This window comes from Hemiscyllium ocellatum, chromosome 19 (genome assembly GCF_020745735.1).
Source record: "Hemiscyllium ocellatum isolate sHemOce1 chromosome 19, sHemOce1.pat.X.cur, whole genome shotgun sequence".
Classification (NCBI taxonomy): Eukaryota; Metazoa; Chordata; class Chondrichthyes; order Orectolobiformes; family Hemiscylliidae; genus Hemiscyllium; species Hemiscyllium ocellatum.
In genome coordinates, this window is record NC_083419.1 from 26,852,762 (window position 1) to 28,006,194 (window position 1,153,433).

At 40.4% G+C, this 1,153,433-nt stretch overlaps 7 protein-coding genes and 1 non-coding gene across 15 annotated transcripts; 3 read left to right on the plus strand and 5 right to left on the minus strand.

Annotated features, from left to right (window-relative positions):
- Positions 1-183,968: 183,968 nt before the first annotated feature.
- trnas-uga (transfer RNA serine (anticodon UGA)) lies at positions 183,969-184,050 on the minus strand. Its single transcript has one exon. It is a non-coding gene; the product is annotated as a tRNA-Ser (tRNA).
- Positions 184,051-194,804: 10,754 nt separating this feature from the next.
- Positions 194,805-194,975, plus strand: LOC132824673 (small ribosomal subunit protein uS14-like). Its single transcript, XM_060839316.1, has one exon. It carries the CDS (start codon positions 194,805-194,807, stop codon positions 194,973-194,975), a length of 171 nt encoding a protein of 56 aa, XP_060695299.1.
- Positions 194,976-282,687: 87,712 nt separating this feature from the next.
- LOC132824674 (small integral membrane protein 29-like) lies at positions 282,688-376,229 on the minus strand. Of its 2 annotated transcripts, XM_060839318.1 has the most exons (8): positions 376,154-376,212; positions 334,766-334,936; positions 310,874-311,051; positions 308,506-308,873; positions 308,383-308,408; positions 295,873-295,978; positions 291,029-291,138; positions 282,688-282,877 (listed from the first exon to the last, which is right to left on the minus strand). In XM_060839318.1, the coding sequence occupies exons 4-7, from the start codon at positions 308,617-308,619 to the stop codon at positions 291,055-291,057; spliced, it is 330 nt and encodes a 109-aa protein (XP_060695301.1). In that variant the 5' UTR covers positions 308,620-308,873; positions 310,874-311,051; positions 334,766-334,936; positions 376,154-376,212; the 3' UTR covers positions 282,688-282,877; positions 291,029-291,054. The 2 variants fall into 2 exon arrangements, with proteins under 2 accessions (XP_060695301.1, XP_060695302.1); XM_060839319.1 differs by lacking the exon at positions 334,766-334,936 and having other exon boundaries at positions 376,154-376,229.
- Positions 376,230-398,067: 21,838 nt separating this feature from the next.
- On the minus strand, positions 398,068-407,287 carry llph (LLP homolog, long-term synaptic facilitation factor). The gene is made up of 3 exons (XM_060839320.1): positions 407,180-407,287; positions 400,963-401,172; positions 398,068-398,782 (listed from the first exon to the last, which is right to left on the minus strand). Exons 2-3 carry the CDS (start codon positions 401,162-401,164, stop codon positions 398,619-398,621), a joined length of 366 nt encoding a protein of 121 aa, XP_060695303.1. The 5' UTR covers positions 401,165-401,172; positions 407,180-407,287; the 3' UTR covers positions 398,068-398,618.
- Positions 407,288-412,030: 4,743 nt separating this feature from the next.
- tmbim4 (transmembrane BAX inhibitor motif containing 4) lies at positions 412,031-423,679 on the minus strand. Its single transcript, XM_060839321.1, has 7 exons — positions 423,545-423,679; positions 418,748-418,856; positions 418,020-418,125; positions 416,195-416,228; positions 414,671-414,788; positions 413,437-413,482; positions 412,031-412,746 (listed from the first exon to the last, which is right to left on the minus strand). The coding sequence occupies exons 1-7, from the start codon at positions 423,627-423,629 to the stop codon at positions 412,540-412,542; spliced, it is 705 nt and encodes a 234-aa protein (XP_060695304.1). The 5' UTR covers positions 423,630-423,679; the 3' UTR covers positions 412,031-412,539.
- A 9,742-nt stretch (positions 423,680-433,421) lies between these two features.
- On the plus strand, positions 433,422-457,459 carry helb (helicase (DNA) B). Of its 2 annotated transcripts, XM_060839769.1 has the most exons (14): positions 433,422-433,542; positions 433,674-433,806; positions 436,419-436,778; positions 440,086-440,279; positions 440,665-441,456; positions 445,220-445,400; positions 446,787-446,928; positions 447,655-447,800; positions 449,233-449,326; positions 451,327-451,386; positions 452,867-453,029; positions 454,054-454,200; positions 454,982-455,650; positions 457,131-457,459. In XM_060839769.1, exons 2-14 carry the CDS (start codon positions 433,746-433,748, stop codon positions 457,245-457,247), a joined length of 3,126 nt encoding a protein of 1,041 aa, XP_060695752.1. In that variant the 5' UTR covers positions 433,422-433,542; positions 433,674-433,745; the 3' UTR covers positions 457,248-457,459. The 2 variants fall into 2 exon arrangements, with proteins under 2 accessions (XP_060695752.1, XP_060695751.1); XM_060839768.1 differs by having other exon boundaries at positions 433,422-433,806.
- Positions 457,460-457,627: 168 nt separating this feature from the next.
- Positions 457,628-923,002, minus strand: grip1 (glutamate receptor interacting protein 1). 5 transcript variants are annotated; one of them, XM_060839775.1, is made up of 24 exons: positions 734,030-734,510; positions 586,035-586,115; positions 572,159-572,294; positions 570,235-570,380; positions 567,269-567,352; positions 564,420-564,495; positions 559,986-560,131; positions 559,089-559,236; positions 549,402-549,571; positions 543,236-543,391; positions 530,753-530,908; positions 529,751-529,937; positions 523,505-523,650; positions 520,600-520,680; positions 506,051-506,120; positions 498,948-499,093; positions 493,905-494,049; positions 492,934-493,073; positions 492,118-492,303; positions 466,851-467,004; positions 461,222-461,333; positions 460,455-460,691; positions 459,675-459,821; positions 457,628-459,546 (listed from the first exon to the last, which is right to left on the minus strand). In XM_060839775.1, exons 1-24 carry the CDS (start codon positions 734,160-734,162, stop codon positions 459,307-459,309), a joined length of 3,423 nt encoding a protein of 1,140 aa, XP_060695758.1. In that variant the 5' UTR covers positions 734,163-734,510; the 3' UTR covers positions 457,628-459,306. The 5 variants fall into 5 exon arrangements, with proteins under 5 accessions (XP_060695758.1, XP_060695754.1, XP_060695753.1 ...); XM_060839771.1 differs by lacking the exons at positions 543,236-543,391; positions 734,030-734,510 and adding an exon at positions 922,563-923,002; XM_060839770.1 differs by lacking the exon at positions 543,236-543,391.
- A 56,748-nt stretch (positions 923,003-979,750) lies between these two features.
- cand1 (cullin-associated and neddylation-dissociated 1) lies at positions 979,751-1,011,063 on the plus strand. Of its 2 annotated transcripts, XM_060839776.1 has the most exons (15): positions 979,751-980,040; positions 986,036-986,179; positions 989,820-989,974; positions 993,481-993,604; positions 996,220-996,476; positions 996,590-996,695; positions 996,985-997,127; positions 997,882-998,174; positions 999,082-999,223; positions 1,001,833-1,003,326; positions 1,006,177-1,006,272; positions 1,006,364-1,006,533; positions 1,006,628-1,006,792; positions 1,007,018-1,007,125; positions 1,010,157-1,011,063. In XM_060839776.1, the coding sequence occupies exons 1-15, from the start codon at positions 979,973-979,975 to the stop codon at positions 1,010,379-1,010,381; spliced, it is 3,690 nt and encodes a 1,229-aa protein (XP_060695759.1). In that variant the 5' UTR covers positions 979,751-979,972; the 3' UTR covers positions 1,010,382-1,011,063. The 2 variants fall into 2 exon arrangements, with proteins under 2 accessions (XP_060695759.1, XP_060695760.1); XM_060839777.1 differs by lacking the exons at positions 979,751-980,040; positions 989,820-989,974 and having other exon boundaries at positions 986,064-986,179.
- The last annotated feature ends 142,370 nt before the right edge of the window (positions 1,011,064-1,153,433 follow it).

The following is a 1,153,433-nucleotide window of genomic DNA, read 5'->3' on the forward strand; positions in this document are numbered from 1 at the left end:
TCTCCAATCTATCATCATAATTTTAGCCACAGCACAGATACAAAATGAATTTAAAAAGGGAGTTAGTGTTCAGGTTAGTGATTTATTGAACTCATTTATAACAAGATTCTTACAATGTATGAAACTTGTTGGTAAGTAGATAATCTTGGCCTTATTATTTGGATTATGTGAAAAGCAAAATGAAGCACTCAGATTTTCTGATGGAATTTAAACCAGTTTCTTGGGTGCAAAATTATGTACTACTTAAATTTCTCAGTGTATAAAGATATTTCTAGTTTTTTTTCTACTTTGCCACTTGTGTCCTGAAGAGATCGGCTCAGTTTGGGATATTAGTATTATTCCTCAGTAAACTTATCCAAAAGCTTGTATGAAAGCCTAAACTGTAAATGTCAGCAACATATCCCACCCCAGAAAGTATCATAGTCAAACCTCTTCCAATCCTCTTTGGGATTTAAAAGTGGGGGATAAGGGGAGCATTACAGTCAACCTATTCCTCCTCTGACCTAACTTTTTTCCACTACAATTTCCAGCACTGGTCACTGAAAGAACAGGAACTGTGGCTGGTTTATTTCCCTGCCTAGCATAGGTACTGAGGCCAATGATAGAAACAGCAGCCACAATCGTAGTTGAGGTTTCCCAGCTTGTATTGGGTAATGGTGTCCTGGGAGGTTCTTTTACCTTCAGGCTTTCAAAAGGCAAATTTCTCCTCTAGGCACCTCATAACGTGCAGCATCGTCTGACTTGGTTACCTGAGAGACTTGGTATTCTGAGGCCTTTGCCAATGCCATTCTTCAGTTGCATGCTAAGAGATGCATGTATGTAGCTAAGAATGCTGTGTTCTCACATTGTACCCTGGATTTCCTTAGAGCTCTCAAGAAGAAAACACTCAAGCTCAGAATCTCATTGTACAATGAATCCTGAACACAAATCGGTGACCACCATACTGACTTTGACTTTTTCAATATAACATTTCGCTACAAATTGAACTGCTTTATCCAATTGCAAGTGTTTCCTTCCAACTTACAGATGTCATTTGTTCTCACAAAGACAGTATTGTAGCCGTGTAATAAGGAATTCTCTAACTTAGGCACAACACTGACTTAGTTTCAAAGTAACTCAAAAATGGGTGAAAAACGCCATATTATCTTTGGAATCCAGAAGTGAACAGTTAAAATGTTTCAAAGGTTGTTTTCTTTTAAGTGCAACATTTAAGGGGCATTGTTACTCTAAAAAATCTTCACATATCCCCCACCCCCTCTTCATCTGTTATTAAGTTCCAGTGTTTTCCTTGTAAGTTATATGTCTGTGCTTCTAAAGCTATGAATTCAATCGCTGAAATGTCAGGCATCTCTAGTAAAACTACCTTTTTCATCATTGTAGGCTGCAGGGCAAGATATAAAACATTTTATGCTTGCCGTTGCAACTACTGGGCTATAACTTGCAGTAGCAGGGTATCCAACAGTCTCTGCCATTATTTAGACTTGTCCTTGCATGTTTAAGTTTTAATTCATTTTCAACATGGCAAGTTGTTGAAAGTGTGAGCTGATAATACACAGCAAGGGCGACAGGGCATCCGGAACCTGAGTGAACAGAGAAAGTAGCTGTTTATCTCATCAGCCAATCAGATTAAAGGTCTGAGGAAATAAACAGTGCAAGGATTGAGAATGAAATGTAACAGAATTCAATGTTGAATTAGGTACAGGAACACCAATAAAAAGATGACTGAAAAGAATGAGAGAGAAATAAAAAGAAAACCAAAGAAAGTATTTTTTTGTTTAAGTTTTACCTTTTTGAAATCTCTGGCAGCAGTTAACTCTTGAAGGAATGAGACTTCACACTTGTAATAGCTAATTTCCAGTGCCAGAGAGGTTGGTTACATATTAACATATGAATTACAAGTAAGTGTAGGCCTGTCAGCCTTTGGTCTGCTCTACCATCTAATAAGATCATGGCTGAACTGATCATGGCTTAAAATCCACATTCCTGAATACCTCTGGAAAGAATTAATATTTATTACATGCTAAAAGAATACTTGTGCACATAATAACAAGGCTTAAGTTTCTGTGGTGAGTTTTTTTACCGACCAGTTAAAAATCACACAACACCGGGTTTTTTTTTATTCCCTACAGTGTGGAAACAGGCCCTTCAGCCCAACCAATCCACACCAATCCTCTGACTAATGCACCTAGCACTCTGGGCAATTTAGCATGGCCAATTCACCTGACCAGCACATCTTTGGACTGTGGGAGGAAACTGGAGCACCTAGAGGAAACCCACGAGATATCGAGAGAATGTACAAACTCCATACAGACAGTTGCTTAGGGCTGGAATTGAACCTGAGTCCCTGGTGTGTGAGGCAGCACTGCTAACCACTGAGCCACCATGCTGCCCTATGGTTTAATTGGAAGCACTAGCTTTCAGAGCTCTGCTCCTTCATCAGGTGGTTGTGATGAAGATGACAACCACCTCATGAAGGAGCAGCGCTCCGAAAGCTAGTGCTTCCAATTAAACCTGTTGGACGATAATCTGGTGTTGTGTGATTTTTAACTTTGTCCACCCCAGTCCAACACCGGCATCTCCAAATCACATAAATATGGTAGTTCTGTGCCATTTGATGTGTCAATGATGTAAAAGGCAGCAAGAAGGATTTTGAAAGCTAATAACTGAATAGCCCAACGCAGATATTCATCTTTAATTGCCCTTCACCTCAAGTTAATGTACAATTAGCACAAATGTAACAGTAAGGGCTATTAGCCTCAGGATTGTTTTGAAAGCAATCTCAACCTCAACTTATCTCAAAGCAATAGATGTTGAAAGAAACATGTCAATTATTTTCAAACTGTTACCTGAAGTAACATCTGAAGAGTTCTAAATTTGTAACATGTGAAGCTGATTCTAAATCTGATCAGTGCCACGCAATTTCATAATTGTCCTGCACTTCTGTGATTGAGTGCAAACACTACCAAAAGTTGTTTTCATTGAATTAATCAATGGGTGCTAACTTTCAGGATAGTTTATCATTCATGATAATTGCCCATTGAATTTGCATACACTATTTTAATGCAGGTGTATTCCCTGCCGATCCTTCCAACCAACACAGTAATTTTACTTTCAATTATAAAATTGCATTATGCTTTTGAAAGGAACCTGTTCTGATCACAGCATACTTTTATCATGTTCGGATTTTATCTTTACTGAAAAAGTTTACTTTTAGAGTTTCATGTCAGGATTCAAATTCACTTTGTGGATGCTGTAGTAATCTTTCCATACTGGACTGTATACATGACAAGAATGATAGTTGCAGGGGAGTAAGGATTACAGCTGACCAAAACACTTCTGGGCTAGGGAAAGAAAAAGTAATGGGTGTTCACTCAAGATTCTCAATATGTAGCAAAGCTATGTGTATGATAGAATGAGGACAAACATCTTTCATTATCTTTCATTACTTTTCATTATCTTAAGATAATGGTCTACTTTCAAAGTTGGGGTGCTATCTAAATATAGGGCATTAACCAAAAACTTCTCACCATTGGTGTGTGAGCTCCTCTCCCTAGACATATGTTGTTCAGGTCACAAGAAGTGTATCATGCAGAAGGAAGCATTGTTGGGATTTTCTAATGACTCAACATTCCTAATGTTCTTCACTTACAGAATGAGAACAAATATTTGTGCACTCACAGAGGTAAACAAACTGTCACAAACCATCTAATTGGCATGACACTGGGGCTTAATACATTAAAAGGGAATAAGGAGATAACTACACAGAAGTATGACTAGGTTTAGGTTCGGGCAAGAGTTGAAATTATTCTTTTAGCCGCTTCTAATATTTTAAATATTTAAAACTAATTAAACTGATTTAACCTAAAATATTTTCAATGTATCTGTAATTGCTTTCTGTTCTGAGAATGTGATTGAATCAGGCTCTAAAAATATTATCCATTTTTTATTTCAAGTTTAAATGATAGTATTTTTATGCCTCTCTTGTGAAGTATAATTACAGTAACAAGGAAAAAGCAAGGAGCTTCTGTTTGAGAATACAGGTTAAAAAGGTGGTGCAGCAAACTATGAAGAGGTGGAGGGATGCATTATACTCTGTATTATGTAGAAAAGAAATCAAAATAACTGGATTTAGTGTAGAAAATAGCAGAACAATAGATCTCTGACTATACCATCCAATGCACAAGGATACAGCAACAATATGAGTTCACTGACCATATCAGAAGTTACAAGGTAAGGCATTTTATCACTCTGTTTCGCATTCGGGAAAGATTGACTGTTGTATGTATTTCATTGCAAGCCTATCATCACAAATTTGCAACAGTTCTGCAACCTGATGTCGCAATCTCCAAAATGTTCTTTCATTACCAATCATCCTCACAACAGAGACATATCCACCACTAAAAATTCCAAAGCACCTAAGCTACCTCATCCAAAGGAATCAATTTTCTCTCTGATCAGCTTGCCTTCCGACTTGAAACTTCTTAACTGTCACTTCTCATCCTTCTATAATTCCTCACAAAAGAAAACCAACCCACCAGAGGATGCAACAGGAGATGGGTGTAAGCCTCCATTTAGGAACCACTTCAAGGGGCAGATCACGTGCATAGCAAAATCCAGACAAATCCAGCAGGTTGTGGGAAGTGGGCAAGAAGAAGGAGAAATCCCACGAGGGGTTTATATTCCTTAGCTCATTCCAGAAACTGCACTACAACATTCTATCAGACAGACTTTCACACAGTCTCTCCAGGAGCAGTGGATCTAAGTGAAATGCTTGCCCTCACAAACCTTGTATAACTGTTCTAAGTTTGTTTTCAGTGCCCTTTCCTTTCTGTGCATTTTAAAGTTCTTCTCAGGCTTCCAGTGCTGTGCCATCCTAGGACACAGCTGACAAAACTAAATAGTGTCACAAATGAAGAAAAGTAACTGGACTTGAAAGATTAATTCTGTTTTCTCTCCATAGATGCTGCCAGATCTGCTGAGTTTCACCTACATTTTCTGATTTTGTTTGTTTCAGAACACTGTGCCTGGTCATTGCACTTACATTATGTAGTCACCAGCTCAGATACATCAACCAGGAGAATTTAGACAGATAGCCGGGGAAGGCAGAACAAATGGTGAAGAACTGGCCATGGGTAGGCAGGGTGCAGGAAAAGGCAGATGAAGAAAAGCAAAGAACCTATTGACTGAGGATAAGTACGTTCCTTTCCTAACATCTACTGAAGTCAGGGGCCAGATTACCATCACCCAGCTTTTCAGAGGGGTGAATTCTATGTAAGGAAAGTAGCTGAGTTGATCTGCCAGAATTTCTCAACCACTAATCACTGTGTATTTCAGAAATCCAGCACTTGCATGATTTGGATATTGAAGGCAGATCTGCAGAACCTAGAACCACTGAACTTGTCTATGGTACAGAAAACATCAGAAGGCCCTGAACACTTCAAATTTTAGCTAGCTGGGCTTTGAGCTGGACCATCAGCACATCTCCGGGCATGGTTACTGATGGGTTTGTCCAAGGGAGGCATGAGAAAGGGTTCAGTTGAAAGTATCAGAACTGTACACCTGCAGAAGCACATTGATATACAGGATCCAAATTGGCATCAAGACAAAAGTGACCACGGATAATGTTGCTCTCTTTCATCTTTATGCCCACATGCTCCTGGAACCTTGTTATCACTAAGTAACAATATAGTTTTTTAATCACTCGGTGTAAGATAATTCCTGGTCTTATTTAGGAGTCCTGTGTACAGAAACAATGAAATAGTGTTATTTTGTGTTACATTATTGGTTATGGTCAGGTCACAGACAAGTGATAGATTTCCTTAGCTGTCCTCCATATCAGCCAACATAACTTCAGAGGACAAGTTATGGAAATCCTGTATTTAGAGTATAAACACAATTTACACCATTTTCTATTAACTCTATGGCTTTTCTAACAAATTTATGGTGGAGTAGAAGAAGAAGCCCCGCCGAAATACATCTTCCTTGAGTGTTGTTGCAGTTCTCATACTTCATTGTAACAGCAGGAAATGATACAATTGAGAGTCATCGGAACTGCCACCAAGAATGAAAGATTATAATTTTTGAAAAGATGTGTTAAATTAGTAGTTTTCCAATCCTCCAATACATCTTCAGAATCCAAGGAATTTTGGGGAAAATTACAACTACTACAGCTAATACATGCTAGTCTCTTGTTTCAGAAAAAAACAGCCCACTATAGGGCAAAATTAAAAATCACACAACACCAGGTTATAGTCCAACAGGTTTATTTGGAAGCACTAGCTTTTGGAGCTCTGTTTCTTCAGGTAGCAGCACTTTGAAAGCTAGTGTTTTCAAATAAACCTGTTGGACTGTAACCTGGTGCTGTGTGATTTTTAACTTTGTCTACCCCAGATAGGAGAAAGTGAGGTCTGCAGATGCTGGAGATCAGAGCTGAAAATGTGTTGCTGGAAAAGCACAGCAGGTCAGGCAGCATCCAAGGAGCAGGAGATTCGACGTTTTGGGCATAAGCCCTTCTTCAGGAATCCTGAAGAAGGGCTTATGCCCGAAACGTCGAATCTCCTGCTCCTTGGATGCTGCCTGACCTGCTGCGCTTTTCCAGCAACACATTTTCAGCTCTACCCCAGATAGTCCAACACCAACTCCTCCAAATCATCACTATAGGGCAGAAAGAGCCAAACGGGATGGTGGGCTGTTTGATATTTAGCTCCTCCCCCTTTATGTGGACAGCGTCCTGACTTTGACCACACTGCACAGCTAAATGATGATGTCAAAACCCCTGAACAAGCCTGTGCTGTGAGTCGTAGAGGGAAGGATATCCCCCTTGAATCGACTGAGGTTTGCTGACAACCAGGACAAGTTTCCTTCTTTTGTGTTTACACTAATTGGCAAGGCAAGCAATAAGAGCGTGAAATCTCTGGCTAGGGGGCAAAGTGCAAAGAAGCAAGGGAAAGCATTGCAAGGCAGGAATGCTATAAGTATCTAGATTGGCTCAGAGTGGATGTGTACTTTGACAGCAAGCAAATAACTTGGAGATGCAGCCTGGTCCAGTCAATGAACTGGGTGTGTGTCACTGAGTTAAAAGAGTCCTTGCAGCAGCGTTACAATAGTTGCCAGAGTAGGCCATGGTGCAACATTGAAGTGCAGAAGTGTCCTGTAATGGATCAGAGATATGCCATAAGGGTTCTTAGAGGTTGGATGTGAGGTGTATATGGCCAGTGCCCTGGAATGTGCCCTGAGATGTTGGTGCCTGGTATTCAACATAGTGATCCTTTGCAGCAAGCAGCAAGCTGAATCTGCCAGAAGCCCGTTCTGACTCCTGTGTTTCAATGTCTAAGTTTCATAAGACGGAAAGCTGAATGTTAATAAATGGGCTGTGCTATCAACAAGACATTTAACCAGTTACAATCCCCTTAATTATCAACTCATCACTGCCTCACCACAGAAACTCACCTTGTCACTTGGTAAACGAATAAAAGATGGGATGAGATTTTCCCAACATTGAGATGAACCTCACCGGATTCTTCGTCCGATTCTGCAACACATCTCACATTAGCCCATGTCATTCAGCTCCTTATAAGATATTGCCTATGATTTTGAATGTTTCTTATTTTCCTACTCACTTTGTTTTCTTCACATTAACATGTGACATGTGAAATGGATATTTGAGAGTCAGAGAGTTAGAGCTTTAAATGCCTCTACTAAGATTTGCTTTCATTACTGATCTAATTTTTGACATCATATTTTCACTTACATTGCTGTGTAAAATAATTTGCCCTTAAACAAGATTTGTTTGAATAATTACCTCGTCACTTACTGAATAAATAATACTTGTACTACTAGGATTTATTTTAAATATTAATATTGTCTCTCCACTTTGTTTGGCATGAAAGGATGAATGACTCAACCAGGAGAGAGTGGGTAGGAGAGTGGGTAGGGAGTTAAAAGCATTGAAATTGACACCATGTCAGAAAGCTGGCTCCAACTCACCAACTTTTCTTCTCGAAGATTTATTTATTTAAAAATCAACTTCCGTCATGGCCAGGGGCTGATTTGAGATAACCTTTACAATCAATCATTCCAAATAAAATATAAAATATGAAAAAAACTTAGAATGAACAGAGCAGAGCAAAAAGTTCAAAAGGTTCAAAGTTTAACAGTCATTAATGTATGCTTATCGTGTGGGTAACATACGGCATTGGCTTATCCTTAAGTCTTGTTGTTTTACAACATAATTCAGTTAATTGTTTCAAATTTCATAGCTGGTAACTGCAGTGAGATCCGTCTGCAGGTAACAAGTATTGAAGTTTGGCAATTGCCAGCAGTCTTGTGAAAAAAAGGTGAAGTTATTTTGCCTGTTGTCGAGTATCTTAAGACCACAATCAAATGAGGCATCTGAGTACCCAGAGGAATTAGAGCCAGAATGACTTTGCAAACCCTTTTCTTACACTTCCAATGTTTTCACACTCACGGTTTGTGACTGCGCTCCACTACTTGGGTGTCCCAGACTCCAACATGGTGAATAAAAGAAAGTCATAACAAGATCATCACTTGAAGCAGACAGATAATCAGACAGCAGCAAAACAAGAACCATAAGCACCTCTCTCCATTAGATAGAGACAAATGATTACATAGCACACCCTAAGTTTAAGTCACCTCAATTTAAGTCATTTCAATTCAACACTATCATTTACTGGGATGAAGATTTATCTTGAGCATTGGATGTTTCATTTTAACATTATTTCATGCTGAGTGTGACATATGACTGTATGAGCTGATAGGCGCCATTTTAGAGTAACGTCTCTTGCTCCTGCTCAATGTCTCTCCATCTTGCGGGTTACCTGGAGGTGCCAAAGGGAGAGTCAGCCAGCAGGCGGATCAACGGTGAGCAGGAGAGTCAGAAGGACTGTAAATAGGAGGAACACAGCAGGTCGGGCAGCATCCAAGGAGCAGGAAAATCGACGTTTTGGGCAAAAGCCCTTCATCAGATTCCTGATGAAGGGATTTTGCCCGAAACATCGATTTTCCTGCTCCTCAGATGCTGCCTGACCTGCTGTGCTTTTCCAGAACCACACTAATCTTGACTCTGATCTCCAGCATCTGCAGTCCTCACTTTCGCCTGTAAGTAGGAGGGTCAGAGTGGCAGCGGGCAGGAACAATGGTAAACAGGAGAGGGGAGTGGAAAGAGTTAGAATATTTATTTTATGGTTTTAAATTTATTTTACTATATGTGTTATTTAGCTTATGATTATAATAACTTACCATATATAGTATTTGAACTTACAGGATATAATATTTTAATATTTTTTCTGACAGGAACAATCCGACAGAACATAACTAAACCTTTCACATTGGTTGAAATGGAAAATCTGACATGCTTAGAACTGTTTTATTTAAAGTTACACTTTTCAGGGAAGCAGCTACAACGTTTAGAAAGGGAATACTGTACAGTATGGCTTGAGAACCATCGATCCACACAGAGGAGGCTCGGAGGATGGCCTTCAGGATCTACCAGAGCCAGTATAGGGATTGAACATACAGGAAGGATGTACATAGGGCTGTTAGCTCAGTTAATAATAGAACTGATGTATACAGTATGTAACTATATGTGCAGCATGTTAGCTTGCGTGTGAGCAACCGTCTTGGGAGAAATGGGCTCTTAATTTCAATATGTTAATACAGTAGCTCATTTAGAGTGATTTTATTGTAGGTGCATGTATTTCCCAGACTTCCCGGAGCTTGTCACTGAAAGCAAGGTGATAAAACAGCAGCAATTGAAGGAGCTGAAAAAAATTCCTGTAAGTGCTGACACCCTCCAGCTGATTCCTTTCCTAATTGTGTGAAAGCCTTTCAGTCACAAATTTGTTCTGTTTTACTTTTCACTGCCTTGGAGGTGACTTTTAACACTGTGGAGTCTCTTTAGAGTCCTACTTTGTAGCTACAGTTGATCAGATCAGCATGGGTGCTGCTTATGCTGCATGGCTTGGTCCTGAAGATCCCAGCCAAGAGGTGAAGAAGCAATGCAAAAGGCATGAGTGGAACACCATCAGTAGCAGAAGCAGTTCATAGGCAGCACCTACACATGTCTTACACAAAGAACTGATGCACTATTACACCACCTTGTCGCCAAGAGAACGTCAGATAGAACAATGCATTGGTTTAAGGGTCTGGCTGTGAGTGGCTTCTCACAGATAAATGGCAACATCAATTACACACATTTGGCAATTATCACCTAGGATTGCAATAATTTTCCCTCCCTTATTGTACAGCTAACATACAACCGCAAGATATGATTTGGATGTTATCTGGGCTGACACCAACTGTTACAGTTAACCTGAGAATATAACTTTTAAAAAAAAGGTTTGTGATTTACATATGAAAGAATGGTCATTCTTACAGATGAGAGATTTAACAAAACAATCAAGGTATTTTTCAATGTATAATTTCAGTTTCATCACATTGTAAACCTTTGCTATAAATTCTGTGTCTTACAATTGTGTACCCACAATCACCTTGTGAAAGAGCAGCGTCTGAAAGCTAGTGCTTCTAATTAAACCTGTTGGATTATAACCTGGTATGTGATTTTTAACTTTGAACCATAAGATATTTATGCAATTTACACAGGATCTCCTCATAGTTGCTACATTGCTTTCATCCTACAGATGACCCTCCTTGAACTATCACACCTCTGAGTAGAGCTTTGCTGGCTATTTGGAAGCAAGGGGTTCCCCATTTAAAATATTTGTACTTTAAAATATTTAAAATAATTGCCAATCTTTGTACTCAGATTCCCAGTCAATGTACACAAGCATGCCATACGTCTTCTTGACCACCTTATCCACTTCTGCTGGTACAGGGGAACTGTGGACCTATACGCCTAGATCCCTTTGGGATGTTGACGCTACTAAGAGTTATTTCATTTGCTGTATACTTCTCTTCTGCATTAGACCTTCCAAAATGCATCACCTCACAACTGTCCAGATAAATTACATCTGTCTTTTCTCCGCCTCTCTACATCCTGATGTATCGTCTGGCAATCTTCCTCTTGATCCACAGCTCTCCCACTCATTGAGTCATCCTGAAAATTACTAAAAGGCTACCTACATTGTCCTCCAGATTATTTATATATTTACAAATAACAGTGGTCCCAGCATTGATCTCTGCGGGACACCACTGGTGAAAACTAACCTTCCACCCTACCATGACCAAGTCAGTTCAATGTCCATCTTGCTGGCAGTTCACCGCAGATCCTATTTGACTTCATCTTCTGTATCAGCCTGCCATGAGGGACCTTATTAATGGAATTGCTAAGAATGCATATGGACACCATCCAGCCCCATGCCTGTATCAATCATCTTTGTCACTTACTCATAATATTCAATCAGGTTTGTGAGACATGACCTCCCCCATACAAAGCCATACTGCCTATCACTAGTCTAATCCAAAATCTGGTTTCAGCATCTGCAGTCATTGTTTTTACCTAGTATTTGCTGCTCCTCAGGTGCTGCATGAACTGCTGTGCTCTTCCAGCACCACTAATTCAAAATCTGGTTTCCAGCCTCTGCAGTCATTGTTTTTACCTAATTTGCTGCTCCTCGGATGCTGCCTGAACTGCTGTGCTCTTCTAGCACCACTAATCCAAAATCTAGTTTTTACCTATCACTAGTCTGTCTATATTTTTCCAAGACTTAGTAAATCCTATTTTTAAGAATTTTCTCCAGTAACTTCCCTACCACTAATTTAAGGCTCAGAGGCCTGAAGACTATCTCTGTTCCTCTACTTGAACAAAGGAACAAGCTTGGCTATTCTCCAGTTCTCTTGTACCTATCCTGTGACTAAATAGTATACAAAGTCTTTGCACAAAACAATACTAAACAATATTTTGCATCAGTGTTTACTGTGGAGAAGGATATAGAAGATAGAGAAAATAGGGAAATCAATAGTGACATCTTGGAAAATGTCCATATTACAGAGGAGGAGTTTCTGGATGTCTTAAAACACATAAAAGTGGATAAATCTCCAGGTTTAGGGTGAGAGAGCAAAGATATAAAAGAAACCTAATGGGCAACTTTTTCACACAGAGTACATGTATGGAATGAGCTGACAGAGGAAGTGGGGGAGGCTAGTACAATTGCAACATTTATAAAGCATCTGAATGGGTATATGAATAGGAAGGGTTTGGAGTGATATGGACCAGATGCTGTCAGGTAGGACTAGATTGGGTTGGGATATCTGGTCGGCATGGGCAGGTTGGACCGAAGGGTCTGTTTCCATGCTGTACATCTCTCTGACTCTGACTTGATCAGATGTACCCTTGAACTCTGTGGAAAACTATGGAAGTGATTGCTAGACCCCTTGCTGAGATATTAGTATCATCAATAGTCACAGGTGAGGTGCCAGAAGACTAGAGGTTGGCTAACATGGTTTAAGAAAGATGGTAGAAAGAGCCAGGGAACTATAGACCAGTATAGACCTGACATTGGCTGTGGGCAAGTTGTTGGAGGGAACCCTGAGGGACTGGAATTACATGTATTTGGAAAGGCAAGGATTGATTTGGGATAGTCACCAAGGCTTTGTGCGTGGGAAATAACTTGATTAAGTTTTCTTTCAGAAGTAACAAAGAGGATTAATAAGGGTGGGGGTGGATGTCATCTATATGGACTTCTGTAAGGTGTTCAACAAGATTCCTCATGGTAGACTGGTTAGCAAGACTAGATCATATGGAATACAGGCAGAATTATCCATTTGGATATAGAACTGGCTTAAAGGTAGAAGATAGAGGGTGGTGCTGAAGGGTAGCATTTCAGACTGGAGGCGTGTGACCAGCAGTGTGCTGCAAGGATCGATGCTGGATCCACTGCTTTTCATCATTTATATAAATGATTTGGATATGAATATAGGTGGTATAGTTAGTAAGTTTATAGATGACACCAAAATTGGAGGTATAGTGGACAGCAAAGAATACTACCTCAGATACAATGGCATCTTGATCATTTAGGCCAATGGGCTGAGGAGCGCCAGATTGAATTTAATTTAGATAAATGTGAGGTGCTGCAGTATGAAAAGGCAAATCAGGGCAGGACTTATACACTTAATGATAAGGTCCTGGGGAGTGTTGCTGAAAGTCCAGGTACAATGCAAAAGTTGCAGGATCAGTTCATTCCTAAAAGGAAGAAAGATCCTAGGAGGAGGCATGGGTGGCCGTGGCTGACGAGGGAAGTTAAGAAACATATAAAGTTAAAAGAGAAAAAGTATAACATAGCAAAGATAAGTGGGAAAACTGAGGACTGGGAAGCTTTTAAAGAGCAACAAAGGATTACTAAGAAGGAAATATGCAGAGGAAAAATGAAGTACGAAGGTAAACTGGCCAATAATATAAAGGAGGATTGTAAAAGCTTTTTTAAGTATGTTCAAGGCAAAAAAATGGCTAGGACTAAAATTGGGCCCTTGAAGACAGAAACAGGGGAATATATTACGGAGAACAAAGAAATGGCAGAAGAATTAAATGGGTACTTCACATCTGTGTTCACTGGAGAAGACACAAGCAATCTCCCTGAGGTAACAGTGACTGAAGGACCTGAACTTAAGGGAATCTATATTTGCCAGGATTTGGTGTTGGAGAGACTGTTAGGTCTGAAGGTTGATAAGTCTCCAGGGCCTGATGGTCTACATCCCAGGGTACTGAAGGAGGTGGCTCGGGAAATCGTGGATGCGTTGGTGATTATTTTCCAGAGTTTGAAAGATTCGGGGTCGGTTCCTGAGGATTGGAGGGTGGCTAATGTTATACCACTTTTTAAGAAAGGTGGGAGAGAGAAAGCAGGAAATTATAGACCAGTTAGTCTGACCTCAGTGGTGGGAAGGATGCTGGAGTCTATTATAAAGGATGAAATTATGGCACATCTGGATAATAGTAACAGGATAGGACAGAGTCAGCATGGATTTATGAAGGGGAAATCATGCTTGACTAATCTTCTTGAATTTTTTGAGGATGTAACTCTGAAGATGGATGAGGGAGATCCAGTAGATGTAGTGTACCTGGACTTTCAGAAAGCTTTTGATAAAGTCCCACACAGGAGGTTAGTGAGCAAAATTAGGGCGCATGGTATTGGGGACAAAGTACTAGATTGGATTGAAAATTGGTTGGCTGATAGGAAACAAAGGGTAGTGATAAACGGCTCCATTTCGGAATAGCAGGCAGTGACCAGTGGGGTACCACAGGGATCCGTGCTGGGACCGCAGCTTTTTACAATATATGTTAATGATATAGAAGATGGTATCAGCAATAACATTAGCAAATTTGCTGATGATACAAAGCTGGGTGGCAGGGTGAAATGTGATGAGGATGTTAGGAGATTACAGGGTGACCTGGACAAGTTAGGTGAGTGAGCAGATGCATGGCAGATGCAGTGTAATGTGGATAAATGTATGGTTATCCACTTTGGTGGCAAGAACAGGAAGGCAGATTACTACCTCAATGGAATCAATTTAGGTAAAGGGGCAGTACAGAGAGATCTGGGTGTTCTTGTACACCAGTCAATGAATGCAAGCATGCAGGTACAGCAGGAAGTGAAGAACACCAATAGCATGCTTGCCTTCATAACAAGAGGAATTGAATATAGAAGCAGAGAGATGCTTCTGCAGCTGTACAGGCCCTGGTGAGACCATACCTGGAGTACTGTGTGCAGGTCTGGTCTCCAAATTTGAGGAAAAACATTCTGGCTATTGAGGAGTGCAGCGTAGGTTCACGAGGTCAATTCCTGGAATGGCGGGAGTGCCTTACACTGAAAGACTGAAGCGACTGGGCTTGTATACCCTTGGGTTTAGAAGACTGAGAGGGGATCTGATTGAGACATATAAGATTATGAAAGGATTGGACACTCTGGCAGCAGGAAACATGTTTCTGCTGATGGGTGAGTGCCGAACTAGAGGACACAGCTTAAAGATACGGGGTAGACCATTTAGGACAGAGATGAGGAGAAACTTCTTCACCCAGAGAGTGGTGGCTGTGTGGAATGCTCTGCCCCAGAGGGCAGTGGAGGCCCAGTCTCTGGATTCATTTAAGAAAGAGTTGGATAGAGCTCTCAAAGATAGTGGAATCAAGGGTTATGGAGATAAGGCAGGAAGAGGATACTAATTAGGAATGATCAACCATGATCATATTGAATGGTGGTGCAGGCTCGAAGGGCTGAATGGCCTACTCCTGCACCTATTGTCTATTGTCTATAAAGAGATCTTGGAGTGCAAATTCATAGTTCCTTGAAAGTGGAGTCGCAGGTAGATAGGATAGTGAAGAAGGCGTTTGGTATGCTTTTCTTTATTGGTCAGTGCATTAAGTATAGGCGTTGGGAGGTCATGTTGCAGCTCTACTGGAGATTGATTAAGCCACTGTTGGAATACTGAGTGCAGTTCTGTCCCTCCCCGCTATCGGTGGATGTTGCGAAACTTGAAAGGGTTCATGAAAGATTTACAAGGATGTTGCCAGGGCTGGAGGGTTTGAGCTGTAGGGAGAGGATGAATAGGCTAGGGCTATTTTCCGTGGAGAGTCAGAGGCTGAGGAGTGACCTTATAGAAGTTTATAAAATCATGAGAGGCATGGATAGGGTCAATAGACAAAGTCTTTTCCCCAGGGTGGGGAAGTCCAAACCCAGAGGGCATAGGTGAGAGGGGAAAGATTTAAAAAGGACCTAAGGGGCAACTTCTTTCCCACAGAGAGTGGTGCATGTATGGAATGAGCAGCCAGAGGAAGTGATGGAGGCTGGTACAATTAGAATATTTAAAAGGAATCTGAATGGTGATATGTATAGGAAAGGTTTAGAGGGATGTGGACCAAATGCTGGCAAATGGGACTAGATTTATTTAGGATATCTGGTCGGCAAGGACAAGTTGGACTAAAAGGTCTATTTCTGTACTATACATCTCAATGACGTTATGACTAAAAAGAGCTTTATCACTTTTCAGAGACTCACCAGTTAGTTCCTTTTTTTCTAGTAGACCAAAAACCAATTTAAATCAACTTCAGTTAAAAATATTGCTGAAGATAGCCATGAGGAACCCAAACAGTGAGACGTAAGAGTACTATGACCAAAGCCAAAAGATAATGAGTAAGATGTGTCACTGAGCAAGTAATCAGCATACTAAAGATAGACTTCAGATGCCTGGAGAGATTTAGAAGTATTCTTTCATATGCATCAACTAGAATCTCCAGAATAGTTGTGATGCGCTGCATTTTTCACTGTAAAAAGCTTTGAAAGAGGAGATGGAAAGTGATGTGGTACATACACCAGTATCAGTGCACAGTGCTGTCTGGGATGCCCCAGATGATGTTGAGGTTCAGTTTCCTTCCAATAGCGCATCCATCTGTTCCTCACTTCTCCCCAGTAATTAAAAATGGACAAAAAAGGAAAGTGGTAATATCACATTGGCTCAGGTCATGATGGTGTGAGAGAACTAGTGGTGAAGTATAATTTAAGTGAAGTCATTTTCCCTTTCTTATCATGAACTTAAAACATGCCTCTTAAAATCTGCTTTCTGTTCATTGAACTGCAAGGATTTTAACTGGATCTGTAGTGGACCTGATAATGGTCATTTCCACCATCCTCCCTTGACAATGTCCATGCACCTCACAAATATCTGACAATGCTAATCCTGCTGCATTTCTGACAACATTTACCTTTGTTGTATCCCCTGACAGCACTCAGACATCCAATTGCCATCCCCCTGCACCACCTAGCAATGTTCACCAACACACTATTCACCTGCACTCCTCCCCACTGCTGGCACTAACCTCTGGCTTTGTCTTACTCATGCTCACAATGTCTGAAAATGGTCACCATCCCTCACTCCACAATACTGCAAACCCTCCATAACTGACCACTCAACGTGTACCCTTCCCCTATGCCCTGACAGTGCTCACCCAAAGACATCCTGATAAAGTTCATTGTATATTGACCCAAAAACCTCAACAATGTTCACTTGCTGGACCCTTCATAATGCTTGCTCACCCCAGAAACCTCAACAATGTCCACTCCCTGGAATCCCAACAATGTTGAGCATTGTGTGGGATGTGAGTGGTGTGGGGACAACAGGTAAGAAGAGAAACTGAGTTGCTACTACCTTTTCCCAGTCCATCATCGTCTGTTTCAGAACCAGGTAGGTGGTCCCTATTTGCAAAGCGCTATGGAACACTTTTTTGTAAATAGCAGAATGATGAATAGTCAAGGCATGAATTTCATCAATCCTGTTTGATGAGGCATTCATTGCTAATGGTGGGACCTGTGTCATTCATTTGTTTGATGCTTAAGGTTGATGGCCACTCTCTTAATAGGCAAAGACATCACTGCAAAGGTCTGCAGGGTCATACCATTCATGATTAAAACGACCTAACCTTTTGGAAGTATAACATATTGAATCAAAGGTTTACCTGTTTCCATTATCGCAAGAAGAAGCCGTTAAAGCCATGACAACTTCAACGGTCTATACTTTCTGTAATTTAAGCTGGCACATGAAGTGACCCCCTTCATTGAAGTGAACTGAAAACAAGAGTTAAAAACTGGCGATGTTAATTTTTTTTTGCTAAATTGACAAGTACCTTCTGTAGGTAACAATATCTTCAGGGGAACAGTTTGCAAAATATTGATCTCTGTTGGTGGGTTGAGTGAATATTTATGAGTTGATGTTTTCTGAAAGAGTTTATTAGATGCTACATTTTCTAAAGTGTCATTTAAATGAATATTAATTATCTTAGTACCAACCTTAAAATGGTAAAAGAGTACTTTTAGTGCTGATATCATAAAGTCACTTTTAGTGCTGATATCATAAAGAATGCACGCACAGCCATTGTGTTGCTCCAAATATCCAGCAGAGCCGAAGTGATGGCTACCCAAACAGTAGATTGATTCCCCAAAATTCAGGAACAGAACGGAACTATTAACACAAATGTCTGTACTGCTTTGAGACAGCCTCACTGTGTCCACACTGTGGACTGCCAAAACTGTATCTATGGATTGGGCATCTCCCTTAAGCCAGCACTGTTGTCCTTTTGTGGAATCTATCTACTGTGAGTTCTCTTGGGTGATGAGTCTGCAATGTACTCATAGAGATAACATTATCCAGCTAGACGATTACTAACCTGACTCTGCTGCATGTTCTCCTTAGCCTTATTTCTAATAAATTTTCTGTCACTTTCAGTAGGTTCTGTTAAGTCTGTTTTTGCACGGCGATATACATTATACTGAATCACTCTCTAATTGTGTTTCTTGCTTCTCCTGATCAAGTCTTGGTTCACATGGCTCTCTGCTGATGTCAGAGGAGCATCATCATTTACCTCATCATCATTAACGTTTAATTTTCCATTACACAACACATACCATTATAATTGTATGTGCGGCTCATTAAGGGCCTCTGAATTTGTTCCCAGCTCAAAAGACTGATCAGCCTGTCCCCACTAGGTAGTCAGTCCCATATTCTGAGGCTATTGTCAGACAGAAGAACAGGCAAAGGTTCTGCTAGGCTGTACAGGCAATAATGCCCATACATGTAGACAGATGTGTATCAGTGGAGTATTTTTATTTGTAGTCCATTGCAAAAATGTTACCCTACTTTTTATTGCGTTCAAAATAAAATTGGATTTTTTAACAATAGGATGAAACATTGTTAGTTAAATTTTGCCTCTCTGGATCCTTTTGTATATCTCCTGTCTCGCCTTAAACCTATGCTCTGGGGAGAAACTGCGGGCTATCTATCTTATCTATGCCTCTCATGACTTTATAGACTTAGTTGCTTGAAAGTAGAGTTGCAGGAGGCTAGCATGATGAAGAAACATTTCACCATGCTTGCTTTCATCGGTCAGAGTAGTGAATATAGGAGTCTGGATGTCTTGTAGCAGCTGTACAAGACATTGGTGAGGCCACATTTGGAGTACTGCATGCAACTCTTATTGCCCTACTACAGAAAGGATATTATTAAACTAGAAAGAGTACAGAAAAGATTTACTAGGACGCTACCTGGGCTGGAAAGTTTGAGTTTGAAGGAGAGCTTAGATAGGCTGGGACTTTTTTCCATGAAGTTTAGGAAACCGAGGGGATACCTTATAGAGGTCTATAAAGTCATGAGAGGCATAGATAAGATAGATAGCCCGCAGTTTCTCCACAGAGCATAGGTTTAAGGTGAGACAGGAGATATACAAAAGGATCCAGAGAGGCAAAATTTAACTAACAACTGTAATAAGTGGGTTTTTCTGATAAATGTCTGTAGTACCTTTGATATTGAAATAAATTGTAATAATCTGATATCCTGGTATGACAAGAATGCAGGTTAGATGAGTAGATTGTTATTTTGTATTAGTCTATTTACAATTTTCACATTACATATGTAATGTGGAACTAACCCATACAGACCAAAAGCCAGAATACTCTTTATTCAATTTCCAGTCTGGAGAAGATTAGCTGATTTCAGCTGGAGTTGCCAGTTTGATGTTTCATCTGGTTTTGGTGCCCAAGGGCTCATAATTTTATAAAGTTGGACAGGATTCCAAGAACTACCAGTCCTTCTGGAAGTGCACTTGTGTGGATGTTATATTAAGATAGGTTCAATTTCAACCATCTTGATTCCATGGTTGAACAGCCTTACAATATCTCTTGTTTAACTTGAACATGATAAACTATACAAAATCATCTCCACTTCTTTCAAAGGTCATTGAACCAAGGTAATTAAAAGTAGTAAATTTTAACCATTTGTAAGAATCTACATCAAATCAAGCATTTTCACCGAGAGAAATTGTAGAACACTTTACCATGCAAAATAACTAATGGAGGTTGCAGAAACTGAGAGATAAATAGACATAGTTCTAAAAAAGAGAATTGGTTGAAATGTATCTTAATAGGACCATTGGTGAATTCTATGGATCTGATGTGTTATGTGATTAAATGTCCTAATGTCATATTTCTTACTACTATCTTATTACTTACACTTGGTCATTCCAATCAATGTTTACCATAAACACCGAAGCCCATAGTTCTTTTCCATTCTCATTGCATTGCATTAACTATTTTCACTGAGCCTCACTTTGCCGAGCGGATCAATGGGGTCTCATCAGTGAAACTTCATGTTGTTACTCTAAGGAACAGCAATGTGGCTCCACCAATAACTTCTCTTATTTAAATGTGAGCCTTGATTTTAACTCAGGGCAGAAATTGAGCAGTCACAGGCCACAGCAAGAGCAAATCCTCCTCACCTTGCAGCATTTAATGTGAGAGTCCCCTATTTGTCGGCCCTCAGCTTTCCATTTAAAATTAGCAGGAAATGGTATCTGGCCAGGACACAGTGTCAGATTGAAAGAGACCACACAGGTGGACCAAAGGAACTGACCGTGGCATTCAGGCAGGTCATAGGAAGTAGTATAGGAGGGTGCCATAATCCAGAAATGGTCATTCAGAGCAGAAAAGGCACCCAGATTCTTCGACAAGTTACATCTCAGTTTTCATACGAAGTACAGTCTTGTGCTCCATTAATGTGAAATCAATTTTAATCATATCTTTGCCAAGACCATCTTCTGATATTTTCATGTAGTTAATGTTCTTCTCAAAATCCAAATGTCATTATATCCAAGTGTTGAAAGGAGATTCACCATGCCCTCACCAATGAAGCTTAAAATTTAAATGCAGCTCAGATTGATATAATTAAGTTTATTTTCTTTGTGCCTGCAAAAGACCTACTGGAAATTAGTTTTGGGCTGTATTATATAGTTCTTATTGAGCTCAGATTCATAGCGGAAAACTAGCCAGAAATAGGCACTAATTTGACAAACTCTGTCACAGAGGCCTTAAATAGAACTGTGTGGAAAATGGAAAAAATGACACTTACGTAATAGCAGGTTCTTTTTGGGTCTGGGATTAAGGTATGGTGACAGGATGAAATAGAGAAAGCTTTACTCTACGTCTGGCAAATGTTTCACCTCAGCTCGGAACACTTGCTGCTGACTATATGCCAAGAAGTGGGAAGATCATTCTCCTGTAGCAAAAGGATTCATTTTGATTAGTGTCAACATTTATTTTGTGCAGACATTAGGTGAAAACACAATTATACTCAGCTGTAATGCTTTCCATGGTTAAATGATCTACACAATGCTTACCACCCAGAATTGTGCAAGACCTACATTCCAATATAGCTTTATTTGTTTAGTAAAGGAGAGAATTGCTAAACAATAGGATAGAAAATCCAGAATTGAGCATTCAAGCAGTGTAGCGCCAAGGAGTCCCAATGAAACTGAATGCAATGGGGATGACGGTGCAAGCTTTCCACTGGTTGAAGTTGCATCCAGCATATAGGAAGATTGATTGTGGTTGTCAGAAGCCAATCACCTTGGTCCCAGGAAATCACAACCTGAGTTCCCTGGAGAATACCCCAGGATTGATGATCTTCAGCTATTTCATTGATGAACTTTCCTCATGCTTGCATGCAGTGCAACCTAGATATTCAAGATTTAGCATAATCAATGGCAAATAACATTCAAACTACATAAAAATCAGGCAATGAACACCTACAAGAAGAAAGAGTCCAGCTCCCCTTGATGATCAATAGCATGATCATTGCTGATACCCATTATCCATATCCAGGAGTTGCATTGGCCTGATGGCCCACTGAACTTTCCATGCCATCCAAAGTTGGACATTTATCACTATTCCTTCATTGGTCCTATTTCTGATGTCCTGGAACTTTCTGCTTAACTACACTAATGGAGGCACTGCTTAAAGTTCAGTGACCTGAAACATTAACTTAATTTCAATTATATAGATATGTCAGACCTTGTATTTCCAATATTTTTGGTTTCTATAACGTTGAGGGAGTGCCATCACCATATGCACTGCAATGGCTCAAGAAGGCTTGCCAACATATTTTCAATGGAAAATGGAAGTAGTCAATAAATGCTGCCCGAGCTAGGAACACCTAAATTCCAAAATTGAATAAATAATGAAAAGCACTGTATGGACATTGAAATTCCTGCTTTAATATGTCAATAATATGCTCAGTAATGGTCCTGATGATCGCATGGGTCTTTTTGTATTTGCTCTGTGCCTGTGATCTGCTTTATCTGGATTGAGAGCAATCTCCAGATAGTTATTCTACTGATTTCTCTTCTATTTCAAAGAAACCTCAAAGGAATAACAGTGATGAACTGGAGCATTGTGGATATTTCTGGGAAGTGAGCAGGAGTAACTTTTGTATTCCTGACTATGTTGTCCATCTTAATTACCCTTGAGAGGAGATGGTGAGTATGATACTTACTTACATATTGATAGGTTAGGATATCTTTCCATAGGTATAAACTATAGTTTTATATTAAATGTTGCATGGACTACTCACCCTCATATTTGAGACAGTCAGTAACTCATGCTACTGTCCACTGCGAGAAATTTATGGACCTTTTGCACGACGCATATTAACAAAAGCAATAACATAAACAGGTAAAAACCTTCTAGTCCACCCAATCTGTTGTAGACAATTGCAATACCTTATGCCACAACATGCTCCCCATCACATCTGGAATGGTTCATCTCAGCTAAGAACACTTGCTGCTGATCATATGCCAAGAAGTGGGGAGATCATTCTCCTGCAGCATAAAAATTAATCATGATCTGTGTCAACATTTATTTTGTGTGAACATTAGATGAAAAAAAAATCATACCCAGCTACAATGCTTTCAATGGTTAAATGAAAAAAATGAAACAGACATGGTAGGACACAGGGCAGCTGGGACCATTTAATTATGGGAGATGTCCCATATCACTCTCCTGATACAAGCAAAACCTCCCATGGTTAAGTCAAAGGCCGAAATCACTGAATTATAACTGCCAGTCACCACTGCCAGACTTTCCATCAGGCTCATTGATAACACAATGGGCATCTATTATGCACAGATGCCAGCATAGCTGCCACACCTAAGAGGCAACATTGTTCCCCACTCAGCCACAATCCTTGCCCTTCAAACCCTATTCCTGCCTTCACTTAGCTTTGGTCCAGGGACTTCATGATAATAAAGAACATCTGAACACTGATGGCAGTAATAAGAAATGGACAACCTCTGACTGATCGGCAGCTCTCACCATGGGGGATCTCTACCACTGGGATTCTCAATTTCATGGAATGTCCAATAGTAGCCACTTACATATTGTAGAGCACTTGACTTCATCAGGCTCCCTTACAGAACTCACAGGGAAATGCTGTTGTTCCCTGATTGGTGGGTACGAACCTTACCTTTATGACAGAATCCCAGTATCTATGATGTTCTGCATGAGGCAAGAAATCAGACAGAAACCCAGGCCAGGTTAGAGAAAAAATCTGGAAATTTCACTCTTCTAAACCATAATTCAGGAGATCACACTGGTCCTGATCCCTGAGTATCTACTCTTTTGCAAGAGATGATATATGCTCCAACCAGAAACAGATCAAGCTCTTGACTGAGGAAATGCTTGAGTTAGCATTGATAACATTGAGTGCAGATCCAATATGACAAAAGAGTTACCTTCGATCTGGTGCTACACAATAACTTTGACTACACCTTTCAATCCTTCTACCGAAAACCACTGAGAAGGACAAGGGAGCATCAGCACTTGGAAGTTCCCTTCCAAATCACATATGTCTTGACTGGAAAATATATCATCAGTACCATACTATAACTGAGTTAAAATCCTGGAACTCCCCTCCTAACAACACAGTTAGTATATCTATATCACATGGACTGTTGCTCTTCAAGACGATGTCTCACCACCACTTCTCCAGGGCAATTAGGAATGAGCAATAAATGCTGGCTTGGCCACTGACGCCCATATTCCATGATTAAATAAAAAGAAAGCAGATTAAAATTATGACCCCGATCTGCTTTAAACTACTTAATTTAAACAAAAACTGGAATGTAATTTATTCCCTTCATTATTTTATTACTGTATTCAGGTAACCCCTAAATCTACATTTCTCTGCAATGTAGAGTCTCAACTCTTTTAGTCTCCAACGATTTGTAAGATGCTTTATAGTTAGAATCAGTCTCATGACACCTCTCGGCATTCTATATCACTATCATATGAAGAAGCAAAGCTAGACACCTCTAGCCACTTGTTGGGAAATCCAGAGCATCATTCTACCATCGCTGACATTTTAGCACTATGTGGGCAACCATCTGGTAAAACCTGGTGGCTTCCCTGAGGGCAGGATTTCTATTCAGGCACTCTTACGGACGTATAATGACCACTCTATGGCAAACATTTCAACCATCTCCCCACCTCTCATCAACTGCCCAGAACTCTTTGTTGGGATCTGCCTGACTGGCTCCAGAGCCCTAAGATACCATGGGAAGGCAATGCCTCAAATCCTACCATGGTGGAATTGGAATTCAATAAATATCTGGATTTAAAAGTCTGATGATAACCATGAAAGCCAAAGTCAAATGTTGGGAAAACCCATCTGATTTGCTGATGTTGTTTTTTAGACTAACAAATTCTAAGGCTAGTGACTGTAGCAGATGGGTACCTGAGCTTTAAAGGGACAGAAACCCTGACAACAATGAATTAGCTGTCAAACGGCTGGAAATTGCAGCCAGGACACCTACAGTCAGTCAAGCCAGATCATGTCTGACTTATGAACAAGTTTTCAGCCATCCTGTTGCACTGACAAAATTCTGGTCAATATGCCAAATGATCATCTACAAGGAGAAAATTGAATTCCTCATCTTCCGTTTAATTTCCAATGAACAGTTCAGTCCCCTGTATGATCTATGCACGCACATACTCTTTTATTTTCCACCCTCTTTTATCCTTTTTAACTGATGTTAGCTTGAATGATGTGCATCTGACCTGCCCACAGGCATAATCTTAAGATTTCTAAGTTACCATAATTGCTGATAAGACAATTAGCTGTTGGATAATCCCTCCAAGGAGAGGGATCAATTTAGATTAGATTCCCTGCAGTATGGAAACAGACCCTTTGGCCCAACAAATCCACACCAACTCTCGAAAGAGTAACCCACCCAGACCTATTCCCTTACCCTATATTTACCCCTGACTAATGCACCTAACACTGTGGGCAATTTAGCATGGCTAATTCACCTGACCTGCACATCTTTGGATTGTGGGAGGAATCGAACATGGACACGGGGAGAATGTGCAAACTCCACACAGTCACCCAAGGTGGGAATCAAACCCAGGTCACAGGCACCGTGAGGCAGCAGTGCTAACCACTGAACCACTGTGCTGCCCCAATATGTACCAAGCATGAAAATGAACCACCACAGTGAATGGGAATGGTCCCCATTTTGAAATGTCATCAACATTAGTCACAAAATGCAGGTGTATCTTAAACACCCAAGCAATTTATATGCTAGCAGTAAGTAGACATTCAATTGTGGGGAGAAAATTGAGCCTGACTTCACATGTGAGTTTGACATGTTGTTCCTGTAAACCAGGATTGCCTTACACATGGAGTATATGCAAAAACATAAATTTTATGATTGGAAAAATATAGTCATTAGATAGGCTAGGTTGATTTATATACCTCAATTTATGGTAAATATCATTGGCAGTCATGAGCCTAATTAACCAACACATGAAGATCTGTCTGATAGAGTCACCTCTCATCCTAACACTTAAATAGACCTTAATAGCATCTGCAAACTTTCAAATAATGCTTGATAAAAACAATAAAGAACAATGTTCTCAACATTGATCTCTGCAGGACACCACTGATGACCACTCCACAAGCAGGTCAAAATGTGACCATTCTCAGTTCTCAATGTTTTCATTAATGTAGAGGTTTCATTCAATCTGATAGTAAACCCTTTTTGGTGGTATCTTATCACAAGCTTTTTAAATGTCTAAGTGGAAAGTATCTACAATGTCTCATCCACCAATTTCATCATTCCTTCAAAAACTGGCATCTTTTATATCAAGAAATTATGAAGCCATGTTGGGCAACTTTAGTATGTCCATTTCTACAAGCACAGCATTCTGCTACTTTTAACATTCTGTACCCAGAACTCCATGTTTCTGGTCTGAATATTCAATTTGGCATTCTTCAGAAATGGGGTGTGTATCTGATCTGGGAACCTGCCAAATACAATCAGGACTGGAGCCCAAGTCACACTACCAGTGATTGCCACATTCCAGGATTTAAAGGTCCAAATCGATTTGAGAGGGAGAAAAGGTAAGCGTGTGAGGGTGTGCTGTGGCAAGCAGATAAGGGGATCATACAGCAGGTTGGTGGCTGAAGGGTAGGATGCCAGTTCGATGAGGAGGAGGATGCCAGTTGAATGAGGGGATTGCCAAGTGCAAGAAAGGTTAAGCAGGGCAGGGTGGCACATTGACAGGAGTACAGTATAGCAGATGAATGAGGGGACAGAGTAGAATGTAGGTGAGGGTATAGGGTGGAAGGTGAATAAGGGGGTATAGGTGGTAGGTATGTCAGTGATAGGGCAGGGTGAGCCAGGAATTCAGGTATTGGAAACTTTTCTGGGCACTGTAAGTGAAGTCAGCTTTTATGCATTCACGGGATGTGGGCATCATTGGCTAAGCCAGCATTTATTGTCAATCTTTAATGACCCTTAGGGAAGTTAAGATTAACCACATTGCTGTGCATTTGAGTCACATGTAAGTCAGACCATGGAAGTATGGCAGATTTCCTTCCTAAAAGATATTTGTGTACCAGATGAGTTTTTATGATAAGCACCAACTTTTTTTCTGTTCAAGTCAAATTTCACCACCTGCCATGGTGGGCTTTATTGAGAGGAATGGAGTGTCAGTTGACGGTTGAGTCTGTGTTGGTGGAGGGGCTTGTCTGAGTGCTGAGGGTTGGGTGTCACTAGTATAGTTAGTCAAGAGTTAAAGCACGTTTTCTTAATCCTTCTAACTTTTCCTGGGTTACTGTTAAGGTAAATATATCGGACGCCTATGAAGTCGCCAATTCAAACTGTAGAATGGGGACCTTTTCTGGAAGATTCCAGACCAGATTCCTTCTCCTATTTCCTGCTGCTGTTCAAATCTTGGGGGCCTATATTCACTTCCAAAACCACAAGCCAATGCCAAAATAAAATAAACAACTGCAGATGTTGGAAATCTGAGACAAAACCAGGAAGTGCTGGAGGAACTCAGTAAGCCTAGAGAGAGAGAGAGAAAGCAGGGTGAACGTTTCTGAGGAGGAATAACTGGACTCAAAACATTAACTCTTGTTTCTCTCTCCACAGATGATATCAGCCCTACTCAGTTTCTCCAGCAATTCTTGTTTTGCTTTCAGAAGTTAATGCCTCCCCACAATGATAGGCTGCATGGCTGAGATTGAAGCGCTGGTTCCAGAAACTGGGTAATTGCCCATCAGAGCGAGAAGTGCTGCGAGACTTCCGAGGGGTCTCGTAAGGCATCTGTCCCCCATCCGGAGGCCGGAAGATCTGGGCCATGGATGTGGATAGGAAAGCTCTGAAATAGTGTGTTTCCTTCACGTACAAACTGCCTGCTCCTGATATGCAAGAACCTGCCTCGGCTGCTGCATTCATTTTATACGAGGTGAAATTAACACATCGCACATGTGCTTTGTGAAGTTTGGAATTTTGTGAGCTCTCCTTTAACGAGCAGTAATCCAGGAATTAACAAGCAGAACAAGGTTACTGCACAATATAAGCACTTCACACAGGCTCCGAATGCAGCCGTAGCCTCCTGACAGGCAGGAAATGGACAAAATGACAATTTCTCAAATTGCTGGCCAGGCACATTGAAATTTTCGACAGCAGGGCTGTTATGCTATCGGCAATATTTTGACTTAGTTTTCATTTGCCATGCGCAAAAATAGACAAGTGTTGGAAAGCAGAGTGCATGGCAGCAGCGAAGTGATTTGTTTTAGCCTGCAGTATTGCTGCAAGTTTCGAACTCGAGATGATGACACATTCGAAGCCTTTTGATCAGCACATTAGTTTGGTGCTATCGGAGTTCATTTTTTTTAAAAAATTGGAAGCGATGGCAAAGCTACGATGTTTATTTTTCAAAACAAACAGGACTGTTACTGGCAAACCCGATGGGAACCAGAAACATGACGCTTCCGATGAAGAACCTTCTGTGCCTGTTTATGTTGGTCTCGTGACCCACTTTCATTTCGAAGTAATCATTTCTGTTTTAACATACATGTATTACCTCCTATAGAAAAGGGAAAAAATCTTTCAGCCAATGACATACTGTCTGTTGTAATGTAGGGAAATACTGCAGCCAATTTATTGCATATTGTTGGTGGCGGGGTACATCGGCCAAGGGTCCACCTGAGGGGGCAGATAGTGCACAGTTTAGCACTTAGTTTGTAAAGTGACACTTCCAAAAATACAGTACTCCCTTAGTGCTGCACTGGAATATCGGCCTGGACTTTGTCAGCGCTAGTCTGTTTGAATCCCATTTCTGAATCAGACGCAAGAGTGCCATCAGAGAGTCACATTATTTTAGTTTATTGCTATCTTTTAGTTGAAGCAACAAATTTAAAGATTTGTGACTAGTTGCTTCTGAGCCAGTGCCTGATTTTCCCTAAATATTATTTGTTTCTGGTATCAAATCAAATACATGTTGGATCTGTTGTTACCAAAATCTTATTTTTCAGCAATTGACTTAAGAGTGGACATAAAAAAACACTTTGACCACATCTCCTGCTCCAGACTTTAGCTGAAACTTTATGTTATAGTTGGAAGGTCTATTTTGAGGATCCAGAATAATCCAGCTGGTTACAGGATCAACCACTACCAATGAGCATAAATAGACTGAGGTGACCCTGAAGTTCAAGGCACTGTATACTTAATTGTGACCCTTTTGTCTGCTATTGTTATTTTTATCTTATTTATCACTCTTCTAGCTTACCTGTAGATCTATCTGATGAACATGCAGCCTGGGATCAGGCCCTTTGGCCCATCATGTCTGCACTGGCTGTCAAGCATCAATCTACTCTAGTGCCATTTTCCAGCACTTGGCTATAATCATGTATGGTATATCTAATTATCATCTAAATACTTCTTAAATATTGTGATATCTCCTGCCTCAAACAACCCTACAGGCAGTGAGTTCTGGGTACCCACCATCCTCTGGGTGAAAAGTTCTTCCTTCAATCCCCTCTAAACATTCGGCCTCGTACCTTAAACATATGCCCTTCATTATTGACCCCTCTTCTAAGTTAGAAGTTTCTATCTGTGCACTTTACAATTTTGTACATCTTAGTCAATCCACAGTCAGCCTCCTCTGTCTTAAGGAAAACAGCCAGAGCTTATTTAGTATTGCTTCATGGCTGAGATTTCCAGTCCAGGTAACATCCTGATGAATCGCCACTGCATCCTCTTGAGAGCAATCACATCTTGTAGGGTTAAACATGTTCCAGATCAATTGTTTCCTTCTCATTTGAGGATTATCACAGGAAACCACTTTATGGGAGAACATAGTGTATGTAGAAATCTAATAATGATGCATTTACATTGCATTTGCAGATTGTTGGTCTCATGGACCTTTCACAGCCACTAAGGAAAGAACCAGGATCTGACTACACACAAGCAACGAGGTTAAACAAGCTTGCATGTGTACAATTCTTTTAAAGTGGAATTAGCTGATGTATCAACCACCTGCAACATAAAAAGGACAATTCCTATTGCATCAAAGCTGTCTATCTTGCAGAACCTCTTTTGTACATGCTATTAAATTACTAAAGGTTACTTACAGCTGTCATTTAAGTTGCTTTCATATTTTTGATCTTGCCAATAATAAATACTATTTGAATTCCAGATTACATATCAGGCAGACTCTCTTCTTTGTTGAAATGGCTGTCTGTCTAGCCAATGTCTGAGTCGAGTCCTCGAGCACTTTCTCAGGGTTTGGCTCACCCAGATGATTTGCGTGGGCAAAGCTGGCATTTACCACCAGTTTGCAAACCTTGGGTTTTTTTTGGGGGTGGGGGGTATGTTGACGGTGAGCTCAGGAGAATGGGAATTTTTCGCCATGCCTGAATATAGCTTAAAGATGTATATAAGAAATGGAATATTTTATTTCAAAGTGGATTTTTTGCATAATGCAGTCATTTATTGTGCAATTGGTTGTGCTGCAAGAAATGCCTTCAAATTTTAATTTTAAACTTGCAACTCCCACCCTCCACCAAATGCTCACCAGTGTCAGCAAATCATAGCAACCTGGCTGCCAAATTGTATTCAATTTCTTGTACCCTGAAGTGCAGAGACATAAACAAATGAGAAATGCACTGTACAATGTCATTTTGGCCACTCATATTTGCTAGACATATAGCGCAGGCAATGGAACTTCCAGAGGGAAGCAGTGGTGGGCCTGAGGAAAGCCTTCCTCTTTTATTTCCCACTCATTCATTCACATGACACAAGAGGAAAAATGGCTGCATTCTGAATGCATTTAACAATTGCACTGAATAGATCTTAAACATTCTATTATAAATTTCCAATCAGAAGTATCAACAAAGGCTAATACCTGAAATGTTGATTCTCCTGCTCCTCAGATGCTGCCTGACCTGCAGTGCTTTTCCAGCACTACACGTTTTGACCCATATCAACAATGTGGCATACAAATAGATCAGTTGGGTGGTGCATGAAATTTCTCAAATAATCCACCTGGCATTGGTACAAAAAGTGGGGCTGGTTTTTATCTCTATTAGATTTGTGTTTCCATTGCTAGTAAAGAAATTGCAGCAGGAAGCTCCACAACTGGACAAGAGATTTATTTGAACATTAGAATAAAGGCTTCCCAATGTTGCAGCATGTCGTACACACCGTGTTCTTCATTCAGATATCACTGACATCTAGAATTGCAGAATGCTGATCCACAAAACTTATATTTATTTAACACCTTTAACTTAAACATCCAAGGCATTTCACAGAAGCATTATAAAACTATGTACGATACTGAGGCACATAAGGAGATATAGGACAGTTGAGCAAAGGTTTGTTCAAAGAAGTAGGTTTTGGGGAGACTTTGAAAGGGAGAAATAAGGTAGAGAAACAGAGAGGGAGATGGAGAGATTTCCAGAGATTAAGATCTGGGCAGCTGTAGGCATGGTCTACAGAATCAAGAAAGAGTATTTTAAAATGTAAACATTGCTCAGTCAGGAGCCAATATATATCAGTAAGCTCAGGGGTGTTGAGTGAATGAGACTTGGTTCAACCTAAAACACGAGCAGCAGAGTTTTGGAAAATGTTGGAGGGTCAAATATGGGTGATCTGCCAGGAGTGCATTGGAACAGTTAACTTTAGAAGTGCATGGAAATAAGTTTAAAGAGGTATAGAGCAAGATTCAATTAATATTTTTTAGGCCTTTTCTACTTGAGTTATTATTACTGTTTGTTTTTATTATAAGTTTCAAGGGCCTTGCATCAGAACATTTTGTAAGAATTTGACAGTTAGGTTAGATTACTTACAGTGTGGAAACAGACCCTTCGGCCTAGCAAGTCCACACCGACCCACCGAAGCGCAACCCACCCAAACCCATTCCCCTACATTTACCCCTTCACCTAACACTACAGGCAATTTAGCATGGTCAATTCACCTAATCTGCATATTTTTGGACTGTAGGAGGAAACCCACGCAGACACAGGGAGAATGTACAAACTCCACACAGTCAGTCACCTAAAGGTGGGAATTGAACCCAGGTCTCTGGCGCTGTGAGGCAGCAGTACTAACCACCACACCACTGTGCCACCCACAATGACCAATGGGTGAATGCTAAGCATCAAAGGTCTGTGCCACTTGCACACAGAAACATCTATAAACAGGAGTCACATTCCTCATGTTGGCAAAGTATTCATGCAAGAGAAGAATTCAATTCTAAAGTAAGGCTGTGACAGTAAACCAGATGGTAGAGAAAGGGAGTGTGCCGTCCTGAAAAACTGGCATACTAATTTGTTCCATAGAAGCACTCTAACCAAGAGTGCATTAAATCTTTCGTGTCATTGTATGGAAGTGACTTGGCCATCTCATCAATAGTCAATATGGATGAATATTGAAAGTGCCACCATACATAATTATGATACCTCTCCATGAAGATCAAATTGTATTTTCTCTGCAAGGTCCAGTTAGTTTGCTGAGAGAATGCCATTTACTTGGATTAAACCATAGCAGGATTAAACCATATGACCCCTCAATGCTACTTTAATGTTCAATGTGACTGCTGATGCTCATGCTTCAACATCACTTTACCCCACTGCGCATGTGCCTTGATTTTATATAACAGGGATAGCCGCTGCGAATTTGCAACAGTACTGACAAAACTGGTAGTCATACCTTTTGATTTAATGTGATTTATTATTGTCAGTGAAACATTTTGTTTTACGTGCAGTCCTGGCAGATCATGCCACACAAAGATCATTGGGTGATTGAACAGAGCAAGGAATACAAAGTTACGGCTGCAAAGAAGGTGTACAAAAAGCAAGATCAACATTAGTTTTAAAATTTGAAATTTAAAATTTACTGGTATGTGTGTTTAAGCTTTGGTATTTTCTGCCTGCTGGCAGAGGTTGGGAGAGATTATAATTGGGGTGGGAGGGGTCTTTAATGATGTTGCCTGCCTTTCCGAGGCATTGGGAAATGTAGATGAAGTCAATTGATGGAAAGTTGACTTGCTTGATGGACTGGGCTGCATTCACCACTTTCTGTAGTTTCTTATGGTCCTGGGCTGAACAGATGCTGTACCAAGCTGTGATGCATCCAGGTAGAATGCTTTTGATGGTGCTCCTATAAAAGTTGGAGAGAGTCCTTATGAACATGCTGAATTTCATTAACCTCCTGAGGAAGAAGAGGCATCTTTGTGCCTTCTTGACCGCCTAATCAACGTGGGTGGTCCAGGTCAGATTGTTGGTGAACATCACTCCTCAAAACTTGACCCTCTTGACCATCTCCATCTCAACTTCAGTGATGTAGACAGGGGAATGCCATACTGCTTGCTTCCTGAAGTCAACGATGAGCTCTTTAGTTTTGCTGACATTGAGGGAGAGATTGTTATCTTTATACCACATCACCAAGCATTCTAACTTTACTGTATTCTGTCCTGTCATTGTTTGATATTCACCCTACAATGGTGGTGTCTTTCAGTGCATTTGTAGATAGAGTTCAGACAAAATTTTGCCACACAGTCATGAGAGTACAGGGAGCACAGTAGGGGATTGAGTATGTACCCTTGCAGGGGCAGTCAACTATAGGTTTATATGTGTCTCCATCTCCTCTACACATGTTTACATGTTAATCCAATGGATATGACATGCAGTGACAAAAGAGAATATCTTTTTTGCAACTAGTTCATACACAACCACATCCACTTCAGCAGCTCATCTAATAGAATGTTGGGTGATAGCCTGCAAAATCTTCACTGCACATTTTTTCCCTTCATTTCTTCTTATTATTCTTAGTCCACATCAAAAATTGCCAATGAATTGAGATGCTTTGTGAGCTTTCCAAAGGACCAGATAGTTTTTGTTGACCACCTTCTCCTATAGCTCTTTAATTATGCATTAACATTGGAGCCTCATGACTGCACATGTTCTCCACGCTCACTATCAGTGTGCTCCATGCAACTTCCCAACTGTACCTGGAGCTGTGAAACATTACTCAGGCAGATTGATCCTGATGTATTAAATACTATTAATTCATTTATATTCTCATGACAGTTCTAACCATGCAGAACTAATTTACATCAATACACAAAAGTCAACCATATAAAGGCAATCAGGACTTATATATAGAGGTACAGTTTTCTGCCATTGATGCAATAGTACTTTAGTCACATCGATGGAATAAAGCCAACTAGCATCATAACGAATAAACCACGCCCAATTCATAGTGGCCACTATAACTTTAGCCCTGTCCTAGAATCAAGTGATGTGATTTTTCATCAGTGATCTACCTGATGTGGTAATGTTAATGTTACCTCCTACAACATAAAAAACTGCATATATATATATCATTTTATTGAAGAATCCAACAGATACTTATTACAGCTATTACATACAAATATTACATTCATAAGCATAGCAGTGTCTGGGCAAATATTAAACTAATAAATTACACAGAGCAGCATGATTCCCATAATGTGTCATGCTTAAAATAATCGATGGAGTAATCAGTGGTGTCAGGAATGGTGGCATTTCTGTTTTTAAGTTGTTGAACGAAGAGAAAGTAATCTATCACAAGAATGTAATCTTCCCTGTGCACTATGAACTCATGGTAAGATGGAGTATGAGATCTTTATGCTCAAAGTTCACATGTTTTGATACAGTGATGATACCAAGAATGTTTCTTAAAGCTATACTGACATATTGACTATGAGACATAATGCAACATCCTCCTATTTCCAAAGATAAAAATTTATACCAAACAGATATAATTGCACATAGGCACCTGTAGTCAATTTGATAATTATACGAACAGGTAATAAGGAGTTTAGAAGACTAATATTTCAAAGTTGATATAATGCTTTGGAGGTTTGTTAGCTCACATTGATCTAGTGATTGCATACCCATCTGGAGAGGTATATGCTGTTCTCTTTGCATTTATTTAACAACTTGGTCGTCTTGCTGCTGGTTGTTAGCACTCAACATCACAGCATACTCATCATTGGAGTATTCTTCCTTACTGCCTTTATGCATGATTGGTGTCCTGAACATTGCTCTGAGTTGGCTTCTGTTCCTTTGTAGAGCAGTGCAGTGATAAGTAGTTTATCTGGGCTGATTATTTTTTCAGAAATGCTGGTATCCAAGTAATTATATTTAGATTCCAGATTTGCACACTGTCTATTTTGCAGTTTTGATAGTTCTCTATTTTGTGCTGGTTGTGTATCTCATTCATTCACTTCAGTCTTTGAAGAAGAATGTCCACTATGTCAGAATGGTTAGATATTTGATTGCTGGACAAAGTTGTTAGCACTTTCCTTCCAAGTGTGAATTGGGCTGGGGATGATATTCCTTTCTCCATTGCTAGTGCCCAAAAATGCAATAAAGCAATGTGAAAATTATGCTTTGTTGATAAATATTTAATGACCATTGATTTATTAGAACATACCATCTGTTCTGCTAAACTATTTGACCATGGATAATAGGATGACGATGAGGTAAGGGTCACTGTCCACTTAGTACACATAATTTAAAATGATTAGGTAGTGTAGTACTGTCCATTGGCAGTCACTAGATATTGTTCTAGATACTGAATGAACTGAAAATAGCACTCATTGAATCATAGAATCCATTTCAGCAATGGTGGCACTTGTGGTGTTAAGTTGTTGAACAATGAGAAAGTAATCCTTCACAAAGGTATAACCTTCACTGTGCATTGTGATTCGGTCTCTTGCTAGGCGTGGGTGGAGCATGAGTGACTTTTTCATGATTGGGGTTAGTACATCAGTCATTTTTCGTATCCATTCACAGATTGTTGAATATCCTGATTCATCCCTGGTCATAACACAGACTCACATGTTAGCCATTTTTTTGCATTAACTACCAACATAGCCCTGCTGCAACGTGGTCTAATGCTTTTGGTGTCAGGAATTGTTTGCCCTTGAAATACCTTCTTGTGATATATCAAGTTTGTCTCTGTATGGCCAAAATTAACATATTTTGTAACGTATTTCTTTAATACAGTTAGGCCATTCCTGAGTAATAACCTTTTACAACTTTTATTTGCAACACTCATTTTGGCTATTGCTGATTGCAACCGTTCACAGTGGCTCTGACCAAAGTGTAACAGATAAACCTTGAGAACTTGTTCAACTCCATAGTTAGGAGCATCAATGTGTAGATCAAAAGGAAGATTTTAGCCATTCTACTGGGTAATCTGCTCAGCATGTCAGCCATAAACATCCCAGTACCTAGTTATATCTTACTTCAAAGTCATATCCTTCGACCTTTACAAGTAGATGCTGTAACCGTGACAGTGCACGCCTTAACAGTTTGTGGCAGATCATTTCCTATGGTTTATGATCTACTTCAACTGTGAATTTCTTACAAATAAGTATGTGTGAAACCACATGATACTAATAACCAGAACTAATGTCTTGTGCTCTATATCAGGGTAATTGGCTTACAAAGATGACAGTGTTTTTGAACTAAAAGCAATAGGTTTTACATCTGCAAAAGACATGAACTTAGACTGTTTTGTAATGCATGCACTTTGGGACTTGAGACTTTTCTTACATTATTGTTTCACAGTGGGCAAGATTTCACTGACATGATGTGCTTGAGAGAATTGAAAAAGTATTGGTGATTGTTGTATCAAACTTAGAGGTCATCAACAAATCTCTTAGCAGAGACACTTTGTCGACAAAGTTGGGAATATCAACTGAAAAGAAATGTAACAATCCAAGGCAACCCCAAAGATTCTCTTTATCTTATGATGTCAGCATGGATTTCTTGGGCAAGTGAAAGGACTCAGAAAGGTTTTTCTCGCTGATGGTGACCTGACACTTTGTGCTGGAAAAATACCAGCCCTGGTGCTGCTCTCATCAGTAGGTGAAGGGTGTGGTAATTCTATGTCCTTATTTTACCCATAACTATGATATCATCAGCTATGTAAATATAATCAGGTACGTTCATACATGGGTGGCCCAGCATAGTAATATACTGTATTACTAATCCAGAGACACAGGCTAACGTTTTACGATCATGGCTTCAAATCCCATCATGGCAGATAGTGAAATTAATTAATCATTAGCGGTTACACGGTTGTCATTAGACTTGCTTTTAATGGCAAATTTACCATTAAAAGCAAGTCTAATGACAACCATATGACCATTATTGATTGTTGTAAAAACTTATCTTGTTCATTAATGTCCTTTTGAGAGGTTAAGCGGCCCTCCTTATCTGGTGTGGCCTACATATGACTTCAGATCCGCAGCAATGTGGTTGATTCTCAATTGCCCTCTGAAATAGCTGAGCAAGTTGCATTAACCTCTGGAAACTAAAACAAGGAATTAAACCGGACGGATCTCCTGGCATTTTCTGACGCACTAGAAATAGCAACAGCAAGCATGGCCCTGTCAACATTGCAAAGTTCTCCTTACAATATCTGGGGTCTAATGCCAACATTGGGAGAACTGTCCCAAAGACTAGTCATGCAACAGCCTGAAATAGTGCATTCTCACGGAATTATACCTTATACTGTAGATAATATCCCAAACACCATCATCGCCATTCCTGAATAGGTCTTGTCCCACCAGTAAGGCAGGCCCAGCAAAGTTGCTGGGATACCAGTGTACTTTGGACTGGTATACAGTCAGGAGGGAGTGATCCTAGGAGTCCTCAGCATTGACTGTGGACCTCAGGAAGTCTCATAGCATCAGATCAACCAAGGAGCAAGTTAAACCTCCTGCAAATTTCCGAGCTTTTATATTTTATATTTTGATGTAGCTTTTACTAAGCTCCAAAATCAATTCTAGACAATTTCCAAACTTATTGGCATAGGATGGGGAAGAGGTATCACTGAAGCAAACACAGCAACTGATACCCCATTTGTGAGAAATTTAAATCAACTCGCAGTCCCAGGAGGTTGGTGAAAGAACCAATGTGACATTACAAATCAAACGCCCAAAAAACGCTGTCCCTGGTAGCCAGTGGTAGGTAAGCTCAGCATATAAAAACTACTTGGAAAATCTGGCAATGAGTGCAGAAAACTACAGCATATTGGAAGGGGTCTGACGTTATTATGTTAGCTGATCTCACCTTGTATTTCAAATGTGGCAAATGTATTGCGAGCTGAGAAATGTTGCCTTTTCCACCTACACACCACATTAATGCCAACCTCTCATATAACCTTGTATCTTTGCACCTCAAACACACTCACATTTCGGAAAAGCACTTTCAAGATGCCAAGAACATTCTACCCCAAGTTCACTTTAAAATAGCCTAGCTGCATGGTGCAGAGCTGCAGACTGATACTCAGGTTGAAATGCAGATTGTACAGATCTGTCAATACACATGTGCTTTTAAACTACTAACCTCTCTCTCTTACTTTACCGCTGACAAAAGAAGCTTGGTATTTTAAAGGTATAAACTCAATCTGCAGAAAAGTCCCCCTCATCAAGCATACCTCCTCTATGTGCTTTAAGAGCGATGGAAGGACATATAGATCAGTCCATATATGTAGTAGTGGATCTGTATTCCTCATCCTAAAAATAAGCAGAGTATCCTCTGATGAATTCTTCGAAAATCCCACTTGTATTCGCATTCTCGGAGCGAACGTGGGATTCTAAAAGGGATGTTTGTCATGCCAGAAGAGACTGCTGCAAATGGGAATGAAACAGCTCTTACCACAGCTAAAAACTTAAATATGAAAGAGGCAAAATCGGACTGAAAATTATAAATAATTCAGTGCATTTAAAGAATGCAAAATAAGTAGAACAGAAAAAGAAAGACATCATGAAAAGCCACACCACCGAACACACAACTTTAAGGTGAGGAATGACCCTGGTTGTGTGCTTGATTTTAGAGATTAACAGCTGATGTGGCACTATCAGTACACATTTACCTCAAATATGACTTGTGCATTGATGCAGTTTGGATGTCGGACTACCCATTGCAGGCTGACTGGAAAATACCGGTAACATTATACCAGCACCAGTCGTGCTGTACTACTTGTTCTTATTCCCCAGTATTCTGTTCAGCACCTGACAGGCACTGACAGGACAAGGGAAAAAAGATTATATCTTTTCAATTTTGGTTTGGTGAGTATATTATGAAGGATGCTTGTCAGTTGCAAGTTCTCAAGATAACACTCTGAGCTGTAGGGTAACCTTTTTGAAATTGGCTGCAAAATATCAGTTCCTATTCAGTGCCTCAAATGGACATCACATAATTATGTAAAAACCAGGGGGCACATTGATAACAATTACATTTCTAACTCAAACATTCCCCTGTTCATCCAAAAGAGGCAAATATAAAATGTGTTCATTATCATTTCCATTTTGAGTTAGCCAAGTTACCCACTATGAATCTAATTGTTCTCATGTATTAGCAGATCATTATTCTTGTCAGTTTCTGCACATGCATTGCACATTTAAGGCCTTGAATTATGATATTAGATTACTTACAGTGTGGAAACAGGCCCTTCAGCCCAACTAGTCCACACCAACCCGCCAAAGCGCAACCCACCCAGACCCATTCCCCTACATTTACCCCTTCACCTAACACTACGGGCAATTTAACTTTGGCCAATTCACCTAACCTGTACATTTTTGGATTGTGGGAGTAAACCGGAGCACCTGGAGGAAACCCACGCAGAACGTGCAAACTCCTTACAGAGAGTCACCTGAGGCAGGAATTGAACCCAGGTCTCTGGTGCTCTGAGGCAGCAGTGCTAACCACTACGCCACCTTGCGAGTGCACATTGCTCATCAGTGTGATGTTCCTTCCCTGAACAATGTCATTCCTGTGTCATTTGTTTAATGCCATGGTAGCTGTTTTTCCATCTTCATTGTTGAGATGATGTCCAGCTCTGGGTCTAATGGTTAATCTGTTGACTGTGCAGATGATGAGCTCACCTCTTCCCGATCAGCCACCTACAGTTGAGGATCAGCTTCTTAACCTCTGGGCCTGTGGTTGTGCTGGTAAATTTGGTCAGTCATTTCCAGCACATGCAATCAAGTTGACAACTGTTGCACACAGATACCAAGTTTCCACTTGGGCTGACTCTTGTTGACAGAATTGAAGGTTTGTACTTTGACTGGGTCTCCAATGCACAATTCTGGCAATTGTTTAACAGCCTTGTCAAAATTAAATGTGGCGACCTGCCTTTTCACCATGATTTTGTCTCTCACAGTGTTACTATTTCTGGATTCAGTAGCTTTTAAGCCTTTAGATGAGTAAGTTGTGACATTAGTACGTGTACTGAACTAGTTTTCATGCCTTCAGTTTCTCCAGTCAAGGATTGCCTTGAATGTAAATCATGGATTACCTTTTAAGTATTGCTGTTTATTAGTTTTGCTTGATTTCTATATGATTCCTTTGGCAATTTTTCTTGTGGCTTCAGCCTTTCCACTTGACTGGGATAGCATGGAGATGAATGGTGTCGAACTCACCAATTATTTATGAAGTGACTAAATTCCTTACTCAATAACATTGTTGTTCATCACAGTGAGACTGAAGTATGCTCTTAGACACTTTATAATCCCATTTGCAATCATTGAAGTCAGCTGATCTATTTCCCAGTAGCCAAAACAGTAGGCTACAGTGACAAAGTAATCAGTTCCTGTGAAGCAGTCTACTCCCAGCTCCATTCATGGTCTGTCTGGGATGTCATGTGCCATCAGTGGCTCTCTATCTTGCTTAACTTGTTACACATTACAAGCACTGCACTAGATATAGACATAGAATCCCAGCACTGTGGATACAGGCCCTTTGGCCCAAGTCCACACCGACCCTCTGAAGAGTCACCCACCCAGACCCATTCCACTACCCTATTATTTTACATTTGCCCCTAAACAATGGGCAATGTAGCATGGTCAATTTACCTGACCTGCACATCTTTGGACTGTGGGAGGAAACCCATGCAGACACGGGGAGAATGTGCAAACTCCACACCCGAGGCTGGAATCGAACCTGGGTCCCTGGCTCTGTGAGGCAGCTATGCTAAACACTGAGCCACCATGCTGCCCCTAGCCTGAGGTCATCCTTGGATTTTCTTGCTCATGTTAGACACATCTATAGCTTCCCTCAGACATGATGTAATACTTTCGTATTTCCATGGATGTGCGTTAGCATCTCTCCTTTAACTTCATATGGATAATTTGTACGATATGCAATCTTGAGTTGTCAATTCATCTCTATATCCCCAATACGTGACAGATATGCCCACGAGGATTTCTAGCCATCATTTCTTCACTACTCTCCAACAACAGTTGGAGAGTTGCATCTTGAAAGGTAGTTTGATTGATTTGAGTAAGGTGCTTATTTGTTAGATTCAGTATCTCTGCTGGATTAATGACTTCAAGAGCATGACAAACAGGTATGCCTCATTAGAACTGAAAGACTTCACATTCTGTTGTCGCAATCCTTACTTTCTTCATAATGAGAGCACAACAGTAAGTCTGCAATGTAGTTCTGCTTCACTTATTGTATTCCCCATCGAGATGGTATCTTGTAATCAGAGTAAAATTCTTTGTTGAAGATGCTTTGAAGTAACTTATGGTCAGACTCAACTATCATGTCGTCTATTCCAAGTAGATAGTGATGAAACTATTCACAAACAAAGACAATGACCTGGTACTCTTTCTCAATATGAGCATGACATCATTCTGTTTATGTTAATGTCTTTGCTGCAAATGTAACAGGTTGTCTTTGCTAAATTAGAGTTGCTCCAAACTCTGGCTCACTGGCATCACACTTGAGGGTTTAGTTAAGAAAAAGAAGCATATGTCAGGTATAGACAGGAGAAAACAAGTGAATCCTTAGAAGAGTATAAAGGCAGTAGGAGTATATTTAAGAGGGAAATCAGGAGGGTAAAAAGGGGACATGAGATAGCTTGGCAAATAGAGTTAAGGAGAATCCAAAGGGATTTTACAAATAATGCCCTTCAAAGATCAACAAAGCAGCCTTTCTGTGGAGCCACAGGAGATGGGGAAGATAGTAAACGAGTATTTTGCATCAGTGTTTACTGTGGAGAAGGACATGAAAGATATAGAACACAGGGGAATAGATGGTGACATCTTGAAAATGTCCAGATTACAGAGGAGGAAGTGCTGGATGTCTTGAAATGCATAAAGGTGGATAAATCACCAGGACCTGATCAGGTGTACTCTAGAACTCTGTGGTAAGCTAGGAAAGTGATTGCTAGGCCCCTTGCAGAGATATTTGTATTATCGAGAGGCACAGGTGAGGTTCCAGAAGACTGGAAGTTGGCTAATGTGGTACCATTATTTAAGAAAGATGGTAAGGACAAGCCAGGGATCTGTAGACCAGTGAACCTGACATCGGTGATGGCCAGAGTGGTAAATGTGATCTATGTGGACTTCAGTAAGGCGTTCGACAAGGTTCCCCATGGGAGACTGATTAGCAAGGTTAGATCTCCAGCATCTGCAGACCTCACTTTCTCCTAGCAAGGTTAGATCTCATGGAACACAGGGAGAACTAGCTATTTGATACAGAACTGGCTCAAAGGTAGAAGACAGAGGGTGGTGGTGGAGGGTTGTTTTTCAGACTGGAGGCCTGTGACCAGTGGAGTGCTACAAGGATTGGTGCTGGGCCCTCTACTTTTTTTCATTTACATAAATTATTTGGATGCGAGCATAAGAGGTACAGTTAGTAAATTTGCAGATGACACCAAAATTGGAGGTGTAGTGGACAGTGAAGAGGGTTACCTCAGATTACAACAGGATCTGGACCAGATGGGCCAATGGGCTGAGAAGTGGCAGATGGAGTTTAATTCAGATAAATGTGAGGTGCTGCATTTTGGTAAAGCAAATCTTTGCAGAACTTATACACTTAATGGTAAGGTCCTAGGGAGTGTTGGAGTGCAGGTGCATAGCTTCTTGAAAGTGGAGTCACAGGTAGACAGGATAGTGAAGAGGGTGTTTGGTATGTTTTCCTTTATTGGTCAGAGCATTGAGTATAGGAGTTGTGAGGAGAAAGTGAAGACTGCAGATGCTGGAGACCAGAGTTGAAATGTGTGGTGCTGGAAAAGCGCAGCAGGCCAGGCAGCATCCGAGGAGCAGGAGAATCGACGTTTCGGGCATAAGCCCTTCTTCAGGAATGAGGCTGGTGTGCCAAGTGGGCTGAGATAAAAGATGGAGGTTGGGATTTGGGGGAGGGGCACTGGGAATACGATAAGTGGAAGGAGTTGAGGGTGAGGGTGAGGGTGATAGGCCGGAGAGGGGGTGTGGGCAGAGAGGTCAGGAAGAAGATTGCAGGTCAAGAGGGCGGTGCTGAATCCGGGGGTTGAGACTGAGATAAGGTGGGGGGACGGGAAATGAGGAAGGTGGAGAAATCTACATTCATCCCATGTGGTTGCAGGGTTCCTAGGCGGAAGATGAGGTGCTCTTCCTCCAGGCGTCGTGTGGCCAGGGTCTGGCGATGGAGGAGGCCAAGGACCTGCATGTCCTTGGCAGAGTGGGAGGGGGAGTTAAAGTGTTCAGCCACGGGACGGTTGGGTTGGTTGGTGCGTGTGTCCCAGAGGTGTTCCCTAAAAGTCCCAGGAGGACCAATTCTACTACCGAACAGCCCAAATGGCTGTTCTTCTTCAAAGACCACAATTTCCCCTCCGATGTGGCCGACGATGCTCTTCACCGCATCTCCTCCACTTTCCGCTCATCCGCCCTTGAACCCTGACCCTCCAAATGCCACTAGGACAGAATCCCACTGGTCCTCACCTTCCACCCCACCAACCTCCAGATACATCGTATCATCCTCCGTCATTTCCGCCACCTCCAAACAGACCCCACCACCAGGGATATATTTCCCTCCCCACCCCTATCAGCGTTCTGGAGAGACCACTCCCTCCACAACTCCCTCGTCAGGTCCACACACCCCATCAACCCAACCTCCACTCCCAGCACCTTCCCCTACAACTGCAAGAAGTGCAAAACTTGCGCCCACACCTCCTCCCTCACCTCTCTCCAAGGCCCCAATGGATCCTTCCATATCCATCGCAAATTCACCTGCACTTCCACACACATCATTTACTGTATCCGCTGCACCTGATGTGGTCTCCTCTACATTGGGGAGACAGGCTGCCTACTTGCAGAAGGTTTCAGGGAACACCTCTGGGACACCCGCACCAACCAACCCAACCGCCCCGTGGCTGAACACTTTAAGTCCCCCTCCCACTCTGCCAAGGACATGCAGGTCCTTGGCCTCCTCCATTGCCAGACCCTGGTCAAATGACGTCTGGAGGAAGAGCACCTCATCTTCCGCCTAGGAACCCTCCAACCTCACAGGGTTGGTGGGTGGCACGGTGGCACAGTGGTTAGCACTGCTGCCTCAAGTGCCAGAGACCTGTGTTCAATTCCCGCCTCAGGCGACAGACTGTGTGGAGTTTGCACGTTCTCCCCGTGTCTGCGTGGGTTTCCTCCGGGTGCTCCGGTTTCCTCCCACAGTCCAAAGATGTGCGGGTCCGGTGAATTGGCCATGCTAAATTGCCCATAGTGTTAGGTAAGGGGTAAATGTAGGGGTATGGGTGGGTTGCACTTCGGCAGGTCGGCGTGGACTTGTTGGGCCGAAGGGCCTGTTTCCACATTGTAATAATTTAGTCTAATCTAATCTAATCTAATCTAATGTAGATTTCTCCAGCTTCCTCATTTCCCCTCCCCCACCTTATCTCAGTCTCAACCCCCAGACTTAGCACTGCCCTCTTGACCTGCAATCTTCTTCTTGACCTCTCCGCCCTCACTCCCTCTCCGGCCTATCACCTTCACACTCACTCTCACCTCCTTCCACCTATCATATTCCCAATGCCCCTCCCCCAAAGTCCCCCCACCCCACCTTTTATCTCAGCCCGCTTGGCACACCAGCCTCATTCCTGAAGAAGGGCTTCTGCCCAAAACGTCGATTCTCCTGCTATAGGAGTTGTGAGGTCATGTTGTGGCTGTACAGGACATTGATTAGGCCACTTTTGGAATATTGCATGCAATTCTGGTCTCCTTCATATTGGAAGGATTTTGTGAAACTTGAAAGGGTTCAGAAAAGATTTACAAGGATGTTGCCATGGTTGGAGGACTTGAGCTAAAGGGAGAGACTGAACAGGCTGGAGCTGTTTTCCCTGGAGCATCGGAGGCTGAGGGGTGACCTTTATGAGGTTTATAAAATCATGAAGGACATGGATAGGATATAAATAGACAAAGTCTTTTCCCTGCAGTGGGGGAGTCCAGAACTAGAGGGCATAGATTTAGGGTGAGAAGGCAAAGATATAAAAGGGAACTAAGGGGCAACTCTTTCATGCAGATTATGGTGCGTGTATGGAATAAGCAGTTCGAGGATTTGGGTGGAAGTGAGGACTGCAGATGCTGTAGATTAGAATTGCGAGTGTGCTGCTGAAAAAGCACAGCAGGTCAGGCAGCATCCAAGGAGCAGGAAAATTGATGTTTTGGGCAAAAAACCTTCATCAGTCCTCCTGATAAAGGGCTTTTGCCTGAAACATCGATTTCCCTGCTCCTCAGATGCTGCCTGACCTGATGTGCTTTTCCAGCACCACACTCTTGCCAGAGGTGGTGGAGGCTGGTACAATTGCACTATTTAAAAGGCTTCTGGATGGGTATATGATTAGGAAGGATTTAGAGGGATATTGGCCAAGTGCTGGCAAATGGGAGTAGATTAGTTTGGGATATATAGTTGGTATGGACGAGTTGGACCGAAGGGTCTGTTTCCGTGCTGTACATCTCTATGACTCTATGATTCTATGAAGAGTAACTTCATCATTTACATCACTGTATTGCAGCACTACTCTTGATGTCACTTGTTTAGTGATTGTTGCTTCTTGTTCTGAGATCCCATATAGCGCAGGTCCTTTGCTATGATTTGGTATAATGGTTCACATTCCAACAACAAATTAGACAAGATTTCCGATAAATAGATGACAAACCCAACAAATTACTGCATTATTTCTACATCCATTGGTCATTGCATCACTTTAACTCACTCCATTTTTAGGGTCCAGGTAGAGACATTTTGCTGTCAGTACATACTTTGTGCGCTTGATTTCGTGTATTGTTAATTGCAACTTTCTCTTGGACAGCTTCAGGTTTGTCTCAGGAGCTTGACTCACAATTGCAATAGATTTAGAGTGCGATCAGTAATGGTTTCTACCATGCATCTCTGCATCCACAAACCAATCAATCATCCAATATAGCTTCCACTCTAGGAAAATCACTAACTATCTCATGTTACCTGTGCTTTATTCCTCTGGAGCCAGGGAAGTGCTTAGCAGCATGTGCATGCCATTGGTTATCTCTTGAAGGGCATGAAGTATGTCATTAGAAAGCTACTGCTTTCAACCAGTTTTATTCCTCAGTAACCATCCTCTGCTTCAAGGGTAAGGAAGCTTTTTGACTTTGTAACCTGTGGAAAAATTCTTTTGATAGTTAAATCATCTCAGTGTTTAGATCCTTTGGATTGATGCATGGTCTCAACTTGCCAGATTGTTTCACTGCTCCTGTTTTGCTGATCCATTCTGCAGGAGCTGTCACTTGCTTGATTACACACTTGTTTTCCAGTTCTTTTATCTCATTTTTCTTGATAGCAACTAGAACTTTCCTTGGCAGATGCTGCATTGGTCTTACACTCTCATGTTGTTTAAAATATATTCTCCAGGAAGACTTCCTAACCATGGAAACAATTGTTGCAGTTCTTGAGGATCTATTCCTCAGCTGTGAGAAACATGGCAAATCACCTTTGACACATTGAGCATCACCAGTCCAAGCCCCAGCCTCACTCTAACTAAAAGGAATACCTTTTGCTTGCCATCAAGCATCTGGAGTATGGAGTTTTATTTTTGGCATTACACTGGGCATTCAGAGTAATTTATCCTCTAAGCACGAATACAGCGTCATCATATAGCCTCAATTTTATTTTCAAGGGTTTTTTAAAAAATCATCATGGTCAATCACTTCATACAGGTCTGTGAAGGCTATGATGCTTAATGATGCTCCAAAGTCTGCTTGACATCTTGTGTTAATCAGATGCTCTGTTTCTGCCACCATGCTCCAACAGTCACAAGTGATTTATCACCTTTTCACCTGACTGAACCATCCCATTATATGGTGTAAAGTGGTTTGTCAGAATCTTCAGCTGATATCTCTCCAGATGCCACTTGTACCTGTGGTTTGTACTCCTTTCTAGCTATGCATCTGTATGCAAAATGATTGAACATTCTGATGTGAGTACACTGATGTCCACATGTAGGACATGCCTGCATCATCTTTTCATGATGTTCTCTCGATTATTCGTATTCAAGCCCTTAGCCAATGATTGGTCTATCTTTTTGGCCTAGAGTATTGACCAATGTAATGTAAAGCCTTGTCTGTTCCGCCATCAATGAACTCTTGATGCAAATTTACAAAGCAAATGTTTCTGCATATTCCTGATTCCTGATACAGGCCTTCTTCCTGATGAAGGGCTTTTACCTGAAACGTCGATTTTCCTATTCCTCGGATGCTGCCTGACCTGCTGTGCTTTTCCACTCTAATCTTGACTCTGATTTCCAGCATCTGCAGTACCCACTTCTGCCCTGTTTCTGCATATGTCTATTCCTTTCCCGAGAGCATGTTCCTCCTTGCTCAGTAGATGTGTTTTTAGATTAGATTCCCTACAGTGTGGAAACAGGCCATTTTGGCCCGACACGCCCACAGCCGACCCTCCGAAGAATAACCCTCCTAGACCCATTCCCCTATCCTATATTTACCTCTGACTAATGCACCTAACACTATGGGAAATTTAGCATGGCCAACCCTCCTGACCTGCACATCTTTGGATTGTGGGAGGAAACCAGAGCACCGGGAGGAAACCCACACAGACACAGGGAGAATGTGCAAAGCTCCACACAGACAGTCACCCGAGGCGGGTCCCTGGTGCTGTGAGGCAGCAGTGCTAACCACTGAACCACCGTGCTGCCCTTTTACTGTCCAATGGAATCCTGTTTTTAATTAAATTATCATTTAATGCTCAAATTCACAGAATTGTGTGAGTTGAATTAATGAAATCTAATACTTAGCAATGGACTTGTTTTCACAAGTATTGACATTGTGCTATTCATCAATTATGCTAACTTGGGCTCAGGTTCAAAGCATGCCTTCCAGGTTTTCAAAATTTCTGCAGTCTGTTTTTTATTTCAGTTTTCAGAAAAATTGAGCATGGAAAGCACTTTGGAATATTCTCCACCAAACAGTGATAAGAGCATTGCTATGCATAGCTGTTCTAGCTTCTTAAGAATACTGATCACAGTTTCATCATTTTGCCATTGTTTGTGCAAAACCTGCCACTTCTGACTCATATTACCTTTCACTTCAACTGGAACTGGAAGAGAAAATGATGCAGCCATTGTGTCATACCCAGTGTTTTGGGTGAGGCCTGTTTCTTTGTACTTTTATGAGTTTCTTTCAATTATTCCTAACAGCCGTCACACTTTTGAACATTTCTGTGTCACTTTAGCAGTACCTGTGCTTTGTTTTATTTTCTTAGCTCTTCAGTCCTCAATCCCAGCTACATTTCTGATACCATCTTCTGAAGACAAAAGTCTGACCTATATTGTGAAACTGGTTGCAAGATGATGTCCCCATTCAATACCTCACGGTGGTGGTTATATGGCAATGGTAAGCCAGGTGGCACAGTGGTACAGATTGCATTTCTATCCCAAACTCTAATCACTTTTACTAATTCACAATGAAACTAGTTTTTTTTTTAAGATTACTTACAGTGTGGAAACAGGCCCTTCGGCCCAACAAGTCCACACCAACCTGCCGAAGCGCAACCCACCCATACCCCTACATTTTACCCCTTACCTAACACTACGGGCAATTTAGCATGGCCAATTCACCTGACCCACACATCTTTGGACTGTGGGAGGAAACCAGAGCACCCAGAGGAAACCCACGCAGACACGGGGAGAACGTGCAAACTCCACACAGTCAGTCACCTGAGTCGGGAATTGAACCCGGGTCTCAGGTGCTGTGAGGCAGCAGTGCTAACCACTGTGCCACCGTGCCGCCCGAAACACTTTAGACAGATTTCAGAAAAGGTGGATTAATTATATACCATTTATTATTATATACCAAAACAATATCCTATATAGAGGATTACATCTATAAGCAAAATATTTTTATGATATATTTTCGACTTTAAGGCCCTAATAGTCTTTGCCTATTGCTGAACCATGCTTTGTAGCTGAGCATGTGAAGGCCAATATGGTCGCTTTTCCCCACTTATATCCCGTAGCTGTTCTCTTTACACATCCCTTAAGCTCCAAATAACACCTTACTGAATCTCTCCTCTGCTCCCTCAGCACTGAAATTGTCCTACCTTAGATTCCAACATCACCCCCCAAACAGATTCAAGGCAGTAACTGTGCTCTGTCTTCCCACTTCCTTTAAGAGTTTGCTCTAACGGACTCTCCTCCCAGTTTCAAATGCCACTGTAACTTCTCATCTCTTACCTCCTCCTCCTCCTCCGCACCACAGAGATACCTCGCTTTACCATTCACCCAAGCCTTCTGTGACCTTCAGTTTTACAGTACCCTAGTTGCTCAAACCTCATTCAGCCTTGATTTCTCATATATAACACTACTAGTGCTTGGTTTATATATTCAATTTCCTAGGAGTTGATTGTGTCAACTGTTATATTCACAAAACAGTGACAAATCAAAAGGAAAAAAGCTAGTCTCAGCATAACATTTCAAAACTCTTAAAGAGACCCAAGTATTTTCTGTTGGGGAGAATAATTTGATTTCCTTTTGCGCTACAAGTTTCTACGTTTGATTTGGGAACCTGAACGTACGGAAAATAAGGAAAGACAAATCCTACTTGGAAGATAGCATAAGATGTAATGATCAAAAGAACGATGCAATGATAAGTGCTCCTTGCTTGGAAAGCATCAGTGAGAGCTGTATGAGACGGTTGGGAAAATACTGGAATGCTGTGCCAATTGTTCAGGAGATCTCCTGTTCGGATGGGGAATTAAGTTAATCATTTTGAAGAAATTTTCTGCAGTCAGAACTGCTGAGATAGCATTTCTCCAGTGTTCAGGAAAGCCACACACAAGGTCTCTTCAATGAACTGAATGCCTACATGGGATGCTCTCATGGCTTAAGGATCCCTTCTGCTCTCATACCTGCATAGTTATATATTACAGACCTTTCTCACCCCAAGGAAACCCCACAAATCATTTTTTGACAATAGATGATCACTTTCAATTGCATTCTTGTCTTAGGGTGCAGAATCTGTTGTATTATTGCTCACATTCCAGACCAGACAGGCCTTTAGGACAGTCACATGACATCATGACGTGATGTTCCATGGTAAAGACATCCATCTTGCTTTCAGTTACTGTTTCTGTGTAATGCAGTCCATGTAGTCAGTTATGTATATGTCATGTACAGTAACATCAGTAAACCAAGAACCCAAAAGACATGTATACGTCTGTAATATTGTAACCCATGTAAATAGCATTTTAAATAAATTCCAAGACAACTGACTCAACAGAACCCAACTGTTGTGGTATATGTTATGTGGACCAACATATGCAAAAACTATAACTGACATCAGTATCTAAATGTACTATTGTGACTCAATAAAAGCAACAATGAGCATTTTAACTGCTCATGAAAGCAGAAAAGAAGTTCCACCACAAAAGAGAAAATCTGGAAACTGAACGTCAGGTTTTTGAAGTATCTGAAAGAGCTGACTAGTCATTCTGAAAACGATTTTGTGGACACACTGGAGAAAGGTAGGCAAGTAACCAACTTCATTCTGTAGGCTGGTACCTATTCTAACTTTCTCCAGTTCTATCTGATTTTGTCAGCTGCTAAAGCATTCTACCAATGGGCAACTTACTTGGTTCCACAAAACCAAAGAACTGATTTTAATTCGGTTGGCAATATAATTGGATTGCACTGCAATGATATTAGAAGGGATGTGAAATATTTTCTTGGTCAGATTTCATTAGAATACTTTTGGCAAACTGCCAATGCTAAAAAAATTAATGAGTGGCTCAGTGATGTGGATAAGGGAATGCTGTGGAGAGTGGGGCAGGGAGAGGAGCGGAGCAGGAAATCCCACAGAGCTCAACTGGAAATAAACCCTTAACAAATGGGGAACAAATGGTGGAAGGCAGAGGAAATCCAGACTAAGAGCCAAGGTACAGAGAGTCAGCTGTGGGTGACATAATTTGCTGTGCTTTAGCATAGACCTCCATCCAAGGATGTTTAAAAGATTTTGATTAGAGCCTCTGATATTTCCTCTACAATTTCACTCAGCATTCTAGGTACGAACAATCAGGACTCAATGTGTGTTTTTTTTCAGTAGCCCATCCTTACTTATTGCTTTGTATTTAATTGATGCATCTCTTCCTCTTTCAGTTACTACACTGCTCAGTGACAACTCATTCAGTACCTCACCTATTCTATTATGACTCCATAAGAAGAATATTTTTTATAGTTCTAATCAGCCAAATCTTTTATGTAACTATTCCTTTACTTTTCTATGGTTGTATATATTCCTTTCCAATTACTTGTTTTTCATTCTCTGGGAAGTATTTCATATGCTTCTTCTTGGAGTCTCATTTTTTTTTTGCCTCTTCTCTATTTTGACTAATTATCTAGCTATTATTTGGTATTAATCTGCCACAGATGTATCATGTGACACTTTTCCTTAAAGTTTTGTTTTCATTTCAATTTCCCTATTCACCCAGAAAACTCTGATCTTCACTGCAGACATTTAATTTGTGTGGACATATACCAGTTTGCCTTATTTCCTATCTTTTCTTTCCAACTCATTAAATTTTCCAGTGCAATTCCTTTATCTTTGACTCCCTTTTTTCTTAATATCAAATCTCTCTACTTTTAAGTTACCTATTTTCCTGGAAGACGGGTCAGAAAACCAAAGCCAACATATATCAAGTAGGACAGCTTTAAATTGCACAGCAAAGATCCTCTGGTTATCCACATATTTTACTTGCTGCGGTCATGCTATTGACAAGAGTGAGCAGAAGAAACTTTGCCCTCAAATATATAAACTTAAGGGATGGATCCCAATATAAATCCCAGAAAGGTACTTTATTATAAGCAACCCTTTCTTTCTCGTCTGTCAGAATTGGGAGTGGAGTTTACCAGCAGGAACAAACACAACTTAGGGATGACGTTCGCTCAGTTCCAGTTTGCAGAAAAATTTAAAGGATTCAAGTTTGGAGGAAGTTAAAAAAAATTCTGAACCTTAAGTATTAGAGCAAAGATTCTGTTTAATGTGTTACACAGATATTTGGCAAATAGGAAAGGATGGAAATAAACCAAACTACTGTATATATTTCTTGTAAAAAAATACCACAGGTGGACAGCAAAGAAACACGACCCAATATTGCTTATATAGTATTTATTCAGTGAGGAAGAGGGATGCTTTTTATATTCAAGGAACAAGATCAAAATCTAAAACACGCTGCGTCAATGTTCCTGGGATGATCGATTGCAAACTTCTTTCGTTGGTTATGTGCACAACTCCCAGAGCTACACCTTAAACTCTGACTCATTATGAGCAATGCTACAGCAAATCATCAAATAATTAATATTTAATCAGTTTTCAAAGTTCTGAAATCTAAACGGACTCATTATAAACAATGTTTCAGTAGATCATCTCATAATTAATATTTAATCAGTCTTCCAAGTTCTGGAATCTAAGCTGACTCATTATGAGCAATGCTGCAGTAGATCATCCAATACTTAATGTTTAATCAGCTTTTAAAGTTCTGGAATCACAGCAATCTCTTCGCTGAAAATGGGCTCATTTTCCCGTGTTCATGACTGTTTTTTCTCTGCAAAAACTCAGACAAAGAAACCCAGTTTCCTTATCCCATAACTTCGTGAATCTCTGCATTAGTCACATGCCATCAATTTTGTGGTGTCTGGTTGATCCATAAATACTTTGTGGCTGTATCAACAGTAGCTAGTTAATATGGAAACAAATGCAAACATTAGAAATTGGGTCAAGCTAATTATAACCATATCAATCTGGGCATTATTCCTTTTGCCTGCTGAATGGGACATGTGAATATCCAAAGGAAATTTACCCACTTGTCCTCACCAGTTACCAATGAACTAGTCCTTGAAAAGCTGTCCAAGCAGCATTTACTTAAAATACCAATTAGACAAAATATGATGATTAAAACAATGTGTTACAACAACAATTACTGGCACTGCCAAGGTGGAGTTGATTTTAAACATTGCTCACTGTTTGCAGAGTAAGGATATTTCATACAAAACTGAATGTTTGACCTCAAGGTCAAAAATCCCTTTAATTATTTCAGAAAACTACTTATCTCCCAATTAATATTTAGTCTCCTGCTAATGATATTATAGCAACTGCCTCAGACTCAATGGTGAAAAGTTTGATTACTTTACATGCTTCTTAGTATAATCAGCTGCCACCTTGTCACAATCCACTGTAGCAGTGTATTGAAAATCCAACCCTACTATTCTCAAAGTCAGCACAAGTGTGAAAATTTGACTAAACCACTGAATTGCCCATTTCTACAAAACTGTCGAACTCAGGTTAAACTATATGCACCAGGTCTTTTTTCTTCCATCAATAAGAAAGTAACTATTTATTGTAATCAACCTGTTTAGAACCAATGGCAAAAAGTAAACATCCATTGCTGATTTATAATTCTATAACATAAACTCTGACCCTTTTAAAATTCCCATAAATGTACAGACACCTGAGGAGGCAAAGTAAGACAAATATTATGAGTGGAAAAAAACTGAGGGAAACATGTTCAGAACACAAATGTCAATGAGTTGATTTTTTTTTGTATTCCTTTCATTTCCATTTGACTCGTTGCTGATGCCCATGTTGTGTGTGCACCAAATCTCAATCTTTCATTTACTGGTTGAAATCTCATCCTTCCAGTATTTCTGAAATGGTTTATCCCCTTTTCCATTCAACAGGAGTTGGGAAAGCAGCTCACATAGGAAATATGAGGGCAAGTTGCTAACTAGTAGAGACTCTCTTTTAGCACAGAACAGAATGAAAGTGATGGATGTTTTCTCTGGTTAGATATTTATGCTCTATTGACCAAACTGCTGCAATTCACTGCCCAGGAACCAATCAGGATTTTGTTAATATGCTGAACCATCCTGAGCCAAAATCAACTGGTGTCAATTCAAGACTTAGTCAAAAGACTGTATCTGAACAGAATTGCCCTGAACACACGCAGGCAGTGCAGTTTTGTCTTGAATTCTCCCTCTCATCACTCCAACAAGGCAGCATTGTATATACAACTCACAACACACATTGGTAACTTATTTTTAATATTATAAACACCTTCTTATTCAGCTTCCTTGGTTTAAACAATATTTTCTCCCATTTTACAGGGTTAGGTGATATTGTAGAAGTGTGATAACAGTTCAATGACTTGTCAAGACAGCAGCAGACTTGAGTTTTTCAATTCCATTCATAAAATCTGCTCCAACACTCACTAAAAATCTTCAATGCCCATCACCTGGGCACACAACTATATATGAACCAGACATGCAAACTCTTGTTCATTTTTATCGTAGATATTGAGAGCATCCACACCGAATATCACCCTCCTCCTGGTGACCAACTTTGCCTCTGACTGTGCATAGATCCGCATCACAAAAACTGAGGGCAGAATTTTGTGCTTCTGACAGAAGTTTCCAGCAATGGTTCCAAAAGCCGGGTGTGCACAGTTTGTGGGACTCTGTGCCTCATTTTATAGGGGGTTGCCAATACATGAAGCGACCCACTAAGGACAGCTACCCACCTCCAGCAGCTGCCAATCAATCATTAGGACTATCAGTTCAATCACCCCAATAGAACCATCAAGAAAAGTAGCCTCTGTTAAGACTGGGTCTGGTAAAACAAAAGGATGCCATGTTGGATGCTGCACTCCATCCAAGTAACAATGGTCAGGGTGATGATAAATCCCTATGAAAGTAAGGATCTGATTCGTAACAGCAGGCTATGGCACTACCACGGGGCCAGCCAATACCATTGAGTGTCCCGCTGAGGACCAAAGAATTCCCATCGAGGATGCCCATCTCAAAGCTGCAGTGAAGGCATCAAGGCAATCCCTCCATGAAGGCAAAGGATAACTGCTGCTGGTCTAATGCAAGCAGCTTTCATTATTTGGTCTTTTAAGTGGTTCAGTTTGTTTCTGGGCAATAGGATTATTAACCACATTTTCTGGCAACAGGAAAACTCCAAACTCTTTTCTTACCTCAACGTTTTATGGCCCCTCCCTCTAATTCCCTGCCTATCCCCATAAGTTGGTAAAATCTTGGTCAACAATTCAAGATGTCCAGAGGAGCTATCTGTTCACAATGTCATAAGAGATGGAGCATTCACATGGAACACACCAGTCAGTTGAACATTGTCTGCCCTAACACCTGTCACTTGTGGAAATCATTACACAGAAAAGCAACTTTGATCACAAGACTATCAAATGACAATCTTTATGTAACCTTCTCAAGGCTCTGCAGGAGAAGGTGATGGTGTATCCTGCTGGATAATTCCTTGAGAAACCATCAAAAATATTTGGTGAAATGCCACATAAATAGAACTTTTCAAATAAATGTCAAGACATAGTGTGGCCAGTAGTGAGTAGAGGTCTTCCTGTCAGAACCTTCAAAGTAAACGCAGATTCTCAATCCCATTGTATGTTGGGAAAGAGACTGCTCATAAGATATAGGAGCAGAATTAGGCTATTCGGTCTATCATAGTTGAAGAGCTTCAGGGCAGAGGAGATGACCTGGAGGTTGCAGTGAGAGAGAGAGAGAGAAACTCACTGAGATTCTTGTGGAGAGAGGAGAACTTCTTCAAGGTAGGCATCCTTGCAAGAGGATTCGCAGTAAAGTTAAAATCAACTAGGTAAAAGTGAGGACTGCAGATGCAGGAAACCAGAGTTTAAATCAGAGTGGTGCTGGAAAAGCACAGCAGGTCACACAGCATCCGAGGAGCAGGAAAATCGACATTTCGGGCAGGGCTTTTGCCCGAAACGTCGATTTTCCTACTCCTCGGATGCTGCCTGACCTTCTGTGCTTTTCCAGCACCACTCTGATTTAAACTCTGGTTTCCAGCATCTGCAGTCCTAGTTTTGATTATTCGGCCTATTGTGTCTGCTCTGCCATTTAATCTTGGCCGATATACTCCTCACCCCCATTTTCCTACTTTCTCCCCATATCCTTTCGACCTATTACCAATTAAAAATCTGTTTAACTCCTCCTTGAAGTTACTCACTGTCCCAGAATCCACCATACTTTGGCTCGCAAATTCCACAGATTCACACACTTTGGGAGAAGTAATTTCTCCTCAATTCTGTTTTAAGTTTGCCATTCCTTATCCTAAAGCCGTGACCTCTCATCCTTGAATGCCCGATAAAAAGAAACATTTGCTCCACGTCTCCATGACTGCTGCTCATCTCTTTCTGTAATGTGTCTTTGTAAAACACGTATAGGGAGAGATGTAATGATTTTTGTCTTGGCTGATCCTAAGTAGCTCTCTGTACTCTTTGGGTTATTCTTAGAGACACACACCAAGACAAACATCAACTGCTGCTGGAGAACTATCAACTCAGTAAAATAACCTCTTAAGCAGTTTGAAACTTGGCAGTCTTCCAGAGGAAAGAGTTCTGGTCATCCTGCTATAGGAAGGACATTATTATATTGGAGAGGGCTCAGAAGAGATTTACCAGGCTATTGCCGGGACTGGAGGGTTTGAGTTATGAGGAGAGGCTGGATAGGCTGGGACATGTTTCACTGAAGTTGAGATATGACGTTATCGAGATTTATAAAATCATGAGGGGCATAGTTAAGGTGACTAGCAAAGGTTTTTTCCCTCAGACGGAGGATTTCCAAAACTAGGGGCATAGGTTTAAGGTGAAAAGGGAAAGAATTAAAAGGGACCTGAGGGGCAACATTTTTATACAGAGGGTGGTGTATATGTGGAATGAACTGCCAAAGGATACAGGTACAGTTACAATATTTAAAAGTACATGAATCGGAAAACTTTAGAGGGAGATGAACCAAACACAGGCAAATAGGACTTGCTTGGGAAACCTGGTCAGCATGGATGAGTTGGACTGAAGGGTCTGTTTTTGTGTTGTATGACTCTATAATTCTATAACCTTATGACTCTAGATTAGTTTCCCTACAGTGTGGAAACAGGCCCTTCGGCCCATCAAGTCCACACTGACCCTCCGAACAGTAACCCACCCAGACCCATTTCCCTCTGACTAATGCACCTAACACTATGGGCAATTTAGAATGGCAAATTCACCTGACCTGCACATCCTTAGACTGTGGGAGGAAACCGGAACACTCACGCAGACACGGGGAGAATGTGCAAACTCCACACAGAAAGGTATCCAAGGCCGGAATCGAACCTGGGTCCCTGGTGCTGTGAGGCAGCAGTGCTAACCACTGAGCTACTGTGTCACCCACTGAACAGCCATCAATGGCTACGTGTTGCAGACTGGCACATTTCAAGATACAGGACTTTAAGACACAATTAGGTTTGAGATAGCCAGCTCAAAAGCTCAATGGGGAACATCTACAGTCTAAGAGCTTCCCAACTGTGTGCACACAGAGACTGTAAAATATGTGAAATCCCTTGGCTGTGCTCTGTGAGAACATTTGACAGGAAATATAAATATAGATTGTTAATCTACCCTGTAAAGTGTTGCCGGATACCACAGTGTGTCATGCATTGTGTTGAAAGCAATTGATCTCAACTGCATTTTGTGTACTGACACATTTGAATTGTGCTTAATGGATTTCCACAAATGCTATGAATAAATTATGTTTTAGAAGCGAAAAAAATCAACAATGCAAGCCTGCCATGTGTGCTTCAACATGCCTGCCCCGTGGATGGAAGTATTGAGAATGCATTTTCCAACTAATGGGAGATAATCTCACATGACATGAGGACTTTAAAGTCTATCATGAGGTTTGTGGCCTGTTCCAGAGATGTTATAGTTAGGTCCTCAAAGGGATACCATTTCCCACTGATGGAAGTACAAACTGTTGTTATAGAGTCAAAGAGATGTACAGCATGGAAACAGACCCTTCGGTCCAACCCATCCATGCCGACCAGATATCCCAACCCAATCTAGTCCCGGCTGCCAGCATCCGGCCCATATTCCTCCAAATTCTTCCTATTCATATACCCATCCAAATGCCTCTTAAATGTTGCAATTGTACCAGCCTCCACCACTTCCTCTGGCAGCTCATTCCATACACGTGCCATCTTCTGTATGAAAAAGTTGCCCCGTAGGTCTCTTTTATACTTTCCCCCTCTCACTCTAAACCTTTGCCCTCTAGTCCTGGACTCCCCAATCCCATGGAAAAGACTTTGTCTATTTATCCCATCCATGCCCCTCATAATTTTGTAAACCTCTATCAGGTCACCCCTCAGCCTCCAACGTTCCTGGGAAAATAGCCCCAGCCTGTTCAGCCTCTCCCTATAGCTCAAATCCTCCAACCCTGGCAATATCCTTGTTAATCTTTTCTGAACCCTTTCAAGTTTCACAACATCTTTCCAAGAGGAAGGAGACCAGGATTGCATGCAATATTCCAACAGTGGCCTAACCAATCTCCTGTACAGCCGCAACATGACCTCACCAACTCCTGTACTCAATACTCTGACCAATAAAGGAAAGCATACCAAACGCTTTCTTCACTATCCTATCTACCTGTGACTCCACTTTCAAGGAGCTATGAACCTACAGTCCAAGGTCTCTTTGTTTAGCAACACATTTTTCAGCTCCAAATCATTTATGTAAATGACAAAAAGTAGAGGACCCAGCACTGATCCTTGTGGCACTCCACTGGTCACAGGTCTCCAGTCTGAAAAACAGCCCTCCACCACCACCCTCTGTCTTCTACCTTTGAGCCAGTTCTGTATTCAAATGGCTAGTTCTCCCTGAATTCTGTGAGATATAACCTTGCTAATCAGTCTCCCATGAGGAACCTTGTCGAATGCCTTACTGAAATCCATATAGATCACATCTACCACTCTGCCCTCATCAATCCTCATTGTTACTTCCTCAGAAAACTCAATTCTGCCTTTCAGCTCCAGCTTGGGGAGATAGATGGACTGAGTAGTCACGGAATTTCAAGATGTCACTGAATCCTTTGTCATGCACTTTCCTGCAGTTTGATGGAAGTGATAAACCTCAGGCTCATGGTGGAGCAGAAGTAGGGCAATAGGATTATGTGTGACCCCACTCTGGATTTCGCTTTATCTGTACCCTTCTTAAACAATACCCAAAATGATGCCAAAAAGCTAAGTCAACCCCTGCAGCAAACCAAGTGCAGTAGTCAGCAGCCAGGCTCTCACAGAATCAAGCACCTAAAGGTCTTTAGTATACAGGGATTTCATTATGACTAAGTGCAGCCTTTTACCAGCCTCAATGAAGACAGTGTGGGAGATATCCTGTAGTTGTAATGGACCTAGTAACCCTTCTTATAGGAAAAGCACTAGGAGCTGACATGTGGGTGAGAGATGAATTAGAATTAACTATTGTGTTTGACATTAACTTAATCATCTTTTTCAAATTTGGCACCATTTCAGTGCAGGTTTGGAGTATATATTGTTATATGTAATTGATAATTGATAAAGAAATTAACTGAATGGTTTCAGGGTTAATTGATGTAGGATTAAAGGAGTGGTGACGGGTGAAACAAAGACAATTAATGCGGCATTGTGTACCTTTTCACTAGACGGAGATGAGCATGGAAAGTGCTATGCTATCGACTGGTCTCTTATTTCCCTTGCTGTAATGTGTGGCAGTTGATCTTCCTTCTTCAGTTTCTCCCTCCCTTTCACCCAATTAATCTTCATCAAATGATAACTCTTCTTGTTATTCTGCTTCCTTCAACTGGATTGCCATGTTGTGCACCATGCAGTAACACAATGATGTACCATCTGCTCAGAGGGTTTTACTGCCTTTCAGGCACCTGAAACTTTGCTTCACTAGTGCAGATCAGTGTTGTTTCTGATGATTCAATGACTGTTATTGTCCTTGGACTGTTCAGTTTTGGGAGGGTTTTGGATCAGTGTCAACAGCAAAATACATGCAGGAGGCAGCCCTTGTTTCCAGGCTGCCATCTTCTTGGCCTTTTGGAAGGGTGAATAATGGAAGCATCAGATGAGTGTCGCAGGATGAAAGCTTCGTGACAACTGCCAACAAAACCAGCACAGATTTGAATGACTCTTCTGCAGTGACCACACACTAGCCAGATATTAAGGGAGTGTCAGTCCTTCTTATTGACAAAAGTTTCCAAATTGGCTTCCAACTTTGATTGCTACCAATGGCAAAAATAATGTTCAATAATGAGAGAAATCAGTCACTGCTGAGAGTTCCAGGGCTTTCTCATTTTGACCTTACAACTTGAAACATTCACCCCTGTTCTCTCTCCACAATTGCTGTTAGGTACTTCGAGCACTTTCTGCATTTATGACAGAGCATTAGTGACTAGTTGCTGGGTGTTGTGGATTGAATGATGCAGGTCAGGTTCTCTGAGCCTGAGGTTTGTTGTTAATCTGATGGCTGCGTGATTTAGCAGGTAGCAATTCTTGTTGATTCACCTGCAGAAATCAGTGTGACAGCCTGCTGATGGGTTGCAGCTTGTTAAAACACTGAATTCTTAGAGATACCTTGGGAAGGCTTTCTATGAACAAAACAGAAAATGCTGGAAATCTGCAGCAGGTCAGGCAGCATTTATAGAGAGAAACAGATTAATGTTTCAACTTCATCAACAGCCCCTCCACTATTCCCTTCTGCCATCCCCATATTCTGCTTATCAAGGTTATTAACCTTGATGCAACTACCAATCTTCTCAATCACTTAGGATGCTCTTTCTTTCCTTTAAAACCATTACACTTTCACACACCTCTTGTCTCTACTGTCTTTGTATGTTAAGAGACTCAGACTTAAATATATCCAGCAGTCAGCTGGTTTAGCCATTTATTTCCAGATCTGGCTGGACCACATAAAGCATTCTCAGACACAAAGGTAAGTCTCAGTCTTTTTTCTTTACAGCAAACTATCTGCACCCTTATTTCCATCTCCTCCACCTCCACCTCTAGCAAGAATGATGACCTTATGAAATTCCCTGTCACTGAAACTGAGATTCGAAACCTCTGCCACTTGCCTCCTTCCAAAAGCTTCTCTGAAGATTCTGTCCAGACCTAGTCATGAATTTGAATCTTTCACTCTGACTCTCCTCATTAATTTCCAAGCTTATCTTGTCTGTGAGACCCACCTCCTGATTACTCCAATCTATTCCCTCAAAACATCTGACCATTCACCTTCCCTTCCTGGCCCTATATCAACAGTTACTGTAAATGTTTTTTTGTCTTTGGATTATAATGTTATACTTCTTGCAACTAGCTGAGGGAGACCAGGTTTAGATTTATTCATGAAGTGAGATTTTAGAAATATATAACTCCTGACTCTACAATAACTCACTACTTGAGTCAATAAATGTCTTTTTACTCTGATCAAATTAAAAATGATTACTCTAAGTAACTAACGAACTGTTCTTGTCTCAGTTCATCACTTGCTAATTTTAACTGTTTGTAATAAGATTGGCAGCAAGCATAATGAGAGTGGAACGTGTGCGGAGTTGGGGAGGGGAGAAGTTAAAACATGGATTGGGATGGGTTAAATCTGACCCAAGAAATCCAAACTGTGACTTACTGAGGGCTAATGTGGCCAAACATGACAGCAGGAAGATCCTTCACTTCTTGAGGGATTTGCTTAACACCATCATCTAATTTAGAAAATCCTAGAGAAACTCAGTAGGTCTGCCAAAGATGTCTGATGAAGTAATGAAGGGTCACTGGACTGGAAACGTTAACTCTGCTTTGTCTCCATAGATGCTGCCAGATCTACTGAATTTGTTGTGCCATTTCTGTTTTTGTTTCAGACTTTGGCTTTCCAATAGCACGGCAGCAGCATTCCACTGAAAGGTGCTGGTGTGCTCAGAGGTGCAGCATTTGAAATGGAGAACTGGAACCTACATGAGACAGTGACATGTCACGATGATGTGATGAAGCTGATGCATGCCCAGTGCCAATCTCTGTGAATGGGGAGCGCAGGTGGTTGCTGCCTATGGAGTGTGCCCGGAGGCATTGGGGAATGCTAACCAAGATGGATGCCCAGAGGAGCAAGGGGTGAGCTAAAGCTGTCAGGTATCTGCTGCTGACTTTGGTGTCGGGAATTGTCACCATTTAGTTTCTCTCTGCCATGTTTGAGAATGTTGAAAATCACAGAACACCTGATGAAGGAGCAGCACTGCAAAAGCTTTTACTTCCAAATAAACCTGTTGGACTATAACCTGGTGTTGTGTGATTTTTAACTTTGTCCACCCAAGTCCAACACCGGCACTTCCACATCGTGTTCAAGAATAGAAAACCACATATAAATGAGTGGAAGTTAAACAATATTGAGATGTTAATGCATTTAAATCGGCCCCTCACCACTGACAAGCAAGTTCCTATCTTGGGGAAAGTGAGGACCACAGATGCTAGAAATCGGAGTTGAGAATGTGGTGCTGGAAAAGCACAGCAGGTCAGGCAGCATCCAAGGATCAGGAGAATTGATGTTTTGGGCATAAGCCCTTCGTCAGGAAAGGTCAATTCTCCTGCTCCTTCGATGCTGCCAAGATTTTTGTCTTGCCATTCAAACCCTGCGTGTAAAATTGAACTTCATTTTCCTGATTTCAAAAATTTCATTTTTCCAATCTTGCCATTTTATTTTACTGACTCTCCATTGCACATGTTGTTCAGAGGAGAATGCCCCCCATTTTTTTGTGTAACACCTTACAGACACAGTAGCTACCTCAGGATGCCTGAAAGAGAGAGACAGACGGTACTTTTACCTGTTGTAAGTATTGAAATCAGATTGAATTGAATTGAATTGAATTTATTGTCACATGTACCAAAGCACAGTGAAAAGCTTTGTCTTGTGAGCAATACAGGCAGATCACATAGTTAAGTAGCAAAGATAGTAAATAATAAGTAAACATCTAATGAGCTGGGAGTGAAGTCCCAGAGCCTCCTATTTACACAATCTCCAAGGTGAGGGTCTATTTGGTGGCTCACTCTGAGAAAGATCAAACTAAATTCTGCATCCATCATGATTCAAGATCAGAACAACTTGGAGGAGTAGGCAGCAAAGATGTGAGTCTGGATTTTATAGTTCTTCACCAGGCATGTGTTTTGGTATGATGGACAGGTAAAATATATCAGGCTCATCCATCACTTCCTCATTCACCCTCAACATAGTTTCCATAAAATATGGCAGTGAGGTTCTCACTGGTCCTTAAGCCTGAAAAGGGCAGAAAGAGACAATTATTGCCCATTTGAGAATTTCAATCTACCTCAAATGCCTTAAAATGCCAAGCTGTAGCAGACACATGAGAATGAGATGGCCATTCTTTAAGCAACTTTGTTGGAAAGATGGAATGATAAGGGAAAACATCATTTGGAATGTATGAAGTGTGCATTGAGGGCACCCATTCCCAAGTTATTACATCCTGTTGTTCCTCCCTACTTTGCTAAAGCTCATCTCCCCATTCATCTCAACTTCTACCTGAGGCTTCCAACCATTCACCATCCAAAGCTGCATAAGCACCTCTCTCTGATGGTCACACCTTCTTCTTCCCAGAGCCACCTTGCAGTCCTAATAGAACCCAGTACTGACCTCTCATGTTAGTGAACTTGTTAAAGCCGTTGGCTGTTCTCAAGGAAAGGACTTCCTCTGACTGAGGGGCAGAAGTTCAATCCTCACCTTACTAAAGTCACCCACATTATGTCATAGTTGCAGGGCAGCCTTGTTTAAAGTTGGCAGGTTTGGAATTGACTCTCATTCAGGGGAGAGCATGCAAACAGTAATTTCACCCTCTCCAAAGCCCGTGTACTAGTGTATCCCATCAGACCAAGTATAGCTTTCTGACAACCCACAAATCTCAGTATTTTCTAGTGTTCAGGCCCTTAAGAAAAAATGAAAGTTTTTAATGAAATTTTGATGTTAAAACTTGCATGTCTTATAAACATCATTATTGACTTGATAGATGTGGACCTTGAATCCTCCTTCCCACATAATCAAATGTCATCTGGACTTACCCAGCAGGTCTGGCAGTATCTGTGGAGAGAAATCAAAGTTCACGCTTCGGGTCAAGTGACCCTTCCTCAAAGCAGTCACTCGACTCGAAACATTAACTCTGGGGGGTTTCTCTTCACAGATACTGCCGGACCTTCTGAGCTTTTCTAGCAATTTCTGTTTTTGTTTCTGATTTAGAGCATCTGCGGTTCTTTCAGTTTTCATTTGGACTTTGCTTGCTGACATCTGAGGTGCAGACATTTCCCACTGGATGTAAATTAGGGAAATCTACCACCAAGTCCAATTGGATCAATGGTGGAGATCCACTACGGATTAATCTCAGCACTTTCACCAGGATGTGTCCAACCGCAAATGTTTCAAAGCTGCAGAAACAAGTTACATGAATGGTTCCAATGATGAGGAACTTCAACTATACAGATAGATTGGAGAAACTCAGCTATTTACCTAAGAGAAACTAAGAGCTTGGTATCTTCCTAGATGACCACTCCTGGTACCTTGTGGTATTTATTACCTTTATTTATATGTTGAACTTGGCGGGGTTGTTTAAAGCAATTTGCTGCCACCAATATTCCTTTGTCTTTGCTTTGCCTTGGACCTATGTAGTGATCAATGACAAAGGTTACACTAACTTGAGAATCTCCACAGTGAACACTGTTCAATATCATGTGGAGTCTGGAGTAAGAAGGCAAAGAAACTGGTCCCTTTGGCAAAAAGATGAGGAATTAGAAGATGTGATTTTAATGTGATTAGCAGAGAACAACTGTTGACATGAAGGAGAAGAGTTCACTATTACACAGTTTCAGATTTGGAATGCACTGCCTGAGAATATGGAGGGCATAAAGCCAATTGTGGCTTTCTAAAGGAATTGGATAAGCCTCTGAAAAAAATGCTAGATCATAAGGAAAGGCAAAGGAGTAGGATTAACTGAGATGTTCTCACAGAGTATTGGCACAAATACAATAGGCTGAATGGACTCCTTCTGTGTGGCATTTATTCTACTATTCTATGATGTTATATGATATAAATCAGCTTCTCCTTAGACTGTTAAAAATGACTTCAATTTACCATTATCCATCATACATAATACAGTCAGCTTAAATACAAAAGTATTTGTAATATGCATAAAGAATATATAGATAAAATTCCAGCTAACTACTTTGATTAAAATGACTTTGAACTCCAGTACAAATAAAATACAGAACAGGAAATGTGCTTTTTTTCGAGGTCTTGTGTGCAGCTGTTGTGATTTGACTTTTATCATTTAATTTCTAAAAGAGCAATGGACAGATAGAAGGGAGGTAACTTCCTGAGATCAAGGAATTAAAAAGAACCAGAAATCAAAATGTAAGCAAATTAACTATATTATATCTGAACCTCAAGATTGCGCTGTTTATGTATGGAAGTTACAAATTCCTGACATTGAGTTATGTCTCAGGTCACTTTGAATTGGCTTTAGTGTACAAAATTTATTTTGGGATGTAAACAGAAAAAAAGAAATGCTGGTCAGGTAAATGTGTGATGTAGGCTGTGAGATTTATATATCTAATTTATGGTAGATTTGTCTTTCTGGATTTTGACGTTGTAACCTGTGGATTTTCTGTGTTTCTCAAATTAATAAATAACTTGTAAGTATTTATGTAGCCATGGTGATTTATTTTAAAACAGTATTTGAGGCCTGGTTTAAAGTGAATGGGATTTTGTGCACCACAAAGAGATTCTTGTTCATCTTAGATTGTTTTGTGACTCGGCAAAGTAAATAATGATGTCTCAACGTTTCTTAGAGACTTCTGGACCTTCTGTCTTTAAGCTTAGTAGAAACACTCATAGATTAGGGAGGAAAACTCTTGTTTCAGTTTTATGCCGACTGGGGCAATCACGTGAAGTCCTTTGGTTAGGTTGGCTGTGTAGATCTGTGCTCCTGTAAAAGTAAAGATAAAGTGGACTTGATTCATTACAGTGAGGTGTTAGGGATAGCCCTAGACAAGAAATATAAAGGTAACAACCTGAGGGGGTTACTTAAAGTTGAATATATTGAAACTCAAATATATGATCATTCCAGGAAGAAGCTACCTGCAGTTCCAGTCTAAAAGTAAAAGTCACAAGTGGCTTAAACCTGCTGAGGTGTTCCATACAGGTACTCCAGTGTGAGTACTATATGAATAGTGTTTTTGGCCACCATACCAGGCTGTGCTTTGGGTACAATACAGTAACTGTTTTCTTTATTTGTTTCTATTTATAAAAGAGTGTTTTGGGATTACTGTGATTATACTTTTACAATGCACCAAAAATCTTTGAATTTATATTATAAATTGATGGTTTAATTTATTCTATTTTAGCTTAATTTATTTTGTTAATAAGCTTCTGTTTATTATCAAAACAAAGTCTGCAGCATTGTAAGCTTATGTTTCAGTGAGAAACACCTTGTTAAAAAGAACACAAATCAAAATATGGTCTGTCAAGCCAGATTTCTGTCAGGAATCCTACTTGTAATAATGTCAGCTGTTATCATAACAAAGGATGGAATTGAGATTCTTCACCTTAAGAGAGTGAGTTATTCTTAGCCGTATCCACATCATTATGAACTCTTTTTCTTGTTTGTAGATTCATCTAATTTCTACAGCTGCCATAACTCACCTTTACACTCTGAGTGTTTTTAAAATGTGTATTGAACGGCAAGTGATTTCTCTTTTTATGACATGGAGCAACCTAGTCCAAAGGATGAAATGTTTTGCAGAAATCTAAAAGACTGCTGCATTAAAATACTGTTGTAAATTATCATTGGACATAAAACTTTTTGTTTTCACATTACTTGCACAAAGTATTTTGCATATAATACAAATAAATGCAATGATACATTTAAATAAGTTTTATTTCATCAATGACTAAAGGACAACTTCAAAGCTATCATTTATTTACTGTGTAGTCAGTTTATCCATCACTCACATAACTGCCAAGACATTTAAAGGGCCTTTTATAGTTATTAGCTATACAAATAGCTGAGAAATTGAGAATTGTCTATCATTGGAAAAATGGGCTCACAACAGGCAAGTCTAATGTCTGGCACTTAACTCAGTTATTCCACTTTCTACTCAATAAAAGAATGAAGGACACACATATTAGGTACAGCACAAGCCAAGTACAATGCCAAAGGCAAAATAATTTTTAAAAAATCATAACACAGTGGAAACACACAAATAGGTTGGGCAATCGCCTTGAGAAAGGATTCATAGCAGTATAGGAGCAGGAGTAGACCATTCAACCTTTCAAACCTTTCCCCCAACATATATCATGGCTGACCACCTCTCTGAACAGCATTTTTCCATAGTATTCCCATTTCACTTAATGCCAGCACTTTCTAGTACCTAGAAATCCATCATTCTCTATCTTAAACAAACCAATGACTGAGTTTGCACCTTCTGGGACTGACAATGCCAAAAATACCTCAGAAATTTCTCCTCCTCTCAGTCCTAAATGGCTTTCAGAGACAATGTTCCTTAATACCCAAACCAGGGGAAACAACCTTTAGCATCCACTCTGTCTAACTCTTAAGAATTCTGTAAGCTTCAAAGCCATCATCTGTCATTCTTCTAACCTCGAGGGAAAATAGAAACAGTTTCCTCAATTTAGAGTCATAGAGTCATAGAGATGTACAGCATGGAAACAGACCCTTCATCCAACCCGTCCATGCAGACCAGATATCCCAATGCAATCTAGTCCCACCTGCCAGCACCCGACCCATATCCTTCCAAACCCTTCCTATTCATATACCCATCCAAATGCCTCTTAAATGTTGCAATTGTACCAGCCTCCACCTCATCCTCTGGCAGCTCATTCCATACATATATCAACCCCTGCGTGAAAAAGTTGCCCCTTAGATCTCTTTTATATCTTTCCGCTCTCACCCTAAACCTATGCCCTCTAGTTCTGGACTCCCTGACCCCAGGGAAAAGACTTTGCCTATTTACCCTATTCATGACCCTCATAATTTTGTAAACCTCTATAAGGTCACCCCTCAGCCTCAGACGCTCCAGGGAAAACAGCCCCAGCCTGTGCAGCATCTCCGTGTAGCTCAGAGCCTCCAACCCTAGCAACATCCTTGTAAATCTTTTCTGAACCCTCTCAAGTTTCACAACATCTTTCCAATAGAAGGAGACCAGAATTGCATGCAACATTCCAACAGTGGCCTAACCAATGTCCTGTACAGCCGCAACATGACCTCCCAACTCCTGTACTCAATAAAGGAAAGCCTTCTTCACTATCCTATCCACCTGCGACTCCACTTTCAAAGAGCTATGAACCTGCACTCCAAGGTCTCTTTGTTCAGCAACACTCCCTAGGACCTTACCATTTAGTGTATAAGTCCTGCTAAGATTTGCTTTCCCAAAATGCAGTATCATTTATCTGAATTAAACTCCATCTGCCACTTCTCAGCCCATTGGCCCAACTGGTCAAGATCCTGTTGTAATCTGAGGTAATCCTCTTCGCTGTCCACTACACCTCCAATTTTGGTGTCATCTGCAATCTTACTAACTGTACCTCTTATGCTCGCATCCAAATCATTTACATACATGACAAAAAGTAGAGGGCCCAGCACCGATCCTTGTGGCACTCCACTGGTCACAGGCTTCCAGTCTGAAAAGCAACCCTCCACCACCACCCTCTGTCTTCTACCTTTGAGCCAGTTCTTAGATTAGATTAGATTAGATTACTTACAGTGTAGAAACAGGCCCTTCGGCCCAACAAGTCCACACCGACCCGCCGAAGCGCTACCCTCCCATACCCCTACATATACCCCTTACCTAACACTACGGGCAATTTAGCATGGCCAATTCACCTGACCCGCACATCTTTGGACTGCGGGAGGAAACCGGAGCACCCGGAGGAAACCCACGCAGACACGGGGAGAACGTGCAAACTCCACACAGTCAATTGCCTGAGGCGGGAATTGAACCCAAGTCCCTGGCGCTGTGAGGCAGCAGTGCTAACCACTGTGCCACCGTGCCGCCCTTCTGTATCCAAATGGCTAGTTCTCCCTGTATTCCATGAGATCTAACCTTGCTAATCAGTCTCCCATGGGGAACCTTGTCGAATGCCTTTCTGAAGTCCATATAGATCACATCTATAGCTCTGCCCTCATCAATCCTCTTTGTTACTTCCTCAAAAAACTCAATCAAGTTTGTGAGACATGATTTCCCATGCACAAAGCCATGTTGACTATCCCAAATCAGTCCTTGCCTTTCTAAATACACATACATCCTGTACCTCAGGATTTCCTCCAACAACTTGCCCACCACCGAGGTCAGGCTCACCGGTCTATAGTTCCCTGGCTTGTCTTTACCGCCCTTCTTAAATAGTGGCACCACGTTTGCCAACCTCCAGTCTTCCGGCACCTCACCTGTGACTATCGATGATACAAATACCTCAGCAAGAGGCCCAGCAATCACTTCTCTAGCTTCCCACAGAGTTCTTGGGTACACCTGATCAGGTCCTGGGGATTTATCCACCTTTACCATTTCAAGACATCCAGCACTTCCTCCTCTCTAATATGGACATTTTACAAGATATCACCATCTATTTCCCGACAGTCTATGTCTTCCATAGCCTTTTCCACAGTAAATACTGATTCAAAATACTCATTTAGTACCTCCCCCATTTTCTGCGGCTCCACACAAAGGCCACCTTGCTGATCTTTGAGGGGCCCCATTCTCTCCCTAGATACCCTTTTGTCCTTAAATGTATTTGTAAAACCTCTGTGGATTCTCCTTAATTCTATTTGCTAAAGCTATCTCATGTCCCCTTTTTGGCCTCCTGATTTCCCTCTTAAATATACTCCAACTTCCTTTATACTCTTCTAAGGATTCACTCGATCTATCCTGTCTATATCTGACATATGCTTCCTTCTTTTTCTTCACCAAACCCTCAATTTCTTTCGTCATCCAGCATTCGTTATACCTCCCAGCCTTCCCTTGCACCCTGACATGAATATACTTTCTCTGGATTCTTGTTATCTCAATTCTGAAGGCTTTCCATTTTCTAGCTGTCCCTTTACCTGCGAACATCTGCCTCCAATTAGCTTTCGAAACTTCTTGCCTAATACCGTCAAAATTGGCCTTTCTCCAATTTAGGACTTCAACTTTTAGATCTGGTCCATCCTTTTCCATCACTATATTAAAACGAATAGAATTATGGTCGCTGGACCCAAAGTGCTTCCCCACTGACACCTCAGTCACCTGCCCTGCCTTATTTCCCAAGAGTAGGTCAAGTTTTGCACCTTCTCTAGTAGATATATCCACATACTGAATCAGAAAATTGTCTTGTACACACTTGAGAAATTCCTCTCCATCTAAACCTTTAACACTATGGCAGTCCCAGTTGATGTTTGGAAAGTTAAAATGCCTTACCATTACTACCCTATTATTCTTACAGATAGCTGAGATCTCCTAACAAGTTCTTTACTTTGGACAGTCCCACAGTCCTAGGAATTGTTCTGGTGAACCTCCACTGCTCTCCTTCTGTAACAAGTATATTTTTCCTTTGGTAACTGTGCATAATACTGCAGGTGTGGTTTCAGCAAACTCCTATACAATTACTCCTGTACTCAAATCATCTTGCAATAAAGGTTAACATATGATTTACCTTCTCAATTGCTTGCTGCACTTTCATGCTAGCTTTCAGTCAATTATGAACATGGACACCCAGGATCTTTTGGATATCAACACTTACCAATCTCTCATAATTTATGAAATACCCTCAGCTCCATTCCTCCTAAGAAAGTAGTTAACTTTCACTTATCCTTATTGTTTTCCATCTGCCATCTTATGCCCACTCAACATTAAATTCACGTGAAACCATTTTGCGTCTTCCGCACATATTGCCCTTTCGTCCTTAATATATTTGTAAAAACCCTTTGGATTCTCCTTAACTTTATTTGCCAAACTATCTCATGTCTCCTTTTTGCCCTCCTGATTTCCCTCTTAAGTATACTCCTGCTGCCTTTATACTCTTCTAAGGATTAACTTGGTCTTTCCTGTCTATACATATGTTTCCTTCTTTTTCATAACCAAACACTCAATTTCTCTCATCATCCAGCATTCCCCACACCTATCAGCCTTTCCTTTCACCTTGCCTCAGACCAAACTGGCTTCGAATTAATCTGCTGCTCCTTCACTAACATTGGGTCAAAATCCTAGAGGTCCCTCCAAGCACTGTCGGATTACAGCAGATGGCTTTTAGCTGTTCAAGAAGACAGCTTAGTACCACCTTTCCAACAGCAAATAGTGCCGGTTCTCCCCACATTCCATAAATGATTGAAAAAATATATTAATTTTGGATTTTAGAACATAGCTGGTTACCTAAATACTTAGTGGTTGCTTTGTTTGACTCTGGTACAGTAAGACTTCTTTTGTTTTAGAAACAAAAACAGAAGTTGCCGGAAAAGCTCAGCAAGTCTGGCAGCATATGTGCAGAGAAATCAGAGTTAGTGTTTTGGGTCCGGTAACCCTTCTTCAGACCTGAGGAAATTGTTGTCCTGAGGAAGGGTCACCGGATCTGAATTGCTTACTCTTATTTCTCTTCACAGTTGCTGCCATGACTTTTGAGCTTTTCCAGCAACTTCTGTTTTTGTTTCTTATTTACAGCATCCTCAGTTCTTTCAGTTCTCTTGTTTTAGATGGTGGCATATTTCTTTCAGTAAATAAGTAAGATTTTGGATTACTTCCCAATCTTGATAGAGATTTTAACACTGTACAAAGGGGAAAAAATGTATTCAGTGGAAGTTCCATCGAATACCAAGGACCTTCTGTCGCTTTGATGTATTTAACTGTTTTTTCTTCTGCTAAACCAGAAGAGAAGTTGAGTTTACATACACCGATGTGTTTCAAACAAGGTTTAATCCAGAAATATTTTTTAACAATTGTTAGCAAAGCATAATTTCAATTTTGATCAATTTATATTTAATCACCCATACAAGATACCAGAAAGTTCTGAATTCAAAAGCAGCATTCCAAATATGAGATATGATTTTCAGTATACATCCATATAATATGCATCATACTATTATATAAATGTTCACAAGATCCTATGTGGCATCGAACATGCCAACTCTGAGAGAATATGATTTTTCTTGCATTGCTATAACACTCAGTCCATTCTCTTTTGAATTCTGTCCTCTTATTTTCTTTTGTTGCTCTTTACTAATTATTTATTATCTACTGCTTTTCTCTGATATCTTCCAGTGTTATCTCAGTTTTTTCTATTCTCTCAGGCAAGGCTTGAAAAGGGACTGCTGGGAATTTGCCCCTTAATGTCATCAAAGCAGAACTCAAGTGCAGGGAACGTGATTTTTGATTAATCTCTATCCATTGCTGTTGATGTAGCTCCCTGACAAACTCGTACTGCCTGCTCACACAAATGTTTGTTGCAAACCATCAGTGCATTTCAGCTGGAGCAGGGTGTGCAAGTTGTTATAAAATTAAGTTTGACTTGAGAAAAGCACAAGAATTCTACAAGATGTCAGAGAGCAGGGTTCAGGATTTTTCAAAAATAAAGCATAGAACTGCGAATGCTGGATACGTGGCAAACAGAAATCACTGGTAAAACTCAGTAGGTCTGGCAGCATCCGTGTAGACAGAACAAAGTTAATGTTTCAAGTCCAGTGACCATTCTTTAGAAGACTCTTCTTTGGAAAAGGAAGAGTAATTTAATTTAGCCATTGAGTACCCAGAGCCCCATCAGGCAAACTCTCGGAAGGCATAGTGCCACAACTACCTTCATTTTTATCATATGATTAAGGTCAGTGAATGCATCTTCAAATGTTATGTGTTACTTACGTCAACACTAACATTACCCACTGCTGAATTCACCACAATCCCATCACACACTTGCCAACAATCTCTATCAAACACAACTCAAGCCTATCATTCATTGCTACACCTCACCCTCACACACTTGCCACTACCACAAATCTCACAGTCATATCTCACAGCTTGTTGCTAGTTATTTAAGCATGATAGATAGATTACTCAAGCTACAGAAGCAATCATCCCAACACTCACAAACGGAGTTGCATCAGGATATTATTTAAATCGTCACATTACCACAACACACTGAAGCACCCAGGAACTATGAGCAGCTGAAGAAAAGTACTTACACAGCATATTCAAGGAGAACGGGTACCCAATAAACACAGTCTGCCAATTTTTAAACAAGGCCAAATAAGTAGACAAAACACACCCAGAAACGCTAACCACACTATCATACATCAAAAACATCTCAGCGATAACTACCAGACTCTTCCGACCCCTTGGCATTATGGTAGCCCACAAACCTACCAACATACCGAAACAGCTACTGATTGAACCTAAAGGACCTGACACCAACAACCAGCAAAATGAATGTAATTTACAAAATACTCTGCAAGGACAGTAACAAACACTACATCAGACAGACAGGCAGAAACTAGCCACCGGCATGCATAAACATCATCTAGCCACCAAAAGATATGACTCACTATCACTAGTATCCTTACTTACAGAGGAAGGACACCACTTCGACTGGGACAATACATTGATCCTAGGACAGGCTAAACAGAAACACGCTCAGGAATTCCTAGAGGTCTAGCATTCAAATGAGAACTCCATCAACAAACACATTGATTTAGACCCCATTTACCAACCTCTGAGAAAAAGAACTAGAAATGATATCACCCACCGTAACAGACCAAGACACATAAATAGAAAGTGGGACAGAACACCAGCGCTTCACCGGAGGCTCACTGATGATGTTACCTAGGATGGTGACGAAATATCTGAAAACAAACCTTCCAGCTCAGCAAGCAAACTTACAACCTGAACTTCAACCTGAGCTACAAATTCTCAAAATAAAATCACAATTACTCAATGCATGGTATTACCAGCTCTCAATTCCCAATTAGCCAACATCCTCGAGGGTTACCGTTGACCAGAAACTGAACTGGACAAACCATATAAATGTTGTGACTGAAAAAGCAGGTCAGAAGCTGGAAAATTGAGGTGAGCAACCTACCTCATAACTCCCCAAAGCCTGTCCAGGATCCACAAGGCACAGGTCAGAAGTGGAACACTCTCCACTTGCCTGAATGTTTGCAGCTCTTGGAAAATTCAAGATGCTGGATGTCACCCAGAACAAAGCAGCCTGTTTGACCGCATCCTGTATTACACCTCCAACATTAACTCCCTCAACTATTGACCAAGAACGGGGACAACGATCATGGGCCCTCGTGCTGCTTCTGACCCAGACTCCCAGCTCCACCTTCAACCACTGACCTGAGCCCAATGACATAGTCCCCGAACCTGAGCCCAGCAGTCTCCAAAGAGTTTCTCTGTTAAGACCTGAATTCGGTCACCAGCATTGTGTAGACACCTGTTCCTGATCCACAAGATGTACTGCAATAACTTACCAAAGCCTCCTAGTCATCACTTTCTAAAATTACAATGCTTACCATTTGGATGGACGGGGCAGTCGAGAATGGGAACATCACCATGTACAAGTTGACCTCCGAGCCACACATAATCCTGATTTGGGATTATATTGTTGTTTCTTCACAGCTGTTGAGTCAAACTCCTGAAGCCCCTTCCTTACAGCACTGTGGATTAGTAGAATGGCAAAAAGCACTGGACCACATCCATGTGAAATATACACATTTACTGACACATTTCCCCTTTTGCATTCCAGGTTGGTGCACAATTGCAAGCAGCAGAACCTAAATGTGGATCATCAGGGATAAGTTGTGCATCCGGATCCTGTGACCTGAAGGCCTTTGTTGCTCCCCTTCATCACCTTTCCCATCACTCAAGCTTTCCTTCAAACTTTGGTCCTAACGTCTCCACTATTTCTTTACTTTTTCATTACCATCACCACTTAATATTCCTTCACTTCCAATTTGAACCCTAATCACTTTTGACTGTTTCTCTTTCCTTTATTAGTTCAAATCCTTATAATTACATAAGATAGTGGAATAGTAGTTGGGTAAATGGCCTCTCAAGCCAAATTGAACTTTGACCTCAATTTCACTTTCCTGTTTAATCCATTCACGTCCCTACAATCTCGCGATCTTAGCCCTGAATATATCCAAAAGCTCAATATACTCAAACACTGCACATCCAATTCTTAAGATGCACAATAGCCTTAATGAAGACATTTTCACTCATTTCAGGTACAGAGAGTCAGACATATTTATATTGCACATATGTATCTATAAAACATATACATATATAAAAACATAGTTGTGAAGAGGTCATTTCAGACATAAAACTTTAACTTTGTTTCTCTTGCCACAGATGCTGCCAAACTTACTGAGTTTCTCCAGCACTTTCTGACTTTTTATTTCAGGTCTCCAGCATCACAACACTTTCCTTTTATTCTTTTTTTTTCCCCATAGCAGTTTATTGAAGAATATACCACAGAAATATGTATAATCGAGATTGATGGATGCAGTAATGTGTATGATTGGCTTGTTGTTGTACATCCTATATAAAATGTTTTAATTGTCCATGAAATGCTAACTATTTCACCTTGTTGTATTTATGAGCGAGTTCCCAGCAGAGGTCTTGACACTAATTGACTTTAGAACCTAACATTTTTGTGCAATTGTGCACCTAAAATGACTTGCCATTAGCAGGGAAGTTTCAGTGTAAAGCTATTGGATTCTGTTAACAAGAACAGATTCTGCAACGTTTTCAATTGTTTACATCAGGCCATGTAATACTGAGAACATTTGCTAATATACTTTATCTTTGAATATCTGTTTTGAAGTGTTATCAAAAGGTGACAATAAATTTTTTTACTATTTCTTCAAGGCATTTAAAGCTTAAAAGCTGCTAGAATTTCACTACTTAATAAAGATGTTTGCTTGAGTAATCATTAATTTATGTCTTTAATTTATTTGTGTTTGACAGAAAAGATATTCTCAGATCCCTGTCGCTGCCAGAAATAGGAATTTCCACAACTTATGTAATCACTACCCACTGCAACCCCACCTTCTCCCCAGCATCCAGATATGCTGTTGCAATCTAATAGACATTGGATTGGATTAAGCCTGATAACTCAGTTGTAAAGACTTGGATTAGATTCCCAACAGTGTGGAAACAGGCCCTTCGGCCCAACAAGTCCACACCGACACTCCGAAGAGTAACCCACTCAGACCCATTTCCCTCTCACTCACCCACTTAACACTATGGGTAATTTAGCATGGCCAATTCACCTGACCTGCACATTTTTGGACTGTGGGAGGAAACCAGAGCATCCGGAGGAAACCCACGTAGACACGGGGAGAACGTGCAAACTCCACACAGACAGTCGCCCAAGGCTAGAATCGAACCTGGATCTCTGGTGCTGTGAGGCAGCAGTGCTAACCACTGAGCCACCATGCTGTCCACTAACTTAATCATTCCTATCGCAAATTATTTAATAAATGCTTTCTAATTCAGAAACACTGTTGAAAAGATAGGTTTATCACTATATATTCAAAGCTACGAAAGGTAGCACCAATATATTTGTAAACTATATTCTCCCATTATAGTGCTTTTACAAAACACATTTCCTAAAGTATTGAATATAATAAACAGTTGTAAATTTAGAATGATCAGTTGCAATCAAAGACACCACAGGCTAAAGAGGCAGAAAATTATACCTGGTCTAACATGCCTAAATTAGCATCAGTGAAAATTACCAGTTCATTCATTCTTGCCACGAACTAATGAAAAGTAGAACTTAACATTAAGGGAGGCAAAACAACTATTTTCTTATCTTTTATGTGAGATTGAAAAATTGAATTCCCTGAAACTAATCTATCTGAAAGGATACTGCCATATTTCTAAGCAAAAACTTCAACTCTCGATTTAGTGTGCTTTGCTGTGGAACCCTAAGAATCAATTACTGTTCTTAAACTTTAAAACTGAAAAATGTGTTGCTGGAAAAGCGCAGCAGGTCAGGCAGCATCAAAGGAGCAGGAGACTCAGGCATAAGCCATTCTTCAGGAATGGCTTATGCCCGAAACGTCGATTCTCCTGCTCCTTGGATGCTGCCTGACATGCTGCGCTTTTCCAGCAACACATTTTTCAGCTCTGATCTCCAGCATCTGCAGTCCTCACTTTCTAAAATTTAAAAGTCAATTTAGAAATAGCGGGCTTTTATTACTGTGCTTTTTGTTATCTAGTGCCTACAAAGGTTATTTATTTATCATGTTTTTAGCTTCATAATTGGTGTAACAATAATTATACATTGTGAACTATGCAACTTTTCAAAATGGATAGTTAGATTTTCACAGCTTAGATAATTGCATTACTTGGTGAGCAAATTTGCATTCAGTCTCTGACAAGTTTCTATGACACTGACGCTTTGCAATTTACATACAGTCAGTTCTGCTATAATGCGATCGTTCCATTCTCGTTCAATCCCATGCTATAAGAAAATCATGTAACAGCAGCACCATTTAAACTAATGGGGCCGGAATCACATTATAACCAATACACGCTTTAAAACTTGGTGCTTTGGAAACAGTGTCCTCAATTCATTAATTGTGTTATAGTGAATTTGTATTACCAGAACACGCATTATAGCAGAATGATCTCTATTGGTCTCTTTAGTTATTAACTAAAAGCTGTGGTCTCATCAATCTTTTCTGAAGTATAGTCACTTGCGATGACCACAGGGAGAAAATAGAAGGTTGCAATGCAAGAGATATATAAGTAAAAGGCTTTAAAATTGTTTAATAAACCAAAAGAGAGGATTAAGTAATTGGAGTTTCATTTTTTTTCATTTAAAAAAAAGTAACATAATTGTTTTATCTTATTGCCTTCTCCTCCTTATCACTTTTTATCTAGTTTCAAAAGGCCAGAAATAATAATCAAGAATGCTTAAGAAATGTTTTGATATATAAAATAGAAAGCACTACAAATAAGCCCAGAAGTATCCAATTTGTTTTCAATAATATGAAAGAGTGTGAAAATTCCATTTGATTGAACTATTTTAATCTGTTGAATTGGCTGATGTGCGCTTACAAATAAACACAACCATTTTCATCTTGATTCTGCAATGTTTTATATTATTAGGTTCACAGTATGGATTTAACAATGGGAATATCTAGGACTCTCCAGGAATACGCAGTGTAAACTGTCCTATTTTGGGTTCATACAGCTATTCAATGTTCAAACTGTAATGGTGTAACTACAGATATTCTTCAACAGAATATTTTTTCCATGTGCCTACCACTAACAAAATGTAGTAACTGGCAAGCACTGAATAATATTCTTCAACAGCTATTATAAAAATCTAAAGGTGTGTGCCTATATTATGTTGCAGAGTGATGACCATGCAAACAATGTTATTATTTTGATAATTAAAATGCTCAGATTCAAGAAAATAAATATGGGTACATGGTCATTCTCATGTCTGACGCAGCAGCTGATTCTCTGTATTTGTCAGTGCAAACAAGTGATGTACAAAATAGTTCTTTGCAGACAGCAGCAAAATAATTAGGCAACATAAAGTGCCTTACATTCAAACATCTAGCCCAAACATTAAAGCTAGCCCAGCTATTTAAAGGAAACATAAATGCAATTTGCATTTTTACAGCACCTTCAATTCCACAGTGCTTAATGGTGTCAAGGTGGGGAAGAGAACACAATCCAAACATGAGTGTACAGAACATTTATGCAAAGATATAACCATGGGATCAGATTTTACAGGGTTTGCAAATTTAGGAGAGATGGAGCAAAACATTCCGTTTGAGAAACACATTTAACAGCGCAATACCAAAAAGATCACAATGAAGCAGAAGAAAAAGGTACAGTTCCAGAAAACCAAATGCTGTAGCCTGAAACACACAGCATGAGACAAAATGATTATGAATGAGATTGCAAATCGGGATAAAGTTCTAAAGTATTGGGAATAGTAATGATGAAAGATCTGGGCAGAGCATGAATGATAACAACATAATCTTGGAGAAAGTGATGTGTGATGGAGCTGGAGAAAATAAAGAAATCGAATCTAGAGGTGATGATGGGATTGATGAGAATCTCAACTGGGAAAGGTGCAAGGATAGTCAAAAGCATGTGGTATTGCAAAGCCAGAAATAGACCTTCTAGATGTAAGATAAGATGTGGGATTTAAATATGTGCACTGGATTACAGAGGTCTCTGGTACTGTATCCCATTAAGTTTAACCTGAGCCAGTAGCTGAGATGGGTGATTGGAATTGCAGCCATTAGGAACTGAGCAGAGTTACTAGGTCTTCTTGGAGTTATGGCAGAGAAATATAAATGGGTTATCTATTTGTTGTCTAATTGCGAGTTGAACAAGAATTATGGAATTAAGGGTAACTAAGTTGCTACAGAAAACTTTGCAACACTCAGCGCTTACTCATGGTTATTCCTTTACCCACATTTGCAATTAAAAAAATCACATTCATTCAATGTCAATTTGAGCAAACTGGAAATGATGCTGCATTCACATGTGTGTCTATCCTAATTCAACACTTTTACCGAATCATATCAAGTTATCAGTCAATCACTATAATTTTGTCAAGTTAAGAGTATAACTGGAGATTGCTAGTTATTAGTTTCGCCAATCTTTTATTAGTATTTCTGCCATTGTAATGTACCTGTTCAAATCATTTATATTATACCCTAGAAACCATCAGCCAAACGGAGCAGCACTCCAATCAAATTAAGAAATGTGTTTCCCTCACTTAAACCAGTAATGTAACTTTGAGTTACATGGAAATTGACAACAAATTCAAGTATGAGGCTGCAAAGTATACAGGGGATAGAGAACAAGTCTATGAATTCGATTTGCACGGGGCAATTTATTTACACAGCAGAAACCCACATTAAAATCCATGTTTAAATGCAATAATTTTCCTCCATGTTTGACAGCAATAGGTTTATAAAATAGGAAACATTTACACCGTTTTGTTTTATTTTTCTTACTTTCAGAATACTCACAATGCAAACTCTGTTTGAAATAAAGGAATTCATTTAACTTTTTTTTAAGAAAACAGACTTAGGCAGAAAACGAGCTTCCCCAATTTCTATTCAGTTAACATAAATATTCACTTAAATGGAACTGACCCTACTACTATGGTTAATTATAAAGGGCAGCAATTGCAGCACAAGAAGATACGTGTGCATGCACAATAAACTGTACCTACAGGAAAAGCTATCTATAGATTGATTGATACAGGTATTGATATTAAAAAAGGATCTTTGCAAAATAAACTGAAAAGCAGTCCGGTTACATGTCTAATTACAGGCAATCTTTGAGCATATTAAAGGTGAACAATTCATTGGGCGAATTTTTCAAGCCAATTTCACAATTAGAAATAAAAAAGATCGCTACTGGAGCATTTTTCCTTCCCTTTCTCCTGAGTCCCGAACAGATCTTTAAGAAACGGGAACTCTCAAAACAACAAGAGCATTATTAGACATACTAAGGTTTTTGTCCACGGCCTTCTCTCCTGAGACTCTGAAAAAATGTCTTTGTAGCAATACATTATGATTTTAAAAACATACCACGTGGAGGGTTTTTTTTGCAAAGGAAGCCGAGCCGTATTGAAAGAATGGTATATTTATTGGTTGTTGATGGTTTTAACATGCACAAAGTTCTGCAAAGGAGGGGGTTAGTAATTACGATTATTATTTTTAATTCAATTTTGAAATGACTATGGCCATAAAAACACATCGCCATCAGTAACATCGCATCAGAACTCAATGTTTTCGTTTTGAAAAAGAAATCTAAAGTTGCATTTTCCGTACTGTTGTTAAAATTCACACCAACCATCGGCGAAATGAAAAATGAATAACAATGTCAATTTGAAAGGGGGAATCTTAATCGAGCGCGGTAGTTGCTGGGTAACTTAAAAAAATTAAAAATGGATTAATGAAAACGTGCATGTTTATAAATCACTCCATTACGATGAGGAAATATAAGAAATTGAACCAAAGAAGGAGGAGAATGGGGTGTGGGGTGGGTGTGTGGGAGAGACCGTTCAGTATGGATTTGTTTACGAACAAATAAGTTAGTTGACAATGCAAACAAAAAGTTCAGGGTTAGAAGTTCCATCTGAGCGACAATTTTCTCGAACACGTTGGCTCCTCCCTGGTTCTCGGGTAGTGTTTGTAGATGGTCCCAGTGTGCTTTGTGTAAATCCGTGTGTGGTTTCTTTTGTTCATCCCTCGGGTTGTTTCTTCATCAGATAAAAACAAAATGCTTCAGACTACCATTGACGGAAATAAAAGCAGGCACACTTGCAACTTTTAAAAAAAAGTGCCCCTCATTCCTGGTCCAATAGCATCCTCCCCACCCCAGCAAATACACACACCACCCATCCACTTCCCCAATGCATCTGCAGATTTGCACCCGAGAGAGAACCACGTTTGTATGTTTACAGATAAATTCTTAGGCTAATTGTAAGCGCGAGGAGCTAAAGTGTGCCTTTGTCTTTGTTTCTACCATGAGGTAAATCGTGTTCCAGGTCAGCAACGTGCTTTGAAGACTGGGGGATGGGGGCAAGCCGTTACAGTACCAGCTGAGAGGCCAAGACTTTGTGAATGAGTGAGATTTGATTGAGAAAAGAATGGCTTTTTTTGTTTGCAATGATATTTTAAAAATCGTGAATTGGATGTCTAGAAAACTGCTTATGTGCGTGTATGATAGCATATACACATATATACGTGTGAAAGAGCTTAATAATATAATGTTAACATTCTTCAGGAATTACGTGTAACGCCAAACATCCTTTTTTTTGAGGTGTGTTAGGGTGGGGGAAGGTTGCTTACCCTTGGTGTGGTCCCATCTTTCAGTGTCTATGCCTGTGGCACACCATGCTTCCAAATCCTCCTTCCCCGTTATACAGCCTATGCTGACATTCCCTCGGCATCCCTACGGAGCGAAAACACAGGATATAAACACATTTAATGTGACAGCACACTCCACCATCCCTGACAGAAATGAAGGCAATAACCCACCACTCTTGGGCAGCCGCCCAACTTCAGGGTTTTAAACTGCGGCTTCAACTCCCACTCTCAATTCCCCCATCCCACCTCCAGCCCCCCCCAAATCAACTGTTCATTTCCAGCAGTCATGTTGCAAACTGCGGATTCATTTCGAAACCCCAGATCACACTTCTAAAAGTTTGTACTGCCATACCCAGGTAATTTGGATTAAACTAATCAGAGCGATCAAACAGGGATAGGGAGTCATTTAATGCGTTACTGATAAGGGCTAACGTGAACTGAAGCTTCCCCGCCGAAACACTCCAATTGCAAATATTTTTATTTCCGAAATGGGGAGAACATATATATATATATATATGTGTGGATTACTCATTGTCGTTTTTCCGAGCCCTACATATGCCCGAGGTTGCAATCGGTCTTCTTTCAGGAATTTGTGTTTTTTTTTAGCACTTCCTGCAGTAATTTACGGCAATGACTATTGATTAGTTTTTTTTAGCATGATCATTTCATTCGTTTCAAGAGCTGACGCCATGCAGTCTACAGGGGGAGGAGTCCACAGCAGACGGGCGGGCAAACTTTCCCGTCCTGCATCTTGGGGGTCCTCATTGCTGGGTTTTTTTGTGAATGAAGTTGATCTGCGAATGACAGATTAACCGCGTAGATGTGTTTTTTTTGGGGGGGGGGTGTGGGAGGGAGCAGGTTGGCACTGCAGTTTCTTTTCAAACTTACTTAACCTTTTTTTAAAAAAAAACTTGCTGCTCTCTCAGCCGAGTGCAAATTGCGAAACGCGTTTACTTTTTGCAACAATCAACGCGTAAAGTTCACATACTGTAAACTTGTTCCTGTCTCTACCGCCCCCCCCCCCCCATACCACCACTACCCAGCACAGAAATTCATCTCTCTCTCTCCCTCTATTGTGTGGCAGACAAGAGAGGACAGGGAGAAATCTAAATTCCTTGTTCACAACTGACTCGGCGATCGTGGGAAACTGCCTGCACGTAAAGCAGGGAATTCTTTGTCACTGTTGTTCCTCTGTAATTGATCTCACTTTATGTCGTTGAGCGGCGCACATCAAAGGCGCGCTTGGCTGTTGGAGGTCGAGAAAGCACATGCAGCTTCTGCGGAGAGGCGCACACTGCAAGCGAAGATGTTCCCTGCTCTTGTGCAAGCTGTGTGTGCGCTTCATCGTTCAAAATAACCCACCAAACCCCTGCTGCAATTCGGAATCTTACATTTTGCTCGTGCAAGTAGTATTTTAAAAACATCTTTTATTTAAAAATGCACAGCAAATGGGGGAAGAGTGAAATTAGCATGATTTCTCATTGTGTAAAATATGGAGCATTTTTTTTGCCAATTTCCTATACCAAGCTGGTTTTAATTTGGGAGAGAGAGAGAGACACTTCTTCACCCCGCAATCCCATTTGCCCTTTGTACAGCGATTAGCAGGGCTCAGTGCTGACTTACTCAGCAGCAGACTACAATGAAGTGGGAGTGGGAGTGGGAGTGGGGTGGGGGGAGTTGTAGTTGGGCTACTGATACCTTCATGGATGAGGTGCTCCGCTCTGCCTCAGAGAGAAAGTGCGAGCACCTTGTAAGCACTCCTCGCCTCGGAATGTTGCTATGTTGCTCACACGGTGTGTATTGAAATAACCTGCTGGATTCCAGCCATTCACAGGAAGCTTTATTACTGAGTGCCCGAGTCTGAGACACGTGAGTTCCCTTGAGTGCAGGCTCTCTCCCCCCCCCCCCCCCCCCCCAAACCACCAAAGTGCTAGTGAATTCCTAATGTTTTATCTGGCTCTTGTCCGAGCCGATCGTTTCGTTTTCTTCATCCCCCAGCCCCCTCCCCTTCTCAACCCCACCGTCCCCTCCCCCCAACATTTCCCTGCTCTTCTATTCCAACCACGGGGAAAGGTGTTTTTTAAAAAAAACTCATTCTCATTTCGAGGGCTGGACGGGAATTATAGCCCCCAGTAACTCCTTTCCTTTAATTGAAACTCCTCCACACCGGCTGCACTCTCTCTCTTCCCTCCGTGTGTTGGTTTATATAAAGTATGGTCATTATTTGTAAACTTGGTAGCAAACTATAGTGCACCTATTTCATTGCCGGTAGATTATAATTGGCTGGGTTCATTCCTAACTCTCATTCAAATTACAACGACAGAAGGGGTATTTTTTAAAAAAAACCAAAAGCAACAACAGAAAATAAAAGCCCCACCAGCGGTACCCACCTCGAGAACGAGCGCATCTTTTTCGTAGCATCCTGGACTTTGTTGCCCTAGTTTATTCCCCTCACCTCACCACCGCCCCCCCCTCATCATTCCCTGCCTCCATTTCTTTTTTTTTGCCTCCTCCTCATCACATTCAACAGCAGGACGTCCGGTGTTTCTGCTTCTTGGTGTTAACCTGTTGGAAAGAGCCAGGAGTGTCAGAAGCCACAATGAGTACAGGAGGTGAAGGACCGAGCCAGTCATCGACTCCCCCGGAACAACCTGCAGAGACACCGCAGAAGAGAGGTCGGGGGAGACCCAAGAAACAGCAGCAAGTCAGTATCATGCGTTTATTTCGTTTTCGGTAAACCAAATTTTTATTTTTAACTGAATGGGACAATTCAGGTTTTTGTGTGTTGGGGTTGTGTCTGCTGTTTGTAAACTGCCACCCTCTTGTATTCACAACCCCACTGGCTTCAGTAAATGCTGCTGGAAGCCAGTGTTAGCGACGCTCAGTTGATGGTAGGTTCGGAAGCGCTTTCAAACAATGATCTCCGGGTGACGGTAACGTTAAACGCTGCCAGTGATATCAATCGTAGAACACAGCGTTCAAAGGGGTTGCAATGAACTGAATGAGACTCGGTTACCGGAGTTATCTGTCGCATGTTCACGGGGTTTCCAAGACTTCTGGGACTCTCGGCTATTTCGTTTGTGTTTTTTAAGTTGCACCCATTTAAAAAATGTGATCCGAAAATCCCGCCTAATTTGATGTCTTGTGGGACACACACTCGCCCTCCCTCTCTCTCTCTCTACGTGGCTGCAGTAAAGGTTTATTTTCCCATAGTTTTGATGAAAGTCTCCTGCACCGTGCGCTGTTTAAAAATCCCTGCATTGTTCCAGCGCTGAAAAGTGCATGAGATTATCATTCCCCCCCAAATTCTGGTCACTTTCAGGACCATAGTAATGGACGTTATGTTATGTTATGTAAATGCGGTAATTCCAGATTATCTACAAAACAGAGGCGCTTTCTCCCCCCCCCCCCCCCCCAAACAGTGTTGGGCACAGTCTTTGCTATTTACTCATGCATCACTCGGTGCAAGTGAAATAACCGATTTTGCACGCGTCCGAATTGATTCAGTGATCCCAAATTTTTTTGCCTCTTTCTTGCTTTATATTCTAAGCAAGACATCCTACAAAGCTGTTTAATAATATGGTGTGTGCCCGGATCATGAATCTGCGGAGCAGTGGTTTATTTAAAAAGCAAACAAATATCTGCACAGACTTTTCCTTCCGTTTGGATTTGACACGTTCGCTTTTTATTAAATGTCTCCGAGTGGTTGAAAACACAGCTTGCCAAGCGCACAAGTTTGTGTTACTCCCCCCTCCAAGATTTGGGAATCGAAGTTGAAACGCGCTTCTTTCGAGACATGGGTATTTAAGAACCTGAGCCCATTCAACCAGCAAGTTTTTCATTGGATCTGTTTGCTAAAAGATCTGAATAACCCCCCCCCCCCCCCCCCAAACACTATATTAGTTTCGTAAATGGTCACAGCACATCATTCAGTTTTCAAAAGAAGGCACGTTGTTAGAAAATTTGGAGTGGATTTCAATGGAACCTTTTAAAAAAAAGTTACTTTCCTCCTCTCAAGCTTTAAATGATTAAAAGTTTGCCATATTTGGTCAAGTCCAGTGCATATTGTATACAGGTCACATCTATTTTGCCAATAATATAATTAGACTTCTTAAATTGCAATTGGTATAGTGAAGATTCATAACAACAAGGGCTTCAGAAGTCAAATGATATTTTGGGATTACTAAAAGTTTTATATATAACTTTTCTTTAAAAAAAGTTATCAGCTAAAAATGACCCAGTATCTCATTCAATATTTTCCAAAATGATAACATGATTTCAATAAATCCAAGCAAACTGCAGAATGTCACCAAGACCCAACTTTATACATTGAGCTTGAGATTCTGTTTGTGCACTTTTTCTAAAGAATTTAACGCATTGAAGTCTAAAGTTCCGTAAATCTGCCCTTAACTGGTCACTGTTCCGTATTAAATTATAGGAACCGACTGGACCACCTACGCCTAAACGACCGAGGGGAAGACCAAAAGGAAGCAAAAACAAGGGTCCCTCCAAAGCAGCTCAAAAGGTGAGATTAACGTGGAAACGTTTCTGAACGTTAACCACACTTAGAAGACGACTTCACAAACGAGTTCAATCATTCATCAGAATCCAGTTTACAAATGAGTTCCATCATTCATCCCGATTATCAGAGGATTTACACCATTTTAGTCATTTGTGTTGTTTGAATCACATTTCCTGCTGTGTCAGAGTAGAGTCCAGGTTTAAAGTATTGAGACCATGACCGCTTCCTATAGGAAGGATCATTTTCTGTTTCAGTCTGAGAAAGTTAAGTAGTTTTAAGAAGAAGAGACTTTCCTCTTGTTATATTTTATCGTAGAATGTGTAGTACTAATTATCAACATTTCATGATACCATCATACTTAATTCCATCTGAAGAAACTTCTGACTTACAGCTGTATCATTGCCTGACCTGTGCTTTTGTCTTAGAATTTCAATATGTTGAGTCGCTATTATCAAATGTTAATGAGCAATATTTTGTGGTTTTTCTGCACATATGTTTGGCACTTTATTAAATTTAAATATGGGCATGACTAGGTTGAAAACAATGATTAATTTGAACATTCAAAAAAACCTCATTCTGTTCTTTATTGATTTGAAATGTTGGCAGAATAAAAGTTAAAGTTCTCTACTCAATTTATTGCAAAATCCATGTGGTGCATATTGACTAGCAGTTCTATGGCAACAAATATTTGTCGAAGTTTGTTTTAATGTTAACAGAAATGTTATAATTGCGCAAAATTTATTCTGAGTTTGAGGGAAAAATATAGATCAGAAGGGTTTTGATCAAGAGTCCTAAGATTAAATTCGTGTTTTTCCAAAATAGACTTGTTAATTCCAAAAATCATAAGAGCATGTTCATCTCATTAAATATTGACATGAAAGTAAAGTTCTGCAACTTTGGGGGTTGATGATGGTTTTTGATTGTTTTGTTTGAAGCTTTTTAAGATAAAACAGGTGTGCAAATTTTCTAATACACTGAAAATCTCTCTCAGCTATGGTCAATGTTTGGCTAATTCATCCTGAAAATGTTATTCCATTGATGTCTACATTAAACTCCTGTCCCCAGAAATTAGGACACCTGAAGAGTTCTTCAGATTGAGTCTTCTCTTGAAATACTTAAAGCTTATAAATTAAAAGAGCAAAATGGGGTATTGATCTGTATGTCTCATTGTGACAATTCTTATAAGTGAAATGGAAAAGAGGGAAATTTCAAAGAAAGCTTAGAGAAATCTCATTTTGAGACTTTGTCCATGAGGGTAACTGCTTTAAAAAAAACATTTATTAGGAGACCTGTAGTTTAAAACATGACAACAATTTGATAGCAAAACATTAACTACAACACTGATTTTTCTGAAATGTGTCATTCTTGTGTTACCTTTGCTGATAAAAGGTTATTCCAGTGATATAGTTTAATAATTAAAAGATAAAAGGAATAACTGAAATCAGTCTCTGTCATGGAAGATATTGTGATTGATTTTTTGCTTTTGGTTTTCTAGATTAGAACTTTGGCATCAAATTTGGCACAACGTTCTTTTGGTTAAGCATCACCTTTTAAAAATGATAACGACAGCAATAACTTTCCAACCGAATAAAATAAAAGGCAGAGTTAAAAATTTCAAAAGCTGAAATATTGAAAATTATTTTTGCCCTATAATGTTTTCAAGTCTATTTTTCTTTAACACTGTATTTAATAACTCAAGTTCTGCCCTTTGATTTTGACTACCTTGGTGAAATTTAAATCCATGTACCGCTGTGATAGTATTACATAATCTCTGGCAATAGCTATCTGTCCTGTACATCATCAATTAATCCCTCGACCTGAACCTTTGACACAGTCTATCTTGATGTCTAACAGTATCATTTTGAAAGGCAGGTATTTTTTCCAGGGTTTATATTTGTTATACTTGCGTTATTACTCAACAAAGGATGGATGCCTAAGGAATACTTTATATCCATTAAATTATTTAAACAGGCCTTGTCTTGTTAATTGCCTTCAACTGCACAGGTTTAATTTCCTTTGCGCCCAACATAGCAACATACAAAAGTACAGCTCAAAGCTCCACCTTTCTTGGTTCAGCTCCCATATCAATTGTCTCCTTATTTCAAGTACTTTAATAACCCTAGAGTTCAGGTAACTTGCAAATCCAAATGTTAATTGTCAACAATTTAAGTTGAGACTTGTTTCGAAGATCCATATTTTTGTAGGCATCTTAGGTTGGACTGTGAAAATTAATCACTAGCTGAATTTATCTTATTAACTTACTGACCATAAGAATGATAATTTGGGGCCAATGATTTTTTTCCTCAATTTTAAAAGTTAAAATTATTTCTGAGCAATTTAGCCTATTGCATAATAAAAGACATTAGATGCAATTTCAACTAACGTTTCACCCCTCTTTGATCAGCAATACAACACTTTTTAGTGTACAGTGTGTAAATCCAACACCAAGTGCACCTTGTTGCACAGGGGGTCTGTGTTGTTTGTGCCTAAAAATAGCTCAAAAGTAGACTGTAAACATCATTATTCTAGGAAATGAGTTATTATACAGTTCCTTTTCTTTTGCTAGGGACTGAAATTATTTAGTGGCCTGATCAATTAATAAGCCATTTGTTAGGAATTGGTGAAATTGAGTTGTGAGCACACAAGTTTAATAGAATAATCAAAAGTTTTATGTTTATTATAAAGTCAACTTATGTACGAGGTTGTGTTAGGACTTCAGAATATGGAGGTAACATAGTTTTCCAATTCTTTTGTTAGAAAGCTGAGTCCTCTGGTGAGAAACGACCTAGGGGTAGACCTAGAAAATGGGTAAGTGCCCCTTTTCTTTTCATGTATCGCATTAGTGTTGAACTACTTTTCCTTCTCTCTCTATATTTTCCCCTGAATGCAGAGGCATTGATTTCCATTAAAGAACCCTCTTAGTACATTGCTCAACTGTTCATTTTTCATGAGTTTAGTTGTATATTGGACTGGAGATACATCACCACTGAACTCAATACTGTCCTTCACAAATACCCCTGTATTTGCATTTCCAGCTAGGATCATCGAATATTAATCAACCATGAGTGATTGTGCCGGCTTAGAGAAGGGAAAATGAGAAAAAAATCATGCCCATGTTGATAGTCCACTTGAGATCAGCTGATACAGTACAGAGTTGAGTGTCTGGTGCTGGAAAAGCGCAGTAGATCAGGCAGCATCCGAGAAGTAGGAGGATCTATGTTTCAGGCAAAACCCAAAACGTAGATCCTCCTGCTCCTCGGATGCTGCCTGCCCTGCTGTGCTTTTCCAGCACCACACACTCAACTCTAATCTCCAGCGTCTGCAATCTTCACTTTTGCCTGATACAATACAGAGTTGAGGCTACATTTGCCTTTTCTGTGGTCCGTGTACTTCAGTTATCTGTTCCCTTCAGGTACTTTCAAAAGAATGTTGCAAAATCAAAGCTCTTTACTTTGGACGAAGAAGATTTAAAGGAAACTTAAATCTGGGAATCCAAGTAATGTGACCCCAGTTCTATGTATATATCAGTTACAGAAGTTAAAAAAAGTTTTATTTTCTTATTATTTTAATAGCCAGGAGATAATGATGGTACTGTATTTGCTAATTCTTTCATTAAATCATTAGTTTTTGTTACAAGCAATATTGAAGTTATACAGATTAATATGTAACAAATGCCCATTAAGATATGATGATCCTGTTCTGCAGATTTTGTGTGAGTGCCATTTATGGAAAGCAACCAGAGATAGATAAAATAGGTTGCAACATGAAATAGCTATTCCTCTGCTTTGAAAGGGGAAAATTGCTTTTTTAGTGAGAGGAAATGATTGGGGGCGATGAGTGATGAAGCAAAGTTTTATATATATAATTTAAAAGAAGAGCTGGTCACCCTTTAATTGATAACATGGTTTAACAGGTATTGTGAATGTATAGTAAATTTATACAACTCTTAACAGTATAAAATGACTGTCAAACTTAATTATAGTGATCAAAATTTGCTGTTGAAATAAATGAGTGTAAAAGAATAAACAGTTTTTATTATTCCATGGATTTATTCCTGTAATGCAAACACTCACGGTCACCAATATGTGAAAAGTAGTATGCTGCATAATTGTTTTTAAAATGCTAAGTTTACCTACATCTTACAGCATATGAATAGTCCATTTGATCCTACTGGTCTATGCTGATGTCTATCCTTCACACAAACAAGAATTCTTATCCTTCTTTATCTAAAGCTATCAGCATAATCTCCTCTACATTTCTCCTCTGTGTTTATCTAGCTGACCCTTAAATGCATCAATGTGATTCTTCTCAACTACTCCTTATGATAGTGAGTTCCACACTGCACATTCTTGCCATCCTCTGGATAAGGAAGTTGCTATCCAATTTCACATTACATTTATTGATGATCATATTTACAGCCCAACATCACAAATGGAAATATTTTCTCCTTGCCTAAACTTGACAGACATCAACAAGATCATCATTCAGTCAAGAGCCCCATCTTTCAGTCTCTCCAGTGTTCAGTCTTTAACCTCTGCTGTTATTGTAAATCTTTCTTGCATCTTTTCCTCAACATCCTTATTTGAGAACATGAAGACCAGAAATGTGTAGTAGATCCAGGTTCAGTCATTGATTTTATAAAATTGTGGCAAATTGTTTTAATTGATGCAATTGCTCTTTTTCATTAACTTTACATTTTAAAATCTCTAAATCATTGCTATTTCTATGGTGTCTTCAATCACTTGACAAGACCAGGAAGTATGGATGATGGACTCCTAATGCCATCCATTAATGTTGCTCTGTACACATCAGTACAGTACGTAACATCTTTGACAAAATTACCTTAATTTTAAGATATTCTGGCCAGCAGTATCATGAAAATATTTGTTTGAATGAAAGCTCAGACCTAAGCTTGAGCTTTCTTGAATTTAATTTCAGTAATTCGGTTATTTCAATTGCATTATCTCCTAACTTTCCTTTTGTGATTGCACATGTTGGGTAAACTGAGCAACATTGGAATGCAGATTCCAGTAGAAAATTGTATTGTCTGCTTTTGTGACAAACATTACCAAGGACATTTACTACTGCTCTGTCCATTTTGATGTCCATCTTCACAGCTGGGAAGGCTTAACTGAATTTTAATTTAACACTACATGATTTCTTTTTAACGTACTGCATTATTTGGAAGGAACTGACCATGCAAGCTTCTACCTATTGTTAGGAGCATTGAGCAATGTTGCCAATTGTAGTAAATTTGGAATTGATTTGTATGAAATTGATTTTATTCATTCAGTGTTTGGTAGATGAGAGATAAAGGAACCTATCTTTTCTTCTGTTCCTGCCATTCATTTATAACTGCACTTCCCATTATTTTTCTACACTATTTAAATTGAAAAGTAAAATTCCTTTCTCGTAACTTGTGTACATTCTGTCAATCTTGATTTTTTTATATAAATCCCTGTGTGTTATATAAGATGTTTGTTTGCCAGAATCACAAAAGCTATTTTAACCTGAAAATAACTCATGATTATTTTTGCAAATATTTCATTGCAATTCAGCAGCTTTTTAATACCTAACATTTATCACTTTCTGTCTTCCAAGATATCTACAGTTTTGCAGCACATGATAATTATTCGTTTCTCAACTTTAAGATTAGGGAAGAAAAAGATTAAGCCACAATTTTTAGTGTCATGCATAATCACAACTTTTCAGTCTTGACCATTATGAGACCAGGTAACTCAAAATTAACATGATTGGTAAGAGTTCAGCAGATAACTCTAGTAAATGTCATTTAGGGCAGAGAAATAGCAAAAATAACCACTCCTGATTTTCACTGAATCTACTCAAAATGACTTGTACACCAGTAGGCAAAATCTGAATGAGTTCAGTTGTAATGTGCTTACAGTTAACTTGTCACTGTTGATGCTTGAAGAATGGCCACTTGATAACAGTGCAGAAGGTTCCATTGCCTGTGCAACTGTTCTTAGTCAAAAATTTCTGTTTTGGAGGGAAAAAAAACAATAAATCAAGATAAATGTTCCATAAGAAGATTATTTTTATAGTTGTGTGTTTAGTACCTGAACAAGTGATGAAGGTCTTCCGTTCTCCAGTGTGTATTTAGAAACATAAATAATGAGTAAATCTGTAATTGTTGTGAATGAAGAATGTGCTGGAATAACATAACAGTGGCTTATTTTTGTGTTTGAAATGTCCTTTTGGTCACCCTCATTAAGACCTGAGCAGTATGTAACAGTCACAGAATATACTTCTCATAAATGTGAATGATTACTTTGAGACTGAATGTAGATCCTGTGTACTATTAACTTGTAGGTGGTCATCCACAAGATAAGAATATCTAACATGCTATGTCAAGTACTACCAGTTTTATAACACCTATTTGTACTTGACTTTCATGTTTGTCATTTTTTTCCTAATTAATTGATTTGCCATTTCCATTAACTTGATGTTGACATACATTTACAATTGTGTAATTTAGGAACATAAGATCATGAGTAGGCCTTCTAGCCCCTTGAGCCTTGTCTTAAAAGCTCCATTATAAGTAATGGAGCACCCATCTAATTCTAAGGAAATGAATATCTCTTCTGGGTGGGTGCTTACCAAACAAATTAAATAACATTGTTCTCACGTCCTGAGCTTGAGATATGAAAGAAGCCACAGTAATTGTATTACTGAAAAAGAGCAACTATATCAATGTGAGAAATAGCTCTAACTTGTACATTAAAAAGAATTAAATTCTGATACAAACCTATGCAATCCAAAACTTATTAAACTGGAAAGGTCATTTTGAAGATCTGAAATCAATGATAAATCATACACTTTTCAAAAATAAAGACACAACATTGACAGAACACTTGTTGAACAGCTATTGTTATAGAGAGAAACCGTTCAGCTCATGAGTCATGTGTAACTAAATTAGTATCTAAGTGTGACTAATCGCATTTCTGGTTAATTAAATAAAATGAGTAACACACTTTAATGAGGATGTGACTTTGATACTCATTCACTCAATGTTTGTGTATCTACTTTTAATATTTCAATGTTTGTGTTTGGTAAAATGAGACAACGTGAAACAAAAGGCATTAGTATCTTTTTTAGCCCTTTTCTTCCTGAATGTAATATATGTTTAAGTGCATTAACCTGTATCATGAGAATGCATGCAAGGCATTTTCTATTAAAACTAATGTCTGTGGCTAGAATGCTGTCTCCGTGGCCACTCCTGGTGCCAGTCAGCAATTTCTGTTGAAGAATACTGTTCTATGGCTCCACAGCTTAACGTCCATTCCCATGATTGTGGCATTTGCAAATATGATGTAGAACAATTCTGTTGCAGAAATATAATGCACTAACCTAAAAAAAACTTGGATTGCAGCTGCTGAGGATAATGCAACAGTCTTGCTGTTTTAAGGTTGATCTCTGACCTACATTTCCAGTTCCCCATTCACATTGATAGTTTTATTTACTCTAGGTATTCAGGCAAGTGTAACTATAAAACTGTGGTGATCTGTAACATGACATTTATTTTTAACAAGTGGCCAAACACACTACTTGTGACATAACTCAGCAACCCAACTGCTGAAAAATAGTTTTTACAGAACTTAAACCAATGGAGTGCATTCAGTGCATTGCTGTGAAGTGAACTAAGCTTTACCGGATGACATTTTGCTCTTGTGCTTTCCTTGACGTACAAAATCTTTCTTTTCAATATGAAGAATTATGTGTTTGTAGGCTGCTTTCATTGTGAATGGATCTATCCATGATCCATTGGCAAGCTCACTAAGTGAACTCTGCAGATGGCAAGCTAAGATGCTATATTTGCACCTGTGTGTATGTGTGTCTCTTTATAGTGATACAGCTGAGATGTAACACCTAAATTAATGAATCCGTTTAAGTTTTACAATTCAAAATTTTTAAGCCAATAGTTACAGAATAGCATAATATTTTCTTGAGTCCAGAGAGTATGATCGACAAAATAAATCAGAAAATTTGTTTTATATTTTGTCTATAATGAATTAAACGTCCTTTTGGGTACGTGCTATTCAGTGAAATATTTTTAATGTTAGAAATTTTTGTTGTGGATTTAATCAATGATGAACTAGACTGGAGTTTGTGCTCAACATCAGAGAAATCAGAATTTTTATTATATTGAATGTTTAAAAAACAAATGCTGGAAGCAGTTGGCAGGTCTGGCAGCTTCTATGGAGAGAGAAACAGAGTTAACACTTGGGTCGCATTTGAAAGTTCAACAGATTTGAAATGTTCCCAATGACAATTTGCATGTTAATTTCAGAGCTAATAATGATAAAAAGGCTGTGTGCAATGTAACAGAAGACTGACTGTAATTTAATGTTTTAATTACTTTGTGGCTAAAACCTGATGAGGAATGAGCACGTCATAAAGAATTGATAACCAGGTCTTTAATGTTGAGTAAACTAAATAACGAAAATCTTCCATTGTCAGTTACTCAGTTGTAGCAGATTAAAAGATTGAGTTTAAAGGCCACTCCTGTAACAAGCTATTTCTTAATTTTTTTTTAACCAGCATCCATATGTGGAATTCTTCCCCACAGTTGTGCAGGCTCTAAAACAGTGCAATCCCTGGTATTAATCCTCCTTTGATGTTTCTTCTCAACTGAAAACTTCAGGGTAAAATTTAACCTCCACAGGATGTAAAACAGGTGTTGCCAGATCAGCTGCTTTTTGTACACATACCTGATTTTTCTCTTTCAATTGAAGCCAATGAAAGGAACTTTGGGTAAGATATGTAATGAACAGCTAATTCACGACCAAGTCAGAGTTGAAATTTTACCGCCAGTCCTCAGATGTGTGTAAAGATGGGGATACCACAGCTTGACCTGAAATTTTTAGTAACACAAATCGAAATTGCTGGAAAAGCTCAGCAGGCCTGGCAGCATCTGTGGAAAGAAATCATTCTGACGAAGGGCCACTCGCCGTGAAATTTTAGCTCTGATTTCTCTCCACAGATGCTGCCAGACCTGCTGAGTTTGTCCAGCAATTCCTATTTTGTTTCTGATTTACAGCATCCACTTTTTTTTTATTTACCTGAAAATTTTAATGGGTTGGTTGTGAATATAGAATGGCACGGGCACAATTCTTACATCCTCAAAGGAAGTAAAAAGGATGGGAATGAAGGCAGCATCTGAAGTTGTACCAGAAAAAAAATTGTGAAGAAATTAAACTGAAAAATGGTTTAGAGATTAGATCAGACTGAGAGTTGGTTCCATTTTAGCAACTAGGCACCAGCTGTGAGAGAGGAGATGCTGCTGTCTTCACTGCCTACTTGGGAAGAAGTTCAAGATCAATAAAAGGCAGAGGATCAGCAGATAACACACACTGCCCTGACCACCAAAACTTGCTGGTTTCAAATCCCTTGTTGAGGAGCCTTTGGTTTTAGCACCTCCCATTTAGACATCCTCAGACCTAATGTCCATTCACTGTCAAAATTTGCCCAGAAACGTGATCACTATCTAATTTGCATGCATAAAGCTAAGTTTCTGCTGCACTTCTAATGGACTATCACTATGGAAATTGCTGATCTTGTGTTCTCAATTAACGTGTAAAGTCCAAAGCAATAAAACGGAGTGATTTCCTAATACAAATCTACCTAATGTTCCCCTTTCAAGTAATATCTTTAGAAAGAGTAACTGGTCATTCATCTTATTACAGCTTTCAAATTTGCTGCCTCATTCAGCTAAAAGAAATGAATATGTTGCAAAGTAATTCACTGCGTAATGCTCTGAAATGTTTGAAAGACCAGTTTGCATGAATGTGAGCCTTTTAGTAGTACAAAAAGAGTTAAGAATCGGTGTGCTATTACAGCTTAAATTGAATTATGATATTCCTGCTTTGGACTTTGGGAGCTAAATTGGTCAGGACACATTATCAGACCTGGATTTAGAAGTGCTAAAATGTTTGCTCCTGACTCAGATTGAAGCCGTAATAATTTTCACTGCTTGAAATTAACTTTCAGGAATTCCGGGGCCCTGTTACCTTTGCTGTGTTAAACTAAAATTACAAATGGTCTTCAACAGAAACTCAGTACAAATCTGTAAATTCATATTACAAAGTGAGAAATGAACAAAGGTCAGTTTAGCTATATATATTTGCAAGAATGTCATCATAACAATTTAATTGTACATAAATTCATAATGAAACTCAAACTGAAATTGAGCTTTCTGTGTGTGCATAATGGAAGAGGAAGCACAGCCATAGTTTAGGATTTAAGGCAGATTTTTAGTTAGGCCAAAGACGACAGAACATTCAACAACAAAAACAGAAGTTGCTGGAAAAGCTCCGCAGGTCTGGCAGCATCTCTGAAGAGAAATCAGAGTTAATGTTTTGGATCTGGTGACCCTTCCAACATTACTGACAGCACATTACTCTCTGTGGTGTCGTCATTCAATTGGAAGAGTGTTGATAATTAAGCCCCACATTCCACGAGCTAGCACAAATGTATAAATACCTAATTAAACCACCAAGGTTATAAATTTCCCTGATGTACTGAAGTTCAGGACCAAAGTTATTTGTATCAGGTTTTGTTATTAATAGGAAAATAACTCTATTCATTGCAAACTTGTTCTTCAACAAATGGCAAAAATGCTAATTTACTGCTGAGAGACTTAAATGATACTTTCTAGCACATACTCATTCACGGATAAGACAGACCAAAATAAACGGTATGACACAACTATCAAGGGTGGAAAGATATAGACAAGGAAAAGCAAATTTTGTACCTCAAAGTCCAGATCACAGTGATAGGATGAGTTAATTCTCATAGTCCTCTTGGTAAGTAATAGTAACAACATAATGTTGGCTGCAGAGCACTGATCAAGTTTTGATTCAGTAATGGCTTGGGGTGACCCAAGTCTTTTCTGATCTTGAAACTCTTTCTTTAGAGTCATTAGGTTTTTATTTATCTTTTGTCCCTTAGAGAAGGAGCTGAGTGCTTGCTTGCTTGAAGGCTCCTGAGATGTCTCTTGGTGCACTGCTCTCACGGGGCTGAGACAGACGTAGCTGGACCAATCTGAAAACTGTTTGCACTTTCTCCTAAATCAAAGATTCCTGGTGCCACTATGTCTCATAAAGTAGCTACCATACTGCTTTAAAATTGTAGCTAAAGTGTACACTTGCACAATGCCACTTGATCTGCAAGTAACAAAAGAATTAGCCGCCTCCATTTTTGATGCTTGTGAAATTATTTCATATTGAGTTTGTAGCTGGATATGACTGGTTGTCAGGAATGCTAAAAGAAAATTGAAATGCAGAAGTCGCCATTATCACCTTAAGACAGCATTAAAACAAGTTGCTACATTTTCTCCAAAAGCACATATTGGGGTATTGAAGCTAGTTACTTATAACAAGTAAAAGGTACATTGCAGCTTCCTGATGACCTAATTGCTTGAGTAAACTAATAACACAATGCAGAAACGTGGCCTTGTCATTTAGATATCTAAAAAGCACTCAGTGAAGACAAGTTTCATCAGTGTCGTCAACCTAAAGACTCCTGAAAGGCAACTCTGGCTCATTTTCAGGTGCTCTGCTACAGCAGTTATCAGGATTCTTTCAATTATTTTATGGACCCTGTTGTGTTGTGCTGATCTGTGACATCTGAGATTCCTAGATGCCTAAACTATGAATGCCATTAAAAAGATATTTGGAGTAGAAATGTTACCCCCCTTCCCCCGATCCACAGTTTGCCTTTTGACATGTGATTAGTTCACATTATGTTCGCCTTCACAGCACCTCTCTTTCCACCAATTTAAGAATCATAACATCTTAAAGCACAGAAGGAGGCTGTTCAATCCAAAATATCTTTTTTGAGTCCAATTTAGTCCCACACCCCAGTTTTATTCTGATAACCCTACAAATAAGTCCTCATCACGTATATGTCCAGTTAATTTATGTAAGTTCTAATGGAATCTGCTGCCCATTTTCTTGTATTGAATTTTAAATCTTCAGTGTGTATGAAAGATTTCTGAATTTAACTTCTATTCTTTTCCAACTCTTAAGCCTGTGACCTCTAATTACTGATCAAGCTTGCTAGAGGAAATGGTTAGTCCTGTATTTCTCTAGCAAAGCTGCTCATGATTTTGAACACCTCTATCAGATCCCCTTTCATTTTGTCTGCTCTAAAGGGTCAATTCTCTAATCTTTCCACTGTCCTGAAGTCCCACATCCCTGGTACTCAATTACTTATGTATGTGCTTTCTAGGACCTTTTTTGAAATCCTTCCGAAAAAGCAGTATTCCAAATTGAGTACTTCAGTTGGGGCCAATTCAGACTAAGATTTTGGTTTATTTCCTTGCTTTAATAGTCAGAGCCCCTGTTTACAAAGACAAATAGCTTATGCACTTTTTAAAACTTATTAGCAAATTGCCTTCCACATTTGTTCAGTGTGCATTTGCACCCCAGGTTCTTTTGCTTTTGCATCACTTTTAAACTTGCATTATTTTGATTATACTGCCTCTCCACATTCCCCTCAAAGTACCTAATTTTACACTCAACTGCAAAGCGTTATGTCTGCTCTTCCTATCCATTTCACCAGCATATCCACAACCACCTCATGGCTGTTACTATCCTCAAAATTTACTACATTGTCATGTTTTGTGTCATCTGCAAACTGTCCTCCCAATACTTGAGTCTAGGTCCTTGATATCTGCCGAGAAAAGCCAAGTTCATAATGCCAACTGTGGAAGACTTTGTTGTCTATAGTCAGCACCTAGTCCTTTACTGCTCTTTCCTGCCTGCTATCTCTTAGCCTTAGCCTATTGTATTCCCAAGTTACCACCATCCTTTTAATTCTGTGCTTCTGTTTTTCAAGTAAGTCCATGATGCGACACTTCATCAAATTCCTTTGAAAATCTGTGTACAAGATATGTTACACTACCTTCAAAAACTTGTCTTGTTACACAATCAAAGACTTAGCTGAGGACTACTGCTGTGGAGGCAGATGACCTGAAATTGGATGCAGTGGTCAGATGAGCTGCCTCTGGAGACATGACAAGACGCAGTAGTTGACCCAAATTAAGTAAATGAAACATAAAGCCCAATTTCAGACTTCACATAAATGGCCAGAAGCAGTGCTGATGTTGGTTATACTACTTACCTGTTCTCATAAATAACATACAGTAAAAATAATTCGGTGCAAGGAATACTTCATAATATTTCAGTTGTGTGAAGGAAACAATAGTATGTGTTAATTACAAAACCATTAACATGGAAAAGTGTCCGGTAGCACTTCAGAAGTGAAATAACAAATTAAATGTTGTCAAGGGGGTGACTTAAAGCTTGCAGATAAAGCTATGTTTGGGGAGAGGGTTTCACCAGATCTATTGGCCGATTACCAGTGAAGTTGTAATTAAAAAAAACTTACCTTCCACGTTGTTTCAGTTCTACAAGCTACCTATGAAATAGCCTTCTCAGGGTAACTAGGAATTAACAACAAATGTGACATTGTTGTGTCACCAATGCTATCTGAATAATTAGTATATTGTTTTTTTCTGATTCTAGTCTCTTTATTTAAAATTAAGCATTGAGACTCTTGTACAGTGTCCTGTCAATCATGAATTATTCAGTGAATCCAACATATAGAGTCATAAAGTTTGCAGCATGGAAACAGACCTTTTGGTCCAACTAATCCATGCTGACCAGATATCCCAAACTTAGTCCCATTAGCCAGCTTTTGACCCATATCCCTCTAAACCCTTCCTATTCATGTACCCATCCAGATGCTCTTAAATCATGTAATTGTACTAGCCTCAACCACTTCCTCTGGCAGCTCATTCCATACACACAATGCCCTCTGCATGAAAATGTCCCTTAGGTCCCTCTTAAAATCTTTTCCCTCTCACCTTAAACCTACAGCCTCTAGTTTTGGACCTCCCTATCTAGGGATAAAGACTTTGGCTATTCACCCTATCCCTGCTCCTCATAATTTTCTAAATCACATGGTCACCCCATAGCCTCCAGTGCTCCAGGGGTTAAAAACCTAAAGCCTATTCAGCCTCTCCCTGTAGCTCAAACCCTGCAATCTCATCAACATTCTTGTAAATCTTTTCTGAACCCTTTCATGTTTCATTACATCTTTCTTAGAGTAGGGAGACCAGAACTGAATGCAATGTTCCAAAAATGGCCTAACCAATGTCTTGTACACCTGCAACATAACATCCCAACTCCAATACACAATGCGCTGACCAACTAAGGCAAGTGTGCCAAACCCCTCCACATCAACCTGCGACTTCACTTTCAAAGAACTATGCACCTGCACCCTAGGCCCCTTTTGTTCAGCAACACTCCTCAGGACCCTACCATTAACTGTATAGGTCCTGCTCTGATTTACCTTACCAAAATGGAACACCTCACATTTTGTTAAATACAATAGAATCCCTACAGTGTGGAGGGATCCCTCACGTTTATGTCATAAAAATATTTTCCTTAAAGTACTGAAAATTACTTTCCCTAAAGTACTTTCCTTTAAGCCACTGAGGCAGCACCGTGGCTCGGTGGTTAGCACTGTTGCCCCACAGCACCAGGGATCTGAGTTCGAATCCTGCCTGGGGTGACTGTCTGTGTGGAGTTTGCACATTTTTTCTGTGTCTGCATGGATTTCCTCCGGTTTCCTCCCACGAATCCAAGGATGTGCAGGTCAAGTGAATTGGCCATGCTAACTTGCCCATAGTGTTAGATGCATTAGTCGGGGTAAATATAAGGTAGGGAATGGGTCTGGGTGGGCTACTCTTTGGGTTCTGTGTGGACTAGTCGGGCCGAAGGGCCTGTTTCCATACTATAGGGAATCTAATCTAATCAAAAACTGATGATCTGCGACTTTGGTTCTGTCATAACTAGAGTTGGTTAACCAGTTTTGGTTCTTTTTGATTCCGGTGATACAATCTCAATATTCTTTTAAATATCCAGACATGGGAAATTCCTGGTTTGTTTTAACTCATTGTGGTTAACCAGTTTTGGTTCTTATTGACCTTGTAAATGTTGTCTCAGTGTTACATTTCTACTTGCAATCGTGAGAATTCCAAAATTTCATGACACATGATTTGATCACTTGTTATTCATTTGCTCATGGGGATGTGAAGGTTTCTGGTAAGGCTTGCGTTTATTACTGATTCCCTCCACCTGAGGGGGGTCTACTCGAAGTGCACTTTGGGGAGTTCCAGGCTTTTGACCAATGACTGAACAAAATGTAGAGTTTGAAAGGGTGGTGGTATTCCTAGTCATCTGCTGCCTTTGCCCTTCTAGGGTGTGGAGGTCACATGTTTGCAAGGTGTTAGTGAGTTGTTGCAATGCACCTTGTTTATTGTGCATAATTATTTCCCATTCACTCTGTGTTGGTGATGAGGAACGCGAATATTTGTGGTATTGTTACGATAAAGCAGGCCACTTCGTCGTAGGAGATGTTGAATTTCTTGAGTGTTGGAGCTGCAGTTATCCAGGATCATGATGAGTATTCCATCAGACCCATGACTTGAGCCTTAGTAGATGGTACTTGCGAATCATGAGCTGGCCACAGAATGTCTAATCTTTGACCTGCTATTGTGGCCATCGTACTAATGGCTGGATCAGTAAGTCTCTGGTAAATGGTATCCAAAGACATTGATAGTGGGAGAATTCATCAATGGTAATGTTGAATGTCAAAGGGAGATGGTTAGATCCCATCTTGCTGAAAATTGCCATTGTCTGACACTTGCATATGTTACTTGCCATTTATTAGCCAAGCTTAATTCTAATCCAGGTCTTGCCACATGTGGGCGTCAGCTGTTTCTTGATGACTGAAGAGTTGTGTTGAACATTGTTCAGTCTTCATTGAACATCTCTATTTCTGGCCTTAAGGATGAAACACATGAAGCTAGTTGGACACTATCCTGTAGAACAATGTCCTGAGCCTCAGACAATTGACCTTCCATCTTTCTTTTTGTTGGATATGACTCCAACCAGGGGAGGCATTTTTCCCCTGATTCCCAGAGTCATCAATTTTGCTGGGATCTTTGATACCCCAAACAATGAAATGCTACCTCTGTCAAGGGCAGTCACTCACCTCAATTTAGGCCTCTCTACATGTTTGGACCAAGGCTGTAATGTAATCTGGAGCTGAGTGAGAAAATGAAAATGAGTAGCAGCGAGCATTTGTTGCTGTGTTAGTGCTACATAAAGCACCATCACCAAATCTTCCATCACTTTGCTGGTGATTGAAAATTGACTGACATGGTGATATTGGTTTGATTGGATTTATCCTGCTTTTTGTATACAGGACAGACCTGAAAAATATTATACATTGTTGGGAGAATGCCAGTGTTGTAGCTGCATTTATAGCTTGGCTAATTGTGGCACAAAACGTCTTTAAATTCAGTAGAAACATATTCTAAAAGAATGAAACAGGACTAGTCTTTTGGACCCATAGCCTCTGTAGTAACCAACATCTTCAGTTGTTTTTTAATATTACATTGGCTGGTAACTGGTATCAGTGATGCTTAGGATGAGGCCAAAATGGATCATCCATGTGGAAGTCCTTGTTGATGTGCAAATGCCCTCCATCATTGGGACTTGTGTTGTTTTTGATTAGTTGTTTAATTGTTTAATGCGAGTCACTACTTAAGAGCTTTTGCTTGATAGCTGTGGGATCACTTCATTCTATCTGTGCCATAGTTTCCACTGTTTGGCATGTATGGTCCTGTCTCTTCGTGTCAAGTTGATGTCTCACTTTTGGGTATGCCTAATGCTGTTTCTCACATGCCTTCCTACACTCCTCATTGAACTAAAATTTATTCCTGGCTTGACGGTAGTGAGAGAGAAACCAGGGCTTGAATTTACATCAATTCTGCTTCTGCTGGTACATTTGGATGTTCAGATCTGTTCTGAAGCAATCCCATTTAGCTTGGTGTAAACATTCAACTTATTTTATATCTAAACAATTATTCATTGCTGCACATTGAATATCATCTCCGAATGAGACTAATCTGTGTCTGACAACAGTTGCAGTTTACTGGCTGTTAGTTATTTTAGACAAAACTATGATGCTGGCTATAGTTGACCAAGCTCTCTCTCTCTTATTCCTGATGAAGGGCTTATGCTCGAAACGTTGAATTCTCTATTCCTGAGATGCTGCCTAACCTGCTGTGCTTTGACCAGCAACACATTTGCAGCAATAGATTAATATGACTTTTTTTAAAGAAAAAGAAGTTAGGAGAGGAAAGCCAAATCGAGTAAGGTCTTTTTAAACAACATCAAAAATACATTTGTAATCCTCAAAGGAAAAAGCCAAACCAAAATGATACAATAGAGTGAATGAATGTATAGCAAAAAAACAAAAGTTGCTGGAGAAATTCAGTATGTTTGGCAGCATCTGTGGAGAATGAGCAGAGTTCATGTTTTGGGTCCAACGATCCTCCTTCAGAACTATTATTGCCAGGATAAGGTTGTTTACCATGTGGAAGGTGGGATGGGGGGGTGGGGAGAAGTAAGCAATTGGTGGACTTGGAATCCAGACAGAGAGAGAATAGCATTTGGCAGACAAAGGAATGGGTAAAGGTTAATCTGGGAGCATCAATAGCTGCTAATGGGGACCATTAGCTAATGAGGTAAGGGGAATATGTATCTGGTGGTGGCAAAAATGGTGGCTAATGACCCTTTGGATGTAGATGTCGGTAGGATGGTTAATGAGGACTGGGAGACCCTATTGTTGTTGTGGAAGGGAAGCAAGGGGGAGAGGGCTGAAGTGCAGGAGATGGGACTGGCACGGCTGAGGGCCTGGTCAACCACATGTTAGGGAATCCTCGGTTGACAAAGAAATTAGACATTTCGGAGGATCCCTTGTAGAAGCTGGCATCATTGGAATTGTTGGAATAGAGTTGGAGAAACTGGGAGAGTGGAATAGAGTCTTTACAGGAAGCAGGGTGTGAGAATGTATAGTCAAGGTGACTTAGAGTCATAGAGATATACAGCATGGTCCAACCCATCCACGCTGACCAGATATCCCAACCCAATCTAGTCCCACCTCCCAGCACCCGGCCCATATCCCTCCAAACCCTTCCTATTCATTTCCCATCCAAATGCCTCTTAAGTGTTGCAATTGTACCAGCCTCCACCACATCCTCTAGCAGCTCATTCCATACACGTACCACCCACTGCATGAAAAGTTGCCCCTTAGATCTCTTTTTTTTTTATATCTTTCCCCTCACCCTAAGCCTATGCCCTCTAGTTCTGGACTCCCTGACCCCAGGGAAAAGACTTTGTCTATTTATCCTATCCATACCACTCGTAATTTTATAAACCTCTATAAGGTCACCCCTCAGCCTCCAAAACTCCAGGGAAAACAGCCCCAGCTGTACAGCCTCTCCCTGTAGCTCAGGTCCTCCAACCCTGGCAACATCCTTGTAAATCTTTTCTGAACCCTTTCACGTTTCACAACGTCTTTCCGATAGGAAGGAGACCAGAATTGCACGCAATATTCCAACAGTGGCCTAACCAATGTCCTGTACATCCGCAACATGACTTCGCAACTCCTGTACTCAATACTCTGACCAATAAAGGAAAGCATACCAAAAGCCGCCTTCACTATCCTTTTACCTGAATTAAGCTCCACCTGCCACTTCTCAGTCCATTGGCCCATCTGGTCAAGATGCTGTTGTAATCGGAGGTAATCCTCTTCGCTGTCCACTACACCTCCAATTTTGGTGTCATCTGCAAACTTAGTAACTTTACCTCTTATGCTCGCATCCAAATCATTTCTGTAAATGACAAAAAGTAGAGGACTCGGCATCGACCCTTGTGGCATTCCACTTGTCACAGGCCTCCAGTCTGAAAAACAACCCTCCACCACCACCCTCTGACGTCTACCTTTGAGCCAGTTCTGTATCCAAATGGCTAGTTCTCCCTATATTCCATGAGATCTAAGCTTGCTAATCAGTCTCCCATGGGGAGTTGATGGGTGGATATTAGATTAGATTAGATTACTTAGTGTGGAAACAGGCCCTTCAGCCCAACAAGTCCACCCCGACCCACCGAAGCGCAACCCACCCATTCCCCTACATTTACCCCTTTTACCTAACACTACGGGCAATTTAGCATGGCCAATTCACCTAACCTGCACATTTTTGGACTGTGGGAGGAAACCGGAGCACCCGGAGGAAACCCACGCAGACACGGGAAGAATGTGCAAACTCCACACAGTCAGTCGTCTAAGTCGGGAATTGAACCCGGTTCTCTAGCGCTGTGAGGCAGCAGTGCTAACCACTGTGCCACCGTGCCGCCCATCCCCAGACGTGGAGACCGATGTCGAGGGAAGGAAGGAAACAGAGATAGACCAAGCGAAGGTGAGAGGAGAGTGGATATTCAAAGCAAAATTGATAAATTTCTCCAATTCTGGATGAGGGAGGGAAGATGATATCATCGATGTGCTGGAGAAACTTGTGGCTAAGGACCCAAGTAGGTCTAGAACAAGGAATGCTTCATGTACCCCACAAAGTGACACGCCCATGGATGAATGGATGTATTGGGCTCTGGCGAGGAAAATCTATTCATCTTGATACTTTTCATTGTGTACTTTTCACATTTCAAAATCTCCTTATCTTTGTGTGCACAAAGTGATTTTGCAATGTCAAACTGCTGAGAGAGAGAGTACAATTTCCTCACTTATAATACTGGAAGACTTACTTACTGTATTTGGGGCTTTGTCATTGTTCACTTGAATTGTCCAACTGTTAATGTACTCTTAATTCCTCTGCAGTGAAGTGACCTTTCAATTGTTTTGGTGCAGCCTAACTGCCAGTTTCACTCATTAACTTGGGGCTGAATGGACTTGTAGAGCTACATTATGTCTCCCACTCTGGCTGGTAATTGTTTAGATTTAATTAATGGAACTAACTCTTTGAAACACTTCATAGTTTTTAAAAGTTAAAGCCCATAGCGAGCAGTGGGGAAAAGGAGATATCTGTGGTATGCGTCCCCTTTCGCGCATTAGTTTTATTCCCCTGCTGCAAATGAAACCTGCCCAAGGTCAGGCTTTATGCATTGTCCTGGTTTACCTGATTGGCAGAAGCTCCCTCATTTGAGCGATCAAGCCATGTCATAAAAGCAGATTAGATTAGATTGGATTAGATTCCCTGCAGTGTGGAAACAGGCCCTTCAGCCCAACAAGTCCACACCGACCCTCCGAAGAGTAACCCACCCAGACCCCTTTCCCTCTGACTGATGCACCTAACACTATGGGGTAATTTAGCATAGCCAATTTTCCTGACCTGCACATCTTTGGACTGTGGGAGGAAACCGGAATACCTGAAGGAAACCCATGCAGACACGGGGAGAATGTGCAAACTCCACACAGTCACCCACGGTTGGAATTGAACCTGGGACCCTGGTGCTGTGAGGCAGCAGCGCTAACCACTGAGCCAGCGTGGCACCCATTCTATCATAAGTCAACAAGTTCCATTGCAAACATAGGTAGAGCACATAACTGATTTTAAGCCTACTTAGTTTTTATTATGTGGGATAGCATTATGACCTAAACAGGTAGACGGATGGAATTATTATGTGTCTTTAGGAGATATGAACGGGAACTAATTAGTCTGGCAGAATCATCGTCCAAGATTACCAGATAAACCAGCAGGACTGTGTAGGATAACATTTGTGATTGCATTCATTAGTGGGACACCCATCTGCTGAAAATTAGATTATCACATGATCAAGCTAGCTGCATTTTTTCTTTTAAAACCATAATTAATAGTTTAGCATTCATTCCATATAAGAAAATGATTTCAGTAAACAAAAAGAAAGAAATCAAAAAAGAATGTATGCCTTAAAGACCTGATAGAACATTGCTCAACTTGGTGGCTCCAATGTTACTGAGTTGGGAAGAATGTTAGATTTGCTGATGCAGAGAAGTGCCTGAATTCCTCTATACCAGAATTCAGTCAAGGTGGGAAAGCCTTGACTTCCCTCGTTCAAAGGGAGTGTGGAATGTGACTGGGATGGTTTTGCATTGAGAACCACATCCCTTGCTCTTGATGCTGACTCCAACCCCATGAAATCCCTCCCAAAATTGCCTTGGTCACTCCTCTTGTAGACTAGCATTACAGCTGTGCTGAAGGAGGATATTCCCGGAAATACATTCAGGGATGTTATTTGGGTGGAACTGAGAAATAAGAAAGGGATGGTAACCTTACTGGGATTGTATTATAGACTCCCTAATAGTCAGAGGGAAATTAAGAAACAAATTTGTAAGGAGATCTCAGTTATCTGTAAAAATAAGGTGGTTATGGTCAGGGGTTTTCACTTTCCAAACATAGACTGGATCTGTCATAGTGTTAAGGGTTTAGATGGAGAGGAATTTAAGTGTGTACAAGACAATTTTCTGATTCAGTATGTGGACGTACGTACTAGAGTAGGTCAAATTTTGCACTATTCTTGGGAAATAAGGCAGGGCAGGTGACTGAGGTGTCAGTGGGGGAGCACTTTGGGGCCAGCGACCAGAATTCTATTAGGTTTAAAATAATGATGGAAAAAGATAGACCAGACCTAAAAGTTGAAGTTCTAAATTGGAGAAAGGCTAATTTTGACTGTATTAGGCAAGAACTTTCGAAAATTGATTGGGTGCAGATGTTCACAGGTAAAGAGATGGCTGGAAAATTGGAAGCCTTCAAAAATGAGATAATGAGAATCCAGAGAGAGAGTATTCCTGTCAGGGTGAAAGGAAAGGCTGGTAGGTATAGGGAATGCTGGATGACTAAAGAAATTGAGGGCTTGGTTAAGAAAAAGAAGGAAGCATATGTCAGGTATAAACAGGATAGATCGAGTGAATCCTTAGAAGAATATAAAGGAAGTTGAAGTATATTTAAGAGGGAAATCAGGAGGCCAAAAAGGGGACCTGAGATAGCTTTGGCAAATAGAATTAAGGAGAACCCACAGAGTCTTTACAAATACATTTAAGGACAAAAGGGTAACTAGGGAGAGAATGGGGCCCCTCAAGATCAGCAAGGTGACCTTTGTGTGGAGCCGCAGAAAATGGAGGAGATACTAAATGAGTATTTTGAATCAGTATTAACTGTGGAAAAAGATATGGAAGATATAGACTGTCGGGAAATAGATGGTGATATCTTGTAAAATGTCCATATTACAGAGGAGGAAGTGCTGGATGTCTTGAAATGGGTAAAGGTGGATAAATCCCCAGGACCTGATCAGGTGTACCCTAGAACTCTGTGGGAAGCTAGAGAAGTGATTGTTGGGCCTCTTGCTGAGATATTTGTATCATCGATAGTCTCACGTGAGCTGCTGGAAGACTGGAGGTTGGCTAACGTGGTGCCACTGTTTAAGAAGGGTGGTAAGGACAAGCCAGGAACTATAGACCAGTGAGCCTGACGTCGGTGGTGGGCAAGTTGTTGGAGGGAATCCTGAGGGAAGTACATGTATTTAAAAAGGCGAGGACTGATCAGGGATAGTCAACATGTCTGTGTGTGTGGGAAATCATGTCTCACAAACATGATTTTTGAAGTAGTAACAGAGGATTGATGAAGGCAGAGTGGTAGATGTGATCTATATGGACTTCAGTCAGGCGTTTGACAAGGTTCCCCATGGGAGACTGATTAGCAAGGTTTGGTCTCTTGGAATTTAGGGAGAACTAGCCATTTGGATATCGAACTGGCTCAAAGGTTCAAGACAGAGGGTGGTGGTGGAGGGTTGATTTTCAGACCGGAGGCCACAAGGATCGGTGCTGGGTCTCTACATTTTGTCATTTACATAAATGATTTGGATGCGAGCATAAGAGGTACAGTTAGTAAGTTTGCAGATGACACCAAATTGGAGGTGTAGTGGACAGCGAAGAGGATTACCTCATTACAACAGGATCTTGACCAGATGGGCCAGTGGGCTGAGAAGTGGCAGATGGAATTTAATTCACATAAATGTGAGATGCTGCATTTTGGGAAAGCAAATCTTAGCAGGCCTTATAACTTAACGGTAAGGTCCTAGGGAGTGTTGATGAACAAAGAGACCTTGGAGTGCAGGTTGATTGGCCAGTGGAAATCTGAGTGTCTCATTGTCTCTGCAATCAGCCCGTAAGATCCTTGACACCTTAATGAAATCCTGCCCAGAAAGGTCCCACAGCAGGGATGAGTCAAATGGAGCCAGAAGTGGTAAGACATGTTAAGTGGGTAAAATAATATTTATTGAGCTGTTGAAAGTAATGACATGGCCTTTATTTTCTCCCCTCCTTCCTGACTGTGTCATAAATTGATGAGAATCTTGTTTCCGACATTGTACAAAGGGACCGTAATATAAGCAATACAGAACTGAAGGATACTATTGGTTACTGGTGCAAGCATTGGCTTCTCAATTTTGTGCTGCTGAACATCCAAAACGTCTGAGAGAAAATCATTTAAAAATAACTTTTAATCCCTGAATGAATAAAAATTGCAATAGAAACTAATTCCATATTTAATATATTTGAGTTGGAAATGTCCCTAGTCTTTTCACAAGTTACCATTTTGGGTTTGCAGAGGTGTTAACTGATGCATAGGTCAATGTTGGTTCTTTTGTGCTGGTACAGTGATTTGCGAATCGAAACTTGCAGCAACAAATACTCCTCAGATGTCTCAGGTAGCTAAAGCCACAAAACTTCTAGGAACGTTGCTGGAAAGCCAAGTTTTTTTTGTGTGGGTAGAATGATATTCTTTACAGGGTGTTCTGGTATGAGGTGGGTGGGTAGTTGTACTCAAATAGTTTCAGGTTGATTGTACATCATACACACATACACCAATTAATGGTTACACTGTTAATGAGAGCATTGATTTTGAAACTAATATTTACAGGAGCTGACTCACCTCCTTTGTATTCACCATTATTTGCTTAACAGCAGTGAATAGGAAAAGAGAATATTCTACTCACTCCAGGTCTTCTGCACCTCCCTAAGACATATTTCAGGAAACAGTGCCAGAGATTCTTTGCTGACATTTAAATGCAGAACTGTTCGTGCGTGTTAAACTGCTGTGGAAAGATTCGTGGGATATTATGCACTATTAAGTGAAAGAATTTGAAGTGCTAAGATTCGAGTTGGTTACTTTGTTGTATCTATTTGGTCTCTCATGTTGTGTCTGTTTGCTGTCCTTGGACAAAGGGCCAATATAATCCAGATTTCAGGCTTAACTGGGCAAAGGAGAATATAATTTTGTTTCCTTTGCTTCTCCTAAAAGTTGGCAGCTCATACAGTAATCCAGTTCTGCAAGTGTCACACGTCCTTCAGTGTCTTTCCTTGTAGTTATTCTGCATATTGAGGCTAGGCAGTGAATATTGGGAGGATATGTAACCAAAGGGAACATCGCATTGGCATTGTGTGGCACAAATGATAATGACCATCTCCATCTCCAACTCGAACAAAGAACAATAACAACCTTTCTTGTCATTCCCATTACCATCACTGAATCTCTTACTATCAATATAAGTGAGTGTTTCTGTAAACTAAACTCTTAACTGGAACCGCCATAAAAATGCTGTGATCAGCAGCTGGGAATTCTGTAACTCGCTGCCTGATTTTCTGAAGCCTGTCCACAATCTGCAAGGCAGAAGTCAGGAGTATGGTGAAATGTTTACTGCTCACTTGCCTGAATGAATGCAACTTCAACAGCAATCAAGACTGATATCTTCCTAATCTTACACCATCCCTACTTGGAAATATATTACCATTCCTCCACCATCACTAAATCAAAATCTTGGAGTCCTTCCTCACACCACTGTGTGTGTGTGTGGTCACATTACATTAATCACACCAGTTCAAGAAACTGGCTAATCACCATCTTCTAAATTGCAATCTGAGACCGTTAATGAATGCTGACATTGCCACATCCATGAATGGGTTTGGGGAAGAAAAAAAGAGCAGTTGATCTAATCCTTCAAACATTCATGTTCAGAAATTGTAGTAAATGGCCATACGGGATTCTGCTTACATTTTTGAATCCTGTTCAAAATGACAATTGAGTTTTGATTTTTACAGAATGAATAAAATAGCCTTTTTCTTGTGATTCGCGCAACCTCAAGTAAAAGGAAGAACTTGGAGTTTTGTAGTGACTATCTTGACATCAGATTTTCCAAATCACTACAACCAATAAAATATTATTGAAGGATTGTCATTGAAGTAATATAGAAGAGACCATTGATTTACACTCAGACTCACAAATGACAATGCTATTCTTATTAATGGTGGGTGAGGGATAAATGTTGTTGAGGACATTGGGACAAACTCCTTTCTTGTTCATTGTGTAGTGCCATGGGATCTTTAACACCCAACTGAGAAGCAAGCTAGTTTAATATCCCATGAAAAGTGATATCTCCAACATTGTAGCATTGCCTAAATTTTAGCCTAGACATTATGCTGTTGTCTCAAAAAGAGCTTGAAGTCATGACCTTGAGAGATGATGTGTTTTTCCAGAGCAGAGGTGAGCATCATGACTCATTGTGCACTCATGTAAATGTAATTGAAAACTTTTGTTTCTGTTGTTGCTTAGTCTTAGTCTGGAATACATTGCTGCTGGCCTGACTACACCTAACCCTAGCTCTTAATGTTTTAAACTGAAGACAGCATAGGTCTTGCACTCTGACACAATATCTGTATGAATGTAAGAACTGGAGTTGATGGTTTCTAGATGGCTTACTCCTCATTTACGTATGATCTACGGAACTGTCCACAAGAAAAACAGTCTCCTTTAGAAAAGGAGAAGGCTAGGTGGTGGGGAGACCAGAGAATTCATACTATCTTTCACTTCTGAAGAGTGTGCCTGAGTGGCCTAAACACACCAGCACTTACCTGCAGGTCCAGCTCACTTTCCTCCTTTAACAAACAGAGTCCTAGAGAGATGAAAGGCATGGAAACAGACCCTTCAGTCCAACTCGTGCACGCTGACCAGATATCCTAACCTAATCTAGTCCCATTTGCCAGCACTTGGTCCATATCCCTCCAAACCCTTCCTATTTATATACCCATCTAGTTGCCTCTTAAATACTGTAATTGTCCCAGCCTCCTCCACTTTCTCTGGAAGCTCATTTCATACACACACCACCCTCTGTATGAAAACATTTTTTTTGGTCTTCCCCTCTCACCCTAAACCTATGCAGTCTCATTCTGGACTTCCCCACCCCAAGGAAAAGAGTTAGTCTATTTACCCTAACCATGTCCCTCACGGTTTTATAAACCTCTATCAGGTCACCCCTCAGCCTCTGATGCTCCCGGGAAAACAGCCCCAGCCTATTCAGCCTCTCCCAGTAGCTCAAATTCTCCAACCCTAACAACATTCTTGTGAAACCTGAAAGGGTTCAGAAAAGATTTATAACGTGCTTCTAATAGGAAGGAGACCAGAATTGCATGCAGTATTCCAAAAGTGGCCTAACCAATGTCGCAACATGACCTTCCAACTGTTATACTCAATGCTCTGACCAGTAAAGGAAAGAATACCAAATGCCGCCTTCACTCTCCTATTTACCTGCGATTCTACTTTCAAGGAGCTATGAACCTGTACTCCAAGATCTTTTTGTTCGGCAGCACTCCCCAGGACCTTACCATTAATTCTATAAGTCCTGCTAAGATTTGCTTTCCAAAGTGTAGCACCTCACATTTATCTAAATTAAACTCCATCTGCCACTCCTTATCCCATTGGCCTATCTGATCAAGATTCCATTGTAATCTGAAGTAACTTCAATATCCACTAGACTTCCAATTTTGGTGTCATCTGCAAACTTACTAAGTACATCTCCTATGTTCACATCCAAATCACTTATATAAATAATGAAAAGTAGTGACCCTTGTGGCACTCCACAGGTCACAGGCCTCCAATTGGAAAAACAACCCTCCTCCACAACACTCTGTCTTCTGCCTTTGAGCCAGTTCTGTATCCAAATTCCTGTATTCCATGAGATCTAACCTTGCTAACCAGTCTCCCATGAACAACCTTGTTGAACACCTTACTGAAGTCCATATAGGTCATGTCCACTGCTCTGACTTCATCAATCCTCTTTGTTATTTCTTCAAAAAACTCAATTTAGTTCGTAAGACATGGTTTCCCACACATAAAGTTATGCTAACTGTCCATAATCAGTCCATGCCTTTCCAAATACATGTACATCTTCTCCCTCAGGATTCGCTCCACCAACTTGCCCACCACCAACGTCAGATTCACTGGTCTAAAGTTCCCTGGCTTTTCCTTATCACATTTCTTAAATAGTGGCACCACGTTTGCCAACCTCCAGTCTTCCGGCACCTCACCTGTACCTATCGATGATACAAGTATCTCAGCAATGGGCCCAGCAATCACTTCCCCAGCTTCCCACAGAGTTCTAGGATACACCTGATCAGGTCCTGGGGATTTATCCACTTCTTTGTGTTTCAAGACATTAGCACTTTTTCCTCTGTGTAATATGGATTTTTTTCAAGATGTCACCATCTATTTCCCTACAATCTATATCTTCCATGTCCTTCTCCACATTAAACACTGATGCAAAATAATCATTTAGTATCTCCCATGGCTCCACACACAGGCTGCCTTGCTGATCTTTCAGGGGCCTATTCTCTCTGTTGTTACTCTGAATTTATAAAATTCGTTTGGATTCTCCTTAACTCCATTTGCCAAAGCTTTCGCATGTCCCCTTTTTGCCCTCCTGATTTCCCTCTTAAGTATACTCCTGCTGCCTTTATACTCTTCTAAGAATTCACTTGATCTCTCTCCTGTCTATACCTGACATATGCTTCCTTTTTTTTCTGAACCAAAACCTCAATGTCTTTAGTCATCCAGCATTCCCGACACCTTACCAGCCTTTCCTTTCACCCTAACAGGAATGTACTGTCTCTGAACTCTTGGCTTATTTCTAAAGGCTCCCCATTTTCCAGCAGTCCCTTTACCTATTAATATCTGCCCCCAATCAGCTTTTGTAAGTTCGTGCCTAGTACCATCAAAATTAGCTTCCTCCAATTTAGAACTTCAACCTGTAGATCTGTTTTATCCTCCTCCAGTAGTATTTTAAAACTAATAGAATTATGGTTGCTGGCCCCAAAGTGCTCCACCACTGACACCTGCCCTGCCTTATTTCTGAAGAGTAGGACCAGTTTTGCATCTTCTCTAGTAGGTACGTCCACATACTGAATCAGAAAATTTTCTTCTGCATACTTAACAAATTCCTCTCCGTCTAAACCCTTAATACTATGGTAGTCCCAGTCTATGTTTGGAAAGTTAAAATCCCCAACCCTCTTTTTCCTATATTTAACTGAAATCTCCATAGAAATTTGTTTCTCAATTTCCAACTTAAAAAGTTACCCATTGACTAATCGTTTGGTCACCTGACCAGATATCTACTTTTGTTCTAGTTCTGGGGAGCGGTCACTGTACCCAAAGCGTTAAGCCTGATTTCGCTGCATAGATACTGCCTGACCTGAGCTGTTCCAGCAATTTCTGTTTTTGTTTCTGATGTCCAGCATCTGCAGTTCTTTTGATTTTTATTTCCATACGCTGCTTGGTGCTATATTTTATGTTCTGCTGAAGCCTCTTCCAGTAAAGGTACTATATAAATGCTATCTGTGTTATCTCAGGAAGTTTGTTGTACAAGTCGCCCTGCTATCATGCGACAATTGTGTTCTGTTGCAATCTTGTGCTATAGAAAATCGCACTATGGAAAACCGCTGTAGAAAGTTGCGCTGTCGAAGATCACAAATAGAAAATCACTATATCCGTTCAAAAGTAAGTTTGCATTATCCAAACCACATCCACAATTCGTCAATCACATTATAGTCAATTTGCACTTATAGCGGAATGTGTTACAGCAGAACTATCTGTACAAAATGTAGGTGTCTGTGCAAAATTTGTTTTTTTGTATTCACGTATTTTTCCCAGATTCCCCATGGCTTTAAGCATGGCATATCAGAAGATATCTGATTTTAAAGGCGGAGTACTAGCCTATGGGATGTACAATATAGTAATCTTCCGAATTGCAGCTGTGAGAATGTCCCTTCAGTATCATAAAGTAGAGTTTCTGTCCTGTTGGCTCAAGTAAATGATGAAACTTGGTTTTTGTTTTACTTCTACGTATGGCTAACTGTGGTTACTGACATGAACTGATTTCTGTTGTGTATGATTCGTTGGATTTATTACTTTAGACAAAAATTTGCATTGTGTCAGTATATATCTTTTTAAATATATATGTATACATATTTAAAATTCACATTTTAGCATTAAATGTATATTAGAATGCAGAATATTATTACAGTATTATGATATCAAATGGTATCTCGCTCATATGTTGAGTGTTTTGTAACTTACATTTGCTGTGTAACTCGAGGCATCATCCAGAGAGGTCCAATGTCCATTTAAAAAGCTGGATTGATTCTTTCAATGAAGATATAATTGGATATAAGTGCCAATATGGCATTCCCAGAAGATGCAAAAAGGAGCAAAGAAAGTCCTTAACAAGTTTTGAGAAGATTTTTAGCTCCGGTTGAGGTTCTGGATGTAAGTTTGCTCGCTGAGCTGGAAGGTTCTTTTTGAAATGTTTGTCATGCGCAATAACATCTGTGAGGCTCCGGTGAAGCGCTGCTGTTATGTCCTTCTTTCTATATATGTGTTTAGGTTTCCTTGGACTGCTGATGTCATTTCCTGTGGTAATGTCATTTACGGACCATCAACTAGCCACAAAAAGACATGACCCACTATCACTAGTATCCTTACATACAGATGAGGAAGGACACCACTTTGACTGGGACAGCACATCCATCCTAGTACAAGCCAAATACAGACATGCATGAGAATTCCTAGAAGCATGGCATTTCAACCAAAACTCTCATCAACAAACACATTGATTTGGACCCCATTTACCACCCTCTGAGAAAAAGAATAGGAAATGACATCAACACATGAAATGTCATCATCACAGAAAATGACGTCAACCCAAGGAAACCTAAACACAAAAAGAAAGCGGGACATAATGCCAGCGCTTCACCAGAGGCTTACTGATGATGATACCTAATATGGTGACAAAATGTCAGCTCAGCGAGCAAACTTACATCTAAAGTCCTTAAGTTGTATGTAGCCCTTCCTCTTCTATAGGTGTCTTGATGGTTAGAATGGGGTGTCTGATTTGGGGTTTGATGTGTAAAATGCATTTGTTGGCTTTGACATGTCTCCCCTCACAGTGACCATTTATAGAAATTATCAAGACATTACAAATCTGATGTCATATTAAGATCACCAGAAAGCGAAATGGGAATGGAGAAAGATATGACAAATCCTAACAACAGTATGTGATAAGAGTTTTTTTCCATGTGTTATTCTAAGAACAGTGTTGTGTATGTTAAGAAGCAGTTTTATTGTTCAGCTATTTGTCCTCTGCCTGGGAGAAGTAATGTCAGTGTGTCAAAAGTGGGACGAGTTGCACTTTCCTTTGATATTAAACATAGATCCAATCAGCAGAAAGATGGACCACTTCTTTGCATTAACCTCCCTGAAGTTACCTACCATAACCGTGTTTTTAAAAAAAAGTCCATGTTTAATGCTATCAATGCTTGAAATGGTTTTTCTCTTCACATGGAGTACATTTCATAGATGGAGAGCTACGTATCTTCTGATAACTATTTCTACGGTATGTCAAAACTGTTATGTCTGTGTATATTTCCTCTGTTAACTTCTACATTCCAATGTCTGCATTTAGAATGGAAACTGTCTACAGGTAAACTTCTCATCGCGTAATTCCTGTCTTCTGCCTGTGGTGGCATTGTAGTGCCTCGCTTTCAACTTCCAGTTTGTACGACAGAGAACCTCTTTTATGTTCCAGAAAAGCTCTACTTCTCGTATTGCTGCATGTTTTGGGAGATAGTTATAAAATGAAGACCGAATGTATGACTTTAAAACAGACTATATTCTACCTGCTGTCTAAGCCCAGTTACCTCGCATACTTCATAACCTTTCATGTGACAACTCAGGATAATCTAACTTTCAGTCATAGAGTCAAAAAGATGTGCAACACGGAAACAGATCCTTCAGTCCATCTTGTCCATGCTGACCAGATATCCCAACTCAATCTGGTCCCACCTGCCAGCACCCCGGCCCATATCCCTCCAAACCCTTCCTATTCATATAGCCTTCCAGATGCCTTTTAAAAGTGTTGCAATTGTACCAGCCTCCAACACTTCCTCTGGCAGCTCATTCCATACATGTACCACCCTCTGTGTGAAAACGTTGCCCCTTCGATCTCTTTTATACCTGTCCCCTCTCACCTTAAACCTATGCTCTCTAGTTCTGGACTCCCCCACCCCAAGGAAGAGACTTTGTCTATTTATCCTATCCATGCCCCTCATAATTTTGTAAATGTCTATAAGGTCACCCCTCAGCCTCCAAAGCTCCAGGGAAAACAGCCCCAGCCTGTTCAGCTTCTCCCTATAGCTCAAATCCTCCAACCCTGGCAACATCCTTGTAAATCTTTTCTGAACCCTTTCAAGTTTCACAACATCTTTCCAATAGGAAGCAGACTGGAATTGCACACAATATTCCAACAGTGGCCTAACCAATGTCCTGTACAGCTGTAACATGACTTCCCAACTCCTATACGCAATACTCTGACCAATAAAGGAAAGCATACCAAATGCTGCTTTATTGTCCTGTCTACCTGTGATTCTGCTTTCAAGGAGCTATGAGCCTGCACTCCCAGGTCAAAACATTACAGTCTCTATTGGCAGATTTGAGAGGCAAGGACCATTGGAAATTTTATTTGCGATCTTTCCATGTCCAAAATTTTATAGGCCGTGAGCAAAGCCTAAGGTGACCCATCTAGCCTTACAGGAATTGAGGCCCTTAATTGGCCACTAAAGAGTCACTTCTTGTCTGGCCTCCATCTTGTGGCTTGTAAGAGGAGTTCAGGGACAGGAGAAAAGCCTGACAGGTCACTCTGCCCGGGCAGAAAGTGAGGACTGCAGATGCTGAAGATCAGAGCTGAAAATGTGTTGCTGGAAAAGGCCTCAAACAGGACAGAGGGGCAGGGACATGATTCAAGTGTACCCTTTCTGTGTTGGGTACCCAACCTGTTCTAGCTTCTCCATCAAGACCCCAACCCTTTCTTTCCCCATCTCCCTAGCCAATGTGAGAGCCCCAGCTTTTTTCCTACCCTTGGTTCTGGGACTGAGAATGTCGGGACAGCTTGTATTTCCAATTCCTAGCCACTGCTGCCACACTAGCAGCTCTGCTGACTCTTCAGGTGACAATGTGGGAAATTCCACCGTTCAAGTGAACTTTTGCCTGTAAAGTAGGCAATATCTGATTGCCTGTTATGACTCTCATTGAAATTTCCTTTTCACCAATTTAGAAATAAACTTTACCTATTACACATTCTGTACCAATTAATCAGTAGTGTCTGTTTTACACAATGCACATACCTTAATCCTCAAACACCATTCTCAAAGCTTTGGGAAAATGGTCCAATTTTCAAAAGCATGGTTATTTGTTTATGTCTGTGTTTCCATATATAGATATTCAGAACTACCTTCAAAAGCTACTATTCTTAAAGTTTTTATTAGAAACCATAACTTAAGTACTGCGGAATAACAGTCTAAGCTCCAAGTTAAAACTCTATTATCACTGCTTAACCTAATTCCTACTTCAAACACTTGCAGCTCTGTCAAAGATGGTAGCCCACTCACTTTAAAATCTAATGATTATTGGAAGGTCTGAAGAAATCAAAGTGATGATTATCGTCAAAACCAATGCAGATTTTGCTTTATCTCAGTTCAAGATTGGAGGCCAGGCAACACCACCTTTAAACATCATTTTCCACTGAGGACTGGAACGTGAAAATTTCTGACACCGAGCCAAAAATTATTTTCTATTTGCCCAAGTCCATTCCTTGCAGCACTCATTTGTGAAACTACTTATTTGGTTGCAGCAAATAGACCATATATCACCTTGCCTGTTGGCTTTGCTGTCACCTTGTCACATTCCTGTAGGCTTGAGGAATTCATTGTTCTTGTTTGAACTGATAAGAACAAAAAGGATTTTCTGCTTGGGAAATGTAGGTGGGTGAGGGGCCCTGGTGAGCGGTGAGGTGGAATGTTGACATGGAATAATAGGTCTTGTACTTTCCCAAGCTTTCACCTTGTTTAACTGGTATGTGGAGGTATTGGCTCCGGTGTAAAAAGAGTGAAGCATTCAGCACTGTCTGAGGGCTTTGGCCATCCCATGAGGGCAAACAGCAATGGACAAGGTGGTAGCATTAAATTCTGAGCTTCAGAGATCCTGAGGAACCGAAGTAATTTTTGTTATGCTATGAGTTAAACTGTTCACATGCACCAAAGATGCACAGCCTTAAACTAATCTCTGAAATGTATTGTTCCCATCTGCTAGATTAATACCTCACAAACCACAAGCCAAAATGTTAATTTGATCTATAAGTGAAACAATGTGCTACAACATAATGTAGGAACATTAACCTCTTAGAAATGCAGTTGTTATTGGAGAGAGAACAGACAGCCGTTTGTGTATAAGTACCATAGTGAGTTTTCTTTGTTGTGTAGTCTCCCTTGTATAAAGGTAAAGGAAATCACAGAGGATATAGAGTCTGGTGGGGGAAGAGAGTGAGCCAGAAACAGTGACCCGTGTCAATATCTATGACAAAAAGAGAGCAGGTATTGAGCTGTGACAGTCAGATGTTCTGGAGCTGGCAAGGAATTTTAAAAAGTAGAATTTCTGAAGCTTCATCCAGGTGGCACAAGTTACCACCAGAGAGGACCGGTCCATGGGTTGAGCATGATTGTATTTTTTTGGTTGATCTTGATGTTGTCAGTATTTGTTACTGGACTCTAATTGTCATTGAACTGAGCAGCTTGCTAGGAAGTTTCCGAGGGTAGTTAAGAATCCTTCAAATTGCTGTAGATATGGAGTTACATCCCCATCTGATCTGGACTGTATGTCAGGCCATTAATGAAGCAGATAGATTGTTAGAACAATCGATGATAGATTCATGCCCATCATTACTAAGAGTAAATTTCACTTCCGGGCCTTTTTATTAATTGAAATTAAACACCACAGGCACTGCAGTGGGATTTCAACCAATGCTACTCGGGCATTAACCTGAGCCACTGGATTACTAGTCCCATTGGCTTTCCCAATACACCACCAGAGGTGATGTAAGCAGGACTGCCTTCTTCAATCTCTTTCCTATTTCAATGCTGTGCAATGTCTGTGTTTGTGAAATTCTGGCATCCTGAGTATTCCTGATTTAAATTGCTCTACTGTTGGACACCCTTGTATACTGCTGGATATGTCTGAAGCTCTGGAATTTTCTCTCTACAGCTCTTATGTTTCCTTCTTTCGTCCTTTGTTTAAGATGCTTCTTGACCTACCTTTCTGACCAATCTTTTGGTGACCTGTCCTAATGACCCATTATCAGACCCATATCAAATCTATCTTAATAATGCTTCTGGGGCTTGAGACATTTTACTACATTAGTGAAGCAAAATATGGTGCAGTTGTTCAGTAATTTCATTGGTGTACACTTGTCTACTTCTTAGTAAATCAAGTATTTAATATTTAAAAACTTTAAAATATTGTATATTAATGGTTTTGTGTCAAAATAACATTCATATAATTGAATACTCTCCTCAAAGCTCTGCAAATGGGTGCAATCGGCAAAAACCCTTATGCATTTGATTTCGGGAACATGCCCAAGTTTTTTGTGGGTCTTGATTCCAGCATGATATTTCCCTCATCCAGGAGTGTATTCATCACATTGCTAAATTGTGCCTCATCGATAATGGAAACAGGTTTTGTGGAGCTCATAGGTAAGCTATTTGCAATAGGATGCCCAGTCTCTGACCTGCTCTTGTGGCCATAACATTTATATGGTTGATTTATTTCAGTTTCTACTCTGATAATTAACCTGCAGGATGTTGATAGGGACTTCAGCGATAACGATGCAATAGAACTTCATAGTTTAGTTTTCTCATTGGAGATGATCATTGTCAGGCACTTGTGTGGTATAAATATTCCTTGCCACTTTTCAGCCCAGCCCTGGATATGTCTGGGTTTTGCTGCATTTGGGCAAGGACTATTTCAGCATTTGGGAATTCGCAAACCATTCTCTATGCTGAGCAATCATCAGTGAACATCTGACCTAACCATGAGGGAAGGTCATGGAGAAGCTACTGAAAATAATTAGGCCTGGGAACTCTTGCAGTAAAGTTTTGCAGCTGTGATTGACATCCAGGAACAACAACAATCTTTGTTTGCACTAAGTATGACTCCAACCACAGAGAGTAAGTTGCCCAATTGCCATCGCGTCCAGTTTTGTTAAGGCTTCTTAATGCCACATTTGGTCAAATGTGGCCTTGATATCAAGGCTAGTCGAGCTCCTTTGTCCATGTTTGGGGAAAGGCTAAAATGGGGGTAGGAGACAAGGCAGCGGTGAGCAAGTTATCTCTTTCCAAATGGTTGATGCCATATTCAACAAACCCCAGCTTCATTTTGAGATTAAACTGCAAGGGTGGTAACTAGGGGTTGAATTATCATGCTTTCTGTGCACAGGACATGCCTGGACAATTTTGCACATTGTCAGGAAGACGCCAATATGACTATACTCGAGTAGCTTGGATAGTCATGTGGCTAGTTTGAAGGCATAAGTTTTCAGTACTGTTCCAAGAATGTCAGAATCCATGTCCTTTGCAATAACCAGGATCATCATTACTTCTGATATGACATGGAGCAAATCTAATTGGCTGAAGACTGGCATCTGTGATGTAGAGGATGTCAGGGAGAAGCTGAGGTCAATTATACAGCTGGCACTCCTGGCTGAAGATGGATGCAAGTATTTCAGTTGTATCTACTGTACTGATGTTCTGGGCTCCCCCACCATTGGTGATATTTCTTGGGCCTCCACCTCCGAAGTTGTTGTTTAATAGTCCGCCAACATTCATGACTGAATGTGGCAGGATTACAGAGTTTACATCTGATCGTTTGATTATGGAAACGATTAAAACTGGGAGATGCTTTCCCTGTTTTGCATATTTTATGTCATAAGTTGTCATTTTATCAGGCTGTCAGATGTAAAGTGGTCTAGAATCCATTTTGAGGACTTCTAGGGCAATTCCCTCAGCACTATCTTACCTCTTGTGAACTGCTGTGGTGGTAGAACAGGACCTACGCTATGGATTGTCCTGGTCATGCCTGGGACACAGACATACTCTGTCTAACTTTATAGACAATGCCATGAACTTGTTTCAGTCATCTGTTGGACAGCTCTCCCAGTTTTGGCACAAACCAAGCTAACGCATGATTTAACTGTTTCTTCAGGGGCACAGCACTTTCATTTGCAGATTAATTTAAAGAGCAGAGATCTATTAAGCCTTTGAAGTACTCTTCTAGGCATGTGATGGGCCAAATCAATGAGCCTTATAATAACACTGGAGGTCAATGAAATGATTGAGTCATATTTTCAATAATGCATGCAAAAGAGAACTTTTTCCACCCGGTGAAGTACTTAAATGCATGTGCTCATTACGTAATGCTGGTCCATTCAATGAGAACTTTGAAATGTTTGTAAAACTATGAAAATAAACATGTATTCAAAAACTGCTTCAAAGAAACAATTATTGTTAGAGTTCATAAAGCTATCAATCAAATAAACATTATCTTTCTTGCAGACATTTTTAAAAATCTGAAAGGATATACTCATACTCATTTAAACCTCCAAAGATGTCAATCAAACAAGCTAATTGTCTACTACTTGGTTTGGAGATGTTGGTATTGGACTGGGGTGTACAAAGTTTAAAAATTCACAACACCAGATTATAGTCCAACAGATTTGTTTGGAAGCACTAGCTTTCAGAGCACTGCACCTTCAGGTGGTTGTGGAGTATAAGATCACCAAGACATAGAATTTATAGCAAAAGTTTACAGTAACTGAGAACTGATGTAACTAAAATTCTATATTAAAAAGACCTGGATTGTTTGTTAACTTCACAAAACAAAAGAGAGACTTAACAAATATTCCAGGTCTTTTTCAATATATAATTTCAGTTACATCGCACTGTATACTTTTGCTCTAAATTCTGTGTCTTATGATCTTACACTTCACAACCACCTGATGAAGGAACAGCACTCCGAAAGCTAGTGCTTCCAAATAAACCTGTTTGACTATAACCTGGTGTTGTGATTTTTAACTTTGTCTTCTACTTAGCTGAGTAAACAAAGTAATGATTAATTAGTCTGTTGAGCTAAGACAAGCATTCATAATCTAATTCAATCGAATAGCTATGCCAGTAAAAATTCTCGAGATAAATATGTAGTCAATCTGACATTCAAATAAATAAATCAATCATTTAATTAGTCAGAAAGGTTCAACTCTGTAGGGGATTATTTACACAGCTATGAAGAGAACTTTTACTGTTGAACAATTTACAGATTTATGAATTTGTAATAAGTTTTTATATTTATTTGAAGAGACTTTTCTCACACTTTGGTGCTTACTTAGACAAGATTAAGAGGTGTTGAGAAGGAGGTGGACGAGGCCTGGTTTGTAAGTGCGGTGAAGGAATAGAGCCAGGCGCTCTAACAACTATGCTATTGTCCCGATGGTTGGAGGTCATGCTTTGTCATTTGGGATCCTCCCCTGGATGAAAATACAGCAGGTGAGCACTACCAGGATGGAGCAGAAATGGGAAAAATTTCCTACTCCAGTCTCAAAGATAAAAATGTATCCTTTAAACATGAGCTATTTTTCTCTCATTGGCTCAATGAGGCTGATCGTTTTGATGAAGCTCCATTCTATTTTCACTTTCTGAAATGAAGAATAAATTATACTGAATTTTAAAGGTATTGGAAAGATATCTTTTGCAGACAAAAACCACTAGGAATCCGTATCATTACCTTTTTCTTTTTAACCAGACTTGCGAATAGGAAATACTGAGACTTTGAACTATCTGGATTTGATACACATTGTGTTAGAAAGAATGTGCTTCTCTTTGATTTGAATTGGTTGAAGGAGAAATCCGTTGAAGTTGCTTTTGATTTATTTCATTATATAATTTTCCAAATCACTTAAAGCAGTATTGTCATCCTCTTGGGGACGTTAGCCCTTATGGTATCAATGAAAAGCAGACTTCACAGTATTACCTCATGATCTCAATCCTTTGAAATCTGCTCTATTTGTTACAATGCAGAACAGATTCCATAGCGTAGCAGCGAAGGGAAGAATATGACACAATCCTGAGAATATTTGGAAATTGCAGTTTGTGATTTTATTTCTTGCTGTTAAGTTTTCCTGTAGAAATGTGAGCAGATAGCAAGCAGATAAAATCCACAAGATTCAGCAGTTAAACCACTCAGCCAATTACAGTAGTTAGTTTTAGAAAGTGGCAGTTTCACTGTACAGCAGCAGTGTCCAGGATGCTATCGATGGCACCACCACTTCTAGGTGGGTCCAAAAGAAATCGCTTTCGATGAGATGGAGGTAGTAGCACTGCAGATAATTTACAGTACAAACATTTTGCAGCAGTAACTGCAGAACTATGCAATTTATTTAGAATTTAGGACTGCTAAACACTTGGAAGATTTAGAGAATACCACTTTCAAATTCTCAACTCCCAAGCTCTTCAAAAAACAGCAGAACTGAAGTGAAATGCTGGTGAATTCACATCGCATTACAATGTTGCCTGCTGCAGAGTGGGTGGTTTGTTTAAATCAGGAATTTCCTGGTTGCAGGGCAGAAATTCTTCACAACAATGCTTCCTTTAAGGTCATTATAGACAGTTTTCCTTTGTATGAACTTCATTTCACACTCCTGAGCCCTGTGGTGATTTTTATTAGGGAGAAACCAAGGTGAGGGTGGAGACCCGTCATCTAGAACATAACTAAAGTTGAAAAGAGTAAAAGAAACAGCAAGATAAACTATGATTAGATGAACCTAATTTCAGGCATGTGTGGTTTAAAACCTGAATCTTAGGATTAGTAAATTAGGGTACAAAGCTCCCTGTTTCACTTTCTGCCTAGTCCATTGTTTTATCAATGGCGTATATTCAGCACATGCAGAAAACTATTAGCAACTTTAAATCAAAATACAGAAGATTCCACATAGCAGGAGTGTGCATTTGTTCCTTATATGGTCTGTACATACTGTCCCTTTATAAAAATGTCTCAGCAAAATAAATCTTAGCGTATAGTTTGACAGTGTTTAGATTTGGGGACTCTCCAGATAAGTGCAGTGGGTATTGCTGAATTTTACTTGTTGGATGTATTCAAGAGGCAGCTAGACATAGCACTTGCGGTCAATGGGATCAAAGGTTATGGGGAGAAAGCAGGATTAGGCTATTAAATTGGTCAATCAGCCAATAGTGAAGCAGGCTCCAAGGGCCAAATTGCCACCGCCTGCTCCTTTCCTCTATGTTTCTATGTAAGCACTGCCGTATATGACTAGCTCGTGTCAAAGTTGGAAATGCCCAACCCTATGTCAAAGTTCGGCCTGATTTGATTCACAAGTCACGTTGACTATTCAAACATTCGCAATGTCTCTGAGCCAGGATTATTGAAGCCAAATGTAGTATTCTTAATTATTGCTATGATTGAAATCAGTAAACAATGTATTGACCAGAAATCCAATCTCTTGTTTGGAATGTTTGTGTGCAATGGTGGCAGTGCCTATGAATTTGGTTTAATGTGGGGATTGAGTGTTGGTCACTTTCATTATTCTTTCATAGATATGGGTGTTGCTGCTTAGGCACAACACTTGTCCATTCCTAATTGCCATTGGAAAAGATGGCAATGAGTCACTGCTTTGAACAACTAAAGTCCATGGGGTGTAGACGCTCCCACAATGTTGGGAGTTGTAGGATTTTGATCCAGTGACACTGAATGAATGGTGATATTGTTCCATATCGAGGAGGCATGGCGATTTGAGGAGAACTTCAGGACATGGTGTTCCCATGCAGCTGCTGCCCTTCTAAATGGTATTGGTTGAGAGTTTGGTCTCAAGAAACCTTGATGATGAGTTTGAGGGACATGAATTTGTGGGCGGCACGGTGGCACAGTGGTTAGCACTGCTGCCTCACAGCGCCTGTAGACCCAGGTTCAATTCCCGACTCAGGCGACTGACTGTGTGGAGTTTGCACGTTCTCCCCGTGTCTGCGTGGGTTTCCTCCGGGTGCTCCGGTTTCCTCCCACAGTCACAAAGATGTGCGGGTCAGGTGAATTGGCCAAGCTAAATTGCCCGTAGTGTTAGGTAAGGGGTAAATGTAGGGGTATGGGTGGGTTGCGCTTCGGCGGGTCGGTGTGGACTTGTTGGGCCGAAGGGCCTGTTTCCACACTGTAAATCTAATCTAAAAAAAAATAGGGTTAATAGACAAGGTCTTTTCCATGGAGTGGAGTGGAGTCCAGAACTAGAGGGCACGGTTTAGGGTGAGAGGGGAATGATTTAAAAGGGATCTAAGGAGCAACTTTTTCATAGAGAGGGTGGTGCTTGTATAGAATAAGCTGCCAGAGGAAGTGGTGGAGCCTGGAACAATTACAACATTCGAAAGGCACCTGGATGGATATATGAATAGGAAGGGTTTAGAAAGATATGGGCCAAGTGCTAGCAAGTGGGCCTAGATTAGGTTAGGATAGCTGGTTAGCATGGACGAGTTGAACTGAAAGGTCTGTTTCTGTGCTGTACATCCCGATAACTGAGTTGCTTTTGTGCGTCTTATAGATGGTCCATAGTGCTGTCACTGTGCACCGAAGGTCTGATGGTTAAGGTGATGGGTAGGCAGCCAGTAATGTGGGCTGCTTTGTCCTGGATTTTGTTGAGCTTTTTGAGTCTTAGAAATACTTTCATCCAGACAATTGAAGGGTATTCCATCACACTTCTGATTTGTGCCTTGTAGATAGTGGACACTCTTTGGGCAGTTGAGATTGGTTTTGCATTGAAGAAGACTGCCTGATGAACTGTAGCCACAGTATTTATCTAGCTGGCCCAGTTCAATTTCTGGTCAAACTACTGATAATGGGGGATTCAGTGATGGTAATACCATGAAACACCAGTGTCTAGATCCTATTTTGTTGGAGATAGTCACTATCTGGCATTTGTGTGGCATGAATATGACTAGTCACTTATTAACCCAGACCTGGATGTTGTCCAGGTTTTGCTGTATAGTACATTAAACTGCTTCAGAATCTGAGTACATATGAATGGTGACTTGCCCTTCTATCATCTTAGTGCATTGTTGGTTATTTATACAGGAAGATGTATTTACATTTGTATTACCAAAAATCCATTCTGTTACAAACTTGCCACTGTCAATCTCACCATGTATGTTCTGATTCTCTTTGTTTAACTGAATTTTCCCTTAGTTTGTAAATTAACCATAGCATTCTGGGAAGTAAATGGTTGGTTTATGTTGCCTGTGTGATTTTTTTTTTATCTGTTCTCCCCCCCCCCCCCCCCCCCCCCCCCCCACCCCCACCACTAATTCTTCGAAAGCAAAAACCCTGTTCATGGGACAGCATCATTCATTTCCACTCAGTTCTAATAGAAAGGAAGCCATGAAACTTTCTGAAGTGGGAGCTTAAAATTAAACCATAAGAACTGCTAAATAGTATGAACAGGGTGCTGCCAAAAGCCACTGAATTATAATAGCGATCAATGATGATGCCAGTTGGAGGCTGTTTGTAAACAGTTACTCATGTAACTTCCAAAATCTAAAATGGGTGGTGGGTATTTGCTTGTGTTGGTGTAAAAAATATTTTAAAACTGGTTTTTACATGCTATGACTCTCCTCCCAGGACAGGTGGAATTTGAAACTAGACCTCCTAGCCCCTGGTGTCAGAAACTACCGCTGAGGCACAAGAGATCATATATAGTAATTGGTTCATGGACTGGTAATGCTCCCATTTCAGTTAACTGACTAGCTGAGTTCAGAGTTCTCAAAATTGGCCAGATGTTGGAAGTGAGATTAATAGCAAAAATAGCAAAACCAATGAGACTTTGTGTTAAACGTACGCACCTTATTTTCACTTGGGTAAAAATATCTAAACCCAAGCATGTGAAAACGATGCAGATTGAACATGCGTCTTGAACCTGCGCACCACTGTTAGCCTTGAATTGTTTTGAGGCACATAAATTGAAATGCATCTGTAATTGTATTAAAATGCAAATTCATTTCTTTCTAATGTAAATATAGCACTGCAGGCCAAAAATTCACCAATCGCTTCATCCACCCCAATCCCGTCAATCTCTCACGCATTGGATTGTGAAGAATGTGCTGTCTTTGACTGATAAATGAGAGAGGTTGATGGGCAGTAAAATTTGTCAACAATACAGAGAGGAAATGGAGAGGAATGCAGGCTGATTTTTGCTACAGATTGCAATTTGCAAAAAAACCCCTCAAGGTTGCGAACAATGCAGTAAACCTAGCCCAGGGCAGAAGATAAAGGCGGCTTCTTGACTGAACTTTTCTTTAAGGTGTAAAGAGTAATTTGGAGAGCATAAATGACAATCAGGTAGATTTCTTAGATTTATAAGCATTAGCATTTGCAGTTAATTGTTTTACTCATTAGATTTTCTTTTATTGAAATAGGGAAAAATGTGTTTTTAGCTTTTACATCAAGGGCAAGCAATGAAGAAATGTAAATAACTTTAAAGCATGTAACTTCTAGTGTGCAGGGTGAAAGTTTAATATTTTTTAATATATCATTTTAAATCAAAATTTTATGGATTAATGGCATGATCGAACTTTGATCAAAATCTCACTCATGGGAAAATGACGAGTTTGTAACAAAATGGAAAACAAATAAGCACAAAATGGAAAATACTGCAGGAATTTTAGCTTATTTAGGAAGAGCAACAGCCTTTTCACATTACTCTAATTATTGCAAGCTTTCATCCATTAAGAAATGCATTTTGAAGTTGAAATGATTCAGACTCAAAAATGGTTTAATTTCCTGTCTCTGCTGTTTTGATGCTGCTGTTAACCCTTATTAATTTTTTAGTTAACTTGCTCACTATAAATGAGTTAACAATTATATTTTTAAAAACTACTACAGCGGAAATTTGGAAAACATGTTAGGTGTGCACAAAACATATAGGAAGGAAATTAAATCCAAGAATTTTAAAAGTTTTTTGGCTCCCAGCTGAAAGAGATTTTTATGTATATATGTTGCCTTTAAAATCCTCAAAGATTGATATATTTAAGCCAAATATTAAAAGCATTTCTGCACCTTGCAGCGCTACAGTGCAAACTATTCAGCTTTAATCTGTTAATAAAATTAATATTTCTGTATTAACTAACAAATTATACCCTGTGTCCTGTTGAGATCCTGTAACGATTCAGCATTTAAATTTTGAGTGCAATGGGATTCCTGCAATGCAGTGGAAGCCCCAAAATGTTTTGTGTATTTCAATCTGTTGAATTGATGTTTCATACAAATAGTTATGATTTTTTGAAAAAAGGTTGTGTTCTGGTTACTTGATTTAATTATCTTGACAGTGGAAAATTTTGACATCCTTACCTTTCTCCAGTAGGTATTAGTATGCATAGAGACTTTGCTTTGAAATATTACTTTGAATGAGAAAAAGCTCGCAGGCATCCGGGGAAGTTTGGTTTGTGTACAATTTTGCCTTGAGGATACAATAGATATTCCATCCAGTGAGTAAGCATTGTGATTTCACAGTTAGGTCCTTCAGAATTAGAACCTGAAATTCAAACAATGCAGAAATTTAACTCCAATGTTTTTCAACATTAAATAATCTTCACTTCAGTATTATGGTGTCCTCCTGTTGGCAAAATTTCACTTGCAATAATCCAAAGTGTGCTGATACTGCTCAATGCTCAAATAATTTGCATAAAGGACTGAATAGATCATCCTTTTTTACTGTTTACATGTTTACAGTGACAAGGGAAGGAATCCATAGCATTGTGCACCACAGACAAAAATACTTCTTTTCTGAGACGCACATTTGCTTCGTTGCTATTACTGGCCTTTGTTTCACATCGGAGATCAAGGACAGTTCCTTTCCGGAGCACACAACCAAATACTGAGGTGATAGAATTCTAAAATAAAACCAGAAAATGCTAATAATGTTTTGGTCTGCCAACATCTGCAGAGAGAAAACTTACATTAGAATTCTCTATTTCTTTTTCTCTACACTAGTCCACTCATAATCACCCAGTTGCCTCACTGTGGAGTTACGCCATTTCCAATCCGAGTGCTTGGATCCAAAGTGCACAGTGTTACAATATGACCACTTAAAGTTAGACAACCCTTCATTGATTGCTATAAGTTCTTGCTCTCTTTTTATCAATATCCATTAGACTGCTGTTGTTTTGCAAATGGAGTACATGATTTGACACTAATTAATTATAATTTTATTGTATTTTTCCTGAAAGTGAATGTAATGCCCTTAGAGTTAAACTAAAAATATATCAATTAGCTCTCATTCTGCATTTAAATATATTGAGTGTGCTTCATACTTAATGATAAGGAACAGGTACAAGAAAATGCCATTTGGTCCTTCAGGTTGGTTGTACGAGCTAATGGCTGATCTTCTACCTCAAGTGTACTTTGGTGTATCATTCCTGTATTACTTGATTCTCAATATATTGGTCTCTGCCTTGAATGACTGAACGCCCGTGGTCTCTGGTCCAGAGGTTAACAACTTTTGAGAGAGGGATTTTCTTCTCAACTGGGTCATACATCACTGACCCTTACTTTGAGATTCTAATCCACATTCTAGATTCCCCAGTCAGAGGAAGCATCCTCTCAGCATTTACCCTGTCAAACCTTAAAAGAATTTTATGTTTCAAATGAGATCATGTCTCATTCTTCTAAGCTTTAGGGAATATAAACCTAATCTACTCAATCTTCTGCTGTCATACTCTCCTCAGTGGATAGTCTAATTCCTGCCCCCACACCCGCTCCAGGAATTGGTCTGGTGAATATCAAAGCACATCCTTATTTTGGAGGGAAACCATGTCTGTACACAGACCACCAGGTGTGGTTTTACCAAGGCTCAATATAATTGCAATGAGACTTGCTTTTTTGGTCTTATATTAAAAAAAATGCATGCACCACTTGCTTTCCTTGTCCCAGTCAACAACGTCCTCTTTGATTAAACCATGTTCCCTGTATGGACAAATAGTAGTTGCTGATTTTCCCTTTTTTTTTTCATCTGCCACACTAGTTCTTGATTTTCCTTGTCTGCCTTATATCTTTACTCACCTTCTCCTCCAGGCAATCATTATTGTCCACCAGCCAAAGTTATCCCTTTTTGACAACACTTGTCGATTCTATCATTGATTCCTTTCTACCTCTATTTCTTGCATCTGCAACTTTACCAACTGAACCATCTATGTAATGAACTAATCAGTAATCAGCAGATGATGTATGCTGGTGTTGAACAATTAGATTTTTAGAAGACCTGTTCAGAAAACAACATTTACAAGGTATGTTCAAATATTTGAATGGCTAAATTGATCTACTTTGTGATGATGGTGTAATGCCTTTCACAGAATGATAAGCTTTAATCAAAAAAAATCCTTAATGTTATACGCCTAAAACAATATGCGCAAATGGAGATTTGAAACTTTAAATGTCCTTAATTTTAAACTTGATGTAAATAACTAAAATGTCTTAATTCATACAGTTTACTTGGTAGTACAGAACTGCTATATCATTGAGGGTCCATGTCTATATATGAGACCACACTATTTGACTGACCCTAGTGTGACTGAGAAGAATTGATGAGGAAATTAAAACGGAGATATAGCTACTTAAGTTTCTTTATTCATATTCAACCAAAGGCAAGTAATAGGGATGTAGGCTGACTGGAATAATAAAATATCTGTATCATAAAATGCAAGTATATGCATGTTTTGTTTCTTTGTCAAAGTTGCAGAACGAATGAAAATGTCTGTCAATTTTGGTGGAAGCACAGGGAGTATAAAGAAACAAAGGTAATGTCAGTTGAAATCTACTGAAGAACTATGCAGAAAGACCCAATACTGCAGTCTGTGTTTCTTGACAGATTGAACTTGTACATCGTTTACTTAATAGCAATTGGACTTGGTAGCCTCAAAAGGAGTCACTACTAAACTAGCAATAAAATAACAGTTTTGCAGGGTATGTTATTCCTGTCCTTTTTAAAACATTGCATCCTATAACTGAACCTTGAGCCCCTTTGTGAGATACCCACTAGTCATGAATTTGACATCAGATTTTTAACATGTGCTGTCCACTAATCATCCTGTACCAGAATTCAGCATCACACGGTATCAATGTCGCTTTCACCAGTTTCCTCACCTCCCCTTTCCCCCACCTCATCCCAGATTCAACCCTCCAACTTGTCACCACCCTCTTGAACTGTCCTACCTGTCTATCTTCCTTCTCACTTATGGCTCAAGTCCACTCTGACCTATCGCCATCACCCCTCCACCTGCATCGCCCTACTGTGTTCTCAGCTTTCCCCCCCAAGCCCAGCCCCACACTCCTATTTATCCTCTGCCCCCTGCTCCCCCAATCTGGATGGCTGATTTATGCCCAAAGTGTTGATTCTCCTGCACTATGGATGCTGCCTGACCTCACATTGTCCAATTCATAGATCTTCAGCATCAGCCTTTCAGTTGATTGGCTGCAAAGAAACACAATTAATATGCTATCGAAAGTATAAACAGTGGGAGTGAAAACTACCAATCAGACAAGCAGTCAACAGAACTCGATAATTGTGAAAAGGTGAAAAAATTCCATACATGCTTTATCCAATGTCACCACTAATTTGACTGAGAGTTTTCACATTATACTCATGTCTGCATGGGTTTGCTCTGGTTTCCTCCCACAATCCAAAGATGTGCAGGTTAGGTGAGTTGGTCATGATTGCCCATAGTGTTCAGGGATGTATAGGTTAGGTGCATTAGTGGGGGTAAATATAGAGTAATGGCTTTGGGTGGGAGACTTTGGAGGGTCGGTGTGGACTTGTCCAAAGGGCCTGTTTCTACACTGTAGATGATTCTAAACTTCTTCAATAATTTGGTTCCTTCAAAGCCAAGGTATTTCTTTGCACAGTCACTTAGTATAAGAGGTGCAGCCCCTCCATGTTGATCAGCTCATAAGGAGTCTCAGTCTTGTGAAAGTCCTGAGATTGTGCAGTCTAGCTTGTTATTCTTCAATGCGTACACTGTTGCATTGAAGCCTGACTGGGCCACGAAACCTTCCAAAGCAAGGGAATCATACTGACTAACACTAGCAAACCTAACTGGGGTGGGTGAGTCCAGTGGAATTCTAAAGGGGGTGCATCTCAAATGGCTACCTTTGTGGCTGTGTCCTTGTCCTGTGAAAGCTTTTGGTGAGAAGCAATCTGATGTGAATATTCTCCGAGTTGTGTGAAAAAGTCAGCGACCTGATGGTGGGTGAGCTCCTGAGTGGTGTAGCTCCTTTTGTGTTACAAGTGAGAGGTAGTACTACCTGGCTGACAACAGAGCTACATTGGTAGCTGCGATGAAGTATCAGACATTGATTGCACATGAGGAATCTGATGGGGATGCCTGACATCTAACCTCCTGTGTGACTTTCCTCTAACAGTGCCAACCTAACTCTGACTCGTCGGGATGGGAAGCATTGAGTAGGCGGTATTACAAACCCTGGAGGTGTGCACCAGGTCGTTTATCTTGCAGCAGCTTTGGAGCCAGTTTCTCTTGAGCCATTTATGGGTGCTGCCCTTTACAGGCACCTTTGTCCTGTCTGCCTCATAACTTAGGGAAAAGAACTTCCCTTCTCTCCTGGACAACCTTCAGGAAAACGTGTAGTGAGGCAACCCTCAACAATGACACTCCTTGTTGATGCAGCTCTGAGTGTTCAGGGGTAATGAGTAGAGATTGATGGTCCAGGATCACAGAAATTGAAGAATTCTGGATGTGAGTATCCGCAAGACCCCAGTGGACCTCAGGGCTCTGTATAATTTGGTGTTTTACTTGCACACAAGTCAAAAATGTAATCATATGGGGAAAGCATGCCCTGCCCAAAGGCAGAAGTTCCTACCCCCCTACCAATGCATCCAGACTAAAAAAAACTCTGCTCGTTAGCTCTGTTCCTCTGCAGAAATGCCATCTGCCTTGCTAAATGTTTCTAGCAGTTTCTGTTTGCTTTCGGGTATCCAGTATATAGAAACGTAGAAAATTGGAGTATACCATTTGGCCTTTCAAACAGCTCCACCATTCAATATAGTCAGGGGTGATCAAAATAGTGTGTTATTTTCGTATTTGAGATCATCTGGAAATTTTAACTCACTCCTTTTTGTTTGTTTTGTTTTTATTCAAGGGTTCATTTAGGTGTAGAGATGAATTGCAATGTACATTGATCCCAAGAGAATGGGTTCAATTCCTGGTTGAGATTACTGAGAAGGTCTCTCCTCCTGAGCCTCACCCATAGTATGGTGACCCTCGAGCAAAAGCACCACCCAGTGTCCCCTCTCTCCTCTTCTCTCTCTGTTTCTCTGTCTCTCTCTGTCTCTCTCTGTCTCTCTCTGTCTCTCTCTGTCTCTCTCTGTCTCTCTCTGTCTCTCTCTGTCTCTCTCTGTCTCTCTCTGTCTCTCTCTGTCTCTCTCTGTCTCTCTCTGTCTCTCTCTGTCTCTCTCTGTCTCTTTCTCTCATAAGAGCAATCCTTCAACTAAAGTCTGCTTTTCACCTAACTCATTACTTTTCCTAAATTGCTTTCCATATTTGTCTATGCTTCGGAATTGCTTCATTGGAGGAGCAGCACTTCAGAGCATCCAGGGAACATTAAATGCCCTACATAAATGCAATTTTTTTTTAGTGTGCAGTTGTAGCTAATTCAATTTGAAGCAACTGTATGTCACTTTCAATGGGCAAATCCTTTGAGGTGTTCCTGCACACTTTTACAGAAAGTCCTGATATTGTATACCTGAGACATGTTCTTTTGCAGAGCCATCCAGTATGTTTGATTATTCTGTGAAGAGAATTTTAAGAGTCACCTTCACTGAGGGACATCTGCAGTCAGCCAAAAGGAGGTGCTTTAGCCAAAAGTAGAGTTGCAGGTAGATAGGATTGTGAAGAAGGCATTTGGTAAACTTTGCTTTATTGGTCAGATCATTGAGTACAGGAGTTGGGAGGTCATGTTGTGGCTATATAGGACATTGGTTAGGCCACTTTTGGAATATTACGTGCAGTTCTGGTCTCCTTCCTATTGGAAGGACATTGTGAAACTTCAGAGGGTTCAGAAAAGATTTACAAGAATGTTGCCAGGTTGGAGGATTTGAGCTATAGAAAGAGGCTGAATAGACTGGAGCTATTTTCCCTGGGGGTTTGGAGGCTGAGGAGTGACCTTTATAGAGGTTTACAAAATCACAAGGGGGCAACTTCACACAGAGGGTGGTGCATATATGGAATGAGTTGCCAAAGGAACTGGTGGAGGCTGGTACAATTACAACATTTAAAGGGCATCCGGGTGTGTATATGAATAGGAAGGGTTTAGAGGGATATGGGCCAGGTGCTGGCAAAAGGGGTCTAGATTAGGTTAGGATATCTGGTCAGCATTAGTGAGTTGGACCGAAGGGTCTGTTTCTGTGCTGTACATTTCTGATTCGATTCATATACCTATCCAGATGCTTTTTAAATGCTGTAATTGTACCAGTCTCCACCATTTCCTCTAGCAGCTCATTCCATACTTTCATCACCTTTGCATGGAAAATTTGTCCCTTAAGTCCTATTTAAATCTTTCTCCTCTCACCTTAAACCTATAGCCTGTAGTTCTGGAACCCTTACTGTTGGAAAAAGACCATGGCCATTCACTCAATCCATGCCCTTCCTGATTTTATAAACTTCTTTAAGGTTGTCCCTCAGCCTCCGATGATCCAGGGAAAATAGCCCCAGCCTATTCTCCCCGATAGCTCAACCCTCCAACCCTGGCAACATCCTTGTAAATCTTGTCTGAACTTGATCAAGTTTAACAACATCTTTCCTATAGTAGAGACACCAGAATTGACCACACTGTTCCAAACGTAGCCTAACCAATGTTCTGTACAACTGCAACATGACGTCCCAACTCCTGTACTGAATGCACTGACTAATAAAGACAAAGAGCGGCACAGTAGTTAGCACTGCTGCCTCACAGTGCCAGAGACCCGGGTTCAATTCCCGCCTCGGGCAACTGTCTGTGTGGAGTTTTCACATTCTCCCCGTGTCTGTGTGGGTTTCCTACAGATGCTCCAGTTTCCTCCCACAGTCAGGTGAATTGGCCATGTTAAATTACCTGTAGTGTTAGGTAAAGGGGTAAATGTATGGTGGGTTGCACTTCTGCGGGTCAGTGTGGACTTGTTGGACCGAAGGGCCTGTTTCCACACTGTAAGTAATCTAATCTAAAGTGTACCAATCCTACCTTCACTACCCTGCTTACCTGTGAGTTTACTTGCAAGAAGCAATGAACCTGCATTCCAAGGTCTCTTTGTTCGGCAGCACTCCCAGGACCTTACCATTAAGTGTATAAATCCTCCCCTGATTTGTCCGACCAAAGGTGGGAGACATTGACGTTATGGTGAACATTATAACCAAAAATAAAATTCTACTTTGTTCTCTGTGTAGGATCAATTGTTGAAATGACAAAAATGGCTCTTTCTCTAAGTGCAGTGTTCTTTTCCAGTTGCATTATTTGTAACCCTTAGAAATAAATGTCAAGATGGCAATGGCCTGAAATGTTATCAATGGTAAAACGTTCAAACACAAGTAAAGTTATGCACCTTCTTCCTTAATGCTTCAGTTTCAGCCTCTTTTCTTTGTGTTTTCCTTTGTGCTTCCATGGCCTCCATTCTTTTAATATCTCTCGCCCCATATCAGCTGTTGCTTCGTTGTTAGCACTCTCATCTCATGTTCTTGAGATGCTTGAGAGCAAATTCAAAGCTAACACTCCAGCTCAGCTTTGGATGACTGCTGCACTGCTAGAGGTCCATTTGCGGTTCTGTTACTGAACCAAAGCCTTGTCTGCCACTTTTGGCTGTAAAACATCCAATGGCACTAATTCAAAGAAGAACAGAGAAGATTCCTGGTCACCATTTATCCCTAAAATCAACATCACAAAAAAAAGATTGTGGTCATGAGTGTTGTATGTATACCTGAAAGAAAGTTCATCTTAAACCAGTCCCTGATGAGAATCGATTCGATTAACCATGACATAATGAACAGTGGTAGAAAATAACATGCAATTGAACTTGAACAGTCAGCAAACAAGCTAACCTACAGGTGAAGCATATGGTTGACATTCTTTAAATTGTGCTAAATTGCGTGAGACAACCCTCAATATCTTTGTTACAGCGTTGGAGAGTGTTGAAAACCCAGCTCGCTGGTAAGTAGTTAAATACACATTGAAGAGAAAGTGAGGACTGCAGATGCTGGAGATCAGAGCTGAAAATGTGTTGTTGGAAAAGCGCAGCAGGTCAGGCAGCATCCAAAGAGCAGGAGAATCGACGTTTTGGGCATGAGCCTTTCCTGAAGAAGGGCTCATGCCCGAAACGTCAATTCTCCTGCTTTTTGGATGCTGCCTGACCTGCTGCACTTTTCCAACAACACATTTTCAAATCCACATTGAGGGTCAGTTTAAATCAGTTGAGAAGGGCAAAAATTGAGGTGTGCACCAGATAGGAAGCAAGAACTATGGTCAGCATGGCTACAAAATTCACATGCTTAAACTGTACTACAGCAGACCTTCTAACAGAATTTAAAATTCTTGAACAATGTTTAGAGCTATGGTTTTTGCATTCAGGTATATCCATTGTTGAAAAGCAAGCCATTAAGACTTGCTTAGAAATTGGGAACAAAGGCCTTGACATGTCAGGATCAATAGGCGAAGAGCTAGAAGATCCCCTTGCCCATATCAGAAAACCAATTCAGAGTTGGATAAAACTTTCATAAGTATAAAGTGATCCTTGCAGGTTGTCAAAGGGTACAGGTCCAAAGTGAAAATTTAATGGTTAACACCATCATACAAGCATAGCAATACGTGTGGAATGCATTTGCCTTCTGCATGCACCAAGGAAATGACCAGCTTTCCATCAAGTTTTCAAAGCATTTGACAGGAAAAGCCATTGTCAGCTGCAGTGCACAGCGCAAAGACTGATGCAGCTACGAAGATCCATACGGTGACCCCCAATAGATGGTACACAAGGAATGCCCTCATTCTACACCAAAGTTCATCTGGTATTTAGAGGCAGATACATGAAATGATTGTTTACATGGTCAGATTTTCGTTTGTCAATGAGACAAAGTGGTCAATGAATGTTTTGCGGTGTTAATCTTGTGGAGAACATTAGTACCATGCATTGTCCAAAGCGTTTGCAAAAATTCATATTATTTGTCCTCCGAAAACCGGTGATTATTTGTTATTGGTTAAAATTGACATGGGGTAAGTGTCAATATATGAACCCTAAAAATTCTAAAGAACGCGCCTCCATGGACACAGGAAGCCAATATGAAACCTAAGTATGTAAAAGCTTTCTGCGTACAGCAATCCACCTATTTCATGAGCAGAATCATGAATGCTGGAGTGCAAGTACAATCAGTCTGTCTGGACATTACGGATGTGGACATTGACGTTGTTGGATGAGTAAATGCAGGAATTCCAGAATACGATGACCTTGAAGAAGTCATTATCAATGAAATCAGTCAAACATCCAAAACACAACAAATTGCAGTACACTTTTTTGGAAATGAAACTGAACATGAACAAAGAACTGGATGTACGTTTGCTTGCTGAGCTGGAAGGTTTGTTTTCAGATGTTTCATCACCATGCTAGGTAATATCGGTGAGCCTCTGATGAAGCACTAGTGGTATAGCCCGCTTTTTTATTTGTGTGTTTAGGTTTCCTTGGGGTGGTGATGTCATTTCCTGTGGTGATGTCATTTTCTGGTCTCTTTCTGGGAGTTTTAAATGGGATCCATGTCCATGTGTGTTTGTTGATAAAGTTCTGGTTGGAATGCCATGCTTTTAGGAATTCACGTGCGTATCTCTGATAACCGAGATATACCACCAGCGCTTCACCGGAGACTTACTGATGACATTAACCTAGCATGGTGATGAAACATCTGAAAACGAACCTTCCTGCTCCACAAGCAAACTTTTATCTCCAGAATCTCAACCTGAGCCACAAATCTTCTCAAAATTCACTATAAACAAAGAAGTTTCTTCTGAATCAGTGGAGGTAAAACCTGAGTTCTCTGCTATGGAGAGAAAAACAAAAAAAATAGAGAGGGACAAGCTAAGCAACTACTTCAGGATAAATCCAAACTTGGAGAATATCCTCTTTTCAGATGGCAAAATCTTAAGCTATACAGATGTATGAAGAGCTGAAAGAGAAAGAAAGGTAGTTGGTTGGCAGACATGATGTGTATCACCAATCCAATGAAAAGGTTGCCATTTTACAGGAAGCTGGAGCTACCTATACATAAAACAGAACTTCAGCAGGAGAAGAAACATTGAGCTCAAAGAAATGCTGGACAAAATGGTGGACCTGCTGAAACATGCTAAGGTGCACAGCACAGGCAATAAAGGAACTGCAAGTCATTCATGAGATAGTCGGCGTTCCCTCTAATTTTCAGTCTGGCTTTGTAAGGCTTCCTAAACTGGATTGAAAAATGTGTTGCTGGAAAAGTGCAGCAGGTCAGGCAACATCCAAGGAGCAGGAGAATCGACGTTTCAGGCATAAGCCCTTCAGAAATGAGGGTGTGCCAAGCAGGCTAAGATAAAAGATAGGGAGGAGAGACTTGGGGGAGGGGCATTGGGAATGGGATAGGTGGAAGGAGGTTAAGGTGAGGGCGATAGGCCGAAGAGGGGGTGGTCCGGCCTATCGCCCTCACCTTAACCTCCTTCCACCTATCGCATTCCCAATGCCCCACCCCCAAGTCCCTCCTCCCTACCTTTTATCTTAGCCTGCTTGGCACACCCTCCTCATTCCTGAAGAAGGGCTTATGCCTGAAACGTTGATTCCCCTGCTCCTTGGATGCTGCCCAACCTGCTGCGCTTTTCCAGCAGCACATTTTTCAGCTCTGATCTCCAGCATCTGCAGTCCTTCCTTTTTCCTAAACTGGGTGTCAATGCCGCAATCGCATTTCAATGCTAGATTGTTATGGGCAGAACCTTGGAGTGGCTGCGCATGTGCGCTTAGAGGGAACTTTGGAGGTAACAGTCCTTACAGAAATTAATGCCAGCAATGATGATCCAGTGGGAGAACTTAAGCAGGACTTAAAAGAAACCAAACAACCACTGAAACAGCATGTGGAAGAGGTCCTGGCTTTAAAGAAAATGAGGAAAAGATCATCACTAAGAAGAAGGTACTGGGGAAGCTAAAAGATCTGAAGGTGGATAAATCATCCAGACTGGATAGAGTAAACCCCAGGGCTGTCAGGGGAATAGCTGAGGAAATTGTAGAGACATTGGTGGTGATATTTCAGGAGTTACTGGAGTTAGGGAGAGTTGCAGAGATCTGGAAAATGGCAAATGTATTACTCTTTTTAAGAAGGGAGGAATGCAGAAGACTGGTAACTATAGGCCGGTTAGCCTGACCTCTATTGTTGGTAAGATCCACTATTTAAGCAGGAGATTATGGAGTACTTGGAAGTGCATGGTAATATAGAGATGAGACAGCATGGCTTCGTAGAGGGCAGGTCATACCTGACAATTCTGTTAGAATTCTTTGAGGAGGTAACAAGCAAGTTAGAAAAAGGAGAGCCAGTGGATGTGAACTATTGGATTTCCAAAAGCCTTTGGCAAAGTGCTGCACTGGAAGCTGCAAATAATTAAGACGCCACGCTATTAGGGGCAAGATATTGGCATGGATAGTGGATTGGCTGACTGGTAGAAGGCAGACATTGGGTCTTTTTTAGCACGGTAGTCCGTGACTTGTGGAGTTCCACAGGAGTCAGTGTTGGGACCGCAACTAATCATGTTAAACGTTAAAAATCTGGAGGAAGGAACAAAGGGCAATGTTAGAAAGTTTGCAGATGACAAAGATAGATGAGGGTCAGGTTATATTGTGGAGGCAGAGAGGCTGCAGAAGGACTTGGAATGCTAGGCGAGTGGGTAAAGAAGTGGCAGACAGAATACAATGTGGGAAAGTGTGAGATTATGCAGTTTTGATGGAAGAATAGAGGCATAGACAATTTTCTAAACCGGGAAAGACTTCAGAAATCTGAAGCACAAAGGGATGTGGCAGCCGTAGTTCAGAATTCTCTTAAGGTTAATATGCACGTTCAGTTGGCATTTAGCAAGGCAACTGCAATGTTGTCATTCTATTTGAGAGAGCTAGAACACAAGAACAGAGATGAACAGCTGAGGCTTTATAAAGCTGGAGTCTGACTGTATTTGGAATATTGAGAGTAGTTTTGAGGCTTTGCATCCAAGGAAGGATGGGCTGGCATTGGAGGGGGTCCACAGGATGATCCCAGTAATAAAGGGCTCATCATGTGGGGAGTGGTTGCGAACCCTGGGTCTGTACTCAATGGAGATGAGAAGTGTGATGAGGGTATCATTGACATTTACAGAATAGAATGACTATGTGGGGAAGATGTTTTCACTTGAGAGGGAGATTGTGACCTGAGGGGACAGCCTCCGAGCAATGTAACAATTCTTTAGAACCGAGATAAAGATGAATTTCTGCAGCCAGAGGGTAGTGAATCTGGAATTCATTGCTGCAGGAGGCTGAAGAGTTATTGATATATTTAAGACTAAGTTCTTGATTAGTGAGGGGATCAATGGTTACAGGGAGAAAGCAGGAGAATGGTTGCGAAACACATCAGCCATGATCGAACGGTGAAGCAAAACTGATGGATTGAACAGCCTATTCTGCTCCTATGTCTTCTGGTCTAATGATCACCTTGCTGTTTACAGAAGCTTGCAAATAGATTGTCGTGATTCCTAAATTACAATCAAGAGCCGAGCTATTCCAACATAGCCACCGTGGCATTTGGAACATTTTCCCAGGTAATTCCTGTCTACAAAAGGGAAAACTGCAATCTGTCCAAGTACAGACCCATCAAATTTGATCTCACTGAATGAGAAGCCAAATGATACGAGGCATAATCAAAAGCGCTATCATGCGGCACTGGCCCAATTTGAATTTCACCAGGGCCATGCAACTCCAAATCTCATTATAGCCTAGGTCCAAGCAACAATGATGAATACTCTAACTCATGCATTTTTATTGTGCTTGCAGAAATTTTGAGGGTTCTATCGCTAGGTTTAAACAAAAACCAAAGGGGAATGTGTTTTTATTTGTTCATGGGCGATAAGCATTTAGGCACAGGCTAGGTCAGCATTTATCGCCCCCATCCCACAATTACACTGAAGAAGGTAATGAAGAGCTGCCATCTCAAGTTGCCACAGTCCTTGGCCTACGGGGGGTTGCATTTTAGAAAATAAGTTCCATGATTTTAACTCCGGAACAATGAAGAAATGGTGGTATAATTCCAAGTCAGAAAAGTGTGTCTTAGAGGGGAACTTGCAAATGATGGTATTCACACGTATCTGTTGCTGTTCCTCTACGTGGTAAAGGTTGCAAGTTTGGAAGGGGCTTGGGTGAATTACTGCAGTGCATCGAGTAGATGGTTTCATACTGCAGTGACTACACTGGTGGTGAAGGGAGTGAATGTTTCAGATGGTAAATGGGATGCCAATCAAGCATACCGCTTTGTCCTTGAGTGTTGGCCATTGGAGCTATGCTCATCCAGGCAAGTGGAGAGGATGCCATCACATTCTTGACTTGAGCCTTGAGGGTAGTGGTCAGGCACTAGGGAAACAGGAGGTGAGCTATTTTCTGTAGAATTCCTAACTTCTGACCTGCTCTTGTATCCACAGTATTCATGTAGCAGTTGCAGGTCAATGGTTACCTCCCAGTTGTTGAAGCAGGGACATTCAGCGATTCGAGATGTTTTCTAAGTCTAACTGTTCAGGGATGTTCTTGGACACCCATGAAACGGGTGGAATTTGAACCCAGGCCTCCTGGCTCACAGCTAATGACACTATCACTACACCATAACAGCAAGGATTCGATCCTATTGGAGACGGTGGTTGTTTAGTTTGTGTGTGTGTGTGGCAAATATTACTGATCAGCACAAGTCTGGATATTGTCTGGTTTTTAACATATGGACATGGATTACCTCAGAATCTGAGAATTCACAAAATATTCTGAATATTGTGTAATCATCAGTAAACATTCCCTGAATTAATTTATAGAAGGACTGTTATTGAAGCAGCTGAAGATGGTTGGGCCGATGGTATTTCTAGCATTGTCCTGGACCTGAGCTGTTTGACCCCCAACGGCCATAACCGTCTTCCTTTGCACTAGGTTAGACTCCAACTAACAGAGAATTTCCCCCCAATTCCCAATGAGTCCAGTTTTGCTTGGGCTCCTTGACATCATACTCTGTTCAATGCTGCCCTGATGCCAAGTGTAGTCACACTCACCACACTTCTGGTGTTCAGCTTTTTATCCATGTTTTGTCCAAGGCAACAGTGAGGTCAGGAGCCAAGTGCCCCTGGCAGAACCCAAACTGAGCGTCAGTGAGCCGATCATTCCTTTGCCAGTGCAGCTTGATACCACGTTCTGGTGATCATCAAAATAAGACAGTGGCAGTTATTAGCAGGGTTTGATTTGCCCTGCTTTTTGTGTATAGGACAAACCTGAACAATTCTTAACAATGTTGGGTAGGTTAGATTAGGTTACCGAAATATGGAAACCGACCTTCCGAAGAGTAACCCACTCAGACCTATTCCCTACCCTTTATTTACTCCAGGTTAATGCACCTAACACTATGGGCAATTTTTAGCATGGCCAATTCACCTGACCTGCACATCTTTGGAATGTGAGAGGAAACCCAAGCAGACACTGGGAGAATGTGCAAACTCCACACAGACAGTTGCCTGAGGTAGGAATCAAACCTGGATCCCTGGTGCTGTGAGGCAGCAGTGCTAACCATGTGCGTTTTATAATGTACTGGCCTAGCTTCGTTTTGGGTGCAGCTGTTAATGGAATAGAAAATAGCAGGAGTAGATCATTTGGTCCTTCATTCTGTCATTCATTATGATCGTGACTGATTATCCATCTCAGTGACCTGTTCCTGCTTTTCGTTTGTGCTCCATTAACTATGTCCAACTCCTTGAAATCATACAATGTTTTAGCCTCAACTGCTTTCTGTGGTAGTGAATTCCATAGGCTCACCATTCTCTGGATAAAGAAATTTCTCTTGCTTCCAATACTAAATGATTTACCCCTTACATCTTCTGTCCCTGGTTCTGAATCTGCCATTGGAGACATCCTTCCTGTATTTACCATGCCTAGTCAGAGTGGAATTTTGTGGGTTTCTATGCGATTCTTCTGAACTCCAATGAATCTAATGTTAAACGATTCAACCTCTTCTCATATGTCAGCCCAGGAATTGGTATGATGTAACAAAACCAATCAAATATACAGCCTGATTCAGGTTGGAGATCTGGGTGTATGGGAGGTGTTTAGCACTTTTAGGATTTTCTTAGCATTGCTTATGCCAATCTAAATGCCTATTATTGTTGCTATAACCCCTCAGCTGTATGCTGAGGATTGAGGCTTGAACCAGGAAGCTGTCATTTGCATATGTTGACTTGATTTAATTGTGAGCTAGATTGAGCTGGTAATAGGTAATTAATTGGTCACAAAAGAGGTGTGATTAGCAGGTTTTTTTTCCTCTGGCAGTTGGCCTATTGTGCAAGTTGAAAACTGTACAAATTTGAGCTGAGCAGTGAGAGATCGGTCTCAAACTGCGGGAGGCCAACAAAGTATGAAAGAGTAGAGATTAGCCTTCAGGTGCAGTCGGGCAGAAGATTTTCTTCCCTCACTAAAATTGAGAGGAAGCAGGTTTTGATTGTTCAGGTTATTTGCAATTTAAGCTGGCACTGTGCTAACATTGTTTCTGAATTTGGCATGAAGGCTGGGGGAGGTGGAGTGAGTATTGTGGGTCACAGTGTAAGCCAGCTTTGAGCCTCTATGCAATTGCATTGTTCGTGCATATGTTGTATGCGAAAACTGACTCTTCGAAACAAATTGTCTTTGTAAATGAGGACGATTTTGCTTCACTCTGAATCAGTTGGCCGTGATGATAAGTTTCTGGATCTAGAAATTGTGGTCATTTAATTGATAGCATTCAACACTTCAGGTCACATAATGCTATAGAAAACGAGGAATGGACAGCTAATGCATCTTCTTCATATTCTTCTTTAAATATGGAGAAGCAATTGCACACCATTTTCCAGGTGCAGTCTCACCATAGCCCTATTGTACATTTAGCGTAAGACTTCTTTATTGCAATCCCCTTTCAACAGAGGCCAATATTCCATTTTATTTTCCCAATTGCTTGATTTACCCTGAAGGCTAACTTTTTGAGGTTCCTTGAATGAGTAAGCTCAAAACTCTAGAAATACCAAAATTTTCTCTGCTTTTCCACTTGGAACAAAGTGAATACTTGTACAGGAAGTAAAGGATAAAATTAAATGAGAAAAGGAGAAAAACAATGAGTCAACATTTCAGAAAGTTGTGGTCAGAATTGTGTAAAATCTATGCACAAAGCAGCCAAAACAAGATTGGGAAGCTAGGTGCTTGATTAACTATGGAGCGATGCAGCACAGCAACTAATTTGCACAGGATATGCAGCTTAATATTACCAGTCTCTCATTCTCAGAGGAAATAGAAAAAAATCTTGGAGGTTTGGGTGAGGGGAGAAGTTGGTCAAGGAATCTATCACTGTGTGTTTGAACATAAGAATGTCCTAAGGGGTTGTGTTGAGATAGAATCCATATGGGCAGAATTTAGGAATAACAAACATGATTTAAAATGCTTTCAACTACCCTAAAATAGACCAGATCAAAGGTAATATATGTGATCATAATGTCAAATGCTTTGAAAAATCCATTCTGCTTTCTAAATTAGTGTTTTGCCATTCTAACCAGGAAAAAAAATTGCTTGATTTTAATTCTGGCAAGATGCAAATAACTGATGAGAGTCAGAGAACATTTGGGAAATAGTGACCACAACATATTTGTATTCCATATAAAAACAGAAAAAGATAATGAATTAAAGATGAGGGTGTTTGACTGGGAACAGTGCACTGTCAAGCAGGATGAGGGATATGGCACAAGATAACTAGCCCAAAATGTATTGCTGGATTAACAGGGAGACAAGACTGCAGTGAGGAGCAGAGTTCCATAGATAACTCAATGGTCAGCAGAGCTTGGGCTGCCCTATGAGAACCCAGAGCTGGAACAAAGTCAGTAAAATGCATACTGTAGAGACAGAAGGGATAGTGCAAGGATATTATCATGGTATATGAGAGGTATTGAAAGGTTTTTCAAACCTCTTACTCGTTATATCCCTTCATTAGAAAGCTACTGTTATATTCCTAAAGCACCTGTTGTAAAGAATGCGTAAAAAAACACTTTATTATAACACAGGCAAAATATAACACATGCTGGAAATCTGAAACAAACACAGAATGCTGGAGAAACTTAGCAGGTCTGGCAGCTGTGGAGAGACCAACAGAGCTAATGTTCAGAGTCCAATATGACTCCTTCAGTACCGAAGAGTTCTGAAGAAGAACCATACCAACTCAAAATGTTAACTGTTTCTCTGTTTATGACCAATGAGGAACATTGGCAGCAGTGCATTTCATATTGCTTTAAACAATATCATTTTTTTCAAAGAATATAAATTGCTCTTTAACATAGCAAGATTTAGGGAAGTGCCTTTTATACACGGACATGATGATTTTGGAGAGTAGTCTTTGTGTGATTGTACCAGACAGAATAGGATTAGCTGCAAAAGGGATCAGGCATAATCTTATCAGGTTCTGAGTGAAGAGGGTGTGGTTAAATGTGTGGAAGGAGCACTGGTAGTAAAACCCATTTTGCCATTGGGATCATCTCACCACATCTTGTACTTCTATTTTATTTTCCAAGCAGCATGGCAAGAATTTTGCTAGGGAGCAGCAGTCCCAACTGATGCTCATTATTACTTACTAAGTGCTTTCATAACTGTGCATCACCCTATGGTTGCAACTTTATCAAAGAAGCCATCCAAGCAAGCCATCGGGAAGCCTTGAGATGGAAACCAAATATTACAGAAGATGCACGTAGGTGGCACTGTTATTAGTGTTGATGTTGGTGGGATGGTTTTCCAAGCAAGTCAATAGGTTGCATGCAGGCTACGTGATGTCACAGTTTCGTGAGGGTGAGTGGGAGGATGTAGCATGTATTAATGAGAAAGATTGAACATGAACCTTTAGTGAAATGCAGGAGCCAAGAGACATTGTGAGGAATCAGAGATTAGGTAGTGATACTTGCACTGGCAGAGTGGAGAAGAACATTGGCTTTCTTCCTACCGACTATTCTAACCTGGGTGGCAACCTCAAACTAGGCTGGGATGACCTGGAGTCAAAGCCTCTACTGCTGGTCCTGGAAGAAGAGAGTCTCACTTATCCTCACTATTTCTAGTAGGAGCTGCAGTACCCCACCCACAAAGCGGGGTGCTTATTTTCCTCTCTTTGCTATATCTGGGGCAAATGTCAGAGTCATGCAGGGTAGCTCCAGACTGACTCCTCTTGTATGGATGTGGTGTTTAAATATCTCACTCACGCCAGGAATTCTAGTCAATTCTAGGATCTCTAGTGAGTGATGGCTTGTTCCAGGAATAGGGTATGGTAAGAAGAGGTGGAAATCAGACCTGATCCTCTCCCTGTGCTGCTCTTACTTAACTAAGAAGTGGGAAGAATTCATCCCACAGTGACTGTTTACTCGATCCCACTGTTATAATTTCACTATTTTGCAGTATCTACATTGTATGTGAATCATGAGAATAAAGAAACCAAGCTTAAATGAGTGACTGTAAATGAATATTGTAACAAGAAAAATAAAATGAATCTGATTAAATCAACCCTTTCAAATAAATACAGAATTTTACTAAAATGCTTCCATTCAATTCAAAATGAAATCTCTCAAACTCCAGAAACCAAAGTATTTTGGTATTAGATAGGCCAATTATGGATGTATACTTGAAAACCTGAAACCAAATTCTTAATTGAACAGGATTTAGAAGGAGCCTTTAAATATTCAAATTGGGTGATTTATGGCTCAAACTACAAGATGCCTGTTCAGCAGATTGCTTGTCTAAATATTTCATCTAACATGGACCAGATAATTACTGTTGATTGCAGTACATGAATTGACCTTTATTACCTTGAAAATTCCTCCCAAAAATGGAGATGATTTCATATGCCAAGCATAAAATATCAGCCATTAGTAAAGGTGGTTGCCATTTTGAAATGTGAAAAAATAAACCTACCACTGGTACTTCACTTAATTTATGTTTTACATTTTATTGAATGTATGAAATCTACAGGCATGCCTGTAACTACAATTAGAATGCCTTACGTGCTATCAAATTCGTTGCCTTCAATACCCAATGCAGAGTTTGTCATATTCATCCTTGAGTTACATTGATTACAGCATAAGGATCCTTGTCTGGTTTCAGAATCATCCCTTTCTAACAAAGTATTGTCCTTTTCATTCATTGAATTTTCTACATTTTTTTGAACAATCTAATGGTAGTTTTTAATCTTGAATAACATCCACAATTTTAGAATGAAACCACACGAGGCATCAAGTAGGGCAGCATGCACATTTTTAATTTTTTTACCCCAATCAACAATGCACTTAATTCATTTGCCATGATCATGATTTTTGAATGGTTCTCTGGATGTTCAATCTCATGGTATTTAAGTGAAATTTTGACCTTATTGGTTATGAGACCAGATAGATTAGACCAGATTCCCTACAGTGAAGAAACAGGCCCTTCGGGTCCAACCAGTCCACACCAACCCTTCGGAGAGCAACCCACCCAGACCCATTCCCCTCTGACTAATGCGCCTAACACTACGGGCAATTTCGCATGGCCAATTTACCTGCCCTGAACATCTTTGGACTGTGGGAGGAAACCAGAACACCCGGAGGAAACCCATGCAGACACTGGGAGAACGTACAAACTCCACACTGAGCCTGAGACTGGAATCGAACCTGGGATCCTGGTGCTGTGAGGCAGCAGCGCTAACCACTGAGCCACCGTGCAGTAGGATCTGAAGATATCACAAGTTAATAAGTTACATCCTCTGAGAGAGCCACTGGGATATTTATTCTTCACCTTATCCTCACAACTTTACAGCATTGTCAAGCATTTAACTTGCTGTGGACGTATACAAAAATTCCTGACAGAAGTTTGATGTGCTTTGACATTTCAAATATTCAGAGGCTTAAATTTTAATCTGTTGGCCATGCAGATCTGTTAATTCTGTCTTATGTTCTGTGGTTCTCACTGGAAATGTTTTTTAAATTTTTCACTGCAATATTCGGCTGCTGTGCATATTCAAATTTATGGCATTTCTTCCGTGGCATTGATGTAACATTAAGAAGACACGTGCTTTTGCTGCTGATCAATTGCAGAAAATTGGTGATTTTGACACTAGCATCATTTGATAATCTCTGAGCAATCTTTGGTTTTCTGTTACACCCCTAGAAGATTTTGTTCCATAAGACACTCCACAAACTAACTGATGGTCTGAAGTCATTGCTGAACTCAAAGTTTGATTTGACTCACTTAAATGCATTATGTATACATTACATTTTTAGTGACAATGAATGTATTATGATCCCTGTACAAACTTTTAAAAATGTCATTTTGAGCTTGAATCGCTGGTTGAAAGAATTACAAAACAAACTTTCAAGTTTTAATGCTTTAGCAATCTAGAAGCAACATTGTCTAAGCTAGGACTTCCCAAAGTGGGGTTGCGAGCTGAAACTTTGGGGTCGCGAACTCTGAGGCAGTGATGCCTGCTTTTATGAATCTTCTCTTCCTTCCCACTCCTTGATGGTCACTATATTGTTGTGAGAATTTTCAAGCCTCGATGACATCACAGTCAGAAGTAGTTTGGGAAGTCGTTCTAAAACTTATTCAGAAAAGGCAACTTAAATCCTAAACTATTGACAGGAAATTCCCCATTTAGCTTTTAAACATTTCAAAAAAATCTACCTCTACAGTTTACTTTACATATTCTCCAGGAGCCAGTCTCCATTTTATACTCCACAACTGAGGGTATGTTTCCTTTTCCCTGCCCCAAAAATCTAATCTTCAAACTAATTTTCACGGCGAGGGTACACTGAAAATTCCTTCCTTCCAGCCCTTGCGAGACAAATTTTCCAGTCTCCTCCAAATCCTCATTAACTCATTCTCTTATATCTAGGTGCAATCAGGTTCTGCATGATGAATAATGTTCCCATAGCAACCAAGTGGTATTGCACAGCATTCTCAAAAGGCCACATGATGCACGTTGTTTCTCCCATTTACCCAAGATTAAAGAAATAGTCTCAAAACAGAAGTCTTTTTATTCATAACAAGCCATTCCAATGGTTTTTGAGGAGCCCTCCTGAAACAGCCTCAAGATCAGGCTGTATACTGATCTCATGATACATTTGGTCTTCGGCATATTCTTCAGAGCGAATTCCTTCATCTCCCATTCTTGCACCAGTTTTTCGCTAACACCAACTTCCTTCACTGCAACACAGTTATTTGATGAGTTAGCAAATGTTACAACTTTTAGCTTACAACCAGCTTCATACTTTATTCTTTTTGTCAGAGGATCCTTTCCTGTTTACCAGTTCCCGTTGTGTGCGCTTGTGGGAATTAGATAAGCTACCCCACATCGGCTGGGCAAAATGACCTATATCTTCTCGTGGATCCACATAACTACTAGTAGGCCATGTAAAGCGTGAATTTTTGAGGTGAAAATTTGAGGTTAATTCTTCCACGAATGTAGCATGTTAGCCAATGCAGGTCTGAATATGATTCTTGGTGAAGAGAAATGTGCTTATCTTGTACGCAGGGTCAGTCTATACACTGGGACCTATAACAGTGTTAACATTCAGATTTTTTTGTACAATACAATGCTAAAACCTGAGAGAGAATGACTTATTTAATAAAGTATCGTAAATACATTTTGAATTGAACTGCAACGTTCAATACTTTTTGAAAACATTCAGAAAGGAATAACAGCATCAAGTGGAAGTTTTCTTTTCTACTTTTTCTTGTGTCTTCCCCATTTAATTTTTTTGAACTGCCCACTGTTTCCTGTAGGATTTTTATTTTACAAATTGCTTCCTAGAAACACTTCTGGAGAGAGAAAAGCAAAGTGGCCAAGTATGTGAACTACTCTACAGCTGATTGGGTGGTTGGCCACTTCATTGCTTCCTAAGAGCACTGTTGTCTGTGCCAGAGCTTGGACTGTATTGTATTACCTTTCTTTGTATATAATTGGAACTATCTATTCTTAAAAGCGAAATACACATGGAATTGTATGCAGTCATATGTGCCAGCAACAACTGTTTTTGTGTGAGATATCAGTGTGCTGTGCAGTCTTTCCCTTCTTGTACTGGAAGCATTCTGGTAATCCTTTCCCTGTGCCAGCTGGCAGTTGTTCACCTATCTGTTCATGCTTAACCAATAAGGAACAATGCAGAGAATAGAATTGTGTCCTGCATCTGAGTTGTGGGCTGCTTAGCCTTCAGACGTTAGTCTGAAGCAAAGATCTTGCTGATCATTATTATACTTATTGTGCAGGAGGAGGACCTAACTGCTGTTGTCAAATTGCAGATTTGCATTGAAGCTGAGACCAAATCCAATAAACATTTGGAAATGTCCAGTCATACTCTGGACTTTTTCACCTACTCATTGACTTTCCCTTCTACATTTCTGAGCCCTTTCCTATCTGCTTGTTCATACAGAATATCTTTATGGCTCTTTTTAGAAAGCACACACTCTGTTGCTCACATGGCTAATCCTTGGCTGTACGACAGAAACTATTGGCAGGGGACTCGGGGAACTTGACAGCAGCAGGAGGAAATAATTTGGCAAGGAGGGTGAGGCACATGATTGTGATTCATACTGCACTCTTGAAATGGAGCAGGAGGACTAAGAAAAGCTCCAATTGTGAACTAACTGAAGGAAGATGTTTAGAGTCAAATATCAGATCCTTTTTATAGAACAAGCATGCATCATAGGCAAAATATTGAACTTGGCTTTCAGGCCCAGAGTCTGCAGATCCAGCTGTGATTTTATACCTGGCATGAGCCATTAGTTTAATCAGTGACTTAGTGTAGAACGGAAGCCTTGCATTAGCAATGCATACTTGAAATGGATATATTACCTTTTGATGTTACTTTTAAAATTTAAAGTTGTAGTATCCACTTTCCTGTGTTTTTAAAAGGCCACTGTTCAGTTTGGTAACACAATAGAAGTGCGTTGTTCCCTATTGCTGTTCATGAAATGATTTACTCATTATTTATTCAGTGTGGTTTCCCATAATCTGTTTATTGAAGGTGCTGCATCTAAATCTGCCAAGAGTTGCAATGATACATGAGCTTGATATGACACTGAGAACTAATGAGGTTACTGGGAAATAGATACAGAGCCAAAGCCACTTGCTCTAGTTGCTCATCGAGAAATGTTCTGCCTGTCGTAAATCTGATGCACAAAAAGCATGAAAATCCAGATTGATCCCGGGTCTATGACAAATCTCAGCAAGGACACTAGCAAGGGCTACATTTGAACTTAATTCATTTCACGTTAGTGGGAAAAGATAATCAGGCAGGTTTCCTATTCTTGATAATTTGGGTATATAATCAGATTAGGATTAATGTAGACTGTAGTGAAAACACCTTTTTTATTCTATATCACTAGGTCAACTTTCTTATATTGATGCCCAATTTTTGCAGTTAATTGGGCATGATAGCAGAGCAATGCACTTTGTAAATACTTCAGAAGAGCATGAAAATTTTCTAACAATTGTAAAAAAAATTTGAATTAATAATTAACTTTCTCATCCCAAACTTCAGAATCTTAAATGTAATTTTCAACTCAAAATAACCCTTTTGAAAATAATTTCTGCTGAATTGCAGAGTGAAACAATTTTTAATTATGTGAATATGCAGTGACATTGAGGTACAGAAAGTAGTTGACTATTAATCATTGGGTAATTTACTTCTATGAGTATCTTATTCAAAACGCACACTACTGTAGAGTTGCTGAGCACCCTGTAATGCAACGACTGTCCTCCAAACAGTGCAGGCAAAAAAGAATGAATTTGTGTTTGTAGAGTGCCTGTCACATATTTGAACACCCCAAATTTCATATGTTTGAAATTGTCGCTGTTGTAATGTAAACAAATGCAGCAGCTAATTTGTTCACAGCATGATCCCACAACAGTTAATGAAAGAACTCATTTTAGTGGTGCTGGCTTGGAGCAATTGGAAAACCCATCTGTTCTGAATAGTACTTTTGGATCTTTTGTACCCACTAAACGGCCAATTTGCTTTATCCTGTGCACATATGTATACCATGTATATTAGATGCATTGCAGCAACACTCCAAGACTACTTTGAAAGCCCTTCCAAACCTGCAATTTCAATTACCTAAGAAGGACAAGGGCAGCAGATTTGTAGGAATGCGCCACTTGCAAGTTTGACTCCAAGTCTCTCTCATTCCTGACTTGGAATTGTGTCACTGTCGTTGGGTTAAAATCCTAGGACTGGCCTGCATATGGGACTGAATGTGTACCTACATCAGTTGGTCTCATTTAAGAATACAGCTCACCAGCAATGTCTCAAGTAATTAGAGGTGGGCAACAAATATTTGCTTTGCCAGCAATGTTCAAATGTCCATGAAAGAATTTTTGAAAAATTAAAAACTATATTTTAATATCGTTATTGAGCTAACATGTACCTGTGTTAGGATCCAGTGCACCTTGAACAATCTGCATACCTGGTGCAGTGGTTAATATCAAATTAAGCTTGTCGTACAGTGTGTTAATTTGTTTGCACTTTAATAATATTGAATCACTTCACATGAAAGTTTTATTTAAGTTTAGATTTTTGCTGGATGGCATGTATGAGAATTGATAAGCCAGATTATATTCTCACATTCCAGGTTTGTTTTAATTTTAAGTGCATAATATAAAAAGGCATTCCAAGACTTCTCCCAGACAATTCATCTAATTAAGACAGGGAATAACTGAGCCATACAACCAGCAAGTTGCATTCCCTGTCTGTGGTGAATTAATTGATATCAGGTGGGCCAGCAGTTGGTCACTTCAATTGACCTTAATGCTCTCAACTTCTGGGGTGGATAGCATGCTGATTTCATATAGCCTTTTGGGCACTGAAAGGCAAATGTGGCATCTGTTAAATTATACACTAACAAGCCTTTAAGTTGCCAAGATGTTGTGATTTCAAACATATGGTGGGACACAAGTTTGGTTACCAATCTCATCAAGTTCAATAGGTAGCTACCACATGGAAATCCAGTAGTACTACACAATGTAGGAATGTGATCCAAAGCTACCCTTTTGCAATTCCTGCATTTCATAAAGGAGCCTTGGCAGAAGCTGTCGAGTGAGTTACCTGTCTGCTGCTTTGGAGCACAAAATTCCTTTGAGAAAAATAATCTATTCTCTATATGGATTTCCTGATTGTTCAGCAGTTTAATGGTCCTGGACAGAGTCACTTGATGTACTATGTTACTGAATTGTGTATGCTACAAATGGACAAATCAGGCAAAGATAACTAATTGAATTCCACTTAGTCCAGTGTGAAAATCATGAGCAACTTGGCAGACCACAGTTCTTTAGTTAAGAGCAGTAGCATATTAATGAGGTATGCAGAGAAAAATTGCAGGAATGTCATGGTTTTATTCAGGAACTTGTCAACATATATAGTATACTGTGAACTTTAACTCAAAATTCCTTTGAATACTTGTGGGTAATTTCATTTAAACATAAAAAAAGCAATTGTCTGCAAGTTAATGCATTATAAGGCAATTATGTAGATTAAAAATGAAATACCTCTATAATACAATGCTCATTTTCAAAATCATTCCCTGGAATACTGCCTCATGTTAGTCAATGTAATTTTGAATCATTATGTTTTAAATTGTGGGAATAAAATAAACTTTTATAGGGGCAGTTGAGGCATATTTGGTTGGCAGTACACTAATGTGAGAGATTATATAATCAGTCATTGAATCTCACGGCACAGTAGGAAGCCATTCAGACCATCATGCCTATTCCAGCTTTCTGAAAATATCTGTCCTGTTAATGCCATCTCGATGCTCTTACATTCATTGCCTAAAGGTATGAGAGGGCACAAGCAGTTAGTCATTAATGTCATCTGGTAGTTCAGAAGTGGTCTGTTTGCAGTTATGTAACTGAATACTGTCCATGGCCAATCTCTATTCTATAGTATTTAACCCACTGACAACTTTGAAGCTTTGTAAAAATAGAAATATGGAAAAGAGGAACAGGAGTAAGCTATTCAATCCATCGAGACTGCTCTGCCATTCGTTGTGAGTGTTGCGTATCTTATGAGCATTCTCCAACTAAGTGGCCTGCTGTTGCTTTTCTGCCATATCCTGTGATTGCTTTAGCTCCAAGTGCTACATCAAGCTCTCTCGTAGTCAAATAGTATAACTGGTTTAATTGTGAAAATGGGTAAGTTGGGCTGAAGGGCCTGTTTCCATTCTGCAGGCCTCTGACACTATATAATAATATGGCATCAACTACTTTTAGATAGTGAATTCTTCAGTGTCTCCACTCTCTGGGTGAAGAAATTTTGGTTTATCTCAATGCTAAATGGTTTACCCTATATCCTTGGATTATGATCCCTGATTCTGAATGTCGCTTTTACTGAGAACATCTTTTTTGCATCTACTCTGTCTAGTCCTGTTAGAATTCTTTTAGGTTTCTATGAGATTCCCCATATTCCTCTGAAGACCAGTGAATGTAATTCTAACTAATTCACCCTCTCTTCATATGTCAACCCTGCCATTTCAAGAATCAGGCTAGTAAACCTTCACTGCACCCTCCAGCAAAGACATCCTTACACAGATGAGAAGACCAAGACTGCACGCAGTGTTCCAGATGTGGTCTCATTAATACCCTGTCTAATTACTGCAAAACATCCATGTTTCTGTACTCAAATCCTCTCACTATGAAAGCTGTCATCCCATTTACCTCCATGACTACTTGCTGCATTTAGGGTCATAGAGTCATAGAGTTGTACAGCATGGAAACAGACCCTTCAGTCCAACCCGTCCATGCCGACCAGATATCCCAACCTGACCCAGGCCTACCTGCCAGCACCTGGCCCATATCCCTCCAAACCCTTCCTATTCATATACCCATCCAAATGCCTCTTAAATGTTGCAATTTTACCAGCCTCCACCACTTCCTCTGGCAGCTCATTCCATACACGCACCACCCTCTGTGTGAAAAAGTTGCCCCTTAGGCCCCTTTTATATTTTTTTTCCCTCTCCCTAAACCTATGCCCTCTGGTTCTGGACTCCCCCACCCCAGGGAAATGACTTTGCCTATTTACCCTATCATGCCCCTCATAATTTTGTAAATCTCTATAAGGTCACCCCTCTGCCTTTGACGCTCCAGGGAAAACAGCCCCAGCCTGTTCATCCTTTCCCTGTAACTCAAATCCTCCAACCCCGGCAACATCCTTGTAGATTTTTTCTGAACCCTTTCAAATTTCCCAGCATCTTTCTGATAGGAAGGAGACCAGAATTGCATACAATATTCCAACAGTGGCCTAACCCCCAATGTCCTGTAGAGCCGCAACATGATGTCCCAACTCCTGTACTTAATACTCTGACCAATAAAGGAAAGCAGACCAAACGTCGCCTTCACTATCCTATCTACCTTTGACTGCACTTTGAAGGAGCTATGAACCTACACTCTCAGGTCTCTTTGTTCAGCAACACTCCCTCGGACCTTACCATTAAGTGTATAAGTCCTGCTAAGATTTGATTTCCCAAAATGCAGCACCTTGCATTTATCTGAATTAAACTCCATCTGCCACTTCTCAGCCCATTGGCACATCTGATCAAGATCCTGTTGTAATCTGAGGTGACCTTCACTGTCCACTACACCTCCAATTTTGGTATCATCTGCAAACTTACTTAACCATACCGCTTATGCTCGCATCCGAATCATTTATGTAAATGACAAAAAGAAGAGGACCCAGCACCAATCCTTGTGGTACTCCACTGGTCACAGGCCTCCAGTCTGAAAAACAACCCTCCACCACCACCCTCTGTCTTCTACCTTTAAACCAATTCTGTTTCTAAATGGCTAGTTCTCCCTTGTATACTTACTTTCAGTGACTGGCATACAAGGACACCCGGGTCTTATTGAATACTCCTCTCTCTCCATTACTAGTTCATTGGATAATAATCCATCTTCCTGATTTGCTACTAAAGTTGTTACTTCACATTTATCCACAACATACTGCATCTGTCCATTCTTTCAGCTTGTCCAAATTACTCTGAAGTATTTCTGCATTGTCCTCACAGCTCATCCTCCCACCCAGCTTTCTGTCACCTGCTTAGTACATGAATTCCTGATATAAATGGTGTCACATTTAAAAGCATTGACAATTTATAATATATTTTTGCTGGTCTGACCCTAAGAGCATCACTTTGAGACTTAATGTTTTGCACAATACTTTTGCCAGGAGAGTTGCTTGAAAAGCAGGAACCATTCATATGCACTGGTACCACCGAACTATAGTGACCTGGAACATCACAGTTCCCTTATGAAATATTTACTTCAGAGACATGCTGCATAAGTTGCTTTGTGATTCCTACACTCTTGAAATTTAAGATGTTCAGTAAAATATTGCATTTTTTAAAAAAAAAAAATTCCATGGTAACTAATTAAAATATTGGAGTGACTACCAACATGATTGAGTTTGAATATATTATTGGAGCTTCCTCAATGACTTGGCACTTTTTTTTTTCAATGAGTCATTGATCCATGTAAGCCATACGATCCCAGTAATCCCACAAGAAGTCAGTTCTGCGATTGACCTTATCCAGGTCTTGAACATGTCAATCCCGTCAGCAACCTGGCTTATGTAAAGATAAGTCAGTCTGCACACAATTGATTGCCTTCCCATTTAGAATTGTGTAGTGATATGAGAGTTAGGATTTTAATGGCTGTGATACTTCCTGCAGCCAAATTGATTTTCAATTATTCAAAGTCCCGTTTACTCAAGTGGAAAGTTCAGTCAAGAGAAATTCTTGAAGGAAACCAATGAAGAGGTACCTCTTTCAGAGGAGGTAAAACAAAGAGCTCAGATTGACCATTCAGCTCACCAAGACTGTTCTGCCATTCAGTAAGACCATGGCTGACCTTCCACCTCTGAGCATTTACAGTGCTCTCTTGGGTGGGAAATTTCACAGAACAAATGTTTCTCATCTGTCTGAAGTGACCATGTCATTTTCAGACTCCCCAAACAGTGGAGATATCCTTCCTTTCAAGGCCTTATGACTTTAAGAATTTCATTTCACAAGATCACCTCTCATTCTTCTAAATTCAAGGGAATATAAAGCACAGACTTTTCAATGTCTCTTCAGGACAATTCTGTCTTCCCAAGTTCAACAAAGAGCCTCATTTAAACAACAGCGTGAGCTGCAGGTGCCAGACTGAAGACTGCCAGGTAGTTCCAATCATTGATCCACATTTCATTTTGTGGCAAGGGCTTGGGGCAGAGTTGGGGAGGAACTGGTGTTGGGGGTTGGGGGGGGGGGGGGGGGGGTGAGAGAAGTAATTTAGCTGTGAAATCATGATCTAATAATGGATGATAGGAATTGCAGAATTGCTCAAGCACTTAGGACTAATCATTTGCTTCATTTCCCACAAAAATATTGAAAGATTGCATTTCTATTTTATGAGCAGCCTCGAGAGGTAGGTGGAGTTGATGATGCATCCTTCAACCAACACAGGACCCTGATTTGCAATTTAAGACAGCCTTCTACTTGCCACATCAGCCCAATCCTGAATATTGCCCAGGTTTTGTTGCATTGTTCTTAAATCCATATGATCCTCAGTATTTGAGGAGTTGTGAATGGCACTGAATATGGTGCAATCATCGGTGAGTACTACTTGATCATATAATGAAGCAGTTGAAGATGGTTGGGCTGAGGATATAACCCTGAGGAACTCCTGCACAGGTGTCCTGTGATTGAGTTGACTGACCTTCAGCCACAGGAAAAAGTGAGTATTGCAGATGCTGGAGATCCAGGTCAGAGTGTGGTGCTGGAAAAGCACTGCAAGTCAGACGGCATCCAAGGAGCACGAGAATTGACGTTTCGAGCAAAAGCACTTCATCAGGAATGAGGGGGTGGCCCAAAGGGCCTGAGATAAATGGGAGGAGTTGGGACTAGGGGGGGAAGGTACCTGGTAATGCGAAAGGTAGATGAAGTGGGGGTGAAGGTGATAGGTCGGAGAGGAGGGTGGAGTGGGAAGGAAAATGGACAGGTAGGACAGTTCAAGAGGGCAGTGCCAAGTGAAAGGTTGGATCCGGGATAAATGGGGGGGGGGGGGGGGGGGGGGAGAAATGAGGAAACTGGTAAAATCCATATTGATTCCATGTGGTTGGAGGGTTCCAAGGCAGAAAATGAGTGGAAGAGTGCCCTCTTGAACCATCTTACCTGTCAATCTTCCTTCCCACCTATCTACTCCACCACCCTTTTTGACCGATAACCTTCATCTGCCTATCGCATTCCCAGTTACCTTCCTCCCAGCCCCAACCTCCTATTTATTTCTCAGCCCCTTTGGGCCACCCCCTCATGAAGAACTTTGGCTGAATATGTCAATTCTCTTCCTCGGATGCTGCCTGACTGGCTGTGCTTTTCCACTCTCTCTCTGACTCTGACCTTCAGCCACAACCACCATCTTTGTGCGAGTATGGCTCTGCCCTCTGATTCCCATTGACTCCAGTTTTGCTGTGGCTCCTTAATGCCACACTTCGGCAAATCAGCTTTGATGTAGAGGACAGCCACACTTACCTCTGAAGTTTGCTCTTTTGTCTTGTGTTTGAACTAAGCTGTAATGAGGTCACGAACTGAGTGGCCCTGTTGGAACCCAAAGTGATGACCTTTTCCATCACTTAATTGATGAACGAGAATAGACTTGATGGGGTGGTAATTGTCCAGATTGGCTCTTTGTGTGCAGGATCATGTTTGGGCAATTCTTCACATTGTCAATTGGCTACCAGTATTGTAGCTAAATCCAGGTCATTTATAGTTTTGGGAAGGTAAATGGAGCAATTTGTAGATCTGAAGAATAGACATATTGACTTGAAGTGTTAACTCTGTTTTTCTCTCCACAGATGCTGCCCAGACCTGCTGAGTTTCTCCATTTTGGATTTTAATTTTTATTTCCATTTTTATTTCAGATTTCCAGCATGTGCAGTATTTTGTTTTTACTTTGGTTATAGATGAACCTAGTTTAGGGGCTAACCTTTGTTCTGTCAGTAACCTTAAAGATTTTCTCTCCATCTGATTGGTGCTGATTCTCTTTCTGCCATTTTGGCAATGTTGTCCTATTAACCCCTACCCTGCTGGGAAGAAGTGACGAGTATATGATCATATAGTTATTGAACGAGCAATAAGACTTTCCATGCTGCCAGTTGTCTCGATTTACTTGGAAACCAATAAAGGATTTTTATTTGGGAACACATTGAAATTTAATGATTCTTTGAAGGTCCCTGTTGTTCCTTTACTCACTCTCAACATGGAATGTATCCAATAAGCACTGTTACATAGGAATTATTGACTATTTACTGTGTTAAACTACCAGAAATGATCCTTAGTAGATCATAGGTGTATCGATGGAAACATGTTCATACGCAACCCATACTTCAGGTTGGTATGGATCAGACTGTAATAAATCTGCTTTGGTAACACCGGTTCCATCTACTTGAATGCCTTCAGCCAATGTCTTGTGAAACTCTGTCAGCATTATAATCCAAGTGACAGGTTGCCTGAAGCTGAATTTATTAACCTGTTCACTAATGCAGATCCATATTCTGTTTCATTTCTTGGTTCTCATCAGGCACCTATGAGCAAACGCTGATGAAACTGTGCAGATTGCATTGTCGGGGTCAACAGTTAAACAAACTGGGGAAAGCATTAAGTATCTCCTGTCGAATTCTATTTTGACCACATTCTGAAATGTAGTTACTTTGTAGAATGCATCATTTATAATAGTAATAACATATTTCTAAGTCTTTGGGCTCTGATGTGAATAGAATTGAGAGCTGACCTTAGGAGATGGTTATGAGTAGGTGATGGATGCGAAGGTACTGCTACTTTTAATGGAATCCAAGCAGAACTACATGAGAAGAAAAAAAATTAACTCCCAAAAATGGGATGTGGTTGGCATTGTGTGGAAATTTAAAATGTGTAAACATCCCAAGCCTCACTCTGACCAAACCCTTGCTCTGGCTTCATGTGAAGGATGAAGGGCAACTAATCCATTCCCAGGAGTGAGTTGTCTATTTAAATATTCTAATGGAAGCTATGCTCATACATATCCTGAGGTTTCACTTGACAACTAAAGGAAGACAAGGACTATATTGTAGAAACATTTAGAGCCTTTCAGCATTGCATTGTGGGTCAAGATGAAAGGGAATGCTCCCTTCCAGCCTTCATCCCTACCACTATCAAACCATCCTTGACCCTCCAAATTCAGTGACTGGATTTCTGGGTGTCACAAACAAAACTCCTCCTCATTTACAAAACATACACTAGTCACAGCCAGAGCCGTGGATTCATAGAGTCATGGAGTACAGTAAAGGCCCTTCAGTCCATCAAGTCTGGACTGCAGAAACTCATCAGTGATGAGGTATATAAAAGAACCATGTTAAAATCCTTTATTTGGCAGAACTGCAGATTGATTATTAAACTTCTGCCAACTCATCATGAAATCTACACTTGCCCAATATTGGCAAGTTGTACCTTTTGATGGTAGGCAGTCTGGACTACGATATTACACTGGGAGGACAATGTAGTCAAAGAAAACAACATTGATTTTACAAGTAAACAGAGCTTCAAAGCTGTTATCTGCAGTTGTGTTTACTCTTTCCAGAGAACAGCCAGACTACTGCAGACAAAATCTTCAACTATGTTTGTAGGAATAACGAGAACTATAACTTTCTGTGGGAACACATTACTGCAGATGCTGGAATCTGTACTGAAGACAACAAATGGTGGAGATCACAGCAGGTCAGGTAGCATCCATGGAGAGAGAGCAAGCTAACGTTTTGAGTCCAGGTGACTCCTTTTCAACTTTCTATGGATAGGACGATGTTTTGAGCGTTTGATTGAATGATACATTTTTTTCTGAAAATCTCCTCACATGTGACATTCATCCCTTGAGACTGAGCAAATAATTTGTTTAAAAGATTCACTGCTGTGCTTTCCTAAATTGCACACTTAGAGCAGTCAACTTTCATTTCTGGCTAACCTGAAACTTGGTTAGTCTAGAATTTGCTGTGAAACTGAAAGCTGTTTCGAAGCTTATTCTTTCACTTTAGGAGGTTTTTTTTCTGGGGCTCTGGTTAAGCTGGGCTCTTGTCTGTAGGCTTGGACGTGGAAAGCAAAATACATAGTTTAACTCTGTGGTGGTCAGGGCTGGATGCCATATTTTGGAGCATTTAGGTATTCCCCTGGCCAGCTGGGAGATTGGCAGTATTACTGTAATTCAGTATGTTGAAGCACGTCAACTCTAGCTGATGTCACTATGAAGTCTAAACAACTTAAAATAAGCCTTGAAATACTGTAGCATAATCAGGCCCACTTGTCACATATCTTGCAAGTATTTACTGATGGTTGAAATATTCCCACACTCGATCCTTTCCTGTATTTTGTTCGATGAGCACTTTGAAACAAGTATATTTTTAAAGTTTGTTTTCTGAAATCCTGGAATATTTTGAATAAAAATACTCAAGTCTTATTAAGTCCTCAGTATCTGACAGACAGAGCTTGCATTTATTTGTAACTTATGGCTCAATGTCCGAAAGTATTTTATAGCAACAAGTAACTTTGAAATCTAATCAATATTGTAAGGTAGACAAATGAAGTGACTAATTAGTAATGACCTACAAATAACAAATGAGACAAATGATTTGTAAATCTGTGTTTAGCGTTCTTAGGAAAGAGCGGAATGTTGACTAGGACAAATTAGGAAACTCCCTGCTCCTCTTTAAATAGCTTCCTGGAATCTTTAACGCCTAATTCAACCACTGGAACAGGCTGACAGCAACTCACTCAGTTGAATGCCTCATCTGAAGGATGGCACCACCAATAGTGCAGCACTCTGTCAATGCTGCATTTGTCTTGTCAGTCTCGATTGCATGCTGAAGTCCTTGATGAAAGCAAGAAGCCACAACCTTCTGACTCAGCTGAGCCAAGCTGACAGAGATTCTTGTACAGTTCAGACATGACTAAGTGGCTGAAAAATTGGATTTGGAGTCTTGAAATTTTTTGGTTTTCACCCAGTAACTTTGACTGTATTCATTTTAAATATGTAACTACTTGCAGACAGTCAGTTCTATGTTTAACTCTGCTGCCTTTAGTTTTTATTAATAATTGCCTTCAACCTGCATTATTTCTCTTCAATACAATGAGACCATTTCAAAGATATATGCTTTGCAAATGTGAATTGCTGTGGAATGCTTTTCAATATTAAAGGCACTATAAAAATGCAAGCTGTTAGCCACTAATTTTGAGAGGAGTGAGTCTTGTGGTGCAGTGGGTAGAGGTTTTGAATCAGATGCTCTATGTTCAGTTTACATTCCATGATGGCCAAGGAAGGTATGCTCATAATGTGGCCAAACAGCTTGAGTACTAACTTGTAAATTCTTCCGATACACGTCATTGGTCGGAGGGAAAAGCAGGAGAGTTTCCTGGTCAGCTATCTGATGGCAAGAGTTTCGAGTCTCAGCCACCACTATTCAGAGTTCCAGGCTCCAATAGCTGGACAGGGAGTGGTGAGTGGCTCAGATAGCTGGAGTGGAGCAGTGACTGGGTAGTTAGCACTGCTGCCTCACAGCAACAATGAGCCTGGGTTTGATTCCATCCTTGGCAACTGTCTGTGTGGCGATTCCACCCATGCCTGCATGGGTTTCCTCTGGGTGCTCCAGTTCCTTCTCACAGTCCAAAGACATGCACATTAGGCGGATTGACCTTGGTAAATTGTCCCATAGGTGGATTAGCGTTGAGTGGGTGGGATGCTCTTCGGCGGTATGGTTCAGACTCAATGAGCTGAATAGCCTCGATAGGGATTCTAAGATTTGGTTCACGGGTGCGGTACAATCCCCATTCAGACCGGGGTGACTTCAAGTCTCTGTGACCTATGTTGGAGGCAATGAGTCAGACCTGCTGTTGGGCAGAGAACTCACAGAATCCATTACTTTAATATTGAAAGAGGTCTTAGCTGATGTATTCAAATTTCTCTTCCTAAAACATATCGGTTGAAATTTAGCACCATCTCACTATTTATTTTCCAAGTCCTGAATAATACAGCCACATTGTGGCTGTCGACATTAGATCTAGCCTTCTCCTGTATTCACACACTAGCTCCTAATGCTCTGTTGACGCATGTGAGCATGCACTTATACGTCATAGCCTCAAACATATAGGAAAAAGTGGCATTAGGTCTCTTCAGATAATATTTATTTAAAAAGAAAAGTTACACATGTACGTCTGCCCCCTCTTCCAAAATAAACAACAGTTCCCTATAGAAATGCTTGTAGGTTATATTTTGTGTTATCCTCTGTCAAAGCAGAGAATTTCACTCTAGACTAGAACTGAAAAAGAAGCAATCATTATATCACGTAACAGAACATTCAATTTGTTTGAATTTTTAATTTTTTAGTTTTTCCTAATCAATCTATTCAGAGCTGTTATTACATGCCTCTGGAGCAGGTGAGACTTGAATCCTGTCCGAGAGCAGGGACACTACCACTGTGCCACAAGAGGGCTAACTTGTGTTGAAAAACCCACATTCATCTTGATTGAACCTGTCCATTTTGATTTAGTAAACGTTTGATGAGCTTCTAATGAATCCCCACAAGTAGCTGATGAATTAAAATTGAATTTCCACATCAGTCAGTCAATAAATTGGAAATAATTTGGCCAAACTCTTTTAACATTCAGGAGAGGAATCTGTTCAAACTCATCCTACATTTTTGAAAGATACTAGTGTATAAATTTAGAGTTTCTTAGGAACTCGGGGAGGAGGTCCATTAGGTTCTTTGGTAGGGTATCGAGTTTGAACTGTTCCAATCAAAGAATTCGGTCTGGAAGCCTGGTGATTCAGAGCAGCTGTCTAGATTCTCTATCAGAGAATGTGAGTGTTTTTGTAAACTGCACGTGCTGTACCAATTGTCAATTTTTCACCCCATAGATTAGTCACCCCATTAACCTAATAATCACCCAGTTTAGATAGTGGCTTTTTAAATAAGTCTTGGTGCAGATCTCTGACCATTTACGTCACGGTTTTAGAACTCTCCAGAATAAGTGGATCAGGACTTTTCATTTTTATGTAAAACTACTTATGATGTAGATATAAATCAATACAACTGTTGTTGTGGTGAGTGGTAGTGTCCCTACTTCTCTTTAAAAGGTTTGGGTTCAAGTCCCACCTTCCCAAGGGATGTGTAGTAACATGTCTGATCAGGTTGATTAAACATACCTACAGCATGTTACATTTGTGCGTCTGTTCTGACCAGTATTTAGCCATTAATATTTTAGTTTAGTTTGTACCGATCCATTACATTTGGCTGAGTTTCACTCTAGCTTTGAAAATTCTCTCAATTTCGAGAGATACACTGCCTTTTAACAGTGCTGAAGTTCTTTAAGTTTGCTACTTCAACAGTACTCTATGGTAGACTTTAATGCAGCGGTGCCTCGGAATCCGAATTTAATTCATTCAGGAGGCTGTTCGGATTGCAAAAAGTTCGGAGTCCGAAACTCTTTTTCCCCATAAGAAATAATGGAAAGCGAATTAATCAGTTTCTGGACCCAAAAAAAAATTTAAGGCACTTTTAACTGCAAATACACATGGTTAAGTAAAATAAGATGAGTAAATGACCTAAATATCAAGTAATAATAATAAAAGCAAGAACTAAATGTACTAACATGAAAATAACTTCATTAACTTAGTAAGGAATGCTAATGGTGAATGCACTTATTTGCTTCACTGCTCTTCATGGGTGCCATGGTGAATGCACAAGGGTGATCATTTTTTAAAAAAAGCACAAATCAAGGTGAAAACACAAGGTAAACTAGTGATGGACGCACGAGAGATGCTTTCACGACTACTTCCCGGGGCGAACTGAACAAATAACATGTGACCTGAACGGTATGCAGTGTTTGGATTCTGAAAATGTGTTCGGATTTTGGGGCAAAATTTTCTCAATAATTGTTCAGATTCCAAGTTGTTCAAACAATAGGGCGTTCGGATTCCGGGGTCACCATTTTGTCATATTTATCCCCAGATACATTTGAAGCCCCACATGCATTTTAAGTTCCAACTTTGCACAATATTGTCCAACCAAATGGTTTACAGCCAACCCAGGATTCTCTGTGGTCTTCTCTACATTGGGAAGACCAAACATAAACTTGAGACACATTTCCCTGAGCATGTTAGCTGGGCCTGCAGGGGCTGACTTGACCACCCAGTCACCGCTTATTTTAATTCCCCCTCCCATTCCCTTTCCAACGTGACCATTCTTAGCCTCCTTCATTGCCACAGTGAATCAGACCACAAATTGGAGGAACAACACCTCATTTTCTGCCAAGGCAGCCTACAGCCTGGAGAAATCAACATTGAATTCTCCAATTTCAAATAGCCTCCCTTCCTATCCCCCAACTCCCATTCCAGCCCCTCCCCCAACTCCCATTTCAGCTCCCCCCTTTCCTCCCTTCCATTCCTCTGATCAGCCTTTCCCTCCGGCTATCAAATGAATTCATTCCTCCCACTGACCAACTGGGCCGTAACCTCTACCTATGTTCACCTATCCCTACCTCATCACCCTGTCTTTGTCCACCCATCCCGCACCCCTCACGCAACCACTACCATCTGCAGCTCCCTTACACTCACCACCCAGTCCTGAAACTTTAACTTCTCCACCTCCTGATGCTGCCTGGTTCTTGTGTTCTTCCAGCCTCCTGTTTGTCTACCTTGAATTCCAGTATCTGCACTTTTTGTGTCTCCAACCCCAGGATTCTGTTTATTCTATTTTCCAGATGAAAGAAAGTGGATCAGTTCATAAAATTCCAGTCATTTTATAGCCCAGACTCTTGAGTGCACTGGATCGATGTCATTGCTGGAGTAAAAATCATTTTTTTAAAAATTGGAAATGTGAATGCTCTTTTCTAAGTGTGATGCTGGAATGTTGTATAACAATGGTCTTCTGTTGCTGCGTGCTGAATTTTGTCCTTCAAGTTTCAAAGATGATTTTTGAGTCACAAACCCAGCCAATTAGTGGTGGGTGATAAGTAGATACACCAAGAGCATATGATGCTGCAGTGAATGGAGCCAATGGTGGTGGCTCAAGATGGGGGTGGGAGGGAACCATAGTGCTGTAGGGAGCAATACCCAATGCCTAACTCCCACCACCATCTGCTGGAGTTGGGATTTCTGCAGCAACCAGGCAAGTACAAGTCAAAGATAACACGTGGGAAATCTGAAAAGAGCAACTGCTTGAGAAATTCAGCATGTTTGGCTGCATTTGAAGAGTGTGAAAAACAGAGTTAACATTTCAAGGCCATAGACTCTGCTTCAGAACTGAATTGCAAGTGTGTGCTAAGGATTTCCTGACTCTTGCCAATTCTGTTCTTTAAGTTGGTGACATATTGTCAACAGTGGTTAGCATTACTGCCTCAGCACCAGGGACCTGGGCTCAATTTCAACCTCCACGTGACTGCCTGTGGAGAATTTGCATGTTCTCCCAGTGTCTGCATTGGTTTCCTCCCATACTCCAAAGATTTGCAGGTTAGGTCGATTGGCCATGCTAAATTGCCCTGTAGTTGCAGGTGAGGTGGGTTAACAGTGGTAAACAGAGGTTATAGGGATAGGTTGAGATGACCTTCTGAGAGTCTGTGTAGACCCGATGGGCCGAATGGCCTCTATCTCCACAGTAGGGACTCTGACCTTCTAAAGTGACCACTGTGAACAAACCTCACCTTGCTTCAACTTCCCGTCAGCTGCTGAAGCAACAGCTGGACCCTGGTGGCAGCATTCCGTATTCCTTAAACAATGTCCATCCCTTGTGTCCCGTACTCACTTCAATTGCCTTCTCACTGCTGGCAAGCCTACGACTGTCAACAAACATATTGCTCTTGTAGGTAAAATCTCTAGAGGTATTAACACCTAAGTAAGCCCCCTGACACACACTTGTCTGCTAATTTCCTGACCTGTCCTGCTTCTGATCTGGTCTCCCACAGCCTGGGAAAACTCTCACCTTCTCTCTTCTCTTCAACCCTCCCTCACCCTCTTTCTGCTCCCATTACCATGCCTTAAAGCTTTAGGAATCAGATTGCTTATGATTTACTATATCTCTGTACAAGGCATGCCCATTGGGAATCAATATGTGTGTATTGGATGCCCCCATTCTTTTATAATTACAAAATTGTTCCTAGAAAAAGTCAAATCCTGTTCACAAATGATCTGAGAATTACAGCAGTGGTTAACACTGCTGCCTTCCAGCACCAGGGTCCCAGGTTTGATTCCAGCCTCTGGCAACTGTCTATGTGGAGTTTGTACATTCCCGCTGTGTCAGCATGGGTTTCCTCCGGGTGCTCCAGTTTCCTCCCACAATCCAAAGATGTGCAGGTCAGGTGAATTGGCCATGTTAAATTGTCCATAATGTTGGGTGCAATAGTCAGAGGGGAGCTGGGTTACTCTTTGGAGGGTCGGTGTGGACTTGTTGGGCCGAAGGGCCTGTTTCCACACTGTAGGGAATCTTATCTACTGAATGGATATAGCACTGAAGGAGCTTATACAGCCTGTTTCATCTGCCCCATCACTGTAGGATCAATTTACCTCATGCTCTTTCTCCATCTTTTCTCTGTAACCTTGAATATTCTTTGTGGTATAGCATTTCAGTTCTCTCTTCAGTGCATTCCAGACCCTTAACCACTCACTGCATGGAAAAGCTTTTCCTCAAATCATTATTACTTCATTTGCCAGTTATCTTAAATCTGTGATCTCTGCTCCTAGTGTACAAAATATCGGTAGAAAACAGGTGATATGAAATCGTTGAAAACATGATAAGCAGCACCGGCAGTGAAGGAAGATGACTCAAAATGTATGACTAAAACCATTAACTGTGTTCCCATTAAAAGCACCAAAATATTATGTTGCTCACTCTGAAGGCGATGTCTTACTGGATATGCTAGGATTACTAGGGTCACTGCCAGCCTGTACAATAACTGATTTAAGTCATATGTGATTTTGAGATACAAGCTGGAAACTAGACTGGGCATCCAGAGAATGCAGACCTCCTCCCAGTCAGCATTCCACGATGAGGAAATGAGTCACCCGAGCAAATTTGTCTGCAAAGTCTGAAGTGAAGTTATTATTAGTCTTTCAACTATTCCAACACTAAAAATGATAGCATTGTATGATTGGCATCTGACTGTTGAAGCTGTATTCAAATCAAGTGGATAATCGCATATAAACAAGTAGATTTTATTCATTTTTTTTCCCACCGTGTGGTTCAAGTCAAATGTGAATAATAATAGATTTTGATATCAGTTTTTAAAGTACACATTTTACATTTTTGAGAATGTTCAAAATAAAGGTAAAGGCAGAGTTCAGCGCATTGTCAGATTCAACATTTGGACAACTTTAAAGAAATGGTATGATTGCCATTGATGATGAGCGTGTGCAGGACACAGCTGCACTTGTGTTTTTTCCCTCCAAAAAGAGAACTCCTATTCATAGGGTCTTAAGCTATGATTAAGAAATATGAAAATAAAATTCCATGCACTTACCATGAAAATGACAATGAAATGTAATATTTCTGAGTAAAGAAATCAGTAACGCAGCTTTCTTTCGTATACTTTCTTTTACTGCCTGTGGCAGATTTTATTGATGGCTTCATGTCGTACAATACAGGCTTCTATTATATTCCAGCCCCAATGACTTGGCCCCATTTCCTGCTGAAGGTGAGATGAGGTCTTACACAGATGAAGATGAAATTACATCTGAACATTCGAATTCCCTCCACCTCTGAAAAATTGGATTAACAATATTTTCAATTACATAAAAAAGAAACTGTTGCTGACTTTCATTTATAAAGAATAAATTCCCATCAGTACCATCCTTTACAAGGTCAGAAGATTATCATTTGTAGCTATTTCAGTTTTGCATTCTGAGTTGGTTAAGATGAATCAGGGTTTTGTGTATTGGGATCTGACAGCGCAAGATGAGGATTTACATTATAGGTTTCAATCTGTATTCCACAAGTATGATAGTTGGAGTATTTAAAAATTTGATCTGTTAAATGTGCTCATTTAGCTGCCCATGAATATAATTACATTTTTGAGAGCTGTTACTAAAAACAAGTTCATACTTGTAACGTGAATTTTCTAATTCATTTTCTGGCCAGGATTTTTTAATAATCTTTTGCAGATGTTGTATAAGATTTTATTGCAATAGCTACAGACACTTCAAATAACGTTTCTGTTGATCTTTACCTCTTCAGCCCTATATGATCACCCTAAAGTTTGTTTGCAGTAGTTCCCCTTTAATTATAGCCACTCAGCATTGCTCATCGTGACATTTGTATCTACATCAGAACTGGCCTCAGTCTCTGGCAGCCTTCCATTTCAAGTGACGATTTTTGTGTCTTGCTGGGTCAACTCTTTTTAAGTTCGGTGGAACTGGAATTTCATCCACAAATTGTAAGTCTGGGCGTATTTAATGAAGACCTGAGCTAACTTGACAGCATAACTCAGACAGGTAACATCTCCTGTTTGTAGGAAATGCTGCAATAAAGTTTATGAATGCAGTATTTATGCAGTATGAACAATTTTCTGAGTCCTAAACGCAAGATCCTGAAGCTAATTGTGGTGTAGTCCAAATGAGTTCTTATTTTGTCGTCTTTTGCTTGGATATAACCTTCATTGAGCAGTAATGAATTTGATAAACACGAATTCCCTTTCACCAAACCATCTTGACTCTGCTTGAGTGCCTAGTACTTATCTAAGCGCCATTGCATGTTCCTTAATAATAGCTTTATCATTTACCCATTTACTGAGGCAGATGTTAAGCTTGTAGTTAAACTGCTTTTGTCTTTTCTCTCTTTTCCAATAAAGGAGTTCCATTTGTTGTTCTTCTAATGTAATGGAACTTTCTTGAATCAAAGGGGTTTTAGGAAATTTAAAGTTAATGCACTAACTATTTTACCAGCCTCTCCTTTAAGATCATTGGATGAAATCCATCAGGACTCAGTTATTTGTTAGCCTGCAGCTTCAACCATTTCCTCAGTACTACTTCTCTAGTGATAGCCATTTTTCTGAATTCTTCCCTCCCTTCCATTTTCTGATTTATTGCTGCTTCTGGGCTGTTATTTGTAATCCCTGAAGTAAGGACTGATGCAAAATACCTGTTCAAATGATCTGCATTCCTTATTTTCCAGCTTCACTTTCTATAGGATCAGTGCTCACTTTATTAACTGTTTTGTTTTCTAAATATAGAAGCTCTTACTGTCTGTTCTACATTTAGCATTTCTCGTTAACCATGAATTGGTGTCTGTCCCTTCAAATTTTTCTTATTCATTGGAAAATATCTTCAAGTATTGCCTTAAAAGTTTTCTATTGCTTCTGTATTGGCCTACCCTCTAATGAAATTTGCCAGTTCACTTTAGCCAACTCTCCTTTCATGCTTTCATAATTGCCTAAAATTCGAATTTTAAGCAATAGTGTCAAACTCATTCCCTTCTCAAATCACATATTACATTCAGTCATTGTATGATGGCTGCCACCTACGGTGTTTTCACTCTAATTAATCTTATCTCATTCCACAATCTCAGTTCTAGTGTAGTCTGTTTCTGTTCATAATGTCCTGAAAGAAACTATCCCGAATTAATTCTATGAATTCCTCATATTGTCTACTTTTGCCATTTGACTTTTCCAGTCAATATTTAGATTGAAATCTTTCTTGATTGTTCCTTTCTGTCAAGCTCTCATTGTTTTCTCTATCATGTGGTTACATTTAAGGGGGTCTGTACACTATTCTCCCAAGTGACATAGACTATCCAAAACAGTTTTCACATCCTGGTTTCCTCAACTTGGGTCATCCCTCTCATCATTATCTGATGGAGTCACCAGTTCACCTTTTTCCCACCTTCCCAGCCTTCTCACAAATCCTGGGCCTTGAAGATGCAGGTCTGATCCATGCCATCCTATAGCCAATCTCTGAAGTGGCTGCAAATCTACCTTATTTATTTCTATTTGGGCTCTCTGAAATCTCTTTGAATACTACTTGCATTCAGATGCAGTGTCTTTAACTGTATCCCTTTCTTTATTTTGTAAATTCCAGTCTTATCTGATGGTTTACTCTTAAATTTGTATTCTGTATCCCTTCCTGTCTCAGCCTTGTTTGTCACTTCCCATAATGATACTATTCTGTATGTTTTTGACTCTACTCTTTGATTCACTACATGTTCTTAACTTTGATCCTTTGTCTCTACTATTTAGTTTAAAATCATCTTTCCTTTTCTAGTTATGCAGTTAGCAAACACACTGACCCAGCATAGTTCAGGTGGAGATCACCCCCTTAGTACTGATACCAGTGCCCCATGAACTGATACCCACTCCCTCCAGACCAGTCCTTGAGCCACGCATTCATCTCTCTCAACTGATTTGCCTTATGCGAATTTGCACCTGATTTAGGAAATGTGGAGGATATGACCTTTTGAGGTTCTACTTCTTTTGGCTCCTGACTCTTCACTGATAGTGTGGTACCTTTTATTTTGTTCAAAGTTTGTGAGAAGATTTGTAGCTCGGGTGCTCGTTGTGGTTCCGTTTGCCAAGCTGGGAGTTTTTGTTGCAAACATTGCAGACCTAGACCCTATATACCGGCCACTGCAGCGGACAGCAACTGACAACCGGAAGCAGCAGATTCAAACCACTATAAATGCCGGAGGAATCAGCACAGAAGCGCTTCACAGGAGGCTCCCAAGCACTGAGGATGTCACCTAGAAAGGGGACGAAACGTTTGCAACAAAAACTCCCAGCTCAGCGAGCAGAACCACAACACCTTTATTTTGTCCTGCCTATGCCATTAATACCTACATGCACCAGGCCAACCGGATCCTTCCCCCTAGCCCTGGGTCGCTGTCATGAAGGCCATGTAGCCAGCCTGTTGCTAGGGTTTAGGACAGCTGCCCAGGGGTAGAGAAGAAAAGAGAGCTGTAGCTCTAATCTATAGCTTCTACAGTCCTCACTTTTGCCTAGTTGATTTTAACCTCACAGCGAAGCCTCTTCCAAGGATGCCTACCTTGAAGAAGTTCTCCTCTCTAATCTCTCATTTTATCCAGGCAAGCTGAAAACTCCAGTCGTCTTGAGCAGGTACAAAGGCTGATGTTCCTGCTTTCTGCTTCCTCTCAGCACTCACCCTCTGTCCCTGAGCACTGTCTATGTCAGACAACCCAATCTTAATGGAGGTGTAACTGCCTTCTTGTGCAAAGAATCCAGTTAATCTTTCTGCCTTTCAGTTGTGTTACAGTATCTTAGTTCAGCTTCTAGGTCATAAGCTGTCAGCCAAAGCTGATCGAACATGTGCTAGTCCTAACTGCAGACATGTTGATGGCTGGAAATTCTTTGACGTTTGCTAATTGGAATTAATGTACTGCATTCCAGCTTTAGCTATTCTAGTGTGTGGCACAAACCCAAGCTCATTCCTGATGAAGGGCTTATGCCCGAAACGTCGAATTTCCTGTTCCTTGAATGCTGCCTAACCTGCTGTGCTTTAACCAGCAACACAGTTTCAACTGTGATCTCCAGCATCTGCAGACCTCATTTTTTACACAAACCTATGATCATCTCTAGTTACAGGCTCCAATGTCCAATTTGCTTTCTTTAGTGCGACTCCACAATGTATTGGTTATTTTAAAACGTTGCTTTGGGTCAGGAGTCACATGTAAGTCTGACTGGGTAAGGATGGAAGATTTCTGTAAAATGAATTAGTGAACTAGGTAAGATTTTGCAACAAACGATTTCTTTTGTCATGGTCACTTTACTAACTCAGTTCCAGGTTTATTAATTATGTTTAAATCCCACCAACTACCATTTGTAGGATTGAACTGTTGACCCCAGAACATTTGCCTTGCTAATTACAAATCCAATGACATTACTACCATGCCAACATCTCCCCTTAAATGAGCTTCACATCCCATTGCTTTGCTGTGTTCTGTCATCTCCGGCATTTCATTTTTATCCCCCCTCTCATTCCCCTTCTCTAATCTCATAATCTTGCCTTTTGTTTTGGTCAAATATTAATTACCCTCCTTTCAGTCTACAGTACCCCATTAGACTATTCAGGGTTTTTTTTGTATCTGGTCTGCCTATTTCCCAGTGTTTAAATAAATTCTTCAATGCCTCCAGTATATCAGCTCAGCCTTCAGCTGACTGAGGAAAGAATATTTGGTGACCAGAATCCAAAGTTCAAGACCAAGATCATGGTTTGCTGGGTGACAGAAATACTGTTACGTGCTTCAGAGACTTTGACAATGTAAAACAAGCACCACAAAGCAACAAAGCGTATTACCACCAATGATTCTTTCACAAGGTCTATAAGCACAGTGGCAAGGAGGCTGTCCAGTAGCAACACACCATCTTAATCTAACATGGCCAGTAGTTCCACTTGGATGTCGAGCTCAGCGGGAGACCAGGGAGAGCAATTGAAACACTTTCAGAATGTCCACAAATCAGCCTGGACCAGGTCAAACATAGCTGTTGATTGATGGGAGACTTGGCTTGTGACCAACCAAACTGGAGAATATTCATTCGGGACAGCACTGTATACATCAAGAGAGCATGCAAAGATGAAGTTCAAGCACAGTGTGCAAACCTCCAAAGCCCTCATCTATCCAAACTTTCAAGCACCACCATCCCAAATGTGGCATTGTCTGCTAATACAGACTTAGGTGTAAGCAGTCCATACCGAACATAATCCCAAATTAAACTAGTCCCAGCTGCTGTTCCTGGCCCATATCCCTCCTGACCATTCCTATTCTTGTACTTATCCAAACTTCTTTAAAACATTGCAATTGTAAAGTGACTGATCATCCCATTGAATTGGTGTGGAAGCAAGTAACCCTTGATCCTGAGGGACTGCCTTAGAGGTGGGCAGTTAAATTAAATGCCCCGCCAATGCCAACTAAAGTGGTGTCATCTACAGCCTTTGGCAGTCTTGCTTCTGTCTCCAGCTCAAAGCCACTCAGTTTCAATGTAAATAGCAAACCCTCAGGATGTTTCGTTATTCGCTTGTGGGACATGGGCGTCACTGACTCCAGCAGTTATTGCCCATCCCTAATTGTTCTTGATAAAGTGGTGGTGAACATGTTTTCCTTTTATAGAAGACTATGTGCAGTCTGATTCAATTTGAAGAAACATATATTGCTGTCCATCACTTGCAATTTAAAATAATTTCAGCTATCTAATATCCTGCCATGCATTCCCTAAGTACATTGTCTACATGCTGGAGTATGGGCCAAATACATCCAAGCAACACTACTTCTTAAAAAAAACTTAATACCATATTAACATAATTTTCTTTCAGTGAAAGAAATGACACTGCTGGGAGTTGGAAAATGTAAAATAATTGTGAGAAATGTTAACTGCTCTAGAGGAGGGTGACATCAATTTGCAATTATATGCATAACTGAGGTCCCAAGCGAAAGAAGCCATGAACAGTGGGACAAAATTAAACTGAAATTTGGAATCAAGAGAGGGTCTAAAGGTGGAGAAGAGAAAAACAAGCCTGTTGAGCATTGTGTGGGATGCATTACTACATTAATTGGCACTACGTAAATCCAAATTGTTGTGGGAAGTCAAAAAAGGGCTGGGATGGTAAACTAAGGGCTAATGCCATTCAAGGAAGCTTCAGTCTTGCAAATGTCTCCATGCTGAAATCATAATCAGTGAACCATTCAATATCACTTTGCAATTGTGTTTGCAAAGCAGAAGGAGGAACTTTTACCAGAGGCTGAAAATCAGTTTGAGTTTTCTCAATTATTGACAGTCCCAGAATGAGGATTAAAATGTGACGAATGTATTCCATTATGGCAATAAAGATCGCAAACATTTTGTTAGTAAACATTTACATCTGCACGATATCAATAATTGTTTAAACAGTGAATGATTAGTAAAGTGCTTTGAGTTTATAGAAGAGACAAAGAGGTCTGCAGTTTGTCTCACGCATGGAGTGAAATGTTGTATCACACTACCACTTAGTTGTTATCTCCTGGATAGATAAATAGCTATTCTGTCTTGTCTCTGATGTGCACACTGACAAACATTTCCCTGTCTGTTTCACAATGACCTACAACTGGAGGGGTTTTCTCTGTATAATATACTTTATGGTCAGCAGAGAACATTTGTTTTTGTGGCATTATTTTAGCACTAAAATATTTTGGCCTAACCACCCAAACTGTAATCATTCAGATTAGTAGGTTTTTTTAAAAAAAAATGAGAGGTGGATCTCTTTCACAAATATATTTTTTTTGCTGATGTAGAGAGGAGATCTAATTTGTCTGTGCCTTTCTTTGCTCCAGAATACGCCTGAGTTGGCAACAAAGGGGAGCCTGTGCTCCCAGGAATTTTCTACATTCCACTCTGGAGTAGGCATTTTTCTTTACTACAAAGGCTCTTTGGCAAATTCTCTCTAATCACTGGATTTACTCTTGGCTCTGATAGGTGCCATTCATGGCTATGGCCTGCCATTTGATGGGGTAGAAGTATTAATGGTTCTTTTCATGGTGAACAAAGCTTGAGGAACATTCCTCTGAAGATCACAAAGCTGCTGTTGTGGGTTTGACCACTGCTGCTTTCTCTAGATATGCATTTCTTGTTCTCTACTTCCACTTCTTAAATAACAGTGCATGTTGGCATTATTCAGAGGAAATAAGTCATTGTTTATTTCAAATTTTGGTTTATGCTTTCATAGAGGGGAATGGGTGATTATATTCCAACTATTTTTAAAAATTATACACACACAGCCTTGAGTGTACAGTTTTAAGTTTTTTTTATTAGTTATACTTTAATAATGAGAGTTGTTAAGTCTGTGCTTTCCTTTTTGTAAATGTTGTCTTGTACCAATAACCCATAACTGGATGTTATCAATGGGAACTGGTTGGCTACTGTTTAACACTACAGTATCTGTCTTGTATAGATAGTAAAGCTTTTGCAGACTTAGGAAACTATTAATGTTCTTTCCTCTCCTACCCCAATATTTGAATAAAATGAACGAGTAGGATAATCCTGTCCGTTTCCACTGCTTTTTAAATGTTAGTGTATCGCAGCAAAACGTGGGACAGTCTGGAGCATGAAATTAAAATGCTTCCTAAAATATATTTCTTAAAATTTATATTTCTTTTAGTTAAAAATAGAGTTTACCATTTGAAGAGAGAGTTGCAATATTTTCTTCACTTATTTTTCCAAAATAAACATATATTCCTCTTTAAGTAGAGGTACATAATCATCCACACTGTCTGCTGCTTCTCACAGAGTGAAATGATACATCAATCCACCAAGTGGCATTTTAATTGTGCAGGCCAGTTGATGGAATTTACCAAAATGCAGTAAATCTCACAAATTGATGGGGTTGCTGTAGGGGTTGAATATCCAGCTTTTAAGTTAGTCGAGTGCTGAGGGGGTACTACATGATGCTGAGACGTTAAACCAAGAGCTTCTCTGCTATCTGAGATTGTTGTGAAAGGTGCTATTTTGCAGAAGGTGCAGGGGAGTTGTCCCCACTGTGCTGACCAACATTCATTGCTCAAGCAGCGTCAGTCCAGACAGCAGGCTGAATCTTGAAGTATTTTTCCGGCTAAGTCAGAGTTGCATCCAGTCTTTCAGAAGGATTTATGCATGGAGGCCTGGTGCGTTTTCTCATCATGTGCTACCACCTTGTTAACTATCTGCCCCGGTCCTTACGACATATGTCACACCCATTCACCAATCCTCAAAAAGACTTTCAGCGCTGCTGATGTAAAGCATTGAACATGGAGTGAAATGCTCCCAAAGTTGAGATTGGCTTTTCAGCTGATTCGTCATTTCTGCCACCTCCAAACAGACCCCACCACCAGGGATATATTTCCCTCCCCTCCCCTATCAACGTTCTGAAAAGACCACTCCCTCCGTGACTCCCTTGTCAGGTCCACACCCCCCACCAACCCAACCTCCATCCCCAGCATCTTTCCCTGCAACCGCAAGAAATGCAAAACTTGCGCCCACACCTCCCCCCTTACTTCCCTCCAAGGCCCCAAGGGATCCTTCCATATCTGCCACAAATTCACCTGCACCTCCCCACACACCATTTACTGCATCCGCTGCACCCGATGTGGGGAGACAGGCCGCCTACTTGTGGAACGTTTCAGAGAACACCTCTGGGACACCTGGACCAACCAACCCAACCACCCCGTGGCTCAACACGTCAACTCCCCCTCCCACTCCACCAAGGACGTGCAGATCCTTGGACTCCTCCATCACCAGACCATAGCAACACAACGGCTGGAGGAAGAGTGCCTCATCTTCCGCCTAGGAACCCTCCAACCACAAGGGATGAACTCCGATTTCTCCAGTTTCCTCACTTCCCCTCCCCCCACCTTGCCTCAGTCCCAACCCTCGAACTCAGCACCACCTTCCTAACCTTCAATCTTCTTCCTGACCTCTCCGCCCCCACCCCCACTCTGGCCTATCACCCTCCCCTTTACCTCCTTTCACCTTTCGCATTCCCAACGCCCCTCCCCCAAGTCCCTCCTCCCTACCTTTTATCGTAGCCTGCTTGGCACACTCTCCTTATTCCTGAAGAATGGCTCATGCCCGAAACATCGTTTCTTCTGCTCCTTGGATGCTGCCTGATCTGCTGTGCTTTTCCAGCAACACATTTTCAGCTTTTCATCTGATTCTACCACCAAACATGCCTGTGTTGCTCAGACACCTATAAGATTCTGCTCAGTTATCTGGTCGTTATCATGTTGTTTGTGGGAACAGTGTGCACAATTTTGTTGCTACCTCGCCTACATTGCAGCAGTGACTACACTTCAAGTTTTCTTTGTTGGCTATAAAGAATGTTGGTAATCATGAAAGGCACTATATAAACTCAAATTTTTCTTCTTCCCCATTTTATATAATCTACACCAGTTCCCAAACATCTAATTGCACATTGATCCATGTTCGATAAAAGTTGATCAGCTTCAGTTTCTTGACCTCAGTTCAAGTTTCTCCATGCCTCACCTTTTGCTAACTCCATAAGCTCCTCCAGCCATACAATCCTTTGTCTCTCTCCGCCTCTAACCCATTGTACTTACCATTTCATTTTGGTCTACCACTGCCATTCATGTTTTCAGCCATCCAAGCCATACACTCTGGTAAATTCCCTCCCAGAATATCAGTACCTCTCCACTTCTCAATTTATGACCTTTCTTATCATTCACCTCTTTCACCAAGCTTTAAATCAACTACTTAACATCCCCTTCATATGCTCAGTGTCAATTTTCATCCGTTTCGGCCAGTGTGAAACACCATAGGAACATTTCCTATGTTTAATGCCCAATGTAAATGCAAGTTAGTGCAGTTGTTTCTATATCGGGTCTAAATTTTAACCTGGCCGTGGACTGAAAAGTGATGGGTCTAAGTCAGATGTGTGCTTTTTGTTACTTAATTGAAGTAAATCATAAAATCAGGCAAGGTATACAACAGGAAGTTGACTAAACCCACTGACATTATGACCTAGCAGGTTAAGTCAGAGTTGCACCATTCTGAAGTTAAGTGAGAGCAGCTGCTACTGTTGGTCCTTCCCCCATCATGCACTCAGTTGTGAAGTGTAAGATTAATAAATACCAATGAGCAGTTAATTTCAGTGTTTTATTTTGTTTCTGTTCTAAACTAGCTTTCTTGGAAAATCTTGAAGCAAAATTGCTATTGTTCAGAAGTTTACAATAGCTGCAGGTAATGCTGCAAATAAAGATCTTTCGCATCACAAAGCTGTTTTGTGATAATCTTCAAAAGATCCAGGATTCAGAAAAGGCTTTAATGAACAGGTTTTTTTTTACATTTCAGTAAGTAAGGTGAGACTCCAACACAATGTGCACATTAAATGATGAAATCTTTTTTTCGTTCACATGCTAAATACCTTCCCCTTTCAAAGACTTAAATTTCATTAGAAACCCTATGGAAAGGGGTTTTACTTGTTAATTCATATTCCTTTAGGTTTTGATGCACAGCATTTTTGTTATAATCCTCGTGTGGTGTCTCCCCATTACATTTTCTTCACTCCCAGTCAAAAGTATAGAGTCATGCATTGTCCTCCAGCTCTCGCTGAGAGGTTGGACTGCTAAGTAAGGTGATAAATCCTGCAGACAATTATGCCTCCTTTACTATCTAATATGGTAATATAAGCAGACACTAGCCAACTCTTTGAACTTCTCTTCTTGATTGCATCTCATCATCTTGTTTTGTGGTTAAACTACCAACCCGTAACCCTGCAGTAAAAAGCATGCAGGAGAGCAGTCATAAGGTCAAGTTTAATGATGATTGAAGGTGGGTTTCTCTTGGTGGTTTTGCTCAAGCCTCCAACAGGACACAGAGGTCAAACTGGAGGTCAGCATTACTGGCTGCCTGTTCCAGCTTTGTATAGATCTATTTCCTTTGTTAGTTCCACTGATTGGTTTTGGGAGGAATTGGAAGAGCAGCCAATTTGTGAATGAAAGCAGGTTCGAACCTTTTTGCAAATAAAATATTAAAGAAGTGTTGGAATTTGGAGAAAGACAAGAGTGTTTCATCTGCATTTTAATTCCAATGCTCATGACTTAGTGAGTAAGGAAGCAAGGGTAACTGTAGAAATGCCTCAAGAGCTGATGAGTATTTAGACCAGATATGGCTGAAGTACAATTGCAAATCTACACTTGCATATCACAAGGGGAGGCATACATGGCATCATTTCTCAGTAACATCCTTTCCCAACCGCTAGTGACTGACCATGTTTCTGCACATTTCTTGAAGTAGATAATATTAACATGCAGCCATTTGTAGGTCTCTGTGTAGGAATCTGTATATACCTAGGAGAAAGTGAGGGCTGCAGATGCTGGAGATCGGAGCTGAAAAATGTGTTGCTGGAAAAGCGCTGCAGGTCAGGCAGCATCCAAGGAGCAGGAGAATCAACGTTTCGGGCTTCTTCAGGAATGAGGACGGTGTGCCAAGCAGGCTAAGATAAAAGGTAGGGGGAAGGGGTGTTGGGAATGCAACAGGTGGAAGGAGGTTAAGGTGAAGGTGATAGACCGGAGAGGTCGGGAAGATGATTGCAGGTCAAGAAGGCGGTGCCGAGTCAGAGGATTGGGACTGAGATAATGTGAGGGGAGGGGAAATGAGGAAGCTGGAGAAATCTGCATTCATCCCTTGTGGCTGGAGGGTTCCTAGGCTAGGAACCTTTTATCTTGGCCTGCTTGGCACACCTTCCTCATTCCTGAAGAAGGGCTTATGCCTGAAACGTCAATTCTCCTGCTCCTTGGATGCTGCCTGACCTGCGCTTTTCTGTTCATACCTGTCAAAGATAAGCGACAGACTTTATATTTCTGCATGAAAATATTCAGACCTGACTGTGTTATTGGAGGAAGACCATTTATGTTGAGCTGAAAACAAATCTTTATAATACGTGCAACTTGGGAATTCAAAATTCCATTCAAGTCTGCTTTTGAAGGCTTACAGAAGGTAGCAAGTATACTTTATCTTATTCACACAGTACAAAGAAATCTCTTCTGTATTTCACATATTGCCTAGAATTGTCTTTTATAACACACTTCATACTCAAACGAAGCTTTCTAGATGTCTAACGAAGCACGTGTGTAAAGTCAGTTCAGTTGATTATAGAAAAGTGACCCCCTAGAATATGAGCAGACAATAGTCCCATCAATCCAATAGGAAAATGTACCTTTTTGTATTGAATGAGGATATTCAATCATGGGCAACCGAAAAATTGGCTGATTAAAGTTATGGTGCAAGAATTATGTTATGTCCAACGTTTTTTGAAACAAAAGCAGCTATTTACGCAGCTTACTAGTCTGCCTTTCCGCAAGAGACCATTTTCCGAGAAAAAGGATAGCATGCTGTGTAATGCTTTCTTTTAACTAGTCGCATAACTGGTAGTTGTGGTACTGGGTGATGTTGATATTGCCAAGGTTTGAGATTATTATTGACAAAAGAGAAAATTGTTCTTAACTGGTGCACTTACAAAGGATAGCAGTGCTTATTATTAGGACAGTAAGGCAAAGGAGGGGGTATTGCTTGGGACCACCTCTTATGTTCATTCATGTGATGTGCATGTTGGTGTCAATCCCTAATTGTCCTTGAAAAGGTCACAGGAAACTGCATTCTTGAACCACTGCAATATCAATGATAAAGCTACTCCTACAGTGCTGTTATGAAATGGTGTTCCAGGATTTTGACCTGAAACAGCAAAAGAATTGCAATATAAATCAGAATTAGAATAGTGTGCAACTTGACTGGGAATTTGGAAGTGATCGTGTTCCCATATGCAGCACCTAGGTGTTGGAGGGAATATACAGTTAAAGGCTTCTTGGCAAGTTGCTGTAATGCATCATGTGTATGATACGAATTGCAGCCATTCTTCACTGAAAGAAGCGTTGAAAATGGCCATCTTTTCTGGCTGCAGATGAGCTGAACACTTAACAGCTCAAAATACATCATGGGAGAGCTTTCCAGTCACTGAGAAGATCTCCCAGTCAAGAAAATTAAGTTGTGAAGTTCCCAAGTTTTGCTGTGGCATCCATTGTCTGTCTGATTATAAATGCAACATCAACTACATACACACTTTCTGAAGTACTTTTGTCACATAAATGCAAAGTTATAAACTGCAGAACTCAAATTTCTGTCTGATTTTTCTATTTCTCTTTTAAAACTCTAATGTTTAAGCCACTTTCTTTCCTGTGCCTTTCCACAAGGTGTATATCTAAATAAAAGCAATTTTATAACTAGAAGTCCTGTTTGGGCTGAAAATTTCAAGTTTTTTATTTTTGTTTCTCTTGGTCCTTACAAACAATTTCTCATGTAAAATATTAACAATGGCTTGTGAACATTCAAATGATTCAGTAACCATTGTTACAAGTGGAGAAAATAAAGCTGCAAATTGAAAATAGAGGCAAACACATACCTTGTCTGCATTCTACCACTGCTTCAGTTCAAATTCATCCACATGGGGCAAACTGATGATTATTTAAAAATTAGATTAGATTAGATTACTTACAGTGTGGAAACAGGCCCTTCGGCCCAACAAGTCCACACCGACCCGCCGAAGCGCAACCCACCCATACCCCTACATATACCCCTTACCTAACACTGCGGGCAATTTAGCATGGCCAATTCACCTGACCCGCACATCTTTGGACTGTGGGAGGAAACCGGAGCACCCGGAGTAAACCCACGCAGACAAGGGGAGAACGTGCAAACTCCACACAGTCAGTCGCCTGAGGCGGGAATTGAACCCAGGTCCCTGGCGCTGTAAGGCAGCAATGCTAACCACTGTGCCACCGTGCCACCCGTAAAGTGAAAAGCTACCCAAATTCTCCATAGTTGACAGGATTCGAACCTGCGTGGGAATGCCCCAGTGGATTTCAAGTCCACCGCCTTAACCACTCGGCCACAACTACAAATGGAAAAATAATGTTATTCCCAGATATAACATTCCAACTGAACACCTACCTGAAGTATGTCTTTTTGAAGCTGCAAGGTTGTGTGAAACAAGTCTCCTTGAAACTTTTCAAATGTTGCTTCTAACTTTTAAGAAAGGTATGCAATGCAAGAGCCATTTCTTCCTGTACAGCCCTGTAGATTTTGGGATTTTTTTTTGCCACTTGCAATGGATATCCAGGTGAAAAAGTGACAAGAAACCCTCCTCCAGTTTATTAATGTAAGCAATTATCTTGGTGACTCAGTTTGTGACAAAATGAATGAACAGGGATTAGGAAATACCCCTCTAGAGATTTAACGTCACCTATTGTTTGTTTGGAAGAGGTTTTCCTTTCCACTTATTTGCTTCAGTTGGCCCAATCCAATTTCTTGGTGCCATGCAAATGTCCCTATCAGCTCAGGATGGAACTCTGATCCTGCAGCACCTGTACTTGGAGGTTTTAAGGATCCAGGAGTTTTGAAAGCTGGTTATTGACGATAAGGGATGTCCACTGTGACCTGTCATTCTCTGTGAACTGTGCGGCCAATTGACATTATTGGCACGCCCATTCATTACCTCCCGTTTAAAGGAAGTCGCAGCCATGTCGGAGGTCCATGCACAGAAGCAAACAATTAGAGGGAGTATTGCTCATGAGAGCATTTCACAGCTCCCGACTAAAGAGGAATACAGCTATGATGCTGCCCTTGCCTGGCCTAAGGCCATGATGAAGTGGGCAATAACGCTGCTGACGAGCGATTCCACTGCTTGGGCCATCTGGGGTGTTGTCTGGCAGGCATGTCATATCTTGGCAGATCATTGGATGCTGCCTGAACTGCTGTGCTCTTCCAGCACCACTGATCCATATCTTGGTATTGTGTCCTCTGCATATTTGAAGTAGGAAATGTGCTGATCTGATGGATGCTGAGGAACTGGGGAGACTGAGAACAATCTTCCGAGTAGGATATCGGGGGACATTGCGTTGAAGGAAGCTGTCCTTGACCATGACACAGCTCAGCCGCGTCGGGTACTACAAGCCGGCCGGAACTTTATTAACACCCGGTTCCATTACAGCAGTGGACTGTAAAGTACTCTTTGGACAAAATGGCAGTATTTGGTTTGCATTATGGGGGTTATCATCAGCCTCTGTTGGTTTAATTTGTGTTCTATTTCAATCCCTTGTGATGTATTCCTACTGGACACTGACAAGATGCAGAGTGGCAGATAATCTAGCGAAGGTGATTATTGGGGCTGTATGGGAGAGGGTGCATCCGCCATGTTGTTTGTGTGGTGTAGGCAGCCCAGCTTCATGGCTGCTGTGCCGTTAAATTGCCCAAGAGGAGCAATCCTGGATTGCAAACATTTAGCCTGGTGCATAGTGGGCTTTCTAAGATGGCATGGGCACAAATGATCAGTGTCTTTGGGCGGACATCCGCTGAGTGGCAAGTTGTTCTGGGAATGGCAGTGGGGTTTCTAGACTGGGGGAGGCAGAGATGGGAAGGGGTTGAAAGCAAGGATGGTGGCAAGTGAAGTGTCCTTACAGAGTACGCTCCTCTGCCTGTTCTCCACGCCCTCATTGGGCATCAAGTGCCTTATATCGAGGATTTGCTCCATGAACCACCCCACTCAGCTGACAAGCCGCACCCGCCCAAGAATGTTGTATGGCGATAGGCCATTCAGTCCAGTGGTACTACACTAACCGATCATTAATTGGCCACTTAAGGATAAGTTGATCATAGATCTAACTGACCCAAATGTAATTCCAATTGAGGTGAGAAAGGATGCCATCTCATTAAATGCTCTTCCATCACCTACCACTCCACCTCCAGGACCAGAAGATTTCTACGTATAATATACTCATTTTGAAAGCAGTTTTACAGGAGTGACACTGTCTCCTTCAAAAATTAACAGGGCTTCTTCAAATCAAAGTGAACGAGATTGTGTATCTGCTGTATGCGTTCATGCTTTGATTTGTCCCAACTTCTGCTTATCTGGGCTTATTTGTAAAGCTGCTTTCATTTTTATTCAGGTCAATTCTTTTGAAAGACATTGTTCTCAGAAATTCTGTTCCAATTACCAGGTGCAGGTGTGACTGCTGTGATTAATCAGATACCTTGGGGAAACTCATTCATTAGGTAAAAACAATGACTGCAGATGCTGGATTAGTGGTGCTGGAAGAGCACAGCAGTTCAGGCAGTATCCGAGGAGCAGTAAAATCGACGTTTTAGGCAAAAGCCCTTCATCAGGAATAAAGGCAGAGAGCCTGAAGGGTGGAGAGATAAGCAAGAGGAGGGTATGGGTGGGGAGAAAGTAGCATAGAGTAAAATATGTGAGTGGGGGAGGGCATGAAGGTGATAGGTCAAGGAGGAGGGTAGAGTGGATAGGTGGAAAAGAAGATAGGCAGGTAGGACAAGTCATGGGGACAGTGCTGAGCTGGAAGTTTGGAACTAGGGTGAGGTGGGGGAAGGGGAAATGAGGAAACTGGTGAAGTCCACATTGATGCCCTGGGGTTGAAGTGTTCTGAGGCAGAAGATGAGGCGTTCTTCTTCCAGGTGTCTGGTGGTGAAGGAGGCCCAGGACCTCCATGCCCTCGGCAGAGTGGGAGGGGGAGTTGAAATGTTGGGCCACAGGGCGGTGTGGTTGATTGGTGCGGGTGTCCCGGAGATGTTCCCTAAAGCGCTCTGCTAGGAGGCGCCCAGTCTCCCCAATGTAGAGGAGACCGCATCGGGAGCAACGGATACAATAAATGATATTGGTGGATGTGCAGATAAAACGTTGGATATGGAAGGCTCCTTTAGGGCCTTGAATGGAGGTGGTGTGGGCACAGGTTTTGGAATTCCTGCGGTGGCAGGGGAGGGTGCCAGGATGGGAGGGTGGGTTGTTTGGTGGGGGGGGTGAAAATAAAGGACAAAAATAGCAGCATTATCTTGCGTCTGATAATCATTTCATTTAGTCTCTACTGTAACTTATCAGACTTCTTGCTGCACTTTGAGTGTATTGATATAGACTGGACTAAGAATTCTATTCTCACAAGGTTGCCATTCTGTAAATCCTCGAGTAAAAAGTGAGGTCTGCAGATGCTGGAGATCAGAGCTGAAAATGTGTTGCTGGTTAAAGCGCAGCAGGTCAGGCAGCATCTAAGGAACAGGAAATTCGACGTTTTGGGCAAAAACCCTTGAAGGGCTTTTGCCCGAAATGTCGAATTTCCTGTTCGGCTTTTGCCCGAAACGTCGGATTTCCTGTTCCTTGGATGCTGCCTGACCTGCTGCGCTTTAACCAGCAACACATTTTCAATTCTGTAAATCCTATCCAATTCACTGATTTATTTTGTGATCGTCCAGGCATCACAAAGATAGAGTACATAAAGATAGCCAACTCTCCCCAAAATGGAAAAATGAACACCTGAAATGAATGAAGCTATATGTTTTAAAATACTTTTCTTCTCCCTAGTTTTGCTGTGTTAAGTAGCTAGCACTGGACCTTGCTAAGTCAAAATTGAAAGAATTGTGGATGCTGTAAATTAGAAACCATAACATAAAGTACTGGAAAAGCTCAGCGGGTCTGGAAGAATCTGTGGAGTGAAATCAGAGTTAACTTTTTGGGTCGAGTGACCCTTCCTCAGAACTGGACCTTCTGGTGCATTGTTAAAAACCCAGTTCTAAACAAAGTTCACCTTCTGCTAGAAATAGCAGTCTGACATTGGTGGATCTTGGTAGACACAAATTTTCTTAATGTGCAAGGTTGGTAATGTCCATTTACATTTGGCTGCACCCAGTAAAGGGAGAACTGCTATTGGCTGCACACTTGTAAAGTAAAAGCACCTTTTTAAAGAATGCAAATCATCTAATTTCTTCCAGTTTCAGAGCTCAAGAGGAACTTCAATATTGAGTTCAGCACCTCTCCAATATCTTACAACTGGGGTAAAGTAGTGGCAAAATTCAGACAATAATCTGAGAGTAGGGGTTTATAAACACAGCAATACCTGCAATCCATTGCTACAGATTCATTATGAAAAGCATATTGCAGCCTTTTGTAAATCTTAGTTGTTCAGAGAGAGAAAATCCACTTAGCTAATAATGGAGGCCCTTGAACATTTGAACAGACTTTGGCATAAATTGAGAATGTTCAACTCTCAGGTGTTCAGTGTGGAATTACCTTGCTTGTTCAGATTTATCTTAGCAGTATGCAGAGTCCTCATTTAATGAGCAACTGAAAAGTTTTGTACTACAAGGTATGTTTCATTTTAGTGAGAACCCATTCCAGTGATGTCTGTGCTGCCTCAATCACGTTCATCAGATGGATGATTGCTATATACCCAAAAATATTCAGGTCAGTGAACTAGCCAGGGGTCATAGCCTCCTGGGGGTCCATACTCTCTGCTATGTGTGATGGGAATATGGTCGATATTGACCCTGTCAACTAACAGACAGTTAGTTGTGACCTCTGAATACTGTCTATTTAGAAGTGTACAGGAAGAGGTGAACAGAAACAAAAAAACACAACTAGTCAAGCAGAGATCTCAGAAAGGGGACGAAAAAAAGAGCCTGCAAGCATCACCGCCTCAACCCATTGTTGATCTCTGCTCCAAAGATGGCGGAGACTGCCTGGACAGACTGGCTCTCCGAACCCCTCAAGATGTAGCTTCAAGCAGTTGACTATCACAGCGCAAATCATCTGATGATATGGCAGGCTGCCAATGAGAGGTTTATTTTTTTAAAAATTTTGATATTTTATTTGGCAATTGATTAATTCCAATGCTCCTATCTAAACATATTAGAAATTCTGCAGAGGCAAGATATTTATCATCACCTGAGCTACTGCTGTCACACTTTGTCAACTTTTCCATTGCACTTAAATTCCTATATCTGTATTGATGATAAACTGTACAGATAAAACTCGTTCATCTGTGCAATATGGTTTCTAAATTCTTGAAGCATACTCAAGATCCTACTTGGAATTGTTTCTCAGAGTCCTAGAACTGTACAGCATGGAAACAGATCCTTCATTCCAACTCATCCATGCCGTGGAGATATCCTAAATTAATCTAGTCCCATTTGCCAGCATTTGACCCATATCGTTCTATTCATATACCCATCCAGATGCCTTTTAAATGTTGTTTGAAACTGCGATTCTAGTATCCACATTAAAGGAACAAAATAAGATATACTCATTGAATTGACTTTTAATTTCATTGTTATAATTTTCTACTTGAAAGATTCAGCCTCAAACAAAAGACTGGGCTTACAATTGCTATTTTAGCCCAGAGTTGTAATGCTCTAAATTGAAATAATTAAATGCATTTACCTAATTTCCCAGGTGCCATTCAGTCAGTCAGATTTATTTCGTTTCTGGAAACCTCTAATAACAAAAGTAAAAGGCAAAAGACTGAGGCGCAGTTGTTTGAACCTTTTTATTCAGATAAAATTCATATTGAGTCAAATAAAGTCAATAAGTCAGGATCCCAAGTAGAGTTACACACGCTGAAATTGTGGGGTCCTGAGCTTGGCCACAACAGTGGTCACCATGGAGCTCTGAATGAGTTTTTAACAAAAGCTGTGCTCCCTGCCCCTACAACCTCCTTACTCCATTCTTACTACTTCCACTGAGGGTTTGCAACAACTTTCAACAATATGGAGTCACAGTAGGTAAAAGTTTTGGACTCTGGCTAAAACTTCCAGCACTAAACAACATAACCTTGAATTGTATAATGGGTAATGGTGAAGCCATTTTCTCTTGACTGCAATTCACGTGATGTTGAGCGTAATTTCTTGTTAATATTTCCATTAAAAACAAATGCACACATTTACCATCTAGTTTGCCTATGTAGGTATGAGAGTATACTTCTCATCTACCATTTGGCCTAATAACTCCTTGTGTGGCTTGGTGTCAGAATTTGATAACAGTTCTGCAAAGTACCTCAGGATGGTTTTACTAGATTAAAGAGAGAAATAAAAATTATCATTAGTTATAAAGTTTTGTTTGTATAGATGCTGTAATGTTGCTATGAATGTTAGTGTGTAGTTATAGCATGACATGTACCTCGATTATCTGAAGGATGTGGGTGGGGAGTATTTCGCTCAGTTAATCTGGTCGGCACGGTAGCTCGGTGGTTAGCACTGCTGCCTCACAGCGCTAGGGACCCAGGTTGGTTGTCTGTGTGGAGTTTGCACATTCTCCCCGTGTCTGCATAGGTTTCCTCCCACAATCCAAAGATGTGCAGGTCAGGTGAATTGGCCATGCTAAATTGCCCATAGTGTTAGGTGCATTAGTCAGGGGTAAATAGAGGTTAGGGGAATCGGTTTGGGTGGGTTACTCTTCGGAGGGTCGGTGTGGACTTGTTGGGTTGAAGGGCCTGTTTCCACACTCTGGGTAATCTAATCAAATCAAATTCCGGATAATCAAATGCCAGATAACATTGTTTAGCCAAGCATCAGTATCTTGCTGGATAATCAAGGTTCCTCCATACGCAGTTTCCCTATATAAATATGCCATAATGGGTGGACACATTTGCAGCCGGAATCCCAATAGTGGTGAGATACGAGCAGATCCCTTTTCATTTTTCAGCCTAAGTTACGTACAGGAAGGCCAGGGTCGACAAACCTGTCGCCGTTAATTGAGGTCTTTAGGTGGGCAAACCAGGATCTCTTCCTGAGCTGTTGGAATTAATCAAAGCCTGCCAATACATGGTATTCATGGAAGCAAAATGAGTGAGTGAAACTTTGGTAGTTAGAGGATGGTACCTAATCATGGTCATGGACATTGAGCAGGTGAATGGGAACCACATTACTGCCCCTTATGACTGCAACTTGGCACCCAGCGAGATCTCCTCTCACCACTTACCTTTGCCCTGGGGTCAACTCCGCCTCATGACATTACCGAGCACATGAGCAGCCATCTTTGGCCCGCAGCTCCTGATAAGCAGAACTTTTTAGCTGACAGATGACTCACCCCACCCAACACTATTGGAAATTTCCATCATTGGATTCGTAATGGAAATCCCAAAATACAAACTGAAAATGGAGACTTATTATGTATCTGAATGTATGAGACCAATATATGTCTGACTTCCAATCCTGTTTCACCATAACTGCAATGTCATAGGCAGATGTACTAGTACACAAAAACAATGTAGTTGTACCACACAAGTTGAATGGCATGTACACCAACAAAGGATAGGAAAAGATCAGCCATCCTCATTGGCATATATTTTGTGAATGATGTATATGTAATGTACATCATTTCATTAACCTTTACTTGGGCTGTCTGTTGAAGGAGCCAACCAGAAAATAATCCCAAGGCCAATTTTGGGAAAAAGCTTCTGTTAACGGTTTTTTGATCCTCATAGTCAGTGCTGAATGAGGATGCAACATCCCATCATTAATATAACTGGGAAGATCCTCCCATTGGAGCTTGCCTTGTATTTAAAGAACACTAGCAAATTTAATTTAGGAGCAAATTACTGCAGATGCTGGAATTTGTACTGAAAACAATGAATGCTGGAGTTCATTGCGGGTCAGGCGGTATCCTTGGAGAGAAGGCAAGCTAATGTTTTGAGTTTAGATAACTCTCCTAAACTCAGTGTTCGCTTGCTCCCTTTCCATGGATGCTACCTGACCCGCTGCGATCTCCAGCATTTTTTTGTTGTCACTAGCAAATTCAAGCCCTCTTCAGAGTTTGCTGGTCCACAGGGCTTTGGATCTGCAAAGAAAATCATTAAACCTGGCTCTCTGATAATTTAGTAAAAGTACCATTGCTCTTGGATGGTGTGTGAGCATAAAAACCCTGTTGATCTTCGTTTTGGTAGAAATGTTAGATGTTCTTTCAGTTTCAAAACCAAGATTACTCCCTCAACCAGTACTTCCTAAAATTCTCTACATTAGATTCCCTATAGTGTGGAAACAGGCCCTTCGGCCCAACAAGTCCACACCGACCCTCCGAAGGGCAATCCACCCAGACCCAATTCCGTCTGACTAATACACCTCACGCTACGGGCAATTTAGCATGGCCAATTCACCTGACCTGCACATCTTTGGACTGTGGGAGGAAACCAGAGCACCGGGAGGAAATCCACGCAGACACGGGGAGAATGTGCAAACTCCACACAGGCAGTCGCCCGAGGCTGGAATCGAACCTGGGACCCTGGTGCTGTGAGGCAGCAATGCTAACCACTGAGCCACCGTGCTGCCCTATTTAATATTTATATATTTTTTGGTTCCTGCCCCTGGTGTGTATATTAGATTAATACAAGGGAACAATCTGATGGGAAATATGACATAGCCAAAAAGGAAAGCTCCACTGTCCTCTGTTAATGATTTTCTACTCATTCAGTGCCGGATTTCCTACACAGCAATGGTCTGTTACCAGGATCTCTGAAATATTGCGTGTCTGCGACCATACCCCTTTCTCACCAGTAGCTGAGCTCAATCCACACTTTCTTCACCTCAAAGACTGACTTCTGAATTTGTCTGTTTTTGCCGTACATCTGGTTCTCTTTATACCTTCCCAGTCCACCCTTGCCAGAACTCACTGGCCCATAGCTTCCTGGACCCAAGTGAATTGACTTCAAAGCCTAATTTTCAAACCCCTCCAGGGTTTTGCTTCACCCTCCATGACCAATCCTCTCCAGCTGCACATCTTCTTGCCTCTTCTGGCTGACATATGATTACAACTCATTCCCCACTCCGACTCGGCATTCATTAGAAGCGCTACATTTGACCACTATACTCTGATACTTTGAAATGCACCCCCCCCCCCAAAAAAAATCCCTTTGCCTTTGCCACTTTGCTCCATACTTTCAAAAGTCACTGTTAAAAATCTTCTCTGTGTGCATATCTTCCCTCTCAGTTTTAAAACTTTTCTCCACTCCCCTGCTCAATTGCTTTTGTCTTGTTGACTTAATGCAACACGAGAGAAAGTGAGGTTAATGCCTGCATAAAAAAAAAGCCCAAGATTCAAAAGTAACTTCTTGTATTTGAGTCAGTTCGCCTTTTGAAAACATCTTTTGCACATCAGGAACTGACCAGCTTGCAATCTTGAGCTTGTTAAGGCTCTTGTTAATTTTTTAACAGTTTAAAACATTCTAAATTTGGTTCTGTATAGTTATATATATTTTTAAAAGGTGTCATTTAAATTTTAGTTTGTTTTTTGAACTAAAGTATTGTAGTACTGAATATCTTTATGATAATTGTGCGTGTTGAAGTTCTGACACAGCAGCAACACTCCAAAAGCTAGTGTTTTCAAATAAACCTGTTGGAGTATAACCCGGTGTCGTGTGATTCTTGACCTTCTCCAACCCAGTCCAAAACTGGCACCTTCACATCACATCTTCATATCTGTCAGTTTGGACTACTTTATCTCTATGTAATTGCTGCTAACAAAGGATGGTGGGCTGAGACATTTGTTATCTATTTGAGATAAAGGGGTTCCTTCAATGAGTCTTTTTTTAGTGTGTTGTATTTTTCAGTGAGTGGTATTCAGTAAAAGTCCTGAAATATAAAATAAAATGCTGTATGTGTACTGTATACTGTTGGAGAAAGATCCCAAAACATTTGTGGACTTTTCAGGACCGAATGGAAAAACAAAGTTTCTTTGTTGCATCAACCTTGTCAGCGAACTTGTTGTTTCCCTGTGTAAAGGATTGTTTTAAACACAATATACATTTTCTTATTTCACTCTAAGAGGATGAGTTTTGTCTTTGTTCTTCTGGAACAATAGAAAGTTCTGTCCATGTGAACAGAAAGTTGTGCCTTCATTGGCCGATGCTGTTCTGAATATGTCGTTCATAACTTGTGGCTAAGAGTTGAAAAATGTGTTGCTGGAAAAACACAGCAGGCCAGGCAGCATCCGAGGAGCAGGTATAAGCCCTCCTTCAGGAATGAGGCTGGTGTGCTGGGGGGCTGAGATAAAAGGTAGTGGGGTGAGGGAATTTGGGGGAGGGGCGCTGGGAATACGATAGGTGGAAGGAGATGAGAGTGAGGGTGATAGGCCGGAGAGGGGGTGGGGGCGGAGAGGTCAGGAAGAAGATTGCAGGTCAAGAGGGTGGTGCTGAATCCGGGGGTTGGGACTGAGATAAGGTGGGGGCAGGGGAAGTGAAGAAGCTGGAGAAATCTACATTCGTTCCGTGTGGTTGGAGGGTTCCCAGGCGGAAGATGAGGCGCTCTTCCTCCAGGTGTCATGTGGTCAGGGTCTGGTGATGGAGGAGGCTAAGGACCTGCATGTCCTTGGCGGAATGGGAGGGGGGAGTTAGTGTTCAGCCAGGGGACGGTTGTAGCTAAGAGGCTATTACATCATTCAAAATGTTTCACATGATAGTTTCAATTCAATGACAGGTTTCAATTATGAGAGGTCACTATGTTCATTCCCCTGAAAAGATTTATCTTTGTTGCCCAATATCTATTCAAACAATAGCATGGCACAAACCGAAGAAACCCTTTGTTCTAGAACCTGTGTATTGTACGTTTATATACCTCCAAGTGTGCTTCCTTGTTAATTAAATGTGAAATATTCTGCCTTTCATGACAGTGCCAAGTCTAAGGTAACAAATTAAACAAACTGCACTAGTTGTTTTGTAGTACAGAATCTGATTATTGCTGCAAGAAGGCGCATTTTCATAGAATCCCTACAGTGCGGAAATTGTCCATTCAGCCCATCAAGTACACACCAACTCTGAAGAGGATCCCACCACATTTCAAAGTTAAAAATCAAGCAGCACCCTTTCTCTCTCAAACTCTGTCTGCCATGGGTCACCAACAACTTTACTGGTCCCACCCCAGGAAATTCGGCCAGGGCTCCTGCTCGTGCTGTGTGTGTGCAAACCACCACGGCATGATTGGGAAACAGGGCCTCAACATATGCTGCCAGTGCTTCAGGCAATATGCCAAAGACATTGGCTTCGTCAAGTTGGATTAAATTACAAAAGGAACATGAGTGCATTCTAATACACGACAAATTGGAAATGTGAACATGTTGAAGGACTTCTACTGCTTTCAATTCGAAGAAGCTGATTTTTGTGATGCTGTATTTCTGTAAATAAAATTAATTTGCCAAAAATAAAATCTCACAACACCAGGTTATAGTTGGCAACAGATTTATTTGGAAGTACAAGCTTTCGGAGCACTGCTCTGTCATCAGGTAGCTACCACATTTCAAGGCAATGCTTTCCACACTGCTCACCCTGTGAAAAAAATTTTACCCTTGTTGTGAGTGCGTATCACTTTGAACCCAAGGCTACTCATTACTTTTGTCTGAATAGGTATCGGGAGCTTAGAGGAGAATGTAGAGTTAATATTATACCTTTTGGCCTTTAGTGAATTCTGTGGTGACGAAACAGTTGCATACTATAGACAATACACATGCAACCACGGCATACTGGTGTTGAAGCGTGTGAAAGTTTCGGCAGCAGAGCCAATAGGGTAAATTGCTTGATCCTGGATAGCAGGGTTCTTTTATTGCAGCCATCCAGGCAAATGAAGACCAAACTGCATCCAATGATTCAATATACTGCAACTCATTGAAATTTCTTTTAAAATTGTAGCAATAAAGAAGGACATTGGATTGTGCTGGGCTCATTAACATATGTTTTCTGAGGTACTGAGAGTAGACTGAGTACATTCTTCCCAAATGTCTATAATCAATTTCTCTAAATTCCTTTTCTTTAATGCTTTCTACTTTTGTTTGCATCTCCCTCTCTTTTTCTCATTTTCTCTCCTCCCCATCTATCACGTTGTCAAATTTTAACACTATCTTAAAAACATAAAGTCTTAAGAGTTTACTGTAACCGGCCTTCCTTTTGAACGATGAAACTGCAATGTAATGTTTTAAATTGCTCATTTATCAGCAGTTAGTGCATTCCGGTGCTGTTCCAATTAAGAACTGAAGTAAGTTAATATATGCAGAGTTTTGGCATGTGTCCAAATTTCAAAGCACACTTCAGTTCGCAGGTGTGACTTGACAGGTTTCATTTTACAGTCTTCCCGTGTGAACTTGTCCTGTTGAGAGATATTGGCTGACCTAGCCCATAGTTCATTACATGCATTCTGGTGCATGTGCCTCTATGGTAAAACCCTGAAAGGTGCTCACAGTGCACTTTCTCTCACCTCAGTTTAAACAAGCTATCTGATAGGAAACAATGGTTTGATAACAATCACTATGGCAAAATTGATGGCAGCTTGTTGGAGGTAACGTGATCCTGATTGTGGTTGGGGTTTTTCAGTTAACTTTTTTTAATGATCACTGTGATTACTATTCACAAACTGTTAGTTTTGGTTATCTGCAACCACAGAATCTTTACTGTCTTGGTTTATGAAGTCATCTAAGCAACTCAGCACAGCCTTGTAATGCATTTCCATCTATAATGTGACATAAAAGTATTTGCTCCTGTTTAGCACAGCTTTAAAAGCTGTCATCAAGAGCCGTTGTAAAGCACATGTCAACCAGGCTGTTGTAGAGAAGGGAAAGAGAAAAAGAGTATGCTTAAAATTGAGGTAGCTATTAGGAAATTGGTAGACTGAAAAAAATGCTCTGTCTATTGCCAGATATCCACTATCTGTGTACAGGTACTGATCTCATCAGGATATTTAGGTGATATTTAAACCATGGCCAGAAGCTGCTGCAGGTTATCAGTTATTTTGACTGAATGGTCAAAATGGGTGGTTTTGTATTTGTTTGTGTGAAATTGTCATCCCATGTTGCTGTGTAGTGACATTCATGTTGAAGAAATAGCAGCTGTGCCTTGAACACTAAATTTGTGGTTCATTACAGTCAGTAGAAAGGAGCTGAATGTTTTGGCTAGTCCAAGTTTCATTGAGGTCTTTTGGAGGGATTCTTGCTGTATCCTACCAATTGCGTTTCACTAACTACCTACCTTCTCCCAAAGCCATTCCTCATGTCCAGTTTTAGCCCAATCTTACCATGCATCTTTCCCAGACCAACTCTTTGCCCAGCTGATATCTGCTGAAAGTCTAGCATCCCTGGCACCTGTGCCATCTTTGAGAGGCTGCAGTGCACCCAGACAAACTTTGGTAATCCAATGCTGCCCCTCACCAACAGTACATTGGCACTGCAACCATGAAGGCACAATTCCCATGAGAACAAAAAATAGGTGGCATGACTTATACTCCCTCACGCATATAACCCCATTCTTTCACCCTAGTTGTTGTTTAATCACAGTTTATCTGTCCTCCGATTCATCCGAATCGTGCTACTGTTTCCACAATGCCTGGGGTCACCGATACCTTGTTATTGTTCAGTAGGGGAACACCACAGACAGGCAAGAATTTGGATAAGTCCAATTTGTATTCTTATTGACAGCCAGCTAAAGGGCAAAGAGTGGAAATAAGTACAGGCTGCAGTTTGCCCCACAATGTAAACCAAATGCTGACATCATGACCTTGACAGTCTGTGACTGTCTTGTGCGCCTGGCTTACACCTGTTGGAACCCACTGTCCATCAGGGCCTGACTGCCCTGTAGTGCCTGATGCACCTGAATTCTGTCATGCACAAGGAGACCTTTCTCAAGTTCAAAGTCGTCATCCTCCTCAGAAGACTGCACTTATTGCACTGGCTCCTCAGCATCTATCACATCACCTCATTGCCTGCTGCAATTGTGCAGGACACAGTAGCCAATAAGACACAGCCCATAGTCTTCAGACTATACTGGAGATCTCCTTGACCAGGCCAAACTATGGAACTAGACGTCTAAGTCCCATTGTCTGTCCCACTACAGTCCCCTTCACAGCATGTTGAACCACCTTGATGACAGTGCTGCAATGGCTGGCAGAGTGGCCAATACAATCCATCAACAAGGAGTGTTTGCTGTACTTTGACCTCCTTCCCATCCCAGATTCACATGAACCATTCCACTTCTCATTGCATTGATCTATCATCATGCTTGCGTGACGTGTGTTGTAACAATATTTCCCTCATCACACCGCTCCATAAATGATGGGACACTTTTGAGTATTTGCCTCTTTCTAAGTTTAACTCCGCAGCAGTGCGGTAATAATGTTTGTTTATCTGGCACCAGTAGCATTCTGCAATCTGCCTTTGATCAGCAGTTGATGCGTCAGCATGTACGGCCTGTACACACTGTAGTTGGGATGTAGTTGGAGTTTGCTTCATGTCTTTGAAGAACCAAAGTCATTTCATCCAGCAGGCATGGATCTGGAAGTTTGAGCATCAAAGTGGTACTGACTCCACATGCCATTGCCATTTTTCAGTGCATTGTCCACTCAGAGAATGACAACTGATGGTGGACAAGGTCAACACTGTGTCCTGCCTCGCTGCAATGGTTAGACTTATGCAACATGAAACACAAGAAGGTGTGCATACACATACACACAGTTAAAAAGGACCAAAATAAAGATAAGAATATGCAGTTTAAAACCCTGAGGGTGTTCTTCAGAGGTTAGATTTTAAGCAGTGACTATGATTGGACAGGGATGTCCTGGATCAACAGCAGCCTTGATTACTGAGAGAAAGAGTCATAGAGAAGTACAGCACAGAAACAGATTCTTCAGTCCACCCACTCATATCGACCAGATATCCTAAATTAATCTAGTCCCATTTGCCAGCATGTGGCCTATATCCCTCTAAACCTTTCCTATACATACCCATCCAGATGCCTTTTAAATGTCGTAATTTTGCCAGTCTCTACCACTTCCTCTGACAGCTCTTTCCAAATACACAGCACCCTCTGCGTGAAAAAGTTGCCCCTTTTTATATCTTTTCCCCTCTCACCTTAAAATCAATGCCCTCTAGTTTTGGACTTCCTTATCCTGGGGAAAAGACCTTGGCTATTCACCTTATTCAATGTCCCTCATGATTTTATAAATCTCTGTAAGATCACCCCTCAGTCTTCAATGCTCCAAGGCAAACAGCCTCTCCCTATAGCTCAAATCCTCCAACCCGAGCAACATCCTTGTAAATCGTTTCTGTACCCTTTCAAGTTTAACAACATCTTTTCTATAGCAGGGAGACCAGAACTGAATGCAGTACTCCAAAAGTGGCCTGTACATGACCTCCTATCTCCTATACTCAATGCACTGACCAATAAAGACAAGCATATCAAACACCACCTTCACTATCTTGTCTACCTGTGACTCCACCTTCAAGGAACTATAAACCCACATCCCAAGATCTCTTTGTTTAGCAACAATCCCCAGAGCCCCATCATAAAGTGTACAAGTCCTGCCCTGATATGTCATTTCAAAATGCAGCACCTCACATTTATCTAAATTAAACTCCATCTGCCACTCCTCAGCCCATTTGCCCATCTGATCAAGGTGCTGTTGTACTCTGAAATAACATCCTTCGCTGTCCACTACACCATCTATTTGGGTGCCATCTGCAAACTTACTAACCATATCTTCCATATTCACATATAAATCATTTGTATAAATGACAAAAAGCAGTGGGCCAGTGTGCCACCAGTCTGAAAAACAACCCTCCTCCACCACCCTCTGTCTCCTACCTTCACGCCAATTTTGTATCCAAATAGCTCGTTTCCTCTATTCCATGTGATCTAACCTTGCTAACCAGTCTACCTTGTCAAACCCCTTGCAGAAATCCATGTTTACAACATCCATCACTCTGCCTTCATCAAGCTTCTTTATCACTTTTTCAGAAAACTCAAACAAGTTATTGAAACACGATTTCTCTCACACAAAGCCATGTGGACTATCCCTAATCAGTCCTTGCCTTTCCAAATACATTTAGATCTTGTCCTCCTTTGGAGAAACATCTAAGCGCCAAGAAATCCATGTGCTTTGCCACTGAGGTTTATCCTTTTAGAGACTAGAGGGATAGAGAGAGACACCTTCAGTTACAGTCACAAATCCACCTCTTTGCTCCCCAACGCAAATGTTTGAAATGCAGCCCTTTTGTGTGTTCCTGTGAATGTGCTTATTATTTCTAAGCTTGGATGATTGCAGGCAATACATTTATATCTCCAACATGCAAACCTCTCAAAAGTGCAAATCGAATGAGAGGTGGAGGTTTTAGTCAGTTCTGATAAAAACGTTAATTTCAGTTTTGACTGCTTCTTGCCTGGTCAAGTAATCACTGAGGTTCCTTTTAAGTCTTCGTTTCAAATATGAAATTAAAAAATAACATTTTCTCTCTGTTACCTGCCACCATACCCCCTCTGCCACTTGGCACCTTAATACCCCTCATTTTCTGACAGTAGCAGATCAGCATGTGTTTAGACCTTTTAAGCTATGTTCCCTTATTGGAATACAACAATTATTGGTGTAAAAAGGAGGCATAACTATATGAAGATTCACTACAATGCTGCTCGTATGGTTGACTGAATTGGATCTGTTGGGATAGATTAGACTAGATTCCCTAAGTTTGGAAACACGCCCTTTGACCCAACCAATCCACACTGAACCCTCTGAAGAGTAACCCACCCAGACTCATTTCCCTCTGACTAATGCACCTAGCACTCTGGGCAATTTAGCATGGCCAATTCACCTGCCCTGCACATCTTTGGATGTGGGAGGAAACCGGAGCAAACCCACGCAGACACTGGGAGAATGGTACAAACTCCACACAGACAGTCACCTGAGGCTAGAATCGAACCTGGGACCTTGGTGCTGTGAGGCAGCAGTGCTAACTGCTGAGCCACCATGCTGCATGGTGGAGAGCTCATAGGAGGCCTGGAAAACCTTGAAGGTAAGTAGACAACATTTTGTTTGGTCTGTATTGAATTAGGAATTCTGCCCAGATTGGAATTCCTGTGCCATCTGTTGATCATTTAAAGGAGGAAGTTTACAAATCCATATCTTTCATTGCAAGCCCTACTATCTTTGGGTGGAATCTTCTGCTCACAGGTTGGAAGCATGGAGATGGGAGAGCATTTAATTGGGTGGTGGTGTACCTAACTCCTCCTGCCTCTGCTTGAGTTGACATCTGGGCAAGAAGACCCATAGTTGAACAGCTGAGATCCCTAAGTGGTCAGGTAACGACTCTTACAGGTTTCAGCCTGCTGTCGCTTGGGTTAAAGGAGCTGTCAGTGGTCCTGTTGCCATGCATTATGCAGCATTCATCATTTCCTCCAGGTAGCTTCTCACCTAGTGGGGTGGTGAGTCAATCCAAGGCAGTAAGCCCCTGATTGAGGGACTCAGAGCAGTGAGGTCCATTACCTTTACTTATACACAGACGCACATGCATGCACACAGACACACATACAGACGCACACATACAGCATTGGGCAGCACTTCCTTCCACAGGGTTCTACATCCAGGGGAAAGCCCTCCGTGGGCTCATCATGCACTAATTGGCATGTAATTTGGAGAACTTGTCTTGGAAGAGTCAATATGGGTCACTTGCCTACAATGCAGTTACCCAGTTCAGGCCCCAACTGTTCAGTATGATTCCGTCCCTTAACTCCATTGGCAAACAATTGTCCTTTTGCATTGTATCAATTGTGTATTTTTCGGCACTTCAGTTGTCCCACAAAGTGTGGAATTTTATGCTACAAATCTTGTAACAGACCTCCATGAACTGCGTTTAATCATAAAGTTGAAGGAATCTGTTGAGGCGGAGGCGAACAAAAATGTATTCCAGGCAAATTTTAAGAATGCTCGTGTCAGTCTTATGACACACAACACGGTCATGTTTATAAATAGTACCTTTGTGACTCAACAATGCACAGAGAGGAAAATGGTGGCTGGAATTACTCGTAATAGCATCCTGTGCCATATTGTCAGAATGAAAATCCGCTACATCATGTGCAAAGTGTGAGCTGGGCCAAGCAGTCAAGTGTTGAGTGAAGGCTTTGTTGTCTCTGAGCAGGGAATAAAAACAGTCAAATAGAATGGGTCTTGATGGCAATAATGGAGTGCAAAATTGACAAGAAAGGTTGGATGGAAATTGTGTAAAGTTGAAGGAAAGAATAAGTAAATGGAATTATTCGGTTATTAAATGTTACAACTTGCTGAATAGACTGAGTTGTATGTCCACATTTGGCAGCACTTTCCCAAAGCTCAAAAAGCGCTGGGTTTGACCCTTTCAGCAACCAGTTGGTAGTGGTCTGGATTCTGAGTCAGAGGTTGATGGGTTCAAATCTTGAACACCGATTTCTGGAGGCCCCTGTGCAATAATGAGGGACTGCTACACTGTCACTGATGCACAAAGTGTTAGGCCCCATCCACACTGTCAAGTGTATGTAAATATGGCGCAGTTTGAAAGGAAAGGAGAAGAATTATTCCTCGTGTATTGGTCCTCAGTGAATTTCACAAATAGATTAATCTGGTCACTATCACATTGCTGCTTGTTGGAGCTTAATGTGTGCACATTTGATGTCACGTTTCCAACATTACAACAATGATTACACTTCCAAAGTAGTTTGTTGGTAGGATATTCTGTGGTCATTAAAGGCCACGTGGCCAAAGATATCAATGCATATCTTTCTCTTCTTTTCTCATAACAGGAATTCAATGCTTAATCTAGATTGGCATTCCAGCACAGTTCTAAGGCACTGCTGCATTGTGAAGGTGGCAACTTTTGGTCAAGATGCCAAACCTCTTTTCCTCGTTCAGATTTATGCTAATGATCCTATGCTACTAATTGTAAGGAAGAGCAGAGAATCCTTCCACAGCCTTAAGTCTCCAACAACCAGCACCACTGAAACATTTTTGTAAAGGGGAATACTAGTTTATAATGAGGAAATGTTTATTCCACTGTACTGCGGGATACTTAACAATCATTTGGTACAAGTGCTATTTAGCAGTAACGCACAAAAGGTTATAATGGTTTAACAGGCAACACTTTTCCCTGTCATAACGCATTTCTCCAATCTATTGCTTCTGTGTGTGAGGTTTTTTTTCTCTTATTTAAATTGAGCGTTTCAACTCCGGGATCCATTGAATTGGAAAGGTGTCTTATTTCAAGTGTAGGAAATGTGGAGGCTCACTCATACAATAGATGGGAAAGTTGGTGAGCCCAGCGACCATAGAGGGATGCCAAGCAGTCAATAAAAGGCAGCCTCGGGCTGGATACCCACCACTTGTTGCATGGTTGTTGGTTCTAGGTCTGAAGACATAGGTAGTTTTCTTGCAGATTGGTTGGAATAATAAAGTGGCAGAGTGTTGAGAACAAAATATGTGGCACTTTAAATAACTCCTAACTGCACAGCCTCTGGTGTTTTGAGGTCATTTTGTACTGACAGAAAATTCCTTTTCCGTTAAGTATGATCAGAAGAGCTTATTCTTGAAGAAGGGCTCATGCCCGAAACGTCGACTCTCCTGTTCCTTGGATGCTGCCTGACCTGCTGCGCTTTTCCAGCAACACATTTTCAGCTTCAATAAAATTGAGGCAATGCAGCTATCACTGTGTGGTGTTGAATTTCATCCTCTGTTGCTGACACTGTAACACAACAGCACTGTTAAAACAATCTGAAGCATAGCATTTCTTTGTTTTTGATATAAATTAGTACAATGTGCATTTTGATTTTTGGTCTCTCACAGTATTAAGCAATATACTTCAACAATACAAAATGACCAGAGGGGGTTGTCTGCACAAATCCAGATCCTTTTGATGCAAGGAAACAAAGTATTTAAAGGGTTAAATATTTCGGAAGAAGCCAAAAAGCCAATAACTCTGACTACAACCTGAGGCACTTGTTAATAAGGTCTGTGACTTCAATTGTTACCAGCTTTCTGAGTGAAGTGTAAATCCTGCCTTTTTTCATGAATGACAATTAGAAGTATATCACACTCAATCTGTTTTCCTGAAGCCATTCATAAAAATCAGATGACTGAGCCTGGCTAGGAGTTTTCTGGGCCGGGGTAAGAAGGGTTAGGAATAAGCAGCAGTAAACTCTTGCCCCCTCTCTCTTCTGTCGCTGCAGTCACCGATGGTCCATTTGTTGAGATTATGGGAGGATTGAGTGCTTTTTGGAGGGCAGCTGGTAAAATTACTTTGACACATACTGGGCTCCGAGCCAGTGCTGGCCTTGATTCAGACATTGTCTTTCCCCTCATTGAACTGTCAGGACCTAATTCATGGAAAAAAAAGTCAGTGAGCTGGCAGCTTTCTCAGAGTGTTTCTTTTAGCCACAGCATGCAGAAGTCAAATGAATTCAAATTGCGCAACCACAGCCATTCTTTCTCTTAGTATAACATTTCTTCTGATGTGAACAGATATGGGGATATACAGGTATTTGTCTGTAAGTTAGCAAGGAATGAGCGATGTGCAGGAAAATGTTTGTGAAGGAAAAGCATTTTACTGTGTGAAATTAAGTATAGGACATTCCGTATTATGTTATACTTGACATGTTGGTATGCTTACAATTATGGAGATTGAAAAACAGCATGAATACTTGATGGAATCTAACAGTAATTTGTTTCTTTCAGCCACAGCAAGAGGTCCAGAAGAAGCCTGCTCAGGTAGGGTGTGTTTTTATTGTATCATGAATCCTCAAATAAGGATTTAAATCCAGAGATATCAGGAATAGGGAAGTGATGAGCCTGCATTGCTTTCAAAGTTGGAGTTAATAACAAGGACATGAGCTCATGTGGGTTTCCTAATCTCAGCTGTCTGAGGAAATAGTGATAAATTATATAAACATGGGGACTACATGGAAGTTCATGGAGGATAATGTAAATCTTACACTACATTCTGAGGAATCTCTTCATTTTCCATCTGTTTCCTCTACTGTTTCCTAACAGATGTCTTTACCATGTGGTGGTCTGGATCAGTTTAAAAACTTCTGATCTTGAAGTAGACTTTGGGGTTTCTAGAGGTTGCACATGCATGGCCCATTACTTGAGCCTTTTCTTATGTAGGAAGACTTGGTAACTGGAGTAGAAAGAGAGAACTTGATCCATAGAACTGTAGTACCAGGTTCACATTCCTGTCAGTGTGGCGATGATAATCCAAATGCCTGGGCAAGTCAGGAAGCCTCTTTGTTGAAGTTAACGTATCCAGCTTCTAAAGGAACATAACGTTCAGTTGAGAATCTGTCTAAAGCACACAGGATCCGAGCAGCATAATGTCTGCATTAATTTCAAAGCATCAGCATTACTACAATTTCTTGGCAATAAGCCACAAGCCATATTCCAGCACCAGCAATTCTGGTAAAGCCTCTATCGACTCTCAACATTTGTCTGCCATATTGAGAATTTCACTTGTCTTTTTTAATGGAATATTTTGTGCTGGTATTAGTGATCACTAATTTCTGCACACCAATATACAGCTGTTGTTTTGTAGGCATTATTTAACCCACTTGGTGAACTGGCAAACTGTTCAATTATGACGTTCCTTACAGTCAATCCTGACCTTGTTCCTAACCAGAAGCCACGCATGCACTTTCTAGCAAACATTGCGCGATGATGTTTAGCAACAGCGACCCTGGCATTTCCCTCCCAAGATATATCACACTGAAGCAAGTATCTGTTTATTGCAACTAAACAATTAGGGGTGCTCACCTTTAGCATGTTTAGAACTGATTTGCCACCTTTGTGAATTTTGTTTCGCCAAATTGACACATGGAAATCCCATCACTACATCCAAGAGTCTCCAAAGATTGGATTTTCTGTTTGTGCGATACAAAGTGCATACATGCTCCCTGTAGAAACACAATTTGCCAGTGTACTATTGATCTTTCCCCAGCTTGACAAGCAGAGATTATTCTAGTCATATGAGCACTGGCGTGCAGAGGTATCTGAATTAAATGTAAAGAATTATAAGTCCCCTGTGGCAGACCTGCCCCTCTCAAGGCTCCATTAGTGAGCCAGTGTGGCTGGTCAAATATCAAAAGTGCCCTAAATCTTATTTACCTATTTACAGGGTCAAAAAAAGAATTGTAGTCCATCTGGAAAGTCCCAAGTACTAATGTTTCTCAATCCCACTTAAATATGTATTCAATTTTCCCACATTATCGGTCTCCCTGGGCACTCCATTCCAAATGTTCACATCCTTTAAATATAACCTGTTGGAAGTGCCTTCCTTCAAAGCTTGAGCCTATATAAAATCATGTGAGGCCTGGATAGAGTACATGGGGAAAGACATATTTTCCATTGCAGTGAGATCAATAAGCAGGGGACATAGAGTTGAAGTAATTGGTAGTGTGATGAGAGTGGAGCCGAGGAGAAAGTGTCACACAGAATCACTGTCTTAAAATCACTGCCTGAAAGGGAAACAGAGACACAAATTCTCATTGCATTTAAAACAAAATTCTTGGATATATACTTGAATTGCTCCACAAACATTACTACCCCCACCACTATCACTCAGCAGTAGCGGTGTATCCCATCTGCAAGATGCACTGCAACACTTCACAAATGCTCCTTTGAAACTCATGACCATTACCATCAAGAAGAACAAGAATGACAGACACATGAGAACACCACCATTTGCAAATTCCCCTCTACGCCACTCACTATCCTGATTTGGAAATATATCACTGTTGTTATGATGTCATTGGGATAATATCCTGAAATTCCCTCCCAAATGGGATTTTGTCTGTAGCTGTAGCACATGGAACTGTTGCAGTTCAATCAGTTGCAGCTCATCACCACCTTCTCGAGGGTAACTAGGAGCGGGCAATAAATGCTGCACAGAGTGACATCCAAACCCCAAGGCCTCCCATGAGTGAATAAAAGAAAATCTGTAGGGTCTTAACCAAGAGCTTAAAAATGGGGTTTGGCTGGATAGCTCTGCCATTCAGGTTCCTTGTACACTTTCATCCTGCCAAACAGAAATAGCAATTGAGCTCTTTAGATATAGGCCAAGATCTGGTCACCTTTCCTTTCTGCTGTTGATCCTTAGATTCAATAAGTTATCCATCAGTGCACCCAAACCATGCCTGTGCTTTTCTTTAGCCTAGAACTATTATGGCGATACCATGGCTTTAAGAGGTATATTTTTTTCTAGTTTGTTTTAATGAAGAAAAGTTGTGACAAAGGCTTTAAGCAGTCTATTTGAAAGTTAATAAAGCAAACATCCTTTGAGGTCTTGGGTGTTTTTTTTTAAAGTTGGAACAATAGAAGCAGCCTGAATGGGTGGGGTCAAGTTCCCACAGAACCAAGTATTATTTTAATCTTAGCCTTCTGTAGCAGTTGCTGGGGTCTTGAAGCTCGGTATAGAAGCTTTTATTCCCCTCTCTGTTACTGCTAAAGGCTAGGGTTCTCTTCCTGCTGCTAGAATTGCATGTCAGGCAAATTACTTTACTGAATTTATCTTTGCCACGAGTATATATAGAATTATATATAGAATCCCTACAGCATGAAAACAGCCCTTCGGCCCAACATGGGCACACCAGCCCTCCGAAGAGTATCCCATTCCCCAATCCTCCTACTATACATTTATCCCTTACTAATGCACCTAATGTACACATCCCTGAACACTATGGGCAATTTAGCATGGCCAATTCACCTAACCTGCACATCTTTGCATTGTGAGAGGAAACCGGAGCACCTAGAGGAAACCCATGCAGACACTTGGAGAACATGCAAACTCTGCATAGGCAGTTGCCCAAGGCTAGAATTGAACATGGGTCCCTGGTACTGAGACAGCAGTGCTTACCACTGAACCACCATGCTGCCCCTATGTTTATGGGATGTTACTATATTGGAACAGTCAATTAGTAGTAGTTAATTATATTTTATTAAGCATTTTGATAGAGTTACAGTTATGTCAATTCTTTTTCTTTTGTTTGCATTTTAACTATAGTATATGAATAAGTGTGTTTAGTTTCAAGCCTGGGAGCTTGACCAATCAAATTGCATCCAGAACACAATGCCTTATAATACCTTTTTAAAATGGTAAAAGGTAGGGTCTAGACTATCGTCGTTCATATATTTTGAGAAAGTTTTGGTCTGGTCCATAACAAACTGGGAACTCTTGTCAGGATCAAAATCTCTCATTCCAGCTGGGTTTAGGATTATCAGACTTGAAGGCAGTGAGTGGTGAGTGTTGGTGTTCTCTTTTTAGGTGTTGAATTTGTTTAAATTCTATAGGTTGTGCCCCTTGTACTAATAGCTCTTTCAGTCACGAAGAGTTTTCTGGAAGTGGAAGAAGTCACTTTGGGAAAGTGGAATTGGGAATTGGGGGTTGCCTCTTGTTTGTGTGAAAAGAGGAGGTAATTGCAGCAATAGCTTGATATTTATAATCACCGGGGAAATGGCTTAAATTCTATTGTAAATAACGCAGCTTGAGTATGAAAAGAAAATGAAACAGTTTGAATTATGATTGAAAGCAGAGATTTAAAAAAAACAAAGGAAAGGAAGGCCCTAGTAGAAACAAGGGAGAAAGAGTTTTTGAACATGAGGGGTTGGAATTGAAAAACTCAAAATTGACTTAAAATAGTGGAAGTAGAGGTGAAAAATCAGTTGCGATGAGGATAGTGATGGAGAGCAATTCCATTGTAGCCAAAGACCTGGTGGAGATCTGTTTAAATATGTCCAAGCGTTGTTAAAGTTCAACGAGAATCATGTAGGACGCTTTTTGATTTAATTTGAAGAAGTGGCTAAATGAAATGGCCGATGACCATGTGGGTATTGTTGATTCAAACAAAGTTGCTAGGCAGAGTTAGTGAGGTACTTGCCTCAGCGGAGGTATCTGAGGTGCATGAGAAGGTGAAGAACGCCATCTTAAGTATATATGAGCCAGTATCAGAACAGCAATTCAAGAATATAAGGAGGGAACTTGGTCAAACATATATTGAGTTTGAAAGAATTTAAGTAATTTTGGTATGTGGATCAGAGCATCGAAAATCAAACATGACGCTCTTAGGCAATTATTTTGGAGGAACTCAAAACTTCACTTCCTGAAGTAGTCACAATCCATGTGGAAGAGCAGAGTGTTAAGAATGCAAGATTAGCAGCGGAAGTTGCAAATGATTAAATTGACTCTTAAATCAAAGCTTCAATTCCAGCATCAATTTCAATCTGTGACGGATAGAAATTGGGAGGAAAGAGAAATCGTCAGATGGTGAGGAAAAAGGAGATCTCATTGAAGATAGTAAAGAGAGTTTACCACAGGGAGAAAGTAAACAGAGGTAGAAAAGCTGAGGTGTTTTCACTATTAAAGAGGGCCATATGAAATCGGTGTTGGTGGTTTAAAAAAAGCACCGGGGAAACAGATGTGAGAAAATGGGATTAACCCTTGAGTTTTGTTAAAGTGGTGAAGGAAAGCACAGTGGAGGCTAATAAGCTGCAAAATAATGTACAACCTGGTCAAAGGATAGATGAGACGAAAGTACTAGATCTCTTTAAAGAATTTACTTACATGTTTACTCATGTATGCCGGGGGAGCAGGTAAAGAACTTAAGGTTTTAAGGGATGTGGGAACAAGTCAGCCTTTGAGAGTTGAGATATGTAATTCAAAAAAAGAGTTGCCAGAAAAGTGGTAATATGTGGAATTCATGGTGAGAAGAGCAGTGTTCCATTATGTAAAGTAAGGTTAGAGAGTCCGGTGAAAAGTGGTGAGTGAAGTAATAAAGAATTGTTTGGTTTCAGAAATCCAGTTTATCCTTGATAATGATATTGCTGGATCACCGATGGGAATGCTGACGACTGTGGTTGAAAAGCCAGTGGAAAATCAGACAACTGAGGTGTTACAGGAATTATATCATGGGATTTTTCCTGACTCGGTGATAACAAGGCTGCAAAGCCACAGGTGAAAACAGGAGGTGAAATCAAAATGAAGTTGAAATTCAGAAACTGTTTGATCAAATAGTTGAGAAAAAAAGCAAGAAAAGATGGAGGACAAAATATACATTTTTAGTTCAGTGAAGTCTGCTGAATTACAACAGAGAGGGGAAAAACTAAAACAGTTGTATCAAAAAACATGCAGAAGAACCTGAGTGTATCCCGGAATGTTACTATCTTAAAGTCTTGATGAGAAAATGGCGACCATCACACATTCAGGTGGATGAGAAATGGGCAGAAGTTTAACAAGTCCAGTGCCTTATAGAAAGCACATGTTGCAGGTAAATTGAATTAATAACAAAGATCATTTGGGAGTAAGGAAAATTTAAGGCAAAATATAAAAACTTTTTATTGGTGTCGACTGCATAAAAATGTGGGTGAATTTTGCCACATGTCATACGTGTTAGGTAATTGGAAAAACTCAGGCAGTGATAAAACCAGCACCCTTAATACCCATTCTAGCATTTGAAGACCTTTTTGAAAGAATCTTAATTGATTGCACAGGAACCCTACCTAAAACAAAAAGTGGGGATCAGCATTTTTTGGGAATATTGGATGTGTCTACTAGATTTCCAGAGACCATTCCATTATGCAGTATCACAGTCAAAAGGATTGTAGAAGAGTTACTCGATTATTTTACTAGATAACAGACTACCCACAGAAATACAATCAGATCAAGGATCAAGTTTTACATCAAGGAAGTTATGGAAAGCTTAGGAATAAAACAATTCAAATCCACTGTGTACCATCCAGACATACAGGGAGCATTAGAACAGTGCATCAAACTTTAAGGACCATGTTAAGGGCTTATACTTAAAACTGCCTAGAGAATTGAGACAAAGGAATTCCATTCATAGATTTTGGAATTAAGGATGCATCTAATGAATCAACTAAATTCAGTCCATTTGAATTAGTTTTTGGATGAGGTGAGAGGACCACTGAAATTAAAGAGAAATTGGTAAGTCAGAGTTCAGAGAATGCCTATTTGGATTATGTGTTGAATTTTGGGAAAAGATTAAATAGAGCGGGTGATTGTCTTACTAGCATTTGAAAGTAGCACAGCATGTGATGAGACAGGAAGTGGACAAGAAATCAAAAATTCACAATTTTTCTCCCAGTGGCAGGTGAACCTTTTAAAAGCAAGGTTTAGTGACCTTATCAAATCAAAGTTAAAAATCGCACAACACCAGGTTATAGTCCAACAGGTTTAATTGGAAGCACTAGCTTTCCGAGCACTGCTCCTTCATCAGATCATTGACAAATAAACCTGTTGGACTATAAGCTGGTGTTGTGATTTTTAACTTTGTACACCCCAGTCTGATACCAGTGTCTCCAAATCATTATCAAATCAAAAGGAAATTGAAGTGAATTATTTGATAAGAATGCCAGATGGAAAGAAATATGTGTCAAGTGAATGTGCTCAAAAAGCATGCTGATAGAGAAGAAAAGCAAATGGAGAATGTGTTTCTGGTTACAACACCCAGTGAAGAACCAAGTTCAGATGATTCTGAATTGAACATTCCTCAAATTAAATTGGACAATGAGGAACTTCTCAAAAATTGGGATAAATTGTTGAGTCACATTCCAGAGGAACATCAAAATGATGGAAAAGAGTTATTACAATCACATGTGGAGATATGTGTGTATAAACTAGGCAGTACTAATCTACTTATTCATGATGTAGATATAGGAAACACTATTCCAATTAAGCAGCATCCATATAGGCTTAACCCTGTAAGGTTGGCCCAGGTTCGAAAGAAAATCGAATACATATGCAGAGACAATATTACCGAAATGAGTTGCAGCGAATGGAGCTCACCCATAGTAATGGTACCAAAGCCAAATGATTATGTGTGGACTATCACAAGTTCAGTGCAGTTACAAAATCTGATTCAGATCCTATTCAGTGTGTGGAAGGCTGTATTGAGTTGGTGGGTCAAGCAACTTATATTTCAAAGTTGAACTTACACAGAGAACACTGGCAGGTACCTTTATCTGAAAGAATGAAGGAAATTTCAGATTTCGTGTTACTGAATGGACTGTACCTGTTTAAAACTTAAAAATGTGTTGCTGGAAAAGCGCAGCAGGTCAGGCAGCATCAAAGGAACAGGAGAATCAACATTTTGGGCATAAGCCCTTCTTCAGGAATGCTGAAGAAGGGCTTATGCCCGAAACGTCGATCCTCCTGTTCCTTTGCTGCCTGACCTGCTGCGCTTTTCCAGCAACACATTTTTAAGCTCTGATCTCCAGCATCTGCAGTCTTCACTTTCTCCCTGTACCTGTTTAAAGTCATGCCATTTGGTATGACAAATGCACCAGCCACATTTCAAAGACTAACTAATCAAGTCATTTCAGGATTACCCATTTTTATTGTGATTTTTAGTCACTCACTGAAGAAACATTTGGAGGATCTATCGAAATTCTTCTATCGACTTTGGGAGGCAGGATTGGTGGTGAACCTGGCTAGGAGTGAGTTCGAAAAATCGCAAGTCACATTCCTAGGCCATGTCACTGGACATGGACAGATGGCCCCATGGGATATGAAACCAACCGTTACTGGGGAGTTGCCCATGCCATCGATGAAAAGGCATTACTACGATTCCTGGAACTGAGTGGTTTTTAGCAAAAGGTTTGTACCGAATTTTAGCAGACTGGTTGCTCCACTGACTGACTGACTCGTTGAAGAAGTGCAGAAACTTTTCAGTGGATGGAGGAATGTCTGAAGGCATTTGACAGCCTGAAAGTTGTTAACCACTGTCCCAGTGTTAGCCACACCGAATTGTACAAAGCCATTCAGAGTGGCTGTTGTTGCAAGTGCTGTGGGTATCGGTGCGGTGCTCTTGCAAGAAGACAACGAGAAGATAGAAAAACCTATTGGGTATTTTTACAGAAAATTGAATAATCATCAACAGATATACTCCACGATTGAGAAGGAAACCTTGAGTTTGGTGTTGGCATTGCAACATTGCCAGTAGTGTGTCAGAGACAATTGTATATACTGATCACAGCCCCTTAAAGATTTTGGAAATATTTAAGGAGAAAAATTCCAGACTGTTTAGATGGACCTTAGTATTGCAACTATTCAATTTACAAATTATAAGGGCAAGAGACTGCAATTGCTGATGAGTTGTCATGACTTTAATAAAGGAAGAGAGAGGCGAGAAAAACATGGGCTGAAATGGGTTGTAGCAGAGAATGTTTGCATGCTTAGTGTAAATGTAATGCATATGTATTAGATTGAACTATTAAAGTAAGATGAGAGGCTTTTTAAGTGGGTGTGGTGTGATGATGCTTTGACATTGAGGTGTATTTTGTCCTGGCTTTTTTATGAAGAAAGGTTGAGACAAAGTGTTTGAACAGTCTGCTGAAAGCCAATGAAGTAAAACAGCTTGTGAGGCCTTGGGCTTTTTTAAAAAAAGTTAGAACAATAAAAGCAGCCTGAATGGGTGGTATCATGCTCCCACAAAACCAAGATTTTTTTCAGTTTTTGCCTTCAGTAGCAATTGTTAGGGTCTTGAAGCTAGATGTGGATCCTCTTATTCCTCTCTTTGTTACAGCTAAAAACTGTGGTTCTCTTTCTGCTGCTAAAATTGCATGTGAACAATATATATTTTGCTGAATTTGCCTTGGCCATGGGTGTATTTGTGGGATAGTAGAACAGCTTTAATTGATAGCAATTTCTATCTCTCAGCATTTTGATAGAGTTACAGTTACGCCAATTCTTTTCTTTTTCTTTTGTTTATATTTAACTATAGTGTATGAATAAAAAGTGTTTAGCTTCAAGCCTGGTAGTTTAACCAATTGAATTGCATCTGAAATACAACACCTTATATTTATATTTAAAATAAGAAAAAGCCTATCATCTTAATATGTTTTGAGGGGTTTTGGTCTGGTCCATTATACTATAATGCTTACACAATTGATTTCCCTTCTCAAATCCTATTTGGTCTTATTAAATATAAGAACTCAATGTTCTAAAATACATACTTTGTCCTTTGTATATTGCTGTCTTCTATTGTTTGAAACCCACTCTGTGCTCCCACCCATCTTCAAAAATGGTACCATCTGAATACATCTTTGTTTCTGTTCCCAGAAATAGTTATTCAATTATTGGGTCAGCCTCGGGGCTTTGGCTTGATTCCAAATGTTCACAGGTAGCCATCACCTTCGTGTCATCTTAACCCCAAAGTTAATCTAGTTTTCCTCCTCTTATCCTCCCAAGGAAGATGATGACTTGTTGATCATTAGACAGCTGACAGTTTAAGGTTTGACCTTTGGCTCCTGGTACCAGGAGCTCCTCATGAGAAGCACAATAAGGAACAGATTTCGTAATAGAATTATATGAATGTACTGTTACACTGCATTGAATAGTGTTTCCAGCAGTTGGAACTGCAGAGTTGCAGCAACCATCACTTGCCCTTTTTTTGTTTGCAACATAATCCTGGTAAACTTTGAGAAGTAAATATATTGTGATTTTGTTCTTCAGTCTAGCCTTAAGGTAACTCCTTCCGGAAACTGTTGTTTCCAATCTCTTGTTCTTAACAGCGCTATTGCTGTTGTCTTCAGGTCCATGTGAGGAACCAAACCGTGGTTCCTTTTATCATTCCTTCCACATTTATGTGCAAATTCACTAATGTGTTTACTGGAATTACACACAAAAGAAAACTTTATTGTTCTTTGCATTTTCAACATCGCCAACAGGTCGAGGTTTGTGCAAGGATTTGCCCAGACTTTGATGCGCATATATTGGATTCCAGGAGATTACGTAGATTCTTCATGGCCTCAAATCATCGGCATACTTACATTTAGATGACATTTCAGATTTCCTGTGTTTTTGTTCTTCTCATTATGTGCCCAAAGGAACTGAAAATTGATATTGGAACAAATGAACTGTTCCCATAATTGCTTTCATTTGTACGTGAATGGAAATTTCTTTATAACTGAAGATGTTTTTAATGATTATTACTGATCCTTTTAGTCTCGCTTTAACAGAATACATACCACATAGAAGGCCATCATTCAGCCTATTGATGCTACGCCAACTATTTGCACACGCAGTCCAGCTTGTGCCATTTCCCTGACCCTATCCCTGTAATCCTGCAATTTCTTGCTCCCTCATCTACTTACCTCATTCTCCTTTGAAAGCCTTGATTGAATCCGCTTCCATCACCCTGTCAGACAGTGCATTCCAGATCATAACCACTTTCTGCGAAAGTAAGTTTTTAGCTCATGTCACCTTTAGCTCTTGTGGTAATCACCTTAAGTCTGTGTGGTCTGATTCTTGACCCATCCAGCAGTGCAACCAGTACTTTGATTTTTTTTTAGTCTTTGTGTAATTTTGCAGCATTTGGGGCCTTGAGAGTCGTGCAAAAACAATTACTTTTTGACAATGAATAATAGGGTGTCACATGCTGCCATACAGAATAATCATTGCTTATATAAATGTGATGCCTGTACATTTAAAGAAGATTAGTATCCTGTGTGGATAATAGGAAAGCCTGGAGAATCATTTCAACTGTATTATTAATGTAAGTGTTTCCGATGTCCCATGTGCATACTTATGACCTGGCTGAATCAAAATCTTCATTATTTACAGTTTTTCTTACTTTGATACAGCCTTATTGGCAAAAGGCAGTCCAACCAGCAGTTAAATGAGACTCATTAATGTCAGCAGTGGATAGGAGGGTTAGCTAGGAAGTGCATTAACACCTGCAAATGAAACAAAAGTATAAGTCTGTTTTTGTTTCCTTTTCATTCCTGCAAAATAGATCTATTTCTTAAATTGCTGTCTCATACAGTTCACCACTTTTAAAACAAATAAGTTCTGATGTTCAAAACCCTGATTGAATCTGAAAGGTTGGAGCACGGCACATTTGTTTAAAATTTCAAATCTATGGGAACGTAATGAAAAAGCAACAATTCTCATGGCCCTTAGGCCGCACGGCGAGCAGTTACATGTATGGGATTGCCTGTCAGTCTCCCATGGGTTATGACAAAGGAGCTCTCAGATGTTTCTCCAGGACCCAGTAAAGCATGTTTGCTCATCCTGGCCCCATAAGGGTACTTTCAAAACAGTTGTCTTAGCTTTTTTTTTTAAGCGTTACTCTTACCATTTCTAACCTCAGGCTCAGAGCCACCCATAAACATTGCAGTAAATGACATGGTCCCATTATTGGGACTGAGCAGACCAGTCTTAAAAAGTATCCTGCTAGCTGTGGGCAGGTACCCTTGCCACCTGATGAAGCAGGTTAAAATCCAGAACTTTCGGCACATGGTGACAGCAGTGGAGGTTAAGTAAGTTGAGTGATCCTAACTGCCCAATATCAGGGTAAATATGCTCTCTCCCCTGAGATATTCTTTTCTAGCAAAGCCTCATTAAAACAAAATCAGCTGCACTTCCTTTCAAAGGATAACCTTCATTTGCTGTGCGCCATAAAAAGTGGATAATTGTGATCTATTGTAGCCTTTAATTTTTGTGACATACCCCCTATTAAGTTTATAGGAATCTGATTGAATTGGAGAATGAATCAGGGTTTTGTCAGTGAAATGTCAGGTCATTGATGGGCTTTGAAGCAGATGTAATGCTGTCCAAACATCCTCTCCTCTTGTCAGAGCAAAGGGGAGTTCAGACAACAAAACTTGACCATAAGAGCCATCGATATCCAAGTTTCTGTCCTTGCCCGATATCCAGGTGTATGTGCGCACACTTTCCAGTAGGAGTCACTGGGGAATTAATAGAAACAGTCACCCCCACTTTATCATGTAAGTCATACCAAGTTTTACTGGAGCTAAATTAAAGGTAAGTTATGCTTTCTTTATAATATGGACGATTATTTTATGAGATGGAAATATAAATGGAGCTTATATTTTCGAGACTAATCCCTCAGTGAAATGGGGCACTTTGTGCTGGAGTATAAGGACTTTGAGTAGTAGTAGCTAGAAGTGACAAAGGAATGACCTGTATGGGTTGGTGTTCATAACTAGCTAAGGGTTGTTTAGTCGTAAATTAGTGTGTTTCGTTTAGCAGATTGTTCTGAGTCGATTCCTACAAGTAAGAAAGAAAAGATTAGATTATCCCAAAACATTGCCAGATTGCTCATTGTAGGTAAATTAGACATACACAAATTCTCTTAGTTCCTGCGTCATCAGCGTTTGCCTTAATTCTATTCCTTTTCATTAGCTTTGTCTGATTGATTGTGCACTGGTTTTCATCATTAATATTTCTTTAAATTAACAATACAGAATGTTTTCTTTAATCCTTTTAAATGTTGTATGCTCGAAGTTTTAGAAGCTGATCAGACTGAAAAATGGACTTAGTCTGCTAGTCATAAAGACAATTGGAGCTGCAACTATTGGTTATCAAAGTCAATGAAATTTTGATTTGTTTCCATGCATTCGTTAGGCATATGTGCGCAATTTTCCCCTCCCTGGGGGTAGTGAGAAGGGAAGAAGATAATTGGATGGGTTTACCCTGGAGAGAAACTTGCTCCTTTGTCACAGCAGAGCTTCAAAAAAGACATCAGCACGTTGGTGGGATAGGTAGATCGTGGCAGATGAAGTTTAATACGAAAAAGTGTGGAGATGATGCACATTGTAATGAGCATGGACTGACAGTATGAAATAATGCAAATCTAAAGAATGTGCAGGAGCCATGAAACCTAGATGTATATGTGCACAAGTTATTAAACATGGCAGGACAAATAGGGAGTGCTGTTAATAAAGCATACAGTATACTAGGCTTCTTAAAAGGGTTATAGAGTATGAGAGTAGAGAGGTTATGCTGAACTTGAATAGGACACTGGTGAAACTGCTGTTGAAGTATTGGATCAGTTCTTGGCACCACACTGCAGGAAGGGCATGAATGCATTGGAGACGATGCAAGCAGAGTGCAAGAATGTGAATGGTTCCAGAGACGAGAAACCTCAGTTATGAGAATAATTTGGAGAAGTTGAGACTGTTTTCCTTGGAAAGGAGAAGGCTGAGGAGGAAATTTTAGGAAGGTTTTCAAAATCTTTAAGAAACTGGATACAGTAGAAGGGGAGAAATTGTTCTCACATTTAAAAGGATCAAGATCCAGTGGGCATAGTTTTAAAGTGTTTTGAAAAAGATGCAAATGCAAGGTGAGAAAACGTATTTCACGAAGTCAGTGGTCCAGGTTTGGAATGCACTGCCTGGAAGAGGAAGCAGTTTCAATTGAGCTGTTCAAGACTGCATCGGATGATTGTTTGAAAAGAAACAATATATCGGGTTATGGGGAAAGGCAGGAGAATAGCTAAAATGCTCTGAGAGCTGGTGCAGACAAGATTGGCCAAATAGCTTCCTTCTGCACCAGAACCATTCTGTGATTCTATGGATGACCTTCTCACCCTGACACCAATTTAAGGCCTCGAAATGGTCAGTTGATGGTTGCTTGAAGGCCTCAATTTGCCACCTCCGAAGGCTCAAGAAAGGATCCAATTTTCCTTTTTGGAAACCATGGCACCTGCCTTCAGGGTTAGCTGGGGCTGCACCAATTTCCTTGATATGGGGCACCTGGAGGTATTGTGGGTGGGGGGCACTGCCCTGCCCTTAATTCCAAATTCCCTCCCCCTCCCCATTTCACCACCTGAAATGAAACTAAAAAGTGCAGACATTTATCACTGTTGGATTCCCCCAAGGAGTAGGCCTGGGTTGGTGGACTTTTCAGACCCAGTTTCTGCCAGTCAGAGTCCACCCGTGTTGAGGCTTGTGATTGTTGAGAATCATGCCCTAACTATCAGCTGGGAATGAAGCTAACTGGTGTGTGATTGGATGAGTTTTGTCAGAGGTGGGCGGATTGGAAGGTTGGTTGCCACCTTGCACATTTGCGCCTACATTGAAACAAAGTAATGGTAAAAGCAATTTTGCCCTGACTATTGGGGTACGATTACCAATCAAGGTTGAAATGGGAACACAGAAAATAGGCACAAAAGTAATAACTTGAAACAGAATTGCTTCATACTTTTACAAAAGTGTACAATTTTGACGTGTTACTGTTGTGTGCCCGTCTGGCTGTGCTGGTGGCAATCACATTGACAGTACCCACTGTACTTTTCCCGGTAAGTAAGGACATGGCTCCTGGTAACCCAACATTGCTCATGGTAACCCAACAAATGGCTACTTTTTGTCCTGTTACTTTTGGATGATTTTGCCATTCATGGGGGGAGAAAAAATCCACAGTCCATTCACTGTCACTGATAACAGTCAGCAAGGTGCCTTCCTTGTCAACATCCAAATTAGGAACGATTGCCAAGGACGTTGAAGTTTAGACAATCATTCATCCATCAGAACACCACTCATGTTTCTAAAGAATGTGTTATCTTGGCTCGTGAACTATAGTATAGTCCTCTCATCCCATGAGTTCTAAGTTCAAATCTAACCCAGAACAGGAATGTTAAAAATTGATAAAAGCAAATTATTGCGAATGCTGGAATCTGAAACCTAAAGAGAAAATGCTGGAAAATCTCAGCAGGTCTGGCAGCATCTGTAAGGAGAGAAAAGAGCTGACGTTTCGAGTCTAACTGACCCTTTGTCAAAGCTTTGTCAAAGGGTCAGTTAGACTCGAAACATCAGCTCTTTTCTCTCCTTACAGATGCTGCCAGACCTGCTGAGATTTTCCAGCATTTTCTCTTTAGGTTAAAAATTGAGTTTGAGCTGTAAGGTCAGCAAAGTTGATTCACCAGAACATTGCATTAATGCATGGCTAGAGTGGCAAGTGAGAAATACTGCTTGGCACTCTTCAGTGAAGTAAAGTTTGAGGGGTATAGGACAGATGTCAGAAGTAGTTTCTTTACTCAGAATAGTGGGGAAGTGGAACACACTGCCTGCAACAGTTGTAGACTCACCAATTTTAAGGGTATTTAAATGGTCATTGGATAGGCATATAGACGAGAATGGAATGGTATAGGTTAGATGGGCTTCAGATTGGTTTCATAGGTCGGTGCATCATTGAGGGCTGAAGGGCCTGTACTGTGCTGAAATGTTCTGTGTTCTAAGTAGGCCATTAGACCCTTCAAGCCTGCTCTGCCATTCAGTATGATCATGGTTTATCATCCAAATCAGCACCCTTTTCTCCCCATACCCTTTGATTCCTTTGGCCATATGAACTATATCTAACTCCTTGAAAGCATTTAATATTTTGGCCAAAACTGTTTTCTGTGGCAGGAAAATCCATGGGCCCACCTCCCTCTCTAAAGAAATTCTTATATTTAAGAAAGGTCAAGGGTGTATGATTGAAAAATGCAACCATTCTTTTTCCTTGATAGGCAGGGGTGGGGGGAAGGGTACATACGAAACTGAGCAGCCTTTTGCTTTTGTTTACCTGTCCCCTTTGTTCGCTGTGGCTGCTGCTGCCGCCATAATTTAGAGAGAGGGATGTCACTGAATCCAGCAGCAAGGAAGTTGCATTCACATCTGGAGATCCAGTGAGATAGCCCTGGCATTTCCATCCATGTGCCATTCCAACTGGACAGGCTGATCTGGCTCCCTCTGACTGCCTGCTTTAGTAACTGCTCCCAACCAGTTTCTCCCAATTATGTCATTAATGCTCCCTGTCAAAACACAACCAGAAAGGCAGGGAAGGAAATGAATCATAATTCTTTGAAATGTTCCATGACTAGTATCTAAAGAATCCTGGCAGAGATATTGTTTGAAATGCAGGCTATTACAAGGGAAGAGGCATCACGGCTGATGCTTGAATCACCTGCCACACCCTCTTGCTGTCTGAAATAAATGCTTTTTTGGGAATGCGCCAAAACCCCAGGATCACATTTTTCCTCTGGGCACGTTTCAGTCATGGGTGGGTGGGTGGGAATGAGGGAGGGGGGGGTGATGGATATGGTGAGTATAAATTGTATTCTCTGGGGGACAAAATAAAAATGAGGTCTTGCATTAGCATGTTGTCAGGATACTTCCTGCCAGTCTTAGGAAAGTTGGGTGGCTCTCCTCTCACTGCCTTCCAGAAGGACAAAGTGGGGAGGGACTTTCTATGAGTCTGTCTGTCTGTCCTGAGATGGGCTTGGTGACTAGTGGAGAGGTGTCTGCAACTTTCCTTAGGCAAAACACAAGTGACATTCTGGGGCTCTTGGAGCTATACACCAGTGAAGAAAGGAGAGAGCGGGAAGACACCAGACCCCAGCAAGGAAAGTTTAAAGCAAATGCGCTTGTCATCTACTGGCAGGTCCCAATCCTGACTTCAATTGCTGGGAAAGTTGCAACAACTTTCCCGCTCCAGTCTGACTGAGTTAAAATCGCGGTCAGAGCGCAGTGTCATTTTCAAATCCTGATTTGCATAAATGCTGACCTTGGCCACACTGCCTGGCACGGCACAGTGGTTAGCACTGCTGCCTCACAGCACCAGAGATCCGGGTTCATTTCCTGCCTCAGGTGACTGTCTGTGTGGAGTTTGCACGTTCTCCCCGTGTCTGCGTGGGTTTCCTCCGGGTGCTCCGGTTTCCTCCCACAATCCAAAAATGTGCAGGTTAGGTGAATTGGCCTTGCTAAAATTGCCCATAGTGTTAGGTGAAGGGGTAAATGTAGGAGTATGGGTCTGGGTGGTATACGCTTCGGCGGGTCGATGTGGACTTGTTGGGCCGAAGGGCCTGTTTCCACACTGTAAGGAATCTAATCTAATCTAAAAATCACATTCTTAAGAATCTAGGGGCTTTCTGGTTGGTGAATAATTGGGGCTGTTCAACATTTGCAGCCTCTTCCATTTCCAGTAGACCTATGGAGCTGGGTGTACCCATCGGGTTTCCTACACCAGCATGGACTACTCCCAGATCCAGCAGCAATTCAATTCAAAGTTGTTTTTGATGGAAACAACTTTGTGGCAGTGCACAGGGAGTGTGCTTTTGATAAATGTGTATGATGCTAATATTGGTCTAAATTCATTCTGACAGAATATAATCAATTAATCTTCTCTTGAAAGTCTAAAAATAATAAATGTCGATGGAATGTTTGGCTAAGTGTGAGGACTATGTCACTGATCCTAACAGAATAAGATGTAGGTGCAGAAGCAGGCCATTCGGCCTATCGAGTCCACTCCACCATTTGGTCATTCACAGATCCTAAACATTCACATTCATTAATTATTTGGTATTCTGTTCTGTTTTTGAGGCATTATTTCATGCTATGAAATAAGCTGAGGTTTTTTTAGTGGATTTAATTATTTTGGATAAAGCTGATTCTTCCAATACTTGTCAGTAACAGATCCAGCTGTCAAGAATGATAGAAGAATTGGAATTGATCGACACCACCTAAGTGTTGAGTTGGTATGTAAAATAAAGGGGATTTTGCCTGGTGTTAAACCCCATCAAAGTAGTGATGGTCACTGCAGCCACCTGTTGACCCTGGCAATTGAGTTGGTAGTCAGAGTCGTAGAGATGTGCAGCACGGAAACAGACCCTTCGATGCAACTCATCCATGCCAACCAGATATCCCAACCCAGTCTCGTCCCACCTGCCAGCACCTGGCTCATATCCCTCCAAACCCTTCCTATTTATATATCCGTCCAGATGCCTTTTAAATGTTGCAATTGTACTGGCCTCTACCACTTCCTCTGGCAGCTCATTCCATACGTGATAAAGTTGTGTTTTGAAAGACTTGTCTGCTTGAGTTTGTAAGCCCATTTCACTATAAGCATGTCAACTCTTGGACACAGATGAATTGTTAGATTGAAAATAGTTGGAATGTGCAGTGACTCACAGGTAGGGACACTACCACTGTGACACAAGAGACCCTAATATGGGGAATGAATTTTCTGAGGCTCAAGTTTCATCGGGTGATCAGCTGGTTAATGATTGCATCTACATTGCACACAACAACCTGCTATCAAATCATCCTTCACTCCTGCAGCAGGTAATGAGGGCTAATCTAAACAGGCTTCTCAGAGTTTGCTTTGAGTTATTTATCGCAAAGCTCGATCAAGATGGTATCATAATATCATGATGTTCCAGGCTATGTGAGAAAAGCAGTGCTAGTTTGTAACTCCAGCTGCTTGAAGTGCTTTGCATTAAGTTGCATAAGATCTGCAGTAGATTCAAGCTCACTGCTTTCAAGTTTCCAGTATAGTGGGAACGCTGGGTGCAGATGTGACTGAATGCACACTCCCAATGATAGCAGTAAAGTAGAAGCAGCTTTCGTGTGCATTAGGATGGCATGCAAATACATGCCGAGGCTGCTTAAAGGATTGGTTATAAACTCAGTAATCTTTCATTTAACCAATTCTTCCGTTCCAGGGATTGAGCACATAATTCAGGTTAATTCTTCAGTGCAGGAGCCAGGGAATGATGTCAGACCAGGGCCCCACCTCCCCCCTCAGGTTGACTTTAAACATTCTCAAGGCATTGTGAGGAGGTCGGTGGAGTTTTTTCTGACATGGAAGACAATTTTATCCTTTTAAAAACACCACTATCTGGCGTTGATTTTTGCTGTCTGTGGGAGCTAGCTGTGCACTAATTGGTCACTGCCTTTCCCACATCAGAGCAGTCAGTACACTTCAAAGATACATTGATTGGAAAACACTTTGCGGTCACAACAGACATAATTTAATTCCAAATCTTTTTCTTTAGTTGCCTCAAACCATTCACTGTCATATGTGTAAGATATATGTGTCTCCAGTTCTTTGTGTTCACTCCACCCAAAACACACAAGAGTGCAGTGAGGTCTGGAAAGTATTTCTAACATTTTTGATCGGAGAGAATTTGCATTTAGAAAGCGTATAACTGAATTTCTAAGACCATCCAAATTTAATGACTTCTTTTCCCCAATTTCATTCATGGGGTGCAGAGAGTTCATGGGTTTGGAAGTGGGGATGCCCAGGAAAATCTCAGAAAACCAGTTGTGCCAATTCACCAACATGTCCTCCCCTCCTTTCACTTTTCATGGAAGCTGCTTTAGTGACAGCAATCCATCACCCATGGCAGGAAACCAATTTAGGCTCATTGGTAACCAACTGGCAGCCATTTTTCAGTGGAAATGGCACTTTACTGGCCAGCCAGGGGGACCCTTACAGCTGCTCAGGAGGCATGTGCAGGACTAGAAATCAGACTTTTGAGAAATAAATTAAACCTACCACCTGCTTTAAGAATCACATTGGAAAGCTGTGAGCTGCTTTGAAGTCAGGGGCCAGGCATTTCCTCCCAAACTCCATGATGGGATGGATGTAATCCCCAACTGATTCACTTCTCTGTTCGTCCATCCCCCTCCCATCTCATTCTTAATGCGCAGTACTCTCACTGCAGAGTCAGTGAAGGTGCCTTCCATGCAGATTTGCCCTCCCACCTCGACCCCTGGCCTGCAGCCTCACAGTTGGCAGTGGTCCTGCAAGTGACTCCTGTAAAATTACCCAGGTGGTGTTCTGCTGCTGCTATGAACAGGACTGAGACCTGAAGAAAGTCTGGACTGCCCAAAGCTTTCCAAGTCTGTAAGATTCAACAGGCAAACATGCAGCCATTAAATTAATCACTATTCCTCAAAATGGACAGTGAGATAAATAACCAGTTGGTTTTCTTTATGGTATTGTTGGATTTGAGAAGACTGTTAGCCTGGGCATCTGTTCATTTATTTTCTTCAAATGAAACATTATTGACCTGTATACTTTGGATCCTAGTTTTGAGAGCTCATCCAAGGATTGGATGAAATAGGTACTACATCTGTTCTGAAGTGCATTATGAACCTAGAGAAATGCTGAAGCTCTTGGTTTGAACGTCATATTGATCGAGGATCAGCAAACAATATTATCCAGCACATAACAAACATTGCAAGCATCTCGGCAGCCTTTGTCTGGAGCTACAGATAATGGGGGAGATACTAAACAAGCATTTTGCATCAGTATTTAATGTGGAAGAGGGTATGGAGGATATAGAATGTAGGGAAATAGATGGTGACACCTTGCAAACTGTCCAGATTATAGAGGAGGAAGTGCTGGATGTCTTGAAATGCAAAAAGCTGGATAAATCCCCAGGACCTGATCAGGTGTACCCCAGAACTCTGTGGGAAGCTAGAGAAGTGATCGCTGGGCCTCTTGCTGGTATGTTTGTATCATCGATAGTCACAGGTGAGGTGCTAGCAGACTGGATGTTGGCAAACGTGGTGCCACTGTTTAAGAAGGGTGGTAAGGATAAGCCAGGGAATTATAGACCAGTGAGCCTGACCTTGGTGGTGGGCAAGTTGTTGGAGGGAATCCTGAGGGGCAGGATGTACATGTATTTGGAAAGGCTGTCGAGATGCTGATTAGGAATGGTCAACATGGTTTTATGCATGGGAAATCATGTTCTCACATTTTGGGAAAGCAAATCTTAGCAGGACTTACACACTTAATAGAAAGGTCCTTGGGTGTGTTGCTGAACAAAGAGACCTTGAAGTGCAGGTTCATAACTCCTTGAAAGTGGAGTTGCAGATAGATAGGATAGTAAAGAAGGCATTTGGAATGCTTTCTTTTATTGGTCAGAGTGTTGAGTACAGGAGTTGGAAGGTCATGTGTGGCTGTACAGGACATTGGTTAGGCCACTGTTGGAATATTGCGCGCACTTCTGGACTCCTTCCTATCGGAAAGATGTTGTGAAACATGAAAGGGTTCAGAAAAGATTTACAAGGATATTGCCAGGGTTGAAGGATTTGAGCTAGAGGGAGAGGCTGAACAGGCTGGGGCTGTTTTCCCTGGAGTGTCGGAGGCTATGGGGTGACCCTATATAAGTTTACGAAATTATGGGGGGAATGGATGTGATAAATAGACAAAGTCTATTCCCTGGGGTCAGGGAGTCCAGAACTAGAGGGCATAGGTTTAGGGTTAGAGGGGAAAGATATAAAAGAGAACTAAGGGGCAAGTTTTTCCACACAAAGAGTGGTACGTGTATAGAATGAGCTGCCAGAGGAAGTGGTGGAGGCTGGTACAATTGCAGCATTTAAAAGGCATTTGGATGGTTATGTGAATAGGAATGGTGCTGGCAGATAGGACTAGATTGAGTTGGGATATCTGGTTGGCATGGACTAGTTGGACTGAAGGGTCTGTTTCTGTGCTGTACATCTCTATGACTCTGTGCCTTTTACAAACCAATTCTGAAATAGCAGATTTCCTAAGTCAGCTAGCTTCTCTCTACAACTTTGTCCCTTCCCTAAGTTATATTCATAAAGACTCCTGGCTGATAATTTAACCAACCAGCCATTACCAAGTGTGAAACAAAAGCAGAAGTTGCTGAAAAAGCTATGCAGGTCTAGCAGCATCGATGAAGAGAAGTAAGAGTAAACATTTTGCATCCGGTGACCATTCCTCAGAACTGATGATATCTCGGAAAATGTTGGTTATATGCAAAAGATAGGGTGGAGGAAGGGGTAAAGGGTAAATGGTAGGTGGGGATAGAGCCTAAAGAGAGAGAAGGACAGTTGGACAGACAAAGGAATGGATAAGTATCTGGCTCAGACAGAGAATAGCTGTTAATGGAGACTGTTAGTGACTAACAATAGGTAGTATGTAATAGCAGACTGTGATAACGAGGCTTGGTGTGCGGTTGGGGGCTAGGACATGGGAGAGATCAGGCCATAAAATTATTGAACTCTATATTGGAGAGTTGCAGGGTCCCCAAGCGGAAAACAAGGTGTTGTTCTTTCAGCTTGCGCTGACCTTCTCTAGAAGGCTGCAGCAAGCCTGAGACTGAGATGTTGGCCAGGGTACAGGGTGGTTTGTTAAAGTGGTGGGCAACTGGAACCTCAGGGGTTTTTTTTTTCACAGGCAGAATGTAGATAGATACCGAGAAGGGAGGGGGTAAATGGGTGGCTGGTACACCTTCAGCGATTGCAGTGTCCAAAGGCCAAACAGACCTTCCAATGAAGCCGCACTTTAACTGCACTTCACACAATCATGTCTGCTGCATTTGCTGCTCACATTGAGGTTGTCTCTACACTGGGGGAATAAAGTGTAGACTGGATAACCACTTCGCAGAATATCCTATGCTCTGCCTGCAATAAAGACCCTGAGCTTCCAGTTGCCTGCTGCTTTAACATACCATCCTGTTCCCTGGCCAACTCCTCCGTCTCAGGCTTGCTGCAGTGCTCCAGTGAAGCTTAGCACAAGGTAGAAGAACAACACCTAATTTTCCGCTTGGGGACCCTGAAGCCTTCTGGACTCGATATAGAGTTCAATAATTTTAGGGCCTGACCATTTCCTAACCCTACATGCCAGGCTTTGTTTTCACATAGACTGCCATTACATACTACGTGTTGGTAGCCTCTAACAGTCTCCACTAATAGCCTTTGACTCTTCCAGCCAGATCATTATCCATTCCTTTGTCTGTCCAACTATTGTTCTCTCTCTATGGGCTCTATACTGACCTATTGTTTACTCCTTGCCCCCCCCCCCCACCGTATCTTATGTATATAACCAACTTTTTCCTTGCTACCATCAGTTCTGAGGCAAGGTCACCAGACCCAAAACATTAACTCACAGATGCTGCCAGACTTGCTGAGCTTTCCCAGCAACGTCTGTTTTTGTTTCTGATCAATACAGCATCCGCAGTTCTGTCAGATTTTATTATAAACTGTAAACCTTAACGGTAAATGTTAGCAGTCTCTTTGACTCTAGGGAGCTTCACAGCTGAGGACAATCCTATCTGTATTCAGCATCATTCAGACACTTGTGGCTGCAATGAAGAGAGAGCCAACTGAAGCAGAATCTCTGGACTTGGTTGGGGTAGACTGGACGTCAAACAGGCATTCAAAGTCTGTTTGTTACATCCACTCCCCTATTAAACAGGCTGAACTATTGGAGACGCAGCTCATTTCTTTGACTCTATGGACACACAGAATTCCAATTTGATTATACAGGTTCAGTTGCAAAATCCCCAGAGGCTTATAGATATGGGAAGAATGACACTCAATCTGAAAGACAGTAAATGTAGTATACATCTGCAACAGCATTAAGAAAGGTCAATGTCAAATGTTTCATTGGACATATTTATATACCCCTGTAGACTATATAAATTTAAAGAAACCCATTGTGAAAAATGTTGCTACATTTATGGTGATGTTGCTTTCTTATATATTTTTAAACCGGTCTTCCAAAGCAATGTTTTGGAAAACCGGATATTCAAACAACACTGTGTTGGATTTAACTCATTTAAAGTGTGATCAGTTTGGTATTTTGGGCAAGTGGAAGGTACCTTCTGAGAGTTAACTGTTGAAACCTGGACAGTATTGGAGTTGGTGAGGAGGTGAAAATCTAGTAAGTGTGGCCCAAGGGGAGTGTGGGGGGAGGGGCTGGTTAGGGTGTCTAAGTTTGAAAGTTGAAGACCGGCAGAAGAAGTGAGATGGCAGGGATGGGAGGAAGACGTAAAAAGAGGCTGTAACTACTGTGGGGTAAGACATATTTCTGTTCTGTCTTGTCCGGAAAGAAAAATACTTTGTGTAACCTCATTTGGCCATTTCTGCTGGTCTTGGCTAATGATTTTAGTATTGTTCAGGCTACCCAGTCATTGGGCTTTGGGGCTTTCTGATCTAAAATATTCCACACTCTGTCCTGGCTGAGTGTGTCTTCCCATGTGTGTCTTGAATGGGAGTTGCAATCATAAAGATAGTTGGCTGGTTATGCTCTTTGCAAACCTAGAGCTGCCATTTTAACAACTTGCCCTTCTTGAAGGTGAATTCGATTAAAATTTAGCCCAAGTCACACTCGCTATCTATGGTTTTACAACTGAGAAACAACCTTAGGCTGGTTTTCACTGAAGAAGTAATGCAACGGATTTGTGTGATCTAACCATAAGATGTTCTCATTTTAAAAAAGTCAACTTAAGGCCTGTTTTTTAATTGTATCTCTGTTTCAGGACCCTGCCTTTTGCTATGAGTACTCCTAACAAAATAACAATGTTTATTTATCTCAACTTTGGATATCACTGCTCCATAAGAGAGTCTCCTTTTAAGTTAACTTTTATCCTTTTCTTATGCATGAAATATGAGCGCCACTAGCAAAGCCAGTACGTTTTGTCCACTAAGCAGCATAAAGATTAATATTAAAATTTCAACTTTTACAATTGTCTTTAGGCATAGAAACATTGAAACTGTTTGGGGTGTTGGACTGTAACTCAGTGTTACTGGAAAAGCGCAGCAGGTCAAGCAGCATTCAAGAAGCAGGAGAATCGACGTTTCGGGCATGAGCCCTCCTTCAGGAAATTCCTGAATTTTCAGCTCTGATCTCCAGCATCTGCAGTCCTCACTTTCTCCTGTAACTCAATGGTGTCATGCTGGTCCCTTAGACCGTTAAGTCTGCCAACCCCACTTTAGAAACTGAACAGAACCTAGAAGTGCTATTTAGGTAATGATACCCAGAGGAAATGACCGAGTATACGAATATATCAAGCAGGGCCTTGCTGTTTTTTCTGTGGTAAGTAGCAGGAAAGATAAAGGGGAGCCAATGGATATAATATATTTGGATCACCAAAAGGCATTCACTAGTATGCCAGACAAAAGGCTAATTAATCAAATAGAAAGTCCATGGAGGCAGTATGTTAGTGTGGATAAAGGATTGGAAAACAAATACAGTTTGAAAGTTGAGATAAAGGAGGCATTTTTAGGGTTGGAGATATATAGAATAGAATACCTACAGTGTTGAAAGAGGATTGTGGGAGGAAACAGGAGCACCTGGAGGAAACCCACACAGACATGGGGGAGAATGCACAAACTCCATACAGACAGTCGCCCAAGGCTGTAATCGAACCTGGGTCCCTGATGCTGTGAGGCAGCAGTGCTAACCACAGAGCCACCATGCTGCCCACAAGTTGGGTGCCAACCTGTAATTAGTGAAGAGCCACAAGGGTCAGTGCTGGGCCCACAATTATTTCCAGTGAATGTACTATCACCAGGTCTGTGGATGAGATAGTAGGTGATGCTGAAAGTGAATGGTGAGAGTGACGGAGTCTACAGCAGATGTATCAAGGCTGACTGGGATAAAATTGGCAGGTGGAATATAATGTGGGAAAATATGAGGTTATGTACATTGGCATGAAGAATAGAGGAGTTGAATATTATGTAAGTAGGGAAAGACTGCTGCACAGAGGATTCTGGGTGTCTTCATGCATAAATCACAAAAAAACAGCATCCAAAGTTAGCAGGTAACAAGGAAAACAAACGGAATGTTGACCTTTATTTCAAAGGAAATGGAGTAATAATAACTGGAAGTCTTGCTTCAACTATATGAGGCATACTGTGAAGTCCTTATCTAAAGAAAGCTATACTGGCATTGGAGGCAGATCATCTTGTGAAGAGAGGTTGGATAGTTGGCTTGAACTCACTGGAGCTTAAAAGAATGACAGGAGATCTATTAAACCATGCAAGAGTCTGAAGATGCTTGACAAGGTAGATATGAAAAGATTGTTTCCTCTTATGGGTAAGTCTAGGACCAGAAGGCATAGAGTGATGGGTCATTTCTTCTGAATGTAGTTAATCTTTACCCCAGAGGGCTGTCTAGGCTAGATCATTAAAGATATTTAAGGCAAGATAGATTTTTAATTACTAAAGGACTCAAAGGTTATAGCTACAAGGCAGGAAAATTTGAGTTGAGGATTTTCAGATCAGCTGTGATCTTATTGAATGTTTAAGCTGACTTGGTAGGCTTAATGTCTGACTTCTGCTTCCATGTGTAATGTGCAGAATTGGGAACTGCACTGTGGTTAGATGCCTTTTAATAGAGATATTAAATGGACGCTGTTTTCAGATGGATTTAAGTCCTCTTGTCCCACTGTTCAAAATAGAGAGTGGTAGTTATTCCAGCGTTACAATTAATATTGCTCCCTCCATTAAAATAGGTTACCTGAACCTTTTCACATCACCATTTTAGGGCTTTGCTGTAACTGCTGACATTCTTAGAACATAATTACATTTCAAAACCTTCTTGACTGTAACATACTTAAAGAATTTCTGAATGACAATATGGAAATACAAAATTTTGCTTTACTTCCCACTATTGCATTCAATGTGTAAACCTAAATTTTGCTTTTCTAGAAATTGCTGCCGGACTACATTACAGAACAACCTCAGTTATCCGGACATCAATTATCCAAATTTCAGATTATCCGAACAAAATCTCAAGGTCCCATTAAAAATGTTATCCGTTATCCAAACAATCCATTATCTGAAAAATCAGTTATCCAAACAAAATATTCCTTGCCTGTCTTGTTCGGATAATCGGAGTGGTCCTGTATTTGGCAAGGTTGTTTAGGGAAGGGAAGCACATCCTCTTTGAACTCTTCCTCTCCAGGAGGTCAACTCGGTGATACTGCCCATACTGTTTCAATTTCTGGTACCTGTACAACTGTAGCTGCAGTATCTTGATGCTAATTGTTTACCTACCATCTCCACTTTGCCTCTTCAGGAATCCTGTAAAGATGCATTATTTATTTCCTTCCCCTCTCCAAATTTACATGGTGACATGAGGTTGTTATAAGATTGATTGATTGTTTGTTTGTTTGTTTGTTTATCCATCATTCAGTCTTGAATGTGCTACAATTTCATCCTGCTAAATATTGGTAAAACTGGTACCATCATCAACAACTTCCACCACCAATTCCATTCGTTTTCCACCAACTCCTATCTCCTCCACACTCTCAGAAACAAGCCATTTTAATGTTAAAATCATTACACCTCACCTTAGTTTATTCCCTTACATTTTAATTCCCTTCACTCAAGGATTGCAAATGGAAGCTTCTTTGTCAGGTACCTATGGTTTAACAATCCTCCTCCTGGTCCCACTGAATCACACTAAGCAGCTTCTCCCATTTCTGTCTCATGCCATCTTTGCCAGCTTTTGTGGGCGGCATGGTGGCACAGTGGTTAGCACTGGTGCCTCACAGCGCCTGAGACCCGGGTTCAATTCCCGACTCAGGCGACTGACTGTGTGGAGTTTGCACGTTCACCCAGTGTCTGCGTGGGTTTCCTCCGGGTGCTCCGGTTTCCTCCCACAGTCCAAAGATGTGCGGGTCGGGTGAATTGGCCATGCTAAATTGCCGTAGTGTTAGGTAAGGGGTAAATGTAGGGGTGTGGGTGGGTTGCGCTTCGGCGGGTCGGTGTGGACTTTTGGGCCGAAGGGCCTGTTTCCACACTGTAAGTAATCTAATCTAATCTTTCAGCTCTAAACATTGCCTCTCTAAACATTTCTACTTTTACATTTTCCTATTGGATCTATAATAAAATCCATCATTCAGTTGGAGTTTCTGATCACCTGACCTAACATGCCCATCTTTAACAAGGCTGCTTTCATTTTTGGCTATGGCCATGTGAGGAGATATGGGATGGCTTTCTACTTTAAAGGTACTCTGTCATTATTAGTAGGAATGCGAATAATAATGGTTGTTATAACATGCAAGTTATATTAATGAAATACTTTAGCAAAGCTGTGCGTCAGATGATTAGCTGGGCTATTTAAATTTATTACTAAATAATCGTATCCAAATTCTTTGAGTGGCCTGAATGGTACAGGAACTTTCCAGTTTATTGGCCAGACTGTTCCAGGTTTGATTTTTCATCCATATTCAGTTGCTTGATGTCAACTAGAGATATAATTTAGCAACTTTGGATTGGAACTGAAAGTCTCTTATGGTTATATTTTAACCACACTTATTAGAGAGTGCATGTGAATGTTGTTTGAAGATATGATCAGGCTTGGTTGTAATGTTTTTGTTAAATAGCCCACCCACACTCGCAATCTAGAGTCACACACGAATATTGACTGTTTGGGTGAAGCATTGGATGTTTTCCAAAACACCCAGATCTATACCCAAGGCAGCACAGTGACTCAGTGGTTAGCACTGCTGCCTCAACGCCAGGGACCCAGGTTCGATTCCAGCCTCGAGTGATTGTCTGTGGGGTGTTTGCATATTCTCCCCGTGTCTGCGTGGGTTTCCTCTGGCTGCTCCGGTTTCCTCCCACAGTCCAAAGATGTGCAGAATAGGTGAACTGACCGTGCTAAATTGACTGCAGTGTTCAGGATGTGTGGGTTAAGTGTCTGAGCTAAATGTAGAGTAATAGGGTAGGGGAATGCATCTGGGTGGGTTACTCTTCAGAGGGTCAATGTGTACTTGGGCAAAGTGGCCTGTTTACACACCGTAGGGGATCTATGAATGATCAATGATCTCCACAGTCAAATATCTGATGATGATGTCTCTTTATTCACATTTATTTTGAAGGAATTTTTATCTGCACAGAGCAAGTAACCTTTGTTAATCTACACTCATATCACTATTTTTGTTTTCTCATCGTGCATATAATATAATTACTTATTTTTTCCATTTTCTTTAGCGCATTTTTTTTAAGATAAGTCGTTCTTGGTGACTAATGATAAATTTTTCTTTCCATTAAGTGTTCGGAATTGTGCTGTGCCATGCATTTCTCATTATAATGTGAGGATTGAAAGTGGGTTTTATTTCCTTCATTATGGTATTAAGGAGGTGATGCTGCAGGCAATAGTGAGAAATAACCAAGCCAGGTTCCAAAACTAACCAAGCTAGATCCTGTTCTCTCAAGAGTTGCACACAAGCACATTTTCCAGCTGAGGTCACTGGATAATTATCAGACACTGGAACCTTGGGTGGTTTTGGGCAGAGTCACGCAAGCACAGACTTGATATTTCTCAACTGAATGAGAGGTTTTCATCAGTGAGTAAGTTGTCATTGGGCCAGTCCAACACACTTCCCGGTATATTTAATTATTTCATGGAGGGTGGCCATTGCTGGCTAGGGCAGTATTTATTACCCATGTTATTGCCCTTGAGAGGGTGGTGATGAGCTGTCGTCTTGAACCACAGCACTCCATCTGGTTTGGGTACACCCACAATGCTGTTATGAGAGATTTTCAGGATTTTGACACAGTAACATTGTAGGACCAATGATATAATTCCAAATCAGGGTTGTGTGTGGTTTGAGGTGGACTTTGCAGCCTGTGGCCTTCCCACGTGCCCTGCTGCCTTTTTCCATCTAAGTCCAGTGTTTTTCCACCATGAAATTTGTCACAGCCCCTCAGTGAAATTTGAGTGCGTAGGGACTAGTGGTAGAGTAAACGACAAGAGACCTATGAGGGTGGAAAACTGTTAAGTGCACGATGGAAGCCAACAAAATCCAAGAGTAGTAGCTGTGGAAGGACAGATGCCTGTTAAAGTAACAGTGCAGCTCCATGAACGTCATTGCTACCTCAGAATAAAGGGCCCCAAAATTTCAGCTCTCATTTTGGGTAACTGTTTGTGATGATAAAGATCACTGATGTGTTAGGTGCTATTGATGAAGCCTTGGTGAGTTGCTGATGGTAGATGGTACACACTGCTGCAACTCTGAAGCAAAGGTAATGGATGGTGTGCTACTCAACCAGGCTGTTTGTGTTATTGATGAACACCCAAAAATAGATTAATCTTTTCCTCATCCTACACCTAGACACAGACTAATGAGGGAAATAATGTGGAAAAAGAAAGAAATATTTGGAAATAAAACTATTGAAATTGAATTAAATCTCTGTAGGTTAAGCAGAAGACATGGCATTGAGAGTTCTAAACCAGGATGATTCCTACTGCTCAGCCATAATGCTTACAGCAGGACAAGATAATACAAGTTGATTCAGACGTGCTTCATTCTGGCGTGTCGAACAATTCTGCCAATTTGGAGAAATTTGCCAACTCCCAAAGCCTATCAATGCCACTTATTGTAGAAATCAGCAACTCTGCGAAATGAAATAGAAGCCAGCAGCAAACCTACTCCTATATTTTCATAACTTCTAATGATGTCCCTTGCTTCACCCTTATCTATCAAACTCAATTAGCCTATTCACTTACAGCAAGTTTAATCCTTTCATTATTTAAAAGATCTCAATCATATCCCTTGAAAGTCTACATTTTTCTGAAGTATAAAGCTGCAGCTCTCTTGTCAGCTCTGGTAACTGAAGGCCCTTTAAAATATAATCTATTGACCTTCCTCTGAACCTTTTCTGGACTAGGTGTATTTTCCATTACAATAGTATTAAGATGTATTTAATATATTCACATAGTACTTGGTTTCACATTACATTAAAACTCTGAATTTTAGAGGTCAGTTAAATTTATATAAGGTGGTGGGTGTTGTCATGTTTCAAATGTAATCCAGTTTCAAAAGAGCAGGTATTCTGTCTGCCATTTTTCTTTTCTAACTATGATAGTCATGATCCCTATTATTACTTTCAGTTGAATTATTATCATTTTAGCTCATCTAGTTTCTGATCATTTCTAACTGTTCAACATTAATGGCTTGAAGCTTAGAGTGAAAGATAACCACTTCTCTATTCCAGGTATTTTTGCCAGCAATGTTAGCCAAATCTCCCCCAATTTAGTTTTTTGTTCATTGCTGAAGGTTATTTTGTACTGTATAGTGCATGTAATTTGCACCCATAATGTGGGTGCCAACAGGCATGCCGTAACTTTTCAAACAGATATCAGATGGTGTGCCAGTATTTATTTGCCTGCCAACTGGAAGAGACTTCAAGGCATTAGCGTGTCATGCAGCTATTTTAAATGCAGTGTTTTGAGATGGGCAGAATGAATGATTGGTTACACCCATTCCAGGTAGAGGCTTTATATTACCTAAGTAGCTGAAACCTATGGCCAAAAAACTGTACTAGGAGCCTGTCAGACCCTTCACATTATTCATGATAAACTGATACCTTCAGCCTGTGGGTATTCCTTTAATAAAATTGTTAATAACGTATGCTGCGTAATGGCTCAAGAATATGAATGAAATACCAACCTCTACTTTCGTTTTCACCTGAGAAACATTCTACAAGACCGTTCAGATTGTTCAAGCCCGAACCCCATTGTAGACCCTCTGATCCTTTTGTATTTGGAGAGTTTGCCAAACAAACCAGACTCTGACTGTCAAGTACAGTCATTTCGATAGGAAATTCTGGTGTTGGTTTCATCGCACTTGAGTGAACTAGCCAGTTTCTTGCCTGTTAGCTTATTTGTACTTGGCAAGAAATATGCATGTGTATTGGATAATCATGTCTTTTTAGAGTGTAAATGTTAATTGAAGAGGCTGGGGCACAGGGCAGCTGACACTTGACTTTGCCCTTTTTAGTCCACCTGAAGCTTTGATCAAGCTACATCTTTCTCTGTTGCTTGTCCCCCAGAGACTCTCTCAGGGTCATGGCCTGCAGCCTAGTCAAGAGGCATTAGCCTACTGGCATTAAATATTTGAGGCTCTTAGGTTAGCAGGGGGCCTTCACTTCATGCACTCCACATTTCCCACATAACCCAAAGCAGACTAAACAAAAGTGGTGTGAAATCTGATGGCTGGATGCAGCTAAAGTAATATGTTGAAACTGTCCTCCATTCATTTAATACTGTGTATTTGTTTCCTGGATTTACACCCGTTTGGTCTTTGGGATCATGGAAATCTTTGAAAAAGGGATTGCGGAGCAGTGGCCTGTGATTAAAACCTAGTGTTTTTCTCCATGCTGCTCTTGTGCAGCAGTGTCACACATGGTAGCATTTAGGAGCCCCTTCACAGCTGAAGTGTTTCAAACACTAATGAATGGAAGCTTGGTCATATAATGCAGACAAGCTTTAAGGCATGCTTTACTGAATGGTGTACTGTAGTGGCCTGGGAAAGGAAGAGAGTTATAAATTGTGTCAGCTAGCAGCCCAGACAAAATGAAGCCATGTGGAAAATCAAATCTATTTAACTATGAAACTGTTGCAGCCATTTTAAGGTGGTCATCTTTGGCAGTTCTCAGTTTATGAGGTGACAAATGTTAAATCACATAATACAGTCTTTTGCTTTACTTTTTTTCAGAGCAAATAAAAGTAAAGTATTTAGCTGTTTTGGAAACATGGTTATTTTAGGTTGGGTGAAGGATCTTAGGTGAATGTTGAGTGCTCGCTAGATTTAATGTTGCAAATATTTGATAAATGGATTCAATAATTTATAATGTCCAGTTATATGAATACCTATTTTCAGCATAAATTCAAGGCTTTTAAGCTCTGCAGACATGGTGATGACATCAGCTGTAGAAGATTTATTGTGGTTTAACTGGAATTTAATCAATGCACTTTCTCTCATGTCTGTGGTTAAGCATGTCCGGTTTTAGGCCTCCCGAAATACTTGGCAATTAAAAAAACAACAGCATTATTTGTAGAACTAGTCATTGTGGAAGGGGAGGGCTTGAATATTATTTGAAGTAGCTGTCTGACATAATGCGAATTTGTTTTTGTTTGCAGGAAGAGGGTGAAGGAACGTCCTCACAAGAATCCACAGAGGAAGATTAAGAACCCACACTATTTTACTTCTACCTCATTCAGCAGTTGGGTCTTTTGAAGGGAGAAGACACTACCTTGACCACTTTTTTTTTTCCCAGTTAACATTGGTCTGTCCACTTTATTCTGGGGAGAAACGCATCCTCTGAAAGACTTTTGCTATCCACCTTTTTGTAATCCCTTCACAGTCCCAGGTTTAATGATTTAAAAAAAACTGCTGTAACACAGGGGACACAGATTATTGATACAACCTTTAATTACCGTTTTCTTTTTAATTCTTAACATACTTATAGTTTATTGAGCTGCTAAGTAAGGGTGAGTGGGTCAAAAAAAAGTTTTATTTTTCACTGCAATGCACAAAATAATGCAAAAGGAAAACATCAGATACATTGCACATAATATGGGCATTTTATGAGAAACAGCTTTTCTGTTTAAAAGTGAATGAGCTTTAACAGCACCAACACCCACCCCTTGACTTAGTACACAGCCTGGATAAAACACCAAAGATGAGGGCTAGGCACTGCTCTTCTAGAAACCTTTTAGTAGATTTTTTTTTGTTAAATTGATTTTCACTTACTCTAATTTCAGGAAGACTCCTAGGGCTGATTTTTTTTTATATATATGTATTTAATTCTGCTGTTAACTCAACACCGAAAAAATATATTCATTAACTGAAGGGAAGGATGAAAGATTGACATTTTTTTTTACAGGTCCATAGGGATACAAACAGAAATCAAGAAATTCCACTTCAGTGTAAGTCACTGAAACTTGGAAAGGGAACTGATTTTCCTCATCAGTCAGCCAATAAGAACCACATATAAAGGTGACTTCACCTCTGCACTGCCATGTGGATGGATCAAGCAAACACATTTCTTGATTTTTGGGAACACACACTGTGTAACTGATCTTCAAATCATTCCTCCTCCATCCAATCAATCCATATGAATACTCAGTTAAACCAGCACTTTTAGTGACAGTTGCAATATTACCCCATTATCTGTAACTACCTCTGATTAAATCAATTAGTTTGACAGTGTCTCGGGTGCATGCTGCTATACACATACAATGCAGGATAGTTTTTTTTTGGTTTAATGGACGGTTAAACACTGATACCTGAATTTTGTTGAAATTCATTTTACTTTTTACAGTCTAAATATTAAAAGAGGAGACAAGAATACCTGATAGCATTTCTATATTGCAATATAATTGCTGAACTTTACAATTTTCTCAATCCCAGTTTGTACAACTCACTTTCTGTTCATACTTTTAACGTGAATACAATTTTTAACTGAATTATTCAATGATTTTAACAAATGTCTCTATTACTTTGATTTTTTCATTTTTATCAGTAATGTTTGAAATATAACTGTCCAGGTTTGTACCTCAAATGAATTCAAGGAAAATGGACTAATCAATTGACCAAAACCTACCTCCTGACATTAAAAAAGAAATGAACTTGTTACTATCAACATCAGTTTTAAAATATTATTAAAATTTTAGGACTGCAACTAATCCCTAATCAAAGTATTTTTGTAAAAAAAAGGAAAAAAAATTAACCTTGGATACAAAAGCATTTTAAATTACTTTCTATTCTGAAACCTTCAAAACAAACTTGAAGCTTTGTAAGTAGGAAGCAACAAGCTCAGTTTTTGTATAATTCAATCAAGAATATGTGTTTAAATTAGTAGATTGTAAGAAACATACTTGATTCATATTTTCATGTATTTTACACAAATGTGATTTCTCTTTCATTTTTATAATGTTTCTACCAGATGTATTTTTAAAATGCTTCTTATGTAGAGTTTTATCTTGCTTTCTGCTTGTCAATATTGCTACTTTTAACATGTATTAGGCCAGGGAGATGGGGAGGGTGTAGTTTCTCAGGAGAATCTCTGACAGTAAGGCTTTAGTGTTGAGTCAAAGTACAACCAAAGCTGATTCCTTCTGGCTTCCATCAGAATTTGTAAAATCTTGACATCTTCTCAGCTAGCTGTTCAGACAATATGGTGCATATCCGTCTGTACTTTGTAAGCTGTTATTAACTAGTTGCATTTTTGCCAATTTCTTTTCTTCGGTTGTAACCTCCAACAAAGACTACATTATGTTTTATTTTAAAAATCACACATTGTGATTTGTTTAAAATGTCATTCCATGAATTTTGACTTAAGAGAACCGTCTGAAATTTGTTTTTGTCTAATGCATATTAAGGAAGCCTTTGGTTACTTGTTGGACATTTTGCCCTGCGAAGCCTCTCAAATGCTGATGTTTATCATGTATTTCTCTGTACGTTGAACAATCAATTACACACTACTACCTCTTGGGGCCTACTGTTACCTCAATTTCAAGCTGAAAACCTGTTCCATTGTTTATGGCCAGTAGACCAGAGTGAGCATCATAAATTTTTTATAAATAGTTTATTTTTTTGGGAGATAAATTTTATATGACTGTTCTCTCCTTACTGGTCACCTCAAAATAAGACTGGACATTTAACTATTCTGCTATTTTACAAATTGTAGTCTTGGTTTGCAAGGAGAGTCTGAAAACGTTAGACAGCAAAACCTATTCTCCTTGTACCTTAAATGTCTAACTTTATTGCTTTGCTATTCACTTAGAGAAACTGTCTGATTGTACTTGGAAATGCTTGCTTGCTGAAAAGGTTCCTTTCATGGATTATCACTGTCTGTTCAGCACAAATAAATGTAAGAACCTCTGTGATCCCCATGTTGATTCTTAGACTTTGTCATTTTAACACTGGCAAAATAATTTGAGTGTGTGAACAAAATCTCTGAACCTCCACCTTAGTATTGTTTTTCTCAAACTAGTTGAAGTAGCACTTATAATCAGTCTTAAACTGAAATAAGTCCTGTGTATTTAAAGCCTTTGAATATAATCTCCCTTAGTTTCATAAACTCAAGACATAATCAATGTTACAGTTCATTAAGTTATAGTTGGAGCTATCAGTAAATCATTCAATGTAAAAAAAAATTATTTTTTTTATGGGGCGGTTCCAATAAAAATGTATACACTATCTAATTTATTAAAGAACTCAAATATTCATGTTTCTTCATATTTTAAACATTGGCATGTGGTCAGGAGATATGTTAAATGTAATGCTGCCACCTTAAAAATGATCTTCCCTGGAGAATGAATGGAAAACTAAGGCAGTCTTCTCACTCCTGATCACTGTTAAACGTACAGACATTGTATATTGCATTAGTAGAGGATTACATTCAATTGCGGTGCCATGGCCGTCAAATGGCCAGTCCACATTCACTGTTGAGCTTCTAACATTGTGACAGATCAGATCCCAGTTATGGATTGATAGATTATAGATTGCTTTGTTTTGGTTTAATTAAAAAAAAGTCTACTTCATAAAAGAAACAAATTATATAGAATAAGCTCAAATGAATAATAGATGACACAAGTTTAGACATTTTTCAAATACGGTAAATCCTAATCCCACGAGTCTCAAAGGGTGCATAGTACTCATACTAGAGGGAATCCCTTTCGTTAACATTTTGGTAGATTTAACTGTGACTTCAGCTTGCATTCTAGAAAGTCTGATGGCCTTTTTCTAGAGTTTTCATACACCTGTGTTTAAACATTCTCAGCTTCAAATAACCTCTTAAGGCTTTTATTCAAACATATCTAGTGTAGAACTATTACTAATACCGTGCTCTAAGGTAATCTGTTTTAACCATGTTCGCCCCTTCTCAGAAGCACTGCTTTATATATCCATCTTCATCCAAGAACTTCTGCAGAATGTGACCCCAAACTGAAACTAAAGAAAAATCTTGACTTTGCAACAATGGGTGTTTCCCTAATCTTCAGAAGAACCAAGTCCAGAAATTTCTAACAGAAACCTTGATGTACTGTTTATCTTGCCTAGCCATAAGCACTCCTGATGAACGCACAAATCCAATTATTCTGGAAACTACCTATCTATCAAGTTATTGACGCATCGAGATGTACACTGTGGAAACTTGTCCACATAAACCAGATATCCTAAACTGATCTAATCCCATTTGCCAGCATTTGGCCCATATCCCTCTAAATCCTTCCTATTCATGTATCCATCTAGATGCTTGGCTGCAGAAATACTCAAGTTAGTTATTGCACCCTTCATACAGAAAAACTCACACATCATTTAATTTAAAATTCAGCCATCCAACCATAAAAATAAACTATATTGAAATATACATCTTGTATCCTGCATCACTACCTGAAGAAATGCTTCTGAAGGAGATGGTATCCTAACAAGGAGTCAAAACATTTGAAAGGACAACGTTTTAAACAAAAAAAAATGACGGATACACATTTTCCAAATGTTACTTCCATTGTCCTATCTTGACGTGGGAATCTGAAAGTGGAATTGGTGGGTCCCTGGACAATTTTAAAATGGTAAGTGCTACCACTGAAGGTGTGGAGAATGCAAAGGTGCTTCAAGATGGAAGTTACCTCTGAAAACCTGTGCATGGAACAAACTATATTGTGGAGACAGTAGTGAGCTATCACAGTGGAAAGGGTGCCTCTCCACTGGATGTCCTTTACGGCAGCTCTGATCACTGTAGTGCACTGGATCCATGCTTTGCAGGATACAGCTGTGACACATCTGTCCTATCCCAATCCAGGCTGCCTCTAGCACTCTAACGTACATTTTTTGGAGATGCCGATGTTGGACTGGGATGTACAAAGTTAAAAATCACGCAACACCAGGTTATAGTCCAACGCTCCTTCATCAGGTGATAATGGAGGGCTCGATCGTAACACAGAATTTATGGCAAAGATTTGCAGTGTGATGTAACTGAAATTATACATTGAAAAATTGATTGTCTGTTAAGCCTTTCATCTGCTAGAATATAGTGATAGCTATGAAAGGCTTAACAGACAATCAATTTTTCAATGTATAATTTCAGTTACATCACACTGCAAATTTTTGCTATAAATTGTGTTACGATCGAGCCCTCCACTATCACCTGATGAAGGAGGGTCGCTCCGAAAGCTAGTGTGCTTCCAATTAAACCTGTTGGACTATAACCTGGTGTTGTGTGATTTTTAACACCATACATTTTGTGTGTGGGGTGGCTGGGGGAGGTTGCAGAGACAGAAACATTCTGGAAGACCACCATTCCATTCAATAATGAGAAATTGTCAATGTGGCCAACTCTACCTTGGGGTTGCAGGTGGATGTTTTCTAGATTCCCTTCATGCTGTTTCAATGCTATTTACTATTGCATAGCTGACTGAGATTGCAACATGTTTGTTCTCTTGGTTCGACAAATGCTACAGCGTGTGAATGTCATTTGGGGAACTTATACACGTTTTCTGTCTCTGTTAGCAGGGAAAGGTAAGTCTTCTCCTTAACATCACAGCCATGATGAAGAATTCACCAAGTATAAATACAAATGTCCTGAATCATCAAATCTGAATGGTGCACCAAGTTCTTCCATTATTTTGGGCTTGAAAGTAATATGCTGCTTTTAATTAGATTTTGTTTTCTGTAAGTTGGCTGCAAATTTGCAACAATGAAATGAATTGCCTGTGAATGGAATCATGCAAATTGCTAGATTTTCTGATTTGTGCCCAAGTCTTCCACTAGTTTAGCTTTTGCTCCTACAATAAGGTACAATAAGATACAATAATAATTGTTTTGAAAATCCACATTGATCCGATTGCTAGAAAGAAATGTTTGGGAATTTTTAACAAACTATTAAAGCTTAGTTATTCAAAAAGCTAGTGCTGAATTTTATACCAAATAGCTGTTTGTCATACTTACGTCACACATGGGAAGATCAATGGTAAATGTAAAAATCATTAAAGCAATCTTACAGTTAAGGTTTTAACAACAAGATGTGACTGTTGCTCTGGGTTATGCATGAGCATCAGTGTTCCACTTTGAAAATGTATTCAAAAGAGAAAGTAAGGGAATCATTTTCTGTTGCTGTCTTCTGACTTTGGGGAGTTTTACAAGCAGCTGTCAATCCAGGGAGAAATTGCCCCAGCAATTAGCCTCTAATCAACCACAGGATGTGCCTATTTACATCAATGTGACCTTCGAGCTTTAAAGGAACAGGAGGTGACACACAGCTCATTAACAGTAGAACAATACATTGCACACACAAGGTTGTGATGCTACTTATATTTTTGTCTCTCCTCGGACCTCCTGTGAGGAACACCATGGATATTGTCAGTAATATTTGTACTAATTCCTAAGTTGTTAAAAAATACTTTGTTTCCTTCAATTTAACGTAACAGTCACTCCCCTCTAATTTAATCAGTATGTTTCAGGTTATTCGATGCTGCTTTATATCATGTCCTGTTTTTATACATTACACTTCATATTGAAAATATTGACCCTCACCGTTTGGGAATGCGGACAGCTTCTAAAATATACACTTTGCTTCGTTCCTAACTTCCCCAGCAAGTCACGTTTCCATAAGGTGGTGAGTGCTTTCTGAAGACATGTAAATGATGGAAGCACCACCTCAGCAGTTTGCACTGCAGGAATACAGAAACACAAGGAGTTGTTTGTTCGGCCCCATCATCATCAGAGACAGAATGATTGAGCACTTGAACAAACATTGGTTGATCGAAGAGTTCTCATGGATTTGTGAAGGCTAGATCATGTCTGACTAATCAAGTTGTATTTTGTTTAAAGTGGTCCCTGGTATTGTTTATAGGGGAATGTGCATGAATGGTGTTGACGCTGACCTCCCAAAGTACAGCTTTGTAGTTAACCTTGTGCAGAACTTGGCAATTTGATGGGAGGTGGAAGACAGTAAGAATAAAGAGAATTTCTCTGAATGGCAGTATGTGACAAGTCATATCCTCTGTGATATGGCATCAATGGCTTAGATGAAAATCAGAATTGTATATTTGGGTTTGCAGATGACAATAAATTGCATTGATAGTAACTCGAGGTTTCAAGGGAACGTAAACTGGTTGAAAGTGGAACTCTGGCATAGGGAATTCAATTGGATTTATCCATTTTGAGTCAGAGGGTTGAATTGGCTTGTGCTACCAGAAGTTATGGAAGAGCAAAGGAAAGTACGTGTAGACATATACTAAAAGCTAAAGCACAGCTATGAGAAGATGTTAAATTTCTGTTTCAGATTTCTAGCAACCACATTTCTTTGTTTTTTGTTTAATCGGATAGTTTCTTTATTTTAAGAAGGTCAAAATTATAAGATTAGGAAATGATGGTGCAGAATTTTCGACCCCAATTTTGAATATTTTGTTCAGTTATGGGCACCAGAAGCTTCAAAATATATAGCGACCTTGGGCTAGATATAATGCAAATTCACCATTACTTAATTGGCGCTGAAGTTACGTTAAGTGGACATGTTGCATAAACTTAGTCTGTACTGTCAAGGAGTAAAAGGATGATCTGATCGACATGTTCTACATGATAAGGGTTAGGTTAGGTACACAGAAACATTTGATCTGATGGGAGAATCTAATATAAGAGGGTATAACCTTCAAAACAGAGATAGAGAGTGAAACCAGAATGAATTATTTTGTACAAAAATTAGTAGGTATCTGAAATACTGTGAATGTTGAAACTATTGAAACTTCAGGGGCAGAAGCAGTAGGTTTTTGGCACTGGAATCAAGGGTGTGGAAATAGGTGAGAAAATGAAGTTAAGTTACAGAACGTAGAATATAAGGAGTAAAATAAGTTGTACAAAGGTGACAGCTGGAGACTGCTTTTATCTGGCAAATTGATAAATGAGTCCATTTGGTGCTGCGAGGGAGATGTTCTCTGGCCTTTTACAAAGAAAGAAATCGTGCAAATAGCGGAGACAGACCTGACAGCTGAACCCTTGAAGTGTTAATTAGTTGCTCAAGCAGGTGATTGATAAGTTTTCAGTTTTCAGCCACTTTCCCATCTGATTGAAATTTGTGTTGGGGAGGTGAAAGTGTTATAATAATGTCATATTATGACTGGGTAAATGCCATAATATAATTATGATAATCATTGAGTGATATTCCATACTTTGGGATACAATTGGATAACAGAATCAAAATAATTTGCAGCTGAAGCATGTTGGAGCTTGTGGATATCTATATGATCCATAGTAACCACAGAAGGGTTAAGGGTCTTCTGTGATATAAGCTGATATATATGCTCTTGATTCTGGCTTTGTGAGATGACTTGTAAATATTTCTGTAGCCATGGTGATTTTTAAAATGTTTTTGGAGAATTAATTAATTTTATAATTACCTGTAGTTGTTTTTTATGAACATTGGTAGAGTTTTGTGACAAAACAAGGTAAACTGGTTCCAGTTAAAATATCAGGAGGGTGTTTATTTTAAACTTGTGGAAGACAGCCATAGCAGAGAGAGAGAGAGAGAGATTTAGTTCTACTTTTCAGTAGCGCAGTCTTGCAAATTCAAATAAATAGGATGGCTGAGAAAATCCATGCTCCTGAGAAGGGAAGGATATGGAGAAAAGTAGGTTACCTCAATAGAAGAGTAAGTGCGAGTCCTGGAGCAGAAATGCTGGATAAAATCCTGAAGAGATTACTTAAAGCTGGGTACATTGAGGCTGAGATGTATGGTTGCTGCCGGAAGAATCTTACTCCTGGTCCAGTCTAAAAGTTTAAGTCATAAGTGACTTAAACGTACCTAGGTATTAGGAAGAGGAGTCTGGTGTGAATCTTTGGTGTGGTGTTTTGAGTACCATACAAGTACTATATTGTTTCTTTTCAATTTACAAAGGATTGTTTGAGGATTCATGTGGTTATATTTTTACTGTATGGTTGGAAATCTTTGAATTTATCTTATAGGTAGATAGTTGAGATTAATCTGTTTTACTTCCATTGGTTGTGTAATAAACTTAGATTTTATTGTTAAAGCAAAATCTGCAGCATTTCTGATCATGCTTCAGTGAGAGATCATTTTGTTTACACCCAAACAAATAAAAATATGATCTATCGAGCCAGGTTCTTGTCTGGGATCTGACTTGCTCACTAATAACATCAGCTGGGATCATAACACCTGCAGCTAGTGGAGTCCCTGCTTGGAGTTATTGAACTGGAGTCCCAAGTTTCAAACATTGATGCATCAGAGTGGCGGAATATTACCTGATCATTTTGTCACAGGAGGCATTCACTCCATTTAGGTGCAGTTCTCACATCTGGCCCATGATCAAGGAAGGGAGGATTGGTCGATGAGAAAGTCTGGAATGGAGGTCCAGAAGGTAGCATTAGAAGAACCCTAGCTGTTGCAGTTATCCAAAAGATTGGATATTCTCTCAGCTTGTGTGAAAAAGAGCAGAGACTGCAAGGAGGAAAAGAAAGATGGCCTCAGCAGTGTGGCATAGGGGACCATTCAAGCAAGGGAGCAAAAAGGAAGGTAGTTGCAGTAGAAGGCACTAAGTTTAGGGGGAATAGCGTAGGTAGAGGTGTGGATGTCAGTGGGGTTCTCTTCTTAATGCTGGTACCTTCAAGCAGTGCCAAGTGGCCAAGGGAGTCTGCAAACAACCCTGCAGTCAGATTCCCACCCCGCTACTGGGTGAATACCAGTGGCAATGGAATGAAGCCCTTAAACTTCATGTCACCAAACACAGAGGGAAGTTTCCATCCCTGATTGTAAAGTGACAGCAACTGGGAGCTGAATATTCAGAGGGGTTGACAGTTTGGAATATGAAACAAAGCAAAGAGGATGAGAGAGCTCTGGTTATAAACAATGAGGCCAATGCAGTCATGAGAAAGGATCAAAAAAATCAGTTTGGGAAGTTCCCATTACATTGATTTTCCATTTGTGTTTTTTCATTCAAGTAAAGATGGAGTCAAAACAGGAAACTATGAGCCAATTAGTTGAACATCTGTCATTGATAAAATCTAGAATGAGTGACTTTAAGGAGTGTAGCAGTGGAATGCAAATATTTCAATGCAATCAGACAGAGTCAGCATAGTTTTGTGAGAAGATGATCATGATTTAAAAATTCTTTGAAGATGTAACAGGCAGGGCGGATAAAGGGCAGCTACTAGACGTAGTGTATTGGAATCTTCAAAAGGCATTCCGTAACATGCCATTTAAAAGGTTACTGCATAAAAGTGCATACTGGAAGTGAAATATTAACATAAAGATAGCATTGGCTAACTTCATAGGAAGCAGTCAGGAAAAGTTTGCAAGTTGATATGAAGTGCTACAAGGATCGTTTTGGGAACTTTTACTGTTTAAAATCTATATTAATAATGTGGATAAATGAGCTAACTCTATTGGAAACAAAATTCTTGATGGTACAAAGGTAGATAGACAAGCTAATTGTCAGACATGCAGAGTATGCAAAGGAATGTAGATTGGTTAAGTGAGTAGGCGAAAAAAAATTAGATGCCTTGATTAGCCATTTTGGCAGAACAAATAGAAAAGTGCATTATTTATATGGAGAGATACTGCTCAAGGCTGTGGTACAGAGGAATCTGAATGACCTTGAACATGAATTGCAAAATGTTAGCGTGCAGATTTTTCAAGTAATTAGGAAGGTAAGTGGGGTGTTGTCCTTTTTAAGGGGAATGGAATATAAAAGTTGGAACATCTTGCCACAACTGTACAAGACATTAATGAGACTACACCTCAAATACTTTGAGGTTTTTGGCCTCCTTACTTCAGGAATGATTGTACTTTTTTATTGGAAGCAGTTGACGAAAGGTCCATGAAGGATTGTCATTGAGTGAGTTGAGCCTTTTCTCATTGAAGATTAAAAAAATTAAAGGTGATCTTACTGAAGCATATGATTCTGAGGGAGTGTTGCAGGGGGGCTGAATGACCCATTCCTGCTTCTGTGCTTTGATTCACCTAGAGACCAGCAGAGGTAGCAGCTGTATTCCAGTACTGTCTGTGCAAGTGCTTTCAGACCATAGTAGTACACAGATCTGGCCGTGCAGATAGGAATACCTTGATCAAATTCTTCTGTCTATTGACAGACTGTAAATAGACCCCCTTTTTTCATTGCTGTAGCATAGGCCTTAGGCCACTTTACTGCAAAACAGTTTCTTTTTCCTTCATGGGATGAGGGTGTTGCTAACTAAGGCAGCAGCTATTGCCATCCCATAGGACAGTTAAGAGTCAAACATGTTGCTATGGGTTTAGAGTCACACGTAGTATGGACCAGGTAGGCATGACAATTTCCTCCCTAAAGGACATTAGTGAACCAGATGGGGTTTTCCACAAATTGACAATGGTTTCATAGTTGTCATCAGACTTTTAACTCCAGATTTTTATCGAATTCAAATTCTATCATGAGCTGTGGCAGGATTTGGGTCACCAGAACATTACCTGGGTCTCTGGATTAACAGTCCAGCAATAATACGCCCCAGAAAACAAATCTAGAACAACCTCGATTATCTGAACATCAATTATCTGAATTTTGGAATATTCAATCAAGGTCTCTGTAAAAATGCTGTCCATTATCCGAACACTCAGTTATCCGAACAAAATACTCCCCACCCATTTCATTTGGATAATCGAGATTGTTCTGTACAGTTCTCTGGTGGAGGCAGATAGGCTCACTCGTATGTTACTGACCCAAAGACTGGGAGTCAGCCAGCTGCAGTGAGGATAAGAAGTTTAGGGTCCCTTCTTTTCACGTGGGGTTTGAGTGCACAAGTAACTCTGATACTATTAAAAGGTGGCTGGATAATATAGTCACTTATTAAATACACCTATAGCAAAACCTGTAATGGGTAAGGATTGCTGTTATCAGATTACATTCCTGAGAGGAAGTGGTGGTATAGTGACCGTGTCACTGGACTCTTAATCCAGAGTCACAGGCTGAGGGCATGAGTTGGAATCCCACCAAAGCTGATGGTAAAATTTCAATTTGATAACATCTGAAATTAAAAGCTAGTCTAATATTGACAATATAATTATTGTTGATTGTCATAAAAACCCCTTTGGTCCACTGAAGTCTAATTTGGGAAGGAAATTTACCATTCTTGCCTGATCTAGTCTACTTGTGATTCCAAATCTACAGTAATATGGTTTGCTCAACTGCCCTCAGAAATGGCTTAGAAAACTATGTTGCTAACCATTGCACATTAAACAAACAAATGAAAGTAGACAAATACTATCTTTAAGGGTTGATTTCATGCAAATTAACATGTCTCAACAAACAATACCATCCTTGACCAACCAGCACAACAGACCTACTGGAGAAGGTGATGCTGAGGTATACACTCAGCAGGGAGTTATGCTAGGGATCCTCAGCATTGCTTCTGGAACCCATGAAGTTTCAAATGTGGCATGGACAACCCCTGCTGATGACCACTTAGTGCCTATCGAGCTAATGCACATCCTATTGAACACCATTTGGAGGAAGCTCTGAGGGTGGTAAGTTCACAGAATGTGCTCTAGGTAATGGACCTTCATATTCATCACCAAGGGAGGCTCAGTAGCATAAGTATTGATGGAACTGGCTGAGCCCTAAAAGACATTGCTGAAGGCTGGGTCTACAGCAGAGAGTAAGGGAGCCAATAGGAGCCATCAGCATATTTAACCTCCCCTTTATCAATCTACTTCTCGCAGCACTGCATAGTCATTGTGGAGCTAAACAGAGGGCATTCACATTGAGAATGCCCTCCATCGTGCTGTGTAGCATTACCACCATGCTAACTGGGAAAGACTTTGAACAGATCTAACTGCTATAAACCTGACATCCATGAAGCATTGTGGGCTATCAGCAGCAGAATTATGCACCAACAAAATGTATACAACTGCATGATGTACTGGGGACCCAGGTTCATTCCCACCTCAGGCAACTGCCTATGCGGAGTTTACACATTCTCCCCGTGGCTGTGCGGGTTTCCTTCAGGTGCTCCGGTTCTCTCCCACGTCCAAAAATGTGCAAGTTAGGTGAATTGGCCAAGGTGAATTGGCCATGCTAAATTGCCTGTAGTGTTAGGGGGAATGTGTCTGGGTGGGTTGCTCTTCGGAGTGGGCTTGTTGGGCCGAAGGGCCTGTTTCCACACTGTAGGGAATCTAATCTAAAACCTCAAGGCTTGGCATTTTTCCCCACCCAACCATGACTATCAAGTCTGGGAATCCACCCTGGCTCAACGGAGAGTGCAGGAGGGCATATCAAGAACAGCACCAGGCAAACCTAACAATGACATGACAATCTGGTGTAGCTGAAAACAGGACTATTTGCTGCCAATAGCATAAGCAGCAAGTGCTCAATAATTCTATAACAAATAGATCAGATCTGAACTCTGTAGTACTGCCACATCCAATTGTGAATGGTGGTGAACAGTTAAAAGAAGGATTCTCCAGAAAAGTCTCCCACCGAAATGGTTGGGGAGCTTACCAGATCCATGCAAATCATGAGGCTGAACCAGTTGCATCAATCTTCAGCCAGAAAGGCTAAGTGAATGATCAACCTTGGCATCGTCCTGAGGTCTTCAGCATTACAGGTGCCAGTTTTTGTACAATTACATTCACTTCACAAGATACTGAAAGCACAAGACACTAAAAAGATGATGGGCTCTGCCAAATTTCTGGCAGTAGTACTGAATGCATGTGCTCCAAAACTAGACATGCCCTTAGCCAAACTGTTCCAGTACAGTTCTAACACTGGCATCTACATGACACTGCAAAATAGTCAGGTATGCCCTGAACACAAGATCTAGGACAAAGTCTTTTGTACCAATTATCATACCATCAGTCTACTCTTGAATGTCAGCAAAGTGATGGGAAGGGTCATCAAAGGTGACATTAAGTGGCATTTGCAAAAGGATGATCTACTTACTGATGCTTAGTTTGCACTCTCCATTGGTTGAAGTCATACCTAGCACAAGGAAAGATGGTTATGGTTGTCAGAGGTTATTCCAGCTCCAGGACATTGCTGTAGGAATCCTCACAAGAGTGTCTTGGGCTCAGTTATCTTCAGCTTCCTTATCGATGATCTTTCTTCCATCATAAAGTGGGGATGCTTACTGATAGCACAATGCTCACCACCAGTAAAACCTCCTCGGATTTTGAAGCAGTCCATGTCCATATGCAACAGATCTGGAGAAAACTCAGTTTTGGACTGAAAAGTAGCAAGTAACATTTGCACCAGAGAAGTACCATTTAACGGTCTCCAGTAATAGAGAATCTAACCATTTTCTCCATTATTCTCTATTATTAGCTAATTACTCAATGGCATTATTATCTCTAAATCCCATGGTCAATATCTTGGGAGTTATTGACCAGAATTTATTTTGGACCAGCTAGCTAAATACTCCATCGATAAGAACAGGTCAGTGCCTGAGATTTCTGTGCTACATAGCTAACCATCTGTCTCCCAAATACCTGCCCACCATCTACAAGGCACAAGTCAGGAGTGTGATGAAATATCCTCCATTTGCCTGGACAGGTGCAACTCCAATATCATTCAAGACATTTGATGCAATCCAGATCACAACAGCCCATTTGATAAGCACCCTATCTGCCATTTTCCAAATTCATTCTATTCACCGCCAACCACATAGTAGCAGCAGTTTAAACTTGGGTGTTATGTAGATCTTGTTGCACGTGGACACAGACTGCTTCAAAATCCGAGGAGGTTTTACTGGTGGTGAACATTTAGACCTTGTCTTCAAGATGTACGATAGTGACTCTGACCGCAACGATCAAAACCATGATTCTCTGCCACCTTGATGGACAAGGCAGGCAAATATATGGGAACACCACCATCACCTGAACAAGTACCATCCAAGCCACTCACCATCCTGTCTTGGAATTGTAGCACTATATCATTCCTTCACTGTTGCTGGATCAAAATCCTGGAACTTCCAAACAGTATTGAGGGTGTCAAACATTGATGAACTGCAGTAGCTTGAGAAGGCAGCTCATCACCACCTTGCCTAACCAGCAATATCCATCTCTCATAAATACATTTTTAAAGATGGCTTCTCTTGATATACCCTATGATATCAACCTTAAAGAATAGGTGGAGCATGGGCTAACTACTTACCTATAAAGCAGTCATGAAAACAAAATCCCTATACCATAAAGAGAGCGCATCTATGTAATACCATAGCTTGGCATTTCAAAATTATAGCTTGAATTTTACTGGTCAAAACAATGATGGAAGTTCATTTTCCATGATTTTCTTTCATAAAGGAGCTTGAATTCTATTAATCTATCCAGGCAGAAGCACAAGTGATGTCAGTGCTTCTTCAGAAGGACGCATGTTGGATTATCAGATTGTGTGGTGAGGGAATAAGACTTGCAATCATTATGTTGTCTTTTCAGCAAAATCATAAAGTAATTGTTGATCTTTTTCAACACAGTGCCCTCTACAGGGGATTTGTGACGTGATAATGGTATAACATAGTTATAACATAAGTATGTAGTTCAGTGAAATGGATTGTGGCATCCTCATTGAGACACATAGGGCTAAGTTTTCTGGTGTGCACAGGCTACAGAGGGGTTCTGCCCACCTCAACAGTTCTCCTGCCACAACAATATTATGGAGGTCATAGAACATAGAACATAGAACATAGAAGGATACAGCGCAGTACAGGCCCTTCGGCCCTCGATGTTGCGCCGACCGAGTCCTACCTAACCTATACTAGCCCAATAACTTCCAAATGCCTATCCAATGCCCGCTTAAATGAACATAAAGAAGGAGAGTTCACCACTGCTCCTGGCAGGGCATTCCATGAACTCACAACCCGCTGTGTGAAGAATCTACCCCTAACATCTGTCCTATACCTACCACCCCTTAATTTAAAGCTATGTCCCCTAGTAACACCTGACTCCATTAGCGGTAAAAGGTTCTTAGTATCTACCCTATCTAAACCCCTAATCATCTTATACACTTCTATCAGATCTCCCCTAAACCTTCTCTTCTCCAATGAGAACAGCCCCAAGTGCCTCAGCCTTTCCTCATAAGATTTTCCTACCATTCCAGGCAACATCCTGGTAAACCTCCTCTGCACTCGTTCTAAAGCTTCCACATCCTTCCTATAGTATGGCGACCAAAACTGCACACAATACTCCAGATGAGGCCTCACCAGAGTCTTATACAACTGCAACATGACCTCAGGACTCCGGAACTCAATTCCTCTGCCAATAAAGCCCAGTACACCATATGCCTTCCTCACAGCACTATTTACCTGGGTGGCAACTTTCAGAGATCTGTGTACATAGACACCAAGATCCCTCTGCTCATCCACACTACCAAGTAGCCTACCATTAGCCCAGTAATCCATCATCTTGTTATTCCTACCAAAGTGAACGACTTCGCACTTAGCTACATTGAATTCCATTTGCCACATTTCCGCCCAGCTCTGCAACTTATCTATATCCCGCTGTAACCTACCACTTCCTTCCTCACTATCCACAACTCCACCGACTTTCGTGTCATCCGCAAACTTGCTTACCCAGCTTTCAAGTCCTTCCTCTAGATCATTTATAAAGATAACAAAAAGCAATGGTCCCAAAACAGATCCTTGTGGTACACCGCTAGTAACTGCGCTCCAAGATGAACATAATCCATCAACTACTACCCTCTGTCTCCTTCCAGCCAGCCAATTCCTAATCCAAACCTCTAATGTATCCTCAATGCCATACCTCCGAAGTTTTAGCATTAGCCTACTATGGGGAACCTTATCGAACGCCTTACTAAAATCCATATACACAACATCTACTGCTTTACCCTCATCCACTTCCATAGTCACCTTCTCAAAGAACTCAATAAGGTTTGTGAGGCACGACCTGCCCTTCACAAAACCATGCTGGCTATCCCTGATCACGTTATTCCTACCCAGATGTTCATAAATCTTATCCCTTACCATTCTCTCTAAGACTTTGCCCACCACTGAAGTCAGACTCACTGGCCTATAGTTACTAGGGCTATCCCTACTCCCTTTCTTGAACAATGGGACCACATTCGCTATCCTCCAGTCCTCTGGTACTATTCCCGTTGACAATGACGACATAAAAATCCAGGCCAATGGCTCTGCTATCTCCTCCCTAGCTTCCCATAGGATCCTGGGGTAAATGCCATCAGGCCCAGGAGACTTATCTATATTCATCCTCTCCAATATTCCCAAAACCTCTTCCCTGCATATTTCCAGGGCATCCATTCTAATTATTTGTGATTCCATATTCACATCAGCAGTGTCCTGTTCCTGAGTGAATACTGATGAAAAGTACTGATTTAATGTCTCTCCAATCTCCTCCGCCTCCACACACAACTTCCCACTACTATCCTTGACTGGACCGATACCTACCCTAGTCATCCTTTTATTCTTGACATACCTATAGAAAGCCTTTGGGTTTTCCCTAATCCTACCAGCTAAAGACTTTTCATGTCCCCTTCTCGCTTTTCTTAGCTCCCTCTTTAGCTCCTTCCTGGCTACCTTATAACTCTCAATCGCCCCTACTGAACCTTCACGCCTCATCTTTACATATGCCGCCTTCTTCCCTTTCACAAGGGACTCCAATTCCTTACTAAACCACGGCTGCCTCACAAGGCCCTTTACACCATGCCTGACTGGTACATACCTATCGAGGACACACAGTAGCTGCTCCTTGAACAATCCCCACATAGAGATGTACAGATTGGAACAGACTCTTCGGTGCAACTCAAAACGTTGTACTTAGGTCCCTTTTAAATCTTTACTCTCTCTCCTTACACCTATGCCCTCTAGTTTTGTGCTCCCCGACCCTGGGGAAAAGACCTTGTCTATTTATCCTATCCATGTCCCTCATGATTTTATAAACCTCTATAAGGTCACCCTTCAGCCTCCGATGCTCCAGGGAAAATAGCCCCTGCCTATTCGGCCTCTCCTTAATGCTCAAACCCTCCAACCCTGGTAACATACTTGTAAATCTTTTCTGAATTCATTCAAGTTTCACAACATCATTCCTATGCAGGGAGACCAGAATTGCATACAGTATTCCAAAAGTGGCCTAACCAATGCCCTGTACAGCCACAATATGACCTCCCAGCTCCTGTACTCAAGGCACTGTGATCTTCTAGTTGCCCTCAACTCTCAATTTCTTACTGAGGATGCAGAGAGGATTCGCAAGCCTGCAAGTCCAATTAGAGACCCACAGTAATATCAGACTGGCAACCCCAATGGGAGAGATGAGCACTACCAAGACAGACAAGCAAGGGAAACTCAACGCTTAGGTTGAGGTATCGATCAAAGAGCCTAGAAGTTAGTAGATGAACAACCTGGAGAGGAATCTCCCACACTTGCAGTCTTTTATGTTGCTAGGCCTGTCATTGAGCCCAGGAGAATGCTTTTCCATTTTGACCCCACCCCCAGCCTGCCACTGGAAGGCTGGCTTGATTGAGCTGGCAGCCTCAAATCGTTGGTGGTTTGGGGGCAAACCATGTCAGCACATTATCTACATCGGTGCAACATGGTCCCTAAACAGGGCCTTGATTTCCAAGTCAACTACCTCATAGAATCACAGGATTCTTACCATGCAGAAGGCCATTCAGCCCATCAAGTCTGCACCAACCCTCTGAAGGGCATCCCACCTAGACCAACATCACCACCCTATCCATGTAACTCTGCACATATTTGCTAATCCACCTAATTTGCACATCCCTGCAAACACTACAGGGTAATTTAGCATGACTAATCCACCCAAGCTGCACATCTTTGGACAGTGGGAGGAAACTGGAACATCCAGAGGAACCCCACGCAGCACCTAGAGAACATGCAAACTCCACACAGTCACCCAAAGCTAAAATTGAATCCAAGTCTCTGGTGCTGTGAGAAAGCAGTGCTAACTCACTGAAGGAAGCAGGCACCTGGTTTCTCATTGAATGACAAAGTGGATTCAATGGCCAAGCATCATACAGTTACCAGACAATCACTTAGACTGGACCCTAGAAAGAGGGAGCCATGCCAAAGCAATTATCTGCTAGTTTTTTGGCTTCCATTGCTCCAGTAGGGCTTCAGCAACTTTAAACTAGGCAGTATCAAGTAGAACATTCTGAGCAGAAGACAAAATGAAGAAGAAAACAAACATGGGATTTAGAGTGAGGCAAAGGAAAGGTTAAATAAATGTTAGTTTAATTTTTTTAAAATCATGAACAATAATAATATATGAAAGAAATAAACTCCACATTTGTAAAGGTAAGATTTCAGTACCAGAGAGATGATTTGGATGTAATCATGACCTGTTGTGCCATTCAAGAAAAAAATTACCTCTGTGTGCATCAGCCATAATGTTTTTTTCTGTGTATAATTGGAAGATTAAACACTTTGTGTATTTCTCCATTGAGATTATTGCTGAGCAACCAGTATAGTGCAGCTTAAGGAGTAGAGGGCTAATTAGACAGCAACTTCTAGATTCCCACATTTAATTGCATGCTTGCAGATGCTAGAAGGTGCTGACTAGCTTCCATAATAATGATGATGCTAATAGCCCTAATGTTATTCAAAATGTGAAATATAGGTCATTATATCCAAATGAAGAAAGTGAGGCTTACAGATGCATTTCTGATGAAGGGCTTATGCCTGAAACGTCGACACTCCTGCTCCTCGGATGCTGCCTGACCTGCTGTGCTTTTCCAGCGCCACATGTTTTGACCCCCATTATATCTACATGTCAAGTATCAATTGAGTGATATTAACTGTAATAGTTTGCAAGATGTGATGTTTTCTTTATCTCAGTTACTCCTTCTGGGAGGAAGTGAGTAAAGGCATATTACCACTGCTTGAGAGAAATACAAAACTGTAGGGTGCAATGGTATGATCTCACCATGTTACAGATAAAATTTACATAGAAAGCTAAACAATTGAAAAACTGAACTCCGATGTCAGTTGAAGAATTCAGTTTAAGGAGAAATCCAATCCTCTGGATATGACCTACATCCATGGGCTTTACAGAGGTCGTGCGCCTGGGTTTTGATTCAGTGGTAAAGGTGAGTTTGGCAACAAGCAGCCTGGTAGATTTGGTGCATGGCCACCCAAAATTAAATTGGCTTTGTAGATTTTGCCAGGTTTCTCAAGGCGGATGATCGCCCACCCAGAAACAGTAAGCAGGAAATGATGCTCGTTAAGAAAGAATAAGCATTCAATTAGGATTTGAGAATTTGCCAAAGGTGTACAAGCTCCATGCTGTGCCAGCATCTCATTATAGCTTTGCTGAACTTTGCGAAGCCCTTGACTAAAACGGTACTCTTTGAAAAGTATGTTGCTAAGGAGAAATCATCAAGCAGAAGCTCCTACATATGAACTGACTTGCCATTTTTGAAGCCAAGATATGTGTACTGTTATTGCCCAGGTATCAGAAAGGCACCACATCTCTCAGACTGCTAGATGCCTTCACAACATGCAATGCTGTCATGTAAAATACAACTTACTCTCTGTACAATCAACAGTTAGACTAACAGCCAGTTTGTCAATCCAGAGACAGACAGCCAAAAGCTAGTCAATGGATTGGTAAAATGAGTAACTCAAGAATCCAGGCTGTGTGTAATTCTGAGATCTCATATTAGTGTGTACATCATTGTTAATTACTTTCCAGATATCCCTCTCAACAAGAACTTGAATGTCCATGGTATGTGAAATGTGAACAAACAAAGCATATCATATCATGATGGTGCAAGTGGGGCACTAGAATCTAGCCATAATAGTACTGAAGGATGAAAAAAGCAGTGCAAATTTTGGAAAGTACTTTTTCTAGCAGTCACCCATCATCTGTCTGGGTTCAGAGTGAATTTTCACATCGAACAACCAAGATCAAGTACTACAATTACACTGAAGCATGGCAACCACAGTGGAGAAATGATTGTGAGTTCATTGTCTCTCAAAAAAAATACACGAGATCACAATTGTTTAAAAAATGACAGTTTATTGAAGATTCAGGACAGCTGTGATTTGGCAAAGTGTTACCAGGACAAAGTATATTTGTTTGAGCTGGCTTTTGTATGTCCACATGATAGCACTATGATCAGTAATGATTTCATTTAATCTGGGCTGGAAGTATGCTTTGGATATCTTTGCTGGAAGGCAGATATCTATGACTGTGATTCACACTCTCTGTCCGGCATATGAATAAGATCATTCTCTACCTAGTTATTGATGGTATATCTTATTTATTCTCCTCTGATCTTGAAGAAATAACTCCTGTAGTTCTTTAATTCCCACCACCCTGGTTTTAATTTCTACCATTGCAGTTTGAAACTCATGAATGGTAACTGTACATACTGCTAGTGCTGCTACTGCTGGACTATTGGTATCTACCAGCAGAGAATTTCAGGCATCCAAATTGAACTTGCATGTCGGCACTACAGAGTGATAGTGCCATTGCATGGATTGGTAATTTATTACATGCTGTACGATGCTCTTTTATAGGCTATATCACAGAATATCATTTGTTAGGTGCATGTAGATTGGGACAAGTACATTTGCACTAGTGCCTGTATTAATTTTGGCTTTCAGTGTACGTTAATCTGCCTTTTGGGAACATACGAAAGTTCTTTTGCTAGCAATGGAAAATTATTGGTCCACTCATTTTATATCATCAACATGGTGTATGAAGTTGGCAGTAATAAAAGCTTGGCTACTTTCCGAAGTTTGCTTTTCACTTTGATGGCTGTACACTCTGTCGGTATGTACATGTTTTTGTACTTTACTTGGTACCAATGTTGTACCATCTTGTAGGTCACCTAGGTTTTATTCTGTTGTACGGGTTGGTTTTTGTAACCAGATATTCTGCACATGCATACTCAAAATCTTTTCATGCCACATGCTTTGCAGATGTGAAAGAATGCTTCACAACTATTGGGAGTTGTGACGAACTGCACCTATGACAGACCTTGCCAATTTGGTGAACTTTACTGACTAGCAAGTGTTTTTGTACTTAGGGCATGTAATTGATGTTGGCCTACCACTCTGACCTCATATAGGCATCCATCTTGCAGCAATATATCAAAGACATGGACCTTTGTCCGGATGTTCTTTCCTGTAGATGTTAATCACTGTAGAGGTGGTTATCTATTCGATGAGCCACTCTGAGAGTTATTCTTCCAAGAAATCACATGCATATCCTTTGCTGCAGCAACTTGTAACAAAGTCATCAATAGACTCTTGGGGTTTCTGGTCTGTATGACAGAAGTTGGAGTCTTTAATCCAGAAGTTGATATGTACCTTGAACTGGTCTTTAACTAACCTCAAGATCTTCTCTGGATCTTTTTAATTACTTGGAGAAAGACCAATGCATTTATTCTGTGAAGGCCTTCCTTGCTTAAGGAAGTAAGAATTTCAGAGCTCTTTTATTTATTTCTGATGTTGCTTCAGTAGCAGTAATTCAGTGAACTTGGCATTCACTACACAATCCATAATTAAAAGTTTGCCTTCCATCTCTTGTTGAAGATTGATGAATTTCTTTGTTGAAGTAGAGTTCAAGGCTTACTTGTTCTTTTTTTTACATGGTTGAAGGTTCTGCCCTTTTGTTTTATTCTTCTTCATCTTGTGTATTATTTTTCTTTTTATTGCTGTAGCTCCTTTCAGTTTCACAAAGACTATAATAGTTTTTGTGGCTGTGTATAACAGAGTAAATGCAGGAAGGGATATTTCCAATGAACAGGGAAACTCGAACCCAGGGTCACAATGTAGGGATATGAGCAGTACCATTAAGTTGAAATGAGAAGAAATGTCTTCACTCGGAGAGTGGTGTGCCTGTGGATTTCTCAGACACATTGAGCATTTGAACCTAAAACATTAAATATTTTCAAAAAGGAGGTAAATATAGTTCTGAGGGCTAGAGATAAATGGTGTGGGGTGAAAGCAGGAATAGGGTACTGAATCAGATGATCTGCCATGAGCATGTTGAATAGCAGAGCAGTTGTAGAGTCATAGAGCTCTATACAGCACAGAAACAGATCATCTTAGTCAAACCTGTCTGTGCCAACAAGATATCTTAAACTAATCTAGTCGCATTTGGCCTAAGTCCTTCCTATTCATGTACCCATCAAGATGCCTTTTAAATGTTGTAATTGTGTGCCCACCTCCACCATTTCCTCTGATAGCTCGTTCCATACATACATCACCCTCTGCATGAAAAAGTTGCCCCTCAGGACCCTGTTATATCTTTCCCCTCTCACCTTAAACTATGGCCTTTAGTTTTGAACTCCCCTACATTGGGGAAAAGACCTTGGCTATTCTCTTTATCCATGCCCTGAATCTACGATTTTCTAAACCTCAATATTGTCACCTTTCCGCCTCCAATGCTCCAGGGAAAAATTCCCTAGCCACTTCAGCTTGTCCTATAGCTAACTCTCCAGTCCCGACAACATTCTTGTCAATATTTCTGATCTCCTTTCAAGTTAAACCACACCTTTCCTTTAGCAGGGAGTCCGGAATTGCATGCAGTATTCTGAAAGTGGCTGTACAGCTGCAACAGGATATCCTACCTCCTACACTCAATACACTGACTAATGAAAGCAAGCATACCAATTGTCTTCTTCACGACTCTGTCTACATTTGACTCCACTTTCAAGGGCCTATGCACCTGCACGCCTAGGTCTCTTTGTTCAGCAACACCCACCATTTTATATTTATTGTATAAGTCCTGACTTGGTTTGCCTTACTAAAATGCAACATCACACATTCCTCTAATTTACACTCTATCCGCCACGCCTTGGCTCATTGGCCTATCTGATCAAGGTCCCATTGCACTCTGAGATAGCCATTTTCAATGTTCACTATACCACCATTTTGGTGTTATCTGCAAACATACTAACCATATCTCCAATATTCACATCCAAATCTTTTATATAAATGATGAAAAGCAGTGGACCCCAAACCAATCCTTGCAGCACATGGCCAGTCATAGGCCTCCCGTGCAAAAACCAACCCTCTACCACCACTCTCTGTCTCCTACCTTCAAGCCAATTTTGTATACAATTGGCTAGATCCTCTTGGATTCCATGTAATCTAACCTTGCTAATTAGGCTATCATGCAGAACCTGGTCAAACACCTGGCTGAAGTCCGTATAGACAATGTCTATCATCTGCCTTCATTCTTCTTTGTCACTTCTTCAAAGAACTCCAAGTTGGTGAGACATGATTTCTCATGTGCAAGGCCATGTTGAAGATTCCTAATCCTGAAGGGCTGAATGGCCTCCTCCTGTTCCTCATTTTTGTGTGTATGTGTCTGTGTCTTTAAAGTTTACAGGCCTGTAGTAACAGGTTTCAGTCATCAGAGAGAGTTTGTGCAAATAAGAAGTGATGACTTCCTAGATGTTTTAGTGTCGAACTGAGGAAATGAAATCGTGGAACCAACTGATCTCTGCATACAAGTAAGGTTATTTAGATTAGCAATTCTTTTTCTGAACAGATGCGATATGTAGTTATCCTGACAGTAACATAGAACACAGAACAGTACAGTACAGCTCTTTGGGAATAGTGTGCCAGCCTTTTATCCTACTCTAAGATCAGACAAACCTCCATATCTTTCATTGTACTAACTTCCATGTGCCTATCCAAGAGTCACTTAAATATCCCTAATGTATCTGATGACCTGTGGCTGTCAATTTTATCCTTTGTTAAAGGATGCAGGCTGAAATGATATTTGGGTTAACATACAGTAAATTACATCACATCAATATACAATTGTTACTGATGGTGGTGAATGATGGTGTTGGAAGATGACTCTTTCATTAAGATGCAAAGAGGGTTCAGCAGCTGATGTCCTACTTTTTTTTCTTTGTATGGCTGGGAAAACATTTATGGTTCAATGCTTAGGTTAAACATCCATTTTAGTATGAAAACTTGTGATGCCACTAAGAACGACTCCTACTGGGCAGAAGTTCCATATGTGTCCAATGGTCTGACGTAGATGGTGACAATCACAATTTGAGTCGTTCATCATGTTGCACTTGTGGAGCAAGTGATCATATCATTCCTGGTCCAGACTCAAGCTGTTGAGCCTTATCTCAGCTTTCTTTGGAAGATTGAAATGTGGGACTTCACCACTTGGTTATGTTGTCATCCTGCTGGAGGTGCTCCATCAAGAATTGGGATTGTCATCAGTTTGTAGTGTGTTGCATTGCATCTAATAGAATGCATTCAATGTCAGATGGGTGCGTGGGGTATTTCTTTTGAGATTCTGCTTGAATGATGGTGTTTCACTAGCTTCCAGTACACAGTGTTATCTGAAAAACATGTTTTTCATTTGGACATCAGAAGGACCAGTGTGTGCTCTCAGAGAAGGCTACTTGAGTGGTTTCAATATTCCAGAAATAATCCTCATGACTTCCTGGAGGTGAATATCTATCTCTAAATATCTGTGATGTGCAGCAGTACTCAAGTGTTGCGTAAATCCATGTGAGAGAAGCAGTGCTTAGTGTATTGGTTCTGTTGCATGGGTTAGCCAGTGTTTTCCTTGGTCCTGCTACCATAAAACTGTCTGTGATAAGGAGTCCACCTACTCAGAGGAGGCTGCAAAAACAGTGAGGATGAGCAGCAACCCCAGCAACAATGTAGCTACTTGGGTACACGAGTGGCTCACATAACAGAAGGGACCAAGAGGCAATACCTATAGAATCAAGTCCACACTACCAGAGGATCAGCTTGCTGAGCATGCCAGAGCAGAGATGTGACAAGCAGCCTCGCATATCTAGACAGATGGCAGCTCAGTTGTGTGCATTTCCCAGCAGGCAGCCTAATATCACATGATGTATATGTCAGTAGCTGCAAAGCTAACAATGTCTCTCTGGCTCTTTTCAGGGATTGTGCTGGATTTTGTGATCAATGGCTCAACTACATAATTCAGGTACTCCATGTTCTTTCTGTAGAAGACTGTTGATTTTGCACAGATGCAGCTAAGCATAGGGATCCATCGTGTTTGCTGCAAATTCCACAATGTTTAAAAAATTGGGATTGTCATCAGTTTGTAGTGTGTTGAATGCATTCTATTAGATGCAACGCAATGTCAGATGGGTGCGTGGGGTATTTCGTTTGAGAAGCTGGGAGTTGAGATCCCATTCCCTAAGCGCAGACCAGTTAATCAACTGGAAGCATGTGGCTAGCAAACTGTGCAGTAGAGCAAGGACAGAGATGTCAGTGAAATTCAATGTAAGCAGCGCCAGCTCTTCATTGGATTTGGCACAGTACAACCTCATAAATTCAACCATTTCAGACTGAAACAACACCCCCATTCCATTTGTTTCCTTTTAGTGTTTCAGTTTTCCTTTATTTTTCATTTTTGATTGCAGCATTCTTCTCCATCTTTAAATCCTTTGTTTTGTCTCTTGCCCCATTATCATTCCCTCTGGCTCTATAATGCAAAACTTCGTCACTTAATCTCTTCTGGATTCCACCCAATTGCAGACCTTACTTTTTCTTTGTCCTGCCCACTCCTTGCTTAAAACATACTAAACCTCTAACTTTTGCCAGGTGTAATGAGAGATTATCACCGTGAAACATGAACTATGCAGCTGTTGCTGGGCCTGGTGGGGATTTCCAGCATTTTCGTTTCACTAGACTAGTTCCGAGAAGACTGAATCTATAAGGAGTGGCTAGGTAGACTAGCTTTATATTGCCTGAAGTTTAGCAGAATTAAAAGAAGAGCACATAAAATTATTGAGTTACTTGGCAAGAGGGCGCAGTTTCAGAGTAAGAGATCAGTTATTTAGGACTGATTCTGAGAGATTTCTCCACTCAAACTTGTGAATCATTAGAATTCTCTAACCCAGAAAATGTTTGTTGCCTCTGACTTGGCTATTGCAATACTCTCCTAACTGTCTTCACACCTTTTACTCTCTATACAGTGCAACTCATCCAAACCCTGTTGCCCAGAACTTAACTGAAATATTAACGGAATCTTCCTGTACAGAGATGGAATTGCATTCCCACCTTTACCTTTAAAGGGTTGAAGATCCTGGCACCATATTTAAAGAAGGACATTCAATTATTGCAAACCTGGAGTATGACTTATGTCCTGAGTGGATGCCAGCAGTTAAACTTTCTGGATCTTCCACATTTCCACAGTCAGTCAGCCTCTCTTGGCCAGCAGATTTACACCCTTAGCCAGCCTCCTTGATCCATGATCATTACACTCCAATCTCGATCAACCTCTGAGCTTTATGTAACGTGACAGCTACCATCCAAACTCAATCATTGCAAGACATGAATGAACATTCACCAGAGAAGACAAAACTCATTTCAAAGTATAGCAAGTACTGCATCTTGTCTGCTGCATGCCCCGTATCTGCAGTCAGTGATTTGAAGGCACATGTTAGTCGCTCATAAAGAACTTTATTGCGAAGTGGAATTTAGTTCTGGCAAACTGACCTTTTAATGATTATGCACGACATGTAAATGGTCACTCTCCAATGTTTGCTGTAAGGAAGCTCGCCTTCCATTAAAACTCCAAGATATTAATTGCAAACATTCATCCTGCTGGCAGAATATGACTTTTCACCACTCGCACAATTCCTCCACCTAGCTTGTTACCCTCTTCCAATGGCAGGACAGAATCTTGTGACAAGATTCTGTTCCATGTCTAGTTCACCCATTATCCCCTCCTCTGTGTTTGCTCACTTGGATTGGCTTCTGATTTGGCTACAACTTAATTTCGAATTCTCATTTTGCTTTTCAAATATTTCTTTCATCTCAGCACTCCATATTTTTTAAGATTCTCCAGAATTAAAACCTTCCAGGATCTTTGCACTCCTTCAATCCTGGCCTCTTACTTCTGTCCTTTAATTCAAGTCATTAATCTAGATTGCAAATAGTTGAGCCCCAAGCACTGATCCTTGTGTACTCTATTAATTACATATTGCAAGCATGAAAGTTACCTAATTATCACTACTCCCCATTTCTTGGTGAAAATCAATTCACTACCATACTCTTATTGTGTTTAATAACATTTTGATATTGTACCCTGTCAAATGTTTTTACATCACATTGTTCCCCCTTCTTCAAGTTGCATGCTATTTCTTAAAAGTTTTGAAATAAATTAGTAAAACATTATTTCCCTTTTATAAAATCATGTTAACTTTGTCTGATTACATTAAGATTGTCTAAGTGCTTTGCTACAACCTTCTTAATAATGGATTCTAGCAGTTTCACTATGAAAAATGTTTGGCTTTTCCTTTGATCGTTTCTAGGATTTTATTTGTATTTCAACAGTGGAAATAGCTTTAAATGCTTGCTTTAAATTTGCCCTCCTTACTTTGTCATTCTTTGTTGCTTTTTATGGTCTGTCCAACCTTTGACCTGTAACTAATCTTTACAGAATTGTATGCTCTTTCTTTCAATTTGATACTACCTTTTGACTTCATTCATTGGGTGTCCTAGTGCACTTTATTCTCATGGAATGTATCTCTGCTGAACATTATGAAATATCTCATCTAAGTTCTTACATAATCAGACCAGCCAAAAATCTTGTCAATTGATGAAGCAGGCTGTAAGAGCCTGTACCCACACCAAATTTGCATGTTCATCTTCACAAAACTGAATAATAAATCTAATTGCATTCAACAAGCTCACTTGACACTATGTGATGTGAAAATAGGAAAAGCTTTCACATTGGGTAAAATATTATTATATAGTTAATTTACAGGCATTTTATAATAATCACCCATAGTCTCCCATCTGCTATCTGAGATAATGCTTAAGTCCAACCAGCTTTTCCTATAAAATGCACTTTTGGCCCTGACTCAGTACATTCCCAAAAAAGACAACTGAGATAAATAGCTCACTTACTGAGAACTTACCAAAGCACTTTTCTCATTCATTGACTCTGTATATTGGTGGTCTAACATATGACAGTGTTTCCCTATCCTTGAATAATGCTTTGAAGGACTTCTAGAGAAGTGAAGTGATTTGGAATTTGCTAATGCTTTACAGTATTCAAGGCCACTGAATTGCTAGTTTTTTTATATAAGTAACTACCTTTCCTGATGTTTATATGAATGTACAAATCGTAGCAAAGATGCTTATTCAATGAAAAAAGGGGTAATTCCCACAGAACACAGCACAGCTAGCATAAAAACAGCACTCAGAATACTCAGCATGATGTAGTCTCAACCGTGTTTCTACCCAGTTGGCTGCATGCCATCTTCCTTTGTGTGGATCAGCAGTCAAATTCATGGTGGTGTGCACCAGGGATATATTATCCCTGAGGCAGCCTTTGAGTGTTAGCATTTTAGGAGCTGATGTGCTGATGTGCAAGTTCTTACTATCACGCTGACACAGACCCAACAAAGATTTATAGGACTGGAGGAAACCTTAACTGTGCATGACCAGTGAATTACTGAGCAGGGGGCCACGATGGAATATCTTGCTGAGGAGGAAAAGCTAGAGTAGCTGCTAAATTGAATGAATTGGGAAAAGGAGAGAATAAAAATGCAGGTTATTCAGAATGACAGAGGTCATAATGCCAACTTTTTCAGGAAACTATTTTAAGAACTTATCAACCAAGTTATGGCCCTTAACATTTGAAAAGAACAGATTTTTACTTCAGGGACCTAAATCATATTACATCATTATTTTTAGGACATTTCACTTCAGAATGTAGGAACCATTTAATCAATGAGCCAGGTCCAAAGGTATTTCAAAGACTTTCAAATCATCTGGGATTTCCAACAGTAATAAATCATCATAAAGTGTGTAATGACATTAAGGTAGTAAAAATAGATACAAGATTACCATATAAGTGCGGCACTGCTTAACTCTTGGTTAAAATATTCAAATTTTAACTGTTGGAATTAATTGTAAATTTTAACTTTGTGATTGACAGATTTTAGTGACCTAAATGTCTTCAGGGATAAGGGACACAGGCAGGTGTGTGAAGTTAAGTTACAATGTGAAATACTGATAACAAATCTTATTGAATGTTGGACCAAGTCCCAATAGCTAAATGGCTTACTCTTGTTCACAAGTCTGTATTTAAACCATTTTATATTACAGCAAAATAAGAATATTGTACTGATTTCTTTAATCTGCTGGTGTTCCTTGCAGAATGATACAAAATAAAGATCATTCAATGTCAGCCTTTATCCAGTTAGCTAGCTGACCTGATTTTAGGATGACTTTTAATTATCCTTCAGTATATATTTTGCCGCAATGAAACACTCAGAACTTTCCCTTTCGACAAAGATTTTGCAGATCTTCCCTGCCTAGATCATAGGTGCTCTTTTTTCTTATGTCATCTTTCAAGCCCATTCTCACACCCATGCCCCAGTTTTCTATTGGTTTAAAAGCTCTAGCACTTCTATTTTTTTTTGGTTATGATAAGAAAGGCCTTCTGCTGGACTCCCAGGACTGGGGATACAGTTAGTGATATATGCATTATTTACTACGGGACGTTAATTCATTAGCATCTTAACTTCTTTTCTGCTTCAAACCCCTTTTCTTCCTAATTTAATGAATATTCTATGCTGTAATATATAATATTTAAAGGAATTATTTTTGAATCTGTAGGGTGGCACGGTGGCTCAGCAGTTAGCACTGCTGCCTCACAGTACCAGGGACCCAGGTGTGATTCCAGCCTCAGGTGACTGTCAGTGTGGTGTTTGCACACTCTACCCAGCGGGGGTTTCCTCCAGCTGCTCCGGTTTCCTCCCACAATCCAAAGATGTGCAGGTTAGGTGAAATAGCCATGCTAAATTGCCCATAATGTTCAGGGATGTGTAGGTTAGGTGCATTAGTTAGGGGTAAATAGAGGATAATAGGGTAGGAGATTGGGTCTGGTTGGGTTACTCTTTGGAGGATCAGTGTGGACTTGTTGGGACAAATGGCCTGTTTCCACACTGTAGGGGTTCTATGAAAGAGTGGACCAACTCTCATGACAACTCTATATTGTTCGCATATATGGTAGCTCAGTGCTTTAGCACTGTTACCTCACAGTACCAGGGTTCAATTCCAGCCTTAAGTGCATCTGAGAGGAGTTTGTATGTGCTCCCCATTTGTGTGGGTTTCTGTTTAATGCTCTGGCTTCCTACCACAGTCAAACGATGTGCAGGTCAGGTGAAGGTGGTCATGCTAGATTGTCTGTTCTATCCAGGAATGAGCCAGGTAAATGCAGGGATAGGTGGGATGCTGTTCAGAGGGTTGGTGGGAGCTGAATGGCCTCTTCCCATGCTTTAGGAATTCTATAATTAATGGAAACCTCTGTACTGTCAAAGAATATAAACTGTTGAGATTCTATAATTAATGGAAATCTCCAGGCTGTCAAAGTAATATACCAGGTGAAAGTGAGTACTGCAGATGTTGGAGATTAGAGTCAAGTGTAGTGCTGGAAAAGCACAACAGTTCATGCAGCATCCGAGGAGCAGGAAAATCGACGTTTGGACAAAAGCACTTCTGATGAAGGACTTTTGCCCAAAACGTGGATTTTCCTGCTCCTCAGATGCTGCCTGACCTGCTGTGCTTTTCCAGCATCACACTCTTGAAAGTAATATACCAGTTTGTTTAAAACACTTTTGAACCTATATTCTAGTTACAGGCAGAATGAGTTCTGATCAGGCAGATTATTATCTATTTTGTTAAATTTTTTTCAATTTTTATATGATTAAAAAGGTAGTGCAAAATACATGATTACATTATTTATATAGATTATTTTCAGAATCTAATATATCAGAATCTCATGTTCGATTATAAAACCACACTTTATTTTAACATATTTTTATGTTACTTTTTCCATTATAAATTTGTGTCCTAATTTATAGTGCAACTGTCTACATAAACTTGTCACTCTGTAATTACATCCCTCCCCCAACCTCCAATGAGAGTTGTGCAGCAACTGAATCTTCCAATTCCCGAGCTGGATTGCAGAAAAAAATCTTATGCCCAATCAACGCCATTTCTCTGTTGAATAAATTCTTGTAATTCACTTAATTGTAAATGTCAAATCAAAGCATAATACAGAAATAAAGACAGAATGAATAACTTAAACCATTTGATTGAATTATGGCAGTATAGTCGGTCTAAATGGTAGGCAGCTCCCAAACTGCATTTCAACTGGTGACGAAGACTTGGCTTCTCTCCCCACACTCAATCAACTCAAAGGATTTAAATTCTAGTAATGGCATTTAGAAGCACCAAGGCCTGAGTACAATGAAGGCACTCTCTAAATGAGGTAGGAATACACTCCTTTGAGTTTTCTTTCCCCCTCAAGTATAAGTAAGGAATTTTATTGCTGATCAGTAAGTTACAATTTTAACTCACATTTTCATTTTTCTAAATGTAAAACAAATACACATAATGCTGCGATACATTTCAGTTGTCTCTTTTTATGAGACTGGTCAGCTGTTGGTTCATGATCTGTACTAACAATTGGGATCTCATGACTTATTAGGCCAATGTATTTTATTGTTGCATGATTCCAAGACTGTGAAGGTACAACTTTTGGAAAGGCTTATGCCAGTCAAACAGAGAACTTTTGATAAATTAGCGAAGTGGTTTTTAGAATAGGAAAGGCTTTCTACTTATTAGTACATAGAAGGTGAGAGGAGGAGGCCATTCAGCCCTTCGAGCCTGTTCTGCCATTCATCATGATCATGGCTAATTGTCCAACTCAATAGCCAAATCCTGCTTTCTCTCCATAACCTTTGATTCCATTCGCTCCAAAATGCTACAACTAGCTGCCTTTTGAATATATTCAAAATTTTGGCATCAACTACATAGTGTGGTAATGGATTCCATAGGCTCACCACTCTTTGGGTGAAGAAATGACTCCTCATCTCTCCTAAATGGTTGACCCCGAATACTCAACTGTGACTTCCCACCACTAGGAATATCCTTCCTGCATCTGCCCTATCTAGTCCTGTTAGAATTTTATAAGTCTCTATGAGCTTCCCCCCAACTCTCCCCACCCCCCCCCCATCTCTCCCCCCCCCATCTCTCCCCACCACCCTCAGACTCTTCTGAACTCCAACAAAAGTAATCCTAATCTAGTCAATCTCTCCTAATATGTCAGCCATCCCTGGAGTCAGCCTGGTAAACCTTTGATGCACTCCCTTGAGAGCACAAACATCTATCCTCAGAAAAGGAGAGTAAAACTGCACACAACATTCTAGGTGTGGCCTCACAAAGGCCCAGTATAACTGCAATAACACATCCTTGCTCCTGTACAGAAAACTTCTCGCAATGAAGGCCAACATACCATTTCCCTTTTTTACTGCCTGCTGGACCTGCATGTTTACCTTCAACAACTGATGCACAAGGACACCCAGGTCCCACTACACACACCCCTCTCCCAATTTACAGCCATTCATGTAATAATCTGCTTTCTTGTCTTTGCTTCCAAAGTGAATAACCTGACATTTATATATAATAAATAGGAGATAATTCTAACAGAATTAGACAAGGTTGATGCAGGAAGGATGTTCCTAATGATGAGGGTGTCCAGAATCAGGAATATTGTGTGCAGTTTTGCTCTCCTTTTCTGAGGAAGGATGCTTGTGCTCTCGTGTGAGTGCAGTGAAGGTTTACCAGGCTGATCCCGGGAATGGCGGGACTGACGTATGAGGAGGGATTGACTAGGTTAGGTTTGCTTTTGCTGGAGTTCAGACAATTAAGAGGTAATCTCACAGAGATCCTTAGAATAGTCGAAGGATATTGGGTAATTCATTTAAGACTGAGATAAGGAGAAATTTCTTCATCAAGAGAGTGGTGAGTCACTGGAATTTGTTATCTTGGAAAACAGTGGGGGCCAAAACAGTGTATGATTTTAAGAAGGAGTTGGATACGACAATTAGGGCAAAACATACCAAAGGATATGAGGGAAAAGCCATGATCCTAAGAATGGTGAATAGCATATTCTTGCATCCAATTTTCTGTTTTATGTTCACTTTCTAGTCATTAATGTTATTCTTGAAGGCAAAGAAGGATTAGACATTGTATATTCTGGAATATGATGTTGAAAAATGTTATGGACATTTTTCTTTGGAATCTTGGTAAGCTTTGCTTAATAGTAAATACAATATTTTGAAGCTCCTTCAACCACTCTTTTAGAAGACCAAATGAGTTTCACCCTGAATTCAACAAGAGGGGTTTCTCTTCAGAAATAGGAGCGATCAGCTGGGCAGCCCTTCCTCATAAGTGTCCTCTTTTCCCAATTAATTCTAAATGCCAATAGATATCCTATCACAATTCAAACAACAGGGATCTACTTCAGAATAAACAATGATCACCAATTACAAAAACAGAAGCTGCTGGAAAAGCTCATCAGGTCTGGCAGCATCTGTCAAGAGAAATCAGAGTTAACATTTTGGATCCGGTGACCCTTCCGCAGAACTCCCTCATAAGTCTTTGATACATTTTGCCCAAGTATTGTATCCAACTCTTTCCTCCAGTGAGGAAGGGTCACCAGACCAGAAATGTAAACTCTGATCTTTCTTCACAGATGCTGCCAGACCTGCTGAACTTTTCCAGAAACTCCTGTTTTTGTTTCTGATTTATAGCATCTGCAGTTCTTTCAATTATCACCAATTATCTGATTTCTAAAAAGCCTTGTTTAAAAAAACATCTCAAATAGTGACAGTGACTTTACAACTCCAACTTTTAAAGAAATCAGCCAGGTATTTCCACAAAACCTGATATATAAATTTTATTTTCTGCAATCCTTGAAACCTAACACTTCAGTTACATTTACTTTCCTAACTACCTTCTCTGCCACTCAAATAGCCTAACCTTGGTTATTCTTTGCAAATCATTCAGGGATAAATTTTCCACCTCCACAAAAGTTGTAGCAACAGACAATGCCATCTTAATATCATAATGCACAAGAAACATGGTGTGTTCTTTCAGATTATTATTACCCACTTCCAATTAAGCATTTGCATTGAATATTTCATTAGAGACTCCACTTCTTTATTATAACCAAGCCTGGAGAAGTACTGTTGCTCTAGTCCTATAGGTCACTGCACAAAGTAAAAATACGTTTCACAGTTTCCAAAAAGCAAATTAAGTGTCTCATCTATATTAAGAATTACTTTAAAAATTCCTTTAAATACAATTATTGGTTTATTATCAAAATAGAACTTAGTTAATGAGGATGCAATAATTGATTAACATATAATGGTGGTAATATGGAAGTAAACATCCACACCTCTAAAGAACCCCAAAACACATGCACATACTTCTGAATAAAAAGAAAAAGACTTCTCCCAGCAGGGATTCTTTTTTGAGAAAAAGGGGAATAAAATACCTTCTGGCCATTAGGATTATTCTTGAAAGGCAAAAAGGATAGATGTAGAGTGTCTGAAGTCCTATTCTGATATTCTGGCATGTGGTCAAGTCAGGGCTTATGCTCGAAACGTCGAATTCTCTATTCCTGAGATGCTGCCTAACCTGCTGTGCTTTGACCAGCAACACATTTGCAGCTGTGATCTCCAGCATCTGCAGACCTCATTTTTTACTCAAGTCAGTATTCATGCACAGTTTTCTTTGGAGTAGAGTAATGTTATTTGTCGTTTCTACCATATACAGCTGGTGCAGAAAAAAAATGAAACAGCATTCCCCCAGGACCAAGGTGCTATGAACACATTGACTACACGAGAGTACAGTCATACCCAGGGCAGCATTACGTGCATAGAAAAGTGCAAAGCATGCAAGACATCACAGTCATTCCTGACAAGAGGCACAGTGGTGGACAAATTACAACGTAACAATGAATGATCATTAATAAAACATTGTTTGAGCAACAATTCAAACTATGGTCCAAAAATTGCACAGTCAAGATTAGATTGTGCTGGAAATGCACAGCAGATCAGACAACATCTAAGCTGCAGGAAAATCGACGTTTCAGGCAGGAACTCTTCATTAGGATTACGGAGCCTGATGGCTTGGGGAAGAAACTATTGCAGTCTGACCATGAGAGACTGAAGCCACATGGCAGGAGGGAGAAGAATTTGAATGAAGGATGTGTGGGTCATCCACAATGCTCTCAGCCTTGAGGATGCAGCATGTGGTGTAAATGTCTGCAATGGAGTAAAGTGAGACCCTGATGATCTTCTCAACTGTCCTCACTATCCGTTGTAGGGTCTTATGATGCGAGACAGTATAATTCCCGAACCAGGCAGTGATGCAGCTGCTCAGGGTACTCTCAGCGATGCCTCTGTCAAATGTGGTGAGAATGGGGGATGGGCTTTCCCCAACCTATGCAGAAAGTAGAGATGCTGCTGGGCTTTCTTGGCTATAGAGCTTGTGTTGAGGGACCAGGTGGACACCAAGACAATTCGTGCTCTTCATGGGGGAGCTGTCGATGTCAGCAGAGAGTGATTGCTCTATGCCCTCCTGAAGTCAAAAACCATCTCTTTCATCTGCGGTCTTGGGAGACAGCTTATTCAGCAAATTACAATATTGAGAAGTTACTTTCACCCCAAAACAAGTTTCACCCCAAACTCAAGAGGTTTTTTTCTAAAATAGGAAAGATCAACTGGGGGTAGCTTTTCATCATAGGATTATTGTTCCCCAACAAGTTTTTCAGATATCCAAGCACTCTCCAACCAATTACTATTCAAACAGCCTCAGCAGGGCTCTGTGGCAGAATAAACAGTTATCTCTAATTCTGTGATTTCTAGGAAGCTTTGTTAAATAAATCTTTAATATCCACAACAACCTTTCAACAACAACCTAAGAAAACAATTTCAAATATTAACTTAAAATATATCTATTTTGCACGTTTTTTAATATTCACTAGTCAGGAGTGGGCATCACTTGCTAGACAGCATTCATTGCTGGTTCCGAAGTTTCCCTTGAAAAGATTGTGGTGAACTACCTTCCTGAATCACTGTAGTCTACATGTTGAAAATAGACCTACAACGTCCTAAGGGAAGGGAAGAAATGATGAAAGACTGTGGTTTTTGATGAAGTCATGGCAGGTGCCAAAGTCAATGTCAGATGGTCCATCTAGATTAATTTCTTTGTTGAGACTTTGTAACGATTAATTCAATTGAGTGGCTTCCAAGACCATTTCAAAGGGTAGTTGAGAGTCAACCACATTACTGTGGGTCTGGTGTCACCTAGAGGCCTGACCAGCTGAGGATGGCAAATTTCCTTCCCTGGAGGGCATAAGTGAGCCAGGTGGATTTTTCTGACAATCAACATGGTTTCATGGTCATCAGGAGATTCTTAATGCCAGATTTTTAAAAAAATTGAATTCATATTCCACCATCTACCATAAGAATTTCTGGATTAACAGTCTTTTAATAATACCACTAGGCCATTGCCTTCTCTGTACCGTACTTCACCCGGCAGGCTGGTCAAAAAAATGAAAGCCCATGGGATACATGAGAATGTGGCAAGTTAGATCAAAATTTGATCAATCTTTTGTTTCTTGTCACCTAGCCAATGTTTTGTGAATGAAAAGTAGTTTCCAGCTATGTTCCACAAGGCTAATTGTTGTGGCCTTTGCTGTTTGTTGTACATAGAACATAGAACATAGAAAAATACAGCGCAGTACAGGCCCTTCAGCCCTCGATGTTGCGCCGATCCAAGCCCACCTAACCTACACTAGCCCACTTTCCTCCATATGCCGATCCAATGCCCGTTTAAATGCCCATAAAGAGGGAGAGTCCACCACTGTTACTGGCAGGGCATTCCATGAACTCACGACTCGTTGAGTAAAGAATCTACCCCTAACATCTGTCCTATACCTACCACCCCTTAATTTAAAGCTATGCCCCCTTGTAATATCTGAGTCCATACGTGGAAAAAGGTTCTCATGGTCAACCCTATCTAAACCCCTAATCATCTTGTACACCTCTATCAAGTCACCCCTAAACCTTCTTTTCTCCAATGAAAACAGTTCCAAGTGCCTCAGCCTTTCCTCATACGATCTTCCTACCATACCAGGCAACATCCTGGTAAACCTCCTCTGCACCCGTTCCAGTGTCTCCACATCCTTCCTATAGTATGGCGACCAAAACTGCACACAATACTCCAGATGCGGCCACACCAGAGTCTTATACAACTGCAACATGACCTCAGGACTCCGGAACTCAATTCCTCTACCAATAAAAGCCAGTACACCATATGCCTTCTTCACAGCACTATTTACCTGGGTAGCAACTTTCAGAGATCTTTGTAAATGGACACCAAGATCCCTCTGCTCATCCACACTACCAAGTATCCGACCATTAGCCCAGTACTCCATCTTCTTGTTACTCTTACCAAAGTGAATCACTTCACACTTAGCTACATTGAATTCCATTTGCCACCTATCTGCCCAGCTCTGCAGCTTATCTATATCCCGCTATAACCTGCCACATCCTTCCTCACTGTCAACAACTCCACCGACTTTCGTATCATCCGCAAACTTGCTCACCCAACCTTCTAGCCCCTCCTCCAGGTCATTTATAAAAATGACAAACAGCAATGGTCCCAAAACAGATCCTTGCGGAACACTGCTGGTAACTGCACTCCAAGATGAACCTTTCCCATCAACTACTACCCTCTGTCTTCTTCCAGCCAGCCAATTCCTAATCCAAACCTCCAACTCACCCTCAATGCCATACCTCCGTATTTTTTGCAGTAGCCTACCATGGGGAACCTTATCAAACGCCTTACTAAATTCCATATACACCACATCAACCGCTTTACCCTCGTCCACCTCCTTAGTCACCTTCTCAAAGAATTCAATAAGGTTTGTGAGGCACGACTTGCCCTTCACAAAACCATGCTGACTATCCTTGATCACATTATTCCTATCCAGATGTTCATAAATCCTATCCCTTACAATTCTCTCTAAGACTTTGCCCACAACAGAGGTAAGACTCACCGGCCTATAGTTACTAGGGTTATCCCTACTCCCCTTCTTGAACAAGGGAATTACATTTGCTATCCTCCAGTCTTCTGGCACTATTCCTGTAGACAACGAGGACATAAAAATCAAGGCCAATGGCTCTGCAATCTCCTCCCTTGCTTCCCAGAGAATCCTAGGATAAATGCCATCAGGCCCAGGGGACTTATCTACATTCACCCTTTCCAGAATTTCCAACACCTCTTCCCTACCTACCTCAAAGCCATCCATTCTAATTAATTGTGACTCAATATTCACATCAGCAACAATGTCCAGTTCCTGAGTGAATACTGACGAAAAGTATTCATTCAGTGTCTCCCCAATTTCTTCAGCCTCCACACGCAACTTCCCACTACTATCCTTGACGAGACCTATTCCTACCCTAGTCATCCTTTTATTCTTGACATACCTATAGAAAGCCTTTGAGTTTTTCCTAATCCTATCAACCAAGGACTTTTCATGTCCCCTCCTTGCTGCTCTTAGCTCTCTCTTTATATCCTTCCTGGCTACCTTATAACTCTCAATCGCCCCAATTAAACGTTCACGCCTCATCTTTACATAGGCCGCCCTCTTCCCTTTAACAAGGGATTCCAATTCCTTATTAAACCACGGCTCCCTCACACATACTCTTTCCTCCCTGCCTGACAGATACATACTTATCAAGGACACTCCGTAGTTGTTCCTTGAACAAGCTCCACATTTCGATTGCACCCTTCCCTTGAAGCCTACTTTTCCAAGCCATGCATCCTAAGTCATGCCTCACCGCATCATAATTTCCCTGCCCCAGCTATAACTCTTGCCCTGTAGTGTACACTTATCCCTCTCCATCACTAGAGTAAAAGTCACCGAATTGTGCTCACTGTCCCCAAAGTGCTCACCTACCTCCAATTCTAACACCTGGCCTGGTTCGTTACCCAGAACCAAATCCAGTATGGCCTCACCTCTTGTTGGCCTGTCTACATATTGTGTCAGGAAACTCTCCTGCACACATTGGACAAACACCGACCCATCTAACGTACTCGAGCTATAGCTTTCCCAGTCAATACCTGGAAAGTTAAAGTCCCCCATAACAACCACCCTATTACTTTCACTCTTCTCCTGAATCATCCTCGCAATCCTTTCTTCTACGTTTATAGGACTATTAGGAGGCCTGTAGAAAACTCCTAACAGGGTGACCTCACCTTTCCTATTTCTAAGCTCAGCCCAAACGACCTCAGATGGCGAGTCTTCATCCATCGTCCTTTCCACTGCTGTAATATTATCTTTGACAAGCAATGCCACATCTCCCCCTCTTTTACCCCCACCTCTGACCCTACTAAAACATTTAAACCCTGGAACCTGCAACAACCAATCTTGTCCCTGTTCTACCCATGTCTCCGTAATAGCCACAACATCGAACTCCCAAGTACCAACCCACGCTGCAAGTTCACCTACCTTATTTCGTATACTTCTCGCATTGAAGTACACACACTTCAAGCCACCTTCCTGTTTACAGGCACCCTCCTTAGAGATTGCTGCCATGTTCCTAACCTCTCTACACTCCAGGTCCTGCACTCTAAAACTACAGTCTAGGTTCCCATGCCCCTGCAGAGTTAGTTTAAACCCCCCCGAAAGAGCACTAGCAAACCTCTCCCCAAGGATACTGGTGCCCCTCAGGTTCAGGTTTAGACCATCATGTTTATAGAGGTCCCACCTTTCCCAGAAAGAACCCCAGTTATCCAGAAACTGGAATCCCTCCCTCCTGCACCATCCCTGTAGCCACGCATTTAACTGCTCTCTCTCCCTATTTCTCGACTCTCTATCACGTGGCACGGGTAACAAACCAGAGACAACAACTCTATTTGTTCTAACTCTGAGCTTCCAACCTAGCTCCCTGAAAGCCTGCCTAACATCCTCATCCCTCTTCCTACCTATGTCGTTGGTGCCAATCTGGACCACGACTTTGGGCTGTTCCCCCTCCCCCTCCCCCTTAAGGATCCAGAAAACACGATCAGAGACATCATGTACCCTTGCACCTGGGAGGCAACATACCAAACGTGAGTCTCTCTCGCCCCCACAAAACCGCCTATCTGTGCCCCGAACTATCGAGTCTCCAATAACTATTGCTCTGCTCTTCTCCACCCTTCCCTTCTGAGCAATGGGGATAGGCTCATTTATTGTTTTGGACTTAAATGGAGGAAGTATGAATTGAGAAATTTGCAGATGACAAAAATTGGCCGGGTAGTTAGTTGACCCCAGAACGATATAAATGGTTTGATTGAGAGGGCAGAAAAGTGGCAAATGAAATTCAATCTGGAAAACTATGAGGTGGTGCATTGGGAAGGAAAAATCAAAGCTATAGAATATACAATGAACAGCAGGACATTGAGAGGGGTGGGAAAATTAGAGTGCATGTCCATGCAGTCCATACGTAAGGCAGATAGACAAGGTGGTAAAGAAAATATATTGTGACAATACTATGGTTTTAAGAGGTGTATTTTGTCCTTTTTTAAATGAAGAAAGTTTGAGACAGAGGTAGTAAGCAATCTGTTCCAAGCCAATATGGTGAACACCTGGTGAGGCCTATGGTTTTGTTTTAAAGTAGGAACATTGACTAGTATGAATGGGTGGAGTCAGGCTCTCTGAGAACCAAGGACTTAGTTTAGCTTTCAGTAGTTGTTACTGGTTTTTGGAAACTAGTTGAAAAAGATATCACATCTCTCTCTTTGCTACAGTTAAAAGCTGGAGTTTTCTCTTTTACCAGAATTGCATGTGAGACAGTCTGTTTATTGAAGCCATGATTTGGAGACGCCGTTGTTGGACTGGGGTGTACTAAGTTTAAAATCACAACACCAGGTGATAGACCAACAGATTTATTTGGAAGCATTAGCTTTCGGAGCGCTGCTCCTTAATCAGGTGGTTTTAGAGAATAAGATTGTAAGACACAGAACTTATAGCAAAAGTTTACAGTGTGATGTAACTGAAATTACATATCGAAAAAGACCTGGATTGTTTGTTAAGTCTCTCATCTTTTACAATGACCATGTTGGTTTCAGTTCTTTCATCAGTAAATCGCAAAACATTTTTTTAAAGTTACATTCTCAAGAGAATTTTAATAATTGGTGTGATGCTCGAAACGTCGAATTCTCTATTCCTGAGATGCTGCCTAACCTGCTGTGCTTTGACCAGCAACACATTTGCAGCTGTGATCTCCAGCATCTGCAGACCTCATTTTTTACTCGTGATATCAGCGCAGATAATATATTAAAAGTGTTAGATTCCCTGTGTGAGGCTGTCTATGCCACAATGGTCAGACTGATTCTAATCTAATACATGCATTTACAGAATCCTGCAAATATTCATGCAGTTTTTGAGCAAAAAAAATGTAATTCTGCAAGTACAAATTCACCCCACAAACTTATGTATATGTGTGAAGGGGGTTATTATGAGTGTCTGTGAGAGAGTGTGTGTATGTGTGAGTGTAAAGGGGTATAAGTCTGTGAGAGGGTTGTGTGGGAGTGTATATGTGAGAGTATGAGAAAGGCTGTGTGTGTGTGTGTCTGTGTCTGTCTGTCTGTATGTGTCTATAGTGCAATGGGGTCACCTGTAATGGTGGCATGTACTCATGTGACTCACCCAATGTCGTCTATCTCATACACTGCAGACAAGAATGCCCTAAGGATCGGTACATTGGCAAGACCAAACAGAGACATCGCACACAATCAACAGACAGGAACGTTCCCTACCAGTCGGAGAACACTTCAGCAGTCCAGGACATTCGAACTCGGACTTTCAGGTGACCGTCCTCCAAGGCGGACTTCGGGACAGGCAACAACAAAAAGTGGCCAAGCAGAGGCTGATAGCCAAGTTCGGTACCCATGGGGATGGCCTCAACCAGGATCTTGGGTTCATGTCACACTACAGGTGATCCCATTGCACTATACATACACACACACACACACGCACACACACACACACACACACACACACACACACACGGACACAGACACAGACAGACACACACACTCAAACCCTCTCTCATATACCCATACATACACTCCTACACACACCCTCTCACACACTTATACTCCTTTACACTTGCACATATACACTTTCTCACAGACACTCATACCACCCCCAAAACACATATACCCCCCCACACACATACACATATAAGTTTGTGGGGTGATGTGTACTTGCAGAATTACATTTTACTTTGCTCAAAAACTGTATGAATCCATGTAAGATTCTGTAAATCCATTTTTTTAGATTGGAATGCCAGTCCAACCCCGGCATCTCCAAATCATGCCTATTAAGTCACCTCTAAACCTTTTTCTCTCTAACAATACAATGTCGGACAACCACCTGGTGAAGGAGCAGTGCTCCAAAAGCCAGTGCTTCCAAATAAACCTGTTAGACTATAACCTGGTGTTGTGTGAATTTTAACTTTGTTTTATTGAATGTGTCTTTGTCAAGTGGGTGTTTATGAAATGTTATTATATTGAAACAGTTGCCGTTTAGTTGTTAAATAATGTATTATTCTGCTACATTTTCAAATAGAGTTAAGTTATTCCAATTCTTCTTTATTTTGTTTGGATTTTAGCGATAAGGTAAGAAGAAAGTGGAACACAGCAACTTACACTTGCCTTTAAATAAGAAAACGTTAGGATCTAGGTTAGCTCCTTGATATGTTGGAAGGGATTTGGTCTGGTCCACAACAATAGGGATTTTCTTCCTTTATTGGAGATCTAGCATACAAAAGCAGGCATCTAATGCTGGAACTGTACGATAGTGCAGTGTCTCCACCTGCCACCTTCTTTCCTGACTAAATAACCCCACAAAAAGAAACCTGCCACGGGGAAGGACAATAATTTCCACTTGTTGGTTAGAGGAAGTTGGCTGGAAGGAGATTAATTTTGAACATAAATACCAGCATAGATTTAGTGGACTAAATGGCATGTATCTATGCAGTAAAATCTAATTCTATGTGCAGCAAAAAATGATAAACAAACCAATAAACCTGAATAAATATTTAGATATATCCTGTAAGATCTTCCTGCATGCATCCTCTTGTTCCCCATCATCAGTAATTAATAACTGGGGCGCCTCATAACTTTCAAATAACCCTGAGTGGAACTTGGAGTCGTGCAAGCAGTAATATATCCCAAGATGATGATGGGCCTTTTGAAATGTTGCTCACAAATCACATAACCTGATAATCCCCTATAGCCCACCCAACGTCAAATTGCTCCTTTCTTTGAAAACAATGACTCACACTAGTATCATGCATTAACTGTGTTTTACATTGTCAATGCAGATATACCAACTGTTGGCCATTCTCTGATCCCTGTAATTCATTAGATTAGATTAACTGATTAGATTAGATTAACAGTGTGGAAACAGGCCCTTCGGCCCAACAAGTCCACACCGACCCGCCGAAGCGAAACCCACCCATACCCCTACATTACCCCTTACCTAACACTATGGGCAAATTTAGCATGGCCAATTCACCTGACCCGCACATCTTTGGACTGTGGGAGGAAACCGGAGCACCCGGAGGAAACCCACGCAGACACGGGGAGAACGTGCAAACTCCACACAGTCAGTCGCCTGAGTCCGGAATTGAACCCGGGTCTTCAGGCGCTGTGAGGCAGCAGTGCTAACCACTGTGCCACCATGCCGCCCATGCGGCAATCATATGTGTTTTATTGGTGGACCTCGAGTGAATTTTCTTTATATCTTATGGATTTGTTCTGTAGTCATTGGATAAACTTCAGTTTTAAATCAAAGATGGTTCCTTTATTTAACTGATACTCACACATGAGTATTTTCTAGTAAACCAAATGTATAGTAAGCAGAAGCCATGGCTGTAACTAGTATAGGGGAAGAGAGTCCAACTATAATGTCCTTTGCTAACCTTGATCAAGATCAGGAAATTAGAAACGTAGAAACAGAAGGCCATTCAGCTCATCAAGCATGTTTACGACTCCAATTAAGAATGTGAAAATGACCTCCAAAATAAATATTTTGATTTAAATCTGTTGGTAATAACTTAAAACCACAAAAGGTGATTTATTTAAAAAGGACGTTATTTGTTTTGATTACATTCAATGTGGTAATAAATGAAACTCAGGAGCTGCATAATTACTGAGTTTAACAAATTGAATACCCAAGCATCACCCTGCATCCAATGTAATGTTTGTTTATATTACTATACATCTTGATAAAGCATTTCATATGATTCAATAACATGCTTCATTTCAGTCTTTATTGGATTTATGTGGCTTTTAGAACATGTTCTATTCCCATGCAAGTTAGACCACACTGAGGCATGCAAAATCTCTCTTTTCTACACAAAGGCATGTTTAGTTAGATTGTGAATAAACGATCAAAAATTTCCCGATTCAAAAGTGGACTGGCATGAAATTAGGGGAATTGTGCATCTCATTAGATAAACTGCACTGACTGACATAACAGACATGTTTTATAGGGATTTGAAATGCACACATCTTATTTGAGCAAGCAAGGGGCTTATGGAAGTAAAATTAGATATCAGTGATAAATGGCATATCTAAACTATGTCACTTGTGACCCAGAGCTTAATAATCTACCTCACAAAACTTTTCACTTCCTATTTGCATTCCTGCTCATTATTTTGTCATCTTTGAAATTCTGAGATGTGTAGGTTTAGAATCATATTTACAAATAAATTCTTAGTCTGAGCACTAGATTTCACCAGTTTTGACAGTTTCAGATATAATCATATCAATGGGAACATTCATTCAATGAATTGTACCCACATGCCTTCAGGATAGATCTCTAAACATTCCACTTGATCCAAATATTGCCACAAACTTTGTCTGAAGTAAAAAAAAAGTACACACACATTTTCAAACACAAATATACATAAGAAAACAAGTAAAATCTCACATAATTAACCTCCAATCCTTTGGTTTACTTGTATATAATTTCAATACACAAATATATTGTTGAAAGATCCAGCTTTGCAACAAATATAGTGCCACAATCTGGCAATTTTAATTCAAAAACCATTGTAAAAATAGTTATTCTTATGGCTGTTTAGTTTTACACCAGGAGTATGTAGATGATTCTAACAGGTGATCTGTTTTGTGACGACAGCATCAGTAAATTCAAACCCTCAAATGTTCAAACATTGTTTTTCATGTAGTGCACCTGTGGAATGAGAAATATATTGTAAAATATCACACACACATAAAGGCATTTTACCTGAAGCAAACATTATTTACGTACAGAAATAGTCCCATAACTGCCGTTCAACTTTAATGCCATACAAAATGATTGCTAAGCATGTCCAACCTTGGCAATTGTGTTGCCAAACAATTGGGTCAATTGAGCTTAATTCTGATTTCATCTGACATTCAGACAAACACATCCAGCAAAAGAAGGTGGCAGGCTGACAGACTAACATCCAGTTTCTGGGGAAATTGCCACCCATGGTCCTTGGAGGTTCATGCCCTGGAAACAAGGCCTATAGGGAATATAGACCTCAACTGACTTTTCCATCTTAATACAGAGATGCTAAAACCAATAGTAGCATCTCCTATTTCCTCCCAGTTATAGAATCATACAGTACAGAAACAGACTCTTTGGCCCAACTCGTCCGCAACAACCAGATATCCTAAACTAATCTGGTCCCATTTGCCTGTACTAAGCCCATATCCCCTAAACGCTTTCTATTCATCTACCCATCCAGATAACTTTTAAATGTTGCAACTGTGTCCACTTCCACCATCTCCTCTGACAGCTCATTCCATGAATGCACCATGCTCTGTGTGAAAATGTTGCCCCTCAGGTCCCTTTTAAATATTTTCCCCTTCACTTTAATCCTATGTCCTCTAGTTTTGGACTCCCCAAAGCTGGGAAAAATACCTTGGTTATTCACCCTATCCATGCTCCTCATGATTTTGTAAACCTCCAAGGTCACCCCTTCGATGCTCCAGGAAAACAGCCCCACCCTATTCAGCCTCTCCCTATAGCTCAATGCCTCCAATCCCAGCAATGTCCTTGTAAATTTTTTCTGAACCGTTTCATGTTGAACAACATCTTTCCTATAGCAGGGAGACCAGAATTGAATACAGTATTCTAAACGCGACCTCACCAATGTCCAGCACAATTACAAAATCAATTATAGATAGCAGCTTGAAGATCTCTGCTACTCATTGGATTCACTCGCTGAGCCATTGAAAAAGTTGTAATTTAATCTTGTTATTAAATGAGAAAACCTTTTTTACTTTAGATGTGCCATATTCTGCAATATTCTGAAATATGTAAAACATAGACGTAAACAGAATCTAATAGCTTGATTAATCATCATAACAGCTTCAAACGACCCAGAAGATTAACCGAAGATGTCATCAGAATTAGTGTTTTCAAAAGCACCCACTTATTTTTATTATTGGTCAGTTAGATGACCATGTGTGCATAACCATAAACCAACTCTTTTTTTAAAACACTTCTTCACAGATCCAATTACATGGTATTAGACAACATTTTGTACTGAACAGAACACCAAATAAAATATTGGATTCTGGATTATCAATTCTAAAACTTCCTAAACTGAGACAATTCTGGAAAAAGCTCTCCGCAAAGGGTGGTTTTGTTTTAAACTTGCGTACACTCTATTCTGAAAGTGATGATTTATACAGGATTAAAGTTTTGCAGAATAGTTAATCCTCATGTATTATTCCAGACAATAGGTTATTACTGCTGTGCCAAATCTTGTTTTTTCCAGATATTCACATATGTGTACTATCCAGCAATGGCCATTTGACAATAACCAGATGCAAAAACCATGGCTGATACATTCCCTCCCTAGACCTGGGAGTAAAACCAATGTTGTTGTTCTAATGCTACGCCAGCTGTGATCTTCAATTAAACCATAGTGGAATCTTACAAAAGGTGCTGGCAAAGATGCTAAAGCAGCTATACAGGTTGTAACAGAACATAGAGGTATACCAGTCGAAAAATAATCAGCTATGCACTGTACGTTTATTTTCCCAGTAATATACCACAGATTATGTATCAAAATAAGTGAGTGGTTTTTCTAAAAATTAATTGTAGGTCCATGAAGGTGAAGTTAAAGAAACAAAGAAACGGCATTTATCGAGCACCTCAGGATGTCCCAAAGCAGTTTACAATGAATGAAGAAGCTCTGAAAAGTATAGTGTCATTACTAGAATGTGGATCATTAAGTTAAATTGAACTCTAATACTGCATGACTGTTAGTCGACTGACATTATTGAACTTTCATTGTCACTCCTAAGATTTGTTGCTGTGTAGCTTTACACCAGTTCAATTACAGCAGCAAGATGTGCATCATGTTAAAGATTACTTTTATTCTGCTGTCCATCCCTACCATAAAAATAAGAAAGGAGTTTCACTTTGAACTATTGCCAATTGACAGTCAAATCCTGGAATCACTCCACTTTAATCTACAAGCTCTGCTAAATATCCACCATCCTGTCAAATTTTACTTACTCGATTAATTCCTAGCCTCAACCCACAGTATTACGGTGGTGTTCATCCAAATGCAAATTGGTTTTTTTTAGCCTCATTTAAACTGAGTCTCTGTGGGTTTATATTCCTCTATGCTTTGCACATCAGGGGGCAAAAGAATTGATTATTGAGGAGTCTTCTTGAGATTTCCTCAAGCTATTATTTTATTCTCACTAACTCCTTTATTAGGCGAGATGCAGTCAGGTAGCAACATTACCTGAAATAAAAACAAAGTGCTGGAGGTCTGACAGCTTCTGTGGAGAGAAGTAGAGTTAATGTTTCGCGTCCGATATAACCTTTTCAGAATTCAGTCATATCTAACTTGAAGCATTACTTTGTTTTTCTCTCTCCACAGAAGGTGCTAGCCCTGTTGAGTTTCTCCAGCACTTTGTTTTTATTTCAGATTTCCAGCATCTGCAGCATTTTGCTTTTAGTAATATTACCTTCTGTGTGTTGACATATGGGACATTTGGACTCTCAGAAGCAGAGAAATTCATCCATATCCTCAACTACCAACCTGCCATTAAACCACAAGGTAAACTTCAATTTCATAGATATCAGTTTTAATTGGCACATCTAGCAACACAAGTTTTTTTTTAATAGCTGACATATTTCATATTGTGCACATTACTGTGCAATGAATGTGTAATCAGTGACTTCAGATTTTCCTGGATCCCAGTTTGCTAGATATTCCTTTGTTGACAGAATCTCATCAGCTTTCCTTTCTCTCTCCCTTGGCTGCTACTTGCTTCCCACCATTTCCCCCCAACTCAGCCCGCTCAAGCTGCCTACTTCATGCCTAGCCTAGCAGACTCTTACTTATAGTGACCTCACCCAAGCAAACAGGAGGCTCCCACCCAAGCAAACTGGATGCTCTCACCCTTAGGCCTTGTCCAGCAGTACATTTCTCCAGGCCTTGACCCATCCACTCCTCACTCTTTCTCACTGGCTTTGCTCTGCTGTCTCAGCTCCCCAAGTTTCACCAGCCTTGTTCACCCCAATACTTGTCCTCTTGCTGCTACTTCAGTACTGTCTGTTTCCCTCTTGCATTTGTACCAGTCTGTGATTGCAGCAACAGCAGCTCCTTTTAAAACTTTACCGTCTCTTGTATGGGAGGAAATTTTTCTGATGAATCACTTCCATTATTCAGTTTTTGGGCTGACTTGGCCACTTTCGGGAGAGAGTTTGACTGTACTCCTATATATTTTGAGCAATGCTGCACACCCAGTCAGCCTTTCCCTCCTTTTCCTTGCCAGTACTTAACAGCAAATCTTTAATTCTGTGAACCATCTGCTCTACTAAGCTTGATTTTGAAAGATTCCCTGCCTACGCTACATTTTCCAAATCTTGACTAGCTTGCCCCCAACTTTCCAAATTCCAAACCAAATGTCCCTCTGATTATAGCACCCCAGCCACTACCACCTCTCACTCGCTATGCTGACTTTCCCTTTTCTCTATTCTAGTCTTTCCCTGGTTTCTCCTACACTCCTCACTTCTTTTTCTCTCTTGCTTTGCAATCTTAGCTCATCTCTCTGCACTCCCTTTATATCTCTTATGTTTCTTCTCTATATCTTTCCTCTTCCACTTCCACTTACCCTCCCTTTCCCACTTTCTTCTTCTCTAACCATCCATTCAGTCACCCAACAAACATCCAGGTTTTTGTCCCTGCTCCTTCCAATCCCCTCTCCTCCCATTCCATCCTATTCATTCTTATCTCCTCTACATCAGTTCCTTCCTCTTCTTTTTCTCTTTCCAAATTCACTTCCATAACTTTTCATTCATGTGGTTGTTTCTTGATTGTTTGTCTGAACTCTTCTCTTCCTATATTCCATGTTTTCTCTATTAATACCATTTCCTTTTTGTACAAACCTCCTATATTTTTCTCTGCTGGCATTTCCTGCCATCCTAAATCTACTTTCTCACAGCTCCCCTTTTCAGGTCCATAAGAATCTAAAATGAACATCAGCAAGCAGCTGATTGGCAAATTTGTATCAATTAATAGCACTATTGATAACACCATCAATTGGCTAATTATTAGGAGAGAATGATAAGATGGAGATTTGACAGTTCAGATTTGTTCTGTATTTTTGCAGGTACCTGAATGATTTTCTGCATTATTGGGAAGATTCCAGCACCATAGTTGATTTGGAACAACTTGACCCAGGAGGGCCAAGTCAATAGCTCCTGCTTGAAGTGTCAGTAATTCAATAATTTAATAATTGTATGAATTGCAACAAAGAGCACAAGATTTTCAAGTATTCCTAAGTATTAAGATACAGAGTGGTGGTAGAGGGTTGTTTTTTGGACTGGAGGCCTTTTACTAATGGTGTTCCACAGGGACTGGTGCTGGGTCCACTGTTGTTGGTCATTTAAATAAATGCTGCAAATGTGTTGCTGGTCAAAGCACAGCAGGTTAGGCAGCATCTCAGGAATAGAGAATTCGACGTTTCGAGCATAAGCCCTTCATCAGGAATAAGAGAGAGAGAGCCAAGCCGGCTGAGATAAAAGGTAGGGAGGAGGGACTAGGGGGAGGGGCGATGGAGGTGGGATAGGTGGAAGGAGGTCAAGGTGAGGGTGATAGGCCGGAGTGGGGTGGGGGCGGAGAGGTCAGGAAGAGGATTGCAGGTTAGGAGGGCGGTGCTGAGTTGAGGGAACCGACTGAGACAAGGTGGGGGGAGGGGAAATGAGGAAGCTGGAGAAATCTGAATTCATACCTTGTGGTTGGAGGGTTCCCAGGCGGAAGATGAGGCGCTCCTCCTCCAGCCGTCGTGTAGTTGTGTTCTGCCGGTGGAGGAGTCCAAGGACCTGCATGTCCTCGGTGGAGTGGGAGGGGGAGTTAAAGTGTTGAGCCACGGGGTGATTGGGTTGGTTGGTTCGGGCGGCCCAGAGGTGTTCTCTGAAGCGTTCCGCAAGTAAGCGGCCTGTCTCACCAATATAGAGGAGGCCACATCGGGTGCAGCGGATGCAATAGATGATGTGTGTGGAGGTACAGGTGAACTTGTGGCGGATATGGAAGGATCCCTTGGGGCCTTGGAGGGAAGTGAGTGTGGAGGTGTGGGCGCAAGTTTTACATTTCCTGCGGTTGCAGGGGAAGGTGCCGGGGGTGGAGGTTGGGTTGGTGGGGGGTGTGGATCTGACAAGGGAGTCACGAAGGGAGTGGTCCTTGCGGAACGCTGATAGGGGAGGGGAGGGAAATATATCCTTGGTGGTGGGGTCCGTTTGGAGGTGGCGGAAATGGCGGCGGATAATACGTTGTATGCGCAGGTTGGTGGGGTGGTAGGTGAGAACCAGTGGGGTTCTGTCTTGGTGGCGGTTGGAGGAGCGGGGCTCAAGGGCGGAGGAGCGGGAAGTGGAGGAGATGCGGTGGAGGGCATCGTCGATCACGTCTGGGGGGAATCTGCGGTCCTTGAAGAAGGAGGCCATCTGGGTTGTGCGGTGTTGGAATTGGTCCTCCTGGGAGCAGATGCGGCGGAGACGAAGGAATTGGGAATATGGGATGGCGTTTTTACAGGGGGCAGGGTGGGAGGAGGTGTAGTCCAGGTAGCTGTGGGAGTCAGTCGGTTTATAATAGATGTCTGTGTTGAGTCGGTCGCCCGAGATAGAAATGGAAAGGTCTAGGAAGGGGAGGGAGGAGTCTGAGACAGTCCAGGTGAATTTCAGGTCGGGATGGAAGGTGTTAGTAAAGTTGATGAACTGTTCAACCTCCTCGTGGGAGCACGAGGCAGCGCCGATACAGTCATCGATGTAGCGGAGGAAAAGGTGGGGGGTGGTGCCAGTGTAGTTGCGGAAGATGGACTGTTCCACATATCCTACGAAGAGGCAGGCATAGCTGGGGCCCATGCGGGTGCCCATGGCAACTCCTTTAGTTTGGAGGAAGTGGGAGGATTGAAAAGAGAAGTTATTCAGGGTGAGGACCAGTTCAGTCAGTCGAAGGAGGGTGTCAGTGGAAGGGTACTGGTTAGTGCGGCGGGAAAGGAAGAAGCGGAGGGCTTTGAGTCCTTCGTGATGGGGGATGGAGGTGTACAGGGACTGGATGTCCATAGTGAAAATAAGGCATTGGGGACCGGGGAAGCGAAAATCCTGGAGGAGGTGGAGGGCGTGGGTGGTGTCCCGAACGTAGGTGGGGAGTTCTTGGACTAAAGGGGACAGGACCGTGTCGAGGTATTGGGAGATGAGTTCGGTGGGGCAGGAGCAGGCTGAGACAATGGGTCGGCCGGGGCAGGCAGGTTTGTGGATTTTGGGCAGGAGGTAGAAACGGGCGGTGCGGGGTTGTGGGACTATGAGGTTGGAGGCGGTGGATGGGAGATCCCCTGAGGTGATGAGGTCCTGGATGGTCTGGGAGATGATGGTTTGGTGGTGGGAGGTGGGGTCGTGGTCAAGGGGGCGATAAGAGGAGGCGTCCGCGAGCTGGCGTTTGGCTTCAGCGGTGTACAGGTCAGTGCGCCAAACTACCACCGCGCCTCCCTTGTCTGCGGGTTTGATGGTGAGGTTGGGATTGGAGCGGAGGGAGTGGAGGGCTGCACGTTCTGAGGGTGAGATTAGATGAGAAAGCAGAAGGCATGGTTAGTAAGTTTATGGATCACACTATAATCGATGGTATAGTGGACAGTGAAGAAGGCTACCTAAGGTTACAAAAAGGTCTTGATTAGTAGGGTCAATGGGCTGAGGAGTGGCAAATGGAGTTTAATTTGGATAAATGCAAGATATTGCATTTTGGTAAAACAAGCAAGGGCAGGACTTACAGAATTAAAAGTAGGGCCTTGGGCAGTATTATGGAACAGAGAGACCAAGGGGTTCAGGTACATAATCCTTCTTTGAAGTTTGCATCACATGTACATAGGGTGGTTAAGAAGGCATTTAGCATGTTTGCCTTCATTGCTCAGCTCTTTGAGTATAGGAGTTGGGAAGTTGTTGTACAGGATGTTGGTGTGCAGTCCTGGTCGTTCTGTGATGGGGTGGATGTTATTAAGATAGAGAGGGTTCAGAAAATAATTCACCACAATGTTGCCGGGAATGGAAGGTTTCAGTTATAAGGAGAGGCTGGATAGACTGGGTCTTTTCTCACTAGAGCGTAGGAGATTAAGAGGTGACTTTATAGAGGTTTATAAAATTATGAGGTGCACCATGCCAAGCTACAAATCTTTACACAAACCATGCATTATGAAGGGTATAGATATGGTGAATAGCAGGTATTCATTTTCCCGAGGGAGGGGGAAATGCAAGACTAGGGGACATATTTTTAAGGAGAAAGTGAGGACTGCAGATGCTGGAGATCAGAGCTGAAAATGTGTTGCTGGAAAAGCACAGCAGGTCAGGCAGCATCCAAGGAATAGGAGATTCGACGTTTCGGGCATAAGCCCTTCTTCAGGAATGAGGACACTTTCCTCATTCCTGAAGAAGGGCTTATGCCCAAAACGTCGAATCTCCTGTTCCTTGGATGCTGCCTGACTTGCTGTGCTTTTCCAGCAACACATTTTCAGCAGCGACATATTTTTAAGGTCAGAGGAGAAAGAATTAAAAAAGACATGTGGGCAATTTTTGTTTTACACAGAGTGTGCTCCGTGTGTGGAATGAACTTCCAGGTGAAGTGGTGAACATAGGTATAGTTACAATGTTTAAAAGACATTGGATAAGCACATGAATAAGAAATATTTGGACGGATACAGGCCAAGCACAGGCAGGTGGGACTAGTTTAGTTTGGGATTACGGTTGGCATGAACTGGTTGGACTTAAGGGTCTGTTTCCATGCTGTATCACTCTATAACTTGAGGATACTTTTAGGCGATAAATTCAGAAACTTTGATTCACCTGCATTTTGGTTACCAATATTTGGTTCAAAGCACACTGTCAGTATTGGAAGTGGAGACACGGCTATCATCCAGTCTGTTTGCTTTCTCATCTGAAGGTTCATGACCATCCTAAAACAAAAATAAAGATTTTAGAAACTAAATAAAGTTGACAGACAAGATAGAAAAATTACTTTTAAAAATCGGGGAAGGAATAAGCTCAATAATGACCATTTTGGTAGAGATGGGATGCAAAACATTAAGGCTGATGTGGAAAATTTAAATTAATTTTTAAAAATTCACAGTTTTAAAACAGTTCAGGAGTCATAACACTGGTGAACGAACTACTGAGCTATTTAAAAACTGTGGGTGCGACTTCAAGGCTGTAAACTTATTTCAACATTTGTACAATAGCAACAAATGTAAATTGTAAAATAACTCAGTACATCTATTGTTTCATTGTAGATTCGTTTTCCATGAGGAGAAAGGAATGGAAAGCAGGAACTGACATTTGTTGGTATGGCAAGCAGTGAAAACTAGTTCAAAGTGCATAGATATCTAAATGTTCTAGTGGAAGAATTACATAAAGATATTATACAGTAACAGCTATAAAATAAGTCGGCTAATGGAATGCAATGCTTTATTACAAGATGAATTGAATGTATATGCATGATATTACGCTTCACTTATCTAGGGCACTGATGAGAGCACATCTTGAATCCTGCAATTTTGGTCTCCTTTTTCAGGAAGGATGTCAATGTGTTGGAGATGGCTGAGAGCAAATTTACTAAATGTATTTCTGGAATAGGCAGGTTGTGTTATAGGGAAAGGTCCAACAAAGGGACTTGCATTTAAAAGAATGTGGAGTGGATTGAAGGAAATATACTGGATCTTGGATTGTGATGGAGTTTTACCCTTTGGCCTATCATGTCCAAGCTGGTCAGCAATCTCCTATTTATTCTAACCCCATTTTCTAGCACATGGCTCATAGCCTTGTATCATTTTAATACCTCTTAAATGTTATGAGGGTTCTTGCCTCTAACACCCTTTCATGTGGTGAATTCCAGATACCTACTACACTATGGCATCTGGTTATTGTCCCCTCTGCTAAAGGGGAAGGTTGTTTTCTATCTATATCCCTCATAGTTCTGTCATAGCAAAAAAGTCTCCCCCTCTGCTCTAAGAAAAACAATACCAGTCTATCTAGTCTCTCTTTATAGCTGAATAGTTCCTACCCTGACACCACTGCAGTTAATCTCCTCTATATTGTCTCTCGTGTAATCACGTCGTTGCGAAAGTGTGACAACCAGAACTGCACAGCATAGCCGTGGCATAATTAATGTTTTAGACAGATCCATCATAACCTCATTGCTCTTGTATTCAATGCCTCAACTAACAAAGGCAAATATCTTGTATGCCTTCTAAACCACCTTAACCACATTGATTTTTCCAAAATGTATCACTTCACATTTTTCTGTATTAAATTCCATTTGCCACTATTCTGCCCATCTGACAAGGTCATCTATGTTGTCCTGCAGTGTAAGACATCCTTCTTGCTATTTATTGCACCAGGAATTTTTGTGGTATCTGCACACCTACTGTTCATGCCTTCTATATTCATGCCCATATCATTAATGTACACTACAATCAACAAGAGACCCAGCACTGAACCGTGCAGAACACCCTGGACAAAAAACTTTCGTCACAAAACCCCTTCAATCATCATCCCCCGTCTCCTGCCACTACAGGCCAAAAATGACACGACACCAGGTTACAGTCCAATGGGTTCATTTGAATACACTAGCTTTCAGCGCGCAGGAACAGTGCTCCAAATTTCAAATAAACCCATTGGACTATAACCTGGTATCATGTGATTTTTGACCTTGTCCAACCCAGTCCAACACTGGCACCTCCACATCATCCTGCCAGTCACTCAACTTTGGATCCAATTTGTCAAATTGCCATTGGCTCCTAGCTTCTTAATCTGTTTCCCAGGAGAGACCTTATCAAAAGTCTTACTAAAGTTCATGTTGTCTACAACAACTGCAATACCCATCTATGCACCAAGTCACCTTCACAAAAAATTCAATCAAATTTGTTAGGTAATACCTGTTAGGCACTGACAAACTGGAAGTTTCTTCTAATTGGTTAGTTTAGAACTGGGCAACACTATTTTAAAAATTAGAGGTCAGTTTTGAAGAGCATAGGTCATGAGAGCTTTACTCAGAGCTGTGGAACTTTGGAATTTTCTGCCACAGAAAATGGTGAGGGTGGGATGATCGAATACTTAAGTCTATGGTAGATTGATTTCATTGCCTAACAAATAAAATAAGATTATCAGGAATAGATTAGAGTGTGAAACACATACAGGTCAGCCGTGACCATATTGAGCTTGCTCTGCCATTCAAGGGGCCAAATGGCCTACTTCAGCTCCTAATTCATATGTCTGTATGACACAACATAGAGTGACAGATCCAGAATGAAGAATATGGGGAAGCTTACATAAAAAAGAACTTAAATTTATATATTGTCTTTCACAAACTCAGGGTATATCAAAATGTTGTGCTTGCAATGAAATATTCTTAAGTATAGCCACTGTAGTAATGTAGGAAATACATCGCACTCATCAAACTCCTACAAGCAGCAAATATGATAACAACTGGGTAATCTGTTTTCATTGACATGCAAAGACAAATTGATGCACTAAATCACCAACCAACAAGCAAACATTTTAATGTTATAACAAATCATTATATTGTTAGATAATGGGTTGAAAACTAAGTCTTTCTTCATATTGTATTTATTTTACATTCATAGACCAGCACAACAAAATACTAAGAAAGGCTTGAAATACTCAGTTCTGATGGAAAATCACACACCCGAAATGTCAACTCTGTTTCTCTCTCCACAGATATTGCCAGATTGTTGCCTGTAGTTGAGGAGTTAAGAATGAGGGGCCACATACCCAAGATTAAATATAATAGATTTAGAACAAAGGGCAGGAGAAACTTCTGACACTGAAAGTTGAGCTGGTGGAATTTACTTGTAGGGTCAGTAGTTGAGACAGAAACTATGTCAACATTTAAGATTAGATTGAATAGTTTGTTGAAGGAAAAGGGGTGATGGGATATGGGAACAGTGTGGGCAAATGTGATTAAAACTATTTGCTCACATGGAGGGTAAACAATGACAGGAACTATTTGGACCAACTAAACTTCTATGTTTATAGACAAATTTGGGTATAGCTCAATTTAAGGCATGTCAGTGGCTAAGAGCCAGGGTGTGGGTGGGGTATATCTAACCATGATTCCTTATATGTTGTTTCTAATCTGTAATGAAGTGATAAGGAGGCAGCAAGTACAGACTAGAAAGTTTCCCACGGAGTTGAAACTAGAAAGAGTCACCATATTTCCTAATAACATTTACGAGAGTTATGAGAAGCAGCCTATAATCAAAGCACCTATTTGTCTGAAGAACAGTGCATGACACCAGGATACCAGCAGATGTAAAAGCGCAAGAAAACAATACAGTAGTTTTAATCATTAAGTCAATAACTATGGGGTAATAGCTATTTCATTTAATGAGCACAGATTACATAATTAAAGCATACATTAACCAAGCCATCCAGTAAAAGCCAGCATAAAAACCAGATCCATAAAAACTGGCATGGCATTGACATATTAAATTTCTCTACCCAATTCTAAATTATTGTGACAGGCAAATTGGGAAAATCGTGTTCACCTAAAAAGATGCTTTGACAAATGAATTTTGGATAAATCGTGAGAACATCAGAGCTAGTTAAATTTATCTTTGCTAGATAAGGGAGAACAGAAAAAAAATCAGAACGAGACCCTGATAGATCCTTGACAGAAGTTAGGCAATAGAAGAAATGCACAAGAAGCAACTGTCATTCAAAATGTTTCAGTCTTACTCTTATTTTAAACTTGTTTTTGCTTTCACCTGCTTAAACCTAACAGATTTCTAACTTAACCCGGTTCTGAAGAAAGGTGATTAACTGAAAAAGTTTACTCTGCTTTTGTCTCCACAGATGCTGCCAGACTTGTTTATTTCCAAACTTTTCTGTCTTTATTTCAGATTTCCAGCATTCAAAGTACTTCGCCTTTGTATTAGAATTTTCAGAGAGATTTACAAAAATGTAAAATGACAAAAAAAAATTGGAATTGAGGTACAGTAAAAGATTTGGTACCTCATGGAGAAAGTTATCAGTACTGACAATACAAAATAAATGGCTTATTTCAGTGTGCCACATTCTAATAATTCTCAATTATAGAATGTCAACATCTTCAAGTATTATTTGTGAAATATGTAAAGAAAAGAACGATAGAAAGATGGAATATGCTTACTGAGACTTGTTTTTCGTTGCTTTGTTTCTCTAATTTCCTGAAAATCCCTACTCTTTCTAGGATAGTTCCATTTGCAAGAACTGTTCTCTGTTACCATTTTTATTAGGCTATTCTGCAGGTGGAAGCCAAACCGCAGTGTTCATAGGCTAAGCAGTCTTGGAGGAGATCAAAGCTCAGCTTAATCTATCCCTGTCCAAGTTCATGCATGCACACTTTCCACCATAAACTGTTTGATAGCAATCAGAAGCAAGAACCCTGGCTGACTTTTCATTTTCCTTGTTCACAGGGGAATGGGTCCAATTCGAGTAGCATAATTTCTCTGCTGCCTGAGAATAAGCTAAATTCAGAAACTGGAAACTGAGTCTGAGTTTTGTCCTCTTAGTAAATATTGCTTTTCCTCACTGGTGCTTTAAAATTAAAAACAAATTCTTTAGGGTTTTGACTGTTTTAGCCATCAACCTCATCTTGGTAAAATATACATTCCCAGTAGATTTTTACTTACTTTCACTTCTCCACTGTGATCTAAAGATTCTTCTTCCACATCATTACGATCCTCACTGGGGTCATATGAGTAAATTGGCACTAGTTTGTTGCGTAGTTTTTCTAACCTTTGAAACAACATAAAGGCCTTTTAAGAAGGATTAATCTTCAACAACTGAAGTTATAAAAAACTTTAATAAACATTCAATGAATATATAGCCTATCATTATTATAGCTCTCTTAGTTAAGATGCTGTCTTGAGCAAGACTACTGACCTCTGGGTCGTCAATTCTTTCATGCTACCTTCACCATAGGAAACACCTTGCTACAGCAGTCAAAATACTTGGCTTCTGTGCACATTCAAATCATAGAGGAGAAATTGATTTCAATCTTCTCATTTTCAAATGGATTTATGTGGAACTTACGTTATTAGTTTTAAGACAGTTATTTAATAGGAGAATAGGTTTGGATTTAACATGTTAACAAACAATCTTTATTGGAGAAAATACATAATAATCACTATAAATAATCACTATTCTCTGAAGATTTTGGAAAGCATTACTTATTGGAAATATTTTTAAGGTAGCAGGAGAGCTGACAAGTTAGGTGGCTGAGTCAAGTAGCAATCATGTATCAAAATTACTAAAAACAGATAAGATTATCAAACTTATCAAATAAAGTTATTCATTTTTGTTCATGTAGAAATTATCTACTAGTCGACATATTTATCAGTGTTGGCTGCATTTTAGAAGGAATTCACTGGCTGTAAAACTCTGACATTCTGAGGATGTGATTAGGCAGTATATAAACACATATTTGCTCTGTATATTGAAAACACTGCATCTGCTAACTTTGCTCAAGCCATTTTCTATCTTTAAAGGAGATTAAAGGACAATAATCTTTACATTTTTCTACATTCAACCTTTAAATCACAGAATCTTACTGCTGTATTTCTCTCTTTTTTTCATTTACGAGATTGAAATGACAGAGCAGAAGCTCTACAAGAGTTGATTTTATTTTTGCACTTCCAGATCTAACATTCAGGGTAAGCAGACCTTTATATTATGCAATCCTCTCATTTCACTGTCAGCACAAGTTATGGCAGAGGAACAACCATCCTTTGTTAGTGAATTGAGACTACACAGTACAATATGTTCATTATTTTATTAGAAATAAATTTATTTCCCAAGAAACGTTTATGGCCCTATACCACAAAATTTTTGTATACGTGATGAAAGCACACGACAGATGGCAGCAGTACAAAACTGTGACCCTCAAAATGTAAATGTAATGAAAACAGCAATATCAGCTCAACACTATAATTGGTTTTATCTTTTTCTGTGTCATTTTTCACTTTTCATAAACAATATTTAGCAAATGTGTTTAACTGTTTTTAGTAGAGGAGTCAGATCAGGACTCCTAACACGTTAACAAATCTGGGAACATACTACCTATACCGCTGACAACCAAGCAGCGATTGTCTTAAAGCTGGGTAATGGGAACTTGAATGAAGGAAGCAGCATCAAAAGGCAGATAAACTAATTCATGAATTAGCTCTGACATCCATAATCTGCAAGCTATGACAGAGCTGAAGTATTGAACAAAGTAGCAAAGGAACAACAACAGATAGTCCAAAACATAATACCACAGTCCTTGCCTTACAAGGTGTGGTGGACAGACACAGGAGTTCTAATCATAGTCAGTTGGTGATGATGGTGGTGATTTAGCTATAACGGAAAAACACAAGTGATGATAACAAACTTATCAGTTGGGAGACTGATGTAGTGAAGCAGCACTGTGTCATTTTAAATCACTCCTTTTCTTTTAAACAGTCTAGACACATTTAGCATCACAAATAATATATCAATATGTTGGTTAAAAGAAAACCTTGTATTTATCCAGCACATTTCATAACCAGCAGGTATTCCAAAACTTTTTACAGCCAACGATACCATTTTTTTCTGGTGTAGTCACTTTTGTAGCATAGGAAAAGCTGCACCCTTTACATGCACAGCAACCTCTCACAAATAGGAATATAATAATGGCCAGACAATCAGTCAGCCACATTCCCTCACAACAATTTGTTCTTTCACAATATGAAATTTAACAAATTCCTGCTCAAACTTTTATTTTCAGCTTCCTATGAATTGTACATTAGTTTCAAGGTGTTTATCCTACTTATAGTACTTGTGCCTGTTTCAATGTTTGGATGTCTAAAACATTAATAAGGCTGCAGTGTGGATTAAGAAACCTATTACGATGGCAGAGAGACAAAGTCTTGGAGGAGTAAGGGCAGAGTGTATTTGGTTACAAGTAAGAAATAACTGAGGAACAGAGGTACCATTAAACTCTGAAATGTATCATAAAAAAATCATCAACTATTGAGATACACAGGAACGTATTTACAGGAAAATTAGAGAAGTTCAAAAGAAAAGTAGTAATATGGTGGGAGTCAGCATTGTAAGCATGGAAACAGACCCTTTGGCCAACTTGTTCATGCCAACCAGGTTTCCTAAACTGAACTTGTCACATTTGCCTGCATTTGGCTCTTATCCCACTACACCTTTTGTATCCATGTGCTTCTGTCTTTTCAAATGTTGTAAACGTACTTGCCTCTACTACTTCCTCTGGCAGCTTGTTCCATACACGCACCACGCTCCGGTCACTTTTAAATCTTTCTCCCTTAATTATTCTAATATACTTTAATTGTTATAATATAAAATGGAATAGTAATAGTTCAGACAGCAGAGATGGGAAAAAATTATGAAGTGTGGTTCCAACTAATGAGGAAAACAATATGGGTAGAGTTGATTCTGTGGAATTAGACGTTCAAGAGGATCAAATGTCAATAAGGGAACATTTCAGAATCAGTGATCATAGTATATGTTTTAGATTAACTACAGAAAAGGATAATGAGAGATCTGGAATACAAGTACCTAGCTGAAGAAGTGAATTGAGACTGGATAAATTCTAGATAAACTACTTTTAAATAGGAAATAGATCTACCACTGTTGAGATACGTTTCAATGAGGGGAAAAGATGGGGCAACCAAAACCAGACTTCCCTGACTGACTGAAGAAATAAAGAGTGAGATTAAACAGAAAAAGAGAATGTAAGACAGATGTCAAGTTTATAATGCAAGTGAGAGTCATGCTAAAAATAGGAAGTTCAGAGGCTTCATTTAAAAAAGCATATGAGGGGAAAAAGAATGAGAAGAGACTAGCAACAAGATAAAAGGAATCTAACTGTCTTCTATAGGCATGCAAAAATTGGGGAGAATTTAATAGAGGCTATGGGAAATTGCCTGACAGTGACTCTGCATCACTTAATTTTTAGAAGACCAGCTGAATCAAGTCCAATCAGCCATCTGAATTGCAAAAGGTAGGCCTTCCTCAAGGTAAAGGACCCCAGGAACAGATGTCTACCCAGCCAAGAGGGACTGGCCAACTCATCACCACGAGCTTTTCATTGCATGACAGTACCACTGGAAAGGCAGTGGCTGCTGCTGTTACTACACCTACTCAAGGTGCCTCCACACCATTTCAAATAATAAAGCATGTTTCAGGAACAAAACACATCCTAAAGAAATAATAGACAAGGGGAATGCAGTGGATGTGGTGCACATGGACAATCAAAGAGCCTTTAACTAGGTGACGTATTAATCTTAAAGATTACAGCATGTGCAGAGTTGAAGAATAGGTTACACTTTGTGTTAAGCATACAGTTCTGGTCTCCATACGACATACAGAAACTTAAAACATTGGAAAAATATAGTAAAGATTTACAAGGATGTTACTGAGAAATGAGGATGCAATTATTTTTAACGATTGCATAGGTAAGGGTAGAAATTTCTTTTTCGAAACCAAGTTGTGGAGGTATACGAAAAAGCAGGAGAGTTATGCTCCGGGGCAGAGAAAGAGTGACATGCAATTATATTCTTATTTATTTTAGATTTATGAGAGAGTAAAATGCCAAGTTATTTGTTCTGCCACCATCCCCACAAGAACCGTAAAGGCTCCAAAATTCAGTTGAGAGATTTAAAAAAGGCACCCAGACAGCCTTTCACTCCCTGGAACCACAGGTCATCATCTCTACCCATTCCTGGAAATTTCAGAGCTCTGCTAGAAGACAGCCGCATGCTTTGGTGACACCTCCTTACAGGTCTTCTTGCAAGGCCAAATGTTTCCAAGGAATGGCAATAGGAAGCTATCCAGAGTGACTCAGGAACCCAATGGGAATCAAAGAAGGGAGTGGAGACACTGTGGACGAGGACGAATGATCTGATGCATTACCAGGCTAAGTGTTATTGTTTCCTCAATGTTTAATACTGCTGAGAATGAGAGTGAGCATTGTTACATTACTCACGAATGCCACATAGAAGACTGGGTGACAGACATCTCCATCAGATGACTAATGTGCAATCAACACCTTCCAATTCAATGCACCAACTCATGTTGCACCACTATCAGCAAAATGCCACTGCATTTCACAGATCGGCAAGTTTCACACTTAAAACAGAAAAGGAACTCCAACACTTTATAGCTTACTGACCTTCAATCAGAACTTACCTACTTATCTGATAGCTTCTCACCAAAGGCTTGCGTGGGACAAGGACACAACCAGAAAAGATTTAGAATGAAATCTCACAGAAATATCAGGAATACACATCATGAAACTTTATGGTTTTCCATCAACTCCAGTTCTTTGACAACACTGAACTACCAATCAATCAGAACCTTTAAATTTCTAAATTCTTCCATACAATATTATGCTTACCAGTATTGCACATCGACAATTAGAGCTGAGAGAACTGACACATCTATCTGCATCCATCAATGCAGGAATAATGCTCATGTACGCATGCTAATATCTTTACATTGTTCTAAATGGCTCTCTTCTTCTGCACGGTGGAGTGCCAGTGCTGAATACCTAGCATAAGACTGCTCACCAACTTTGAGGAGAAGACTGCAGAGAATGCAGGCATGCGAAGGTAACATACCCGGGCTGAGGGTGAAGGGAGACTGGATATGTGCGGCATCTAGCCAGAAAGTCTCTATTTGCAGATCTCCCAGGTGCCCATCGAGCTTAATAATTAAACTTGGCAGCTCATAACACTAACAAACCTTTATGTTTTTCCACGCAATCGCTAGATCTAAAAAAAGATTCAGATGAAGAAAGAGTCTGCAGATAAAACTCTCAGTCTCATACAGTAAAACTGAGGAGGAACAGTTGGGAACCATTAGAGGAAACGTCATCAAGACGTTCCATCTCACCCTGCACCAGCATTGAGACTTCCACCTTCCATCCAGAGTAGGCTCAGAACCATAGCCTGGTGAGCAGCGTATTGATATGAACCCAAACTGGAAGAAAAAATAACAACTGACAATTCAGGACAGTTGGAAAACAAGCCCCAACATAACTCAGTACAAATAATGAACTTCTGCACTTAATTAATGATCTTACAGAGATATTGGGACAAGCAAAGAAATATCTGGTCGTAGTGACTAAGATCACGTGCAGGCTGGCGTGAAGAACAGCAGTCTGCTCAACTTTTGGTTGATATTGTTGCTCCAACAAGTTAGTGCATAGTTATCTCTAAAGACATAGTAACGGCCACAGTGGAGAGCCAGGACCAGCAGAACAGTCGGTATCTGTTGGATATGTGCTCGGAGATTCACTCTATTGCACATGCAATAGATGCTTTTGTTTACTGATCCGGATCCCTGAAAAGGGTGAGTAAGATGCCATTGTACACCAACAAGGTGGGGGTGGGGGTGGGGGCAGTTCTGGCTGCTGAGGTGACACCAAAAACTATTGGTAGGAAAAGAAAGATGAAAAAATACTGAAGTCACTTTGGGCATTATTCTTTTGTACAGCATTTCATATCAGACTACACTCACGCAGTCTATTTCTGGTAAAAAATCTGATCAATGATGTTTTCCTTTATTGACTACCTTGAGAATGTTGATCATGCCAGACACTCATGTACATCATCTGAAGCAGTGAGGTTCTTTTTCACCGCTATGCTTTGGGACGAACATAATTCTGAGAAGTGAGAATTTAAGCAAGATGGATGAGATTAGAAAGTCATTCAGCATACTGTTAGCCAATGAACATCTCTATGATCGAGGAATGATCTATGTGGACTAAGCCTGCAGAACTCTGTACTGATGCACTGGCCAAGACATTATTGCTGCAAAGAGAACAAAAATTATAACAAAGAGAGTATTTAAGTTTCACAGTTATAAGACAACAGTTCATTTGAGTACAGGAGTTCCTCAGCACAACAAATTGCCTGTTACTTCAGAGCCTCTACAAATGTTCATGCGAAGTCATTTGACCTTAATTCCAGCTGCTATCAGGTTCTTATGTGTTTGACTGTCTCATCTCACTACTACCTTGACTGCTTCAGCATCTTCATCATCAACTCTGGCATCCTCAGCATCTCCATCATATATTTCTTCTCCCTCTCCAAAGAGGTGTTTGGCTGGTCCGTCATCCCCTGTTCTAAGTTCCCAACCCATCTGAGAGCTAGGCTGTGCAGGGAACATCAACCAATCAATATTCTGGAGACCCTATCTGGTGACTTCTGGAATGTGTCTTCGAAATGGTCTGGGCAATGGACGCACATCTTCAGAAGGCTAGCTGTTCAATAATGGTCACAAGTGGTGCACTGTTTGCAATCAGTTTGAGCACTGGGGTTATTAGCTAAGCTTTCTGTGTGCTTGTGTGTCTATACGGCAAACATTCAAAATTGGGTGTGGCAGAATTTGAGTACTGTGACACTTCGCTAGATAATGTGTGCACACTGACAGGAATTGCTAGGTATGGTCACAAGCTAAGTGGAAATTGAGGAAATGAAACTCCTTTCTGCTCTAGAATCTGGTTGAATAATGGCATAGGGGTCCATATGTACATAGTTAATAGTCACTTGTACCTGAGGGAATCTTGTGCTGGATTAAACCTGACATCCCTGGCACCTTGATTCTCTGGGTCTACGATGATCTGGCCAAACTTAATTTCTGTAAGGGTCATTTGTGAACTCTGAAATGCACTTGTGAACTACCCATTGGGAGATACCATACATCCTCAGTTGTGGTCGGAACAAAGCCAACATTTTAGATGATGGCTTCTCTAATTAAACAAATTCCTCGTGTGAAAGTAAGAAGAAAGTGAATACTACTTTTCATGTAACAATTTCAGTAGACTAGTCAATGTCGCAGAAGGCCCGAACACTTCTCTTTATTTGCTGCTTGCTCATCTAATGCTGTAGCCTGCTGAGCCCATCTCTACTTGTTGTGATTGCTCTTTCTTCCTTTGCACCCTTATCAATGCTAACACAGCTATTGGATTAAGTAGGTCAAACCTGTGGCATGGAAATAGTACCTGTGAAGAAATATTTGTAATGAAAGGTGAAGTTTCCATTTGAGTTGTTGATACAGTTACTATATCCTTTGGGCCCTTATCAGGCTGCTCATGTGGAGAGTGATAGTCATGGCTACAGGGCAGGTTATGTGATGAGGTAGATCCTCCATAACCAGTAATTGAAGATTACCCTTCTTAATGCTGTCATGCAAAATATTAGTGTGTTTTATCTTTAATTTTTGATGCATGTGATAATTATCACAATGTCACTCTTGTCCTGCAAAATCCTGAGTGGTAGCCATACAATCTTGCAATGGACAACCTTGTAACGGTTCTTTGTCCATGTCCTTATCTTTCATTTGCGTCAGTCTCTGAATTGTCATCCATAGTTTAATTCAAAACACCACACTCTCACCCTTCACAGTGTTCATTGTGGTTGTTAGGTGCCCTTCTTGTCAAAGATTAACGAACAACAGGGTATGGTAGGAGGTGGTTGTTTGCAGTTTAAACACCTTATTTGCCTAATCTTGCAAAGTCTTTCCTTTCACTGCAAATGCCTTAACTGAGTGATCATGCAGTAAATTTTCTATCTTTCAGTTTCCATTGCCTCAGTTAGACGTGATTTTGGCATGCACTAACATGGGCAATCAGATCTGTAGCTCCTCTCCTTTGCACTGCACATTTTCAGAATTATTATTTTGGAAAATTGTGTTGCAAGATAAATTATTGTTGATTTTTCATTCAAGTCTTTCACTCTCCATCCTCCGCATTTTCCATCACCACTGATCATAGAATCAAACAGTACAGAAGAGACCCTTTAGCTCAGCAAGTCTGTACTGCCAAAAATACACTACCGCCAAAACTAGCCGTTGCCTTGAATGTTATGACACTTCAAGTGCTCATCTAAATAGATTTTAAAGATTGGGAAGTTTCTTACCTCAATTACCCTCCCAGGTAGTGCATTCCAGATCCCCATCATCCTATGGGAACAAAAACATTTTTCCTAAATGCCCTCTAAACCTCTTATTTTTCACGTGAAAATTGTACCCCCTATGACTAAGGGGAACAGCTGCTTTCTATTCACTCTGTCTATACCCATCATATTGTATACCTCTATCAGGTTTCCCCTCTTCCATCTCTTCTGTCCTTTAATCTTTTCTGATAGTTGTCTCCTTGGATATTGCCCTTACATGAGCCCAATACTAATTTTTTTTTTAACTCGGGGATGTGGGCACTGCTGTCTGGGCCAGCATTTATTGCCCATCCCTAATTGCCTTTGAGAAGGTGATGGAACCGCTGGAATCCATTTGGTGCAAGTACATCTGCACTGTCATTAAAGAGGGAGTTCCAGGATTAAGACCCTGTGATACTAAAGGAAAGGTGAAATATTTCCAAAGTCAGGATGGCGTATGGCTTGCAGGGGAACTTGCAGGTGGTGGGGTCCCTATATATGCGCAGCCCTCGACTTTTTGCATGGTTTTAGTAAAAGAATTGGAATGTGCTGTTTAAGTAGCTTTGGTGAATTTCTGCAGTGTATCTTTTGGATGGTACACACTGCTACAGCTTTGGTGGTGGAGTGAGTGAAGTTTATGAATGTGGTGCTTCTCAAGCAGGCTCCTTTGTTATAAATGGAATCAAGTTTCCAGTTGGTGGAGCTGCCCTCATCCAGGCAAACAATTCTCATAGCCAAAGATCCACTTATCCTGACTCTCTGCTTTCAGTTGATTAGCTAAACCTTTATAAACAAATAACTTACCCTTAACACCATATAATCTTACCTTGCATGTTAACCTTTTGTGCAACACCTTATCAATTGCCTTCTGGAAATCCAGATATACTGCATCTATAGGATCCCCATTATCCATATTGCTGTTCCATCTTCAAAGAACTTGAGCAAGTTAGGCAAACATGATTTACGCCTCATAAAACGATATTGACTCTGGCGAAGCTAGCTGATATAGCTAGCGAGTTCAGTTTCTGGTCAGTAGTAACCCCCAGGATGTAGACAGTGGAGAATTCAGTGATAGTGTTGCCATTGAATGTCAAGGGGTAATGGTTAGATTGATGGGGTCAAAAGTGGATTGGTGATGTGGTAATTGGATTAGTCCTGCTTTGTGTAGCCTGGCAATCTTACACATTGTTGTGTAACTGTACAGAAACAATATGGCTAGGGATGAGGTAAATTCTGGAATACATGCCTACAGTACTATTGCTGGAAATTGCTCGGGCCATAGCCTTTGTAGCATCCCCTGACTCCAACCGTTTTTTTGACATCATATGGAATGAATTAAATTTGCTGAAGACTGGCACCTGTGATTCTGGGGATCTCTGGAGCAGGCCGAGATAGATCATCCACTGGGCACTTCTGGCTGACGACTGTTGCAAATTCTTCAGCCTTATGTGTTGTACTTATATGCTGGCCTCCCCCATCCCTATCATTGAGAATGGGAATGATTGTGGAGCTTCCACCAGTGAGCTTCACCACCCTTCTCAACAAAATATTGCAGCACTGCAGATGTGGGCGGCACGGTGGCACAGTGGTTAGCGCTGCTGCCTCACAGCGCCTGTAGACCCGGGTTCAATTCCCGACTCAGGCGACTGACTGTGTGGAGTTTGCACGTTCTCCCCGTGTCTGCGTGGGTTTCCTCCGGGTGCTCCGGTTTCCTTCCACGGTCACAAAGATGTGCGGGTCAGGTGAATTGGCCAAGCTAAATTGCCCGTAGTGTTAGGTAAGGGGTAAATGTAGGGGTATGGGTGGGTTGCGCTTCGGCGGGTCGGTGTGGACTTGTTGGGCCGAAGGGCCTGTTTCCACACTGTAAGTCTAATCTAATCTAATCCTAGGTCAGTTCTGCCTATCACTTGTTGATTAAGTAGTTTGCATGCAATTAGTTGTGTTTTTTTGGCAGGTTGACACATTGCACACTTGAATTGTGCCTTGTGGAAGATGGAAACTAAGGTAGCGAGTTACTCGCTCGAGAATACTTAGCTTCTGACCTGCTCTGGTAATCTCTGATTTTATGTAGGTGGCCTGGTTTAATTTCCAGTCAATGGTAAGCAATAAGATGATGATGGAAATCAGTGATGATGATGCAACAGCTCAACAATAATTCTGCACTTTCCTTAGAAAATAATCTTTTGAAGTCTTATTACGCTTCTTTTTTTAAATAATTATTACTCAACCAGAGTCGATGGCCTAGTGGTATTATCACTGGACTGTTAATCCAGAGACCCAGGTAAAGTTCTGGGGAGCTGGGTTCAAAATCAGCCATGGTAGCTGGCAGAATTTGACTCTAATAATTACGTGGAATTAAGAATCTAATGACTTCTAAAAATCAATTGCCAAGTGCGGAAAAAACCCATCAAGTTCACTGATGTCCTTTATGGAGGGAAGCCCACCATCCTTACCCGGTCTGGCCTATATGTGACTCCAGACCCACGCCAATGTGGTTGATTTCAACTGTCTTCTGGGCAATTAGGGATGGGAAATAAACGCTGCCTAGCCAGTGATGCCCTCATCCCATGAATAAAAAAAAGAACATCCAAAAATAAATTATATGCTGTATAAATTGAGTACAATAGCAATTATTTGGGAAAAAAATACCTAATCTGTTGAGAAATGATTTACGGTTAACCAGTTGAGCACCTTCTGACCTATGATGACTGCAGTTCATATGTTTAGTGTTTTGCTTATTTAAGATAGAGATATTTCAGGGTTGCCCTTATTTCTACAGTCAGATACTAATCATCACCTTACACCATCAGAAGTTGGAATCATAGACTTGACAACCAGACTGTTATTCAAAATGACTTGACCTCAGAACATGATCATTTCTGCATTTACAATTTTAGATAAGGACCACTGTGAAAGAGCACAGCTCTCAAACGTGTACCACAATGAGGCCCTGATAACCATCTTTAAACATACAATGAAGGATGGCCACCTCTCCAGCTGAAAAAAGCCATGGTAGCAATGCTTGAAGGAAATAGAAAATTGAACCAAAACCACAATTTCTCACTCAAGTGTGCCACCTTTAGCTAACTTTGTGAATGAAGTCATACAGCTAGCTATTTTGAACTACGACTCTAAATTAAAAGAATTTCAGTTCATAAAAACAGAGAAATATTGTACTGTCATTCTAAATATAGACCCTTAACAGGCCGTGAATATTTAAAATTGCTGTAGATAGTACACTGTTTCACATCTTTTGACATTTGTATAAACAGTTTAGTTAATAACAGGATGCTCCACATCCTAAATGAAAATCACAGGCCATGTCTTCCCCTTTGTGCAATGTAATGACTCATGTGTGTCCAAATTGCTGATGAGATCTTTCCTGTTTCATTCATAAGGAAGTCATGTCCATAGAATTATTAGGCAGGAACATGAAAACATGTTACATCTAAAGACAGAAGCCAGAACCAAGCCCATTAAAACATATAGCAATTTACCAAGGGTGATTAATTAAGAATAGAAAAGTATTAACTAACAATACAATACTTAAAGCTGTCTATTACTAGATCAATTTTAAGCTCATTGAATTTATTTGCACATATTTTTGAATTTTGTAAAAATTACTACTCTTCCAAATAAATGGAAAGTTGTCAAAAATGCACCAAGGATTTTTTTTTATTCAAGACAAACAGTAACTTGGTCTTTGATGAATTAACTGCACGTTTAGCTCAATCACTTTTCATCAGGAAATCAGAGTTCCTCATATCCTGCAGGAAGGAAGTGCTGGCAGGAGCTGCTGTCAGCACTGCACCAGGCTCTTGACTCCCTCTACTTCCGACATGTGGTGATCACAGTCTCCATGCACCACAGTGATCTATTTAAAGGTTACCCCTCTCTCACCTATTACCATGTCAGTATCTTCCAACTGAAAAGTAGAATTAATATCGGCATATGAAAGCCTACAGGGCAGATGTAATAACAAAATACTATCAAATTCCTGCTGAAATATATAGGCTATTTCCATAATATGTGCAGAAACTATCCCAGGTTTCTTGAAAGATAAACAGAACTGCTCATCATTCACAAATAATTACTTTGAAGAGCTAAGGCCCTTACCTTCCCTCTACCTGCCCAGTGCTGCCATGACTGTCACCAAATATTTACATTTTTAGTACTAATCTTCCCCTTTAAATTTCCCCTTTAAAATATTCTTACCTGCGTCTCTTTCGAACATACTTTATCTGGCAAAAAAAGCAATAAAGATATATTAAAAGTACGATTATGGTAAACCCATAAATTGCAGAACATGTTGAAAAGAATTTTTTAAAAAAGTGTTACCACTACAACTGCAATGCCAATGACTGCTATGACTGTAACAGGAATCAGCATGAATCCTAAGATTGATGCACCGTGGTTACTGTCAGGGGGGCTGCTGGCTGTTTGATTGGGCATGACACTTTAGTTTGCTGATGTGTTGAAAGTAGGTTTTCTTTTATACTTGTGCTTGATTGGTGGTGTGTCTGAAAGTTTTTCTCAAAATTAAGTCCTGCAATCTTTTCATGGTGTATTGTTTGGAGTGTTGAGTACTGGAACATCCGTCATCTGGTCATCAGGAAAGATTCAAACAGAACATGAAGCGACTGAGATTCTTTGTTATTCTGTTTCACCCATGATTTTGTTGTGATCAGTCAGCACCTTCAAATAGGCTAAAAATGAAAGATATAAATAATTTAAGACTTGTGCAAGATGTGAATTTTGGAAGAAAAACCTTATTAAACAAAGTTAAACTATCAAGCAAGGCTAAATCCATTTCAACCTTTTAAATGCCATCATATAAGTGGAGAGAAACTGTAAATTTCAGTGACAGATCACATTCCGATGATATACGTTTGCACTTAAACAAGAAAGGAAAATGTATCAGCTGTCACATTGTTTATTGTTGTCTTGCAGGTAGGTTTAAAGTATGACATTTACTGTTCCTGTAGAGTTTAAACAAATATGTCAGTATTCTTATGGCTTTGATTGAGATAATATAGATAGATTAGCAATTATGACATCTGGGGAAGGAGTGCTGCTGGAATGAAAAGAGAAACTACAGTGACCTGAAGATTCTAACTCTTTTTGTTATCAGATCAAGATTGCATGGTATTTATGGCTCAGATCCACAGATGATTCAATGAGTTTGAAATTATTCAGCCTGCTTATGTAGGAAAATACCCCAGGGTGCATCACAGATGTATTGTGCACAGTTTTGGGCCCCATTTCTCAGGAAGGATGTACTGGCTCTGGAGCGGGTTCAGAAGAGGATCATGAGAATGGTCCCACGAATAAAAAGCTTAACATATGAGGAATGTTTGAGGACTGTGGGTCTATACTCAATGGATTTTAGAAGGATGTGTGTGTGTGTATGTGTGTGTGTGTGTGTAATCTAATTGAAACTTATCAAATACTGAGTGGTCTGGACAAAATGGAAGTTGGCAAAATGTTTCCATTGGTAATAGAGACGAGGACCCGAGTGCACAGCCTTAGAGTATAGGGAACACCTTTTAGAATGGAGATAAGGAAAAACGTCAGCCAGAGAGTGGTGAATCTATGGAACTTATTGCCACATAAGGCTGTGGAGGCCAAGTCATTGAGTATAATTAAGATGGAAATAGACAGGTTCTTAATTGTTAAGGGGATCAAGGGTTATGGGGAGAAAGCGGACGAATGGAGTTGAGAAACTTATCAGCCACGATTGAATGGTGGAGCAGACTCAGAGAGCAGAATGACCTAATATCTGCTCCTACGTCTTATGGTCTTATAAAGAAGGATTTATGTGTTCAAAATTGAAATGAGGAGATATTTCTCCTTCCAGGGAATTTCTACCGTAGAAAGTTGTGGAGACTGAGTTATTAAATATTCATGGCTGAGTTAGACACGTATTTGAACCATAAAGAAGGAAGAGTTAGGGAAAAGATGGAGGTGAGGACAAGATCAGAACAGCCCTTGACCTTAGTGAATAGCAGAACAGGCTCGAAGGACAGTATGGCTTACTCCTGCTCCTTTCGGCCAAGAGGCTCAAGGTTTAATCATGAGACCTGTCCCCAGAAGAAACTAAATTAAAAACATAAAATTAATCTGAGCCTTTTGTAGTAGTGGATCTAGCTCCTGCCAATATTGCATGATAGTAGGGGGTGACAGTGCCCAAAACTCCCAATCCTTAGCTTGCATGACACACTTGGTTCTGATGACATAATAAGACCCAATCTGCATTGCTAAATTAGTAGCCTTCAACCTGCCAATGGGTATCCTTCTCAATAGCTGAAAAGAGCAAGTTCACATAGGGACAAGAAAAAAACAGGATCAGAGTGGTAAGCAATTGTTACATTGATTTCCTGCTCCTTCACAAGTAATGCCTGACAAAGGTAGTAAAAGCCATATATTATAGATGAAGTAAAGCCTCTGATTTAAAAAAAATTAGTAGAACAATAACATGAAAACAAATGTTTTTTTTCTCTCTGGCAATGTTTTTTTAAGGTAAAGGGACTTGAGAAAAGTGGAAACCAATATCTGGCTATGAAAAGTAAATCTTCAAAGAGAAAATAATACATGCATGCACAAACAGAATAAAAACTCTATTTCATTCACCTCCTCACATCACTTCACGAAAGTACTGAAATACAAAGCTGGGAGTCATTCTCTCCATCATCTTGACAGTCCTTACCATGCAGATATTGTAGTCCACTCATTTGGAATGTAAACACCAGTGTAGACTAGTGGTCCAAATGGCTTAATTTTGTGCTGTAGACTTTATACAAATTCTCTGTAATTTACGTTTTGCTGGGAAATTATTCCAAGAATTCCAATCACGTTCCTGTACCTCTTTCAAGTGGTTTTTATTCCTGTGTGAACATTGATATTGATTCTCAGGTCAGTTTTCAATGTTTTGTTGTTATATATTACGAAACACTGCAAGTACGTTCTCATTGAAATCTGAACTCTTAAAATCAGTTGTAGAACCCAGCTCCTGTCTGACTGTGATAAACTAATGTGGCACATATCAAGACTGGAATTATGAAACCTCCTGGTCTGGATGGTTAGCTATTTATTGCTTTATTTTCTTAAATAACCATGTTTCAATAAAGAAAATTTAGAGAATCTCATATTTATCCAGTTTTCTAAACTATCCTATCAACTTTGGCTATTCTTCTGTGATGTAAACTATATCTGATCCCTTTCTGGATATTGAATTTTAATTTGCTTTCTCTGCAATCCACATTTTAAAAAAGAACCAGTTGTCACGCTAATCTTAGAAACTCTGTGTATGTAACTACAGAGAAATAGATGCCTTCATGGTATGCTGGGTTGTGTGCAGAGTGTCCTCTACAGCAACATATTGCACCATCACAGGTTACTGTATTAATATTTCAGGCATGCACATTTATAACTGGTTAAAATTGCAATTTGAAACATTTCAACTGTGAGCTGCTTTTGTAAAATATGGCTGCACTCCTAATGTAAAGACAATGCCACAACATTAAACTTTAAACATAATTAGCTTGTTAATGTCAGATATTAAAGTAACCCATTTAATCTTGATGGCTTCAGTTCCAAGAGTAGTTCCAAGTAAGCAGAGAAAGATGTACTTTGATATTGCGCTAATTGGATATTAAAATAGTTTATATTTCTACCAGCCCATTCTGCTCACATTTTCTTTGTACAATACAATTTATTATTCCAGCTGATGACCGCATGAACATTAATTTTAGTCTGACTGAAAGGTTAGCATAAATTGGCTGAGGTAGCAATAGACATATCCTGTGTGCAAATGAGTGTTCCTGGCCTATTTGTCAGCCAGTGATGTCTCCTGTACATAAGATAGATAAACTAGACCTTGTGGATCATCAGTTTTTAAAATCAAAATGGACCAGCTTTGTACCAGTCACCTCTGTTGAGATTGACCATGAATAACAGAAGGTCAGGTGAGAAACTTGAACATTTTTGACTTTTTGGATTGTTTATCTTTATACCTTATCTTTTTATCTAAATAACACTAAAAGTCCAAGGGGTGTAGGGCAAGCGAAAATGAAGGTTGTTTTAAAACTGAAAGAAGAAGAAAAAGTTCTCTACTTATCAGATGTGATGTTAATATTTATTTATCCAAGCTAAAGCAGCACTGAGTAATTGGAGGTCAATTTACTTTGATAAGGAATAGCAAATTCTAGACACAGATTTAATCTTGCAAATAATACTGTTACTATTTTTTGATAATTCCCATCTTCACATCTGCATTCAATATCAACCATTTTCATAATATTTTGTTCATCCCATAATCTGAATACAACATGTAAGTTGATAAAGGAGGACTTACTCAATGATCTTGTAATGAGATACAGTTGAGCAAGATGTAAGATTTTGAAAAAAAATTACATAATTCACAATAGTTAGATGCTGCTGTATTTCAAATTATTTAAGATATATAATTTATTATAATAATTAAGATATAATGAATTGTAATAGTGTTCTCTCTTATAGGTCACTTCTTAGAAAAAATAATTATTAGTCTGTAATCAGAATAAATTTGCTAATATAATTAAAAGATTTTCAACTGACAGATTGTGTCATAATTCTCATATATAATTTAAGATCTACAAGAATTTCATTCAAGTTCAGTGACAATGTGTATAATGGATGCTAGTATATGTACAGTTTAGAAGTACTATTGTTGGAAAGCTTTGGGCTCATTACAGTCAGAAAAAAGCCAAAAGATAAAATTTTCCATATGGAGCCTTAGTTTCGAAGCAGGTGTGGAAGTGTGTGTCACTTCTGCTCAGGGGTGGAGTTAATATATCTCACACACAAGTTTCAGTTCATTACATATGCACATGAGTTTTTGCATGAGTGACATGGTAAATTTTATGAGGGAGAAGACAGGCAAGATGTCCTCATTTCTACCAGACCTTGCCAGGGTCTGAGCGCTATATTAGAAGGACACTTGGGCAGGCATTCACACACTCCAACCAGGAAGATGACTGATGCCTGTGTTGTTGCCCCAACCTTCCCTAGAAATGTCGCACAGCAATCAGAAATTAGTCCACAGGGCAACGATGCCTCGCTCAAGGCTCTCCTGCAGGGCCTTCCAGGAAAGGCAAGGGTTCTTCTTCCTCAGAAATGCAAACAGGAGGCCAATCCACCTGACCAATATGGACCAGACCATGGTGGTAGTGAAGGTCAGCGCCTGTGAGCCTCACAGAGGAACGTGAATCCAGTGCAGGAGGAATATGAATGATCTCCTGTGCTTTACAAGAGTACGTGGCACTATTTAGTCACTGTGAACATACACACGACATCTGTGCCGGGCAGAGGTACCTCAGATAGGATGACTGTATGCAAGCCTTAGCACCAGTGGGAAGAATGACAGCATGAGATGGCTATCACACACGGTTCAATCAATCCATTGGCTTTTAATCACTTACAGGGGAGGACTCAGAACGTGCCATGACAATGCACACTTACAAAGTGCTCATTCACTCGTTGCAATGATTCTCATTCCATCTTTTCATCTGTCTGAAGGACAGGAACTCTGAAGAGAAAAAGGCTCCCAAATTGGTGGAGTACTAGATATCATATAGGAACAAATTACTGCAGATGCTGGAATCTGTCCTGAAAACAACAAATGCTGGAGGTCACAGTGGGTCAGATCCGTGGAGAAATAACAAGCTAAAATTTCAAATCTAGATCACTTCAGCTCTGATGAAAAGTCAAGTGTGGAGGGGCAGCATTTTTATGTTATAATTGTGGTGGGGGGGGGGGGAAATGTAGTGTGGTAGTGTGTAGAGTGCTGGTGGAGAAAAGATTACTTAATCTGAACTATCAACACCTTTTCTCTACTGCCACAATCCTCCCCCACTCCCCTCTCCGCAACTCTAGCATAAATACTGGCCCCTCTACACTTCATTTCAACTCTGATGAAGAGTTATCTTGACTTGAAATTTTAGCTTGCTTTCTCTCCATGGATGCTGCCTGACTCACTGTGATTGCCAGCATTTGTTATTTTTAGTACCAGACATCACCCTTTTTTGAAGAGATGCTGCGGAACTGGCAAGGGAAGGGTGGGATCTTGCCTATGCAATGGAGAGCTAGGACTCTCACAGAAACGGAGAAGGCTCCAAAAACATTGTTGTCAGATATGCAAACAGTGTGAAGGATTATTTAGGTAGAGGAGTGTGCATGTTCACAAGCTAAATTTCTCCTCCTCATTCCAGGTACCAGTGATCGAAGAGCAAAAGAGAGAAGAGTCACCCTCCCCCAAGTCCCCCTCTGCCCTCTGCAGCTCTTCCACCACCAATTCAGAAGATGAAATTTCCAAAACCTCAGAGCATGCACCAACTTGACGTTCATCTGTGCCCTTCAGCAGTACAGAGTCATTTACCTAGGTGAGTGCACTATTATTATAATTTAAAGTCCTAATCTGGTTGACTATCAATAGAGATTGGTTCACAGCCAACAATGGAAGCTATGGCCAATGTCTCTGACACTTGAAGGAATGCTGGAGTTGAGCCTCCTGCTCAGCCCAAAGCAGTTGTGGGTCTGGCATGGAAAGGATTGGAGGCATCTTGGAAACTCAGGTGATTCTTGAAGAAGGGCTTATGCCCGAAACATTGATTCTCCTGCTCCTCGGATGCTGCCTGGCCTTTTTCCAGCACCACATTTTTCAACTCAGGTGCAGCAGACAGATATGCACCTGGATCTACAGTCCATTCCTGTAGTCATGGATGAGGTGCACCAATGATAAGATGAAAGGGAGCTAGGTGAAGCATCTCATCCTTCCTCCACTCATTCTCAAGATTTCCATAGAGATGTAGATTTGTCTCCTGACACACAAAAGGTGCTCTGCCCCTCCACTCTGCTGGCAGTGACCATCTGTCCAGACTCTTAGTAAGCTGAGACATTCTAGGCCTTCAACCCCAAGAAGATGCCTGCCAAGGTCACAGTCAACAGAGGCTCAGAACAAGCTGCCTGCACCTTTGTTATGGATATTGGGGCAGCACCTAGTAGTTGTGGTAGGTAAAGAAAGGAGATGATATTTTGAGGGCATATGTGGTATGGGTATTCATTCAATGTACATACTCTGCAATGCTATAAATATATCTTGACTGCCCCAGAGATCTTTCCATTCCTTGACTTATACTGCATGTGAGTTTCCTGTAGTTCTATTATGCCACTAGATGCTGACATGGTTGGTTAAAATGAAAGAAGTGAAGTATTCATCCCATCAGAATGCAATGTTGTCATTCAGTAACAGTCCATTCTTTGTGTCACATCATCAACAAAGATGTGCCTAACATTGTTGTCATTACCTGGTGAAGGGTAAGCTATCTTTTGGGGATTGCAGCCATGCTCAAAAGATTGATTTCAGGGGCAATAGCCTTGTTAGGTGAGGAAACAGTGGAGAGAATAGCCCTGTGTTAACTACCTTGTGGAAAATGCAAACACAGAGACAGAGACAGAGACAGAGACAGAGACAATCTCAGTTATGAGTAGGGTGGGAAAAGGAAAGATCTTTCCCTTAGTTAAGTCTCTCCATAGTCAGGCAAAACATTTTCAGAATAGGAACTGGGGAATACACTATTGATATATAAAGGAGGGATGGTGGAAAGAAGTGTTTGGAACTGTTCTACCCATAGGGTGGTTGAGACACTGCCACTGAGGATGCTCAACTAATACAATGGTAAAGTCAAGGAATGGAAAGATCTCTGGGACAGTATAATATTGAGGATATAAAGTGACAATTCACATCAGCTATGATGTAGATGAACTGTGGAGCATAATCCATATTTGTGAAGTGGCATAACCTGACTTCACTTTGGAATCTTGGTATGTGCCTATGTCTACCTACAAAGTGTTCGGCAAAGCACAGTAAACATGTTGAGAACATGGTATGGTGACACCTCAGCAACTAGGCCAGCGTCAGTTGATGAAGGCTTTGCTCTGAAGTCATCAGAATACACAATAATGTGCATGGGTAGTTCTGTACAATGTGTGAAAAGACTAGATGGTTCTATGTCGTTAGACACCTCAAAGGGTTCACAGTACCAGCATTTTAAGCTAAAAAATGGCCCTTTTTACAATGAAAGGTAGAAGTTAAACTTAGGTAATTGAGAGATGCATATCCAAAAACAGGTCATACCAGCTCTCAGGAGGCAGTTTTAAAACCGTTCAACAGGTCAAACTGTTGTCCGTAGCTCATTCAGCCTGAAGTTTGTTCTCAGTAAAGTCTTCCCATGCTTGTCAGTTTTCCTCTTGAATTATCCTGGTTCCTTCCTGATCATAAGTGACCTCCTTCATGACCATCATTTTCCCCTTCTTCAATTGCAGGTCTGAAGCTTATGGTTGCTGTTGCTGCTCTTCTGCACTGGTTCATCCTCAACTATGGAAGGGTCAGAAGGGCTGGGTTCATCTGTGCCCCGGCACTGCCAGTTTCAGCAGATCTATAAATACAGCGCATTGATGCACAGTCAGCATTCTCTGAGGTTTGCCTTCCGAACCTGCTCAATGACAAGTACACTTCACCTTACATTTTTTCCTCTCCTGCCCTTTTCCTCATTCTGTGTGGTCCCAGATGACACCTCCTTGCAGCCAAACATCGATGTACATAAAGACATTGTGCATTGCCTCGGGTTCTTAAAGCATATTAGTACACCTTCCCATACACAAGCTTCAGCTTTGCTTCAGTGAAGTTGGAGCATAATTGATGATGCACTGGATGCTCAATTCTCTGTGAAGTAACCTTCCCAGTCAACATCCTGAGCCAGGTGCAAACAGGACAGAAATGTGCTATGGTGCCAAGTCTTCTACCCGATTCTTCCACCCAATTCTTCTCAATGGATAATGCCCCATCCTTAGCAGGCCACCATCCTTACCCTAGAGTCTGGTATCTGAAGGCATGTATTTCTGAAGTCATGAGAATCTAGTTGAGAGTGAGATGCAAACACATGCAGACAAGCTTCCCAACATCTACAGTCAGGAAGATTGACTCATCTTTCAAGATCAGAGAATTTAATTGCTAAAGTTCATCCCTTCGACAAGATTCTGAATTATTGACTCTTACTCAATTAAGTTCTTCCAGCTGCCTTTCTTCGTGCTTCCTCCAGGATCAGAAGATTCTTCCCATGGTTAAGATTAGCTATATTAAAAGCTTAGGTTGTATTCTCCAGAACAAATTAGCTTGACATAAGATCTAAATGAATGCGAACTTTGAAAGACTTTAAGATATGAAACAAAAGATTTCCAGTGGTTGATTGATCAGTAATAGTGGATAATAAATATGGCATCTCAAACTTAAAAAATTTCTAGGCACATCATAAACAGGCATAAGAAAATGGTGGAGAAAATGACTATTGAGAAGATACTTAAAGATGAAGTAGTTTATGAAAAGTACATAAAGACATCGTGCATTGCCTCGAGTTTTGGAGACGCCAGTGTTGAACTAGGGTCTACAAAGTTAAAAATCACACAACATCAGGTTATAGTCCAACAGGTTTATTTGGAAGCACTTACTTTTGGAGTGCTGCTCCTTCATCAGGTGATTCAAGCACTCCGAAAGCTGGTGCTTCCAAATAAACCTGTTGGACTAGAACGTGGTGTTGTGTGATTTTTAACTTTATGAAAGGTGGTATCAATAAGGGAGGAGATGATAAGCAAGTATAAGTTAGTGTAGGACAAGATGCGAGGAGCAGCATTATGGACAAGTTGTAATTCATGGTAAGTGGAAAAAAATGGGAAACAATCAAGGAAAGTATCAGAATAGCCATATTTGAGGCTGACAAAGCCTTACATAAGAATTTGGAGGAGGAATGGACACAGGTGATAGAGGTCAAAACTTATCATCAGTTGTGGACCTGTACAGGATTCCAAGACTGCCAACAATCTGGTTTAGCTTGATAATATGCCTGGGAAGACAAAGTTCAATAACAAGGAAATGGAGATGGCCTTTGACAACAATTTTGATCATCCCGATCTTGAGCTGCAAACAGTGGCAACGCATTTGCGATTTGACACCAGAAAACCAGTTTAACAGCATCATTATGGGATCAAAAATGGGAGTGAAGATCAGTCAGGTATCTCAAGTATGCATAAAAGCTGACTCTGTAGGTAAGGATGAGGATACATTAAGGATAGATCATTCAGGGAACTTGATGCTGACAGCACCAGAGAGGTAAGATAAACTATTGCCACAGATGCTCTGTAAAACTGGAGTAATTTCCATCCTGAGTTCCTATATTTTATAGCTTCCCAGTTGGGGCTACTTTTAGGCCTGTCTTAGTAATTCTTATCTGCGCAAGCAAAGTCTTATCTGGCTACATTCAGTTGTATATATCTTAGCTTAACATAAGGTTCACTTTTGGCATCCAATAAATTGTGCACACAGCTATAAGAATTTTAATGAGAACCAGTTTGAATTAGTCATAGAACTTTAAGTTTTATTTTCAATGGTTACAATTACAGTTTGCAAATTGCTTCTATAGCTTCTTTCATGATATCAATCTCCAATAACATGACTGTGAATAAATTATTGTCCTTGTTTTTCACATTAAGCAATTCTTTAAATTTCCATAACTTACAGGTAGTAAGATGGCAATTTAAAAAAACTTATGAGGGAGTAAAACAAAAAAAAATTGAGGAAGAGTGCACATCCTACGATCAGATGGTTTTGTAGAGTTTTGTGGATAAATATCCAGTGACCACCTACTCTGCAAATCTGTAAAGAAGTTCAAGCATCAGGCTATAACATCTGGCAAGTTCTTGTGGATTATAAATTTCTTTTGGAAGTGAAAACCATATCCTGCATCAGGTCTCAGTGGGGTTTAATGCTGTCAGAATACACTGGGTTTGTTTTGATCTGCATGCAGTAACACATATAGCATTCAGTTCTCACTAATAACATCCCAGTGTCTGGTGTGCACAAATCCAAAGACTTCTAATTAAAGGTTAGCTTTAACCAAATACAGATCCACAGTAAAACACATGCAAGTTATTAACTCTGTTAAGGAATTGCAAGTTCTGAGTGTGAAGGGTACTACAGAATACAGAAGCTTTGTAGTATTCATCAATCTGAAGATCAACAGCACATTTTAACTGAACTTCTGTGTCAGCACATGCTTTGTACGTACAGTGAATATAAACAATGTGTTCAAATGCGTAACAAATTGCAAGATTATTTGTTCTATTTTAGAATATTTTGTTCATTTGTCAATTACTTCTAATGAATGATGAACAAGAATGCTACTAATGAATGCATTCCAATTTCATTTCTCCTCCTCCAAAAATCTCATTCAGAACTGCTAATGAGTCCAAGAGAGAGAAAAATGAAGCTACAATGTAATTGCTTGCAGAACAACTACATATTTGAAATAGTAAACATCTGAGTCCACGTGACAAAGCGCAAGTTCATGATGAAAACCAGTTCATCTAGTTCCGGATCTTTACTGCACAGAGGCAATGAAAGTTCCATTGTTTGGTCCTGCTTTTCGTTTCACTGAGTCTCTCCCACACATTTCCAATAACAAACTCCATAAAACTGCTTGTGGAGGTGTAGAGAATGAGTGGGTTTGAAAATTCTGCAGGCACCAAGAAAAGCTACAACACTCTCCAAGTGTCTTAGAGAGGATTTGTATGGGGTAATTTCAGGGTGTGGCTGGATATCAAGTTGGTGAAGTTTATTGAGGAAAAACTTAAGAGATGACTTATGGATTAGTCAGCAATTTGCCTTACTTTGATCTCCAGACTCTTCAATGACTAACTGCATATTAACCAACTTGGCAACATTTTTAACCTCTTTAGTACTCAAGTCATCTGAACAAAATGTCCAATAGGATATAGATCATGAAATTGTGATTGAATAAAATCCACTGTTATTGGCTGTCCTGTAGTCAATTTTCTCATTTGAAGAATCAGACTACAAGAAAAACAAAACAGATTGATTGCAATCTTCCAAAAGTTTGATCAGCATTTAGTGGACTTGCCTATGTCTACTAATTTATTTTTCCCATGCTAAGTTATTACTCTTGCCCCTTTCACCCTTCTATTCAATGCACTAGAGAATCATGTGCTGTTCTATAGGTACAATACTCTGCTGCAATGTCTTGGTAGAAATTCTTCATCCTTGAGCCTACTCAGATTATCCAATTATGACAGCCATCCCAAATTAGTTCAGCCTTGTCCTAGCCTAATGTAAACTAGAGTTTTCAAAAAAGGCTACCAACTAGTGAACAGAAATTTTGGGTGATCTGCCCCCTTCTTTCACAGTACCAAGATCCATAATGCAAAAATGAGCAGCACTCCCACAATTATTCTGGTGGAATGAGTTTATGTCAGTAAAAGAAATAGGGTCATTGAATCTCAGATTTTCCAATTTTAACACATGGTACATTTATTATTGAAACTCTTGACTGGTTTACATGAATTACTCCACTGCATAAATCGATGAACATTGGTCAAGGAAACACAAAGCATTGTCTCCAATGCAGTATACTAAACAAAAGATTATAACATTTCCCAAAACATATCTTTAATTATCTTACTCAAATGAAGCAAATCTACAGAATTTTCTATTTCAAAATTATACTTTATTCATAAACATATCTTTATGTACACACATAGTCACTAAAGCCAGTAAAGTTTTAAAAATTCCTTGGGAAACATAGTCTCAAATTAAAAGACTGACCATTTAAAATTGAAATGAGGAAAAAAATATCTAAATGAGAATTAGAGTAATGGAGAGCAAGAGTCCAGATATAGCAAAAGATTCTTGTCATAGAGCAGAGCAAAGTTTGGGCAAAATTTATGTACAAGGGTGAAAAGTTTGAAACGGTTTGCAATCTTGGACTCATTGGAGGTTGAGATGAACTTCCAGCTACACACATCCACTACTGCGACAGTCTATGTCCACAGAATTTGCCTTGCTCCACTCACCCACTACTAAAAATTTCATTGATGGCTTCGCTACCTGTTCACTAGACCACTTGAATCAATTCCTGTTCAGCCTCTCATGTTCTACCCTCCATAAACATGTTGCCATCCAAAACTCATGCCCATGTTTTAATTTGCGCAAAAACATGTTCATCCATTATCCCTACTCTCAGTATCCTAAATTGGCTCCTAGCGAATCAAACCTCAACTCTAAAATGCTCAGCCTTATTTTTAAATCCCTCAATAGTTTGATCCAGCCTCACACTTTCCAAGATGTAGATCTGATTCTCTAATTTTGATTGTGAGCATCTCCGATTTTAGTTGCTCCACCATGGTGACCATGTCTTCAGCTACCTAGGTCCTAAGCTCTGGAATTCCTTCCACCTCCCATTTCTCCACCTCCCTTTTCTATTTTCAGACATTCCTTAAGATTCAACTCATTGACCAAGTTTTTTGTCAACTGCTTTACTATCTCATTTGGATCAGAATCAAATTCTATTTAATGCTGTTGACAAAAAACTTGGTCAATGAGTTGAATCTTAAGGAATGTCTGAAAATAGAAAAGGGAGGTGGAGAAATGGGAGGTGGAAGGAATTCCAGAGCTTAGGACCTAGGTGGGCTTGGATCGGCGCAACATCGAGGGCCGAAGGGCCTGTACTGCACTGTATTTTTCTATGTTCTATGTTCAGCCCAAAGATAGAAGTGCGTATAAATGTTTTTGATCAGGGAGCACGTAGTTCCAATACTTCATGACACATTTCTCTCATTTTCCTCAAGATGGCAGCAACTATCCTCTAGTGCATCTATCCATGCGCATGGCAATCCTTAAATACTGGTAAGCACCTACATAGAGTCATGGAGCCATAGAGATGTACAGCATGCAAACAGACCCTTCGGTCCAACCTGTCCACGCCGACCAGATATCCCAACCCAATCTAGTCCCACTTGCCAGCACCCGGCCCATATCCCTCCAAAATCTTTCCTATTCATATACCCAACCAAATGTCTCTTAAATGTTGCAACTGTACCAGCCTCCACCACATCCTCTGGCAGCTCATTCCATACACATAACCTACACATTACATTTGATTGTAAAAATCAAGAGAAATTTCGAGTAAAAACTAATGTCATCATCTAATGGCATCTGGATGTCCTTTAGAGGTAGTAATCAGGAGCAGAAAGTGTGGTTGATTTTTCCTTTCCCTAAATAAGAATAATTACTGTTTAATTACTGTCCCAACTAATGTCAGATCATTCAGTACAATCCAGAGACAGAACAGACGTTTTGGTCTAGGTGACTCAGTACCACGTAAGCCAATTAGTCATCAAGAAAAACCAGTCGGATATTGTTCTTATATAACATAAATTTAAACAAGATTTCTAAAGAATTTAGTGTATCGTAAGAAATCAAAAGTCTTTGAAGTTGGCCACAATTATTAAATTCTTGCATTGAAAATAAGTTCGTTTTTAAAAAGAGCTTAGCAAAAAAATAGCATAATCTGTCTGTTTGCACACTAAATGCCAAAAATACTGTGTATCATTTCCTATAAGATCACTCATCCTTCCTCCCCTAGAAACGGAAGCTACTCCCCCAAACTTTAACTTTGTCAAAGGGAAGGCATGATGGGATGAAGTTAAATACTTCACTGCAAAGAATGTAATTTTTATTTTCCAGAAACTGGTATTCTAATATCCACATAGCAATTCATATATTCTTCAATATTTCCACACAAACGCATTTTATGTTAAGTATGTTCAAATGTCAGACTGCTTTTTAAAAACACATAATGAATTGCAATTACAAAATGTTTTCCTGAGACCTCATTCTATAGAATAAAAGGGGGACTAAATCAAAGTAAAATGACTCATACAACACCAAATTTAAACCAGATGGCCACAAATATTAGCTAACAAAATCAGATAATTCAAAGGTCACCATAGGTTTTAACTAAATGAAGACACCCATCACAGAGTTACTGAAAAAATATATCTGGCTTTTAATCATGAAGTGAGAGGAAAGCCAGAAGAAACAAGTATGAATGATATGCATTTATAAAAGTTTATGTGATTGTCATTAAAATCTGTACAAAACACATAATTTATAATCTTTTTATGTTTCACCACCAGACAGCTCAATACAGATTTCACTATGGCAGACTTTATTTCTCAGGTAAACAGGATTTCTTTTTATTGCTCAGGGAAAAGGATTAGAGTGTTTTACTCTAGCTGCTTGCTACTCAAATATTTCTTGGGTAGCCCAGAGTTTCCCATTGAAGAGCGGCTCTGATTATAGACTCGTGTGGTACAGGATCCCCAAACCACAGCTTTGCGGCAGTATGCCAACTTGAACATTACTAAGCCAAAATAGCTAAGAAAAAAACTTATTTACCTAAAAAGGCTATCATACAAAAAAATTATTTTTTTTAAAAAAATTCACTCTCAGGGCAGTAGGGAAACAGAAATTAAATGCTCATTCTAATCATTTCAAATTTATTTTCAAAATAGATGTTAACACACTGAGTGATTTAAAAAAATTTTAAAAAAGGTCAACTGCGTATCTGCCATAATTATTAAATAACTCCTATCGCAGATAAACACTGCAATTAATACTACCTTAAAGAATAGCACATCAGTATTATGTAATAGATTCAAAACAAGGGGTTGAATCTTGTGTTGTTTCATCAGAGTTTCATCCAGGTATTTTTTGGCAGATTTCTGCTGTAAAGCCTAGCTTTTTTTTAAGAACATACAACAATACAGCGCAGAACAGGCCCTTCGGCCCTCAATGTTGCACTGACCTGTGAACTAATCTAAGCCCATCCCCCGACACTATCCTATCATCCGTGTACTCATCCAAGGATTGTTTAAATATCCCTTATGTGGCCGAGTTAACTGTATTGGCAGTCAGGGCGTTCCACGCCCTTACTACTCTCTGAGTAAAGAACCTTCCTCTGACATCTGTCTTAAATCTATCAGCCCTCAATTTGTAGCTATGCCCCCTCATACAAGCTGACGTCATCATCCTAGGAAAAAGACTTTCACTGTCTACCCTATCTAATCCTCTGGTCATCTTAAGGAAGGGAGAAAAGCCACCGATACAGCCAGGTAGATGGGTTACCTCCAGGAAAAGTAGGAAGGATAGGCAGGTTGAGCAGGAGTATTCTGTGGCTATCGCATTTCAAACAAGTACGCTGTTTTGGAAAATGAAAGGGGTAATGGACTCTCAGGGGAATGTAGCATGAACAGCCAAGTTTCAGGTATCGAGACTGGCTCTAATGTAAAGGGGTGTGACAGGGGACTCTCTAGTCAGAGACACAGACAGATGTTTCTGCAGCCAGCAGTGAAATATCAAAATGATGTATTGCCTACCTGGTGACAGGATCAAGGATACCTCAGATTGGGTGCAGAATATTCTCAAAAGGGGAGAGGGGCCAGCAGTAGGTCATTGTACTGTAGCTCAACAAGTAATCCAGGTATTACTGACCTTGAGGACCTCCTTTTTAAATTTCTGCCTAACTTTTTATATTCTCTGTTCAGAATCTCATCCTTTTCCCTTCCTGTGTCATTGGTTCCAATGTGTACATAGAACATAGAACATAGAACATAGAAGGATACAGCGCAGTACAGGCCCTTCGGCCCTCGATGTTGCGCCGACCGAATCCTACCTAACCTATACTAGCCCAATAACTTCCAAATGCCTATCCAATGCCCGCTTAAATGACCATAAAGAAGGAGAGTTCACCACTGATACGGGCAGGGCATTCCATGAACTCACAACCCGCTGTGTGAAGAATCTACCCCTAACATCTGTCCTATACCTACCACCCCTTAATTTAAAGCTATGACCGCTAATGGAGTCAGGTGTTACTAGGGGACATAGCTTTAAATTAAGGGGTGGTAGGTATAGGACAGATGTTAGGGGTAGATTCTTCACACAGCGGGTTGTGAGTTCATGGAATGCCCTGCCCGTATCAGTGGTGAACTCTCCTTCTTTATGGTCATTTAAGCGGGCATTGGATAGGCATTTGGAAGTTATTGGGCTAGTATAGGTTAGGTAGGATTCGGTCGGCGCAACATCGAGGGCCGAAGGGCCTGTACTGCGCTGTATCCTTCTATGTTCTATGTTCTATGTTCTATGTACACATTGGAACCAATGACACAGGAAGGGAAAAGGATGAGATTCTGAACAGAGAATATAAAAAGTTAGGCAGAAATTTAAAAAGGAGGTCCTCAAGGTCAGTAATACCTGGATTACTTGTTGAGCTACAGGATAGTGAGGATAGGATAGATCAGATGAATGTGTGGCTGAGGAGTTGATGCAGGGGAGAAGAGTTCACAATTTTGGATCATTGGAATGTCTTCTGTGATAGAAGTGACCTGTAAAAGAAGGACAGATTGCACCTGAATTGGAAGGGGACTAAAATACTGGCAGGGAGATTTGCTAGAGTTGCTTGGGAGAATTTAAACTAGTAAGATGGGAGAGTGGGACCCAGGGAAAGAGTGAGGAAAGAGATTAATTTGAGACTGGTACAGTTGGGAAAAGGAGCAAGTTGAACAGTCAGGGCAGGAAGGAACAAAGCAGAGAACACAATAGGAATGATAAATTAAACTGCATTTACTTCAATGCAAGAGGCCTAACAGGGAAGGCAGATGAACTCAAGGCATGGTTAGGAACATGTGACTGGGATATCACAGCAATTCCATAAATGTGGCTCAGGGATAGATAGGACTGGTAGCTTAATGTTCCAGGATACAAATACTACAGGAAGAATAGAAAGGGAGGCAAGAGAGAAAGGGGAGTGATGTTTTTGATAAGGAATAGTATTACTGCTGTATTTAGGGAGGATTCTTACCATATGTTACCAAATCCAACTAATTGAATATCTAAATGGCTCATGTAGCATTCTTCTTGTCCAATTCTGACCCCAACTTAGCATTCACTGTTCCTGGAACGACTTACTCAAAGTCTTATGGATGTACAGCACCAAAACAGACCCTTTGATGCAACTCGTCCATGCTGACCAGATATCCTAACCTAATCTTGTCCTATTGCCAGCATTTGGCCCATATCTTTCTTATCTTATTCAGATGCCTTTTAAATGTTGTAATTGTACCAGCCTTCACCACTTCCTCTGGCAGCTCATTTCATGTACGCACTACCCTCTGTGTGAAAACGTTGCCTCTTAGGAGCCTTTTAAATTTTTCCCTTCTCATCCTAAACCTATGCCCGCCCCAGACCTTGTCTATTTATCCTATCCATGCTCCTCATGATGTTAAAAACCACTATAAGGTCACCCTTCGTCCTCCGACGCTCCAGGGAAAACAGCCTCAGCCTATTAAGCCTCTCCCTAGAGAGCTCGAATTCTCTAACCCTGGCAATATCTATGCAAATCTTTTCTGAACCCTTTCAAGTTTCACAACATCCTTCTGGAGACCAGAATTGCAGGCAAAATTCCAAAACTGGCCTAATCAATGTCCTGTACAGCTGCAACATGACCTCCCAATTCGTATACTCAATGCTCTGACCAATAAAGGAAACCTTACCAAGTGCGTTCTTCATTATCCTATCTACCTACGACTCTACTTTCGATGGACCGAATGGCCTTACTTTCACTCCTATGTTTAATGGTCTTACTTTCATCGAGCTATGAACCTGCACTCCAATTCATCTTGCCATTCATGTGCTCAAATTCTGGTATTCTTTGCAACCATGTCATCTTTGAAAGGCTGCAGTCCAATCAAACAAGCACTGGTAATATGGCATTGCCACTTACTGGCAATGTCATGATAGGGTAACGGTGAAGTCATGCTGCCCAGAGCACATACCTGTTATGGCTCACACTCCCTTGCACAAACCAGCTATTCTCTCACACTAGTGGCTGGTTAACTGACAGAACTACATAGTTTGCATTTTTATCTGTCTATATGTACATCCCATCTGAACACCATCTAAGTCAGCACTATCCTGTCCCAATACCCATTGCATATCTGCAATTTGTCATTGTCCAGTGGGAATCATCACATACATGCAAGCAATCAGTCAAATCCAAACATGAGCTTTTATTTACAGACAGCAAGGACAAATACAAACAAACCTATAGAGACTGCAGTTCAACAATGCATACTGGATTCTGGCATCAAGACCAATGAATATTTTACAGTCCATGTTAGTCTACTGCAACCAGCTATTACCTATTGGACATGGGAGTCAATAAGTTTCTGAGAACTACAAGCCATACAATGCAGCTTAGCTTTGGCATGCACAAGGACAGCTTCCTCCTCCCCAATGTCCTTGCCCTTCTCCTTGAAAGACTGCTGCCACTTGCTATGTTTTGTAGCACATCGCCTCATTTCCTGTTCCAATTATTCAGAACACAGCAAGTCCGGAAGATACAGCACACTCTGTCTAAAATATTCTGGATGGTTCCACCAAACCGATCCAAGCAACGGAACCTCATCTTCAACAGCTCTATTGTCTGCTCCAATATGGCCCTGGTCAAGGCATATGTGGCATTATGTCTGGCATTCCACATCAGTAAGGGAGTTGCATAATGGTGTCATGACCAATGGTCACCGTGGGTAGCCCTTACTCCTTAGAAGCCAGCCTTGAGAGGCAGCTGGACTCTCAAATGCACTGGTACATGAAAATGCTCTAGGACGTAAGTGGCATTGCAACTACCACTGTAGTGGGTAAACACATCCAAGAGGGATAACAATGGTTACAATTATCTGAATAGTAATCGAATGGAACCCTTTCCATATTGTTCTGATACGTCCCTCCGTGTGCAATGTTTGTGTAGATATTGGCACCCTGCACCTCAGGGAAGCTGGCTATGCTCCTAAATCCTACTACCTGGATGGTAGCACTGGCCTCATCATGGAATAATGAAATGAACTGGTGTGATCTTGCATAGTTTTCAACTCACTGTCCAGAGGCATGATTGAAAGAACTCACACAGAGAGATATTAAGGGGTTAATTTGGCCTGCTGACCTGTAAGAATTTGGATGCCAAGGAGTACGTTTCTCTATCTTGCCAGTAATATAAAAGATTATCATCTCCCATTATTCAGAGTAAAATAATTTATATTATCATCTATTCAGAATCAATAAGAACATTGCAATTAAAATTCTGACCACACCCTGTAGTTAAAAAAAAGATTTACAACAGATGCTGCCATTAAGGGATAATTTACATTACATTGTTTCTGGAGGCGATCAGGTTACTGCATTGTCTCTTGGGTGGCAATGTGACTGTGGGGGAGTGGCTGGGGATTGTCTTGTGGGCATTACTGACTGTGATATTGAGATCTTGTATAAAGGAAGGACTGTTCCTTTGTTCAGAGAACCTTGCTTGACACGCTTCGCAAGCATTGTGAAGAGTGTTAAGTGATCCTCCAAATCTTGTGCCTGTTCAATAAATTTTGACTGTTCACAGAAGTTGGTGTATTGCAGTTGTAAAAGTGTGAAAGAATGTCATGAAAAACAGCCTAACAACAGGTCATTCAATGCTCCCTGGAAGAAGTATACAGTCGTGTCCACTAAGAAGGATTGGCTTCCCAACCCTACAATGGACAGGTACTGCTCCAGTAACCGGCATTGTTCCCTCACAGTATTTTGGGACATATGGAGCCTGTGCAACACTGCATCTTACTCCTCCTCAGGAAACTCAGTCGGGACCAGAAAACTCATCCTCCTGCGGGCCCTTTACATCCTGAGGGACCCTGCAGTTTGACCTCTCCCTGAGTTAGGTGCACATCATCCTCTATGACCGCTTGCTGCTGTACCTGAGCTTCCATCAGCCCTGGTCTTCCTGCATCTACCTTTATCTTCTTACAAAACCACCCACAGTGAATAGCATGCCATCAAAACGGGGTTCAGCACTCTCAGTGGAAATGATCTACATGAGAACTCAAGGAGCCAAAGAGATTCTCATATTTCAGAAGAGACATCATTGGCATACCATGCAGATAAGAGCTGCATTCACTTCAAGATACAGTGAGATGCTACATCCTGATAACAAAGAACATGTAACCATCATTCAACCACCTTCAGCCTCAGCATGTGCAGCAGCTTAGTGAAGGTGGTTGAGTGAACAGTCATAAAAAAGGGAGTGCCTGCAGTATTCTCAGACTTTTCTTCACCTCAGACCCACATCAGCTGCTCAACATCTCACTCCATTCCATACAGATCATTGTTAAACTGACAGACGATGAAGCGATGATGTGCAGTCTGACAGCAACTTCCCTTGGAAATTGTGCTAATAATGTTTTGCCTTTGGCCAGGATTGGCCTTATTTAATGTCACTGCTGCTACTCCCCCACCCTGGGTAAAAACCTTGCTGTTCACCTTATCTGTGCCCCTCATGATTTTATAAATCTCTATAAGGTCGCCCCCCAACCTCCTATGCTCCAGTGGAAAACATCCCAGTCAATTCATTCTTATAGCTCAGCAACATCCCGGTAAATCTTTTCTGAACCTTCAACAATTTAATAATTTTCACGTACCAAGCGAGGTTGCAGTATTACGTTGCAGCACAAGCTATGTTAAAAGTTCTCTCTCCTTCTTTTACTTATTAAAAATATACATTGAAAATACTTTTCAGATTTACCTTTTGCTGTTAAAGGTAAGAATCCAGCTTCCTCTTGTGTCACCACACGCTCTTAACAATTAAGTACACTGCAGCATACCCTGTTCCCAGGTCTGTAATACTATTCACTAAACAACCAGGATTGGTGCGAAGAGTAATTGAACATAGGAAATAGGAGTAAAGTAGGCCGTTTGGCCAATCAACCTGCTCTACTATTCAGCTAAATCATGGCTGATCTATGCAGTTTTGCCACACTATCCTAATATCCTTTGATATCTTTAACATCTAGAAATCTATCAATCTCAGTCTTGAATATGTCACAAAACTAGTGCCTTTTTTTGCTAAAAGCCGTTCCTTGGCTCAAGGATACTCTGTCCTTGATTTTCTCAGAGGGGTAATAAACCAGTCCGGGCTCCGATCAGTCTGGTTTGGTACAGAGATGAAAATAATTTTGAGAGGCCTTTTGTTTAAAAGTAAACAGATGAGACTTCAGGCCAAAGTGGTCATGTTTTAGACGTGACCTGCATAATTAAAAGGGAGTGGTCAACTCTCTAGCTGAGCAGTTTAGTTCAATCCTGAACTGGTGGGGAGTTCAACAGTGAGCTGTGTGGAACTCTCTCTCTTTCTGCCCTTCAACTTCAACCTGTAAGCATGTGTTCAATTTATACTGAGTTTTAAAGGGGATTTGCTTATTGGGATTGTTGTGAATATTCGGAACAGCATACTCAAGTCTAGTTTGGATCGACTGAGTTCTGCAGGGGTTCTTTATTCTGTTCTTTGTGTTTCATTGTGTAATTTTGTTACAAATGTTTTTGTCTGTTTTAAACCTGGTAGTCAACCTCGCTAGCTTAATCCAGGTAATTTTCACTGTACGCTTACAAAAATAAATTGCAAAGTTATGGTCTGGACTGCCTGCTTAAGAATGTTTTGAGTGGTTTAGCCTAGTCCATAACAATGTACTCAATGACTGAATATTCATATGGAGTAGAGAATCCCAATGATTCATCACATTCTGAATGAAAAAGATCCTTATCTCGGTTTTAAACAACCTAACTCTTATTCTGAGACTGTGCATCCAGGTTCTAGATACCCTAGTCTGGGGAAACAGCCTTCCTGCATCTACCCTATCAAAATTTTTAGAATGTTGTGGCATGGCAGTGAGTTTGCACAGGAATTTTGGGGATGGGGAGGGCATTAGTTGGCATGGAGAGGACATAGTGAGTGGATAGAAGATGCTTGAGGATTAAAGATCCTAGCAGCTTCTATAAGAAAAGGTACAGTCAAGATGGACCTACCAACCAACCCACCTCAACTTGCCCCCATTTCTATCTAGGATCTATTTACAGAATTAGTAGCCCAACTCGATCCCACTCTGCCACCTAGGAGCAAAGACAGGGACTAATGGGAGCCTTTATATCGAGATGGTTCTACCATAGAAATTTCCCACTTGAACTACTTGCCTCAGTAGTGAAAGTTTGCCTATAGTGCCTGCTATGCTGTACTGATTAAGACTAGAGATCAGATCAAAGACTATCATGGTGCATAGCTCAGTAGTGCACTTAAAGCACTTCTGGTGCTAAAAGTAACATTTTGTGGAACAAGATCTGATGAATATATGATGTATTTTTGAGATGAGCTGGGCACTAGCTTTAGAATGTTCTATGGTTAAGAAATAATCTCATTTGGTTTATGGAAAATTTCCTTCAAAGTGAATGCATCATTACAACTGGTTTTACTGCATGTCATAGTGCTATTATGGAACATAATTTAACAGCCTTTCCAAAGATTAAAGCAGACTTATAAATTCAAGCTAACATTCCTGATATGTTGTACTTAACTTTATTTTTGCATGGCAGTCTGCTGCATCATATTTTACTTATATTAGAACGCTATCTCCAAAAGCAGCACTATACTCTGAAAGAAGCAGACCATATAACTCCAGGAATAATGACAAGTATGTAAGGAATTGTTCACCACTGCCTCTTGAGGCAATGTATCAATCTAACAGAATTTTTTTTATGCATTGAGTAGATGTATTTAACAAATCTTCAACACACTAATTTGGACATTACAGATATTTATATGCTAGCACTATGATGAGTCTACAGCCAGAAGGAAAAGTAACTTTAGAGCAAAAGGAAAAATATCTGGCTTAGTGAAAGTGATCTAGCCTCCGAGTCAGAAGCTTTTGATATCAAGTCCCAGTCCAGAGACTTGGGAATATAATCCAAGAAAAGAATACAACACAGTACAGAGTGAATGTGCACTGTTGGGGGATACCATTTTTAGATGAGCTATTAAACCGAAGTATTCAGTTGGATGTACATGCAAATCTGGTGCATGTTGCTTTAATGTCACCACTGGTCTTAGAATCCACCCTTGAAATGTAAATACCAACAGCAGAGGGTTCAGGGAATTGTTTCATTTTGCTTTTAATCTTTTATTAAAAATTCTGCATTTAAATCTATAAATACTATGGCAACAAGAACAAATGAGAGGTTTAGAATTCTGTAGCGGATAACTCACTTCCTGTTTCCTCAATGCCTGGCCACAATTGACAAGGCACAAGCAATTAAATAGAAAACTCTCTAGCTCAACTGGATGAGTGCAGCTCCAATGAAGTCTGATACGATTCAGGATAAAGCAGCTCGCTTTACTGGCACTACATCTACCACCTTCCACATTCACTCTCTTCACTGTTGACACTCAAGAGTATATCATCTGCAAGGTGTACTGCAATAATGCACCCAAGCTCCTTCGAAGCAATTTCAAAATCCACAACCTTTATTAGCTGGGAGGATAACGGCAGCAGATTCATCAGGATACCTATAACTACAAAGTTCCCTTTCCTGACTTGGAATTACATTACTGATCCTTCACTGTGGAACTCCCTTCCTAACTGCACTGTGGATATTTCCTACAGCCCAAGGACTGCAGTGCTGCAAGACAACTGCTCACTTGCCACTTTCTCCAGGGCAAATAGAGATGGACAATAAAGGTCGCAAGCAAGATTGAATGGCTTGGTGACTTCTCAGCACTCTGTACGTGTGTGTAGCAAGTTCAAAAACAACTGCTGATATTAAGTGAGTGTGAAGTGCTTTACATTTGGGGCAACACAGTGGTTCAGTAGTTAGCACTACTGCCACAGTGCCAGGGACCCAGGTTTGATTCCAGCCTTCCAGAGTGACTATGTGGAGTTTCCATGTTCTTCCCATGTCAATGCTGATTCCAGCTTTGAACACATTGGTTTATCAATTGTACAACTGCATAGATCAGTTTTGCATCTCATTTCTTAAATTCCAGCCAATCTAAAACTGCACTTAGCTTGTAGCTTAGTTGTACTGAATTACCCATGTCTAAATTAATGTGCAGCTGGTCTTTCTGTAGACCAAATGCACTGTGAAAGCCCAACATTTCATCAATACACATGTTGGCTGTGATATTACAGAAATGATCTAGAGAATAGTTACACTGATCCTCATCTGCAATATCATCTTTGAGACATATGACAGTAGGAACAAAGCAAATTACTGCGGATGCTGGAATATTAAACCAAATAAGAGAAAATGCTGGAAAATCTCAGCAGGCCTGGCAGCATCTGTAAGGAGAGAAAAGAGCTGACGCTTCGAGTCTAACTGACCCTTTGTCAAAGCTAAGAAAAAGGGAGAAATAGGGAGGTATTTATACTAGGCTGAGAGAAAGCGAGCCATGGCTCCAGAAGCAAAGGTAGCAATAAAGAGGTGATAATGTCAGTGCACAGAGAGATTATAGGCAAATTAGGAGCTGTGAATGACCAAGGCTGAAGCCAGTGCTATGTGACAAAATATGTGGGGGATGGGTGAAGTAGAGGCAAAATGGAAAACGGGGGAGGAGGGTAGCAAAGGGGGAAGAGGAGAGGAAAAAGGTGATGAGAGAGTGGGGAGCGAGAGAAAGAGACCATCAAGAAATAAGAGGTACAGAACAATGAAAAAATATAAAAAATATTTAAAAAATAAAAGATAAATAAAATAAATGAAATAAAATAAAATAATATGACTTACCTCCTCTCAGCCTAGTATAAATACCTCCCTATTTCTCCCTTTTTTTTAGCTTTGACAAAGGGTCAGTTAGACTCAAAACGTCAGCTTTTTTCTCTCCTTACAGATGCTGCCAGACTTGCTGAGATTTTCCAGCATTTTCTTTTTTGATGACAATAGGAACAGTTAGACAGATGAAAGGAAAAGCAAGCCAATAAATATTCATCAGGTTTATGCCAATGTAACGAACAGTTGCAGAAGATCTATGTTGAGAGATGCTGGTTTAAAAACAATGGACCTTAATGGTATTTTCTATTCCTAAACTTTCCTATGTTAGATTAAAGGACTGTTTTCTTCAACTTTTATCCAACATTAGCACTCAGTTCCACTGTTAGAAACAACTTATTGATAGTACAAAGCTGTTTCTACAGCAGTCCAATCGAAGTTTATAATCAGACACCCTCTTTTTTCCCCCTGGTTTGTCCTCCATGAATTTTCTATGTTGTCACCATTCTTAACCAGTGTAACATTGATCCATAAATGGAAGCTGTAATGAAATTGTTTCATTATCTGTCTAGAGGCTGACAAAAGTATATCGTCCATTCGACTGACAACTGAGGTAGTGCTACTACAATGACAACAGAAATCTCTTATTTTGGTCACAATTGCCACCTTCAAAAAGTAGCTGTCTACCCACAGTTAAAGTATTTTCAACAGCAAGCTAACATAAATAGGGCATAAAATTCCAGTCCTTTAAGTTATTTAAACAGTTACAGAAGCAGCTATTTACAGAACTAATTTTTTAATTGAAATTTGGTTTACAGTTTTTTTCTGTATTTTTCTTTTGCCTTCATGCCAACTTATTCAAGCCACTTCCTTTCTGAGTGTTGACATAATATCGTCCAAGTGCCATTATTCAGTCAGTGTCTGAAAGTAACTTGATCATAAATAGGTGGCAACTGAACTGAGTTCTGCCCTTATCTGACGTATACTAACTCATACTTCTGCAAAAATCAACGAATACTGATCAGGAAGGGGTACCTGTCTGTCAGAAGTTTGAGCAATTGCATCACCTCTGCCACCACCAAAGGTAAGAACAGCTGATGAAGCACAGGCAACGAATCTTCTTCATCTAAACCAGCTTCTCACTTTATAAACTTGCTGAAGCATCCGGGGAACATGAAGGAAATGTGAAGGAAAATTCCACTTCACCTGTTAAAAGCAGTAACAAGTTACAAATACCAAAAGCTATTAATATTCTTGTACAATTAATTTTCTGTTCATGCTAGATCAGTATTGTACAATGAAACAGATATCTAATTTTAATTTTAATAATCTGTGACAAATTACTTTGCAGTACGATTAAAAAGAATGCAGTCACATTGAGCTAAAACATACTGCCATTTTCCAGACTTAATTGACCACACAAGCTCCATAGAGACTTTTGCTAACCTGGACTAAATCTTTTAACAAAGACAAAAGAAACATAACTACAAGCACAAACACCTTCACATATTCTTTAATCCTGCCTCCTGGTTGACAAAGTAGCTAAAACAGCCTATGGTTGATCATCAAGTTCTCAATAATGATGGATAAACAATTCCACCCTGCCTCAAATCATAAAACATCTCTATCCAATTTAATTGAAAACATTAGATACTAACCTAATATGCCATGAATTTAAAAAATACACGTAATAAACCACATTCTTAAAAGCATTCCTTTGTCTGGATGGGAAATGAAAGTACTACATATGATCCTAAGCATGGCTATTAGTTTCAGTAGAGGTATTGACTCACTATCTGTAATTGGAACCAAAAGATTTCCAGTTTGTTTAGACAGTAGCTTAGATTTTTAATGATAACTTGATGCAAGAGTATCATGTCAGTCAAAGTTTCAACGGGCTTTGTTTTAAGTCTCGAGTTTTAAGGAGCTACTTTCTTATCTGGTAATGTAACACTTTTAAGTTAGGTGCTCTGCAAGCAAATCCAAGAAAATAGCTGGACAGACATCTGATAATGCCGTTGCCTACTCACTTGCTTGTTTCTGTGTCATGACATTCAGAAAAGCTTATTCAATTGAAACACCAATGTTCATTAAGACTTGATTAAGACGAACTGCCTATTTCAGAAATTAGTCTAGTAACAAAAATAGAAATTGCTGGAAAATCTCGGCAGGTCAGGCAGTATCTGTGGAGAGAGTCTGGTAAACCTTCTCTGAACTGCTTCAACACATTTAAAAAGTCCTAAAGTAAGGTGACCAATAGCATAAACAGTACACAGTACGCAGACATGGTCTCACCAGTGCCCTGTATAACTTAAGTATAACCTCTCTACTTTTGTATTCAACTCTCCTTACATAACTGATAACATTCTTTTAGCTTTTCTAATTACTTGTTGTACCTCTGTGCTAGTTTCCTGTGATTTATGAACTAGTACACCCAGTCTCTTACCACTTCGATAAGATGCTTTTATTAATTCTTCGTGCCAAAACGAACGATTTCCACATTATACTCTTTGCTAGATGACTGCCTAGTTTCTTAACCTATCTGTAACTTTGTGTAGCCTCATTTCCTCTTCTCAATTTATTTTCCTTCGTGTCATCAGCAAATTTTGCAACAATTTCCATCCATTTTTCCAAGCAATTTATATAAATTTTCAACAGTTAACATTCCAGCATGGATCTCAGTGGCACATTACCTCGCCAATCTCATTTTTAAAATCCATACCAATAAGCTACCTCTTACAATAATGTTTGAGGTACTTTATCAAAACTTCCCAGTTGTAGCTTTAGTTAAACATTGTGAAAGTGATGAGGCTAATATTTATATAGAACATAGAACATAGAAGGATACAGCGCAGTACAGGCCCTTCGGCCCTCGATGTTGCGCCGACCGAATCCTACCTAACCTATACTAGCCCAATAACTTCCAAATGCCTATCCAATGCCCGCTTAAATGACCATAAAGAAGGAGAGTTCACCACTGATACGGGCAGGGCATTCCATGAACTCACAACCCGCTGTGTGAAGAATCTACCCCTAACATCTGTCCTATACCTACCACCCCTTAATTTAAAGCTATGTCCCCTAGTAACACCTGACTCCATTAGCGGTAAAAGGTTCTTAGTATCTACCCTATCTAAACCCCTAATCATCTTATACACTTCTATCAGATCTCCCCTAAACCTTCTCTTCTCCAATGAGAACAGCCCCAAGTGCCTCAGCCTTTCCTCATAAGATTTTCCTACCATTCCAGGCAACATCCTGGTAAACCTCCTCTGCACTCGTTCTAAAGCTTCCACATCCTTCCTATAGTATGGCGACCAAAACTGCACACAATACTCCAGATGAGGCCGCACCAGAGTCTTATACAACTGCAACATGACCTCAGGACTCCGGAACTCAATTCCTCTGCCAATAAAGCCCAGTACACCATATGCCTTCCTCACAGCACTATTTACCTGGGTGGCAACTTTCAGAGATCTGTGTACATGGACACCAAGATCCCTCTGCTCATCCACACTACCAAGTAGCCTACCATTAGCCCAGTAATCCATCATCTTGTTATTCCTACCAAAGTGAACGACTTCGCACTTAGCTACATTGAATTCCATTTGCCACATTTCCGCCCAGCTCTGCAACTTATCTATATCCCGCTGTAACCTACCACTTCCTTCCTCACTATCCACAACTCCACCGACTTTTGTGTCATATTTGATGCAAGAAATGAGGGATTTTACTGCTCAGGTTCAAAAAGTATTAAAAAAGTGTCTCATGTCAACAACATTTATGGAGGATTGAGCTTTACTACGAGATTTAAATATGAAATGCAACACAATTTTTGAAAAACATTGATAGGACCACAGTTTAATATTGTGAACAGTTTGGGGTTCAAGCCCAGGGATCATTTTTTTCTTCCCCAAGAGCTCTTCAGGTTTTCTTGAGGGCTGTTTTTGATTTTTGAGGGATCCTTTTTCACTGTCACTAGCTCAATTAGGTGATGCAGTCATATAGTAACAACATTTGTTTGTACTTGTGTTGACAATAGAAGGTATTTGAATTCACCTAGAAACAGAGTTAAAGATACAGAAGGTTTTGAGATTTGGAAATGCAGCACCAGAGTTAATAATTTACAGAAGACCATGGAATATTTTTAGAACAGTTAATGCAGTGGAAAATGGAATAAAGAAATTATAGAAATATAGAATTAGAACTAGTGGTTGCATCAAAGCTGAATCGTAACATAGTACAAGTCCATATGAACGTGGTGTACAAGTTAACACGGGTACATAAAGGTGAAGGCATACAAGATGCTGGTCTTCATTAGCTAGGGCATAGAAAATAGGAGCAGAGAGTTTTGTTGCAAGTTTATGAAACATTGATTAGGCCGCAAATGAAATATTGTGTGCTGTTCTGGTTGCCATACTATGGAAGGACTTGACTGCACAGCAGAGGAGATTTGCCAGAATGTTGTCTGGAATGAAAAGTCTGGAGACTTGATAGGCTTGGTTTGTTTTCTCTGGAGCAAAGGCAGCTGAGGTGGTATGACTGAGGTATAAAAAATTATGCAAGGTACAGACAGGGTAGACCATGAAAATCTTTTCATCACGACAGACCTGTTTAAGAGCAGAAGGCATAAATTTAAGGTGAGGTTGAGAGGGAATTTGAGAGATATAGAATTCACTAACTGAGAGGATATGGAAGCAGTCAGTACAGAGGAACCTCGATTATCAGGCATTCGATTATTCAGCAAGATCGCAAGGTCCTGATGCTCTCCTAAACTATGTTATCCAGTGTTCAATTATTTGGAATTTGATTAACCAATGAAATACTCCCCACCCGTGTCTTTTGGATAATTGAGGTTCCTCTGTATTTAAGAAACATCTGGGTGAGCACTTAAAATGGTATGGACCAAGTGCAGGTAAATAATATTAGTGTAGTTTGGTGTTTGCTAATCCGCATAGACTTGGTGGGCCAAAAGGCCTATTTCTATACAATATGACTCTATGAGTCCACAACTCGATGAATTGGTTGGATGGAACAGTCCATTTCAGTATTGTAATTTCTAGGTCATTCTATGAAAAATTAGACTAACTGGAAGTATCAATTACTATACAGATTTATTTTTGGCATTTGATATTTACCATAGTCAAAATGCAGTAAACACAATTATGACCACATTCACATTAGACCTCAATGTTTTTGAATGAGTGAAATGGACTGTATTCAACCACAGTTACCCCACACATGGCTTGCCAAGTAATCATTTATGAGCAGAATCCAACAAATTGAAAACAGTCCAATTCTTCAAAGAACTTGCATGTTATACTGAATCGCCTTCATCTTACTAAGAATTCCATATTGTATTAAAAGGATAATATATCCTAGCAGTTAATTATGGAATGTAGAGATTATGCACTCTGTTTCTCTTTTCATTGAGAGTTATTTCATTGCAGAATATATTCATGACTGGACCGAAGTGAAATAAATGAAAGCATTATGGTTCACAAAATGTTTTATAAAATAAAATATGCCTCATTCTCTGGTTATTTATATCTTTCACTAGAAATTGCTGCAGTACAAGTACTCTTGGAAACAAAATATATATTTATGAGAAGTAAAAAAAATTACAACAGAAATTGATTGTTACATTTATAAAATCCTGAAATGTAATTAATAAGTTAATGAGTTTACATTGCGCTTTTATAATAAATTGAACCTGATTTTAAAGCTGGGGACTTCCCATTGACCCAAGTCAAATTGAAAATTATGTATATATAATAAAAGTATAATCTGTTCCTTCTGTGAATGGCTATACTGCCATCTAGCAGCAAATAATTAGAAATACAGAGGCAAAACTCAGCCCTTAAACTTGATAATAATGTCTCTCTCACCATTATTTGGAGATGCCTGTGTTGGACTGGGGTGTACAAAGTTAAAAATCACACAACACCAGGTTATAGTCCAACAGGTTTAATTGGAAGCACACTAGCTTTCGGAGCGACGCTCCTTCATCAGGTGATTGTGGAGGGCTCACCATTGACTGCAAACAGTCTTCATGTTGCTCAGCATCAAATTGCATCTCAGTTCTGTGTCCACAAGGCACATTTACCCCTCATCCATCGACACTGGCATCAGACATTTGCTATATCTCGCAACCATCACGCCAATTCTCCAATCTGTTTGCAGGCCTCTTAGGAAGCACAGATACGCACTGCAGGGTGCATTAGCAACTAGCACTGAAAGGGTGCATTTGAGATAGTGTGTGTGTGGGATGAAGGGAGCAATGATGTCATGCAAAAATGGCAACGGATTAAATATAACTCAACGATAAACTTTGTGGTTGATGTGGAGGGGGTTGCAGCATAACAGGCTCATGTTTTTTGATGTAACATAGGCTAGTCAGTTGGTGGGGCTGCAATAAGAGCCATACTGGAGCATAAAATAGGACTTCTAATTACTGCTATTATAAGCATGTGTCTGTATTTGGGTTCCTCACAGGGGATCACTGACCACATTGGGAGAGATATCCCTTCTCTTGAGTATGCAACCTGTGGCCTGATGGCCTGTTTAGGATAAAAGTGATGAAGAGGACAATTGTTGAATCAGTGAGCCATGAATTCTGCCAAGCAACTGAGCACACACCTACCAAACATGCAGCCAGTGTTGCAAATAATCTATCCACTTCAAGAGTGGAATGTCTTTCTATTGAAAAATGATGCGAGGCAGATTATACAAAACGTAACAACTAAGGTGAATGCTGTCCTTAATACTTTAGAACTTTAGGAAATATGCAAAATCTTGCACTCTCCAATCTTGCTCAATCTGAAAATGGGAATGTGATACATATGTTCTTCCTGGTACAGAGATACTCAGTGACTTGCCTGTAGGAGCACACATCATACTGAGGGATGCTGCTTGCTGTGGCCAGAAACAACTCACAAGCAAACTGTTGGACCGCAAAGACCTTGACAACCATTGGCAATGTTCTCTGAATGCTGGCACTAAGACACCTATTGAGACTGTAGTAAGTGATGCAACTCAGTAATTGACTCCTTGAAGTGCAGATTCCTTACACCTTGATACTCAGTGAAGTTGATGCATGATGCCTCCCTGAAAATCCCCATGGGTAAAGACTCCTTTGCAGCGGTCTCCTGCTTGTCTTTTCCCAGCACACATGGATATAAAGTCTGTAACCTCTGCTAGCAATTTGTATTTCTCTGAGCTTTTCTTCATGTATAAGTCATCATAAATTCTAGAAAATCTTTTGGCAATATAACATGTTAGCATTTTTTAAAAGTGAGCATTTGTCGTTTTAGTGGAAGGTGAAATATAGTCACCCCCATTCATTTATGCTAGGCCCAATTGACCACTGTCTTGTCAATTTTAAAACTAGCCAAACTAGCACACTTCCACTCCCCATTTCCCCCATATTCTTGCAAACCTCACTTGGTGATTTCAATGGTACAATCACTGCAATTAACCTTCAGTCTCGCCTTTGTATACTTAGCTCTATTCCTATCCTTGCAATTGCTCCTCCATTTTTCCAACATGTCAGAGGGCATTTCTCTCCTTAGTAGTCTCCCACGCTTCAATTCTACTGTTATCCAAAACTTTACATTCCAGTTGTATCAAAATACTGACACAAAAAGACTCAACTCTAACTTATGTGGTACAATTAGAAATGGGTAATAAATGCCACCTTTGCCAACAACATAGTCATAGAGATGTATAGCAATGAAAACAGACCCTTCAGACCCGTCCAACACGTCCATGCCGACCAGATATCCCAACCTAATCTAGTCCCATGTGCCAGCACTTGGCCCATATTCCTCTAAATCCTTCCTATTCATGTACCCATCCAGATGCCTTTTAAATGTTGCAATTGTACCAGCCTCCACTACTTCCTCTGGCAGCTCATTCCAAACATGCACCACCTTCTGCGTGAAAAAGTTGCCCCATAGATCTCTTATATCTTTCCCCTTTCAGCCTAAACCCATGCCCTCTATCTCTAGACTCCCCCATCCCAGGGAAAATATTTTGTCTATTTATCCTATCCATGCCCTTCATGATTTTATAAACCTCTATGAAATCACCCCTCAACCTTCGATGCTCCAGGGATAACAGCCGCAGCCTATTCAACCTCTCCCTATAGCTCAAATACTCCAACTGTGGCAACATCCTTATAAATCTTTTCTGAACCCTTTCAAGTTTCACAACATCCTTCTGATAGGAAGGAGACCAGAATGGCATGTAATATTCCAGAAGTGGCCTAACCAATGTCCTGTACAGTCGCAACATCTATACTCAGTGCTCTGACCAATAAAGAAAAGTATACTAAGTGCCTTCTTCACTATTCTATCTACCTGCGACTCTACTTTGAAGGAGCTATGAATCTGCACTCCAAGCACATGCAGGAATTCAAATGACTCCTGTAAAATCAGGACTATATAGTTTAATATGGTTCTAAAATTTGTTTAAACTATGAATGTTGAATATGTGACATGACATAGGCATGATACCCTCTAGCTGAAGTCTGACAGTATTCTAGACAATATATTGGAAGTACACATAAAAGAATCACTACTATTCTAAGCACCCAGATGGAATTCGGTCTATTTGGATTAGGATGTAAGCTGCCTAATGATTTTAAGAAAAAAGTTAAAATTTGTATTTTCATGAGGATATATGAGATATTTTGTAAAATTAACACTATTGCATTTTGGCTTCATTATCTCAAACTTAAAATATTGTAATGCTTTCTTGCCAAGATAGGAATTAAATCATCCTTCAAATTAATGGTTAAGGAATATCAAATACATGGCACCTTGTGAATCATACAACTAAAATGGTGAATAAAATGCATACCCAAGGGGATTCAAAGTGGCAGCAATCTGAATAGATCAGCCTTGCTGACCTCTGCACCCTAACCCACGGTAGTAATATTTTTTCACCACCCATCTTAGTTTTTTTGGAAAAAAACTTACTGTTAAACGGTAAAACAATCATTTAAATCCTTTTTCGAGCATGCGAGAATGACTAAGGGGAAGCAAATGGCCAAGTCTCAATACTCAGGACACTCAAAAACAGTGGGCAGGCCCAAGACAGCAACCGGGGAAGCAACTGCAGCTTTGAAAGAAATGCCTGCACAGCAGAATATCATGCAGGAACTAGGAGTGATCCGATAGCTGATCCAGCTGAGGGAAGTGACTTGAAATCAACTGGAACCGATCTCAAACATGCTGCAAAAGCACGAGAAGGAGTTGGAAGGGCTTGGGAGAGAGTGAAAGAGGTTTAGCAGTGGACCGCAGCATTGGAGATTGAGGTCAAGTCCTCGACAGGGCGGATCTATGCCCTTGAGAAACAGGTTCAGGCCCTGACTGAGCAAGTTGATTACCTGGAAATTAGAGGTAGGAGGAAAAATATTTGGGTCGTTGGCCTGTCGGAGTAGAAGGTGGGCAACCGGCAAGTTTTTTTGAAGACTGATTGCCACAATTCATTGGCTGGGATGCCGAGGGGGACTGAGTGAAGGTTGACAGAGCTCACCAAGTTGCGGTGTGCAGATCCGGTTAGGGTCAGTGCACCCGCCTGGTTCGGATACGATTTCAATGCCAAAGGGACATCCAGAGAGTCATGGACACTTCTAGACGGTTGGGAAGAGATCTGTAGGCCCTGACCTATCAGGGAACTAAGATAATGTTTTTCCAGGATTTTTCTGCAGCAGTGATCCATAAAAGGAAATCGTTTGATGAGGTCAAGAGAAGATAAAGGATCTCAGTATTCAATATTCGATGAGATACCCAGCGGGGCTTCGTATTACTTACAAGGAGACAGTGTGCTTGTTTCATTGCTTGGAGCAAGCCAAAAACTTCATGGACACTTTAAAAATAATGTAGATGTATTTATGGACATGGACAATAGTGTCTGGGTTTTTTTTGCCTGCTTTTATTTCTTGTACTTTCACTCTTTTTCCAAAGAAGCTGTTGTTGGTGGGTCTTCTTTTCCTCTCTGATCTGGAATGGTATTGATATATTGTGGGGATGGGCAGAGTGCTCAGTGATTTTGTTATACCTTTGTGTTTACAACGTCCTTTGTTTGGTTTCTTCCAATGCTTGGGTTTGGGGTGCAGCTCACACTGGAAGGGGGGATGGAGGTGTGAGTGGGAAATGTAAGCGCCCTCTCTGGGCAGGGATTAGAGTCCCCCATTAAGTGCCTTTTGTGTTTTGTAGTTAGAGTCTATTTACAAAAAACCAAAGAAAACAATGAGTCTCCTTTTGATTATGCTCAGCATGTTGTAAGACAAATTCTTCCTCTCGGCAGGTCAAAGGTGATTGTAAAAGTTCGTGGTTGGCAGCATTCTTAAATGGTGCACCTGGAATATCAGAGGGATTAATTCGCCAGTCAAAAGAAAAAAGGTATTGTCGAGCCTTAGAAAGGAGAGGCTGAATGTTGCCCTGTTACAGGAGACTCATCGAAACAACGAGGAACACTTGAACTTACAGGAGGGTGGGTTTGATCAGGTGTTTTGCTTGTGCTTTAGTACTAGGAGCAGAGGAGTGGCAATACTCATCCAGAAGGATCTCCCATTTAATTTAACAGATTGTGTTAAAGATGAATATGGTTGGTTTGTTATTCTTAAGGCCCTAAGACATGGCAAGGAAAATGGTATTTTGAATGTCTACTGTCCTCTGGCCCTCCTTCTTAAATTTCTGACTGATGCACTAAGCTGATAGCCTTGGCGTCGCTGTATCCTATTATTGAGGGGATTTTAATTGCCTGTGCTGGATAGAATGCCCAAAGGCCCCCCAAAGCTTTCTTCACAATCTAAGCAGTTGGGTGACCTATGTGTGGATCTGGGGTTGGTAGACGTTTGGAGAAGTTTACACCCTACTGGCAGAGATTTTACATTCTTATGCAATCCTTATAATCCGGGTAGCATGGTGGCACAGTGGTTAGCACTGCTGCCTCACAGCGCCAGAGACCTGGGTTCAATTCCCGACTCAGGCGACTGACTGTGTGGAGTTTGCACGTTCTCCCCGTGTCTGCGTGGGTTTCCTCTGGGTGCTCCGGTTTCCTCCCACAGTCCAAAGATGTGCAGGTCAGGTGAATTGGCCATGCTAAATTGCCCATAGTGTTAGGTAAGGGGCAAATGTAGGGGTATGGGTGGGTTTCGCGTCGGTGTAGACTTGTTGGGCCGAAGGGCCTGTTTCGACACTGTAAATAATCTAATCTAAATTATAAATGCCACACAGGGTTGATTATTTCCTAACTCCCACGGCTTTTTAGATTTGGTGATATCCTGTTCGATTGGGAATATTGTCATTTCTAATCATGCAGCAGTGTATTTAATGGTTAAAATTAAGGGTGTTGCAATGGGCTCACAGTACTGGCGAATGGATCCCTTCATCCACAAGGACAGCAAGTTTGTAGAATACTTCTCTAGGGAATTTGAAACTTTTTTGGAAACCAACTCAGGTACAGCTAGTAATTCATCCATTCTTTGGGAGACTGCTAAGGCCTATGATAGAGGGATAATTATCTCATACTCTGCCAGCTAGAAGCAACAGAAGGGAGAGCAGCAACATCTGCTTGAGGCATGACTAAAGGCAGCTGAGACAGCATATATAGTAGACCATCAGTGACTAAGCTGCAGCAGATTACAGCTCTCTGATCCAGCTTAAACTCCATGCTAACGCATACAGCAAGGAAGGAACTTTCCTTTGTGAAGCAGAGGCTGTTTGAGCATAGTGATAGGCCGGGTAAATACTTGGCATATTTGGTCAGTACAAAGAATGCCGCCTAGTCTGTTGCTTCTATTAGGGAAGGGAATGGGACTCTTACTTAAAATGCTAAAAAGATCAATGTGGTATTTCGGAGGTTTTACTTTGAACTTCACCAGCCTGAATGCTGTGACAACAGATGGGATAAGATGGAGTCTTTTTTTAGGAATATGGATCTTCCTGGTGCACCTGCTGAACAGGTGTCTCTCCTTAGTGCTCCATTAATAGCCCAAAAGATACAGGAGGTGGTGAGGCAACTCCAAAGTGGAAAACGCCTGGCTCTGATGGCTTGACCAGTGAGTTTGATAAAAAATTTGTAAACATACTGTCAGGACCAATGTTAAGACATGTATAAATATTTATATAGTCGGGATTGCCTCCCGCCATTCTTGAGAGAGGCTAATATCTGTCTTATTCTCAAGAAAGGGAGGACGCTGGAAGACTGTGCTTCTTACAGACCCATCTCGCTTTTAAACTGATTTTAAAATTTTTTCGAAGACTCTGGCATCGAGGTTGAAAAGAGTGTTGCCTTCTAATGTTAAGGAGGATCAGATGGGCTTTATAAAGGGCTGCAGATCTTCTAATAATGTTAGGAGACTGCTTAACACGATTAAAGTGTGTCAGCTTCAAGGGTTGGTGGCTTCCTTGGATGTGGAGGAGGCATTTGACTGGGTGGAATGGACATATCTTTTTTATACCCTGGAGCAGTTTGGCCTGGGTGAAGTGTTTACTAGATGGGTAAGGGTCCTTTACAAATGATCGTCTGGTGGCAGCTCTCACTAATAGTATGTGGTCTGATCATTTTAACATTGGTAGGGGCAGTTGGCAAGGCTGTTCCCTTTCACCTTTGTTCTTCACATTGGTGATTGAGCTGCTGACAGAGGCCATTCGTGGGGACCCTAAAAAAGCTGCCCCAAAGATAGGGTTGAAGGTGCGTAAGATCATATTATATGCGGATATAGTTCTCATTTTTCTTTGGAACCTGGCAGTTTCGGTGCCCCAGTTGATACAATGTATTAATTCATTTGGCTTTTTCTCAGGTTATAAGATCAATTTTTTCAAAATCAAAGGCTATGCCTGTGAGGGGGGGTGGGGGGGTCTTAGGGGAATACTGGACGTTCGAAGGTGGGTTCCCCTTTAAGTGGGAACAGGGATGCTTTCTTTATTTGGGCCTCTCCGTTACCCCCAGTTTTGAGCAGTTATTCAAGGCTAATTTTGTTCATTTGTTTGACAAGGTTAAACAAAACCTTCAAAGATGGGATGCCCCTTCCAATATCATGGCTGGGTCGAGTTGCTTTTATTAAAAATAATGTTCTTCCTCGCCTATTATACCCTCTGCGGATGCTTCCATTTCTTTTTCCTAGCCAAACGTTTCAGAAATTAATGGTTGGTTTAGTTCTTTTATTTGGCCCCATAAGCGGCCTCTTATCAAGCTTACGAAATTGCAAATGTCCCAGGGGTTGGGACGAGTGGATTCACCGGATGTCAGAAGATATCAATTGAGCTCCCTTTTATCTTTGGTGAATGACTGAGTCTGTGAGGACTCCGCGTCGATATGGTTGGACATTGAGGCCTCCCAGGCAAAGTGTCCTTTTATTAACCTGTTGTTTCTGGACAACATGAGGATAGTTGCAGAACATTGCCACAATCCACTAGTTATTAACACTGTCAAAGCATGAAGGGCGATGAGACAGATGGAGGGTAATATGTCTAAAACATCTTTCCATACTTCCATAGTTGGTATGCCAGGTTTCTGGATAGGGACAATGGATCCCTGGTTTAAGTCCTGGGTGGATAGGGGAGTCCCTTGTTTGAAGATGAAACGTTAACATCATTTGATCAAATAATTCGTAAGTATGGATTATTGAGCAGGGACTCTTCGGCTTTTTTCAGATCAGAGATTTTATCTGAAAAGAGATCATACGTCTGACTGAGTGTTATAGATCTGATACGGAAAAGAGGGTGCCTCAGGCTAAGAGCACTCTTTCGGTGAGTACTCTCTATCATTTGTTGGGGGGAGATTACTCTGGAAACTTGGGAGGACATCTGTGAGAACGCAAAGAAAATTTTGATATGTAATAGGACCCTGGCTATGCAGGTAAAGCTTCTTCATAGGGCTCATCTGGCCCTAGATTGCCTTGCAAAATTTAAGCAGGGCGCGTCTTCAATGTGCCCCAAATGTAAAATAAATACAGGTACCCTCTCTCATTGTTTGTGGGCCTGCCACAGGCTCAGTACATACTGAAGTGCTATGGCAGGAGTAATATAGGGGGTCTGGGGGACCGAAGTCAAGGTGGACCTGGTTTATCTTCTCCTGGGTTTGCCGAATTTCTCTCCCTTAGATGTACATGGGAGAAAGCTTTATAGCATCCTCACGTTTTGTGCAAGGAAGAACGTTCTGATGTGCTGGATGTCTTTGAACCCCCTGGGTCTATCAGAGTGGCATAAGATAATTATTGAACACATTCCATTGGACTTTCTTGCACCAGAAAACAGACAATTTTTATAAAACATGGCAGCCCTTTTTGAATTATTTAGAAGCAGATCTGTCCATTTTAATTAAGGCTTTTGTCTAGCCACGGCGGTTTGGTTTAATAAACCTAATGTCCTGAGAGGTAGAATTTCGAGCAAACATGGGTTTAATAATTGATGCTCTCGAAGGTTGAGAGCTGAGGTGTTGTAACGCTGAGTGGAGTTATTTATTTACTTATTTATTTATTAATGTGTATTGAGTGTAGTTGTGAGTTCTTTTGTAGAGTTGTATAGTAGTTGGTTTATTGTTTATTAATGTTGTTTTTGTTATAATGTTATATTTTCATATTTGTGTAATTTTATAATTTTGTAAAGAAAAATTTTTTCAATAAAAATATTTTTTAAAAATGCACACCCAATTACTTTAAATTTCGAGTATGATTTCAAACAAGCCTTTATGGGCTTTTTGACTTCTGAGGTAGTGCAGAGGTCAGTATAAAAACTGTACATGAATATCAGTATTGAATAATAAGACGTTTGTGAATAAAGATTTAGACTATACATTATTAATCTGACTTTCTAATGAGTGCCAGGGTAATTAGATATGAGCTTTCATCTGTAATTGTAGAAGTGACATTGAGGCAGCAGTTTTCCTATAGAAAGTCATAATAAAAAATACATATTGTACTGCAAACATTTTTTTGTAGAGTTCTCCTACATTATTTTTGCATTTTGCCTCACAGTATATTCAAGATGGTGATGTAACCAGTATGATCACAGTTCTGATGATGTAATCACATAGGAGGACTCCTTCTTTTGCAAGTCTTGTAGCACCTTCTACTGGTTATTAGTCTGTACTTTCAAAAATTCATTTTTCTTGAATGTATTGAATTTTAGAAATTCATTTCATAATTTGTACTAAAATTCATCTCTGAAGTTTCCATGGGACTGGACAGCTCTCAATCTAGTTAAAAAAAAAGCTTAATAATAGTGTTTCCTTTTCCCATTACTTAGCTTTCTTTTCCTGTCAAACTTATTCAAACTTAATTCGATTCCTTCTTTTAATTACATTAAAATATGCAATTGTAGAGAACACTTCAGATAATATCATTGTTACAGTTGTGTGGTTTACAGTCAGTATTGACAATTTGGAACAGGGTGAAAAATAAATTATTTGCAAATGCTGCAGGAATTAATACTTTTAGCTTAACATTGAATAAGTTTGCTTTTGTACTTAATTAAATAACAGTACAATACAAATATTACTTAGTAGGCTAATTTATTTCAGTATCACTGTGCAGCTGTGGGATTAACATTCAGAGTCAGAAAAGAATGGCGAGCACACACAAGTTGAAGTAACCCAACAGAAAATAATTCCCGAATATCAGTACTGTACATCATTTTCAATCCACTACATCTCTTAAAATAGCCTTCAACTTGCCACAATGCTATTATAAACCCAGTACAATTACGTTTGATGCCATGACAATAGAATCATGTTAATCAATAAAAAGAATTACATTCATATAATTTACAGGGCATATACTATCGTATCCCTTCTTAGATGAGTGCAGCATAAGATGGTCTACACAAGCAATCCTGTCTGAGAAATTCCAAATGAAATCAAAGTACTCAGGAAATCTGAACTAAAGGCAAAAAAATAACTGATTCCATTTATTAATGTCATGTGTACCTAGGTACAGTGAAAAGTTGTGTTTTCCATGCAGTGTGGGCTGATCATACCATACAAAGTGCAAAATAGAACAGTGCTAGGAATACAATGTTAGGGCAGCAAAAAAAGAATGAGTGTGTGCGTGTGTTTGAGAGAGAGAGAGAGAGGTGGGATCACCTGTAGTGCGACATGAACCCAAGATCCCAGTTGAGGCTGTCGTCATGGGTACCAAGCATGGCTACCAGCCTCTGTTCACAACTCTGCACTGTTGCATGTCCTGAAGTCCACCCTAAAGGACATTCATCCAAAGATCTGAGGTTGAATGTCCTTGACCACTTAAGTGTTCCCCGATTGGGAGGGAATATCCCTGTCTGGTGATTGTTGCACCATGTCAACAGGCAATAGACAATAGGTGCAGGAGTAGGCCATTCTGCCCTTCAAGCCTGCACCACCATTCAATAGGATCATGGCTAATCATCCTTAATCAGTATCCTGTTCCTGCCTAACCTCCATAATCCTTGATTCCACTATCCTTGAGAACTCTATCCAACTCTTTCTTAAATGAATCCAGAGACTAGGCCTCCACTGCCCTCTGGGGCAAAGCATTCCACACAGCCACCACTCTCCGGGTGAAGAAGTTTCTCCTCATCTCTGTCCTAAATGGTCTACCCCGTATTTTTAAGCTGTGTCCTCTCACAGCTGTGAGTTCGGCACTCACCCATCAGCGGAAACATGTTTCCTGCCTTCTGTGTGTCCAATCCTTTAATAATCTTATATGTCTCAATCAGATCCCCTCTCAGTCTTCTTAACCCAAGGGTATACAAGCCCAGACGCTCCAGTATTTCAACGTAAGGTAGTCCCACCATTCCAGGAATTGACCTCATGAACCTACGCTGCACTCCCTCAATAGCCAGAATGTCTTTCCTCAAATTTGGAGACCAGAACTGCACACAGTACTCCAGGTGTGGTCTCACCAGGGCCCTGTACAGCTGCAGAAGAACCTATTTGCTTCGATACTCAATTCCTCTTGTTATGAAGGCCAGCATGCTATTAGCCTTCTTCACTACCTGCTGTATCTGCATGCTTATCTTCATTGACTTATGTACAAGAACATCCAGATCTCTTTGTACTGCCCTTTACCTAAATTGATTCCATTTAGGTAGTAATCTGCCTTCCTGTTCTTGCCACCAAAGTGGATAACCATACATTTATCCACATTAAACTGCATCTGCCATGCATCTGACCACTCACCTAACCTGGCCAGGTCACTCTGTAATCTCCTAACATCCTCCTCACATTTCACCCTGCCACCCAGCTTAGTATCATCAGCAAATTTGCTAATGTTATTACTAATAGCATCTTCTAGATCGTTAATATATATTGTAAAAAGCTGCGGTCCCAGCACTGATCCCTGCGGTACCCCACTGGTCACTGCCTGCCATTTCGAAATGGGGTCGTTTATCACTACTCTTTGTTTCCTGTCAGCCAGCCAACTTTAAATCCAAGTTAGTACTTTGCCCCCAATACCATGCGCCCTAATTTTGCTGACTAACCTCCTATGTGGGTTTCAAAAGCTTTCTGAAAGCTGAATCTCCATCATCCATCTTCAGAGTTACATCCTCAAAATATTCCAGATTAGTCAAGCATGATTTCCCCTTCATAAATCCATTCTGACTCTGACCTATCCTGTTACTACTATCCAGATGTGTCGTAATTTCATCCTTTATAAGAGACGCCAGCATCTTTCCCACCACTGAGATCAGACTAACTGGTCTATAATTTCCTGCTTTCTCTCTCCCACCTTTCTTAAAAAGTGGTACACCATTAGCCACCCTCCAATCCACAGGAACTGATCCAGAATCAATCGAACTCTGGAAAATAATCACCAACGCATCCACAATTTCTCGAGCCACCTCCTTCAGTACCCTGGGATGTAGGCCATCAGGCTCCGGGGACTTATCAACCTTCAGACCTAACAGTCTCTCCAACACCAATTCCTGGCAAATATAAATTCCCTTAAGTTCAGGTCCTTCAGCCACTGTTACCTCAGGGAGATTGCTTGTGTCTTCCCAGTGAACACAGATCTGTAGTACCAATTCAATTCTTCTGCCATTTCTTTGTTCCCAGTAATATATTCCTGTTTCTATTTCCAAGGTCCCAATTTTAGTCTTAACCATTTTTTTTGCCTTTCACATACCTAAAAAAGTTTTTACTATCCTCCTTTATATTTTTGGCCAGTTTACCTTCATACCTCAAAGGTCCATTCATCCCTTGTCATAGCGTCTGCTTGGTTTCGCCGATATATAATGCCTCGGGGCATCCTTGCCTCAATCGGGATCTTTGGTTCATGTCACACTACAAGTAGCCCCACCGTACTACACACTTGCGCACACTCACACATCCTCTCTCATACACACACATTCACACCCATACTCGCTCTCTCACACACATTCGCACACACACTCACATGCATGTTTTCACTCATATATACTCCCTCACATTCTCCCTCAAGAGCACGTGCACATACATACATACACATACACCCATAAACTCTACCTTTCACGCATACGCATACGCATACACACACACACACACACACACACACACACACACACACAAATCTATGGGGTGAATTTGCATTTGCAGATATGTATTTACAGATACATTCCAATTTGTTCAATAAGTACATGATCTGTAGACAGTCAATGATAATCAATGTGGCATTTTATAAATTTCTACTTTGGAAATCTGGCTCCAGGTTGAGAGACAAACAGACTTAAAACATGACCTCACCTAAAATGCATTGTCTGACTTGAGGTGTCAACTTTATTCTTATAAAACCTGAAGTTATCTCAGGGCAATGATTTGAAAGAATTCTTGGATTTAAATATAATTCAATTGAAACCTACACCATCAATCTAACTGATGAAAGACTTAATAGCCATCACATTTGTTCACAAAATTTGCATAAGTTGCATGACTCTTTGATCTTTTACTTATAAAATCTGTATCCGATATATTGTCTCTCACCAGCTGCTGAGGTGGGGGGGCCTCCAAAACCTTGCGGTTTCATATACACCTGCTGGACTACAACCCGTTGACATGCGATTTTTGACTGTAACAATTGAAGTAGATTATTTCTAGATGTAGCAAGACCTGGTTTAACAGCCAGGCTGTGCTGCTACAGCCCTAGTAATGACCACCTCCAAAGGACAACAATCTATCTCTCATTGACATTCAATGGCATTATAAATACCAAATCTCCTATCATCAATATCAAGGGAAGCTATGCCATGTCTCACAGTTAGTATGCAGCATTCCTTTAACAGATATGCTCATGATATCATTATTGTATCACAGTACGTGACCTGAGAACATAAATGTTTTGGGCTTTATTTTAACTAAGTGTAGCACATTATTGAACGCATGCTACTCTTTGTCACAGAATACCTTAATAGTAACCCAGACACTGAAGGACCTATGATTATAATATTTGTATATATCAAAAGCTGAAATAAATATCTGGCTAATTATTCAAGACAAAGCTATCCTCTTTAGTTCTTATTTCACTGGAGCTTACACAAGCAAAGCTTCATCATATACAAATACCCTGCTGGATGCAAATTCATTAAAATGCTGGCAGTTCATAGCGAACAGTGGTGACAATTTATAAAATAGTCCCAAGATCTTGGAAGCAGATATTTGAAAACCACACTGTAGATCGATAGATAACATTTCTGGATATTGTTATGTTCACAAAATTAACAGCATCAATTTCTGTAAATAAAGATTTGGAAATTGAACAGTCATTAGGCAAACAGCTACTCCTTTTCTGCTGAAAACTTCCATTCTTTCAAGTTAGAAGCCTCATCTCTCTTTTAAAACAACGGAACATCCTGCTTTTCAATTTAAAACCAAAAAAAGGCAGTCAAAGGCTACCCACTTTACAAAGAATTTCTGAATGAAAATACAGCCATTAAAATATTAATCATTAAAAAGCAGTTTAATACATTAACAAGACTTAACTGCATGTAGAGGGTGTTGGGTAACAACATTTTGTTTCACCAAATTGGTATCAAAGCAAAGGGAACATCCTCAATCCTTCTACTCATTCCTAATTTTGTGCAAACTCTACCTAATGGCAGAAATCTGCTAAAGGTCTGAATTCATGAAAAGAAGTTTCTACACTAACTAAATCCTAGTAAGGAGTAGCAAGAAGGAAAATAAAGTAAAACAAAAGCAGAAAAAGGGAGGAGGAGGAGAGGTGAGAAAAACTAAAAGAAACAAACACTACACCCACCAAAAACACAGCAAAACCTTCAATGAGAAATGGAAGGCAAACCTAATTATGGTCAGAGTAGGCAATTATATCTTTACTGATTTTGTACTATTCAGCAATACATGCAGTTTTATTTTAAAGATCACGTGATAAATGATCTCTGGAAGAGAGCTTGAAAATCATTTTGTTATCAGTAAGGAGGTGGTTTGAGAATTAATGATTTAATCTTCCTGTTGATGATCAAAAATCCAAACAAATCCTGGAAGGAACTCAAAGACCAGCTCAAGGTAAGCACTAACTCTGGGATTAAGACAAAGGAGTGGAAGCAAGGCCATTTGGCCCATCGAGTTCACTCCACCATTTAATCATGGCTGATGGGTATTTCAATTCCACTTACCCGCACTCTCTCTGTGGCCCTTAAATGCTTGATCTTGCAAGGAATTGTCAATTTCTGCCTTGAACACACCCAACATCCTGACCTCCACTACGTTCCATGGCAATGAATTCCACAGGCCCACCACTCTCTGACTGAAGAAATGTTGCCTCATTTCCATTCTGAATTGACCCCCTCTAATTTTAAGGCTATGCCCACAGGCCCTAGTCTTCCCTCTTAATGGAAACAACATCCCAGCGTCCACCCTTTCTAAGCCATGCATTATCTTGTACGTTTCTATTAGACCTCCCTCAACCTTCTAAACTCTAATGAATACAGTCCCAGGATCCTCAGCCGATCATATGTTAGGCCTGCCATTCCAGGGATCATCCGTGTGAATCTTCGCTAGACACCGTCCAGTGCCAGTTTGTCCTTCCTGAGGTGTGGGTCCAAAATTGGACACAGTCTTCTAAATTGGGCATAACTAAAGTTTTATAAAGTCCCAGAATCACAACACTGTTTTTATATTCCAACCCTCTTGAGATAGCAGAATACAACTCATATCACCCAGACAACAACCCCAAAAGTCTGTTGACAAGTTGTTGGAAGATGCTGTAGCAAATGGCACAAGTGTGTCCTTTTCTGAAAAAGAGCTCTCAGAGAAGCTTATTAAATTGGTAATCACCTCTACACCAATTAAACCCTTCAGGAAGGATTTTATGGGCAAGAAATTGGGTCATGTCGTTGATACTTTAATTGAAATGGACAGAAGAATGGAGTGATTATGGCAGGCCAACAACAATTATATAACAGGTGCAGCCAATACTTATACTATCATCAAAGTTTACCAAACCAACATCTGGAGCAGTTGTAGTTTACCACATCTACCCAAAAGCTGTCCAGTTTTTTTTCATATCTGCAAAGCATAAGTGGCACCAAAAAATGTTGGATGTTTGTGTACAAGAAACCTGTTTCCAAAAGGCAAACCAGACCCCAGAACAAAATACAAGTGACCAGCAAAATGGTACGAAACCAGATGGGAGCAAATAAACTGTTAAGAACTTACACAAATATATCTATCTATGAAGGGTACAGACAATCAACAACTGTTGATCGTCTGAGGTCAACAGAAGATCTTACAGCCATTAACATCATAGAAAAAGACATACTGTTACAGCCTAAAAGTGAAGAACAAACTAGTACTGTGCACCCTGAGAGACATGTACCTCAGCAAATGATGCTCCGTGGTCTAACCTATAACATACTATCATAGTATATTGTGGACTCTCAATTCTGTGCATGAGCAGAATAAACTACAATGCCAATTCACATGCTCATCTTGGTTTCCCAAAATTATCTACCTGGCTAGACTATCAGTGTACAGAGATCTTGCTAAGTCATAATTCATGACATTCAAATCAAACCCTCTGTGGCAGAACAGACCACAACTGATGCAATTGAATCAGTCAGTCTCAAACACTTATACCTAGATCAATTCAACATGATCAACAATCATAAAGGAGGATGACAAGTATACCATAAAGATGATGCAAATTCATTTATTGGAATTTGAATTATTAATTCTGTGTTGACCTATTTGAACCATTATCAAGTATATGTGTTTGAAATTATTTTTTATCTTTGGATAAAGGCAGATGTTGTGCCATGTATCACAGTTAGTATGCTATATACCTTTAACAGACATGCTCATAATGTCATCACTGCATCATAGCATGTGACCTGAGGATATGAAGATCTAAATTGGAACCATTTGAAGCATAACACATTGGTGAACACGTGACTTTTTAATTATTGAATAGCATAATATTAGCCCAGACACTGAAACAGCTTCAACTGTAATATTTGCATATATCAGGAGCTGTGAAAAATATATTACATACACCTAGCTGTTACGTTACATGAGTTAACAAAGCATTGCTACATCAGGTACAAATACCCTGCTGGAGGGTAAGCCACACAGTGATCTGAAATTCAAGCATACAAATGTAATGACTACTAGGTTTTGTCAAAACTGGAGAAAGGCTTACATGGTAATGGAGTACATTACACTCATTGTCAAGTATCCTACATTTTCCTGCCACACTCAAATCTCAATATCAGGGCAAAGAAATATCTTTTGTTCGCAATAAGCTCCTTATTCATTAGCCTAAACATTCACAGTGACTGAAACACTGAGCACTGACTTTAGGATGCACTGCAATACCTCAGTAAGGGTTCCTCAGAGGACCTTTTAAAGGCACAACATCCATTACACAAAAGACAAGGTACCCAGAAGGTGCATGGGAGTACCATCACTTACAAATTCCTCCCTAAGTTACTCATTATCTGGACATGGTCATGTACCACAATTTCTTCTTCAGTGGTGAATCAAAATACTGAAATATTCCATCTAACAGCACTGCAGAAGTATTTCAAGAACGTCCACTGTCACCTTCACAAAAATGTGAAATAAGGATGGGTAATTAGTGCTAGGCTATTCAGACAGTTAAAAGTGAGGAAATAAATTTACAGAATTACTTTATATTACCAGGCCAAATACTTTTCTTCAACAGTCTTACATGAAACCTTTTAGACCCCTTAGCTAGAGGATAATAGTTTAAAATTAATTTTAAATCTTGTTAGCACATTACTTTGCCACGCAGTAATGATCAGATTTTGACTGTGCTATCGGAGAAATACTAAATAGGAGGCTAGAAACTTCCCTTCAGGAAGTTTACTAGGCCACATTCACAAATACACAGCCAAAACGATACCTAAGGAGAGAAGGAGAGTGTGTATTTGCATACAGAGAAGTTTAAAAATAATAAAATGATGAAAACAAAGAGGAAAGGTCTTATGTTTTGACAAGCAGGCTCCACTGATCTTGTGAATTATCTTTAAGAAGTCCTTCTCAGGTGATTAAACAGGTAAGAGTTCGCAACATAACGGATTGGACACTGATACAAGGTCAGAGAGTCATAGAGATGTACAGCATGGAAACAGACCCTTCGGTCCAATCCGTCCATGCCGACCAGATATCCCAACCCAATCTGGTCCCACCTGCCAGCATCTGGCCCACATCCTTCCAAACCCTTCCTATTCAAATACCCATCCAAATGCCTCTTAAATGTTGCAATTGTACCAGCCTCCACCACATCCTCATTTCATACACGTACCATCCTCTGCATGAAAAAGTTGCCCCTTAGGTCTCTTTTATGTCTTTCCTCTCTCACCCTAAACCTATCCCCTCTATGGGCTCCCCAACCCCAGGGAAAAGACTTTGTCTATTTATCCTATCAATGCCTCTCAATTTTGTAAACCTCTATAAGGTCATCCCGCAGCCTCCGAGACTTCAGGGAAAACAGCCCCAGCCTGTTCAGCCTCTCCCTGTAGCTCAGATCCTCCAACCCTGGCAACATCCTTGTAAATCTTTTCTGAACCCTTTCAAGTTTCACAACATCTTTCCGATAGGAAGGAGACCAGAACTGCACGCAATATTCCAACAGTGGCCTAACCAATGTCCTGTACAGCCGCAACATGACCTCCCAACTCTTGTACTCAATACTCTGACCAATAAAGGAAAGCATACCAAACGCCTTCTTCACTATCCTATCTACCTGCGACTCCACTTTCAAGGAGCTACGAACCTGCACTCAAAGGTCTCTTTGTTCAGCAACACTCCCTCGGACCTTACCTTTTTTCTTATTTCATGCTTTTGTATTTTTATAGCATGAAAGCAGCAGACTGATGACCATCAAGAATAATCCTGCAATAAAACTGTCAATGCTCTTTACAATGGGTGTCATTCATAATTTTGATTAAATGGAATAGGGTATAAATAAGACAAAAGATGATTATATCAGAACACTGTCTCAGGGAAATATGTGTAATGTAAGGAAACTTTATGTATGAGCAATGGAAACTAAACCCACATAAGGAATTTCACTTAAGAGTCACAGAACTAAATACCAGTTATATTAATAGCCAATATTAAGCCATACTTTGTGGCTTCAGCAGGAACCCAGATAATTTAAGGGGAATTATCATTACAATCATACTTCCATCTGCTTTTGATTTTCATGGTGTTATCTGTTCCTTTCCTCTGAAGTTTCTTTATTTCTTCTCTTCAGCTTGCACCTCCATTTTCTTCTTTTTCTGATTCTGAATATGTTAACTGTTACTTTGTGTTAGATGTGGTGAATAGAGGTGGGTGGGAAATTTTTGAGAACTGCGAACTTCTGAGAATTGCAGTTGCGAGACAATTATGGTCCTGCTTTATTCCCTTCATACCTGCTTCCTATCCTTTCATTCTCAATGAATTAGTTGCCTGTTTAACTTCTCAGGATTGTATACATATAAAAAGGAGGACAAGAGAAACCTAAGTTGTTCATCAGGCCATCACCCAAATTTGTACCCCTCTTCCCCCCTGCTGCCATAGAATGTAGTGGAAGGTTTTTTAAAAAAGCTAACTTATCCTGATTTTCTCCTATCTTCTCGCTGATTTCTAAAACTGAGCAAGTGTGTTCTGGGAGATCACAATACTATTATACCTTCTATATGCAGATATGCTTGTCATTTATTAAACTGCCCTTTCTTTGAATGGTTGCAGATTAAAAAAAACACTATACTTATCAGCAATTTGTTTCACTGTTTAATGATTGTCAAAATACGTTTCACTGAGCAACTGACCTAGTCTATGCTTTCGTAACTGGTGGTTCCATCACTGGTCCACTACAATATGGCTAGATAATATCACCCAACAACTATGATGAGGCCTAAATATTTCAATATAAATAAAAAATAAGCCTTTTTCAACAAATTGTTGATTTCTAAGTTCATATCTAAAAAAAAATCAAGATCAAGGAGTCCAAAAGAGATGCGGAGTGATCTTGAGCATGATAATGTGAGGCTGACCAGGACAAAAGTAGCAAAAGGCCCAAGCTGAGTGGGGTTTTACCAGTCAGTAAGGAACTCAAGATCTAAACAAATGCATGCAGAATCTAAGAGAAAGCTGGTTGCTAATCTAGATATAAGACAAAGTGAAATCAACCTTATCCCCTGGTCTGACTTACACATGACTCCAGATCCACACAGTGTAGGTAATTCTGAACTACCCTCTGGGCAATTGGGAATGGACAATAAAATGCTGGTCTGACCAGTGATGTCCACACTGTGTGAACATATGAGAAAAAGATGTGTTTTCTCTGCATTTGTTAAGATCCAGCATTGCAGTTAGTATGACTGTTCCCAGAATAATGAACAAAGCGAGGATTGGTTGGATTTAAAGGAGGTTGAAAAGCTCTGTGATCTGTGTCTGGGTTTCACTGCTGCAGAATAACAAACCAACAAGTGGACCCAGGTAATATTTTACAACACCATGTACAGATGAGTGGCTTATGCTTTAAAAGACAATACTGGAAAGGGTTACCTGACATCACAAGATAAGGACTACCCATTAGGATATAAAAGACTGTTTCTAGGAGGAGCTAACCAGTGCTGCAATGGTTATCATTTTATTATGTGTACCAGAAGGTTTCAGTAGCAATAATATGTAGTTATACTCAATGTTGCACTTGACATACGAGACCATCAGGTATCAAAAGTGTAATTTAGTTAGCTATTAAGTAATATGTAATGAATCTGTTTACAGTTTATCAAGGCTGAGCCAATTTCTGCTGAAAATGTTGTGTGGACATCATTCCCCACATTGTGTTAGTAACTTAGCTTAAATTATTAAGCAGGATTTGTGGCAGTGAATCTACCCAAAGTATCCCAGGTAGCTCAGGTGAATGATGACAATATTTTAATAGCTTGCCATCATGGCAGGTCTTTGGAAGGGCGGATGATATCTGTCAGGCTAGGTGAGTCTTCAGGTGACTAGGAAGCCCAATTTCAAAACATGACAAAATGTTGACACAGGAAATACACAGGTTTGTTGCTTTCCAAGATCTTTGTAAACATTGAATTTGATTCCAAAATATGTCGCTCTGTTATTTGTGACAAGATACAAGATAAGCATTGTTACCATTATCAAAAGTAACAGCATCAGTTTCAAAATCTTTGAATTATTTCAACTTAAAAACAAGAATTAGATGCAAAAATACACTCTGCACCAATCTCACTGTCTGTGTATGCTAGCTTGTGTTAATTAGAATGTTTATATTTTTAACTGTCATCACACCCCAGGCAACAATCTGAAGTTTTCCAGTCCTGATTCTGCTTTCAGGGGTATTGGCATCACGGACTCATTTACAAATAACTGAATTTAAGTTGAAGATAGACATCTGCCTTTAATCCCAGAATAAGAAGTGGAATGGGCCCTTCAGTGATTTCCTCTCGTCTGGGAGGGGATTAAGTGGCTTGAAATTAAGGCATACCGTGCTTTACTCCAAAAGGAGTGTGACAATGATCTGAAAATTTACCAGATATTCTTAAATTCTTCTGATATCCAGGCAACAACTTAGACTGGGACACCAACTAAGCCCCATTTACTACTTTCACACAATACTAGACTATGGTTAGACTCTCAGGCTGAAAAGTAGGAATCAACTGATCTGTTTGTCACTATCCCAGCCACACTACCTCTGATGTAGAGATATGACCTTTGATATGTCTGGAGGCTTAAGCAATGTTTGAAGACACTGTCAGTTATTCAACAAATTAGGTTGTAGATTACTTTGCAGACTTTCAGACTAATTCACCTTGAAGCCAAAATTTAAACAAAAACTGCTGGAAATACTCAGCAGGTCTGGCAGAACATGAGGAGACAGAAACTAGAGTTAATAATTCAGATGAATGATCTTTCACCAGATTTTGAGCCCTGCCTCATTCACACCTCTTGTGTTTTACATATCACTACTGAAATACGTACATTTTTAATTGTCAAGATAACAAGTAATACAATATCTTTTGTAAGTGTGGAGTATTTGAAATCACGCAGAAGCAAATTTAAAGTAATTCAACAATATCCTCAATAATTATCACCCCTCCACAAACACAAGGAAAGCATTAATTTCTTAAACACTACAGTATTTAAATTGGCACAAGACATAAGATAGCAACAAAAGATCTTTTCAAAATACCTGACAAACAGGTATTACATGAAAAACATGGCTTTGCAAATTGGCAAGGTCACAATTAATATGTTTACATCACACATGCACAAAATTGAAAGATACACTATTTTAACTGGATTTCAAACCTCAATCTCAGATGTAAATTTAATATCTGGTCTAGTTCTGATCTTGATCTAGCCTCAATTGCAGTCTGTAGAATAGTTTCCAAACTCTTATCTATCACTTCACACCGATTCTAAGTTTTCAATTATATTCCCTAGTTTGAAACCCCACTAAATTAATTAGTCATTGCCTCACTACATTTCCTTCATTACCATAAGACATAGGAGTGGAAAGCCATTCGGCCCATCAAGTCCACTCCGCCATTCAATCATGGCTGATGGGCATTTCAACTCCACTTACCCGAATTCTCCTCGTAGCCCTTAATTCCTTGTGACATCAAGAATTTATCAATCTCTGCTTTGAAGACATTTAGCGTCCCGGCCTCCACTGCACTCTGCAGCAATGAATTCCACAGGCCCACCACTCTCTGGCTGAAGAAATGTCTCCGCATTTCTGTTCTGAATTTACCCCCTCTAATTCTCAGGCTGCGTCCACAGGTCCTAGTCTCTTCGCCTAACGGAAACAATTTTCTAGCGTCCACCCTTTCCAAGCCATGTATTATCTTGTAAGTTTCTATTAGATCTCCCCTTAATCTTCTAAACTCCAATGAATACAATCCCAGGATCCTCAGCCATTCCTTGTATGTTAGACCCACCATTCCATTGATCAGTGTGAATCTCCGCTGGACACGCTCCAGTGCCAGTATGTCCTTCCTGAGGTCTGGACACAGTACTCCAAATGGGGCCTAACCAGAGCTTTATACAGTCTCAGTAGCACATCTATGCTTTTATATTCCAACCCTCTTGAGATAAATGACAACATTGCATTCGCTTTCTTAATCACGGACTCAACCTGCATGTTTACCTTTCGAGAATCCTCGACTAGCACTCCCAGATCCCTTTGTACTTTGGCTTTACGAATTTTCTCACCATTTAGAAAGTAATCTATGCTTGTATTCTTTTTTCCAAAGTGCAAGACCTCGCATTTGCTCACATTGAATTCCATCAGCCATTTCCTGGACCACTCTCCTAAACTGTCTAGATCCTTCTGCAGCCTCCCCACTTCCTCAGTACTACCTGCCTGTCCACCTAACTTTGTATCATCGGCAAACTTCGCTAGAATGTCCCCAGTCCCTTCATCCAGATCATTAATGTATAACGTGAACAGCTGCAGTCCCAACACTGAACCCTGCGGGACACCGCTTGTCACCGGCTGCCATTCCAAAAAAGAACCTCTTATCCCAACTCTCTGCCTTCTGTCAGACAGCTAATCCTCAAACCATCCCAGTAGCTCACCTTGAACACCATGGGCTCTCACCTTGCTCAGCAGCCTCCCGTGTGGCACCTTATCAAAGGCCTTTTGGAAGTCTAGATAGACCACATCCACTGGGTTTCCCTGGTCTAACCTACTTGTCACCTCTTCAAAGAATTTCAACAGGTTTGTCAGGCACGACCTCCCCTTTCTAAATCCATGTTGACTTGTTCTAATCCGACTCTGCTCTTCCAAGAATTTAGAAACCTCATCCTTAATGATGGATTCTAGAATTTTACCAACAACTGAGGTTAGGCTAATTGGCCTATAATTTTCCATCTTTTGTCTAGATCCTTTCTTGAACAAGGGGGTTACAACAGCGATCTTCCAATCATCCGGGACTTTCCCTGACTCCAGTGACTTTTGAAAGATCTCAACCAATGCCTCCGCTATTTTCTCATTCACCTCCCTCAGAACTCTAGGATGCATCCCATCAGGGCCAGGAGTTTTATCAATTTTAAGACCTTTTAGCTTTTCTAGCACTTTCTCTTTTGTAATGGCAACTATATCAACTCAGCCCCCCTGACTCCCTTTAATTGTTGGGATATTACTCATGCCTTCCACTCTGAAGACTGACGCAAAGTACTTGTTAAGTTCTCCTGCTATTTCCTTACCTCCCATCACTAGGCTTCCAGCATCAGTTTGAAGTGGCCCAATGTCTATTTTTGCCTGTCGTTTATTTCTTATGTATTGACAGTGTTATGACAGTGTGACCATACTTTCAAAGTATTTTGAGTGGTATTAAATCACTTTGCGGTGTTCAATGGTCATAAAAAACACAAGAAAAATGCAAGATGATCCTTATGAAAATAAAATCGTATTAGTCATTAGAAGGAGGAATGATTTCTTTGAAATTTGTTTGCTTTACATAATATAGAAAATGTTCTTGTCTAATTTGTAGACTCAACAGATCCTAGCAGATGCGATCCACAAAATTTTTCCTTCTCGTTATCTGAATAGGCATCACTCCAGTCCAAGTTGACAGATAATGGCTGCAAGTTTCCCTCACTGACTTAAACCAAGATGCAAACTGACATGGAATTTTCCAGTCAATTCTCAGCAATGTTAAGACTAGCTCATGGTTTCTGCAAAAGACAGGCAGCCCCCTCTCCAACATTCTACTCCAGTAGAAAGCTATTCCAAATGCTCCCTCACATCCTCTCCCTACCTTTCCTCTTCCTACTCCGTTGCATGCTGCCAACCATGCCAGCAGTCAGTCATTCCCTTGTATTATCTCCTAACCTCAGCAGTCAGCTATTTGTCACAGCCTCTCCTCACACCCCAGTATAGATACTATCCACACTGTCCCCATGGGTGCTACAATGTTGGACCTCGGATTATGCAGTGCCACTCGTCTTGCTGCTCATCTCAGATTGCTTCCCTGCTGCCTCACTAGTGAGGTTACCAACAGTAAATATGGGAAGAAACGGCCAGTGAATGGAAGAGCTGCTCCTCTCAAATTCTGTCAATTGTGCATGAGTGACAGGTGACTTTCCTCTGATTAGTTACATCCTTAATTGAATTTCCCAGCTGTTTTGGGGGCTTGAGGACAAATTACGTCACTGGGCCCATATATTTTGAATATTAGCATGATGCATAACTACATATCATATTACTCTAACTTATTTATACTATAAAAGGTAATTTTCTTGATGATAAATTACTTCCTTTCAACATTTCTAAGGGTTTTCATTAACTTTGTCTTAATTTATCAGAGAAAAAGTACATCATAACTAATTTGTCCAAGTACGTAGGAATAGGTTACAAATATATAGTAATGCATTGTGCATACACAAATTACATGCATATGCTGACATTTATCAAGTCATGTGTTTTATCAAGTGAAGCTTAATTATCATATCAAGTTGCTATCAATTGTGTGGTTATAATTCAAGGGAAATAATTGTTAAAATGCAATGCATCACAATCATTTGACAAAGTCTCCTTACTATGAACATAAGAACAGGTTATATTTTTGAAAAAACACTAAATTCATCGATATAGAATCAAGAAAAATGGTAATTTTTTTTCCCCAGAATGTAAATATTATATAATTTTCAGTGCGAGCTAGGTGGATCAAAAGGTCTGTTTCCATACTGTATGATTATGACTCCAACTTTATAATTTAGCTTTTAGTAAAATAGGTGTCCAAAGCAAGGTTAGCTCTTTGGCTTTGCAGGTCCCTGCTGAGTTTGCTGATCTAAAGTGGATGGGAGGAAATATGCTATAATTGGACTTCCCTTTCCTAGAAAACTTCAGAGGGAAAGCAAATTCTAATGGGCTACCTGTTCCTGATCTGATTCCTTTCAGAAAGTTAATATACAAATGTTCAAGGAAAGAAAGGGTACATGCAACTACAGTGTTCTTTACAGTTGAATAGGCTGTTCATTATTGTGACTCACTGGGTCAGTATGCTATAACTGAACTTTGCTATTCCCTGAATCGTACAAAATGTTAACTTTTTTAAAACAATTACATACACTACCGCAAATTTACCAGCTGGCCAAAGCCCTTGTTGTTCTGCCTTCTTTCTCTGGATGCTTCCACTGCTTTGTAAGAAGTGCAGAGCAACAATTCACTTGGAAAATATCATTAATTTATCAATTCAAAAGTTAGATTACAGCAACTGCTGTAGGAATGTTGGTTTAACCTGAATTTTTGACTGCCGAGAGTGGCTTCTACGTTGGGAGAGTCTGTACAATATGTGAGTATACTATTCCTTGAAGAGAATTAAAAGCTAGCATAACAACCTAACACAGCACCAAGTGTTCTGAAAAAGATATAATGTAACATTTCATCGAACAATTTGATTAGCTGGTTGCCTGGAAATTACAAAACAGACCTGAATTAGGACAATCAGTTTAAAACTACCAAAATCCAATCAAGTTTGAATTGAGTATATTGGCAATCTTGAAAGCCAATGATACAATCCAACGCTTTGAGGGTATAAGACCAGGGAAAAATGAACAGTTGAGAGGAGAACTGCCAAGCCAACGGCATCTGCAGACTGCCCGTAGAATAGCTCTCCTAAAAGGTACCTTTATTGATTAGTAGCCTGTGAAACAGAAATCCATAAGAACAAGAAAAAAAGATTTGACACCTGGCTGGTTTTTAGAAAAGGTGAATTTTGGTAAATCTTAATTGGTGGTTTTATCGGACTAGTATTATAGTAGGGAAGATAAAAGATAGGTTAGAGGAAGGAGTTGTAAATAGTTGTTAGTTAATTATTCTCTGTTATATCTTAAGAAATAAAATTGTTAATTTTTACTTTAAATAGTTCTTGGCCTCTCGAATTTTCACAGATTGCTGCACGGGATAAACCTTTTCTGTGTTGCTAGTTTAAATTAAGCAGGAGGGTTTACCTTGTGTTGTAACAGTTTGGGAGCTCGTCTGAGATCAACCCAGGACCTCTCTCATTTGAAGGAAGAATCATACCCCTAGGTTGTCACGACACGGGGTAAACCCTCCTGCTTAATTTAAACCAGCAACACTGAAAATATTTATTGCATGTAGTAATCTATGAAAATTCGAGAGGCCAAGAGCAATTTAAAGTAAAAATTAACAACTTTATTTCTTAAGATGTAACAGAGAATAATTAACTAACAATTATTTACAACTCCTTCCTCTAACCTATCTTTTACCTTCCCTTCTATAGTATCTGTCCAGTAAAATCCCCAATTAAGATTTACCAAAATTCAACTTTTCAAAAAAACTAGCCAGATGTCGAATCTTTTTTCTTCTTAGGGATTTCTGTTTCACAGATTACTGATCGATAAAGATATCTTTAGGAGTGCTATTCTCCAACAGTCTGCAGATGCCGTTCGCTTGGAAGTTCTCCTCCCAACTGTTCAATTTTCCCTGGTCTTATACCTCCCAAAGCATCGGATTGTGTCATTGGCTTTTAAGATTGTCAATATACTCAATTCAAACTTGATTGGAGTTCTTTTTTGGGGAGGGTTAGAATTTAAACTGATTGGTCTAATTCAAATCTGTTTTGTGATTTCCTGGCAACCAGCTAACTGAGTTGTTCGGTTACATTATATCGTTTTCAGAACACTTGTTGCTGTGTCAGATAGTTCTGCTAGATTTTAACTCTCAAATGTCCGGTACACACACATCTTCATAACGAAATCCTCTTCAACTTGTTTCCAGCTCCAAACTGCTCAGCCACCAAGGGCTGTTTGGCAGTGGCTGCTTGAAGGCTCCGTGACGTTTGTTTAACGGTTTAAATTTGAAAGTTTTTTTTTAGAAAAAGTGCGGAGCGGACCCGGAAGCTGGTGTAGCGCAAGCTTACCTGGGTAAGTTGGTTTTTCTTCCCCCTATTAAGACGCGCAGGAGAAGAACCCGAGGCACTACAAAGGTAGAGCCTCCCACCTGCCCTCCTCCTCTAACCTAATAATAAGACCCATTGTGGTAAGACGGTAAGTGCTGCGTTTTCTTGTGTTTAGACCTAGTTTTGTTTTAAGGTGACTTTTAGAGGGATGGCAGTGAAGGCAGTGCAATGTTCCTCTTGCAATATGTTTGAGGTGAGGGATGCCATGGTTGTCCCTGCTGATTACACTTACAGGAAGTGCACCCATCTCCAGCTCCTCCAAGACCGTGTTAGGGAACTGGAGCTGGAGTTGGATGAACTTAGGATCATTCGGGAGGCAGAGGTGGTCATAGATCGGAGCTTTAGGGAAGTAGTAACTCCAAAGATTGCAGACAGATGGGTGACAGTGAGGGGGACTGGGAGGAAGCAGCCAGTGCAGAGACCCCCTGCGGCCGTTCCCCTCAATAACAAGTATACCGTTTTGGATACTTGTGGGGGGGGGGGGGGAACGGGGGGGGGAGGGGGGGGGGACTTACCAGGGGTAAGCAATGGGGTTCAGGCCTCTGGCACGGAGCCTATCCCCGTTGCTCAGAAGGGTCCTTAAGGGCGAGGGGGAGCAGCCCGAAGTTGTGGTCCACATTGACACCAACGACATAGGTAGGAAGGGGGATGAGGATGTTAGGCAGGCTTTCAGGGAGCTAGGTTGGAAGCTCAGAGTTAGAACAAACAGTTGTTATCTCTGATTTGTTACCCGTGCCATGTGATAGAGAGTCAAGGAATAGGGAGAGAGAGCAGTTAAATGCGTGGCTACAGGGATGGCGCAGGAGGGAGGGATTCCAGTTTCTGGATAACTAGGGTTCTTTCTGGGGAAGGTGGGACCTCTATAAATGGGATGGCCTACACCTGAACCTGAGGGGCACCAGTATCCTTGGGGGGAGGTTTGCTAGTGTTCTTTCGGGGGGTTTAAACTAACTCTGCAGGGGCATGGGAACCTAGACTGTAGCTTTAGAGGGCAGGACCTGGAGTGTAGGGAGGTTAGGAACATGGCAGCAATCTCTAAGGAGGGTGCCTGTAAACAGGAAGGTGGCTTTAAGTGTGTGTACTTCAATGCGAGAAGTATACGAAATAAGGTAGGTGAACTTGCAGCGTGGGTTGGTACCTGGGAGTTCGATGTTGTGGCTATTACGGAGACATGGGTAGAACAGGGACAGGATTGGTTGTTGCAGGTTCCAGGGTTTAAATGTTTTAGTAGGGTCAGAGGTGGGGGTAAAAGAGGGGGAGGTGTGGCATTGCTTGTCAAAGATAGTATTAAAGCAGTGGAAAGGACGATGGATGAAAACTCGCCATCTGAGGTAGTTTGGGCTGAGGTTAGAAATAGGAATGGTGAGGTCACCCTGTTAGGAGTTTTCTACAGGCCTCCTAATAGTCCTAAGAGACGTAGAAGAAAGGATTGCGAGGATGATTCAGGAGAAGAGTGAAAGTGATAGGGTGGTTGTTATGGGGGACTTTAACTTTCCAGATATTGACTGGGGAAGCTATAGATCGAGTACGTTGGATGGGTCGGTGTTTGTCCAACGTGTGCAGGAGGGTTTCCTGACACAATATGTAGACAGGCCAACAAGAGGTGAGGCCATACTGGATTTGGTTCTGGGTAACGAACCAGGCCAGGTGTTAGAATTGGAGGTAGGTGAGCACTTTGGGGACAGTGACCACAATTCGGTTACTTTTACTTTAGTGATGGAGAGGGTTAAGTGTGCACTACAGGGTAAGAATTATAGCTGGGGGCAGGAAAATTATGATGCGGTGAGGCATGACTTAGGATGTGTGGCTTGGAAAAGTAGGCTTCAAGGGAAGGGTGCAATTGATATGTGGAGCTTATTCAAGGAGCAACTATTGAGTGCCCTTGATAAGTGTGTACCTGTCAGGCAGGGAGGAAAGGGTCGTGTGAGGGAGCCGTAGTTTAATAAGGAATTGGAATCCCTTGTTAAAGGGAAGAGGGCGGCCTATGTAAAGATGAGGCGTGAAGGTTCAATTGGGGCGATTGAGAGTTATAAGGTGGCCAGGAAGGAACTAAAGAGAAAACTAAGAGCAGCAAGGAGGGGACATGAAAAGTCCTTGGTTGGTAGGATTAGGGAAAACCCAAAGGCTTTCTATAGGTATGTCAGGAATAAAAGAATGACTAGGGTAGGAATAGGTCCCGTCAAGGATAGTAGTGGGAAGTTGCGTGTGGAGGCTGAAGAAATTGGGGAGACACTGAATGAATACTTTTCGTCAGTATTCACTCAGGAACAGGACATTGTTGCCAATGTGAATATTGAGTCACAATTAATTAGAATGGATGGCTTTGCGATATGTAGGGAAGAGGTGTTGGAAATTCTGGAAAGGGTGAAAATAGATAAGTCCCCTGGGCCTGATGGCATTTATCCTAGGATTCTCTGGGAAGCAAGGGAGGAGATTGCAGAGCCATTGGCCTTGATTTTTATGTCCTCGTTGTCTACAAGAATAGTGCCAGAAGACTGGAAGATAGCAAATGTGGTTCCCTTGTTCAAGAAGGGGATGTACACAGATCTCTGAAAGTTGCCACCCAGGTAAATAGTGCTGTGAAGAAGGCATATGGCATACTGGCTTTTATTGGTAGAGGAATTGAGTTCCGGAGTCCTGAGGTAATGTTGCAGTTGTATAAGACTCTGGTGCAGCCGCATCTGGAGTATTGTGTGCAGGTTTGGTCGCCATCCTATAGGAAGGACGTGGAGGCACTGGAACGGGTGCAGAGGAGGTTTACCAAGATGTTGCCTGGTATGGTAGGAAGATCGTATGAGGAAAGGCTGAGGCACTTGGGGCTGTTTTCATTGGAGAAAAGAAGGTTTAGGGGTGACTTGATAGAGGTGTACAAGACGATTAGGGGTTTAGATAGGGTTGACCATGAGAACCTTTTTCCACGTATGGAGTCAGCTATTACGAAGGGGCATAGCTTTAAATTAAGGGGTGGTAGGTATAGGACTGATGTTAGGGGTAGATTCTTTACTGAGCGAGTCGTGAGTTCATGGAATGCCCTGCCAGTAACAGTAGTGGACTCTCCCTCTTTATGGGCATTTAAACGGGCTTTGGATAGGCATATGGAGGAAAGTGGGCTAGTGTAGGTTAGGTGGGCTTGGATCGGCGCAACATCGAGGGCTGAAGGGCCTGTAGTGCGCTGTATTTCTCTACGTTCTATGAACTAACTCCATAATTGTTGCCAAGCAAAAAGGTCTGTTGTTAATATTGTCACTAGTCTGCAGACCAGTGAATTTTTTTTTTGCCAACAAGACCTGGATCAGTGCACACACTCAGCTCCTGATCACCTGCAATCTGAACCTCCAGCACTGGTTGCTCAAACAGTTGTTCAAAATTCCTGCCATGGCTATCTGGTACTTGCTTTCAAATTTGCAGCCACTCTTTCAAATAAAGTTTTCCTAAGAAACTGTCGTTTCTCATATCAGTCTGAGAATTTTAAAAAATACAAAAAAAAACAAGACATAGTCCTTACATCATGTTCACTCTAAACACTTAAACAATGGGAGCTTGAACAACATCCCTGACGCCAATAAGAATCTATGAATCCTAGTTAGTGCCCTAGAAAGATCTGGCATTTTGAGATGAGGATCGAGGCAGAAAATGGAGAACAGTGACTTGTTTTCTTGTTTAGATGTATAACTTAAAGGCTCTCCAAAGGCTTCATAATTTATCCAGTCAGTGACTGTACCACGTAAATTAATATTCATCTCAAATTCCAATGTGTGTTATTTCATCTCAAGAACTCCTATAATTTGCCTTCACACCAAGAGCAAAATAAAAACCAAGACTGACTAAAAATGTTGCCAACAATTTCACATATGGGTGTCTCATCAATGTAGGAAAGGACTCAGTTGTGACGTTCATCACAGTTAAATAACCTACTAACATTCGGTCAAGACCCACAGATGAACCAATACTTGCAGAAAATAATGAAGCATATTGAGAGATGATGGAAATGAAAGTAAATAATAACTTATTGTCGTCAAAAGCTAAAGGAATTTAAAAAGCTGGCAAAAGAAATATTAAAAATACACTTGATTAAGAAGGCAGCTTTGGAACATTTTATCATGCAGAGATAATGTCTTATTGATCTTGAAGAGCAGAACTCCAAGCATAAATATTACAAATGTATAGATGTCCACCCTTTTCTCTGAATAACTGCAGGATTTTATCGCCAATGGTCCATGCTGTTTCTGACTGCTAAATTCTTGCAACATAGTACAAGAAAAGCACCAAGGTAAGTCACACTGCAGTGCTATTTCTGGCTCCTGAGTTCTATGAGCCTGATTCTATTGCTGGGTCCTGAGTTCTCATAAATGATGCACACCAGTTGGAAACATAAGAGGCATGTGAAAATGAAGGAGGCATAGGCAGGATCATGACTGCAGAGGTTGTGAAATGTAACCATTCAGAAAATGCATTGACAATCAAATTTTGAGGCTCAATTTTGAAAGGAATTACAAACCTGATATTAAGAACTGCACAAAGGACAGTAGTCCCAAGAAGAAACACAATCAATAATTCAATTTTTATCCTTTAGTTTCACATGCATTCTGTTTGATAATGGAAACCTATATCAATCAATTTTTGACATTCAAGTTGAAATCAGTAGTTGTTCATCAACATATCTAAAGTCAAGGGCACAGCACTAAAAGTGATCTTATGAAACATGATAAGTGCTAGAGGATTGTGGGATCTAAATTTGATATGTTCTGGAAGTAAACAATGAAAAGGAGACCTAAAATGATCAGAGTTACAAAAATTCATAGAATCCCTATAGCGTGGAAGCAGGCATTTTAGCTCATCAAGTCCACACCAAACCTCCAAACAGCACCCCATCCAGATCTACCATTCCTCCCAACAACTCTGTAATCCTGCATTGCACATGGTTAATCCACCGAGCCTGCACATTTCTGGACACTACAGGATAGGTTAGCATGGTAATTCCATCTAATTTGAACATCTTTGGACTATGGGAGGAATCAAAGATGGGATCGCAATAGAAACCCGAGATGGAAAAACACTGTTCTTTGAGGACTGTAAGAATCAGATGGGGAGGGGCTTGTGTGGGGTACCTGGGATGGGGTGAGTAGATGGGGGAGTGAGGTCTTGAAGTGATTTGAATATAAAACTGAAAGCTTTAAATTTGAGTCACTGAAGGACTGGGAGCAACATAAATCAGCGAGCATGGAAGTGAATTTAGAGATGGCTGAAAAACAGCACAGTTCTGGATGGGCTGGAATTTATGGAGGATAGGAGGTTAATCAGACAGCACTAGAATAATTATGCCTGCAAGTGACAAAGGCAGATGAATTAACGTATGGGCAATCTTATGGTGGCAAACGTATGAGGTCAGAAATGGAGAGAAGGATTGCAAGGCTGCAAAACACAGGCTGGTTAAATCTACAACAGATGCAAATAAGAGAGGTAGAATTAGTGATTACTATATAAACTTGGTGGCAATCAGTAAAAGACAATGGCTTTTGTTTTTTCTTAAGGGTTAGTTTTTTTTTTACTAAGATTCAAAACATCCCCAAAATTAACATTACTGAACCTGAACACAGAATTTAAGAAAAATAATTTCATCACACAATGTCTGTAAAATTGTACAACACTGAATTAGGTTTTAAATGCAGCAAATACCCCAAAATGCAATTTGGTAAAATAAATTCTAAAATATACAAAAGCTATCTGAAGATTTTGCATTATGTGTTATAAACCTCAGCACATAAGCTGAATTACTTCATCAGTATATGAATAGGAAGGGTTTGGAGAGATATGGGCTAGCTGCTGGAAAGTAGGACTAGATTGGGTTGGGATATCTCGTCTATGACTATGACTAATATTATAACAAAAACCAAGACTGAAATATTTATTTTCAGAAATCCCATTAACATTTGTACTAAAATATTAGTGACCTATGACCATAGAGTATGTTTAATATTGTATTAAAATGTGATAATAAGTATATAACATATTATTGTATAATTATCACATTTTAATACAATATTAAAATAATACAATATTATTGTTCTGATTCTTAATTTTTTTCAAAAGTTATCCTCACCTACACTATTCAAGCCAGACCAAAACTAACAAAAGGGGAAAATAAATTTCAATTAGACCCAACTAAGCAAAGACAGAAAGTTTGCTGATTTTGGATTTCTAAAACTGGTTAAAAAGTTATAGACATTAGTTACAACAAGCATTAATGCTCCTATCGCAATCTCATAACATGTTTGTCCCATAACAAGTCAAACCTCAAATAACACTTGTAATATATTTCTGGCATATTAAAATTGTTCCACACCATATTCTTGTGGACTTCCTGAGAAGTGTTTTCACTTGTGCCATATAAGTCAGACCACTTTTTTTTTAAAAAATCATGCACCGGTTCATTATTCACTTGAAACAGCCCCAGGGTTGCTGAAGTTCATTTCATTTAATGTGTAAGAAACCTTTGTCAGTTCCACATTATTTTTAGAAACAAAAAGGTGTTCATTCAGCTTCATGGCTGAATGTAGGTCAATACTGCAGAAAGAAAAAGACAACTTTTAGACCAATCATTACACCAGTATTTTACATATCACAATAAAGAGCGGTAAACTACATTAAAAAAACCAAAAGAATTGCAGATGCTGGAAATTAGAAACAAAAATAGAAATTACTGGAAAATCTCAGCAGGTCTGGCAGCATCTTTGGAGAGAAATCAGAATTAACGTATTGGGTCCAGTGACCCTTTATTAGAACTGTTCTGAAGAAGGGTCACTGAACTGAAAACATTAACTCTGATTTCTCTCCACCGGTGCTGTCAGGCCTGCTGAGATTTTCCAGCAATTTGATTCTGTAAACTGCATATAATTTCCAATTGAAGTACAGTGTAGTTATGAATTTGAGGAATGTATTTACATGTTCTCTGAACAAAACAATTACGTTTTACTTAAAAATACAGTAACTATTTGCCATCTTTGGATTACAATTCTTCTCACTACATCCAAAATTTTCTACTCCTCTCAAAACAAAACTGGCGTAGAGTTCAAAAATGTCTGACACTGTCTTGATTCTCTACCAAAAGGTTGCTCAATACATGTAAATCTTCGTAATGCGTGTTAACATTTTCTGTTTTAATTTCAGATTTTGGGCATCTGTAATATTTTGCTTATGCTTTAGTGAATGCAAGCAAAGCTTTTGACAGCTGAGGGCACCACATCCACTCATATACGAGCACTTTCCAGTCGACGTCACATGGCAGCTACCAACAGCAAAATGTTTTGGTTGGTTTTCTTTCTCCCTTTCCTATCTGAGAAGTCTGAAGGTAGTTCTACTAACCCAACGGTTGCCCCTGTTGAGGTTATTTGACTGAGTATGATCTCGGATCAAACTTGGAATGGGTGGTTCAGGAGAAAGTGAGGACTGCGGATGCTGGGGATCAGAGTTGAGACTGTGGTGTTAGAAAAGCGCAGCAAGTCAGAGATTCCTGATGAAGGGCTTATGCCCAAAACGTCGATTCTCCTGCTCCTCAGATGCTGCCTAATCAGCTGTGCTTTTCCAACACTACACTCTCGACTTGGTGGTTCAGTATTGAACCAAACAGAATTTTAAGCAATATGGAAAGTAAGATTTATTTCCTCCTTCGAGAGTGAAGTTTTCAATGCTACAAGGTACAAAGTAAGAAACATACAGTAAGTGGACCTGTTTTAAATTACCTATTGATAATAAGATTATGTGGTGTTTCATAATAGGTTGCTATTATCTGTTTGAAGTTATTGAATCAATGTGAATCCAATAACAATTAGGTGCTATCACAAAAAGATCAGGTCAATTGATCAATCAAAAGTGCAATGCATAATAGGTTCTGCCCTAAGTTGATACATGTTTAGAATGTCTAGGTTTGTAGAACAAGTGGAATAACAGTCTGTGGAGTATTAGAGGAGGATCGGGGGAAAAAAATTCTAAAATGCACAAGCAAACTATGATTATTTTTCTGCTTCAGCCATTGGGGATTTTATGCCAGGTAGTGAACACTTAGAACAGAATGGGGCATCAGCCTGGAAAGTCATTTGACAAAAGGATTGAAACCGGTATTCCTGCTGTAAGAACAGATGGCAAAACACTGGGATTAACAATTAACGTTAATAAACATACATTAACGGAAGGCGAAAACAAAAAAAAAATACCATTATCAAATAACATATGAAGTTGTTTTAACCACTACTGAAATCAATGCTGTTAGGAAAGTACAACAAGGCATCACCGTTGACAAATGTGGCACCAGGCATGTACAAGGACTGGAGCATTTCAAAAGGCAGCTACCACCACTTTACCAATAAGGGCTATTCGAAAAGGGCAATAAGCACTGTTTTGCCAGGGATACCAGCATCCCATAAACGAATAAATAGAAAAGCAATTTGTCCTTATGGATAATATCCAAACTTAAGCTTTATTCCCATCCAGCCAAATATGGATCATCTTAGTTCGGCTTGACAAATGACGAAGCAATATTAAACCATGAAATTCAATGGGGACAGCTACGAAATTAAAACCTGCAAATGTTCAGTCGTCACTAACATTCCCATATCTTAGCGACCACAGGAGTTTTGTTGAATAGCAACCGCGCAACATGACATGATTTTTTTTTTGGGATGTCTCCATCAGTCCAAATAAACTGAAATTTGAGCTGATCCGGGATGGGTGCGGACAGGAGATTAAGATCAAATTACAGCAAAAGTAGCGGAATATCAGGTAATGAGCGGATGGTAAAGTCTAAGCTGTCAAACAGGATAGAACTGGGGACGGGTGAAGAAGCCCTCCACCCTGGTAACCGCAGCTGTCAGCTGGCATCCCACTCCAGAGAAACTTTCCGACAAAGACTCTCCCAACTCCTAAAGCTCGGTAGCTCCTTGCCGTTAAGATGACATCCCGATTCCTCCCCCCCTTCCCGACTAGGCGTTTCGTTCCCGGGTGACCCTGTCACACAAGAAGCCGACATTTTACTCACTCGGACACTCCGCCGACTCCCGTCACCTCATCACTGTACGGCCTCCCGGATCACGGCTGGATTAGGAGGGAGGCTTGTGCGCATGCGGGCCCCCTCAGTGCCCGTACACGTAACGCCCGAGGCCGGAGAGACTAGAGCGCGCGTCCTTCCCGCTCGCGCTGCTACCGTTGCCCATCTCCAACTGTCTCTGAGGTTGCACGTGCCTTGGAGCGATGACAGATAGCCCTTCCTGAGAATGCACGGACCCAACGGGGTCTAATGATGCACGAGCTCAACAGGAAATGGGGAAAACACCTTCCCTGAGGACGTACTAGCTCAGCACGGACTGGGTAAATCCCTCTCTGAGGATGCACCAATTCAGATAGGACTGAAGAAAACCTTTTCTGAGATGAACAACCACAGTAGTGTTAGAAACAAAATTCAATAAAATTTAGACGAGACCACCAAATCTGGAAACAAGACAATTTATTACGAACTTGCAAGTAAGGGCTTCAATTGCATAAGCAAATGAAAGAACTTAGGTTAGTGTACAGTTATATCTTTTGAGCTGAGTGAGGTCATCTCTCCAGACTCCTAATTACCCAATCTCTCTTACTATTTCACGTCTACCCATCTATGCTCCACGCCCATTGCCCCTTTCTTTCCAAGTTGACAATTTCCCCCTTGCACGCTGTCATAAGGCTAAACTCTTATCTCAATGTTCCCCTTTGTAACTTCTTTCATTATCCCTAGGTACATTCCATTCTTGTACATGCATCTTAACAATGTATCTTTTTCGTGCTTCGCTTATATGTTTCAGTAATCTTAGCTTTTTGCTGAAACTTGTTTGAAATATTATGGTAAAAGGAATTATTTTCTTTCATAAATCTACATTAAAGTTAGTACTTAATTATCCATAATTATGCTCTGAAAAGTAGAGATACCTGCAGAGTTAGTAGTTCTCTTGCTGTACCCCTTTTCTGTATGCTTTTTCTATATCTGCAAAAACAACACTTTTACCCCATTTCTAACAATTCCCCCATTTCTTTTAAACATGTGTTGTTTTTGCAATCTTATTTTCTGCCCTCTTTTCACCCTATGGTGTCAAAGTTCACAATCTAGTCATTTCTGTCCTTCTAAATTTGTCTTTTTTCAAACTCTAGGAGTAATCTGTTACTTTCTCTTTCTTGCGCTTGTGCTATTGTCATGGCCATTATTGGTTGTTGCCCTCCCAAAGACATTACTAGTTTCGTCATTATCCATTTTAACACACTAAACCCTATCAGTAAACCTACAATTATTAGTAGCACATAAATACCTAAATTCACTAACCATTTTCCCCACTCTGTCAATCTCTGTTTATCCGATCCCCATCCCCATCCTCTTCATCTTTTTGGAGTTCATCTCCAATTTCTCTTATATTGCTTATCTTTTTCTTTACTATTTCTGCCTTATCTTCCCTTATGGAAGAAGTGTCTGGGATGAAGGTACAACATTCTTTACCAATCAGTGCACAGGTTCCTACTTTTTCTGCCAAAAGATAGTCTAAAGCCATTCGATTTTGCAAAGCTGTTAGTCTTGTGGCAATCATTTCAGTGGTTATGGCCGATATTTGGGATTGAGTTTCCCCCATTGCGCTGGCAGTATCATTAATTAAATTTTCAAGTGTGGCCGCTAGTTTCTGTATTTCCACCCCTGCCCTTGTAGTACCGTAGTTTGGGAGTAGTGTCCACAGGAGATGGTCTCCTTCAGAGACCTCTCGGGTCTCACGTCTTATCCCCGTCTCCTTTCTCAGGTTGAGCTCATGCTTTTCTATTCAGAGGTGAGGGACTATATAAGCGAGGTAGCAGCAGCCACTCCACCCTTTCTGGTCTTGAGGAAGTGTTTCCTCAATTTCATGACATGCATGTATTCCTGCACACTAGATCACACGAACATATTTTTCCCCGGGAATAAATGAATAGGCCTTATGTTCCGTTTAATATTCGGGGAGTGGTCGTGGCAGTGGCTTGACTGGTATGGTAACAAGATGATTTTCCTAGTTGAAAAGGTGCAGTATCAATCTAATTACAGAAACAGGTGGTATTCACTGCTCCTTTTGGTGGGGAAATTCTGAGACTATCAATAGCGCCCTGATTTTTCGGGGCTGGCCCTTGGAAACCATCCTGCAAAGTTATATTTGCTCTTTTCAGATCTCCATTTTGTATTATTTGAACCCACATCAAATTGTTGTACATCGTATACTTCTTTTTTAGTGAGTGGTATTACCGAGGTGAGGATCCCAGATTCACCATGATGTGGGACCTCTGCACAGACCCAACAGTCGGCAAGTCCCTCTTGTTTAGCATAATTCTGGCACAGCGTAGTGAAGTGATTTTTTCCCGCTTCCCTGAATAGTTAGTATTACTAATATTACAATACTATACCAATATCTACCCATCCCTGAACCCTGTCTACCGTTCTGTCTTACTCTTTTAGGTGTCAGGGAGAAGTGAGTCCACACAGCCCTTACAATCAATAACATAGCAAACGTTAAAAGAATCTTTTATTTCAATTCCTTTTTTTTTTCTGAGCTTAACTTTCAGAAGGTTGTCTGTAGGATGAGCAGGCTACTCCGCCTTTGGGGCATTCACAGGACCTTTAACGTGAGTGTGATGACTCCACCCTTTCTCAGCAGTCTGAATAGCTGTTTCAGTAGTCAGGAGGGTTAGGAATGGTCCCTCCCAGCTTGGGTGGAGTTTGGTATCTTTCCAGGTCTTGATCAGGACCCAATCACCTGGCTGTATACGGTGTGCTGCGAATTCGAGCGGCGGTGTCTGTACCAACAACCTCTACTCCTAAGAATAGATAATGAAGAGCCAAGTGCCATAATATATTTTTTCAAAAACTTGTCATTAAACTTGGCTGTAGGCACTTCTCCTTTCCCTTCTAGAAATGGTAGTCCAAACATAATTTCATAAGGTGAAAGGCCAATATCGCACCTTGGGGCAGTCCAAACGCGTAATAATACAATAGGTAGACATTTGGTCCGTGGTAATTGAATCTCTAGGACTAATTTAGACAATTGCTTTTTTATACTCTGATTCATTCGTTCCACCCGTCCACAAGAGGGTGGGTGCCAAGGGGTGTGAAATTCCCAAGAGATCTCTTACTTCTTACAATATATTGGAAGTAAAATGGCTACCTTGGTCTGAGTCTATATTTTCCACTATTCCATATCGTGGGATGATGTGTTCAAAGAGGGTTTTCACCACTCCTTTTGAAGTGGTTGATGACATCGGGAAAACTTCCACCCTCCCAGTTAAGTGGTCTACTAGTACTAAGAGGTACTTCTGTTTTCCCACTGGGGGTAATTCAGTGTAATCCACCTGTATACTTTGGAAGGGTCTCAACCCTGGGTCTCTTCCTCCTTTGAACCCTTTTCTTAACATTTCCTTATTGATCTTTTCACAACTTATACATCCTGTACATATCTGTTTTGCCAATGTATATATTCCTTTACATCCATATTTTCTTAGTACTGAGTCAACATAGCTTGGGAACCCCAGTGACTACCCTGGTGTAAGGTGGCTAAGATGTTTCTCATGACTGGTTTGCTCAATAGTTCCCTCCCGTCGGGGAGGATCCACTTTCCTTCAGTTGTCTTAGTAGCTCCTATTTCTTGGAACTCTTTTTCCTCTTCTTCTGTGTACACAGGGTTCACAGGAGAAGAGTCAACAAGGGGTGTAAGAATCTGTACCCTTGTTATTGTATGATTCATAGCTGCCTCTTTAGCTATTTCATCTGCTAGCTGGCTTCCCTTTGTGTCTAGGGTGTTCCCTTTTTGATGTTCAGGTACATGGACTATAGCTATTTCTCGGGGTAATTTTAGTCCTATTATCTCAGGGTAATTTTAGTCCTAATATTGTCCTATTAACTCTTCATGTACTAATTCTTTTCCTCGACTATTGATTAATCCCCGTTCTTGCCATATCTTTCCGAAGGTATGGACTACCCCATAAGCATATTTGGAGTCAGTGTAAGTTGTCCCATCTCACTTCTCTAAGTACTTTAAAGCTTGGTTCAATGCGTACAATTCACAGGTCTGGGCTGACCATGTGTTAGGCAGTTGTTCTGCCTCCACTGTTTGGTTTTTATTACCGTCCACTATTGCATATCCATTATGTCTTTTTCCTTCCACTACTCTCGATGATCCATCTATGAACAATCTATCCCCGTCATGTGAAGGTAGATCTCTCAGATCCTGTCTAATTTTGGTTTGATATTCTATAATATCTAAACAGTCGTGCTCTAATTCTCGATCATCTAGGTGTTCTCCCCTGCAAAGAAAGGTGGCTGGGTTTAGACAGGTGTCTGTTGTTAACACAAGATCATCTTTCTCCATCAGGATGGCCTCATATTTTAGGATTCGTGAGTCTGTCAACCATCTTCTTGCTTTTTGGTTTAGCACAGTTCTAACTTGATGGGGAGTGCTAACTACTAGCGCTCCTCCGAAAGTAAGTTTTCGGCTTTCTTCTACCAATATAGCAGTTGCTGCCAGTGCCTGTATACATTCAGGCCATCCCCTTGAAACAGGGTCCAGAATTTTAGACAGGAAAGCTATGGGTTGTTTATTTCTCCCTCCTTTTTGGGTTAACACTCCTAAGGCTACTCCATTGTTTACTGTCACAAAAAGGTGAAATGGATTCTCTAGGGAAGGAAGGGCAATACCAGGGCTTGCATTAGACTATGCTTCAGCTCACATAACCCTTCCCTTTCTTCTTCTATCCAATACAATCTTTCATGTTCTGATTCTGTCAGTTTGTAATATAACTTCTTCGTTTTCTGAGCATAGGCATCTATCCATAATCTGCAATAACCTAAAAGTCCCAGTAACTTCCGTAATTCTCGTTTAGTATTTGGGAGAGGCAGTTCTACTATCCCTTGAATTCTCTCAGGGTTAATGCGTCTAGCTCCCAGACTGATAAGGTGTCCTAAGTATTTCACCTCTTTTTCTACATATTCCAATTTATTCCTAGATACTCTCAAGCCCTGTTGCTCTAGGAAATTCAACAATTCATTGGTGGCTGAGCTTACATCATTTCTCTTTTGTCCTGACACAAGTAGATCATCTACATATTGCAACAGTGATGTCTCCCGAGGCACTTTATATTGCTCTAAAACTTGTTCCAGTACTTGTCCGAATAAGTTAGGTGATTCTGTGAATCCTTGAGGAAGTACTGTCCATCGGAACTGTTGTTTTCTGCCAGTGTATGGGTTTTCCCATTCAAAAGCGAATATGTCGCGGCTCTCTGAGGCTGAAGGACAAGCCCAGAATGCGTCCTTTAAATCTATTACACTAAACCAGCGATGGTGACACGGTATCCTACTAAAAAGGATTGGGCACCACTGGGTGTCTTGTCCGGATCAGTTGATTTACTAGTCTGAGATCTTGCACCAGTCAGTAAGTTCCATCTGGTTTCCAAACGGGTAGTATTGGGGTATTAAAGGGTGACATACATGGTTCTAATAGCCCTTCTTTTGCTAGACAGTCAATTACCCGTTGTAATCCCTTGCGCCCCTCTAACAAAACTGGATATTGTTTAAGCCTTACTGTTTTATTCTCTTGTGACAGTGTAATTACAATGGGATTAACGTTTAAACGACCCCATTCCTGGTTCTCGCCCACACATTAGGGTTTATCTGTCCTTCAACACTGGTCGTTAGTTTATTCATTGTTACAGTTATTGAACTACTCTCTACTCCAATCTTCAAGTTTAGCAATATTATTAAATCTCTACCCAAGAGATTGCTTCCAGCATCAGGAATATATACTAATTGTCCCGTTACTTCTTCGTTATTTCCCTTTATTAGGGTCGGTTCGAAAATGAGCACCAAGAATCCTTCGCCTTTTACTCCAGAAACTCTTAGATTCTTATTAGCTAATTTAACACCGTTAGGTCTAAAACTTAGGGATGACCACGCCGCTCCCGTATCTACCAGAAACACTGTCTCCTCCTCTTCAGGTCCCACCTTTAAATTTATCAAGGGTTCCCAGTGGGTCTCAGGAGGAGGGAACTCCTGACTCCCCTAATCTTCGTCAAAAATCATCAGTGATACCGCTTCTCTTTGTCGTCCTAACCTTGGACATTGTCTTTTAAAATGTCCTGTTTTTCCACACTAATAACATCCTGCCAATTGCTTCCTTCCCCTCCCATCTGCTCTCTGTCTCTCTTGTCCTCCTCTGTTCTCTGATTCTAGCTTTCTTGTCGTAATTTCTTCAACCGCTGCAACCATTATTTTAGCTTTTTGTTTTTGCTTCTCCTCTTCCCTTTTCACATATACTTTCTGTGCCTCATACAACAGATCTTCTATCTGTTTTTCACTCCAGCTTTTTAATTTCTGTAACTTCTTTTGTATGTCCAGCCATGATTTAATCACAAATTGGACCTTTAAAAGTCCCTGTGCTACCGGATCATCAGGATTAATTCCCAAATATTTTCTAGTGGCTTCCTTTAATCTCTGTAAAAAGGCTGACGGGGTTTCCTCCTTTTCCTGTCTTATTTCAAAGGCTTTATAAAAATTCTGAGATTTAGGTACTGCTTCTCTAATGCCCAAAATAACCATTTCTCGAAAGTCTCTCATCTCTGCCCTATCATGTTCATCCATACCCTGCAGCAGGGGTCCACATTGGGAAATTTGTTCTCTGCTGGTATTACTCCTTCACCCAACAGGTGTCTTTTTTCCCATTCTCTCAGGGCAGCTCTTCTGATAATACCCCTTTCTTCTCCCAAAAATATCGTCCCCATGTATATAAATTCGGCCCCAAGAATTGGTCCAACTGTTCTGCCAATCCCACGGGTCTTCAATCAAGCTTTTCATTTCTTTTTTAAATGATCTAACTTCACTGCTAGTTAGTTGTGCATTGACATATCCATACTCTAAGGGGATATATTTGTGCTGCTGCCCCGCCTATGTCCCCCTCCTTCATCCTTTTTACTGCTGATCTAGTCTTAATTGGACTGAGGGGAAGGTCTTCCCCTGGACCTTTTTCAAGTTCTTGTACTGGGGAGGGCTCTCTGTGGGAGAGGATAAAGATGACAACAGACCATTACTGTCATTATTGTATTATCCCAATGGGAAACCTTCGTTTCCTCATAATCTTCTTCTGACTTTTTCAAAACAAGGATTTCCAGACTCCCTATCCAACAGGCAGCATAATCAGATTCTTTACGGGAGTATTTTTCTTTCTTATTTACATTTATATTTAAGTTCTGACATAACCAATCTTCATCTGACCCATATTTAGGCCAAAATATACATGGAGTTTTAATGCTTTCCTTTGTCCAGATAAAACAACAAAAGTTTATCATTTCTTTTTTATCCTTCCCTCGCGCCCGAGGATTGTACTCCCAATTACTTAACATTTTCCCTAAAGGACTGTCCGTTGGGATGTGGTCCTCGGACGTCCCTCTCATGTCCCCTTCTAGACTTAAATCACCATTTTTATTCCCCATTTCTATGATCGACCGTTTCTTTATGTAATTTAATTAACCTTACTGATGTTCAGTGTCACCTTCTTCAGCACCCACTTCAGGGTCCTGACCTTCATGTGGGGGATTTCCCCTCTTAACAACCGGTCTAAGGCTGGGTGGTTGAATCAGGTAGACACCTCACTCTTCAAATTAAATACCTTAATTTATGTGTTGCCAATTCCCCATACTTTCCGTATGTCCCGACCACTTAAGGTCATCCCGACCACCTAAGGTCGTCCCAACCACCAAGGTAATACTTAAAGGTCCCTTTTCAAACCTTGGTCTGTGCACAAGAGTTACCTGGTTGAATCCATGCGTTCTTATTCCGCAGCAATCCCCGGTCGCCTACCTGACCGAACTTCCTGCTGCGTGTCAGTGCGCCCTGTCCTGCAGCAATACCTGGCAACCACTACCATTGCCAACCCCAGTTGCTTACCCAACCAAACTTCCCGCCGTGTGTTTGTGCACCCTGTCCCGCAGCAATTCCCCGAATATATCCAACTGGCAACCGTGACAACTACTACCTACCCTGGTTGATTGGGTTCGCCTAACCCGGTCGCCCAGAACCCCAGTAGCTGGCTACATGGACAGACCCGGACGTATCCACCTGGCAGCAACTCCGCTACCAATCCCGGTCGACCAGAACTCCAGTTCCCCAGATATATCCAACTGGCAGCACCTACCGTTGCCAGCCACCTGGATACATCCACCTAGCAACAGTATCAACGGCTACCCACTCTGGCTGACTGGATTAGCCTATTACAGTCACCAGTACCCCGGTCACACGGATCCCTGAATATATCCGAATGACAGCAAATACCGCTGCCTACCCCGGTCGCCCGGATAAATTTTTAAAGACCTTTCTTACCCGGGTCTTGTGTACACAAGAGTCACCTGACCGGACGCGCCGTATCTCAACCCATCTTGTTTCCAGGGTCTCTCAGTCCGGATCACACTCGCCCAAAGCCGCTGTGGCAAAGAGGGAAACTAAAGACCACCGAAATCAGCGAGGTGCACCTTCTTCGTTTTCCCAACAATTGCCAAGCGACCAGAGTATAGGATTCCGGACGAGCCCCCAAATCTGTGAGAAACAAAATTCAAAAAAATTTAGATGCACCACCAAAGCTGGAACCAAGACAATTTATTACAAACTTGCAAGTAAGGGCTTCAATTGCATAAGCAAATGAAAGCAAATTAGAATTTAGGTTAGTGTACAGTTATACCCTTTGAGCTGAGTGAGGTCATCTCTCCGGACTCCTATTACCCAATCTCTCTTACTATTTCGCGTCTACCCATCTATGCTCCACGCCCATTGCCCCTTTCTTTCCAAGTTGACAATTTCCCCCTTGCACGTGCTGTCATAAGGCTAAACTCTTATCTCGATGTTCCCCTTTGTAACTTCTTTCATTATCCCTAGGTACATTCTATTCTTGTACATACATCTTAACAATCTTTTTCGTGCTTCACTTACATGTTTCAGTAATCTTAGCTTTTTGCTGAAACTGTATTTTTAAATATTATGATAAAAGAAATTAATTTCTTTAATAAATCTACATTAAAGTTAGTACTTAATTATCCATAATTATGCTCTGAAAAGTAAAGATGCCTGCAGAGTTAGTAGTTCTCTTGCTGTACCCCTTTTCTGTATGCTTTTTCAATATCTGCAAAAACAACACTCTTACCCCATTTCTAACAATAGGGACTAAGGAACCCCTCTCTGAGAATGCACAAGTTCAGCAAGGAGAGGTAGCTACTAAACTTGCAGTTGACACCAAAATTGGAGGTGTTGTGGACAGCGAAGAAGGTTACCTCAGATTACAACAGGATCTTTATCAGGTGGGCAATGGGCTGAGGAGTGGCAGATGGAGTTTAATTTAGATAAATGTGAGGTGCTGCACTTTGGGAAAGCAAATCTTAGCAGGACTTATACACTTAATGGTAAGGTCCTAGGGAGTGTTGCAGAACAAAGAGACCTTGGAGAGCAGGTTCTTGAAAGTGGAGTCGCCGGTAGATAGGATAGTGAAGAAGGCGTTTGGTATGCTTTCCTTTATTGGTCAGAGTATTGAATACAGGATTTGAGAGACCATGGTGCAGCTGTACAGGGCATTTGTTAGGCCATTTGTGGAATAATGTGTGTAATTGAAAGGGTTCAGAAAAGATTTACAAGGATGTTGCTAGGGTTGAAGAATTTGAGCTATAGGGAGAGGCTGAATAGGCTGGGGCTGTTTTCCCTGGAGCGTGGGGGCTGAGAGTGACCTTATAGATGTTTATAAAATCTTGAGGAGCATGGATAGGATAAATAGACAAATTCTTTTCCCTGGGATGGGGAAGTCCAGAACTAGAGGGCATAAGTTTAGGGTGAGAGGGGAAACATATAAAAGAGACCTACAGGCAACTTTTTCACACAGGTGGTGGTATGTGTATGGGATGAGCTGCCAGAGGAAGTGGTGGAGGCTAGTACAATTGCAACATTTAAAACGTATCTGGATGGGAATATAAATAGGAAGGGTTTAGAGGGTTGTGGGCTGGGACCTAGCATGTGGGATTAGATTTGGTTGGGATATCTGGTCGGCATGGATGAGTTAGACTGAAGGGTCTGTTTCCGTGCTGTACATCTTTATGACTATGACTGAGGAAAACCCTGTCTGAGGATGCACTAGCTCAGCAAAGTCTGAGAAAAACTCTGAGGATACACAAGCTCAAGAGGGATTGGGGAAAACCATTAGAAGATGTTTTCCATTTTTGATTACTTTGATGTGTTCAATCAGGATGCAGTGATAGAGATTTTAATTGCAGCACTTCTGTTTATAGCATGAAAAATGCAGAGTTCAAATAGCCACTTTTGGACAAGAAATCCAGCTCTGAACAACAGGAATAACATCAATTTGGGGTCTAGCAGCTGAGGGTGTAATTGTTGGCTCACACAATTTTATGGTATTTAATGTAATTGTGCCAAAAGATGTTTTCTGCAAAAATTAATTATTTTAAATATGAGAAATTTTATACTTATACAAACTTCAGTCCAGATAACATATTCTCCATGCGCTGTGAATAGTCCAGCATAACAGCGAAATCTGCATTCACATAATAAGTCCTCTGAGATGCATAGCCTCAGCAGAGTGTGAGGGAAACCTTCTAAGGATGCACTAGATTAGATTAGATTACTTACAGTGTGGAAACAGGCCCTTTGGCCCAACAAGTCCACACCAACCTGCTGAAGCGCAACCCACTCAGACCCATTCTCCTACATTTACCCCTTCACCTAACACTACAGGCAATTTAGCAAGGCCAGTTCACCTAACCTGCACATTTTTGGATTGTGGGACGAAACCGGAGCACCCAGAGAAAACCCACGCAGACACGGGGAGAATGTGCAAACTCCACACAGAGAGTCGCTCGAGGCGGGAATTGAACCCGGGTCTCTGGCACTGTGAGGCAGCAGTGCTAACCACTGTGCCACCGTGCCACCCGCAGCTCAGCAAGGACTGAGGAAAACCCTCTGAAAATGCTCACTCTGGCTCACTATCATTGCAGCTGAAAATGACTGAGATGGAGTCACTTTTAATCTGACTGGTTATTTTTGTCATTAAGCTTCAAATCAATTAAAGGCATGAATCAATATTTCTAAAACAAAATTTTTTGGTTCACTGCTGGTGAGGGTGAGCATTTCTCTGTCATAAATTTCAAAATGTTTTTCTAGTCTGGTAGCCATTCACATAGCAGTAAATTAATGACTTTTAACTTTTAAAGTTGTCTGTTCCTAAATATCTGCATTTAATGTCAGTGAATTGGATTGTCATATTATAAACCTGGTAAAAACAATGACTGCTGGAAACCAGATTGTGGATTCGAGTGGAGCTGGAAAAGCACAGCAGCTCAGGCAGCATCCGAGGAACAGGAAAATTGACATTTCGGTTGATGCCCTTCATCAGCAATACAAGCAGAGTGCCTGAAGGGTGGAGAGATACATGAGAGGAGGGTGAGGGTGGGGAAAAAGTAACATAGAGTACAATAGGTGAATGGGTGTGGGGATGAAGGTGATAGGTCAGGGAGGAGGTTAGGGGAAGGTAGCAAAGAGTACAATGGGTGGATGGGGGTGGGATGAAGGTGATAGGTTAAATAGGAGGGTGGAGTGGATATGTGTAAAAGTTCAGGACATGGTTGAAGAGCTTCAGGGCAGAGGAAATGAACTGGGAGTTGCAGTGGGAGAGGGACTCCCTGAGATTCTTGTAGAGAGAGGAGGAAAACTTCAAGGCAGGCATCCTTGCAAGAGGATTCGCAGTAGGGTTAAAATCAACTGGGTAAAAACAATGACTGCAGATGCTGGAAACCAGATTCTGGATTCGAGTGGTGCTGGAAAAGCACAGCAGTTCAGGCAGCATCCGAGGAGCAGGAAAATCAACGTTTCAGGCAGAAGCCCTTCAACTTTAATAACTTCACAGATTGAAAGAATCAACAAAGATATACTGTTGTATATGGATAGAATCAGCAAAATCTCTTTCTGGAATAAACTGCTTATTGAGATGAAAGAGACAAGGAAACACTGTTATAAAGGAATTGACAGTAACAAGTGAATTAACCATCCCTGGGAAGGAGTTTAAACAACATAAATAAGCTGTTTCTTGGGAGAGAGAAGATAACAACTGCTGGATAAGCTGTTGCCTACTGTCAAATGGGCGAATAAGACTGCCTATAGAACTAATGTTTTGAATTAAAAGGGTTAATTACAGGAAAAACTGTGGTTTAAACAGATAGCTAAGCCTGAATGTAACAAGGAACAGGACTGCTACTACTGATAAGGCAAGCTACAGGCTTGACATCTCCAGAAATGTATTTAATAATGGGAATGAAAGAATGATTTGATTCATCAATAATGTCACACCACAACCTTGAAAGAGAGAAAATTGTATAAGAATCTAATATCAGATCAAGTCATAAGCAGAACTTTGAGAACAACACTGTACTAGGATTGAACCCTAGACATTTCCAGAGACAGACACTGTCGGTGAAATCTTGGCCAGATTTCATCCTTAATCAGATTATAACCAAGTTAGATTGTGAGGGTTAACCTGCTCACTTGCGGGCTCTTATTTTGGTTGCTACATGCAGTAAAGTTTAAATCATTGTTTCAGTGCTTGAGTAGGAATAAGTGGCCAAATCAAAGATGATTTACCCACAACAAGATAATGCAACAAAATCACAGATTCGGCTTGGGGTGACTCTAAACTGGCAAAGTTCTACATCCTTCAGCATATTTACATGCTTGGGAGCCAAACATTTGTTTTATATTGTACATAAAACTGATCTCCTGCAATATTGTTTAGGGTAATTGAAACACAGTCATTATGCTTTTTTCCTAAACTGGCTTCTGTCTTCCTAAGCAGTACTATAAATAGGTAAGTTCAAGTAATTCTTAAGTTATTTCAGCACGTAGGAAACATTAAGGTCAAACAAAGGGTACTTTATTTTGTGAATTGTATGCTTCAGGCCAATATTGCAAACAGACATAGAATTTTTTAATGAAACTTAAGAAATATAGGAAAAAGGAGTAGGAGTGGCCCATTCAGCCCTTTGGGCTTGCTGTGCCATTCAATATGATTATGGCTGATAATTCAATTCAGAATCCTGTTCCCACTTTTTCTCTATGCCTTTTAATCTCTTTAGCCCTAAGAACTATATCCAACACCTTCTTGAAAACAGTAGCTGATTTGGACACAACTGCTTTCTATGGTAAAGAATTCCACAGGCTCACCACTCTCTGGATAAATAAATTTCTCATCTCAGTCTTAAAATCTTTAAATTGTGATCCTTAGTTTGGACTTTGTGGTCATCAAGAACAACTGCCCTGCATAAACTCTTGTCAAGTCCTTCTGGAATTCTACATCCCTCTCCATTTGTTTGAACTCCACAGAATTTAGTCCTAACCAAACCAGCCTCTCATTGTACCTGTCAGTCCTGCCACCTCAGCATTCAATCTCATTCATTGTACTCTCTTCATAGCTAGAACATCCTTCATCAGATAAGGAGACCAAAACACAAGTATCACATAATACTCAAGGTGTTACCTCACCAAAGCCCTGTACAACTGTAGCAAAACATCCCTCTTCATGTAATCAAATTGTTTTGCTATGAAGACCAACAAACCGCTTGCCTTCTTAGCTGACTGCTGTATCTACATTTGAAAATGTGTTGCTGGTTAAAGCACAACAGGTCAGGCAGCATCCAAGGAATAGGATGCTGCCTGACCTGCTGTGCTTTAAACAGCAACACATTTTCAACTGTGATCTCCAGCATCTGCAGACCTCATTTTTTTACCCTGCTGTATGTACATGATTACATTCAACAAATAGTGTACAAGAACACCCAGTCTCATTGCACGTCCTCCTTTCCCAATCTACTGCTATTCAAATAATAGTCTATCTAAGTGCTTCCAAAGTGGATAACGTCACATTTGTCTACATTACACTTGATCTATCAGGATTTTGCCCACTCACTCAACATGTCCAAATCACACTGAAGCATCTCTGTGACCTCCTCACAGTTCACCCTCCCACTCAACTTTGTGTCATAATCTAAAAATTTTAACCTAATTTATGAAGAGTAAAATTTTGAATGATCTTTGCATTCAACATAATTTGTATGGAGTATTTTGCATATGGTTAACACTATTTACATAGTTGTCTAACATTGGTGATGTCACTGGTAGGAATTTGGTTAGATTGCAGATTTCATGCACTGGTACCAGCATTATCAAGCTTCATGCAACAGAGGCACTACTCAAAATATGAGATGAAAATTAAAGAAAAATACAGCAAAGGCTGGAAGTCTGAAATAAAAACAAAAAGTGCTGGAGAAACTTAGCAGCTCTGATAGTTCAGATCAAAAGGCTAGTACCTTCATGTCTCTCCCAAAAACTAAGCAAAAAAGCCTGAAATATATCTGCTATTCCATCCAGTGCTCCCATTTGCACAAAGCCAAATATCACAAAATAAAATCATCCCATTAGTCTTTAAATAAAATAGAATTAAAAAGATTTTTAAAAAAATAAAGGTAAGACAAGTGCAACAGATGAATCTGAGAAATTGGTTTAACTGGTGGGGCAATATAAATGTTGGCAGGGAAAAAATTAAGAAAGAATCTGTTATGACTAAATTAGGAGGGTAGACTGTTTCCTTTCTTTGTCCTGCAGTGCCCACAACAGAGCCAGTGTATTTATATGGCAAGTCTAGTTTAATTTATGATCAATGGTAACGCCTGGAAAGCAATAGTTGAGCATTTTATGGATGTCAAGATACAGTCATTAGATTATCTCATGTTGGAGGTGATCATACATCAAAAAAATATTATTCACAGATTGTCCAAATATTAGCTACAATCTATATCACTATCTACATAAACTATTGGTTCTGTGGATGTTCCCCGAAGCAGTTATGGATGGTTAAATTCTCTTTCTTCTTTTAACAATGATCTTGATTCAAATTTCTCCTTCACCCTCCAATTGTACAATAAAGTCTTCCAGTGCGTTTACAATTCTTAAACTTTGATGCAAGACATTCAAAGAAAGAGAAAGCAAAGTTGCACTGTGGCAGTTTCTCTTTGACTGTGTTCCAGATAAATGACCAAGGATCAGGAGTAGGCCATCTGGTCCCTCAAGCCTGCTCCACCTTTCAAGTAGGTCATGGTTGGTTTTAACCAAAAATCCATGTTCCCACCTAGCTTTGATAACTTTTCAACCCCTTTCCTAAAAGGCTATTAATCTTTTCCTCAAAAATATTTAAAGACTCTACTTCAAGGAGAGTTCCAAAGACTCATGACCATTTATATAAAAAAAAAGTCTCATCTCTCTTCAAGTGGAAGCCCCCTTATTGTGCTGCAAAACCCTAGATGTGGATTCTTCGATAAATGCAAACATTTTCTCTGCGTCTGCCCTGTCAAGATCCCTCAAGAAATTGTGTTTCAATCAAGTAAACTCTCCTAAATGTCAGAGGATACAAGCCTAGCCTACCTAACCTTTCATCATCCAATCCTAACCCAATCCTACCCTTTGCTATCGCAGCACAAACTCACCACTCATCCAGCGCCACTCCTACTGCCTTTATACTCTTCTAAGGATTTACTCGATCTATCCTGCTATACCTGACATATGCTTCCTTCTTTTTCTTAACCAAATTCTCAATTTCTTTATTCATCCAACATTCCCAGCCTTTTCTTTCACCCTAACAGTAATATACTTTCTCTGGACTCTCGTTATCTCATTTCTGAAGGCTTCCCATTTTCCAGCCATCCCTTTACCTGCCAACATCTGCCCCCAATCAGCTTTTGAAAGTTCTTGCCTCATACCATAAAAATTGGCCTTTCTCCAATTTAGAATTTCAATTTTTAGATCTGGTCTATCCTTTTCCATCATTATTTTAAAACTAATAGAATTTTGGTCACTGGCCCCATTGACACCTCAGTCACCTGCCCTGCCTTATTTCCCAACACTAGGTCAAGTTTTTTAGTCGGAACATCCACATACTGAATCAGAAAATTGTCTTGTACACACTTAACAAATTCCTCTCCATCTAAACCCTTAACACTGTGGCAATCCCAGTCTATGTTTGGAAAGTTAAATCCACTACCATAACCACGTTATTATTCTTAAAGATAGCTGAGATCTCCTTAAAAATTTGTTTCTCAATTTCCCTCTGACTATTAGTGGGGCTATAATACAATCCCAATAAGGTGATCATCCATTTCTTATTTCTCAGTTCCACCCAACTAAGTTCCCTAGATATATTTACAGCAATATCCTCCCTCAGTACAACTGTAATGCTATCCACTATTAAAAACACCACGCCCCTCCTCTCTTGCCTCCCTTTTTGTCCTCCCTGTAGTATTTGTATCCTGGAACATTAAGTTGCCAGTCCTGTCTATCCCTGAGCCATGTTTCTGTAATTGCTATGATATCCCAGTCCCATGTTCCTAACCATGCCCTGAGTTCATCTGCCTTCCCTATTTGGCCTCTTGCATTGAAATAAATGCAGTTTAATTTATCAGTCCTACCTTGTCCTGTGCTTTGTTCCTGCCTGCCCTGACTGTTTGAGACGCCTTTGTTCTCAACTGTAACAGTCTCAGATTGATCTCTTTTCTCACTATCTCCCTGGGTCACACCTCCCCCAACCTGACTAGCTTAAATGCTCCCTAGTAGCTCTAGCAAGTCTACCTGCCACCATATTAATCCCCTTCCAATTTAGGTGCAATCTGTCCTTCTTGTATGGTCACTTCTACCCAAAAGAACTTCCATTGATCCAAAAGTGTGAATCCTTCTCCCATAAACCAGCTCCTCAGGCATGTGTTCATCTGGATTAGAGTGGTGCTGGAAAAGCACAGCAGGTTTGGCAGCATCTGAGGAGCAGTAAAATCAATGTTTCAAGCTGATGAAGGGCCTGAAACGTCGTTTTCCTACTTTTCAGATGCTGACTGACCTGCTGTCCCTTTCCAGCACCACTCTAATCTGGACTAATCTCCAGCATCTGCACTCCTCACTTTCACCATGCATTCATCTGCTCTAACGTTCTATTCCTGCTCTCGCTAGCTTGTCGCACTAGGAAATTACTAGTCTCGAGGACCTCCTTTTTAAATTCCTGCCTAACTCTCTATAGTCTCCCTTCAGAATCTCAACCTTTTCCTTCCTTATGTTGTTGGTTCCAATGTGTAAAATGACCTCCTGCTGGCCCCTCTCCCTCTTGAGAACATTCTTCACCCTCTCTAAGACATCCTTGATCCTGGCACCAGGGAAGCAACACACCATTCTGATTTTTCGCTGCTGGCCACAGAAACGAGTCTATACCTTGGACTAGAGAGTCCCCTAGCACAATCAATTTCTTGGAACCAATTGCATTGAAAAACGTTTCATTTTATTTCCAAAGGTGCACATGTAAAAAGCCACTTTATATTTAATATATCGTACTTGGAAAACTTAAGTTGTAAAGGTACTGGCATGTTGATTGATTTCAAGGTTAAATGGAAATAATTGGCGTTATTACTTTAAAAGATTGAATTGAAAGTCTGCTGTGGAAGTTCGAGATTATTTTATAATAAAGCTACCTGGGACTTAATTTCAAATCCTGTCACGGCACGTGATGGAATTTTAATTTATAAAAAAATCTGGAGTTAAGAGTCTAATGATGACCATGAATCCTTGTTGATTGTCAGAAATATCCATTTGGTTCACTAATGCCCTTTAGGGAAGGAAACTGCCATCCTTACCTGGTCTGGCCTACATGTGACACCAGACCCACAATAATGTAATTGACTCCAGACAGTTAGGTATGTGCAATTAATGCTGTCTAGCCAGCAATGTCCTCATCCTGTGAATGAATAAAGAAAAAAATAAAACTTGTAAAAGCTGTTTGCCTGTCTGTAGACCCCTATTGGGGTTGTTTTGAAAATACTTGGTTTCATAGAATCTCTACAGTATGGAAACAGGCCATTCAACCCAACAAGTTCATACCTACTCTCTGAGGAGCACCCCAGACTTACATCCCATCGATGCCTGTAACCCTGCATTTCCCTTGGATGATGCACCTAATTTACACATCCCTGGACACTATGGTCAATCCACCTAACCTGCGTATTGTTGGACATCTGGAAAAAACCCATGCAGACACGGGAAGACAATCGCCTGAGGCTTGAATTGAACCTAGGTCCCTGGTGTTGTGAGGCAACAGTGCTAACCATTGAGCTATTGCGCTGCCCCAATTTTTTTGTTTTTGTTTTCTTCCAACTCAAAGCAATGCTAGTTTTATCTGCTTCCATTGGAAGGAAAGCTTCTAAAAATAAACTGCAGATAAGAACTGCACAGCTGATTGTTCCCACTTTTGAAAAAATACTCTCTTGTTAAGCTATGTACAAGTTTACAATATAGAAGAACTAGATCATTTGGCCCCTTGCAACATTCTATAAGATCATAGCTTACCTGTTTATTTTGAATTCTATATTCCCATGTACTCCAGATGACCATTGGCTAATGAAATGTTGGCTCTTATTTCAAGAGTGTTGGAGTATAAGTGTAGGGAAGTCTACTGCAACTGTACAACGTTCTAGTGAGCCCACACGTGGAGTATGATTAGCATTTTTGGTCCTCTTATTTAAGGAAGGATATAATTTCATTGGAGGCAGTTCAGAGAAGGGTCACTAGGATGATCCCTGGTATGGAAAGATTGTATTATGAGCAAGACTAAACAGGTTGGGATTCTACTCATTGGAGTTTAGACGTACGAGAGATGATCTCATTTGAACATATAGGCTTCTTCAGGGGCTTGACAGGACAAATGCTGAATGTTTCCTCTGATGGCAGAGTCTAAAACTAGAGGGCAGAGTCTCAGAATGAAGGGGTGCCAATTTAAGACTGAGATTTTATTTATTCATTTGTGGGATGTGAGTATTTCTTGCCCATCTCTAGTTGCTGTTGATAAGGTGATGTTGAACAACTTTGTTGAACCATTGCAGACCATGTGCTGTGGCCAGACTCACAATGCCTTTAGAGAGGGAATTCAAGAAATTTGATTCAGCGACAGAAGGAATGGCAAATTATTTCCTAGTCAGGCTGTTGAGTAGCTTGGAGAAGTATTTGCCAGTGGTGGTATTCCAAGTATCGGTTGCCCTTGCCCTTGAAAGTGGTCATGGGTTTGGAAGCTTGTGTCCAATGATCTTTGGTAGACTTCTGCATGCATCTCGTAGGTAGTACACACTGCTGCTACACAGCGTTAGTAGTGGAAAAAGTGGATTCTTGTGGATGTGGTACTAATCAGTCAGGGTGCTTTGTCCTGAATGGTGTCAAGCTTTTGGACTGTTGCTGGAGCTGCAGTCACCCAGGCTAGAGGGGAGAATTCCATTATACTCCTGACTTGTGCCTTGTAAATGGTAGACAGGATTGGGGAGTCAGGTGGTAAGTTACTCACCACGGTATTCCTAGCCTCTGACTTGCTCTTGTAGCCACAGTATTTATATGGCACATCTGTTGAATTTCTTGTCAATGGTAACCCTCCAGGATGTAGATAGTAGGGGATTCAGGGATGGTGGCTACGATTGTTTGTTTCTCATTGGTCATTACTTGGTATTTGCATGGCATAAATGTTCCTTGCCACTCGTCAGCCCAAGCTCATACATTGTCAAGATTTTAGTCATAGATTCGTTTGCCAAGCAGATGTGTTTTTCTGCAGACATTTCATCAGTTTTCTAGGTGACATAGTCAGTGGACCTCTAGTGAAGCATTGGTGGTTTGACATGCCTGGTATTTACTGCATTTGAAAATGGACTGCTTCAGTACGAGTCATGAATGCTACTGAATATTATGTAATCATTGGTAAACATTTACACTTCTGATCATATAGTGGAGGGAAGATCATTGATGAAGCAGCCAAGATGTAATGATTTCAGACACTACCCTGAGCAGATGTCCTAGAGCTGAGATAACTCAACTCAGGGAAATCAGATAGTAAAACAGACAGGAGATAACCTAAGGTGTAGTGGTAAGGAATATGAAATGACAGGTGTTAGGGTAAGGAATTCAGCAAGCATCAGGAATGGCTACAAGAGTTATTACAGTTGCAAAGACCTGATTGAGTCAAAAACCAGAAGTCAATAATGAGTTAGAAACTCAACTGTCAGACTGAATCACTAGTGAGGCAAAGCTTTCTTTCAACTTTACTTATCTGCAATGTATGGTAAATATCTTTTCTTAGATTCTGAGATTATGGCAATACTGTACAAGTCAGATCTCAGAATGAAAGCTGGCTTGATATACTATATGTTTATTTTGTTTAGTTAGTTCCATGGCTGATAGTTTTGTGAATATGTCTGTGACTAAAATATTTTTAAATGAGGTATATTAACACAAAAGACAAAGCAAGCTATAGATGGAAAAGTTAGAAAGATCTTATAAACATCCAGAGTTCAAACTGGTCTTCCAACACTGTCCTATAGACCCACATTCAGAGAAATTTCCACCTAGATGTAGGTTTGCTCGCTCAACTGGAAGGTTCGTTTTCAGATGTTTTGTCACCATACTAGGTAACATCATCAGTCAGCCTTCGGGTAAAGCACTGCTGGTATGGCCCACTTTACATTTGTGTGTTTAGGTTTCCTACGTAAACCATCAGTGCTTCATCCGGAGGCTCACTGATGATGTTATCTAGTATGGTGACGAAACATCTGAAAACAAACCTTTCAGCTCAGTGAGCAAACCTACATCCAGAACCTCAACCTAAACTGCAAATCTTCTCAAAACTTGCTAAATTAACACTATTTAAACTTATTAGAGTGCCTACTTAATGTTTCTTTGCTGATGGCTATGGTGACAATTTGAGGAGTCCTTTCAAATCTCCTAACATTAACTTTTCACAAATTTGAGAGCCTAAACTTTCTCAGTTGTAATAACCTTCATATTTCTAGCTAAACCTTCCTCGTTTGAAAGTTTCATGAACTAAACCGTTTTGCTGGGGGTAACGTTCCCATAACTCCTAGGAGAGAAACTATATTTCTAAACTCCCTTGTGTCTTTGCACTGAAAACAAACTTAATGATCTTTAATGTTTACCCAACCGCTGAAAGTCCAATTATATAACCTTCCCATTGCAAATCCCTGTGAAATCAATCACCTGCTTCATCACAAACGTTGGATTTAAATCACCATTCTACAAGTCTCTGACATTTTTTAAAAAACCTTTACAGAAGTAACCAATACAGATAGGTCTGAAATTAATACTTTTGTCAGGACATTACCCCAATTTTGTATGCTTTATATTCAACTACCCACCCACATGCTTCAGAGTTCGAAGAAAATTGGTGACATCATCTCGAGTCTCCAAAGTCATCATCAGAACATTCCAATTCTCTTGATTAAGATCACTCACTTCTGCCTTGGAACACTTCAACCCCAGGGCATCAATGTGGACTTCACCAGTTTCCTCATTTCCCCTTCCCCCACCTCACCCCAGCTCAACACTGTCCCCATGACTTGTTCTGCCTGCCTATCTTCCTTTCCACCTATCACTCCACCCTCCTCTCTGACTTATCAACTTCATCCCCAGCCCCATTCACCCATTGTATTCTTTGCTATCTTCCCCCACCCCCACCCTCCTCTCATTTATCTCTCCACCCTGCAGACATTCTGCCTGTATCGCTGATGAAGGGCTTTTGCCCGAAACGTCGATTTTCCTGCTCTTCGGATGCTGCCTGAACTGCTGTGCTTTTCCAGCACCATTAATCTAGAATCTGGTTTCCAGCATCTGCAGTCATTATTTTTACCTAATATCACTCACTGTCATGTGTTTCAGATGGTACAAGTTAGATGACTACAATCTGTAACATTGCAATGAGCAAACAATAACTTGGAAAATATTTCAATGGAATTTAGACAAATGTTCCTGGCAAGTTTTTATTTAGGTACATTATAAAATACTGTACATTTATTAAAAAGATTTCTGACAGCCAAACTGCACATTATGTTTGACACGAGTAAAGACGAATTGATAACAAATGTAGAAATTTTACCAAGACTAGATCTCTTTAGAAGAAATTTATATATTTAATTGATCTTCTCAGGATATTTTCTCCACCTACATAAGCAGATCTATCAATCCCTTTTGTGTTCTAGTAAGCTGAGAACTCTTGGTTAATGGGGAAATGCTAAACTTGCTGTGTAAGTGAACCTTAGAACATGAAACATCAGGATTTTCACATCAGTGCCATTTTGTTGGTGTTGTGGTAACCTTTTAATCTAAAATATGTTCCAAGTCAAGAATCTTCAAAGGTACAGAACATCATACTAGAATTGTTATGATACATTTCTAAAAACATGCATGACAACACTCACTGTCAACACATTAAAACATTTGAAGTACCTATTTTTCCAAAACTGATGTTTATTTCCAGTCTTATCATAATCTTAACTAATTAAGTTCTTTTTTGCTTTATTTTCTTACAAGTCTAGCAAACCAGTCCTTTTGGATGTTTTAATTTTCGCTTCTTTTTCAGTTGGCTTTTGATCTTTTTTCTTTGTCTAGGGTGCATCCATATTGGATACTGTCCATGTTCATTTAAAAGAGTCTTTTTGCTCCTTTTACTATCTGTATCCATTGGAGATGCATCGCCTGTGAAGGATAAGTTGTATTTAGAGTGTTAGAAAACATTTAACTTACTTCCTAAATTGAAGGGTTTTGCCCGAAACATTGATTCTCCTGCTCCTTGGATGCTGCCTGACCTGCTGCGCTTTTCCAGCACCACACCTTCGCCTACAAACATTCAAGATTAATAAATATTGCCTTATTAAAATAGCTTTATGCATGGAAATTGTATCTCACTAACTCGATTGAGTTTTTTTGAAGAGGTGACAAAGAAGATTTATGAAGGCAGAATGGTAGATGTTGCCTGTATTGAATTCAGCGAAGTGCTTGCTAAGGTTCTACATTGTAAACTAGTTAGTAAGGTTAGATCACATGGGATCTACCGATCACCTTCCCAGCTACTTTCCCTCCGCCCCCACATTTCTCTCTCAGCCCCCAACCACATTCCTGATGAAGGGCTTAAGCCCGATCATCGATTCTCCTGCTCCTTGGATGCTACCTGACCTGCTGTGCTTTTCCAACCCGACACTTTTCGACCTAGGGTATCCAGGAGACCTCGCCAATTTGATACAGAATTAGTTTGGAAATAGGAGACAGAGGGCGGTAATAACAAGTTGCTTTTCAGACTGGAGGCTGTGACCAAATGATCGATGCTGGGTCCACTGCTTTTCATCATTTATATAAATGATTTGGAATATGGGAAGCATAGTTAGTTAAGTTTGCAGATGACCCCAAAACCGCAGTGGGTAGTGAAGACTATTACCTCAGAGTAAAATGGGACCTTGATCAGATGGGCCAATAACTGGTAGAAAATGCAATACCTCACATCTTTCCAAATTAAATTCCAAGCCAAACCAGAACAGAACTTATACAGTTAATGGTGGAACCCTGGGGTGTGTTGCTGAACAAACAGACCTGGGGTGATGTGCACAGGTGCATAGCTCCTTAAAAGTGGAGTTGCAGGCAGACAGGGTGGTGAAGGCGGTGTTTGCCATGCATGCTTTTATTGGCTAAAACATTTGAGATAAGGAGTTGAGATGTCATACTGCAGCTGCACAGGACATTGGTGAGGCCATTTTTGGAATACTGAGTACAATTCTGATCACCCTTCTACAGGAAGAATGTTGTTAAACTTGAAATGGTGCACAAAAGATTTACAAAAATGTTGCTGGGACTGGAGGTTTTGAGTTCAAGGGAAAGGCTGAATAGGCTGGGGGTTTTTATCCCCCAAGGAGCATCGGAGGTGGAGGGATGACGTTATAGAGGTTTATAAAATCATGAGGGACTTAGATAGGGTGAATAGCCATGGTCTTTTTCCTACTGTGGGAATCAAAACTAGAGGGCACAGGTTTAAGGTGAGAGGGGAACATAAAAACGACCAGAGGGGTAACTTTCACGCAGAGGGTGATGTGTGCATGGAATGAGCTGCTGGAGGAGGTGGTGGAGGCAGGTACAATTACAACATTTTAAAGGCATCTGAATGGATTATCAAATAGGAAGGGTTTAGAGGAATAGGGACCAAATGCTGACAAATGTGACTTGGTCAGATTGGGATGTCTGGTTTGCACAAATGAGTTGGACTGAAGGGTCTGCTATATAAATCTATGACTGTAATTAATGCACCTCTGCCAATTAATTAAGTGCTTATGGAATAAACAATTATCTGCTGTAGACAAATTAGATAGGATCCAGAATTAATCCATATTATGTACTGTTACCTCAAGTCAGGCAGGACAATGTTGTGAACATTATAATTTAGGATCCTTAGGCAGGATGGGATTGAACCCTTTAAGCAGTCTGTGGCCATGGACAGAAGCAGCTCTAAATTTGGTTGCAATGTCACCATGACACGTACAGTCAATAATAGCTACTTGAGTTCTATATAAAAGATTAAACATGGCTTCTGACAAATTTATAGAAGGAAACAAAGTTACATCACAATTCTCACTTCTAAATTTACAATATAATTTCTTCCTCATATTCCTCCAGACAAAGTTAAGGGACATTACATTCTCTTATTCTAAGTCATTATCTCATTTAGTCTCAAACTTCTACTTCAGATTTTCTTGCCTTTTAGAATTTGCTGGCCTTTAAAGAAGTGTGGCTAATGATAATAAGCCTTTCTTGATATACCTTTTCTTTGAGCTTAGGTGCACTTTATATGGAACATTGCTCAATAGTTTCCCAAAATTTAGAAAATAAATTACCATCCTCATTTGCAGCTGGGTTTTGTTTCAGTTTCTCACATGGTACCACAGTTGCAATTTCTTTAACATCATTCATAGTGATGTCACCAGTGCCATCCACTCCTAGTATACTTTTCAGTCGAGCAAGCTCCTTTGGTGCATTTCTTTTCCTCTTTTCTGCCCGCATCTTCCGCTTCCACTTACTTCTTAGGCTTTTTGCCATTTTTCCTTCTGCATTTTAGAAAAGAAATTACACAAAGTCTAATCTTAGATTGACATAGAAAAGGACAGCACAGAACAGGCCCTTTGGCCCACGATGTTGTGCTGAGGTATAATCCTAATGTAAAATATAATAACTTAACCCATGCACCCCTCAACTCACTGCTATCCATGTGCATGTCCAGCAGTCGCTTAAATGTCCCTAATGACTCTGCTTCCACCACCACAGCTGGCAACGCATTCCATGCATTCACAACTCTCTGACGTCTCCTTTATGTAAAAAGTGAGGTCTGCAGATGCTGGAGATCAGAGCTGAAAATGTGTTGCTGGTTAAAGCACAGCAGGTTAGGCAGCATCCAAGGAACAGGAAATTCGATGTTTCGGGCCAAAGCCCTTCATCAGGAGGGCTTTGATGAAGGGCTCTGGCCCGAAACGTCGAATTTCCTGTTCCTTGGATGCTGCCTAACCTGCTGTGCTTTAACCAGCAACACATTTTCAGCTCGACGTCTCCTTTATACCTTCCTCCTTCAAACTACGACTCCTCGTACCAGTCAATCCTGGCGTGGGGAAAAATCTTTGGCCATTGACTATCTATTCCACTCATTATCTTGTAAACTTTGATCAGATCTCCTCTCTTCCTCCTTCTCTCCAGAGAGAAAAGCCTGAGCTTATTCAACCTTTCTTCATAAGGCAAGCCCTCCAGTCCAGGCAGCATTCTAGTAAACCTTCTTTGCACCCTCTCCAAAGCTTCTGTATCTTTCCTATAGTAGGGCAACCAGAACTGGACACAATATTCCAAGTGTGGTCTCACCAGGGACTTGTGGAGCTGTAGCAAAACTTTGCGGCTCTTAAACTCAATCCCCCTGTTAATGAAAGTCAAAACACCATATGCTTTCTTAACAGCCCTATCCTATGTACTTGCATAACCAGATCCCTCTATTCCTCCACACTGCCAAGAATCCTGTCTTTAATCCTATATTCAGTACTTGAGTTTGACTTTCCAAAATGCATCACTTCACATTTATCCAGATTGAACTCCATCTGTCATTTCTCAGCCCAGCTCTGCCTACTGTCTATGTCGCACAGTAGCCCTCTATACTATCGATGACACCTCCAACCTTTGTGTCATCTGTAAATTTACTAACCCACCCCATAATCTCCTCATCCAACTCATTTATAAAAACTACGAAGAGCAGAGCCCCAAGAGCTTTGCGGGACCCCATTCAACAGTGACCTCCAGGCAGAATATTTTCCATCTACAACCACTCTCTACCTTCTGTCAGCCAGCCAATTCTGAATCCAGATAGCCAAATCTCCCTGTATCCTATACTTCCGGACTTTATGAATGAGCCTACCATGGGGAACCTTATCAAATGCCTTGCTGAAGTCCATACACACCACATCCACTGCTCGATCTTCGTTGACCTGTCTTGTCACCTCCTCAAATAACTCAATATGATTTGAGGCATGACATGCCCCTCACAAAGCCATGCTGACTGCCTTTAATGACACTGACCACAGTCGTAAGACTGACTGGTCTGTAACTGACAGGGATTTCCAATTACCCTTCTTGAAAAGAGGAACAACATTCGCCTCTTTTCAATCCTCTGGTACAACTCCCGTGGAGAGTGAGGAGGCACATATCCTCGCCAGCGGCTGAGCAACCTCCTTTTTTGTTTCCCGGAGCAGCCTAGGATAAATCTGGTCTGCCCTGGGGACTTACCAATGTTTTCCAAAATTTCCAGCACATCAACTTCATCAATCTTGATCTGGTCAAGACTGCATCCCAGTTCCTCAAAGTTTTCATTCACAACAAAATCTCTTGCAGAAAACTGAAGCAAAAAATTCATTTAGGGCTTCCCTTATCTGCTCGGACTCCACGCACATGTTCCCTCTGCTATCTCTGTTTGGCTCTACCTTCTCCCTGATTATTCTCTTATTCCTCACGTATGAGTAAAATAAGATTAAGGTTTTATTCCCTAACTGGCAAACTGAGTAAATGTATTATCTTGTATTGATCTATAGTCATAGAGATGTACAGCATGGAAACAGACCCTTTGGCCCAACTCGTCCATGCTGACCAGATTTCCCAACCCAATCTAGTCCCACTGCTAGCACCTAACCCAAATCAGTCCATACCCTTCCTATTCATATACACACCCAGATGCCTTTTAAATGATGCAATTGTACTATCCTCCACCACTTCCTCTGGCAGCCCATTCCTCACACGCACCACCTTCTGCGTGAAAAAGCTGCCCCTGAGGTCTCTTTTATATCTTTCCCCTCTCACCCTAAACCTATGCCCTCTACCTCTGGACGCCCCACCCCAGCAAAAAGACTTCTATTTACCCTATCCATGCCCTTCATGATTTTGAAAACCTCTATAAAAGGTCACCCGTCAGCCTCCACGCTCCAGAGAAATCAGCCGAACCTATTCAGCCTCTCCCTATACCTCAAATCCTCCACTCTTGGCAACATTCTTGTAAATCTTTTCTGAACCATCTCAAGTTTCACAACATCTTTCTGATAGGAAGGAGACCAGAATTGCATGCAATATTCCAACAGTGGCCTAACCATTGTCCTGTACAGCCACAACATGACTTCCCAATGCCTGTACTTAATACTGACCAAGAAAAGAAAGCATATCAAATGCCTTCTTCATTATCCAATCTACCTGCGACTCCACTTTCGAGGATCTATGAACCTGCACTCCAAGATCTTTGTTCAGCAACACTCCCTAGGACCTTACCATTAATTGTATATGTCCCGCTAAGGTTTGCTTTCCTAAAATACAGCACCTCGAATTTATCTAAATTAAACTCCACTTGCCACTTCTCAGTCTATTGGCCCATCTGATCAAGATGCCATTGTAATTTAAGGTAACCTTCTTCGATGTCCATTACAGCTCCAATTTTGGTGTCATCTGCAAACTTACTAACTATACCTATGCTCACATCCAAGTCAGTGGACCCAGCATCAATCTTTGGTCACAGGCCACCAGTCTGAAAATAACCCTCCAACACCACTCTCTACCTTCTACCTTCAGGCCAGTGCTGTATCCAAATGACTGGTTCTCCCTGTATTCCATGAGATCTAACCTTGCTAACCAGTCTCCCATGGGGAATCTTGTTAAATGCCTTACTGAAGTCCATATAGATCACCTCAACTGTTCTGCTCTCATTCCTCTTTGTTACTTCCTCAAAAATTCAATCAAGCTTGTCAGACATGATTTCCCACGCACAAAGCCATGCTGACTGTCCCTAATCAGGAGAAAGTGAGGACTGCAGATGCTGGAGATCAGAGCTGAAAATGTGTTGCTGGAAAGGCGCAGCAGGTCAGGCAGCATCCAAGGAGCAGGACAATCGACTCTTCTGCTCCTTAGATGCTGCCATACCTGTTCCTAATCAGACCTTGCCTTTCCAATACATGTACATCCTGTCCCTCAGGATTCCCTCCAAAAACTTGCCCAACACCGACATCAGGCTCACTGGTCTGTTGTTCCCTGGTTTTTCCTTATCACCCTTCTTAAACAGTGGTACCACGTTAGCCAAGCTCCAGTCTTCCAGGACTACACTTGTGACTATCGATGGTTAAATATCTCAGCAAAGTGCCCAGCAATCACTTGCCTAGCTTCCCACAGAGATGTAGGGTACACCTGATCATGTTCTGGGGATTTACCTACTTTTATGCATTCCAAGATATCTATCACTTCCTCTGTAATATGGGCATTTTTCAAGATGTCACCATCTATTTCCCTACATTCTATATCTTCCATATCCTTTTCCACAGTAAACACTGATGCAAAATACTTGTTTAGTATCTCCCCCATCTCCTGTGGCTCCACACAAAGGCCACCTAGCTGATCTTTGAGGGGGCCTATTCTCTCCCTAGTTACCTTTTTGTCCTTAATGTATTTGTAAAAACCCTTTGGATTCTCCTTAACCCTATTTGCAAAAGCTATCTCATGTCCTCTTTTTGCCCTCCTGATTTCCCTCTTAAGTATACTCCTACTGCCTTTATACTCTTCTAAGGATTCACTTGTTTTCTCCTGTCTATACCTGGCGTATGCTTCCTTCCTTTTCTTAACCAAAACCTTAATTTCTTTAGTCATCCAGCATTCCCTACACCAATCAGCCTTTCCTTTCACCCTAACAGGAATACACTATCTCTGGATTCTCATTATCTCATTTCTGTAGGTTTCCCATTTTCCAGGGGTCCTTTTACCTGTGAACATCTGCCCCCAATCAGCTTTTGAAAGTTCTTGCCTAATACTGTCAAAATTAGCCTTCCTCCAATTTCGAACTTCAACTTTTACGTCTGGTCTATTCTTTTCCAACACTATTTTAAAAAGAACAGAATTATGGTCACTGGCCCCAAAGTGCTCCCCCACTGACACCTCAGTCACCTGTCCTGCCTTATGTCCCAAGAGTAGGTCAAGTTTTGCACCTTCTGTAGTAGGTATATCTACTTTTTAAATCAGAAAATTGTCTTGTACATGGTTAACAAATTCCTCTCCATCTAAACCCTTAACACTAGGGCAGTCCCAGTCTATGTTTGCAAAGTTAAAATCCCTGACCATAGCCATCTTTTTATTCTTACAGATAACTGAGATCTCCTTACGAATTTGTTTCTCAATTTACCGCTGACTATTAAGGGGTGTATAATACAATCCCAATAAGATGATCATCCCTTTCTTATTTCTCAATTCCACCCAACTAAGTTTCCTGGATGTATTTCCGGGAATATCCTCCCTTAGTATGGCTGCAATGCTATCCCTTATCAAAACACCATTTCCCCCTCCTCCCTTTCTTTCCTTCCTGAAGCATTTGTATCCTGGAACATTAAGCTGCCAATCCTGAGCCACATTTATGTAATTGTTATGATATACCAGTCCCACATTCCTAACCATGCCCTGTGTTAATCTCCCTTCCCTGTTGGGCTCTTGTACTGAAATAAATGCAGTTTAATTTATCAGTCCTATCTTGTTCTCTGCTTTGTCCCTGCCTGCCCTGACTGTTTGACTTGCTTCTTTTCTCAACCATACTAGTCTCAGATTGATCTGGGTAATCCAAGATGGAGGACAGGAAAAAGTTCTGGCTGTAACAGGTCACTCCTTTTTTGAGGTATTTTAGGTGTTGGAGGTGATTTCCTCGAATTCGAGGAGCAGCAATTACTGTTTTATTTGCTGTTGCATTTGTTTTACTCTGAAGTTTCAAAGCAACAGCACTTTTAAAAAGGAGAGGAAAATCTCTATTTCCTTTGCCAAAAGGTTATCAAAGTGGTCCAATAAACAACTGGTCAATTCAGAACATGATGAGCCCAGACTCTGTTCACTACTTCAGTAACAGTAGGACATTGCAAAGATGTTGCTAAGTTGGAAAGAATATTCCAGCTAACGTAAGTGGTGTAATTATAAAGATAACATTAAAAAGTTACATCTATTTACACCCAAGGTATTTAACAACTGCAACAGCAAAATTATTCTCTGAAAGATCCTAATCTACCAGCCTTCCTCTGAGAGGCAGAATCTGGAATAGAGATCGGGCGGCTGGGATAGGATTTGAGGGTACATTCTGGCCCCGAGTAGGGTAGTCTTTAGAAATACATACGTGGCAAAATATGCAGATGTGATTGAATTTGCTAGCTATTTGAGAACCCATCAACCCAGAATAGAAATAATGTCATCCTCGATCCCAAGGAACTAGGTAGGAAGGTGGAGAGAGGCGAAGAAAGTTTGAGAATCAATGTAAACACTCTGTCAGAATAACAATTAAAATATAATGTGTTTGAAACCACAATAATGGCTGGGTCTGGGCAGAGTGGCCCTCCCTTGTCTGCTCCGCAGGTAAGGCGCGTGGGGTGGGGGCTTCTGGCGTCGGGCCGACCTCTGAAACCAGCGCCTGTTTGCAGTGGCAGAAATTCAGCAAACCGGACTGATCGCATTCACAACTCGCTGCGATTCCACAGTTGTTGGTTTCCCTAATAAAGTTGGAAAAAAAACAGTCAAACAATCACTTACATCAGTCACGCCGACCACCACGTTCACCAGCTCCGCGTCCAACATGAAAACGTTAGAGCATTCTGGGATATTGGAGGACTCCCTCTCGTGGACAGAGGATTGTGGGATACTGGAAGACTGTCTCAGCCGATCACTTCCCACTGTGATCCTTTAAAACATACGGGGGCGATGTGGGTCCTTTGAGTGGTGCGGCAGATCAGAGCTGAGAGTGTGTTGCTGGAAAATCACAGCAGGTCAGGCAGCATCCGAAGAGCAAGAAAATCAACGTTTCGGCCGGAACCCTTCATCAGGAATGAGGCCGGGAGCCTCGGGGGTGGAGAGATCAATGTGAGATGGTGGGGCTGGGGAGAAGAGTGCAATAGGTGGATGGACTTGGGGGTCGACATACCAAATGCCTTCTTCAGTAGCCTGTCTACCTGTGACTCCCCTTTCAAGGAACTATGAATCTGCACTCCAAGGTCTCTTTGCTCAGCAATACTCCCCAATTGTGAATATTCTGAATTTCCTTAGGCTTCTGAGGGAATAGAGGCATTGGAATGCTCTCTTGGCTGGAGTGTCAACATGAACGAGCTGAGATACATCATTTGTGATATTTACACCTCTGCCTCAACTCCACTGACAGACGGGGGGGTGTCCTCTACTCCACATCCTGATGCCAGCTCTTTCATTTTGCTGACATTGAGAGATTGTTGTCTTTATACCATGCTAATAAAGTCTCTTTCATATACTTTGTCTCATTGTGTGAAATCTGACCCACTACAGTGGTGTCATCAGCAAATTTGTGAATGGAATTAGTTGAATTTGGCCACACAGTCATGAGTTTAAAGTAAGGGGCTGAATATGCAGCCTTGCGGGGCAAAAATGAAAATTGCTTCTCACTATAACATACTCCTCTGATAATTTTCTGCTTTTCTTCCAGTATAATGAAGTGCTGATGTACATTTATTGAGCCGGCTCCTGACATACCACTCAAGGTTGAGTATGTGATGTTGGAAAAGCACAGCAGGTCAGGCAGCATCAGAGGAGCAGGAAAATCAACATTTCAGGCCGGAGCCCTTCATCAGGAATGCGGCTGGGAGCCTCGGGGGTTGAAAGATGTGTGGGATTGGGGAAAAGGTAGCTAAGAGTGCAATAGGTGGATGGAGGTAGGGATAAAGGTGATAGGTCAGAGAGGAGGGTGGAGCAGACAGGTGGGAAGGAAGATTGACAGGTGGGACAAGTCATGAGAGCCATGCTGGGCTGGAAGGTTGGAACTGGGGTAAGGTGGGGGGGAGGGGAGATGAGGAAACCAGTGAAGTCCACATTGATGCCGTGCAGTTGAAGAGTTCCAAGGTGAAAGGTAAGGCATTCTTCCTCCAGGTGTCAGGTGGTGAGATAGTGGCATTGGAGGAGGCCCAGGACTTGCATGTCCTCGGCAGAGTTAAAATGTTCAGACACGGGCGGTGGGGCTGGTTGATGCGGGTGTACTGGAGATGTTCTCTAAAGCACTGTGAGAAGGTGTCCAGTCTCCCCAACGTAGAGAAGACTGCATCGGAATCAATGGATACAATTAACCCACCAACTCCCACAGCTGTCTATATTACACCTCCTCCCATCCTATCTCCTGCATAAATGCTATCCTGCATTCCCATTTCCTCCACCTATGCTGCAAATTCTCCCAGGAGGATTAGTTCCACCACAGAAGATACCAGATGGCCTTCTTCTTTAAAGACTGAAATTTCCACTCCCACTTGGTTGAAGATACTCTCCAACGCATCTCATCCATGTCCCACATCTCCGCCCTTGAACACCACCCCTCCAACCGCAACAAGGACAGAACCCCCCTGTTCCTCACCTTCCACTCCACCAATCTCCACATAAATTGCATCATTCGCCAACATTTCAACCACCTACAAATGGACCCCATCACCAGGGATGTATTTCCCTCCCCACCCCTACCCACTTTCTGTAAAGACCGTTCCCTCTGCAACCACCTGGTCAGGTCCATACCCTCCCAACAACCCAACCTCCCCATCTGGCACCTCCCCTGCCACCGCAAGAATTGCAAAACCTGCGACCACACCTCCATCCAAGGCACCAAAGGAGCCTTCCACATCCATCAAAGTTTCACCTGCACATCCACACGTCATTTATTATGTCCGTTGCTACCTTCCCCCCACCCCCCTCCCATTTATCTTTCCACCCTCGAGGCTCCCAGTCTCATTCCTGAAGAGGAGTTCCAGCCCAAAACGTCGATTTTCCTACTCCTCGATGCTGCCTGACCTGCTGTGCTTTTCCAGCAACACACTCTCAACTCTGATCTCCAGCATCTGCAGACCTAAATTACAAGTCGAGTGTCCTAATTAGATACAGAAAAGACAGTGAAAGAAAGAAGATGCTCAAAAGAAAAATATTGTAAAAAAACTTTACAGAAGTGAGATAAGACTTTCTTTTTCCTCTTTCAGGGCCTTTTAGTGGAAAGGTATTATACAGGTTCAAAGCCAGTCACTAAAAGTCTGGAAATGTTGTGCAATAATGGCTAGATATTTCTGCAGAGAATTTTGTATTTATTTATATCACAAATCCAGCAATTCCTTGAAACTCAGCGAGATTAATGGCAAGTTCACATTTTCTATGGAAATCACCACAAATTGCTGCATGATTTGCAACTTTTCCCTCCCTAAAGCATGCTTTTACTCTGCTAATGGCATTTACTGTAAATGTTACTTTCCAAGAAAATTCTGACTCATGATAAATGACCTAAACAAAGATGTATGTTCCTTTCATATTTATTCAATTAAAAATATAAATTTCCAAACTAAGCATGTAAACAACTTTGTTAATTGTCCAGGGTACTGTTTTAATGTCTTGTGCAGTGACTGCAATAAAAATACAACTCCAGAAGCCATAATGTTATTGGAATATTGTGAAATTCCTTAGATTTAAGTTAGAGGAAGATGCTGTCATTGTGTAGCAAAGTGGTTACCCTTTTTCCAGAAAATGTGTTGGTTTCATATCTTACTGTAGCAACACAAACACAATAGCTTAAGTAAACCTGCAAGGACTTATTGATCAGAATAAAGAAATCTGATAATTGCACAGAGTGATAATCTTGCCTGTAAAACTGCAGAAGAGAGAATATGACAATCTACAATGTTTTCAACAGGAAAGTACCTGGATCTTGGATTTTAAAACTAAATTCAGAAACGTAAGAGGAATTGCACAAATAATAGAAAAATGTGAGTTAAAGTCTAGTTACTTTGTTTTCAACTTAGATGCAGAAATGTCTGGAGTTATGTGATGGAGGTTTCTTGGTTTTGTTTGGGAGTTCACTGATGATTGTACTTTTCTCTTGGACCACTGAAGTCAAATTGAAAACAGAGGATAGTAACCACAAGTATTAGAAATAGCAGAGAGAAAGAGAGAGTGAATAGAGAGCTGAAAGATAGAGGCAGCAAGGTTGCAGCTAGGAGCTCACGTTTATACAGAAGAGACTCAATTCATCAAATTTAAAAACAAGCTGAAAGATTCACCTAGCAATGGCTACAGGGAGGGATTTCTAACTTATCCTTTACCATAAAAGCTGCAAATGTGTTGCTGGTCAAAGCACTGCAGGCCAGGCAGCATCTCAGGAATAGAGAATTCGACGTTTCGAGCATAAGCCCTTTCCTGATGAACGGCTTATGCTCGAAACGTCGAATTCTCTATTCCTGAGATGCTGCCTGGCCTGCTGTGCTTTGACCAGCAACACATTTGCAGCTGTGATCTCCAGCATCTGCAGACCTCATTTTTTACTTTACCATAAAAGGTCAGCTTGGACAATAAAATTTATCTGGTTGGAAAAGGAAGAATAGTTTTGGACCGATTGAAGAAAATAAAGTCTACACAAGAGACAGAGCAACATTTAACTGTGGCAAGGGTATTTTTGGTTATTGTAAAAGTTAAATAGGGATAAGTAGCTTTCGGAAAGTGTTAATTCAATGTTTTTAAGCTGTTCATTGGAAAAATCAAACTTGAAATCTTGTTTGTCATCATTTTCGTCATTCACTGGAAGTTCTACTTTGTTTTTTAATATGTTATTGGTCTTTACTAGGATATGACAAATATAGCATGAATAAACATGTGGCTCAGCTCACCAATATGTTTATATTTCATATACGCTGCAAATGTGTTGCTGGTTAAAGCACAGCAGGCCAGGCAGCATCTCAGGAATAGAGAATTCATATTTCATATAACCTGCTTTCCACTATTTAACTCTATTCCTTTCCCCATTTATGTATTTACTTAAATTTTATGCTAAGTTTCATTCATGATAGTCACCAGTTCCATTTTCTAACCTCTGAGTTTAACTAGCAATGCATTCTTGACCTACTTGAAATGTATCTGTAGGTACTGTTGCATGAAATGTCCCATTTTAATACTTCAAGTAGACCATGTCAGGTACTATAAATGAAAACAAAAGGTCTACATATTTGCCAAAACGTGCCTTTTTATAAATCTGAGGTAAAGGACACTTCAGCTTGGGTCTGAATAAATAATTTGTCCCAAATTAAAAATAAACACAAATTGACAGTCTAAGGTGGGATAGGGGTGGATGAGTAGACCCGAGTAGTTCTCAATATCAATTGGCATTATTGACCTTTTTAAAAATACTTTAACTTTCTCACTATGTTTTACAAATCTCTTATCCCTCTGTAATTTTCTCTACTCCATGATTCTCCACCTCAGGCCACTTATTCACTTTACATCACTCCACCTTTGTCAGCCATGACTTCACATATGTAGGTCCCTCAACAAAAGGAGGTATTTTGTAATTGTTTGCTGAGTACAAGACAAAATCATTATATATCTTTTAAAACAGGCACTAAAGTATAAAATGTGAATTACAGATTTTATTCAAAGGGATGACTTGTACTCAAATGATTTTTTCTTACAGAATAGGACTTCAACCTATAAACACAAATTACAATAGAAAAGAACAGACAAAAAATCTTTCATTGAATCCATGTCACATTAAGAATTACTTTCTTCCAGTTTAGCATCAAATTTCAATTCAGATTTTTAAAAAATTAAGCTCTCTAAATTCAAATCAAACAAAGCTGAAAATATGTTGGATTTTGCGTCTGGATTGGTGTTCCTCCACAATTTATAATATTTTTCTTCAACTATTCACCCAGAAGTGCCCTAAAATTCCATCAAGCAAAACTATACAAATTGATGATTATTAGTTAAAACTATCTACAGCAGATAACAAATACAGATATGATCACTAAGAACAAAGTTAGATAATAAATCAGCAAGTCCATACACAAAGGGCACCCCTTCATTAAATTTCAGTTAGAGATATATTAACATCTTTTTTTCTGCAATAATTCTAGAGATTACTTCTTGTTAAGTGATTGCAGGATTCGAAGGATATGCAAAAACAGATTAATGATATCCAAATATAAGTTAATTGAAGCCAGTACATATTCTTCAGGTGAAAGCTTGTGCATCAAAACATGTGTATCATAGATGATAAAGCCACAGAAGAGGAGAGCTCCTGCAGATGCAAATACAAGCTCCACTGTGTCACTCAAGAAAAACAGCTAAAGAAAATTAACAGACAAACATGTTAGGAATTCTCTTGTATTTAATGCAATTACTTTCTCTACTTTTAAATGATACATAATTAACACTGGATCCACTAATTCTACAATGTAAATGTTTCAAGATTCACATGAACAATCCAGCTTATTTTGAACAGAAGCATTAAACTATATGTCTGGCAGCACTTTGATCTCAGCTGATGTTCTAGCACTAAAAGGTCATACAAATAGATCATTAATTAAATCTAATACAGGTGGTATGTGCACAGTTTAGCTGTCCCACTATCAAAAGTAATTCTCTGGATTATTCACTAAAATATATCAAGAATTACTCCCTCCCTCCAGGACTAGATATCATATTGGATTATTTTCACCAGAGGAAATTATAGTTACATGGAAACCTCACTGATCCAAGATTATGACTTCTGTAGGGCCTTATTTCTATCAGATACACAAAGTATAGCTTCGTAGCAGGGCCTTAAAGCTTTTGTCTACATATGGCAGCAGAATATATTACATGAATCTCACAAAAGAATGAAATAACTTATAAAGATGCATATTAAATTAATAAAATCCAACTAATTTATCTATACCCATGTCTCTAGCCACATATGTACAGTGAAATCCACAGTAAATGTATTATGATTTAAACCAATTAATTTCATACCATTTAGAACAAGCAATACTTACTCTTAAAAATCCAGCCAGGAACAAAATCCACAGACATGCAAAAAGACTAAGGAGAAGACAAAAATGTAAAAATTGCAATTTAATCATTACCCAATGCGGATTATAACTAATCATAAATTGGATGTGACAATTAAGGCTAAGCATCATCAGGTCTGTGGAAACTGTTAAGATATGACATATTGGTAACTTCGCTATTTTGTGCTTTGGTCAATCCCTAAAGTTATACAAGTATACAAACTATTAATTGAGAGTACATGCTCTCAGATTAAAATCCTCAAAATCGTTTTAAGAACAAATGCTAGCCTACGCATAAACAAATGGATTTTTTTTAAATGGCCAGTTTGGCTTCTGAACTGAATTTGAAATTACTGCTATAAAACACAGAGTGACATCATTTCCTTCCCAATTTGGTCATTACAAAAAAGTAGTAACCAGGACTGACACTTTTTGTCTGCTTAACATACTTATCTGCAGTCTACTGGTGGTGGCCATGAACATTGTTACACAACATTTAACAATACACAATGGCTCTTCAACAAATAGCTCTTATCTGTGCAAGTAATTTACAATGATATATAACAACACTACTACTACAGTAAGATTTCCACAAGTTTTAGATGTAATGTATTACTGAACAGAAACTTACACTGTAATATAAACCAGGGCATAACAATTGGCATTCTTCACTTCCCTTTGCAAAGTTATAATTTCTGAAATTATTCCCTAGGCACATGAAGTCCTTTGGTACTTAACCTATGATGTCACTGAGTGAATTTTAGCAGAATGTGCAACTGCAGGGCATCACAGATACTATTATTGTGTCTTGAATCAATGTCACTTATACTGTAAATAATACTGTTTCTATATTTTATGCAATCAAAATAATTATGAATTGCTTATTGTTATAACGTTTGTAGTTAGCACCCAAAATGTTAAGACTCCTATCATTTGAGTTCAAAAAGTGCACTGAAGAGCCACAGTGTAGAAATAAGAGATCTAAATGAAAATTTCCAAACTCAGCCATGACACAGGATCAGCACAAGAATGAACTAAATAACAGCTGTTTTCAGGTCACAATGCAGCAATTTATAGTGGCAATTTATTTCCAGGTGTTTAAAAGTACATTATCTAAAAAAATTCATCTTTAAAAATATGTAGTATCATAGTATCCAAAACTAAAAGGACATTGCATAGAACTTAAAGCATATCGGTTTTCTCTTTCCAGTGAACATACCCTGCTCCATATTTGCTGAAATCCCTCTTTGATTGAAATGTGTAGACAGTCAATGCAACAAATACAGCTGTAGTCAGAATGAATGCTTGCAGAACCACGGAATAATCATAGAAAGTGACTAAAAATGAAAAAGGACAGATTTAAAACATTGTTAGTCACCGAATAGACAGACTGTTCGCAATATATCTCTGAAGTAACGTTTGATTTACTACAGTATCTGATAATGATTAGACACAAAGGCATGGATTTCTAAAAGCTATTTCATACAGGCAAACAAAACTTAGCATAACTCTTGGATTTTAACTCATTACATTTAACCAGTTATGTTTCTTTTCCTGTTATTGCTCTAACATAGCTGCATTGATTTCCGATACCAGAGTGAGGTGGCACAGCCACCGAGCACACGTGAAAACACAACTTAGCACTGCCATTATAGTTTGGCAGAATTGACATGTATGTGGTTTTAAATAAGCTGTACTGTGCTACTAGACCATCCAAGAGGTACCCCTGAAATTAATTAGAAAACCGTTGACTAAGAGGCACAGTGAGAAAGAGCCCTCTATGCCTCACCTGCTGTTGTCCTCACTGTATAAGTAAAGTGGTGGGGTGTGCAGTTAACAGTAGGCCTTTGCAACAACCAAGGCACCAGGAGCAGCCAGAAAGTTCTGTTGCAAAGGAAGTGGCATGTCATGTAGTGAGGGAAGCAACCAAGAGGGGTCCAGAGGGAAAGCAAGCAATGTGAAGTGTGACGGGGAGCAATGGAGGTGTTCAATAGGCCCTGTGCAGTGGTGTGACATTGGCATTGCCGTCTGCACATGTGCAGGTAGCCACCTTGGCACTGGCAACACACACTCCATCCTAACATACACATCATAATGGATTTATGTGTAAAAGTCTCAAATTCAAGTTATTGGAAACACTGCACCTACAAGTGTTCAGTTTATTTACATGATACATTTCATCTTCATAAAGCAAAACTCAAACTGCCAATTGTATGCACAGCTAAAACTGCAGATTACAAAGCTGAGCATTAATAAACACGTTGTTCCTTTGTCTGGCTTGGATTACTCTCTCCAATGAGGTTATCTGACGCAACTGCAAGAAAAATACAGACACATTGTGGTAATCTATTATATTGAGTATATCGGAGTATTGTGGGCCATCTTGTCAAAGACTATTAGCAATTTTATCAAAGAGTATCAATTTGGTTCCATAATTCAATTATCAAGTATATCAATGTGGAATCATATCAATATCAGGGTATCTCCACTACCACCTTCCACCCAAGGAGTTATAAACCAGAAAAATTGCTCAAGTTTTTACTTTACATGATATTTACATACCATGCTTTCCCTAGTCAAACTTTGCTAGTAGTAAAGCAAAAGGAGAAAGATTGATATAACCATGATGATATGACTGTTCGTATGCACATTCGCAGAAACAAATAACTCATTACTTGTAATATGTTGAGTTAAATCATGTATTCCTGCAAACAAAAGCTAAAAATGGAGAAAAAGCCCTTACCAGCAGCAGCCACAGTTGAAGCTTCCAGCAGGGTCTGTGGAGAAAACATTTACTTTATTCATTCATGCAGCTACCATGGGCAACTCTCCTACTAAAAACCCAAGACAAAAATGACAACAAACATATAACACACACAAAACGTTAATGGTTTCTCTCTCCACAGATGCTGCCAGACCTGAACTTCTCCAGCATTTTCCAATTTTACTTCAAACAGATTATGATCACAACTTTAAAGATATACAGCGCATCGTTCCACACCAACTTTTAAAATCAATTTTGACAGAAGCATTATCTACGGGACAGACTAGGTCAAGCAATTTAAAATTCATCAGGACAGAAGTTACCCCAAATTCAAGCTGAATTGTAATTAGTCAAAAGGTTTAAGATGTGTAACCCAGGTTACACAGAAACAACTTCTGGCTAGCAATTAGGGACAACTGCCAATTTTAACATGGCTTTTAGGCATAGAACTTACAGGGAAATTAGCCCACAGTTGTCAGTTTTGACAGTCAGTAAGTACTGCACAAATGAAATAGATTCAAAAAGTGTGGTGCTGGTAAAGCATAACTGGTCAGGCAGCATCCTAACAGTCGATGTTTTGAGCAAAGCTCTTCAGAGCTTACTCCTGATGAAGAGCTTATGCCTGAAACATCAAATCTCCTGCTCCTTGAATGTTGCCTGACCAGCTGTGCTTTTCCAGCACCACATTTTTTGACTCTGATCTCCAAAAACTGCAGTCTTCACTTTCTCCTAACCAAAATAGATTGAACTATAACTGAAATGTGATTTATGTTAGCTAGAGATATCTAACAATCCCATTTGGAAATGTTAACTTTTGCCAGATCTTGTAAGAAATAACTGATTTTAACACTAGAAGGTTACATTCCAATGCTATTGCTATCGTATTGTATTGATTTCCCTCCATGTTGTATGATTTGGATTGTGTAGATCAATTAACTTGTAAATACATAGCTAACAAGTGGCACATAATCCTAAGAAACAGTATATTTATTCACCGATAGGAATATGTGATGAGCATCTTTAGTGATTTTCAATTAATTATATAATAAAACTGCTGGCAACATCTAAACCCATGATTCCCGATGAAAGGCTTTTGCCCGAAACATTGACTTCCCTGTTGCTCGGATGCTGCCTGACCTGCTGTGCTTTTCCAGCACCACACTCTTGACTCTAATCTTCATCATCTGCAGTACTTACTTTCGTCAAACATCTAAACCCAGACTGGTAAACTTACAGGGATGCAGGATTCAGTTCATAGGAGAAATTGCTTTTAGCCTTGAACAAAAATAGCCTGAACTGTCAAAAGCACATTTGTTAAAATCATTACACAAATTTATGAACATTTAAAGTTCAGTATAATACAATCTTGAACATTACGATAAACTTCAGAATTATAACACATTTGTGAAATAACGAATCCTCAATGTAATGTTTGTATTTAATTGGTTTTATGAATAGAAACCAGGACCTACATGTTCTCATTTGGCAACTTTCTAATTTATGTAAACAATTTAATTTTTAAGATCAGGTTTTAGTTTTCCGTGAGAATATTAAAAATATTTTCAGAAATCAAAGAGTAACTTTACTTTCAATTATTCTACAGGAGCATACTTTATTCGTGTATGGCCAGATTTCTCGATCAAGCATTTCACAATTGATTCTCACAATAAGTTGGTTGGACAAACTTTCTTTCAGTGCAGTCACACGAAACTGATAAAATAATGCCTTTAACAATTTAACTCAGTGATATTTAGTTAACATATCTGTATATGATCTCAATTCAATTACTTTGTTGAGTACTTACAAAAGCAAACAGGAGATACAGATTAATGGGATGTTGATGTCTATAAATCGCCAGAGCAATTATTAGACCCAGCGATCCTAAACATGCTACCAACACCAATTCAGGGCTAGAATGGAAACAAGGTAATCAAGTTAGAAGCACACATAGAAAAATAATACATATTTTTATTAAATTTTAAATTCAGAGGAGATAATGAAATTGTAGCATTATTGCTAGACCCAGAGATCCTGGTAATGTTCTGGGGACCCAGGTTCAAATTCCCCATGACAAATAGTAAAAATTGAATCCAAGAAAATCTGGAATTAAAAGTCTAATGATGATCATGAATTCATTGTCGATTGTTGGGAAAACCCATCTGGCTCACTAATGTCCTTTAGGGAAGGTAACAGCTGTCCTTACCTGGTTTGGCCTACATGTGACTCCAATCCCACAACAATGTGATTGACACAACTGTATCTGAAGAGGTATGGATGGGTAATAAATGCTGGCCTTGCCACTGTTGCCACTGATGCCAACATTCCTCGAACGATTTTTTAAAAAAATGTCATTATAGAGTGGCAACAGAAGAACATTTGTAATCTACTTCAATATTAGAACTGGAATTAGATAAACTTAATTACTGGAATGCTCACATCACATCATACCTTAGTCACAACAAAAACAAAACAATTATGGGAAATGGTGACCTAATCCAATGTAATGTATATTACAAAACTAATACAAGGTACCTTCCATGAACGACATCCTTGATTGTATCACTATACATGAACACAGCAGATGTCACAGTAGTAAGAATAATCTGGACAGACAAGATGGTGTATACCTTCCGCAGGAACCCTATCACAAGAAAAGAACTGACATTAAATATAACATCTAGAGGCAACATTTATGTCACAAGGAACATTGTGGTTCTAATGACATACTTATTAATCTCTTCAAAGTACCGTATTGTTTTCACCTATTGTGTTCTTGTCATTTAGAGATAGCCTTTCCAAAGATTTTCTAATCAACCTGTTCTGAGATGTTATTGCCCACCTTTGGAGTAGATGGGACTTGAACTTGGGCTTTCAAGTTCAGAAGTATGGACACTACCATCACCTCAAAACCCTTTGGGTAGCCTTTCTACACCTTTCTCTTCTATCACCTGCAGCTGATGATCTCTCCCTGTCACCTTTCAGACTAATTGGTCATCCACAAATAAATCTTCGAGTAAAAAGTGAGGTCTGCAGATGCTGGAGATCAGAGCTGAAAATGTGTTGCTGGTTAAAGCACAGCAGGTTAGGCAGCATCCAAGGAACAGGAAATTCGACGTTTCGGGCCAGAGCCCTTCATCAGGAATGAGGAGAGGGTGCCAGGCAGGCTAAGATAAAAGGTAGGGAGGAGGGACTTGGGGGAGGGACGATGGAGATGTGATAGGTGGAAGGAGGTCAAGGTGAGGGTGATGGAGATGTGATAATCCTCCACTTCCCGCTCCTCCGCCCTTGAGCCCCGCCCCTCCAACCGCCACCAAGACAGAACCCCACTGGTTCTCACCTACCACCCCACCAACCTCCGTATACAGCATATCATCCGCCGTCATTTTCGCCAACTCCAAACAGACCCCACCACCAGGGATATATTTCCCTCCCCTCCCCTATCAGCGTTCCGCAAAGACCACTCCCTTCGTGACTCCCTCATCAGGTCCACACCCCCCACCAACCCAACCTCCACTCCCGGTACCTTCCCCTGCAACCGCAGGAAATGCAAAACTTGCGCCCACACCTCCTCCCTTACTTCTCTCCAAGGCCCCAAGGGATCCTTCCATATCCGCCGCAAATTCACCTGCACCTCCACACACATCATCTATTGCATCCGCTGCACTCGATGTGGCCTCCTCTATAATGGGGAGACAGGCCGCCTACTTGCAGAACGCTTCAGGGAACACCTCTGGGATGCCCGAACCAACCAACCCAACCACCCCGTGGCTCAACACTTTAACTCTCCCTCCCACTCCACCGAAGACATGCAGGTCCTTGGACTCCTCCATCGCCAGAACATAACAACACGACGGTTGGAGGAAGAGCGCCTCATCTTCCGCCTGGGAACCCTCCATCCACAAGGGATGAACTCGGATTTCTCCAGTTTCCTCATTTCCCCTCCCCCCCCACCTTGTCTCAGTCGATTCCCTTGAACTCAGCACCGCCCTCCTAACCTGCAATCCTCTTCCTGACCTCTCCGCCCCCACCCCACTCCGGCCTATCACCCTCACCTTGACCTCCTTCCACCTATCACATCTCCATCGCCCTCCCCCAAGTCCCTCCTCCCTACCTTTTATCTTAGCCTGCCTGGCACCCTCTCCTCATTCCTGATGAAGGGCTCTGGCCCGAAACGTCGAATTTCCTGTTCCTTGGATGCTGCCTAACCTGCTGTGCTTTAACCAGCAACACATTTTCAGCATCCACAAATAAACCCCATGTCACCCAGAACAAATCACAGACCCAAATGATATCCAAAGAAAACATAACTCTGTGATTCCTATTTTCTCCACAAAGCTTCCCCACCTAGTCACATATTTCACAGTTTAACTTGCCCAGATGCTGTAGCCTTCATCATACCTTGGCCACTGAACCAGTTGAAATTACAGTTCTAAGACTCAGACAACAGGATGGGCCAATAGGTTGAGGAGTGGCAGATGGATTTTAATTTAGATAAGTGTGAGCGCTGCATTTTGGAAAAGCAAGTCAGAGTATGACTTATACACTTAATGGTAAGGTACTGGGGAGTGTTGCTGAACAAAGAGATCTTGGAGTACAGGTTCATAGTTCCTTGAAAGTAGAGTCGCAGGTAGATAGGATAGTGAAGAAGGCATTTGGTATGCTTTCCTTTATTGGTAAGAACATGGACTAAAGGAGTTAGAGGGTCATGTTGCAACTGTACAGGACATTGGTTCGGCCACCTTTGGAATATTGCATGCAATTCTGGTCTTCTTCCTATTGGAAGGATGTTGTGAAACTTGAAAACGGTTCAGAAAAGATTTACAAGGATGTTGCCAGGGTTGGAGGATTTGAGCTACAGGGAGAAGCTGGTGCGAGGGGTGATCTTATAGAGGTTTAAAAAATCATGACAGGCATGGATTGGATAAATGAACAAGGTCTTTGCCCTGGGGTGGGGGGAGTCCAGAACTAGGGGGCAAAGGTTTAGGGTGAGAGGGGAAAATTTAGAAGGGATCCAAAGTGCAACTTTTTCTCACAAAGTGGTGCACATATGTAATGAGCTGCCAGAGGAAGTGGTGGAGGCTAGTACAATTGCAAGATTTGACAGGCATCTGCATGGGTATATGAATAGGAAGGCTTTTGAGGAATAAGGGGCAAGTGTTGGCAAATGGGACTAGATTAGGTTAGGATATCTGGTCCGCATGGATGAGTTGCACTGAAGGGTCTGTTTCCGTCTTACATCTCTATGACTTAATAACAGAAAGTCCCACAACACCCCTTCTGAAATGGACCTATTAATTTCTTTCAAAACGAGAAGACTTCTATCTTATCCCATTTCAGACAGAATAAGGATTTGTGACGTGACTTTTAGAAACGGACAAATTTTTTACAAAGTTCTATCATACAGGGAAACACTCACTCCTTTTTCCCCACCATACTATCACTATCCCATCACTCACGGAGCTTCCACCACCATTAGATTAGACTTGCAGTGTGGAAACAGGCCCTTCGGCCCAACAAGTCCACACCGACCCGCCGAAGCGCAACCCACCCATACCCCTACATTTACCCCTTACCTAACACTACGGGCAATTTAGCTTGGCCAATTCACCTGACCCGCACATCTTTGGACTGTGGGAGGAAACCGGAGCACCCGGAGGAAACCCACGCAGACACGGGGAGAACGTGCAAACTCCACACAGTCAGTCGCCTGAGTCGGGAATTGAACCCGGGTCTACAGGCGCTGTGAGGCAGCAGTGCTAACCACTGTGCCACCGTGCCGCCCACTGGCACCGTGCCGCCCACCATATTCTATTCTCTCTCCCAAATCACTTTCTCCTTCGCCAACACTATCCAATTCCCCTGCCACCTCTCTCTCTTTCCCACCTCCCTCATCTTGCTCATCAAGACTTTTTCTCCCACTCATTGCCACAACCTTCTCCCCTCCAACCTACTTTACCCTCCCATTACTTAGGCTGTCACCACCAACCCTGGTCTCTCTCACCCCACGTCCCCCCACACCACCCCCCCCCCCTCCGTCTCGCTCGCCCCACGTCCCCCCACTCCCTCCCGTCTCGCTCGCCCCACGTCCCCCCACTCCCCCCCGTCTCGCTCGCCCCACGTCCCCCCACTCCCTCCCGTCTCGCTCGCCCCACGTCCCCCCACTCCCTCCCGTCTCTCTCGCCCCACGTCCCCCCACTCCCTCCCGTCTCTCTCGCCCCACGTCCCCCCACTCCCTCCCGTCTCTCTCGCCCCACGTCCCCCCACTCCCTCCCGTCTCTCTCGCCCCACGTCCCCCCACTCCCTCCCGTCTCTCTCACCCCACGTCCTCCCACTCCCCTTGTCCCCCCACTCCCCTCGTCCTCCCACTACACCCCCCCCGGTCTCTCTCACCCCACGTCCCCCACTCCACCCCTCCGTCTCTCACCCCACATCTCTCCCACCCAACGTCCCCCCACTCCCCCTGTCTCTCTCACCCCACGTCCCCTCATTCCCGTCTCTCTCACCCCACGTCCCCCGTCTCTCTCACCCCATGTCCCCCCACTCCCTCCGTCTCTCTCACCCCACGTCACCCCACTCCCCTCATCCTCCCACTCCACGTCCCCCCACTCCCCTCGTCCTCCCATTACACCCCCCCCGTCTCTCTCACCCCACGTCCCCCCACTACCCCCCCGTCTCTCACGCCACGTCCCCCACTCCACCCCCCGTCTCTCTCACCCCACATCTCCCTCACCCCAAGTCCTTCCACTCCCCCTCCGTCTCTCACCCCACGTCGCCCCACACCCCCGTCTCTCTCACCCCCTGTCCCCCACCCCCGTCTCTCTCACCCCCTGTCCCCCTACTCCCCCGTCTCTCCCACCACACGTACCCCCACTCTCCCCGTCTCTCTTACCCCACGTCCCCCCACCTCTCTCACCCCATGTCTCCCCACCCCCCCCCCCACACACACACCGTCCCTCTCCCCGCCCCATCATCTCTTCCCCCTCAGCCCTCTCTCTAACCTCCCCCGACAACGCCTCCATTCCTCCTCCCCTCCCCACCCGCTCTCCCGACGCCTGACTCTCTTGCGGCCTCTCCCCCCTCCCTCAGTGCGCAATGTGGGCCGCGGCCGCAGCTCCAGTTCCTGCCTCTACCCCCCTCCGTGCCCCTGCCCCGCCGGGCCGGGCCCCCTCTCTCCCCGTGCCCCGCCGGGCCGGGCCCTCTCTCTCCGTGCCCCTGCCCCGCCGGCCCGGGCCCTCTCTCTCCGTGCCCGTGCCCCGCCGGCCCGGGCCCTCTCTCCCCGTGCCCCTGCCCCGCCGGCCCGGCCCGGGCCCTCTCTCCCCGTGCCCTTACCCATGCGGATGTCGACACTGGCCGACGCCACACTGGTGCCATAGTTGAAATCATCTTCGATGGACGATCGGGGATAGGGATCCATTACTACTCACAACAACTACTTCCGAGGTCACCCGCTGACCTTTCCCTGTGGCACAGTCCGATCCCAGAGCAGCTCGGCCCTCACCGCTTGGAGCAATTCCCACTCCCTAACCTCGCCCCAAACCCAGCAAATCAAACACTGAAGCAAAATACTATCGCTGCTACAACACTTCCAGTTTATTATTGTGTTGATTCAATTTTCTTTTATTCTTTCTTTCGTTTTAACAGCTGCAGTGCAACCATTTACACCTTAATTTGACACATCTTTTGTTTGTGTGTTATATTCATTACTAACCCACTCCGTGAAACATTTCATCATTTAATTTCTGACCTAGACCTTATCGTTTTACACAGACTTTCCCTTTTGTTTCTTTTTGCTGCACCTTTCACTTCCTCACCAATTGCATTTATCTTTCCCCAATTCTGAAGAAGAGTCATTGCCCTGGAAGTTTAATTTCCCTTGACATTCAATAGCATACGCATTACAAAATTCACTATTAACATCCTGGGAATGATCATTGACCAGAAATTGACTTGAACTAGCTGTTTAAGTATATGTGGTTACAACAGCATATTAGAATTTATTGTCATATGTACTCAAATACAGGAGTATAATGTTGTCATTCCTATCTTAGGTACAAAATCTTAAGTATAAAGTAGAGAAATAAAGAAACAAAAGTTGAATGTCACATCCTCTTTAGTATTAAACGGAAAAGCAAAGAAATAAGGTTAAAAGTTCAACTGTCTTTTCTAAGTTGAGAGTGTGTTGCATCTCCCCAGCCGCCCACCCCCTTCCATTTATCTCTCCATCCCCAAGACTTCCTCATGCTCATTCCTGATGAAGGGCTCCAGCCCGAAAAGAGGATTCTCCTGCTCCTCGGATACTACCTGACCTACTGTGCTTTTCCAGCAACACACTGTCAACTCTGATCTCCAGCATCTGCAGACCTCACTGTCCCTGTCTTTTCTAAATGCTGAGCTATGCTGAGTTTGCACTCCCTGCTTTGAACTGCTCTCCAGGAGACCTCGGGCTGATTGCACTCACCATTGTCACAGATGCCAGCGGATATCCCTCACTGCCATTCTGGGCTTGCTCTTCTTACATTTGGCTTGATCTCCAACCACCAAAGCTCCAATTCTAGGTTCCCAACCACTGCCATGCAACTGACCTTAGAGTAAAGGAAAGACCTTTTGGAAAGGAGATGAAGAGAAACTTCTTCAGCCAGAGAGTGATGAATCCATGTAATTCATTGCCACAGATGGCTGTGGAGGCCAGGTCATTGAGTATACTTAAGACTAAGATAGTCCAAGAACTCCCCACCTACGTTCGGGACACCACCCATGCCCTCCACCTCCTCCAGGATTTTCGCTTCCCCGGTCCCCAACGCCTTATTTTCACGATGGACATCCAGTCCCTGTACACCTCCATCCCCCATCACGAAGGACTCAAAGCCCTCCGCTTCTTCCTTTCCCACCGCACCAACCAGTACCCTTCCACTGACACCCTCCTTCGACTGACTGAACTGGTCCTCACCCTGAATAACTTCTCTTTTCAATCCTCCCACTTCCTCCAAACTAAAGGAGTTGCCATGGGCACCCGCATGGGCCCCAGCTATGCCTGTCTCTTCGTAGGGTATGTGGAACAGTCCATCTTCCGCAACTACACTGGCACCACCCCCCACCTTTTCCTCCGCTACATCGATGACTGTATCGGCGCTGCCTCGTGCTCCCACGAGGAGGTTGAACAGTTCATCAACTTTACTAACACCTTCCATCTCGACCTCAAATTCACCTAGACTGTCTCAGACTCCTTTCTCCCCTTCCTAGACCTTTCCATTTCTATCTCGAGCGACCGACTCAAAACAGACATCTACTATAAATCGACTGACTCCCACAGCTACCTGGACTACACCTCCTCCCACCCTGCCCCCTGTAAAAACTCCATCCCATATTCCCAATTCCTTCGTCTCTGCCGCATCTGCTCCCAGGAGGACCAGTTCCAACACCGCACAGCCCAGATGGCCTCCTTCTTCAAGGACCGCAGATTCCCCCCAGACGTGATCGACGATGCCCTCCACCGCATCTCCTCCACTTCCCGCTCCTCCGCCCTTGAGCCCCGCTCCTCCAACCGCCACCAAGACAGAACCCCACTGGTTCTCACCTACCACCCCACCAACCTCCGTATACAACGTATCATCCGCCGTCATTTCCGCCAACTCCAAACGGACCCCACCACCAGGGATATATTTCCCTCCCCTCCCCTATCAGCGTTCCGCAAAGACCACTCCCTTCGTGACTCCCTCGTCAGGTCCACACCCCCCACCAACCCAACCTCCACTCCTGGCACCTTCCCCTGCAACCGCAGGAAATGTCAAACTTGCGCCCACACCTCCTCCCTCACTTCCCTCCAAGGCCCCAAGGGATCCTTCCATATCCGCCACAAGTTCACCTGTACCTCCACACACATCATCTATTGCATCCGCTGCACCCGATGTGGCCTCCTCTATATAGGGGAGACGGGCCGCTTACTTGCAGAACGCTTCAGAGAACACCTCTGGGACGCCCGGACCAACCAACCCAACCACCCCGTGGCTCAACACTTTAACTCTCCCTCCCACTCCACCGAGGACATGCAGGTCCTTGGACTCCTCCACCGGCAGAACATAACAACACGACGGCTGGAGGAGGAGCGCCTCATCTTCCGCCTGGGAACCCTCCAACCACAAGGAATGAACTCAGATTTCTCCAGTTTCCTCATTTCCCCTCCCCCCCATCTTGTCTCGGTCGGTTCCCTCAACTCAGCACCGCCCTCCTAACCTGCAATCTTCTTCCTGACCTCTCCGCCCCCACCCCACTCCGGCCTATCACCCTCACCTTGACCTCCTTCCACCTATCACATCTCCATCGCCCCTCCCCAAGTCCCTCCTCCCTACCTTTTATCTTAGCCTGCCTGGCACACTCTCCTCATTCCTGATGAAGGGCTTATGCCCGAAACGTCGAATTTCCTGTTCCTTGGATGCTGCCTAACCTGCTGTGCTTTAACCAGCAACACATTTTCAGCTAGGTTCTTAATGATCAAGGTTTACTGGGAGAAAGCGGGAGAATGGCTTGAGAAACATATCAGCCATGATTGAATGTTGGAGCAGACTTGATGGACTGAATGGCCTAATTTCTGCTCCTATGTATTATGGACCTCTAGCTAAACACCAAAATCCTGTTCTGCGCCCCTAACCATTACCATGCTCCAGACCTGATTAAGCTGCAATGCCGTCATCACTGCTATCTCCACGACTGATCTCTCGCCAGAAGGTAAATTCAAGTTCTGCTGCGTTTGCCGCATCTGCAGATGCCAGGAGACATGAAGCTGTCACTCTCAATGCCGCCTTGGATACCAGCGGATCTCTCCTGCTCCCATATTTGGCTCATTTTCCTTGCAATGGCTCGATCTCCCACATGCTGTGATCAGTCTCCTCCACACTGCACTACTCACTCTCCACAGAATCATAGAATTGCAACAGTGTGGAAGCAAGCCATTTGGCCCATTGAGTCCACACCGATCCTCTGAAGAGCAACCCACCCCTTACCCTATCCCTGTAACCCTGCATTTCCCACAGCTAATCCACATATCCTGTACGTCCCTGGTCACAATGGGCAATTTAACATGGCCAATCCACCTAACCTGCACATCTTTGGAGTGTGGGAGGGAACCAGAGCACCCAGAGAAAATCACACAATCACAGGGAGAATGTGCAAACTCCACCAAGACAGTCACCTGAAGGTGGAATTGAACCCAGGTCCCTCGCACTGTGAGGCACCGGTACTAACCACTGAGCTACCATGCTGCCATAAGAAGATAAGTCAATTCAAATAAGAAAACAGAAAGAAGAAAAAAATAATAAAAACAAACACAGCAGATAAGGTCTGGGCCAGAGCCCTCCACTGTGCTTCTACTCCACCGCCATCTTGGATCATAGTAAAAAAAATCAAAATGCTATAAATTCTGTGGCGAGAAACTCATCTCCAGACACAACAAATCATGTCCACCAAGTCTGGAGTGTGATGGAATACATGGATGATTGCAGCTCCAACAGCAAGAAACTCAATATCCTCGGGAACAAAGCAGCCACTTGATCAACCCCTGTCACCACTTGAAAATTATTGTGGGAAGACAGGAGATTACAAAAAGGTTGAGAGAGTGGATCAAGATCTGGCAGATAGAGTTTTATATGAAAAAATGTGAAATTGTCCATTTCAGCAAAAAGAATTAAAAGAAGCATATCTAAACGGTGAAAACTTGTAAGTTTGAGATGTGCAGGGATCTCAGTGTCCTCATACATGAATCACATAAGGTTAATATGCAAGTACAGAAAATAATTAAGAAAGCACATAGAATGTTGTCATTTATCTTGTGGGATATTGAATAACATAGAGAAATTATGCTTCAGTTGTACAGGGCATTGCTGTGGCACCATTTGGAGAATTGTTTGCAGGATTGGTACCTTATGTAGGGAATAATGTAAATGTGTTGGAAGCAATTTAGAGAAGGTTTACCAGACTAATAACTGGAATATGTGCATTGTCTAATGATGAAAGTTTTGACATTGCTAAACTTATATCTACTAGAGTTCCGAAGACTCAGAGTCAAGTTCATTGTAACATTTATTGTTTATTGTAAGAAATTGAAGAGTCATGACGGGGTACATGTGATGTGAAGAGTAAGTTATATTAACGATTTAGCTGAGGGAACTAAGTGTAATATTTCCAAGTTTGCAGAAGATGCAAAGCTGGGTGGATGAGCTGTGAGAAGGATACAGAGAAACTTCAGAGTGATTTGCATGGCTAAATACATGCCAGGTTGAAATAATGTGGATAAATATAAGGTTATCCAGTTCCATAGCAAAAGCAGAAGCAGATTATTTTCTGAATTGTGATTTATTGGGAAAGGAGGAGGCGCAACAATACCTGGGTGTCCTTGCACACCAGTCCCTGAAAATAAGCATGTAGGTGCAGCAGGCAGTGAGGAAGGCAAATGGCATGTTGGCCTTGTGATGATGCTACTCCTTTAACAAGGTTATGGTGTCCTTGCTTTTTTTTCAGGAGATCATAAAAGACACAGACTCAGAAAAGTCTGAGTTTGAAAGGTTTTAGGGCCAGTTTGATTATAGCTAACAGATACTGTCTCAGGTAAAAGGCTTTGAAGTTTAAAAAAAAAACTTGTACAATGAAAAGGGAGTAGCTAGTTCTCCCAGCTCAGCTTTTCTCTAGTTTGATTTGGTTTTGGCAGTCTGGCTATTCACTGAAGGCAGTCAAGCAGGTCTACAATCTGCTGGACTCAAAGAAGCAGATCCATGCAGGCTCTGTCTCTCACTGACCTCTCTCTTGTAAGACCCTGTGTTTAATTTTACCTTTTGTGCCAAGGGGTGTTTATGGGGATTTTTGCAAGTATTTGGAACAGGATCATTAAGTTGGGATAATCCGTTGGGTTTTCAGATAGAAGTTATTCAGTATTCTGTTCTCTTTTGTAGGTGTTTCATTCAGTAATCCATTGTTCTTGAATATACTGTATTTTTCTTCTGCTGCTTGTAGTTCCTTGATGCTGTAGTGCTGTGGCCCGTTCAAATAGTGTCCTGACGCAGCTCTGTTTGTGGGTGTTAGGATGATTGCTTCTGTAGTTAAGTATCTGGTCTATGTATGTTGCTTTTCTGCAGAAGCTGGTCTGCAGTTCTCCGTTAACTGCTCATTCCACTGTGACATCTAGAAAGGGGGGATCTGTTGTTCTCTTTCTCTTTTGTGAAATTTATGCCAGTAAGGATTTTGTTGATGACGTTGTAGGGTTCCTCTAATGTGTTCCGTTTTGTGATGACAAAGGTATCATCTGTGTAGTGGACCCAAAGTTTCCCAGCCCCTCCCCCTCCCTTCCAATTACTGGATTCATAGAGTCATAGAGATGTACAGCATGGAAACAGACTCTTTGGTACAACCCATCCATGCCAACCAGATATCCCAACCCAATCTTGTCCCATCTGCCAGCACCCAGCCCATATCCCTCCAACCCTTTCTATTCATATACCCCTCCAAATGCCTCTTAAATGTTGCAATTGTACCAGCCTCCATCACTTTATCTGGCAGTTCATTCCATACCTGTACTAGAAAAAGTTGCCCCTTAGGTCTCTTTTATATCTTTCTCCTCTCACCCTAAACCTATGCCCTCTAGTTTTGGACTCCCCAACCCCAGGGAAAAGACTTTGTCGATTTACCTTATCCATGCCCCTCGTAATCTTGTAAATCTCTATAAGGTCACCCCTCAGCCTTCAATGCTCCAGGGAAAACAGCCCCAGCCTGTTCAGCCTCTCCCTATAGCTCAAATCCTCCAACCCTTGGCGACATCCTTGTAAATCTTTTCTGAACCCTTTCAGGTTTCACAACTTCTTTCCAATAGGAAGGAGACCAGGATTGCATGCAATATTCCAACAGTGGCCTAAATAACATTCTATACAGCCGCAACATGACCTCACAACTCCTGTACTCAATACTCTGCATTGACTAACCAGGTTGTACCCAGCTACTTGTTTTCACGTATTCCCACTTCACTACTCTGCCCCCACCATCCTCTTTATCTGAAGCTCTCCTTATACCCACCCTGAGTCCTGAATAAGGGTTACAACTGAAATGTTAACTTGTCTACCTCCAGCCGCCGCCTGGCTTGCTGTGTTCTTTCAGCCTCCTGCTTGTCTAACTTGGCTTCCAGCATCTGTAGTTTTTTTGTCTGTAAGAAAGGAGAGAGGTACAAGATAGGAAACTAAAGGCATGTTAGCCTGACTTTGCTCGTGGTAAGATTTTAGAGTCCATTATTAAGAATGAGATTACAGGTACTTGGAAGTACATGGTAAATTAGGGCTGAGTCAGCATGGTTTCATCAATGGGACGTCATGCCTGACAAATCTGATAGCATTCTTTAAGAAGGTAACCAGCAAGTTAGACAAAGGAGAGGCAGTGGACGTGATGTATTTGAATTTCCAGAGGCATTTGATAAGGTGCCACACAGGAGGCTACTAAGTAAGAGGCTAGAGGATTGGCTGACTGGCAGAAAGCAGAAAGTGGGGATAAAGGGGTCTTTTTCAGGATGCTGGCAAGTAACTAGTGGAGTTCCACAGGGCTCAGTATTGGGACCACAACTATTCATGTAATACATTAACAATCTGGACAAAGGAACTGAGGGCGTTGTTCCTAAATTTACAAATGATAAAAAGATAGGTGGAGGGACAGATAGTATTGAAGAAGCAGGGAGGCTGCAGAATAACTTGCTAGGACAGTTAGCTAAGAAGTGACAATGTGGGAAAGTGTGATATTATGCACTTTGGTAAGAAGAATAGAGGCATAGACTATTTTCTAAACGGGAAAGACTTTGGAAATCTGAAGCACAAAGGGACTCTGGAGTCCTAGTTCAGGGTTCTTTTAAGGTTAACAGGCAAGTCCTGTTGGCAGTAAGGAAAGCAAATACAATGTTAGCATTCATTTCAAGTGTGATAGAATACAATTGCAGGGATGTACAGTTGAGGGTCTATAAGGCTATGGTCAGCCCGCATTTAGAATATTGTGAGCAATTTTGGGCCCTATTTCTAAGGAAGGATCTGTTGATGTTGGAGGGGATCCAGAGCAGATTTGCAGGAATGTTCCTGGGGATGAGGAATTTGTTATATTAGCAACAGTTGAGGATTCTGGGTGTGTACTCAATGGAGTTTAGAAGGCTGATTGAAACTTACAGAATACAAAGAGGTCTGTTATAGAATTGGTGTGGAGAAGACCTGAGGGCACAGCCTCAGAGTGAAAGAGCAACCTTTTAGAACTGAGATGAGGAGGAATTTCTTTAGCCAGAGGGTGGCAGATCTGTGGAACTCATTGCTACAGATGGCTGTGGAGGCCAAGTCATTGAGTATATGTAAGACAGAAACAGATAGGATCTTGATTAGTAAGGGGCTCAAGAGTCATGGGAAAAAGGCAGGAGAATGGGGTTGAGAAACATATCAGCCTGACTGAATGGCAGGTCAGACCTGATGGGCTGCATGATCTAATTCTGCTCCTATACTTTATGGTGCTGGATTGTGCTGGGCTACCCTGAGGGAATTGGGCTGTGCTGGGTGTAGCTTGGATGTGAGGGTGCTCATTTATGCTGGGCTCTGAGGAATCGGAAACAGAAATTACTGGATAAAGTCAGCAAATCTGGCAGCATCTGTGGAGAGAAAGCAGAGCTAAAGTTTTGAGTTCAGCGACCTTTATTCACCATACTCTAGACTTGAAATGTTAATTCTGCTTTCTGTCTGCCAGACCTGCTTAGTTTCTCCAGCAACTTTTGTTTTTGTTTCCGATTTCCAGCACCTGCAGTTCTTTGTTTTATTGGAGGCTCTGGAGGAGCTGAGCTAAGTGAGATTATAACGTTGCTCAGCTGAACTGGACTAGGATAGACTGTGAGAGCACTGAGCTCAGCTGGGCTGGGAATGGCCATACAGATGCTGAGCTGGACAGAGCTCAGTGCTCTCACAGTCTATCCTAGTCCAGTTCAGCTGGAGTGAGCAGGATGAGGCTAGGCTGTGAGAGTACTGAAATAAACAAAGAACAGCACATGCTGGAGATCTGAAACATAAACAAAAATTGCTGGAGAAACTCAGCAGGTCCGGCTCCATCTGTGGGAAGAAAGCAGATTTGAGTCTGGTGACCCATCATCAAACTGTTAGTGTCAGGGAAAAAAGTGGTATTTATGCTGAAGCTGAAGTGGGGGATTGGAGGTGAGTGGATAGGTGGAGGTAGAGCCCACAGGGGAGAGGTATGAAAGGGGTAAGTTATCAAGGAGGTTATGGATAACAGGCCAGCAGAGAAGAAAAGCTAAATAAGTGATAATGAAGAGGTCAGAGAGAAAATGGCTTAGCTGTGCTGAATGCAAAATGTCTGTCATAAATGACCACAACCTTCCAGTTGACTGTGTGGTACTGGAAAAGCACAGCAGGTCATGCAGCATCTGAGGGGCAGGAGAAGCGATATTTTGTGCAAAAGCCCTCCATCAGGAATGAAGGCCTCATTCCTGATTAAGGGCTTTTGCCTAAAATACTGCTTCTCCTGCTCCTCGGATGCTGCCTGACCTGCTGTGCTTTTCCAGCAACACACACTCGATTCTAATCTCCAACGTCTGCAGTCCTCACTTTCGCCACCCTCCAGTTGCCTGCCACTTCGAGATACCACTGTGTTTCCATGCCAACAGTTCTGCTGCAGGGTCTAGATTAGAGGCCGACTGAAGTGTTCCAGTGAGCCTCAGTGCAAGCTCAAAGTAACATCTCATTTTCTGCTTGGTGACTGTACAGCTTCTAGGATTTTAGAGCCTGATTCCAACTTTCACATTTTTACCCACACCTGTTGTTTTTAGCACAGTAAGCCGTTCTCAGGTATTCCTAGGCCTATTGTCATTTTGCATGGGAAGCATTCAGCACACCTAACCCATTATTGCACTCTTATTATCCCTTGTTCAACCTTTCTTATGGACTGGTCTGCTATCCATAATCTCCTGTTTACTTACCCCTTTAACATCTTTCTCCCTCTGTCACTCTCTAAGGGATTGGGCTCCATCTACCCTGCTGACTGCTCCCCCCCTCCAGAGTAAATGTCACATTTTTCATCGCTACTAAATTCTGCTGGCGAGTGACCAGACGTAAACTCAGCTTAATTCCAACGGGAACTGCCAGACCTGCCCAGTTTCTCCCACAACTTCCTGTTTTTGCGTTAGTGGGGGGTGGGTGGTACCGAGTTTAGACCGCTGTGAGCACACTGAGCTGAGCAGAGCAGGGCTAACATGAGTTATAAGCGCGCTGAATCGGACTGAGCTGAGCAGAGCCGGGCTAATTTGAGCTGTAAGCGCGCTGAATCGGGTGGGTCTGAACAGAGCTGAGCTGTGAGCGCGCTGTATTGTGCCGAGCTCCCAGGATCTGCCGCAATGTCCAGACAGCGCGCGGCCTTGGGCAAGTCCCTTGTTGTAAATGGATACTTTTTGCCTTTAAAGAACGATGTAGCGAAGGAAGGTTCAGATACAGAGGAGGAGGAGGATGACCCGCAGTTCCTGGACCTCCAAGACATGATGAGCGTGTCTGACGGCGCAGTTTCCGTCAGAACCTCTTCTGTTGCACGGCGGTTCGGTAAAACAAAACGTTTCTTTGTAGTTTGTTCAAATGTAGTTTATTGTGCAAAGCAGCAAGACAAACGCTGGTAAAACCTTACTTCCTTACTGACTGAAGTGGCCTGGAACGGGTCTTGTACTTCAGCAACTGGAGTTATTCCCAGGCCTATTGTCTATTAAATTAAAACTAAAGCTCGGGATACTCGGCAGGATGTGGACAGAGAAATGCCAATGCTTCTGGAGGGTTTGAACTGGGGTAAGGGGGAGAGGAGGGGAGGGGAATGAGGAAACTGGTGAAGTCCACCTTACCCTAATTCCAACCTTCCAGCTCGCCAATCTCCTTTCCCACCTATCTGATCCACCCTACCCTCTGACCTATCACCTCCATCCCCACCCCCATTCAACTATTGTACTCTTTGCTACCTTCTCCCCAGCTCCACCGACCCCTATTTATCTCTCCACCCTGGAGGCTCCCTGCCTCCATTCCTGATGAAGGGCTTTTACCCAAAATGTCGAATTTTCCTGCTCCTCTGATATTACCTGACCTGCTGTGCTTTTCCAGCACCACTCTAATCTAAACAATTAATTTTAAAAGTCAGTTTTCTTTATAAATTCACAGTTTCAAAAGTTTATTATTTCAGCTTGTACAATAGTGCCATTTCTACGTCCCATTCAGTTCTATCACTGCCGACAGAGTTTAGTTTAATTTATTTCCTGGTGTGGGAATACTTCAGTATGATTGGCTGCTTACCTAGATGATTTTTCTTCATGCTCACCTGGAATTCCTTTTGACTTTGAATCAGATTTAAATTGACATCTGCAAAGTGAAAAATCCACATCAGATATGGTTTGTGGCAAATGGGCTGTTGAAATATTCTGAAGATAGTGAAGCAGGAATAAGTGTACTTATTATCCTTTTGATTTTAGTTAAATTTCAGTGAGAGGGCATACGAGTTACAAGCTGGAATATTGAGTTTTAAAGAAAGTGTGTCTTTGAAAATATAAACTTTTAATTTTTTGGCAAAAGTCAACTTTTCAATGTATAAAACTAACTTTTCAGGGACGGTGAGGCTTTTGAGTAAAGAATTTGGGTTTGATATATTATTGAAAACAGTTCTACTTCACTCTATAAGTTCACAATATTCAATGTCTTTTTACAAGAATTGTTTTAGCAAGGAGAGAGTATATTTTGGCTTAAAGATTCTTGCCTCATTTGCAATCTGGAGTATTTTGTGAAGAAGTATGGAATGACTGACAGCAACTTTGGATTTAACTAAAGGCACGGTCGAGTTACTATCATTTTAACAGCAGTAATATGGTGAAAACTGATCGCTTGTACTGGCTGTACTGCAGAAAAATCTACTCCGTTGTATAGGAACAAACTACACCAAAAAACTGTGATTATGTCACTTGGTCAAAAGTGCAACAGTGCTGTTATGAGAAGTGCTGGAAATACTCAGATTTATGGTTGACGATTTGCTAATCAGTAACTGCAAAAGTGACAAAGCATCTTAATTGATAAACATGATTGCAAGTTCAAATCAGAGTATGGTAGAGATAATTAGAGTAGAGAAAACATGAAAAGACAATGAGCATTTGAAACTGGGGGAAAGAGATATTTCTGCTTGTTTCAGCAATTGTAATTGTGCCTGTGAATGAAGGCCATTCTTCATCCATTTCGAAATTGTATAGTTATCTTATTTGTCAACATTTTAAGATGTTAGGAGATGTACATTGGGTATCATTCAAGATTTGCAGTTTTTGACATTGGATGATTAATGCAAACAGATTGGCTACTTACAAATCAAAGCAATTAACCCTGATGTGATGGCATGTAAAAGTGTTTTTTTGAAAAGATATGAGATGGCAGCCAGTATCCTTAAAGCTATTTTCTGGAAGGAGCAAATGGCCTGGAGGTTCATCTCCAGGCATAACCATGCAGTTTGTCAGGTTACACTCAAATTTCCTGTGATTCTAACAAAAATCTAGTACTTGAGCAGAGCTGTTAGAAAGGAATTCTGAGATTTTAATCCAGCAACAAGGAAGAAATGGTGATGTCGTTCCAAGTCTGGGTGGTGTAGTGTTCAGAGGCAAGTCATTGTAGTGATTGTAATTTGAAGACAGCCTCTGACAAACACAATTGCAAAATGCCCTGAACCTAAAGATGATTCCCTTATTACAAATGGAGGGATTGAAAGACGGTTGGTAAAGATTTCGAAGTATTGGGCAGACATGAACTTGCTCTTGTACCTAAAACTCAAAATTCTGCATTCTTTTAGAATAGTACTTGATTAACACCAAGATTGAATGTTTCTTTCACTGCAACTGTGCATAAAATTGTACAACATCTTCAGGAAAGTTGTAAAAACTGAGTAGGGAATAAAATTCATATAAATAAGCCTTATTTAGATCAAATGCAAGCCATTATTAACAAATTATTGAAAATGCAATATGATGAATCCTGACAGAATAGTTTTAAAACTATTCTTATTTCCGCATTGATTTCATATGAGAAGGTGGGCATCTTTGAAAGCAAAATTAGTTGGAAGAGATGGAAGTAGATGATTTAATGTTGAAACCTTAAGTTAGCAGTCAGACTTTATACCTCTGTATTTATCTATCTTTCTCTAGTTAAAATCAATGACCTTGACTCCAACAGAACTTACAAGGTGTCCGGAAGGTTTCATTTTACAGGCCCATGGTGGAAAGTGGCTGCAAAGATCAAGTGCATCCAGAAGAAATGGTACTTACAATGTGCATCCTACAGCCTGAGGAGTCATCTGGCAAATCAAAGAAAGGAAATTTTCAGTCTGTTCCTAACAGCATGTAATGTTCATGAGCAACATAAAAAACAATTTATTGAGACTTTGACAGAGGATAGTAACCTTGAGTTTTCAAACCTGTTGGAGACATTACAAAGGATTGCAGATAAAGAGGCAACACAAGAATCAAACTTTGCAAAAAGCATTATTGCAGCCATAAATAGTTCAGGTAAGCTTTGTGTCGCTCTTTTGATTATAGATTTTGCTCTGTATTGAAACATAGTATGTAATCTTCAGAATTCAGTAGCATCGATTCATAGAGCGTATGGAAACTGACCCTTCGGTCCAACTCATCCATGCCAACCAGATATCCTAACCTAATCTTGTCCCATTTGCTAGCACTTGGCCCATATCTCTGTAAACACTTCCTATTCATATACCCATCCAAATGCCTTTTAAATACTGCAATTGTACAGCTTCCACCACTTCCTCTGGCAGCTCATTCCATACATGGACCACCCTCTGCGTGGGAAAAGTTGCCCTGAGGTCTCTCTTATATCTTTTGTCCCATTAAATCTAATGAGTAAAATTCTCTGTCTGATGTGCATTTTGATATAAATGGATAAATCTTGATAGAAGTATCCTTTTGAGCTCATTTAGAAATGTTGTGTTGAATTGCAGTGCAAGAAGTTTAGAATGGTAAAGTAAACACTTACTTACATTTGCAGGTAATTATGTCAATTACAGGACCTTTTTGTGCAGCCAAAATGGATGTTTGGACAATGAAGCATTTTGAAAGTCAATTTTCCAAATTCATGAAACAGTTTCTCACCATTTCTGCTAGTTTATTACAGATTTTCAGAAGTTTCCTTAATAAATCACTCCCAGCGCCAAAAACTAACATTTTCTTTTAACATTCTGCTTGTGTCGAAATGCTCACTATTCAAGTACAAACTAGTTTCATTGATTTTATGTGGCCTGAATGTCTTTAGTTTAACAATTTGGTCCACAAATTTCAGTAACTGATGTTTAGTATACAGCATTTGCCTGCAGTATTCAGAATTCAACCTGGAGGGGACTTGCAGCCCTACCCAATTGATTTATGATTACTAATGCGAGCTAATATTCGGAATTTTAAAATAACAACAACCTGGTACATTTTCCGAACTTTTTTATGATCCTGTTGGTTGAAAGCTACCAATATTAACAGAGAAGAAATATGAGAATTCATAGTTCTGTCTATGAAAGGTGAATCCAAGTTTGTTTTTACTATGTTAGTTGATAGCGTCACAAGAAGTGAATACTTCAGATTGCATTTTTTAAAATAAAGTTACAAATGTCATTCATAATCACAGGCATATGGAAGTACAGCAAAACTAAAAGGTAGGACCATAAAACCTGAAGTATAGCTTCTGTCTCAAGGCACACTTTATTCTCTATAGTGTAGGGTATTTGTATTTGAAAGCTAATATTGATACACTGCTTTCAATTCAATGAAGATTGCTGTAATTTAGTCTATATCCTGTTTCATGTAAAATCACAGCATTGGTTAACCAGTGCAGTATTTCTGGAACATCATTGCTATACACGAACTTGAATCTTCTGATCTCTGTGGCCATATGACTAAGATGTGCATTCTGGACCCTGCCAAAGTTTTAATGCATAGACCTTTTTTTGAAATCACTCGTAAGACATGGGCATGGCTGGCCAGCTTTTCTTGCCTGTCCCTCGTTGCCCTTGAGGGTGATTGGTGAGGTGCCTTCTTGAACTGTTGCAGTCTAATAGGGTCCAAAAGGCCATTCTTTTATCTCTGGGGCTCTCTGCAAAGGTTTCAATTCTGATGTACTTATCTGGATAGTTATTCAGAAAATATTAGGCAGATCACAAAGCATTCCCTCAAAGCGTTTGTGCATGTGCAGCTGCTCCAATTTTCCACACATGCTGATGAGATTAGAAGTAGCAACGTGTTTGAGTTTGTGTGGCTCATTTTGTAGCTATAGTTGGAGTGGAGGACATTTCTCTGTCAGCATCAATGGCCCTGAGGTGGAGGTAATCTAGCTTAAACTTCCTTTGAGGAAATATCACCAATGATCTATCCTGGTCCATCTACATTGACGGTACAGTCAATGAAGAACACCAATGCCTCTACTTTCTCAGAAGACCAAGTTAATTCGGTTTGTCCACGATGACTCTTGCCAATTTTTACAGATGCAACTAATTGGTTAAACCACAACTTGGTATGACAACTACTCTGCCCAAGACTGAAAGAAATTAGAGAATTGTGAATGCAATCTATCACGCAAACCAGCCTTCCTTCTATTGATACTTGTCACTGTTCTGGGAAAGTAGTCAACATAATCAAAGGCGCCCCCTCCACTCCAGTTTATACTCTTTTTCCAGTGGGCAGAAGTTACAAAAGTTTGAAAACATACCAACAGATTGAGGAACAGCTTCTTCCCAAATGTCATCAGACTTCTGAACCACCTCTAATATTAGAGTTGATCTTTCTCTGCGCCTTGTCTGTAGCTGTAACACCATATTCTGCATTCTGTTCTATTACCATGATGTACTTGTGTAAGCTATGATTTTGTCTGATTAGTATGCAATACAATGAAAATTATTGTATCTCGGTACATGTGACAAAAACAAATCAAAATGAGGAAAATGTGCTTGTGGAACTTTAAGTGTCAGATACAGTAGGTATTGTATCTCTAAGCAGCAGGACTCGGGTTTAATCTCTGATTTATATCCAGTTAGACAATTTCAGGCCAGATGTACGTCAGGTTGTTGTTTGATCTCTGTAACATTGGTATAGGGAGAAGAACATAATCCAACTTGCAATTTTATTCTAGTATTTGCTGCCAGAATTACACATCTCTGCATGTCTGACAGGGTCATGATTTGGCTCAGCCATATTGCAAACAAAACATTTTTGATTACATTGCCCATGATCTTATAAAATAATAGAACACATTTGAGGATTGAATAGTCTAGTCTTACATGTATAATCTTTTGACGAGAGGATGGGAATGGCATTGGATGCACGGCCAAACTCAATAACCTTTTCAGAATTGAAGTAAGTGGTTAGTTATTCATGAAGTGAATGTGGGCATTTTTGATTGGACCAGCATTTATTGCTCATTCTGAATAGCCCTTGAGAAGATGGTGATGAGCTATCACCTTTGAAAGGACAATTGGGGAAAGACTGTTAAACCTGGTCCTGCTGGTGAAGCCTGCTTGCCCTGAGTGAATAAAATGAAAATTTATAAAAGGAATCAGGGTTTTTTTGTGTGGTATTAGGATGACTGTTTATGTTGATGATAACAACTTGTATTTTGTAATGCTTTTACTATAGGAAAACCTCCCAAGTTGCCTTTCAGAATTGTAATCTGATAAATTTTGCTTTAGAACTGGACTATGACAACCCTTAAATGACTGTTTTGTTAATGGCAATCTGTGTGCTAAATGAATGCACGTGAGTGTATGCATACAAGATAACATTTAAGATTCACGTTATTAATTGTGCAATAATTTAGTTGAAGGCCAATATGTGCAATATGCGTTAAAGTTCCACAACTTGATGGAGATCCTGCCCAAACTTCTGCCACGGCATTTCTTGGATATTTTAATGCCGAAAGAGGAAAATGGAAGAGTGTCCCGTGCACGGCATATTCTGGAGGAGTTGGAACAGATGATTCAGACAGCAGTATGGAAGCTAGGATTCAGTCAAGTAAGTACATCTGTTTGCACAATTGTCAATATGAGTAAATCCCAAGTATGGTGTTGGTTTTATTTTCTGTCTAAGCATTTAAACTTTGTAGTTCTTTTTCATCTGCATTTCTCTTCTAAGTTTCATTGACTATAGTAGCTGTGTGTGTGAGAGGAAAAAAACAAAATTCAAATGTTGGCAAACACCATGCACAATTAAGGGAAACAATACCATTGTAAATCTGTTTCTAATCCTGAACCTTCCATTTTTTTTTTATTAAGTCTTTTAAGAAATTCCAACTCAGTGGAGTAATTGCTTTTGGAATTAATGATCCTTTTAAGGTGCAGATGGTCTCATTAAATAGTTCAAGAATAATTTCTGAAGGACATTTCTTTACTGTTGACAGATTCTTTCAAAGGAGCTACAACTGATTGGTTGTGAGGCATCCTTGTTGGCCTTTGAGGAAGCTGACCTAATGAAGACAATTCCAGAGTTACAAAGGCATGCTTTGGTCATTTATGATAAGCTGAAACAGACTTGCTGGAGTAAGGGGCACACCTACGTTCAAGTTGATGAACTGACTGCATTACGATCATCAGAGTTCAGTGTTCAAAGTGCATGGGAATCACTAAAATTTTTAAAGGACTCCAAGATAATCATAATTGAAAAAAAGCGAGTGTACCTCAAGTGTTTTTATAACTATGAGAAAGAAATTGCATCTTGTATAAAGGAACTTGTGAATAAACCTCCTTGGCACATTTCTCTATCTGAAGTTTTGACAAAAGCCAGTACTGCAGAACAAATGGAAAGACTACCTGAAAACACAGAACACATTGAAGAAGTTAAATTGGATTCTTATCAATTGAAAGCTGCTATCATGATGTGTGAAAATCCTGTTACAGTCATCAGTGGTAAAGGCGGCTGTGGAAAGACCACCCTTGTCAGCTACATCTTCAGTACAGTAGTTAAAAATATGGAGAGTGCAGATAATGAGGAACTATTGCAAGCATGTCGAGATCTTGAGCAGGATGAATGGGCTCCTGAAAGTTGGGATATTCCAGTGGGTAAAACTCCCAATGGTGACTCTGTTGAAAAAGTTGATGTCAGAAAACTATCTGTGCTGTTCACTGCACCAACTGGAAAGGCAGCATCTCTTTTAAAGAAAAAAACTGGGTTTAATGCTTATACTTTACACCAGGTAATTGCCATTCAAGGATACTTGTGGATAATTCAAATCTTTTAACATGTTTAGCATAAAGTAAACATGATTTTTAAGAAAGTTCCTAAAACACTTCTATTGCTCCTGTGTAGGAGGTCAAAAAGAGAGCCTAAAACTTTGAGCAATATGTTACTCCAGGCTACATGTAAACATTCAATGAATTGTTGGTTAGTTTCTTTCAACTCTTTCAAAAATAACCGGTGTATATTTTCACTACATTAGACAATATATTATTAAGATAATTTTGGTTATTTATATTAAGGGAGAACCTGAAAGGGTCAGAATAACTTTGGAAGCAGCATTTACTGGTTGCCATCAAGGGATGCTGGAATCCAATTGCATATGGGAATAAGAATCTTGACAGTCATTCTAATGGTTGCTAACAGTTGAGATATATATTAGAACTTTGACAAAGCTAGTTTTGAGTATTTAGTTCATAGCCAAGTACAGTATTGTGTTAAAGACATAATTCCAAACCATACCATGGCTGGAAATGTGGAAGTCAGGTGATAGCAGGACTGTGCTCCACACTATAAGAAACTTTTCCATAAAACTTTAATTCCTGTTACTGTTTGTCTGTTTTCAACATGAATATTTTACTGACAAATTTATTGATTAAGCTTTGAGTTTGAACATTTCTTACTTCCTGTCTTTAGTCTTGCTTTGATTACCTTTGATGTTAGCGTTCTTTAATAGCATCTTTGTTGTTGAAGCTGTTGGTGAAAAGCTTGGTCGTTTCTTCAAATTGTGTTGCAGCTCCATTTTCTTTTCTGACTTTCCCTATCTCCCTGCCATCCACTACCATCTCTAATTAAATCTCCAAGTCAGGATAATGACCCCGATTTTTATGCCAGTAACGATAGCAATACTGTCAGCATTTGCTATCATTACTTCTCTGAAACTGACAATCATTTGGAGTGCAGGCACACACAGTTAAGCATTAATGCAGCTGTAGCTGTCAGTGATTCCACGCAATGTGCTTTTGAAATCCCTATATACCCCACTCACACCGAAGACCCTGAACTTCCCCATTTATACTGTTAGTCTTTCTGTAAAAGCCACTGGGAAATACAGAGGAACCTCGATTATCTGGCATTCAATTATTCAAATATCGGCTTATCCGGCAAGATCACAAGGTCCCAATGCACGGCTAAACTGTTATTCAGCATTCGATTATCCAGGATTCAACTAACCAAACGAAATACTGCCCACCCGTGTCTCCTTCGGATCATCAAGGTTCCACTGTAGTTATATCTTGTTAAATGAGGAGTCACTTTATTTTTTTAGCCAACTAAGTTCTAATTTACAGACTCTGACCTTGGAAAAACTACTTATTTATGGAATATCCAAATTCTTCAGGACGATTTTAAAAATAACTAACATTTTGAGATGTTTTCAACTTCTGTTTTCATTGCAAATGTATTTTTTTCTTTTAATTGTTTGTTAATAGGTAACTTGATTAACACTGAAAAAGGCATATTTTGTCAAAGCTTTTTGTCTTGCTCTCATGAGGACAAGTCAAAAGAAATCCACATTGGTGGTGTGGGGGGGGGGGGGGGGGTAGTAATATTCATACCGTATGTGAAGAGAGTGCTTTTTGGCAGGTGAATTGTTAAAGACATTGCCATGTAAAATGCACCAGTTAATGGTGACTGTCAATTAACTGCCAAGCTTCGTTTACATTTTTAAACAGTGTCAACTGACTTTGGTCAAGGGACTGCCCTGAGAAATGAACCAGCGAATACATGTCACCTATTTTGTTGTGCTAAATCAGACTGTGTCTGTATGTTATATCTGTCTGCCAAGAACAGGGTCGTGTGTATTATTATATGTTGCCTCCAGGTCGCACAACTAAGGAGACACTGACTGACAATCCTAAATTTATTGTCAACATAATCCTTTTCATATTAAGGAATAAGTGGCAAACTTTGTCCAATTGCAGAATCACATCTCATGTTGGACATGCCTGTATTTTCAATTTTGCAATCAGAGACTGGTTTGGGTGGTCAGTACTTTGTTTGTTTGTTTGTTGCTAACAGCTAAAGGAATAAGCTTTCTGATTCGATCTACCTGTCATTGGGATGTATGGCCTACATACATGGCTGAAAATGTGTTGCTGGTTAAAGCACAGCAGGTTAGGCAGCATCCAAGGAACAGGAAATTCGACGTTTCGGGCATAAGCCCTTCATCAGGAATGAGGAGAGTGTGCCAGGCAGGCTAAGATAAAAGGTAGGGAGGAGGGACCTAATTTTAACCTACATACATGGCATCACCCAAGACTGAAATTCATATGCAACATTTTCATTTGTGTGAAAGGCAGGACATCATCTTGGCTCGATGACAGCAGCATCCAATTAGTGGGAATGCTACTTGTGTAGCAGGACAAAAGATCTGTTCCTTAAATTTTAAGATGCCTTACCCTAACCTGAGGTAGACTTGGCACATTTTCAAGATAATGAATTGTAAAATAGAGTAGAATAGCCTTTATTGTCACATGCACGCAAATCCACCCCACTCTCCTGCCTGATCTATCACCTTCATCCCCTCCCCCACTCACCTATTGTACTCTATACTACTTTTTCCCCACCCCCACCCTCCTCTCATTTATCTCTCCACCATTCAGGCACTCTGCCTGTATTCCTGATGAAGGGCTTTTGCCCGAAACGTCGATTTTTTTACTGCTCCTCAGATGCTGCCTGAACTGCTGTGCTTTTCCAGCACCACTCTAATCTAAACACAAGCAGTGAAAAGTTTGTAATGTCGCCTCAATAGTGCCATCTTAGGTACAGGTACTTCAGATTTTTTTTTTACAGAATTGAAAGATTAAAAGAAAATTTAGCAAAAGAATGCAAATTTTTCAAAAAAACTCTAATTATTCAAACTCCAGAGTAAGAATAGAAAGTGTCTTTAAGTACTCAAATTATAGTCCTTTTTCACCTGAGTCCGTGCTGACTGGCCTTCAGAACATGAGCCCTTGCTGCCTCCACGTACTGGCCTCCAGCCCAGACTTGCCTCCAAGACTCTCTTATTAGGCTCGGATTGCCTCCTGCTCCGGGCTCTGGTCTGCCACTTGCCTCCAGGACTCATCTTCTAGATTGGCCTGGGCTTGGTGTCCTCCTCCGTCCCTAGCTGGACTTGAACTTTCCTCCATTCCCTCCAGATAGGGTAGTTTATGAAGTTAAAAGTTTGGGGTTGGTGGTGGGGGGGGGGTCGGTGTGGGGTGGGAGGGGATGGTAGTTGGTGGAAGTGAAGAGAAACTGCAGAAAAGAGGTAAAAAAAAAAGAAATGAACTGACAAACAGAGCTGCTCCATCTGGAGCACCTACTCTGCTACTATCTTGGATAAAATGGCTGTTAGCCCATTGCTAAATTCATGAGAAGTGATCTGTTCAAGTTAGCCATTCATCCACAGGATGACATATTTATTTATTGCATCACAAGATGTGGGCACTGCTAGCAAGGCTAGCTGTTGTTATCAATCTTTTTGGAAGTTTCTTTAATTCATTCCAATTTTCAGGTTTTATATCTCTTTAGGATTAAAAAAAAATGAACTGCATTAATGTTGGTATTAGAAATAGTAGTAGCTATAATGATGTTAGTGAGGTCTTATACACTTGTGTTTTGGTTAGTAAATATTGCACGGAACATTTTTAAGTACTTGAAAATTGATTAGAGAGAAATATAAATGTAAATTTCATATCTGTCTGAATAAAGAACTGTTGATTTTTTTTATATTTGAACAGGTGATGTGGAATTTCTGGGCTACAGAGAAATCAATTGCATTAGGAAAACCTCATGATTGGATGTTTTCTGATGTCCAAGTACTCATTGTTGATGAGGGAAGTTTGGTCTCCGTGCGTATCCTAAGTACTGTTTTAAAGTTGCTAATGCAGCATGCCAATCTCAAAAAACTTATAATCCTTGGTAAGTATCTGATGATTGGAGTTCTACTCATTCTTAGAATGCAATAACATGCAGTGCAAGTTACTTGCATTTTCTTCAGTTTTCTTTTGATATATCACCCAGAGGGAAACAGATTATAGAGTACAACTACCAAATGGTGTTAAGTAAACTTGGTTCCGACCTCAGTGCTACCGTGAAATATCATTTCAGCCAACAACGTGGTGAAAGTGAATTGATGAACATTTTCCAGAAATGACCAGTTAGCTTTACCTGTTTAAAGAAAAATCATAACTTTATGAATAGGAAGGGTTTAGTGGGATATGGGCCAATGCTGGCAAATGGGACTAGGTTAATTTAGGATATCTGATCTGCATGGATGAGATGGACCAAACAATCTGTTTCTGTGCTGTGTATATCTATGACTCTATTATTCTTATTGTTACGGAAATGTACTGATTATTCTGTTTGTATGTCATTGTAGTAATACATTGTAGATTTGAATTTGAATATCAGTTTCTACATGAATAAGTTCCTTGTGTCTAAAGTGCTTCCTCTTCTATCAGAGGTATTCAGCCTCTTAGAGCATATGACATGGCCCATTTAATTTAAATTGTCTGAGTCATGCAGAATTCTAATTTAAACATCATGTATAATTCCTAATCTAATTTGTATTTTTTCAAATTCTTGCACTGTTACTTATGTCTCCATCATCCATCCATTCTACATGTTTCCTCTCTCCAGCAATTTCATTGGTGGTCTCCTTACTTTTTTTATTCCTTCTGTATTTAACTTTCTTTTGTAGGCTTCAGTATTTTTTCCTTTCCTTTGGCTCTGTAGATATGGGTGGAAAGAATCACCAACAATGGCGTTCAAATGGCAGGGTTGAAATGATGGGTATTCCTGAGTGAGTAGCTGATAGTTGAGACTGGATCTCAAATTCCATATGCTTTGTAGAGTTGGTTATCCCAAGAGGAGCTGCCGGAGATCAGCCTGAAGCAATGTCCTTCTCATGGGGACTGAAAAAATAAATGTATTTGATGACCAACTAGTGCATTGTTGATGCGAGAATGAGCATGTGCAGATTAAGTTTAAACACAAAAACAGAAAATGCTGAAAATATTCAGTTGGTCAGGCAGCATTTGCAGAGAGTGAAGAAGAAGTAATGTTTTACATTGACTAACTGTCTTTCATCAGAACCAGTTGAACTTAATGTTATTTTTCTCTTGACTAATGCTGCATTTTCTGTTTTTACTTCAAAGTTTCAGCATCTGCAGTATTTTGTAAAGTTTTCAAAATGCTGGGTCAGTGCACTATTGTTTAGTCATCCCTGGATTTGCAGTGTTTCTATGCGTGCTTTTTCTAGTTTTGTGACATATAAAATTACTCCTTTTTGGTTTTTTTTTCTAGGTGATGTTAGACAGTTACCAAGTATCGAGCCAGGCAACATGTTAAGTGATGTTTATTCCAGTTTGTACCGATTTAGATGGAGCATTGAACTACCAACCAATCATCGTGCAGAGAGCCAGCTGATCATAGATAATGCTGCTATGTATGTCTCTTTGTTTTCTTCAGAAGTGCAGTTGTCTACTCACATGCATGCACTTGAACTGAAATAGTTTTCCTGTAATGTTCTCATAATCATTACAAACTGTCAACAACCACCTTATTCTCCTCTTTGTTGAATTTTGAATGATCTGCCTTAAAATATAAGCACCATAATCCTGACTAGTCTGTGTTTGCTTTGATGTGTTTTTGACACGTGCGGTTGGATCTTCTCGTTTTATTTTGGCAACTTTAAGATTGGTTTGTTGCTTTAGTGTCGTTTGCATTGTTGGTCACTTTGTTTTTCCTTTTGTGTATTTTCTGATTAGTGTTCATTTTGTTTCTGCATGAATTACAAATAAAAGAAAGGGTTTACTACTAGCCTGCATGCCCGAAAAATGTAAAAGCTACATAAGGGCATTGGTCCAAGCATAACTTGCATTTACCTTCCTAGTTGTACAGGTGCCTTCAATGGCATTAATGAAGCAGATTGTCTGAATGTGTGTGTTCTGTGTGAGTCTATCTGATCACTCAAAGCTTTATGTCAGTCATCTCCTTCACGGCAAGATACTAATTGCAATTGCTACCCACAAGTCACTATATTCAGAAGACAAGATGAAAAACAGTGAGGATCAAGATGGTTGGGAAGGGGAAAGTGGCTTTTGAAATTGTTTTCACGACTTGCATTCTTTTGCTGTAACCACTTCACTTTTCATGACTTCTAATTTCTTAGGATTGCTGAGATGGGTTTGAAGTCTACATATAAGGAGTTGCAATATGATGCAGTGATGCACATATCAAAGTCCGTAGATGTCATCATTCCAACACCTGATAAAAAATTCATTCTTGTTTCTCTACCCTCCATACATAATTCCACCGGTGAGTCTGGAAAAGATTCATATTGATTTAATGCTTGGACTTGCGATCAGGAAAGGATGTTTTACCTCAGAAACACTTGGGCATTTATTTTTCCATTGGCTGGGCCGCTCGCTGGAGACATGGTGGATAATGCAATCCTGCCAGTCATGGTTGCTCACAACCAGTTACATGATGTGGTGCAGTGATGGGCATAGACATCACTATTCCAATGTGAAACATCTGCCTTTCACTCAAGACAAAGTCCTCTTTCAGAGAGTTCCTGCCATTCAGGTTGGAGCAGTGGATATCACTGAGACTGGAGGCAGTCCCAAATTTAAAAGTGGCAGAAGCTCAGGTCAGGTAAGTAGGAGGTGTCATGGAGAGTGGATTGGGAGGAAGGACTGGGCATCATGATTCAAAGAGCAGACCGGTTAGAAGCACTTGGATAGTGCGACAAGTATCTTTTAGGTGGATTGCCTACTCTTGAAAGAATGAAAGTAATAGAAGTGTGCCCTGCTGCACCTGCCTGAGGGCCAAAGCAGTGTGACTTGGTAATGTCTGCACTTACATGAACCTTTCCTGCAAGACTCAAAATTGAGGCCAGGCTGGGAAATAACCCTTGGATGGGTATTTATAGGTTCCCGCATCCACATTTATAATATAAATATCCTTTTTATAAATTTCTCATCCAATAATTACACATTCTTTCCTGCTGGTACTGAATTACATGTGTGCTTGGTCTAGTTGTACCTGGGCTCCTAACTCCACTCTGTCTATACAGTGCCAGCTTTATGTTTGTGACGGCGCAGTTTGCACATCTTAAGGGAGTTTGGATTGATCCATATACTTCAGATTTTTGTTAAGATGAATGAATGCAAATAAATGCTATTAACTCGTTATTATGTAGGTTGAACTTCGAAAGATGACAAGGAATTTAGAATTGGGCATAATATTTATGTTTCAGATGCATATTTGTATTGAAGAGCCCTGAGAACCAGAGTGAAACATGGAAAGTAGGACCAGGAGTAGGCCATTTCACCCTTTTAAACATGTTCTGTTATTCATTATGATCATGACGGATTGTCCAACTCAGTAAATAGTTCCTGTTTTCTCCCCATACCCTTTTAACCCATTAACCTTAAGAACCATATTTAACTCCTTTGAAAACATCCTTATTTTTTCGCCTCAACTGCTTTCTGTGGCCAAGGATTCCACAAGTCGTATGAAGAAATTTCTCCTCCTCTCAGCCATTACCTACCCCATAATCCTTAGACTGTGTGACCCCTGGTTCTGGACTTCCCAGTCATTGGGAACTGAAGAAGTGCACTGAGCTGATTTAAAAAGCTTGGAGTACCCTTGTTTAAAAATTTAAAATATGTGAAAACTTATTTCTTGTTTGTCTGGTTACTGTATTTTAAAGTATGATGGCAATGTTTACATTTTTATTTGTCAGGGGCAGATCTTCAAAAAGCTATTGAATGTTTACTAAACTCAAAAGCCCCAGGACTAGACGATGACGAGACTTCACAGTTCATTGCGTTTAGACGGTAATTATATGTTTAAGAAAGGTGATAATGGATTCAACGCGTAGTGTTTCTGCCCAGGTATCAATGCAAAAACTAAAACAGGAATGTGAAAGGTAACTTACTGCCCAATGTGCAGTAGCGTACTATAGGGGTCAGTGCTGGGTCCCTTATTGTTTGTGATCATAAATGATTAGATGAGAATGTTGGGGAGGTGGTGCATGATAATTAACAGATTGTGATTGACAAAGATTGGTTGGGTTGTTGACAGTGAGGTGTCCGGTTACAGCAGGGTATCAACAAATTGGGCAGACCAGTGGCAGATGGAATTTAACTCTGATAAATGTGAGGTGATGCACTTTGAAAGAAGGAACAATATAAGAGAGTACTTCATGAATGGCAGTTCAGTGGAGCAAAGCGATCTTGGAATGCCTGCTCACAGATCCTTGAAGGTAACAGGATAGGTTAATAGGGTAGTAAACAAGGATGAAATGCAAGTGTCCTGTAATGGTCATGGCATATAAGAGCAGGGAGGTCATGTTGGATCTGTACAGAACTTTGGCTAGGCTACAGCTGGAGTATTGTGTGCAGTTCTGGTCACCACACTACAGGGTGGAATTGATTGAATGGGAGGGATTGCAAAGGATATTCACCAGGATGTTGCCTGGGATGGAGCATTTTACCAATTAAAGAGAGGCTGAATAATATCAGGTTGTTTTCTCAGGGGCAAAGAAGGTCAGCAAGTGATCTGATAGACCTGCCATGGATAGTATGAATAGAAAGCAATTGTTCCCCTTAGTTGGAGAGTTAATAACAAGGGAATATAATTTTAAAGTGAAATGCAGAAGGTTTTAAAGAAACCCAGAGGATGGTGGGGGTCTGGAATTCGCTGCCTGGGAAGGTAGTTAAAATAAGAAACTTCAAACTTTAAAAGGTACTTTTCATAACATTCAAAGCTATGGTCCTAGTACAGAGAAGTGGGACTAGTTTAGATAGTAGCATATTTTTGGCAGGGTAGAATTGATAATCCAAAAGGCTTGTTCTGTATGATTCTATGACATATAAACTTGCAGCAAATTGAAATATGTTGAAGATATTAACCACAAGCTGCTTAGTTTTTAAATCAATGCTTTACATACACTAAGATTATCTTAATGGCCTTTTGTAAAAATCATTTGTTCTCTAAATTGCTACTGCTTATAGCTACTGCTGTTGGGGAATGCCACACCTGTCTGTTGATGCCAACCTCATGCATCCACTGTAGTTCATCTGCTGTCATAATCTGTTGTCCAACTAGCCTCAGTTAAACCTTTTCTACTGCCTTCCACTTTGCCCTTTAGAAGAAATCTCTGCAGCTGTTTTCTGGTTATCACTGTTTAGTGTTCGTTTTGATTGTGCAAATTCAAGTTTCTATTTTAAAATACGGTTACAAGAAAGAAAATGACCTTCCACCATTCATCTTTGACAGAACGGAAATATATCTTAAGTTAGCACTTCTTGTAGAAAGTGAGGCCCAATGTGTTGTTTTATTTATTCATGGGTAGTTGATAGCAGCAGAATTTGTCATCCCAAAATGGCCTTGAGAAAGTGGCGATGATCTGCCTCCCTTGAATAGCTTCAGACCATCCAGTATGGTCAATTGTACAGTGCTATTAGGAAGGAATTTCCCAAGAGTTTGAACTAGGCACTATTAAGAAATGATGAAACAGTTCCATGTGTGGTGTTTGGCTTGGAGGGAAATCTGTGGGTAGTTTTTTTCCAATGTGTGGCTTCAATTCCAATTCTCATTCTTTTCTACTGGTTATTTTTTATTATACGTATTGAAGAGTAACTATACAGTGTGACATAAAGCTTTATTTATTTTGATAGGTTTAGATGGCATTTGCTGTTTGTGTGTGAAGTCCTAGGCTGCATTGACTGTTTTGTCTTTTATCTTGAACTGGATTGTTGTTATATTGAACATATGTTCAAAGTTCAATTGATGCCTAAATCTGCATTATGATTTCTGACTTCTTGTTACACAGGGCAGATTGTGACTTAATTAATGAACTCTGCTGCAAGCAATATGCAGGCCATTCGATTAGGTAAGGAATGCTGCTAGCTGTGTGACAATTCATCTTGCCTATATTTTCACTTGTAATAGAATGATAGTAAAGATAAAGATTTTCCACAGAGTACCAAGTTTAGTGCTTATTGAAATTACATTATTGCAGTGATACATGAGTAACATACACTTCATGACTCTTTCAAATGTTTCTTTGAAACAGCATCTACTAGTGTATTCCCAGCTACTAGGCTGCTATGTAGTGTGGAACATAGCAATTGGTAAAGACCATTCATCTCCTTTGCATCTTGTTCTACCGTTTAATTTGGTCACAGCTGATCTTAATTGTGTATTCATATTCTGTAACCCTTAGTATCCTTGGCTAGCAAAAATCTAGTAATTACATTTTAGAAATATTCAATTGGCCTAGCCTGGAGTTTTAGATTTCCTCTCCCCTTTTTATATAAGACATCATCCTTGAACAGGGCGAAAGTGAGGACTGCAGATGCTGGAGATCAGTGTCTACATTAGAGTAGTGCTGGAAAAGCACAGCAGGTCAGGCAGCATCTGAGGAGCAGGAAAATCGACATTTCGGGCAGAAGCCCTTCATCAGGAATGAGCATTCCTGATGAAGGGCTCTTGCCCGAAACGTCAATTTTCCTACTCCTTGGATGCAGCCTGACCTACTGTGGTTTTCCAGCACCACTCTAATCTAGACATCGTCCTTGAACAGACTAATTTATGCTTCTCAAACTGCGGCAATAAGCTGTTACAATTTTTAAGGCTGTTTCCCTTTGTTCTAAACTCCCTGCAGAGGAATTTTTTTTAAAATCCCAGCATAAAACATCTAAAATGTTTTGATTTTCTTGTTTTTCATGTGGAGAATATCAGTACTTCATCATCCCAACTTGCTTTTCTTTTTGAAGCAGTGTTGAACAGTGAACTCATTAGTTCTCTAAAATAATTAAATTTGGTTGATATTAATCCCACCTCATCCAGCTTCAGTTTCACCTCAGATATGAGCAAGTATGGTTTAGGGTGTTGGAATTCTTTGCCACTTCCCCACGGAATGCATCCTAGTACATTGGGTTGTCTTTTCCCAAGATGTTGCTTTTTACTTTCTGCCAAATGAGTTCAGATCACTTTGAGCCTTTTCAAAAGCTATAAAAATAGGTTGCTTTATTCTATTGCCTCCTTTTTTTAATTGCTGCTATTCTCTTTTAAAGTTTAACTTGCATATAACGTTATCTGCACAACGAGCATCCTTCCAGAACCTGAAGGTGTGAATAATTATGTGAATAGTGTGAAGATGGAGAACGGAGTACAAATGATTATTTTGGAAAGATATGCAAAAATTCATAACACTGACTTATTCCAGTACTTTGGACAGCCTGTCTCCACTAAGCTTAAGCTCATGGTTTGTTATTTACATTATACAGTGGAGATCATGCTGCAGTAATGAAATTTTTGATAAACTGTTTTCCAGTGATCATGTTGCACAAATTTTGATTGTATTTCAGAAATCATAAAAACAAGATTGATTTCCAAGTTGGGGACAAAGTCTGCTGTTCAAAGAATGGATATGTCAGAGACTTTACACAACAATCAGAGGCACAGACAAAGTCAGAATTAAAAGAGAAACGAGTTCGTCTTTGTAATGGAGAAATCTTTTTTATCGCTGAGGTAGAGTCATGTACAAGTTGTTCTGGTATAATGCACACTTAATCAACGCAAATTGACCATAACACAATTGACTAATTGTGGACGCTGTTTGGATAACATGAACATTTTACTGAATAGATATGGGGATCTTCCCCAACGTGATTTTTGATAGCATGAGGTTGCAGAGGAATGCAAATGTCGTGTCATAACAGAATGACCTGTAGTCACTAACTTGCTTTTAATAGTGACGATTTTGCACATAGATGCTTGTAAGGAAATAAGACAATTTTTTAATACTGTTTACTAAATTAGATTTTTAAAATGATACTAAATGTTATTATTTTGTATTTGCCTGTATTAAATATTTTTAGCACTCCTGTTGTGTTCGGGACATTCTAAAGTTAGAAGGAATTTTTTGAAATGCTGATGCTTTCTCTAACTAATGGAGTGCCTTGGCTCAGGAAAAAAGTAGTAGTATTTGCTTCTGGTCAGAATTTGAGCTCAGCCAGAGGATGTGAAAGATTTGCATGTTTAATGCTGCAGGGGTCAGGTTTGTGTGGAAGAAGAAGGAAAGTGAGAAGATAGGAAGAACATGACTTGGGTAAAATGCAATAACTTTGGACTCAGTGTGAAGAATATTGGACAGAGGCATGAGAAATAGGTACTTGGGCTAGCCACTGAAAGCTCGTTGGCACCTATGAACTGTGCCCCAGCAAAAATCAACACAGTTTAAGAAAATGGAGAATTTGTAGGTTCCAGGGGTAGCAGTAGAAAACAGGCAGTAACTCACCAGCTACTTCTCACTAAATCATATTTAGAATGCTAAGAATTTAAGTTACAATAAACTTCATAAGTTAGTAATTTTAATCTATCTCCCCAGACAATAAATAGCAAATTGATCACTTTTTTCACATGTTGCTTCTAAGGAAAAGAAATTCAGGCAGAGCACAATGCGTGTAATTGATTTGCCAATGCACACCAATTAAAATTAGTCTGTTTCTTACATTTGGATGGATTTTTGAAAAATGTTTTGTTTGGTTTGCAGTATAAAATTGAACAAGTCAAGAACCAAAGCTCTCAATATTTGCTACTGGATGACAAGGACAGTCGGCAAATGTTAGTGAACTATAAAAGTATAATGAAAGAGTGCAGATTGCAACATGCTTGGGCCAAAACCATCCATACTTTTCAGGTAAGGAAAGGAACTATCAATTCATTTGTCATCTGTTTGTACACCAAGCTGCACTTTCACCGGTTTGACTTTAAATGTTGGAATGGTTAAGCATTAAATATGTAGTAGTATTTAGGCAACATTTACTTAATTCCACAGGATGCAAGGCCAAGTGACGGTAAGTGAGATTAGAGTGGCTATGTGCTTGATGACCAAAGGGCCTCTGTCTGTGGTGGTAACTGTGATACTGTGACTCTAAGTTTGGGCTATATTCATGAGCTACCTTTTGACTCAAGTAAATCTTGTCCAAGTACTGTATAATTTTGATTCCTTTTACTCTCTTTCTCAGTTCACAATTGGCGGTTTAATCCAGTAGTTGAAGAAATAATGATTTCTAATAAGATAAGTCTAGATAGTAAGTTATTTAATTGTAATTAGAGTCAGAGAGATGCACAGCACAGAAACAGACCCTTCGGTTCTCAAAATAAAATAGCAGAAGGGACACTTGAAATAAAAATCATAACATACTCTGCAGCTCCAACAGCATCTTTGAAAAGAGGAATAATGTTTCATGTGGATGACCGATCATCAATTGTTTGATTGTGTAGGACATTTATCTAATCATTTTCTAGGAATTGAAACTGCAATGATTTATCCTTTATCTATTCTCTTTGCTAGAAATGCTGAAATTAGTTGTGGCATTCAGCTGACTCCCCAGTCTAGGGTCGTTTCTAGTATGTAGTAAATTTTGTTGAACCCTAATCTTTAGAACACCTCTCATGTATCGCCACTTGTATTTTAGGGTTCTGAAGCTGCCACAGTTGTGTATGTTGTCGGATCAGCAGGAAGACAGAACTGGCAGCACATCTATACTGCAGTCACACGAGGGCGCCAGCGTGTCTATGTTGTTACTGCTGAGGATGACTTTATTAAAGCAGTGACGGCCAAAAGCCCTCACAGGAACACCCGGCTGCGTGAATTGCTGCAAGAGAAAATACGAGAAATGGAACCCACTTCAAAAACTGCAGGCTTACTGACCCAGCAGGAACCATGTAGCGTGCCTTCCATACCTGAAGTAGTGGCCTCAGCACAGTTTGATTCACTAATGCCCTCTGTCCAAGTAGTGGATGACTCTGGCTGTGCAGAACACAATGAAAGAAGAAAGGACAATGGCAAAATGGATCCTCAGGAAGGTGACTCCTTCTCAGCGGATCTGGCATTTGCACAAGATTATAGTTGGTCACCTCAAAGTCTGGAGTTTGAGAACAGGGACTGTGAGGTCCTGAAAAGTACAACAACAGTGCACAGCAGCTCTCTTCAAACTAGTGGTGGAACCACAAGTGATATTCCAGTCACAATGACTGGAGAGGAGGTCACAAGTTCTAATAAAGTTTCAACACCTTGGTCTTGTGGCAGTAAGAGAATTGGTAATACTGTGGAAGATGAGAAATCACCACAAAAATGCTCGAAGGTAATACTATTTGTGAGCTGGTGTAAATGTCTGAATAATTAATATTGGATCATAGTTGATTTTTTTTTGTCACATGGAAAGATGCTTAAAGCACAGCAGTGTTCTGGGTAAAAATTATTGCAGGGAACATTAGTCCACAGCACTAGTGACAACTTTTAGTTTAACTCCTGAGCAACTGTAATTTATGTGAAGGTATTCTCTATAGTGTTATACTTGGTTTCTCTCACTGGATCTAATGAAATACTAAAACACAAAAATTGCTGTAGAAACTCAGGTTTGCCGCATCCAGGGAGAGAAAACAGAGTTAACATTTTGGGTCTGGTGACCCTTCTTCGTTGTCATAACTCATTAATCTAAATTTCCATACTTTATCTAGTCTCACGTGCACTGTAACTTTAGGCTTTTTGACCTTCTCTGTTACTCTAAATTGTCTAATGACATACAGTTTCCTACATTGTGATGTCTATCTTTCCCAATGTTTCTGCACTTTGGTGTTCCCTCAGATGTTGCCTCCTAGTTCGCAAAACACTTGCCAACTTAGTTTAAACTTTCTCCTGCAACACCAGTAAATTGCCCTACATGGAAATTGATTCCAGCTCTGATTGGGTGGTACTCATCAGGCCTGGACAGATGCAGTGTTCCTCCGAGCTGGTTCCCAATCCCTCCCTCATGTACCACTTCCCAGCAGTACATTCATCTTCCTTTTATATTCACTGCTGTAATCATTTGTGTCGTATGGGGAGTGATTTGGATATTACAACTTTTGAGATCAAGAACAAATGTTGGAAAATATGACAAAAACAAGTGCTGGAGAAACTCAGCTAGTCTGGCAGCATCTGTGATATCAGATTCAAATTGTTAACTCTTTCTCTCTCTATGGATGCTGCTACAGGTGCTGCATTTCTATTGTTTTCCATTTTTACTGCTTAAGGTTCTGCTAGCTGATTGGAACCAAATATCCTAAATTCCGTGGACAGAACCACATTTATCTTTATGAAAACGGCACCAATCTGACATGCTATTTTGTCACCCACCTCCGAGTCTTCTATCTTCTGGACTATCTGGTAGTCACCTATTCTCACTTTCCCTGCATACAGTTAAGATGGAAATTGACCACATCTCTAAACATGTTATCCATTAAGCACTTACCAGCAGGTATTTCTGCAATGTACCCGAGGTAATTTCCTTGGTTAGTGGTGGTTAGCACTGCTTCCACATTGTAGGGTTTTTATGGTTCTTGATTCCTGCACTAATGGTTATCCTGGTCAAAGACGTGACATAGAATATCAATATCGTGTGGAATAGTCAGGCTGCTTTAAGTTCAGATATTAAATCTTGGCTTTTTCTTACAACTAAAGAAAAAAATAAGTGAAGATTTTTGATGCTAGTGCCAATGAATGCTAAGAACCATTGGTAGTATCATGGTTGGCAATTTAAGTACCTATCTTATGCACTCAGGCAAATTTATTTTGTTTTGTAGACATCCTTGGTGGAATCACCTCTTGCCTGTAAGATGTTTACGCAGCTGGCACTTGACTACTCACCCCCAAGACACAACTTGAAAGTAAAGCAGCTTTTCAAAGAAGAAGAAAATTGAAATGAGATGATGCCAAACCCAAAAAAAGGAAATAATGTGTAATAAGTTAAAGGAGTAGTATGCTTTCATGGAGAAGATTTAATGTTGTGAAGAAATTGGAGGTTCTAACAATAGTCTTTTTAAACTGGTTTTAGGAGAACAATTTGCACTGACTTGTAAGATTAACTTGTTTAAAGATGTGATCTGATTCTGTTTTGTCAATTAACACCAACTAACATGAATAAAAATGTTTAAAAAAACAGAACATTCATTATTTCATTTCCTTAAAAGATCATTTTGCAGAAAAGTGTTTAATTTTGACATCCATCTCTGATCACTACCACGCTGTAATGTATCTTATACTGTATTTGCATTTTAGGTAAACTAGACTACTGCAGTCATGTATGCTTTTACTGTTTTATTTCATCTTGCATATCCCTTACAAATTAGCAGTGAAGATTCCCAAAACCTTAAGAGGACGATAAATATCATGCTACCAAAGTAGGAAATTTGTACAAAAATACTTTACAGTTTATAATACTTGTCTGTTACAAATAAAAATACATTGTCCAAAGGACATTAGTATGACAGATTTGATTCAAGTTTGCCGAGAGTCGAACTGTCTATATTTGTTGTTGGCAGTGTTTGTTTTAAATATGAATCAGTGTTAGGCAGGAAAACTTTAACATAATGGATATATTCTTCAGTGTTCGAAAGTTTAAATGGAACAAAGCAGGGTACAGCTGCTCTCAATTATTTCTTAGGTGTCAGGTGTAGATTTTAAACTTTTTACCACTGGTTGGAAAACCTGCTTTTCATTGATTAAGTGCACTAGATTCTGTCCATTGCGCCTTTTCATGGTAAGATTTCACCTGATGGTGGAAGTTAACATCTAACCTGGTACGTTTGATTCACTGAAGTGAGGCACAACCAACAATAATACTAACATTTAACCAGCCTTGAAATTCATGTACATCAAAGTAGAGTTCATATTTCAGTTTTACTGATTTACAAAGTCAATCTTTTACAAATACAAATGTGTTAATCATGGACCTTAACATGTAGAAGACACAAATGAACATGTTTAGGATTATCCATTTGGATTAATATTAAGACTTAGTAATCTGAAATGGCAGGTGTATATATTAAGAGTTACTGTCATGGTGGTAATTTTAGAATCTCCATGGTAAAAGATGAGGCCACAAAATCCTGGCAAAGAGAAGGTCACCTGTGGTTATTTTTTTAAAACAGGAATGGTGGTTTTACTTTTTTTTTTCCCCAGCAATTAGCATTCTTCTTTTGCAAGTCAGTGCAGTGCTTTGAAAGATCAAGAATGAAGTCTTAGCTATCATTCTCTCATTTTTGCAGGTTGTAGAAGGAATTCCTCAAATGTTCAAGTCCGAGCATTGTGATTTTAAATATTACTGGAAATCAGAGCTAAGGATCGCATTGTAAGGCTCGTACTGCTTCCCCGTGAGAATTCTGTTAAAGGATAACAGCCCCAAGAATGAAGCCTTCAGGTTCGATACCAACTGAGTGAAGACTGATTGAACATGGTCTGTGCAGTTTAGACCCTTTTAAACATCTACATTTTACTAGGGATTGCTGCATCAATAGCTTTGGAATATAATCAAGATTTTCAATTTAATTAAAAAGGCTCATTTTACATTTTATGCAGCATGTATATTTTCTTTTGTCCAGTAACCAGCTGGCAACATCAATAAAAAGGTTAATTTTTTTAAAAAGAATTTGGACAGTAATCACCAGGAAAAAATAAACTACTCTTGGCATAATAGTGCACAGGTTTTGTTTCATGGCTGTGCCCTGCATAGACTGGCTTAGTTATGTTTCACAGTTTTGTCAAACCTGTTAACAAGTCTTTTTTTGTCATTTGTGGTGTTGAGGGGAGGGGGTCTTATCAAAAAAAAAGGTTTCTGCTGATTTATGAAATCTGTGCTTGGAACTTGAGAGAGATATGAATGACAGACTAAAAAGGCAGGTGTTCCACAAATGAATGTTAGTGAGTTAGCACCATAAAAGTATAGACAATACTTCAGCCTATTCGACTGAATGCATTGCACTACAATGTATTTGTATTCTCCTGTATGTCTGTACTACTGAGTCTTCCCTTCTGCTGCCTGAAAACGTGAGCTTCGTCTTGCTCACTCCATTCTCCTGCTTGGAACGTCTGATCTGCCGAGAGCACCTCCTGAAAGGCCAGTGGGTTTCTGCTGATGACCAACTCAAGTTTATTGCCAGAATCTGCTATGAGAGGCACCACCAGACAGCAGTCAAAATCTCTCGTACGGATGTGATTTACCTGTTGGAAGAAAATAAAGCCAACATCAATCTTTTCAGTCTCGACTTTCAAATAATACATATAGCCACAAGAATTTTTTCCCTAGTGATTTATATAGTTATTGAATTTCATTGATGAATCTATTATACCTGCAACAACCTGTCGTAGGGTTTGACACCACCAAGGGCAGCTGGTCCATTTGGGCGAATGTTGTTGACATACACACCTTTCTCAAGTAGGCCATCTGAAACACTGAATCCAAAATCCTCAATATCTGAATCTTTATAGAGGGTTACCTAAGAAAGATTTCAAGAAGGTACTTAATCAATTGGTAACTTTCCAAATTGGTACAGAATCAGTGTACAGTGTGCATCTTGTTTGGAAGGTGTACTGGTTTTTGCAATGAAGAAAGTGCTGGATAAATGTGACAGGTGTGGCAACATCTGATGAGACTTTAGAACCTAAAGTGGTTGCCAATAGCTTAAAAACCACTTCCCAGCCCCTTTCAGTTCTCAAGGGTCACACTGGAATCAAGATGTTAAATCTGTTTCTCCCTTCATAGAAGCTGCCAGACCTGGGTTCCTCCAACACCAACACTTTCATTTCAGATTTCCAGTATTCACAGTATTTTGCTCTTAGTTTTTGTAGTGTTCCAGTAAAACAGCTGGATAAACTATCAAGCAGAGAACAGAGAACAATGTGCAACATTATTTGAATAAGCTGTCCTTTCTATTTGAAATCAAAATACAAAACAGATCTACTTCCAAGTCTAGCTTTATGAGTCATGAAAACAATCGATTTTTGCTAGTCTAAAGTATGCAAATAGTAAAATTGATAACTCAATTTAATATCAGTTTCTATAAAGGAACACATCCAAATTGAGAAACACAAACACCACTAGAATGATCATATTTTATGAAATCTAAAACCTTGTGCAACTCCACTGGTGTTGGTGACATAATTTCTTTCATTTCTTGCTTGATTTTTCTAATAGCAAGCAACTTCGATCTCCCACCATCTGACGGTAGAGTGTTGCTACGGGAATTCTGGGTGTAATGAACCCTGACAGGATTTCTCTCTTGGAAGCTGGACTGTCTCCCCAGCGGCCTGTGTGTCATGCTGTTTTCATGATTAAGACTCAGTGCGCTCCCAGACATGATTGTCGCCTGTTGGATTAAATAACAAAGCTGTAAAAGTTCAACATCCCGAAAAACGAGGTCAGCAGGGAACTCTTATTAGCAATGTGGGTGAGAGTTAGCAAAACTGTACTTAGTTACATTCACACATTTGAGTTGATTCAGAGAATTAGTTGCATAACGCTTGTATTAATATTTTAACACAGTATGGGTTTGTGTTAGTATGGATTAAAAGTAAGAATGGTCAGTTTTGAATTATTAGCTGTTAATTTTAGTTAGTTTTAAGCAAAAAAAACTGTATTAGAAACTGTACAATCTTAAAAATTACTACCTCACTGCAATACTAAACATTCAAAAAATGTACCAATATAGCCAAGTTTTTCAAATTCAGTTGGTTTTGGTTGCCAGCCTTCTTTAAAGACGAGCTAGGTTCCTGTAATCATTAAGACCATATACAGGCTAAAGAACAAATGCTGATGCAAAACTTTGACTCATTCATTTAATATTATTAGTCTGAAATGGTGACAGTCAATGCATACCAAAGAACAAAGCCTTATTACCTCCAATTCTCTCAGGATTCCTGATTGACCACAGGTCTCCAAATCTTCTAGAGCCTGGGACCAAAAGTTTTCTTCCTGATCTGTTTCTAAGCCATCATGACCACCTACATATCTGAAAGTTGCCCAAATAAAAAAATACGTAATTAAAAACTGTATGCAGGGTGCAGTTTTGATGTCCAAAGAACTTTGAGAAATTATTGTTTTACTGTATCAATCGCTGTTATGCAGAATATTTACAAACACTATGGCCTCAACTGTAGATTATGTCCAAATTTTGTGCAATGCTCTTTAATGCCTTCACATCTTTTCTCGAGTACAGGTTGCATTTGAGAAATTGTTACAATGATAAGAATTTTAGTTGTATGAATGGATTGGAGAACATAGAACAGTACAGGGCCTTCAGCCCTCGATGTTGTGTCGGCCTTTTATCATACTCTAAGATCAAACTAACCTAGATACCTTACATTTTACTACCATCCATGTGCCAATCCAAGAGTCACTTAAATGTCCCTAATGTATCTGACTCTACCACCACTGCTGGCAGTGCATTCCATGCACCCACCACTCTGTGTAAAGAACCTACCTCTAACATCTCCCCGAAACCTTCCTCCAATCCCTTAAAATTATGTCTCCTTGTGATAGCTATTTCCATCTGTGGAAAAAGTCTCCAGCTATCCCCTCTATGCCTTTCATCAGCTTGTACACCTCTCACCCTTCTTCACTCCAATGTGAAAAACCGTAGCTCCCTCAACTTTTCTTCATAAGACATACCCCCTCCTGTCCAGGCAGCTTCCTGAAATCTCCTCTGCACCTTCTCTAAAGCTTGCACATCCTTCCTATAATGAGGCGATTGGAACTGAACACAGTACTCCAAGTGTGGTGTATGACGTGTGGGCCTTACAGAATTGCAGCATAACCTAGCAGCTCTTAAACGTAATCTCCCTGCTAATGAGCCAACACACTATATGCCATAATAACCCGATCAACTTGGGTGGCAACTCCGAGAGATCTATGGATGTGAACCCCAAGATCCCTCTGTTCCTCCGCACTGCCAAGAATCCTGCCTTTAACCTTGTATTTTGCATTCAAATTTGACCTTCCAAAATGAATTACTTCATACTTTGTCAGACTGAACTCCATTTGCCACTTCTCAGCCAGTTTTGGATTTGTCAATGTTCAGTTGCAACCTACAAACCCCTCTACACTCTCCACAACTCCAGCAACCTTCGTGTCGTTGGCAAACTTACTAACACACCCTTCCGCATCTTCATTCAAGTTATTTATAAAAATCGCAAAGAGCAGAGGTCCCAAAACAGATCCCTGCAGAACACCACTGGTCACCAAGCTTTAGGCTGAATACTTTCCATCTACTACCACCTTCTGTCTTCTATGGGCCAGCTAATTCTGTATCAAGGAGCCAAGTTTCCCTGTATCCCATGTCTCCTTACTTTCTGAATTAGCCAACCATGAGAACCTTATCAAATGTCTCGCTAAAATCCATATACACCACATCCCACTGCTCTTCTTTCAAATGTGTTTTGTCACATTCTCAAAGAATTCAATAAGGTTTCTGAGGTATGACCTACCCCTCACAAAGCAATGCTGACTATCTCTAATCAAACTATGCTTTTCCAAATAATCATAGATCCTGTCTCTCGGAATCCTCCCCAACTAATTTGCCCAGCACCAATGTAAGACTGACTAATCTATAATTCCCGGGGTTATCCCTAATCCCTTTCTTGAACAAGGGAATAACATTTGCCAACCTCCAATTATCTGGTACTACAGTGGACATGATACATAAAGATCATCACCAAAGGTGCAGCAATCCCTTCCCTCGCTTCCCATAGTAACCTTGGGTATATCCTGTCTGGCCCAGGGGCCTTATCTTTTCTTACGTGTTTCAAACATTTCAGCATTTCCTCCTTAACATCAAAGTGTTTGAGCACATCCGCCTGTTTCACGCTGTCCTCACAAACAACCAGGTCCCTCAGTAGTGAATACGGAAACAAAGTAATCATTAAGGACTTCCTCTATCTCCTCCGACTCCAGGCACATGTTCTCTCCACTATCCTGATCAGCCCTAACCTCACTTTGGCCATCCTCTTGTTCCTCACATAAATGTAGAATACTTTAGGGTTTTCCTGAATCCTATCTGCCAAGGCTTTTTCATGCCCCTTTCTATCGCTCATAGGTCCATTCTTCAGTTTCTTCCTGGTTACTTTGCAACCCTCTAGAGCCCTGTCTGATCCTTGCTTCTTCAACCTTATTTAAGCTTCCTTCTTCCTCTTGACTAAATGTTCCACATCTCGTCATCAAAGGTTCCTTCACCTTACCATTCCTTCCTTGCCTCACTGGGACAACACTTGCAGCAAGTGCTCCCTAAATAACCTCCACATTTCTGTCATGCATTTCCCTGAGAATATCTGTTCCCAATTTATGTTCCACAGTTCCTGCCCAATAGCTCTGTAATTCCCCCTCCCCCAATTAAATACTTCCCCATACCATCTGCTCTTGTCCCTCTCCATGATTATAAAGGTCAGAGAGTTGTGATCACTATCACCAAAATGTTCTCCCACTGAGAGATCTGACACTTGACCTGGTTCATTGCCAAGCAGCAAATCCAATATGGCCTCCCCTCTAGTTTTCTTATTTACATGTTGAGTCAGGAGTCCTTCTTGGACATACCTGACAAAATCTGTTCCAGTAAAAAATGAGGTCTGCAGATGCTGGAGATCACAGCTGAAAATGTGTTGCTGGTTAAAGCACGACAGGTCAGGCAGCATCCAAGGAATAGGAAATTTGACGTTTCGGGCATAAGCCCTTCATCAGGAATGAGGAGAGTGTGCCAAGCAGGCTAAGATAAAAGTTAGAGAGGAGGGACTTGGGGAGGGGCGATGGAGATGTGATAGGTGGAAGGAGGTCAAGGTGAGGGTGATAGGCCGGAGTGGGGTGGGGGCGGAGAGATCAGGAAGAAGATTGCAGGTTAGGAGGGCGGTGCTGAGTTGAGGGAACCGACTGAGACAAGGTGGGGGGGGAGGAGGAGGGGAAACGAGGAAACTGGAGAAATCTGAGTTCATTCCTTGTGGTTGGAGGGTTCCCAGGCGGAAGATGAGGCGCTCCTCCTCCAGCCGTCGTGTTGTTATGTTCTGCCGGTGGAGGAGTCCAAGGACCTGCATGCCCTCGGTGGAGTGGGAGGGAGAGTTAAAGTGTTGAGCCATCCAAACTATTTGCCTTAAGGAGGTTCCAATCAATATTAGGGAAGTTGAAGTCACCCTTGACAACAACCTTGTTACTTCTGCACCCTTCCAAAATCTACCTCCCAATCTGCCCCTCCATGTCTCTGTTGCTTTTGGGGTTCTATAGAAAACTCCCAAAGTGACTACTACTTTCCTGTTTCTGACTCACACCCATACTGACTCAGTAGACAAACCCTCCTCAATGACCTCCCTTTCTACAGCTGTGATACTATCCCTGACTAACATTGCTACTCCCCCACCTCTTTTACCTCCCTCCCTATTCCTTTTGAACCATTTAAACCCTGAAGCATCCAACAAACATTCCTACCCCTGTGACATCCAAGTCTCTGTATGGCTACAACATTGCAGCTCCAAGTACTGATTGATGCTCTAAGTTCATCACTCTTAGTCCTGATACTTCCTGCATCCCAGAAGCTGGGACTGTTCTTAGTAAAGAGACAGATGCAACAATGTTTAATAGCAGTGTTCAAAACTGGGAGAGGTCTGAATCAACTGAGGAAAGCTGATCTCGCGGGGCGAAGGTAAAGGGGTTGATTAGGAATGAGGGGAAAAGCTAGAAAATGGTTGGAAGAAAATGAAAGGTGACATGAAGAATTTTTTCCTATGCAGAGAATGTATACACCCAAAAAGCTGTAGGAGGAAGATTACATTATGGCTTTCAACAGGGAATTGAATATAAACAAACAAACAAACAAACAAACAATCTACATCCACTGACCAGAAACTATATTAGACCAGCCACATAAAGACGGTGGCCACAAGAACAGGTCAGAGAGTAGGAATTCTGCAGGAAGTAACACACTCCCTGTCTTCCAAAGGCTGGCTGTCATCTACAAGGCACAGATCAGGAACATGATAGAATATTTCACGATTACCTGGATGGGATGAGCTCTAACAGCACTCAAGAAGCTCCACAACATCCAGGACAAAGAAACCACTTGACTGACACCTCATCTACCACCTTCACTCCTTCCACTATCAGTGCACAATGACAGAAGTATGCACTGTCCACAGGATGCACAGTGGCATCACATCCAGGCTCCTTCACCAGCACCTTTCATACCCATGAGGTCTATCATCTAGAAGGTCAAGGGCAAATATTCCCCTCCAAGTCACACAATATCCTGACTTGGAACTACATTGTCATTACTTTACGATCATTGGGTGAAAGTCCCAGAACACCTTCCCAACAGCACTGTGGGTAATCCTACAGCCCAAGGACTGCAGTGGTTCAAGGAGCAGTTAACTGCCACATTTGAGGGTGATTGGTGATGGGTAATGAATGCAGGACAAACTAGTGACACCATATCCCATGAACAAATGAAAACAAGATAAACATTTGAAGTTAAAAAAAATGTGCTACAGGTTTGTGGGTGAGTGGGATAAGATAAATTGGTCTTGCAATGAGTTAGTGCACACTCCTAGGGCTGAATGGCCTCCTCTATACATCCATTTTGCTTGGTTGGACACACTGGTCAGCTGGGTGATTTTGACCGTTTTGTATATTTAAAGTGGGCGGCACGGTGGCACAGTGGTTAGCACTGCTGCCTCACAGCGCCTGTAGACCCGGGTTCAATTCCCGACTCAGGCGACTGACTGTGTGGAGTTTGCACGTTCTCCCCGTGTCTGCGTGGGTTTCCTCCGGGTGCTCCGGTTTCCTCCCACAGTCCAAAGATGTGCGGGTCAGGTGAATTGGCCAAGCTAAATTGCCCGTAGTGTTAGGTAAGGGGTAAATGTAGGGGTATGGGTGGGTGGCGGGTCGGTGTGGACTTGTTGGGCCGAAGGGCCTGTTTCCACACTGTAAGTCTAATCTAATCTAAAAAAATAAATACAAGCACTATCTTCGTATTATACCAGGTAAATGTACACCTCCTCCCCCCCCACACAGCAACTATCTACAATTAATTTGGTGAACTGCTAAAACAAAGAACTATATAGTTACCATGTGCAAGGTTTTATTGACCTCCGAATTACATAGGCTTGGAATCAAGACTGGAGGGTTGAAATTCTGATCCATACGGATAAAAGCCTAGGATAATGTGTAGCTAGAGTCGGGGACTACATTCTGAAGTAAACCCATAGTTGCCAGGTTTCTATCTCGATCAAGATACAAATCCCAGGACTGGAGGGTCACTTCACATCCCTACTCTGTACATTCTGTAAGCATTAGATTTTTTTTTACATTGTAAAAGCACAATCCGAAAGTCATTAATTCAGTTACTACAGCTATTCCCTGAGGTATTTCTCATACATTTTCTCATATTCCATCTGTTTCTGTTCATTTTGAAGTTGTTCATAAATTATCAAAAAAGATGAAACCATAACACAAAAAGATTTGGATCTGACTGAAAAATGAACAGTATGCTCACCCACTAGTGGTAGGTCGATCCCATTCATCATCACTCAATGTTGCTTCATGATACAGGTTATGATGATGCCTGCTGGCAGGTGAGAAACTTAGTTTGGCACTTCTCCATTCATGTGCATGAAGACTGTAGCCAGAGGCTTGATATCCAGAAGGACCTACGCGAAGAAACAGTAAGAGATTCAAATCAATCATTTCAGAAACAATAGGTTTGATAAAAGATTCAGAACAAGTTGAAACATTGGCAATATCATCCACATAACACAAGTGTAGGAAATTTGCAAGTCAAGAAAAATATTATCGTGAAGGATCATTCAATGATTATGTCTCACAACCAAGATGATTAACAAAAAGAAATAAATATCAAATTCCTTACTTGAGTTGATTATTAATATTCCCTGGATTGTAATTTGGTGGAACAGAATTTGAGTTTTGTTGAAAAAAAAAAGACACATTTTGCTGAACTATTGTAAAAGGGAAAACATTGATACTGCATGGGAGGAGGGGGCTGATTGAAAAGTGGATTCTGGTAAAGGTGTTGCCATGACAAATGCATTAGTTAGATGACAACTGACAGTTAACTGCTCATGTTCTGTCTGCAAAGAAAAAGGATCTATGTATTCGTTTATTTAGTCTCTGAATGCACAAGTACACCGCAGTGAGCCTGACTGACAATCTTAAATCATACCAGCAATAAAATTTGAATGCCACATTACTCATGTGAAAGATAGGCAGAATCATGTGTTGCATAGCCAATTGTATTGCTACTGCATAGCAGTAGTGTAAAAGAGCTAGAATATTTCAGATACTTTCCTCTTTTGAGCTACACTGGGAACTTTTCAGGACCAAATGAGACAGCCTAAATCCCACTCACTTATTGAAAGGTAAAAGTGAGAAATGATCTCATCAGAGTTGTCACTATCTGACAGGGGTTTGATGTGACCTAATTCAGTATCAATCCTTCATGTTGGTCAAATCATTGTCAATTAGGCCAACCTTATAATATGTGGAATCAGAGGAATCCAACACATGATAATTCCTGACCAATTTCTCAAAAATTATTGAGAAAGGGAGCTCATTTGACTGCTCGATTTCAAAGATGGGCACAGAATAAAACCCATTAGGGTGTGTAAGAACATTTTTAAATGCAGCTGTGAATTTAAGTATAGCAAACCTATCATCCACATCTTTGAAATACGCAAGGTTGGAATATCTTTCCAAAGAAGAGTTTTTTCTGCAGGATATCACAAATCAAAATTGAATAAATTGAAATCAAGATGTTTGAGAGAGCTGGAGCCAGTGGGAATCTCACTGCAACATCATTTGGCCTTTGTTAAAATTGAACTCAACTGCATGAGTTGCTGAGTTCATAAGTTCAACAAGTTCCGATTCACAGATTCTGATCATAGATTGCCACAATTGCAATGAATGATTGATTAATAGGGTAGCAATCAAATGAGCACATTGACAACACATTGCTATCTACATGTAACTGCTAATCTATTTCAGATGATCCTGGAAGGGGGGTTATCTCAAAATGTTTGAGCAACCGGTGAAGCTAGTTTCATGCTGCTACTAGGCAATAGTAATAGATTAGATTAGATTAGATTACTTACAATGTGGAAACAGGCCCTTCGGCCCAACAAGTCCACACTGACCTGCCGAAGTGCAACCCATCCACACCCCCACATTTACCCCTTACCTAACACTATGGGCAATTTAGCATGGCCAATTCACCTGACCCGCACATCTTTGGACTGTTGGAGGAAACCGGAGCACCCGGAGGAAACCCACGCAGACACGGGGAGAATGTGCAAACTCCACACAGTCACTCGCCTGAGACGGGAATTCTCTACAGTGTGGAAACAGGCCCTTCGACCCCCCGAAGAGTAACCCACCCAGAACCATTCCCCTCTGACTAATGCACCTAACACTATGGGCAACTTAGAATGGCCAATTCACCTGACCTGCACACTTTAGGCTGTGGGAGGAAACCGGAGCACCCAGAGGAAACACACACAGACACGGGAAGAATGTGAAAACTCCACACAGACAGTCACCCGAGGCTGGAATCGAACCTGGGACCCTGGTGCTGTGAGGCAGCAATGCTAACCACATAGAAATGCTGGCTGACAGGATGCTGTCATTGAGCCAAACCCATATTCTGCCGATACATAAAAATGAGTAAAGTAGTTTATCAAATTCAGTGCTAGTGAGATGTAAGTTACAAAGGCTGTACATCCCTAAGATTGGTGGACCATAACAAACCTTACATGTCGTTTCAGTTGTTTACAATGAGCAAGTTAATAACTGCATCCAATCAGCCTGCACTTGCAACACAATGCCTAACAATACGGCAACACAATGCCTAACATTACGGCAACAATTGTTAAATAATCACAAGTATGCAAATAATTAAGCTGACAAAAAATTTATGATAGGCTTGCAGTGTAGCATGCTTGTGCATATATGAAGCTATATATAAACAAATAGGGGCCTGTTCTCTGTAAAAAGGACATACACAGAGTTTTTTCCATCTCGCAAAATAGTGACAATCATGCTCTAGTTCATTTCTCAGTACAATGCCCTGACCAGAGTCAACCTGCCTGGTTTAAAACTTAAAGAAAGCTTGGCAGTTTACAGTTAATTAACATCTAAATGCTGCATTCTCCATGCTAATGCCTCCACCAATGAGTTCACTTGTTAACCAATCAACAATTCTCCACTCAGAGAATAAATATTATTTTCCCTTTACGTTGGTATTCCTGCAAATTGGAATGAGGAGTGAAAGATTGTGTCTTTTGAAATTAATGTACCACTTCCACTCCAGCAAAATGTTGCGGCCGAGGTTAAGTTACAGTTCAACATTACATACAGCCACAAAAAAAAGTAACCATACTGGCAAAATGCACATTAAGGAAATATCATCCAACTTAACAATTGCTTTGTCACGTTCACAGAAAGAAAACTAGAGCTTACTGTATTAAGCCATCCTTTCTTTAATCAAAACTAATATTCCTCAAATTATAGCATGCAATATGCCTTCACTTAAAGTTGTGGTTGCATTCATAAAAATTGCACCTTTAAGTGAATATAGCTTCCCAGAGAAATCAATGTTGATATGAGTTGGGTTCCTTCAGACATTTCTTGCTTGCAAATAAATAATAAAAAGGTTAGCATACACTTCTTTATTTTCACAGTGCTATATATTTCTAGCTGAAATAACATGCAAAATAAAATAAATTTTATATAAAACAAACACTAAATTTTGGGACCTCATTAGAAATCAACTTAAAAACATCAAGTTGAAAATAGTGTCCATTCTTAAATGCCTATTCATAAACAAAGTGACTTTAAAAATACTTAGTTGATTGGGTTTAAAAAGACTAGACTCCATCTAGTGGTGGAACCGGCTGGTGGAGGAAGAGCAATGCACAATGGTCAATTCTGCCACTGGGTTGGGGCTAGGACATCAGTGCAAGCTCAGAATGACAGGCTTTAGAGAAAGAGACAAAGCTTACTTTAAACAGAACGGTTGCTGGAGGAAGGTATGGGTGACAGGAGCTGGAGGAAGGTCAGTAGGAATTCAGGAGCGAATGGAGGTGATGAAAGATGATCTTGAAAGTAGGGAGATCACAGAATATGAAGACTGTGGCAAACACAATATAAACTCTTAACATTAAACAAATATATTGTCATTACTGCATTAACAATGCAGATGTTAACCAAGTCAACTTTAAATGAGGAGGAACTTCCTGTATGACAGCTAAGTTATTTAACACTTTGATGTGAAATAGCGTGTGGATGATAATGGTACAGCATATTCAATTTGGTCACAAGTTACTAGCAAATTATACTTCGTAAAAACATTTTATAATGAGGCAAAATATCTTCCATCAATGTTTGGTTAAGGTATGCAAACCATTGTCAGAGATTATTAGTGTGCACTGTGCACAACACTGAAATGTGATATACCTATTTATGAATTTAAAAGCAATCCTCTCATGCAATTGGTAGCAGACAAAATTGTAAACAGTACATTATACAGAGAACACAAGATTTATACAGGAAACAAGAAACTTTGAACTACGTGAAGTTAGGAAAACACTGAAGGAAATACAATAACCTGGGTGGGATGTTTAATCAATCAAAACACATTACATGCTTCAAACCAAGATAATTTTAGATAAATTAGTCTAGTCCATATTCATAATGACAGGCTCTTGAAAAAGTGAGAGATATACTATTAACTGAGGGTCACTCTTTTGGCGATGGATGTCTAACTGAACATTTGAAAGTTAAATGAGCTTTCCAATTGTCATCATTCATGTGGGAGGAAATGTGAAGATGCTCAATTGAAAATTATTAATAGTAATAAATTATTTAAACAGACTAAGGTTAATTATCTCATCCAGCCAGGCTTTCTATAATGCTAGTGTAGGGATTAAAGTCTTATCTATAATAAATAGACAGCTATTACATTTACTGCATATTTCCAGTTTTTCACAGAAAATTGATTTTCATCAAATATACAGTACAGGAAATCATGAGTCTGTTAGCTCAGTTAATTGGATGACTGGTTTGTGATGCAAAGAATCACCAACAGAGTGGTGATCACAACCAGCTGAGGCTACCATGAAAGATGGTCTTTCTCAATCTCACCCTTAACTTATGAGGCACTAATAGTCTCTCTCTAATGAGACAGTAGCCCTCTAGGACAAAGGTGACTTTACCTTTTACCTTTACAGGAGGCCATTCAACCCACAATGTCTGTGCTGGCTCTTTCCAAAAGTTATCCAATCAATCCCATTTTCTTGCCATTTCCCAAAATCCTACAAATTGTACTTAGTTTATATTAAATTGTATAGATACCAGTAAATTCACTTTAAACATAAAACTGTATTTCATTTTCATTTTCCCTACTTTTCTAAAAATAGATATCAACTCCTTTCTCCAATCTGTCAATAAGCACACTGACATTAGGCTAGCATTCAACATTAAGCTGCCTTTTTTTCTGGCAACATAAATGGAGCAATTGAAGGGTTAGAATTAAAATCAATTTGCCTTCAAATACTAATTCACTTTTAACTTGCTGCCTGTGTTTAACGTAGAGTCTAGGCAAAAACCTGCTCCAGCAGTTTTCTGTTTAGACAACCTGTACTTAGATATTCTGACCTGATAGTGTGCAGGACACACCTGGGATGAGCTTTTTTAAAATGCGGATTGGAGTTGCCTAATCAAAGTAGATTATGGTGAAACTTTTTATCTCTCAAAGGATCAACTTAATTTACATCCCAGTTGTCCCTGATACAAGAATTGGGGGATGTAATTAGCAATACGACCACCACGACAAAGAAACTAGATCTTTTATTTCACCCGCCATTTTTTCTCCTTCAATATATATTTAAATTACCAAGTCGCTGAATTAAATTAGATTAGATTAGATTACTTACAATGTGGAAACAGGCCCTTCGGACCAACAAGTCCACACCGACCCGCCAAAGCGCAACCCACCCATACCCCTACACTTACCCCTTCACCTAACACTACAGGCAATTTAGCTTGGCCAATTCACCTAACCTGCACATCGTTGTGACTGTGGGAGGAAACCGGAGCAAACCCACGCAGACACGAGGAGAATGTGCAAACTCCACACAGTCAGTCGCCTGAGGCTGAAATTGAACCCGGGTCTCTGGCGCGGTGAGGCAGCAGTGCTAACCACTGTGCCACCGTGCCGCCCACAAATCGTTTAAATTGAATTTGGAAAGTAGAGTACAAAATGCTGGAAAGAGTTTGCCCCCATAGACTATCTATTATTCAGGTAGCCAACCATAAGGGTCACAACGACCTCTGGGTGAATTGATGATCATGTGACCTATCACTTTTGGTTTGAGTTACTGAGTTAGAAATTTATGAGCTTCTGATGCACCTACGCACTCAGAACAGACTAATTTTCAAAAACAGTTAGTAGTGGAATTAAGAGGAAATTACTGAACATCTGACAGACTTAATTTAAGGTTCCCTCATAAGGTTTAGGAACTTCCCAATATTTAATTGGTTCCGCAAGTTTCTTTTTGTTGTGCTTTCTGATGGGAAGCTACTCCCTTCTAATATAGTGGTCTAGAATCATGTGATAACTACATTTTCAGAACAATTTTGAGGAGATTGTCAGGACAATTAAGTAGCGTTTGCTTCTTTTTAGTGTATTAGTTATTTTAAGCTTTTATCTAGCTTATTATAATTGAATCATCTTGTGTAAGCTTGGTGGGATGTCTTAAGCATCATCTTACTGACTTGATTTTGAGAATAAATTAATCATCAGAATGAATGCAAGGCAAGCAGAGGTAATGCTGATTACATTGAGAAGAGTTATCCAAACATAAAAAGACTTTCTTCACCTGTCACAGGAGATCACAGGCCTGGGGACAACTTGCTAAGGAGGAGGGGGGGTGGGGAGGCATTAAGATGCCTTATCTGGAAATTAGAAAAGACTTGAAAGCAATGTGAGAGTGATCTGGTATGCTCAGATATTACTGCTATATTGATTAGAAATAGTCAGGGTTTCAACAGGGCAGGGCACCCTAACTGATATGAGCAGGGCTGAAATTGGGTCAAAGTGTTTGATGAATAAAAGTGAGGAATTTTCATTGAAAATTAAAGGATGGAAAGATGGTTTGACGGTCATCCAGTCTCAATCTTTAGTATTATCTTTATTATAACTAACTGTTGTTTGAAATATAGGTTCTCTCTGAAAGATCCTCCATACCCACCTCATATGCCAGGCTCTCCATCTCCCAAACTATATACTCCCCGTTATCATCTCTCGCTGACTCCTGATTTCCTGTCCACCTTTATCCTGGTTTCCCAGTCTCCCTCTTTTTGTTTCTCCATTCTGAAATTCTCTTTCTATCCCCCACTCCCAATCTCCCATTGCAGAAATCACAGTCCTCTCAAATTGCTGAGATCCCCTCATTCCTAGCCGCTCCCCTGCTAATTGTTTCATATTGACACAGCGCTGTCCTGCTGGTCATGGGACATCACAGATGTTGGAGGCTTCTCTAACCACAACCAGTGATGTTACGGAAGTAGAGGAGTGGAAATCATAGCAGGGGAAATGCATTGCAATTACATGTTTAAATGGCTGATCTCCCAAGCTCTCAAACAGGGTATGCACATGTGTGGGTATCTGGGGGGTACTACCTCTGATTTTAGGAACATTGGACACTCAATGTGGAAGACAGCCAAGTCTGATAACCCCATGGAGATGTGACATTACGCAAATCATTGTTAGCAATTAGGAATAGGAGTATCAATTGAGTCTTCCTTTTCCTAAACTTGAACAAAGGTTACATCTAAGAGCCCCTTAATGTACTCCTTGCTGAGACCTAGTAAAACATATCAATGCAAGGCTTTTGTTACTGGCTTGGTAATAGTGCAGTCAAGTCCCCCATGTGAGCTATCGCTGGCTCTGGTTATCTGTTGGTAATGCAGTCTGCTACTATGCTGCAAATGAAAATAGCTGTTTTTGTGTTCTTTTTCTCTCTCACAGGCAATAACAGAGAAGTTGAAGTGAAGGAGAACTTTCTCCCTCATAGATCCATCGAAGACAATGAGTGCTATACTGCTTTGGAAGCAGCGGTAATCCTATTTATCTTTGTCCTTGACATGTGGCCTCTCTTGGTTACTGACTGATTATACTTGGAAGTTAAATTCCCAGTTTAACATCATGGTTTAGAAATAATAAAATGAATCCTAGTTAAATGAATAGCAAAGTTATACAATTTCTAACCATTTCATCAGGTGTAATTTAATCTATTTGCAATCACCAGTGTAAGTACCACAGATATACGTAAGGTTTTGGTACACTGAATAGCCTATTGCCAATCATCAGACATGTCCGGAACAACTCACTGTACAATGCAACAAGATCAAGAACAAATTAAATGCAAATTTCAGTCCCTTTGGAGAAATCATGTTTTCACTTAAGGTGTCAATTTGAGTGTTTGGTGTCGAAATAACTTACATTAAATGGCTGGATGTCACAATGTTGTTTCTGCATCTTCACACTTTTTCCTTGGAAACTAATGTGCAGTTAACAGATTAGTTTATAGGTTGCAACAATCTAATAGGTGTGAACACATTTTACATGATACTGTTCTGTCTACCCATGATTGTTAGTCCTCTATGGCAGGACAGGTTTATGAGTTTTCGTAACATATATGTGATGAGTCAACTTAGAATTAAGAGGCAGAGCTGACCAAGACAGTTTGAAGCAGGGTTTGAACCTCTGACCTTCTGACTCAGGGCAGGCTTTTATCAACAAGCCAAAACCTCCGACAAATGTAGGCGCAGTAGACCATTCAGCCTTTTGAGCTTGCATATATCAGTCAGTAATACTTGAATGAGATGACTTTTGGGGAATCTAGGCCAAATCTACTGACTCAATTCGCAGAGGACAACCCCCTTATCCCAGGGATCAGTCTTTGCCATACTTCTCCCCAGCGAACATATGGCTGCCTGAGGTAAGGAGAGCAAATCAGTATTCAGCACTCCGGGTGTGATCTCAAGCAAGTATGATTGTAAGAATCCTTTACTGCACAAAGTGGATTCTTTGCAGCAAAAGCAGATATATTTGCTTTCTTAATTGCTGGACATACTTGCATCATAACTTTCCATGATTAATGAACAATGTCAATCTGTATTCACCAATTAGATGATGATTCTACTCATCTATTTTTTTCAGAAGTGGATAACTTCACATTTTCCCTTATTATTCCATTTGCAAGTTTCATGTAGCCATTTCAGTTTATTTGCACCCCATCACAGCTAGCTTTCCCACCCAACATCAGTAAGCTTGGTTATATTATCCTAGGTACCTTCATCAAAGTCATTGATAAGAAATGTAAATTGGTTAGAGTCAGAGTAATACAGCACGGAAACAGACCCTTCAGTCCAACTAATCCATGCTGACCTGTCCAAACGTCTTTTCAATGTTGCAACTGTACCTGCATCAGAAATTGATATTCCAAAAGCACTTTACATTCAGCAGAATTGGACCTGATGTTCTGAAGAAGGTGAACTCAATCACAATTTTGCAAATATTTTCACAGTTCTGCAGTGTTCAGCAAGTCAAATGCATTATTGCCAAGGTGTGGTAATCCAGGAAGCAGTGCAGAAATTGAGAGTACAGTAATACCTAACAACACGAAAGTGATCAGAGGCCTAACTGATCTGGGGATTCAGATATAAATGGTTTGGTATGAAGTGAAAAAGCCAAGTAATGTGTGTATCATTAGTGGAGTATGGGTAGCGTTAAAAAATATTCCTTTTCAACACGGATCATTGAAGTACTTTAGAAAGGATTGATCATGTGTATGGGGCTTGGAATGGAATAAGTGTTTTCTAGATTCAATCTCAGGATAGAACCCGTAGTTTTTTTTAGATATCAAACATAATAGCATGAAAAACCCACAATCTTATCTGACATTTATTTTACAAAGGTTGAAACTTTTGTAAATACAGATATCCTAGCTAATTTATATATAATAAGTAGCAGCATGGTGGCTCAGTAGTTAGCACTGCTGCCTCACACACCAAGGATCTGGGCTCAATTCCAGCCTTCGGTGTCTGTCTGTGTGGAGTTTGCACATTCTCCCCATGTCTGTGTGGGTTTCCTCCGAGTGCTCCAGCTTCCTCCCACAGTCGCAAAGATGTGCAGGTCAGGTGAATTGGCCATGCTAAACTGCCCATAGTGTTAGGTGCATTAGTCAGAGGGAAGTGGGTCTGGGTGGGTGACTCTTCAGAGGGTCGGTGTGGACTTGTTGGGCCAAAGTGCCTGTTTCCACACTGTAGGGAATCAAATCTAAGCATACTTTTTTTAAAAACTTCATACTAATTACATATGGGTGTTGGTTACTTTTAGGAACAGTTCGAAAAAAAGCAAGGTCTTTCCAAAATCATGAGTGAATCCACTGTGTGTTTGAGAGCTTGCAATCTCTGAAGTGTTAATGGAAAGTGATTTGCATGCTGTTGGAATAACAATCTGTCTTTAAAAAGACAGGTACATGGATCGGAAAGTTTTGGAGGATTTTGGGCCAAATGCAGGCAAATGGGAAGAGTTAGGTGTAGGAAACCTGGTGGGAATGAATGATTGGGCCAAAGGGCCTGTTTCTGTGCTATGTGACTCTGTGACTTATCCAGTAATAACATACTGTACTTCTTACCAAGTTATGTATCTAACAAGTGTTCCATCAAATCAGACTAAAATCCTGCAAATTAAATGTGTTACAGTATTTAGAAAATATAAAACTGAAAGGTGTACCCTAATTTGTACAGTGACCATACAAGCAGCAAACCAGACCAAGTAAGGAGTGCATCAATAACTAGCAAGGATAGGAGGTTTTCAAAAGTCAGATGTTATGGGCTATCAACAAAGGCCATTATAAATGGACCGAAAAGACATGAAAAGCACTGGGTTGAGTGACACGGTGAAAAGGAGAGTAGAGAGCCTGACATTGGAACAGGGCAACTTTGTTTTTAACAATCCATGTTGCTTGTGTTGGATAGATTTGGGTGAAGCATATGTGTTATTTCCCAAAAGATAAAAGGCAGATGTACGATAAATGAAATGTTGAGGAAAATATGAACAAATAAGTTAAAGCAAAAGTAAATAATGAGTTAAAAAATAAGACATTTTAAATAAATATTTCTATTAAAAACTGTTTCACACCTTTTATAAAACAATGTATAAAAACATGACCAAAATACAAAACAATAGAGGTAGTACAACAATATCATATCACAATACTTTTAATGATAAAATACCTACTATTCCACCAGAACAAATGTATCTGCTTAACTTAAACTAGACCACAATCAAATTAAATAAAAATTAAACAAAGCTAAATTCAAATTAGCTTAAATTAAATTTTATCACATTACTTTATTCTATTTCACTCGCCACACCTCCACTAAAGTTCCCATCGTTGGGGGCACCAGTCATTGTATCGTTATTTTGTTCCCCCAGCTTCCCTCTCCCAGGGCCCCACAGGTGGCCAAACTGATATCATGGCCCTAATTAATATTACCGATAAGTCTGCGTCAATATAATGAAGAAAGGGCTGTCACGTTTTATAAAACTTCTCCGTTTTGTGGTGCACCATACCTGTGAGGTAGTTTCAGGGGAGATGCTCCATCACCAGCCTGCATAAGACTTAGGGTTTTTTCCCAACATCCAATTCATTAAAATGTTCTTCCTTGCACAGTGGGTAAGAACTTTGTGCACAATCTCTTCCCGTGTTCCCCAGAGAGGCCAAATTTGGCAACCCCAGAAGAAGAAATACCGGGTCCACTTTGACTTCAATTCTCACTATTTCCTTCAGCTCACTTACTATGGCACTTCTGTATCTCCAGATCTTGCAACATGACCTGTGGCAGTGTGTAAGAGAGCCGATACTAGTTTTACATTTGGGGCACCCTGGAGACGCTCCTCTCTTGAACTTAGCTAGCCTCTCTGGCACCATATGTAAAATTTGTTACATATTGAGATTTTCTTTACATTTTCCATATATCTTCCCATGTTTCCAGTGAAATGTCCTCTCCTAGTTCCCAATTCAAAGTCCTACAAGTCTCTCCACATCTTCTAAGGCACGTACTTTCTGTAATGATACAGAGTACTAACTGAAAGAGCACCCATGCACCAGAGCACTCTTTTCTCCATGTCTGACTTGTAAGGCTGAGCCAGGAGCTTGATCTTCCTCTTATATAATCCCTTATCTGAAAGTACCAGAAAAAAGGTCCCTATTAGGCAATCCATATTTCTGACTTGGTTGGCTAAATGATATCAAGACTTTGCCCTTGAGTAAATCTCCCAAATAAGAGATTCCCTTCGTATCCCAAGCCAGAGTCCATTTCCCCAGATTTAAATCCTTGGGCTCCTGCCAATAGGGTAGGAGGTCATAAGCCAATTGCCCTTGTCTTGCCTCATTATCCTCCAAGCCTTCACCGTATTTAAAATAATTGGGCTCTTACACTGCTCGATCATGGATTTCATCTTAACCATAACAAAACTGATTAACTAGGGGACATCACGACTGCGAGGCTTCAACATCAAGCCAAACTGATTCCGAATCCCCCTGTACCTAGTCACCCACATATGCTAACAGGCCGCTTATTTGATATCTCTTCAAGTCGAGAAGGTCCATTCCCACTCACTCTGCTAGAGTTGCAATTTAATAAATTTAATTAGGGGGCGCCTGCAACCATAAATAAATAAAGGATCCCAGCCAATCACTGAGCCTCCCTAACACTCATCTGTGTAGCAACAAGGGGAGCATTCTCATAGGGTACAACGGCGAGGAAGAACATTCATTTTAATCAGGGCTATTCGGCCTAAACATGATCCCATCCTGCTTTATCCTCTGCAGTAGTTATACATAGTTAGCTTTATACAGCTGGTGGAAGGCGGGGTAATAAAAATTCCTCAACATAAAAAATCTTTTGACAACCATCCAGACAGGAACTGCGTGCTATTCTTCAGATCAGGCACCTCCATTAATCCCCCCACTGGCATAGCTTCTGATTTTGTGAAGTTGATCCTGTAGCCCAAAAAACTGCCAAATAAATAAATTTTTTGAATGAATCAAGGAACAGACTCCTGCAGATTGGCCAAGAACAAAAGGACATCATCAGCATCAGGTGATCTTATGGTCCTCCACTCCCACCCTTGGTGATGAAAGAGAACACCCCTGTCAACTACCTCTCCCAATATTAAAGTTTTCTGACTTAGTGCCTTTTGTGATGATTGCCACCTTAGGATCATTATACAATGCCACCACCCATCTGGCAAAGGCTCCCCCCAGACCAAAGCTCTCTAGGACCCCAAACAGGTACAGCCATTCTATCCGGTCAAACGCCTTTTCCGCGTCTAGGGAGACCACTAAACCTGGGATCAATCTTTGCAGGCAAAGCTGCTGTACCCTCCTGATATTGTTGGAGGAGTTACAGCCCTTAACAAAACCCGTTTGATCTTCTTTTATAATATGGGGCAATACCTTTTCCAACCTCAGGACCAGCACCTTTAACAGAATTTTCAAGTCTACATTCAAGAGTGAAATTGGTCTGTATGAAGCACATTCTTCGGGATCTTTCCCTTCTTTAAAATAAGGGAAATATTAGCCTCCCTAAAAAAGGGTTGAAGACAGTCCTGTATATAAGAATAGCTATACATCCCCAAAAGTGGCTCCACCAACACACTTTTGAATTCCTTATAAAATTTACTCGGGAATCCATCTGGCCCCAGTGCTTTGCCAGCCTGGAGATGCTTTACTGCTTCCTGCACTTGTTACATCGTCATAGGCGCATTTAACAGGGAAACCTGGTCCGTGTTTATACTGGGGAGGTCCAGGTTCTCAAAAAAAGGTCTGCATTCTTACTGCACCATCTTTGCTGCCCTCCAACAGGTCTAACTCTACGAAATATTTCCTAAATCTAACACTGATCTTCAACTCACGGGTAACCATTCCAGTCTTGGATAATGGATTGGGAAGCATTCTTCTTTCTCACCAGATATCTACCTGGCTTATCTCCAAATTCAAACAATCTTTGTTTAGCCACCTGTGTGTGTAATGAAACAAGAGCAGCCCAGAGAGCTGTGACCTGCTGTAGCTTGACCAATGAATAATATACTTCCTCAGCCAATTTCAGCAGGGCCTGCAGCATCCGTTGCTGCTCCTCCCTCTGCCTCCTTCTAGTTGTCGAATACAAAATGATCATAAGCGTGCCTTAGTGGCCTCCCAAAGTACCAACGGATTACTGGCCTTCCCCGTCTTGATATTCCAGAAGACCCTGAACTCTTTTGTAATGCACGCTACAAATTTGCTATCCCTTAACAGGAATGGGTCCATGTGTCAGTGCCATACATCAATTCCACCATCCTTGACTTTAACATCTAAATACTCTGGTGCATGGTCCGAGATTGTTATATTCCCAATTTTGCAAGCCAATGTTCTGTCCAATCAAACCGATGGCATAAGGAACATGTCAATTCGTGTGTGGCACTTGTGTGGATTGGAATAAAAAGAAAAGTCTGTTCCATTAGGGTGGAGATGCTTTCACACATCCACTAATCCCAACTCCTCACACATGTCCACCAACTGTCTAGATTGTGTGGGCCTACCACCAAGGCCCATCGGCATCTCATCTACCCTGGAATCCATTAGGCAGTTCAAATCCCCTCCCGTGATCGTGCAGCACACCCTGAGATTCATTAATTTAGCACTGCGTCAATCAGAAATTTAAGAGGATGTGCTGGGGGACAATAAACATTCGGGACGCCATACTCTTCTCCATGTATTAGAGCTTTAAGAATGATGAACAGTTCATGTTCGTCCTTCATTTGCTCAGTTACCTGGAATGAGAGGTTCCTTCTTACCAGTAAAGCCACTCCTCTACTCTTGGAGCTAAAGGATGAGAAAAATACCTTAACATAACCCTCCCGCTGCAGTTTCAGATGTTCCTTATCAGTTAAATCAGTCTCTTTTAATGGGGGAATGGCTCCCTTTTACATTCCAGATGCGCCACCTGAACAAATCAATCACTAACCATGGTCATCCAGGGCAGCCCGTGGTTTCCCAAGGGGAGGAAGCTTATCTGAGGGATGGCAAGCAAAAAAGACATTAATTCTAAATTAAAAATTACATTAAAAACTACAACAACTAAAAAACTAACCACTACATTTAACTTAAACACCTAAATAAACCCCAATTTACTAGAGATCTCCCCCCATGCCCATTGGAGGCAATCCTCTCTCCCAACCTGGCTCCTTCCAGCTGAGGTCGCAACCTAGTCCCAGGCAATGCACAAATAGAGAAAACATGTTACTTACATTGAGAGCTAACAATGGACACCTACCCTCCCTGCTCCACACCTCTTCTCCATGCATTTTAACTACAGATATAGCCACCCTCAATCTAAAAGAAAGAACAGCAGCAAAAAGGAACTCCAGCTAATAACTAACTAACTGACCAAAATGATAAATAAATCAGGTTTTACACCAAGGCATTACAAAAGCTATAAAACCGATAACCACAAAAAGGGGAGAGAGGAGAAAAAGAGAGACAGAAAAAGTAAAGTAAAACTGTATCATTGTCTATAACAGTGCCATTTCCACCAAAGCCCCCTACACCCCCCCCATCCCCAACTCCCAACTGAGTCCTTTATTTAAGAGTTCTCAAAGTCCTTGGCCTTTTCTGCTGAGTCAAAATTATATACCGTCCCTCCATGGGCGATATGCATCACTGCCGGGTATCTGAAGGAATATTAAATGCTCAGATCTCTTAATTTTCTCTTAACTTCATCAAATGCCTTTCTCTTCTTAATTATGGCTCCTGAGAAGTCTTGAAAAGACATTAGTCTTGAGCCTTTATATATTACAGCCTGTGAATTTCTTCCCAGTCTTCTTGCTGTTTCACTCACTATCTATTTTTCTTTATAATGCTGGAGTCACACTAGGATCGGGCGCATTGCAATCTCGTTGGCCCACTCCACACTTACCAGGCCCAACTCCAACCCCAGCCCTAGGAACCTTTGGAGTCACTTCTCCAGGAATCTAACAAGGTCCTCACCTTCCTTGCGCTCCAGGGGCCCTAGGTTTGTCTTCTACTTTTGTTTTCCAGGTTGTCCAGTTGTTCTTGAAGGACCCCAACCTGGTCTTCAAGCGGTCAGATCCTTCTGCCAAGGACCTCTGCCATGGTCTCGGATTCCGCAGTCCTCTGCTTCTACTCTTCGATTCAGTGTTTGAATCTCCTGGTCCTGCTTTTTCAGCAGATATCGGCTCCATCGCTGCTTCAATCTTTTCTCGGGGTTTGGCAAACTCCAAGAGTAAATGCTGCTGCCCCATTAAATCCAAAGGGGCCACCCCGGGAGTTTGAGCTACGGCTATAGACACCCCTGACAGTGTAGGAGAGTGCCCTGCTTGCTGTACCTTTTGCACCTTTTCCTTTATTTGCCTTCATCCTGATATTAGAGCTGTCAAACCGCAATTTGAGCAGCTCCAGGTGTTCAGTAACTTCATATTATTGATTTTTCTCCTACAGATGGTTAACGGAGGGGGGGGGGGGGGAAGAATTAAAGGTCAAACTTGCCAGGGTCTATGGTACAGAGCCCAGCACAGCAGACCACTCAGACTGCCACCATCTTGGATCTGCAAAAAGTCAGATTTTAAGCAGTCTCAAGTTGAGAAAATACAAATAATAAAATGTTCATCATTTAAACGCTATTGTATGTGTAAAAGGATCAAACTGAATTATGATCAACTTTCTGCCACATACACTCAGAGCCACAGAGACATTGTACAGAAACAGACCCTTCAGTCCAAGTTGTCCATGCCAATCAGATATCCTAAATTAATAATCCAGTCCCATTTGCCAGCATTTAGCTCACATCGCACTGAACCCTTCTTCCTCTACCCATTCAGATGCCTTTTAAATGTTGTAATTATACCAGCTTCCACCACTGCCTCTGCAGCTCATTCCATATACACCACCCTCTGCATGAAAATATTGTCCCTTTAGGTCCCTTTTACATCTTTCTCCTCTCGCCCTAAACCTATGCCCTCTAGGTTTGGACTCTCCTACCCTAGGGAAAAGACCTTGGCTATTCACCCGATCCACGTCCCTCATGATTTATAAATATAAACCCCTACAAGGTCACCCCCTCGGCCTCTGAAGCACCAGGGAAAATAGTCCCAGCCTTTTCAGCCTCTCCCTGTAGCTCAAGTTCTCCGACCTGGCAACATCCTTGAAAATCTTTTCTGCATCTGTTCAAGTTTAACAACATCATTCCTATAGCAGGGAGACCAGAACTGAATGGAGTATTCCAAAAGTGGCCTAACCAATGTTCTGTAAGCTGCAACATGATGTCCCAATATTCAATGCACTGACCAATAAAGTATACCAAATGCCTTCTTCATTACCCTGTCTACCTGCAACTCCACTTTTAAGGAACTATGAACCTGCACCCCAAGGTCTCTTAGTTTGACAACACTCCCCAGGACTCTACCATTAAGCGTAGAAGTGCGGCCATGATTTGCCTTACCAAAATACAGCACCTCAAATTATCTAAATTAAACTCTATCTGATGCTTTTTGGTCCATAGCCCATCTGATCAAAGTCCCTTGGTGGTCTGAGGTAACCTTCTTCACTGTCCACTTTACCACCAATTTTAGTGTCATCTGCAAACTTACTAACCATTCTTCCCAAATTTATATCCAAATCATTTATACAAATGACAAAAAGCAGTGGACCTAGCACTGATCCTAGTGGCTTGACACACCAATCCTACAATCTCATTGTTGATTTGGAGCTTAACGAACAAATTGAATACAATAGGAATGCTAGTAACCATCCTCATCAAAACATCAACCTTATTTAAGAAATTATTTTATATACTCATTCAAATGACTTGGATGGGAGCATTAGTAAGTTTACTGATGACACCAAAATTGGACGTGTAGTGGACAGCAAAGAAGGTTACCTCCGATTACAATGGGATCTTGATCAGATGGGCCAGTGGGCCGAGAAGTGGCAGATGGAGTTTAAATTTAGATAAATGTGAGGTGCTGCATTTTGAGAAAGCAAATCTTAGCAGGATTTATACACTTAATGGTAAGGTCCGAGGGAGTGTGGCTAACCTTGGAGTGCAGGTTCATAGCTCCTTGAAAGTGAAATCGCAGGTAGATAGGATAGTGAAGAGGGTGTTTGGTATGCTTTCCTTTACTGGTGAGAGTATTGAGTATAGCAGTTGGGAAGTCATGCTGCGACTGAACAGGACATTGGTTAGGCCACTGTTGGAATACTGCGTGCAATTCTGGTCTCCTTCCTATCGGAAAGATGCTGTGAAACTTGAAGGGTTCAGAAAAGACTCACAAGGATGTTTCCAGGGTTGGAGGATTATAGCTATCGAGAGAGGTTGAACAGGCTGGGGCTGTTTTCCCTGGAGTGCCAGAGGCTGAGGGGTGACCTTATAGAGGTTTATAAAATCATGAGGGGCAAGGATAGGATAAATAGACAAAAGTCTTTTCCCTGGTGTGAGGGAGTCCAGAACTAGAGGGCATAGGTTTAGGGTGAGAGGGAAAAGATATAAAAGAGACCTAAGGGGCAACTTTTTCACGCAGAGGGTGGTACGTGTACGGAATGAGCTGCCAGAGGAAGTGGTGGAGGCTGGTACAATTGCAACATTTAAAAGGCATCTGGATGGGTACATGAATAGGAAGAGTTTGGAGGGATATGGGTCACGTGCCGGCAGGTGGGACTAGACTGGCTTGGGATTATCTGGTCGGCATGGACGGGTTGGACCAAAGGGTCTGTTTCCGAGCTGTACATCTCTATGACTCTAAGTGGAGCGACATTTCTGCTTTGGAAATGTCCACTACAGTAAGTACCAAATGTAAAGACAAACTTGTCCCCCCAAAACTTCTTCAATTTTCAACTCAAAAGACATCTCCTCCTGCCCCACCCTATTTCCAATAGTATTCATGCATAAAAACATTTACAGTTGAAATTATGCACAGCATGCACTGTTATAGCATTAAAATCTGTATGAAGAAATGTATTCTATGTCAATGATACCTTCGTTCCAGCTGTGCAGAACTACTTTAAACTTGCATCTCAGAGATTAAAGGAAAACATTCTAAGAAACATTGTTTTGTTTGTAAGCTCATATAGGAGCAGAATTAGGTCCTTCAGCCCATCGAGTTTGATCTGCCATTCAATCATGACTGATATGCTCCTCACCCCCATTTTCCTTCCTTCTCACCAGATCACCAACCCATTACCAATTCAGAATCTGTCTAACTTTTCCTTAAATTCTTCCTAATCGACCGATTAGCCTAACCTTGGTTGTAGGTAAAATTCTAGAATCCATTGTTAAGGATGAGATTTCTAAATTCTTGGAGGTGCAGGGTCTGATTAGAACAAGTCAGCATGGATTTAGTAAGGGGAAGTTGTGCCTGACAAACCTGTTAGAATTCTTTGAAGATGCAACAAGTAGGTTGGACCAGGGAAACCCAGTGGATGTCATCTACCTAGACTTCCAAAAGGCCTTTGATAAGGTGTCTCATAGGAGGCTGCTGAGTAAGGTGAGGGCCCACGGTGTTCAAGATGAGCTACTGACGTGGATTGAGGATTGGCTGACAGAAGGCAGAGAGTTGGGATAAAAGGTTCTTTTTCGGAATGGCAGCTGGTGACAAGTGGTGTCCCACAGGGTTCAGTGTTGGGGCTCCAGCAGTTCACTTTATATATTAATGATCTGGATGAAGGATCTGGGGGCATTCTGATGAAGTTCGCCGATGATATGAAGTTAGGTGAACAGGCAGATCGTTCTGAAGGAGGTGGGGAGGCTGCAGAAAGACAGTTTAGGAGAGTGGTCCAAGAAATGGTTGATGAAATTCAGTGTGAGTAGATGCGGGGTCTTGCACTTCAGAAAAAAGAATACAGAGACGGACTATTTACTAAACGGTGAGAAAATTCACAAGGCCAAAGGACAAATGGATCGGAGTGTGCCAGGCCAGGATTCTCTTAAAGTTGCATTGCAGGTTGAGTCAGTGGTTAAGAAAGCAAATTTAATGTTGTCATTTATCTCAAGTGGGTTGGAATGTAAAAGCAGTGATGTGCTACTGACATTTTATAAAGCTCTGGTCAGGCCCCATTTAGAATACTGTGTCCACTTTTGGGCCCCACACATTATGAAGGACATACTGGCACTGGAGCGTGTCCAGCGGAGATTCACATGGATGATCCCTGGAATGGTAGGCCTAACATACGATGAATGGCTAAGGATCCTGAGATTGTATTCATTGGAGTTTAGAAGTTTGAGGGGAGATCTAATAGAAACTTGCAAGTTAATGCATGGCTTAGAAAGGATGGACGCTGTGAATTTGTTTCCATCAGGCAGGGAGACGAGGACCCGTGGATACAGCCTTAGAATTAGAGGAGGTCAATTTAGAACAGAAATGAGGAGACATTTCTTCAGCCAGAGATTGGTGGGCCTGTGGAATTCATTGCCACTGAGCACAGTGGAGGCTGAGACATTAAATGTCTTCTTTATAAATTCTTAATTTTGCAAGGAATTAAAGGATACAGGGAGAGTGCGGGTAAATGGTATTGAAATGCCCATCAGCCATGATTGAATGGTGGAGTAGATTCGATGGGCCGAATGGCCTTACTTCCACTCCTATTTCTTATGGTCTCAAATTTACACACTGTTCCAGCATCCACAACACTTTGGGGTAGCAAATTCCACAGATTCACAACCCTTTGGGAGAAGTAGTAATATACCGTAGAGTTACTTTCTGACAATCCTTAAAATTATGTTTCAAAACAACTTCTGGAAAATGCAATCCAACTCTGAAACACATTCTGGTTAATGATATGCTGTATTAGACATATAAACTAAAGTCGGTCCTTGCTTAAGTTATACAGTATCACAGAATATAGTGGTGTCCACATCGTCACCTCTCAAGTAACTATAGTCATATATAATTAAATCTGCTGACTCTATGGCTGTCAAATTAAAACAAATAATTACCTTTGAAAGATAAACTTCAGGTTTAATAAATGCTATACATGCAGAGACAATAATAGAAAAGTAGCAGTAAGCCACTGGTCCTGCTGAACCAGCTCTGCCATTCAAAAAACTTGCAGCTGAACGTTTGTATAACTTCACTTTCCCAGCTAATTCCCATTTCTTAAATTCCCTTAATGTTGCACAATTTACTCAAGAGTATGTACAAACTGAGCATCAATAAGTAATACACAGTAGTGAATTCCAAAAATATACAACCCTGTCTGCCAACATGGCATATGATAAGACTTACACAAGCAATTTCTCATTTTTCTGAACTGATTTACAAGATTGATGTAAATTAAACCTTCAGATGCCTTCCTGCACAGACTGATAAGTGACATTCTACAATTGAGGATGCAGCTAATGATGCATGAAAATTTATTTTTGTATTTGTAATTTGCAAACAGTTCTGTTTACTGATTTATTGAAGTTCTTCATTTGTTACTTCCACAATGATTTTACAGACTAAAGCTTCAGTTTTAAAAATTATTACAACTCTTACTTCTGACTTAAATGCACATACTTAGTCACAAATGGTTTCACCCAAATTGTTTATTGGAATTTAGTAAAGCAATAACACATGAATACATGATCATAACTGGATTAGTTTCCCCTGGTCTTTGCTCATTAGATAGTCTGAAATTTTGGAGAATAGTTCAGCTGGTGCCACTTTAACTAGGCTACTAATAAAGGTCGGAGATCAATAATAGGAGCAACAGCTCCAAATCTGAGCTAGTGTCTTGGTCTGTGCTCATGATTAATTTTGTTTCTTATTACTTTGCATCTGCTCAAAAAGAGAGAGTTATTTGTGATGCCAATGCACCAGATACAAGCTACAAATGAAGTTTGTGTTCAAACAACCCTTTTTGAAGAGGCAAGTAATTCTCAAGGGGTAGCAATATTTCTGAATAAAGGTGGGAACTATTTGAAGGCCTAAGTGATTTATCACTTCCATCTATCCTCTCCAGTCATCTTAAAGGGATCTTTGCCAACATATATTGAACATCGGCTTCTTCTTCCAGTGTCAATGAGAATCAGGATTTGGAGATGCAGGTGTTGGACTGAGGTGTACAAAGGTAAAGATCACAACCACCTGAAAGAGCAGCACTCCGAAAGCTAGTACTTCCAATTAAACATGTTGGACTATAACCTGGCGTTGTGAGATTTTTAAATGAGAATCAGGTCAGTTTTACATACATGCTGACAATAGCCACCTCCATTACTCTGCTATTATCCTTGATTCTATGACTACTTGGGAACTTTATCTGATACAGAATACTAGCTCCCAATTGCAAGCTATATTACAGATGCTAAATCTAGCATTTGCCTTATTTCACATGTAAGTTGACACCAGGTATGAAGGGATTGAGCTTTGAGGAGATGTTGACTAGATTGGGCCTGTACTCACTGAAATATTGAAGAATGAGAGGTGACCTTACTGAAACATACAAGATTCTTATGGGACTTGACAGTATAGATGTGGAAATATTGTCACTTGTGGGAGAATCCTGGAACATAGGGCATAATCTCAGCATAAGAATTGCACATTTAAAAGAGAGACAAGAAGGAATTTCCTTCCTCACAGATAAAATGAAATCTGTGGAATTCTTTATTGCAGAGGATTCTTGATGCTGGGTCACTAAGTATATTCAAGGCTGTGACAGGCACTATCATATTCAACTCCAGCCAAAAGATTTCACATCCTTGTCCTAGTTCCTACCACCTAGCTGCTCACTCGAGGTAAACTGAATAGGTTGCAATCCTCTTTACCATCCTTCTGACCCAGTAGCTTATTCAACAAAAAGACCGTTTATATTATCGTTGGCTTTATATGACCTGTCCTGGCACCATAGCCTAATTTTCACTGCTCTCTGGCCAGCCCCAATATGAACATACCAAAATGAGGGACTTAAAAAGACCAGCTGGCGAACTGAGCATTTCTCAAGAATACATATTGCAATAAAGCATTGTTACTCCAAATGGTCTCACTCTCGAGAAATCTCCTGAGCAAGGTAAACAATGGAAACAATGTTTCTCTCCATCAATTCACCATGAAACTGTGTCAGGGTAATGAGACCGGTTTAATTAATGATTTCAGACTAGGTAGCAGTGACCAAAATTTGATTGAAAGGGAGAATATTAGGTCTTGTATTTTATATTTAGATAAAGTCAACTACGTGGAAATGAAAGTTGATCCAGTTGAACTGGCATATTCGACTATGAGATAGATCAATAGACAAACAGTAGCAAACATACAAGGGAATATTTCAGAATACTCAAGAATAAGTAAATTCCTACCATAAAGGAAAATGTTAAAGGGAGGCTGCATATCCAGGGTTAACTAAAGTAGTTAGGCAAAAGATCAAACTTAAGGACAAAGTACTTAACTGCGCAAAGATGAGTAACAGGTCAGATAATTAAACAGAATAACAAGAACAATAGAGAATTACTAAGATGTTAATGAGGAGAAAGAAATTAGAGTATGGGAGGAAACTAGTTAGGAATATAAAACAGATAACAAGAGTTTCAACCAGTAATTAAAAAGGAAAAGAGTAAGTAAAGTGAATACTTGTCCTTTATAGAGTGAGCATGGGGAGTTAGTAATAGATAACAAGCAAATGCTGGATGAAACAAAAATATTTTACTTCTGTAATCACTGTAGAGGATACAAAAACATCACAGTAAGAACTTTAAATCAGGAAGTGGAAGGGAGAGAGAAATTTAGTGAAAATATAATCATGAGGGATTATGGGCTGTGGGCTGACAAGTCTTGCGTCTTGATTGACTTATCTTGTGGCTAATAAGGTAGTAGGTGCATTGGTTTTAATTTTCCAAAATTCCTTAGATTCTGGAAACATTCCATCAGACAGAAGTAGCAAATATCATCCACTTTTCAAGAGATTGAGACAGAAAATAGGATATTATAGGTCAGTTTGCTTGATATTCATCAAGTGGAAGATCATAGAATTGATCATTAAAGTAGTAATAGCTAGACACTTAGAGAAAAAAGCAAGGCAATCCAGAATTGTCAAAGGGCTATCATATTTTTCTAGTCCTTTGAAGGAGTCATGTCATGCTATGATAAGGGAGAGCCTGCAGATGTACTGTAATCAGATTTCCAGAAGGTATTTGACAAGGTGCCTTATTAAAGGCAGGAAATAAAGGCAGGAGCGGCACAGTGGCACAGTGGTTAGCACTGCTGCCTCACAGCGCCAGAGACCCAGGTTCAGTTCCCAGTGTGGAGTTTGCACATTCTCCCCATGTCTGCGTGGGTTTCCTTCGGGTGCTCCGGTTTCTAACCACAGTCCAAAGATGTGGGGGTTAGGTGAATTGGCAATGCTAAATTGCCTGTAGTGTTAGGTGAAGCGGTAAATGTAGGGGAATGGGAATGGATGGGTTGCATTTTGGAGGGTCAGTGTGGACTTGTTGGGCCGAAGGGCCTGTTTCCACACTAAGTAATCTAAAAGAACTCATGATGTAGGATACTAGAAACAATAAAGATTGGCTGGCTTGCAGAAAATATAATTTGCATAAATGGGTTTTTGATTGGCAGGATGTGACAAGTGGAATCATGCAGGGTTTGTGCAATTTGTAATAATGACTTAAATGAAGATACAGAGGCATTCACAGATGACATCAAGGCAGATAAAAAAAGTATGTTGTGACAATGTAAGGAAGTTGCAGACAGATATAGATAGGTTGAGCAAATGGATAAATATCTGGTATATGGGCTATAACATGGGGTAATGTGAAATTTTTCACTTTAGTGGGAAGACTAAAAAAAAGCAGAACATTGTTTGATGTAGAATAACTTCAAACTTCTGAGGAGTCTGAGGGATTTAGGAGTTTCAGTGCATGAGTCAAAAAACATCAGGCAGGGACAGTACACAATCAAGGCAGTTAATGGCATGCTATCTTTTACTACAAGTAGAAGTGAACATAAAAATAACAATTTTATATTTTTGTTATACATCTTGAATGCTGTCTGCATCTGGGTCTCCTTACTTAAGGTTCATTTGAGGTGATTCAGAGGAGATTCAATAGATTGATGCCTGGAATGATTGGATTGTCTTATTAGGTTAAGCTGGGGAGGCTGGACTTGTTTTCTCTGGGATTTAAGACAATTTGAGAGATGATTGACTGAAGTGCAGAAGATCCAGAATGGTTTAATAAGGTGGACACAGAAAGGATGTTTCCTTTTGGAGAACTGTTTTAAAATTCAGCATTGACCTTTCAGGTCAGAGATGGGGAGAATTTGTTTTTCTCTCAGAGTTGAGACTTTGGCATTCTGCCTCAGAAGGTGGCAACAGTGGAGTCATTGAATACTTAAGACAAAGGTGGATACATTCTCGTTTAGCAGGGAAATCAGGGGTTAAAAATCAGGGGTGGATGAAAATGTGGAATGCAAAACACAAACAGATCAGCCTTGATTTTATTGAATGGCAAAACAATTAGAGGGGCAAAATGGTCTACTTTTGTACCTTTATCATGGCATAATTTTGGCTGTATATCCAAGTTTGGTTAAGACTTTCCTCAAAGCATCTTGATTTAGTGTACTAAAAGTTTTGAAAGGATAGGCAATAAATACTGGACCTGCCAGTGACATCAACGTCTCACGAACAATTAATAAAGCACAACTTAACTGTTACCTTGACTTCCATAGCCTGTGTCTATGCCTGAACCATCCCAGGATTCCACTGCACTGTCCACACTGGGGATCGTAGCAGAGTACATCTCAGAAAGCTTGGCTGGCTTCTGTACAGTGGGAATTTCATCTTCCACATCACTCAATTCACTCAGCCGTCCAGAAATTGATGATTTTTTAGGACTGGACACTGTAAAAACAGACAACCAAAATTGTATCTGAAAATCAAAGAATATATCTAAAATTCAACCATGTCAAAATAATGTCATCTGGTGTGGGACTTATATGTTAAGGACCAGGCTTAAGTCCATCCACAAATTATGGAATAAAACCTCCCCTCCTTTTGCTTGGAGTTAGTTGGCAGTTTGTTTACAATATTAAAGAAATCAACTGACTGTAACTTGGATCTATTTGGAAGCCTCAGAGTAGACAGTCCCCAAATGTCTGTCAAAAAAGCTAACTATTTTAACAAGAACCAGGTGACTATTCATGTGACAAAAACAGAAATTGCTGCAGAAATTCAGCAAGTCTGGCAGCATCTGTTGAGAAAAAGATGAGTTACTGTTTTGGGTCCAGTGACCCTTCTTTAGAAGGGTCTTCTGAGGAAGGGTCACCAGTCCCAATACGTTAACTCTGCTTTCTCACTACAAATGCTGCCAGACCTGTTGAGCTTCTCCAGTGCTTTCTCTTTTGTTTTAGATTTCCAGCATTGTTTTACTTAACTCTTCATGTAACCCTGATTTCTATAATTCCTAAACTAAAACAGCAGTTTGAATCTCAACTCATTAAAAATAGTGAATGCAGCAAGTGAAGTGCTTACTATCGAGTTGTTTCTTAATTTTCAGTGTGACAGTCTCTCCTGCCATCTGTAAGAGATGGATAGCCTCACTTAAGGGTTTACCCTTCAGGCTACTGCTGTTTATAGCCAAGATTCTGTCTCCAATATGGATTGCACCAGTCCTGTAACACAAGACAAAAAACTTCAGATTAAAGGGGAAAAAGAAAGATTAGAACAGATGGCAAGAAGATTGTTTCATGCTTTATATAATTTTATATGTGCAAGGGCTGTGTTAGCTTCATGCATTGAGTCTGATTTATCACAGTTTTATTGAGCATAAAATTAACAATGCCAGAATGACAATCACGTTTTGTGACAATAAATAACCAGCGTGTGAGTTACATTTCGGATAATAAATCTAAATCATTATTTCAGTTTAAACAGGTTTCTTCAAAGAGGGCTGGGGAATAGTGTGGGGTCTTTAATAACTCAGACTCGCATGAAACCAATTTTCCCAGCATTTTAGAAATACTCACTGCTAACTCTTCAATAATCTACTGATGTGTCCAATGCAAACACCTAATACGTCATGCATCTATTAAGTAAGCTATTTTCCCCATCTTGTTAAAACAATCTAAAATGCCTGCAACATTTACAAATATAAAGGATTATATAGGACACAGCATTCTCATATCAGTACACCATATATATGGATAATCTCATGATGCACAGGAGGTTACAGCCAAGCATAGATATACATTTTAAACATTCAAATAAATTACAGGTTAAACATGGTGACAAGGCACTCCCAAATTCATTGAGACCTGTGAGTTACTCAGTTACATAGTTCATGCATTTGCTTCACATAAATGCAGCCACAGCTGACATTCCTTAACATTCTCTTCTTTCTTTGGGAAGTGCCAGCCTTGAACAGGACTTCCCAGACTTGGCTGACATGGGTGACTGGGGAGAGCTGTGCACTATTTGCAGAAAGAAGAGATTTTGCTCCTTACCTTTCAGCTAAACCTCCTTTTGTTAGGCTTGAGATGACAATTGGGTCAAAAGGTTCTTCAGTGCCCGATATGGTAATTCCTAACGGACCACCATAACGTTTTAACTCCACGGTGTAAATGATTGCCCCAGAGCTTTCTTGTTCATCTAGGAATTTAAGGAAGGCATAAATGCTTTTGTACAAAAATAGCAGGTGTGTGCTGTTGAAATGAAAGGAGTTATAGCTTATAACTTGAACCAAGAATATTAGATTCAATAAATTGTGGAGCTCAAAAAAGCACAGCAGGTCAAGCAGCATCAGAACAGCAGAAAAATCAACATTTCGGGCAGGACCCTTTAACAGTCCTGATTAAGGGTACTGCCCGAAACATCAACTCTCCTGCTCTTCTGATGCTGCGTGGCCTGCCGTGCTTTCTCCTGCTCCTCATTTTATCAATGCTAACTTCCCAGCATCTGCAGTCCTTACTATCTCGAAGAACAAAAAATACTACCAAATGGAGAATCTTATTTACATTGTTAATCTGTTGGCATGTGCAAAGTGCCTTCATTTAAACTTGGAACTGTTTTACATCTTTAGTGTGAAATGTCTAGCACTAAAATTAATAATTCTCTTTTTGTGAAAATAATTTTCTCAAAAATTGTGAACCATATAAACCCCACTGGGATTCAAACGATCTGCTAGGAGATTGAGACATGCCCGATTTGAGATTGTTTTTTCACCACCTCCCTCCAAAACACCAAAGACTAAAATACAGGGCATTTCTGACCAAAATTTAAAATGCTCATGATATGAATTAAGTATTATAAATAACACAAGAGACCCAAAAACAGATATAAAGCAAATTTGAATTAAGGTTGCACTGGAAATAAAAGGAAGCTGATGCATTGAACACTTGACACTGCTGCTTTGAAGTATCATCAACTGTCATGGAGCTAGGCGAAGTCTAATTGTCAAATCAGAATGAATTAAGTTGCATTGAATAAATCTTTTCCTTCAGCAATAATTCATGTCAGATAAAAGCAACAATCGATTAAACTCCATTATATGTAATTTCTCTCAAGATCCAATCCTTGTTTTTGTTTCACTGGCTTTTTGCCTGAAACACAAAATGTGGCCAACCTGATTCTGTACTCAGTTAACAGGAGGCATACTTTGAACATTCAAGGTGCATAGTGACCATAATATATTATTCTTTTATTTGTTCACGAAGGTGGGAATCACTGGCAAGGTCAGTATTTGAAATAGACTGGTTTGCCAAACCATATTAGAGGGCAGCTGGAAGTCATGCACACTGCTGTGCATCTGCAGTTACATGTAGGCCAGGACAATAAGGATGGCAGATTTCCTTTCCAAAATAATATTAACAAACCAAAGGGAAACTTTGTGATCATTCCCCCTGTATGTTTGAACTAAGGCTATGTGAGATCAGCTCTGAGTGGCCCAATTCCTCGGTTTACTCCACAAAAGGATGACGTCTGGATTCTTTATATGTAATTTAATGCCTCCTTTTCTCCCCAGGGGCAAGTGCAATGTTCAGTTGGTTGAACAGCTGGTTTTTCACGCAGACGACTGCCAACAGCATGGGTCCAATCCCCACACTTGCTGAGGTTATCGTGAAGGACTCTCCTTCTCAATCACTTCTATCGCCTGAGGTGTGGTGACCCTCAGATTAAACCACCACCAGTCACCTTTCTCTAATGAGAGAAGCTCTACGGTCAGTGGGATTGTGGCGACTTTACCTCATTCTTTCTAAAATATTCCTTGTTGGATAATAACACAGTCAACTGTCAAATCATAAGCCAATAATCACATCCCTAAAGTATTCAAAAATGAAACTGTGAACATAGCTGTGGGCATAGTGCTTCTAATCCTAGTGCATTAGTGTAACAATACTAAGTGGCATCACTTTGAGAGAGACCAATTTGTTCCCTTCCTCATTCCCCCAACCCTCCGTGTTGATCACCTCCCAGTGCAATTGGTCTCGTGCTACAATCTTCTGCCACCAGGTTTGCATGTATCTGTTGGGTAGGATCAGTGGAGTCTTGCAAGGTACTAGGCAGAACCTGAGGAATTTCTGTCTAAATGAACTTCTGCATTGAGGCACGTGGACACAGTTTCCACCTCTCCATTTAAAAGAAATACTAGGACTTATCCAATCCATCAAAATAAAATTGCTTTGTGCAAAATAAACCTCAATAAATACGTAAACTGCCATTAGACTAAAAAACCCCGACAGGTCAAATTTATTATGTTAAAATGTGCTCAATTCACCTCAGCACATTATAATGAATATTCCATGCCTACAGTAAAAAATTAACAATGCTCTTCAATTATTTTTACATTACTGAATAACATACCTCTGAAATGATTGTGACATTTAATTATGCACCATTGACAACAAATTATAAGTTGCTTCTTCAAAGACACTTTGATGAATGAATAAGTATCAGAATGTATTCCTACTCAGTCAATATGACTCAGAAGGGATCTGCTGTGGCACCATTTTATATAATAACAATGTCAAAAACCAACATAGCAAATCCTCTATGTTTTGCTAAAGGGGATTTACAATGATCTTCTAGCTATTGGTTTTTGAACATACAACTGACTGCAGAAAACTACCTCATACGAATGCAATATTCTTGTTAAGTGCAGCAAATCACAAACTCAGCTCAATTGCATTAAAACTCAATGATGCAAGTTCAGATTTCTAAAAAGACATTAAACAAATCAATTGGAGCATAACTAAACCAGTCTCGAAATGAGATCCCCCACCTATTCACTACATGGGATCCCAGTCTCTCTCAAATGTTCCTCATATGTTAAGTTTTTATTCCTGGGATCATTCTCGTGAACCTCCTCTGAGCACACTCCAGAGCCAGTACATCCTTCCTGACATATGGGACCTAAAACTTGCGCACAATATTCCAAATATGGTCTGACCAGTTCATGACTCACAACGAAGAAATATATGGTAGTAAGGAAGGATGTTTTTGGACAAGTCGCAGAAGGCTGGAAAACTAAAAAATACCCTTATCCAAAAAGGGAGGAAAAAAGTAATCATAGGCCTGTTGGCTTAACATCTGATATTGGGAAAGCAGTATAGTCTACTTCAAGTACAACACACAGAAATGCATAACATAATTAAGCAGAGTCAGCATGGCTTCAAGGGGAAACCATGTCTGAAAAATTTATTAGAATTTTTTGAGGAAGTAAAAAAAAGGGATAAAGGAAAACAAGTGGAAGTAATATATTTGGATCTCCAAATGTTTTCAATAATGCATTGCACATAATGCTACATAATAATATCCATGGTGTTTTGGAGACAGTACTTCAGCATGGATAGAGGATTAACCAATGAATTGAGATAAAAGAGGTAAATTCTGGATGTAACTTGTAGCTATTGAAGTGCCACAAGGATCAGGGCTGGCACCACAGTTGTTTACAATATATGTAATGGTCTGGATGGCGTGAGTGTACTATAGCTAAATTTGCTAATAACACAAAAATAGGTGGGAAGGCAAGTGGCGAACATGAAGAGGTATGCAGATAAGGTGAGGGGGCAAAAAATACTTTGGCAGAAAGAATAGAGGAGTAATTATTATTTGATTAGTGAAAGACTGCAAAAAGTTGCAGCACAGAAGGATTTAGAAGTCTTTCTGCATAAATCACAAAAAAAAATAGCATTCCAGTCCAGCAGATAGTAGGAAAATAAATAGAATGTTGCCCTTGGTTTTAAAGGGAATGAACTACAAAAATAGTGAAGTCTTCCTAAAACACTACAAGGCACTAGTCAGACCACACCTAGAATATGATCTGTTTCAGTCCCATTATTTTATGGAAAGATATACTGGTATTGGAGGTAGCCCAGGAAAGGCTCACAAGATTAATCCTGGGTATGAAGGGATTTTCTCATGAGAAGCTGAATAGGTTGGGCTTGTACTTCCTATAGTATAGGAGGAGGAGAGGTGCCCATTGAGATATTTATGATACTTAAGGGGTTGACAGGATAAAGATGGAGAGGATGTTACCCTTTGCAGAAGAGACTAGAACCAGAAAGGCTAACTCAGAGAAAGGAGTCACACATTTAAGATGGAGATGAAGAGGAACTTCTGTTTTGAGAAGGTAGCGAATCTATAGAATTCTTTACGGTACAGAACACAGGAAGCTGGATCATTAAGTTTATTCAAAGCTGAGATAAACCAATATTTAACCAAGAGGGGAATCAAGGGATATGTGAGGAAAAATGCAGGAAAGTGAAGTTGATGACTATCAAACTGGCCATAATCAAACTGAATAGCAGAACATATTCGATGGGTTTCTGGTTCTAAACCTTATACCTTCATTACTTCTGTTTTTTTTAAAAATAGGAGTGCACATTTGTAGGTAAATAGGGTTATGTAGGAGCTCCCTTGGCTAATTCAAAGCTCCATCTCACAAGTGTAGGCCTCCTGCAATTTGACTCATTATTTTACAGAAATTTTATAAGTCTCACACTTTAATATTAGCCACAATAAGAGAGAATATAAGTCCAATAATCTGAACGCAAATTCAAGATTCTTACTGAATGGCTTCAGTGAATAACTGGACCCATTCATGATTCAAAGATTTGGTTTTTACCTTTGGAAAATGCCAGATTATAAAGATCAATTTCATTATCTGTCCAATTACAAGTACTTGGTCACATACTAATCTTTCAATTTAAACCTCCATAAATTGTTAACTAAAATGTGCAACTTACATTTTCATTCAATATTCATGAGAATCAGTTGAACAAATAAGGTTGACCGCACCTTAATGATGCTTAAATTTATTAAGAAAATACATGCATGGGCAGCAAAATAGATAACTGTGAGTGTTTGTCCTTTTCAAAAACACACTGTAAGAGTCACAGAATAATGCCTGTGCAGCTTTCCCACATATCCTGCTGAAGTTAGCAATGGATCACTGGGCAAAAACTCCAATCGTTTTGACTGAAACTTAGGAATGATTGCTGAATTGCAGTGCTCGCCGAATTAAAAGAAAGCTACATGTTCCTTTCTACCTGAGTTGTCTTCATCTTTCCGTATTTTGAGTTTCACAAGTTCCTCGCACTGATGAAGGATCTGAACTGCATCTTCCATGGAGCAGTTATCTAAACGGATGCTGTCTATGGCAAGCAGCTTGTCTCCCAGCTCCAATGTTCCAGTTCTGCTTGAGAATACAAAATAGCCATCACTCAAGCTTTAATCAAAATTCACATTGAAAGGTGAATTTGGTGGTTTCTTCATCTATCCTTCAGTATTTTGAACTCATAATTGATGGAGCATTAATTCAACAGTGCCATAATATATTGGAGATTGTGTAAATTAAAATCACTTGACAGAGATAAGTACCTGTAATGAGTATTAGAGAGTTTAAGAGGTGGTGATAAGCTCCCTTAATACCAAAAGTATTGCTCAATGTACCACCAAGCCAAATGGGCTAGAAAGTCTAATTTTCAATTACCTGCCAATAAGAAACTAACCGATTTTCACAGGCACAGAGATGGAATATCAGCTATGAATCCAGCTTCTTTTGCTAGTCAGTGACTTGCACCTGAAAATGTTTGCGCTCACATGGAATCATGAACAGGATTAAAGTCGGTCTTCAAATTAACTGTTGATACTTGCTGACAAATCTCACATAATGGGTAGCACTAGCACTGCCATGGTTTATAGAAATATATCTGATCAAAAGTCAGTGGATGAAGGCATCAGTAGAAATGACTTAAATATAATTAATAAATGAGGATCTGTGGGCTAAATATTGAAACATTCAGACACATTTGTGCTTATGAGCTGGATCAAAGGAAAGCATACTCTTAAAGGATTAATGAATGATTTATTTTAAACAAGTGTGCCTGTCCCTAACATCCCTGAGTTGATGGTGGCGAGCTTTCTCCTTGAACAACTGCAGCCTTGTGCCCATGATTCTTCCAAAAGGCTGGAACTTTAGGGTAATGAGATCACTGAACAGGAAAATGTTTTGGAAATATTGTCACCTCCAGGTTCCTCTCCTGTCATAAGCCATTCCACATGGTCCTATGCTTGCATGATTATTGTTACAAATTCCTACTTTTGGGATTGTCACCAGTACAGAGCTGCAGCACCATTCCCACACTTAACCCATCAAACTGTGCCATAATCTGAAGACCCCATGAAATTACCCCTCAACCTTCTCCTTTCTGGAGAAGAGCACTTGTATGTAGGAGGAATGATTGGACAGACAATCTGCTTTCATTATAGGAAATAATATTTCATATTCTTTCATGTCATACATTTTCCGCCCCCACACCACCTCAACAAACATCCACATGCACACATACATATATAAAAGTTTGTGGTGTGAATTTGCACTTGCAGAATTATATTTTACTTTGCTCGAAAACTGCATGAATCCATGTAAGATTCTGTAAATCTGTCTTTTAGATGAGACTCAGTCTGACCATTGTGGTACAGACAGCCTCACAGGGAGTTAACACCTTCAATAGCTTATCTGGGCTGAAATGACACCAATTGTTAATGTTCACTTGAGAGTTTAACTTTTTAAAAAGGTTTTGCGATTTATATATGAAAGAACTAAAACCGACATGGTCAGCTAAAAGATGAGAGACTTGAACAATTCAGGTCTTTTTCAATATATAATTTCAGTCATATCACACTGTAAACTTTTGCTAGAAATTCTGTGTCTTCCAATCTTATTCTCCACAATCACCTGATGAAGCGCTCTGAAAGCTAGTTCAAACCTGTTGAGACTATAAACTGGTGTTGTGAGATTTTTAACTAAATTAATCTAGTCCCATTTGCCAGAACTTGGTCCATACCTCTCTCAACCTTTCCTGTTCATATACCCATCCTTTTAAATCTGTCGTAATTGCACCAGCTTCCACCACTTCCTCATCTCAGTCCATACATGCACCACCCTCTACATGAAAAGTTGCCCCTTAGTTCCACTCTCACCCTAAACCAATGCCCTCTAGTTTTTTTTTAGATTAGATTACTTACAGTGTGGAAACAGACCCTTCAGCCCAACAAGTCCACACCGACCCGCCGAAGCGACAACCCACCCATACCCCTACATATACCCCTTACCTGACACTACGGACAATTTAGCATGGCCAATTCACCTGACCCGCACATCTTTGGACTGTGGGAGGAAACCGGAGCACCCGGAGGAAACCCACGCAGACACGGGGAGAACGTGCAAACTCCACACAGTCAGTCACCCGAGTCGGGAATTGAACCCAGGTCCCTGGCGCTGTGAGGCAGCAGTGCTAACCACTGTGCCACCGTGCCGCCCTGGACTCTCACCCCCCAGGGAAAAGATCTTGTTTATTTAATGTTGCTAATGTCCATCTCTGTAACAATCATACTTGCCAATTTGACATTAGCTGTAAACTTTGAAGTTGTACTCACGAAAATCTGAGTAGACATAAAAATCCAACCTCAACAATCCTCTGTGATTAAAAATTCCACAAATTTACTGCACTCTGAAATAATAAATTCCTCCTCCTGTCTCTCTCAGATGGGTGACCCCTTACTCTGAGGCTATGCTCCCTAGTCCTAGCCTGTCCTCATGGGAAAACAGCCTTTCCATAGCTTCTCTTTCAAGTCCCCTAAGAATCATATATGCTTCAATGAAGTTGTCTCTCATTCTTCTAAATTTGTTGAGGATAGGCCCAAACTATGCAACCTTTCCATGTAAGTAAATCCCTCTGTGCTGGGGATCAAACTAGAACATCGAACACAGAACAGTACAACACAGGAACAGGCCCTTTGGCCCATCAAGTCTGTTCCAACCATGATGCCATTCCAAACTATTCTCATGTGCATGCATGTGATCTATATTACTCTATCCCTTTCCTGTTTGTATGTCTGTCTAAATGCCTCAAATATGCTAATACATCTGCTCAACCACCTCCCCGGCAGCATGTTCCAAGGATCTACTATTCTGTGTTAAAAAAAACTTGCTTTGCAGACCCTCCCTTAAAACATTCTTCCTTTCACCTTAAACCCGTGCCCCTGGTGTTAGACATTTCCAGGAGAAAATGAGGTCTGCAGATGTTGGAGATCAGAGCTGAAAATGTGTTGCTGGAAAAGCGCAGCAGGTCAGACAGCATCCAAGGAACAGGAAATTCGACGTTTCGGGCATAAGCCTGATGAAGGGCTTATGCCCGAAATGTCGAATTTCCTGTTCCTTGGATGCTGCCTGACCTGCTGCGCTTTTCCAGCAACACATTTTCAGCTCAGTTAGACATTTCCACCCTGGGAAAATAAGTCCGAATATCCACCCTATCCACACTTCTCAATTCTATGCACTTCTGTCAGGTCGTTTCTCAGCCTCCAATCCTGTAGTGAAAATATTCCAAGTTTGTAACACCTCTCCTTGCAGCCAATACACTCCAATCCAGACGACAAGGTGGTAAACCTTAATTGCAACCTTTCCAAAGCCTCTGCATTCTTACGATAGTTTGGGGACCAGATTGTATTCAATGCTCGAAACGTTGCCTAACTGAAGTCTTATGGAGCTGCAGCATGACTTGCCAACTTTTACACTCAGTACCCAGACCAATGAAGGCAAGAATACCATTTGCCTTCTTTACCACCTTATTCATTTGTGTTGCCATTTTCAGGGAGCTATCAGGGATCCCTCTATATATCAATACTCCGAAGGGTTCTGCCATGAACCATGTACTTTCTTTTTGCCTTTTATCTCCCAAAGTTCATCAGTTCACAGTTGTTCAAATTAAACTCCACCTGCCAATTGTCTGCCCAACATTCCAACATAGTGATACCTTCTCTGGACTCCCTAGAGAAAGGCTCAACACTAACCACAGTGTTCCAGCTGTGATCTGACTACTGCCGTGTATAGTTTTAGTGTTAAGAGTGTGGTGCTGGAAAATCACAGCAGGTTAGGTGGCATCCAAGGAGCAGGAGAATCGGTGTTTCGGGCAAAAGCCCTTCATCAAGGTTTTTGATTCCTGTTGAAGGGCTTATGCCCGAAACATCTCCAGCAGATGCAGTCCTCACTTTTACATGTTTTTATACTCCATTCCCTTTTAAATCTATGGCATTAAAAGATATAGGGTCAGATGATGTGGAGTCTGTGTGGGTGGAGTTGAGGAACCATAAAGGCAAAAAACCATAATGGAAGATATGTACAGACCTCCCAACAGTGGTCAGGACCAGGGGCGCAAGATGTATCAGGAAATAGATAGGGCATGTCAGAAAAGTCAGGTCACGGTGATCATGGGGGACTTCAATATGCAAATGGACTGGGTGAATTATGTTGCCAGTGGATCCAAAGAAAGGGAATTCATAGAATGCTTACAGGCTGGCTTTTTGGAACTGCTTGTGATGGAGCCCACAAGGGAGCAGGCTATTCTGGACTTAGTGCTATGTAGCGAGCCAAACTTGATAAAAGATATTAAAGTCAGGGAACACTTAGGAGGCAGCGATCATAATACAGTAGAGTTCAGTTTGCAGTTTGAAAGAAAGAAAGCAAAATCAGATGTAATGGTGAACTGCTGAAACTTGACTGGAAGCAGAGCCGAGTGGGGAAGACAGTGGGGCAACAATGGCAGGAGTTTCTGGATGTAACTGAGGACACAGTACAAAGGTACATCCCAAAGAAAAGAAAGATTGCCCACGGTTTGAATTAGACAACCATGGCTGATGAAGGAACTAAGGAAAATGTATCACAGAAAAAGAGAGCACCTATAAAGTGGCCAGGAGCACTGGGAAATCAGAAGATTGGGAAGACTATAAAAGCAAACAGAGGATAACAAAGAAAGAAATAAGGAAGGCGAGGATCAAGTATGAAGGTAAGCTAGCCAGTAATTTTAGAAATGATGGTAAAAGTTTCTTTCAATACATAAGAAACAAATGAGAGACAAAAGTAGAGATTGGGTTGCTCCAAACTGATGCAGGAAGACGTGTGGTGGGAGATAAAGAAATAGCTGAAAAACTCAATAAATACTTTGTGTCAGTCTTCACAAATGGAAGATGTGAGTAATATCCCAACAAGTCAAGGGACAGAGTTGAGTACGGTGGCCATTCCAGAGAGGAAAGTACTTGATAAGCTAAAAAGGTCTAAAAACTGATAAATCTCCTGGCTGGGATGGGCTACATCCTAGAGTTCTGAGAGAGGTGACTGAAGAAATAGTGGAGGCACTGGTTGTAAGCTTTCAAAAATCACTGGAGTCAGGGAAAGTCCCAGATGATTGGAAAATCACTGTTGTAATCCCCTTGTTCAAGAAAGGATCAAGACAAAAGATGGAAAATTATAGGCCGATTAGCCTAACCTCGGTTGTAGGTAAAATTCTACAATCCATTGTTAAGGATGTTTCTAAATTCTTGGTCGGATTAGAACAAGTCAGCATGGATTTAGTAAAGGGAGGTCATGCCTGACAAACCTGTTTGAATTCTTTGAAGAGGTAACACGTAGGGTGGGCCAGGGATACCCAGAGGATGTCATCTACCTAGACTTCCAAAAGGCCTTTGATAAGGTGCCTCACGGGAGGCTGCTGAGTAAGGTGAGGGCCCATGGCATTCGAGGTGAACTACTGGCATGGATTGAGGATTGGCTGTCTGATAGAAGGCAGAGTGTTGGAATGGCAGCTGGTGACAAGTGGTGTCCCACAGGGTTCAGTGTTGGGGCCCAGCTGTTCTCTTTATATATAAATGATCTGGATGAAGAGATTGGGTGAAGTTCACCGATGGTATGAAGTTAGGTGGACATGCAGGTAGTTCTGAGGAGGTGGGGAGGCTGCAGAAAGATTTAGACAGTTTAGGAGAGTAGTTCAAGAAATGGCTGATGAAATTCAACGTGAGCAAATGTGAGGTCTTGCACTTTGGAAAAAAAAAGCACAGGGACAGACTATTTTCTAAAAGGTGAGAAAATTCATAAAGCCAAAGTACAAATGGATCTGCGAGTGCTAGGACAGAAGTCTCTAAAAGTTCACTTGCAGGTTGAGTCCATGATTAAGAAAGCAAATTTAATGTTGTCATTTATCTCAAGAGGGTTGGAATGTAAAAGCAGCAATGTGCTACTGAGACTTCATAAAACTCTGGTTAGGCCCCATTTAGAACACTGTGTCCAGTTTTGGGCTCCACACCTCAGGAAAGACATACTGGCACTGGAGCGTGTCAAGCAGAGATTCACATGGATGATCCCTGGAATGGTAGGCTTAACATACGATGAACGGCTGAGGATCCTGGGATTGTATTCATTAGAGTTTAGAAGGTTGAGGGGAGATCTAATAGAAACTTACAAGATAATGCTTGGCTTAGAAAGGGTGGACACTGGGAAATTATTTCTGAGAGGCGGGGATGCTAGGACTCGTGAGTACAGCCTTAGAATTAGTGGGGGTCACTTTAGAACGGAAGTGAGGAGACATTTCTTCAGCCAGAGAATGGTGGGCCTGTGGAATTCACTGCCATGGAGCACAGTGGAGGCTGGGAGATTAAATGTCTTCAAGGCAGAGATTGATAAATTCTTAATCTCGCAAGGAATTAAGGGATATGGGGAGAGTGCAGGTAAGTGGCGTTGAAATGCCCATCAGCCACGATTGAATGGCAGAGTGGACTCGATGGGCCGAATGGCCTTACTTCCAAGCTTATTCTTATGATCTTATAAAAATTAAGGCCAACATTCCACTTGCCTTCCCATTTGCCTACAGAATTTGAAACTAGCTTCTTGTAATTTATACGAGGACTCCTAAATACCTCCATGCTATGGATTTCTGCAGTTTCCCTTCATTTAAATAATACACGGCTCCTCTATTCATCCTGCCAAAGTGCATAACCTCACTTTTTCCCCATAGAAAGAATGGACAGATGATAGGAAGAGCTTATAATAAATTGTTACTGAAATCATGCTCACAATATAGATATTAACAGATTGTGGGAAAACTGAAAACTCTTTAACTGCAAGGTAATTTGTTGTTCCTATGTTTGGTCAAAATGTAAATGAACTTCATCCAAGCTGTGGCACAACTGTAAAGGACTTCTCATTAATCTCATTCACATACATCTTATTTTGCATTTGGTCCTTTTACGAATAGGTAACTCAATGCATTTGATGACCCATTTTATTTTAAAGTACTTGCAAAGTAACAAAGCTCACCTGTGTGCAACACTTCCTTTCTTAATGTCTGAAATAATGAGTGGATCTCCTGGTTTTCTGCTGGCAGGTGCTGTGAGGATAGAAATGGATTTTTAAGTTATGCAACAGTTTTCCAAAACAAAAAAGTTTTGTTTGTTCACTAATAGTTACTGTTCAGTTTTAAAACAAAACCTTCAGACATGTGCACATGGGTAACTGAACACTAGAGTGTGCTGTGCTTTCACAGTGATGGAGGAAGAATTAAATGAAAGAGAATGAAAGGATTGTCAAAATAATTTAACATTTTTTGCCCAGTCTTGCCCAAAGAAGGCTGATCAAACTCAAGAAAGACTACTGCAGTCTATAAGTTTTCTCAAAATTAAATAATTAAAAGGCTATTTAATTTGACGTCAGCCAATGGAAATATTACAAAAAGATACTTAGATTGAGAACCAAAATGATACATCATACCCGGCCAGTGTAATTTATTGTTGAGGCTTTTCAGGTGTTGTGAAACAAATCTGGCTCCCAAACAGTTTCATTACTTTATTAACTCATTGTTGCTCACTCGCATTAGTGTAAACCAGATTCCCAATCTGTTTGGCATGGGGCAAATTCAGCCAGGATTAGTGCTCCTTGTATGTCAGGAGGAGGAGAAGTTGAAGGAAGCTAGAAAGTCTCTTCTTTTAATCAATATTCAGTAATATTCACGGAAAGTGCACGTGCATACAATTTGGGCAAAGATAGGATTTGGCTACAATGAACACAACTGAATTGCATTGCAGTACTCACTGGTTAAGCTCACACTAAAAACAGACAACTGACTTAGATAGTATAAAATGATCAGTTACTGGAGAATTATATCTCAGCATGAGTCAGTATCACCAGAAATGGAGAGATGAAGTAGTGGAGTGCAGGCAAAATGAATAATACTCCAGTGAAGTGTCTCATGGAGCTGGGCCCACAAAAAGATCAGCCATGATCTTATTGAATGGCATAGCAGGCACAATGGGCCAGATAGCCTATGCCTGCTCCTATTTCTTATGTTCTCATGACCTTTGCAATGAAAGTACTATGGGAGATGGTGGTCTAGTGGTAATATATCACTGGACTAGTGATTCATAGGCACCTGGGGACAGGCATTCAATTCCCACCATGGCAGCTGGTGGAATTTAAGCTCAATTAACAAAACTGGAACATAAAAACGAATCTCAATAATTGTCATGAAAACAGGTCTGGTTCACCAATCTGATAAGGATGTATCTATCCTACATGATTGCAGGCCACCTACAGAATAATTGATTTTTAACTGCCCTCTATTTGACATGGCCCAGCAGGCCACTCAATTGAAGGGCAATTAGTTGGCAACATATGCTGGCCTGGACAGTAATATCCACATCCCAGAAAATGAGAAATCTTTTATTAAAATAAAAAGCTTCCATTTTAAATAAAATTCACTTAATCAGAGCAAAAAAAAAGAGACGATGAGTTGTTTAGATGGAAATATTTCTCTATGCACACATATCATTCCCGTACAGAGTAGCAGTTTCTGACAAATCACTCAAAGGAAACGGTTTATGTGCATTCAGTTTTCCATAGTTAGTTTCAAAAACCCTGAATCGCAGAAGTTTACTTAAGATTCTATTATGCATCTGACATAAAAGCACTCAATTTTTTGTTCACATGCAAGGAATAGGTCACCTTTACAAAATGGACATCAATATTGCTTATCAAACAAAAATTTATTTGAATTAAATTCAAATATTAATTGATAAACCTGCATTAACAACACCACAAATAAGTGTGATGCTCTTTTGTGCATAACGAATGGAATTACTGTCCATTACCTAACAAATCAGAAATGTGGTCACTCAGCAAAAACTCAGAATTCTATTAAACAAATTGGCCAGAACGTTATACATAGACACAAGTGAACTCCAGGGTTATAGCATAACCTAGAAATGATCAGCTGTGCACTATTTAGGAATTAGCTCCCAATTGTTGACTGTAGGGCTCTTGTGGTGTAATAGTGGTGTCTCTATCTCTGAGCTATGAGGCCCAAGTTCAAGTCCCACCTGGTCCAGAGGTATGTAATGACGCTTGTGTACAGGGTGATTGGAAAATATTTCAATTGCTGAGTGTTTCTTGGGCAATACCCTCTGTTTGTCAATCCTGCAGCTGCAGCAGTGAATTCTACACACTACTGAGTGCTGACCTACAGAATTGATTTATCGATTGAATGCTAGTTGATAGTTCAAGGAGACAGTTAAACACCTACAGAAGCTCAGGGGAGAACATATCAGAGGTTTACACAGCAAAATTCCAGAGCAATGCAAGTATGGAGAGATTGTTAACTCTGCAAGATGATTGAGCACCGTGTAATTATTCGTCAAGTGAAAGGATACCTCGGTACAGAAAAGAACATCCACTGCTATCCTAACCCTCCACCACAAACATTCACATTCAGTAGACTTGAGGATCAACTGCAGAGATGGTAACTGCTGTTGACATTATGCCAAAGATCTGAATGTCAGCTCAGACAAAAAAGGCTTATTTGAAGAGAGCTAGGGTAAGATTATAGGCTTGAATGCTGAAGTAAAATGGCAAAGGTATACCAGTCATAAATCGTGGTGCAGTGACCTGCTGGATAGCAGGCTTTCTGCACATTTCTCCACTTTTCCAAGTCTCATGCTTCCCTCATTAGTTTCTCATAGGAGCCTTCAATCCTGACCTGTCTCAAATCAGCAATCTCTTTCTCTTCATCTGCGTCCCTCTAATAATCAATAATCAACTCCTTCTGCAGGTTCTAATGCCTTGACCCTGATCAACCCCAGCCTTGATTTGTTGATGATATACAAGAATCACCTTTTCTCGGTCAGCAACTTGAGTGTGTTTTCTTTGTTCATGTTTTCTCCAAGTGACCTGCTCCACCCTCCTCCACAAGTACATTTCACAACTTTTTAATCTTTGGATGTCCGCTCTTCTCTCAGTATATTTTTCTACCTCGAATCACATCCAAATTAGTAGCTTATCCTGTTCTGTCATGTCATGAAAGAAACATTCAGCTTCTGTGATGGAACTATCCCAATACAGCAGTAGTGGATAGGACTGAATCAGCTGCAGGATGATCATTTGGAACAGCCAGTAGAACCTTTGGGTATCTGCTTCTATTTGCAATTATGAAACCCCTACATCAACAATAACATTTGATACATGACAGGAGATTCAGGCGCAAGTCAGAGACCAGGGATGAGATTGGATTTTTCAAAATCTGCTGCATCTCTTCACTCTGCTGACCCAAAGACGGTTGCTCCCAGTTTTTGATGCTAGGTTTAGGCAAATGTGCAGACTTTTCAATCCTAGGAGTGATAATTAATAAGTGATACCAATGCCATTATCAACTCATGACTTTTCCAGTTTCATTAGATCTCAGACTGCCAAAGCAGGTGGGCGGCTGTGTGCTGCTGGAGTCCTGGCAGGTTAAATATGGGGAGCACAGTTTACCAAAAGCTACTCATGCACCATGTACACACCATGTGGGCTAGGTCAGAGTTGAGATTTTGACATACTGACTATTTAACCATCAATCACACATCAATCACAGCAAGCAAAAATAGCTTATTGGCTTCAATGCAACAATGCTGAGCAACCTTAAAGTCAGTCCAGATGTTAGTTGTGCCTCCTAGCCACGTTTGATTGTAGCCGAGATTTTATTTATACCAAAAATAAATTCCGGTCTGTTATCTCAGGGTTTAAGGTGACATTTATACATTGTACAAAGGTTCACATTTCCAGATTTCAGAATCTCAGATTTCAATTAAATCCAATCATCTAACCATTTCAAAACCAATCTTTTTCCTTTACATGTGTTCGAGATCTAATATTATAAAATTTGTTAACAATCTAGAACTGACACACATGCTTAATATTTATGCCTTAATGGTTTCTGTCAGATGTTATTCCAAGTCAGGTTTCATAAATGCTACATTAGCTTTCATCTGTGATTCAGTATCATTAATATATGAACTATAACAGCATGTGTGCTTTATCTGCGCAGCAACATGTAAATTGAAACACACAATATTTATGGAAAACACCAGCCATTTTAAATATGCCGATCAGTCCAAATGAATCACATTAATGTGCTGGTGATGTGAAATTCATCAGTATTTTACTTTATTTAAAAAATTATAATCAGAACTTAATTTTAAAAGGGCCAACTACTGAGCTGTGGGAATTTAACTCTCTTGTGAATTCAATGCAGACAAATAAAATTGCAACAAGAAGGTGAGAAACCTCTGAACTTCAATATTTTAAAGAAACTCAGGACTTTCAAATGTCATTTCAACTTCAAATCTGTCAGTGGGTAATTAGGAAGCCAAACCAGGGAAATATATAGCAGGCGTCAGCAGTAATGATTCAGGCTTATACTAGCTGGCTTAGGGGACTTCTGTGTTGCCAATGCAATCCCTGCATGTAATATGCACAAATTATAACACTGTTTAAAATCCATTCAAGGGACATGCATACTACTGGCAATTTACTGTCTGTTCCTAATTGCCTTCAAGGTGGTGATGGTGTGTTACCTTCATGAAAACAGCAGAGTGGTTTTATTGTGCTAAGCAAGGTAGTGGCTAAGAGTCAACCACAGCATCATGGAAAGGAAGTCATTTATTGCTCAGAGTGGTCAAGGATGATAGATTTGCATCCCTAAAAGGGTATTAATGAACCAGATAGGTATTTATAATAATTTAAGTTTTTTCTCTGCTAGACTCATTTGATTCTTTGCCCTTAAATTCTACAGCTGCCATAATGAGATTTCAACTCAGATCTATGGCTTATGTTATGGATCAGGCCAGAGCCCCTCAAACAATTCAAGAAAATAACCCAGACCCTAGCTTTGCTAGTTGTTTAAAACAGGTGTAATGCAGATATTCCAGGAGCTGCTGGTCAAACCAATTAGTTTTAAACAAAGCAGAATTTATTTACAAGTTTACCGAATGAAACACAAACAGAAGAGAACAGAATACTGAAGAACTTAATTTATCCGAAATCCAACAGATCATCCCAGCTTAAAGATGTTGTTCCAAATACTCGCAACAATCCCCATAAACCCTTGGCACAAAGGTGAAATCAAACACAGGGTCTAAAAGGAGAGATATCAGGGAGTGAGGAGGATCAGCCGGGACCTGCTGCTTGGGATTCAGCAGCCTTTACAACTGCCTGACTGCTTTCAGTGACAGGCCAGACCAAACTAAACCATAGTAAAGCTGAGCTGGGAGAACTGGCCATTCCTCTTTAAAACAAGTACAAGTGCTTGTTTTAAAACTTGAAAGCCTTTTGCCTGAGGCAGTATTTGTTAGCTATAATTAAATTGGCCCGAAAACCCTTCAACTCCAGATTTTTCAGAACTTGTGTTTTTATGATCTCCTGGGAAAAAAAAACACAAGGACAACACAATCTTGTTAAAGGAGCAGTATCATCACACTTACTAGCCCAATAAAGTAAACATGATACCAGCACACCTGTAAAGATGATAAGATGCACTTCTCTAAAAATGAAGTAAACTAGTAGTAATTCATAGTAGGGCTGACTTGTACCAATGTAAATGTAATTCAACTTGTAAGCTATTTGTACCCAAGAATGTAGAATTACATTACTGCAGTAGAGTAGACTATGTTTCATACTGTCAGGAAAATTTCACAGCACCGATATGATTCAAGAACAATAAGTGCAAGAAAGTTTATGATTGATGTGAAACAAGACATAGGAACAGAAAGTAAAACATTCAGCTGTCAAAGCCTGTTTTGTTATGTAATGAGATCATGGCCAATATGTGGTGCAACTCGATATACTTGTCTGTGCATCCTAACCCAAAGCAGCTTTGGTTAACTAAAATTTACCAATCTCCAATTTAAAATGAATAATTGATTGAGCATCAGCTTCCATTTCTGCAGGAAGTTCCAAACTTCTATTGCACTTCTGCATGTCAGAGTATTTCCTAACTTAAATCTTGAAATGTCTAGCTCTGTTTTAGACCAGATTTCCTAACCTTAGACTTCCCAACCAGGTGGAAATACTTTGTCTCTAATCCACCTGATCGGTTCCCCTCAATAATGTGAAAACTTTGATAAAAATCATTCCTTAAACCACTAAATTCCAGGGAATTTGTTTAACTCTTCATGATAATTTAGTGGGAGAAGGATTAGAGGGCACAAGAAGAAAAACATTTTTTTAAAAATCAGAGGATGGTGGGTGTCTGGATGAAGGATGAAGCTTTGTCGTTAGACATGAATGTTCCTTCAATTCTTTAAGACTAGATCATGCCTGGTTGAATTGTTTATTCAGATTACAGACTCTGACATAGAAAAAATGAAAACTAGCCTCCAAGAATGAAATTTTAATACTTCTTTAGCCCTTTCAGATGGTTTGAAATGTTTTTGATTCCAACACTCTCGTGGCTGACTTCCTCCCTGTGACTAAGGTTCGTGAAATGGCAAGAAGATGTGTTTCAGTTACAATGAGGAAGGGATGGAGAATGAGAACTTCAAATGTGAAGCATTGTGGCCAACAGGAATCAGTATAGATTACTGACAGGAGTGATGAGGGACAGGAACTGGCTGTGGGAAATGACATAAGCAGGAGCAAGGAAGGGCTGTTGTAGTACAGCTGTAGTTTCCCTAGCTGTGGACCAGGAAATCCATATTAAAGTCCCACATGCTCCAGAGGTGGTTCATGGCATACCTGAACAGGTTGACTAAAAATACAACAAAGTCAGAAAGAAAGTTTGTAACATTAAGATGATGTTTGGCACAATGGTCTCTCTGAAGCACATCTTCCTCGCCATTTCAAGATCCTTAGTCAGAGGGAGGAAGTCTAAAAGTTTTGGAATCCACTTTAGCTACCAGCATTACCTGATTAATGAACGTTATCTCTAACTGGAGGTAGACTTTGCTGATCATTTGTGTTGTTTAACTACAGAGATGAGTGATACCCTTATTACTCAAGATGAAAATTATCAGCTAACATGAAAGCAATATAAAACACTATTAATAATTAACTATCCCCAGTTTCAAATTCTTTCCAACGCTAATGGAAAAGGAGCATCAGAGGGACGATCAGCTTTGCTTTAATTATAATAACATCTTAAAGATGGTTAAAAAGTGAATTCATGATTTCACTACAAGTGATGACCTGAAGGAATTCTGCCTGTGCAGCCTAAAGTTGATGCCTTTTCAAATTCACTCCAGAGTAAGATACTTGGCGTATATTGGCTTGTGCAAAGCAGGTGCTCTCCACAAGGTACATTAATTTGTTATTGGCAAGTTATTAACAAAGTGAGTCATTGAAAATCAAACTGCTTAATTAATGAGCCATGAATTGCACTACTGAATGAGTTTTGCTGAGCTACATTATGATAATTAGTGCTAAAACCACATGAAAAGGAGGTTAGGGAACCAGACAGGCATCCCTGAGCCATAACACAACTTCAACATAGTTCTTTTCCAATGGTAGGTTGGAGATATGTACCTCGACTTTGGCAGGCAGTAACAATGAGAATGAGTTTGCCATTGACCTTGAAGAAAGCTGCCCAGAAAGGCTCTAAAATCCCTGAGAGGGGAATTTCCCCTTTACAGACTGTAGTTTAAATCTAGTATCCCCTCAAAGGGGATGTAGCAGTAGAGAGGTCAACAAATAAGCAGGCAACCAATCAAATCAAACCATTCGCACACTTGGGAAGCCAGACAATTAAAAACTTAAAATCCTTGGCTTATAATTTAAATTTTCAGATTGCGAAATAAAATTATGATCATATTGAGAGAGAAGCTACTGAAACATTTGGTTCGCAATGCAGAGTGACACACTGAATTCAATTTCCACACTGGCAGAGGTTACCGTGAAAGACTCTCCTTCTCAACCATTCCCCTTGCCTGGAGTCATGGTGATTCCAAGGTTAAACCACCATCAGTTGTCTCTCTCTCTCTCTCTCTAATGAGAGGATAGCCCTAAGGTCTGGTAGGACCAGAGCAACATTAATTTCCTCTCCACCCTTTATCTCTTGATTATTTTATATTTATGGAATGCTATTAGTGTCTTCTACCGTGAAGACTGAAGCGAAGTATTTATTCAAATGCTCTACCATTTCCTGGATCCCCATTATTCTCTCAACTGTCTTTGCTGCTAAAGTATTTTTCCAGTCCACTCCAGCTGACTCTGCTTCCATCCTTTTTAAATACTCACTTTATGATAGTTGTTTCTGACCCAAGCTTCTCTCACATAAACTGAATGCAAAGTTCTACCAAGTTATGATGTTATTACCACTGATTTTAACTGGATCAGCTACTCTGAGTAAAAATAAATGATAAAATGAGCTTTTCCATGAGGGCGCTTAGCCATAATTATAACATTGGTATGCTGCTAAAACAGCGTTACGCTGCATTCAACATGCTGTAAATTTTCTTAGGATATCGACCATGTGGAAGTGGAAGTTCTCACTAAATCATGATTGTATGGATGAGTACACTCAGATCTTTCTGATCACACCCAATGAGGAGGGTAGGCCTAGGCCCAAGCAATAAAATATCATATGTTCTGAAGAAGGGTTGCTGGGCCTGAACTGTTATCTCTGATTTCTCTCCACAGATGCTGCCAGACCTGAGTTTCCCCAGCAATTTCTGTTTTTATTTTTGTTGCTGATTGCCAGTATCCACAGCTCTTTCAGTTTTTTGTTCATGATTAACCAATTGGGAATACTGTCACACTGTGCCATAATACATGTTTTAATAACTGTTTCATATGTTTCAGTTGCTTTAAGATAACAATTTTCTGTTATTGATCTCAAAATTAAATAGTTTGGTTAATATCCATCCATAACTGACATTTGTTTTCATTCTATAATTTAAAGCAGTTTTTTTTAACAATTTCTACAGCTCTTGCACGTTAACCATCTTCAAAGTAGCACATATTAATCTTAAGTAAAATGGTAGAATCCGTACAGCATGGAAGCAGGCCAGATTCACACTGACCCTCTGAAGAGCATCCCAGCCAGACCCAAACCCCTACCCTATAACCTGCATCCCCATGCCTAATCCACCGAGCCTGCACATTATGGGCAATTTAGCGTGGACAATCCATCTAACCTGCACATCTGTGGGCCGTGTGGGAGGAAACCAGAACACCCAGAGGAAAACAGAATGTACAAACTCCACATAGACAGACAGTCACCAGGGGCTGGAATTGAACCGAGGTCCCTGCCACTGAGAGACAACATTGCTAACCACTGAGCCATCGTGCTGCCAAAGTAACTACTAACAGGCTGGGTTGCATTCTCTCTTTTTCAGGAAATCATTCATGTACTAGGAACATTAATAATTGGTTGTTTGCTTTCAATATTTGAGAAATAAGAAAACAATTCATTATAAAGATAAGAGAAAACAGCACCCAGAGCTTGCCTAAATATAGAAAGAGTAAGATTTAGAACTGTTGGTTTCCAGTCAAGTACTGAAAACATCAGTAGCTTATCAGTGACCAAATATTTATTTTCATATGACATTTGAGATTTACTGCATGGATATCATCTTCACAGTGATTACCCGAATCTGTTTAATTGACACATTAATCCAGTCAGTTTGAATACAATAATTAGGACAGAGCCTGAACAAATCTTTGCCTGATTTGAATGTTGCTTGACAAATACATTTAGATACAAATTTCTGTTTGTTTTGTCCTTCTTGCCTCAAATTTCTCATTTTATCATCTTGAATTTGTTGACTCTTGCTGATGGTCATTGTTTACATGGGAGCATAGACAGCAAAGCACATTACAGTGTTCAACAAACCCTGTCTTACTTTCCCTCATCTGATCGAAGAAACTGACAATAGTCACTTGTGGTCCAACTGTTGACTTGGATTTTCATCAATGCATTGCATTGCATTGTTTAATAATGCACCAAGACAAGGATTACATTTTCATTTTTAATATGAAGTATACTTCATACCATGGGAACGTGAACCTCAGAATAGAATATAAAATGGAAAGCTAAATTATTCTGCAGATTAGCAAACTTAATCAAGTAGTTCAATTTGAGCTGCTGTTTGGTTCAATAAATTAATTCTGAACGCATGTTGTCCAGCTCTAAAAATTTCACTGACTCCATTTAATTTGTGTCATCATTTCAGGAAAATTATTTCAAGAAATTTAATTGGATATCCCCCAGAGAGAAAAACGTCAGGTTAGTTAACCATTGATTCAAGTGGGCTCAATGGTATAATAAGAATTAATGTGAAATTCTCACAATAGTCCATTCCTCAGTGGTCATGCATGTAACATACTAGTTACATTCATCCGCATTTCAAAATTCTGGTATCTGCTTCAAATCATTTTCTTAGTTTTTGCTTGGTTCTAGTTTTAGAATGAGCCAAAGCTCTCCTATTTCCCTTCTTTAGGCTCAGACACTTATACATTTAATGCTACCATAGTTCATAAAAGAATAACATTCTTGGATCACCTCTCAATATTATTGGCCATATTCCAAAAGTAGAATTTTAGACACAGGAAAATATGGTTTGACAAATTTATTGCAAGGACATTATTACAGACTTGCACACAACATTGATTCAGCCTTAATTGGACAATTGCATGAAGTTTTAGGTACAATGTTTTAGGCAGGAATTTAAAATGTGCAGAAAAGATTTACATCAATGGTTCCAGAGATGAGAAACTGAACTTGCATGGGTTGGAGAAGCTGGGGTTGTTCTCCTTGGAGAAGGTTGAGGAGATTTGATAGAAATAGTCAAAATTTAACTATCAGAGAAGTTGGAAAAGCAGTATTTTATTTAAATAGAGAAAGATTGCAGAATTTTGAGGTACAGGGCAATTTGTTTGTCCTGGGTCATGCATTACTTAAAAGCTAGCATGCAGGTACAACAACTAGGAAGGAAAATATAACTGTGATTACTTTAAGTGGAGTGGAATATAAAAAATAGGGATAATTTGCTTCAGTCATCCAAGGTATTAATAAGAGCACATCTTGGATACTGTGTAAATATACAGTCTCCTTAATTAGTTGCATTAGAAGCTGTTCAGAAGAGGTATTAAGGGTACGACAGTAAAATCTAGTTTAGCTAATTTTATGGAAGGGAATCTCCTCTCAGTATTGTGATACTGTTGGCAACAGTTAGAAATATCATTTCGAACATTTATAAGATGCATAGGAATGGAAGATTTTACAGAAATATGTCTGGTTTTGAACAGGTGGTTCATTTTGCCAAAATAAGAATGATCCTGAAACATGTTATCTGTATTTACCTGAACAGATGCAAGAATACCAGATTTCAAAGGAATCAGAATTCATACTGCTAGAGAAACAGGGTCCATGTAATAATTACACCAAAGCTATTATTAATGCAATTCTGTGATTGGCCAGTACTTAGTGAACAATTCCAAGTGTGCCAAAATTACACCAGCATTTAATTTAAGATCATCAGCTGAATTTGCAGTCGTTTATTTATGTTTGCTAGAAGCAACATATTTATATATTAGGGTCAAGTCCAACAACGGACATTTCCTGATAAAAACTAGAGCCCCAGACTAATCTCATGAACACACGTTGACAGTGGCGAGGCTTACATGATATAATGGGCCACAAAGCAAAGTCAATTAGAATTGCTGACAATGATGTATTCCTCCCCAATGAGCTCAATGTATTCTATGCTCATTTTGAGCAGAAGCTCAGTGAAATGATGCCACCACCTCGACAGCCTCGGGTGGACCTGTATCCACAGACACCATCACAGACGTCAAATCAGTTTTCTGGAGGGTGAACTCATGCAAGACAACTGGCCCAGTTGGAGTCCCTGGCCATGTGCTCAGATCCTATATGGATCAGCTTAAGGAAGTATTCACAAAAATCTTTATGGCCCTACATTCATCCCTTAAACACGTGGATAACAAGGACACTTACGTCAGACTCCTGCTTATTGACTTTAGCTCTGCCTTCAATAAAACTCATCTCCAAATTCCAGGACCTAGGATGATGCTCCCTACTCTGCAACTGGATCCTTGCTTTCCTGACCCACAGACTGCAATCAGCAAGGAAGATGACAATACCTTGCTCAATACCGGTGCCCCGCAAGGCTGTGTACTCCATTCTCTATTATACTCCTTATACACTTGTGTGGCTAAATTTGGCTCTAACTCCATTTGCAAAATTGCTAATGACACCGGTGTAGTGGGGCAGGTCTCAAATGACGATAAGAGTGTGAACAGAAAGGAGATAGAGCACTTAGTGGTAACAAGCTCTCTCTCAATGTCAGGAAAACAAAAGAGCTGGCATTCACTTCAGGGAGCAGAGCACAAGGCACGCTCCTGTCAGTATCAATGGTGCTAAGGTGGAGGTAATCGAGAGCTTCAAGTTCCTAGGAGTAAGTATCACCAACAATTTATCCTGGTCCATCCATGTTGATGCTACGGTTAAGAAGACTAAGGAAATGTGACATATCCATAATGACCCTTACCAATTTTTATGGACGCACCAAAGAAAGCATCCTATCCGGAAGCACACAGCTTGATTTGGCAACTGCTTTGCTCAAGACCGCAAGAAATTATTGAGAGTTGGGAGTGCAGCCCAATTCATCATGAAAACCAGCGTTCCTTCCATTGACACAGTCTACACTTCCTGCTGTCTTTTGAAAACAGCCAACATAATCAAAGATCCCTCCCACCCCAGTTATTCACTCTTCCACTCTCTTCTGTCGGGCAGAAGATACAAAGGTTTGAAAACATGTAGCAACAAATTGAAAAACAGTTTATTTTCCCCTACTGTTATTAGGTTTATGAAAGGACCTCTTGGATATTGTATGTTCTGCATTGTTCTATTAGCCTGATGTACTTAGGTTAGGTGTGATTTGCCTGGTTAGCATGCAATACAATATTTTTCACTGTATTTCAGTACATGTGACAATAACAAATTCAAATCAAATCAAAAAGGCCCTCTGCAGGTGAAATGAATGCTTTATCATTATGTCTTCTCAATTCAATAAAACGTTGGAGGATTTCCTATGGCACATCTCATCCAATCAGAGTTGACTAGGCTTTCGAATTTAAAGATGTGGGATAACTCTTCAGTGGTATACTCATGACAGTCCACTTTCCAACCCATCAACACCCTGCTTCTGATGCAGCACAAATTATTGTTCCACTTAAAAAAATGTTTTTCTGCATCTATCCTGAAAAGTGCACGACAAAAGGTTTCCAAGTGTGCGAGTTTAAAAAAAAAATATGGGTGGTAAGGTGGCACAGTGGTTAGCACTACTGCCTCACAGCACCAGAGACCCAGGTTCAATTCCCACCTGTGTGTGGAGTTTGCACATTCTCCCCGTGTCTGCGTGGGTTTCCTCCGGGTGCTCCGGTTTCCTCCCACAGTCCAAAGATGTGCAGGTTAGGTGAATTGGCCTTGCTAAATTGCCCGTAGTGTTAGGTGTAGGGGAATGGGTCTGGGTAGGTTACGCTTCGGCAGGTCGGTGTGGACTCGTTGGGCCAAAGAGCCTGTTTCCACATGGTAAGTAATCTAATCTAGTCTAAAAAGTACGTCTTTTATTTCAGCAAATTGTGTTCTATACTGAAAAACCACTGGTATTTGAAAAACAATGTTATAATGGATTCATTTAAATAAAATGGTAACAAATCCAAGTCTTTTCTGGAATTATGTTTTATAGGTATATATACATTCATCAGCTTTGAAGTTAACATTGAATTAGAATGTCCTTTCCTCTTGTGAAAGCTAATCTATGTGCAGCTACATGAAAGTTAACAGAGCATTCTACAACAATGCTAGTTTCAATTACTCTATTTGTGTAGCAGTAATAATGAAAAACTAGTGTACCATCACAAAGAAATTAAAATCAGAAGACATCAACACAACCAACATGAACAGAAAATGAAAAGAGGAAGAAGTCCATTATTGTTCTTTAAGAAAGCAACACAGCCTTTTTCGAAGGCACTTTCCAATGTTAGCTCTCTAAGTATGTTTTGAACCTTTTGCTCAAAGCGCATGCATTTTCTGGAAGATTGCATCCTCTCTAAGTGACTTAGACAGTGGAGGTCAATTTTTTCAGTACCCTACGTGGCAAAGTTGGAAAATGTTTTTGAAAATTTAATTGACAATTCTGTTGCAAGTATTGCACAAGAGTTCAATCCCCAGTAAATATGGACAAGTTCTTCAATAACACAGACATCAAAGCTCAGCTTTTGCCAATTTCAACCAATGTCTGTAAATGCTTCCAATATGGACTCATGAAAGGGAGTCCTAAACCCAGAGTCACTGAATCTAGATGTAGCATTCTGATAGCCAAACTTGCAGGAAATCAACTTTATCTGTGATAAGTCACATGCTCAAAAATACTGTTTGGCTGTGAAGATCATTTTATAAAAGTGTACATAATCAGGATTGCTAGCCTCATAAGTGGCTAAGGAAGAATTTGAATGTTTAGAACTGTACAGCATAAACGGTAATGCATGGCATTATCTGTAGAGAGTTCTTGTTCAATATAATTGTTCACACAAGTACTCACAGCTGATGGTGATGCCAAGCTCCACACCACTCCTCTTTGGTAGCTTCACATGAAATGTGCCACTGCTTGGTACAACTGATTCTGTACAAGGGAAATGTGGAAGTTCAATAAGCTCTGTGCAGATAAATTTGAAAATTGTTTGAAAATAATCTGACCTCTGAAGTGGAAACAATCAAAACCACACATTTGTCGTGTTTCATAAAAGGTGTACAAGACATATTTGCCACCTTTCAGGATGATCACTTTCAACTTTGCCTTTCTTTTTGATACACTGAGCGGTATTTTAAAGCCAGTTTCCTATCTGTCACCAGCATCCATTGATGGCGCCCTCTGAAATGACCTTGACCACAAGGATAGTTCTCTCCATACTTGTACTGCTTCCTCAATTCACCATTCCAATGCTGTTCTTCTTGGGTCTCCTATCCTCCTCCTTCCATAAACTCACAGCTTCTCACTGGTCATGTCCCAAATCTGGTTAAGCTAAATCTGCCGCAAACTCAAAATTCACGTGTCCTTCTAAGTGCTCCAAGAATTGGCTGTAGCACATCTCTCTGCAAGTTGCTCAAACCTTACAACACTTCAAGGGTATTTTGTTATTTTGCTTTATTCTAGGTCTTTGGTTGTCTTCCCTTTTTAATCGCACCACAGGGTACCACCTTCAGCTGTTCAATCTTAGTCTCAGAAACAATTGCCCCATACTTATCTATGTTTAAAAAACACTCTAACTGTTGGGGCATCCCCTGGTCAGAAGTGGCACTATTGGTCACCCATTGGCATAAATACATCTGCAGTACCAGAATTAGCTTGCCTGATTCAGCACTAAAGCGAGGTCACAAGTTAGCACACGGTAGATTTGAGAAGGAGTAATCCCAAAATAAGAGGGTGCACTTTGAACAAAGAATCTTACAAATTAATATGCGGGGAGTTCTGTAAAGACAACAGCTGCAAATGCCTGTGGGAAATAGTTTGATAAGAGATGTGTGAGAACAGACAACCTGAAGTTTGTAGCAAGCATTAATTAAAAAGAAAACAATGACCCCACAACAACAGAGACAAGTGATAAGGCTTATTAATCAAAGAATCCTAACATTAGGTGCAACCATATATAGCTTTACTGGAATTGATAGTCCAAACTTCATAACAGTCAGGGAAAATTAACATCCTTTTGTTTGTCCAGTAGTGAGGATTGTGAACTTTATCACCAAATCTAAACATTTGTTAAGTGATTTGGCAGGTAGAACATGGGGAGAAATACACTGCTCACAACACATTAGCTAAAGAATGCTAACAAACAATGCAATAATAAAACTCCACATATAACTAACTTTGTATTAGAACTATTATTATGAATCTCACAGCAAATAGTAAGAACCAACCTCCTTTTGTATCCCTTGATTAGGGCAGTGACTAACACAATATGTGCAAGAACATATGATAGGGATAGCAACAAATATAATGAATAGCAGAATTTGAGCAATCCTTAGGAGATGAGCAAGTCTGGGAAATGTCTAATTAATGGGATACATTGTAATATTCTAAGGTCTGATGATATGATATCCAGTAAACATCATGAGGTCATGGGGAACATAGGGCTGTCGATCATTGAGCAGGTGTTTCACAGGATAGGATGTATAGATTATGAGGGAAGGAACAATAAAAATGTTGCATGTAATTATTGTAATGCAAAACATATAAAAAAAGCTGTATCCCACTGGTGAAATCACAGTCATTGTTTTATCTTCTGATCTGAGCTATTATTAAGAGGGTGATTGTGCCCCACATGAAAGCCAGATTCCTAGCAGTCTCTGGCCTTTCCTGCATGTGTGGTTAAACAGCTTGAATAAAGATCGACTGGACTTCTTGAGACTGCTGTTTGACATCTCTCTCCAACACTTACCAAATCTTTAGTCAATCATTTTTTAAATTTCCCTTTCTGGCTCCATCCCTGTTTTCTTATAGCCTTCTGAGAAATGTTTTTGGGATATCCACTCCGAATGATAGACAAATTCAAATTTTAGCTATGAGGAGCAATCCATTCTAAACTACAATATATTCATCTAACCACTACTTCAAATGGACAAAATTAAAGTAACTGGATCAATATCTTTTCTTAAAGTTGCTGCAGAGGTACACTATATGAAACACAAAATGTCTGTACATTGACAGCATTTTTTAAAGTAAAGAAATCCACAATCAATTTTCACGGAATTGATCTTAACCCTCTGAAGTGTGCTCACTGTGAATTACATCTCTTGTTTATTTAACGCTATTGGGTATACTATTGTTATTCAGCACAAGTTATTTCAAAAGTTGTAGAATACTTTAGATCCTTATTTTGCCTTTCGTGTGCATTACCTGTTAAGATGACATACAAATTTCCTGTTTGAGATTCCTCAACAAAAATCACTCAGAAGGTGTCAGCTCCCGAGGAACATTTTGATGCTGTTAAGATACTGATGAAAAATAACTGGTGCAGAATGGGCTATTTCAGTGCTGCAGTGTTCTATGATTCTGCGACATGTATCAAGTTGGACAGAAAACCAAGTGTTCAAAGTCATATTCTTAAAAGTCTGCTACTAAGTGAGAGCATAGTAAGTTGCATTTCTCAATTTGATGACAGCAGAAACAGAATTTCTCTGATGAATAATATTTTTCATGTTTTGCTGATTTCCTGTCATAATACAGCATACATCATCAGTAATGTAGGCATGGAATAAACAAACTTAAAAATCAAAATCATTTCAGATAAAAAAACTTTCCTTTTATACGGGGTCCAATAACAATTCCTTTATGCAAACTGAAAACTAATCCCTTTCATACTTTTTGTTTTACAGGAGGAGAGCCCCGTCTCCCAAATAATTCACACAATGCGTAAAAGCAAATGATATCTGCTTTTCAGATTTACCTGCGACGTCAAACTCTATTTCGAGGGTGACTTTGCTGTTGCCAGCACAGTCCCGAAGGAGCTGGTTGGTTTCCTCCAGGGTGCTTTCTTCAGTGAGGATTCCATTGATTGTCAGAATTCTGTCTCCAACCTGCAGCATTCCACACCTGCCAGACACAAGGACAAAAACACCATCTGTCACATGCACTTCAGGAAGCAAGAGAGACAGAACTTGGAGTGTGCGTGACGCTTGAATGCTGGTAACAATCCTCGTCACCTGTTACTTTCTATTAATGAACTCATGTCCTATACTTTGTGCAAGACACAAATCTGTTGAACAGCAGTAACACACAGGATTTCAAGCTGCTATCTCAAGCAAAAAATTCCATTAAACCAGTTAAAACCATAACGAGTTAAACTTAGAAGCCCATTCTATCCTTGTGGCTGCAATTTAATTATGACTGAGCTGGAAAAGGGGATGTGAGAATTGCACCATTCTTCAGGTTAACCATCCTAGCTCAACATAATATTTAAATATGTCCAATGTCACATTGAGTTAGGTGCTCTGAGCATATACACAGCATCAGCGCAAACAAGTATTAGGCCCCCTGAATATAACTCATGGTTGGGAAAGGATTAATTACTGCTTATTTTTGAAAAGTTCTTGCATGGGATTGCAAGATCAGCTTTCTTATGCTCTCAGTGGAAGGGAATTCAAAAGACTGACATTCCTCATTGGAGTCGTAAATGGGGATCTTATTTTTAAGCTGTGCACTCTAGTTCTAGATTTCCCTGAGGGGAAACATTATCTCAGCATCTATCTTGTTGAACAGCCTTAATCTGTGTTTCAATAAGATCACCTCTCATTCTTCTAAACTCCAACTACTATAGGCCCAATTTGTTCAAGCATTCCTTATAATCTCTTCATCTCTAGCATCATCATAGTGGACCTGCTCCTAAATCAAGTATGCCTCACATAAGTACAGAGGCCAAAACTGCACATAGTGGTCTCACCAATGCCCTGCTATAGCAAGATCTGTTAAAACAAACAAACAGTCTCACAATGAATATCAGCAAGAGGAGCATCAGTGTACCAGTTGAATCCAAAAGTAATGTTGCAGGCTTACATTTCACTCACTCCTAAATCACAGGACATAGGAATGAGAATCACTGCTAATGTGCAAGTCTAATCTCTAATGTGTCATTAAACTGCTTATTAAGAAAAGGTCCAAGGCACAATATTAATAATTTTGCAATCCAACATAAGCATCAATCCCTAGGTCCTGTTTTTCCCATTCAGAAGTGTGAACCTTTTTATCATCATGATAATTCTTCACACTTGGGGAAAAACTAATTTTCTTTTTGCAATGGGTACAATTTCATTTCATTTAGACAACAAAACAGCTTGATGAAAGCGAGGACTGCAGATGCTGGAGATTAGAGTCGAGAGAGCGTGGTGCTGGAAAAGCACAGCAGGTCAGGTAGCATCCAAGGAGCAGGAAAGTCGCGTTTTGGGCAAAAGCTCTTCATCAGGAATTCCTGATGAAGGGCTTTTGCCAGAAATGTCGATTTTCCTGCTCCTTGGATGCTGCTGGACCTGCTGTGCTTTTCTAGCACCACACTCTCGAGATAAAACAGCTTGTGTTACATAACATATCACAGGAAGTACTGGAGGTCTCGCCTACACATGCAGAGTAGCTGTGCAGCTGCTAACACAAGGCAATAGTTTTAATGCATCGACAAAAGATTTATTCCAGTAAGTATTTCTACCAATGAGAAGTTATTTTTAAAATTGGTTTACAATTTCATTTGAGTATTAACCAGAGGAATTCTTCATAAGCACATGTGCAAATGTTGCTACATGTAACCTCGCGATCTTTAAAAAGTATTTGGTTGAGCACGTGAAATATCATAATGGTTAAGGCTATGAGCCTAGTGTAGAAAGTAGGACTAATGTAAGCGTAGTGTACAAACTCAGCTGGCAAAAGGGCTTCTCCTATACTGTATGATTTCATGTAATAATCCTGCAGCTTATCTGTACATATTCTCAAAGACCAAACTGGGAAGAGTTTAACTTCTATCAAAAGAAATATAATGGGACAAGTTTACTTGCATGTACCAGTTGGACTGAAAGGTATGTTTCCATTCTGTATGACTCTATGTTGTTCCAGCGGATGCAACGAGCCAATTCTTCCATCATTTGAGGCAAAAGAAACGCTTAGCATTTAAACAAATTTTTTTAACTGAGTAGTTAATGGGTATAAATATTAAGATCATGTCATCACCTTTGTCTTATGATCAATGTGAAATCCATTAGTTGCTTCGATAATACTGCAGTGTGGGTCTTCAACTCATTATCTACTTCTGTTCTAAAGGTTACTATTGAATCTGTATGCAGCAATCTGTCAGGTGGTGGATTCCAAATTGTAACCACTTGTTGATAATAGGGTTTTTCCCCTAAGTCGTTGCCAGTTATTTTACCAAATCAGCATCTGGATCAGCGAGCAGAGAACAGATTATCTTTATTTACTCTGTTCAAATTCTAAGTTATTTTGTCATTATAAAATTTTCTCATAACTTCTCTGCTTTAAGGAGAACAACAGCCTCTCCAGTTGATCAAACTAGTCTCTGATCTTCAAACCATTCTTGGATACGTCTTTTGTATTCTCTCCAAAGCCGCCACATGCTTCCTGAAGTATGATGCCCAGTATTGGACAAAATATTTCACCTGGCTCTGGAATAGCATTTTAATGCAGAATTAGCATAACATCCTGCCTTTGAGTTGGGAGCTTGGTAAGGGGTTAAGATAAAGGAATTAAAGAATTGTCTGAAAAGCTCAATAAATCTACTTAATTCAGCCTAAATCCTAGTGGTCTTACAATCCCACTAAACTATAACAAATTTCTATACCATGGAATGGTTCAACTGAAAAGTACAGAGTCTGTACGTTACGCTGTCCTATATACATTTCAACCTCTCTGGAAAAAGCTTTTACTTGAATATCTGGAATGAACCTGGCAAGAAATGCTACAAGTGGCTAATGCTTCTTTTAGAAACCATAAGATCATAAAGCATATGAGCAAAATTAGCCATTTGGCCTGTTGAGTCTGCTCTGCCATTTGATCATGGCTGACATGTTTTTCAACCCCATTCTCCGGACTTATCCCCATAATCTTTGATCCCTTTAATCAATCAAGAACCTATACATATTGGTATTAAATGTACACAATGACCTGGTCTCCACAGCCTTCTATGGCAAATGAGTTCTACAAATTTACCTCCCTCTGGCCAAGCTAATGGAGAGTTGGGCCTTTTTCTGGTTAACATTTGGCAAACTAAGATATTGGAGTTTCAGTATCCAAAGGAGAAGATTTTAATTTGTTTAAGGCATCAACTGGTTCTGTTGAAACTAGGAGCTCCAGGTGAGAAGATGGGCAACATACCAGCGCATAAAGCAGATAGGAATCAGGTCCCAACTCATCAAGGTAACCTTAAATATGGATAAACTGAGAAAGAAAGAAGGCCACACTCATATATAGAAGTCATAGAAGCTGGGCAGCAATAATCCCCCCTGTCCAAGGGATGACCAATTTGCCAAAATTGTTGCTGAAATGTAAACAAAAAGTTTTAAAATGATAAACATCCATAACTAAAGTCAGTTCCAATGTAGATTGCAAGTTACTACTGACATTTGTGAGTAGTGTACCATATTCACAAATAATTCAACTTAAAAAAAATTGTGGGATAGAGGGGTTTGAGAACAAATGCCATGAATAATTTCCTCTAGCTACTTGGAGAATGAGAAGAGATGACAAACATAAATGTAGCTGATTCACAGTTTCCAATTCTTCTATGTGTGTATTGGCTTGACCTCGTGGTGACGACACTGTGGATTGAGGAAGATGGAGGATGATTAAAAAAGTAAGAGATTTTAAAATAAATTCCCTGCTGTGGTTAAGCATTTGAGAATAAGGAGCAATAGTGAAAGAACAGACATTAAAGACAACTTATCAGTGCTATCAATTTAAATAGCTTCTGGTACAAACTTTTTTTGTCCAGTTGGATCTCCGATTACCATCTGATTGTAATGTGTTACTTGGGCAGAAGCCAAATATCTGCAATAGCTGCGTACAGGCTACCAGATTTAACAGAACACAATTGCTGAATAATGCTGAAAACCTGACTTTGTGAGGTCATTATCTTTATTGGATACTACATAATTAATTGACCCAAATAGAAAATTCACAGTTAAACATCAGTTTTGGAAATACATACTAAATGTGCACATGCATCAATAATTGAGCTCATGTAAAATTCAATCCATAACTTTTTGTACAAAAAGCTATAATTTCTCATGCACCTCATTTCGAGGTTCACTGCAGCTTTTCAGGGATCAAAGTCCAAAATTTTCAGAACCAAACTACTCAGAGATGTACTGATGAGATTCACTGTAAATGCATTAATAATCATGGAAGTGAGTACTAGTAAAGAAATGATAAAAAAAAAAGTAGAAAAGTTTAAGTTTTGTTTTATCTAAATTATTGAAGTGAAGTGATCAGATGATGAATGAGAAATTTTGTTGTTGTCGGTTTTCATTTTATTCCATTATGTTGTTTTGCTTTGGATTTGACTTGAGCCCAAATCAAGCACACAGATCAACTCTGAAAACATTTCCTATTCAAACACTCCTCCTGTAGTTCATTACCTAAAAGCATTGTTGTCAAAAAATTGACATTTATACAAGTTTCTGCAGTGTGACTTATGTTAGGGCAATCTCAAAATGTGATTGATACAGAGTTCTACTCTGCACATTAGTTAGGTAATTGTGTCTGAAAGTTACAGCAGTACACCATATTGCTGTTCTTCTGGGAAGGTATAAATAAAGATGGTTCAATGTTGATGAGCTGAGCACATAGTCTTATGTAGCACAACACAACAGTTACATTAATGCAAATCTATCAACTTGATTTCAGCAAGCTTACTCAGATCTGTCAGCCAGCTAAAAACTTCAGGCGATGCATTTTATTTTGAGAGGATGAAAACAAAACCATGATTAATCCATTTGAAACACTCCTCTGAGGGACATAAACAACATTTTTGGAGAATGCTATGCTCCAAACTACCTTGCCCTGTCAAATGGAGAATGACAAATAGAGAGTGTGCTTGAAGTATATAAACTCTTAAAATTCCTCAGAGTCTTTGAGAAGGCAAATACTGAGTGTTTCCCCTGGTGGAAGAGTCTAACACAAAGGCTTGTTGTCTTGGGAATAAGTGGTTAGCAATTTAGGACTGAGATGAGATGCTTCTTCACTCAGAAGGCTTTAAATCAATGGAATTCTCTACTACTGGAGGTCTGTGAAAGCTAAGTCATTTAATATATTCAAGATTGAACACAACAAATTTTGGGGGATTACAGGAATCAAGGGTATGGGAATCAGGTGGAAAGTGAAGTGGGACCATGTGGACTAACTCTATGCCTAATTAGATTTTGTAAGCCTCTATATGAGGGAAGGAGGAAATTGGAAGGAATAAAAATATTTTTTTCAATTTTTTTTTTAAAGTCAGCCACTACCAAAAGGAGTTTACCCTTGTTTTTAGTTGAGCTTACTGAATTGCAATGCAGCATTCATTCTTAGCAAGACAAATACTTTAAGTATTTATAAATCATGCCTTTACCACACATTTCAGCCCAGACATAAAACTGAAAAAAAGCCAAACAGAGAGACAACATAAAAGATGATAAATGCATTTATTTTCAAAAAAACCAAAATCACAGCCTTGTTGGTGCTTCAGGGCTGCTGGCGAAATCTTATTTTACTTGATCCCATGAGGACTGCTGCAGATTGAAAATCTGAGATTTTATACAACAAAAGATTTTTCTTTCAAAAAAAAAGGAAAATTCTGTGGAGATAAACATTTGAATTTAAAACAGCAGAAAAAAAAATGAAAAAACAGCAGCTTTTTTTGAAAACAGTAAAGCATGATGGTTTTTAAAGAATCATTACTGAAGAACATTATCAATTGTTCATCAAAAAAGGAACCATGACTTCTTGTTCTGAAACGTCTACTAATAAATAGAAGGGACACATCCTAGTGCTTGCTGTCAATTAATAACATTTAGCTGTAAAACACAGAAGACTCCTTAATTGGATAACTTTGCTCAGTAATGGCTTATAATTAATTGTAAATGTCAAGACGGAACATCCTTTCAAGCAGAGAATATTGCCTGCAGGAAACACTGAAGCACAGAACTTGGAAGGCTCTCACCTTTCTGCTGGGCTGTCAGGTTCAATATATGCAATCAATGGTGGAGAAGACAAGGTCTCTGTTGCAAAGACACCACCCTGGAGCTGAATTCCAAACCCTACGATCGGGTCACTGGTCAGGACTACTTCTGCTGTCTCAGTGTGAACAATCTGGCCTGCAAGACCAACCGTACTGGAGGCTAAAGATACTGTAAAAGATGGACATTGGGGAAGCATCATTTTCAGGTCATTAAACAGAACAGAATTCCACTCACACTGTGCCTCTAGGTTAGTCATCGTCTTCACAAGTTTCACAGATTATGTGCTGCATCTATCAGTGTGACTGGCAAAAGAAACACATTAGTTACAAAATGTCCATTTCATTCAAACAGTGAATTTCTACAAAGAAGGTAAAACACAGACACAGACCATCCAACCCAACCAGTTGGGCTTTATCTTCCAAGTGAGCAAAAAGATCTCAAAACATTCCCATTGTTCTGTCTGTCTTTCCGTCATGCTACAATTCACAGCTCTCCGTTTTTACTGGGGCATCCTTTGTGATGCTTCAAAAACAGTGTATTACTGGATTGGAGCTGGTCAACCCAATCCAATTGTGTTATAGATGTTTTTGTTTCACTTCTTGTCGAGAAGTTAATCAATTGGCTCGTAAATATTTTCCAAATACAATCTCCAAAACTGCTATAAAAGTAAAAAATAAAAATCTGTCTCACTGATATGTCTTTGAAATACATAGTAGCAGGACAGTAAATCAGCTGTGCACAGATGCACTGAGGGCAGAACAAGCAAATTTGACACATTTATTTCTTGCCTGTGTAGATTTTATGTCAAATTGCTCCTGATGGTTGGTTATACAAACAAAAACCCGCAAGAAATAAATTCAATTAAATTACATTAAAAGGATAAAAGTTTAAAATTCATCAACTGAACACTGACATATTTGTGTCTGCAATATGTTTTCCCCTATGATTCATCAGCAATGTTTACACAGGAACCTGCCACATACAGGAGCTCTTGTAGTCTTTCTTTTTCATTTTTCTTCTCATTAGTGTTCCTCGTGGGCTTGTTGGATACAAGTTGCGAGGTAGGGTCCCCATATTCAGGGAACTCAGACTATATGCACTCATGGAGGTAGGAGAGAATGATGTCGACACCAGAGCAGCTAGAGAAACAAATGAAGATAAATTGAGCATTATCTTCATAGGACCCCAAAAAAAAACACAACTGTTATTTCTTTTTAATCCAGTTGCTTACATACCTTGACCTTCACCTCCTATAATCTCCTAAATTTACCTGTATTGTGGGTATAATACTTGCCCAAAGTATTTCTGTTCTAAAATGTTGACTATAAGGTTAGGGCAGCAACATGGTTTTGAAGGAAAGATCAACAATGATCTTACCGGCTGTCATTAGCAGGCTCAATGGGCCTCATGTTCTCCTCCTATTTCTGAATAGATGCTTTCTTTTTCTTTCACCAAACCTATTTGTTTTGCCTTTGGTATTCCTTCACTCATCTCTTCAATCCAGCAATAAGGCAGAATAGGAGTACATTTAGCTGGTGAATTAGAGCAGGAAGATTCCAGGCTTGACCTGGAAGTTAGTCAATGTGGAGTTAGTCAAATCTGAAAAAGTGACAGTAATGTAGTAATTTGTTTAGGTACTTTGAAGTTAGGGAATGGAAATTTGGCCAGGTTGCCAAATTACAACTCAGTTAACCCTACTGGTGGTACATGTATAGATGCGAAGTGACAACCGTATTATTACCACTGTGGGGATGCCTTCAGTTGTCAATGCTCACACATGATTAATAGCCACATGATTAATAGCCACATAATTAATAAATGTGTGTGTTACCATAGCCTTATCAGATCATTGGACTGCTTGCTCATTAGAGAGAGAGAAAAGACGAACGGTGGTTTAATCTGAGGGTCATTATGCCTCAGGCAAGGGGTGATGTTGAGAAGTAGAATGTGACCTCAGCCAGAGTAGGAATTGTACCACCCTATTGGCATCACTTTGTAACTCAAATCAGCTGTCCAGCCCACCGAGCTATCTGAACCACAGGTCACTTGAGTAGTGCTGCAGAGTCTACAGCATAATCGAACAACCCATTGGGAGAAATGGGTACTGTAGATGCTGGAGATCAGAGTGGTGCTGGAAAAGCACAGCAGGTCAGGCAGTATCCGAGGAGCAGGAAAATCGACGTTTCGGGCCTGCTCCTTGGATGCTGCCTGACCTGCTGTGCTTTTCTAGCACCACTCTAACCTCAACCCATTGGGAGTCAACCCAGCAAAGTTGTTCAGACAAGGAAGGAATGAAATTGCAGAGATGTCAACCACAATCTTCCAAATTTCCTCAGATACATGGGGTGTTGCTAGAGGACTGGAGAATTGCAAATGTTACACCCTCGACCAAAGAGGAGAAATATGAACCTGGCAGTTACAGGTCAGCTATTTGATAGTGGGGAGCCTTGTACAAACTATAATCCAGGAGAAAATTAAAAGCCACTTGGGCAAGCATGGACTAAGTCAAGGAGAGCCAGCACGGACTTGTTGGAAGAAAATCACACTTCAATAACTTTTGTTAAGGGCAGTGCAGCTGATGTTATGCAAAAGAAACTTTAAAGATTTTTTGCTGAATTACCATACAATAGGTTTGATTGAAAAACTGCAGGTCATGGAATAAAAGGGACAACAGAAAGGATACAAAAGTAGCTGGAAAACAGAGTTGTTCCACATGACTGTTTTTCAAACTGAGGTGTTCCCAGGACTCAGTACGAGGACCATTGTCTTTTTTTCGAAATATATTAATGCTTTTGACCTGCAGGTATTGGGCAGAATTTCAAAATTCGCAAGCAACTCAAAATGTGCAAATTTAGTAACAACAAGAAAGATAGCAAGAGGTTTCAAGGGAATATATGTCAGGTATATGTTTGTATTGAAGTCTGGTGAACTGCGTGTATAAATTCAATATACAAAAGTACGGTATGAATTTTTTAATTGAATGAGAAAAGACAAATACAACGCATGCTGAATGGACAGAAAATCATGAGGGGCATGAATAGCCAAGGTCTTTTCCTCAGGGTAGGGGAGTCCAGAACTGGAGTGTGTAGGTTTAAGGTGGGAGGGGAAAGATTTAAATGGGACCTGAGGAACAACTTTTCCATACAGAGGATGGTGAGTGTATGGAACGTGCTGCCAGAGGAGGCAGGTACAACAACATAATTTAAAAGTCATCTGGACGGGAAAAGTTTAGAGGGATATGAGCCGAACGCTTGCAAATGGGACTCGATCAGTTTGTGATATCTGGGTCGGCATGGACAAGTTGGACCGAAGAGTCTGTTTCCATGCTGTGCAACGCTATGATTGTTGGCATTTGTGCAAAGACCTTTGTAGGTGGTAAGGGATGTTTACAAGGCAGTTAATGAAACATATGGAAACCTGGCCTCACAAATGGATGGATACAGTAAAAATAAAAAGGCAAGATATTTTGCTTTACTGTTACAAGATACTCTTTGGCCCAAGCTGGAATAATTTTGAGAAGGTACAGAGAGATTTATTATTATGATTGAAAGAGAGGAGGAATTACAATTGTGTGGATAGATTGGAACAGCTGAGGGGAATCTGGTTAAAGTTGCTTAAAATGTGAAAGAGTTGGATGAAATAAACGCAAAGAAACAACTTTGAAATGCCATTATCTAGAGGGTACAGACTTAAGATGATTGGCAAAGGACCCTGAAGCTACATGTGGAACATCCGTCTTACACAATGAGTGGTTAGGATTTGGAATGCAATTAGTGGTGGGGTGGTGAAAACAGATTTCGCAGTAACCTTTAATGATAATTGGATCAATAGGTGAAGAAAAACAGACTGATTGGATTGCTTTTCGAAAGAGCCATTGCAGACTTGATTGGCTGAATGGTTTATTTCTGTATGTTATTCTACAGCTCCCTTGAGGGCTGGAGAGGAGGTTATTGTCTAAAAGTGAATAAATATATCTGAAATAAAGGAAACCGATTTCTATCTGCATTTAACTCATCAGCTTTTTTCCTCATGTTCCCGTAGGCCTACAGTAAGCAACCAATTATTTTTCGCAATTTTGTCCTACTCCTTATTTCTGGTTTACTTTTGATTTTTTTTGAGAACCTGTACTGAATTGTTACTTTTTAAGACAGGGATTTAAACCTGTGATTAGGTTTTAATTAAGTCAAACAATTATGAAATTATATGATCAGAAGTAACATTAGTAACAGTAGACTTAAGATTCCCCCCACCTCTCATACTCATTCACAACTCTAACTTTGACTAAAGTATTGATTTTTCTAGACTTGCTGCCACAGTCGCATTTGATAATTTCAATAAAAAAAGGGGAACAGTTCCTATTTCTGGTATTCCAATGATCCTTGACCAGGATAATTAACAGCTTTACACATAAAGCAAAATTGATTATGCGGAGAAGGAGCTTGAGTAATAACTTAGTGAATGAAGTATGAGCGACACCAAACATGTAAAAGCAACTGAAGTTCTGCAAAGTCTGCTATAAGACATTGATAGAGACTCCTGGTTGCCAGGCCTTAATTTTGGGAAAGTTTAAATAAGCATCTGCAAAGCTTGAATGGAGCCAGAAATTAGACTTAAGGAACAAAGCCTGTAGGGTTCAGTGCTGCAGCCAGAGTTGTCCAGCCCACCACTGAAAGCTACAGAAGAAAGCACGTCAACAAAGTAAGTGACCAGAGATTTCATCCTCATGTAAAGTTATGTACCAAGGATTATTTTGCCCTTTTATAGATTTGTTATGGGCTTACTTTTTGGGGATCATTTTGGAAATCAATTGCAAAAAGACCAATCTGGTGCTTTTTTTGGAAGATAGTAATGCTGCCTTCCTATCTTTCTACGCAAGCAATGGTTTCCTTCTTTTATGAAGTTACGTTTTTCAAATTTCTTTTATTTTATTCTTTATAATTGTTCATAGGCATTCCATAAAAAATAAATTTTACTGCATTACGTACTGTGGAGACTCTCATTTCCTAGTAGAAAGTGAGGACTGCAGATGCTGGAGATCAAAGCTGAAAATGTGTTGCTGGAAAAGCGCAGCAGGTCAGGCAGCATCCAAGGAGCAACCCTTCCTGAAGAAGGGCTCATGCCCAAAACGTCGACTCTCCTGCTCCTTGGATGCTGCCTGACCTGCTGCGCTTTTCCAGCAACACATTTTCAGACTCACATTTCCATCAGGTTCAGAGATCAGCTCAGAATCTAAGCGCGACTCTGCAAGGAGTTTTCTCCTTACAGTCCTACTGGAATTGCTATCACTCATACTTAAACAATATGAATTCTTGAAAGTATGTCTAATGCAAACAATGATAAATCCTGATACAATATATTGTGGTTATCCTGGAGAGTTATTACACTGACTACAGTTGTTGCCATGATAGTGCAATTGCTCTAGAGTAGGCCTTGCTTCACAGGACATTACATCTATCTGTAGAAGAATGCAATGACAGATATTTCTGGATTCCATACCCATGAGATTTCACAGCATTGCAACCACTTCCAAGAATAACAAAACCACAATACATATATTATGTAAAATAACAGCTGTACATGCAATCAAACACAAAAACGTTACTCCATACTGAATATTTTATACTGATCCAAATGCATGCACACCAAGCATCAGATTAATGCTTTTAAAATTACTTTTCCTTTCTAAAATAAAACAATTTCATTCACTCCATTCGTTATGGTGTGATAATAAAGTATTAGTTTTATAAGATTTGGAGTAATTGGACAATCAGTAAGCATTTAACCAATGTTAACTTTTAAAAAAGCTCTAATCCGTGCTTTCAGATGACATGAGCTTCCAAACATACGCTAATCACCACTTCACATGCAAAGATCTGAAAGGTTTTGAAACCTTTCATGTGAAAGTCCTTTAAGTCTAAAAGCCATCACAGGAATGTTCAAAGTCAGCAAGTCTACTTTACTAAAGCTGCCTGCACTTTAGCCTGTCAGGGTGTTTTTTTTTGAAAACATGAAAATCTAGATGTTCATGCCATCTTGGATTAAAAAAAAACAATGTACAAGTCAAAAATTTATATTGTAAGCAAAGGGGTTGAAATGAACAGTAAACCTTTATTATGCAATTCTTCTTGATCTATACAAATTTTATACTAAGTGTTCCACCTTCAGGCCTCCTTTTGGAAAGCAACCAGCTATAGAATTAATTACCAAATAATTCTGAGCTAACATTGATATCTTATTCCTTTTCAAGTTGGACTCAGGAGTTTTACTCTCTTCAGAATAAGATGCAGTAATTGTAATGAGGTTAGCCAGGTGGACCTCATAGAATGAGTTCTCTGACTGGATCAGATTAACAGCCTCAATCACAAGCTTTGGCTGACAGATAAGGAGTGTCAGACATCCTGTTCACTCCGAGAGCTAGCACGGAGGGGGCTGGATCAGTGTCAAGGACTCTCCATGTATAAATAAAGGGTGACTTGGTGACGGGATAATGGCCTCTGCAGAATTTTATTTCATTAGATTCAGGAATTTTAATGCTAAGCCAAAAATATTCGTGGGGTCCTATTGCTGGATAGGCAACCGGGTAGAGTAAAATTAACAATAGCTTTAACACTTCAAAATTACCAGTTATCTTGTTAAGAAAATAGATATAGGGTACAGATGGCAATTGTACCTCCCCTAATCAATTAAGTTGTTAAAACACTAAGTTTACATGTAAAAGTTAATTTATTCATTCACAGGATGCGAGCATTGTTATTGATTATTCATCTCTAATTGACCTAAAATGGTGAGGAGCTGCTTCTTTCACCACAATAGATACACCCACAGTTTTGAGAGATGGCGACCTCCAGGATTTTGACCTAGCAACAGTGAAAGAACAGTGACATAGTTCCAAGCCAGGATGATGCATGGTTTGGAGGGGAAGTTGCAGGTGATGGTATTCCTATATATCTGCTGTTCCAGTCCTTCAAGGTGACACAGCTTGCGGGTTTTGAGGGAGTTGTTAAAGGAATCTTAGTGATTGGTTTCAGTCCTGCATCCAACTTATTGATGGTATGCACTATTGCCACAGTACATGAGTGGTTGACAAAAAGAGAGTGATTATGTTGGTGGATGCAACTCTCAGGCCCCTTCCCCCTCCACATCCCTAACAAAGGGCTTATGCCCAAAATGTCGACTCCCCTGCTCCTCAGATGCTCCCTGACCTATAATAGTTTTTCCAGCACCATGGTTTTCGACTGTTGGCAAATGTAATGCCAATTGAGTGGGTTATGTTACCTTGCAGGGTGTTTTACTGGTGGTGGCTACTAGTTTTAAAAAAAAAGGAAAAAAAGTCACAGTGATTTTGATGGGTGAGAAGATCACCCGGTTGTGCATAATAGCACTTCAGGGTAGGGGGAAAAAAAGGCTGAGGAACTATTTCCGAGCAGTCTTGGAGCGGAGATGATGGACCTCCAACATTAACAGTTAGAGCTATTTTCCATTATGCCAGATGTGACTCCAACCAGTAGAGAGATTGCTCCCAATTCCCTTTGACTCCAGTTTTGCCACAGCCAAGTTAGTTCAGGAACTGATTGGTTTTATTGGAACCTGAACTAAGCATTAGTGAGCCAGTTATTGCAAGTGCTGCGAGGTAACATTGTTGATGGCACTTTATTGACAAATGACTGATAGATGGTAACTGATTGGGTTGGGCACACAAGACTGGGGAATGTTCCGCTTTGCCAGGTGGATTCCAGTGTTGTAAATGTACTGGAACAGCTTACCTAGGGGTGCAGGTGGTCTGGACAAAAGCCTTTGGTGATATTGCCAGAATATTATTGAGGCTTATAGCCTTAGCAATGTCTAACAGCTTCATCCATTTCTTTTTGCTCACATGGAGTGCATCAAACTGGTTAAGGATCAATATCAACAATTTTGGGAACCTCAGTAGGTGGTCGTTGCGTCTCCATTCAGCACTTCTGGCACAAGATGCTTGCAGCTAGCCTACTAGGTTAGTTACATGGAGGTTGGTAAAAATACAACAAGAAAATTCAACAATAAAGAATATTAATAAAAGGAAAACCAACATTTATTCTGTACAAGAGGAGAGTTCTGACTGGCCATCAAGCAGACTCTGACTGGTAGTGGTGGTGTTATTAAGAATGCAGCAGCTAATAATGACTGATAGTGTACTGCCAGACTTTGTTTAGATTTGAAATCAGGCAGGTTGACTGATTAGTCAGAGTATTGCCCTGAGAAAAGAACCAGTTAATGGCTGTCGACTAGTTTGATGAGATGTAACAGATGCAGTGTGTGTGCGCATGTTGTGTCTGTAAAGAACAAGGCCCTGAGCATGACAGTACGTGCAAGTGTTCTGCTCTGCAAGCCCAACTGACAATCCTAAATTGGTTGTCAGTGTCATTTTTATCCAGCAAATGCTGTCCAATTACAGAATCAAACCTAATGTTGGATACGGTGTTGCAAACACCCCTGTCTAATGGTTAGGTACTGTCAATACCTTGCTCGTTGAAAACAGCTGAAGGGATATATTGTTTGATATGATCTGCTAGTGTTGGGATGTACAGCCTATATAAATAGCATCATACTGGAACTGCAATTCATATACCACAATATTCATTCATGCGACTGGCAGAATGTCTTTTGACTTGGTGACAGCATCCTGTCAGTTAGCGACAAACACTACCCATTTTGCCTTATGCTTCCATAGTAACTGGAGATAGACTGGGCAAGTTTCAGGATGTTAAGTGATTGCATTTGGGGTTTTCATGAACTTGCATGATATGGAGTGAGTAGTTATCTGAGTAGGGTCACAATTGTCCTGCAGGATTGAGTTTGATATGACCGGTTTTAGGATCAAGCTTGCACAGTGAGCAAGTGGCTTGGACCTTATTTACAGGTCTAGTGGTATGATCCAACTCACATGCGGAACGGTGGATATCCCATTGTGTATACTGATCAGAGAAGATAGGCATGCGATAGACGGTTAATCTTTAACTAGGACATTGAAAAAAAAGAGCTCATTTGACTGTTCCTTTTCAAATGGGAATTTGAGTGCAGGATGGAGCACATTAATACTTACTAAGAAATTCTTACATACATCTGTGGAGTCAAACATAGTAAACATATACAAATACATTATCTACACATTGGAAATATGCAAAGGATAGGAGCTAAGGCGCCATCTGAAGACACATTTCACACAGCATCCAAAATTGTGAGAGAAAGCTGGATCTAACAGGAATTTCATAGCAACACCATTGAGCTAGGCAAATATACTGTCACTAAAACTTATATAACTGATCCTCAACTGGTGAATCATCTCAAACAGTATTCTGAAATTGGATCAAATTTCCGAGATAATCTTGTGTACAAAGAATTACACTGATAACTTAGGACTGGCAGTGCAGGTAAGAATTTTCTAATAAGTATTAATATTGTTAGTGTCGTACATAATCTTGTACCAAAGCTACATATATTACTTATAACGTACAGGAACATGGTCTTTCTGCCTGCACAGAACATCCACACCCATGCCTATTTCAGCACATCAAAACAGATGACAGCCATTCACTGGCCCATTTATCAGGATAATACCCTAACCATTTAAAGTCAATCCACTGGATTTAAAATCTAAATGAAGCCTGGAAGTTAACTATCAATTATCTTCAACTGTTGCATTCTCCCTGCCAATGCTATTACTAATCAGAGTCCATTTGACAAATAATCAGTACTTTCTTCTCTCACATTCTATTTTTTTTCCTTTATTGGTATTCTTGTGAATTGATCGGACAAATACAAAATGAAAAGCTTCAACAAAATGAGTATTGCTGAAAAAAGTCACAAGTTCTATACTATCAATTGACCATTTCTATAAAGTTGTTGACATTAACAGAAACAGAATCAGGAGGCTGTAGAAAGGGAGAAAATTGTAAAGAAAAAAAGACATGGAAATGGGCAACCACAACGTTATGTTAAAGTTTTTTTGAACCACTTGGCTTTTGGTTGAGTTTGATACACAAATGAGTCAAGGGATTTGAGTAGCTGACAGCAACGTGGGGTTCAGACCATAAACAGATCAAATATGCTTCTGTAGATTGTGGTGCAGGTTCAAAGAGCGAAATGATCTCATTCTGTACTGAAGTCAGGCTTTCTAAATCTGAGTCACAACCAATTCTGGGGGCACCAGCCTAACCTTTGGCTTTGTGAGCACCTAATCAGCAATTGCTACCAAGGAGCTCGGAATGATTTAAAAGGAACAGCTGCACAGTCCCTTTAAATCACTGGAGTTGTTTTTCATAGTGAGTATGGTCTAACCACCCAATCATGGAGGCCTGAATCAGGATCAGAGGAATTCAGTGGAAAGGTTGATTGCTTTTTAATTTGAAAGACAACATTTTTGCCACATTGTCCATTTCCTCAAACACTCTTTGACCAGCTATCCTCACACACAAAGATCTCTTTACTTACCCACAGGAATACAAGCCCCTCATAGAAATACCTCAATACCTGTCACCCTCACTCTTAGATCTGGGTTGTTGATAATTTGCCAGCACCATAAATGCACACAGTCATAATAGGAAAAAGTTAGAGGCATCGTCCCACTTTCTAAATAGTAAAACCCCTCAAATGAAACCACTATTTAATTTGTTATATTTGTAGCATTCATTTCATTTATTTGAATTAACATTTTCTTGATGATTTTGAGAGATGGCCTTTGCAAAGATAGACATTCATGCAATATTGTTCATCGGACCCTCCACAAAGTGTTGGCCAATCAGAACATGAAAATCTGATTTATGGTTCCTCCAGAGTCACTTATGACTATTCCAGGAGAGTCTTGCTTTTCATATGTCTGATTAAGTTTGAGATAGTATTCATTTAAAACTGTCATTTAACAGAACCTAATTAATTCTTTTAGTTATAATCATCTTCAAATAAGAGCGCGTTGGCTTTGAATAATTCTAGTGTTCCATTTTCTAACTAGCTCATTTGTTTTATGTTAATTACAACGGGGCTTCAACAAAACCTGGATTTCTGCTACATGGTACTGATCACTATCAGTACCAGCCATCATTAATACTATTAGGAAGACAAGCTTAAATCGATTATGACCCTACATCATGACTAAGCAAATTCAAATTGCTATTTTTAGTCAGCAGCCTTCACAAAATCATTACAGCACAAGAGGAGGCCATTCATCCAAAGTGTGTGCATTCTGGATGAGAATTTCACTTATCCTGCCTTCTCCCTATAATCCTCCTCAAATAACAGTTTCACTCCTTTTTAAAAAATGTACTGGTTGGACTCCCCTTCGCCCCTTCTCAGGCAGTGTATTCTAGACATTACCCACTGTGAGAACATTTTGTTTTCATTGCCAGCATGACATTTTTTGCCAATTACTTCAAATGTGTGCCCCTTCATTTTGAATCCTTTGAACAGATTTTCCCTATCTACTCTCTCCAGGTCTCTCATAGCTTTGTATACATCTATCCTCTTAACCTTCTCATCTCCAAAGAAAGCAGTCCTAGCTTCTCTAATCCATCTTCATAATTGAAATTCCTTAGCCCTGAACCATTCTCATGAATCTTTTCTGCACTCTCTTTCATTTCTTCATGAACTTCCTAAAGTGCAGCACCTATAACTGAACGGAATATTCTAGTTGAAGTTGAACTGGTATAGGAGGTCAATATAACCTCCTTGTTTCTGCACTCTATGGGCTTGTTCATAAAGCCGAGAGAACGGTTTGCTTTATTAACTCCTCTCTCAACTTGTCCTGCTACATCCAGTGACGTATGTAATTGTATGCCTAGGTTCTTCTGCTGCTGCACTACATCCTTTTAAAGTTCTAGGAATTTACAATATGATAAAATTTTTGATCATCTCAAAATTTTTGAAATTTTGCGCTGAACACCAGAGTTTCTGAAAACTGCAATATGTATCAGGAAATTTACTGACCCTTAACTCCTGGGGAAATCCACTACAAACTTTTCTGCAGCCCAAAAAATATCCTTTTAATTGTCCTCATTGCTCCTATCACTCAGCCAATTTCACACTCTTATTTAATGTGCAAGAACCTTGCTCAGAGGTCTGTGGTCTGCCATTGAATTACATAGCTTTTGGAAATCCATGTATATAGCAATCAGCAGCATTCCCCTCTGTTACCTCTTCCTACAGAAATCAAAGCAAGATAATTGAACCAGATTTTTCCCTTGAGGATTCCATGCTTGGCTCACCTTAATTTAGTCCTGAATTATTGTTTATAGTAATTTGGCAACTACTTATATATTCATTAATAAAATTGTATCTAACTGTGACTCATTTTTCAAGACGACTACAGGGAGTAAAAAGCAAAGAATTTGACTAAAATTTCAACAGCAACTTTGGTTATTGGCACAAAGAACAGTTCAAGCATGTTTTGCTTGGCTTATATCATATGGTTAGTTCGTTAAGAACAGTATTTTTTTAATACATCGTACATGCAGCAACTAGGATATGAGGTCACAATATGTTCTGAGGCGTTGATGAGCAGGGAATTTCTCTCAAAACAGAAGTTCTGAAAGGAGAGCAAGACTTGTTGGCGACTGGAGCATAGGTTAGATGTGATGACACACTCAGAGCTCACTTGTCTGGCATATTCCAGAGACATTCTACTTCACCAAACACATCATTTAAAAGTTTACTCAATAAACATTAAGAATAATGCTTCAGATTTTTCCAAGTTACAAAACTGAGTTTTAACACTGATCATCAAGGTCTCTCAGAGGAAAGAATATAACTAACTGAGAAGGCAGGTAAGCTGAAGGCTTGTAGGCCTTCGCCAGCGTAGCTGCTCAGAGATGGTGAATTGAGCACAGATAACTCACCCCTCTCAATTCTTCCTTCTGCCCATGTTCTCTTTTTCACGTACTGAATATCTGGACCCTACTCAGCACCAACAAACTGCAGGACAGTGACTTCAGCTATTCAACAGCATGAGCTAAATCAAACTTCTGTTTGATTCCAGCACTGTTGTGGTATTTGGTACGATTGCTCAAATTTCTGCGTCATCATACCCTTTAGGAGTTAAAATTCTCCATGCATTGCATGTAATAAAATGCATTTTCTAAAACATTTAAGAGCTCTTGTCTCATGTATCTCACAAAAAGAACTCTTCCCCACAACTTAGTATATACAATTTCTATCTTCTCTGGTTGCACACACACTTAAATTGGTATGGATGGAAAAGTTAGCAGTTAAATTCTGATATATTGATTTAACCATAGGTTGTTTCAATACTCTAGTCCAAGTGATATGAAGGTCAACAGTACAATAATTGCATTCTTAAGCAATAATGTTACAAGTTAATCTTCGAACATAGTTATCCAAACAATGATGATCACTTAGTGATATTCAATCCATGCAAACAGAACATGGGACAGAAAACTAATGAATAAAAGGACAGGAGGAAAAAAAAAGTGGAACATTACGAAGACTGTTTTGAGAAGAAGGTTGCTGGCATTTCAAGGCTGTCATCCTACATTGATCAGGGTGGTAGGTGTTATAGGGTTGGTAGGTGAACAAGTTGCTGCTGTTGCTTCCACAAGTTTCCCAGGCAAGTTGTCTGCTGCTCCTTTGAACCCTGACTGTCCACATGAAGGATGATGGGAATCGCACACAAAGAAGACAGAACAGAGCAGAAAAGAGGGAAAGACAACAGAATTATACAGATCGTAACATCTGACAGAAGAGAAAGCAGTTTTGAGTAGAAAGAATGATGACCTTTATCACCACCTATTGGAACAGCCCCTTTTAATTGACACATACATAGTGATTTGCAAATAGAACTTGCCCGGTCTCCTAAGGCAACTCTGGTGGGAGACTGCTGGAACTTCCAAAGAAATTGCTGATAATGGATGTTTACAGCATTTCTCAAAGTTCCTTTTGTCTCTCAGGGTTATGCTGAAAAATTGCAAAGATACCCATGGATCCTCTAGAGTGGTACTCCATATTCAGTGGACCACACTTTTGAGAGGATGAAATTAATCTTCAAAAAGAAGTGTGTGTAGTAAGAGTGTAAGGCTGCACTCTATGAAACCTTTCACTTCAATTTTCCCACACAACTTTTCCCATGCATTTTCAAAGATACTCAAAATTAAATACTTGGCAAGATGAAGTGATTGATAAACTACATTTTGAAAGTTACCATCTTATATGGGTATATTTTCCTCCTTTTTCTCAAAAATGAGTTTAATTTTCTCATGTTTAATATTGCCAATTAAAATTGAGAGTTCATTCTAGCTGGTTTTGTTCAAATGTGAATTTAAAAATAGGAATGACAGAAAAGGCTAATTACAGCATAGCTTAATAATGTAACATTCTCAAATAGATGACTGGAGCGTAACCTAAGACAAATTGCCTCCGCAAAAGGGCATTGAATGCTTTGGGTTTCTCCTGCAATAAGAGCTGTTAGAACCATTTTAGGGTGGCATGGTGGCTCAGTGGTTAGCACTGCTGCCTCACAGCATCAGGGTCCCAGGTTCGATTCCAGCCTCGGGTGATTGTGTGGAGTTTGCACATTCTCCAAGTGTCTGCGTGGGTTTCTTCTGGGTGCTCTGGTTTCCTCCCAAAGATGTGCAGGTTAGGTGAATTGGTCATGCTAAATTGGCCAGAGTGTGAGGTGCATTAGTTGGAGGGAAATGGGTCTGGGTGGGTTACTCTTTGGAGGGTCAGTGTGGACCTGTTGGGCCAAAGGGTCTGTTTCCCTGTGGGATCTTAAAAAAAAACAAATATTCACAGGAAACACTTGAGACATTTCCTGATTGACTGTATGGCCAGTCAGCCCCATCCAGCACAATATATTTTGCTTTTCTGAAGAAATCATATTTAAGTCTGATTGTCAACTCATTTTTTTCTCTCTCTCTCGCAGATACTACCAGACGAACTGAATACTTCCAGCACTTTCTGTTTTTATTTCAGAGCTCCAACACCTGGAGGAGTTTGCTTTTACAGTTCATCCAGTTGCAATATAAGTTAAGGGCTTAGCCCATTAAAGATTCAATTCAAGCCAGCTCTACAGATAAAGGAATGGAGTCTTATCGAGTCATAAAATTGTCCAGCATGGAAACATACCTTGGGTCCAACTCTTCCAGATATGCTAAATTAATCTGGTCCCATTTGCCAACATTTGTCCCATATCCCTCTAAACCCTTCCTAATCATTTACCCATCCAGATATCTTGTGTCAACTCCAGCATCAACTGTTATTTAGCATCATCTTCCCCAACTTCAATAGGTACTCTCAACCAAAAGCTATGGCCTACAACATCAAGAAAATTCTGAAATGCTGAAATGAACAAACTTACTAGCTGATAAATCAGTCAGAGTTCATTCATTACATGGTGTAAACACTATACATTACAATGGTGATAACACTTAAAAAGGGTTTGATTGGTTTTAATATATTTTGAGATATCCTGAGATCATGCAAGGTACTATAGAAATGAAAGTCTTTCTTTTAAATATTTTATGCATATCATCCAACTTTTTTAAAAAAGCCAACATTGTAGCTATTTTATTATTCACTTCTTTCCAGAATTCCACTCAGCACTACATTACCTCGTCGTGGCAGTTCATTGATTTGAGTGTATGGGCATCTCATTGATAATTTTTAAGAGTGACATTGAAAGCTTCATCCCCCAATATGTCCTGAGGGGCTAATGTGGTAATTGTAAACAGCTCATACATTCAAATCGATGAACAGTTTCAACATAGTTGCTTGCTCATATGTATAAAGAATATTGACCAACTACCTTAAAAGGGTCAAAAAATGTTAGGACTGCTACCGGAAACCAAATTAAGCAGAACTTAACTGTATCCCTCTGAATCATTTGTTTACTTTTCAACACGAAGTGATGGCCGATGTATCCAAATCTACATTTGTTTTTAACATGACTAGATTCCTTTATCATAGGTACTGGGTGGCAATTATTAGATTGGATCCCCAACAGCAACTCAAGCCCTTCCTGATGAAGGGCTTATGCCTGAAACGTCGAATTTCCTATTCCTTGGATGCTGCCTGACCTGCTGTGCTTTAACCAGCAACACATTTTCAACAATAAAACAAATAGACCTACTCATTCTCCCCATTTGTGTGTGGGTTCCCTCCCACAGTCCAAAAGATGTGCAGGTTAGATGAATTGGCCACACTAAGTTGCCCATAGTATCCAGGGATGTGTAAGCTAGGTGGGGTAGCCATGGAAAATACAGGGTTAAAAGGGAAAAGGCAGGGGAGTGGGTCTGGATAGTATGCTCTGCTCAGAGGATTGGTGTGAACGGGATGGGCAAAATGGCCTGCTTCCACACTGTAGGGATTCTAGACTCTACCTCTATCGGAAGTGCCAAAATTAGATTTTCTTTCCCTGCCAATTCCACATTACTATGTGCAAAATTTTATTGCAAATGCCCCCTTTACAGTGCTTATTCAGCATTTTCTCTCACCCCTGTTGTCATGGAGCAAGATGCATAGTAGTTTTTTTTATTTTTTAGTCTGCTTCCATTTACTGCTGATCTTGCTCAGCTACTCATCACATTAGCATTCTGGTCCACTTTAGAGTGAGAAAAATATACCCATTATTTTCCATAACCTCATTTCAGTTACATCAAACAAATAAAAAATCTACACACTATAATCTGCTAATGATATCAGTAGCATCATTCAATGATTCTGCACTGTGAACTGGGAGTTACACTCAATGAGTAAGGCCAGAGCTGGGATGAACACAATCCAGCATCCACAATCTCTATAAGCATTTCTTCCCTGTGTGGGGGGAATCGGTAAATCTGTTCTCATATATTTAAAAGAATTGTGAAAAAAAAATGAACTTTATAAAATTGCACCGAAAAATTTATTCCAGGCTGTCAACTGTCAAATGATAAATCAAAAACCTGTGATTTCCAACTAATCTTTCACAATTGTACATCATTGAAGTTTGAATCAAAAAAGGTACAAGTCTCATACCAGATTGGTTATTCGATGATGAAGATAAAAACCCAACAAGAATCTTAATTGTCAAAAAAAATCTTAAATTTAGAAGAATGGGTTAGTAAATTTGTGGATGGCACTAAAGTCAGTGGAGTTGTGCATAGTGCGGAAGGACGTTGCAGGTTACAGAGGGACATAGATAAGCTGCAGAGCGGCTTATGCCCGAAACGTCGAATTTTCTGTTCCTTGGATACTGCCTGACCTGCTGCGCTTTTCCAGCAACACATTTTCAAGCTGCAGAGCTGGGCTGAGGGGTGGCAAATGGAGTTTAATGCAGAAAAGGTGATTCACTTTGGACAGAGTAACAGGAATACAGAGTACTGGGTTAATGGTAAGATTCTTGTTAGCATGGATGAGCAGAGAGATCTCGGTATCCATGTGCATAGATCTCTGAAAGTTGCCACCTCGGTTGACAGGATTAAGAAGGCATACGGTGAGTTAGCTTTTATTGGTAGAGGGATTGAGTTTTGAAACCATGAGGTCATGCTGCAGCTGCACAAAACTCTGGTGCGGCCACATTTGGAGTATTGCATACAGTACTGGTCATCGCATTATAGGAAGGATGTGGAAGCATTGGAAAGGGTGCAGGGGAAATTTACCACCATGTTGCCTGGTATGGAGGGATGGTCTTATGAGGAAATACCGAGGGATTTGAAGCTGTTTTTGTTAGAGAGAAGGTTGAGAGGTGACCTAATTGAGACATCGAAGATAATCAGAGGGTTAGATAGACTGGGCAGTGCAAGCCTTTTTCCTCAGATGGCGATGACTATCGAGAAGGGACATAGCTTTAAATTGAGGGATGATAGATATGGGACAGATGTCAGAGGTAGGTTCTTTACTCAGAGTGGTAAGGACACGGAATGCCCTGCCTGCAACAGTAGTAGACTCACCAACCTTAAGGGCATTTAAATGGTCATTGGATAAACATATGGATGATAATGGAACAGTGTAGATTAGATGGGCTTCAGATTGGTTTCAAAGGTTGGCGCAACATAGAGGATCAAAAGTCCAGTACTGGGCTGTAATGTTCTATGTTAGAGATACAATACAATCTCAGCAGGCTGAGAGAATAATGGAATATACATATGCATTTGCATTCCAAGGAGTTACCCATGTCAAATATTCAAATTGTAGGAAAACAACTATTTAAAACATAGATCTTGGTATGTCTTTTAAAATGTTCCTTTCTACTTGGGTTGAAATTCTTCTGAGATGAATGAATACCTGCTTTTCTTTACTTAACTTGTTAATGCAAGTAGATTTCAAATTGTCAATTAAATTTTCCTTGTCGCCTTATTGAAAGCTGAACTTAATTCTTTACAAAAGTGCAAACATCCATTGCTTTGGACATCCATTGTTCCTATCTTCAGTTATGTTAGTACTTTCTATCAGTTCAGTGTTAGGCCTGGACTGATATTATACTTGGGTTGCAGACTTGCTTTCACAAGGTGGATATCAAATCTCATGGTTCTCAATGATCTGCAGTACACCCACAACTTTTCAAAAGCTCCAGGGACAATAGAGGAACATTTGTATTAAAAAATGTGATCTTGTATATACCAAAATAAATTTTATAGATATGAATGCCACCTACAAATAAAACTGTTGGACGTTCTCTATTAATTAGGAAAGTCTGTACAAATCAGCAAACTATAGCTGCCCAGAATTCATAAAGTAAAAAATGAGATCTGCAGATGCTGGAGATCACAGCTGCAAATGTGTTGCTGGTCAAAGCACAGCAGGTTAGGCTTATTCCTGATGAAGGGCTTATGCTCGAAACGTTGAATTCTCTATTCCTGAGATGCTGCCTAACCTGCTGTGCTTTGACCAGCAACACATTTGCAGCAGAATTCATAAAGCAAAAAAAGCTCCTATATTGACAGTCACTAATGGGCTAACAAAATCATATTCAGCAAAAAATTAATAAGTGAAAACAGAAGGGTGAAGAATGTGAAAATGCATAAAGTTTAGAAAATACTTTCAATGTATAATTTTTTAAAGACATTAACTTCAGTTTTTCCACAGGATTGGCTAGACTATTTTGACCTTGTATACAACCAACGACACTATGTAATAATAGGGTATGATCACTAACTTCCTAAGATTACACATTGAATCATTATAGTCAGCAATGAGGAGAGGGTTAGGACGAGAGATAGGTCCAATGTTTCGATTTTTTTTACTCTATCTTATTGTAGCTTCAAAGTTCTTTTTTGAATCCAAAGCATTCTCAAGACTCAAGCAGCTTAGACGATATTCCTAGAATTGACTTGTAAAGATATACCCTACAAAAGAAAACAGAGCCCTTTGTACGGTATGAGGTGCATTGTTTCCAGAGGTACTGATGAAGCTCTGTTCTTTCAAATAAAAGGACATTCCTGTTTATAGAATTATTTTTATCTAGCAGAGTCAGGTCTGTGATCTATGGCAATGCTGTGAACTAAATAGCACATAAATGGGCATCAAAATCAGTTATTCGATAATCACCTCAAGCCAGACAGTGAGAAATGTGCTAACTGAAAAGTTTTATTTCAACTGTCACTTGTTATTATGTGCACTTGAGCTGTCAACTTCTGTTCCTATTCTCTTTAGGCAAAGCATTCACAAACTTACCGTGTTCTGGTCCCTTCAAAGCCAGTCGTGTTTGATGGTAAGGAAGCAGTTCTAGCTTGACTTGTTCAGAGGTACTGGCTAAAAGCTGAGTTGCTTCAGCTAATGTGCAATACTCCATGCTGGTGCCATCAATCGAAAGTATGTGATCTCCAACATGCAAAGCGCCACATCTGTGAATACACAAAACTTTTCGGTCACGGAACTAACTAACTTAAATTATAGTTAGGAAAAGCATTGAAAATGCTTGAAGAAATCTTCAATTATAAAAGGATGCTCCATATTTTCAAATGAAAACACAACTTGCATTACACTACTTAGTGTCAAAAATGCATAAGGTTTATTGCCAATCAGTTGACTACTCTTTTAGATGCATTCAATGCAACAATAAAATAACCAATAAAATCAGAGCACTTGATAAAATTATAAAAGATGTGCAATGTAATATTTTTCACCCTATCCTTTTGCCCACTATTTCTGTGGGAATAGCTAGTCTGAGTAAATTCGACCCCCAGCTGTATAACTGTACCTGGGAGTTTATTGGTGTGAAGAATCACAGCGACATCCCTGTAAAATACAGCCTGCTAGAGCCTGACTATAGGTAATACAGAAGATGCATTTTCTTAACAAATTATTTATAACAGTAAAGTGAAATGCAAAACTAATTTATAATAACACAACATGGAATAATTAACATCACAAACTTTCTAAATACAATTGCCACAAAATTAGAGATATTTCCACACTGAGCACATTTCACAATTTACAAATCAGATAGAAATATATTCATATTTCAGATAGAATATTGTTAAAAATAAAGTATAATGTTTATAAAGTATAATGTTTTCCTTTAATACACACCAAATTCTAGCTGAATAAACGATTGCAGATGAGACTATTACAGTAACTTTTCATTTGGAATAATTTGCGTGTCAGATTTTATGTAATATGGATCAACCTTTGCAAAATCAAACGTACAAGACATTGAAAATAAGCCAGGAAAGTGGATGTTTTATGTCAACAATATAAACTATAGGCAAAATCTTCCACTCTGGAGTCTCAGGTTGAAGTTGGAACTTCTGTTGAGTAGCAGATGAAGATGTTCCAATTGATGACGGGATTGAGACAGCAGGGAAGGTCAACATAGGTCCTTTGCAATAGAGCTGGAATCCAGTGTAGGAGCAGTATGAATGACATCCTGCACTCTGTATGTTGGACAATCTACTCACTGCTAATTGCATTTCTCATTCTTTGCCAGTGTAGATGCACATCAGACAGAACAACAGTCTGCTAACCTCAACTCCAGATGGAATATCTGCACAAATGAGCAACATTCACCTCATGTTGTCAATGTTCTACCAAATGCAGGAGAGTTTGCTTCATAAGTACTTATCAGGGAGGGGCAGGACTTGGCGAGGTTGTGCAGGCTCACTAAATTCTCATGCACCCATCCATCATGATGATCCTCATTCCTCTTTGCTTGTCTACAGGACAGGAATACTCACATCAAAAAGGCAGTGCTCTAGGCCAGTGGAAGCAGTGAACTAGCCACTGACCTTGGTCTACAGTTAGCGGGAAAGAAAGGTCCAAGTTCTTGGGAGATTTGGATGAACTATTGGAGACCAAGCACTTGCTCAGCCCCATGCAGATGATAAGTCTCTGTACTCATCCATAAGTGACATGGTGGAGATGCAGAGACAGGGGAACATAAGGTAAAGCTGCCAGAGGCATTCAGGAAACCAGAATGCAGGCTGGAAGCATCTGTCCACTGTTGTGGCTCAGACATTAGAGGGTTTGGTTGATTCTATGGAGAAGGAAGCAGTTCCTTGGAGATCCAGCTCCAATAGAGCATTCAAAGGCTTCTGGATATATGGCAATGCACTAATGGCAAACTAAGTGGGGTCAAGGCATGTTGGCCTTCAACCAGGTATGCCTTCACTTCAAAGTAACAGAGAGGTGGCATAATGGCTTAGTGGTTAACTCTACTACCTCACAGTCCCAGGGACCCAGGTTCAATTCCAACCTTGAGCAATTGCCTGTGTGGAGCTTGCACATCCTCCCGGTGTGGGTTTCCGCCCACAGTCCAAAGATGCCCATGTAAAGAGGATTGGCCATACTAAGTTGCCCATACCATTCAGGCATGTGCAGGTGAGGTGCATAAGCCACAGGAAATGCAAGGTTATCAGGAAAGGTTAGGGGGATGGGTCAGGGTAGGATCCTCTTTGGAGGATAGATATAGGCATGTTGGGCTGAATGGCCTGTTTCCACACTGTAGGGATTCTTTAGCTGTCATTGGGTACCCAGTGCAAAGAGAAACACCAACCAGGCACACCAGAAGTATCATTCATCTTAGGATTCTCCAGAACAGCCCTGCTGCTCAACCTCACCTCTGTCAGTGACCCCATCTCATCCACAAGGCCATGCAAAGGACACTGTATTGACAGTTGTGCCAGGGTCCCTCAAGGCCCATAATACAGTGGCACAGTCACCGAGGATGCTCAACCTTAGAGTCAGGAAAGAAAAAAGATCTCTGGCACTGTTGGGATCACAATAGTTGTGATATAGGAGAATTGAAGAGCATATTGCACAGTTCAATCTATCTTCTCTCTGTATTTCCTGGAATCTGCTTTACAAAACTCTCAGCAAGTGTGCAGCATGTGTCATGGTGACATTATCAACGAGGGCAAGGTGAGTCATGATGTGGCTGTCAAGATGGCATTCAAATGGACTTTGAGGAAACTTGGCCAATAACCTGTCAGGAGGTCAAGGCCATAGGAGTCCAATATGTTGTGCAAAGGCAGCTGCGTATAATTAGAGTAAAGGCGAGGAATTTTTGAAAAAAAAACACACAGTTCAACTCTTCCAAGGCATCACACACAGCATACTTGAAGTAAAATAATAAGACATTTCATTGAATGAAACAGAAGTTTAACTGAAGCCACTCAACAATACACGTTCTAAATGGGAAGCAGCAGATTTTTAATAAAAGCACAACATTGTGGACGGTGCAGCACATCATAATGATGTGTGGTATATTACTGCTCACTCATTTCCAGTAACCTAAATGTGTATTTCATTTTAAGCAGTGTGCTCAACGGTGGTCTGTGTATCAATTGCATATCAATACTTGGATAGAATATCAAAATAGGTTGATAAAACTTTCCAAAACATACACCTTTTTTTGAGGTTAGACAAATTGAACAGTGCAAACATACACCCATGAGGCACTCCCAGCATTGAAGAAACACCAACGTGTGCTGGATGTTTAACACCCAAAGGCTAAAGTAAAAAAAAGGAATGATCAAAGCTTAACTGAAGAAGTAGATTCATAGGAAAGAGTCATCAGAGACGCTAAAGCTATAGCTTGTGGGGGCTACTTTGAGTAAGATCTGCTTCACACTCGGCAAGATGGCGGCAATTCTGTAGAACTGCTGTGGACAGCTCTGCCTAACAGCCAAGGCATACCGGTGTTTTTGCCATCCCTGGCCAACTTGTGGTGGAATTATTAGTTTAAAACCTTACAGAACACATATTTGTTAATATTTGGGAGTGGGAAGGATGCCAAAGGGAAAAGGAGTGAGCAAACAGCAGCAGGGAGGACACTCCCCTGCAGCACCTATCATACCAGAGACTGCAGCAGCAGCAGCCTCTCCTGAACCCCCGGGGGCCCTGACAGGAATTGGCTGCGGCGATGAAGAGACTTACCTTGAGAGTTGGGGCTGCGATTGAGAAGATCCGTGGGGAAATTCATGCCCAGGTCCAACCTATCACATCCATGCTGCAGAAGCATGAGAAGGAAATCCAGGGCCTGGGGAAGAGGCTGGAGGAGGTGGAGGGTCGAACTAAGGCCTCGGAAGCTGCAATGGAGTCCTCATCCAGTCAGACCCAGGTGCTGGAGTGAGACGTGCGGGCCTTGCAAGACTATATCAACGACTCTGAAAATCGAGGTCGGAGGATAAATTTTCGAATTGTGTGGCTCCCTGAAGGTGAGGAAGGTGAGCAGCCAGTCAGATTCTTTGAAAGCTGGCTGCCGAAGTTCTTGGGCCTTCATATCGAGTCCAGCAGGCTGCAGATTGAAAGGGCTTATCGGGTTACAGTGCACAGGTCAGGCCCAGTGCAGTGCCCCTGCTCGGTCCTACTGCACTTCCACTCATATAAGGACAAGCAAAAAGTCATAGAAGCTTCAGATGCCTGGGAAAAGATACGCAGGCACTGCTGTACAAGGATTCAAAAATAATGTTTTTCCAGGATTTCTCTGCAGCTGTAATTTGAAAGAGGAAGTCCTTTGATGAAGTTAAAAAGAGGCTGAGGAACCTGGGTATCCAGTACTCCGTGAGATACCCCGCAGTATTTTGTTTCAGCCATGAGGACTCAGTTTATACATTTGACTCAGTGGATAAAGCTAAAAACTTTATGGTCACTTTAAAATAGACGGATTGGCCTGAAGAATACAGTTAATGTTTGTTCTCTTTCCTCTCTTTTTCCATGTTTTCCCTTCCTTTTTTTAAAATTCCTTTCTTTCTCCCTAATAATTTCCTTTTTGGAAAGGGGGCAAAAGACCTTGGAATAAGTGGTTCTTTTTTTTAAATAACTGGATTTTCTGATGGGAAATTTTGTGGATGTTCTTTGTTGTCTCTCCCCTTTTTTTTTTGTTTGGGCTGTTTCTCTTTTAGTGACAAGTAGGGCTGACATGAAGCCAGGGATGAGTGGAGTGCTCATGCTGACTTTATCTTTTTTCTGTTCATTTAAGGACCATCTCCTTGTTTTCTTTTCTGGCCTAAGGCTGGGGCACAGTCCGGATTTGAAGGAGCTGTGAGGGAGGGGATGGGTAGGGTGAGTGCCCCCTATGGCGGGGGAAGAGTCTTCCATTCAAGGTTTTATAGTTGGTTTTCTTTGTAGTTTTTGGTAGTAATAGTTGTTTATAGTTATGATAGAGTAGTTTTTGTATATATAGTTTTTCGATTCCAAGTCTTTATTTACTTATGCTCGGCGCTTTGTAAGTGGGGTTCTCCCTTCCAAGGGGTTCAAGGGTCTCTGAAAGGGGATATGGCTAAGTGTCTTATTAAATGGTGCACCTGGAACATTAAGGGAAGTCATTTGCCTGTTAAAAGGAAAAAAAGTACTTTCTAGCCTTAAGGGGGAAAGGGTTGATATCATTTTGTTGCAGGAAACCCGTCTTGATGGGGAATACCTGAAATTACATCAGGGGGGTTATGACCGGGTATTCTTTTCATGCTTTACTACTAAAAGTAGGGGAGCGGTGGTACTTATCCAGAAAAATCTTCCGTTCACATTATTAGAGCAGGTGAAAGATGAGCAGGGACGGTTTGCGATACTTAAAGCCCTGATATGTGGGGAAGAATATGACATTTTAAACATCTACTGTCCTCCGACACATCCCCTCAAACTTTTTATTAGTGCTTTCTCGAAGTCGAGTGTTTTTGGAACACGGCACATTATTATAGGGGAAGGGTTTAATTGTCTTTTGGATCCGACAGTGGACAGGATGTCTTGTGGGCCCCCAACTATTTCTTCACAGGCCAAGCAGGTGGTTGACTTATGCAAGGAGTTGGGGCTGGTGGATATTTAGAGATGTTTTCACCTTACCGGCAGGGACTTCACCTTTTTTTCAAACCCACATAAATGTCACACGAGGATTGACCTCTTTCTGGCTCCCTCGGCCCTTCTGGATTCGATTATAGGTTGTAAAATTGGGAATATCGCTATCTCTGATTACGCAGCAGTATGTTTGGAGGTTAAAGCCATGAGTGAAGGGCTAGGTTTTGCGGCACTGGTGTTTGGACCCTTTTCTCCTTAAGGATTCCAAATTTGTGGAATATGTTTTGTAGCAGTTTCAGGAATTCTTGACTATCAACTCAGGCACGGCGAGTAGCCCATCTGTGCTATGGGAGACCACTAAGGCCTTTGCTAGAGGATTAGCTATTTCCTATTCGGCTAGCTGGAAACGACAGAAGGGGGAACAGCAACGCCTGCTTGAGATGCGGTTGAAAGCCGCTGAGGCGGCACAATTTACGCGGCCTTCGGTGACTAAGCAACAGTGGATCACGGCCCTCCGGGCTGCCTTGAATTCAATACTGGCACAAAATGCAAAGAAAGAACTTGCTTTTGGTAGACAAAGGCTGTTCGAATATGGAGATAGGCCAGGGAAGTATTTAGTGTACCTGACTAGGAAAAAGCATGCTCCCCAATCCACTACTGCGCCGGGGTCCTTACATACAATGCTAAAAAGATTAATGAGGCTTTTCAGAGCTTTTACTCTGAATTGTATCGGTCTGAAGGTTGTGAGGACAGGATGGCTAAAATGGAGACCTATTTTCAGAACCTGGACCTCCCAGGGGTAACCTTGGAACAGGCCTCTCTCCTTAATGCCCACTTGACAGTTCAGGAAATACAAAAGGCAGCTAGGCAACTTCAGAGTGGGAAAGCGCCTGGCCCTGATGGTCTTCCGGGTGAGTTTTATAAGGAGTTTATAGGGATTCTGTCAGGGCCGATGTTGGAGATGTACAATCACTCCTATATGCATGAACGCCTACCACCATCTTTGAAAGAAGCTAATATTTCCTTAATTCTTAAGAAGGGAAGGTTCCTGAGGATTGTGCCTCATACAGGCCCATTTCTCTATTAAATTCAGATTTCAAGATTTTGTCCAAAGATCCTTGCACTGAGATTGGAAAGGGCGTTGCCCCATATTATTAAAGAGGACCACACAGGCTTTATAAGGGGCCATAGGTCCTCTAATAATATTAGAAGGTTGCTGAATATGGTCCAGGTTTGTCAGCAACGATCGATTCGGGGGTTGGTGATTTCCTTAGATGCAGAGAAAGCATTTGACTGGGTGGAATGCCTATATCTTTTTTTATGTCTTAGAACAGTTTGGATTGAGTGGAGTCTTTGCTAGGTGGGTGGTTTTATATCGCCACCGTCTGGCCGCAGTCATCACCAATGGGGTGAAGTCTGGGAATTTTAGGATTGGTAGGGGTAGTCGGCAAGGCTGCCCCCTCTTACTGCTGTAGTTTACTTTGGTGATAGAGGCGCTGGTAGAGGCCATTCGTCAGAACGTCCACATAATCGCTCCAGAAGTGGGATCCAAAGCACACAAGGTTACACTGTGTGCAGATGATGTCCTTCTGTTTTTATCAAACCCGATGACCTCCGTATCCCATTTGATACAATGTATCAACTCATTTGGGGCTATTTCAAGATAAAAGATTAAGTATGCAAAATCGGAGGCTATGCCTTTGGGGAACCTTAAGGATGTGCCAGAAGTTGAAGGTGGATCTAAGTTCCCTTTTAGGTGGTCACGGGCAGGGTTCCCATACCTAGGCATTTTTATTACCCCCAAGTCTGATCTGTTATTTCGGACCAACTTTGCTCATTTGCTCGACAATATTAGGCGAGATCTCCAGAGATGGGAGGCTCTTCCAATTTCATGGCTGGGCAGAATATCTCTCATTAAGATCAATATTCTTCCTTGTTTGCTTTATCCCATGCGTATGCTCCCTATAATGTTTCCCAGGTCAACGCTGCGGAACCTTATGGGCTAGCTTGGTTCCTTTGTCTGGCATTGTGGTCGGCCCCTCATCAAACTTACTAAATTGCAGTTGCCTCAAGGAGGGGGAGGAGTTGATTTCCCAGACATCAGGAGGTATCAACTGAGTTCCTTCCTGTCTTTTGTCTGTGATTGGGTAGATAATGATCCAAACTCAATATGGCTGGATATTGAGGCCTCCCAAGCAAAGTGCCCTCTTATTAACCTGTTGTTCATGGATAAGATGAGGACAGTTATGGACCATTGCTGGAACCCCGTTGTCATTAGTACAGTCAAGGCAGGGAGGGCGATGCATTAGAGTGAGGGTTGTTTATCCAAGACTTAGCCACTTACACTTATAGTTGGCATGCCAGGGTTCTGACCAGGGATGATGGACTCAGGGTTCAAACTATGGGCAGTGAGAGGAGTTTCTAATTTGGGAGACTTGTTTGAGGGGGAAGTTATGATGTCTTTTGAGCAACTGAGCCGCAGAGATCTTTTCCGTTATTTTTTTCAGGTTAGGGATTTCATCCAGAAGAAGACTACGCTTCTCACTAAGCCCTATAAGCCCGACACAGAGAGATTGTTGCTACGCTCCAAAGCGCCCTTTTGGTTAGTGCCCTCTATCACCTGCTGGGTGGCAGGGCCTGGCAGGATATTAACAGTTATGAGGGGTCTGGGAGCAAGAGCTAGGAGTGGAGATCTCTTCTGAAACATGGGAGAACACTCGAAAGATCTCAATCTGTAATAGGACATGCGCTATGCAGTTAAAAGTTCTGCACAGGGCTCATCTGGCACCAGACCGTCTGATGAAGTTTAAAAAAGGGGCATCTTCAGTGTGCCCCAAATGTAAAATAAATGTAGGTATCTTACCCATTGCTTCTGGACATGCCACAGGCTCCATGTTTATTGGAGCACTGTGGCAGGAGAGATAGAGAGGGTATTGAGGACTGAAGTCATAGTAGACCTGATATCTCTCCTCTTAGGTCTACCGAATTTACCATCTTTAAATGGGCAGGGGAAGAAACTACTTAATATTCTTGCATACTGTGCATGGAAGAATATTCTGATGAATTGGGTGCCTGAGAACCCACTGGGCTTGCTGGGATGGCAGAAATTAATTATGGAGCACATCCCCTTGGACCTGGTGCACCACACAACAGACCATTTTTATAAGACATGGCAGCCCTATTTGAGTTATTTGAATATAGATTTGTCAGTTATCTTAACTAGGATGTTTATATAACAAGGATGGTTAGATTTGTCAAGCCCTGGATCCTGGAGGGGTGTCCTGAGTTAATACGGATATATATACAATGCTCCTATTCATTTTTTTTGGGAGCTTTGTGCCGAGCATAGCTGTTCTGTATTTTGTGGTTTGTTGTTTTTTTTGCTTTTTTTTGGTGTTGCTTTGCACAGTATTAGGGTTCGTTTTGTATTATGGAGTCGGTTAGTTGTTAGTAGACAGTAGTTGTGTTGTAATTTTTTTTTCTTTTTATTATACTGATCTTTGTTGTTGCTTGTATTTTTCAATGATTTTATATGTAAAAAAAAATTTGCTATTATATTTACAAAAAAAGTCCACTTCACATTGTTGAAGTTCAATATTTAAATGCAATTTTAAAAAAAACAGCCACATCTTATTAATAACGTTACATTAGAACACTGTCTACAGAATTGTCCCTTTCTTTGTCAATTTCTTGGACATGAAATTCCAAAAGGCGACATGGACGATGGAAAGTTCAACTTAAAGGCTACAATTGGCTTCAAACCAAACACAGTACCATTGTAGATTGATCGTTTCAAAAATCCTGCACATCGTCTAGATTTCGGAGGACAGACACACATGATCATATTCACACATCATAACATTACTTTCCCCAACCAAACAAATCTGCAATTGTTTTACTAATCACAGAAAATAATTTGTAACAGGAAAATAAAATATTAGAGACCTTTTCAGCCTAATTTCAGATTGAGAGGGTACAAAATCTGGATTAAGGTCACACTTCAAATACACCAACTGTTGTGTTTATAATCAAAATATACATACATTGCTTCACATCACAAAGAGTTCTATTTGAAAATGCATAAAGTAATGAAGTGATTAATAGCTGTGATGATTAAGCCCAAGTACTTACCTATCTGCAATGCTGGCAGCCTTAATTTTGTCTATGACTATGACTTGCTTGTTACAGTACAGTGAGGTAGTTAAAGCAATGCCCAAGCTTGAACCAGGGGTCTTGGCCACCTCCACCATCAGGGGGCCTGAAGCATTTGCTACGGAATCTAACAAATAAAAAAAACAAATTGACACAATGTGATACTTCTGTGTTACCATACAGCAACTGGCCATGAATACAATAATAGAAGGCCAGACTTCCAATGACAGTTTCAAGACAAGAATAGACAGTGATCTGTAAAGAGAGATGATAAATCTTTAAAACTAAATGACACAGTAAACAAAACCATCTGTGTGACAGAGAGAAACAAGAAAGGTGCAAATAAACCCATGTCTGTTCCAATTCTTGGAGACAATTACAATAAAAGTCAATTTTACTGGGTCAAAGTGAAGGACAATGTTTTAGGAGTTACTTATTAACATATGAATTATTTATGCAGAAATACACACATTTCTCAATCATAGAAATAGCTAAACCAGCTCAAATTCACTTTGGTAGCCTAGAAGTGCAATTGCCAGATAAATAATAATAGATGTTATATAATACATACACTTTTGGAAATTAGCATCAATTTAGATGCATTGTACTCTCATTAAGGACAATTATTTGAATAAAACTTTAATGTAGCAAAGAGAAAGATTGATTTACCTGCAATCTCAAGAGAGGGAACCAGAAATAGTTCACCTCAGAATGAACCTACAGATGATACGGTTACACTCAGTAGTTCCTAATGGAACACAGTTGGGCACAGCTGAGATGAAACAATTCTTTGTACAGAAAAGGCAAAGTGGTTAAGAGCTCAAGGTCTTTTTTTTAAACAAAAGAGCTCAAGGACGTCTTCAAAACTCAACATACCCATGACAGACACATCATATTCGATTATTAATGTTGCCTCCTGTCCACATTGTTTGAGAATGCTCATAGCCTCTGTATGCGTTGTTCCATGTAACCGTATTCCATCAACACTCAACAGCCTGTCGCCAACTTTTATTGTGCCTTCCCTGGAGAATAAAACAAATCATACCACAATTCGAAGTCATTAGTCACTACGACTAATAACAATGCCACAGTCCAATAGCAAAACGTATCCAGTTAGTTTCTGAATTTAGGCTGTTATTCGTAAGATAGAGACTGCCTCATAAATAAATTGCATTGCTGGGTGGTTCACTAATAACAAGTTTAATATGAAGTTAATATTGTGTTATGATAGGTCAACCTGAACAGTTCTCATTAATTAGTTTTAGGTTATCATTTGATTATACATCATTCTTCTACCAATTTTTTCCTTTAGTCTTTCACAGAAATGTGGGTGACTTGTTACCCATTCCTAACTGTTCTTGAACGGAGGGCTTCCTTTGCCAGTGCAGAACACAGTTAAGTGTCAATCAATCACATTACTGAGAATTTGAAGTCATGTGTCAAAACCTCTCTCTAAAAGCACATTAAATGAACCAGACGGGTAGTTTTATGACAACTAATGATACTTTCACGGCACCAATACAAAGTCTCATCTTCTATTCCAGATTTTCATCAATCAAATGAATTCTTAGTCATCAAATTTACATCCAGCTGTCATGGTGAGATTTGAATTCATGTCCCCAGGATAAGAGTCTGGGTCTCTGGATTACTAGCCCAGTGACATTAGCATTATGCCACAATCTCCCCTAACCTATCACTCTGAGTGGCAGTAAGGGTATTGGTCATAAATAGCTCCAAGAAATTGACAGAGAAACAGTTTGACTATTAATAAATTACCTGAAGTTCTTAAATGCTCATGTACTAGTTTCTGCTCAGAAACACCAACCTCAGTTTGGGCTGAGAAGTGACAAATGCCATTCACGCCACACAAGTGTCATCTCCAACAAGAAAGTGTCTAACCTTTGAAATTTCATGGCATTACCATCACTGAATCCCTCATTATCAATACCCTGCAGGTCAGGGCCCAAAGGAAAAGCCGCAAGTGGTGTAAAACCTGCACCCACACCTACCCCCTCAGCTCCATCCAAGACCCCAAAGGAAACTTCCACAATTGGCAGAGATATGCCTGCACATTCAAACACCTCATCTATTGTATCCGTTGCTCTTAATATGACCTCCTCGACATTGGAGAGACAGGGCGCTAACTCGCAGGACGTTTCAGGGAACATCTCTGAGACACACACCAAACAACACCAGAGCGCTGTGGCCAACCACTTCAACTCCCCCTCCCACTCCGCCAAATCCAACCCACCTGATGCCTGGAGGAAGAATGTCTCACCTTCTGCGTAGGAACCCTCTAACTACACAGCATCAATGTCAATATCACCAGTTTCTTTATCTTTACTCCTCCACCTCATCCCAGATCCAACTTGGCATCGCCCTCTTGAACTGTCCTATCTGTCCATATTCCTTCCCACCTATCCGTTCCACCCTCCCCTCTGATCTATCACCATCAACCCCTACCTGCATCTACCTATCACCTTTCCAACTACCTTCCCTCAAACCCACCCTCCTATTGATCTCTCAGCCGCCACCCCCACCCCACCCCCGCCCCCCCAACATTCCAGATGAAGGGCTTATGCCTGAAATGTCGATTCTCTGCTCGTCAGATGCTGCCTGACCTGCTGTCCTTTTCCAAACAAACTCTCAACTCTAATCTCCGGCATCTGCAGTACTCATGTTCTCCTGGATTAGACCTATAAATACAGTGGCTACAAGAGCAAGTTAGGCACGAGGAAGCCTGCAAGTAACTCACCTTCTGACTGCTCAAAGTATATCCACCAGCGAGAAGTCACAAGTCAGGAATGTGATGGAATATTCGCCATGTCTGGATTAGTGCAAACACTCAAAAAGCTTGACACCATCCAGGCAAAGAATCTGCTTGATTGGCACTACATCCACTTCTTCTACTGCCAACACTAAGTAGTAGCAGTATGTACTATCTACAAGATGCACAGCAAGAAATTCAAAGATCCTTAGGCAGCACCTTCTAAATTTAATGACCACCTTGTCTAGAAGAACAAGGGTAGCAGATACATTAGAACATCATGCCTTGCAAGTTCTGCTCCAGGCCACTATTGTTTCTTCAGTGTCACTGGGCCAAAATCCTGAAGTTCCTTCCCTAATGGCATGGAGGGGTTACCACAGCAGATGGAAGGTAATGGTTCAAGAAGGCAGCTCAACCTCACTCCCTTATGAGCATCTAGTGATGAGCAATAAATGCTGGCCCAGCCAGTGAAACCCATATCGCTGATTTTTTAAAAAAAATTTGAAATGTGGAAGGTGGAAACATTCAAAATGCAGCTTAGTTTTCTTAGTTTTTGAAAAGAAAAGTCAGAGATTTTAGTGAGATCAGTCTCGTCTAATCACTTTGTGAATACCATAAATATATATTCAAGTTCATTTGAATGTTTACATCAACTATTGGTTGACATTTTATCTTTAAACAATTTCTTAGATTAGGAATAAGGAAAACAGTGGAAACTGATATCAAACACAATCAAAACCTCACTGAAAGTGTATCACAAATTCGTGTCATGCAAGTCCAAAATCATAAATACGTCATTTTCACGAACATTCAAGTGTCAGAGGTGAAGGCAGTAACATGCTTTGGGGCATTCACATAGACCCACTATAAAGCATTTCTTTAATATTTTTAAAAACTCTATAAAAAGTCAAAAGACCAATAAAAATTCAAAAGCATTAAATCACAAACACAGACATGACTCAGTATTGGATGTGGGGACATTTTTAATTACTCCTCTGTACCAAATCATCAGCCTATGATTGTACACTCTTGTTTTCTATAATGAAATAAGTGTTGCAAGACACATCAGGTTTGCACCATTTACTAAAACAGTGAACAGGATAACAATGTGCAATATTAAGAAATAATGTTTAAGAGCAAGTCAGCATCATTGTGATGGCTACATTTGAGTGGCTGCATCAAATCGTGCGTGGACCCTTGTTATGCAAACATCAAGTGTTACTATGTGTTTAGGTTCTACCTGACCCAGGTTATGAACAATGGGTCTACCCACATTACCACTGAATATTCCATATCACATGTCCCTCATGGAAATGTTCACACAGAAAAACCTCTCTGGCCACACACCGATCAGGCAGTGGTCACCATTTAACATCCACGAGGCCCTTCCAGGAATTAAGGAGGTCATTGCTTTTGGATGGTTCACTGAACCGATTGTCAAAGTAATTTGCAGGATTTCTCATCAGTAGAACATTCCAACATACACCAAGACAAGGTTTGGCTGCAGTGAGAAGGGTCCAATCAGTCACATCTTTCATGTGTGCCCAGATTCTCTGCATCTGCACACGCTGCCCTTGAGATGGTGATCAGACCATCACACATCATCTTCTGGAAAGTGCGTTTATGAAGGAGGTCTGGAAAGAGATGTAATGCTTTTTGTTGAGGTTTATTCCATGATGCAGGACCCTGTGCTTTTTAAAAGGCTGTTCCCTGACATGCACACCAGAACACTGCACTTGGAAGACCATCAACTCAGTGAAAGATTTACTCTTTGTTCTGCTCAACGGAGTGTTGCAGACTGGTACATTCCAAAATCCAGGACTATGTGCTGAGGGATGTACTAAAGCTTGGGGTAGCCACTGCCAAGGCAGAGAGGGTAAAGATCGTCCAAGACCTTTCTGTCATGATATCCCGAGGATTTGTTACTAACAGAAGCTTACGTTGGAATGATGTAATTCTGTTCATGTTTGATAAATACTCCTGTTTTAGATTTGGATGGCAGCACCAAAAATGCAATGCTCAGATTTAAAAAAGACATGATTTTTGTAATTGTATTTTCAGAAAACCCCAACTTAAGCTGTTTTGTAGTGTATTTAGAGATAATTTATGAATAAAGCATATTTTTACAACTAAAAAAGCAATCTCTGTCATGATACCATGTGAGCCTGTTAACTTTTCGAACCTCCCTGGAGCTTCTATTGGAATGTGAATAGTTTGTCGTAATTAGTAAACGTCCCAATTTTGCATTTGGATGGAGATACCAAAGAATGCTCAAATGGAAAATTCATTTTTAAATTTAAACTTCTATATTGCTTGACTTAATTTGCTTTGTAATGTACTCATAGATAAATTATGAAAAGTATATTTTTACAACTAATAAAAAACATAGAAGGGAGACAATGACTGGTGGTGATAGGATGAGAAATGTAGGATTTGACAAAAGCCCATTATACTGGCCTACAAAGCTTGCAGTTGACTAATGAGTTATGTAAAGACTACCTGATTCAGAGGTATGATCATGATGTTCATTTAAATAACTGTACCTGTCAGCTGGTCCCCCAGCTCTGACATAGGTTATTACAATCGGGCGGGATCTACTTCGGTCTTCATGGGCTCCTCCTGAGGAAAATAAATATATAAAATATGAATAAATAGAAAAAGAGACATATCAACAGCTGAATGTGGAACTGAGCAGTACCAATATAGATGGCCCCGAGGCTAATATCCAGTCTGTCGAAAGTGAGCCGATCAGAGGCAAGGTGATAAAGATGTCAACAACTGCCTTCATCACTTCAGGAAGAGAGAAAATTTGTAAAGCCCTCACTTGTGACTGCGATCAATGATGATAATCAAAGTGTGTGTGTGGCATTGGGTGGGCGTGTGTGTCAGAGACCTCTCAGCACTCAGTATCTGGCTGCACATTTGAAGAATGTCCAATTGGTCAAGTTACTAAAAAGCAACTGGGAGCAATGGAATTGTACCTCAATCATCAGTCTGCTCCTTCTGAAGAGAAACTTGGAGGCAAACAAACACCCACCCCAGTTTGGATTTCCAATCACCTAAAATAACTAAGCAATGTTTGGACTAGCAGAAACCAATATGTCGATTCGTTGTCCCAAAGAACAACATGTATCATTAGACCAATTAGCAGAATGCAAAGCTTGCAGCAGCTCAGAAAACCAATCTAACCATACGTTTGTTAAAGATATCAAAGGGAGATAGGTTGCTTTACTATTGTTGAATGAGTCTGATATGTTTTAGAATTTCTTCACTTGAAATGTGGTGAATCTTGAGAATTCCCTACCACACAACACAGTCGAAGTTCAAGCATTGCAGTCTTCAACATGCTCAACCATTGGATTTCAAGAGAATAACGACATAAAGGGATGAGGGGTAGCACTGATGTAGCTGGTCAGCATGATCTGTGTCAATGGTAGGGCAGACTCAGTGTGCTGAGGAGCTACAAACTTTGCTGAATGAAACAAGGTCAAAATCTTCCCTTTGCTAATACTTTTTATCAAACACATTTCAAAGGATACAATGGCACCCAGGTGGTTTGCTGTACAAAATTAGAGGAGGAGGACAAATGGCAAGTTCTAAATGCTCATTGCAACCATAATGCTGTTTAATGAACACCGTACTTCATGGTTCATTAACAAATACTGTGGTTCGTGGTCCATTAGTAAATCCACTGTGCGGTATGGCTTGGCCCTACATGACTAAGTTCATTTCATTGCCTGTATTCAGATGAAAGATTTCATTCAAATTGACAAAGACAGCATTATAACTGGCCTTAGTGTTCCAAGCTTCAGAGAGGAAATGCAGCCAGGGTTCTCATTTCTGAACTTAATTCAGTGATTGCTGCTTGAATTGTGTAGATATTCCACTTCAGTGATATCACTAAACCGAGAAAGACTAAACTGATCTACAAGAATTACACTGCAGCTACATGACTCAATGAAACAAGGGAAATCCACAACATAACGATGTTTTAAGTTCTGCAGTGCCAATGACAGCTATACCTAACACAAGTATATTTATTTTCTAGAAACATACTGACTCTTGCCCCAGCCCCATCACACTACATTTTTTTATGAAATTAAATTGATTGTGTCAGCTCCATCTGGTTTTCTTGGCACAACAACTCAAAATACTGATTTTTTTAAAAACACTCGTCGTCAAGGTAACAGCCTCATTCAGTGCTGAGTAGGGTACAGACGTCAGAAGTCATGCTAAATTATGTAGGAAACATGGTTAGTCAGTAACTCTTATAGGAAAGTAAAATTGAAACTTCCTATTTGCACAGTAACATAACAGAAACCAATATCATATTCAACACATTATACTTTCACGACACTGAGGATCACTTGGAAGAAAAAAAGACTTTAATGACAAAAATGTGGAATCTATAAATAAAAAGATCATCAAATGGTCATGTAATTGGAACCACATACTCTAGTAGTACTTTTAAGCGAAACATATTATACATTCTATTCAGCTGTGGCTCTGACTCAAAAGGCTGTGGGCCCATGTCCCACTTGGGCCTTGGGTTCAGAAATCTAGGTTGACGCTCCAGTTCAGTACTGAGAGAATTCTGCACTAATGCTCTCTTTGGTGGATTTTAAATATCCTTTGCCATGATTTCAAACAAGACCAGGGAAGTCACCCTGGTGGCCTGATCGATATTTATTCCTCAAATCAATTTAACAAACCTAGATTATCTGGTCATTACCACATTCACATTTCTAAGAGCTTGCCGTGCACAATTTAGTAGTGACATTTCTTAAGTTACCACAATGCCTACATTCAGAAGCACAGAATTGGCTGTAAAGTGCTTTGGGATGTCTTGAGGTTGGGAAGATGCAGTATAGATACAAATCTATCCATCTTTCTTAGTATACCCATTTTGTATCAAGAATGGAATGGAGTTTTAACAGTGACTAGAAATAGGGAACAAAAAAAAAGATACATCATGAATATATGATCAATAAGCACTTATTTCCATGGATTGAAACAACAGGCGAAAGTTGGAATATATCCTGCAATATGCCATTATGCCAGGTGGCACAGTGGTTAGCACTGCTGTCTCACAGTGCTAGGGGTCCAGGTTCAACTGTCTGTATGGAAATTGCACATTCTCCCAGTGTCTTCATGTGTTTCCTCCAGGTGCACCAGTTTTCTCCCACAGTCCAAAGATATGCAGCCAAGGTGGGTCGGCCATGCTAAATTGCCCGTAGTGCCCGGGAATGCGCAGGTAATGTGGGTTAGTCATGGGAAATGCAGGGTTACCAGGATGGGATGCTCTTCGGAGGGTTGGCACTGACCCAAGTGTGCCAAATAGAATCCATACAGTGTGGAAGCAGGCTATGATTAAGCATATAGACATTCTTACCTCGAATCACAAATCCAAAGGTATTGCCTTCTTTGTGCAAAGTCACTTCCACAGTTTTGAGAATAATCCCTGAGCCTTGAGTAGCTAGGAATAAAATTAAAGAACTTGTCACTCAAATCACTGGGAAAGGATTCCATGCTAATATACAGACCAAAATCAAACTAATTATTTGGAGAACAGCATTTAGCTGCAGCTTATTCGTACGTTTTGTTCCATTTTGAGGCATGTATGCAATGAGCGAATTGCCTGCCATTTTTGAATACTTCACATCAAGAAGGCAGTTCAAAAGTGATGCATGGAAATACTGAAATCAAGAACAGCCACAGTATTGATAGTCACATGCTGTGGCACCAGAACATGTGGAGCACACTTCAGGTGGCAGGTAGTCATTAGACAAATGCAAGCATTTTATAGTTTTGAACAAGATTTAAGATTTGCCAATCAAGAAAACAAATCAAACATACTGTAACGATGGGGCAGATGTTTTTTTTCTAAAAATATTCGTGCACAGAATGTGGGTACTGCTATTTTTTGCCCATCCCTCACTGTCCTAGAGAAGGCAGTGGTGAGTTTCCTTCTTGAACTGTTGTGGTTCATGAGGTGTAGGTAGACTGTCAGTGCCAGTAGATATGGAGCTCGTGTATTTTGACCCAGTGACAGTGAAGGAATGATAATACAATTCCAGATCAGAATGGTGTCCCCCCCACAAATTGACTGCCACTGTTCTTCTGGGTGGTAGCAGTCACAGAAGATACTGTCTCAGGAGCCTTGGTGAACTGCTGCAGTGCATTTTGTACATGATACACACTGCTTCTATTGTGTGTTGGTGGTGGACTGAGTGAATATTTAAAGGCAGTAGGCCTTCGAATAGATAAGTGGGCTGCTTTGTCCTGAATGGTGTTGCGCTTGCTGGAGAAGCAACTATCCAGTCAAGTGTTGCTGTAGTTGCAACATGTATGTGACTAGTCCAGTTCTATTTCTGTCAATTATAACCCCTGGAATGTTAATATTTGGTGATTCAGTGATGGTAATGCCATTGAACATCAAGGGTGATGGTCATTGTCTGGCACTTGATATACAAATATTACTTGCTACTGATCAACCTGGACATTATCCAGCTCTCCCTGCATATATACACAAATATCTCAAATACTGCAAATGAGGCTGAACAGTGTGCAAATCATTGACAAACATCCCCACTTCCTTATGATCTAAGGAAGGACACTGATGAAGCAGCTGATGATTGGGCCTAGGATGCTCTCCTGAGGAACTCTTGCAGATATGTCCTGGAGCTAAGATGATGGACCTCCAACAATCACAAGTTATCATCTTTTCTGCTCGGTATGAATCCGACAGTGGACGTGTTTTCCAGATTTCCATAGACTCTAATTTTGCTATGGCTCCTTGATGTCACTCAGACAAGTGATGTCTTAATGTCAAAGGCACTCAGTCCCACCTCATTGTCTGGGGGTCAGCTCTTTTGTCCATGTTTGTGCCAATGCTGTAATGAAGTCATGAGCTGAGTGGATAATAGTGGAATCCTCACCGAGCAACAATGAGCAAATGCCTAATTACGCAATTGGCAACTTCTTGCACCATTTTGTTGTTGAACAGGAGTTGGACATCTCCATACAACTGGAGAACTCTAAAGATCTAACTGGTGGATATCTCACCCAGAAGAGAAGAGTTTTGCTGGTGGCAATGACCTGGCTTAAAGTTAAGGCTCGGACAGCTGCTCTTCAGGTCTTCATTCAGCAACTGATTCTCAGATCTCAGCATCAATGTAAGGTGGCACCAGATTATGTGGGGAGGGGAATAATTGAAGTGGAAGGATCATATTGCATACAACTTAACTGTATTCAAATAACCACAGTGACGTTAAATGTATTTGCAAGACAGAAAAATTTATGATGAATTTAATTAAAATAAATGCTGCAAGTTTTTCCTTGAATAATCACACTAGGAAGAAGTCAACACTTTACATTTTCAATTATAAAGATACCAGGAACAGTTTTAATTGCCTCCATTTGAATGCAGTACAATTATTGCAATATCTCCACTAAACATGGATTACAGATTCATGATTTCATATGTAGAAATCATTGCAAAATTTTGGTATACTTAAAGACTGGGCCAGAATGTTTCCAGAGTCACTCCAGAAAAGTGGGGTTAGAGTCAAATACCTCTTCAACTATACAGTAACTAATCCCAGCAAACACAATGACTAATTTAACCTGCTTCTGAAGGCTTGAGTAGAAGCAAATAAGCTAGCATCCAAATCCTTACCTTAGCCCTATTAGACTTTATCTAAATTCTTCACGATTGATGTAATGATTTTGGTTTGGAAAATACCACTCTTGAGAGTCACTGAGACGTGTTTGGAGTTGTATAAATTGCTGTTTACACATATGGCATGCAGTACATCACATTTAAAGCCCCAAGTGAGCTGTTATCACACACAATTGACTGCCATGTTCACCTTCATAAGTGAGTACTACACTTTATTTTAATTAACTGAATGCGAATGTTTCTGGGGAACATACTAAAGGTGCTATCGATAAATACAGTTACAAATCATCAAAATTTCAAACTTCCAAACTAATCCAATTTTGCTGGCTCAAATTCTGAAATGGTTGAAAGCTCATCTCCAATTATATCTATAAGTTTGCACAAACAGCAGCAAATCTTGTGTAATTGATAACTGATGTTTAAGTGCCCCGGTTTTACCTGTTGCTGAACAAAAATTTCTCAAAATTCTGAGAATATCAAGTGTGAAGTTCTGTGTTTTAAATAGTTTCATTGGTGCGTGTATATATGTATGATAGAGAAGGTCTTAACATCATAATACAGGCTATTTCCTACATGAGATGAATTAAAACAACTATCAGTTCAAGTGGAGCAGCAAAATTGTCAATATTTACTTCAAGCCTTTTAAGTGAACTTTAATTTTAATTTAGGATACTTACAAGCAGGAGGGAGCTCATATTCCACCTCAAGAACCACTCTCTCACCAACATTCTTCAGGAGACTGATGATCTCGTCATGTCGGAATTTTGTTAAATTGATTCCATTGACTGATTTGATGTAGTCTCCAATATTTAACTGATCACTCCTGTAAAAGAACAGCAAAGCAGAGAGCCCACAGGCATCATGCCTCAGAACACACAAAGTCATATACAATTGTGCCAAATTTATCTCTGCCTTTAACCTTGTTCTTAAAAAAAATCCCAAAAGGCCTAGTATATTTGAGTTGAAGATATCTTCACACACAAGAGCAACTGAATTAAATGGTTACACAATTAAAAAGCTCAGGAAGACCGATCTGGTTTCACTTCAAGTATCAAAACATTTTTTCAATCTCCATTAATAAATCTCCTGACATCCAATTTTTGGAAGGATTACTTTAATCAGGTTCAATGGCCATGAAAAATATTATTGTTAAAACTATGATTTTTTTTTGAAAAACGAAGTATGCATCTGAAACGTTGCAGACTGGTTAGCACTATCCATCAGTTTGTTGCCATCAATTTATTTCTAATCCCTTAAAGTTTGACAAACATAAATTTAAAGACATTGGTTTAAGGTACTCCCTCGAGTCCATAATCAAATTCAAACTTATTATGGTCACTACTTTCAAGATGCTTCCTTATTGTTAACTATTCCTTGTCCTCAACACAGTCTGCTTCTGCTGGTTCTAACATATTTTCTAGAAAACCGTCCTGAACACCTCTAAAAATTAGTTGCCTACATGAGGTATAGATTGGGTCAGCAAAATAGTGTACATGAATATTAAATTCACATGGTCATCACTACATATTTGGTTATTTGTTTTGCTATGTATAATCATTCATAATTCATATGATTTCAGTGCATAAATATGTGTTGAGCAGAACATCTTAGTACCCTTAAGAGTGCTGATATGTAGAGGGATCTGGGTGTGCAGGTCCACAGATCACTGAAGGTGGCAGCTCAGGTAGGCTTTTGGCATGCTGGTCTTTATTGGAAGGGGTATTAAATATACAGATAGACAAGTTATGCCGCAGCTGTACAGAACTTGAGTTAGACCACGTTGAGTACAGTTCTGGTCACCACACTACCAGAAGGATTTGGAAGCTTTGGAAAGAATTCAGAAAAGATTTACTAAGATGGGGCATTTTAGCTATCAAGAAAGGTTGGATAGATTGGGTTTATTTTCACTGGAATGCAGGAGATTGAGAAGCTAATAAGATTGTGAATGGCATGGTTTGAGTAAAAAGTATGATGCTTTTTTCCAAGGGTGGAGCGCTCAATTACTTGGGGACACAAGTTCAAGGTAAGAGTGGGGGGTGGAGTTTGAAAGAGGTGTGTGAGGCAAGTTTTTCACACAAAGGGCAGAGAGCGTCTGGAATGCATTACCAGAGAAGCTGAGACAATAGCAGCATTTAACAAGCACCTGGACGAATACATAAATAGGAAGGGAATGGAGGGATACAGATCCTGTAAGTAAAGACAATTTTAGAATGCAAAGGCAAAATATGGTGGCACAGGCTTGGACAGCCAAAGGCCCTGTTCCTGTGCTGTATTGTTCTTTGTTCTAAAGTTACGATAATCAAAAAACAATTTCATGCAGTCTGTCACTAAAGCAATTACATTAAATTATTTTGCACACCAACAAAAACATTTGGATTTTATGACTGTCTTGCAAAAAGACGGCTCAATTATGGAGCAGATACATTTTCACCAATTCTGTTACAGAAAACATTAGAAATTTTAGCAGACAAAACATTTGAGAAGAACTCAGCATCAATTTTAGAATGTATTATACACAAAGCCTGTATGAACTCAGTGAAATACATCTCAAGTGCAATCTCACATCACCATCTGGTAATGTTTCACAACAATTTTGGTTACCTCGCAGCAATTCCTCCAGGTCGAAGATTGGATACTCTGGGTTTCCCTTCCTTGTCTACTCCACCTGATACTGTAAGCCCCAGGGTACTGCCTTCCTTCTTCATCAACTCAACTACAGTTTGACCTTTGAATTCCTCTGAGAATAGAACACACCAACTGTTAAAACTGCTCAACTCAAAGAAAAATAAAAATAACATCCCAAAAACATGAGGAACACAGAGCCTAATGAAGAGAGATTGCTGAAATTAATATCAGTAGGGAAACAGTTTTGGGGAAATTAATGGGATTAAGTTCCCAGATGAATTCCCAGGCTCAATAATCAATATCTCATATTACCTAAACAAGTCACCGTAAACATTGCTAACTTGGACATTAGTAATGCCTTTGACAAGGTTCCACTTGGTAGACTAATTAGTAAAGTTAGGTCACGTGGGATTCAGGGTGAGCTTACTAACTGGATACAAAATTGGCTTAATGGCAGGAGACAGAGAGTAGACATGGAGGGCTGTTTTTCAAACTGGAGGCCTGTGACTAGTGGCGTTCCACAGGGATCGGCACTGGGTCCACTTTTGTTTGTCATTTATCTATACATAATTTGGATGAGAATATAGAAGGCATGGTTAGTAAGTTTGTGGATGACAACAAAACTGGTGATATAGTGGACAGTGAAGGGCATTATCTAAAATTACAAAGAGATCTTGATTAATTGGGTCAATAGGCTAATGAGGGCAGATGGGGTTTATTTTGGATAAGTGGGAGGCATTATATTTTGGTAAAACAAACAGGGGAACAACTTATACAATTAAAAGCAGGGTCTTGGGTAGTGTTGTAGAACAGAGAGACCTAGAGGTTCAGGTACATCATGCTATGAACACATATAGATAGGGTGTTTAAGAAGGCATTTAGAACACTTGTCTTCATTGTTCACAACATTGAGTATAGGAGTAAGGACATTATGTTGAGATTGGACAGCACATTAGTGAGGTCTCTGCTACACTACTGGTGTCTATTTCTGAACACCCTGTTATAGGAAGGATATTACTAAGCAAGAGAGGATTCAGAAGAGATTTACCAGGATGTTGCCAGGAATGGAAGGTTTGATTTATGGGGAGAGATTAGATGGGCTGGGACTTTTTTCACTGAAGCGTAGGAAGTTAAGGAGTGACCTTATCAAGGTTTATAAAATCACAAGGGGCATAAGCTAAGGCTAATGGAAGGCATCTTTTCCTTAGGATGGAGGATTTCAAGACTAGTGGGCATATTTTTAAGGGGAGAAGAGGAGAAGAGAAAAGGAGAAGATTTAAAAGACAGGAAGTGTATTTTTTTTTGTTCTGCACAGAATGGCTTGTATGTGGAATGAACTTCCAGAGGAAGTGGTGGGTGCGGGTACAGTTACAGCATTTGAGACATTTAGATAACTACACGAAGAAGAAATGTTTGGAGGGATATGGCCCAAACACAGACAGGTGGGACTGGTTAGTTTGGGATTATGGTCGGCATGGTCTAGTTGAACTGAAGGGTCTTTTTCCATGCTGCGTGACTCTATGACTCTAGAAATAGCAGATGTGCGAGGCGATCCATTTTCCAAAATTCTATAGATTCTGAAACAATTCCCATGGATTGAAGGGTAGCTAATGTAACTCCACTATTTTAGAAGAGAGAAAGAAAAAGCAACAAATTATATAGACTGATTAACTTGACATCAGTAGTGAGAAAAATGCTGAAGTCCATTATAAAAGATTTAATAGCAGAACAATTGGAAGGTAATGACAAGATTGGATAGAGTCAGCATGGAGTTAGAAAGGAAAAGTTATGCTTGACAAACCTACTGGAATCTTGTTTGAGTAGCGATTTGGATAAGAGGGAACCAGTGAATGCGTTACTCCTAGACTCTATTGTTCCAATGCACACCTGTACAAATTGAGCGAGTGGGCAAATTCATGACAGATGCAGAATAATATGGAAAAACGAGGTTATCCACTTTGGTAGCAAAAACAGGCATGCAAATTATCTGAAATGTTGAGAGATTAGGAAAACATAAATGAGACCTTCTACACCAGTTACTGAAAGTAAATATGCAGTTGCAGCAGGTGAAGGCGGCAAATGGTATGTTGGCCTTGAATAGAGGACCAGGGATATCTTGCAGCGATTATACATGGCCTTAGTGAGACCACTCTCAGAATATCATGGAGCAGTTTTTGTGTCTTTAGCGGAGAAAGGACATTCTGGTTATGCAGTACAAACAGTGTTTCTCATACGGATTCCCACATCGGCAGAACTAACATACAGGGAAAAGACTGGATCAGGTGAGGCTACATTCACTAGATTTTAGAAGAATGGGATTGCAGGGGATCTCATAGAAATCTATAAAATTCTAACAGGATTAAATGGGGTAGATTCAGGAAGGATGTTCTTAATGATCAGAGCATCCAGAACCAGGGGTCACAGACTAAGGACAAGGGATAGGTCTTTTCGAATAGAGATGAAGTGAAATTTCTTTTACCAGAGAGTGGTAAGCCTCGAATTCTCTGCCACAGGAAATGGTTGAGTCCAAATCCTTAATGACTTTCAAGAAAGATGCAGATGTTGTTTTTGTTACTAATGGGATTAAAGGATATGGGGAGAAAGTGGGAGTAGGGTACTGAGTCGGATAATCAGCTATGAATGGTGAAGCAGACTTGAAGGGCTGAAGGCTTACTCCTACAACTATATTCAATGCTTTTAATGTTTCCAAATGACAAATAGAAAGTCACTAAAATTGATCATTCACTGGGGAACTGTTCTAAGAATACTTTGCCCAAGTGATCATTTTGCATATGTAAATATAGATAAGTAGTTACCCCTTGTTGGGTAGACAATCTGGGTTCAAATTCTAACCACCATTAAGGTATGTCACAACAAGTTGATTAAATTAATTAGATGGTAGCTTCCAATTGGCAATGGAAAAGACGGAAGCCCAAGTTTGTCTGAACCCAAATCTGCACTTGCACATCCATAAGGGGTTTCTGGACAATGGAAATGAGAACCCTGGTTATTTTTCCACCATTAAAACTAACTGCTATGGTATACCATTAAGCCAACTCAGAGCAGGCACCAAACTGGCATATTCCAAGCCCATGTGACTCAGACTGTTCACTGGTTGAATCTGCTGCACAACAACAGACTAAGACATTCTGTATTCATGTCTTAAGATGATTATCAAAGCAACAATGCGATTGTCTAGTAATAAATAATTGAACTTTTGTTGAAGTAGACTCAAAATTTACATTAAAAACTTTTGTACTAACAATGTGCAGACATTAAACTTTGCTTGATAGAATGAATTTCTTGGGCTATTCCTATTACAAAAGTCAATAAGAATCTAATGATACCTCAATTGACATTAAGACTTTGTTCCTATAATAATTTTTGTACAAGGCCTGGTAAGAGTTTGACTTAATGAAGCAAATGTACTGCTGATACTTATCCCAATTGTATACTGCATTTGATTCCAGCGTGTAAACCATGGCTCAATTGGCTGCACTCACCTCTTGAATCACAAGGTTCTAGGCTCAAAGCCAAATCCAGGACTTGAGTATAAGACACAAGGCTGATGTTTCAGTGCAATACTATGGGAGTGCTGCACTTCTGGAAGTACAGCCTTTCAGATGATGTAACAAATCAAAGTCCTCTCTGCCTAATTAGATGCACGTAAATAATCCAATAGACAACTTTGAAGAGCAGAGGAGCTAACCTCACGTCCTGGCTAATATTTAATCCCTCAATCAACATTACAAAAGAGAAAACTGTAACCTAGCCAAGGCTGCAGTATTTGGGTTTTGTTGTTGGCAAATTGGCTGTGACATTTCACGTACTGCAGTAAGCACCTAGACTTCAAAAACGTCGAATTCTCTATTCCTGAGATGCTGCCTAACCTGCTGTGCTTTGACCAGCAACACATTTGCTACTTTGTTTGACTGCAAAGCACTTTAAGACAACCAGTGGTCAGGAAACTTGCGATATTAATGCAACCATTTCTTTTCTTTTTAGAGCCATCAGCTTTAGCTCTTTTGTTTGGTTTGTGAATATACAGCAATGTCAGGTGTGATTTGTAATCCCATACCAGCTGAAGTTACCATGAAGATTTCTCCTTCACAACCTCTCCCCTGCCTGAAGTGTGGTACCCCTCAGTAAACCACCGCCACTCATCTCTCTCAAATGGGAGAGCAACCCTGTGATCTGGTAAGGCCATGGTGGTCTATTTTTTAAAGAGGAAGAGAAACATTTAAAAATAAACAACGTTGTGAACTGTCTGCACTGGGATTAAAATGGAATATTTTGTCTAATTATAAATTAAATCTAAAACAGATTCCACTCGCAGAAATTTACCTGTACCTCTACCAATGTCATCTATTGTATCCATTGCACCTGATGTGGTCTCCTCTACATTGGTGAGACAGGACGCCTTCTTGCGGATCATTTCAGAGAACATCTCTGGAACACCCGCACCCACCAACCCCACCGTACTGTGGCTGAACACTTCAACTCTCCCTCCCACTCTGTTGAGGACACGCAGGTCCTGGGCCTCTTCCACTGCCAAACCATTACCACCGGACACCTTGAGGAATAACGCCCCATATTCTCCTTTGGTACCCTGCAACCACAAGGGATAAAATGTGGAATTCAACAGTGTCCTCATTTCCCTTCTCCACACATTATCCCATTCCCAAGTCTCCAACTCAACACCTTTCCCATCTATCCGCTCCACTCCCACCTCGACCTATCACCTTCTCCCTCACCTTCATCTACCTATCACTTTCCAAGCTACTTTCTCCCCAGTCCCAACCCCCTCCCCTCCCATTTATCTCTCAGTTCCCCGGCCCACAAGCCCCATTCCTGATGAAGGGTTTATGCCCGAAACGTCGATTCTTCTGCTCCTTGGATACTGCCTGACTTGCTGTGCTTTACCAGCACTATACTCTTCAACACAAACAAATTCCGGCCAAACCTACATTTAAAATGGAGGGGAAAACCCCCTGCAGTCACAATTCGTTCATCTTAACTTCCATCTACTTTCTGGAATTGCGTAATTTGTTTCTCCTTGCAGCAGCACCACCCCTTTTTCTTGCTCATTTCTGTAAATTCGGCAGAAATCTGTGAAAAACCTTACTACACAATAAAAGTCGTAAAGAAAAAAAAACAATGAAACTCCTGACCATTCTCACACCTGTCTCAAATTCATGCTGAATTCATTCAAAGTTTAATTTATTTTCCTTACTAGCAGAGAAGATAGATTAAAAAGAGTTAATAAAAACTGTGGATACAGTGTTCATCCATGTTCACTGCAACAATAGAATCTGTATAATGGAATTATCAGATGTAGTAGGAAAAGGAGAGGAAACAGATACAAAAAGGCTGTTAAATGGTTGTACAAAGTTAAAAATCAAACAACACCAGGTTACAGTCCAACAGTTTTATTTGGAAGCACTAGCTTTCAGAGCACGAACTCCACACCCACCTGATAAAGGAGCAGCGCTTCGAAAGCCAGCGCTCCCAGGTAAACCTGTTGGACTATAACCTGGTGTTGTGAGATTTTTAATTTTATACACCCCAGTCCAACACCAGCGACTCCAAATTGTTAAAAGGTTACTTCATAAAGGTTGATCTGGTGCGGAGAGAAACAAAGGGGAGTTCTTTGCTGAGGACTATTTGTCCTCAGTGAGGCCACAAGTAGAAGAACATTGAATCCTTGCTTTGTTATCTTGTTGGATAAGATACACAAAATGGCAAGAAAGTTGATCAAAATAAACCTCAAAATAAATATAGCCATAATTGCAGGTGTGGTGTACAATGAAAGCAATGGAAGGAATATTGTGCACATTTACTCTGATGCTACATTGATAAATGTTTTGCAGTTTGGAAAACAGTCTTGAAAATTTTGGGATTTTGTTTCAGATCTGGTGAGATCATCTAAAGAGAAAACACCAAAATTATGAAGTGTTTTGAAAAGGATGGTAAATTGGTTCCAGAGATAGTGAGGACATGAATCTTAGAACAATCAGAAAATAAATTAGGTGATTGCTTTTCAAGTAGGGACAATGGATGAAATATGGAATTTATTCCTAATCCATTAAAAAGGGAAATTGGGGAAATTATAAAATTACTTGCAAAAGTGGAATTTTAAATCAAAGCTGTCTCATGTGAAGAAAAACACAACACATTGCTTCTGTTCTGTATCAGTCACTGGTCCTAGGAGGTAAACTCACATTAATGAAAGATGTAGAACAGCAGTCACATCAGAAGAAATAGGAGAGCAAACTCTGAATAAAACAATCTGGGCCCATCTTCTGACATGGGTATGGTGTGTTGCTTTCAACCATATTTATTTATGAGATGCAATGCCAAAGGTTTATGGACATAATTTACGTTTAAAGATCTGTTCAATGTTGACAGTGTTGCTACACATGAACGTCAACCTTGTTTACACTTGCTCCCTTTTTTCTCTTTTGCCTATCTCCCAAATACAGTCAACGGTAAGGCATCCATGTACAACATAGATAAAAGCATCCACACACTACATAGAGATAAAACAAACTATTAACATGGATGGCAAACAGAAATTTTATAATTACTTAGCTCACAACAAATGTCTGAGTCTAAAGAGATCTTTACTCTGTCACTAAGAAATGGCAATAAAACAACTGCAACGTCCTCCTGGTAAACATCAGCACTGATTAAACAGCACACTGCAACGATATATGAAAAACAAAAATAGAAAGCTTTGCAATAGTATCACATTAGAATCATATTTTGGGGCTTGTTATGGGATGTGTGTATTGGAGCATTTGTTAGTGGTGATGCACTTCATAATTTAAGCTCCAACTAATGAAGGATCCAGAACAATGGCAAGGAACTTCCTTGGAGCTACCATGATTTCAGATGGATTAGTCTGCAGCGACAATGCCACTTACAGCATTTGTTCCACATTTCCAGAGTACTAATGCCCAGACTGGGAACAGCTCCAAGGAATGTCCTAGAATGTGTTGTATTTGATGTATTGGCATCTGCATGGCCAAGATTGTATTTGGCTGCATAGTATCTCCTGAATAACAGACAATATTTGTTAGACCTAATACAGAGTTTGACAAGCAGCGGATATGTTTCTGCTCATGGCTGAAAAGTCTGACAATTTTAGGATACAGTTTTTTTTGGGGAAAGTAAGGACTTTTTTTGAATGCCTTTATTTGTTATTTGATATTGCTAAGTTGAATGCTGCCATTTTGCTACTGTATCTCTGGCATTCACCTTGGCTCCATTTTTGGATAAAGATGGAAAGAGGATATCATAAGCTGAAAGGCTCAGGCAGAAGCAGAACTGGGCATTGAGGAGGTTATGATTCAGTAGGCAATGAATCCTTCCATCATTTACTGATGATTGGCAGACTGGCATTGGCCAGATTATCATCATCCTGTGCTTTATAGATAGGAGAGAAAGGAACATAATGTCCCATATTGCAAGATGGAAGCTGTGCTGGAATAAGCTAATATTCTTGCCCACAGTTAGATTCAATTATTCTGGTTCTGACTGGTGTAGTCAATCGCTACTAAATTTCAGGTAAAGCGCACCAACTTAGCCAGGTAGATGCATTTACAATAATGAAGATTGTGTAGGATCATGCAGTTGGCGTGCTTGGCATAAAACATATACAAACACTTAGGCCTCACCAGTTACATTCACTTGCTTGGCTGCACGAAGTTTGTAAATGAGGATGCTTTTACTGCTTCCTCCAACTCTTAATTGGGTGGTTACCTAACACCATTCTTGTCTGGGTTTCGTAGAGCTACAAATTTGAACTTGCTATCTTACGTTGTTAATCTAATCATAACCATTAGGCTACTATACCCAAGTAATCGATTTCCATCTTCATGTAATAAAATTCCTGAAATGCTTTTACATCAAAAGTACCACATCAATGCATAACATTATTTAACTGCCAAGAATGTCCGGACAAAATAATGACAATCAGAAATAGGATTTTTTTTTATGGCAGCTTTTACAATCAAAAAGCATTCTTTGTTCCGTTGACTGTTCCACTGATAATTATTCTAATAGTCATCAATCAATTGCATTATTTATCCTCAGGGGTGCAATATATATCAAATCAACAGGCGAGACAGAGATTTTTAGACAACAGCAATCACTTTTGAAGGAGTTAATGTGACTGATATAACTTTATCACGTTATGACAACCTTCATCATAGATCACAAAGGATTTAAATGTGATAAATCACCAGGCTGTAAATACAAGTACTACATAGCTAGGGAACATTGATAATTACCTGCACTACTTCAAAAGGAGGAAATTGTAATCAAAGCTTTTGTAAATAGGGGCATGGGATGCAAAAGCAAGGAAATAATTTATCAAACAGCAGTTTGCCTTCAACTAGAGCATTACACTCAATTCTAGGCACTGCACTTTAAAAAAAAGTGTATGAAAACATTAGAGCGGGTACATGGAAGATTTTATGAGTAGCGCTGGGGATGAGCAACTTCAGTTGCAGAGACAGGTTGAAGTAGTTTTCTTTGGTATTCATTTCTGGGATGAAGTCATCACTGGCTAGGCCAGCATATATTGCCTATTCCTAATTGCCAGAGGGCAGTTAAGAGTCAACCACATTGCTGTGGGTCTGGAGTCACATGACAGTCTGACCAGCTAATGACATTTCTAAAAGGACATTAATGAACCGGATAGATTTTTCCCAGTAAGAGTCTAATGATGACCACAGTCAATCAATTCCAGATTATCATCTAGCTAAGCATGGCAGTTTCCTTCACGAAAAACATTAGTGAACCGAATTTTGTTTTTTGACAAGAGGCAACGGGCTCGTGGTTATCGTTTGACTCAGAATTCCAGATTTTTATTGAATTCAAATTCTGCCATCTGCTGTGGCAGGATTCAAACCCAGGTCCTCAGAACATTAGCTGGGTTTCTGGATTAACAGCCCAGTAATACTACCACTAGGCATCACCTTCCCTATTGGAGGTTGGAATTGGAGTTGTTCTCCTGCAAAGAAAAGGTGAAAAGAAGCTTTGAATATGCTGTTCAAAATTAAGAGGGGCCTGGATAAAGAAGATAGGAAGAAACTGCTCCCATTGGCGGAAGAGTCAAAAACCAGGTGACTCATTTAAAGTGACTGGCAAGTGAACCAGAGGTCAAATGAGGAAAAACTATTTACGCAAGAGGGTGGTTAGTGTTGCATAATAATTAGGAATCTTAAAGTGCTAAAGCTGAGGGGGATGTCATATGGGCTAGGCACAGGAATGACTTAGAATCTTAAAGGAGTGAGGCTGATTGACTTCCTCATCGATTAACATGATGGACATTGTTAGAGAGATTAAGTTATATATGATTGCTATCATGCAACAAACTACATCTTCATGATAAGAGCTTCTCAGGAGGACAGAAATGCAATGGAGAGAGATTGGAAAGTGCTGATGTTCCTCGGGACCTACGTGTGTTTATTCATCAGTCATTGAAAACTAATAAACAAATGCAGCAAGCAATTAGAAAGACCAATGGTCAGTTCACTCTTACTGCAAGACGATTTGAGTACAGAAGTATAGTGGTTTGCTGAAATTATACAGAGCTTTGGTGAGAGTAGTGTGTGCAGTTTGGTCTTTTTACCTAAGAAAGGATATACTTACCATAGAGGAAATACAATTAAGGATTGCCAGACTGATCCCTGGGATTACAGGATTGAGGAGACAGGCCATTATGCTCTCAAACTTTCTATTCAAATCTACAGATTAATATTCATTTTAAAAACAAAAGAGGTTCCCAAAATTCTCACAGGGCATGATGCGGTGATTGTAAAAAATCAGTAATGACAGTGTGGTCTCCCAAGTGCCTCTCACAGGGGGCACAGCATCGAGTTCGACAGGTTGATTCTCCCGCTCCTCGGATGCTGCCTGACCTGCTGTGCTTTTCCAGCACCACATTCTTGACTCTGTTCTCCAGCATCTGCAGTCCTCACTTTTTCCACAGCATTGGGATAAGCAGTACATCAGTGATGAGTAGAAATTTCATCATTCAGATCTTTGAAATATTCTGTGGAAATTTCGTCATGGAGTATGACAGAGGTAATAACATTTCTAGACATTAATGCTATCAGAGGGTAGGAAGTTAGCATGAGAAAAGTAATGTTGAGATATAGGATCAGCCACAATTTAGTTGAATTGTGCAGCAGAGTTGAAGGACCAAATAATCTGCGCCTGCTCTTATTTAAAATGTATGATTAGCAACATGGAAAGTAAGAGGCTCAGTGGTTAGCACTGCAGTCTCACGGCTCCAGGGACCCAGGTTCGATTCCAGCCTCGGGAAACTGTCTGTGTATAACTACAAATTGAGGAGTGATAGATTTAAGATAGGCGTCAGAGGCAGGTCCTTTATGCAGAGAGTGGTAAAGGTGTGGAATGCCCTACCTTCTAATGTAGTCAACTCAGCCACATTAGGGAGATTTAATCGATAAGCACATGGATGATTTTGGGATAGTGTAAGGGGACAAACTGAGAATAGCTCACAGGTCGGCACAACATCGAGGGCCAAAGGGCCTGTTCTGCGCTATATTGTTCTAAAAACTGCAAAAGGATCAGTCATCAAAAATATTCTAATTAACATAATGCAGCAATTCAATCAAAAGAAAGCTTCACCCATGCCTGGTAACATTTCCCAGGATGTGGTAATAGTTTCTTGTCAGTCACTCTGATGTTAAACCTTACTGTGGTGCTTAAAGAGATGGAGCAATTGTAGATCAATGAATGACAGCCAGCGCTCAACGTAATAGCAATGCATGGGACAGACAGAACAGAAATCTAGAAATATTTCCTTCACAAACTCTGGAAGCAACAGCTATGATTTTATGCATGCTAGGTAAGTATTTGAAAGTACACACACACACACACATTAGAACCGAAGCATGTCATGGCAAGGTACAGAAGTCCTACTTCTGCAAAGATACCTGCTGGAATTATGAAAACAATTACAAAAAGAATGAGAAATTGTTATGGACCACATCAAGGAAAAGAAAATCTCCTTAATGTTTCCAGTGCTGGAAAAGGACATAAATACTTTAAGCTCAGTGCAACCATTTTTAAACCTTCCCCCAGTTTAGAACAATGTTTATGCGTAAGCATGTAACTAGTGCTTACTAAGTATGAAGTTTGAATTTTTTTTTTACAATCTGTGAACATTTGCATTCTGCAAGTGCTCTTCCATCACAAGCCTCAGGCAACAAATAAACAATGACAAGGCACAATCTTTTTCAACAGCAAGATAACACATCATATCAAAATGCTAGCTTCTGTTAGCACCATTGCTTTCCCGAATGAGCAAAATTAAGCTCCTGCCATTGTCAGATTTATTTTCAAAGACTACTTTTATTGGCTTACTATTAATAATTTTAGACTGCTAGCACATCACTATAAACACGTGTCCCACAGCCTGAGAATGTGCATATATATAGACCATCTGGATTCAGCCAGTAGACTATAAATAGTCATTTGGTACAGTGTACAATACTGCAACATTTTATCTCATACAGCCACTCATATTGTGGATGTTGACATAGAAATTGACTGTTGAGGCCTTCAAATGTCCTTCGAAAGATGGCAACCAACTTATACATGCCAGGTTTAAAAGTAAGCCACCAACATCAGTGTGGATAATGGTCATCTTTGTCACCCCTCATACAGGGTTTGGTCTGTGTAGGCATGTTTTAAATTCCTATGCATCTTTGCAGCAGAGCCAGTATCACCTGTTTGATCCTTCGCTTATGGTTAAAAGGTGAAATATTGAAACCAATTACTGTTACCGATACAGCATGTCATGGCTGAAAAAGGGGGTCATTGCTGACACATGCAAAAACGCATTCTTCCAAAAAATAATGGGATCACCTTTTAAGCCACAATCTAATCAACGTACAATGTAAACCATTAACCTGCAAAAAATTGCTTTCAGTGTCATGGAATTTCCAGTTTTCCATGAGAAATTTGTCAAAATTAATGCCAGAATCCATCAGATATTAGAATTATCTACTGAAACCAATGCCTTCTTTATTTTAAGACGACAAACACTATTTTGGTTAATACTTTAAAAATATTCCATGAAGCATACAAGTGACATCAAGCCAAATGAAAGAGACAACAAATGGGCAACCGACCAGAGGTTAATGGAAACAGATTTGAAGAGGCTTCCAATTGAAGGCAGAGGTGGAGAAGGTTAGGAAAGGAATTCATAGGGAGCTGAAGACAGACCCATCTTCCAACCTCTCTAATGTTCCAAAGAATTTTTAACTTTTCATGACTTAAACTTCTTTTTTGATCAGTTATGCATCTAAGGACTCATTTAGATCAATCAATTCAAGTACATCAAGACAGATTATCACTCATTTAGTGCTGAGAGACAGACAAGAATTTCTTTTAGGTTAACTCACAGCAGGTTACAAAGAATAGATGACTGCAGTTGATTGTTGACCCTTATTATTGGTATACCAGAAATTCTGAGAACTGAAATGTGATCAAAATTTAAAGTACCTTCAATAAAAATAATGCTGTTTTAAGACGAGAAGTAGAAGAAGGGGAAGATCATGCAGCCCATGGAGCCTGCTCTGTTCATTCAGTTTCAGGATAAAAGAGGCTAATGATTCAAGATTGAGATGAGGAAAAACATCTGACCTCAAAAGAGTTGTGAATCTTTGGAATTCTACACTGCAAAGGGTTGTGGATATGCCAACTCAAATTTATTGAGGGCCGACAGGTTTTTGGTCTCTCGGGGAATCCAGGGATATGGGTAGCAAGTGAAAAATTGCAGTTGACACTATAGGCTGGCTATGTTCATAGCGAGTGCAAGTATCTTGGCTGAAAGTAGCCCAATCACGTTTACCTGAACAGTATTCAGTCCACAGTAGTTGGATAAAAATATCAATTATGTAAGTTTTAGTAAAGCTGGCAAAAGACAATGTGTCTTATTGCATTACCAGACTCTAGTAGAAGCAATAATAATTTTTATTGCAGCAATTCAGGAACAGTCAATAGTCGCCTGTGTTTTCTCTTTTACTTTGCAATTGGAACCTCTGATATTTTCACACAAGTGAAAGTTTAGAAGACTTCTTTTCTCCCCAGGTCAAGTCCAAAGAGAATAAAAGACGAGATTCAAACCAAGAATGAAAGGAGACTCTTATAAATTATATATAACCCAATAATATCATAACCACTGTACAGATATCTGTCTATAGAGGGCTCAGGAGGACCAAATTGACATCTCAAGTACTGCCTGCTCTTTTTAAAGAAAATAACTTTCTGAAATAACAGATAAACAGGCTAAATAGAAGATTAAGTGGCATAGGGGAGTAAGGCTGTGGCAGAAATCTGAAGTAAAACTAAAATGATAAAAATAAGGATTCTTCATTAATTATTCCCAGAATGCATGAATAAATCAATGTTTCATGATTTTGTTCCTCCCTCTAAACCTAGCTTTAACAAAATCAATAGAAGAATAAAAACAAAATGCTAGAAGTGCTTACCAGGTCAGAAAGCATCAATAGAAGATTATTTATGTAGAATTCTCAGAAGTGAAAGAAAGCAAGGATACAACAAAAGAAATGTCACTATTCCTCATTAACTGCTGGTGATCCTATCACTGAGGAATCACAATATTTGCCAAACTCCACAAGAGAGTACAGCACAGGCTAAGGCTCTTGTAGAAGGTGCTTATTACAGAAGAGTACCATGTTTCAAACCTGTTTGTGGGTGATACGTAAAAACATCCTCCCAAAGGAGCACATTTGAAAACAGGCCTGAGCTGCAGTACAGACAGCCAACACACGCAGATTAGACTAACCTGGAATACTTTGTCTTCTAACTGCCAAGGTGCCTTCGGAAGCTTTTGCTGGGTTTGTAGATTTGGCGTATGGTCCCTCATCTGCAAAATAAAAATGTTGGATCTGTCTAAAAGAATTATGGAAAGGAATTCTTTGTTGGAGAAAACCACTCTGTGAACAACATCGTATACTAAGGTGACAGTCACCAAAGCCTTCAGATTATCAGAGCTTGCCCAAAGTGCCTACAGATCTGTAAGAGCCAGCTCTGTATTCTTGCTAACATTAACCTAGTAATATCAAAACATGTGTGGTTTCACGTTTAAGTAATCAGCAAGGTAAAGGGGTGGAAAACAGATTACTAATGACAAAGAAATGAATACTAAATTATACTAGTTTCACTGTCCCCCACGAGGACCACCAAGACCAAAACGTCATTGCATATTACAAGAAGCACTGCACCACTACATTTTATAAAATTTATATTCAAATTTCAGTGATTTGAAGACGGTAAAAGACGAATTGCCCATTTTGAGAAGAAATGTTACCTACCTCAGACACAGCACATAATACCATAGGTCTGGTAGAATCAGAGAGAACAGTTAACATTACAATTCTGAAGAAGTGATAATAAACTGTTTCTCTTTCCGTAGATGCTAAGATTTGAATTTTTTAGTACTTGGCTTTATTGCAGCTCCCCAGTATCCAAAGTACCTGCAGTATTTTGCTTTTATTTTAGGAGAACCTCCTTTCTCAGTCAGGACGAACAGTTTAGAGATAAAGCCAATTTGCTATCTACAGATCTAATTTTTTTAAAAATTAGAGGGTGAAATGAAAAAACATTCTTTTGGAAAGGGACTCCCTTATCTGTACATCAACAATGACACAATGAGGACTGAGCTAACCACAGCTAAACAAGCATGCCTTCAGGCACTGTATTCTTCAGTATGTTGAAAACCAGCTGTAGATTCAACACGTGAAATGCATGCAGCCCTCTATAGATGGATCTGCTACCAAATCTACAGTGAAGTCTCGGTTTGTGACCAGGTGCCTACATTTCTTGAGATGTTTGATTCAAATAACTAAATTTCAGATTCTTTCAAAGCAAGTGCTGATCGTGACAAATGCCTGTCCAAAAAGAATTCTGCTTCAATGCCTGAGATGTCAGATATCCCAAAGCTTTGCTCCATTGTGGACGTGGGATTTCGGCTGTGAGTACAGAAACAGAGTTTAGTACTTCAAAATACCAGCTGCATATTTACATGCAACACGCTTTCATGGTCATCCTTGCTCTGTAGTTGTCCTCCTGTCTCTGGTTTCAGGTGCCATGGTTTGAAGTCCCATTCCAAGCATTTCAGCCTTTAACCAAGTTTTTAACATTTCAGTACAGTACTGAGAATATGTAGAATTGTTTAAGATGCTGCCTTTTTGATGCAAAGCAAAACTAAGGTCCTGTGTGCCTTTTCAAAGAATGCAAAAAAGATTCCAAATCACTGTTTTAAAGAAAAGCACCAAATTCACTGGTGTCCTGGCTTACATTTATCCAAAAATGAACAGAACAAAAACAAATTAATTGTTTCATCATCTCATTGCTCATTGTGAAAACTGCAGAGAGAAGCATTTTGGACATTCTTAACAGAGGAGATAGAGGAGGGAAAGAAAGTGAGGGCATGTAAGAGGCAAGGTTTACGAAAAGAAAAGGAAACAGCAGTTAAGACAACTGAGTCTGCACCACCAATAAGATCATTGCTGACCTGTTTTGTACTCCTACCTCTCGAAGTTGTCATTGATCAGAAGTCCAAGATAGATTGAAATACATTCAATAAGCTCTGAATATATTCAATGACCCAGTCTCTGTGGAAGATCATTCCAAGAACTAGCAGCTCTCAGAAGACATCCTTCCTCATCTGGTCTTAAAACAGAGACTCGTTTTTAAATTGTACCCTCAGGGTTTTTCATCTTCTCATTAGACGAAACATCCTGTCAAGACCCTCAGAATCATATGTTTCAATAAGATCACCCTCATTCTTCTAAACTCCAATGAGTACAGATATTAAAAAAACTTTCCTCACAAGCCAATCCGCTCATTCCAAAAATCAGACTGTAACCATATTCTTTAAAGGTGCCCAAAATTGGAACCACACCATGTATAGTTATAACAAGACATTCCCACATTTATACTGTATCCCTATTTGAAACAAAGGTGAACATTCCATTTGCCTTCCCAATAACTTGGTGCATCTCCATGCAACTTATGCAAGAAAGATACCCAGATCCTTCTGTACTGCAGCACCCTGCATTCTTGCTCTTATTGATGTTCTGGTTTCTGGTTATTCCTGCCAAAGTGGTCACCTCCCCTGTATACTGTGGTTGCCAAAATTTGTATCCTTTTGCAGGCTCTTTATATCCTATTTGCAACGTGGTTTTCTCCCAAATTTTATATCATTAGCAAATTTGGCTACAATACTGTCAGTGCTTTGCTCCAAACTATTAACATAGATTTCAAATAGTCAGCTGGAACATTTCCAGTATCTAAGGAATTTTATAAGATTCCTACCAATGCATTCACGATCTCTATAGTCATTTTCTTTAAGACCCTAGGTAACAGGGCATCAGATCCAGGGGACTTGACAGCCTTTAATTTCCTATTACGTTTTATTGAGTGACTATGAGTGATTCAAGTTCCTTTCTCTCTTTTGCCTACTGGTTTTTCCACTATTCTTGGAAGCTTTTTGTACATTCGACTGTGGAGACAAAGGTAAAATATTTGTTCAAAGTCTCTACCGTTTTCTTTGCATTCTTTTGTCAATTTCCCAAACTCACTGCCTTAAAAATCCAACATTCAGTGATGTTACTCTTTTGCCTTTGATATAGCATGAAAAGCTTTTATTTTATTCTACATTTTTTCAAGTTCTTTTCTCGGGCTCCAGTGTCATTTTTTTTAAGTCATCCTCCAATTATGTCTCACATTATCACAATCTCGGAGTTGAAAAGCAAGGCACTGGAAAAGCACAGTAGGCCAGGCAGCATCCGAGGAGCAGGAGAGTCGACATTTCGGGGGTGTGCGCGCGGTTGGGGTGTGGGGGGGATGTGTCGGTGTGGGAGGCTGTGGAGGGTTGAAAGTTAAAGAGATAAATTGGAGGGTAGGGTGGAGCTGGGGGAATGGCAGCTGGGAAGGTGATAGGTATATACAGGTTTGGGGGTAATGGTGTTAGGGTGGAGTGGATAGGTGAGAAGGAAGATGGACAGGTGGGCATTCAAGAAGGCAGTGCAGAGTTGCAGGGTTGGATCTGGGATGAGATGGGGGAGGGGAGATTTATAAACTAGAGAAGTCAATGTTGATGCCGTGTGATTGAAGCATCCCCAGGTGGAAGATGGGTGTTCTTCCTCCCGTTGGCAGGTGGCTTGGATTTGGCCTTGGAGGCAGCCCAGGACTTGCAAGTCTTTGGTGGAGTGGGAGGGGGAGTTGAAGTGGTCAGTTATGGGACAGTGAGAAAATTTGGTGTGTGTGTGTTTAAGAGATGTTCCCTGAAACGCTCTACGAGTTGGCGTCCTGTCTCCCCGATGTCTGGCCTACCATCAATCTTTGAAGAATTGTACATAGTTTCTTTCAATTTGGTACAATTCTTATCTTGCTGTTAACCTTTGGTCATACTTTCTCTACCACTTTACCTTTTGAACTATTTCCCCAATCTATTTTAACCAACTCAAACTTAAATAAATGCAATCACAAAAGATATGAAGTTTCAGATACTAGTTTCAGACCTAAGTAGATTAAACATGAAATTTAATCATGTTATGGCCCCTCTTACCCACAGTATCATTTACTGAGGTCACTTTTAATAATGAATCTGAATTAACTCCACAGAGGCTGGTATCCAATCACCAAGCCACCCTTTAGTTACACATGGAGAGTCCTTGACACTGATCAAATCTCCTCAAAAGACAGCCCTCAGTGAACAGAACCTCTGACATAAACAGAACCTGTATATTCTGTCAGCCAGGGCTCCCTGACTGGGTCCGATTAACAGCCCAAGTGAGAGAACACATACTCTGTGATGTCCACCTGGCTGACCTATAATCAGGATACATATTTACACCTGATCAAGTCAAAAATCATCTGATCTTTTATTACTCTAAATAAAAGTTTGTATTCTAACCAAATAACTCATTCTCCAGGCAATGTCTTTCTTATAAGCCCCTATTATTTCTTGATTCATACTCTAATAGTGTAGCTAGTGTCAGAGGACCTATACAGCAGTCCCACCAATGATTTTATTTCTTGGTCATTTCTATCTCTACAGAAATTGAACCATTTTTTGATCCTCCAAACCAAGATCATTTTTCTCTACTGTACTGATCCAATCTTTCATCAACAGAGGTAATGGTCTCCTTTTCCTTTCTTTAGTCCTTCTGAAATGGCAAATCGCCTTGACTATTCAGGTCCTTCCCACCAGAGGTCATTTTGCAACCATGTCTCTAGCATCTATCATCCTAGTCATTTAAATTGATTTGCATTATCAACTCATTCAAGTGCATATGATTAGTTAATGAAAATGTACATGACCATTGTTTCCCATTCTGTTTGTGTTCTGACCTTATTACTGGTGCACTCTTGGTGTATGTGCGCTCTGTCACACGTTAGTACCCTGTGCTAATGACTTAACCTTTTCTCCTACTCTTCCAAACCTCATGAAAAACCAAACTACCAACTGGCTCCCATCCCCATGAATAGTGAGTTTACAGCTCTCTCTCCTGTGGTGGTTATCTGATTGACTAGTAAACCAAATCTAGCACAACTCAAGTGAAAGTTATCCCAACAGTCCAGCACAGCTTCCCCTTTTAATCTTCCCAAATATTGCAGCTGCTGTTCTATAAATTAAAATGCTTTTAACAAACCCTACTATAACTAATTTCTGTTTACTCCCCTCAGTTTGCTCATTAGCACTGCAGTGCCTGCTCTGATTTACAGATGATGCAAGAATCCGTCAGGCAGTTGCAATGACAGAGGCTCCTCCATTGCAACCTTCTAGCTCTCATTCTTGCCCTCTACTTATAGTCGCAACCTCCTGTCCCTCACAAACAGGATAAATCTTTAATACTTAATCCAAGGGCTGTGACTGCTTCCTGGAAGTGAATGTCCAGACAACATTACCCATCCATGATTTACCATAGTGCCTGACGTGTGGAATCAAACTCCAAGTTCTTCGTGCTGCAGACACATAAATTAGATGTGGTTACCATGGGTCTCACAGGTTTCCACTTCCTCCAAGCTGGAGGAACGTAGCACCCTGAGCCTTGTAGGACAACAAGGGAGACATGGGAGTAAAGCCACAGAGATTACGTAAAAGGTGAATATGAGACTTCAACTGAAAGACAGAGAGTCAATGGCAGTCAATAGGGTATGACCACAATCAACTGCAAGGTAGAATTTGGATGAGCTTGAAACTGGGAATTTGGAGGCTAGCCAAGAAAGCATTTAAATAGTTACATCTAGGATTAACAAATGCATGGATAACCGTCTCAGAAGAAAGGTTAGCAAAGTGCACGCTCTTCTTTTTGCACAAGACCAGATTGTTATGACTAGATATGATTCTACAGAACCATCAGCTAATTAATACAGCATGGGCAATCTTGAATCACAGAGTGGTGATGAGATTCTTCAAAAACAGTTTGGAGAATTTTTAGTCGATTTTTGCCACTTCCTGTTCTCATCATATTACAGACAAAGAGTATACAGGTTGATGTAAGTCAACAATTTAATTACAGACTGATAGAAATGTACAGCACGGAAATAGACCCTTCAATGCAACCCATCCATGCCGGCCACACAGCCTAATCTAATCCAGTCTCATTTTCCAGCACTTGGCCCACATCCCTCCAAACTCTTCCTATTCATATCCCTGTCCAGCTGCCTTTTAAATGCTGCAATTGTACCAGCCTCCGCCACTTCCTCTGGCAGCTCATTCCATACACACATCACCCTTTGCATGAAAATGTTGCCCCCTAGGTCCCTTTTATGTCTCACATCTCTCACCCTAAATCTACGCCCTCTAGTTCTGGACTCCCCACCCCAAGGAAAAGACCTTGTCTATTTATCCTATTTTAGTTAAAATTCTTCTTGATGCAGAGCAAAAACCACAGTGCCACTTGTTATTTCCAATTTGATTTAAATGGAGGTACTTCATATTCTGTTTAACCAACCCTTCCTAGGCAGGAACGTTATGTTTTCACCATGCTTTAAAATGCTCATAACGGCACATTGGCAGCCCATGAAAGTCAGCATCAACTGAATAACTGTTCAATTAAAGGGCTGGTTTTCAACAGCAATTCCCTTCTTTGACTTTTCCAGAACCAGAGGAGAATTTGGATTCACACTTCCAATAAAAAAAGATGGATAGGCAGAATGTTTAAATAAGCACTCTTTTCATTGAGAACGTTGGAGAGTAATTAAGGCCTGAAACTTGGTCAACTTTCCCCCTGTGCCACAGACAGATAGGAAGGCCAATTATAGGATCTCTATGGTAATCCCTCCTAGAATCCGCTAATTTGGCAAAACATTGCAATCCACAATTTGTGCGCGATTGTGTCAGTCCCATTTTTATTTCCAAAAGAACCATTAGGGGTGCGAGCTGGATTTAATTGTTCAAAGTGGATCGAAGTGTTGCTCTATGTGTTCCCCTTTAACTAATGCCACAACCAATCTAGCTGTTGATGCCTCACCACATTACAATACCATACATTGTAACAAGAGTAAATTAGAGTCAGTGCAACAGCAGACAATTTTTAGTACAGGGAGACGTCCATTGTTTGTGCAGAGTAACAAATTGTAAATATGTTATTTAAGTAATTTAGACGGATGCTCTGTTTAACATATTATTTGTACAATTTATGGAAAGTTCTAACTTGTTTGATTCTACTGTTTGCAGCTAAGAGGAAATGAAACAAGTCAGTTTGAAAAATTCATGCTTTTTAAACAGAGATGATCCTAGCATGGCACCAGTCATGAACTTCAGTGGTACGTGATTGGCAACCTGGGCGAAAATGGTACTTGCAAGTGTGGGATTAGATGGCCAGGCTGTTTGTGTGCTAGGCCTCGGGTAGCGTGGACACATGTAGTCAGGGGTCAACATGCCGAGCTCACAAAACAGCCTCCGGGACATATCAAAAGTAGAGACATAAAAGTGTAAATGTGCACAGCATTGCAGCAGAACCAGGAGCCAGAGAAGAGAACCAAAGCTGACAACACTTGTATCCTGGCCGCTTTAAGGAACAAGGATTGAAAGCAGTTATGTTTATTTCCTTTCCTCCAATAAGGTTCTTCAATTCTGTTAACTTGTTGCACCAAAATCATTATCCATTGCGTTTTTGTCTTGCCTCATAGAAAAGGTCAGGGAATCTTACACCAGATGTTCTTTGGACCTTGAAACACATGTTTATTTAACACACTGGAAAATGTTAAATGATTTCTACAGCAAGCATAAAAGAAAAATAATACAAAATTGGTTTGAGTCACTGTATGGTCTAAAGGAGTGTTCATCTAGGCAGTGTCTATTGCTACTTAACCATGTGTCTAATTGGGATAGGCAATGATTCTAATGCCTCACCCATATTGGTGATGTCTGAGCATTAGATATTCAGACTAAGAGATGATGACTTTATTTCTGGAAGACTAACGATGGCAGAAGTAGAAATTGTAATGTCTTGCTCGCATGTGACACCTGGAGAAAATGGATACAAATTATTCCAATGCAGGAGTGGGGTTGTGACCAATATATAGATTAAATAAAAAGTATTGTGAACTTAATTTAAAAGGCAAACCTGGTCAATGAAATCTGGCTTTAATACCAATAAATGTGTCAATTAAGTGACTAACACCATTAGAGAGAGATCAAAACAGACAAATCTTTCCAGATCAGGATCCTTCAGCAGCCACAGAATCTAAACACTCAAAAGTGGTGCAATGGGTCCAGGAGAAGCAAAGTTGTGACTTTAACTTCAGAAGATTCACAAAACTACCCCATCGCTGCCATCTTCAAGTCCCAAAGCCCCCCTCCCCCCAAACTAACCAAAGGCCCTCGTTCTTCAAAGACCGTAATTTCCCCTCAGACGTGATTGATGATGCTCTCCACCGCATCTCCTCCACTTCCCGCTCCTCCACCCTTGAACCCCACCCCTCCAATCGTCACCAGGTCAGAACCCCACTGGTCCTCACCTACCACCCCACCAACCTCCAGATACATCGGATCATCCTTCGTCATTTCTGCCACCTCCAAACAGACCCCATCATCAAGGATATATTTCCCTCTCCTATCAGCATTACGGAAAGACCACTTCCTCTGCGACTCCCTCATCAGATCCAACCCAACCTCCACTCCCGGCACCTTCTCCTGCAACCACAAGAAATGCAAACCTTGCACCCACACCTCCCCCCAAGGCCCCAAGGATCCTTCAATATCCATCAGAAATCCCCACCTGCACCTCCACACACATCATTTACTGCATCCGCTGCACCCAATGTGGCCTCCTATACATTGGGGAGACAGGCTGCCTACTTGCAGAACGTTTCAGAGAACATCTCTGGGACATCCGCACCAACCAACCCAACCATCCCGTGGCTGAACACTTTAACTCCCCCTCCGACTCCACCAAAGACATGCAGGTCCTTGGACTCCTCCATCGCCAGACCATGGCGACATGACGTCTGGAGGAAGAGCGCCTCACCTTCCGCCTAGGAACCCTCCAATCACAAGGGATGAATGCAGATTTCTCCAGTTTCCTCATTTCCCCTCCCCCCATCTTTTCTCAGTCCCAATCCTCAGACTCAGTACCGCCTTCTTGACCTGCAATCTTCTTCCCAACCTCTCCGCCCCCACCCCCTCTCCAGCCTATCACCCTCACTTTAACCTCCTTCCACCTATCGCATTCCCAACACTCCTCCCCCAAGTCCCTCCTTCCTACCGTTTATCTTAGCCTGCTTGGCACACTCTCCTCATTCCTGAAGAAGGGCTTATGCCCGAAACGTCGATTCTCCTTCTCCTTTGATGCTGCCTGACCTGCTGCGCTTTTCCAACAACACATTTTTAAGTTAAGTTATTTCACACAGTCTGTACACTTAAACTTGAGGCCCCACAATTGTTCAGTGATATTAAGTTTCTTCTAACAAATGAACTTTTTTCTTGGTCAGGTATTAAATATTTTGTAAAAATTCAAACCAGCTAAGCAGAGGTTACACCGCGTCAATTGTTTTGGGTATGTTTGGCATTGCGTATGCACAATATTCAATAGATGCCATTCAGGCAGCACGGTGACTCAGTAGTTAGCACTATTGCCTCATGGCACCAGGGACCCAGGTTCAATCACAGCATTGGGTGAATATCTGAGTGGATTATGTATGTCCTCCCATGTCTGCATGGGTTTCTTCTGGGTGCTCCAGTTTTCTCCCACAGTCCAAAAATGTGCAGGCTAGGTGGATTGACGATACTGAATTGGCTGTAGTGGCTGTGGTGTCCAGTATTGTGTAGCTTAGCCATGGAAAATGCAGTACAATGGGGCATTTCCAATATGACCACATGTACGTATTTCCAGATAATTTACATCTAATAGTGTAAACCCTCTGGCACTGCACAAGCATTAGAATAAGTGCAACAATAAATTCTTCAAATGTGCATAACTACACACAACCAGAAGGAATATTCAGCAATGCTTCAATTAAATCTGTCCAAAAACTGAAATACATATTGATCAAGCTTCTCAACAAATCAAAACATAGCAGCAGGCAATGTGTCCTTTTGTCTAAAAGGAGTCAAATTTTAAAGACTTCTCAGTGATCCATAAAAAAGTGCAAATTAACAGACTTCTGCAATAGAGGTTAATCTGGCCAGTTTTATGACAGAAGTTGCATTGATTTCTAAACTAGCATAAATATCACAAATTGCAACTTGTATTTAATACTCCACAATCATTTGAAATGGTTTGGTAAACTACACTGAAATTAAAAAAAAGTTAAATTTAACAGAACCTCTGGACTAAATTGTACAGCTGAAAAACATGCCTTGTACTGCATAGCAGATTCAGAAAATAAACTATAAATCTCCATATTAAATCCCACTCAAACTCCCATCTCCGCTCCCTCCACAGTAAAGCAACAACCTGATCAAGCAGCTTTTGTCTGATTAATAACTATAGCTACATATTCATAAATGCTGTCTTAAGCAATTGAATTATCGAAAGCTTTCTCTTCTTCAGATTTGGGTAAAAAAGCTGTGAAAAAAATCAAAGTAATATTCTGTCTCATTTACAGGAAAATGTTCAGCAGAAGTTATTTGAAGTCAGACAATAATTCTATTTGTTTTAAAAGAACAACTTTAAACACAGCAGAAGCAGCTCTGGAGAGAACTATAACGCAAAATGTCCTGTACCTTACTTACCAAAGTCACTGTTAAGCTCATGGCCAAGTCCACATAACAAATCCATGGCATTGTTAAAAACTTAAACAAGATGATCAATTAGTCCAGCAGCGTAGCAGCATTAAAGACAGTGACTGCAGCAAATATTACTCCTTGTTACATACATAGATCCTCAGCAGTACACTGCTCGTTGCCAACTCATTTGTTGCACGTAATCAAATTCAAATGCAGCAGCTAACATGTATGTCATCATTCCATTGTCAGAGAACACAAGCAAAACACTGGAAACTCCCTCAGGAAATTACCACTGAGGCAGCTTCACTCTCTCAGCCGCAGGAGCAAACCCGACTTTCAAGCTTGATCAGCAGAAAGTAGTTTAATTTAGCTCCAACACTCAACAGCCAGTTATTTGGCACCACAAAATTTTTGCGGCTCAATATCTCCTATGTCTGCAATGCCAAAAGGTTACTCGTGTCCAGATTTATAGATCAGCAGCTTGTATTCAATTGCACAAGTCAACACGCAACATTGCAGGCATTTAAAATATGATACTATATCAGTCTACTTAGAAGGAATGCACAGTAAAGCTAAAGAAATCTCTAATCCACAATGACACAGAAACATAAGTTTATAGCAGAGGAGTGTTCTATTACTTCAGTAATGAGCTGGATCAAATGCAAAAATCAAGCTCACTACCCTGCTCCCCAACCCGGATGTTTTTTTCCAGCATGGTCCATGCTTTGGACCCTTTGAACAACTTGTGTTAAAAATCTTAAACCAAGTGTTTGTCAGTTAGGCAGACAAAGAGGGAAACAATTTCACTTGCAGTTCAACTCCATATGAACAAAATATTCCTTATTAAAAATACCATGGAAGCATTTCTTAAATTCCTATAAAATTTACTCTTTCTCTAGCTCGACCCATCTACCCACTTGCAATGATCTATATATTTGAGCTGGGCTGTTGGAATCTCCCACACGCTGATGTAGGGCTGGCTCTCTTCCATGAAGGTGGGGCTTACAGGTGAGGGCAGATCTTCTCTCTCTCTCTCCAGGTAGTTGGAGCTCTGCTGCTGGGCCAGGTCATGTCTTTGTTGAGGCTTCAGTGAGGAGCTGGCTTCTAGAAATGCGTCTATTTATCTGCTGTTCTCCCTGACCTTCCAGCATATTCTGTGGCCTTTGGTCAATGGAGTCATGAGTTGGATTCAAGTCATCCAATAGAATTGTGACAACATCCTTCCCTGGTGCCATGCTGGAGGCATAAGGTGCATACACTCAGGCAGTCAAGATGCCAGAATGTCGATTGCCACTTCTCTAATCCGAAACCGTTGGGATGGTTGCAACTGGGTCTCCTTGCACCTTAGCAACCTCTTTGACCTGGGTTTCCGCGGTTGTCTGCAGCTGATAGCTGCTAGATGTTATTCAATGTAGTCTGGCCAATTTTCCAACTGGTGCCATGATCTCTGTGGGTCAATTTAGAATGTTCAATTTTGGGCCTGTGGTTTCTTGACCATACCTTCTATCATGGGATGTGTATTTTGCTGACAAGGTCAGCATTTGTTATACATGACAAGGTAGTTTCTTGCCATGCCATTTCCACAAGTATGTAGGGGTTAACACTATTGCTGAGAATCCAAGAACGATGGCAGATTTCCTTTCCTAAAAAGAGCATTCGTAAACCAGATGTGGTTTTACAACAATCGATGATAGTTGTCGTTACAAAGACTAGCTTTATTTTCTGGATTTACTAATTGAATTTAAATTCTACCAACTGTCTTGGTGGGATTTGAACTCATGACCCCAGAACATTAGCCTGCTTGCCAGTACAGTGATCTTACTGCAACAAGATCTCCCTGTTTATATGTATTTATTAAATTAAGCTGTACAGACATGTTACAGTATTTCGAGGGGAGCTACACTTGCTCCTGGATCTTCTGTCAAGTGTTAGTGATAGTGATAGTGATATAACCACCACACTATAAGACCCTTTTTAATTTTAATATCTCTGTCTTAAGTATTCACCCACTTCGCCCCAGAAATGCTTAATGGTTGCTGCCTCAACAAGTACAGTATATGGCAAAGGAAATTATGCTTGAACAACACTGTAAAAAAAATCATACCTCAACACTTGGTTCAGCAACTGACTGATCATTTTCAATCGTTTATCCTGTCATAACTAACTCATCAACAGAAGGGAATAGTTTCTTCCCTAATCACCCTTCTGAATGTAAACACACAACTTGAATTAAATCTGGTCTCCTCAAAACCATGTTTAATTCTGATGAAGCCATCCTGTACTTGCAGTGAGATGGAGTCAGTTCTCTTAGATAAGCAGCCAGCTTGTGAATCAGATCAATACCAACAGCAGGTATGCGCTCCCATGCTCTGGACAAGGCAGCCTCCTCACCACAAAAGGTATCACAGTACTTTATTATAAGTCATTGAATAATTACCAAGGTCCTGCTTCCTGGTAGGAAAGCTAAGAAGAGAACCCACAGTACATTGAAGATCCAAACTAAAATTTTCTTGTCGAATTATTGCTAACACACAATATTCAGACGACAACTTGAAGAAATGCAGCCAAAGCATGGGCTGGATTTGTTCAGTCACATTACCACCCACCAAAGAAGCTACCAGCCCAGATCCTATCAGCTTACGAGATGACTGGTAAGCTTCTCATTCAATCACAGGTCTCAACAGTAGTCAAACTGAGGCTGACAGCTTGCAGATCCTAAGAAATGGGTCTGGTGTTACATGTAGGCCAGACCAGGTAAGGATAGCAAGCTTCTTTCCCTAAAAAAGATGTTAGTGATCCAGATGGGGTTTTAGGACAGTGATCACCATTCAGTCCACTTTCTAAAAATATAATTCCAGATTTTTATTTAATTCAAAATTTCACCATCTGCCGTTGTGGGATTTGAACCCATGTCCTCAAATCATTAGCCTGGGATTCTAGATTACTGGCCCAGTGACATTATCACCATCCACCATCTCCTTATGTGGGATGAGGATTGTAGTGAAAGAAGATATACTCTTCCCTACCCTAGACTGGGCCAAATGGAGGCATCCACACACAACCCAGACGGGTTGCTCTGTTTTCACAGTCAGAAAACCAGCCCATCCCGACTGCCAGGAAGGCAGGTAATTGGCCAGGTGGTGAGTAGAGGTCTTTAAGTGGTTTTAGCTGTCTCATCAAGGGTCTTAATTGCTGAGCTGGGGAGAAGGGGGACAGTAATGCTCTAGGACATACTCACTCAATTTGCTTTGTTACCACCTTCAAGGATAACAACGTGCTTCAGTAATTGTACTTAATTCCTACTACAACACTTGAGCTGCTTCTGCCCTTTTTATATGATATTATTTACCTGCAATCACAATCTAAAATAACACATAAGGTTTCAATGTTCAAACTATTCTCATTTTTTTTCCCCATCACATAATACACTTAACGGTAAGGTCCTGGGGAGTGTTACCAAAAGAGAGATCTTTAAGGAGAAAGTGAGGACTGCAGATGTTGGAGATCAAAGCTGAAAAATGTGTTGCTGGAAAAGCGCAGATCAGGCAGCATCCAAGGAGCAGGAGAATCGACTTTTCAGGCATAAGCCCTTCTTCAGGAATGAGGAAGGTGTGCCAAGCAGGCTAAGATAAAAGGTAGGGAGGAGGGACTTGGGGGAGGGGCTTTGGGAATGCGATAGGGAAAAGGTTAAGGTGAGGGTGATAGGCTGGAGAGGGGGTGGGGGCGGACATGTCAGGAAGAAGATTGCAGGTTAAGGCGGCGGCGTGGAGTCCGAGGGTTGGGACTGAGATAAAGGTGGGGGGAGGGAAATCGGAGTTCATCCCTTGAGATTGGAGGGTTCCTAGGTGGAAGATCAGGCACTTTTCCTCCAGGCGTCGTGTTGCTATGGTCTGGTGATGGAGACGGCCAAGGACCTGCATGTCCTTGGCGGAGTGGGAGGGGGAGTTAAAGTGTTCAGCCACGGTTGGGTTGGTTGGTGCGGGTGTCCCAGAGGTGTTCTCTGAAACGTTCCGCAAGTTGGCGGCATGTCTCCCCAATGTAGAGGAGGCCACATCGGGTGCAGCGGATGCAGTAAATGGTGCGTGTGGAGATGCAGGTGAATTTGTGATGGATACAGAAGGATCCCTTGGGGCCTTGGAGGGAAGTGAGGGGGGAGGGGTGGGTGCAAGTTTTGCATTTCTTGTGGTTACATGGGAAGATGCCGGGAGTGGAGGTTGGGTTGGTGGGGGGTGAGTACCTGATGAGGGACTCGCGGAGGGAGTGGTCTTTCTGGATCGCTGATAGGGAAGGGAAATATATCCTTGGTGATGGGGTCTGTTTGGAGGTGGCAGAAATGACGAAGGATGATACGATGTATCTGGAGTATGGTGGGGTTCAAGGGCGGAGGAGCGGGAAGTGGAGGAGATGCGGTGGAGAGCATCGTCAACCACGTCGGAGGGGAAATTGCGGTTTTTGAAGAAACCGCCTTGTCACGAGGAGGTTGAACAGTTCATCCACTTAACTAACACCTTCCCCGAGGACCTCAAATTTACCTGGACTGTCTCAGACTCCTCCCTCCCCTTCCTAGTCCTCTCCATTTCTATCTCGGGCGACTGGCTCAACACGGACATTTACTATAAACTGACAGACTCCCACAGCTACCTAGATTACACCTCCTCCCACCCTGCCCCCTGTAAAAACGCCATCCCATATTCCCAATTCCTTCGCCTCCGCCACATCTGCTCCCAGGAGGACCAATTCCAATACCGAACAACCCAGATGGCCTCCTTCTTCAAAGATCGCAATTTGAAACCTTTTCAAACAGAGGGTGGTGTGTATCTGGAATGAACTGCCAGAGGAAGAGGAGGAGGCTGGTACAATTACAACATTTAAAAGGCATCTGGAGGAGTATATGAATAGGAAGAGTTTAAAGGGATATGAGCCAAACACTGGCAAATGGGACTAGATTTATTTAGGATATCTGGCCAGCATGGGCAAGATGGACAGAAAAGTCTGTTTCCATGTTGTACACCTCTATGACTCTAAGTGCTACGCCATTTCTAGTTTTGTTTCCATCCTAAAACAATCATTTCAGACCTGTTCCCATTCAACATCTACCTACCTTTCCCACCAACTCACCCACATATTCCTGAAAATGTTATAGGTGGCTCACTCATCGCCAAATTTTCATGTAAGTTCAATGGCTCAGTTTCAGTTAGAGGCAAGCTATACTAAAGTCCTCAACCTTGCTTCTGGAAAAATGATTTGTTTTCCTTTAACAACCAACTAGTAACCCACTCAAACCTTTCTGCTGGGGAAGGGGACATTTGATTTTGTCGCAGGTTTTCAAATATACACACACAGGTTAAGTCCAGTATGATTAGAGAATAGATTCTGCAACAGATAAAGTATTGATTTATTGAAGTGAAGACTAATGGGTTTTGATATTAGGACTGTGTCTCTAATCATTCATGAGAAGCGTAAACATTGATAGATGACTCAAACAATGCAAATGTACTATAGCTTCTGGTGAGCAACAAAAGATTATAATCAGAACAGGAGGAAATGGAGAATATGAGTCTGTATCTGGCAGATGACATTTAATGCATTGCTAATCCAAGTTACACATGTGCTGGACAGAGTTCTGCTTCTGTTGAATAGGAAGGAGACTTAAAGGTTATTGCACCAGAGACTCTAAGCGCATGATGACAAAAAGCAAAATAGCATGCAACACTGACAATTTGAAATAAAAAAGAATGCTGGAAATTCTCAGCGGGCTTGTTGACATCTAAAGGACAGTGTCATTGGGGATCATCATTGCTTTTCTGCAGTAGGAATGACCTGCATGAGGAAAGAGAACGTACCTCGCCAAATCTGGATAACAGAAAAACAGGCAGGAAGGCAAATGGTAAGGATTGCACTGCGTTTGCAGAACATAGAAAGGTCAAGTAGTCAGGCAAAAAAATTGACAGATGGAATACAATGTGGGAAAATGTGAGCTTATGCACTTTGGCAGGAAGAATAGAGGAGCTGAATATTATTTAAAATGGAGAAAAACTGCAGAAAGTGACAGACCCGAAGGATTTGGGAGTCCTTGTCTATGAATCACAAAAAGCTAGCATCCAAGTTCAGCATTTAATATAGAAGGCAAATGGAGCATTGGTCTTCAAAAGCGAATGGAATATAAAAGTAGGGAGACTTTGTTTTGGCAAAGTAACTGTCAGACCACAGTTGAGATACTATAAACAAGTTTGGTCTCCTTATCCAAAGCAAAGATGGACTAGAACTGGAGACAGTCCAGAGAAGGTTCATAAGGCTGATCCAACCTCTTGGATCTCTGTTATGAGGAGAACCTAAGTAGGTTGGGCCTGTACTCATTGGGATTTAAGAGAAACAATAGGTGACCTTATCAAAACACAAGATGAGGGGACTAGACAGGGTAAATAAGGAAAGGCTGTTTCCCCTTGTGGGGGAATCTTGGATGATAGGGACTAATCTCAGAGTAAGTGTTTGTCCATTTAAGGTAAATGAGGAATGTTTGTTTTCTCAGAGGGTAGTGAAACAATTTTTTTTAAACCACTGAGGGCTTGAGATGCTGAGTTGTTAGTATATTCAAGGCTGAGATAGCTTTTTCAAATCAGTCAGAATTAAAGGAAAAAGGCAGGAAATTGGAGTTGAAGATCAGATTAGCTTTGATCTCAATGAACGATGGAGCAGACTCAATGGGCTGAATGGCCTACTTCGGTCTCATGTCTTATGGATTGTACAGGATGAACTCAGCTGAGTTTGTGTGTTATGCAACATAAATTTCTACAGGTGTATACCTTCTCAGTGATTTTGTTTGGAGAGCCTTAAACATAGTTTATTTTCCATTCATACGAGATTCACAATAGCCAAAGTATTTCTGGTGCACCTTCCAACATTTTGAAATTGACTGCAAGAGTTAAAATAAATTTACTCTTTAAAAGCTTCATGAATAGCAGAGCAGCTTCATTGCCAGTCATAGCAGACAATTTACACTGTCTACTTAAGATTACCAAATTTCAGTAAGGCATTTGATAAAAGAACCCCACAGTAGGCTATTGCACAAAATACAGAAGCATGGGATTGAGGGGTTATTTCACGCTTGGATCAGAAATTGGCTAGCTAAAGACGACACAGGGTGGTGAATAATTTGAAATGTTCATCCTGGAATTCAGTTACTCGTGATGTACTGCAGGGGGCCACTACTGTTTGTCATTTTTATAAATGACCTGGATGAGGGCGTAGAAGGATGGGTTAGTAAATTTGCGGATGACACTAAGGTCGGTGGAGTTGTGGATAGTGCCGAAGGATGTTGCAGGTTACAAAGGGACACAGATAGGCTGCAGAGCTGGGTTGAGAGGTGGCAAATGGAGTTTAAATGCTGAAAAGTACGAGGTGATTCACTTTGGAAGGAGCAACAGGACTAAAGGAGTACTGGGCTAATAGTAAGTTTCTTGGTAGTGTAGATGAGCAGAGAGATTGCAGTGTCCATGTTCGTACATCCCTGAAAAAGTTGCCACCCAGGTTGATAGATTTGTTTAGAAGGCATACATGTGTTATCTTTTATTGGGAGAGGGATCCATGATATCATGCTGCAGCTGTACAAAACTCTGGTACGGCCACACTTGGAGTATTGCGTACAGTTCTGGTCACCGCATTATAGGAAGGACACGGAAGCTTTGGAAATGGTGCAGAGGAGATTTACTGGGATGTTGCCTGGTATAGAGGGAAGGTGTTATGAGGAAAGACTGAAGGACTTGAGTCTGTTTTCGTGAGAGAGAAGGTTGAGAGGTGACTTAATTGGGACATAAGATAATCAGAGGTTAGATAGGGTGGACAGTGAGAGCCTATTGCCTCAGATGCTGATGGCTAACACAAGGGGACATAGCTTTAAATTGGAATGATGATAGATACAAGACAGATATCAGAGGTATTTTCTTTACTCAGTGGTAGGGACATGGAATGCACTCCTTGCAATAGTAGTAGACTTGCCAACTTTAAGGACATTTACATGGTCATTGGATAAACACATGGATGGACATGGAATACTGTAGGATAGATAGGTTTCAGATTGGTTCCACAGGTGCAACGTCGAGGGCCAAAGGGCCTGTAATGTTCCATGAACTAAATAGTCATTTGGTTGTATAAAATTTGGGTACTATTGACATTCTGTTGAAGTTTTTCCATCTGTAGTCATCAGGACAATTGGCAAGATTTACTGCAATAAAAAAAAGGGTAAATAACATTTATACTAAGAGGGCAGTGTTGACCTTGTGGCAAGTAGGCTGACTCACGGGAACAATGGATGACACGTTCTGCATGTTCCCAGTTTCTCAAAATGGTACTATACACAAAATTTCATTAGCAGCATGCAAATGCTGCAGTGAGCACACAAATCTTCACTGACTAATGTACTAGCCCTTCAAATACCCCTGCTGTACAAGCACCAGCTTCTGCAGATGATGTACTAGCATTACTAGCCATCTCTGAATCCATCAAACTAGAGAGGAAATAAATCATTATCACTCCTTAAGAAACAGCAGAATAGGTGCAAAATTAAAAACTTTCTCTACAATAAAATACCCTAATATTCATTTGGCCCTCCAGTCTCAATATACATTGTGTCTGTGTGGTAAACAGGACCGCCATTAGTACAAGTTGCCATTGCCTATTCTACAAATTTCCACATGCAGAATCATTTGCTGACTAGGCGATTTCTTTCTTCAAGAGTTAGATTTCAAGATTGAAATATAAGTATAAAAGAGCTAATTACAAGATATTCAGGGCTAACTAGGAAGACTAAGCAGGAAAGGAGGAAAGTGTTGGTATTGAATCTAAAACAGTGCATGACATGATGTGAAGAAAGACATCAACCCAATGAAGTTGACTTCGAAATGCCACAACTGCCAGAGCAAACCGTAATTTTGCCTCAACAAATCAACTTAATTCTGCAACTAAGTTTATTGAATTGAGGCAAGTCAGATAATCATTTTCGGTAAAATATGAAAATTACAGCATAATAATGCAGTGATCATTAAATTAGGGTGTTTATATTGTCAGGGTTCAAAGTTTAACAATCACTGGAGTCTTATCGTTACACAATTGAGATATGGCATTGGATTCTTCTTAAATCTTGTCGTTTTAAATCTTAATTTTATTTGCAGATACAGCAAAGTTGATCCTATCTGTTTGAGGGTCTCTCTAGTCTGTAGTCATGCAAGGCTTCTGAATAAACATGGCAACTAGGCCCAAGAATTGTATTGGAGTTTGCCATGTCTGTAATTAGCTGGTTTAACGTATGCATGTTCTGAACTGAGTATCCAACATGCAATATGGCATATCCACAATGCATAAACTGATGTTTATTCTTTCACAGTTGCACTTTCTACTCCTAGTTATGAAATATAAAATTCTATTGGCCTTTCTTATGGCGCTTTCTACTAGCATTCTTCAGGTAATTGTGTGTGTGCATTCAACATGATGATAATGAATTCTGCTGGATTGATCAATAATGCCCTTTTGTGTACAACATCCTGGATGCCCATTATATGTGGCTCACGTTGCCTAAGTACTCTCAGGAATGGTTGCAGATCAATTAGCATGAAGAGAACAAGAGCAGCAGCTTTGGACGGACTTCCTGCCAGTGACCATGCATTTGATAGAAACAGGAGACAGGTCATAGACAATCACAGCCCCATCAATCGTGTACCTTCCTCCTCATCAACTTGAGGAGCCAGATGCCTAAGGAAGAGAGCTATCTCAAGGATCACAGTCACATACACAGCATCACTTTCCAACAAAATCACAAATTATAATGTCTGCTCCATTTACTTTCAGTACTTCTTTGTCATAAATGAATACATGGTAATAGAACACCCTAGTTTCATTGCAAATTATATATTCAATTTAAAATCTTAATTACACACAGTACACAAGGTATGGTTCAATCTAGTATAATTTGAAAATATTTAATCTTAATCATGCAATCTATTGCCTGAGACCATCTTTTTAAGAACAGTTCAAGAATCCAGTTATCTGTAGATAATAGTAAAATAATGCCATTTGCATCTGTAGATTAAGATAATTTCTAAAAAGATAGATCATTGCAACCATACACATGATTGAGATATGGTAGCAAGATATAACACTATTCCATCGGTATATTTTTAACCGATTTAAAGTGAAGCACATTTTAAATGTTATCATGAGATACCAAATGGAGATTTACTGGCAAGATTAGATCATTGTTTTCCCCAAATACCGCAGCTCATCACTCAAAATTTCAACTTAAAAATGTGCAGAAATATTTTTCCTTTCCTATTATCTCCAAGACAGGAGCCACACATTACTGTTTAAATTTATTGAGACTAGATGCCCAAAAGGATATTACTGCCATCAAGTTCCATTATAATTGAAATAATGCTGTAATATTACATACTAGGGCAGATAAAACAAGTTCTTTTCATAACACTAAACACAAGACATTAAAAACACCGTATACGTACAATCCATCTGTTGTCTCAGTCCACCACCATGTTCATACTATACCTTATGCAGTACAAGTATACACAGGAACACTTACGATTATTAGTTATTAGTCTTGGCCACCTCACAATTCCAAACATTTAACATGCTTTTACTGAAGTATTTCTGGCTTTTCACTATTCCTCTTGAGATTGATCCCATATCCTCTTAAATGTGGTTTTCACCAGCATGATAAATAGTTAGTCTGAATTAAACTTGCTCGTACAATTAAGGATCTACAATACCTCAGTAAATCCTCACATCAAATGCTGAGAATCTTCTATTCTTTAAGACATCTTAAACCTTATGTCTACAACACAGAAGTTAAAACTCATACAACATTGGGTTATTGTCCAACAGGTTTAATTGGAAGCTCTAGCTTTTGGAGTGGTGCTCCTTCATCAGGTAGCTTTGGAAGAGGATCATAAGACACAGAACTTAGAATGAAAGATTACAGTATCATGCAACTGAAATGATATGCTGAACAAACCTAAATTTGTTCCTGCAACCTGCAATCCATGTTAAAAGATGAAAGACATAACAGCAATCTAAGTTTGTTCAGCATATCATTTCAGTTACATGACACTGTAATCTTTTGCTATATCTTTAACAGGGTCTTGTGGCCCTGCTCCACAGCTACCTGAAGGAGCAGCACTCCGAAAGTTAGTGCTTTCAAATAAACCTGTTGGACGATAACCTGGTGTTGTGATTTTTAACTTTGTCCACCCCAGTCCAATTCAGACTCCTCCACATTACAACACTGAATTCCAATCTTAAGTTCTTCCCATCTGTTGTACATTGTGGTACATGCGCATGTGCCTGCATTATCTGCAAAGGATCTTTTAAGTCAGATGGTAATAAACAGAGAAACGATTTTCTGACTCCAAATTGAAGAACTTGCTTTATACTGATTCACTGATCAGAAAAAAAATCTAATTAATTGGTGGGAAAATAATTAGTCAAAATTGATGTTAATAGGCTTTTAAATCCTTCAAACAAATGATAGCTTACTGCTTTCAAGGTTCCAAAGTTTCACACATGTTCTTCTTTTCATCATTAAAGAATCAAGATTATTGAAAAAAAACTTTCAATTAGTGTTACAAACATTCAGTACTTTCACCAAGAATCAAAATACCAAATTAGAATAATGCCTTTCCTATTCTGCTTTGGATTTTTGAAGTGAACTGATCCATCAATTGGCAGCTAGAGCAAGTTATGCCTGTTCTTAATTAGCATACTCAAAGGGCTCTTGTGGCAAAGTCGTAGTGTCTCTGCCTCTGGGACAGAAGGCCTGGATTCAAGTCCTACGTGCTCCAGAAGTGTGTTATCTCCGAACAGGTTAATTAAAGCAAATCAGCCTGCTCAATCCATTGTTATAGTTCTGTTGTAATCCATTAGCACACATTTAGTTCTTCACAATCAGTGCTTTTATTATAGAGGTACTATGCAAGGATTTTCTAATGTACTTTCATTTACTTGACTGAAATAACCTTAATTAGCAAGATTTCAACTTTGTTAGAAATGAACAAAAGCATGTAACTCACACCACTGTAGCATTCAAATCATGTTGTGAAATAGACTTTATGGCTTTCTAAAGTGGGCACTGTCCTTTTGAATAATTTTTAGCAACTCATGTATAGTTTAAATTGCTTGGATTGCAACACTAACTTGTACTGAGATTTTGATTCTTCAAAAGACACAGGAATATGACAAATGTTAGTACTACTGAGGCAGTTTTCTGTACCTATTACCTGAATTTTGTTTTTGTATTGGTCTTGCAGATAAACAATGTAAAAGTTATAACCCAAATCTTCTCTTTATATGTAGACATTAATCCATCATGTTAATTATTTGTTGGAGGTAATCTATAAATTTTTACTATTTGAGAATAAATGTACAGATTGTTACAAACATCTAATATCATAGTTTTAGAAATGGTTTTTAAATCCAAGCTCAAGTGGAATTAAAACCACTAGTAAACATCTACAGGCTGATAAACCACACAGACTTAAGACAAATGGTAATTCTTTCTCAATGCACAAAAAAATGGTATGTGGTCAGCCTGAGCTAAAACAAAACTGGAAATGTGATATCTGCACTTATTCCAATAGAATTTGTATTTCAAATGTTTTATTCTTGTGTTTCAGGTTTATCTGAGGGATAGAATTTATGATTATTTGGTAAAGAATAGTATGATTAAAGGCAATCAGGTTATGCTTCACAAATCTTATTGAGTTCTTTGAGGAGGTGAAGGTTGAGCAGTGGATGTGGTGTATGTGGACTTCAGCAAGGCATTTGATAAAAGTTCTTCATGGTAGGCGCATTCATAAAGTCAGGAAGTGTGGGATACAGGGAGATTTGGCTATCTGGATTCAGAATTGGCTGGCTGACAGAAGGCAGAGAGGGGTTGTAGATGGAAAGTATTCTGCCTGGAGGTCAATGTTGAGTGGGGTACCGCAGGGTTCTGTTCTTGGGCCTCTGCTCTTTGTAGTTTTTATAAATGACTTGGATGAGGAGATTATGGGGTGGGTTAGTAACTTTGCAGATGACACACAGGTTGGAGGTGTCGTCAATAGGGCTACTGCAGGCTGCAGCACGATTTAGACAGGATGCAGAGCTGGGCTGGAAAAGACAAATGGAGTTCAACCTGGATAAATGGGAAGTGATGCATTTTGGAAGGTCAAACTTGAATGCTGAATATAAAATTAAAGACAGGATTCTTGGCATTGTGGAGGAACAGAGGGATCTTGGCATTCAAGTAAATAGATCCCTCAAAGTTGCCACCTAAGTGGATAGGGTTGTTAAGAAAGCATATGGTGTTTTGGCTTTCATTAAACAGGGCAATCGAGTTGAAGAGCCGCGAGGTTTTGCTGCAGCCCTACAAGTCCCTGGTGAGATCACACTTGGAATATTGTGTCCAGTTCTGGTCGCCCTACTATAGGAAAGACAGAGAGGCTTTGGAGAGGTTGCAAAGAAGGTTTACCAGGATGCTGCCTTATGAAGAAAAGGTTGAATAAGCTTAGACTTTTTTCTCTGGAGAAAAGGAGGAGGAGAGAGGAGACCTGATGGAGGCATACAAAATAATGAGTGGAATAGATAGTGTCAATAGCCAGAGCAGAATTGACTGGTACGAGTCGTCATAGCTTGAAGACGTTAGGAGACGTCAGAGGTAGGTTCTTTACAGAGTTGCGAATGCATGGAATGTGTTGCCAGCTGTGGTGGTGGAAGCAGAGTCATTGGAGACACTTAAGCGACTGCTGGACATGCACATGGAGGGGGGCATAGGTTAAGTTACTATATTGTACATTAGGATTAAACCTCGGCACAACATCGTGGGCCAAAGGGCCTGTTCTGTGCTGTACTTTTCTATGTTATCTCTGAATTTAATTTACATATAGCCAGCAGGCAAAATCAGTTGATGTTTGGATAAAGAGTAAACAGACTTTGTCATCTTTGGGTTTTAATTAGCTTGTTGTTCCCTGAAAGTTGAGAGATAAAACCAGGCTTACATGTGAAGTAAAGCAAATTCAAGCTTTATTGTCCATGATGTTGTCTGAGATTAAGAGCTCATTCAGAATATGACAAAGTTTTTAAGGGTAAAGCAACTGGGAGAGTTATTTAGCTGGAAGCTAAAGGAATAAAAGCTACAGTAATCTTCTTTGTGAAAGGCAGTTAATGTTGCTGCAACTGAAATTCTGGAAATCAATCAGCTTGGCTGCAGTTTGAAACCACAGCAGTGGGCTATTGGAAAGCAAGGGTGCTTTCTGATGCTTGAAGTAACAGCACAGCAGTCACAGCATCTTGCAATTTTAAGGAAATATTGGAGGGTTGTTTGTTAAAAGCAGTGGAAGGACCCCATGATGTCTTTTACCTTGGCAATACTGCTGGAAGACTGAAGAGGAAGCACAAGGAAGAATTCAGGTAAGCTGTGATTTACTTTTGTCTGGCACCACAGGTAAAATGAATGAGCCTTCAAGAATTCTTTTTAAAAATTAGTTCATGTGGATGTTGCTAACTCAGCCATTTGTTGTCAATTCCTAATTTTCTAGAAGGTAGATAATAAACCACAATGCTTTGGGTCTCAAGTTATATTCACCCTGATGGATTCAGTAGCAGCAGACTTCCCCTCCCTAAAGACATGAGTGAGCCAGATAAGTATTTGTGACAATTTAAAATGGATACATGGTTACCATGAGGTAAGCATTTTATCCTGGATATCTACCGAATTTCCTCCTCTACTCTGGTAGGATTTGACCCAAAGTCTTAGTTTCTGGATTACAAGTCTAGTGATATTACCAGCACGCAACATCTTCCCTTAAGGTCAGGGAACTCTATGTGGTGGAGTGGGTGTAAAGGAAGTAGAACTGAATTCATATTATAATCTCTTTATGGATGGAGTTGTTAGCTTGGTTTAATTTCTCTGTCCATTAGTTGCTGGATGTTTTTTTTTAAAAAAATGTTAACAGTCACTAACTGGGTTACAGCAATGCCATTCATTCTTCATGTTGTCTCATTTGACACATCTATTTCTAAACTTATTCAATATACTGCATCAAAAATACACCTTTCCACGGATAAGATTATGAAGTGTCAGATCGCAAGTACTATATAATATTTCCCAATAAAATTAGATTTCCAGAGGTATGTAATAATTTCCAACATACTCCATATTAATTCTTAGTAATAGGTGTCACAAACAGTCTCATCAATTCAATTACATCCTTTTTAACTCACAAAACTTGCACACACAGTCATTAAAGTTATTTCAGCATTATTTCATTTGTAGTCATTTTCTGCCAGTTTATATTTATTTTCTAGACTGTTGATGCTATTGTGGCTTTAACGATATTAAACCTGTATAGTTTCTGGCATTAAAGGTGGAGTTAATGTTTCAGTCCAGTGACCATTCTTCAGAACTGATAGTAGCTAGGAAAAAGTGGTATATATGCTAAAAACAGGAGGGGAAACATCAAAGTTACAGCCACAAAAAAATGGCTGAGAGATTCACGTTGCCTGTCACTTCAACACATCATCTTCTCTGATCAACATTTCTGTCGCAGGTCTATTGCAGTGCTCCAGTGAGCCACAGAACAAGTTGGAAGAACAGCACCTCATTTTCCAGTGACCCTATGTCAAGATCAATACTTTTAGGGCCTGAACACCTTCTTCCAATTCCTATACTAACTTCAACACACCAGGCCGTCATGAAATGGGCTGTTTTCAGCACATCTAACCAGTTTCCACTGACTACGGGTCCCAATTATCAGCTTTATGTTTTCCCTCGCTCATCATTATCTACCTATTGCCGGTCTCGTAGAACTCGAGAGAAAAATCAGTCTTCACCTATTGTACATTCCTTCTTCCATTTCCCCAATCAGGTTCCTGTCTTCAGCAAATACATCACCTTTTCCCAGCTATCATCAGTTCTGACCCAAAACATTAACTGTCTTGTCTACACAGACATTGCCAGAGCTGTAGTTCTCCAGCAATTTCCTTTTTTATTTCAGATGTCTATCATCAACAGTTCTGTGGATTATTCTAGCAATAAATATTGGTCTAGCCAACCACAGACTCATTCCATAAACAAATAAATAATACAACTCTGGAGCATTTGATTCTCCAATTGAGTGGAAAATTTACTAGAATTATTGAATGCAAATCAATCTTTTGCTTTAAGATTGGTCATTTCATGGGTTGCTCCACTCAGTAACAGAGGTTTACAAAACATGAAAAATATGCCTGTGAGGAGGTCTTGAAATGTATGCAGAAATTAACAGAGATGATGTTCCAGGAAGAGGTTATGTTATAGGAAATATGGGGTAGCTCTGTTACAAGACAGGTTACCAGATGGGGAATTGGACCACCAACCAGAATTGAAGAATATAAGTATTGGAAAATGTTCTATAGAATGAACTATATTATCATCATCAATGCCATACAGAAATCTGTTAACAAAGGCAACGCTTTGAAATTTAGTGTACTAAACAACAGAAGCTAGTACAAGATAGTGAAAATATGAATGATGAGTTTGAATGTGATGCAGGAGGGAGGTGACATTTAGAATTTTCACTTCCAATTTTGTGTTTTTCTCATTGGTTTGAAAGAATGAATTTTTTGCTTACAACATCACAGTGAGGAAGATTACTCTGTCATGGATTCAACAGACTAATCAGGTGAAATCTTTTGTAAATGAATAATTAATAGGCATAATAGCTTCAGTGAACAATAAAACAAAATGGCTACAATTTCTCATTGCATGTAAAAGAAAACAAAATGAACGTTAACTATAAGTGGCTTTTGATGTACAGCAAAAGACAGCAGGAAAAAAGCATACATTAGAATAAATGTGTAGAGTGTCTAATTACAAATGTATATCAATTATATGTATATCAATTTTATCAGCAAGCATTAGATTAAATTCAACATAGCCAAATTCATGCTTTGTTGTTCGTAAAGTTAGGGTTGGTTTGCAAGATTTAAGTCTATATGGAATTATAGAGATAGTTGAGACAGGGATTCAGAATTAGCTGATGGACAGAAACTAAAAGTAGCTACATTGGCATCCTGCTAATTTAGTTGGAGCACTAAGACATGAGAAGGATACAAAGAGAAGGATAGCAAAGATGCCAGGAGATCAAATGTGGTGAAGAAGTGGGGTTACAAATGGAACATGAAAATTAAGGCAGAAAATTGAGAATGAGACATTATGGTTGGAAGAGAGAAAGACTGTAGACCAACTATGAAGATTTACACTGGACATTAAACTTTAGAGAAACTTCAGAAGAATATACTGGAGTGAAAGAAAAGGAGGAGTTAAATAGAGTGCAGAGAAGCTAAGTTGTTCTCAAGTTGAGAAAACTAAGAGGAGATTTGATAGAGGTAGTCCAGAACACGGAAGGTTTGAATAGTAAACAAGGAGAAAGTTCACACAGTGGCAAATGGCTCAACAACCAGAGGACACCGTTTTTTAAATTCATTCACGGAATGTAGGCCAGCATATATTGCCATCCTTAATTGCCCAGAGGACAGTTAAAAGCCAACCACACAGCTGTGGGTCTGGAGTCATATGTAGGGTCATACCAAGTGAAAATGGCAGATTTTCTTCCCTAACAGGATATTAGTGGGGCAGATGGGTTTTTCTAACAAATATTGTTAAACTCTAATTCCAGATTTTTATTGAATTCAAATTTCACCACCTGTCATAGCAGGGTTCGAACCCGGGTCCCCAGAACACTACCTGGGTTTCTGGATTAACAGTCCAGTGACAATACCACTAGGCAATGGTCTCCCCAAAAGGTGACTGGCAAAAGAAACAGAAATGACAGAGGAGGAACTTTTCTTAAAATGCACCGCCTGAGGGAATGGTAGAAGCAGATGTAATAATAATATTTAAAACAAAAAAGTAGATTAGATTCCCTACAGTATGGAAACTGGCCCTTTGGCCCAACACGACCCTCCGAAGAACAACCCACCCACACCCATTCCCCCACCCTGTATTTACCCCTAACTAATGCACCTAATACTATGGGCAATTTAGCATGGCCAATTCATCTGGCCTGCACATCTTTGGACTGTGGGAGGAAACCGGAGCTCCCGGAGGAAACCCATGCAGACATGGGGAAAATGTACAAACTCCACATAGATAGTTTCTCGAGGCAGGAATTGAACCACCGAGCCACCGTGCCTTCCAATTATTGGGATTTTGAACAGGTGTTGAGAATATGCAATCAGCCTAGATCTTACAAAGTTACTACTGATCGTGGTGCTACACTGTGAAGGAACCAAAACCAGTTCAGCTCAGTATAAAACATGGCAGTCATGCATAATGACGACGACGATGACAATAGACGATGTTGTTGTTGTTGTAGTGGTATTGAGTGATAGTAACTAGCAACATGACAATCCTTTTGTCATCCAAGAGGAAAGTCAACAATATGGACCTCTCCAGATGGACACATGATTACCAGATCAGGATGGGTTGCCAAACCTTTTTTGGTGTTACAAGTTCAATATTCAAACTTCAATTTTACTGGTCTGTAGAATTACAAATTGACAACACATTCCCAATATATGTGGCTGAACACAGGAGATTTACCAATAAGTATTTTTGGAAAACAAGATAGATATCACATTTATGTCTGAGTTAGTATGTCAGTTTACTTTTCAGAGACCTGCTCACAATATCATCACCGTTTCACAGTATGTGACCCGAGGATAGATTAGAATATAAAAACAGGCCATTTGGCTCAAGTCGTCCACACCGACCCTCTGAAGAGTAACCCACCCAGACCCACTATGGGCAGTTTAGCATGGCCAATTCACGGGGAGAATGTGCAAACTCCATACAGACAGTCGCCCGAGGCTGGAATTGAAACCAGCAGTGCTAACCACTGAGCCACTGTGCCGTCCCATAACATAAAGGTCTCAGACTCAATCACAACTCTGACCACTTGAAGCATTATCATGCTGATGAAAACAAAATGAAGTCTGGAAGAAGAGGTAGTGGTTTTTGTTGAGGGTCGTTCCAAGCAGCTCCGTGATGTGGGAGTGTGTGCTCTATGTCTGTTCACAGGACACCGACACAGCCTTCAACTGCATCTGGAGGACCATCAACTTGGTGAAACATGCTCTAACCTTGTTTGTCTTCCAAAACAAGGAGTTGGCCCCCAAGCAAGTGTTGCAGACAGGCACATTCCAAGGTCCAGGACTGCGTGCTGAGGGGCACACTAAAGCTTGGGGCAGCTGCCACCAAAGCACAGTGGGAAAAGACTATGGTCAAAGGTCCTGATGAAGGGCTTTGGTCTGAAACATTTATTTTCCTGTTCCTCGGATGCTGCCTGACTTGCTGTGCTTTTCTATATTTTTAATGTGTAAAGTATACATTTGAAATTTAAAAAAGCTTCATAACCAAACAGCCTCAATTTAGCCCAGACAATTCTGTGCTTGTGAACCTAATGCCTGCACAGAACATTGAGCTGTAATAAACATCCTGTTGGATCCTTGCATACCCCATTACCCATGTCTAGTTCTTATATTATGGGAGATAACATGAGCATTGTCTTGTCAAGTAGAAATGCCTTGCTGGAGGCAAAACAGACATCAGTATAGATGCTGATTGAAGCACAGTGCAGATTCTCCATAGGTACAATATATCAGAACAAATATCTGAATAAATATCATCCATCTGGAAAATTTCTGAAGTTTTCATCTAAGAATGATTGGCCTTGATTTGCAGTTCACTAGAATTTGTACGTTGGCCAGGAACTGAAACCTTCAAATCGACGAACATCGATTGTAAAATCATCATCTCTGTCCTAATTTATGAAGCTAAATCAGCAGGCAGTGAGAGCACAGAACCTTGTCGGCAGATTTGGCTCAGTACTACATGGAAATGATGCATTTATTCATGTAGCAGTAAAACAGCATCCTCCTCCATCATTTGAAACTCTGGCTGTTCTTGACGCATGCAAGGGAGAGGGGGAAGAGAGTCATTCAGATGGCTTCTGCATCTTATTAGTCAATAGTATGACTCATCAGTCTGTGTGATGTGATGACAAAGATTCCTGAATAAAATCACCAGGGTATCCACCGTCTCAGGCAAGATTGCCCTCTGCTTCTGCAGAAAATCAGGCAAACGAAGAGAGCTGGGGGGGTGGTCCCAGAGAGCGCGAAAGGAAGAGAAGGTGAATATTTTTTTAATGCCTGTTGTGCCCCGGGACAGTCGAAAGTGCTTGATAATCAATTATTTATTTCCTACATTTACGTGGGTAACCAGAGCTAACATCCGTGTACAGCAAGATCCCATGAAATAAAGTGACCAATTAATTTGAACTGAAGTAGTATTGACCAAAGAAACACAAAATGCAGAAACCTGATGGTCTTCTGTAACATGCAATGTGGAACTGTTTTCCATCTTCAACAACACGGCACATGTTTGATACTGTTCTCATGCCCTACAGCACTTTCACAAGCTGTCCATGAATGGGAATTCACATTATTAATACAGAGAAGCCAAAGTGATGAGCACAAAACACTAAGTAATGAACATACAGTTTCTCAAACAATGATAAATTTTGATTACAGACTGGATTTTCTTCTTGGATTTTGATTACTCTTCACAGATGCTGCCAGACCTGCTCAGCTTTTCCAGCAACTACTGTCGACGGCAGAGGTTGGCTTAGGAAGTGCATCCCTCTGTTGTTCCACTACCAACTCACTTGCCCCTAGTTGAGGAGGACACAGTCCCAGCAATAACAATGGCTTACAGAGGCAAGGCCACCCAAGGGAAACAAAAATGGAATAATGTAAAGGCGAGGTATTGCATTTTGGTAAAGCAAACAAGGTCAGGATTTATACAATTGATGATAGAGTCCTGAGTATGTTGTAGAACAGAGAGACCAAGGGGTTCAGGTACGTAATTCTTTAAAATTTGCATCACAGGTAGACTGGTTAAGAAGGCGTTTAGCACGTTTGCCTTCATTGCTCAGGCCTTTGAGTACAGGAGTTGGGAAGTATTGTTGAGGTTGAACAGGACACTGGGGAGACCTCTTCTGGAGTCCAGTGTGCAATTCTGGTTGCCCTGTTATAGGAAGGATAGGATTAAATTGGAGAGGGTTCAGAAAATTTTTACCAAAATGTTGCTGGGAATGGGGGTTTTGATTATAAAAACAGGCTGGAAATTTTTTCACTGGTGTATATGAAGTTGAGTGATGACCTTATAGAAGTTTATAAAATCATGAAGATCATAGATAAAGGTGAATAGCAGGTGGCTTTTCCCTCAGGTGGGGAATTCAAAGTTAGAGAGCGTATATTTTCAAGGTGAGAGAAGAAAGATTTATAAAAAGGACATGAAGGGTAACTATTTTTCCCCCAAACAGAGTGTGTTTAGTGTGTGAAATGAACTGCCAAAGGAATTGGTGGATGTAGGTATAGTTACAACCTTTAAAAGATATGAATAGGAAAGTTTGAGGGGGATATGGGCCAAACGCAGGCAGGTGGGACTATTTTAGTTTGAGAAACATGGACTGGTTGGACTGAAAGGTCTGTTTCCACACTGTATACTTTATGACCCATTTTCAGGAGAGACTTGAGTCTCTTTAGTAGAGCAGACCATTATGACAGAGATTTGGAATAAACAGGATTCTGAATTAACAGGGTGGCAGCTAGATAGCAGCATTGAAAAGGAAGAGGTGGCCAGACAAAATGTTTTTTCCACCTTTTCCCGCATCGTCACCACCAAAACTCCTCTTTCTCGTTCAGTGATTTCTGTGGTCCTGCAATTGCTCTCAAGTCTGCATCGTCATCCTGTTGTGGTCTAACTTTGACTGGTCTAGGAATGCAAGATACACAATTGGGGCACTTTCCCTCAACCTGCTTCCATTGATAGTACAATACATCCATATGACCTTTGAGAGCGCAAGAGTGTGTGTGCGCACGCACAAAATGCACTCGAGTGAGAGCGAGTGCGAGTGTGAGGGAGGAGGTGCAAAATCATTTCAGTGGCATGCTGCACTTGTTTGTCCATTTGTTGGGGTTAGGCAGATGCATTTACCTGTTCTCTGACAAATTTTGGCCAATATATTGGAACATACAAACAATAAACAAGAGTAGGCCATTTGAGCCTGCTCTGCCATTCAATAGGACCATGGCTGATCAGATTTTGACCTCAACTCTACATTCCTGCACACCCCCAAATAATCTTTCACCCCTTGGTAATCAAGAATTTATTCATCTCTACTTTAAAAGTATTTAAAGATTCTGCATCCACTGCTTGTTGAGGGAGAGAATTCCAAAGACTCTCAACCCTCAAATTTATTTTTCCTTATTGCTGTTTTAAATGAGAAACCATTTTTTAAAAATTATAACACCTGGTTGTGGAATCTCCCACAAGTGGAGAATCTTTTCTCATCCAACTGGTCAAGCTCCCTTGGACCTTAAATTTTCAATTAAGTCATCTCTTACTTTTGTAAACCCCAGAGTTTTCAGACATAGCTTTCATCGCATTAATATTCTTCCTCAAGGATAGTGACCAGAACTGCATTCCAGATGCAGTCTCCCCAAATCCCTATATAATTGAAGTCTTATCCATTCACTCAATTCATTCACAATAAAACATAACATTTTAATATATTTTCTGATTACTTGCAGTACCTGCATACTAACCTTCTGCAATTCATGCACCCAGATCATTCTGTATCTCAGAGCTCTGCAACTGCTCACATTTTGAGGATATCTTTTTTCAGTTCTTTCTGAAATGGGTAATTTCACATTTTCTGACATTATGATACATTTGCCAGAACTTTGCTAATTCACTTAACCCAACTACATCCCGTTATAGGCTCCTTATGTCGCCTTCAAAACTCACTTTCCTGTCCATCCAGTCCTACATCTTTCTCACACAACAATAAAACAACAGGCACAAGAAAATATATATTAATTGCTGTGCCTGTCTCAGTCTTTCAAATTTAATTATCCCAACAGAGTTATAGCACAGTAACACACCCTGCGGTCCAACTCATCCATGCCAACCAAATTCCCCAAATTAAACGAGTCTCATTTGCATGCATTTGGCCCATATCTCTCTAAACCTTTCCCATTCATATATCTATACAAATGTCTTAAATGTTGCAATTATATCTACCACATCCTCTGGCAGTTCATCGCACATATCTTCTGTGTGAAAAGGTTGTCCCTCAGGTCCTTTTTAAATCTTTCTCCTCTCATTTTAAAAACATGCTCCCTAGTTTTGAACACTCCTACCCTCAGCAAAAATCCTTCGCTGTTCACCTAATCTATTTCCTTATGATTTTCTAAACCTCAACCTCCTACACTACAGTGAAAAATGTCTCAGCCTTATGACTCAAACCCTCCAGTCCTGACAATAGCCTTGTAAACCTTTTCTGCAGTCGCTCCAATTTAATAGTAAAATAGCTTTCATTCTTCAAAGAGAAAAGACTGTGCTTTCTTCTTGATTTTTCAGAAATTCATTTGTTAAATCTAACATATATAAACACTCACTTAGATTTTTCACTGCTGTATGTCCCAGAGTTTTACTTCTGCAGCTCTGACAAAGGCAGTGTCAGTAAAAGATACTCCCTATTTAAAACTACCTGCAATTTCCTACAGTTTCTGTCCTCTTGGGTTGTGTGAGTGTGTGTCTGTGTATGCGTGTGTGGTGGGGGGAGGGTAGGAGAACAGAGAGCGAGAGGAAGTGTACATGAGAGAGATCTGCTGAGATTATCTGATTTCTACGCACTGAAGGTAACCCTCCACAATGGACTCACCTAAACTGGGAAATACAGCGAGGGCATTTCCTTCAATGCCCTTGATAACCACTTGTGACATTATTCCATCTGATTGCAGGATTTAGCAATTAGAGATTCAATGCTATAATCCAGCAAGGAATTTAATTCAAGTCATTCACTAAATTAGGTTGATTAAACAATTAAGCTGAAATAAAACTAGCAGTGCATTTGTACCTTTTATACATCAACTACTATTACAAACACTTTAAGGGTAATGCACAACATCCTTATGGATACATGACATAAATGTTGCAGTGTGAACGACATATAGCCTTCCAATTTTATTAAATGCAGAACATTGTAGAATCAACCATGAGGTGAAACATAAAACTGAAACCATTGAAGGGATGTGGCCTGTATGACACAGCATTTTTACTGAGGAATTATAATGTTCAGTCAACTTGGCTGATTCCTGGGATGAAGGAGTTGCCCTGTGAGAAAGGAATGTTTGAACTGGGCCTATATTCATTGGAATTTAGGAGCAAGAGAGGCAATCTTATTGAAACATAAGATTCTGAGCAGAACTGACAGTTTGAAGGCTGAAATGATGTTCCTCCTTGTGGTAAAATATAACTAGGAGACACAATTTAAAAATAATGAGTTTCCCATTCATGCTGGAAATGAAAGATTTTCTCTGAACTCACAAACCTCAAAATGATATAAACAATTTGATGGAATGGGTGGCCAGATGGTAAATCAGTGCAGAAAATGTTCTATTCCAGTCGGAAGAACATGGTGAAACAATATAAAATGAAGGATGCAGGTTCAAAGGAACCTGGAAGTTTCTGTACATAGCTCATTACAGGAATACAAGGAATGGCATTAAGTGAAATATTCATTTGGGGATCGAGTACAGACATGATGAAATAGCAGCTTCCTTCTGCACTGTAATGATTCTGTGATTTATTTTTTTTTTACTTTACAGCTCCTGGTCACTGCCAGAAGTATTGAACAACAGCTGAAAGGTTATGACTCACTGAAGCAGTGTTTTTACAATGAGAAAGTAATCTCCGTGAAGTAGGACTTAAGGGCTTCATGTGCAACATTTCACACTTTGTGAAAACATCTTGACAAGTGCAAAGCTTGCAAGTTTACAGGCACTACCTGCAATTTAATCTTACCTTCAGATGTCTACAACAAGGGTTTATATATACGCTACTTGTTTACAATTGTAACTTAACTGTTCAGCTGTCTGACAATGATCATATTCAGTTTAAGGGATAAACACATGAACATAGTAATTAGGAACAGGAGTACGCCATTGAGCTCCTCGAGCTTTCAATAAGATTATGGCTCATCTGATTTGGGCATCAACTCCACTTTCTAATCTTCTTCCAACACCTTTAGATTTTTGACTAACAGGAAGTCAAATCCACCTCTGCTTCCTCCATCAGTCGGAAGAAAAATGGAAGGTTCTCATTTTTGGAACCATTCTTAGAATATTTTCTGCTCTCTTTCCAATTCCTTTACATTCTCCCAAATTGTGGACACAGTTCTCCAGTTGAGGCTGAACTAGTGTCTCATCCAAGTTCAGTGTAAGCTCCTTGCTCTTTTACTCTATGTCTCTTTTAATAAAACCAAAGAAGATAGGTTGAGAGCACAGTTTTGAAGAAAAAAAGCATGTCCTAACTTGTCACCTTCATTGATTTATACACTTGAATACCCAAGTTCCTCTGCTCCTTTTATTATTTTTGAACTGCAACCTTGGTTTTTATATTGTGCCTTGATGTTCTTCCAATCAAAACAAATCACTTCAGATTTTTCCATATTGAATCTCAGAGTCCCTCCAGTGTGGAAGTAGGCTCTTCAGCCCAACAAGTCCACACTGACCCTCTGAAGAGTAAAGCACGCAGACCCATTCTCCTACTCTATTATCTTATATTCACCCCTGACTAATGCACCTAACCTACACATCCCTGAACACTATGGGCAAATTAGCATGGCCAATTCGCCTAACCTGCGCATCTTTAGATTGCGAGAGGAAACCGGAGCACCCAGAGGAAACCCATGCAGACACGGGGAGAATGCGTGCAAACTCCACACAAACAGTTGCCAGAGGCTGGGATCAAACCTGGGTCCCTGGCGCTGAGAGGCAACAGTGCTAACCACTGAGCGACTGTACTGCTCCTTTGCTAACTGTCCACACACTCCAATAATGTCTCTACGCCCTTCTGAAATTTTACATTTTTTCCCTAAAAGTTTATGATACTTTTAAGTTGTGTATCATCTGTATTGTTTAAAATTGAACCCTGGATTTGAAGGCCCAGGTCATCAATATATATCAGGAAGAGATAAGGTCCCAAAGCTGAGCCTTGAGAACCTTCACTGTCAACCTTCCTCAGGCCAAAACAATTGACCATTACTGACCGTTTCTCGTTATTCAGCCAATTCTGCATTCATGTTGCTACTGTCTGCTTTATTTCATAAGCTACAACTTTTCTCAAACATATTGTGTGGCATTGTACTTAGTACGTTTGGGAGTTCATGTACCCTATACCAGCAGCATTACACTCTTCAATTCTTACCATTACCTCTTCAAAACAAAACTTAGTAAAACAGTTAAACATTATTTCCCAAGAAATCTATACTTGCTTTTCTTAATTAACCTAATTTGTCAACGTGATTATTAAGTGTGCCTTGAATGATTGATTCTGGAGATTTCCACACCACAGACTTGATCGGTTTTCTTGGACCTAACTTCATATGTTTTCTTTTTGAATGTTTGAAATTCTACAGTTCTCTGGGACCATCCGAGAGTCTAAGGAAGACTGGAAAATTCTGGTCAATGCAAATACTTATATCTTAATATTCATTAATGTACTCAAATTGAATAACAGTAGTCTGACATTCATAATTCAAAAACATCAATAAAATTTACAAAACTCTTTTCTTGCAGAAATAATGGATTCAACTTTCTAATTATCCAATAAATTGAGTTTAAACTAGGTTCAAGGCATTAACTATGGGCAAAACAGCAATTAAAGTAATGATGCTGAAAGCATAACTGTTAGTGGTATTGCAGCAGGAGACTAAGTAGGTTACATGGACATCTACAAAAAGGTCATAAAGGCAGACAGCATGGAAGCAGACCCTTCGGTCCAACTTGTCTGCGCTGACCAGACATCCCAAATTACCTCGTCCTGTTTGTCAGCATCAAGCCCATGTCCCTCCATATATGAAGAGCAGCACAGTAAGGCAGAGGAGAACTTAGGATATTAGATTAGGAAGTAAAAAGGGAAATATTCATGTAGAGGCATAAAACATTAGCATGGTTCTTAATAAAATCTTTGTTTTTGTCTGCAGATTGTCTGATTTAAATGTTGTTAGTTAAAGAGGATAGGAAAAACATAGGAAAAAGATGAAATATTAAAGGTTCAGCATCTTTGCAAGTAGATAAGCCATAGGGCAGAATGTATCCAAGGCTGCTGAGAAGCAAGATAGGAATTAGTGGAGACTCAGATGCCAATCTACTTTAGCTACGATGCCGTGCTGGGAGGACTGCAAGCACAGCTTCAGTTTTTTTTTTAAAAACCGGGAGGAAGGGATAGATTGAGAAATTACAGACCAGTCAGTTTAAATTTAGTGATGAGAAAATTATTGGAAAACATTCAGGGGGTTAGGAAAAGAGTCATACAGAAAGATAAATTAATCATATGAAGTCAGCATAGATTTGATAAGGTGAGGTTATGTCTAATTTGCTTGGATTGGATGAGAAAGTAACAAACAGTATCAATTAAGACAAATGTTTGATGTGATCTTTCTCCCTGGATTACAGTAGTACATGGGGTCCAAGGGAAGTTGAAAATTGGAACCAAAATTAGCTTTACAGCATACAGCAAATGGTAAATGTTGATGGGGGTTTTCAAGGTTGCCTAATTATAGGGACATGTTGCAAGATTCAATAGTAAATCCCTTGCTTTCTGTGTTTCATATCAACAAATTCATCTTCAGTACAAAGTGTGTCTAAGCTTGCATTTTGTTCATTGCAACTGGCGAACAGCCAATGTGAGGTTCACATGTATTTCATCAGTGCTGAACAGCCTTGGCAACTTTCAAACAATGACTTCAATCATGTGGTATTCAATAGGAGTTGGAAACTTCTAGAGTTGAATTGACTTTTATTGTTGACTAGATTTCACAGCTGGATTTCATCGATACAGCAGCCACGTCTAGTGCTGCATGAGGTTTTAGATTGGTACCACTCAGAAAAATGAAACACTATTTGATTTATGATTATTAAGCAAAAATGTTCAAAAATGATAAGAATACCAGAGGAAAAGTCAGCATTTAAAAACAACTTTAGTTGCTTGAAAAACAAATGGCAGTGAGAAGCCTCTTTGAATCACTGAAATCTTTGTGGGTTTTTAAAAAATTAATTCATAGGATGTGGGTACTGCTGGCCAGGCCACCATTTATTACCCATTCCCAGTTGCCCTTGAGAAGGTGGTGACGAGTTGCTGTTTTGAACCACTGCAATCCATTTGGTTGGGGTTAACCAACCATTATGGGAGGAGTTCCAGGATTTTTACCTAACGACATTGAAAGAATGGAGATATATGTCTAAGACAGAATAGCAAGTGGCTAGGAAGTGAACTTTTAGTTACTGATGTTCCCATATCCCCTGTATCTGCTGTCCTTGTCCTGGATGGTAATGGACATGTATTTAAAAAGTTGCTATCCAAGAAGCCTTGATGAATTTCTGCAGTGCATCTTATGGATAGGAGCAACAACGTCGAAGTGTGAGGTGCTGGAAAAGTACTGCTGGTCAGGCACCATCCGAGCAGCAGCAGTTTCGGGCAAAAACCCCTCCTCAGAATTATGCTTGAAACATGGATTCTCCTACTCCTTGGATGCTGTCTGACAGGCTGTGTTTTTCCAACACCACACTCTTCGACTCTGATCTCCAGCATCTGCAGTCCTCACTTTCTCCTAGGAGGACCAGTGTGTCTACAGGTTCTAAGTGTCGGTGCTGGAGGAAGTGAATGTTCATGGATGTGGTGCCAATCAAATGAGTCTCTTTGTCCTGGATGGCGTCAAGCTTCAAGAGAGTGTAGTTAGAGTGGGAATATTCCATCACACTCCTGACTTGATATGGAGGTGGTGGTGTTGGACTGGGATGGACACAGGCAGAAGTCACATGATACCAGATTATAGTCCAACAGGTTTGTTTGAAATCACAAGCTTTCAGAGTGTAGCTCATTCGTCATGTGAAAGAGACGCACACAGACACAGAATTTATAAGCAGGGAGTGTCTTTGTCCAGAGGTAGTCAAGCTTTGAGAGTCAGAAGGTGAACTACTCACTGCTTATTCCTCATTTCAAACCTGCTCTTGTAGCCACAGTATTTATGTGCTAGTCCAGTTCGGATTCTGGTCAGTGATTACCCCTTGAAAGTAGACAGTGGGGGATTCAATAATAATGCCATTGCCCATTCATGTTCAACGATTAGATTCTCTCTTATTGGAGATGGTCATTGCCCGGCATTTGTGTGGTGTCAAAGCATGCACCATTTGTCAGCCCAATCCTGAATATTGTCAAGGTCTTGCTGCATTTGGACATGGACTGCTTCAGTATATGGAAAGTTAGAAATAATGCTGAACATTGCGTAATCATTAACGAACATCCCCATTTCTCATCTTATGATGGACGGAAGGTCACTGATGAAGAGTTGAAGATGGATGGCCCCACAACACTACCCCGAGGAATGCCTGCAGAGATATCCTACAGCTGAGATGACTGATTTCCAAAAACCATCTCTGGTAGACCTAGGGATGTTGACCCAACAATCACGAAGGAATGGTGAAATGAGAATTGGACAAATTCTGTTTGGAATTTGAGAGACTTTTTAAAGAAGCTATTCATGTTGTATATGCAAATTCCAAGATTTCTTTGGTGGTGGGGGCTGAAAGAAAGAAACTGTAGTCAGTTTAGCGTTTGAATTGGGGATTTACGTACTCTGGCAGATCAAAAGGATCTGCAGGAATTAGGGGAAGAAATTAAAAACCAAGATTCTGGGGATTGTAATTTCAGGAAAACTCCTAATACTGGTGCTATTCAGATCAGGAAAACAACACAAGGGAATTAAACATATGGTGGTAAGCAAGTTCTAATAGGGTTCTGATTACCATGGTATTAGATCCAAATTTGGTACAGAACTAATCTTTACAGGATTCATCCATAACAGACTTCACTGAGCAGGGTGAACACAGAGGATTAATATGGAAAGGAGTTGGGGGGGGGGGGGGGGGGGGGGGGGGGGCGGCAGAAACAAGTTAAGAAAGCAGAGAGAGGAAAGCAAAATGGCTAAGTGTGTAGGAGGATGAAACATTTCTGGTCATAACTTCATTGTGAACAGTTCTGGCTGATGTAATGGTGGTATTCAAAGTTTTATTAATATTTTGCTGCATTTCTGGTCACAGTTCCATTGTAACTTTAGCAAGAGCCTTTTTACAAGCGGCAGATTCAGAACCTAACTGAAAGCAGACAGAAAATGGAACTCTCCTTTTATGCTTATGATTATTACTCGATCCCTTCAATTGCTGCAACATTCTTGTAAGTCTTTTCACAATTTTAACAATATCCTTCATATAGAATGACCAGAATTGTGGCCTCAACTACATCCTGTACAGCTACAATCTGACATCCCAACTCCTATGCTCAATGTTCTGATGAAAAGCAGTGGACCCAGCACTGATGAACCTTGTGGCACGCCGCTGGTCACAGGCCTCCAGTTCAAAAAACAATCCTTTACTACCACCCTTTGTCTACCATCAAGTCAATTTTGGATATAATTGGCTAGTTCCTCCTGGATCCCATGTGACTGAACCTTACTAATCAGTCTACTATCCAGTAGGCTCATCTACTTGTGGTCTGAGAATCAAAAGTGAAAGTCAGTCTCAAAACCTGTAACATACGAATGCTTGTTAACAAGCTAATCAATCATCTGGAATGGAGATCTACCCTTGGTGCCTAAAACCCCAGACATTTTAACATTGATATCACTGCCCCAACTCCCCAGAGATGATCTTAGACTCCTACCTAAAGTGGCAGAAGTTAAAAACTCCATTAGATACATTAAAAATGACATAGCTGCAGGAGGAAATGACATTCCAGGGGAGATGTTCAAACTTGGAGGAGTAAAACGTACTCACCACCTCCATCGAGTGTTCCTGAAAATCTGGGACAGATGAGGAATCCCTGTCAATTGTAGAGATGCTGCCATCACCACTGTCTTCAAGAAAGGAAGCAACGTGGATTGTGGAAAATACAGAGCAGAGCAATCTCTCTATTCTCCATCATCAGGGTCCTCGCTAGGTGCCTTCTCCCAGTCATGGAGAAAGTTCTTACTGAAAGCTACTTTGACTTCTGACCGAACAGTGGAACTATGGACATCATTTTCACAACTTGGCAACTCCAAGAGAAATTCCAGGAACAACATCAACCATTCTACATGGGCCTCACTAACCTGACCAACGCTTTTGACTCACTCAAATGGGAAGTACTATGGAAGTTCCTGTCAAAGACCGTCTCATGAAATTTGTCAGCAGCCTTCACCTCTTCCGTGCCAAGATGGCAGCAACAGTCCTCACTGATAGTAATATGACAGAATCCTTTGAAGTCAAGACATGGGTCAAGCAAGGATCATCGCCAGCCTTTTCTCCATTTTCTCACCACCATTCTTCACCTGTCAAGAATGTGCTTCCCAGTGATGTGGAAAATGCTTAAAAAGGATGGATGGAAAACTTTTCAACCTCAACCAGTTGAAATTGAAGAAAAAAAAGCCATCAGTATGCAGATGACAAATCTCTCCTCTCTTGGAAAAGTCTTCAAGCCTCATTTAATACCAAAGAATTACTCTCAACTTCAAACTGAAGGAGATTCAAATCCAATTCTGACCGGTCCCAGGTCAAGTTCCAGTCCATCCCTCCATTAAAATTGACAGAGAACCCTCCCAAACATGGAGTATTTTCCCTACCTGGGAAGTTACCTTTCATTCAATTCGGAGATTGATGCAGAAATTCAACATTGGATGCAATTGGAGAGTGCTGCTTTTGGACACAGAAGGATGAGTCTTCAATGACCATGTCATCAGTACTGATACCAAGACCTTTATGTAGAAGGCAGTCATCCTTCCAACTCTTCTGTTTGGCTCTGAAACATGCACTAAATATCGATGCCACCTCAAGATCCTAGAGAATTACTATCAATGCTATTTGACTCACCACATCAGCTGGGAGGACAGGAATACTAACATCAGGTTCGTTGTAACAACCGAGAGCATGAGCATCAAGGCCATGATCATGTGGAACCAACTCTGCTGGGCTAGCCACATGCTTGGGTTGCCCAAGTTCTGACTGCCAAAGCAATATATTTCTACCCACCTTGAAGAAGGCTCTCAAGCAATACAAGGACAAAGGAAGCATTTCAAAGACCCTTTGAAGGCTTCCCCGAAAAATATGCAACACAGATGTCAACACATGACAGACCCTTGCTCAGAAGAAGCCAACCTGGAGGAATCTCCTTATGATGGGATACAATTCTTTGAGAACATCCAATGGTAAGAGGAAGTACAGTAAAGGAATCAGAGAGGAATGCCAATGCAAAAAACCAATTCCACCTCCCAGAAACATCAGCCAAATGTGTGGTTCAAGATGTGGCTCTTGGATCAGGCTCATTAGCCACAGAACCCATGACCAATGACACAATTTCCTAGGTGGACAAACAGAATTATTAGCAAGTGACTACCGATGACGACCATACTTGCAAGCAGTCACGGGCTGTGAAATGGCACTCAAAAGCTTGTGCTTACCTTCACAATAAATTGCCTTTGCTACCCATTTCCACCAGTCTCTTCTGTCAATAGAATTCTGTATTCCCACTGTATATCTACTCTCCACTACACTCAGAGTGCAGTGGTTCACCAGAACAATACCAGGATCGTCCTACAAGAATTAGTTTGACAAGACTTGTATTCACTGGAGTTCAGAAAAATGAAAGGTGATCCGATTGAAAACATTTAACATTCTAACAGGGCTGGACAAATCAGATAAAGCGAAGATATTTTGTCTGGCATCGAGAACCAGCAGTCAAAGTTTCAGGATACAGAGTAGGCCCACTTATTATAGATATAAGAAATATTTCTTCACTCAAAAAGGGAGTGAACCTGTGGAATTCTCAACCACAGTGGGCCATGGAGACCCAGACAGTGCTATATTCAAGAAAGAGAGATGGAAATTTTTAGATATTAAAGCCACCAAAGGGTTTTAGGGGAAACAAAAAAGGGCATTGGGATGGAGGATCAGCCATGATTCTTTGAATGGTTGAACAAGCTTGAACGATGGACTCGCCAACTCCTGCACCTAGTTTCTAGATTTCTATCTTTATTTGGGGATGGACAATAAATGCCAGTTTTGCCAGAAATGTCCACATCCTTTGAATGAATACAAAAAAAATGGGAAAGGACTCAAAAAAAAGTGCTGGGGTCTGGCACACAGGGTACTAGGTAGTCTTCTTTTTTTACACTGCTTGAGAGTGTCACCCAGCCGGTTATGTTGGAGATCTGATTTACTGTGAAAGACAGCAGTCTGCAACATACAGGTATCAGCAAGGGTTGGAAAGTTGCTTTGTAAAAATTCATGACATAATGTCACTTCACCATCTCCTCCTGAATTAAATAACTGATAAACCATTTCCCTTGCTCAACTTTGATACTTACTGCTTGATAACAGTCTTCTCCAAAGTTAACTTGGCTAAAACAAGCAAAAGCTGAACGGTTTTGCTTAACAATACAAGGAAGCAGACATGTTATACTGCAGAAATGTGACAGATAAATTGAAACTGTCACAATGTATGAGGGCCAATGGGGGAAAAAAAATACATGGAAGGTAATCTTATTTTTCCTTATCTTTCATACATGGTAGTTTTATGCAATTTATGCTTTTAGTATCACAAAATATCATGAGGACATGAGACATTTCCTTAGCTTGTCTTCGTATTGCATCTTAACAATATATTGTTTGTGTTGCCTATTTACGTAATTCTTCTGTTCAGTGGTGATCAACCCCATTTTCTTAATTACTTCTTAACTTTCATACCAAAGTAACCAGATCTTTTATAAGCAAATCAAAGATATGGGGGATTCAACTGTTCTCAATCTCTCAGAAACTCATCAGTAGAGGGAAGAAGAAAAAAATACTGGGAGTCACTCAGAATTTACAGCCGTCCTAGTCAGATTAGATTACTTAGTGTGGAAACAGGCCCTTCAACACCAGTCCACACCGACCCACCGAAGCGCAACCCACCCAGACCCATTTCCCTACATTTACCCCTTCACCTAACTTGCACATTTTTGGACTGTGGGAGGAAACCCACGCAGACACAGGGAGAACGTGCAAACTCCGCACAGATAGTCACCCAAGGCTGAAATCGAACCTGGGACCCTGGTGCTGTGATGCAGCAGTGCTGACCACTGTGCCACCGCTAGTTGCTTTGAGAAAGTGGTGGTGAGCTGCCTTCTTGAAGCATTGAAGCTTTCTTGAAGGATTGCAGTCCATCTGGTGCAGGTATACCTGCAGTGCTGGTTAGGAAGGAAAAGCACCACTCTGTTTCTGACTCAGGGCAAACCTGGTTAATTTGCAGATAACCCTGTTTCCACCCACCTCCCACTGCATCCCTCAAAAATGTTCTAAATATGCACAATTACCCATGACAAATATCCAAAAACAAATTTTTCCACACCAACCAATATGTGGGCCACAGAAAACTTGTTAGTTCTCTATCCCCCTCTACAAGGCTCCAAAAGAAGAACTTTCTAAAAGGGTTTCTCAAATAGGTCAGAATATCATCAAGCTTCCTGGTTCAAACATCTGTTTTCGCTGAGTTAGCCAGTCTCAAGACCGTAAATTGACGAGGTCCAGGAAATTGGTGTCAGCTTTGGTGGATGGAAAATTAAAGGGGGAAAAAACAAAATCAGGATTGGCTTGTACCCTTGTGTCTTTATGTTGTGACTCTTACTGCTGGAAGTGCACATAAGGATTTCAGCCATGGACTGACATGGGCTTAGCTATGGCTTCTTATGCAGCACATCACCATAGCTACTGTTGCTTTCATATGTGAATCTTAGCACCAACTTTATTAAGGTATCAGCAGGCAATGTAGCAACACCTTGGATGAACAAAACAGATAATAAAAGCCATAGCTAGAACAGCATAAGAAGGAGAAAAGCATGATCACATTATGATTCACACAAACACACTGACTGCTTATACTAGAAATATTGGCAGATAGTTGAATATGGAAACATGTAGCCTTGCAGTGGTATATGGTGTCAAGTTCAGAGGCACTAAAAGAGTGGACCACATATTTTCAAAAATGTATCTCATTACTGAAAGATCAAAGTATCAATATAAATGAGGGTGTGAGAAATAGCAAGCGTTTTCATGGCTGCACCAGTCCAAAAGGTTTTAAATAAAATATTTCCATTTATATAGCGACTTTTCACATGGTAAGCAACCACAAGGAGCTGCCCAAGTCCATTACAATTCAAGCTGTGTAAGGAATTAGAAAAATGGCCAATAAGGATGGTCAAAAGATATGAGCTTTAAGGAGCATCTTAAGACAAAAGTCATAGAAGCAAGAGAGTTCAGGTTGGTATACTTTGCTTTCCTTTGACATTGAAAAGATTTGAAAATGGAACACTTTCAAATGCTGTTTCTTTAGAATATGATGCAGCCACAAAATCTTAGAAAACACACGATTGGTGAATGAAATGCTAAATCAAGTCAAGTTTCAGGTTTCGCCACAGGCTAGGTACAAGCAAACCACCGACTTCCATCAATAAGACCTCATTCTCTTTATGTTGGGAAACCTTTGATCCCTTTTGACAATGCATAAAAGTAGATGCAAAGTATGGACAGAGATGTAGGCTGGTAGCCTTTTTTTAAAAAAAAACAGGACCAGAATATAGCAAAATCAGTTGCGTCAACCAAAGACGATGAGTCATGCATGCATGAAACTGGGAGGCTAGAAACTGTTCCAATGGAGCAAAATGGTGAGGGGTAAGCATAGTTTAGTTATTACATTTGAACTATAGCATTAAGGCAAATTGTACTGAATAAACTAAATTTACCCAAAACTTAAATGTTGCTGTCTTAGCTCACTTGGTTTAAAACAAAAGAAAAAAAAAGTACAAAAATTAATTTCTACATGCTGCCTGACCTACTGTGTTTCCTCAGCACTGGCTGGTGTATCTTTGGTCTCTGAAACGGAGAGATCGCAGGAAAGATTTTTTTTGTTCAGAGATGCTATTACGCACTTATTGAGCAGGTGGGGCTTGACTCAGGCCTCCTGACCCAGAGGTAGAAACAATACTATCAAACATGAGCCCTTAGATATTGCAGGAAACCAGATACATAGAAAATACATTTATTAATTTAAATCAAATCAAATACTTTTGCCATATTATAAATTTATTGGACAATATGGATATCCTTCAAGATGGTCAGGCTGAGTACAATCTAATGACAAGAGACTAAAGAGATAACTAATCATCATTTTGGCAAAGACCCTTTCAAGCAAGTTGAGTCTTGACATTAGAGTTCCAATTTCTTTAGTCTGCAATGAGGGGTGCCTGGGTAATTTTAATCCTCTTACATGCAGAGGTCATTAAAGTTTCATCACAATGCATTCATCCAACTCAATATTGGGATCTTACATAAATGTTGAATGCAGGTTGCAAATCAATATTTTAAGCTTGGGAGGCCTGTAGAACAGAATACAATGTGTGTGTCAACTTGACAAGTTAATTTAGAAAAACTCTAATTATTCCCCTGATAGGAGAACGTGAGGACTACAGATGCTGGAGATCAGAGTTGAGTGTGTGGTGCTGGAAAAGCACAGCAGGTCAGGCAGCATCCAAGGAGGAGAGTCAGTGTTTCAGGCAGAAGTCCTTCGTCAGGAATGTGGGAAGGTAGCTTGGAAGGCAATACGTGGTGTGATGGTGATATGTTGAAGCGTATTGGTGGGAAGGAAGATGGACAGGTGGGAGAAGTTTAAGATGGCAGTGCCAAATTGGAGGGTTGGATCTGGGATAAGGTGGGGGGGGGGGGGGGGGGGGGGCGGTGGTGAGATGAGAAAACTGGTGAAATAAACATTAATGCCGTGTGGTTGGAGGGTTCCAAGGCAGAGGATGAGACATTCTTCCTCCAGGGGTCAGGTGACTAGGATTTGGCAGTGGAGAAGGCCCAGGACTTGCAGGTCCTTGGAGGAGTGGGAGGAGATGTTGAAGTGGTCGGCCACAGGGCTGTGGGTTAGTTGATGTCCTCTGAAATGTTCTACAAGTTGGTGTCCTGTCTCCCCAATGCAGAGGAGACCACATAGAGATCAACAGACACAACAGATGTGGTGTTTGGATGTGCAGGAAAATCTCTGTTGGATGTGGAAGGCTCCTTGGATGGGAGGTGAGAGGGAGGTTCAGGCGCAGGTTTTACACCTCTTGCAGAGGCAAGGGAAGGTGTTGGGAATAGAGGGTGGGTTGGTGGGTGGGGAGGGGTGGCATGGACCTAATGAGGGTATCAAGGGGGAAATGGTCTCTTTGGAATGGGGTGGGGAGGTAAACATACGCCTGCCAGTGGGGTCTGACTGTAGGTGTTGGAAATGGTGGAGGATAATGTGCTGTATCCGGAGGCTGGTGGGGTGGAAGGGGAGGATGAAATGGGATTCTATTCTTGTTGCGGTTGGAGGTGTGGGGCTCAAGGGTGGAGGTGTGCTGAAGGGCATTGTTGGGAGGGGAAATGGCAGGTCTTTGAAGTAGGAGGCCATCTGGGATACTCTGGAGTGGAATTACAATTTCCCACCCACGTGATCAATGCTCTCCAACACATCTCCTCCACTTCCTGCACCTCCGCCACTGAAGAGAAAAAGTGAGGTCTGCAGATGCTGGAGATCAGAGCTGAAAATGTGTTGCTGGAAAAGCGCAGCAGGTCAGGCAGCATCCAAGGAACAGGAAATTCGACGTTTCGGGCATAAGCCCTGACGAAGGGCTTATGCCCGAAACATCGAATTTCCTATTCCTTGGATGCTGCCTGACCTGCTGCGCTTTTCCAGCAACACATTTTCAGCTCCGCCATTGAACCCTACCCCCTCCAAACGCCAACAAGGATAGAACCCTTCTCGTCTTCACTTTCCACCACACTAATCTCTAGGTACAGTGCATCATCCTCCTCTATTTCCATCATCTACAGTCAGGCCCCACCACCAGAGATCTATTCCCCTCCCCAGCCCATCAGCATTCCACAGAGACCGTTCCCCTCCTCAATGCTCTTGTTAGGTCCATGCCACCCACCAACCCACCCTACACTCAGTGTCTTCTCTTGCTGCTACAAGAGGTCTAAAACCTGCACCTACACCTCCCCCCTCACTTCCATCAAAGGCCCAAAAGGACCCTTCCACATCTGGCAGAGATTTTTCCTGCACATCCAAACACCTCATCTACTATGTCTGTTGCTCTCAATGTGGTCTCCTGTACATTGGAGGGGACAGGACGCCAACTTGTGGAATAACCCCACTGCCCTGTGGCCAACCACTTTAACCCCTCTTCTACTTTGCCAAGGACATGCAAGTCCTGGGCCGCCTCCTTTGCCAGATCCTAGCCACTCAACGCCTGGTGGAAGAATGCCTCATCTTTCGCCTAGGGACCCTCCAACCACATGGCATCAAAGTTGATTTCACCAGAATCTTCATCTCCCCTCCCATTTTATCTCAGATCCAACTGTCCAAGTCAGCCCCGCCCTCTTGACCTTTTACCTGTCCATCTACCTTCCCACCTCCCCTCTCCAACATATCACCATACCCCCTGCCTGCATCCATCTATTGCCTTCCGAGCTACCTTTCCACCAGCCCCACTCACTTCCTATTTATCTCTCAGCCCCCTTGCCCCTCCATTCCTGAAGGGCTTGTGCTCAAAATGTTGACTCTCCTGCTGCTCAGATGCTGCCTGACCTGCTGTGCTTTTCCAGCACCACACTTTTTGACTTAGCTCCTGAGGCAATTCTGCACTGAATGTGGAATGGAGTTGCAGAGATAAGGAAGATCCAAACTTTGCTCCTCTGGTTTATATTAATCCCTGCTGGGGGACAGGAAAATATGATACTACAATTTCCAATACCTCTCAGTTAAATGAGGGAATCAGCTAAAATTTGGGTTACCATTGCTCCCCATGTTGGATGTTCACTGGGAGTCAACATCTACTGTTAGGACTGAGCTCTGCTTTCTATCCACAAGAACAGACAGAGTAAACTAGCATGAAAGACTTAACAGTTTGAGGTCCCTTTCCCCAGGAAAGAAAGAGTTGAGTTGGTAACAATGATAAAGTTCTTTAAAATGGCAATGACAGTGTAAAGACGGCAATACTGATCAGATGTGACAAGGTGAAGTAGAATTAAACTTGCGTGGAATATAAACGCTGGTGTAAGGAACAGTTGGTTCAAATGGTGTATTTCTGCCCTGGAAATGCTGCACTGTAAACAGTGCAACATGACCTAGGCATAAACATGAAGAATTAGGCAAGGTACCAGAATTTGGCAGGTGCCCACAAACTCATCAGGTGGCATTGCCGTAAGTGTTTAAAAAAGTGAAAATTGGTTGTGAAACACAAAGAATTTGCAGCTGTATTTTTTGTTTAAAAGAAACCGGGCACATGATATTAACTGATCAACAACATAACTAACCAAATTCCTTAAAAGAGAAATAAAATTGAAACATGAGAAAGCAGATTTGGGGATGAGCATAATTTGAAAGGTTTATTGTCCAAGTCTGGCATTAATATACAATTGCCTCAGTGTTGAAAATGCAACAGGAGATCATCCAAAAAGTATAAATTAGGCTTGTATATGCTGACAAGTCTCAATTTCCACTTTCCTTGTTGTAGCAGGACGCTCCCTCACATATATTACCCCGAATAGCAAACAGCAATGATGCTCAATGATCACACTAGAGGAAGTACTATTTAAGCACAAAGAATTGGGCTTTTTTTCCCTCCTCAAGTGAAGCTTTTTGGTATCATTTTATACTTTGTACCAAAGTTCAGCTTAGGAATTATTAAACTCTGCTAATGTATGTGACATACTTTCTTCTAAATTGAAGCTAAAAAATCTACTTGTACAGTACAAGTATTTTAAAACATGGAAATCTAAAAAAATAGCAAACTATGAGCTTACAAAGTGTGCAGATTAGCATCTGTTCCTGTGAGCCTCAATATTAACTAATCCATTCTCTCCAAAGATGCTGAATGATCGGCATTTGAGTAGATTCCCTACAGTGTGGAAACAGGCCCTTCGGCCCAACACGTCCACACCGACCCTCCATAGAGTTACCCACCCAAACCCCTTTTCCCTATGATTAATGCACCTAACACTAAGGTGAATTGGCCATGCTAAATTGCCCAAACCTGCACATCTTTGTGACTGTGGGAGGAAACCGGAGCACCCAGAAGAAATGCATGCAGACATGGGGAGAACGTGCAAACGTCACATTTCAAAGTTGAAATTGAACCTGGAACCCTAGTGTGAGAGGCAGCAGTGCTAACCACTGAGCCACCGAGTTTTATTACAAACTTACTACTAGTTCTTCAACATGAAATCTCTAAAATCAAAATGTAATCGAGGCAGCTGATCTTCAGGCAAAATAACTTGCACACGATCTTCAAATGAGGCAGAAATGAGCATGACTGCAATACCAATCCTCAACCTGCTTTCGACTCAATAAAGTGTCAGTGGAAAAGATTCTATATAGTTTTAACGCTAGGCAGATTTCCGAGACAATATAGCTTTTTTGTGTCTACTTCAAAATTAATCAGTCACTAGCTCACAGGTTAGCTGCATCAATATGGATGAGTGGAAAATCAGACAGTAAAACAGGTTCTATTTCTTGGTGAGCTGAGAGATCATGGGGTGCATGTGAACGATCTTCAGCTAATATATTAATGCAAACACATGCAGAGAGAACTTCCAACAGGATCCATTTTAACCAAAGTGCAAGTTGGCTTCTCTTCAGTACATGCTGTCAGTCTTGTGTTTGTAAAATATGGCACTGGATTTGGCAGGAATAGATAAAAGCGAAGAGAGACTAGTCCCTGTGGTGGGGAAAATGAGAGAACACAATTACAGCAGGGTCATGCAGGGTGGAGTCAGGAAGTATTTTCCAGGATGAAGGAAATTGAAAATTGTGGAAGACTTGTTGCCAAAAAAAAGCTGTGAATGTTAGAATAAATGCTTAAACTCTTAAAAGCAAGCTAGGCAGATGTTTGTTAGGTGAAGATTCTAACAGGATTGGAGGGAAATGAAAGTGACAGAGGCTGAATGGCCTACTTCAGTATTTGATTGAATTTTTTTGAGGAAGTGACAAAGGTGATCGATGAGGATAGAGCAGTGGGTGCTGTCGACGTACAATTAAGTAAGGCTTTTGGAAAGATCCCTCATGGGAGGCTCATCCAGAAGATCAAAATGGCTGCATGGATTCAGAATTGGCTTGCCCATAGAAGGCAGAGGTTAGTGTCGAAAGCATGCTTTTCAGGCTGGAGGTCCGTGACCAGTGGAGTTCCGCAGGGATCCATACTGGGACCTCTGCTGTTTGTGATATGACTTAAATGAAAAAGATGGTTGGGTTAGTTTGCCGATGATACAAACATCAGAAAAGTTGTGGATACTGTAAAAAATTGTCAAAGGATACAGCGAGATATAGATCAGTTGCAGGTATGGGCGGAGAAATTGCAGATGGAGAGTTTAATCAGCCACGTGTGAAGTGCTGCACATTGGGAGATCAAATGTTAAGGAAGAGTATACAGTTACTGGCAGGACCCTGAACAGCATTAATGTACAGAGGGATCTTGGGGTTCAAGTCCATTGCTCCTTGAAAGTGGCCATGCAAGTAGATAGGGTGGTAAAAGTGGCAGATGGCATGCTTGCCTTTATTGGTCAGGGAACAGAGTACAAGAGTCAGGATTCATACCTGATAGAGGACTTTCAAATGTCGATTCTCCTGCTCCTTGGATGCTGCCCAACCTGCTGTGCTTTTCCAGCACCACATTCTCGATTCTAATCTCCAGCCCTCACTTTCTCTTACAAGAGTCAGGATGTCATATGTCAGCCTTAAAAGATTTTGATTTGGCCACACTTTAAAGTATTGCATTCAATTCTGGTCACCACATGATAGGAAGGATGTGGAGGCTTTGGAGAAGATGCAGAAGAGGTTTACCAGGATGTTGCCTGGAGTGGAGGGTATGAACTATAAAGGAGAGACTAGAAAAACTTGGTTTGTTTTGCTTGGATTGGCGGAGGTTCAGATGAGACTTGAAAGAAGTTTCTAAAATTATGAGATGCATAGATAGGGTCAATGGTCAGAATCTTTTACCCAAGAATTGAACTTTTTAAAATTAGGGGGTATGCATTTAAGGCAAGAGGGAGAAGCTCAAGGGAGGTGTGAGGGACAAGATTTTTTTTTAAAAACAGAGAATGGTAGGAGTGTGGAACATGCTGGAGGCAGATATGCTAGCAGCATTTAAAAGGGACTTTTAAATAGGCACATAAATATGCAAGGATGGAGGGACGTGGACCAATGGCAGGCAGAAGGGATTAGTTTAATTTGGTGTCATGTTCTGCACAACACTGTGGGCTGAAGAGTTCATTCCTGTGTTCAATCCTAATATTGCATATACATCAGTTCACGAAGTGACTTAGCTCTTCAATAAATAAAAGCTTTTTTCCCCAAATTTTCAGCACGGGCTGTGAACTGAAAAAAAAATCACCAAAAGCTCCCGTTCCCAATTACTACCAAATTGGGCTGAAGATTGTCAAATGGTTTCTTTGCAAGACACATGAATGACATGAATTACAAATGAGAATTTGATTGTCCGTTGATTGACATACCAGCCACTTGCCATTTGGTGACAATGTTACTGCTGGCAGAGAGTGCATCCTTGGTTCTGCAACGTATTTGAAGTCCACAGGAATGTCCCATTCATGCATCTTGCAAAGTGGGAGAGTATGGAAGTACTCAGCAAGAGAGGTCCCCTCCACAAGACAGCAATGAATTATGCAGGACAACAAAAAGTGATGATAAAATTTTAACAGCTTTTTCAGCAGTAATGATGAATGTTAAAACTTAAAATACTAGAGTGGCTAGACAATAATTTTAAAGATGCAACATGACTTTATTGGTAATTTTCATATAAATTCATTTGACCAAAAAAAGTTAATTCGTCCAGTCCAGTACATAAATTATTCCTTCTATTAATGCAGGCTTAATAGTTTCCCAAGCGTTTGATAGGCTGTCCTCTAGTGGATCACAAGACCAGGCAAGGATCTTAGGATTTCTGAAAATGAGGTATTCATTGCATTATCAGTGGTATTAACGGTTAATCAGAGAAATCTGACCTGCAAAGCCACTTTGATACAAATAGATTCCATTAAAGTATCGATAGGGCTTCTACCAACTGCACTAATGCCAGAATGCAGAATATGTTGCACAATGTAGACTAACTGCAGCAATGTTTCCATGCAGTACAGTGCTAAATAAGCAATGACCGGGTTATTTTTGTTCTAAAGCATTACGAATGTAAGCACAAGTAAAGTCACAATCATTGAACTCTCAAATAAACCAGATGTATAAAGTAAGCTTCTACTGGCATCCCGCCATTGCTTCCAAAAGATTTAGTGAAACAAGATAAAAGTACGTTACAGAGACAAGTAGTAAAACTCAAGTGGACATCAACAAACTGCCCCATCCTTCAGCATTTATAATAAGCATAATAAAAAACACGATCATAGATATAGACACTTAAAATGACCCGACTCCTTTCACGAACAGCGATATTACACACGGTGAAGGAAAATCGTTCCCCTGTTCTAATCAGTTGAAGTGTTTGGAAGGAGAGAAGCTGAGGACGCGTTTATGCCGGTTGACTGCTACTCCACGGAGAGTGCAGCATCAAATTTTAATGCCAAACACCCTGAGCATAAATGAACACTTCAGTGATGCTCCTTCATATGCTTGCTGTTTTTTTTTAAAAAAGGAAAACAATGCCGAGACCTTCTGAAAGAACCTACAATACCTTTAGCAGCCCTCCGCAGAATCTGACAACGGCATTTGAATGAGACAGCTATCATTCTTAGGGGTTTGGGTTCTTTTTTTTGACAGCAGCCGAGTGTATTCAAAGCTCTGCTCCCGGGAATGCAGCAGAAGCCTCTCTTTGTTCTTCGCACGGCACGGGGAAAGCAAGCCGGCTCCCAGTGGGGGAGTGACGGCTTAATTCCACTTGGCTGATGTACCGCTCAGCTCCTTGTCATTCACATTGCTACCTGCTTGATGCAACAGCAGCACATCAATACGGGCGAGAAGGTGCTGGCTCGCTTTCCTCACACAACACAGCCTCCCCGGGAGGCGAAGGAGGACCCTTCCAGTTTACTTGGTGTGAAGCTGCACCATCACAGTTTCCCTGTTCACACTTTTCCCCTTTTAAGCAGCGCACTCTTCAGAGAAAAAAAAACCGCGGTTCGGTGTATTTCAACATGTCTAACGATCATTAAGGAAAACCTCAAAAAGGTGAAAGGCAATTAGAACCTGAACAGTAAAGAATTGTCCCCCTGTATTTTTTTTTAAAAAGTGCAACCCATAGGAGTCACAAACCAATCATCTCATATTGCTGGCAATCCCATTGGCGGAGAGGAGCCTCTCCCAAGGTAAGCCCCAAAAACCTGCAAAGAAAAGCTGCTCAGCTCGCCCAGTCAGTATTCCGCTCCCGCTCGGAGATCGGTCAGATATCGCCAAGCCAGCAGTCCTGGCTAGATGATACACAAATCTGCACCCCTCGGTCTCTTAACACTCACAACTCCGGAGCTGGGCAGAGATCATTAGCCCATTTCGTACCTGGTGAGCGCGTCTAAACTAAAAGCTAGATATGCTAAGCGACCCAGTGAATATGAATGAACCCAGCATCAAAGGCATGAATCCAACTGCAGTACTTCAGCACGCAGATGAAGGCCAACCGTGATTTTGAACATTTTCAGATCGGATCAACGGACAGCATGCCCGGGGAAGAAAATAAAACCGCTATTTACTTGCTTCCGCTTTCTTGCAGCTAATGATTCTGCTCACAAAATCAGATTTATCTTTATTCGACTGCACTCCTCTGATCGAAGGCAGGTAACTTTGCCCTCTCATTGTTCCTGCTGTCTGCCTCATAAATCATTCATTAACGACCCAATCTTCCCAAAGAGAAAAAAGATTGTCAGAACATGTTAACAGCTTAGTCTGTGGAATGGCGTGAAGAAAATGATAGTCCACCTTTTACATCAGTAGTATAATGGGAACAATCGGGTACGTTGGTCAACATATTTATTAGAAACCGTACCTTTCATAGAGATATAGAAATAAACGGAAAAATGGCATGTGGAAAGAGCAGGCGTGAGACTTTATGAATATAGTTCTTCATAAAAACACACACAACAGGCAGGAAGGAATCTCGTCTGGAAAGATTTTTGTGGTTTTCTTGGACAGAGTATTGACTTTGCAGGTAATCATTGCACATGCACAATGGCCCTTAAACAGAGTCATTTACACGGCCATGTCCGAAGGCAGTTAAGACAGTACATCGCTATATGTCTGGCATCACAGGTAAGTCTGATGAGCCGATTTCATTAAAAGGACATTAGTGAACCTGATAGTTGTCACTGTCACCCTACTCCATATTTATTCCCTGAATTCAAATTTCAACGGCTCTTGAGGTGGGATTTGAACAGACATCCTCAGAACATTAGCTAATATCTCCCAATTACTAGTGCAACAATTTTGGCATATTAAGTTTTATGTAAAATTGAACTAGTTCATTCCAAATTTGTGTGCAAGTGGTTTCATGTGTTCCACATTGGTATTAATTCAATTAAATGCTAAAGAGTAGGAGCTAGAAGAAATATCAGTTACCTTTCACATAAGTAACTCTCAAATTGGTTGGGAATGAGCAAAACAGGGAGATGAGCAGGAACTTTAATTGGTTACTGAAGAAAACATAGAATGAGACAGAGGGGAATAGCTCAGTAAACCCAATACATTAACCTGGTTTCTCTGCACAGATGCTGTTAGGTATTTTCTATCTTCATTTAAGATTTCTAGCACATGCAGTATTAACTTACCCGGGCTGCAGAAAACTAACATCATTGATTCAGTCAGCCATTTTACACAGAGTCTGATCTGATTTTTAATTGGCACAAATAGAATAATGTCGCATAGGGTGAAAGATGGGCAACTAATTGAATCCGGTCACACTTCCAACCGAGTTGAGTTTACAATGACCTGGGATTATTTAACTGACAAGAGAAAAGGAGCGATGTCATAAATGTTTTCCAATTTATAGGACTTGGGTTTTGTACGTTGTGTTGCATTGTTTAGAAGCGGCTTGAGGGGCATCATGATAAGCAAGTTCAGAAGGCTTGTACTAAAAATGATCCCAAAGACACTTCCTAACACAAAGTGACCCAGAAATTGGAGGTAAAATAACTACAAAATAGTATGCAAAACATCTCAACAATTTCAAATGACGGGACACATCTTTCATAGTTTGCTGGCTGATTTGTTGTTAGCTTTGAGAAAAAGAACTGTCCATTCCTGCCGTAAACCAGTTATAATAATTAATATCATTGCAGCTATTTAGGGCTGATTAACATTACCCTTACCACGTGAATTGCTGATGTGATGTACTATCCCAACTGGTTTGCCAAGTGCAGGCTCAGACTGGAAACAATCGCATTATTGCAAATAGTAAATTGCTCCTTGTGGTACTTAAACTTTAAATGTAAGTATTTTCTTATCCTTCTCTCATTTATTCTCTGCATTACCTAATGCAATTTAGCTAATTCATCCAGTTTCCTTCTCCATCACTGTATTTGTGTCTCTAATCAATCTAAAAAAAGGAGAGAAAGTTGAACTGGAGGTTCTGAATACCATGTTGATGTCAATTCTCAGTGGGCCTTTCAGTGAAACTGACAGCACAAAAATTAGGTTAAAAACAAATTGGATTCAAATAACTCTGCAAGACATCTCTCCAGCCACTTCCAGGCTATTAAACTGGGTGACTGAAAAAAATGGATCCATTCAAAAAAAGGTTTTGTTAGGTGGACAAGTCGACCTGTTCAGGGATAGAATTCCTGACTGGACAGAGGCAGGCACATTCTTCATTGGTAAGGCAAGCACAGTGAGAGATGCACAAGAGATCAGAGTTGGAGCAATAGTGTTATTAGAAGGTTAGCAGATTGGAGGAGGTTACAGAAATAGGTAGGAATGAACTCAAAAGACTGGAAGAGAAAATATAAATTGTAGTGACCCAGCAGCCAATGCAGGAGGGATGAGGGAGTGGAGGATGTTGTAGTGCAAGCTCAGACATAAACTTTGAACTTTTATTTGTTGCTGTCTATGTGAAGATTTGTAGCTCAGGTGTGGATTGCAAAAAATGTTTGTGGGGTGGGGAAAAGAGGGGAATATAGGACACCATATTTAAATAAGAAGATATGATCAGAGATGGAGTAGAGCAGAGTGTCAGCATTATACCCTTGAATACTTCTGTGTTTTCAGATGATATCACTCAGGACAATCTGTAAATGAGAAACAGAATGGGACGAATGATGGATCCTTGGGGAATATCAGTGCAGGAGTGGAAGGGAATGCCATTGTCTGGCTCCAAATTGACCAGACACAGGGAAGGCAATCCCACCCAGTGCAGCAATGCAGGAAGAGTACTAAAAAGGAGCATGGAGGCATCAATGTTCACAGTTAATAGATATGATGCTAACAAGTCACATGCTATCAGCTTTCTGGCAAGGACAAATCTGATTGCAAAATTACAAGCCTAGAGGCTGTGACAAAGATGGACAGATTTGAAGAATGATAACTTCTTCCAAACATCTTTCAGAAGGAGCAGGAAATCAGTTAGTAGCAGGAAATCAGTTAGTAGCTATTTGGATAACAGCAGATTTGTAAGAGGTGGCCTGCAGGAGGCAGAGGAGAAACATAGCCTGAGTGAAGAGAATAGCTTACAATATCAGTTAATTAGGAAAAGAACACTCCAAACAAGTCGTTTCATCAATGCTTTAAGTGAGATTAGAAATATTCCTGACAATTTAAATACTCTGGAGATATAATTTAAAATTTCAGCCTTAATAATCATATTTTCACATTCATGGAAATCTTTCAATGATCAATAATCCAATTGTTTTCTCTTTCTTTGCTGGAGGTTGATTTGCATTTCATTAACCCGTACATTTACATTGATCGTGTAATTGAGGGAGGGGATGTTAAAACCACAATTCCAACTACAGAGATGATGTCCTGATCAAGGATATTGTTTTATCAATTTTCAGGATAAAATCTTTTTATCTGTAGAAACAATTAAGCATTGTCAGGGAAGGGGGTTGGGGTGCTGTTCTAAACTGAAAAACTTCATTTCAATGTAATAAAAAAAACCTACAAAGTTACAGTCCAGTCAATGGTTGAATTTTACTTGTCTAGATTAGAGTGGTGCTGGAAAAGCTCAGCAGGAAGCAAGAGGAGGTGCAGGAAAATTGATGTTTCGGGCAAAAGTCCTTCATCAGGAATGAAGGCAGGGAGCCTCTGGGGTGGAGAGATCAGAGGGCAGGGAGTGGAATTTACTTGGACAGTTCTGAGGCTCCTTTTTCACTTAGTGAGCTCAGCTCAATTTAATGTTTTGGAAACTGACCCTTTTTGGAGGTGTGACCTCTGTCCACCTCCAGTAGGATGTCCACGGTGAACTCACAGCAATAGCAGGAGTAATCATCTAAAACATCAAACATATTTTTGGGAAGTAATTTCCAACAAGTTATTGAAGCCAAATGGAATGTACTCAGTCACCATCTTAAATCATATTGCCTCTACAAAGTGATCTTTATTGTTCCTAAGTCAGCTCAGCTGTTTCATCTTACTTTTTGTGTTTCTATAAAAGATGACTCTTGTGAAATACTTATCACCACTCATTCACTTATTTTTTTTGATATTTTTTCAGTCTTCCATTTCCACCTGTTTCTTGGTTGAATGTTGTGCTGAGGTGTTAATTTTTTTTCCTCAAATTTTACTTTAAATCTCTATTTCCTTTGTTTTCCAAAGAGACACCCATTTTGGATAATCTATTTCCTATTCTTTGTGGGAATACATGCTAGAATTATCTTCGTATGTTTCCTTCAAATGAAGGTCTGCCATTGGTCATTTACTGCATTCTGTGCTGGTGGTTTTCTTCAATTTTGAATATTGGCTCTTTACCACTTGGATAATGCCGCATTTGATTTTCCTTTCCAGACCATTTTAAACCCAATTATATTGTGATCATTAATTATCCAGATATTCTCCAGTTGAATGGCACGTCAATTCATTACACTTCCTTGAATTAGACCTCGCAACACTTTGTTCTTCATTAAGCTAAAAATACATTCACAATATTTTCCTGAACACATTTTAGGAATTTTTCTATCACTTTTCCCATCACCTTTTTCTTCCTCTCCCCAATCTGGCACACGTGACTGAAGTACAGGAAATTTACTTAAAATCACACTAGGGCTCAATTTACACAATCCACACAAGGTAACCAGAGAAGGTTCAGTAAGGCCACAATGATGATATGTGAACCTTCTTCAATGTGATCTTAGTGAATGATCCATTTGTGATGGATGAATTAATTTGGATCAATCTTAACATGAGCAATACATTTATTTACACTCATCTCCCATTAATAGAATAGCTATGAATATACAAATCTGTTTACACCATTATTTGGTATGCATTCAGTGTTTTCTAATGTTTGTGTCAGGAATACAAACCTTTGACACCAGATGCTTCAAAAGGGGGCAGGGGAGTCCATTTAGACCAGGGAGAAAGACAATAGATGTAATTTTAATGACATGTCAGGCGATTTTCGTGCTATAATCTTTGATGAATCTTAATGGATTTGCCGACAGGCATGCTGTTTTTGATAATCAGTTTTATACTTAAGTTCTTTCTTCAACACAGCCATATTTCCAAGCACAGATGGTGTTAACATTATAGTTGCAACAAGCTTCCTAATTGGTCCATGAATCATTAAACAGCAACATAATTTGAATTTGATAAAGTATAGAAATAGTCCTCTATTTTGGGGTTACTAGTTCATAGTGCAAACTAAGTTAATAACACATTTAATGTAAAGGGTCCCATCTAACATAAATCACATTGCTAGAGACAGAGCAGCAAATTAATAGATAAAAATCTAGATAACGTCAATATTGATCGAAGTCATGATTTGGAGATGCCGGTGTTGGACTGGGGTGTACAAAGTTAAAAATCACACAACACCGGGTTATAGTCTACAAGGTTTAATTGGAAGCACACTAGCTTTCGAAGCGACGCTCTTTCATCAGGTGATTGTCACCTGATGAAGGAGCGTTGCTCCGAAAGCTAGTGTGCTTCCAATTAAACCTGTTGTGTGATTTTTAATATTGATAGAGGGAGAGAGGGGAACAGGGGGAGAGAGACAGACTGACAATGAATGTAAGAAAACATACTTGAGAGAGAAAGCTGCTCCACAAATGTATATGCAAGTTACTGTAATTGATTAGATTACTTACAGTGTGGAAACAGGCCCTTCGGCCCAACAAGTCCACACTGACCCGCCGAAGCGCAACCCACCCATACCCCTACATTTACCCCTTACCTAACACTATGGGCAATTTAGCATGGCCAATTCACCTGACCCGCACATCTTTGGACTGTGGGAGGAAACCGGAGCACCCGGAGGAAACCCACGCAGACACGGGGAGAACGTGCAAACTCCACACAGTCAGTCGCCTGAGTCGGGAATTGAACCCGGGTCTCTGGCGCTGTGAGGCAGCAGTGCTAACCACTGTGCCACCGTGCCGCCCACGGTGATAGACTTGTTTTTATATAAAACCTCACCCCACCTGATAACGACAGCCCAGGGCTTGCTAAAACCATTTTATTACTTTGAAACATAGTCACTACTGTAATTTACATGTTAAAATTAACTGAAAGCAAACTCCTATCAGTAACATTAAAATAGATGGTATAATAACCTGGTATAATATACTCTCATTTATGTATCATCTACTTAGATCCTCTGGACAAAGTGAATTCTCCTTGAAGTACAGATTGGAGCTCAGGCAAAAATGGCAACCAGTTCACACACAGCAAAGTTCCATTGTGCCAGTTGTGGATTAGCTGGTGACACCCTGTACAGTCACATGGCTGTAGGTCCAGGTCTTTTTCCAGGACCCAAGCACAAAAATGAAAGTCCACACAGTTCTGCTGCACAAATTCTCAGCAATGCCACCTTTTCAGTGTGCTGTTAAACTGATGGCCCAGCTATCTGCTTGGATGTATGCAAATGATTTTCAAAAGAAGAAAAGGAATAATCTTTGGTGTCCTGGCTAATTTTAATCCCTTAGTCACAAGAGTAAAATATATCGAGTAATTATCACACTGGTGATTATGGGAATTTGCTGTCGTCCCTAAATTACAACAGTGCCTATTGTCACATCACTGGTGGGAATAGTGCACTGTAAATCAAACTTCACTTTTCCATCATTTATCACATGTGGATGATCAATGTAAACACAAGGACACTTATTGTGCCCGAACATGACTCATCTCAGTTAGAAGAAACTCACGCCAGGTTTTAAAGGAGAGAACAAAAAAAAACGGCTATAACAAACCTAATGTCTTAATATGTGGCATTCATTACTAATATGAAAACTTGAATTATATCACCTTGAAATCTAAACATACACATATTAGATTGACAGACAGCTAAGACAAAGTTTTTTTTTGGCCAGGAAAAAGAAAGGCAGGAAGTCTATGGATCAAATGTCAAGTCAAAAGGAGCAAAATTAGATATATTTTCTCCGTTTTTTTTGAAGCAATGATATCACATTGTTGTCGAATGTAACAGTTTTTAGTTCAGTAGCCAGTTAGATTAGAGTATTGGCTTGAAGAGGTTTTCTTTTTGCCAAGTCATTAAGTATTGTTATTACTTTTCCAAATTTATGAGAGAGTGCATGACAGCAAATGAGAGTGTGAGAGCCCTGTGGGTTGCTGACAGGCTTTCCTGTGGTGTTTTTAGCTACAGGAGGTCTCTATCCCAACTGTTTTCTCTCCTCAGTTCGGAATCAAACTGCAAATTTGAACCAATTCAAACCTTGCTAATGAACAATTACTTCATTTGGTTTTTTTTTTGTTTGAAGACACTAGTACAGAAGTTTCAAAATCTGGTTTCCAGCAAAATTATATTCTCTCACACAACCATTAAGTGACCACATAACTTCAGGCTATGAAAAAAAATCATTCTCTACAGAGTTATCCAAAACTCAATTGTGTCCCTTTTATATTTTAATCATTCTGGGCAACATCACTAAACAGGCCAAATATTTTTGAGAAGTGCTCCTCTCCCAAGCCCTTCATAGCTGGCCCAAGTTGAAAACTGATGCTGTTTAAATTCATATGCACTGGTTCAGATGAACACATGTTAACTTAAGCAATGCAATGCATAGTGTACCTGGCCATGGTGTCAATAGACGCAGGCAACAAGATACAGTCAGACCTTATACTACACCTCCAAATTACATCAGTGGCCACAAAGAAAATGGACACATCACACAGTAGTAAGAACTACAGAACAAATACAAACTTTTTTTTGTGGTGTTTCAAGCTACAGGAGCAATATTGGTCACATCACCAGGAATTCGTCTTCTTCATCTTCATCAAATATCACCAGGGGTGGGGGGCGGGGAAGAATGCGTGGAATTTGCACATTCACCCCGTGCCTGCGTGGGTTTCCTTCAGGTGCTCCGGTTTCCTCCCACTGTCCAAAAGATGAGGTCAGGTGAATTGGCCATGCTAAATTGCCCATATGTTAGGTGCATTAGTCAAAGGGAAATGGGTCTGGGTGGATTACTCTTTGGAGAGTCGGTGTGGACTGGTTGAGCCGAAGGGCCTGTTTTCACACTGTATCTAATTTACATGCATCTAATGAAATAGTGACGAACTCAAGTTTTATAACTCACCAAGGAGATAGCAGTGAATCAATGAGTCAATAATACTGCACTGTATTGGTCTAATGTGGACTTTAATCTTCAGTCTTCTGAATCAGGAGGGAGGGTGGCCTAAAAGAAATCTCAAAACAATGTATGCAAAAAAAAAGCTTTTGCAGACTTATTTTGAAACAAATTTTTCTAAAATCTGAGACCTGCCATTTCTTAAAATGAAATCTGCTGTACTGATCAGAATGAATACAAACAGCTAATGATTTTTAAGGCCAGAATTTGCAATACTACATTTCCTGCATTTCACTACCCTTTAAATTGTTAATGTCAAGTGGAAAACCAGCAGGAACAAGTTGTATCTGTAAAAAGCAACTAATCTTTTTGCCTCACAGAAACAAGCTGCTGACACATGCCAATGCAAGATTGTGACGTATAAAACAACATGCTAAAACAGCCAGGAGCAGCCACTTTTAATCCTATGACAACAAGTCACCATGGTCGACAAAAAAGACTTCACCTTGTCACGCTCTGTTGTAATGCATGACTGAATAACATAAAAACACATCATTTTGGCATTAATCCTTTTGAAAAGTTTACAATTGTACTATGACTTTGTAGGAATATGGATGTCCCTAACAATGCCAGCATGTATTATCCATTCCTAATTGCCTGGAGGACAGTGAAGTGTCAACCATATTGTGGTGACCCTGTAGGCCAGATCCAGTAAGCAACACCAGTTTCCTTCCCGAAAAGGACATTAGTGAGCCAGATGGATTTTCATAACAGTTGATAGTGGTTAGGTGGTCACTTTGAATTCCCAAATTTTTAAAAGTTGAATTTATGTTTTCCATCTACCACGGTGAGATTCAAACTCACTTCCTCAGAGCATTAGCCTGGGGTTCTGGATTATTGGTCCAGTGACATTACTAGTACACCAGTGCCCCCCCCCCCCCCCCCGCTTAAACAATTCATGTACAGTGTATATCAATGGAGAAGAGAGACCTGATAAGTCAACAATATATCTCAATTAAATTTCTTGATCATGCATTTGTTTTATCACACTTTAAAAAAAAAATCAGTTGTCACACTTGTTCCTCAAGAGTTGGATGTTAGTTGTAACAGGTTTCCCAGCACCAGATGGCACTGCTGATCCATGCTCATTTTGTCCTCATCAATTCATCCAATTAGAGACACTGTAGAGTCAGAGTCATAGAGATGTACAGCACAGAAACAGACCCTTCGGTCCAGCTCATCCATGCTGACCAGATATCCCAATCTAGTCCTACCTGCCAGCACCTGGCCCATATCCCCCCAAACACTTCCTATTCATATACCCACCCAGGTGCCTTTTTAAAAGTTGCAATTGTACCAGCCTCCACCACTTCCTCTGGCAGCTCATTCCATGCACATACCACTTTCTGCATGAAAAGGTTGTCCCTTAGGTCTCTTTTGTATTTTTCCCCTCACCTTAAACCTGTGCCCTCTAGGGGAAGCGACTGTCTATTTATCATACCCATGCCCCTCATGAGGCTATAAACCTCTATAAAGGTCACCCCTCAGCCTACGATGCTCCAGAGAAAACAGTCACAACCTATTCAAACACTCCCTATACTTCAAATTCTCCAACACTAGCAACATCTTTGTAAATCTTTTCTGTACCCTTTCAAGTTTCACAACATCTTTCTGAAAGGAAGGAGATCTGATATGCACACAAAATTCCAAAAGTGGTCTAACCAATGTCTTGTACTACTGCAACATGACCTCCCAACTCCTGAACTCAATACTCTGATGAAAAATCTTAATTTTTTTTGTCAATTCCCTTAGAGCCCATTTCCTTGGAGGTAAGTTTTACTATGTGAAGGAACATTTTAAATTTAAATAAGTTTAATCTAGATAAATGGAAGCTGCTGCATTTTGGAAAGGCAAATCTTAGCAAGATTTATACACTTAATGAAAAGGTCCTGGGAAGTGTTGCTGAACAAAGAGACCTTGGAGTGCAGGTTCATAGCTCCTTGAAAGTGGAGTCACAAGTAGATAGGATAGTGAAGGCGGTGTTTGGTATGCTTGCCTATATTGATCAATGCATTGAATACAAGAGTTGGAAGGTCATGTTGTAGCTGAACAGGACACTGGTTAGGTTACTTGTGGAATGCTGCATGCATTTCTGGTCTCCCTGCCATAGAAAGGATGTTGTGAAACTCGAAAAGGGTTCAGAAGAGATTTAAGGATGTTACGAGGATTGAAGGTTTTGAGGGATAAGGAGGGGTTGAATAGGCTTGGACTTCTTCCCTTGCAGTGGCAGATGCTGAGGAGTAACCTTGTACATGTTAATAAAATCATGATTAGCATGGATAGGATAAGAGTCAGAGCCATAGAGATGTACAGCATGGAAACAGATCCTTCGGTCCAAACTGTCCATGCTGACCAGCTATCCCAACCCAATCTAGTCTCACCTGCCAGCACCCGGCCCATATCCCAACAAGCCCTTCCTATTCATATACCCATCCAAATGCCTCTTAAATGTTGCAATTGTACCAGCCTCCACCACTTCCTCTGGCAGCTCATTCCATACACGTACCACCCTCTGTGAAAATGTTGCCCCTTGGGTCGCTTTCATATCTTTCCCCTCTCACCCTAAACCTATGCCCTCTAGTTCTGAACTCCCCAACTCCAGAGAAAAGACTTTGCCTATTTATTCTATCCATGCCCCATATAATTTTGAACACCTCTATAAGGTCAGCCCTCAGCCTCCGACGCTCCAGGGAAAACAGCCCCAGCCTGTTCAGCCTCTCCCTATAGGTCAAATCCTCCAACCCTGGCCACATCCTTGTAAATCTTTTCTGAACCCTTTCAAGTTTCACAACATCTTTCCGATAGGAAGGAGACCAGAACTGCATGCAATATTCCAACAGTAGCCTAACCAATGTCCTGTACAGTCGCAACATGACTTCCCAATTCTGACCGATAAAAGAAAGCATACCAAACGCCTTCTTCACTATCCTATCTACCTGTGACTCCACTTTCAAGGAGCTATGAACCTGCACTCCAAGGTCTCTTTGTTCAGCAACACTCCCTAGGACCTTACCATTTAGTGTATAAGTTCTGCTAAGATTTGCTTTCCCAAAATGCAGCACCTTGCATTTATCTGAATTAAATGCCATCTGCCACTTCTCAGCCCATTGACTCATTTGGTCAAGATCCTGTTGTAATCTGAGGTAACCCGCTTCGCTGTCACCCTACAACTCAAAACTTACTAACTGTACCTCTTATGATCACATCCAAATCATTTATGTAAATGACAAAAAGTAGAGGACCCAGCACCAATCCTTGTGGCATTCCACTGGTCACAGGCTTCCAGTCTGAAAAACAACCCTCCACCACCACCCTCTGCCTTCTACCTTTGAATCAGTTCTGTATCCAAATGGCTAGTTCTCCCTGTATTCCATGAGATCTAACCTTGCTAATCAGTCTCCCATGGGGAACCTTGTCAAATGCCTTACTAAACTCCATATGGATAACATCTACTGCTCTGCCTCATCAATCCTCTTTGTTACTTCTTCAGAAAACTCAATCAAGCTTGTGAGGCATGATTTCCCATGCACAAAGCCATGTTGACTATCCCTAATCAGCCCTTGCCTTTCCAAATACATGTACATCCTGTCCTTCAGGATTCCCTCCAACAATTTGCCCACCCCCGACATCAGGCTCACCGATCTATAGTTCCCTGGCTTGTCCTTACCACCCTTCTTAAACAGTGGCACCATGTTAGCCAACCTCCAGTCTTCCGGCACCTCACTTGTGACGATCAGTGATACAAATACCTCAGCAAGAAGCCCAGCAATCACTTCTCTAGCTTCCTACAGAGTTCTCGAGTACACCTGATCAGGTCCTGGGGATTTATCCACCTTTACCCATTTCAAGACATCCAGCACTTCCTCCTCTGTAATATGGACATTTTGCAAGGTGTCACCATCTATTCCCCTACAGTCTAGATCTTTTTCCACAGTAAATACTGATGCAAAATACTCATTTAGTATCTCCCCCATTTTCTGCAGCTCCACACAAAGGCCCCCTTGCTGATCTTTGAGGGGCCCTATTCTCACCCTGGTTACCCGTTTGTCCTTAATGTATTTGTAAAACTCTTTGGATTCTCCTTAATTCTATTTGCCAAAGCTATCTCATGTCCCCTTTTTGCCCTCCTGATTTCCCTCTGAAGTATACTCCTACTTCCTTTATACTCTTCTAAGGATTCACTCGATCTATCCTGTCCATATCTTACATATGCTTCCTTCTTTTTCTTAACCAAATCCTCAATTTCTCTAGTCATCCAGCATTCCCTATACCTACCAGTCTTTCCTTTCACCCTAACAGGAATATACTTTCTCTGGATTCTCATGATCTCATTTCTGAAGGCTTCCCATTTTCCAGCCGTCCCTTTACCTGTGAATATCGGTCCCCAATCAGCATTTGAAAGTTCTTGCCTAATACCGTCAAAATTGGCCTTTCTCCAATTTAGAACTTCAACTTTTAGATCTGGTCTATCCTTTTCCATCACTGTTTTAAATCTAATAGAATTATGGTCATTGGCTCCTAAGTGCTCCTCCACTGACACCTCAGTCACTTACCCTGCCTTACTTCCCAAGAGTAGGTCAGGTTTTGCACCTTCTGTAGTAGATAAATCCACATGAATCAGAAAACTTTCTTGTACACATTTAAATTCATCTCCATCTAAACCCTTAATGCTATGGCATTCCAGTCTATGTTTGGAAAATTAAAATCCTCTATAACCATCCTTTTATTCTTACAGATAGCTGAGATCTCCTTACAAGTTTGTTTCTCAATTTCCCTCTGACTATTAGGGGGTCTATAATACAATCCCAATAAGGTGATCATCCCTTTCTTATTTCTCAGTTCCAACCAAATAACTTTCCTGGATGTATTTCCAGGAATATCCTCCCTCAGCACAGCTGTAATGCTATCCCTTATCAAAAATGCCACTCCCCTTCCTCTCTTGCCTCCCTTTCTATCCTTCCTGTAGCATTTGTATCCTGGAACAAAATAGAGAAGGTTCTTTTCCCAAGGATAGAGGACTCCAAAACTAGATGGCATAGGTTTAAGGCGAGAGGGGCAAGATTTAAAAAAAAAAGTCACCTCAGGGGAAACCTTTTCACGCAGAGGCTGATGCATCTATGGAATGAGCTGCCAAAGGAAGTGGTGGAGGCTGGTACAATTACAACATTTAAAAAAGGCATCTGGGTGGGTATATGAATAAATTAGATTAGATTCCCTTCGGTATGGAAACAGACCTTTCGGCCCAACAAGTGCACACCGACCATCTGAAGGGTAACCCACCTAGACCCATTCCCCTACCCGATATTTTACCCCTCACTAACATGCCTAACGTTATGGGCAATTTAGCATGGCCAATTCACCTAACCTGCACATCTTTGGATTGTGGGAGGAAAGCTGCGCAGACATGGGGCAAATGTCTGTGTGGAGTGTGCACAATCACCTAAGGTGGGACTTGAACCCAGACCCCTAATGCTGTGAGGCAACAGTGCTAACCACTGAGCTACTGTGCGGAAGGGTTTAAGAGGGATATGTACCAAGTGCTGGCAATTGGGAGTAGACTTATTTCGGATGTCTAGTCAGCATGGATGAGTTGAACCAAAGGGTATGTTTCCATGTTGTATCTCTCAATGACTCTATAACATGTTCTGTGCAGCAGATATTAGGATAGGGGCAAACAGCATCAGCCTATGAATGCTGCCACCTGCAACCAGGCACACAGTATGCCAACACTACATGCCTGGCTAGAATCAAAAGACCCACAACACCAGGTTATAGTCCAACAGGTTTATTTGGAAGCACTAGGTTTAGGAGGGCTGCTCCTTTATCAGGTGGTTGTCCATATCCATGCCAGTCATGATTTTATAAACCTCTACAAAGGTCACCCCTCAGCCTCTGTCACTCCAAGGAAAATAGCCCAAGTCCATCCAACCGCCTAATGAAGGAGCAGTGCTTCCAAATAAACCTGTTGGACTATAAGGCAGTGTTGTGATTTTTAACTTGATACACCCCAGTCCAACACTGGCACTTCCAAATCATGCCTGGCTAGATGCCATCTCTTGCCTCTAATCTGCACACGCTGTCGTAGGCAGATCCCTCTTCTGACTACTATATCTATCATAAACAATGAGGAGAGAGATTGACAAGGGAAAAAGAAACCAAGAACAACGTAGTATGCAGAAAAAGAAGGAACACACATCATTGAATGAATCATAATGAGAAAAAAAGACAACCAAGAGATAAGCAGAAAATAAAAAGCAGGGAATGACAGGCAAAAATAAAGTCATAAATGATAGCACAGACCAGTTTAATAAAAGCACATATATAGTGTGATTTGTATAAAATGTCACAATATAAATAATTATGTATTTCTTCTCAAAATAGCTCCTCCACACCAACTGCTTCACTAACCAGCACAATTCAATTCCTGCCCCATCATCCTCTTCCTCCCACCTGTGCTCTCTTCGCCAACCCCAAAGCATCAATGTGGACTTCATCAGTTTCCTCATTCTCTCCCCCCCACCCCAGCTTACCCCAGTTCCAACCTTCCAGCTCAGCACTGTCCTCATGACCTGTCCTACCTGCCAATCTCCCTTCCCACCTATCTGCTCCACCCTCCTCTCTGGCCTATCATCTTCATCCCCACCCCCATCCACCTATTGTACTCTTTGCTACCTTCTTCCCAGCCCCACCCCACCCCTCCCATTTATCTCTCCATCCTGGAGGCTCCCTGCCTTCATTCCTGATGAAGGGCTTTTGCCCGAAACATCAATTTTCCTGCTCCTCAGATGCTTCCTGAACGGCTGTGCTTTTCCAGCGCCACTGTAACCTAGACTCTGATTTCCAGCATCTGCAGTCCTCACTTTTGCCTCTCTTTGCTCTTGTCAATGTCTTGCTCTGTCTCGGATATTCCTGTCATTGATGGAAAGGATGGAGAATAAAAACCCAGTTTGATGGCAGCAGATTAAATAGTACAAATTTTTTTTAAAAAGTTTAAATTTGACAGGAGGATGTGGAAAATACCTTGGTTTTGTGTAGGAGAGAGTACATGGTTGGCCAATCTTTCAGTTTTGTGGAATTAAATAGCTAGCTCAGAGCTAAAAGAGACACAACTGTTTTTGAGGCTTTAGTAGATAATTTCTCAAGTTGTTAACACAGTTTATCTTGAACTCTTTTAGGATTGATCAACAACTCAGCAAGGGCTGCTACTCTTATCCAAAAATAGATAAAAACTTTGAGTACACAAAATCCATGCAGGTCAAACCAGTTCAAAAACAGTACAACAGCAAATGGGAACAATGAGTCCATTTTGACTGTTCTACTGCGAATATGTGAGAGCTACAGGTGGGATACCTCTTCAGTGAAAACTCCAGTCTTTAGAACTGCTGTGCCATTTACACATACATTGTACAAAGTTGCCAGCAAAGCACTTTATTTAAGGAGAAGCAAACTTTGAGAATGATAAGATGGCAAATTAATATTGCAAATTGATCATCTGAAACCAATGACAAAGTGAATATCTTCTACATGACCGAAAACATCAAGGGCTCAGTTAGGCATAAATACCTAATGGTTAAAAAAGTGCTGTACAAATGTAATTGTAAGTTGTCAAATATTTTAAATACATGTCTATTTCAATGAACTATAGCAGACCTTGAATTCAGTCCATGCTCTTCCAACATCCTTGACAATACTTGAAAGCTGGGCTGTGTTTATAAATTAAATTCCCAAAGAAAGATGTACAGAGACACCAAATGAAGAACTGTTGCAGCGTGAACTAAACACCATGAAAATAATACATATTTAGAAAATTTATATTAACCCACATTCAGTTCATAGTCCTCCCCCTTCACCCCATCCCAATTCAAAGAGGTAATGAGAAACAAAATCAGACAGTAAAATAATCTTCGAACATACTTTGATGGTAACAAGAAACCTGAAGTATTTTGAGTTGCTGACAACAGCCTGTCGACAAAGTTGCAGAATTTACTAACCACTCCAATCCCCAATCTGAACAGAGCTCAGGGCCTGAAGAAAGGTAGTTCCTTTCTCAAGCTTGAATCCAACCTTCAAATTAATGATTAAATCACTTGGTCATGGTATCAGAATAAAGGCAAGAAGGCAGCTGAACCTGCCACCGTTTACAGAATGGACTGTCTGGAGAAAATCATCAATCAAACCTGAAGAGAAACTGCCAAAGCTCTTGGTTTTAAATTTAGCAAATAGAAAAGAGGTTAGTGTCTACAACAAGGCACAAGTGCAATTGCCATCAACACAACACAAATTCCCTTTCATAGTATTCAAGGTTCTAAATCAAAGCAGTAGTACATGTATTTGTTGGCTAAGATTGGCTTCTTTAGTAATGGTGTATTAGCAAGGAGCTGGTGTGGAGTCAGCCTGAATAAGTCTGACCGTCAATGTGGCAGGAACATTGGTGGCAATCATGGGATTCCAGACTGATATAGCATGGTTTTTAAAACCCAAATGGCACTCCTTGAAACTTTAATACACCTGGTGAAACCCTGTCTATGTACTTTGTGTTAGAAGCAAATATTTATATAACAAGTCCCACTGACGTTATGGCACATGATCAATTTTGTTTTTTTTTGAACGAATGATGAGTGCATGATTTTATTGTCACGCGTATTTTATAAATGGGAAAAAAACCCAGTAAAATACAGAGAAAAGCTTTTCTACTGTCGCCATGATCTGGAACTGTTTTGAAAAGTTTTAAAGAAAAAGGCATAGCTAAAGAAAGTCGATTAGTCCTGAGCCAGCCTGTGCCCCCATCTTTCCTCCACTGTCTCACTACTGTCTAAAACAGACCCTACTAACAGGGAAGTCACCACTCTGCAATGCCACCTTTCAGTGCTGGGCAAAAGCTTGTCCTCCACTGCCTCACTGCCACCTGCACTGGACCCACCTATATGAAGGGTTTATGCCCGAAACATTGAATTTCCTGTTCCTTGGATGCTGCCTGACCTGCTGCGCTTTAACCAGCAACACATTTTCACCACCTACACTAGAGTTGCATCTCCCATCCCCAGCCCGCGTCAACATCTGTGATGTCCTTCTGACACCACCTCACCACTGCCAGTGCTGGACTCGACTAACGATGAAGTCGCTGATACTCGGGCACTACCCCACCGGCATCACCTCCACCAATGCAGCAGCTGCTGAGTCTGATACCAGATCCTGTGCTCCCCAAATAAAGTGGAAGCTCACTCACCACCTCTGCAAGGTCCACTCAAGTCTGCACTGCGTACCTTGCCAGCACCGATACTGTCTGAGCTCAGGACAAGAGGTAACTAAAAAGAGGAAATTGAATAGAATAGCAATTTCTAGCCTCTAGTATTTATGAAAATACACAGCGAGAAGTGTATAAGTCGTCATAATTTAGCACCATTTTTATTACAGAAATGATGAAGAAATAATTGAGCCAAGAACACAAAGAAAAAGAAAAGCAGTCAGAGTAGACAAAGCCCCAGCTCAAGAACTCTAGTGCACAACAAATTTGATGATTTAAATGAACTGTTTCACTTCAACTGATTCACTAACTTACCTTCACTTCACTTGTGCTGACTCTGCCTTATTTCTCCAGTTTTGTCCAGAACTATAAAATTATTTTACAAAAATATAACCCTACCAAAATCTCCAAATATATCTTGTTGCACACCAAAAATTAAGTTATGCTAAGTTACTTGTTCTTTAAATTCTTAACAGATCTGAACAGACAGGATAAGATTCAGCAACTGTTTCAAAGTTAATGAAGTGCATACATTTCTTTGGTAAAACTGAAGGTACTTCCATTATGCAATGTCACCACAAGGGGCAATTCATTCAACTGGTACCCACCATTGAAGCAGAAAAAGCACTATGTGAGAAATTAATTAGACTACTTGCAGTTTGAAACAATGCTCCATTTTAAATCAAAAATAAAGAGGGTTCTCGATGATGTAACAGCTTTAGTCTACCTCCTCAGTTGCATTTTTAAATCTTAAAATTGGTTCACGTGATTAGAAAATGTTGCTAAGAGGGTCCAATTTCACTGTTGTTTTACGCAGACAAAAACTTCACAATTTATTTAGTGAGTTTTTAATCTAGTACCCTCCTCAAAAAGTCAAAACTATGACAACCTATCTGTAGGAAGTACAGTGTCGTTATTTTATAATTTTTCAAGAAAACAGCAAGATCAGTACAATTGTTACCACTAAAAATCGGGGCCAAGGATGACAGAGTCAGCCTTCATGGATTGTTACTCCACCGAAAATGACAACAGCAGCAAGGGAGTCTTCACATGCCCAGATTCACATTGAAATCCAACAATAGCAATTAGTGATTATTTACCTGCCCAGATTGTCTGATGTTGAGGCACCACTAGAGTGCAATGGAAAATGAAATGAATCAATGTGAACTTTCATTCTTATATTGTTGTCTTACTTGAAAAATCCTTGAAGTCACACCTTGTTGAATGAGGTGTACTATTTCTTAATTTGAAGATTATTGTTAAACATCCTCACTGGCCATGGAAAGCTGATAGTTGTGAAATGTCAATAAAAAAAATGTAAAATTTTTACAACAAGTGAAACATTTGCTTTTTATCCTCCATTTTAATCCAATCCAGAATTGCTTCACCTTTTGAAAATCTAGATTGAAAAGGGAGATAGTCAATGCTTTTCATTTGCTGTTTTGTCAAGTGTAAATGCTCCATTATGCTCACCACTTGCTGCTAACATTAATGTTCTGGCATGGCAACATTGCATCTTGACTGGATTTCCGATTTAAACTGCCAACGGGGAAAGGGAAAATCATGCCAGAAATCACTAGATAGGTTGCTAACCTTGATTAAACTGGCAACAGGTGTCATAGCTCCATCATTGACAAGGAAATCACAACCATCTAGAATTCCTAAACAGGGGTGAACGTTCTGTTCGAGCCCCTTTGATGGCTCAGTTTGATTCTCTAGGGAGTTGTTGAGCCATTCAGAACTGAAAGTTTGCACAAGTTGTTTCCCAGTGTGTGTTCCGTTAACTGGAGCAACTCATTTAGCTACGAACATTCCAGGCTATGGAAAGCATATTTATTATGAGGGCTTTTTATGTGTGATGTATTGTATTGATGTATGTATCAATTTTTTAAAAAACAAACAATTTGTTACTAATATGTCTATTATCTGGGTCAGATTAGATTAGATTACTTACAGTGTGGAAACAGGCCCTTCGACCCAACAAGTCCACACCGACCCGCCGAAACGCAACCCACCCATACCCCAACATTTACCTCTTACCTAACACTACGGGCAATTTAGCATGGCCAATTCACCTGACCCGCACATCTTTGGACTGTGGGAGGAAACCAGAGCATCCGGGGAGAACGTGCAAACTCCACACAGTCAGTCACCTGAGGTGGGAATTGAACCCGGGTCTCTGGCGCTGTGAGGCAGCAGTGCTAACCACTGTGCCACCCAGTTTAAGTCAGTTTAAGTCCTGCAGCAAATAGAAGTTATTCCTCTTTCTTGTGTCATGGCTTTGTGTTTAACAACGCAGCACTGATTTGTGAGGAATTAAAAATGAGGTTTTATTGTCATAAGTACAGGGATACAGGAGTACAGTGAAAAGTGTACTAAGTCACTATTCTCCCAAACCATCTCAGGTACAAAAGGTACTTAGGTACAAAATCTTAGGTGTAATACAGGAAATAAAGACAAAAAGTTAGAAGAAGTTTGACCATGGGCGTGGGTCCAGGTTCTTCCATCCTGATGCTGAGACCATCACCAGCACAAGCCCCCTGCTGCATTGCTGCCACAAAACCGTGTCGCCATTCTTCGATGATGTTGCCCCCATGATACCACGCTGGGCCAATCACAACAATGGACAATACTGTTGAACTCATGTAATTGTGTTTCTTTGTAAGTCTGAATACCCGATGTCATAGAAATAAAGATAACATACCACATTATTGTGACCCATAATAAAAGGGTTCAAGAGAATGGAAAAGTAACTCCTGACAATTAAGGTTTTCTAGTTTTTGAGAAAAGCCCAAGGAGGAATCTTCAAAAGCAAAAAGAAGTTACCGGTGTAGAGGAAAACTAATCAATGCATTGATATTAGCCACTTTATTTCATTATAGGATCAATGGATGGTAAAGCAAGAATAGGAATCCTGGTTGCTTTCTATTGTCCCTTCCCAAGGCTAAATGGAACACTCCAAAGTTAGCATACAAAAGCACACTTTGGGGATTAATCTTGAAAGCCTCTTGTGGTTGGTATTGAGGTTCTTGCCTTTCCTGATGTATAGAGATGATTTAGATTTTGATGTGCAGGGACAACTTTAAAATTTTCAGACACCATAAAACTTGGAAGAACTGTAAACTGTAAGGACAGTGTAGAACTTCAAAATTACAGTGAGTGGGTAGTGAAGTGGGTGGATAAGTAGCAGATGTGATTCAATGCTGAGATGTGAGAGGTGATGCACTTAAGTGCAAAGAACATAGCAGACAGCATAAAATAGAGGTATCACTCAGGTGTGCAGGAGGAGGAAGACCCATGTGGACATGTACATGGATCAGGACAAGGACAAAATGTTCAAAACTCCACAATTAACAAAGAACAGCATCCTTCTGTACTGTTAACAATTTCATGATTCAGTTGCACCATGATTTTCAACTCAGCTGTAACATAAGCAATGGCTATCAACAGGACAGCTGATAATATTACAGGAAATGACATCAAGTTGACACTCCATGCAAGAGGACTTCAGATTCTGTCCATTCAACAATCACTCCTTGCTGTGTATATTAACTGATCAAAAACAGTCCTGATTACCAAGTCTCGCTTCATGACCATCTCTAAACACACTTACAACAAGCCACAAATGAAGCCAGAGTTTCCACTCTCTCACTTAGGCAACCCCATAGTCTTATAACTGAAGGTTATTTTTTTCAAAATCTTACTACTAAAAATCAACAGAGGGCAGCAGAACCAAACCAATAACAGACAAAGGAAGCCGAAATAGCCAATTCACAAGGCAATCGTGAAAAAAAATTCAGTGTAGGAAAAATCCCTCCGTGAATCAACATACATGCCACTCGACTGTATGAGGTTACAACAAACCTCATTCAGAGGGCAATAATCTCTACCTGCAAAATGTCATTTTTAAAAATGGATTTAAATTTACCCTTAAATATTTGTACAGGTAGTACTCATTTCAATACAATGCAATCTTTAACAAGCAGAAATAACAGGAAAGATGTTCTTTCAAATCATTGGAGTTTTAATATTAACACCTAAGAGTGAGGAATTTAGCTCCCTTCAGGTTTCAAGGCAGATCTTTTTACTTCAGCCTACACCATCCATATATCCTTTAACTCGGAACATCCAAAAATATCATTCACTGCATAAATATGCTCCAGGACTGAGCATCCACACCTCTCTGGCTAAAAAAAAATCTAAAGGTTCAGCACTGAGTGAGGAAATCTCTCCTTAGCTCAGGCTCAGACCGAGACTCTGAGGCACTAGTCCCAGACTCCTCAGCCAGGGGAAATATTTTCATAGAATAAAAATCTTCACAGGGTAGGTACTATGTTGCAATGTGATCACTTCTCCTTCAAAATCCAGGGAATACACACCTAGCTTATCTTCACAGGACAAGGCTCTTATCATCGGAAGCAGTCTCGTGAATCTGCATTGCATTCCATTCCATTCCAAGAAAGTTTAACACCAACTGAGATAAGGGGACCAAAGCTATACAAAGAACTCAAAGTATGGTCTCAAAAAGCGTCTACATAATTGTCAGTCTATTTTAACTTTAGAGACCTACCTGTTTTGGGACACTCTACACCAGCTGCTTTCATTCTACGTTTAATCCCCATCACTTCCAATGAGGGATCGGCCCTTCCACGTCTTTCTGAACAATTTTAACCTTCCAATAGCTCTATGCCATGATCAAGCAGTGTTCTCTGTGGCTCCTTGAAGCTAGTGAACAGAACTTAAGGAGACAAACTATGCTCATGCAACAAGCCAAGAATTTTCACTTAGTGCAAGAGAATACCTTAGGAACGTAGACAGTTTGCAAGTGGAAATCATTTCTTGACATCTACATACCATTAACCTTAATTAAGTGCATATCATTAAAACCATAGCAAAAGCCACCCACTGTATGTTTTAGGGTTTGCCAAAGGATTGGTATTCTCACTTTTGTCTAACTTGAAAAATTGTCAGACTTTGCAAAGACTAAACATCTGTGCATAAGATGCTATCAAAATATTTTCATACAATGGCAAGGATGTGAATCAGGTTAGTCAGTCAGTCACACAGACATTAATCCAGCACTTGATCAGATGTTAGCATTCTACCCAAGATAAAACTACCATTTATACCAGACTATCAGAACTGGAAAAAAAACATTCATTAAAGTATGTTTGGCACGTGAATATAGCCACTCCTGCTAGTGCTTAATTCATCAGAAATAGACATTACAACTTTGTGTATAATAAATGGTCCCTGATGACTCAATGAGCCCTGCAATTATGGAAATATGTTAGAATGCAGCTCATATTTAAAGTCAAAATGAGGACCATGTACAGTGTCACCCATTGCAATTTTTGTAAAGGAAAACCTACTACAGTTTAATGCTACACTCACGAAGGACAGCCATTAAAACATCAATGCTTACAAATGAATCTTTATAACTTTCTCCAGTAGCTATAAACATGCTCCTGACTCCTATCTGAATGTGAATTGACTGTGCAATTATATCACCCATTCTATCTCCTAAATTACATCCTCTGCATATAAGTAATCTTCAGCCACAGTTTAAATTCAACATTTTCTTCATCACATTTTAAGCAAAATTTTATAAGGCGATGATTAATGAATTCCTAAGTTATATGCTATTAGCACGCTTGAACACATTGATGCAGATAGATGGATAATGGGCCTAAGAAAGCTGGCTTGATATTTGGTTATCAACCACTTTACTACATGGAATGTGCAATAACACAAATCACAGACCTCACTTTTTTTTGAATTTAAGTGATTGTTCTTCATGTGTCCATTTTCAAAATCGATTCTCATTAAAGAAAGTGAAATGATAATTGCAATAGTCAGATAGGGACCAAGACGAAGTCCTAAATGCAAACTTTGACTGAGCTCAAAAACAAGAGTCTGAGACCTCCATGAAGTTTCTTTTCTTAAGAAAAAGGATCAGGCCATTTGGCCCATCGAGTTCACACTGACCCTCAAAAATGCATCTGATCCGGATTCATCCCTATACCCTGTCCCTATAAAGTGCTTGCCAATAGTCAAATTATCCCTTACTTAGATTAGTTACAGTGTGGAAACAGGCCCTTTGACCCAACAAGTCCACACCGACCCGCCGAAACGCAACCCACCCATACCCCTACATTTACCTCTTACCTAACACTACGAGCAATTTAGCATGGCCAATTCACCTGACCCGCACATCTTTGGAACGTGGGAGGAAACCGGAGCACCCAGAGGAAACCCACGCAGACACGGGGAGAACGTGCAAACTCCACACAGTCAGTCGCCTGAGTCGGGAATTGAACCCGGGTCTCAGGCGCTGTGAGACAGCAGTGCTAACCACTGTGCCACCATGCTGCCCACTATCCAGTTTGAATTTAATCAATTAAAAGCTTCTGTGGTGCAGAATCGCTCCCTCAGGACCAGGAGAACTTGGATCAAGTCCCACCTGCTTCAGAGGTGTGTAGTAACATTTCTGAACAGGCTGATTAGAAATCTCAAACTATGTTTTGTGCTTATGTTTTAGGTGCGAGGATTCCATAGGTGAGTTTTTAAAAATTAAGTTTCTTGAATAAGATCAAGTGGACTGGTGAATGGTTGTGTGGTTTTCTTTAAATATCATTTCCATTACCTAAAGACTACAGACAGCTGCTGAACATGATGCTGTCTAGTTTATATGGACTTCAGTAGGGCGTTCAACAAGGTTCTGCATGGTAGATGGGTTAACAAGGTTAGATCACCTGAAATACAGGGAGAACTAACCTTCTGGATGCAAAGTTGGCTCAAAAGGTGGGAGATAGTGGGTGGTGGTGGTGGAGGGTTGCTTTTTGGACTGGAGGTCTATGAACTAAGGAGTGGTAGATGTGGGTTAAATTTAGATCAGTGTGAGATGCTGCATTTTGGCAGGGCAAACTAGGACAGGACTTATACACTTAAATGGTAAGGTCCTGGGGAGTCAAATCAGGGAGAACTCGGGGTGCAGATTCATAGCTCCTTGAAAGTGGAGTGTAGTGAAGGCGACATTTATTGGTCAGTGCACTGACTATTGTAGTTGGGACATATTGTGGATGTACAGTATGTTGGTTCAGCCACTTTTGGAATACTGTGTGCAATTCTGGTCTCCCTGCTATAGGAAAGATGTTGTGAAACTTGAAAGGGTTCACAAAAAGGTTTACAAGGATGTTGCCAAGTTTGGAGGGTTTGAACTATAGGGAGAGGCTGAATAGGCTGGGGCTATTGAACTGAATTGAATTTATTGTCATGTGTATCGAGGCACAGTGAAAAGTTTCGTCTTGCTAGCAATACAGACAGATCACGTAGTTAAATAGCATAGATAAGTAAGTAACCGGTAAACATCAGCAAAAGCCAAAACACAGGTACAGGCAAATGCTAGTGAGTCCATTCAACATTCTAACAACGTTAGGGTAGAAGCTGTTTCAAAAGTGGCTGGTGCGTGTGTTCAGGCACCCTGATGGTAGAGGTTGCAGAAAAGCATTGCCAGATTTGGATGGATCTTTGAGAATGCTGGCGGCCTTTCATAGAGTCATAGAGATGTACAGCACGGAAACAGACACTTCGATCCAACCTGTCCATGCGGACCAGATATCCCAACCCAATCTAGGCCACCTACCAGCACCCGGCCCATATCCCTCCAAACCCTTCCTATTCATATACCAACCAAATGCCTCTTAAATGTTGCAATTGTACCAGCCTCCACTACATCCTCTGGCAGCTCATTCCATACATGTACCACCCTCTGCGTGAAAAAGTTGCCCCTTAGGTCTCTTTTATATCTTTCCCCTCTCACTGTAAACCTATGCCCTCTAGGTCTGGACTCCCCAACCCAGCAAAAAGACTTTGTCTATTTATCCTATACATGCCCCTCATAATTTTATAAACCTCTATAAAAGGTCACCCCTCAGCCTCCGACGCTCCAGGAAAAACAGCCCCAGCCTGTTCAGCCTCTCCCAGTAGCTCAGACAGCAGGCCTGGAAGATGGATTCTATAGATGGGAGATTGGCCTTTGTGATTGTCCAGGCCGAGTTCACCACCCTCTGTAACAGTCTCTGATCTTGAATGGTACAGTTGCCATGCCAGGCAGTGATACATCCAGACAGAATGCTCTCGATGGTGCACCCATAAAAGTTGGCAAGGGTGTTTGCCGTCATGCCAAATTTCCTCAGCTGCCTGAGGAAGAGGAGACATTGTTGGGCCTTTGTAATCACTGCGTCCATGTGAAGAGTCCAAGAAAACTTGTTGTGGATGAGCACTCCCAAGAGCTTGACACTCTCCACTTGTTCTACCTTTGTGCTGTTAATGAGGTGGGGGAGGGGGGAGGCAAGAGTAACACCCTGCCGAAAGTCAATAACGAGTTCCTTGGTTTTGCTGGCATTGAGAGCTAGGTTGTTCTCAGTGCACCATTTTTCCAGGTCTTCCGCCTCCCTTCTGTAGTTTGTTTCATCGCCAGCTGAGATTCGACTATGATAGTGTCATCAGCAAAACTTGTAAATGGCATTAGTCTGGTATTTGGCAATGCAGTCATGGGTGTACAGTGAGTACAGTATGGGGTTGAGTATGCACCCCAAGGGGGCTCCAGGTGTTGAGTGTTAGTGAGGATGAAATATTGTCCCCAATTTTTTTGATGAAATATCATCCCTGGAGCATCAGAAGCGGAGGGGTGACTTTACAGAGGGTTACAAATCATGAGGGGCATGGATAGGGTGAACAACCAAGGTCTTTTTCCTCAGATAGGAGAGTTCAAAACTAGAGGGCTTAGGTTTAAGGGAGGAAGGCAAAGATTTAAAGAGATCGAAGGGGCAATTTTTTTTTCCGCAGAGGGTGCTGCATGTATGAAATTATCTGCCAGAAGGGGTGGTGGAGGCTGGTACAGTTACAAGCTGAATGGAGTAGATGAACAGAAAGGGTTTGGAGGGATGTGGGCCAAATATTGCCAAAAATAGATTAATGTAGAATATCTGGTCGTCATTGACATGCTGTACAGCTTAATGACTATGCTTATTCTTGCAGTAAATGCATTTGTGGCTTTAAAGGAAAACTGCATCACATACCAGTCTAAAAATAAGGAAGTGGTGCTGGAAGAGCACAGCAGTTCAGGCAGCATCCAAGGAGCAGGGAAATCGACGTTTCGGGCAAAAGCCCTTCATCAGGAATAAAGGCAGTGAGCCTGAAGCATGGAGAGATAAGCTAGAGGAGGATGGGGGTGGGGAGAAAGTAGCATAGAGTACAATGGGTGAGTGGGGGAGGGGATGAGATGAAGTTGATAGGTCAGGGAGGAGAGGGTGGAGTGGATAGGTGGAAAAAGGAGATAGGCAGGTGGGACAACTCATGGGGACAGTGCTGAGCTGGAAGTTTGGAACTAGGGCGAGGTGGGGGAAGGGGAAATGAGGAAACTGTTGAAGTCCACATTGATGCCCTGGGGTTGAAATGTTCCTAGGCGGAAGATGAGGCGTTCTTCCTCCAGGCATCTGGTGGGGAGGGAGCGACAGTGAAGCCTTCCACATCCAGAGTTTTACCTGCACATCCACTAATATCATTTATTGTATCCATTGCTCCTGATGCGGTCTCCTCTACATTGGGGAGACTGGGTGCCTCCTAGCAGAGCGCTTTAGGGAACATCTCTGGGATACCCGCACCAATCAACCACACCGCCCTGTGGCCTAACATTTCAACTCCCCCTCCCACTCTGCCGAGGACATGGAGGTCCTGGGCCTCCTTCACTGCTACTCCCTCACCACCAGACGCCTGGGAGGAAGAACGCCTCATCTTCCGCCTTGGAACAGTTCAACCCCAGGGCATCATTGTGGAATTCAACAGTTTCCTCATTTCCCCTTCCCCCACCTCACCCGAGTTCCAAACTTCCAGCTCAGCACTGTCCTCATGACTTGTCCTACCTGTCTATCTCCTTTTCCACCTATCCACTCCACCCTCTCCTCCCTGACCTATCACCTTCATCCCCTCCCCCACTCACCCATTTGTACTCTATGCTACTTTCTCCCCACCCCCACCCCCCTCTAGCTTATCTCTCCACGCTTCAGGCTCACTGTCTTTTTTCCTGATGAAGGGCTTTTGCCCGAAACATCGATTTCCCTGCTCCTTGGATGCTGCCTGAACTGCTATGCTCTTCCAGCATGAGTAATCCAGAAATCTGGTTTCTAGCATCAGCAGTCATTGTTTTTACCTTAAATCAGGAAGTGTTCAATAATGCAAATTACTTTTTAAAGCAAAAACTACAGCCCTAATTGTGTTGGTTCATGGAAGATTTTATATTTTGATGACAAAAAATCTTGAGCTATGCAAATATTTCAGAAATTGTGATCAAATTTGAGCAGGTTATACGCTTAATTCACCAACTGCCCCCTGAAAACTCTCAGGCATATAGTTGGGATGATTCCATTGATGAGAAAAGTTTATAATATGTTAGAGTGCGGCACAAAACCCTATCACAATGAGTTTGAGAGAAGTATGCCTCTCAGACTGAAATGTTCATCTAATTAGTGCCTAACCATATAAGCAAGAGTATTATGAAAACTATGCTCACTTTTCCTAAACATGTTCTAGTAATCACACCAGTGTCCACACGTATTGCCTTCACCAGTGAGTGTGTGAAAATATAGTTCCCCAATCAGCAGCAGTTGCATGTCACAGCTAACATGTGGATGTATTGCATAAATCTGACAATTGAGTGACACCTCATTTGGTGACAGTCTCATATGTGAATAGGTACCCTTTTAAACTAAACTGAACAATCAGTTTTACTCACATTGTTTTGTTTCTTAAACACATTAGATTTTTGACATCTAAATTGTGCAACTTTCCCATTAAGAACCCAGTTATAGGAATTGTCTTGATTATACAATTCAGCCTCTTGAATAATGCCCTAAAAAAAAGAAAAGAAATGCAGGATGTGGATATAAATTAGTTTCCCATTACATAGAACATAGCAGCACAGTCCCAGGGCATTATGAAGAATTATTTAGGATGGAATGGAGGAGAAAAGTCTTCATTGAAAACAATAGTGAACCCTTGGAATTCTCTGCTGCAAAAGGTTTGTAGATGTTCAATCATTGATTAGATGCAGATACTTAATCTCTCAGGAATAAAAGGATATGGGGCAGGCAGGAAAATACAGTTGAGGCAGAAGATCAGCCATGACCACCTTGAATAGTGAAGCAATTTCAATGGACTAAAGGTGTTTACTCCCAAAGACAAGATGATAAGGGCAATTGTAATAGGGGATATTTTCTGGACAGTTCTTATACCTTCCACACCATTTTAATAATCGTTTAGACATGACTTGATCCACCTTCACTCAAATTTGATGGGGTACTTTCCCACCTCCATGTATTCTCTCTGTTGTTCCCAATCTTTGGTCTTCTACTTTTGATCTACTACTTTTGATCTAATCTGCCTTTGATGACCTTATCCAGAAAAATGGTCAGTTTTCTCGCACACTGCCAGCTCTATTTCACCACCACTTCTCTTCATGCCTCTGAATTGTCAGACTGCTTGTTCAATAACAAATTAAACATCAACTAAAACTACAACTCCTTTCTTGATTCACCCGATCCATCTTTCCTCCTGCTAATTGTCCAACTCTATTCTCATGTTTCAGGTGGAGATGAATTTCTGACCAAATATTCATTCCATCAGTAAATCTGTTGATTTCAAATCTCTAACATTGGCAGACTCTGCTCATTACTGCTCAAATCCACATCTCTGCCCATCTTACTCTAAAACTTAAATTATTTCAGCAAACTTCTGGTCAGCATCTCACATTCTAATCTCTAAAGGGTTGTCCAAAACCCTTCTTGTGCATAGCCTGACCTGCACGAAGCCTTATTTATTTAATCACCCATGTGCATACTTATCTTTATTGTCTACTTCTGGGTTCTGATGAAGGGTCAGTTGACGCGAAAGGTTAACTCTGATTTCTCTCCACCATGCTGCCAGACCTGCTAAGTTTTTCCAGCAATTTCTGTTTTTGGTTAATGTCTACTTGTTCAGTAATACCTTGATGTTAAAATTCTCATAATTGGTCTTCAAATCCCTCCAGGGGCTTGCTTCACTAATCTTCACAATTGTCTTGGAATTGTGAAAGTGGTGAAGTTAATGCTTCAAGTCCAGTGTGACTTGAACTGGACTGGATTTGAAATGTAAACCCAGTTTTCTCCAGTACTTGCAACTTTTTTTTGTTTCAGCTTTCTAGCAACTGCAGTATTTTGCTTTTACTGGAGATGACCGTGCTCCTTGAATTCTGGCCTCATGAACATGACCAATTTTAATCCTTCTAACATTAGTAGATATGCTATTGACAACCAAGGCCCTCAGCTCTGGGACTCCCTCTATAATTTTCTTTGCCTGTAAGAGATTTGGGGTGCCAGCGGTTAGCTCTGCTGCCTCACAGCACCAGGGACCCAGGTTTGAGTCCCACCTCACGTGACTGTGTATAGAATTTGCACATCCTCCCAGTGTCTGCATAGGTTTGCTCCAGTTTCCTCCCACAGTCCAAAGATATGCAGGTTAGGTGGATTGACCATGCTAAATTGCCCATAGTGTTCAGGGATGTGTAGGTTAGGTGCGTGAATCAGGGGCAAATGCAGGGGAATAGGTCTTGGTGGGATACTCTTCGGAGGGTTGTTGTGGACTTGTTGGGCCATAGAGCCTGTTTCCACATTGTAGGGATTCTAATTTTAAAAATCCTGAATACTGGTCTCTTCGACCAAGCTATCGGTGAGCTGGCCTAATACCGCCTAAGTAGCCCAATGTCAGATTCTGCATTAAAATATTTCAAGGCATATCAGGGTACTTTATTACAAAACAGGAGAATGCCCAGACTTTCTGATATCTAGACAGACAGTCATTAGTTCAGCGCAGATGGGAATTACAAACAATTCTTATGGAATCTCTGTTACAGGAAGAAAAACGAGGACTGCAGATGCTGGGTGATCAGAGTCGAAGAGTGTGGTGCTGGAAAAGCACAACCGGTCAGGCAGCATCCAAGGAAGAGGGGAAAAAAAAAAAAATCGATATTTTGAGCATTATTTTTGATGAAGGACTTGTCCTCGAAATATCGATTCTCCTGCTTGTCGGATGCGTCCTGACCAGCTGTGCTGTTCCAGCACCACTCTCTTCAAATCTCTGCTTCCTTGGGGTCTTCATTTACAGCTTGAATCATCCAATAGTCATCATTTAAATCAGAGAATTGGGACAGGTTCACAGAAAATAACTTAAATCTTTATTCAGGGAAATGAAGACTATTAAATATATACTCTAAATAGTTGAACTCCTGAGGAACTAATCGACCTCTCAGACCTCCAGTTACACTTTCCCTGGTCTAATCATAGCCCCAGACACTGGGCCAACACTCCTGCTCAAACCCCCCCAGGATCCTTCCAAAACCCCACCCCATCCCAATCTGCTTTTTGCCCCCCCCACAACATCCAAGATCTGACTGCAATTTCCGCCCCCCATTCCCGACACAAACTGCCACTGTCCTTACTCGTACACCACCGCCGCACCTCCAATCTTCACTCACATCGGACACCCACCCCTTCCATTGTTCCAGACCTCTCACCACCCTCCTTCCTTTCCAATCCCATTCGGCTTCTCTTGCCCCTGCTATCACCACCCCGACCTCAATCCCAATAGGTGCTTTTCTCCACCATCCCCATCACCCCATTTGCACCTTAGCGCTACCCAGCAAGTACCCTATTTAGTACACTGCCCCCAGGCACACTATCCCTGACCCCTTAGGCACCTCATCCCAACTGGCACAACAACCCCATATCCATCTGAAACCCAAGGTTCATACCCACCGTATGTCAGAAATCACATGACGGCAGGTTACAGTCCAACAGGTTTATTTGAAATCACAAGTGTCCAGAGCTCTGCTCCTTCATCAGGTGAAGTGCAGGGAAGGACACACGTGCAGCCAGTTTTGTCCATCCAGTCCAAAACCAGCACCTCGACATCATCACTCCATGTCATCATCGGTGGAACCTGACAGACTAGGGTGAATCGCCCCCACTCTCGGGGGGGGGGGGGGGGGGGGGGGGGGGGGGGGGGGGGTGCAGTCTGTATGTGGCTGTACAGACTGACTACTCTGCTACACTTGGGGCATGTGGTGTCAGCAGAAGGGTGGGTGGGGCATCAATGTGGCAGCATACTCCTTTTGCCGGATGTTGTACATCACCTTATGTACTTACTGTCCGACAGCTGCTGTCAACTTTCAGACTCCAGCAAGTGACTGCTGTGAAAAGGGGGATTGAGTTTCCCCCAACAGCCCTGCACTGGGAGAAAAAGAATTAGAATGGATTTCTGAAGGAGCCCTGATCAGAATCTCTCGTCAGAAATGGGGAGCTGTCTGGTTTTGCTTTTTTTTAAAAAAAAGGGCAGAATGGCGATCTGTATGAGATTGCCAATCCTTGGAAAATCTGCCCCATTTTTGATAGCAGACTCTGTTTTTGAACAACAATGTAACTTAAAACATGAAAGCTGGAAGGTTATTGACCAGCAATTTGAAACTCCTGGGAGTATTCTTAAGACAAACAAAAAATCGGTGACACTGTTTCATTTGTTTGCTCAGCAGTCGCTGATTAAATTTCAACGATACAGTTCATTATACAAAGTGGCAATTAAGGTTAGCTTATCTGAAAGTGACTCTAATGGCAAGGTAGCATATCTTTACCCAATAATTTAAGCTTTTTTTTGGTACAGACACATTGAGCTCATTTGAAAGCTCATACAGCATTTTCAGCTGAATTTTGTTCCATTGTCAGAATTTACAACTTTCTTGGTCATGTTAATCTTGGGACTAGTGTGGAATACAATGGGCTTCTGAACATATGGCAATTACTGCACAAATTCACAGCAGAAGCAATTTTTAACCAGCTTCAGCCAAAAGCATACAACACTCTTAATTGTCCTAATCACTAATGCTACCCCTGAAACCTGGGATATAAAGCTATTTCCAATGGATCACTATAGAAGAGTTACATCACACGATGTATTCACTGAGCAACATTCTTTCAATTAATGAGTCATACAAAAGCAGAGAGAGAGAGTCATAGAAAAATTAATTCAAGATTGATATAGAGTTTATTTTGTTTTAGAGTAGCAGCTACATTCTTCCCCTCTCAAACTAATAATAAACAAAAATAATTACTGCACTCAATGGCCATCATTAGCTTTACATCAGGGAAAAATTATCCACTGTGTCTACTGGCAGATTCTTCTATTGGAAAGGAGAATCAACACTGCATGTATCAACATATATAAAAACATATATCCTCTTCACAACTTACTTCCTTTTGCATTTGTGTCCTCAAATTTAAGCAACCATACATCCAATCCCTTCATCCAAGTCATTTATACAAATTGTACAGCATGGAGTCAACATCCTTGTGGAACTCAACTGATTCCATCTCAGTCATTCAAAAATGATCCATTTAAGCCCACACAGTTTCCTGTCACTCCCTACACTTATTCATTTTGTATAGTAATCCTTGATGTGGTACCATGTCTTTAGGAAAGACAAATACACGTACAGTCCCCCTTTTCATCTTCTACAAAAATGCTAAAGTCAAATCTTTCTCAACAGGGTGACCATGATTTTATGTAGCACGAATTCCTTGGAGTTGCTGCGATCATTCTGCACTGGCAGGTGCAAGCAGCCAATCTACATACAAAGATCTCTCAACCAGCAAAGTGAATGATCAGTTAATCCATTTAGTTGAGGAAAGAATGTTGGCCAAGTCCCCGGAACGTCACATTTTTCTTGGAAATAAGCCACAGAAAACTTAAATCAACAAACTGAGCCACCAAATTAGTGAATAGGGTTTTGGTTTATCAGCCTTTTCAATATATATCACCTTCAACTATGCAGGAAATCCCCACCACTGCCCTGAACTGTGTAAACGAGATTATATGCTCAAGCCTGGAGCTCAACTTAGATTTACATTGACTGAATGAGTGACAAGTGTTTTATCAATTCAGCAAACATGTGGCAAAACTGAAAAGCAGAGAATCACACCAGACCACATTTAACAGATGGCAAAGTGTAATAGAAGTACTGGTTAGGGAAAAAATAGCAAATTTAAAGCCATCAGGAGGTCAGTGATGGTTAAGGCTCAGCTATACAGAAGGTGGAAAAAGAGACACAGAGCACCAGCATGTCAGCTTGTCACCACCACAGATGCTAACCACATGTGACCACTTGCCAATTCAATCTCTAAATAAAATACTACAGATGCTGGAAATCTGAAATAAAAGCAGGAGAAAAAAATCTGGCAATGTTAATGTCAGCAGGCAGCTTCTGTAAGGAGAGAAAAGTTAGCAGTTTCTCTGTGACCTTTAATTAGAAAGGCGTTAACTTGGTTTCTTTCTCCACAGATGCTGCCAGACTTAGCAGCTAGATCAAGAATTTTCTGATTTTTATATCAATGCTATATGTCCATTATGTATTAAATCATTTAAAAATTATGATAATTCAAGCCATATCTTCCATTTTCCTACTACTGAATTCTCTATCGGGGGTAATGTTAAGTATTGATAGCTCTGAGCATTGAAAAATCATCCTATGACAATTTCACACAGTCTCAGCCAAAAAGCTGAGTGAACATCTATCACCTAATGAGGTTTTATATTTAGCCTGCTGGTTTTAAAACGCAGCTTCACTACTAAATACTTTATTAATATTCAGAAGCAGAAACATTAATTACTGCCACCCTCAGGGTCATAATTCTCCCTATGTTCATGAATACCTGGGATGCAATAAATACATCAAAGTCAACATGCTTCAGATTATATCTGTATAGGATATTTTTCAATTAAATAAAGGATCAAGTTGATACAACTCCAAACACAATCTCAGGATGTTCCAATTAGTATTGATCCATACATTCCTTAGGTAACAGGAGGAATCTAAAGAACAGTCTGTTGTAACATCCCCTACACTTCAGAAGTGAATCATTGGTTGTGAAGTGCTTTGAGAATGTCTGGTGGTCATGAAAAGTGTAATAACTGCACCTCCTTACTTATCCAAAGGACAACTGAAAATCAACTTGGCTCCTTGCTCAGTGGATATCCAGACATGAGCTCGCATGAAGGACCACTGGAAAAGGTGTGTAGGCCAAAACCCTTGGTGTTGCCCCCATGCTGTAGCTCAGAGAAAGTTTATAAGTGCCTCTTTATCCATAAGGAGGGTATTTATCAAAGAAATCTGTCTTTTGCTGTGCTTTATGGTAAAAACTTTCAACTCCTTTCTAAATTAGAATTCATAGAAATAGGATTCTGACAAAGTCATTCAGACTCAAAACGTTAGCTTACTCTTTCTCCTGACCCACTGTGATTTCCAACATTTCTTGTTTTCAGTTCATTGGAACAGGTGTAGGCCTTTCAGTCCCTTGAACTTGTTTCACCATTATTTGATTCAATGTTTTATTTGTTGCCTAACTCCATATACTAGCTTTGGCCCACATGCTTTAATACCTTTGCTTAATAGAAATTTATCTCAGATTTAAAATTAGCAATGGATCTTGCATCCACTGCTGTTTCCGGAAAAGAATTCCGGACATCATCCTTTGCTTCCTAACATTTCTCCAGAGTCTTGCTCTGGCCCTAATCTTCAGACTATGCCCCTTGTTCTTAGAATCCCCAGTCAGTGGTAATAGTTTATCTTTATCTACCATGTCCGTTCCTGTTAATACCTTGAAAACTTTGATCAAAATCATCTCTTAATCATCTTCTAAACTCGAGACAAGACAAGTCTAATGTGTGAGATCTCATAATTAAACCCACAAAGTCCAGGTATCATCCTTGTAAACCCATGATATACTCCCTCCAAAGCCAATAAGGTGTAATTAGTGAACCTTCCTAACGTGTGGAACCCAGATCTGGTGGCACTGCTTCATGTGGGGCCTAACCAGGATTTTGTCAAGACTGCAGTATAACTTCGGCATCCTTACATTCCAGTAATGTAACGGATTATGCACTGTGTGTTGTACTGAAAATAGAGACAAGCTGTAAGCAGAAGGGATTACATTCAGCTGGGCCAAACATCACATGTATTTGGTCGAACATGAAGTTTGACGAGCTAAATGTAATATCCTCAGAAGCAGGATGCGAGACAATACGGAGATACTATGCAGGTCACTGAAGCAAATAGCAGGTATCCTACTGAATGCAGACAAGTACTGGCTTTTCACTGTTCCACATCACTGATCATTGCAGTCAGCCTTTGATGGAGGCCAAGATTTTAGGACAAAGAAGCAACATTCAGACATGTTTAAGATTACTCAATTTTAAGAAAAACAATCAAGTTTAATGCTTAAGTTAAAATTCCAAACCTCCAGAAATGGGGAAAGATGTTAACTTGTGCCTTCTGCTCCAAGGTTACACTATATTATCCCACTATCTTTTTTTCCTTTATAGAACTAAAACCACATTCAAATATCTGATGTACAAGTTTGTTAGCTGACAACTATAAATTTGCATTCCTTTATGAAGTGATTTTTGCATACAAATGTATTTCAGCTGCTGGGAACTGAATACTGTCTAGTTTTATTATGTAGTTTTGGCATCAAGCTTTGCCAGGTCAGATACTGCATTGCAAAGACAGTTTAACATTTTCTCTAATTGCTCCACATATCGTAACCCATCCTCAGAAGAATACCACTGCAGGTAAGTAATTGTTTCTCCACCACCTGTCTTAAATGGATCTTTCCGCAAAGCCACCAATTTCGTGTCAGTTGGTGTTGCTGATGAGATCAGTGTCTGTTGCCTGTCTCAAAATGGCCAGAGGCAGGCAAGAATTGCCACACTGCAGTCGGTTGGGAGTCCTGTTCGGACAGTAGGTTTCCTTCCCTGAAAAACATTAGGTTTTTAAACTACTGACAGTAGTTACATGGTCAAACTAGACAAGCAAGATTTGTATTTTTAATAAAATTTTACCATTTTTCATAGTGGGATTCAATCCCATGTCATCAGAGCCATTAGCTTACATCTCTCGTCTACAATTAGAATGCCACCTTGGGATTGTTTTATGCTCATCTGTTTCAAATTGAATCATTTCTTGTCATGTGTATACATTATAAAATACAGGGAAAAGTGTATACCATCACAATGCATAGGTGCCATTCACATTCAGTTATCTTTCCTTTTTTTTTAAAAAGTTAAAGAGCCTCCATCCTTTCCTTCTCTGCTGCTTCAGTCCCATTTCACGCTTCTCAGCCCACACCATGCTGCTGACAGAATCCTGCTCTGGGCTACACCAGTCCATGCCATGCTGCCGCTGCCAAGGCCCAATTCCACGTGGAAGATAGAGTGCCACTCCAGGCTTCACAGGCCAGCTGACTCTGTAGCCTCAGTCGCTCCAGAATCCATAGAGGCCACTCTCCTGCCAAAGAACTATCAGGCACATCTGAGTGAAAACTAAAAACTAAGAAAGGCAGAAAATAAAAGCAGAAGAGGAGAAGCCCAGGCACAGAACCCTGGATGGTGCCTACTCTGCTACCGCCATCTTGACAAGTATACTAATTACCCAAGAATGCACAGTTCGAGTATGAAACATTTCCAGTAATAAGTAGTCAAGGGTGGTTTCAAATCCAGGTCACAATGTACAAAAATGGCTGTAATTCCATTAATATAGCTAAGAAATAAAAACATGTTTTACAAATAATAGAAAGCACAACATTAAGTCTCAACCTAATCTTATAGTTCAGCAGACATTCTAATAAGCTGCTCGAATTATAGTCTTGTGGCAATGGCATCAAACCAGAGATACAGGAGCATGTTCCACTATTTGATGGAGATTAGATTAGATTACCTACAGTGTGGAAACAGGCCCTTCGGCCCAACAAGTCCACACCGACCCGCCGAAGCGCAACCCACCCATACCCCAACATTTACCCCTTACCTAACACTATGGGCAATTTAGCATGGCCAATTCACCTGACCCGCACATCTTTGGACTATGGGAGGAAACCGGAGCACCCGGAGGAAACCCACGCAGACACGGGGAGAACGTGCAAACTCCACACAGTCAGTCGCCTGAGTCGGAAATTGAACCCAGGTCTCAGGCGCTGTGAGGCAGCAGTGCTAACCACTGTGCTACCATGCCGCCCACGGTGATATGTTTTTATGTTTGATATGTTTTTCAACCCCATTCTCTTGCCTTCTTCCCATAACCCTGGATTCCTTTATTAATCAAGAACGTCTCTATATAAATTACACTCAAATGACTCAGCCTCCACAGCCTTCTGCAGGAATGAATTCCATAGATTCACCACCCTCTGGCTAAAGAAATTCTCCCTTATCTCAGTTCTTGAAGGGTTGTCCCTTCACTCTGAAGTTGTGCCCTCAAGTCCTAGTCTCTCCTTTTAGTGGAATTTTCTTCTCCATATCCACTCTATCCAGGCCTCTCAGTATTCTATTAGTTTCAATCAGCTCCTCCCTCCAAAGTACAGACCCAGAGTCCTCAAGCACTCCTCATATGACAAGTCCTTCATCCCTGGGATCATTCTTGCAAACCTTTTTGGACCCCCTCCAAGGCCAGCACATCCTTTCTTCAGTACAAAAACTGTTCACTGTATTCCTAATGTAGTCTGATCAGATCTTTATAGAGCACCAGCAGTACATCCCTGTTCTTGTAATCTCACCCTCTCGAAATGAATGCAAGCATTGCAATGGCCTAACTGCCAGCTGAACCTGCATGTTAACCTAACAAGAACCCTGAATGAGGGATTCCAAGCTTTTTTTTTGAGTCAGATTTTCAAAGCCTTTCTCTATTTTAGAAAATAGTCCATACCTCTGCTTCCTATCAAAGTGCAAAATCTCACACTTTCTGCCACTATATTCCAAATGCTACTTTGCCTACTCTCCTACCCTGTCCAAGTCATTTTGCATTCTCCCAGCTTCCACAACACTATCTACACCTCCACCTATCTTTGTGCCACCTGCAAACCTACCAACAATGTCCTCCATTCCTTTGTCTAGATTGTTAATGTTTAACATTAATGTAGGTGATGGCCGAGCAGAATCATCGCTAGATTATCAACCCAGAGACCCTGGTATTGTTCTGGGGACCTGGGTTCAAATCCTGACATGGCAGCTGGTGGACTTCAAATTCAATAATAATCTGGAATTAAATCGACAATGGTTTCATGTTCGTCAATAGACTCTTTTCAGGAAAAACTCATCTGGTTCACTAATGTCCTTTGGGGAATATTCTTACCTGGTTTGGACCCAAGGCAAAATGTGGTTGACTCTTAACAGCCCTCTGGGCAATTAGGGATGGGCAATAAATACTTTCATAGCTAGTGATGCTCACATCCCATGAATGAATTAAATAAGCATGAATAGTTGTGGTCCCAACATGGACACCTACAGAACTCTACTAGTTATTAGCTGCTATTCCTTCCCAAACCAGTTCATTTTAAAATCAAGGCCGGAGATCAATTTCCTTCATTTTGAATAGAAATAACATTGCAAATTAAAACCCAGGGGTTTGTATTTTGGATAATGAGAAAAAGGAACAAATCTCATTGAAAATCATGATGCCAGGCAAATCAGTTTGGAAAAGCTCCAATCAGCATGGCATATAAACAAGTTGACAACTTGACGTCAAGCATATGAGCTGTGCATGGCAAAAATGACTGTGCAAAAGGGATAAATGTGCTAAGTTTAACTTCATTATGGATTTAAGTGAATTGATGAGAATTAAAAAGGGAATGAGTCATCAGACAAGATTTTAACATGCAGCAAATTGCTGAGGTTTCTTACAGTGACTAGTTATAATTTCATAGCAGAACGGAGATTTGTTATGTTACACAGACTTAAGTTTTATTGATTTTTCTTGCAACCATAAACAAGTTCTAATATAATGGGGTTACCATTGCCTGTCATTTTGAAGCAACAGTTATGCTTGACCATGCTAGACTTTGCTAAAGCAATACCTTCTATAGGATGGCTTGCTGAATATTAGCTGCCTGTCAGGAGTCCTTAAAAGTTATTGAGCATTTAAAATCAGAAGGAAATTATTACTGATTGGGGCACCTGATAATTTGTCAGTTTTACCTATGTATTTACATCTGGTGAAGTTAAGGAGACTGAGGTTTTAGGGGGTCACGTAGCAGAATCATTGGTCAAATTAAATAAACTGAAGCTTATTATTGCAAAGGGCAGGATCTTTGTGCTGAGAACATAAACAGGAGCAAGAATAGGCCATTTAGCGCATCAAGCCAGCATCACAACTGAAAAGATCATGGTTGGTGTTCCCAAAGTTTTAACTCCCCTTTTGTATCAGCTTCCCATAATCTGATATTTCAACATTCAGTTCTTTTAGCAATCTGTCCAACAACTAAATTAAAACAGAACTGTGGATGCTGGAAATCTGAAACAAAGAAAAATTGGTGGTGAAACTTAGTGGATCTGGTAACAACTGTGAAGAGAAAGCAGAGTTAACATTTCAAGTCCAATGGCTCTTCTTCAAAACCCTTCTGCATAATGGTCTCCAGAGGAAGGGTTACTGGACTGGAAACATAAACACTGTTTTCTCTCCACAGACCAGCTGAATTTTACCACCAACCTCTTTTTGTTATCCTCAATAACTCACCAGATTAGAGAATTCCAGGCATTCACTACCCTCAAAAGAAACTCCTTAAGCATCTCAGTTGTACAAGTGTCCATTTATTCTGTAATTATATCCCTAGTTTGAGATTCCGCCACTAAAGGGAACATCATCTCAGCATCTACCCAGTCAAGCCCCTTCCGAACCTTGTATTTTACAGTATAGTCACCTTCATTCTAATAAATTCTAGTGAATGAAGGCATAGCCTGTTTAGCTGTTCTTGATCAGTCAACTCCTTCCACACAGGAATCAGCATAGTGAATTTTTTTTTGAGCGGAGTCTGATGACAGCATATTTTTTCTTAAATATGGGGATTATTATTTCCTGCTGTACCATCCAAGACCAATTTTTCATTCATCTAGTAAAGGCCTTGCCATCTGGAAGTTACTTCCAAACTATTTTCCACTTTTTACTCTCTACCCTCAGAAGTCACCTTGAATAAACTAACTCCTTCAAACAGGCTGCTCGTTGGTGGATCTTTCTCACCCTTATAATTCTTCATGTTTTTTCCCCCTCAATGTTCCCCTCTAAGTGTATATGATACTTTGGTGAGTACGTGCAGTGGGTGGTTGTTGGTGATTAGTGCATAGATAATGTCTACTGCTGTGTTTTTGGCTTGGGTTACAACTGTTGCAGTATTTCAAGTCATGTCATATTTTGCCTGAGACCAGCAAGTGTGTTGTCTCCCACAGATTCTATTTCAAGTTAAATTTTATCACTTTAATTTTTTTTAAAACACAGATTCTTGCCTTTCAACATTCTCCCCATGCTGACCTACCAGAGTATTAATCACCTGAGCACTGAACCTCAGATTTTCTTTAATTAGCTGAACAAATCTACCTTCACATCTGAGCTTGGTTGGCTAATGTGGTCTAGCAAGTTAACTTAAAAGGATATTGCAGCTCACCCTCATCTAATGTCATGCACATGGCACTTTGACAGCTGCAGCTACACGGTTCCCCAGGTTTCAACTCCCCTTTTGTACCAGCTTCCTATAGTCTGATATTTCAACATTCAGCAATCTCTCCTCAACAACTAAATTAAAACAGAACTGTGGATGCTGGAAATCTGGAACAGAAAGAGAAAAAAAAATTGGTGGTGAAACTTAGTGGGTGTGGGAACATCTGAAGAGAAAGCAGAGTTAACATTTCAAGTGATAGAGTCAGAGTCAGACAGCATGGAAATGGAACCTTTGGTCCAACCACTCCATGCCAACCAGAATCCCAAACTAAACTTGTCCCACCTGCTTGCTACTGGCCCACATACCTCTAAACCATTCCTATTCATGCATCTATCCAAATGTCTTTTAAATGTTGTAATTGTACCCACATTCACCACTTCCTGAGGAAGTTCATTCCACAGGTGAACCATCCTCTAAAAATGTTTGTGTCTTTTTTAAACTCTCTCTTCTCACCTTAAAAACGTGTCCCCTTGTCTTGAAATCCCCACCCTTTCATTAACTCCATCTATACCCCTCATTATTTTATAAACTTCTATCTGATCGCCTCCCAGCCTCCAAACTTCAAAGAATTATGTACCTACACCCCAGGTCCCTCTGTCATATGACACCACCCAAGGCCTGACCAGGACCTGTAGAAGGCCTACCCCTTGTTTGTTGCACCAAGCTAGAATACCTTGCATTTATCCAGATTGAACTCTATCTGCCATTTTTCAGCCCATTGACCTGTTTAATCAAGGTCCCTTTGTAATCTTTAAAAACATCTTCACTGTCAATTATGCCACCAATTTTGATGTTGCCTGCAAACCTACTAACAATGCTTTCTACATTCTCACTCATTTATATAAAATGACAAATAAAAGTGGATCCAGAACCAATCCCTACAGAACACTGCTGGTCTCAGGCCTCGAGTCTGAAAAGCAACCCTCCACTATTACACTTTTTTTTTGCAAAAATACAAACTGCCGATATAAACACCTCAAGCCAGAAGTTTAACAGAACGAAACGGTCGCAGAATGCTCCAAGAACTAAATCAATGACGCCCATCACATTATACTCTGTCTCCTGCCATTAAGTCAATTATGTATCCAATTGGAAAACTCACCTAGGATCCTCTGTGACCTAATTTTTTAGGTTAGATTGCTTACAGTGTGGAATCAGGCCCTTTGGCCCAACAAGTCCACACCGACCCGAAGCGCAACTCACCCAGATCATTCCCTTACATTTATCCCTTCACCTAACACTATGGGCAATTTAGCATGGCCAATTCACCTAACCTGCACATTTTTGGACTGTGGGAGGAAACCGGAGCACCCAGAGGGAACCCACGCAGACACTGGGAGAATGTGTGGAGTTTGCACAATCTAGTTAGCCTGGCATGTGGAATGTTGGCAAAGGCTTTACTAAAATCCACTAAATATCAATCTTTTTGGTAACTGCCTCAAAAAATTTAATCAAGTTTAAGAGACAATTTTCCTCACAAAACCATGCTGATGATCCCTAATCAATTTTTGCTTCTCTAAATGTCCATAATTCCTATCTTATAATCACCTCCAACAATTTACCTTCAACTGAAGTCAGACTCACTGGTCTATAGTGCCTGTTTCTCCTAACAACCTTTCTTAAAGATAGAATATTGGTTACCCTCCAGTAATCAGGCACCTCACTTCTAGTTATGGTTAATGCATATATTTCTGCAAGAGGTCTCACAATTGCCTCCTATACTTCCCATAATATTCTGGGATATGGGAGATCAGGCCCCAGAGATTTACCCACCTTTATATTCTTTAAAGATCTTCCGAACTTCCCTCTTCTCTGATGCAAGATATTTTAAAAAAATCAAAGTTTATTTCTCTGTATTCTCTAGATTCCATTTCTTTCTTCACAGTAAAAGCTGACATGAAATGTTCATTTACTATTGCTCCTTTCTCCTGAGGTTCAACAAAGATTTCCTTAATCTTGAAGAGGCTCTAACCTCTCTCTACTTACCCTCTTACACTGAATGCAGCTATTTCATTGGCAAGCAAAGGAATCTTGGTTGACCACCCCAAACGGGCCCAACATGGAAAGGAATAGTTGGAAACACAAGTATTTATTGGTAGCAGTTAACAGAAGATTGCCTATTACCAGGTGGTGATTTGGTGGTTGGATTATCCATTTGCTTGTATGAGGTAGCACTTGCAGATAGAAAAGAAATGGAACCGTGGCTGAAGGGCCCATGTAGTGCAGTGGTAGTGTGCATAACTCAGAGTCAATAGACCTGGGTTAAAGTCCCATCTACCTAACATCTCTGAGCAGGTTGATTAGCAATTATAAAAAGGAATCATGGCTACATTTCTCGCTTTATACCGGTGCGGACAAAATAGAATGAAAGTTCAGCAGAGCTGGTACAGAATTACATAAATATTACTGATACTAGTAAGCTATGATCATATAGTGGAGGGACAGGTAGTGTTGAAGAGGCAAGGAGACTATAGAAAAACTTGGACAGGCTAGGAGAGTCAGTAAAGTGGCAGACAAATACAGTGTAGGAAAAAGTGTGAGGTAGGAAGAATAGAGATGGGAACCATCTAAATGAGGAAAGGCTTCAGGAATGAGGCACAAAAAAAAGGGACTTGGGAGTCCTAGTTCATGGCTCTCTCAAGGTTAACTGCCAACTCAACCTGCATGTTCAGAAGGCAAATTCAAGAGGGCTGGAATACAAGAACAGAAATGTACAGCTAATGTTGTGTTTGCAATATTGCACGCAGTTTTGGGCTCTGTACCTAAGAAAATGACACATTGACTGGAGAGGAGGTTTTGAAGAATTATCTTGGGGATGAAGGTTTGTCATATGAGGAGTAGTTTTCATGCTACATGGTTTTATGGCATGAGATCTGACCTCTATCCCCACTCAGAGGCAGGTGGAGAGGAAAGCTCTCACAAGGATTTCTGTTAGTGAATTATCACCAATCATTCCTGTTTTGGTTTCTCAAATGTACAATGATCTTAATGCTCAACCATACACGAGGTCGACCCTGAGGAACAGACTGAAATGGAGGGACCTACAAGGCCATCAGTGCCCCTGGACTAATTGACCATCATGTGTTCATGAGCATAAAAAAGGCAAAAAACTGAAAGGATAAAATGAAGACAAAAATGAATGAAAAGCTAATTAATATTTTTTTTCCTTTTTTTTTATTATTCACTCATGGGATGAGGGAGCCACTGGCTGACTCAGCATTTATTGCCATCCCCAGTTGCCAACAGAACAGTTAAGATTCAAACAAATTGCTGTGAATCTAAAGGCCAAACCAGGTAGGGATAGTAATTTCCTTCTCTAATGGACTCATATGGGTCCTTCAGACAATTGACAATGGACAATGGATCCATGATCCTCATTAAAATTCTTAATTCCAGAATTATTATTGAATTCAAATTCAGTCTGTGGTAGTGGGATTTGAACCGGAGTCCCCAAGATAATACCTAGCTCTGGATTAACAGTCCAACTAAGCTGTTGCCTCCCCTACTTAGTAAGCACTATTGTTCTACACAGTTGTAGAAATCTGGGCAGCACGGTAGCTCAGTGGTTAGCACTGCTGCCTTACTGCGCCAAAGGAACTGGTTTTGATTCCACCCTCGGGTCACCGTTGGTGTGGAGTTTGCACATTCCCTCCAAATCTGTGTGGGCTTCCTCTGGGAGCTCCAGTTTCCTCCCACAGTCCAAAGATGGGCAGGTTAGGTGGATTGGCCATGCTACATTTCCCATATTGTGTAGGTTAGGTGAGTGAGCCATGAGAAAATGCAGCATTACATGGATGGCATGAGTCTGGGTGGGATGTGTTTTGGAGGAACAGTGTGGACTCGATTGGTTAAATGGCCTACTTCTACACTAAATGGATTTTGTGAAAAACAATGATGATTAAAATGAATAATTCCCTCAAATAATGTTGCTGCATAACTTTCACAATCGAAAATAAATGAAGCTATACTGAACAAATTATCACACACTAACACATACAACACTATTCGTGGGAAAAAGAAAACATGACAAAAGAATATAGTTTTTGCTTTACACAGAGTTCAGTGCTCACATAAAAATGATTTATTTTTAAGGATGTAACCGAGAGTAAGTATAATAATAAAAATGGATGTGAGATTTTCAACACAATAATCAGAAGCCAGGAAGCGTGGAAGATTGTGCAAGCAATAATTTGAAGCACATTCCAGAGAGAAGTGCACTCTGAATCATTTTGCTGCATTAGCAATCACTAGGATGCAATTACTCCCCTTCTTGACATACATTAATGCTGAAATAATGACAACATTTCAAGAGCGCTCCTGACAGTGCAGATGTGAAGTTCAAAATGCAGCCTAAATACTGTAATTCTTCCTAACAGTTCACATCCATCTCAGTGGGTTAACATCCCCTAACCTAGAAGCATAACCTCAACCAGCAGCACATAATCTTTGCTGTGCAGGAAATGAATGCCAATTGAAAAATTGCATATCGTGACAGCAGCGACAATCAGGAATTTAATAATCACATCAACTGTCACCACGCATCAGTGGACGGGCATTGGAAACTAATATTTTCATAATCATGTGTCAAAATACTCTGAAGTATAAAGTTCTGTAACACTGGGATGAAAAAGTTGGAGTGCAAATCTGCATCATTTCAGCTGTCAGGCTCAAATCCAATTGCTTGAAAATGTGTTTCACAAATGCATTTTAATTTTCCTCTTCCTGACTAACCAGTTTAAAAACATTTGTGGTAATTTAACAGAAAATCAGTTAAGTTCTTAAGTCGTAATGACAGTGATGAACATTTCTGAACGAGACAAGGTCTATATCAAGTACCAACTAAGTGACAATACAAGCAGTCATCGACCCTAGCTTACATAGTTATGCCAAAAAGTACAGTTTTACAATCATTACAGAATACTGTTCACAATTCCTTTTGCCAATTGGCAGCCCACGCAAAACTACTAACAAAATATAACAGTTCAGTGCTCTTGCATTCATATTTGCCGACAGAATAAAAATATCCTGCAATAATTTGCAAGTCAAATTCTTTGGAAACAAGTCAGACCAATTATCCTTCAATAGCAACAAATTCAAGGTCAGTTTTGCAATGAATTTGCAGATAGCCCAAGTACCACAATGAAACAATGACATAATGCGACAGCAATGAGCACAGAGCATATCCTCATAGTCGGACACTTGTCCAGCCTCTCCACTCAAATACACCCCTGCTACCGGGAGTCACATCTTTGGTCACTGAGAACACAAGTTTTCAAATTTGTTCATTTTGAATCTCTAAATCTCATTAGCTTTTAAGACTCCACTTAATTACACCTTTTTCACCAAGTGTCAAATGCACTGCTGCAATATTTTCTTTGGATTATCTATATGCTTTGCCTTGGAATTTTTGTTATCCATTTAGAGGAGTTATATACACACACATCCTATTGTTATGGTCAGCAATCGTTTGAAAAAGCTCAACTCAATTTGACCAATAATGAAGTGGGCCTTGATGCATGGTCTAACTTTGACTATATCACAAGGTCTCATCACTGGATTTAAATGAAAAAAATGGGGGAAAATAGAACTCTGAAGGAGGACATCCTGAGTCAATTGGACTTCTAACATTGCACCTCTGGTAATGTGGGGAAAACACAGCCACTGATTTATGTACTGCAAGGTCTTCCAAACTGGAACTTGAATAACTGACCAGGTAATCTGTTTTGGTGATGTCAAGAGATAAATGTTGGCAAGGACAATGAAAGTTGTCCAGTCACTCTTCAAATAATGCTATCCTTGACATCTATCCAAGTATTTATCCAGATGGAAATATGTTGCTGGTTAAAGCACAGCAGGTTAGGCAGCATCCAAGGAACAGGAAATTCGACGTTTCGGGCCAGAGCCCTTCTTCAGGAATGTGGAGAGGGTGCCAGACAGGCTAAGATAAAAAGGTAGGGAGGAGGGACTTGGGGGAGGGGCGATGGAGATGTGATAGGTGGAAGAAGGTCAAGATGAGGGTGATAGGCCGGAGAGGTCAGGAAGAGGATTGCAGGTTAGGAGGGCGGTGCTGAGTTCAAGGGAATCGACTGAGACAAGGTGGGGGGAGGGGAAATGAGGAAACTGGAGAAATCCGAGTTCATCCCTTGTGGCTGGAGGGTTCCGCCTGGGAACCCTCCAATCACAAGGGATGAACTCAGATTTCTCCAGTTTCCTCATTTCCCCTCCCCCCACCTTGTCTCAGTCGATTCCCTTGAACTCAGCACCGCCCTCCTAACCTGCAATCCTCTTTCTGACCTCTCCGCCCCCACCCCACTCCGGCCTATCACCCTCATCTTGACCTCCTTCCACCTATCACATCTCCATCGCCCTCCCCAAGTCCCTCCTCCCTACCTTTTATCTTAGCCTGCCTGGCACCCTCTCCTCATTCCTGATGAAGGGCTCTGGCCCGAAACGTCGAATTTCCTGTTCCTTGGATGCTGCCTAACCTGCTGTGCTTTAACCAGCAACATATTTTCAGCTCTGATCTCCAGCATCTGCAGACCTCACTTTTTACTCAAAGATTTATCCAGATGGCTTCAGTTTAATGCCTTGGCTAAAAGAACGTACCTCTGATAATGCAGCATTCTCACAAATGGACCACTTGACAAAATAAACAATTTCCTCTAGGAGGCAACTTTACTATGCTCATATGCAGGCTGTCATCATGAAGCCATAAGCTGCAACTTTAACTGCGTTTGGCAATTCTGTTCTGATATTATTTCAATGACAATAACTTGGATTTATGCAACACATTTAAGCTAACAAATTGTACTAGCTTGCTCACAGAAGAGCAAATAAGGTTGATAATCTCTGGGAATTTCGAAGAATGAGAGGTAACGTCATTGAAATATTCAAAATTAAGTCGAGGCTTGATATAGTTGATACTGAAAAAAGTTGTTTAATCTGAAGGGGAAAGGAGAATGAATACGGAGGTACAGGTTTCAAGGTAATGAATCAATAACTTAGGATGAAGAGGAGGAGAAGTTCCTTCACTGAAGGGTTGTTGGGAAATCTTTGGAATTCTCTACCGAAGAGTATTCTGGATGATCCATTATTGAGTGTACTCAACTTGGAAACAGTCAGAATTGAGGTCTCAGTGAATCAAGGACTTGGGGAGCAGGGAGGAGAGTGGAGTTGAGGCAAAAGAAAGATCGACAAGGACCAAACAGAATGGTGATAAGGTAGGCTAGATAGGCTGTATGGTCTACTACTCTTATTTCTGTTATGATCTGTTGTTATGACTAATAAAAAAGGTCAGGGGGAGGTGATGGCCCAGTGATGTTATCGCTGGACTGTTCATCCAGAGACCCAAATTCAAATCCCACCATGGTAGATGACGGAATTTGAGTTCAATAAAAGAAAAGTCTGGAATTAAGAGTCTAATGATGACCGTGAATCCATTGTTGAAACCCATCTGGTTCACTAAATGCCTTTTCGGCAAGAAAACTGCCATTCTTACCTGGTCTAGCTTATATGCGACTCCAGACTCTCAGCAATGTGGTTGACTCTTAACTATCCTGTGGGCAATAGATCGCTGGGATGGGGAAAGTTGAGGCCACAGAGGCATTGGAAAATGAGGATAGAAATTTAATGGAAATCTGTTCCTTAACCTGCAGCAAGTGTAGGCTAGCAAATACATAAGTGATGAATGATCAGAATTTGGCACAATTAAAGGATTGAGACAGCAGAAATTACTTTGACCTCAACTTTATTAAGAGAAGAATGTGCTGCTAAAGGCACTTCAAGTTTATTGGAGACAACTTTTATTTGCACAATCACTGATTGGATAAAAGGAATGTAGCCAATGTGATGTATTTGGATGAAAACGTTTCACAGAGAGATTGCTCCAAAAATTCAAGTTTATGACACACAGAGAGAAAAAAAGACTGAAAAAACCAGAGGAGAAAAATCAATAGATGGTGATTTGGAAGATCAATATCAACCACAGCACCCCGTGGCCCAACATTTCAACTCCCCCTCCCACTCTGCTGAGGACATGGAGGCCCTGGGCCTCCTTCACCGCCACTCCCTCACTACCAGACGCCTGGAGGAAGAACGCCTCATCTTCCGCCTCGGAACACTTCAACCCCAGGGCACCAATGTGGACTTCAACAGTTTCCTCATTTCCCCTTCCCCCACCTCACCCTGGTTCCAAACTTCCAGCTCAGCACTGTCCCCATGACTTATCTGGACTTGTCCGACCTGCCTAGCTCCTTTTCCACCTAACCACTCCAGCCTCTCCTAATCACCTTCATCCCCTCCCCCACTCACCAACTGTACTCTATGCTACTCTCTCCCCACCCCCACCCTCCTCTAGCTTATCTCTCCACGCTTCAGGCTCTCTGCCTTTATTCCAGATGAAGGGCTTTTGCCCGAAACGTCGATTTCCTGCTCCTTGGATGCTGCCTGAACTGCTGTGCTCTTCCAGCGCTACTAATCCAGAATCTGGTTTGGAAAAGTGTCAGGAATGGTATATCCTACTAGGTCCATTTTTGCCTTGGTATATATGAATAGTTAAAAGCCTGGGTCCTATATCAAAAATTCCCTTTATATTACAAAAGTAGAGAGTTTGATAAACTAAGATAACAGTTATTGCATTTGAAAGGAGAACCAAAATAGTGGGCAGATATAAATTCCTGTGTATCAGTGACAGTTGTCAGAAGTCACATGACACCAGATTACAGTCCAACAGGTTTCTTTGAAAACACAAACTTTTGGAGTGCTGCTCCTTCATCAACTGACAAAGGAGCAGCACTTTTAAATAAACCTACTGGATGATAACCTGGTGTGGTGCGACTTCTGACCTTGTCCACTTCAGTCCAATACCAGCACCTCCACATCAGTAACCATTGGGAGAGAGGTTGTAAAATTCATGGAGGCATATAAAGCTCTGAATCAGAACACTCAACCTCGAAAATCTTAACAATTCAAAGTTGTTAAAGCAAATTGATAACAGTAACCAAAGATTTCATAAGTAAGGGCAAAATGCACAAGATTTAAAACATGACGAAATGTGTGCTAAAGTCCAAAGAATCCATTGTACAAGTTACTTGTTATTTTCAGCTGGAGTATTCTGGGTAAAACACTTTAGAAAAGATGTCAAGGGCTTGGAAAGGATATAGTGAATGTTTACCAACATGACAGCAGAGATGAAGAGTTTTGGTTATGTGGAGATATCAGAGGAGCTGAAAAATTGTTTTCCTTCAAGTAGTGGGGTATAAAAAAAAATTGGAGGCAAACAGGTGACACGCAGGAATATGGAATTAGCAGAAGTAGGCCATAGTCCCTGTCATTCAGTACCATCGAGTCTGCGATAATTACTCCACATCCCCGTCACCCTTTCACAAGAATTTTTATATAAAAAAGGATTGTTAAAACAAAACTTGCCCAATTCTCTCAAAAGGCCAGCACAGGAATGTTGTGTCAAATGGCCTCATTCTGTGAATATGACTTATGTGAAATCTTTCCATCCAATTGTTTCAAAGGTGCCTGAAGTGCTTCAATTTAATCAAAAGCAAAAATAAAAAAGGAATTAAGAAATATTTTCATTTGGCTAATTTTTCCAAAAATGAGCAACCATGAATGACTATAATAGAGAATTGTTGTGCATTAAATGTAATTCCCTGCAAAAAGTAATTTTGATGATATTCTCTTTGTTGAAAAATGTGGTGCTGGAAAAACACAGCAGGCCAGGCAGCATCCGAGGAGCAGGAGAATCAACGTTTCGGGCACAAGACCTTCCTCGTGGAATGAATCATTCCATGAGGAAGGGCTTGTGCCCGAAGCGTCGATTCTCCTGCTCCTCGGATGCTGCCTGGCCTGCTGTGTTTTTCCAGCACCACGTTCTTGAACTCTGGTCTCCAGCATCTGCAGTCCTCACTTTCTCCTAATTGATATTCTCTTTGCACTAACAGAAGCACAGTAAAATTTTATTATAAATTGGTGATAACTGAAGATTAGATCTACACTTATGCACCAAAACTGCCTCATTGGTCCTCTCCGTAACATTATCCATTTTCATCTAAAACCTTCATTTGATGATTTTTTTTAATTCTAGACTCAACTATTCGAACAGCCTCTCATCTACCAGCCTCCAAGAAAAATAGCTCCTCCAAAGTTCTGCAGCAAAGGCTGAACTAACACCATGACTCATTTGCCCATTATCTCATGTAATTGCTGATATACATTGTTCACAGTCATTTTACCATTTGCATCCTAGGTTTGAAATCCCTCCATGGCGTCATCACCTCCTCATGGTCTGTAATCTCCAACAGCCCAAGTACCTCAGAAATCCCTGTTCTCTTCTGGACTCTGCATCCCAAAAACCCTTCCCCTGGAGTAAGCTTTAGTCGCCTCTCCTGATACTTCCTTTTGGCTCAGTGGTCAGTCGTCTTTTTTCTGCCATAAGACTCCTATGGAGTCCCTTGTGCCTTCAATGTGCTTATGCCATGATGTCACAACAATCAACTTTGCAATACAATACAACCAACGTTTGTACTGGATTCTTCTCGAAACATTCAAGCCTTACATGGTGTGTCTGCAAGTGTTCCTATAGTACATACCTTAATTGTTTGCAAGCATACATTGTGGAAACATTGTGCTGAAAAGGTTACACTAGACCATTTCCTTACTATTAATTACATAGCAGAGAATGGAAATGGCTTACAGCTAAAAGGTCAAAGCATTTTAATTACAGCTAAGTATCACATAAAATGGCTTTGAAGAGATCTGTGACTAAGTAATATCACTATGGCATTAGTGTAATAATTATACCTCCCAAGAACATTCCTGCCCCTATATTTCCAGTAAACCACTATCATTACAGAACCAGCTGTGCATCTAAAATCTGTTGGTTCTGCAGAAACTGGCAAGTAGTACGTTTTCGGTTCTTGAAAATAAGCTAACACTACACTTAATAAATTGTACATGTTTTGTTGCACAATACTGATATACATAACATTAATTCTGCAGTTAATATAACTGCAGAATTAAATTTTTTTTACAGCAAGCAAAGTTCAAAAGTAAATAATAGCTACAAGGCTACAAAACTGGTCACTGAATATATGATCCTGGAAATACATTGAATTCTAACACGTTATTCAGGGAATTTTTAGTATTTACAAATATACAATATTAGGTGTCATGGTTGAAGCTCGAAGAAAGACACGCTTGCATTTTATTTTTAAAAATGCAAAACATTGCCATTTTGAGAAGAAATCATTTCTTTTCCCCAGACATCTCATTCCTTCTGGATGCAGGTAGGAAGTGGAACTTGGGTGCTATGTTTGGACAGAGTCTACTCTGCACCAATTTTATCAATACATGTTTACAGTGCCTCAGAATGACTAAACACAGTCATGGAGTCAGATGTATAGTATGGAAACTGACCCTTCGGTCCAACTCGTCCATGCTGAGCAGATATCTCAACCTAGTTTAGTCCAATTTGCCAGCACTTGTCCCAAATCCTTCTTAATCCTTCCTATTCATTTACCCATCCAGATGCCTCTTAAATGTTGTAATTGCACCAGCCTCCACCACTTCCTCTGGCAGCTCATTCCATACATATGAAGAAGTTGCCCCTCTCACCTACGCCCTCTAGTTCTGGACTCCCCAACCCCAGGGAAAGACTATTTATCCTATCCATGCCCCTCATGATTTTATAAATCTCTATAAGGTTACCCCTCAGCCTCTGACGCTCCAGGGAAAAACAGCCTCAGCCTATTCAGCCTTCCCCTATAGTTCAACCTTGGCAACATCCTTGTAAATCTTTTCTGAACGCTTTCAAGTTTCACAATCTCCTTCCTATTGGAAGGATATCAGAATGGCATGAAGTATTCCAAAAGTGGCCTAACCAATGTCCTGGACAGGCGGAACATGACCTCCCAACTCCTATATTCAATACTATGACCAAACACCTACCAAATGCACATTGTCAAGTATTCATTCAATTAAAAAAAAACGTATTCAGTCAATGCATAATGAGAGCCAATGTCATTAATGTTGCTACAGCATCAGGTTTCTAAGTGGCTTTGCCAAAAGCCTCCCATTAATAGTATCAACACTGCGACTTCATCTAATGACTGAACCAAGCACTGAAGTTCAGACATTGGTACATCTATGTATTGCTGCATTTAGTACATCCAACATCATAGTGGTAATGCTACTGGACAATTAGCAAACTAACTAGTACCAGCAGCCTTGGTAATGCTCCAGAATCAGGTTCACTACAGTTGGGGAATTTAAATTCAGTTAAATTCTAGTCTGGTATAAAATTATAGTTTCATTAATAGTGAGAAATTTTTATGATTATTACTAAAAACACTCATGGTCCATTGGTCCCATTGTTTGGTCTGGCTTACATGTGACTTCATATTCTCTGAAACGGTCTAGCAAGCAAATCAGTTCAAGAACAATTTGGGACGGAAAATAAATGCTGCCTTTGTCAGCAATGCTCATAACTCAAGAGCTAATAAAAAAAAGTGTGCGCATCTGGTGATCTGGACATTTGATCATCCAAAGGGTGACCACGGTTCCTTGTGAGCATGTAGTTTTGTTTCGAGGCCCTTTAGGGAAAGAAGTCAATTTTGTCGGAGGGTTTCCCGAGCAGACTATCAAAGTTGTTTGGCAGAACCCTGCATAATCACAACTTTTCCACAAGCACCAAGATGTAGCGTGGCTGCCATTGACAAAGGTATTATCTGTCAGATCTTTCACGCATGCCCAGTCTTTGTGCCATTACACATTGCACCCAAGGCGACTACAGTGGTGAAAATTGCACATCTCCTTCTGGAATATGCCTTTACAAAAGGAGGTCTGGAGAAAGATGAGATGGTTTTTCTCGAGTTTCGTCCCAAACAGCTCTGCCACGCAGGGCTCAGAGTCCTACAAGCTGTTCCCTCGGATGCACACTGAGAAAAGCATCATCCATGCCTGGTGCACCACCAACCTAGTGAAAATCAGTCTTTGGCCAGCCCTTGAAATTTGTTCATCTTCATGTCCTAAGTGTTGTCCTTAACCAAACGTTGCAGATGAATGGATTTCAAGGTCCAGAACTCTGTGCTAAATGATGCACTAAATCTTGGGGGCAGTGCTGCCAAGGTAGAGTAGGGAATGTTCTGCAAGTCCTTTTAACCATAACATGATAATAGGCTAGTAACTCAAAGCCTCCGAGCTTATTTTAGAACACGTACACTGTTACATTTAGGAAATTGTGCAATTTTGCATCTAGAATAAGGCACCTTTAGAGTTCAAAGCACTCAACTGAGAAATGAGATTTGTCTTGCTGTATTTTATGTAATATTCAATTTGAATTTTTGTAATGTGCTTATAGCTATGTACTATTGATATTTTATGCTTAAAATGTATTTCTACAAAAAAAAATTGCTTTAACATTCGTCAAATTTACTCTTCAACCCAAACCCTAAAAAAATGACCAAAGCCTCCCTTGTCAGGGCTATGTCCCACTGGTACCACAGTGTTTATTTCTATACAATTTACCTTGGACCCTGTGCATCTGAAGAAAGAAACTTAATTTTAAGCAAAAACTCACTTAAGGAAACAGATATTTCAGGAGGCATTGTTTATGCCACTACAAAATTTCCTGATGTATTTGTATCTCTTCAAACTGGGCGGCACGGTGGTGAAGTGCTTAGCACTGCTCCCTCACAGCGAGAGACACCCGGGTTCAATTCCCACCTCCGGTGACTGACTGTATGGAGTTTGCACATTCTTCCAGTGTCTGCGTGGGTTTCCTCCCACAGTCCAAAAATGTGCAGGTTAGGTGAATTGGCCATGCTAAATTGCCCGTAGTGTCAGGTGAAGGGGTAAATGTAGGAGAATGGGTCCGGATAGACTGTGCTTCAGCGGGTCGGTTTGGACTTGTTGGGCTGAAGGGCCTGTTTCCACACTAAGTGATCTAATCTAAAAGATTTACCAGGATGTTGCCAGGTTTGAAAGATTTATAAAGTGGGCGGCATGCTGACACAGTGGTTAACACTGCTGCCTCACAGCGCCAGAGACCCGGGTTCAATTCCCACCTCAGGTGACTGTCTGTGTGGAGTTTGCACATTCTCCCAGTGTCTGCGTGGGTTTCCTCCGGGTGCTCCAGTTTCCTCCCACAGTCCAAAAAATGTGCAGGTTAGGTGAATTGGCCATGCTAAATTGCCCATAGTGTTTGGTGAAGGGGTAAGTGTAGGGGAGTGGGTCTGGGTAGGTTGTGCTTTGGCGGGTCAGTGTGGACTTGTTGGGCCAAAGGGCCTGTTTCCACACTAATCTAATCTAAAGCAGTCCTGCTTCATTTTCTCTCTTCCCCACCAGTAGAATAAATTGAACAAAATGAAAAGGATTACACAGTAACAAGTCCTGATGAAACAGAATTTCACACATCAGTAAACACATGATTTACTGAAAAGGGTTTTTATTTGAAGCCATGTTTGGCAGTGCACAAATTACTGCTGCTGACTCACGATTCACTGCAAAACCCCCAGGATTCGAAACTTCTGTTTTCACAAGCAAATGCCTAATGGCTGGGAGAATTGTTAAGAAGCTGGGTTGTTCAGTTCCTCCCAAAAAAGTGTGAATTGTTTTATTGTGCTATGGTGAAAAATCCAAATGGAACTTCTGCAAACAATCTGCACCTTTGAGCCTGGCCAAAGTCACTGGCTTGGGAAAAACAGAGGGAGCAGTGTCAGGATAGACGTTCTTTTGGTCAGATTGTCACACTAAAGTCCTCTTCTGCCTTCTCAAGTGGGTATTTAAAAAAAAAGCCATGTCACAATTTTAAAAGCAGCAGCATTCTCTCTAGTACCCTAGCCAACATTTATTGCTCAACCAACATTACTGCAGCAGTCAACAAAAAAAACAGAAAATGGTGTGGAAATACTCAGATCTAGTAGCATTGGTGGAGGGAAAAAGAATTAACAGTTTTTGTCGAAAGGCCACAAATAAGAAGTGCTAACTCCTTCTCTCTTCACAGACACTGCCAGTTCTGTTGAGTATTTCCAGCATTTCCTGATTTTATTGCAGATGTCTAGCATCCACTGTACTTCATATTTGTGTCACTAATGCAGTTACCCTGTAGCCTGCTCTTTTACCAATAGTTGTAGGAGTTGTTAAATTAATTTCCATGTTTATCAACACTGCAATAATAACAGCAGTTAAAACAACGGTTGTAAAGACTGCATTTTTTTTTCCTTTTTTTTATTTTCAATTGTGGACTGAATTGGGAAAAACACTTAAAAAGCAAAAATCAAGGAAGGATTTTTCTTCAACTGATTTTCAACAATAAACACTTAAAAAGAACTATGATTGAACAAGGAAGGATGCAATTGCTCTGGACATAATGCAGAGAAGGTTTATTAGAACATTGCCAAGGCTGGAGAATTATATCTTTGAGGACAGGTAGAGATTATTTTCCTTGGAACAGAAAAGTCTGACACGACTGGAGGTATACAAAACTCTTGAGGTGTAGAAATAGACAGGAGTAACCGGTTTCCCTTGGCAAGCAGCTCAAAAGTCAGCAGTCAAAGATTCAAGCTAAGTGGCAGAAGGATTAGAGGGGATGCAAGGGAAAGTTATGGTTTTGTTTTAAGCACAGAGGGTGGTGGGTGTCTGAAAATTCTCTGCTGAGTTGGGTCTTGGAGGCAAAGATCCTGAACGCTTTTAAAAGGAAGTACCTGGACCTTAAGTGCTGTAAGGTGCAGCACTTTGGGCTAGGTGAAGGAAAATGGGATTCAAAAGGGCAACTTTGTGTCTTTGAGTCAGATGGCGGAATGACCCCCTTCTGTGCAGTATCATTTCTATGGTTCGATAGAATCTGCTTCCAGTACAGTTCAGATCCTAACCAGAATGAAAGTTACTTTTCTAACAGGTTTGCAGCAAGGGAATAAGGGTGCAGAAGAACAAAACATAAAAGTCTGCAATTGGGAAGAAAGATTAAACAACAAAAGATGTAATGAAACCACTCCATTTAGTTTTTGTAACAGGTAGGAAAGCAAAAGATGCATAAGGTGAAGTGAGGATATCATCCATCCAAAAACAAAGCAAAAAGGATTAAGAAAATAACAAGTCAAAAGGACAGCTCAAAAATCATAAAAATGTGTAAAACAAAATGGTGACACAGATAATAATCTAATAATTTCATGATTCCATATTGAGACAAGGAATTTGTTTGCAGAATGTCAAGTCCATGCAGCATCCAGATACAACTTTTGCTTCTTCCATTATTCATTACCACTCCTTCTGGTTTCGTATCGAAGGTTTTGTCACTGTATCACTCCTAGTGTCCAGCCTATCACAGGCCTTTCCCATTTGCTCTTCTTCCAATTACAGTTGCTGAAAACCATGACACTTCTAAGCTCCACTAGTTTGATGAAATATCGCGAACCTGAAACGTTAACCTGTTTCACTTGCCATCCTGTTGGCCAGGGCATGGGAGAGAATCCTGTGGCTGCTTTTAAAAGAAACACCCAATTCACCATTTTTAAAATGTCCACATGCAAAGGCAGCATGACCTGTTGAACATTTCTAGAACTTTGTTTTGCAGATCAGCAGTATTTAAATTGCGGTATTATTAAATTAACTATTTTTTTTTCAGAATACCCACCTTGAAGAAATTCTACTCTTCTCTTTGATAGGGTTTCTATGTGTTTAATCAACCATGGGATGTAGGCATCACTGGCTAGACCAGCAATTATTGGCCATTTCTAACTGTCCAGAGGGAATTTCAGAGTATAACAAATTTCTCTGGTTCTGGAATCACACATTGGCCAAACCAGCTAAGGATAGCCGAATTCCTTCCCTAAAGGAGGTTAATGAACCAGTGATTATGTGGTCAGCATGAGACTAGTTATTTTTAATTCGAGCTTTTATTGCATACAAATGTCAGCATTTGCCACGACACGATTCACATCAATGTCCTTAGAACATTAGCTTAGGGCTCTGGATTGCTAGTTTTCATAACATTACATGGTATTTACTTTTTATATCTTATTCGCTTTCCTTGCAGTCTAAGTTCTCTTTCTGTGCTTGATGAGATATTGATAGAAACTCACTTCCACAGCCATATCTCCTTTGTCAGTAATGGTCTCTGGCTCTAACTCATTCCATGCGGAACTCAGAAATTCCACCCTTAAGCATCCTGAATACACACGCAATTACAGATATCTCAAAACATTCAGAATTTCCGAACTGCTGCACTTGACACATCACAACACACACCATCAATGCCAGCTACCATCATAAGACTTCTCTCAACCTATTCTATTTCAAGTTGTTCTGGTCCAGGGTTTTATCCTTCATCTCATCTGGCTGCTCAACAAAAAATTTCAATCTGCTTGTCAAGAGCGAAGGCTTGCAAAGTTTAATAATCCATTCTCCAGATTTCCTTCAAATCTCACCCCTTGTTGAATATTCTCAACCTTGAACAACTGTCTTAGAAATGTACAGGACGGAAACAGATCCTTTGGTCCAAATTGTCCATGTCAATCAGATACCCTAAATTAATCTAGTTCAATTTGCCAGAATTTGGCCCATAAAACTTACCTATTCATATAGCCATCCGAATGCCTTTTAGATGTTGTAATTGTATCAACCTCCACCAATTCCTCTGGCAGCTCATTCCATACACGCACCACCCATGCGTGAAAAAGTTGCCCCTTTGGTCCCTCTTAAATATTTCCCCCCTAACACTAGACCCATACCTTCTAGTTCTGGACACCATACCCCAGGGAAAAGACATTGTCTACTTCCCCAATTCATGTCCTTCGTGATCTTAAAAGCCTCTAAGTTCATAAGATATAGGACAGAATTAGGCCATTTAGTCCATCAAGTCTGTTCCATCACTCAAATCATAGCTGATGTGCTTCATAAAAAAAGGTGATAAGGTTACCCCTCAGCCTCCGATGCTCCAGGGAAAATAGCCCCAGTGTATTCAGCCGCTCCCTAAAACTCAAACCTTCCAATGCTGGCAACATGCTTGTTAATCTTTTTTGAACCCTTTCAAATTTCATAGCATCCTTCCTGTAGCAGGGGGACCAGAATTACACACAGTATTCCAATCATGGCCTTCCTAATATTCTGTACAGCCACAACACAACCTCCCAACTCCTATATTAGACGCACTGACCAAAGGTAAGCATACCAAACACCTTCTTCACTACCCTATCTACCTCTGACCCCACTTTCAAGGAAGTATGAACCTGCGCTCCAAGGTCTCTGAACAGCAACACTCCTCAATTCTCTCATTAAAAGATACAAGTCCTGCCCTGATTTGTCTTTCCAAAATGTAGCACCTCACATTTACCTAAATTAAACTCCATCTGCCACTCCTCTGCGCATTGCCCCTTTTAATCAAGATCCTGTTGTACTGTGGTAACCTTTTTTCACTGTCCCCTAGAGACTTTCAATCTTGGTATCATCTGCAAACTTGCTAACTATATCTACTATATTCACATCCAAATCGCTTAAATAAATGATGAAAAGCAGTGAACCCAGCACCGATCCTTGTGGCACACCACTGGTCACAGACCTCCAGTCTGAAAAGGAACCCTCCACCACCACCACCCTCTGTCTTCTACCTTCAAGCCAGCTCTGTATCCAAATGGCTAGTTCTCACTTTGTTCTGTGAGATCTAACCTTGCTAACCAATCTACCATGAGGAACCTTGTCAAACGCCTGAAGTCCATATAGACCATGATTACTACTCTACCTTCATCAATCCTCTTTGTTACTTCTTCAAAAAATTCAATCAAGTTCGTGAGACACTATTTCCCAGGGACAAAACAATGTTGGCTATCCCAAATCAGACTGGTTTTTCCAAATACAGGCAAATCTTAATTGCTCAGGATTCCCTCCACAACTTGCCCACCACCGATGTCAGGCTCACTGGTCTATAGTTCCCTGGCTTTCCTTACCATCTTTCTTAAACAGTAGCACACATTAGCCAACCTCCAGTCTTACAGCACCTTGCCGGTGTCTATTGATGATACAAATATCTCAGCAAGGGGTCCAGCAATCTCTTCTCTAGCCTCCTCCAGAGTTCTGGTGTACACCTTATCAGGTTCCTGGGGATTTATCCAGCACCACCTCCTCTGTAGTATGGACATTTTTCAAGATGTTGCTATTTATTTCTCTACCTCTCCTTAGTAATAGATTCTGGTTAACCTTTTCAAACTTAATACATTTTGGGCTCAGCATAACACCATGCTCTTCTTCCTTACCTTGAAATGCACAATGGCATCTTTGAACGGGAGACTTTACCTCCCCACCATTTCCTCTCTATACCACCCCCCAACATAACTCCCATGGGATCTTTTTATCCATCTCTAATATTTCCCCTCCCTCCACCTGGACCCCTCCCTCTGGATGACCAGATGTACTTCCAGCATGTTCAGTTTTAATTTCAGATATCCAGCATCTGTGGTACGATGATTTTGTCTAATTTTGACCGTAAATATCATATTCGCTCTCCAAATTCAGCAAAAATGTTTCAAAGGCCATGCCAATATGTGCCTGTACTACATGAATCATTACCTCAGCTCCACCCAAATGTCATGTCCAAAAGTGTCCATTGTAACTTACTTTACAATAAATTTTACAACCAAGGAAACAAAGAGATGCTCAGTCCACACACTCTCAATATTAATAATCAGACAGCCATCTGGAGTGTGGTGTAAGTGCGTGCACTCAAGTATATTGGTACCCCTTTTGCTACCAACCTCGATGTGACTCATGGTGACACATAACTTTCTTGGCTGCACATTGCAATTTACAAATATTCAACTACAGTGAGTTACAAAGGAGACAACTAGATTATAGCTCACTGTCTAAATGTCAGTCCTCACTGCAGGAGCAATGATTTGGCCTGATCTCACTGCATGCTATAAATCCTCATCTCATGTATCCATCAAATTGCATTGCTGGATCTCATGATATTGGTGGTGCTTAACATAGTATTACAACCTGGACATTTCTTCCAGATCTGACTAGGAAACGTGACTGATGAAAGATGTTTGTTTGATCAGAATGGGTAGCGATGGCTGAGCATCAAATGACCAATCAAGTTCACGTGAAAAAAATTAAGAGTTAATTTTGTGGTAAATGCAGCTTGTTTAACAAAAGATTAAGAAGAAGAGGTCTCCCTTTTAAGGCAGAGAATGAGGAAAATTTGTTTTTTTTTATTCTCAGAGGATCTATAGAGTGTGGAGTTCCCTTCCTCAGAATGTAGGAAAGGCTAGGTATTTAAAATTTACTCAAGGCCAAGTTGCATTTTTGATAGACAAACAAATCAAATGTTATGGGTGTTCAGAAAAGCAGAGGCAAGCCCATAACCAGATCAGGCATTATTGCCATGAATGGTAGAGCAGATATAAGCAGTCAAAAGGCTTACTCATACTCTCATGTACTATGTTCCTATAAAGTACATATTAGAATATTGGTGTAACACTGTACAAAGTACAGTAATTGGCTGGAAGGCTTCCATCTATGCTCTAAACTACCATGAACACAAGGACTTTTTTTAAAACATGCCTTTGAGCAACTAAATGATTTGTTTAGTTTGTATGAACTAACAGCTTCTGCACTGTGGTCTCAGGTTATCATATGGTCATAGATGACAGGGCAAAACAAAATGACTGAAGAGCAGAGACGTGCAAGAATTTTGTACTGAACCAGCCAGTAGATTACAAGTAGCACAGAATCTAAATTAAGCAGCGTTTCAGAGAAGAAAAAGAGACACAGACTTTGGGACAGATAAATTAAACAAAAATGACAGTAACAGGAAAATTAATTGAGGTGGTTCAGAGACTTTTTGCTTGATTTCTCTACAGTTGGCAGTGCAGTTCAATTTTCCAGTTTGCTTCACCATTGTGTCAAGCTTCAGTTTTATGAAAACTAATTAGAATAAACATACAACATTAGCAAGATTAAAGTGAGGTTAGCTTAAAAACAAACTGTAATCAAACATCTCAAGAGACAATCACCTTATAAAGCATGAGGGTGTCTCAGTTGACAGGTTGCTCAAAAGTAAGACATCAATACAGGATTCGCCTGAAGACTAAATACATTTACAGTTAAAAACGCAAGCATCTAGACAGGACCTATCAATTTGCACAGCATGGACCTATTACAACCAAGAACAGACCTGAAATATTCTTCATTGCTGAACACCACCATAGGGAGCGAAAGGATGAAAAAAGTAATTATAAAGCAGAGTCAGAACCACACCTGTTCCCTCCTTCCTCCTCAAGTGAGGCAAGTTTAAGCAACATTAAAATTAAGGCTGTGCTGTTCTGCAATTTTTCCCTGCTTTTTCCTTTTAGAAATTAAACTGGAGCTGAATTGACTGACCTCAACTGGAGTAGCAAATGGCCTTGAACTGGGCAAGGTGTTGAAGGCCAGTGGAACTGCAGCTTCACCCAGAGGGGTTAAGGAGCAGCAACTACATGAGCTTTTAAATGCAATTTTTGATTTAAAACCACCTTCAACCAAATAGCAACAGACAGGATTAGCGGAGGCAGGTTTAATTGAGGCATTCAAGGTGGCATTAGATGCTTACTTAAATAGAAACAAAAATTCAGGGTTTTGTGGAAAAGACAGGTGAGTGGTTTTAAAATCAGAACGCTTATTCAGAGTTGGTGCAGACATGGATTGGTCAAATGACCTCCTGCTCCATTATAATTTGGAGACTGTCATTTTAAGTAAGTCTGTAAAACTGCGTACTTCAGAGGTTTGTCAATTTTACAGCCTCTCCAAGGAACTGCACAGATATCAAACAGAGAAATGCCCTGAAGACCATTTGTGCACACAGGCTCAACAGCATCAGGCAACAGCACTGAACCGCAGGAGCAGAGTTCCGTCGTGTACCTCCTTGTGTGCATTCACATATATGTGTAGAGAGGCAGACCTGGCTTCGCTGATGCAATATAGACCTAAGGAAATTCATCAATCACTTTGGCTGAAATCTCCAATAATCCATTGGGAAGTTTGCCAATTCTTATGCTGAATTTGAGAACACAATTACAAAACATTCTGGCAGGTTATTAAAACGAATAAGAACCCATGTGTATACTGCATGTTTCAGAAAACTAACAAACAAAGGATGCATTAAAAAAAATCTGAATAATATTCAGGAATTTGAGCAATTTAAACCTGCAATCTAGAAAACACCAGGTGGGTTCACATATTACTAAATAAATATTGAACATGAATAATGAATACTTGCATTCATAGTTATTTTCACAACCACAGGATGCCCCAAAGTGACGTACATTCAGTGAAGTATTTTCAGTGTAAGCAGGGTTACAATGCAAAAAGGCTGCCAATTTATCTGCAGCAAGATCCCACAAACACACATGAAGCTAAATGACCAGATCATCTGCTTTTTTGATTTGTTTGAGGAATAAATATTTGCTAGATCACCAAGGATAATTTCCTTGCACTTGTTCAAAAGCAGTGTCTCAAGGTCTTGTACATTTTGTCAGCTGACAAAAGGGACCTGCAACAGTGCAGCTCTCCCACAGTATTGCACTGGAGCGCCAGCCTTGCTTTGTTTTTTCTCTGCCCTGTCTGGACGTAGACTTCAATCCACACAGACATCTGGGCTACCAACTAAATCAAAAAGAAATCACATCCTCTTCTGTGTGTGGGGAGCAGGGTCCCATTTCCCTGGCTGTTTGGATTAGACGCAAGGATGCACTTGTGATGCAAACTCCAAAGTTCAGAGATTAAAAAGGTGCCTACATAAAAACAAGTTCCATTCCCAATTTCTTTCCACACACTCGGCTGATTGTTCAAATCCAGCCTTGGTTGACTGTTTGTGTGGAGTTTGCACACATTCTCCCAATGTCTGTGTGGGTTTCCTCCAGGTGCTCCAGTCTCCTCCCACAGTCCAAAGGTTAGATAGAGTGGCTGTGCTAAGTCACTCAGTGTCCAGAGGTGTGCAGATTAGGTGGGTTAATCAGGGTAAATACAGGAATAGGTGGTGGGATTAGTCTGAGTGGGATGCTCTTCAGAGGGTCAGTGCGGACTCAAATGAGCCTCTACCTGCACTGCAAGGATTCTATGATTCAAGCATTATTCTGGACTTTGAATCAAAAAGTCAATTGAACATGACAGGGTTAAAGTAAGACCAAACAAATCAAACAATCCAACCATTGTGAAAAATACTTTCACAACCACTGTTCTAAATAAGTCATTTGGATTTAAATAGCAATGTTCAAAAATGGAAACAAAGCATGCCATTCACTTCCAAGACTAAAATTAATTTGAAAATGGATACAGTGGATGTGGAAAAAGCACAGCAGGTCAAGTGGCATCAGAGAAGGGGAGACGATGTTTCAGGTTGATATCTGAAATGTCGACTCCCCTTCTGACCTGCTGTGCTCTTTCCACATCCACTCGGACTCTCCAGCATCTGCAGTTCTCACTATTTCCACTACATTAATTGCAAATACAACCAAAGGAAAGCTCTGGCCTCCATACCATAAAATGGATAGAAAAGCACAGGAGAATGCACAAAAGAAAATCAGGATTGTTACCACGGAAGGGCAGATAAAGGTGGGGTACTTAAGAAAAGCAGAAGCTGGGACTGATCTAATTGGTTGTTTGAATTATATTTAAAAAAAGGGTCTGATAAGAATGGCATTGAGCAGACATTTATACTTGTAGGGGAGAGCAAAACTGGAACCATTAAAAAAAATTGTTACTAATAAAGTCTTGTAGGGACTTCAAACCAAAAAGTGAGGTAACAATGAATAAGTTGATACTACATAGGATAGCAGAGGTGTAAAATACAGTGACAGTTAGGGAAGCATGAGGGAGAGTTTTACAGAGTCCCCAACTTATCTGTCAGACAGACTCAAGATAAGAGAAAAAACAGACCATGTTACTGTGCTTATTAAGAGTTTGAATTTGTAACAAATAGAATTAACCATAAGTAAATAACTATAAACTGCCAACATGCAACTTCAGAAATTAAAACCGTAACCCCCTTCCAAAGTCCCTCCAATACACATACAAAAGAAAATTAATGCTATGGGTGGAGAGGGAAAAAAAAACAGGAAAAAAACAGGATTCAAAGGGTTGTTCATTTTGTTTCAAGTCCTTCTGTTTTCTGATCCTTTTGTTCAGGTTCCCGTATTTGTTTACAGGAGGCACAGAGCAACTAGCTCATAAATAGATGCAAATAAATAAACTGGCTTTCTTCATGTTTCACCTGTTTTACTGAAGACAGTGACACACACACACCATCTGCCCTTTTAGCAGTCTGAAGGCTCTGACAATATCATTTACACACATAGTTCAGCTACCAGCAGCTAATCAGATAGTTGTCAGGCTAAAGGCCTTTGGCATCCATAACTAGTCACCACTCTACAAATCAACTTGTTGCCAGCCAAATGTAATTTTGTATACACACCAAATGCCAGCCAGTCTACAAAACAGCTTCCATCACTGCATCAGGAAAGCAGCATAAAGCAGGACCTTCATTTCATTTCAGTAACTTGTTTTTATTTAGAATGAGTGCTGCATCCCCTTCCACAATCCTTGGGTTTTAAAACTGTCTTACTTCTGTTTCAAACTTGAAATGAAATAAATTGTATTGGTTTTACACTTTCCAAGTTGTTTCCTCCAAAAGTGTTCCCACTTCACATTAAGGTTTCCCACAGCTGCTAATGAATGAGCGTTTAGCTATTTTTTTTTCAGATCCGCAATGCGATGACAATTTCAAGATATCAACAGAATATTTCAACAAAAATCATGTTTGAATGTTTACCTGGAGCAGAAAGATTACTGACATATTTTATCCACAGTTCTTTATGAACATTGCAATATTGTGCATGTTATTAAGTGTTTGCAGCAGTCAAGATGTTCACATGGAGAATACAATTCTCTACAATTACTAAACGCTCTGCATTAATACACCATACTTTCCCCGGCTTGCGTTTTTCAAGAACTTAGTACAACTGCAGACCATCTGTTACAATAAGAATTCCAGTTACCATCCATAATATTATATGATAATAAATGTACTGAGGTGTTATAATTTACTCACTCTCCCTCTGTAATATTAGACATCTTAAAACTGCTTATACAGTGCTATAAAATGATTTTCCAAATTCCCTATCTCACTCCCCCAGTTGTCACAAACAGTGCCAGTTAAATTACCTTGGTTTATTTTTCCAACAGGAATTTAAACTTTGGCTATAACCTCCTTCCTTAATAATCTCCTTTACTCACCCCCCATCCTCCCAAGATGAGGCTATCACTGACAAGGCTATTTCTAAATGCCCTTGAGCAGAGTACTTTGTTAACCCATTTAAAAGGGCACAAGAGTCGATCACATTAACATGGATCTATAGTCACATTTAGGCCAGATCAGATAAATGTTTATGATCACAGCTGACAATATGACCAGACAAGTCAGATCCCAGACTGCAATCTGGCTTGATTGATCATATTTTGGTTGATTTAATGAGGTGCTACCTCACAGAAACATACACATGCAATGTTGCAGATCTAGTCTTAACAGTTTAAAAAAGGTTAAACAGATTTTGAACCAGATGGTAAAAATACAATACCATCAATTCAAGCACCATTATGTTAAAGAACTGAAACTAGAGGGAGAAAAACAAAAAAGGACAGGGGAGAAAAGAAAGAAATTTGCTGCTCTCATACCTTAAAGGATTAACTTAATTGTTTCTTTCACAGGCATGCCTGAGAATTTGGTGCCCTCTTCCATAAGTCAGTCCACGACCCAGCATACGTTTTCTTACTTTCAAAACACCCCTTCAAGGTTCTAACGAGACATCTCTGGTCTGGAATATTCAAACTAAAATCCTTACACTTAACCTAAATCCTGACAATTCTAAATGATCTTCTTTCTGGAGATATTTCTTCAAAAAGGGGAGATGATGGCTTAGTGGTATTATTGCTGGACTAATAATCCAGTGACCCAGGTTTGAACCCTAACGTTGCAGATAATGGGAAAACAAATTGCTGGAAATGCTCAGTAAGTTGGCAGCATCTGTGCAGAAAAATCATGAGTTAAATGACTCAGGTCAGGTGACCCCTCAGATTTGGGTTGTTTCAGAAGGGTCACTCCAAAGAGTTCACTCTGATTTCTCTCCCACTGATGCCCTTAACCCCTTCAGGTTGAGCGACCCTTCTGGAGGGTTGAAACGAACCAAATCTGGGGAAGGGTCACCCGAGCGGAGTCATTAAGTCTGATTTTTCTCAATAGGTGGTGCCAAATCTGCTGAGCTTTTCCAGCATTTTCTGTTTTTGTTTCTGATTTACAGCATCCTAGGGAAGGAAACTGCCATCCTTCCCTAGCCTGGACTACATGTGACTCTTATTTGCCATGAGGGCAGTTTAGGGATGGATAATAAATCCTGGCCTGGGATGGCTTCATTCCATAACTGAATTTTTTTAAAAAAAGGAACAGTTTCACACATCCAACTCTCACCAGGATCTCTGAAGAAAAAAAAAGTGATTCTTCCATATTATATATTACATCACGCAAGGATGGTGCATTTCCTTAGCTTAGAAACAACATTCATGAATCAAATGAGTTTTTATGACAAATGATAGTTTTATGGTCACTATTGTTAAGATTAACTTTTAATTTCAGATTTTATTAATTGAATTGCATCTGCCGGTATAGTTGGATTTAACCTAGTGTCCCCAGCTTGTGTGCAAGAATTATCACTAGTTAAAGCTCGATAAACACTTGGTCATACAGGCCCTTCAGACCAACTTGTCCATGCCAGCCAGAGATTTCCTAAACTAGATAGGATAGTGAAGGCGGTGTTTGGTATGCTCTCTTTTATTGGTCAGAGTATTGAATACAGGAGTTGGGAGGTCATGTTGCCGCTGTACAGAACATTGGTTAGGCTACTGTTGGAATACTGTGTGCAATTCTGGTCTCCTTCCTATCAGAAAGAGGTTGTGAAACTTGAAAAGGTTCAGAAAAGATTCACAAGAATGTTGCCAGGGTTGGAGGACTTGAGCTATAGGGAGAGGCGGAACAGGCTGGGGTAATTTTCCCTGGAGTGTCAGAGGCTGAGGGGTGACTTTATAGACCTTTACAAAATTATGAGGGGCATGGATAAGGTAAATAGGCAAAGCCTTTTCCCTGGGGTCGGGGAGTCCAGAACTAGAGGGCATAGGTTTAGGGTGAGAGGGGAAAGATATAAAAGAGATCTAAGGGGCAACTTTTTCACACAGGGGCTGGTACAGGTATGGAATGAGCTGCCAGAGGAAGTGGAGGAGGCTGGTACAAGTGCAACATTTAAGAGGCATTTGGATGGGTATATGAATTGGAAGGGTTTGGAGGGGTATGGGCTGGTTGTTGGCAGTTGGGACTAGATTGGGTTGAGATATCTGGTCGGCATGGACGGAAGGGTCTGTTTCCATGCTGTACATCTCTATGACACATATAAACTAGTCCAACCAACCCACATTTGGCCCATATGCCTCTAAACCTTTCTTATCCACGTACCTGTCCAAATGTCTTTTAAACATGGTAACTGTACCTGCATCCACCACTTCCTCTGGCAGTTCATTCCATATACACACCATCCTATACATGATAAAAAAATTGCCTCAGGTCCCTTTTAAATCTTTCCCCCTCACCTTAAAACTATGCCCTCCAGCTTTGAACTCCCCTACCCTCGGGGAAAAAACCTTTGCTATTCACCTTGTCCATGCTCCGGATTTTATAAACCACTGAAGGTCACCTCTGAACCTCCCACACTCCAGTGAAAAAGCCTCAGCTGATCCAGTCTCTCCTTATAACTCAAATCCTCCACTCCTGGTAACATCCTTGTGAATCGCTTTCTGCATGCTTTCCAATTTCATAATATCCTTCCTATAGAAAGGCAACTGGAACAAGAAGAAATAAATAGAAGGTTGATGATGATGGATTTATACATAGGGGGTTAGAAGAGGGTCATATAGGGCATTAGTTTAACCATGGACCAGTTGGACTTAATGTCCTGCGTAATGACCATCCCCTTACTGAGGACGAATGATCAGTCCTCAGCAAAGGCCTTACCTTTATCCCCCTCCGTCCATGCATCAATAAATTTAATATGCATCATGATGTCGAACACTTCTGCCGCCTCCGAGCTTACTTTCACAATCAGGAATCCCAGCCACCTTCCGAGGACCCCTTCACTCGCCTCCAACACAGTCCATCCACCTGGACACCCTATGCTAGTCTATTACCCGCCCTTGATCTCTTCATTTCCAACAGTCGCCAAGACATTAACCGCTGCAAACTGCCCACCCTCCTCCTCCACTCCAACCTCTCAATGCACAATCCTCCACTCTCTCTGCTCCAATCCCAACCTCATCATCAAACCAGCGGATAAAGGGGGTGCAGTGGTAGTTTGGCACACTGATCTCTACACCACTGAAGCCAGACACCAACTCGAAGACACTTCCTTCTACCACACCCAAGACCATGACCCCACTCCCCACCACCAAACCATCATCTCCCAGACCATACACAACCTCAGGAGATCTCCCACCCACAGCTTCCAACCTCAGTCCAGGAACCCCGCACTGCTCGATTCTACCTCCTTCCCAAGATCCACAAGCCTGACCACCCTGGCCGACCTATTGTCTCATCATCATCCTGCCCCACCAAACTTACCTTGATACTGTCCTATTCCCTCTGGTCCAGGAACTTCCCACATGTTTGGGACACCACCCAAGCCCTCCACCTCCTCCATGACTTCCGTTTCCCTGGCCCCCAATGCCTCATCTTCACCATGGATATCCAATCCCTCTACACCTCCATCTGCCATGACCAGGGCCTCCAAGCCCTCTGTTTCTTCCTCTCCCAACATCCCCAAAAGTACCCTTCCACTGACACACTCATTCGTTTGGCTGAACTGGTCCTCACCCTGAACAATTTCTCCTTCGAATCCTCCCACTTCCTCCAGACCAAAGGGGTAGTCATGGACACCCATATTAGGCCCCAGCTATGCCTGTCTCTTTGTTGGCTACATAGAACAGTCCATCTTCCTTGGTTACACTGGCACCACTCCCCACCTCTTCCGCCGCTACATTGATGACTGCATCGCCGCCACCTCGTGCTCCTGAGAGGAGGTTGAGCAATTCATCAACTTCACCAACACATTCCACCCCAACCTTAAATTCACCTGGACCATCTCCGACACCTCCTTCCCCTTCTTAGACCTCTCCATCTCCATTAATGACAACCGACTTGACACTGACCTTTTTTTTTAAAAAACAAACCCACCGACTCCCACAACTACCTGGATTATACCTCTTCCCACCCGACCTCAATCAAAAATTCCATCCCATATTCCCAATTCCTCTACCTCCACTGTATCTGCTCCCAGGAGGACCAGTTCCACCACAGAACACACCAGATGGCCTCCCTCTTTAGAGTTCACAATTTCTCTTCCCACGTGGTTGAAGATGCCCTCCAATGCATCTCATCCACATTCTGCACCTCCGCCCTCAAACCCTACCCCTCCAACTGTAACAAGGACAGAATCCCCCCTCCCCACTTTCCACCCTACCAACCTTCGCATTAACCATATCATCTGCTAACATTTCCGCCACCTCCAAATGGACCCCACCACCAGAGATATATTTTCTTCTCTACCCCTTTCTGCTTTTTGCAAAGATTGTGCCTTCCGTGACTACCTGGTCAGGTCCATGCCCCCCCGACAACCCACCCTCCCATCCTGGCACCCTCCCCTGCCACCACAGGAATTGCAAAACCTGCACCCACACCACCTCCCTCACCTCCATCCAAGGCCCCAAAGGAGCCTTCCACATCCAAAGTCTCACCTGCACATCCAATGTCATTTATTGTATCTGTTGCTCCTGATGCTGTCTCCTCTACATTGGGGAAACTGGACGCCTCCCAGCAGAGCGCTTTAGGGAACATCTGAGACACCCGCACCAATCAACCTCACCACCTCGTGGCCCAACATTTCAACTCCCCCTCCCACTCTGCTGAGGACATGGAGGGTCCTGTGCCGCCTCCATCGCCGCTCCCTCATCACCCGATGCCTGGAGGAAGGACACCTCATCTTCCACCTTGAAAAAATTCAACCCCAGGGCAACAATGTGGGCTTCACCAGTTTCCTCATTTCCCCTCCCCTCACCTTACCCCAGTTCCAACCTTCCAGCTCAGCACTGTCCCCATGACCTGTCCATCTCCCTCCCCACCTATCCACTCCACCCTCCTCTCTGACTTATCACCTCCATCCCCACCCCCATTCACCGATCGTACTCTTTGCTACCTTCTCCCCAGCCCCACCCATTTCTCTCTCCACCCTGGAGGCTCCCTCGTCTCTATTCCTGATGAAGGGCTTTTGTCTGAAAAGTTGACTTTCCTACTCCTCGGATGCTGCCTGACCTGCTGTGCTTTTCCAGCACCACTCTGATCTAAACCCTGGTTTCCAGCATCTGCACTCCTCTTGTTTGCCTAAACTTCCAGTTTGTTTACATTGTGGACTGAAATGGGAAGAGGGCTGGTTAGAAACTAAAGAATTATTAAAAAGCAGGCTAACACATTTTAAGCCCTTTTACATTGCTGCTTATTCAAGCAGTGCTGCTGGGTTTTTGTGGGGTGTGGGCAGGGTGCGCAATTCAGGAAGGTTGGAGGTTGGGAGTTGGGGTTGGAGGACAGAGATTACCAGAGACAAATTTGTTCAGTCAGTGCATATAAAATGGAGATTTGGCCAGGAAATGGAGTGGAGTAGGTGATTGATAGGTGACTCAAACATGTGTGGTGATTGAGAATGATAGGGAGGGAAATCACTGAGTAGCTAGAAAGGAAATCAAAGTTTTTCTCCAGGTTAAAAAAAATCTAAAGCCTGTTTCCTTTCCCTCACTAGTTGAAATAATAAGTATGAACTATTTGCACTGTGCTTCCTGCAAGCAAATGGAAATATCTGGAGATGACAGCGCAAGGAGCTGCAAGTCCTAGAAAGCCAGAAGGAACATCTGTCGGAACCCTGTCAACAGGGCCCATTGAACTGCTCTCCCATTGAAGAGTGGCAAAAGACAATTTAATGTTGATTAATGTGAAGTATTGCATTTTGGGAAGGCAATCAGGGCAGTAATTATACAGTTAATGGTCGGGCCCTGGAAAGTATTCCTGAAAAAAGGGACCCAAGGATGCTGTGCATAGATCCTTGAAAGTGGAATCGCAGGTAGATAGGGCGGTGGAGATGGAGTATGGTACACTTGTTTTCATTGGTCAGACCATTGAGTATAGGGGTTGGGAGGTCTTGTTGCGGTTGTACAGTACATTTGTCAGACCACTTTCAGAATACTGCATTCAATTTTGTTTCCTTGCTATAAGGAAGGGTGTTGTTAAAACTTGAAAGGGTTCAGAAAAGAGTTACCAAGGTTATTGCCGGATTGGAGGGTTTGAGCTACAGGGAGAGGATGAATAGGCTGGGGCTATCTTCCCTGGAGTATCAGAGGCTGAGGGGTGACCTTCGAGGTTTAAGAAGTCATGAGGGCATGGATATCGTGAATAGTCAAGGTCTTTTCCCCCAGAGTGTGGGGGAATTCAAAACAGGAGGGAATAGGTTGAGGGTGAGGGGGGGTAAAAGATTTAAAAGGGACTCAAGGGGCAACTGTTTCATACAGAGGATGGTGCGTGTATGGAACTAGCTGGCAGAGGAATTAGTGGAGATGGATACATTTAAAAAGGCATTTGGATGGGTATATGAATAGGGTTTAGAAGGATGTAGGCCAAATGCGGACAAATGGGACTAGATCAGTTTAGGATATCTGGTCTGCATGGACGAGTTGGATGAAAAGATCTGCTTTTGTACTGTATTAATCTTTGATGGTCTGGCTCTGCCTGATTGCAAGCGCGGACAATGGGATGGTTTAGATGGGAGTTAGAATTCTAATCATTAAATTCTAAGTCAAAGTTTGCAATTCTTTGTAAAGTTAAAATCCATGAATTGAAATAAATTGGTTTTCTTGTGCAATTCAGAAATCTGATCTGGCCTTTCTATCAACTTGACTTTAAGATGACAGGTAAATTGGGGACTTCACACACTGAAAATCTTTAACTTCTGTGATGGCTCTAAGAATACTGGGGCTTGACTTCCTGCATGCTACTCCAGTAAGGTGTGACACTTTTTTTGTGTGTATATTCTACATAATTCTCCCACTATGCCTCCCAGGATGACCTTAGATAGAACAACACAAAAATGTACAAACTGCCACATAATTAATAGCACACAGAGGCACTGGAAAAGATGACCGACAAGTTAAGGGATGAATAGCCAAAGCCGTCTCACTCTCAAACAGCCGAAGAATACGTCTTAAAAATTTGGTAATGTTTTGAAAGACAGATGGAGTATACCTACTCACTACAAAGGCTATCAATACTATTGGGAAGAAAGTGAGGACTGCAGATGCTGGAGATGAGAGCTGAAAATGTGTTGCTGGAAAAGTGCAGCAGGCCAGGCAGCATCCAAGGAGCAGGGGAATCGACGTTTCGGGCATGAGCTTTCCTGAAGGGGTCATGCCCGAAACGTCGATTCTCCTGCTCCTATCAATACTATTGCCAACTATAAATCAAACAGGAAATTTAGAAGACAGCTTTCTTTGATCTAAAAGAGTCCAAAAGCGACATCCTTCCAAAAGAGAGATTACCTGTATTAGGTATTAAGTAGTTAATTTTTCACATTAAAATAACTAATGCAGAAAAATTTCACAAAACAAGTGTAAGCTTATGTTAATAAAGAATGATCTCGAAAAAAAGAACATAAAATAGATAAGACATGACCAAGATTATAAAGTCAGCAGTTCCAGATATTATTCTGAGGATAGTGGGCCGCACGGTGACACAGTGGTTAGCACTGCTGCCTCACAGCACCAGAGACCCGGTGCTGCCTCAGGCGACTGACTGTGTGGAGTTTGCACATTCTCCCAGTGTCTGCGTGGGTTTCCTCCGGGTGCTCCAGTTTCCTCCCACAATCCAAAAAAATGTGCAAGTTAGGTAAATTGGCCATGCTAAATTGTCCATAGTGTTAGGGAATGGCTCTAGGTGGGTTGTGCTTTGGTGGGTCGGTGTGGACTTGTTGGGCTGAAGGGCTGTTTCCACACGAAGTAATCTAACCTAATCTAAATTGCAATCAGGATCCTCTAAATGTTCTGATGGACTCTACATGCCATCTAATAGTTTAGTTTTACCCTTGGTTTCCAACAAGGAACTTTAGAAGACTGCTTTCTTTTATCGAAGAATCCAAAAGTGACCTCCTTCCAAGAGATAGCGTTGAGAATGTAAGAATTGTGGGAAGATTGAGGCAAATGGAACAGATGCATTTGAAGTTAGTTCAGAAAGAAAATAAAGATTTGTATTAAGTAGCACTTTTCACAACTACCCAGAGCGTCCAAACACTGCAAATTACTTTTGAGGTGTAGTCACTGTTGCAAAGAGAAACACGGCAGCTAATTTGTGTACAGAAAACAGCAGTATGATAAAAGGTGTATGAGGAAGAGAGAAGTAGAAGATTTTGCTGGGGAAAAAACAAAACAAAACCCTCTGAAATTAGTGCATATTGTTCCTGGTAGAATACATTCGGAGTAAGATTTTAAAATCACGTGTATCGTAGATTCAATGATATCCTAATTTTTGAGATTTTGTTATGATCTCAGCTCCAACGGAATTTGTTCACTCTTATGATTGGACAGTTTTGTTGCGTAACAGGGTTGAAGGGAAGACAAAGAAAACAAAATAACTTGATGCATCTCAGTCATTTCACAAATCATCTCATTGTACTTCTATAGCATCCTCAATTAACAATACATTCCTGATACTAGGAGGTATTATAAACACAAAATGTGATTCTGCACAGCGTCAGGAAATATTAGGGCAGGTAATCAAAACTGAAATAATCCCACAAAGGCCAATATCCTGTCATCAAGTCACCCGTTATTTACACATACATAGTACATGACACTGACCCAGGTAGCTCAGAGCTGTCTACTAGAGTGAGCAGAACACATGTCTGCCAGGACTCTGATTAGTTGAATTTAACAGCCCAATTAGGGAACTCATATTCTATTAGGTCTACCTGGCTGATCTTGTTCCAATTACTGCAAAAACCTCAGTCAGGAGGTTAAATTTTATAGATTGCCTTCAAAAGGAGTAACCAGAAATAGTGACGCTAAAAGTCACACAACACCAGGTTATAGTCCAACAGGTTTAATTAGAAGCACTACTCCTTTATCAGGTGGCTGTCTGATGAAGGAGCAGCGCCCCGAAAGCTAGCGCTTTCAATTAAACCTGTTGGACTATAACCGGTGTTGTGAGATTTTTAATTTTGTACACCCCAGTCCAACACTGGCATCTCCAAATCAGACTTTCCTGTCTCATATTTCTAAGTACAATTCCAGTGCTCAGGGCCTGACTGAGGCCACTGACAGGATGATCAATTTCTTTAAAAAATTTGTTTTATCCACAGGATTGGGGGGGGGGGGGGGGGGGGGGGGGGTCACTGGCTAAACCAGCATGTTCATCCCTAATTGCCCCAAGGGCAGTTGAGTCAACTACATTGCTATAGGTTTGGAATCACACTTACACCAGACCAGGTAAGGATGGTGGCTTATTTTCCTAAAAGGGCATTAGTGAACCAGTGTTGGGTTTTTCCAACAATACAATAGCTGGATTGATTAAAAATGAGGATGCCCGGAAGACCAGATTTATGAGAGCACATATCTCAGAGGGTTGTAGGTGGTTACTGAGAATAAGAAGGCCAAATCATTCTGAGATTCACAAAAGATGTGAAGTTTAAAACATGAGACATTGTTTAGCTAGGGACCAATGAGGGTCAGCAGACATGTATGTGCGACGAGTCAACTAAGCACCACACAGCAGAGCTTGAATTGTGTTGATGAAGGGTAGAAAGTGGGAAATCAGCCAGGAGGCTGTTAGAATAAGCAAGTCTGAACATAAAGGCATGCTCAAGGGCTTCAGCAGAACAGCTGCAGCGAGGGTGGAAGTTGCTATCCTAAGAAGATGGAAAGTAGGCAGCCTTAATGACAATATGACTATATGCTTGAAAGTTCACCTCAAACATTACAAAAGGGAACTACAACAGAAATACAGGCCAGTTGGCTCAACAAGTTCACATTTATATGTCTTCGCCACTCTAGCAATAAACTTGATCCTGTGAGAAAATATCGTTGCCATTTCCCTTATTTCTCCTGTTGTGCTTAAAAATGTTGACAGTCTCTGCTTCAATCGTCAACTCTGGAAGTGCTTTCCACAATCACGTTCAAAACAATGTTGCTATTTTCCATTTGAAATGGTTTACCTTTAAATTTATATCCTCATCTCTAAAATGACTGGAATAAGTCTGTTTCAACCCATTCCTTCATAATTTTAAAACACTTTTCAAATCACACCTGAATCTCTTTTGATTTAAGGAAAGCAACCATTTTTCCATCTCACTTTTTCATATTTGCATTTCCTCATAATCAGACAGGATCTGGGTAAAACTGGGATTCTCTCTCAATATCGCAACATTACATTTATAGAATCTTCATCCATTGAGAATTCTCAATGTGGGCTTCCTAAAACTTTGGACAGATTTACTGTTTTGTCTCAACTAATATGTTCTATTCATTCTGCCATAAATATCTATTTACCAATTTTCTTTTAAATAGCCCCACCTACTCCGTATTCAAGGTTTTCAATGTCTGTAGATGTAAACTTGCAAATCTCACTGCTCTATGTCAACATTCACTCTTCTCCAAAACTTGTAGTGTTACCAAGTTTGGCAAAAAAGGTAATTTGGCATACAGACAAAAGAAAATTAAATTCTCCTTGTACTATTCTGATGATGAAGGAACAAGAGGCTACAAAAAGCATTGATAGCAGCAAGGAAATTGCCCCAGAAAACAGTACCATATAATTATTTATTTTTTAAGACGCTAATTACCTCGAGCCCTACCAGTACAGATAATTTAAATATACTAATTAATACTCCCTGACACATCTAATTGCTAGTTCTTGTACAAAAATAGCAAAAACGTTAATCGTAAGTAAGTTTAAGTCTGTGGTTACAGTATAGACTAAGCTGTAGAATGACTGTTCCAGTCAAATTAGTGCCTCTAGCAAAGACTTGCCCGATCAGATTGTTCCATAACCTCAGGTGGAAAGAATGCACATCAAGTGCTGCATTGTTGTGACACTAGATTTTAACTTTGGGGATACCATTATACATTGCCAGCACAGTTAGAAAAAGGTCGTGCATAACCAAAAAAATTTGGTCATAGTTAAAGCAGCAAAACCCTGGAAACATGGAGGAACAGAAAATAAAACTTGCATTTCAAGCAGCCCACCATAACTTGAACATGAGTGAAGAATGAGAAAAAAAACAATTCAGTCTTGGCAATTTACAGGATTCTTTATTAATCCTAAAATTATTAAAAAGTTTACCGGTAGTCAGTATTAAATAGCTATTGTTTAACAATAGTGAAGTAATAATGCAAAAAAAAATTTACAAAAAAGTGAATTTCTGGGCCATTAATGACATGAAAAGTGGTCCAGAAAGAAATTATATAAATCTTTATTAAGGTAAGACATGACCAAGGTTTTAAAGAAGCAGCACAAGTTCCAGACGTTATCCTAAGATATGGCAGAGGATCCAGTCTAATGTTATTGTGTGTCCCACATGCCATCTGATCCATTTAGTTTTACTCTTCGTTTCCATCAAGGGACTTTCAAAAGTTCAGCAAACTGATAACCATTGCTTTTTGAAACTGTTGGTGGCTTATCATGAAGGTAAAAGGGGAATCCTAAAAATACAGTGACCAAACATTTTCTATTTATCCTCTTCATAGCCCTTGTTTTTCATTCCAACAATCACCACTATAATTTTCATTGGAAATATAAGAACAGTCCAACTCTTGTCCATTGGACTCATTTTCTCCTGCAAAGGTCTTATTGAACTGTTATTTGCAAGCTCCAGACTCCCTTTCTCTCCCACTCCAATTCCACCCTTTTTTAAATAAGGGAAAATGAGGATCGCTGCAGCACTAAGACTATCCCAATGTAAAGTTAGTCTGTTCACATCTGAGGAACTGGAGATGATTGAGATGTATTTAACATGAACCCAAACAAATGGATGGATAATACAGTTATCACCCTGATGAGATGTAAACTGGCAGGTAGTGTACAAAAGGTCTCAATGAGGCGGTGGTGACTCCAACATTACCAGGATTGACAATGAGTAATAGCAATGACTATGTGTATGAGTAAACCAAGCATATTCAGCTTCACCCTCTACTATTTCAGATGGATTGGTCTACATTTTATTTACTGCTTTAATCATATTTTAAAGGCCATCCTAGTTGTCACAGGTGAGGACAAGGATAAATGGTTAATATTTTAAAGACTAAACTGTCCTTTTAAACTTTAGCAAATTAAATGTTTGAGAAGCTTAGTGCAAGTCATTTAAAAGTACTCAGATAATGCTTCTTAATGTCATAACACAATTCACCTACTACATAATAGGTCCAGTGCACACATAAATCTCTTTTTTATTCTTCACTACCATCATTAATACTCAGCCAGGCTGTATAATCACATCAATAGCTATTACATGGTGGAATGATCCTGACATTCTAAAGCAAACTGAAATCAGAAATCTAATTCTGCTATCACTGTAATGCTTCATCTCAAAACAAGTGTTATCATAAAAACAAAATTAACTTATTATAAAGACTAGTACAGCAACACCCAGAGGCTGAAAACTACAATGACCTTTGACAACCCTGCTCAGTGTCTGGAAACGTGTATGTGGCATCCAATCCACGTTGCAACCATTCCATAATCAGGTCACCTTGCAGTGACTTATTGAGGAGATTTCAAGGTCAGAGCAATGAAAATCCTTCATAAAGCTACAGTGGCAATCTTGTTTAGTTATTTGACTCAGTTTCAAAGACAATTTAATGTACAAAGGTCATTATATTTTAACAACTCTGCCTTGGAACACAATGCAAATGCAGTTTCCTTTTTCTTGAAACAATAATGTTAAAGCTTTTAACAATCCAATCAAAATGGGAGCAGTGCAGTGCACACGATCCGATGTTATCAAACTTGCAGTGAATCTAGGAGGCTATCGAATGCCGAACTGAAAGGTAAAGTGCACTCTCAAGTTTCCATAGAGTTTCATAAGAACAGCACAAAGTCAAGACAGATTAGATCGCAGTGTTACTGAGGTAGAGAATTAAAATGACAGGTAACAGCTACCTCAAGTATCATGCTTCTGGACTGACTTGAGACTTACACAATGTGGCTTTTGTCTCCCAATTGTAGAAGAGACAGTGTTGTGAACAGCAAATATAGTCAGAGACTGTTTCAGTTACAAGCAGTGTTTGGGGCCATTGTTCTAGGAAGGTAAGCTGGGGTGGTAAAAGATCAGGTGCTGCATCTCCTTTAGGAGATGTAAAGGAAAGGATAGGAATGGTGATCAAAGAGTGGATTAGGATTTTGTAGATCCCTCCTGGGATTACAAAATGGGAGGGGAATATGTGCTCAATGGTGGAACCACACTGGAGATAGGGGACGTGATGGAGAATGATCAGTCGAATGTAGAGGTAGTGAAAGAAAGGGTGCTCAGTGGGGATCCTATCATAGTTTGGAGATGAAAGGGAAGAACTGCAGAATAAGGATTGACACAGTGGAAAGATGTGTTCTGTTATCGTGAGGAATCGAATCCTTGTGTGCAGAGAAAGGAAGATATATCAGAGGCACTGGTATGGAAGTGATAGCATTTCAACATTCACAACAAAAAGTGGGAGAATCGAATGACATCCTTACTGGATGTGTGGAAGTACATCGCAGGTAGCTATGGAAGTTGATGAGATTTGTGAACAGCCTACCTCCAGAAGTGGAGATGAATGAAAGATGCTTATTGGAAGCAAAAGTCATTACATTTTCCAGTTGGAATGGAAGCAGGAAAAACTGTGATCCAGAAATAACTTGGCACATTTCCCTGAAAGCGCATACACTAGTGTCATACATAATATGCTAAAATTTGAGAATCTTTTGCGATCCGATCCTGTGGACAGCTACATTTCTTCTATTCTGTGCAATGGTTTTGAATCATCACTCTGATGAGGGCTTATGATGTTGCATGAATGTTACTGGTGGTAATTGCTTCAGGAATAAAAAGGACTTGATTCTTTCTCCAGCTTAAAGAAGATCAGACATATCTTTAGCATAAGTAGCAGAAATTTTGCTGCTTCTATCTAGTTCTTCGCTGTTTAAAGTTTGGAAACAGTGCTGCCTTTGTTCATCTGTTGAGATTAACTTGGACAGCACAAAACCACAAAAAGCTTTGAATCAAAGTCATTGAGTGTTGAGTAGCAGGCTTGCCGACTTTCAACTCTGTGGTAGAGTCAAAGAACATACAGATGATTATTGACCAGGCTCTACAGTTCATCTATCATGATTTCATAAAAGAAACATACTGAGTTCATTAAATATCATGACAATTCCAGGTTGATTCTTGACTTGGATTAAGTAAACTTAATCCAGTAGGGGTTGAAATAAGGGGTGGAATAACTAGTTTCATCACTCTGGGCCAGCAAGAAGAAACTTAATCAGAAATCTGCTTCCCAGCACTTTCCTGTGACCCCTGTTCCATGTACTGCAGGTGAAGACAGAAAGACCCGAGACTATGATGCAACCCAAGAACACAACCTAACACACCCATAAAAGCACTGAGAAACTCTAATGTAGGCAGCAAGTGAATACAGGCAGGTGATATTCAGATGATTAGCCTCAATGATTCTAGACAAAGCTGCAACACATCTATAAAAATTATTTGTCCTCCAAATTTCCACTGCATGAAACGCATCTAATGCAAGATTGGGTAACTTAGTAATGAAAGAAATTCCACTTTGGTGTCATTTCATGTCTGCTGTTCCTTCCAGTCCCACGGACTTGTGGCTCTATGTTTCATTTCTTTCCCCCATACCTACAAGATTAGATCACACCAGACAATACATCAGCATCTCCAGAGGTTCAATGTTGTTAAAGGCTTCAATTAAAGAGAAAGTGGAGAATCCCAAAGTTTCCAGCTCAAAATTTGCAGAAAGCATTTCACACCTTCATGATGACTCAACAGCATTATCATTGACTTGTGCACTAAGTCTTCAGAATTTTTTCCAAAAAAAAGAGTGATGGCATCGCTGCCAAGTATTGAATGAGAACTGCTGACGTGGGTCATTGCCATTTGAAAGTGTGGGGAAAAACTGGCAATTTGCATTAAAATTAATATGGCACAGTTTAATGAATTAATTATACAATGAAGTCTTTCAATCACAATCAAATAATTTGAAAACTGTCATATTTATTGTCTTTGACATCTGGCTCAAAAAGAAAAAAAAGAGTTCACTAAATTAATTTGGAGTCTCCTTGACATGGACATCATTATAAAAATCCCACTTTGGATCAGATATAGAGGTGGCACCATGGCTTAGCGGTTAGCAATGCTGCCTCACAGCACCAGGGATCAGGGTTCAATTCCACCCTCTGCTGACAGTGCAAACTTGACACACACAGACATTCTCCCTATGGCTGTGTGGATTTTGTCTGGGTGCTCCAGTGTGAAGATGTGCAAGTCAGGTGGATTGGCCATGCTAAATTGCCCATATAGTGTCCAGGATGTGCAGACTACGTGGATTAGGCATGGGAACTACAAGGGTTGGGAGTGGAGTGTGGGTGGGTGGATCTTTGGAGCATCAGTGTGCACACGGGTCAAATGGCCTGCTTCCACACTGTAGGGATTCTATGATTCTGCTTTTAGAATCTTTTAGATACTTTTAGAATCACCCTCCTCTCCAGTAGATTTTTCTATCATCTGATGACATGGTGTTCTACTGGTATCGCACAATTTAAAAGAATTAAACCACACAGTACATTAAAGCAGGGGATCACATCTATTTCCACTCTCAAGATCTCTCTCTGCCAAACATTTCCCTATCCTTGCAGGAAATGTAAAACTTGCGCCCACACCTCCACACTCACTTCCCTCCAAGGCCCCAAGGGATCCTTCCATATCCGCCACAAGTTCACCTGTACCTCCACACACATCATCTATTGCATCCGCTGCACCCGATGTGGCCTCCTCTATATTGGTGAGACAGGCCGCTTACTTGCGGAACGCTTCAGAGAACACCTCTGGGCCGCCCGAACCAACCAACCCAATCACCCCGTGGCTCAACACTTTAACTCCCCCTCCCACTCCACCGAGGACATGCAGGTCCTTGGACTCCTCCACCGGCAGAACACAACTACACGACGGCTGGAGGAGGAGCGCCTCATCTTCCGCCTGGGAACCCTCCAACCACAAGGTATGAATTCAGATTTCTCCAGCTTCCTCATTTCCCCTCCCCCCACCTTGTCTCAGTCGGTTCCCTCAACTCAGCACCGCCCTCCTAACCTGCAATCCTCTTCCTGACCTCTCCGCCCCCACCCCACTCCGGCCTATCACCCTCACCTTGACCTCCTTCCACCTATCCCACCTCCATCGCCCCTCCCCCTAGTCCCTCCTCCCTACCTTTTATCTCAGCCGGCTTGGCTCTCTCTCTCTTATTCCTGATGAAGGGCTTATGCTCGAAACGTCGAATTCTCTATTCCTGAGATGCTGCCTAACCTGCTGTGCTTTGACCAGCAACACATTTGCAGCTGTGATCTCCAGCATCTGCAGACCTCATTTTTTACTCGAAGATTTCCCTATCCTTTTCAGCTTGACCATGATCTTTGAATGGCTGTTCAGGCACACACCCAAAAGGATGAACTGCAGACATGAACACCCAAAATGCAATTATACTATGGACTCTCTCTTCACAGGCACCTCAATTTCCTTCAGCGAGACATGGGATTTAAGCATATCCCACACATTCATGACATAGGCCATCAGGACACCTATTCCATACAAAAATCAAATCCACAACTTCACTTCATCCACCAAACCATTGCCATGGAAAAAGCACAAAAACTCCCAAACAGAACTCTATTTTTAGTACAATTTTACATTTGTTGGAGGGTCAGTGCTGACCGACTATTGATAATGACATAACTTTCGAGGCTTATTAGCCACGTGCAGGAAAGTGGGACTGGTGTAGATTTAGAGTAATTTTAATCAGACTTTGATTTGCTGAAGGGCCTCTTCTAGACTGTGATTCTATGAAAATTACCACGGGCTTTCAATTTTGTTCCCGTCACACAGGCAATTACCACTACGAATCATGCCGGATCACACCCAGCTATTTCACTAAAACCGTATCCAAACTTTTCAATTCCTGAGCTTGGCTATTGTGCACAAAATGCATGGTTAGTTCATTCATATTGTTGATTTACCTTCATAGATACAGCATTTGCACTTTTTTTCTGCTGCCTTTTCCAGAAGCATTGGGAAATGGTAGTTTTGGCAGAGATCCTTTAAAGTCACTGTGCAATCTTGGTCTTTTGTCATAACTCTAGACTGGTTCATTCCATAAAGTGGCTAGAAGAACTCACGGTTGCACAGAAATCTTTGTTGGACCTGAGGGTCTGATTTTGCCCACTTAAGTACACATGCACAAACTGCACATTTTAGATGACTATGTAATCATTCTGATGAGTTATCAGAACCTGTTTCAATAAATGCTTCTAGACCAAGCCACAGCTGCTCTCTATTTTAATGGGCATTTGGATTTGGGTGTCATCTTCAAGGTAGATTCTTTCTTCTACAATTCCCTCAGTTTTTCACCAGCACCAAATATCCTCACTGCAGTGAAGTTACTTGATGAGTTAACAAAAGATATAACTTTGAGCATGAAATTATCTTCATAATCCATGCTTTTGCTGGAGGCCCTATTTCGGTTTGCCACTTTGCTTGTCATTATCAGTTTGGTTTTAAAGTCCTTTACATCATCATCATCACAGCACAACTGGTATCGTCTGCTTGATTGCAACGTGCGGGCTGGATAAGCAAAATTTTCTAGGGTGAAAATGGAGGCCAATATTAAAGCCACCAGTGGCCTTCAGTAGAAGGTAAAACATTCTAATTCTTCTTAAAGCTAAATCAAGATTAAAATCTGGTTTGATGAATTTAAGTTTCATTTTAAAAATTGCTCCACTGAATTATTATAAGGAAATTTCTAGATTACCTGAAGCAATCATGGACCTGAGCCTTTTGGATATACATCATTAACTGATGTTGCTGTTTCTCCACTTCCTGACAAGCTTTGCCTCATATTTTCTTAATTTTTGCTCCTTCTAGTCTACTATATTTGCAATTCATAGAGCTATACAGTGGAGAAACAGACCCTTCAGTCCAATTTAGCTACACCAACCAGACATCCCAATCTGACCTACTCCCATTTGATAGCATTTGGCCCATATCCCTCCAAACCTTTCCTTATACCCATGCAGATGCCTTTCAAATTGTAATTGTATGCGTCTCCACCAATTCCTCTGGCAGCTCATTCCATACACACACCACCTTGTGAATGCCACAACATCCTTGGAAATCTTTTCAGCACCCTCTCAAGATTATCATCCTTCCTATAGAAAGGCAATCAGAATTACATGCAGATCTCTAAAAGCGGTCTCATCTATGTCTTGTACAATCACACCATAACATTCCAACTCTGATATTCAATGATCTGAACAAAGAAGGCAAACATGGCAAATGCCTTCTTCACCACCCTGTTTACCTAGAGCTTCACTTTCAAGGAACTGTACACCTGCACCCCTGGTCTTGTTCAGCAACATTCCCCAGAGCTTTACTATTAACTGTCTAACGTGCTGTCCTAATTTGCCTTATTACAATACAACACCTCACATTTATCTAAAACTACACCCTCTCTGCCAGCTCATTGGCTCATCTGATCAAGGTCCCGTTGCACTCAGAATCTTCTTCACTGTCCACTACACCACCAATTTTAGTGTTATTTGCAAGCTTACAGGGATGCCTCTTATTGACACATCCAAATCATTTTATAAATGACTCAGCACCAATTCTTGCAGCAACCAGTGCTCACAGACCTCCAGACTGAAAAGGAACCCTCTATCACACACTCATTTGATTTATGGTTGACACATTTACTGGAGTACAGTGAAAGGTTTTGTTTTTGTGAGCAGCACAGGCAGATCATAACAAAACATACAGATCTAGTTTAAACAGAGCAAGGCATAAAGACCTGAAATTTGAGGGGTACATTCAGCAGGCTAATGACAGTAGGGAAGAAGCTATTCTTGAATCTGTTGATACGTGTTCAAGCTTCCGTGTCTTCCAACCTGTTCAATCAGACAGAAGAGAGTATTACTCTGTCTCCTACCTTCATGCCAATTTTGTATCCAATAGACTGCCATCCTCAGGATCCCATTTCATCTAATCTTACTAACCAGCCTACCATATGGAATCTTGTTGAACATTTTTCTGAAGTCCATATAGAAATGTCTTCCACCCGGTCATCATTCCTCTTTTTCAAAAAACTCAATCAAATTAGTGAGACACTACGTCCCATAGTCAACCTGGCTTTGTGTATCTCTAATCAGTCCTTGCCTTTCCAAATGCATATAAATCCTGTCCCTCAGAATCCTATCCAACAACTTGCCCACCACTGACATTAGGCTCACCAGTCTACACTTCTTTGGCTTTTCCTTATAGTCTTTCTTAAACAATGGCACCACCCTACCCAACCTCCTGTCTTCTGGCACCTCACTCATGGCCGTCAATGATGCAAATATCTCAGCAAAAAAAAAGGGGCCAAGCTATCTCTTCCTGAGCTTCCCGCAATATTCTGGGAAACACCTGATCAGGTCCTGAGGATTTATCTACCATTTTGCATTTTAAGAGCTCCAGCACCACCTCTTTTGTCATATGAACTCTTTTCTACTCATCACTATTTATTTCCCCAACTTCCTAGCTCCCATGTTCACAATGTAGTCTCCTCCAGATTAATGAAACTAAACGCTGACTGGCTGACCTTTAAGTAGAATACCTCGCTTTGTCTGTAAAAATGGCGGACCTTCTAGTAGCTTGCCATTTTAATACATTCTTGAGCTCATTGTTGACCTAGGCCTGCTACAGTGTTCCAGCAAAGCCAATACTAACTGAAGAAAAAACACTTCATTTTCTGCTTAGGCATTTTTCAGCTTTGGAGACTCAACATATAGAACAACAACGCTCACCATGATAGATAGCCCCATCTCAAGTGTTTTGTTTGCATGGATTGCTTTCAGCAAATCCAACCCATTTTTAGCTACTCACACCTACCATTATCATCTAGTTTGCATCATTTTCCCTCCAGTACAACACTTTTGCCTTTGCTCTGGACACACCCAGCATCTGTTTCATTTGGCCCTCCTCTCACTTTGTGAACAGCAAGAAAACCATCTTCACGCCCGATTCATAGTAATTAAGAGGAGTAGGCCATTTGGCCCTTCAAGCCTCACCACCATGCAATATGATCCTGCCTGATCATCCAACATCATTCCCACATTCTTCCTAAATGCTTTAATCTCCTTAGCCACAAGAACTATACCTAACACTTGCCTGAAAAAAAAGTGCAATTTCACAGGCTCACTATCTCCTGGTTAAGAAGTTTCTCATCAGTCCTAAATGGTATACCCTTACCCATAAACTTAAACTGTGATCCTGGAATCCCTGGTCTTTAGGAACATCCTTCCTGCATCTATTCATAGTAGATCTTTCCAGGTTTCTACAAGAACACCTCCCCATTCTTTGAAACCCTAGAAATTCCTTGTTCTGCTCCCTTCATCGCCACAGCATCCTGCAATTATGAAGTAGCATTAGACTTGAAATGTGGATTTTCCTTCTCTGCACAGGTGTTTCCATACTTGCTGAGTTTAGCCAACATTGTTTTTATTTCAGATCTCCACTATACTTTTACCATAATGTTTTATTAAATTCACTCATGGAATATAGGCATCACTGGCTGGGCCAGCACTTATTGCACATCCTGAGTTGCCTGAAGAAGAGGGTGGCAGTGAGCTGCATTTTTGAGCCATTGAGTCCTCCTGGTGGGGACAAACAAAATGCCATTTGGGAAGGAATTCCAGGAATATCATGGAAGAAAGAATAGATTAGGGAGTGAGGGATATCTGGCACAGAAACAGCTCAAATTATTTTCTTCAAATTTCTGATTGCCCCACACCAAAAAAACCAAGAAATATGAAGTTTGGACTCCTATTGAAACTTACTCACTTCAGCAAACCATGCCCTCACGTGGCTATCTGGGTCCTGCTAGCAGTCAAGACTTCTAAATTAAGGTGCCTATTTCCTGAAACAGACAGGCACTTCAGCCGCCCATTGAAGGGTCCTTTGGGCATGCTGGTGTTGAAAACTGATTTCAACTTGTTACTGCTCAGCCAATTCGAGATGATCCAAGTTAATAATCCAACCCAATAAGTTTGATAAACTTTAACACATATCCAAATTAGAATTAGACTTAATATTTAACAACTTAAAAAAATTGAAAATTAAACACCTGTATTCAATGCTTATAAAATGTAATATTCTTCACTGCAACAAAAATACAGATTTTGATTAATGCTCATGGGGGATATTGAAATTACAGAATCTTTGGACAAAACAGAGCAAGATGCTATAAAATATTCTCAGTAGACAGGCCGGAGGCTGCAAGAACACAGCAAGCCAGGCAGCATCAGGAGGTGGAGAAGTTGATGTTTCAGGTATAACCCTTCTTCAGGGCTGGAAAAGGGTTACACCTGAAACGTTGACTTCTCCACCTCCTGATGCTGCCTGGTTTGCTGTTTTCTTCCAGCCTGTCTATTTTGGATTTCAGCATATGCAGTTTTTAAAAAATCTCTAACAAAACATTCTCAGGACATCCCAATATCTCACAGTAAATAGACTTTCTGAAATTGTAACAAATAATGGAAGTTAACAAGACAGCTCTATTCAGAGTGACATGCCCACAAATGAAGAGGTCAACTAATGAATGCATTCAATGCTAGTGGTTGAGGAAGGAATACGGATAAGATTTCCAAGATAATCCCAGATTTTAAAGTTCACTTTTTCATTACAGTTCCCACAAATTTGAATGAGATACAGTGATAGAAAAGTTATGAAAATCTGCAAGGGATCACTTCATTTTCCTGAACAGAATGTGCATTCAAGATAATTCGACTTCGCAGGCATATGGCGGGGGCATCGGACTCTCTTTGAAGTTGAATTATCATGATACAACCTTAGATTAGAGATTGCATTTTAAAAACAAGATCACTGCTTTTTGATGTTAATGTCTAGACAGCTGGAACTCTGGTGGCTGCATTGTAAAGCAAAGGCTTATTATGTTATCACTGAATAATGTTTACTTGCAGTTACCTTCAGGTCTAATGTTTCTAAAGGCAAACTGTTGTGAGGAACCATGCAGGAAATACAAAAAGTTCATTCTTCTGGAGTAATTCAATTCTTCTCAGAAGTAAGAGTACAACAACTAACACTGGCCAGAAAAACATGCTACAGATACAATTGTAGGCAGAACCATGCTGGAGACAGGACATTCATTCAATTGGCACTGTGTACCATGGCAAAGGTTAAGTTATTGGAAGTGTCATTTGTACCTGAAGGATTGCCCTATAAAGCTGATAATGTCGATACTGTACAAAATAGGTTGTTTAACCATTTCTTAATGGTGGCTTATCAGTGCATGCAGGTGAGAGGCAAGTAATTGATGCGAATGACTGTACTCAAGGGCACACCACACATTAATCCAGCAGCAGAAAACCAGGGAATTTTGGAATTTAGAAAGAGATGTACCTTTTCAAGAAAAAGGTAATCACAGTGAATACTGAGAGTCTTCTGGCATCATTTCATGTCATTCAATTTGATGTTTATATAGAAATGATGTGGTACAAGGAAATAACAGCAGTCAATGACTTGGCTTCAGGGAGACACAATAGGTAATGTAACAAAAAAAATGGTGTGTAACAAATATTTGAAATTATAATTCCAAACCAAATTATTAAAAAAAAGGAGTAGGAGGCCATTCAACCCTTCAAGCCTGCTCCACTGTTAGTATGATTATGGCTAATCAGTGAATGCCATAATCCTGCCATTCCCCTCAGATCCCTGGATAAATTTAGCGGCAACAGCTATAGTTACCTCCTTTTTGAAAACAGAAGGTTTTAGCTTCAATCACTTTGTGGTTGTGAATTCCACAGGCTCACCACTCTCTGGGTGAAGTGGTTTAACCTCATCTCAGTCCTGAAAGATTTACCTCTTATCCTTAAATGATAATGCCATCAGGTACATCTTTCCTGCATTTAACCTGTTCAGTCCTGTTAGAATTTTATAGGTTTCTATAGCATAGCCTACGTCTTGTCTCCTCATAGGTCAATCCTGTCATCCCAGGAATCAACTTGGTAAACCTTCAGTGCACTCCCTCTATCACAAGAGCATCTTTCCTCAAATAAGGAGACCAAAACTGCACACTATGAGAAAAGGGTCACCAGACTGATTTCTCTTCACAGATGCTGCCAGACCTGCTGAGGTTTCTAGCAACTTCTGTTTTGTTTCAGATTTAGTATTCCAGGTGTGGCCTCACCAATGCAAATGTTAAATATATCAAGGCATTTGAATCAAAAGTTTGGATTCATAATGTTGAATTGTCTCCTGGAGATTTCATGTCTCCTAGAGAATCAAGGAATATGGAGGAGATGGGGGGGAGTGGGTGTTGCAGCCCAAGATCAACCATGTTCATACTGGAATGGCAGAGCAAGCTCAATGGTCCAGATGGTCTATTATTGCTCCTGTTTCATGTTCACAAAAGCCCAACAACTTTGTGCTTTTTTAAAAAAAGGAAGGACCTTTGTCTGACCCTAAAACTATAAACTAACTCAAATGTTCTCTGAAGGGTCCAGTATCATACCTTCTCATGGAAACTGGAATGAATACCAAAATGTTAATATCGTCGCTGACAGCCACAACTCAAAGAAAGATTTTTAAAACATTTTTAAACATGAAATTTTAAAAGGCAGTATTGTAATACAGCACAAGATATTACATGGCAATAAATTTATCCATTAGGCATTTATATTTATATTTTATTTTAGTTTATGGGAATTCAACCAAAGTGACCCAATTCAAATTCAGAAGCAATCCTGGAACACATTACTATTTTAAGAACGCATTGACCTAAAGCACACTGAACCATTTCAAAAGCACTCCTTTCATAAGTGCATGAATAAATGTCTTGATCAATAAGTACGTACAACAGATCTGTTAGATGTCATCTCCATTAAGATGATGCCTGACTCAACAATGCAACGACATGCTTTGAGGGGTAGCACAATGTGTCATCACACTATAGAGGTCTGTAAACAACACAATAAATACTTAAAAGTTGCACTGAGAGAGATTGTGGAGTTGAAGAAAGAGTACAAAAATGAGAGTATTGAACTAAAGGTTAAAAATTCAAAGTCCAATTTTAAATTTCTCATACATCTCACCACATTTTGTGAAACCCAGACAGAAATAAACTAATGGACAGAAGCATCACTGTCCCTATTTTGTTCATCAAGATTAACACAAACAATCCTCATTGATATATCAGATGCCCTGACCCAACTAAGGCTTTACTAATGAATGTCAAACAAAGCAAGTTAACTTGAAGAAAAAGGATTAAAATAATTTATACCGCATGTGAAAATGCTATACTGAGTTTCTATGTTAATCAATAATGTTTTACTCCAGTTCTATGTGACACTTGGAGGAAGGTTATCAATTTCACTGTAAAATGAAAAATATTATCAAGAGCTGGTCATACTTAAGTAATTTCATGCAAATAGATAATTTTTGCCCAGATTATACCCATTAGTTACCAAATTAAAATTAAATAACTATACTCAATTCATTGAAAGGACAATGTGCAGAACGATAAAGTTCAACTTTTAAAATAGAAATGTGAACAAGGCAAAAAGGTATACTTCAAAGATTAAATTCCTTCTATCATTAGGTTGAACCTGTAATCAAATTGTAATACATGGCTAACTGTAAGCTTGTATTGTAACCGGTTGCTTGGATGTATAGTGCACAGAATCCATACACAAGACAGATGTCACAGGAAGTCACAGGGTACCTCCCCGACTAATCACTTGATAAATGACATAGCTCTACACAAACCAGAAATGTCCCAAGCTTAACCTTCAGCAGGCTTTCATTTAGGTCAATTCATGATAATGCCTAAGCTTCAGTTAATGCTCCTGATTTAAAGAGGAGGCACAAAACATCTCAGGGGTCCTAGCCCTGAGCAGTAGCCATTTATTCCTGCTTAGGAATGTCTGGGTGGATGCTCGAGTCAAGTAAAATGAGATCTGGCAATACCTCCAAATGGTCAAATAGCCTAACAACATTATTTAGCATGATTCATCCATGGAGAGTGGCTGGCTTCAAAAGATCTGGGAGTGCAGCTGCAGAATTACATCTCAACACGAATGATCATCTTCAGAAGCGATTGGGGAAATATTAGAAACAAACAAGACAACATGAAGGTCATTTAAACAAAGTTTAACAAGTAGCAGTGCAGATGTTGTAAAACTTGAAAGGGCTCAAAAAGGATTTACAAGAATGTTACCAGTGTTGGAGCGCTTGAGTTATCGGGAGAGACTGAATAGGCTAAGACGGTTTTCCCAGGAGTGAAGGCTGAGGGTTGACTTTATACAGGTTTATAAAATAATGAGAAGCATGAATAGGGTAAATAGACAAGGTCTTTTCCCTGGGATAGGGGAGTCCAGAACTACAGGGCACAGGTTTAGGGTGAAAGTGGAAAGATTTAAAAAGGGATCAAAGGGGCAACTTTTTCCACACAGAGGATGGTGCGTGTATGGAATGAGCTGCCAGAGGAAGTGGTGGAGGCTGGTACAATTACAACATTTAAAAGGCATCTGAATTTGTATATGAATAAGAAAGGTTTAGAGGGATATGGGCCAAGTGCTGGCAAATGGGATTGGTTTAATTTAGGATATCTGGTCGGCATGGACGAGTTGGACCAAAGGGTCTGTTTCCGTGCTGTCCATCTCTATGATTCTAGATAAATAAAAGCTTTTGCATTAACCAAATAGATTATGCACAGAAGTCAACTCTGCATGCAGCGAAGAATTGTGTAAAATCCTCAAATGTAACTTCGTTTTAGTGGTTACCTCAGGCATTTGTCTGCTGACAGGAGTCAAAGATCAAACTCAATAGAGGACTCTTGAGTGCTGAAGGCAACAAGATTGATCCCTGCAGAAATGGACTGCTTAATTATTCATTCCCAGCTTTCAGTGCGAACGGACATTCTTGCTCATTTACTTCTACAAATTATTCAAAGCCATGCACACCTGAAACCACCTGTCAGTTGAAAACCCATCAACACAGGAGTAATCCCTGGGTGATGTACGCGTGGAATTGGAAACCACAAATTGTTACAAAGGTATGTGCTACACAACAGTACAGGTCAACACAACCCCAAGGGATATGCTGTATTCTGAGCAGAGACCTTGACAGCATACAGGGCAAGTGATATCAAATAGTTTTGACAACAGAATAATAAATAACCATTTGCTTCCTCACATCTCATTATAATGGTCATTTGCATGGTAACAACGGTGAAGCTGAATTCCACAAGTCTCGCTGAAAAAAAATGAAGTTCACACTTACTACGCAGTTGTTCTGAGGCATAATAATACACATCTTCATATCCCTCATGGTAATCCTCCTCTGGTCTATACTTCTTGCTTTTCCTTCTCCTCGACCTTCTCATTTGTTTCATAAGGTACAAAAATCGGTCCATGCTTATACTTGTACCTTGTCAACCTGTTCACTGTCGAGGCGTTTAGCAGCAGCAGCAACACCACCACTCAACACAAAACTGACAGAGCAGGAACTGTGGGCAACATGAAATAAACGGAAGGTGGCTGCACACTACAGCCTTTTTCAACTACAGTACTCTGAGCAGTTTGAAACAAAGCTGTTAATACCTGTCAGTTAGGGCCAAGGGGGGAATTTGAAGATGGAAGCTATCAAACTTAGACCAGTAAACGGAATGGAGAAACAATCTGACATTGCCTTAACGGGAAGAACAAAGTTCAAAAGAACTATTACGGTGAAGACAAGGAATCCCAATGCTTGGATTGCTCTATCCAATGCCTCTCCTACTTATTTCATCACTAAGGGGGTGGGCGTGCATTCATTTCCACCGACTGCACCAAAATAAAAAAAAAGACAAATCAAACGTTACACAAGTTGATAATTAAGTCCTTCCACTTAGCGCACACAGTGAACTGCATTACGAGATGCTGAGTAGCAGTAGACTTCATCTGCCAGAGGCTTTCAATTTTACAACAGAAGAACACACACACACACACGGCGAGCTAAATGGTTCAATCCACTCAGCACACTCGCAGCCAAGTGTCTATGTGTTAATTAGAGCGGTAAGGAGGAGGCTCAGCAGCTGTTTAAATTGACAGCTTAGCCCACTGGACGTGTGTTCAAATTGCGATTTGTTTGCAATGTTCAAGGTATTACCATGAAGCCACAACGTTCATCAACAGAGGCAAGACAATTAAGAAGGTTCAGGATACTTGAGTGTTTGATCTTCCAACCGAGTTTCCAAGCAACAAACAGAGGCACACAGTCAAGGACAATAGATTCTTACTGTTTGAATTCTCAGGAGCCTGAACGATTTTTTTTGGGGAGGAGGTGTTCATAATCATTCTAGACAGTAGTTAAATGCTGTTTTTACTTTAAAAATAAAAATGCTTCAGGATAACACGTTAATTACATATGCATAGATAAGCCAGGAATCGAAAAGGAATGCAAAATAAATTACATTCCTTTGTCAGTCAGTAAGGCACTGTTTGCGTAGAATCATCAAACAGTGATTGAGTGCACTCTTTTGTTTTACGGACCCGGACTTCTGTGACTGAACCAGCGACTGTCAGCATCCGGAGGTTTCCGATTGCAGTTAATCAAACCATTTCTCAATGAGGATTGCTGAGTAGGGTATTCTGCTGTGCTGTGATCCAAGTCTACCAGCAAGTCATTTCATCTTCAAATGAAATGTGCTTTGAAGTCATCCTGAGGATCAAGTAGACTTTTTTTATATATAACTGCAGCTATCCTTTGCCTTTTTTTAAAAAAAACAATGAGACAATAGGGAATCAGGAGACATTATGAAATTATTTTAAAATTACATTTAAATAGAAATGTGAATGCTAGTTTGGATAGACTCCCTAAAGTCATTAGGAACATTTTGTGTACAACTGAAAACCGATTTAAACAAACAATAAACATATTGAATTTTCTGCTGCAAATGTGTTGCTGGTTAAAGCACAGCAGGCCAGGCAGCATCTCAGGAATAGAGAATTCGACGTTTCGAGCATAAGCCCTCTGAATTTTCTCCCTGCCAAGTATCCTAACACAGCTATGTTATTGGTCGAATATTCAGAGACGTGTTCTGATTGCTGTGGAGTCACACATCATAGGAACAGACTTTTCAGTCCAACTCTTCCAGGCCAAGCAAGTTTCCCAAACTGAACTAGTCCCATTTGCCTCAGTTTGGCCAGTCTCCCTCTCAGCCTTTCCTATTCATGTCTCCAACATCATGTACAATTGCAATGTAATGTCCCAATTGTTATACTCAATGGTCTGAGGAATGAAGGCAAGTGTGTCAAATGCATGTCTATCTGTGACACAACTTTCAGGGAACTACATACCTGAACCCCTAGGTCTCTGTTTGGCAACATTCCCCAGGGCCCAACCATTAACTGTGTAAGTCCTGCCCTTGTTTGTCTTAACAAAATACAACACCTCACATCATCCCATATTAAAGTCTGTCTCCCACTCATTGGCCCAATTGATGAAGATCCCCTTGTAATCTTAGATAACCTGTCCATTATACCACCAACGTTGGTGTCGTCCTCAGAACACAAGTTCATATGCCATCCTAGTAGTTGGAAAGTTTATATCCCATTCATTAAATGAATTAGAATGAAAAGTCAGCATAATGGTGACTACATGATTCCAGTAGGAAACCATCCTGGTAATATCCGTTCTTGAAGGAGATCGTCTGATCTCACCCTGCCTAACCTAAGCAACTCCGAGTGTCCTTTGAAATGTCCCATACCAAACTGTGAGAGGAAAAAAAAGGTTAAAATTGAATGAATTAGTTGCATCGACATAGCACAACATTCAGACATGATGCTGTAATGTCACAAAATTGTTTCAGTGCACAAAAAGACCATTTGTCCCATCATGTCTGCACCAGCTCTCTGAATGAACATTATGGCTTGGTGTTATTCTCCTCTCTTTTCCCTTTAAACTTGCACATTATTTGAAAAGAAACAATTACCATAAGCCCATTTGCATATTTTAATTAAACCTATTCTCCCCACCCCTTTTCAGGTAGTGCATTGCAGATCCTAACTACTCAAGAATGTAGAAAAGTCATCACTTATACTTCTTTCACAAAGTACTTTGAATACTTGCCTTCTTGTACTTCATCTTTAAATGAGTGGGAACAGTTTCTTCCTGTCTACTTTATCCAGACTTCTCATGATTTTGTAAAATTCTATAAAATCTCCTCTGAATCTTCTCTTCTCCAAAGAAAGCAGTCCCAACTTTTCAATCTATCTTCATAAATTGAAGTTTCTCATTCCTGGAGCTGTTTTTGTAAACCTCTTTGACACTCTCCATCGTGTTCATATTTTTCTTAAAATGGACCTCCCAAAACTATATAATACGCCAGTTGATATCGAACTTGAGTCATATACAAATTCAGCATAACTTCCTTGCCATCAATAAATATTTTATTAACTGCTCTCTCCATCTGTCTGCCATCTTAATAGTTTATGCACATATACACCCAGGTCACTCTATTCCTGCACATCCTTTTAAAGAAATCCTTTAGTTATGTTATTTTTCTCTGTTCTTTCTATCAAAATGTAACACATCACACTGCTCTACATTGAACTTCATGGGACACCTATTCAACCACTCCACTAACTTGTCAATGAACTCATAGTTTACAATGCTTCCAAGGTTTGTATCATTTTCAAACTTTAAAATAGTCACCTGCAAGATCTAGATGATTAATATCAGGAAAACCAAGGGTCCCAATACCAAGTTTTGGGGAACGCCAGTGCATACCTTGATCCAGCCAGACATCCATTAATGATTACTCTGTATTCTATCAAGCATCTAATTTTGTATCTATGCTTCTACTGTTTTTTATTCTAAGTGTTATAATTTTGCTTTCCAGTATGTTCTGTGGTACTGTGTCAATGTCTTTTGGCAATCCACGTATGCCATATCAACAGCATTGTCCCCATCAGCCTCTCTTAACCATTCAAGAAACTCCAGCAATTTAGTTAAACACTATTTTACCGAGAAATTCATGTTGACTCTCCTTATTTGACCCATGTTGGTCCACATGATACTAATTCTATTCCAAATTCCCTTAGTATAGTGGTCAAACTCAGGGTGCTGTGATTTACGCTAAGATGCAATAGTCTTAAAGGAGATTAAAGCAGTGATTCTTTCACCCACAAGGTAATGGGTATCTCAAATTCACTGCCTGAAACAATGTCAGAGGCAGAAGCCATTACAATGTTTAAGAAGCATTTAGATGAATACTTGAAATGACAGTGTACAAGACTATGGGTCATGTGCTGAGAATTGGGAGTATGGTAGATCGGTGCTTGATGACCAGTGTGAATGTGATGGGTAAAAGGACACGTTTCTGTACTATAATACTCTAGGACTCAGATTTCACAGTAACTAAATCTTCATAAAGTCTGGAGGCATAGTCGAAGGTTCATGGCATCAGTCAAATATGACCATGGGAAACCCCTTGCTGATTAACATTTACTACCTTTCCTTTGCTGATGAGGCATGTACTCCATGTCCTCTGGAGTTTAAAATAATGAGAGAATCTCACTGAAACAGTCAAGGTTCTGAAGGAATGGACATTGTAGCTACCAAGAGGTTACTTCCCTGGTTGTAGACAAAGTGCTACTGTCTCAGGTTAAATGCCACTCACTGGGGCTCTTATGACACAGTGGCAGTTTATTTACCTTTGACCCAGGAAGCCGACATTGATTAGAAAATATCTGAAAGGATACCCATGTTGAACTGAGATGATGTGAATTTTCTTTCCTCAAATGGTTGTCCATCTTGGGAATTTCTACTCCAGAAGATTCTAGCAGTACGTTCAACATGCGGATTCAAGATGGGAAAGTAAGATCTTTGATCTTTCCAGGCCTCAAGATACAGGCAGGAAAGTGAAGGTAAATTGAACAACATTTCTCACATTAAATAATGGAGAAGGCTTGACGGGCTGCATGACCAACTCCTACTACGACTTCTCATGTTGGATACCATCTGGAAGAAGAAGAAAGCAACAAGGACTCAGAATGAATCCACAACTAAGAACCGTTTGATGGTTATGGCTGACTGAGCTGGCTGAGTCCTGAAATATCTGCCAGTGTAAGTCTGCAGCAGATGGCGAGAGAACCAATGGATCAACTGGATGTGTCGTCACCAATCTACCATCAGAAATGCATCCATTTGACATGCTGTGCAGCACTGTGACTATGATAAATGAGATAGGTTCAGTTCAGACCTACAGCTTACAACAGGACTGTCAGAATGGGGGAGGGCATCAGCAGCAGCAGAATTGACTTCAACCAGAATCTGTAACTTCATGGCCGGGGTTATTCCTCTACCATTTTCACTAGACCAGGATGTCGACCTTTGCTCAATGAGGACAGGAGGAGGAGAGCAATCAGGAGAAGCACCAAACATCTAATCTCAAAAATGTGATGCCAACCTGATGAAGCTACAAAACACAACTGTATAAACATATTGGCAACATGGTATAGACAGAGCTCATAGAATCTGAGTTGTACAGCAAGAAATCAGATCCTTCTGTCCACTTGTCCATTCCAACCAGATATCCTAAATTAACCGAGGGCTTTTTGCAGCATTTGGCCAGTAATCCTCAACCTTTTCTATTCATTATCAATCCAGATGTCTTTTAAATGTTGTAATTGTACTAGCCTCCACCATTTCCTCGAGCAGCTCATTCCATGGATGCAGCATCCTGTGTGAAAAAGTTGCCCCTTTTATATCTTTCCCCCTCACCTTACAAGAAGGTAGCTCTCTAGGACCTGGGATATGGAGGTACATCAGGGTCCAATAACCTGGGCCCTAGGCTTCAGGGGGACATTGTGCTCAGGTTTACAGCCTGTACCAAGAACAGCACCAAGGATGTAAATTTCAGACTCTGACCCTGCAGCTTGCCACCATCTTTGAGAGCAAATAGCAATGCCAGCCTTGCCAACGGGGCCCAAAATCTCACAGATTAATAAAATAAAAATTTACAAAGAATTTCACATGTAAACTTCAAAAATAACCAGTCAGCCAAAGTCTGTATTACACTTCTTAGGAAGGCGTGAAGATTTTAATGAAATATAAATTTCAAAATGCTTTATTTGAACAGAGACAATCCATCCTTTTCAGTGTTTAAATAATTGCTATAAATCTATAAGTAAAACCAAGTAACACTTCCAAGTTTCATTTCACGCTTGGTGAGCAAACATTAACTAACTACTGACACTGTCAGTCTCTTATCGTTTTTACTGAAATCTAAGAGACAACATTATGTTTTTGACCTTGAATTTCTTTCCAGATGGATGGTCTAGTTACTTTTACAAACTGCAAGAAATTCCTATTCAATCCGATCAGTATTGACTAGCTTTTTTGATCCAAAGGCCTTTCTATTCCTTGCTGAAGCTATGAGATGGATGTTCTACATTTAGAAGCTAATTTTAAAGTAAACTGCTGTATCAATGTGTGTCAATAACGGCAAACTCTCCAGTGTAAGAAGTTAAAAATAAACCAAAGTAATGATTATTCTTCTGCTTATTAAATGGCAATTTCTGATAAATAAGATACAAAGTATCAAAAGAATGGTATTGCATTGTTGTTGAAACCTCTATAGGATATCTTGTTTTAAGATTCAGCCTTAGTAGTCAAGACTAATCACAATACCTTATATTTTATACAGCAGTTTAAATAAATATCTCACGATGATGTAAAAGGAAATAGGAATAAATCAATGCCAAAATAAATGGGGACTTAGGATGGGATGAACAAAACTTGGTTAAACATGTGCATTTGTAACAAGGAGAGAAAATGAAGTGGGATTTAGGGACAGGATGTAACTGAGCATGACAATCAATCAGTCGTGGGGGTGCAGGGATTGGGTGTCGTACAAAACCTCATAATTAAAGTACAGAGTTCAAGGGAAAGGTTTATCATGCTCAAGTTAGTTATAGATGTCCTTTAAAGGATTTAAATAAAAGAAGTCAGAATTTAACATACAAGGGATTGGGGAACCAAGTACCAAAAGTCAGGAGAACAGAAATGATGGGAGAGCAGGACTTGTTGCAGGATAGCATACGAGCGGCAGGATTGGATACGAGCAGGAGGAGTTTGGATGAGCTGATGTTTATGTAAGGAACACACTCCTATTTCCATCCCCCTACAAATGCATGTCTGTTTTCTGTCTCTGCTTCTGTAGCCAGCATTCTAACTGAGCTGAATTACAAAAATACATAGGTTGTTCTCCCTTTCATTGTCAAGATTTAATTTGATTTATTGTTGTTACATGTACTTAAGTATAGGGAAAAATGTTGTTTTGAATGTAGGATGGAAGAATATAACATACAAGAACAAATGATCATAGGGTGATTGAATACAGCAATGCATACAAAGTTATGGGTGCACAGGAGGTGGACTAAAGCAATATCAACATTAGATTTGAAATTTGAGAGGGTCCATTCAGCAGATTAATAACAGCAAAGGAGAAACTGTTCTTAAACTTGTTGGTATGTGTTTAAGCTTCAGTATCTTCTACCTGATGGAAGATATTGGAAGAGATTATAACTGGGGTGAGAGGGGTCTCTGATGCTGTTCACTGCCTTTCCATAGCAATGAGTAATGTAGATGGAGTCAATGAATGGAAGGTTGACATGTATGATGGTCTGGGCTGTGTTCACAACTTTCTGTAAATTTGTACAGTCTTGGGAGGAGCAGTTGCCATACCAAACCTTGACACATTCAGATAGAATGCTTTTTATGGTACATCTGTCAAGGTTGGTGAGGGTCCTTAAGGACATGCTGAATTTCTTCAGCCTCCTGAGGAAGCAGAGGCAGTGTCATGCCTTCCTGACAGTCACATTTACGTGGGTGGCCCAGGACAGATTGTTGGTTATTGTCACTCAGAGGAACCTGACTGTCTTGACCCTCTCCACCTCAGCTCCATTGGTGTAGATAGGGGCACTTTCACTTCTCTTCCTCCTGAAGTTGGTGATCAGCTCTTTAGTTTTGTTGACATTGAGGGAGAGATTGTTATTTTTGCACCACAACATCAAACATTCTATCTCTTTCCTGTGTTCTGTTTCATCATTATTTGATATTTGGCCGACAATATTGGTCTTGTCAGACAACTTGTAGATGGAGTTTGGCTAAAATTTGTCCACAAATGTACAGGGAGCATAGCAGGGAACTCAGCACGCATCCTTGTGGGGCATAGGTGTTGAGAATTATCATGAGGAGGTGCTGTTGTCCATCTTTACTGGTTGCAATCTACATTTCACTACAAGAAAGATGAACTCAGATCCATTGACATGAGAATTGGGAAAACTAATCTACAAATAGTTCGTGGAGAACACAATTGATACACCATTACATTGTTCATGAGGATATTTTAATTTCCATTTATGTTTATTTCTCAATCAAATCGTTGCACAACCTTACACTATTCGAAAGAAATATATCATTAGATCTATTTGCAATTCAGCAAACAGGGTATTTTGCAAGTGTGTCAGTAAACTGTCCCGTAACACAATTACAGTAAATTTTCAATTAAGAGGAATAGCAGCATTGATAACTGGAGTGTAATATACACGAATGAACCCCAGGATCAGCATTTGGATTACAGCACTTATTGGATATAAATTTCAGTGAATTATGTTGAATACATTACACAGAGACAGGTTATTCAGTCAAGCCAGTTAGAATGGCACTTGTGCTCAACTGGAGTCTCTTTCCATTTCTTTGGCATCTAAGTGTCCTCTTATAACAATCTTGTCCCTTCTCCCTTACATACTTCTCCAGTATTGCCCTTAAATATATCCATTCTGTTCACCTTAACCGCTCTCTGTGGTGTTCAGTTTCACATTCTCACCACTTTCTGGGTAACGATGTTTCTTTTGAATGCCTGATTTGATTTCTTCAAGACTATCGGATACTGGAGGTCTCTAATTCTGTTGTTCTACACAAATAGAAACATTGGCTATCTACTCTATCAAATATCTTTAAAAGGCCTCCACTACATGATAACTTTTCAGAAGCAGACAGACCCCAGTCTGTTTATTTTTTTTTCCCCTGGTGGATACAAATTCACATTCTGGTATCATCAATGAATTATTTTCCTCACAAAGTTCAGTGCCTGGAGATCATCCTCATAACAGAAATCTGCACAGAATTCAGCATTCCAAGTATGGTTCAACCAACATTGATATGATTTTACTTTATTACAAAGTGACAAAAAAACATTTGGAGTTGAGATAAACAGCTTTCTAACTAAAGTCCATGTACTAACTTGGTATGACCAGGTTAGAAAGGGTGGTTTGGCTCCCCTCTTTTAAAACCCCTCTCAGAGACTCAGTCAAAACAAATATTTTATTTCATTTTAGCACTCAGCTATGACACTTCAATTAAAATATAGTGCTCATCAAAATTAAGAAACCAATTAAAAACGTTTTGATTGGAAGACAACTTTTATTACCTACTCACGCCAAAAAAAGAGAAAAACGTGACATCATACAGAAACTTAAGCAATAAGTTTCAAGAAAAAAAGTATCCTATTCAGACAGGAATAATAAAGACGACACAGCATATAATTTCTTAAGTGTCCTTCAGACATTAGATTTTCCAACCTGTGAACAAGTTATTTAATTGGTATCTGCAGTGGTGGCAGAGTTTGTAGATATTTAAGTTCTTGGTGATTGATGGTTTCCCCGGTTGCATTTCCATGAGATGTTATCCTTCAAGGTGAGAGGGAAAAAGGGAGAGAGTGAAGGAGGGTATGAGTAAGAGAGAGGAGAGAAAGATGATTTCTCTACACTACATTGGACAAACACGTAGAAAACTAGCCACCAGGATACATGAACATCAACTAGCCAGAAAACGACATGCCCCACTCTCACTAGTACCCCTACATGCGGATGAGGAAGGACGCCACTTTGACTGGGACAACACATCCATCTTAGCACGAACCAAACAGAGACCCGCACAAGAATTCCTAGAAGCATGGCATTTCAACTGGAACTCTATCAATAAACACATTGACTTGGATCCAATTTACCACCCCCTGAGATAAAGAAGAGGAAATGACATCACCATAGGAAATGATGTCACCACAGAAAATGACATCACCAACCCAAGGAAACTCGAACATAAATGGAAAACAGGCTACACCATCAGTGCTTCATTTGGAGGCTCACTGAAGATGTTACCTAGTATGGTGATGAAATGTCTGAAAATGAACCTTCCAGCTCAGTGAGCAAACCTACATCCAGAACTTTAACCTGAGCTACAAATCTTCTCAAAACTCGCTTGAAAGATGATTTGTTTATATTCTCAAATTTGGCTCCACTGTCTGTCTAAGCTGGCTCAATAGCATGTGAGCCTTTCATCTTTGAATGTGAAATTACGATACAAGTGTGAAGAGGTGCCAATTTCTTAATACTGACTCTTTTGCCTAGTTTTCATGTCTTTAAATAAAAAGGAATTTTAGTGCAGATGGTATCATTTATTCTGTATTGTTCTCATGCACTTGCCTCAATCTATGGTTCAGCCATTTTATGTCAGTATTTGTCTTTATTAAAACCATGTTAGTCCATAAAAGGTCTCCTGCATATCAAGTTAAAACTTGACTAAAGAAAACATAAAACTATTATTTTTCTTTATGATAATTGTATCAAAGTTTAACTTCTTTCTTTATGATGGTGGTATCAACTTGATACCACTATCGTAAAAAAAATGGTTTTATGTTTTCCTGAGTCTACCCTTTACACCTGGGGTCGGGTCCAGCAAAGTGAGGGATAGCTCATACCAAAATAAAGCGGTTCATGATAGAACTCAATGGGCATCTATGTTTTACAGATGAGGCAAATGCAAAAGAACATCCACCAGTCTTTTCTTTTTATAGGTGCTAGTTGATCTTTGTATACCTTTAATTTTAGATTTTGTTCATTTGCAGTGTTTTTATTTGATCTCCAGCAGGTCATAGAAAGTTTAGTGCTGTGTTTCTGGGATGACTGGAACCTGAATAGAAGACGTTGAAATTCATTTTACACACAGTATTTACACCAAGCAAATTTATACCATTGATGTTTGGGTCTAGAACACTACTGAACTCAGTTGACAAAAGAAGCAGAAATGAAACAAACTGCTACAATTTTAATAAATGCTAAAATTTTAGTAATTTTGAACAAATAAGAGTGAATTAATGTTGTAGCACACCATTTTCTTTCAAAGAAACATATAGATTTTTAGCTGCAAAACAGTATTTTGACGTCCGTGAGATGGGCTGGAAGAAATGAAAATTGATCCTCTTAATTAGATTACCTATGTCTGTCAAATAACACAAACTCTTGATGAGGTTGATCCAGGTGTCAAGTAGAAGGACTCTAAGGTGTTCATGTACAAAAAGTAATTCAACTACACCAAATTTCAAACAGGCACAGAGATAGTAAAGCAGATGAAATAGATGGTGTTGGACAAATATGCCACCTTAATTATTCTAACTAAACTACTTCACAATTCACCTGCACAAGCAAGATATTTCCTGAAGTGATTTTGAAACAAGGCAGCAGCTGGATTGAATCAAAAATATTTACAATGTACATTTAAAATATTAAATTTACAAGATACCAAATGACGATAAAAAGAGTTGGTAAACTATTTAAATTCCTATGTATTGCTAGGTACTTCTCCAATTGAAACTGGATGGTGAAACATTGCATGCTTTAAAATAAAATAGTCACCAGCAATGTGCTCAAAAGCAATTATGGGTTGGAGAGAAGGATGTTTAACATATTCCCAACATTTTAATTCAAAATAAAACAATAAGTTATGAAGTCTTAGTCCTCAACAACATAGGCTGAGTATCGTAATTACATAATGGAAATTAATATTGTTCAATATTATTGTGAACGGAATATAAATTGTGTAAATAGTGAGTGTCAGAGTTAATCAAAGGACAAAGTTACTTGCGAGCACTATGAAGAATTGAAGACAATATGAACAAGAGTAATAATTTAGTGATAAACGAAGTAATTCATCTTAGATAACTCAAATGTTCCTAATTCAAATTAAGAATATATTGCACTCTAAAATTTGGACTCAAAATGTCAGACTGGAAATTACATGTCAAAAGTGGTTGGATCTACCTGTTTTAAATCATTAAATCAGTGCTTCCTAAACTGTTTAAGAATTTTCTGTCAAACGAACAAAGATTATCAGGTGCAGGGGTGTTGAGGTAGGGTGGGTAAGGAAAGCATGAAGGTTTTCTCCAGCAAAACTCTGAAACTGGCTGAAATCAGGTGATTTCACATGAACTGAATGGAAAATACTGATTTACAATTAAACAGTTTGAAATAGCTCTTCACAGTCAACAAAGTGAACAACTGAATTTCACACTAGTTGTTGGACATCCTCCGTCTTTAACAGCAAAACGTTGCTTTGTAACATTAAAGAATCAATGGAAACATTTTATTAAGCACAAAAACAAACAAAAAAAGGAGCAATAGATAAAAAGGTTATTTAGCAAAGCACTGGAAAAATACAGTACACCAAATCTTACTGTACACATCTTAATATCATGAATTTAATTATTTTCTATTGCTCCTTGCTCCCAACTCAAAACTGTCTAGTGACACCACACTTGCATTAAGTAGTAATGAAATATACAGTTCTGTAATTAAAATGATGCTGAGAGCAGTCAAAACCCCAGGTGACATCATCGCCAGTAGTTCTGTTATAAAATAAAACTGAAAGATAATCATGGAGTCGACCTGTATACAGTTACAAAATCTCCTGTGAGATTTCTCTGTGCATGCGCATTTAATTAAACACCAAAGCAAAAGCTGAAAAAACCTTGAAATATACTTGAATGAACAAGAAATGCTTCAAAACAGATATGGTTTGAAGATGTCGGTGTGGGACTGGTGTGTACAAAGTTAAAAATCATAACACCAGGTTATAGTCCAACATGTTTACTTGGAAGCACTAGCTTTAGGAACATTGCTCCTTCATCAGGTGATTGTGTGTCAGCACTCCGAAAGCTAGTGCTTCCAAATAAACGTGTTGGACTATAAGCTGGTGTTGTATGATTTTTAACTCAAAACAGATGGATCAAGTAAAGATGCTATACTTGGAATTTGGAATACCCACACACACATCAATTTCAAGAATCTCTACAGCAAAGCAAAATGAAGTGGCTTATTTTCTTTCTGAAGATTAGCCAAATTGAGAGTTGATTTGCAGGGAAGCAACTCTGTGCAGTTAAATACAACGCAGTTTGCCAGCCCATGTGTTCTTGTTGCTGTTAATTCATGGGCTTGTAAAGTTTTCTGGGGTTAGGTAAATACATTTGTCATGATGACAGACCAGAACTCCAGATTACTTGCTGGCACACTGAACCTTTGGACAAGGCATGAGTTATTTAAAAACACAAAAGGACTATAAACAAAGCCTGGCTGGTAATGTAAATTTGAAGTTATAATTTCAAGATATAAAAAGATTCCCTCTGTGAACCCCTGGAATGTTACACATTGAAGCTTGCTAATGAAACTGCAAAGAGCAAAATACCAAAGGGCAGAGGTACAAAGCCATCCAATTATCTCCTGTCAGCAGTTAGAACATCTCTTTTGGATTATGTTGCTGACTGAGGACATGAGTTGAAAGTCATGCTTGTATTTTATTCTTCTAGGAACATAGTAAAGTGGGCTTAAAATATGATTGCAACACCTGATCTGAGTGGCCCAATGTACTGTGGAAGGACTACTGTAAAGGTCATAGCTAGTGGACATCAATTTAACACCCTTGCAGTGCAGGTAAAATTTAAATTATCATATCTCTTTTTGATAGCCACAAGCCAACCACCATCAAAAGAAAAAAGTAGAATAGAATTCAGCTAACTTGCAAAGCCACTAATCTTAAAGTACCAACTTAATGACCAACATTAATGTTATCAGTATCAACCAATTAAACAGCCACAACACTCTACTATCTCTCTCAGAACCCTTGAAGGAGACTGTCATTACCTGGCACTTGTGTGGCATGAATTTACTTACCACTCTTCGGCACAAGCCTGGATATTGTCCAGGTCTTACTGCATTTGGAAAGGGACAGTCTCAATATCTGAAGAGCCGTGAATAGTGGTGAACACTGTGCAATCAAATGCAAACATTCCCAGATATTTCCTTACGTTGCCTCCTCCTCCTGTGAGTTGTTTACTTGTCCATAATTGTTATAACGGGATATGGCTGGACTGCAGATCTTTTGGTCCATTAGGTGTAGAATCACTTAACTCTGCCTTTCATTTGCTCTTTATGATGTTTGACAAGTAAGTAGTCCAATGTTGCAGCTTCACCAAGTTAGCACCTCGTTTTTAGGTATGCCAGATGCTTCTCCTGACAGGTTCTCCTGCATTCTTCATTGAGCTAGGATTGATCCCATTGTTTAATGGTAATGGTGGAGTGGGGGATAAGACAGGCCACAAGATTGCAGATTATGATCAAGTACAATTCAGCTGCTAATGGTCCACAATGCTTCATGGATGTCACATTTTGAGCTGTTAAATTCATTCCAAATCAACCCATTTAACACCGTGTTAGTACCACACAACATGTGCAGAGTATCCTTACTGTGAAACACAGAAAATATCAGTCAGCCATTCAGCTCTTTGAGTCAGTCCACCATTAAATAGGATTCATGGCTCATTATTAAACTCAGTACCTTGTTCTAGATTTTTCCCTAAATCCTTTGACCCCTTTAGTCCCAAGAACACACAACTCCTTCTTTAAAATATTCAATGTTTTGACATCAACCACCTTTAGTGGCAGACAATTCCACAGGCTCACTATTCTCTGGGTGAAAAAATTTCTCATCTCAATAGCCTTCCTCATTCCTTAGACTATGACCCTAGTTCTGGACTCCGCAGTCCTCAGGAACATCCTTCCTGCATTTACCCTGTCTAATCCTGTCAGAACATTGTAGGAGTCTATGGGATATCCCCCTCTCCAGTAAATATGGTCCTAACCAATCCAGTCTCTCTCCATACATCAGTCTTGCCTTCAACGAAAACAGTGTGTTAAACCTTTATTGTACTCCCGCCACAACCAGAATTTCCTTCATCAGATAAGGAGACCAAAACTGTTCAATCTCACAGAGGTAATCTCACCAAGGCCCTGTATAATTGCAGCTAGATATCTCTGCTCCTGTAGTTGAATTCTCTCGATAAGAAGGCAAATGGTATGTTGACCTTCATCACTGCCTGCTGCACACTTCCAGCAACTTGTGTACAAGGACACCCAGGTCTCGTCACACCTTCTCCTCTCCCAATCTATTGCCAATCAGATAATGATTTGTCTTCCTGTTTCATTACCAAAGTGGATAATTAGGGTGAAAGGAAAAGCTGATAGGTGTAAGGAATGCTGGTTGATGAAAGAAATTAAGGCTTAGGTTAAGAAAAACAAGGAAGCATATGTCAGGTAGAGACAGGATAGATTGAATGAATCCTTAGAGGAGTATAAAATAGGAGTATACTTAAGAGGAAAATCAGGAGGTGCAAAAAGGGAACATGAGATAACTTTGGCAAATAGAATTAAGGAGAATCCAAAGGGTTTTTACAAAAACATTAAGGACAAAAGGGTAACAAGGGGGGGAATAGGGCCCCTCAAAGATCAGTGAGGCAGCCTTTGTGTGGAGCTGCAGGAGATGAGACAGATACTAAACAAGTACTTTGCATCAGTTGTTACTGTGGAAAAGGACAGGGAAGTTATAGAATGTAGGGAAATAGATGGTGACTTCTTGGAAAATGTCCATATTACAGAGAAGGAACTGCTGGATGTCTTGAAATGCATAAAAGTGGATAAATCCCCAGGACCTGATCAGGTGTACCCTAGAACTCTGTTGGAAGCTAGGCAAGTGATTGCTGGGCCTCTTGCTGAGATATTTGTATCATCGATAGTCACAGGTGAGATGCCAGAAAACTGGAGGTTGGCTAACTTGGTGCCACTGTTTAAGAAGTGTGGTAAGGACAAGCCAAGGAACCACAGACCAGTGAGCCTGAAGTCAGTGGTGGACAAGTTGTTGGAGGGAATCCTGAGGGACAGGATGTACATGTATTTGGAAAGGCAAGGACTGACTAGGGACAGTCAACATGACTTTAGTGTGGGAAATCATGTCTCCCAAACTTGATTGAGTTTTTTGAAAAAGTAACAGAGGATTAATGAGGTAGAGCAGTAGACGTGGTCTATATGGACTTCGTTTGACAAGGTTCCTCACAGGAGACTGGTTAGCAAGGTTAGATCTCATGGAAAACGGGGAGAACTAGCCATTTGGATACAGAGGAGGCTCAAAGGTAGAAGCTGGTAGAAGGATGGTGGTCAAGGGTTGTTTTTCACATTGGAGGCCTGTAATCAGTGGTGTGCCACAAGGATTGGTGCTGGTCCACTACTTTTCATCATTTATATAAATGATTTGGATGTGAGCTTAAAAGTTATATTAGTAAGTTTGCAGATGACACAAAAATTGGAGGTATAGTGGACAGTGAAGAAGATTACCTCAGATTACAACGGGATCTTGATCAGATGGGCCAATGGGCTGAGAAGTGGCAGATGAAGTTTAATTTAGTTAAATGTGAGGTCCTCGTTTTGGGAAAGCAAATCTTAGCAGGACTTATACACTTAATGGCAAGGTCCTGGGGAGTGTTACTGAACAAAGAAACCTTGGAGTGCAGGTTCATAATTCCTTGAAAGTAGAGTTTCAGATAGATAGGATAGTGAAGAAGGCATTTGGTATGCTTTCTTTTACTGGTCAGAGTATTAAGTGCAGGAGTTGGGAAGTCATGTTGTGGTCGTACAGGACATTGTTTAGGCCACTGTTGGAATATTGTGTTCAAATCTGGTCTCCTTCCTATCAGAAAGATGTTGTGAAACTTGAAAGGGTTCAGAAAAGATTGACAAGGATGTTACCAGGGTTGGGGGATTTGAGGGAGAGGTTAAATCGGCTGGGACTGTTTTCCCTGGAGCGTCGGAGGCTGATGGATGAACTTATAGAGGTTTAAAATCATGAGAGGCATGGATAGGATAAAAAGACAAAGTCTTTTCCTTGGGGTGATGGAGTCCAGTACTAGAGGGCATAGGTTTAGGGTAAGAAGAGAAAAGATATAAAAGAGACCTAAGGAACAACGTTTTCACACAGAGGGTGGTACATGTGTGGAAGTGGTGGAGGCAAGTAAATTGGATCATTTAAAAGGAATCTGGATGGGTATATGAATAGGAAAAGTTTGGAGGGATATGGGCTGAGTGCTGACAAGTGGGACTGGATGGGGTTGGGATATCTGGTCGGTATGAATGAGTTGGACCGAAGGGTCTGTTTCTGTGCTGTACATCTCTATGATACTAACTTCACATTTATTGACTTTATACTTCATATACCATGTATTTGCCCACTCACTGAACTGGTCCAAATCAACCGGAACATCTCTACTTCCTCCTCATAATTCGCCCTCTCACCCAGATTTTCATTGTCTACAAACCAGGAGGGTGGGGGATGAGGGCTGGCATGGCGTGGGTTGCTTTTCAGAAGGTTAGTGCAGACTCGATGGGTCAAATGGCCTCTTTCTATACTATATGGATTCCATATAGACCTGATTAGAGCTTCAATGATGGACATCTGGAAAATTTGGCTCAAATTTGATTTACACCAGAAACTTCAAAGATTTGTGGGCGACACAGTGGCACAGTGGTTGTGGGTGGCACGGTGGCACAGTAGTTAGCACTGTTGCCTCACAGCGGCAGAGACCCGGGTTCAATTCCCGACTCAGGTGACTGACCGTGTGGAGTTTGCACATTCTCCCAGTGTCTGCGTGGGTTTCCTCTGGGTGCTCCGGTTTCCTCCCACAGTCACATAGATGTGCAGATTAGGTGAATCGGCCATGCTAAATTGCCCGTAGTATTAGGTAAAGGGGTAAATGGAGGGGAATGGGTGGGTTGCGCTTCGGCAGGTCGGTGTGGACTTGTTGGGCCGAAGGGCCTGTTTCCACACTGTAAGTAATCTAATCTAATTTCAAAGAAGATTGACGATGGAGGATGTAGTTAGCAAGGACAGAAAAGATTGAATTTTTTTTCAGGAGAGAGGAGATTAGTAGATTTGAAAGAGAGAGAAACAGTACAGAATAAGATAAAATCCTCAACTTTGTCACTTTACATGGGAGCCAGGAATGGTTGGTCAGCAGTTTAATGAAAATAGGTTTGTGGGAAGAAGGTAAACAGAGCCAGGATGGATTGCTGACAGGGCATTTTGCTGGGGCTCTTGGGGAAGGCTTACTCAACTTGGGAGGGTGTGGGGCAACCAGGAAAGAATGTCAGAAAGTAATAGCAATGTTAATGCTGGGAGACACAGCTAATACTGAAATAGAGAAAAGTATTTAACAGACGGAGTCAGAGTAAGAACAAAAATAATGACATCTAAATCAGGGTTACACTGAAGGTATGGGCTCTCACTGCCATGCAGGGTAGGCGTTCTAGGTGTTGTGTAGAAGTGTCATTTAAGATTATACCCAGGAATCCTCATATTTGGTTTGGACTCACTGACATTATATCAAGTGCAATTTTGGCTATGAGTGGCAGGAATGAAAAATAATGAAACTGAGGAGAAAGGAGAGGAAGAACAAGGTGATCCTGTACATTGCAAGATAGAGCTACAAGGTGGATAGTATAAAGTGGCATCTCCAGAAACAGCACAACGTGGCAATCCAGAAAGAAATATTTTGACCTGTACTACAAGTGCTGCTTAAGGTAGATAATTTCTAATCAAAACTTTTCAGAGATGGTATTGCACACCCCTGGAACAACACTTCTTCCACTTTAACTGTTCCTCCCTGAAAAATGAGGTAGCTGCTTTTCTGGTGGAGTGGCTCTTATTGCCTATACAAGAAGATGGATCAGAGTATAGAAAAAGAAAATACTTTTTTTTATTTGCTCTGGGAGCTGTTACTTATTACAGGAAACAAGCAGAAGTACTCACATTCCTCAAACAAGTTACAATTAAATTGACTACACTGGTACTGGGAGGACACTATACAACATAGATACGTACAAGGCTAGCAGATAAATTTCTGGAAAACACTACGGATAAAGACAAATTGAAATTAGTGAGGAGATCAGGATGGCATGAACTAGTTAATTTTCTAGATCTTTTAATCTTCTTCTCAAGTCATATTTACTGAAACAACATTGTCATCAGTGATTTCTTCTGTACCAGTTACTTTTGTGACAGTCCAACAGTCTTGTGTGGTTTTTTTTGTTGGGAAGATGATACTTTCTATGTGGCTTATGCTTTTGAAAGTGGCAATTTTATTTAATGACAGACTTCCGAGCCAGAAACAAGAAGTAAAGCAGAACTGCAAGCAGCAACGTTAAAAAAGATTATGCAATACCTCCAAAGGCTCCATAGAATTTGTAAATGTATGTCAACATTATTATTAGCAGTGCTAGACTCAACCATAACAAGTATTCTTTAAAATTCTTGGAATTTAATTTCACACTGCAACCCCCCTCAGAGTATAAACAGATGTTACTATAGCAACCAATTCATAACATTTCTGCTTGGATTAGGAAACTACACAACAAGGGTGCACAGAAAGTGGTTCTGAAGCCTCCAGCACAATTGCTTTCTGATCAGACATGTGTTGATCTTTTAAAAGATTAGAGACACAGATCAGGTTTCTTAATTAAGGAAATTTAGAGTGATAACAAGCTGCGTAATTTAGCAGGCCAAAGACAGACATGCTTTGATTCTGAAAATGTTTATCTTCTATTTGATTAACCAAGTCACATTTTCATCATTTTCTTCTGGGTGTTTCCCAGATTATTCAGTCATAATTTTAGTTAATTATTGAAAACGACACTGAGTGAAACAGTCTCCAGCAAGAACAGCACATTTCAAATTTATTCTTATGTGGAAGAATGATTAATAACTGACAAACACGCTCAGGCTGGGGAAAAAGTGGGGGATACATAGAACATTTACATGCCACAAGCCATTATCAGTATAATTATAGATGGTCTTTTCTGCTGTGCAACACGCCTCCACTTCCTACACCACGAGCCATCTGACCTTGAATCTCCGTGCAGCCATCTCTCTTCAATGAGATGAAATGAAACCCTCACAATCTCATCTTAATCAGTTTTATATAACAGTGGTAGAGACCAATAACAGGCCAGAAAAATTAATAGGATCCTGCTCCTATTTCTCTTCCTCATCTCTGTATCATGCATCTTTGGCTTACATTGTCCTCCTCACCGATTCCCACACTCAGAAAACAACACCTCAGCTTTGATAATGTTTATAGTGCTTTAATTATCATGAATTTTAAATAACTGTGGAAACCCACCACATGTTTGCAAGTAAAGAGCTTCAGAAATGGGAAATTGGAATGGTTGACAAGGCAGGTTGGAGAGAGGGATAGAGGGCTCGAGACTTGCAAAATGATTTTGGTGAAGATGGTGGCTGGGATTAATAAGACAGTGCCAAGTACATCAAGTTCAATAAGATGTCAGGATGCAATATGACTAAAGCTGTAAGTGTGCTTTGCTGGGCTCGTTCCATTATTCCATGAGTCAAAAAAAACTTTTTTCAAGAGCACCAATTAAATAGCTTCTCTGCATCTAGTTTTAAACAAGATGTGTCAACCAGCGGACTTCATAACAATAATTTATTTAAAATCAAAATAAACCTATTCAATGATGCTGCAATACTTGACTAACATACAGTTAGATTCATAAAGGCATAAATGCTTATTCCTCTATATATCTCCAAAATACATCAATCACATACACCCTCTTCATGTTAAAAAAAGAACAAAATAACTTTTTGCAGAAATTCACTTGAGAAAAGAACTTTTGGTGAATGTTTTATTCTTGTTGAGAAAAGAATAAAATGTAGGCTCAGAATGAGGAAGGGTCACCGGACCCAAGATGTTAACTCTGATTTCTCTCCACAGAAACTGCCAGACCTGCTGAGCTTTTCCAGCAATTTATGTTTTTCTTTTTGATTTCCAGCATGCACAGCTCTTTTGGTTTCTATTGCTCGGATATTCTATCATGCATGTTCTCAGCATGATTGTCTCGGAAATCTTGCAAACACAGGAAATTTAATCTTGACAACTTTCTCCAATCACTTTTTCCAACGAACCATTAGGCTTTACTCTGAACTCAAGAGGACTTTATTTTCAGAATGAGAGAGATCAGCTGGACAGTTTGTTCTTAGCAGGCTTTCCTTCTTCTAAGCAAAATGAAAGAAGCTCAAAGATAGCCACTATTCAAAACAGTCAGCAGGAGCCCACAGGCAAGCAAGCAGTTATTACCAGGAACAAAAAAACAGAAACTGCTGGAGAAATTTCCAGCATTTGCAGTCCTTTGGTTTTTTTTCAGTTGTTATCCGGCATATGATTTACAGGAAACCTTACTGAATAAAAACTCCAATGTCCATAGTGAACTGTCAATGACCTGTTTTAAAGAAACCACTCCAGGTGCTTCCTGAAAACTTGAAATGTATTTCTTTTTCACAGTCATTCGAAACACAAGTCGTCCGTCTAATATTAAATAAAAATAGCTGTAACAGGTAAACATATGTGGCATGGTGGCTCAGTGGTTAACAATGCTGTCTCACAGCACCAGAGTCCCAGGTTTGATTCCAGCCTTAGGCGACTGTCTGTGTGGGGTTTGCACATTCTCCCAGTCTCTGCATGGGTTTCCTCCAGGTGCTCCGGTTTCCTCCCACAGTCCAAAGATGGACAGGTCAGGTGAATTGGCCATGCTAAATTGTCCATAGTGTTAGGTGCATCAGTCAGAGGGAAATGAGTCTGGGTGGGTTGCTCTTCAGACGGTCGGTGTGAACGTGTTGGGCTGAAGGGCCTGTTTCCACACTGTAGAGAACCTAATCTAATCTAATCTAATCTAATCATTTAGAATAAGGAGGGAGAGACAGAAAAAATGATAGAGTTGGTCTAATACAGACAAAGGTGGACAAAAAGGTAAAATGTGATGGTAACTAGGTCATATACAGAAAATGCAAATTTTAATGGGAAAAGGGCAGGGGATGAGATTGGAAACACGATAGACAAGGTGTCAATTAGAAGATCAATGCAGTAAAATGTGAAAATCGAAAGGCAGTGGGACAATGTTTGGGGTATGAAGGAGTGCAAAGAGAATTGTTCTTGACAAAAGCCTCAGGAGTGAGTCAGAGAAACAGAAATTAGCATCGAAAATGAGAAAGAAGATAAAGAAATGGGATGACAATGAGACATCCCAGGTTGCAGGAGAACTGTAGGGATGTAATTATAACATTCAAGTACAAAGGCAAATTAAAGACAAGACTATAAGTGGCAGAAAAATACAAGGCAACTGTTAAATAGATAACAGAGATGGGAATTATGGAAGTAGCTCAAATGAATCAACAGACAAGGAGAGGGATACAAAGGGATGGATAAGAGGAAATGAGGATCAAGTAGGAAATGTCAAAAGCAAAGCTCAGTAATGACCAAGAGGCAGAACAAGCAACATGAAGCGATAAGTTGCAGCAACTTCTTGATGCATCTACAACTATAAAAAAGTTTTATTATGTCTCAGAAATAATCTATCATCCTCACTATAAATAAGTTTTCATTTCCCCTAATTTCCCTGTCAATTCACTATATCATCCTCATTTTTTTCTAATATTTGTCTGTTTCTACTAAAAGCTGTTATAAATTTTGTTTTTAATCTCCATTTCTAGCAAGCAAATCTACATTACAGCAACCAAGGGTGAGAAGAAATTTCTCCATTTCTTCATATGTTTTAACGATAATGTGAAACTTCTGTTCTCCTGTTACTGATTCACCAAATAGCAGAATTAGTTTCCTACAATTTATTTTACAAAATTGCTTTCTCAATTTGAATAGCTGTCAGACCTCTTCTTAACATTTAAAATGGTGGAATATATCCAACAATAGATTATTTGTTGAGATTCATTTGCAAATTAACAAGATGTCTAAATTTATAGCTCCATGTCAGAGGAAGTCCAATTGTGACACAGGAATTAAAGCCTCTCATTCACTGGTGTCATCCTAATAAGTCTGCTCCTCATTGTCTCTATTCTTTTCACATTCTAAGTTATGGTATACAACACTGCTGCCTCTTAAATAACTTGCATTGGTTTAATATAATCTCTTTGTTCTTTTTACTTTGTGACCTGCTTTGTAAAGCCTCTGAAGTCATTCACATCTAAAAGTTTACTCAATGTTAAAAGAAACGGCTATACAAATTTGTTCTTCCAGTACTTAACAATTTGTGCATCTGAACTCTGCTTCTTCAATCCTTTTCAAGTCATAGCTTCTTATTAGATTAGATTACTTACAGTGTGGAAACAGCCCTTCAGCCCAACAAGTCCACACCAACCCTCCGAATAGCAACCCACCCAGATCTATTCCCTTACATTTACCCCTTCACCTAATACTATGGGCAATTTAGCTTGGCCAATTCACCTAACCTGCACATCTTTGGACTGTGGGAGGAAACCGGAGCACCCGGAGGAAACCCACGCAGACACTGGGAGAATGTGCAAACTCCACACAGACAGTTGCCCAAGGTGGGAATTGAACCTGGGTCTCTGGCACTGTGAGGCAGCAGTGCTAACCACTGTGCCACCGTGCCGCCAAGCTGCACCACCACACATTTCTCTTAATACATCTCTTATTATTCCTTTGTGAAATTTCATCTGATATCTATTTGCCCAATCCATTAATCTGCCTTACAGTGTCCATCCTTTATTCATACACACATACACACAACCAATACACAAGTTAAGACCAGTAGTGGTCCTAGTGACTCAATGACCACCAGTTTCCACTCCTCCATTCTGTAAATGTTCTTTAACCATTTTCCTGCATTGTGTACAAAGTTGCTTTTATTGACACCTGCCTTAACCAACGATAGAAAATCTATATATGCAAGAGTCTGTGTTTCTTTAATCAATACACTATTCTTGTCTCAAATGGTTCAGCTAAACTTGTTCAGTATGACTTGACTATCATTGATCTATGTTGGTTGCATTTAATTAATCAACTCCCTTCTTGGGAAGTGTTAATTTTATCTTGTTCTATAGCCTCTAAAGGTTTGCTCAACATTACTATTAGGATGCCTTTATCTTGATTTCCTTTTTGATTGGTTCTCATTCGTATCAGTAAACTTCTAGTCCTCTGGTTTTGCAGTAAATCTGTCACATTATTTATTACACATGAAAAGCTTTGCTTCACAGTAAGATGTTCTACAGTAGATTTTTTAAAAAAATGTTCTTTTCAAGAACTAACAGGGCAGAGGTGGAACTTGTCAAAAAGTTGCAGTAAAAGGTTGCATCTGTGCGTGTGTGCGTCTGTGTGCATGTGCGCACTCTTTGGAGATTCACACAACAAAGGCAGCAGCAGTCTTACTGTTGGTGTCCACTCCTGTTGCCCGTGGCTGATGGAGGCAGGGGCACAAGGGGTGGGACGACCGGGGGCAGGGGCGCAGACAGGGTCAGACGGTGGGTAGAGGTGGACAGGGCGGCGGTGGACAGTGTTGAGGGGGGCGGGCAGGGGGTGTTGGATGGGGTTGAGGGGGCCAGGCAGGGGGTGTTGGAAGCTCACGCAGTGTGCTGCAGTCTCCTCTCCTGAACAGGAAACAGACTTAACAGAAAACTCTGAGTCCCAGAGGGGAGGCATTGAATCGATTAACCAAATAATCAATTATCCGCACGAAATAGTGCCCACCCATCTTCTTTTGATAATCGAGGTTCCGCTATACATGTTATAATGAAATGATCATTAAAAGCAAGACATTACTTTCCAACTAACCGAGAGCTAAGTGATCTCCAATTCATTGGTATTCTGCTAAAATAAACCAAAATTTCACGCAGTTCAAGAAAATCACTTAAGACTGCCATCACTACAAACCTCGTGGTCAAAAAATATTTATTCAGGACTGAAAGGTATACTCAGAGTGGAGAATGGCAAAGAAACAAGATTGGAAACTTATTTGTGGGAGTAAACTAATCTTGTATTGAAAACCAATTTTGTGCTTCACCAGAACATTAAACATATGGCCATCCTAGAGCTTAGACTCGCTGCAAGATTAATAGAAACTGAAGATAAAGGCACAAAAGACACAATTTAACTTAAAACCTCATTATACAGATTTGCCTGTTTTGCCCTTCATTTGTTCTTTCCCCTCCCTGTGTGATAATGTTATATCTTAACAATCACACTCACTGCATAATACAAATCACTTCTTATAAATGGCTAATTACAAGTTTCTATTTTGTTGCACTGTCATTGAAAATGGCATGATTATTGTACTTTAAAGAAAATCACACACTGAGTTTTCTTTAGCCTACCAACCCAGGAAATGGATAGCAATGCCACTGAGCCAGAATATGTCAATCTAATCTGGATTGAAATTTGAAATCAATTTGAATTACAGCGGTAAAAAGAGATTAATTTGGCATAGCTCCTGGTAACTTTGGAATGGCTTTGAATCTTGGTGAGTTTCAATCTGTTGCTGATGAGAAACTGTACATTTGAGTAAACTGCAATATTCACATGGTTCCTGTTGAATTCACTAAGTGCAAGAGAGCTGGGAAACATTTTAATGGATTACATATCTATTTGCACATGTATTAACAGAAGTGTTTGAACAGAATCAGTCCACTAGAAATTCCCACGAAGCAATTCATTGTATCATAACAGTGTCAAAAAAGTTTATGAAAATCCACACTACAACCAATATGCCTCAATCTGTGGAATTCCTTTGTGCTCAAAGTGAGGAATGTTAGCAGGGGAATTCTCCATCAGAGAGTCCAGAGTCGATGCATGCCAGACTCTATACCCCATACCTGGAAAAGCACTCACTACCCAAGCAATGACGCTTGTTTCAAACTTGACAACTTTTCTGCTTTCTTTAAACAATAATCAAAGCTGATTGCTGCTATCCATTCATTTCAATTTGAAGATTTCTCCAACTGTTTTAAAACCGTAATATCAATCTCAGTCTTTAACTTCACATGCACATTTTGTTGACTGCACATTATTCTTTACGGACTTATTATTGATGTAGAACTCAATGGGTATTGTGTCCAAATCCCTTTTAAGAACTTCTTTTCACATGTTTGCTATGAAAAATGCCATATTTACTGATTTGGAGATGCCAGTGTTGGAGTGGGGTGTGCAAAGTTAAAAAAATCACACAACACCAAGTTATAGTCCAATACGTTTATTTGGAAGGTTGATCAGATGGTTGTAAGGAGCAGTGCTCCGAAAGCTACTGCTTCCAAATAAACCTGTTGGACTATAATCTGGTGTTGTGCGATTTTTAACTTCAGCCATATTTACCATCTCACCAAGACTGAGTGTCCACCATTAAAGTTTATTTTACTACTCTTCTAATCATTTTAGTTTCCCAAGCTGAAAGACAACATTTCCCACAAGAAAAAAATCCAAATCCTCATTCACTTCACCTCACAGATTTGCAGGAGCAGTGTCAGTAAAAAGAATATATCTCATGTTCGTGTAATCTCCCAATGATGGAAATCTTTTGTTGGCCTGAATAATATATTCATTGCTGTCCTCAATGCCAACAATTCAAAACTGGCATCTGGCCTCGTTTGGGTGCTCAACCAATTCAAATGTCCAATTATAAGCTTAACTTTTTAAGCCCCTTCAAAGAGTGACAAATACATATTATTAGTGGAAAATTCTAATGGTGATGAACGCACTCTGGGGACAAGAGTGGGTTGGATAGGCATCCTCTGTGATCTTTCTTTAACTGGCAAACACAGAGAAAAGATCATGGAAACTTAACTTGTGCTGAGTACAATGTACATTTAATATAGTTTGTGTTTAAAATTCCACAATGGTTTAATGCTGGTGATGTCGATTTCTGACAAATTAAACTGAAAAAAAGCCCTTGTAACAGATTAAAAACTCTACACTACTGTACTGTTAATTACTATATTAGGCTACAACCCATTGATTTATAGCAGAGTAGAATGCCAAACCAATGCTCTAAAATTGAAGCTCAATTACTTAAACTAGAAGAGGAACATTTAATATGGCAGTCAATGCTATGGTTGCAAAATAATTCATTTCCAGAGGTATGCAAGGCCAGCGGCTTTGTGTAACAACTCCAACCTCTCTGCAGGAAGAAATAAATCAAACCCACTCTACTGCTTCAAATCATTGAAGTACAGACTTTTTAATTTAGACAATTAAATTATTCCTTTCATTTACTCAAATGCATTAAAAAGCACCTGCACAATAGTTTTAAACCCATTTATATCTATTCCTGATGTGCCCAGCTCATCATGCCATAGTGGGGGCTGGGCTATAAATAATTTATTCTACAGACCACTTTGCCAATGAGATTCGGCATTAAGATCACACTAATCAATCTTGCTAAGTCCTTCCTTTGCTGGATTCAACATGCTCTTCTCAAAATTTTGTACATCACTTGAACACAGCACTGGTGAGAGGCTAAACATTAAACAGTTAAATTTCCTGTAGCTCCACCATTTCAAAATGTTCAAAGATGATCACAAGTATAACAATTGTGTTTTGCCCAAGTTCACTGCTACAAAGATTTCACCAGTTTCCTCATCTCCCCTCCCCCCATGTTATTCCAGATCCAACCCTCCAATTCGGCACCTTCCTTTTGAACTGTCCTACCTGTCCACCTTCCTTACCACCCTCTGCTCCATCCTAACACCATCTCTCGCCACCTGCATCTGCCGAGCCCCAACCCCCTCCCATCCCCCTTAGCCATCCCTCTATATTCCTGAGTTTATGCTCAACACATCGATTATCCTGCTCCTCGCATGCTGCTTGACCTGCTGTGCTTTCCCAGCATCACATTTTTTTACTTTGATCTTCGGCATCTGCAGTCCTCACTTTCTCCTACAAAAGGGAAGGCAAACAGTTGACATCTGACAACTTAAACAACTCAGTCCTGAATAGGTCATAAAAGGGAAAGGAAGAAATCATCCATTAGCTTATCCACACCCCTGCCTATCCATCTGAATTTTCTTTTCTCACTTCCGTACGACAACAATATACAATGGAACTAGCTACCAGAAAGGTTGCACCTTTGTACTTGACATAAGTACTGATTTTCTATGTAAGATCGCTAATAACTTATGGGTGGCATTGGCCTCATGGCATTATTGCTAGACTATTAATCTAGTGACACCCCCCCCAGGTTCAAATCTCTCCATGGTGGATGGTGGAATTTGGATTCAATTAAAAATCTGGAATTAATAGTGTAATGATGACCAAGTTTTGTCAATTGTCAGGAAAACTCATCTGGTCCATTAGTGTCCTTCAGGAAAGGAAAATCAGCCATGGCTTACATATGATTCCAGATCCAACGCAATGTGGTTGACTCTTAACTGCCATATGGGTAATAAGGGGTGGACAATGAATGCTGGCCTAGCCAGTAAGGCCCTCATCTTGTGAATGAATAAAAACAATGGTTGGCATCAGACCATGAATACCACAGAGGACCACTTCATTATCAATGTGTGTGAAGCACAATCCACATGACTCCACTAATAATTCAACATGCTATCTTGATACATTTGACCCGCTCCTCAACTGACCCACCACTCCTTTAACTAGTGTCAAAACACTACCCTCTAATTTGTAAGTAAAATATGTTAAGATTCTGCCATTCCAGCAATTGGTGTAGGTCAAAGAGCAGATTCTCTGCATCAGCTATTATGCAGAGCAATGACGTGAAAATGTGCCACAAAAAACTTAAAATGTGCAGGCAGAGATAAAAGAAATGTCACCTTGAATGAAAGGATCAACTACATTTTAGACAAATTTGTTTATGATACAAATTTAGATAGGAAATAGAGTTGTAACGAGGATAACAAGAGGCTGCAGAGAGATACCGAGAGGTTAAATGAGTGGAGAAAAAAATAGGAAAATGAACTATAATACGGGAAGGTACTTGGTGGATGGTGTGTGTGTCCACCTGCCTTCCACTAAATGGGGCGCTTAAAATATAGCCTTGAAGGTTAAATGAGTGGGAAAAAAATGAGATGTAGTATAATCTGCAAAAAAAGAATGACATTGACAGGAAGAATAGAAAATTAGAATATAATTTAAAATGAGAGAAAGAGGGATCTAGGAGTTATAATCCATGACTCTTAAAAATGCAGCACATAGGCCCAACAAGTAATTAGAAAGGCAAATGGAATGTTGACCTTCAAAACTTTAAACTAAGTGGGGGAGGGGAGCTCTGTTGTAGGGGAAATTAGAAAACTCGAATTTGAGGAGGACTTAAGAATGCAGAACTCAGAAGAGGTTATTAAAATCTCCACCACAGACACACATAGGCTAGAGTGTACGGAAAGGGTTAGCAATCAAACTTCAAATGCACTGGACAAATGCATGACAACAAGAAGAGGGATGGTTAATACAGGATGTACGCAGTATAAGGGATAAGGTAAATGAGCTTGCGTCGCAGTTTGAAATTAACAGGTATGGCACCGTGGACATTACAGAGACGTGGCTGCAAGGGGATCAGGACTGGGAGCAGAATATACAAGGATATACATCCCATCAAAAAGATAGGCAGGTGGGTAGAGGGGGTGGGATTGCCTTATCAGTAAGAAATTAAATTAAATCAATAGTAAGAAACAGAGTAGGGTCAAATGGTGTAGAATCTGTGTGGGTAGAATTGAGGAACTGCAAAAGGTAAAAAAAATCCATAGATGGACTTATGTATAGGCATTCAAACAGCAGTCAGGAGCTGGGGGTGAAAGATACACCAGGAAATGGGAGAGATGTGTAGGAAAGGCAAAGTTACACAGTGATCATGGGGGATTTCAATATGCAGGTGGACTGGGAAAATCAGGTTGGTTGTGGATTGCAAGAAAAGGAATTTGTGGAATGTCTACGTGATGGCTTTTTGGAGCAGCTTATGATAGAGCTCACCAGGGAACAGGCAATACTAGATTTAGTCAAGAGTGGGGTGCTGGAAAATCACAGCAGGTCAGGCGGCATCCAAGGAGCAGGAGAATAGACGTTTCAGGCAAAAGCCCTTCTTCAGGAAGAACTTCCTGATGAAGGGCTTTTGCCCGAAACGTCGACTCTCCTACTCCTTGGATGCTGCTTGACCTGCTGTGATTTTCCAGTACCACATTCTCGACTCTGATTTCCAGCATCTGCAGTCCTCACTTTTGCCTAATACTAGATTTAGTGTTGTACAATGAGGCAGACTTGATAAGGGAGCTTAAGGTAAAGGAACCCTTAGGGGGTACTGATCATAATAGGATTGAATTTACTCTGCAATTTGAAAGGGAGAACATAAAGTCAGAGTTAACAAAATTACAGCTGAAAAAAACAGAGGCATCAGGGTGGAGCTGGGTAGAATTGACTGGGAGAGGAGCTTAGCAGGAAAGACAATGAACAGCAATGGCAGGACTTTCTGGGAATAATTCAGGAGAAACAGCAAATATTGATCCTGAGGAAAAAGAAGCATGGTACAGAGAGGATGAGGCAACCGTGGCTGACCAGAGATAGCACAAAAGTAAAAGAGAAAGCATATAATATGACAAAGGGCAGTGGGAAACCAGAGGATTGGGAAGCTTACAGAGACCAACAGAGAGCAATAAAGTAGGAAAGAAGGAAGGAGAAGATTAAATATGAGGGTAAGCTAGCCAGTAATATATAAGAAGACTGACAGAGTTTCTTTAGATATATAAAGGGCAAAAGTGGACATTGGGCCACTGGAAAATGATGCTGGAGAGATAGTAGTGGGAACAAGGAAATGCCTGAGGAACTGAATAATTACTTTGCGTCAGTCTTCAAGGTCAAAGACACAAGTAATATACCAGAAATTCAAGAGAGTGAGGGAGCAGAGCTGAGTATGGTGGCCATCACCAAGGAGAAGGTGCTAGAAAAACTGAATGGTCCAAAGATGGATAAATCCCCTGGACCAGATAGATGACACCCCAGAGTTCTAAAGGAGATAGCTGAAGAGATAGTGGAGGCATTAGTGGTGATCTTTCAGGAATCACTTGAATCAGTGAGGGCCCCAGAAAACTGGCAAATCGTTAACGTTACCCCCCCCCCCCTTTAAAAAGGGAGTATGGCAAAAGGTGATAAATTACAGACTGATTAGCTGGACCTCAGTGTGTAGGATCCTGGAATCCATTGTGAAGGATGAGATTTCAGAATATTTGGAAGTGTATGGTAAAAGAGGGCAAAGTCAGCATGGTTTTATCAAGGGGAGGTCATTCCTGACAAATATGTTAGAATTCTTTGAGGAAGTAACAAGCGGATTAGACCAAGGAAAGCCAAAGAGTTTTATCTACCTGGACTTCAAGACCTTTGACAAGGTGCCGCACAGGTTCCTGGTTAAGGTAATGGCCCATGGTGTCGGAGACAAGGTGCTAACATGGATAGGAGCTTGGCTATCTGGCAGAAACCAGAGAGGGGAGATAAAAGGGTCCTTCTCAGCCAGTGACAAGTGGTGTTCTGCAAGGCTCGGTGTTGGGACCATAACTTTTCACTTTATACATTAACGATCTAGATGAAGGAACTGAAGGCATTCTGACTAAGTTAGTGGCCATGCTAAATTGCCTGTAGTCTTAGGTAAGGGGTAAATGTAGGGGTATGGGTGGGTTGCGCTTCGGTGGGTCGGTGTGGACTTGTTGGGCCCAAGGGCCTGTTTCCACACTGTAAGTAATCTAATCTAATCTAAATGATACAAATATAGGTAGAGGGACAGGTAGCATTGAGGAGACGGGGAGGCTGCAGAAGGATTTGGACAGGTTAGGAGAGTGGGCAAATAAATGATAGATGGAATACAACATGGAAAAGTGTGATGTCATGCACTTTGGGAGGAAGAATAGAGGCATGGACTAGTTTCTAAATGGGATGACAATTCAGAAGCCTGAAGTGCAAAGAGACTTGAGAGGCCTAGTCCAGGATTCTCTCCAGGGAAACTTGCAGGTTGAGTCCATAGTAAGGAAGGCAAATGCAACAATGGCATTTATTTTGAGTGGACTTAATATAAAAGCAGGAATGTACTTCTGAGGTTCGATAAGGCTCTAGTCAGTTTACAACTGGGAGTACTGTGTACAGTTTTGGGCCCCATGTCTCCAGAAGGATGTGCTGGCCTTGGAGCGTGTTCAGAGGAGATTAATGAGAATGGTCCCAGGAATGAAAAGTTTAACATTTGAGGAACGTTTGAGGACTCTGGGTTTATACTCGATGGAGGTTAGAAGGAGGAGTGGAGGATCTAATTGAAACATATAGAATACTGAAAGGCCTGGACAGCGTGGATGTTGGGAAGATGTTTCCATTGGTAGGAGAGACTAGGCCCCGAGGGTACAGCCTTAGAGTAAAGGGAAGACCTTTTAAGGAGAAACATCTTCAGTCAGAGTGGTGAATCTATGAAAGTCTTTGCCACAGAAGGCTGCGGAGGCCAGGTCATTGAGCTGAGATATGGGTTCTTGAGTATCAAGTGGATCAAGGATTACAGGGAGAAAGTGGGAAAAATGGGGTTGAGAAACTTATCAGCCATGATTGAATGGTGGAGCAGATGCAATGGGCAATTTTTGATCCTATGTCTTATGGTCTTAAGATGGATGGACTATAAAAGGCATAATGTCTTACTACCATTGCACAGTGCATTGGTGAAACTGCACTCGTATTACTGTACAGTAATGGTCTCCTTACTTAAGGAGGAATTTATTTGCCTTTTGAACAATTTAGCTAAGGTTCATTAGTCTGATTCTTGGGATGAAGAAGTTCTTATTTTTTAAACTCTAATGCATATTGTGCCAATCTCTCCTCCTGTGAGGTGATTGTCTTGAAGTAAGTTAAGATTCTGAGTAGACATGACAACATACAAGCTGGGTACACACATCCCCTTATGGGGGGAATACAGAAGTAAGCGACACAGTCGATAAATAAGAGGTCTTCATTTTAAGATGGACATGGGAAGGAAATTCTTGTCAGAGGGTCATTAATCTTTGGAATTCTCTTCTAGAGAGAGCTGAGTCATTGAATACATTCAAGGCTGTATTAGATAGATTTTTGATCACTAAGGGAATTAGATAAAGTGGAGTTAAAGACACAATCAGCCAACACCCTATTGAATGGCAGAGCAGGCTCGTTGGGCTAAATGTCCTAATCCTGCACCTACTTCTCATGATCTTTACCAAATAAAATGCAATAAACATAAATGGAGACAAGTAGCCCAACATTCATCCCCTATTTCAATAATATGGAATTTTCCAAGTTCAGAATTTTGATAAATCCTGGGAATATTTGAACCAACCCTCAGGGTAGCCCAATTAGGTTGTGATACACAAAAACCGAATCCCTTCAAATCAAATCTATGTTACAGTCTTGATGGCTTCCCTTACAAATATACATCTGTTCAAGAATAATTAGCATTAAATCTTACCTGATGAGCTAATTAGGAGAGACAGTAAAGAATGTCCACGATAAGCAACAATTATTAGAAACCATTTAAAACTTTACAAATATCAGAAAAATCTGTCACTATACACTAATATGAAGCTTCTATTCCATGGTTTTTAAAAATCAATTGTTTAATTATGATTCACTACGTGTCTAGTCCACAATATGCCTGCGATTTCAGAAAAAAAAGTGCCTCAACAAAGTTAATCAAAAAGTACAACAAACCTTCTTTTCCATGTTCAAGCAAGTTCAAGTAAATACGAAAGAAGACTTTTCCCCAGTACATCAAATCATTTCAATTTGTACTTGGATCACAGGCAACCACAGTGATTTATAGAGATGGATGGGATAATGTAGTTACTCATACGCTGTGTCATCTTCTTGCCCTTAGAGGCTATTGTGAGAAAAGGTCACCTCCAGCCAGGAGGATAGCCAAAACAGACTGTGAGCACTGCTCCACTCGTTCTATCAAATTAGTCGATGGCACACTTTGATTGTCTGTTAGGAGTGTGTTGTAAATTCAGGAAGCTGAAATTAGCACTTCAAGAACTTCCTTTCTATACCCATTGAAACCCAAGATCTCCTCCCCTTTGCACACGTCTCCTTCTTTTGAACCTGCAACCCTCGTTTTCCTCTTTACATTTGTATCCCACACCAGCCACTCCCCATCTTCCATTCTCTTTTGCCCGACAATTTGGAGCAGTTGGCCAGGCAGCCCCTCAAGCCTGCTTCACCATTCAAAATAAGTCATAGAGTCATAGAGATGTACAGCATGGAAACAGACCCTTCGGTCCAACCTGTCCATACTGACCAGATATCCCAACCCAATCTAGTCCCATCTGCCAGCACCCGGCCCACTTCCCTCCAAACCCTTCCTATTCATATACCCATCCAAATGCCTCTTAAATGTTGCAATTGTACCACTTCCTCTGGCAGCTCATTCCATACATGTACCACCCTCTACATGAAAAAGTTGCCTCTTAGGTCTCTTTTATATCTTTTCCCTCTCACCCTAAACCTATTCCCTCTAGTTCGGGACTCCCCGCCCCCAGGGAAAAGACTTTGCCTTCTTTTTCCTATCCATGCCCCTCATAATTTTGTAAACCTCTATAAGGTCACCCCTCAGCCTCTGACGCTCCAGGGAAAACAGTCCCAGCCTGTTCAGCCTCTCCCTGTAGTTCAGATCCTCCAACCCTGGCAACATCCTTGTAAATCTTTTCTGAACCCTTTCAAGTTTCACAACATCTTTCCGATAGGAAGGAGATCAGAATTGCCCGCAATATTCCAAAAGTGGCCTAACCAATGTCCTGTACAGCCGCAATATGACCACCCAACTCCTGTACTCAATACTCTGACCAATAAAGGAAAGGATACCAAACGCCTTCTTCATTATCCTATCTACCTGTGACTCCACTTTCAAGGAACTATGAACCTGTACTCCAAGGTCTCTTTGTTCAGCAAAACTCTCTAGGACCTTACCATTAAATGTATAAGTTCTGCTAAGATTTGCTTTCCCAAAATGCAGCCCCTCACATTTATCTGAATTAAACTCTATCTGCCACTTCTCAGCCCATTGGCCCATCTAGTCAAGATCCTGTTGTAATCTGAAGTAACCTTCTTCGCTGTCCACTACACCTCTAATTTTGGTGTCATCTGCAAACTTACTAACTGTACCTCTTATGCTCGCATCCAAATCATTTATGTAAATGACGAAATGTAGACAGCCCAGCACCGATCATTGTGGCACTCCACTGGTCACAGGCCTCCAGTCTGAAAAACACCCCTCCACCACCACCTTTGAATGGTCTTCTACCTTTGAATCAGTTCTGTATCCAAATGGCTAGTTCTCCCTATATTCCATGAGATCTAACCTTGCCAATCAGTCTCCCATGGGAACCTTGTCGAACGCCTTAATGAAGTCCATATAGATCACATCTAGTGCTCTGCCCTCATCAATCTGCTTTGTTACTTCATCAAAATACTCAATCAAGTTTGTGAGATATGATTTCCCACACACAAAGCCATATTGACTATCCCGAATCAGTTCTTGCCTTTCCAAATACATGTACATCCTGTCCCTCAGGATTCCCTCCAACAACTTGCCCACCACCGAGGTCATGCTCACTGGTTTATAGTTCCCTGGCTTGTCCTTACCATCCTTCTTAAACAGTGGCACCACGTTTGCCAACCTCCAGTCTTCTGACACTTCATCTGTGACTATCGATGATACAAACATCTCAGCAAGAGGCCCAGCTATCACTTCTCTAGCTTCCCACAGAGTTCTCAGGTCCTGGGGATTTATCCACCTTTAACTGTTTCAAGACATCCAGCACTTCTTCCTCTACAATCTGGACAGTTTACAAGATGTCACCATCTATTTAGTAAAAAATGAGGTCTGCAGATGCTGGAGATCACAGCTGCAAATGTGTTGCTGGTCAAAGCACAGCAGGTTAGGCAGCATCTCAGGAATAGAGAATTCGACGTTTCGAGCATAAGCCCTTCATCATTATTCCTGATGAAGGGCTTATGCTCGAAACGCCGTCACCATCTATTTCCCTACAGTCTATATCTTCCATATCCTTTTCCACAGTAAATACTGATGCAAAATATTCATTTAGTATCTCCCCCATTTTCTGTGGCTCCACACAAAGGCTACCTTGCTGATCCAAAGGCATCTGGAGTGTATATGAGTGCTCTGAGGGATATGGTAAAAACAATGGCTGCAGATGCTGGTACCAGATTCTGAATTAGAGTGGTGCTGGAAAAGCACAGCAGTTCAGACAGCATCCAAGGAGCAGGAAAATCAATGTTTCGGGCAAAAGCCCTACATCAGGAATACAGGCAGAGTGCCTGAAGGGTGGAGAGATAAATGTGAGGAGGGTGGGGGTGGGGAGAAAGTAGCATAGAGTACAATAGGTGAGTGGGGGTGGGGATGAAGGTGACAGGTCAGGGAGGAGGGTGGAGTGGATAGGTGGAAAAGAAGATAGGCAGGTAGGACAAGTCATGGGGACAGTGCTGAGCTGGGAGTTTGGAACTGGGGTGAGGTGGGGGAAGGGGAAGTGAGGAAACTGGTGAAGTCCACATTGATGCCCTGGGGTTGAAGTGTTCCGAGGCGGAAGAGGAGGCATTCTTCCTCCAGGCATCGGGTGAGGGAAGGCGTGGCAGTGAAGGAGGCCCAGGACCTCCATGTCCTTGATAGAGTGGGAGGGGGAGTTGAAATGTTGGGCCACAGGGCGGTGTGGTTGATTGGTGCGGGTTCCCTAAAGCGCTCTACTGGGAGGCATTCAGTCTCCCCAATGTAGAGGAGACTGCATTGGGAGCAACAGATACAATAAAAGATATTGGTGTATGTGCAGGTAAAACTCTGATGGATGTGGAAGGCTCCTTTAGGGCCTTGGATGGAGGTGAGGGAGGAGGTGTGGGCACAGGTTTTGCAATTCCTGTGGTGGCAGGGGAAGGTGCCAGGACGGGAGGGTGGGCTGTTGGGCGGGGCGTGGACCTGACCAGGTAGTCACGGAGGGAACAGTCTTTGCGGAAGGTGGAAAGGGGAGGGGAAGGAAATATATCCCTGGTGGTGGGGTCTGTTTGAAGGTGGCGGAAATGTCTGCGGATGATTTGGTTTATGCGAAGGAATAGGGAGGAAGGTGAGCACTGGGCGGGGGGGGGGTGGGGGGGTTATGGCCTTGTTACGGTTGGAGGGGTGGGCTCTGAGGGCAGGGCAGAGGTATTGGATGTGGATGAGATGTGTTGGAGGGCGTCTTTAACCACGTGGGAAGGGAAATTGCAGTCTCTAAAGAAGGAGGCCATCTGGTGTGTTCTGTGGTGGAAGTGGTCCTCCTGGGAGCAGATACGGTGGAGGCGGAGGAATTGGGAATAGTGGATGACATTTTTGCAGGAGGTAGGATGGGAAGGGGTGTAATCCAGGTAGCTGTGGGAGTCGGTGGGTTTGTAAAAAAAAAAAAGGTCAGTGTCAAGTCGGTCGTCATTAATGGAGATGGAGAGGTCCAGGAAGGGGAGGGAGGTGTCAGAGATGGGACAGGTAAACTTAAGGTCAGGGTGGAATGTGTTGGTGAAGTTGATGAATTGCTCAACTTCCTTGCGGGTGCACGAGGTGGCGCCAATGCAGTCATCAATGTAGCGGAGGAAGAGGTGGAGAGTGGTGCCGGTGTAATTACGGAAGATGGACTGTTCTACATAGCCAACAAAGAGACAGGCATAGCTGGAGCCCATACGGGTGCCCATGGCTACTCTTTTGGTCTGGAGGAAGTGCCTATCTTCTTTTCCACCTAACTACTCCACCCTCCTCTCTGATCTATCACCTTCACCCCCACCCCCATTCACCTATTGTACTCTATGCAACTTTCCCCCCCCATCCCCACCCTCCTCTCATTTATCTCTCCACCCTTCAGGCACTCTGCCTGTCTTCCTGATGAAGGGCTTTTGCCCGAAACATTGATTTTCCTGCTCCTTGGATACTGTCTGAACGCTGTGCTTTTCCAGCACCACTCGAATCCAGAATCTGAGGGATATGGGTCGGGTGCTGGCAGGTGGGACTAGATTGGGTTGGGATACCGAAGGGTCCGTTTCCGTGCTATACATCTCTATGACTCTAAGTCAATAATCTTTGGCTTTAATTCCCCATCTCACTCAATATATTCAAGGAAGAAGCATCCCAAACTGTCTGGAGTAGAAAATTCTGAAAATTTCCAACAACCCTCTAAAGAGAAGGGATTTCCTGTCTGTTCAGTCCTGAATTATCAGCTGCTGCCCTGAAAGCTCTCTTTATTTCAGCATTTTTGCTCTGCATCTCCCAGCTTTTTTTCTTGTATTAATTTCTGGGATGTGGGGAATGCTGGATGGCCAGCATATTGTCTGCCCCTAGTTACCCTTAAAAAGGTAGAGGTAGAGCTGCCTTCTTGAACTGCTGCAGTCCACCTGCTGGGGGTTGACATACAATGCCGTCAGGGAGAGAATTCCAGGATCCAAAAGAGAAAATGCTGGAAAATCTCAGCAAGTCTGGCGGCATCTAAAAGGAGAGAAAAGAGCTGATGTTTCGAGTCTAACTGATCCTTTGTCAAAGCTAAAAAAAGGGAGAAATAGGAACGTATTTATACTAGGCTGAGAGAAGATGAGTCATGGCTCCAGAAGCAAAGCTAGCAATAAAGAGGTGATAATGACAGTGCAGAGGGAGATTAGGAGCTGTGAATGACCAAGGCTGATGGCAGTGCTATGTGACAAAATATGTGGGGGATGGGATGGGGTGGGGGGGGAGAATGGGTGAAGCAGAGACAAAATGGAAAACAGGGGAGAAGGGTGGCAAAGGGGGAAGAGGAGAGGAAAAAAGGTGATAAGAGAGTGGGGAGCGAGAGAAAGAGAGACAATCAAGAAATATGAGGTACAGAACAGTGAAAAAATATATTAAAGAAAGGTAATTAAAATAAATGAAATAAAATTACGGAGCAGAATGAAAACAGAGGGGTCAAGATGGGATAATCATCTGAAGTTGTTGAATTCAATGTTGAGACCGGCAGGCCGTAACGTGCCTAGTCGGAAGATGAGATGTTGTTCCTCCAGTTTGCATTGAGCTTCACTGGAACATTGCGGCACGGTGGCACAGTGGTTAGCACTGCTGCCTCACAGCGCCTGTAGACCCGGGTTCAATTCCCGACTCAGGCGACTGACTGTGTGGAGTTTGCACGTTCTCCCCGTGTCTGCGTGGGTTTCCTCCGGGTGCTCCGGTTTCCTCCCACAGTCACAAAGATGTGCGGGTCAGGTGAATTGGCCAAGCTAAATTGCCCGTAGTGTTAGGTAAGGGGTAAAATGTAGGGGTATGGGTGGGTTGCGCTTCGGCGGGTCGGTGTGGACTTGTTGGGCCGAAGGGCCTGTTTCCGCACTTAAGTCTAATCATTGCAGCCAGCCAAGGACAGACATGTGGCCATGGGAGCAGGATTGTGTGTTGAAGTGGCTAGCCACGGGATTGCATACAGACCGAGGTGCTCAGGTGCTCTCAACCCCTCTGTTTTCATTCTGCTCCGCAAAACAATGAGTAAAGTTAGGGTTTGGGCTACTTCCTTGAAATATTTTGAGGGAGTCTGGCCTGGTCCACAATAGCCACCTGTGACCCATCATCAGTGTCTTCCTTTCTCCCCTTTGCATTAGTCATAAATCATATTCCTCAGGATTTTCATTCTCCCATGCATTCCAATTCTCTTATCCATACAATTGCATCAAAGTAACGGTACAAGGAAATCTGTGGTGCTACTGCAAAATGCTAATGGTCAAAAAGGACTGAGTCAGCTACAATGGCAGTCAAGGTAGCCTCAAGTGAAGAGCAGAAGGGTAGTATCAAAAGGAGCAAGGCTGGAAATGTAACATTGAGGCCAAGAAGAATACAAAATGGTAACAAAACAGAAGGTGGGACTTCAAGCTGGGCTCGAGGAGGTGTGACTGAATAGCCTGAAATGGAAAAGTTGTGAAAACTAAATGCAAAAGCTCAGGAAAGCCAAATCTGGATGTATATCAGCATGTGTTGCTTATGACTCTTGAGGTCAAGTGTAAGGAACTCTCTCGGAATGTTAAAATACTAATTAAATCGCGATACAACTGCTTATAAAAGAAAATAGAACTATACTTGATGACAGGCAATCTCACTGTGACATAAAAAGCATGACCCCAAGACCGAGTCAATGGAAATCAAGTTCAATGATCAGGAAGACTGCTCACAAGTATAAAGACTTTTAATAAAATACAGTTAATCTCCACTGATAGTACCAAAGTTTCAAGACCAGTGCTCCTTATGTGCTGTCAGAGATTTCAATAATGTGGCATACGTTCAAACAAACAAGCTGCATGAAATAAAAATATAAAAGGGTGTCACAATCCCCAGAGACTGATAGATTTAAAAAAAAGTTTGAATTTATTGTGTCTGACTGGAAGGATCTTATAGGTGAAAGTGAGGACTGCAGATGCTGGAGATCAAAGTCAAGATTAGAGTGGTGCTGCAAAAACAAAGCAGGTCACGCAGCATCCGAGGAGCAGAAAAATTGATGTTTCAGACAGGAGCCCTTCGTCAGGAATGAGGTTGGGAGTCTCAAGGTGGAGAGATAAATGGGAAGGGATGGGGCTGGGGGATGGTAGCTAAGAGTGCAATAGGTGGATGAAGGTGGGATAAAGGTGATAGGTCGGAGAGGAGGGTGGAGTGGATAGATGGGAAGGGAGATTGGCAGCTAGGTCAGGTCATGAGGGCGGTGCTAAGCTGGAAGGTTGGAACTGGGATAAGGTGGGGGAAGGGGATATGAGGATCATATGACAACTTCAGGGTTTAAGATATTACTATAGTTAACTAAAAGCTTGGTCACAACATTACTGAGCAATCGATACCCCAAACTACAAAAAAAATTATTAAATAAAAACCGAAAGAACTGTGGATGCTGGAAATTAGAAACAAAAAGAGAAATTCTTGGAAAAGTTGAAGAAGTCTGGCAGCATTTGAGGAGAGAAATCAGAGTTAACATTTTGAGTCCAGTAACTTTTTTTCTGAAAATTATTCTGGATTAACTTTTCAAACCACTGAAAAATATCCCTCCATGGTCATGCTGCACTCTGTCCCTGAAGAGGACACTTCAGCATCTGGAAACCAGTCCGGAGGTATTCTCAGGTTAGGGTGACTTGCTTCCTTTCTCCTTTTCCAGCCAGGTAACGGGTGGCATGGTGGCTCAATGGTTAATACTGCTGCCTCACAGTGCCAGAGAGTCGGGTTTGATTCTACCCTTGGGCGTCTGTCTGTGTGGGGTTTGCACATTCTCCCCGTGTCAGCGTGGGTTTCTTCTCACAGTCTAAAGATGTGCAGGTGAAGTGGATTGGCTGTGCTAAATTGTCCATAGAGTGCAGGCTAGGTGGGTTAGTCATGGGAAATGCACATGTGCAGGTACAGGGTAGAGTGATGGGTCGGGGTGGGATGCTGCTCAGAGGGTCAGTGTGGACTTGAAAGGCTGGAGTGGCCTGCTTCTACACTGTAGGGGTTCAATGATTCCACTCCCTGACTGACTTTGATGGTGAGGATTATTCGGAAGATTCTTCCCTCTCGCCAAAGCCAGGTAAATCTTACAGTCCCATTTATGTCCTATGAATTTTAAAATGCATCACATAGTCTTTCCTGCTTGGGACTATAAAATGAAATGAACATTATACACAGCAGTACAGCTAAAACACCTGAAGAACAAGTGTTTTAGTGGGATTGCGTGGTGCACTAGCTGTGTATGACAATGCTGCTTCTGGAAGCAGTGAGTGGTATACTTTGAGACAGAGTGGCATATGAGCCAGACATGAAAGTTCTGTATGACAACAGCCCCTGATTAGATGACATGTAGTTTTCTCTAAGTGCAAGGGTAGCCAGAGACATCCAGAACAGAAAATGTCTCTCTCCATGTGGGTGCAAATGACAGGAAATGATGTTGTGAAACCTAAGGTGAGTGGTTAATAGTCAAATCAGTCAGGTGTTCCAGCACAGTAAGTCAAAGGTCAACTCCATGATCAGTCTCGTGCTGTGGACACACTCATTTGGCACTTGGGCAATCAGGGCCAGAGGTTCTTTACCTCTACAGCCCTGGAGGTAGAGTATTATCAGACCTCAAGACCCAAGTAACCTCTCCAGGGAGTCACAGCAAATCAAGTGGAGAGCTGCACTCCAATCAGTCAAGGGTCTGGTCTATCTTCAGCTCAGAGATTTGTGTCCAAGTTGATCAAGAGGGTGTGCCACATTCAGTCCTGGTGGTCTATCCAAGGAATGCTAAAGGAGGGGTGTGTGTCAGCGACCACTGTTGAAGGAGCAAATTTGGAGAACTCAGTGGTTTTGAGGTTAGCTAAGTGACAGGAAACAATGGTGAATAGGTCCCTTTCAGACTGGATTAAGCGACAGAGTGAGTCAGTACCAGAACCTCTCCTTGATCAATATTAATGGCTTCGATCTGGATTTATCGGGCACAACTCAGATTTAATTGAGTTCTTTGGCAATGTGACACAGGCATCGGATGAGGGTAGTGCTGTCTGGGTTGTACATTCAGACTTGCAGAAAGCATTTGACATGGTGCCACTTGACAGGCCAGTTAGCAAATTAAAAATGTTTGTGATTGATGGGTCTTTGACTGCATGGATTAGAAGTTGCTGAGAGATAGGAAACAGAGGGCAGGTATGGATAAGCATTTCTCAGACCGGAGAATAGTCCAAAGTGGTGCTCTCTGGGGATCAATGTTGGGACCCTTACTTTTTCTGACTTATGTAAATGGTTTGGAGATAGATGTTGCAGGCAAAACCTCTAAGTGTGCAGATGATATTAAACTAGGGAGAAGAGTGAATTGTGAGAATGTTGCTCAGCAACTTCAGAGAGACATTGACATGTTTGCCAAATGGGCAGACACACAGCAGATGAAATTCAGTGCAGAGAAATGTGAAGTAATGCATTATGGTCGAGCAAGCATGCAGAGATAATACAGGCTCAATGGGACAACTTCGTGGATAGTATAGCAGCAAAGAGACCTTAGGATTCAAGTGCTCAATTCTTTCAAGTTAGCCAGGCAAATTGAAACAGTTGTTAAGATGGCTCATGGGATTCTTGGCATAGAGTATAATAAAGTATAAAAACAAGGAAGTGATGCCAGACCACAACAATTCATTGGTCAGACTATATTTGGAGTCTTGCGTTCAGTTCCGGGCCTTATTTAAGGAAGGATGTTAAAGCCCTGGAAAGAGTGCACAAGAGATTTACTAGAATGATATTATGAAAGAAGGACTTCAGATACCTAAGGAAAGACTAGAGAAATTGAGTTTGTTCATCATGGAGTGGACAATATTAATCTTGAGTGTTTAAAAATTATGAACAATATGGACAAGTAATGTCGGATATTCTGTTTCGACTAGTTGGTATGTCAGTGACAATGGGTCACAATTTCAAGATTGTCACCAAGAGAGCTAGAAAGGAGATGAGGAGAAATTTTACTCAGAATAGTTAGGATTCAAGCCCTGCCTGAGAGAGTAGTGGAGGCAGATTCCATTCAAAGTTTCAAAAAAAAAGAGCTCAATAGACATTTGAAAGTGATGAATTTATATGGCTACAGACAGGGGATGGCCAACGGGACTAGCTGGATAGTTCTTTCAGGAGCTGAGACTGAGACTAATCACTCTTAGTGTTTATCTATACTGTAAAGTTCTATGGTTCTATGTCATGAAGCTTGGAAAAATAGCAAGTTGTGAGAAAGAAAAACAGTGATAGATTGCATGAGAACATAGACAAGTGGAACAGGAGGACATGTGGCAAATTAAAGTGCAGAGGTGTGAAGTGGCACATGCTGGTAGGAATAATGTCAACAGGAAATAAAATAATAATAAGATTCTAAAAGGTTTGCAGGCACCTGGGATGTGCACAAATCATTGGGGCAGTTTGAGAAAGTGGTTTAGAAGACGGTCTGGTGGCTCAGTGATCTGCACTGTTACCTGACAGCTTCACCGACCCAGGTTCAACTCCAGCCTCGGATAACTGCCTGCGTGGACTTTGCACATGCCCAATGTTTGCGTGGATTTCCTCTGGGTGATCCGGTTTCCTCCCATAAACCAAAATTGTGCAGGTTAAATGCATTAGCCATGCTAAATTGAGTGTAAATTGTGTGGGTTAGGTGGACTAGCCATGGGAAATGCAGAGTTATGGAGACAGGATGGGGGGGGGGGATGAGTCTGGGTGGGATGCTCTTCGAATAGATGGTGTGAACTGGTTGGGCCGAATGTCCTGTTTCCACACTGTAGGGATTCTATGGAAGACATGTGGATCCTAAGTTTTATAAATAGGAGCAGATAACGAAAGCAAGATATGATGCACCTCCACAAAACACTGGTTCAATATCAAGTGAAGTACCGTACCTAAATTCTCAGCATTGTTCTACATGAAAGCTATGAATAATTTAGGGAACATGCATAAAGAAAATTGGGAACAGGTCCATGGATGAGAGATGTAAGATGTGTGAATAGGCTAGAGAGAACCAAAGACAAAAGCAGATTCAATAGGTGTATACCAAACCAGGAAGACACTTGTCAGAGCAGATAGAGAGAAACTGTTCCTATTGGCGAAAGGACAGAGAATGATGGACATCAATTTAAAGTGACTGACAAAAAAACCAATACTGACGTGAAAAATATCTTTGGTCTGAACACGGATAAAAGAGGCGAATGCTGGAGTGATGGTGACAGCAAAGGCCGTCCACAGCATTTAACTGGAGTATGGTATCCAGCAAATGGAATTCAGGGGAGAACCTCCCCATGATTGGAGTCAGTGAGCAGAAGAAGATGGCTGTGTTTGTTGTAGGCTAATCATCTGACCCCTTGGATATCATTGCAGAAATTCAAGGTAGTGCTCTGCAATTCTTCAGAAAACAAGTCATTACTGCCCATACACAGCAAACCCAGGTTTGTACTGATCAGTACAAGTACATTACAAGAGCTAGTAATGACCATCACTCTATGACAATTAATAGCATTGCCATTGCTGCATCCGCCCTCCACCATGAACATCTTTGAGTGGGTTGGGCGTTGCACTTTGGTGGTGGTGTTTGTACTGAATGGGAAACCTGGCTGCAAGAGTGGGTCAGAAGCTGGGTATTTTGTGTAAATAGCCGAGGGCTTCACCTCACCACCATTTACAAGGCTCAAGTGAGGAATGTGATGCAGCACTCACCAACATCTTCCAAACTGGTGACTTCAACCTTCTAGAAGAATAAGAACAGAAGCAAGTTCCCTCAAAAGCACACAGTATCCAGATCTGGAAACATTTCACAGTTTTTTCATCAGCATTAAGGTCAAAATTTCATAGTTCCTGACCTAATAGGCTATGGATGCAGCACCACACAGAATGCAACAGTGCAGGCTGGCAGCTCACCACCATTGCAAGGATAATTAAAAATGGACAATAAATCCATTTTTTACTCATCAAGGAACGAATCAAAAATATCCTAACCTAAAATGAGGTGAGAGGGAACGAGATAATTGCACAAAGGCATTCGGATGCACCACAGTTCTCATTTTGAAATCATATATTGCAACCTTATTTCTATATAATATTTTGAATTTACTCACAAATGAACACGATGTCTCATGATGCATTTAATATGAAATTGGACTTTTATTTTATTTGTTCATGGAATGTGAGCATCGCTAGCTGGGCCAGCATTTATTGCCCATCCCTAATCAACCACATTGATGCAGATCTGAAATCAATGTATGCAAGACTAGATAAAGGTGGTAGACTTCCTTCCCTAAAGGACATTAGTAACTGGTTATTTTATTGATTAAAAACTGGGAGAATTAAATGATGTCATGGATTATGAGTCAATGAATAGGTCATGTAGAAATAATAAAATGAATATATGTAATTAGAAATGGGCGTGAGGTTGTTCAAAGTTTTCTGTAAGTGTAGAAGTTTAGATAAAAGATAAATTTGGTGAAAAATAACCATACAGAAAAATATTAAGAAGTAAACTTGCATGCATTTTGTAAATAAATTGAGGATTTCTTTTCTAAGATATAGACAAACCTGGAAAAGAATTCAATGTAGTTTTGCCTGCAGATATTAATAGAAGCATGAAGTAAATATGACCTTTCTTTGGGTGCTGGAACGGTGGTGTTATGGACCAGGCCAGACCCCCTCAAAACATTTCAAGAAGGTAGCCCGAACTCTAACTTTTCTAGTTGTCTTGAGCAGGCATAGGGTGGATATTCCCAGAGAGATGCAGCTGGTCAAAACGCCTCGGTTTTAAATAAACCAAAATGTATTTATAACATTACCAAATGAAACAAACAAAAGAGAACAGAATATAGAATAACAAACTATCTGGAAATCCAACAGACTATTCCAACTTAACAATGCTGTCCCAAATTCCTGCTACAATACTCTAAACACCATTGGCAAATGAATCAAACACGGGGGGTGGGGCAGAGAGAGAGAGAGAGAGAGACAGACAGACAGACAGACAGAGAGACAGACAGAGAGACAGACAGAGACAGACAGAGAGAGAGAGAGAGCGAGCAGAGAGATTCAGCATGGAACACCTTCCACATGGCTGTTTCTTTGACCAACAGTCTCAAAAAAAACCTGACTGCTAAAACCAAAACAAACTAGAGAAAAGCGGAGCTGGGAGAACTGGCTACTCTCTTTTCATTGTACAAGTTTTCTTTTAAACTTGAAAGCTTCTTCAAGTAGACAAATGAAGACAAAACAGAGCTCCTGTCTTTCTGACCCTTCTGGAAAAAACCCAAGGACAATCCTACTCTATTAAAGGAGCAGCACAGTCACAATGGAAAGGTTAGATATAAGGCATTTGCAGGGTGTAAAGGATGAACTTACATTAAAATTAAGGAGTGGTACAAGGCAATGCTAAAAGAAGAAAAAGTTCCAGTGGAACTGAAGTTTAAAAACATCAGATTTTTTTTAATGTGATAGTGGGAGTGGGACCAAAAGATAGAGAAAAAGCAGCAAAGGAATTTCAAACTAAACAGCTAAGCTGTGGTTCAATTCAGACAACTGGACTTGTAATTTTAAAAAGAAAATACAGCTGGACCATCAGTAAAACAGGAATTAGAAAGGAAAGAGTAAAAGGTGTACGTAACAGAAACAGGAGTTAAAGGTGTACGTAACAGAAACAGGTGTACTTGTTTTAAAGAAAGCAAGTACATAGGTGTCAAGACAGGGAGATAAAAAGCACAAAAATCAAAAAACTTAAAGAGCTTTTTGTACATCTGTTGTTATTGTGATGCATAAACCTCTTTTCAACTTCTACCTCATTTCCTTTCTGGCAGCTGTGTGTGTATTTGCTGAAGCATTCTTGTGTCAGGCATTTTCAGAACCTGGTCATATGGATCCGTCTAAACTAGTTAATACTTCTAGTCAGTGGTGGTGTCTACGATCTTTAAAGCAAAATTTTGGACTTACTTTGTTTGTAAAATTGAATTACTCACTTCACCAACCCACTAAACCATTAGCCAGGGGTAAGGGATCTTTTACTTTCAAATTGACATCTGCCAAAGCCGACATTTTAGTCATGTCAGACAGAACTAGTGTTACACGGTCTCAATATAGATAATTTGATGTGAAAACTACTTGTTGGTAGGAATTTATTTACAGGTTAACCTGACCTCCTCGAAATCTTGACTAGTGCAGCTCAGTGACTTATCCAACTTAATAATTTGAGCTTTATTTTTGCCAACTGCTTAGAGTAAATTTTTATGAATTTTATGGCAACAGATGATGCGTGTGACAGAGGTATTTTTGCAAATGGTTAGAAATTCTGAAAGTGGGTTAGAAATCATAGTCATTGTCTCTTAATAATGTATCCAACATCAACGTCATCATCTCCCAAAAAGACCATGTACATTGTGGACATTGAATTTGTCAAACCTTGAGGAATTATACTTCATGTCAAATTACATCAGATTCATGTGCTCTGTCTTCCAATGCGGCACAGTGATATGGAAAAGGGAGATAGAACATTGATATTTGTGGATGATGAATCAATAAAGTCATAATTTTATGGAAAACCTGTTAGGTTGTAAAGAAAAAAAATCTGACCTCCCACATCTTGTGTGCTAGCCAGCATACCAGCTGTGTTTCAACATTCACAAAGCTTTTCTCAGTCTGTTTAATCAACTCAGGGAGTATTTAAACTTGACATCTTTGAAACTGATTTTCTGGCATAGTGCCCTCTGAAACCCAGCCAGGTTCACAGGGAAACATGTGTGCCCGAAGGTGAGAATTGCACACTTGACAGCTCCTTTGGCTCTATCATTGCATGTTTTCCTTAATCAAATATTCCATTCTTGACAAATAAGACAGATTCCTTTTCGATTATTGCCCTGGAAACTATCACCCTCGCACACACAAAAAAAAGGGTTTGTTGACTTGTTGCATTACAGAACTGACTCTGCTAAACAGCAATTTAGATTTAGGTCTATGTAAAGTCTTACCTTCTGGATTATATGTCTTTAAAAAAACTGAATTCTGGAAGGAAGGCAGTGGTCAGGATGGGAATAGCAGTGAAAAAGAAACTTTAGGTTACATTACTTAGCTTGCAAACCCTTCATATTGCTGACACTGGCAATTTTAATCAGTAGCTGACAAAGCAGCTTTAGAAAAATAGGTCAAAAATTTTTGTCTAATTCATGAACACTGCTTCCTGAGTGTATAAATCTTGAAAAAAAATATTTATGCAGAAAGATAGTCACCAAAATCATGGCCAAACTATTACGTTAAAAAGATCATTTTATTTAATTGAACAAAATGATTATGCCCAAATTGAAGTCAAGACATATAAAGGTGACACATTGTAATATTGAACTCATAACTGTAAAGCACAAAGCAATAGCAGGGAGGACATACCTAGGGAATACCATAAAATACTAGTGAGGCCATATGCAATTTAAGCAGACAAATGGCTAAACAGAACATCTGAATGCATCCTACTCTTGTCAAAATGACAGTGATGAATTTGTGGCACATTTATTTCTCAATCTTAGAAAGCATATAAACAGAGAAACAGGGCCAGAATCTGTTGCAATGAATTCCAGTCATAAACCAAAAGGTTCTGAAAGACTGAAATAGAAGTTGCATAATAATGTTAATTGCTGAAAATGTGTTGCTGGTCAAAGCACAGCAGGCCAGGCAGCATCTCAGGAATAGAGAATTCGACGTTTCGAGCATAAGCCCTTCATCAGGAATGAGAGAGAGTAGCCAAGCAGGCTAAGATAAAAGGTAGGGAGGAGGGACTTGGGGGAGGGGCGATGGAGGTGGGATAGGTGGAAGGAGGTCAAGGTGAGGGTGATAGGCCGGAGTGGGGTGGGGGCGGAGAGGTCAGGAAGAAGATTGCAGGTTAGGAGGGCGGTGCTGAGTTGAGGGAACCGACTGAGACAAGGTGGGGGGAGGGGAAATGAGGAAACTGATGTTAATTGCCAACAACCATACAAGTATACAAATTCCTTCAAATTAGTAAGCAATGGAAGAGTACAAGCAATGGAACAAGCAACAAACACATGTAGCTAATCTATTTATATGAGCAAGTAGCACAAAACCAACCAATGGAATTGCTCCAATACTTGCTTTTTAGACACCATTTTGTTCCTGCACACATCTATACAAATGGCTTAAAGAAATCAGAAATTGAATATGTTGAAATACATATTAGCAAGAGTGGAGAGATTTGTAGAACAATCAAGAACAACATTAAAAGTCAGAAAGATAATAAACAAATGGAGGTGCAGGGACCACATTTAGAATGGGAGGTAAGGAGGAGTGGTGTTGCAAGGTTGAAAGCAGGAGAACCTCCTCTGCTCTACAGTTTTCCCGAATGTATTACCCATCTTAAATGTCATAGACATGGACAATCTCTTAATGATTAAATGAGTTGACATCATCTCCACTTGAAGTGGAATGCACTTAAACTCTGATCTAAAATTAAATCACATCTTCTAGGCTCTTGACATCTGTGCGCTAAATCCTTTGTTAGTGATTTTTAAAAATTAAAAACCACCATTTTACAATAACTTACATTTATATAATGCCCTTAAACATTAAAAAAAATTTTAGGATATTTCACAGAAGTAGAAATCAGACAAAAATTGAACAAAGGGAGACAATGTAAGAGCATTATATTTTATGCCGAAATGTTTCTGTTGCAAATGGCTACAAACCCAAAGCATGGTACTTTTAAAAATGCCAATCAAACTAAAAAGACAACAATTTCATACACAGTATTTGCACTGATCAAAATCAATTCAAAATGATCAAAATTGAAATGGTGCAAGAAAGGGAGCATTATTAAACATGGCAGAGAAAGATACTTTGTGCCTTACTGACTCACTAGAACAGGTCTCAATGAAGCAATGTACAAAGAAAAAACTTCAGGAGACAGAGGCATTTGCAGGAGGTCATGCTTTTTACCCAGTAATTTGTTTATCCTGTATTATGCCAAATCTTTTGGTCCCAGGCACAGAAAGAAATTTAGGTGTTGTTTTTTGCCTGGAAAAGATCTGCATGTTATTTCACTTGCTGGGAATAATAAGGTGTACTTTCCTATAAACAGGTTGCATGTGAAAAGTAGGACTGTAGTCATTAAGGAAGGTACTTTTAAATTAGTTGCACCCATAATTCCCGACTCTGGCGACTGACTGTGTGGAGTTTGCACATTCTCCCAGTGTCTGCGTGGGTTTCCTCCAGGTGCTCCGGTTTCCTCCCCCAGTCCAAAGATGTGCAGGTCAGGTGAATTGGCCATGCTAAATTGCCCGTAGTGTTAGGTAAAGGGGTAAATGTACGGGAATGGGTGGGTTACGCTTCGGTGGGTCGGTGTGGACTCGTTGGGCCGAAGGGCCTGTTTTCACACTGTAAATAATCTAATCTAATCTAATCTAATCTAATAATGTAGTTAGTGACCTGCACATACAATCTGGCTATTGGGGGCCCTCTTGTGGGGAAAAAGGTGGTATTGTGTAATATGCCTGAACTGGAACTGTAATAATTGCTCTCAACATGTTGATAAGAATTTTAGGTTGATAAATAAGAAGAAAAAATATGAATGGTCTTTTAAGGGCTCTTGTGGCACAGTATCCTTACCTTTGAGGCAGAAGGCTTGGATTCAAGTCCCACTTACTCTGGAGATGTGTCATTAATCTCTGAACATAATTATATTTGATTAGAAAATAGATATAAACTGGATTTTTGAATTGCACTTGATGGGCTCTGCATGTAAATTGAATAATTTAAAACTCAGATGATTAATTGGTGGTGGTTACTAGATGAAAAAAATCATGGGTGATTGTTGGTTGTGTGTGATTGCACTTGCAGATATAGAAATATAAATACAAAAACTGGCTTTTACAGGGGAAGTTTGTGGGGAAGTGTTGGTGGGCGAAAGTGGGCACTGCAGATGCTGGAGATGAGAGTCAAGATTGGAGTAGTGCTGGAAAAACACAGCAGGTCAGGCAGCATCCGAGGAGCAGGAAAGTCAATGTTTCAGGCTGGAGCCTTCATCAGGAATGAGGCTGGAAGCGTTGGGGGTGGAGAGATAAATAGACGGAGTGGGAAGGTAGCTCAGAGTGCAGTAGATGGATGGGGGTGGGGGTGAAGGTGATAGGTCGGAGACGAGAGTGGAGCAGATAGGTGGAAAGGAGGATAGACAGGTGGGACAGGTCATAAGCACAGTGCTGAGGTGGAAGATTGGAACTGGGGTAAGGTTGGGGGAGGGGAAATGAGGAAACTGGTGAAGTCCACATTGATGCCTGGTTGAAGGGTTCCAAGGCAGAAGATAAGGCGTTCTTCCTCCAGGTGTCGGGTAATAAGGGAGTGACAATGGAGGAGGCCCAGGACCTGTGTGTCCTTAGCAGAGTGGGAGGGGGAGCTGACATGTTCAGCCACGGGGCGGTGGGGTTGATTGGTGCAGGTGTCCCGGAGATGTTCCCTGAAGCGCTCTGCGAGTAGGCGTCCTGTCTCCCTAAGGTAGAGGAGACCGCATCGGGAGCAACGGATACAATAAATAACGTGGGTGGAAGTGCAGGTGAAACTTTGATAGATGTGGAAGGCTCCTTTGGGGCCTTGGATGGAGGCGAGGGGGGGAGGTGTGGGGATGCAGGTTTTGCAATTCCTGCGGTGGCAGGGGAAGGTGACAGGAGGGGAGGGTGGTTTGTTAGGGGCGTGAACCTGACCAGGTAGTCACGGAGGTAATTGTATTCACAGAACACAGATAGGGGTGGGAATGGAAATATATCTCTGATGGTGGGGTCAGTTTATAGGTGGTGGAAATGTCGATGGATGATGTGATGTATACGGAGGTTGGTGGGGTGGAAGGTGAGGACCAGTCTTGGTGTCCCTACCTCTGGACCAGGTAGAAGTACTACTTGTTCTAGAAGTGTGTTATAACACCCCTGTATTATATTTAGAGGGAGGTATCTGGAGGGCTGTTCTGGTGCAGTTGTACCAATAAGCCAGGAAGCCTGGGTTCAAGTCCCATATGCTCCAGAAATGTATCATAACATATCTGAATTGGATGATTAGAAGTAAATCTAAAGTGGCTTCCAGACATTAACCTGCCCTAATCAAAACTAGAATCAAAAACATGAAAGCACCTCCAAACATTACTTTGCATTAAACCAGCAGAGGGGTAATAGTCAATGTCAGTCTGAACAAGCAGAAACGAAGCATGATTTTGAAAGAGGTGATCGGGTCCATCCTGTCCATCCCACCTAACTATTGTGCTTGGTGTCACAACAGATGCACTCCCTCATTCGGGTTGAGGGTCTGTTTCACTAATGCCCCACTTCAAGGGAAATCTTTTTAAAAACTAATTTTTAAAAAAATTGTGCGGAAATTATTGGAAATATGCACTGGGTTAGCCAGTCTCTGCAGACAGAACAGATGAGCTACTGACCTAATTCTTCCAGCTAAAGTAACCACTTTCAACACTTAGAATCATGCAACGGATGCAAAATAAAAGGAAGCCATTCGTCCTGTCAAACGTGTGTTGGTACAGCATATGACCTCGTGTTACTCCACCAAGTGGTAATCTGTAATTAATGCACAAATCAGCTTTGAAAGCAATAGGGATAAAGAGAAATGCCATGATTTTTGAATTGACAACTGATCAATTTCTTTTTCTTTATGCAAGTGACCATTTGCAGTAAAATTGCATGTTATTTTTAAAAATCTGCTTGGTTTGCAATTTAAGCTTGGAACGTTCTACAAAATGTATGGATTTGTCTTGACAGTTCAAGTACATATTTAACAAAACACTAATTATTATTGGATATTAAATCAACCACTTGAATCCAGAAATAGATAAACAGTTTGTATTAAATACTGTCTTTAATATTGTAAAACGTCCAAAGGCTTTTCACAGGAGACTTATCAAATACTGTTTGACTCCAAATTACAAGGAGATATTAGGGCAGATGACCAACAATGTAGTCAAGTGGATAGATTAGTTTTAAAATTACAAGGAAGAGGCAGATAAGCAGGAGGAAATATCAGAGCTTACAATTTAGTAGCTGAAGGCAGGTGCTGATGGAGCAATTGAGTTAGGGTTGCTAAAGGGATCATCACAATTGGAGGAGTGCAGGTAACACAGATGGATTTGGGGTTGGATGACATTACAGAGATGGGGAAGGGCAAGTTCATGGAGAGATTGGAAAACAACGATGAGAATTTAAAACTGAGAAGTTAGTCAACAGGGATTGTGGGTAGGGATGATGGGGGAACACCTTTGGATAACAGCTGGAACAGGGGTAGTGGAGTTTTCGATGACCTTAAATTTCTCCTGGATGGAAATTTGAGATTTTGGCTGGGACTGGACTAGAACAATCAAGTCTAGAAATTATAAAAGGCACGAAATGGGGGTTTAGCAGATGAATCGTGGCTATCAGAGAGTCATACAGCACGGAAACAGACCCCACGGTCCAACCAGTCAATGCCAAACATAATGTATTGCTGGAAAAGAGCAGCAGGTCAGGCAGCATCCAGGAAAAGGAGATTCGACGTTTTGGGCATAAGCCCTTCTTCAGGAATGAGGAAAGTGTGCCAAGCAAGCTAAGATAAAAAGTAGAAAGGAGGGACTTGGGGGAGGGGTGTTGGAAATGCGATAGGTGGAAGGAGGTTAAAGTGAGGGTGATAGGCCGGAGTGGGGGCGGAGAGGTCAGGAAGAAGATTGCAGGTCAAGAAGGTGGTGCTGAGTTCGAGGGTTGGGATTGAGACAAAGTGGGGGGAGGGGAAATGACGAAACTGGAGAAATTGGAGTTCATCCCTTGTGGTTGGAGGGTTCCTAGGCGGAAGATGGGGGGCTCTTCCTCCAGCCGTCGTGTTGCTATGGTCTGGCGATGGAGGAGTCCAAGGACCTGCATGGTGGAGTGGGAGGGGGAGTTGGAGTGTTGAGCCACGAGGTGGTTGGGCTGGTTGGTCCGGGTGTCCCAGAGGTATTCTCCGGAACGTTCCGCAAGTAGGCGGCCTGTCTCCCCAATATACAGGAGGTCACATCGGGTGCAGCGGATGCAGTAAATGATGTGTGTGGAGGTGCAGGTGAATTTGTGGCGGATCTGGAAGGATCCCTTGGGGCCCTGGAGGGAAGTGAGGGGGGAGGTATGGGCGCAAGTTTTGCATTTCTTGCAGTTGCAGGGGAAGGTGCCGGGAGTGGAGGTTGGGTTGGTCGGGGGTGTGGACCTGACGAGGGAGTCACGGAGGGAGTGGTCTTTTCGGAACACTGATAGGGGAGGGGAGAGAAATATATCCCTGGTGGTGGGGTTCGTCTGGAGGTGGCAGAAATGACGACGAATGATATAACGTATGTGGAGGTTGGTGGGGTGGTACGTGAGGACCAGTGGGGTTCTGTCCTGGTGGCGATTGGAGGGGCAGGACTCAAAGGCGGAGGAGCGGGAAGTGGAGGAGATGTGGTGGAGAGCATCGTCGATCACATATGGGGGGAAACTGCGGTCTTTGAAGAAGGAGGCCATCTGGGCTGTGCGGTGTTGGAACTGGTCCTCCTGGGATCAGATGCGGCGGAGACGAAAGAATTGGGAATATGGGAATGGCATTTTTACAGGGGCAGGATGGGAGGAGGTGTAGTCCAGGTAGCTGTGGGAGTTGGTCGGCTTATAGTAAATGTCCGTGTTGATTCGGTCGCCCGAGATAGAAATGGAAAGGTCTAGGAAGGGGAGGGAAGAGTCTGAGACGGTCCAAGTAAATTTGAGGTCGGGGTGGAAGGTGTTGGTAAAGTGGATGAACTGTTCAACCTTCTCGTGGGAGCACGAGGTAGCGCCGATACAGTCATTGATATAGCGGAGAAAAAGGTTGGGGGTGGTGCCAGTGTAGCTGCGGAAGATGGACTGTTCCACATATCCTACGAAGAGGCAGGCATAGCTGGGACCCATGCGGGTACCCATAGCAACTCCTTTGGTTTGGAGGAAGTGGGAGGATTGAAAAGAGAAGTTGTTCAGAGTGAGGACCAGTTCAGTTAGTCGAAGGAGGGTGTCAGTGGAAGGGTGCTGGTTGGTGCGGCGGGAAAGGAAGAAGCGGAGGGCTTTGAGTCCTTCGTGATGGGGGATGAAAGTGTACAGGGACTGGATGTCCATGGTGAAGATAAGGCTTTGGGGACCGGGGAAGCGAATATCATGGAGGAGGTGGAGGGCATGGGTGGTGTCCCGAACGTAGGTGGGGAGTTCTTGGACTATGGGGGGACAGGACCGTGTCGAGGTATGCAGAGATGAGGTCCGTGGAACAGGAGCAGGCTGAGACAATGGGTCGGCCGGGGCAGTCAGGTTTATGGATTTTGGGCAGGAGATAGAAACGGGCAGTGCGGGGTTGTGGGACTTTGAGGTTGGAGGCGGTGGATGAGAGATCCTCTGAAGTGATAAGGTTATGGATGGTCTGGGAGATGATGGTTTGGTGGTGGGAGGTGGGGTCATGGTCAAGGAGGCAGTAAGAGGAGGTGTCTGCGAGCTGGCATTTAGCCTCAGCGGTGTAAAGGTCGGTGCACCAAACTACTACCGCACCTCCCGCTGCACCCGATGTGGCCTCCTTTATATTGGGGAGACAAGTCGCCTACTTGTGGAACGTTTCAGAGAATACCTCTGGGACACCCGGACCAACCAATCCAACCACCCCGTGGCTCAACACTTCAACTCCCCCTCCCACTCCACCAAGGACATGCAGGTCCTTGGACTCCTCCATTGCCAGACCATAGCAACACGACAGCTGGAGGAAGAGCCCCTCATCTTCCACCTAGGAACCCTCCAACCACAAGAGATGAACTCCGATTTCTCCAGTTTCCTCATTTCCCCTCCCCCCACCTTGTCTCAGTCTCAACCCTCGAACTCAGCACCACCTTCCTAACCTGCAATCTTCTTCCTGACCTCTCCGCCCCCACATCCACTCCGGCCTATCACCCTCACCTTAACCTCCTTCCACCTATTGCATTTCCAATGCCCCTCCCCCAAGTCCCTCCTCCCTACCTTTTATCTTAGCCTGCTTGGCACACTCTCCTCATTCCTGAAGAAGGGCTCATGCCCGAAACATCGATTCTCCTGCTCCTTGGATGCTGCCTGACCTGCTGCTCTTTTCCAGCAACACATTTTCAGCTCTGATCTCCAGCATCTGCAGTCCTCACTTTCTCCATGCCAAACATAATCCCAAACTAAACTAGTCCACCCTGCCTGCTCTAGGTCCTTATCCCTCCAAACCTTTCCTATTCATGCACTTATCCAAATGTCTTTTCAATGCTGAAATTGTACCCACATCAACCACTTCCTCCAGATGTTCATCTCCCATGCAAATCACCGTGTACAAAATTGGTGCCTCATGTCCTTTTTAAATGTCTCTCCTCTTCTTGAAATCCCCATCATAGGGAAAAGATAACTATCATTAACTCCATCCATACTCATCATTATTTTATAAACTTCTATAAGGTCACCTTTCAACATCCTATGCTCCAGTGAAAAAAGTCCCACCATATCCAACCTCTCCTTATAACTCAAGCCTTCCATACCCAACAACAATCTGCTAAATGAGATTTAATAGACAATAGGTGCAGGAGTAGGCCATTCTGCCCTTCGAGCCAGCACTACCATTCATTATGATCATGACTGATCATCCTCAATCAGTATCCTATCCCTGCCTTATCCCCATAACCCTTGATTCCACTATCCTTAAGAGCTTTATCCAACTCTTTCTTGAAAATATCCAGAGACTTGGCCTGCACAGCCTTCTGGGGCAGAGCATTCCATACACCCACCACTCTCTGGGTGAAGATGATTCAGGAGATATTTTGAAAGTGAAGATAGGAGCTGTTAATGATTTCATGAAAATGCAGTCAATAGACCATCTCTGGTTCAAATATAGCCATGGGATTTGTAAATAGTTTTGCCTTACCTCAGACAATTGCCAGGAAGAGGGTCAGTAACTAGGGAAGAAGTTTGGTGTGGGGACCAAAGACAATAGATTCTGTATTCCAAATATTTAGTTGAAGGCACCTTCAGGACATCAAACATGTCACCTAATAGCTTGGAGACAGTGGAGGAGCCAAATGGCTGGTGAAGACATTGGGGTGTGTCTGTGTGTCATCAGCATTCAGAGGGAAACCGATGACGTGTCTTCAGATGACGCTGCCAAGGAACAATTCGTAAGATATAAATAGGAAAGAGCTGGGGTAGATCCTTGGGGAACACCAAAAGCTAAGACAGAGAAAAAGAAAAGCCATTACAAATGACCATCTAGCAAGAAAGAATCAAATCAGAATAGAAACAGCTATGTACAGTCCCAGCCAGATGGATGGGTAAGGAGAAGTCAACTCTGCCAAAGGCTGTCAAAGAGATGAGAAGGACAAGAGGGGATAAGAGTTTATTGTTGGCAGATTCACATAGGATGAGATCAACATCTGTAATATGGCAGGAGAAGAAACCCAATTGCAGGGATTCAAATCAAAGATGGGCATGGATTTAAGAGAATAATAAATGTAGAGACATGAAAGGAGATAGAGCTGGGAGACAGGACTGGATAGTTTGCCAGGAACAACTTAAGCTGTTCTGTGTCAAATGCTCTTAAGGCAATGGAATAAATATTTTGAATTTATTCCCACTTTTCCTTTGTCTCTTTCTTACTCCTTCGATCAAACTCTACTTAGATTCACTTTTTTTGGAGTGAATATTTTACAAGTTACATCAGTACAGTAAAAAAAAACATGATTTAAAACTTCATGTATACTTCACTACATTGTAAAGTAGTGAGGGAAAATTCTCACTATTAAAAACAAGTTGATCACTCTATGAAATTTAATGGAAATCTTGCTACAACTTCAAAAATGTAAAATGCATATTCTGGAACACGATTATCAACCTTGGAGTGCCCTCTACTGGAAGTTTAGGGCTTGGTGAGCAAACAACAGATGTGCTTACACAACTTCCCTGATGTCAATATTATTTGTGTTTTAACAGATAAATATTAATCTAGTCAATAAGTAGAGGAAACAGCTATTGTAAACAGTTAGCACAACCTTAAAGAGGTTTATAAAATCATGAGGGGCATGGATAGGATAAGTACTCAAGGTCTTTTCTCTGGGGTGGGGGAGCCCAGAACTAGAGGGCATAGGTTTAGGGTGAGAGGGGAAAGATATAAAAGGGACCTATGGGGCAACTTTTTCACACAGAGAGTGATGTGTGTGTGGAACGAGCTGCCAGAGGAAGTGGTGGAGTCTGGTACAATTGCAACATTTAAGAGGCATCTGAATGGGTATATGAATATGAAGGGTTTAGAGGGATATGGGTCAAGTGCTGGCAAGTGGGATTAGATTATTTTAGGATATCTAGTCGGCACGGTTGAGTTGGACCGAAGCATCTGTTTCCGTGCTGTACATCTCTATGACTCTAAATATATTTATCGACTAGTTTTGTGTCTAAAGGATTCTCCAAAGTATACAAACCAAAAGGACACCAGTAACTTCAGTGCTGGAGATTCAGAAATACAACATGACGTCAACAGAAATGCTTTCAAACATTTGATCAGATATTATTAGTTGAGCTGTAAAAAGGACATTAAAGGGACCTTTTGCTTTTCTATAAAAAAGCTGCCATTTTATATTGAGCATGAATTGTCAAATGTGTTGTTCTCGGATGTGAAATTCGGATATATTAGTTCACAGAATCCTTAGTGTGGAAGCAGGCCATTTGGCCCATCAAGTCCATACTAACCCTTCAAAGAACATCCCACCAGACCCGCCTCCCTACACTACCCCTGTAATCCAGCATTTCTCATGGCCAATCGACCTAACGTGCATATAGAACATAGAACGTAGAAAAATACAGCACAGTACAGGCCCTTCGGCCCTCGATGTTGTGCCGATCCAAGCCCATCTAACCTACATTAACCCACTATCCTCCATATGCCTATACAATGCCCGTTTAAATGCCCATAAAGAGGGAGAGTCTACCACTGTTACTGGCAGGGCATTTCATATCTTGGACTGTGGGAGGAAATTATGCCACTTGGAGGAAATCCATACAGACACGGAAAGAATGTGCAAATTCAACATAGGCAATGCAAAGGGGGAAGAAGATTTTTAAAAAGTCAAACTATTCAAAAAGAATTCCTTGTGACTATTCAACAAGATAAGGAGGGCTACTTTGTCACATGCATGCATAGGGAGTAGGGCTGAGACTGGAAGGGTTCAGCATCAACATGTAGACTGTCATTGGTTACTGGATAGACCACATCATGAAACTGATTAGAAAATATGAATGAAATTCAGGATTCCTCTTCTCAACCACCTAATCCTCAGGCCAACAGCATTGGTTATGTCAGCATTATCCAACCAAGAAAGGAGGAGAATCAGACAGTTTGGTTGAAGTCTGACACACTCGCACTTCAACTTGTTGCACACGGTGGCTCAGTGGTCAACAGCGCCAGGGACCCAGGTTCAATCCCCACCTCAGGTAACTGTCTGTGTGGAGTTTGCACATTCTCCCCAAGTCTGTGTGGGTTTCCTGTTTCCTCCCACAGTCCAAAGATGTGCAAGTTAGGTGAATTGGCCATGCTAAATTGCCTGTAGTGTTAGGAGCATTAGTCAGGGGTAAATGTAGGGGAATGGGTCTGGGTGGCTTGCTGTTTGGAGATTCGGTGTGGACTTGTTGGGCCGAAGGGCCTGTTTCCATGCTGTAGGAAATCTAATCTATATCTCAAACTATTTGCTCAACCACAGCAATAGGTCTCTCAATCTGCAATGTTAGTTTCTCATCTTCTTTCAACACAGTATGAAACAATGTGACAACACATTAATGACTTGAAATGCAATGCCACAAATCAAACTAATACAGTTGATTTAATATTATGTAGTCCATTATAGAGTACAAGTTATATCTGCAGCTATCAAAACTAGCATGCTGCAACAGTGCTGGTAATTTTCTCAGCTTCATCAAAATTCAATACTGAACTGGTAGCAGCACGATAGTACGGTATATAAAAAAAATGCTGTGCTGTCCCTAATTAACTAAACATGCTGAATACCTTTCCATTGTCTTTCAGGCAGAGAAAATGTCACTGTTATCGATATGTAGCAGAGAATAAAATTTCTGCTTTTATTTCAAACACACAGGACCGAACTTCTTGTTTTTCAAAATTAAACCTTTCCAGTACACAGGCAGAAAATAAATGGAAACAACAGGACCTCTCAGTCATATTGAGGTGCAGCGTAAGTATGCATCTTTTATTGTATGCAACAACACAACCAACTTTATCCAAGTGCCTGTTCTTCCCTGACTCCATTTTACTACATTGTTCAATAATGGGTTAGGATTATTTTGTCATTCATGGAATGAGGTTGTCATCTTGATTTACTGCCCCACCCTAAATGTCCAGAGGGCAATTGAAAGTCAACCACATTGCTGTGGGTCTGGAGTCACATGTTGGCCAGACTAGGTAAGGTCAGCAGATTTCCTTCCCTAAAAGGCCATTAGTGAACCAGATAGGTTTTTCTGACAATTGACAATGGTTTCATTTAGAATTCAAATTCCACTGTCTGCCATGATGGGATTCAAATCCAGGTCCTCAGAACGTTACCAGAGTCTCTACACTAGCAGTCCAATGATAATACCACCAGGCTGTTGCCTCCTCTATGATTCAACTTACAGGCTTTCTGCTGCTTTCACAAAGGTGAGTATGGAATGAAAGGAAAGTGTATAATTATCTTGCAGTTCATATTACGGTTAGCCTTCACCAAAACACTGGATACTAATTCAATCATGGTGGTTTATATCAGCATCCTAAAATAGATGCAAAGCTGAACTAATTTTTGGGACAGAGAAAGCTTAAAATTGTCCTGCATTTCTGCCAAATACCATCATTGTTATCACACTACATTGCTCAAGAAAAATCAAAATGCCATTAAAATTTCTCTCCAATTGTACCATCCAGCCTTGCATTCACTGATGGTCATTCTTTTCTGCCTCTTACGTACCTTATAAAGAAAATTTGATATGGACAAGTTCTTTATTTTTTTCTTCAGGTGTCTCTTATTCTCTGCATATAAATCTTATACAATGGTTTATTTTGTCTTTCTCTCCACATGCATCTTACTTCTGCATATGGCTAACATGCTTCCTTCTCCATTACTAGTCCTGGAGACTGGCTTGAAGCCTTCTGCATCAGATTGCTATGGCTGGTTTCTCCTGCTCCTCCATTTTTGTTGTCTCCGTCCTCCACTTTAACTCATGGGCTCACTTGGAAATTTGTAGTAAAAAATAGACTACTTTCTAGCCTCTTTTGGCTCTGAACACACTTTTGTTATGTTGATCTGACAGTAAAAGCCATGTCACCTTGCCATTGGTTAGAATAGCAAAAGACTGAACAAGGTATTCAGAAGCTGATCTCCATATTTTACGAAGTCTGTCAACTTCTACTGAATACCTCCTTGCCGGTGAAGAGGAGATTAATTTTTGCCACCAAGTAGGGTTTTTTGGTGGGGTAATGGTTGGGTGGGTGGAAGGGGTGTGTTGAATTGGAGGTTGGGATTCACCATCCCACAGGCAATTTAATTACGTGAACAACTCAGCAGGTCTGGCTGCATCTGTGGAGAAGGAAACAGAGTTAATGCTTCAGGTTCTTTACATTTCAGAGCTTTGGGCCAGTTTTTATTGATCCTTCAGTGACTCTCTGGGAACTTCACTGAGGAGACAACAGCAAAACAAAGTGCATACCTGAAATTTAATAACTGTGTGCATTGGAACAGAGGAGCAGGAGTAGGTAAGGGTTGCAATCTGGATTAAATCTATTCCTGGTAGCTCCTTCCCCACCTTGCCAAGGCTTTGGCCATGAGAACTCATCCATCCTTGTGATGTACTACCTTCCTACACCGACGAAGCAAATGAAAAGAGTTACACAATTACCTTGACTGTCAGTCAAACAGCCAACCATTCCTCTCCTGCTTCCAACCTAACTTTAAATATTTCTATTTTTGGGGAAGAGAGAGATGTACAAATAAAATGACAAAAAAATTTAAATATCCCATGGTTTTTCTCCAGACGGTGTACACAATCTTTTATTCAAGGAAACTCAGCAACTTGAGGAGTGCACTCTTCAATCGGATTGTAGCTGATCTGGTTGTGGTTTTAACTATCCGCTGCATATAACTGCGACGGTCTTATCCGTCAAAACTCTATCCAATTCAGTCTTGAATAAATTCAATGGCCCAACTTCCACTTATTTCTGGGGAAAGTAAGTCCAAACAAAAACAGCACTCTGGAAAAATGTGTGTCTACACCAGTCATCAAGCACTGACCTACCCCAGGCCTATTTTTCAGCATGTTGTCCATTGCTTTATATGTAGTTGTGGTTCTGTTCGCTGAGCTGGGAATTTGTGTTGCAAACGTTTCGTCACCTGTCTAGGCGACATCCTCAGTGCTTGGGAGCCTCCTGTGAAGCACTTCTGTGATGTTTCCTCCAGCATTTATAGTGGTTTAAATTTGCCGCTTCTGGTTGTCAGTTCCAGCTGTCTGTTGCAGCGGCCGGTATATTGGGTCCAGGTCGATGTGTTTGCTGATAGAATCTGTGGATGAGTGCCATGCCTCTAGGAATTCCCTGGCTGTTCTCTGTTTGGCTTGCCCTATAATAGTGGTGTTGTCCCAGTCAAATTCATGTTGCTTGTCATCTGCGTGTGTGGCTACTAAGGATAGCTGGCCGTGTCGTTTCGTGGCTAGTTGGTATTCATGGATGCGGATCATTAGCTGTCTTCCTGTTTGTCCTAGGTAGTGTTTTGTGCAGTCCTTGCATGGGATTTTGTACACTACGTTGGTTTTGCTCATGCAGGATATCGGGTCCTTCATTCTGTTGAGTTGCTGTCTGAGAGTGGCTGTTGGTTTGTGTGCTGTTATGAGTCCTAGTGGTCGCAGTAGTCTAGCTGTCAGTTCGGACTGTAGCGGACAGCTGGAACTGACAACCGGAAGTGGCAGAGACAAGCCACTATAAATGCTGGAGGAAACATGACAGAAGAACTTCACAGGAGGCTCCCAAGCACTGAGATGTCACCTAAATGTTCGCAACACAAATTCCCAGCTCGGCAAACAGAACCACAACAACGAGGACCCGAGCTACAAATCTTCTCCCAAACTTTGCTTTGTATGTAATGGGCTTCAAGTGATCAGTTCAAATGTCTTGATACTCCCCATTTCTACCACCATTTCAGGCAGTATGTTCCATACATCCTCCACTCATGAGATGAAAAATTCTTTACTATTTTCCCTCTAAACCTTCTTTCCCCTACCTTAAATCTATGTCCTTGGCTATTGATCCCTCTAAAAAGGAGAATTTTTTTTTTCCCTATTTAACCCATCTACGTCCTCTTAAATTTTGTACACCTCAATTAAACCCCGCCTTAGCCTTCTCTTTGATGAGGATACTGCAATCCTTCTTGGATCTACAGCTTTATTTCCCCTACCATCAACTATACTGCCAACATAGTAGCATCTAAAAACTTTTAAATCAAGTACCCTTCATTTAAGTTTAAATTACTGACAATAGATCCCGAAAAGCAAGGTATCTAGTACCGAATTCTATGTGATTTCACTGGAAACCATCTTCTAGTCACACAAAAACTCAACCAACGTTACCCTTGACTTCCTGCTACGGAGTTAGTTTTGGGTCCACTTTTACTTTGGATCCCGTTGGCTTTAACTTTCTGATCAGTCTGACATTTCTTAAATTCCTTGCTAAAATTTACGTACGCAGAATCAAATGCATGACTTTCCAATCTGATGGAACTTTTCCAGAACATAGCAAATTTGGGAAAATTGGAAACAATGCTCCCACCTACTGCATGAGCAACCTCTTTTAAGGCCTTGAAAATGTTGTCTGTTCAGACCCAGAAACTTGTCATCCCACAGCTCCATCAGTTTACTCGACACCACTTGCCTAATAATTGTAATTAAATCAATTTTCACTTCCACATCCTGATTTAGTTGGTACTTTTAAATTAGCAAGTATTTCTGTGACCTGATTTGAAGAGACAGAGACAATCACTTATTAGCATTAATAGAAGATTGGCTGGTTAGCAAAAAGCATAAAAGAGCGTTCTTCTGATTAGCAGGATGTAACAAGTGGAATTCCCAGGAGTCTGTGCTGGGGCCTTAGCCTTTTAAGAGTTTAAATCTTTATGTGAGGAAGGCAAAGGCAAGAACAGCTACATGTACAGATGACACAAAGACATGCCGAAAAATATATTGTGGAGCGGCCATAAGGACCATGCAGAAGTATATAGATAGAAGTGGACAAAAATGCAGTGCATTGGTAATGTCCCTATCCCTGGACTGGCAGACCCATATTCAAGTCCCACCTGCTCCAAAGGTATGTAATAACATCTCTGAACAGGTTGATTTTTTAAAAAATTGGGCAAATATCTAGCAGATGGAGTATCACACGGGACAATGCGAGGTTGTTCACATTGGCATGAAGAATGAAATATGTAGAGTATTACTTAAAACAGTGAATGACAGCATAATGCTAAGGTGCAGAAGGATCCAGCAAGTAACAAAGTCAAATGGAATACTCTTCTACAATAATATCTTCACTTCAATAAATGTAAGCCATATTATTAATTATGATCCTGCCAGATGTAACTACTGGACAAGTCAGATCCCAGAATGAAATCTTGCTTAATAGATCATTTAAAAAAATGTTGTGGCAATTTTGCACACAAGGTTGCAGATTTGGGTGTAATGAAAGGACAGAAGTTTTGTACACAAAAGAAAAATAAAATAAACCAAACCAAGCTATCTACACTAAACCACTTAAAACATTTCAACCATGCAGCAAAATGAAATTCCATCTAGCCTCCCCTCACACTATCACTTTACAGTTAATCAAAATGCAGGGCAATTTTCACTTCTCCATCAAATTTGTAGATTGATTTAACTGCTTTGTTTCAGTTCCAGTCCTGAGAAGGTATTTTATTTAACTCACTCAACTGAGATCTTAGATTCTCAGCTTTGAATAATCAATTGCAGATTTCTATCAAACAGTCCTACTCTGGAAGTTTTGCAAACTGAAACCCATGCATTCAGGTAACTTATTCCTTTAACTACTCTAAACAAGGTCTTTTTCAAGGAGAAACCATTCATGCATCTAATTTTAGTAAGGTCTTCTTCAAATTTTACTCAGAAGCTTTAACTGTTTTTTTTTGCTTACCCTAGCTTCTACTAATCTAATGACTTAATGTAGTTTTCTTTTCCAATTATACAATCCAACTGTACAAAGTTCATATTTGATCCTGGAGGGCCAAACTGTTTTGGAATTATTGGTTTGGAAAGACTGGTCAAGTTAACTTTTAAACTCCTGCTCAAAAAAAAGGGCCAACATTCATTTTCCCCGATTTTGAAATCCAAGTTTAAATAATAAATTAATATGTATATATCACATCTTACATCACATATTCTTCAGTTCTACAGACTACTGGTGAGGTCATATCCTGTACAGTCTGTGCAATTTGTGTTTCCTTCTTTAAGGAAGGATGCTAATACATTGAATATGGTTCAATGAAGGCTTATTTGATTGACACGGGGAATGAGCTGTTGTGTAATTAGTTTGGAATGCTCTGTCTAAAAAGACTGCGGAGGGAGGATCCTTTAATATTTTTAAAGGTTGATTCTTGTTCGGTAAGGGAATTGGAGGTCAATCAGGGGTAGTTGGGAATGTGGAATTCAAAGCATAAACAGATTACCTATGATTTTATAGAATGGTAGGACAGGCCTGAGGGGCTAAATGATCTACTTCTACTCTTCATTCTGATGCTTGTAACTGAGGTCATTCACCATATCAGCATACTGAAACTGTTTAAATGTAACAGCAAATTGCGTCAACCAACAATTACCAGCAACTCAATCAATTACTGTCAAAGTTTCCGCGAGGAACCAAAATTGTCTAGTCACCTGTTCGTATACATCAGGGAAAGAACACTGCAGAACAGCTTGATAATCACATTTTGTGTGTTTGCACATGCACTTTATTGTTACAACTCCATAGAGAGTGTGCTACCATCAGTTATACCACTATAAATTAAATGTAATGCCTGGACTACAGAATATTTCTCAAAAAACTAGCAAACTTCAGTCACAAATGAGCTGCAGCAAAATAAAAATCAAGCAGGGAGATCAGTCACAGCAGCAGATTTTTGACTAAATGGTTTTCCAATCTGCAACATAAAACAGACATTTACTGCAAATAATCAATCCGGACAGTATGCTGTTTGCAAAATCTGCGCTATTCAGTAATTTCATGTTTTGTTTCACAGAAGTTGTCATGCTAGTAAAATTTCTGACAAATTTATGAACTGAATTAAACCACTATTGATAAATGCTGCAAAAAAATCTTTTATTTTTGACAGTTTAAAATAGCACATTCTTCAACAAACATGAAAATTCTCTACTTACTGATCTGTTAAATTTGCAGTTAAGTTTTAAAGAAAAATGATTTTATTGGTGCTTTATTGTTTGGGTGGAGTTGGAGCTAATTACAGAATTCTTTTCCTGGAGGAGAGATGGTTAACACTTAATTCATTTCCTGGTGATCAACTCTTGTTTGTACAGTCAATAAAACGCTGATTCATAGAGGGCCTTGGTCACCAATTGCTAAAGACAGCAACAGAAAACAGAATAGAATTCTGTTTGGAAGCATTGATTGACAGCTTTTGTCAGCATCCACTTAATCAACAACTTTCACTAAATAATTCCTCTCTGCCTGAAATTGTTGACTACTGCAAGAAATACAATTTCATGGATGCTGGAAGCACTTTAGCACATTCCCAGAAAGATCACGATCACTCGTCGCAAGCTGAGCTAGTGTTGGCAGTCCATTTCTCCGAGGGCATTGAAATGAAGCACAATTCAGTTCTCAATCAATAACCACGAGTGCAGTTTTCTAGTGTAAATCAACACTTGGGACTGAGAGGTTTGTTTCCTTCCATAGCAATGGCAAAGACCAATTTGAATACTCAAAAAGCCTCCCAATTGCTAACAAAGTAGTATTTCTGGAATGGTCAGAGGCACTGGATGTTTTAATGGAGAAATGAACAAGTAGTGCAGGCTCAAAGGGCTGAATGGCCTACTCCTACACCTATTTTCTAAGACTGGCAAGCTCCATATTTCTCCTCCTCCTAGATGTAAATGCTTCCAGTGTGACAGTTGAATTGATGCCGTCACATGGACCAATCCACATATAAAGAAAGTCTTCAAGAATAGCTACCTGGGCTGGACCAAAACAGATTGTGATACACGGAGTCAGGTGGAGGGGTCTTGCCACGTAGTTCCTCCAGTCCCACATAGGGCAATGTCTCAGTCAGTAACACAGCCCAGCTTTGAAATGACTCTCAGCCTTCAAACATTACACATTTGCTTCTCAATTAAGCACCCAGGTCAAATTCTTTTCATTATGATTGCAACATACAGCATATGGAAAGAATTAAATTCATTATATTTAATGGAAGGAATTAAATCGAAGTACCTTAAATTGAGGAAATAATCAATAGAACAATGACTTCAGAAAAAAATGAGAAATGGAAGAAAATTTGCATTTCTTTAGAACCTTTCACAAACGTAGGGCATGTCACAGGTGTTTAATGTTGAAAAGTTAATGTGGTTACTGTGGTGACATCATGAAGCACAACAGCAGATTGCTGTTGCTGGACCCTTCAGAGAGCAACGATAATTAGGTGGCTAGGTAACCTGCTTTTTTGTGGTATTGACTGAGGTGTGAATATTCACCAGATTCTGGGAGAATTATCTAGGCCTTGGGACTTTTAATAATCACCTGAAATGGAAAAAATTGCTTCAAATCGCATTGGAAATTCAGAACCTCAGCAGGTCAGTATTCCCTTCGAAATGCACCAGACTCCATCATCCCTAGATGACATGTTCAATTCTTTAGAGTAGGCCTTAAACCCACAGGCTTCAGATAGAGGTGTGACTGTAATCACTAAGCCAAACTGGCAGGAACTGTAACACTACATAGGATGTCTGATGAAAATTAAGTAAAATCAGGTCATTCATCTGACTGTGAAGATCACAATATAGTTATTCATGAAAGTGATAGTTAAGGTGAAACAAATTCATCTCTCACTTCCCCAGTGTTTAGACTTTTGAATGGACATCTAAAATCTTCATGTCCATCTCTGTCTCTGTACCTTTTCTGGTATCTTGTATTCTGCACTTTGTTCTGCTCCCTGATGCACTTTGTATGGTATGATCTGCCTGCGTAATAAGTAAAACAACACTTTTCACTGTATCTTGGTACATGTGACAACAATAAATCAAATCAATTCAGCTCTGGCAAAGTTGGTAGAACCTTGGACTCTGAATCAGGAGACTGTGAGTTCAAGTCCTGCTCTAGAACTTGAGCACAAAAATCTAGACAAATCCCAGTGCAGTACTGATTGAATGTTGCACTGTCAAGAGGTCATAGAGTCATACAGCATGGAAAGAGAGCCTTTGGTTTAACCAGCCCATGCTGAACATACTCCCAAATTAAACTGGTGCCATCTAACCATGCTTGGCCCAGCTCCATGCAAACTTTTCCTATTCATGTACTTATCCAAATGCCTTAAACATAACTGTACCCATATCCACCATATCCTCTAGAAGTTCATTCCACACATGAACCACTCGGTGTAAAACATTTGCCCCTCATGTCTTTTTTTAAAAAGTCTTTCTCCGCTCACCTTAAACTCAATCCCTCTAGTCTTGAAATCACTCATCCTAGGGAAAAGACACCTGTCATTAACCTTGCCTATACCCTCCATGATTTTAGAAACCTTTACAAAGGTCACTTCTCAGCCTCCTATACTCCAAAAGACAAAGGCCTTGCCTATCCAGCCTTTCTTTTCAACTCAAATCTTCCACACATGGCAACATTTAATAAATCTCATCTGAACCCTCTATAGCTTAATAATATCCTGGTAAGGTGGTTTAACTGAGGTCTCACCTGCTCTCACTTATAAACAGCTCCTTGACTCCTGATTGTCTGCACATTGCAGGAACCCACAGCCACAAAAATAGTTCATAACAGTTATCAAATTTCTTGTTGTGATATTATGTAGCCATCTTGGTAAATTTCTGCTTTAAAATGGTTCTCTAATTGCTCTCCACAGTTCTTAAAAGGCATAAATAAAAAGACAGTCCTTAAAAAACCATGACCCTAGAATCAGGTCGGAGATCTGGTCCTCAAATATGGCTCTCCCTTATTTGACAGAAAGCACATTGGATGTAATGATAAATTCAGACATTTATCTTTCCTTTTTTGAGAGGAGCCTCCCAAGATATGTCTGTTGTCCAGGAAATCAGGTCGGTCTTGCAAGAGATCCTACCCATGGTATACAGTTGTCAGAATCTCTTGTGCAGCAAAAACCAATTTGAGAAACTATCAGAGTCCAGTCCATTATCATAAGACTAAGTTTTGTATTAAATAGAGGGAAGTGAAGCTGGTCCATTGCTGATTAAGAGTTCATCCCACCAACACTACAATCACCATCATCCACCAACAAACTACTGCTAACTAGGACATGCACAATGTTACCTTCTTTTGGAAATCCTGCTGCAAAAATGGCACATCGTCGATCAAATGCTGTAGGAAATTACGGTGAAAGCAATTGCAAAATAATTGCGGTCTCAGTTTGCAATAACAGCACCTTGCTCTCGGTTTTACCATTCAATGGTATGAAAACTGTAGTTGTGCAGCAGACACAAAGTAAACTCACTTGAAAGTTAGAGTGAGTCATTCCAAGTCTAAGTGTAAATCACAATGTGACCAACCTCTGGTACAGAAAGTTAAACATTACAAGTGTGCCGCCTCATTGCTTCTGGTTTTAATGGCCAGAGTTTTAAAAAACTTAATAGGCAATGAATTTTAATTCAAATTTATATGTCCATGCTGGCCCCAACACTGCTTTCTCCCCATCTTCAGTCTGATTGGTTAATGACTGCTTGCCCTATTCACTCAGGATCCAGGTGTCTAGTTGCCCCCCCCACTGTGATGTTATCAACCCTCACTTTCAGCAAGGTGACACAAAAAAATTGCAACTTACATTAGCAAATTGAACAATCAGCAGATCGCAAGTGATGTCTTGGCAAAGCAAATTATGGCTCAATGTATTCAGGTTTAAGGGAGACTTGAATAATAAAGTACATAGCCTGTAAAATACCGATTTTGAACAATATATGCTGACAGCACAAAGTAATCACTGACAGCAACCAAATACTGACAGTTCGTTCCTATGGTTGAAAATAGTTGATGTCAATACTGCCTGTAAAGAAGTCCAGGAAAAGTATTCCAGTCCTCATCAGTATCGCAAAAACAGAAAACCCAAAAACAATATTCCATTCCATAAAAGTAACAAGTGTTGTGATAGTATTAATAATAATAAAGAGCACAGACTAGCTACCATAGTTGATGCCTATGATTTCCACAACAGTGGAAAAGGAGGTCTAATGATGATATAGTAAAATTCCCTTGATTAAACAAAATATGTCTTGGGTTTCTCTGATTGCCCTAAGAGCTTTATTGCAGGAATTTTTAAAATAGCTAGTTGTTTCCCTTAATGTAATATTGGCTAAAAGGTTAAATGCCGACATGTTTATTACACTACTTGATCCAAGAGATATATCTACAGAAATGTAACTAAAAAGATGTTTTCATTACAGAATCTCTTACCCAGGGCTACAGCTTGTTGTGCATGTTGGCTGTTAAGAAAATTAGAAACCACCAGTTTCTGCTGGTCTATCTACAGCAACATTTTTGCTTAAAGGCAAAATGCTTAAATGTTTTCCTTGAGTGGTTTGCTGTCAGAGAAACAGAATGCTTGCTTGACACCAAATGCATAACTACACAAATCACTTGTTCATATCTAGCTCTTCTAACTTCGGAAAATGTTGTCACTAAGTCCAGATGCAGAATTAGAAATAAATGTCATTGACCTTTGGGAGGATATACTCAGAGGGGTGCCTAAAAGCTTGATTCTGGCAACTAAACCAACCTGTTGATCCTGCAACAATAAAACTTGCAGGTTGTTGAAAAGAGATATGTTAAGTTATCTTTCATCTTGGACTCTTGGGGACATTTACAAGAATGTCAATTTCAAATGGTCACAACTATTCATACTATAGAGGTTGCTTATTGGTTGGTAAGTTGACCCACTCTCCATGGTATTGCCTCAAACAAAGTAGTGGGGAACTATCGGCTCTCCAAGGACCGAGGCAGTTCAGAAAGGTTGCAAAGCTTGAACATAATGATTTGTTTGCAAAGAACTGGTCCCAGTGTACAAATGCATGTCATTTCTAGTAAGCATAGATGGAGCACATAAGGAGTTCAACCAATTATCTAAAACTGGTTGTTCATGTTGCTATTAGCATACTCAGGATTGCTCAGCAAGTGCTTCATGTTGTGAAAGCGCACCTAACAGAAGATGTTCTATTTTCAGTTTTGTATGTGCAGACTGACTGTGATGTATGATTCTCAAATAGCATGTTACGTCATTTTCTTGTGAGAAACATACTGCAGGCCATACTCAGCCAGTCCTCACTTACAAAACCCAATATGAAACAACTAATAGATAGGATTCCATGAATGACTAGCACATGCTAAACAATCCTAAGTGTACAAATTGTTTCACGAACAAATAATTTAAGATGAACAATTCTGCTTATAATCTACTTTACTAATGCTTTATTTGTTAACTATTCCCAGAATCCTGATCTCTACAATCAAAAAGAATATCTTCAAGCTTTAGGCCTTTTTTGAATTGCTTGGGAACATGGGGATCCTAGAGTTCCCTTTCCCACTCTCCATGGTTCCTCAGCCAGAGTCACCTTGCCAAACAAATAGCATCCCTTTCCTTTGTGGTGTAAACTATGATTACGTGAAATTTAGCATTCTAACCACCACCATGAGGGAGCAGCACTATGGTACAGTTTGCTAATTGAGAAAAGATCGCGTAACACTTTTCTGTGATTTTCAAGTTCTGTCATTAAAAACTGTGATTAACATCAAACTTTAATACAGATTGACTCAAATTATTGTTCTGTATTGTGCAATATTAAATTAAATGATATGCAGTTAATATAACTTGTACCCTGCCTCCAAGGCCATATTCAAGTTATTGGCCTTATTATCAGTGTAAACTACCATTGCTGAAGGATTTCCAATTATTCACAAGAGCACTCTACCTTTGAATAATTGAGAGAGAACCTATTCGTTCTCCAAGCTTGAGCTAGATCTATAATAGGGCAGCAATATTCCACGATAGTGAATGTTTAAAGGTAGTTACATAACTTATTCATATTTTTAACCTCAAACTGGTCCCCAAGTTTTATTTATTGTATTGCAATATGTACACTAATAATGATTACAGCTTTCACATTAGACTATTTTAGCAGTATAATACCTTAACATTAAGTTCCTTGTCAGTGTATGGGTCTTAACTTAGATGATGATTAATTAGCAAACTGTTCTTTGTACCATAGTGCTGCTCCCTCATGGTGGTGGTTTAACCGGACGGTCACCACGTCTCAGGCAAGGAAAGAAAGGGAGTCCTTCGTGGTAACCTCAGCCAGTGCAAGAACTGAACCCATGCTGTGGCATCACTCTACATTATAAACCAGCCATTCAGGTGCTGAGATAACTGACCCCTTTAGAAAACAATAATTCAATCAAACTAAGACAATATGCTTTTGTAGAAATTAATTATATTTGACTAATTTATTTGAGCTCTTTGAGGATAGATAAAGGGGGATATGCAGATGTGGGGCATTTGAATTTCAAAAAGAACTTTCAATAATGATGCCATATTAAAAAAAAAGTTTACTGTGCAAGATAGGTGCTCATGGTGTTGGGATTGATATATTAGCATGGATTAAGCATTGGCTAACTAACAGGAAAAAGAGGGGGGTAAAAGGATAATTTTATGGTTGGCAAATTGTAGCTATTGGAATGTGGTTCAGTGCTGCAGTCTTTATTACTTATGAGCAATTATTTAGATGACAGTATCGAATGTACTGCAGACAAATTTGCTGAGAATAAAAAGGATAGATATGGAATAAAGTTGTGAGGAAGATATTAAGAGTGCACTAATAAATGTAGGTAGGTTAAGTGGGTAAAAAATTAACAGACGGAGCACAGTGTGAGAAAATGTGTGGTCACCCCCTTTGACACAAAGGATCGCAAAACATGTTATTATTAAATTGAAGAGACACCAAAGAATGCTGTAATATAGAAGTATCTTTGTACATGAATCACAAAAATCAAAATGCAGATGCAGCAAGTAATTCGGTAGAAAAATGAAATGTTAACCTTTATTGCAAGGGGAATAAATTGAGACTACACTTTAAGCTCTGTGTACACCTTTTGTCACCTTATTTGTACTGTATGCAGTCCAGGAAAGGTTAAAAAAGTTGATTACTGGGATCAAGCTGTTGTCCTACAAGGAGAGAATGAGCAACTTAAGCCAACCCTAATTGCAGTTGAAAAGAATGCCAATTGAATTCAATTGAAACATAAAAGACTCTGATGGGACTTGACAGGCAAGATGTTGAGAGGATATTCCCTTTCTTACGGAAATCTAGAATTAGATGGCAACCTAAATAAGGTTCTCCTATTTAAGTCAGAGATTAGACTTTTCTTTCCCCCTTCAGAAGGTTATCAATCTTTGAAATTCTCCCCACAGGGAGTAATGATGGCTGGCTTATTGAATGCATTCCAGACGGAGGTAGATTTTTGCTTTACAAAGGAGCCAAGGATCATAAGGACACACAGGAAAGTAGAGAGGCCACTAGCAGATCAGAATTGCTCTGCTCGAATTGGAATGAGTGACCTCCTCCAGCCTCTATTTCTTGTGATTATAAATGGAGCAAATCTACCTCAGAAAAGCAGCAGGGCAGAAAGCTCAAACAGAAATCCAATTTGATGGAGTTAATATAAAAACAAAGTGTATTGGACAGGAGTTGACAGCTTATCGGTTGATAATCATGGACGGAGATGTTCCCCAAAGTTACACTGGCCCATACCATATCTAAAAGTCACTATTTTTAGTTTTTAGATATCCAATAAATGGAAAGACTTAATTACTCAGCAGTGTGCCCCTGAATTGATTGATTATTTGAATCATTGATGCTTTAAAAGCCATTATTGCCTTTATTGCCCCTTTGAAAAAGTTGTCCTATTAATCCCAGTTCCTCATTGTTTCCCCTCAGTCATGAAAAAAATTCTTTTCTGAAATTTACCATTAGTTTTTGAAAGTTACTTTCGATTTTGCTCTCACTACCTGTTCAAGCAGCAGGATTAATCTGAATGAGCAGCGAAACTTATGGCGGAAAGAGGAAAAAATAATTCATTAAAATTAAAAAATAATAAACCTTGGACAGGATAGAATTTGCAGCAAGTAATTTAGTTTAGGAAAAGTATTTGAACTAATCCAGTTTATTAATTGTTGCATGGGGATCGGCCATGTTATTAGGACAGGGCACAAGCAAAGAAGAAAGGGTTAAAACAAAATGGTCACATCCTAGAGTGATGGTCACACAGGTCAGTGAAATGGTAACACCCCAATGTGTACAATAGGCTTTTGTAAAAATTCTTTTCCATAACTTACACAGTTAGTGGTAGGGCCTTGGGGAGTGTTTTCAAACAGAGAGACCTAGGGGTTCAGGTGCATAGTTCTTTGAATATTGCATCACTAGTACTTAAGAAGGCATTTAGCATGCTTGCATTCATTGCTCAGACCATTGAGTATATGAGTTGGGACATCTTGTTGAAGTTGTCACGATGTTGTTGGGGCCACTTTAGGAATACTGTGTACAGTTCTGGTCACCCTGCAAGAGGAAGGATGTTATTAAATTGGAGCGAATTCAGAAAAGATTTACCAGGATGTTGCCAGGACTGAAGGATTTGAAGTATAACGAGAGGCTGGGACCTTTTTCTCCCTGGAGTGTAGGAAGTTGAGGGGTGATCTTATTGACGTCTATAAAGTCATGAAGGGCAGAGATGAAGGCAAATAGCAAAGGCGTTTTCCCTAGGGTAGGGGAGTTTAAAACTAGAGGGCATAAATTTAAGGTGAGAGGATAAAGATTTAAAAGGGATCAGAAGGGCAAATTTTTCACACACAGGATGGTAGAATGTGGAACAAACTGTCAGAGGAAGTGGTAGATGCAGGTACAGTTGCAACATTTGAAAGACATTCAGAAATGAACATGAATAGGAAAGCTTCTGAGGACTATGGGCCAAATGCAAGCAAGTGGGACTAGTTTAGTTTGGGAAACTTGGTCAGCATGGAAGAGCTGATCCAATTCCGTACTGTTTGACTCTTAGACTCTACAAAAGGCCAAGGATACCATTCTATGCATTAAACCATCGTACTGGGACAATAAACAGATAGGATACTCCAATAAGAAAAGATTAGGGAGCCCATCAAAACAAGATTGAAAAGACAGCAATTGGCTGCTTATACCACCCAACTTCCTGTACACAAGCCTTGGGTGTTAATTTACTGTCTAAACGTCATTGATGACATTTGAACATGGCTGGATAAGTGGAATCACACAATTTAGAGGTGGTTGTTACATGAAAATAATCTAACAGCCATGTAAAACAGTTCAAATCAAAATTTTGTTACAGCGCAGGAAGGTCCGTTTTTTTCCCCATGGGAAGCGTGGATCTCCTTGCAAATGCATGAATAAGCTCTGGAGGAGCTTTCAAGAGTCCCCATCTTGACTGTGGGTCAAGATAATTTAAAGAGATCTTCCTTCTAATGTCAATGAAAAATTGCTATATTTAATTCAAGTCTTTGAAGAAACTAAAGGGAAAACATTTCAGTACTGAATTGTCAGTAATGAAAACAAAACAATGATTTAGGCAGATATGACACTGATGAATGTGAAAAATGAAGTTGTCAAAATTAACTACCTAACCAACGCCATGTGACATTAATCTTTACACGCACAGTAGGAAAACTGAAGAGATGAACTCCATATTCAAGTTGCCCCGAGTCCGTAAACATGCTGCCAAAGCAATACTGTCACTGGTGAGTGCTTTCTGCAGGTCTGATGTATTTACAGCACATGACATGTTATCAGATAATATTAGTATTAGCATTTCCAGCTAAAACTTTTGCGTCAATACAAAGGAGGAACATTACAATTTATATCATTCATCAGTTTGTGATGCAACTGTATTAAAAACAAAATCATGGAAGTAAACCCTACTAGAAATACACTCCGCGTAATCTCAAAATATTTCACTTATTCACAAATGGCACAGAAATGCAGTTCAGCTTTCGATGAAATTAAATGCACTGAACTCTGAACTATTTCATCCCAAGTACCACACAGACACAAAATTAGAAAATTCTTGCTAGAAGGTTTATAAACTCTTCTGAGGCTGTTAGATGCAATTCTTCCACTTGTGTCACAGGCTTACATTTCAGTGCAAGTACTATATGAGACACTTTATGAAACTATCTTCAAAACAATTGAACTTTAATGTGAACTATGAAACTTCAATACTTGATGCAACACAGGAAAAGGTTATTTTGAATAATATGTTGATTGTAACAGCCAAAATAAAATCAGCAAGAATGTCAACTATGACAATTAGATTTTCTTACCATAATAATGCAGTCCATGTTTTGGTCATACAACACAATTTTACAGTAGCCACATGAGACAGGTTTGGTCAAATGGTCTCTCTCCTATCATGGTCATCGTATGAGTCATGGCCCTTTGGATAAGATGTCAGAGGAATCATACTCTAAATATTCCCTTTAGGAATCTGGAAACAAATTAATGGTAAGTCAAAACTTCCTCTCTCCACCATTCTTGTTGTAAACAACCAATTTTTAAAAATATTTTTCTAAGAAATAAGTTCAGTTTTGTAAGGCAGGGTAAAACTTCTCATTAAATACCCTGGACTAGAACCCTCTGAATTTGGGACATGCGTTTGTGGAATCCACATTTGAACTAAGAGTCATGGAGCTGTCTAACTGAGACAGATGAGGCAATATGCAAGCATAGGGACAGCTGTCTGGAACAGGGGTTTAGCTTGTAAAGCTAAAAGAAGAACCCCACAAATGCCTCAACTAAAAGACAATGAACGCCAGCCTGCAGAGCAAACAACTTGAGATATTCTGGAACCTACAAAATTACAAAAAGGCACAGTGGCTCAGCAGTTAACACTGCTGCCTCATGGCACCACGGACCTGGGCTTGATTCCAGCCCCGGGCAACTGTCAGTGTAGAGCTTGCACATTTTCCTGTGTCTTTGTGGGTTTCCTCCGGATGCTCCGGCAATGCAAAGAGGTACAGATTAGATGAAGTGGCCATGCTAAATTGCCTATAGTTTTGAGGGATGTGTAGGTTAGGTGCATTAATCAGGGGTAAATGTGAAGTAATAGGATAAGGGGTTGGGTCTGGGTGAGTTTCTCTTCAGAGGGTTGGTGTGGACTTGTTGGGCTGCATGGTCTGTTCCCACACTGTAAGGATTCTATGAAACCATTCAACTTTTAATCATTTGCTCCGACGCAGAGATATTAAACATTGCACACCATTGTATGACATACAAACCTGTTTGTCTTGAATGGGAAGGTCTTCAGACTATCAGCAAAACCTAAACCTACACACATCTAAGAGTATTGGTGGACATTCAAAACTATTAGAAACCCACTCACTTTAATTGGAGAACCATTCACACCTCGTCTAATATTCAGATAGGTCATTCAGCCCAGAGAGCTGGAACAGCAGAATCGAGATTGTGGTGCTGGAAAAGCACAGCAGGTCAAGCAACTTCCGAGGAGCAGGAGAATTAACCTTTCGGGCAAAAACCCTGAATCAGGAATGAGGCTGTGAGCTGAGGGGGTGGAGAGATAAATGGAAAGTAGGTGGAGCTAGGGAGGAAGGTAGATGAGAGTGCAATAGGTAAACGGAAGTGGGGGTAATGGTGATAGATCAGAGAGGAGGGTGGAGCCAATAGTTGGGAAGGAAGAGGGATAGGCAGGACAGGTCATAAGGATGGTGCCACGTTGGCAGGTCAGATCTGGGATAAGGTGTGGGGAGAGGAAATGAGGAAACTGGTGAAATCCAAATTGGATGGTCCCAAGATGGAAGAGGAGGTGTTCTTCCTCTAGGCATTGGGTGGTTAGGGTGTAGCGATGGAGGTGGCCCAGGACCTGCATGTCCTTGGTGAATTGGAAGGGAGAGTTGAAGTATTCGGTCACGAGGCGGTGGGGTTGATCGGTGCAGGTGTCCCAGAGAATTCTCTGAAGCACTCTGCAAGTAGGCGTCCTGTCTCCCCAATGTAGAGGAGACCCCATTGGGAGCAATGGATACAGTAAATAACATGTGTGGAACTGCAGGTGAAACTTTGGTGGATGAGAAAGGCTCCTTTGGGGTCTTGAATGGAGGTGAGGGGGGAGGCATGGCACGGGTTTTGCAATTCCTGTGGTGGCAGGGGAAGGTGCCGGGTGGGGAGGGTGGGTTGAACAACAGCTCAGTTATCAAATCCAGATTTGGCAGGAGACAAGGGAAAGGGACAGTCAGTATAACTGGGGAATCCTGATCTCTGGGGTTTGTTTGGCAAGAGATTCAGCCAGCATCAAGAGAATCAGCTAAAGCCAGTCGCAGACTCAGGAAAAGGAGAGTGAATAATCTTCTCAGAATCTTCTCCCAACTGTTGACAAGAAATGATTAGAGAGCCGTGGCACCGGTTGGGGACAGCACCAGTGACATCCACCACTGTCCATACCAACAAAAGCCACTTCAGGGGTGAGCATAAAGGTCATCACACCCTCTGTTCCAGCTCAGTACGAGCTGATACAATGATACAAGGCACTCCCCACTGAAGGGAAGCAGGATAGGTCCCTGGGATTCATGTTTACACTCTTTTGTTCCTTGCCACTCAGTGATTAACAGTTCTCTGCAATTCAAAACCCACTGTACCAAGTCAGGGCTGCAAGAGTTAACTGGGGTATTAGTAGCGGTCAGACAAGTCTCATTTTACTTGATGCACAGCATTATTTTTTTCTAAATATTTATTTTATTGTCAGGGATTATATATAATCTCCATTTTGCGTGTCTTATTAAATTAAAGTTTCCTTTACCTCTAAAGTATCTGCCTCCTGTGTTTTTCACCAGACCACATTTCACCATATAAGCCCAGTGTCAAAACCAGGGAGCTGTTGTACAATAAACCAACCAACACCCCTCACACAGCAGGCCCCCATTTCATTCCTGATTTCACTTGTGTAGTTATCTCCCTATTCCAGGCTCCTCCTCTTCTCCACGGTGATCTGCTTCACTGTAGTCAACTTCAAAGAGCAACTTCACAGAAAAATTCATTTAATGATACCTTTTCTGATCCCACAAGTTAACTCTTAAGGCAGCGGAATTCAAAGAAGAAATCATTTACAGTTGCCTATTGTTTGTTAGTATGCTATTGCTCAGAAGAAGCAGTGTTGGTGCCAGGAAGCATTTAACTTGGTGCTGAACTACCTGTTAATGCTTTATTGCCATAAGAGTGGTGATGACTAGAAACAATGATGAGCTTATAGGGATGGGAAATTGAAATATGGTACTTCTGAAAGGTCAGAAAAACAAATTGCTTAAAATTACACAATGCCTGAATTTTCAGAGAAGTGATTCTGGGGAAAATCTGAGATCAAGGATACAGCTCAGTTAATAGTAAGTACCCTTGTTAAGAGACCCTTGCTGAATTTCATGACTATTTGACCAGAAACAACCACAGAACAGGGAATTGCTGAAACATGAGCTGCTCAAGGCAACTTAGTATCTATTCAGAGATTTTTTTGGGGTAGAATGGGGTGGTAGGGAGGCCACATTTTGGTTCACTTAATTGATTCAAGTGGCCAGTCATTTTGTTAGCCTCTTAATTCTCACCATCATTATTGCTGTAGGTATAGAAGCTCCCAGGAGTTCGGTGTTTCTAAATACTGTAATATTCCTACAGCAACAGTTTACTCAAACTGGAACAAGGATAGAAATTGCCAATTTCTTTTCACAACCAATGTACACAGATGGACACTACATGAGGTAGCTTATATGAATACTATATTTCTGCCAGACTTATAATATCCAAGGCTAACATTTAAACTTCCAATCATTGTTTTGCAATATAAAGGAGATATTGAATGTGAATTAAATTTACTTTCAAATTATTTAACAAGTTATGGATTTTTAAAAAAACTTATTTTCTCAGGGGTTCCTCACCATCCATCTCCCCTCACCAGAAACTACTCAGATGACCTTTTGTACGGTTTTGGACAAGCTAGTTTGCACTGGATGGTGCTGAGAATGGAAACCAAGGCCTCAAAAGTAAAGGTTTAAAATTGTGTAAATTATTACATCTAGTTTCCTGTTGATTTGGAGTCATCAAATTGATGCCTTCCAATTGAAGTTTCAAATTCACTTTGGGATTTAGCATAAAATGTATCATACTCCAACACAATCTGCAACCTCATGGCCTGCTGTATACCCCACCCTACCATTACCATCAAGCCAGGGGCTCAACCTTGGTTTATTGGAGACTGCAGGAGAGCTGGCCAAGAGCAACATCAGGAATATCTGAAAATGAGTTATCAGCCTGGTGAAGTTAGCAAAAGGACTGCAGGCATATAAAACAGCATTGCTGGCACATGATTGTCTGTCATTTTCTTCTTTAAAAAGATGACTGGTTATTTAGTCTTGCTGCTGACTCAAGATGTTCTGCATCTGGTATTACAATCTCATGACAGTAAGGCCTTGCACGCCCTGGAATCCATGTGTGATGTTAATTAAAAGTGAGAATAATCTTCAGCAAGCAATAAACATTTTCACCTCCAGAATATCTCTCATTGAGCTCTCAAACCTTATCACACAAATGTTTAACTGAGGGAAAGCAAATGAGCAAAAAAATTCACATCTCCAAAACATATTTGAACCCTTCTCTCAGTTTGACTTTTTGCATATTTCTCAGTGTTTGGTTGCTGCTCCAGTTCTGGTATTGCTGAAACCTATTACTCTTTCATTAAGAAAGGATCTTTCAGTGTTTGTATTGATACTGTTCTCCTGTTTAAGTACTTCTGTCCTCCATTTGTGTATCCTTTGTTTTGATTCCAGATCATGACAAACAATCAGATTCGTGTTGCAGCCGGTGGTATTTATCAGGATCGTTGGGACCGACAACACAACCAATGAGGTGTGATTTACAGGCAAATATGGTATATTTGACTATTCTATGAGCTTGCTTGAAGGGAAGGTCAGATTGGAATTGTGTTGGAGAATCACCTGACCAGATTGAACTACAGCACATTGAGAAAAAAGCATGATAGACTTGCATTTATACAGCACCTTCCAAGCTCTCAGGACATGCTTAAGCATTTTTCAATTAATGGGGTGCTTTTAAATGTGGTTGTTGTTGTATTGCGGGAAATGCTGCAAGTAATTTGGGCACAGCAGGCTCCCAGTGTCAGATTTGCAACCAGATAATCTAGTTTTAATGATATTGATAGAGAGATAATAGTTCGCTCAGCTTCCTTGATCTTCTTTGAAAGAATACCACTGGATCTGTGCATCCATCTGAGAGGAGGATGGGGTTTAAAATCTGACTAGACACCTGCAACAGTGCGGCATTCCACACCACTGCATGTCCTGAATTTTGAGCTAAATTTCAGGAATCCTAAAGTCATATCACACAAGAGCCAATTGAGCCCAACTCTTTGTTGAGCAATCAAGTTAGTCCCATTCCCTTGCTCTACCCCAACACCTAAAAAGGACAAACCGTAAACAAACTGACAGGGACTAACATTCAGTTATGGTTAGGCACCTGTTCTTGGTCAGCACAGATATCATGGACCAAAGAGCCTGCTTATGTGCTATAGATTTCCATATTGAGGAGAGAATTTGACAATGGGTTGGAAGGCAAATCAGAGCAGGACTTATATACTTAATAGTAAGGTCCTGAAGAGTGTTGCTGAACAAAGATATCTTGGAGTGCAGGTTCATAGCTCCTCGAAAGTGGAGTCGCGGGTAGATAAGTATACTTTCCTTTATTGGTCAGAGTATTGAGTATAGAAGTTGGAAGATCATGTTGCGGCTGTACAGGACATTGGTTCGGCCACTTTTGGAATATTGTGTACAATTCTGGTAGACCTCCTATTGGAAGAATGTTTTGAAACTTGAAAGGGTTCAGAAAAGATTTACAAGAGGATGTTGCCAGGGTTGGAGGATTTGACTGATAGGGGGAGGCTGAATAGGCTGGGGCTGTTTTCCCTGGAGTGTCAGAAGCTGAGGGGTGACCTTATAGGAGGTTTATAAAATCATGAGGGGCATGGATAGGGTAAATAGACAAGATGGAGGCAGAACTACAGCATTTAAAAGGCATCTGGATGGATATATGAATAGAAAAGGGTTTAGAGGGATATGGGTCAATTGCTGGCAAAAAGGACTAGATTAGGTTAGGAAATCTGGTCAGCATGGACGAGTTGGAGTAAAAGGTCTGTTTCTGTGCTATGACACTATTGCTGCTGGAGGAGTTTGAGCTAAAGAAGTGAGCCACTAATAAGCTTCCAGTGTGCTGTCACAAATAGTCAATACAACAGCAGCCTGAGGAAAGGCATCTGCTGGAAGTGCCAAACTTGGTCCCTCCAAAGGAGCAGCCATAGCTAAGAACTCAGGTTTTTCACACACTCACATTTTTACTGCATCATCGTGGAGCTCAACAAGTGAGACTGTATTTTGGTACCTTAAATAACTACTCAAAAACAAGAATATACCAACATTAAAAGGCTTAACTGTTTATTATGCATTGCTTTTGAGGCACCATATTGATTGCAAAAACTACAATTAAGCCTTCAGAGTTCTTTTCTTTGAATCTGCCAGATCGTTAATTCAAGCTGAAGGGTCATGAGAAGAGGCAGCAATCATTTCTTCTTGGTGAGAATCTTCAACACATCAAACAAAGATTGCTGGGAAAATTGGTCAGTTGCAGGGCATAGACATTAATTTTATATATTTTATTGAAATGATTTCCCACAGGTTCTGTAAGTTAACACCATTCCAGCGAGCAACTTGTCAGCACTGAGGTGAAGCATTGCAGCCAAGTAGATCAAGAGCAGCATTGAGGCTATGATGCAGACCTGCTTGATATTAGTCCAATCGGGAAATGGGTCAGTGGTGGAGTCATTTGCATTACGATAACTTCCATGCTGTCGTGGAGCATGCGAAGGACGGTGACAAACTTCTTGATGCAACCAAAGCGAAGAAAGACATTCCATAATGCTTCCCGACTGACGATTATAAAGTCAAAGAAAGCTGTGTACAGGGGTCAGTTCTTTTCTCTGTATTTCTCCTGCAGCTGTTGCAGTGGAAATCATGTCTGTTGTGCCCCTCCGTGGCCAAAAGCCACACTGCGACTCCAGGAGAAGATCCTCAGGGAAGAAAATGTTTGAGGAGGACCTTGGTGTTTTCTGATGGTCAACAGTAAGAAGATTCCCCTGTTACCACAGTCGGACTTGTTCCCTTTATTGAAAGTACTCACAACCGTGGCTTCTCAAAGCCCTCCCAGGATGCTCTCCCTCTTCCAGATATGGCAGACCAAGTGCATGGAGCTGCAGCAGGAGCCCTATGCCTCCATATTTCATTCCTCAGCAGGGATACCGCCTGCTCCAGCAACTTTGTTCGAAAGCTGGCAGGTGGCCTTCTCTACGTTGTGTAAGGCTGGGGTGTGGGTGAGCTCACACCTTGTACTATGCTGCGGGAAGAGAGTTCAAGAATGCTCTGGTCAATGAGAGAGCCCTGGTTGAGAAGATGGCTGAGGTGCTCCGCCAGTGTTTTTATCATGGCTTTTTTTTTTACCTTTGGTAAGAGTCTGCCGCTTTCAAGCCAAAATCAAAGACACCCCAAGCACCCACTGAGCTGCAGGTTTACAAAATTATGAGGGGCATGGGTAGGGTAAATAGGCAAAGTCTTTTCCCTGGGGTAGGGGAGTCCAGAAGGAGAGGGCATGGGTTCAGGGAGAGAGGGGAAAGATATAAAATAGACCTAAGGGGCAACTTTTTCACACAGAGGGTGGTACGTGTATGGAATGAGCTGCCAGAGGAAGTGGTGGAGGCTGGTACAATTGCAACATTTAAGAGGCATTTGGATGGGTATATGACTAGGAAGGTTTTGGAGGGATATGGGCCGGGTGCTGGCAGGTGGGACCAGATTGGATTGGGATATCTGGTTGGCATGGACAGGTTGGACCGAAGGGTCTGTTTCCATGCTGTACATCTTTATGAATCATAGACTCTAATCACCGAGGATGTACTCCAGACCATCATCAAGACCTTTACAGAGAGGTAGGAGAGCATGGGTCTCACCCTGAACATCCGCAAGACAAAATCCTTCTTCAACCTGGCCTGGCGTTGTGGAGCAAATCCCCAATCATCAAAGCCCACGGCATTGACCATTTTCAACACGCCGGAGGTGTCTTGTCAGCCAAAGCAACTATTGATGAAGAGATCCAGTATTGGCTCCAATGCACTGGCGCTGCCTTCGGCCACCTGAAGAAAAGGGTATCTGTGAACAACAACATCAAATCCGACACCAAGATCGTGATTTGCAGAGTTGTGGTGGCTTCCGTCCTCTGATATGGCTCTGGAACAGCACACTTAACCCTGCCTGCACAAGATCCCCTAAATCTGCTGGAAGGAAGACACGCCAACACCAGTGTCCTTGACCAGGCCAACATCCCCAGCATCGAGGTACTGACCTCACTTGATCGGCTCCATTGGGCTGGGCATGTCGTCCACATGACCAGCATGAGACTGTGCAAGCAGGTGCTCTCCTCCCAGCTCCGAAACAGTAAGCAAGCCCCAGGTGGACAGAGGAAACTCTTCAGGGATACCCTCAAGGCCTCATTGTGGGAATGCTGCATTCGATCAGACACCTGGAAATCACTGGTCCCAGACCGTCTAAAGTGGAGGAACAGCATCAAGGAACGAGTTGAGCACCTTGAGACTTGCCATCGGGAAAAATATAGAAGCCATGCAAAAAAAGGGAAAGTAGCCCGCTGCCACACCTATGCCCCACACACTCTTTACCATGATCACCTTCTGCCACAAGTGTAACAGAATCGACAGCGGCCATATTGGACTGTACAGCCATCTATGGACTCACCCTGAGGGTGTGAGAGAGTCACCCTTGTCAGCAAGGGACCACTAATGGTTATGATGATCTTTTTCAATCAAATTATACCTTTTCCTTGCTGATTGTGCTACATAATTTGTGGTATTAATGCAAACCAACTAAAATTCAGACCAACCATACGTCCAACATATAGAATAGTAATTTGAAAATTGTTGGGTTGCAGATGGTGACACACACAGAAAAAGAGCGAGAAATGGATGAGAACAATGTGATAAATAATACTTCCATATGCAGTTTTCAATCTTGCTTTTACAAGAACAGGATCTTGTACAATAGCTAGGACTGTGGCTGGAATACAAATGCTTGTCCTATCGTAGCCAGCAGATTCAGTACAGCGTAGAGGTACCATGACATTGCAAACATATTCCATTGTAAAATATCTGTTGGAATTAATATGAACAGCAAAGAAATCGAATGCAAAGAAAAAAAGCTGCTGAGCCAAAAATTTTAAAGTTTAGCTAATTCATTGTAAAAATGCGATTATAGAAAATGCGAATATAAGACTGAATGAGTAATGAAATACCTTTTTAAAACACATGTCTTTAAGCTCCCCTCCATTCCTGTGGATGCATTATTTCTCTACTGTCAGGCTACCTGCTCCCAATACCTCTCTGTAACTATAAGCAACTATCCATAATGGGAAGCATGGCAATTAATTGCTTCATTAAATAGGCAGATCCAATCAATATAAATGAAATGCCAAATATCCAGTTCAGCTGTAGTAGCCCTGAGGTTATTGCAATGGATTTGCAACCCAGAGATTATGATTCCAATCCTATTGTGCTCAATTCGATTCACATTAAATGGATTAATTTGTGGACTGGTATCAGCAAATAATCAGTCATACTTGTGAACTTTCTATAGGGTGGATAATCTATCATTACTACCTCCTCTGGCCTGTATCCCCTCTAATCATGTGGATAACTCTAAATTTTCCTTCACAAATAGCTTCCTTCAATGAAAAGTTTCTTTGATCTCCTTCGGCCAATCTCTGAACCAAGGTCAAATGAGAAACAAAGCTGAAAGGTCAAGTGAGAATCGAGTCTAAACTCCAACCTCCTGGACATTAATTTCCAGTTTTCTCCCACACAATAATTTTGAAATGCTGTTCTACGGTAGAGTGCTGTATTTAGCTATACTGCAGAGAATTTTGCAACCCAACTCTACCAAAGTCTAAAAGCCAGAAAAAAAAATTAACAAAAGGATAAATAATGGTCATGATTCAGTAATAAATTTCTGAAAATTAAAAAGAACAGCACTGCTCCTGCTCATGTACCCACAGCAGAAAGGCCACATTGTTTAAAGAAGAGACACACCAACTCTACCACATTTTCAACAGAAATTAATTAGGGTGGCATGGTAGCTCAGTGGTTAGCACTGCTGCCTCACAGCACCAGGGTCCCAGGTTTGAGTCCAGCCTTGGGCGACTGTACAAACTCCATACAGACATTCTCCCCATGTCTGCGTGGGTTTCCTCCGGGTGCACCAGTTTCCTCCCACAGTCACAAAGATGTGCAGGTCAGGTGAATTGGCCATGCTAAATTGCCCATAGTGTTAGGTGCATTTGTCAGAGGGAAATGGGTCTGGGGGTGTTACCCTTCAGAGAGTCAGTGTGGACTGGTTGGGCCGAAGGGCCTATTTCCACATTGTAGGGAATCTAATCTAATCATAAATGTTGAAATACCAACAATGATCAAAACTCATGAGTGTATTAAATAATCCATTCAATGCTCCGTTCAAACTAATATCCATGATTCAAACATGGGTACTTTTTTTTTTGTAGATATTTTTATTGAAATTTAACATTTTTGCAAATTTACAAAAATAAACAAAACTCTCAAATACAAACATTGATGTACAATTAAATCATATATACAATAGTCATAATTTAACAAAGATAAGAGAAAGAAAGAAAACAAAAAAAAGAAAAAAAAAGAAACGAAAAAAGAAAAAAAAACTCAACTTTCTACTAATCTAACCTATAACTAACCAGAGTGTATACCTAAGTCTCTTACATGCTCGGAATGTATAAACATCAAATATAATAAAACCCGTATTCGTGCAGGATTCCTCTCCCAAGGGGCCTCGGAGCAGCCCGGTCTGAAATCTTCACTAAATAAAAGCCCTTGTTAGGATAGCCGAAATATCTGCATTTATATAATTCAAAAAGGGCTGCCATATTTTATAAAATAATTCAGTTTTTCGGTGCACCATATTTGTGAGGAAGTCAAGGGGGATATATTCCATAATTAATCTGTGCCAATTTGAAAGTCCAGGGGGGCCCTCAGCCACCCAGTTCACCAAAATATTTTTCCTTGCACAGAAAGAGAGAATAGAAAATAGTCTCTTCCCATGCATATCCAGAGATGAGAGGTTCGAAAAGCCCAAAAGGAGAGATACAGGGTCCACCCTAATTTCCGTTCCTAAAATTTCTGTCAGGGTATTTGCCACTTTAGTCCAGTATCTGCGGATTTTCTGACAAGTCCACAGACAATGTACAAGAGTACCCACCTCTATTTTGCATTTAGGACACATTGGAGATGCTCCTGCCTTAAATTTTGCCAGTCGAGCCAGAGCTATATGGGCCCGATGAAGTATCTTTAGTTGGATAGCCTGGGTTCTGTTACAGATAGCAATTCTTCTAGCATTTTCCCAAATGTCATTCCACATATCCTCAGAGATTTCTAGCCCCAAGTCCTGCTCCCATGTTTTAAGCAGGTCATCCATGTCTCCTGAGACTCCATCATGTAGCAAATGGTATATAGTACTAACGGAGGATGCCCCCGCTGGTCGTAAGACATTACGTTCTCTGTCTGATTTATAAAGACTATCTATTAATGTAGTCTTCCTCTGTATATAATCTCGAACTTGGAAGTATCGAAAGAGATCCCCATTAGGTATTCCGAATTTCAGACGCAGCTGCTCAAAGGACATCAGGATCCCATCTTTAAATAGGTCCCCTAAGCATGAGATGCCCCTGGATCTCCAGAGTTTAAAGGTGGCATCTGTAATCCCCGGTTGGAATCCCCATGCGCCTATTATTGGTGCATGGGGGGATGTTTTATGTGAGTTACCCTCATTTTGCCGCATTATATTCCAGGCCTTAATTGTGTTTAATATTATGGGATTTTTACAGTGGTCTGTAATGATTTTCCTCTTATCTGAAAATAAAAGGTTAATAAGTGGGTATTTTACTTGGGAGGCTTCGATATCCAGCCAAATTGATTGTGGATCAGATGAAACCCAATCAGCTATGTAACTTAGTAGGGAGCTTAACTGATATTTCCTAAAGTCTGGGAAGTCCAGTCCTCCCCTTGCCTGTGGAAGCTGTAGCTTCTTCAGCTTAATAAGAGGCCGTCTATGGTTCCAAATAAAGGAGCCCAACCAGCCATATAATTTACGTAGGGCTAGCCTTGGCAGCATCAGCGGGAGCATTCTCATAGGATATAAGAGACGGGGCAGAACATTCATTTTAATCAATGCTATTCTCCCTAGCCAGGAAATCGGAAGGTCTCTCCATCGCTGGAGGTCCTGCCTTATCCTTTCCATTAATTGTACAAAATTAGCCCTATACAGCTGATCAAATACTGGCGTGATAAAAATACCTAAATATAAGCAGCCCTCCAGGGACCAACGGAAGGGAAAAGGGGATCCGTCCATTAAGTGGGGTATCATAGCCAGACCACCCATTGGCATGGCTTCCGATTTTGAAAAATTAATTTTATAGCCTGAGAATGCACTAAATGTATTAATAACTTGAATTAGACGAGGCACTGACATTAAAGGATTACTGAGGAATAAGAGAACGTCATCTGCATAGAGGGTAATTTTGTGTTTACCTGTACCAATCCTCAGGGCCGTTATGTTAGGATCAGTCCGGATGGCTTCTGCTAATGGTTCGATTATCAGTGTAAACAACAATGGTGAGAGAGGACATCCTTGACGGCAGCCCCTACCCACACTGAAGCCATCCGATCTTAACCCATTAGTAATAACAGCTGCTTTGGGGTCATTATACAATGTTGAAACCCATTTGGTAAACACCTGTCCAACGCCAAACCTTTCCAATGTGTAAAATAAATATGACCATTCAACCCTATCAAATGCCTTTTCCGCATCCAATGAAATTACTACTCCTGGTATCTTTCCCTGATGACAGGCTTGGATCATATTCAAGACCCTTCTGATATTATTGGATGATCTGCGGCCCTTAATAAATCCCGTCTGGTCCTCCTTTATAATATATGGCAGTACCCTTTCTAGTCTTAGTGCTAACATTTTTGAGAGAATTTTAAAGTCTACATTTAGTAAGGATATTGGTCTGTAAGATGTACAATCTTCTGGGTCTTTTCCTTTTTTGAGGATAAGAGAAATATTTGCTTCTTTCAGCGTGGGCGGGAGACAGACCTGACTATGCGCAAAATTATACATATCCATAAGTGGGTCAACCAATATTCCTGTAAATTCTTTATAGAATTCAGCTTGAAAACCATCCGGGCCCGGTGCTTTTCCGCTCTGAAGTTGCCTAATTGCCTCAAGTATTTCTTGGACTGTTAAAGGGGTATTTAGGGCCGACACCTGTTCCGGAGTCAGGCCCAGGAAGGTCAAATTTTTAAAAAATGACTGCATCCTCCTAATCCTATCTTCACAATCCTGCGATCTATATAGTTCAGAATAAAATTCTTTAAAGGTCGCATTGATCTTTTTATGATCATGAGTCAGGGTACCTGTACTTTCCTTGATGGTTGGAATAGTTTGAGGGGCTTTCTTTTTCTTTGCAAGAAATGCTAAGTATCTACCCGGTTTGTCGCCATATTCATATAATCTTTGTTTCGCAAATAATATTTCCCTTTTAGCCGTTTGAGTAAGCGCGGTGTTTAAAGCTGTCCTAAGTGCTGTAATCCTCTGCAATTTTGTGATAGAAGGTCTATCAGCGTATGCTGTTTTGGCTGCTTTTAGGCGAGCTTCGAGCAGACGCTGTTGCTCTCCCTTCATTTTCCTCTGGGTCGCTGAATAGGAGATGATCAAACCTCGTGCATAAGCTTTGATGGTCTCCCACATCATTGACGGATTGCTAGCCGTACCAGTATTAATTTCTAAAAAAGTTTTAAGTTCTTGGGAGAAGTACTTTAAAAATTTGCTATCTTTTATCAGGAAGGGGTCCATACGCCAATGCCGAGCAGATGTCCCATTGTTCTTTACCTTAGTTTCCATGTATACAGCGGCATGGTCAGAGATTGCTATAGTACCTATTTTACAGGTTGCTATAGAGTTTAGAAAAATCGATGGGGCAAAAAACATATCAATTCTTGTGTGACATTTATGTGGATTAGAGTAGAAAGAAAAATCTCTACCCTGTGGATGGAGACATCTCCATACATCTACCAATCCTAATTCTTTATTCAGGTCCGCCAGTTGTCTAGATCTGGGAGATACTCCAGCGGCACTCTTGGGAATCCTGTCTATTTCCGGATCCATAATACAATTAAAGTCTCCCCCTATAATTGTATGACGGGCACCAAAGGCCATCAGTTTTGAAAAAGCTTCCGTTATGAATTTAAAGGGGTGTGCCGGGGGGCAGTACACATTTAAGATCCCATATTCCTCTCCATTTATGAGGGCTTTAATCAAAATATATCGTCCAGATTCGTCTTTTATCTGATTTAGAATTTTCAAAGGGAAGTTCTTCCGGACAAGGATAACGACTCCCCTGCTTTTTGAATTAAAAGAGGAAAAAAAGGCCTGATCAAATCCGCCCTGTCGTAATTTTAAGTGTTCTTTATCCGACAGGTGTGTCTCCTGTAGGAGAGCTATATCAACTCTCTCCTTCTTAAGATTTGATAATATTTTCTTCCTTTTAACTGGCGAATTACTCCCCCTGACATTCCAGGTGCACCACTTAACCGACTGTTCAGCCATAATCATCTGGACAGATCCGAGACCCCTCGGGAGGGGAAACCCTATCTAGAACATCCCGAGCATGGAGCTTACAAGATTTACAAAAGTAAAGACTCTCTGATACACTCAAAACAATATAACAAAAAACTCTTTCTAAGTATAAAAAATATAAAACATTCCGAATTGGAGATTTTCTCCCTTGTTCCCAGGGAGCGTCACTTCCTCTCCCACAGTCCATCTTACCCTCTTCCAATCAGTGCCCCACCCTTGACCCAGGTGTTCCCCAATAAAATGAGGAGAATTCAAATATAATATAAAGCTAGAGTTAACAGTGAACACCCCACCCCCACCCACACCCACATCTAAATATATTTGGGAATATTAATACCATATATAACTATAAGATTACAATCTCAACATGTAATACTTAAATATAATATCACAAAATAACAGGGGAAAGAAAAACAACCCCGCTCCTAAAAACAGAAGTAAAATAGAATAAGGTAACCACCTCTCCCCATCAACATTAACCAAACGCCCCAACATATATATATACATACACACATAGGGGGAAAGATAAGTAAAGATGAAGGGATGTAAACCAAAATAATGGGAAAGGCAGACCAGCGTCCACAATCTCTTACAGTTTATTTAAGAGTGTCCAAGAATACCTTAGCCTTCTCCGGTGATCCGAAGTTATATATGGATCCTTCGTGGCTAAGGCGTAGCGTCGCTGGATATCGTAAGGAGTACTGGATATTTAAGTCCCTTAAACGCTTCTTCGCCTCATCGAATGCCTTCCTCTTTCGGACCAAAGCTGGGGAGAAGTCCTGGAACAGCATGATCCTGGATCCTTTGTGGGTCATAGCTTGGGGATCTTTTCCCAGATTTCTTGAGGCTTCCAGGAGCATCTGCCTCTCCCTATAGCTCTGCAGCTGGAACAGGACCGGGCGTGGGCGCTGGGTTGAGCCGGGCCCACGTACTGTGACCCGGTAGGCCCATTCCACCCTTACCTGGCCTGATCCATTATGCAGATTTAAAAGTTGTGGCAGCCAATGCTCTAAGAATGCTGTCAGCTGGCCTCCCTCTTCCTGCTCGGGAAGGCCCAACAACCGAATATTTTTTCTACGACATCGATTTTCGAGGTCATCAATGTGGTTTTCTAGGTTCTGGACTTGATTCTCGAGAAAACGGATGTGGTCGGCTGTTGATTTTATCCCAGTCTCTGAGGCTGCGGCCTTCGACTCCACCTCTCTGACTCGGCACTCCAATTCCTGAATGTCTCTGCCCTGCTTCTGCAGCTCGGCTGATAGTGCTTCTCTGCTCTGCCGAGACTCATCGATAAAAGCATCAATCTTCGCCTCCCACCTGGCAAACATCTCCTCAAAGCTCATCTTCATTGGTAAATCTCCTGAAGTAGCTGAAGACACCTTTGTTGCAGCTGAAGAGGGAGAGGGTGGGGGAGGGGTCCCTGCTTTCTTAGAGCCGCCTGTTCCCTTCCCTTTACTCATTTTCCAGCTAGTATTAGACTATTTAAATGTACTAATAGGTAACTATTTAAGGTTAACAACTATTATAAATGGTTTAGTGAGTGTGGTGGGGGTGGATAGCCCACTTTTCCCAAGTTTTGGGTAGAGCACTGTGGACTCAGTCTTGCTGGGTCGCCGCCATCTTGGATCCCCCCAAACATGGGTACTTAATGACGTTTGGAATCTATTCCAAACTTTTCAATGGATTACCCTAGCTATGTTCTTACTCTAAAGTTTGAAAGAAATGTACAGTTGACATCGTTAATATTCTGCAGGAAATACTTATTTCTTATGACAGTACTTTCTCTTTTCTAAAAAAAAACTAGCATTGGCCATAAATTGACGTAATTTGACAGATGTCAACTTCAATGTACGATGAAAAGGCAGCTTTAAATTGGCTATGCATTAACCCTCATGTGGCACAATGAATTAACAAAGCTGTCCATTAACTTATGTTTGAGACATCAAATTGCAACATCATCTGCCTGCTCAGGTCAACATAAAAAGGTCTAACAACACTATTTCCAGAAACAGTTTAGGACATTCTTCTGGCATCCTGGAAAACATCTTAAATCAACACCAATTGACAATCTGATCATTCACCTCATTGTTGTTTGTAGGACTTTACCAAATTGTTTCTGTGCTTATCGACAAAACAATAACAGCTACACTTCAGGAGGCAAGTCAGTGGCTTTTGATACTGAGTCCACTTATGTGTTCACTTATCATTTCCTGACAAATAAAAGAGATTATTCTTATATTTTGTTACTAGTATTTATCTCAAAAGTATTGGTCCATTTTTGGCACATAATTAACAAGGGTAATGGAGTAATCAAAGCTCAGTGATCAGAATCAAAATATAAAAGAAAAACTGCCAGAGATTGAAAATAAAATTGATCATGTCAACATATGGTTTGCGTGTAGAAAACACGTTTACCATTAGAGATATTCCAAGATTCTTCACAGAAACATAAATCAGACAAAATGGGCAAAGGGATGACTAAAATCTTGGCAAGTGTAAGTTGCTAACAAATGTTTCTCAACACAGATTGGTGAAAAGATCCAGAAATAATCTGGAGCCTATTAAATATCATTCCTGGTTAACTTTTTCTTTTTAGATTAGATTTTAGACGACTGACAGTGTGGAAACAGGCCCTTCGGCCCAACAAGTCCACACCAACCCACCGAAGCGCAACCCACCCAGAACCATTCCCCTACATTTACCCCTTCACCTAACACGAAGGGCAATTTGGAATGGTCAATTCACCTAACCTGCACATTTTTGGATTGTGGGAGGAAACCAGAGCACCCGGATGAAATCCACGCAGACATGGGGAGAACGTGCATACTCCACACAGAGTCGCCTGAGGCGGGAATTGAACCTAGGTCTCTGGCGCTGTGAGGCAGCAGTGCTAACCACTGTGCCACCGTGCCACCCACTCCCAACTGTACAAATATTGAACTACAGGGATGTTGTAGTTAGAAGGGAAGGATGTCCAGTGCAGTGCTTGATTGAAACACTGCCACTTTATCTTAAAAGGGAACAACTGTTCCACTAAGTAAATGACTAAACTTGTATCATGGAAGACAAACAAACGACCATGATAGAGAGGAGACTGGGTCCATTACAGAGAGGATCCTATAGGTCATGTTGCATAAGATGCAAAGGAGTGTCATCAGGAATTTCTATCAATGGATCTCCCTCCTCAGATGGTTGCAGCATTGACTGAACTGGAAGTAGTCTTCAAGCAGATTAATGAGGTGGATCAGTGAGGAAGATGACAATTCAGACAAGAAAGCTTCTACAAGCCGAAAGTAGGCAAAACTAATCCAGCATTTGTGTGTATCAAGTTAATTGGTGTGGTATATTGAAACAACTCAAAACACCTCAAATCTAACATTCCTGATGAGGTAAAGCCAGCCCTATTCTCAAAATTACAATGACCACTAACTGAAGGCCATACTTTTCACCTTTCAAGAATAACACACAATGTGTTAGCTCATTTATAAAAAATCATAGATCTGCCAGCAACAGATTACTCAATAAACATTCATGTTTTTGGGTCAGGTCCGTTTAATGGGAAGCTAAACGTACATTGATGGGAAAGGAATGCTTACAACATTGATATAGTTAGAAGTGGAGATGTGGGAGTAGGCTGTTGAGAAACATAATCACTAACGTGAATCAGCTAGACCAAATGGCCTATCTGCTTGCTTTACATTTTAAGTAGAGGCTTAAAATATGTTTTGAGAAACAGAATGGCCATATTTGTTCCTCTACCACTTTGTGAAACTTCAAAATGGATTATAGTTGCTGTTTTTAACAAGTCTGCATCACTTCAGATGACTGAAGTTGGAGAAAGTGAAGCATTTTACTCTTATTCTTTAACTGGTCAAAACAGCAGGGCCAGGACATGTCAAGGAGAGGGACCAGCAGAAGGGGATAAGTTCCAATGTGTACAACAAACAGGAAGGGAAAAAGGATAAGATTCTGAAGGGAGAATATAGAAAATTAGGCAGGAGTTTAAAAAGGAGGTCCTTGAGAGCAGTAATATCTGTATTACTGCTGGAGCTACAAGCTAATGAGGGTAGAAATACAAGGATAGAGCAGATGAATGCATGGCTGAGGAGCTGGTGCAAGAAAGAAGGGTTCACAGTCTTGGATCATTGGAATCTCTTCTGGTGTAGAAGTGGCCTGTACAAGGAGGATGGATTGCATCTGAATTGGATTCAAAGTAGTAAGTTTGGGGGCGTGGGGGGAAGGGGAGGGTGGTGGGTGGGTCTCAGAGAAATAGTGAGGAAAGATCAATCTGAGATTGGTACAGTTGGGAAAGAGAGCAAGTCAAACACAGTCAGGGCAGGAAAGATCAAAGCAGAGAACAAGGTCGGACTGATAAATTAAACTGCATTTATTTCAATGCAAGAGGCCGAACAGGGAAGGCAGAGGAACTCAGGGTATGGTTAGGGATATGGGACTGGGATATCATGTATTTACAGATACATGGCTCAGGGATGGACAGGACTGGCAACTTAATGTTCCAGGATACAAGTGCCAAAAGGAAGGACAGAAAGGGGGGCAAGGGAGGAGGGGTACTGGTGTTTTTGATAAGGGATAGCATTGCAGCTCTACTTAGGGAGAATATTCCTGGGAATACATCCGGAGAAGCTAGTTGAGTGGAACTGAGAAATCGGAAATGGACGATCATTTTATTGGGATTGTATTATAAACCCTTAATAGTCAGCAGGGAGTTGAGAAACAAATTTATAAAGGAGATTTCAGTTATCTGTAAGAATAATAGGGTGTTTACCATAGGGGATTTTTAACTTTCCAAATGTAGACTGGGACTGCTATAGTGTTAAGGGTTTAGACGGAGAGGAATTTCTTAAGTGTGGACAAGAACATTTTCTGATTTAGAATGTGGATGTACCCTCTAGAGAAGGTGCAAAACTTGACCTACTCTTGGGAAATAAGGCAGGGCAGGTCATTGAGGTGTCAGTGGGGACCGCGTTGGGGCCAGCGACCATAATTCCATTGGCTTTCAAATAGTGATGGAAAAGGATACACTAGATCTAAAAGTTCAAGCTCTAAATTGGCGGAAAGCTAATTTTGACAGTATAAGGCATGAATTTTCAAAGGCTGACTGGGGACGGATATTTGCAGATAAAGGGACGGCTTCAAAAATGAGATAACGAGAGAACAGAGAAAGTATATTCCTGTTCGGCAGAAAGGATAGGCTGGTAGGTGAAGGGAATGCTGGTTACTAGAGAAATTGAGGGTTTGGTTAAGAAAAGCGAGGAAGTATATGTTAGGTTTGGACAGGATAAATCGAGTGAATCCTTAGAAGAGTATAAAGGCAGTAGGAGTATACTTAAGGGGGAAATCTGGAGGGCAAAAAAAGAGGACATGCGATAGCTTTAGCAAATAGGGTTAAGGAGAATCCAAAGGGCTTTTATAAATACAATAAGGACAAAAGGATAACTAGGGAGACAATAGGGCCCCTGAAAGATCTGCAAGGCAGCCGATATGTGGAGCCGCAGGAGATGGGGAGATACTAAATGAATATTTTGCATCAATGTTGACTGTGGAGAAGGATATGGAAGATATAGAGTGTGGGGAAATATATGGTGACATCTTGAAAAATGTCCACATTACAGAGGAGGTGGTGCTGGATGTCTTGAAACACATAAAAGTGGATAAATTTCCAGGACCTGGTCAGGCGTACACTCGGACTCTGTGAAAAGCTGGGGAAGTGATGCTGGGCCCCTTGCTGAGATATTTGTATCATTGACTGTGACAGCTGAAGTGCCAGAGGACGGCTAACGTGGTGCTACTAATTAGGAAAGGTGGTAAGGAAAAACCAGGGAACTATAGACCGGTGAGCCTGACATCAGTGGTGGACAAGTTGTTGAAGCGAATCCGGAAGGATAGGACTTGCATGTATTGGAAAGGCAAGGACACATTTGGGACAGTCAGCATGGCTTTGTATGTGGGAAATCATGTCTCACAAACTTGATTGAGTTTTCTGAATTAGTAACAAAGAGGATTGATGAGGGCAGAGCGACAGACGTGATCTATATGGACTTCAGTAAGGCGTTCAACAAGGTTCCCCAAGGGAGACTGATTAGCAAGGTTAGATCCCATGGAATACAAGGAGAACTATACATTTGGATACAGAACTGGCTTGAAGGTAGAAGACAGGGGATGCTGGTGCAGGGTTGCTTTTCAGACTGGAGGCCTGTGACCAGTTGTGTGCCACAATGATCAATGCTGGGTCCATTATTTTTCATCATTTATATAAATGATTTGAACATGAACATAGGAGGTATAGTTAGTAAGTTTGCAATGACACCAAAATTGAAGGTGCAGTGAACAGCAAAAAAAGGTTACCTCAGATTACAATGGGATCTTGATCAGATGGACCAATGGGTGAGGAGTGGCAGGTGGAGTTTAATTTAGATAAAATGTGAGGTGCTGCATTTTGAAAAAGCAAATCAGAGCAAGACTGATACACTTAATGGTAAGGTCTTGGGGAGTGTTGCTGAACAAAGCGACCTTGGAGTGGAGGTTCATAGCTCCTAGAAAGTAGAGTTTCAAGTAGGTAGGATAGTGAAGACGGCGTTTAGCATGATTTCCATTATTGGGCATAGCATTGAGCTATGACCTCCCTCTTTTGGGAGGTCATGTTGCGGCTGTACAAACATTGGTTTGGCCACTTTTGGAATATTGCGTGCAGTTCTGGTCTCCTTCCTATCGGAAGGTGTGTGAAATTTGAAAGGGTTCAGAAACGATTTACAAGGATGTTGCCAGGCTTGGAAAATTTGAGCTATTGGGAGAGGCTGAATAGGCTGGGGCTATTTTCCCTGGGACATTGGAGGCTGAGAGTTGACCCCATGGAGATTTATAAAATCATGAAGGGCATGGATAGGATAAATAGACAAGGTCATTTCCCTTGCGTGGGGGAGTCGAAAACTGGAGAGCCAAGGTTTCTGGTATGAGGAGAAAGATATAAAAGAGATCTAAAGGGCAAGCTTTTCATGCAGAGGGTGGTGCATATGGGTGGTATGGAATGAGCTGCCAGAGGAAGTGGTGGAGGCTAGTGTAATTACAGCATTTAAAAAGGCATCTGGATGGGTATATAAATAGAAAAAGTGTTTAAAGGGATATAGGAGAAAGTGAGAACCGCAGATGCTGGAGAACAGAGTCGAGAGTGTAGTGCTGGAAAAGGACAGCATGTCAAGCAGCATCAGAGGAGCAGGAGAATTGACATTTCAGGCAAAAGCCCTTCATCACGAATACCTGTATAGGCCAAATGGGACTAAATTAGTTTAGGATATCTGGTCGGCATGGACAAGTTGAACCGAAGAGTCTGTTTCTGTGCTGTATATCTCTATGACTCTATGACAAATGACAAGCTCAAAGTAAAAAGGAATTATGCACTTGCAAGCAAGTCCTACCACTGGTACTTATTTCACTTTTCATTAATTTGACACAATCAGATAATCTTGTCATCATTTATTTATTATTCGCGCCTGTACAGACATAGCTTTATATCAGTGACGATAAACTCAAGTTGGCTGCTACGGAGACAGGGTATTACAGAGTCAGACTCCACTGGAATACTCATTAATTTCCCTCTAGGGCATTCAAGGGCAACTTTTCCTGCAAAGAAGGTGACTGACAACAGCATTTCTTATTCGTCACTGTGGCAGGTACCAGCACTAGTAATCTACCGTTGAGTAGGGAATCTAAGGATTGAGGAAAACATGGAGCATATTGGAGAAACAAGTACTAATGGTAGAAAGTCAGCTCACAATTAGAGATTTGAGGTGCAATGCATGCTTTGAGAACCTTGGATTCCAAAGATGTGATTACACTGGAGGGGATTGCGAAGGAGATTTACCAGGATGTAGCCTGGGACAGAGCATTTTAGCAATGAAGACCGACTGGATAAGCTCATGTTTTTTTGGAGCAGGAGTGCAGGAGGAGCCTGACAAAGGGCGTGGAGAAGATGGATAGAAAACAGCTCTTCCTCTTAAATAAAAGTGTGAATGATGAGGGGGCATAATTTCAAGTGAAAGTCAGGAGGTTTAGAGGGGGTTTGATGAAATAGAGTTTTCAACCAGAGGGTGGTGAGGGTCTAGAATGCACTGCCTGGGAGGGTAATTGCAGCTGAATCCTCTCAATTTTTAACAAGAATTTAACATTTAAAAGGTAGTTGGAGGAGTACATGAATAGGACAGGTTTAGAGGGATATGGGAAAAATACTAGTAAATGGGACTAGATAATTTAGGATATCTAATTGGCATGGAGGAGTTGGGCTAAAGGGTCTGTTTCCATGCTGTACATCTCTAAGACTTGATGGCTCTAAGGGTTTGGATGAGCACTTGAAATGTCACAACAGTCAAGGATATGGGCCTAAATATCTGTAGTAGTATATTTCTGTAAACCCTTGACCCACACCAATGAGGTTGCCTCTTAAATGGCCTTATGAAATGGGCTAGAGAGCCAATCAGCCCAAGAACACTAGAGATGGGAAATAAATGCCAACCTTGCCCAACACTGACATCCCACGTAAGAAAAAAAATGAAATCTTAAGCGAACTGACAGTAGAGATGGGAGATGCTTCCAAAAACTCCTTCAAATTTTGGAAAAGGTTCAAGCTGACAGATACAAAGATAGGTCGGAAACTAAATTGTGAAGAAGATATAAAGAGTCTGCAAAGTCTGATAGGTTAGAGGGTTGGACAAAAATTGCAGATGTGACAAAAACAAAGGGTGAGAGTGTCCATTTTGGTGGGAAGATTAAATAAGTAGGATAATAGTTAGATGGAGACCGAAACTGCAGTATGTTGCAGTAAAAAGGGTTCTGGTTTACAAGGAAGTCTAAAGTTAGTAAGTACAGGCAGGAAATTGTAGAACAGTCCAAAATCAGATTAATTATCAGCTTGGAAAATGTGGACAGGCTTGATTGGCCAAATAGTTTACTCCTCCTGCTATTTCTTATGATCTGCACCCATGAATCTAAGCTGTCCATTTCCACCATGGTACAGCATCATCAAGATATCATAGTATCAGTACAGAACTTCAATCCCCATCTTACCATGTATGATGTGCTCTTGTGCAGATTCAAGGTCACGCTATGGGCATACTCAATGGCAGGGAAGAGGAGAAACCATGAACACCACTGAAAGTGACTGATGCCAAGATAGAAAGAGAGTAGGCTGAACTACTCCAACTTTAGATATGGCCCATTAAGTTTAAAAGAACCTACACAAAGAAATATCTTTAGCATAATCCCAAGAGCCAGCCGTAAAAATTCAGTAATGAACAAGCTCATTTGTTACTTCCTGTACTGTAACATCAAGGTGGAATTCTAGATTCTGAGACAAAACTCTGATATAAAATACTGCTAGACAAAAAACAAAGCTAATTATGTGCATTAATTACTTGATTTTACATATTTATGTTCCACTTTTTATGGGGCACTAACTTACAAATATGTAGACTACCATAGCAGGTGGTTTAGATTGGATGAAATGTAGACTAGGAGTAAGCATCGCATTTAGTAGAACAATGAATACAGGACATGTACTCAGTGCCACATGTAATGCTATGACAGTGCAAACAATTAAAACTGATCTACATTGGACAATGCCAGTGTTGCCTAGTTAGTGAAATGGCAACTTTTAACATCAGGCTGTGTCTCCACCTACTTGGGACTTTGTCTGACCCCAATCTTGTTTTTACAGGTTTGGTTTTTTTCTTCGAAGAGAAGATCAATATTATTGGAGGTATTTTTAGTTACCTTTACCAAGCTGTAAAGTGGGTGTCCTCACACTTTCCAATCAGCAATGCCTTGGTTTCAGCATGCAAATGGTACACTCTACTTGTACCCTTGTATGGGCACTTACTTCATTATAAAGCATTTAACTTTGGGTACATCTTTTCTCGAGGGTCCCACTAAATAATGTGAGTGCATCAAAGCTGTAGTTGCTATATTCATGCATTCTAGAAACTTCCAAAATATTGAGTGTATCAGCATGTTGCTTATCTGCAGTAAACCTCAGATGATTAGTAAGCCATAGATTCAGTGGCAGAGCAGTGACCTGTAATGGACTCATGCTGACTGCACTGGCATGAGGACACACAGAAGCTCCAGTCCAGCCTGAGTGTTCAAAGCTAGGTGTGTCATCCCAGCATGCAAGCATTACATGTGGCTTGTACATGGATTTTTCAAATGACCTTCAACTGCACTTTTAATAATCAATGTATCACAAAATACATGTATTCGTCACAAACCAGGATGTTCTGAAAGGTTTCATGTATACTGCAGTTTAAATCTCATCTTCATAGTCTACATATCCGAAGAAGATATCAGACTAGTGGATGTAAAGAAACAAGTTGGTAATTGTACTTACTTTCATGCTCTATCACCTTTGTAAGAGAGACAATGGTTCTTTATTAAGTTGGATTGCTTTCATACCAATATTTTGCACACTTTGCAAATTAATTAACCTTCCACTTTGGTCACAAAGTATAGCTTCTTCATACTGGTCTGATGGACAATTACTTGAGTTCTCTTGAATTAATAAACGTGCCAAATCATCTCGCGTAAATAGCAGAAATTACCTTCTTAGAGAATGAGGGAAATTGAAAACTGAATACATTGAAAATATTCAGCTGATACACATGGAGAAACAATGGTAAAATTTTAGATCTATTGGTCACAGACCAGAACATCAAATGTTTTTCTTTCCCCATTTATGCCATCAGCTCTGCTGAGTATTACCAACATTTTCAGCTTTTAGCTGATTTCCAGCACCTGCAGTATTTTACTCTTGTACGACAATTGCTACCTTAGTTAAAACTCCATGAGCAGCAGTTAGGGAACATTGATGCTAACCTATAATGCCTTGAAAACAGCAATAGAGAAGACAAAAGCACCGATTAAAAGAAAATGGAAATCCAAAAAAATATAATTGAAAAAAACTTTGTAAAAGGCCTATAGTTTTACAGTAGCTGAATTCAAAGTTTTTTTTATTAAATTGGATTTAATTTCTTCACTGGTGTCTTGGGATCACATTTTGAAATTCAATTATTGTTTGGAATCAGAAATTCTATGGGTCATACAAATAACACATGAAAAGAATTAGTTATGATGGGACAAGAGCTGAACCGGAAGCTATAACTAATATTGCAACAAATGCATTATGTAGGGGAAATAAATTGAAGTACATAAAAGGTAAACTCTGAAATTTTCAAAGGATGGGAAGTGCAAAATTTATTCTTTAAACATCTGGGCTCTACAGACAAGTCCTTGCATAGTTTCTAACGTACAGGTTTATTATTATTCTTCCAGCATTTTGTTTTGGTCCCCTTCCCATCCTTCTTTCTACAACCTACTTTTGAAAACCCATGTTTGGTGTCAAGTAGCCAAAGGTTGTTTCTTCTCACATTGTACCCCAGTCTGTTCAATCCTGATGGTACTCTCTACTGTTGTCCCTGCCTCTACACCCATGTACCAGCCAAGAGGAGAATTAGGGCATACAACTCTGAAATGACCACCTTAGAACGTTATGACCAACATACATCCCAGAGTATTTCATAGCCAAAGAAATATAATGTATGATTGTAAAACATGCCAACTGATTTGTACACAAAGTCATATGTATAGCAGTTGATAAACAACTTGATAATCTGTTTTAATGTTAGTTGAGGAACAAATGTCGATCAGAGTTCTGGGAGGAGACTGTTCTTCCAATAGTGCTATGAGTTTTTACATGCAGCTGACTGGGTTCAAGATAAATATTTCATGAGAAACTGACACTTCCAAGAACATTCAAATATTGTGGTGCGAAAAAAGCACAGCCGGTCAGGCAGCATCCGAGGAGCGAGAGAGTCGACGTTTTGAGCATGAGCTCTTCATCAGGAATGTGCAGGAGGCCCATGGGGACAGAGATAAATGGGAGGGAGATGGGGTGGGGAGCAGTGGCAAGGTGGCTGGGAATGCGATAGGTAGATGAAGGTTGGGGGGTGGGGGATGGTGATAGGTCCTGCATTCAACCTATCACCATCACCGCCCCCCCACCTTCGTCTACCTATTGCATTGCCAGCTACCTTCCCCCCAGTCCCAAACCTCCTCCCATTTATCTCTCAGCACCTTTGGGCCTCCCCCCACATTCCTGATGAAGAGCTTATGCTTGAAACATCGAATCTCTTGCTCCTCAGATACTGCCTGACCGGCTGTGCTTTTCCAGCACCACACGTTTTAACTCTGATCTCCAACATCTGCAGTCCTCACTTTCTCCTACTTCCAAGCACATTGCCCATTACTGTGCTGATGTGCAAGCCTTGATGATGTGCAGTGAATAGTGCTGCAATCTATAATTTTCTGACTAGTCCTGGGACAGTGTTTCACCTCAGTCGGTACTTCATGCTAATAATTAGTCACATCATTCCATGGACTCCTAAAATGTTTCAACTCACTTGGCGATTTGGTTTGGAAATTTGTCATCAACAGATAACAGAATTACGTATCCTAGAGCCTCATTTCAACTGAGACACAGGTGTCGGATCATTGGCCACAATAAAGAAAAATACACCAACATTAACAAATGAAAGAATCACAATAATTTTAAGTTGACGCCAGCATTGTAACTCATAGAAGAAAGATAACTTTATGGACAATAAATTGGCCAGGTAAGATTTCCTCCAACACTGCCTCTCCCAGAGATACACAGACACTGGCTCCTTCATTGACCTTTCTTAACTGAACATTAAAAATCCCCATCTACTTAATTGCTTCACAGCTCCAAGACTTCTTTCCAGCACGGAAAACTGGAATGCCATAAGACTGCCCGTTTGCTTGTATGTAACTGTTGAAGTAAAATCCGTGGCCCTATATGTATTTTTCATAAAAAGTTCAAATTTGTAAACATTGCATTAATGAAGTCATGTAGATATCTAGTCATTTAGCTTAATTCAAATGCTCTTTGAAATGATATTTAAACTCATTGTGCAAAATTAGTTTTTGCCCATTTTTTAAAAAACCTTCACAGAATTAAATCCCAAAACACATTCATCTCTACTTTAAAATCCAAATGATAATATCACATACCTTCATCACAAAAAAACCTCAATTCAGGCTGATGACCTTTCATCAGAACTTGTAAACTCTCTGCTCCCTCATGAAAAACCTGAAACTTCTCCAGCAACTGAACATCTTGTCATTATCACAGCTATTTGTGGGTGTTTACTGTGTGTACTGGGGCTACTACATTCTCTCCAGTTAAGTGCCTCAGAGTCAGAACCCAGGAGAGGGGACACGCAGAATGCACCCAAGCTGGGGTTGTTTTCGGTAGTTCTTGACATCAACCAGATTGAACAAGCTGAGCTGAAAAACTGGGAGCTCAAAATAAAGCTGAACTCTCAAGTTGACAAATCCTAGCTCGTGTTTTTAAGAAATTGCTCTTTTTGGTCAGGTTGTTGACAGCTGATAAGCTGCTGCTTTTAACTTTCAGGTGGTTTTGTGGCTTGGACTGATTTTTTTTAAAAAACCTGCCAGAAAATCTCAGAGTTGTCCCAAAGGACAAACTGTATCAGAACACTATTCCAACGAGCCACCACACACTGCAGCACAGACGAACTTCGGAAAACAGAGGAGAACCACCTATACGACGTATTCAAGAAGAATGGATACTCAAAAAAATACAGTCCACAGATTCCTCAAGAACAAACCACGACAAGCCAGAAACCCTAACCACCTGACCATACATCAAAGAAGTTTCAGAAATGACAGCCTGACTACTAAGACCACTCGGAATCCAAGTTGCACACAAACCCACCAACACTCAAACAAAAACTAACAAACTTAAAAGACCCAGTGCAACCCATGGACAAAACCAACATCATCTATAAAATTCCATGCAAGGACTGCCACAAACACTACGTAGGACAAACAGGAAGAAAGTTAGCCACCAGGATACATGAACACCAGCTAGCCACAAAAAGACACAACCCTCTCTCCCTGTAGCCCTACACACGGATGAAACAAAAACCATTTCGACTGGAACAACACATTATTCCTGGGACAGGCTAAGCAAAGACATGCCAGAGAATTCCTAGAGGCCTGGCACTCCAACCACAACGCCATAAACAAACACATAGATCTAGATACTATCTACAACCCCTCAGAAAACAAACTGGAAATGACATCACCACAAATCCCAGGAACCCCATCCAGGACAAACATATGAATAGAAAGCAGGAGACAACAGCTTCGCTTCACTTGGAGGTCGCCACTGATTATGTTACCTAGCCAGGTAATGAAACGTCTGGATATCAAACCTACTGCTCAGCGAGCAAACCTACAGCCTGTCCAAAAGGTTTGAGCTTCAAATCAGGCAAAACAAAACCTGTGGAACCATTTGTTTTTGATCAAATGAAAATGTTCTTCTCATCATGTGAATTATAATTTTCAACTCCCAGGCCAAGAGTAGACAGAAGGAGTCAGTCTGAGAACTCGTTTCTGATCACTGTTCTGTGTTCAATATGTCAGGTGTCTATCTTTACGTGGTTTGTGAGATTAAACACAGGGTAAGGAATACAATTAATAAAGCAGCACTTTCCACTAACAGGCTCTCCGTGAACATTAGGCATGTTCTCTTGGTTGAAAATCTGACTATGTCAATAAAGATTCCTATAATCATTTTGGAGTCAATTGGATCTTGTGTGTGCGTGTGCACATATGTCTGTGTGCGCGCATGTGAGTGTGTTTTGTGCAGGGGGTGATTTTTCTTAATTTTATTTAATTTAGTGGTATTAAAGTGAAGTCCTGCAATAGTGTTTAAAATTTAAGTCAGCATATAAAAAGTTGTGGGCTCTTGTGATGCAGTGGTAGAGTTGCTATCTCTAAACCAGGAGGCACAGGATCAAATCCCACCTGTTGCAAAGGTGCATGGAGTTATGCAGCATGAAACCAAGACCCTTTAGTCCAACTAGTCCATGGCAAATCATTATCCCAAACTAATTTAATCCTACCTGCACTTGGTTTACATCCCTCCAAACATTTCCTATTCATGTCTTATCTAAATACCTTTTAAATTCAATTGTACCTGCATCCACCACTTCCCCTGACAGTTTATTCCACACTCTAACCACTCTGTGTGCAAAACAAAAAATTGCCCCTCAAGTCCTTTTTAAAAATCTTTCTCCTCTCACCTTACAAATATGCATCTAGTTTTGAACTCCCCCACCCGAGGGAAAAGACCCCTTCTCTATGCTCATGATTTTATAAAGCTCAATAAGTCACAGCCTTTCTAGTCTATTTTTATATCTCAAATCCTCCAAATGTGTAATAATATCTGAGCAGGTTGATTAGAAAATATCTGTAAACATTTGTTTAAATGATCACAATAAAGTAGGTCTAATTTTGAAGACATGCTGTGTTGATGTTCTCAAAAGCTCATAAAATAAATGCAACCAACTAAAAACCAGAGTGTTGATTCACTTCTGCCCATTTATTAGTCTTGCATCAGCTGGATCCTCAATTTTCACGAAAAGCTCGCTCAAAGACAGAGTTTTACAAATCTCTACAATCTCCTAGCTTCATACCACCCTGGTTAAAATCCAGCAGAAGGTGGTCACATTGTGGCATTAAAATGAGTTTGAGGAGAGGATCCAATATAAAATTAGCAAAAAAATAAAATCCATTGACACTCAGTGAAACAGCTTTCAGGGCTGTTACCATAAAAGGGCCTTTATCAAAGCCCAACCACATAGTTGAAAACTACTTTGAGAATGGTTTTCTTTCAAGGACTTTCTGTTCAAGTTTATTCTATATTAACTGAATTTCTTTTCATTTCAATTTACCTGTTTCTCACTCTTCAAACAATTAGCTTTTATAAAAGATGATTTTCACATTTATTTTGTACAAATATAACTCATCAGAACATAACCTGTGGGGATTAGCTGTAAACTCACAAGGCACAACACAATTTGTTTGACAGCTTCAGACGAAAGGGGAAAACAATCCACTTCTTCAGTTAAGGCTGTACTGAACTTTTGAACTATGAATCATTCTTCTCTTTAAAAAATTGAGATCAATAATTAAATACACATTTTTCTGAGTAGGTGCTTGAGTGATAAATGCTGGGGATAGTGTCAGTAATGCAAAAGAGTCATTGCATTTTATAGTATTTTGTGAGTCAGCATTTGATAAGTAGTCAAACATAAGGTTCTATCACAAAACAATTCAACTCAGTCACTAAATGTAGTGATTTCTTTGCAGCCACTTTGTTAACTTCAACTGAGTGTTCTGTGATTAATTATTCCTTGCAGTGCAAGCATCAGGTTTCCAATTCATCGTGGGGCTCTCGAGATGTATGTTAGTGCCTCTACCTTTGGGTCAGGAGAACCAGGCTCAAGTCCCACCTGTCATAACATTTCTAAATTCAAAAAAATGCTTTTCTGCCCTTCCAATTCTCCACTGCTCTAGACATTTAGCCAATGCATGCAGGTGCAATGAAAGAAACTTAAAACTTGCAAACCTTTCATGATACCCCAATTTGCTGTACAGTCAATTAATTAACTTTGGAGTTCTTACCACTCATACAATATAGGTAATGTTATTAAACAGCAGAGCAGGCTGACTTCTGCTTCTGATATTCATGATCATGTACTATTCTGCATGGATGAGTTAAGCTTGGCTAATCCCTAATTACCGTGCTGAGGGGGGAGTTGTAACTTTTTTTTTCTGTTGCTCATGGAATTTTAGGGTGAGCAGGGTTTGTAGTGTAATTGTCAGAACAAGAGTAGATTATGGCCACGTGATGAACCAGTAATTCATTTTACACTGCAGACAATTTTCAATTGTCTTTATCATTGACTTCAATTTTATCCTTTTGTCTACTGTAGTGATTGTAACAAGGTCAGCCAGGTGGCTCTCATAGAATGGGTTCCCTAATTGGACCAGGTTAATGGCCCCATTCAGGGAGCCCTGGCTCTGAAGAAGCCAGACCAGTGGCAAGGACTCTGCACGAGTAAATAAAGGGTGACTTGGTGTTATGGACTAGGCCAGTCCACTCAAGACATTCTTAAGCAGGTAACCCAACCATAACTTTGCAATTTGTTTTGGTAAGTGTATAGTGAAAATTGCCCGGAGTAAGTTAACGAGGTTGATTACCAAGTTTTAATACAGACAAAAATGTATTTACAAAATTACACAATGAAACACAAAGAACAGAATAAAGAATCCCTACAGAACTCAGTCTATCCAAACTAGACTTAAGTATGCTGTTCAAAATATACACAACAGTCTCAATTAGCAAATCCCCTCAAAAACCAGTAAAAATGGAACAAATGCTTGCAGGTTGAAGTTAGAAGGGCAGAAGGAGAGAGAGAAAAAGAGGGAGAGAGAAAGAGAGAGCGAGTGAGAGAGTAAAAAAGAGAGATTCACAGCCTGTTTCCACACAGCTGAACTTCTAACTAGTTCTGGACTGAACTGCTCAGCTAGAGAACTGACAAACCCCCCCACCCCACTTTCATTACACAGGTCACTTCTAAAACATGGCCACTTTGGCCAGAAGTCTCATCTATTTACATATAAACAAAAGGTTTTTCAACATCCTTTTTCACCTTTGTACCAAACTAGCCATCTCAGAGCCAGTAGAATTTTATGACCCCTTTGAAAAAATCAAGGACACGGTATCCTTGAGAAAAAAGGAACAGCTTTTAGAATAAAGGGACCAGCTTTGTGACATTGGTGATGGAATACTGACCTCTGAGGAATTATTTCACCTATCATTCCATCTTAACTGGCTCCCAGAATTCTTATTGATTCTGAACAATGCGACAAAGTTGCATTGCATGGTATGTATTAATAATACATTTTAGTGGGAACCAACAGTCAGTCATTCATCAGACTCACTGATTGAATTGGATTGATTGTCACGTGTACCTAGGCACAGTGAATAGCTTTGTCTTGTGAGCAATACAGGCAGATCGCAGAGTTAAGTAGCATAGATAAGTAAATAATAGGAAAACAGCAGCAAAAACAAAAACAGGTACAGGCGAATGTTCAGAGTTTGAGAGTCCATTCAGTATTCTAACAACAGTTGGGTAGAAACTGTTATGAAACCAGCTGGTGCGTATGTTCAGGCTTCTGTACCTTCTCCCCCATGGTACAGGTTATAGAAAAGCATTGCCAGGGTGGGATGGATCTTTGAGAATGCTGGCGACCTGTCCTTGACAGCGGGCCTGATAGATGGATTCCACAGATGGGCAATTAGCCTTTGTAATTGTCCGGGCCAAGTTCACCACTCTGTAACTGTCTCGAATCTTGAATGATGCAGTTGCCGTACAAGGTAGTGTACATCCAGACAGAATACTCTTGATGGCACACCTATAGAAGTTGGCAAGGGTATTCAACATTGTGCCAAATTTCCTCAGCTGCCTGAGAAAGAAGAGACGTCGTTTGGCCTTTGTAACCAGTGCCCATGACCACTCCCAGGAGCTTGACAGTTTCTACCCATTCCACCTCTGTGCTGTTAATGTGTAGGAGGGCATGAGTAATATCCCGCTAAATGTCAATAATGAGTTCCTTGGTTTTACTGGCATTGAGAGCTACGTTGTTCTCAGTGCACCATTTTTCCAGGTCTTCCACCTCCCATCTGCAGTCTGTTTCATTGTGATCTGAGATTCAACTGACTATGGTGGTGTCATCAGCAAACTTGTAAATGGCACTGGTCTGGTATTTGGCGACGCAGTCATGGGTGTACAGGTGGGGGCTGAAGATGCAGCCTTGGGGGGCTCCAGAGTTGAATGTTATTGAGGATGAAATATTGTCCCCAATCTTCACTGATTGTGGCCTGTGGGTCAAGAATCTGAGGGTCCAGTTGCAGAGAATGGGGCTTAGTCAGAGATCACTAAGTTTAGTAATCAGTCTCAAGGGGATAATAGCATTGGAGGCTGAACTGTAATCAATGAGTAGGATTTTTACGTAGCTGTTCTGAGTGTCAAGATGTTCTAGCAAGGAGTGAAAGGCAAGTGATATGGCATCGGACATGGATCTGTTGGTCCGATAGGCAAATTGGAGTGGGTCGAGAATAGCGGGAGGCTGGAGTTGATTAATATTATGACCAGCCTTTCAAAGCACTTCATGACTACTGAAGTTAGAGCCACTGGTCTGGAGTCATTGAGACATGCTGCATGAGCCTTCTTAGACACAGGGATGATGTTGGCCCTCTTGAAACAGGCAGGGACAGTGGTCTGCTGCAGGGAGAGGTTGTAGATGTCCAAGAAAACCGCTGCCAGTTGATCTGCGCATGCCCTGAGTGCGTGGCCTGGTACTCCATTTGGTCCCATCACTTTCCTTGGAGTCACATGAAGGAAAACTGATCTGACCTCTGATGCAGTCAGGACTTGTCGGGATAGGTATTGAAAACACTGATACAATTGTGAACCAGTCAGTATTCTCTATCTGTTAAAAACTGTATTTTGCAGAGCCACATCTGGGCCTTCATTCCTTTTTACTCCGTGCAAACAGAAGTTGGTCATTCCACTGTGTTGCTATGAAATCATTTGATGTTTCTGTCCTGTGAGATTATTGACAAATTAGAACCCAATTACACCTTCCATGGAAACGATCTTGTTGAATAATTTCATGCAATGAGGCAGAATGGTTGAGATCCTGGTCTGTTTACCAGGGTTGCACAAATAAAACTTTTCTCAAAATATAATTCAGTTACCATGCTCATATAATGCAATGTCCAGGAATATGTAATGAGGGCTGAGGCAGTCATTGAAATCAGTCTTATAAAGGGAAAATGAGAAATATTCATACCAAATTAAGATTTAGCATGACACAGTTGTTCTCCATAATTTATTACTTGTTGCACACAAACAAACACAACCACTGTAATGTTTAGAGATAATGACCCATGCTGCAAGAAAATTTCATGATATCTATTATCAGTTGCCAATAAACGATCTTTTCTCTGATTGTTTCATAAATTGATAAGTAAATCTTGAAAGAGGAAAAATTAAGTGTACATTTGATGGGGAGAGTGAAGGAGAAGAGAAGAGGGTGAATAAAATGCCCTTAACTGTAGAAGCACCAGAGTCCATGATTCCTCTTCCTGACCCTGCCTACATTTCAAATGTACTTGATCGACTGTAAAGCAGTTTGAGATGCTCAGTGGTCTTGAAAAGTGCTATATACAGTAAATGCAAGTGTCTTCTTTCTTGCCAGACCCAGAATCATCACATTTGAGTTTATGCATACGTAGTAGATATGTTATTGGGCAAATATTTCAGAGAACTGAATTTAATCCTATCAAAACTTTTCTTTTAAATTCAGATTTCTTCACAGTATGACATACTGCATGAAAATAAGCAAGCACAACTGATCACTGAAATTTAGAATATTGTTGCCTTGGACATTAATCTCAAAGAGGGAGCAGATAAGGCACCAAATTCCAAGTGTGAGGGAGAAAAATATCCACTTATGGAAGATGCACTAGATTATCAGGAGACAAGGCAAAATGAAGAACTCTTCAAATGTAACTCCATTTAATAGACTAAATGAAATAATCTACAGGTCTGGAAGAACAAGACAGAAAAGACCAGCGATTTTCTGTCAGAATCTTGAGGAAGAAAAGGTTTCTGCAATGTTCAATGATGGCAGGAGGAAATGGAAAACAGGAAGTAATAGCTGGTTGGTGATGAACTTTGCCAACTTAACATGCTGAGAAATGAGAACTACATAGTGACCGTAAGAATGTCTTAATACGTTATCACATTAAACTATTGCACAGAATATAATTTCTAAAATACTGCTATTAATTGCATATACTTTCTGTCAATCCACTGCAGAAGAGTTCCAGCTTGTGAGATGATCACTGTGAGTAGTGCTGAAGACTGGGTTTGTTATCCATGCAAACATAAGTGGTGAGTGAATGGTCGAGCCTCAGATGACTCACAGCGTATAACACCACATAATGGTTTTGAAGCAATTTGCATAAATGACTATATGGAAATAGCAGTTCAATCCATGAGGCAGTGGAATCCATACCTTTAGGAAGAATTTATTTTCAACGATTATAAGTAAATACAGATACTTGAAACAAACTGTCTGCATATTCAAATTCAGAAAGAATACTCACATTAGGACATGCTTACTTGCTCTTTTCCATTGGTCAGCAAAATATTGCTGATAATGTGAGATCAATATTATGCACCTATTTACTGGCAAACATCATATTCCATCAGTGAATGCAATTTATGTGAGATACAATTAAGTTATTTAAAAGTTTACATTTGTTTCAGTGTTAACAACCTAAGGTTGAATAAAGGTCTCGGATAACTTTCTGCAGTAGTGCTGTGATTTATTTGGGGGACAAAAAGGACATCCACTTTGAACTACTGTAAAAATGAGAAAGGCTTTTAAAATAAAAGTAGAATCCAGCCAATGTGGCAGAATTCCAGGACAGATGAATAAAACGTTTCACAGTGAAAAGAAATGTGAACTTATAAAATACCAGTTTGGGCCAAAGATTCAACAGTAACGTTTACTGGGGAAGATGGAAAATCAGGTGGGACATCTTTACCAAGCCATAAAGTGCATCTTTCCCTTGATAAGGGGATACCTAATTGGGGGGGGGGAAAGAGGGGCGAGAGAACAAGTGTTTAAACTTACTGGACTGAAAGCTACCTCAAAAAACGTACAGTATACCCATATATTAAATTTTAATCTAAAAGTTGTGCATAATTTTAACTGTTTATGATCTTTGTTCTTAAGTTTGAAGAGTAAAATTTTCATTTCTAAAGTCTGTAAAGAATATGTCTCAAAAGTGAATGGATAAATTTTAAGAAACTTGGTACCCAGGTAAGTACAACCCAATGAAGAAGGATTCGATTTTGAAAATGTTATCTGGATCATTGATTTTTTTTGGAGTCTGTTAACATTAGGAGATGGGGTGAATTGAGTTATTTTTAAAAATGTTTTCAGCTGTTCAGAAATTTCTGGATTGTCCCAGCTGCTGTGGTAAAATGTATCCCTGGTGTCAAAATGTGAGCAAAGTTTTCAGAACAGCTTGTTGCACTTGGCCAGGCCTAAAACCTCCTCAATGAGAAGGAAATGCTAAATGAAAATGTGAACTTCTTCAGCTTTTTAAGTTACAAAGCAGCAATCAAGTAGGAAAATGCCTCAAGCAAGAGCTGCTTCATTATAATAACTGAGTTAACATAACATGGTGTAGGTATGTACTGAATGCCTTCTTCCCTTACTGATCAGTGCGCCTGAATAAATAACATATTTATAAACATAATTTTATCTCATTTGGAAACAGGAAGCTGCAAACATTACCAGGTCAATTTCTTATTACCAGGTCAACACACTTCAAAGTATTTTTGATTCTTCAAAAGTAATACTGATATGGTTAGCTCAGATTAGCATCAGGGAAATTCTATAAATTTAAATTGTAAATCTCACAATAAGTTACTGGACCCTTTAGACAAAAGAGAAGTGTTTTTTGAAATATATTTTTAATGAAAAATAGACTTTTTGATATTACAACAAATACAAAACAATACAATTCAAAACAGCACATGCACTCATACACAAAAGAATAAATATATATAAAATATTAAAAACACAACTAACTACTTAACTAAATAAATAACAACTACAACAAGCTAATAAACAACAATAATATGGCTCAACAAAGCAAAATCCTGGCTCGAGAATATCAAGAGCATTAATTTTCACATATTCATACATTCGCAGGTCCTCTCTCTCGAGTTTAGACTCGTAAAACATAATCGTTACGGCTATATAAAAGCTTTTATTAGTGTGGCAGACAAATCTGTGTCCAGGTAGTCCAAAAAACACTGCCATGTCTTATAAAAATTCTCAGTTTTATGGTGTGCCATACTTGTAAGAAAGTCCAAGGGGTTATGCTCGGTAACAATCTTATGACAACCCGACAAGCCCAGAGGACCTAACCACGAGGTCAGAAGTGCCTCCCATCTTTGAAGGTCTTGTTTGATTTTGTTGAATAAATGAACAAAATTAGCTTTAAACAGCCGATCAAAATCTCTAATGAATATACCCAAATATAGAAAGCCCTGCACGACCACTTAAAGGGGAATCGAGATTCGCCCTCAAGACCTAGCATTTTCGTTAAGACCACTCATTGGCATAGCCTCTGATTTTGCAAAATTGATCTTGTACCCTGAAAAGATGCTGAACGAACTGATGCATTGCATCAGGTGAGGCACCAAAACTGCTGGATTTGACAAAAAGATTAGGACATTATCCGCGTATAACAAAATCTTGTGATTTTGACCCCAATTCTAGAGTTATCATTTTGGGATCCCTCCGAATGGACTCTGCCAGCAGCTCGATCACCAATGTAAAAAGCAATGGCGAAAAGGGACAGCCCAGTTGGCTATGCCTCAAGATACTAAAATTGCTTGACTGCACACCATTGGAGTCTACATTAGAGTAGTGTTGGAAAAGGACAGCCGGTCAGACAGCTCCAAGAAGCAGAAAAATTGATGTTTCGGGCAAAAGCCCTTCATCAGCACACCATTGGAGGGGACTGCAGGGAGAGGGTCACTGTAGAGTACATTTGCCCATCTCATCAAGGCTTTGCCCAAGCCAAAAGCACTCTATACCGTATAAAAAATGTACAGCCACTCAACTCAGTCAAATAGAGTCATAGAGATGTACAGCACGGAAACAGACCCTTCGGCCTCACTCATCCATGCTGACCAGATATACTACCCAATCTAGTCCCACCTGCCAGCACCCGGCCAATATCCCTACAAACCCTTCCTATTCATATACCCATCCTGATGCCTTTTACATATTACAATTGTACTTGCCTCCACCACTTCCTTTGGCAGCCCATTCCATACATGCACCACCCTCTGCATGAAAACGTTGCCCCTTAGGTCTCTTTAAATCTTTCCCGTCTCACCCTAAACCTATGCCCTCTAGTTCTGGACTCTGTCACATCAGGGAAAAGACTTTGTCTATTTACCCTATCCATGCCCCTCATGATTTTATAAACCTCTATAAAGGTCACACTCAGCCTCTGATGCTCCAGGGAAAACAGCCCCAGCCTCAGCCTCTCCCTCTAGCTCAAATCCTCCAACCCTGGCAATGTCCTGGTAAATCTTTTCTGAACCCTTTCAAGTTTCACAACATCTCTCCAATAGGAACGAGACCAGAATTGCATGCAATATTCCAACAATGGCCTAACCAATGTCCTGTACAGCCACAACATGACCTCCCAACTCCTGTACCCAATACTCTGACCAATAAAGGAAAGCATATCAAACAACTTATTCACTATCCTATCTACCTGCGACTCCACTTTCAAGGAGCTATGAACCTGCACTCCAAGATCTCTTTGTTTAGCAACACTCCCTAGGACCTTACCATTAAGTGTATAAGTCCTGCTAAGAAGTCCTTTACCAAAATGCAGCACCTCATATTTATGTGAATTAAACTCTATCTGCTACTCCTCAGTCCATTGGCCCATCTGATCAAGATCCTATTGTACTCTGAGGTAACCTTCTTCACTGCCTACTCAACCTCCAAATTTGGCATCATCTGCAAACTTACTAACTATAGCTCCTATTTTCACATCCAAATCATTTTATAAATGACGAAAGGTAATGGACCCAACACCCATCCTTGTGGCACTCCACTGGTCATAGGCCTCCAGTCTGAAAAACAACCCTCCACCACCACCCTCTGTCTTCTACCTTTGAGACAGCTCTTTATCCAAATGGCTAGTTCTCCCTGTATTCCATGAGATCTAACCTTGTTAACCAGTGTCCCATGGAGAATCTTGTCGAACACCGAACTGAAGTCCATATAGATCACATCTACCACTCTGCCCTCATCAATACTCTTTGTTACTTCTTCAAAAAATATTGATATCAAATCAGACAATATGCTTATACATTCCTTATAAAATTCACTGAGAAATCCATCAGGACCAGGCGTCTTTCCTCACTAAAGCTTCTTCACAGCCTCCTGTATGTCTTGCTCAGAGAAAGGGGGCATTGGAGAAAAGACTGTTGTTCGAGGGTCACACCTGGAAGCTCCAGACTCTTGAAAGAAAACTCTATCCTGGCCCGCCCATCCTCACAACCTTCAGATAGGTATAATTCAGAGTAAAATCTCTAAAACGCCGCATTGGATCTCAGGTTAGGTTTCCAGTACCTTCCCTAATTGACGTGATGCATTGAGTGGCACTCTCTTTCCTGGCAAGATATGCTAAGTACTTACATGGTTTGTTCCCATGCTCAAATAGCCTTTGTTTTGCAAAAATAAGCTCCTTATTTGCTGTCTGCGTGAATACAGAGTTCAATGCAGACCAAAGCACTGTGATTCTCTGTAGGTTGGCCAACGAGGGCCTGTCAAAGTAAGCCTGCAGCTGCCTTCAATCGTGCTTCAAGGACATGTTGCTGCACACCCTTCTGCTGTTTCCTACTGGCAGAGTAGGCGATAACTAAACCCCTGACATAGGCTTTGGCGATTTCCCACAGAACGGACTGGCTACTAACCGAACATGAATTAATATCTAGGAACGCCCTGAATTCATTTGAGAAACATTCCACAAACTTACTATCCTTAAGGATAAAGGGATCCATTCAACAGGGTTCCTGGCCTGCTCCAGCGTTCTTAATCTTAACCAACAGGTACACTGGAGCATGATCGGAGATGGTAATATTATCTATCGTACAAGATGCCACTAAATCCAGGGTTGCCACGGGGGTCAGATAAAAGAAAAATCAATCCTAGTGTGGCACCTATGGGGATTGGAAAAGAAAATGTAAAACCCCTGCCTTTTGGGTGGAGACACCTCCAGATATCCACCAAGCCTAACTCCACACACATATTCACTAATTGTTTGGTTTGTACAGAGGCTATCGGGGGCCCTTTGGGCAATCTGAGTACCGCTGTATCCATTAGGCAATTAAAACTTCCCCCATGATGATATGCTGAGAGTCGAGACTGATCAATTTAGAGAACACATCTACTAGAAACCCGAGGGATGGGCCGGAGGGAAGTAGACATTTAAAACTCCATAATCTTTACTTTTTATCAGGGATTTGAGAATTACAAACCTCCAGTGTGTGTCTTTAACATACTCTCTTAACTTAAATGGGAAGATTCCTCCTAACCAAAACAATCCCTCCCCCTATTCCTGGTATTGAAGGATGAAAGTCATTCTGCTGCAACTTCAAAATGCTCCCTATCATCCAAGTGTGTCTCCTGAATAAAGCAATATCTACCTTTTCCCTTCTAAGACTCGAGAGCACATTTTTCCTCTTAACTGGTGACTGGCTCCCCTTGATGTTCCAGGTATACCATTTAAACAAGTCATTAGCTATTACCTTTAGATTCCAGAGAGGAGGAATTCGAATTACAAATCGCCGAGCCTTAGTGACAGAAAATCTACAGAATGTAAAAACTACACAAACTAAAACCACAACAGTTAAGAAACCTACACAACTATCAAAAGACCGTATGCAACAAAAAAAAACAACATATAAAAGCACCAATGACACAGGATAGTGGGATTCACCCCCTGCCCAAAGAGGGCACCCATGTACCCCAAATCCCAACATCCCATCCCGCTGCTAATACAGCAACCAAGGCATTTAAATATCTGAACCAGGTGTAAACTGCCCGTCCATAGGCATCTAGCCATCCCAACTACTTTCTCACCTCCATGCCACAAACGCAAGCAATAAAAAAAAAGAAAAAGCACAAAAAAAGTGAACAAAGAAGTTTAAAATGAATAGTAAGTCAGTCAGTCCCCTACCCTTCCCTTGGTATAGCTTCATTTCCAAGTTAAAAGTAAATAGCCCAGTCACCCCTGAGCATAGTTTTAACCACATTGTTACCAAAAAGAGGAAAAGAAAATCCTGACAGGACATTTTTAAAAAAAAAGACAAAGGAAAAACAGACATATCCAAACAATGCTATTATTTGTACATGCCAGATTGTTCAGACTAAGTTAGTTTGTCCACAATAGTCAAAGAAGTGCATGAATCCATTAAAGGTAATCTAAAACACCTCTGGGTACCTCAGAGTACCGGATCCTGAGCTCCCTCAGTCTTTTCTTAAAGCCATCATAGGTTTCCTTTTCCAGATCACCGCTGCTGAGAAGTTTTGGAAAACATGATCCAAGAGCCCTCGTAAACTAAGGCCTTTGGATCCTGCAAGCTTCTACGGTTCTCCACTTATCTCAATAATTATGGAACCGCATGAGGATAAGGCGAGGAAATTGGGCCAAACCTGACCTCCATACAGTGACCTGGTGAGCCTTCTCAACTTTCAGACTTCCCATCCAGCCTCCAAGTTAAAGAATTTCGGCAACCAGGCCACAATAAATTCCACTGGTCGCTCACCTACCTTACCTTCCGGCAGACCAATGATCCAAATATTTTTCTCCTTGCCCCCATTCTCGAGATCAATCTGGTCAAGCAAATTATGGATCTGCGTCTCCAGAGCCTGGATCCTATCCTTGGAGGAATCAATACCAGCTTCTACCACTGACTCTGCATTCTACCTCATCCATCCTTTTCTTGAGGTCTCCCAGCTGCTATTCATGTTTCTGCACGATAGGGATCGGGGCCAACTTTTCTTCAATTTGCTTACCCAGAATCTCAAGATTTTGGGGCTCCAATACCAGGGCCTGGTGAGAATTAGAGTCCAAGGATCCTTTAGGCTGGGCCACGGCCCTGGCCTCAGGTGAGCCTGTTCTCTTCTTCGGCATCCCTGGATGATGAAAACGCATCTAAGTAATTTTTAACAGTTTCCTAGGGCTCTGCAATGTTTCCAGAGTCCTGGGATATTGCATTGACCTGGGTAGGGTGGGTTAGGGCTTTGTGCTGCTTGCAATGCAACGTGATCTTTCTGGATCGCCTCCATCTTGAATTCCGCCCCACCCCCCCCCAAACAGTGTTCATATTTTGAAGGTTGAATTTTTTTTTAAATAGATGCCTTTTGCCCCCAAGCAACGTTCCTTCTTTTTTTTGAAGAGAAGCTTTTGAATCCAGAGGAGATGGTCTGCTTTTTCATCTCTCCAGGTAGCTTTTACTGTCTCAAATTAGTCCTGTGGTTAGGAACAGAGCCAGCACAGTCAGACTGAACCTAACTCGGTTCTCAGTATCCACAGCTCTTGCTACCACCAAGAGTGCTGAGCAGACTAATGACCTAGAGCAGCAACTGTGGGTAATTTCCCTTCCTTAAGCAAGAGGTATTGAGCAATTGAGCAAGAGAAGGCTATTCAGCATCTCAATTCTGCTCTGCTTTCTATTAAAGGTCATGACTGGCCTGTGTCACAATTTTATTCAACTCTGTATGAAGAATTGTAACCTAATTTCTCCCCCCAAAATGATCCAACACTTACTGTATTCTATCCAGGATTCCACCAACAGCAGAAAATTAATTCATTTCAAAGTCCACAGGTCAGTACAGCACAGGCCAAGAATGAAATGTTGTTATTGATCCATGTCATTCAAGCACAGATGGAATAACCTCACAAAGCAATTGTTTAAGCACTGACAACAACCATCATAATAGCCTGGAATTGTTTTTTTGTGAATACAGCGTGAAACAAACATTCCAGTCCCCCAAGAGTCAACAAAACCAAATCTCGGAAGCAAAATATTTCAGATGCTGAAACGAGCAGAAAATGCCGCAAATACTTCCTAGGACTTTTGACTGAACTCCTCAATCCTTTGTTTCTCTTGCTATAGATAACCTGAGCTTTTCCAGACTTTGACATTCTGTTTGTGGTTTAATAAACCTCAGTTTGGGTTCAAATCCAGGGACTGTAGGCATACAAATTTCCCCACCCTGAATAGCACTGTAGGCATACAATACGACAGCGACAGCAGCAATTCAAACTGACAGTTTACCAGTTGTTTCCAAGAGCAATTTGGGATCGTGCATTTACAAATGAACATTTCATGCATGAATAAAGAAGACATTGAAACAATCCATTGCAAGGGAATCATGGAATAACAATCATGATTTGGAGATGCTGGTGTTGGACTGGGGTGTACAAAGTTACAAATCACACACCAGGTTATAGTCCAACAGGTTTAATTGGAAGCACACTAGCTTTCGGAGCGTTGCTCCTTCATCAGGTGGTTGTGGAGAATAAGATCATAAGACACAAAATTTATAGCAAATTTATAGTGTGATGTGACTGAAAAGATGTACTGAACAAACCTAGAGTGCTGTTAAGTCTTTCATCTTTTAGAATGGGTTGCAGGTTTCAGTGCATTCATATGTAAATTCCAGAACTTCTTATAAGTCACCTTCTTGAGATAACTTAAGGTCCAGAAGTTCTTTTATTTCAAGAATGTGACTTAAAAGTAATTCTGGGATTTACTAATAATGAACTGAAACCTGCAACAGATTCAGCACATCTGGCAGAAGAAAGCAGAGTTAACATTTTGAGTCCAGTGACTCTTCATCAGAACTGCCAGCAGCTAGATTCTAGCTCGCTGGGACACTTAGTGCAGGCTCAAAGAACATCTCATTTTCTGCTTTAAAGCCCAATTCCATCCTTCCATGTTTTTATGTCTATTGAAACCATTCTGTACTTCTATAATTAGAACTGAAAACTAAATGTACCAGTATTCATGTAGAGATGGAAGAATGTGCGCAAACGTAATTGCTGTTTCCAGTGATATATGGTCATACAATCTCGCAATTTGCATTTCTAAAGCATACAATAGCACAATTACCCTGAGAATCACAGTAACTTCTTTTGACTTATTTCATGGGCGTATAGTTCTTTTCAGCGTCAGCTATTAAGATGGAACTTCAAAAACTCAAAGCAATCATGAAATCTCAGCATCTTATAAAAGCTTGATGACAGAACCCTCTAAGTTGATAGAAACACCTAGAGTTGCAACTACTTCTGCAAGATCGCTACAAATTCTGGACTGCCTGTGATTTTGAGGATTCAATTAACAAGGTCAGATTTGCCCAGTGGTCAAAACGTTTGTAGCTGAACACTGTTCAGGCCCAATCCAGAGATCGGAACACAAATCCAGATTGACATTTCAGTCCAAAACTGAGGAAGTGGTGCATATTTAAAAGGTGTCATTTGTATGAGTAAATTAACACACACTATAGAATAGTACAGCACAGAAGCAGCTGTTGCACTCATTAAAGCTGTGCTGGCTCTTGTGAAGAGCAATGTTGCTAGTGTGTAAATCATCTGGCTTGACTATATCCTGTAATTGTTTTTCGTATAGAAGTATTTTTCAAAATTGTGCTTGATAGGTACTACTGAATCATATCACTATCTTGTCAGGCAGTACATTCCATACTGCTGCTTCCAAACCTTTTATTTTGTTCTTTTATTCACAGCATGTGGATATAATTCACTTATTAGGAGAAAGTGAGGACTGCAGATGCTGGAGATCAGAGTCAAGAGTGTGGTGCTGGAAAAGGGCTGAAGAAGGGCTTTTGCCCAAAATGTCGATTCTCCTGCCTCTCAGATGCTGCCTGACCTACCATGCTTTTCCAGCACCACACTCTCGATATCATTCATTTATTGCCTATCCCTAGTTGCCCTTAAGAAAACAGAAGTGAGCCATCTACTTCATTTGCTGCTGTCCATTTGTTTTGTCAATCACCTCAAATCTGAACCCTTGGGTTATCAATTTTTCAACCACTGGAAATGGTTTGTCTAAGCTTGTGATTGTCTAAGCGCTGAATCTTCTGTGTTTGTAGTTAAACATAAAAACAATGAGATTGCATAATATCTATAAAAATTGAATGGATCTTGGTATATTGCAAGTCCTGAATCTGGAACCGGATTGGAGGCTTGCAGCTGCTACCATACATTTGTGACAGACTTGTCTAATAAAGGTGCTAGCTTGTCTTTATATTTTGTTTGTGCTTCCCCCTTCTGGAAGCATTGACTAATGCTCGGTATGGTTCCACAGCTATCAACCACCTTCCAGTAAGTAACCTGCCTAAGCAGCTAATCTTTCAGAGTCTCCTCAATGGGGAGCTGTTCATTTAATGGAAGCATCATGCATGTGCCTGGTCTACTGCTCAACCAAGGTTGACGTACACCTTCCAGCAGGCAGTCAAGTTTGAATGCTGAGCATTTTAAAGCCTATCACTCACTCTGTGCAATCACAGCTGACTAATACTAATTTGCAGAATTTCTGCATGTAATCCAAAAATTTTTACTGATTAAGCAATGTGATTTCTAAAAATAAATAAAAACAAATTGTCAGAGAAACACAAGTTTGGCAACATCTATAGGAAGAAAGCAGAGCTAACATTTTGGATCTAATGACTCTTCGGTGGAAGTGCTAGCAGTTAGGAAAATGTGGTATTTATGCTAAAGTTGAAGTTTGGGGTGGGTGGGGCAGACAGGTGAAGCACACAGCGAGACACTGAACAAGAGGTGAAAGGGTGAGGTAAATAAGGAGATTCGCAACAGTGTGACGGGACAAAGATTCTCGGTAATCCAAGATGGAGGACAGGAAAAATTTCTGACTTTAATAGCTGCTCCTTTATTGAGGTATTTTAGGTGTTGGAGGTGATTTTCTCAAATTCCAGGAACAGCAATTACTGTTTTATATGCTGTTGCATTGTTTTGGAACTTGGGGAAAAAAAAGACAAGTCAAAACAGCAGCAATTTTAAAAGGGAAAAAAACAAACAAAGGAAGTACATGGTGAGGTCAGTGCAGGAGAGAGAGAGAGAGAAAGAAACTGACACAGCAATGAACCTGCACAGTTACTGCCTTTGCTGTTTGAATTCATGTATCGCTGGACATCGGAGTGCGTCTGGGAAAATTAACAAACAGTGAAATTCACAACTGATCTTGGAGGAACTGTCGGGTGAAGTTCACAGCACAGAAGAAGATAAGTGTATTGTTTTTAAGTGTGACCTACAGAAAATCTGCAGTAGTGAGTAGAGTGGGTTCTTTCTTGATTATATGTTTTTTGAGATATGTCTCTTGATTAAACTTAAAATGTAAGCCATAACTATTAAGTTAACCTTGGGCAGTATTTGGTACAGAAATAAGACGGTGTTATTTTCTGGGTCTGTAGATTGTGAAAAAGCAAAAATGGCCTTTAGTAGAGTGATATGCATTTCTTGTCAGATGTAGGAATTCAAAGAGAGTTTAAGGGATACTGCGGATTATATCTGTAATAAATGCTGTTGGTTGCAAATCTTAGCAGATCAAATGGATCAGTTGGAGGGACAGATAGAAGCAATGAGGAATTTGCAACAGCATGTGATGGATGACAGTTATAGGAAGGGGGGGGAGGGGAAGTCTCAGATACAGTTACATAGATGGGTTAACTCCAGGAAAGGTAAGAGAGGTGGCCTCTAGTGCAGGAGCCTTCTGTGGCTCTACCCATTTCACACGAGTGTGCTGTTTTGGAAAATGTAGGGGGTGATGGATTCTCAGGGGAACGTAGCACGAACAGCCAAGTTTCTGGAATGGAGACTGGCTCTAATGCAATGAGGGGTACGTCGGATTCCAACAGATCAATTGTGTTAGGAGACTCTCCAGTCTGAGGTACAGACAGACATTTCTGTGGCCAGCAGCGAAACATCAGAGTGGTGTGTTGCTTGCCTGGTGCCAGGATCAAGGCTGTCTCAGAGAGGGTGCAGAATGTTCTCAAGGGGGAGAGGGGTCAGCAAGAGGTCATTGTCCACATTGGAACCAACGGCATAGGAAGGGAAGAGGTTGAGATTCTGAAGGGAGATTACAGAGAGTTAGGCAGGAATTTAAGAAGGAGGTCCTCAAGAGTAGCAATATCTGGATTACTCCCGGTGCTACAGCTAGTGAGGGCAGGAAGAGGAGGATAGAGCAGATGAATTCATGATTGAGGAGCTGGTGTACGGGAGAAGGATTCACATTTTTGGACCATTGGAATCTCTTTTGGGGGAGAAGTGACCTGTACAAGGACAGATTGCACGTAAATTGGAAGGGGACTAATATACTGGCAGTGAGATTTGCTAGACTGCACGGGAGGATTTAAACTAGTAAGGTGGGGGGTGGGGGGGGGGACCCAGTGAGATAGTGAAGAAAGAGATCAATCTGAGACTGGTACAGTTGAGAACAGAAGCGACTCAAACACACAGTCAGGGCAGGCAGTGGGACTAATAAATTAAACCGCATTTATTTCAATGCAAGGGGCCTAACAGGGAAGGCAGATGAACTCAGAGCATGGTAAGGAACATGGGACTGGAATATCATAGCAATTACAGAGACATGGCTCAGGGATGGGCAGGACTGGCAGCTTAATGTTCCAGGATACAAATGCTACAGGAAAGATGTAAAGGGAGGCAAGAGAGGAGGAGGTGTGGCATTTTTGATAAGGGATAGCATTACAGCTGTGCTGAGGGGGGATATTCCTGGAAATACATCCAGGGAAGTTATTTGGGTGGAACTAAGAAATAAGAAAGGGATGATCACCTTATTAGGATTGTATTATAGATCCCCTAATAGTCAGAGAGAAATTGAGAAACAAAACTTGTAAGGAAATCTCAGCTATCTGTAAGAACAACAGGGTGGTTATGATAGGGGATTTTAACTTTCTAAACATAGACTGGGACTGCCATAGTGTTAAGGGTTTAGATGGAGAGGAATTTGTTAAGTGTGTACAAGAAAATTTTTTGATTCAGTATGTGGATGTACCTACATGAGAAGGTGCAAAACTCTTGGGAAACAAGGCAGGGCAAGTGACTGAGGTGTCAGTGGGAGAGCACTTTGGGACCAGTGACCATAATTCTATTAGATTTAAAATTGTGATGGAAAAGGATAGATCAGATCTAAAAGTTGAAGTTCTAAATTGGAGAAAGGCCAATTTTGACGGTATTAGGCAAGAACTTTCAAAAGCTGATTGGGGGCAGATGTTCGCAGGTAAAGAGATGGCTGGAAAATGGGAAGGATTCAAAAATGAGATAACAAAATCCAGGAAAGTATATTCCTGTCAGGGTGAAAGGGAAGGTTGGTAGGTATAGGGAATGCTGGATGACTAAAGAAATTGAGGGTTTGGTTTGGAAAAAGAAGAAAGCATATGTAAGGTATAGGCAGGATAGATCGAGTGAATCCTTAGAAGAGTATAAAGGAAGTAGGAGTATACTTAAGAGGGAAATCAAGAGGGCAAAAAGGGGACATGAGATAGCTTTGGCAAACACAATTAAGGAGAATCCAAAAGGGTTTTTACAAATACATTACGGACAAAAGGGTAACTAGGGAAAGAATAAGGCCCCTCAAAAGATCAGCAAAGCTACCTTTGTGTGGAGCTGCAGAAAATGGGGGAGACACTAAATGAGTATTTTGCATCAGTATTTACTATGGAAAAGGATACGTAAGATATAGAAAGTAGGGAAATAGATGGTGACATCTTGCAAAATGTCCATATTACAGAGGAGGAAATACTGGATGTCTTGAAATGCATAAAGGTGATCAATCCCCAGGACCTGATCAGGTACACCCAAGAACTCTGTGGGAAGCTAGGGACGTGATTGCTGGGCCTCTTGCTGAGATATTTATATCATCGACAGTCACAGGTGAGGTGCCAGAAGACTGGAAGTTGGCTAACATGGTGCCACTGTTTAAGAAGGGTGGTAAGGACAAGCCAGGGAACTATAGACCAGTGAGCCTGATGTCAGTGGTGGGCAAGTTGGAGGGAATCCTGAGGGACAGGTTGTACATGTATTTGGAAAGGCAAGGACGGATTAGGGATAGTCAACATGGCTTTGTGTGTGGGAAATCATGTCTCACAAACTTGATTGAGTTTTTTGAGGAAGTTACAAAGAGGATTGATGATGGCAGAGCAGTAGATGTGATCTATAAGGACTTTAGTAAAGCATACAACAAGGTTCCCCATGGGAGACTGGTTAGCAAGGTCAGAATACAGGGAGAACTAGCCAAGTGGATACAGAACTGGCTCAAAAAGGTAGAAGACAGAGGGTGGTGATGGAGAGTTGTTTTTCAGACTGGAGGCCTGTGACCAGTGAAATGCCACAAGGATCTATGCTGGTCCTCTACTTTTTGTCATTTATATAAATGATCTGGATGGGAGCATAAGAGGTATAGTTAGTAAGTTTGCAGATGACACCAAAATTGGAAGTGTAGTGTACAGAGAAGAAGGTTACCTTAGATTACAACAGGATCTTAATCAGATGGACCAATGGGCTGAGAAATGGCAGATGGAGTTTAATTCAGATAAATGTGAAGTGCTTCATTTTGGTAATGCAAATCTTAGCAGGATTTATATATTTAATGGTAAGGTCCCAGGGAGTGTTGATGAACAAAGATCTTGGAGTGCAGGTTCATAGCTCCTTGAAAGTGGAGTTGCAGGTAGATAGGATAGTGAAGAAGGCGTTTGTATGCTTTCCTTTATGGGTCAGAGTATTGAGTACAGGAGTTGGGAGGTCATGTTGTGGCTGTACAGGACATTGGTTAGGCCACTGTTGGAATATTGCAAATATATTGGAAGGACGTTGTGAAACATGAAAAGAGTTCAGAAAAGATTTACAAGGATGTTGCCAGCGTTGGAGGATTTGAGCTATGGGGGAGGCTGATCAGGCAAGGGCTGTTTTCCCTGGAGCATCAGAGGTTGAGGGGTGACCTTATAGAAGGTTTACAAAGTTATGAAGGGCATGGATAGGGTAAATAGACAAAATCTTTTCCCTGGGATCAGTGAGTCCAGAACTAGAGGGCATAGGTTTAGGGTGAGAGGGGTAAGATATAAAAGGGACCTAGGGGGCAACTTTTTCATGCAGAGGGTGGTATATGTATGGAATGAGCTGCCAGAGGAAGTGGTGGAGGTTGGGACAATTGCAATATTAAAAAGGCATTTGGATGGGTATATGAATAAGAAGGGTTTGGCGGGATATGGGCTGGGTGCTGGCAGGTTGGACAAGATTGGATATTATATCTCATCAGCATGGACGAGTTGGACTGAAGGGTCTGTTTCCATGCCATACATTTCTAGGACTCTGTGACAGAAGGCAAGCTGAATAAGTCATAAGGGTAGCACAAAAAGGGGGAGCTGTACTGAATGCAACCTGAATAATGAGCCAAGGTGTAGGTGAGAACAGATGACTGTGCTAAAAGCAACGCATGTCACAACAGGACCGGGTGGAAGAATGGAATCAGGCTCTGAAGTTATTTAACTGGATGGTGAGTCCTGGACACTCGTATTTTTCAAAAGAACAGTGAGTTCTCCTACTGTTCAAGTCAAGTCTTAATTAGCTGAAATCTGCAACCTAGATTAGAGTAGATATCATTCTCAAAATTAAGGGGCAGCCAAAGTTCTTCGTGTATCTGAACAGATGGATATGTGACCTGCAGATCTTGGGACACAGTAAGGGACTCCTCTCAATGCTTCACAGAACAAAATAAGCATTTGCTCATTTGTTTATTTTCCTTCATCATTAAGGCCTTTGGTCAAAGCACCATGCAGTTTCATGGACAAGTCACTGCCATTTTGAATGATTGAGAGGAATGTGATGCCAGTCATTAAAATCAATAATGCAGAACTTCAAAGGCGAGCTTCAGAATGGATGAAGCATTTTCTTTTCAGACCCTGGATTGCTGGCCATTTAAAAGGTTGAGAGAACAGGGCCAGTGTGGTGGGAGGCACACAGTTTTTTGCCATTTGGACAGTTTCTAGTCTATTTGATTTTGCAGTTTGGTCTGATTGTTTGTGAACTACTGTTCAAGGACACTAGCAATTATTCAATGGTCCTCTCATTGGATCTGGATAACATTGCCTCTGCTATGTTGGTGCAATTCTTTCCATTTTTATGTGTCACAGAGTCCGGGTCTTGATGCAGTACAGGAGTACAGTGATAACTACTACTTTTGTACACTAGGCCTTTGTTTCCTTGTACAGGTCTTTGTTATCAAACACATTTGATAACAAAGGAGCGGCACAGTGGTTTGCACTGCTGCCAAGGACACTGGTTCGATTCCCACCTCAGGTTACTGTCTTTGTGGATTTTATACATTCTCCCAGTGTTTGCATCGGTTTCCTCTGGGTGCTCCAGTTTCAAGATATGCAGGTCAGGTGAATTGGCCAGAGTGTTATTTACATTAGTCATGAATAAATATAATAAGTGGGGGAATGGGTCTGAGTGGGTTACTCTTCAGATGGTCGGTGTGGACTTGTTAGGCCGAAGGGCTTGTTCCCATACTGTAGGGAACCAAATCTAAACATACAGCTGCAATTTGGAGATGGCCAATCTTATGATGGACCCCTCATCAATGATGGCCATCTGAGAGAGGTAGCTGCCAAGGTATCATCAAGACCATAATGGTTTGACTTGTCACATACTAGACTAACATTGCTCTGCTGATGCTTTTCTTCACCAAGACTTATACTAGAACAAAATTGATATGTTAAATGTTGCTAAGCTAAAGTAGAAAATACTGCCACCTGGTACTTATGTTTGGTAAAAATTTTAAAAGCAATTATTAAGCTGGTGACCTATTCATGACAAGACACAATTCTTTATCTCCAGTCAGACCATATATAACATGCTTTCAGTAGGGATAAATTCCAAGGCACTGATTAACCCTGAAAGAGGAACTTACAACATATTATTCAGAAAAGCTTGACTTTCATATTTTATTAGTCTCTTCTAATCTATAATCTATACTTATTACTTTACTAATCGTAGCATCTTTCAGCTCTCCAGTGCATATTATGTCATAGCTGCAAAATAAGTCATATGATGAATGCCCTCTCTGTTCCTTTCATTCATTTATATGCAAATTACTTTTAGAATAAAAATGCACACAGAGTTTAAAATGTGGCTTTTGTCATGTGCCCTCAAGTTCAACATCTGTTCCAAGAATCATCTTTGGGTAATGTGATTTACACAAACATTTGTCTGTAATTCAAACAAAATGAATTTGAGACTGAAATACGAAACTCGAAATTGATCAGGACAACTAAGTGGCATATTTATTGAAGCTGTTATACTGCTCTTTCCAACCTGTTAAAAAAAAAGTTTCTTATAATGGTGTGATAAAATCAAAAACATTGACTGTATACACACATAACTCAGAGCAGCCCTTTGAGCCTGCTCTATCATTCAGTAAGATCATGATTTGGTTGGACAGTAACTCCACCGTCCCACTTAATCCCTTAAATTCTCTTTAGGGCCTAAAAGTTCAACCACCTCGGGTTTAGAACAATGAACTTCTCATCTCAGTACTAAATTTTCAACCTCTTATCATGAACTCTTTAACACCGAGATACACACTACCTCCCTTGTTTTTGACTTCCCTCTTGCCATCTGACACTTTGTGCTCCTGATTGTGTGGTAGCTTTCCGTCATGAGTCCTTGAACCCAGGGAATACTCACCCATGTCCAGTTAAGCATGTGGAAATTGTAGGTCTTCCCTATAAACATAATGCAGGGAGCTTACTGGCTATCCAGACAGTGGGCAAGACTGTCATGGCCTCCATTAATAACCATCCATCACAGATTTCAAATAACACCAGCTGCAGCAGTGTTCTGTGACACCTCAGAAAAAAGTAACAGTTTGCCAACCTGAAAATAACATTTATTCCTACGTTGTTTTTCTGTCCTTTAACTGATCCTTTGTCCATGTTAATGTATTACCATAATCCCATGAACCCCCATTTTAACATGTTTTCTTCTGACCCGATTGGATACGTTTTGAAGATTTAAATATGCCATGTTACACTGGTTTCCTGTCAGTCACCTTATTAGTGGCTCCCTTAAAAGAACATATAATCAATCTGCTAAACAATTTATTTCATAAAACTGAGCATTTTTAAAAAAAATTACTCGTGGAATGTGGTGCACAATTTATTCGCCCATTGTTAGACATCCTTGACAAATTGATGGCTAGTTGCTTTCTTGACCCAATGCTGTCCTTAGGGAGTAGAGAACACACTGTGCTGTTAGGAAGGGAGCTCGAGGATTTTGCATCAACCAGTGAAGACTTCATGACATTGTAATTTCCCAACTGCCTTTTTCCTATATCCTTAAGCAAATTCTAATCATTTTCTCTCCAGGGTGTAGGTTTGCTCGCTGAGCTGTAGGTTTGATATCCAGACGTTTCATTACCTGGCTAGGTAACATCATCAGTGGCGACCTCCAAGTGAAGCAAAGCTGTTGTCTCCTGCTTTCTATTTATATCTTTCTCCTGGATGGGGTTCCTGGGGTTTGTGGTGATGTCATTTCCTGTTCATTTTCTGAGGGGTTGATAGGTGGCATCTAGATCTATGTGTTTGTTTATGGCATTGTGGTTGGAGTGCCAGGCCTCAACCTGAGCTACGAACGTTCACAAACTTTGAGATTTTCTCTCCAGTTGATGCTAGTGACCTTTAGGTCTCTAGGTTCTCTCTCCCATATTTCTTGGGCAGTGGGGTTACAGTTGCTAACTTTCAATTATTAGCATCATTCTAGAATTTACAAAATCCTAGTAGATTAAAGGACAATTGTGAACACACTCTGTAACCAACATTTTTCAAAGGAATTAATGGCCAGATCCTAAGTAGTTGGCAGCTGTTCATCCCATTACTTTGTCTTTGCCAAAATTCATTACTTAAGAAGTTCCGCACACACATTACACTCCTGTCACTTGTTAACATCGTCACTGGCTCCTTCCAAGCAGGGAGGACTGATGTTGTGATTACTAGCTGGATTGGAATCATCTTCACTTTCCCATGCCCTCCATGTTTCCCTGACAAACCAAAAGTCTGTCTCAGCCTTAAATATGTTCAATGACTGAACATCCACAATCCTATAAGATAGAGGATTCTAACAGTTCACAATCCATTGTGTGAAGAAATTGATCCTCATGTCAGTCCTAAAATGTAATTTATTGCAAATCTGAGCACTCTTGTTCTGCATTCCCCAGCCAGTAGGAAGTGTCTCAGTCTCTAACTTTGAGCATCTTCGGAACCAATGAGATAACTTGCTTTACATTCTCCCAGTGTCTGTGTGGGTTTCCTTCGGCTGCTCCGGTTTCCTTCCACAATCCAAAGATGCGCAGGTTAGGTGAATTGCCATCCTAAATTGCCCATAGTGTTCAGGGATGTGCAAGTTGGGTGCATTAGTCGGGGTAAACGTAAAGTAATAGGGTGGGGGGATGGGTCTGGGTGGGATACTCTTCACAGGGTTGGTGTGGACTTGTTGGGCGAAATGGTCTGTTTCCACACTGTAGGGATTCTATGATTCTTAAGCTCCAGACAGCATAAGCTCAATTAAATCAGCTTATCAAAATTGGACAGCCCTCTCCTCCCATGACCAATCTAATGCCAGTAGATGCATCCTTTAAATCTGGAAGTCAAAACTATGCATAGTATTCTAAGTATAGCCTCCCTACAGCCCTGATTGTACTCCAATTCCCTTGCAATACCACCCATGTCACCTACATTCTGAATTGCTTGCTGCACCTCTTTGCAGTGTTTCGTATATGATTACATTAAAGTTCCTTTGAGAAATGAATATTTCCAAGTTTCATGCATTTTATTTAACATTCTGCTTTTATATTCTTATGACCAAAGTGAACAACCTTAATTTTCCACCCTAAAGTTCACCTGTCACCTTTTGCCTATTCACTGAACCTGTCCATACTGCTATAATGTCAGTACAGACTGATCCCTTTTAAAGCAAAGAAATTCTCACAATGCCAATGGAAATAAGCTCAAGGTCAAGATTTCACTTCAAGATTTTTACCGCGAGAAACAAAGTAAAATCAACATGTATCAATTAACGAATAGGCAACTCATACAAACTATTAATGTTACTACAGGATGTTGTGAAACTTGAAACAGTACAAAAAGTTTTACAAGGATGCTGCCAGAGTTGGAGGGTTCGAGCTATAGGGAGAAGTTGAATAGGCTGGGGCTGTTTTCCCTTAAGCATTAGGAGGCTGAGGGGTGACCTTATAGAGGTTTATGAAATCATGAGGGCATGGATAAAGTAAATAGACAAGGTCTTTTCCCTAGGTTGTGGGAGTCCAGAAAGAGAAGGCATAGGTTTACAGTGAGAGGGGAAAGATTTAAAAAGGGACCCAAGAGGTAAAGTTTACATGCAGAGGGTGGTGAGAGTATGGAATGAGCTGCCAGAGGAAGTGGTGCAGGCTGGTGCAACTACAACATTGGAAAAGGCATCTGGTTGGGTATGTGAATAGAAAGGGTTTAGAGGGTTATGGGCCAAATGCTGGCAAATGGGACTAGATTAATTAAGGATATCTGATTGGCATGGATGAGTTGAACCGAAGAGTCCGTTTCTGTTCTGTATATCTCTATGACTCTATTTAGCGTAATAAAAAAAAGGACATTCACAAAGCCACTCCCTTAGCTCTCAAGGGATGTTCACCAGTCTGTTATCATGCCAGATTGAAATTTCCAGTTTCCTCTACCAAGCTTTTCCAGTTCTAATTATGTCCAGCATGTCATAATTTAATAACATAATACCCCTCCTTAAAAATTGCCATGACAATCCAGATGGCTAGAGGTTTCCTTTAGGTTATTTTAAATTGAGGCTTTGGCATTGGATAATTATTTGAATACAATTAGTATGCAAGGGTGTGGAGGAAAATGCAGCAGATTGGTATGAGGCAATGATGCTGGTTTGAAGAGATAGTACATGTACAGTTGGCTATATGGTTTCCTTTTGCACTGCAATATGTCTGTGGTTCTGTGAATCCTTCTTACCTCTTCTTAAAACTTACATTCTTACCTAGCTTTGTACTGACACTGTATATTCAAATTGTTGATGTTCACAATGGATGAAACCAATTCTAGAATAGAACCTCATGGGTCAACATGGTCCAGTCCCATCAAGCAGGACATTTTCCTCATATTCCTGCTCCTTCATCTCCTTCCAGCTTACCTGCCTTTATATCAGTTTACTATATTTGCCACATAATTATAAACTCTTTACTCTTCTCCATTGTCTCCTGTGAAATACATCATTGCAAAATTCAATTTCTCAAGCATATGTAAAAATTCTAGAATATTAAATCAAATCCCATTTTTATTAATTCATTCACTGTAATATTATATCTGACATAGCTCATAAAAGTACTCTCTGACTTATAATGACCAAGAGGATAATAAAAGTCTTTTGGAATAAATCTGGAGGCTGACAAACCTAATTATTAAACTATTACAAAAACTCACTAACTCAGGGCTTTGTAGTTTTAAATGCAGTCTGTAACAGGCATCACTTTCTACAAAATCAAATGTATACAGCATCAAAACTAAAGTTACAAAGAACAATTTGAATTTAAGTTTTCACACAAATTTATTTGCACAGCTGTAAATAGTCCTCCCTTGAATCAGAACAATGGAGCAATATAAAGAAGCACAATTAACAAGGTGACATGAAAGAGTGCATACACTCAACAAAAGTGAACTCATTTGGCAATATGTGCCCAGTATTTTAAAAAAAACTCACTCCAATCATATATAGTGAAAGTGAACATACCTTCATGATTGCAGAGATTCATGTGCTACTGATGAGGCTACCCAAAGAGGTAACACTCCTCTTTAGGAGGAGTGGACATCAGAACAACAGCCAATAATAGTTTGCACATGTAACATTAGAAGACCTAAATAGTTACAAAATTATGTGCAGATAAAGAAGCTGGAACAAATAAAATGAAAACTGTTTTCTGCACGTGTAATGATTTTCTTTGTAACTTGCATGTGCGCACATATGTCTTCTTATTTTTGTGAAAAGAAAGATGTTTGGAAACGATTGTGCTTTATGGCTTTCCATGGTCATGTGATCTTCAATAAGCCTCTTTGCATATAAACATCTGAGAGTAGAAGCCATTGCATCCACTACTTGAAACATGGCCAAAAGATCTCGAAATCACTACCAGGAGGAGAAGCAGAAGTGAAGACAGCTAATAATTTTAAAAGGAATTGCATTGGCACTTAAAGGAAATATATTTGCCTATAGGAATAGAGTGAAGCGATTGCTCTACAGAGAGCCAGTGCATGCATGATGGGCTGAATAGCCTGCTTCAGTACTATAATGACCATGATGAGCCTCACATGTCTGCGGAAGGGACCAATTAAATGTCACTGAAGTTAGAAATACCCTAGAGCAAAGCTGAAGATCAAACCTTGATGAGCCTTTCCTTTGTCTACAAACTTTATACCACCACACAACCTACCTGACGTTATGGATATAATTCATAGAGAAAGGTAGAAATCCAACCCCATTCTTGTTCATTCCGGTTGATGTTTTGACCCTTCACTAACTGAGGGCTTCAAAAGCTCTAGACAATTGTAAGTGACAGTTTCACAAGTTATTACATTCTTGCTGCACTGGATCATCATGAAATCCATTATAGATTTCTTTTATAAATACACAGCATTCACTTTACAGATTTTAGTATCCAATATCACATTTTTCTCCTCTGGAAATTTCTTAGTTCTTTGCATCTTCCATCTGAGGGAATACAATAATTGTAGTTATTCTGTGCCAGATTGGTAATTTCAGCCTGAAAAAAAGTCAGACAATGAATTCTGTTTGGCTATTTCACCAAGGGAGTCATCACACTTAAACAGAAACCAGTCTTTTCATACTATTTTTTTCTAAGCATGTACACCAAAGAGTCAGATAGCAGTCAGAAACGTAAGCTCCTCGGCTTATTGAATATTGATACTGACTATCATACAACAACGGCTGCCCTAGTGTAGAACAATTAAATCAGCTTAAAATGGAAGCAAAAATCAGGAATATATGTAGTTCTGAAACACGATGGCATGCAATTAACATCATCTCAAAGACTTTAGTGTATATTAGATACTCTGTGCAAAACTCTCAACACAACTCCTTGTACATGAGTAGATAATTAATTGAATTATGTCAAGTTGAGACCAAAGCACATTTTTAAGGGTTGGGGAGGTGAGAAACCGGGAAATAAATATCAGCATGCTGGAGAGAACTTAGCTGTCACACTTCAATGGTTACATCACTTTCTACTCATTAATGCTCATAATGAGCATGCCAATGTGCGTTTGCTGAAATAGTAGATTTTAAGCAAATTAAAACACTCAGCTTTTCCTATGTGCTACTCAGTTCTGCAGGTGTTATTTCAGCAAAAAAATTCTGGAGCACTCAATGCTGCATAGAATGTTGCAGCCAAGAAACAGACCATTCTGTCTACCAAGCCTGCACTAGTGCTTTTCTCTACAAGCTAACATATTGAATTCCACTATGATCATCCTCCCATTCTTGAACATTTATCTTTCACAAACAAACATTTATTTCAATTTTGAATAGATTTCACAACTCTGGCTTTTCTGGTGCTCACTTAAAACTTTTCTCTTAAAATTTTACATACAAACTCTGCTTTCTGCCATCCAACCACCATTCTATTCACATTTCCCCTTAATTCCAAGCATCATTAATATTCCCAATGGTCCCTTGTGAAGCATCTTAAGATCCAAGTAACATTTTGATAGTCATTTTCCTGTTATGTGTACCTGAAAACGTGCCAAATTCTGCAGGTATCCAGGTGTTTGTAATTTCACCCTGTATTTACAAACTCCAATAGTTTTCCAACAATTGATAACTAATTGGTATAAAATTTCCCAACTTAATACAATCTGGTAAACTTCCACTAATTATTTCATAAAGGTCAATATTCAAATCTTAGAAAAATGGTGGTAAAGTATTTATTCAGTATTTCTACCAATTGTTTATTCCACTGAAGGCTAATATCATACATTTCATCAAAACTTATTCCTACTTTTACAACCCTCTTCATTACCAATATGCCAAGAGAAAATAAGCTTCATATTTGCTCTATTTACCTAATAGTGTATCTGTGTCACAACACAGAATGATTTCAAATTTGGTCCAAATCTCTGTTATCCACATTCTGGAATCAGGGGAGCAAAGAATCCAACCCAACCTAGAACACAAAACAATATCTGATCATTCTTTTACTTTGATGTTAAAAAGGGAGTTAAAAGTAAAAACAAACCTTGAGTTGCATGGAAGGCCATGATTTTACTTTGAAAGTTTTGTCTAAAATGTGAAAGTTAATGATGAAGAATTAAAAACTTCCCCCTAACGTTGACAGCACAGTTAAAATCCAAGCTTCTGGGTGAACAAGTGTATTCTTTGCCACTTATATGGAATATTCTCATGGCACAAACAAGGAAATGAGAAACAACCACAATGCGGTGAAACAAATGGAGCAAATGAAAGCGAAATTATGTTCATAACAGAAAGAGAAGGATTACATACATGTGTGGTACATTTGGCATAAAAATCAATGAGACTATACAGGCTACACATGGAGTTTAAAAACAAGAAACTCTGGCATTTCTTTATGAAGGAAGATAATGTGCTGCCTGGGTCATGGTGTAAGAAGATGGAGTTCAGACACCAGAATGTTTTAAAATTGACAGGATGATGGTACGTTACTTGTACTCAAAAGTGATAAGGTGCCAGGAACAAATAAATGCATTGAAGGATACAGAAGAAGTTGAGTGCAGAAATTGCAGGGAAAATTGGGAGTCCTGCCTAAAGCTTGGAGAATTAAAGTGCATCATGATAAGCTCAGCAATTACAGGCCTGTCAGCTTAACCACTGTGTGGGGATGATTCTAGAAATGATGGTGAAACAAAAGTAGAAAATTATGGATTGACTAAGTAAATCCACTATCAATTTGTTAAGGAAAAAGACAGTCTTTAACTAATGCACTTGAGTTGTTTGAGGGTTGTATGAGAATAATAGGATTTAATGTGGCATATGTCGACTTCCAAAAAGCATTTAATAAAATGCCAACAACAGTCTTGGGACGTATCTATAACTTATGGAATATAAAAGGGACAGTAACAACATGGATACAAAACTGACAGAATGACAGGGAACGAATGGTAATTTTTTTTCCCCAGACTAGAGAAGGGATAATTGTGGTATTCCCTAAGGATCAATGTTACAAAACCTGGTATAGATCCATGATATAGACTTGTGTGTATAGCACACAAAGTTTGTGGATCATGCAAAATATAGAAGTATTGTGAACCATGATTTAGAGAAACAGTGGCATAGTGGTAATGTGACTGGACCAGTGAACAAAAGATCCAGGCTAATCTGCGCTCAACCCCCACCATATCAGCTCCTGGAATTTCAACTCCGCTGATGTATCGGAAATTAAATCTAGCCTTAGTAATGCACTACACAATTTACTTTGTTCACACATCAACTTTCCCAATGTAAACAATGCCCCATAACTCTCAGGGGGTCTCTGCCTAGTTCCATGCTTTAAATGTTACCATGGCTACAGAAATACAAATCAACAGTGGAAGCAGGGGAAATGGAGGTTTTGAAAATGCAAATTGGACCAAAATCTGAAAAGAAAAAATTTGCAGGGCTGAGGGAAAAGGCAGGGCAATGACACTAAGTGATTTTCTTCTTCAGAGAACCAGTACAGAAACAACAGGCTGAATAGGCCCACTCTATGCTGTTATCATTCCACAATTCTAACACAAAGACAGAACTGCTGAAGATGAAACTAGCAATAACTAACCAAAATAAAACCTTGGGAGGGAAGGCCACTACTAAAAATGAGCATTCATTTTGCCAGCAGTATTTTATAGATAATCTTCTGCGATCTTAGAACCGCTTTTAAATATGAAGCGTTTTATATTTGAGGACTTAGGCTTTGAAAGATTGTGGAATGATTGATTTATTTCAATTTGTGGAGACACTTGGATTTTTTTTAAAGCAAGGTCATTGAAAAGGTCACTGTGGACATTAGGTCCCTTTAAAATCAAGACTTCCTAGCAATCATATGACTTACGATAATGTTTTATTTAGCTGAAGGCTCCTGTTGGGGATGTTTGAACAGTATCAGCTTAAAGTTGGCTCTGGTCTTCATTGGGAGGCAGGGATATAGCTAAAAAGAATGCACTGTTGAGCTGATTTCTCCAATTTCTGAAAATGGTTCTTGAAGTGAGTGCAGGTGAAACCTATTTGGTCTAGGAAGCTCCTTCAATCACGTGCAATTTCTCAATATTTTATTCCTGGAGTATGTTGTATCTACCAGGATTTCTGACTGTGTGTTTTGGGAGCTGTTTAATGAGTACCGGACCACTGGACTGGAAGACAACATGAACATTCCACACTGGTGTCTGTTCTCTTGAAGGACGAACCCGATTAGCCCAAAAAAAAGTTCTTTGTTCAGAAAACTAATCCTGCAAACAAAACAGTTTTCAGACTTTGTGGTTTGCATGAGCATGTCTTTTGGTTTATTTAAAGAAGGATAAATATTTTTACTTCAGTATTACAGGCCAGTTTTGCATCTTCATTGAATAAATTTTGTTTAATATCAAACCAATATGAAAAGAAACCTGGTTGATGGGTATTTTTCATTTAAAACTTGATATGGCTATATTGGGAACTGGTAAATATATTTGTGACACATGAATATTGGAACTAGAACAATAAGCTGTTCCTTCAACCTTGATCATATTTGCCAACAGGTTTCCATGGTGTAGCAATATTTAAATTACCGTACAAGTTACACTAATAATTAAGGCTGGAACAGAGTCTATTGGTACATCATTTGGGTTTGACACAAGATGCAGTAAAACACCAGTGTGGTGTTAAACATGGTTTTAAAATATGTAATGACATAATGTTACATGAATATTGACAGTACCGTATTCCTATTTCCATCAAAAAACAAGTAAAAATCTTATAACCAGGCTGATTGGGGAATTTGTACTATTAAACTAGAAACACTCTTTCAGCTATGCACAGTAACATTTCCCTTCAAAACCATAAATGACTAAAGTTTGCATAGATACGTAACACAAGACCTCTTTAAATCAAAATCTTTCTGATCGTGAGTAACAGTGTCTCCTTTGTTTTCTCTCTTTAGCGATCAATAGGCCCTTAATCCAGTTTTAGATATGAGCCTTTTTGCCCACAAAAGAATTAAGAATAGTGCAGCCACTGCTACTGAAGAACTGGAGAATACAGGTGCTTAAAAATGGCTTCTCCTTATTCGATCGATTCAACTTGATTGCAGCAATGCTCAAACTTCCTTCTGAAATTCTGCCACCAAATTAACAGCCTACTTAGGTACAGTGTAGATCAGTTATTTAAGATGGCAAATATTACAAAGCCAGGTAAATCCATTGTCTTTTGTCAACACATCAACTGCAAACCAACTTTATTTTCTACTTCCTTCTTCTCACAAAAGAGACAAGTTCTGACACATTGATCAGAATTTCAGTAATTCAGAAAATGTTTACCTTTGTTGCTTAGCTATCTTGCATGATAGAGCACAAGTGAAATGATACTTGACTCAATCCCAGTGTATCACAGATCAGTAGAAGGATAACAGACATCTAAAAAGAGAGTTTTAAAAATGCATTTTTTTTCATCTTTATTCAGTCAAAAGATGACTGCTTTCAGTCTTGTCCTTACACGATTAGAATCCCAACCACAAGTACACAAAAGCTGTTCAGAAGAAGAAAATTTTGAAGTACATTTTAAAGTAACTTTTTGTGCCTGTAAATAGGCAGTTTTAAAGACAAATTCTTCATGTGAACTATACCAGACAGTTTTCGGCACTCAAAACTCTCAATATGTGCTGAAGAGTGCTGATGTGTGCTGTTAGGCAGTCTCAAAGTCCACAAGTTCCTCGTTACTTATTAGTTGAAAGTTACTTCGAAATGTTCTCATGCTAAACTACATTATACTTTAGGCGTTAAACGGTGAGATTTTTGCTGCCAACATTAAGTTGCACAAACAATTTATCACTAATGCATGAAAGACCAAAACCTGTCCTGCAACAATCTGGTCAGAACTCTTTTGGAATGCTTTGAGCAGTTTTGGGCCCTATGTCTAAGGAAAAATGTGTTGGCCTTGGAGGGGACCCACAGGATATTTACAAGAATGATCCCAGGGATGAAGGGCTTGTTATGCGGTACAGTTGAGTACTCTTGGTCTGTACTCAATGGAGTTTAGAAGGATGGTGGGAGTGGAGTCTGATTGAAACTTACAGAATATTGAGAATCAAGGGGGTGGTGGTGGAAAAGCACAGCAGGTCAGGCAAGATCAAGGAGCAGAAGAATTGATGTTTGGACAGAAGCCCTTCAGCAGAATACTGAGAGGCCTGGATAGGGTGGACATGAAGAAGATATTTCCATCAGCCCTTTATAACTGGGATGGTCCTTTAGCAAAAATGGTTAATCTGTGGAATGCATTGCCATAGAGGGCTGAGGAGGCCAAGTCATTGAGTGTCTTGAAAACAGTGCTAGGTAGATTCTTGATTAGTAAGGGGCTCCAGGGCTACGTGGAGAAGGCAGAATGGCGTTGAGAAACATATCAACCAGATGTGTGTAAAATGTTGGCAAATGGGACTAGATTGATGTCAGGTATCTGGTCAGTGTGGATGAGTTGGATTGAAGGGTCTGTTTCTGTGCTGTACAGTTCTACAACTCTAAACATCAGAGCATACTTGATGGGCCACCTGGCCTAATACAGCTCTTATATCTGATAATCTTATAGTCCAACTACCCAAACTGAATAACTCAGTGAAACTTCAGAAGGTTCGGTCTTAAATGTGTAATTGTATAGAGCATCAGGTATGACATTTCAATGATAAAGGAGGAACTCTTCATTTCTAGTTGAAAACATAAAAGTGCTAAATTTTATATCCAAGTGTCAACACAGTGTTGAATGCAGTAGGACACTGATCAAGTGTTTTACAAGCAAAAAAAAGGAGGAAGGTTTGTGGGAAGAAGACAGGACATGTTTTTCATGGTAATGAATTACATAAAGTAACCAGTACATTGCCTAAATGACAATTGTTTATGAATTTAGCCTTGGCTCAGATCCGTCAACAAGATACTTACGTTCGGGCAATCCTTGTATCTATAGCTCACAATGCTGAAAGTGCCATGATAGCTCTGAATTTATTTGTAATTGTCCATGCAACAATAACAAAAGCGGGATGGCACAGTTTCTTGTTGAAAATGTTTGCACAAGTACTTATACCTGCTTTACACCAGAACTTTGCCCTGTCCAACTTCTTTATTATTTTTTCATTCGAAATAAGTCCATTAGCTCATTAACATTATCCAGCCCCACATCATCACAACAGTTCCAAAGCAGCATAAATGGACATTCGAAGCGATCTCCAACAACTGCAGTCCTCACATTCTCTTATTAAGTCTTGGTGGCTATTTCTGATGCTAATAGGATTTGTTTAAAAAAAACTATTATTTTAAAAAACTTGTCTTTGCAACTGTATTAGCAGTAAAAAAAAATCAAGCTTTCACAACTTGAATTTTCTTAAACATTCTGTGTATAATATGGAATCACTGTTCAGTGAGAATGTTCAGTTTTTCCAAAAGGTTAGATTTCAGCTCATTACCTCTAGGGACTTGATGTTCCCACAAATTTTAAACAAGATTCTCAGAAAATATACTTAACAGTCTTCTGCTGTTTGTCATAGAGCCCTCATGTAACTTTGAGCATAAATCAGATCAAGACAACTTTATCCCAATTATCTGCAAGCAGTTTTGTCGCTCAAGTAAATATTTGGTTGTACTTACAATGATGCAGATAGTTCGGCCAATAATAATATTATTTTCAATGAAGCAATGACTATGTTTTCAAAATATTGCTGATAAAATTCTAGCTTAATAAATTCTGAACACAATATAACTTAACACTAAAGCACTAATTCTCTTTATGTGTGCTCCAGAGATTGCGTGTTAGGGAACAGCCTCACCTTTCCCACTTTGGAAAATTGTGCATGCCAGATTTTCCATTTGCACTATTGGTGAGAATGAAGACTCCACTTGAGTTGTATTGTCAAAGTATTACACTACTGTGAATGAAAAATTCAATTAATGAAAAATTTTTTAAAAGCATGGAATTACTCAATAATTTTTGCAAAACCCGTCATGCTAAATTTTTAAAAATTGAAAGTTTTCCAAAATCAAACTAATTAGCAGTCATGCTGAAATACTGGAATGAAAATGTATTCTACTAGAAGTCTCTAGCTGGGAAGGAAGGTGTAGAGGAAATTAGTTTTCAATAATTTATTTATGCTGACATTGATCAGCCAAGCATTTCTTCCAAGTAATCATTACAAATGTACATTTAGCATAAGGTTGGGATTGATTAATGACAAGCGACTGCAGGAATTCTTCTCCATGATGTACCAGTTTGATTAGTTGCCTTGTTGGAGTTAAATCACAAAGAAGGGAAAGGAAAGAAAACTGAAGCTACAAAAACAAAATGCAAAAAGCAAAAAAAAATTGCAAATATTAGAATTACTCACTGAAACAAGCAGTTAACATTTCAGAGTGGATTCTTGGCAACATTGCTTATGTTTTCTCCCTTTGTTAAAGTATGCTGTAGGAGTTCATTTGCAAAAATTTCCATAGTTAAAATGATAACTATACAAAGTCCCAAAGAGAACTGAAATAATTCCTCCAAATACCGCAAAACCATTACATATTGAATTTTCTCCCACAGTTAATTAAAATCATGAGCACATGCACTTCAGTAATCTAGCTACCTACTTAAAAATTAATATATAAATGAATAGTTTAAAAATATAACTGTAAAGTATAAAAATTAAAATAGTCTTTGCCACATTAAATTAGGAAGTCACTCCTCTGCCCTATAATTACATGATTGCAGAAAAGCAGCATCCGAAGACGTGCCAAGAAAGAAAGAAATTGCAAATCTTAAAACTTATAACTGCTCAGGATATCACAAAACATTTCACAGCCAATGAAGTTCTTCTGAATTATAATCATCGTGCAATGTAGAAAGTCAGTCAATCAGCAAACAACATCTCACTTGACAAGCAAAGAAAAAAATTTCCCAATTAACTAGCTTTGAGGTGCCAATAGGCAATAAATGTTTGCCAGGGAATTAGAAAAACATCCGTGCTTTCTATAAAGTACTATTTTGTGCTATTTTATACTCATTTCAACAAGGAGCGAAAGAAAAAGACTTTTGATTCAAAATACTTTGTTCAGTATCACACAGAAGTGTCAGACTAGATCTTTTCTTTCCCCCCAAATCCTGGATGCAAGGCCTGAATCAGTGATCGAGATTCTGGTACTAAAAGGTGCTACCATTAAGCCCAGATCATAAATTGATCTCTCAAACACTAGATAAGGACATGATCAGGTTCGGCCGTGTTGTCCTGAGGATGAAATTACCTTTAACATTCACCAAGGCTAAGCAGCAAGTAATAGCAGGGGGCTAAAAGGCAACAAACAAACCATTACTATACTGTTGGAAAGAAGCAAAGAAATCTGCCCTCTTACTGAGATATTTGTATCATGGATTGTCACAGGTAAGGTGCTGGAAGACTGGAGGTTAGCTAACGTGATGTCACTGTTAAAGAAAGGTGGTAAGGACAAGCGAGACACTATAGACCAGTGAGCCTGACGTCAGTGGTGGGCAAGTTTTTGGAGGGAACCTTGAGGGATGTACATGTATTTCTAAAGGCAAGGACTGATTTGGGAGAGTCAACATGGCTTTGTACGTGGGAAATCATGTCTCACAAACTTGATTGAGATTTTTGAAGTAGTAACAAAGAGGATTGATGAGGGCAGAACAGTAGATGTGATCTATATGGAGTTCAGTAAGGTATTCGACAAGGATCCCCATGGGAGACTGATTGGCAAGGTTAGGTCTCATAGAATACAGGGAGAACTAGCCATTTGGATACAGAACTGGTAGAAGGTGGTGGTGAAGGGTTGCTTTTCAGACTGGAGGACTGTGACCAGTAGAGTGCCACAAGGATTGATGCTGGGTCCTCTACATTTTGTCATTTATGTAAATGATTTGGATGTGAACATAAGGCGTACAGTTAGTAAGTTTGCAGATGACACCAAAATTGGAGGTGTATTGGATAGCGAAGGAGGTTATCTCAGAGTACAAGATCTTGATCAGATGAGCCAATGGGCTGAGAAGTTGGAGATGGAGTTTAATTCAGATAAATGTGAGGTGCTACAATTTGGGAAAGCAAATCTTGGCAGGACTTATACACTTAATGGTGAGGTCCTAGGGAGTGTTGCTGAACAAAGAGATCTTGGAGTGCAAGTTCATAGCTTCTTGAAAATGGAGTCCCAGGTAGATAGGACAGTGAAGAAGGCATTTGGTATGCTTTCCTTTATTGGTCAGAGTATTGAATGGAGGAGTTTGGAATTCTGGTCTTCTTCCTATCGGAATGATGTTGTGAAACTTGAAAGGGTTCAGAAACTATTTACAAGGATGTTGCCAGGGTTGGAGGATTTGAGCTATAGGGAGAGGTTGAATAGGCTGGGGCCTTTTTCCTTGGAGTGTCAGAGGCTGAGGGGTGACCTTATAGAGACGTATAAAATAATGAGGGGCGTGGATAGGATAAGTAGACAAAGTCTTTTCCCTGGTGTAGGGGAGTCCAGAACTAGAGGGCATAGGTTCAGGGTGAGAAGGGGAAAGAGACCTAATGGGCAACTTTTTCACGCAGAAGGTGGTACATGTATGGAATGAGCTACCAGAGGAAGTGATGGAGGCTGGTACAATTGCAACATTTAAAAGGCATCTGGATGGGTATATGAATAGGAAGGGTTTGAAGGGATATGGGGCAGGTGCTGGCAGGTGGGATCAGATTGGGTTGGGATATCTGGTCAGCATGGAAGAGTTGGACCGAAGGGTCTGCTTTCGTGCTGTACATCTCTACGACTCTATAAATTGGTGAGGATTATAAACACTCATGCTTATATTAATTGGAAGATAATGTGGAATTCCCATTGCAATCCTAAGAATTCAGACAAAGGCCCATAAAAGTCAAAGACATTGTTGCCTTCCAGCATTACTGCGCACAAAGTTTGATCTACACTGACCTGAACAATTTTTTTTGATGTAGTGGCCTTTACATAATGCTGCATGAGATTTAATAAACATCTTTGGATGACACAGTTTGAGGACATCACAACTGTAAGTTATATAGTACTTTACAAGCATTTTATCACTCCTGGCAAAGCAAGATGCTTTGCTATTTTGCACCCATGAGATTTAAAAAGATCTGCCTTTCGTGTAATTTTATCTATCCATTTTCTTCAGCCAGAAATTTAAAAATTTCAGTTGAAAACATAACATGAAAAAATTAGGAAGGTATCACAGACAATTCCAGATAATTTGTACTTCCGTTTGCATTTCTGTTCAGGAATAATTGTTGTGATATCTATTTGACCACATTGTATATCCAAGTTGCAGAGAATTTATGAAATCATTTAAAAAGAAAATTGTGACAATTGGGTAAGAACAGATAAACAGTGACTATATTTCCCATGCAAATTCCAATCAAATGCAATTCCCTCGCTAATGGCATTGTGGGTCAACTGACAGCACATGGACTGTAGCAGTTCAAAAGGAAGCTCACCACCACCAGCATCTTTTCAAGGGCAACTAGGAACAGGCAATAAAAATGCTGGCTCGGCTAGCAACGCCCGATGTCCCACATGTGAATTAAAAACAAAAAAAAACTGTTGTTTTAAAAACCTAGACATGTACACCTCATTCATGTTGACCATTAAGTGAATAATGCTCCATCAAATTACACTTCCACTTTTAACAAATATTGAGCTAAGCAAATTTTAAGGCTTTACTGACATTTATTTCTAACAGCAGGAAGTATGCAGTGAGAAGAATTCAACTTCCTTCTGAAAGACTCCATGATGAAAAATTAATTGGATCAGTGATATTTCAGTGGATTTAAAATATGGGTCAGTGAAATAATTAACAGTAATGACATTTCTGTAGTAACTATAATCTAATCTACAAGATAACATGATTAATTGGGGAAGAATAATCACTGGTGACTTACTCAGACCTGTGGAAAGCCTGATCAAATCTCACAACAAAGCGCATAAGATCTTTTCCAACATCAAACAGGTAGAGAACAGCAGAATTTCTCTGACCTAAAATGTGTTGGCAAATAATCAGTGAATATGCTCCAAAAAGGATCACTTATCTATTGTAAATTTGTACAACTCTTCCCTGAAAAAAACATTTCAAATCTTGCTCAAGTTATTCAGATAAGCATTTGAAAATGATAAATTATTGAATGGCTTAATCAACGTGCCAACATGACAAGTTTTGATTTGATTTTACTACCCCTTAAGCAGTTGAGTACTAACTTGAGCAATATCTACAGGGATGAATAGAAAAAGAGATTGAATTTAATCCTTCAAAGCATGCAGTGTGCTTCAACGATCACATACCATAAAGTTTGTTTCTGCCTTGACTGCTAAGAAAATAAACATTTCACAGTAAACTTCAAAACTTAAACAAGCCACTTCACAAGCTCTACGTTTAAAGGAGGATATTTGGATCTTCAAGACTTTGCAACTCACTGCTGCCTCAACCACCAACTGTACCCTTGCTTGGCTTGACTTTACCTTTCTTTTTGTAATAGGAGAAAGAACACAGGTATAACAATTTCTACAACAGTGTGAGGACAAGTGTGGACAGCAATTTCAGAATCAGCTGGAGAGACAGCAAGGACAGTTTCTTCATAAAAAGTGGGAGACACATGGGTAACAGCAAAAGAAAATCAGCAAAAACTAAATGTCAAGTCACAGGATAGAGAACATTTTAGAAACATGCAGATGGCAAAAACACGAAAGAAGAGGAAGAAAGTGATTGTGAAAGTACATTGGCAAGAAATTTTAAAAAAGCAAGAACTTTGAAGAATAAAAAAAGGGAGAGTGGGACTCTTAGAGGATAAAATTGGGGATTGGAAAATAAATGGCAGATGATTTAAAACAATTATTTGCATCAGTCTTCACAGTGGAGCACACTATAAACATCTCAAAAGGTAAATAGTGCTAATGGGAGGAAACTCATTTGAACAGTTTCTATTGAAGGAAAAGTAGAACAGACAAATGTGTGGCTGTGGAGGTGGTGCAGGGGAGGAGGGTTTACATTTTTGGATCACTGGAATCTCTGGGGTAGAAGTGACCTTACCAGAAGGATGGATTGCACCAGTATAGGAAGGGGACTAATATACTGGCAGGGAGATTTGCTAGAGCTACTCCAAACTAGTAAGGCGGGGGAGTGGGATCCAGGGAAATAGTGAGCAGAGATCAATCTGAGAATGGTAGAGTTGGGAAAAGAGAAGTCAAACAATCAGGGTGGGCAGGAACAAAGCAGAGAACAAGGTAAGACTGATTAATTAAAGTGCAATTACTTAAATGCAAGAGGCCTGAATTGGATTTAAACTAATAAGTTGGCGTTGGGGGGGGGTACCCAGAGAAATACTGACTTAAGGGGCGTGGTGCCAGAGAAATAGTGAGGAAAGAGATCAATCTGAGATTGGGACAGTTGGGAAAGGGAGCAAGTCAAACAATCAAGGCAGGAAGGATCAAAGCAGAGAACAAGATAGGACTGACAAATTAAACTGCATTTATTTCAATGCAAGAGGCCTAACAGGGAAGGCAAGTGAACTCAAGGCATGGTTAAGAATATGGGACTGGGATATTATAGCATTTACAGAAACGTGGCTCAGGGATGGACAGGACTGGCAGCTTAATGTTCCAGGATACAAATGCCAAAAGGAAGGATAGAAAGGGGAGCAACAGAGGAGTGGGGGGGGAAAGAGTTGTTTTTGAAAAGGGATAGCATTACAGCTGTACTTAGGGAGAATATTCCTAGGAATACATCCAGGGACATCAGTTGGGTGGAACTGAGAAATAAGAAAGGGATGATAATTTTATTGGGATTATATTCTAGACCCCCTCATAGTCAGCTGGAAATTGAGAAACAAATTTGTAAGGAGGCTTCAGTTATCTCTAAGAATAATAGGGTGGTTATGGTTGGAGATTTTAACTTTCCAAACAAAGACTGGGACTGCCATAGTGTTAAGGGTTTAGATGTGGAGGAATTTGTTAAGTGTGGAGAAGAAAACTTTTTGATTCAGTATGTGGATGTACCTACAAGAGAAGGTGCAAAACCTGACCTTCTCTTGGGAAGTAAGGCAGGCCTTCTCTATGAGGTCTCAATGGGGAAGCACTTTGGGCCCAGCAACTATAATTCTATTAGTTTTAAAATAGTGATGAGAAAGGATAGACCATATCTAAAAGTTGAAGTTCTAAATTGAAGGAAGGCTAACATTGACACTATTAGGCAAGAACCTTCAAAAGCTGATTGGGGGTAGATGTTCTCAGGTAAAGGGATGGCTGGAAAATGGGATAATGGAAAATGGCCTTCAAAAATGAGATAACGAGAGTCCAGAGACAGTATGTTCTTGTTAGGGTGAAAGGAAAGGCTGGTAGGTGTAGGGAATGCTGGATGAATAGAGAAGTTGAGATTTTGCTTAAGAAAAGAAGGAAGCATACATCTGGTATTGACAGGAGAGATTGAATGGATCCTTAGAAGAGTATAAAGGCAGTCAGAGTATACTTAAGAGGGAAATCAGGAGGGCAAAAAGGGGACATGAGATAGCTTTGGCAAATAGCGTTAAGGAGAATCCAAAAGGGATTTCACAAATGCATTAAGGAAAAAAGGGTAACTAGGGAGAGAATAGGGCACCTCAAAGATCAGCAAGGCTGCCTTTGTGTGGAGCTGCAGGAGATGGGAGATATACTAAATGAATATTTTGCATCAGTGTTTACCATGGAGAAGGACATGGAAGATATAGAATGTGGGGGAATAGATGGTGACATCTTGAAAGGAAGTGCTCGACATCTTGAAACACACAAAAGTGGATAAATCCCCAGGACCTGATCAGATGTTCCCTAGAACTCTGTGGAAAGCCAGGAAAATGATTGCTGGGCCTCTTGCTGAGACACTTGTAGCATCAATAGTTACAGGTGAAGTGCCAAATGACTGGAGGTTGGCTAATGTGCTACCACTGTTTAGACCGGTGAGCCTGACATCAGTGGTGGGTAAGTTGTTGGAGGGAATCCTGAGGGACAGGATGTACATGTATTTGGAAAGGCAAGGACTGATTAGGGATAGTCAACATGGCTTTGTGCATGGGAAATCATGTCTCACAAACTAGATGGAGTTTTTGAAGAAGCAACAAAGAGGATTGATGAGGGCAGAGTGATAGACGTGATCTGTATGGACTTAAGTAAGGCATTCGACAAGGCTTCTCATGGGAGACTGATTCGCAAGGTTAGATCTCACAGAATACAGGGAGAACTAGCCATTTGAATACAGAACTGGCTCAAAAGATAGAAGGCTGAAGGTGGTGATGGAGAGTTGCTTTTCAGACTGGAGGACTGTGACCAGTGGAGCACCACAAAGATTGGTGCTGGGTCCACTACTTTTTGTCATTTATATAAATGATTTGGATGTGAACATAGCAGGTATAGTTAGTAAGTTTGCACATGACACCAAAATTGTAGGTAGAGTAGACAGTGAAGAAGGTTACCTCAGAGTACAAAAGGATCTTGATCAGATGGGCCAATGGGCTGAGGAGTGGCAGATGAAGTTTAATTTAGATAAACGTGGTGCTACATTTTGGAAAAGCAAATCTTAGCAGGACTTGTACACTTAATGGTAAGGTCCTAGGGAGTGTTGCTGAACAAAGAAACTTTGGAGTGCAGGTTCATAGTTCCTGAAAAGTAGAGTTGCAGGTAAATAGGATAATGAAGGAGTTTGGTATACTTTCCTTTACTGGTCAATGCATTGAGTACAGGAGTTGAAGGTCATGGTGCTTCTGTAGAAGGCATTGGTTAGGCCACTTTTGGAATATTGTGTGCAATTCTGGTCTCCTTCTTATCGGAAGGATGTTGTGAAACTTGAAAGGGGTCCTTAGAAGAACTTAATGAAACCTTGATTTAACCTCATCCAAAAGACACCACCTCCGTCATTGATGAAATGAATCTTCAGGCTCGACCTTTGAGGTGCTCAGGCTCTGGAATGGGACATGACCCCTCAACATCTGACTCGGAGGCAAGTGTGTGATATATCCTAATAGTTTCACCTTATTCCCAAAACCTAATAATCACCCCCACTTTCCTTTAATGAGCTATCCAGCAATTTAGCAAGCTCAGAGTCAACATGGTTTTGAGAAAGGGAAATTATGTTTGTCAAATTTACTCGAGTTGATAACGGGGAACTAATAGATGTAATGCTGTGATTGATTTCATTTTCCTCTTCAGCTGCTTATCTGAATTAATCCATACAGCATTGAAAAAAAAAAGCTGCTGGGAACATTGTTATTTTGCACAACTAATATCCTAGCAAAGCAAGCCAAACCGGGAACCTGGAAACAATTGTAACCACAGAAGTGAATGCTGGTGCATCCATACTTGAAAGCAGCAATATTAGATGTTTCATGGATCCAGAGGCCTAACTGCAGAGTGACCAGCAGCAGAATGATGTTATGAATTACAAGGTGAAGCAATAATGAGTGATGAACCTGGAGCACGAAAAAAATACTATTTCCACACAGCACGGGAAAATAAATTTCTATTCATGCATGTTAAAGCTCAGAGCGTTTGCCTTACGCATAACCAAAGTATCAAGAAGTAAAAAGAGAAACTTGGAACAATACCACAAAACGACTCATGACAAGTACTTGGCTACCTTTTCCTTCAATGGCATGTGTTGGACCAAGAAACTGAATGACCTGAAGGCTGTTTTCAAAACAATGTTTTTCCCTAAACCAAGAACCAAAAAAGGTAAAGCCTTCACTGAAGCATCATTTCATGCTTTCTACCTTCCAAAAAAAAGTTTAAAAACATCATTTACTTGGTGGTGAAGAAATTAAATAAAGTAATGACTGTGGACATTATTCTTAACTTCATTGAAGAAAGTCAACGGAGGAATAATCCAAGACATGTTGTTTAGTGCTTCCATTGTGGCAAGATGAGCTAATGTTTGACGAAAGGTGTGTTTCAACAACTACAACAGAACCTGAAGAACTGAGAATGCTTGTACATAGCAGTTAGACACAACACTGGCCATTTCAGCAGGCAGTTAAAGAGTCAGCCACACTGATTTAACCAGATATGAAGATAGCAGATTTTCCTTTGTTAAAAGACACAATGAATCAGATGGGTTTTTTTTTAATGATAATCAACAATGGTTTCTTGATCATCATTTCACTTTGCATTCCAGACTTATTAGCCGAATTCAAAATTCACAATCTACTGATGGGGATTTTAACCCATGTCCCTATCCCATTAAGGCTGGAACACTCATCTCATGACATTCCCACTGCACTACCAGCTTCCCATTCAGTTTGTTACAGGAAGAACTGGACCAAAAACTTGCAATTACACAATGTCTTTAATATGAAAGATTGCGAGATATCCCCAGGACAGTAATAACTAATCGACACCAAGTTGAAAGGGGACATCAGGAAACACTTGGGCAGAGGCAGATTTTAAGAAGCCTTGCAGTCAAGCCTAATTTCAAGATGGAAATAGGTCATATTGAATTAAGTGAACCAGCAAATCTTTTGAGGAAATTGCAACATATAAATATCATTTGTATCAAAGAAAAATATAATGGCAGCTAAGGCATCATTGAAACAGACTGCATAATTTGAATTTAGTAGAGAACCAAAAAGGTATCCAATTATCAGGAGTGAGAATGAGTGTAAATAGAAAATTATTTTAGGTATTCAATTTCTATTAGATTTATTCTGCAATTACTTCAGTGGAGCCAACTACATCAATTTTAATTAAACTCAAGGAGTCTTTTATTTACTTTCACTGTCTGTGTAAATAATTCGGTGCACAAAACCAAAGCTACGCAACTTGAGAATGATCATGTAATAAAACGAATAAAAGCTGCTGCTTTAATCAGCTGGTTTTCACAGCAGCCTGTGGTGATACAATTATTTCTTACTGCTATTCATTAACTGTAGTGCTGCAGTGATAATGTCTTGGACACCACCCCAATATCAAAGGGCAGTCTAGAATGCACTTTGGTACAAAAGAATTTTTGCAAAAGGTACTTTTATGTAAACAACAATACTAACATGGTTATTGAGAGGCCCTTGCGAAGGTTGTTGTTTCTGTGAAAATCATAAGGCTGAGTCATGGGGGCTGGGGGGGGAGGGGGTGGTGGTGTATGTTAGGCTAGATATGCTTGCACACAAACAGTTCCAATAGCTGTATCTTGCTTCTGCAAAAATCGCAAGGCGGTATCATGAGGGTATATACCAAGAAATAAGTAACCGAAAAGGGAGGTGTCGACTGGTAGAAGCAGATGCATTGACATGACAGTTGCAATTGTCACACACATAGGGAGTTAGTATGAACAAGATAACCAATTAAGGCCCAGTGTTGCGTCAGCAAAAGTAATAAGACACAGCTATTGGGGGGGGGGGGGGGGGGGGTTGCACAACAACAGACCACAGACAGATGTGGTAAGCCGATTAGATTAACAGCTGCAATAGAGCAATGCAACTATCAGATTTGAAGTAAAAGGGGAGTACCAAGAGACTCAACTGAACTGTATAAATTGTAACATAACCTCCTGATCGGGGTGCCTACTTTATGGTCACCCGGCTTGCAAGAATGTATGAATAAAGACTGCTTCAGAATTTGACTCGGACTGAAAATTATTGAACAGTGAGCTTTGTTTCTCACAACTGGGGGCTTGTATCCGGGAGCCTGTCATCACCGGCGGAGTAGGCACTGTCGACAGCTGGGAAGACGCATCCCATTCCCTTTTAGAACAGTCCTGTGTTTCTTGACGGTGGGTGACTCTCCCGGTAGACTGACCAGAATCCTCAGGGAGTCATTCTGAACCAGGAAAGAAAGAGTCAGGAGGTAAGACTTAAACGGTAGGCACAGGGAGACATTGAGCCAGGCAACTCTGTGCACGGACCAAGGTAAGAAGATTGACTTTTAAGTGTTACCTTGGTGGCTGGGATTGGGTTCTAGTAGTTAATAAGAGACTAACAAAGGAACTCAATATGGGCTGTGCAGAAGGTAAAGAAAAAGCCTCCGAGGGAAAAAGGAAATGGAAATGGAGGCGGGTCCCTGACAATATACCTCCAGAAAGTCCATTAGGGAGGATGTTGAGGAATTGGAAACATAATACTTGTACAAGGGAAAAGGATAGGAAGACTATGTTTAAATATTGTTGTTTTGTATGGACTAAGGAGCCTATTCTTTGTCCCGCCATCTTCTGGCCAAATTACGGGTCGGTCGAGGACTGGGTTTGTTAATATTTGAACTTGTACGTCAACAGCAAACAGCCCCTCAGTCAGGAGGAATCAGATTATGCTTCATGTTGGAAGAGGGGTTCGGGAACAAATATTCATTTAGTTAAAAGAGAGAAGAAAGACTCTCCCATGGCACCTCTTGCGTGGGAAGTATTAGTTAATCTGTCGCCCCCATATAATGAACCTGCAAATAGGGCAAACAGTGACTCAGGAGGAGCAGGGTCAGGGGAAATCGGTGGCAGAGACAGGGCCAGAGCCAGAGTCAGGACCAGGAACAGGGCCGGGGGGGAAGGGGGAAACTAGAACAACAGGGATGATTACCTGCAAACGAAAGGAAATGCAGAAGAAAAAGTTGGACAAAGACCCACAAGGAAGTTCCACTATGTATCCTCTCTGTGAAGTCCCAATAAGGGATGAGGAAATCGGGTTTGTAAGTGAAACACTAACGAACAGAGAGGTACAGACCTTTAAGAAGGAAATGAAGGTCCTCATAGAGGACCTGGTGGGATTGTCTGAACAAAATCGACCAATTTCTGGGTCCCAGTTTATACACTTGAGCGGAACTAATGTCTATATTAAACATTTTATTTACTGGAGAGGAAAGAGGGCTCATTAGTGGAGCCACGATTAAGATCTGGGACAGGGAGCATCCAGTCAGGGACGGACAGGCTGGAGAAGGTGAAGCAAAGTTTCCCCTCAGGGACCCTGGGTGGGATAATCAAAATGAAGATCATAGAGAGGAAATGAAAGAGCTCAAAAGACATATTAAAGGGAATCAGGGAAGCGGCGCTGAAGTCACAACATTTGACAAAGGCGTTTGAAGTGTGCCAGGGAAGGGGTGAGACCCCCTCGGCCTTTCTCCAAAGATTAAAAGATTCTATGAGAAAGTATTCTGGAATAGACTCGGAAGGATCAGTAGCAGAAGGGCTACTGAGGGTACAAAATCATGGTCAGACATCCAGAAAAAGATTCAAAAGATAGAGGGGTGGAGCGGAAAGCCCCGAGATGAGTTGTTGCGGGAAGCTCAGAAAGCGTTTGTGAGAAGAGAGGGTGAGAAGAGAGGATGAGAAGCAAAAACAGAAGGCAAAAATGATGGTAGCCATGGTTGATGAGATAGTTAGGAAAAGAGTGGAACCGATAGTAAGCAACCGGAGTGGTGGCTGGCAGAAAATAGAGGTGGGGGGGAAGAAACGAGGAGGACCCGTTAGGGGGTCCAGTTGACAGGGACAGGGACTAAGGTGGGAATCCCCACAGGCGGGATGTAATTACTGTGGAAAGACAGGTCACTTTAAGTGTGAGGGTCCGGATCTGAAAAGGGAAGAGAGGATGATACCGCTTATGAACTTTGATGAAGAATAGAGATGTCAGGGGATCCTGCCCCTGGGCACCCACCAGGAACCCTTGATAAACTTAAAGATGGGACCTTATAAAGAGGATGTAGTTTTCTTAGTCAATATGGGGACAACGAGGTCATCTCTAAAGCCCAGGGGAGTGGGAATTTTGAAGCAAATATTAACTGTCTCTGGGGTAAAAGGTGAGGGATTTACAGTCCCTGTTTTTGAACCTATGAAGATTGAAAGTGGAGAAGAGATAGTTGAAGGCGAACTGTTATATATCCCTGATATTGGAAGTAATTTATTGGGGAGGGATTTAATCATATTCTTGGGACTGGAAACTGGAGTATTGGACCAGAGATTAGTGATACAAATGGCCACCCTGACCGAGGAAGAGGTGAGAGAAATAGAACCCACGGTATTGGCTCAGGAAGAGAATTGCAGAGGATTACAAATACCTCCTTTGGAGGTCAGTTTAAAGAGAGAGGGAGACGTAGAGTGCAAAAGACAATAGTGTGCAATTTCAACAGAGGGACATAGGAGATTGCAGCCAGTAATTGAGGGGTTGATTGAGGATGGATTATTGGAGCCCTGCATGTCCCCTTACAATACCCCTATTCTTCCAGTATAGAAAGTGGACAGCACTTACCATCTGGTACAAGATCTGAGGGTGTGTGTTGAACCAAAAGTATTACAAATCCTCCACCCTGTGGTCCCTAACCCCTATACACTATGGAATAAGATTCCACATGACCATAAATGGTTCAGTGTAGTGGATCTAAAAGATGCCTTCTGGGCATGTCCACTGGCGGAAGGAAGTAGGAATATGTTTGCCTTTGGAGTGGGAGGATCCAAAGACAGGACGAAAGCAACAGTACAGGTGGACAGTACTCCCACAAGTATTCACTGAATCCAGAATCTCTTTGGTCAGGTGTTGGAACAAGTCTTGGAGGAATTCAGTAGTCCCGGTACTCTGTTACAACATGTTGATGATCTTCTGGTAACAGGCAAGAGGACAGACAAAGCAATAGAGGCCACAAACAAATTACTAAACTTTCTGGGACAAAAAGGATTGAGGATCTCCAATAAGAAATTACAGTATGCAGAAAAGGAAGTTCAGTATTTGGGACATCTAATCAGTGAATGAAAAAGAAAAAGAAGCCCAGAAAGAACGAATAATGGGAATCATGGAAATGCCACTGCCCAAGACCAAAAGGGAGCTTTGTTTCTCACAGTTATGAATGAAATGGCAACTTTAAAAGGTTAAAAATCACATAACGCCAGGTTATAGTCAAACAGGTGTATTTGGAAGCACGAGCTTTCAGAGTGCTGCTCCTTCATCATGACTATAACCTGGTGTTATGTGATTTTTAACTTTGCACACCCCAGTCCAGCACCGGCATCTCCAAATCAAAAATCTTAAGAAGGAATTTTACATTACAAAAAAGCAAAACAAACTTTAGTGTGTCACCTCCCCATTGACAGGTTTTAACAATTAATGTTGGAGAAATAAGGTCTTGTTTTTAAAAACAGAAATGAAAAATCACAAACAGCTAAGAGTCTGTAAGCAGTGGTTATTCATGAATGGAATTGAGATTACAATCAGGCAAGGCATTGTTTTATCTAAGAGTGATGCAGGCAGAGATACAGGTAAATCCAAAAAGAGTGTACTTGCACCAAATTTGAATGAAATCTCACCAGAAGTTAGATGTTAATATATTTCACTACTGTTACTGGGCTGTCACATATTAGCATGTTTATGTTGTTTTCAAAACAATGATAAATTTATTTTGGGTGACTCTTACACCATCATTAAAATGGCATTGTAATTTAAATTGCAGAGTCCCCAACACATGAAAGCATGGTTTCTGCGTGTGTCTGGTGGAAGAAACAAGAAGTTGATTAGAAAGCCAAACCTTGCTCAAAAAAAAAGTGTTCGAAATTCTTATTAATTTTATGACTGCCAGCTAAGATGGAGGAGAGGAGTGTTCCAGAGCAGAGTCAGCAGCAGACTATTGAATGAAAGCTGCAATCTCTGAACTTCCATGCTAATCTGAGCATACTTTTTATGTTGGTTTTGTTGCCAATTTCAGAGAGGCGTTAAGAAGGTGAATGTTGAGAAAATTAGCAACCCTGTAACCCATCCCCACCATACTGAAACCTGGTTCAAAAGATCAAAATTTAAAATGGAGGCATGGAGCGAACAAGAACAATGATAATTGAAATGCGAGAGAAGGTCAGGATATGGGCAAAGCAGAAATGGAAGTCACGTAGAACTTAACATACAGAAAAAAGCCTACACCAGATTTAAGATTCATGCAAATTATCCTGCCACACTAATCCATGTAGTTTGCATTTGTTAGTCTAGTTACTGATCCTTGTCCACTGTTCTCAACTGCTGAAGGCTTTGGGTGGAGCTAGAGAGCTAAGTAAACAGAAATGTTTCTAAAGAGCTGCGCTGAGACCATGTATGCAGCGCTGAAAGCTGTTTAATTTTGGAATGAACATCATCTCTACATTATTCCAAATCAATATTAAGACATATAGCAAACCAATGAATATGCAAGTAAATTAGTGACAAGGATTTTTGCAAAATGTTTAACTTCACCAGCTCTGGGCCCAGAACCCATTTTTCTCGGTGAGGAGATCCTTCCATGTTGTGAGACGGATAGATTTCAGGATTCATAAAAAGGAGTTAAACGGCATGTTGCCTTGCAACTGGGGGCCAATGAATAAATCATCAACTCATTGATTATATAGCTATATTTGATATGGCAACAAGTGCTTTTGAAAAATATGAAGGCTAGTGTGATGATTCAGCAATGTATACTCCAATAGACTAATTCCAGTGATACAGTGAGCCCATAAAACAACATGCGGTGGCAATCCAGAAATTGGCTTCTACATGTAAATTTGTATGCTAATCAGAGATCAATTAATTGAAAACAATCCCAATTCCACAAATTTGGGACTGTCTCCCCATGGAGCATGGTGATTAAACCTGAGAATAAAAGTCCTAACTTTGCATGTCCAAATCAAAGCTGCCACGTAAGATTCAACCAAGCTACACAGGACTGCAGACACAGCCTTCCTCACTAGCTCAACTGCAAGGATGATGCTCATGGATATTCCAGTAACCCGAACAGCACATGGGTGATCACTGTCACATAACTTCAAAAAACAGCCTTTCCACAGTCTGGGCATTAAGCCAAAATTCCATATCCAACTCAAAAGGAACAAGTGTAACACATGCTTTAAATCGAACTATTTTACAAAGTTGCACAGATCAAAGGTGACAACTTCAATGCTTTGGCAGATGGTGGAGTCACTTCCTGAGAGTTACATGAAAATACAAATCAATCAAAAGAAAAGGTAAAACACCAGGGCCTGTAAGGAATATTCAGCTGTGTTCCCATGTGTCTCACTGTTACTTGTTATCAATATTGGCACAGAAGTATCTATATGGAGTATAATCATTTCCATCAGTATTTTTCTCAATTTCTTCTCATTGTTGCAAAAGACACTAAAGGCTAATGAGTTTTTCTGTTATGCTCCACTACAAAAAAGTGTCACCCTAGTCTGATTCAACTCCAATGTAGTTAGAAGCAGAAGCCCATCTAAGGCAAAAGTGGGGTTTTAAAGTTTGTATCCAAGACTAAGCACACACTGATATTGTTATGACACGGGTAAACCCTCCTGCTTAATTTAAACCAGCAACACAGAAAAGATTTATCCTGTTCAATAACCTGTGAAAATCTGAGGGGCCAAGCACTATTTAAAGCAAAAATTAACAACTTTATTTCTTAAAATAACAGAATAATTAACAATTATTTACAACTCCTTCCTCTAATCTATCTTTTACCTTCCCTTCTAATAAATACTAGTCTGATAAAACACTCTGATTAAGATTTACTGAAAAATTCCAGTTTCAAAACCAGCCAGCAATCGAATCTTCTCATTACATCTTTCTCTGTAGACTTGCTCTCCAGGTCGTTGTTGACGTCTTTCGTCTGTGCAAACTCCTTCTCTAGACAGGTACCTCTCAGTGAGTTCTGACTAGCAGCCTGCCTCTGTTAGCCTTTTGGCAGTTCTCTCCCAAATGTTCAATTTTTCCCCTGTCTTATAACCCCAAAGCACTGGATTGTATCATTGGCTTTTAATATTGTCAATGTACTAAATTCAAACTTGTTTGGAGTTTGTTTTTTTTGTGATATAATTTAAACTGCTTGGCCTAATTCAATTTTTTTGACTGCAGGCAACCAGTTACCCTAGCTGCTCGACCACACATTACATTATATCTTGTTCAGAACACTTGGTGCTGTCAGGTAGTTCTGCTAGCTTTTAACTCACCCAAAAAGTTACAGAACACCCACATCTTCATAATATGATCAGTGATATGGGCTTCTCTTTCTTATGTACCAGATTAAATAGTACTGACATGCTCCATACATTGATGCATTAATTCTACCAGATTTACAAGATTTGAGATAGTTGCCATTTGCAGTTCATGCTGAAGTGTCACAGGAATTAAAGCAACTACAAGAGATTGCATGATTGAGTGAACCAATTCATCACTGTAGATATTAACCTTGTCATCGTACAATGATAAAGTTAAAAATCACAACACCAGATTATCGTCCAACAGGTGCTTCCCACAATGCAGGAACAATCATTTAAAGACTCCATCATTTTTACAAAACTAGATGCCCCCAGAATAGCAAAATTGATGAAGCTATAGAAAGAAAATTCAGTACCTAGCGTATTCCAGGAAACAATTCCCATGGTTTTGTTAGATGTTGAGGGAATGCTCAACCTAGTTGATATCATCATCTATCAATGGGAGAAAAGGGAACACTTTTCAGCAGAGCTCACTTAATTTGCAAAAACACACGTTTGCAAAGGAAAATGCATATTTTCAGCACCCAAGATTGAACTGCTGGGGTACACAGCAACAGCACTTGGAGTTAAGCCTACATCAAAGCCATTCGTGCACGTCCAACATGGGAATGTTGGCAAAATTCCTGGTTACTACCAACTTGATCACAAATCCACGCCCAAGAATACAAAATCGTGATGTGGTGCTAGAAAAGCACATCAGATCAGGCAGATGAGAGGAGCAGGAGCATCAATGTCGATTCTCGACTCTGGTCTCCAGCATCTGCAGTCTTCACTTTCTCCAAGAATACAAAGCCTCATTAGAAATTACTGCTCAAACATTTAGAATGGGAGGAGGAAAATGACACACTAAACAATATTTACAACATCAAAAAGTGAAGCCAATATCTCTGCTAGTCATTGTGCATTTAAACCCACTTCACAACAGAAGCATTGGGAATTGCAAATCAAACTATATTCTTCGCATATTGAAGGAAGTGAACAGCATATCAACCTGTAACCCATCAAGATGTTCCCCGACAACAAGGGTTATCTGTTAGATGCCAATATCAAGTAGATCACAATAGGTGAGATAGTAAGCAGGCACATGTTCTTTCCCTTGGATTGATAGTGATCACCTGCTTCTTCAACTTCATCGCAAAGAGCCTCAACAAATCTGTTGATCTAATCACAGATTTAAAAGACAAAGATTATTTCTGTAATTAAAAAAAAATAAGAAATTACTTGATATATAATGATTTCTGTAAATTATTCATCCACAGGACGTGAGTGTCAGTGGCTGGGCCAGCATTTATTGTCCAGAGGACAGTTAAGAGTCAACCACATTGCTGTGGATCTTGTGCTCCATATAGATCAAACCAGGTAAAGATGGTAGATTTCATTCCAAAATGATATTCATGAATGAGGTGAATCTTTACAACTATCAACAGCAGTTACATGATCACCATTTTATTCCAGATTGCTCTTGAATTCATATTTCATCATCTGCCAAAGTGGAATTCAAACCACTAGTCTCAGAAGATTAACCTGGGATCCTGGATTACCAGTCAAGTGATACTACCACTACCACACTGCATCCCCCCCATTGTTTGATTGGCGTGGCATGATGATAGCCCGGTTACTGATCCTAATGAAGGGCTTTTGCCCAAAACGTCGATTTTCCTGCTCTTTGGATGCTGCCTGACCTGCTATGCTTTTCCAGCACCACTCTGATCTAAACTCTGGTTTCCAACATCTGCAGTCCTCACTTTTGCCTGGTTACTGACCCTTGGTCATCATGCTTGAATATTTAAGCCTGTGAGAGTGGAGCTAGAGAGCTAATTCTAAACAGAACATTCTAGACAAGACAGGAGAAAAGATGATTTGTCAAAATTCCTGTAGATTCCAAGATATTTTAATGATTTGGAGATGCCGGTGTTGGACTGGGGTGTACAAAGTTAAAATTCACACAACACTAGGTTATAGTCCAACAGGTCTATTTGGAAGCACTAGCTTTTGGAGCGCTGCTCATTCTCCACAACCACCTGATGAAGGAGCAACGCTCCAAAAGCTAGTGCTTCCAAATAAACCTGTTGGACTATAACCTGGTGATGTGTGATTTTTAACTTTATTTAAGCCGGACAGTGGAGCTAGAGAGCTAATTCTAAACAGAACATTCTAGGCAAGACCTGAGTAAAGATGATGTGTCAAAATTCCTGTAGATTCCAAGATATTTTAAAGTATGGCAAATAAAATCGGTGGGATGGGGAGAGACGGATAATATTAGTTTGCTTACAAGGCATTCACAGCAGCCAGAAAAGAAGCATTACAAGAAACTGTCGACATGAACTTTGGCAATCAACAAGAAAATTTAACCAATTCATGGAAGAAAACTAGATGTAGCTGCTATTTAGCCAGGATAATATGCAGATGGATGATACTCAAAAAAAGGGCAGCAAGCAGAGACTTCATTTACTTATTTGTGGGATGGAGGGCACTGTTTACCAGACTAGCATTTACTGTCCATCCCAAAGGGCAATTGTTAAAAGTCAATCACATTACTGTAGGTCTGGACTCACATGTAGTTCAGACCTGATTAGGATGTCAGATTTCCTTCCAGAAAGAACTTGAGGGAACCAAATGGAGTTCCAGAGTGTTCATTAAATTCAAATTCCATCATCTGCCATGGGGAGATTCAAACGCTAGAGTCCATAATAACACTTGGGTCTCTGGATTAACAGTCCAGTGATAATACCACTAGGCCATCACCTCCCCTGTTGTGAAACAAAAAAAAACTGAATAAGCAATTTAAAGGAGTGACTTGGAAATAGTTTGATTGGGATTTTCTGTTTGTGTGAGACTTGGACCTTACAGATGGAGATCAACTTGTTGAAAAGGTTTGAAATATGGGTTTGAAAGAAAAGGAAATAATTAGCTGGAAAGTAATCGTGAAGTGCTAAGGAGAGTGAATGAGCAGGCATTTTCTGAACATAATTAGGAATGTTAGAAATGGGGAAAAAAGTGTTGTTTTTGCAGATATATAAAAAAATACAGAAAAAGGGGTACAGCAAGAGAACTACTAACTCTGCAAGTATTTAGGGAAGAGTATCTCTACTTTTCAGTGTATAATTTTGGCTAATTAAATACTAACTTTGGTGTGTAATTATTATAGCAAATGAGTTCTTTTTAAAAATTGTTTTCAGCAAAAAGCTGAGATAACCGAAATGCTTGGGCTATACAAAATGTTACAAGTTAATGAAATGTCCGAGGATGGAATGTACCAGCAGAATTGATACAAAATGTTAAACCAGATCTTGATGTACTATCGACAAAATAATGTGTGTCAGTACTTACAGAGAGGAAGGTTGCCAACCTGGGGAAGGGGGCAATGGGCATGGAGCATAGATGGGCAGAGGCAAAATACTAAGAGAGATTGGGTAATGCAGGAGTCGGGAGAGGTGACCCCACGCAGCTCAAAAGTATAACAACTGTGTAGTAGTTTGAATAATCATCACTTCAATTGCTTTCTGCAATTGGCGCCCTTTCTTGCGAGATCGTAGAATAAATTGTCTTGTTTCCAGCTTTGGTGGTCTCGTCTAAATTTTATTGAATTTTGTTTCTAACAGGAATGTAATTAGAAAAAAGCAGAGAGGCTGGGGAGGGCATATCTTGGGAGGGAAGCTTTAAAGGCAAAAGAGGAAAAGAAAAACCATCAACACTGGATGGCTTAAGGAAGTTACTACTAAATTGAAAGACAAGATAGAGAGAGAGATTTAAATACAACTATGAGCTTAGGATTTGCCCTTGAACTGTGCTCACATGTTGATAAAATAAAGCTGTTATAGATTTGAAATTAGTTTAATCTCCGCACTGTTCTGAGATATATCACTCATATAAGAAATACAGCAAACTGGCAAACAGCTAACAATATTCATCAATTCTTTTCCATCAGAGGGTTGGATCGGGTGGACAGTGATGGTGAGCAGGAGGGAACATAGCTTTAAATTGAGGGGTGATAGATATAGGACAGATAGAGTTATTGAGATATACAGCATGGAAACAGACCATTAGGTCCAACTCGTCCATGCTGACCAGATATCCCAACCTAATTTAGTCCCATTTGCCAGCCCTTGGCCCATATCCCTCTACATCAGAGGCAGTTTCTTTACTCAGAGTAGTACAGGTGTGGAACGCCCTGCCTGCAACTGTAGTAGACTCACCAACTTTAAAGGGCATTTAAAATGGTCATTGGATAAACGTATGGAAGAAAATGGAATAATGTAGGTTAGATAGGCTTCAGATTGTTGCACCAACCTGTGGACCATTGAGGGCAGAGGGTCTGTACTGCACTGTAATGTTCTATGTAATATTCCTAGCCTCTTAAAAGTACCTGTGCTATTTTCCAGCAAGTGACACAGTTGATCCACTTTGCAAAATAAACATCTATCCTGAACTTACTGGATTAAAGTGATTTGTACAGTTATGAGCTCATTTTGCACTCATAAATGGAAGTAATTCCTCCATATCTATTGCACCAAACTCCTGCATAATTTTCACGATCATCCTCAGTCTTGTTTTCCTTGAGTATATAGCTCCAGCCTGTGGTCTTTTCTGACTGCTGTACCCTTTGGACATATTTTCTCCTTCATAAGTTTCAGCACATCATTTTGGTAATAGTGGAGACCAGAACAAGTTATTAATTAGAAAGATTTGCAACATGAAGTTTAAATGGACGAGAACACTCATAGCCAATAACTGGGAGTGCTTGTCGACATTAACTCTCTCCCAAGCTGCCAACAGTCTTAGCAGTAACCAATAGTAATCATTCATGAGAAGTACTCCATTGGCTGCAAAGTACTTTAAGACATCCCAAGGTTCCAAAAGACATTATATACCTGCAATTTCTTTCATTTTTTTTCTTTTGCTTGTCAAGTGTACAAACCATAAACCATAAAATAGATGTCAGCTTTTATTCTTAATCTGTGCTGCATTTGATGATCGACATATTAATAAGTCACAGCACCTGTAGACTGCCAAAAATACCGAATGGTCAGAGGTCAGTGTTTTAGCTTCTATTAATACCCATTGTAGCAAACAAAGCAGAAGTGCGGGGGGGGGGGGTGCACAGCAATAGGCTATTCAGTTTCATTTGGAAATATCGTTGAGTGCAATAAGGTACAAATAAAATGTGAAACATCTATTTAGTCCTAAAACAAAAAAACCTTAGGGCAAGGCAGCCACAGTTATCACCTTGAATACGAGCTGGAGATTAGCAGCAGTGTTCACTTCCACGCTAACACGTACAGCATCAAGATGCTCATCATTCCAATCCTGCAGTGTGGATCAGAATGTTATTTCTATATCCAATACCAAATTCCAAATGCAACAGCTCTATTATTACAACCAGAGACTCCCAGGAGGGCAGAAATACTATAGAGACTTCTTCAAAGTATCTTATGACATATTCACATTCCCACTAATGCACAGGAGTTCCTGACTTGTGAACAACCCAAACTGCAGAAGGTTTATGCAGGAGGGCACCAAATAGAGACAGAGATCATCAGGAGTATTGCAGAGGCAAAGTTGAGACATTGGAGAGAGTGCACAAACCTTCCAATGAATCACCAGCTTGAACCCTCAAATCCCATATATGGGCAGAATCCACAATGGACTGGCCAGCCATTTCAGAACCGATCAAACCAGAGTAAAGCAAATCATCATCAATCCAGAGGGACTGACAAAGAGCAGGAAGAAGTATCAACTATCTGTGGAAAATCTGTTTTTTTTTCTTTTTTTTTGACAAGCAGTGCCTTTACTAATCCTTTTTTAAATTTTTTCTTTTATCAACCCCCACACAACCGCCTAACTGCGGTAGTGCTTATTTTTCCCCAGCACCCATGGTGTGCGCGTACAGGTGTGAGACACAAAGTGCACGAATCCTTATTCAATTTCCACCACCAGGAAGATAGGAAAACACCCGGGTGGCCAGTGACAAGCAGTGCCCTTCACATCTCCTATTTATTTATTTTTTCTTTCTTTTTTAAAGAGGATTTCTCCTGGTTATATTTTTTTATGGTGTGTGTATGTGCGCGCTGGCGTGTAGGTGTGAGACACAGTGAAAGACACAAAGTGTACAAATCTTTATTCAATTTCCACCACCAGGAAAATAGGAAAACACTCAAGTGGCCTGTGACGAGCAGTGCCCTTCACATCAAAGGGCAATGCTGTGTGATCAAAACAGTGAAGGGGAGGGCAGGGACTAAATCAAAATAGAGTTGGGGGGGGGGGAAAATGATGCACTCCACTCCCTGCGGCACCCACCTCTCCCTGAATAACTCCAGGGTGTTGGTGGACACTGCGTGCTCCCTCTCCAAGGACACCCGGGCTCTAACATAACCACGGAAGAGGGGCAGGCAGTCGGCCCTCACGACCCCCTCCACGGCCCGCTGCCTGGGCCTGTTTATGGCCAGTTTGGCCAGGCCCAGGAGCAGACCCAAAAATCTGGTTTTTTTTTCTTTTTTATTTTTTTTAAAACACCCGAGTGGCCAGTGACAAGCAGTGTCCTTCACATCAAAGGGCAACGCTGTGATCAGACATTCCTGTTTAATTTATTTTCCTTTTTTTTGTTCTTTTTTCCTTTACCCCCACACTACCGCCTAACTGCGGTAGTGCTTATTTTTCCCCCAGTACCCATGGTGTGTGTGTGCAGTTGTGAGACACAGTGAGAGACACAAAGTGCACAAATCTTTATTTAATTTCCACCACCAAGAAGATAAGAAAACACCCGAGTGACCAGTGACAAGCAGTACCCTTCACATCAAAGAGGGCAATGCTCTGTGACCAAACAGTGAAGGGGAGGGCAGGGACTAAATTAAAACAGCATTGGAGGGGGAAATGATGCACTCCACTCCCCATGGCGCCCACCTCTCCCCAAACAACTCCAGGGTGTTGGTGGACACCGAGTGCTCCTTCTCCAAGGACACCCGGGTCCTAATGTAACCATGGAAGAGGGGCAGGCAGTCGGCCCTAACGACCCCCTCCACATCCCGCTGCCTGGACCTGTTTATGGCCAGTTTGGCCAGGCCCAGGAGCAGACCCGAAAATCTGTTATACCTGAAAGGAGTCAAGGGAGGGATTGGTTCAACAGGAGATTGAGCAGCGACAGATCTTGAACCAATTTATTGCCTACTCTAAACAATGACTCAATGAGTTTCAAGAAAACTAGCCCTAAAATCAGTCACAGTGGCTCAGCAAAGAGAATGTGCTTGGGAGCTGGGAGAAGATGGATTTCCACCAAATTAAGGTCGTGTCTAAGAAATGAAAAACAATGGTCATAATTTTCTCGAGCTCCACATGACTTAGATTGCAAACCTAGATCTAAAGCAAATAGATGTTACATCTTTATATCCATCCCTTTCTTCCTCTTTGCAGATCCTGGACAATACTACAGAGATCTTTCTTCCCTGTTTTCATTGCATTTTGTGATTCTGCCTGTTGACTGCAAACCAGCAGCACTATTTTTCCAATCACCAATGGATTTTTTTGTAGAATATGGCTATTTGAGAGTCAGACTGAATTAGGCAGGGAAAGGAGATTAATTAGCACATACTGGCATCTATGCAATGTAATGAAGTATGTGTAGAAAATGTCATTTAAAAACTCACAGTGATCCAGTATGCTCCTACTGCTTTTTACTATATGAATTAAATTGCCTACCAAAATTATATAAAAGATTATGATCGAATTAAAAACACTAAGTCTTGTGAAACTCGACAAATTGGTCAATTACAAACAATCCTGCCCCTACCCAGATTCAGCTGGCTTCCTACTGCGCACTGGTCTGATGAACTTGATTGAGGTTTCTTGAAGTATCAAGGAGATTTGATGATAGTAGTGCATTTGGTGTTGTCCACATGGATTTTAGCATAAAGTCCCACTCAGTTGACTTTGCCATAGGATCCAAGGCAATGATTAAAATTGGATCAAAACTGGGTTTGGCAAAAGGCACAAGATAAGTGCTGGAGTGTGTTTTCATGACTGGAAGGCTGTTTCCTATTGGATTTCACATATCATTTAAGTGCACAGTGAATATGAAGAAGTTTGCAGATGATACACAAGTTTGCCTAATGATTGACACAGGAAGACAGATGTAGATTTGCAAGAGGTATTGTAGAGTGTTCTAGTTGTCAGGTGAAATGAAGGATTATTAGAGAGTGTACAGAGTGATTGGAGAATTTTAGCGATGAAGAAAAGTTGGATAGGTGGTGCTCTTTGGAACAGTGCTGGATGAGGAGTGTTTGAAACGAGAGATGTGGGTCCAGAATATTATGTGGGTCCAGAATAAGAGTGGATATAAAGGAGTTACCTTGGCAAAGCAGTTAATAACAAGTTTCATAGATTTAAAGTAATTGATACAAGAATTAGGGGGGAATTAAGGAGAAAATTTCTGATGAGCATTTAAAAATAATTGACTGACTGACAGAAGCAAGAACCTTCATACATTTAAAAAGGAATTCATTTGATAAGAGATAATCTAAAAGGCTGAAGACCAAGAGTTACAAAGTAGGATTAGGCCAGGGTAGCGCTTTTTCAAGTGGCATGATTGGTGACATCTACTCCTTCCAGGAGAAAGTGAGAACTGCAGATGCTGGAAATCAGAGTAGAGAGTGTGGTGGTGGAAAAGCACAACAGGCAGGCAGCATCAGAGGAGCTGGAGAATCGACGTTTCTGGCATAAGCCCTTCATCACAAATGAGGCTTGTGGGGCAAGGGGGCTGTGAGGTAAGTGGGAGGGGGTGGAAGGTAGCTGAGAAAAAGTAATAGGTCGCTGAAAGTGGGACTAAAAGTGCGAGGTTGGAGAGGAGGGTGGAGCAGATAGATGGGAAGGAAGATGGACAGTTAGGACCGTTCAAGAGGGCGGTGCTGAGTTGCAAGGTTGGGACTGGGCGTGGACCTAATAAGAGAGTCGCAGAGGGAATAGTCTCTCTGAAACACAGATAAGGGTGGGGAGAGAAATATAGCTCTGGTGGTGGGTCTGCCATTTCCACTACCTACAAACAGACCCCACAAATGTTGAATCCAGTGCGGATTTCACCAGTTTCCCCTCACCCCACCTTATCCCAGTCCCAACCCTCCAACTTGGCACCACCCTCTTGAAAGGTCTTAACTGTCCATCTTCCTTCATCTGCTCCACCCTCCACTCTGACTTATCATTTTCAGCTCCACCTATCAGTTTCCCAGTTATCTTCCACTCCACCATTTATCTCTCAGCCCCCTTGGCCCACAAGCCTCATTCCTGATGAAGGGCTTATGCCTGAAACATCGATTCTCCTGCTCCTCGGATGCTGCCTCACCAGCTGTGCTTTTCCACCACTACACTCTTGGACTCATACTCTTTCTGCGCTGTTAATGTTTATAATTTGTACTCAAGATGCTAGAAATTCTTCAGTGAGTCACTCATCTCCCAACAGCCTATCCACCAACTAGAAGACGACAAGTCAAGAGTGAGAGTGCTCCCTACTAGCCTGGACAAGTGCAACTCCAATAACATGTCAGGGAGAAGGCAACCCCATGTAGCACCTCCAAAACCCATTCCCTTCACCACCTATTCACAGTGGCAGCAGTATATACAGGTGCACTGCAACAGCTCACCAAAAGGTCCTTAAAAAGCATCGTCTAAACAAACAATCTCTCCAACCTGGAAAGGATTGGAGCAGCACCACCTGCATATTCTCCTCCAGGCGATACACAGTTCCAAGTTGGAACTATGCCATCATTCATTCATGATAACTGGATTAGATCCCTGGAACGCTCTCCATGCGAGATGATATCACACAGACACAAGTAATTCAAAAAAGCATGGGCAATTAATAAATATGGGCCTAACCATCAATGGCCATCTCTCAATTTTTTTTAAAACATGGTACACAAAGTCTTCTCTAAATCCTTGATGCTTCCATTGATGTAATATTTTCTTTAAAAAGAACAATTTAGTTTACTTCAACCACATTCAACAGATATCAAGCAAGGAAGTCATCTTGACAAGATGTACTACAAGTTTAGAAACAGGTGCTGAATAAAAACATCAATGTTCAAAATACTTACTTACATTTTTGTGACATCAAATACTATTGCAATGATATTGGTAATGTAGCAGCATGAATTAGATTAGTATTGACCATCTATATATTTCATCGTTCCCATAAACACTCCATATCTTAATTGGATAGAATCTAAAAAAAACACATTCTCCTATCACATGCAAATAATTGGTTATTGATGTTTGCTTGATGAGTTTGTGTGTATATTTCTGCATTACATACAAACACCCATTTTCTTACTTTATGTAAAATATGTTTGTGTGTCTCGAGATAGTAAGATTTCCTATTTATTTCCAAGTCCTCCTCTCAACAAATCTTGCTGCGCATATGGCTAATTGTGAGCATTCTCTGCCCGACTACATTTGCAAAGTTGATGTCCTCCCCCCACCATTCACCTCCTTCAGGCTGCAATTCTTGCACGCTGTCATGAGCACAGCAGAACAGAATTGTCGAGAGTCCAATGTTGACGTATATATTATTGCTCACGAAAAGCTTCGAACATGATGTAGAGTAGCTACCAATCATGGCTGTAAACAGCAAACTTTTCAGTCTTTCCACACCCACTATCTCATTTTGCCGCACCAAAAATAAAATCAATTGGTTTGGAAATCCCACACAAAACACTGTTTCAGTAAAACACAAAGTGACTCAGAGCCTCATATCAAAAGAATTTGTTCTTTGATATTTTCAAGAAGTTACATGACCTGATTTTATTAATTTAGAAAAGTCTTCTTTAAAAAAATTACACCTCCTATTCCAACTGAACACACTGTATTCTAAGATATTCATAAAGTCAGAAATCACACAAACTCTAGGTTATAGTCCAACAGGTTTATTTGAAATCACAAGTTTTCAGAGCGCTGTTGCTTCATCAGGTGATGAAGGACAAGCACTCCAAGAGCTTCTGATTTCAAATAAACCTGTGGTTTCTTAACTTGGTGCCATGTGACTTCTGATTTTGTCCATCCCAATCCAACACTGGCACCTCCACATCATAAGATACTCATGAGCAACATGAATGTCACAGGTTTCTCAGCAATTCTGTGCTCATTATAACACAGGAGAGATGAAAGGTCAGTCTGGCAGAGGATGTTCAGAATCAACCGAAATGGACAGTAAGGCCAATGTGCAAATCACAAACAGAAGGTCAAAATTCAGGAGTGGTTCTAAGTTCAGTTACATAGTGACTGATAGTAGGCACACAAGGCCCAGCCTTATCCATACAACTGAACAGAAGTAGTGAAGATATAAACAGAAGGAGGGAAAGCAGATGGGTGGACAACATTTGACTGCTGGAAACTTGAAAAAGGCCAGAGAAGCAGCAAGACTAGAGCAGCAGCCCCACCAAGTCAGTGATGAAAACAAATGAATGAGCAAGTCCTCAGTACTTTAAAGAATTTCAAGACTATGGGAGATAAATATTCACTTTCTGTCATTATTTTGTGGACAATAGTTTTAAACGTCACAAAAAGTTACTTATCAAAAGTAAACTAAGCTGGCCATAATATTACATATAATAGATAGCAGAGAGAATAAAAAAAAGGTAATTTAGCCCCAGTGGATCCTACTAATGTTTATGGCATACACAAACCCAACCCTCTACTTAAATATAAACATACACAGGTTAGAAGAGTAGGCAAAGTGGCAGATGGAGTACAATATGGGAAAGTGTAAGGTCATGCACTTTGGTAAGAAGAATAGAGGCATGGAATATTTTCAAAATGAAGCCAATATTCAGAAGTCTGAAGTGCAAAGAGACTGGAGAGCTCTAGTCCAGGATTCTCTCAAAGTAAACTTGCAGGTTGAGTCAGTAGTTAGGAAGGCAAATGCAATGTTGACAGTTATTTTGAGAGGACTTGAATATAAAAGCAGGGATGTACTTCTGAGGATCTAAAAGGCTTTGGTCAGACAGCATTTAAAGAATTGTGCACAGTTTTGGGCTCTATATCTCAGGAAGGATGCACCAGCCCTGGAATGAAAAGCTTAACATACGAGGAAAGTTTGAGGATTCTGGGTCTATATTCAATGGAGTTCAGAAGAATTGGGGGGGGGGGGGGGGGGGGGGGGGTGGTGGTGGTATCTGCTTGAAACATACAGTATATTGAACAGATTCCTGATGAAGGGCTTCTGTCTGAAATGTCGATTCTCCTGCTCCTTGGATACTGCCTGGCCTGCTGTGTTTTTTTTTGGAACACTTTTCAATTCTGATCTCCAGCATCTGCAGTCCTCACACTCTGTCCAGGTCATTCTATATTCTAGGAGAGTGGATGTTGGGAAAATATTTCCACTGGTAGTAGAGACTAGGACTCAAGGGCACAGCTTTAGAGTAAAGGGAAGACCTCTTAAAATGGAGAGGAGGAGAAACTTCGAGCGAGAGTGCAGAATTTATGGAATTCACTGCAACAGAAGGTGGTGGAGGGCAGGTCATTGAATGTATTTAAGATGGAGATAGGTTCTCGGTTGCCACGGGATCAAGGGTTATGGGGAGAAAGAGGGAGAATGAGGTTGAGAAACTCATCAGCCATGATTGAAATGGCACAGTAGACTTGATGAGCTGAATGGTCCGATTTCTGCTCCTATGTTTTATGGTCCATTAGTTCCTCTTATTTCTCTTGCTTCTCCTTACAAACATCCATACTATTCACGTCAATTTATTTTATTCACTTGTAGGTAGACTCACAATGACGTAAGGAGGAAATTTCAGGATTTTGACCCGGTGACACACTGAAGGAATGACAATATTTTTCTTAGTTAGGATGGTGAGTGGCTTGGAGGGGGGAGTTACAAGTGGTAGCATTCCAACATCTCTGCTGTTCTTGTCCTTCCTGATAGAAAATGCTATCTAAGGATCTTGAGTGAATGCCTGCAGTGCACCTTCTAAGTAGTACATGCTGCTGCTGCTAAGTGTCAGTGGTGGAGAGAATGGATATGGTACCAATCAAGGTGGCTGTTTTGTCCTGAATGGTGCCAAGCTTCTTGAGTGTTGTGGGAGCCGTAATCATCCAGGCAAGTAGTGGGATACACCATCACATTCATGACTTGTGCCTTGTAGATGATGGACAGGCTTTGGGGAGTCAGGAAACTGGTTAATTGCTGCAGAATTCCTAGCCTCCAATCTGCTTTCATAACCAGGGTATTTTTGTGGTTGGTCCAGTTGAGTTCTTAGTCAATGGTAATCCTCAAGATATTGATAGTGCAGAATTCAGTGATGATAACACCACTGAATGTCAATGGGCAGTAGTTAGAAATACTCCTATTAGAGATAATCACTGCCTGGCATTTGTGTGATACGCATGTTACTTGTCAGTCCAAGTCTGAATATTGTCTAGATCTTGCATTTGAAGATGAACATTGTGCAAGCAACGGTGAACATCCCCACTTCTGACCTTATGGTAGAGGGATGATCATTGATGAAGTAGCTGAAGATGTTTGTGCCTCAGCAACTCCACTGAGCAAGTCCTGGAGCTGAGATTACGGATCTCCAATAACCACAACTATGTGCCAGGTATGACTCCAACCAGCTGAGGAATTCCCCAACCCAGCCCCCACCAATTCCCATTCATTCCAGTTTTGCTTAAGCTCCTGATGCCACATGCTATCAAATGCTGTCAATGGCTATCACTCTCACCTGCACTCTGGAATGCAGCTCCTTTGTCCATATTTTAACCAAGGTGAAAATGAGGTCAGGAGCAGAGTGACCTTGGTAGAACCCAGACTGGGTGTCACGGAGCAGGTTATTGCTGAGCAGATGCTGTCCACGTCTGAGTAAGGATCACTGGACCTAAAACATTAACTGATTTCTCTTTATGGATGCTGCCAAACCCACTGAGCTTTTTGAGCAACTTCGGTTTTTGTTTCTGATTAACAGCATCTGCATTTCTTTTGATTCAAATCAAATATTCCTTGAACAATTAAGTTCACGTTTATTTATGGCAGGTTTAAAGAAATTTAAAACAGTTCTGAAGTTGATGATTTTGCAATGAAAGCTATGTTATCAAGTTTATCTGCATTTATCACAACAACTTAAACATGCATAAAACACATTATTATTTAAGCTGCTTCACAGAAGCATTATAATGAATGACACCAAGCCACATGATTTGATATTCAGTCAGATGACCAAAAACATGGTCAGAGAGGAAGTTTTAAGGATTATATTAAAAGGAAAGTGAGATAGAAGTGAAGATGTGTAGTTTATTTTCCATATAGAAATAATTGTAGACCATTCTGTTAAAGAGGTTTTCAAGACTGAAAAGAAATCATGCAGGAAAAAAATCATTTTGAAATAATGCGTAAATAGAGCCCATATGTCAATTAGAACACAACAGTAAAATGCTTGCACTGTGCTCATTTAGAAATAACCATTGCTACTAAAAGTGGAACTGCATGAAAGGCTAAATCAAATTGCCTTTTGGTTGCTCCAACTTAGGATATATTAAAAAAGAGTAATACCATTACCATATATTGATCGGGTATTACAAAACCATTGCACTGCACTATCATGATGGCAGTCTATTTCAAGAGTTGCTTATGATACTGTGAGAAAACTCAGGCTGTCACTTACCAACGTAATTACAGGCTTGACAATCAAAATTAAAATCTACTTTGCATCACAATAAAATGTCATAATGATCTTGAAAGTAGATGCGACAGCATCAGAGTGCAGCTGGAACAGAAACACCAGACAGTTTGAAAGATAAGACACAAGAGGTTTCAAGCCCTGGAAATTATATAAGGCAATAAAGCTAGTTGAAGAGCACTAATATGATGCAACAGAGATCAGTATTTCCTAACCTAAAGCTCAGGTTGTGTGTAATATTGTCAACAGAAATAAAACATTGACTAGAGGAATTTAAATAAAGATTGATGAAGTAGCTATAACTTTTTTCATATTTTCTAAAATACAGATTTCTTCCTTTCCCATGCCACAGTTTAAAATGACAACAAAACTGTATCCTGTGGAAATTTTTATATTCACTATAAATTCTGGAGAACTGATTTGGTCGCTAGACAACAGTTATTTATCAATTTTACACAATTATGTTTAGCTCTCTACCCCTGAAATTCCCACATGTAAATTATCGTGGTAAACAACTTCTTACTTGGCACTTTTAATGTTGTTTAAAAAAATCCCAAGGCATTTCACAGGAATATTTTCAGAGATAATTTGATGCTGATTCACATGAAAATATAAGGACATGAGTAAAAGTCTGATCAAAGAGGTAAGTTTTAAGGAAGATCGTAAAACGTACGAGACAACAATATTTTCACTTTTGATTTTATGGAACTGAAAAGTTGGAGCAGTGATTTCACTGATGACCATCAAGCTCTTTTCCACTGGAAGAGCCATTTATTAGCAGCATCTGTTATACTGCTGGTAAACCCTATTTCATCCCATAATGTCTAAAAAAATGGCAACTTTCACAATGACATAGGTAAATTTACCAAGCCAATTATCATATCAGGCTTTTTTTTTATTTCATGGTCCCAGATGTCTTAAAAGCCTGAAATGTACTCAAGTATTTCCCTGAACAATTGTAAACACTTCTGCCATAGTTTTCAATTCAGAAGATACGCAGCTAGTTTTATTCAAGATGTTAGTCTGTTCTTTGACAGGTGACAGATAGAGAGTATGCCTCTTCCATCCCATGAGGAGCTAGGAATTGTTTTGCAACTTTTCTAGAAAAAAATGAATTGAATTCTCAAGGCTTCCTTTCAGAATAGATAGAAATATTTAATGGACAAACATTGGGCTTCTCAGACAAATCACTGGGATCAGCATTTGTGCTTATGCAATGTTGATGGTTATAAAAGCTCACCAAGAATATACTGCCTATTTAGTTGCTCACCTCTTAAGATGGTTGAATAGTTTAAAATCTCCTCTGTACCGTTCTTTGAGGCTATATGTTACTTTGCTGTTGGAAATTAACCTATAGCATCTTCCCAAGTGATCAGACATCCTATCTAGAATTTTAACGCAACCACTCCTTTACATTCCAATTCACCATTCTTTGGAGCCTTTTAATTAACCCCAGGTCTTTTCATCGATTTGTACATCCTCTTAATTGGAACACTCTTCTAAATGCAATTATACCAGTTAGATTCTCCTCTTCCTCCTCAATCATTCCAAACAAAAATTAGAAGGTTAAATAGCATGAAATCATAAGTGATTAGTGAAGATTACTGGTAGAGTCAACCCCAAACGTAATTGCATGCACATGGACTATTGTGTCTGAACTTTTATCAGCTCTGCATCATCTGCACCATCTCCTTCCTTACCATCATTTCTCCCACCATGACAACTAGAAAACTGAAATCTTTCCAGTAAAGCTCACCAACAAATTATATTAACTGAATCCAAGATTAAAGCTATGGTTATAAACATACCATAAAAAATTAAGCTCAACCGTTCAAAGCTCGCAAAGCATCAAAATTGACCCTCTGAAATCTAGTTATTTTTTCTCAACAAAAAGCAAATGCAAATATTACAATACAGAAAAAAAACAAAAAAAGACTAAAAGAAGTGAAATTTAAGGAGACAGACAGAGGAAGACGGGAAAGAGCACGAGAGTGTGAGAGAGAAAGAGAGAGCGAGGATCACAGATTCAGAGAAGACAGGAACAGAGAGTGAGAGAGTCAGAACAAGGGAGAGCTAAGAACAGAGTCGAAAGAGACAGAGGAAGGATGGTGAGAGAGATGTGTTCAGTTTGACTGGGATTTCACTCTTGCCTCTGGGGGTTCAGTGGGGAGGTGTTAAGTGTTTAGAAGGTGCAGAAACTGCAGTCTGTGGTCCTGCAACCTGACTTTCAGACAGATGAATCCCTGAGTCAGTGACTGGCTTCTAGGATCTGACTGTGCACCACCTCAGCATTACAGCAGGGATCGACCTGTAAAAATTAACAGAGTTTCTTCATTTTATGGCCTCAGGGCCTAACGGTCAAAGCCCTGAGTGTAGAACTGGCTTGTGAAAAGGTTTTGTTCTTATTCAAGGTTTTATTGGTGGTGGTCCGGAGGGGTGGGAGGGGAGTAGAATTTGATAATTTGGTGAAACCTTCTACAGAAATTTCAAACCATTCAGCCTATGATCTTAACATCGTATTGGATACAAAATTGGCTTGACAGTAGGAGACACAGAGCCTGGTGGTGGAGGGTTGTGACCAGAGGTGTTCTGCAGGGATTGGCACTGGGCCCACTTTTGTTTGTCATTTATATAACTGACTTGGATGAGAATTTAGGAGGCATGTTGAATAAGTTTGCAGATGACACCAAAATTGATGGTATAGTAGACGATGAAGAAGGTTACCTGAGATCACAAAGGTATCTTGATCAATTGGACCAATGGGCTGAGGAGAGGCAGCTGGGGTTTAATTTGAGTTTTGGAAAAACAAACAAGTACACGGCTTATACAGTTAATAATACAGCCTTGGGTAGTGGTGTCGAACTGAAAGACCTAGGGGTTCAGGTACATCACTCTTTGGAAGTTGCACCACAGGTGGTTAAGAAGGTGTTTAGGATGTTTGCCTTCATTGCTCAGACCTTTGAGTTTTGGGGTTGGGACATCATGTTGACGTTGCATAGGATTATTGAATTCCTACAGTGTAGAAACAGGCCATTCAACCCAACAGGTCCACATCGACCCACCGAAGAGTAACCCACCAAGACCCATTCCTCTACTGTATTATCCAATACTTACCCCTAACTAATGCACCAAACCTACACATCCCTAAACACTATGGACGATTTAGCATGGCCAATTTACAATTGGATTGTGGGAGGAAACCCATGTAACTCCACACACAATCACCAGTAGCTAGAATTGAACTCGGGTCTCTGGCGCTGTGAGGCAGCAGGGCTAACCACTGAGCCACTGTGCCACCATATGGTAAGGCCACTTTTGAAGTACTGTATACAATTCTGGTCACTCTGCAGTATTAAATTGGAGAGGGCTCAGAAAAGATTTATCAGGGTGTTGCCAGGTCTGGAGGTTTTCAATTATAGTGACAGGCTTGAACCTTTTTTTACACGAGAGTGCAGAAGGTTGAAGGCCTTATAGAAGTTTACAAAAATCATGAGAAAGCACAGATAGGTTGAATAGTAAAAGGTCTATTGGAGGAGTTCAAAAATAGGGGACATATTTTTTACATAAGAGGAGAAAGATTTAAAAAGGGATCTGAGATGCAACTTTTTCACGCAGAGGGTAGTTTGTGTACGGAATGAACTGCCAGAGGAAGTGGGAGATCCATGGAGTTACACTTAAAAGACAATTGTACAGGTACGTGAATAGGAAAGGTTTAGAGCGATGTGGGCCAATGCAGGTAAGTCAGAGTAGTTTAGTTTGGGAAACTTGGTTAGCACGGATGAGTTGGGCTGATGGGTCTGTTTGTGCTGCATGAATCTATTAAGACAATGATTTAAAATTATTTTTAAAAAACATTCAGAAAATATAGCATGGCATATTAAGTGAAAAATGAGAGATATTTGGGATGATAGCAGTCTGAAAAGTCTGGGTTGGGCTCTGTGCCATGCCCTAGGAAAGGTGGGCTCCTACTCCCCCACCCACCCAATTAGCAACCCTTGAAACAATTCAGTATAACGCAGGCAGAACACCAAGAACCTTTTAAAATTTGGATTTGGAGGTTCTGGAGTCGAGATGAAGATGAGTAAAGTAAAAGGAGCCCGGGAAGTGCAGCAGCAGGGCACTCTCCTACTGTGTCAGGCACACCCGCAATCACTGCTTTGACTCCCATGGTGGCACCTTTGAGCTTTGTGGTGCAGCAGCACCTACTCAGAGTTTGCAAAACTGTGCAAAAAAAAAATCAAAACAGCGCTGGAACCGATTACTGCCATGCTGACAAAGCACGAGCAGGAGGTACAGGTATTGGATCACTGAGTGGAAATGGTCAAGCAAAGGACAACGGTAATGGAGAACTCAGAGGGATGGATCCAAACCTCGGAAGGCCAGGTTGCTGGAGCAGGTTGACGACCTCCAAATCAAGGTCAGAGGAGGAGAAAAAAACTTGTTTGGGTGGTCTTCTGGAGTGTGAGGAGGGCGAGAATCAGGGCGAGTTCCTTGAGAAGTGGTTCCCGGAGTTGCTGGGGCTGGAGATCGAGTCAGGCCAGGTGAGTGTGAAGTGAGCCCACCGGATCGCGGTGCTTAGGTCCGGGTCAGGTCAGGTCAGTGCCCCCGCCCGGTCCTAGTGCGACTCCAGCACTATAAGTGAAGTAGTTAATAATGGAAACATTCAGAAGACTGGGAAGAGATCCACAGGCTCTGGTGTGTAAAGGTTTGAAAATAATGATGCTTTTTGCAGGATTTTTCTGGGGGACCATAACTAAGAATAGGAAGAATTTTGATGATGTCAAGAAAAAATTAAGAGACTTGAATATTCAATATTCTGAAGTACCTAACAATACCATGTTTGAATTATGGGGGAAATCGGTCCATAACTTTGACTTGCCTGAAAATGCAAAAGAATTTGTGAATTCTCTGAAATAATTGAGTTGGGCTGAGGGGGAAAGAGGAAAAGATGTTTGCGGACAATGGCATAATTTTTTTATCTTCTCTTTCTTTGTTCTGGGCGGCACGGTGGCACAGTGGTTAGCACTGCTGCCTCACAGCGCCTGAAGACCCGGGTTCAATTCCCGACTCAGGCGATTGACTGTGTGGAGTTTGCACGTTCTCCCCGTGTCTGCGTGGGTTTCCTCCGGGTGCTCCGGTTTCCTCCCACAGTCCAAAAATGTGCGGGTCAGGTGAATTGGCCATGCTAAATTGCCCGTAGTGTTAGGTAAGGGGTAATGTAGGGGTATGGGTGGGTTTCGCTTCGGCGGGTCGGTGTGGACTTGTTGGGCCGAAGGGCCTGTTTCCACACTGTAAGTCTAATCTAAATCTAATCTAAATTTGGTTTGATTAACATTGAATCCTTTTGGTAATTAACTTAAGTCACTATTCTTTTTTTTCCTGAGTGAGGAGTGGTTAATGCTTTGGTGTAAAGATTTATGGGGCTGAGATATGGAGGGGAAGTATCCACTGTTAACTTTCATGAGTGTAAATAACATTTTTTTTCCCCATCGCCTGGGTTTGGGGAGTGGCCTTAACTGGAAGGTGCCAGGATGGTTATAAGCGTGGGAGTGAATGCCCCTTATACGCAAGGCAGGGGAGATCTCTCAGGATTTGTGGTTTAAGTTAGGAGTAGTGGTTAGTTGATTAGTTTAGCATTTATAGGAATAGTTTTTGGATTTTATAAGGTCTGTGTTTTTTGCCACTCGCTGCATATTGAATGGACTTCTTCCTCTCGGGGAACTGTGGGCTGTAGTGTGCGGTCATGGCTAGCAATCTGTTCAGGTGGTCCATCAGGAATATAATGGGGGAATGGCTCCCCTTTTAAAAGAAAAAAGGTTCTCTCAAACCATAAGGAGGAAAGGGTCAAACTTGCTCTGCTTCAACAGACACATGTATCTGATAGGGAACATCTGAAGTTACAGCAGAAGGGATACAAGAGGGTATTCTTCTCCTCCTTCAACTTCAAAAGCAGTGGAGTGGCCAGACTGGTACAAAGGAACCTCCCATTTCAGGTGATGGATCAAATCGAGGATGAATACGGTCTGTTTATCATTCTCAAGGCTCTGATACACGGAGAGGAGTGTGGCATCCTGAGCATTTACTGTCCCCCAGCGCATCCTCTCAAATGTTTAGTTGACGCAGTCTCTAAAGTAATGGCTCTTGGGGTGTGCTGCACGATTGTGGAAGGAGACTTTAAATCGTCTCATGGACCTTGGGGTAGACAGGATGTCAAGAGGTAAGTTGGATACACTTCTGCCATCTAGTGGACTTGTGTAAGGAGCTGGGGCAAGAAGATGTATCTCCACCCTAATGGGAGGGATTTTATCTCTTACTCCAACCTGCACAGGTGCCTTATAAGAACTGATATGTTCTTTATTCTGTTGGTTTGTTTGGACTTGGTGTTGGCCTGCAGGATTGGGAGCATAACTATTTCTGACCATGCGGCAGTGTCCTTGGATGTTAAGGGCAAGGTTGGTGCAGGTGTCCCAGAAGTGTTCTCTGAAACGTCCCGCAAGTAGGCGGCCTGTCTCCCCAATGTAGAGGAGGCCACATTGGGTGCAGCGGATGCAGTAAATGATGTGTGTGGAGGTGCAGGTGAATTTGTGATGGATATGGAAGGATCCCTTGGGGCCTTGGAGGGAAGTGAGGGGGGAGGTATCGGAGGGGGGGGGGGCGCAGGGGTGGACCTGATGAGGGAGTGGTCTTTCCGGAATGCTGATAGGGGAGGGGAGGGAAATAAATCCTTGGTGGTGGGGTCTGTTTGGAGGTAGCGGAAATTACAAAGGATGATACGATGTATCTGGAGGTTGGTGGGTGATAGTTGAGGACCAATGGGATTCTGTTCTGGTGGTGATTGGAGGGGCAGGGTTCAAGGGCGGAGGAGCGGGAAGTGGAGGAGATGTGGTGGAGAGCATCGTCAACTACGTATGAGGGGAAATTGTGGTCTTTGAAGGAGGCGGCCATTTGGGTTGTTCGGTATTGGAATTGGTCCTCCTGGGAGCAGATATGGCGGAGGCGAAGGATTTGGGAATATTGGATGGCATTTTTACAGGGGGCAGGGTGGGAGGAGGTGTAATCTAGGTAGCTGTGGGAGTCGGTCGGTTTATAGTAAATGTCCATGTTGAGTCTGTCGCCCGAGATAGAAATGGAGAGGTCTAGGTAGGGGAGGGAGGAGTCCGAGACGGTCCAGGTAAATTTGAGGTCGGGGTGGAAGGTGTTAGTAAAGTGGATGAACTGTTCAACCTCCTCGTGGGAGCACGAGGTAGCGCCGAAACAGTCATCGATGTAGCGGAGGAAAAGGTGGGGGGTGGTGCCAGTGTCGCTGCGGAAGATGGACTGTTCCACATATCCGAAGAGGCATGCATAACTGGGGCCCATGCGGGTGCCCATGGCTACTCCTTTGGTTTGGAGGAAGTAGGAGGATTGGAAAGAGAAGTTGTTCAGAGTGAGGACCAGTTCAGTCAGCCAAAGGAGGGTGTCAGTGGAAGGGTACTGTTTGGGTTGGCGGGAGAGGAAGAAGAAATACATCGTATCATCCTTCATTTCCGCCACCTCCAAAGAGACCCCACTACCAAGGATATATTTCCCTCCCCTCCCCTATCAGCATTCCGGAAAGACCACTCCCTCCGCGACTCCCTCGTCAGGTCCACACCGCCGAACAACCCTACCTCCACTCCCGGCACCTTCCCCTGCAACCGCAAGAAATGCAAAACTTGCACCCATCCCTCCCCCCCCTCACTTCCCTCCAAGGCCACATGGGATCCTTCCATATCCGTCACAAATTCACCTGCACCTCCACACACATCATTTACTGCATCCGCTGCACCCGATGTGGCCTCCTCTACATTGGGGAGACAGGCCGCCTACTTGCTGAACATTTCAGAGAACACCTCTGGGACACCCGCAACAACCAACCCATCTGCCCCGTGGCTGAACACTTTAACTCCCCCTCCCACTCCGCCAAGGACATGCAGGTTCTTTGCCTCCCCCATCGCCGGACCATGGTAACACAACGCCTGGAGCAAGAGCACCTCATCTTCCGCCTAGGAACCCTCCAACCACAAGCGATGAATGCAAATTTCTCCAGTTTCCTCATTTCTCCTCCCCTCACCTCATCTCAGTCCCAACCCTCGGACTCAGCACTGCCTTCTTGACCTGCAATCTTCTTCCCGACCTATCCACCCCCACCCCCTCTCCGGCCTATCACCCTCACCTTAACCTCCTTCCACCTATCGCATTCCCAACACCCCTCCCCCCAACATTATCTCAGCCCGCTTGGCACACCCTCCTCATTCCTGAAGAAGGGCTTATGCCCGAAACGTCGATTCTCCTGGTCCTTGGATGCTACCTGACCTGCTGCGCTTTTCCAGCCACACTTTTCAGAACATCCTAATGAACTGGATATCACAAAAAAAAAGCCCAGACCTTGTGGGGTGGTGCAGACTTGTGATGGAGTGCATTCCCCAAGATTATCTGACTAATATAGTGCACCATAGAACAGAGCACTTTTATAAGACATAGTGGCCATTTCTAAATTACGTAGACATGGACCTATCGGCGGTACTGATTAGGGCCTTTATGTAGCCATATGGGCCATTTGTGGTGGTCTGAGGATCGGTAGGCCTCGTGACTAGGGGTATAATAACTGTTGCTCCCGTGGATGGGAGCTTCGGTGGAGGTGCAGCAAGTACAGTGATGTAATTTAATTTGGTTGTAATTTAATTTAATTCTATTTTAGTTAATTCAAGTTTATTTTAATTAGAGTTAAGTAAATATGAGAATCCCAGGTAGTTTATGGTTAATATTGCTGTATTATAATAGTGTGACATTTCTATTTTTCTGTATTTTTATAGTTTTTTTCTTAATAAAATTTTTTTCAAAAAAATACATAAAGGGAAAAAATGCAAAGCGGAGTTGAAGTTGGTTGAAAATCTCCAAGAAGCAGTTCAATGCTTTTGTTGAGAAAATATTTACTATCATCTAAATATTAGATCGTGAATGTCATTGTTAAACAGCATTAGGTTCCAACAGAATTCAGAATTTACTGGTCCTGTAGATTTTGGCAAATGTATTGAACCTCAAACAATCCTGAAAATAAACAAACAATTATTTGTCATTAACAGTATCTCGGTCTTCACTTGATAAACAATTTAATGTTCTTGTACGGGGGGAGGACTAGAGATGGCAAGAATAGCGCAGAATTGTCTCTCTTTTCTCTATTAATATCCAAATATGAACCATAGTGCCCTCTGCTGCCCTGGCTGAAATCAACTAACCAGGAAAGACTGAATTTGAACAAGGATTGCGCCAGTGCTGCAAGATTCCATCACCCACTCTTATAAAACCACTGAGCCACCCAGATCCCATTATTTTCACAAATGCTTACTCTCTACAATTCTGCAATAATGGAGGCTGCTAATATGTTTATTCATCACATACAATGAAATTCCTGACATGATAATTATTGATGTTCAAAACATTGAACCCCTCTCCCTACTTTAATTTCTCGTATTTACCCTTACACTCCAAACGAATCATTAACATATTTCAACATGGACTTAATTTCCATGGATTTGTTAGGAGAGTTGTTTACTAACAGCTAAAGCAACATGCTTAATCCATTTAATTATATAATGTACCAAAGTTATGGAGCAACAAGGCATTTTGGCCTAGAATTTCTTGCTCCAATAAGCAACCCTTCCATGCATTGTGAACTCCAGCAAAGGTTAAAGAAATTCAAGCATAAATGAATCATAAATTCCTGCTTTCACAATACAACAAAATTTTCTCAACCTTTTATCTGAATCTTCATTAAATTTGTTCAGACAATCTTCTCCCAGCAGCCATTGGCCCACCAGCCACCAAACAAGGACAAAGGATTTTCCATTTTTATGCAGGTTTGGGATATGTGTAACTTTATGCACTTTCTCTTATGTCTTAAGCCCTATTTGAATTTATGCTCAGCAAAATCAATTGTGATTAACAGTGACTACAAGACTAAACCGAATGAATGAAAGATAATCTGGGTAGATACCCATTTATATCAAAAAAATAGTTATGACCTACCTCCCGTAAACTTATTCAGCAATCAATACAAAACAAATGTCCAGAGGAAGGGTCATTGAACACGCAACATTAACTCTGATTTCTCACCATAGATGCTGCCAAATCTGCTGAGTTTTTCCCAGCAATTTCAATTTAAGTTTCTGAAAAATAACGTGACGATCCTGACATTGATTGTCACTTAATGGTAAATGCTTACAGTGACCTTTGTCACAAAGAGGTGCTTTAATTTCTAATGATTTACCTGTTGTTTTGGGATAAATTTGGTAAAAGTCAAAACCTACCCAGCAAGTCCATTTGAGAAAAAAAATTTCGGGACTCAAAACTGGTCGACACCATAGTCCTTTAAATGCTAATGAACTGAATTTTTGAGAGTAAACAGTTCTTTTTGGATGATGTGCCTGCTCATAAATAATAGTCAACTTTAAAAATGTCAGCTGTTGGAGCTATTTAATACATGATTGCTTTGGTTATTGAATTGTAGGTTAGTCAAGTCAGGAACTATTTTAATATTAATAAGCATTTCATGACTTCTGAAAGAATAATGTATTGTGTATTCATGTTTGTTCTCATCCAAAAAGTCAGAGTTCCTGGTTTAAAATATTTCTCTTACACATATTCTACTAAACATGCTGACTCTTTTATATCTTTTGCTGGAATCAAATAACGTCAATCGGAAACCATATTTCTCTGTAAAATATTAACATTTGTAATTAACAAACTAATAGCTGAATAGGAAAATGGTGAGTGTGTTCAAAGTTTGAGAGAGACAAACGAAAGCCCTTGCTACTAAACTCAGCTGCATTTAGTCATTTGTTATCTTATGAGCGTGTTTGGAATGCAGATATGTGATCCTTAAAACTTAACAGCTGTGCCTTCTCATTCTAATCAAAAATACACTGGTAACATTTAATATGCATTTACTTGTGACATCACAAGGCAATATTTTGGCCGAGACATCTGCAGAAGTGAATAACGTATTCAAGTAAACATTTTTAAAAATCAGGTACAAGCGAAGGTGTTGGGGATTAGAAAACATAACTAGCTTTATATTTTTTCCCCCTCATGTCGTTACAATTATGGGATTTAAAAGATTATTTTGGAACTGTTTCTTTAAAAAAGATAAAACAAAGTAAATCATGTCAGCTGTTTTGAAGGCAACCTGCATGCAAGCCTAGGTGATTGTCAGAGATTAATGTGCTCCAAATTATTGATTTGCATGGAAGAAGGTGAAGTGTTTATAGTTTACAACAATGGCAGCAGCTCAAGTATTAACAGTGGATATACCAACGGTCGCCAAAATCATTTTGAGAATGCCAGGGCTGTAAACAGTTTTGTTTTGAATTGTACAAGATATTACAGAGTTGAGGTCTCAAGGACAGCTTATCAACCCAGCATTTCAACCCAAGTACAATGCTCAACTGATTCACATTGCCATGGAGATGGGAAGATTCTACGATATTAGAAAACTCACATTAGAAGTTAGTCTGCCAGGATCAGAGAAAGGGAGAGTAGCCATAGGCTGCAAAACACAGTGCCTCACCAAACAGGAATGCTCACACTCAGATTAATAAGATTGATCCTATGTGGGTTAAAACCAGGCCAGAAAATTGAGCTAACTTGCAACTGAGAAAGTCCTTTTTGGGGAGGGAAGATCCTCACTGTGATGAATAAATAGTCTGGATTTTAAAAGTTCCTAGGCTGAAAAATTAAAATCTCCCTTTGGAGCCAAAGAGTCACCTTGGACTAGTCCTTGAAGAATCGACGAATGATGTAAAGGAACAGTGTAAAATATATGAAATGCGTTGTCAGCTATACTAAAAGGAGACATCACATTTTCTGTTTTAAATTACAAGTTACCTACAAAGGTAGGTAACAGAGTTGAGTCTTTTGTTACAGTACAAGTCTTATAACATGAAGTTCTTTTAACTGTGAACCAAGTTTTTGTTTTTAAAAGCTATCCACCTCTACAAAAAGGTTACAAATATATATTAAAACATTTGGGGATATTATTAGAAATACAGATCAGACAACAAAGTTACTGATAGCTTGTTGAAAAGTTGGAAACTGTTCTATTTTGCCCATAACATGGTAAACAAATAATGGTAGCTAAATGAAGGTCAATAACCCAAATAAAAGAATCAAAATAATGACTTGCTGGATGATTTGTTTTTAAGTAAAGCAGTTCACTGCAAACAATTATGGTATGCTTTATAGCAATATTGAAAAATATAACCACTACAGACAAAGCATTGCTTGGTTTGATCCTGGGATTTAGCTTTTATACATAGAAGATATTTCAAAACATAAATCACTGAAGCCTTTTTGTTTGCACTTGAGATTTGTGAAATTACATCTGAATGGTTATAAGTCATTATTCCTGACCCTCATATCCTAATCATCAGAAAGTTAAAATCATCCAAAACACTCTTGCCTCTGTCTTTGCTTACACTAAGTCCTGTTCACCTACCATCTCGTTGCTCACAGACCTGCACCTGTTAAACACTCCAATTTAAAATTAGCATTCCTGTTTTCAAATCCCTCTTGGTCCTGTTGCTCCCCATCACTTTGTGAACGCCTCCTGTCCCCAACTCCCAGCTTCTTCAGCATCCCTATTTTATTTTGCTCCCTAAAATATTTGGTGGTGGAGTGGGTAGTGTCTTTGCCTTGGAGCCAGAAGTTCCAGAGTTCATTCCTGTTTGATGACCCCTGAAGGTGCTTCCACAATGTGGTGGGAGTGTTTGATGCAGAGTAAGCTACAACGTCTGGCAACAGAGCTGGTGATCTATTCTGGATGAAACTAGCCATAGAAACATGGTTTGTATGTAGTAGATAGAGAAGAAAATGCCATCTAAATATGTGCAGGTGAATTGGCCACGCTAAATTGCCCATAGTGTTAGGTGCATTACTCAGAGGGAAACAGGTCTGGGTGGGTTACTTTTCAGTGTGTCGTGTGGACTGGTTGGGGCGAAGGGCCTGTTTCCACACTGTAGGGAAGCTAATCTCGTTCTTCCTTCAAGATGTTCCATAAACATTGAGCAAGCTTTTGATCACTTATCCTATTCCTCATCTTACATGGCTCCATAGCTAATCTTGCTTTATGATGTTCATGTGAAGCACTTTAGAAAAGAAGATTACACAAAAAGGTGCTATATAAATACACATCTGTGTATGTAAAATCTCCGGTTTCCCATTATTCATTTTATCAAACTGGGCAATCTTCTGAAGTGATGGTTTGGGGACTTCTAAAACTAATCAAAGCAGATGTTTTGGTACTTAATTAGTCAAGTATTTAATTTAATCCTCAAGCATTTCATTTAATTAAGAAAATAGTATTCACTTTTAAAACATCATTTGCAGCAAATGTGCTTTAATTTAACTTGATTTATTTCCTATTAGCGATGTTGGACTATAATTACGCTGGTTTGTTTCTCCGGCGTAGGCTAATTAGAGAGAATTTAAGCGTAACTTGACACGAGAAATTTACATAGGAACAGGCGAAAGTCAAACGTAACTTCTCAATCACGCCCCCGCAAGAAATTTCAGTTCATTCGAAGCAAGACGAGTACCGACAGTAACCTTTCATCTGCTAAAGGATTCCCAGCAGTGGGACCCATTCTATTCTTTCGTAACTGGAAGTATACCGGGAGGCAGCGCAGTCTAGATTAGAGTGGTGCTGGAAAAGCACAGCAGGTCAGGCAGCATCCGAAGAGCAGGAAAATCGACGTTTCGAGCAAAAGCCCTTCTGCCTGACCTGCTTGTGATTTTCCAGCACCACTCTAATCGAGACTCTGGTTTCTAGAATCTGCAGTCCTTGTTTTGACCCGGTAAGCAGCACAGATCAAGCAAGCATGTTACATTTATACTCGGGTAGACAGTAAAATGAAACAATTGGGCAACTCTGAAATTAGACTAAATCATCAGTAAACAACAAATACTTAGAGATATCGACAAAAAATCATCCCAGTTACATGCACCAACCACAAAACAACATTCACTTTAATATTCCAAGTAACCAGGTGTAGCCACAATAACCATTCCGGAGCTATCCCCAGCCATTTCGCCTGGTGGGGAATCAATGCCTATCAGCTGCTGGTTGGCTGTCTGGGAATTGACTCCATGTACAACACAGCACGCCAAAATGAACAATCAGTTCAAAATAAGGAACGCACTAAATGCACACTCACAGGCTCTGGAGAACTGGGGTTTATAAACGAGTGTTTGCAAAACTAAGTTGTTTGGGAGGTAGGCTTAGGTGCAACTTTAAGAACATCTCCCGTGAAAGGGGCTTGTCTGCCAGAGGAAACACCAGACTACAAAGAGTAGCTCGCAGCAAACTGCACAAGTAACGTGTGTGTGGTTAAAGATCGCGATTGGCAGCGCCTTGTTCTCTCTGCCTACAGCTGACTACCGAGTGAACGTGTGAGTGAAATGCAATGAGCAGGTTTTCTTTCCCAGTCAGCTCTCCCTCCCCCGCCTTTTTTTTTACCTCTGTCGTGGTCAGCTTGCAGACATGAAGGCATGTTCTTCTTCCAGACCGGCATCTTCTAATGGAACTCATTCAAAAAGCTGGCAGGCGGGGCTGTGGAGATTCGCCGTTGTCAGTCGATGGGAGGGAGAGCGAGGCGGTGAGCTCGGCACGGTCTCCGCTCAACGGCGGCCTCGCTATCCAGGCAAGGGGCTCTCCCCACTCACCACAGCCAGACACACACACACACACACACACACACACGGATTAAAAGGATTTGCAAACTTTAACGGGAAGAGAGAGTAAAAGCGAAGCAATCTTCGGAATCCCACTTTACCAGGATACAAATGTTACATTTTCTGAACACACGGATGTTGAGACCTGGCCCTTTTTCATATAAAAAGAAACCCGTCTCTCTCTTTTACACACACACACATGCAGCTTTTAATCCTTCTCGTGTACAGACCAGATTCTTCCAAGTGTGAATTCAGGTGGAAACAAAAATCCTTTGGTAATGTATTGAAAATGGACGAGTCGAATTTCTGAGTAGACTGAGGAAAAATGGTGCAGTCCATTCATGAGTTGAAACGGTCACTGGAGTAGTAATCGTTTAGGAACTGCACAGCAAACTTCATATTAACTGGCACGCTCGCCTTCTCTTATTTAATTACAATGGCACCCCGGCTGCGCCCAGAGTCAGCAGACAAAAATTATCACAGTCAAATATTTGCCGTCCCAGCTACAATACAATATTCACACACCTATCAGTGAGCACAATAAGACCATTGAAATAGGAGCAGAAATTAGGCCATTCAGCCCACCCAGCCTGCTCCGCCATTCAATCATGGCTAACGTTTCTCAACCCCATTCTTCCCCATAACACTTCATCCCATTGGCAATCAAGAACCAATCTATCTCAGTCTTAAAAATACTCAATGACCAGGCCTCCACAGCCTTCTGTGGCATTGAATTCCATAGATTCACCACACTCTGGCTGAAGAAGTTTTTCCTTACCTCCATTGTCTTCCCTTTTACTGTAAGGCTGTGCTAGTTACTCCTACAAATGGAAACATCTCCTCAACATGCACTCTGTCCAGGCCATTCAGAATTCAATAAGTTTCAATTAGATTTCCCCCTCATCCTTCTAAACTCCATCAAGTATAGACCCAGAGTCATAGAGATGTACAGCGTGGAAACAGACCCTTCCGTCCAACTTGTCCATGCCAACCAGATATCCCAACCCAATCTAGTCCCACCTGCCAGCACCCAGCCCATATCCCTCCAAACCCTTCTTATTCATATACCCATCCAAATGCCTCTTAAATGTTGCAATTGTACCAGCCTCCACCACTTCCTCTGGCAGCTCATTCCATACACGTACCACCCTCTGTGTGAAAATGTTGCCCCTTAGGTCTCTTTTATATCTTTCCCCTCTCACCCTAAACCTATGCCCTCCAGTTCTGGACTCCCTGACCCCAGGGAAAAGACTTTGTCTATTTGTCCTATCCATGCTCCCCATAATTTTGTAAACCTCTATAAGGTCATCCCTCAGCCTCTGACGCTCCAGGGAAAACATCCCCAGCCTGTTCAGCCTCTCCCTGTAGCTCAGATCCTCCAACTTTGGCAACATCCTTTTAAATCTTTTCTGAACCATTTCAAGTTTCACAACATCTTTCCAATAGGAAGGAGACCAGAATTGCATGCAATATTCCAACGTGGAGCCTAACCAATGTCCTGTACAGCCACAACATGACCTCCCAACTCCTGTAATCAATACTCTGACCAATAAAGGAAAGCATATCTACCTGCGACTTCATTTTCAAGGAGCTATGAACCTGCACTCCAAGGTCTCTTTGTTCAGCAACACTACCTAGGACCTTACCATTAAGTGAATAAGTCCTGCTAAGATTTGCTTTCCCAAAATGCAGCACCTCACATCTGTCACTTCTCAGCCCATTGGCCCATCTGGTCAAGATCCTGTTGTAATCTGAGGTAACCCTCTTTGCTGTTCACTACACCTCCAATTTTGGTGTCATCTACAAACTTACTAACTGTGAGAAAGTGAGGACAGCAGAAGCTGGAGATCAGAGCTGAAAAATGTGATGCTGGAAAAGCACAGCAGGTCAGGCAGCATCCAAGGAGCAGGAGAATCGACATTTCGGGCATAAGCCCATTCCTGAAGAAGAGCATATGCCCAAAACATCGATTCTCCTGCTCCTTGGATGCTGCCTATTTCCAGCAACACATTTTTCAAACTTACTAACTGTACCTCTTATGCTCACATCCAAATCATTTATGTAAATGACAAAAAGGAGAGGGCCCAGCACCAATTCTTGTGGCACTCCACTGGTCACAGGCCTCCAGTCTGAAAAACAACCCTCCACCACCACCCTCTGTCTTCCATCTTTGAGCCAGTTCTGTATCCAAATGGCTAGTTCTCCCTGTATTCCGTGAGATCTAACTTTGCTAATCAATTTCCCATGGGGAACCTTGTCGAACGTCTTACTGAAATCCATATAGATCACATCTACCACTCTGCCCTCATCAATCCTCTTTGTAACTTTCTCAAAAAACTCAAACAAGTTTGTGACACATGATTTCCCATGCATAAAGCCACGTTGACTATCCCTAATCAGTCCTTGCCTTTCATAATACATGTACATCCTGACCCTCAGGATTCCCTCCAACAACTTGCCCACCACTGAGGTCAGGCTATCATTCCCTGGCTTGTTCTTACTGCTCTTCTTAAACAGTGGCACCACGTTTGCCAACCTCCAGTCTTCCGGCACCTCATCTGTGACTATCGATGATACAAATATCTCAGCAAGAGGCCCAGCAATCACTTCTCTAGCTTCCTACAGAGTTCTCGGATACATCTGATCAGGTCCTAGGGATTTATCCACCTTTAACCATTTCAAGACATCCAGCACTTCCTCCTCTGTAATCAGGACATGTTGCAAGATATCACCATCTATTTACCTACAGTCTATATCTTCCATATCTTTTTCCACAGTAAATATGATGCAAAAAATTAATTAAGTATCTCCCCCATTTTCTGTGGTTCCCCACAAAGGCTGCCTTGCTGATCTTTGAGGGGCCCTATTCTCTCCCTAGTTACCCTTTTGTCCTTAATGTATTTGTAAAAACCCTTTGGATTCTCCTTAATTCCATTTGCCAAAGCTATCTCATGTCCCCATTTTGCCCTCCTGATTTCTCTCTTATGTATACTCTTACTTTTTTTATACTCTTCTAAGGATTCACTCGCCTCAAACATTCCTCATATGTGATGCCCCTGAAGGGTCAACTGGCTACAAACAAGAATGTGGGCAGAAAAGATTGCACCAATAGCAAACTTGGACATTCCAAAGTTTGTGAGATGCAGTCACTATTAGAGCAAATTTCACACCCACACCAAGCTCCCACAAAATTACAATGTGATGAAAACATTTCCTGTTTTTAGTGATGTTGATTGAAGGGTAGATATTGGCCTGGGTACAGGGGTGAAATGCAGCATTTCCCACACTGTAGCACTCTCTCTACCAGACTGGAGTGCCAGCAGATTGTTGCACTCCAAACTCTGGAGGAGGAGTTGAAATTGAATCATACAATCCCTACAGTGTGGAAGTAGGCCATTCAGTCTATCAAGTCCGTAATGACCATGTAAAGAGCATCCCACCTAGACTCACCACTATAACCACCCTTCTCTCATGGCTAATCCACCAAGCCTCTGCACCCCTGGACACGATGGGCAATTTAGCATTAACTTGCACATCTTTTTAATGTAAGATGAAATCAGAGTGTCTGGAGGAAACCTACAAAGACACAGGGAGAATGTGCAAACTCCACACTGATAGTTGATCGAGGATGGGGTCAAACCTGGATTCCTGACACTGATGCTGAACAGTCTATAAGAAGATAACCAACTTGTGAAGCCTTGATCCTTGTTTCAAAAGCTGGAACAATAAAAGCAGCCTGAATGGGTGTGATCAAGCTCTCACCTACAACACCAGGGATTTTTTAGTTTTGTAGTTTTCAGCAGCAGTTGCTAATGGTGTCTTGAAGAAGTAAAAGCTATTTTTTTCCCTCTCGCGATTACAGTCAAAAGCTGGCAGTTCTCTTCCTTGGCTGCTGGATTGCATGTGAGGCAAAACCTTTTTTCTGAATTTGCCTTTTGCCAAGGGTGTGTTTATGGGATGTACTATATTGGAACAGTTAATTAGTAATGGTTACTGTATCTATTATTTTGTTAAGTTTTCCACAGAGTTAAGAAATTCCAAGATCTTCTTTCTTTTGTTGTATTTTAACTATATTGTTTGAATAAATTATGTTTTCTTTAATGTCAAGTAGTTTCACCAATAGAATTGCATCTGGAACATAGCACCTGACATTTACCTTTAAAATAAGAAAACGTTTGGGTCTCGGCGACTTCCTTAATATCTTGAGGGGTCTGGTCTTGTTCCCTCTCAATTATCACTACTCCAAGGAACCTGTTGATCATACCTTCTACATTTAAGTCCAAATCATTTAAGGTACACCATTAATAGTGAGGGCTTCAGCACTAAAACCCACGGAACCCAACTAGAAACAGACTTATAATCGCAGATACGTCCTTCCAAGATTACCCTCTCCTTCGAAATTCTCAGCTAATTTTGGATCCAAAGTTGTTATTTTGCCTTAGATCCCATTGGCTCCTATTTTCTTGAACAGTCTGCCATGAGGGACCTTATTGAAAGCCTTGATGAATGTAGACATTTTCTAATCACCCTCTTCAGAGTTATTATGACCCCTCTGGAGCAGGTGGGACTTGGAGTCCACTAAGGACATTATAACAGTTTCACCAGAGTTCTGTTAATGTCCAGGTTTTTTGTCTCTGCACAATCATTATACATTGACACAGCCATGCATAAGGTAACGTGTAAATATTAAGATAAAATACAGCATATTACCAGCATTCTGCCACTATTCAGACTTAGGTATTCTGAATTCTTGCCCCTGGATAATGCAAGAATTGTTTCCTCATTTATAGTGATATTTTTCTGGTCACAGCGTCAGATTATTTGTTAGGTCTAGTTTTGAACAGAAGAAGAGTGGAAATTGTAACAGACTGGTTAGTAGAAATGAAGTTACTTTGCAAAATTAATTCAATCTTTCTTCATGATATATATATATTTGTCTGTTGCTATTTTCAGTTTTGATCTGTTACTCACTACATTCTTGCCAGCATTTTACCTGACAACATGTATTTTATAATTTGGAGATGCCGGTGTTGGACTGGGGTGTACGAAGTTAAAAATCTCACAACACCAGGTTATAGTCCAATAGGTTTAATTAGAAGCACACTAGCTTTCAGAGCGATGCTCCTTCATCAGGTGGTAGTGGAGCGCTCCACTACCACCTGATGAAGGAGTGTCGCTCCGAAAGCTAGTGTGCTTTCAATTAAACCTGTTGGACTATACCCTGGTGTTGTGTGATTTTTAACTATGTATTTTATAATAAATATGATTTTGGAAGATAGCTTCAACAACTGCTACCTTGCTTCAGGTTTAAATGTGAATTGCATTTGTGCTGTACATTAATATTCTTTTAATTGTTTGGTTCTGTAAATTGTACATTTGTTTTCAAGCTATCCTGCCAGGTCCCTCAAATGGGTATTTCTGTTTGGCTTTGAGTTACATATTCAAATATTAAGGGACTGTCAGTTACTATCCATTGCACCACACAGCACTCCCGCCCCAATCCACCCTTGTTTCTTTCAACAAAGTTTGACAATTATTCAGAGTCTGGATAAATTTTACTTTTAGAACCTTGAAGTTGAACTGTTTGCAGCAAATCGCACAATCCACAGCTGCATTTCTAAATATTTCAGTGTCTTTACAAGTTAAATGGCTCATTTGCTGCTTAAGAAGTGTTGAAGTGTAGCAGGACTGATCTCTTTTTTTTTGTTCCCTAGAATGAAATTACAACCTTAGGAATGATTTGATTATGATGCATTCTGGTGAGTTCTTCAGGATGCCTGCAATTATGAGGAAAACCAATCATTCTCCTGCATTTCCTTTCAAACAAAGGCCATTCAGATCACACACAAAGTATTTTGACACATTTCAGTGTCCTTCAATGAACGCATCATAAATAATTGCATACAGCAAACTATAGCTCACCTTTTATATAGAATTCTGCCTAATGAATATTAGCTTTTAGAATTCAGTCTGGGAAAAAAAATTACTAAATAATTTCTGAAGATCACACATTCCTGGAGATACTATCTCCATTTTGAAGTATGTACTCTATTTAAATCAATATATTTTTTAGTTATTCAATAACATAATTTCTTTCATACATACATAATGGGTGTTCAAAAGGAGCATTAAATCTAGCATATAGGAAAGTGCTTGGGTTGTGTTCAGTCAGGTTCACATATTCCATCAAGTGACCCATTGCCTGTACAGTTTCTTTATTGAAACTCGCTGCAAGCTAGATGCACCAGTTACTGCCTTATTTCTATCCCAAATATCTTCTTTTTCTGTCAAAAAAATTGCATGCACTATTATTTACACTTTGAGTTACACAAGTTACCAGTCTGCACATGACACATGCTTGAGCAGTTTGATTTTTTTTGTCAGCACATGCATTGCATACAAATGGCTGACCTCCCTCCCCTACCTAGACCTTTCCATTTCTATCTCGGGCGACCGAATCAACACAGACATCTACTATAAAAAACTGACTCCCACAGCTACTTGGACTACACCTCCTCCCACCCTGCCCCCTGTAAAAACGCCATCCCATATTCCCAATTCCTTCGTCTTCACCGCATCTGCTCCCAGGAGGACCAGTTCCAATACCGTACAGCCCAGTTGGCCTCCTTCTTCAAAGACCGCAGATTCCCCCCAGATGTGATCGACGATGCCCTCCACCGCATCTCCTCCACTTCCTGCTCCTCTGCCCTTGAGCCCCGCCCCTCCAACTGCCACCGGGACAGAACCCCACTGGTTCTCACCTACCACCCCACCAACCTCCGTATACAGCGTATCATCCGCCGTCATTTCCGCCACCTCCAAACGGACCCCACCACCAGGGATATATTTCCCTCCCCTCCCCTATCAGCGTTCCGCAAAGACCACTCCCTTCGTGACTCCCTCGTCAGGTCCACACCCCCTACCAACCCAACCTCCACTCCCGGCACCTTCCCCTGCATCTGCAGGAAATGCAAAACTTGCGCCCACACCACCTCCCTTACCTCTCTCCAAGGCCCCAAGGGATCCTTCCATATCCGCCACAAATTCACCTGCAACTCCACACACATCATCTATTGCATCCGCTGCACCCGATGTGGCCTCCTCTATATTGGGGAGAAGGGCCGCCTACTTGCGGAATGCTTCAGGGAACACCTCTGGGATGCCCGGACCAACCAACCCAACCACCCCGTGGCTCAACACTTTAACCCTTCCTCCCACTCCACCAAGGACATGCAGGTCCTTGGACTCCTCCATCGCCAGAACATAACAACACGACGGTTGGAGGAAGAGCGCCTCATCTTCCGCCTGGGAACCCTCCAACCACAAGGGATGAACTCAGATTTCTCCAGTTTCCTCATTTCCCCTCCCCCCACCTTGTCTCAGTCGATTCCCTCGAACTCAGCACCGCCCTCCTAACCTGCAATTTTCTTCCTGACCTCTTGCCCCCACCCCACTCCGGCCTATCACCCTCACCTTGACCTCCTTCCACCTATCACATCTCCATCGCCCCCCCCCCAAGTCCCTCCTCCCTACCTTTTATCTTAGCCTGCTGGACACACTTTCCTCATTCCTGATGAAGGGCTCTGGCCCGAAACGTTGAATTTCCTGTTCCTTGGATGCTGCCGGACCTGCTGCGCTTTAACCAGCAACACATTTTCAGCTCTGATCTCCAGCATCTGCAGACCTCACTTTTTACTTGAACATTACTCAATCCAAGTCGTGTTGAGTTCTTTAGAGGGATTTCGACCATGAGGTCTAGCAAGTTTTTTTTCATCATAATTTACCAAAATCACCTCATTTTCTAACCTGATCCTATAGCATTCATCATTTATAATTATGGTGTCACATTACCATGTGCTGTTCCCAGAAAAACTCGGCAGATATGCCAAGATTCACTGGCATCGATTATATTAATTAAGGGCTATGGAGAGAATGCTGGTAAGCGGAGTTAAAATGCCCATCAGCCATGTTGGAATGGCGGAGTGGACTCGATGGGCCGAATGGTCTTACTTCCACTCCTATGTCTTATGGTCTTATCTTATACCAATGCCAAGCACTGTCAATCTGCAGCTGCCCTGCACAATTCCTGATACTTGTCCCAGACATTACAGAGAGGGGGAAATTGCGAGCAAGGATCTGGAAATATTGCTAGATGGGACCTCCTCTTCTGCCAGGACCAGCAGTGGAAACCACAACACCATACCATGTCAACCTATCTGAGGTAACCCAGTATTTTGAAGCCGTCTTAACCATCTGGATGAATACATAGCACCATTGGAAGAAGGTCAATGATCTTCTAACTTCACCAGCATAAGTCCTACCATCCATTCTCTCCAATCCACTTGCTCATTACTATATTAACAGCTGCCATACTCATCTCCCATCAAGGCTCATGCTCCACCACTTTCATTTTCACATCTTCTCTCGCATGTTGTTGTCCATCCCAACACCTAACACCACCAACCCTTAGTACAGCTTAATCTCTGGCTTTGAACACCTTTCAACCTGTGCTAAAAGTAACAGTTGCGCTACCCATTTTGTTTGACTTTAATATCTGCCTTTCTCTCATTCCAAAGGCAATAAAACTCCAGCAAGACAGAATGAATAAGGAAGGGCGGTGGGCTGCCTGACATTTGTGGAAAGTATCCTGATTCTGACCAGCCCAAGTAGCTGAACATTTCCAAGCTTTTGGACTAGTATCAGAGGCTGACCTTGACTTACAGTGCTGAGACTCCTTGCATTCTGGGTGATTTGACTGAAGACTGCTGACAACCATGACAAGCTTCTTTTCTTTGTGTCTATGCTAAATGGCAAGGCAAGACAAAAGTAATATGAGCCTTTGAGGGGGCGAAGCAGAAAAAGATAAGGTAATGCAAGGCAAGAATTCTGAGAGCATCCAGGTTCACTTTGAAAGTGAGCACATGGTAGGAGTCTAGATCCTGGAGATGTAACATGATCCAGTCCATCATCTGGGTGTATGTCCCTGAGCTAAGTGTCCTTGTTGCAGCACTACAATGACAGTTGCTGCTATAGCACAAGGTGCCACATTGAAGTGCAGAAGCATATTCTATGTGGATTGGAGATGTATCATGAGAATTTGTAGGGGCTGGCACATATTGGATGCCAATGCTCATGGATTTGGGATGCATGTAGCTGGTATCCATGGATCGTGCCATGAGATGTTGACGCTTGATGTCCAATATGGAGATCCTTTGGAGCAATCAATGAGCTGAATTCACCAAGCATCTGCTTTGGTTTCCATGTTGAATGCTGAGCTTCCTTTCTGAGTTTGTTAAGATAGGAAGCTGAATATTAATGAGGCAAGTTAAGCTGTCAACAAGGTGTTCTATGAGTTACAATACCCCTTAATTACTGAGTGAGTAATTTGCCTCACTGCTTGTGAAAAAGCATAAAAGCTGTTACAAATTGCTCCTGACGTCAAGATCAGCTTCACTGGACTTCTCATCTGATTCTGCGATAAACATGCCGTGGCTCATGTCACTCAGACCCCTACCCGTGGTCTTTAAATTGTACCCGTCTCTTAATAATACACATTTACATTGTATTGGCTGTTCAGCTGAGTGATGTTCTTTCCCTGGTCGTTCCCATGTTATTTGCATTGTTGTGGTACCTGTTGTTCCATTTTGATTGTTGAGATGCTGTGGACCTCAACTGATGGTTATCTATGCTCTGTGCAAACTGTGAGTTCACACTTTCCTGTTCAACCACCTGCAGCCTTTCCCATTGTCTGTATGTACTTATGGTTGTAATGTTATTTCTGGTCATCATTTCCACCACAAACAAATAAGGTGGCAGGTGCTGTACAGGGGCTAGTTGCTATTTGGACTGACTTTTGCTGAGACCATTAAAGGTTTGCACTTTGACTGACTCTTCAATGCTCAACTCTGGAAATGGGAGGTTTGGTAATGAAATTTTACTTTCTGTCATGTTACCTTTATGTTGTCATTCATTCCTGCTATGACTTCTGGTTTTAGTGGCTTTTTGCTATTGGAAGAGTAGCTTGGGCATGGTGTGACATTAGTGTTTGTATTGGACTGCTTTCCATGCCTTCTGTGGATGTGTTTCTCCACTTGAAGACTGCCTTTTATGAATCTGTGTTGGGTTAGTTTGATTTCTTTATCATTCTTTGATGATTTTCATTGCTATTTCAGCCTTTCTATTTGCCTGGGGATTGTATGGAGATGCATGATGTTGAATTTCCCAATCTTTTATGAAGCAGTTAAATTCATCACTCATGGACTGAGAGCCAATGTCACTCATCACAAAGTCAGGCAAGTAGGAACAGCTGAAGTTCTCTCCACATTCTACAATTTCGCTGGTAGTCATTGAAGTCCACTGGTCTATCTTCCAGCAGTTAGAATAGTAGTCTATGGTGGCAAGATAATCAGTTCCTATAAGAGTGAAGCAGTTTATTTCCACTTTCATTCATGGTCTGCCTCATCATTGACTCTTTTACTTGCTTAGGAGAAAGTGAGGACTGCAGATGCTGGAGATCAGAGCTGAAAATATGTTGCTGGAAAAGCACAGCAGGTCAGGCAGCATCCAAGGAGCAGGAGAGTCAACGTTTCGGGCATGAGCCCTTCTTCAGGAATTGCTTAGCTTGGTATTCATTACAAACACTGCCCTAGTTGATGTGATCTTTGATTTTGTTGCTAATGTTTGGCTGGTAGAGTATATCTCTTGCTTTTCTCAGACTTGAACCAATTCCTTGATGCACTTTTATATTTCAACTCTCATACCCTTTGGGGTTCTGACCCTGTTACCCTTGCACAATCTTGAGCTATCATTTAATCTCTGCATGTCCATTATGATTCTATGACGACAGGAGTGTTCTTGATGCTTGCAGGCCATCATTATTTCTTGCAGCATTCAGAGACTTGCACCTTATTGGGTAATTTGTTTGATTTGAGCAAGATAATTCAATGATTTCCAGAGCATATTGAGCCATTGCTTTTAATTGGACCTGGATGATTTTTACACTCTGTTGTAACAGTCTCTCTCATGCTGTGCTCTCTCAATTGCATATTAGCAATGAACATCTGTTTCATTTGCTTGTATGTGTGGAAATTGATTCAGAACACTGATCTTCCCATGTGAGGTATACCTTCTTTTGTGTGATGTCCATTGGAGTATTTACATCCTGCCCTTTTCCATGATCATGGAATGTTATTTAGCAAAGCCTGCTCTGTTCTGCCATAAATATGCTCTACTTGCTGATTGACAAAGTCAGCATCATACACGTATTGATTGCTTTCCTGAGAGTGTGTTTCCCTTTCTTAGAAGATACGCTCTTACTGTGTGATCTCTTATTGCCTGATAGAATATGGTTTTTAATCAGATAGTCTTTAGTTGTGCAAATTCACAGAATTCTGTGAGCTGTGTTAATGCAGTCGCCTATTGATCCATGGATCCATGATCCGAATTTTGAAAATGTACATAAGTTATATTGTATTCACTTGGTGTTAGAAGCTTGCCTTCAAGGCTTTCAAAATTTCTCTTTTCTTGAGAGAGATTTAAGGTGGAATACACTTTGAAACAGTCTCTCTCCAACAATTATGTAAGTTCACTATTCGTAACCACCGTAGCTTGTTCAGTAGATATGTCACTAATTTGTAAATTTACACATTTGTGAGTGGAAAACCTAGCAGTTCTCTTTCATTTCAACCAGTGCTGAAATGCCAGAAGTTGTAACCCTTATGTCCAGTTCAGTGTTTCAGTTGTGGCTTGCTTCTTTATTGCTTTTCAGTATTGTTCAGGAGCTTCTTTTCGCAGCTTTTTGCATATCTGAACTTATTTGTGATTCTCTTTTAGCATAACTCTTTAATATTCAATCTCAGCTCCACTTCTGCTGCCATGTTTCATGTTCAACCCAATACCATGTTGCCTGTACAATCTTTTAGTGATGGATGCTCCAGTCAGTGTTTTATATGTGACAACAGTAAGCTAGGACACACATTGATATTGTATTTCTATCCAAAATACTCAGAATTCTTGACTAGGTTGGAATTAACTCAGCCACTGTCCCTCTCCTTTATCACTATCCTGCGAACCCTTTGGAAAGTATACAACCAACAACACAAGAAGAAGAGAGGATCAGAATTTATTCTGATTTTGCTGCTTTCACTTTCTAGGCTTCCACATGAAAAATGACCAAATTAATGAAATATTGACTCCTGTGGAACTACGCCCCAATATCATCAGTTTTACACATTAGGAAATGGGGTGGAGGGAAAAATAATTAAAGAACAAAAACAATCCAACTATATTAGAAAATAGTTAGGATGAGGCAGCCCTCTCACCCACTTCTAGCCCTATCCCACCACCAGGAGTTCCTGAAAGGACTTGCCATTCACTGTCTATCTATTGATATTCCTGGTGCCTGTGGCATCTTTAAAAGGACACTGTGCATCCAGATGAGCACTGGCATTGTAAAGCTGCCTTGCTTGTTGAAGGACTGAGTTTCTAAAGATATCTGAGAAGTGGAAAATGTCTTTGTGATTGTCCGACAGGGAGTTGGAGCTCCTGGTGGGCTGGGTAGGCCAGAGGTGAGAGGTCCTCTTCCTAGACAACTGGCAGAGGAGGCCACACTACCAGACCCTGGCAGCCTGGTCCTGAGTCACCACCCAGGTCAGTGGTGTATCTGTTGTCCATAGGAATTATTTTTATCATGCGAAGAAGTTTGATGCTCAAGTTATGAAGTCACCTTTTCCAAACTCATAAGTATTTAACAGTATTTGTGAAATTAATTCACTTTTAAAAACCTAATTATACCAAGATGTGACATTGTCAAAGTTAATAATGTGAAAGAAGAGTCACAAATTCAAGAATGCAATGGAGATTTCAATCTCTGGAAACCTTTATGGAATAGCAAAGTCTCAATGACTGTGCCTTTGCGTTATCTGCCTTATTCAGCATACGTCTACAGTCTGGAAATTGTCAGTTTCAGCACAACAATGGCAGAAAATACTGACAGTTTTTGCTATCACTACGAGCATAGAATTCAGGCCTGATACTTGTTACAATCAAAATGGCTGTGCATGGAAGGTTAAAAACAATGCAGAATTTGTACAAAGTTGTACATTATAAACATGCATCTCCAAGTAAATTCCTGGTTAATTGTAACTAACTGAATACAATTAACACCCAATTTATAAACAGTTAATAACAGGGCTCTATGATCACACAACATTGCCCTTTGATGTGAAGGGCACTGCTTGTCTTTGGCCACTGGGGTGTTTTCTTTCCTTCCTGGTGGTGGAAATTGAATAAAGATTCATGCACCGTGTGTCTCTCACTGTGTCCCACACCTGCACACACACAATATGGGTGCGGGGAAAAAATAAGCATGACCGGAGTTAGGCGGTAGTATGGGGGAAATAAAAAGAAAAAAAAGAAAAAAATATACAGGAGTGTCAGAGGAAAAAAAAGAGAAAAAAAATAATAACAGGGCTCTTGTGGTGTAGTGATAATATCCCACTTCTGTACCAGGAGAGCCAGAGTTCAAGTCCCACCTGCTTCAGAGATGTGTAACATTAGAAAATATCTAAACAGTTCCAAAAATATACACAGTGCATATATAAAAACTGAAATACAGAAGGAATTTGGGGCAAAGCTATGTTGTTGGCTTCAATATCTGGCATTGCACCTTTACCTATTATACCAGGAGATAAAACATAGTGCCAGTGTTGGCACTCACACTGCACATTTTGTTTTATGATTAAATGATCAATTAAAGCAAAGGCAGTCACTATTTAATTTATCCAGAAGTTGTCCACGTGATTGTACCTTATCAATTATTGCTTCTTGAGGTTTTCCAACCACCTGACTGCCTACAGTAGCTGGCTTGTCCTGACATTCCTTTTTAAACAAGGAGGGGGTGGGTATGGGGGGAATTATCGCTTGCAATTCTCCAGACCTCTAACACTTTCCTGAGTCCAAGGCAAATGATATAAATATTATATAGATGCCTCTGCAATTTTTGTTTTTACCTCCCCTGACACCCTCACTTGCGTCTCGTCCCCGTACCTTGTCAGGTTTAAGGACAGGCAGCTTGATCAACTTTAAACCCTTCTAGTGACAGGAGTTCCTCCTTTTATGCCATGGTCTGGATGGCATCTTCATTGGTAAAGGCAGATGCCACATATTAATTTAGTACTGCCCACTACCTCCATGTATAAATCCCTTAGAGGTCTCTAATAAACTCCACTGTTCCATTCATCTCACTTTTATTTTTTGATTCCTGTGAGAAGATTTTGGAAATCAGTCTCTTCTCATATTCCATGTTTGAGAGAGGGTGTGCAAAGTCTTTTCACTTTCCTTTCTGTACTTTCAGCCTCAATGACGCCAGAATTTGAAAAGCTACATTAAAAGGGCAATTTTTGAAAACATTCCAGATAACATCACAGGCAGAACATAAGTACATCAAGTGGACAGGAAGCCAGCACAAGTTGAGTGTCATCCGGAGGACCTCATCCCTCTTTGGGATGTCATTGACATGAACATGGACAATAACCTCTGCTATTTTAGCTCCTTCTTCAGAATACCCGACAACCTCACAGTGACACCTTTGAGTCTGGCATAGGGAGGCAACATACCATCCCAAAATCTTCCCTGTCCTCACAGAAATGTCTGCATGTTCTCTTTACAATAGAATTCCCTAACACTATTAACTGTTGAGCACTTACTGCACCTATTTCTAATCATAGGGACAGCTATTCACTTGTTCAGAATCAACCTGCCTGGTTTGAAATCTAAATAAGGCCCGTCAGTTAACAATCAATCATCATTAGCTGCTGCTTTCTCCACAGCAGCTAGAGTCTATTTGCTGATCAACCAGCATTTTCATCAAAAATATATTTGCTTTTTATTTGTATTGTTTTTATGAATTATCCTGATGAGTGCAATACAAAAGTTTTTACCAAATGTGTCTTTTTGAAATAATTTCTGTATTCTCTTGTGCATAGCGCAGGGAGTAACTCAGAGATGACTGCTTTCGAGGTCCCGCTGGCTTATTTTTGATCCAGCTTCCTGGATCAGGATCACATCCCATTTTCCACCTATGTTGTTGGCTCTGACTACAACTGCTGGCTGTTCACCCTTGCCCCTCGGGACCATTCCTGACCAAAGAGGCAATATATCTTCCTGGATTTACATCTGTGACTTCAGATACATCTATCTGTTCCATTTTTAAAATCAAATCATCTATCAGAGTGGGTTTTCAAGTCTTTCTTTTACCTAGGCAGATGAACACTCAGGTTGTCATGGACTTGGCTTTGGCAGCATTTACCAGATGAAACATCAGTATCCAGAACTGAATTGTGGATGGAGAGGGTGATGCATTAGGGCATCTCCTGTACACCCTACCTATTCTTTTTACTGCTCATTCCCTCTCTTCCTGCATAATCTTAAACTGCACAGTGACCACATCTGGAGGCATGCAATTGATGTAGTTCTTAGCCTCATGGATGCTGCAACAGCACCAGCTGCCACTCTAGTTATCAAACCTGGAGCTCAAGGTGCTGCAAAAGATGGCTCTCCCTGCACAATTGGTTATCCAGGATGCATATATTCTTGTGGGTGAAGCAGCCCTACTAATCCTTTACTTATTAGTTAACCTTGCTACTGCTAAAATAATCCTTACCAATACTAATAAATCAATAACGACATTCATGCAGATCTCTTGGATCAGGTCTTCAAATTGGAAATCAGGCTGGTAACTATTATATCAAATAGACAGGGTGGTGAAGAAGGCAATTGGTACATTTGCTTTTATTGGTTAGTGCACTGAGTATTGGAATTGTGACGTCATGTTGCATCAGTACAGGACATTGGTTGGGCCACTTTTGGAATACTGTGTTCAATAATTCTGGTCTCTCTGCTATAGGAAAGATGCTGTAAAACTTGAAAGAGTGCAAAAAGATTGACAAAGATGTTGCCAGGGTTGGAGGGTTTGAGCCACAAGGAGAGGCTGAATAGGCTTGTGCTATTTTCCCTCGAGCATCAGAGGTTGAGGGGTGACCTTACAGAGGTTTATAAAATCATGCGGTGCTTGGAAGGATGAACAGCCAAGGTGTTTTTTGCAGTGGAGGGGAGTTCAACATTAGAGGGCATAGGTTTAAGGTGAGAGGAGAAAGATATAAAAGGGACCTAAGGGACAACTTCTTCACTCAGCATGGTGCACGTATGGAACAAATTGCCAGAGGTAGTGGTGGAGTCTGGTACAATTAAAAGTCACCTTGATGAGTACATGAATAGGAATGGTTTAGAGGGATATGGGCCAAATGCTGGCAAACAGGATTGATTAATTTCGGATATGTGGTTGGCATGGATGAGTTGGACTGAAGGGTATGCTTCTGTTCTGTACAACTCTATGATTCTATCTGCAGTTCTTTCAGTTTTTTGCAGTTTATTAGACCTCAGTAATATTCACAGGTAACAGATTACTTAACTATTACTAACAAGACACATGCCTCTGTATGAGGAGACTGAGCCAATTTCCAACTGCAGTCTACACAGCTCTAACCTTCAGTTAGCACCAACCCGCCAAAACTGCCTGCTAATCTACAATTGCTGTGTTTCACACCAGAGTGGGCAGAGCTTTATCTTGATGTTCCTTTGCATCTATTACCTTATACACCAGTAACCTCCACATTTATCAGACTAATCTCTTAGCAATGTCTTTTGCAGGTTCAGGCAAGGAAACAAATGTGAACTTTTAGAAATAAAAACAGAAATTGCTGGAGAAACTCAGCATTCTGGCAGCATCTGAGGAGAGAAAGTAGAGTTAACATTTCTGAAGAAGATCACTGGACCCAAAACATAACTTTCCTCCACAGATATTGTTTGACCTGCTGAGCTTTTCAGCAATTTTGTCTTTTTTATTAGATTACATATAATGTGGAAACAGGCCCTTCAGCCCAACAAGTCCACACCTAACACTATGGGCAATTTAGCATCGCCAATTCAACTAACCTGCACATTTTGGACTGTGGGAGGGAACCGGAACACTGAAAAGAAACCCACGCAGACACAGGGAGAACTTTCAAACTCCACACAGACAGTTGCCCAAGGTGGGAATTGAACCTGGGTCTCTGGTGCTGTGAGGCAGCAGTGCTAACCACTGTGCCACCATGCTGCTCCTTTTATTTCAGATCTTCAGCACTTGCAGATCTTAATTTAATTTTAGTGTGATCTACTGTACTTATTGCTATAGTGTCAGTTTATTGACTCAAAATATTAAACTCTGATTTCTGTCCACAGATGCTGCCAGATCTGTTGAGCTTTTCTAGCAATTTTTGTTGTTTCCACTCCTGAGATCAAGGAAACCCAGGAAACCTGCAGTTTAATTACAAAAACCATCTTGATATCCCAGTAATTGAGTGAACAACATTGAAACATATTTATCTATAGTTAAATAAGAAAGTTGATAGGTTGGAGACAGCTTTCCAAAATGTTGTCAATTTCCCTGCTTCTCCACTCCTGAACCCACACATTGCTGCTGTAAAATTCAGCCCTTTGGAGGTAGTTCAGTTGATATATTTGGATGAAGTGTTACAACTAGAACAATTTACTAGATGTGTACAAAATATCTCAGCAACTATATGAATAATATAATTCTTATGTAAAATGTGCTCCTTTTAGCTGCCAGTCCTGGTATATTTTTTTCCATGAACTCATTATAGTTGTATGCAAGGACATTCTAATATGAAAAATAATTTATACTTGCCAAATAAATTTAAAAAGCTCTCGAACTGAAGTCATACTTTGTCTAGAAAAATATAGATACTTGTCTGGTAAGTTGCAGCACATAATTTTATACATGTTTCTGGTTGAATGCTGAATATCATTTGAATATGAATATGATAGGTAAATAAGATTTATGTCATGATAATACAGTTCCCATGGTTTATTCATGCTTATGAATTTTGTTCTTGGATGATAACTGTTTTATTGTGGATAATTTGGCAGATAGATGTACCTGGCAATATACTAACATTGCAGAAGTAATATCGCTAGGAAGGTTAATACTCTCTTGTGAAACCATTATGGAAACCAAAAAGATGTATAGCAATTGCTTTCTTTTAAAAAAAGATCATTTCCAAATTTAAGCCTTCCTAAATTGTTTACTATTGTGAAGAAGATGTCAATTATATTTTCATAATGGATTCAGTACTGGAATGAAATTGAGGAAACAATATTCAGAAGACATTCTGATTTTTTTTTCTCATAAGCCACACATGCAATTTGCATCTCACTGTTAACCCAGTTTTTAACATGAATGCAATGAAAATGGGAGAATATAAAAATGCCATCAGCTTACCACCCATGAGCCAGCATTTGTGATTTTTAGAATGGTCATGGATTTCTGAACCCAGCAGAAATTAATGTTCTATGACCTATTTGACATGTACTTGGAAATGGATCATTGAAAGAACAAATATTGGTATGGTAGGACAAACTGACTATTCCTTTATTGAATGCTTCTATGACTTCTAGGAAACTAATGCTTTTTAAGTGACTTGGAGATGCCGGTGTTGGACTGGGGTGTACAAAGTTAAAAATCACACAACACCAGGTTATAGTCCAACAGGTTTAATTGGAAGCACTGGCTTTCGGAGCACTGCTCTTTTCCACAACCACCTGATGAAGGAGCGGCGCTTGGAAAGCTAGTGCTTTCAATTCAACCTGTTGGACTATAACCTGGTGTTGTGTGATTTTTTTTAAGCTTTTTAAATGAACTCTCAGTGAGTGTGAACAAAATAAAACCTGTAGTGGCACAGAATGGAAGAAAGGGTTACCAATTAGGCTACTGATGAATGCTTAGAAGGCATTATGACATGACATTTCAGTAATTTATTTTGTTGTTGAATGACTGCTGTCCTTGGCTTCGCATACACCATCTCACCCATGATCAACCCATCTACAGAGTCAAGGATTAAAGAGTGGTTGTGGGGAAGAAGGCAGGAAAGTGAAACTAAGGTTACAATCCAATCAACCATAATCTTAATAAATGGCAAAGAAGTTTCAAGGATTTGAAAGAAATACAGTGTTCTTATTTCTTATGATCTTACAGTCATCTTTACATTGCTTGCCCTATTTTTATGGTATTCTTGCAGCTCAGTTGAATGGGTAGCCAAAAAGTTTCCTGCTTCCTTCTGATCACTGAGTGCCTGTCAATGTTTGTTCAGTGATGGCTCTATCATTCCTCCAGTGCAACAACTCCATTTGATGTATGTTTGAAATGAAAACTCACCCACCCCCATACTCTGCCATTTCCTTTCAATGAGGAACAATAAAACTGAGTCAGAATGCTTCAGAAAAACGAATAAGGAAAAGACCAGACAGAATCTATTTGAAAAATGTAAAAGTTAGTGAAACGTGTTAGTGTTCAACATTCTAGGTTCAAAGTTCATAGAAATGACCCATCTTTCAGGCATTAACTCAAGCATTAACTCCTTACATATTACAATTGTGAGTTCTGTTTTAAGTCTTCTCTGGGGCATTGGATTTCATGAAAGTAAGAACAGATTATTTCTAGTGTGCAAGCATATATTATATACATACATATATCTAAACCAAAATGAAAAGAGTTGAAAGCTTTTACAGCATCTGGTTCCATTACAATATGTTTACAATATTCCAAAATAAATCAACTTGTATTGTTCAGAGCAATACATAATGCTCACAGTCAAGATAACAAAGGAGGGAATATCTTTGCTACACAGCTATGGAAAACCAATGGAATTTTAACTCCATTCCACTGAATATGACTGATTGCTTAAGGGCAATAAATATAGTTCAAGACCAAATAAGGTTAAAATATGCTGAACAAGAACAAGTTGCTCACTTGAAAGGGTGAGAATGGGCATTCAACACAGCAACAACAAGGAGAATCTCTCACACAAGTTGTGAAATGTTGCAGAACAAATCCTTCCAGTGGCTTGTCCTGATATGTAAATTAAAATTGCACACTTTCTATAATGGCATACCTGATTACTTTGCCAGTTTTAAACCTTAAGTAAGAGATTTGATTGTATGTCTTGGGCAGGAATATAGCTAGCAAACAGGCAGCCTGTTCAGAAGCATTGACAAGTCTAAATTTAATCACTTTTAACACGAGGTTTGTTAGCATGCCACGAGGTTGGAAGCAATTATAGGTGTACATTGAACGTGTGTGGCAGGAGACTGCGCCCAAAGGCCAGAAACAATAGTCCCTGGTGTTGCAGTAAGTGATCAGAAGAGAAGGAGATCTGACAGGTTGTGATAGGGACAGGGAAGGGGGTATTCGAAACCTTGCTAGCTCCACCTGGGAACAATCTCTGATTACTTCACTGAAGCAAAAGTGTTGTGCTCTGATATTTTCCTATTGCATTGGAATGTGCCCGGATGTGAATGCAGACAAGTTTGTTTCCTGAACTTGGGATAAGATCTATGTTTCTGCTAACACAAGGCCCATTTCAGTGGATTTCAATTCAGCTAATCAGGATTTCAGGCCTACCTGCTTCATTACACACTCAGTTCATAACACTACCATAACAAACATCCCTTAAATGTTTTGACAGCTTCCTACTTCTGTATGCTGCCTGCCAACCGAAGGCAATGCATATGTCTCCTGCAGGAGGAATTATCAGAAAATCATCTTGTTGCAGTTGAAACAGCTCAACTTAAACCTGTTAGCAGTAACCTTGCTCAAGGTAATGAATTGGAGATGCCGGTGTTGGACTGGAGTGTACAAAGTTAAAAATCACACAATGCCAGGTTATAATCCAACAGTTTAATTGGAAGCACCAGCTTTCGGAGCGATGCTCCTTCATCAGGTGTTTGGGGAGGACATAAATACATGCACACATATGCATATATGTTTGTAGGGTGAATTTGTACTTGCAGAGTTACATTGTACTTTGCTCAAAAACTGCATGAATTCATGTAAGACTTTGTTAACTCACGTTTTAGATTAGAATCAGTCTAAACATTATGGCAGAGAACACAGGGAGCTAACACCAATTGTTACAGTTAACCTGAGAAGTAACTTTTTAAAAAAGTGTTATGATTTACATATGAAGGAAGTGAAACTATCATGGTATTTGAACAGATGAAAGGCTCAACAAACAATTTTTCAATGTATAATTTCAGTTACATCACACTGTAAACTTGTGCTATAAATTCTGTGTCTTACAGTAAAGTCCTCCACAATCACCTGTTGAAGGAACGGCGCTCCGAAAGCTAGTGCTTCCAATTAAACATGTTGGACTATAACCTTGTGTTGTGTGATTTTTGACAAGGTAATGAAAACATTAACTAAAGGATCCCCATTGTTTTCAAATATTGACAGCCAAGCTGTTCTGTTCATTCTTCATTGATGTATGGGAAGTTCTTCGTGGAGAACTAAAGTCCCTTGGGAATTACTGGCTGGTGCTGGATACATTGTGGCGAAAGTGAGAACTGCAGATGCTGGAGATCAGAGTCAAGGTTAGAGTAGTGCTGAAAAAGCACAGCAGGTCATGCATATCCGAGGAGCAGAAAACACTGCTGGATACATTGTGACTGCTGCCAGGATATTATGCAGTCGTTATTGTGATGTATTGTAAATTACGATGTAAGGTAAAGGTAAATAGAATGATGGTCCTTGCGTAATTATTTACTGGAATACTTGACATCTTGCCCTCCCGAATGCTCTAATGGCCAGTGTAGTAGAAAATGTTTGAGATGGCATCCACTATTACCTAAAAAGACCCTAGTCCATATAAATTCAAAGTCACTGAGATCTTTATGGCCACTGGCAACAACATTCCTGCTCTCGTATGAGACTCCAGGCTGGGTTACAGTGATATCACAATTACCACCTCACAATTGATAAAAATTAACATATTGCAGAACCTGTAAGTTAGAAATTGGAAAAATACTGGGAATACAGAGATATCTGGCAAAAACTACGGAGAGAGAAACAGTTAATTTTTCAAATTGAACATGACCCTTCTTCAGAACTGAACTCATTGTTAAATCTGAATCATTTTTGACATGTTTGCTGGGTCAAGTGGATGTAGAAGTTTTATGGTTAGATGACCAGCACAGAAATGGCTACAAGACTGGTTAAGAGCTACAATCAAACACTGTAGGAATTTTGGTCATAGAGTCATAGAGATGCACAGCATGGAAACTGACCCTTCGGTCCAACTTATTCATGCCGACCAGATATCCCAACCCAATCTAGTCCCACCTGCCAGCACCTGGCCAATATCCCTCCAAACACTTCCTATTCCTATACCCATCCAGATGCCTTTTAAATGTTGCAATTGTACCAGCCTCTACCACTTCCTCTGGCAGCTCATTCCATATATGCACCATCCTCTGTGTAGAAATGTTGCCCCTTAGGTATCTTTTATATCTTTCCCCTCTCACCCTGAACCTATGCCTTCTGGGAAAAGATCTTGTCTATTAACCCTATCAATTCCCCTCATGATTTTGTAAACCTCTGTAAGGTCACCCCTCAGCCTCTGATGTTCCAGGGAAAACAGCCCTCAACTATTCAACCTCTCCCTGTAGCTCAAATACTCCAACCTTGGCAACATCCTTGTAAATCTTTTCTGAACCCTTTCAAGTTTCACAACATCCATCCAATAGGAAGGAGACCAGAATTGCATGCAATATTCCAACAGTGGCCTAACCTATGTTCTGTACAGCTGCAACATGACTTCCCAACTCCTGTACTCAATACCCTGACCAATAAAGGAAGCATACCAAATGCCTTCTTCACTATCTTATCTACCTGAGACTCTACTTTCAAGGAGCTATGAACCTGCATGCAAAGTCTCTTTGTTCAGCAACACTACCTAAGACCTTACCATTAAGCATATAAGTCCTGCTAAGATTTACTTCCCAAAATGCAGCACCTCACATTTATCTAAATTAAACTCCATCTGCCACTTCTCTGCCCATTGGCTCATTGGATCAAGATCCTGTTGTAATCTGAGGTAATCCTCTTTGCTGGCCACTACACCTCCAATTTTGATGTCATCTGCAAACTTACTAACTATACCTCCTATGTTCATATCCACATATTTATATAAATGACGAAAAGTAGTGGACCCAGCACCAATCCTTACGACATTCCACTGATCACAGGCCTCCAGTCTGAAAAACAACCTTCCGCCACCACTTCTGTCTTCCACCTTTGAGTCAGTTCTGTATCCAAATGGCTAGTTCTCCTTGAATTCCGTGAGATCTAACCTTGCTAATCAGTCTCCCATGGGAACCTTGTTGAATACCTTACTGAAGTCCATATTGTTCACATCCAACACTCTGCCCTCATCGATCCTCCTTGTTACTTCTTCAAAAAACTCAATGAAGTTTGGGACACATGATTTCCCATGCACAAAGCCGTGTTGACTATCCCTAATCAGTCCTCGCCTTTCCGAATACATGTACATTCTATCCCTCAGGATTCCCTCCAACAACTTGCCCACCACCGACATCAGGCTCACTGGTCTATAGTTCCCTGGCTTCTCCTTACTACCTTTCTTAAATAGTGGCACCACGTTAGCCAACCTCCAGTCTTCCAGCACCTCACCTGTGACTATCAAGGATACAAATATCTCAGCAAGAGGCCCAGCAATCACTTTTGTAGCTTCCCACAGGGTTCTCGGGTACAACTGATCAGGTCCTGGGGATTTATCCACCTTTATGCGCTTCAAGACATCCAGCATTTCCTCCTCTGTAATATGGACATTTTGCAAAATGTCACCATCTATTTCCCTACATTTTATAACTTCTATGTCTTTTATGTCCATTTCCACAGTAAACACTCATGCAAAATACTGTTTTAGTATCTCCCTCTATCTCCTGTGGCTTCACGCCAAGGCTGCATTGCTGATCTTTGAGGGGCCCTCTCCCTAGTTACCTTTTTGTCCTTAATGTATTTGTAAAAACCCTTTGGATTCTCCTTAACTCTATTTGCCAAAGCTATCTCATGTCCCTGGGAGATAGTGAGGAAAGAGATCAATTTGAGACTGGTACAGTTGAGAAAAGGAGGTCTCCTGATTTCCCTCTTAAGTATACTCCTATCGCCTCTATACTCTTCTAAGGATTCACTTGATCTTTCCCATCTATAGCTGACATATGATTCCTTCTTTTTCTGAAACAAACCCTCAATTTCTTTAATCATCCAGCATTCCCTACACCTACCATCCATTCCTTTCATCCCAACAGAAATATACTCTGTCTGACTCTCATCTCATTTCTGAAGACTTCCCATTTTCCAGCTGTTCCTTTAGCTGCGAACATCTGCTATTTAAATCTATTAGAATTATGGTCGCTGGCCCCAAAGTGCTCCCCTACTGACACCTCAGTCACTTGCTCTACCTTATTTCCCAAGAATAGGACAAGTTTTGCACCTTTTCTAGTAGGTACATCCACATACTGAATCAGAAAATTTTCTTTAACAAATTTCCTCTCCATCTAAACTCTTAACACTGTGGCTGTTTCAGTCTACGTTTGGGAAGTTAAAATCCTCCATCATAGCCACCCTATTATTCTTATACATAATGAAATCTTCTTACAAATTTGTTTCTCAATTTCCTCCGAATATTAGGGGGTTTATAATACAATCTCAATCAGGTGATTATCCCTTTCTTATTTCTCAGTTCAACCCAAATATCTTCCCTGGATGTATTTCCAGGAATATCCTCCCTCAGCACAGCTGTAATGCTATCCCTCATCAAATAGCACTCTCCCTCCTCTTTTGCCTCCCTTTCTGTCCTTCTTGTATCCTGGAACATTAAGCTGCCAGTCCTGTCCATCCCTGAGCCATGTTTCTGTAATTCCTACGTTATTCCAGTCCCATGTTCCTAACCATGCCCTGAGTTCATCTGCCTTCCCTGTTTGGTCTCTTGCATTGAAATAAATGAAGTTTAATTTATCAGTTCTACCTTGTTCTCTGCTTTGTCCCTGCCTGCTCTGACCTTTTTGTTTGTTTCTTTTCTCAACTGTACCAGGCTCAGATTGATCTCTTTCCTCACTAACTCCCTGGATCCCATCCCTCCCACCTTACTAGTTTAGACTTTCCTGAGCAGCTCTCGCAAATCTCCCCTTCATATTAGCCCCCTTCCAATTCAGGTACAATCCGTCCTTCTTGTACAGATCACTTCTACCCCAGAAGAGATTCCAATGATCCACAAATGTGAATCTTTCTCCCATACACCAGCCCCTTAGCCATGCATTCATCTGCTCTATTCTCCTATTCCTACCCTTACTAGCTTGTAGCACTGGGAGTAATCGGTGGACCCTTTTTAAAATTCCTGCCTAACTCTCTGTATTCTCCCTTCGGAATCTCAACCTTTTCTCTTCCTATGTCGTTGGTTCTATTGTATGCAATGACCTCCTGCTGGGCCCTCTCACCCTAGAGAACATTCTGCACCGTCTCTGATCCTGGCACCAGGGAAGTAACACGCCATTCTGAATTTTCGCTGTTGGCCACATAAACATCTTTATGTGCTTCGGACTAGAGAGTCCCCTAACACAGTTGATCGCTTGGAACCCGATGTACCCCTCATTGCATTAGAACCAGTCTCAATACCAGAAACTTGGCCGTTCGTGCTACATTACCCTAAGAATCCATCACCTCCTACATTTTCCAAAACAGGATACTTGCTTGAAATGGGTAAAGCCACAGAAGACTCCTGCACTAGCTGCCTACCTCTCTTACCTTTCCTGGAGTTAACGCATTTATGTGATTGTATCTGTGACTTTTCACCCTTCCTATAACTGCCATCCATCCAACCCCCTTACTTTTGTAAATTCCTCATTGCCTCTAACTGTCGCTCTAAATATTCCATTCAATCTGATAAGATTCACAACCAAATGGCATTTATTGCAGATATAATCCTCAGTAACATGGAAACTCTCCCTAAACTCCCATATCCAACAAGAAGAGCATATCACTCTATTAAGGGCCATTTTTGCTTCTTCCAATCTGCAGTTCCAGAAAATTATTCTTCTACAAAACACTGCTCCAGGCTAACTTAATGCTTATGGCTTATAATTTTAATCAAGAGACATATCTTCATAAAACATATAATCAAGAAAGAACCCACTCTTTTCACTACTGCAGATCCCCCAAGGCTGCTCTTCAAACGATTCACTTAGCTCTCCCAAACAGGCTCCTCCAAGATCAGTTGTGAATTTCACTATTTGTTAAGTTTCCCAGATGCACACCAATGTCCAGCGATACATGAATTCAACAGCAAAGGCAGTAACTGCGCAGGTTCACTGCTGTGTCAGTTAACAGTGTGGATTTCTTTCTCTCTCCCTCTCTCCTGCACTGACCTCACCATGTGCTGCCTTTATTTGGTTCTCTCTCTTTAGGGAGTGCTTTGTTTTCACTGTGTTCTTTCTCCAAAGTTCCAAAACAATGCAACAGCTTTTACAACAGTAATTGCTGCTCTTGGGATTCAAGGAAATCACTTCCAATACCTAAAATACCTCAAAAAAGGAGCAACCTGTTACAGCCAGAAATTTTTCCCATCTTCCATCTTGGGTCAAGCTAGTTTAAACTCTGATCTCAGATAAAACTGCACCACAGACATTTTGTGACTTGTCCTGTGAGCTGCCACTTGCAGTTTCCCGTGTTGTTGCCATAGTGTTAAGGTTTAGATTAAGAGGAATTTGTTAAGTGTGTACAAGAAACTTTTCTGATCCAACATGTGGATGTACCTACTAGAGAAGGTGCAAGACTTGACCTATTCTTGGAAATTAAGGCAGGGCAAGTGACTGAGGTGTCAGTGGGAGAGCACTTTGGGGCCAGTGACCATAATTCTATTAGATTTAAAATAGTGATGGAAAAGGATAGACCAGATCTTAAAGTTGAAGTTCTAAATTGGAGAAAGGCCAATTTTGACTGTATTAGGCAAGAACTTTCAAAAGCTGTTTGGGGGCAGATGTTCACAGGTAAAGGGACAGCTGGAAAATGGGAAGCCTTCAGAAATGAGATAACGAGAATTCAGAGAAAGTATATTCCTGTCAGAGTGAAAGGGAAGGCTGGTAGGCATAGGGAATGCTGGATGACTAAAGAAATTGAGGGTTTGGTTAAGAAAAGAAGGAAGTATATGTAAAGTCGAGTGAATCCTTAGAGGAGTATAAAGGCAGTAGGAGTATACTTAAGTGGGAAATCAGGAGGGCAAATAGGGGACATGAGATAGCTTTGGCAAATAGAATTAAGGAGAATCCCAAGGGTTTTTACAAATACATTAAGGACAAAAGGGTAGCTAGGGAGAAAATAGGGCCCCTCAAAGATCAGCAAGTTGGCCTTTGTGTGGAGCCGCAGAAAATGGAGGAGATACTAAATTAGTATTTTGCATCAGTTGTTTCTGTGGAAAAGGATATGGAAGATATAGACTGTAGGCAAATAGATGGTGATATCTTGCAAAATGTCCATATTACAGAGGAGGAAATGCTGGATGTCTTGAAGTGAATAAAGGTGGATAAATCCCCAGGACCTGATCAGTTGTACCTGAGAACCCTGTGGGAAGCTAGAGACGTGATAGCTGGACCTCTTGCTGAGATATTTGTATCCTTGATAGTCACGGGTGCGGTGCTGGAATACTGGAGGTTGGCTAACGTGGTGTCACTGTTTAAGAAAGGTGGTAAGGACAAGTCAGGGAACTATAGACCAGTGAGCCTGATGTCGGTGGTGGGCATGTTGTTGGAGGGAATCCTGAGGGACAAGATGTACATGTATTTGGAAAGGCAAGGACTGATGTGCGTGGGAAATCATGTGTCACAAACTTGATTGAGTTTATTGAGGAAGTTACAAAGCGGATTGGTGAGGGAAGAGCAGTAGATGTGATCTATATGGATTTCAGTAAGGTGTTCGACAAGGTTCCCCATGTTAGATCGATTAGCAAGGTTAGATCTCACGGAATACAGGGAGAACGAGCCATTTGGATACAGAACTGACTCAAAGGTAGAAGACAGAGGGTGGTGGTGGAGGGTTTCTTTTCAGTCTGGAGGCCTGTGACCAGTGGAGAGCCACAAGGATCCGTGCTGGGTCCACTACTTTTTGTCATTTACATAAATGATTTGGATGCCAGCAGAAGAGGTACAGTTAGCAAGTCTGCAGATGATACCAAAAATGGAGGTGTAGTGGACAGCGAAGAGGGTTCCCTCAGATTACAACAGGATCTTGACTAGATGGGCCAATGGGCAGAGAAGTGGCAGATGGAGTTTAATTCAGATAAATGCAAGGTGCTGCATTTTGGGAAAGCAAAACTAAGCAGGACATATACACTTAATGGTTAGGTCCTAGGGAGTGTTGCTGAACAAAGAGACCTTGGAGTGCAGGTTCATAGCTCCTTGAAAGCGGAGTTTCAGGTAGAAAGGATAGCGAAGAAGGCGTTTGGTATGCTTTCTTTTATTGGTCAGAGTATTGAGTACAGGAGTTGGAAAGTCATGTTGCGGCTGTACAGGACATTGGTTAGGCCACTGTTGGAATATTGCGTGAAATTCTGATCTCTTTCCTATTGGAAAGATGTTGTGATACTTGAAAGGATTCAGAAAATATTTACAAGGATGTTGCTAGGGTGGAGGATTTGAGCTATAGGGAGAGGCTGAACAGGCTGGGGCTGTTTTCCCTGGAGCATCAGAGGCTGAGGGGGTGATCTTATAGAGGTTTACAAAATTTTGAGGGGCATGGATAGGATAAATAGACAAAGTTTTTTTCCCTGGGGTTGGGGAGTCCAGTACTAGTGGACATAGGTTTAGGGTGAGAGGGGAAAGATATAAAAGATACCTAAGGGGCAACATTTTCACACAGAGGGTGGTACGTGTGTGGAAAGAGCTTCCAGAGGAAATGGTGAGGACTGGTACAATTGCAACATTTAAGAAGCATTTGGATGGGTATGAATAGGAAGGATTTGGAGGGATATGGGCCAGGTGCTAGCAGGTGGGACTAGATTGGGTTGGGATATCTGGTCAGCATGAACGAGTTGGACCGAAGGGAATGTTTCCATGCTGTGCATCTCTCTGACTCTTTGACCAAATAATGAGGTGAGATTAGAGAGGTGCTGGTAAAGCACAGAAGGTCAGGCACCATCCGAGGAGCATGAAAATCGATGTTTCGGGCAAAAGCCGTTCATCAGGAAGGTACAAGTTACAAAAGCTCTTCAGCAACTCACAGGACAAGTCACAAAATGTCCGTGATGGAGTTTATTCGAGGTTAGAGATTAAGCTAGCTTGACCCAAGATGGAGGACGGGAAAAATTTCTAGCTGTAACAGGCTGCTCCTTTTATGAGGTATTTTGGATGTTGGAGGTGATTTCCTCAAATTCCTGATAAAGGGCTTTTCCCAAAACGTTGACTTTCCTGCTCCTCGGATGCTGCCTGACCAGCTGTTCTTTCTCAGCACCACTCTAATCTTGACTGATCTCCTGCATCTGCAGTCCTCACTTTCACCAAATAATGAGATGTCATGGTGGTCTGCTTTTCATAATGACAGCATATTACCTTATATGCAGCCTGGAATTTGGCTGTCCATGTCTTGGTATACAGATTTGGGAGACATTTACCAACAAACTCCATTGGCTTGGATCAACAGTGTGGTCAGGTTTGGTCAATTCATCGGCTGAGTGTCAGAGATGTTTTGAGAAGGATGTGCACACTTCGGGATAAAAGTTAGTCGAACAAAGGACTTTGCAGGAGTGAGACCAACACTTGAGAAGAATGTGCCCTTGAGAAGAAAGTTATCTACAGAGATGACAAAGAACTGCAAGGCAAGATCTACACTGAGAAGAAAATTGGCCACTTCACTCGAATCAGGGTAGTATCAAAGTAAACAAATATAATTAAAGTTACAGTTAAAATTAAATGTGGGTTAAATTTTGGTAGGGTAAAATGAAATTGAATTAAGTGAGTTAAAGTTGAAGTTTAGTAATATGAAGTAAGAAGTAAATGTTGCAACAAATGTGTGTTTTACATTGATTACTGGTACTTAAAGAGTTAAAACAATGAAATGTTTGTTTAATTAAAATCTGATTCAGTTCCCTGCATTTTGTCTGCTACACATCAAAAGAACACTTGGGGAAAAGGTTTGAGTACTCCTTTCAGGTAACAGTGTACTCCCAAAAAAATATTGGAGGTTGAGAGGCTTCTGTGGAAAGCCCTCCTCCTCTGTCTCTCCACAAAGTTAAAAATCACACAATACCAGGTTATAGACCAATAGATTTAATTGGAAGCACACTAGCTTTCGGAGCGACCCTCCTTCATCAGATGATAGTGCTTCCAATTAAACCTGTTGGACTATAACCTGGTGTTGTGTGATGTTTAACTTTGTACACCCCAGTCCAACACCAGCATCTCAAAATCATGTCTCTCCACAGGTCTCTTCCTCATTTCTCCATTTTGTAATATTATTGCAGATCAAGAGGTACTGCTATCACAGCCCTTGTACCCTTTTATTTTATTCTTTTGCAATATTGGCTGAACCAATATTTATTGTCTGCCCCTGACTGTACTTGAGAAATTGGTGGTAGTCTCAGCATTGCTGATAAACTGAGTGCTGTTGGGAAGGAAATTCCAGGATTTTGATCCAGTGACACTGAAGAAATGGTAATATATTTCCAAATCGGGATGGTGAGTGGTTTGGAGGGGAACATGCAAGTGACGTTGTTCCAATATATTTTTTGTCCTTGTCCTTCTAGGTTTTTGATATTTCAGGTTTGGAATATCACAGAATGCTATATTATCTCTAATTTTAAGCATCAGTTCTCCAAAACACCTTCAAAAATAGAGCAGAGTACATCCTCGAAACATCTGAGCTGTAAGTTTATGTAAAGCACTTTATGTATGGCAATTTTTGGATCTTTATATTTTACTCTGTTCAGGTGGAAATGATTGATAGTTAATTTTGCAGGGTCCTATGCAAACTTCAGAAACCGGTATCTCGTCATCAGAAAGTCTAGGCAGTAGTTATATGACCAGTCCATTTCAATTCATAGTGTAGTCTCCTATACATTGGGGAAATGAGGCACAGACGAAGTGACCACTTTGCAGAACACCTACATTCTGTTTGCAAAAATAACCCTGAGCTTCCAATTGCCTGCCACTTCAACACAACATTTGTGTTCGCTGGTGCACATCTCTGTCTCAGAGTGAAGTTCAGCACAAGCTGGTAGAACAGCAGCTCATTTTCTGCATGGCAACCCTGCTGCCGTCTGGACTTAATATCGAGTTCAACAACTTTAGGGCTTGAGCATCTTTCCCTATTGCTTTCCCCAACCCTCACACACCAGGCCCTGGCATTGCATGTACTGCTACTACACACTATCCATTGTCAGCTCCTAATAGTCCCCATTAGCATGTATTCATTCCCCAGAATAACCTTTAACCACACTTTTGTCTGTTTCTCTCTCTCGGCTCTAGCTCCACGTCTGTCAGCCCCCATTTCCCCTCAACCCACCCTCTGTACAAAAAACATCCTTTTCCTAGCTATCATCAGTTCTGAAGAACAGTCACTGGACCTGAAATTAGATTAGATTCTCTACAGTGTGGAAACAGGCCCTTTGGCCCAACAAGTCCACTACCAACCCTCTGAAGAGTAACCCACCCAGACCCATTTCCTTCTGACTAATGAACCTAACACTGTGGGCAATGTAACATGGCCAATTCACCTAATCTGCACATCTTTGTGACTATGGGAAGAAACTGGAGCACCCAGAGGAAACTCATGCAGACATGGAGAGAATGTGCAAACTCCACACAGACGTTGCCCGAGGCTGGAATTGAACCTGGGACCCTGATGCTGTGAGGCAGCAGTGCTAACCACTGAGCCACCGTGCCACCCCTTAATGTTAACTCTGTTTCTCTCCACTGATGCAGCCACACTTGCTGAGATTTTCCAGCAATTGCTTTTTTTTGGTTCAGATAACTCCAGGATTTTGATAGTAGGGGATCCAGTGATGTTAATATTATTGATTATCATAGGGACTTGAGTAAATTCGCTCTTTTTGGAGATGGTCATTGCATGGCATTTGTCTAGTGAGAATGTTACCTACCATTTTCATGATACTATCAGAATGATACAGCAACAGTGATATTGGTTTCACTTTTAATTTGGTTGTCGTGCCAGTTGTAACATTATTTCATGTCAAGTATGTAGGGCAGCTCACAATTGCTGGCCATAAAGCAGTCATTCTGCTGATGCGAAACACCATATAATAAGGACAACAACTCAGATTTTTTCTATATCACATTGTGCAGCTGATTCACCATAGTTTCTGGAAAAATACATCTTCGAGATTGTCAAGATTTATTTCAAGCTCAGGCCAACTAAAATAACCTATAGCCAACAGGTTTATGAGAAAGATATTATTTTACTTTAAAACAATTGTGTTTCTTTTAAACCTCAGCTTCAGTAGAAAATAGGAGATTCCTGTTATTTACACAATCTCCCTAGTTAAAAGAAATAATTTGGTATCTCAAAATACAGATGAGATTATTTCTCATTATTACCATTTACAATTTATCCGGAGCATGTGTGTCAGCATTTATAAAGAGAACAGATCGATTAACATTCTGACTGGGAGATTTATCCTTAAAACAGTTTTAAGGCTATTGTACTGTTCACTGTTTGATGAGAGACCTGTCACAAAGGAGATATGGCTCTGCATTCCTGAAGGAGGTCTGATCAGAATCTCCAGTCAGAAATATGGAGCCCTTCCTTTGCGTGAAAAGGGAGGACTGGGTTGGCAATCTCAATTGAACCACTTCTCAGAAACCTAGGCCCAATGTGGCTAGAAGAGCTGGTCAGATCTTAGGAATTCGGCAGTAACTCATTTCTTTTCTCCCCAAAGCATGTCTGCTGTCTACAAGCTCAAGTCAAGAGTCTGGTGGGATACTCTCCATCTACACAGTTGAGCATAGCTCCATCAACACTCTTTAAGCTCAATACCATCCAGGACAGAGCACCACATCGACCACCTTCAACATTTACTCCCTTCACTGCTGAAGCAACTGTTTGTGCCATCGACAAGATGCACTACAGCAATTCACTGTGCCTCCTTTAACAAAAATCTTAAAATCTTTGAACTCTACCACCTAGAAGGCCAAGGGCACCAGATGCACAGGAACATTGCCATCTGCAAGTTCTCTTCCAAGCCACACACCATTCTAATCTGGAACTCTGTAATTGTTCCTCCACTATCAGCAGGCTATCATCCTGGACTTCCTTTCTTAACAGCACTGTGAAAGTGCTTGCATCATATTGACTGCAGCAGTTCAAGAAGGCAGCTCATCATCACCTTTTCAATGGATATTAGGAATGAGTAATAAATGCAGATCCAGCTGACAGTACACAGGTCCCATGAAAGAATAACAAAATTGTCAATGCTGGAATGGCACAGGAGTTTTGGTTGCATCCAAGTGGATGGATTGCCAATAACAAGAAATTTATATTGGATTTTATTTTGATTTTGTCCATAATCTATATTTTCAGTTGAACCTTTTAGTTATCTTAATGAATGGCACTATTATTGCCATATAATCTTGCTCACAGACTTTCTATGTGCTTCGGCATTGGAACTTACTGTGACTAGAAAGCCATTTCCAACAGGGCAACCAAAATCTGTGTAAGGAGAACAAACATCAGAGTATCTCCTTAACCAATCAGGATGAAGACATTCTTTTCAGACATGCAGGACTGATACAAGAACTGTTGTGTTTTCTGAAGGCAAATACCACTGTCAGTACGATATGGTCTGAATGCTTCTCTATATGTTAGTCCATGCAATATATGGCACAAAGACCGAGATCTTGCTGAGACAGATGACTTGAAGTTTATTAACAACATTGGTAACACTGCTCATGAAGAAGGGTTACTAGACCCGAAACATTAACTCTGCTTTCTCCCCACAGCTGCTACCAAATGTACTGAGTTTTTCCAGAATATTCTGATTTTGATTCTGATTTCTAGCATCTGCAGGTCTTTGGTTTTCTGTTTACTTACTGTAAATTCTTAAAATTGCAGTCTCTGTGCAATGCTTACTGGTGTTATCGTGACACCAAATGATGGTAACATTTTATGTGACTGACGTCACGACACTTTGCTGTGAAGGTGAACTAAGGCCCTTTATAGTCAGTCTTTATTTCATGATACAATCTGTCTTAATGGTGTGCTATCCTTCTGATTTGGAATCTATGCATAATACAACAGGAAATGGAAGTCAATGTCAGATTATGTGTAGAAAGTGAAATGAGGAGATGGAACAGTAGAAGGATTCAAAGAGACAAAAGAATAGTTAAACAAAACTTTATTATCTCAAAACTATTAAAATCTGAAAAAATAGATTGAATCCTTTCTAAAAGTTCATTTTCAGTACCGAAGAGGTTGCTGGCAGCAATTAAGTTTGACCATTCTGTTAAAAATGTACTTGCAAAGGGAGCACAAACAGTTTTGGGCAATTTGGCCTGTACCTTTCATGTAAGAACAACAACTTGACATCATTTGATTCTATTTGCTTCACAATTCCTGTTAATACATAATCTGGTCCAATATGTCATAAGTCTGGCAACACTATGTCACAACTTCATAAAGAGAAATTACTGCAAAAGCAACTGTGACATATTCAACATGTTTCTCTTAAAATATCATGTAGAACAAGTACTGATGAGAAGTTGCTGTATTAAAAATCCAACTGCCAGGAAATAATAATTTTCTCATCTTTGAGTAGTCAGCATGCCTTTGTTAGCAAGAGAATTTAATCCAACCGCCAAAATCATTCTTATATAAGTTGCAAGAATCAAAACTCATGAGTCCCAATTGCGGACAAGGTAGTGGGTTTTAGTTTGATATCCAGTATGGTGATGATTTTGTATGGGTAAGAAAGTGAAAAATTGGGTCTACAGCTCATGGTGGTTTTACAAAAAAAATGATCGCAGGTCTCTGATTTACTAATGTCCAACTTAGAAATGTTCGTACTTACAAAAGTGATCCCATACAGGGACACAATTTTAAAGGTCTGAAATACGGACATTTCATACTTATAAACAGTTATTTTATGTTGCCCTGCATTGTGTTCCAACTTGCAAACAGACTCAAGAATGGAACCCATTCTCAACCCGGGTATTGCCTGTATTCGACAGAAAGGCTAAGTGAACTAATTCCAGCTTTACATTAAAAAGACTTTCTGTGAGAGTAAACAAATTGCTTTTGTCAATGGAAATCTATTTTCTTTGCTTGAATTTCAGAAGTCATTCACTTAGTCAAGAGTGTGAATGGACCACCATGATGCAGTTGTGGTTGCCTCTCTTCCAGCTTCCCTGTCCCTGTTTGGAGCACGTTCTCGTCTCCATTCAGCAATTCCATGCAACATCAAAACCTTGATCAGAATCTTAGCAGAATGTGTGCTATTGATCTTACATGATTGAACTATCTGCACAGAATGTAACTGCATCATAAACAGAATCATGGATCATTCTCTATCAGGCTTAATCATTATTTTATATCTGCTAGTCTTTCTAGATTAGTAAGTATTAGATCAGCTTTAGGATTGGCTTGCAATGCAGTGCAACCTTGTGACAACACTATGGCTTTAAGAGGTGCATTGTGCCCTGGGTTTTTTTGTGAAGGGAGGTTTTGAGGAAAAGGTAGCAAGCTGTCTCCTCCAAGTTAATAAAATAAACTGCTTGTAAGGCCGCGTTTTTTAAGTTGAAGCAATTGAAGCAGCATGAATAGATGGACTCAAGCTTCCGCAGAACTATGGTTTTAGTTCAGCAATTGCTGGGGTCTTGAAGCTGGATGTGAAAGCTCTTATTCCTCTCTCTGTTACTGGAGTTCTCTTCCTGCTGCGAGAATTGTCTGTGAGATGATCGATTTTACTGAATTTGCCTTTGCCAAGGGTGTATTTGTCCAATGTTATTATTGGAACTGTTGTGGTTTAGTAGTTAAATCATTATTCTGTCACGTTTTCCAATAATATTGTTATTCCAATGCTTATTTCTTTTGATTGTATTTTAACTATAAAGAATAAAGTGTAGAGAAAGTGAGGACTGCAGATGCTGGAGATCAGACTTGAGAGTGTGGCGCTGGAAAAGTACAGCACGTCAGGCAGCATCTGAGAAGCAGGTGAATTGACGTTTTGGGCTTAAGCCCTTCATCAGGAATGAGGCTTGTGGACCGGAGTGAAGGAGGGTGGGGGGAAGGAGAGCCGGGGAGTAGGTAGCTGAGAATGCAATAGGTAGATGAAGGTAGTGGAGAAGGTGATAGGTTGGAGAGGAGGATGGAGCGGATCGATGGGAAAGACAATGTACTGCTCGAGAGGGCAGTGCTAAGTTGGAAGCTTGGGGCTGGGATAAGATTGGGGGAGGGGCAATGAGGAAACTGATGAAATCCACATTGATCCCATGTGGTTGGAGAGTCCCAAGGCAGAAGATGAGGTGTTCTTCCTGCAGGCATTTGGTAGTTCGAGTTTGGCAATGGAGGAGGCCCAGGACCTGCATGTCCTTGGTGGAGTGGGAGGGAGAGTTGTAATATTCAGCCACAGGGACGGTAGTGTTGCTTCATGCAGGTGTCCCAGAGATGTTCTCTAAAACGATTCACAAGTAGGCGTGTTGTCTCCCCGATGTAGAGGAGACCATTTTGGGTGCAACAGGTATTGGACAGTATTTACTAAATAATCCTGACTGCACTGAGAATTGCAACAGAAACTATTTTGATTACCACTCAGGATGAATGTATGGTAAATTTTCATATACAAGAAGTTACATTTATTCAAACTCAGTGTCTTTTTCTTTGATGGCAACAAAAGACTGTCCAAACATTGCATCTTTTTCACTGAATAAAGTGAGACAGGTAATCCAATGTTGAGTCTCCACAGCAACACCCTGACCAATCATAGTTGACATGTATGGTTTGAATTTGATCAGTTAAGTAAGACAAATTAACAGTTCCTGCTGCATCTCCATGCCGACAATAGATCAACTAATCAGAACCCTCTCCTCATGTTGTCTGCATTATTGTTTATTTTCTAAATTGATTTTATTGTGCTTTAGTCCTGATGAGTGGAGGTCCCATGTCTCATCTTAGCACTATTTATGTTTTCTAGGTAGTGCTTCTTTTGGATAAAAAATGTTCCATTGTTAAGACTGTAGATATAAACACATGAGTGTATAAAGAATAACTGTCATCTGTTGTTTCATACTCCTTCCTCACATACATTGTGATAGATCATGACTTTGACTTAAACAGAAATAAAAATCACAAGAAATGTAAATCCAGCTGCAGGCTGCAGTTAACCATTTTGTCCTGATGCACCAGGATTTCTCAGTTTTCTTTCTGCAAACTCATTGGTCTGCAGTTCCATACTCCTCTTCTTTGCACTTGTAAACTCAATCATGTTGTTTGTCATTATCCTACTATATGTCAAAAAGAAACCATCCATCTTCCAGAAAAATGAATTACTGGCACAGATGCCTGCACATTAAGTCAATCACCTCACTCTTTTGACATTAGATCAACAGCTGCTGCTGTTTCTCCTGCTACCAGAGTGCCAAGGCAGAATTTCAAATCAACCCCTGCTTGTGAACATGATATCATGAGAACAAAATTAAATTCAGCAATGTTATTTTGCATTAGCCACACTAGGCAAATTCTCAAGCCATTGTAGCTTTATTAGTGTTAGATGTCCAGGGCACAGTGAGATAGAGTCAGATAGTTGATAACTTAGGAATAAAATTCAATGTGTGAAATTTAGAATAGACAGGAGAAACTTTTTATTTAATGAATGTTAAGGGAGTGAAATTCTCCTCCAGAGTTAAAGATTGAGGCAGAAAATGGTCAACATTCAAAACTGGAGTAGGTAAGATGAAAGACAAGATTCAGAAGGAGAATGGGAGCTGGTGGATGAATGTGATTAGGATTGTTGTTTACACAGAGAGTAATCACTGAAAAAGATTGACTGGAGTGAATAATTTATTTCATATTAGAATTTTTATGAAGTTATGTTATACACATGGTGTAAGTAGATTGCATAACCTGTTATTAATGCATACAGCACTACAAAACCTTAGTTTATGTTTTATTAACATAAGTAGACAATAATATTGTGCAAGACCTCAAGGTCAATATGTCAGTATACCTTTGAGAATCATTTCATGACATCATCACTATCATGTGACCTGAGGGTATAAAGATCTCATCCTCCAACTTGCCCTGAATCACTTGAAGCAAGCATCATGCTTTGTTATATTATAATAGTTTAATGTTAGCTCAGGCACTATTGTGCCTGTAACTGTTATGCTTGTAGTGTTGGATCAGCTGTAACAAGTTTCTGTTGAATTCTTCAATGTAAAAATATTTATGTTTGTATTATGGGAGGTAACATAAGCATGACCACATCATGTTAAAAAAACACCCTGTTGTGGGTAAGTTCACATTATGGGACCAGTGGTGAAGTGCATATACAAAAAGATTCCAACACCTGAGAGAAAACAATTTGGAAAATTAATTAAAATGCAAAGAGCCAACAGCTTTGGACTGTAGAGAATTTTGGACAATGAAAAAGTGTTTTAGCATCTACAGCATTAGTTTCTATGAGTGCAGATATTCATACAGATTTGTAGATAGGGCATAGAACACCAAGAAGCCACAGTTTATGTATTTTTGATTTGAATGTAAGTTCTCTCAAGTTAAAAAATATTGTAAGACTGCCTTACTTAAAAATAAAAATGTCTGAAATTACAAATTCAATAAAAACTAAAAGCTAGTGACTTGTACTGAAGTATTGTGAGTACTCTGCATTTCTATCTCTTGTTATGGACGTGGCCAGACCATTCAAAACATTCTTAAGCAGGCAGCCCAGACTGTAACTTTGCTATTTGTTTCGGTAGATGTATAGTGAAAATAACCCAGAGTAAGTTAGCTAGGTTGACGACCAGGTTTTAAAAACAGACGAAAATTTATTCACAAAATTATGGGATGAAATACAAAGAGCAGAATATAGAATACCCACAGAACTCAGTCTATTCAAACTAGACTTAGTCATGCTGTTCTGAAAGTACACAGCAGTATCAATAAACAAACTTCTTAAACACAGAGTAAAAATGAAATTAGAAGGACAGAAGAAGAAAGAGAAGTTCCAGTCTCAACTGACTGACTCCAGCAGCCTTTCCTCCACACACACTGCTGCTGAACTGAATTGCACAGATAGAGAGCTAGCCATGTCCCCCTTGACTGTCCAGGTTACTTCTAAAACATAAAAGCTTTGGCCTGAAGACTCATTTGTTTATGTATAAACAAAAATCCTCTCAGTAAACCCTGTCATATCTGTCCCACTTCAGCTGACTCGGAGCCTGGGCTGTTTTATGACCCCTCTGAAAAAAGATCAAGGACTTGGTAAACTAAAGAAGGAACAGCTTTTTGAAAAAGGACCAGCTTTGTGACAGCAGAACAGGAAAGGCTGTTGATGTAATTTTAAAAAGTGGTTCAGGAAGTACAACTTCAAAGTGTTCTGAATAGAAAGTTTAGCGTAAAATGACTAAGGTAGTAGTTTTCTTCATTGAAAGGCTTACCTGTGTCCAGACACTGTGCCAGTTCCACCACTTTCTTTCTCCAAAATAGCACGAAGTAAGTAGAAAGCCTACCTGATATTATCATAAGAATCACGAGAATCTGATATCCTCTTCCTTAACTCATCATATAACCAACCTAAACTTTTTCTCAGCTTCAAATAACCCTCTAAGATTTTAACCAAACACTTCTCATCTAAAACTTTTAAACTAAATTCATTGTACCAGAATAATCTATTTTAACAATTCTAAGCTGTCCTCTCTTTCTTAGAAGCAAATTTTAAAAACTCACTGTGGGACGTGGACTTCGCTGGCTGGCCAGCAGTTATTGCATGTCACTAGTTGCATTTGAGAAGGTGATGGTGAGCTCCTTCTTGAAGTGCTGCAGTCTACATTCTAAAAATAGATCCACAATGCTGTTAGTGACAGAATTCTAGGGTGTTGACCCATTGATAGTGAAGAAATATTTCCAAGTTAGGTTGGTGAGTGGCTTGGAGGGGAACTTGCAGGTTGTGGTGTTCCCATGCCTCTGCCGCCCTTGTCCTTCTCAGTGGAAGTGATTGCGGATTTGGAAGGTGCCGTTTAAGGGTTATTGATGAATTTCTGCAGCGCATCTTGCAGATAGTACAATGCTGTTCCTGAGCCTTGGAGGGATTGGATGCTTGTGGATGTGGGGTTAATCAAGTGGGCTGATTTTTCGTGGATAAGGTCAAGCTTCTTGAATGCTGCTGGAGCTGCACTCATCTAAGAAAGTAAGGAGCAGTCTATCCCCCTCCAGACTCATGCCGTGTAGATGGCGGGCTTTGGGGAGTCAGGAGGTGAGTTAATTGCTTTAGTATCCCTAGCCTCTGACTTGCTCTTGTCAACACCATAGAAACATGGTGAGTTCAGAGTCAAAAGTGTGGAGCTGGAAAAGCACAACAGGTCAGGCAGCATCCAAGGAGTAGGAAAGTCCTCCATATTCTTGAAGAAGAGTGTATGCTCGAAACATTGACTCTCCTGTCTTGCCTGACCTGCTGTGCTTTTCCAGCGCCATGCTTTTGACTCTGATGTCCAGCTTCTACAGTCCTCACTTTCTCCATATGATGAGTTCAGTTGAGTGTCCAGTCATAGGTAACCCCTAGGATGTTGATTTTGGGGGATTTAGAGATCGTAAAACCACTGAATGTCAGTGGGGAGTGGTTAGATTTTCTCTTATTGGAAATGGTGATGGTCTGACATTTGTCTGGTGTGAACATTAATTACACATTCAGCTTCAGCTAAGCATTCAGCAGAACTGACCAAGAGGAAACAAAAAAGATATATTTGTTCTAAGATATAGATATTTCCCCTAAACTACCAAACTAAATCACCATAACTACAGAAGTACTTATAAGTTAATCATTAAATATATAAAATCCAAATTCCATCAGTTCAAATTCTAGATCCAAACTCAAAAATAATTTAGATTAACATATATGTATATAAAAGTACATATAAATCACACACCTCAGATCAAACTGTTGTAAGCATGCTGCTCTGTTGTAAAATAATAACTTAACATTAGTTCCAATGCTTATGTGCCTGTGAGTACAGGGGTATACTGTTTTTACATAATGGTCAGCTGCAATAGAAGTCTGTTGGGTTTTTCAATACCACAGTATTCAGCTTCTTATGTTATTGGAGGCATCCAGTAAAATACCCTGTTGGAGGTAAACTCACACCAAATACTGAATATTATATAAATTTATGGAATGTAATGAAAAAAGGAGTTACGGGGCGACTTTTGATGGTATTAGGCAAGAACTTTCATTGATAGTCACAGTTGAGGTGCCAGAAGACTGGAGGTTGACTAACGTGGTGCCACTGTTTAAGAAAGGTGGTAAGTACAAGCCAGGGAACTATAGACCGGTGAGCCTGACGTTGGTGGTGGGCAAGTTTTTGGAGGGAATCCTGAGGGACAGGATGCACATGTATTTGGAAAGGCAAGGACTGATTAGGGATAGTCAACATGGCTTTCTGCATGGGAAATCATGTCTCACAAACTTGATTGAGTTTTTTGACGAAGTAACAGAGAAGACTGATGAGGGCAGAGGAGTAGATGTAATCTATATGGACTTCAGTTAGGCGTTCACCAAGGTTCCCTGGGGAGACTAGTTAGCAAAGTTAGATCTCATGGAATACAAGGATAACTCACCAATTGGATACAGAACAGGCTCAAAGGTAAAAGACAGAGGGTGGTAGTGGAGGGCTGTTTTTCAAACTGGAGGCCTGTGACCAGTGGAGTGCCACAAGGATTGATGCTGGGTCTACTACTTTTCATTATTTATATAAATGATTTGGAGGTGAGCATAAGAAGTATAGTTAATAAGTTATACAGTCATTGAGTCATAGAGATGTACAGCATGGAAACTGTACAGTTGCTGTTCAGTTTCGGTCCAACCCATCCATGCCGACCAGATATCCGAACCCAACCTAGTCCGACCTGCTAGCACCCAGCCCATATCCCTCCAAATCCTTCCTATTCATATATCCATCCAAAAGCCTTTTAAATGCTGTATTTGTACCAGCCTCCACCATTTCCTCTGGCAGCTCATTCCATACAAATATCACCCTTTGTGTGAAAAAGTTGCCCCTTAGGACTCTTTTGTATCTTTCCCCTCTCACCCTAAACCTATGCCCTCTAGTTCTGGACTCTCCGACCCCAGGGAAAAGACTTTGCCTATTTACCCCATCCATGCTCATGATTTTACAAACCTCTATAAGATCACCCCTCAGTCTCCAACGCTCCAGGGAAAACAGCCCCAGCCTGTTCAGCCTCTCCCTATAGCTCAAATCCTCCAACCCTGGCAACATCCTTGTAAATCTTTTATGAACCCTTTCAAGTTTCACAATATCTTTCCGAGAGGAAGGAGACCAGAATTGCACACAATATTCCAACAGTGGCCTAACCAATGTCCAGTACAGCCGCAACATGACCTCCCAACTCTTGTACTCAATACACTGACCAATAAAAGAAAGCATACCAAACGTCTCCTTCACTATCCTATCTATCTGCAACTCCACTTTCAAGGAACTATGAACTTGCATTTCAAGGTCTCTTTGTTCAGCAACACTGTCTAGGATCTTACCATTAAGTGTATAAGTCCTGCTACTATTTTGCTTTCCCAAAATGCAGCACCTCGCATTTTCTGAACTAAACTCCATCTGCCACCTCTCAGCCCATTGGCCTATCGGGTCAAGATCCTGTTGTAATCTGAGGTGACCTTCTTCACTGTCCACTACACCTTCAATTTTGGAGTTTGCAGATGGCATGCAGAGGCATGGATAGGATAAATAGACAAAGTCTTTTTCCCTGGGGTTGGTGAGTCCAGAACTAGTGGGCATAGATTTAGGGCGAGAGGGGAAAGATACAAAAGATAATTAAGGGGCAACTTTTTCACTCATAGGGTGGTAGGTGTGTGAAATGAGCTGCCAGAGGAAGTGATGGAGGTTAGTACAATTGCAACATTTAAAAGGCAACTGGGTGGGTATATGATTAGGAAGTGTTTGGAGGGATATGGGCCGGGTGCTGGCACGTGGGATTGGCTAGATTGGGTTGGGATATCTGGTTGGCATGGACAAGTTGGACCGAAGGGTCTGTTTGCATGCTGTACATCTCTATGACACTGTACATTGTATGATACTGTTATGAGTGAGATGCTTTGGAGTTGCTGCATGTTCAAGTTCTGAATGTCAAGTTTATTTTATAACGGAGCCCTGGGTAACTCATTAACCAAACTGTTTAACTTACATGTAGAGTCTATTATGTTTTGTCTCCAAATTGTTTAACTCTTGGAAATGTAGATATGTGGAGAGACAATTTTACAGGCATTGGCAACCTTCAACATTACAACATAAAACGCTGCAGATACTTAACATGTCTGGCAGCTGCTGTGCAGAGAGAAATAGAATTTGCCTTTCTTTCAAGATGCTGCCAGACTTGTAGAATGTTATCAGCATTTTCTGTTTTTATTTCACACCACCAGCATCTGCAGTAGTTTGCTTTTGCATCACTGGTGATTTTCCAGTGTTTTTTTTCAGCGTTCTGATTAAATATAATCAAAACTGAGTCAATTACATCTCATCCAGCATCCATGTACATGCTGATTGAAAGCTGGCAACTTATTTAGATTTTCTCTGCTTTTAACGACATTGCCAATACCTTGGCCGAGATGAGGTAATTCAGTGTACTTTAAAGATTAAGTTAATACATGACAAATTTTACGTACATCAAAAGCTTGTACAGGTGGAGGAGATAGCAATGAAAGAGTGGGCTGAGGCAATGAAGATATTGAAAAGAAGGACGGGATTTTTAAAAACAAATTTCTGCTTTACTTGGAGCTAATATGGTTGGAGAGTAAAGGAGTGAAAGATGAGTTGAATCTGGCATGAATTAAAAGATGGACAACAGCTTTTTGGATTATCTCAGACTATAGAGTGTGGAATGTGGGAAAGCAGCCAAGTCTCTGCTGGAACCATCAAATCTAATAAAAGCATAAATGCATGTTTCAGCAACAAATCAGCTATGACAGGACAAAGTCAACTAATATTGTACATGTGCGAAGAGACGGTCTCAAAAATCACAAATAATTGGTCAGAAGCAGATCACGTATAATATCAGTTTCACAAATAAATTGATTTAATTTCAGATTTGCTAGGAAGCGAGACTAAGAACTAAATACAAGGACATAGTGAGGACTGCAGATGCTGGAGACCAAAATCGATAGTGTGTTGCTGGAAAAGCACAGCTGGTCAGACAACATCCTAGGAACAGGAGAATCAACATTTCGAGCATAAGCTCTTCATCAGGCTTGAGGGTCGAGGGGGCTGAAACAGAGATCCCAGATTCCTTATCCCAAATCCAACCTTCCAACTCAGCACCACCCTCTTGACCTGTCCTACCTGTCCATCTTCCTTCCCACCTATCCACCCCACCCTCCTCTATGACCTATAACCTTCACCCAACCTTCATCTGCCTATCGCACTCTCAGCTACCTTTCCCCAAGCCCCACCCCCTCCCATTTATCTCTTCACTCTCTTGGCCCACAAGCCTCATTTCTGACGAAGAGCTTATGCTTGAAGTGTCAATTCTCCTGCTTCTCAGATGCCGACTGGCCAGCTGTGCTTTTCCACTGCCACATTCTTGGCACTAAATATATGTATTTCAATCTTCCCAATGTTAAAGTGGAGGATGTTTATGCTTATCTATACTGGATGTTAGATAAGCAGCCTGATATTTTAACAAAAGTGGAGGAATTGCAACAGGTTTGGGTTGTCTACCACATCAGAAAATGAATGGTTCCACTGAGTGTTTAATAAATAAATTATATTAATTAAATTCTGCTTTATCTCCTTTGATAGGAAATGGAGCGTTACAAATGTAACAAATGTTACATTTGTAAAACATATGCATTAAAATTTAGTTATTTTTAAAACATCTGTAAAAATGCACAAGGGGTGATTTTAGTCCTATCCACTGTGCTTGAAAAAGCTGGGAGAGAAGTTAAGATCAGTTAGATAATTTACACACCACCACAGTGTTGTCAAGAATTTTAACCTTTTTTTTAAGCAGGCAGCCGGACAACTCACCGAGCTTGGTGGGTCTTTTTTTTTCAAATGTACAGTTCAAGATCCAACACTGCAATTTCAACTACTAGCTGGAACAGGAGTTTCTTTTTGTCAGAGACAGCAGGAAGAGAATCAAGTGCCAAAATAAGCTAACCAGGCTGAGTTCTTCCTCCTTATTTTTAAAATAAACATTCCTTCTGAGGCCAGGTAAAATGAAAGGACTATTAAAAAATTCTCTGTTGTAGCACAGGAATTAACTATTGCAATAATGAAAGAAGAAAGAGCTTTCTCCCTTAGAACCAGTCATTGCAAGAGTTTAAGTCTGCAGGAGAGTGGAAAACATTGGCAAAAGAAAATAATGCCAAATGGTTTCTGTTATCACTCGTTTAGAATCTAAGATATTCTTACAGGTGGAAGAATTATCTAAACGGGACTATAAATTCCTCACTCACTCATAAGGTTGATGTTATGTCTCCACCTTCTGGTCTGAGACATTAGTGTTAAAAAGTGCTAGCAGATCTATAACAAAAACAGAACTTACTGGAGAAACTCAGCAGGTCTGGCAGCACCTGTGGAGAGAAAAACAGAATTAATGTTTTGAATTCAGTGGCCCCAGGTCAGAACTGACAGCACCTGGGAAATGGCAGTATTTCTGCTCATAATGGGAAGTGGGAGGAAGGGGTATTGAGTAGATAAACAGTCCTATTCAGGTATTCATCCAAATGTCTTTTAAACATTGTAATTGAACCGCAATCCATCACTTCTTCAGGAAGTTCATTCCACATACGAACAATCCTCTGTGTAAAATATTTGCCTCTTCTGTCCTTTTTAAATCTCTCTCCTCTTAGCTTAAAAATGTGTCCCCTAGTCTTGAAATTCCCCATGAGGGAAAAGTCAATTGCCATCAATTCTATACCGCTCATTATTTTATAAACTTCTTTTGTCACCTCTCAACTTCCTACACTCTAGTGAAAAATGTCCCAGCCCATCCAGCCTTTTCTTTTATAACTCAAATATTCCATACCTGGCAACATCCTGGTAACGCTCTTCTGAACCCTCTTCAGCTTGGCAATATCCTTCCTGTAACTGGGCAACCAGAAGTGGACACAGTATTCCAGATGAGGCCTCACCAATGTCCTGTACAACCTCAACATAACGCCCCAAAGGTACATTTACACCAAAGGTTGTCTGTCTTCCCACCTGCTGTTTTATCGCATTATTTTGAATACAATGTTACTCAGGTTTACAATGCATTTTAAATCTACAATTAACTTCAATGTCAATGGACTACATAGGGAAATAAAGGTCAGATTTCTCTGCTTCACTTGACAGAAAATCTATCTAGAAGCCTGTGCCGATGGAATGTCAGGTCAGATCAGCAATGTGCTCGGCTGTAATGCAGACTGTTGCAGGTGAATAGATTTTATTTGATTCCAAGTGTCAAGGCTCACACAAGTGACAGGCATGGTGCAAATATTTATAGCAGGTTGGTAAGAACTTTGGAAAATATGATTGTTATGAAGAGAAAAACAAAATCAAAAGCCACATTTACAGCCAAAGTGACTAATTCTGATGTTTTTCTTAAACTTGTCTTTCAATAATAATATTACTAAACATTACAGTTTGAAGATACTAATTACCTGATAAATAGAACAATTCACACCTAATTAAATTTGCTATTCTGTGGGGTTTTCCTTAACACGTTGGTTTACAATGTAAATTTGTAGCATGGGCATATGTGATGTTACTGATAGTGTCAGTTGTTCCACTGGTAGTACTCTAACCCATGAGCTGGAAGGCAAGTCCACCTCCCCCAAGTACAGTTCTGATAAAGAGTCACTGGAACTGAAACGTTAACTCTGATTTCTCTCCTCAGATGCTGCCAGATCTGCTCAGCTTTTTCAGCAATTTCTGTTTTTGTTTATGACTGCTTCGCTATGTTATGCCAATTGTATGTTGTGTAGCCAACCTGTGATTCTTGAAGGTAGTTTGTCCCTCTTAAGAGTAAATTATAATAATGAGAAAACGTTGCTGCTGAATATCTTTGCTATAATTCTAAAAAATGGGAAATCAGGGCATAAAGGAGACTCCAGATTATAGGTGTGGTCCTGGAGGCTTCGTTGGGTGAAGGTGAATAAGTGAGATGATCCAGGGTATCATAGGGCCCAGGAAGCTCAATTGGAACCCCCAGAGAGAACAGGTGACCAAGACAGTCAACTTTCAGCTGCTATTTCACCATAATCCTGGATTTTCCTTCCTAACAGCATTGAAGGTGCACCTACATTACAAGAGTTCTAGAAGGCGTTTGAAGTAGTTTGAAATGTAGCCAACAAATACAACACTTGCTCTGTCAAATTTGAAAATGTGACAAAGGATCAATTAATTTGCTTCTTTAGCCAGAATATCAGAAAAAAATGTCTTCTTCTCTTTCAGTTTTGCCAGGGTGTGGGTTCTCTTATGTAAACATGAACACAAAAACGTAGTTCAATTTCTAATTCAAGAACCCAGTACCACTGCAATGCACACTGTCTCAGTAGGGCACTGATTTGTTAGCGTAGACTAGTCCTTGGGGGACTAGTCCTTTGTCTCTGATTTCCACCACCCGCAGTTATTTTGATTTTTACACAGCTCAGCTGTCTGCTAAGAACAGAGGCAGCCAGTGTCATTCAATGGTAGCAAGTAACAAGCAGCTGCTTGGTTGAAAACTACTGTCGATGAAATGAGTTGGTAGCATCAATCCTATGTATTGCCGCGATCTACCAGAAGTGGCATGGGCAATTTGCAAGTAATGACCCCAACACTTGAATATCACTATAATCTAGTTTTTAGTCCCTTGTCTTTGTGGCCCATTTAGGTATGTGTTATGGTGTCCATGCAAAGGAATTTAAGCCCATTATCAGCATCATAGCCATGAACCACAGCACCCTCACTTTGCTCTGTCTGACTGCAAGAGTTGGCAATGTTTTATAAATACCTTCTTCATTAAATGCAGTCATAGCAACTGGTTTACATAGAGATAAGGGAAGTACTCCTGAAAAATCCAAGCTGGATATGGAGTCTTGTTGAGGGCCATTCTTCCCTCCTCCTCTTCTTTCTGTGAGAATTCTCTATCGGTGCTTCATTTTTCTCAAATGCTGTAGTCAGGAGGAACTGCTGCTAATGATCTCATGACTGGGAGAAACCTTGCAGTCACAAGTGATGTCTCTTCCGCCTCAGGATCACTCTGTTACAGACTTCATCAGCTCCTCAATATATTCAGCACGTCCACAAAGTCAATATGGCCAGCAGAAATTAACTAGCAAGTCTACTCCAGCTTTATGATGATTTCTTTGAATACTTCTGGTGTGGCCATGAGGCAAGGTTCTTCATACTGGTGTTTTCTAAGGCAATGAAGTCAAAAATAGCAGCACTGCCTTCAAGTCTGTGATCATTGAGGTGAAATAGATGTGTCCATTCATTTCCAATATTCATGCATCTATTCTTGTGAGACGCAAAATAGTTAGGAATTCGTGAGCTTGATTTCTCAACATTCTACACTCTGAGTTTTATCTTGCTATCTCAGAGAAAGGCTAATAAGATTCCAGGAACTTTGCTGCAGGAGGGGATTAAAATCAGTAAGTGAGTCATCTTTAATTCACTTTAATTCATTTCCAAGTACCTTGTTCAGAGACAGCTAGACAGATTCTTGGAATCAGATCAACCTTCTGCATATTGAAAGTGCATCATAAATAAATGTAATGAATGGAATCAGCAGACTTAATAAAAGATCTGGAAATGACTATTGGCTAATTATCATCAGGCTCTGGAAAATGTGACTAAACAATGAAACAATGGTGATATAACAATAAAATATGTACCTTTTGATGTTATGCATTTACAAGACCATTCTTGTTTCAGTTTTGATAACCAACCACAGAAACATTGAAAAAGTTTAAGGAAGATCATGAAGAATTTAAATGCTAAAGTACTAAAGTTCTTGGTTTTCTGTCTGCAAGAATGTGATTGGTTGCTTACTAGGCTTGTCGTCAACACTATTGCTCACATTTGTGGAGTTCCTTTTGATTGGTGTCAGATTTAAACTTCTATTGGGAAGTCTGTGTGACAGAGATCATGAACTCTGTGTAAGCAGATTCCTGCAAGGCCAGTAATGAGTTCCAGTGTCTTGCAAGTGATCTCAAAATCTGGACCAAATTGTCACATGTATTACAAATAAATACCTGCATACAACATAAAGCACGATCAGATCAGATTAATTGTCCAAAATATTGTATAATTACTATCAAATGTTACTTTGTGCTTCAAACTCTAAATAGTAGATGAAATGAAGTGTTGTTTTTAAATTAGTTTTCTACTGTTTTACTAATTTATTATTTAATAAGTCTATCAAGCAATTAGTAGATATTTTAACGCATAATACTGAACAAGTGTGCATTTGTTGAGCTATAGTTCTCTTTAACTGGCACCATTAGTTTCGTTCCAAAAAAAAGCATCAAATTACCCAATTCTAAAATGCTAACAATTCATGCATATAATATTTGACAACTGATCTGAACCCAAAGTTAGCTTATCAATGGAGACTTCCTACATCTCTGCAATACTGATGCAAGTATTATAATCTAACTCATAGGTTGTAATAGAATTAGTAAAATTTCAAACCAATATTGTGATTGGGAATTGTCCATTTAATTTACAATAAAGCAAGTTGCTGCAAAGAATATTGAGAAGTTCAAGTTTGAAAATAAAAATGGCACCATGTAGACTGTGTTATTAGTTACTAAAATGATGTGGTTATTATCATTACCATGAACAGTATTTTACCATTTTATTATTAGCCTCTTGTGTCTACTTTAATCTTTTTCCAGAAAGATTGTTGAGCTTGTTGCCTCCTTGAGACGACAGGAGCTAATTATGAACACACAGGACAAGATTCCATTTTCTCTTCAACCTATATTTGTCTAGCTGGAAAACCTCAGCAAGTCTGGCAGCATTTGTGATTAAAAAAAATCAGTGTTAACATTACGGGTCCAGTGCCCCTTTTTCAGAACTCAACTATTCTGACTGACAATTCTGCCTCTGATCCAACCCACCCAGGCTAAAAGACTGACTCCTAAGCAACACCCTGACACCTGACCTGGTACATACTCCATACTCTGGATGTAGGTTTGCTCGCTGAGCTGGAAGGTTCATTTTCAGACATTTCATCACCATGCTAGGTAACATCTTCAGTGAGCCTCTGGACAAAGCACTGCTGATGATTCCTGCTTTCTATTTATATGTTTGGGTTTCTTTGGGTTGGTGATGTCATTTCCTATGGTGATATCACTTCCTGTGTTTTTTCTCCTCAGGGATTGATAAATGGGGTCTAACTCAATGTCTTTGTTGATAGAGTTCCAGTTGGATTCTAGCTGGAACTCTACCAACAAACACATTGAGTTAGACCCCATTTTTCACTCCCTGAGAAAAAAAATCAGGAAATTACATCACTATAGGAAATGACATCACCAAGCTAAAGAAACCCAAATATATAAACAGAAAGCAGGAATCATCAGCAGTGCTTCATCCGGAGGCTCACTGAAGATGTTACCTAGTATGGTGACGAAACATCTGAAAGTGAACCTCCCAGCTCAGCAAGCAAACCTACATCTAGAACCTCAACCTGAGCTACAAATCTTCTCAAAACTTGCTAACTCCATACTCTGATCTTCATACCTATTTTCACTCTTCTGTTTCAGAAACACTGATTCATGGTTTTTTAAAAATTTGATTATTTCAACATTTCCCATTCTACCCCCTTTTCTGAGATAATATAAATCCTCTGCAGCTCAATACTTAACTTACAGCAAGTTCATTTCACCTATTACTCCTGGACGTCAGTTAAGCGATGTCCTGATTTAAAGTTCTCATCTTTGTTTTCAAATTCCTCTTACTAGCTCCATAATCTCCTCCAGCCTCACAATTCTTCGTAGAACTTGATCTTGACTATTTCTCCCCATACTGATTTTAACCGGACTGTGTTTTCAATTTCCTAGGCTCTAAGCACCAGAGTTCTGTTTTTACTCCTGCATCTGTCTACCTCACTTTCTTCCTTTTGACACTCTCCTGTTTGATGGAGTGCCATATTTTGTTTTATAATGCTCCTGTGAAACATCGTGAAATGCCCATTTTATTAAAGCTACTGAAAATTTGTTGCTGAAAATACAACTAAGTCAAGCAATATGACAAGCGACAACTAATTACATGGTTCACCAACATCAATATTTGGATGCCAATGTTAATTCCAATAATGTGAAGTAAGTTTCTATTTTCATAAAATACTGTTCGGCGAATTTAGCAGTAGGAAATATTTATTGTTTTTGTGAATGGACTGTACATTTTAAAATGTTGCTCCTGTAATTGTTTAAATTGCCACCACAGTAATGCACAATTAACTGAACATCTGTCTGAAATATAAAATCAAGATTCTAATAATTATTCAAATATGTGGTATTTTGAGTATGCTTGCCAGGATACATGTTTCTGCTAATGATGAAATCTTGAAATAGAATTGGTTATTAATAAGGGAATACTCACTTAAACTGGGAGTTGAAAGGATTGCTTCTCCCAAAGAGCAGCAAATATCTGCAGTCTCTGTCCCAATGAGTTGTGGAGGCGAAACCTCTGAATCCATTTAAAGAAGAGGTAGATAAGATTTTTGAAATTTTGGGAGTTGAGGGCTTTAATAAGCTGGCATGACATTGCAGCTGAGGCCTGAGGCAGATTAACCATGACCTTTTTGAATGGTGAGGCAGACATGAGTTCCAGAATGGCCTACTCTTGCTTCTTTTTCTTATGTTCCTAATCACAATACAACTCTTACCCATGAAACTGAATACTTATGAAATCTGTTCCGTTAGTTGTAGCCCACTAGCTGCTTTGTGAAATAGATTCACTACAGTAACCTGGATAAGGGACAAAAAATACAATCTATCATCTGAAATCCAAAGTAGGATAAAGAAAGCAAACTTTGCAGTTGCATAACTATTGCCAAATTTTCTGATGTAATGTTTACATCTACAGAAAATAACCGATGATAGAATGAGCTCATTGGTGGGTCTGCTTCATTGGTCAGCAGTGATATTTGTGCTTATTGTGAGAACTATTAAATCAATTCAACTTTTGTTTATTCATTCATGGAATGTGACCATCATTGGCTGGATCAGCATTTATTGCCCATTCTAATTGCCCTTAAGAAGCTGGTAGTAAGCTGCCTTCTTAAACTGCTGGGGGACTTGTGGTTAGGGGCATCCACAATTCTAATCTAGTCAAATTCAGAAAATCCATCTACCTTTGATGCAACGTTAGGTTTAATCAAGATAGCTATATCTCCCATTACATAACGAAGCTATTATAAACTTGTCATGCTAATCAACCTGAAACCTCACAAATAGTGTTAAAAAATGTTTCCGTTGTAATGATAATGGAAGCCCATTCATTTAGGAGTAATATATTTGGTTTGACTTTTAGTATTGCTAGTGTGGAATAGATCTTGATGCTAGTTTTGTGATGGACATATCACATAGTATGTTTAAACTTTTGCATTGACGTTTCTGGTTTGAAACCTATTACAACTCTTCCATAAAATACTTTCACTTGGGACATTAAGTAATACTATAATTCATAATTCTGTCAATGATGCAACTGTGATTGGACACTGTAGTAACTATAATGAAGTCAGTCAGGCGGATGTCATAGAATATGAGTTTCCTGGCTAACAGATGTAACAGGATTGTCACAGAGGTTTCATTGACTCTGATAGCTGGCTTTGAGGAAGCCAGACCAGGGTCAAGTACATGGAAGTAAAGGGTGACTTGGTGATGGGATCCCAGCCTCTAAGAAGATATTTCAGTGAAGACAAGAGAAAAAAAAAACGATCCAGAAGAATTTTGCTGTCAACAGTCATCTTCGAATTGGAGTAGGCATTTCCGCCAATTTGCTTGACTCATTTGATCCTGCCGTCGAAGACTGGGCCCAGTTTGTGAAAAGCATGTGGGCAAATGACATCAAGACAGATAAAAAGCAGATGTGGATATACTTTTCCATTTTTTGAAGAGCTGCTATTTAAAATTAGGGATAATACAGCATTCTAAACCTGAAATATCAAACAGCTAGAAGGACAAGGGCAGAAAGTTGGTTGGAACACCACCCACCACTTGCAAGTTCCTCTCCAAACCACTCATCATCTTGATTTGGAAATATATTACCATTCCTTCAGTGTCATTTGGTCAAAATACTGGAATTCCCTTCCTAATAACATAGTCTATCTACACTGCATAGATTACAGCAGTTCAAAAAGGCATTTCATCAAGTGCAATTTGGGACATGTAATAAATGCTGTTCCAGCCAGCAACACTCACATGTTGTGAAAGCATAAATTAATAAAAAAGGTGCAGAGATTGTACTGGCAGCACCTCTTGATCTGCAACAAAGTGGATGGTGGACAGTCTTTGGGCTGTCAGGAGGTGAGTTACTTGCAGTAGGATTCCCAGCTTTGCACAACTTTGTGTAACTTGCATAACTCTGCAGTAGTGTAAAACAAGTTACAGCAACTTTGAAGTCTCTGCATCTCTCCTGTTTTTATTTCTATCATCTTAAAACTGCCAAATTAAAACATACATAAAGCAAAGTTAAAATAAGGTTAGAATAGAAGTGCTGTGAACTATTCCTTTTGAAAAAAAGTAAATATATTTATTTCATGTAAAAATGTATTACGAGTTGTAATACTAACTGAGGTACACAGAAAAAATATTAAGGTGGGAATAAGCACAAAAAAATTCCAGAAGTGTCCCTCAAAATAAACATGTTGAAATTTAAAATTAAAACATAAATTACACAAGTGGGGACATGACTATCCTTTGCAAATTGAAATAACTGCACAGAGGCTGGAATCCCGTCACCAAGTCACCCTTTATTGACTTGTGCACAGTACACTGAGTATGGCCAGTCAGCTTGGTGTCAGTGTCCTGAACTGAGGACATTCTAAACCTGATTACATTTTTCTTCTTTCTACTTTTTTTCAAATTTTATTTTTTTTTAAAGCACCCCCACACTGCTGCCTGACCACGGTAGTTCTCATATTTTCCCCAGCACCAATATTGCGTGTGTATAGGTGTGAGACACAGTGGAAGACAACCTGTTTACACATCTTTAATCAATTTCCATCACCAGTAACAAAGGAAACATCAGAGTGGCCAGTGACAAGCAGTGCACCCTTCTCGTCAAAAAGCAATGCTGCATGATGAAAAAAGGTGAAGGGACGATTCCCTGATTACATTGGTCAGCAGGGTTTTCCTGATCGGGGTTGTCAACCTGAACCAATCAAGTACCTTGTAGTCAATGAGATCCACTTGGTTCAACGACCATATCCCTTCCCCACAAGACTGGGGATATCGGCCTGGTCGTTCTCCTGTAGCTTTTCCTGTGATGTTTTCACCCCAGGTGCGGTTCCTCTGACTCAGACTCTGACACGGGTGGCAATGTACCAGACTGCAGCCTGCTTCTTGTGGCCAGAGCATCTGGGGAGAGTCATCTCCTCTGCTTCTGGCAGTAATGGTATCGAGGCTGCATACGTCTCAGACTTTGAGGTTCCCTTGACACTAGATGGAGGGGGGGAGAACCTACAGTTTCCTACAGACTTTCTGCGTGTTCTGAGGGCTCAGGGATGTTTTGCTCCTATTTGCGAGGTAACAGCTTTCAGTTGATACATATAATTTGTTCAGGACCGCTTCACCTACCTGAACTTTGTAAGTCATGGAACCTGGACTCTTGTCAACCTTGCCTTGTACCCTACATAGGGATATTTCCATGATTCCAGCACCAAACTTCATTCCCAAATTAAAATGTCTCTCCTCATTAAGAGGAGGCGCATAACCAGTATTGGTGATCTTGCAGTCGTTTCACTCCTTGATTTAATGCAGCTCCATTTGTTAGAACAGTATTTCAACGAGCCACCACACACTGCAGCACAGAGAAACTATGAAGGGCAGAAGAAAATCACTTATATAGTGTATTCAAAAAGAATGGGTACCCAATGAACACTGTCTGCCAATTTTTCAGCAACAAACCCAAACAAGCAGACAGGACATGTCCAGAAACCCTAGCCACTCTCCCTTACATCCAAGACAGCTTGGAAATTATTGCCAGACTACTCAGACCTCTTGGCATCATGGTAGCCCACAAACCCATCAACACATTAAAACAACAGCCAATGAACTTGAAAGTCACTATACAGACTAAAAACAAACTAATGTCATTTACAAAATACCTTGCAAGAACAGTAACAAACACAACATTGGACAAACAGGCAGAAAACTAGCCACTTGAATACATGAACATAACTAGCCACAAAATGACACAACCCACTCTCACTACTATCTTTACATACCACTTTGAGTGGGACAACACATCCATCCTGGGACAAGCCAACAGAGACAGGTGCGAGAATTCCTAGAAGAAAGTGTGGACTGCAGATGCTGGAAATTAGAATTGAGAGTGTGTTGCTGGAAAAGCAGAGCCTGTCAGGCAGCATCCAAGGAATAGAAGAATCGACGTTTCAGGCATAAGCCCTTCACCAGGAATGATGCTTGTGGGTTGGGGCTGAGAGATAAATGGGAGGGGAGTGGAGTTGGGGGGAAGGTAGCTGGGAAAGTGATAGATGGTTGAAAGTAAAGGAGAACTTGATGGAGGGGGGTGATCATCAGGTCTGAGGGCGGTGTCGAGTTGGAGGCTTGGGACTGAGATAATGTGGGGGGAGTGGAAATGAGGAAGCTGTTGAAATCCACATTTACCCCATGTGATTACAGAGTCCCAAGGTGGAATATGGGACATTCTTCCTCCAGGCGTTGGGTGGTAACAGTTTGGCGGTGGAGGAGGCCCAGGACCTGCATGTTCTTGACGGAGTGGGAAGGAGAGTTGAAGGAGAGTTCAGCCACAGGGTGGAAGGGTTGGTGGGTGCGGGTGTCCCAGAGATGTTAATTCCTAGAAGCATGGCACTCCAACTGGAACTCTATCAACAAACACATTGACTTGGATCCCATTTACCAATTCCTTATTTAAAAAGAACAGGAAATGACATCACCGAGCCCAAGGAAACCTAATCACATAAATAAAAAGCAGGCCATATTACTAGTGCTTCAGTGGACGCTCACTGAAGATGTTACCTAGTATGGTGATGAAAGGTCTGAAAATGAGCTTTCCTGCTCAGTGAACAAACTAATATCCTTAATCAAACGATGTTTTTCCAAATAGTCATAAATCCTACCTCTCAGGGTCATTTCCAGTACCTCTAATTACCACAGACATAGGGATTTACATTTACCAGTAGTACTCTCGTGGAGAGTGAGGACGCAAAGATTATATTAGGAGAAACATGGCAATCTCATTCCTTGCTTCTTTTCGGAACCTCAGATATATCTGGAGAATTATCTATCGCGATGTTTCCCAGAATTTCTAATTCCTTAATCTGTTCAGGCCTTAGCTTTCCTTGATTATTTTCTACATCTGTTCGTTTCTAAAGAACGGTTGGCTGGATGCAGAATACTGCGTTCAATCTCCTCACCAGTTCACGGACAGCTTTATTTGAAACTCAAATTGGTGAGACTTGAACTCGGATCTCCCGGTGCAGAGGTGGTGATATTCTGACGGCGCCACAAGGCCGCCCGCGGATCAAGTCGACTTCACCTTCACGAGCCGGGAAATGGGCGGGGAAGCAATGTGCTGGGCTGGAGCGCACTGCGCAGCCGCGGTGAACTCTGCTGGGCGAGGGTGAGAGGGAGTGGGAGGGGCCTCAGCTCCAGGGAGACACACGGCGGCGGCGGCGGAGGTCTCGCTTCGAATAGAGAGAATCTTTCCCCCCTCCCAAGGGAACAGCCGGCTGAGTGCAGCCCGTCTCCTCCCTCCCCCCGGGGTGAGATACGGCGCAGAGAGTGAGGTGGAGCCGGGGGCTGGGAGCCGTGGAACCACAACGGGCGACGCCAGCGGTAGCGCGGGAGTGAAGGCCTCAAGATGGCGAGTGCCTCCTACCACATCTCCAACCTGCTGGAGAAGATGACTTCCAGCGACAAGGACTTCAGGTAACTCCCTCCTCCTCTCTGTCTCGGGATGCAGCTCCGGCGGGCTCCATCTCTCTGAAGTTTGCGCGGGCACAGCGGAGTCTTGGAGAGCTCCTGGCACAATGAACGCCGCCTCCCATTCCATGTGCCCTGGAAGGATTCACAATGTGAAGGCCTCCTCCTTCTCCTCTGTCCCTTCCCTTCGCCCCAAGCCTTCAGAGGTTAGCGGAGGGAGCCGGCCCCGTGCTCTGCTTGAATAAGCCCCAGTGCCTTGGTAGGCAGTGCACATGTTCCCTGTTTGGAGCCTGACTGTTTTTGAATGCCAATTTGCAGTGATCCGTGTCTCCGAGAGGGTGATGAGGATAAGTGGTTACTCAGACAGTCGTCGATCTGAGCTCTTACAGGCTCCACCAACTGCGGCAAATTTAAGGTTTTGAAAGCCGCATCGAGAATTTGAAGCTCTCCCAAATCAATTGAAAGTCACCGGTACCATGACATTCAATCATCTAATTATAACAAAGCTTGTGACGAAACAGCCATGACTGTTTTTACATGTTTAAAAGCAACGTGTTTTGTATTTCCCAGCAGTTTTGCCTTCTTTCTCCTCCTGAACCTTCCCCAATCCTATTGCAGGCTGCAAGGATATTTGCGTTCTCTCGCCCAAAAGGAAAAATTATTGTGGCGTAAACTAGCACTAAATTGTTACTTCAATATTTAACTGTGCATAGTTTTGCATCTAGTCAAATCTTGTAAACTGTTGCACACAGACTTCAGGAGAGGTTGCAGTTATGAGTTGGAGTCCCTAACTTTGGTGCTAATGGTCACAAATAGTACCTGAACTTTCACTGACTGAAGTATCGAAATAGTATCAGATGATTAAGGGTTTTTTAAAAAAAGAATGTTATCCTGGATATATGACAGATTTTGGATTGTAAGCCTTGGAAATGTGGTGAGCTTTTTGCAATGGTTGGTATAGGTTTTCCCACAGTATTGCTGAATAAGAAGAAATATAATTTCAACCCAGCAGGAAGGGAGAGATGATCTGTATTAAGTGATGCATTTTTGTAGAGAAAGGGAGACAAGATAAACCACACAAAATAATTTTTAAGAGGATCAAAGGGTGACCAGAGTCTTCAGGAACACAAATTTTTAAAGGAGACATGATGAGTTGACAATGCTATTAAACTAGTCATGATCTGTGCAAAGATAAAATTATGCTCAAAGCTTATAAATCATTATTGGGACCACAGCTGGAGTGTTGTACCTAACTTTGGGCAGTATTCTTTTGGATGAATGTCAAGTGGGTGCTGAGAATCACCACAAAGGGTAAAGTTTACTTGATCTTGTTATAAAGTCATGCGGATGTACAGAACAGAAACAGACCCTTTGGTCCAATTTGTCAATGCCGACGAGATACCCCAACCTAATTTAGTCCTCTTTGCCAGCACTCGGCCCATATTCCTCAAAACCCTTCCTGTTCACATACCCATCAAGGTAGATGTCTTTTAAATGCTGTAATTATACCCTGAGGTCCTTTTTAAATTTTTCTCATCTCACCCTAAACCTGTGCTGTCTAGTTCTAGACTCCCCCACCCCAGGGAAAGGACCTTGTCTATGGCAATCCATCTGTCACAGGTACATTTATTCATAAGTTTTAGTAAGAGAGACCACCTTACAGATCTTATGGGGAGACTGCATATGTACACAGTAAGAGCACCCTCCATCATCGTGTGTGGTGTTACTAATGGATAAATGGGATAGATTCAGAACAGGACAAGTGATACAATCCAAGAAATATTGAAGAACATCAGTAATGCTGAGTTGTTTTCTAGAAGGTGGCCTAACATTTTTCCCACTGTACCATTACCAACAATCCAAAGGCCTGTTGCGAGAATTATACCTATATTGAGGTATTTCCTCCTTATCCACAGCATGAAAAATCCTGACATGCATTTTGCTCAATTGTCTACTTCCTGAGGAATTCCTGAGCCACAGTTTTACCTTTAGACCTTATAGGCAAACCTCTGAAATTGCCAGACACATCCAAGGAAAACATCAAAGGCAGTGTCAAGAATGCATTCATCAGCCTAACCAAAGTATTTCCCTCAGTAAATCATGAGGTTTGTGTTCCAAATTTTTAGGTATGAGATAAGTCCTTATGATCCTGAAAATGCTTCATTATGATGTGACTGCAACTCTCTTGAATTGAAGTCTGCAACAATTGTCTTCAAAATCTGGACTGGGGTAAGCCGCACTGTTGTAGCCCTCTTAGACATACAATCAACCTGACACAGGCTTTTCACCTCAACGATCTGGTGTCAGAACTAAATACTATTTGGGGTAAATTTCTTTGACCTCAATGTCAGAACCGAACTAACCACCCTAACAATAACATGATTTACAGTTTGTGCATCCTGCCATATTATTACCCACTCTGCACTAGATTTGCAATATACTTTACTTGGATGCAGAATTTAAGATATTTAATGTGACCTGTCCTTGTCATCAAAACAAGCTACTCAACGAAACGGTCCATGTGCCATAAATGTTGATGGGAGACTCTGGAATATGTTGAGCACTGGAACCTAGACTCTGGTGTATGTTGAGAACTGGATCCTTGACAGGCGTTGCAGTAGCAGTTGTTGCTGCAACTCTGTCCTGCAGTCAGACTAGGACTGTGTATCAGTATTATACTGTTGAAGTAACTTCATGAGCAATGTCTTTGCATCATCCAGACTGAATGGAAGGACTTTCACACAAATGCAGGTGTCTTCCTTATATGCAGCTCCAGAAATGTTTGTGTAAATCTCCTGTAAAATCAACTTTGGTGGGCCAGCTGTCTTCCACTTCACGTCTTGTTTTCTTGCTTTTCAAGTGACCAGTCTCAGAGAAGACAAATATTTGTTTTCAAAGGCATTCACATGCTCTTCTGAGAGCACAGCAGCATTGGCAATAAAGTTTGTAACCAAATGTTCAATTTGTCCATAAAGCTGTCTGTCTCATCATTAAGATGTTGTGACTCAGAATGGTGGCAAAGAAGGAAACAAATCAAAGCAAATCCTGTACTCCAGATCAGACGAAGCTCACGGGTTTATATACCCTTTGTGCCCATAGATCTGAGAGTTGGGAATTGGTCTGTTGAATTATGAAGACTTATGGCTGAAATTTGCAACACTCAGTAGATCGTGTAGAATCAGGGAACAGCTGTTCACGAAGGCAACCCAGTTATTCCCTAATGCAGTGCTATACACAAAAATTACATGATGCTGTTACTAATGGATCAGATCAGAGCTCTGCAGTCCTGTCCATTTAGCTGTAACTGTTAGGTTATTTAATTGTCAACTAATGGGACGATGTTCCATGAACATCCTCATTTTTGATGATAGAACCCAGTATTTGAGTGCAAAAGACGAGGCTGAAGCATTTTCAATTGTATTCAGCTAGAAGTGAATGGTCATTGATGCATCTCAGCCTCCTTTTTGTCTCTACTGCCAAAGAGGCTAGTCTTCAAATAATTTGATCAACTCTGTGATATGAAAGAGCAGCTAAATCTGCTGGATATAGCAGAAACTTTGGGGTCTGACAACATTCTGATTGCTGGATGTACTTGCATTATGGAGTGGAGGTACACCAAAGGTTTGTTATATTGTTTCTGGAATGAAAAGATTTAGCTAAGATGAATAAATGAGTAAATTGGGTTCATAGTCTCTGGAGTTTAGAAGAATAAGAGATCTTATTAAAACATTGAAGGTTTTGAAATGACTTGCCAGAATAAATGCAGGGATTCGTTATCCAAAACATGAAGCTACAGTTTCTGAATAAGGGGTTGATTATTTTGGGTTTCAGATCAGCAATTTCCTCACTTGGTTGTGAATTTTTGGATTGTCTGCTTATAGAATTGTGAATATTCTGTCATTGAGGTGACAAATTTAATAAATACATTCAATGAATTGTGGCAGCCAACCAAAGTGGAGTTGAGGAAGAAGATCAGTCATAATGAGTGAGAATACTTGCTTGAGGTCTCCTCCACTTTCTTCTGTCATTTTATTGTTTTCTGATCTACAAGGTAAAAGTTAGATGAGAGATGGAATGTTATTGAGTCTGAATGTATGCTGTCCTGATAAAACTAATAAGGTTCCGTTATCCAAGGCAAAGGAACATACTGGATTGGCACCCCTTAAAAACCTTAAACATTCAGTAACTTCACCACCAGCAGATAGGCATGTACCATCTACAAGCTGCATCGCAGCAATTCGGAAACCTTCTTGACGACTTCTACCTAGAAAGACTGAGGTAGTACATTTATGAAAATGCCACCACCTGCTAATTGCCCTCTAAGTCATACGCCTGATTTGGACCCATAATGCTAATTCTTTATTGTCACTGGATCTTAACTGACAACTGTCTTCCTATCAGCATTGTGGCTGCATCTACATTCTGTGGACTTTGAGTCAAGAGTGCAGGTTAGAACTATCTCAGACAGTTGGGGGTGGATAATTAATATTGGCTGTGGTAACAGCCAAATCCCTTGAACAAATAATAAATATAAAGGTCTGTGTGAATGGTTGGCATCCAAGGTAAGACACCGCTGTTAAATGGAGGGGATAGAGAAGCTAAGTGGAGATTTAAGAGGTGTTCAAAAACGTATGTGGTTTTGGTGGCGTTGATGGGGAAAATGGTTTATTTTGGGAGGAATTTGGTTACCAGAAGAGATTCCAGATAATTCTAATTGAAGGGGGAGAGAAGAAGAAATGTTTCTTGAAGGGAGTATTTGTACTGCAATACTTGGAAAATTGTTAGCAGATTAAAGAGTAACTTTCAAAAGGGAATTGGATACTTAAAAGGGAAAGAACAGTTGAGTGGGACCAACTAGATGGGTTAAAAATTAATTTGTCAAATTGCATCCTTCTCTGTGCTTGGTGTTGAGATTGGTCATGAGAATACACTGGAGGTGTTGCTCATCAAATGCACCTTTATGGACAAATTCGTTAAATTGCTCTGTATTGTCTGCACCTGCAGCAGAAGCTGGACAGGGTTCACACATGGCAAGCAAAGTTCACAGGACAAATGCCAAATAATGACCATTTCCGACAAACCTATGTATCACCTCCAGATCTCGAAAGTCTTGTGATCACTGAAAAGTTTGCTTTAAAGTGCAATGGCTGGCATGTGCTACAGAATATTTGACCTGCTCTGGTTGAGTGTCTGATTACTGGGGATCCCCAGGATTTGGTTGGTGGTAATGCCATTGAATGTCAGGATGTTAGTTAGGTTTTTTGTTGGTGATAGTCTTGCTTGGCATGTGTCTTATGAATGCTCCTTGTCATGTGTCAACCCTTTCGAGCTCTTGCTACATGTGAATTATCAAAGGACTTGCTAATCGAGCTGAACATTCGTGGTCAGCCAATGTTGCTATTTCTGGTCTTATTGTGGAAAGCATTGACTGGGGCTGAAGGTGATTGGTCTTAAGGCACCATCTGAAAGGATTTCTGCAGTGGTGTCTTGAAACAGATTATTGACCTCCAAATACAGCGATCATCCTTTGTACTTATGGATTTCCCTTGATTTCCAAAGACAGCAGTTTAACATGGCACCTAGGTGTCGCATGTCAAATGTTGCTTTGATGTCAAAGGCAGTCACTTTCTTCAGCTTTTGTTCATATTTCGAACAAGGCTATATTCAGATAAGGGAGAGAACTAGGAAATCAGTGGGAAGGAATTGGATTTCAGTTGCTAGGTCAAATGTATTTCTTTGATAATGTTAGAATCTTTGTATTTTATTTGAACTGGTACATTATCGGCATTATGCTTTGAGATACCCTGAGGTTTTATTTCTCGATTGACAACAGTAATATAACCAAATCATTATCTTTAAATAGGTTCTTGCTATTCGTGAAATAATGCAAATGGTCACCCGTTTTGTCATTGCAAAAATAAGCATGTACTGTTGAGTAATTACTAACAGTGGATTAATACAAAACTCATAACAAAATTAATTTCATTTGTATAATTTCCAGATTCATGGCAACCAATGACTTGATGACAGAATTGCAAAAAGACTCTATTAAGTTGGATGATGACAGTGAACGAAAAGTGGTTAAGATGATCTTGAAGTTACTGGAAGACAAGAATGGTGAAGTGCAGAACCTTGCTGTTAAATGGTAAAAAAAAGTCATCTGCTTGTAGAATAAATTGGTGCAGATGTAGATTTATTATAATTACTGTTTCACCTGTACTTACCAATTAAGTATGGAAACATGTCAGAATTATTTGCTCTCAGGACTTAACGTACTGCAACTTTATTTTTTTATATATTGTTATCATCTCCCTCACTTGAGAGCATTGGCTTTTGGGTTATGATTCTGGTTGTCGTTGTCATTCAGTACCAAGTATGTTTGCACAGGCCATATTTTATGCAAGACTTTTCGAGAGGAGCCTTTTATGTTCTGATTGGCAAGGAGGGATTGTATTCTGAATGTAAAGTGAGATCATGGCCTACCCCAGATGTTTCCTTACACTAATTGGTAATTCTGACCCCTGACATTCCTTCTGAAGAAGGCAGGTTCTTTAGCTTTACTTGTAAAGCTTCTGAACTTTTGAAATAGGTGCTGCAAAATACCAGATGATGATGAATAATTGTTGGAAATGGGCAACTTGTATCTTTGAAACAATACAGGTTTTTGCCTGGAAAATGTAGGAGGTGGAGCAATATAATCGTTAAATAATTTTGAGGGTCATAACACAAAGCTCATTACTTCATGGAAAGCATCAAAATCAAACTACTTAGCATACCTGTCAAATTCATTTTCTTTCTAAAACACCAGTTGTTTATTTTAATAAAGCTAGTGTTTCATTATTTTTGCTGTATTTTCCATTGTTTCTATTCGCAAATTATTTTCTTTCCTTTACACCGTAACCTGTCCAATGTGCACTTGACAGCAGATACATGTTATCGCTAACAGGGCACTTGTCCAAGCTGTTGTACCTCTGGCATAGTAAGATTCTCCAATTTACCTGAACCATCAACATATAACTCTACTCATTAAAACTCTAAACCTCATTATAATTACCCTTTTATACCCATGCATACAGTCGGGATGAAAACACATGGGTGAAGGGGAATACTGGGAAAGCAGTTTAGTGGTTCCTGTTCACAAGGTTTGCTGAGATAATTCTTGTGCTGATCAGAATTCAGCTTCTTGATCTTGTTTGCAGGAGGTTCGGGTTTCACACTTACAAAGGCCTCTGACTTAATTAAAAGTCACAGATGTATGGCAACTACTGAGGGGAGAAAAATCTTGATTCCTTCAAATTTACATTTCTTTTACTGCAGAAAAAATTGATACAGCTTCTCAGTAACTTGTTCACTGCCCTAAGGCGTTCAGCTACCTGGGAGCCAGCTACACAATCATTGACAGACAGAAGGCTTTTGGTTTATGGACTAGTGACCAGTTATCGATGACAGTCGATAACTACTGGCTGAATCTCCATGTATGCACCACTTGTGGCTCCAGCTCATCTGCACATTTTCCCCCACCTCATGAGTAGTAACCTAAACAATACAATAATTGTCGTGTTACTTGTTTTCAAAAGGTGTAGTAATCCCTCATTTAATGCTTGGTTTTTAAAAGTTCCATTTCTCATTTCAGTCCACTATCTCAACCAAAGGCCCAAAAAAAAAGTATTTACAAAACAAAAGCAATACTCCCATTGCATCTGCCTTTGCTAAGACCCTAAGTTTGGATTTTCCCTCCCTAAATACCTCTGTTTCTGCCGCCACCCCACAACCTTCTAAGACACTGCTTAAGCCAATCTCCGACTAACATTTTTATATCGACCCTAATGTGTCTGTATGTGGCTGAGCATCAAACTTTGTTTCAGTGTTCTGGTGAATGTTCTGTCACTTTTAAGAGTACTTTATAAATAAGTTTTATTATTACATAAAAGTATGGCTCCTTAAATCTATGCCCTCTGATCGATGATCTAGGTTAAAATAATTGGAAGAACCACCAGAGGAGATGAGGAAATGTTTTTATTTGACACAATAAATTATTTTGATCTGGACTGCATTGACTGAGAGTGAGTAGAAGCAGATTCAGTAGTAATACACAGAAGAGGTTTGGGTAAATATGTGAAGGGGAGAAAAATTCAGTGATAAGGAGATAGAGTATGGAATTGTGATTAATTTGCCAGTATTGCCACAGAGCTGATAGAACATTTGTTTCAATTGTCATGGCCACTCAAATGCTGAAATGTTAGTATGTTAAATAGTTTCAGATTTATTGTGGGCATGTGTTTGTGCAATTATTGCATTGTGTGCCAGAGTTTCCAGACTACAAGTATGCATTTAAGCTGATGTCAGAACTAGGAGCTAGCAACTAGTGCATATTACAAACTGTTTCTAACGATAGAAACAGACCACTTTCTGTAGAGAAAGTTACTTGGCTGCTGACTGCAATATCAAAGTCATTTAATTCAAGCTTTTTGTACATTTTATGTCGAACAGAATAACTGATTAGTGCATACACGTATGCTGAAATATTATAAACTTAATTAAAATTCTATTTCTTGAAATGGGAACATATGAAATACGAATGTAAAATGTATTGATGCAAGGTTGGTCAATTACTATTACTTCAGTACACTATTTCAATCCAGTTATATTACATTACAAGGCATAATATTGTTTGGAGATTTTAACAGTGATGTCACAGCTTACAAAGGGAGATTCTTTTCAATTTTGTGATTTCTGAAGATTTCTGTTTTGAGGCCATGCACCCCATCAGAAGAGCAGGACATCATTGACAGCAACTTCTACATTTTTGTTTGCAATTCCTTGTTCGTGCCAGAAGTTGCTGTCAGTTTCCCAGAGTGGGGATCTCCAGTACTGAGTTTATAGCTGGAATAACAGCCACAGAATTTGGGCCACCATTTTTGATATCCAACTCTGTTGTTTTATTGCAAAATTTGTTGACATACATAAAGATGAGTAAGATCTCTGTGAATGTCTAAGTGACTGCTTAGGAGTCTTAATAAAGCGACTTAACTATGTATATACGTTGTAAGCGTTATAGTAATATCAGTTGGCCTGAATAATGGTGAGTCATTTTTAATGTGCATATTGAGTTTAATTACATTATGTATAGTATTATGCTTTGACTCAGCACAACAAAACATTCACCTGTGCTTATTTAAATATAGTGCTTCACATTTGTGAGCAAGCATAGAAATATAATTTATTTACTGATCTACGTCTAACGCGCTGTTAAAAAATGATTGCACAATATGGCTCTACAGTACATTTTGTGTTGCATGTAATGATGAGCCAACTTGCCATCGGCAATCGTATACATGTGCATGTAAATATACTTGTATTTTAAAAAAAACTTTTCACTTTTAGCCATAGTATTTTACAATACAGAATAAAGCCAAATGACCTGTTAAGGATATACTGGAAGCTGCACAGATTTTATAGTGATAGCTTGTGTATGCTTGGAGGAACTTATGGCAGGAACTTGTGTTTGATTTAGTGTTTGACAAACCTTTATAGTCATTACTATAGGTACAATTGCTTTAGAAGTAAAATTATCAGTTTGGTCAATCAGTTCAAGTTCACCAATAGCAATAATCACAGACATCATCATAAGGAAATAGTAAACAGGTTGTGGAAAGTGCAATGTCTCTCTAATAGATGTGTTATGAAAGTGTGTATGCAGCAGATTCAAATAATTTATCAGGAATTTAGTTTTGAATGTCTCATGATAACTCTGTTTAAGCATGCCTTTCATACTTATCCTTCAGCCTTGGTCCATTGGTCAGTAAAGTGAAGGAATATCAGGTGGAAACAATTGTGGATACATTGTGTACCAATATGCTGTCAGATAAGGAGCAACTGAGGGATATTTCCAGTATTGGACTAAAGACCGTCATTGGAGAGTTACCTCCAGCTTCTAGTGGTAAGATTATATTTTGAAGGGAGGGGGAGGTGGGAGAAATTGTCATTATAAGGACACTGGAAAGTATACTCTGACAAGATATTCAAGAAAGAAAAATAGAGTTTTTTAAAAAAGGGTGCCTGGAATATAAACAAAGTTTTAAAAATATGTTTTTTAAAAAGTAATTTATGGAGAGAGCCTGGCAAATTAACAGTAGGAAGTAATTTTTGAACATATATTGTGCATCTCTCTTCAGTGTAACAATATAAATAATATCCCAGAAATTATGAAATCAGATGGAAGGAAGGAATGTAGGAAATGGTACTGAAAACTTAATAGAATTAAAAGTTGTGTTCCTCTGGTCTTGATGGACTTCCATTCTAAAGTTTAAGAATAAATGATGTGAGGAGTTGTGATGGCTTTAATTCTCTAAAATCACGTAGATTCTGGAAATGTCCCATCACATTTGAAAGTAGCAGATGTAAGTCCAATATTCAAAAAAGGATAAAGCAGGAAACTACATGTAGTTTACCATCTGTTTATCTGGAAAATGTTGGAATCTATTATTAAGGAGGTTAAAACACTGCACGGAGAAAATATCAGTTCATTATGCAAAGTTAACATGATTTTGAGCAAGTGAAATTGTGTTTGGCTCATTCTTTAGAATTTTTGAAGGAAGCAATGTTCTACTTTCCTTAAAAATAAACCTGTGAATGTGATGTTCTTAGATTTCCAGATGTCATTTGACAACAAAGGTTGAAAACTGAAAGAACTGTGGATGCTATAAATCAGAAATTAAAGCAGAAATTGCTTGAAAAGCTCTGAGGAAGGGTCACCGGACTCGAAATGTTAACTCTGATTTCTCTTCACTGATGCTGCTTGACCTGCAGAGTTTTTTCAGCAACTTCTGTTTTGTTTCTGGCAATGAAAGTTATTGCACAACAGAGGAGTTCATGATATAGGGGACTTGCATATTAGTATGGACAGAAGGTTTGCTAGTTAGTGGAAAATGGTAGGTATATTGGAATGAGAAGAAATAAAACAAAGAACTGCAAATGCTGGAGATCAGAAGCTGGAAAACCGCTGCAGATCCGGCAGGATCTATGGAGAGAAAACAAAGTTAATATTTTGGGTCCAGTGACCCTTTCACAGGATGAGAAGACGTTGTCTTAGGGGTAAAGTCTGGATACATTGTATCTATATTTTCCAGTGCTTAGAAGAACGAGAGTTGATCTTATTGAAACATTTAAAATTCTGAGAGGCTTTACAAGCTGGATGTTGTAAGAGAGACTAGAAATAGGGAGCACAGTTCAAAAATAAGGATTTTCCTATTTAAATTGGTGAGTGTCATGTATAGTTCTCTTCCCCAGAGAGCAGTAGAGGCAGAGTGGCTGAATATTTTTTGAAGGCAGAGCTATAAAAAGGAGCCAAGAAAATACATTGGGGTCAGAATCCGCTTCAGGTGTCAGACTGCTTTCTCCAGGTCCTAACTTGTATGTTTGCTCATATGAAAGTGTACATAACAAATTTGTGACCCTCCACTTTAATTATTTGTCAGTGAATGATCATATTAGCATTTAAATTAGCAATCTCTCAATAGGATCTGTGTTAGTTGCTGAGTGAAAAGATTAACACATTTTTCTGTCAATTAGCAGAAATCCAACAGCAAAATAATTAAGTAACCATTGTTTAATAATCTTAGAATTATGGATGGCAGTTCTTGATAGTTGAATTTGGGCATGTTTTGTGAATAAATTTAATTGACATTGTAAATATGTGAGAACGGTTGATGATTTATGTTACAATAATTTAACATTAACTGGATTATAAATTTGCAGTTAAGATCTGTTTCTGAGATTGAAATAAATTGCTTCATTTAATTTCTGACTGGGTTCTTTAGATTGCTGACTAATTCACAACAGTAAAATATTAGTCTGAATATTTTAACATCTTTGCTTGTAGAGTTATGACACACAAGGTGAGGAAAAATCTTTCACCCAAAGGGTGCTAGGAATCTGGAACCCACTGCCTTAAAGAGGATAGAGGCAGAAGTCTTCATTACCCATTCTAGAAGTATTTAGATGTGTACTTGTAATGCCAAAAAACAGACAAGGCTGGGAAATGGGATTCAAATAGTTCCTGGTTTTGCTGTGAATTTGATGGACCGAAGAGACTTTTCTGTTTTGTAGATCTCTGACTCTTAAGACCGTTTGGCTTGTCAAATCCATTCTTGCTGTCTATTGAATAATCCAATCTGTTCCATCCTTGTGTCCTTGCAAATTTACATATTGATTGGACATCAAATTTTCTTTAGAAGTCATTGATCACCTCTGTTTCCACCGCCCTTGGAAGCAGCATTTCAAGTCATTGTGGACAGAAGTTAGTTCTGAGTGAAAAAAGATCTTAGATAATTAGAAACCTATCACAGGAAATGTATATAATAAAAGATAATTAGATGAAAGCGTGTGACTGAGAGGTGGGCTTAAAAAACTTTTAAAATTACGACCAGTACTTGATTCACTTTCCATCATGTCGTCCTTATTCAGTTTTTGTTAAAAAATTTTTACATTTAATTGTAGCTATCTTAAAGATACTTTGTTGACCAATGAACTAACTCACCCATTTTTCTCATTTTTGCAAGTTCCAGGTCATCTCTGGCTAAAAAGCAATTTTAAAGCTATAATGTGCCATTTAATTTGAAAAGATAGAAGGGTGATGTGACAGTGAAAAACTATTTTTGCATTCAACTGTGTTATGGAACCATATGGCATGGAAACAGACCCTTTGGTCTAACCAGCCTATGCCAAATATGATCCTCAAACTAAACTAGTCCCACCTGTCTGCTCTTGGGCCATATCCCTCCAAATCTATCCAAATGTCTTTTAAATGTTGTAATTGTACCCGCATCCACCAATTTCTTAGGAAATTTATTCCACATGTGAACCACTGTCTTTAAAAAGTTTGCCTCTCATGCTTTTTTTATTTCTCTTTCCTCTCACCTTAAGAATGTCACCCCAATCTTGAAATCCCCCATTCTAGGGAAAAAGACAACTAACGTTAACTCTTTACCCCTCATTGTTTTATAAACTTCTATCTGATTGCCTCTTAACCTCCTATGCTCCATTGAAAAAGGTCCCAGTCTATCCATCTTTTTTAAAAATAACTCAAACCTTCCATACCTGGCAACATCCTGGTAAATCTCTTCTGAACCCTCTTCAGCTTATTAATATCCTTTCTGTAACTGGGCGACCAGAACTGGACACAGTCTTTCAGAAGAGGCCTCACCAATGTCCTGTGCAGCTTCAACATAACTTCCCAACTCCTATACTCAAAGGACTCAGCAATGAAGGCAAGCTTGCCAAGCACTTTTTTTTAACCAACCTATCTATATGTGACAAAAATGTACCTGCACCCCGAGATTCCTTTGTTCTATAACACTACCCAAATATCTTTCAATGACTGGGTGTATTTTAAAACACATTCTTGTTATTTATCCGAGATCTGTTCAAATTTGTATTGTTTCCTAGGATCTGCTTTAGCAGCTAACGTTTGCAAAAAGATCACAGGCCGTCTCACTAGTGCCATTGCGAAACAGGAGGATGTCTCTGTTCAATTGGAAGCACTAGACATCATGGCAGACATGCTAAGCAGGTAATCGAGTTTTTGTTGGAGGCCAAAGGAGCAATATTCACCCAGCACGTACTCTAGCAATAAACAGGGGAAATAGACTGAGCTTAACCCTAATTATGTCAATGAGATTAAGGCAAACGCACAGTCATGAGAATTGTGCTGAAGTTCACAACAGTACTTATGAGGCTTTTGTCTGAATTACACATTTAATGTTCTGCCTTACAAATCTCTATACAGTAAATCCTCTCGGCAAAATCACTAATTGAGAATTTGTCTATTCGTGGCAAAAAAAAAATCAACATTGGACAAAAATCGCCACCATATTTTTAATCATTTTAACCTATTTTAATGAGCTTTGTACTCATGAATTTTATCTTTCATGGGGCTTCTCAGAAACAGAACCCTTGTGAATATGTCAGTTTAATTAGTCCAGTGTAACATGACTTGTGAAATTGCCATGGGGCAGAGAAAGAAAATGTGCAGAAAAGAAAGTGGATGGTGTTGTTAGGGACTCAGCACAAACATCAACTTTTACTAAGCTTTGCAGAAACCTAAGCAATTTAATGTGTAGATCAGTAACCTTAAATGAGCTTGTGATTAACATCAAGATTGATAAGTAGTGAGAAAATAATGAAATGTAGCACGGAGGCTTAATTTGATGAAAGGGAGAATTTGTAAAATGAAACAATCTGAAAGGATTAAAATATAATTTATAGCAAGAAAACTGTACAGGCGAAGCTGGTAACCTTTTGCTGTTTCCTTTCTGTGTTTTCCCAACGCTTCTAACTTGTACTCACAACAGAAGTGCAGTTTATTGAAGAGATCCTGTGTGACCTAATACTGTGGCTTTACTTTTAGCAAGGATTCTGACTCTGAGGTGTCCAGTCACATTCAATCCAACAGCTGGTAGCTTTGCATGAATGCTTCTTGAACCAAACACACACATGTTCGAACTTGCTGTTCTTTGAAGATCACAATTGCTATTGTGATGACATATCAGTAGGTTAAAACTAACCTATGTCCTGACAGTTCATGCATGTTAAGTACTGTTAATGTAATAACTGCTCCTTAACTATGGTATATAACACCCAAACCTCCTCTATGATATAAACCACCACATCCTGTCGTTCCAATCAGTGGTAGGGAGAAATAGTGACATAGTGATGGTGTCACTGAACTAGAAATCCAGATGACAGGTTAATATTGAAGGGGTGTGTGTTAAAATCCCACAATGGTCGTGAAATTTAAATTCCATTCATAATTTGAAATGTACAGCTAGTCTTAGTAATGTTGACAGTGATAAACCATCATTGCTGTAAAAAGCCCATCTGGTTCACTAATGTCCTTGGGTGAAGCAGATTTGTGGACTTTACCTGATATAACTGACACTTTTGGCTGACTTCTGAAATGGCCTAACAAGCCATGTTCAGGGGCAATTGGAGTCACGTACCAATGCTCACATCCCATTAAATAATCAGACCATTATTTTTGTAAGGTATAGAGTTAATAAAAATAGTGTATTCAAAATAAGAGCCATGGGGTTTTTATAGCATAAAAACAGTGCTAGTCATCCAGTATCTATTCTAATCTAATTTTCCAGCATGTGACCTGTATCCTTGAATGCTCATGTGTTTCAAGTGGTCATCTAAATACTACTAAAATGTCTTTAGGGTTCCTTCCTCTACCATACTTTGAGATGGAATTCCAGATGGCCGCCACCCTTTTGGATTAAAAAAATGTCTTCAAATGCTCTCGAAGTCTCCTGCTTTTTACCTAAAAACTGTGCCCTGAATGGTGACATCACATCTATTCTACAGTGTGGCAACCAGAAATATGCACAACTCCTAACTGTGGCCTAAAATAATAAGACTAACATCATCCCATGCATTCTTCCTTGGAGCATATATTTTGCCTTTTAAGACTTTGAGATGTAAGTCTTAGAGTACTACACATGACACAGTAATTGTAAATATTTCTGTTGACTTCACAAGTAAATCAAATTTGGAAATGTTGGTTGTCTGTCTGGAGCATATGTATAGAAGAATAAAACAAACTACTGTAGAGGTTTTGAAATAAAATCAGAAAATTTTGAAGTAACATGGTGGCTCTGGCAACAGAAGTTGCTAAGAGTGTTTGGACTTCAAACATCAACTCTATTTGTTTATCCACAGATGCTGCCAGACCTGCTCAGTTTTTCTAGTGTTTTCTGTTTTTAAATGCATGGAAAACTTAAGCAAAAAGCAGTTGGTTGACAGTGTTGATTTTTAAAAAGGCCAACAATAAAGTGGAATGCAATATCTATGGAGTGTTGAACATACATGCGTACTTTATCCTCTATATGCATTAATGTTTGCATCTTGTATAGTTTGATTGTTCTAATGTTGACTAATTGATTTAAACATTGTAGCTTGGTCCATTTTTGAAACTTTCATTTTAACTTCACTTATTCCAAGATTGTTCCCTTTGTGGTGCAGGACAAAAAGGACAGTTACTATTATAATATGTTGTCCAGTATTTACAAAGTATTGTCAGACCTGCTGCATTCTAGAATTAAAAGCTAACTTAAATTCTGTTTAAACAAAGATAGTCATTTTAAGTTCGAACTATAATTGGAATTTTGCGTTTTATTTTTCTAGGCAAGGAGGTCTGCTGGTTAATTTCCATCCATCAATTTTAAACTGCCTTCTTCCTCAGCTTACCAGTCCCCGACTTGCTGTTCGAAAGAGAACTATTATTGCTCTTGGTCACCTTGTTATGAGTTGTGGAAACTTGGTCTTTGTTGATCTAATTGAGCATTTGTTGACCGAGCTTGCCAAAAATGAATCCATGTCTACAACCAGGACTTATATTCAGTGTATTGCTGCTATTAGCAGGCAGGCAGGGCACCGAATAGGTAACGTAAATTTGCATTTGGAGTCCCTTTTAAAATGTTTTTGCTAATTTTTTTAAACGCTTTTAAGCAATTATTTGAGAGAATTTTTGAATTCTTATTGATTTATTCTCTAGGTGAATACCTCGAGAAAATCATTCCATTAGTCGTTAAGTTCTGCAGCGTGGAGGATGATGAACTGAGAGAATATTGCATTCAAGCCTTTGAGTCATTCGTAAGAAGGTAAGATGCAATGTCGGTTTCATTTTAACTTAAAAAGAAGTTGCAGTGAAAAGGTCATTGATTCAATAAACCTTTGCCCAAGTACAAAATGTGTGCTACTAAATAATCCTTAATTCCACAAATGGATTTTTGTTTGACTTGTTTTGTCTATCTGTGAGCAGGAAATACATCACCGTTTGTATCCTTGACTTAGCTGAACCGGTATTTTCTGAACACTTCGGTGTTGGAGCTAGATTTTATTACTTTGCAAGCTTAAGTGGAATATTTATTCAATGACTTTGTTTTGTAGGTGCCCAAAGGAAGTTTTTCTTCATGTCGCAACCATTATTAACCTGTGCCTGAGGTATTTAACGTATGATCCCAATTACAATTATGATGATGATGAAGATGATGCTGCGATGGAATCTGAAGGTGGAGATGATGATGATCAAGGTACAGAACCTGGAATTAATACACTCTTATATTACATAAAGTCGCTAATGATATGTAAACAAATATATATCAACTTGCATTATTTGGAGAGTATACTTTTATTCTTGTAGAAGAGTTACTAAAGTTAGTTAACAGCTATAAATATATCATTCTGGAAAAGGTACTTAGAATCATAGAATCCCTATAGTTTAGAAACAGGTCATTTGGCCTATTGAGTCCACACTGACCCACTGATGCGCATCCCACCCAGACCCACACCCCCTAACCTATCCCTGTAACTCTGCATTTGCTATGGCTTATCTACCTAACCTGCACATCCCTGAACACTGGCAATTTAGCATGGCCAATCCACCTAACCTGCACATCTTTGAACTGTGAGAGGAAACCGAAGGAGCCAGAGGAAACCCATGCAGACAGTCCCCTGGGGATGGAATTGAACCTGGATCTCTGGCGCTGTTGAGCAGTCGTGCTAACTATTGAGCCATCATGTTGCCCTTCTTGATGGTGTTGATATTTACCCCATCCTTCGATAACTCAACAATATTAGTGATATTACATATGAAACAATGAGAGTTACTGGGTTATTTTAATACTAGAGTCATCACAGTTGGGGCCTTGTCTCATATGAACTTCATTTGTGTACTGTTTTCCAGCATAGTAAGTCCTAAGTGAATTTCTTTTTATTTAGTTGTTTAATCTATATATCACTTTTGTTTGAAAGGCACTCAGTTTTTAATACTGTTTACTTGACTAGGGAGTGATGACGAGTACAGTGATGATGATGATGTGAGCTGGAAGGTACGACGTGCTGCTGCCAAGTGTTTAGATGGTGTTGTCAGCACTCGCCATGAAATGCTACCAGAATTCTATAAAACAGTATCGCCTGCGCTGATTGCCAGATTCAAGGAGCGTGAAGAAAATGTTAAAGCTGATGTTTTCCACGCATATCTCTCGCTGCTCAAACAGACCAGGCCTGCTCAGAGCTGGCACCTTGACCCAGATGCAATGGAACAAGAAGAGACCCCTTTAGTTATGCTGCAGAATCAAGTACGTTTAACAGTGGCTTATGCTATTACAGCTGTTACCGTTTTATGACTCTATTACAAATTCTCTTGCCAACCTGTATTGTGCTTGGTACATTGCCTTTTCCCACCTATTGTTCTGTCATCAAAATTCTGCAATAATTTTAATTTATACATTTTTCCACTTGGATGTCTAGTTTGTTCCATTTGTGAGCTCCTTTAACGTTAACTCATTCTTTTACTTTTAGTTTGTTTTTATGTAAAATTAGATGAAGACCATGAGCAGCAATTAGGTTTGTTGACAGTTTTGTACACTGTGTGGTCAGTGTGTATTGAGTGCAAAAAGTATGTTTTTCTCATTTGGATGAAGAATATGCTCTCTTGTTTGGAAAAAAAACTGATGGATTGTATTTAATTCTTTAGAAGTTTTATGTTGTTTTAAAACTGATTGTTGTGGGGGGGGCGGTGAGATTAGAATTCTGGTCCTTAAATAATTTTTCTCTGCATTTGAGCTCAGTTTGAAAGACCAGAGCGCTTTTTCCTTCTAAAAGATGATTATACAGTGGAGGTTGATTAATAATTTGTGGTTTATTATATAATACTTGGATCCAAAAAGTGAACTTTTATTATAACTAAATAGCATTAATAAGTTGATCTCTATTTTTCTACTATTTTAATTAGCAAGATGAAGGTTTAAAGTGATATTTACCTCTTCGGGAGCAGTGAGACCTCATTCTCCTGAGTGAATATGTGGTTCATTTGAAATGCTACGATGTTGAAGCTGGGTATTTGATTGAACATTTTATCTTTTCTGTTACTGCTTTCAGATTTTTTTTTCTCAGTCACTTATATGGTATTCAAGTCTCTAAAGAGTGTGGTGTGAAAGAAATGAAAGCATAATTCTGAGCCTGCTTAAATCCCTTTCTTTAAAGGTTCCCAACATTGTTAAAGCTTTACACAAGCAAATGAAAGAGAAAAGTGTGAAGACCCGTCAATGTTGCTTTCACATGTTAACTGAGCTGGTGAATGTGTTACCTGGTGCTTTGACTCAGCATGTGCCAGTTCTTGTTCCGGGTAAGTATTGATGTTTTTTCGTCAGTTTTGCTGCAGTCTGTGATTTTTGTAAGCTGATGCAGTAAATGTATTTATTTAAAGCTATAAGATAGAGTTGGGAAATTTTTTATCTATGACATGGGAGAGACAGTGACACAGTGACTATTTCACTGGAATAGTAATTCAGAGTGTGGGTACAAATTACTACAGAGCTGCTGATGAGGTTTAAATTCAATGGAATTTATAGTTAGTCTCTAATAATGATGAGTGTGAAACTATGATTTTGTGAAAACAAAACTGGTTCACTTAAGTCTGTTATGAGAGGAGATCTGGATTCCTTATCTGGTTTGGCCAGTGAAGAACGACAGATTCACAGTTGTTGATTCATAACTGCCCTCCAAAATGGCTGAATAAGCCAATTAGTTCTGGGGCATTTAGGGATTGGCAACAAACCTATTTTAGTAGTGATGCTCAGATCCCTTGAAAGGATAGACCAAAAAAATTTTCAGAATTTGGCATTTGTGACTTTAGAAGTCTAAGTTGTTTAGTAACCAGCCAGTTCTATGTCCAATGAATGACAACCTGACAGTTTCAAACTGTCCTTGTCTCTGTGTCTGTCTGTCTCTTTCTCTCTCTCCCCCTCTCTGTTTGTGTGTCTCTTTCTCGCGTTCTCTCTCTCGCACGCGCGCTCTGTCTGTCTGTCTGTCTCTGTCTCTCTGCTGCTACCCCTCCCCACCACCGCCACCTCCCACTCCAATCTCTCTTCCTTTAAGATAGTCCTCAACCTAACTCCCAAGGTTTGGGCCAACAATGCATTTTCTTTGTATATGATCCAGTGTCAAATTTAACTTGATAATCCGCAAATTACGAACTTTAAATCTTGTGCAGAGTTATAGGTACTATCTGATACCTTGTTCTGATATGTGGTAGTTTAGAAATGCAGAAATAGTATAGCTTTTACACAAATTCATTTTTCACTAACCACCACTCTTTATTAGTACTTATACCAGAACTCAACAATTAGGCCAAGGCTTGTGCTGTCAGAATCGGGCAGACAGAAACATTGTCATGAAAAGACAAATTAGTGCAAAGCAGAATTAGGCTGGGTCAGCAAAGGAAGGAAGAATAGAAAACTTTTTTATATCTGGGATTAAATTTCTTACAAAGAAAAGGGAGAGAATGAGAGAGAGGCTCCCAAGCTGAGTCTCCAACCTCAACTTTACAAATGCTATGTCTATTTCCATCTCTGTAACACTATCCAACTTTGCTGACTCAGCTCTTTTTTACACTGAAACATTCATGTCTTTGTTACCTCTACGCTTGATTATTCCAATGCACTTCAGCAATTCTGGCTGTTCACTTCTCTATGTCTTCTCTCAGTCAACCCTAATTCTCTCTCTCTCCCCCTTTCTCCATTACTTTCCCTCACACTTTCGCCTTCTCTCGCGCATCTGCAATCTCTTTCTCTTGTGCTCACTCTTGCGCTCTGCCACCCCTTACTTGACTTTCATTGGGGGTTCTAGGTCAGTCAACACATTGATATTAAATTTCTCATCCTTGTTTTCAAATAACTTTATACCTCCATGATCTCTATCCTCACAACCTTCTGATCTATTTCCATCAACCAGTTAAAATTGCTCAACCATTGGTGACCGTGCCTCAGTTACCTAGGCCCCATGCTCTGAAATTTGTTCCTTACACATGTTGGATTCTATCTCACTTTATGCCTTTAAGGTCCTCCTTAAATTTAGCTTTTTTTGGCCAGTTGACCGATGGATGACCAAATGACTGATTTTCCAGTCAGCTTTGGAGTAGGAATCCATGCTGCTGACCTTGTTTAAAACTACAGCATTACCTTTTTATGCCGAAGCATTTGGACTTATTGTGTCCAGCTTCAGCTTCAATTCATCAATGAACTGGTTTGGGCATCGCTGAAACTTGGAGGCCATTACTAACCTCAATATCACTGGACATCTTCGTGCTCAGTGCTATTGTGTTTGGAAGATCTCGGTGATCAGCTCTGTGTGTGGCTTGGCTAGCACATGTTTTTAATGGTCCTAGGATATTCCATAAGGTGCTTTACAAATGTATGTTTTTGAAGCGATGCAGCATAAACTATTTTAAAGCAGGTTATGCAACAATATGTAAGTAGAAGCCAGTTAAAAATTGGCATCATATAACAGTTGAAGAAACAGGAAATTTAAAATGGGATACAGCCACTGAATCTGTAATTACTATTCCCCTTTCTCTCCAAGCTATGTGTTAATATTAGACCCCATAAAGTCTAATAGATTTACAAAATGTTTCTAAGTTAAACTTTAAGCACACTATATTAATGTTTGTATTGCGTCCTGTTACTGACACTAGCAAATCTGTATTGTCAGTAGCAAATCATTAAATCAAGGTTGGCTTCAAAAAACAATATAGCCAGTGTACTCTCAAAGTAGTAAAAATCCATTGTTTAAAAAATGTTGGTATTTGTACATTTGTTTCTTAGAACAACTATTTCTATCGTTTGTAGAATTATATTGGGAGAGCTGCTTGATATTATAACAGAAAGTATAATTTGGGTTGTACATAAATAAAAAAAATTCCAAACTACTGTCACTTTTTGTTTTTGTTTCTTGCAGGGATAATCTTTTCCTTGAATGATAAATCCAGCTCATCCAATCTAAAGATTGATGCTCTCTCATGTTTGTATGTTATCCTTTGTAACCACTCGCCTCAGGTCTTCCATCCTCATGTAGAAGCTTTAGTTCCACCAGTTGTGGCTTGCGTGGGCGATCCATTTTACAAGATCACTTCAGAAGCACTTCTTGTAACTCAGCAGCTTGTAAAAGTACTTAGACCTGTAGATCACTTATATTCGTTTGATGCTTCCCCATACATTAATGACTTATTTACATGTACTGTCAAGCGTTTGAAAGCTGCAGACATTGATCAAGAGGTGAAGGAGAGAGCTATTTCTTGCATGGGACAGATCATTTGTAACCTTGGGGACCATTTAGGCAGTGATTTACCCAGCACACTGCAGATTTTCTTGGAGAGGCTGAAGAATGAAATTACTAGACTTACAACAGTTAAAGCTTTGACGTTAATTGCTGGATCTTCTCTCAAGATTGATCTACGACCAGTGCTGAGTGAGGGTGTACCAATTTTAGCCTCATTCTTGAGGAAAAACCAGCGAGCATTGAAACTGAGTACCCTTTCTGCTTTGGATATCTTGATCAAGAACTATAGTGACAGCCTGACACCTGCCATGATTGAAGCAGTCCTAGTGGAGCTTCCACCTCTTATTAGTGAAAGTGACATGCATGTGTCTCAGATGGCCATAAGCTTTCTTACAACTTTGGCCAAGGTGCACCCATCTTCTCTTTCAAAAGTCAGTGGCTCAATTCTTACTGAGCTTATTGGGCTGGTACGTTCCCCACTACTTCAAGGAGGAGCTCTTAGTGCGATGTTATATTTCTTCCAAGCTCTTGTTGGGACTGGAACTGCAAATCTTGGTTATATGGAGTTGTTGCGAATGCTGACTGGTCCAGTTTATTCCCAAAGCAGTGCATTGACTCACAAGCAGTCCTATTACTCAATTGCAAAGTGTGTTGCAGCACTTACCCGAGCCTGCCCCAGAGAAGGACCAGCTGTGGTTGGGCAGTTTATCCAGGATGTGAAGAATTCTCGATCCACAGATTCTATCCGTCTCTTGGCTTTGCTCTCTCTCGGAGAGGTTGGTCATCATATAGACTTAAGTGGACAAACTGAGCTTAAATCTGTAATCTTAGAAGCTTTCTCTTCCTCTAGTGAGGAGGTCAAATCTGCAGCATCCTATGCCCTTGGAAGCATTAGTGTTGGTAACCTTCCTGAGTACCTGCCTTTTGTTCTGCAAGAAATAACAAGTCAACCCAAAAGACAATATCTCCTGTTACATTCTCTAAAAGAAATTATTAGCTCTTCGTCAGTTGGAGGTCTCAAACCATATGTAGAAAACATTTGGAATTTGCTGCTGAAACATTGTGAGTGTGCAGAAGAGGGAACTCGAAATGTTGTTGCAGAATGCCTGGGCAAACTTACTTTGATAGATCCAGAGACGTTACTACCACGGCTTAAAGGATACTTGGAGTCAGGTACATTATATGTAGCATATGTAAAATATGATTGATATAAAACTTCTATATCTCATACAGTATTTGCTTATAGTATCAATTTTGCTAAGTAGCATCTTCAAGTGAAAGAATAAAATTTTGAATAATCTGTAATTATTATTTGTTGATATTATAAAAACAAACTATTGCTCTGCATGGTTATGTGGAAAGCCATCAATACCACCGCGGTATAATGAATTCAATTCTTATACTGTGGGGATAATGAGTAATCAGTTTTCAAAGGAAAAGTTTTATGTTTTAAAGAAAATGAGAAGAGAGGCATAGAGAAAAATGAATAGAAAGGGGAAGTTAATGACTAAATCTGCCACAAACTATTCGCTCAATGCTGATTTCAACCATCTCAGACTGAAACAAACCATTTGCAGCCTTGCTATTTAACCCTGATGTGTGCTTCTGACTGCATACTCATGTCATCGCTAAGATGTAACTGGCCGTTACCATATCCGCAGTTTGTCTGACTCTTCTCTGCACCTTGATCCCTTGCTCAGCTTATCTGTTGAAACCCTCATCTATGTTGTTGCAACTTCAAGGCTTGGCCATTCCAAGCAACACCTGTCCTACTTACCACCTTCCATCCCCCGTGAATTTGAGAACATCTAAAACACTGCAGATGTCCTAACTCTCACCGCGTCCTGTTCCTTAACCTTTTCTTTACTAACCTGCATTAGCTACTGATTAAGAAATGCCTCCATTTTAAAAATTATAATTCTTTTTTAAAATCTTTCCATGGCCATGATTCCTATTTCTGTTCAGCTCTACAATTCCCTACTCACCTAATTCTGACCATCCCTAGTTTATATCGCTCTGTGATTGGCAACTGCACCTTCAGCTGCCAAGGTTCTAGAGCCTAGAATTCTTTCTCCAAACCTCTTTGATTTTTTTACTGATCTTTATTCTTTCAGGGCACTTAAAATCATTCCATTTGGCCGTCTGCCTTAATATTTCATGTGGCTTAGCTTGGTATCAAATTCTGCTTGACAGCATTTCTGTATATAACCTTAGGATATATTTTAGTATCTTAAAATGTCTACAGAACAACCTCCATTATCCAAATGAGATAGGTGGGGAGTATTTTGTTTGGATAACTGATCTGATCATAAACAAAGGAAGTATTCTCAAAGGTAAATGGAACCCTGTGACACACAATCAGCCAGAAGCACCAGTCAATTTGATCAAATCAAAACGAGGGCATTTATGACGGCACATAATTTTGAAAATGGTTAAAATAGATTGAATTGTTCCATGAATTCAATGAAAGTATTTTAAAGAAAAGTTAAAATGAATCATCAGAACTTCCCAGATAACTCTGAACTTTTGCAAGTGTAGTCCTGCCCCTTTAACATAAAGACATAGTTTGAGGTACTAAGAGTATAAGGTCTCTATGTGTACTACAGTAAACTTTGAGAGTTTTAATTACATTTTTATAAGAAGTACCGAGATGCTAAATTGAGTTTGTCCTGCATCTTTGGAAATTGGCTTCCCATTTTGAACACAAACAATTATATCTATGCTGGGAATACTGGAAGCGGCTTTTTGGTCACATTGTTATAACTTTTCATTCTCAATGGTAACCAGGTTTTGACAATAATAGTGATGACATTTGCATTGTCAACACACCCCCACTAACACTCTACTGATTTAGCTTGAAATTTGTCAATCATCCATTGGGAAGGTGATTTTCTTTGTGATGTTATTTGCATCTCTTGCACATTATCACAGAACATGGGGAATTTACTGAAAATCCTGTGATCTTTCGCTGCACCCCATTTTTAAAAATTTGTACCAAGATGCTAAATTGAATTTGTCATGCATTGCTGGAAATCGGCTTTCCATTTTGAGCACAAACAATTGTATCTATGCTGGCAATACTGGTTGATGAAGATGGAAAGTAATGTCCCCAGAAACAAACACTGAAAATATTTCACCAGCAGAACTAATACGGAATGTATGGAGCTACAATCCATTTGTAAAATTCTTTCCTGCTCAAGGATATTTGCATTGTAGAGTTGATTAGCATTTTAAGGCTTTATGAAATGAAAACCACTCTCTAAAAATGTTAGTGCAAAATAACATTTGGCGCAATGGAAAGTAAATGATTATCTTTGCAATAAATCTTGGTACAGTACATTGTTTTCGGGTCACGGACAATTTCTTAGCAGCTGCAGTAGTGGGTAATTTATAAATCAGATACTTCAGTTGTTTAAATAAACACATCTCAACAAACTGTATCATAGTTCGGTACCATTCCTGTTGGTTGTAACAGAAAGGAAGAAAGAAAGAAAGAAAACAAATGACAGAGGCAGAGCAGGAGAAAAGTTGCTGAGTTCACTGGTGGACAGTTTTTCTTGGAAAGAGAGTTTCTGCAGGTAGTGACAAGATTCCAGTTTCTGACCTCAAACTTTAAGACCTTGAGATCTTGTTCGGATCATCCAAAATGTGGATAATTGATGATCAGACAACAGAGGTTATTCTGGATATAAATACAGAAATTTGTGTAATAAGTGGAAATAACTTGCTTATCACCACTTCCAAGACTTCAAAATGGGAATTAATGCCAGTGCAAATAGGTCTTCACTTGCAAGATTAAAATTTCTTTACTCAGTTTAGATTGCTTGCTTGGCATTTGGTCAACACTTTGGTTGAAATTTGTATATGACACTTTTTATGTGTACATCATATTTTGTCTGCGCAAGTTGAAGTTTTCATTTCAAAAAGATTCCTGATCTCAAATGCAGAAATCTTAAAGAGAATGAATTGGAATATGTATTCTGCCAAGTCCTTTCTGTTTTAACCTTGCCATTTCCTCTGTAGGTTCATCTTATGCTCGAAGCTCTGTGGTTACAGCTGTGAAGTTTACGATTTCTGATCACCCGCAACCAATAGATCCTCTATTAAAGAACTGCATAGGTAAACTTGCTTCTGGTGATTCACAAATCCTTTAGATAGTGAAATGTTTTGTGAAGTTAGTGATGATGTTTTATTTAAATTACACGTTCAGGTGATTTTCTGAAAACATTGGAAGATCCAGATCTCAATGTGAGAAGAGTGGCTTTAGTTACCTTCAATTCAGCTGCACATAATAAACCATCGCTAATCAGGGACCTCTTGGATACTGTTCTTCCTCATCTATATAATGAAACAAAAGTTAGGAAGGAATTAATAAGAGAGGTTTGTATGCAAAATATATTTTTGTCTGAAAATGCTCAGTGGATTTAAATATTTTTCACTTTAATTATATTTCATCTCTCTCCTTTTATGTAAGGTGGAAATGGGACCGTTCAAGCATACTGTAGATGATGGCCTAGATATTAGGAAGGCAGCTTTTGAATGCATGTACACACTTCTGGATAGCTGTCTTGACAGATTAGATATTTTTGAATTCCTGAACCATGTTGAAGATGGCCTAAAGGACCATTATGACATCAAGGTAAATAATGTGGATTATATTGTTCAGTATCAATTAGTTAGATTTTAATTAGCTCAGGGCCACATCATGTAGGTTTGCTCTCTGTCCAAACCTTAGTTTTCTGCATTTAGTGCAAGGTATTTTAAAGTGAGAAGTGCTGAAGTCTGTGTTTATATTATGGAAAACATGAATGCTTGTAATTAATATATTATTATAGGCAACTAACTAAGCTTTTTGATCTAACAGATGTTGACCTTCTTGATGTTAGTACGGTTATCCACTCTTTGTCCAAGTGCAGTTCTACAGAGATTGGACAGGCTGGTGGAACCTTTGCGTGCTACCTGTACAACTAAGGTATATATTTGAAATTTCTGTATATAAGTTGTGATTGTACAAAGGATACATTTGCTACCAGACATACTTTTAGATTTTTGAGTTATCTACTGAGGTATTTGAATATAATCAGATTCTGACCTGATTTATTGGTGCAGTCTGTACAGTAAGGAAGTAGAGTTTAGCCCCTTGAGCCTACGCTGTCATTCAGTAAGATTGTGACCTCGCTCCACTTTCCTGGCTATTGCCTATAGCTCTTGATTGTCTTGCAGGTCATGATCTGAGTGAACCAACCACTGTATCTCCCTAGAGTAGAGGATTCCAAAGGAAACCAGAAATCTGTACTCATTTGGCTATTAAATTGGAGAACTTTTATTCTGAAACTATGCTCCCTTGGTCTGGATAACCCCACTAGGGGAAAGAATATCTCAGCATCTCTGCTATCTAGGCCCCTCAAATGTTTTTTTTTAAACTTCAGTATTTGCTCAACCTCTTCCTCATGAGGCAACCCATCATGTTGGGAATAGATTGAGTGAATCTTCTTTGAGCTGACTTCAATATATCCCTCCTTGAATAAGGAAATCAAAACTGTACACTTCTCTCGCTACAGTTTCATTAATGCCTGTAATTATATGACATGATTCCCCTCTATCTTCATACTCAAAATTCCCTTACAAAAAGGGCCAACATTCAATTTGCCTTCATAAGTTTTTGAGTTTTTGTGCATCATATATGAGGCTGTCAGATCCTATACTGCAGAATTTGCAGTCCTGCCATTTAAATATTTAACTTGCTATTCTTATCAACATGGACAACCTCATGCTTTTCCATATTGTACCTAACTGCTAATTTTATGTTCTAATTCTATTTATGTGTATTTGCAGTATTTTTATATCCTCATGGCAACTTGTTTCTCTACCAGTCTTTGCATAAAGACGTTTGGCTGCTATACAGTCAGCCCTTCATCTAAGTCTTAATAGAGATTGCAACAGATTGAGGTCCCTGCGTTGTTTCCTGTGGCATTCCAATCATTACTTTTTGCCAACATTAAATGATGCAAATTTATCTTGACTGTTTCTTATTAGTTAACTAATCCAATATCCACTCTCTCGTATTACCTCTAAAATTATGAGTTCTCCCCCCATGTCATGCCATTTATATTGCACTATGCTGAAGGTGCTTTGACAATGTTCTCATTAAATATTAGAGTTTGGAGCTAACCACTAAATTTCTGATTTTTAACAGAAGAAACCTCGTTATATGAGTAAGCATTTTTGTTAGAAATGATTTAATTGATTTACTTTGGATAAGTATTTTCCTAGCTCATAACGAAAGGTCACATTAACGTACACACCTTATTCAAAGTCTTAAACAAAACTGTGTCCACTTTCCCTTTGCAGTATTATCCCAGTTGATGCTTTTACTGGACTATTCTGAAATATATATCTTTTTTAAAAAAAAGTTAACATGGCAGTTTTTCGCCGAACCATTAGCACATAAGAAGTAACAAAAAAACTAAGCCACTTTCTAAATATAACACTTTGCAAGATTTCAAAACACACCATAAAACTAAATCCTGTATACTACCCAACAGCATAATTTTATAATTGGTCGAAATCGAAAGAAAATTTCCTTCCCAGTCAAACCTGTAGGCTGGATTTAACTATTCTTCTCAGTTCTGATCCTGGAGCTGTTGACTCCTCTATCAGTTGAGAGCTTAGGCTATCTTTTAATAATCTGTAGGATCCCAACCAAACACTCCTGGTTTGGAAGTTTCACAAACTGCACTCATTCACTGAGGGAGCTTATTTCCTTAACTGCTGTAAACAATTTAGGCACTTCTGACTTAATTTAGGTCACCTTTTAAAATGCTTCTAAATTTTCCAATCTCTGTTTTTCTAAACAAACATCAATTCTTGATTATTCTAAACCCAAAGTAAGCTCATGTCTTTCAATGTTTTCTCTGTCCTGTCATAAACCCCTGCAATACAAACTTTCATTAACACCCCACAAGGTACATACTGATTTAAAACTTTGGTTCCAGAAAGACTTACCTAGTTAGTTTTTAAGCCCTTTCACTAAAATTGACTTAACGTTCATGTGCCACTAGTTTAAAATCACCTTTTATAAAAAAAACTTCTAACTTTTACAGAAGAAATATAGTTATTTATTTTAACCTTTCATCACACCTGCACCCAGTAGTATTAAAATGGTATCTTTAGTCATTTGGAAATTTAATTTCTTGTCATATTGCACTTGAGCACCATATTGGTATCTTGTTTACAAATATTTCAGAAATTGGTACCAAATGCTAAATTCCTAATGTTTGGTAAAATGCTAGCATGATTTTTTTTCACCTTTTAAAAAAATAAACCAGTGCAATAGTCTGCTAAGGATTATTCTATATTTTTGAAAGTTTCAGAAAAGTTGCAATCTTATTGATAATAGGCAATCAAAGTTCAAACCTGAGCACTAGTTTAACTGTGGTACACTGCATGCTTCACAGCATTACAAAATATGTGCTGTTTTTGACTTAATTATTCAGTATGATTTGAATAGTATGGGATCGTATTTGCAGCTAAATTTTGGCAACTAAAATTGGGACATTTGAAACATAGACTTGATTGTACAATACATATTTTTAATTAGTAACCAATGAGCAGAATGGAACTAGCTACCAAATGTTCAGCAGAGTTTTTAAGCATTTGTTAATAAAGCAGATGTTTTGACTTTTCAAATACTGGGATTGTTACACTAATGGTCTTCTGGGCTTCTTTCAGATTTTTCCAGTTATTTTACCAATTTGTCTGTTTAAAGAAATCCAACAGATTTTTGTTTACAGCTATGATGTCCAGAATTGCATAATTATCAATCAGGCATTGTCTAAAATGTGAAAAGAGTACTGAAACTTTTATTACCTGCTCTTTTCCCTCATCTCTTCAATTGACACAATATTGTAGATTTCTTTGCCTATGAAGTTCTATAAAACGTCCTTTAAAATTGTTTTTTTAAAAGACATTTCTGAAATTTTTTTAATGGTTTGCTTTGTTAGGTAAAAGCCAACTCTGTTAAACAAGAGTTTGAGAAACAAGATGAACTGAAACGATCGGCCATGAGAGCAGTTGCAGCATTACTGACTATTCCAGAAGCAGAGAAAAGTCCACTTATGAGTGAGTTTCAATCTCAGATAAGCTCCAACCCTGAGTTGGCAGCCATCTTTGAGAGCATCCAAAAGGACTCATCTTCAACAAGCTTGGAGTCGATGGACACTACCTAAACCTTTTCTTCCAAAGAAGGAATCTTTCATTCTTGTGTTGTTGTTATGCACTGAAATTTCAGTCATTACGCAAGCAAAAAGAAAATCTGTACTTTGAGCTTTAAGCTTATGAATTAATTTTTACTTTGGAAATTCTAGTTTTTGTTTATTGTTGCTTTTTTTAGTAGTTAATCTTGAATGTCCATGTGGAAAAAATAGTGTAAATTACACAGAACATTTTGTTATACGACATCCAATTTAGCAGTATTTAAAAAGGTGATGCATTTGTAGTAGTAGATTGTGTATAGGTATGCAATAAGGATTTTGGTGTGCTGAATGAACTTGGAATATAAATGTTAAATTTCACTCCCAGGATCTTTTTCTTTTAGGAAACTTCATGCCATTCACCTTTTATTATGTGAATTTTGTAATGAAAAAGGAGAAAAAAAGTCTGTTTGTCTGTCTGCTGTTTCTGTTTCGGCTTGCTAAACAATAGTTAAAGAACTCTGCTTTGTGAGATTTATTAGATTAAAATGGTTGGCACAGTTCTTAAATCATAGATTGGTACTTCCAATTTCTTGGAATGGCAAATTATTTCCATGGATGCATTGATACTGCATGGGACATTCCAATATGTATGTTCTGTAAAATGTATTTTGTTTGGAATACAAAGCTTGAATTTAAAAGATGATTTTACTCTGTGCACCGCTTATGCCTTGCTAGTTTTTGTTCCATTGATCTTTCTTACATTTAACTACCTTTTTCAAGTAAAGGTAGAATAAATCTATATTAAAAAATATTCTAAATTGGGTCCAATTTAGATTAACTGGAGTGTACTGAAACAGAAGAGTTTGGGTGCTCCCCAAGTTAGTAAAACAAAAATACTTCTAAGCTATTTTGTATATCACTTAAAAAGCTGTTGTGCAAAGAAAAGCACCCTGAATTTTCAAATGGTGGTATCTGCCAACACTGTTTCTTTAGAGTAGAATGACTCCCTTTAATTGGAGCCCTGTGTTCAGGGATGCTGTAATAAAGTTTGTTTCGTGATCAGTGGGTTCATAAATGTGTCAGTGTTACTTGACTCAAAATTAGTACAAATAACAGCGAACCCTTGCATGGCATTTTGCAGATGACGTAACATCCCATGAGGCTTTACAGTGGATTTGAAAGTCTTCGATACGAATTGGGAGGGCGAGATAAGGAAGATGACAAGGTAGCAGTTTTTGGATGATGTTGGTTAGATATCCAGAAGGAGTACACATGCAGCTTAACTTTGTCTGAGAGTTGCAAACCATTGTATGCTAGAGGCTGATGACATAAGCATCAGTTGCTCCTAATTCTGCCCGTTGGGTTCAAAAGCTCTGTGAACGCCCTCTTGTGGTACAGTGGTAGTGCCCCTACCATGGACTAGGGAGGCCTGGATTCAGGTCACACCTGCTCAGAGGTGTGTGATAGTATCTTTGAGCAGGTTGAGTAGCAAAAACAGATTAAAGGCTTTGAACACTACATTTCCCTGAGGAATGTTCAGATGCTATTTGGTATTAATTTCGGTGAATAATGAATCTGCATTTTAGAAACATTGCAATCCAAACCTAATTTAAAGAATTTCCCCTCGAACCACTGTACACGTCCCATAGTTTACATTTCAAGGTTTAATGGAACAGCAGTTCTTATTCTGTCATAGATTTGATTAAGAAATCTAATCTAAGGAGCAAATTTGCTGGAAAATAACGACCAACTTGTTTATTTTTGCCATTAAGCAAATTGCTTTCTGCATACTTAGTTGTATTGGGCAAAAGTGTCTGAATTTCCATTTCATTTGAAATGGCATTAATTACTCAGCAGAAATGTTGATCTATTATTAGTTTATTTCTTCTCTAGAGTGAGTTACAGGAAATCGGTGAAGGTTAGTCTTAAAGCTAAATGTAAAGTAAGGTTTCATGAATCTGATCTTTGTTTGTTCAGTGGCAATTTCTGGACTGGGATTCATTTTTATACTACTTATCCATTTGTAATAATTGGAGGGAAAAAAGTGTGTCTGTCTGCTGTTTCTCTTTCAGCTTGCTAACCAATAGTTAAGGAACTCTGTGAGACTTATTACATTAAAATGGTTGGCACAGTTCTTAAATCACAGATTGTAACTTCCAATTTCTTGGAATGGCAAATTATTTCATAACTGAGTAGCAGGAAGTGCATGTTACAGAATTAGAAGAGAATTGCAGATTCCAATATTGTCCATGTACTGATGTACAGAATATTTAAAATCTTAATTTTTTTGATAAAACTAAAATTTTATTTGAGTTTTGTTTATTTGTGTACCAAAATTATTTTTTTGCTCATTTTGAGTTTGTGCATCATTGACTTGAGGTTTATTCATAACTGTACTACAAATTCAACATAATGCTTACATGTCCATTACTATATATGCACACGCCAGACTTGTGCTTTCCTCACAATCAGTCATTTCAAATATTTCTTTTTTTTTTGCTTATTAGCATAATGTTAAGTGGCCAGAGACATTAGCTAAAAGCTATGATATGAATGGTTAGTTTTGACATCAGATCAATAATATGTTTTTTTTGGATAGTGGAAATCACTGCCTCCAGTGCTCATGAATTGGTGCATTTAGTTTATTTCTTGTAAATGCTTGTCCGAAGTTTAACGAGTCTGTAAAATGGAAAAACAGTTTAGTACATTAGAAATCTTGTTTACAATTATTTGATGCTTATTGAATGGTTACTTTCTGTTTCAGTCTATATGAAGTGATAATTCTGATCTGAATCATTGTTCCATTATTGCATAAAATAAGACAACTCCAATTGATTAAAAAGAAACTGACCAAACACAGATCTGCTTTTAACTGTAGTGCACTTCAAAAAAAAATTAGGCAATGGAACCACCAGTGGACGATTTTTGGAGGAGAGGGGTGCTTGTAATTTTTGCCTGGTGCAAATTCTCCCCTCACTAAAAACCAACATGTTTAAACATATTGCTTTAAAATCTACATTTTTAGTTCAAAAAAAGGACAATTCCATACAATGAGTGCATATCTGTTTGAAAAATGTGAAGAATACATATAAATGAAATAGGGATTTTTAAGTGAATGAAAATTCTATCACATTCTAAGGTACCAAAACTTTTTGCAGCTAATTATATAAACATAGAATAGCACAGCACAGGCTATTCGGCCCTTGGTGTTGTGCCCACCATTTGTCCAACTCTAAGATCAAAATAAACTACATACCCTACATTTTCCTATCATCCATGTGCCTATCCAAGAGACCCAAATGTATTTGATTCTACTACCACAGCTGGCAATGCCTTCCATGCACCCACCACCACTCTGTGTAAAGAACCCACCTCTGATATTGCCCCCAAACCACCTCCAGTCATCTTTAAAATTATTTCCCCTTGTGATAGCAATTTATGCCCTGGGAAGAAGTCACTGAATATTCACTGTAGCAATGCCTCTCATCATCTTGTACGCCTCTATCAAGTCACCCCCCCGCCCCCAATCTCCTTCCCTCAAATAAGTGAAGCTCGAGCTCCCTCAATCTTTCTTCATAAGACCTGCCCTCCAGTCCAGGCAGTAAAGTTGAAACGTAGTCGTTGATGTTAATGTGTCCAACTTTTGTGCAAGTTTTCACAGACAAATAATTAACTAGTTGATTTATAGTGATACTCAATTGTAGAATCTTTTGCATCCAGTAGACGTACATCTACCTCTTCACAATGTGTCCTGTCAACAAGAGTGTCAGTTGGCTGGACATCTGTTTATGATGCAGTGTGATGCCAACAGCATGGGTTCAAATCCCACTCCCGCTAAGCAATTGTAGCATTTACCTTGACTGACAGATGACATCTGAATTCATATACTATTTAAAGTTTGACATTTATTACAAAGAGGAGCTCTATTTGAATACTGTACAGTGTCTCCCCTTTGGCCATGTGCTCTACAAATACCCTTCAGCTTGCAAGCATAAATTAACTAGCAGCAATTCTTAAGAGCAGTGTATTAATCTAAGCTGGATAGGTGCTCTAAATGGCAATGGGGAAAGGCAGATATTAAAATAAGACAGGGTATGGACAAAATAGAGGTGCTATACTTCAACACTCTCCCTCTGTCCCTCTTCACATGCGTGTGTGCATGCACATACGCACCCACCCACCCTCCACCGCCTGTGAAATTGTGACCCTAAGATTAAATCACCACCAGTTGACACTATCTAATGAGAGAGTATCCTGGTAAGACTGGCAACTTTATTACCAAAAAGAGAGACTATTGCAATTCCTTTTGGTAGCTTGTTCTTCAGGTTTTTGAATTCAATCAAGTCACGCACCATCCTGGTAGGTACATGCCATTCTATCATGCCTGACCTAATGCTAAATCTATGATGTTGGAGGGAATGCCATTACTCAAATGGCTGAAAGGGTTGGTGAAGATGCACATCATTAGCTTAGGGGAAATATTTAAATTCCTGATGTTTATGGGAAAAAGTTTTCATTTTATGGTCATGAGTGATATAAGTGCTTTGCCTTACCATATCTACCTTACGGTATTTCTTTGCAATACTCCAAACAAATTGCAGCAATTCAGGTATTTATGGATGGATGCAAAATGGCATGAAGTGTACCCTCATTTGTTTCTCAACTCGCTTGCTCTTCCTCATCCAAAAAGTATACAGGGATTTCACTGGAGAATTATGGGAAGATAAAGCAGATGAATGTGTGGCTGGTGTATGAGAGAAGGATTCACATTTTTGGATCATTGGAACCTCTTCTGGGGTAGAAGTGGCTTTTACAAGAAGGATGGATTGCATCTGAATTGGAAGGGGATTAATATATTGGCAGGGAGATTTGCTAGAGCTGCTTGGGAGGATTTAAACTAGTAAGGGGGTGGGACCCAGGGAGATAATGAGGAAAGAGACTAATTTGAGACTGGTACCGCTGAGAAGAGAAGTGAGTCAAATGGTCAGGACAGACAGGAACAAAGCAGAGAACAAGGTAGGACTGATGAATTAAGTTGCATTCATTTCACTGCAAGAGGCCTAGCAGGGAAGGCAGATGAACTCGAGGCATGGTTCGGAATATGGGATTGGAGTATCGTAGCAGTTACAGAAATGTGGCTCAGGGATGGACAGGATTGGCAGCTTAATGTTCCAGTATACAAATGCTACAGGAAGGATAGAAGTGGAGGCAAGAGAGGTGGGTGAGTGGCGTTTTTGATAAGGAGATAGCATTACAGCTGTACTGAGGGAGGATATTCCCGGAAATACATCCAGGGAAGTTATTTGGGTGGAACTGAGAAATAAGAAAGGGATAATCACCTTATTGGGATTGTATTATAGATCCCCTAATAGAGGGAAATTGAGAAACAAATTTTTAAGGAGATCTCCGTTATCTGTAAGAATAATAGGGTAGTTATGGTAGGGGATTTTAACCTTCCAAACATAGACTGGCACTGCCATAGTGTTAAAGCTTTAGTTGGAGAGGAATTTGTTAAGCATGTATAAGAAAATTTTCTGATTCAGTATGTGGGTGTATCTACTAGAGAAGGTGCAAAATTTGACCTACTCTTGGGAAATAAGGCAGGGCAGGTCACTGAGGTGTCAGTGGAGGAGCACTTTGGGTCTAGTGACCATAATTCTATTAGTTTTAAAATAGTGATGGAAAAGGATAGACCAGATCTAAAAGTTGAAGTTCTAAATTGGAGGAAGGCCAGTTTTGATGGTATTAGGCAAGAAATTTCAGAAGCTGATTGGGCACAGATTGTTGCAGGTAAAGGGCGAGCTGGAAAATGGGAAGCCTTCAGAAATGAGATCATGAGAGTCCAGAGAAAATATATTCCTTTTTGGGTGAAAGGGAATGTTAGATGGCTAGAGAAATTGAGGGTTTGGTTCAGAAAAAGAAGGAAGCATATGGCAGGTATAGACAGGAGAGATTGAGTGAACCCTTACAATATAAAGGCAGTAGGAGTACACTTAAGAGGGAAATCAAGAGGGCAAAAGTGGGACATGAGATAGCTTTGGCAAATAGAATTAAGGAGAATCCAAAGGGTTTTTACAAATACATTAGGGAAAAAGGGTAACTAGGCAGCAAATAGGGCCCCTCAAAGATCAGCAAGGTGGCCTTTGTGTGGAGCCGCAGAAAATAGGGGTGATACTAAACGAGTATTTTGCATCAGTATTTAGTGTGGAGAAGGGCATGGAAGGTACAGCATGTGGGGAAATTGATGGTGACATCTTGAAAATGTCTATGTTACAGAGGAGAAAGTGCTGGATGTCTTGAAACATATAAAGGTGGATAAATCCCTAGGACCTGGTCAGGTGTACCCTAGATCTCTGTAGGAAGCTATGGAAGTGATTGGGCCCCTTGCTTAAGATAGTTGTATCATCGATAGTCACAGGTGAGGTGTCAGAAGACTGGAGGTTAGCTAACATGGCACCATTATTTAAGAAAGGTGGTAAAGGCAAGCCAGGGAATTATAGACCGGTGAGCCAGGCATCGACAAGTTGTTGGAGGGAATCCTGAGGGACAGGATTTACACTTATTTGGAAAGGCAAGAACTGATTAGGGATAATCAGCATGGCTTTATGCGTGGCAAATCATGTCTCAAACTTCATTGGATTTTTTGAAAAAGTAATCAAGAGGATTGATGAGGGCAGAGCGGTGGACATGATCTACATGGACTTCAGTAAGGCATTCGACAAGGTTCCCCATGGGAGACTGGTTAGCAAGGTTAAATCTCTCAGAATACAGAGAGAACCAGCCATTTGGATACAGAACTGCTCAAAGGTGGAACACAGAAGGTGGTAGCAGAGGGTTGTTTTTCAGAATGGAGGCCTGTGACAAGTGGAGTGCCACAAGGATCGGTCCTGGGTCCACTACTTTTTGTCATTTACTTAAATGATTTGATTATGAACATAGGAGGTATAGTTTGTACACTTGCAGATGACACCAAAATTGGAGGAGTAGTGGACAGCAACAGGGCACCTGCTGCTCAGAAGGGAAGGGAGAAGAGGAACAAAGCAGTAGTCATTGGGGACTCGATAGTTAGGGGGACAGATAGGAGGTTCTGTGGGGATGAGAGAGACTCGCTGTTGGTGTGTTGCCTCCTGGGTGCCAGGGTCCGTGATGTCTCTGATCGTGTTTTTAGGATCCTTCAGGGGGAGGGAGAGAAGCCCCAAATCGTGGTCCACATTGGCACCAATGACATAGGTTGGCAGAGAGATGGGCACTTGAGGCAGAAATTCAGGGAGCTAGAATGGAAGCTTAGAGCGAGGACAAACAGTTGTTTTTTCTGGTTTGCTGCCCATGCCACATGCTAGTGAGGTGAGGAATAGGGAGACAAAGGAGTTGAACACGTGGCTTACAAGGATGGTTCAGGAGGGAGGGTTTCAGGTTTTTGGATAATTGGAGCTCTTCCTGGGGTAGGTCGGACCTCTACAAGCAGGATGGTCTTCATCTAAACCAGAGGGGTACCAATATCCTGGCTGGGAAATTCGCTCAAGCTATTAAGGTGGATTTAAACTAATATAGCAGAGGGATGGGAACCAAAATTGTAGGACAGGTGCAGAAGCGGATGAGAGTAGGGAGTTCCAAAATCAAGTAGCTGACACTGGCAAGTGAGAACCTGATTTGAAGTGTGTATACTTCAAAGCGAGGAGCATCCGAAATAAAGTGGGTGAACTGGCGGCGTGGGTTGGTACCTGGGACTTCGATGTTGTGGCCATTACGGAGACCTGGATAGAGTAGGGACCGGAATGGCTGTTGTAGATTCCGGGATTCAGATGTTTCAGTAAGAACAGAGAAGATGGTAAAAGAGGGGGATGTGTGGCATTGTTGATTAGGGACAATATTACAGTTGTAGAAAGGATGTTTGGGGACTCGTTAACTGAGGCAGTATAGGCTGAGGTTAGAAGCAGGAAAGGAGAAGACACCATGCTGGGAGTTTTCTATAGGCCTCCAAATAGTCTCAGAGATGTAGTGGAAAGGATAGAAAAGATGATTCTCGATAGGAGTGAGAAAGGCAGGGTAGTTGTCATGGGGGACTTCAACTATCCAAATCTTGACTGGGATCACTATAGTACGAGTACTATAGATGGGTCAGTTTTTGTCCAGTGTGTGCAGGAGGGCTTCCTGACACAGTATGTAGTCAGGCCTACAAGGGGCGAAGCCACTTTAGATTTAGAATTGGGCAATGAGCCTCGCCAGGTGTTAGATTCGGAAGTAGGTGAGCACTTTGGAGACAGCGATCACAATTCTGTCAGGTTTACTTTAGTGATGGAAAGGGATAGGTGTACTCCACCGAGCAAGAGTTACAGCTGGGGGAAGGGAAATGACGTTGCAATTAGGAAAGATTTAGGAAGCGTAGAATGGAGAAGGAAACTGCAGGGGATGAGCACATTAAAAATGTGGAGCTTATTCAAGGAAAAGCTTCTTGTATCCTAGATAAGTAGGTACTTGTCAGGCAGGGAAGAAGATATAGAACGCGTGAGCTGTGGTTTACTAAGGAAATGGAATCGCTGGTCAAGAAGAAGAAGGCTTATGTTAGGACAAAATGTGAAAACTCAGGGCGCTTGAGGGTTATAAGGAAGTCAGGAAAGACCTAAAAAGAGAGCTCAGAAGAGCCAGGAGGAGACATGAGAAGTTGTTGGCGGATAGGATCTGGGTTAACCCTAAGGCTTTCCATAGGTAAGTCAGGAATAAAAGAATGATGAGAGTTAAATTAGGGCCAATCAAGGATAATAGTGGGAAGTTGTGTGTGGAGTCAGAGGAGATAGGGGAAGCACTAAATAAATATGTTTCAACAGTGTTCACTATAGAAAATGAAAATGTTGGCGAGGAAGATACAGAGATACTTGCATCTAGACTAGAAGAGATTGAGGTTCACAAGGAAGAGGTATTAGAAATACTGCAGAGTGTGAAAATAGACAAGTCCCCTGGACCGGATGGGATCTATCCTAGGATCCTCTGGGAAGCAAGGGAAGAGATTGCCAAGCGTTTGGCATTGATCTTCAAATCATCACGATCTACAGGAAAAGTGCCTGAGGACTGGAGGATAGCAAATGTGTTTCCCTTGTTCAAAAAGGGTGGTCGAGACAACCCTGGTAATTACAGACCAGTGAGTCTCACTTCAGTTGTTGGTAAAGTGTTGGAAAAGGTTATAAGAGGATTTATAACCATCTAGAAAAGAATAATCTGATCAGGGACAGTCAGCACGGTTTTGTGAAGGGTAGGTCGTGCCTAACGAATCTTCTTGAGTTCTTTGACAAAGTGACCAAACAGGTAGATGAGAATAAACCGGTTGATGTGGTGTATATGAATTTCAGCAAGGCGTTCGATAAGGTTCCCCACAGTCGGCTATTATACAAACCGCGGAGGAATGGGATTGTGGGAGATATAGCAGTTTGGCTGAAAGAAAACAGAGGGTTGTAGTTGATGGAACATGTTCATCTTGGTGTCCAGTTACGAGCGGCATACCTCAAGGGTTGGTGTTGGGTCCACTGCTGTTCATCATTTTTATAAATGAATTGGATGAGGGTTTAGAAGGGTGAGTTAGTAAATTTGTGGACGACACTAAGGTCGGTGGAGTTGTGGATAGTGACAAAGGATGTAGTAGGTTGCAGAGAGACATAGATAGGATGCAGAACTGGGCTGAGAGGTGGCAAATGAAGTTTAATGTGGACACGTGTGAGGTGATACACATTGGACGGAGTAATCAGAATGCAAAGTACTGGGCTAATGGTAAGATTCTTGGGAGTGCAGATGAGCAGAGAGATCTCAGTGTCCATGTACATGGATCCCTGAAAGTTGCCACCCAGATTGACAGGGTTGTTAAGAAGGCATACAGTATTTTGGCCTTTATAATAGAGGGATTGAGTTCCGGAACCAGGAGGTTATGCTGCAGCTGTACAAAGCTGTGGTAGGGCCACACTTGGAATATTGTGTACAGTTCTGGTCACCGCATTATAAGAAGGATGTGGAAGCTTTGGAAAGGGTGCAGAGGAGATTTACTAGGATGTTGCCTGGTATGGAAGGAATGTCTTACGAGGAAAGGCTGAGGGCCTTGAGGCTGTTCTTGTTAGAGAGCAAAAGATTGAGAGGTGACTTAGTAGAGACATACAAGATAATCAGAGGGTTAGAACGAGTGGACAGGGAGAGCTTTTTTCCAAGTACGGGGACGGCAAACACGAGGGGACATACCTATCTCCCCTCACTTTAAAGTTATAAGACAGATGTCAGAGGTAGTTTCTTTACTCAGAGTAGTAAGGGTATAGAATGCTTTGCCTGCAACGGTAGTAGATTCGCCAAGTTTAAGTGCATTTAAGTCGTCATTGGACAGACATGGACATATATGGAATAGTGTAGGTGGGATGGGCTTTAGATTAGTATGACAGGGCGGCGCAACATCGAGGGCTGAGGGGCCTGGACTGCGCTGTAATGTTCTATGTTCTAAGAAGGTTACCTCAGATTACAACAGGATCTTGATCAGATGGGCCAATGGGCTGAGGAGTGGCAGATGGAGTTTAGTTTAGATAAATAAATTTTGGAAAGCAAATCTTAGCAGGACTTATACACTTAATGGTAAGGTCCTAGGGAGTGTTGTTGAACAAAGAGACCTTACAGTGCAGGTTCATAGCTCCTTGAAAGTACAGTCGCAGCTAGATAGGATAGTGAAGGTGTTTGGTATGCTTTCCTTTGTTGGTCAGTGTGTCGAGTACAGGTGTTGGGAGGTCATGTTGCAGTTGTACAGGACTATGGTTAGGCCACTGTTGGAATATTGCATGCAATTCTGGTCTCCTTCCTGTCAGAAAGATGTGAAACTTGAAAGTATTCGGAAAAGATTGACAAGGATCTTGCCAGGGTTGGAGGATTTGAGCAATATGGAGAGGCTGAATAGGTTAGGGCTGTTTTCCCTGGAGCGTCTGAGGCTGAGGGGTGACCTTATAGAGGTTTATAAAATCATGAAGGACATGGATACGATAAATAGATAACCTACTGTGGGAGAGTCCAGAACTAGAGGGCATAGGTTTAGGGTGAGAGGAGAAAGATATAAATGGCAATGTTTTTATGCAGAGGGCGATGCAAGTAGGGAATATGCTGCCAGAAGGGAAGTGGTGGAGGCTAATACAACTGTAACATTTAAAAAACACCTTGATAGGTAAATGAGTAAGAAGGGTTTGAAGGGATATGGGCCAGGTGCTGGTAAATAGGACTAGATTAGGTTGGGATATCTGGTCGGCATGGACGAGTTGGACCAAAGGATCTGTTTCCGTGCTGTACATGTCTATGACTCAACAAGTATATTCTGATACTAATGATAGTGAATAACCAAATGAATATTTGAAAATTGCTCCAACTGCTGGACCTATACAGTTGAATGCCCAGAGGACCAAAAAAGGCAATAAATGCAAAAATACTTTTCATTTTATTGTATTTGTTCATGGCATTAGGCTATCAATAATTGCTCTTCAGAAGGTCATGGTGAGCTGCCGCCTGGAACAGGTTTTGAGGTGCAGGTGCACCCACAGTTCTGTTAATGTGTTCTGGGGTTTTGACAGCGACAGTGAAAGAATGTTGATACAGTTTTCGGTAAGGATGGTGTGGCTTGGAGGGGACCTCGCAGGTGATGGTGGTACTCCTATGCATAGCTTACCCTTGACCTTCTAGGTGATAGCATTGGCAGGTTGAATGTTCCTCGCAAAAAAGAGTTTATTTCTATCTATGTTTAAATCTGTATGATTCATTACAGCAAGTCACCAGCTAGGAACTGGAAATGAAAATATCCCAGCAGTTACCTGAACTGGCAGATGACATCTGAATTCATGTACCATTTGCAGGTTGACATTTATTGCAAAGCAGTGCTCCATCCATATACTATACAGTATCTCCACTTTGGCGAACTCCTCTACAGATGCCCTTCAGCTTGCAAATGTAAATTAACTGTAGCAGCAATTCTTAGAGCAGTATATTAATCTAAGCTGGATAGGTGCTCAAGGTGGCAAAGGGAGAACATTTTAATGATAGCAACTACAACACGATATGTTTGAAGTTGGTTTTGGAAAAGGAAGAACTTGATCTGCAAACAAAAGGTTAGTGAGTGGGGAAAGACAGATATTAAAGTAAAGGTATGGCCAAAATAAACTGGGGACAGCTACTTCTGAGTAAATATACAGCAGATCATTGTGGTGGTGGTGGGGAAGTCATTCAAGATTGAATTGGCAAGAGTACAGGCCCAATATTAGTTAGATGGGTTGACCAGTGATAAATATTACCTATCCCTGGTAAGTGTGAGATTATGCCATTTGGAAGAAGGATAATGGCGGGGCAGTACTCAATGGTAGGACATTACGAACCTCAGGAACAGTGTGATCGTGAGGTGCTTGTCCACACATCTCTGAAGATGACAGGGCAGTTTAGCAAGGAAAGTGTCCCATATGCTGCCGTATCAGTTGTACTGTGGTTATTAGAGCAGGGCAGTTGTTTTGGAGCTGTACAGAACTTTGATCAGGCCACAGTTGGATTACTATGTGCAATTCTGGTCACCCTACTAGAGGAAAGATGTGATTGTACTGGAGGGTGGGCAAAGGAGATTCACCAAGACTTTGAATGGGAAGGAGCTGGTTAGCTGTAGAGAGGCTGGATAAGCTTTGGGAGACCTGATTGAAGTGTATAAGATTTGAAGGGCATGGGTCAGGTGGATAGAAAAGCATTTGTTCCCCTTAGTTGAAGGATCGGTATCAAGGGGTCATAATTTTACTAAAGACAAGAGAGAGTATTTGAGTTTCTTTTTCAGTCCATAGGGAATCTGGAATAATCTGCCTGTAAGGGAAGTTGAGGCAGGAAACCCCACAATCTAGACCTTAGATGAACAGAATATGTGTGATAAAATTCAGGGCTATAGGGTCCAAGTCTGGGCTAAAACTTGGGGTATTGTAGTTGAAGGGCCTCTTCTGTGCTGTTTAACTCACTGTATTGTGTTAGTGTGCATTGAAATAATAGATCATTAAACTATGCAACTGATTGGAGCAGCCATGCTCAAAGATAAATGTTGCAAGAGGACCAAGACTGTTTCTCAGTGGGAGGTCGTTGGTGCCAGCAGACGCCCCCCACCACTTGCCCAGCAGCTTAGTGGGGGGGGTGACTACATTCAGGCCCACAAACTCAAAGTCATTTACAAAGGACTCTCGTGATACTCAAGTAAATTATTTTTTTGAGGCGGCGTGAGTGGGGGGCGGAGCAGGAGAACTTATTTATTTTTGCAGTCTCTGTACTTCTTTTGCAATTATTCTCTGATGTGAAACTGGATAAACGTTAGAGTGGGAGTTTGCACAGACTTGACAGATTGGGTGAAAAATCATTAAACAGGCTGCAAGTCCTGAATTTGACAAGTAAGTTGACTTTTACGTGAAGTAAAAAAAGTTACTGTGTAAGGCAGGAATGGACCATGTTAAATCATGCCCAGCGTTGTATTGGTTGTACCAAATTCATTTAGAGCAAACGTCGAGTAACAAATACTGGCCTAAAACTTCGACTGACTTTAAATAAATGGGATGTATCCAGCACTACGAAATGTCAGCTATGTTTGTACAAGCCATTGCCCAGGCTGGATGAGAAATGGAAGGTTTCGAGTTAATGGGCAGACGAAAGTGTCATTTTTTTTCAACTGCCCAATGATTAATGCTGAACTGTACAATGGAAAATGAACTATTGTGAATGGTGTTTGTATGTTTTAAAATTAATCTTTCTTGGTTATAATTTCCAACAAATGTCCAACGTGAAGAAGGTTATTTTGGATTACAAAGAGATCTTCATCAGTTGGGTCAATGGGCGGAGGAGTGGCAGGTGGAGTTTAATTTGGATAACTACTAGATATTGCATTTAGCTAAAGCAAATATGGGTAGAACTGATACAATTAATGTTAGGGCCCTGGCTAGTGTTGTAGAACAGAGACACCTTGGGGTTCAGTTGAAATTAATTTTTGAAATTTGCATCACATACAGAGAGGGTGGTTAAGAAGGCATTTAGCATGCTTGCCTTCATTGTTCAGACTTTTGAATTGGGAAGTCATTTTGAAGTTGTACAGGATATTGGCGAAGCCATTTCTGGAGTACTGTGTCCAGTTCTGGTCATCCGCTGTTTTAGGAAGGATATTATCAAGCAGGAGAAGGTTCAGAAAAGATCTACCAGGATGTTGCTGGGAATGGAAGGTTTGAGTTAAACAGATTGTTTTAATGTACATTTTTCTCAGCATGTGCACAAAATCTGTAGCAAGCATCCTATCCAGATGTATCACCGCATGGAAGGCAGCACTTCTTCCCGAGACTGCAAGTCGTGAGCACTGCCCAGTCCATCACGCAAACCAGCCTTCCATCCTTTGACTCCATCTATTCTTCCCGCTGCCTCAGGAAAACAACCAAAGCCTCCTCCTATCCCAGTTATACTCCCTTTCACCCTCTCCTGGCAGGCAGAAGATATAAAGTTTGAATATGTGCAAGAACAGGTTCTTCCCTGCAGTTATCTGACTTTTAGATTGATGTCTCAAATGTTAATGTTGATCTCTCTCTCTCCCTCTGCACCTTTTCTGTGGCTTTGACACTGCATTCTGCTCTATGCTCTGCTACCTTGATGTTCTTTGTATGGTACAATCTGCTTGTATAGCGCACAAAATAACACACTTCACTGTATCTTGGTAAGTGACAACAATAAATCAAACTCATAATCATGAAATTTTAAATTTTGTATCCTGAATTCTGCTGATGTTCAAAAACAGTTGAATTACAGTGGCATAGTTTGTAACTTACTGCTTGTATTTTTTCATTGTGTTATTCAGTCAGATTGTCAATATATTTGATTAGTTAAAAAAACACTCAATGGAGATTTGACACCATGGAGACGTTGTACAAGGCCAAGTTCATGACTAGCAGTGAACAAATGCTTCAAAGGGAAGCATCAGTAAGTATTTCTATACTAAAGTTTGAGGTGAAATAGTAAGAGTTATCTTGACTTTTGTAGAAGTTGAATTGATAAATATACAGGATGGAAATTATTTCAGCATTTTTTTTTGTATTATATAGTGTAGAATAGTTGTCTCTTTTTTTAACAATCTGAGCATATTTTCATCACTGAAACACGTATTTTAGTGAAAAATGTTGTGAAAAAAATGTCATTTACATCAGCAATTTCTTGAGCTTCTCTACTGTCTGTCACAGTGTGGATCCATGGGAACTACAGGGAGGATCTTTAGTAACTCTCAGTGCAACATTACCCTGGACTCCACTCATCACCTTAAGCGATACAAAGTCATGCTTAGCAATCTGTATTGAGGTCTAAACCATAATTTGAGAATGAAGTAGTTCTGGATAGAAAATAATTAAACCAGGGTATGTCAGATCACAGTGTGCTTCCAAAACTTCAGATCTGAAGAGAGAAAGTATTGCCCCAGTACACTTTTGAGTAATTGTTTTTTATAATCGGCTTATCAAAATAATATTGAATATCAGTCCAGGACAGTTTATTACTTAAGAACCAATTACTGCTGCAACCACTGAAAATACTGGAAATACTTAGCAGGTTAGACAGATTCTGAAAAGCAAAACAAAATTAACATTTCAGTTTGATGACCTTTCATCAGAACAGTCATGACATTTGTCTGCATAAATATGTCTATATATCATTGAAGTAGTTGATTACTAAGTGAATGGGCAAAACTGCCCATTCAGGGTAGATCAGGGTACTTTCTGGATGGTATAAAGTTTAAAAACAATAAATGCCCAAAGAGGGGTTCAGGTACATAGACCTTTAAAACATCATAGAGTGATGAAGAAAATAACTGATAAAATCCTGATCTTTATATTTCAATGACTGGAGTGCAGGATGCAGAGGTAATGCTGTAGTTATACAAAACTCAGGTTCGACCTCACTTGGAGTCCTGTGAGCAGATCTGGGCACCATACCTGAGGAAATATACCTGGGCCTTAGAGAGAGTACAGTGAAAATTTGCAAGAATAATACCTGCATTTCAGAGGTTAACATATGAGGAGAAATTACCTAAATTAAGCCTGTTTCTCTAGAGTTTAGATCTGATCAAAATCTTCAAGATATTAAAAGAAAAGACAGTGTAGATAAAGATAAATTATTACCACCGGTTGGGCATTCTAGAACTAGGGGGCTTAGTGTAAGAATTAGGGCCACACTGTTCAAGAGCGATGTTAGGATGCTCCTACGCACACACACGCGTTTAGAACTCTTCCCCTAACAGCAGTGGATGCACGTTCAGTTATTAATTTTTGTGAAGCAAAAGGTTTTAATGAACATGGGCCAATGGCAGGTGTATGGAGTTAGGCCACAGATCAGCCATGATCTCAATGAATGGTGGAACAGACTCGAGGAGCTGAATGACCTACCTTTGTTCCAATGTTCCTGTATGTTTCTAAACCTTTAAATATGGTGATTTTATATTTTAACTGATATTAACAGCTTCAATTTTAAAACATATATATAATGTATTCACAGAACCATGTCATTTTGCACAAAAGACCAAAGGAAACATTGAGAATAACAGGTTGCAAGTCTCTGAAATAAAGAATCATAGATGGATGAACTGTGCTTTATTTTACAGCAGTATCCACATAATGCTGATGTTCCTATCTGAAGAAGTGAGCAGTATTTTCAACCCGCAATTTGTATTTTCCTCTGGGCATTTTTGGGGAAAAAAATGTGTTGGATTTTCAGAATAAAGACAGACTTTTAAAAGTAATTAAAAATTGTTTGTGTGGGGAGAGAGGATTTAGACAATGTAACATGGTAAAAAAAACAGGTTAATGACTTATTGACATCTTGCACAGTTAAAGTCATCGTCTGATGTGAATTGCCACAATTGCATGACAGCCACTGAATGTCTGGTACAAAAAAAGTACAGATGTCATAAAACTCCATGTAAAAACAAAGATTGTAGATCTCACTTTCAGAAAACATGAAGCTCATTAGAGAAAACATTCAAACATGTGACTGTTAAAATATTGTTTCAAGCTTCCATGCTTGCAGAAATTTGATGTGATGGATTTTGACTGAAGTTTTCATTTTGTGAAAACTTCCAAACTTTCCTTCTAAATGGCAATGTTGTATTCCTTTTCCTGAGGGAATTCTCTCTCTTATGTTGCATCAGCAATCTGTTGCTATTTTCAGAGTTTAGTTTATTATTAATCAGCACTCAAGATATTGTTTCTGACTGACTTAACCTGCAAAAGTCATTATAGAAGCTAGGTCAGTCGTTGAGAGAAAAGCCTACAACCATATGCTTTACGTATAATATAAGTGAACCCTACATGACACACAGTTTATTCTTAAGTTGGTTGTAACATGAAGTGGTAGTCAGTTGATCATTTGCTATTTGTGGAAGATAATTAGATTAGATCAGATTCCCTACAGTGTGGAAACAGGCCCTTCGGCCTAACAAGTCCACACCAACCCTCTGGAGAATAACTCCTACAGACCCATTTCCCTACATTTACCCCTGAGTAATGCACCTAACACTATGGGCAATTTAGCATAGCCAGTTCACCTGACCTGCACATCTTTTGGACTGTGGGAGGAAACTGGAGCACCCGGAGTAAACCCATGCAGATATGGCGAGAATGTGCAAACTCCACACAGACAGTCACCTGATGCTGGAATCGAACCCAGGTCCCTGGCGCTGTGAGGCACCATGCTAACAACTGAGCCTCCATGCCACTCTCTAAACAACTACCACTCTTTGTGTGTTTTGTCCATTTCTGCTGATTTTTATTTTTGTTCATGTTAAGAGATCCACTTCTATGACTATCCTCCTTGTGCTTCTTCAGACTTTGACCAAGATTGACATCCTCATCCTCCTTGAACACTTGTCCCCAGTTGGACACCTGGGTGAGACTGCCATTACTTGCACCTAGTTTTATTTATCAAATCATAGAATATTTCCAGTATTGTTCTATTCCTGTTCCTGCAGTCACTTCTGGATTCACCAAATGATCTATCTTGCGTTCCATCCTCAACAAAACTTTATTTTATATACTGCCTTTAAAATGGTAGAACATGAGTATTGTTGAAAAGGCAGATTGTAATAAAGTTTTCCATCTTGATTACGCCAATGTGAAAGGGAAAACATTTTTGTACCTTATGAAAAGAGTATGCCAATTGATTGGCAAATGATCTCTGTAAGGGGCATTGTCCTGAAAAATGGACCAGTTACATGATGATTGACAGTTAAATGCCAAGCTTTAATTAAATTTAAACCAGGCAGGTGTACTCTGATCGGTAAAGACAATGCTCTGAGAAATAAACAGAAGAATAGCTGCCACATGACTACGCTCACTCAAAATAGATGCAATGTCTGCATATGCTGTTTGGGTCTGTAAGAAACAGGCTTCTGTATGTTAGTGTGTTTAGTTTCCAGTAGATGCAGGTGTGCCCCATTGCAGGACCACTGATGATCTTAAATTGGTTTTCAGTAATTCTTAGCACACTCAGTTGATTTAGCAACTTGAGAATCCTCATGTTGGGCATTTGTGAGGTTTGTAAGCATAGTTATAGTCAGTACCTTACCTGTGGGGTGCTGTTTGATGCACCCTGCCAGTCTTTGGAACAAATTCCCTACCTGGCATCGCAACAGCACTGAAATTTATAAATGACATTTATGTGCTAGGCAGAATGTCGTTTTGACTTGGTGGCAGCACCTATTATTGGCAACTACTACTTATGTTGCTGCTGTGTAATAACAGCACGAATTAGCTAGCCTCACCTGTTGATCCAGTCTTCCAGAGTAATCTGAGGTATGCTAGACACTTTTTAAGTCCAAAGATAGTGGCCATAGGCTCACTTGTACCTTTGTGTAATATACTGTACCAAAGGTAGACATCATGCTACAACCTGAGTCCTATTTCAGCATCAAGCTTGTACATCGATTTGAGCCATATTGCATATGGCTGCCAATTAGGCCAATTTTATAGTTTGAAGGAATCCAAATATGTATATTGCCCAAGGAAGACTTGTAGTAGACTGTAGTAGATAATCCCTATGGCACAATTTCTCAATAAATAAATCAAGAAAGACATTCCAATATGCTTCTCAGGAGCATAATAAATCCCTTGAATTGTGCTTGGGTGTGACTGAGAAGGTCGTGGGCTAGTCTCCTGCCTTATACTGCATGCTCACACCCTGAAAACACACCTCTGGAGGCATGGGATGGCACAGTGGCTCATTGGTTAGTACGTCTGCCTCACAGCACCAAGGTTCAGTTCTACCCTTGGTTCTCTCATGTCTGCCAAGATTTCCTCTGGGTGCCCCTGTTTCTTCCCACAGTCCAAAGATATGCAGGTTAGGTGGATTGGCAATGCTAAATTGCCCATAGTGCCTCAGGATATGCAAGCCAGCTGGATTAGTCATGAGAAATGCAGGGTTACAGGGACAGGATCGGGGTGGGTCTGGGTGGGCTCTTCAAAGGGTTGGTGAGGACTCGGTGGGTTGAATGGTGTGCTTCCACACTGCAGGGTTTCTATGTAGCATCCAGCTCCATGTATTTAAATCCCTACGTGAAGTTACTCCTCCATAATTCTCCTCTCCTACATTGTCAGAAGAGCGATCCTGTGTCTGTACAATTCTGTTTTAATTTTGTTTCCTAACTTCCATAATTAATTTTGCATAACCACACATAATTTGCTCTTACATTGACCATGCCAACTGCTTGATCTGGCAGGTAACAAAGCTTTGAGGACTCTTTAAGAGATCAGTTTCTCTTAACTCTGGAAATATTATCAATGCTCCATTTATAGCTGTATTGTTAATGTTCCTACCAGCTCTTTTTTAATCCCTTAGATGTTTATTTAATGACATACACGGCCTCCATTACCCCCTAGAAACTAAACCATAATGTCTGATTGAGAGCATTAATTGCCCTGAAAACTGTTATAATTTTTCCTTTTAGCTGTTCACTGTCCTTAAATCGCCATCCATCTCTGTTTTCATTGCCTACTTTTTTCCCATTAGTCAGTGTGATAATCTTCTAAATTGTCCCATTAAACTAGTAAACTTATCTCCCAGCCTGATCTGCTGCATTGTCACCGTATCTTTCTCAAGTTCTGACGCTTTGAGTTTGAGAAATGTGAGCCATCTGAGTTAACACCTATTGTTCAAAATTTCACATCCTACAGGAGCAATTGCTGTCCCTTCCTCTGCAAATGTTTTTAAATTTTGCTAATTTATTCAACTTTATTTGCATATTATATCAGCTACGAAACTTAGCATCTCCTCCCAGTCTCTATTAGTTCCTATTTTGGTTAAATTTCTGTTTTTAAAATCTTTACACACTTCACTTTGTTGCATTCTATAAATTGCTTGCTGTTCATCCCGTTCTTTGATGAATCTCAATTGATTTGAGCTAAACACTGGGAAGACCAAAGCCGTCATCTTTGGCCTCAACCTATTTTTGGCTTCAAACATCTTTGGTACTGGTTTCATCCTCTCCCTAGCCATTACCTACAGCTGAGCAACACTTTGCTACCTTGGTATTCTTTCAACCCTTCAGCTGAGCTACTGATGCCATATGGTCTTCATTCTGAAGACTGACAACCTCTACCTTTGTAATATTGTACATATTCGGCAATACCTAGTTCACATGTTACTGAAACCCTCATTTATGATTTTCTCCTGATCTATTTCAATTATCCTCTGGTTAATCTCCTATTTTTCACGTCCCTTAAACTTTAGTTTTATCAAGATTTGGGTATGCCGGTGTTGGACTGGGGTGTACAAAGTTAAAAATCACACAACACCAGATTATAGTCCAACAGGTTTAATTAAACCTGCTTCCAATTAAACCTGTTGGACTATAACCTGGTGTTGTGTGATTTTTAGTTTTATCAAGTGTACCACTGTTGTACATCGAATTCTGCTTTTCCATTATCGCTGTTCTCACAATCCTGCATTAAGATTCCCCAATAATTCCAATGTAACATTCCCATCCTTCTGTTAATTTCCTTCATGACCTTATTCTCGTGGCTATAATCTCCTTCAGCCTGACTTGAGATTGTATCGAAGTAATTGATGCATGTTGTTGATAGAATTGATGAAGGGATTAGACGATTAAATGAGAAGGGACAGTGTGAAAGTGAGTGATTGTTGAATGCAATTTCTTTTGGTCAAACTTATTGTGGCAAAATCTCCCAAAGTTACTCAACATGCTTAGATGAGACTAACTTACTGGAAAACTATACATAAATAAACTTCACTGGTAGTATTGTCAATTAGTTGCTTCCTCCAAAAAGGTTTAAAACAGTATTTGAACAACTGACTGGGGGCTCAGATATGGAGTCGTAGTTTCTTTACATTGCAAACTGATTGTTAAATATAAGCTAAAACCTTCCAGTAATGTTTAGTGAAAAGTAAGAGAACTCACAAAGGAAATTATGTACCAAACTGAATAACTTCGTAGTTCTTTACTGAAAACAAGTTACCAAAACAAAATACGGATGGGGGAGTTTTCAGTTCGCTGGGAAGGTAATAGGCAAAATTTCTCCAGTTTTAAAATTCCTTGGATGTTCAGGGAAAAAGCAAATTTGTAAGTTGGAACAATATACTCAGAATTTGTATTACGCATTTATAAAATATATATATAAATATGATTTACTGGACATGTCAAATTAATATCTCTGTTATTACAGAAACAAAGACATGCCTGAAAATGTCAGATCCACATCTTCCAAAACTCAGCTGTGCAGTTATTCAAAAGAATGATGTAAAAGGAAGTGCCATTTTCTAGTATTGTTAACTTCTTTATGGAAAGGAAGAAAATTCTTCAATGGAATGGATTTCAAAGGCAGAGGACCAATATATCAGTGCCCTGCAATTTCACCTTGATTTTAAGGTAGGAAAATTTCATTGCTACATTTACTAATCTGAAAATAAATCAAAGTAAGTAGAAATTAGATTAGAGCTGCAAAGCAAAAGTTATATTGCAGCAAAAGTCTTCAAAAAAGATTCAAAAAAATTTTAAAGAGACAAAACTGTCTACAATTTTTGAACTGCTAATTAGCTAATCACCCATCCCCAGAAAGGAATTATACGCTGCTGACACCCACTCCGGACTTGAGCTTTTGTACTCCATCTTAAAACCAGGGATATTAAAAAGCTGGTATTCTTCAATTATTTTGTACATAAGCTGTTACTAATTCAATTACCTCATTATTTATTAACATCTATTATTATTATTTATTAACATTTATTATTCGGTTTAACAATTGCTTAATAACATTATCAGTAATACAGACTATTCAAAACCAGCACATTAATAGATGAACAAAAGTTGTTCACGGGACTTTTAAATGAAAAGTATATTAGAGTTGCTTTTCAGTCTGGAAATGCCATGAGGATCGAGGCTGGGTCCACTGCTTTTCTTCTTTTCTATAAATGGTTTGGATGTGAACATAGGTTTAGTAATTTTGCAGGTGGCACCAAAGTTGGAGGTATAGTGGACAGCGAAGAAGCTTACCTCAGATTACAACAGGATCTTAATCAGATGGGCCAAGGAGTGGCAGATGGAATGTAGTTTAGATAAATGTGAGGTGCTGCATTTTGGAAAGGCAAATCAGGACAGGACCTATACACTTAATGATAAGGTCCTGGGGAGTATTACTGAACAAACAAGCCTTGGAGTGCAGGTTCATAGTTCCTTGAAAGTGGAATTGCAGGTAGAAAGGATAATGAAGAAGACATTTGTTACACTTTTCTTGATTGGTCATTGCATTGAGCATAGATGTTGTGTGATCGTGTTGCAGCTGTAAAGGACATTGGTTAGGCCACTTTTGGAATACTGTGTGCAGTTCTGGTCTCCCTGTTATAGGAAGGATGTGAAACTTGAAAGGGTTCAGAAGAGATTTACATGGATAATGCCAAGGCTGGAGGGTCTAAGCTATAGGGATAGGCTGAATAGGCTGGGGTTATTTTCACTGGAGTGTCGGAGGCTGAGGGGTGATCTTATAGAGGTTTATAAAATCATGAGGGGTGTGGATAGGGTGAACAACCAAGGAATTTACCCCAGGGTAGGGAAGTCAAAAACTAGTGGGCAAAGGTTTAAGGTGAGAGGGGAAAGATTTAAAAGACAGCTAAGGGGCAACATTTTCACATAGAGGGTGGTGTGTGTATTGAATGAGCTGCCAGATGGAATGGTGGAGGTGGGTACAATTACAACATTTAAAAGGCATCTTGATGGGTACATGAATTTGAAGGGTTGAGAGGAAAATGGGACTAGATTTGTCTGGTAAGTATAGACAAATTGGACTGAAGGGTGTGTTTCTGTGTTGTACAATTCTATGACTCTGTGACTGGAAAATATTTAATTTTTCATGTTAAGTCTTTATTGAATAAACTTAGGTGTAACAAGCAGCAGTCTGGATCTGGTAACAAGTAAACATATAAAAGCTATAGATACTTTTGTAAAATAAGAATTGCACACCGCTTGACAATGAATTGCCTTAATCTTTTTCAAAGTATTTATTTCCATGAAGTTTAAATTTTAATTAAAATTTAATTCTATGGTTTACTGCAGGGATCGTAAAATTGAAAAAACATTGCTTGACAGACGTGTAGATGAAGTTCTTTAAGTATTGCATCTTTTCAAAAAGAAATGAATAAAGAACATTACTGTGTATTAATGATTTTAGTTTTAGTAAGAATTGTCGAAAGTGGTGAGTTATAAGTAGCTATTCACTTTTTGTTACACTGCTCTCATTTCAGAGGCTACAAGAGTAGGAACAGTGGTAACATGGACGATAGTGAAAAGTGCACAGGAGATAGGAAAGGAAGAAAAGGCTGTGTGTTGGAATCCAGCATAAACAGGTTTGTATTTTCTCAGCTTTACTCATTTCATGATACACCTTTGCATATTGCAGGACAACCTTGTAATGACTCAATGGAAACAAATGCCAATAGTTTAACTTACCTGTGATTGCACTGAGTGGAAGATTGCAATCAAATCTCTGTTTATTCATATCTTCAGAAAGATCATGCAAAATGCAGTAGAAGAATTAACAATCACAAATAAAAATTGTGCTGGTTTAGCTGGGTATTATTCAGCTTTGCAACAATATTATGGACCATTATCATCCAAATGCCAAAAGGTAATTTCATATTAATGGTTCATTATTCATCAGATAAGAATTATATTTTCCACAATTGTTGATACTTACTCAAATTACTCCCCTTTACTAATTACTAAGAAATTGTAGTTGAGTTTTGTTCTCACTCATTTTCTTGTTGTATTCTTGTTCAGGATGAAGGGCTTTTGCCCAAAACGTCGATTTCGCTGCACTTTGGATGCTGCCTGAACTGCTGTGCTCTTCCAGCACCACTGATCCAGAATCTGGTTTCCAGCATCTGCAGTCATTGTTTTTACCTTCTTGTTGTATTAGACAAGCACAGTTCTCATAAATTGAGTATTTATAAGCAAATTGGGTGTCTTGTACATTTCCTGACAAATTTGATGGTGGGAAACCTTCATAGCATTAAATCATTCAGTACAGACTGACTATTAAATCAATTTACTAAGTTAATACATGTTTTAAAGTATATATTTTTTGCAACTCAGTACAATTGCAGTTTGCAATACATGCAACTGAGGTAATGGTTTGAAATAAAGTGCTGTTTGTCTCAGCTTTTCTTGTCAAACCCTCAAAAAGTTAATCTCTGAATTTAGCATGATAAGTCAGTCGAAATAGAGCGTAGCAACCCTAAAATTGAAACTCTGCACTTAAGCCTTATTCCTGCTATTAGTTTATCCATCATCATTTTGTCCATGGAATAGAGTTAAGTCAATTCCTGCTTCTATAAAGTCAGAGCCTTATTAATCTGGGCCATGTAATGATTATGGCATGCTGCATTTTCTGCACTGGTCCTGAGGAGGGGATTCTGCTTACCAATGTTCAGAGAGAGAGTAAGACCTGAATTCCCTCAGAGTGAACCAAATCTCCTATAGCCTCTGATGATAACCTATATATTTTGCAAACAGTTGGTAATGTTTATTCCAAGCAGCCCTCCAACACCTGTAGCTATTCATTCACTGCCTCCATGTTAACTGGATTAATTCGCTGGATCTCTGAAGAAATAAAGGAAGGTCTGGAGATGCTCCAGCAGTTGTTACTTTGTCTAGGAGAAATGAGCCAAAAATTGAACTGAGAAAACACCATTAATCTAAAACAAAAACAGAAATTGCTGGAAAAGCTCAACAGATCTGGTGCCTCTGTGGAGAGAAATCAGAGTTAACACTTTGGGGTAGAGTGACCGTTCCTCAGAACAGGTTCTGAGGAAAGGTCACGTGACCTGAAATGTTAACCCTAATTTCTCTTCGCAGATGCTGCCAGACCTGCTAAACTTTTCCAGCAATTTCTGTTTTTATTTCTGACTGACAGCATCCACAGTTTTTTGGTTTTTAATTAATCCAAAAGAACTTGCCCATAACAGCAAAACTGTGGTTAGCAAATTTTATATGTTCCTTTCTGATCATTCCTCTAACAAAGGGTGGGCTAACTCAGTTGGCTAGACTGAATAAAGGTGTTTATAATAAAGATCTTTTTTGTTAAATCACAGCACTGCTTTCGAACTTCGATGCAAACTTTCTCTGTTGATGTGGCTATACATCTAGGCCTGCCTTCTCACCTTAGCCTGTGCTAATGGAGTTGTTCCCCTCAAGCCATACATGTCCAATAGAGATACTTGGAGAGAAATGCCTATGTGGATATGTCTGCTTACCTCACCTCCATCAAAAAAAACTCATCAATGCATGGATTGCGCATTCACTTTTTATCATTACCAGCCATAAATTTCCAATTATTACACAGTATGACACATCCTGTTGTGAATGGACTGTTTAGATGATGTGTGTTCTAACACTTTCAAAAATAGGGCAAGTGATTTATTACTGTTTGTGAAGAATGACATATTTCATGATTTTTTTTGGTCTCATGATGAGATGCTTTCCTTCACAAGAGCTGCAATTTTACATCAAGTCACAAGAGCAAATAAGGATCCCAGTTGTTGAGTTGTGTTGCCAGTTTGGCTATTTCCAGTACATTTGGTGCCAGAGGAAACAATCTCCCATAGCCTACCCTTCCCAGAGCAATTGGAATATTGTATGTTTCAATCAGAACATGCCTCATTCATCTCAACTACAAATGCAGCTGTCCTGGAAATATTGTCACATTTGCTGGGCCAAATTTCTCATATTCTTAATTATTTTATTGTGATTTCTTCTGTTGCAGAATTGTGAAGCCTTTGTATGCTTTTTTTCTCCCCCTTTGCAAACCAGGTTGGAACAAAGATGGCAGACAAGTTCCAGATTGAACATGACACAGTAGATGATGAGATGAAAAGTGCAAAGAGTAGAAATAGTTCCTCAGATTCTGTTGCAAGTATGAAATTGTCAAAGGGCTCTGTGAGAAAACTTAGTAATAATCAGCACCGAATATCAGCAGTGTGTTTTTCAGAAACTGGAAATACCAGGTGAATTGAAGCTCCTTTTGGAATATATTACCATTTTAATGAATTGCAGAATCAGAGTTGAGAAAGAAGCTCAGACTGTGATGACAGGTCAAGCTTTGAACATAGGAGGATTTCTATGCTAAGATTAGAAATATTTTTTAAAATTCTAAGTATAATTTGAAATGACACATTTTGTGGCACGCATATTTTGAATTTACAACAAAATGGTTGGGTACTGAAACAAATTGTGATTTAGTTGATTCAAATGCATTATAGTAATAGTGTATAGCATTTTTTTTTAACCCACAGAGCTACTTTAATACAAAATGAGAGAATAGTAATTCCCAAACATTATCCTGATCTACAGAATAAAGCAGAGCAAATAAACTACTGTAAATATTGCCTACACACTACATAAAAATCCATTTGGGAAACAAACTAAAAATGTATACTGTTAATTTATTTTAGATTTCTTTCTGTTTCCTGTCTCTTGCTAGTTTACATTTTTCTGTCTTGTAGTTTACTTATTACTTTACTTTCTGTCTCTGATGTTACTTCTTTTGCTTCTGCAGTTACTTCTGTCTGCAGCAAAAGTTGAGATGTGTCCTGCAGAAAATTCTGTTTTATCAGAATTTATTCCATAAAGCAAGCTTGTTTAGTTCATTTTTACCTGATTCAAACAGTCACTCCACCAATAAAGATTACTTAGATTAGATTATTTACAGTGTGGAAACAGGCCCTTCGGCCCAACAAGTCCACACCGTGATGGTGCATAACTAAATGCATTTTAGTATATACCTAAATGAAATGCATTATTTTTGTGGACCTAATCAACCATTTCTGTAAGTAATCATGGGATCAAGGGATTTTCATGAACTGGAAAGGGTAATGCAGTGGTTATGCAGTTGGAATAGTAAATCAGACATCAGACTCCTAATTCGAAGGCTGTAAATTCATAATTCCAAATCGCACAATCACACAAATCACTGACAAGCATAACCTTTGACCAGTACAGTTTCAGAATTGGAATTCACATTTATGAAACTGTAAATGAGACAATAAAGTTTAGCATTGTCACAAAAGCCCAACTGGTTTACTTAGCAAAGGAAATATACCATAATATTCTACATAATGCTTCTCATCCCTACTGCCAATACTGATTGGAAACCAAATTCAAATGAGAGCATTCATACAAGACATGGTACAGTACCCAAACTACTGTTGTGTTTTGACCCACATTGAGCAGATTAGATATAAATGTAAATGATGCAAACTGTCCCAAGTTTTCTACCACTCTTTAAGTAAAAAAAAACTGAAGTCTATCTCAAGTAAAAGGCATGATTAATCTGCACAGTCAGCAGCCTTTGTTTAGGTTTAGCTTTTTTTGTATAGTATTGTTGTATATTTTAGCTGCTCATTATTCAAAAGGAAATTCAATTTACCTTGTTTTGTCAGGCTGATTTGAAAATCTGCCTTTTAAAAACAAACTGGCATTCCATTTGAGTATTACTGTTTTGGATGTTACAGGTTTAATGATGTTGGCACAAACTTCATTCTTTATGCTCCCTTGCAACTTAGACGTATTATAACGCTACCATTTAAACATGTCACTAATGCTTTAAACACTCGCCTATGTAATTAACCCTCCCTTGCTCCCTTCTTGTGTAGCTCTCAATCTGAAAGGTAGAGAGTGAAAAAGTGGTTCCATGGACACTGCTAAAACTTGAAAACACTTGAATAATATTAGAAGGGAACCATTATTCTCTAATGACTGTCCTTACTTCCAAATGCTATTTGTAATATAAGTAAATCTGAGATTGCACATCTTTACTTGGTGTCTTAATTGAGGGACTGCAACTGTTGAATTGTCCTAGATATTCTCTATCTGTTTGCAATCTATTAAAGTAAGTGAAGGTGAGGTTAAAGTCTCTCGGTCCTGTTACATTCATCCTTATGATGCACAAAATAGACAGGCACAAAATAGGCAGCCATCTTGGAGCAATATTAAACCTATGATAAGACAGTTGAGAAAAATTGAACAATACAGTTACAGAAGGGTCAAAAATACATAGAAAAGCAAAAAAATGGAAAACTGATATTGTTTACCATTCTGATGTCCTTTGTATCTTTACAATATCCTCGACTGACACAGCTGAAAACTAGGTCTGATAACCTGCATCAGGGGATGCTGAAGGAAATTAGGTTGGAAATTATGGAGACATTCTCATCATCATCCAGTCTTGCTTAGACGCACAGTGATTCCAGAGGACTGGGAATGGTGAAGGTTACGCCCTTATTCAGAAAAAGGGTATAAGGATAAACCTAGCAATAGCAGGCCAATTAGTTTAACTTGGTTGAAAGGAAAGTTTTTAGAATTGAAAATCAGTGAGAAAATTAGCAGCCACTTGGACAATATGGATTATTAATGAAAGTCAGGACTGAGTTATTAAAAGCGAAATAAAAACAAAATGCTACAGGTGCTGTAACTCTGAAGTAAAAACCCAGATACTACGACTAACTGAGCAAGCCAGGCAGCATTTGTGGAAAAGGAAACTGCGTTCATGTTTCAAGTCGATGACCTTTGATTTTCATTTTACAAGATTTTGGGCAAAGGGTAAGCGAGTGGGAGTCACTGAGTTGCTCTTGCAGAGAAGCAGTACAGAGAGAACCAGCTGAATAGCCTTCTGTTCTGTAATGTTTTCCTCAAAATATACTTTATTCGTAAAATTTTTAGATTAGATTACTTACAGTGTGGAAACAGGCACTTCGACCCAACAAGTCCACACCGACCCGCCGAAGCGCAACCCACCCATACCCCTACATTTACCCCTTACCTAACACTATGGGCAATTTAGCATGGCCAATTCACCTGACCCGCACATCTTTGGACCGTGGGAGGAAACCGGAGCACCCGGAGGAAACCCACGCAGACACGGGGAGAACGTGCAAACTCCACACAGTCAGTCGCCTGAGGCGGGAATTGAACCCGGGTCTCAGGCGCTGTGAGACAGCAGTGCTAACCACTGTGCCACCATGCCGCCCACTAAGTGCACACTGGAAGTGTACTTATTTTTTGTTTCTCAATAAAAGTTTAATTATTTTTCCCTTTCGAAGGACTGAACCTGAACAAAACTGTCACTTGCCTTGTCTGAATAGAATTTGTAGAAGTACATTCTATAATAGTTCAATGCTGACATTAGAAAATGCAAAACAGATCAGATTCTTTCAGTGCAAGACCTGACTATGTGCAGTGTCTCACTATATTTAAAGGCACACATTATATTTCCACTATTCATTTCATGTCACGCATACAGCTTGAAGACTTTTACATAGTTGAATTGGTATATTGCATTGAGGGGTCTTAAACAGTGGGATTGAGACTTGCAGTCCCTACCCCAAGCTTTCGTGCATCTTTCAGCATATAATCCTGGATCTTGAAATGTAACTCTTTGATGACCTTATGCATGTGAGGCCCAGGATTTGTGCTGCTGAAATTGAGCTTGTTTGCTGTCCATCTTAATGCCTGTCTGCCCAGCCCACATCTCAAGTTAAAATCCTGGCTCAAGCATACTTGTTTCACTTCAGAAAAAAATCTAAAACAGCTGATTATTTACAAATTCTTAATATGGAATTAAGAATTCTTGAAGACAATAGCATTCAAATTTAATAAAAATAAATTATTTTTCACAGAGCAAAGGAATTCCAAAATTATCTCTAATACAGTAGTATTTCATAAATGATTTACAATACTGTTATTTTTTGTTTCTCAATAAAAGTTTAATTATTTTTCCCTTTCGAAGGACTGAACCTGAACAAAACTGTCACTTGCCTTGTCTGAATAGAATTAGCCTGCACCAGGCAATTGAGCGCTGATCTGTAAGTCAGGCTGCAAACCATGCAGAACGAATTAGCACTGACAAGTTGTGCTTAGAAGACTGTGTGCGAAATGTAGAAAGTGCCCGCAGTGAGAAAGTAGCTCATCCAGACTTTTTCCCTCACCTGGTACCTACAGTTGTTTTCCCAGGTCCAGTTCAACACATTTCTTTTCTAACTTCAACTTGTGAGAAGCCTGAAGGAAAGATGATCAAAATAACAAAGCATCCTAGTGCCAAAATTCAATCAACTAAATCTAACTCCTCTATAGCAACCAGTTTAAGCAAAACATCTATGAAATCTTGTGCTGGCAAGATCTCCGAAGGAACTCTTTGTCACAGCACCATCAGCGAATGTTCTGACAAAGAATCAAAAGTTACTTCTATTGTGGGTGAAGAGGACACAAGAGAAGAATATATTTCTGACTTCAATTCTATGTTTTGCGAGAAAGGAAGAGCACACACTGGAAGTGTACTTCCTGTCATGGAGTCTGGCATGAGAAGGCACAATCAGAAGCAGCCTCGGAAGTCTGTCCCAAAGAAGTCATTTGATGGGCATAATCATTCTCAAATGTTGGTTCGCAATGTTCCTAAAATGGGAGAAGAATGGAAGGATATCTATGAAAAGGAGACTTTGAAGAGAAGCACGAAAGGCTGCTTATGGAAGAAACATCTTGTACCCGTCTATCAATCATTAAACCGAGATGTTAGCTACTCACTTCCTGAAGAATCTACTGAGTTTTGTGTTAATTACTTTTATGAACAGAAGCAAGATTGGAGATTCAGGCAACCTTGTCACCAACACTCCCCTTGTTATCAGTATGTGCATAGTCTAGGATTACTGAATGCAGTCATCAGACACTGAAACAGCTCTATTTTTACGAAACAACTGAACAAACATCTACCATGAATCATGAAATGGCTGTGAACATAAATGCATCATTATATCAGTTTTACTGTGAGGAAAAATGCACTTTTCAAGCCAAGGATCAACAGAACTGTTTGCGACTCCCAGAGTCAGTGAACTTGATGCTGTGTAAAAGTCCTTCAACAGAACGTACTATTGAATTATCCAGTTCTCATGGTGGTAAAGTTCCTATAGTAACAATGACTTGTCCTACTCCAGCACCACATTGAGCATCTTCACAGTAAGATGCTTTTCGGAAGGTTGTTGTCAATTTGCTTCATCTTAATGAGAAAGAAATCCGATGGGTAACCAAACGGTAACAGTTATATTTTTAGTCCACACTAGTCAGGATGTGTGTGTGTGGTTCAGGCAAGTGACAACCCATATATTTAGGCCCATAGAAACTTTGGCTGCTCATTTCCATATTCAGTCTCCAACTTGCACCCAGACCCTACAGGAATCACTGGCCAGTGAGAAGAAACTTAGGATGCTGACCACTCCCACCAGGGAACAGCAGGTGTGCGGTTTTAATGTGCTTTTTAGTATGTACTGGAATGGCTTACAGGGTGAGATGTTGGAACATATTCAATGATAAATTGCCTGCATTGGTAAAATAACTTATTATATCCTTTCGGATTCCTTCGCGATCAACAAGATGTTATAGAAGTGCGGTCATGTAGGAAATTGGAGCCAGTCTGAGATCTTGTATTAATCTTTTTTTTAACACTAGTTATTTTGTTTCAATAAAAATAAGAAATTATGTTTTTAATATTCACTGGTATTGGCAGACTGTGCACCTTTTATCATCAAGGAAGTGGGCGGGGGCGGTAAATTGGCTCTTCGGTCGTAACAAAGAGTTTAAAGTTTTTTCACCATGCAGCTCTGTCACGCAAAAAGTACAATGTAGTTTTAGTCAAAATATAAGAGGCAATTACAAGATTTTCCCATGTAAAAGGAAGAGTTTATTGTTGAATACAGCATGCCTGAATGCCTTGGAACCATAAAATGCTGCAGTCTACATGCATTGGATGGAATTGGTGACAGGACCTTCTTAAATCATGACTGCACCCTTTATATCCCTTGTAAGTAGTAAGATTTTACACACAACTTGACCAGCCACATGTGGTCAGACATATATATTAAGAAGTGCAAATCTGTGAAATATAAGGGCGGCACGGTGGCACAATGGTTAGCACTGCTGCCTCACAGCACCAGGGACCTGGGTTCAATTCCCGCCTCAGGCGACTGACTGTGTGGAGTTTGCACATTCTCCCCGTGTCTGCGTGGGTTTCCTCCGGGTGCTCCGGTTTCCTCCCACAGTCCAAAGATGTGAATTGGCCATGCTAAATTGCCCACAGTGTTAGGTAAGGGGTATGGGTGGGTTGCGCTTTGGCGGGTCGGTGTGGACTTGTTGGGCCGAAGGGCCTGTTTCCACATTGTAAGTAATCTAATCTAATAATATGTTTCAGAACCTTTCGAAACCCCACTCCTGGACTACTGGATAAGCATGTGTGCATCCTTAGTGTCTAGCACTGTTGCAATCCTTGGAGGTTTCAGAGATACTAATACTTAAAAGACTGGAATCAGCAAGTGAGTAGTTGCATTATGGCATGGCTGAATGGAAAACTAGCCATTTTTAAACTTTATTTTACTGCTGCAAAAATATCATAGGGTCAGTTATGGAAAGGCAACACAGCTAATTCTCTCCTACTGCCTTGCTGAAGCATTAGAAACAGGGATTACATGAGCTGCACAACTGGCGTGGGCTCTTGCCTGCCAAGGATATGTACCTTTGACCCCAGTATATCCATTAAGGGCAAGAGCAAAGCTATGGAATAGTACAACTTTCTGCTCCATCCATGATCACTGGTAGTTCCTGGGCATTTGACTGACTAAATGATGTAAAAAGATTTGACACTGGTTCCTTTGACTAAAGTTATTATAATTCAGGTGTTTGACTTAAATTGTGCCATTGATTGTAAATCTAATTAAACATTTCTAAGTCAGAAGGTATGATACATTCCACTGATTTCAAGGTTGACAATGTAAATAATGTAACAATAGATGGACATTGCCAAAATATTCAGTCAAATTATAACATAGACATGCAGGAATATTATCCACTAGCACCTAGTCAGGAATAAAAATCTGAACTGGACAAAATCTCTTTTTCTGCAGATTACTTAATGAACTGAGCATGAAACTTAGTTAGGCATGAGAATACTTTTGTCTGGAATAAAGCTATCACATAAATATCTGTGATATATATACTAATGTTTTAAACCTGTACATGGTTAACATTTATTATATACATGTAAAACAAGTTTTCCAAATGAGATTACTTTGTCATTTTGCACAACAGAACTTGAGTATTGCTGAAAAATGACACATTGTGTTGAAGCTTTCTGTCTTGCTCTCATCAGGACTATTTGCGAGAATATCTGTTTAAGGAGAAAACCAACACTTATACTGGACAAGGGGAGAGTGCTGATTGGATAGTAAATGAACTGTTATTATTATGAGTTTTTTGCCTGGAGAATACACCATTTATTGGTCATTTTCAGTACCACTGTAATGTTAGGTATGTAGACCACATGTCCCAACGGTTGGAGGATCATATCAAGTACCATATCCCTTTGCCTATTCACAATGAGCAAGGTACTGACCAACTAGCTCATGCTTGCTAAACCTGTAACATCGTATCCAACATTAATTGTGCTTCTGCAATTGGACAACATTTACTGGATAATCCTGTGTAAGTGAAGAATTAAGTTTTGATAACCAGTTTTAAGTAGTCAGCCAGGATGGCAATGTGGTGTATTGAAAAACAGGGCTATGCTCTTTGCAAATAGATAGGCATAGGCACGCACTCTGCCTTCTTCAAAATAGGTCGCACCTGTTCATTTCCTTTCTCAGGACAATGTCTCGAACAATCAGAGTCAGATGATGTGGTTAAAAATTTAAACAAGCCTGACAATTAACTGCAAAACATTATTAATTGAAGCATTCCAAACAGAGTCCACTTGTGAACTTTTTTCTTTTATAATGTCCCTGTTCATTTTCCCCTTGAATAGGTATTCTTGTAAATTGTCCTGGCGAAATTGGCATAGAAACTTTAAACAGGGATATGACAAAGTTTCTAGTCAGTCCAAATACACGTCAGTTATAAATCATTGCTGCTTGTTCAGTTATCATGTGTCAACATTTCTAGATGACCTTTTATGGATTTTAATTTGCTTAAGTATTCTTAGTGCTGAACAAAGACACTTTGTCTTGTTGTAGAATCCTAAAGATGTACAGCACGGAAACAGACCCTTCGGTTCAACTCGTCTATGCCGAACAGATATCCGAAATTAATCTAGTCCCATTTGCCAGCACTTGACCCATATCCCTCTAAACCTATAGTGGGAAGCTGAATTGGCTGACACTGTTTTCTCTGGAGCATTGGACGCTGAGGAGTGACCTTACATTGGCTTATAAAATCATGAAGGGCGTGAATAGGATAAATAGACACGGTCTTTTCTGTGGGGTGGGGGAGTCCAGAACTAGAGGGCATATGATTCAAGTGAGAGGAGAAGGATTGAAAGGGACCTAAGGGGCAGCTTTTTCACACAAATGGTGGTCCATGTATGGAATAAGCAGCCAGAGGAAGTGGTGAAGGCTGGTACAATTACAACATTGAAAAGACATCTGGATAGGTATATGAATAGGAAGGGTTTAGAGGGATATGGACCAGGTGCTGGCAAATGGAACTAGATTAATTTAGGATATCTGGCAGCATGAATGAGTTGGACTGAAGGGTCTGTTTCTCTGCTATTCATCTCTATGACAAGTCAAAATGTCTTTGTTCGCTAATAATAATCTTTCATGGTTTCTAATTTGCTGAAGTATTATCCAGAAATTTTGGCACACACTAACTGAACAATCACCAATGATTTATAATTGACATTTATTTGGACTGACCAGAAACTTTGTCATATCCTTGTTTAAAGATTCTATGGCAGTTTCCAGCATCTTTTTAGCTGTAACTGTTTTTATAAAATAAAACATCCAAGTCTTTGACTATTTCAATTGATTGTGTATCATTTGAAAGTGATTTGTAATTTTACTCAAGTTGTTAAATGCTGCCTCTGGCAATCATTGTTACTTTATCAGTGGCAATGGAAGATAATATAAGAATTTACAATATGAATAGAGGTGATTTGGTCTATCATGTTGTGCTGGGTGTTCAAGTTAAATTGTCTACATTAACCATATTTTCCTGCATTTTCATTGTACCCTGTTACAATATACCATTTCTAATAATGACCTAACATTTGTAGGTCCAGTCTAAAATTCTAAATTTGACCTGAATTGTGTCAATAAGGAAGTGACAATGTGTGTGTGACTGGATTTTTTTTAACTAGGTTTTTATCTTATGAACGTTACCCCAAGTGACTATTGCTATTTTATAAAACATTTTTCGATCTTTTCAGTGATCAGTTTGGAATTTACCTGCAAATGTTTTCTTTTGAAATGCTTTTGGAAGTTTGCAGTGAAGCCATTTCTGGCAGTTTATTCTTATGTATTAGAACTATTTGCTTGTGATGAGGGTGAACACTCATGCACACACTCACTGTTTGGGTTCATGATTTGGAGATGCCGGTGTTGGACTGGGGTGCACAAAGTTAAAAATCACACAACACCAGGTTATAGTCCAACAGGTTTAATTGGAAGGTAAAAACAATGACTGCAGATACTGGAAACCAGATTCTGGATCAGTGGTGCTGGAAGAGCACAGCAGTTCAGGCAGCATCCAACGAGCAGTGAAATTGACATTTCGGGCAAAAGCCCTTCATCAGGAATAAAGGCAGTGAGCCGGAAGCATGGAGAGATAAGCTAGGGGAGGGTGGGGGTGGGGAGAGAGTAGCATAGAGTACAATGGATGAGTGGGGGAGAAGATGAAGGTGATAGGTCAGGGAGGAGAGGGTGGAGTGGATAGGTGGAAAAGGAGCTAGGCAGGTCGGACAAGTCATGGGGACAGTGCTGAGCTGTAAGTTTGAAACTAGGATGAGGTGGGGGAAGGGGAAATTAGGAAGCTGTTGAAGTCCACATTGATGCCCTGGGGTTGAAGTGTTCCAAGGCGGAAGATGAGGCGTTCTTCCTCCAGGCGTCTGGTGGTGAGGGAGCGGCGGTGAAGGAGGCCCAGGACCTCCATGGTAGGCAGGGAAATATATCTCTGGTGGGGGTGTCTTTTTGGAGGTGGCGGAAATGTTGGCGGATGATTTGGTTTATGTGAAGGTTTGTAGGGTGGAAGGTGAGCACCAGGGGCGTTCTGTCCTTGTTATGGTTGGAGGGGTGTGGTCTGAGGGCAGAGGTGCGGGATGTGGACGAGATGCGTTGGAGGGCATCTTTAACCATGTGAGAAGGGAAATTGCGGTCTCTAAAGAAGGAGGCCATCTTGTGTGTTCTGTGGTGGAACTGGTCCTCCTGGGAGCAGATACAGCGGAGCCGGAGGAATTGGGAATGTGGGATGGCATTTTTGCAACAGATAGGGTGGAAAGAGGTGTAATCCAGGTAGCTGTGGGAGTCGGTGGGTTTGTAAAAAATGTCAGTGTTAAGTCGGTCATCATTAATGGAGATGGAGAGGTCCAGGAAGGGGAGGGAGGTGTCAGAGATGGTTCAAGTAAATTTAAGGTCAGGGTGGAATGTGTTGGTGAAGTTGATGAATTGCTCAACCTCCTCGCGGGAGCACGAGGTGGCGCCAATGCAGTCATCAATGTAGCGGAGGAAGAGGTGGTGAGTGGTGCTGGTGTAATTATGGAAGATCAACTGTTCTACGTAGCCAACAAAGAGACAGGCATAGCTGGGGCCCATACGTGTGCCCATGGCTACCCCTTTGGTCTGGAAGAAGTGGGAGGATTCAAAGGAGAAATTGTTAAGGGTGAGGACCAGTTCAGCCAAACGAATGAGAGTGTTGGTGGAAGGGTACTGTTGGAGAGGAAAAAACGGAGGGCCTGGAGGCCTGGTCATGGCGGATGGAGGTGTAGAGGGATTGGATATCCATGGTGAAGATGAGGCATTGGGGGCCGGGGAAACGGAAGTCTTGGAGGAGGTGGAGGAAGTGGGTGGTGTCTCGAACGTATGTGGGGAGTTCCTGGACTAGGGGGGATAGGACAGTGTTGAGGTAGGTAGAGATGGGTTCAGTGGGGTAGGAGCATGCTGAGACAATGGTGACGCTCCTTCATCAGGTGATTGTGGAGGGCTCGATCGTAACACAGAATTTATAGCAAAAATTTGCAGTGTGATGTAACTGAAATTATACATTGAAAAATTGATTGTCTGTTAAGCCTTTCATCTGTTAGAATACAGTGATAGTTTCACTTCTTTCATGTGTAAATCACAAAACCTGTTTTGTTAAAGTTGCATTCTCGAGTTAGCTGTTAACAATGGTGATAGCTAGATAATATGTAGACACCTTCAACATATTGTCTAGCTATCACCATTGTTAACAGCTAACCCGAGAATGCAACTTTTAAAATAAGGGTTTTGTGATTTACACATGAAAGAAGTGAAACTATCACTGTATTCTAACAGATGAAAGGCTTAATAGACAATCATTTTTTCAATGTATAATTTCAGTTACATCACACTGCAAATTTTTGCTATAAATCCTGTGTTACGATCGAGCCCTCCACAGTCACCTGATGAAGGAGCGACACTCCAAAAGCTAGTGTGCTTCCAATTAAACCTATTGGGCTATAACCTGGTGTTGTGTGATTTTTAAGTGTTTGGGTTGAATGACATATTTCCACTTTTGATTTCTTATACCGATGGATTTCTGTTCTCAATTAATTTTTGTCAGGTGAGCTTTGTTAGTAGCAGGGCTAGAATTCCTAATCCATTTCAAATTGGCACATGTGGACTTCCCCGCTATCCAAGCAGGTAGTGCATGAACCTGTGCTGCCTAGAAATCAGACTCTGAACAGGTAAATCATTGGGTATAGCTGCTGGGATGTCCCTATGATTGGGAAGGAGAGAGAAAAAGATTGCACCAAGGGAATACTCAAGTAATTCTCCTGACATCACCAGGATCTCTTTTCTTAAAGAACAACACTTAATGAGCCTGTTTCATTTCCACATTGGACTGTCCTGGTGAGAATGCAGACTTCACCAAGGTTTCTTAAACAGCAGAGCTGTAGATATATGGGAATACCACCATCTGCGACCTGCCTTCCAAGCCATTCAACATCCTGACTTGGAAATATATTGTGGTTCCTTCACTGTTCCTGGGTCAAAGTCCTGCATCTCCCTTCTTAACTATATAAAAAAATGGACTGCAGTGGTAGAAGGTGGCAGCTCATCACTACTTTGCCAAGGGCAAATTGCAATGGGCAATTAATGTTGGCCCAGCCAGTGAAGGCCACAATGAATGATTTTTTTTAAAAAACATAGCTGACTGTGATTTTCTATTTGGTCTTTCCAGTACATTTGGCAGTATGGGCACGGTAATGTGAACTCAACTGGGTAATATTAAAGTGCTGATTAAAGGCGGCTGCTCTTGCCACTTGTTTATTGGAGTCAGTGAAGATCCCAACAGGCCAGGGGCTCCGGGTTAGGTATGTTGCCTGGGTGATTGCAACTGCTCTAAAGCAGTTTCTGATCAGCACGTTAAATTAAAGTCACCCCTGTAGCTTTGACATACTGACTTTGTAAACAAATGCAAGCATTTTTTCTGCGTATCTTACTTCCAGCATTCCAACATCCACAAGTCCAACATACAAAATTATTTTTGTTGTTGGTTTCAGTATGCTCAATATTGACTCTATTCAAACAAGGTTACGTGACCCTTATGATAACCTGGTGATGCTTCAGCAAGTTGTGAATATTAACACAATTGCTGTGGGTACAGTGAAATCCGAGGGAACACTTTAACCACAAGACCAAAGCCGAAATAAAGCCTTCACAGGCAAAAAAAGATTAAGGAACATTATTTTGGCGCACCCACTTGTACACAGTATGTAGGGTTATTTCACTGAAGGTTTTCAGTTTTGGCAGAATTGCAGACTGGTAAATATTTAAACAATTCACCATGCCTGAAAAATGACTAGTGGAATATTGTATAATGACATCCCCGTGAGAAGACTGAGTGTTTGATAAATGAAGTTATTAATCTTTAATTAACCCAGGAGATCAGAGGTATATGCTCCCTGGAGTGGGGCTCACTTGCTGCATGTTATGCATCCTTATTAGCAGCATTTTTGTAAATATATCTTTGTATCACGCTTTTCACTTGATTGCTTTCTTTATTCACAATTAGATGTTTGCTTTGTGAATGAATTATTTAACTACTCTATTTAATCTTTGCAGAATCCTTCAAATTATGCAGACTTGAGTTTTATGGAATTTCTAATTTACTGCAGTAATATTTCATATTGATCCTCAGTTACATAGAACTACAATGCGTTAGTTGGATGAATAAATGTGCAAATATTTACTTCCCTTTAATGACTACCTCAGCCAAGCCAAGAGGTTTGCCATTATTTCCTAATTAAGTTTCACCATTCTTCCCCATAACCAAATACGTTGAATCCTTGCAAGATTATGAGTCTACTGACTCTGGTACTCTCCAATATGCCACACTTAAAAGTCATTTGTGAATGTTGGCATGTTCTTCAGCTGTTCCATGTCATGATAGATGAAACCTGCTTTTAGCCTCATTTGAAGCTTTTTCAAGAGGGCGAGTTTTCCCTCTATTAAGGCTGACTGCACCATCCCTCCCATCTCTGTAGCTTAGAACAGCTAACAAACAGCCTGAGCCCTTTGGATTATTTACCCAGTGATTGTATAAATTTGCTGAGCCATTATGGAAAATTTCAAGGTTAGATCCTATTTCTAAAAATAATATAACTTTTGTAAAAAAGTTAGTTTATGTTAGTTGTTATACAGGCCCGTGTTGGTCAGCATCAGTTTGTACTTTGCAATGGGTCAATCATAAGATGACAGATAGCAGCAAAGCAGGAGTTTCTGTAAAAGTTAACAGACTGATTCTCTGCTATTCTGCAGGGTCAGTCAGAGCCTGTAGTTTTATTGCCTATGCCGATGCTCTGAGGAATAGGCTTCCCAATGTCATGACAGTGTGGAGTGTCTTGACAGCCCATCTGGCTTTCCAGTAATTAATATCCATTCCCCATTTGCCTTTTGACAGGCCACACCAGGCTCTTTGAGGTACTGTGGATTTTTATTAAAGTTCCTTCTTCCTGTTTGGTACAAAGTGAAGATGTTCTTATAAAAGACACAGGTTCCATTTTCACTAACCTGCAGTCTTCCTTGCCTTTAGCTCAGATGGGATGATCCTTTAATTCTGTCCTTTGTAAGGTTCTGATGGCCCACGTTGCATGTCAATCATCAAAATGTAAAGAGGAATTCAGCTGGGTGAGGATATCCATCCCGAGGAGCGGCTAGGCGACTGGTCCTACCCAGCTAAAGGTTATTAACTCGTGGGGGCCGAACTCAAGGCGTATGGGTTTGGTTCTCTAATTTCAGTCCTGCCAGCTCCTGCTCCATAAGCTGTCCGCATTGTCCTTTCTAACAGGGGTTTGGTCTCATACCTCTGGGATAGGCACGTTGATACTGTTCCTGTGTCCAAAAGGCACTTAATACCCAGATCTCATGTTCACATACAGTCTGTCTCCCCTCTGCAGGCATAGAGCCAGTAGGAGCATACAGAGGCATGAGATGGGTTCTTTACAGTTTTTTGTCATTTTTAGCAGCTCCTGCTGCTGCTGGATGGTTAGCTTTTCAAACTGTTCTCAGGGATTGGTCTGACTCCCAGCTTTTAGGATCTCCTCTTCCTCATTGCTTGTTAGACGACATCTCCCTTTTCATCTTTGCCAACACTCATTGGCCCAGTTGCCTGCCTTCCCGCAGATGTAACATTTCCCTGGGCATTTGTCTTGGGTCGTACTGAGGGCCTGTCTTATTTGTTCTATCTGTATGGCTTGCAGTTTGGCACCCATATCTCTGTTAAGCTGGTGGGCTTGGTCCACCACGTCATAGTAGTTAGTCCCCCTATGGTTCCAATCCAGTTTAGTCAGCGTTAACATTTTAGTGAGCTCAGGTTTACAGCCGGTCACCAAAGTAGTTTTTAGCAGGCCATAGTCGCAACCTTCAAAATCTCTGCCATCCTGCATATTTGGGATTCCTGCATATTCTTTCCAGGACATCCTAAACTTTCCTCATATTTTGTGACAACTTCTGTGGGTTTTTGACAGCAACCTGTGACTTTCGTCTAATCAGTCTTCTGCAGACAATACCAATGCTTTATTGCTGTCCAGCCAGCTTGCAGCTCCTGCTCGTATTCTCCAAGAGCACCTTTTATTCTCCAAGAGCACATCCTTCTCATTTAGTTACAATAATGTTCAGAATCTGTACCCCATCCCAGGGATGGAGTATATATATTCCCCTTAACCAGTCTAGGCTTTCCCATGTCTTCGCTGGCCCCTTCTTTGGGTGTGGCATTTCTTTAGACCACCTGTCTATATTCTCAGGTGTCACTGGTCTATGTACAGCGTGCATTTCAATCCATATTACCAGAACATCCACCTCAGTGCCGTCCTCTAATCTCTGCCTGACCATTTTTTCTATCATTAATTTCCTGGTCTTCAGGGGATATACAGGGATATACAATCCTCATCGCTTTCACTGTGAGAGTCCCTCTGTTCTCCAACGGCAATAGATTGATTTTTTCGAATCACTTCCTGGATGTCTCAGGTTGCCAGGTACAAATTCTTTGTGGGCTTGGGAACCGGGCAAGAAATTGACCAGTCTGTTATCTCGTCCTTCAGTTCCTTGTTCTCCTTTTCAAGTTCCTGATTTTTAAGGCGAGCTGTTTCAGAGAGTCATAGAGATACACAATGCTGAAACAACCCCTTCGGTCCCGGGAGTGGAGGTTGGGTTCAGCGTTCCAGATAGACCACTCCCTCCGCGACTCCCTCGTCAGATTCACACCCCCCACCAACCCAACCTCCACTCCCGGCACCTTCCCCTGCAACCGCAAGAAATGCAAAACTTGCGCCCAGACCTCCCCCCTCACTTCCCTCCAAGGCCCCAAGGGATCCTTCCATATCCGTCAGAAATTCACCCGCACCTCCACACACATCATTTACTGCATTTGCTGCACCCGATGTGGCCTCCTATACATTGGGGAGACAGGCCGCCTATTTGCAGAATGTTTCAGAGAACATCCCTGGGACACCCGCACCAACCAACCTAACCACCCCGTGGCTGAACACTTTAACTCCCCCTCCCACTCCGCCAAGGACATGCAGGTCCTTGGACTCCTCCACCGTCAGACCATAGCAACACGACGCCTGGAGGAAGAGCGCCTCATCTTCCGCCTAGGAACCCTCCAACCACAAGGGATGAATGCAGATTTCTCCAGCTTTTTCATTTCCCCTCCCCCCACCCTGTCTCAGTCCCAACCCTCAGACTCAGCACCGCCTTCTTGACCTGCAATCTTCTTCCCCACCTCTCCGGCCCCACCCCCTCTCCAGCCTATCACCCTCACCTTAACTTCCTTCCACCTATCGTATTCCCAACGCCCCTCCCCCAAGTCCCTCCTCCCTACCTTTTATCTTAGCCTGCTTGGCACACCCTCCTCATTCCTGAAGAAGGGCTTATGCCCGAAACGTCGATTCTCCTGTTCCTTTGATGCTGCCTGACCTGCTGCGCTTTTCCAGCAACACATTTTTAAGCACTGATCTCCAGCATCTGCAGTCCTCACTTTCTCCTATCTTATGATAGTAAACTATACTACAGAACCATGGTTTTATGAACGAATGAATGAAACCGTGTAATAGTAGGGAGTTATGAATGAATGAAACAGGAATGTGGTGTTCGCTTGTGAGTGGGTTAGTAAAGGAATTATGAATGAATAAACATAAAGTGCTTGTAAGTGGGAAATGTAAAGCACTTGTGAGTGGGTTAGTGAAGGGACCTAGAATACAATATCTCACTGTGAATTTACATCCCACAACAGAACTATCAAATTCCTCCATTTGCTGTAGGCAGCATTATTTGTTGGCTATGTACTGTAATGCCCATCAGACAACAGACAGTTATGTGGAATTTCAATTTTTGAATGTTGCAACTTAAACATAAACTGACTAAAATAAGATTTAAATACTTGAAAACGGCATATTATTTGAGTTGCATTAGATGGAATTATAGGTGGCCATTCTTTTACTATTATTGTTGTAAAGGTTATCAGTTCAGTAAATATCATTAAAGGTACAACCATCAGAACAGCAGGACACATAAGTAGCCTTGGTCAACACAATTGTAAGACTTTGAAAAAGGTTTGGAGTAATCAGGTCATTCTGTTGATATAATTTTCTGGAATAATGCATGTTTCTTTTTGTTCTATTGCAATCTGTAATGTTATGTTGCTTTGCAAGAATAAGCAGTGTCAACTGTGCCAATTATGGCCAGAAATCACAATGCTGAATACATTTGATTTATGTACTCCATACTAAAAAGCACAGTTGGATACAAAATGTATGTTGTATTGCCCAGTCAATTCAAGTCAATAATGTAATTGAACTGTTATGTTCCTTTATAACTAACTGATCTGAAGTCTGTTTACATGGATTTGTATAACGTGACCTGTATGTAGTACTGCATTATCCATCAATATTTAACAACAAGGATAAAATTTAACTTGAGAGGAAAATGTGCTTTAAGAGTTTGCTAGAAATGTACTTGGTGAAGCTTTTAGAATGATAAATGTGAAGTCTGCTTTCTCTAAATCTTCATGTCTGCTCAAATAGTATAATGGTAGGAGTGCATTGTATCTTGATAAAGATCTGTCTTGATAAAGATCAAAACATTCATTTTTGATGTTGGATATGATTTCTTTATTTGATCATTTCACATGATTTCAAGATTTATGTTGCTTACCTTTAAGACCATGAGACATGGGAGAACACAAGTCGGCCATTTAGCCCATCACATTTGCTTCACCATTCAATAAGATCATGGCTAAACAGATTATCTACTTTTTTGCCGTTTCCCCATAACCCTTGATTCTCTTACTGATTAAAAATACGTCTACCTCATTCCTAGATTATACTCAACAACCTTATTCCTACAACCCTCTGTAAAAAAGAATTCTACAGAGTTACTATCCTCTGATAAAGAAAAAAAAATTCTCTTCAACCTTCCAACTGGGTAATCACTTTCTATCTGGACCTTGAATCTTACAATAAGGTATATAACCTTTCTCCAACCAACCTGTTCAGTCCCCTAAGAATCTTATATTTCAATCAAGTCACCTTTCATTCTTCAATGAATACAGGCCCAACTCACTCAACCTCTCCTCACAAGTTTAAAATCACACAACAACAGGTGATAGTCCAACAGGTTTAATTGGAAGCACACTAGCTTTCAGAGAGTCACTCCTCATAAGATAATCTTTTCATATCTGGGATCAACTAAGAAAACCTTCTCTGGAATGCCTCAAATTCCAGTATATCTTTCCTCAGGATAGGTAATCAAAACAGTTCCTGGTATTCCAACTGTGGTCTATCTATCTACATACTCACAAGACTTCCCTATTTTTATACTCTATACTCTTTGAAATAACGTCAACACTCCATTTGCCTTCCCTGTTACCTGTTGAACCTGCATGCTAGCTTTTTGTGTTTTATGCATGAGCACTCCCAAATCCTTCTGTGCTGGAGCTTTCTGCAATATTTCTCAACTTAAATAATTTCCAACTCTTCTTTCTGTCAATGTGCATAACCTCACATTTTATCAAATTATACCTGATCTGCCAACTTTTTGCCTTATTGCTTCCCCGTCTCTATCCCTTTGCAGATTATTTGTTACATTCCCCAGTTTCTTTTTTACCTGTTTTTGTGCCACCCACAAACTTGTCTATAATACATCCACCTTCCTCATCCAAGTCATAGATATGTAATACCTATTTATTTTTATATAGAATGAATAATTATTGTCCCAGCACTGACTCTTGTGACATTCCACTAATTTCAGTTTGCCTTCATGAAAATCCCACCCGCCCCCATCCCAAATAAATTGGCTTTTGTCTATTAGTTAGCCAATCCTCTGTCCATGCTAATAGACCATCTCCAATACCATGAAATCTTAAATAAAACAAAGAACAGCAGATGCTGAGTTTCTGAAACAAAAACAGAAATTCCCAAAAGAAACTCAGCAGGTCTGGCAAGATTTATGGAGAGAAAGGAAAGTTCACTTTTCAAGTCCAGTGAACTGTTAGTGCAGAACCATGGGCTCTTATTCGGCAGCTGAAAATGTGGTGCTGGTTAAAGCACAGCAGGTTAGGCAGCATCCAAGGAATAGGAAATTCGACATTTCGGGCATAAGCCCTTCACCATTCATTCCTGATGAAGGGCTTATGCCCGAAACGTCGAATTTCCTATTCGTTGGCTGCTGCCTAACCTGCTGTGCTTTAACCAGCAACACATTTTCAGCTGTGATCTCCAGCATCTGCAGACCTCATTTTTTACCCTCTTATTCGGCAGCCTAATGTGTGCCAACTTATTTCCCTGGTTAGTCACAGTTACCTTATCTCCTTCCTGGAATCCTTCCTCCTTACTGGGATATATCTTTTTGGTGAGCTATGAACTATTTTCTTAAATGTCTGCCATTGTTCCTCAGCTTTGCTGCTAACCTGCTTTCTCAGCCCACTCCAGCTAGCTCTGTCCTCATTCCTCAGTTTTGATGGTCTGCTTGATTTTCTTCAAACATTTGTCAAGATTACTATTTGGCAGTGACACAGGAATTAAGATTCTGTGCTCCAGTCTTTGTATTTGCAAGCATCAGCGGTAACAATTGACCTACTGCAGTCCTATTTAGACACCCCCCCCACCTGAGGTTTCACATTCCTTAAATATCTTTAAAATCTCAGGGCCAGATTCAAAAGGACTTTGGACCAGAACATGGTTAAAGCAAGCAACTATAACTGTCGAATTAATTTGAGCTTGAAGGAACAGTTAATTGAATTTTGAGCAAATGAGATTTTAAAAACATGAGGTGGGTGAATGCATGACCAAGGATTTTTCTGGCATGGAATTATAATTAGATATTGTAATCCACTCCATTATTGCTTTAACAAAGTCCTAACGTAACTTGAGAAAGGCACTAGTCTTATTAGAATTAGAATTACTACAGTGCGGAAACAGGCCCTTCAGCCCAGCAAGTCCACACCGACCCTCTGAAGAGTAACTCCCCAGATCCATTCCCCTATGACTCTACATTTCCCCCGACTAATGCGCCTAATCTACACATCCCTGAACACTATAGGCAATTTAGCATGGCCATTCACCTAACCTGCACATATTTGGACTGTGGAAGGAAACCACAGCACCTGGAGGAAACTCACGCATTCACAGGGAGAACATACAAACCCCACACAGACAGTTGCCCGAGGCTGGAATTGAACCCGGGTTCCTGGCGCTGTGAGGCCGCTGTGCTAACCACTGAGCCAACCCATTGGAGAAATCTACTAGGTTCACTGGTACTCTTAAGTCTACATGTGACTCCAGACCCACCGTTGGTTTATCCTTATAGTAACTGCTGAAGGCTGTTCAAAAGAAATGGCTGGAGGAATTCTGTACAAGGAGATGTACTCTCTCTCGTCCTACAGAAATAAATCCAGCTAACAGCTGGTGTTTTTTTTTTAATGTGCACTCAAATTGTTTGCAGCAGGTTAGATAAGAGAAAAGATCATCTCAATAAAGCATGTACAGACCTGAATAGGACCATCTATTTGTTAATATTAATGTCTCCACAACGATGATTCGACAAATGGTATATGACCAGATTTGAACAATCTTAATGATGTGCTGTTAGGTGAGCTTTTGGAACAAAACATAAATCAAGAAACTATTTACTGTAATGCTTTTACAAATCAAGTCATACTACTCTGTCTCACTTAACCATGCATGGAAACCTATGGTTCATTGTTACAAAATGCTCATGTGCTGTGCTGTAATTTTGACAGGTAGGAGGATGTGGAATGTCTACCATAGCATAGGAATGCTTAAATTATTACAGACAAAGGTTAAAACAATTTTATTATTCATTCTCAGGGTGTGGACATCAATTGCAATGCTGGCATTGAACCCAAAGTCGAGTTTTATGTCGATGATGAACTGCTCTGCCCATCATCACCCAAAATATTAATAGGAACTTGAGAGATCGTAACATCGTTGAATAACAAGTGGAGGTAATTAGACTTTGGAGATGGTCATTGCCTGATCCTTTTTGTGGCATGATAATTAAGATCTTGCAGCTGTGGCCATGTAAACTCTATTCACTATTCATTGTACAATGAAATAATATAATGAATCACCACTTCTGACCTTTATTATTGGTTCCTGGGGTTTAACCAGCACTAGTTATGCCAACATTTATTGCTTGTCTCTAATTGCCCTGGAGAAGGTGGTGATGAGCTGCCTGCTAAAACCCCTGGAGCTCTTAAGGTGTAGGGACATCCATGGTTTGGTCAGGAATGGAATTACAGAATTTTGTTTCAGTGAAGTTCTAAAGTGGAGAAAAGCATTAATGGAAGTGGTTGGGACTAAGGTACTGTATGAAAAACACAGCGATTGCTTAGGGCTGAAATTCAAACGACCACAGTCGTATTTGTGCTCAGATAGTATCTTCTCATCAGACTTTTCAGAGATGTTATTACCTTCCTGAGGAGATGGCACCTCAGCACAGACCTCCTTGTTCTGAGGTAAGGACACTGCTATTGTAATACAAGAACCCTTTTGTGCAAGGTATGACTGCAGCCAAAGTTTTAGCCAATAGCTAAAACCCATTAACTTCAATTTTATAGGGTTTCATGCCATTGCATTTAGTTGAATGCTGCCTTGATGTCAAAGGCAGCCATTTAGACTTATCCATGGAATTTAGTTCTTTAATGCATGCTTGGACTAAGTCTGTAATAAAACCTGGAGCTAAGACATTCTTAGTTAGCTGGGAATGCAAACTATTAGCAATCGAAGTTAAAAAGGACAACCACCTGATTAAGGAGCAGCACTCCGAAAGCTAGTGCTTCCAAACGTTCCAAAAAAAAACACAAAATTTTTAACTTCTACACCACAGTCCGACACCAGCATCTTCAAAACATATCTGTGATCAGCCTTTCATTATTTATTCTTTCAAGGAATTTGGACAATGTTGGAAAAGATATTAGTATTTTCAACTTCTGTCATTGGTTTTCTAGGACTTTCATGGGCTTTTAATTAAAAGATGCTGACTTTAAAATGGCCACCGTAATCACCTGACTACAGGTTGCGCCAATGTCCAGAAAACCAATGAGGAGTAAACAAAATCATCTGAACTAAAATGAATACTTTTATGAAATAGACTGAAACAAGTAGAATGTGAAGAAATTGGCATATTCTGATTTTAATTTCCATCTATATGTGTTTCACATATTGGATATGAAAGACTTACCTACAATTATTCAGCATGGAAACAATGACCCTAGACACAGGAATACACAAATGAGCTATATTTCAAGTAACCGCCTTGGCAGAACAGAGAAGCTGGATTTGTAACAGTTGAATTTTCTCTCTCCACTCTGATTCAGGATTGACAAAACAATATAAACTGGAGAAGCATCCAAACACCAAGAATTCGAAAGGATCTGCAATATTTACAGCTGGTGCTGATTCAGGATGCCACTAAACATCCCTTCTTAACTTCAGCACGGTGACACAATGGTTAGCATTGCTGCCTCACAGCGCCAGAGACCCGGCTTCAATTCCCACCTCAGGTGACTGACTGTGTGGAATTTGCACATTCTCCCCGTGTCTGCGTGGGTTTACTCCGGGTGCTCCGGTTTCCTCCAACAGTCCATAAATGTGCAGGTTAGCTGAATTGGCCATGCTAAATTGCCTGTAGTGTTAGGTGCAGGGATATATGTAGGGGAATGGGTCTGGGTGGTTGCAGGTCGATGTGGACTTGTCGGGCCGAAGGGCCTGTTTCCACACTGTAAGTAATCTAATCTAAACTTTAACTTTCCAACTGATGTGTCTCGTATTTTACTTCGGGTTAGTAAGTGATAAAGTTTGTCTTTCTTTCACTGAAGAAAACTCTTTTAATTGGCTCCTTAATGTTTCTGGTGAATTAGTTAACTACAGTTAAATTGAAGAATGGAGTAGCAGTGCACTTAAAAACAATCAATAGAGATTTGCTTGGCCAACTGACGGGGAGCTGAATCACCCCCCTCAACTGCTTGTAACAACATCCATAATTGCTACTGCACTGAGTGGATTTCTCAAAACATTTCAGAGGCCGCTTCAGAGCCAACCATATTGCTGTGGCTCTGGAGTCACATTTAGGCCAAATGGGGTAAGGATAGCATGGAAACAGACCCTTTGGTCCAACCCGTCCATGCCGACCAGATATCCCAAACCAATCTAGTTCCACCTGCCAGCACCCAACCCATATCCCTCCAAACCCTTCCTATTCATATACCCATCCAAATGCCTCTTAAATGCTGCAATTGTACCAGCCTCCACCACTTCATCTGGCAGCTCATTCCATACACGTACCACCCTCTGCATGAAAAGGTTGCCTCTGAGGTCTCTTTTATATCATTCCCCTCTCATCCTAAACCTATGCCCTCCCTAACCCCAGGAAAAGACTTTGCCTATTTACCCTTTCCGTGCCCCTCATAATTTTGTAAACCTCTGTAAGGTCACCCCTCAGCCTCCGATGCTCAGCCCCAGCCTGTTCAGCCTCTCCCTGTAGCTCAAATCCTCCAACTCTGGCAACATCCTTGTAAATTTTTTCTGAACCCGTTCAAGTTTCACAACATCTTACCGATAGGAAGGAGACCAGAATTGCATGCAGTATTCGAACAGTGGCCTAACTTATGTCCTGTACAGCCGCAACATGACCTCCCAACTCCTGTACTCAATACTCTGACCAATAAAGGAAAGCATACCAAATGCCATCTTCACTATCCTATCTGTCTGCGACTCCACTTTCAAGGAGCTATGAACCTGCACTCCAAGGTCTCTTTGTTCAGCAACACTCCCGAGGACCTTACCATTAAATGTATAAGTCCTGCGAAGAATTGCTTTCCCAAAATGCAGTACCTCGCATTTATCTGAATTAAACTCCATCTGCCATTTCTCAGCCCATTGGCCCATCTGGGCAAGACCCTGTTGTAATCTGAGATGACCCTCTTTGCTGTCCACTACACCTCCAATTTTGGTGCCATCTGCAAACTTACTAACTGTACCTCTTATGCTCGCATCCAAATCATTTATGTAAATGACAAAAAGTAGAGGACCCAGCACCGATCCTTGTGGCACTCCACTGGTTACAGGCCTCCAGTCTGAAAAACATCCCTCCACCACTACCCTTTGTCTTCTACCTTTGAGCCTATTCTGTATCCAAATGGCTAGTTCTCCCTGTATTCCATGTGATCTAACCTTGCGAATCAGTCTCCCATGGGGAACCTTATCGGAAGCCTTACTGAAGTCCATATAAATCACATTATCTGCTCTGCCCTCATTAATCCTGTTTGTTACTTCTTCAAAAAACTCCATCAAGTTTGTGAGACATGATTTCCCACACACAAAGCCATGTTGACTATCCCTAATCGGTCCTTGCCTTTCCAAATACATGTACATCCTGTCCCTCAGGATTCCCTCCAACAACGTGCCCACCACTGAGGTCAGGCTCACCGGTCTAAAGTTCCCTGGCTTGTCCTTACCACCCTTCTTAAACAGTGGTACCATGTTTGCCAACCTCCAGTGGTCCGGCACCTCACCTGTGACTATCAACGATACAAATATCTCAGAGGAGGACCAGCAATCACTTCTCTAGCTTCCCACAAAGTTCACGGATACACCTGATCAGGTTCTGGGGATTTATCCACCTCTACCCGTTTCAAGACATCCAGCACTTCCTCCTCTGTAATCTGAACATTTTGCAAGATGCTGAAAAATGTGTTGCTGGAAAATTGCAGCAGGACAGGCAGCATCCAAGGAGCAGGAGAATCGACGTTTCGGGCATAAGCAACATCTATTTCCCTACAGTCTATATCTTCCATATCCTTTTCCACAGTAAATACTGATGCAAAATACTCATCTAGTATCTCCCCCATTTTCTGCAGCTCCACACAAAGGCCACCTTGCTGATCTTTGAGGGGCCCTATTCTCTCCCTCGTTACCCCTTTGTCTTTAATGTATTTGTAAAAACCCTTTGGATTCTCCTTAATTCTATTTGCCAAAGCTATCTCATGTCCCTTTTTGCCCTCCTGATTTCCCTTTTAAGCAAACTCCTACTTCCTTTATACTCTTCAAAAGATTCACTCGATCTATCCTGTCGATACCTGACATATGCTTCCTTCTTTACCTTCACCAAACCGTCAATTTCTTTAATCATCCAGCATTCCCTATACCTACCAGCCTTTTCTTTCATCCTGACAGGAACGTACTTTTTTCTGGATTCTCGTTTTCTCATTTCTGACGGCTTCCCATTTTCCAGCCGTCCCTTTACCCGCGAACATCTGCCCCCAATCAGCTTTCAAAAGTTCTTGCCTAATACCGTCAAAATTGGCCTTTCTCCAATTTAGAACTTCAACTTTTAGATCTGGTCCATCCTTTTCCATCACTATTTTAAAACTAATAGAATTATGGCCGCTGACCCCAAAGTGCTCCTCACTGACACCTCAGTCACCTGCCCTGACTTATTTCCCAAGAGTAGGTCAAGGTTTGCACCTTCTCTCATAGGTACATCCACATGCTGAATCAGAAAATTGTCTTGTACGCACTTAACAAATTCCTCTCCATCTAAACCCTTAACACTATGGCAGTCCCAGTCTATGTTTGGAAAGTTAAAATTCTCTACCATAACCACCCTATTATTCTTACAGATAACTGAGATCTCCTAACAAATTTGTTTCTTAATTTCCCTCTGACTATTAGGGGGTCTATAATACAATCCCAATAAGGTGATCATCCCTTTCTTATTTCTCAGTTCCACCCAAATAACTTCCCTGGATATATTTCCGGGAATATCTTCCCTTAGCACAGCTGTAATGCCATCCCTTGTCAAAAATGCCACTCCCCTCCTCATGATTAAGAAAACTAGACTTCAATTTCAGGTTTGTTAGCTGAATTTTAAATTCCACCAACTTCCGTGAAGAAATTTTGAATCTGTTCAAAAATGTGTAAATGATATATTGTGTAATAGCACTGTTCAATTGATTCTGAATTGTCTTTCGTGTATTTTAAATGCCTTTCCCCTAATTCTGTTCACTTCAGACCTAAGTGACATCCCCCTTATTTAAATGTCATACACCTTGGTTTTAGACTCACCAAACCAGGTGAAATATTTTACCTGCATTTACCTTGTCTATTGCTTTAAATATGGCGTAGGCTTCAATGAGACCACCTCTCATTCTTTGCAACTGTAGAGAATACAGGCCGCGTTTGCCTAATCTCTCTTCACAGAACAATCCATCCATCACAGATGCAAGTCTGGTGAATGGTTTATTTTCAAACCTTTTCACAACAATTCTGAAGCATGAAGCCCACTTCCCAGGGACAGCAAGATAGCAACCTCCTTTCCCATAGCTACTAGATCCCAATGCTGCATCACTGCTGAAAAACAAAAGGAGAATTTACAAAAGTTCTAAAGCACTTTACAACCAGTTAAATGCTTCTGAAGTGTAGTCATTGCTGTAAAGTAGGAAATACGTAGATAATTTACATTCAGTATAGCAAGAAACATTGTAATTATGATCAAATAATTTGGTTGTTGGATGGCAAGGAGAACTCCTCTGCTCTTCAAAGTCACCCCAGGGATCTTCTACATCCATCTGACAGTGCAGATATACTCTTAGATTAAAGTCTTATCAGGCAGATGACACTTTAAGTGCCACATTGGAGTGTAGTGGTGCCTAGATTTGGACATAATACTCCAGTTAAAGCTGAATCAGTGTCCTATAATATTGTCATGATTTGTACTGGGGTGTACAAAGTTAAAAATCACACAACACCAGGTTATAGTCCAACAGGTTTAATTGGAAGCACACTAGATTTCAGAGTGACGGTTCTTCATCAGGCGATAGTGGAGGGCTCGATCGTAACACAAAATTTATAGCAAAAATTTGCAGTGTGATGTAACTGAAATTATACATTGAAAAATTGATTGTCTGTTAAGCCTTTCATCTGTTAGAATACAGGGATAGTTTCACTTCTTTCATGTGTAAATCACAAAACCTTTTTTTGAAAGTTGCATTCTTGGGTTAGCTGTTAACAATAGTGATAGCTAGACAATATGTTGAAGGTGTTAGCCCCCTGTGTTCTCTGTGTATGACCTTATGTTTAGATTGATTCTAATCTAAAAAGTGAGATAACAGAGTTTTACATAAATTCATGCAGTTTTTGAGCTCAGAGTTCTACATGACTGTATGCAGTTTTTGAGCAAAGTGCAATGTAACTCTGCAAGTACAAACTCACCCCACAAAATATATGTGTGCATGTGGGTCTTTATCTATCTGTGTGTGTCTGTCTGTCTGGGGTGGGGGTTGTGAGTGTGAGAAAGTGTGTGTGTGTGTGTATAGTGAGTGCAGAGTGTCTTACGTCTGTGAGGGGGTGGATGTCCGGAGGCATAGTACATTGGGGAAACCGAGCGAAGGCTACGATAACGGATGAATGGGCACCGCACAACAATCAACAGACAGGAGGGTTCCCTCCCAGTTGGGGAACACTTCAGTGGTCCAGGACATTCAGCCTCGGACCTTCGGGTGACCGTCCTCCAAGGTGGACTTCGGGACAGGCAGCAGAGGAAAGTGGCCGAGCAGAGGCTGATAGCTAAGTTCGGTACCCATAGGAAGGGCCTCAACCAGGACCTTGGGTTCGTGTCACATTACAGGTGATCACCATTGCACTACACATACACACACACACACATACACGCACACGTATGGGTAGGCATATGTCCTTTAGAGTTTAGAAGCATCAGAGGTGACTAAATTGAAGCATATGAGATCCTGAGGAGAATTGAGCAGGTTGATGTACAAAGCATGTTTTCTCTTGTGGGAGAATCTACAACTAGAGATCATAACTTAAACCTAAGAGGTAGTTCATTTAAGACAGAGATAAGGGAAAAAAAAACGAAGTTCTCTTAGAAGGCTGTGAGTCTTTGGAATTCTTCAAAAGGAAGTGAATGCAGCAGCTTTATATATTTTTGAGGCAGGAATAGAAAGACCCTTGGTTATCAAAGAAATAAAAACAAAATTGGAAGTATGAAGGAACTTACAATTGAAGTTAAAAATCAGGTAAGTCATGATCTTATTGACGGAAAAGATTTGAAGGACTGAATGATCCATCCTTCTTTCCTGTGCATTGTCCATTTTAAAGACTTCTCAACCAGGCCGTGAATTATTTTTGCACCGGGAAACACCCCCCAATATTGCCCATTCCTTCTTTCACATTGTAGTTATTTTTACTCAAAATGTTGACACATTACGACACACCCCGGAGCAATGGGATCTGAATATAAGCCCGCATGTATGGACCAAGGCACAAGAGTCAAACTCCTTTTGAAACTGTATTCTTTTTACCTTTGCCTTCCTGTCAAAATGCATAATTCATGTTTCTCTGCATTAAACTTCATGTACCACATTGAAGAGATTGAAGAAGTGCATAACGTGGAAGTAAAAGGAGCCCTGGAGTAGGAGATTACTTCTTGATTTGGCATTAGGGGTAACATTAACATATGACTGAATCTAAACATTTATTATTATCGCAGTAGCCTATATGAGATATCTTAAGAATCCTAGAGATAATTTTAACTTTATTATCTTTCAATGTCTGGAAAATGATCTGAAGGGGTAGTTTGCCTGTTCTTTAGAGAACCTAATTAACGTCAATAAAATTACATTCACACTAATTTTTATATGTCATTTGATTCAACTTGTCAAGTTACTGGCCCAGGATCTGAAAGTCTATCTGATTTTTTTTTTTGAAAAAGCAAAATTCAAATCCTAAATAAACTACTCTGGACATTTGTCAGCACTGTCCTTTAGTTTTATTAAATTGGGCATTATTCAGGTATCGGCTTATTAATCTGGAGTGAAAAACAGGTTCACAAAAATCTCACACTGAGTTTCATTGAAGTGGGAGAGCCAACTCTGAGAAACTGCATGCTAATGAATTTTTAATGAATTTTAAACTTTATTTAAATTTAAATGACAGGTGATGTTCTGGATGGCTAATACCAGGCTATGGTACATGAAGTTGATTGCATTACTTTAGCCTGTGGAAGAGCTTCAATTAAAAGACAAATTTATAACTTCATGACCAGCTGTAATTATTTTTACAGGCAACTTTAATAATTGAAATATTTTAAATCCCTCATAAATTTTCTCAGAAAGTAGAACACTGATACCAATAAAAGATCTGGTTGCTTACAATGCAAAAATTGACAACCCAAGTGTGGAATAACTTTCTCAATTAACTTTCATGGTTACTAAGTTTAGTCCTTTAATTCATTAAGAATGTTTCAAATGTAAAAGTTTGCAAGCAATCGAAACGGATCAGTTTCAAGTGTGGTAAATGTTACTCAGAAACGTGCTGTAAAGTCTAAGTTGGTTTCATTCTGTTGTAGGCATAACAATTTTGCACAGCAGTCTGCTCACCAGAGAGAACAACATTTCATAAAAACATCGGGTGGAAAAATAGGAGTCTGAATGATTTGAGCTCCATCGAGAAGTGTGGCAGAATTGTATGAGAAATCCAGTGAAGTTTATCGAGAACAATTTAACCGAATTCTGAGCACCAGTTACTGTTAAGGGGGGATTATTGCTTGTTAATTACTTTATTAACTGCACAGCTCTCCTTGTTAAAATGCAACTTCTGAGTGTACTACCTGAGCAAACTAGACAATGAGAATTCTCGACGTGGAAGTCAGTGCATGTAGCTAGTGACTTCAGCTTGCCACTGTCTGTAAACTGCCCTATTGTTGGTTACCACCCAACAGCATCTCAGGGCACGCTCCGTGTGCACCAGTCGCATGCGTCCATCAACACTGGCATCCAATAATTGCCAGTTCCTCAGGATCATCATGGCACTTCTTTACCAATCCAGGACACTTAGGAAGTTGAAATCTACATTGCAGAGAGCACTGGCAACCAGCATTGAAAAGCTGCTGCAAGGATATTTTGCACACAGGGCAAGCAACCATCTTTCGATCTGGACCAGGCTCTTGGTGCGCATTCATTTAGCACGTGTATCAGTGCTCGCTGGAACTACGTCGTGCCTTACCTTGCCTTTCCAGTTAAAATATTGATGCTTCAGCCAAAGCCAAAAGGTTATCAGTACTGTTGTCTTAACATGCACTTTTGTATTGACACACAGATGTGTTACTTGTCATGCTTGTCAGTAGAGAAAGAGACATTGTTGTATTGCACTAGAAGGCATCAATCTCACACCTACAGCATGTGATAAGTGCCAATGTGGCAAAAAACAGAGCACAGTTATTCAACCTGGGACACTTTGACGGAACTGTCCTGGATGGTAGAGAGTAGGAGCAGGAGGCCACCCTCTGCCAGTAGCTGCAAAGTTGACAGCTACTTTATACCTCTATGTAAGTGATTCTCAATTGTGTTTTGGCCATGATCTTGCACCCACCCACCCCCCGCCTCCCAGGAGGTCTTCTCAGGTTCCAGGGTCCCCCTTTCAAATAGGCATACAACACGAACAGATAGACAGAAAGTCATTTGTTATTAAACACCAAGAAAACTTGTACATTCCAACATATTGGATAAAACTTAAAAAAAACACTGTATGAAATTAAACATCTATCAGGCCTGATGCAATCCTTGAGTTTGGTGCTTTTCTGCAGGTTTCATGATATCGGGCTCCAAATTAGACACTGTCAGTTGGAGATCACCTTTGTTGCAATAGCAATTCTGGATTTTGTCAAGGAAACTAGGTGAATGACACAATGAATAATAAAGACAGAAGTTATAACTCCTTTTAGGTGGGCAATGAATCCTCGGTGCCACTTCTATGGTTGGTTGATACAATCAGTTGTACAAGCAATTATATTCGCCATTGGAAACTTGTTCTTGCTTAAGTAACTTTTGAATTCTTCAAAAATAGACAGTCTCTTAGTATCTGTTTTAGTCCTCCTGGCAAACAACATCTCTTCCATTAGTGTGTTTCTGTTTCCAGAATCTCACATATACCATGAGAAGAGCGTTGTTAACTTGTAAAGTAGTTTCATCTAACTGTAGAGAGAAGTTCTTGGATTGTAATGAACTGACCAATCCCTCTTCAATATCCCGTGCCATCTCATCAATTCTTCTGGCAACAGTAGAATTACTCAAAGGAATTGCCTGAATTGCTTCTTTGGCACTCAAATTCATGGTATCAGATATTATTATGGACACTGAAGGCAGGATAAGTGACTCACCAATATTGTGAGCATTTCCAGTTTTAGCAATCAGTTTACTAATGTTGTATGATGCAAACAAATCCTTCTCTAATTTTTTTTAGATTAGATTAGATTACTTACAATGTGGAAACAGGCCCTTCGGCCCAAAAGTCCACACCGACCCGCCGAAGCGCAACCCATCCATACCCCTACATACACCCCTTACCTAACACTACGGGCAATTTAGCATGGCCAATTCACCTGACCCACACATCTTTGGACTGTGGGAGGAAACCGGAGCACCCGGAGGAAACCCACGCAGACACGGGGAGAACGTGCAAACTCCACACAGTCAGTCGCCTGAGTCGGGAATTGAACCCGGGTCTCAGGCGCTGTGAGGCAGCAGTGCTAACCACTGAGAAAGACATTTGAGAAAGCATTTGTTTCAATGTTTACCTTCTCTTGAAATTACCCCAAAATTTGCTTGGCCTCAGGCTTTCATTTGACAAGGTAGACATGCAGTTCAAACACATGGGCAAAGATAGATATTGTGGCAGTGCGATGAAACCATACAATAAGTATTCCAGTGAATACTGCTGGCACATTTTTTTTTGCCAAGGAACTCTTAGGTACTACTAATTCTGAAAATAATAAAAATAATCATGAGGCACTTCTTACAAGGAAAGTAATTAATAAATGAACTCGGATTTAAAAAGGCCTAGCAAAGGCTGATCCTCGGATAATGAAGCATGGCAATAATGGATGCAAGAACGCTTGATTGAATATGTTGACCCAGTGCAGTCTGATTAATGACTGACTCTGAAGTGAGGCTCTGTGGGAGGAGCTAAAGCACAGTGGCTCAGTGGTTAGCACTGCTGTCTCACAGTGCCAGGGACCCAGGTTTGATTCCAGCCTGGGGTGACTGTATGTGTGGAGTTTGCACATTCTCCCCGTGGGTTTTCTCCGGGTGCTTTGGTTTCCTCGTGCAGGCCAGGTGAATTGGCTATCCTAAGTTGCCCATAATGTTAGGTGCATTGGGTCAGAGGGGGATGGGTTAGTCTTTGGAGGGTCGGTGTGGACTTGTTGGGCCAAAGGGCCTGTTTCCACACTTTTCCAATCTAATCTAATCAGAATTATTTTACCAGGTGTGCCGAATTCAAACGGTATGTTTAAAAGCTATCATAAATAGGAGGAAACTATTGACTCCAATGAAGGTTGTTGCTTGGGTATTTCATCGGTTCAGTGACCAGGACCTCCATAAACTCTTGGGGCTCCCCTTCTCACAGCTTTCAGTCTGTGGCGCCCTTCAAATGTGCCAGGGGGCAGATGAGCGCTGTTGAAATGGCTGTTTTATATGACTAGCTCCTTCCAGGGAATGATGGGTGATTTGTGTGAGATCTCCCAGTAATGCACCTACAAATGGATCAGGACAGTGACTGATGCCTTGTGAGCAAGGTCACACCAGTTAATTTTTAATTGCCCATGATGAGGTCCCTGCTGATGAAGAGTCATCTGGATGAGAAACATTAGCTTGCTTTCTCTCCATGAATGCTGCCTGACACGCTGTGATCTCCAGCATGTTTTGTCTTCAGGACCTGAATGACACGTGGTTTCAGTAGACAAGAGTTGAGTGCAGCAGAAATGGTGGTAAAATAGTCATTGGTTATCATGTCAGAATTTGGGTTACATTGTGGGGGTGAACCAGAGCCTCTTTTTGCTTTGTTTGTATTCACTCTCGCTTGCTGGAAATAAAAGCTCCTCTTTGAAATTGCATGCCTGTATATAATGTTCCCCTTTTGGACAATGACATGCTGTGGACATTGAGGACAGAGTTGTGGGGACTTTGAGAGAGAACAAAAGCAAAAATTGCTCAGGAACCTCAATAGGGCTGGCAGCATCTGTGGGAACAAATGTTTTGAGTACCGGTGACTCTTCATCAAAGCTGTTAGTCGCAAGGAAAAGTTAATATTTATGCTGAAGCCGACATTGGGAAGCGGAGGGAGTTGTAACAGTGGAAGATGAGCCCTTTCTCTGCCCATCCCCACACTTTGTCTTCATCATAAATACCAGAGTTTGCATCCACAGTTCTTTGTTTTAATTTAGTGTATAGATGGGATGTAGTTTAGAACAAAAAAACAATGAGACCTGGTGGCTAAGCAGCAACTAAGGTGAGAGAATGAGCTAAATGTATGAGGGAGTGTCAGCTGTCAGCTGTGGCTGCTGTGCCATTATGTTGCTGGCAAGGGTCAATGCTGGATTGTCAATTCTTGTGTGGGCCTTTTGAAAATGGCACAGTGTTGGGAAAAAGTTAACATTATTTGCCTGGAAGCCATTTTCCTAATTTGGCTGAGAAACCATTTTGTGTGCCCAGCCAGAACTTTGCTGGCTGTGCATTCCTTGCTATGAGGTGAACGGTAGGCCTTATCTTCCTAAGGTGCCAAGATAGCGTTTCCCCCCTTTGCTGAATGATCAGCGCAGGCTGTAGCAAACTGACATGGACTTGCCAATTAGTCCCACTTCCTTCACGAGTTATTGCCACTTCACGGTCATTCAGTTAATTAGGGATATCTCTGCTTAGTATTAGCAATCTGTGTAATTAGAGCAGGTGGTGATACCATTTGTTCTGTCCACTTGTGGAATGCATAATAGTGCTTTAGTTTTGAACTTAATGACAAACCTCTAATTTAGTACTAACTTGTAAGCATGCCAAACTGTGTAATTAACGATCAGCTCCTATCTCTTTTCTCTATATAATCCTATATAATCCTGCTGTACTTGGGAATAACACCGAGCCACAGGACGGTGAATTCCCCATAATATATCGTTTAATAAATGAATCAGTTCGCAAAGTCTGAGTTTCAAGAGTTTTCTTCAACATACAGGCACCAGGGAAGCATGTATTTTGGTGGATGTCATGTGTGTGGTGAAGTTTTCTGGGAACAGTGGGTGGTAGAGTGGGACTGGATCCATACGTAAGAGATAATGGCAAGATGGGTAATTAATGAGATGCAATTTGTAAGCTATGTGAGAGATCTCAGTCGGCCTTACAGAAAGAAGCTCACCTTGAAACCCAACAAAACTAATACTTTTGCCACTCCTTGAAAGTGGAGTCGCAGGTAGATAGGATAGTGAAGAAGGCGTTTGATATGCTTTCCTTTATTGGTCAGAATATTGAGAACAGGAGTTGGGAGGTCATGTTGCGGCTGGACAGGACATTGGTTAGGCCACTGTTGGAATACTGCGTGCAATTCTGGTCTCCTTCATATCGGAAAGATGTTGTGAAACTTGAAAGGGTTCATAAAAGATTTACCAGGATATTGCCAGGATTGGAGGATTTGAGCTATAGGGAGAGTCTGAATAGGCTGGGGCTGTTTTCCCTGGAGCGTCGGAGGCTGAGGGATGACCTTATAGAGGTTTACAAAATTATGAGGGGCATGGATAGGATAAATAGACAAAGTCTTTTCCCTGGGGTTGGGGAGCCCAGAACTAGAGGGCACAGGTTTAAGGTGAGAGGGGAAAGATATAAAAGAGACCTCAGGGGAAACCTTTTCACACAGAGGGTGGTACATGTATGGAATGAGCTGCCAGAGGAAGTGGTGGAGGCTGGTACAATTGCAACAATTAAGAGGCATTTGGTTGGGTATATGAATAGGAAGGGTTTGGAGGGATATGGGCCGGGTGCTGGCAGGTGGGATTAGATTGGGTTGGGATATCTGGTCGGCATGGACAGGTTGGACCGAAGGGTCTGTTTCCATGCTGTACATCTCTATGACTCTAAACATAAGATTCAGCCTATAGTAACCAATTCAATAATTTGTTCAGATTAGAACTAGCAAGGTCTGGAAATACTCTTCGATGGAGAGAATCACTGGGCTACATTTTCAGACCCTCCTGGAGTCAGTAATTGAGGCAGACAGAGACCTGAAATTATAAGGTCAGACTGTTCCCAAACCCATTACAGGACATTTTGTTTGACGTGGCTTCAAATCCCCAAAACACCTCACCTCAAGATAATCCATGCTCTTGTTTTCTGCCTGGAGCTAGAATACTGCTTAATATTTCAAAGATTAGTTCTGTTTTGCTCTTCCAAAAAGCTGCTCTGATTAAGAGTTTCTAAAGTGAAATCTTTTTGTGTCGGCCTGTTCAGAACAATTTTAGTCCCGGGTTTTCATTACCTTTTTTCATTCATGATCGTGAAGAAATTCTGAAGTGAAATGAGTGTAATGATACATCATGATAAACAAACATATTCCAGGCTCATGTTAGTGTGAATTATTTTCAAGTTGCTGGCTGAAAGTCAATTAACATTAGCGCAGAAGTGACAAAAATCATTAAGGAATCTTGATGATTGTCAGCATTAGGTTTGCAGGTAGGATTCTTGTCATGAGATGGTAGTGCCCCTACCTTTGAACCAGGAGGTGTAGGTATAAGTCCCAACTGCTCTATAAATGTATCATAATGTTCTGAATTGGTTGGTTATAAGTGCCTTAGATATTCAGGTCTCTTTAACAGTCAAGCAGAACAACACCTGAGTTGTTTGAGTGCAGGCAATTCTTATCGGAGGCGGGAAGAGAGCTGTGTTCTTTGAGTTCAAGTTCTGCGTAATAACATGTCTGAACAGGGTGACAAGAAAAGGAACTGCGTTCTTATTTAGACAAAGAGAGAGAGTAGTTTGACACCACATGTGCTGGAGTGCATTATTTTTTCTCCCAGTTCCATTTGACTGAACCCATCCTACTTTCCCCTTCCCTATTCTGTTATTGATGCACTGCCCCTGGTGGGAACTGCCTGTAATTCATTAATTGTTTAATTGGTTACACAAAAGGAAAACAAAATGAGCTAGCTTCATCCCCATTGTCTGCCTCTTTGTCATAGCGACATCTCTGGCTGGGTGGTCCTAGAGAGAGAGGACATGGTGCCCACCAATACCCTTGAGGACTTCAGAAAGAGGTGAGCATCGCAGAGGTGAAATGCATTCTCTCCCTTTCAAATCCATTTTAAATTGGTTCCCTCCCATATTCCCAACCTTTCCTTCCCTTCTGTGTTGGCTGTTATTTGTTTAGTTGGGCAATTGGTTAAATTGGTGGAGATATGTTCAAAATGAAAAGGAGCTGTCTTCGTGTAGGGCTCTTGTGGTGCAATGTAATGTCCCCTAACTCTGAGACAGCAGGCCCTAGTAGATGCCCACCTGGTCTGGAAGTGTCTACAACATGCCTGCTCAGGTTTTTCAAAATAAAAGCTGCCTGAATTATTTTGATTTCGCTCCCTCACTTGCTTTACCCACTTGTTAAACTTATTGCTGCACTGCTTCTGGTAATTAGCGTGTGTCCTTTGCTGTTTTTAATTACATAGTGTAATGGTTTAGTGGTGGCTTTTTATTTAAATAGAAAGAGCTGGCTTCATTATCCAGTGGTGCTGTGTGGAGTCCATGGACCATATAAACTGAATGTGGGCCAGTAGCACCTGTATATATTTGAGTAAAAAATTGATCTCATGTAAAAGTCGACTCAATACTTTTAGCCAAAAAGTCTGGAACTTTCCACATACCTCATATAAAATCAACCCTAGCTCTTCACAGATAACATTTGTGAGTCAAGGAATTATCCTGTATATAAATGTTATGATGAGGAAAATAGTTTTTTTGTGCTATTATGTGGTTTGATGCATAATTTGGCGGGAAAGCTTATGATGTATCAGGTCAGAGTCAGGTGACAGCCAACTTTATGGAATACAGTCATACACCTAGTTGAGGTTTTGAAATTACTTTTTCATTTTGTGTAAAACTGCCAACCAGAAAAAAACAAACAATATACAGCAGCATTTAAACTGAAAGTTATTGAAGTTGCAGAGAAAACAAATAACTGTGCAGCAGCAACAGAACTTTGTGTTTCAGAGAAACTTAGAGTCATAAAGAAATACAGCATGGAAACAGACCCTTCGGTCCAACTCATCCATGCCAGCCAGATAGCCCAACCCCATCTAGTCCCACCTGCCAGCACCAGGCCCATATCCTTCCAAATCCTTCCTATTCATATGGCCATCCAAATGCCTTTTAAATGTTGCAATTGTACTAGTCTCCACCATTTCCTCTGGCAGCTCATTCCATGCATACTACCGACTGCATGAAAAAGTTGACCCTGCATGTCCCTTTTATACTTTTCCCCTTTCACCCTCTAGTTCTGGACTCCCCCACCCCAGGGAAAACTTTGTCTATTTATTCTATCCATGTCCCTCATGAATTTATATACCTCTATAAGGTCAACCCTCAGCCTCTGACACTCCAGGGAAAAAAGACCCAACCTATTCAGCCTCTCCCTATAACTCATACCCTCCAACCCTGGCAATATCCTTGTAAATCTTTTCAGTACTCTTTCAAGTTTCACAACACCCTTCCGATAGGAAGGAGACCAAAACTTTTGAGAGACAGGACAAAGGTATCGAACCAACTTCAGACAGTGCTAAAAAGAATGTGTGCCAACAGAGGTAGACCTAGGAAGTGGCCACAGTTGGAGAAAGAAGTTGCTGAGTGGATATTTGAAAATTGTCAAAATGGAAAATGTGTTAGTCGTGAAGCCATCTGAATCCACAAAATAAATCGAAGAATGGTGGAATTTTGGATTTTAAGACAAGTGCTGGACAGAGCACAAGGTTCATGAGAAGGCATGACTGAGTACTTTGGCAGAGAGCTCAGACGCACAAAAGCTGCCTGCTGAATTAGAAGATAAGATATTACAGTTTCACCAGTTTGTATTCAGAAATCGGCAGAAGGTCGGCTACAAGTTATCATGCACTGGAAACATGGGTGAAATGGCTACGACTCTCAGCATGCCAGGGAATTGAACTGTGAACCAAAAAGGAGAAAAAACGGTATTGGTGAAAACCACAGGCCATGAGGAAAGTGGGTTTACTTTAGTTCTTTCTTGTATGGCTGACGGCACTAATTTAAACTGATGGCTGTTTTTAAGAGAAAAACTGCCAAAGGAAATATTTCCAAATGAGTTGTTGTCCATATGCATCCACGTGGCTGGATGGATGAAGGTGGATGTAGAAAATGGATAAAGGAAGTTTGGAATTTATGCTCTGATGGACTACACAAGGAAAGGAGTTTGCTCGTCTGGGATCAGTTTAGATCACATCAAGTGAAGAATGGTGTTGCTAACATCCAATCACATAACACTGATGTAGCTGTAATTCCTAGCAGGAGAAAGAGAGCACTGCAGATGCTGGAGATCAGAGTTGAGAATGTGGTGCTGAGAAAACACAGCCGGTCAGACAGCATCCAAGGAACAGGAGAATCAACATTTCGGGCATAAGCCCTTCAATTGGAAATGGCTTATGCCCGAAACGTTGATTCTCCTGCTCCTCGGCTGCTACCTGACCTTCTGTGCTTTTCCTGCACCACACTCTCAACTGTAATTCCTGGCAGACTTACAAGTTTAAAATCACACAACACCAGGTTATAGTCCAACAGGTTTATTGGTTGCACTAGCTTTCGGAGCGCTGCTCCTTCATCAGGTGGTTGTGGAGTCTAAGGTCGTAAGATACAGAATTGATAGCAAAAGTTTACAGTGTGGTGTAGCTGAAGTTAGACATTGAAAAAGACCTGGATTGTTTATTAAGTCTCTCATCTTTTAGAATGAACATGTTGGTTTCAGTTCTTTCATATGTAAATCACAAAACCTTTTTTAAAAGTTACATCCTCAAGTGAACTTTAACAATTGGTCATGTCAGCCCAGATAATTTATTTAAGGTGTAAGGTGCCCTGTGTGAGACTGTCTGTGCCACAATGGTCAGATGGATTCTAATCTAAAAAACGGATTTACAGAATTGTACATGGATTCACGCAGTTTTTGAGCAACATAAAATGAAATTCTGCAAGTACAAATTCGTCCCACAAACATATGTGTGAGTATGTGCATGTGGGGTGGGGGGGTGGGGGGGGGGGGTGGTATGAGTTTCTGTGAGAAAGTATGTGAGTGTGAGTGTAAAGAGGTATAAGTCTGTGAGAAGGTGCGTGTGTGCATGTGAGTGTGGAAGTGAATGTGTGAGCATATGAGAGAGAGCTTGTGTATGAGAGAGGGTCTGCAGGAGAGCATGGTCTGTAGGAGTGTGTGTGTGTGTCTATAGGAGTGTATGTCATAGTCATAGAGTCATAGCAACGTACAACATGGAAACAGACCCTTCGGTCCAAATTGTTCATGCTGACCAGATATCCCAACCCAATCTAGTACCACCTGCCAGCACCCAGTCCATATCCCTCCAAATCCTTCCTATTCATATACCCATCCAAATGCCTTTTAAATGTTGCAATTGTACAGACTCCACCACTTCCTCTGGCAACCATTTCACACACATCCCACCCTGTGCTTGAGAAAGTTGCCCCTTAGGTCTCTTTTATATCTTTTCCTTCTCACCATAAACCCATGCACTCTAGTTCTGGCCTCCAGCACCCCATGTGTAGGAGTGTCTGTGTGTCTATGTCTGCATGTGTGTGTCTGTGAGTGTGCGTCTATACTCAGACATACAGACACACACACACATGCGTACACATAGAGAGATGCATACTCACAGACAGACAGAAACACACACACAGGCACTCCTACACACACAGACCCTCTCTCATATACAAGCTCTCTCTCTCCTACGCTCACACATACACTCCCACACTCACACACACACATGCACCCTCTCACAGACTTATACCCCTTTACACTCACACTCACACACATACACACAGTTTCTCACAGACTCTCATAACTTTATTTGTTGTATAACTTAAGACTTACTATCTCACGCATGTTCAGATAAGTTTAGTCTAATTATACACTGTTCCCATTTTTTATAATAAAACAAAATATTCAGGCTGAATGAACAATTTTCATGGAACATGGGATGATTGACATGGTGTGAGAGGGAGAACTGAGCTTGCAGGAAAGCGGGAAGTCACTGGAAAGTTTATTGGTTTTGTTACACATCTGTTGGAAGCAAGGTACAAAACAAAATATTTTCTGACATTTACTTCAGCAGAGTTAATTAGTCAATGCAAAAGCCTGTCTTTTTAGTTTGGTGACTTACTTGCCTAATACATAAATATTTGATTTATGTTGGTTTTAATTCATTTATTTCAGTAAAGATCTCAAAATGTGAAATTTTGTCCTTTCATTATTTCTGGTCAAACATCAGGAAATTAATCTCTTTTAAAGTAAGTTATTGATGTTTAGAGCAATTTTAATAGTTCCCTCAAAGCATTTTAAAGCCAGTGGAGTACTTTTCATCCAGACACATATTTATAATGCAGGAAATGCAATAGTCCATTTGCACACAGCATGTGACCTCAATGTGATAATGAACAGAAGATCTGTTTTTGTAATGTTAAATATGGGATAAATATTGACCAGGACAGCAGGATAAATTGCTTGCTGTTTTTATTAAAATGCCTGTGACTTTTGCCTTTGTAGCCACACAATAAAGCAGAGTCTTGGTTCAGTATGTCATCTGTAAGATAGAGCAGTGCAGCACTCTCAGCTGTGATTTTTGTGCTGAGGTTGTGCACTGGGTCTTGCATGCAGAGCCTTCTGATGCAGAGGCAAATGTACCACAGCAATGGTTCAGTCTTTATCAAGTGTATTAAGATTGACGCTGAACCAGTCTTGTAGAGTTCACATCCCAATTGAAGATCTAAGCAGTAGGGGGTTTGTGAGGAATCTCAAAGCAAACTGACAGAAAAGTCTGAACATGAAAAACATAAAATAACTTGATGATATTTAAAACCTGTCACACTCTGACACAATTCAAACTCTGTATTCCATTTATGCCTTCACATAATACACTCCACAGTCCACACTCCACATAGTTCCAAGAGAGGCTAAAATCCAGAAAAGAATGTGATTAACTATTTAAGAAAAGAAATCCTGGGAAATCCTCATACCCCAAAGGTATTCAAGCAAACTCCAGGAGTCTGTATGAATTTACAGTTATGGGGATTTGCCCAGTTCTCTATTAAATGTTTGCCCAAATTTTCCCTCACAAAATGCAAAAGTGTACAGACTAAGTATCTGGGCAAATATGTTTTAGATTCACAATTATCTTGCTTTTGTTGTAACTCACAATATAAACACCAGATGGTGCTACACCACCTTTGAAAGCACCGGAGTTGAATGGTGTATATCTGAAAGGGGTTTGCAATAACAGCACGATTAACTTTAATTTACTAAATAAAACATTAACATTCGATTTAAAAATAATCTAAAATTACCGTTTTCCTGTTTCCAGGAAAATGTGCCAACATCTAGACAGCATTTATATGTCCTTACAGATGTTTTCCTTTAGAAGTAAGCATGGCGATTGAGTATGGTGAAGATGGCATAGGATCTGGGAGTTATGAGCAGGGAGATCTATTAAATCTTCATGAGTTGTGAGGTCTCCTTGACTTAGATGACTATCATAACTGTTAGCTGAAGGAAGTCGATTACTATCAGTGAAAAATATATTGTAAAAACATATTCTGAAATAAGGAAGTGTATGTTTGAAGGTCAACTGAAAGATTTCTTAGTTTAAAAAACTCCCCAGATTTTGCAGTAAAAATGACAACGAAACTCTCAGGGTTTATCATTATTATTCCACTGATGCAGACAGCAACTTCTGCACTCTGCACTTACATAATTAAACACAGAAATCCAAAGTTGCTTTTCATGATTCTATGCTTCACCAGAGAGCACGCTGTTGAGATCTCTTTGGAATGCAATTCATAAAAAATTTATGGACTGACTATACTCTTACATTCATAATTAAATGTAAAATCTTTCAAAATGTCAAACCTTGTTGAATAAGTTTTAATTGGGTTTTTAATAGTGAACTAATTGCTCACAGATGCACATAGACCCTGAAAATGGTAACTTGACACTTGTTCACTGTCGGATATCTTTTGTGTTAAAACTCAACATGTTCTCAATTGTTTGAAGAAAAAAAGTTTATTTATGTTACTTCAACTTCTGGCTTAATCAGATGTGTCAACTCCACCCAGAAAGATTTAAGGTTAAAACTGAAAGGATTCAGTAGTGTTTATTTCCTGGTTTGCTTTCTGTGAGAATACTTAAATGTGATTGCTTGCCCTGCTTGATGGTATAATTGCTGCTGAAGCTTGGGAATCTCCCTGACTTGGCTGCTAAAACAGTCAGAAAGGGGAAGATCCACACCAAAGAGATGACTAGATCTTTGTGGTAAGCATTCTTCGATCTCTGTGGTGAGTTACGGTGTTACTACTAACCATATAGTCCAGGCCACTATGTTAAAGTAAGAAAATAATAGGAAGTAAAAGCTGTAATGATTATCAGGCATTTGTGTATTAAATGGCTGTTTCATTTTTTAATGTAAATCACTTGATTTAACATATTGATTTAGCTACATGATAAAGAGAGAAATGGAAGCTTTGCATGTTAAAAAATAGCTTTTGAAACCTTTTCCTAAATGGAACTTCATTGTCTGCATCTGTTTTGGTAGCAGTTAACGCTAGGATTAACCATAAGTGCTAGCTTCTGAAACGTCCAACTGGCATATTTATTTTTAGATGATTTACAAAGAAAACGATATACTTTTAGAGCTCCACTCTTAACTCACTAACGTAGAAAGAATTCTCCAGTAAGTAAGAGAAAATTTGTGCAGCTGATCGGTCAATTAATGATTCTTACTTGGAAATTGATTTTAGTTTTCCTCTTCCTGTTTGTTAGTGCAACTGCTGAGTATGACTTTCTGAGAATTTGGTTCTTAGCTGCTGGTAGACTGACAGACATAGTGACTGAAATTGCTGATTCAGTACAGTACGGCACAGTTAACCTTGTCGCTGTGAAAGAGGTCAGCAGCACACAGCAAGTAGCATAACACTTGGCTATGGAAACTTGACCCTCAGCGTTAAAATTAGTTTTGCCAAGGCAGCTGAACACCGCAAACCTTTTGAAATGGCCATATATTTGCAGCAACTGTCAAAAATTAGTGTATTCAAAAATGTAGTACTGGATAAATATTATATTTTTTTTAAAGAAAGGATTTATGTTTTGACTTTGCATATTAATTGCTTTCTAAATTGTCATCTTTCTCATCTCTTAAAGGTTCTCATGGCAGTGATTAATATTATTGCATTCAGACTAAGCTATTATTTGTGGCTTAGTCAATAATTTTGGGATTTACAACAGAAGTTATCGTGTATGAATCTATAACCCATGTGGGATATTGCTTTTGCTGACCTATGGAGAGATGAAATAACACTTCACAAATTATTGCAACATAATGGTCAAGTAGAAATATTCACTGTTGTTTACGGGAAGCTGCAAAAAGCTTGCAGTAGGAAAAGCATTGTCTTGTATTAGTCTTAAATGAAAGAAGGTGTGACAGAATGATCAATAATTTCACAGCCTGATTGACATCCTGGGTGCTGTGATACAAAGAAATATATCTAAATAAATTGTTGCACTATCTATTCACACAGCGCATACTCCTTAAAACCTTTCAATGGTTCCAACAACAATTTGCTTTTATATTAAGGCTTCAATATAATGAAATGTCCCAAGCATTTCAGAATGATATTAATTTCAGAATGATATTTCATGAAAGGGTTATTCGGATGGGCGGTCATGGAGATAGGTTTTAAGGAAGTGGCCTGAAAGGAAAGCAGATAAGGAGTGAACAGTCATCAGATATGGGGCCAGCTGCTGGACTGCATTACGGTGAAGTAAAACCTCATGCTTGTACTTTGAATCCTCTTCCATATCACGCCTACTTGTTCGTACATATCTATTTCCTCCTTCAGATTTGCCAAAGGTTACTTTGCCAATTGAACCTTTCCAAAGGCTCATCAAAATATTTTCTAGACGTTTTAAAATCCTAATCAATTTAAATACACTAAAATAAATTTTGTCACACCTTCAAGATTCACATCTGGAACAGTGTGAATGTGACATCCTTTCAAATTGGATTGCAATGTTCTATGCAAATTTTAAGTCCATTTGACCATTTTGAGCCTGAGATTCAACCAGATTTGTAAGTCTGGCTCCAAAATAAGGGTTTTTGAAGTTGTTATTTAACTCTGGGACCAAACAGATGAACTGAAATGGCCTTTCCTGCTCCTGTACATTCCTGTTTAGAAATAGCTGTGCTAAACTGCATGTGTGGCTTCTACTGAGTAATACCTACCACTTTTAGCTCCTGTCACCTAGCCAGTCACTGGGCACAGCTTCGAGAGAGAGAACAGCTGATCTGTGAATGGCAGTGCAACTGAATCTAAAGCTAAGCATGAGTGAATTAGCCCAAGCTGAAAGTGCAGAACAAACTGGACTGATTTCATTCTTCAAAACTAACTGTCCACTGCAAATCACAGAAATAGGGAGGGTTTAGATAAAACATGATAGCAAATCAACTTAAAACAAATCTCTTTGTTTTTGAACAGAGACGGGTCTGGTCTTGTTAATGCTTTCAAGAATATTTAGTACAAAATTTTCTTAAGTCATCAGATTATTTTAAAATTGAAATTAGTTTATCCTTTATTAATTCCAGCAGTCCATTTATTCCTAATTTCCATGAAATGGTATAAATAGTACAATACTTATAATATCTGCAATGGATAATACCTTGATTCAATTACCATTGTATTAAAATGTCCACATCTGGGTTGTTTAATTACTGTTACCAATGTTAACTTAGAAAAGTGAAAGAAGTTAATATTAATTGATCACTATGTTACCATATTACTTATGATAGTGACAGAGAAATTTAAAGTAGGAAGTTATCTGAAAAAAAATCTAGAGCAGATTTCTCCCAAATGTTTATAAACCTCCAGTCATTCTGATCTGATCACAGTTAGTTGATTAATTAGTTATTTAATACTGTCTTAAACTGAATTTGTAAAATCACTTCATATCACGGTTCTGATTCTCCTCAGTAATAGGTGATATTCTATTAAATTAAACTGTCCTCTCTGATGTATTTTTAAAAATCTAGATTTCATTTTCCTTTTGTTTACAGAACAGGTGATTGAACATGTTAAATATAGTAAAATCATTTCAGCACCTTTCCAGTTATGCCCTTTCACCACTCCTATTTTTTCTTTATCCTTTGTACCCTCATGACCTAATAACCCCCTTTGTAGGAATTGTTCTCCAGTTCTGTAACCATTAAGACACCTGGCAAATATAATAACTTTGGTCCTCAATTCAGACCTTTGCCAGTCTGAAGTATATCCTTCCACTGTGATTTGTATGCGTCAATTTTGCCAGAACCTGAGTCCATTATGTAGAGTTGTGAATGGCAGCAGAACGTTCAACTGCCCGTTTTAATGAAGGACGTGCAAAGGAAAACTGGCAGGCACTCTCCTGTCTTGTACACGGACATTTTTGTCAGCTAATTACAGAGCAGTGATGCCAAAGGCAATGGCCCAGAATATCCTGCCCTTTCGACTGGAGAAGGAAAGATATACCACCTGGAGTTGCAATGGCAATCTACAGGGTTATTTATTGACCTATATTTAAAGGGCATCACAATATACAGGTTGTGTATATTACAGCTGAGGCTTTCGAAGAAAAAAATTACAAGTGTAATCATTTTTTTACTGCTGATATCACTGTCCATTTAAATTCCCCTTCCCACTCCTTTCCGTCCATCCTCGGCCTCCTCCAATGCCACAGCGAATCAGACTGCAAGTTGGAGGAACAACACCTCATCTTCCACCTGGGCAGCCTACAACCCAGAGGATTCAACATTGAGTTCTCCAATTTCAAATGGCCTTCCAACCCATCCCCTGATTCTCTTGCCAACCCTTCCTCCTTTCTTCCATTCAACCGATTGATCCTTCCTTCCATCTACCAACTGGATTCATTCCTCTCATTGACCAAACAGGTCATACCCACCACCCTGTGTTCATCTATCCCTACCCCAACACTCCAGGCCTCCCCCCACCCAAACCCGGCCCCTCCCTTTATCTGCAGCTCCCCCTGCCCAGTTCTGAAGAAGGGTTATACCCAAAACATTGACTTCATCACCTCCTGATGCTGCCCGGCTTGCTGTCTCCTGCCTGTCTAGTTTGGATTCCAGCATCTGCAGTTTTTTTTTGTTTCCAACCAAGTTTGAGGCATCTCAGCATTCCGAGAGTTAAAAGCCTATGTTTCTTGACCCATTATCCATTCTCGATAACAGTGAAACTTGTCTCTGTCAGGTCACTATCTCAGAAATAATGAGGATAAATGTAATCCTGATTTCAAGATGGGGTCAAGTCTGGGGTGGTTCCAGAAATGGGGGAATTCCTGAGTGACCGCAGAAATGCAGCCTGATAAATGTTACAAATCCCAAAGATAGCTACCAGAAATGGCTGCTGCTTTTAAATCTGAGATATCTTCATCAGAATTTTAACTTTGGTGGTGGCATATATGTGTTCTTTATCGATTAATTCTGAATTATAATTTTACCTGGATCAGCAAGAGAAGCATGCATCATCAAAGATATGTGAATCAAGGCCTTTTGGCAAAGTTCAGATCATAAAAATAACGAGTGTGTTGGCAGTTCACAGAGGTTACAGTATTTGGTTAGGTCGTCAAATGTATCTAATTACATCTAAAAAATTGTGGTTGATTTGTTCACCATACCATATGACCATAACATTCTTTATGCTCCTAGTTCCTGGTTGTCTGTCTGGAAACCGCATTTTTGAGGTTGTTTTTAGCAAATCTTTTACAAATCATTCTTAGGATTAGTAATATCTTCATGATAGGCAGTGGGATTTAGGAATAAAATCTTTTACGGAAAATTAGTGAAAATAAATAGAAAATATATGTGCGTGAAATTCAAATATTCAACATTAAGTACAAAGGATAGGAAAGGAAGATTAGAACAAAGAGTTGATTTTAACTTTTGGTAATGGTGTTAAATAGGCAGAAGCAGTCAGCCTTGCAGGTTACACCCTGTCTGATTTTCCTGTCACCTGATCTCACTCACAACACTGGCACTTGCCTATGGGATGCCAAAGTGGAAGATGTTGTTTGTAATGTTGTAATGAAGTTGATGGACAAAGTGAATACTCTGCCACAAACTTGAATGGCATGGAACCCATGGTGAGAGAGAAGGAACAAAGGAAACAGGAGCAGGAATAGACCCCTAAGCCTATCCAACCATTCAACTACATCACGGTTGCTCTCTTACCTCAACTTGTTGCAATATTTCAATAAGTTTAGGAATTACAATATAACACGTAGATATTTATATATGGATGTAGGTTTGCTAGCTGAGCTGGAAGGTTCGGTTTCAGACGTTTTGTCACCATACTCGGTCACATCACCAGCGAGCCTCCAGATGAAACACTTAGTAGAAGACTCACACCACTCCATCTACTCTACTCAAGAATCCCTGAAGACCATCAAAGACACCAAGATAGAAGAGGATGAAATAATGGTCTCCTTTGATGTAACAGCCCTGTTCACATCCATCAACATCAACCTGACCAAGGAAATACCAACTACACTATTAGTAGAACCAAAGACACATACACCAAACACCACCAACTTCATCAGCAAAGACAACATCGTCATGCTAGTGGACTATGCCTTACCACTCACTTCACCTTCAACAACAAAATCTCCAGACAAACCAATGGAAGACCCATGGGATTTTCAATATCAGGGTTCTTTGCAAAGGCAGTAATGCAGAGACTTGAACAAACAGCTTTGCCAACCATCCAACCCAAACTTTGGGTCCACTACATGGATGATACCTTTGACATCACTAAACGAAACAAATTAAAGGAAACCTTCAAGACCATCAATAATATCCTTACTGGCATAAAATTCACTAAAGAGGAGGAAAACAACAACGACCTGCCATTCCTAGATGTCACAGTAGAGCGAACAGCCAATGGGGAACTTCAAACCAGCATCTACAGGAAAACAACACATACTGACCAAATACTGAACTACAGAAGCAATCATCCCAACACCCACAAACAAAGCTGCATTAAAACATTATTTCAATGAGCCACCACACACTGCAACACAGAGGAACTACGCAGAGCAGAGGAAAATCACCTATACAGTGTGTTCAAAAAGAACTGGTACCTAACTAACACTGTCCGCCGATTGTTCAGCAACAAACCTAAACAAGCAGACAAAACACATCTAGAAACCCTAGCCACTCTCCCCTACATCAAAGACATCTCGGAAATGACTGCCAGATTACTTCAACCTCTTGGCATCATGGTAGCCCACAAACCCACCAACACACTAAAATAGCAGCCAATGAACTTGAACGACCCTATACAGGCAACAAGCAAAAATCACGTCATTTGCAAAATACCTTGCAAGAACTGTAACAAACATTATATTAGACAAACAGGCAGAAAACTAGCCACCAGGATACATGAACATCAACTAGCCACAAAAAGACATGATCCATTCTCACTTGTATCTTCACATATAGATGAGGATGGACACCACTTCAACTGGGACAACACATTCGTCCTAGCACAAGTCAAACAGAGACACGCGTGAGAATTCCTATAAACCTGGCATTCCAACTGGAACTCTATCAACAAACACATTGACATAGATCCCATTTACCACCCCCTGAGAAAAAGAACTGGAAATGACATCACCACAGGAAATAGCATCACAATACAAAATTACATCACCAACCCAAGGAAACCGAAACACATAAATAAAAAGTGGGCCATACCACCAGTGCTTCATCAGGAGGCTCACTGATAATGTTACCTAGTATGTTGACGAAATGTCTGGAAATGAACCTTCCAGCTCAGTGAGCAAATCTACATCCTGAACATCAACCTGAACTACAAATCTTCTCAAAACTCAGTAATATTCACATATATTCAGACTACTTCATCGTTACTAGTGTGGCCTACATGTGACTCCAGACACACAGCAATGTGGGTGACTCTTAGCTGCCCACTGGGCAATTAGGAATGGGCATTAAATGCTGACTTCGCCAGCGACACCCACATCCAATGAATGAATAAAATTTACTCCTGTACAGTCAATGTATTTCAGGATATATCCTGCTGCAGTGCATGATGATATGTGAGAAATACATTCACTGCCAGATCTGGCATTTGTCTGAAAGTGTGATTATCTCAAACTCTGGAAATCCGTAGACATAACAGAATCACAGACTACAGGCTACTTGCCCAGAAGGGTCTAATGTAGACAAGAAATCTCCCTGATGGTATTAGGAATGTGTGCTGATTCCAAAGAAAGGCTAACAGGTAATGCTGAATATCATTAAAAGATGGATTGGAAGTTCTGCAGATAAACGATGGGGCAAAACGTTCAAAGACATTCCACGATTTTGTGAATACAGTTAGGTTGCTCTGTGTGTATGTGTGGAAGTTTCCAAAATAGTTATTTGTCCCTGTTTATGAAGTGTCTAGTTTGTTCCAAACTTCAGCACTGTTGTTGCACCTTTAACAAAGTTGTTGAAGAAAGGCAGAACATTGAATGGATGCCAGTATGTCAAAGTGCCTTTCAAGACTTGAAAGCTGTACTGACAACTGCACCAATTTTAGATGTGCTGAATTATGCAAAGCCATTTAAACTGACTGTTGATGCCAGTGACATCGGTGTGCAACTGTTTTGACGAGATGGGCACTGAATGGGTATCAGTTATTTTTCAAAGAAATTGACCGCATGTCAGAAAAAATATTCCATGGTGGTGAAGGAGATGTAGAGTTTGTGGTGGCTCTGCATCCTTTTGAAATATACATCAGCAACAGTATGTAAGAAACTGTTAATTAAATGAACCACAGTCCTTTGAATTTCTCAGAAAAAATTCAGGACAAGAATTTATGGTTGTTTTGGTGGAGCTTTGTTCTCTAACCCTATAATTTGAAAGACATTTATGTGCCTAGAAAGGAAAATATTTTAGCAAGCTCTTTATTATGACCATATTTGAAGGACACAGTGATGTGGTGTCCATGAACTTATGTAAAATATGGTTGTTGTGTAATTCATTCTATGTTGAATGGCACTATACTATTACTGTTAGTGTGACATCAGAGTAGTGTTCAGGTAATTTTCATGAATATTGAAAATGCCTCTTAGCGATGAATTTTCATTCTTCTTTGGAGCTAGTGTGATGTCAGGTGTATGATTTGTATGTATTTTAATCTCATTTTATTTTAGAATTTTGGATTTTGAACTGCAGTGTGAATACACAAGCTTTTCTTGGCTTCGTGAAATCTTCTATCTGATATTTATGGCAGTACGATCAACATGTGCATCTTTAGGTATTGTCATACTGAATGAGAATCATGCTGGTGAAATGGACTACAGACTACACAAGCAAATCAGTCAAAGTTGAAGATATTATTAAAGTTGATCTACCACACATTGATCAGAGGTAGTGTGAATACAGTAGTTGCAATTAGCAATTGCTAAAGATAAGTTCATTCATTTTGGCCATCGGGAGGCTAACTTGGTAGATCACGGCTAGTCATTGTCAAGATCAAACAAGTCCTAAATCTGAAAGCAATATGCGAAGATATAATGGGGTAAAAAATGAGGTCTGCAGATGCTGGAGATCACAGTTGAAAATGTGTTGCTGGTTAAAGCACAGCAGGTCAGGCAGCATCCAAGGAATAGGAAATTCGACGTTTCGGGCATAAGCCCTTCATCAGGTTCCTGATGAAGGGCTTATGCCCGAAACGTCGAATTTCCTATTCCTTGGATGCTGCCTGTCCTGGTGTGCTTTAACCAGCAACACATTTTCAACTGCGAAGATATAATGATCATGTTACTCAAGGACACATGCATACTGAGCACACAAGAAAACTAATAAGTGAATTTGTGTACTAGTCAGATATGAATCACATTATTTAAAAACTCATGAATTGTATGGGACACATGTCAAACACACCAACCCCAGCAGTGGAGGGGACCTGTACACCAATATAACCTTCCATTCATTCCTTGGACTGAAAAGAGTATCAGACATTTTCACAGAGTGTGGGAAATGTTACATCATTTTGACAGATTATTCCTCTAATTTCTCATTGTTCAAAGGCTTGACAACACAACAAGTCTGGCGTTCATTGAAATGAAGCCTACGATTACTCAGCATTCTGGAATAGATAGTGTCGGCAATTGATCACTGTTGAATGGAAAACTATTTCAGTACTCGTGCTAAGTGGAGAGTGACCTATATTACATTATCATCTCACTATTTTCACCGAAATGGTCTAATAGAATGTGTACTACATACTAATAAATCTAACATCATGAAATGTCAGGAATTACACTGCTGAATTATCATTAAACAACATTGGAGAAGGGGACTATTATTCACAACACAAGTTGAGCTCAGAATGATCTTGTCCAACAACCAGTTAACTAACCATTCTGAATACACATAGGTTATTTTGCTCTCTTTGCTAATGGGCTTTGAGGGGAAGAGAAGTATTTGATTGGGCAGGGTGCTGGCTACCTGAATCCCATGTCTTCCTACCTTTGACAGAGCAGGTTCTGGGTGAGAAGGCCTAATGTCGACCTTCCGTCCCCATTACCAGCTGGAAGAAGGTGGTAACCAGGTAGAAGGTTGTGTTGCCAAGCGATATACACAACAGGGAAAACTGAGCATGCCCGTTGTCACCTTTAGGGGCTGGGCTGCCTGGATCAAAGACGATTAGTGACTGACTGAGGGTTAGGATATCAGAAAGTGGTGGTTCCGATGAAAGCCATCTTCCTGGCCCATGTTCTGGTCTCTTCCCATCATCCCATCCCAACCATTTTGTTATGAACCCCACTCCACTAACTCTCATGTCCACCGCTCATTAATGTTGTCTATCCTCCATGTGATTGCAGGTTTTGGGAAGGGGAGAGTGGCAGTGCCCTTCTGCTAGCAGCTGTGACCTCTTCAGTGCCAAGCTGGGGTGACCTTCCAGTGGGCCCCACTGCTCCCTGATTGCCAAGTGGTTTTCGTGGTTAGAGAAGAAGCAGCGTAAGTGAGACTTCTGAACTTTTAATGTAGCCACAACAAGCATCTACCCTGTTGGTGAAAAATGTACTTTAGTTATTTGCCAGCAACTACAATGTCAATTTGGGGCATCAACAGGTGGCACGACTGTATTACCTGATTAGGCAATTTCTCACACAGCTATGCAATGTACATTCAGCTTCTAAACATACAGGATGTTTCCAACAATTTAATAAAATGACATTATTTTTCAAGATGGCAGCACCAGCTGTTCAGGTGTTCAGGTCCTGAGCCTGTCTGCTCCAGGCCAGTGGCATCCTTTTTTCTATCTCCTTTTTGTCTATTTTCTTTTTCTTTTCATTATTCATTTTCAAGGCTGGAGCAGTTTGGGGCTTCTGGCAGCAGCGGCAGTGCCCAGAGCGGGAACTCCTGACAGCGGTAGGTTTGGAGTCCGCATTCATGGTGGTGGCTGGAGCAGAGATTCTTTGCTGTGGTAGGCCTGGAGCCTGGACTCTTGGTGGCGGTGGTCAGGTGTGAGCTGCAGTTGTGATGGTGCACAGAGTGGGAACTTCTGTCTGTGGTAGGCCCAGAGTGTGGATTATTGGCAGTGCCAGTGAGCTGCCAGCAGCAGCGGAGTCAGAATCTCCTGGGGCATTGATGTCATTGTTACTGTACCCAGAGCAGGGACTCCTTGAGGCCCTGAACATCTCATAGAGACCTTGCAGAAGCTCTGGAGCCATGCGTCCGACTCAATTTGAATGGAAGATGGACTAAATTTAAGTAATTTCTATTTATTACTTTTGTACCTCAAAATGGTGCCAGATTCTGATGACAAAACACTTTTCACCGTACCTTCCCAGATATATGTGACAATAAAATCATTCATTCATATTTTTAAAAAATGCAAATTCAGCAGTATCCTGCAGTTTTCTGTACACTTCTTTCCTGTTCTATATAGGATGTTTTATCTTTTAATCATTAAGAGCGCTTCTACACTGAAACAATTAATCTCACATCAGATTTTTCAAGCCACTTCAATTAGTTTTGCTCAATTTCTCTTACTATTCTGGATGACTTTCACTGCATTGCATTACTGCAGAGAGAACAGTTTTACAAAATAAAAGTTGCCATCTGTACCTCATTATTAAGAAAGTCTTCAAAGCTGGGGTGCAATCAGACTGGGTTTTCTTTAGTAACAACATCAGGCACAACATCCCTGGACAACACATGGGCCAACTGACATGCTGCTGATTCAGATGCCCACTTGTTTTCTCAATGTCCTTAACTATGATCAGAATTCTTTGCAATGATTTTATTCAATTTAATTTAAATATTGCATATGTTTTATCCTGAAATAATTACCTATGTCCCTGCAATCATTTCTTATTCTTTTTTACAATACAATATCACATGGTTGATGAAGTACTATTCGCTTTCTAATGAACCATATTATTCTGTCTTTATATTGTGCAAAGCATGCCAACTGATTTAACTAATCCTGTAATTAAAGTTTTGAGTGTCACTGGAAATGTAATAACAAGGCTGTTAAAGATGCTTAAATTGTTCACTGGAATGATCTTGTCAGCAAACTTAGTTTTTTTTTCCTTTATTTGACCCATTTTCATTTGTGGAAAAAAAAACGAATAAGTGTTGTCTACTTTGATTTGTCACATAATTTGTCATTTTCAGACAGAGTGGATGCAAAGTTTTGCTGTACGCTTGAAATCATAATACCAATTTTTCAAGTTTAATTTCCCTGTCGAAATTCATGCGTGAAGCTTAATATTAGCATTGCCATTATGCTGATAAAATATAATCCCAACTGAAGACTCAGTTGCATCTTTTTACATATTTAATAATTGCCCTACACTATTACAGCATATAATGCCATTTCTAATACTGGATTAATAGAAGTGAATTTTCATTCAAGAATCTTTGGGATACATGGGCTATCTTGTAAAGATGTTGCTTATTCATCTCTCAAATGGTTAAATTAGGGTCAATCCGAAATTGTGAAAATTATACATAGAGTCATAGAGATGTACAGCATGGAAACAGACCCTTAGGTCCAACCTGTCCATGCCGACCAGATATCCCAACCCAATCTAGTCCACCTGCTAGCACCCGGCCCATATCCCTCCGAACCCTTCCTATTCATATACCCATCCAAATGCCTCTTAAATGTTGCAATTGTACCAGCCTCCACCACATCCTCTGGCAGCTCGTTCCATTCACGTACCACCCTCTGCGTGAAAAGGTTGCCCCTTAGGTCCCTTTTATATCTTTCCCCTCTCACCCTAAACCTATGCCCTCTAGTTCTGGACTCCCTGACCCCGGGAAAATACTTTGTCTATTTATCCTATCCATGCCCCTCATAATTTTGTAAACCCCTATAAAATCACCCCTCAGCCTCTGACGCTCCAGAGAAAACAGCCCCAGCGTGTTCAGCCTCTCCCTGTAGCTCAGATCCTCCAACCCTGGCAACATCCTGGTAAATCTTTTCTGAACCCTTTCAAGTTTCACAACATCTTTCCAATAGGAAGGAGACCAGAATTGCATGCAATATTCCAACAGTGGCCTAACCAATGTCCTGTACAGCCGTAACATGACCTCCCAACTCCTATACTCAATACTCTGACCAATAAAGGAAAGCATACCAAACACCTTCTTCACTATCCTATCTACCTGCGACTCCACTTTCAAGGAGCTATGAACCTGCACTCCAAGGTCTCTTTGTTCAGCGACACTTCCTAGGACCTTAGCATTAAGTGTATAAGTCCTGCTAAGATTTGCTTTCCCAAAATGTAGCACCTCGCATTTATCTGAATTAAACTCCATCTGCCACTTCTTAGCCCATTGGCCTATCTGGTCCAGATCCTGTTGTAATCTGAGGTAACCCTCTTCACTGTCGACTACACCTCCAATTTTGATGTCATCTGCAAACTTACTAACTGTACCTTTTATGCTCACATCCAAATCATTTATGTAAATGACGAAAAGTAGAGGGCCCAGCACTGATCTTTGTGGCACTCCACTGGTCACAGGCCTCCAGTCTGAAAAACAACCCTCCACCACCACTCTCTGTCTTCTAACTTTGAGTCAGTTCTGTATCCAAATGGCTAGTTCTTCCTGTATTCCATGAGATCTAACCTTGCTAACCAGTGTCCCATGGGGAACCTTGTCGAATGCCTTACTGAAGTCCATATAGATCACATCTACTACTCTGCCCTCATCCATCTTCTTTGTTTCTTCTTCAAAAAACTCAATCAAGTTTGTGAGACATGATTTCCCACGCACAAAGCCATGTTGACTATTCTGAATTAGTCCTTGCCTTTCCAAATACATGTACATTCTGTCCTTCAGGATTCCCTCCAAAATGTGCCCAACACCAAGCTCAGGCTCACCGGTCTATAGTTCCCTAGCTCATCTTTACCGCCCTTCTTAAACAGTGGCACCACGTTTGCCAACCTCTAGTCTTCCGACACCTCACTTGTGACTATCGATGATACAAATATCTCAGCAAGAGGCCCAGCAATCACTTCTCTAGCTTCCCACAGAGTTCTCAAGTACACCTGATCAGGTCCTGTGGATTTACCACCTTTAACCGTTTCAAGATACATAAAGAGTAGAATTTTCTAGGCCTTCCCAAAGCCTTTGGAAGAATGAGAGGTGAAACTTAATTGGGTGGGATGCAAAAATTCCATTTTAAACCAGCAGATTGAAGTTTTGCCATTAATTTCTCTGAATTGAGGACTTCATGATGTGAAACCTGTTTTACTTTCATTAGCACATCATAAACACTTATTAATTTGCCAGCCTGCTGGAAGTATGTTCATGGGCAGACAAAAATAGGAAATACATGTGTCCACAATTCCAATTACATGCATGAACTGTGCATCTGATGTTGTAGACTGCTTCTTCCAAGCTCTAATAAGTCCAAACTTCTTCACTAGTGTGCCACCTCCCTTAACTGTTTCTTTGCACAAATGCTTACAGTGTAAGGGGTGAAAGCTTGACATGATCAACTACTCATGAGAAGCTTTCATCAACGTGCAGTATTTTTTCTTGAAGTTAAATATTGACTTTGTTACAAGGGAACGCTGACTGGTCACACCAGCCTGCTCAAGGCAGGCAGGGTAAAAACAATGACTGCAGATGCTGGAAACCATATTCGGGATTAGAGTGGTGCTGGAAAAGCACAGCAGTTCAGACAGCATCCAAGGAGCAGGAAAATCGACGTTTCGGGCAAAAGCCCTTCATCAGGAATACAGGCAAATTTCCTGAAGGGTGGAGAGATAAATGATAAATGTTCACAGGAGGCAGCCACACTGACTGATTCCAGTAATTTAGGCAAAGCAAGGCTCAGTTTAAGGAGGGGTCAAATTTAATGGCGGAGCGGGCAGGGAATAAACACAAAAAATGGTAGAAAGGTGGTTTGGGTGGAAAGGAAATTTAGGGAATGATATTTAAAGGGTGTAGTCATGAGGGGCACTGGGTGGATTATGGGAATAGATGATGCAAAGGGAGAGTAAAAGTGATTGGGGCGAGGGACAAAAGGAAACCAGGAAGCTGGATGTTATAGGTGTGAATACAGCAGGGCGATTAGGTGTGTTGGGAGGGACATCAGGTGATTGAACAACAGGGAAGTGTAACTGGATCAGGGAGAAGCACGGGATTATTGAGGGAGATGTTTAATCTTCCTTTTCCTACCACTGCATGTTGGTGCCACCTCATTAGCTGAGCCTAAGGAATTTTCCTGGTTGCTTTATTGCCTTGTCTCAGATGAGTTGGCTATTTATCAGTTTGAGCCTAGAGGGCTCTGGCCAGTTGTGGGTCTCCTGAAAAAGTGCAGGCACATTCTCCCTTGTTTTAACCTGCTGGATGTGCCTGGGTTCCTGGTTGAGGGGTGGTGTGCAGCAAGGCAATTATCAAGTACCTAGTTGTCACACCATCTCCCTATTGGTGCTCAATGGCATTCCCCTCACCTTTTTAGAGGATTGGGCACCAGGAAGGTGTCAAGGTCCCTTTGCCCACTCTTACCTAGTACATGAATACCTGACTCTCCACAACGGCCCCTACCTAGTCCATGAGGTCAGCCATGTGTTCACTTGCTGGAAACATCAGATCAGCTTGGAGTCAAAGAGACTCCTCTGCCTTTCAATAAACTCTGCACAAGATCTCTGAAACCTCCCTCAGATATTCCCCCTGCATGCCTCTGCATTTCCATCTACTCATTAATCGCCAAGTCTAGGGGTCCATCATCTGTATTGAACTCAAAGGGTGCTTGTTCTCCCAATTCCAGGTATTCTCCAGGTGTCAGAGACCTTGGTCATTTCTTCCTTCTCTAACCTACTCTAAATACTGAGTTACCCATTGAGGTTCCTGTTTGGTTGGAGGGTGGAGCAGAAGGCTGCGATGTTGCATTCTCTGAGAGGCCTGACTATTCCTCCTCAGAGTGGTGCTGTGGACTTTGTTGGAATTGGGCCTGTTCTCTGGAGGCTACAGAGTAAAATATAAAGATTTCTTAAAATGTTGTGATCCTTACTGTGACCATTACTGACATTATTGAGACATTGCTGCTTGATGTCCAATGTGAGCAGTTGCTTTAGGGCTTTCTCAGTAAATGTCTGCAATGATCTAAGCTCTGCTTCAGCTTGGGCACATTCCTCTTGCTCTCCTGCAGGCTTACTGGCCTATTCCTTGAAGGGGAAGAAGAGCCTTACATCAGGCACAGCCTCTCCCACCACCACCACTATGCTTTATTGTACATTATTCTTCTTTGGCAGAAGGAAAAAAGCAGTAAGAGACATTAGCATGGATACCTGACGCTGCCTGCATTAACAGAAAGAGATGGGGATGGGAGTTTGCAGAGCTCTGACTGTCCATGTGCAATAATTCCAAGTGTAACGTGGTACTGTGAAAGAAACTCTCACCGGGCAAAATGTCTGCCCTCCCTCCCAGCATCCTTGGTCCAGAGTAAAGGTCCACAAGTGGTCTGTGAAGTGGCTGAATGGGACAAGATGTTGCATGCCTACCCCAAAAGAGATAATGATCAGGTCAAGTGTATCTGGGGGAAATAAATAAGGGATCATTTACTATTGTGAGGAGGTGGGTGATAATTGCTGATGGGGCCATAGGTGTAGGTTAGGGATGGATTTGCTTTTGACAACCAATGGCATAGATTCCTGATTAGATATTCTTTTATCTTTAGGATGGTTACATTACATTATGACTTGTAATATTCTGATATATAGGTATATGTTTCGCCTAGAGTCTCCCTTTTTCTATGTAATAATGTCAATATAGTCGGTCAACATGGGGTTATTAAGTATCATTATATCAGTAAGCACAGAACCCAGATTATGTGTGTAATTGTAGCTCTGTAAATTCTTGGTTTTGTACATAAATTACAATAGAACTTGACTATCTACAGTATATGTTACACAGGCTAATATCTGGAAAACCACAAAGTGCATCATGGTGGCAGCAAGTGAGAATTAAAAGCTAGTTGTAATAATTTGCTAATGGCATAAGTGAATGCTAAAGGATAAAAACGTGATAGTTATGAAAAGTCATTTTCCTAACAGTCACCATCATCTGTCCAAATCCAGACTGAAATTACAACTACAACCAAATTTAAAGTATTAGAACCAAAACTAAAGGCCTCAAACCTACAGCGAAGCATTGTATATTTCACGTCTCTCTCTCTTTAAAAGACACAAACATGAAAAGCTGCTGCTGATCTGATTAAAAAAAACTGGCAGTCTCAAGGTGCTGAAAGGACATCGCCATTCTGAAAAAAAGTAAAACAAAATACAGAAAAAAAAAGTATTTCATTGCTAAAAGGACCTTTCATATGTGTAGAAGTCAATTGAAACTGTCATATTTTCCGATAATGATGCAAACATTCTAAAACGACACAGAAATGTTATCTTTACTTCTTGTTTTGAGTGAACACCATTTACAGGTAAAGCCTGTGACCTTTGAAAGAGCAACAACTCCAATCAGCCCCAACACTCATTAACCTTGACATCCCTCAAAATGCCACCACTAGCCCCAATACACCCACCCCTCCTGACCCACACTAGGCTCTCAATGACATATTTGGCACCCTTACACTCCATACACATCACATTGTGCCTTGTGACATTCTGGTATGTCGGTACCTGGTTTACCTAGAGTCCTTCTTTTCAATATAATCATGTCAGTGTAGTCAGTCAACTAGGTCATTGCCTCCACCTTTTATGTAAGGGGAAATTAATCCAATGACAGAATATTGACTCTCTGTTAATGTGTTTAGCCAGGTGAGTCAATTATGGCTCATCACTACATTTTAGATTGGCAATAGGATGGTCAATAGATTGCCAATACATTGTCAGCACTGCTCATATCCCAAGAATGACTAAGAAGAAAGTATACTAAAAAAAATGGAATTTGGATCACTGTCTACCTTGAATTGTTTTATAAAATTCACTGTTTTGATTACGGTTTTGGAGCTTTACAGACTAAAGGAATTGAAGTTTAACAGTAGAAAACAAGCAATTTGAAAGTTTCAAAGGACTCCCTGTGATATTCAGTTCTCAAACAGTTGATGAGATACATAACATTGGGCTGGATATTGCAGGTTCCTGCTGGGTGTGTTTTCTACAAGGAAGTTGTTTCCACAAACCACAGTGGATGCAGGATCAGTTGTTAATTTTAAACTGAGATAGATAATATTTTGTTTGCAAAGCTATTAAGAGATATAGGCCGAAGGCATGTATATGGAGTTAAGCCACAGATTAGCAATGATCTCATTAAATGATAGAACAGGCTCAGAGGTTGAATAGCCTACTCCTGCTCTTCGACTGGAGACACCACCTCTTGAAGATTGTAGATCCCCTTACTACCATGCAACCTTTAACACCCAGCATCCATACCTCTTACTCCTTCCCTTCGGTGACAAAAGCTGCCCAGAGCCTCATGATCTGCCTGGATCTAGAATCCGATCAGGTCTCTTATGTGAGCCTGCCTGCAGTCTGAGGAGATTGGCCAGCAGCTCTAGATGGTGCAACATTCACCAATAATGTGGGATATTGTGAGTTCTTCACTCTCACATAAATGTCTGACCTTTGTGATGTACTTGTCATGATATGGGGAGGTGTTGACATCTGAATTGGACTAGAACCACAGACCGGTTCACCAATGGAGAACCTGAGCACCTTCATGGTGGTCTGATCATTTCCCTCAGATTATAAACATACTTGGCTCATAGCAAGACTCTTCATCCTGGAGCCTGGTTTAGAATTTAATTGCCAACTGAAAGTATTAACTTATCTTTTGGTAGCTTTCTTCCCCCTCACTTCTACAATAGAGTTAGGTGCTCAGTTGGCTGAATAGCTAGTTTACGATACTAACAGCAAGGATTCAATTGGTGGAGGTGACTATGAGGATCCCACCTTCTCAATCTCACCCCATGCCTGAGGCTTGATGACCCTCAGATTAAACCACTAGCCATCTCTGACTAATGAGAGAACAACCCCATGGTCCTCTAGGACTACAGTGACTTTATTTACTAATTACAGAGGCAGATTTCAGCATACATTCTTTTTTTTCTAATAGTGAAGTCCTCCTGAGGTTGTAGAACAAGGTGAATCTGTTTTCACACTGATGAAGAACAATCTTTATGATTAGATAATAAAGTGGGTAGGAGAAAACTTGCAGGCTCTATCCTAATTCCATTTGCCCCTTATGTCAGCATGCATCTCTGATGACAAATGCTATTTGTTAGCACAACAGGACTTACCCATGATTCTACGCTGCTCAGCTGACATAAAGTTAGCACAGAAACTAGTCAAATACCATAAAAGCAGTGTACAAGTCATATCATGATGTTACAAACAGAATATAGATGGTTGCCAATTTACTAATGTCTGAATTAGGAACACAGTTTAATACATGTCCTGTTTATATTAGTTTTAAAGACCTGACATAAGAACGTTCCTCATATTTATGAATGGCTACTTTATTTTGTTGAGCATCGTATTCTAACTTGCGTACAAATTGACTTATAATTGGACTCAAGAACAGGACTTGTTGGCAACCTGTACAGAAGAGAGCTTCATGAAATTTGACCTGCATTTCTTTTTCCTTTTCAGGTCCCAACCTGAATTATTTTATGAATCTTCAATTTGCAATGAAATATATTCTTAAATTTTCGCTGATTTATATGCAGTCTCTTCTCATTTTTATTTTTTTAAGTAGATGGGGAACAGGGATAAATAAAAATGTTGTTATTTCTGGATTGCAGTGTAAATTTTCAGGTCTCCCCCTTGGCATTCCACATTCTGGCATGTTGACATAACTTGCTAATCTAGACAGAAGTAACATTTAAAACTGTCCTCTGGTTAATAAGATGCTGCATGTTTCTATTCCAATCTGGGAACTTCAGAGGGCAACTGAATGAAATGTACAAACACTAGCCCAGCAACAGAGAACCGAGTTAGATTATCGAAAGATTTGATTACAACAGTGACATGATTGAGCAGGATTTTTCAGATGGTTGGAGGGAAATTTCCAGCCCCAACTCTGGAAGATTCTGTGGGGAATACATTCCTACCACTCACTGCTGCCCCCACTGTTTAATATTCAGCAGGAAGCCACAAGTCTGCCCATCACTTGGGTGAATATCAGTGGCTCAGTGGTTAGCACTGCTTCCTCACAGCACCAGGGTCCCAGGTTCAATTCCAGCCTTGGGTGACTGTGTAGAATCTGCACATTCTCCGTGTGTGTGCGCGGGTTTCGTCCAAGTGCTCTGGTTTCCTCCACAGTCACAAAGATGTGCAGGTCAGGAGAATTGGCCAGGCTAAATTGCCCATTGTGATAGGTGCATTAGTCAGAGAAGTGGGTCTGGGTCGGTTCCTCTTCGGAGGGTTGGTGTGGACTGGTTGGGCCACAGGGCCTGTTTCCACACTGTAGGGAATCTAATCTAATCTAAAATCTGCCAGTAAATCTGATTGGTCAGCAGCTCTGTTGTCCCAGCAGCACCAGTGGTGGACATGTCTAGATTTACAAGCTGTCCTCAGATTTTAAACTGCAGAGACCAGGACCAAGTCAATCTCCTGTGTTTGTATGTTCCTAAGTTCATCTAGTTACTGTCCCTGATAGCTTCTGATTTATTTAAGTGAACAAATAAAAAGGTGCAATTTTGCCTGGCACTTGTTAATGTTAAAAAAGATATGCATCACTGTTGCTACACAGGACTGCCATTCTGTTTCTTTACCCACAAGTTATTGTTGTAAATATTTAATTTTGTAGCGCAGGAAATTTTGTCTGGCTCCTGGCAACTGATAATGATGATCCTGCCAACATTGCATTTTGAAGTTTCTCTTGTTTTATTGCACTTAAGTATTTATGAGAAAATACTTTTTTTTTGCAAGTACTCCTCCTTAGTGCATTAGACTGCAATTTGCTCTCACTTCCTTTATATTAAATGTGACAATATGTAAAAAATAACATTTTGGCTCCATTTGTTGCCCTTTTCAATATTGAAAACAGGGTCATCCACAGTAGGAATCTACTAATGGCAGAAAACCACAGAGTACATAGCTCTGCAATTACTGGCCCTCAATGCAGTGGATTTGGCCAATAGAAAGATGTATGAAATAGCTTTTTGTGAAATATGAAAATTTCAGTCTGAGGAGAAGTTGTAACGATTATATGCTTATGTCCTGTTTGAAAACAGTTTCCCATTTAACTTGTTCGAAACTCTGTTGCAGCAGCACTACCCAGCCATCCAAGCAAAGACAATTGACCAAGATATGCAGGGTTATAGAAAAACATTACTTATTCACCAAAAGTGAGCAAAACAAAGATTTGATTTAGAAAAAATAAATTGTTTTATTACAAATTAAGTCATGATGTTTCAGAATGCAACTTGAGCCACTTGGCTTGTCTCAGCATTTTAGCTAATGTTTAATCATCTTTTTCACCATCTTTACACTTTGAATTGTTCATTTTACACATAACATCAGAGACATCTATGGATTAAGAAATCCATTGTTCCAGCGTAAACTCAATTAACTGGAATAAAGAAATCTCTGTTTTTTCACATTGTGCTATGTCAATGTCTCCACTGAAAAGTTGTTCCAAATGTTGATTCAGTATTTCCATGATGATTACCTGGTTTTTCCTGTGCATTTTCCTTTCACCAGCTTTAGTCAATGCTCCATCCTCTGTTCTATTATTCAGGTTTATATCAAAGAATGCATCAAATTTGCATCCCAGATAAACTGACCCCAAAATTCACCCACTTTTGGAAGTCAGCATTACAGTTCATGGCTTGCCCATTTTCATTGAGAACCATGTCATATTTATGGCCCAGAAGAAAGATTTTTGAGTCATTGTGAATCTGTTGGCTGGCTGAAAGAGCAATTCCCTGAGTGCCCCTTCACTGCCTGCTCCACAGCCCTGAATGGTCTTTCTTTTCAGGAACAATCCATTTTCTTCTTTGAATACCTTAATTAAATGTGCCTCCATCATATTCTCAGACTGTTGCGCATTCCGAATGCGCTCATGTAAAGTAAATATTTCTGCATGTCCCCGTTGCTTCAGTTGTCATTATCCTTCAATCTGTGCCGTCTGTTCTTGATCCTTCCAGCTATGGGAACAGTTTCTCTCTCTCTACTCTGTCCAGATTCCTCAGGATTTGGAGATGCCAGTGTTGGACTGAGGTGTACAAAGTTAAAAATCACACAACACCACATTATAGTCCAAAAGGTTCCTTCATGACCAACCACCTGATGAAGGAGCAGCGCTCCAAAAGCTAGTGCTTCAAAATAAACCTGTTGGACTATAACCTGGTGTTGCGTGAGTTTTAACTCAGATTCCTCATGATTTTAATAACATATTACATTTCCTTCCCAACTTCTCTCCTACAAAGAGAACAGCCAAACTTCTGTAATCTATCAATGTAGCTTTTAATGCCTGGAAGGCAGATAGCACACTTAGTATTGTCTCTTATTCGATTGCAGTGATGGTCTGAACTGGGTTAGATTTATCAAACAGCCAGCAGGAGGCCCTGCAGTGTACTGATGTTAGCTAGCCTTCTCCTCTTTAAAAGGAACCTGTCCCTCTCAGAGAGGAGCAGCAAACAGGGGAAGAGAACTATTGTCGGTTTCCTGTATTGAAACTGGCTGCTTGTATGAGCTGTACAATTGGAGCACCATCAAAGAGGGAGGGATTATGGATGAGACACTGATACATTTATTAGATAGGAGGAGAGAGAGTCCATGTTTCTCAGAGGCCATCAAGGAGAATTCTCCAGGGGGAATAAGAATGGGTGGCCAGGATGAACAGTCTAGTCCCTGACAGAAGTGTCATAATAAGTGTAATAGCTTCACACAAGTGGTCAAGATCAATAAGTGCATTTGGAATGCATCTCTTATCCAATGCACTAACAACCTCTCATGCTGTTTAATGCACCAAACTGCATCACTTAAAAACAGCAGGCTTGCAACTACAGTCCCTGTACCAATTACAAGCTTAATGTGGATAGTTTATTTATTCCTCTGCCCAATCTGTGAGGATGCTGCTAATTATGACTCCACAACAGCCTCTCTAAAACTATTCCTCATTATTTTTAATCAATGGCCACTTCAGGGATTCCTGTCATCACCACTGTGATTTCTCCCATGCCAGGAAGGCTGTGGCCCACTGTCCAGTCTACCAGGTGAAACCTACTGGCAGTATGACTGGGCTGAGAGGGTGTATTTTGGTTGGGCACATTGTGCCCATTGGAGATCACATTCTCAAGGTCATACACCTCTAAGATTCTTCCCTCCTACCTGCCCTATTGTTTTTAACCCCAAACCCCACCACTGAGGCCTACCAGCCTATCCCTAATGAGACCTGCAGACTTCCCTTCCTTCTGTCTGTATGCCTTCTCATTTTTGGGATTGCATCCAATCCCTGCAGTGACCACTCCTCCTGCTAACTTTGCTGAAACAAGAGAACTACTAGCCATTAAACTGGCCATGGAGCAACACCTCTTACAAACCAACTTAAAGGTTCAGTCGTCATTAATTGACTTTGGGCATGCTCAACAAATGCAGGCAGGCTCACTTCTGACACGGGGGAAGACATGTTACCACTGCTTTATAAAATTCAACTCCAGAATGATTCTTTCCTGCTCTGTACCATGATTTGAGTATTTATTCTTGAATGTCTTGGTGATAAGATTATTATTAGTGCTGAAGTTTGACCAGGGCACCCTTCATTTTCAGCGAGACATTTTTCTGATTGATGGAGGGAAATCCCTCAGAAGAAATTTCTGAAGCTTCAGGCACTGGTTTCTTCACCTATGACTGTCTCTTTGATTCCCTCTTCCCTTCACAACTCCAAAACCTCTGCTAAAAAGCCATTAGCAGCTTGGTCTTCCCATAGATTGGGATCAATTCGCCATGTGTGAAGCACAGATTTTCTGGTAAAATGGCCGTTAGTGAGGTCTAAGTATTTTCAATTTGGCTGCCCTTCATTTTTACTGATGACAAGACTTTGTCATGGAGCAGATCCAATTTGGCTTGCTGCGATTTTACCAGCTTCCTGCCTCCATTTAAGTGTCTTGGGAACCAGTAAAATTCTGGCGGGTTAACAATATTATCACCCTCATTCTAGGCTTCAAACCAGTGAGCACTGGAACCTTACACTTCTTACCCAGGAAGACAGAGTTTGAGGATCTCAAGCATTTGGACATAAAAGGTATTTGGACAAATCCATGGGCAGGACAGATTTAGAAGGGTATGGGCCAAATGCAGGCAAATGGGACCAGTTAGTGTAGGAAATCTGGTTGGCATGGACCAGTTGGACCAAAGGGCCTGTTTCCATGGTGTAAACTTATATAACTCTATGACTCTAAACTTTTTACTCATGGCAATGCTTTCATAATGATAAAGCTACAAATAATTCAAAAGAATTGGCATTAAATTGGCAAATTTAATAAAATTAAGTGACTTGGCATAGGCTTGTAACCACTATTGCCATATCCAGTATAAAAAAGTTACCTTGAGCCTGCTGGATAAATGCAATGGAAAATATTCTATGGATGTTTGTGGGGCATGTTCAGTGGCAGGAAGCTTGTGGCAGGATGTCAGCTTTACACAGTGAGAACACAAGCAGCTCCACATTGCTGTTTTCACAGCAGTGTAAAAACAGCTCTAGTTTACGGGACGATATTCTGTCATATAAGTATAGATTCCGAATGATTGTCTGCCCTTGACATGTCTGCCAAATTTCAAACTGTAAGTTAAGCTGTGAGCATATGATGGAATAACCATCTTCCACCCCTCCCTCCCACTACCCAACACCAACAATATCTGCTTAAGTACAAAATGCACTTGAGCGGTTTCTGTCAGTGTAAGCACACTCTCAGTGGGACATGGCATAACTCTATTTTAGTCCAACAGAAGCTCCATCCAAAAAGAAACATGATATTCCTGTGTTAAATTACCAAAGCCATATATGGTAAGAAACCACCTGTTTTGCTCTAACCTTCATAAAACGCAACAGTCTGTTAAGCACACTGAGGTAAAATTGCAGCAACTCAAATGAAACATAAAGGTAGATTTATACTAGTGGTTTCCAGTAGCATTGCTCAAAGGTAGTCTTGTTTGGGATCTTTAACTGGTTCGTGCCCTGAGATCACCGCTCTAATTCGGCAATTCTAGGTAATTATAGCTACTTATAACTGTTGAGTTCAATCAAAGGTCAGTCACAACTGCTTATAAATTAGCCTCCAAGAACAGTGGCTGATTTTCTTAAGTTTTCTTTCCTTCTGTAACAACGTGCACCAACGTGTATGCGGTTTTATGGATGTGTGCTAAGGTACCAGAGAAACATTTTGTTTAGAATGAAATGCAAACATTTACAAATGTCTGTTTTATTCCGCTGAAGTCCCCCCTACCATGAAGCACACAACCTGTAGGCAGATATCTTAAGCTTCACTTCAATAAAGTCCCTATGTTGAATAATCTACTATTGTATGGTTGAAACACATGTAGTGTCCAAAATTCTATTAACCTTTGATCTGAAACCTCACCTTACGGGTGACCAAATTTAAATAGTCTTTGTTGGTCTCTGGGCCTCAAATGATCTATCTCAAAAATCTGTCCAGCCCAAGTGACTGCAAAGGTCAGGGGAATTCACTCATGCTGACAGTCAGCTAAATACCTGCCACACCACGTTAAAGTATATTGCACTTCAATTGGGCTGAAGAGAATCCTTTAAATTAAATACCTTCCACAGTTGGATAATATATTCTCAGACTGGTTCTCTGAGAATAGTTGCACCTCCTTTGATCCCTCTTATTCCTTGATGCTACGAACCACCAAAACAGAAATAAGGTGTTCGTAGCTCTGTCCATTTTCCTCTTCTGTCACTGGCCTTGATATGGATGAGTGGGAGTTCTTAATGAGGTTCTGTGGTGTGGAGATGCCTGCACACAGTTGAGATCTGGATAACCAGAGCTCGTGCCTAACTTTCTGTCCTCCTGACAGAGTTGCAGATGGAGTCTGCAGAACTGTGGTATAGTTACACCACATGGACTACATGACTCATTAAGACTGTTCCACACCACCTTTTCAAGGATAATTAGCAGTGAGCAGTAGATGTTGGCCTAGCCAGCAATGCCCATATCCTAAGAAAAGATTTGAAAAGGATAATGGGTTATCTTGGGCATCTGATGTCATTGCTCAATATAGCCTCATTGCCATACTTCATTACCAAGGTATTTTTCTTTTACTCATGCAGCACAGTATATTGGAAATGTTGGGCTATTGCTGTATCCTGTTTGGTAACAAGCTGAAGAACATTTGCCTAATTTGAATTTCAAATTCCAAGCCTGTGCAAAAGTACACCAAATTTTTCTAATAACTCATGTGACATGGGTATCGCTGGTTGGCCAGCATTTATTCTGCATCCTTAGTTGCCCTTGAGAAGGTGGTGGTGAGCTGCCTTCTTGGATTGCTGAACAATGTCCTTAAGGAGAGAAGAGTTGAAAGTGTGGTGCTGGAAAAACACAGCAGGCCAGGCAGCATCTGAGGAACAGGAGAATCGACGTTTCGGGCATAAGCCCTTCTTCTTAGGGAGGGAAGTCCGGATTTTAGCCCAGCAACAGTGAAGGAACAGCGATATGTTTCCAAGAGGAGTGGCTTGGAGGAGAAATTGCAGCTGGTGGTATTCCCAAGTATCTGCTGCCCTTGTCATTCTAGGAAGTGGCCTGAGGATCTTTGGTGAATTTCTGCAGTGCATCTTGTAGATAGTGCACGCTGCTGCTACTGAGTGCCAGTGTGGAGGAAGTGGATGCTTGTGGTGCCAATCAAGAAGGCTGGATTTTCCTGGATGGTGACAATCTTTTTGAATGTTGTTGCAGTTGCTTCCATCCAGGCAAATGGGGAGCATTCCATCCCATTCCTGACTTGTGTCTTGTAGGTGGTGAACAGGCCTTGGGGAGACAGGAGATGAGTTACTTCCTGCAGTATTTCTAGCCTCTGACCTGCCCTTGTAGCCACTGTATTTATGTGGTGAGTCCAGTTGAGTTTCTGGTCAATGGTAACCCCCAGGATGTTGATAGTGGGGGATTCAGTGATTGTAACACCATTGAATTCAAGCAGCAGTGGTTAGATTGTCTCTTATTGGAGATGGTCATTGCCTGGCATTTATCTAGCACAAATGCTACTTGCCATTTGTCAACCCAAACCTGGATATTGTCCAGATCTTGTTGCATTTGAACATGGACTGATTCAGCATCTGAGGAATTGCAAATTGTGCTGATCTCTTCTGACCTTATGATGGAGGGAAGGTCGTTGATGAAGTAGATGAAGATATTTGGACCGAGGCACTTCCCTGAGGAACTCCTGCAGAGGAGTCCTGGAGCTGAGATGGCTGACCTTCAATAACAATAACCAACATCCTATGTACCAGGTATGACTCCAATCAGCAGAGAGTTTGCTCCCTGATGACCTTTGATTCCAGTTTTACTAGGGCTCCTTAATGCAATAGCCTTGCCATCAAGGGCTATCACTCTCACCTCACCTCTGGAATTCAGCTCTTTTGTCCATGTTTGAACCAAGGCTCTATTGAGTCAGGAGCTGAGTGGCCCTGGTTGAATCCAAACTGGGCATCACTGAACAGGTTATTGCTGAACAACTGCTGCTGATAACACCTTGCATCACTTTACTGATCATTGACAATAGATGGCAGGGGCAGTAATCAAACGAGTTGGATTTGTCCTGCTTTTTTGTGTACAGGATATAAGTGGGCAGTTTTCTACTTTGTTGGGTGGATACCAGTGCTGTAACTGTATTAATAGAGCTTGGCCAGGGCAGCAGCAAGTTTTGGAGCAAAAGTCTTTAATACTATTGCCAGAATGTTGTCAGCACCCATAATCTTTGAGGTATCCAATGCCTCCAACTGTTTCTTGATATCACATAGAGTGAATCAAAATTTAAAATTTGAAAAGGTTTTGCACACTTTTTCAGATATAAATGGTCAAATTATGTTGCAGCAGATACTGAAAAGTGTCCATTACTTATATTTCAATTTAACAGAGGTGGTGGCTTTCTCCAACAATATTAATCTTGTCCACATTAGGAAAATCCAGCAGGGTCAGTGTGTGATGAATATTTATAATTTATATTATTATTATCATTATCATTATCATTTTTGAATTACAAAATAGAGGTAAATGGTTTTAGTTTTATAGTTCCGTGCAGATGACTTGTGTTTTTACAGTTTAAAAACTCTTAATTTAGCAGTGTGTTAAAATAACATTTCCAAGAAATCATGTGATTTAAGCTAAAGTGAGCCAGTGACATAATTTCTGAAGTACTTAGGTTTAACTTTTAAGATTTACAGAAAGAGAAGCCAGTGGTCATAGTTCAAAAGCAAAGATCCATTCCATCATAAAACCATAAAACATTGGATGCAGTATTCTTGATGAAGGGTTTATGCCCAAAACATCAACTCTCTTGCTCCTCGGATGCTGCCTGACCTGCTGTAATTTGCCAGCACTATTCTTTTTGACACTGAATCTCCAGCATCTGCAGTCCTCACTTTCTCCTAAAAGCAGTGTTAGATCATTTGGCCCACTGATCCCAACAGATGGGCTTTGAACATCAGGGCTGGAGAGAAGCCTGAAGCTGTTTTACCAGTCCAGTAAGACAGGGCTGGAAAAAAAGCCCTGAGTTTTCATTAGAGATCAGTGAAGAAAAAGTCAGTCAGTTAGCTTGTGAATGTTATCCCAGAGAGACACAGTAATAGAAACAATAACATGTGAGAAATCCATCAAGGACACAGTTTGTAATCTTGTCAGTTATACAAGAAATTAAAGTGTTAAGATGGGTGTAATATTTCATTGGGGTTGAGTATCTGTAAAGGATACTGCTGGGAAAATGTTGATTTTTCTTTTTTTGCTGCTTATGTTAAGATCTTTCCAAATAATCCTTCCTGTTCAATGCTCCTATCCTGAACCTTTCTTGCAAGTGAACCGGTGGAAAAGGGATATTGAGTTGGAGGAGTCCAGAAAGGCCATTATTAGGGCCATGGAGGACAGTTAGTCATTGAAAGTAGGCATGACTGGAGCTTAAAGTCCCTCTAAGTTGCCAATCCTAAAGGGGTGTTTGCATGTTTATTTGCATGAGAATACAAAGGGATTTAAGACCACCTTAATATAAATTGTTCCAGTTTATTGAGAGGGGAAGTGATGCTGCAGATATTCCAGCCATTGCATTTGAATCCGTATCCAAAAATATTTCTGGTTGAAAATTTGTATTTGAGACAAATATCAATTATATAGTTATCTGTACAGTCCTCACTTTCTCCTCTTCATGTAAGTTAAGAGCTGAAAATGTGTTGCTGGAAAAGCGCAGCAGGTCAGGCAGCATCCAAGGAACAGGAGAGGCGACGTTTCGGGCATGAACCCTTCTTCAGGAATGAGGAAAAGGTGTCCAGCAGGCTAAGATAAAAGGTAGGGAGGAGGGACTTGGGGGAGGGGCATTGGAAATGCGATAGGTGGAAAGAGATCAAGGTGAGGGTGATAGGCCGGAGTGGGGGTGGGGTCGGAGAGGTCAGGAAGAAGATTGCAGGTTAGGCAGGCAGTGCTGAGTTCGAGGGATTTGACTGAGACAAGGTAGGGGGAGGGGAAAGAAGGGCTCATGCCCGAAACGTCGACTCTCCTGCTCCTTGGATGCTGCCTGACCTGTTGCGCTTTTCCAGCAACACATTTTCAGCTCTGATCTCCAGCATCTGCAGTCCTCACTTTCTCCTCTTCATGTAAGTTAAGGTCATATATGTGACAACATCAGAAATACTACATTATTCAATTGAGTTACTTGTTGATTTTGTGTTTGGATTTGAAGTTGATGCTCTATTTTTACTACTGGTAAAGCCATATATTTTACTTTTTGTGTCTAAGTGTGTTTCATAAAAGATTTCAATAGAACAATCTTACATTTGTAAAATGTCTTTATCAGAACCTCACAAAAGTGTTTTTCAGCCACCGAAGTACTTTCGCAGTCAGTGTTGATATGTAGGGAATTCTAAAGGTCCACTTTGCACTTGGCAAGATTTACAAACAGAAAACCAGACCTTGGATGCAATATTGGTCTCTAAGATGCTAAAGTTTGTTAAAGTTCTGAAATGGAGTTTGTGGCTTATGGACAAACTCCATAACCTTTGTTGCCAGATTATATTTCAAATAAAACTTTACTAATTTCAATTTCTCTTTATATTCTATGAATTTTCAGTCTAATTAGTTTGTCAGATACTCTTTAAAATTAACTCTTACATTACATTCACTTCTTGCCATAAAAACCGATCTGCACAAGCATGACATCAGAAATGGAAGATTAGAAATTACAAAAGTTTGAAATACTTAGAGGTTATGATTAAGCATGAAGAGCTCAAATTGAAGAACATTGATGATGAATCTTGAGAGGGGATAAATTAGCATGTATGTTTGAAGGTAAGGGTTAAAGTTAACATTTGGTGGGTGGACATGAAGTTGGATATGGGGCCAGGAAGCAGGAAGAACATCAGGGTCTATGATTTCTATCCCTATCCCACAGAGGGCCTTTTTGCTGTTGAACAAGTGGCCTGACTCACTGTAATCCCAGCAGTATTACCTTGATTAGGGATAATCCGGGATTTTGAATTGGCCATGAAGAATGATCATCTAAATGAGTTATCAGCGGGTGCTAGATGTTCATGGGTCCATCGTATGCTGAGAAGAAAGGAACAAAACCTAAGCACAACCTTTATTTATGCTCAAAAATAAGTTATATTGTGAAAGCAGTTGGATTGAGGTGACAAGTCATTGTAAAAACATAAATTGAACAAGAATGTAACTGTGTTCAAATAGATAAGAGCCTGTGCTGTTAATTAGATATTGTTACCATACTGGAGAGCTTCCTATGTAAACTAAAGTTCTCGCAATGCTTGGAGCTGCCAGTAACCAAGTCATTGTTATAAGGTATGTTCATCACAGAAAGTTCCCGCTACAACAAAGACAGGCTGCAAGCTTTTTCCATTAAAATAATTCAGGTTTATGTTCATTCTTACTAAACATTAATAGATTTATAGTTTCCAAAGTGATGAAATAATTATAACACTGATGTTCTTTGATCACTTTGATCACAGATCTTACTAGATATCTAGAAAGACATTTCTCAGAGATAATTTTCTTTGAACTATTCCTGACTTTACAATGCTACTCAGGTGAAAATTTCCAGTAAAACATTTTTTTTTCAAAAAATGCCAATTGTTTATTATGCCTTTTGCAAATAGGGCTTTATGCAAATGAAACTTTCTATTTTTGTACAAAAGAAAAAATGTTATTATGGAAGATCAAAGAAAATTCTTTGTAAGGCCTCCCTTTTCTTAATAATGTATAAAGGCATTCACAGAGAAAGAATTAATTTTTGAGAGCAAAAACAAAACATAAAGCATAAACTTGTGCTAAACATAAAGCATAAGCATAAACATAAAGCATAAAGCATAAACTTGTGCTAAAATTGACACGTGTCATTGCAATCCTGTGATTTGTAATAAAAATAACATCTCTTTGCATTTATATGACATACATGTCTCATCTCACATTACAAAGGATGTAAATGTGATGATTTGGCATTAAGAAATTGAACAACCTTACATCAAAAACTAAAATATCTAGCAGAGTTAATTATCCTAATGGAGTCTGCTTAATTAAGGTAATGTCCTCTTGAAATGTACAAAAGATAATAAACTGTACACTTATTGTCTCTTTTTCAAAAAACACATTTACCATCAGGCACCTGAGCTGGATCACTGCAAATTCATCGCCTGTGTTAATATTATTTACTATGGTTATTATCCTGTGTAATGATAATTGAATTTGAAGCCTGCTCATGTAACTACCTTTAAAGCTATTTCTGTAAAATTCCCAGCATCATCTGAAATGTGTCCAATACCCTGCTATTAAAGTCCGCTATCAGAAAACAATCTTTGAAATCTAACAGATATAATCATATAGTTTTCACTGTTATACAGTCTGTCTCCATAGAATGTTTGTGCAATTGGCAGCTTAGAATGGAATATTTTCCACTTGCCTTTCAAGGAACATGACTCTCTATACAGAACTTAACTTGCAAGGAGTAATTAAAATTGGGCTCATCAAATCGCTGACAAAGCTAAGGAGGCTCTTTGGAGTAACAGAATCAGCATTTTGCATTTAAAAGAATGAGGCACAAAGAATCCCATATCTATACAGCCAATCACCAAATTGTAACTTCACAAATTTGTACCTACCTTTTCTGGAATTCTGAGTTTGAATCTCTCCAATCAGTTTTCCGCCCCTACCACTATACTGAATCAGTTCTCAATAAAGCCACAAATGATATTCAATGCAACTGGGATAATGATAAATTAACCCTCCGCAACATTTTTGACCTATATGTTGATGTAGTTAACTAAACAATCCTCCTCCAACACTTTTCCACTGTTTTTCAACTGTGCAGGATGGCTGTTTCCTGATTCCATTCCTATCTATCTTCTTCTGCTTTGGCGGTCCTGCGGGATCAAGGATGACTTGCTCCCACCCTGGGACATGAGTTCTGCAATGGCTGAGTAGTTCAATTCTAGAGGCACAGTCTTTGCTACAGATGGGGCAGGTGATGTTTGTGATAGGTGGATGGGACTGTCTGGATTCTGTGCATTCTTTTTTGCAACTTGTGCTTGCTCCACACAGTAATGCATGAGTACTTGATGTCTTTATGAATGCTTCCTTGCCAGTTTGTGCATTCTAGGGCAAGCGATCCCCACATATTAGTGGGGATGTTGCATCTGTTTAGGGAGGCTTTCAGGATGTCTTTGTAGCATTTCCTCTGCCCTCCTATGATTGCATTGCAGAACTCCCAGTAAAGTTCATGCTTGTGGCGGCTTGTGTCAGGCATGCAGATAATGAGCCTCATTCCCGATAAAGAGCTTATGCTCAAAATGTCGATTCTCCTGCTCCTTGGTTGCTGCGTGACTGCCTGTACTTTTCTAGCACCACACTCTCGATGTAGACAATGTGGTCCTCCCACTGCAGCTGTTTATGTGTGGCCAGTACCTCGATCTGGAAGAGGATGCTCATGTTGACATGCCTATTCTGCTTTCAGGATTTTGCAAGGCATTGCTGGTGATAACTCTCTAGGAATTTGAGCTGACTGCTGTACGTGGTCCATGTTTCTGATGCAGGCAGAAGGGTGGGACCATGGCTGTTCTATGAACCATGAGCTAGGTGCTGAGTTTGACTTTTCAGACTTCAGACACTCTGTTCATGAGGTGTGGGAAGGCTGCCCTGGCACTTTGGTGTCAACGTTGGACTTCATAATCAATGTGTGCTCACACCCAAAGGATTATTTCTAATTGTATAGCTGGGGTTTAATTTTCAAGGCTTCCCTTGTTGCTTTCACATCATTATCTCTGGCATCCCAAGGAACCGTCCTTCACTATCTCTAATTTCTTGTTCACACAATACGCCTTGGTGCATCACCAAGTACAGCATCAGCTTTCATATTTACTTTGATGACACTCAGCTCTATCTTCCACATCTCTCATGACACATTCACTTCTGTCAAGTTACTGGACTGCTATTCCAACATCCTGCGTTAGATGAGCTGAAATTTTCATTATTAGTAATTGTGATGATTTAAGTCATTGTTTTTGGTCCACTATCCAGTAGAACATTTTAGAGTTAGCAAGTAGTCACTGACTAAATACACCACTTTGCTGTGACATGGAAACTTTCGTGGGGTTATTTTGTTTATCTGTGACAATAAAGGATACAGTACTGAGTGCACTAATTACTCTTCATTCAGTTTTCAGAAAGATGTTTCTACTTTCCGGTAGGTCGGGAGTTTTTCTTCAGAAGAACAGAAAGCAGGAGGAGAATAATTGCAACCCTGTCAGATTAATGATCAATCAGATACTTACACTGAACTTACTTGTAAAGGTGAGGAAAGAATATCATTAGCAGCTATATCTTAAGTCAATGTTTAACCTTTTGTGTAGGTCTCTGTGGTGACGGATATTCTCATTATTGGCCCTGATATGCTGATCTAGTTACTACCTGCCTCATAATCAGAGGGAAACTATTTAGTGAACATTGGAGGTGTCAGAGTCTGCTGTTTCCAATCAACTCTGGTTGGACAACAGTGTCTCATTGTTCAAGATTTCTGTGATACAGCCATGATTTAGATTCTAAACACGAGCACCCACCTTTCAATGCCTTGAGCCTACACTTGTAGCAATTCTTTCATAGATCTATGATGTGGAGGTGCGGGTGTTGAACTGGGGCGGACAAAGTTAAAAATCTCAAAAAAACCAGGTTATAGTCCAACAGGTTTATTTGGAAGCACTAGCTTCCGGAGCGCTGCTCCTTCATCAGCTAGCTGTAGAGCAGGATCATAAGACACATAATTTATAGCAAAAGATCACTCTGTAATGCATGTAACTGATATGGTATATTGAATAAACCCAACAGCAATCTAGGTTTATTCATTCATTACTGCCTGCCACAATCCCCAACATCACAAATGCTGCATGCCCTCAGCACTATCTACTCACTCTCCCAGGACACATCTCCAACTGCACCAACAGTAACATCTACACCACCCATTTACTGTATACCTCCTATAGAACCTACCTCTCTCTCCTGTGGCAAGATGGTGATGAAGTGGTAATGTCACTAAATGAGCACTCCCGAGCCCTGAGTTAATATTCTGGGTTCATGGGTTCAAATCCATCCATGGCAGCCAGTAGCATTTGAATTCAATGAAAATCTGGAATTAAAAATAGCTAGTGACCATGTACATATTATTAAATGCCATTAAAAACCCAACTGATTCACTAATGTCCGCCAGCGACATCCACATCCCATGACTGAATAAATTCCAGGAGGAAAACAACCTATAATAGGGCCAAAGGAGTCAAGATGGATGGTGGGTTGCCCAACATTTGGTTCCTCATCCCTAATGAGGAGAGCATCCTGACTCAGACTGTCATGAGTGGCTGGCTGACTGTGTCCAAGCGCTTGGACTGGTATTGGATGTTGCCCTGTCTTACTGAGCCATGACCCTGTGATGAAGGCTGTTGGACTTGACTTGATTGAGAAACACTGACAAATGTGACAACTAAGCCAATGTTCCTGGCTTTATATCTGCTGTAACCAGCAAGAAATAATATGAACCAGTGGTATCTCTGGCTGAGGGGGCAAAGCACAAAACAGGCAAGTCAATGCAAGGTACAGATGCATCCAGTTAGGCTCATAGTGAGTGAATGCTATAACAGCAAGTGAACAGTCTCTAACCTGTATTTGTGTCCCCAAGCACACAAGGTTTCTGGTGCTGCCTGAGATACAGCATTGAAGTGCAGAAGTACACTGTAAGTGGATTGGAGATGTGCGAAGAGAGTTCATAAAGGCTGACACAGGGCAGATACCAATGTCTGTGAACATGGCGTGCATGTGATTCTTGCCCATGCAGTGTGTCTTGAGATGTTGCTGCTAGTATCAAATATGGAGGTTGGCTGAAGAAAACAGTGAGCTGAAGTAGTCAGGTACCCTATTCCTTGTCGAGAATTCTCGAGTCTATATTGTTCGGCACATTTGACAAAACAGAAATATGAATGAACTGAGTTGTGGCATGAAAGCACATTTAACAAGCTATAATCCTCCTTAATTGGAAACTCACAACATTGCTCAGCAGATGTGTAAAGGATTGAGAGTTCTTCCCAAAGTCGGGACCTTATTGCCCAATCCTGTCACAAATCTCTCCATAGCCTCCATTGTTCAGATTCCCATAAGATTCTGTCCAAAGTATCTTTGTCTCAATTTCTCTTTATGACAGAAGAAGTCTTTTTGCAGACTCTTTGCACAGTCAAAATGGGGCCATTCTGGGCTGTCTCCACTGACCCACAAAATCTGAGTTTTAGAGAAATTTCTTACTGCTGTCTGTGGGTCTAGAAAAGAACTGCTATTGTTTATTGTTATATTTTCTGAAAGGCAGAACTCTTGACGGATCATAATAATTCCTTTTCAAAAAGTTTAGTTACAGTAAACAGTACCATAGATGCAACATCATTCACACCTCCCTAAATATCTGCAATGCTATCCTAGAGCTTCTTCCTCACAAAATTTCAATTTTTCACATGATTTACTTCTACATTGAACTTAAATTGCTGGATTATTATGGAAGTTTCATTTCCAGTAAGACTTCTGAGGACAGCCAAGCAGTCTCTCACCTATTTCAGCTCTGAAAATGCTTTGTAGGAGCATACAGTGCAATAATGATTTGAATAAATTTATTGTTCATTAAAAGCATTACTTTATGATATGTGACTTATCCCACAGAATATTGCCATATTTAGGTTAGCCTGTAGAATTCCAATACATGAATGTATGGTTCATTCTCCAAACATTGCAGTGTACTGACTATTCATCCTAAGGATTATTATTAGTCAAGTTTCATCATCTATGCTTTAAATTATTCAGATTTATAATGTGTTTTATTCAGACTAAATTCTGCATTCTATATAATGTTGTATGTTTTTGTGGAACTACAGGGCATAATAAATTGCTCAATACATCCTCTAGAATTCTACTTTTGTAATTCATCTTCTGAACTTTACTCTGTAATATTCTTCTTTGGCCTCTCCTAAGATCGGCAAAGAACATTGAATCAGCCTGAACAAACTGCACTTCCCAAACTCTCCATTGTGCTGAATTTTATGCTATAAAGTCTTGGATTGTGAAAATGTAGCTGAGTGCAAAATGTGAGAATCCAGCCAGCTCTACAATAACAAAAGAAATGGCAAATATGCTGAACGTTTTGTGGCTTACACAGTTTTCAGAAAAATATATTATGAAGATCCCACCTTTCAGGATACAACTCAGTGAAATCTCAGTTTGACCAAAAGATAGGTTTTTATCTAATATGTACATCATGTATTATGTTGCACAGCAACAATAAATTGAAGGCACTAGAACAAATACAAATATCTGAATTGTGAATAACATCTGGAAGTTATCCTGGCATGTGAGTGAATGATGCTGTTATGTTTTCTAAGTGCTACCTTTGGAACCAGGCTGTAAAGTACAAAGTTCTAGACAATGATTCTAATCAGAATGCAATTAAGTTGACAGAAAAAGATCTGTGATATTGCTACTATTTTGTAAACACCTGTTTGATTGATGGTCTATGCTGTGGTGTAGTTGTAAATGCCTTTGTGCTCCTGGCATAAGCAAACACAATCTGACAGTGAACATTTGTAGCACTGGCAGATCAGAAAAAACTAGAAATGTCAAGATGTTTCAGGTTGGCTTTTCATAAAGTATTTAAATACCATAAAATTTGTATGCTTCAACGTTTATTTATCAATAAACAGATCAGATTTCATCTTAATTACAGCCATCATTAAAAAAATGTTATATTATTCTTCCTTGTTTTATTTGAAACATATTTTCAAATATTCGTTTGAAAAATGAATACATTGCATTCCAGGGATGCAGACCTTACTTCCAGTGGTGGGTAGAGACTGCAAAGTTTAGTGTACAATCTGATTGACCCAATTCTTGGCAGGCTGCATTTAGTGGCATCTAATGTGGGAGGATGATAAGATCCAACCCAAAGATGAAAAGACAATATTTTAAAACATGGCACCAGAAGCATACAAATATTTAGGGATGAAAGGTATTGATGAGTATACAAATGTGTTGAGTGGGCAATTGGAATGCTGTGATAGTCAACCACATTGTTCACGTTAAACATTAAGTTGGCAACCTTTGTGAACCTGCAGATAAATGCTTATGGCTGTTCACTTATCACCAGTGTTCCCTGTAATTTGTCTGGTGCCTTGCTGGAACTTGGGGTAATCTGAATGGCACATTCCAACCAATAAACAGAAGTCTTACAGCAATTTTTTTCACTGCATGCTTGTACAGATGTTCTACCTGCTAAAATAAACAGATGTCTAGGGATTTATTTATTTGTGGCACTATGTACACTATGCATAAACATGGCCAAAGGATGACACTCATCATTTCTTCACTTCTTTGCTGGCAGCGTTTTACATCTGTCTTTAGTGGCTGCCTAATGACCGTGTGCCAACTCATGTTGATATTTGTCTGGGTGTATAACTTAATTTGCATCAGGTTCTCAAAGTGATCTATTTTTAATCTATTTCTGGATTTATACTTAATTAAGTTCAAGAAGCTAAACCCACACACGGTCAACACTTGCCTGACAGGTGGTACCAATGCCCAGAAGAATGAACATTTCTTGAAATTGGTCATCTTGTAAGTTCATCAAATGACTTGTCTAAATGGAATCACTCTTGGCTTTTCCACAATTATAAATTTGAATTCAGAGTATTATTCAAGTATCCTTGTGGCCACAATTTTGATATAGTTTGGTATACTGTGAAATATTTGATATCAGTTGTATTTTGCAAATTCATAACCAGTTGACTTGGTGGTGATTGCAGGCTGATCAAATACATGCCTCTCCATTACTTTACTTTCTGGAAATCTACTAGCTGGGTCACATGGCAGCTGAATAAATGGAAGAATTGCAGCACTGTCAACATCACCGTCTGGAACAATTAGAGCCTTTTCAAAATCCTCACTCCGACAAACATGTTCACCTCGAGACTGAGTCTTCACTTATTGTTCTTGCCTTTGCAAAATGTATAACTTCAATTGTTGTCGAACAGCTTCTCTGAAAGAATGTGTACAGCAATGCCTAGTTCACTTAGAACATCGTGTTGAGCTGTCAATGCAAAGTGATCGTATGGTTGTGAGAGCATTTTCGGGCAATATTTGTTTATTGGATCATGCACTCATTCACATGTTGCTAATCAAGATATTCTAGTTTTGCCGTGGTGCACATACTGGAAAGTGACAGCCACCTCAGTTCAGAGGTCAAAATGCCACTGTACCACACGCTGCAACTTTGACCAATTCTTCCAAATAACTTTGCTTCACGGATGACCTGATGAGTATTGTATATGCTGTTCTTTGAAGTGTTTCAATAGCATGCACAATCGAGACCTGATTCCAAGCACCATCTATTCTAAATTCTTCTCTGCGAATAATACAACGCTGTTCCGACAAATGATTGATTTCCTGTCAAACCACTACCGTTACCCCATTATTCTTTCTGAGCCTAACAAGAACTCCGTCTGATATAAACAACACCGTCTTCAGTAAATCAAGGTAACTGTCAGCTTAACATTGCTTGATTGCTGTCATAAGGGAGACTACGTTGCTAGCAATCTGTTTTAAAATTCCTGCAAAAGACCGCCTTATAAATAAGTTCAGTTTGTGGTCAAAAGTTGTACAAATTGAACATTTGTTTGTACTGAAATGTCTGAACTTTCATCCGCCATCAAAACATGAAAGTGTAATTTGCACAATTTACCCAGGATCTCGTTCCGTATGAGGAAGCTAGTGCATTCCACAAGTCCAGAATTGTGATTCCGACTGCCCCAACTCTCAGTATCTGCTGTGGTCTACAAGATTATGAGTCTGTTAAACAGATAGTGTGGGCACATTCATTTTCACTGCAGGCATGATACTTTCGCAGCCTCGGGGTTGGTCTTGCTGATCCCTGTACGCTCCACCCTCAGCTCCCATCCTCCTGACGTTTCGTAAATTTCTAACTTTGTTGTGATTTCAGAATTTATTAGAGAATCTACTTTTTGGTTCAATGTTATTTTAGCTTGTTCTGTTTCCATCTGTAGCACTTTATTCCAGTGCTGAACTTGCCACCCACATTTGTTTTAGAGCAAATCGATTATCACTGCTTCACGATGAATGAAAATCTTCGCACCTTTTACATTTATACGTTGAAGATGACATTTTGGGTTGAATGATCTCAAAGCCATTTTTTTTATGTGTTCAGGATTTCTTTCCTAAGGAGCTTCAAGACTCGTCTGCTTTTCCTTTGGGCTAAGCCTATTTTATCAAGGGGTAACTTACCGATCTGTTCACAGGTTCTGGGCTTGGTGCGTGGACAATTATGAGGCTTGCACAGAAACCTTCGCTTCATGTATAACTGCACATGTGCAGAACTTACAGAGAACACCTGCCAGTCAAATCCATTGAGCGTGAAGAGGCTGCCAGTCCCAACAGATTTAGGGCACTTCCATCACTTTCCCCATTAAACCCAGCACCTCACTAGTATTCACAATTCACTTCTTCTCCAATACTTTCTGGTGCTCGGTTTTGCCTTCCAGTACTATTAAGCTGCCAACTGTTCCTTACTGTATGCTGCTACTGGAGGTGGCCTCTAAATGGACTTCCTCCGACAGGATCCCTCCAGTGAATGGTCATGCATTCCCCTGGATTACAACTCAGTAATCAGCCTGACCGTGTGTTCATGACTGCGGCAGGAAAATGCAGACTGATGTTTATTTATTGTTGAATTATAAATCCACTTCAGCAGGTTAAACAATAAATGTATTTCAATTAACGGCATAGGGAAGTCTTTTTCCATGTAATTTCCTGAGAAAGCACTGTTCCATAAACAAAATCAAACTTAGGCATGCCTGTATTCGAAGCCTTTGGGTATAGTTGACCTTTCCTGTCTGACAAGGAAGTATATATCTGGATCTGCAGCTTACAGATTTAGAGGAGCCATTGTAACAGTTTAGAATAATTATTACAATCTTATCAGTGTGAATAGCCTTGAATATATTTTGGCATGATTGGAATGCAAATGTTTCCAAAAAGACCTCTGTTTAGGTAGTCTCAGAATTACATTTCATTTTATGTAAATCAATATAAAGCTTGGATCTTACTTACAGCATTCCTTCAATTAATGAAGTAAGTCAATAGGAAACTATATTGCTGAATATAATGTAACACCTGAAAATGTTGAAATGAGCTAACACATCGAAAACAAAGCTAACACAAGAAAATGTAAGTGTGCTCAGATATTAAATCCATTCTAGTAACAAGCTACACTGTGTAGCAAAGAACCACAGCATATTGCTATAGCAACAGCCCAAGATGAGTCAAGAAAGTCAAAGACAGATTCACAATTATGTAAATTCTTCCTAGTGAGCAATCGATCATAGAACTGGTGTTACCTGATTAATTTATGGACATTGTTTGGTCAAGCCTTAGACTTCATTAAGCTGCGTGATGAATTTTAGACAAAGAATGAATTTTCCATTGAATTTTATCAATTTTTTCTAATGTATTTACCCTTTGCGTGGACATCAAAAATACCATTATATACTTGTCCCATCCATCATACAACATGAATTAATTTCAACAGGATGAGCCTTTACGGAAAATGCACCATTAATAGCACTTTGCTGGACTATTTCATAATTGCTAAAAGGCTCATAATTCATAAAGCTAGGTGTAGATGTGAGTGAAACTGAAGGTTTTTTTCTCATTGAAATCAATTCCATGATACACTATTTGTGTCTCAAAAATCAATTTAGTTTAACTTCTTGGTGGCTTCAGATTTTAAGCCTATGAGGTAGTCTAAATTGCAATCATTGCCTGTCTTAATGTGCTTCTTTTTAAAGATTAATCAACTGCTGACTAGTTCAATTAGCTATCTTTTGTATTTTGGTTGTCTTAAATCACCCATAATAATGCAAGCAGGTTAATTCAACTCATACGACTAAATCTGCAACCTTGGTCAAGAGGAAATAAAATAAAAATAAATTTAAGATCAATCTAGGTGACAGGAACAGTCAACAAAAAGACTCTTTTATTGCTGTTTACATTATGTGTAGTCATTACCCAATACAAACAATAGAAGGTGTGCTGTAAGAAAGGTGTTTTCGATTCATTGCTGCAGTTGCACTGAGTCAGGTATCATGAATGTTTACATCACAGGCAGAGTTTGTCAAATCACCTGTAGTTTGTGAGTTAGTTTTTCATTTCACTTTTAAAACCCACTTTTGAATGATCCAATCCTGATCTACAACAGACAGCACTGAATTGTTACCTCTCATTATAAACAGTCAGTAATTCTATTTTTCATTTTTATTTTGAAATAATTTTATTTACACAGCAATCATTTGCGATTACTCTTATTTCGAATTCTGCACAATAAAAAGCGCATTGGCATATAGGAGTTGGAATGTCATATTGTGGCTTTACAGGATATTGGTTAGGCCATTTTTGAAATACTGCATTCACTTCTGGTCTTCCTGCTATAGAAAAGATCTTGTTAAACTTGAAAGGGTTCAGAAAAGAGTTACAGATAAGTTGCCAGGGTTGGAAGGTTTGAACCATAGCAAGAGGCTGAATAGGCTGGGGCTATTTTCCCTGGAGTGTCGGAGACTGAGGGGTGACCTTATAAAGGTTTATAAAATCATGAGGGCCATGGATAGGATAAATGGACAAGGTCTTTTTCAGCTTGAGGGAGTCCAAACCTAGAGGGCATAAGTATAAGGTGAAAGGGGAAAAATTTTAAAGGAAGCAAAGGGGCAACTTTTTCACACAGAGGGTAGTGTGTATATGGAAATTTTAGGTTATAAACAAAGGCTGGATAGGCTGGAACTTTATTCACTGGAGCATAGGAGATTGGGAGGTGACTTGATAGAAGTTTATAAAATACTGAGAGTATAGATAGAGTTAATGGTTGTTGTCTTTTCTGTAGTATGGGGGATTTCAACACTAAGGGACACATTTGTAAGGTGAAAGGAGAGTTTTGTTTTAAAATGAGGGGCAACTTATTTTATACAGAGAGTGGTTCACATGTGAAATGAATATCCTGAGGAAGTGGTGAATGTGGGTAGAATTACAATGTTTAAAATACATTTGAATAAGTGCATAAATAGGAAAGCATTGGAGGGATATGGGTCAGAAGCAGGTAGGTGAGACTTGTTTAGTTTTGGATTATGTTTAGCATGGACTGGTTGCACCAAAGGTTCTGTTTCTGTGTTGTATGACTCTGTCACTCTACGACTTTAAGTACAAGATGCTGGTGAAACCACATCTGGAGTATTGTGAGCAGTTTGGATCCCTTTATTTCAGGAAAGATAGTGTTTATTTGGAGGCAGTTCAGCGAAGGTTCACTAAGATGGAGGGATTGTCTTAGGAGTAAAGGTCAAACAGGTCAGGAATATACTCACTGGTATTTAGAAGCATGAGAGTTGATTTCATTGAAACATATAGATTCTTAAGGGGTTTGACAGGCTAAATGCTATGAGGATGTTTCCCCTCATGTCTAGGACATAATCTCAGAATAAAGGGGCATCAACTGTAGACTGAGATGAGGAGGAATTTCTTCTCTCAGAGGGTTGAGTGTCTTTGGAACACCTTGCCACAAAGAGCTGTGGGGGCAGAGTCCTTGTGTATATTTAAGGCTGATACTGATTCTTAATCACTAGAGGAATCAGAGATCACAGGAAAAAGGCAGGAAATGTTGAATCAGCCTTGATTTTATTAATGGCAGAGTAGGCTCGAGGGACTGAATGGCTTACTTCTAGTCCTATTTCTTATGTTCTTATAAATTCACTCCCTTGTTGGAGATGACCACTGTCTGGTATTTGTGTTGTGCAACTTTACCTTTAAAGCCACCTGAAAGGCTAGATAGAAACTCATTTGAACATCGCATTCCGGGGATACCGCACCTCACAGTACAAAGCTCCCACATTATTATATCAGTGTGAACCCAGTTTACATGTCTCTTGAAAAGGGTTTGAACTTGCAATCCTCTAACTCAGGCATGAGCTGAGGCTGACACCTCCCTTGGTCATTAGTTTCCTTTGCTGTGCACAGCTTGTGAATGAATATCTTTTTCTTTCCTGTGTAATTTTGGTGCGTAAATAGATTGGGTGTAAGTATTCTTTGATGTTGTAAAAGTCTCGCAGTAAATTTAGCATTATTAGTCATAAGATTTTAATTGCCTTATACCAATCCAAAATGTTAACTGTAAATAAGATGATTCATTAGGTTTATTTGGCAAGATCTGGCATGTAATTTATCAATGAACTATGTAGATGAAGGGAGAAATTCAATTTGTGCCCAGAACAGACACAAAGTTTACGCAGTCTGCTCCCCACACCAATCTGCAAAGGCCATAGAACTGGGTCACATTTGAATTCAGAACTCATTTACTGGTGAGTTGTAGCTGTGAAAATAAGCATCAGCTGGGGAGAGAGGGAAATTGACCAGCTGCTACACAAGTTTGCTGCAGTAGAGATCACAGCAAAGGGGCAATTCTGGGAGTGCGCCTGACCTTACTGACAAGAAGGTAGAGTTTGTTTTGTGCACTTCTGATTCTTCTGGGTTAAAGTTGATTTTAATTTATTTTTGACTACCTTGACTAGATTTTTTTAAACTTTACATGTTAGGCATTCAAGACCTAGCTGGAGCATATACAAGTTATGTTCGGCTCATTCGGACCTGAGTGTTACTATGAAGATGCTACAATGGGCATCACCATTAGTTTTATAAGATTATTTTGTTTCAGGATGGTATCTTTCAGTTTATAAGGTTACTATATTTTGGAATTGTAAATTTAAATATCAGCTTGATAAACAGGGTCATGTTACCTCTGCTGGTGTTTATATGTCAGTACTTTAATGGTTATAGATTTAAGGAAGATTTAAAGTCAGTGCAGAACCTGCCACTATTATGGTGGTATTGGGTATTTATATTTATGACATTGGATATATCATAAATAAACTCTGATCCCAAACTCTCAGAAGGGTGTTATAAAAATTAAACTGTAAACTTGGGGTACTATAAAAGGAAAAGATCTAGAATCAATGATAACCCAAATTAAGATTTCTACCTAGGTGCAAAGCTAATATGCTTCCTCTTGCCTTGTGGAATAAGGAGGAGGAAGTCATTTCAAGATGAGCTGACAGGTTTTTCTTTAAACTAGGCACATCACAGACAGTGAGCAATAGTAGTTTGTCTTGTGTAATCTGCTGCCATATTGGAAAAAGAGACCAACGGATAGAAACAGCCCGGCCTGCGCCTTAAGCAGAGACAATGCTGACTTAATTGCTCACCACACAGAACATTGATGGGAGTAGGTGTTTAGATTGAAGCCTAATTTGTTGAGGAGTTAAGGATGTAGAAGATTCACCTAACATTGAGCTAGAAAAAGAGATTGTATAATCCAAGCTGCGAAAAGTAGTTGTGGGGTTAGAAGTTACCCAGCTGGGAAGATGAAATAAAACGAAAGAACTCATCAGAAGCTGGGAGCAACTGTGAACCATTTGCTGGAAGAACTGTGGTTCTGTGAGGAATGTGATGTGTGATAATGAGCAAAATGTTGCTAATAAAACAAACAACTATGAATGATGGAGACCTGAAACAAAAACAGAAATTGCTGGCAAAGCTCAGCTTGTCTGGTACCATCTGTGGGGCGAATGCAGAGTTAAGCTTTCCAGTCCAATGACTGTTCATCAGAACTGATAGCAGCCGGGAAAAAATTATATTTGTGCTGAAGGTGGGGTGGAAGGTGAGCATATAGTTGGAAGCAGAGTCCAGAGAGAGATACAAAAGGGATAGGCAAATGAAGGGATTATTGATGATAGGCCAGGATAGAAGTGGAGTTGAATTAGTGATAATTAGAGCTGAAAGTAGGACAGAATAGGTAAGCTGTGCTGAAAGCAACCCATGTAATGGCAGGACCACAGTGTGAGGTTGGGTAAAAAACATGAAAGGATGGAACTCAATGTTGAGACCCAGAAGTTGCAATGTTCCCAAGTGGACCCTCTCCTTTCCCTCTGACCCCAACCCCAATGTCAGTTTCAGTGTCCAAGTGCTATCAGTTTTGACGAAGAGTCACCAGACTCAAAATATTAACTCTGCTTTCTCTCCACAGATGCTGCCAGAGCTGTTGAGTTTCTCCAACAATTTCTGGTTTTACTGTTTAACTCTATAGTTTAAAGTCTAAGTTTAGAAGAAAAAAAAGTCAATGTTTTGTTTTATTAGTGATTTAATACAGCACACTTTAAAAACTCTGAAATCTTCATGTGTCATTCCTTCAGCTAATTTTCAAATATAATTTTCAATTTCTCAGGTTAATGATCTGCATGGAGATTGTAACAAAAGGACCTCAATTTGCATATTTAAGCAACCTCCTGTCTGTTTCAGATCAATGCTGTGAATGACTAATTTGGTATCTGACACTTTACTCATGCAAATTGTGTGCACCAGATTAGACTCTTTTCATAGAACCCCTTCAGTGCAAAAAGAGGCCATTTGGCCTATTGAGTACAGACCCAGCCCTCTGATGAACATTCCACCAAGATTCCTGCCCTATCACCATAGTTACCATGGTTAATCTACACTAGCCTGCATATTCCTAGATACTACAGGACAAATTAGCACTGCCAATCCACCCAACCTGCACACCTTTCAACTGTGGGAGGAAACTGGAGCACCCAGAGGAAACCCACGCAAATACAGGGAGAATGTATACACACCACTCAGACAGGTACCCAAGGCTGGAATCAAACCTGTGAGGCAGCTGTGCTGATCATTGAGCTGCCCATCATTTTATTCAGTTTTGAAGGCCAATAAACTGACAAGTTACATCTGTCAAAAAAATCTTTCCACTTTGACGGGAGGAATTTTCCAAACTGAGACAAATAGTTAGAAATTCATTAGACAATTCTTGGTGATTTTAATTCTATCCATCAGAGTGGAAGTGGATGAATAGGTGGCCTAAATCACCAAGAGTTCTGCTGTCCAATTTTAGCCTGGCCAAACAACAGTTCTTCTTTATAGATGTGTGGTCACATCACTAAGCACTGTCTACAATTCGAGCTCAGCTGTCAGTGGTACGACTGCAGAAGAGACCAGGAGCAGCAGAACAGCTGCTCAGAATGTTAGTGTTTCTTGAACCTTGGATATGTGACCATTTTGAACTACAGAGTCCTGCAAACACCTTCCTTTAGGTCTTGTAATTCTTGGACATTTCCCAATGTATGAAAAATCAACCAAAGGATTTAAATATGATGCATGAATTACAATAATCTCATTCTCTCTTATACATCAGTGGTTAAGATTTGCACTCACCTCATTACACACCTACTGGAGTTAAATCAAGGCCACGATAATTTCCAATAACACTTTCGCATATATAGTATCAGAAACAATAAAATAAATAAATCCTTTCCATATGTTTTATTTAGATTTAATTGCAAATAAGTATGTTTGCAGGGCCCCCTCGATAGCTCACCTGGTAATTTCAGGGTATTATGTGTTCAGTCAGTGCTGCATTTGCTGATTCTAATTGGTGATACTGTACATTAGGCATGGATAGAGTAAATAGACAAGGTCTTTTCCCAGGGTTGGTGGAGTCCAGAACTAGAAGGTATAGGTATAGGGTGAGCGGGAAAAGATTTAAAAGAGACCTAAGGGGCAACTTTTTCACACAGAGGGGGTGCATGTATGGAATGAATTGCCAGAGGGAGTGGTGGAGACTGGTACAATTACATAATTTAAAAGACATCTAGATGGGTATATGAATAGGAAGTTTAGAAGCATATGGGCCAAGTGCTGGAAAATGGGACTAGATTAGTTTAGGATATCTAGTTGGCATGGATGAGTTGGATGGAAGGGTGTGTTCCCATGCTGTCTATCTCTCTGACTGTATGACAGGATTGAGCTTTCCTCAGGGCTGAATTAAAGCCAATGTTCACATGCAGGTGCAAGCATGAAAAGTGGCTAGAGGCAATCATCAAGCACATCAGAGGACTGCAGGAGGTGTGAGGAAAAAATAGGTCAATGAAAAAAAGTGAGCTGCCTAGCATAGTATGCGCTTCCTTAAGGATCCAATCCTCCAACCTTTCTTTCCTAACCTCATGATGCACTAAAACTATATCAAATTTGCTACAAACCTGACATGCACATGTGTGGGGACAGGCAAGGCGGGAAGGGGATGGCTGTAATTCTTTAGCTTTTGGAGCATATTGTGCTTTTTTTCATATGTGTATGCACATGCAATTTCTGCTGTCCTTACATCGCTCCTCTCTTTTGTCATCATTATAAGCAGCTGATGGAACACGTCAAGTTTTATTCAATTAGACTGACGTGTTAGTAAGCAGTGTGGGTTCTTAGCCAGGTAATTGAATATGTGGTAACGACTCCAGCAGAACCCTTTCTAATTTATTCAATGTATGCCAGATACTAGATTTGATCCTCAGCCTGTGCTGAGTTGGCCACTAGAATAGCTGCAAGGGTGTTACAGTTGGCTTCACTCTTCTAGCTTTGATCGTCTGTGTAAATATAACTCATTCTTGTTTACTGTTCAATTGTATATTGAATAGATGTTTGTGATATTAGAATCAATAAATTCAATTTTACTTGAAATCTGATATGCAAGAGTTGGGATATATGTTGGCTGCACTGATTCAGATGGAACAATGTTAAATTGGTGCAACAAGCTCATTGCTATAATTTAGGAAAGCAGCCATTGCTACCTGTGCCTGTCATTGGTCACACACCTGTTGTGGGTAATTAGCTTAGACTGACACCACTTAAAGGCAGTCAACCCCCCACCCCAACTTAATCTCAAAGGGATGTTGATTTACCTACAGAGAGCAAAGAAACCTCAGGTCAAATGGCTGGAAGATGTCCAAAAGTTATCATCATTGTCTCAATTTAATATCAAAATACTTTTGACCCCTTTCTCTTTCTTATATTAACTTTACCATCAATTTTCCTGAATCCTCATGGTGACAGACAGAGGTCTGGTCGATATCCTCTGCTATGACAATAATTGCACTCATTTATACTGATCCGTGACTCATCATGCTTTTGTTATTGCTGTTTGTGTATGTCTGCTGACTTGTGTGGATGGTTGTGAGGGGAAAATAAACTCTTAAGTACGTATGAATCAAATGGGACCTCCCAACTTACTGATGTGTTCCTGTAGTTTTTCTAATAAAATATGGGACTTTTAAAATAAAAAAAGGTATTAATGAGCCTTTTAAAATTAAAAAAAAACATTAATTTGCATATTGGTTCTATTTCCTGAAGCTTGAGGTGTGGCACAGGATATTCACAGGAGTACTGATGTGAAAAGGGAATGATGGTTTATACTGTATGACATGAGAATATGGATTGTTTGACAAATAGACTCGAACTGGGAGAGGCATTGCCATGTGTATTGTGAAGCTGAAAGTAACTAAAGACAGTCTTTGAGGTCTGATCCAAATGAATAAAAGTAGACACATGTGCTTGATATAAAGCACATTTATTATTAATCTAATTTAGATATATGCAAACTAAGGAGTGAATCCATTAGCTTAAACTATTTTAAACATATTCGACAAGCAAGTCTCACTGCCTTTTGCCTGTGAGGAACTCCTGAGTGATGGCTGGCACTCAGAGGCCGATCTCAGTTTCCACAGCCTGTCCATGAAGGTCCATGGCCCTGGTCTCACGAGCCCAGTCTGATGGGGAAAGTGAATAAGGGGGACAAAGTTCCTGATATTAATACCATTCTAAATCAAAGGTTTCCTGCTTAAACCCCATTTGTAATAACTTCAGTGTTTTCCAAGCCCTCAATAGATGAGAAAATAAGTCCAGTTGGCCCCGTGTAGACTGCACAAGTAGTAGGGTCTCATTGTCCCTTATGTTCAGACAGCTTCCCCCACACACTCCCACCAAACAGGCTATTTTTGCATTAGGCCCGTTTTTCATGTACTTTTTCACGTTAATTCAATTAGTCATTATTAAGTCCAATAAACCTTTAATGGTTAACCCTTACTGGTCTGGCTTGAAGATATCATTTTTGACCCGAACACTACACAATGGAAAACACACCAATTAGATAATGACTGACAGTTAACTGCCAAGCGTTGTTTAAATTAAATGATATTTAGTTTTGTTTACTTGTTCTGACTTGAAGCATATGAATATTATTTTCTCTATGGATAAATTAGATTGAAATGCATGTTTCCAATTAAGTTACAGTAGTTATCAGAAGTTAGGAATGAATAAATTGCTACTTTTTAAAAGCAGTTTAAGCATTAAATGCTGCTAGGTTAGATGCAACACACTAATAATTAGCCAGAACTGCAATTTTTGATGTTGATATGGTCTGAAGAAAGGGCATTTTTGTACTGTATGCATTGCTGTGTTTCAATGTACACTTTGCAGTTCATTTGATAACATTGAAATACTTTATGTAGATTGCAAGATCTTTGTGTCTACGGCCCTTTCAGTAAGTAGGTGAGGTAAGGGGAACAGTCATTCCAAGCATTGTCTTCTGAAGCTTGCATGGTTCCCTACAGGGAATTAGATGGAAATTTCTGTGAGTTTTTTGACCTCCCCCAAATTGGTCAAACATTTTTGTTTTCTGGGTTTGTTCACCTCTTGCAGGAACTTGTGTAAGTGCAGAGGAAGGGATGAAGTGGAATGGATTTAATGGCGAGCAGATTATACCATGTGGAATGGGATGGTATTGTTGGACTAGCTTTTTTTATGTATGTGTTGTTTGTATCTTATAGATTTTTGATCTCTGCTTTGATTTTTTTTCAATTATCTTGTCTCTAATCAGCCAATGTTCTTTTGCAGCACACAAAGTTCGAATTGAGTGCCAGGTGCATACATATTTGTAACAAAGCATTTTAATGAAGTTGCATAAAAAGAATATTTATTGTCTTATTGTGAGATCCCAAACTCTAACAACATTTGTTTTTAAAAATGTGAATCCAATGTTCAAATATGCTATCAATTTCTGTGTCGTTTCCCATCAGAAACAGGTTGTTTTTGTTGACTTTTATGAATGCACATTGAGGAGGAGTCACATATAAATAGTGCATTTATATGCTGCCTTTTTGTTTTAGGATATTCCAAAGGTTTCACAACAAATGACATACAGTGTGATCCTTGTTGTGATGCAAAGTAGCATGGCAGCTAATTTATGTACAGCATGCGCCCAAATATAGCAATGAAAAATTGCTCACATAATCTGAATGACAACATTCTTTCAATTGCTTGGGAGTTATTAAGACATTGCAGTTCTACTTATCACAGTGATGACTTCAATGCCCTACAAAGGACATACTTGTCTAGTGATTAAATGTAGTAATAATATTTGGCAGCCTCTCCAGCAAACTTATCTCTTGGTCCTTGAATCAGTTCAAAGGCATGCAGGCAAGGGATTGGACAAAGGTAACTTACTCAATGCCAGAATCTACTTACAATACATCAAGGATATGGCTAGACTTGAATGTTATTACTTTGTAATTACACACTTAGCAAAATAGTCTGTCAGTTCTCTCCAATATCATGGAAGTGTCCCAGCCGTTGCTAGTGCTAAGTCAGAATTACGTATTTATGCTGGGGTCAGCAGAACTGTTCAGTGTTCTGTGTTCTGTTCAATATAAAAAAATTGCATGGAATTCTACCAACAAAACTTCATGCATTGCTTTCACTGTCTGCAGAGGATGTCATCATCAGAAACCCTCAACAATTGTATACAAATTTGATATCCAGCTATAACCATTACTTACATGTTTCCTTATGTTTCACATGTCTCTGATTTAAAAATCGAAGATCCAGCAAAATTTCTTAAAATCTTTCTATGTACAGACCATTTGACAGATATGTTTTAAACAAAGCCAAGCAACTAACTGATCGTTTCAATAAAAAATGTGGTGACATTTTATCCTGGTAATGGTGTACTCTTCAAATGGGTTATTTTATCATGTTACATAGAATAAGCGAAGTACAGTAAGAACAATGATAATGAAAAGCTGTAAACAGATTCACCCTGAGATCACTGGAATCATTCGATCATCTTTCAACACTAGAAAGCAAACTCATGTAGCCAAGTTAATTACTAAGTGAATGAAACATTATGTCATATTTTAATGTACATTGTAAGGCAACGTATTTATATGAATTCTCTTCTGTATTCAGCTGAAGCACTACAAGAGCCAATAAATACTGGAGGCCAGATTTTCCAAACAAGGTCAGAAACTGTATTTCTGACTCTGATAGGACAAAAAAAAACACTTACATTTGGAGGAATCCTCCATGTGAACTTCCAGGCTAGGAGACTTCCCAGCTGAATCAAACAAATCCTGGCCAGGAATCCACACATCCAGGAATGGAGTGGATTGCCCATGAAAACATGCACTTTTTCCAACATTAGCTGCAGTACTCAAATATTAAAGGTCCTGAAGCCACAAATGCAACTGCTGAGAAAGGGATTGTGTCTAAGGTAGGGGTGGAGGGATTAAGGTGGCCACTGTCTGAAGGGATAGGCTGGCATGTTTGTGGGAATGGGTGGAGCAGGTAGAGTGCCAGGTAGATTTGGAGATAATATGGCAAACGGGTGAAGGGATAGTGTGATGGATTGTGGGGTACAGGAGTCAGTGGGTGATGCAACAGGCTGACAAGTCATTGCATGGGTTAGGATGCCAGATTGGTATGGGTAAGGTGCAAAATGGGTGAGAGTTAGGGTGCCAGGTCAGTGAAGGGCAGGATGGCAGGTAGAGGGTAGAGATGCCAGTTGGGTGAGGGGGAACTGTGACAGATGTGTAAAAAAGTACAGGTGGCAGGTGTGTGGGGTGTTGGGAGGGGGGGCAGGTGGGTGAGAGAGTAGAGTACCAGATCATTAAGAGTGTGTGAGAGAATACAGATGCCACATGGAACATGTAGTAGGATTTTAGCTAATGAAAAGGTATTGTGCCAAGTTGAAGGGGGCACATAGGACAGATGAGTGGGTGGATGCTTAGGATAGATCACAGTGTGATTGTTGGATTGGGGATTGGGAGGGGTCAGTGTGAGTAGTTAGGTGGTTAGTGTGAGCAATTAGAGAGTCATTTTTATTCTCGGCCAGGAGTTAGGGAGGGTTTTAACCTTTCCAGCATTTTCTGGATAACTATTCAGGTCAATGAGTTGGACCCCTCTGGAATATCTGACTGTAATTCAAGTAAAGAGGTCATGATATGAGTGGCCCTGGTGGAGCTCAAACTATGTGTCAGAATGCAAATTATTCATTTTCAAGTGCCACTTGATACCACAGTCAATGAGCCCTTTTGTCACTTTGCTGATGATTGAGAGCAGACTGATGGTCATGGCTGTTCTAGAATTCATGACTTCAACATTATTGCAGGAATGTTGTCAGCCTTTGCCGTATTCAATACATCCAGCCATTTCTTGATATCACGTGGAGTGAGTTGCTTTGGTTGAAGACTGACACCTCCGAGGCTGGGGACCTCAGGCAGGGGCCTTATCTCTTGCATTGATGTGTAAGGCTTCCTTGTCACTGAAGATGGAGATATTTGTCATTCCTTCATCCCCTGTTAGTTACTTAATTGCCCACCATCATTCACAATTGAATGCGACAGCACCATGGAGCTTGGACTTGATCCATTGGTTGTGAAATTGCTTAGCTCTTTTTATTGCATTCTGGTTCCACTGATTAACATGCAAATAGTCCTGTTTGTAGTGCCACCAGGTAGCTACCTCACTTTCATGTATGCCTGGTGTTCCTCCTAGCATGACCTCCTGCACTCTTCATTGAACCATTGATTTAGTGAGAGCTGAATCACTGAACTAGAAAGAAGGATGTGGTATGGGGGAGGTTAGGTGTTAAAAGTTTCTGAATAAAAGGTGATTTGGTGTTGTTGATAAGCTAAAGTTGATGGAAAAAAAACTGTAAAACATTATATGATGTGAGTGTCTGAAGTACCTGTGAGGTGCTTATCCCAAACTACTGTTTTGTGGTTATGCTCTGGGCCCATGCAAACCTTGTGTGGAAAACTATCAGATGTGCATGTTCTTGTAGCTGATGGTGTAGGAGCCGCTGATGTTGTGGCTCCTTTGATGTTTTACGTGTGAACCTCAGCAGATGTGTGAGAGACAGTACCACTGTGGTGCCTACATTAGTAGCTGCACTGAGGCCTGATGCAGAAGTGTATAAGATCCTGATTGGTCTTGACAAGGTGTATGTGGAAAGGATGTTTTCTCTTGTGGCAAAGTCTGGAACCAGGGGCCACCATTTTAAAGTTAAGGGTCACTTTTCCTTTCTGAAGGAGAAGAGGAGAATTCTTCCCCCTCAGCCTTGGTTGCATGACTTTGGAAATCTGCCTCAAAAAGCAGTGAGATGGAAACATTCAATAGTTTTAAGACAGAGGTTGATAGGTTGTTGTTTGGCAAGGAAACCAAGGATTATTAGGCATAGGTGGGATTGTGGAATTCAAGGCACAAACAGAGCAGCAATGATTTTATCAAATGGTGAAGTAGGCGCGATGAATGGTCTACTTCTGCACCTATTTTGTATATTCATATTGATTGCACATCGAAATCTGATGATGATGCCGAGTTCACAATCTTGTGCATGATAGTTCTCTGCATTGGCAATCGTACAATGCTAACTCGCAGGAGTAGAGAGTGGTACAGTCAATGATGTACCTTGCAATACTGGAGCCAGATATTAATATTAGATTAGTTACAGTGTGGAAACAGGCCCTTCGGCCCAACAGGTCCACACTGACCCGCTGAAGCGCAACTCACCCAGACCCATTCTCTTCCATTTACCCCTTCACCTAACACTACGGGAAATTTATCAAGGCCAATTCACCTAACCTGCACATTTTTGGACAGTGTGAGGAAACCGGAGCACCCGGAGGAGACCCATACAGACACGGGGAGAATGTGCAAACTCCACACAGTCAGTCGCCTGAGGCAGGAATTGAACCCAGGTCTCTGGTGCTGTGAGGCAGCAGTGCTAACCACTGTGCCACTGTGCCGTCCACTATGGCCACTTGCTTCGACAGACACTTTTGTTCAGGTGCCACTGTCAGTCAGATGGCTTCCTGTTGCAATCCCTTTGAAAAAGGATTTCTTTTTTCTGCCACAAATCCTTTGGTAGAACCATCTGTAAAGTGTAGCCCTGCCTTTTGACAGGTTGTTGGCATATCCAGAGTGTATGGGCGGTGATGAGCAAAGGGTGAATGATGTTCCTGGGTTTCAATGGGTGAAGTGCTATCTGGTACCTTTTATTTATGTGTATTAACTCAGAAAACCTGACTGGAAATAACCTCATTTATTGTTGAACACCAAAATACAGCCAATACTTGTGGTATACATAGGCTAGTCCCAGCCTGGGACAAACAATTCTGCAGCCCCATCCCTGGGTTTGCTTTGTAATATTTTATAAACATCCTGTTCAGAGATGTTACGATGTGCCTCTGGAAGAGGTGGGACTTGAACCCAGGCCGACCATCGCACCATAAGGCCCTACCTACATCTGCTTTATAATATTTTCTAATCAACCTACTCAGAGATGTCATTACACACCTTAGGAACAGGTGGGACTTGAAGGCAGGCCTCATGGATCAGAGGCAGTGAGGCTATCACTGCACCACAAGAGGGCTCTGGGTATGCTTTTCTTTTATTAACCTATCTTTTCTAATCAATCCTGATCAGGGCTGCACTTCCAGAGCAGGTGGGACTTGAAATAGGGTCTCTTGTTCCAGAGGTGGGAACACTACATTTGCACCAGAACAGGGTACTAGGTCTGCATTGTTAAGGGCTTAGGTGATGAGTTCCAGCTGAGTAGGCCATTGTTTGTTATCAAGAGAACTTATACCCAAGGACCTCCACAAGGAGTTTAATCAGTGATCGCCATGGGCTTGTATGGGTTCTCACAATGTAGTTTCTAGAAGTTGGAGTTCAGATCCTGGTGAGGATCATTACTTACTGCCCACATGCTAATAAAATGTGAAGTTTTACCCTACATGCATATGTGATGGGCTGAGAAGAACATAATTATATGCAGTTAAGTGAAATTACTTTCTCGTTTTAGCTCCGCCTGCACAAGATTCCACCCATTCACTCTATTTCTCTCTCTACAGATGTTGCTGGAACCTGCTGAATATTTCCAAAATGTCCTCTCCTTTGTACACGTCATTTTCATGTTGGTCTGATTTGCGGTCATTTGCCAGTATCCATGAGGCTTCTGTTCCTGAGAACCCCTGCAAACAATGAAATTCATGGGTTAAAATTATGTTGAAAATAGGTTCAAAATCATGGATAGTGGATTTTTGCTGCTGGTGTTGACTTGTTGTTACTGCTTTTTTGGCACAGATTGGTGAATACATGATTCGTGATTTCACAGAAGCAAAGGATTTCCCAAACTAAAGTAGTACCATTTGCCTGCATTTGGCCTATATCCCTCTGAACCTTTCCTGTTCATGCACCTATCCAAATATCTTTTAAATATTGTAACTATACCTGCCATAGCCACTTCCTCTGGCAGTTCATTCCATACATGAACCACCTGTGTGAAAAGATTGCCCCTCAGCACCCTTTTAAATCTTTCTCCTGTCACCTTAAAAATATGCTCCTAGTTTTTTAAACTCATCCACACTAGGAAAAAGACCTTTGCCATTCAACTTTTCTATGCCCCTCATGATTTTATAAACATCTATAAGGTCACTCCTCAAGCTCCTACATTCCAGTGAAAGAAGTCCCGATCTATCTAGCCTCTCCTTATGACTCAAACCCTCCATTCCTGGCAACATCCTGGTAAATCTTTTTGGAACCCTCTCCAATTTAATAATGTCTTTCCTATTGCAGGGTGACCAGTACTGTAGAGAGTACTCCAAAAGTGGCCTCACCAATGTCCAGTACAATCTCAGCATGACATCCCAACTCCTATACTCAATTGTTTGAGCACTGAAGGCAAGCATGCTAAACACCTTCTTAACTACCCTACTTGTGATGCAACTTTCAAAGCATTAATATACTTGAATCCCAGGTCTATGTTCTGAAACAGTACCCAAGGCCCTACTTTTTTTTTTGTAGATATTTTTATTGAAATTTAACATTTTTGCAAATTTACAAAAATAAACAAAACTCTCAAATACAAACATTGATGTACAATTAAATCATATATACAATAGTCATAATTTAACAAAGAAAAGAGAAAGAAAGAAAACAAAAAAAGAAAAAAAAAGAAACGAAAAAAGAAAAAAAAACTCAACTTTCTACTAATCTAACTTATAACTAACCAGAGTGTATACCTAAGTCTCTTACATGCTCAGAATGTATAAACATCAAATATAATAAAACCCGTATTCGCGCAGGATTCCTCTCCCAAGGGGCCCCGGAGTAGCCCGGTCTGAAATCTTCACTAAATAAAAGCCCTTGTTAGGATAGCCGAAATATCTGCATTTATATAATTCAAAAAGGGCTGCCATATTTTATAAAATAATTCAGTCTTTCGGTGCACCATATTTGTGAGGAAGTCAAGGGGGATATATTCCATAATTAATCTGTGCCAATTTGAAAGTCCAGGGGGGCCCTCAGCCACCCAGTTCACCAAAATATTTTTCCTTGCACAGAAAGAGAGAATAGAAAATAGTCTCTTCCCATGCATATCCAGAGATGAGAGGTTCGAAAAGCCCAAAAGGAGAGATACAGGGTCCACCCTAATTTCCGTTCCTAAAATTTCTGTCAGGGTATTTGCCACTTTAGTCCAGTATCTGCGGATTTTCTGACAAGTCCACAGACAATGTACAAGAGTACCCACCTCTATTTTGCATTTGGGACACATTGGAGATGCTCCTGCCTTAAATTTTGCCAGTCGAGCCGGAGCTATATGGGCCCTATGAAGTATCTTTAGTTGGATAGCCTGAGTTCTGTTACAGATAGCAATTCTTCTAGCATTTTCCCAAATGTCATTCCACATATCCTCAGAGATTTCTAGCCCCAAGTCCTGCTCCCATGTTTTAAGCAGGTCATCCATGTCTCCTGAGACTCCTTCATGTAACAAATGGTATATAGTACTAACGGAGGATGCCCCCGCTGGTCGTAAGACATTACGTTCTCTGTCTGATTTATAAAGACTATCTATTAATGTAGTCTTCCTCTGTATATAATCTCGAACTTGGAAGTATCGAAAGAGATCCCCATTAGGTATTCCGAATTTCAGACGCAGCTGCTCAAAGGACATCAGGATCCCATCTTTAAATAGGTCCCCTAAGCATGAGATGCCCCTGGATCTCCAGAGTTTAAAGGTGGCATCTGTAATCCCCGGTTGGAATCCCCATGCGCCTACTATTGGTGCATGGGGGGATGTTTTATGTAAGTTACCCTCATTTTGCCGCATTATATTCCAGGCCTTAATTGTGTTTAATATTATGGGATTTTTACAGTGGTCTGTAATGATTTTCCTCTTATCTGAAAATAAAAGGTTAATAAGTGGGTATTTTACTTGGGAGGCTTCGATATCCAGCCAAATTGATTGTGGATCAGATGAAACCCAATCAGCTATGTAACTTAGTAGGGAGCTTAACTGATATTTCCTAAAGTCTGGGAAGTCCAGTCCTCCCCTTGCCTGTGGAAGCTGTAGCTTCTTCAGCTTAATAAGGGGCCGTCTATGGTTCCAAATAAAGGAGCCCAACCAGCCATATAATTTATGTAGGGCTAGCCTTGGCAGCATCAGCGGGAGCATTCTCATAGGATATAAGAGACGGGGCAGAACATTCATTTTAATTAATGCTATTCTCCCTAGCCAGGAAATCGGAAGGTCTCTCCATCGCTGGAGGTCCTGCCTTATCCTTTCCATTAATTGTACAAAATTAGCCCTATACAGCTGATCAAATACTGGCGTGATAAAAATACCTAAATATAAGAAGCCCTCCAGGGACCAACGGAAGGGAAAAGGGGATCCGTCCATTAAGTGGGGTATCATAGCCAGGCCACCCATTGGCATGGCTTCCGATTTTGAAAAATTAATTTTATAGCCTGAGAATGCACTAAATGTATTAATAACTTGAATTAGACGAGGCACTGACATTAAAGGATTACTGAGGAATAAGAGAATGTCATCTGCATAGAGGGTAATTTTGTGTTTACCTGTACCAATCCTCGGGGCCGTTATATTAGGATCAGTCCGGATGGCTTCTGCTAATGGTTCAATTATCAGTGTAAACAACAATGGTGAGAGAGGACATCCTTGACGGCAGCCCCTACCCACACTGAAGCCATCCGATCTTAACCCATTAGTAATAACAGCTGCTTTGGGGTCATTATACAATGTTGAAACCCATTTGGTAAACACCTGTCCAACGCCAAACCTTTCCAATGTGTAAAATAAATATGACCATTCAACCCTATCAAATGCCTTTTCCGCATCCAATGAAATTACTACTCCTGGTATCTTTCCCTGATGACAGGCTTGGATCATATTCAAGACCCTTCTGATATTATTGGATGATCTGCGGCCCTTAATAAATCCCGTCTGGTCCTCCTTTATAATATATGGCAGTACCCTTTCTAGTCTTAGTGCTAACATTTTTGAGAGAATTTTAAAGTCTACATTTAGTAAGGATATTGGTCTGTAAGATGCACAATCTTCTGGGTCTTTTCCTTTTTTGAGGATAAGAGAAATATTTGCTTCTTTCAGCGTGGGCGGGAGACAGATCTGACTATGCGCAAAATTATACATATCCATAAGTGGGTCAACCAATATTCCTGTAAATTCTTTATAGAATTCAGCTTGAAAACCATCCGGGCCCGGTGCTTTTCCGCTCTGAAGTTGCCTAATTGCCTCAAGTATTTCTTGGACTGTTAAAGGGGTATTTAGGGCCGACACCTGTTCCGGAGTCAGGCCCGGGAAGGTCAAATTTTTTAAAAATGACTGCATCCTCCTAATCCTATCTTCACAATCCTGCGATCTATATAGTTCAGAATAAAATTCTTTAAAGGTCGCATTGATCTTTTTATGATCATGAGTCAGGGTACCTGTACTTTCCTTGATGGTCGGAATAGTTTGAGGGGCTTTCTTTTTCTTTGCAAGAAATGCTAAGTATCTACCCGGTTTGTCGCCATATTCATATAATCTTTGTTTCGCAAATAATATTTCCCTTTTAGCCGTTTGAGTAAGCGCGGTGTTTAAAGCTGTCCTAAGAGCTGTAATCCTCTGCAATTTTGTGATAGAAGGTCTATCAGCGTATGCTGTTTCGGCTGCTTTTAGGCGAGCTTCGAGCAGACACTGTTGCTCTCCCTTCATTTTCCTCTGGGTCGCTGAATAGGAGATGATCAAACCTCGTGCATAAGCTTTGATGGTCTCCCACATCATTGACGGATTGCTAGCCGTACCAGTATTAATTTCTAAAAACGTTTTAAGTTCTTGGGAGAAGTACTTTAAAAATTTGCTATCTTTTATCAGGAAGGGGTCCATACGCCAATGCCGAGCAGATGTCCCATTGTTCTTTACCTTAGTTTCCATGTATACAGCGGCATGGTCAGAGATTGCTATAGTACCTATTTTACAGGTTGCTATAGAGTTTAGAAAAATCGATGGGGCAAAAAACATATCAATTCTTGTGTGACATTTATGTGGATTAGAGTAGAAAGAAAAATCTCTACCCTGTGGATGGAGACATCTCCATACATCTACCAATCCTAATTCTTTATTCAGGTCCGCCAGTTGTCTAGATCTGGGAGATACTCCAGCGGCACTCTTGGGAATCCTGTCTATTTCCGGATCCATAATACAATTAAAGTCTCCCCCTATAATTGTATGACGGGCACCAAAGGCCATCAGTTTTGAAAAAGCTTCCGTTATGAATTTAAAGGGGTGTGCCGGGGGGCAGTATACATTTAAGATCCCATATTCCTCTCCATTTATGAGGGCTTTAATCAAAATATATCGTCCAGATTCGTCTTTTATCTGATTTAGAATTTTCAAAGGGAAGTTCTTCCGGACAAGGATAACGACTCCCCTGCTTTTTGAATTAAAAGAGGAAAAAAAGGCCTGATCAAATCCGCCCTGTCGTAATTTTAAGTGTTCTTTATCCGACAGGTGTGTCTCCTGTAGGAGAGCTATATCAACTCTCTCCTTCTTAAGATTTGATAATATTTTCTTCCTTTTAACTGGCGAATTACTCCCCCTGACATTCCAGGTGCACCACTTAACCGACTGTTCAGCCATAATCATCTGGACAGATCCGAGACCCCTCGGGAGGGGAAACCCTATCTAGAACATCCCGAGCATGGAGCATACAAGATTTACAAAAGTAAAGATTCTCTGATACACTCAAAACAATATAACAAAAAACTCTTTCTAAGTATAAAAAATATAAAACATTCCGAATTGGAGATTTTCTCCCTTGTTCCCAGGGAGCGTCACTTCCTCTCCCACAGTCCATCTTACCCTCTTCCAACCAGTGCCCCACCCTTGACCCAGGTGTTCCTCAATAAAATGAGGAGAATTCAAATATAATATAAAGCTAGAGTTAACAGTGAACACCCCACCCCCACCCACACCCACATCTAAATATATTTGGGAATATTAATACCATATATAACTATAAGATTACAATCTCAACACGTAATACTTAAATATAATACCACAAAGTAACAGGGGAAAGAAAAACAACCCCGCTCCTAAAAACAGAAGTAAAATAGAATAAGGTAACCACCTCCCCTCATCAACATTAACCAAACGCCCCAACATATATATATACATACACACATAGAGGGAAAGATAAGAAAAGATGAAGGGATGTAAACCAAAATAATGGGAAAGGCAGACCAGCGTCCACAATCTCTTACAGCTTATTTAAGAGAGTCCAAGAATTCCTTAGCCTTCTCCGGTGATCCGAAGTTATATATGGATCCTTTGTGGCTAAGGCGTAGCGTCGCTGGATATCGTAAGGAGTACTGGATATTTAAGTCCCTTAAACGCTTCTTCGCCTCATCGAATGCCTTCCTCTTTCGGACCAAAGCTGGGGAGAAGTCCTGGAACAGCATGATCCTGGATCCTTTGTGGGTCATAGCTTGGGGATCTTTTCCCAGATTTCTTGAGGCTTCCAGGAGCATCTGCCTCTCCCTATAGCTCTGCAGCTGGAACAGGACCGGGCGTGGGCGCTGGGTTGAGCCGGGCCCACGTACTGTGACCCGGTAGGCCCATTCTACCCTTACCTGGCCTGATCCAGCCTGCAGATTTAAAAGTTGTGGCAGCCAATGCTCTAAGAATGCTGTCAGCTGGCCTCCCTCTTCCTGCTCGGGAAGGCCCAACAACCGAATATTTTTTCTACAACATCGATTTTCGAGGTCATCAATGTGGTTTTCTAGGTTCTGGACTCGATTCTCGAGAAAATGGATGTGGTCGGCTGTTGATTTTACCCCAGTCTCTGAGGCTGCGGCCTTCGACTCCACCTCTCTGACTCGGCACTCCAATTCCTGAATGTCTCTGCCCTGCTTCTGCAGCTCGGCTGATAGTGCTTCTCTGCTCTGCCGAGACTCATCGATAAAAGCATCAATCTTCGCCTCCCACCTGGCAAACATCTCCTCAAAGCTCATCTTCATTGGTAAATCTCCTGAAGTAGCTGAAGACACCTTTGTTGCAGCTGAAGAGGGAGAGGGTGGGGGAGGGGTCCCTGCTTTCTTAGAGCCGCCTGTTCCCTTCCCTTTACTCATTTTCCAGCTAGTATTAGACTATTTAAATGTACTAATAGGTAACTATTTAAGGTTAACAACTATTATAAATGGTTTAGTGAGTGTGGTGGGGGTGGATAGCCCACTTTTCCCAAGTTTTGGGTAGAGCACTGTGGACTCAGTCTTGCTGGGTCGCCGCCATCTTGGATCCCCCCCAAGGCCCTACTTTTAATTGTTTAAGTCCTGCTCTTGCTTGTTCTTCCAAAATGCAGTATCATGCATTTATCCAAAATAAACTCCACCTGTTACTCTTTAGCCCGTTGGCCAAATTGATCAAGATCCCTCTGTGAGCTTAGATAAACTTCTTCACTGTCAATTGTACCATCAATTTCAGTGTCATCCACAAATTTACAAACCATGCCTCCTAGGTTCTTATCCAAATTGTTTATATAAATAACAAACACAAGTGGACCCAGCACCAATCCTTGTAGAACACTGCTGTTCACTGCCTCCAGTCAAAAAAAAACCCTCCACCACCACCCTCTAGCTCTTATCATAAAGCCAATTTTGTATGAGTTGGCAAGATCTCCCTGAATCCCACATAATCTAGATTTTTTTTTAGATTACTTACAGTGTGGAAACAGGCCCTTCGGCCCAACAAGTCCACACCGACCCGCCGAAGCGCAACCCACCCATACCCCTATTACCTAACACTACGAACAATTTAGCATGGCCAATTCACCTGACCTGCACATCTTTGGACTGTGGGAGGAAACCGGAGCACCCGGAGAAAACCCACGCAGACACGGGGAGAATGTGCAAACTCCACACAGTCAGTTGCCTGAGTCGGGAATTGAACCCAGGTCTCTGGCGCTGTGAGGCAGCAGTGCTAACCACTGTGCTACCGTGCCGCCCCGAACTGTGCTACCGTGCCGCCCCATAGCTGTACTAATTAGTCCGCCATGCAGAACACTGTCAAGGGCTTTACAATAGTTCACAATAGTTCATGTGGACAACGTCTACTGCTCTGCTCACATCAACCTTTTTGGTTATATCCTTAAAATACTCAATCAAATTTATGAGACATGATTTCCCACACGTAAAGCAATGCAGACTATCCCTAATCAGTCCTTGCTTCTCCAAATGCATGTAAATTATATCTCTCAGAATCCCCTCCAACAATTTACCCACCACTGATATCAAACTCACAGGTCTGTCGTTCCCAGGCTTCTTCTTACAGCCTTTCTAAAATAAAGACACAACATTAGCCACTCTCCAATTCTCTGGCACCTCACTTGTGGCTGTAGATGATGCAAAGTATCTCTGGTAGGGGCCCTGCAATTTCTTCTCTGACTTGATCAGTTTGTCCACCTTTATGTTTTTAAGACATCCAGCACTTCCTCTTCTGTAGTGTGGACTGTTTTCAAGACATCACTATTTATTTCCATGAGTTCCCTAGCTTCTACTTCTTCCTCCAGAGTAAAAACTGATGCAAAATATTTGTTTAGCATCTCTCCCATTTCCTGTGATTCCACACAAAGACGACCTCATTGATCTTTAAGGGTTCCATACTGTAGGAAATCTAATCTAATCTAATCTAAAAGATTGAGATAGAAAGACATAAACATTCCAATGAAGTAATAAGACTCTTCTCTCCCTAGATCCTCTTTTGCTATTAATGTACTTGTAATATCTTTTTGAATTATCCTTAAATGTAGGCTGCCAAGACTATCTCATATCCCCCTTTTGCCTTCCTGATTTCCCTCTTAAGAATGCTCCTGCACCTGTTATACTCTTCAAGAGATTTACTTGATCCCAATTATCTATACCTAAAATATGACTCCTTATTCTTGGACCAAAGCCTCAGTATCTTTATTAATCCATTGTTCCTTACTCTTACCTCCTTCCCTGTCACGGAATTTGTTGAATTGTTGAAGAAAATTTTCTTTATCAATATGTAGATGAGGCAGAGAAGGCAGAAAACTTGACTTTCTCTTTGGAAATAAGGCAGGACAAGTGATTGAATTGTTAATTTGGAGAGCACTTTGGCACCAGTGATCCTAATTCTATTGGTTTTGGAATAGTTATGGAAAGGGATAGGCTTTGTATAAAAATTAAAGTTCATAATTGGAGTAAGGCAAAGTTTTAAGGTATTAGGCAGGAACTGTTCACAGGTAAAAGGACAACTGGCAAGTAGGAAGCTTTTAAAAGAGAGATAACGAGAGTTCTGAGGCATTGATATTTCGAGCATCGACTTATCTCATCATGTGATGTTTGCAACTGTCTTCTTATTTCACAGATAAAATGACAGATATTCTTAGAAATTAATTTTATTGATGAGAAAATATTTGTAGAAGTGTGAACTGTTGATAGCCTATTTGATGAAGTAATTTCAGGTGTATATAAGAGATCCCACATTAAAATCAGACAAGCACTGCCTGCAATCATCGAGTGCGCTCCACTATTCATTGACATCATGGATGAGTTATAAACTTAACCAGCATATCGTAGCCTTATTCCTACAACCCTGCATTCCTTTAGCGATTAAAAATAACAAAAATATGATGGGTGCAATCACTTCTTTCCTATAGTGAGATGACCAAAACTTTGCACAGTACTTAAGCACCAAATTACATATACTATCATTTACACTGTAAATTAACCAAGTTATCCACAATGCAAGCAACTGTTTTCATGCATTAGCAAAATGCTAGTCAGTGCAAGCAAATGCACAGCCTCACTCAGGACATGTCCTGAACAGCTCTCTAGCTGAAAGCTGTCTCTGAAGGAGCTGGATCAGTGTCAAGGACTCTCCATGTATAAATAGAGGGTGATTTAATGAAGGTATACCAACCTCTGTGAAGTTATTTCAGATAATATCTTCCCAACTTTGTTATTCCAAGTCACAATTCTGTCAAAAACTAATGCCATTATTGTTTAATCATTGTGATGAAATAGTTTGGTTTCAATATTCCATAACATGTTTCTGCAGTTGATTTAGAGTGATAGAGTTATGGATATATACAGCATGGAAACAGACCTTTTGGTCCAATTTGTCCATGCTGACCAGATACCCTAAATTAATCAGTCCCACTTGCCTTCACTTGGCCCATATCTGTCTAACCCTTCCTATTCACGTACCCATCCAGATGTCTTTTTTATGTTGTGATTATACCAGCCTCACCACTTCCTCTGACAGATCATTCTATAGATACACCACCCTTTGCGTGAAAAGCTTATTCCTTAGGTCCCTTTTAAATCTTTCCCCTCTCACCCTAAACTTATGCCCTCTACTCTGGTCTCATCCAACACAGGGAAAATACCTTATTTATTTACTGTATCTATACCCCTCATGATTTTATAAAACTCTATAAGATCACCCCTCAGCTTCTGATGCTCCAGGGAAAACAGCCTTCAACTATTCAGCCTCTCAATATAGCTCAAACCGTTCAACCCTGGCAACATCCTTGTAAATCTTTTCTGAATCCTTTCAAATTCAACAATATCCTTCCTATCGGAGGGAGACCAGAACTGCACACAATGTTCCAAAACTGGCCTAACCAATGTCCTGTCCAGCCGCAAGATGACCTCCTGCATTCAGTGCTCTGACCAATAGAGGAAAGCATACTAAATGCCTTCTTCACTATCCTTTCTACCTGAGAATCCACTTTCAAGGAACTAAGAACCTGTACTCCGAGGTCTCTTTGTCCGCTAACACTCCTCAGGCACTTCCCATTAAGTGTAAAAGTCCTGTCCTGATTTGCCTTTCCAAAATGCAATACATCACATTTATCTAAATTAAACAACATCTGCCACTCCTCAACCCAGATCAAGATCCCATTGTATTCTGAGATAACCTTCCTCTCTGTCCACTACACCTCCAATTTTGGTGTCATTTACAAACTTATTAACTATACTTCCTATATTTAAATTTCTTTTCCTTTCTTAAGCACACTGGAATCATGACTTTGTTTCAGCTTCATATGTTTGTAAATAGTCAACCGTAAAGGGATGCCTAATGAACTGTGATTGTAACTGAGACCCCAAAAATCCTGACCAGCCTTGGGAGTGGAGCTAATTCAATCTGCAGTGGGTGCTGTGGTGGGAAAGAAGAATTTTGGGCGCACAATTTCTCTTCAGATTTCTGCATCATTATGGTGGAGGAGAGTGGTTGCACTATATCTACCTTTTAGCCATGACATCTTAGATATACTGACTGCATTTATTGGTGCAGTATCTTTGGAATCCTCAAGGTTTTCAACAAAATAAATATCACATGTAGGACTGAGCATGTCTGAATTCTAATATTTAAAATACCCCGAACATCCAAATCCTCCTCAATGCAGTACAATTTTATTGTAGTGAATAAAGTGTTTGTGATTACCTTAAATGCCACTCCACACTACTTGAGGATACTGGAATGTGCAATACAGTTGTTTAGCCTGTGGTCTTACAGCCCAATTATATACTTCCTGCTCAGCGAAACACTCAACATTGTAGAGTGTTGATTATGATGATCAAAGATGTTTAATTATATCTGCAGAGCAAAACCAGCTCTTTGTAACTGACCTTGTTTTAAAAGAATAATTTGAGGACCACATGCCATTTTCAATGTTTTCTTGCAAATTAATTGTCTATGCTAAAATGCCATGTTTCCAAGATGAGTATTATTTCAGGCATATTGAGCTAAACGTGCTGTGACATATAAGTTATTTTTAAGAAAAGCAAATGTCCTCTCCACATCACACAAGGTGTAGCAGTTACAATCTAATTTGTTTATTATTCTAATCTTGAATATGAATAAATAATAAATGTTTGATTGAATGATTTCTTTCTCATTGTGTATATCTGAATATAAACCAAAATATTTGATTATCAGCAATTCTTGCTATAGGCTTTGAAATTAACTCTGAAAATCTAAATCATAAAGAAAAGAAAGTTTTTGATGTTTCATTAGGAATATAGATGTAGCAATGAGTTAAATTAAAGGAAAAGTCGCCAAGCTCAATCCATATCCATACGAAGTTAGCTGACTACTGCAGCTGGCCTCTGCACAGCTTCTGTTGAGTACACTATGACCATAATTGGTACAGTAACAGTAATGAGATCAGTGAAAGCCCTGCCTGAGGATTTTCACAGAACTATTCCCAAACTTAATGAAGTCACAAGAGACAATTTGTCTCGCTTGGGTCTGTAAGGCAGCAATTGGAGCATCCATGCAGGAATTACCCAGCTGCACTTGGGATCTTTAGAATGGCAAGCAAATTGTTCTATTGTTCTTGCATGTCCCATGGTGGACTGCAGTGTTACTAAATCATTTTGCATATTTCTGCACATGAGGTTTAATGGGATCATTCTTCCCAGCTGTCATTTGCAGCCCAGTTTTTGGCATCGTCTGCAGTGCTTACACCAGTGTTAAATGCTCAGAAGGAATCTTTTTGAAAAATATGGACTGAGAGATCCAGATGCCTAGAATCAACAGCCAAGGCAAATGCAATGTAATCTTCCACTATTCAGGTTCCTTATGTTTAGAAACCTGTGTGCACTTGGGTTGCATACCTCAGCTATGTCCTCCCCTCTGGCAGATTGGTATCAAGTCATGAACCAGTGTATGGTCACAAAATTCTCCACCTAAAGTATATTCATGATTTCCCTTCCAAAAATTTTCATTGCATCTTTCTCATGCGCCGTAACCATTGATAGATTTATGCTTCGTATTGATTATTCATATGGTAATGCTTTGAAGTCCAAGAGATTCGAAATTTTAACGATTAAGTCAAAATGTGGGAATTCATTTGTTTTGTGGGGATGGCAGCAGTGGTGGAAATACCAGCCTTCCTTAACTCATCCCTAATTAAAAAAAAAAGTGGTGTTGGGCCACCTTTTTAACTTGCTGCGAACCAGCTGCTAGGAAGGAAGTTATTGGATTTTCACTCAGCGACATTAGAAGGATAGCAATATAACTCCAAATCTAGATGACGAACAGCTTTGAGGGGAACATGCACGTGGCAATGGTTCCGTGCATCTACTGCCTTTGCCCGTCAAGCGGGCTACTTTGTTCCAGATTGCAGGATGGAATACTCTCCACTTGGCTGGATGAGTACAGTTCTAACAATCGTCAAGAACGGTTAACAGTCCTGATTGAGTGGCATCCCATCAAACATTCACACTTCCCGGCACCAACACACAGTAGCAGCAATCTACAAGATACACTGCAACAACTCATCAAGGATCCTTTGACAGTCCCTTCCACCAATCCTTCTCTATCACTTGGAAGTATATGGGCAGGAAATGAATGACTGTTCCCCTCCAAGCCATGTATCATCATTTCTTCAATGTTGCTGGGTTAAAATCTGGAACTTGATTCTTAACAGAATCATAGATATACCTACAATTGTGGACTGCAGTGGTTCAAGAAGGCTCATACACTGTTCTCGGAGGAAGGTAGGGATGAGCAACAAATGCTGGCTTAACCAATGACAGCCACAGTCCATGGAAAAGTATAATTTTAAGAAATCTGCTGCTGATGGCGATAGCACCTTATCAACTTCCAATTAAGCTTCTAGACTTATTCTGAATCTATCTTATTTAGCTGGGTGGTAGTGCCAAAACAAGAGGGAGAAACCTACCTGATCTTGCCCTCAATGAGCTATTAATCTCAGAAGCATAAGACAAGATCAGTACAAGTAGGAGCACCGGATGGTCATTGTAAAGACAAAGTCCCTTCTCACACTGGAGATGATGATGATGGTGGTAAGTATGTTCTCCCAGTGGGACAGAAATACTCAGGGATGGTGAAGGAGGTAAGGTCCAGTTTGATGTGGATGACAATATCAGGCATTTTCTTGACTAGTCTATGGAAACTCTTTTCATTTTGGCCCAAATCCTCAGATGAAGTAGAAGAGGATTTTGCAGGATTGACTAGGCAAGATGTTCCTTTGTCAGTTCTGGTGCCAAGGTCAAGGATATGTCAGCCATTCAATTTAATTTTATCTTATTCCTTTATGAACAATGATATTGCCAAACATCAGTCAGTTACATTAGACAGAAAGATTCATTGGGTCTGAATTCAAGTGAGGGTGTGAGTGAAGGCAGGCTAAAAGCTGGAGTCTGCACGCATTAAGAGTAGCTGGAAGGGTTTGTAAATACTTTAGACATTGTTTTGGACAGGGAGAGGAAGAAACCTTCCTGTTTCTCTTTGTAAAACAAAAAAAAACTGAAAGAATTTTGAATGCTAGAAATCAGCAACAGAAACGGAAATTACTGAAAAACTCAGCAGACCTGGCAGAATTTGTGGAGAGAAATCAGAGTTAACATTTCAGGTCCAGTGACCCTCCTTCAGAATGGTTTTTCTTTGTGTATGGTTGAGATTGTGTTCATGTTAAAGCTAGCTTCCTCCATTCACCTGAGTATTTTCCTTGAGGGTTCATAGCACACATTACTGAAATCAGAAGCCTCTCTCTGCTTCAATTGCTCAAAATGATTCTCAGTAGCCCATCAGAGAGATGAAAACTATTTTACTCACCTCTTTGCAGAACCTTTCATGCAAAAAGATAGTTCTAATTTTGACATTTCTGAATGCTTACGCCTTTGGAACTGCTGCAGTTCTTTAAACTTTGCTATGACACATGATCTTCTCCCCTCTCATTGTGCAAGGTTGAATCAGGACATCCTACATCCCCAGAGCTTGCTCACATACAAAACATAAAGTCACACAGTCCTACTGGACCATAGGGCTGCCCTCTCATTGGGTCATCACACCTCCAGTGAAGGGAGAGATTAAGAAGGAGAGTTCTTCATGGTAACCTTAGCTAATCCAAGAATTGAACTCACACTGTCGGCATCACTTTATCTTGCAAATCAACTGACCAGCCAACTGAGCTAACCAGCCCTTAGTCACAATCCTAGAAATTGACAAAGGTTCAACAAAATTATGGGTTGCATGAAAATGCCACTACCTGATTTGAGGTCAACATAAAAAATGATTCCTGTCTAATCTTACATGTAAATAATAGCTGAGGCCTAAGTTATCAATGGATTGTCAGTGCTGATATACCAGCAAAAGTTCATATGAATAAAAGTACATGAGAACACATATCTGAGCTTAAATGGTGGCATATGCCAATTTGGTATCATCAGTGCTGACTCTATACTTCCTGGGTCAGGAAGAGGGTCCCTTCATTATCCAATGTTGGTTGCCTTCATTTGTGCCTATTGAACAAGCTACATTCTGTGGCATTGGTTAGCAGTGTCGAAGATGGATCCTGAGGATATGATTCCCTTCAGCCCTGTCAAAATAACTTTTTATTATGCCTTCAGTTTTTTTTAACAAGAGGGCTGCTTTGAAATTTTAAAATTTGTCTATTAAATTTTCATGAGTGCAAACCTCACCAGGTGAATGAACAAGCTTCTGACTAGACCAGAGCGGCACACACATTTTGTAGTACAGGGAATCCCAGCAGTCCTATCAATTACCTTGGTTGGCATGGACAAAGGTTTGGTGGCAAGGTATGTTTCACTATGAATCTGCAGTCATTCTGCTGAGCATTTCCTGCAAGAGTCTCTGGTTTTCACTTTCCAGGAGGTAAGAGGGAAGCACTGAAAATCAGCAAATAAGAATGAGCAGAATGAAAAGGAAGTTATAATATAAGAATACATTTGAAAACTGTATCATTAAGAAAACAGAGGTAGGAAGGTTACCTTAAGCTAAATGTACATACAATCCATTCTGTGATATGTCTTTTTCTGGAAAGAAAGGTATCAGAATATATAAAGTACCTCTCCAAATGAGATCCTCCATTCCAGAGTAAAACATGTCTCAGACATGTCTGATGATTTAATTATCTGCCTGTCCATTGACCAAGATTACATTCATTATTGCTTTAACTTAACAGATAGAATAGTGGACCGATGAGAGCAGTTATCGAACTGCAATCAAAGCAAGGGTTTCAAGTATTAGGGCAAAGTTCAAATCGCTATTGAATTTTAATCAAATCTTCAAATTAGATTATTGCTTTGAAATGTAAAAGTTACATGGAGACAGCAATTTTGTTTCAAATATTAATTATTGTAAGCACATCACTAGCAACTCTGTCTGTTTTCTTAGAGGCTCACTGAGGTAGGGGAGTTGTGGTTGCTAGTTTAACAACTAATTTACTGTAATTTTCAGATAAATGTAGTACAGTATAACTTTTCTGAGATACAGAAATAAGGGTAAAAAAGTGAAAATAATTTACTGCCCAATTCTATCAGTTTTAACAATGTAAGCATATGTGGTAATTTGACAGCTGTGAATTGCATAATATGACCACAGGATATTAAAGGTGTTTAACATCAATTTAAACTGATAATCTCCACTGATTTCACAGAAAGTGTACCTAGTAGAATAACTGCAGAATCATTGATGAAATTTCCATTTTCAAATATAAATGCACATTACATGCATTTTAGTAAACAATTGAGTAACATTAGAGGCACTTATTGATAGCATGCTATATGTCACAGTGGTGATGCTGAGACTTAGTGATCACAGTAGATGGAACAGTCAAAGGACTTCCACACACTTCAGGAAATCACATTAAGGTGGCCCCAAGGAAATCCTTACAGCTGAGATTTAGTTTCTAGTTTAATGCATGTGTAGGTTTGAGTCATAGAGAGGTACAGCACAGAAACAGATCCTTCAGTCCAACTCATCCATGCCAACTAGATAGCCTAAATTAATGTAGCCCCATTTGCCAGCACTTAACTCATATTCCTCTAAACCCTTCTTATTCATATACCCATAAGAAAATTTGCAGATACCTTTTAAATGCTTCAATTGTACTAGCCTCCACCACTTCCGCTGGCAGCTCATTCCATACATGCACCCCCCTCTACATAAACAAAGTTGCCCCTTAGGTCCCTTTTATATCTTTCTCCTCTCACCCTAAACCTATGCTGTCTAGTTCTGAACTCCCCCAACCCAGGGAAAAGACTTTATCTATTTATCCTATCCATGCCCCTCATGATTTTATAAATCTCTGTAAGGTTACCCCTCAACCTCCGACGCTTCAGGGAAAAGAACCACAGCCTGTTCAGCTGCTTCCTATAGCTCAGATCCTCCAACCCTGGCAGCATCCTTGTCAATCTTTTCTGAACCCTTCCAAGTTTCACAACATCCTTCCGATAGAAAGAAGACCAGAAGTGCACACAATATACCAAAAGTGGCCTAACCAATGTCCTGTACAGTGTTAACATGACCTCATGACTCCTACAATCAATGCTGTGACCAATAAAGGAAAGCACACCAAATGCCTTCTTCACTATCCTATCTACCTGCGACTTTACTTTCAAGGAACTATGAACCTACACATCAAGGTCTCTTTGTTCAGCAACACTCCCTAGGACCTTCCCATTAAGTATATAAGTCCTGTGCTGATTTGCTTTTGCAAAATGCAGCGCCTTGCATTTATCTAAATTAAACTCCATCTACCACTCCTCAGCCCATTGGTCCATCTGATCAAGATCCCATTGTACTCTGAGATATCCTTAATCACAGTCCACTACACCTCCAATTTTGGTGTCATCTGCAAACTTACTAACTTACCTCGTATGTTCACATCCAAATCATTTATATAAATGACAAAAAGTAGTGGACCCAGCACCGATCTGTGTGGCACTGCACTGGTCACAGGCCTCCAGTCTGTAAAGCAATCCTCCACCACCACCCTCTATCTAATACCATCCCTGAGCCACGTTTCTATAATTGCTACGATATCCCAGTCCCATGTTCCTAACCATGCCCTGAGTTCACCTGCCTTTCCTGTTAGGCTTTTTGCATTGAAGTAAATGCAGTTTAATTTATCAGTCCTACCTCGTTCTCTGCTTTGTTCCTTCCTGTCCTGACTGTTTGATTTGCTCCCTTTACCAACTGTACAGCTGATTGTTCTTGAGCATTCAAGAACTTAATTTTACTATTTAATTCAGTTCTTAATATATGTAAACAGAAATATTCATTTAAAATGCAAGCCAACTGTGTTCTCAGCCAGCTTATCTGCAGAACATATAAAGTGAAGCTTTATGCACGAGAGTTCTTCAAGGGCCGAGAACATTTATTTTACATGTATTTCCTTAATGGCTTTTTTGTACTAGAAAGATTTTAATTCTGGAATTTCCCCAGATTTGAAAGGAACAGACCCTCTATTATTTCTTTTCAGTTCAATTGCATAACATGCACATGTACAATGAATCCTCTTTCTCTGTGAAATCACGAATCGCATATCCACGTATACACGCCAGAAAATAAATAACAAAAATCAACAACCGCGGGCAAAAACTGTATATATGTATTATTTTAAACCAATTTTTAGCAATCTCTACCCTTGTGAAGTTCATCATTTGTTCAAATAGCAACAGAATCCTCGCGGATGAGGAGGAATGACTGTATATCTTTTAACGTAAAATATCAAAAATGATTAAAAAGCTTCTTGTGGGGCACTGTAACAAAAATACAAATTAATGGTGAACACAATCTTATATAAGGAAATGGAAACTTGCTTAAATTAAATCTCTTTTATTTCAAAAATGTACATTATTCATAAAAAGTATCTATTAGTACATACAAAGGTTCCAAATAAGTTCTGTACAGTCTTTGAAAAAAAAATGGAATTTTGGCATTCCTCAGAACTTCTCTACTGTTGCAGTGAAAATAGGCATTTTCTACTTATGGAAGAAACTATTTATGCTCATTTTCAGGCGCCGAGATGGTCTAACAACTGAATACTTTGGCATATACCTTGTTATACTTTGGTAGAAAGACATTAGACGATGGTCTTTCCCCACTGCGTCTTGGCGGCAGCTGGCTCAAGCTTTAGTCCATCTCTCAGCATTTAGTCCAAGACCTTGGAACGTGCCAATATGGCAAGGTCAAGGCTTGGAACACCAAATTTCAGACAGACCAAGGAGCATCTTTTACTGAGTTGATAATCCTCCAGGTGCAGTCAATGTTTGTCTCAATATGCATCCCGGGTAACAGCCCGTTTAGCACAGATCCTGTGTCATAGAGTTGTTTGGAAGAAACTTGACAAAAATCAGTGTATCTCTCTCCAGATCTTTTTTGCATATACGCATTCCAGAAGGGGATGACTGACAGTCTCTTTACCAGCACAGCCGTTCCTTATTAAATTAAAATAACATTGTCCACAGTGATGAGTTTCCCTGATCCCTAGCTAGAAACAAATAGCTGGCATACCCATTAAGTACAAATGTACAACTAGAGGTTGGAAAGAGTTGTCTGGTAACATTGCCTGCACTCTCCAAGGTTGATGTAAATAAAATATTTTTTGAAATGCTGTTCTCTGATAACAGGACCTACTGTTATCAGAAACTTGATTTTTATTTATCAATGAGTATTTTGCTGCTACAATTTGTGACTCATTGGTAGACACAAGGATAGAGGTCCAGTAGCTGTCTCAGGCCCACCAGCCAATTTGGATTGATGGACTCTATTCTAACCC

What these genes read in the sequence shown, in the direction of transcription:
- cand1 (XM_060839776.1), top strand. Translation starts at nt 979,973, where the DNA reads ATGGCGAGTGCCTCCTACCACATCTCCAACCTGCTGGAGAAGATGACT. An exon ending in TAAAGGATACTTGGAGTCAG is followed by an intron (nt 1,003,327 to 1,006,176) that starts GTACATTATATG and finishes TTTCCTCTGTAG; the next exon opens with GTTCATCTTATGCTCGAAGC. An exon ending in AGGACCATTATGACATCAAG is followed by an intron (nt 1,006,793 to 1,007,017) that starts GTAAATAATGTG and finishes TTGATCTAACAG; the next exon opens with ATGTTGACCTTCTTGATGTT.
- grip1 (XM_060839775.1), bottom strand. Translation starts at nt 734,162, where the DNA reads ATGGACCGATTTTTGTACCTTATGAAACAAATGAGAAGGTCGAGGAGA. An exon ending in TTCTTCTCAAAACAGTCTTC is followed by an intron (nt 530,909 to 543,235) that starts GTAATGTTCCAC and finishes TTGTTTCTCTAG; the next exon opens with CTGCTCTGGTGTCGACATCA. An exon ending in AAAGGAGGTTTAGCTGAAAG is followed by an intron (nt 493,074 to 493,904) that starts GTAAGGAGCAAA and finishes CTTGTGTTACAG; the next exon opens with GACTGGTGCAATCCATATTG.
- llph (XM_060839320.1), bottom strand. Translation starts at nt 401,164, where the DNA reads ATGGCAAAAAGCCTAAGAAGTAAGTGGAAGCGGAAGATGCGGGCAGAA. An exon ending in CCCAGCTGCAAATGAGGATG is followed by an intron (nt 398,783 to 400,962) that starts GTAATTTATTTT and finishes TATCCTTCACAG; the next exon opens with GCGATGCATCTCCAATGGAT.
- LOC132824673 (XM_060839316.1), top strand. Translation starts at nt 194,805, where the DNA reads ATGGGTCACCAACAACTTTACTGGTCCCACCCCAGGAAATTCGGCCAG.
- tmbim4 (XM_060839321.1), bottom strand. Translation starts at nt 423,629, where the DNA reads ATGGATCCCTATCCCCGATCGTCCATCGAAGATGATTTCAACTATGGC. An exon ending in CAGTGTCGACATCCGCATGG is followed by an intron (nt 418,857 to 423,544) that starts GTAAGGGCACGG and finishes TTCTTGTGATAG; the next exon opens with GGTTCCTGCGGAAGGTATAC. An exon ending in TTCAGCAAATATGGAGCAGG is followed by an intron (nt 413,483 to 414,670) that starts GTATGTTCACTG and finishes TCTTCTCCTTAG; the next exon opens with TCTTTTTGCATGTCTGTGGA.
- helb (XM_060839768.1), top strand. Translation starts at nt 433,608, where the DNA reads ATGTCCAGACAGCGCGCGGCCTTGGGCAAGTCCCTTGTTGTAAATGGA. An exon ending in TGCAGCCATAAATAGTTCAG is followed by an intron (nt 436,779 to 440,085) that starts GTAAGCTTTGTG and finishes GCAATAATTTAG; the next exon opens with TTGAAGGCCAATATGTGCAA. An exon ending in GGAAGCTAGGATTCAGTCAA is followed by an intron (nt 440,280 to 440,664) that starts GTAAGTACATCT and finishes TACTGTTGACAG; the next exon opens with ATTCTTTCAAAGGAGCTACA.
- LOC132824674 (XM_060839319.1), bottom strand. Translation starts at nt 308,619, where the DNA reads ATGCCCAATCAAACAGCCAGCAGCCCCCCTGACAGTAACCACGGTGCA. An exon ending in TATGTTCGAAAGAGACGCAG is followed by an intron (nt 295,979 to 308,382) that starts GTAAGAATATTT and finishes GTTGTTTCAAAG; the next exon opens with GTTAGAAAAACTACGCAACA. An exon ending in ATCACAGTGGAGAAGTGAAA is followed by an intron (nt 291,139 to 295,872) that starts GTAAGTAAAAAT and finishes TTTTTGTTTTAG; the next exon opens with GATGGTCATGAACCTTCAGA.